Raw genomic sequence first — 1,086,415 nt, 5'->3', positions numbered from 1 at the left:
CAGCCGGTAGGGGGTGTGTGTGTGGGGGGGGGGGGGTGCTTAGTCCTTGGCGGGGGGGGGGAAGAGGTTACATGGCCCAGACTACGAGGGTGCTGTGACCCAGCCTTGGGGACACATGGTTGCTGGGGATGGATCAGAATCCATCTAAGCCCAGGGCCCATTCCTCACCCTTCCCTGAGTCAGCTCAAGAGTTGTTGCCACCACTGTGACTGGCATGCCCCGTTACTGGTGGGTCTCGAGCCTCATCCTGAAGTCATAGGCATGGGAACTAGCGGTGCTGTGGGGTGCTGCTGGCCCCCCATCCTGGGGCTTTGCTCCTGTCCTCAGCTGAGGGGGGTGGTGGTGGTGGTGGTAAGCAGGGTTTTGGAGCAAACAGATTTTTGAATTGCTCCAGCTCCAGGCATAAAACCTACTGGTCTGCACTCCAGTTCTGGGCTCCCTTCCAAAGCCCTGGTAAGGGGGCTGGCTGGCTTTCAGCACTTCCACTAATAAAAACGTTCTAGTGCCACTGCTTGAAGTGCACTCAGTCACCTGGCCTCAGCATATTATTATTCGGATTGCAGGAGTGCCTCGGAGCCCCAGTTATGGATCTGGGCCCCATTGTGCTAGGCACTGCATAAACACAGAACAAAAAGATGGTCCCTGCCCCAGAGAGCTTACTCCAGGAGGAAGACTGTGGTTGACAATATCATGCTTCTGGCACAGTGGAACTCTCTACAATAAGGATAAAGCTCATCTGTTCAGGAGACACTAGCCAAAAGGGCTAATTCAACCCTTAGATGCATGAGCAGGGGAATCTCGAGTAGGAGTAGAGTGAGTATTTTACCTCTGTATTGGGCCCTGGTGCCACCACAGTTGGAAAGTTATGTCCGATTCTGGTGCCCACAATTCAAAAAGGATGTTGATAATTCAAAGAAGAGCCATGAGAATGACTATTGGAAAACATGCCTTATAGTGATAGACCCAAGAAGCTCAATCTATTTATCTTAACAAAGAGAAGGTTTAGGGATAACTTGAACACAGTCTACAAGTACTTATACCAGGAACAAATATTTGATAATGGGCTCTTCAACCTAGCAGAGAAAGTTATAAGAAGATTCAATGACTGGAAGTTGAAGCTAGACAAATTCAAACTGGAAATAAGGTGTAAATTTTTAACAGTGACAGTAATTAACCATTGGAACAATCTACCAAGGGTTTGTGGTAGATTCTCCATCACTGGCAATTTTTGAATCAGGATTATATTCCGCCCCCTTCTACAGATATACTCTAGTTCAAAAGAATTGTTTTGGGGGATTTCTATGGCATGTGTTTTACAGGAGGTCAGACTATCACAATGGTCCCTTCTGGCCTTGGAATCTATGAATCTATTCAAAGCTGGAATGAAAGAGTTTTAGCTCTCTTTCGCTGTTTTTCTTTTAGAGACAGTATCACTGACATCATTTTCAATGTCCATAATATAAAATAGTTTCATATTAGACTGGCAGATTGCCACTACAATAGTGTAAAATATTCATAATGACATACAAAGATATTTTACATTAATGTGTTTTCCCCCACTCCCTGTTTGTTTCACATATTTTGCATGATTATTTTTAGGAAAATGGGTCAAACTCAATTGGATGTGGAAAATGTTTCCATGTTCTCAATATGAAAATACAGATGTATTGCTCATTGTGGGTCTGTTAGATTCATATATACCTCTGTGAAATCCTTGGGGCAAAATGTGAAATCTGAATAGTTCTGTTGATACCTATTTCAGTATTTCCAGCCTCATTCTAATATTACATTGAAATTTGCTGAACATTTAAGTAGGCTCCAAAATCACTTTGTCACCCATAAAACCATCACTTTGCAACACAGCCCTGGAAAATAATTCATGCTACAAAAATGCTTCAGATGCCATGTGATGATATTTTACACATCATTGTATTGTCTCTCAGCACAATGCCCCAGATACTCAAAGGTATTTTGGCTCTAACTTTGCTTTCATGTTATGCCATCCTTACAGCCAGCCACACACAGTTATCTCCTGGAGAAGGGGCTTCCAGGGGATCAGATGGCGAGAGCTTATGATGCTTTAATTCTGCTCTCCACGCTAAATAGCTTTGAGGTTCCACCGCTTTCATCCTTACCATGCTATGCAAAAGATGGGGTGATGGATGCATCTCTTTATGTACATTTACAGTCCTGTAAATTGGATTTCAAATCTTTCTCCTTAGGTAGCAAGACTCAGCACATCTGTGATGCTGTCGACAGTGTCATGTATGATGAATAATTTTACATTATGTGAGTATGAATTATTAATTAAATCCACCTGTTAAATCCATAGGTTGAAACTCACACAGGTACGGAGGACCCATGCAAGGCCCTCAGCACTACTTGAATCTCACATTGCCCCTCTGTGATTGCCCTTCTGCAAAGTGATGCCTCTGAACCCCAGCATACCATAAAGAGGAGTTCCAGGAGGGCCTGAAATAGGCTGGCACAGAACTGGGGACTGTGGAAGGGGCTATGCTGCATAAATACATCCTGCCACCCAAAAAATTTAGGGAACTCAGGATGCCTATAGGGCCTGATCCAAAACACATTGAAGTCAATAGATAGATTCCTATTGATCTTTGTGGGCTTTGGGTCAGACCCTTACTGTAGCCCCATGGCCTGTCCATAGGTTGAGGAGGATGCATTGTTCATCTCCACCAATCCTCCACAAAAGGATGAGGCTGAATGTCTCCCCAAGGAATAACTTAACACAGTGGAAGCACACGGAGGGATTCCAGTCATCACAAAAAGAAGCAAAAACTCCAAGTAGTTTGCTATTGTCAATTCTCCAAGGAAACCGCCGCCTGCATGCCACACAGGTACACTGAGGGGTGGATTAACTTAAATGTTGAGTTAGGAATGCTTCGCTCTTTGCCGGAGAAGGCCTGAAGTGAGGAACACAAAAAACACACAGGAAAGGAAAGAAGACTAGAAACAAAGGAGATGAGACACTACAGTTAATGACAGTTAAAATAACACACAGCTTCAATTTTTATGTTAAGGTCTGTTTTTTGTATTGTGGCTAAAGAACTTAACTGATTTGGCAATACGTTTCCCCAAAATGTGAAGAGGGAGATGTGGAGACTGATTTATTGTCCTGTAGGGGTGCAATTAGTACATGAATTATAGGGGCCTAACACAAGCCTCATTCCTGGTGTTGTTGAAATCATTGGGAGTTTAGCTACTGGCTTTGCTAGGAGCAGGACCAAGTTCAATGTGGAATAATTTCATAAAATAAGAATGTTTGAAAGGTTTCATAATGTATTTGTAGGAACAACTGATCACACTGGGAATTAAGGGTTAATTTGGCTTCAGTCATGCTACTTGAAGAAGGCGGCTTTTCTCTGGTCATACCTGGCAAAGGGATGGGGGTGATTAAAGTGTATTTGCAGAAATGTGAGAGGAGGCCACCTGGTGCTCAGGGACATCTTCCGTAATCTTATCACAAACCCAGAATAAACTAACCTTGGTGAAAAGAATATTAAGCTTGTGTTTTCCAAAGAGACAGTGAGTGTGTCTAGGTGAGACGGTGTTACTTGTCTGTCTCTGAAAGAGCATTATAAACCCTATGTTCATAAGAAATACATTTTAATCAACAGTGTTGAGAACATGTTGCAAATGTAAAGAGAGAGCTGGGAATAGGGTAAGATAAAAACTTGGAGTTAGTCACAGCCAGAAAATAGTCTAAGAGCTACATGACAGAGCTTCCAGTCTCTCTCCAGCTGGTTTATAGCAGAAAACAGCCAGTCACCAATGAAGCAACTGTGTCAATGTGGGTTTGTATATATGAAGATGTGGATACCTTCTTGTAACAAAAGAAAACTACCTTGAATTCAGAAAAAATACTGGATGAATACTGAATTTCTGAAGAATCCAATAGCAGCCTGTAGGACACTCAGTGTTAAAAGTAGAATGTAGTATGTCTTATTACAGACTCCAGAATATTATGTCTTGAATTATTTGTGTGAAAGAACACTAGTTAAGTGTGTTGTAAGGTGTTTTAAGGTAGTAATGTCAGGCTTGCAATAACATTTCTGGAAAGTTTAAGACTATTTAGCCTGAATTTCAAGAGACTGTTTTTGCCCTTACAAGCTGAACCTTGAGGAATAGTTATTTTCACCAGATTTATGCAGAGATCTGGGATTTGTTTTCCCTCAACTTGTGCTTAATTTTAAGTCAATTGAAGTCAGTTGGACATGCTTAAATGCATTGCTGAATAGGGATCAGAATTAGGAAGCTGTAAAAGGGCCGTCTCCCAGATCTGATAGTTTTGTGATCAGACTCTCTGTTTAGATACTTGGCTTTTCAGCAGCATACACACTAGTGACGAGTGTGCTCTTTAATTGCTAGTAATATGTCCCTTTATTATGTAGCTACATAGGCTATAAGAAAGAGGCAATATTTCAGTGAGTTATTACCTAGCTTCAGGAATAAGGTGTGCATTTACAAATTAGAGCTACAAATACTAAACTAGAGACTTAAGCATCCAAGTATCATGTAAATAAACACTTGCAAATTAATCTGGAAGTTCATGCACACAAATGGGGAAAATATTATTTAACGTTATCAGAGGTAAGGCAGACATGATTTTATTTTATTACCACACAAAAATAATATAGCTGCATGACAACTGTAAAAATTTCCCATTATTTCAGATCACTGTATCCAAAAGTGAATGAAAATATTTTTATTTTGGAGTATGTTTTGGTTTTGTATTGCATACCTCCTTGAAAAAACAAACAAACAAAAAATATACTGGCACGATCAATTGAGATGTCTGTGCACGTACACACACACGTACACACCCACCCCTGTGTGCCAATCCTGAAAATGGATCTGCTCAGGTCTATCCCTGCATCTGCACAGATTCAGTTTCCACACTTTTTCTTTTATCTCACATGGCCTTTTGTAAAACCTCTCAATTTTCAGTACAGGACAACCAGTTCTTAATTGTTTTCATAAAACAACTTCATGATAGGAGAAAGCCACCTTTGGTCATGTGGCCCCCCACAAAACCCTGCTCAGTTCTTCAATGTCACCTTCAGCAGGAGAAAAAATAGGCTTGTGCCTTTTATACATCATTAAAAAGGCTTGAAGTGTTATAATTTAAAAAACAAAAGGGGTGGGTTTTGCTTACTTGATATAACTTTAAAAATCAGAAATAGGGCCTGATTATGGCATAAGGCATTATAAGCCAGTGCTCAGGGTCCCAGCTTTTGGACTCATGTGATGACATCAAAATGTCATTTCTCCCGTTAAAAACAAAAAATTGCTAGCCATCTTGGTTGTGGAAAAATATTTGAAAGCGTGACCCGAGTGTAATCCATGCAATGATGTCTGCCCAAGTCTGCAGACACCTAAAACAATAGCTCTAAACTGCCTTATGCTCCTCACAGGCGTGTAAACTGCAAGACACAATGTTCAGGGGAGATGAGGAATCTGCCATCTCCACCAGCCAAAGACTGTGTGTGTGGTGGGAGGAGAGGGCAGCAGGCCCGATGTCCACCTAAGCAGATACATTCGCTGTTGGGGTGAGTACTGGGGATCCCACTGCTGTCCCTAGGGGAAAAGGGATCCAGGCTACTGCCACTGATGCTCACGAGGGGAAGGAAGCCCCGTTGACACTTTTGGCAAGGAGGAGGAAGCCTCAAGTCACTGCCTCTCTGGGCAGGAAAGTCGGGTTGCCGCTGTCAACCCAAGTAGGGCTGGAGCTACGAAGCTGGTGTGGAGCCACCAGAGGCCCTGTATTGTGGCATGCCTACAACCCCAAAATCCCTTAATCTAGCCCTGCCTGGGAGGCTAAATGACAGTTACAAATGCTCAATTTTATCATGCGTATCATGATAGTTGGAGTTTTTCCTAGCTCTCAGACTACTGGAATAATCAGGTTAGTCCCTGATTAACTCAGCTTGCTTTCTAAATACGTTTCCAGCCCTATGAAGGCTATGAAGAAAAGATTGAAAATGTGAACCCCAAACCCTCTGACACCAGAAGACCGATAAAAAGAACTCAAGATTTATTATTTCTTTAATCTCATGATTTTCAAGGCAGTCTTATGATTTTGAGCGGGTGGGGGCTGGCTCATGATTTTCAAATACTTGAGCTTGAATATATTGAAATTATGACAACAAAAGAGAGAAGAGAGTTAAAGCTGAATAACTGAGTGGGGAAGGGATTTTTACTCAGACTACGTAAAACTACATTTTGTTTATTTTTGCTCGTGTGTGTTAATTCAAATGCCTGATTAACACTTGGCAGATAGTTCTACGTAAAAAAAACCCAAACAAACCAAAAAAACCCTTTCAGGCTGTCTTTATAAACATAGAGAAGCAAAAAAATGGTACCAACTCAATATTTTGCAAGCCACCTTTAATTCCCAACTTAAGTCTTGTATTAAATGTGTGGGTTTTTTTTTTTTTTAAATAAACACATGGGAGGGAAAAACACCAGAAAATGCCCAGGTTCCTTTATAGGGACTTTTAACGGAGTTCACATCTGTTCATTCTGTCTGCTGTACATTCCAGCCTACATCACTTTCCTGTTCATGTTCTCTGTGGTTCAGTTCTTGATTGCTCATGTACACGGCAGGATAAGTGTCTCTTTTTTGGTGTGGTTACACACCATGCGGGAAGATAGGATGCAAACAATAAATGAAGTGGTAGCTGAATATAGACCCCCAGAGAGAGCCCTGCTGTAAACATGGTGAGGACTGGGAAAGACTTGGCCTTGAGGTAGATTTTTATGTGGACTTTTGTTACCCTTGAAGGGATGGAGTTTTGGTTTAACTGGAGGGCCAGCCAATGAGAGAGGAAGACTACTGACCAGAGGAGAAATTGAGGCACCGCCACATCATGACAGCACAAGGCGGTTTCCTAGCCTGCTTCTTGTGGTCTCTGCTTTTCTAGTCTGACCTACAAGTTCTTTCAATTAGTTTATCAACAATTTCATTGATGATATCCTGTTCAAGCATTATTTAGTGCCTATCTGTTCAAAGACTACATTAATGTCTCTTTGGCTGGATGTATGCTACAAAATTTTGAGGGCATACGACGTTATATTGTGTTGCTATTTTTCTTCCATTTCCCATCTTATCTTCTGTTTTTATAGTTTTCTTTACACAGTGCCAGTTTCAAAAGATACAGATGGCAGTATTATTCCTGCCATTTTCAAGTGCAGAATTGCATAATTGAATAATGTGTGCATGCTCTGCTGAGCAAAGCTACTCAGGTGTCTTTCCCCGTGAGGAATTTCATCCCTCCTTTCCAGCAAAGAAGCAGCATCACTTAGGAAAGCAATATTGCCTGTGCTAGAGAGACACTGACAACCAACAAATCCCTCTCCTATCTATCTCATAACTCAGCTGGAAACTCTGGAATTAATCCTTATGCTGAACCTACTGTTCCTTTATGGTTGATAGCCTTTTACCACCAGTTAAACGGGGCAGTTAGGCATGGCACTTCACAGAAAAGGGCATTATAAATAGTACTTAGAAGTGGAAAAGATCTATTGCTGTTATTGAGAAAGGATGGTCTTGTGTTAAAGAACTGGACTGGGACTCAGAAGATCTGGGTTTTGTTCCTAGCTTTCACACAGACTTTGTGTGTCTTTGGACAAGTCATTCTCTCTCTTTGTGCCTCAATTCCAATCTTCTGCTTGTATGTTCTAACTCTTTCTGCCACGCTTTGTCTGTCTCACCTATTTAGAATGTAAGCACCTGAGGTCAGGCCTGGTCTACACTGGGGGGGGGGGGTCGATGTAAGATACGCAACTTCAGCTATGGGAATAGCGTAGCTGAAGTCGACGTATCTTATTTTGACTTACCTCCCGTCCTCATGGCGCGGGATCGATGGCCGCGGCTCCCCCGTCAACTCCGCTACTGCCGCTCGCCTTGGTGGAGTTCCGGAGTCGACGGGAGCGTGTTTGGGGATCGATATATCGCATCTAGACGAGACGCGATATATCGATCCCCGATGATCAATCGCTACCCACCGAACTCAGAGCTGTGGGCCAATGATTTTGGCTAGGGTCTCTAGCTGCTAATGTAATGCAAATAATAAGCAGTATTTGTTCATGAAATCCATCCCACCTTTCCATCCTCATCATGCAGGATATAGTCCCCAGACAGAGGACATATCAGTAATTAAACTGGTACTCCATTCTGTCTGAGTTTTCTTTTGTCCTTGTAGTCTCTCAGGAGAAAAATATTTCTTTAGCAGAACTCGTTTCCTAGCAACATGGGAACTATTGTATTGGCAGCTATTAAACTGGTAGGAGTATATCACAGACCTTGTAAACTGCTTGCATTAAATTGCTAGAAAATAAACTAATAATTTATTAACCATAATTTGTGCCCAATAGTTTCTTGGGGACTTGGGAAACTAAAGACAAACTCATACCTATTTTTTTGTCCACTTGCACCCAAAGGTATTTTTGTACAACATTATTAAATATCGGTTTCCTCCTGTTTAAGTTACAGATTCACATACAGAGTGCTAAGGGATTACTGGGGGCACATACTTATTACAAAAAGATTTTACTTTGACCAGACTCATATTAAATATATAAGTTTTGGCCCCAAATTTAAAATCTCAGTTACAGTTGGGGAAGGGAGTGGGAAAGGATGGCTGTCCTACAGGTTCTGATGAACTGCTGTGTCTTTTAATTCCCACTGCTCTACCAGGGAAATATTATCATTGGTCTCTGATGTGTCTGCAGACTGGTGATCATGGGCTGTGCCTAGCACACAAGAATTGTCATATCAGCTCAGGCCAGTGGTCTGTCTAGTTCTGTCTCCAACATTGGCCAGTACCAGCTGCTTCAGAGGAAGGTCCAAGAAACCCTGGAGTAATCTTCCCCCAGAGAAAGCTTTTTCCTGAGCCCCATTAATAGAGCGACCAGATGACAAAGATGAAATATCGGGACGTGGGGGCGGAGCAAAAAAAAAAAGCGCCCTCCTCCCCATCTCCACCCAACTCTCGGCTCCGACCCCTGATACACCCCCAGCTCCCCCATCCCCTTGGTCCCGGGCCCAGCCTAGGCGCCGAGCTGTGCAGCCGAGCCGCGCTCCAGGTCCCTCCTACAGCTCCCAGCCCAGCCACTCCCAGGCTCCGTCGCACCGGCCCCGCAGCAGAGGCTGCTCCGCTCTGCCCCGCCTGGGACACTCGCCCAGGCAGCCCCTCTCCAGCCGCGGGGAGCTCGGGGACCCACCCGGGCAGGGGGCGAACCAGGGAGCCAGGCCCGGCCCCTCCCGGCAGGAGCGTGTCCTTCCCATGCGTGTCTCTGCCCCCCGCCTGGGCCCTGCCCGCTCTGCGCTGCCCCTGGACCCACCACGCTGCCCTGGGGGCTGCAGGGCTGGAGCAGCCTCCACGCTGCGCTCCCACCCCGGTCATGGCCCGTGTGCAAGCCTGGGAGGGAGGAGGAATGCCGCCTGTTTGGGGAAGAGGTGGGGATTTGGGGAGGGATCCAATGGGGCAGTGAGGGGGCGGGGCTGGGGGCGGGGCCAAGGTGGTGATTTGGGGAGGGATCCAATGGGGGAAGGAGGGAGCGGAGTTGGGGCCGGGGGGGCAAGAGCCCCCCCGGGCTCCGCCTGTGAGCCGGAGTGGAGGGCAAAATTGCTTGTTTGTCCAGTGTCCCAACCGATGTTCAAACACGGGACAAACAAGCAAATATCGGGACAGTCCCGATCAAATCGGGACATCTGGTCACCCTACCCATTAATAAGGGGTTGGTTTATGCCCTGAAGCACACTTTGCTACAGCAGATATTTAACGCAGCTGACCTTGTCCGTGCCAGTAGGCCAACAGTCCGCAATACGAGTTTGAGAGAAAAGGGGTGCTCGGTTAATATTCAAAGTCAAACAGGGCAGCTTCTGCAGTGGAGACATATCCTTGTTAACAAGAGTGAGGCCCATCTAACCCTCTGTTATATTTGGACCTTCCATACCAAAAAATATTGCTCACATGGCAAAGAATTTGCACCTGCAGAGGCTGCACAGTGTGCTATAGAAATCCAGAATTATAGTTTGAAAACTAGGCACTGGTGAGCACTCATAAAAAAAATGAATTAGATGGCTCTGCTAGTCCTTGAGGAGACTTATTTTTAAAGCTCAATCAGCAGTCATTCCTTCTGGAACCTCACCTTTACTGCTTGCAATTATTTTGACATACTTGAGCCTTTTTTATTGTAAATCCATCAAAATAACCTTACACGCAATTTGCATGTATTTTTATGGTGTTGTAACTGTTGGCAGAGACATTATTAATGGCATCCTGATCATAGGATGCAGGAATAACTACTTGTTGTAAAAGCTGAAACAGCACTTGTCTCCCCCGAAGAGAAGAAAAAGAAAAACAAGAATTCCAGAACACCTGAAACTGCAGCCAGAGGTTCACCAGAGTTCAATACCCCCTTGCCTTTATGCCATGCTCACAAAGATCCACACCAGAAGTGCTGCAAACTTTTTCTTTGGGTCAATGCTAGAGGGAAAGTCCCAAAAAACAGGTATGCTGTCATTTTCGAAGGCTTAGCAGGATGGATGAATAGATACATGTGTATGTTTACAAAATATGTGTCCTGCAGTCTCCTAAGTGTTAACTAAACATACAAGTTTGCTGATGTTAGTACTGAATAGTTCTCAGGGAGAGGTCATAGTGACCAGATTTAAAAGGTAAATGTGACCAGTCTGAGAAGTTGGAGCTCTGGGGCCAGCTGGAGAGTTGCATTGCATCCTACAGAATGCCAGGGTTTTTAATATCAATCCCTTGACTCATAAAGCCTGAATCTGAGTGTTAACTAAGTAGTCACAACCCATGGAGACCCTATCCCTTCCCAAACAACCTCCCCACGCCCACTTACTGGCAGTTGTCTTCTTAGGGAGAGGCCCAGCAACCAGAAATTGCCCCTCCCTGCTGACAGAGCAGTCCGTCCTATCCCCTTTCTGGGCATCTTCAGAAGGATTCTCCTACATTCTCTCTTCATTGAGGGATGGGGGATTGGCACATCGCCCTCCTCTCTCTCTTGCGGAGGCATCTGGAGACTTATCTTTTGTTGGTCTCTGTCTTTGGAGGTGCAGGGGTGTGCGGTTTCCTGCCTTCCTTAGGGTCCCCCTGTTTGTCCCTATCCTGCAATAACCCCGTGTGCTCCCTGCCCATTCTGCAAAGTCCCACCCCCACACAAATGTATCCATCCTTCCACTCCCCTATTATTGCAGTGCATTTCATGCAATAACAACCCCCTAAAAGGTCAGGGTCCTGAGCAGAGATGGTGCCCTGCAACCAAATTCCCTACCATAGCTGTTGTTCTCTTGCTTGAACAATCAACCTGCTAAGGACCTTACCCACCCATAGGATGCATAAAAAATATAAAGAATAAAATAACAAAAAACATTTCTGGCAGGCAAAACATCTCTCTCTCTCTCATCTCAGGACATTGGCCAGGACTCTTTTTTTGGTATAAAGCCAGGACTGTTTTAGGGAAACCATGACTGCTGGCGACTCAGCAAAGAAGCAAACATTTACAAAATTTGCATTACTCAAGCCAGTGGGAAATTCAAGCTCTTTTTTTAATATCAGAAGCTGCCAAAACAGATCTCACTTCTGCACCCATCAGGTCAGATCCTTAGCTGGTGTAAATTAGTGCAGTTTAAATAACATCAATTTAGATTATATCAATTTAGACTACCGGAGGCTCTGGCCCAATTAGTTGAAAGGGTGCAGTGTCAAGTCCATAGAAGGTAATACTGTATTCAGAATGAGATCACTGCATCATCATCTCACTAAACATTGCTCCAATTTTTATATTTGGTTGTGGGAATGTTGTCTTAATTTCACTGGAATCACTGCTTATTTACACTGGTGTAAGTGAGAGGACAGGCAGGTGAACAGTATTTCTTCTTCTTCTTGATTAGTCTCAGATCAGATACCTCAGTTTCCTCTGAGTCATTTTCCCCCCGATGCATGGACAGGCTTCCCAAAACAGAACTGAGCTGCTTCAGCAAATGAGGGGAAATAATCCTCAGACAAAACACTAATGAGAGGTGTGCTGCCACCACATACCTATGTCTGAGCTTTGAAAGGCAGAGTGCCACAATCATTTCTCAGTTTTGGATGTACTCCAGAAAGCAAAAGTGACCACAAAACTCTGTCAGGGTCAGACTCAGTGCAGCTCTTTGGGGGGTTGTAACGGTAGCCGATGAGCATTCATCTTGGGCCTCCAGTGAGAAAAGAACCACAAAAGGGTGCTGGCACCCCCCAGGCTTATGGGAGTTCCACTCCGAGAAATTGTGGGACAAGTTAGAGAGATCTGCCACTTCCTTCATCTTCAATCAAAGTCATGAAAGCTTAAGGCTGGACATCAGGGACAAGGGATTTATTTAAGGTCAGGCACACACCATCAATAATCACTTTTGAAAATGCTGGTTTAAAACGGTGTCCAATATTACTTAATACAATATAAGGAAAGAGTTTCCATAATAACCCTAGCCCAGAGGCAATTAAATAAGCCACTCAAGGAATCTGACTGCACCTAGGGCCATACATGCAATTAATTATTCTGTGCCCAAGGCTGTGGTGATGACAGAAAATCACATGCTGATAAATGCAACGTGCTTGGTATATTTTATATGTGAAGGGACTCTGGAGGACACAAATCCCTCTCTAGAGCCTGGGAACACAGACAATTGAATGAGCCAGAGAAGAATCTGACCATTTCCTGTGCAACGAGGGCCAAATATGCAATTACTTTGTGAATTATATAAGAAAAAAATTGTTAAATTCTGCAGCCAGCCAACATATCTAACTTTTCTAAGAGCACACGGGCAGGCTCTTAGACTGTATAAAAAGCTTTTTATACAATCTAAAATTCATTGATCCAGTTTTCTTCTTACCTCTCCCTACATACACTGCTGCATTTCCTTGAAAGATTTAAAATCCTAATGGCCTAAATTCTGCAAACCCTCCTGCTGATTATGGAATAGAAACAATCCCAGGCGACCAATCACAGCTAATCAAAACACTTCAGATTTTGAATAGAGAGTACTGAATACTCTCTCAGTGAACTGTTCACAGTTAGCTCCTACAACTTAAAAAAAACCCACTGGGTAGATATGAATAATGAAGAAATATGAGGAGCTCACAATCCGCTCAGACATTCCATGAGCAGAAAAAGATGCTGAATTCATCAAGGAAATTATTTACTCTGCTGTAATAGTGAAAAACATTTATAGGGCCTTCTTTTTGTGACCACATCTGCATATGCAATTTGCCTAATTGCTCACTAACTGCACAATTTACTCACATAAATGCCCCAAAGTGTGGTAACTTCATGACACAAAATTTGTATACACAAAAAGGAGGCCCTTTATAAATTTACTATAAAATGTATATGTGCCATTATTACCATAATGTTCAATGACAGTAATAAACCTTTTAATCATATTTTTGCCTAATATTAAACCTCATACCACTTCAATAGCTTTGTTGGAATATTGTTTTGGTTTGTTTCGTGATTAATAAAACTGCAGGAGAAAAATGGCTTCCTGGTTTCCTTTTTGGCCAAAAATGGAATCCCACAGAGATAAAAATCTTTGATGTAATGGAAAGTTTTTGCCATTTAAATCAACTGATAAAATATTCTGTTTTTCTTCTCTTGAACTTTGCCCATATGAACTGTCAGGCTTCCTATCTTTTCTATTAGAGACTAGTGTACAGTTTCTTATTTCCTGTATTCAGTTGCTTTATTTTGTAACTCCTGTTGCACACTACTTCATCTTCCCTTGTATTTTCCTGCAGAATGGGAGCTGCGGCCGGCCCTGCCTGCGGACAGTCAATGTAAATAAACTGTCTCGCGTCCCACCAGCGGATTACCCTGACGTGCCGCAGGTTGCCCACCACTGCCTTATGGGCTACTTGAAGTATCTGGAGTGAATCCGTATGGGAATAAGCTATTCCTGTATAAGGCACCTTTATACTGATATAACTGCAGTCACACAGCAGGATTATACCATTTTAATTATCCCGGGATAGTTAACGTTGTACATTTTTTGTGTTTAGATAGTCCTCAAGTCTTTTTCTGTTAGTGTAAAGTGCTGTAATCCAAAGTACCACTGGGTGGAAGTAGTGCTTGTGTTTGCTGCTTACTTTCCTGCACTAACAATGAAAATACCATCATGTGCATGACCTTTGGTAAACTCATTTTATTTTGAGCGAGGCTTCTGCCAGGCAGATTTCATCACACGCTCTGCTTTCATCAAGGATTGATCTCTGGGAACAAAGCATTTCCAGAGCTGTATGGCACTAGGAGGCTCTGCACATGGAGAGACTGAGGGCAGTACTTGGCCCTCAAGACAAGAATTCTATTTGCAAGCGCTCTGGCAACTGAACTGAATGTAATTAGAGTTGATTCCCATCGGTATCCTTTGTAGTGAAATGCCAAAAGAAACATTGTATGTTCTTTGTTTTAAATCTGTAAATTAGGTATTGAGCTAAATTCTAGCACTGAGCTGAATGTTTTGAATTACCACTGGAACAGAGACAGTGAGGTGTCTGGCTATGAGAAAAGAGTGAGTGTAGGAGAAATATTTTCTTTAGCTGGCATGCCATTCACTTTTTCCAGTGCTGCTGTGGTAAATGTCTTCATAGTCCCTCCTGAAAATTAGCACTGGTCTAACAACCCATTCGGGGGTTCAAATATTATATTTCACTACACTCCTGGTGTATGTAAAACTGCTTTATACTTGTCTGTGCTTACTTGAATTGCCGTTGCGTTGTCTGTTTACTCAGTTGTGTTAAGTCCTTCTGGAGTTCTCGTGAGATCATTTGGGCTGTGTTTTTCAAAATCAGCACCTACAGGACACACCCAAGTTAGGCTTCATCTGCAATTGGAGCTGAGGCTGTGATTCCCAGCTTGATTAGCCATACTCATGCTACCTTTCATCAAGCTGGTGCACTAAATATAGGCGTGTGGCAGCTGTAGCACGGGCAGCGGTGGCACAGGCTAGCTGCCCGGATTATGTATCAACAGAGTCCAGGAGAGTTTGTACTTGGTGCAGCTAGCCAGTGCTTTGGCTCACTACTAGCCCAAAGCTGGTGGATATTCCAATACTTAGATTTAGCAAGCCAGCACAAAACAGCTTCTATAATACCTCACTGGTTACCCAGAAGCCAATAACACAGTTCCCATAAAGTAACCCAGCCTCAGGCCTCCACCCAGACACCCAAGTTAAATATGATGAGGATTACTGGAAATCTTATTCATCATATAAAAAAGTTCTACCAATCCGAAAGGATCAGACACATTACCTCCCAGGTCAATGGATATTCCAGATCTTATCCAAATACACACTTACAGCCAATTCTTATTAATTAAACTAAAATTTATTGAAAAAGAAGAGAGAGAATTGGTTAAAAGAGCAGTATACATACAGACATGAGCACAATTCTTGAGATTCAGATTCAGAGCAGAGATGGTGAGCTCTGTAGTTGCGAAAAGTTCTTTCATAATTAATGCATGGGTTATAGACCAATTTTCATATTCAAGCTTAGAACTGGGATCTCAGCCTTACAACTTAAGCTTCGCCTGCATGAAGCATCAAGCAGGTCTGAGATGACAGGATCAGGACCCAAGGTCTTTTATACAGTTTTCTAGCAGCCACTTGACATACAGTCCTGGGTGAACAATAGGCTTTTGATGTAACCTTCTGTTTCCTAAACCTCACTGGTAATTAGCTATATGGGTTAATATAAAATCATTTATCCATTAGGCAGTTTATCACAAACTTTAAAGAGACATATAGACAATGACATTATTGCACCCAAGATTCATCTAAATGTTAATATTCCCTTTTGATCTCTGAATCAATAGCTATAGTGACAGACAGGAACTGTCTGTTTACATGGCTAGCATCTAAGATATAAGTAAACACACACAATTAGTATCACCTTTAATTCTCCAACAACACAGGTTTGCACTTCAAAGTTCTAGCCTATCTAGCACGGAATGGCCCTAAATACCATTCAGATACTTTCTAACATGTCTCTAAAGGTTGCCTTTGCGTTATTTAGCCTGCAAGCTGCTTAACACTTTCTGGCCATGTGTCACACTTTGTATAAGATCCATTGCAATTATACAACAGTAGTAGCAACAATGATCTGCATCTGGCTGGGATGATTTAGTTGGGAATTGGTCCTGCTTTGAGCAGCGGGTTGGACTAGATGACCTCTTGAGGTCCCTTCCAACCCTGATATTCTATGATTCTATGATTATATTTTAGTTAGACAGTGCCACAGTATGGAAGCCTCAAAGCTTGACAAGTAGCCAGTTTAGCAACTGTAGTAACTAAACGAGAAACTAAATATGAGAGTTCCAAAGTTGACCATAAAACTATGTGTTTGCAAATCCTTATCCTACCTATATCTATCTGAACTAAAGATTTTATACAGCCACCCATCACCATAGTATATGTGCACCTGCTACGTAAAATCAATAGCAATTGCAAAATCCCTAGTGGCCTTCATAGAATCTCTGGCACTTCTCCCCTCTTGGGATCAGTTGCACCTGTACAGGCAAAACTACTTCTAATGCTTGTTTTCATGCAAACATCGGATTTATGCTGGCTGGTTTTGAAAATTTTGCCTGTGGTATTTAATATATACACGCAGTTCTGGGCTATTCCGTTTTAAAACTAATTGACCTTTTTAAGTGTAAAAGGGATAGTCTGTGTTCCTGAGTCACAAGCAGGGCCGAGAAAAGCATTAGCAAAGAAAACCCAAGAAGACTATGAATTTACTTGTCACTTATTCTCCAAAGCTTGACCACAGGGAGGCTGCTCCCATTCTCTCCCTCCCTTCTGGTTGCAGCATGGGGAGGTCCTAGACACAGCCATTCAAGCTGGTCTCAGTCACTTACTGCCTCTCTCTGTCTATCAATGAAAGTGTTGCCTGGTGACGCTCCACAAAGCCCATTATTACATCAGCAAAAGAGATGTCAGGGATCCGTGTGTGTGCTGGCATGTGGTTGCCTTACATTTCCCTAAGGCTTGGAGTGAAATGCATCCTCTAAAGTAAACCAAGGGAGGCTCCAGGATCAGGAACAACACTGCCTTTGTGGTGCTCTATTTGTGGATTAGTATGTGAGTAAGCAACAAACACAAAAATTCATTGCAAAGAGACAAAACAGGTAGCTGGTGGTGTCATACTGAAGAGGGATCCGTTAGCTGCATTAGCAGTTTACTCAGTGGGAAGTTCAAATGCAGTTGCAGCGGGGCCATGCGGCCTTATTTTTATTAACTATTTACATCTTCTCTAAAAATCCTCACAGGAAGGCTGTGGGGTGTTGAAATGAGCAGGTTAAGGGGTCAGTGGCTTTGTGATCTACAGATTTCTTGCATCCCCAAGCTTCAGCTGCAAGTTTACTCCGTAATTTGTACTCCATTTATTATTACTCCGATTAGCCCTTAATACGGTCAAATCAAAAGTTAATTTAAATAATTCTTGTGGGTCATTTTGTAGGAGTGAGGACTGAGACTAAGAGGGAGTTGGGTTGGTGGAAACACTTTTGATATTATCAACATGGGGAGGTAATTTAAAAAAATGAAAAATAGGTCAATTTCAAGCCCTGCAAAATGAAATCAATGAACATTTAAAAATATTTCATGACATTTATTATTTTTGTTTTCATTTTTGACCAGCTCTGCTGACCTGCAAGAGGGCAGGGCAGTGAGTAAAGTCAAGGTAGAGATTCCTATAGCAACAGAAACACTCTCCAGTTGCTCTCAATGGAATGGTTTATACTTGTTCTTTTGTTTTCTTTAATGTAAAATAAGTCATCTAGATTGAAAGGGCCTGATCCAAAGCTCATTGAAGCCAATCATCAAGTCCGTGGGGCTGGATGCGCTGCATCCGAGGGTGCTAAAGGAGTTGGCAGATGTGATTGCAGAGCCATAGGCCATTATCTTTGAAAACTCATGGTGATCGGGGGAGGTCCTGGATGACTGGAAAAAGGCTAATGTAGTCCCCATCTTTAAAAAAGGGAAGAAGAAGGATCCAGGGAACTACACGCCAGTCAGCCTCACCTCAGTCCCTGGAAAAATCATGGAGCAGGTCCTCAAGGAATCAATTCTGAAGCACTTAGAGGAGAGGAAAGTGAACAGGAACAGTCAGCATGGATTCACCAAGGGCAAGTCATGCTTGACTAACCTAATTGCCTTCTGTGATGAGATAACTGACTCTGTGGATGAGAGGAAAGCAGTGGATGTGTTATTTCTTGACTTTAGCAAAGCTTTTGATACGGTCTCCCACAGTATTCTTGCCGGCAAGTTAAAAAAGTATGGGCTGGATGAATGGACTATAAGGTGGATAGAGAGCTGGCTAGATCGTCGGGCTCAACGGGTAGTGATCAATGGCTCCATGTCTAGTTGGCAGCCGGTATCAAGTGGAGTGCCTCAAAGGTCAGTCCTGGGGCCGGTTTTGTTCAATATCTTCATTAATGATCTGGAGGATGGTGTGACGGGTTGGATCACAGAAACCCCCTTGGGAGCTGCCACCAGATGTGCAAAGACTACCCCTGCTTCTGCTTTCCCTGCCAGCTCAGGACTCCAGCACCCTGTCTTGCTGAGCCAGACACTCCCGTCTGGCTCCAGACACAGACCCAGGGTCTGAATCACTTGTCCCAAAGCTGCAAGTTTACCTGAAAACAGCTCGCAGTAGCGTGCTTGTCTTTAGCACTCAGATGCCCAACTCCCAATGGGGTCTAAACCCAGATAAATCCGTTTTGCCCTGCATAAAGTTTATGCAGGGCAAACTCATAAATTGTTCGCCCTCTATAACACTGATAGAGAGATATGCACAGTTGTTTGCTCTCCCAGGTATTAATACATACTCTGAGTAAATTACTAAATAAAAAGTGATTTTATTAAATACAGACAGTAGGATTTAAGTGGTTCAAAGTAGTAACAGACAGAACAAAGTAAGTCACCAAGCAAAATAAAATAAAATGCGCAAATCTATGCCTAATCAAATACAGATAATCTCACCCTCAGAGATGTTTCAGTAAGTTTTTCTCAGACTGGACACCTTCCAGGCCTGGGCACAATTCTTTCCCCTGGTACAGCTCTTGTTGCAGCTCAGGTGGTAGCTAGGGGATTCTTCATGATGGCTTCTCTCCTTCTCTGTTCTCTTTCCCCCTTTATATATCTTTTGCATAAGGCGGGAACTCTTTGTCTCTCTGGGTTTCCACCCCCCCTCACTGGAAAAGCACCAGGTTAAAGATGGATTCCAGTTCAGGACATGTGATCATGTCACTGCAAGACTTCATTACTCACTTGCCAGCACACACATATACAGGAAGACTCACAGGTAAATACAGCCATCTGCAGACAATGGGAGTCATCAAGATTCCAAACCATCATTAATGGTCCACACTTTACACAATTACAATAGGCCCTCAGAGTTACATTTTATATTTCTAGTTTTAGATACAAGAGTGGTACATTTATGCAAATCAGATGATCACACTCAGTAGATTATAAGCTTTGTAATGATACCTTACAAGAGACCTTTTGCATGAGGCATATCCCAGTTACTTACATTCACTTATTACCATATTTTCTCTAAAACTATCTCAGTTACATTATATTGACTTATTATCAAGTTTTTATAAAACCATATAGACTGCACAACGTCACAGATGGCATGGCCTGCACCCTCAGCAAGTTTGCAGATGACACTAAACTGGGAGGAGTGGTAGATATGCTGGAGGGTAGGGATAGGATACAGAGGAACCTAGACAAATTAGAGGATTGGGCCAAAAGAAATTTGATGAGGTTCAACAAGGACAAGTGCAGAGTCCTGCACTTAGGAAGGAAGAATCCCATGCACTGCTACAGACTAGGGACCGAATGACTAGGCAGCAGTTCTGCAGAAAAGGACCTAGGGGTTACAGTGAATGAGAAGCTGGATATGAGTCAACAGTGTGCCCTTGTTGCCAAGAAGGCTAACGGCATTTTGGGATGTATAAGTAGGGGCATTGCCAGCAGATCGAGGGACGTGATCATTCCCCTCTATTCAGCATTGGTGAGGCCTCATCTGCAGTACTGTGTCCAGTTTTGGGCCCCACCCTACAAAAAGGATGTGGAAAAATTGGAAAGAGTCTAGTGGAGGTCAACAAAAATTATTAGGGTGCTGGAGCACATGACTTATGAAGAGAGGCTGAAGGAACTGGGATTGTTTAGTTTGTAGAAGAGAAGAATGAGGGGGGATTGGATAGCTGCTTTCAGCTACCTGAAAGGGGGTTCCAAAGAGGATGGATCTAGACTGTTCTCAGTGGTACCACATGACAGAACAAGGAGTAATGGTCTCAAGTTGCAGTGGGGGAGGTTTAGGTTGGATATTAGGAAAAACTTTTTCACTAGGAGGGTGGTGAAGCACTGGAATGGGTTACCTAGGGAGGTGGTAGAATCTCCTTCCTTGGAGGTTTGAAGGCCCGGCTTGACAAAGCCCTGGCTGGGATGATTTAGTTGGGGATTGGTCCTGCTTTGAGCAGGGGGTTGGACTAGATAACCTCCTGAGGTCCCTTCCAACCCTGATATTCTATGATTCTATGATTCAATGGAATGGACTCCCATTGACTTCAGTTGGCTTTGGATCTGGGCCAAATGGCAGGTTTTGCTTCATGTGCATAGAAATGGTAAGAGTAAAATTGAAACAGGGGTTGGAGACTTTGTTCATTCTACTCTTTTTGATCTCTTCAGAATCAAATAATCCAAAAACTGCAGGCAAGACTGACAAATACAACTCTGTTAATTCCTGGAGCAGGTTTTCCATTTGTTTACATTTAATTCTTCCACTTAATGCACTGCAAGTAAATGCCCAGGTGGAATGGGGTTTCCTGGCTAACAATCTCTTCTGTTACAGGTGAACAGGGAGCAAAAGAGGATAGTGTGCGTCTGTTTCTGACATGTCTGTGTAAGTGAACTGCATCCACTGATCTACCATGGAATATGATTTTCACAGAAAGAGGACAGTAAAATCGGTCTTACAAGCAAGCTGTTATAAAGTGTAAGTGCTGGTTACTACATCCCACAGTCAATACACACAACAGTGGTCACTAGTTTTTATACAACTATAGTCTGTTTATTATTATATTGTTAATATTAATTAAGAGATGGGGCCAGACAGTCTCTGCTCCAAAGAGTTTACAGTCTAAGTAGACAAAGCGTGGGAGGGGATCTGAGGCACAAGGAAGGGAAATGCCTTGCTCATGGTCACACAGGCTATGTCTACACTGCAATAAAGAAGTGGGCTGTAGTCCACGAAAGCTTATGCTCTAATAAATTGGTTAGTCTCTAAGGTGCCACAAGTACTCCTGTTCTTCTTTTTGCGGATACAGACTAACACGGCTGCTACTCTGAAAACTGCAATAAAAGACGAGTGGCATGGCCACAGCTGGGGGAGGGTCTCAGAGCACAGGCTCGAATGTCTACACTACTATTTTTAAACCCGCAGCCTGAGCCAGCTGCGAGATTCAGTGTCATGAGTTTTGTATCGGAGTGTAGCCCTGATAGAGCTAAGACTAGAACTTAGGTTACCTGACACCCAGTATAGAGTCCTGCCCACTAGACTATTCTGCCTCTTAACAGTTCTTCAGCCTTTTAAAAGTGGATTAAGTGCTTGTGAAAAGTGCCAGATTGCTGGCACTGGGAAATAGAGTCCTCTGTCCACAGAACCAGGTGCTGAATGGATACTGGCTTCCTTAGCTCACACATACACAGCCATGTGCACCATGTACATTCTTTTGGACTTAAAATTCAAGCCAAGTGGGAAGAAAGTATGTACTGGATTGTAACTTACTGCAGGTAAGGGGATATAAGAAATTCCAGCTTATATATTTTGTATTGATTGATAGAAAAATGTATAATGACATAAAATAAGAGGCATAAATGTAAACACAAGAGAGCAGAGTTAAGGCTGAGCTTTGAACTTCAATCTTGCATTTCCTGACCTGAGTGCCTGAGTTCTCAACCTTAAAGTTTCATTATTAGCCCTTGTTTTTAGGGTTGCTCCCCTGTTACTCAGAGTTAATTTTAGAGAGCATCTTTTGAACAAGGGAAGAAATGGGACGAATCACACCATTTAGATGCTTTTGCCTTTTACATGTTTTCATCGTTTCTCTTGCTAACAAATTATTTGCATGTATTAAGACATCAATCTTCTCCTAACTGGCCCTGCAGCAAAATCCTAAGCAATGGCTGGAGTGAGCCTCCCTCACCTGCTCCTCTTCTACCAGCCTGAAATGGGATAAGGATGGAAGCTGCTGTAGCCACTTCCCTGCCTCTGCTCAGAAGCTGGTGGATTGGTGTGTGGATGAGTACACCTTCCCCAACTTACTCCTGATCTTAAAGGAAGGATGGTCCAGTGGTTAGGGTACTAGCCTGTGACTCAGGAGGATGCAGGTTTGTTTTCTGCTCTCCTACAGACTTCCTGTGCGGACCTGGGCAAGTTACTCTGGGACCCACATCCCCAAACTGCAAAATGGGGATAATAATATTTCCTCCTCATGGGATGTTGTGAGAATAAGTATATTAAAAAATTGTGGGGCACTCAGACACTATAATAATGAAGACCTTATAAAATAGACAGACATACCTGTCCCCCTAAGCCCTACAACAGGGGTCAGCAACCTTTCAGAAGTGGTGTGCCGAGTCTTCATTTATTCACTCTAATTTAAGGTTTCACGCGCCAGTCATACATTTTATCGTTTTTAGAAGGTCTCTTTCTATACGTCTATAATATATAACTAAACTATTGTATGTAAAGTAAATAAAGTTTTTAAAATGTTTAAGAAGCTTCATTTAAAATTAAATTAAAATGCAGAACCCCCCAGACCGGTGGCCAGGACCCGGGCAGTGTGAGTGCCACTGAAAATCAGCTCACGTGCCGCCGTCGGCACGCGTGCCATAGGTTGCCTACCCCTGCCCTACAATGTGGGAACAAGTAAAGAGCCCCCCCCCATATAGGTGAGCTGTTCTGCACATGAATGGCTCCAACCCCCTGAATCCTGCCTTCTGTATCTGATGGAAACTTAGGCTGAATGTAGGGGTCCCCAGTGACAAAAATGGGCTGTACTTTTCTTTTTGTGTTTAGGAACAAACCGACGCATACTGGGATCATCTGCCATCATATATTTTAATAGGTCCCTGCTAGCGGGGGCCAAAAAAAGGGTGGCTTTGGAGGGAAATTTTTCTTCTTCTCACTGTTCAATGAAGGAACAAAACAGGGCTAAATTACTGTCAGGAATTCTATTTAACTTTCATAAATAATACGAACTAAATTATGTCTGACTTTCTCAGATTGTGTTTTTCTATTAATCATGGCATGAATGAGGGAACAGACTGACTGATCACACTAGTTTCGAAGCCTTTCTTTCAAATTTTTATTAATTCTTCTAACCTTTTTCAAGATGCTTTTATTTTTATACAAGACTAGAGACACTCCCTCTGGTGGCCAAAATAACACCTCTACATAGACAAACATGGGTGTCATTTGAAATCGCTAGCCTTGCTCTAGAAAATGTTCCACAGGTGACCTGAACACACTGTGGATTTTATGTTTTCATTGCTGTACAAGCCACTCGTTCATGACATTTTTGTTGTCACAGGGCAGATGCTGCAGAACTTGCTTTGCTGACAAGGCGTTTGTGCCAGGAAATGGGACAGACAAACCTGCCTCTCCTTGAAGACATCCCTTGGTGTCACATTTTAACTCTGCGGCCAGCTGTCACTGTTGAAAGCAGGCTGATCCCATCAGTACAGAGTAAGTTTTCTGGTCTGCTTTTGTTGCCTTTTTTTTTTTTTTATTCAGTGTGCCATTTTGAGTGGGAATTGAAACGGCAAAACCAGCTAAATTGCAAGTAATGGTCTTAGCTCCGCTTTTAAATTTAAAACAAGGGAGGTAAGTAGTCTGCACTCTGCTCAGAAAATCATGAAGAAAAAGCTACTGCACAAGACAGAGGATAAAATGTGAGTTCTAGCAGCTGTTACCCCTGCCCCCACAACATTGTAGGGTTGTTTAATAATATACATTTTGTTTCATGAACAGTGTGACCCTTTCTCCTCAAAGTCAGCATATGTCTTAAAATCTTTACTATACCTTTGTTCAACAGAAAATTGTTTAGGATCCTGATTTTCACTTGGTCAAGCAATTAACTTGGGGGGAGGGATAGCTCAGTGGTTTGAGCATGGGCCTGCTAAACCCAGGGTTGTGAGTTCAATCCTTGAGGGGGCCACTTTGGGATCTGGGTCAAAATCAGTATTTCATCCTGCTAGTGAAGGCAGGGGGCTGGATTCAATGACCTTTCAGGGTCCCTTCCACTTCTATGAGATAAGTATATCTCCATATATATTAACTTTTCAGGGCTGAAAGGTTTTACATTTACCATTGTTATCTGTCTTCTGAAGTGCCTTCCAATCTCCTTGGTTTGGTGAATTTCAACAATAATGGTAACAGAGGGTCCTGTGGCACCTTTGAGACTAACAGAAATATTGGGAGTATAAGCTTTCGTAGGTAAGAACCTCACTTCTTCAAATGAAGATGAAGAAGTGAGGTTCTTACCCACGAAAGCTTATGCTCCCAATACTTCTGTTAGTCTCAAAGGTGCCACAGGACCCTCTGTTGCTTTTTACAGATTCAGACTAACACAGCTACTCCTCTGATACTTAACAATAATGGTCTTTCAGACCCTTGCCACTGACTGCCTTTGCGGTCTTGAGCAAGTCACTTTACATCTGGAAAATGAGGATAATACTTATCCGCGCTGGGGGGAGGGCAGGGTTGGGGATTACTTAGTGTTTGGAAAGTACTAAATAATAATACCACCTAGCTTTTATAGAGTGCTTTTCATCAGTAGATCTCAAAGTGCTTTACAAAGGAGGTCAATAGCATTTTCTCCATTTTATAGATGGGGAAACTGAGGCACAGGGCTGGGGAGTGACTTGCCCAGGGTTATCAAGCAGGCCAGTGGGAGAGCCAGAAATAGAATTCAGGTCTTCTGAGTCTCAGGCCAGTACACTATCCGAAGTGCTAAGACATCAGAGGGAGGGGAAATAGAGGGATGGGGTAATACCCCGAAGATTTAAATGATTACATTTAAAAAAGTTAATTAAATTAAAATGGCTTGATTGACAGCCGCGCCAAGCTCATGCTCAGACCAGCTAAGGGGAGTGGAGGCCAAATCTGAGCCATCTCAATTTTGTTAGTTAAATCTTCTAAAAATAGTGTTAGAAAAATTCCTGATGGAAAAAAATATCAAATTGAAACTGATCTCAGATGGAGTGTTAGCTGTGTGGATATGGCTACCCCATGTATAGCCATACTTTTTAATAACCAGTCATTGCTTCTACTTGTAATGAAAATCCTCAAGAGAGCTGGTTAAAAATATTCAAATGGATAAAATAGCCAACAACATGAATGGGAGTGGCATTCTATTTTACCTGAGAGAACCCAAAATTGGGGTTTATATTAAATATAAGTTGTGCTGTAAGGAGATTTCAGTACATTTTTTTCTCTCTCTCTTCATAGCATTAGAGGCTGAAAGGATGTTTGAATCCAAAAGATTGAATAAGATTGACCTTGAAAACAAGACCGCGCAGCAAACTGAGTCTGACCTGAAGGGCAAGAGAATTGGTGCAAGGAGGCCACTTCCACCCTTCTGATGGCCTCATTCTAGGCCGAGATCTTTGAAGCCCTGGCTCCAGTCTCACTCAGGTTTCTTACTCAGTTAGAACTCCCGTCAGTGCCAACAGTGCAAATCGTGGTCTCACTTTGCGCCATTGTAACAGATCGTCGCCAGCAAAAACCGACCTTCAGAAAAATTCTGCTGTGAGTAAGGACTTCAAGAATTGGCCCGTTACTTCCAGGAATCCTCGTGACTCAACACTTACCTGCCTAGCAAGGATGAGCTAACACATACAGCTCAGTTTGGAATACACAGGAAAGCTGGATGTAGGCGATGACTAGGTCATGAATAAATTCTATCCTTGTACCAGTCCCTTCACAACCATTTTACATTGTTTCTATTATAAAGCTCCCAGGATGAATATCCTAATGCATCATGAATGGGTTAAGTTCATGACTGACAGAAAAGATACAAGTTTATTAATCAATCATTTAAAAGGGAATTAGGTACCTAAACACCTTCGGGGATCTGGGCCTTTGTACTTTTAGGTATTTTTTCCAATTCTAGAAGAAACAATGAAGCTAACAGCCACGTTGCCAGTATTTTCTTGAGATGTAAAATGAATTGTCCATGTTTTTGTTTTTTTATTTTTGGTAACAAATTGGGTGTGGGGGGGAGAAAAATATTTTGCAAAAACATTCAGAGTCCAAAAAAAGTTTATAAAGTAGCATCTAGAACAGGGGTGGGCAACTTTTTGGCCTGTGGTCCACATCGGGGTTCTGAAACTGTATGGAGGGCCGGGTAAGGAAGGCTGTGCCTCCCGAAACAGCCTGGCTCCTGCCCCATATCCACCCCCTCCCTCTTCCCGCCCCAGACTGTCCCCCACAGAACCCCTGACCCATCCAACCACCCTGCTCCTTGTCCCCTGACCGCCCCCACCCCTAACTGCCCCCCCAGAACTCCACCCCCTATCCAACCACCCCTGCTCCCTGTCCCCTGCCGAAACAACCCCCCCGAGCACTGTGACGCCAAAACCACCCCCTCCGAGCACCGCGCCACCGAAACAAACAAAAAAACCCTTGAGCACCGCCCTGCCAAACCAAAAGCAAAGCACACCAAACCCCGAGCGCCGCCCCGCCATCCGAAGATTGGCCGCCCCTTACAAGGTGCCGCCCCAAGCACATGCTTTGTCGGCTGGTGCCTGGAGCCGGCCCTGCCCCCGGGCAAGCCCCAGAACAAGCAACAAGCTACTTAAAGAAATTAATAGGCAATTACTACACAAAGAAGCTGATTAGGCTTGCTGGGTGCCACCTTGGCAGCCTTCACCTCAAAACCATCATTTTATTTCCTAAAAAGCCCAAAATGCTGCATCCATTGGTTAAGTCAAAACAATAACTAGCATTTTTTCTGACTATATTCATTTGCTTTACATTAACTACACTACCCATTGACAACTCCATTCCTGAAATATATTTAGTCTTCATTTTTGATTCCTTTCAGAATGGTGCATTGTTCTACAATATGACCTAACTGTTCAATCTCTCTTCCCTTTCTCATGATCTATCGTGAATTGTTCCATCACACGTGTAGACCTGGCTTCACATAAGTAACTTGCCTAATTTCTTAGTGGGCATAATTGTGAAGGTGAATGGAAGGTTAAGTTGCAAATAGGGGCTTGACAAACAGTATGTTGGAGTCAGGATGTCTGTGCTAGCTAAGATAAGCACCAACACCTTGATGCTAGGGAGTATGGCCAAGATAAAACTGGAATGTAAAGATCAGGTTCCACGGGAACAGCACATGGACAGAGCATGCTGCACAGGGATTGGTTCCTGCGAAGTAAGAAAGCCACTCCAAAAATATGTGGTGTAATGTAGAGCTAATACAATGTAATGTGTATAAAGGAAGAGGTTGTCTGTAATTCTGAATGTGTGGTATGCCTGGGCTCTACCCATCCCCTCTGCTTGAGTCTGATCAACTCAGTGTAGCTTTGCTGTCTGACAAATAAAGGACCCTGCATGATGAAATCCAGAGTCGAACTGAGTGTTTTGGATCCCAGAGAAGAGAACTGGATGGCGTGTTCCCCCAGAACTGGACAAGGTGTTCTGGATAAGCCAAATGGAAAAGGTCTTGGAGGGAATCCCAACAACACTACACTGCAGCTTAAGCAATATATTTCCTCAGCTGTCATGGTTCACTGGATACGCCACGTATGATTTCTGTAACAAGGCTGATCGTTCTATTGATGAGACAAGAAAAAAAGCTCTACGTATTTTTAAGCTGGGCTGTTGCTATGTCAATTCAAATGCCCAGGGTCTCAGTTTTGGGATACAAGATCTCTGCAGGCTGATAATTTGGGAATGAAAGATGGCATATTCACAGGTCTCTCAGCCCAGCTTTTACCCTGAAATGTGAGAGGCAGTGCATCTGCTACTTAGTACACCTTATCACAGAGTACGCAGAGTGCTGTTCCGTACTGAATATATGTTGTTGTTTTAAACCTCCAACAACTAAACACACATTAGCTTTGGGCAGGGGAAGAAATGGAAAGTAAGATCTAAGGTATATGCCCATTTGATTTGAAACATAAGGTGCTCAGGTAGCCCAGTGAAGATTGCAGTGTAAGGACAGACAAACAGACATCTCGTGGACATAAAACACACCTACATACATTTTAAAGTGTATTTTTATTTACATAGTGGAAATGCCTAATCAGTTATAAGTTTAGGCACCTGATAATTCAGCTTTTTTTTGTAAAAGTATATAAATATATACATGAAACTCTTATGAAGTAAACATTATAAACTGTGATACTTACAGTAAACATTCACTACTCTTTTCTAGGCTAATAGGTGTAAAGTTTGTAAAGCTTAAATACTGATTTCAAGTATTCCCTATAAAATCGCTCTACTATATCAAAATGCTGAAAAAGTGAGATCTGCTATAAACAAGCTTTTAAAATAGACTAATAAAACGTCCCTGTAAGAAAATCACCAGGATAAAATACTGCCTTATTTTCCCACCCTCCTCCCACTGCAGCAGAAACAAATACTAAAAATAGTTGCATACCCACAGAAGGCATTATTACAATTTTTAATTAAAACATTTTTACTTCAGTCATTTATCGGAGAGTAAGGAAGCTGCAAAAATGCAACTTTATTAAATATTATTTTTCCTGGTACATAAAGAAACCCAAAACTATGGGATGGGGGGGAGGGAGTAGTGGTACTGCATTGTCTTGCCCTTTACCATGTACTATAAGTGGCATGAAGGACAGACTGCATAGAAGAGATGGTTGATAGAGAATGAAGAAAAGGACTGGACTAATATTGGCAGAATGAACAAAATATGCAGGAGCCTCTGCTTTTGTTGCCTTTTTTTTTTTTTTAAAAGCACTTCAGGCTCTGGTATTTTATTTGCCACTCTTCTGTTCTTCAGCTTGGAGATGTTTCAGGACATAGAGGACAACTTGATAGCAGAAAATGTACTGATCCTATGAGAGGAAGAATCATAAACATGTTAAACAAAATGTTCACACTAGCTAAACAAGGTGCCTCTACCTGTACTTCAGAGGTGGCGGAGTTCCTTATTTGAATACTAATTCATATAGTTTATTAACAAGAGAATATGATGAATGAATGTTATGAGACAATGCTTAAAGAGAACAAGGGGGTCAAAAATGGGCTGCCCAGTTTTCAGGTGTACTCCATGTGGATTTGCCTCCTGGTTAATATTTAGTTTGATTCCTAATCCCACCATCACCACCACTACTACTTTGTCCTTATATAAGGCTTGACATCTGCAGACCTCCGAGCCGCTTACAAACGAGGAAAGGGAAGCACCAAGGAGTGAAGTGACTCTACCAAGCTCACACAGCAGGTCAGTGGCACAGCTGGGAATAGAGCCCAGGTCTGTGATGCAACCTCCCAGTTTACAATGAGAATACCGCAGGGTTTGGGGCTATTTTTGGATAATTCTGTATTTTTTATTAAATAAGGCTTGAGAACTCCCTGATCTTGTATTCACTGTCTTCTCTAGGTTCAGGTTAGGAGGCTTTTTCAACCTTTCAGTCCTAAAAGTCATCCATCCAATTACCATAATGCTATGGATAACATCAGCAGATAAAATGCAATTGCTTTTTTAGCCTTAGAATAGGTAAAAAGGCACTAATGTGCTATTACTTCCAGTTGGAGTAAAATAAGTGTTTCCAGAATGGAATAAGGGGTTTAATGCAAGAATTCTAGAATGAGACTGTCAGATCTTTTATAGCCCAGATTAACACAGTTCACTACATGTAAATTTGCACACACTATGTTTGCATGCCCTTGTATTTGCATGTTGTGAAGCTTGTCCAAAATTACATGCATTATTTTGAATTCTGCCCCTATATTAGCATTTGATTTCACTCCAGCAACACTGAGGTTGAGTTTATGTGGTACAAAGTGAGTCATTCTACAAAGTGAGTCAATATTTCCTAATACAGACATCTAGCACAATCTATATGCTTATCACATTTTTTTTGAGAGATCAGAAATTCAGTTAAAAATCTTTATTAAAGCACAACCAAGGCAGACATACCTCCGTCTGAACCATTCCATGTCTCTGTAGTCTCATTGTACGCACCAAATCAGAGATGTCAAACTGCCAAAAGCAAACAGACGGTAGCAGCAAGTGAGATGTCATAACAAAAAACACACACATACAGGAAAATACACCTGTGGCACAGCAGGGCATTTGAATTTTAGTCTAGTAGACAAACATTAGTCAAATGCCAGTAAATCCATCAAGCTATGGACATACAGTACAGTATACAGAAAGCATACAGTATAGCCTGTACCAGTGCAATAAATATGTGAGGTGTGAGTGCATCATCTACTTTTCCTTTATCTTTCATTTTACCTGCTCAACACACCTTTACACTCCCCAGTCTTTAGTCTACTAAAGCTCAGTCTGGAAGGGTGCTGCACACTCTGGCCCTAAACCAGCAAAGCACTTAAGTATGGGCTCAATTTTAAGTATGTATACACTCCCTTTGGCTTCCATGGAACTATGAAAGTGCTCAAAATTAAGCATGTATGTACATGCTTTGCTGGATTGGGCCCTAATGTGCTGCCAATACACTTTATTTTATATCAAGATGATAGGAAAGTGATTGCTCTATGAACTGGTGGATGGGACGACTTTAAAATGAGGTTGCCAGTGCCCTCCTGTGGACAAGGAGTACATCATCTCTGTGAAACATGGCATGGCATCCTAAATTCTGTTACAAAAACTCTTTTACCACGTCACTGACTTAGGTTCAGGCTTAGGAGCTGAAACAGTGACCTCTTTTGGTTTTGCTTTATTGCAACCTCCTTTGTTTGGATGAAAGGTTGCTAACTGCTTCATTCTACAGCTTCTGTATTTATCATAGCTTCCACAAAATGTCCAACCTGTTTATGAAAAAAGCATGGCATGTTTTCGGTTTTAAATATTTACTTTAATTGAATTATGAATGTTACAGTGTAAAGTGTTCAAGTGTAAAATCAGGAAGTTTCTTAAAAAAACAGAGTGTTAGATAATTTAATGTTGACTAAAGCACATTTTATAAAAACACTCATAAGAAGAAATGTGAGTATTTCATTCAGTTATGATAAAGAATTACTACAGTCACTCAATAACTAGGCTTGGCAGAATTATTTTTTTTATAATTTTGATGGATAATATCAATGTTTATTTTTAAGCTTTTAAAATGTTTATTTATATTTTCACAGTTGTGCAAAATTATGGGGCTTAAGAATATTTGTCTATTTCTATTGATTTAAATTCACAGTCACAGGAAGTTACATGGGGGTATCAGACAATAGTTATTTAATGACAACAGATCTTGAGATTCAAAAAAAGCTTTATAACCACTAAAACAAATTGTCTGCATCACATGTGAAAATATACAAAGTAAATGTCTTTACGCCACACTCAAAGTTCTCAAGCAGCATTTTTCTTACTTTGTCGATCTGTAAATTTTGGTCTTATCCTTCTAAGCCTATAAGGGTACGTCCACACAGCATTTTGGAGCCCGCGGGAGTGAGTCTCCCAGTCCCGGTCGATGGACTTGGGCTACAGGGGCTCACACTCATGCTCTAAAAATAGCTGCACAGACAGCACTTGGAAGTTGTGTCTCAGGCTGAAGCTCAGGCTTGGAAACCTAGGAAGATCCAGTGTTTTTAGATTTTTTTTTTTTTTTGTCCTCAATATTTCTGGTTTTCACAGTTATTGCTGTTTTATACCATATACCGAATAAATCAGGTTAAGGTATAACCAGAGTCCTTGATTCAAAATAGTTGCACACTAGTAAAATAACCAAATAGCTCCTAGGGCTCACAGTTCACTTCGTGAAAAGCACAGTTCAGTCTATCCTCTGGGTACTCACATCAAGATCCTTGCTGATTAATCCTAGAACCACGTCGATACAAATAAGTGTCCCTGAACGTCCAATGCCTGCACTGCAGTGAGTGATGATAGGTCCCGATTTATGGATGTGCCTCATGTAGGAGATGAAAGTGAGCAGGTCGTTTGGTTGAGATGGTGTATCATGGTCTGGCCAGGCAGTGAAATTCAAATGAGAAACACGCCGTAATTCACCAGTCTAAGGTTTTAAAAGAGACAGAACAAATACATACAGAAATGGCAAAGCAGACTGGCAAAACTTGTAAGACTTGCCTAAGAACATTCTGTAGTCAAACATCCTACTGTAAAGGGAGACTGGCCAATTAACTGGGACCCAACATTTAGGTTTTGTGAACAGAACAGTTTTGACAATGCCTTACATGATTATAAATGTGAATTGGTTTGAATTTCAACCTTTCCCTGCCGCGTGTGGAAAATAAGCCCGATGAGAGTGTATTAGCACTCGAGAGCAAAAGAACATGGACTATGAATAAAAGTGAAAGTGATCAGTTTAGTTTCATTGTCCTAGCTGCACTACTAGGACAAAGTCAGTCATCGAGTAAATTGACCTGCAAATGAATTTAATTGTAATAAATCTTTCTGTTTCTAAATCTAAGGCATTATCAGTAATGCATATATGGGGCCATCTCCTGACCTTCTGTTACAAGGGCACATTAGCACTGTGAGGTGATGTGCTTGAGCAGTGCATAAATGCTACCTGCTGAAAAGGTTTCAAGCTAGCTTATACAGAATTTTATTCCAGTGGTGAAAGAAGCTGCTCACTCAAATTCCTACATGGAGGAAGAGTGGCCCAATCATAACAGTCAAAAGAAATAAGGACAAAAAAGATTAAAGTGCCATATATACTCGTTCATTAGCCTGTTCGTTTATAAGCCTACCGCCCAAGATGATTAGGTAAAAATAGCAAAAACTGCATGACCCTTTCATAAGCCAACCCTACATTTCAGGGGTTGGCAAACTCCTGGCCCGTTTGGGTAAGCTGCTAGTGGGCCTGGACGTTTTGTTTATCTGAAGCGTTCACAGGCATGGAGCCCCTCAGCGCGCCACTTCCCGCAGCTCCCATTGTCTGGGAACGGCGAACCGTGGCCACAGGGAGCTGAGGGGCTCCATGCCTGCAGACGCTCCAGATAAACAAAATGACGATGTATTAGATATTCAATTCAGTGATTCCATAGAGTTTAAAATAATCAAATTTTGGTGTAGACCCGTTTATAAGCCGACCCCTGCTCTTTGATGCATCACTTTTTTACCAAAAATATTCGGCTTATGAACGAGTATATGGTTTTTCCAGGATGCGGAAGTTTAGATGAGCTCTGGCTGGACTGAAGAGATCCATGCCAAACAAATGAAAAAGGAACCTGCCCAATCCCCCCCCAAACCCACAGAGTGTGTAGAATGACTTGTTTCCCTTACTTGAATATCTTCTAGCTCCAGCACTCTAATGACAAAGCCTTTCAGTTGTTGCAGTCTCACAAGGGCCAGCCGGAGTCTGTCATTGACCATGATAGTTTTGCCAAGCACATCAGGCCAATAACGCTGGCATTTTATCTTTTCTCCTTCTACTTCCTGGGTCATCATGGCTATTACAGTACACTTTTGTTCCCAAGTCATTTGCCAGAAGTCTGCTACTGTAGTAGGGAGCGGTCCTTGACATGCAATGTAGACAAATTCTTCATTCCCCACCGGCATTCTTATGAAACTGGCATTGATGTATCCAGCTTCAGTTCCTAGGGGGACTCTAGTGGTATCATCTGCAATCCCAAAATAGAAAACATATTTTAATTATATATCCATACTAGGACTGTCAAGTGATTAAAAAAATTTAATTGCGATTAATCGTGTGGTTAAAAAAATTAATTGTGATTAATCGCATAAATAATCGCATTGTTAAACAATAGAATACCATTTATTTAAATATTTTTGGATGTTCTTCTACATTTTCAAATATATTGATTTCAATTACAACACAGAATACAAAGTGTACAGTGCTCACTCTATATTTATTTTTGATTACAAATATTTGCACTGTAAAAAACAAAAAATAGTATTTTTCAATTCACCTAATAGAAGTACTGTAGTGCAATCTCTTTATCATGAAAGTTGAACATATAAATGTAGAAAAAATAACTGCATTCAAAAATAAAATAGTGTAAAACTTTAGAACCTACAAGTCCACTCAGTCCTATTTTAGCCAATCGCTCACACAAATAAGTTTGGTTACAATTTGCAGGAGATAATGCTGCTCACTTCTTGTTTACAATGTCACCTGAAAGTGAGAATAGGAGTTGCATGACACTGTTGTAGCCGGCATCGCAAGATATTTACGTGCCAGATGCGCTGTAGATTCATATGTCCCTTTATGCTTCAACCACCATTCCAGAATAGATACGTGCATGCTGATGATGGGTTTTGCTCGATAACGATACAAAGCAGAGCAGACCAATGCATGTTCATTTTCATCATCTGAGTCAGATGCCCCCAGCAGAAGGTTGATTTTCTTTTTTGGTGGTTCGGGTTCTGTAGTTTTCTGCATTGGAGTGCTGCTCTTTTAAGACATATGAAAGCATGCTCCACCCCTTGTCCCTCTCAGATTTTTGGAAGGCACTTCAGATTTTTAAACCTTGGGTCAAGTGCTGTATCTATCCTTAGAAATCTCACATTGATACCTTCTTTGCGTTTTGAAAAATCTGCTATGAAAGTGTTCTATGAAAGTGCTGGGTCATCATCCGAGACTACTATAACATGAAATATATGGTAGAATGCAGGTAAAACAGAGCAGGGGACATAAAATTCTCCCCCAAGGAGTTCTGTCACACATTTAATTAACACATATTTTAATGAGCGTCATCAGCATGGAAGCATGTCCTCTGGAATGGTTGCCATAGCATGAAGGGGCATACGAATGGTTAGCATATCTGGCACGTAAATACCTTGCAACCCTGGCTACAAAAGTGCCATGCGAACGCCTATTCTCACTTTCAGGTGACGTAAATAAGAAGCAGGCAGCATTATCTCCCATAAATGTAAACTTGTTTGTCTTAGCAATTGACTGAGTAGGACTGAGTGGACTTGTAGGCTCTAAAGTTTTACATTGTTTTAGTTTTGAGTGCAGTTATGTAAAAAAAATAAAGCTACATTTGTAAGTTACACTTTCACGATAAAGAGATTGCACTACTATACTTGTATGAAGTGAATTGAAAAATACTATTTCTTTTGTCATTTTTACAGTGCAAATATTTATAATAAAAATAATATAAAGTGAGCACTGTACACTTTGTATTCTGTGTTGTAATAGAAATCAATATATTTGAAAATGTAGAAAAACATCCAAAATATTTAATAAATGTAAATTGGTATTCTATTGTTATAAATGCGATTAATCATGATTAATTTTTTTAATCACAGTTCATTTTTTCTGAGTTCATCACATGAGTTAACTGCAATTAATTGACAGCCCTAGTCCATACACCCATAATTAAACCTAGGTCCTGTAAACACTTATGGAGTAAAAAGTAACAGAGAGTCCTGTGGCACCTTTAAGACTAACAGATGTATTGGAGCATAAGCTATCATGGAGTACTTTTCATCTCACAAATATTAATGAATCCTCACAATATCCTATTTGAAAAAAGTATTAACCCCACATCACATAAGGAAAAAGAGACAGCGAGGTTACAAATCTGATGATCAGAGGTGCAGAGCCCTCGCAGTTCCCACGGACAAGGACTGGAGTTTTGGGCTGTCAGCACTCCTAGAAATCAAGCTCTAGGGGTATGTTTACACTCTGAGCTGGGGGTGTGATTCCCAGCTCCAGGAAACACACTCACACTAGCACTTATTGAGCTAGAGCACTAAAATGAGACTGTAGCCACAGCAGGGCAAGCAGCGAGATGGGCTAGCTGCCCCAAGTGCATGCCCATCAGAGACCTTAGATACACACTCTGGGCAGCTTGCCCCTCTCGCTGGCACAGCTAGGAGCTCTCACAGATATATCTCCTCGAGCTGGGAATCACAAAGTGTAGACGTACCCATAGTGTCTTACCCACGGCTTCAGAGATTTTGTCGGAGCAGAAATTAGAACTCAAGACTTTCTGGCTCCCAGTTCTAGACTCAGACTTCACGTCTCATGCATATGTAACTAACGGAATTCCTTTATAGTGAGATTGATACAGTATATTAATATTAATTATTAGACTTTTGTCACTCCAGATTTACAATGGTATAACTAAGAGCACGATCTGTCCTCCTAGATTTATGTCTATCGTATGTGACAGGATCTGCTGCATTAATAGAATTAATGTTTTACGTGAGGGTGGAGGGAAAGGATGGGAGGCATAAAATAACAAGCAGGTCCACTCATATAATGATTTTCATCCACAGATCTCAAAATGCTTTAAAAGGGTGGGCAAGCAGCATTCTCTCTCTGTTACAGATCGGGACAATAGGTGCAAAGAGGTTTAATGGTTTGCCCAGTCACATAGTAACTCAACAGAAGAACTGGGAATAGGAGTCAGGACTTACCAGTCTGATGTCAAATCCACCAGACCACACTGCCTTTCTGGTTAGATCAACATAAAAGTTTATTATCAGATTACTTAGGGACTTACAGGGAAGTATATTTTTATATCTGTTCTTCCTCCTGTTCTCTTTAGTTTGTCCAACCAAACACTGATCCAAAGGCTTTAAGTCTTGCAGGTTCTATAAACAGATAGTCAGCTCATATTAATAACTGCCGGGATAAACAAAATGCCATCAATTTTTAACTGTTAAGTGACTAACAGTATCTATTAGAAACATACAGAAATGATGCACTATAGATTCATAGATTCCAAGGCCAAAGGAATCATCTAGTCTGACCTCTGTATAAAACAGGCCATAGATTTTCCCCCAAATAATTCCTTTTGAACTAGAGAATCTCTTTTTTTTTTTAAAACATCCAATCTTGACTTTAAAATTGCCAATGATGGAGAATCCACCTTGACCCTTTGTAAATTGTTCTAATGGTTAATTAACCACACTATTAAAAATGTACATCTCATTTCTAGTATGAAAGTGTTTAGCTTCAACTTCTTGCCATTGGATCTTGTTATACCTTTCTCTGCTAAACTGAAGAGCCCATTATCAAGTATTAGTTCCCCATGTAGTTACAATTCACAGTCACATCACATGGGAGTAAGATATGCAGCCTTGCAAAAAACAAAACAAAACTATCTTCTTGTAATTACTTTGTAATCTTGTCCTGGAAGTTTTAACATAGTTGGTAACATATTAACAACTTTAACAAGAGTAGAGATTCATGTTTTCATTGTGAGAGCTGGATTTTGCAGAGATCATTACATTTTCCATGTCCTTTCAGCTTAACTGCTGGTTTAAAAAAATATTATTTATTATTAATTAGTATTATTATTAACGGATTTGAAGAAACAGGCAAGTCTCAATCACATTTCTAGATCGAAAGCCAATATAGCTCAGTCTAGTTAATGTAGTTAAACTGAAACAGAGGGGAGGAAAAGTATTCTTTCCTCCCTTTTGCTTTAGCCATGCGGAATCAAGCCCTATGTTTCTACCTGCTTCACACTGCCCCAGTGAAGAGTATTTTCATTGCATGGATTCATATTTAAAAGAGTTTTACAAAGGACTGAAAATAGCCTGTGTTTGTTTACCTCAATCTCTTTAGAAGGTACTCCTTGTTCCAGTAGTCCACGTAACATTCGGATGACTGACTTCAATTTGGCTCCAGTATATTTGCCTGAAGGAAGCACTCTGACAATTGGGAGTGCAGAGAGCTCTTCATTTGTCACTAAAGGGCAATCTAGAGCAGAGGAAGATTGATTTATGTGCACATATAAACAGCTAACAGAAAGGACAGCCTATAGCATGCTATAGTAGAGTGCTATGAAATGAGAGATTTCCCAGGTACCTCCACATCCAGTTTTCAGGTTGTCAATTGCTGATTCATATACATATTTTGTATATTTTATAGAAAAGCTCGCCCATAAGAGATCCATGACAAACAATCCTTCCAGCATTATCCCTTCCCTGGTAATGCTTGCTACCTTTTATCACTATTTTCCCCAGAACTATATACAGCTCAATTCATGATTAAAAATGTCAACATTTGAGAAACAATGAATGAGTCATTTTCATCTTTAATTTCCTTGCAGTCAATACACTGAAATAATCAACAAATGCATTTTTAGCATGGATTCTTGAAACACAATTTGCAAGATCGATGACTCTGCACTTGAGCCAGAGACTTTATATTTAAAAGTGAAGCTCACACCTTACAGTTTTTTCTTTAAAACTTCACCTTAAAATGCATTGTAATGGTAAAAGCGTAAGATGTGTTAGCTGTATTAAAGTTTAAAAAAAATCTTGGTTTAGAAAGGCAGGTGTCCTGCATTATTCTTTCAAACACCACACAACTCATAATAATCCAAGTTTCCTTGACATGAGAGTTAAAAATAGCTTGTGACTACTGAATCATACAAAAAATTTACTAGAATAGTTTATGTTCACGTTTATTTTTTCTAAGTTAAAAAGCACTTTGAAGCACAGATGCTATAGACACAAGTCTGAATAGGACTTGTGAATATGAATTCAGGTAACAGAACATATTCCTGAACCTATTCAAGATGCTAAAGATAGACACCCAATTCTGACACCCTTACTCATGTTGCGCAGTATCTTATTCTGGGAGTAGGTCCATTGACTTCAGTAAAGATGGCAAAATCAGGCCCGAAGTAATGAGGAAAATGCCGTGTATTTAGGGTGTGGAGTCAGCACTCAATAGATGCCTATAGGATCTCTGTCCAATTGCACATTTCACCATATGCCATTGCAGCTTTCATAAAATAGAAATGATGGAAGGGAATTGGCTGCAGTTTTGACTATGGCCCAATTCTGCAATCCCTTGCTCAGACGAGCATTCAGTGAATGAGTGGGATTACTCCCTTGTGTGAAAAAGGGTTTGCAAGCTTGAATTATGATGATCCACTTCTATGAGCTCTTGAGCACCCTGATCTCCCATTGACTGCTCTTCTCAGGACTGGGCCCTTCACAATATCCAGAACATGTTCAAATACATTTCTGACATGATTACATTATTGTAATCCTCATTTCCCATTGATAGTTTATTTGTTCAAGTCCTTGCCTTTAGACAGGTGTTCCTGATTTATTGATTCAATAGGGAGTTCATCACTTCCCCATGTAATTTCATCTTCATCCGCTTGTCCCGAAAGAGGTTGTTGAGGTGACCTAGAAAAGCAAAGAATGTTAAAGGTTTCTCATTTCCTATTAGAACAATACATTTCAATTTTAAATATGACCATTTTCTGTAAACAAAAGACCCTACAACATACTTTAGAAAAGTACAGAATTCTTAAATTTAGATCAACTTTATAAACCACAATTAGAAGAAAATAAATATTTCATGTATTTAATAGATTCAACCAAAATAAGAGGTTTAATTCCATGATGATAGCTATTAATGTAATACATAGAGATTATGAATCATATTACATAAAATACAAATATAGGGAATGCTCTTAAAAAGAGAGAAACTCAAAAAGGATATTTTCTGGATCAATTTTTATTGTTGTTCCTTGAAGACAAAAGCCTTAGCTTCTAATTATTTTTTAGCCTTACTGAACTAAATTTAAATAACATATTATTTATAACATATGTATTGCCTACAAAAAGCTACATTAAAGAACACAAAAGTTGCAACATCAAGCACCCAAATATTGAGAAATGCCAGAATTAAGTTTGCCCATGCAACTATATATGTATATACGTACGTATGTTACATGTCTGTATGTATGATATAATTATGTGTTATACACCCATTCACACACACCAATGACTTTCTAGTGTGATCTGTATCTTTGCAGGACAAAATGACAATACAAAAATAAACTAAATTCTGAATTTATTTGAGAAAAAACAGCCATTAAGTAGTTAAGTTTTCTGAAGTTTTCTTCAGAGCAACACAGTGTAGCTGCCTTTTTATATTTTACTTTATTATACTTGTGTCATGACTGAAGATTCTCTCATTTAAGACTAGCAGGAGAAGAACAGAGGAGGAACCTTTGCTGTTAGGTTATTGTATGCATGTCTGCAAGGAACTCAGATACCATGGTGATGTTTGTGGTATAAGAACCTAAGTAGCTAAAACATTTCCCCACAAAATATCCGCAGTGCAGATTCCTCACATTCTCAGAGCAGGACACCTCAATCCAGTTTTGCAGGGACCACCATAAGCCTGTCTGGACTTTGGACTAAAGAAGGTGGCAGCTACTGCCAGTTTTGATGGTGATATTAATGGGGACACATTCCCACATGGAAATGTCTGTTCATTCAGTCAGTTAAATCACTGTCAGAAAGAAGCAACTTTCAAACACTACTGTCCTGGGCTGGATTCAAACCAGTGATCTACAGATGAAAAGTTGTCCTTTGGTATCAGTAAGTTTTGGGAAAAGAGGAAGGAGTGGAGGCAACTGGGGGACTATGCAAGTCCAGATCTGAATACTTTTTCATCCTAATTATTTTCCAGTAGTTGAGTAGCAAAATAGAGTCCTACAGCAGATTTGTACTGTTCATAATTCACGACAGATGTTTTTGAACACCCCCCACTTGACATCAAGTTCTATAGCACTAAATAATATCATGACCTCTCAGATAACATGAACAGACACAAAGCCATCCTATATCAACATGTCAACAGAGGGTTATAGGGTTTGTGGTTTGTTCGTGCTTTATCTTCCCCTCACTTCACCGAGCTGTAAAAATCATGTTACTCTTAAATTCCACTTAAAAATCTCACCTTTCAGGCATTACTTTGTCTTCACAATGTTCTTCACAGCCATTTATTTGTGTCGGCTAGTGAAGGAAGCATTTCAAAGTATAGTGAGTTATGTTGGAAGGGGACTGTACAACAAGCATACTTTTATCTTATAAACTAAAACAATGTTAACAAGTAAATTCAATAGTTGTGCAGGGTACCACACTGAAAGCATTATGCACTGACAATCTCTATTCTTCCAGGAAATCCACCCAACCACAAAACCCCCAAACATTCAGCCTCTGCACTGCGGAATGTGGAGCAGTTGGAGAGGTAAAATCATAACCCAGCCTAGAGCCCACCCCTGGCTCTTCTTCCAGCTTCAGTCTCTCTGTGCTAGTAATGTCAGTTAGGGTTTTTTTTGTTTTGTTTTTTGTTTTGCCAAAAACCCTAGTGTGTGTACATCTTATTTTGTCCAAAGAACTGGTATACGCTATACTGGGGGAAAACACTTTTGGTGATATAAGCTGCATCTACACTAGGAGGGCTCGCCAGTATAACTATAGTGAAGACTAGGACTAGGAAGGAGAGATGGTCTGGCTCTAGTTCTACACATAGGCAAATGTTCAGCATGCTCACTTCTGAAACAATGCACAGTTGAAATTCAATCAGGCAGAAAATCTGCTTGTCGCTCTGCTCAACACATAACTCAAGTGACAATCCCCTGGCAAGTCAGCCTATACCCGTACCCAAACGGAAAACAAAAGGACAGTGCACCTGTGAGTTTTGCCCCCAAATGAAATATGTCTCAGATGCATGAACAGAACTAGAATATTCAAGAGGGGGTAAGGAGCTTTTTTATTTTATTTTTGATTAAGAGAGCTCAGGCAATGTCAGTGTAAAAAATGTCAAGAGTGACTCACAACTGAGACCAGCTTGGCCCAGCTGGTGGTGCCTTAGCCAAGAGGAGTCTCCCTTTTAGATCCCCTAGAGAGATGTTCTAGATCAAGGGTCCTGGTGTTGAGTCACAGTTGTAACTGGGCAGGAAGTACAAACCGTGAGTATACACTGGATAGGGGGATTCTATTAACTGGATACATTTGCTATGGGTGTCTGGATGTCTATTGACTGATGCAACATAGGACAACATGGGGAAGTGTAGAGTGAAGGTGGTATAGAATTTGTTTGTGAACATTTGTTTATCTGAGCAGAAAGGTGAAGGAAAGGGAGCCTCAGGTTTGGACTCTTTACAGATACTCTGCAAAATATTTGAAATGCTCTGATTTTTCCTAACCTTCTATGAATTGAGGGAGCTTTCTAGCTAGCATGTATGAAATAGTATTTATCGGCATTTATTATCATTACACTTTTTAAAACTGTTGGCTTTCTTTGCTTCCAACCAGGAACAGCAAATGTTAATTTTCTGGTTTGTTCTCTTGTGTGGTTAATTTATCACAGATTAATTATTATACAGTATTTCAAAAACTATTTCCATACTCTTGGTTTATAAATACTGTTTTCTGGAGGCCAATCAAACGGCAGTGACAGTTACATTTAAAATGTTGATGAAATTATTTCCACAAATTCAGTCTGATCGAGGGAACAAGAAGTTAATGTAAATAGTCTAGGAAATCGGCAAATAAAGACACTGCCAACATCTTTTCATTTTACCTCTGGAAAGTCTTCAGGCAAAGATGACCCATCACAGTCCGTGTCTTCAGCTTTTTCTTCTGCCAGCTTCCCAGTGGTCTCTAAAGAACCTGCTGGAGAAATACATTGGAAGACAGAGCTATACAGAAGTGATGTTATGAGTAGATTAAGTGAAAATACTCATATTTTCATTCAAATGTAAGAAAAGGAGTGCCTGCTGCTAAAAAAACAAACAAACAAACAAACAAACCACAGGAAAAAAAAAGGGTTCTAAGGGTACGAGTCCTTGGCCATACATTCAGTCTTAACAACTCTTTACTGTCAATGCGGAGCAGAGGACTAACGGGAGATTATGGGCCTGATTCTCATTTACACTAAGGTCCTTTATCCCACTTTGGCAGCGTAAAGAGGCCTTAAAGTGGGCATAAACCACACTGGCACCCAGTTTACACAGTTCCCGTTACACTGCCAGAGTGGTGTAAAGGGGCCGTAACATAAATATTAATCAGGCCAATGTACTTCATCATTTTTAGCACACAATCAAAATTTTAGCACAGTTGTTTAAATGTAGTTTCACTACGTGGTTATTTGCATCAGTATTGAGCTGATGTACCGACTACAAAAGAATGACAAGTTCTTAACCCAGCAGTATGAATCTAACTCACAGTAGGACTAGGTCTAAACCCGGATTCTAGTTACTCCCTATATTAATGAGCCATCATAAAATTGTACAGGATAAAATCTGACCTACTTTAGCTAGGTCACTGCTGCTACATCTCCCAGGTTCAACACACCAGCCGTGCTGCTGTATACAACGGGCCAGATCCCAGCGGGTGTAACTTTGGCAGTAATGGAACCACTCAGATTTACACCAGCGGAGGCTCTGAGTCTGTAGTTTTAACAGAATGCTAATAGATGAAAATAGGCCAGCAAGTTCAGGAAGGAGCCGAGGACAAGGATTAAAATAGTTATAAACTGGTGAGTGGTGTCTCAAATCTGGTGACTGGAGTAGCAGACACCAGTTTGGTTTAATTCCCTGAATTATGTGCAAGCCCCCAGTGATACCTCACACGAGCAATTAGCAACCACTATTCCACAATTATGCTCATTTCAGTTGAGTATTCTGTTGCAAAGACGGAGAAGTAACAAAAAGGGAGCACTGACTTGTGCAGCACTAGGAAGAAAGGAAACTACAAAATTGGCTGAAAATTAAAGGAGCAGATTTGAAAAGAATTTTTTTTTTTAATATTTTTCAAAAATTGCAGTTACAATTTTGTAATCATCAGGGATGTAATTTGGGTGCCTGACTGCACCTGCAAATCAAGACATCTAAACATCATCAGTTCTACCCACAAACAATTGCAGGTACTAGTGCATACCCAAAAATTATTTAAAATAAAAGACCAGCTTTACTAAATCTGGACTTCACAAAAAGATCCCCTTATTAGATGCACCGTCCCGTAACCACATCTCTTGGAAAAATTCAGTTTGCAAGCTACTTCCATTCCACCACTTTCTGTTAGCTAACCAAAAGCCCATTCAGTGTTCATTTCCTGTGTTTAGCTTTTTGATGGCTGGCAGATGGTCACCTGTGGTTGCATTATTGCGATTTAAGAGGTTCTGGGCTTCCTCGTCTACAACATTCAGCAGATACTGAACAACGTCATTGTGGTCATCCTCATCATAATAGTCATCCTCCAGTATCTCAGTTTCTAGAACAATAAAACAACATGGGGGAAAGGAATATAAAAAGATTAATTCTCATAAAGGAAGTGAATGACAAAAATGGGGCATTCCCTCAAGCAGATATTCTATATATTCTTTAAAATACTAATACGAATAATTATTGTGACTTTTGTGACAAGATGGCTGATGTTAGTATGGTGGGTCCTGCACTTTTCTTGGTGGGGGACTAGGACACCACCCCTTGCCCCTGCTCTTGGGGTGTCGAGGGCCCCGCTAGTGGCCTAGGAAGGTGGTCGAGGAGGGAAGCGTGGGAGGGATCTGGGTTTGCTCCTCACTCTGAGCCCCAGCTCCTCTCTACCCCTCCGGGGTCTTACCCTCTTCCCCCTTGGTGGGATACCTTCAGTCCTTAGACGCTGGGGGAGGGAGTCTTCCTCCCCTGCTGGGGCAGGGTCTCCTTTACTTCAGTTCTCTGGTCTTTCAGCTCTCACAACACACCTCCAAACTCCAGTCCTCTCTCCTTCCCCCTAACTGCCTGAAGCAGTGGGTTTTATTAGGTTCCTGACAGGGCCTTAATTGACTGCAGGTGCTCCAATTAACCTGTAGCCACCCTCCCTGGTCTACAGGGAACCACGCCTTAATTAGCCTAGGGCTTATATATTTTGCCTCTACCACTCTTCCAGTGCTCCCTGGCGCTCTTGTATCACTCTCCTTCCTTGACTATGCTACAGAATTCAAACTCTGATCCCATACTCCACTTCTCCTTTTCTTGGCAAATAACTCGTTTAGGAGAGAATACAGAACCAGAAAAACACATTATAGAAATGAATGTCAAGTTTAAGATATTCAAGAAGTTAAAATGGTCTTTTATTTTGAAATCTATTGCCTATTCTCTCTCTTACTCTTGAACTGAGGAGTACACAGATGTTCACATCTCTCCTCCTTACCTGAGTGATCACTGTTCTTGGAGAAATCTGCCTGATGAATGCTGCTTACTGCATTTGCATGAGAAACTCCTATCATGCTTTCCCCATTAACCTAACAAAACAAAAGGTAGCATGAGTTAGTTTGCTTTTTTAAGGACATGTTGTTTGTTCCGCTAACAGCAGCCCATTCTAACAAAGCACAGGGTACTACTCAGGAGGCAGAAACAGATATGCAGCCTTTTCATGCCTCCTACTCAATTAAGAAAACACGATTTAATTTTAGTGGTAACTTATGCTTGACATTTTTTTAAATTGGCAATGTAATTGTACTGTAACTTACAAACAAAACTAAGAAAAACAAAAATTAAGCCAGAATGTAAGGGGGAAACTTCCTGACAGAGATCTATTAGATGGTGAAACAATCTACCAAGAGAGCAGTGTTGCTGCAATTACTTTCCTCTTCTTGTCCCTCAGACTGAGGCTATATTACACTGGCAATTGAACGACCAAACATTTGTCTCTCAGATGTATTAACCCCCCCCCCCTCGAAAGACAGAAGTTTTGCTGCGACAAGTGCTAGTGTGAACGGCGCGACAAAGCTAACCTCACTCACTGGGGTGAAAGTTTTTTTGTCGGCAGGAGAGCTGACAAACAGTGGCTACACTGCACAACTTTTAGCGGCATGGCTGTGGCAACACAGCCATGTTGCTAAAAGCTGTGTAGTGTAGACAGAGCCTAAGAAATAACTGTGAGGGATAGAATATTTTGCATTTATATTGCGTCCTCCATCCAACACTCTCAAACATTAATGATCTTAGCTTCATATCACTTGTACCTCTGTGAGGGAGGTGAGCATTACCTTCATTTCTTAGAAGAGAAAATGGAAGCAGAGAGAGATTAAATTACTTGGCCAATATAACATACAAGCACTGTGAGGCACTAGGAACAGAATCCAGATTTCTGAGTTACAGCCCTGTCTGTGCCTTAGCCACAAGACCAGTCTTCTTTCCTTAAATGAAGTTCTGGGCATTGGAAAAATAATTCCAAAAACTTTTGCACTTATTGATTCAGATCAACGGACAGTGCTGTAACTGCACAGTTTCAGATACAGAAATTTTGCCCTAGCTGGGGTTGGGTATTGATTATATATTTTTCTCTAGTTAATGACAATTCCTACCAATAGAATTACACGCACCTATTTTATCAAAACTGAATAAAGGAAAATAAAGCAGCTGTGCTAAATATGGTTGCTTCATTTTATTTACCTTGGGGACATAAATATCAGGTGCTGTTTCTGTTTTGCCATAGTGATCTCCATGGGGATGGCCTAAACAAAAAAGAACAAATCGATAACCTTTTAAATAACAAAATGTTTGTAGTGATCACATGAAAAAAAGTATCAAAGGGATAGCCGTGTTAGTCTGTATCCACAAAAACAATGAGAAGTCTGGTGGCACCTTCAAGACTAACAGATTTATTTGAGCATAAGCTTTCATGGATAAAAAACCCACCTCTTCAGATGAATGGAGACTCCATGCATCTGAAGAAGTGAGGTTTTTACTCACAAAAGCTTATGCCCAAATAAATCTGTTAGTCTTGAAGGTGCCATCAGACTCCTCGTTGTTATTATGAAAAACAGTTGTTTGCCAGTAAAGAAAAATATTTATCATTTGTTATGAAATGTTATATACTTCCTTCTGCTGACAGTTATTAAAAAGAATAACTGAACCTAACTGAATGGTAGAATAGTGGGGTACTTAACCACACTCATATCTTAATGACAGTATTTTAAAATAACATTATGTTTTCAGAGATAGGAAAAATAAGAGAAGATAATGGTATAATAAATAACCAAGTCTCCAAAATGACCATTGTTGATAAATAGTAATATCAATACAATATGAATGATATGGCACCAGATGCACGCGAGTCACTTTAGAGAAATACTGTAAAGCTCCCACCCCCAAAAGTTTAAAATCTAACGGCACATCCCTGCAAACACATATCTCTGGACGTAGCGTACACCCAAGTCAATGAGACTGCTTGTAGTAGTGTTTTCAGGACCAACTTCTAAAGAAACAATGTCTAAACCAGAGATGGGGGATATGAAACAACAAAAATCTACAAAAAGAACAGGAGTACTTGTGGCACCTTAGAGACTAACACATTTATTAGAGCATAAGCTTTCATGGACTACAGCCCACTTCTTCGGATGCATAACATAAGAAGTGGGCTGTAGTCCACGAAAGCTTATGCGCTAATAAATTTGTTAGTCTCTAAGGTGCCACAAGTACTCCTGTTCTTTTTGCGGATACAGACTAACACAGCTGCTACTCTGAAACAAAAATCTAGTGCAAGATATTAACTTCTCTTTTCTCTTTAAATGGGCATTCATTAACAGGAATGTAACCTCATGTTCAGGGCGACTCTAAACCTCTGACAGCCAGAAGCTAGGATCACTCCAACTGCCCTATTCTATAGATTCCCCCTGAAGCTCTGGTATGGGACAATGTTGGAGACTGGATACAAGGCTCAATGGACCATTGGTCTGACCCAGTCTAACAATTCTTATGACACACTAGAGTAACACTTTGCAGCTAGAACAGCTCCAAACACACTTTGGCAATTAACGAATAAATGATAATACCGTGGAAAGTGTTATTTGACCATTACAAAACTTAATATCACACTATACATTTTTCAGTGGGTAGAAGAGCTGTGTTCTTATTCACTTCCTGATTAGAAAGATCTGCATCCAATTGTGTGTGCACTCTGAGCTGATTTGTGAATAACAGAAATACTTATCTTGTATTGTGTGAAACATAGTAAGAAGATTTTGAGTATAATTCTTTTAGTAAACGAAGTGTGTTCAGGTATTATTATTAGGCTTTGGTAGCCTAGAAGACTATAAAAACGTATCAAGGATATGAAATTAAAGACACAAGACTAACAAAGGAATAATGGAAAGCAGAAACTGATTCAAACTTTCCTCCTTAGGCAAAGTGATATGTAAACAATACCACAGGAAGCACCAAATTGTTTGTGTTGTATGTAACAATGCCAATATATCACAAAAGCCAAGAATTTTCTAAAGCTGAGTACAGAACACTGCATAATATTTAAATGGTTTTATTCTATTTCTCAGAATCTGTGACATTCTGTACTGTCTCTTATCCATGTCCTTATGCAAAGTGGCTTCTTAAATTTGTTGCAGAACTTTGGCAAATCTTATTTAAAAGAATATCATTTATCCTGTTTATGACAGGCTTTTGTAGGCAAAAGCAAGATATCACACTTTGGTTGTCATTGATAGAAAGAAACTCATTTGCAGTAGGTAACTAAGAGATCCTTACCATTAGCTTTCATTAACTTTGGACTTGAGCTAACAGAGCCCCTGGACTTTGGAATCAATGGGTGACCATCTCTGCGATAAGAAGAAACACACTATATTTTTGATTTGTGAAAAGGAACCATACATAAGTATCTATATGAGGGCAATCTCTTATTGACTATTAGGCCTTAACTATGTCAATCACATTTTCCTTGGAGAGATTTGGAATAAGGTACCAAGAATATTCAATATCCCAATAATAGAAAGGTATTCACCAGATAATATCCTGGTTCATATCTACTTTCAGAAGAGGTGCGATTTAGAGTAGACAGGTGCGATCTAGTGGCCTCAGCCGAGGGCTTAAACCTTAGAACTCCTCAGTTCCTGCAGCTCCTCAGCACTTCAGAAAATTAAGCTTTAGGTGCCTGAAAGTTAGGCACACAAAAGTAGTGGAAACTTGGTAATTTCTCTGCCTCCGTTGCCCCATCTATAAAATACCTATATAGCCACCTCTTTACAGGATTATTCCAAGGATTAAATTATTGCTAGTAAAGAGTTCTGAAATTAAAGGATCAAGGATGCAGCTGCTCTGTGCCACCCTGGTAGCATAATCTGAGCCTACAGCCAGGTTTGCTGTGCCAGGGAGGACTGCTCCAGCACACACATGAACCTAGGGAGACATAGGGCCAATGTGTGATCTCTTAAACCACTCCCCCACCCGGCTGCTGATGTAGTAGGGGAAAGGTGTAGCTGGAGCACCCCTGAACTAGGTCAAACTTCATCTGCAATTTCAGTACTCTGTGGGTAACTCTACACTGCAGCTGGGAGTGAGCCTAACAACCCAGGTACACCGACTTGTGCTAGCAGGGCTTGAATTAGTGCATTAAAAATAGCAGTGTGGATGTGGTGGCTCAGGGTTTCAAGCCCACCAGACCCCCTAGGCTTGAGAATCCGAGATCCAGCCCAAGATGCAGCTATTTATAGCATGCTAGCTTGAGCCGTGCTAGTGCAAGTCTCTCTATCTGGGCTGGGAGGTTCACTCCAGTTGGTACAACTTTTGGAAAAAGGTTGACAAAGTTGACAACTTTTCCCAAAACAATTAGGTTTTTTTTTTTAAAGGGCACTTTGATCCACGTAACTTATTACTAAGGCCAAGATTTTGTCATGGTTATTTTTAGTAAGTCACAGACAGGTCATGGGTCATAAACAAAAATTCACGAAAGCCTGTGACCTGTCTGTGACTTTTGCTAAAAATAATTGTGACAAAATGGGGAGTGGGGGATCACAGTGGATTCCGTGACTTCCATGACCTCCGTGACATAATTGTAGCCTTACTTATTACATACATGTCCTACCCTGCTTATTACATAATGCCCACGCACAAGCTGGGCATATATCAGATTTAGTCTGAGAATGCCTCTTACAGTGCAGTCTGCAGTTGGACAGTTTTATCCTCACTATGAGCCCAATCTGATCAGATACTGAGCATGCTCAACTCCATTAAGCCAATGGAATTGAGAGGACAGAGCACCCTGAAGGATCAGGCCTTTTAAAAATAGCCGCCATTATCACTCCAATTGGTTAGCTATTGTGCCAGGAAAATGCATTTAAGTGGACACAGCTACAACTATGTCAGTTAAAAATCACATGCAGGAATTAGCTTCCAGAGGATACCTTGTAGCTTTCAGCACCACTTTAGGAAGTGACATTTCCAGGGCTCTTTTGGCTTCTTTCAGAGTCATTCCCTGTGTGCTGACTCCATTAATATAATGGATGATATCCAATGTACGGAGACTTTCCTCGTTGGCAGCAATTGACCTTGGCTTTATATCACTAATGTATACCACCTGGTAAAGGCTGTCATGACCTCCTGATATAGACAGGCCTGTGCAGAAGAAAAAAATCCTCAATTTTTTCTTTTAGTAGTTAAGTGTGATTTTTACAACGGGACCAAGAAAGGCATTTCACACAAGGGCAAACAGCCATACAATTTTATATTACCCAGCTCTTCTTTATGGCACGTTAATGTAATATCAGGCAGCAAATGGGGCAACACTGGAATCTTTGGTAACTCCAGAACCCGTCCAACCACTAATCTGACAGTCTTTGGTGCAGCTCGGAGAAAACTGACTGCTTCTGTGTGACTCATGTTAGTGACATCCATGTCATTAACCTATGAAGAGAACAGCAACAGAAAAATCCTCATTATGGTTGCAATTAAGACAGCCAATGATACCAAGAAAATTCAGCTGAAGTCCCTGTTATTTGTATTTCATATTAAATGACAAAATATAAATGGTTGTAAATGACAGCAACTGCAATCTATGAGGTTATCCATTTCCACGAACAAACACATTTAATGGAAATGGTAGTAGTAAAGAAACAAATCCTGAACTACCAATGTTAAAATAGTAAATATATTACAAAAAAGATTTAATATATACCAGTTTCTATAAAATGGAAGAATAAGCTTTTAGCAAGCCATGGCCTGAAAGCCAGACTCAGTCCCTAATCCACACTGGTTTATGAATTTATTCCTCACCTAAGGTTAAAGGTTATTCCACAGGATTTAATGCCCCAATCTAGCAAAGACTGGCATGTATGCTAAACTCTATGTACTATGAGTGGTCCCATTGACTTCAGTGGAATTACTAAGTGCATGTGTAAATCTTTGCAGGATGGGGGCCTAAGAACGTAATTAAGCACATTCTTGTTCCACAACACTTTACAATGTTAGCTTTTGCTTCAGTGTAGCTGTATTAATAGACTTTTTATGGTCTATTTACTGGAAGGAGTGTGACAGGAAAATTTATCCAAGCTTACCTGAACAGTTCCTCTCTGACACCAGATGATCATGATGGTCCCTTCTGACCTTAAAGTCTATGAGTATTTTGAAAGGAACCCCTAACTGTAACCTAAAAGATCATATATACTGAGCCCAACCCTATATCCTATTTTGCTGTCTGGAAGGATTACACAGATGTTAACAGCAAAAGGTTTAGCGATCATGCGTCAGTCATCTTCCATGTGTTTTATTTTAAACTAATATTTAAGTTGGTTCAACAACTGTCATATTCCAATACTTAGTTGTCTGCTTCTCATCTACACCTTTGACTCAGCACACCACAGGATCCAGAATTCCTATTTTTCTGGTCCAAGATTAGTTTGTTTCCTCTCAATTATCACACAAATCCCTTAATCTTGAGCTGGGTTTCACTCTGAAATTTTACTCATCTCACCTTGATAAGCCGGTCTCCTGGTCGGAGCCTCCCATCACTTTTGGCAGGATCCTGAATAACATCATGAATGTAACAACCAATGTTATCATTGCCTTTGGTCACTGTAAAGCCCAGGCTACCTTTTTCTGATTTAGTCATGGTAACATGGAGTTCCACCTCCTACGGGAAAAACAGTGTTTTAAATAAACAATGGTCTGGAAGGTTGATAAATAGTGTATACTGTATGAAACCTATGGTCACCCGAATGAGCTGCTTTGATTAAGATGGTTTAAGAAAACACATGTTATTAACCAATTTACTTCAATTGAGTATAGGTTCTAATTCTGCAAACACATCTGTAATGAGGTTTACGTATTGAAATGCATGAGACTACTCCTGCGCACAAAGTTAAGCAGGGGCATAACATCCTTGCAAGATCAGGGCCATATTGAGTACATCAGGGGTGGGCAATAATTTTTGCATGGGGGCCACTCCACAAATTTTGGTAAGTTGTCACGGGCAGCACATTTCTACTATATTAATGGGGGAGGGGGGTGTAGTGTCTGGGAGGGAGTTTGGTACAGGAGGGGGTTCTGACCTGGGGCAGGGGATTGGGGTGCAGGAGGAGGTGTGGAAGCTGGGAGGGAGTTTGGGTGCAGGAGGGGGCTCCAGGCTGGGGCAGGGGTTTGGGGTGTAGAAGAGGGTGCAGGGTCTGGGAGGGATTTTGGGTGCAGGAGGGGATTCTGACGTGGGGCAGGGGATTGGGGTGAAGGAGGAGGTGCGGGAATTGGGAGGGAGTTTGGGTGCAGGAGGGGATTCTGACGTGGGGCAGGGGATTGGGGTGAAGGAGGAGGTGCGGGAATTGGGAGGGAGTTTGGGTGCAGGAGGGGATTCTGACCTGGGGCAGGGGATTGGGGTGAAGGAGGAGGTGCGGGAATTGGGAGGGAGTTTGGGTGCAGGAGGGGGTTCTGACCTGGGGCAGGGGATAAGGGTGCAGGAGGAGGTGTGGGAGTTGGGAAGGAGTTTGGGTGCAGGAGGGGATTCTGACCTGGGGCAGGGTATTGTGGTGCAGGAGGGGGTGCGAGGTGCAGGCTCTGGCGGGGAGGTGCTTACCACAGGTGACTCCTGGCCGACGGCGCAGCAGGGCTCAGGCAGGCTGCCTGCATGCCGTGGCCCCACGCCACTCCCAGAAGCGGCTGCGGCTGGCACATCTCTGTGCGCCCCTTGGGGGGAGGGGGCAGCGGGTCTCCATGCGCTGCCCACACCTGCAACCAATGCCCCCGACGCTCCCATTGACTGGTTTCCGGGAGTGCGCAGAGACATGCCAGCAGCAGCCGGCCATTTCCTGGAGCGGCGTGGGACCATGGCAGGCAGGCAACTGCCTGGGCACCCCACTGCGCCATGGGACTTTTAGCAGCCCGGAGATCGCGAGGGGGCAGCCAAAGAGCCCGGCGGGCCAGACAAAAATGTTAGATGGGCTGGATCCAGTCTGTGGGCTGTATTTTGCCCACCCCTGGAGTATAGCAACTAGAATAAAACTGGGCACGAGAGGTGAAGGTGCTCTCCTACAAAAGGATAAAACTTCAGGTTTCCGTTACTAAGCTGGAGTACTGTATTGTATATCTTGGTATTACACACATGCATGCCTTTTATATTATACATTTGTAATTTACATGCATTTTATGTTCTATGTTTATGATTGTGCTTTACTTGCACAGAAATTAACAGAAGAGGAAGAAAAGATCAAAAGAAGAGATTAATAGTGTGATGATGCATTTGTGAATGGTGAATTTAGAGTTGACTTTTAAACTCTAGAGAATTGCACTGATAGGCTTGTCTAAATGGTGCAGCTATGCGCGTGAGAGGAGTGTGATTTCTAAGGTGCATCAATGTTTTGTGCACCAACTGGCCCACGTAGATCCTGCTAGCACACAGTAAAAGTTCCCTACTGTGCTTTAACATAGTATTGTTTATGTGAATATGCATTAGGGAACTTCTGATGTGTGCTAGCGGAGTCCCAGTACGCTTTAGAAATCACCCCCCTTCCATCCCCTGTAACATGCTTGTGTAGGCTTGCCCTTTGTAATGTACAGTGCTCTGGGTTGCAGAGAGAAAGGCCTGGTCTCTATTTTCAGCACTGTTTTTTATTCTGTGAATTGACAGGGAGTGAGAGAGACGGAGGTGCTTTGTGCTTCACAACATCGTCCTCTGGGATATGAAGCAGCGATGTCAGAAGGTTCTCAGGAGGGTTTGATGCATTGCTTCTGAGGCCGAAAGAAGAGTATCTGGGGGACAGACAGACGTAAAACGGAGGAAATGGATGGGATTACAAGTGCCCCAACCAGTCCGAGGGTAACAATGGGGAAATATATATTGACAGGTAAGAAACTTAGCCTCTGAACATTGTCCCTACATAGTTACACATTGCCAAATCTTCAAAATATGGATTCAGAGTGTACCTAAGAAATATGTGTGCACCTGTGTGTCCATTCATAATATGCACAGGGCAATGGAGCATTTAACTACCCAAATTGTATGTATGCACAGGCAGTTATGCAGTCTGCATAGCTTTAGAGTCTGATTTGGGGAAAAAAACATGTTTTTTATTTCAAAAAGTAAGTCAGACATTTGAATCTCTCAAGTGCCTCATTTATAACACATCTAGGGACACTGTCGTAACAATCTGCTAGTCCTATTGTCACAAATGTCCAGGCCTCCTTCTATAAGTAGATTGTATGAGAGCCTTTTGCAAAACACATCCTTAGCTAACTATAAATTTAAATTTGAAGCTAGAACAATTACCCTAATTTTAAGTAAATATAAATAGGATGCATTTTGTTACGGCCAAACCCATGGCTAAATAAAATCCCAAGAGACACAATCTTTAACACATTTATGGCGCAGAGAGAGAAAGTAATTACTGGTTCATATTCATCAGCATGTTTCTCAAATTGGTTGAGCAGTGATGTTATCTTCTCTCTTTGTGGAACTAGCTCTGAGGTGGTACTGATGTAGGCATCATCCATTAAACCAGGGATAGCAATCTCAGTAACCGTTCTACAGCTTGGTATTGGTGGCAAGTCCAGTGGTAGAGGAGATGGAGGATTACTATGAGAAGACAGGGAAACAAGAGTTTGAATGGTTTGTAACATTTGAGCCAGACTTTGTTGCTTACATGGTTAGAGCTCTGCAAAGATACGTTTCACTTCACAGGTATTCATGTGTGAACTCTGATATTTGTGCGAACATTTACAAACTTGATACAGGGGTCAAATTGTACTATCCCTCACTCCCAAATCAACACAAGTCTTTGGTGTGAAAATGACTAGATTTTATCTGGACAAAGTCTTGAATTTTTATTAGTAGGCCTTATCATCCATCTTTGCAGAGAAATTCCACCTTTTTGACTATTCTAGGCTTGCAAAACCTGAGTATTTATTTTTGCAAAATAAGTAATATTTACAATCATACCTGTCCTCAAACTCTGGCTTGCTGGGAGTCTCATGAGCAGAGTAGTAGATGGTACGAATTGCTTCTTCCTGGCTACAAGGAGTTTCATACTGAGTGTGTGCTGGAGTCATCATTTTGTCTAGAGTTTGGTACAGGGCAGAATTCCAGCCAGGGCTTGCTATCTGTGTTGGGGTCACCACTACCTCTTCTTCACCACTCCCACTGCTGTCACTGTAGCTGTCTCTCCTAGATGGGGATTTTAGTCGCTTCTTGCTCTTATCAGTCACTTCATTTTCATCTGAACTGTTACCTTGATCTCCATTTGACGCCCCAGAAGTTTCTGTGCTGATGTCTGGAAATATTTGTTGTGGGGAATGTATGGGAGTCTGCAACAAATGTGATGTTTAAGAAATCAGACTCTGGCTATAATGGTCATTTATTCATTTTAGGTTTGGCAGAAAATGTAGACTTCAGAAGTCAGCACAGTGGACCAAACTCAGCCCTGGTATAACGCCATAGAGTTCAGGATGAATTTAACTTATTTTCTGTAACATAACACATGTGTAATTTCAAAAGTGCTAAAAATGGGAGTTGTGGGTGCTCAGCTCTCTAAGAAACTGAAACTGCCGGTAGGCACTGAGAGGCAGATCCTCACCTAGTATAAATGGTCAATGAGCCTATGACAAGTTACACCAGCTGAGGATCTGTCCCCAAAAGTTTAAACATTTGGCTCCAGTACCATTTCCCGAAGAACTGTGTAATCACACTCCCATAAACACGATGTACCAATCAATGATGAGTATGGAAGCTTTGACAATTCCATTTATTCATGCCGTGGGAAACCTCTGTGTTCAGGTACTCACCCACCCCGAACACCATCAACCGCTTTTCGTTACTTTAATTTTCTCCTTTGTTCCTCTTGCCCTTTGTTTAAATTTGTGTTTAGATGTCCACACACAGGATACAAATCTGTTTCTACTGTCATGTAAGAACAGTTTTTATCTGGTAAACAACAATAAAGTGACTCGATTTGAAGACTCCTTTTAATTGTTCTTTATTATTGAAAGCTACTCTACTAATGTGGACTTCTCCATCATAGAGTTCCAATTTTTTTCTGCTGCAGAATATATAGTCCAGTTTCCACCAACACTAAAATATTCTGAAATGGCATTGTGCTCTTTGGACTGATTTGATGGAGCACTCTTACAAATCCTTTTTGGGATCATGTATTTTAACTCAGAAAACAGGGCTGAGTTTTTTCCAGCTTGATGTACAGCAGAACTAAACTATAAATAATTGTTGTTATTAAATGACAGTTTCATAACTAATTCACCACACATCTCACTGAAAATGTAACCCTAGGTGAAGCCAACTTCAAACTAACCATCAACATTACCAATGAAAGTGTAGTTATAGTATTTTAAGCCATTTAGGAGTCTTTTTTTTAAAATTGTACTATTGTAAATATACAAGAGCCTTGTATTTTTTCTTATTTCTATGAAATAGGCTGTGTTTCTATCTTGTGACTTAACACAGCAAACACATTTGTATGATACTCTAGTCCCCTGCCACCTCTCTTTATTTTTCATTTACATGTGCAACCAATGTATTCTGAACAAGCAAAACTTAATGAAGACAAAACTAAAACATCATATGCCATAGGTCTTACCAACAGAGAAGGATCAATTTCTGGTAGTATACCAGGTGGTGGCCTGCAAAGGAGGAGAGAGACTTCTGGGGATGTTCCTCTGAGTGCTGAGATGACCTCCTACAGGTACAGTTAATTTTGTATTAGACACAGGTCCCACTTGCAAGATAGCTACTACTGACAAGTAAGATAATAGAGAGAGCTCTAACCTGCTGGGATAGTCCTTTTAACGAAGCTCCGTTCACTTTCAGGATGACATCCCCAACTTCAATCTGCCCACTTTCAGCTGCAGGCTGCCCTGGGAAGAGCTTTTTAACCCTCACTATGCTTGAGCCCAATTGCTCTGGAGTAAGGTTGTCTTCACGACAAAAACTGAACCCCAGGCCTGAGCTGTTCTTCAGCAACTTTACCTCAAATGTGTTGTCTGGAAAATAAATAGAAATAATAGACTACTTCTCTCCTTTCCTACAGTACCCTCTCCATGAAGACTGCTTATTCAGCAAGAACAATCAGACTGCATCCCAATAGTTTGGGGAAAGGGGTTACCATGTGTAAAAGTTTTGTAAGGAGTCCCTGTGTATGATCAGTTTAGACCAGGGGTCCCCAATGTGGTGCCCGCAGGCGCCATGGCGCCCGCCGAGGCATCTATGTGCGCCCACGTACTGGCCAACGGACGAGCATCCACCGAAATGCCGCCGAGAAGCAGTGTCATCCAGAGGCGTCACCGCTGAAATGCCACCGGCAACATTTCAGTGGCAAGGCTTATTGACATTGCCGCTTGTCGGCGGATGCTCGTCCGCTACCACGGTCCTCCGTGGCTCGTCATCTGGTGTCTGCCAGACAAAAAAGGTTGGGGACCACTGGTTTAGACAAAACATGTCAAAATGATTCATGGTTTCTTTCCCTACTGTTCTTCTCTTGGAAATGTCCACACTGCTGTATGTTATCCCCAAAACAGCAGTACCTGGGAGAGGCTCAGAGGACATGCAGGAAGGCTGTAAGGGCATTATGCTGTAGAAATAATTGAGAAGTATAGAGGAGGAGGAACATTCTGGAGTTGGCCATGATTAAGGCTATGATTTAATGACCTATATTTTTAGTAAAAGTCATGGACAAGTCACAGGCAAGAAACAAAAAATCATGGCCCCATGACCTCTCCATGACTTATACCATAAATACCTCTGATTGAATCTTGGGGTGGGGGCACAGTATCAGCGGCGTGGGGGAGCGGAGTCTCGGAGGGCCCACGGCACCAGCTGCTAGGGGAAAGGGGGGAAGCTCTGGGGGGCCCACGGCAAAAGTTGCTGTGGGGGAAGCCCTAGGGGGCCCGCTGCTGGGGGGGAGCCCTGGGGGACCAGCAGGTGCTCCGGCTGCTGCTGCAGGAGGAACCCTGGGGGCCAGTGGCTGCTCGGGCCGCCACAGGGAGGGAACCCCGGGTCCAGTCGCTGCTCCGGCTGCCACGAGACTGCTGCTGGGAGCCGCCAAGCTATGGTTGCTCCCGCCGCTCCCGGGACCGCTGCTCAGGCAGTCCCAAGGGCCAGCTGCATCAACTGCTGCTTGGGCGGTCCCCGGGGCCAGCTCCCTGGGACTGCCAGAGCAGCGGCTGGTGCAGCTGGACTTGGGGCTGGGGCCGCTCCTGCAGCGCTGGTGTGGCTGGCTGTGGAACCGCTCCAGCAGTGGCCAGTGTGGCTGTCCCCAGAGCCACCTGAGCAAGATTCAGTCAGGGCCTACTGGCTGCTGCATACGTCGTGGAGGTCGCTGGAAGTCACGGAATCTGTGATAAACACAGAGCCCTAGCCATGATCTATTACAGGAAGTAATGCCCTTCGTTTCAAAGGTGACACAATATAAATAAGTTAAGGAATGGTAAGGGAAGAAACTATTTAAAAAGCTGCTAAAATAAATGACTGAGACACCATTAAAGGAAATATTCAAACAGCATTTAACAACATGAAAGAGAATCTGTGTTGTACACAAGGCTTGGACGTGTTCACTGCCGGCCCTAACTTCCCTGATTCTTTTCACTGGAGGATCATCTGGCTGTGAGAAAATGAAAAGTTTTGGGGATGCTCTAAAGCTCAGATAGTTTTTCTCCATGACCTGACCTTCAGTGACAAAGTTGTAGTCTTTGGTATTTGTCATTTTTTTCTCTGGTTTGTTCTGGGGCTCACTTTGTCCTGCCTGATTTGGAGGAGTGCACTGCGGTGTAATGGGAGCATGAACTTTGGCCACTGGAAGCTGCCCCTTCTCCAGCAGCAGATGAACTACCTACAGAAATACAACAGATTCAAGTTAGTTAGCACACAAAAATACCACATTTTGCCATATAGGGTCTAGTTTAATCTGTTTTGGGTAACTAAATTTCACAGCCATAAATCATGCGGATTTATAAAAAATCCCCCATAAAACACTGTAAGCTGATTAGTTTGTTAAGAACTGCAAATGGCAACAACATCAACAATAATAGAGTAACAGAGCCACAAGATATCAACCAGACAGCATCTAAAGTAAATTAAGATTTCCCCCCAATATTATGAGGCACGAGGGATAATTAAAAAATGCCACTGACAACATTCTTCATACACGGGTCCTCCATACAAGGGAATCTGGATGAATAAACAGTTTACAGTATGTACTGGTGGCATTTTACTATTCCAGAGATCTAATATTTGTACATGCACCATGCATGATTAGCTAAGGGCCAAATTCTGATATCGGAAGCAGCAGCCTTATGCCATGAATAGTGACATTAACTTTTGGAGTGAGGTGCTACTCAACATAATTAAGTGTATCAGAAAGTGGTCCTAAGCAAGGAAGTGCACAGTGGAGAGCTCCTGTTGTCAGTTTTGTCTACTGTACTTTTACTGATGATAAGTTTATTTACCTAAGATAGGAGAAGAATATTATCCAGGGGTGAAAGTAAAATTGAAAACTTACCGGTACGGGGGCTGGCTCTGCACCCCGCCCCCCCCCCAGAAGGGGCAGGGCCAAGGGCGGAAGGGGCAGGGACTGGGGGTCAGCATCCCCCAGCCAGCCCTTTCAGGCTGCCTGGCCCATGCTGCCCAGGGCTCCAGTGCAGCAGTGGCCGGAGCCCTGGGCCCTTTTAAATCGCTGGCCCCGGGGCAGCTGCTCCTTTTGCCCCCATCCATTGGCAGTCTGGGGAGGCAAAAGGGGCAGGGACGATAAAGCGCTGCCCTAGCAGCGCTTTAGGCAGGGTCTTTGCCGCGGCAGCGCTTTAATGTGACTGCCCCTTTTGGCTCCTCCGTCAGCGGCCCTGCCACTAGGGACCCGGCAGGGCTGCTGACAGGGGGCACAAAAGCGGCGTTAAAGTGGCAGGGGCTGGTACTGGCGGCCACTTTTTCCCGGTACGCCGTACCGGCCCGTACTGCCTTACTTTCACCCCTGATATTATCTTACCTGGCCAGTGTTCCTCAGGGTTTCCACAGCTTGTTTATGGGTAGCACCCTCCAAACTAATCCCATTGACAGAGAGCACACGGTCACCTAGAAGCAAACAATGCATGATTTAGAAGAAGGAAGAATGTAATAAAAAAATAATTCATATAGAACATGCTTATAATCCATGTAAGACTGATCTGTTCGTTTCTCAATGAACAAGGGCAGTGACTTGGGCAATCCCCCATGCACTGAGAGGAGAATAGGGCTTTTTGTATCAGAAGCATTCTGTAACTGAATTCCAACCCCAAAATCTAGGACCATTTTAATGCTCGAAGCAATGCTTCACTGGGAAATCTGGGGAGAAATATAATAACCCCTCGTCTAACTGTGGGACTCCACTTCACTAAGAGGACTGATTTAAAAACAAAGACTGTCAGAGCTATTACAAGGATTTTTTGTAGTGAGATACTTAGCATGTCAAGCGAGGAGGTCACTAATTACACAAAGCCTCTTTCTCCTCTCTCTGGGCGTAATCAGAGCAATTTGCTCCATTAAAGCGGAATGCATTAGAAGGAAACAGTGACTAAAAATATTTTGTCATTTTTTTCTCCAGTACAGCTTCAGCAGTTTCTGCAGATACTGCAATATCCCACACTTTGTAATCCTTTCTTATCTCCTCATTGCATAACACTGTCAAATTTATAAAAACTTAGCACTTATTAACCATTTAAATGGTCAGAGTGCTTTACAAATTAACCCTTACACCACCCATATGAGGTAGAGACTAAGGTGACGCAGTGCTACAGAAAAACCTCAGAGAGGTAGGTAGTTTCCCATCGGCAATATAGACCCATAAAGAGATTACAAGTAACCAAGGCCAGGCAGTCAGCAGACCTCTGGAGTTCTTAGCTCCTAGACCATGATGCCTCTCCAAAGCCTACATAAAGTCATCTGGATTTCATTCTACTGCTATTTAAGAAAACTTGTGGAAAGAGCAAAGTATGTACCTTTCTGAATTTTACCATCAGCCTCAGCTGCTCCCTTAGGAATAATGGCCTTCACATAAATGCCACCATGTCTTACACTGGTGTTTATACCACCCTAAATGGAGAATAAATAGGTAAAATGCAAACCTTTAAACACTTAAACAGAAGATCTTAGATCAAGAAAGCTAAACAACCCTTAAGAAACTCAGGAAGCACTCAAGCCATCAGCACGTAAAAGCAACAGCCAACTTATTGTAAATAAAATATTTTGAGATCCATGCAAATCATAACCAATTGGAGTGGATGTGTGTGGGGGGGTGGGGGTTAAAACTATTACGCTCAAATGCAAACCTTTCTAGTAAAACAAGCGTCCTTCAAGCAGAACTACGAAAGCACTAGAATCTGCATATATGAGTGTGGAAAAGCTAAGTGTTGTTTGTGCACAACATGCATCAGCAGTCAAAATAAAAGATGCATACATGCAATATCCTAGGTTTGTTCATCGTCATTAAAGTAATGTGAAACTAAAAGGTATTCTCTCTCTCAGGTTACAGAAAGCTGTCTTGAAAGCAAAAATATATTGAGCTAGGAGGTGCCATGAAGATTTGGGTTGAAGGTCTGCTTAGGTTTCAAGTGAAGTTACTTTGGAGCACTCAACCTACTTGTTTAATGCATATAGCCATCACCACACAGTTCGATGTTATTTCAGGGATTTCCCCCAAACTTTTAAAGGAGGAGGAGGAGCTAGCCCACAAATGATCTCAGTGTGTGCCCCAAAGATCCAATTGTTTGAATATTACTTCCGAGTAAGCTAAAGGTTGACAGTAGATTTTAGAACAGTGGAGGCAGAACATGATAAAGTGAGATTTGGAGACCACTTGTTAGGCCTCTGAGGAAAGTCCTTGCACTGGTGATCATTGGCAGCATCGACAGAGTCACTGGAATAGCAGGGTTGCTGCATGTTAATGGCTACGTCATCATTATACTACTGCATAATTTACACCTTCATTCATCTGTCATAGTGAATCTGGCTCCTAATCGATTAGTGATAATTACTAAAATTTCTTTAGATTTAGAGCATGTTTTTATTTACAATTCATAGGCAAAGTTTACAATATGTAACTGAGCCATAATCCAGACTATGGACCAAAGAATCTGTAGTAAAGATTCCCCCTCACCATCAACTCAAGCTTACAGTCCTTTATCTAATTCTCCTGCCAGTTAGAAACCACTTGTATCTGCCTTCAGCTGTTTAAGATACTTAAGAAGAGTGCATTACCTATAGTTAAGGCTACATTTTAGTCACAGATATTTTTAGTAAAAGTCATGGGCAGGTCATGGGCAGTAAACAAAAATTCACGTCCGTGACCTATCCATGACTTGTACTGTATATCCCTGACTAAAACTTGGGTGCTGGGGGGGAGGGGAGGAGCGGCCTTGTGGTGGCTCAGGACCTCCACTGGTGCTGGGGGGGGGAGGGGGCAAAGAGGACTGGGGGGGCTGGCAGGCTCCCTACCCGGCTCCCAGAAGCGGCCGGCATGTCCCTGCAGCCCCTACGTGGAGGTGCAGCCAGGGGGGCTCCGCACGCTGCCCCATGCCCCGAGCGCCTGCTCTGCAGCTCCCATTGGCCAGGAACCACGGCCAATGGGAGCTGTGGGGGATGCCCCTGTGGGCAGAGGCAGCACGCGGAGCCACCTGGCTGCGCCTCCGCCTAGGAGCTGGACATGCCGGCCGCTTCCGGGACCCGCCCCCCCCAAGGTAAGTGCCACCCAAAGCCCTCACCCCCTCCCGCACCCTAACCCCCTGCCTCAGCCCTGAGAGCCCTCCCACACCCAAATTCCTGCTGCTGATGGGAGGGAGGGGTGCAGTGGCCCGAGACTGCCCCAGCAGCGGCCGGTGTGGATGGCCCAGGGGCCGCTCGAGCTGCTCAGGTACCTGCCATGACTTCCATGACCTCGGTGACAGACTCCTAGCCTTACGTATAGCTACTGTTTGTGGGTATAGAACACCCACTATCACAATTTCTGATCTGAAAACATTAGAAATTGTTCCAGTGATGGCTAAAAAGTGCATGAAAGATTGAATTAGGGATGTAAAAAGGAAACAGCTTTATTCTGCTGTCCTCATCTTCAAAGTAACATGCATTAAAATCTGCTACACTTGAAGGAAGGTGTCCGGATACACAATCTATTTAGAAAATGCATATATCTGTAATACAGTAAATAGCCACTGAAATTGCCTCTCTTTTGAACTCTGTTTAATATATGCTCACTATTACCAGCATGCTACTGTTGACATTCAAATTGTTTGCAGAATTGGGAGGTGAATCAGTTAGATTAATTCTTGAAAGTTAAATTGTCTAAGAACCAAAGGTTGTTTTGACACCTACAGAAACACAAATGGAGTGTTGGTGATATAATGATATATTATTCACTTTGTCTTTAAAGGGACATTGTCAAATAGATTAGGCCTAAACTTTGAGCCAGTTTACAAACATAATCTGGTGTAAAGAGCAACAGAGGGTCCTGTGGCACCTTTGAGACTAACAGAAGTACTGGGAGCATAAGCTTTCGTGGGTAAGAACCTCACTTCTTCAGATGGTGTGAAGTTTTAAAATTAAAAATAGATATCTATCTCCTTATCTCCTTACCGACTTGCTAGAAGGATGACAAAAAATAATAACCAGCCCCTCCTTACCTAGACAAAAATGTTTTGTGCTCTTCTGCCTCTCAGCCAGTAGAGGGAGAGCACAGAACAAGTGACAAAGCCTCTTTAGAGAGGCTGATGCTGCTGGTGAACAAGTCAGTAAAACAAAAATAATGCTGGACCAAATCTGGCCCAACTTAACTCCATTAACTTCAATGGTGTTATGCTAGGGATGAATTTAGCCCTTTAATGTCAACCTCCTAACAAAAGCTACTTGACTTCACCTTCAAGGCCCTTCACTGTCCATCATCTCTCATTCAGTATTGGAGGTTGACTCCCGACTCCGATCAACCCATTATGCTAGTCTCCACCACCCACTCGTTAAATTCTCAAACGAGCACTTTTGTGCCTCCTTACAACTCTCCTTTACCGTGATGCCTACCTGACAACAGCTTGGCTGCTGGTGCGCTAAGACCACTGTCTAGCATACAGATCAATACTGTCTCGTTTTTTCCTCACTGTACTCCCACATCTGTCAGTATACGTCTGTTATCTTGCGTCTTACACTTGGATTGTAAACTTTTTGGAGTCTTTTGATTCTGTATTTGTATAGCACATAGCATAATGAGGTCCCGGTCCAAGACTAGGGCTGCTAGGCAGTATGGTAGTGCAAGTAATTAAAAATAATAAATAATAATAATAATACATAATAATTAATAGGGAGATGACAAGAAAAGAGAGATGGAAATAATTAATATTTTCCATCTTCAGGGAGATGGACGTATCTGTGAGCAGGTACTGGACAGTGTCCTTTTAAAACACCTTGCTTCCCTGTAAATTAGCAATTGAACAGGTTGCTGGGAGTGGAGAAGAAGAGAAAACATCTAAAAACCTTGTCAAACAGTACCGTGACACTTATTCCCAAGCCGCTATCTTTTTTGGCTAGTTCGACCTCAAAGATATCTCCAGGTTTAAGAGGTGCTGCAGAAAGCTTTTTAGAATTCATTTTGTTTGTTGTATTCACTGAGGAAGACTCCTTTACAAAAAAAACAAAAAACAAAAACAGAAAAAAAAAGACAAAAAGAAATAATGATTCCCTGTTAGAGCAAAAGTTAATTATTAGTTCCCACTGTGCATTTATGGGTGAGACAGAGCAGAAAGGGGTTAATTGAGAGCACTGGTTAATAAAATAGGGTTCAGATTCTTTCCTACTGTAAATGCATTTATTGTACTTGTATGTTCTTAATCTCGGGATAAACTTGGTCCATAGTGGCTAAATGTTTTTATAGACCTGTACACTTGTATGTGCTGGTCTTTAAAATGAAGGAATCATTGTACCAAGAACTCAGTTATGGCAGATCCTCTGATGGGGTAAACTGGGGTAGCTCCACTTCAAAGGACATTTCCATCAACTGAGATCAGGGCCATTACCTTTAGGAATGAATGTACAATGTCCCCAGTCAGTTTACTTTTAGACAGGCAAAGCATCAGGTCTCCTCTGCTCACTGGTTGAATGTAGAACCTACACATACATTTTCCTTTCCCCCCCCCCCCTCAAACCCTACCCAGAAGGACCCCTGTTCTGCTACGAGCCTACCCGTTCATCCCAGATAGTATCACTGCTTTTCCCTAATGAAGGTAAAACTCAATTTACCTGGTCTGTAAAGAAACTGATACCTGTAAATATGGTCATTTGCTACAATCACCTTGGCCAAATGATGCCTTTGGATGAGCATGCAGATTTTCTATTCAATCAATGAGAATCCTGCATACATATCCAAGGGCAGAATTTGGCCCCTTTAAGGCTCAAAAAAGAGTCATGCTGAGGTTGAGCAAGAAGGTTCCCACTCGAGTAAATTGTATTCACGCAGCTAAAGCCCTACTCAGCTCTTTGAAATTTTGGGAGCAATTTTTTTCCAGGTAATTTGAAAAAACCTCTAATGGGTTAGAAAGATACATTTTAAATAGTGGCCTGTTTATTCAGTTCCCTTATCAGTCATACATTTGAAGCACTAAAGGGAGTTAGCATTAGAAAATCTGTACTTCAACATTAGTACCAAATGCGTTAGTAGTTAGCAGTGGAAGCTGCAGATTGTCCCTCCCTCCGTCTGCTCCCTCCCCCTCAAGCACTGCATTAACAATCTACAGCAGACTAGTCAGCCATCTATATGAAATTGTTTGAAAGCATTCAACAGAAGTGGACTGTGCCTTTTTAGCTGCCTGTTGCTCCTGACTGCTGGAGTAAGTTGCTTCATCCATGTCAGAATCCCCTCGGTCAGAATAATCCACCGTTTCCACTACCCCAGGCCTTTTCACTTTTGCCTGGATATCATCTGCAGAGTTCCTTTTTTTCTCATTAGTTTTGGAAAGGGCAGACTGAGAATCACTGCAGTGCTGCAAACCCTGCTGGGCTCTGTCATCGATGTGGTTGCCAAAGAAGCCATTTGTTTGGCTCTGAGACAGGCTGGCACTTTCAGTCCTGGAATCTTGAGAGCTCAGGCTTCTGTCCTGTTTGCCCACAGACAATCCAGATGAACTCCCCGAGATGGGCCTCTGGTGACCTCGTGACCTGTTGCGTTCCTCTGAAGATGATTCTGCCTCATTGTCCTGCATTGATGAAGGCCTCCTTAAATAACTCTTTGTTCCATTGGCAAGATTTATAGATGACACTGAAAAATCAAAATCCAACAATTAACATGTAACATTTAGTCTGAAATCATGATTACTCAGGTTAACAAAAATGACAATCTTCAATCTTATCAATGAAGCAAGAGTATACACTAGTCACACACAAAATTTATAGTGATAAATTTCTTATACAATCCAGTATTGGAGCATGGACTCAAACTCAGAGAGTTATAGTAACAATTTAAACATTCAGACTATTTCTACACTATTCAGCAGCATGGACTACAGGGGTGTGAATTGTAGAATATACCAAAATGTTGCACTTTAACTGCAGCGTGTGGATGCTGCTGTTGTGAACTAAAAGGTGCCCAGTTCATGTTAACATAGTCCTCTTTTAAACAGGACTATGTTAACGTGAGCTAGGTACCTTTTAGTTCATGACAACAGCGTCTACACGGGGCAATTAGATTGCAATATTCTGGTGAGCTCTGCAATTCACACCCCCGGCAGTCCACACTGTGGTGCAGTACAGACAAGCCCTTAGAAAAGCAAAATCAGGCATTTGGTTCTTCAGAAGGTTATTAAAAGTGCATCATGAGAGGTCTTAGGGTGCAGGTGGAAATCAATCTCTCCTATAATGAAGGGTAAAGGAAAGAACAGAATTTGTAATATAAATTTAAGAATGTTTTAAAATACCTTTGGAAAGTTTGTCCTTGGGCTGAGAGATAACAAGCGTCACATCTTCAGGAGCATTCTCCAGAATTTCTAATGCTGCATGATGGCTGACACCCTCTAAGCTCACGCTGTTCACTGATATTAGACGGTCTCCTGCACAAAAGGATTCGTTCAGATACAAACAATCCAGTGTGACATTGCCCCCCATAATGCTTTATGGAAATATGCTTATGAATGTAAATATGACATAACTGGAATAGGTTTTATGCTACATATGCTATGTAACATATCTCTGCAAAGGTTATGATCTACTGAATATATTCATTCTACTTGTATGCATGTGTCATTTTTGTATTCGAAGTTATGAATATTGGCTGTGTACTTGTTTGATTTTAAGTAGCCTTAGTAAAGCATTTGGGCAGCTTCTTTAGAAAGGATTTTGCAAGTGCCCAATCAAGAAACACTTAACATACACTGGATCTTGGAAGGCTCCATTCCACATAAGAAATCTACCTGAAGACGTTCAAGGTAGCATGTGAACATTGGCTGCTACCTGTAAGTTCTGAGTCATGCATGGACATGTGACTTGCCCATGTGACTCCAAAACTCCATCTTGTAAGCTGGGATTCTACACAGGGGGAGGGAGGGGTGTCCACCCACAAGAGAACGTCTATTTAAACCCCTGGGAAACCCCTCCATTTTGTCTTCAGCTGGCTCAAGAGATAGCCTCTCCACCCCCAAGGATACCTGAAAGAAACTGGAACAAAAAACAGTAACCACTGGGGTGTGAGTGATTGCTGGACCCAGACTAGAAGGAGGCTAGTCTGTAAAAGAAGCTTATTGGAATATCTCTGAGGGTGAGATTTTATCTGTATTCAGCTTCTTACTGCATTAGGTTTAGACTTGCGTGTTTTATTTTATTTTACTTGGTAATTCACTTTGTTCTGTTTGTTATCACCTGGAACCACTTAAATCCTACTTCTTGTATTTAATAAAATCACTTTTTAACTATTAATTAACCCAGAGTATGTATTAATACCTGGGGGGGGGGCAAACAGCTGTGCATATCTTTCTATCAGTGTTATAGAGGGCAAACAATTTATGAGTTTATTCTGTATAGGCTTTATACAGGATAAAATGGATTTATTTGGGGTTTGGACCCCATTGGGAGTTGGGAGGCTGAGTATTGGAGACAGGAATACCTCTTAAGCTGTTTTCAGTTAAGCCTGCAGCTGTTGGGGGACATGGTTCAGACCTACGTCTGAAGTCCCAAGCTACCAGGGGAAACAGGCTCAGGGGTAGTCTCAGCACATCAGCTGGCAGTTCCCAAGGGGTTTTCTGTGACCCAACCCGTCACATCCAGCATTTACATTTCCAGACTTTAATGAGGTAGCAAGATTATATCACTGTGCAAAGCTCTGTGCTCATTTTCATTCTCAGTAGTTGATACTGAAAATCAAAATATTTGGCAAATAAAATTACTGTCAAACTGAAGCCTAGACAAGTTTTAAAAATGAGTTTAAAGTAACTTCAGCTCCTAAACCTGTCTTTGTCTCCCTGACAATTTTGGTGGGATTACAACTACATTGTTCTCTAATTTACGAGCATTTCTACATTCCTTATTGCTTTATGAACAACACAAACAAACAAAAAGGGAAACTGAGTATTGTGAAACAGTGAAATTGGCTATCCATCGTGCTGTCAAATGTACAAAGTAAATACATTGAAAAAGTTGAGATTAGGTAAACACAATTTTAGGAATTACTTGTGACAACAGTAAGTTGCATTTTTTCAGATAGAAGTGTGGTTTTGCGGCGTTTAAAACTGAAATAAAGTAGCCATGAAATAGTGAAGTCAAACATCATAATTTCTTTACATGAATTGTAATAATTTTCATACTACTTAGGACTTCTACAGAACCTTTCATTTTCATAGTGCGTAACGATAATCAATCATTAATACTTCTGAAGTTATTATCAATATGTATGGTCAATGGAGAAATAGAGCCAGAGACATTTAAGTGACGACCTCCCACAGCCAGGGATGGAGTCAGTATTAGAGACAGGACTAGAATGAAGGAGTTTCTGGCTCCCAGTCCTTTGTCTGGAGCACATCTTTTCCTAATCATATAATTTACCTGGTTTTAAGGACCCATCCAAGTCGGCTGGCCCTCCAGGAATTACTGAATGAATAAAAATTCCCAGATCAAGTTTTCCAGTCTTCTCCCCACCAACAATCTGAAATCCTATTTAAAAACAAACACACACACACACAGATGTCAACCATTCATTCATTCTTTACAAGTTTATCTTTTGCCATTTGATACAAAATATTTACTACTCTAGCAGCTTTTAAGATCATATATATGTAAAAGTGACCTGCAAAAGGAAAAGATTGCGGTCTTCTCCATTTTTTTTTTCATTTTTATGTTGCGTAAAGAAGGCTTAAAAGGGTTATTTCAATATTATTTTCTTTTCTGCTTGATTTTTACCTAAGAAATTCAGACCTTGCCTAACTGACTTTCCTGAAAGTCTCTAGAGATGACTGGAAAACCTGGAGGACTGTACATCAGAGATATGAAGGAAGTCTAAATTAATTCATTGAGCAGGTTCGAGATATTTTTATCTATTTAAAACGTTTGGGTTTGCTTGTTTTGTTAATGTTCATTTAACTCAAATGTCTGAACTACACTTAGAGTAAATCTCTCTTGGTTAAAGATGTAACACTCTGGCCTGTCAGTTAAGGCTGACAACCCACATCTGAGACCTGCAATGTGTCTCTTCAGGTAAACCTGGGAAGACCACACTTGATTTTCTTCTTCTTAATTTTTCAAGCCCCCGCAGCTGCCTCACACACACACACACTTTTCCCACATCTTAAGGTTGTCTTTAAGAGATTTGTTGCAATCTATGAGTTTAAGGCTCAAATATAAATAATGTTTCTTCTTGGTATTTTCCCCATTTGGATTTACACAGTGGCGATACACTGAATCTACAGAGCAACTGTCAAAAGGCCATCTCAAAGGACGTCACAAAGGTGGGTCAGGTATAAAATTACTCTCATTTTTCATATGGGGACAATTTGCCCAAGATCACATGGAAGTCAGTAGTGGAGCAGGGACTATAATCCAGTTCTTTTGTCTCTCATTTGTCTGCTTTAAACCATGAACTAATGTTCCCTCTCTGATGAAATTGTGTGTTATACAGCAGAGGAAAGCAGTAAAAGTAGTTCATAATGGCTTTGTCATGTTTTTTTTAAATTTCACAGCTGTCCATGTTACTTGGACACAGACACAAACCCAATTTAGAGTAATTTTTACTTGCATAATTTGGAATGGCATTGAGATGTCTTTCAGCAGGTTAATGGCTTACAAAACTAATGACGAAATTTAACTGATATGGAGCTTTTCAAAGGGATGTACAGATCATTATCTGCATTCGACAGACAAGGAAACGGAGACAGACTTGCCCAAGATCATTCATCAGAGCCAGGAATAGACTCTGGGTGCCCAAATTCCAAGTCCAGAGATATTTCCACTGGCCTACGCTGCCTTTCCCAACCATGTTTCCTCAGTGTGTGTGTGTATATATGTGTGTTACCGGATCACAAGGCTTTAGTAACTTACCTAAGCCATGTTTCTCATCTTTCTTCAGATTCACCAAGGTTATCTCCCTTTCTGGCAAGGACACTACAAACAAGGGAGAGCATAGAGTGTCTATTAAAAAGTCATAATTTGATAATAAAACATATTGATTGGGCATCTGCAAAATGATGTGCCTTTTATGTTCATTTTATACCACTCTATTTACAGGACTTGTCTTGTAACTCCAAAGGGCACTATCGAGTTTGACAGGTCCAAACATGGACCTGCCTCGGCGCAAGGGGCTGGACTTGATGACTTCTTGAGGTCCCTTCCAGCCCTACATTTTTATGATTCTATTACCTACTCCTCCCACCACTTTACAGCTGAATTAAAATTCCATTCAATTCTCTCTATTTTTAAACCAAACAAAATGACTCTTTTTCCTTCCTCCGTGTAAAAACCAGTCTTTAGGATATACTGTTTGGGGCTACAATCCTGCAAGCTCTCTGATTTTGCAACATATTGGCCCCATTCATCAAAGCACTAAAGCGTGTGCTTAAGTGTTTCACGAATAAAGAAAGACATAAGCACATGCGGAAAGTTAAGTTCTGCATTGCAGAATCAGAGCTATTGAATTCAATGGGGGATGTTTGTGGGACGAGTTTGCAGGAAGAGGCTCTAAATTTCTTAACTCCAGCACACAGATGTGCAGATTTCTTTCTTTGCATTTGCTGTAGTTTGATAAGTTGCGTTGCTTTAACCTTACAAGCTTTGAGGGCCCTCAGATTTTATCCATCTCATTCTTAAAGGGACCCTGTCAACTTGAAATAGGCCCCAACATTTAGATTCTGAAATATACTGTTTTTTTGGGGAAAAAACCCTGTTCCGATACAAAATGCTGTTTTCCAGCATTTAAAAAAAATAAAAATGAGTTCCTGGACTTGTGCCCACAGTCACCTAGAGAAGTGCTCCCTTGCCTGCTTACCCAGCAGGCCGCAGGACAGAAGAAGAGCTGCTGTAGCGCAGTCTCCCCCAATGAGACAAAGAGCAGCTGCAGGCCACTACAAGCGTCCTTGGCAGTAGTGGCAGAGTAACATGAGCCATGTGTCCTGGTTCCACCCCACCCCATGATTCACCAGGAGAGACAGATCAGGAGTGGGGGCAGCTCTGCCATTGGGACATCTCCCGGGGAGAAGGGGGACAACCCTAACTCTTCCTCAAAACAGGAAACCCAACGCCCTATTGTGATAGGAGTGAGAAAAGAGGAACTGCCCCCAGATGAGAATGGAAGGAGAGAGAGAGAAGTGATGCTTCCCTACCACAGGAGGGATGTAGAAGGAACAGCCAGTGCTGTCAGTGTATGTGGCTGCTGAGGGGTGATTGGCGCATGCTACACATCATGTTGGTATGTTTAGTGCCGGCGGCTAAATATTTGGCAAGTGCTGTGTGTGTGGTGACATGCAATATGTTGTGTCGCGGCTGTGTTTTTGGGAGGGGGAAGACTGGTCAGGGATTGGCTGGAGAAGAAATCACACTAGTGTCTGGGGGTGTTGTTTGGAAGGTGGATGGTAAGAGATTGGCCGGATTGGGTAGGGTAAGGTCAAAACACACAGTAGTATGGTTCAAATCAAACAAAAACAAGAAACAGCTAGGTTACATTATACAACTGAAATGCATTTACTCATATTGGAATCACTAGTTCGGAGGCTGGGACAGATGCTATCATCACAATCTGACCCTACAGACTGCATAGGGGCTTTTAGAGCACAGTATCAGCTCTGCGAGATCACCGTGCTGGTGCGTGTTAAGTAGGAAGTACCAGGACATGACAACAGACTGCCTTGGGAAACATATGAAAACAAGTCACCACTGGAGAAGGTCAAAAGAAACCACAAACAAAAAACAAAAACACCCAAATACACCACAATTTGAAAAGAAACCTCACTTTCAGTTTCTAAGGTGTTACTAGCAGCATACCAAAGGGAAAAAATGACTTCTAAAGAGCATGATTTTTAAGGTGACAGCATCCCTACAAATCTCAAACAACACAGGCTGCTTACTGACTATATTTGGCTGTGACTCTTTTGGAAAATCTTGCAAGAAAGTGAGTCAACATCAGCTGTTAGAAGTTACATTTTAAAAAGCAAAGGGCACCTATCCCATTATCTGAAGAAGGTATCCGATAAGATGACAAAAGTGACAATGGTAGTCAAGGGGGCAGTAAAAGCACAAGGCACATGTGTTTAAATATCATAAAGAGATTTTATTAGAAACCTACCATTTTCTTGCAGTGGCGCTGATGCAGGATTTCCAGAACTATTCATGTTAATACCTGGGATGTAAATGCAACTATTAGAGATTTAACTAACAATATTTCAACCTTTTTAATAAAACTACAGTGCTTCTTGGTAATATCTATATACAGTGTGTGCAAAAGTTGATCCATGATATTGCATTTCTTATTCATGCTGAACATGGGTAAAGCCAGAGGTTTTGATTTAGCAAAATTAAATTACAGGTGCATCTCAGTCCTGTTTCAAAGTTCAGAGTGGCAATGGGTTGGAGAAAAGGTGGATTCACTAAAGAACTGAGGGTCTCAGGCTATTCTCACCTTCATATAAAAAGTTAACATTAAAAAAAATCTATCAATAAAAATAAAGTCAGAGGCTAAAACTACTAACATTACACAATGTATATGCCTAACCAATTCATGTACACTAGACACAGGAAAATTCCTCTCTTTGTGGGTCAATAAGAATTACAACAACAACAAAAACTGTCCAGGTTGAATTTTTCACTGAATTTTGCATCTTCAGATGTACATTTAGAGAAGTTTTAAGTCCTCATTCATATTCATAGATTGAAACTGACTATTTAAATTGACATCTCTTTGTACTCTTAAAATATCCCCAGCAATACATAATCCAGGCATAACGCAATGGTTTCCCTTTATTTTTTTAAGTGTCTCTGAGGTTTAGAAATTTATGCATAGTCTTGCTCCCTGCAATTCTTGATTAGCAATGCTATGCTAATACAAACCAAACGAGTTTTCTGATTTATGTTCTCACTTCTTTTCTCCACCCTCCCTCAGAAAACAATTACTAAGAAACTGCTGGAGTTAAATGAAGAGCCTCAGCTGAATATCTATATACCAACAGATTTGTGTCAAGGAATACATTTTCTATGGAGGTTTTAATTTCAAGATGATATTGCTGTACTACAGAGAGCAGCAGGAGAGTGACAAACAGAGAGCTCGACGACCACTTCCACTTAAAAATCGGAAACATTTAGTTCTAAGTTCTCTATCCCCTGTTAACATATTGCTTTTGATCCCCGTCTTGCCAAGGTCATGCATAGGAAACAGTTATTACTGTGCAGAATCCCACTCAAGGTAATGGGACTGTGCAAGATCATCTGTATTTGTGCCCCAAACCCTTTGCAGAATGGTAGAGTAAGATTATGTCTGTTAGTTACAGGTCCACAGAAGGATAAGGGTCCTCCAGCCACCTGCTACAGCAGTTCTTTTAGCTCAGTTATTAGAGGCCTGTGTTTCTAGAGCTGAAGAAACAGGCTTATAATCGTAGCATCATGTGCGTGTGTGCATGCTGGTGTGAGTATGTGTGTACACATACAAACACTGATCACGTGTATCTTTTTAGAGCTTCATAATTCCTCAAAATAACCCTTTAAAGATATAGCATGCACATTGCTGTAGCAAGAATCCTAGCCATTCAAGATTCCTGTTACCAGAGTAACGGAGACTGAGGGAACTCTATAAGTACTGCTCGAGGAGATACGGGAAAATAGCCAGTTCATGCCCAACTGAGCCCATCTCCAAGAAACCAACCTTTTCTCCAAAGAACACTGCAAATGTGCTGGGGAGGTGGGATGGAAAGGCAGGCCAGTGATGAAAGACAAAAATCCACAGAGGAACTGATGTTCCCAAATGACAGAATTGGGAGAAGTTCTTTGGAACTTCACTCACTATTTGCACACAGGTTTGTTATTTTTATGAAAAGGGGATTTTTTTATTTGTTCAAACATTTTGATTGTAAAAAGAAAAACCAAAACACAACCTAAAAAAATCCGTATGTAAAAGCAACACAAGCCAGTAGCAAACAGTTCCCTAGCAGAACACTGAAGAAACCTGATACCCTGTACATTAAAGCCTTACATCAGAGAATACTTTAGAGTTTAGTTAGCAAATAAAATAATACTTTTTCCATGCTGACCTACAACATAAGCTTGACCAGTATCTTCAATGGATGATGAGTCTGATTCATTTTTCCTCCTTTCAAGGCTTCTATTTAAACCTGCAAGAGATTTTGAACTAAACAGGATGGGGAAAGAAATGGAAGGCGGGAGGGAGGGAGGAAGAGGGGAGAAGTCAATGTAATAAAATAATAGTATAAATAATAAATGTGGTAGAAATGAAAACTGATGTAAAAATGTAGCTGCCTTGCATAAAAAGACAAAGCTCTGGGAAGTGAGAGTGATTCTTACTTGTTCAGTTTCATTGCTCCAGCATCAGATTTTGGCGTCTGTTGGAAGATTCTTCCTATCAGCTCCTCCATTTTCCGTGGGGAGGAATTCACAGCGGTGAGAACATTTTTCCGATGGGGGTAAATAGAGATCTGGCTCTGACTCAGATCATGAAATGATTTGCTCATGGCTCTGGGTCTTTCTTCCCATGAAGCTTTCTCATTCTTCTCTTTGGAGCAGCCAGGAAATGGTTGAAAAAGTGACAGCTCAGAGCAAGAGAGTCTCTTCAAAATTTCAGCTTGAACTGACAAAGGTCGGAGCTTGTTCAACGTACTGCTGGCCAGACTGCCTGTACTGATTGCACGTCCCATGTTAAATCCTTTAACAGACTCAGCATGAAGGTTCAGACTCCTGAATGATGCTCTCTCTGCAAGGAAACAGGACTGATTTACATGAATTATAATCCTGTAGTACACTTTTTCTTTTAATTTAACATCTGCTGGTGTGATATATTTAAAACTAGTGGACATGGGGCATTTTTTAACAGTAGCTTTTTTAGTATAAGTGGACTGTATGTATGACTAACATGGCCTGGAATATCTAGCTCAGAGAGAATGGCTTGGATTTAATAACAGTATGCTGACCTCAGCTTAGTCTACACTTGAGTCAATTCCACAAAACCACACAATATTTCTCCTGAATTTCACTAGACGACTGAGATCTGCACTGCCATCAGTGCACAAGAGTTTTAATACTGTGTTGGTTGAAATCCCGCCAAAGGCCTAGCTAAGTATCCATGAGTTTAGATGCCTTTTCAAAACTCTACTCAACATTTCGGGGATCTCTCCTCTTCAAAACCTCCCAATAAGTCTCCAAATCTCTTTCCCCATCAGGCTTCTCACCATCCCTCAGCGTTGTCCTTGAAAATCCTTGACTCTTTTGCAACAACTGACTCTGGCACTTTGCCCCTCTCTCCCAGCAATCATTCAGCTAATCCTTGGATTTTACAATTTTCCTATAACCGGTTCCTCTACCACTGAAGTCCCTCTTGCAGGGTCCAGGAGGTTTGGCAGCCTCTCTTCTGGACGTGTGCCATTGCAATCAGGTTTCTCACTCTTTGGGATGTCCCCAATTGGAGAAGCCCCAAAGTGCTTTGACATAGAATAGAACACATGTGTTGCTTGGAGCCCAGCAGTGCTCTGTAGACAATGTTGATTCCTGTAACAGGATTCTCTCAGTAAGGGGTGGGGGCGGGGGGGAAGCACTGAGGTCTGGAAGCTAGGCAGAAAGAGAATAGTTAAATAAAGTCAGCTGATCAGAGCCCATTACAGACCCAGAAGTTCTGGATTCAATTCAGAAGAAAGACTGAGATTCACCCATCCTTAATTTACATATGCCACTACAATTCATGTTCACAGATGGGAAATAAGATGCTTAAGAACAGAGAGAAACTTAGCTCATACGATTCCAACGCTGCACGATTTGATGGGAAAACCCTGTTTCTCAATTGGTACAGTACACCCATTAAATATTATTATTAAAGTATCATGGTCACCATTTAAAGTCTATTTGGCAACAGTTACCACACAACAGTGGTATCCGAGATACCACAGTTTCCTCTGATTCTTAGAACATGACGTAACTGTGATAATAATTTAGCATTCTCTCTACAAAGTATGCAGGCAAACAAGGAAAGATTTATTTATCCAAGGCACAACTGGCAAGTTTTTAAGGAGAACCACTGTGCACGTACATTTTTCTTAAAATGGTCTGGTACCTGCTGCTCCAAGATCTCCCCTAGTGTTTATTCCGCGTTTTGGTGGATCTCCTTGGAGAAGAACTATTCAAATAGCTGCAAACTTCACATCATGTCCTCTCATTCTGCCAGCCAGGTGTACGTCTTTCCAAAAATCTTGCTAAGACTCTTAAATGCTTACATGCGCTCTAATCAAGTCTTCTGTCTCTCTTTTCCCCCAGGCTAAATGTACTCAACTGCGTGAAGTCTTTCCTCATAAGACTGACTTAATCCTTAACTAATCTGTGCAGTCCTTCTATGCACTCTTTCAAGAATTTGAATCTCCAATCTTTAAATTTGTGCCCAGTATGGTACTCAATATTCCAAGTGTACTCTTACAAAGGTTACATAAAAGAAACCATTATGTCTCGATTTATAAATAATCTCTCTTCTTATGCATCGTAAGACCTTGTTAGCTGCCTTTTTATTTTTGGCAGCCATCACACACTGAACTCTTTCCTTTGAGCTATTGTCTCCCCCGACTTTCTCAGCAAGAATGCTGTTCAAGGGATTTTGTGTTCTCCTAAAGCATGATCTTACATTTACACTAAAATCCCATGCACCCTAGTCTTCTGCTCGCCTCCTGCAGCAAGTGAATAACGGTCACAGTATGCTACACTCCTCATTTGTTTTGTCACTTCTCAAATCTATCAATAAATCATCTGTTTTAATAGCAGACAGCAATTGAGGAAACCCACTTGCACCCATCATCCAGGGGCAGTGTGTGTGTGTCCTTTTTTATACTTATTCTTCATACAAATTAGCTGGTTGCAATTAATTTAGCTAGGTCAAGTACTGATGCCAGGACCTTTATCTTACTACGTTCCCATGAAATACTTTATCAAATACTTTGCTACACCCAAGATACATGTCAACTGCTCTCCTTTTAGACATCATACATTGTACTTCCAAGAAATGGGTCATAGCCTCATTCAAATCCTTATTTATAACCTCCCAGCTGCCTGTGCCCATGGAACATTGTCTAATGAGTTAGTATCATCTATTAGAGTTAGTAGCATCTCTTGTTAATTTATACTATTAACCCTCCCCCACAACTAAGGACGTCCACTTTTTATTATAGGCATGTTGTGCTGTTATTACAGTCACCCATGTGTTCTTTCTCCCCCATTCTGCTGAGTTCTACATCCACCCGTTAGGTCTTGTTCCCTATGTAGATTGTAAGGTCTTTGGGACGGGGACTCTTAGTTTATGTTTGTACTGAGCCCAGCATATTGGAGTGGAGATCCTGATGGAAGATTCTGTGCACCCCGGCTATCTAAGGAATATTATTAATAATAATAATACTGCACTACTTGGTTTATTTACGTTGTGGTTGTTTCATTTTAAACTGTATGTTGTTTAACATCTCTCTACAACTTTTTGGATATTACTGTATACATTTTTCTATTAATTCTGTAGGGAATACAGGCTGGGCAATCACTTTAAAGGAGTCTACCAAAACACATTAATAGTTCCATTGTGAAACTGTGGAGGAAAGCATGCTTTTCCCCCTACATTAGTTTCATTTTTGAACAAATGGAATTCTCTTAGAAAATTAATTTACTTCTTGCTCAGAATTGATGGATGAACTCCCAGGCCTCTGAATTCGCAGAAGGCTGCTGTGCACATAAGCAAAACAAATCTATTAGTCTCCAGACTCCCATAACAAAACACAAGCTGTGTGTGTAAAAGTCGCTGAGTCTGGCTGGGCAAGAAAGCCTTGCATGCAATGTCTTCTGTGCTTTCTAGAATAAACTGACATTGAGTTAGAATATGGCTCAAGGGACTTGAGTCATTTTGTTCCATTTCTTTATGCTAAATGGTCTGCAGTGTCTGATAGAACAGAAAAGCTGCACAGTTGCCGTGGTCAATTCTCTCTTTCATCGGAGATCAGCATTTCTACAGCAATGGGGCCAGACTCTGATCTCAGTTAGACCAGTGTAAATCTGCAGTACAGCAATTGGCTGTATAGGAGAGATGTCTCTGCAGACTGACTGAAATGTAAAACGAAGTAAGAATGAACAAAACAGACTGAAAAAAATACCACCTTGGGGGCTCTATAAAAAGCCAGCAGACCAACCAGGCTGCATTCCAAGTAGAAGTCAAATAAACACTGCTTATCTATTTCAAGGAGGAAAGCATTGTTCAATCCAATTTAAGTTACTAATCTACAAAGGAATCTTTTTCTTGTATTTTAACCACTCACATTAAGATTAATTGGCAACTACTTTCTGAAGGAACCAACTCACACTGAGATAGTACTTTTTTTGATGGTTGATTATAAGTTTTAATTAGCATATAGATTAGACACCCCACTGCTTAAGAGATGTGGTGTTATGAACTGCTTCCCCTCCTGTTTGCATTCACATGGAGCACCTCTCTGATCTGCAATCACACATCCCGGTTGTGGCAACTACTGAAATTGCTCAAATGAAAAAGTAGTAGTAGGAAAGTATTTTTAGCTTTCTTTTACACAAACGCAGTGGCTGGAAGCAAGGAGAGCCAGCACCATGTGACTAGCCAGCTCTCTTCAGATCACAGCTTGAGAACTGCTGACCTACTATACTTTCCTTAGAATATAGATCCTCCAAATGTAGCACATGTATGGGGCTCCATGGAATTACTACAGTACTGGCACCATTTTTTTCATATAAATATAGACAGCTATCGTTCTTAAGAAAGAAAACCACAGTCCTTACCAATGTCCTGAGTGTCTTGGTTGCTCTGTCTGGCTCTCATCTGTAGCTGGAATTTGTGCTGGGAAGAACAGAGGTGCAGGAGGTATTGGCAAGTCTTACTAGTGTCAGTTTGGAATGCATGCTTTATACCATCTGACACATTCTGCAGAGTTATTTTCTTTTTCTAGAAGATGAAAAATAGGTAATAAAAATGTTGCTGTTTTTCAGCCTTGAGAGAATATAACATGTTTCTGTGCAAACAGGTGTCTGAAAATAAGGCTTACTAAAGCAAATTGCATTAACTGGATGAATTTTTAACATATAGACAATTGTATCCATTTAAAATAATGTTAGATTTACACAGTGACATTCCTGCATCAAAAACCACTATACAGTATCTCAACCAGCCCAAAACATATTCAATTCACTGCTTACTGTTGGGTCAGCAACAAACTAACAGCAGCAGTTTCTACCTGAATTTGTAGGGTGGAATTCTGAAAAAGCCCCCAGGGGAATTACAAACTCATCTGCCATTGAAAGTCCATGGAAGCTGGATGCCTAAATCCCTTTGGTAATTATAAAAATCTTAGCAAAATCATATAAAAAAAAAAAAGATGTGCTCTTAACCTGAGTTAGCTAACTTGAGATAAAACCTTAGTGAAGGCAAAGCAGTTTGTAGTTTTCACAGAAGTTAGGAGATTGCATTAAAGACTTCTCCTCTTTGTCTGTTGAAAGACTAGCGCTTGAAATTCCAAACCTATCAACACTTACTTAACCCATTAGATCATCTGAAAGTGACCCGACTGAGTGGGGTGTTTGCTAATATTGTCCTGATTAAGCATCAGCTATTGTCATTCATTATCATTTAGCTAAATTGCTCCTGGAAACATCATAACCATAAAGCAGCATAAGTGGCTTTCCTAAGTGTGTGGAGTACCGTGTATTTGTCCCTCAGCCCACTACCTTGAAATTCTTCCTCTGGCTCCACTCAGCAGGCTGTACCCCATCCTGTATGCACTCTGGGAGGAGTGGCTATGGCCATAACAAGTGGGCAGGCTTTCTCCCTGTCTTCAGGATGGATTCTTGCCTTTATTTGGAAGAACTTCCCTTTGAGTGCAGGGAAACAACACTCCCTGGGAACAAGATGCTGTTTGTAAAGGGCTAAGTGAGCGCAGAGCTCCCTTCAGAGTAAGGGGAACTTGCCATTCCAACCCTGAAGATCCTGTTGCCAGCTCGGTTGGAGTGGGGTTACAAGTGCACTCCTCCCTTACCTGGCAAACCCTGGAGGACAGAGATGAGTCAGCCACTCCCAGAAAACAATGGAAAGGAAAGGAACAGATCCCTAAGTGGTATTCCAGGGCCCGAAGAGGGTTGGGAAAAGTTGTGGGGAGGTGTTTACGGGGCCTTTGGGAGAGCTGAGGTGCTGGGAAGATTAGAGGGACACAGGGACAATGGTGTGTCGGAGCTGGGTGGTGAGATGGGAGTTATGGGAGAAATTGAGGTTTGGGGGACCACACGGCATTGGAGTTAGGAGGAGCTATGCTAGGAACTCCGATGGCATTGGAGGCTAAAGGGAGAGAGCAGTGGCTGGGGAGTGAGCTGAAACAGGTTTGGAGGGGAGACACAAGTGAGGGGGCTGGGATGAGCTGCATGTGGGGGAGTAGAGAGAAGGGGATGATCACAACAGGTGATGGAATCGGAGGCAGCAGAGGGCACCTGCAGGTGAAGGATAAACATGCCGAGATGGGTCCCAGAGTGGGGAAGTTAAGCAGCAAAAGGGTGAGATTGGAAGGCAGGGAGGTGCTTAACTGTAATTCCTCATGAAAGCACAATTTCCTTTTGGAACGGCGTTATGTTACTATAAATCCAACAGAGAGTAGGGAGCAAATCTCAAAATTCACAAGAAAAGGTGGTGGCAAAAACCCTTCAGGCCCCTGAGTTGTGCTGAGTTTGGAGCACCTGTGACGTATGGGCCTAGTAACTCAGAATCTTAAACAGCAGAACCCATGAGTTAACCCAATGGAGGTGGAACTCCAGCTCCACAAAAGAAATGTACAGATCACACTGCAAAATGCCCAATACACACTCACACACACACACACACACAAATAATGAACACAAAGCTAAAAACCAGATATATAGACTTACGCTAAAGGATATTTTCTTTGTTTCTCTCCATGGGAAGCGAAGTACGGGTGTGCGGACTCCATTGTGAACTTCGAAAATAAGAACTCCCTTGGAACACACTCCCAGCAGGATTCCAGTTTGGGATTTCTTCTCAGGCAACACCCGATGAAAATGAATGCCGTATTCTGTCAGCCTCTGGCACATCTACATAGAGGCATGTTTGTGAGACTATGAAGTTAAGGATGTTAGAAAAATCTACAGTGATAATGACAAGTTAAAAAAAATCATATGGTCACACTTTACATTGAGGTTCAATTCATAGAGGATTTATAGATGTTATAAACATGTTAAAGACATGAGCAGTATGTGTGGTAGATAGTTGTGAGCACATCGGTAGAAGGTGTTCTAAATGGCTATAAGTTATGGTAATACGCAATCTATAATAATTAACCAACTGGTTATTTAAAAAAAATTATTAAAGATTTATTAAACTATTTACAAGTGGAATATTAACACAAAGTTTTAACAGTCACATTTACTCTTATTTATGTTTCTAACACTGCTCTGGATTATTTGAAGTGAGGTGGAGCCAAATCTTTACACTCCACTGGAGGTTTTAAAGTTTGAAGAAGTCTGTCTCCCCCCCGCCATAGGTTAAACAAATCCTGTGATGATGAGAGGATTTGGGCAAACATCTAAAGATCTCTATGCAGATCAAGGACATGAATCTTCTCTGATATGCTTGACTGAATGCAACCTGGAAATCCCTTTGCTACAATTTTAATCCTTCCTGGTGACAGATAACTTCCCAAAATATGACAGCCTTGAATTAGGAGCTCCCATCACATCCCATTTTCCTAATCTGCATGCAGATCAAATTTTGTTACTTTTTTTTCTGTTTGCAGTTTTCAGTGACACTTTCTAATGCTAAATGTTTGTCTTGCCTATGTTCCTTTAACCAATAGTGTACTGGTGTATTGTAAGACTACTGAACATTCATTTAGGAGTCAATACTGTTCCCATTGAAGTCAATGGTAAAACACTGATCCACTTCAGTGATGCAGGACTGGGCCCTTATAGCAGAAGTAGCAGCAAACTGTGTAGTTAAGTTTCCAAAATTGTTTCCTTTCTAAACTATCATAAAATATGCAGATGGCTGTATTCAATCTGTCATTGGTCAAACACAGATTAATGTGTATGTTAATATGTACTACTAGCTAGCTTAAAGGTGATCTGCAAAGGAAAGGAAAGAAAAAAATTGGAGTTAAATGCCTGTGAGATATTTTTAATGCTCCCTGCTTCACTGAAGGTGTCCTGAAAGACACCATACTCTAGGATATCCTAGACATGGATAGTATGAGTTGCAATAAGACTTTGGTTATTTGCAATATCACGATCTGGGAAACCTTTAGTCAACAAATTAGGACAAAGGTGATTTCAGAGAGGAGGAAATATATAAACTAAGAGTTTCCTTTATAATCGTACAATGATCAGATTCTTTAATATCTGATTACATTTTCGTAATGCACCCAATGAAACAGCTGAAGAAAGAACATTAAAAGCTTATTATGTACAATTTCCTTTTCTCCCTTTTAATAATTGTATCTTTTAAGCGGATCCTCTTAACTTTTGCCCCTTGCCAACGCTGTTTTAGAAGAGTAACTATTTTCCTTTGTTCTCCATTTCAATTCCAGGCTTTTTATCTATCCCATGCTCCTTCTACAGGGAATCTCACATGAACACAAGAGAACTCAAGAGCTGTTATGACTTACCTTCAAAAATTCTATCTCTGTTTCTTTTTCAGAAGCACCCACATAAGTGCTATGCAGTTTGGGCAGCTCCTCTTTGACGTAGGATAGGTCTAGTTTCTCCATCACTCTAGCTGGTAGGTAATGTTCTAGTCTAAAATAGGACATGCCATGCACCTATAAAGTGAAGCATTTTTATTCTTCATATGTTATCATAAGAACAACAATCTTTTGTGTGTAAAGATGGGCTTCAGCTAAAACCATGGATCTGAACTTTCAGACTGAGTGGGGGGAAGGAGCTCAGACTCTGAACCCAGAGTTAGAGCTAAATGTCATTTTTGGCCCTTCTCTCTATTCTACTATTACTAAGACACTGGGTTTAAGCCAACATCCATGAAATGGCCAAACTACAATGCTGGATCCAAACCGCCACAAACATTGGAAGGGACAATGGGTTCAACATCCAGATCCATATCTGAATTCTACGGCACAGGTTCAACATTCAGACCTGAAATTCTATGGCTGAGGCCCATCTCTGCATGAAAACACATCTGTGTTCTCTCTCCACTAGACTTCAAACAGCGTAACAATTACAAACAGCAGATCAATTGAACTCCCAAAGAACTGGAACATATTCAGCCCTGAACTATACCACAGAGCAAGTGCAGTAATTGAATAGCACAAATAGCAGTTGATCGTAGATGAATGTACATCCTACCTCAGCCTGGTAATCTCCATACTCAGCCTGCAGGGCCAGGGATGCTAGCAGTAAAGCTGTCTCATCATCACAATGCATCCTTTCCTTCAGGAGATCTTTCCGTAGCTGTAGATAATACTGGTGACATGTCAGAGTGTGCCTGGAGGGAAAACAACACACAATATTGCTCCTTTCAGCAATGCTTCTAACATTGTACACATAGAACCTGAAGTGGGGGGAGGAAATTAAAGATAGAGAGGGACTCTAAGAGGATGATGAGAAAATAATGTTCGTCTACTCACTGTATAAGACTGACATCATCCACGAAAAACTTAACGCGAAAGAACAAGGTGAAGTTGATTGTGGCTTTGCTCTTTTTTTTGGGTTCCTCTTTCCATCCTTCCGGAGCAACTTTAGTTAGTTTTAAGTCAGGATCAACAAAGAAAAATTCATTGTCTGTAACATGAGTAAGAGGAAAGCATTTTCATAAACAGACACTTTCTCCGGCTGCAGAATTAAGATCAGCTTTACAATTTTGCAGTTTATTCTTGATGGTTAATATTTTATTAACTAGCAGAGAATTATAATACACAATAAAATGAGCTGAGTAAATGGCGCAGTGGTTAGTAAGGAGAAAAAGTCTTTCACCATTTAAAACTCAACCCAGGATGTAGAGACAAGTATTTCTCTTCATGATGGATATATGGTGGCCTACATGAAATGAGTTTGGAGGTCTTCATCCATTTCCTTGTGGTCAGAAACCCTGAATTCCTGTTCTGTGGGAAATTCCAGAAGTTAAAATAATCATTCCGAATGAGCATTCCACAGAGTGGGAATTCCAAAATTTCAGTTAGAAAAAGTCTAAACTATATTTCACTTTCTCTACATGTTTCCCAGACTCCCCACGCAATATGGAACCTGCCAGTCCACAAGGTGGGACAACAGGCAACTTGGGGAGTCAGAAGCCTAGAAGTCCCTTGGAAACCTTTCTGTCAATTTTGGCAAAATCAATTTTCTGAATCAGCATTTTCCTTTGGAAAGCTCTTCTGTTGGAAAATTTCTGATCAGCTCTTATACTGAATCACTAAGGGCTCAGTGCTGCCACCTGTATATTGACTAATACCTCTCTACACAAGTAGCCCTACTGATGTCAGTGGGAATACTTGCATTGTAAGGTTCTGCTAAGAAAGAGTAATGTTAGCAAAAGTATTTTGTAACAGAGTATTTTGATCAGACCCAAAGACATCTCCAAGAGGTCCCTATTGACCAGAAACATACAAAGTGAAAGACAACTTGGAGGACAGAAGAAAATGCAAAATAACAAAGATAAAGGGCCACCCTGATTCTCTTATTGTTCTTCAGGTTGTGTAATACCATACTAATTTCAGCAAATGGATCTATTCATGGAGCAAGGTAAGGGTGACAGAGCCTGACCCTAAATCAATGGATTTATCATAAATGATTGCTCTGGTTTCCCATCTATCTCAAATCTTCCTTTGCCAGTCTCCAACACAGCATATTTAGCCAACTCGAGTAATTTTATACCTCCCCAGTTAAATTAAAACATTGTTCTTACCTTTTAGGCTAGCCAAGCCAAACAAGTGATGCTCCACTAAACCAACATGGGCTACCACCATATCAAAAACATCTTTGCAAATAGTTTTGGTATCACAGGTCAGCTCCAGCCTCTGCCCACTTAAAAGCATTATGTTTACTTTCCGCCTGGTATCCTCATTCTTCCCTTTCTTTGTCTGCATTTTGTGAAATAAAGTATCAGACCAGTCACATGTGTCATAAAGATGTATTAATGGTTTATTATATTCCTACTACAACTTATTGATGAATAGACCATTTCTTACCAAGATTGACTTTGGTAGATCCAAGGAGATGAATGGCTCAATGGTCATTTTCACAAACTCGGGGCCAAAGAAATTCTGCAAATCACAGAAGTCTGAATTAACTCTTTGTGTTTCTAAAGCCAGAGACTGAGAAGTAATTAATTCTTTAAAGGTGAACTGGAAAGTTGAAATGAACACTGATTTAAACCCAGAAGTGTACGCTGAATTGTTCCCAGCAGCCTGGTTAGTTGGAAGAATTCAGCTGTATCCATGTGACCTAAGTTACGTTGGCTGCTATGGCAAAAATATTTCCTGCACAATATTATTTACATATTTCAATATTACACACAGCTAATTTACTCCTATGTGCAAGAGTGAACCTGCTGCCATATCATCTTCAGATGGCCATGTCTGATGTCTCAGATGTTTGGGAATCTGACATTCTCTGACACAGTTAAAAACTTCAACAGTCCCATTCCACCAGTGACGTGCATCATTCACAGGCTTAGTTTTATTAAACCATCCTTCAGTTAGACTTAAATAAAATAAAATAAAATAAAAAAACTACATTCGCACACATAGCATATGGAATGCACATGAGCTAACAAAAACCCTGATGCAACCTAAGGCTCTGATCCTGCAGTGCTGTTCTGCACAGGTTGACCCCTGTGCCGGAGTGAATCCTCACTGAAGCGAATGAGGCTCAAAGATCTACCTTGTGCAGACCAGCCTGTAGGACTGGGATGTAAGTGTCATCACTGCAGGAGTTTCAAAAACACGACAGAATCTGGCTTATAGTTAAGTAAACTAAATAACTTTACCTGAGTTCAAAGCTGCACCAAGTTCTCAGTCCAGTTAAAGCAGGACACTGGTTAACTTCACTACTTCTAAAATATGCCAACTTCCCTGTTCTCTTTAGGAAGTCACACAGGGGTTTGTCTTTTGAGGGGGGAGGGAAATACCTGGAAGCCTGAGGTTTTACCTGCTAACATATAATATTCTCTGGAAGTATTTAATATAAATGCCTACATGGTAGCTCATTTAGAAAAGCAAAGCATTTGTGCAGTTTAGATCCTAGATGAACGACTTGGCAAAGTGCTGTGGGTCAAAGAGAGACACGGAGGGGACATTATCCTGGGTCATGAACAGGAGCCGGGATGGCCTAAGAGCAGTTTTATTTTTTTAAGCTGATGCAGTTCAGGGCACACAGTAGCAGAGGGCCTCAGACTGACTCCTCCTATCATCAGGCACTCTATTTGCATGTCTGAGTCTCCTCCTCTCTTCCAACCCTGAGACCCTGCTTACATTTCAAGATGGCAGGGGAAGGGCCTGAACTCAAGAGGAGAAAGAGAAACTTGTACAAGGACTCAGTGATGGGCTGGCCTATGGCTGTGTGCCAAGAGGCCAGCAGAATCCCCCAGGCCCCTCTTCTCCTTGGTAGGCCCCCTCTTACAACCTGCTGGGGACAGAGAGAACCAAATCCTGTTACAAGGGCAGAAGTTGCTGTTGTTTTCAGGTCATCCTCCCTGGCCTGGTGAGGGACAGGGGAAAAGATTTCCTGGGCCTGTTGGGGAAAGTAAGAATCTACAGAATGACTAGGGTGAGCGAGAAAAGCGTGTATGGAGTGAAGATGAGATTCAATTAACAGGTGACTGGAGAACCAACAGAGAAAATGGATTCCAGAACCCGACAGGTAGTGGCCCCCATTAGTTCCACTATTTAGTTCCCCATTTAGTTCCCAGCATCCAGAGAGTTTGAATGGAAAGAAGCATTTCTCACCATTATAAATCATGAATGATAACTTGCTGGGGGGAGTGGGTAGGGGACCGAGGGGAGGAACTGTAATTAAGATGGGAATGGCTGAGATGCCTACTGATGTCAAAGCCAGACACAGTTGTCCTGTTTGCTTAATGATCTCTGTGCTGTTCGAACACATAGCATATGAAATGCCCATAAAAATGATTGAAAAAAGCAGAGCGTACCAGGACAGTAGGAATGAACATCCCTAATAAATTGCTTGTAGTGCTATTTGGCAGTGAAGTAGTGAACAGCTGTGACATTTAAGTGGTGAAGGTTTGTTTTCGAATAAAACAATAAACTAAAAAGGTCTCTTGATGCTGTTTTAGGATGCATGGGTACAGAATCTGCAAGGCTTACACGAGGGCGTTCTTTCCAATCAGAAAAACCAGCCAACTTTATATTTATTTTGTGAATGGCAGCTTCGATTCTGGACAAACAGAAATGACTTTGGAACTCTAAGCACCATAGACTTGAATTTCAGTCTTTAAAATAAGTTGAGGCAATGCTCCACTGAAACGAATATTAGGAGTGCAAATATGTTAAAATGTTACCCTCAGTTTTCTTTGGGTCATGGCTGTTTCCAATGCTATCTCTCTCAGAGGGTCTCTAGTGATGTCCAGCATTGATGTCCTACTCAGGTCTCCTGGGTAGAGGCTTAGTCGAGACTGCCTAAGAGCCATTCTAGCCTGCAGCTGTATCATTTCCTCTTCTTGACGCTTTAACATTATTTCTTGGCTTATCAGGTTGCCTTCAGGTGCTGCTTCATATTGCCTACTTAGTTGGAGGGGAGGAAAAAGATACAGTTATGATTAAAATACAGTTAAGCACTAAGTCACCATGGTGATGGGTACAGAGTAAGAACCTAGATGAGACAAAGCAGGAAATCTGTAGTGTAGTGTAATTATTTTTTGTGACATTTATTTATTCAGCCACTGAGGAGTTAAGGCAGAGTATTCCTGGACTGAAACAGCCTACAGCAATATATTAATATAGAAAATACCAGGAATACTCCAAGTTTCCACCACTGTTTGTCATTTATTGTATGGGAATAAATGTGCAATTGCAGTCTCTCTACCAAAAACACAATGCCACCAAAAAAACAACGAATCTATAGCTGGAAAAAAAACCTAACAGTGTTCTGAAAAAGATCAGACCTCTCTTTCCAGCAAGAGGAATGGATAAGTATGCTTTAAAATCTGGCATTTAAAAGTATCCGGAATGCATAAACTAGACAGCATTTAATAGTCTTACATAATACTTCCAACTATATTTCTGTAGCAAGTCTCTATTAATTACTTAGATGGGACTGTAAGACGAAACATCTTTGCCCGAATCAGATACAGTTCAAAACATTCGGCATTCAGATTCCTGTAAAACGTCGTATTTTAACATTGCTCACTCTGCTGGAAAGGGAGATCTTGTCTTTTAAAATCGGATAAGTCAATCTTGCCCTTTTGTTGGCTTTTGGTAATGTCTATATAACAAAGAGTCTGGGGGGGAAAAAAAGACATTTCTCCTAAGTGGTATTTGTGAAAGATTCAATGCCTCCCACGCATTTGAGGGCAGAGAAAGCTCTGAATCAAGTACTCTGGCCATCCAAGGAGCCTGCCAGGAAAAAGAGGAAAGAACTACTTTTCTTAAGTCAAAAAACAAAAACAAACCCCAAACCACCCAAAACACAAAAACAAAACAAGAACAAAGTCATCACAAGAAGGAAAAATATACTTTTTTGGGCAAAAGCTATTTTCAAGACTTCTTTATACATCAAAAAAGGGCACAAATATACTTGATTTCTTCTTTTTTGCAGGCTGCTTACTCAGAAGGAATCAAATGTGTGTGGTATATATACTTGGGACCCACAGCCAGGACATTTCCATTGGTGAAAAGCACCCCACCTGCTCCCTCGGCTGGGAAAGGAAAGTCCTATAGCAGATAAAAAGTCTGCTGGGACTGGTCCCTGCGTGGGTGCAAATGAATGCATTTCCCTCCAAAGGTATGTCTACACTGAAAATTAAGGTGTAATTGTAGTGCAGGTAGGCAAATCTAGCTAGCACAGGTAACAATAGTAGTGAAGATATAATGACAAAGGCTTCAGCACTGATTGGCTGCCCCAGTACAAGCCAGGGACCTTATGTATATACTTGGGTTGCTAGCCCATGCCGCTGCGTCTTCTCTGCTATCTCACTCATGCTAGCTAGATTAAAGCTAGCACCGGTTTAACTACCCAGACTATAATTACACCTTACATCTGCGCTGTAGACATACCCGGTCCCCAAGAGAGCTCCCTGAGGCACATTGCCTCCTGATGCTCTTGCTGGGGCACCAACCAATCTCTTGGATGCCATAATTTCACTCATTCTCCAGTCCCGCAAGCAGTTCCTAGCCAAAACAGGGAAGCCAAGTCCTGACGTTCCTGATGTTAAACACATACAAAGCGGCGGGGGGGTGGGGGGGTACGACCTCCTCCATCCCTTTAAATTTGAAGGGATGGAGGAGGTCAGAGAGCTTTGTATACTTCTAAAAGAAACTCTTGTTAGCTTTACATGTATGTCAATTGTGACCAAACACTAGGGTGATGGGTATCATAGAAATAAATCATCTTAACAGTTACATACCACAACGAATTATGAATTCAGTTAATTACACCTTTGTGAAACTGTAGTTAAGGTTTTCCATTATTATTTACTACTATCAAGGGTAAACACATGTCATAAAAATACAGTCTTTCACACTAAAATCTGATTTACAGCCTTCTAAGGCAAGAAAAGAATATTGTTGTACATATTTAGACTTAAAAAAATTAATTGTTAGATCTAAAAAGCAGACGTATTTAGAACAGATAAAACCAGCTAAGCAGATGGTGCATGTTATGGAAAAGTGTGTGTGTGTATATGTATCTGTGTGTACACATATATACACACACACACACACTTTTCCATAACAGTGATTCTCATGAATACAATGCTAAGAATAGGGCAACTGTGTCTACATAAAATCTGGATATTCTGTTAAATCTGCTTCACTCTGGACATTAAATGGCATAGAAAATTTTCACAACAGGAGGGATTTAAACAATCAAAAGCAAACTCAGTCATTTTTGAGTTGCAAGCATGCTAACAAATTGCTTAAGATACTAGTGTGTTTCTTTAATGGAGGCTTGGGTGAAAAATAGAGTATTTATAGAAAAAGCTATTTACTTCATCACCTAATCTGCAGCTTCTATTATATTGTTTCCCCTCTCACATCTCCATGCTTTGCTCCATCCTACAGCAGACCTAAGAGAATGTTCATGCAGGGTCAAGTAATGAGATAAGGCCTCAGTCCCACAAAGAGTTACACACATGCTTATCTTTACATACAGCATAGTCCCCTGCTGTGAAACTATTAAAGTAGTTCCCCATTCCTGCTGTGGAACTATTCACAGTGGACAAAGTTAAGTATGTATATAAGCCTGGGTGGGATCAAGGTTAAAGGTTGGGCTTTGGCTGAGATAAGCCACATTTTGAACACGAGTATCTCTGAGAGTTAGCAAGTGGGATATTAAAATATGAGATAAGTTTCAACAGGCTATATCAGGAATTATTTGCCCCTCAAATTGAAAAATGACTTTTTAATAATATATCTATACTATGGTGACTAATTTTATTATTTGGAAAAAATATATACCTATATATTCATTTATTTTTGAGGTACAGCCTGTGTATAAATCACTTAAGCAGATCCACCACATTTTTATTAAGGGTTTGTTTGCTTTTTACATTTAAAACTTGGAGGTATATTGGGCAAATGCAACACCTGCACAGATGCAGCTGACTTAACTGTTAAGGTAAATGAACTACAAATAGAGGACCCTTGCTTTGCAATGATTTACATAGGGAGCTAGCATGATTCAGCAGACAGGTCACCAGACTGGCATTTCCCTTCCATTAAATGGAGAGGATTCCTGCTGCTGACCAACTTTTGTAAAGAACTTCGAGATGTACAGCTCTTTGCAAGGGCCAGATATTATGATTGTGCCAAAAATCTTCTTACTAGACCGGCCCATGTGAACAGCACACTTTTGATAGGCTGAAGATTCTGAACAACTTTACCAATCTTCTGACACAATCTATATATTTCTATTATCCCAAGTTTTGCACCTATTACAAACCTGCTCTTTTATAATGGTTGTTGCAAGTATAATTAAGCAGGCTGCCCCTAAGTGTATGCTACAAGAGCAGTGAATTTTATGAACAAGATACAGAGATTTGTGTTTGTATAGAGATTATCTCTGAATAGTGTCAATCAAAACAAAGAAATGTGCCATCAAATACTAAAGGGATCACTATATCATAACTACTCATATACACTTCACAGTACCCTGAACTCACAGGACCAAAAAAGAACTAACAATTACATGCTAGATTCCAGCCAACTGGACATTTTTCGTGGATGGATGAATAGGGCAGGGTTGATTTACAACCGCAAGTAGGGAACAGCATCTTGAAAAAATTAAAACCTGGCAGTCTGCTCTCCTTAGAGGTGTGTGTGTGCAGTGGGCCGGGTGTTGCGGCATTGAAATGTACTTCAGTAGCTGTAAATTTCCATAATACGAGAAAGTGAATCTGAACTCTGAGAAGTGTTTTTGTAAAAATGGCACCTTCTTACTTCACAGATCTGCTCTCTGAGCTGTACTGTACGTGCTCTCTTCAATGTCAATAGGAAATTATGGCTACTTTTTACACTTGTAAGCACTGCAAAGTCCATACATCTATTGGAGAGTGAACTTTTTTCTATTCTGTCTCATACAATCAATAGTAATGTTAACTAAGCTTCTACTGCAGGATCAAATTCTGATCTGGGTTTTAGCTGCGCAGCTCCACTGTTTTCAGTGGGGCTTCTAAGTTATAATTGAGAGCAAAGTGTGGTTTCAAAATCATTATACTTTAAGAATCCAGTTTGACTTTCAGACCTCAGATGCATTTGCTGGGCTGGCATTTAGAAAAGCCATGTCTGAACTTGGGAAGAGAGCAAGATTATGGAAATCATTAAAAACAATAAACATGCTACCCAACATTGCCCTTTTTGAGTACTTTCTCAGAGAAAATAGCACTTTAAGTAAAAGTGGAATGATGGCCCCAAACAAACTCTGGATCCAAATATCACTGAATCTAAGATCAGAACAGCTCTGAACTTTCCAGCTCAACTCATCTCTAAGCAAAACAAATGATTTGCATTTTCAAAGCAATATTTTCCCCTCTAGATTTCATATAATACAAATTACTACCATTAAATTTACTAATCTTAAAAGAGATAGATAAAGGAAAGCAAGACAATAAAGTGAACTAAGAGAAAGCATGTTCTCACTGCCTTAAAGAAGGACCTTTCACTGGTCAAATTGGCAGCACTTCAACAGTCTGAGTCACTTTCATATCACACATTCCTTACCATATCCGAAGTGCCTTGTAAATAAAGCAAAAGATCTCACCCTCTCTCACTGCCTACCTACTACTGCTGCTTTATCCTGCAGTTCAGTCATAATGTCCAATCTGTGACTTCACCATCATTTCAATGATAATTCTCACAGGACTTAGCAGCAGCAGAAGTAGTCAAATAGAGGAAAATGATGGTAAAGGAAATGTAGAAAATTATAAGATTACTCTTTGTGTAGAAAATAGTTTCCTTTTTCCCATTTACTCTGGTAGGAAAGTCTCTTTTGATTTGGAGTTAGGATAAGAAAAGACACCATAGAAACATACAACACTATTTTCCAATGGGACTCCACGAAACAGGAATCTGTAGCACACTACTATAAAACTTGCTTTAAAAGCTCATGAACTGGTCAAAAATCTCCTACATCAAGAAGAACCAGATCCCTAATACAGTCTACACACCTACTGTTTGTGTACATGTCTATACATTACATACACGGGCATGCACTGTGTGTGCAAGTATATATAGTCATGCAACACAATATGTGTCTACTCAATTTCTGCAGAGTGTCTCCTACACACTAATACACACACAAATAAACAAAACATTTTGTACAGAATAATTTCACACAAAACACACATGTAAAAATGTGATAGCTGTCAAATGAAGCATTGAAAAGTTTGGAAATGTCAAAATTAAGATTGCTCATGCAACTTTAATTCTGCTCCTTTGGGCATATGTGTGAAGACACAATTTTTAATTACATGAGCACCTATTTGTCCATAGGAGCACTGCCTCATTCATGGCACTGAGTTTATGGTGCACAATGCACAAAGAACGTATTCAACTTTTATTTTAATCTCATTGTTCAATGTGTGGCTCTCTGCTTTGGTCACTCCACACCATCCTAGACATGAGGGATTGGTCCTTCTAAGGAGCCCTTCTACAGTCTCTGAAATGGCTCCCATTTCCAGATGTACTTTCCCTTTCTGCATGGGATGAGGCAGGACTGCTTTGCAAACTGTATCTTAATACGTATGTGCAGGAGCGCTGCCAGCTTTTCTGCCGCCCTAGGTAGCGGAAGGCCCCGCCCTGAAATACCGCCCCTCACACAGGTGGCGGAAGGTCCCGCTGCCGAAATACTGCCGTGGTCGCCGCCCCCAAAATTGTAGCGCCCTAGGCGACCGCCTAGGTCACCTAATGGGTTGCACCGGCCCTGCGTATGTGTTCACAGACATCTTACAGAATGAGGCAGGGATCCTGCCACCAATATACCCCAAACAGTTGAGGCCAAGAGTTGTTAAAACGGTATTTTCCCACTCTCTTACTATACAAAAATATCTGAACCACTTTTGGTTATACTTTCCAGAGTGATTTGTCATCTGGCAGAGAGGAGACATGAGAAATTTAAGCCTGAAAGGTGAAAGTTTGTGAAAGCTTTAAGCAAGTGAAAAAAATGGCACTTTAGAATGGAAACTCTTATATAACCTTTAATATATAGCAGATGTTGCAACATACTCTAGCTAGAAGATACATGAAGTAGGACCTGCTTTTTCAATTATACCATTAACATGCCATTTTAATGAGAAAGCTGACAGGAAAAATAGTTGTATATAGTGTTGTTGTAGCAATGTCGGTCCTTGGATATTACAGAGACAAGGTAGGTGAGGTAATATCTTTTACTGGACCAAGTTCTGTAAAACCCTCTCTGAGCGCACACCCCTAGTTGTCACTTACTATCCCACATTGGAACCCATAGGGAGTATAATCAAACAACTACAACCCACATTTGATGAGGACCCATCCTGAAAGAAATCTTTCCTGAGCCCTCTCTTCTGGCCTTCAAACAACCCATCAACCGTTTCAAGCTCATCGTCAGAAGCAACCACTCCTCTGACCAGGACACATTAACTCAAAGTGACACCAGACCCTACCAGAAAAACAGATGCAAAACCTTCAGACATATCTCCACAGCTACAATGATCAGCACTCCTCACAACATGCCTTTCAAGATGTCTGTCACAACATATGGGGTACCTCATCCAGTGCACGAAATGCCGCAACAACAACTACGTGGGTGCAACCAGTCACTATGCTCTCGAATAAACTCACACAGGAAAATGATAAAAGACAAAAATGCCCTATCACCTGTGGGTGAACACTTTTCACAGAGAGATCGCTCTATGGCCATGTCTAAATTTCACTTTCGTTATTAAAATTTTCATCACTCATGGGTGTGGAAAAGACACCTCCCCAAATGACAAAAGTTGTAACAACGAAAAGTGCCGGTGTGGACAGAGTTTCGGCGGCGGGAGACACTCTCACAGCGATGAAGCTGCTGCCCCTTCTTGGGGGTGGTTTTATTTTGTCGCTGGGAGAGCTCTCTCCCAGTGACAAAGAGTGTCTACACTGCACACCTTACTACGGTGCGCCTGCAGCGGCACTGCCACACTGTTGTGAAGTGCGCGGTGTAGGCATAGCTTATAGCTGACTTATCAGTCCTTATCTTCAAAGGAAACCTGCACAACACTTTCACAAGATGAGCCTGGGAGCTTAAATTCATATCTTTGCTCAACTCTAAAAATCATGGACTGAATAGACACTGGATTTATGTCTTATTACAACAATCTATTACCTAAAAACAGCCCCCCTCAAAAGCTCCTTTCCCCTCCCCGCCTTTCCTCCCTATGACTGAAGAGGTGTTAAGAGGCCTCTTCGCCTTGAATGGTCTTTGGAAATACATGTTAACTACTTATGCTAAACGATCTGTTCCAGCTTGTGTTTAGCTGTGACACTCTGAGTGCCTTTCCCAGACCTGAAGGAGAGCTCTGTGTAGCTCAGAAGCTTGTTTCTCTCACCAACAGAAGTTGGTCCAATAAAAATATTACCTCATCCACCTTGTCTTAGGAAGAAACAGTGTCCACTCTACAGTATGATACATTCTGGTGGCTGTACACCATGGATAAAATGGCCCTACCAGTCAGTGTAAAATTATGTTTGGTGTTACCTGTACAGACAATGAACAATAGCTTATAGTCATCTGTCTGCTGTCTGCAGTAACTATCCTGCTGCATGGCTCTTTGACTCATTCAGCAGTCACATTATAATAAGGGTATGATCCAAAAATGAACAATTTTGCAACAGTCCTTCAGTGTGTCGACATTTTCAATAATGCTTTTTTTAAAAGGCATGCTTGAAGTAAAAAATGATTACCATACCTCCTAGCTGAAGATATTACCTGAGCCTCTGATAATTAAGACAATAATTTAGGGCCCAACCCAACTTCCATTTATCAGATTCTTACTTGCCATGATTACATTTCTTCCCGGATGTGTCATGAGACTTCTATTGGAAGAAATACCCACTGCTGAAATGCTGCCACCTCTAGAGCAGAATAGGGCACATGATTTACTACTACTTGCAACACGAAACGGAAGTTTAGGACAGATAGTGAAATAAATGATTTGATTGCAACTAAAGAATAATTACTGTGAGAAAGAGCCAGAACTGTAAAATATGATGATTTCACGCAGTTTACCTTGACCTTAGAGGATGAACTTGACTTGATGGAGAGATATCATCAGCTCCTGGTAAAGCAGCACCGGAGTCATCTCTCTTTAAACCCTCATTTCTTCTCACTTGCACATAAAAAGGAAACACAGATAAATTAATACTTGAATGGGCTAGAAACCATGTAAAAGAATCCTATCTAAAATTCAAGGATTTATCAGACACATGAGATTACTTAGAAAGGATCAGTTTCATATGCACTTCACAATGGCATTACAGTATTAGAGAAACTGGCATTAGGAAGTCAATTTCAGTTTTCAAAGAGATCCTATTGTTTTCCCTCTGATGAGAGCTGCTGCATAATCCTTTGAAGAAACAGGTTTGCAAGGGGTTTAAAATACAGAATTGTTAATATACTTCTCTAACTTCAAATGTTTCATTGTCATCTGAATATGAAGAGGCAAAACTGATATGTAGAAAATTATCATGTGCCTGGAATAGTTTCACAGCAGCTGGTAAAGATTATCTGACTCAGAACAAGGGAGTTAAAAAATCACTATCTTGTGGAGCTTCCACTTTTTATTTTTGCCTGGATTCTTCTCCCTCTCCATGGTTTATGAAATACTGGATTCTCCTTTTTGACAACAGAAGTCCTATTTATTAATGTGGTCTCCATGAGAGAATCAATATTTACTTATACACCTCTCCCTCGATATAACACTGTCCTCGGGAGCCAAAAAATCTTACTGCGTTATAGGTGAAACCGCGTTATATCGAACTCGGTTTGATCAGCCAGAGTGCGCAGCCCCGCCGCCCCAGAGCACTGCTTTACCGCGTTATATCCGAATTCGTGTTATATCGGGGTAGAGGTGTAGTAACATCAGAAATACTGCAATTAGGGCACAATTCTGCAAGATGCAGAGACCTCTACTTTTAACTCCCACTGTCTTCAACAAGAGGGGATGGCCCTCAGCACTTTGTGGGAGGTACTCGGCAGCTTGCAGAATACATTTCCTAAGTATATGAAAACAGCAGCAGCATTCTCAGATATGCGTCATTGATTACTGCTGTGCCATCTAAGTGGTTCCCAAACTTTATTGGTTTACATACCCCCTTCTTAAAAAACTGATGTTTAAAGTACCACATACAAATTTCTCCTTTTTTTTGTGTCCATTTGTTTTAGGCCTTAATAGACTTAAGTACTTCCAGACTCTACAGTAAAATAAAGGCCCAAGAAATCCTAAAGTGTTTGATTATAACTAGGGCTGGCCAGAAAACAAGAATTCCATTTTGTGAAAAATTCTGAGGTTTCCATATGTTTTTGTTCTGATGTGGAGCAAAACCAAGACCTTTTGAAACAGAAAGAGAGACCACTCCAGAACAGCTAGTAGCTTGGTGCTTAGCACTTGTACCTGTGACGTAGTAGACCCAGGTGAGTACCCTAACCACAGAGGCATTTCTCTGTATTTCTCTCTCTGCTTTTGACTAAAAATTCCATCCCAGGCCTGAGAAACCTTCCCTACAAAAAATTAATCAAAAGTAATACGTTTCTGCAGAAAGTTTGGGTTCCGATGAATCAGCATTTCCCAACAAAAAAGTTGCAAAAAAGTTCCCGACCAGCTCTAATTATAACATCCTTTTTATACATCTCAGGTTTTTAGACAGGGCATGAAAAAGAAACACAATAAAGCAGCCATTATTATGTACGATTTGTTAACTCAAATTACAAGAAACATTTATGATGTCCTGTCATATTTTGGTGTGTGCCACTGAACTATGTCAATGGCTTGAGTCTGTAACTTGTCTAATTTAAATGGAAAGTTCCTGTTAATTCTCATCTGGATTATGGCTGAACAGGAGCTAGAGTTCACATTGCTTGCCTTTACAAAATTTAAATAAATACAAAACAGAGTAGTTATCGGGGGGGGGGAGAGGAAGGAAAGATGCATTAACGAGAAGGGAGTCTGTGGGTAAAAGGGCAAGGGGCTCTGGTATGGTGCGTGCAGAGGGGAGAGGGCTCTGGTACGTGTGTGTACACAAAAAGGGAAGGTGGCTCAGAGGGGAAGATCATGTGTGTGCGTGCGTACAGGTTGCGTGTTGTGTAAAAAGGGAAGGAACTCAGGGGGAAAGGGCATGTGTGTGTGTGCAGTGTGTGTAAAAAAGGGAAGAGAGCTCAGGGGGGAAGGGTGTGTGTGTGTGTGTGTGTGTGTGTGTGTGTGTGTGTGTGTGTGTGTGTGTGTGTAAAAAAGGGAAGGGAGCTCGGGGGGGGGGGAAGGGTAGGGAGGCAGGGGAGTGATGGCTGGAAGTGGGGGCTTCTGCTCCAGGAGGCCTCTTGCTCCTCAGCAGCTCTGCCCCCTCCTACCAATCAATGCCCCTACATGCTGGGCAAATTTCATAGGGGCTCACCCGGCTGTGAGAAATCTCAAATTGCAGCCAGCTGGCTGCTCTGCTGCTGAAGAGCCAGGCAGCTCTCTGTAGTCCTGAAGCCAGGCTTTCATTCACAGGCCCCAATCAATCACCCTCATCCCCACCTTCCCTGTGGGGACAAGAGGAAATTCCCCATGTGCCTCCATCTCCCAGCCCTGCAGGGGCCAGACTGCAACTTCTGAAGGGCAGGAAGTGCAGGTAGCTGCCTGGGTAGGGGCCCTTTCCTCTCAGGGCTGAAGTTGCAGGCTTTGTAGCCACTCTGAACTCGCCCTGTGTATGAGCATCTTTTTGGACAAGAGGAGCTCTGGTGGCACAATACGGAACTTCATGAATTCGCCTCAGTAGCTTGAGCTGTGTGACTCAGGGCAATCTGGAGGCTAGGCCAATTAGAAAGCCAGCCAGCTGTGCACCAGATGAGAAGGCAGCACCCATCTGCACAGCCACACTGCACAACACACTACTAAAGAAAATTACTTTGTTGGCATGGTCAGCGAGTGCTACTCATCATTACAGCTGAAAGCAGGCATTTTTTGTAGTGGGTATTACAAAGAACAACAAAGGTATTTACTTCAGGACAATTGGAAGAGAGAAAAAATAAATGTGCGAAACCTTGAGAGAGTAAATCACTTGCTGTAATTGCATAAACAAAGCCGGAACAAAAAGTCAAATTGGTAAGGGACTAATTAGCAGTAAAATATTAGCGGTTTGAATTAAAAAACTTTGTGCGGCGCTGGCTATATTATATACTTCCCTGTCACAAAGTTTTTCAATTCAAACCACTAATATTTTACTGCTACTTAGTCATTTACCAGTTTGACTTTTTGTTTTCTGCGTACTCATTGGATTTTGTTTTAAATCTTCCATGTGTGTGCATTTGTTTACTTTCTTTTGAGTTGGTCTTTATTTTATTTGTCACAGTTCTTACCTTGCCTGAAATCTGGCTCAGAAGAAGTAATCGATGGACTTTCACTGGAGGTACTATAGACATCACTGTAGTAAGATTTGTACCTTCTCAAAGGTTCTAAAAGTTGAAAGCAAAGTGTTAGGAAAGCAAAGGAGCAAAAATTCTTAGGCAAAATCAAATGTGAATAAGTATTTAAACGACCCCCTCAGGACATCTAAACATTTCTGTGGCCACAGTTTTAAAACCTAAGAACAGTCACCGAATATTGTGCTGCCCCATCCTGCCTGAATATGCTCCTTGATCCTGCACACTATTCAGTCCCCCTTCCCTCCTTCTAATCTCTCAGCAGATCCCCTCTTTCCAAACTCTCTTCTACAATGACTCTCACATTGAACTTATCATTGTTAGTTCAATTAAAACCAAAGCTAGACAGTATTGAGTACAATGGGGCCTTTCTGGGGGGAAGGGGACTCTTAGACATTTCCATAATAAAAATAAAATAATATGTATTAAAATATTATTGTGGCAGAGTGGGATATGATGGTATGTACTGTATTTTATATGACGTGTGGAAATACTGGCACTGAGGTTTCCCTAGTCTGGTCGTGTACTGCATCCCAGACAGCTGCCCTGTGCCTGAGACAGGATTTTTTTTTTTTTACATCATGTTGAAGGACCATCATGGAGCAATCTGGGGTTATCTCTTTGAATGAGCCAACTACTGGCCCACCCCCATGACATAATGGTCCTTCAACATGAAAGCCCACCAGGGACAGGAAGGAAAAGCATGACTGGTGGATCAGGAGCATCTCAGTTTGAGCACATGGCACAGAAAAGGGTGGTATTTCACAGCAGGGTCTGCTCTGTGCAGGGGGCCGACCACCATGACACACAGGAGAGAGGGCAGGAGGGATGCTGCCCGGCCTGAAACACAGAAAAACTTCAGACTCATAAACAAGGTGAGCTCAGACTAGAAGAGGGTGTGTCTCAGGACTTTGTCAGTTTCAATTATCTGTAACTCTGCAGTACTTTAAGAATAAAGTCAGTGAAATTAAGAAATTCTCTCACTAAGCCTGTGTTCTTTGCTTTCCCGCTACACACCTTGTCTCTGAAGAGGTTAAATAAGTAAGTCCAGAGTGCCCACTGCCCAAGCAGGATGGAGGGAGCATATGGAAGCAACTGGTGGGGCTCAGGAGGTCTCAGGGCTTGTCTATACCACAAATGCTACAGCAGCACAGCTGTCGCGATGTAGCTATGCCAGTGTAATGCTGTCGTGTAGACACTTGTGACAGCAATGGAAGGGTTTTTTCCATTGTTGCAGTTAATCCACCCCTTCAAAAGGCAGTAGGTAGGTTGATGGAAGAATTCTTCTGGCGACCTAGTACTGACTACACCGGCACTTAGGTTGGCTCACTTACATCTCTCAGGGTGTGAATTTTTCACACCCCTGAGCAATGTAGTGAGGTTGACCTAAGTTTTAGCTATAGACCAGGCCTCAGACGCAGCTGACTGCATTTCTAAGACAGTGGCATCCCATGGCCAAAAGAAGGGCTTTAGAGACCCAGATCTAGAAAGAGTTGGGTCCAGGCGCAATGGACTGTTGACCACCTGGTGGGTAACTGGGCCAGTTTGTAACAATTATATTAATTTACTGTGTGTCAATTATTAAAAATAATAACAAATACATAATATAATAATAAAAAATAAAAGAGCCCACCAGGCATATTCTTGCAATACAGTCTTCATCCTATTTTATGTAAATCTACCTCCCTTATGTTCCACCCTCAAGCTTGATGTCATCTCTTTCTGCATCACATCACGTAATATCTAACCAACTCTAAAATCCTCAGTGCAAGAGCCATACCCTAATTTTCCTCTGTAAAGTGCAATGAACACTTACAGTGCTATTTTAGAAGCAATGTGAACAGCAACACAAACACTGAGCCTTCTGAATTCAGACTACTAAGGTTTTTATTAATACGAATACAAAATAATATTTAAATGAAGTGAATTTGTGTGTAGAACCACAATTTTGTAAAGCAGCACAGACTTACATCCTTTCATTTTATTCAGTGCCAAACATAGTGGTACTGTACCAAAAGTAATAAAGCTGGCAGATGTTAGTTATCTCATGGGGATAGTTCAGGATGTGTGTTTGATTTTTACTTTAGGCTTTAGAATTTGTTAATTTCCATTAAACATAGAATTTTAATAAATCCCTCAGATTAGGAGCAGCTCATTATTTTATTTAATAAGCAATATAACATTAATGTTACATCTATATAGTATTATTTTCCCTGCAATGTAGTAATCTCATGCTATTTCTTGTTTTCCTTCAACAGTGTTCAGAATAAGATTACTTTCTTTAGCATAAACCATGACTCATCTAAACTTACATCTCTCATCTTTGTCTCACTCTCACATTGAAGTGTGCTCCAGCAAAGCTCAAATAGTTTCTCTGATTGAAAGTTAAATAAATAAAATCTTCCTAGATTGGCTTGGCATAAGGGATGTGGGGAGGGTGATATGAAGAACTAAGAAGAGTATTCAATTAATACTGGTTCAGACTGATTTAAACGTATACATCAGGCTTAAAGAAAAGATTCTACTTCCTTAGCCCAAATGTCAAAAATTTACTTTTTCCTCAAAAAAGTTAACTACCCTCAATTTAATACGAACTACTTAAAGAGAGACAGTGCACAAGTCTTTTTAGTCTTTTTTCAAAAGGACAGAGCAACTCAGTTTATCCCAGCTGGTTGCCTGAATATAAAAAAATAATGAGTTTAACAAGAGTTCTGTATATTACAATCAGTAACATTTAGCTATTTCACACACAGTAATCAATTATAGCAACACTCGTAGCTCATGTTAAGCAACGGATACGAAGACAGAAAATTACAGAGTTTTCTGCCTCAATAGTTTGCAAGGAGTGGATCTAGTGTTTCCGATACAGTAACTGTTATACATAGTTCTGCAGCATTGTAAGATTCAAAGGGACACTGGGTCAGGTAGTGTTGACCCAATATGTTGACTGTGTTTTAAAAACAAACTTCACTAAATGCTAACATACCAATATACCTGTTGGGAAGGCTTTCCTGCAATTGAGAACAACAACTACCATAATAATAAATCTGTGAAAATATTTCTTATTTGTATATACAACATTCTCATCAGTATTTGCTACCTAAGCACTGCTGCATTGAATGCATGAGAACCAGAAAGGGAAAGAGACTAGTTTGCAAGGTAAATGAAATGTAAGAAATACAAAATGCCATGAATAGAGAAAAGAAAGATTCTGCAAGTTGTTTGTGCAGGCAGATTTTGTCTTGGGTTTGTAACAAGTCCACTTGTCTATGCTTCAAGCAAGACTTCAGTCTGATGAGGCTGGCAGAGCTACTGTACCAAAAAACTGGTACCAAAACACTGAACTGCAAACCACTGCCCCTCTTATCAGTAGCTTGTTCATTATAGATTTTCAAGTGTGTTAAGCTGACTCCAGGGAGGAAAATTAAAAGGTTTTAATAGTCCATCTAATCAATAATCTGGGTTTCCCAAACTGAGAACTGTGGCTTGGAGGAGTATAAAAAGGAGTTATTGGGGGTGAGGAAAGAGTGTCACAGGGAATATACAAATTTGCAAAAAAAATAATTTTCAAAGGATAAAAACCAGATACACAAGGTAAGACTTGCAGTGGTGTTTTCCTTTAAGGGACAGCAGGATGTAGGGCTTTGCTGCTGATTTAGCCTGTTAGAAGGAGTTAAAACTCAGCAGCAAACTAGTGGGCACACTCATCAGCCACAGAAGACAGAATAAGGCTCCAACCACCATTTGGTCTAGGTCTCTTTCTTCAAGGCTGGTTTTATTAACAAAATATGCAAAAAGCTCAAAATAATGCCAGCACTGGGTGAGAGGGGCCAGGCTGCCCCACCTTCCACCAGCTGGCAAGGGAAACTCTTTCCCCACAGGCCACAGCCCCTGGTGCATGGGGAGCCCGCCAGGGCTGGGGAGGGTCACGTTACGGCAGGATGGGGAGTAGCTGGAGAGTGCTGCTCTTTGGCTATACCCAGCTGGCGTATGGTCCCTGGATTCAGGGCAGGGAATCAGAACTGTCCGCGGTTAGTTCTCAGCTTCATTTCCCCCTCTGCTGGGTTGTCCTGAGGGGCTGTGTGCTGGGAGGGATCCCACCTTTCCTGGGGACTCCCCTAGGCTCAGGTAAAGCCAGTTGGGCTCCTATCCTGTTCTCCATGGGGCTCCTATAGCCAGAATTACTCTCCCATTCCTCCCTCTGCAACCTAGCATGCGGGCAGACCAGCAGTGAGGAAGCTGTTAAGCAGTTGCAGAAGAGAGGAACAGCAGCTTCTCCCAGCGCTGCCAGCTCACACCAGAGCTGTTCCTGGCCTGGGGCAGTAGGTGAAGCAGTGATGGGAAGCCACTGAGGAGGCTGCACCCCTTGTCACCTCCCTATGGTGACAGGCTGATCCAGATGCTTCAGTCTGAGGCATCCTCAGGGGTCATAGACTGGACACCTCTAGATTGTAAATTTGCTTCCGCTATAGTATAATAATAATATAGTGGATCCAGTATACAGTAATACTGGGCAAAATCATGAAGTCCTTTTCTCAAGTCCTTACTCAGGCAAAATTCCCATTGACTTCAATGAACCACATTTGGATTTAACTTGGGAGTGGAATGGGAGTTTTGCCTGAATAAGTAAAAACCAGAGTTTCACAACTCTCACAATATTCAAGTCTCAGCTCCTGGCATCATCTGATTGATTATGTGAGAATCTTAGCTTTCATTTTAAAAATGAAAGCAAGTTTCAAAGGACTGTACTCCACAAACCACTCAGGCTAGAAAGTCTTCACACCATGTCCCTCTGAAAGGCTCAAAACCAGAAAGAACCCAAAGTTTATTATTTTTGAAAATATCATGATTTTGGGGGGAGGGGTCCAACTTGTGAGTTTTGAATGCCTGGAGTTACAATGTTGAAATACTGAACAGAGACTTCTGGATTAAGCCCACTCTGCAGTAATAGTCACATGTTACAGTATAATGGGTAGTGTAATGATTTGTGTTTCTTGTATAAATGAATGCAATATTGTAATGTTTAGATTTCAGTGTTGTAACTAGGGTGGAGTCTCCTAATAACCATAATGTCTCAATCATTTAACATCTTAGTAGATCCACCTTGAATTAAAATGTCTTATAAACAGACCCGGTGAGCTGTTAATGAAACTGTAAGTTACAACGAGGAACAGCCACAATCCAGCAGTGAACAAAGTAGTATGGCTTGCAAACCAGTGCTCATGCTGATCTGTATTTGGTTTGTACTTTTTCAAGCTGCCTGTCAAAATCAGCAAAGCACAACCTTACAGGCACTTAACACTAATACGACACATCATTTACCCAAGGCAAGATATGCAAGCCCAGACAAGTAACATACAGAAAGGCTCATCCCAGCCAACTGCACAACAGAAATTAAAGACCCACATTTAGCCTGGAATTTTGTCATCCTGAACACATGACTCAAATTACAGAGATACAGGTTTTTAAATGCAGTATTACACAAATTACTGGCTTTACAAAGGATAGAGAGAAAGAGGAAGAGAGTGTGAGATGGGGGAGTTAAACAAGTATTGCAGAGGGAAAAAAAAGAAAGATAGCTAAACTATTTCAAAAGACTATTATTTAATAGGAAAAAATTTAATACGTAGTGAGTTCTGCCCATTTTTCCCTTTAAAGGGACACAGCCAACTTAAACATGGCCCAAATTAAAATTGTGTAAAAAACCCAAGCTTTTATAAAACTTAAGGCCATTAGAAAGATTTCCATAATTTTTTTCAAAAAATATTTCAATGAAAGCATCCCATTGCAGTGTTTGAAACCCATATATTGAAAGTGAAATCGGGCTATAAAGAAAAGCAAAATCAACTTCCCTGAATTTTCACTGTTCAAATCAACAAAAATACAAAAAATTAACCAGAGAACATAAAGTGACAAATAAGTCAAATTTTAAAGATTTTTACTCTTTAAATTATTGAAAGGGTTATTAAGAAATAAATATGTTAATTTAAAATAGATAAAGCCCAATTCTGTTCCCACTGAAACTAACAGCAAAACTTCCAGAAACTTTAAAGGTGCAAGATATTTAAGACAAGTGTTTCCTTTAAAAAACTGACAAAATACCTGTCACTTCTTTTCTGTTGCAACCATGAAGTTGTCAAAATAATTCTACACTTATGTTAGCACACATTATTACGAAGGAAATGCCGAAGCTGGCCCTTGTGCCCAGCCACACAGATATGATTCAGAAATTCTGTGATTTAAAATTATCGTCTTTTTTTCCCCCCGTGAGAAGCCAATTTACAAAATCTTTGTGGAATTCTTTATGTAAGTGAATGAAACATTATCTCCAACATATAAAATCATTTTATTTTTCCACTCTTCAGCCACTAAGATATAATTTTTGAACACTGGTCTAACACAAAATTCAACCCTCTCCATACTGGACATACCAATAGTGACAATCCATTTGACCAGCACTAACTTGTTTAAACCATTCTTAAGCATGAGGATTACACGTGTAGTTGTGAGATGTCTGAACAGGGCCTTTTTTGCTGTTACACGCAAACAATATGTTACATTTCTCATTTATAGCAAACTCTCAGATCTCCTGCTAACTAAATCTATGTACAATAGAGTAAGTAACTAAAGGATTGGAAGACAAAATATGTATTTCATTGCCTTTGTAAGATTAGTTCATAAAAGGATCCAACTGTTTAGTCTATAGCTGAATGGTGTTGACATTTTTGCGGGGAACCTCCCAGCCAATTCATGAACATTTTTATTCCAACCCCAGCCACCTTTCTGACCAGCTCCAGATTAGACTAGAGGTCCCCACTGTGCAGTCTGTGGCACTCTGGTGGTCTACAGTGCACTTGCTGGTTGTCTGCTGAGAGCTGTCTGGACACATGGGGCTTCTTCTTCTTGTTTCAAGCTGCTACAGCACATTAAAAGTCATCTTAAAGAGAGATTTAAAATGTTCCTAACATCACTCTTCCATTTCCTGTAGTTGCTACAGGGAAGTTATACAAACACAGACTGGATAAATCAGGTGGGTCTTCAGAATCAGAAGTGGAGTGATATTGGTTTCTGAGATAGCTATACTGAAACTTTGTATTGAACTATGTAATTCAAGAACACCACATTAAGGCCATTACAGTGGACAGTGCAACTACTTTGCACATTTTGAAAGAAAATAGAAACGCAAAGGTATATAAAATGGGGATGGGCCCAGAAACAAAACCTGAGATCCAACCTCTCTTCCACAAAAAAAATGGGGAAAGGGTTCATTATCTGAATGGGAATCTGAATTTTGCAGCTCACACCCACCTGTAAAACCCATCTTTAAAAATTAGCAATGATGCAAGTACTATTTCTCATTAATAGCCTCACTCCGCATGGGAATGATTGACATATGTGACAAAACCCTTCCTTCAACTTTCACATTGTGTGTTTCAACTTCTGCATCACCCCACTCAACACTGCACCTAAAACTGCAACTCTCAAGGGCAAGCTGATAAAAAGATTCTAATGCGATGAGTCTATTTCATTAACAAGGTGCGGTTCATGCTCCTGCATGAAAACATTTCAGTTGCACAACTCATCAGCTCAGGTATTTAATCAGCCATGCTCACAGGTAAGAGGACTGTAGCATCAATGGTGCAATTTCACAGAATACTTAGCCTGGATTCTTGTTTTCATTGCAAATGCCAAAAGTTCAAAAGCTCAGCGAAAGTAATAAGAGTAAAATATCTTGATATTAGGTACAAATGAGAAACTAGTAATTCTGGTGTGAAATAGGTTCACTTAAGTACTCCTTATTTACTTAACCACACTAAAGGAAACCAGTTTTATCCAATTCTCCTCCCAACAGTGAGGAGTAGAGCCAAAGAAGTGAGGATTTGTCCTTTGGCTTTTTGGAGACAGAGTGCTGCTCCAATTGAGCTGCTATTTTCTTACTATAGAAGCAGAGCACAGCAGAAGCAAACCCACCTGTACGCAGTACTGCTAATTTCAAATAATAAACAAATTTGAGTTGGGCCACAAAAATCATGAGATTTTAAAAACGCTGGATTCTTCTCATTTGCCTTCTGGGTTTCAAGCCTTTATGGGTCATGTTCTTCCAGCTCTTCTCTACAATCAGGATAGCTAGAAACTTTCATGTTATAAAAAGTAAGCTGAGATTCTTGTGCTATCACATGACTCCAGAAGCTGGGGCTTTAAGAAAAAAACCCTGTGTCACAAGAAAGTTGTGAGAGCTGGCAGTAGTCTGTGTGAAAGCAGCCTAAGAGAACTTCCAACACCATAGAAAATATCAGAGGGGCCACAGAAGTAGTTTACTAGTTAATGGGTGAAAGCCTAAGGTATCATAAAAAGTTTTGTTTTACTATGGTAGGTTGAGAGGGGGAAATGGTGGTGGAGCCAGGGAACAGACTGAAAATAAGGGAAAGGTGTAATGAAAGAGGACAGAATGAATGACAGAGGGAAGGACAGAGAAGAGAACTGAGGAACTCAGTGAGAGGAGGAAGAGACAGAGACCGACTCCTAGCCATACAAAATGTTGTCAGTCACACTTAGTGGTTGTTTCAAGAAGACACTGAGAAGCACAAAGGGAGGGCCAGATCAACTGGGATAAAGGTAGAAAAATTGAAAATAAAAGAGAGGGAAGAACTGAAGATGGCTGTTCGGATTCTTTAGCATTCAAATGCTTCCAGACTGCACATTTAACAAAAACATCCATGGGATGTTTTCTTAACCTTCCTAGCCTCTCCATACCTGGATTCAGCAAGATCAACTTCTGCTATTCAGGATCCCTGCTCTCTGTCTTCCCTGCCTCCCCATTTCATCCACAGTATGCTACAACACCAGTGCTTATCTGTACTTCCCTACTTTTGTGCCACAAGATCTCTTCAGTGCATAAGCAAGGAGATTCCTGGCACCCCCTCTGCATCCCATTTAAAACATCACCTTGGTACTCCAGAATTTTGAAGACCACCATCACCCTACCGTCGATACGGCTGAGAGAGACATGCATATTAATCATAGCAATAAAGCAGTTCATTTTTTATCATGTTTATCCTTGAAAATGGGTAATTAAACACAAGCAAAAAGTCAACACATAAAAGGATGGGGGAGGGCACAAATAGACTAACACTGAAACATCACCAAACTGCAGCATGCTATACTGCCAGAGCCAATCAGGGGCAGGCCTGGGATCTAAAAACCAAAGTCAGCTTTAGAGCTTTCAGAAGATACCATCAATTTCATAGTTAAGAAGGTGGTGAAAGTGAGGGGTGGAGAAGAACACACAATGCTAATCATGCTCTTTGAACAGCAAGCAGTGCTTGCAAAAAGTACAGGGTAAATGACATTTCCCACTCTGTATGAGGACGCTTGCCTGTAGGTGCCAAGCAACAATTGCTAAGTTTCCAGAGAACAACACAACTAATCTATTCGCTTTGCAAAGAATAATTTACGCTCAGCTTCATAATGTATTATAACTTCACAACTGGAAATCCCAGGACAGCTCTGAGATCACAAAAAGAAAGGTACAAACTGTAACACACTAAAAGATGTCCTAACACTTGAGAAACAGCAGACATTCAAGGACAATGAATACAGACACTGCAAACATCTCCCTTCCACCTCCCCACTCTCTGCTAGCTTCTGTGCTGTCGAGAGGGACAAAAGTCTTGGGGAAAGAGAACATCAAGCTGGAGCAGAAACAATCCCATAGTTGGGACCCTCCTTCCAGATGATGTCACGGAATCCTCTCACACTAAGGATACCTCTCCAGGGGAGAGGAGAGGACCCCTTTTATTAGGAAGAGATGGGTAACAGCAATGAGATATGATAACTAGAAATATAGGGTTTGTAATGACTGAGAGAACCACACGCTAAAATGCCTGCTAGGGGCAAAGGTTGCGGACCTCTTGAGACATGTAGACAGACTTACGTGCAGTGCTGCGGTTATGGTTCATGTAGGCACCAATGATACAGGGAAAGTTAGGGGATATATCCTGGAGGCCAAATTTAGGCAGCTAGGTAAGAGATTGAAGTCCAGGACCTCTATGGTAGCATTCTCTGAAATGCTTCCAGTTCCACACGCAGGGCCAGTTAGACAGACAGAGCTGTAGGGTCTCAGTGAATAGATGAGATGATGGTTTTCAGAGGAAAGATTTAGGTTTATCAGGAACTGGGGACCCTTTGGGAAAGGAGAAGCCTATACAAGAAGGATGCGTTCCACCAAAACCAAAATGGAACCAGATTCTTGGCATTTAAAGTTAAAAAGAGCCTCAAACTACATGTATATGCCAAATTAAAAAAAAAAAGTAGGAGGACCAAAAAAATGCCACCATGGCTAAATAACAAGTGAAAGAGGTGGTTAGAAACAAAAAGGCATCTTGTAAAAACTGAAAGTCAAATACTACTGAGGAAAATAGAAAGGAACTCTAGCAAGTCAAGTATAAAAGTATACTTTGGCAGGGCCAAAAAAAATCTGAAGAGCAACAGCAAAAGACGCAAAAGTAAATAGCAATTTTTTTTAAAGTATATCAGAAGCAGGAAGCCTGCCAAACAATCATTGGACCACTGGATAACTGAGGTGGGAAAAAGAAGAACAGGAGTACTTGTGGCACCTTAGAGACTAACAAATTTATTAGAGCATAAGCTTTCATGGACTACAGCCCACTTCTTCGGATGCATATGCACGAAAGCTTATGCTCTAATAAATTTGTTAGTCTCTAAGGTGCCACAAGTACTCCTGTTCTTCTTTTTGTGGATACAGACTAACACGGCTGTTACTCTGAAACTTGAGGTGGGAAAGGAGCATTCAAAGAAGACAAGGCCGTTGCAGAGATGCTAACTGAATTCTTTGCAGACTATGTGAAAGAGATTCCCACACCTGAGCCATTCCTTTTAGATGACAAATCTGAGGAACTGTCCCTGACTGAGGTATCAAGAGAGGTAGTTTTGGAAATATGAAATTGCAGAACTACTAATTGTGGTATGTAACCTATCACTTAAATCAGCCGCTGTAACAGATGGGCTGTGGATAGCTAATGTAACACCAATTTTTAAAAAGGGCTCCAGTGACAATGCTGGCAATTACAGGCTGGTAAGCCTGACTTCAGTGCCAGGCAATTAGTTGAAACTACAGTAAAGAACAGAATTATCAGACACACAGATGAAGACGATATGTTGGGGGTCTTGTAAAGGGAAATCATGCCTCACCAATCTATGAAAATTATTTGAGGGGGTCAATAAACATGTGGAAAGGGGTGATCCAGTGGATATATATTTGAACTTTCAGAAAGCCTTTGACTATGTCCCTCACCAAAAGCTCTTAAGCAAATAGGCAGTCATGGGATAAGATGGAAGATCCTCTTATGGACCAGTAACTGGTTAAAAGACAGGAGACAAAGCGTGGGAATAAATGGTCAGTTTTCACAATGGAGAGAGATAAATAGTGGGGTCTCCCAAGGATCCGTACTGGGACAAGTGCTTTCAATATGTTCCCAAACGATCTGAAAAAAAGGGGTAAACAGCGAGGTGGTAAAGTTTGCAGATGATACTAAACTACTCAAAATAGTTAAGTCTAAAGCTGACTGAAGAGTTGCAAAAAGAATCTCACAGAACTGGGTATCAAAATGGCAGATGAAATTCTATATTGATAAAGGCAAAGTAATGCACATTGGAAAACATAATTCCAACTATACTTACAAAATGATGGGGTCTAAATTAGCTATCACCACTCAAGAAAGAGATCTTGGAATCATTGTGAATAGTTCTCTGTAAACATCTCCTCAATGTACAGTGGCAGTCAAAAGAGTAAACAGAATGTTAGGAACCATTAGGAAAGGGACAGATAATAAGATAGAAAATATCGTAATGGCACTATACAAATCCATGGTATACCCACACCTTGAATACTGTGTGTTTTTAGTGTTCATAATTGGATCATGTATACTTGAATTCAGAGAAGATTTTCCTCCCCACCCCAATCTTCTAGCTGAGCTGTTGACAATCAACAACTATCTAAATTTTCATTAGAACAGAGAAGTGAAATGACCTTATATCTGAGCTGAACACAATACTGCAAGTTAATGAACTAAGCACCTTGCACGAGTTATCCTTAACAAGTTTATGAAGTTAAACTTGAAACATTCAGTTTCAAAACCCAACTGCGTAGTTTAATATAATGCAGCCTATGTGGTCTGCAACTTTTTGCAAGCTTCCGTATTACAGTGCTGCTATAATTAAGGTTGTGTTAGCCTTTCCACTATAAGCCCTATTTTTAAAGAGTTTGTAATTTGGTTGTCAAATGTGTTCTGAGTGAAAACTTTGAACACCAGATCCTATGCGTGGGAACATTTTTTTAAAAAAACCGCATTCAACCCATTAAGTTACATGAACACCACAAAAATAAGATAGATTTAAAAGTAAGATGTGGCTTTTTGTCATCTTAAAGTTCCTTTGTGATGCAAAAAGAAAATTATATTCAGCACAGTTTAGTCTACACTAAGATCTAATGCCTTTTTGTAATTTGAGACAAAAGAAAAAAAAGAAAAGCAGAGATTTATTGACCTGCATATTCCCCCAAACATTTCAAATCCCCCCCAAAACAGGTCTTGCAAATAGACACTTCTTCCCAGCCAGGCCCCTGTAACACACGTCTTCCTACAGCACTATAGTTCTACCTTTTGGCCAGCATCAAGGATCTGTTCCTTTGTGCTAAATGCCCTCATTTATTGAGATACCCTTTCCTCCCCATAACCTCTTTCTCTAAAGGTGGAACATCATCATTTTCCAGCACCCCCTTCCTTCAGGTCACTCTGGGCCAGGTGTGAAGATGTGATGATCTGGAAAGGAGAGAGGACACTGCACTCCCTTTCTCTGGATCCTCTCATGCTTTCTTCTTTCTGGGCAGTTCCTTCCTAACCTGAGATCTGCCTCCTACCTGTCAGCTGTGTGATGTTCCATGGGAAAGAGTCAGACAGCCATCTATGAGGTGCTGACCTAAGCCCTTGCTATCTGCTTCCAAAGGATGGATAATACATTCTACCTGAGCTTCCCAGTGGATCAGTATCTTCACTTATGCACTGCCCCAGAACTACCTCAAAAAGCTGCGCCTGCATTTAGGTTCATGTACCTATTCCAAGTGCACTTCAAAATATTACCACCATATTTGAAAGATGTAAAGCATCTGTCTAGCAAAGAGAGATTTCAAAAGTGGTTAACAATGGTAGTGTACTATATAACTTACTTGCACGCGATTATGTACACCTCTTCAACAGAGTAAGCAAGTAAAAGACACAAATCCAGCACTCTCTCTCTCCAACCCCTAAACTCTTGTCATACACTTTAAGGGTCTAACCTATTTTAACAACAGGCAAGATACAGTATGTTATAGTAAGAAATGTGGAGAGTAAAAGAGGAACACAGGAAATGAAAAGAGGTAGACATAGTTCATATTTTATGAAATGTTTGCTTCATACAAAATAAGTCAGAAAGGAGTGTGTAACATTCAACAGACTTCTCATGCAAGTTATAAACACAGATAAAGTGTGCCTCTAAAAACCCTTCATACTCCAACTCGATAAAAGATATTCCTCACCAAAAACCAATGGAGAGTAGGTTTTATTGAGAATTCATATTTAAAACAAGATTTTAATCCAGTAATTTGTGAATAACAGACATACACAAAAACCAGAACAGCAAAAAAAATGAAAAGCCATATTATTGAAGACTTGTTTTTCAAAATGACTTCTCTAAAAATTCCGCTACACCCAAAAGTAAAGCTTTCCTTTGGCCAAGGGACTACGTGTGATAAATCAATGCCTAATGATGTTTATTTCACAATTCTTTTTAAGTGGAATGTAAAACATGCATGTCACAAGTCAGGCCTTTGCTGGAAACTGTCTTACAACCTGTTCTATCAAATAGCTATTGTGAATTCATAATGATGGTAAATGAGTCATTAATTATTGTCTACACCCTCTCAAAGTAAATTTGTCATTCAACAGCATTGAATAGGAAGCCAGCGTATCTGTTATCCCTAACTGCACTTTCACCCTTTCCTTACACGAATCTAGTAGTTTCATACATTGGAATCATCTCAATAGTTTTCAGGTCACGGACCTATAAGGTTTTCTTCAGAATCACCAAACTGTCTGAATGGAAATGATAAATTCTTGCTCATCAGTTGGATTGTCTGTCTTCGGTTTTATTGTTGTGCAAGATTAACATGCACAAAGCTGAGAGCTCTTAAAGGGTGGACAATTTATTATTTTCTTTACAGGGAGTGGCCTGCTCTTTGGTTTCATAAACTGCATATGTTCAAAGATTGATAGTTAAATTAATTCATATATTAGTCAGATTAGTGTAGTCTGGCTTTAAAAGTTTTCAAATAATATTGCCAGGGATAGTGACATTTCAAAATTAAGGAAGTGAGTGTGTTTAAAGGGAAAAAAAGCCCTTTGTTTCAACATGACAAACCCTGAAAAAATAATGTAACCAGATGGCACAGCTTAGAAAGGACTGATGCTTTTTATTTTATATACTATAATTTTTGCACTTTTCTAGACAGAAATAAGAGGTGATACAGTCTTCTTAAATTAAGATCCTTAAATGACAAAAGCCTTCACTTACTACCTTAGTATATGCATTTCTAGTGGGACAGAGTCTAATTCCAGGTACACAGTGGTTATCTCCAGGTATCTATTTTCACCCACTTTCATTCTATTGGTTTAAAAATGTAGCATTTATCAAAGATGTTAACTTGATAGGATGAGCGGGGCATTTCAAGCTTTCCCACACCATCCTTAACATGCCTCATCACTGACAGGCAAGAACCAATGCTAAGAAGATAGTTTGATCTCTACGCCGTTCAATCCTAAATCTCTACTGAGATGGCCAGAAGAGGTGCCGATAAGCAATCTTTGTGATTTAAGCCACACTTCAGAAAGGTGCATAACCATCTTGTCTAAATGGGGATGCGTCCCTGAAATAAGGCCTTAGACACGCCCACCAGAACCTGGACTGAAACAGCCATTTCACACAGGCAGTCTTACAGCAGCCAGACCACAATGACTTTTCAACACTACAGACCTTCACAGTCTGATTCAAACCAGTAACCTAGCAGTGAAATCTTTGTATCTACACCTCTACTCTGATATAACGCGGTCCTCAGGCGCCAAAAAAATCTCATCGTGTTATAGGTGAAGCTGCGTTATATCAGGGTAGGGAGAGGAACCGCTCCCCGCCCCAGCTCACCTCCACTCTGCCTCCGCCTCCTCCCTGAGCGCGCAGCTGCTGCTCCGCTTCTCCCTCCCTCCCTTCCTTCCAGGCTTGCCGTGCCAATCAGCTGTTTGGCCCAGCAAGCCTGGAAGAGGGGGAGGCGGAGAAGCGGAGCGGCAGCAGCGCACTCAGGGGAGGAGGCGGAGATGAGCTGGAGAGGGGAGTGGTTCCTCTGCACCCCCCCTTACTTGCTGCGGCTCCCCCGCCCCAGCTCACCTCCGCCTCCTCCCATGAGCGCGCCACAGCTCTGCTTCTCCTCCCTCCCAGGCTTGCCGCGCCAAACAGCTGATTGGTGTGGCATGCCTGGGAGGGAGGAGAAGCGGAGCTGCGGCACGCTCGTGAGAGGAGGTGGAGGTAAGCTGGGGCAAGGGGGCCCCAGGACGCGCCACAGCAAGTAACGGGCGGGTGCAGAGGAACCGCCTGCGGTAACACGAATTCGGATATAACAAGATAAAGCAGCCCCATCCCCCAGAGCGCTGCTTTCCTGCGTTATATCCGAATTCGCGTTATATATGACTGCATTATATCGGGTTAGAGGTGTATCTATCAAGTAAATATAGCTATTTATATCAAAATAAATATAGCTATTCTGTCTTGTGCATTAGGGGAGTTTACAAGCTATTCAGCAAACCATGCTGTCGATTCAAGGTCAGAATTTGTCCCTTACCATTACTATTTGTCCCTTACTTACACAACTAAACCCATGAAAACACTAGCAAGTTTTTAAAACAAAATATTGCAGCCACACCTGTGGGGTTTCACATACAGATGATTTGATGACAAGTATCATGTCTACAGAGCCAATAAAATAAAATGTTTTTCATATAAATGCTCAGTTAGCCCATGGGTCTCACTGCCACTCAATACCATTGAGCCAACCTCTTAGCAAGATTCAAAAAAGGTTAACAAGATCATCTGAAGTTATTAATATACAACCAACCAATCAACCAAGAAGGTTGGAAGAGATCTAATCCCTTCTGCTTCAGGGTATAAACCAACTTCTCATTATTGGGATTTAGGAAGACGCTTTTCCTGGAGGAAAGTACTCCATAATTGTCTACTACAGGGCTTCCTGCAATTTCATCTGAAGCATCTGTTGTGGGGTAATGTCAAACAGGATACTCGCCTAAATGGGCGATTGGTCTGATCCAGTATAGCAGTAGCTCTATCCCTACTTCCGCACTGGCAGTAGCCATTCTAATTGCTTTGTCATTTACTTAAAAACTGAAGAAAAGCAAAATCTCACCTCCTCCAAGAGGTGCTATAGAGATATTAACTTAATCAAATGGAGGACGCCTCTGCATAAAGTAACCCGCTCACCAACAAAATATAGAAAACCCCACTCACCTTCTACATTCATGGCTTCCCTCAGAGCCTGCAATTTCTTCTGTCTCTCTCTGATCCTGTCAAAGGCACACGATAGTGCTGCAGAGGTTGATGACTCTGGCACCAGGCGCACTTGTTCCAGTTTTTGAGGGCCGAAGACATCCAGTGCTATGCTTCCATCAGAATATCTTGCTTCCTTGTTCCTAGTGGTAGTTGAAGTCCGTACTGTAACTGTCTCATAGTGATTGTTGTGTCTGTGAGACTCTGGAGAATGGTCTGTCTCAGTTGCTTTGTTAGTTGTACACAGCAAGTCTGTGGAGGAAGCCCAAACCTTCCGTTTGGGAGCACTGTCTTCTCCAACGTTACTTTTCCCCCCCAAGTCATCAGTTCTACACCGATAAGGACAGCAAGCATCTTCACGTCCAGAGTAGTAATCTGAGGATATGCTTTGGAAAAAATCTTCCTCGCCTTTTGCTCCTCTGATGGACAGGAATCCCATAGATTTACTAAGCCCTTTGTTCAGCATGGCCTGTTGAGAGAATTGAGCCTTTTGTACTTCTGATGCATCACCCATTAAACTTCGTCCTGGAATGAGAAGAATCCATCATGTATGTACTGTCGGTTCAGGCACTGGAAGTGCAACAAAATTATTGACTTTGTAAGCTATACACTATTTAAAAATGCAGCTTTTGGTTTATCGTGCAAATGCTGGAAAAAATACTTTAAAGGTTTCCTCACTGAATAACCCAAAACAATGCTTATGTTATCAGATACTTTCCAACATTCATTTACTTTGTTTCTGAAATATCCAACGGTGAATTCCTGGCCTAGCGGAGTTGGGTAACTAATCATATTTTAAAACATACAGAGTGAAATAAATGTTTTAACAGTTTTCTCCCATCACCAAATGATCTTTTGAAAATAATCTGAAACACTCCTGAAAATATTAGAGCTATAGTTTACATAATTCCCCCACCATGCTCTAAAGACATAATCCACATTTTTATTGATTTATGACAAGTCTAGGTTTGTTCTACTGATTACCTGGATACACTACAGTATTGGCTGCAGTAGGAGATGACTATATAACTTGGAATTTAAAAAAATCCTGGATCTTACAGTAATGACTATTTTTGGATGATGTTAGACTCTCTTGAGTTAACTTTCTGAACTTAAGATGGGCACTCTGATAGAGTTTTCAAGAACAGAGTAATTGTATGAGCTTTTATGCTTTACGTTAAGGTAGCATTTCAAGCAAGCAGGCTGTTTTGAAATTACTTACAAATAATACTATCAAATGAGATATTTCTTCTACAAATGTACTTGGAAGAATGCTAAACTTTACTTAACCTCAATATCACCCCACTAGCTCTGAAAACTCACAGTGCAAGTAGAGGTTTTTGTCATGAAATTTTCTGGAAACTATGGGCCCAATTTCACATACACCTACTACCAGGAGAAGTACCTACAACCGTAAGTAACCACACCAAAATCCTTGGGATTACTCACCAATGCAAGCATTTTGTTAAATAACGCAGACCCTGATCCTACAAACTACATGTTTGTGTATTTAAGTGCACGGCTACACTAGAGTTTACAGCAGCACTGCTGCAGAAGCTTCTCCCACCAACATAGTGCTGTCTAGGCTTATGATTTATTCACCCCCCGAGTGACATAAGTTATGCCGACTTAAGCTGTAGTGTAGATAAAGTCTAAAAGGATCAAATGGCACTTGCTTAAAACTACCGTGTAAAGATTTAAAAATTGCTAATATTCAAGAGGTAAAACTACTAATTACTAATATTCAAGAGGATCAGACGATGTCCAACTACTGTTATTCCTCTGTTCTGTACATCTTGATACAGAAACATTTGAAAACGTTCAGTACAAAGTTATGGAAATTTGAACAAAAAAACCTACTGTGTATTCCTAACATACAGTAGTTTAGTCCCATGTATATTACAACTCCAGAAATATACTGCTAAAAACTACAAGGATGATGTCTACCTGAGGTGTATGCACATTACACATGTTGATTTTCACCCCATGATAGCATCCCTGCTGGGAAAAAATGGATTGAAAAGAGTCTCTGGCATATAGTCAACTCAATCCTTCTGCCAACCCAGCTAGAGATATAGTAGTGCACGTTGTCTCTCAGGGTGAACTTTTAACAATATCCCAGATGAGATATTAGCCTATATTTCTTCCCTCTGAGTCAGCCTTGAAGTCCTCTTCACAAAAGAAAACAATCCTAGAGCTCAAAGTAATTTGCTGCACTGAACCTTCTATTGTGAAAGATTCTAATGGAATCTGAACTGCTGCCCTTTGTTAGAGAGTTGATCAACTCTCATCAAGAGCCACACTTGTGCATTAGGCTCCTGCTGAGTTTCCAGTGAGTCTATTACTTTTTATTGTATTTTATTGAGTGCTCTAAGAGTTTTTACAAACACTTTGAAAGCTCACTGATTTGCACCCCTAAGCTTTGACTGTCTACTCTTTTCTTGTTACCATTTTGGCCTGAATAAGACCTGGCATGATAAAATAAGTGTTTCTTATCCTTGCAAAGTCATAACATTTTAGTGTTTTGAGCTTCAGAAGAGACTAAATGTCTTCAAGGCAGCACAAAAGCTGCTGTGTGTTCCAACTCATTCAAAATACTAAAATGCAAGGCTTTGTCAAAGGGATAAAAACATTCCAAAACTGATTGTTACACAACCAAGTCAACATTCCAAAATTAGGGTTAAAGCCCTAAGCCTCAATTAAAAAAATAAAATAATCCATGGCTGGCCACCATCTTCCATGGGACATCTGTTGATGATCTGTGCCACTGATTACCCAGAAGGCCCCTGCCTAGCTCAAATGTTCAATGGCTGTCTGTTAAGCTCAGTTTGCACATAAACAGCCTTCAAATGGTCGTAGGCCACAATGCCACCACAAGTGAGTCTGCTGCTGCCAATGGCCCCTTCTCCGCACCCCACATTGTATGCAAACGTGGTTTAGGAAACGGTGTAAATACTGCAGCAGATGCAAAAGGGTGGGAACACTTTGGCAACACGTCAACTCATAAACATTAGAAACGTATTTCAATATTTTCACTATTTATTTAAGATTCTCGGGGTGGGGGGGAGAGACATCAAAGTGAAATCACCCACATTACCATCCCCACCCCCAAAGTTTCAATTCTAAAAGTAAGATTTTTAGCTGGAAAAATTGCTTTTGCATTACTTCACCTTATTGTTTTACTTTCCAAATCAGATTGCCTAAACTGAAATTAAATGCATGCAGTAAATCTAGCAAAAGAATAATGATGTTAAAGGAAAATGAGGAGTGCTTCTCCCCCCCCACACACCAAAAAAAGGATGGCTATGACACCCATGTAACACTTTGACTATATTTCGGGACAACCTATGAACTATATAGGCCCAATTCAAAAAAGTATCCCTGTTCAAGAATGCTTTCCTGAACTGGGGCCATAACAGCGAACACTGAGTCCAAGCATATTTTATAAACACCAATTAGGTTCCCACACAGCAGCAAGCATGTCTATTGTACATTGATGGAGCGTGCAGTAAGGGACCGTGACCTGTTCAAATATAGGAATGAGAAAGCTTGAGGGGGAGGAGCAGGGCATCAACCTCAAGCGTTGATTGTCTATTGTTGGGAGTAGGTGCTACAATACTCCCTACAATAGACTTCCAGCCAAGCCCTACTAGATGCTCAGTTTATACCAAAGGCTCTGCAAAGAGGAGACTAACTCCTGACCTTAGCATGTGGGGATTTCCCATTGCTTAACTCCCATGCCCACTTGATCTTTCCTCCAAAGGAGGAGCGAGTGCCCTAATCACTATCTCATCATCAGGGACTGGGAGAGTGCTCATGGCTGCAGCATTGCCACTCATTTAGTAATTATATGGAGAGGAGAGGAGAGGAGCTGTCTTGACAGAAAGCAGTGCATGAAGTGGATGCTTGATAGATGCTCATTTCCACACTGCTATTTCATTCTGCTGATTGGGATGCTTAGAACACCATTTTTACATGATTGACTTTTGCTGCCTGTGTTCGCCTTTAACATATGACCAAAGGGAAATCAGTGTTGGCCTTAGCATTTAGACATTAGGCTACAAAACAGTTTCACTCCAATCTCCTGTGATCACATCACGAAGCAGAGGATTTTGGGGAACGACTGTGTAAATGTTTCTTTGCATCCCCATAAATCTTCAGTCTGCCACCAGGCCACCCTGTTGCCAGAGGAATGGAGAACCACCAGCTTACATTGAGGCCTGTATTGTAACACCGAGGCGAGGGGAAAAAAAAAAAAGTGAAGGTCTAAACTGGGAGGTTTTTGCACTTTGTTTGAATTTTAAATATTTTTTTCCCTTTTCCTGCATTTCACTGTGGATCACAGAATAAACAGCAATATTATTGTAACGCAAGCGCTCAAAATATCACCCCTTTCCTCACAAGCTCACAGCTTTAGAAACATCATAAAGTTAAAAAAAAATCACTGCTCTTGCTCATTCCCTCCCTAGATCTCTTTATTCTTTTTTATTTCCTCCTGTTCCACAGCTCATTCTACATTATTTTTCTCCCTGCTATTCTCTTTCTCTGAAATGCAGCATCTTCCTTTCCCAGTCTCTTTTCTTCCCAATTCATATTCATACTTTTCTCTCCACCCCCTTGTTCTCCCCTTAGTCTCATCTTTTGTTCCTCATCCCATCATTCTCACCGGGTCTCCTCACACTGTACATTTAAGGTCTTCCCCACCACATACACACTCTAATTCCAAATGAGCACTGACTGAACTAGTCTATAATTCTTTTCAAGCAGCTGTTTAATAGTCATCGCTACTGTGATGTAGTTATTAACCCCATTTTACAGACGGGAAAATTAGGTGACTTGGCCAAAGCCACAGAGGGATTCCAAATCAAGATGAGAATGCACTTGCTTAGGTCTGTAGACAATGCTGACCCTTACACGACTGTGACTTTCTTATCCTCTATAGAAATGCTATTTTGAAACTACTTATATCAAGACTCCTTAGAGGGGCATAGCAGATCTGTCTCGTGCAGTTTGATAGCCACAGATCCATTTCTCCAGCTAATCAATTGGAAGGCTGTCTATTGTAGCACAGAGGCTAGTATTGCCATAAAAAAAATAAAACATCTTTTCCCTCCATTCAGTTTAAGTCAGCACTATGGATCTGGTTTAACCTGGCCTTTATCCTGGTGATTTGATCACTCTAGCTGAAGGAGAAAGTTTATTTATTTATTTATTTGTACACTCTTGGCTTTTAACTGTGTGCATGATCACTACTTTAAAATACTGGAAAAATGATGAGGGAAAGCCACATATGAGTATTAAATAACCAACACAGAGAAGAAAGGGAATTTGGTTGGATAAGGCTCCAGGATTGTGCACTTTTGTGCCTCTGAAGTAGAGAGTGACAGATGACATGCCTACTTATTAAAAGGAAATGGAAGATGGATGGCCTGGTGGTTACATTTGTGGACTGGGACTCTGGAAACCTGGTTTCAGTTTCCTGATCTGCCGCTGACATTTTGTGACACCTTGGGCAAGTTATTTAGTTGCGCTCTGCCTCAGTTTCCCATTCGTAAAATGGAAGGATAGTACTCCCCTACCTCACAGGGGTATTGCAGGGACAACACATGAATAATTGAGAGGCACTGAGATATACTACACTGTTGACCATATAAGTACATATGATAGACAGCTCAGTCTTTCCCCCAAATTACCCTTGGAAGACTCAGATGCTAGGGATGGGGGGAAGGAGCAGCAGGATGTAGCCTCCCTTATCACCTTTAGCGCAGACGTTAGGGCACTCCCCTGGGAAGTGGGAGACGAAGGTTCAATTTCCCTCTCTGCCTGATGTGAAGAAGGGATTTGAACTTAGGTCTCCCACGTGCTAGGTGAATGCCCTAACCTCTAGGATACACAACTGTTCGCTTTCTCTGACCCAATGACTATTAGGTCATTATGAATGTCAATGAATAGTCATTGAGCTAGGAAAAAAAAGAGTGAGGTTGACTCTGTAACTCCCCTGCAATGATATCCACATTTGCAAATTTGCGTGGTACAATGACTGCCGAAGGGCGAAATTCTGCCATCTTTACTCACACTAAGTAGAACATCGCTCTCCAAGTAGTCTCGCTGATTTCCCTCTGAGCACAAACGACAGACTCTGGCCCTAAACAAGCTCCATCTATTAGTTTGCCTCTAGCAGTGCATTAACATGGTAGTGTAAGTAATTGATCAGATGTTATGTAACTGTGGATGCTGTCAATGCAGTTTATCTGACAGTTCTAGAATGCAGGCTATATTTATTCTCATTGAGTGAATTTAGTTCAAGCCTTTTTATATACTTTCCCCTATCTTTTTTTTTTTCTGGCTAACATAAAATACATTTTCCTATTCAGTCATATGATTACATCTTTTGTCTATATATAGCTAGCAGTGTGGGACTGGAAGCTCTAAAGAGGAAGTGATTACACTAAAGTTTAAAAAGATCTCCCAGACCAGCTATCATTGCTGGATGCAAACAGAAAAATCCTTATCATAAAACAAAGCAGCTAGTCACTCAAATGAGAGGGGAAAGCTCATAAAAGAAGTTGGATTTACAATCCCTTAGGGGCAGACTGGGAGCCAGAAGGGAGATAACAGAGCCAGATGTGGCCTGGGGGTTGCTTGCTGGAAACACCCCCTCCACCTTTTTTTTTTTGTTGAGAAATCCCAAGTAACAGATTAAAGTTACTGCATTCCTTGTAAAGAACATGAGCTGGAAGAAATTACCCTTTGAAGAGCTGAGAGTAAAAAGTGGCAAGAATGCAAACCTTTTAGCCCTGCACATGTTGTTTTTCACTAGAACAGATGTTATGAAGGAAGCAAAGAACTCCAGGATTTTGTGTAGCTAAGAAATTTATTCTGCTAACACTTCACTAAGCAGCATTTTGCCTTTCTAACCTCTCTTGCCCCCTCAGTATCCCTTCTACGTGCTCTTCTCAGACTAATGCCTAAATGGTCAAATCGCTTTCCTCTTGATATCCAATGACACCAAAAGCTGATGAAGGTCACACAACTGGTCAGTTGCAGCACCAAGTCACTTTACATCTCTGCCATTATTTCCCCTCTTGCCTTTTGTCTGCCTTGTCTATTTAGGTTGTGAGATCTTCAGGAAAGGAACCATCTCTTACTATGTGTTTGCATAACAGCACCCGAATCTCAGCTGGGAACTCACTGCACCACTGTGACACAAATAGGAAAAAATGGCCTGGATTTCAAATCCTTTACTGGCTTGCTATTTGTTTTGCAAGACTCATGAAGATATTCTCCACCTACACATTTCTGTTTTTTTAATGCTGAAAAAAAGATGACAGTGCCAGAGAATAACTTTCCGAATCAACTACTCTGCCATATTTACTGTTATCTGAAAAATGATAAACTTGGGTTTAGCAGGAAACAATTTAGAATGAATTATGCCAGTTCAAATATGTGGAGAACACCAATTAATTTGATTTCTTTGCAGACTGATTGTTGCCTTTTCTTCTCAATAAAAGAACTAAAAAAGGTTATTAAAAAGTCTCTTTGCTTCCCTAACAAACAGGCACAACTATACATTACAAACTTTTGCTGTCAGTTTTTGCTGAGTGGCTAAATTAAAGAAAAAAATATTCAGGAGACCACTAATTAAGCACTACAGTTTTCATATAGAAATGTCATCTCATTTGTTCCTTTGATGTTCTAAACACTTTAATGATCACCTTTAGAATGCATCTGCTATTTTTACAGCTTGTAATTATAGCGTGCAAATTAAATGGAGAGTGTCGACACCTAAGATTTCATCCAGGACTGCTGAATCATTTCCTGCCCTACTTTAATACATTCAGATGAATACAACACACACAAAGATAAGGCTGCTCACTTTGACCAGTCCCTTAGAAATGATTCCTCACTTTATCCAGTGGGCACATATTATGAGGGTAGTCAAAGGTTGAGAGTTTGCTGGATAGCCCACCCCCAGTTAACATTCAGTCTTAACAATCCTTTGATCTTAGCACCCTAAACACGCCAAAGGTAAGTCAGAGAAATTTGTGGATGGGAAGAAAGAGCAAGAAACAAACTGAGGAAGCATCTTTAAAGGGAGAAAGATAGTCCTCCAAGAGACACTTTTCCTCCTCCCTCTTGCTCTTACAGCCCAGTGATAAGAGTTTGAACACAGCGGATAAATAGAGGAGGGCAATGACCAAGATTTCCATAACAATTAGAGCTCAACAAATAGGACCTGATTTAAATAACTGAGTGGGTGGGCTCCTGAGTGTGCATGAAGCCCCAGTAACTACAAAGATGGTTCTATAGATTAGTTTAGATGGGACACAAAATCAGGTTGCATTTTTTTGTTTCTTCGTGGCTGAACAGACAGCCAAGAAATAGGTCCATGGCATGAATACTCATGGTTTTGAGTATAAACTCACTATCTGCAAATATTTCCCAATATTTACTTGAAGTTTTTTTCTGACACTTTCCCTGCCAAGAAATTCATTCACTAGGATATTCATATTAATGGACAGGGAATCCAAAAGAGGAGCAAAGACAAACCAGGTAAAGTGAATTCAATTTTTTATCGGAGTGAATATTCACATTTTTTTTAAAAATAGCAACAGTATTTTGTTTTGTTTTTAAAGGGGTAACAAGGTAGAAAAAGAAAATGCTAAAAACATTCTGTGCATTTTAGGAGTGCAAAAATATTTGATTTATACAACTGAAGTGGAAAATATTTTGAGATATTTGCCCAGCATTTGTTATTATGCCATGGCAACTGGGATTTGAACTGAGGAAACTAGCTTGTGAACTGATCAGAAGGCCAATGGTTTTCACAGATTTTGCAGAAAGATCTGGAAATAAATGACAAATGTCACTAAGCGTGGATGGGTCACTATAAAAACTAATTTCCCCCTGCTGATACTCCCACCTTCTTCTCAACTGTTTGAAATGGGCCACCTTGTTTACATTGGCCTCATTAGCACTACAAAAGTGATTTCCACCCCAACTGTTGAGAATAGAACCATTTCCAACTTAATTGAATTGGCTCATTAGCACTGACCCCCCACTTGGTAAGGCAACTCCCATCTTTTCATATGCTGTGTATTTATACATCCCTACTGCATGTTCCACTCCATGCATCTGATGAAGTGGGTTTTAACTCACGAAAGCTTATGCCCAAATAAATTTGTTAGTCTCTCAGGTGCCACAAGGACTCCTCATTGTTTTTGTCAACCTAAGCATATTTCTTAATTCAGCACCTCAATCTACTACTTCATGAATTCAGTCTTTGGAAACAGCAATTAGTTATGCGGTCTTGGAATGCATCAGGCAAGGTATTTCCAGTAGAGTTAAGGAGGTGTTAGTACCGTTATATAAGGCACTGGTGAGACCTCATCTGGAATACTGTGTGCAATTCTGGTCTCCCATGTTTAAGAAGGATGAATTGAAACTGGAACAGGTTCAGAGAAGGGCTACTAGGATGATCTGAGGAATGGAAAACCTGTCTTATGAAAGGAGACTCAAAGAGCTTGGTTTGTTTAGCCTAACCAAAAGAAGGCTGAAGGGAGATATGATTGCCCTCTATAAATATATCAGAGGAATATATACCAGGGAGGGAGAGGAATTATTTAAGCTCAGTACCAATGTGGACACAAGAACAAATGGATATAAACTGACCATCAGGAAGTTTAGACTTGAAATTAGATGAAGGTTTCTAACCATCAGAGGAGTGAAATTCTGGAACAGCCTTCCAAGGGGAGTTGTGGGGGCAAAAGACCTATCTGGCTTCAAGACTAAACTTGATAAGTTTATGGGGGGGATGGTATAATGGGATAGCCTAATTTTGGCAATTAATTGGTCTTTGACTATTAGCGGTAAATATGCCCAATGGCTTGTGATGGGATGTTAGATGGGGTGGGATCTGAGTTATTACAGAGAATTCTTTCCTGGGTGTCTGGTTGGTGAGTCTTGCCCACATGCTCAGGGTTTAGCTGATCGCCATATTTGGGGTCGGGAAGGAATTTTCCTCCAGGGCAGATTGGCAGAGGCCTTGGGGGTTTTTCGCCTTCCTCTGCAGCATGGGGCATGGGTCATTTGCTGGAAGATTCTCTGCATCTTGAAGTCTTTAAACCATGATTTGAGGACTTCAATGGCTCAGACACAGGTTTGATACAGGAGTGGGTGGGTGAAATTCTGTGGCCTGCGTTGTGCAGGAGGTCAGACTAGATGACCATAATGGTCCCTTCTGACTTTAAAGTCTATGATTCTATATTTGTGCATAACAACACTTCAGCATTGTCAAGCTGATAGTGTAAACCTTGTGACACGTCTATATTATATATTAGTTCCATGTGTGACAAATTTTCCTAATGACTTTCACACTCGCAATAAGGTCTCAAGTCCACAAAAATGATAAACTGTATAATATAAAAAGGAGATAGGACAACATTGTCCTTTATTTACTTTTCGATAGCACATTTGTATGTTGGCTTTCTACCCGAGGTTCCTCATTCCAGGCCTATCATTAATGTAATTGGTACTAAATTCAAGTTCTTGCTTTGCCAGAGGCTAGAAGCTCTGTCCTTAAGGGAAGCTGAGCTACACGGATATTGACAGAATTGGTACTAATGATAGGAACATAGCTATAAAAATAGAAATAGCAAAGGTGTAAATTCTCTGGAGTCTACTGCAGACTGGTTGTCACTCAGTAAGTTACAGACGCTCCCCGGGTTACGCAAGACCTGATTTACTCAAATTCGCACTTACGGAAAAAGTTCCATAAGCCAGAAATAGGATTTTCAAGTTGCAGAAATTTTTGCGTAATATACAGGTATACGTTTCCGACTTACGCAAAATTCGAGTTACGCAAGGCTTTCCGGAATGGAATAATTGCGTAAGTCAGGGGGCGTCTGTATTGTATAATCATCTCTCTTCGCTCCTTGCTAGTTTTTAAATGGTTTACAGATAGATCACGTGAGATATCATTGAAAAGGTTATGTTTTACTGAATATGGTTATCCTATTTGTATGCATGGATTATTTTGGTATCTGAAGTTAGGAATATTGTCTATGCATCTATTACAAATGTGTTTACACCTGGGGAACGCCCACTAGGCAGAATGCAATGAATCTAGATGGCTGGCTGGAAAGGGCCATTAGGGAGAACAGTAGGTCTTAGAAGATGCTAATCTCCCACCAGTGAGCCTTCCTGAGGACTCTACAAACAGCCTCCTAGACATGGCTACTATGGCCCTACAGGGACATGTGACCAAGTCATCCGGTACAGGACTCCATCTTGTAGTACCAGTGTTTTTCCACGGAAAGGCATGGGAACCAACTAAGCCTGGAGACAAAGGGTTCCCACCATATGCAAAAACTATTTAAGACAGGGAGTGACATCATTGTGATTCTTCTTCACTGACTCCCCACCCGAGAAGATTGCTGGAAACACCTGAGAAACAAGGACTGAACTGAGAGAGGGGGTGAATTTCATGAGTTCTCTCTGCAGCGCAAAACGGTATGTCTTCACCTGTATGTGTGCTGGAAGGGGACTGAGAGCCTATCACAGCAGTACAATGTAAAGGGAGGTTTCAGAGTAACAGCCGTGTTAGTCTATATCCGCAAAAAGAAGAACAGGAGTACTTGTGGCACCTTAGAGACTAACAAATTTATTAGAGCATAAGCTTTCGTGGACTACAGCCCCGAAGAAGTGGGCTGTAGTCCACGAAAGCTTATGCTCTAATAAATTTGTTAGTCTCTAAGGTGCCACAAGTACTCCTGTTCTTCTTTTTTTAATGTAAAGGGAGTCCAGGCTGGTGGGTCAGATGGGCTCAGTGGTATCCCGGTTCCAAGTGGCAACCCATCAGAGCCGCTCCTCCCAACGCGGCTTCCCTTTGGTTCCCTGCCATTTTCTGCAGGGAAGCACAGGAATTCTTCGGGGGGACAGGGCATTTTCTGCTGGCATACAGTCACACAGAATCCCCCCAGGAGTAAAAGTTTTTATAATCAGAGGGAACCTTATCCATATAACACCAGCCTAGCACAGAAGTGGGTTTGGTAGCTGAAATACACTGTCACAAGTTGATAGCACCATCTGTCCAGAGAGGGAAAGAGACACAGAAGAACTATTTCTTGAATTAATCCGTTGAGAGTCAGATTTTGAGGGAGGTGAATGGATTATGCTCACTCTACAACATTGATGCCTGGACATTCAAAATGATGTCAAGCATTTATATAGCACTTGTGCTTGTCATCTGAATATATGGGAGCCAAAGGATGGTTCCACTTCTTTTGCTTATTCATTTTTTCCTATCTTCTCTTATCTTTCATTCCCTCTTTCTTCAGAAAGCTTCTTTTCTCTCTTTCTGGGGTGTGGTTTGAGAGATGGGTATATTGTAATCTTGGGAAGGATGAACAACATTTTAGGTATTTGCATAATGGAATGGCTCCAGGGAATGATAACAAGACAGTGAGCATTTCATCTCCTATGTATAACTGGCTCAAATCTGGTCCATTTGAAAGCTGGCTGGTGGTCTATATGAAATATATTGGGGGTCTCAACTACCTCTCATCACTCATCCATATCACAAAAATCCCTACAACTGCATTGCTGGTGGTGATCTTACAGAAGGGCAAGGACTGAAAGGACATAGTCACTGAATCACATTGTCACTCCTCCTTCTCAGGTTGAGGTATGTTAAGTGAGCACTATAACCTGGTTAAATAGAAAGTAGTATCTTATATGGGCCTTATCGCCACGGTACCTGTTGCTACCATGATGTACTTGCTCAGTGGATAGAGGACTTTAGTTTCCAGTCCAGCATCTTCCATAAGCACTTCATGCACTTGGTGTGTGGGCGCGTGTAAATAGCACAGGCTCATTAGACAACGTGACATCCCCTGGATAGGAGAACATAGCACAGAAGAGGAGTACTGACTTGGATCAAGAGATCCCTTACCAGTGAGCTTGCTTACTGAGAGTGGCTGTGTAACGTGTACTCTTCCACCTCAAGGAAATCCTAATGAACACTCTTCTTCACTCCAGGAGACCGCAAGATACATCAGCACTAAAAGAATCTTGTTATTTTTGGCATCTTGGAGCGTACAATGTGGGGTATGAAGCCAAGTGAGGGCACAGTGGTCAGCCAATCTTTTAACTCTGCAGAACCTCAGGGAGCCAGATGCTGCATCTCAGCTGAACTTTCTGAGTAAATATTGTTTTTTAAATTCCCTTCTTAACCAGTTCAAAGGAGCAGGTATCATATGTACTGAGCAATGCAAAGAAAGCAGGGTGAGGGGAAGAATATCCTGTCCTATGTTGTTTTATAAATAAATCATACAGGTTACAGTGGGAAAACACCTGTTAGATCATCTCATCCTTCCCCTGCAAATACAAGGTATAGTCCTGTAGTGGGGCAGACTGCCCCACTCCCTGAGAATTTAGGTTGCAGCAGGCCAGTGGGCCTGTGCAGATGGGCAGACAATCAGAAAAGGGCTTATTGTGAGCCAATCAGAGCCCAGATTGGAGGCAGCCAATCAGGGCCGGGCTCAGCCCTATAAAAAGGCTGCTCAGGGAAAGAGCAGTCAGTCTGTCCCAGGCCTTGGAGAGGGGAAGGTCTGTCTCCAGAGGTGGGAGACTAGCACCTGGGACAGCGCAGTGCTGGGCAGGCCCAGGGGAGCAGAAAGGAACTCCAGCCCGGTGTCTGCCAGGCTGCAGGCCCTGAGGGGAAGGGCCTAGCCAGTGCGAGGGGCTGAAGGGGACATGGACAGATAGAGGGAGAGAAGGAGGGCAGGACAGCTGCCACTAGAGGGTCCCTGGGTTGGGACCCAGAGTAGTGGGGGGCGGGGCTGGGTCTCCCCCTTCCCCCTTGCCTTACACCCGGCTAACGGGACTGGCCGTCTTGGGCTGCACCAACCCCCTGCCAAGAGAGGTGTGACTTTGGAGGTGCAGTTGCCCACATTGGCTGAGGAGTAGAGAGACAGCTGATTGACCCCTCCTCCCCCTGGAAGGGGATGAGGGATGGACTAAGGGGCACTGCTGGAGGGCAGTGGCTCGAAGAGGATGCTGCAAGCTTGGGAGCAACGTGGGTCTAGACACGCCAACCTAGGGCGAGACAACGGGTGGGACACCACCAGGAGAGGGCGCTCCACTGGACTGAGCTAATTCCCAGAGGTAACCAGCAGGAGGCACCAAGTGGTGAGTCCCAACAGTGTTACATGTCCCTAGAGAGAGGATATGCTAGACATTAAACAGATACTACTGCACACTAGAACTGAGCCAGAAACCCGTGAAGATGCTATAACAAGATGGCTTGTTATAGTACCTGTCTCTGAAGTTAAGCAGTAAAACCCAAACATAACTATATGTTAACAACAAAGCTTAGGATTGTAAAGACATAAAATTACTTCTGCTAAAGACAGTCTTATAAGTTATGTGTATACGAACAAAAAGAAACAATCAAACAAATAGGAAATCCACACTCATTTGAGAAGAAGAGATTTTAAGTTAAGGACAATTAGATTTCTTGTGGTGGTGGGGGGGAAGAACAAACAAATGTTGCAAAAAAAGCTAAGGTACTAAGTACTATATTATGGCTGTAGAAATCACATGCAACGGCACGTACGAGAGTGAGACAAAAGGGACACTGCATCATCAACTGTTCCTAAAGGCATACTGCCTGTAGAGGACAGCAGGAAAAAAAATCAGCAAAGGAGGGCTCTTAAGAGAAACTCCACCTCTTATTTGGAAGAGCAGCCTACCATTCCGTCCCAGCACCTAGCCCTGAAGCCCCAATCAGTACAGAACGGTTGCAGGGCCATGGCCCTGCCTAGTTTTGCCTTCTTTGTGGTTTCTAGCACTACTGGAGATCCTAGTAGCTATCTTGATGCTTGTAATCCCTTCCAGGCTACTATGTTTTTTAAATAACAGAAAAGTAACAAGAAGAGCTGAACAACAGAGTTTTTGTACCCTGTTTGGTGGTGGCAAATAGGCAAAGACTGACAGTAACATGTGAAGAGTTGAACACCTTATGTACCTTCTGCGCAATGATAAATCTGAGCAATTGTGTGCATTCACTGTTTGAGAAATGAGCAGTAACTGCTGGTAGTGAGATACCACATTTGCATGCATGTATTTTTACGGTAGAATTGACCATTATGATCATTTAGTCTAGTCTTCTGCACAATGCAGGAAAAATGAGTCCTGGTTCAAACCCATAATTTCTGGTTGACCTGGACAATAATTTTTAGAAGACATTTAGTCTTGATTTAAAGATTTCAAGTGATGGCAAATTGTTCCAGTGGTTAATTATTCTATATCAGATATCTCACTCAAGATATCTGGCATGTGAATAAACCCAAGTTCAACACACAGTTGGAACTGCATGTCTTTAAAAATTACATTCTACACAATTATTATTCACCTGCCATCAATGGGACTTAAGTATGCACGTAAGTATTTAGCTGAACAGTGATCTCTGGTGTACTAATCATCAGGCTTCTGAGAATGTGAATATGAGTTCTCCCGCTCCTACTACACTCATTTGGGAGACTAAGCATCCTAGATTTCTTTCATAAGGCTTTCATCCTCCTAACCACCAAGGAGCATTTACCTGTGGGAAGTCCTTTCCCTCTCAGCCTATCCCGAATGGCCTGGCTTCTGTCTGTCTGCAATTTTCTTTCTCCGTTGCAGGAAAGCTGATCGACCTGTAAACAGGCAGTAATACAAAGTCAAATGTTCTGAAAAGACCACGTTAGCATGAAGACTGGATACTACAGGACAAAAGGCCAGCACATTTAGCAGGTCATTGTCTTTCTCAGGCAAATAAATGTTCAACAGAAGTAATATACAGTATTTACATTAGTTTGTGTGTGGAAATTCAGAATTTCTTCATTGAATTGGGATTATCAATTTGGATTTCCCCCAGGGTTATGTTTTAGGAACCCTTCCCTTATTAGTATCACTTTGTTCAATACACGTTTGGCATACTTTCCCCCCCAAAAAAACAGAAAATAATTCCATAAATCTACAACATAAATATATTCCATTACAGTAAATTGAAACTAGAAGAAGTAAAATAGCTTTAGATATTCCAGGATGTGCATATTCAGGGTTAGTTTGCTAAATTACCATTTGTACCTACTATTAAATACAAGCTTGTGGATGATATTTTAGGCTAGTACCCACAGTAGCTATATTGGATGCCCATACAGTAGCTTTAATAACTTCAGGAAAGTGTTTCCTTCAGTGTTTCCATAATTTAAAGAACAAAAAAGGAAATTCCAACTCTTGAGATATTTTATCACAGCTTCCCAACTTTTAAAAATAAATGTTAATTCAATATATATATTTATCTGATTCTGGATATTTGCATACAAATAATTCAAAGAATGTTTTTAAATTGCACTGATAATTTTTTTACTCTAGCCTTTCTGTAAATTAGAAACTAACTGAAGAATTAGGATTGCAGCTTGTGAAAAATCAAGCTACTTTCTATCTAGTACACTTACAATGCAACCCAACTAATATTAAATAGGTTCAATCAGTGATCTCCCCATTCACCCTTTATGAAATATTTTAAAAAGGAAATGCACCCAATGACATTTTAAAATATTTTGCATTTCAATGGATAATCTCCTATACAGTTCAAGAGGAAACACTTACAGTACAACAATGCCTAATCAGGTCAACAGATATGTACAGGAACACATTTCTAAACTGGATGCTCATATAATCCTGAGCAAGAGCAGCACAGTTTCCATATATAAACAGTGTTGTACATCACTAAGTTGGCGTTTCAAGGATACGTACAGAAACAAACAGCAATAGGACCTATTTGTGTATAATAGAATGAAACTGGGGAGTGAAGTCTAGCTCAGTGCATAAAGAAAACAACCGCACCACGATGTCATCAACATCGATGATACCTGGTTCTATTTTCCTTTCTTGTTTAGTGTGAACAATGTGATCTCAGATATTCCAATGACTTGGTGAAACAGGGAGATGGACGAAAGACAGCTGGCTAAGACTCTGCTCAGGCAAAACATAGGTGATGTTGATTGGTAGAGGGAAACAGAAGAACTAGCAGAATCTCAACAAGTGACACCTCAACTGAAGTTTTTTTTAATACCCCTCCCACTTATTAAGGGGCTTTGGAGGCATTCACCTTTGATCCTGGAACTTACAGATAGGCATTTTCAGCCACTACTACCTTTTCCATTGATGCGGCCAAGATAAAGGGCTGGTCAAAGTCATTCACATCTTGTCACCTCCAGGCTAATGTTATGTTAATGCACTATTAGCTGGGACTGACTATGAAAGCCATATGGCAATTAATACTGATACAACATAGACCATCAACTCACCTGCTAAGCAAGAGACATCATACAAGACCATTCACACTAGTGCTCTGCACTCTACTGGTTGCCTGTAGGTCACAATCCAACCCCATTTTAAAAGCTCTGAATTTGCTGGGGCCTGGTTGTCTTAATTACTGCCTCTTGCTCTGTATTGTAGAAGAACAGCTACACTGAGTTACCATATCTATTCAAGTGACATCATCATAGGACCTAATCACATCAGCCATACCATCAGGGGCTCGTTCACCTGCACATCTACCAATGTGATATATGCCATCATGTGCCAGCAATGCCTCTCTGCCATATACATGGGCCAAACCGGACAGTCTCTATGCAAAAGAATTAATGGACACAAATCTGACATCAGGAATCATAATACTCAAAAACCAGTGGGAGAACACTTTAACCTATCTGGCCATTCAATGACAGACCTGCGGGTGGCTATCTTGCAACAGAAAAACTTCAAAAACAGACTCCAACGAGAGACTGCTGAGCTGGAATTGATATGCAAACTAGATACAATCAACTCAAGATTGAATAAGGTCTGGGAATGGCTGAGCCATTACAAACATTGAATCTATCTCCCCTTGTAAGTATTCTCACACTTCTTATCAAACTGTCTGTACTGGGCTAGCTTATCACCTCGAAAATTTTTTTTCTCTAACTTGATTGGCCTCTCAGAGTTGGTAAGACAACTCCCACCTGTTCATGCTCTCTGTATGTGTGTGTATATATATCTCCTCAATATATGTTCCACTCTATTTGCATCCGAAGAAGTGGGCAGTAGCCCACGAAAGCTTATGCTCTAATAAATTTGTTAGTCTCTAAGCTGCCACAAGTACTCCTGTTCTTTTTGCAGATACCACACTGATGATCATTGGAGAGAGAGAGATTCAACTGCCATGCTTAGGCTGCCAGAGAGCAGAGTATGCCTCACAGCGCTCTCTCTGGAGGGCCTGTGGGTATGGAATCAGTGACGGCTGGAGATTCAACTGAGCCAGAGTCATATCTCTTCATGCAGCAAATTACCAACCAGATTAGCAAGGCCCTGACAGCACTGGAATCTCCCAGCTCAAGAGACAGGATATCAAGCAATGCATTTTTCCGTGATCATACTGGTGTCCAGGGATCCATTTTTACACCAGCTATATCTGAGTGGTATCTGCGAGAACTGAAACGACCATGAGGTCGGCCTCCAAAGAGATGGGATCATTTCCTAACAAGGAGATATGGACAAGCATGGCTAAGGATGGCCAGAGCGAGAGAAGACATGTTGTGATTGGCTCAGTCTTAACTGATGAAGGACCGACAGTCTATACAGTAATAACTTCCAAAGGGTTGAAGCAGTAGAATACTGTAGTACAGGGGTCCCCAACGCGGCACCCGCCTGGGCGTCTAAGTACACCCGCGTACTGGCCGGCGGACGAGCATCTGCCAAAATGCCGCCGAGAAGCAGCGTCATCCAGAGGCGTCGCTGCCGAAATGCAGCCAATTTTTGGCGGCATCGCCTATTGACGTTGCCACTTCTTGGCGGCATTTCGGCGGATGCTCATCCGCCACCATGGTCCTCCATGGCTCATCGTCTGGCACCCGCCAGATGAAAAAGGTGGGGACCACTGCTGTAGTAACATAGCAGTGAATCAGAACCACAGTATCCAAGACCTATGGTCCAGCAATTCTATAGAAATACTTTGCTTGAGTTGTCTGATTGCCATTATTAGAGATAATTTATAAATGAAAAATACTGTGAGAAGTACTGTTTGGCACCATTAACAGTTAGTAAGCTCCATTTCTATTCAGAGTCCTAAAATTATTTAACCATCCCATGAATATGTTGTAACACTGTAGCGAGAGGGAGGGAGAGGCTGCCAGTCAGGAATGGTAACTTTATGAGATGAGTTAATGTAGTTCCTTTTACATATGAAAATAGTAAGTGCATGTGTCATAATAATATGAATTCCCTGTCAGTAATAATGGCTGACAGCTGGGTAGAATCTCAGAAGAACTTAAGTCTGGTGACACATTCCCTTATTTCCTTTAATAAACAACTGTCCATAACAGAATTTAAAATGTATAAGAGAAATCCAGATAGCTAAAACAAGTGTCTTAAACACCTGCCCCATAGCATCTATTCCAATTTTTGTTTTTTATCATCACATTTTCCTATTTTAAAAAAAAACGTTTCTCCCCATTGCTGTGTGGAAGACCCAACACAACGAGAAACTGACCTTACCACGGAAACTGCAACATATAGTATGGCCAAATGCATAAAGTCAACTAACAAAAATTAGAGACCACAATGTTTTCCATTAATCTTTCAGTAATTTCTCTTTCTGGTGCTGCTTGTGATAGAAGCAGGTAAAAAACATTCAGACAGAAGTGTAATTTTTAGACTGAGTGTCCCTTTAATATAAGCTGGGAAAAATTACAAACAAGAAGCAAGACTGGTTGGAGAGAGACTTTGAACCAATTTCTTCACTGTGTTTTTTGCAATTCTCAGTTATTGCTCAACTGCTTGTAAACACTTACCCCAGAGAGGCCTCCCAGAACCAGTTTAACCAACTGTTTCACATAGGAGAAAGAAGGTGCACAATTACTGTTCCTTATGTGGGCACTGCAGGCATCCAGAACCGTCCGTACAGACACACGGGCATAAAAGACATCTTCGCACATGCCAAGCAGTATGCTGTTTAGATGATCCCCAAGTTTGATAGGCTGATTACAGAGGAGAGGAGGAATAAAAAACAAAACAAAACAACAGCACTTAAATATCTATCAACCACATATGCAAATAGGTTGATTTTCTAAAGTTTCAAATTACTTGCAATACTAATTCATTTTGGTACTTCTGAAAATTCCACCTGATATGCTCCATCTGAAACACATCTCATTGGCGGGGAAAGCAGTATGATCTAGTGGCTATGGTTCAGGGGATCTAAATGCAGGATATGTCACTAACCTGTTTCATCTTGGGCTATTCACACAGTCTGTAAAATGAGTATAATAATACTTGTCTACCAAGGACATTAGGGCTAATTAAGATTTTTAAAACACAGACAGTCTTGAAAAATAACTATATTTATTGTAACTGCTAACTATAAGGGACTTGGAGACAGTATTTGCAGGAACTTGCTGATGAGATCTGACAAGTGTACTGAAAAGGCTTCTATAATCATTTAGCTAGTCCAGGATTTTACTTCAACTGGATTTGTACTTTCATATTCCAGAAACGTGTTGGATTGACTTGTCAAGTCTCTTATGGCTAGCAATTATATTGGAGATGGCATTTATTATTACTCAAGATTATCAAATGTTTAAAAATCCTTTCCAGAGTCCAGAAAAGTTTTTAGATATTATTAGAAAAGGGGCAGGACTGAGAGAGCAAAGTGATTGGCTACATAAGTGAAGCCCTGCAATTATGGGACAACACCCATAGGGTTGGGAACTACTTAGCCTTAATTTTTTCCCATCCAACAGTCATATTCTAAGTGGAATAACACTCCAGGGTATGCAGTAGTCAGTGATAACACCACTTCCCAGACACTGTAGGCACTTGGCCTTCAGCACTGTGTCTCACTAGCACCCAAGGTGGGCGGTTATCAAAGAAATACATGCCCTGTCGTGTGTTGTTCTTTACTGAGCACATTAAGTTTCACAGTATTTCTTTCCATTTATTTTTTGAAGCTTATTATAAAAAATTATTCTGCATCACCCTGATTTAACATACAGAATTAATATAGGGTTTTCGCATATACACAATAATAGGCACTACTGTCTTTCAATACTTTTTTTTTTTTTTTTTTTAAGGGAACAATTTTTCTCTCTCTCAAATCACAGAAATCATTCTTGCATGAAACCTGATGAAACCTGGTACACAGCAAAGAAGCTAAAATAACATATTCATCAGCTAAAAACATCAACAAACATTTATAAATGGTACATCTTACATCTGTGTTACAATGGAAAAGCTTCCAGGATTAAAGACCAATTAAATGGTGAAGATTTAAATATTTTAACTTTTTATAAAGGTAGATCTGTGAGCCCTGCTGGAATGTTAGCTACTAGCACTTACCACATGCTTACAGGACAGGTAAGATAAATTCACCAGATGAAAGTTGCTCTATTCAAGGATGACAACAGTTGATTATCTTTTTAAAGTAGCTGAAGTGCTCGCGATAGCTATAGCCAATTCCCTCCATGTTTCTATTGTATCTTTCTGTCTTCTGTGGCTCACAACTTTCTAAAACTTTCACTTTTTGGGCTGAAATTATCCATACCTGGTCTCTGCCTCAGAGTGATTCCACCCCCTTCTTCCTCCCATTTCTTCAGATTATAAAGTAGAACAGGTCAGCTGTTTTTGAGAATGAAGGAAAAGGGAAAAGCCCACAACACTTTCCCCATTATAAAAATATTTTGCAATCTATACTAATATAACACACAAAAGAAGAGACAAAGAAAAAAGCAGTCTATAGTACAGGTATATTATAAGCCACAGCCAGGGCTGAGAGGGGTTACAGAACTGCTGTGTAGCAACACACACTCCCTCAGGCATATGGGAACAGATGATCCATCCTTTTAATGAGCACAGTTTGCTTTCTCCCATATAAGCCCTGTTCTGCTGGATGGTGCGTACGCCGGGGTGTAGACACAGTCTCTTCTTTTATGGACTCTAGTGTCATTACCTGCACTAGGACTCTTCAAATCCTGACCATCAAGCATATAAAGGACCGGGGATTAGGCATAGTCCCAGAATTGGCGCCCAAAAGAACTGGGAGATCTTTGTATCCTCTTCCCACAACTTGTACACCCACATAGGGTCAGCCACAATCTGGTCCTTACCATTAGCTACAGAACGTAGAAAATGAAGGAAAGAATTGCAAGCCCCTCAGAGCACGGACTGTCTTTTTGTTCTATGTTTGTACAATGTCTAGCACAATGGGGTCCTGGGTCCATGGCTAGGGCTCTTGGGCACAACTGTAATACAAATAATAAATAATAATAATTGGTCTTGGGTCTCATGTTAAGGCACTGGATTGGGATTCAATTCCAGGTCTGCCACAAACTTCCAGGATGACATTGGGCAAGTTACAGTCTCCCTCTGTGTCTCAGTTTGCCCTAAGTAAAATGGGATTCATAATACTCTCACATTTTTGTCAGTCTTGTCTATTTAAAGTGTTAATTCTTCGGAATGGGGACTGTCTCTTATTATGGAACTCACCTACCACAATGCAACCACGATCTCTGTTGGCATCTCAAGAGGCTATGGTTATATAAATCATATTGAAGGAATGCATTTTTCTAAAAATATCCTAGTAGTTACAGAACACATCAATACTATCATGAAAGAGATGACATTTTGTAAACGCCAAAAGCATGTGCTTTGAATGAAGAAATCAACGACAATCTGTAACCACCCAAAGAGTCCATTAGCACAGCATAATGAACTTCTGGATGAAACTCTTCAGAGCATGCTTTGTTTTTCCATTCTAATCAAATGATCCCTGCATGCAACTAGATTATTCTTTGGTCTTGGGAGGAAATAATGGTTTTTAAAAGTGTCGGTTTTCTTTTTTAGGTTATAATATCACCAAAGCCACACTATAGTTACAGTAATTAAGGCATTCATTATAAATCCCTATGTTCAATAGCTAGTTTTTCCCAAAAATTCAGCTATCAGGGCTGAAATAGCTTATACTTACTCTCAACCCCAGAGGCAATTTTATTTTATTATCCAAGTTTAGAGAGAAAACCCATGGTATATATTTTTCATTTCTCAAGCACGAAAATGTTTTTTTATGCTTAATTATTATTCTGGTCTGTGACAAACACAATTTGGAGTTAAAACACCCAGATTTGGCATAGATATAATCCTCAGGAAAAAAGTGTGGGTGCACTAAGAGATAAACCAGTTAAAAATAAAATAAGGTATGAACTAATGAAAGCCAAAAATCATCAATCTTTTCCTTTTTTATTTAAGCATGTAACATGTGTGTATGTATGGATATAACCATGCTCTTGTGTAGATCTGCACAAAGAAATTTCCTCTTAAAAGCAGTGCCACACACAGTCAATCATTCTATCTCTACTAACTGCTTGCTACCTTAAAGACTGCATCAGAAGGGGTGTAACTTCTGTAGCAGCATGTATGGGTGCCTTCTTGACTGTGAGAGTATTCTGGAGTGCAGAAGCTCAGCAGGCACATTTTAAAATTAAAGGCAAAGGTAGGAAATTTCTGCAATTTTGCTTTTTCTCTCTTTCCTGACACACATCAGCATGATATCCTAGAGGGGAATTGCTGTAGTGCTGGTAAAACCACATACTGGAATCTCTGTTGCCACTAAGGATAGAGATGTCTAGGGAGAGAAAAGGGAATAAAGTTCCTATCTTCTGTTCAGTTCTCAACTTCCATAGCCTGATTTCAAGCCAGCACTCCCATTTCTACTGCGCAAACCTAACAACTCTAAGCTGCCAGATCATAAAGGTGAGAAAAACTTGTCAATGCAGGGATTGAGGTTGTGGGAAGAGAAGGACCTGCAAAGGAATATCCCCGCTAATCACAGTGGAAGAGGAGCAAAATTATCCACCACTTGCTTTTTCCTCCTCAGTTTTACCGGAGCTGTAATATGTGCCCAAGGGCCTTGATTGTCTATTTTTATTCATTTTTACTGAAAAATTCCTGGGTATTACAAAAGTATTATGTAATTTTTACCAATTTTCATCACATTTTGTACCACCCAAGTTCTTGAAAATACCGATTATGTTAAGAAAATCCAATCCAGTAGATTATGTAGCTGGGTTTATGTGAATAATAGTGTAAATGCGGGGCTTCCTGTTAAAGTATGGCGATATAGTGGAAGATACACAGATGCACCTGTGAGTACATCAGTGCTTGAATCCTAATCAAAGGAGTCACTGTCCTCTCTGCCTTTGAAAATCTTTCCCTTTATTTCTCAGCCATAACACTGTATCAACAGTTTCTCCATTTAATTAGTAATAATAATACATTTTTAAGCAGCTGAGTAAGTTTTGTGCTGAAAGCTGTCCCCCCTCCCCCACATCTGAGCAGCAGTCAAGCCAAATGTATAATATCTGCATATCCCTACCTCATCACCTAATGTACTTTTTGGATACAGACTCCTAATTTTTCAGTCTCCTCCAACCATTTCAGCTATTGACTTAAAGTGTAGTTGTTGTGCGGGGGTTTGTTTGTTTGTTTTATTTTTTGTTTCCTAAGATGAAAGTGCTCTGGAAGAAGATGAGTCAAACGTTAAAGAGTAAATCCTCCCAAACCTGACTGAAGGAGTTCTGACAGCTGCACATACTGTATACGAGATAACCAAATTGAGCAATAACAATGAGGAGTCCTTGTGGCACCTTAGAGACCAACAAATTTATTTGGGCAGAAGCTTTTGTAAATTTGTTAGTCTCTAACGTGCCACAAGGACTCCTCGTTGTTTTTGCTGATACAGACTAACACGGTGACCACTCTAAAATTGAGCAATGAGGTGAAGCTCTAACCAGTCCATAACTGTGTCTGCAGCCGCTAGCAAGTCAACAGCAAGGAAGTCTACTCCCTATTCTCAACAAGTACCCTCCCTTCAGAGGCAGTCATGTAATGAATTCACCCAAACATGCCTACCTTAGGCTCATAGAAATTATATTAGGGCCAAATAGAGCACAGTGGTCAGTATCTTTTTAAGTAAATCACAAATACTTTTTACTATATTAAAGAAATTTCAATATGACAAACAAAAATCAACCCATTTTAGAATCCCTTAATAAAACAGAAACCTGATTTTTCTTCTGATAGATTCACAGCATGATATACAAGCAAGTTGTTTTTTCTAAGCCTCAAACAGCTGTGGTTCATTGGGAGACATAAGGGCCAAGTTGACTCCACATCACTTCAAACTGAAAGACAATGCCAGTGCTTTCCCCCCTTCAAACCAACACTACAGTATCCCTAATCAAGAAAAATAAAGAAGCAAACAACCAGAATAGAAACAGTGAAGAGTATTAATTAGAGAAGAATAGGAGTTTTGCCTCATAATGGACAAAACAAGCTGCTTCACTACAAGCAAAGCTCTATGGATTCTGTGGTAAAAAAAGTCTTTAATTCTACAGCAAACCCCCCTGCTCTCAGCAGCATTATGGTTAGGAGTGAATTCAGTGACAAATTCTGCAGCTGCAGGATCACAGAATACATCAAAAGTCTTTCTCTTGTCTGTTGCAGTAAGACTTTGATAAGCTCACCTTTAAGTACCCATAACTTGGAAGTCCACAGTTCAGGCACCAAGCCTCAGTATTTAAGAGGCAACTACTTCAGATAATATTATTTTACCTTGAACCCTACATATTTAGGCCTGATCCTGGGAAGGCTGAGAACCTGGAACTCCCTTTGACTGTAAAATGACTGCAATGGGAGTTGCAAGTTCTCTGTACCTCTTGGGTTCATGCCCCAACAGGCCTAATTCTGCAGCTCTTACTCATCAGAATAGTCCCATTCATATTTATAGAACTCCTCACATGAATGAGGGCTTCAGGAACGAGCCCTAAATTCTACTCCTTGGGACAACTTTTCCCCCTCTCACAAGCTCCTTGTAATTATGTAAATTACAAAAACCCAAATTATGTAAAAACTCCTGCTTTTCACTTAGTTTCAACAGTCCCATTGGTATCCCAAAGGTTTACCTTGCCCTGTTATTCTGTTTTTTTAGAAATGAGGAGGAGGTTATCAAACAAACCTCATTTTAAAACTTAAAAATGGTGAGATTTTATAAAAGAAGTCTTAAAAAAATACTTACTTGGCTTTGAGGGACTTCATAGTCAGCTCCCCAGTAAAGAGTCATACCAAGAGAATAAACATGAATCTGTAATACAACACAAACCATCTGTCAACTTAATGAAGGGACAGTTCTGGAAATTCATCAGTATATCCAGAGTATTAAGTGGGTGTGATGAACTTGACATTCTGAGACAGGGTGGTCCTCTCCTCCCACCCCCCCAATTAGGTGCACTATTGCACGTTTACATTTTTGACAACTAAGCTTAGCCATGGACTCAATTAGCCTCCTTGCCTTGGAGAGCTTCCGAATTGTCCTTTGCCCTGGTCGTTACAGTCAGAACAGCAAATCCTACTATGGGAAAAGACTTGAAAAAATCTTAATAATGCTCCTCTAACATTTCCATTTAGTTTTTAACCCTTCATTTAAGATTAAGCCCCAGTATACATCGATAAGATTACAACACTTGATGGTGATGAACACATTCTGAAATGCAGCAGGGCATTCCAATGCTGCAAGTCTTAAAAGGTGCATAGTTCTGAAGGTGGTGAAACACTTAGGATCACAAACACTGGTTTTTGGATTGCCAATGGACTTTCATCTATGTACACCACAAATGAGGTTGTCATCTTAAAATTTCAATCATTGTAAACTCCTCAGAGCAGTGAATGTGTTTTCCTACATATTTGTACACGTCCCAGCACAACAAATCATCCTAATGGGCGCCACTGGCCTCGCTGTAATATAAATAAATAATAATAGAAAAAAGTAGCAAATAATAATGAATCTGGATTGTTTATATATATATAATGTGATAATGAAACACTTTGTACTGGACAAATCAACTATTGTACGGTGAACGTGTGTTAGTAACAACTGTATAATTTAAAGCAAGAAGTGCATTACATAATTTTGGCAACAAGTTATAGGTGATTCAATCAATCCCATCTTCCCCCAACTAAAGAGAAAATACAAATTGCAGGGCAACTTGAAGCATTAGCTATATGCAGTTAGAATCACCATTAAGAAGTCAATATTTTATGTTTTTGAAATGTGTGTGTAAATTGGGAGAAAACTCTTCATGAACATAGCCAATAGACTCCATACAACAATGAAATGCAAACTGACTTTCACTGTTTTTCTGTCCATATATGCGAATTCAACACAGTTTTATAGTTACATATTAAGGAAGAAGATAGAATTGCTTTAAATATATGTTTAAGACAAAGTTATGTATTTGTTCAGCACTGACCAGATACCTCACTTGGTAAAAGGCACAGATATCAAGACAATCTCTCTGCCCCGGACAGTTTATAATCTACCAGGGCCGGCTCCAGGCACCAGCCGACCAAGCAGGTGCTTGGGGCGGCACCTGGAGGGGGTGATGCTCCGGCCGGTCGGGGAGAGCAGGGCCCCGGCCGGGCTTGCCGCCCTCCCCCCGGCGCTCCGGCTGGTCAGGGAGAGCGGGGCCCCGGATGGGCTCAGCGCCCTCCCCTGCCGCGCTCCCCGCCGGGGGCCAAGGGCGGCCGGAGGCTTTTTTGCCTGGGGTGGCAAAAAAGCCAGAGCCGGCCCTGCAAGAGACAATATCTAGAGCGATCTACAATCTACAGAGAAGATGCTGTGGGAGACAACGGCGAGAGCTATCATAGTTAATATTTATTATTAGTCTAGTTTTTATGAAAAATAATATGGTAGTGTCAAATGGCAGCCCTGCCCGGGGACACCCTCCTGATCTAGGTTGTGGCACAACAAGTGTCCCCTCTCAGGTAACCTAAGAACTCCACTTCAGGCTCCCTTGCTTCAATAATACCCTTCTGTGGGGCCAGTTTATTATAAAAAACATCATACAATTCAGTTCATAACAAAAGTCCTCCACACAGTCCCATCTATCATCCCAGTGCATATTATCCTCAAAACCCCATGATGTAACATCCCACATGCCAGCATCTTTTACCACACTCTAGGCTCCTCACCAGTCCTCATCTGTCCCTCTGCCAGGATGGTCACCGCAACTATTCCAACTGGAGTGTGGGCCCACTTTTCTCAGTGGTAACTCCGCACAAACTCTCTCCTGGGAAATCATCTTCACCAGGGAGCATCCCTCCCTCTCCCTGTTCCCTTAGGTCCAGCACTCTGGCCCTGGATATGTCAGTGGGCAAATTCCTCTGGTGCGCTCCTGCCTTCAGAGCTCTCCGCCCCTTGGCTACATCTCTCCAGCTTAGAAGTAAGCAGGCAACTCCCACTGCTGCTGTCTGGCCCTGGCTCTTTGGCTTTGGGATGTCAGGCGGCAAACCCTTCTTTGCTGCTCTGTTGCCTTCCATCTTCCCCGAGGAACAACCTACAGATTCCTTCCAGGACCCTCCATAGCCCCCGGTAGCTCTCAGCTGCCTCTTTCCTGATGAACTCACCAGGTCCCTCTGTCTCATGGGGGTCTCTGCCCCTCAGATTCTCTCTATCCTTTATTGCCTCAGGTGTTGCCCTGCCCTCTTAACTGGCCAGATTGGGAACACTTGTTCTGGTACAGGGGAGCTGGAACTACTTCATGTACAGGGCTGGCCGGCCAGCCACCCTGTGATATACAGTTGTATTTACAAATTTACACAATAAATATGGACATTGATATTAAAAAAGGCTTTTTGAATTGCAAAATCAACATTAAAGTGCAGACTATACATGAAGCTCTTGCTTCATCTAAATAAAAGTATTATGCCAAGTGGCTTGTGACCTGAATAGTAAGTGAGAGTGAAACCGGAAGCCTCCTTCATTGCATTGCCAAGTATCAGTCCTGTATATAAATTCTAAACAACAACAAAAAATTAAAGAGTGCTTCAGCAGCCTTTTTCAAATATCTCGTTAAGTGCTCTTATGTATGGTTTTCAGCCATCCTAAATTTAAGAAGTGTAATATATTTTGTGCTAAAGAAAAGCAGAGGTAAATATTCAGTACTATGTTTCAGACATGTGAACCAATGGTCCCATTGTTAACAAAACCACCTACATATTCATGCTACCATTGATGTCAGTCAAAAATAATTAGTAGCCCATTGTCAGCTAGATAGGACTCAGAAACAGATAAATATGGTGTGCATTTTAATTTAAAACGATCACCCTTCTTCCTTTGCATTTCTTCAAATTCTCAATTCTTTTCCTGATGATTTTCAGTGAGTGTATTAATTTTTTAAAATGTATAATCTCAAGTTTCCAATTTGTGGTTTAATTAAAACATACATATGAAATATTTTCAGTTTTCCATTACAAAATAGATGCAATATTCTCCTTTTATTTAATCCCTCCAAGTCAAGGCATGGTAACGTCAGCTGTTTAGGATCAACATATTCCCCATTCTGTTTTCTATTTATTTTTATTATCTATTTTCCACATAACATTTGAAAATAGGAGGCATCCAGAAGAGCACTTGAGTCCTAAGCTTCCTCCAGTTATCACAAAGAGGTTTGTCTCCCAACACACATGGTGTATGAGTCATGCAGAGCCCCGCGCCAAGGGCTGCACTGATACGAGATTGTGATAGAATTAATATAGCTGACATATGGTTATATTCACCATGAGAGTTCAGTTCAACAAGCTGATGAATAGTAAAACTTATGCCTGAGGTATACGTGGGAGGCGGGATTATGTAAATACAAAATATTTTTCTTGGAATTTTTCTGTAAATTACTTTATATATTATAAACAAAGCTGGAGTACATGCCATGGAGGAATTCGTGGTAATGGTGTGCCTAAGGAGAAGACAACGGGCCAAATTTTGCCTAATGTTACATCCACACAAACTTTTCTGATTTCGAGATCACATGAATTACACTGGTGTTGTAGAGGTGCAATTGAGGGCACAATTTGGGTTGATACCCATTAGATAACAGTTTACGGACCAATCCTGAAACCACGTACTATCAACTGCAGACTTTTTTTTTCTTCTTTTAATTCATCATGACCAATGGAACTACATCAAGTAGCAAGCAGCTGCAGTATCAGGGCCATAGCTTAATCTGGGAGAACTGGAATATTCAGTCCCCCAAAGTCTCAGCTTGGTTGTAACAGGGACCTTTGTACAGGTGAATGCCAACAATAAGCATGAACTCAGCTCAACTTCTTTTGCACTGTTAAAAAGACAAAGTTATTCATGGTATATGTCACTTTGGAAAGGAGGTATTTAATTGTTTAAGAAAGCACATGTCATACTCATGGTATTAACAAGTGCTAAAGGGCTTTACACAGAAAATCAGACAATGACCAAGTAACCCATCTAGTTTTTGAGACGTCAGGAGGAGATTAATTTCAAGCAGTAAAAAATCAGGTGAAACAATGCAATAGGAATTTGTTTTTTTGGTGGGGGAGAGGGGTTATTTAACATTTTACACAGAGGATTAACATTTTCAGGGTGTGTGTGTGTGTGTGTGTGTGTGTGTGTGTGTGTGTGTTAAATTTACTCAGAAACTGATTGCTTCTCCAAGGAACTAAAAAAAAATCAAAATAAAATCTAACCCAAATGAGTTGGCATTCATCATTATTTGCATCTTCAATGTATTTTCCACCATGTTGTTTTGTGAAGGGAATCCAATAATATTTAAACATGGAACTAACCTGACTTTTTTTTGTTATGGTGGTTGTGAATGTGCAGTGGAAAAATTAAAGACTTATTTGCAAACTGGCTTCCAACTGCATGTGGTTTGGACCACAAACCAAACTAAGATGGCTACCCTCATGACATAGGGGGTTTTTTTTTGTTAGTCTGTTTTGTAATTTATTGGTTTTTTTACCTTTAACCCTATATCTGAAATTTGGATTATAAGGGAATTGTTAGACGTCACTGTTTGACAGCTTTAACCATAAAAATAAGCTTTATTTCCTAAATACAGATCCCTCAATTGCAGGCAGGACATATTTAGCAATGTTTCACACATGCATCAGAACCTCTTTTCATTGAGAAAATGATGGCCATTGAACTAAGTCTTCCTTGTTCTGTGGAAAGACTGCTATTGGCTTTACCTTCCAATTGGACAGTCAAAGTCAGGTATCAGGGACTCTCAGTTTAATGAATGTGCTTATTACCAAGACCTTCTACTGAAAGATTAGAGAACGTTACCAATTTGTGCCATAGACACATCATAGCTATGCATGAAAAGGAAACTAGACAGTTGCAATACCATCAATCTTAAACAAATAAATACATACATGAATAAATCTGGCAACAGAGAATGAAGAGAAGAAAAAAATATACCTACCAAACCCAGGTATTATGGGTATAAAATAATATATGGGTATAAAAACACCAGTTTTTCTTTACTACACAACAACCTTATTAATTCTAGGTTAGCTAGAATTGAACAGTATTCCCAAAACATCTGAGAGTCTCATGCCTTTTCCCAGCAAAGCTTTTATTACAGAGCATTGTAAGGAGGTCCCTATATTAAGACTTATTTTTACAAAATGTACTGCATCTCTACTACACAGTGAAGAACTATTTTTCAAAATAAGTGAACAAAGCACATTTTGGTGTGGTGCTCCATTGTATGCTTAATTTGCAATCAGTTTGCGTGAATTGCTGAGGTTCTTCTGAATGTAGTATTTCACAAACTATTACAACAGCACTATAGAATATAAACAAAATTGCATAAGCTACATACATATGAAGCAATCTTTTACATATAAAAATGCTTGTAACGAATAAAATGAATTGCACTTACTCGTATTTGTTACAATTTGATTTTAAAAACAGTTATATTAGTTTCATGTTGGTATTTTACATTTCTTCAGTTGAATATTATATACTGTTCTCTAATTGTTCATTATGGTTTGACAGACGAATGTCATGCCAAATATTTTTTGGGGGAAAAAATCCCATACCATAGACTCATAGACTTTAAGGTCAGAAGGGACCATTATGATCATCTGGTCTGACCTCCCGCATGAGGCCACAAAGCTGTCCCTACCCTTTCCCTTGACTCTGCTGTTGAAGTCCCCAAATCCTGTGGTTTAGAGACTTCAATTAGCAGAGAATCCTCCAGCTAGTGATCCCTGCCCCATGCTGCGGAGGAAGGCGAAAAACCTCCAGGGCCTCTGCCAATCTACCCTGGAGGAAAATTCCTTCCCGACCCCAAATATGGCGACCCCAAGGCTAGGCTAACTGTTTATTTGATCATCATGGTTGAGACTTGTGCATTATGTCATGTCAAACTCCATTCATGTGAGATAATGTCAAATACATTAAAACTAGATAAATGCATCTATTTTAAAAGTTGTGCCGATAATAAGATTAAGAATGAAGCTAAGCATGCGTTCTCATATAAATGTGTGTGTTATGTATGCACACTGTACTATTTAAGACAAATTATATCAAGGTAAAGTTGAAATATGAACTTCAATAAGAGTTGCAAGTACTCTGCACCTCCAAAAAATTAAGATACTTATTTAAATGTTTTTTGGTAATCCTGATTTTTGGCTTTTATGATTTATATTAAAATATTTTGAACAGTTTTCACAAGAAATAAGTAACACTAAATTTGTATCACAAATTTATTATTTGTGGAATGATTTGCAAATGTATATTTCAAATAAGCCTACAATTACAAAATCAGCTTTTTTTGTTCAATTTAACAGACTTAGAATCAGTAAGGCATTCATTGTCTGACTAGCACTTTGGATGATATTTATTGTTGAATACATAATTTCTTCGGTTTAAAAGAAATGAAGTCATGACCCAAATACTAATGCAACCCTGTCATTGTGTTTTAAGAGGTCATTACAAACAGGAATTTGTTTTGGTTTCCATAAAATTCCGATATGAACCAATTTCAGAACAAGAACTGAAAATAAAACAAAGATTTCCACTCAGAAACTAGTTTGGTAAACTGCAGTAAAATACACTGAATGAAGATTGAAGCTTAACATTGAAAGCCCGATGAAATTAGCATGTATACAACATAATCTAAGAAATGCCAAGTAAATAAATTTGAGAAGGATTTTGGAATGAATACAGGGGATGAAGGGCAGATGTAGACAAAGATGCAGGCTGCGTCAGCATTAGCAAAAGAAATTTCACTTAACTCTGAAAGACAATACACATACAGAAACTGAAATATTTCTGAAGGAATGCTATCCAACACAGACTGACTTTTCCTTCAAAAAAACATCTGCCTCATAAAGCCTTAATCTACAATACAATAAGCTACATTTGAATGATTTCAGAGTTCAGTAACCTAAAACAATAAAGTTGTACATGAAGCCTATCTGCTCACTATGATATATGCAAGTTCATCACATGCTTTTTCTCCTATTACATTCTAAATTTTATACACACACTTTAAAAATTCACTCTATTCAACCAGCTGCATTTTTAAATTAAAATAAGCTAACGTAACTGCAAGACTATATTCCTGATACCTTTTGGTGCCAGAAGCTGCAGATAAATGAAATTCTATGGCCTAATTCTGGTAGACACTAAAAATAGATGTAAGTAGCACAGTCCCCCCACAAAACCAAGTAAAAAAGTACTGTTAATATACACCTTTAACAGCTGTTAAAAAGCTCCATGCACACACATCTGCCATGTAGTAGGAAGGAATTAATTGAACTGAAGCTGCATGAACCACAGCTTGACCAGGCAAGTTTCAGATACATACATATAAGGTAAATAGACATATGGATCAGGCCCCTAATGCTATGGCTGTATCTTGTTAAACTCATACATAGGGCCCTACTAAATTCACGATCCATTTTGGTCAATTTCACGGCCATGGGATTTTTAAAATAATAAATTTCATTATTTCAGCTATTTAAATCTGAAATTTCAGTGTTGTAATTGTAGGGGTCCTGACCCAAAAACAAGTTGTGTGTGTGTGTGTATCTGTGTGTGTGGAGAGGTGTTTGCAAGGTTATTGTGTGTGTGGGGGGGGAGGAGGGTTGTGGTACTGCTACCCTTACTTCTGCGCTGCTGCTGGTGGCGGCAATGCCTTCAGAGATGGGCAGCTGGAGAGCAGCGGCTGCTGGCTGGGATCCCAGCTCTGAAGGCCGAGCCGCTGCCAGCAGCTGCGCAGAAGAAAGGATGGCATGGTATGGTATTGCCACCCTTACTTCTGCGCTGCTGCCTGCAGAGCTCGGCCCTCAGTCAGCAGCCACCACTCTCCGACTGACCAGCTCTGAAGGCAGTAGTGCAGAAGTAAGAGTGGCATGGTATGGTATTGTCACCCTTACTTCTGCATTGCTGTGGGTGAGGCACTGCCTTCAGAGCTGGGCGCCCAGCCAACAGCCGCCGCTCTCCAGCCACCCAGCTCTGAAGGCAGTGCAGAAGTAAGGGTGGCAATACCGCAACATCCCTAAAAATAACCTTGCAACCCCTCTGAAACTCCTTTTTGGGTCAGGATCCCCAATTTGAAAAATGCTGGTCTCCCCAGTGAAATCTGTATAGTATAGGGTAAAAGCACACAAAAGAGCAGATTTCATGGTCTGTGATACGTTTTTCATGGCCATGAATTTTGTAAGGCCCTATTCATACACAACTCCTTTGTTGGAGGCCCAGCAGAATGGCCTCTTCTCAAGTTGACTGGGGAACTAGAACCTAGAAACCCAATTTTCTTCAAATTCCACTGCATCGTTTCAGTTTGATGCAATGGTGGTTCCATTTTGGGTTTTTTTTTTTCCCTGCCACATGTGTATGTGCAAAGTTAGCTAGAATTCAACCCAAAATTAGATGTATTCAACTCCAGTAAAAAACTTCAACTTCAACACAACACTAAAACCAAATACCACAAGCTAAAAGGATATAAACCAAGTTAAACCAACTGTATGAGTAATCTCCTTGCACAAACCAAGGCATATATATGTCAACATGCAATAATTTCCCAAGGAAATATGAATTCAGGCTCTTGCAGAGGTAAAGAGTTACAACTGTACTACCACCACCTTCCAGAAAATTATGTTACCAGATGTCATATAATAGCAAAATGTACATTTTCATAAGCAAGGGCCACAATCTGAGAGAATTAATCAGAGCGGCATACGGGGACAAAGGCCATAATTTGGTCACCAACAATGAATGAGTTCAAGTGCAAGAGAAACATGCCACATCAGTCCCCATCAGTTTTCACTTCTTTCTATGCAACAAGGAAACACAGGGCCTCTGGTTTGCAACAGAGTTTTCTTCTTCTATTTTTAAAAAAGAAAAAAAAACTATTGCCATCAAATAATCTTAGTGTTAAATTAAGAATGCACCCAACTTTGAAGTAAGAGATTTCACCTAGATACAGTTTAGCTGCTTAAGGAATTCACTGATTATTTTCCTGGTGCTTTTGATAAGAGAGTTCTTAAGCCAAATTCAGAGCTAGTACAAAGTGGCACAGCTCCACTGACTTCAACAGAATTGCACCTGCTCATTCAGGTTATACATTTTAGTAAAGATTTCTAACTACACGGTGCTTCATAGTACCACTATCACAAAGTTTGGAATTATCCCTCCTATCCGTCAGTTCCGGATTCTGCAGTCCCTATTCTGGCAAAACTTCCACTGACTTCAGTACTACCGTTACTTGTGTAAGGACTTCTGTCTCTTGGTCCTGAACAGTTAACACACTCATATATATATATATATATATATATATATATATACACACACACACGTCTTACAATAGATAGACTTGACTGTGTTGCAAGGCAAGAGGCCTGAAGCTAAGTGCTTTCAACCACTGAAGAAAGATATAGAAGGAAAATACATTTCTTGGAGGGCATCCTTTAGACTCCATATTCAGTTGATATGGTTCTAGAGAAACTGACAATTTAACAAGTTTTCAGAAAAAAAAAGTTCAAGTATAGCTAGTCTTTGCCCTTGTAATAGCAATAGTGCCAGTACTAATCTCCTTCAAAACAAAGCCATGCAACTGCTGCTCCTGGAGCAGTCCTGCCAAGCCATATAACAGCTTTCAAACATACAGCTATTTTGGCTGTAGTCCTTCGTCATGGAGGCTGCTGGTCCCTGAGGGGTTCAGCACCCCCTGTGCGTGTGACAAGCTCCACTAAGGAGAGTGATCCACCTGGGGATTAACTGATTAAGTAGCTGAGCGGCAGTTAATTAGATGAAGAACACCCAGTCTAATAAAGGTTTCCGAGTGCTCAGTCAGGAAGCCTCAGAACAGAGAGAGGAAGTTCCCAGAGAAGTTCTCAGAGAGCTCACCAGAAAAAAAGGGGACCTAGGAAAGGGCAGGGTAGCAAGGCAATGAATAGCAAAGCCGTAGGAAAGCCCAATCCCAGTGAAGGGACCATACACACAGCAGCAAGAGGTCCAGGTCTTTGGGGAATTACACACCACTCCAGAAACAAGCTGCTGTAGTTTTCCCTCTGGAGGGGCCCCAAGTCCAGAGAAGGAGCCATTCTTGAACCCTGAAGGGGCATCATTCACGATATACAAGCATCGCAGAATTGACTGATTACCTCAGTTTCCCCCATGGGCTATGTCATATCTGACCACAGCAGTCACATCAGGGTGACTCCCACACTATTATACCCTGCAACATCCCCTTAAATAACAGTTGAAGAGTTCAGGATTATGAAGACCAGTCAAATGAAAGAGGTGGGACTATAACCCCATCCTCTCCTCATTCCCAGCCCTTTCCATATTCTGCTAGGCTGAAGGGGTATTTTGCTGAAGAAAGCCCTAAAGCTGAAAAAAAAAGGCCAATTGGGAGCCATTTGGAAGACTAGTCAGTTAACTATGCAGATACAACTTTGATTTATGTTCAAGCTCACCCTTACTTAGGTGAGCACCCTATCTTGGGTGGGTGGGGGGTGGACATGACTCTGTTATGCTATTTCCAAAACAGCAACTTCTCAGTATGTAACCTTCTGCACAAGACAATCCACCTTGAGAATCTAATCCCAACCTTCAGGGCCCATTTCACCTGTACAAAAGAAAATTAAGTTTGCTTTAGACTTAAAGAAATGTGGGGGGAACAAATGTCCCACTATTTAAAAAAAGTAAAGGTACATGCATGTTCACAGACACAACCCCAGCTCTTTGGGCAAAGACAAAGTACCTGTATAAAAAATATACTCAGCCCAAAAGGTGAATATTCTGCAAAGCCAGGACAGTTTGAAGCCATTCTGCAATCTTAGTTGTAGGGTGCTACATAAATAAAAGAAAGTTTCTACCAAATCAGTTATAATACTGTTTCATAGAGACTAACATTTTATAGGAAAGAAGGTAATGTACCTTTTCAACATCTGAACGAGATGACAGTGACTGGTTCTGCAGAACCTCTGGTGCCGTGAATGCTCGCAGGTCCTGGTTGGAAACATTTTCATCTGTAAATGACACACTCCCAGATGGAAGCAACAGCAAAGACCATGGAGAAATGATGAAGCCCAGGTCAGTAGGATCAGCTATATTTGAAAGAACAAACAAAACAATTGAAAGGCAGCTGCTACCAAATAAAAGGACTCCACATACATCCATTTAAGTGTTCATCTGACAAAGAGAAAGTTGGGAAATGAAGTGGATGATCTATTAGTCTTTTTAATTTGTAACTTCTATTACCACAAAAGTTAAACTAGCTTTCATCACAAAAAGTTCATGGGAGATAAGCAGCAAAGACCTTTCGGACAATTTCATTATTTGACTTTGAAAACACTGACGATATTTATCTGGAATACTTAAACAAAAGATCTACCAAAAAAATGCATCTTCCTTCCTGTTTTATATTTTTAAATAAGATTGAGAAGACAAAGAAATAGACTGAAATAAAATTGTTACATCTGATTGCTAATGCTATTTAAATTCAATGCTCAAGACAAGAAGAGTGCATTATTAAGCCTCTCTCTCCCATCCACTTGTTTTCCATAATTTCCCTCTACTTTACTTAAATGTAATCAATATTATTTTTAATATTTGCTATTTATATTAACATTCAACATCTGAGAAGATAAGCATTATTCCCATTTTGCAGATGGGGGAATCTAAGGCACTGAGGTTAAATGAGAATGACTTTATCCTAAAGGTCAGAAACAGTATTGTTGTTATAGCCAGGATCAGGACTCCTACTCCCATGCTACCTTTCATGGCCTTTGTTTTAATGATCCAGACTGATGATAAACGTTTGAACATGCCAATATTTTCTGATTTATTTATTGTTTGTCATAAAACAACAAGCATCACAGGGGATTGTTTTTCTGACCAGATGTAGGAGGATAAGAATGTAGCAGAGACTAGAGCAGAATAAGAAAGTAGATTAAACTAAAACACATTTAAAAAATATAAATAGCACAATCTCATGCAACACATCTTACATATACATGAGAATACATTAGCCAAAAGAAATTATCCTTAACTATCCAGTTCACAAGGGACATGAAGTTTCACATACTATATGTCAAGATTTAATTAGTTAACATTTACTTACAACAGTTGAGCCGATGAGCCTTCTCTAAGAAGAGGCTAATGTTACAAGGTTATCATACTTCAATGTATAGTTAAATTTTAAATATAGTAAATATGCACAGACCTTATTAAAACCTTTTCAGGGTGAACAGTTTGATATTATTAATTCATTCAAAAATGTAAGTTAACATTAACCTATATTTTAGGTTACTAGGGACTAGATGCCTGCTCTCTTTTCCTCCCATTTTGCTTGATGACCACAATGGCTATCAATGTTTTTTCTTTAAATAATCACTAGAGTAATGTCTATCAATTTGCTGTCATTTCTGTATTATTACTCATACCCTCAAAGTAAAACAGAATCCTCCAAATGATTAAAGATTTCCCCCTTCAGGATGTCTTTTTGTTTTTAAAATGGAGCTGCTCACTGAAGTTATTTGATTGCTTCCTGTTGGGTGCTCACTATCAAGACTAATTCCTATAGTAAGACTGAAGTTAATTGGGGTAGCAGTGGAATGTGCAAAGAAGGAATCTGCATTCAACCTAAGAGCATCCATTCAATCTGTGTGAATAATATTGTCAGAGAGAAACACAAACACTGATATCTTGAAGCCTACAGTCTTAAGAGAGGAAACCTCCTACACCAGGAACTTGCGATTCTAGCAACTGGGTACTTAAAGCTCTCTTGATAAAATCTGATTAAAATTCTGACCACTAACCTGCAAAGAGGCTTTCAATCCATAAAACACACCTTGAAAATAAAAGTGGGCAAAGAAAAAGCAACTGTTCTCATAGGTCTAAAAGATTGTAATGACTGCTGTATGAACGTCAGAACACCACAATTGAAGTACATACAAATTGCAGTGTAACAAAGATTTAACATAGTGTTGTAATAACTGTTAGAAAAAATATTATTGTCATTCTAGGGAGAGAGGCAATAGTTCCATTTTCTCCTAAATGCTGTTTTCTAGGCTGTCCAATAATCCTGTAATTTACTGTAATTCCAATCTCCCAGGAGATTTACTGAGTATGTATAGAATAGATATCAGAAATAAACAGAACCACCAAACAAATCCTTCAAGTTCCAAGGCTTCACTCCTGCCAGCACCCTGACCAAGTAGAGATAATGCATCTGGTTCTAACTTCAGACATTTAACAAAAGAAAAACATGCCTCAGAAATATAGGTCTAATTTTCTAGATCAATGGCCAGAACTCCCAATTTATAGGTATCAGAGAAACTGTCCACTCCTATCTGTATGTAGCAAAAAGCTATTAAAGGCCATTCAATGTGTATTGTGGGGATTAACCTTTGGTAATTTTTTGGGTTTCAAATAAGAGCTTATTGTCCCTATTGGCTTGGAAATGGAAAGTTTCACTTCATAAATTAAGAACACTTATGGCAACAGGAACACAGCAAATATTCATGAATAAGAAGGATCCTATGGACTTTACTTAAAGTAATGATGATTACATGTTTAGAGACTCAAAACTATACTATAAACAACCAAATATTCTATTACACCTTTCACTTTCAAGTATCTACTCACTGTGGCCTAATTAAGACAGAGTGTGTTTCAGCATTTGTCATGAAACTGAGAAGATTACACTTTCAACACTCAGGGTATAGCTACACACAGGGCCGGCTCCAGGCACCAGCAAAGGAAGCAGGTGCTTGGGGTGGCCAACAGAAAGGGGCGACACGTCTGGGTCTTTGGCGGCAATTCAGCGGCGGGTCCCTCAGTCCCTCTCGAATTGCTGAAGAATGAAGCGGTGCGGTAGAGCTGTTGCCGAAGTGCCGCCGATCGCGGCTTTATGTTTTACGCTTTTTTTTTTTTTCTGCTTCGCCGCTTAAGGCGGCAAAAAAGCTGGAGCCGGCCCTGGCTACACAGCAGAAGCTGTGCACAGGTTAGCTACCTGAGTTACCCAGGCCAGCTGGATTTAAGCTAACAATAGCAGCAAAACCACTCTAGAACAGGCTTCAGAGCTGGTTAGTGAGCTTACCCAGTGTGTCCGTGCAGGTCTTATACTACCTGTGCTGAAGCCATGCTTTACTGTCTTCAGTGCTACTGTTACCCACATTAGCTGGATTCAAACTAGCTTGGGTAGGCTAATCCATGCACAGCTTTTGCTGTGCAGACAAACCCTGAGACACTGAGATTTTGATTCACAGTTACAGCCAATAGGACTGGAATTCTATTCCGTTGCTCGATTCTTTGTGAGGCATAATGGGATATCTACCTGTAACTAATTCTTATGCACAGCTGCTCTAAATTTTTATCTAAGTAATTCATCATTACACTAGAAGATACATTTTACTGTTTTAATTCTCACTGTCACATTTTAAATTCATAACAAATTTAAAATTTTAAAATTTACACCAATGACGATGAGAGTGAACTTAAAGGGAGAATTATAAAGGATTAATCGAGAGTGGCATCCTAATTTTAAAACTGTTTCTTGAACCTTATCTGCAAGCTGCAAGAGGAAAATGGGAAGGGAAAAAAAAACTTCAGGGTTCACACTTGTAGAGCTTGTTTCCTCTATTCTCCTGCTTTCATATTATAAGAGAAAGACCTGAACACACTTTCTTCATGGAGTAAATGGTAAATGGAGAATATCATCTTTGGTTACGTGAGGGAAGCGGATTTTAACCCACAAACAGCACTTCAGCAGCTTCCCATTGAAATGGTATTGGCATTTTATGAATCATAAAAACAACAGTAGTTGATACAAGTTTTTTTTAAGAGCTGTCAGGTGATTAAAAAAATTAATTGTGATTAAAAAAATAATCACGATTAATTGCACTGTTAAATAATAATAGAATATCATTTATTTAAATATTTTTGGATGTTTTCTACATTTCCAAATATATTGATTTCAATTATAACACAGAATACAAAGTGTACAGTGTTCACTTTATATTTTTTTTATTACAAATATTTGCACTGTAAAAAACAAAAAAATATTCTTTCAATTCACCTAATACAAGTACTGTAAGGCAACCTCTCTTTATCATGAAAGTTGAACTTACAAACGTACAATTATGTACAAAAAAACCCTGCATTCAAAAACAAATCAATGTAAAACTTTAGAGCCTACAAGTCCACTCGGTCCTACTTCTTGTTCAGCCAATTGCTCACACAAACAAGTTTCTTTACATTTGCAGGAGATAATGCTGCCCACTTCTTGTTTACAATGTCACCTGAAAGTGAGAACAGGCATTCGCATGGCACTGTTGTAACTGGCGTTGCAAAATATTTAGTGCCAGATGCACTAAAGATTCATATGTCCCTTCATGTTTCAACCACCATTCCAGAGGACATGCATACATGCTGATGATGGGTTCTGCTTGATAATGATACAAATCAGTGCGAACTGACGCATGTTCATTTTCATCATCTGAGTCAGATGCCACCTGCAGAAGGTTGATTTTCATTTCTGGTGGTTCAGGTTCTGTAGTTTCCACATGGGTATGTTGGTCTTTTAAGACTTTTGGAAACATGCTCTACAGCTTGACCGTCTCAGATTTTGGAAGGCACTTCAGAGTCTTAAATTAAGGTCAAGTGCGGTAGCTATTTTTAGAAATCTCACATTGGTACCTTCTTTGCGTTTTGTCAAATCTGCAGTGAAAGTGTTCTTAAAACGAACAACATGTGCTGGGTCGTCATCTGAGACTGCTATAACATGAAATATATGGCAGAATGTGGGTAAAACAGAGCAGGAGACATACAAATCTCCCCCAAGGAGTTCAGTCACTAATTTAACACATTTTTTTAGCGAGCATCATCAGCATATAAGCATGTCCTCTGGAATGGTGGCCGAAGCATGAAAGGGCATACGAATGTTTAGCATATCTGGCACGTAAATACCTTGCAATGCCGGCTACAAAAGTGCCATGCGAATGCTTGTTCTCACTTTCTGGTGACATTGTAAATAAGAAGAGGGCAGCATTATCTCCTGTAAATGTAAACAAACTTGTTTCTCTTAGCGTGGCTGAACAAGAAGTAGGACTGAGTAGACTTGTAGGCTCAAGTTTTATATTGTTATTTTTGAGTTCAGTTATGTAACCAAAAAATAAAAATAAAAAAATCTACATTTGTAAGTTGCACTTTCACAATAAAAAGAACATGAGTACTTGTGGCACCTTAGAGACTAACAAATTTATTTGAGCATAAGCTTTCGTAGGCTACAGCCCATGCCGAAGAAGTGGGCTGTAGCCCACGAAAGCTTATGCTCAAATAAATTTGTTAGTCTCTCAGATGCACAAGTACTCCTGTTCTTTTTGCGGATACAGACTAACACGGGTGCTACTCTGAAACCTTTCACAATAAAGAGACTGCACTACAGTACTTGTATGAGGTGAATTGAAAAATACTATTTCTTTTGTTTATAATTTTTACAGTGCAAGTTAGCAATCACTAGAGTTTTGAAAAGCAATGAATCAAACTAATCTTACTGCCAGTTGAGACTGTCTTGCCACTAACGTGCCAATTAGTCAGTCACTCAGCTTTGAGGTCTTCCCCCTGTTTTGCTTTTTGTGTTAAGAATATTTTCACCTCAAGGCAACACCTATTTTAGTACTGAAGAAAACTCCTCTTTGCTTTGTCTGGAAAGCAGTAGGGAAGGACAAAGAAACATACCTAGTATAGGGGCTCTCCAGGATGTGGCAAGAAGCCAACAAGAGCTTTTTTCAAAAAAATACCTTTTCTGTTCTTCACTTCAGACTTTAATTTGTTGACTTTGTGGAGAGATGACAACATTTATCCCCTGTGCTTTTGGTATTAGACTTACAGAAGGTTTCCGTGTAAAAGCTCTAATAAGTCTAAGTGAACCACTTTCATCGTAGGGCATATATCAGGAGAGCAAAAATTGTGGTTCTATACATTAGTAATCAGTTGATGCTTCTTGGCTTGAGATATGAGAAACTTACTGGCCCTCTTTCATGTTTAAGATGGCAGTGAAAGTCCTAAGGAAATGTGGTTTCCTGTAGGTGGGTGGGACTGAACAATATAGGGAGAAAGAGACCAGTATTGAAGTGCTAAGTAGTTATGCCTGTTCCTGTTGTTTTGTGCTTTCCTATTCTTGGGGTAAAGAAATTCTACTCAAAGGTCTGAAATGCTGTAACTTCATTGTTTTTGCCTGACATTCGTGTAATGGGACTGACTAATCCATCGACTTAAGGGGGGGAGGGATAGCTCAGTGGTTTGAGCATTGGCCTGCTAAACCCAGGGTTGTGAGTTCAATCCTTGAGGGGGCCACTTAGGGATCTGGGGCAAAATCAGTACTTGGTCCTGCTAGTGAAGGCAGGGGGCTGGACTTGATGACCTTTCAAGGTCCCTTCCAGTTCTGGGAGATGGGATATCTCCATTATAAGACTGTAGATTGGTGTAAGCAAGACTGAAGAAAAACAAAATTTGTATGAGAAATATCCAAATAACTTGTGCAAGAGTTTAAAAGAAAATGAATTAAACACACTGATATCACCTCAATTTGTGTCAAATGAAATTAAGGCCGTTCTTCTATAATATAGTCTGAAAAGTATCTCTAATGTGTATTTAACTGTTTGAAAGGATGTAATACATGCATTTTATCAAGCTGTAAAACAAATTATCAACTGAATTTCCATTTATTAAGCTGCATAAATAGTGATGTATATATGGGTGGGAAGAGAATTCCAAACCTACAGACTTCATGTATTGGACCCTTTTCTGTAGCCTTTGACTGCAATGGACTTCCACGGAAATCAATTCCCTCCCCACATAAGATACCTTTCTATACTAGTGATTCCTGGTTGTAAACACACTTCACATTGGGAAACTCTCTGTCTAGCACCAATGAGTAATCGATTGATTTATTATTATTTTCATTAGAGTAGCAGAGGACTCCGCAAGATCAGGCCTCCAAGCCTCCACAAACTCAGAGTAAGAAACATTTTACTTTTATATATGCCTTCTATTCACATAGCCTATTTAAAAGCCACATTCCCATTCCAGTATTCAGAAAGCTCTCTCATTATCCAGAATTGCAGTCATAAACTTTGGAAGATAAAACAGGAGAGCTACCAAAAACCAAAACATAAACCAAAAACAAAATACCCTCCACTCTCCCCCAAAAAAACCAACCAAACAAAAAAACCACCAGCAAGAAGTTGAGGAGACACCACATTTGACCAAAATAACCAAAAGTCACTCCAATCAACTGAAAAATAAATCTTAAAAAATCTATTTGGTCAGATCTTTCTTAGTTTAATTTTTACTGTATTAAGAGTCTTATCATGCTCCCTTCTTAAGCCAACTAGAAAACTCTAATTTACTGCAATGGCTGGAGGCTCAGGACCTAAATCAACAAACACAGAGATGGAAGAACTCTCTTCATTATCTTGAAATATGAAAAAGGTATGTTATGCTATATAATAAATTAAGGCAACTTTAGAAATAAAGTTTATTGCTGTCACTCTTCCAACACACACACTGCAGTTAATTACTGGATTTGGAAGACTTTTTTTTTATTCATAGTGAAACCGCAAAAAACAAATATTTTAAAGCAATGTTAAGGGTCTGGCTCAAACAAGTAAGGAAACTTAGAGTTATGGCTAGACTCCATCTATAAATTACCTTTCTGTACCACAAGGATTTTAACACAAACACACCCCATGAGCTGAAAATAGAGATCAAAATTCATCTTCATTGTAACTCCAATAAAAGCAATGAATTAGGCCTGGAGTCAGAGAAACCTCACTTCTTCAGATGCAAGTCACTTTCCTACCACACACAGGGCCATACTCCTCAATTTTACGGAATAAACAGATAGTCACTGTTTACTGTTTCCTATATTTCATTGTAATACGGACACTTGGTCATCTGTTTAATACATTTTAAAAAGGTATTTAGTAGGGGTATGTCTACGCTGGAGTAGGTGTAATTTCCAGCTTAGCTAGACATACCCATGCTAGCTCCGATTGTGCTAAAAACAGAAGTGTAGCCATGGTGGCGCAAGTGGAAGACCAGGCTAGACAGATCACAACCCCATCTGAACCCGTAAGTACGAATTCAGGGCAGCTAATCCCTCCTGCTGCTCACGCCACACCAGCTACACTTCTATTTTTAGCACGCTAGGACAATCGGAGCTAGTGTGAATGTATCTTATCCAAGCTATAAGTAACACCTCCCGATCCAGTGTAGACATATCTCTTTTGCTTTTGTTTTGTCTTCTTTTTCTTCCTATCTTCTCTTCACTTTGTGTATCTTTTCTTTCCTTCAATAGATCACGGTGTATATCATGACCTTCAGCAGCCATTTCCTCTTTTCTTTCACTCTCCCTCTATTCCCTTATAACCCTTTCTCTACCTCTTCTCGTATGTTTTCTGTCTGGACGCCCAATGTCTCTCTATTTCTCAATACCAAGCAACAGAGGGTCCTGTGCAAGTCATGACTTGCATCTGAATAAGTGAGGTTCTTACCCACGAAAGCTTATGCTCCCAATACTTCTGTTAGTCTTAAAGGTGCCACAGGACCCTCTGATGCTTTTTACAGATTCAGACTAACATGGCTACCCCTCTGATACCTTCTCAATACCCTATTTCTTATCACATCAGTCTCTCCCCACAACTCTCTGTCCACACCCCACCCATCCATCTACATAGAACTTGAAAACTTATAGCTGATTCCTAAGAGCCAGGGGACCCAACTAAGATGAAACGTACGACTGTACAGGGGCAATATTCATGTGAAAAGCCAAGTCCCCATGTCTTCTTTCTCAGCTGGTAAGAAGTGAATGGTGCTTGAGGTCTTGCCAGAGTATTGTCTATTGACCCTACTCAGGGTAAAAGATGCCTGATCAAATTTAAAGCCCCCACCCAACCCTTCAAACCCTCTGGCTACTGGAAGGTGCACATATTTTGTCATCCTTGCACTGCAGAACCTTCTGGGTGCTCCAAGCGTGGGGTACAATTCTACCCCTCTTCCAAGTTCCAGGTTGTGTTTTTTAAGTTCTTTCACCGTGAATACATCCAGGGCCTTCCTCTGCTGCCTCCGCAGCATGGGGCAGGGATCACTAGCAGGAGGGTCTCTGCCAATTGAAGTCACTAAAACACAGGATTGGGGACTTCAACAGCAGAGTCCAGGGAAGGGGTAGGGACGGTTTTGTGGCCTGCAGCATGCAGGGGGTCAGACCAGATGATCATAATGGTCCCTTCTGACCTTAAAGTCTATGACTCTATGAGTCAGTTTCATGAGCTAATAAAATGATGTAACAGCTACAGCTACTGTGCTAGTGGGAAGAGCATTTCTTGGTACACCCCCAGACAACCCCCAAAGGCAATGGCTCCTCCAACATAGGAAGGACCCCGTCTCAGAAAATAGCTCTGGGAGAAAGTCAGAAGTGTGTTTTTTCCCCCTCTGATGTTCCTTGCTGCAAGTCACCCTACTCACTGTTGTCACTGGCCATCTTTCTTCCCCTGATTTTACCTGGCCTCACTGTCTGCTTATTGGTGAGCTAGAACAAAGAGGAAATATCCCCAGGGAAACAATAGCAGGGACAAAATAATTAAAGGAAAAAAACTTGTTTACGGCTGGAAGAAAACACATAGACAGCTCAATTCCTGCTGCTGGTGTTCTTGTTACACTAACACTTTCATGCTGAGAAAGGCAGGACAAACATCCCTGACTTCCTCTTTGAATTACTTCTTGACTCGGGGTCCCCTCTCTATGGCAGGAGTCATGTCATTAGGGCACTGCGTGTGCCAAGAAACATTCATCTGAGTCCTGCACTAAATCCGTTATGGTAACTATAATAAAGAAACAATTAGGCCTTAACAGATTGCTTTTCATCCACAGATCTCTACACCTTTAACAAACATCATATTCCCATTCTACAGCCAAGAAACTAATGTACAGAAATGTGGGATGAATCATTTAATTTAACAGAGCTGGTCAGTGACTATGCTTGGAATAAAACCCAAGTCTTTTGACTCTTAGGCTAGTCTTCTATCCAATGGACCATGATTCCCATAGGTTTCTGAATACCAGGAACAAAACTGGAATCTTTAATTTCACTCCGCCGCTCTTTTGCAAAGTGAAGAGCACCAGTAAAGGCTCTGATACTCTCTGGAGAGTTTGAGAGCCACCACCGCATCGATTTATACTCCATTCATATCTGGAAGACCATTTTCACAAACAGAAGAACTGGAATTTTTGTTTTAAATCAAGTCTTAAATTCTGCAGAAGCGAATAGGACTCACTCATGAAAGCTAAGTAGGTGCCCTGGGTGAGTGGATTTTTCAAGCTTCAATTAAAATGATAGATAGCACAAATAACGTGTGTTGGACAGCAGCACTAAAACGTTTCTTTTTAAAAAAACATGGAAGGTGATACAGCAATTTTGTACAACTGCTTTAGAAACAGATTGTGACTTGGTATTGTAAAAGCTATCCTTTAAATATGCATTTACAGACTTTAAAAAACCCAGATCATTTACTCAATAAACCTCAAGGCCTTCTTCAAAGTAATTACTGCCTGTCATGTAACTGAACCCATATATTAAAAATCCTTTTGAAGAAAAGCTTGCACAGACACTCTGCTCATATTTCTGAATTAGAAGACATGCTTGTAAAAACACTTTTCTCCAGCTGGCTCAAAGAAAATAGTCTGCATTGTGAACTAGATGCCTACTAATTGTGGATAAACAAACTATTTTTTTATTGTTATAATGTAAAAAAAATGTTTTAAAGACTGAAAAAAATTGGTTGAAAACATATAGCAAAAAATGCTCATCCCAGGATCATTAAATAGATTTACAAACCTTTGGTACCTGGGATTTAACATGTAAAGTATGGCAGATTCCTTCATCAGAAGTATTCTGTGCAAGTATTCCAAAAATATATACTTACATGAATTAGGAAATATGACTTCCATGGGTATTTCTCACTTAAAATATTATTCCACTAGCAGTTCCTGATAACATGAAAATGTGTGTGATGTGCCATCGCTGGGAGACCATGGAGAAGTAGAAGCAGTTTTTGTAGCTGTGCTAGTACTAGGTATAATGGAGGAATTTGTAGTCTGTTCTTATTTAGAGTAACCCTTTTTATTCAAACACTTGACAAAATATCTCAGAACTTTCTTCTGTGTGTTTATGATTTGGTTAACATGGGCGGGGTTCTCTCTTTGGGGAAAAGACAAATAAACATTCTCTTTTTACCATCTACTTTGGCATGAAGACAGAGTATGGGTGCTTATGAATATATATACAGCTTAAGGTTCATATATATGTGCTACATTACAAAAATAAAGGTTTCACGTTTGTCATTTGAACATATGTAGAATTCAGCTATTACTGTATAAGGACTTGTAGTTGGGAATCCAAGCTCTGATATTCCAAATAACTCCATACGTTGAATTAAGGCAACAATAATTCTGAACCCCACATTTATATTAATGGAATAATGATATATTCCCTATACTCACTACTTGAAATACCAGCTCTCCTCTCCACTGCACCCTCACTTACTGTATATGGGATGATACATGGACCTGGGGGTTATAGCATCCCCAAGGCCACAGTACAGACTACCAAGTGGATTCCTTGTCCTGCCAGCCCCTAAAGAGTTCTTCAGCACACACCCTTGCTGCCCCGGTTATACTCTGGGACCAGGATCTGCTCCTAAAGCATTGACAGGCTCCAATTCAACTTACAAATTAATGTAGTTTGACCAATTTAGACATAGGAATAAAAATATGTCCTTTGACCTTTTTCTTTTCTTCCTTTTCCTTTTCATTTCAGGACATTTATTCCCAGAAACATAGGGAAAGTAACTGAATGGGAGCATCTAAAGTAGAATATCAACAAAAGTAATTTAAAACAACATAGCCATTAAGCCAGGTACAAAGAAAGTGAATGACCTTTTCCTAGAGCAGGGGTTCTCAAGGGACCCCTCAGGGGGTCATGAGGTTATTACATGGGGGGGTCGCAAGCTGTCAGCCTCCACCCCAAACCCCACTTTGCCTCCAACATTTATAATGGTGTTAAGTATATTAAAAAGAGTTTTTAATTTATAAGGGAGGGGTCACACTCAGAGGCTTGCTATGTGAAAGGGGTCACCAGTACAAAAGTTTGAGAATCACTGTCCTAGAGGCATAGGATCTTCTCCTGAGGTCAGGGAGAGGGCGAAAGAATCTTTCACTAATTATTAAGCTTCTTCATGCCTGCTCTGAAGTTGTTCTTGTTTTGCTCCTCCAGAAGAACTCTTAACAACAATAAGGGAAACATCCTCTGAGAGGTCCCTTCCTTCTAACCAAAATACAGGAATAATCTTTACAAAAAACATCTCCAAATCCTCCTTTCAAAACCACTGGAATTTTTGGTATGGCTTCTGATCAATTATGTGTCCACTAGTCTTTACTAAGCTATAGTTGTCAGCCTTCTGAGCTAATTCCAGAACTATGCAGCTTGGTAACAAAACACTTGTGAGAGCAGAGTTTATTAAGCACTGCCAGAAGACAGATAAACAGTGTGGTCCAGTTTAAAAAAAGTGAGACAGAACTGATTTTAAAGGCAATAAAACCAGGGAAATTATTCAGGTGAACAGTAAGCAATACAAATGTAAGGCGCACGCGCATGCACACACACACACACTTCAATCCCTTCATAAAGTGTCCCCTTTATGACTATAAATTTTATCAGATACAACTTCATTTTGTTTCACCCGTACCCACCTTCTTCTGTGTGACCATTAGCAAATAGTAAAAATAGAGAAAAGTCTCTCCATGTAACAGTTTCACAATACTCATCTTTCTCAATGCCCTGTTCTATGGATGTCACAGTTTTTTAAGGGTATGCCAAGGCCAGGTTGTGGGAGATCAGGCAGGTGCCCAACAAGTCTTTAGATAGGGCCAGATTATGCCCCATTCTGCAATCCAGCGGAAGGGAGTAGATGGTGCACCATACCACCACCATTTCCTGTGCATACACGGAAACAAGCTCTGCAGAACTACTACATCCTCTCCTTGTTCAGGTGGGTGGGAAAGGAGAGGGGCAGGGAGATCCCTGTCTCCGTACCCCCAACACACCAGCAACATAGTTACAACAGCACAAGGGGGGAGCGTACACTGTGACCTGTTGCAGTTAACTCCCTTCTCAGAGTAGTGGAGAGACAAGGAAGGAAATTTTTTTATTAGGGGTTTGCTAGTAGTTTTAATACTATGACTAGGACTTCAGCTAGGAGTTTCAGGTCCTAGAAAAACATAATTAATACTTCCACACCATCAATGTTTTGTAATATTGCAATGCATGCACGTACATGCTCTTTCTTCCATACAGCCACAATTTGCAAGCTGGCCTGGTCTCGCCCCACTCCACTCTGTATTATTTTTAACTCATTCGACTTTGCCTGGTCCTATTGGTTGTCTGTTTCACCTCAGCTCCTCGTTTTATTGCACCTGGTTCACCTGTTTTTCTGTCCCCACCACACAAACCTTGATATGGGATTGGACCAGGTGATAATATTAGGTCCTTTCTATCTTTAACTTTTGGTGATTATTCACATGTTATCTAGTTGAAGCAGGTGAATCCTGCTTTATTTTTTCTTGGCAACAAAAAACATGACATGCTCTTTTCATTTCTACAGACACACACCAAAGATATTGCACCTGAAAGACTTGTTACTTCTGACCTCATGGAGTACAGGGTGCAAGACCCAGCGTGTCTGAAACAGCTGAGACACCCTCTAAACAACAAACTTGTTGTTGCTGGTAATTAAGTAGGAGGAGGTCTAGGATCAGCTTTTTCAAATCTATCCACAGATTAATCTAAATATTATCACTACTCTAACTAGCAATACCAGATTGCCTGACCTTCTCCTCCACTTAATAACTTATCATACAACATGCAGCCAATTCAATGTCCAATGTGTCTTTCAGTGATAGGACACTGCAAACCATTTTTTCATTACTTATTAACTATGGAAACAATTTATAAAGTGCCTTCAATTGGAAAATGGAGACAGCCATAGGAGAGCAATAAGAGGTTTAGAAAACAGGACTTATGAGGAAAGGTTGGCAGAATTGGGCACATTTAGTCTACATATGAGAAGACATAGTATTAAAAGATATAGTAATAGTCTTCAAATAATGTACAAGGTTTTTATAAAGGGGATGGTGATCAATTGTTCTCCATATCAAGTTAGAGTAGGAAAAAAAGTAATAGGCTTAATTTGTAGCAAGGAATTTAGGTTAAGTATTAGCAAAAGCTTTCTAACTACAAAGATAGTGAAGCACTGGAACAGGTTACCTAGGGAGGCTGTGGAGCCCCATCACGGAAGGTTTTAAGAACAGGTTAGATATACACCTACCAGGGAGAGTCTAGGTGTATTTAATCCTGACCCAGTGTGGGGAGATGGGGTAATGAACTAGTTGAACTCTCGAGGTCGCCTCCAGCCCTAGAGTTCTAGGATTTAATGATTCTGTCATCTGCTAGAATTGTAAATAAGAGTAGGCATAATAATGTGCATGTCTATATACTGGCTATCGAATTATACACACTGTAATTAATCCATCTATGGTAAACAATATAAGAAGTAATTTCATCTTGGTTTTTAATTAAAAACCTTGAGTGGGGGTAAGGTTCTGGGCTCAAAACATAAAAAATGCAGAAGGCTACATTTAAAACAGTCAAGAGTTTTGGAAGTAAAGAGGTTATCAAATCCATAGTAGTAGTTTGTTTTTGGCCAATCTTCTTCCATTACATGGAAAAAATAATTTCTGAAATTAGCCATGTTACGATAGTGATTGTTCAATGTTTGCCGATAATTGGATGCCTTTGCCACTGTTGATTATGAGGTATTGCTGATGTGCCTGAGAACCTTGGAGGGAACGAATGGAAATCCCAAAAGGTTGGGTTTGGGCAAGTGCTTCTACCCTGATGACATTCTCATTTGGAACTCTGCTGCATTCTATTCTGTCCTCTCCTTTGTTCAACGTATATACGCCGAAGCCATTAGAAGAGTGAGAGGCAGCATGGCTTATGGTATCTTCAGTATTCCGGTGAGAGTCAGCTGTGAGATTTTTGTCTCTCTTCTGACCCAGACAATACAGTCAAGCAGGCATGAGATTGGGGCATGCTTCCGGTTCAATCCAGATAAAACAGAGGTGATGTTTTGTGATTTGAGGGTAAATAACTGAAAGATGTTACTCTTAAGGAGCGTGTTTCAGGATGGCTGGCCCCTGTAAATGAAGAACGTCTAGTTCCCCTGTGCCAGATTAAGCCAATTAAGAAAGCAGGGCAGCAGCTGGGACTATCAGGAAGAATCACTGGATTTCTCTTCCTTCTGGGAGAGAGACTTGGAAAGAGGAGACAGAACGAGGTCTCTAAGGAAAGCTCTCTGAAGACACTCCCAGGAAAGAGAGAGGAATTATCCGGAAGCCAGCAGAGAGGCTGGCCTACTGTCTTTCATGAGCCAAAGCCAGTGCCAGAGGACTGAAAAGGACTGAGAGGTAGGGATCCAGTGGCGGGGTTAGTTGGCTGACCTTCCTGACGCAAAGCTAGTGCCGGGAGGCTGAAAAGGGCCTGGCCAAAGAAGGCGAGAGAGAGCTGAAGGCTGAGAGAAGTAGAGGGAGATGGCTGCTGGCCCTTGGAACTGTAGTGCTGAAGTAGAGGGCCAGAAAGGACTGAGGCTGGGAGTGCAGCATGGTGAGAGACTACAGGGCCATAGGAGATAGCTAGGGCCTGGAGAGGGATGTTGTGGCTTTACTGGATGTACTGTCTAGACTATGGTTTGGAGACTTGAAATTGAATCTGGGCCTCCTACATCCCAGGTGGCCAAACCACTGGGCTACAGCTTATAAAGAAGGTGGTGATGGGGGCAGCAGCACCACCAGCTCCTCCTCTGGCCAATTTGTGAATCTAGTTTTTTTTTTTTTTTTTTTTTTAATTTTAAAAAGTGAGTTGAAACTACATGAAATGGTTTGTTTCAGGTCAAACTTCAGGTGTTGATTTTGACCTCTAGAGATTTAAATGGTTTGATTACCACAGCTGGGGTCTGTGGAGATGCTTAAGTTGGAATTCTCTTGGTATAAGAGCATGGGAATGCTTGCAGGTCATTCTCTGTGAGAGTCCCTTTCCTTCAGAACGTGCTCCCTCCAACCCCTAGCTAGCCCAAATCTGCCGACATTCAGGGCACATTGCACAGCTAATCTCTTTAAAGGAGCTTTTGGGGTAGGAAATACTGTTTGAGAGGTTGCATTTAGTGGGGGTGGGTACATTTTATCTGCACAGTAGTCTATTCGGTTTTTGTTATGCTTTGTGGGGTTAGTGCTGGTTCCCATTTCTTTATATTAACTATGTTTTTAACCAGCTGATGGTCAATCTCAAGTGTAAGACAGGTGTCTCTCATGGTGCTATAAATAAGGCTTTTTATAAATAGATTTGTCAGCTTAATAATCACCAGTGTATGGAAACAGAACATTTAAATCTAAGTATTTCTGAATGATAACAACTTCCTGTAATCTTCGCCCACCAAAAATCCTCAAGACCACACACACACACACACGCACATACACACACACACAGAGCATTTGCCATAGAAGAGTCAAATGCTAGCAATAGCTACCTCCCTGCATTTCCAGTAATAATTAAAAAAGGAATATATAGTATATATTTAGAATAGGAAATAACAGCAGTATGTCAGATAACACAGTGTGTTACATAACAGTAACTTCAAATTCAATGGGACTCCATAAGGAGTCTGAGCTGGAAGATTGCATTTCAAGATCACTCATGTACAGAGGTTGTGGGGAGCACAAAGAGAAGAACTGGGGCTCTGAAGAATATAACAGATGTACAACCCTCAAAAACAGCTAGTGTGTGAGGGCAGAAGGTTGAGAGTAGTTTTTTCTTAAACCTTTATGTTATCAAGATAATATATATATATATAAAAATAGCATCAATCAACAAACTCAATTGGACCTGGGCTAGTAAAATCCTTCACAGTAACTAGCAGTATGTTCTACAGCCGGGATACTCAGATTGCTGCTCTCAAGCCACAAGTGGCTGTTTAATGTGTCTCCTGCAGCTCTTTACCGCACATAATATTAAAACACTGTGTGATTTAATTATTAACCAATCTGAGGCCTGGTCTACACTGGGGGGATCAATCTAAGTTACGCAACTTCAGCAGCTGAAATCGACGTACTTAGATCTACTTACCGTGGTGTCTTCACTGCGGTAGGTCGACTGCTGACGCTCCCCCGTCGACTCCACCTATGCTTCTCACTCCGGTGGAGTACCGGAGTTGATGGGAGAGCGCTCAGCGGTCGATTTATCATGTCTTCATTAGACGCGATAAATCGACTCCATTGAATCGATCGCTCCAGAGGTAAGTGTAGACATGCCCTAAGTTATTAACCAATCAGGATGCTTTTACTATGCTATTAAACAATTAAGTTATCAACTTGCACTAAGTTATTCACTTATTTGCTGTGAGAATAATACATATAAAAAGAAAATATTTTCTTCATCATACTGTTTAAATATGAATAGTACTATAGTAAATGAAACAATGAATTCAAACTACTGTGGCTCTTTTGGGTAATGGTGATCGCTAATTTGGCTCCTGAACCACTGAGGTCTGAGTATCACTGTTTTACAGGCTACATTCCTAATTAAACCTTTCAAGTACAGACATACAAATAAACTAAGCATTGATTAATCGACTTTGACTGTGCTTTTTATTACAATTCTGGGTTGTTGCTGGTGGTGGCCTTTAAAAAAAATTAAAAAGTTAGAAAGGAAAACCCTATTTTAGGACAACAAACAGAAAATCTCCTCTCAATTACAGCAGATGTACTCAATTGAAATAATATTTTCCACAGGCAATTTTTACCTCTGAAAATAATTGTGTGGTAGGAATTAATAGGAGCTCTTTAATGAAAATCAAGCTTGTTCTAAAATAATCCTAGAGTCACTACATAGTAATTCCTGCTGATTATTGCCTATTACATACTTCAAAATAATTGGCTAACAAGCCTTTTGTTACTACAAGATTAAAAGCCTAATGGGTTTGAAAGATTTATTCCAGTTCTTTAAATATATTTGAAAAGCTGTCCCATTTGTGAACTGAAAACGTTTTTTCATAACTTTCTTTGTAACCCTTTAAAACAAAATTATCGTCCAGTATAGATGACCCACGTTTTGAACTCTGAACTTTCTAATTCATCTGAACCTTCCAGAAAATGCTACAACAAGGCCTTATCCTACAAAACTTTACTCACATGAATAGCCCCATTGAAACCAGCAGGACTAGTCATCAGAATGGGCCCAGTTTGTTTCTGTCCAAGTCACTTTCTGAAAACAGCATTCACTAGTTTGCCTCAGGAAGAAAGCATTATAAAAAGTATATAAAATAATGAATGGCATAAAGAAGGTACAACAGGAAGTTCTGCCCTCCCTGCTTTGTAACACAAGAATGAGGACACATTCATTTAAATTGAAAGATGGCAGATTCTAACCGATAAATGGAAATACGTTTGACACGATGCATAATTAGACTGTGGAACTCATTACCACAGAAAATCATTGAGGCCAAGAATTTAGCAAGATTAAAAAAGATCGGACATTTACATGGATATCAATAATATCCCTAGTTATCCTAACTGACAATAATTTTGGAAGGAAAATTAAACCTCATGCTTCAGGGCTTAAACCAATCTCTAAATATTAGAGATCAGGAAAATCCAACATCTACCTAATGTGAGATGATCTAAGCAACCAGTGCTAGCCACTGTTGGAGACAGCAGCCTAGACAAAACACAAGTCTGATACTATATGGCAATTCCTATGTTTTATTTTACACTTCTGTTAAAAAATATGAAGTGACAGTTTGGAATTATATGCTTGGAAAAAAAAATTTAAGTGGGCATTTATTAAGTAGCTGTGACTGTGTAAATAAACCCTTCCCAAGAACAGATGGTGTTTTGGAGCTGTTTTGGGCTGGGACCCACTGCACCTGCAAATCATGCCAGGATTGGAGGAACAGTTAAAAAGAAGGAACTCTACTCAGATGGGGGGAAACCTTGGGAAGGGAATAGGCTGTTGAGCTTCTCCAGCCCTGGAGAGAGGACTGACAACTTACAGAGCCCCTTCGCTCCCAGAAGGAGGGTGTAGACCCCAAGTCAAAGGTGAAAAAGAACTGCAGCGTTGCACTGGAGCCTAGTGAACTCCGAAGTGCACATTGATACTCCCAGGACATTGATAATCCCTCTGAAGCAGTGATACTCACACCTCAATGGTTCAGGAGCCAAATTAGCCATCAACATTACCCAAAAGAACCACAGTAGTGTGAATTCATTGTTTCATTTATATGTAATTCTCACAGGAAAATGACTGACCAAGTATTCTACAATTGGTTAATAACATAGTAAAGGCATCCTGATCGGTAAATAACTTAGATTGGTTAATGATTAAATCACACAGTGTTTTAATATCATGTGCTACAAAGAGCCGCAGGAGACACATTAAAGAGCCACTGGTGGCTCCTAAGCCTCAGTCTGAGTATCACTGCTCTGAAGTAAGAGACGCCCATATCTTGGAGGAAGGTTTTTCTTTACTTTTCTTTTGTTTAACCCCTTTTGCTGACTACAGAGCTGTTTGGTGGCATCACCAGAGACACAGAAAGGGGACAAGACAGTCAAGAGGCCCTGCCAGAAAGTGAGCACCAGCCTGCTAAAAAGATGCCCTGCAGTATCCACTGGGGTTGGGGTGGAGTAATTGGACTCATGTGTGTGCCTGCCCCATGTAATCTAAAAGAGGGTGTCCTACCATGGGCAGATTTGTAACAGCTGCAAAAGTAAGTAATTTTCAAAGTAGGGTCCAATTTTCTCACAGTAAAATTACACATATAGCTGTATGTGCATATTTATGTACAAAAAATAGCACATGTAAATACAACTTCTCCACATTGGTACAAGTACTCTTTCAGAGACCATCTTAAGTCTGACTTCTGAGCCTAATTTACATTTGTAAAAAATTTGCAAGGGGGAAAGGAGGATGGCTGCAGGGAGAAGGAAAAGAGAATGTCCTTAGGTTTGCCCAGGGTGGTTTAGTGCCTAAAGAACTCATCATATAAAGCATTCCAGATGCTCCAGATTAGCACCTGCCACACTGTCATTTCTTCAAGCTTTTACTCCACCAAAGCAAAGATATTTAACCTGCTCTCAACATTTCTCCAGTAGCATATGTGCTACCACTCTAAAGGCACAAGAGGTTACCTTTTCTGAATAACTCTTGAAGGCTTTCCGCACTTTGATTCAATACAGCCCATATTTCCTCTTCCTGCAGCGGCCCTCCCCGAACCTCCAGGGCTTCAGCCAGTGACACGTGCATATTACCTGGGAAAGAAGACATAACTGGATTAAGAAGGCATGTGCGCACATACACACACAGAGTCATTTTTTCCTTATGTGTAGCATTTAAGTGGAAATGTATATTTTTAAAGCCTAAATCACAAACTCTCTACCATGCTACTGTTAATAAAACATAGGTAGGGAGTGAGGGGGGAACCCCCTACAGAATTTTAATCATGAGTGAAACTTGTAATTAAAACATCATGATTAGAATGAAGCAGAGGAAAAAAGGAACAGTTTTGGGGGGAAAAAAAAACATTAGATTCATGTACTATCCAACAATTAACTGCAACATTCTAGCATTAAACTATCTGAACATCTACTATGGGCAGGAGTTTGCTTTGTTTAAACAACTGACCAGAATGATTAATATCTTCAGTTGATTTACATTAGTAAACCCATTAACACTTTCTGATTGGAAAAAGTAACACCAGCAATTTATCAGAGAACAATCCCCTCCACTCCCAACATCACAGTTTTCAGATTTTTCCTACTCTAATCACAACACAGTGTATGCTGCTTAGAGAAAGATCAGTTCTGAATTTATGTCTGCTGTATTCAGTGTCTGCTTAGTAAGCATGGGGAAAGTGTTGATGTATAGATTGTATCCCTGAAAATAATACAACTTTGTTGCTTCACAGCTAGGAGAGTTAAAGACTTTGCAAAGAATTTAACAGTGCTTTCATAGTCACAAAAGAATATCACCATAATGTGGTCCACAGTTGTTTAATCAATAAGCATACTATAGGATTCTGACAATAATTGAATGTAACCCAAATGTATTCTTTTTATTAGTCTAAGTTCCATTCATCTGAGACATTTACTTGCTAATTTTCTGCAGCTGAGCATGGATGCCAAATATTTTCATCATAAGCAATTGTGTCATTTTAGTGAAACATATAATAATTCTGCTACAGATACAGATGGAAAGTCTGTCTCTGTTTCTCTCCTCTGGTGCAGCAGCATGCAGGTCTCTTATATAGCAAATTAGAGATCATAATAGCTTCATTTTCCATTTGGAAAGACTTCGATTCTGGCCTCTGTTCCACACAAGAACCTTGTGCCGGACACCGAGACTATATAGGGGTATGTGGGCAAACACCCTCAGTTATTTCTCCACCCAAACTTCCCTTGAGGAACAGTCCGAAGCAGAGGGGAAGGAGGCTAGTTAGTGGTAGGTGTTTGAGGAATAGGAGGCTAGGGCACCCTTCAAATGTCTCTGCCTGTGTGTGGGAGGGAGGGTGGGGAGGGAAGGAGGGTAGGGTTGAACAATTCTGGCCTCCCTATGAGAAGATACCAGTTCCTGGGGTCCCAATGCGGCCATAGGGAAGCCCATATGGAAGTGTTAGTTACACCACCCTTGGTAGTAAGAACGATCCTCCTGTAACTGTCAGGCAAAGGGTTCTTGGAGGAGTAGGGTCAGAGAACCCTGAACATAAATAGAGGAGACTGACTGACAGTCTTCCTCATTTTCGTTTATCTCATCCAATGCAGGGGGGACCCCACAGAAAATGGTGGAGAGTCCTGCGATACAGGAGGGCAGTAATCCAGAGATCAAGGTCTCTGTATCGAGACACATTCGGTACCCATGAGGAGAGGGGACTCTGGCTCATCTGTTGTCCAGAGGTTGTATATCTTAATTCTTGAGGTACCAAGTAAGGGATTGGTACCAACATAGTATCCAAGGCCATGGTCACTGATGCCAATGTTGGTGGGTGTACTGAAGTTGATGCCAATGGTGTCTGACGCCACTGCACACTCGGTTCTGAATGCATAGGTACCAACAGTTGGGCTGAACATGAAGGTGCCCGTCCTGGATGTCTATTCCTGCCCTCCTTGCTTGAACACAGTACTGAGGTTTTATCAGAGCTGTGTCTTTTTTCCTTGGAGCTGTGGGACTTCACAGTCCCGCTGATATTGGAAGAAGAGTCCTTCACTCAGTGGCACCAAGCCGAGAAGTTGAGGCTACGGAGACTGTGGATCTTGTCAGACACCTGATATTTTTCAGAGATGCCCCCTTAAGGTGAGAGTCTACGCTCCTCTTCTTTTGGAAACTTTCCCTGACACTTCCAAAGTCTCCCTGGTGTTAAGGGGAGGATGTGCTGAGATAGCAAGGGTGCTGGATCTATCTGGAGACAGATGTATAGGAGGAGTCTCCTAACTTGGCTCAGATGCCGGTACCAGGGTGTGCTCCATAATAAACAGCCAGCGCTTAATCTCCCTGGTCTTCCTCACCCTGGACTTGATGGCTAAACAAAAGTTGCACTTCTGGGAGATGTGAGACTCCTCCAAGCAACAGACACACTTAGAGCAGCCGTCACTCACTGGTATAGCCTCTCAGCAGGAGAGACAGTGTTTGAAGCCTGGAGAGTCAGGCATGGCCTACCGAGAGAAACAAATCCCCCATAGTGAAAGAGGGGAGAAAATGATCCTCTCCCTACTTAGCTCTAACTATAACAACACTAAAACTAACTACACTGAGTATTCTAAGAGAGTTATAAAAGCCGAGGCACGCTCAAGGCAGACATGCTAAGGCTCCGTCTCAGGCTGAGGCAGCTGAGAAGGAACTGAAGGCGGTTTGCCTGAGCACCCCTATATAGCCTTGGTGTCTGGCACAAGGAGGTGTAGGGCGCATGCGCAGGCCAAACAGACACTACTAACTGAGGTGCAGGCAAACATGAAGTGCACCACCCATTGGGACACTATTTGAAGAAGCGGCATACGTATTTAAATGGTGGGTGACATTTTTATATGTATCTGTATCTATACATTATTTACACTTCGGAATCCTTTAGAATAAAAAGATACTATATTCAAATATATGTAATTGTCACTTATAACAGAAGAAGAGTGCCTGACACAGACACTGTTGCCAATGTACTATACAGTAGTCCTACACTGTACTGCTATTTGAAAGAACAAACTAATGGTTGCATTAGGTCACTGAAATAATTTATTTTTCTCTCTAAGTCACTAACTATGTTTAACATTCAATTTTCATTAGATGTATTTATTAATCTGAAGTGTTTTCAGGAACCAGGCTTTGAAGTCACTAGGTCAAATCAGCATATTGTAAATAATTTACAACTGTCAAGTCATAAAAATTAAGGACTAAAAGAAAGTCAAGGAAATTTAGCGATGAGGATAAGTTTGAAAATCTGAGAAGAAGGGGAAAGATGCTTGAGTGTTATCCTACTTCACTCTGTTATGACTAGGTAATTAGAGATTTAGGGGCAAATTTAGACTTGCATAAATGGGTGAAAGCCAGACTGCACCTCCTTCCAGTCTGAATTTGACCTTAACAGGGAATTTTGTCTCAAATGTTGAGATCTGAATTTACAATAAAATGGGATAAATAGATGGAAAAAGAAGGGATATCTTCTGCCTGCAAAGACTGAAGGTAGGTGTTCTCGAAATGTTGGCTACTTATGCCATACCATAAAGAAGTATGTGCTGACAGCATGCGCAATACTACAAAGAAGATCACAGAGAATTTAGCTAACGGCTCCTCGGTAATTGAGGTTAGATTATAAAACTGGACAGCTCTTCACATAATACACTTCTATGTAATTGTGCAAGCTACATTTATTTTTACTGACGTATATAAGGAATCAATGGAAGCGGGATCTGGAGCCTTTCACTTGAGTTACTGGAGTTACTTTCATAAATCTCACCGTTGAAGCCAATGATAGACAGTTTTGTCAAGTAGTTCTCAAATATATATATATTAGAGACTACAAATTTAAAAGTGGAATTGAACTGTCACTTCAGAAAGTGAAACAACTACTTAGTCCATGTATTATATGAATCCATGTATTATATGACCTCCTGTTTTGAATTTTGACCTTAACATATTGTTGCCGGGCTTTTGTCTCATCTTCCAGCATCAGCATTTTTCTGTATTGAAAAAGTTTAGAACAAATGCTAGAACCTACCTGACTAAATACAAGTGAAAGCTCTATTTCAATAGCTTCAGTTCACTTAAATGCCTGGAGCTACTTCATACTTGTTTGTAATCTCATCAACTTGCACTTCCAAGAAATGTGTGCAACAGATGTTCCAATGGTGGGCTGCGCAGTGGCACAGATGTGCTAAAAGTTATGTAAATCTAATATTTGGGAATGATGTTAGAGTTTCTGGATTATCATTTCATCTCAGCAATAGAACTACTCTGGATTTAAACATAGTTTTTCCATTTGATGTAATTAAAAAAAGAAAAAAGTAATAGTAAAGAGATTCTCTGTGTGTTTTAGGTCTGTCCTAAATTACCCAGATATTGACAAAACAAAAAAACCCTCAATTCATTTATATAAAAGTCCAAATTGCAAACCTATCTTCTTCTGTACCATATTCTGCATATTACACTTAGAATAAGAGAACAAACTACATGTGTACCAACAAAAATTTGTTGACAACTAGCCACAGCAAAGCTGTTCTTCCCTTAGCCACAGGTTAACTTCATAGACCTCTCCCCTCTTCTTTCTCTTTTTAAATAAAAGACCCGCAAGAAGCAACACATCTAGGGAAAGCTTATAACAGAGGGGGTCAAAATTGGGTGCCTAAAATTAGGTTCCTACATTTATATTTAGGTAACTAAATACACATGTGGCCCTATTTTCAGATGAGCTGATCACCTTCAAATCCCATTGAAGGCAATGAGAGCTGCAGGCTGTGCTTAATTTGTGCCAGGGCTTGCCAGGACTGAGCCCTGGCACCTCTGCTCTTGGCAGTTCATAGCCCTGGCACCTCTCGGCTTCCCCTGCCAGTTATAAATGTAAAAAAATTGCTTGAGCGACAGCAGCTAATTGCTTGAGCCCCAGCACCTCTTTCATTACAAATTAAGCACTAACTGCAGGTGCTCAGCACCTTTGAAATTCCCCCCACTAATATTGTGGGGGCCTAATATTTTGGAGCTAATTTCATGGCCTATAATTGCAGAATGTTGATTTGCATCTTCTTTGTTTGTATTGACAAACTCCCCCTCCCCACAACATCATCTTCAAGGAATGGAATGTGTCAGTATGTTTGAGTTTGTCCCCCTCTCAATGTAGTTTCTGACAGTATACCAAAGTGAGGAACCCTGGAAAAAGTTACTGTGGATGTGGCACATTATACTTTGAAGGCTGATTTTGAGATACGAGCATGCCTAGATGTGTGCACAAGAGATTACATGCCTAATTTACATACACTGATTGCACAAACAAATCAGGAATTTTGTTGTTCAGATACCCAATTCATGCATACAATCATGATAAATACATGTGCTAAGTCCAAACACATTCGCATTTTTAATAATTAGCTCATTTTTTCCAGAAAATGCATAATAGGTGGCTCAACTTTTCCTTTAACCTCTTTAGGGATGAAGAGGAAGAACTTGTGCAAAATCCAGTTCTTTCACTCTATCCGGGGATGGGAGAAAAAAAAAGTTTCTCTCCCTCTGTCTGTCATAACCCTTAAGAGTTGTAGGCTCCAAGAGGATATTGCAGCTTTTCCTCTCTGTTAACAACTCCCATGGATTTCAGTAATTCAGAGTTTTGATGACCAACCAACAATCTTCTCTGGTACCTTTTGCTCTTATTAACTACCTATGTAAGTAGGATATTATTATTTATTTTAATGCATACTGTTCCCTTACTGGTGACCACTGCAACGATCATTGCTAATTCAATCAGTTTTTAAAGTGTGGGAGTAAAAAGAAAGCCTTTCCTTGTATATTTGTCCAGCAAAGTTTGTTTTTCTCATTTCCTCCCTTGTAGGCAGATGTGGAGTTTAACAAACACTATGAACAAGGTATATCCATCTTCCTTGGATAATCTTTGAGGGATATGAGGAAGGTTTTTCTGAAATCAATCACCTCTTCTTCTGAGTGAGAGCTCAATGGAACAGGACTGAGCGTGGGTAATATAAACTTCTGTTGGAATGTAGAACAGGGGGTTTCTACAATTTTTTTTTGATGGGATGAAGACAGGCAAAGTGCACATCCAGGGTATGTACACACTGCTGGTATACTCAGCTGAGCCATGCAGTGATACTCTTTGAAAGACATTCACTGCAAGCTTCAGGCATTTTCTTGCAAGCCTTCATTTCAACCTCCATTTCCAACATCTGGAGTTTTAGAGAGCAGAATGTGCCATGCTCGGAGTTGAGGCTTGCATTTGCAAGGCACTCTTTCTTCATGTTGCTCTAGAAGCATGTGCTTTCTCTTCTGGTTGATGGGAGAGCGAGGTCAGCCTGTGGCACAGAACTTATCCCACAATGGCAGGCTGGCAAGTACTGCTGCCAGCAATACACTCCTTCCCTTTTCTCTTCCATACACTCTCACCAGAACAAGATAAACTTGTTTATTTGATGCTTCATGTGGAGCAAAACTAGCAAATCCACTCCAAGCTGTGTACCGTTCTCACGTGAGTCATGTCTTTTAGGAGACTGCACAATGTTCTTTCACACATTGAGTATCAACGATGCTCAGCAGAGATGACATTTCACATCTAGCACTCCAACGCTACTCAGAACGCTACATAATTATGACTACAAAGTAAACTTAATCCTTGTAAATGTAAATAACAGTATGATTTGTAGCCATCTCGAGTTTAATCTTCAGCATAAGAATCTTGGGCAACTCCCTTATTTTGGTGGTGATTGACTCCATAGAGGTGGAGTCAGCTACGAAGAGGCATGTCTTCCTAGGTGTGTTTTTCATATGCAACTATTTTTTTAATTGCTGAGAAGGAACAGAGTGCCTGTGACTAATGCAAATCCAATAAATGAAAGTGACTAACAGAACTGGGAAGACTGGTTAGTAATGGTAACCCTTTTTAAACAGGCAGATGAGCCAATTATATCATCTCATTAAATAGCTTCTACAAAAACAAACATCACTATTCTAATGCTGCATGAAATAATTACAGGCCAGAATAATATGCACTACAGAACAAGTACCCTGTTGATGCAGTAATAATCATGTACTATGTAACTTTCCACAACATAGAGTATAATCTTCGTAGAGAGAATGGGTATCCCTCTATCCCTAGGAATCCCTCTTAATGTTTGGTGTAGACAGTATTGTAATGCTGCTGTCCATGAAGCTACAGAGACTGCAACGGTCCTAGACAGCAGGGTTGGTTGAAAACTGATAATTTTTGACAAAAAAATATAAATAAAAAATTGGATTGGAATTTTTTTATTTAAATCATTCATTAAATCACTCTATCTTCCTAGACTGGTCCATGGAGTTGGGAAGTGGCACTGTCTGCACTAGGATAGGGATGTAGACCCCTGCTAAAAGACAACCTTGGGCTGGCAGCCCATTATTTGCACCTTGCTCCTTCCATTTTAACTAGGAACAAGAACCAGCCATATAGTTTGTACACGTTTCTGCTTGTTTCACAGCTGAAGGAGAACTGACAGGCATTGTTAATGAACAGTTAGAACCAGCTTGAAAGTGACACACAGAAAAGATTTAAACATCACTAATCACCTGATGCCATCCCTGTGAAGCAGTGGGTACTATTATCTCCAAATCCATCTATGGTATTTATTAGCTGCCTATGACTAAAATAACACAGCGATTGGTGCACTAGAATAAGTAGGCAGAACAATGGATCACTAAGTTAAGTGTCCCCATGAAGATTTTCTGAACAAGCAAGTTCCAAATTAAGTGGAGAGTTCCGAATACCAGTTTCGCCTACAGACTTATTCATCCACTCAAAATGTAATACAGTAGATTAAGGGCTTGTCTACATGGGAAAGTTTTACTAGTTATCCAGTATAATTATACTAGGTTAGTTAAACCAATGTGGGCAATTTTATTCCAGAATAAGAGTGGCTTTTTTCGGTTTTACTTAAATTCCTTCCAGAGAGACATAAACTAAACTGAAAAAGCCACTCTTATTCTGGAATAAGAATGTCCACACAGGGCATTATACCAGTGTAACTATATCCATTTAAATTCACATCTTAGGTTATACTGGTATAACTTTCCAGTGCAGACAAGCCATATTACTCTATGGGGGTTCATTTTCTATTAGGGACCAATGATGTCATCCTTAGGGCTAGTCTACACTAGAAGCGCCACACTGGCACAGTTGCATTGATGCAGCTGCGCCACTGTAGCACGTCTGGTGAAGACACTCTATGCCGATGGGAGAGCGCTCTCCTATAGGCATAATTACTCCACCTTTGTGAGAGGCAGAAGCTATGTCAGCGGGAGAGCGTCTCCTGCTGACATAGTGCCGGTGTGGTCAATGGTTAGGTTGCTGTAACTTGCGTTGCTCAGAGGGGTGGCTTTTTCACACCCCTGAGCGACCTAAGTTATATCGACACAGGGCAGGTTTACAATACCGCTTGAGTCATGGCAAGTAGTACTTTATTAACAAAGTTGTCCCAATAAAATCAATGGGACTCTGAATGTAGTAAGGTGGTATTCAATGTGAATACAGGAGGCAAAATAGAACTTTTAGTAAAGAACCAACCAGGGTATGGCTAATGGGACACTGTTATAGTAATTATTTTAGGGATGTTTTAGGACCTGTATAATACAGGAGGTCAGACGAGCTGATCACTATAGTCCCTTCTAGCTTTGGAATCTGTGAATGAAAAGCATAAAAAAGAAGGCTGACTTTAGGATGGCATTGCAGCTTTTTTTCTGTGAATTTCCTATTTCTTATGTAAGTTTGAATCTTTAATTGTTGTCTAACTATTACATTATATCCACCATTCTAACACCGAACTTTTACACATCTCTAATTCAGTCTCATGAAAATAAGTGCCAAACCATAGCAACGGGTTATTTTGACACCAAGTTTTAAATGTCAAGATGTGGAGGTCTATCTCTTCTCCCCCACTGAGATGGTGCTGTTTTTTTGTTGTGAGCAAAGCACTGGGTTCATTTTATTTTTTAAACTGAGTTTTATTTCAAATACAAACCAACTGGGAAAAAACAGTCGCAGTTTCAAATGTCTCAGCAATGAGACATTCTTTTGAACAGGACACTAGAAGAGGAGTTGTTTGTTTTACTAGGATACCAGAACATTTTCTTTACTGCCAAAACAATCTGATGTTTTGTATATGGCCTGGAAGGTATCATTTTATAGCTATTTATTGAGAAACTCTAGAAACAAATTCAATTTTTCTAACTGTATTTTGATTCTGCTAATGTACTTGTATATTGGTGAGAAGGTGAGTTTTGTTAACAAAGAGCCTGGCATTTGAGCAGCCCTTGCTCAAGTAAGATCACCCATTGACATCATTGGAATAGTTCATATAAATTACTACTTTAAGTTTCATATCACTCCCTTATCAAGGAAACAGCAATTGTGACTTTGACAAAGACTTGCAGCATAACAAAATTAGCAAGTTTGAAAAGGAAGTCTGTTGCTTTATAATAAGGCCCTTTGGGTAGATAGGACAGGAGGAAAAAAACCCACTATACAACAGGGATCGGAAATCTTCCGCATGCGGCACGCCAGAGTAAGCCCGCTGGCGGGCCGGGCCGGTTTGTTTACCTGCCGCATCCGCGGCCTCGGCCCATGCCACTTCCTGCAGTCCCCATTGGCCTGGAGCGGCGGCCAGTAGGAGCCGCGATCGGCTGAACCTGCGGACGCGGCAGGTAAACAAATCAGCCCGGCCCACCAGGGGGCTTACCCTGGCAGGCCATGTGCTGAAGGTTGCCGATCCCTGCTATACAAGCTTTAGAATTTGTCACTTAACTGAGTTATTTGACAAATTGCTTCATGGAATCATCTCAACTATGAGATATTTTTAATACCATGTCACTAAACTTTATGATGCTGTTTATATTTTTCTTCTACCAAAATAAAAAAGCCATTGTCACTACAATTTAAAAAGGAACAGAACAGAGATTATGTTTCCATTTATTTATTATGGAGCAACTTCTTAAATGCAGCTTTATTGTCCCCACGTAAGCAATCCTCTAGAATGATACGAAGGAACTCTTCCCGGCTGGTCAAAAATCAAACCTAAATCCTTTCCTGCACTCTTGTCTCCCCTTTGACTCTCCTGAAATCCCTCATCAAGCAATGATCTCTTTTTTAAACATTGCTGCCATCCTAACCCACCACCTCGAGTGATGCTTTTGGAGCCTAAACTTGGAAAAAAGGATTAAATGTAGAACAGCCAGGGCACTCAATGAATTTAAGGGACTGCTGATAGATGATGGGCACAGTCAACCATCATTCTTAATGCTGGGATAGGAACTGATCCAGTTCTCAAGTTTAGTATTTATAACACACCCGTCACTGTAAAATTTTTCTATAGTAAAAAGGTTGTGTTGCCTGTCCAGAAATCTCGGATTCTTTGGCTAGAAGCTGGAAATAGAAGTTTGCAGGGAGACATGATATTTGGTGTGCAAAGGGAAAAAGAATTCAGTACAACGTTATATGTTGTTATAGATGGGGCCTATATGCCTTTAATGATATGCAACCATTTCTCATGGAAGAGCGCTATAGCTCCTAGTAAGGAGAGTGAGATGCTATCTTTAGATTCCAGTTCCCTTGATCGACTACAGAAAGGTTTGAGTTTCTGTCCCGGGGAAAGGGCATAAACTTGGATTTCAATTACTTGAACTTGTTGGGAAAAGATATAAAAAAGAAAAATTGCTTCTTTTAGGACCAAAGAGGGAGTTTGAAAAGTTCAGGATGCTCAATACCATGTTTCCGCAAACAAAGGGAAAAAACATGCACGCTAAATCTAAGACTTATTTTAAATTCGACACAACAAAAAGAACAAAAATAAAGCCTCTTTCAAAAAACTCAAGGTGTATTTCTCTTCTTTACATATTACTCCTACTCTGAGAATAAGATGACTGTATTCTCTAAATACAGGCTGAGTTCTTAGAAATGTAAAGGATAGATACACAGTAAAGATCAAATTAATAGTTACCTATATCACACATCAAATACGTTTCAGAAATAAAAGGTATTTTACATCCACACCCCACTGTACTTTAAAATCTGTATCAAATGTTTCGCTGAAGAATTCTGATATTCAGATGCAAAAGGTTACAGCCTTCCTTATGGAGAGTAACTCTGCTTTCCAAAAGGGATTACCTTCAGAGAATTGAGCTCCATTCCTGAGCATGGCTGCCAGCACTCCATTCTCTAAATGACACAGACAGAAACTTGCACACCTCTAGGGAAAGTTAGGTACATGGGCAAGTGGATCTGACTTGATTTGACATCTTATGTAATAATGGCCCTAGATACACCAAATAGAAGCAAAGACACTTGACAAGCTACTGGTTCATAATTTCTTATTCCCACTCTGTTTCATCGATCATGTCAAAGGAATCCATAGGAGAGACAGATTCTAAAGGAAATGAGAAGCACCGGCTGGCAAGACTCGAATTCTAGCTCTCTAAACTTCCTCCTACCATGAAGGAAAGGAGTGCATTTCATACAGGAACTCATTTTTATTCAATTCATTTTGCAGCATAGGACATAATCCTGAAAGACAGGAGGGGTTTTAACAGGCCAGAACTGTAGGTCTATTTTAGGAGCTGTCAGCCACGAGTTTCAGTTCTCAATAGGGAGCCTAGAAAGCTTATTAAGGTTTTTGACCAAAGACAGCTTTACAGCAGGAGTCTGCAAGCATTTTAAATAGATTCGGTACCACCAGATGGACTAGGACTATGGAATCAGCTTTTCCTTTGTCCAGCAACTAACCTCCCTCTCCTCTGCATGGCACTGCAAAATAGGGTCCTGACATTGGTACCTAGTTTTACGAGGTAGAATCAGTTTATTGTTTAGTGTATAGAAATATCTATAGTGCTTATCATCATAGTATAGTTGCCTTCCTAAGAATCTTCCAAGGAAACTCCTGGATGTGTGAATAACTCTAGATTGCCCAAAGAGGAATCAGACCCTAAATGACTACCACTTCTTGAAAGCAAATCAGATTGGTAAGGGGATGGTAAGGATTTTTTTTCTGAGGCAGTGCAATTTCTTAGAGGGTTGAAGGTGTGGGAATAGGTGGGACAGAAGAGAGACTGGCAAGAGTTCTTCTAGGAATGTTATCCTTGAATAGGCACATGCTGTACTTTCAAAGAGACATGGAATTTGATTCTACCATATACTTAATATGGGAAAAAGGTGCCAAATGAGCTACAAAATCAGGTCACAGTATTAGGTCTATCAGGCACATGATTCAGTCACAAATAATTGAATCTCGCTCACATCTAAAAAAATTCACTTTGAACACTGCCAGGAACTCTTATCTTCTTTCCTAACATAAACTGGACTGCCATTGCCACCAGTTAGGCTGGTACACGGGAAGCAAAAGACCTTTTGCTGATTGAGGGATAGATTATATGACCTTCACTCACATTTAATAGCACTTATTCACAAGAGTAGTCCCACAGAAGCCATTTTAAAGAAAAACTATACGGTGCGGAGGATGTCTGTTCTCTGACTCATTTCACAGACACTAAGGTTCATTCTTGTTGTAATGTCAAATTAAGCACCTGACAACATTAGCCTGGTCCATGACAACTAGTTATAGTCTTTACTGTGAACCTGAAAAGCTCTTCCTTCAAGGCTTGATTCTGTACCCTCTCCCTTTGTAGAAGAGGATATAAAACTCATACATGCAGCATGGAATATTATGTACAGAGTAGAACTGGACTATTCCGTACAAAGAGAGTAGAAGTGGTAAAGATGCAAGTATTCTTCCATGCTTACCCCCGAATGTGGAAAGTTGAAGGAGGGGACAGACCAAGAAGATCTAACTAAGAAAGCAGGATGAGGTGCAGGGGAAACTGTTTTAGAGCCATAAAGTGGATTTTGAATTCATTTGGGATGGGTAAAGTGACTGGGTCTCACTAGCTGGAGAAATGAAAAAAAATCCATACTCGCTTAAGTTTGTAAAGTAAATATTTAGAAAAAATATCAAGACAAGAATTGATGTAGGAATAAGTAAGGATTTCAGCAGAGGCAAAGTTGCAAATGTTGAAGTAACTGGCTAACTACACTTTTTGCACAAGTTGAAGCGCAACGCATGGTCAATTATTTTCACATCACTTACTTCAATTCTTCTGGGCTTTTAATGTTAAATACAATTATAAATGGGAAGGTTTCCAGGTTCTTATAAATTTGAAAAAAGAAAAAAAATCAATTTTACAACCAGCCTTTGGATGCATAGTCTTTAAGCAGGAACAGTTCCATTTCTTTCTACATTACTGTAAACAACCCCCTTCTCCCCAAGTCATATTGCTTTGACTAAATGGGAACTCTTGTTTTAAAATTTGAGCCTGTTTTTAGCCACTCTACAACTCTGATATTTATATCATTCTTCCTTCAGCAGGAAATGTCTCATTACCACCACTAACACAAGGGTAAATACATACCCTCAAAACACAGCCATTGTGTTCACTGAAGCTATACATAATAACTGGAATTTCATGCCCCTTTAAGATAGACTATTTCTTAATAATTTGATTGCTAAATTTTGCAATAGGTTGCATTTTGTACATCAGCTTAATTTTACTTCCAATTTGCTACAAGGGAAACATCTGTAGGAAAGCAAGGAAAAGAACAGTTTTTCTACAATAGAAATTAGCTAGTGTCAGAGAAGAAAGCTTGTTACTTTAAATGTCAGCCTTAAAGAGCATTTTTGAAACAGTATCAACTAACACTCAAAAGGCCTGAATCGCAACAAATAAATTTACTCTGCCGTCACGAACATATAAACTAGATGAAGTTGAAAAGTAATTCCAGATATAAATGACAACATTTACATGAATAATGAGTCACAGGAAAGATACACATATTAAATATCATACACATTTATAAGGGGGATACAAACTTTCATGCTTCAAGGCACACACCAACCACTAATTGCCTGGGATGAGGAAGTAATTCTTAATGGGCAAATTACTCCACAACTGTTCACTACAGGGTTTCCTGCAACTCTGTCTGAAGCATCTGGCACTAGCCACAGTTGGAGTCAGGATTCTGGACTGATGTAGTTCAGCAATTCCCATAGGTCCTTAAATAGGTAATATTTGTACTACAGTAGAGCATAAAAGCCCCACTCAGTACCTCATTTGCCATGGTCTGGCAACTGCTGGTCAACTGTAGACTTTTACAAAGGCAACTACTATGGGCTTTGGCATGCAATAGTACACAAGAGATGTTTTTTTCCACCTGACAAAGAATCCACATCCAGATTTATGAAATGCTCACCCACCTTGGTAAAGTGCTTTCAGATCTGTGGATGTAAAGCACTGTAAGTGTTAAGCAGCACTAGTATTAAGAACAGTACATTAAATATGGCATGACAACTATTATCGTATCTACGGCATTTATCTGGCTAACTGCACAGCCATTATCCAAATCACAACTTGTATCATATCTCTGGATACCTGAAGAACAAGACACTTTATAGGAAGTTCTTCTTTAGATGTAAATAAATTTTTTAAACCCTCTTTCCTTATGGAGGCCAAAAGCTTACAGAGAGGCTTACATTGTCTAGCTTAAATCTTGCAATTAGGAGGTTTTAGCTCTAGATTAATTAGGAGACAAAGCTACTCGAAGACTTGGAAAGACTACAGACACCCCCCGGGTTATGCAAACCTAACTTACGCAAATCTGCACTTACGGAAAAAGTTCTGAAGCTAGAAATAGGAGGTTGTGTTTGGGTTTTTTTTGGCACATAATGGTCGGTTATACGTTTCTGACTTACGCAAAATTCGAGTTACGCAAGGCGTAACAGAATGCTTGGGTAAGTCAGGGAGCGTCTGTATAGGAAATCATGGTCTTGAACTAAAACATTAGTTGACACAGCACATATGGCTCAGTACTAAACTTACACAAGTGAGTAAGAACCTTACAGGGAAATTAGAGTCCTTCATCAAGTCATCATTCACTGCACTTCAGGGAACTATGCAATTATGATTTTGCAAAATTTGGTGCCCTGTTTATAATTTAACAATTGCTACATTAGATATGTTGCTCCTTCAAATTTTTTTTTATTTTTTTTTACATAGAGCTGATCTCTCATTCATCCTAAATATAGATGCTGACGACAATAAACACAGACATAGGATCCTTTTTATCTTTTAACTGTACTTGCTGGCTATGCAATTGCAAACCCTCTTCCCTTTTGATGTGATAGGATTTTTTTTTTAAAAATAAGATCCTGGATCTACCATTTATTGCTGACACTAATTCAAATTAGCATTAGATTTCTGGTTATCAATCCAAGAAATTGAAAGACCACCAAAAATGACTTTGCTTTCAATGTAAAGATGTAGCCAATTCAACTGCAGATGCAAAACACAGCAATTTATTATGCATCACTGTCAGAAAGAAGATACCTTCTGATGATGAATGCAATGTGCCTAGCACAATGGGGTCCCTTCCTGGTCCATGACTAGGGCTTCTAGGCATTATGGTAATATAAATAATAAACAATAATAAGGATTAACTTTGAATAATATTCATTATCTATTAGCAACTCAAGTTAACAAATGACAGAAAAATGCTACTTCATATTCATGATGGGCTCTTCCCCATTTTTATTTTTGGATAATGTAGTTTAGGTTAAACCAGGGGTTCTAAAACTGGAGGTCACGAGCCCTCAGGGGGTTGCAAGGTTATTACATGGGGGGTCGTGAGCTGTCAGCCTCCTCCCCAAGCCCCACTTTGCATCCAGCATTTATAATGGTGTTAAATATATTAAAAAGTGTTTTAATTTATAAGGGGGGGTCGCACTCAGAAGCTTGCTATGTGAAAGGGGTCACTAGTACAAAAGTCTGAGAACCATTGAGTTAAACCTTTTTAGAATTCGTATATTGAAAATGTAAATAGAGCCTGTACTTTTACTATAGCATATGATCAAGACCTCCCAATAACTTCTGATGATCACAGATATATAGATAATCTTGATATAGGAATATCAAACTATATTTGTCACAGGAAGAAATTCTACTAGTAATAATGCCCCTTGCCTTTTAATTATGATTCATCTGGCCCAAAGGAAAGAGACCAATACAAATGTATTTTCTACAGATGCCAATAAAACCTTTGATCACACGGAATTTTTATTTGCTACTTAGGAAATATGGCTTTTGAAATCATTTTGGGGTTGCAGTTGCTTTGTAAGATAAGCCTCATGTACATCTTTATTAACAATACTTTTTCCTTCTGTCAGAGTTGTCCTCCATTGAGCAAGAGACAGAACACTCCAACAGAGAGACTTTGGTTAGTGTAGAGCCAGACTACAATATCCTTATTCATGAAAAAGTACTTTACACCACAAATACACCTCTACCTCGATATAACGCTGTCCTCGGGAGCCAAAAAATCTTTCCGCGTTATAGGTGAAACCGCGTTATATCGAACTTGCTTTGATCCACCGGAGTGCGCAACCCTGCCCCGTTCCCCTCCCCCCTCCCCCCCGGAGCACTGCTTTACCGTGTTATATTCGAATTTGTGTTATATCAGGTCGAGTTATATCGGGGTAGAGGTGTATTCCCACTGGAGTCATTGGGTGAAATCCTAGGCCCTATGGAAGTCAGTAGGAATTTTCCCAATGACTTCAATGGAGCCAGGATTTCACTCAATACCACTGCTTGTGGAGTAAGGTATTACATTCATTGTAAATATTGGGATCACAAGCTGGTCTTTGGTAATTAGCTTCCATGTACAGACTTTGCTGAATAGAAGCAAATTGGCAATAGTATAAAAGGAAAGATCTGTATTAGAGGGGACCCTTACAATGTAATACAAAACTCCAATACAAAATTTTCCTATTTTGAGGACTTCTGGTTATACTAATAGTTGGAATGTACCATGATTTCTGAAATGCTGAAATACCATAAATATACAAAAATGCAATAACAGAGTTAAAACTGGTTAGAAAGATAAACAGTGGTGGGGAGAGGATCATTAGGGTTTTGTTAAATGCCATGCACTGGGAACAGAATAAAAGACTCACTACAAAGTGTGTCATTTCAATGTCACTTGTTGACAAAATTGTAACTAACATACTCCAGATGACCATGACAAGGTTATCCCTGTTAGAAACAATGTGGACAGAAAGACATTCTAAATCATTTGCTTTAATTGTATCCTAAAATTATTCACTTTTAAAAGCACAAAGGGCTATATCAAGTCTATCACAAAGACATTTATACCTTGAGTCTGACTACTTGTATACTCCAAGATATTTTGGTAACTGGAGAGACTATGGAGCCGAATAAACTACAGTACATGTCATATTGCTAGCTGTAAGATCACATTGCCAGAAAGTAGGAAAAACAAAACATCAGCCCCTCCTACCATGACACAATGCCAAGCCTGCTGTCGCCAGAAAGCAGAGATCATGGTACTTTTCAGAATGTTCAGATGATAAATCCTTTCATATTCATACAATTACAGGACAAAGTGTCATAGTACACCCTTGGTTGCACAGCACAAACATAAATTACTGGAAACTTCTCTACAGTGAACCAAAAATCCTCAGATAGAAGGGAACCAAAGTATCTTTCTCCTCTCCTTGTAATCCTGTCTGCATGAACAATGGGAGGAGAGGCTTCTGAAGGGCATGCATTCAGGCAGACAGGGAGAAGAGCTGAGGGATAGCAACTCTGTGGAAATTCCCACTACAGTGAATGTATATGAGTGGGCAGTTGCTGTAAGCCTCTAGACCCATGCCTCTGAGGATACAGTGGTGAAGCAGAGTCCAAGATGGACAGCAAAGATAAGGACCCAGGGAAATATCCCAACTTCCATAGAAACTCCCCCAACAACATATTATACCTCATCAGGAACATACTTTGCACCAGTGAAATCCTGTCATTACAGCTAGCATCATGTTCCCCTACACAGAGCCAGTCACTCCCCTTAGCTATATCAGATCATAGATGCAATCCCCTTGACCCTCCTTAAAAATAATCAAATTTCATCACATTAAAATCTCCCTCTCCCTGACCACGGAAACAGAAATAACCTTTCATTGTACTGGGAATGATGGTGGGGAAACTTCAAAAATCTATTTGGTATTTAATCAGCTTAGCTAACAAGCAAATGTAATAGACTGTACGACCCAATAACTTCCTTTGGGACAAGATGAAATATGTTTATTTACTTTGGGTATCCACAGCAAATACGCATATCTGCACCAAAGAAAGTCCTCGTCCTCTCCAGCATAAAAGGAGCTACAATTTCAAATTTATACCCACTTTCATCTTTTTTGTAAATGAAGGGAATTTATGTTACAATCCTAATTCCTTCTAGTCCTGAAAATATAATTTCAGATTTAGGGTCTTCCAAACTTATTACTCACAATCCTTTTAGACAAACAGAAAAACAGTAAGTCTACTGGAGGCACTGTGAAAAAGTGTTTTAGTATTTCTAGGAGAATTGGTTTGCAATCCTCTCCTTCCCCCCCATCCTGCAAAATAAAGCTTTAAGGGCATTGCAAATCAGTAATTTGGGGGGGGAGGGGCAGGTAAAGGAGAAGGAATCAGTAGCCAACGTGCCAAAGAATGATTACAAAGGAGACATACACACTTTGAAAATTTTACCCATAGTCTCAAATCATTTTAGGGTGTCAGGTGTGTGTTTTATTTATTTATTTATTTTTATTAAATTGTCGCTTAACAAGCATTCACTTTCCTCCTATTCACATGCATAAAAATGCCCAAATTTGGACTGAGTGAATGCTTGGAGAAAGTGATGCCCAAGGCTAGGTCTACACTACCCGCCTGAATTGGCGGGTAGAAATCGATCTCTCAGGGATCGAATTATCGCGTCTCGTCAGGACACGACAATCGATCCCCGAATCGACGCTCTTACTCCACCAGCGGAGGTGGGAGTAAGCGCCGTCGACGGGGAGCCGTGGAGGTCAATTTTGCCGCCGTCCTCACAGCGGGGTAGGTCGGCTCCGATAGGTCGAATTCAGCTACGCTATTTGCGTAGCTGAATTTGCGTATCTTAAATTGACCCCCCCCCCCCGGAGTGAAGACCTGCCCCAAGTCTTTTCTCAATCCTCAAATATTTCAAAACCTAATAATATGCACAACTAAAGGATAAATATTAATTTGTTGGTGTAGCCAATAATGTAGGGTACATAGAAACATATTCTCTACATTCCATTTTGGGTGGATTCTAGAATACTGCTGCACTCACGTTTTTGCTTCGTATGCCTGAGTCCCATTAAGATTCAGTTGTGTGTCCCAGCAATAAATATGAAGAAGTGAAGCCACTAGTTTCCCCTCTTCCTTTTGGCACCCACAGAATATTCAGTTTGCTATGTGGCTACCAGCCATTCCAAATAAAACATTATATCTGTCATGTAAGTCAACAAAAAGGGATGCAAGAGAATAAGAGATATTGCTACAAAAATGTACAGTACTAAAATACTGTAAGTACATAAGCTTTGGAATTGAGGACATCAAATTTTCTTCAATCTGACCAAGGCAGACACTGAAAAAGAATTTATTCAGGTCTTCTGTTTGCTTGAACAACAAACTGACATTGGTGATGGCATCTGTATGGCACCCATTGATAAACTCCCAGAGGTCAGATAGAAGAAGACACTCCGGGAAACTGACTGATAAGAAAATTTCATATTTTTAAATTTTAAATATATAGCTATAATAATGCTCAGTCGCTCCTTTTTTAACCTCTCATGTTGAACTTTTTTATTCACATATATGCACACAAAACTACTGGTGGACATATTTTAAGCAATTGGAAAATAAAACCCAAGTCATCCTTTACCATCTATACACCATAATATTGAAAGTCTGCCACTCATGATATTCACATTTTTTTCTGTAATTTCTGCTATCCCTGAAGTTTCAGAAAATAGATTCCCTAAGAAACTGTTGGCAACTTAGTCTAGAGAGAGATTAATTTTTGCCTCATCTACCATACAGAGTACATGTATTTTATACTAGTGGTTCTCAACCAGGGGTACGCAGAGATCTTCCAGGGGGTACATCAGCTCATCTAGATATTTGCCTAGTTTTACAACAAGCTACCTAAAAAGCACTAGCAAATAAGGTTGCCAACTTTCTACACGTACACAACCGAACACCCCTGCCCCGCCCCTTTCCCGAGGCCCAGCCCCCACACACTCCATCCCCCCCTCCCTCCATCGCTCACTCTCCCCCACCCTCACTCACAATCACTGGGCTGGGGCAAGGGGGTGGGGTGCAGGAGGGGGTGAGGGCTCTGGCTGGGGGTGCGGACTCTGGGGTAGGGCCAAGGATTAGGGGTTTGAGGTGCAGGAGGATCAAGGCTGGGGCAGAGGGTTGGGGTGCAGGCTCTGGGGTGGGGATAGGGATGAGGAGTTTGGGGTGCAGGAGGGGGCTCAGGGCTGGGGCAGAGAGTTGGAGTGCAGGAGGGGGTGCAGGGTGCGAGCTCCAGGAGGGAATTTGGGTGTGGGAGGGGGCAAAGCCTGAGGCAGGGGGTTGGGGTGTGGGAAGAGGTGAGGGCTCCAGCTGGGGGGGCGGGATCTGGGGTGGGACCAGGATGAAGGGCTCGGAGTGCAGGAGGGAGCTCAGGGCTGGGACAAGGGATTGGGGTGCAGACTCTGGGAGAGAGTTAGGGTGCAGGAGGGGGTTCCGCTCTGGGGCAGGGGGTTGGGGTGCAGGAGCGGGTTTGGGGTGCGGGCTCCAGCCAGGCGACAGTTTCCTCAGGCGGCTCCCGGTCGGCGGTGCAGCGGGGCTAGGCTCCCTGTCTGCCTAGCTCCACGTGGCGCCTAGCTCCCGGAAGCAGCCCGCACATCCAGTACCTGCTAGGCAGATGGGCCAGGTGGCTCAGCACGCTGCCTGCGCCCACAGCCTCCATTGGCCATGGTTCCCAGCCAATGGGAGCTGCAGAGCCAGCGCTGGCAGGTGGGGGCAGCACAAGGAGCTTCCCTGATTACCCCGCCACCTAAGGGCTGCAAGGACACGCCGACTGCTTCCAGGAGCTGCGCGAAGCCATGACAGTCAGGGAGCCTGCCTTAGCCCCGCTGCAGTGCCAACGGTACTTTTAATGGCCCGGTCAGCAGTGCTGACTGGAGCCGCCAAGGTCCCTTTTCAACCAGGCATTCCGGTCGAAAACTGGATGCCTGGCAACCCTACTAGCAAAGTCAGTACAAATTACAATTTCATAGAGACAATGATTTGTTTGTACTGCTCTATATACTATACACTGAAATGTAAGCACAACATTTACATTCCAATTGATTTATTTCATATGGTAAAAATGACAAGGTAAGCATTTTTTCAGTAACAGTGTGCTATGACACTTCTGTGTTTTTATGTCTGATTTTGTAAGCAAGTTGTTTTTAAGTGAGGTGAAACTTGGGGGTCTGCCAGACAAATCAGACTCCTGAAAGGGGCACAGCAATCTGGAAAGGTTGAGAGCCACTGTTTTATACTATATATTGCAGATAAAGGGGTATTAAGTCAACATTATGGTCCAGGCTGAATGGATGATTATGTGATTTTGTCAGGTCAATAGATCTGTCTCAATTATTCACTTCCTATAAAGCAGTTTTCCTATAAAGAGTTAAAAAGAAAACATGAGAAGCCGAAGGGATAAACAATACCACTCTCCACTCCAGTGACGTCATGTGTGCATATCAGTGGCGACCAAAACCTCAGCTTTTCCACCCCTGCTATCGTTCTGTATTGATTGAATTAATTATTAGATTAAGTGTACTAATGGGAAAAAAGCAGTACTACTTCCTCCTGTTTTATAACAGGGACAGTGATCGCACGGTCAGCTATGATCACAGATGTTGCACAGAATGAAGTCTCATCTGCCCTTTCATCCTCTCCCACAATTTGGCTGAGATCTGCAGAAATAGGATAGCTATTTTTTTTTAAATAGACAAAAGTAGACCAGCTGTATCAATATACCTCAAAGAGTGGTAAAATGTTTTCATGTATGCACTTCCCAGTATGCATTTCTTTGAGGAAGAGAAGAATCCCAGAATGCATTAATCAGAGGAACCAAACACTCACTTCATAGGGGAAAGAGAAAGAAGGGTCTACAAATTCACGTATTTAAGGGGAGCTCAGAATGTATTTGGTCTAGGATGGGGGAAAGAGTCCAGAAGTTATTAGTTGGGGAACAGGGAAGAGAAGAGAAGAAAGAGATTTTATTAAATGTTTGTAAGAGGGAAAAAGGGAGGGACAGTGTGTCAGAAATGATTTTATTGGGGGGGGGTGCAGAACTGATTTAATCGTGATATTGTGGAGACTACATTACCATGCAGCTAGGCTAGGCTAGCATTAATGTGTGTGTCCAAAAGTATTTGCTACAAATGACAAAACTTGTTGTTATAAGATAAGTTTTCACATGGGTCATTGTGGACTAACTGAGGGGGAAGATATTTTTTGAGTTATTTAAATTATTGCACTTTGCACACACTAATCCAGTGGTTTTCAACCAAGGGTATGCATACTTGACCCACAGAGGTCTTCCAGGGGATACATCAACTCATCTAGATATTTGCCTAGTTTTACAACAGGCTACATAAAAAGCACTGCAAAGTCAGTACAAACTAAAATTTCATACAATAACTTGTTTATACTGCTCTATATGCTATACAGTGAAATGTAAGTACAATATTTATATTCCAATTGTTAATGTTACTTGGGGATACGCAAGACAAATCAGACTCTTGAAAGGGTACAGTAGTCTAGAAAGGTTGAGAGTCACTGCATGAAACTAAAAGTCAAGCAATGCCAAACCATCTGGAAAAATTAGTTTAATGGAAGTATTTTCCATGTACACACCAAAACTGAAGATGAAGAGATTAGCATTTAGTTGTCAGCAGAAACATGAGATAGATAGTTATAGCTGTCAGCAAGCTGGCTTTTACCTTCTCCTGGCCTACTACGGCGAGGAGAATATAGCTGAAAACAGTGAAGGTACTCAAGAGTGGCAGGCTCCCAAAACAATCAGAATTCAGTCGTTATGACACAAACTCTGAACTGCATTCAACAATAATCATTGTTTACAAGAGGGGAAAAATATGGCCATTCTGCCTGCCAGTTAAAAAAGCAATTTGAGGAAGGAGTACAAAATCCAGAAGCCTCTTACGAGATTGGTCATTGCTCCCCTTGTAACATTCTACCTGCACCAAAAATGGCACCAGTCACTAGTTAAGACTTTTGTTATAAAACTAAGGAAAGGAAAAAATAAAAAAGGAAATTAATTCTATGCAGATACTTTGAGGTACTATACTATAGGGTGGTTTTGAAACAGTACCATAAAAAGCATCATACCCATTAGGAACATAACAGCTCTTGGCATATCAGTTGCAATCTTCTACTGGCTTTCGTAGCATATTATTGAAAATACATCATTTGCCTTGAAATGAATACTGTCTGCACTAACAATTTTATTTTATTAGTCTAGACCGGCAGTAGTTTCTCTTCTACTTTTCCAAAACCAACGAAGAGGGAAGTGAAGGGAGCAGATTTTGTAACATCAGCAAACTTCCCAACTTGCAGTCCAATGAGGGTGAAAAGTTAAATTCTGTGATCTATAATATTCTCACAGCAAAGGGGAGTGTAGGGCAGTTAGAGGGAATTAATGTGTGTGAAAGAGCTCAATGAATGTCAAGCACAGCAAAGGTCATCCCGTAATACTTGCACAGTTTGTAATGATGCTAATCCATACAACGTGTTCACTATTTGTAAACTTAATGCGTCTTTTTCTAGAATGCTACTTAATAATTAGTATTAAACTACATTCAGATGATGTTAGCATCACACAATCAAAACTAAAATTAAAATTTCAGTTTCAACTTTAAAAAGCACCATCCCATCCCTTCCCACCTTATCTGGGGAGTGCCAGGGGAGGATGTCTCTGGCCTGGCCGGAGCTGCTCCGGCAGGCTGGGCAGCACGGCTGCAGCCTGCTCCAGCGGGCTGGGACGGGAGGTGCGGCCACAGCTTGCCAGCCCCAGAGCTGCAGCTGCTTTGGAGGCTGGGGGGAGAGCAGCGTGGCCAAAAGCGGAGAGATTCTGGCCCCACCGCTTCCCTTCTGGCTGTGCTGCCTCTCCTTGCCTGCTCTGTTGGGGGGAGGGGCTGTGTCCCACCTCTCCTTCTCTATACTCGTTCATAAGCCGACCCCCTTCTCTGATGCTTCCCTTTTTTACTAAAAAAATTCGGCTTATTAACGAGTATATACGGTAGGTTGAACTCCTTAGTCTATCACTTTAAGGCATGTTTTCCAACTTTTAAGCCATTCTTGCGGCTCTTCTCTCAAACCTCTCCAATTTACCAACATTCTTCTTGAATTGTGACACCAGAACTAGACACAACATTCCAGCAGCAGCTGCATCAGTGCCAAATACAGAGGTAATATAATCTCTCTACTCCCTGAGATTCCCCCATTTATACATCCACGAATCTCATTAGCACTTTTGGCCAGTGTCACACTGGGAGCTCATGTTCAGCTGATTATCTACCATGATCCCCAAGTCTTTTTCAAAGTCAGTCTTTCCCAGGATAGAGTCCCTCATCCTGTAAACATGTCCTACATTCTTCGTTTCAAGATGAATAACTTAACATCTAGCTGTATTAAAACACATGCTGTTTGTTTGCACCCTGCTTACCAAGTGACCTGTCCTCTTCATTATTTACCACTCCCCCAACTGTGTCAACTACAAAATGTATCAGTGACGACTTTATGTTTTCTTCCAGGTCATTGATAAAAATGTTAAATAGCACAGGGCCAAGAGCCTCTCCATGATGATTCCCCATTTACAGTTGCATTTGTAGATCGGTCAGTTAGCCAATTTTTAATCCATTTAATATCTGTCATGTTAATTTTGTTTCATTTTAGCTTTTTTAATCAAAATGAAGCAACAGACTCAATAACTCAGTATATGGCCCTTTCCACAACTAGGAAAAACCTTTAATACTTTTTTTTAATAACACACCATGTTTTAATAGGTTAAAATAGGTGTTTTAATACACCTCTACCCCGATATAACGTGACCCGATATAACACGAATTCTGATATAACGCGGTAAAGCAGTGCTCTGGGGGGGGTGGGGCTGTGCGCTCCGGCGGATCAAAGCAAGTTCGATATAACGTGGTTTTACCTATAACGCGGTAAGATTTTTTGGCTCCCGAGGACAGCGTTATATCAGGATAGAGGTGAAGTTCTTGTGTAAAGGGCAGTGACAGGTTTCATAGCTGGTGTAAAGAGGCTCATAGAGCCTCTCTCTCTGCTCCACACCCAGGCCTCCTCACTCATTTTTTTGCCTCTAAAGTTTGGATGCATGGGACATATAAATCTACTCTCACCATTGCTTACCTTTCCTGCATTTTCTCCTTCTTCTCAGGGTGGGGGAGAGAAGGGTGGTTGGAAGGAGTCCATGACAGGAAGGATGATAAAAGAACAAAAGAAATGCAGCCTGAAAGGGCAAATCCTGTCTACTTTAGTAGCTCAGTTGCATAGCTTCAGCTCTGCGGAAGTGTCTGTCATCTACAAAGATTATTCTGTGTCCCTCACTCCTCACGTACAACCACTGTGACTTGTCAGCGTCGTGGCAGCAATGAAGCAGAGCGCTGCCCCATCCTTTAATCAATCCCTGAGGAAATTGAATAAACCATGTTTTAAGTCAGCTCCTTAATATTTTATTGTAAATACCTTTGTTTTGGAACTGGAAGCTAACAAAAATGCTTTGAGGCTGTCCTAGTGGAGAGTGGATATGCTGTATTGTACAGACAGACACAAATTCAAAAGGCAAACTGTAAAACGTTTGTGCCACGGAGCAACTAGCCTTTCAAGGTGAATCTGAGCCTGGCTTGCCCCTGACACCCCTCTGATGACCAGCTGAGAGCAATTGAGTGCTCGAGGTGTCTGGTTAATAGCCAGTTAGCAAGGGAGCACCTTAGCCCTATAAGAAGGCTGCCTGAGCAGTCCAGAAGAAGAGGAATAAAATCCCTCTGAAGGGGAGAGACTTGTAACTGAAGGGTAACCCGGAGAGAGAAAGACAGTTTCCCAGGCCAGAAGGGGGAGAATAGTGTACCCAGAAGGCAAGGGGCTTGAAGTGGAGAAGAAGGGTTTGGAAAGAAGGCACCAGAGGCTTGTCCTAGGTGGAAGGAGTTCAGATGGAACTAGAGACTGTTTCTAAGGCTGGGTCTACACTACCCGCCTGAATCAGCGGGTAGAAATCGACCTCTCGGGGATCAATTTATTGAGTCCCGTCGGGATGCGACAATCGATCCCCGAATCGACGCTCTTACTCCACCAGTGGAGGTGGGAGTAAGCGCCGTCAACAGGAAGCCGCAGAGGTCAATTTTGCCGCCATTCCTACAGTGGGGTAAGTCAGCTGCGATACATCGAATTCAGCTACGCTATTCGCGTAGCTGAATTTGTGTATCTTAAATCGACCCCCCCCCCCCCCGTAGTGAAGATGTAGCCTAAGAGTAAGGTTTACTCATTTTATTTTCTGTCATCAATAAATGAGGCATTCCTTAAAAGGACAAAAGTCTGTTTTGGATTTGTTTATACCTGGCAGACAGAAAACAGAGGCCGGATCCACCTGTGGTTCCTTACTCATACCCTAGTGGGTAATAAGAATGTGGGGCTAGAGTATCCATTTGCTTTTAAAGCTGGGCCTTTTTGTTGTTGTTGTTGTTGATTCTTTGAAAGAGAAAATGTAAACAAAGATTTCTGCCTTTTTTCGTTTTAGAATTATCTCCTTGATTTTTTCCCCTGATTTTGGAACTTATAGACAATATATATTAGCTTCCACACCTTAAATGGAGGGGGTGAGGGTTCTGACTCTTAATAAAGACTTCTCTCCAAAACACTAGTTAGTCACTGAAATTAAACAAAAAAAAATGTAGACAGTGATTAACAACCTTCCTCTCTGTTGCTCAACTTCCACTCTTAATCCTTGTGATGTCATCATCTCTCTAGTTCTCTAGTCACCATAAAGTCCTCCAAGCTAGAAAGGACTTGCTATTCTAACGTTAAAAAACAAGCATCTTTTTATGCAGGCTTTTTTATGCATTATAAAGAAACAAAAAAGCACAAGCTCAACTTTTTTTCTTTGCAGTTCATCTTTAAGAGCCATAGTCTTAAAATCAGTAGAGCATGGCAGCTCTTTCAAATGATAGAAGATTGGTAATGCCAGAGACATAAGGAACAAGGGAAACTACAGGAAGAGAGGTAGAGTTATTTTTTTTTGCTAGAAGAATGCAAACGTTGTACAGATGAAATAATTCCCTCCCAAAAACACTTCGTCATACCAACGAGGAGACTGTAATGATGGCGTTCCTAAGGGAGATACTGCAACATGTTTCACATATCAGATACCTCTATACAATCAAAACTATTTTAATTAAATATAAGAGTGTTATGCACAACTATTTCACTAAACCCAAATGCTAAGCCTTACAGGCTGGTTTAACTGTTTTATACATGTGATAACTTAACTACAAAATTGCTCGCTAAATGATAATGAGTGTGGATAGCTGATTAAACAAACTTTTCAGTGCGCCCTACTACCAACTTTTTATAAGCAGACAATCTTTACATTCATTCTTAAAGTCAATCAAGGGATTTTAATGACTGAGCACACTAGGGCAAGAAATGTAGCATATAGTGGTACAAAATTTGAAAGTTTAAGGTATTAAGCTGTCTACTTCTTAAACATGTAGAGATGCAAGATAAATAGCACCAGAGCTCGTACATCAGAAGAAATCTGTTTAAGTAAGCTAATGGTTTCCAAACAATATATTAAAGTGTTAAGTTAATAATGTTTCCTCAATGGAAGTCACAGTACCTATGGTTTCTAACATCAGTTAGCAGGTGGATCATCATCATGGACTCCCTAACAGACTGTCTTAAATTTTGTGTGTTAAATAGTTCCCTATCTGAAAGGGAGAAAAACATTACACAGTCCTAAGAACATAAATACAACACAATTTCAGTATTGAAAATTTACTTGAAACATCAACATAACACAAAGAATACCAGAAAATCAAACCATTCCTCCAGATGGTGGTACGCTCAATAAATCATAGCCTGAGAAATCAAGCTTATTGTAGGCCTTGTCTAACCTAGGAAAAATTAATATCAGTAATTCAAAAATACCCAAGTTCCTGTCTACACGACAGCCTTAACCAACTGATTCTCATTGGATTTCAATAGATACTAGATCAGGCTCTAAAGGCAGCCCATCATACATGCCAACTCTGCCCATTTTTAAAATAGTATGTTAATAGTCCCCCTCCCTTCCTACAAAAGAAAACCCAGACAAAACAATTTCCAATGCATTTCAGTGGAGTTCTAGTAGATGTGTCCTTATTTTAAACCCCAACTACATTTATAGATTTCCAGTAGAAGCCAGTACACAGACATTTTTTTCTTATTTAAATAAGTATTTTTGACTGTAGTTTCAGGCTAAAATACTACCTCAGTATGTATATTCCTTCATTTCTCGGTAGTTAAGTTAATAAAAATAATTCAAACCACTATTTTGAAAATAAAGATGCAAGCAACATAATTTCAAAATGACAACAAAAAGTATTAAAAATCAGTTATATCTGAACTATTCAAGAGGTTTGAAAGAAAACTGATAACCAAAGACAATGTCAAAAACTGAGTGGAAAAGGAGAATTTATCTTATGCAGTTTGTTGTTTTTGGAACCTCACACATACTCTGTAATTAAGCTACTTTATACTTCCCCTCCATACACATATAACTGCACAACTCCTGAGCCAGCAGTAACATGTGGCAAATTCTACTGAGACTCTCTCTCAAAACAAAATATTTCCAACTAGTCTTTGACATTAACACTTCAGCAATGTGAAGGAGGAAGGGAAGAAGAGGAGAATTCATATAAAACTGTATTTACTGTTATTCAGTTGGAGAAGCTTTTCTGCCATGGTGGATTAAACACGTCATCTGCACAGCCTTAACATAACATCACAGTCAGACTATTTTACAATCTGAAGAGTTCCTAGTCTGAGAGTTGTAGCCAGGACTGACTCTGGGATGTGGGGTAACTGTGCTTGACCCAACTAATTTAATTCTAATGATATACAAAACTTCCTCCCATATACAACACTGTCTCCAAGGGTACAGTGGAATGCTCCCTCCAGTGTCATTTTGGGTCTGCTCCTGTTCCCATACAATTCTATGGTGCAGGATCGAGCCCTTTGCTAAGATGTTAAAAAGCGAACCATTATTTTATGCATAACAATAGATAATCAAGCATAAAGAAGGATTATCAATTTATTAGTAATACAGCAAATATGCTAAGACACAAACTGTCCATTTCCCCCATTAGAAAGCTAAATAACATGATGAGAAAAGAGACTCTCAAGTGTAAAATACTGGTTATAAACACTGTTTACTGAACGTTGGGTTGCAATTAGGTGAATAAGTTTTATTAAATTGATGGATGGATTATTAAACTGTTCTAAACAATCCACGCTAAAAATAATAATCCAGACTACAATTCAAGCAACAGTACTGCATGTTATGGCTTTGAAAGAACCAAAAGTGCTACTGACAAAATGTCACACAAATCATAAAAGTTTCATTTTGAAAGAACCAAAAGTGCTACTGACAAAATGTTACACAAATCATAAAAGTTTCAATTTCTACTACTGTGATCTCTGAAATTCTTAGATTTATATCCCAATCTCCTTTATGGTAAAGTCATAATAAATGGTTGAGATTGACAGATGGTGAGAACAAGTAACAGATGTCCATCATTAATGTACAATGCATATCCAGTTTAAATTTTGATGAATATTTCTCCTTAGAAATAAAATACTAATTTTGTTTCACTTTAGAGCTGTCGAATACATAAAATTATATCAAAATCTAAATTTTTCCATGAAGCCCTTCTGTAACACATATAACCATGAAGCTTACATCATAGAATAATTAAAATAGTTCATCACCTTGCCATTAGGAATAGAAGCTCCAACTGAAATAAAAATGCAATGTCAACTATTTAATTCTATCAGGGCTAAAAGCAAAGCTTTACATTCATTTTCACTTATATTTGAGGGAAAAATTATGTAAAATATATAAATAAATTTAACAAAGCAATAAACCAGCTCTATGTTACAATAAAATTAACACTGAACAAAAAGAGTTTAGTTATTATGAATGTTGTAGTTTACCACATTTCAGCAATAAATTGAAGCACAGTTTCTGACTAATCTGGTTTTTGGTAAATGTCTATCTTAATTACTCATCTACATTCATTCTCCTCTCTGGCCTCATTAAAGTGTTAGTACAGGGATCACTGCAGGTTTATTCATTTGTATACTCTCTACATAAATCAGTCACTCATATTTATATGAAAAATAGTAGATACCGAACCTGACCAGCATAAAAATCCAGTTCAGAGAAGAGATTAATATTACAGGGGAAAAACCCTCAGCTGGATTGAGTATAAAGTTAATCATTGGGAACCACTTCCATTGCGCAAACAAAGAGTTGCAAATTAGAGTATCTATAATCTTCGTGATAATGAGATAAGCCATGTTCTGTCCGCACACAGTAATAACTTAGAAAGCCTTATACTCAACTGCTAGTTCTTTTCTAAGCAGGATTTGATGGACTCTCCAATCCAAGAGCATAATTCAGATAAGGAACAGAAGGAAGAGTGTAGAACGGGCATGAAACTTTTAACGTATTGTATCTCATGCCTTTTAACAAGGGGGTAATATTAATTTTCATTCTACCATTGACCACTTTGTGTACACCTTGGGTTTCAACATTGAAGCTGAGAAGAATATACTAATGCCAAAGGGTCAACAAAGGCGAGCTTAATTAAAACAAAAGTTGTGTTACTGTTAAGATTCTAACTTTTTAAAAGGACATTTAAAATTCTAACATTTTAAAAGGACCTGATTTTCAGAATCCATAGTTTTAGTCCAGGATTTCTCAAACTGGGGGTTGGGACCCCACAGGGTTATTAAATGGGGGAGCGTGAGCTGTCACCCTCCACCTCCAAGCCCTGCTTCACCTCCAGCATTTATAATAGTGTTAAATATAAAAAAATGTTTTTAATTTATAAGGGGAGGGGGTCACACTCAGAGGCTTGCTGTGTGAAAGAGGTCACCAATACAAAAGTTTGAGAACCACTGTTTTAGACAGACTCCTAGTACTTAATGTGTTGGTGCAATCTGTCTGTTCCACATCTAGAGGACATCAACTGTACCTGCAAAACTGCTTGTGAAAAACAGGAGGCAGAGTTAAGGTCTCAGTCAAATATCAGACTCTTAAAAACTTAGGGCTGCTTTTAGAGTTACCCTTCCATTATATGGGGGGAGGGGGAAAATACATGAATATGATGTTTCTACTAGGTTATCCAATGTGAAGTTTTGCCTCTGAATTGGCAGTTGCTTGGAAACCCTAGTTCCTCACACTTGTATAGGTCTGAAGATCTCTTTCTTCCTTGAACATGCAGAGAATTTACAGTATGACCTCCCATTAGCTTTAACGAGATGCAATGAAAGATTCCTTGAGTGTTGTAAGGGCATGAGACAATAGTTGTGCTTCTCTGGGATATATTTAAAGTTCTGAGTTGCAGAACTAAGGATTATGTATAGCTCGACTTATATTTGGGAGATGATTTACACCAAGTGAGTGGAGGGGTGTTCTCCACTTAAAAAAAAAAAAAAAGGTGCCAGATCTTCATTGTTGGATTGAAAATGAGCCCACATATGCCCTACCCATACTTTCACGGCGCTGGGAAAGAAAGGAGAGAAAACAGGTGTGTTTCCTATAAAGTTGTAGCATCAATTTCAAGTTTACAGCATGTCTACAAATCATCTAATTGTGCACAGGCAGAGTAGCTGCCCAGACAGTCTTTCAGTGCAAGACATTTTTTAGACAATACCGGACAAGTTTAGATATGCCACTTCTGAGCTGCCTCTCCACAGGTATTCCCGGAAACAGGTATCAACATTAAATACAATAATCCAGTTTTAGAAAATAACGTCAGCAGTCCATCTAAAGCTATTTCAAATTATTTCTTTAAAAAAAAATCCAGTTCAGTAGGAAGTTTCCCTCTACTTGCCCTAAGGCAAGAGAGTAATATTCTTTCCTAGACTCATGTCCCTAATCTGGAAAGCCACTGATTCAGAGTTCTGAAAATTCCTGCTCAATTCAAAATTGTAATGCGCTCTTCTTCCTATGAAGGCATCAGTACATAGAACTCGAGAGAGAGATTATTCTGAGTTTTTGCAAGAAAAATAATAGTTTTATCAGTAGTATGGTCTTGCGATTAACAGACTGGGACTGGAACTCTGAACATTGAATGTGGCCTTGAGAAAGTCTCTTTGTATCTGTGCATCACTTTCTCCATACATGAAATGGAGATATTACTCCTTCCTTTCTTCTATCCATTATCTGAGTTGTCTACTTAGATCGTAAGCTCTTTGGGACAGGCAACTTCTTTTGATATATGCTTGTTCAATACCTAGTCCAACAATGCCTGGATCAGTTGGGCCCTCTAGAAAGTACAGTACTGTAATACAAATAAATAACATTCATCCAGAGAATTATAGTGCATATTATTTAAATATAGAGTGTCCTCACTAGCTTTTCCCTTTAAAAAGTCACCAAGTACAGTTCTATTTTCATATCTTGTCCTCTAATAAGTACAGAGACAAGTTAATATCTTTTATTGGACCAAAATCTGTTGGTGAAAGAGACAAGTTTTCACCCACCTTGTCTCTCTAATATCCTGGGACCAACATGGCTACAACACCGCCACAAACAACTTTACTAAGTATGTCGAGTCATTCAAAACACACATTTCTATGTCATGTTGGACTGATACATTACTTTTACTGAAATACACATATGGAGAAGCAAACAAAAGTTTGAGAACCAAAACCTTCTCACCTTTGAGATATTAGGTGTGCAGTTTTTTAGGCTAACAAGGACCGAGCTCTATCATGAAAGTGCCTTACAAATTTACAAAACATATCACTGCCCTTGAGCAGAAACCCACTCATTTGCCAAATCTGAAAGCATTTTAAGAGACACTGATGCACCAAGACTATACCTACATCCTCACCATCTATATAACTGGGGCAGGTTAGGCAGATTAGACAACATAAATACAGCCATACTGATTCTTTTTCTGCCTCCCCATCTGTAAGTGCTAGCTTCTCTCTATTTACTTTAGGAGGAAGTGAAGGTGAGACACTCTTCTGTAAGAAATTCCACTCTTCCCTACAAATGTGCAATGTTAATTACTGGCTATCAGTGGTTAACACATTAACTTATTATGACATACATAGTTAGTTTTCCAACTTCACTTGTCCCAGGGAAAGTGAAAACCTAGAGTAATTGTTTACTGATACTTTCTCCATTGTTGTACAATAATTGAGACTTTCCTTGTTTCATTGACTGATTGTCACCTCTCCTTTTGAGACAGTAAAATTCAAATAGCCAGTTTTCAATAAACTAAAAGATAGGGAGAGCTGTGTATAGAAGAGAGAGGGTTGTGCATTCAAAATGGCCTATGGAATATGCTGACAAAACCCTTCTGTCAGATCCACACCTGAAATAGCACTTTCCCTTCAGTTCCAAGCAGAATATCTAAGACCTGGCAGTCAGGCCAAAACTTAGCTTTTCTTCAGTTTGATCCAGTTCACAGTGAAATCAATGGGAGATGTGCCACTGGTATCAGGATTGGATTTGTGAGATGGATATGTTAAAATCTACTCAAAAGCAAATCTTGCTTTCTAAGGGCCTGATCTGAATTTCATTTAAGTCAATGAAGGTCTTCTGATTAACTTCAGAAGGCTTTTGATAGGGTTACCATATTTAACAAATTAAAAAAGAGGACCCTCCACGGGGCCCTGGCCCCGCCCATTTCCCACCCCCAGCCCCACCCCAACTCCGCCCCCTCCTCCCTCCCAGCCACGCGAAAAGGGCTGCCCGAGCGCTACCGGCTTCACGGTTTGCCGGGCAGCCTCCAGACCCTGCGCCCCCGGCCGGCGCTTCCCCAGCGCAGCCCGGGAGGGGAAGTGCCCAGCCGGGGGCGCAGGGTCTGGAGGCTGCCCGGCAAACTGTGAAGCCAGTAGCGCTTGGGCTTCGGGCAGCCCCTATGCCTCCGGACCCTGCGCCCGCGGCCGGGCACTTCCCCTCCCGGGCTCCGGCGGCGCAGGGTCCGGAGGCATGGGGGCTGCCCAAAGCCCGTAGCGCTCAGCTCTTAAACAGAGCCGAAGAGTCAGGGGAGGAGCAGAGCCGCCACGGGAGGGGAAGTGCCCGGCCGGCATTTTCCCGGACATGTTCGACTTTTTGGCAATTCCCCCCGGACGGGGGTTTGATTGCCGAAAAGCCGGACATGTCCGGGAAAAACCGGACATACGGTAACCCTACTTTTGATCAAGCTCAAAGGTCTGTTCCTGCAGTTGGAACCTCTGAGGGCAGAGCCCTGCACAATTATGGAGCCCAAATGAAGTTGGAAAGGAGATAGTTGCATACTTGGCTATTATGCATGCTCACAAGAATGGAAAAGAGACAGCCATATTGTAAACTCTTCAGCACAGGGCCTTTAAGATTGTAGAGTTCCTAGCAAAAGAGGACTCCAATCCTGACTAGAGCCTCGGGGCACTACTATAATAAACATATCTCAAAACTCTTTAACTTACTGTGTTGCCCAGAAGCCCCAGCAATTAAAAAAAGCCTTAAATGTCTCTTCGCCCAAGTTACTTATGCTATGAAAATGGGTTCCATATAAGATCCTGCACAGATAGATAAAAATGGGACTAATTACTTACCTCCCTCACAGGAGTGGTGTGAGGTTAGGGCTTGCTAGCCAAGATTTGGAAGGCACTTTAAAGATATATAGTACTGTATAAGTCCTAATTATTATTATTACTCATCCATGTACTCAGTTGTGGAGGAAAAAAAACCTGTGCTGATTTGTTACCTCAGAACTGCAACCAGTTTCAGATCTGCTTTGTAGTGCTCTTTAAAATAGACTCTTATCAGCAAGGCACTTGGAACCATTCACTGGTTATCTTTACCCCAACTTCAGGTGGCTGCTAAGTCCTTTGTGAAGCAAAAAGCAACACCTTCAAAATCTCTCTCTTCCTTTCCATCAGGACTGCCAAAATCATGTCTTCATAACCCCTCACCTTGTCTGTGTGACCCTCCTCCTTTCCCTGGCTTTCCTGTCACCTACCTCACTATCTCTTCCAGAGCATGGAAATTCAACAATGCTAAATTAATGCTGCCCTCAAATTCTGACCATTCCACACTCTCTTTTTATAAGCCCACTTCGCTGGTTCCACTTCACTGTTTAAGTCTTTGTCCCCACTTTCAAGGCTCCCCTCAGTTTTCTCCTCCCTTCCGCCCCGATATTAGTGGTCTCCCCTGTTTAAAATCTGTGCTCTGCACCACTTTCACCTACTTAATACACACTGCTCCCTTCTTCCACAAGTACCACTGTTCTTCTTCCATGTTGTTCCAGACACCTGGAATGTCTTTCTTGATCCTGTATTCCTCACAATCTCCTACACCCTTTACATGTCTCCTCAAAACTTAGAATTTTTCTGTAACTCTTTAAATAACATCACCCTATTTCCCTATGAGGATGTGTCACACAAAGTTTTCTCCCATTCATTTTTCTGTATTCTGGTCTTTTTAGGCCTCGATCCTGCAAGCTGAGTTGTCCAATCATATAGAGCCCCTCTAAAGTCAATGGAGCTGCTTGTAGGATCAGAGACTTAGGCATGTACACATGCTTCAGTTTATACATTGAGAATAATCTTGCTGAAGTCAATGGAGTACTTTCAAGTATGTAAAGGTAAGCACATGCTTAAACCTTTGCAGCATCTGGGCCTTAGACTGCAAACTAGCTGGGGAAAGTACCAGTCTTGTTTATGTTTACAATGTATTTAGCATCCATTTGGGCATTATTACAAAAACCAAACATGAATACACTCATTTGTACCAGGAATGCTTGTTTATCACATAACCAAAAACACGAGACAGCACTGTTTGAAAAATGTTTATTATACTTTTTTCCACCAGTGTAAACAGAATTGTGCATCTTCAAAACAGCAAAACCAAAACCCCAAACCCTACTTTTAAGATCATTTCTCTCTTACTGTCACTCTTGTCTTATTTTAAGACACTCTTATTTGTAAACAGCATTTTCAGAAAAACTGCACATGTGGCAGAGAAAAGAAGCAGGCAGGATAAAATACAAAAGCCTTACATGAAAGATAAACAGATGGGTAGACTTGCTAGCCATGAAGTGACAACACACTGTGTTGCAACTGAACTACCAAACAAATCACTGCAAAAGCAGCACTAGGGTTTGTCTCCCATCAGTTATTCTTACATAACAGTGGTTTTCAATCTGGGGTCTGCTGACTATGTCTAAGATTTCCAAAGGGGTCCACACCTCCATTTCAAATTTTTTAGGGGTCTGCAAATGAAAAAAAGGTCAAACCACTGTTATATAAGAATATTACTGTTTAAACTGCTCTCCTATCTAAGATTTGGTGTTTATTTCTAGCCTGCTTATTTCTCAATTCCAGCTCCAGCTTCTTACAGAAGCTTCTTTACACATATCCATTGTTTTCCAACCCAAAGGAAAGGGAATAAAATGACAGGCCCGATCCTGATGTGGTGCTGAGCAAGAAATTGGGGGCACTTAGCCCCACCTTGTAGGATCAGATCTTATGATATTAACTGAAATCTTTAAATTTCAAGTACTCGTATTCAATGACAGCTTTTCCTCATAACGTTCCAACACCAGCAGAAAGTTTGGCATACTTGTATGGCACTGACCCAGTTATACTGTACAATCACAATACATGCCATTTCAGGGATCTCACTGTTACCATCCTGGCTAGTTCTATAATGAAGGGCTTTTATATTTACTTTTCAGAATGTACACCCTAAGAAGGTGCCTAGACATAGATAATCTGCAGTCAGCTTTATATCCCCAGTCTTTGTGCTCTACATTTAATTTAGAGCCTGCCTACCAAAAACCGGTTCCCCAATACACAGGAGGGGTACAGAGAAGCGCCTGACGGCTCCCTATGAAGTCATTGCCTTTGTTGTTTGAGAATGACACAGTCTACAATATGAGAGAGATTATCCTGTGGTTTGCTGAGGTGTTGATCATACAGAGATAAAAAGCCAATGAAACGTACACTATTTCTCATCACAGGCATTAGATTTACTCTTGATTTCTATCCCTCACCCCTCAAAAATGTAGATAGAGTTTAAGCAAGAATCTTCTCTTAAATAAGATGTTTTTGACGTTTGGTGCCTTAAAATAAACTCTTAAGTTGTTTAGCTCTTATTGCAAATACAGCAATTCCTCTTCTCCAGCTATGTACATTTACTGTTTTGAGAACCCTGAAGTCTAGTTTAACCCAGAGGTCTTTGGACAGGAAGTAATGGAAAAACAGCAATAATAAGAAAACCACTTGCCTCATGTGGTGTTAGGCTCCCAGCATTCTTCTCATGCGACATAGAATTTCCACAATCATTTAAGAAATTAGAAACAGACAGGAGCCTGCTATGTAGTCTTGTACACAGACAACTGGAGTGACTAATATTCACTCAGTTTTCCTATCCACAATAAGTTCTTTCTTTGCTGGAGTTTTCACTCACAAACTTAAGAATGTGCAGCCAAATGGACTAACACCAAAAAGGAGCCTCATGCAAAACAAACAGACTCACACACCCTGAAAATCCTGGTGAAACTCAAGAAAAATGTATAAAGTTCCTTACAGCAGAATAGCCTATAAATATTCTCTATCACCCTCCCATATAGCCAAACCCTGGATCTTCCTCAGAAGGCAACCTTGGAAGTCTCACTACTCCACAAACCACCCACTTGCACCCCGCCAGTTTGCTAGGTTTCTCCAGGGGGCTGACTGCCAATTAGTCTGTTTCCCCCCAACCCAAGAGCAGCAAGCCTATCCATCTAGCCCGTCACTTCCCCCTAAAACCAGAACTGAAGACAAAGTAAAGTCCTGCTACAGAGCACTGGTCTACACATCTTCAAGGCACCATGCATCAATAATTAAGAGTCATTATAATAATTGGAGAGGGAGCCCAGAGGAAAACCCCATGAGCAAACACCCTCCCAAAGTCCGGGAAAGTTCAAGATCCAGATGAAACTTCGCAGCTGGGGTTCCTCTCTAATAACAACGATTGGATACAGGAGGGGACAAACCCCAAACACACCCCAAGCCCACGCAGACTTACCAGCCGGTCTAGAGACCCAATCCCAACATACAGGGGGGTGATGGAGATGAGGAGTCTGAGCCTTCACCCTCCCCGCGCAGTGGTGCTGGCTGTGGCTGGAGTCTGCAGAAGAGCCCGGGGAGGGAGGCAAAGGGGAGCAGCAGCATCTCCTCCAGCCCAGGCACCGCCGCTCCTGCCCTGCACGGAGACGGCAGAGAACGCCACACGCTCGCCTCCCTGCAGCCCCCCGGCTCTGTCCTGTGCCAGCAGCAGAGACCCTGCGGCCAAGCCCCGCAGCGGCGGGACACCCCGCTCCGCGCACCGCCCGGGCTGGTGCTTCTGCGAGGTGAGCCTAGCGGGGCTCCGGCGCTGCAACCATTGTAACGAGCGGCGGCCTCCCCAGCCGGCCTCTCGATCCCTCCCTCCTGCCTCCGCACACGCCCCGCTCGCTGCGGAGCCGCCGCTGAGACAGGCGGGCTGGGCTCGACTCCCGCCCTCCTCCCTCTCCCAGCCCGCCCCGTGCTGGGGCCCTGGCAGGTCTCGGCTGTCTGGTTACTAAGCCAACCTCCAGGCCTGGCTGCCGCTGCTGAGGAAGCTGCACTGCCTGCCCCACAGGCAGGGAGGGAAGAGGGGGCTCCCTCCCCGCCCCGCACCTCCTTGCCACGAGCGGGGAGAGGGGAAGCGGACACCCGGCTGAGCGAGGGCAGGGAGAGGATCCCTGCCTGGAGCCCCAGCCCTTAGAGGAGGAGGATTCCCAGGGACCCCGTCCCCCTGACTCGGGGAAGTAGCCAAGACCTGCCACCGAACCCCATCCTTGGGGGGCTCCATTACTCCTGGGGGAGCAAAAGAGATGCCCCCCCAACCTATGCTCCCAGAGTAAACCCTGCCCAGGGATACTGTTCCTTTAGCAGAAGTGGAAGGAAAAGAAACCCCCTGAGCTTGGAACCCCATAAATTGGGGCAGAAGGGAAGGAGAGGACCCAAGAGTCAGGTGAGAGAGCCCGTAACTTGAGGACAGGAGTGTAGCTGAGCAGAAGGACCAAATCCCTACCATGGAGTTCTAAGTAGGGTGACTAGATGTCCTGATTTTATAGGGACAGTCCTGATTTTTGGGTCTTTTTCTTATATAGGCTCCTATTACCCGCCACCCCCTGGCCTGATTTTTCACACTTGCTGTCTGGTCACCCTAGTCTAAGCCCCCAGCAAAGCGGCCACATTCCACTAGTGAGATGGGAGAAATCACGCTACCCTACCTCTCTGTTACCCAGTGTCCCATTTGCTGCTTTTTAATAGGATAGGGCAGTCTGCTATTTATTTTTCATGCCTCCTCTTGTCCCATCCTCTTTGAGAGATAGCAGCCAGCCACCCTTGAGGAAACAGGCCATCTTCTCCACATTGTTTTCAGAGTTGCAGAACAGCAAGGTCTCCCCAGCTCCCCCTGTGTTTTCCTACAGTAGCAGAAGCCAGAATCCATATGGGTCTATTTTACTGCAACATATAGGCAGCACAACTAGTTAAGGGTGTATGATACATTTCATTATAAGACCCTGGTTTTCATTTGCTTATAAGTTTGCCAAATTTTAACTGTTCAGGTTGGAAATTTCCATGCTGAGGACAAGATTAGAGAAAAATATGTTGTTTCCCCCATTTTAAAGTAACCATTTAAACGGATTCGTTGAGAAGCTCTAGCATCTCCAAGCTTTGGAGCAGGAAGCTGAAATTTGGCAGGGCATTGTCCTCATGACAGGAACATTCCTTTTGCTGTTCCTTTGAAAATCTGCCCAAACTTGAAGTTAAAGCCTCGGAACACTCTCAGACCAAACATGCTCCATACTGACTTGTCAGAGTTTGGCAGCAAAACTCTCTGAAAATTCTGTCAGCATTGATCATGCTCCGTTCTTTCTCAGACCCTACATGCCAACCAGAATGCACATGCACAGAGCAAGTGAGCATGCTCCAGGCCACAGCTACACATGTGCAGCGGCAGGACTTCCATCCATTTGCTCATTTTAGCAGCTGGGGGCCACTGTGGCACCATGACAGCATGCAAGAAAAGAAGAAAGCAAGCGGAAGCCTGACCTGAATGCAGAGGGGTGAGGTATGAGGGTTTCAGAGTGGAGATCCAGAGCAGGGAGTGGGCCGCTTGTAGACCAGGTGCCAACCAGCTCATGCCAAAGCCCCTGGGCCTCACTGAACACTGACAAATGCATAGCTGGAAACCACTCTGTCTCACCTGTGTGTTAGTATTGTTAAAACAGATATTAGAGTTACAAGAATGCATTTAGTGTTTAGACTTCATGAAATGCCTGTAGGATGCTGCCTGGGTTAATCTTACTTATAATATCTGTATCCCATCTTACAAGGTTGTATTGAAGTGTGCTCTGTAACTATAAAAGTATTTGCTGAAACTGTAAAACCCCACAGTCAGGAGTGAAGCATTGCCGAGTGTGAAATACGAGTTTACTACAAGAGGTGTCATCTCCTCCCCAACCAAAGAAGGCCTATAGACACCAGACAAACCATTGTGGAACATCAGTGGACAAAAGACTGTATAGATTGCTTCATCCAGCCATGAAGAGAGTATGTTGCACAAGTCCTTGTCCCATCACAGCTTGAACGCTGCAGGAAGGGCATAAAAATCCCCGTCAAGGAGGAATTGTTAACACTATGCAGCTTGGAATTGGAGAAGGCAATATTTCTAAGCATAAGCAAGGGATCCCTGAGTTGCTTGGTCCTAACTTACATAGAGAGCTTGCATATTACAGCAGTGTCTATTGTCTTTTGAAACCTAAGTCTATAACTCGTGTGTGTGTATGTGTATGTTTACCTGCTTTAATGTTGTAAATAACTTAGAATCATAGAATATCACGGTTGGAAGGGACTTCAGGAGGTCATCTAGTCCAACTCCCTGCTCAAAGCAGGACCAATCCCCAATTAAATCATCCCAGCCAGGGCTTTGTCAAGCCGTGCCTTAAAAACCTCTAAGGAAGGAGATTCCACCACCTCCCTAGGTAACCCATTCCAGTGCTTCACCACCCTTCTAGTGAAAAAGTTTTTCCTGATATCCAGCCTAAACCTCCCCCACTGCAACTTGAGACCATTACTCCTTGTTCTGTCATCTGGTACCACTGAGAACAGTCTAGATCCATCCTCTTTGGAACCCCCTTTCAGGTAGTTGAAAGCAGCTATCAAATCCCCCCTTATTCTTCTCTTCTGCAGACTAAAATAATCCCAGTTCCCTCAGCCTCTCCTCATAAGTCATGTGCTCCATTTTTGTTGCCCTCCGCTAGACTCTTTCCAATTTTTCCACATCCTTCTTGTAGTGTGGGGCCCAAAACTGGACACAGTACTCCAGATGAGGCCTCACCAATGCTGAATAGAGGGGAATGATCACATCCCTCGATCTGCTGGCAATGCTCCTACTTATACAGCCCAAAATGCTGTTAGCCTTCTTGGCAACAAGGGCATACTGTTGACTCATAACCAGCTTCTCATCCACTGTAATCCCTAGATCCTTTTCTGCAGAACTGCTGCCTAGCCATTCAGTCCCTAGTCTGTAGCAGTGCATGGGATTCTTCCATCCTAAGTGCAGGACTCTGCACTTGTCCTTGTTGAACCTCATCAGATTTTTTTTTGGCCCAATCCTCTAATTTGTCTAGGTCCCTCTGTATCCTATTCCTACCCTCCAGCATATCTACCACTCCTCCCAGTTTAGTGTCATCTGCAAACTTGCTGAGGGTGCAATCCATACCATCCTCCAGATCATTAATGAAGATATTGAACAAAACCGGCCTCAGGACCGACCCTTGGGGCACTCCGCTTGATACCGGCTGCCAACTAGACATGAGTCATTGATCACTACCCGTTGAGCCCGATGATCTAGCCAGCTTTCTGTTCACCTTATAGTCCATTCATCTAGCCCATACTTCTTTAACTTGCTGGTAACTTGTTTCTGTCTTTTTCTTAGTTAATCTTTAGTTAGTTTATTACAGGATTGGCTACAAGTGTTGTCTTTGGTTTGAGGTGTAAAGTACAACTGACATGGGATAAGTGACTAGTCCTTTGGGACTGGGAGTAACCTGAATATTGTTCTGATTTTTGGTGTAAGGGACCATCTATTACAAAGGCAGGGTTGCCTGGGTGTCAGGATAGACCAGAGTTTCCCAAGGGGCTGACTGTGACTCCATGTTAAGATTGTTATAGTGCTTGAGGAGTTCACATTTGATACTTGCTTGGTGAAATCTAATTATAGAACACAGAACCAGTTTAGGGTTTGTGCTCTGGTTTGTAACAGTCTGCCCTCAGGTTGGCACCCATGTTCGTGAGCCACTCCAGTCAACGTGACAGGGGCACAAAATGAAGACCTTGGAGAAGGAGCAGAGAGGAGCGGAAGGCGGGCAGGGATGGGAGAGGGGCAAGGGCAGGAACTGGGGTGGAGAGATTGGCATGAGGGACACCTGGAGATGGGGCAGAAGGGTCTGTGGCCACTAGACTCACTGCCCTCCAGAACCTGAAATTCCTAAATCTCAGTTTTCTTTGCTGTCTAGCAAATAGCTGTGAAAGCCACTGAAAAAATGTGTGTTTCATTCCCTTGTCGTCTCGCTGGTCCACATATAGAATGATAACTACTGCTGATGCTGTTGCACAGATAACTTAATTCTTGCTCTTCCTAGCTTTTGAGTGTTCGACTTTGCAAACTTAACCATTCTTTTAAAGCAGTTTTTTCATGTAATATTGTATGGGCTCGTGGTCACTGTTAACTGTTTAGAAATAAATTAGTATGATCTCTAGAGTGTCAAGGGAGTACAGCCTGGGAAGGGGGCATTAATCTCCCCACCTAAAGTGGGGAATTTAAGGAGAGCCTTTGTTTGATTTTTTGCTAAAAGTAGCCAAACAATAATTAAACCAGAGATTCAAAATATTATACAAAACAAGCTTTCTACAAAAACAAAAACCCTTAGGCCGAAACTTCCAAAACTGGCCAGCTGAAGTGTGGTGAGAAGAAAGGTTCCTTTCTCCTCCTCCTCCCCACGGTGTTTGCCACATAGATGAATTTTCAGAAAGGGGGCTTATTTTTCCCTCTGTCCTGAATAAGAGCTTCGCTGTGTGAGTGATTTCCCACTCCCACTCTTGTTGGGATACTAGGTCCTCCTCCAAGGTTCTGTGATGGCTCTCTTTTTCTGAGAAAACATGATCTGACAGGAGTGAGGAAAGATGAGTGGATTAGAAAACTTCCATTTGTTTAAAAGGGACAATGTCAATGCAAATCTGACCCAAAATTTAGGTTTTGTAAAAATAAACTTTTACCCAATGAAAGGCCAATATTTTTTTTAAGCATTCCCATGGGAACAGTTGTTTTATAAACAAACGTGCTTTTTAAGTTGCTAGTGTCTCTTTCAATTTAAGGTCTCCTGAGCATGCACCCTATTTATAGAAAACTCAACTGGACCTCTCAACATCTTACACACAAGCTGCAAACTAGGGGAATGCTTTCTTTACTGAATTCAATTCTGGGCATTATATTACCAGAAAGATACTATGAAACTGAAGGGAGTATAGAGAAGAACAACAAAAATGAGCAGGGGACTTAGAGATTGATTCACAAGGAAAGATGAAGAGTTAAATACAGACTGGATAAGATTTTCAAAAGCAAGTAGTGATTTTAGATGCCTCAATTTTTTGGTGCCCAGCTTGAAATACCTTAAGGAGACATGATTTTCGGTAAGTGCTCAGCCTTCTTAACATCCATCTGGGATCCAAAATCACTACTCACTTTTGAAAATCTTGGCTAGTTTGTATTGCTTGGCTAGATGATGAGCAGAGCATGGGTGAACATAAGCTGACAAACATTTGAAGGGGGTAAACACCAAGTAGAGAGAGAGGAACTATTTGAGGCCCTGATACTACAGTGAGATCCTTGATGCCAGTGGGGTGCCACACAAGAGCAAGGATCTATCCATGTGAATCCAATAATAGGACCAGGGCCTACAATATATACAGGGATATCTTTAAGTCTTGAGATGAAATTAAGAAAGAGAAAATTTAGGATGAATATCAGGCAAAATTTCCTGACACTAAGATCTATTAGGCTGTGAAATAGTCTCCCAAGAAAAGCAGAAGAAGCTAATTTGGTTGGGATATTTAAAGCTAGGCTTGTCAAAATACTAGTTAATGTACAATAGGGAATAACCCTACATTGGCATGGAGGTAGACCAGGTCTAGGTAGACTAAGTCTTTTCTACATTCTAACTTCTGATTCTACCTTAATAAAGATTTTGTCTGGGAATTATACAGTGAAGAGTTAAATAACAGCAAGGGTTAAAAGGTTTAGGCAAGGGAGGAGATAAGAGTTGTTTTTATTTGAGATTTGAAATGAGAGGAAGGGTCAGGGAGGCAGAGAAACACACAAAGGCTGCCCAGTCTACAGAATGTTTCAAAGAAAAGGCTCTCACATCAACATTGGCCAGATTGTGTGGAGGGACAGAGAGGAGTCTAGACAAGTGGGGCGGGCAGTTGCAAGAGGATGTTTGCACAAATTAGAATGTCACTACATTTCCGTAAGTGATGGCTCTTAAATAACCAAATTTTTAAAGGGGAGACTTTAGACTTACACCCTCCAAAAGCAGAAAGCATTGTATTTAATGTCAGCACATCTGTTGTTTCACTGCAATATTGTGATTCAGTATCCTGTATGTAGGGCCAGATGTTGTTCCCATTGAAGTCAGTGGGAGCTTCCCCTTTTAATTAATGGAGTAAGTTTGGGCCTATAAATAGCAGCCTTACATTACCTTGTGATCTTCAATATATCTTCATACATGGTGATAAATACACCAAAAAAATCTTCTGATAAATTCTTTTGTTTATTCTGTTTTTATTTTTAGCATGATGTATGCAGTAAAGATTATGGATCTGACAAGTGAGAGGTTGGAGTGGGTAGGCTCAAGAATGTAGGTAAAAAATCAAAGGCAGCCCCATCACATCGTGACTGGCCCTTTAAAGTGAGTCGGGCTCAGCCTTGTCTGTGAGGTAATTATTAACTCCCGGCTGATCCTGATATGGTGACTCAATTACAATTAGTGATCCCAGCTGTGAAAAGGTCAGAGAGGGAAGAAAACTCAGGGCTTGTCTTCACTACCCGCCTGGATCAGCGGGTAGAAATCGATCTCTCGGGGATCGAATTATTGCGTCTCGTCGGGACGCGACACTCGATCCCCGAATCGATGCGCATACTCCACCAGTGCAGGTAGGAGTAAGCGCTGTCGACGGAGGAGCCGCAGTGGTCGATTTGCCGCTGTCCTCACAGCAGGGTAAGTCGGCTTGGATACGTCGAATTCAGCTACGCTATTCGCGTAGCTGAATTTGCGTATCTTAAATCAATCCCTCCCCCCCCCCAGTGTAGACCTAGCCTCAGTGAAGGAAGAGAACCAGTAAAGAAGAGTAATGGAAATTTCTTCTCTCTAGGAAGGCCTCAGGAAGCTGGGTTGGAGAGAACCAAAGGGTGTGGGGTCGGCTCTTGTAGGAGGGCTTGAAAGGGCTAGGGAGTCCCTGGGGGAGGGCTGGCAGTGGGGAATCCTGCTAGGAAGCAGGGCCTCCAGGGAAAAATGTCCTGGGAGGCAGTGTTCACCTAAAATAGCAGAGAAGGAGCTATGCAGTCCCTGGGAAGAGCAGGGAACTTCAATGTAACCCAAGAGGGGCAGAAGAAGATTTATTTGGATTTTCAGTTGTTCTCTGCTACCTTGGAAGAGGACTGAACTTAAAAAGCAACCTGGCCAGAGGGCTCCGTCATGGAACGTGTAGCCAGACACAGGCTATTGCAAGCCCAAATAAGTGGGTAATGGGGTGCTGGAGATGAAGACCCCTGCAATGTCAGACTCTGATACCAGGAGGTGCTATGGCAGGGGGTGGAACTGCCTACAGCAGTGGCTCTCAACCTTTCCTGACAACTGTACCCCTTTCAAGAGTCTGATTTCTCTTGTGTATCCCCAAGTTTCACCTCACTTAAAAACGTACAAAATCAGAGCTAAACATACAAAAGTGTACAGCACACTGTTACCAAAAAAATTGCTTTACTTTCTCATTTTACCATATAATTATAAAATAAGTCAATTGGAATATAAATATTGTACTTACATTTCAATCATAGAATATCAGGGTTGGAAGAGACCTCAGGAGGCCATCTAGTCCAACTCCCTGCTCAAATCAGGACCAATCCCCAGACAGATTTTTGCCCCAGATCCCTAAATGGCCCCCTCAAGAATTGAACTCACAACCCTGGGTTTAGCAGGCCAATGCTTAAACCACTGAGTGTATACTTCAGTGTATAGTGTACAGAGCAGTATAAACAAATAATTGTCTATGAAAATTTTAGTTTTTACTGCATTTGTTAGTGCTTTTTATATAGACTGTTGTAAAACTAGGCAAATATCTAGATGAGTTGATACACTTCCCTAGCCTAGAAGACCTCTGAGTACCCCCAGGGATACACAGTTGAGAACCACTGGCCTACAGGACCTGATCTGGCAAAGCATATAAGCACAGGAGTGGTCCCACTGAAGTCACTAGGAGCACCCACATGCTTAAAGTTAAGCATGTGCTTAAGTTCCTTGCTGGATCTGAACCTAGATTTCCAAGCATAAACTCTAAGTGGTTGGAAGCCACATTGTGACCGTGGTCTACGTGAGGACACTTTCAGTGGTTTTAGCCAGTTTCTGCTATAATAGAGGCCAATTTCTCCTTTCAGATATACATTCTCAAATCAGACTGAAATCAAGAGGGGGCAGATTCTTGCCTTATGTCTTTCCTAATGAGCCCTTTTTTTCAGAGCTGCGTTTACCCAGGTCGGTTTTGTCTTGACACACAAGCATTGTCTAAACTAGATAACTTTTACAATTTTCACTGTTGCTAAAACCAGTTCAGCTGCATTGATTTTAGCAATACAGGGAGCTCCCAGTTTCAAAGAACTGTCACTGTTTCCCCCATTCTCTTTCCTCCCTAACCCTCACAACTACAGTAGGGATAAATCTGGCCCATTGAATTTGAGGTAGTGGTGAGATATCCAGGAGGAGATGTCTGAAATATATTTGTCAATATCGGAGAGTGCAAAGCAGGGCCGGCTCTACTGTTTTTGCCGCCCCAAGCAGTCTGTGTGCCGTTAGGGCGGCACGCGTGTTTCCGCGGTGGCAGCAGGGAATTACTATAGTAGTTGTACCTCTTGGTTCTTTTCTTAGCCAGCACACAGAAATTATTTTGCTGCATATATAGTATAATCTTTAATGTTTATCTTGAGGAGTTTTAGGATGGATTTGCCTATTAACATAAGCTTACATTGTCTCAAATTTTTCCACTGCCAAATTAAATTATTATTGTGGGATGTCCAATTTTACATAGAGGCCCGAGGGCATTTTTCAGGGAATCTTAGTCCTTTTCACCAAATTTTAAATAACAAAGGGGAGAAAATTAAATTACTGGCTTTAACATAGATTTATTTCCTGATTGTTTAAGTTAATTAGTGAACTGTGGTATTACACTATCTGATTTATATCTTTTGCTTTAACCTTTGTGGCAGACATTTAAATGTGTACTGCAGACAATGCTGTGCTATCTTTTGTTGTTGTTGTTGCTTTGGGCCAAACTTTCACCCTCAGATACATTGAATTCAGTGGGAATTGTACAGTTAGATCTGTGGACAGAATCTCACCATTTATTTGATTGATTATATCAATTGGATTTTAACTTTTATTATTGTTGGAAACCTCTTCCCTAGTTTGTGGCTTTAGTCCCCCCCCCCCCCTCTCTCTCACTCACACTCACTCACTCACTTACTTTCCATCAATTTATAGTGGTTATTAACCTTGATGAGAAATGACTAAGTATCCCCCACAGATAAAGAAGAATTCACTGTGGAAACATGGTTTTGACATAGTTTCTTGTTTCTAAAAAGGACAAGTCAGATAGTTAGATCCACTCTAAAGGAAAGGCTTGGTAGTCCATGGGTATCAGTTATAACTGACTTAATCCCTATTAACTCAAGTTCCATATTTGCAGGTACTCCTAATTTCAGTTTCATTACTATTATTTCATTTACTATTCTGGATTTAAAAGTCACACCCTTTTCTCCATGCAACTCTGGAGGCCTTTATTTGGAAAACTACCTTATTTAAATCTCAAGGGTCTCATTGGTTCACATCTTCTGTCCGGTATAACCACTAGTTTCTGCTTTGAAATAGAATCCTTAGTTGGCATGTTTGGATACTATAGGGCACTGCATGTATAAAGCATTTAGGGATACATTTTCAAAAGTGCTCAGCATCTTTACAGCTCTCTCTCCTTCAGCAGAGAAGAGGGAGCAGTGCTTTCCCCTTAATGGAACCCCTGATTGTGAACCCATACTCTTCCTTCTCCCAGTTATTGCATGTAATCAGATCTAAGTGCCTTTCCTGAGGAATTAACTTTGTTGAGCTCTTCGTAGCATAGTCAGTGTCATGACATCTAAGGAATGGAAAAGAGCAGAGGAATTGGTAAGACTCTTGAGCTTTCATTACTGTTGGTGCAAGGAATAATCTATTTAAAGTGACATTCATAGAAATGCTATAAATTATGTTTAAATCATGTGTTCATGTATAAGAGAAAAATAGCTATCTAACTTATCCCTGTCTCTCATGCTGTGGCTCGTTTGCTTTCCTCTCATCTTACAAGATTCATCACTTGGTGAAGAGTGATCGAAGAAACTGCTTTCATAGGAAAAGCCTGTTTCCATAGATAAAATATTTTTAAAAGGGGGGGGGGAACCAACTACACAACATGCTTTGGCAGTAAATCATAACCATACTGCCAATGATGGCTGGGCAATAAAGTATATAAGGATGTCATTAGTGCAATGAACCCATTTGCTGCAGCATAATAATGTATGATGCTAAAAATGGCTTTCATATAATTACAGGAAGATGACATCCACTTGAGGTCAGAATAGGGAAACTGCTCTCATTCTGAGAGTAAAATACTGCCATACATTTTTCCTCCTAAGTATTGTTTAACCATGATGTTAGCCCTGTAGAGGCTGCATACATTTATATAGACATATGGAGATATCTTGACTGACTTCAACAGTGTTACCAATACACTTTTACTTGGGTGGGGGCAGAGTGGTAATTTATTTTTCTGTGGGCAACTTGTTAAGTAATAGGAAACAGAAGGTATTTTTTCCTCTTTTATTGCCCTTGGACCAATTCACTAATCCTCACTGAAGGTACTTGCAAGGGGAAGGCTCCTCTTCACCACTCCCCTCCCCCCACCAAATCTTCATGTAAATGGGTCAGGAGTTTCTCTTCCTCTAGCCAAGATAATCTCACCCCATGCCACATTCCATCTCAGTGAATGTCCCCAAAAAGCCAGCACTTCAGGATTAGGGGGCTCAGTGTACCAGAATGTTCAGTGCAGCTAGCAGAGACAGCCAATAATAAACGTCTCCGATATCAATGGTGATAGGATGTGAACTATTCTGTGTTGTGTACTTCTGCCCCCTTAAAGCTATAGTGCACATTCCTCTGTATAACATGACTGTCTTCAGCCAGTGATGAAACAGGAAAACTGAAGAAGCCTAATCTAGGTACATCTGTGTGAAAGTGTGTGTGTATAACTATATCAGGTATCCCCATAAGCAATATGGGGAGTCTCCCTGTAATCAGTATTTGGCTGGAAGTCTGGAAAATGTCAATTCTATAAGGGTTCAAATGAGTGACTTTCATATTAAAAAAATGTCAAATTTTGTCTTGGAAGTCTCACACATGGAGGTAGAAAGCAACTTGTCTGCATTCAGTCGTTAGAAAAAAAGATGGAAGCATTAAAAAAGAGAAGGAAAAAAACCATTTTGAAAGCCAGAGGCACTGGACAGTGTCCTGTATCAGTCTTCTTCCTGGAAATATTATTTTCAGGGAAATGCACTTTCAGTACATTACTATCAGATTTAACACTGGTTTATCTGGTTTCATCTGACAGTTAAATGAAGCTTAAAATAAGTTGTTTGTAAGATATGTTGGCATGTTCCGCTGGATGTGATGCTGACTTAAACCATTAGCTAGCCACATTTGGGGAAGAGTCTTTTGTTCACTACAGGAAGTAATCTGGAGTCAATAACTTCTCATTCAGCTGGTAGATAGTCATTGCGCAAAGAATCATCAAATTGAGACCCCCAAAAAGCAAAGTCAAACACATTCTATACATGCACACAACAAAATACAAAGTAAGACACTTTTGACTGACTTCCTGTTTAACTCATCATTACTGGGTAACACTAGTAATATTGTTAGAAATTATGCCATTGGAGGAAACTGTTATGTAACAACACTTTTGATAGCTAAATCCACAGGAGCATGAGGAGTAAAATGTGTATTTTGTGGTGCAGTAGTTACTGAAAATGATTGGAAACTTGAAGAGTTTCTCATGTTACACTTCAAGGGGGGAATGAAATTTCCAATAGTAATAGGGTAGTAAATCCTTTAGTTTGTGATGTCACTGTGCTGTGCGGTTTTTTGGTTTTTTTTAGAAGCTGCCTGATGACAGTAAGAGCAGCAATATGTTTGTAACTAGGTCTGGCATGTTTGCATACATTAAATAAGTATTGTTATTTTGGACTCAGGTCACTCAGCTGTACCCATGGGATTTTTGTCATCATTTTTTAAAAGCAAAAGACACAATACCCTTTAACAGTGATCAGTTTTAATATAGATTGGGGAAAGTGTAACAGTAATACCTATTTAAATCTAATTTCTCAAAATTTGCTGAACTATGTTAGAGGTATACAGAAAATAAAATATTCTCTATCGGTTAGAACGGGGAGCTGAGAATTGAGTCTAGATCTGCTCAAATAATCTAAAGTATTTAGCTAGTGAAATTAGCCCCTTGGGTTTGTGAATTGTCTGTGTGGAGTGGAACTTATTTAGGGTTACCATACGTCCTCTTTTTCCCAGACATGTCCGGCTTTTCGGCAGTCAAACCCCCATCCGGGGGGAATTGCCAAAAAGCCGAACATGTCCGGGAAAATGGCGGCTCTGCTCCTCCCCTGACTCTTCGGCTCTGTTTAAGAGCTGAGCTGCCCGAGCGCTATGGGCTTCAGGCAGCCCCCTTGCCTCCGGACCCCAGCCTCCCGCCGGGCACTTCCCCTCCCGGGCTCCGGCGGCGCAGGGTCCGGAGGCACGGGGGCTGCCCGAAGCCGGTAGCGCTCGGGCAGCCCGGCTCTTAAACAGAGCCGAAGAGTCGGGGAGGAGCAGAGCCGCCGCAGCTGGAGGCTCTGCTCCTCTTCGGCTCTGTTTAAGAGCTGGGCTGCCCGAGCGCTACCGGCTTCGGGCAGCCCCCGTGCCTCCGGACCCTGCGCCTCCGGAGCCCGGGAGGGGAAGTGCCCGGCTGGGGGCGCAGGGTCTGGAGGCATAGGGGCTGCCCAAAGCCCGAGCGCTACCGGCTTCACGGTTTGCCGGGCACCCTCCAGACCCTGCTCCCCCGGCTGGGCACTTCCCCTCCCGGGCTCCAGCTGCGCTGGGGAAGCGCCAGCCGGGGGCGCAGGGTCTGGGGGCTGCCCAGCAAACCCTGAAGCCGGTAGCACTGGGGCAGCCCTTTCCCCGTGGCTGGGAGTGGGAGGAAGGAGGGGGCGGTGTTAGGGCAGAGAAGGGGCGGAGTTGGGGCGGGGCTAGGACGGGGAAATGGGCGGGGCCAGGGCCCGTGGAGGGTCCTCTTTTTTTATTTATTAGATATGGTAACCCTAACTTATTCCTTTTGTGCAATTGTTCAAAGAACAATCTTCGCAAAGGAGCTTCAGCCTGTGTATTTCTCATGAATATTCACAGCAAGTATAGTTAGACTATTCAATATTTTGAATTTGCTAGTCAAGCTGTGACAGTCATCTAAGTATGGCATGGTTGCTGTTGCAAGATTGGATAACCTAATTTTCCTGGCTAAAAGTAGATCTATTTAGTACCTAACCAGACAGTAGGGCTCCAAATCTGCCTTCAGTGACATGTATATGGAGAAAATTCCATTCATTGACCATGCCAGAATCAAAATGGAAATCAGAATTTGCAAAAATGTTTTGAATACTACTTTCTCTCTAAAGGTAGAATTTCCCTCCAAAATTAAACTGGCCTGAAGCTCATGGAAGGTTATATTAAAGTTTAAGGTCTGATGACCGTTCAAGGCTAGGAATTAAAAGTTGATATGGGAATTCAGTTCCACTGAAAAGGGGATATTCCTAATGGGGCATACAGTGCTTAAGAGCTACCATGACTAGAGACAAGATACCAGGGTTAATGTATAATGGGTCTCATCTAAACCCCTAAACCCCCAGAAGCAGGGACTTGCGGGGGGGGGGGCAAAGAAGGGGCATGCCTCCCCCCCCCCCCAATAATCAGAGTGCACATAATTCTTTTGGCCCCCTGGCCATGGTGGGGGGAGAGAAAGAGCTGCTTTGGCCCTGGGGTCGTGGCAGGGAGAGAGAACTCCTCCAGCCCCGGGGCTCCGGTGGGAGCACAGAACTTCTCCAGCCCTGGGCTCACTCTCTCTTCCTGTCATGGCTCCAGGGCGGCAGGAGCTCTGTGAGCCTGCTGCAGCCAAGTACCTGTGGATACATTTATTCGGATGGCTCCACAGCACGTGGATTTTTGTTGAAAGGGTGAGTGTACTGCTGTTTATTTCTATACATATGATGTATGTGCATGTGTCGATATGATTTAATGTGTATAATATGTCTGTGTTTAACATGCTTCACCAAAAGCGGTCAAATTTACGTCGCTGCGCATGCCCCTTCCTAGAAGTCAGTGATACCACTTCTGGTAGCACAAACACATGACAAATGTGACAATGTGTAGCCACATCTCTTAGTGCACTACTGAAAGTTGCTCACATATTGCTGTGGTGAGTGCAGTATAAGAACTTATGCTGAATGGCTTATGAGTGTAGGCTCTTAGGTAATATATAAACAAATGTTAAATTTCTTCTCCTCAAAAATTCTTTACGATTGTACTTGTATTCAGTCAGGTAGGCATGAAAGGTGAAGCAATAAAAATAGCCCCAATACTTTTAAAAAAATTCTTCTATTGTGGAAAACTTGTATGGAATGGTTATTGTAATTTTAAATGTGATATATACAGATGGTATGATGTGAAGATTTTATTAGCACTCATTTGGGATGTCAGATTTACCCACATTTGGTCCATCTCAACTCATGACAAAACCTTTATACACACACCATCATGTATGCTAGGTTCTGAGCTGGTGTTAACTGGCATTGCTCTACTGGCTGTACTGGAAGTTGTACCAATTTGTAGCAGCTAATGTATAAAGTATATAATGTTATCAGTTTTATAAGTTAATTGATTGAAACTTGGTGCTATCTTTTGCTCATCAGAACATATCACCTACCTTATACAGCTCACTTTTCAGGTCTTGTAAAGTTCCTTTTCTGCTAATATAACCTAATTGTCTTGATTACTTCACAATTCTCTTCTATAACCTTCCTATATCTCTGTTCAGTTTCAAGAAGTCTAGAATTCTTTGGCCAAGTGGTTCTCTTTGCTCCAGGAAGTGGGATGAGATCACCCCATTCTTGGTCACCTTCTTATCCATTTCTTAATCCCACTTAAAATTGCTTTCCTGGACTTCCAAACTCTCTGTGGATTGATTCCATCCTCTCACTCTATCCTGTACATCTTCACCCATCCACTCTCCTCTTTCAGCCTCTACTTCCTTTCCATCTAGCTGTAGGTTACTTTCACTCATCTTCTCCCGTCCAGTTAGAACTCTTTCATCTCAGTAAATATAATTTTAAAACCTCCCTGTCCCTGTTTGCTTTAGATGCCATCCTAGTCTATTCCAAAGCCAGTGTCATTCTGCTCACTGCAACTATTTTTTGTTTTGTTACTACTCCTGCTCATTTCTTGCAAATCTGAAATTAGTATTTAAAATGCTCAGACCAGGAATGAGAAATACAAACTGTAACAAAACTTCCTCTGCTTTAGAAAATGAAAATGCAATCTAGGTAGTTTCTCTCTCTCTCAGTAAAGACACGGTGGACCAAATCACTGGCTGGTTGTAAACTGAAATAACTCGATTGCAGTCAGTGGAGCTACACTGATTTACACCAATGGTGGATCTGGCCCTGGCTGCATGTTAAAATTTAGAGTAAAATCCTTCATTGCTTAACATTTTCTCTTTATATGCATATTTTAAGGTTAATTTGCATAATCATTAATCAGGAAAATAAGCTACTTTATTCCAAATCTATTGGTATTTTTTAAATAGAATACTGGCAAAGCAATCAGTTTAAAAGCAAACAATTCAGCATTCTCCCCACATATAACAGCCAGAACACTAGAAATTAGTGATTATTTTATATTTTAAGGGTATATTCTCAGTACTTACATAATAACTGTCCCGGAGATATTTTAAGCCAAGCGAGTTAACTGTACAAGGAAAGTAAATATAGAATGTCAGTTGGTTTTGTTAATGTAATCTTATCTATGCTGTAGACCTGAAATATATTCATTACACCTGAAGGATTGTATCTAATACACATCTGTTCTGATCTAAAAAAACAAAGGGAAAAACCTTTTCACCCATGGCTCCTTTCCTTTGAATGTTAAATCAAATAATGAACAATGTCATGTGATCTAAAAATGCACATGTACATAGTATATTAATGGCTTTCCTGGGTTTTTACGAGCTGTATGGTTAGTTTAGTGTGTTAGAGACTTCTTTTGGCAGAGCTGCCATGTGAATTGAATGGGTGCTTCTTCCACTAACATTGCGTGCTCCTTTGAAGTATCATAGCAGACAGCATGCTGGAGTATTATGTTTCTCCCCCCAGAATACATTCTACTATGATGCTGTTTCAAGGAAGCAGATGGACGGGGCTGCATCTCTGTGGAATACATCTACCAATCAAAAGTACTGTTACGAGAAAGCGTTGGACAGTTTAAAGAGCCAACACACACAATGCTCAACTCAATGAAACCTTTTAATGTATTCTTTTAGTTTTGTAGCCACTCTCCTTCTATTCTACTCCTCTGAATTGCTGTGTGTTACGGCATAATAGAGAGAATTCCTGTGTGTGAATCTGACCTTACTGCAAAACATTTACCCTCCTTTTTCCTTGCATAATCCTACTTTCTGAATAATTAAATCTAACATGTCTCTCCTGAAGCCTCTTGTACAAGGCTATTGGACTGATAGTTGGGTAAAACAGTTAAGAAGCCCCAATCTGTAATATCTACATTTTGCGTTTTTTTTTTCACTTTGTAGGCATGTAATATCTCTTTATAATATACTGATCTAATAGTTGTAATAGCCAGTTCTGTCTATCAAATTATCAGATATAGTGATGAGTAAATTTTATTCAGAATGAGTCCACGATGATACCAAAATGCATCATCACCTTCTTTCTCAAGTTGCCTGGCACAAGGATTCTTCAACTGACTTTTCCCTCATCTAGGGTTATGTGGCCATCAAAGATATTTCTTTTCTGCCAGAGGCATTTTGGGTAGAGATGGATCCAAGCTACAAAGTTTTTAGATCAGGGTGGAATTTTCCCAAGGCTTGGGGGTGTTCATGGGTTGGTTTTAGACCGTCTCTAAATTTGGGTGTCAAATCTTTCCACATTCTTCATATGTTCCCCCTCCCTCCCTCCTTCTAAGTCTTCTAATGTGCCGTTATCAATCTGCTATGTTCATTAAGTATTCTTTCCATAGTCTTAGTAGTGTAATCTCCACTAAAGAGAAAGCATTAGTAGTTCCAAGATTTTATCTTCCTCAATGAACATGAGTCCAATGGGAAGTCCCACATCTGCATGTCTTATCGAGAGCCATATTGCACTACCAGGCAAATCATTGGACTAGCTAACAATTACTTTGAAAAAATTCTATTTTCACATGAAAATAACCCCTACTTCACACTTTTTTATTGCTTATGAAAGATATTAATATGAAGTTGACTAGTTATCCACATAACCAGTCATACACTGGCAGCAACAGTGGAAGTTTCTCCACGCTGCCCTGCCAGTACATTTAAATGAAGACCTGGAGGGAACAATTTTAGGTGCAAGAGATTACCTTATTTGGTATACCCATTCTGCCCTGGCTTCTCTGTAGATACTGATGACCACGTTAATTATGGTGGAAGTTTGTGTGATTTGGGCTGAGAACAAACTCCTATATAGGTTATTGAATAGCTAGCTGATGGTAACCATGTTTGGTCTCTGTTGTCCTCTTCAGGCTGATCTAAAGTTAGACTACTGTACTACAAAACTCTGCTGATTAGTCTGATTAGTCTGTAGACCTTTCCTTAGATCTTTTGAAGATTTTGTCAAACTGAGATTGTTGTATTATTTTTTCCCAGTAAAAGTACAAAGAAATAAAATTGTAAAACAAAATTCATTCTCTCTCTCTCTCTCACACACACACACACACACACACACACACACACACACACACACACACACACACACATTTTAACCTCCTGACAAAGACTAATAGAATGTTGTAGTATGGTCTTATATTCCTAAGCGTTCACTAGTTCACAATAGCACATGCGCTGATACTCTCAAGTAGTTATGCTTGTTATGGCCCCAATAATACATCATTTCCATTATACCATAACTTCACTATTTTCATATTCCTGGTGCTAGTCACTCCACTGTGTTGTAGATAACACAGCAATTTAATAAATCTTTCTGAGGAAATTTCTCTAATGTAAATCTATAAAATAGACCTGATCTTTTTAGAGAATGACGTATTTTATCTTTAACTGAACTTCTCCTCTTCCTGAAAGACACAAGAAGATGCCCAACGATCTCCTTTCTTCTTTTATGAATCAATAGTCACATCAAAGTTAGTCTTAAGCTTCTGCAACTACATTTCAACCTCTATGGCCCTCATCAGTGTGTAATCCCTCATAACCCAAGCCTTACCCCCAATGTACAGTATCTTCCCTCTTAACTTGTGTAAATTTGATTTTAAACATTAAATGTAATACAATTTTTAAATCTGAGTACCCAACAAATATTCCATGTATCTTTTGAACATCTTCGTTGCATTCCCATCTTGGGGAAAGTGAGACACAGATTGTGACTTGCCCAAGGACACACGCTAAGTATGACAGAGCCAGAAATTGAATTGAGGTTTTCTTAGTCTAATCATAAGACTATCCTTTCAAATTGACTTTGCCTTTTTAATTTTTTTTGTAGAATATATTAGTAAGATAACGGGGGGTTACGCCTTTGTATTTACACTGCTGTACACTGGTGTGTGTGGTTGGGGGGCAGGATGGATGTTATAATTTGCATTGGAAAACCCTATAAAGGACCTTTAAGGACCAGAGACCAAGGGTCAGCTAGTCCTCTTCTTAGCTAATCAAATGCAGCTGAGGATGGAACAGCTGTGCCATGCCTAGTCCTGATTAGGGGATTGGGTGGTACCTGGGATCAGGAGAGTGTTAAGGAGGCTTGGCAGTGGGGAAGGAAGAGAGGTGGAGAAAAGGTCAGAGGAGTATAAGGGGCCGGTAACTGGGAGATAACTGGGTTTGAAGGAAACTGAGGGGATGTTTCATGCTAATCTCTGAGCGCTGGTGTGAAGAGAATGCCTCTGTGGCCACTGTTCTATATAAGGGGCCAGGAACAGGGAAATAACCTCGGAGGAAAGTGAGGGTTTTATTAAGCCCAGGGTGGGTGGACACTGAGTGCATAGTTGCTTTGTTTGAACTTTGGGGTTAATGGGGATAAACCCAGGAACCCTCCATTTTGAAGGAAGATTGGGAACTGAAGATGAGTCAAAAGTGACAAAAGGTGGCAGAGCCAAAGATGTTTTGAGTTTTGATACGGGATTTATATAGCGTATGCCTTTGAGACGTGTATAATAATTAGCCTGTGACAAGGGTATTCTCAGCCCCAGAGAATGCTGGAAGAGAGCGGGGAGGGACCCTAAGGGAAGAGCAGGGATTAAATCCAGTGCCTGTGAGGCACCTGCCTGCCATAAAGAGGTACTTGTGGACAGCCTGGCTTGTTACAGACCCAGACAAGAAAACCTAGATTCTAACGTTCCCCAGATCTAAATATGGCTCCAACTCATCTCTACTATAAAGTATTATCATCAATCATTAAAAGTAAACAAGCTGCCAGAAGCATTAGAATTTTCTTCCCCTTCTTCAGTTTAAGGCAACTATAAGCAGTTATAATGTTCAACCCTTCAGATTGTCCCATTCCTATTTGGTAAAGCCTCTTGAAACAGATATGGCAGTAACATTATCCAAAAGATGGCCTGGATAGAGCAACAGGATCCCTCTGTGTTTAGGACTCTCTTCATATTCATGTAGTTTAAACTTCAGTCATGGATTTTGTTAAGGAAGCTACATACTGACACTAGGTCCTACTTTAGACCTCTACCTCTTGGAGTAGATACAATACCACCTCCAGAACATTAGAAGTGGTGTGGAACTTTAAGATCCCAGTCCTACAAGGACTTAAGTATGTGTATAACTTTACATACACAAGTAGTCCTATTGACTTTGATGTGACTACTCACATATGTAAACTCAAGCACATATTTGAGTCTTTGCAGGATCAGGGCATGCCATTAATTTGGAGAGAAAAGTGGGCAATTCTGAACCAGTGGATTTCCCCTACATGCTCTGTTTTTCCAAACTGAGTTTCAACTACAGGTCTGTCGCATCTTACGCGCATTTAACATGCACGATTTCAACTTCACGCCGTCAGAAAAAAAAAAAAAAGAGAGAGAAAAACAACAATTTAAATACTATACCTGTAGTGTGGGCGATTTCACCCACCATTGTACTCGATGGGGTTTTGGCTATACGCTTTTTTTTTCGCTTTACGCGCTAACCGTGGAACAGAATCCCCGCGTAAGATGAGACAGACCTGTACTTCATATAGCTTAACTTGTGTTTTCTAGATGGTGGTGTTGTGAAATAATGCCAATATGCCCTGAACTGGAGTGATGACTTCTAAATGTTCAGAGGGAATTTTGATCTTCCATGCAATCTCAATCCCTGGCCTTCATGCTGAGGGTGCCAATTAGGGATTAGCTTTTCTGTGTGAAGTGGACATCTGCATATTAGAAACTGAACTGAAACTATCAAGTCACTTCAGGTGGGTAACCAAAATACCATCAGACAGGAATGACTTCCAGTAATTACCTGGTCAGAGTCTTTTTCCAGTAACTTAGAAAGAAATGTCAGGTTCCACTCTTTGTGTTCTAAATTCAAATTGGATAGAAGAAACCAAATGAAATGTACAGAAGGAAAAAATAGCAAAGCTATAGTGTAAATGTTAAAATATTTTTGCAGCATTGTTGTTTGACTTCCTCACACTTATTTTGTAAACCTGACACTTCCTACAACATGCTGAGACATTTTTATTCATGTTACATGTTAAAATGTTGTTATGATCTGTCAGACATAACTTGGCTTCCCTCTAGTGGTATTTAAATATACTACAGGTATTTGAGAAATCCCAAGAAAGAAAAGAACTATGAATCTATTCTCAAAGAAAAATCTTGATATACCCTGTAAAATAAAACAAATATTGATTAGAATTGGGTTTTTTTTACTGGGAAACAGCCTTGTAGTTAAATTTTAGAAAATATAACTTCCTCACTTAAACTGGGTATATAATGGTATATTGCCCAAACATGATTAAGGTATATGGATGGCTATTTATATTGTGGTTATGCTCAGAGGCCTCAATCGGGATCTTGCTCTACAGTCACCCACTCCCCACACACACACACACACCCAAAATTTAGTTTAATTATGGTGAGACAAGGGATGACAAGGGAACAGTGAGATGCCTATGTGCATATAGGCAGCAGTAATAAATTGCCCACTGCCTAATTTATTCTGCGGATGAGTGTGCATGGATCTGATAGACAGTCATCATTATCACTGTTTTTTTAGTTCAGTTCAGGATTTAAGTTTTATTCCAAAGCTGCCAGCACAACACTAAGGGCTCCCAAACAAATGAGCTTTAAACTTGAAGTTTCATGTTTAAAATGTATTTAAGTCATTACATGAGTGAAAGGAGGTGAAGAGATTTTGGTTTGCTCAGTTGTAGTAAACAAGTTTTTTTTCAATTTCTTCTTGGCTCATATGGTTCGTGCAGTTCGCACTGCCTAATTTGCTAAAGGAAAACACACACATAGATAAGATTAATTGAAGGCGTCTTTAAAGTACCTTGATTTTCAAAAGTGACTAGTGTCTTTACATCCCCTTTTATAGGGTTACCATTCGTCCGGATTCTGCCGGACATGTCCGGCTTTTTTGCATTAAAAATAGCGTCCGGGGGGAATTTGTAAATGTCCGGATTTCCCCCCCATGCAGAGCGCGCGCGCTGACAGGGCAGCCGGCCGGATCGTGCCACTCACACAGGGCTCTGACAGCCAGAGCCCCTCCTCTGCTTCCCCCTCCTCTCCCATGCAACTTGAGATCACTCCCCTCCTCTCTCTCCCTCCCTCCCCCTCCCTGCATTCGCAGATCACCGGCCGGCCGTTCGCATCGGGCCTCCGGCAGTCTGGAGCTCCTCTCCCTGCTCCCCCTCCCCTGCTGCCCAGCGCGCCGCTCCGCAGCACTCTGTTCCAAGCGGCAGGGTAAGGGGGCCAGGGGGTCAGAGAAGGGGCAGGGAGGTTCTGGAGGGGGCAGTCAAGAGACAGGGAGCAGGGTTGGATGGGTCGGTAGTTGGGGGGGGCTGTCAGGGGGTGGGGAGTGGTTGGATGGGGGTGTGGGAGTCCCTGATGTCTGTTTGGGGGTGGGGTGTGGATAAGGGTTGGGGCAGTTAGGGGACAGGTAGGGGGTAGGGTCCTAGGGGGCCAGTTAGGATGGGGGGGAAGGTCTCAGGAGGGGGCAGTCAGGGTACAAGGAGTGGGGGGGAGGGTTGGAGGTTCTGAGGGGGGCGGGAAGTGGGAGGGAGTGGAAGGGGCAGGGGCGAGGCAAGGGCAGGACGGGGGGAGGGCTAGGGCAGGGCTCCTCCTGTCCTCTTTTTTGATTGTTGAAATATGGTAACCCTACCTTTTATTTATTTTATTTGGTTGGTTGGATGTTCAGCTTTAGCTCAGCTAAAGAAGCTAGCTATTTTTCAGCAGGGTCAGCACTTTCTGAAAATCTAGACCAGTTAATGTGTCTTAAGTTGACTCCAGAGGTAAAAGTGGCCCGGTATGGCGTACTGGTAAGAAGTGGCTGCCGGTACCAGCCCGTACACAGCTGATGTTAAACTGCTGGCAGTGGCCAGAGCCCGGGCCCTTTAAATCACCGTCGGAGCCCAGTGTGGGCCAGGCAGCATGGAAAGGCTGGCTAGAGGAGGCTGACTCCCCAGCCCCACCCCTTCTGCCCAAGGCCCCGCCCCTTCTAGGGGCCCCCGTTCCAGTAAGTCTTTTATGTTACGTTCACCCCTTGTTGATTCCCTAAAAAATGAGAAACACAAAATCACTAGTCACTCTTGAAAAATTAGGCCAAGATATTTAATTTCAAATTTAATTTTATATATTTCCTCTTGGATTAATTATTAGGTTAATAAATGTTAGTTGTTTGTAACTTCATGAGCTCCATTATTACATACTTGTATTGTTTATAATGTCATTTGCTATCTAAAAATTACTTGATCATTACAGCTGGGTGAAATTTTGAGACTGAAACTTTTTTGGTGAAAAATGCAGAATCAAGTTGAACAAATCATTTAGCAAATTCATGTTGACTTTGGCAAATTGTTTCAGTTGGAAGGAGGAATAGGGGGCCCGCTCCCAAAAAATTGGAATCTTTTGTTTTGACATTTTTTGAAACAAAACTTTTCAATCTTTCAATTCAAAACAATTTTTTGTTTGAAATTTCTATTCAATTTATTTTTAAAAATTAATGATTAAAATGCTGAACATCAAAACAAAGGTTTTTGTTTGGGTTGAAGAAAATGTTTAGTTAAACTGAAAGTCTCAAACTTCCTATTTTGGATGGACCCCAAACAATTTTTTACATTGTCAGTGAACCAAAAATGTCCGTTATTGGCATATTGATGATATGCAGAATATTTCTTTCTTTGAAAAGCAGATACAAGCTAAAACTGGATCTTTTGTTTTTTTTACTGTTAGATTTGTTTCCACTGGAGACAGAGCAGGGAGTGAGCTGAGCAGTTAAGTCTATTGGACCATTGTACTATAGGACAATATCCTAGAAGGGATGGATGTTGGTATAGCCATAATGCTTAACTAATATACTAGTGGGGAGCAGGAACTGAGGTAATAGTTGTATCTAAAAATGGAATAGTAAGCTCCTTTTACAGGAGTGTCAGCTAGTCTGCCGGCAAGAAGGACAATCTTTTTTTCCCTTTTAATACACATTCTGTTAATTACTCAAAATTTATCAAAAATAAGAACTTCCTCTTCATGCCTGTCACGAGCACTCTGGGATAAAAGGTACCTGGGGCTGAGTGAGGGGAGAATTTATATTCTGTATGCCAAGTGTCCCCATTCAACTTTTATTATCTTTTGCTGTCAACAGGAATTAATCTGAAGCTTTAAAGATATCTGCCTGTTTCATTCTTTCCTTTCACATTTGTCTGAACAAGTTTCTTATGTAGATTCACTCTGAATCCACATTCCTGACTCTTTATGTACAGTGACTGTCTTCTGATCATTGCTTCCAAGCCTATGTGCAAACTTATCTAGAAATCTAAGGTATGTAGTTCAGGGAATTCTTTGCTTATCTTGATGCCTTTTCATTCAAGGTGTCTAAAGATCATCTGTAAGAAATGAACCATTTTAGAGAGACCTTTTTAGTTTAACTCAGTGCTTCAAGTGGATCTTCTTTTTTCTGTGTTGCTGCTCTCTTCATAGATTGTCATCTATCCCTCTTCAATATCAGCCTGCACAGTAGAAGCCAGTAGAATGTAAAATTTCTGCAGGGCAGGGTCTTTGAGGGGAATTCTCTTCCTTTTATTCTAGGCACAACATTTTCCATTTAAAAACTAATCCTAATCGAGTTCAGTGCTATTGATTTTCAGCCTTCTGCACTTAAATTAATTTTTTATAGAAATCCTACTTTTACTCCTGTTTCCTAACCAGATCACAGTAGGCATTTATTTTTGTTTAAGGTTTAAATTTTGACCTACATTGTAATATGTTGTAATACCTTTCCCCAAAAGTAGAATTGTATTTTTTACAATGCTATTTAGCACTTTTCAGCAGAGGATCCTAAAGTGCTGTAAAACACTGGTATTATTGGAAACACTAAAATGTAGGCCTGTGACTTGTATTGAAGCCAGTGGGTCTGTTAGCATGAATACAGCTAAGCATTTGTGCGCTTGCAGGTTTAGGACCTTAAAACTAATAACATCCCTATCAGGTAGTTCATATTGTCACAATTTGACAGAAGGGGAGAATGAGGCACAGAGGTTAAGTGACTTGCCCAAGGTGACCCATAAATCAGTGGCAGAACCAACAGTAAAACCCAGGCACCCTGACTCATAGTAGGGCATTATAACCCCTAGGCTGTGCTCTTTTCCTATATTATAATGTAATACTCTTTATTTTGAACACTCTTATTTGGAGAATTAACCTCAGAATATATTTGCAATTGTAAATATTCCATTCAAAAGCTTGTTGTGTATTTATACAACTTACATTTTCAAAGTCTAATATAATCTAGCAACTCTGCCTAATGGATAAGTGCCAGAAAATAATTCCCCACTGTGTAAGAGGCTGAGTGTGTGTAAATTGCCTCATGGAGGGGCACAACAGTGTAACAAGAGAGGTGGGCGTTGGGGAGGGAGGGGGAAGAGATGACTGGAAATTGACAGATTGTATCCTATAAATTCATTTATATGAATATGGGTGAAGCAGCACTTTTTATTTTAAGAAGCAGACAGTGAAATACACTAAGATACTGCCTGCAGTGGGGGCAGCAGAGGCAAGCTGTGTCCTGCAAACAATAGGTGTCATGCTTCTATTTCACACTGTATAGAGAAATCAGGCCTGTTTTAATGGAAAACAATAAACACTAACTAACAAATGTGTAAGACTCTGATACCACTAGAAAAAAATGAGTAGTATGAATGTTAACCTGCTAGTAAAATACATAAATACTGTAACTTGTCTCTATCCAGTTGAAACAGAGAGCTATATGTGTGAGAAAATTCGTGTCCAATTTACTGACTGGCCACTCAACCTCCTTTCCCCAGTGATCATTCCTAATTAGACTAGTATCATTGCACTGCAAATATTAGTTTCTAATCAGTTTCAAGGGTTGGATTGCTAGCTGCTGGAGTTAGAAGTGGTTTTGTTTATCCTGTTGGGATAAGGAAGGCAACTACTTGGGAAAGAAATGTAAGCCAATGTTATGAGGGTTTGGCAATTCTTTTGCAGAGGCATCAGGGTTCACACGGCTGCTACTCTGAAAGCTAGTGTGATTTCCTTTTAGAGAAAGCATGATGATGGTTCAGGGCTACTAATTTGAGCCTTCACTCTTCCGCAGCAATATGCCCAAGTCAAATCAATTTCTCCTCTCTGTCCATAATGAGCCTCCACATAAAAGCTGATCTCCCGTATATTAAAAATCCTTCTTTGCGCCTGCTGTTTTTAACTCTTACTCGGTCCCTATGAATGCCCTTTGGGCCCAGGTGGGGCAGCTCCTTCCTGTTCTCCTGCTATTTCAATCTCTCCTTCTTTCAAATTATTATTATCCTCACTCTGTTTGAGTTTGTAAAATTCAAAACCTGTAATTTTCCATGTTTCTGTATTCAGGGGAAAATAGCAGAGCCCTCCTGTGTCTCATCTAACACCTGTAACGTCATACAGATCATACCTATAACAGGGCATGCTGCCCCTTAAAGATGGTCTCCAGGCCCAGCACTACCTGTTCCCAGTTTCAGCCCAGAGTGGATGGAATTCTGGGAGTAGTACTTTCTGGAACTGATGGGAATGAAGGCTGTCACAGTGAGGAATTCTGTGAAGGAGTGTCAGAGGATATAAACAGCTCCCTTCCCTCAGAATGGGGGGGAAAGAGGAGAGTGAGGGGAGGAGCAAGACTTCTTGTGGAGACTCCCCAGGAAAGACACAGGAGCTTTAAGTTTCTCTAGTCCAAAAGCAATTAAAAAAAAACAACAACCAGTAGGTAAGATAGCCAAGACCATCTCAGGGTAAAGAGCCAAGTCTCACGAGGGAAATTCAGGGATAATGGCAAAGCAAAGAAGGTAGTCTTGAGGGAGAGACATGTGGAGACTTTATTGTCAAGAGCATCAAGGCTGGAGCTCATGGTAGAGGCTGGGCATAAGTTCCCCTTGAAAAGGGATGTCCCTGTAGTGCGGAAGAATTTCTTGTGCAGAAACAGAGGAAGTAGGTAAAGCAGCGGTTCTCAAACTGTGGGTCAGGACCCCAAAGTGGGGCGTGACGGTGTTTTAATGGGGTCACCAGGGCTGACGTTAGACTTGCTGGGGCCTGGAGCTGAAGCCAAAGCTCAAGGGCTTTGGCTCTGGGTGGCAGGGCTCAGGTGAACCCCCCCCCTCCCCGCTTGGGGCTGAAGCCCTGTGGCTTTGGCTTTGCCCCCCCTCCCTACCTCCCCCCGCGCAGGGTGGCGTGGCTCAGGCAGACTCAGGTTTCATTCCCCCCTCCTGGGGTTGTGTAGTAATTTTTGTTGTCAGAAGGGGGTCAAAGTGCAAGGAAATTTGGGAACCCCCGAGGCAAATAATTGCTTCTGTCTGAACTTCTATTTTCTTTACTTTTCTTACCTGAGAGGGGGTGAAGTTTTAGCTTAGCCAGAGAAATTAACAACCCAGTCAACAAGAGAGACCAAGATAGCATCCGCACTTCCAGGAACATCAGAAAAGCCATTATGCCATAACCTTCTTAGTCATGAGGTTCCCAAGGTGCTATGCAAACTATATATTGGTGGTTAAATATGATGACAAAGAACATATTATCCAAATGAATCTGCAGAGGGAATTTAAGTACACCTCTACCCTGATATAACTCGATCCGATAGAACACGAATTTGGATATAATGCGGTAAAGCAGCGCTCGGGGGGGCAGGGCTGCGTGCTCCGGTGGATCAAAGCAACTTCAATATAACGCGGTTTCACCTATAATGCGGTAAGATTTTTTGGTTCCTGAGGACAGCGTTATATTGGGGTAGAGATGTAGTCAGAATGTACTGAAACTTTATCTGGATGTTGATACTCCAGAAAATGTGATGGGATCTTTAATAATTAACAGTTAAAAAGTTCTAAATAAATACTCCAGATTGGCAAATAACCTGGTAGAACATATGCCATTAAAGCTTGATTATGCTTGCTTCCTTCTTGTTTTTAAAACTTCAGCTCATAGAAGTAGCATGGTGAATATTTTATAATGGAAATAAGCTTTAAAAATCTTAATGTGAAGGGTGTTGGAGGAAAACCATGGGTTTAGCTGAAACAGCATTAATTGTACCACAGAAAGTATGTAGCAGAACATGTATTGTGAGGCACTGTGATGGGGTATTCTCCCCACACACTAGCCCAGCAAAAGCTGGATTGGGCCAGGTGGGCCCAATCAGCTAATTAGGCTGCAAGCAGGGGAGATTTATGTGGAAGGCAGCTAATTAAGGACTGGCTCACCTGTACAGGAACAGACAGGGTCTGTATAGAGCTTTGTAGCTAGCTACAGAGAGGTAGGCTGCTGGGAAAGGTTACAGACTGCAATCACTCTCTGAGTGGAGGAAGTTGGGGGCTGGCAAACCCAGAGAAGTGGGAAATTATTTATGTACAAAGAAGTCAGGGAAATAGCAGTAAGAGGTAGAACTGTACAGGGGCTGTGGGTGCTTTTTGTAAGGTCCCTGGCTTGGGAACCCAGTGTAGAGTGTGGGCCTGGGTTTCCCTACCAGCCACTGAGGAGTGGCAAGGGCATCGGAGGCACCAGGAAGCAGGTCTGGAAAGACTGTGAATTCCCTGGAAGGGGAGGACTTCAGTGATCTGGCTGGAGAGCCAAGCCACAGAGAGGAAGCTGCAGACCTGGGAGAGAGTGGGGCCATAGAGCAAGACAAGATAGTAGAAGACCACACCAGTGGGAGTGTGCAAGCTGATAGAGCTAATGCCCAGAATGGCTAGCAGGAGGTGCTGCTTATGGTGAGTGGATCCTGTGATAGGCACAGATGACATTAATTTATAAGTATAGCAAGTCAGACTGGTGGTGATGATGGGAAGAGATGATGATGATTTATTTTGGCTTTGTCTCAAGGGTATATTTGTGAATTCCTACTATGAATGGCTTATCCTGGGCATAGGTCAGGCAGCTCCAAGGTGAGAGCCATGGTTAATGGCTCAACTCCTCTGTCACAATGGCGCTGTCTGTCTCAAAGGTAAACCTTTTCTGTACAGGAGATAGTTTTCTTGGAAGCTGATCCCAGAATGGAGCTATGGAATGAACTTTCAAGGGAAATAAGAACCATTACAGACCTCACCACCTTCTGCTCCATGTGCAAAGAGTGCTTTGTTGATGTTGATGTTGACTTTACTAATGTAAACACATAGTTGCATGTATATAAAAGAAAACCACATGGCACACACAACTTTCCTCTAGGAACACTATTACCTGCACAGGTGGTGAGTTTTGTTTTTCCTGGTGGGTGCTCCACCCATGCTCTGCCTGTTCTTGTTGCCTGCCCACCCTGATTGTCTCCTGCCAGCCACTCACTGACTGGAGGCCAACTCCAGGGGCCCACCGAACAGCTGACTGGTGGCCAGCCCTGGGGCCGGAACCACTGTGGCTGGTGGGTGCTGAGCACCCCTATTTTTATTCTGTGGCTGCTTGAGCCGTGGGGCACCCATGGAGTTGGTGTCTATGATTGCATGTGTTAGTCACACAGCTTCATGCACTACTGGAAAGAACCTGGGTATTACAGTGAGGAGGGCATTATAATAACCTGTATATAATAAATGTCTCCAATCCTTTTAATGTTAGTGCAAAATATTCACATCTGTGTGGCTTTTGTCTCTTTCCCTGATTGTGAGAGCACAGCCACTCACTTGCGGTATAGAGGTACTTTGGTACAGAAATAGAAATCTAAATCTACTAAGACCTACAACTCTTTTTACTAAAGATTTTTTCCAGTCATCAGATAAAGCAGGATTTTCCAGATACCCCCCTTTCCCCCCCTCCCCCAAAATGTGTTGTGTTTATATACAACACTAGCATTCAAGCTCACTATTTGAGTGATGAGCCAAGGTTTTCAGTGAGATTTCTACTCAAAGACATGTCAGTATATCATCTGACAGTCAACACTAAGAAGGGCGACAGATCTATTCAGAAAGGTACAGTTTGCTAATCTGACAGCATCTCTTCTCTAACAAAGGATCAATGTATAGAGTCCCCAGAGGGGTGTAGCAGGGATGGGGCAAAGAGAGAGGGGAAAGAGGGACACCAATTTAAATGTTTTGACAGCCCAGTCAAAACAGTGAATTGCCTCAGGCTGCTGTACACTTTAACCCCTGCTGGCTAAGTGAGACTCCTAATTAATTTCCTTTCTGTATTCTGTGCTCCCTCTGGAGTCTGCCATCTAAAAAGCAGAATGTATTGAGATGGTCCATGCTTCCAGAACATCTCCTCACAACTGCTCCCTCTATTCTTGGGTGGAAGAACACCCCCACCCAAGAATAGAGGGAGCAGTTGTGAGGAGATGAGAGGAACAAGAAAGTGAATGTGCCTGAAATAGCTCCTATGTGTAGGTGGTAATAATTCATGATATAAATGTTAAATGCATCCCTTTTAAACTTTGCACACAAAAAAGGTGCAGCATTAACAGTCTTTGATTTATTTTGGAGGAGCAGTCCTTAATTATGTATTGTGGACCCCAGTGAATAGAGACTGCCTCATGTACTACTTCCCTGCTATGTTTAGTTCCATAATATCCATGTCAATGATGACTGTTTTTCAGGAGAAATGATATTGAGAAAGCAGTTAATGTAACAGCTGGAAACAAGGCAGTAACATGTCATATGACAAGCTCGCGCTCTGTGAATTACCAAAAGCATGTTTGCAGTGACCAGTAGCCCCCACACCACAGTTTGGAGACTCCAGAGCAGTAGTTTGCAAAACATTACCTCAGCTGAGGTAAATTGTCATAGATCCATAGACTTTGATGGAGCCATGACCATTTACACTGGGTTAGGATCTGCCCCAAGAACTTCAATAGCTACTCCGCCCCACCCCCACAGCTAACTTTAGTAGTGAAGAAAGAGGAAGCCAACTTCAATCTAGGTCAGGGATTGGCAAACTTTTTGGCCCAAGGGCCACATCTGGGAATAAAAATTGTATGGTAGGCTGTGAATACTCACAACATTGGGGTTGGGGTGCAGGCTCCAGGGTGGGGCCAGAAATGAGGAGTTTAGGGTGTGGGAGGGGGCTGCGAGTTGGGGTGTGGGCTCTGGGGTGGGGCTGGGGATGAGGGGTTTGGAGGGCAGGAGGGGGATCAGGGCTGGGATTGAGGGCTTTGGAGGGGGATCAGGGATAGGGCAGGAGGTTGGGGTGTGGGGTTAGGTTCAGAAGTGCAGGTTCCCAGTGGCACTTACCTCAAGTGGCTCCCGGAAGCAGCGGCATGTTCCTTTGGCTCCTACACGGAGGCACAGCCAGGTGGCTCTGCACACTGCCCTGTCTGCAGGCACCGCCCCTACAGCTCCCATTGGTGTGCTGGAGGGGGCCATTGGAACGAGGTCCTTGGAGCATGTAGGAGCCGGAGGAGAGCCATGCTGTGGCTTCCAGGAGCTGCGTGGTGGGGCCCCCGACCCTGTGCCCCAGCTGGAATGCCAGAGTGGGGCCGAGCCCTAGAACCCGCTCCCCAGCGGGAGCTCGCGGGACAGCTTAAAATGGCTTGGGCTGTAGTTTGCCCACCCCGATCTAGGTACAAGTCGACTGATTGAACTAGATCATGGCAGCCTTTGGGTTGAAGGTGTGGGTGTGTGATGGGGCAGCCTCCACACACTGGCCCTGAGAGGGATGAATTAGGCCAGGCAGGCCCAATTAAGCAGCAAACATAGGAGAGATTTAAGCTATCAGGAGGCTGCTAATTGGAAGCAAGCTTACCTTTGAGGGAACAGGCAGGGCTTGCATAAAGCCAAGAGACTAGCAACAGAAGGACTTCAGCATGAAAAGTGGTAGTCACTTCTCCCTGGGATAAGAGGGAAGGGGAGAGAGGAATCCCTGAGACCTAGGAGCGAGGGGTCTGACTAGGAAGAGTGGAAGCAAGGTAGGAAGTAGTGCAGGGTTGAGAGCAGTAAAGTTAGGGAAGCTGCAGATGTTGACTCCTTGGTAAAGGGACTTGGACTGGGACCCTGAGGAGAAGGTGGGCCTGGGTTCCCCTGCCAAGTGGTACTGCCAGGGGTGGTGAACTAACAGATTGCCTGAGCTGTGGCAGGAGTGACAGTGTCAGGGCAGCAGGCATGAGGATAGATGGATGCTGCTTGTCCAGAGAGACTTGGAAAGTATCCAGTCCCTTGTCTCTTCTCCTCCCCCCATGGTGGAAGGGGAAACCATGATGTGACCTGGCTGGAGGGCTGAGTCACAAAGTAGCCGCACCAGAACTTTGAGAGCGGCAAACGGTGGAATGAATGAGTGGGAGGACAGGCTGTGCAACCACAGGAAAGAGGTGTCAAACTTAGGGAAGCTAACCTCCTGAATTGCCTGAAGGGGGTGCCCCCCCAGCAGTGAATAAAGTGCCCCATGACACTGAAGAAATAGGATTTGGCTCTAAGATTGGCCTAAGCCAGGTGAGTTAAAATAAAGAGCTCAAAATCAACTAAATTGCGGTCACTGTCCAGATATGCTGATTTCAATCATGGCGGGGGGAAATCCCTGCTCAATTATGGAAGTGAATTCTTCAGCCATATATAATTTAGATGAACTTGTCATGTGATGCACTCAATATGGCACATACAGTAAACTTAAGTTGTGATAGTGTGTTATTTCTTGATAAATAGCTGCTGGGCAGTTTTCTAAGGAAATTGAAACAAAGGACTAATTTTACTGAAAGGTCTCTTGCCTGAATCTTGCTAATTGCAGATGAGATGACAGTTTTGCTGTTTTGGTTTCCATTTCCTCTTCAAACCTTTTGGTTAAGTGGGACACAGACATGTCCTCAGTTGGTCTATATAAAATTGTAATAATGATACATTACAGTAATACTGTAATTACAGTTTCATGCTTCAGGCAAACAAAGGCTTTCAATCCTTTAACCTAGCTGTTCCAGTCTACAACCAAATACATCTAAATTCAACCAAAGCAATAACATACAACAGATTAGCAGTGGGCGATCTAATTGATGTTTTTAATTCTTCAGTTTCCAATTTATGAATGATAAAGATAGAAAAAAATCTGATATTGGATTAACGGTTTTGAATTGTATATTGATTTTACAATACAAATAGCACCAAAACAGAAGATGATCATGAATACATAAAGAGGTGCGTAAGTGCTGGACACGGTAAATGGAAAATTTCCATCCAGGTGCAAACTTATTTAACAACTATTATGGTGTAAGATAATGGTTGTACTTAACAGGTAGGAGCTGGAGATACAAAAATCTTTCCAATAAAACTCCATTGACTTAGCTTGTGAGTGCCTCAGCAGAGAGTCTGAGTATTTGGTTATGGGTTTCTGAGTTGCCAATTATGGATCAGGATCAGGGCTTTGGAGCGGAGCCTGAAGCTGGAGCACGGACCAGTAGGTTTTTGCCTGGAGCTGGAGCGGAGCCGGAGTGGAGCAATTAAAAAATTTGATTGCTCCAAATCCCTGATCAGGATCCAGAGTGCTAAGTGCTACGGCACTACAAATGCTACTAGTATCTTTTGCTCTGAGTTGCACCACTGTGAAACTTATGGTATGTTTATACTACAGTTTGACCCAGATATTCAAGGCCTATTGAAATCAGTGGGCCTAATTTAAGATGAATGAGATTTTTGAAACTTGTCTCTGCTGTCTTTGAGGGGACAATGTTGAGACAACGTTGCAGTGGGGATAAGGGTAAGGCCAGGTGTACCTCGGGGTCATGAGGCCAATCCAGTGTTCATTCTGTCTGTGGACAGATAATAAAATAACCTATCGATGAAAACTTTAGACACGTGTATGTCACAGGGGTGAAAATGAGTGAATTGTAAAAAGGGGCGAAGAGCTTGTACATACCACAACCTTGGGGCTGGCCAAGTAGGAGTATGCATGTTGACAGGGTGTATTGGAGCCATGCTGAAAGAGAATAGAGTTCATGTTGCAAGAGCAACCTTAATTCTGCATGGCCTTGTTTTCAGAAGTTTGAGTTTTGCTCAAGTGAACATTCTGCATGGGGGTGACACATCCTCAAGCAACCTTAACTCCATGTTAACATAGTTCTTTGCCATAGAATTTCCTAGGTTATAATTTTTTTATATAAAAAAAACAGGAAAAAATGTTGATAGGAGCTAGTAGTCATTTAGGCTGTGATGTCATGTCCTGCAATTAGCATACTGAGCAACCCACCTCCCCCCGCCCCCCAGCTGCATACCACCAGCCCTGTTGTGGCACACCTCCCAAGCCATGCCCTCTCTCCACTATGGTACTTAAGCCTTCCTACCACTAGCAGGGAGATGCATCTCCCTGAAGTCTTTACTCCCTGGTATGCAAACATTTCTATTGCCATTACTTCCCACCCCCTCCAATAACCCGACTCATATCCAGTGCCTGGAGTGAAGGACAATGATGTTACAGTGGTACAGTGTTGTGGTAAAGGGGGTTGGCGTGCACTGGCATCTGGGGGGGATACAGAGTGGTTGGAGGTCAGGGTGGCTGCAGTGCATTGGCAAAGCTGTGAGGTGCAGGGTGGCTGGGGAGCAATGGTAAAGGTGGGGTGCAGAGGACTTAGAAAGATTGGCCTTTTAAATTCATGATGGTGAATAAAGTCATGACGCAACTTTAATTACAGTGGCACACCCATGCCACTATATTTAAAGGCCAAAGCCTTGGGTCCTAGTCTCCAGGAAGCTGTGAAGATTTGGAAGTCTGTGCTGCGCAGGAGGGTGCATCTGATGCAAGGATTCTAGATGTTTGAATTTTTACATTTAACTCTTGTAGTCAGGTGACAGATGTGGGTCTTTTGATATTAATTTTTTCTTAAGTCAGATGTAAAATTTTTAGGGTAAAAATGACTTTCATATCCTGCTCCATATGCATACAATTATAAACTAGACCTAGTATTGTTTACCTGCATTGTTTTGTTTGGTTAAAAAAAGCATTGTTGGATAAATTTGTATTCAGACCTAACTTGAAAACACCATCTTCTAGTAAATACTCCCTAACCTGACAGTAAGAATCTTTGAAAATCACCATTTCTTATTTTTACTGATGATCCCATTTTTCTCTTGGAAGTGAGTTTCCTAGGTGATGTTACTAGGAAGAGAGGTTTTGATTTATTTTACTGGGGTTTGGTAGGAAGAAAAGCTCTCAGAGAGGGAGAAGGGGATGTGAGGGAAGTGGTGGTGTGAGTTTTCATTTTTCAAAATATGGAAATTAGCAGGATACATAATCAAACCCCACCTGCCGTTAAGATGGTGTACATACTTTGTCTATTTGACAATCTTTCTGGGAGTTCCTATGATATCTCTAGAAGTATAGAAATTAAAGCTTTTTCATGTTATAACCTCCCTTCATTGCAGCATCAACGTTAAAGCAACATATAAATGTGATAGAAATATTGTTCTAATGGCAATGATTATATTGGGCCTGACATTGGGAAACATGGTAATCTGCTTTATACTGTATCGGGGGAGTGATACAACCAAGAGCCTGTTATAATGTAATTTGGATCAGAGTATCAACTGACAAATGGGCAGCTAGACAATTTAATAGCACTTGTCCATGAAAGGTAAACTTCTTATAAACCTCGCTTAAAGATTATAATTGTAATGAGGTTCAAAAAGCAGTGCTATGCCAGCCAGCATACAAATAGCAAGCCAGGAAGGCCACATGGTTGCCGAGTCAACCTTTTTAGATTTGAATGGCCATCAGCCAACAATTCGCTGACCAGATTGTAATCATACTAAACAGGGAACAGTTTTATTTATTTTATTTTCAAATTCCTCATAGCTGTTACAGTTTGCCCCAGGACTAACAATGAATGGCTGCTGGAAAGTAGCATTCCTGCACTGTGCAGCATAGATCTGCAATACATGGAAGGAACAAACATGGATATTCTGCCAGTTGGCAATTCATCCTTAACCATAAACTACGCAGGACCAGCTGATTGGTATCTTGGTTCTCTTCTTGTCTGACTAAAGTCATTCCTTTTCTGTTCAGTCTCTAGCCTTCACATAATAAAAAGAGCATATCAAAGCTATGTGCTAAATTCTGCCCTGAGACTTTGTGAAACTACACATTCAGTGCAACTCTGCTCACTTACCTTGATTCTGCAATGAAACTATTTATCATTAGCCTCATTCACTGAATCAGGCAGGGTTACAGTATTAGGAGTCATGTTGTAAATAAAGGGAATTCTGAAATCTCTGAATAGCAAAATTGGAGTGGTAGAAATTCCCACAACTTTTTACTTACTGGCTCCTTGATGAAAACCTCAGAACTAATTTGCCTGGAAGTCCTTTATCTGCTTGCCATTCAAAGATGGAAGACCAACTGGCAACCTCAAAGGAAGAAGAGAAGGTAGGCAATTGGAAGGAATGACAACAGGTGGAAAACATGAAAGAAAAAGTAGAGAGAGAGGAAAGAGTGAGGAATCATTCTCTTGCTGATAACAAGTAGAAATGGCTTCTCTCATGGCAGCCTTCCTGGTATCCAGAGGGTAGCAGGAATGAAAGGTCTGGCAAATGTTACCTAACCACAGATAGTAAAACTCAAGGAAAATAGCGAAGACAGACTGAAGGGAGAAAAGCAAAGAATTGCCTCTGACTTACAAAAGTATCTTGTAGTAGGATCCATTCCACCTGTGTGAGGAACTCAAAATTTATAATAAACACAGACTTCACCACATCAGACTCATTTCTGCCTGGAAGGCACCGCTCTATACTGATGTAGAGCCCTGCAAATCTGCAGATATCCACTTTATATTGGTGGATCATTTTTCTGGATTGCCGATTGGATGCGGATACAAATTTTGTATCCGCGCAGGGCTCTCCACTAATGTAGTGCCAGAGCTCCCTGCAGGAGTATCCGTGAGCTTCCTAGCATGCAGATACCTACTGAGAGGAAGACTCAGCTCCTTCCTCAGCATACGCTCTCTTCTTCAGATGACCTGCTGCCCTGGCCATCATAGGGAGTAGTGCATGGGTCTGCCCATTTCAGGGTGGCTATCATTCCTACAGGAGATCTCTCAGATGATCAAACGAACAGCTCACTGATTTTTAATTGGGTAGGGCATTTTCAGGAAGAGATCCTTTAATTGTGAAATTCACTCCACTTCATAGGTCTGACAGCCCTGCTCCTGCCCCCGCCCAACTTTTTTTGAGGGGTGAATGGAATAGATGTGTCAGGAGGAGCAGGGCAAAATCTTAGTTCTGGTGTGTCAGAAGATTCTAGTATGGGCAGTGTTCCTATTGGATTTGAACGTGGTTTTGCAAATAGCTTATTCACGTACTTAGTTTTTTTAGATATGCACATTTGTTTTAGAAATAAAACTAAATACCTAAGACACAATTCCAGGTAAGACTAAATATCTGAGAAAAGGAGAACTCCAAGGATGGTGTCTCTTACCTTTTTATTAGACCTGCTCTAAATTGCAATAGCAGAAGATGACCTTGCTTCTTGAGAGGATGGAAAACACCTCAAGGGTGTTCAAAACAGATGGTACTGTGTATTTAATTTGTATCCAAAACATCCGATGTGCTCAAATAGGGGGGGAAATTCAGCCAAGTTAAAGAAGGGTAGCAAGAGAGAACTACGCAAAGATGTAACTATAAAAAGAGCCATGAAGTAGCTGTATATTTCAATGATTGAGTTAGGCTTAACTGTCTTGTTTAAGTAAGTCTTGTAATCTCTAAGGCTCTCATGTGAGAGTTTATGAACTTCATCGAGCTACTCGATCAAATTGAATTAGTCTATCTGATTTACTTAATTGGCTAACTCTGAGTTGTGGCTTTATATAGGTGATATATTTCAGTATTTCTAATGTGGCCCTTTCTACCATGAGAAGTATTTTGGAATCAAATGCTATTTTAGAAATATAAGAACAAAAGATGCAAAACCAAAATTTTTAAAAATAAAATATAAAGCCCAGTCGATTTTCTGGCACAGAAAGTCCATTTTGGATCCACATACCTACAGTGACATGAGCAAGGCAACTGTTCCGAAAGGAGAAGAATTCAAGTTGTGGACCTAAATGATATAATGCTGACTCAGTGTTTTATGGCTCAGTTAATTCTGTATCTCAGCTTTGGTAAAATCAAGAGGAAGATTGTTACAGTTTCAAAATGTACATTGTTTAGGTTTCTCAAACTTCATTGCACCGTGACCCCCTTCTGACAATAAAAATTACTATATGACCCCAGGCAGGTGTGTACTGGATACTACACGACCAACATTGGCAGGTGCGTACTGGATAACTGTACCCCACAGGCACCTAGTACCTCCTGCTGCTGCCTAGCAGTGCAGAAGAACTAAGAGCTGGCTCTTCTGGTCAGAGGCCAGACATTGTTGGGAGACTTCCTCAATTCCATGCTCAAGGAGTGAAAGGGTGAAAGGGACCTCTTTCTCATCCAGCAGCACATGTGCTGCCATCACCTTTCTCTTGTTCCCATAAAAGTAGGTTTAATTTCTCCTTATAGTGATTTCCAGTTGAATGTGAGCTTAGTAGGAACAGATTCTTCCTTGGAGAAAAATTCCGTGCCCATTCACTTCTTGGGCCAAAATGGGAGAAGCCATCATGAAGGAATCCTGTTGAACTGTGACCTTGCATTCAATACACATCTCTTCTAAGTACACATTGGCTGATCTGGGCTTCAGACTGCCAGTGCTCAGCAGGGTTCTTCCTGAACAGTTGTAAGCAGTGTTTCCCTCCAAAGTCCTGCCATTTGGATCCATCTGTGTTTTCTCTATCCTTATTCACTTCTTTGCCAGTCCAGACATTTCCCATTCTTTCTTGAGCTCGGCTAAAAGATTCATGGCTAAACAGACCAGGTGCCTTCAGTGGCAAAAGGCACATTCCACAAAGAAATAGGAAGTAAGAGATAATTATCTCTATATAGTATAAACGTTAGGCCAAATCCAGAAAAAGCCTTTTCTGAATAAAACCTCAGGAATTGGCTTTTGTCCATTTGTGCATGTAAAAGCAGTTAAAAGTGCCTGCCACGCATCTTATTAAAATAATCATGGTTAAAATAGAAAAAAAATCTGGCCAACAATTATATTTCCACCACCACCACCTGTATCTTAAATGTTCTCTACAACATGTTGTAAGTGCCTGATCCAGAACTGAGACATGCTATCTCTTAGCTCGAAATACTTGTTAAAAGGCTGAATTAGAAATTTTCAGAGTAAATGGGGCTTATAATAGAGATACTGGCATCACAAGCTTAACTCCCAGTGAGAATGGGGCTTCTAGCATAGACAGGTCATCATGGCTCAAAGCTTCACAGAGGTTTAGGATAATAATAATAAACTACACACAATGGTGATGTGAAAACCAGGGGTAACCCAGAAGTAATTGAAAAGGAAAAGATAAATGAGACTTTCAGAGTTTTATAATAGGACCCTGTGTTCTTTTCAATTTCCTTCAAGGAACCAAAGCACTTCTTCACATGAACTATCTCCACTTATCAAGAGGCAAAAGGTTAGCTTTAGCAACTATATCTACAGAAAAGGACATTCCAGCTGTGGCAGTTTTTCTGAATAGTGGGAAAATATAAAGGGCTAGCTCTTATAGCCTGCAATGCATGTTAGTCAATGTCTTAGCTAGTAAATTGGAGAAGATGCTGTTGAATCTCCTCAACACAAATATATCTTACATTCTTGTAGCATGTTTACAAACAGGAATCACTGCAACTGTTTCTGAGGTGGAATATAATTGTGCAGGTTTTATTACTAATGGGATTGATGCAAAATTGCAGTGCCCAAGCAAGTTGTTTTGGCCATGGAGCCTTTGTTGATTTCCTTTCATTGCAGCGCTCTTATCTTCAGCAGTGAATGTGTGCAGACAATGTGCTTTTGATGCACTCTGTGCTGTGAAATGCTATGATCCCAATGTATGATAGGATGGAATAGTGGGTTCAGGGTAATTCAGAAGAGCTCCTCTAGGAGGCGGGCCCTGGCCAGTGAAGTTAAAGGGAGACCAGGAAAAATTTCTGTAGGTGATTGAGTCACTCATTACAGAAAAGTTCAGTTCAGCTTCTCAAGAATGTGTGTGTCTGTATATTCCTTCTACCACCTCTTCAGTTTAGAGAGCACCATATGCACTGATGCATATTTTGCAAGTTAATGTACATTAGCTTGTAAATATTATGAAATAATTTGCTGAATGAGTTCAAGATACTGATCTAAGTACTGTGCCTAAAATTTGAAAAGTGGATTGCAACAAGAACTGACATCCCCAATATCAAGTGCTGCAAGGGCTGAGCAGAATATTATGTGCAATTGCTCCCCTTGGCTGCTGAGGTGCCAGGCACCAGAAATGAGGGCAAGGAGACTGTCTTCCTGTGCTTTCAATGACCCTGAGTGCCAGTAGAGGGGAAAGTCTACACAGCCTGTGGCAGGCTATAGAACAGCCCATGAGGAAATTAATTGTGTATTCCATACACAGTTTGGATCATGTGCAGTAAATAATGCATGAGGACACACATTGATGTGAATAAAAAGAAATACTAAATAACTAATTCAGTGCAAAGAATGGACAATTATCACTAAATGAGGTAGGGATCCTGTGGAAAAAATAGTCTGAGATTATGTAATTAAAGAATCCTGTGGCACCTTATAGACTAACAGAAGTATTGGAGCACTGACAAAGTGGGTATTCACCCACGAAAGCTTATACTCCAATACTTCTGTTAGTCTATAAGGTGCCCCAAGACTCTGTCGCTTTTTACAAATCCAGACTAACATGGCTACCCCTCTGATACTTGTAATTAAAGACTGCATCATAATCCATATGCACCAGAGGGCTGAATTTAGGTAGTACAGGCGCCCTTAATTCTGGTATTTCCTAATTTTGGAGTGCTTGACTTTGCAGCCTTAACATTCTTAATAGAGTGTGTGGTGTGTGTGGGTTTTTTTTTTAACGTAGTGTGAATTAACAGGGATAAATCCATCTCTATATCCTCCTCCTTCTGAATTGTGCTGAGAGCTCTGTGCCCAAAGTTCAGAATCCAAGCTAAACTGCCTATTAAAGTGCTTTGTGGTCATCCAGACTGAAATGTGCTTTATAAATGCAAAGTACTGTATTGTTTTGTTTTTAACTATTCTTATACCATCACATGTTGTATAATGCAATTAGAAAAATCTCTTTCGAGGGGGGCAAGGTTTATTCCTATAGGCCCCAGTTTAGCACATGATCAAGTGCCACTGAAGTTAATGAGACTTTAGTGCTCTGCTGAGTTGAGGCCATATACAAGTTAATTAAACAACCACGGAACTTGAAGTATGTGAGTGGTCTCATTGACTTCAGTGGTCCTAATCACATGCTTGGTGATAGGCATATGCTTAATTGCCTGGTTGAATCAGGAACTCAGGTAAACTATTACTATTTACATTGCTGTAGTGGGCAGATGACCCAGAATACTAGGAGCTGTATAAAGGAGAATCAGTGGTTCTTCCTCTGAAGATTGTAAATTCTTATCTGTATTTTTATGAGGGTAGGGAACAGGAGTTTCTCCATTTTTGGGATGTGTAACCACTTTGTAAAAAGTTGATATCTTGGCTATTTGTTTAGTTCTTTTAATATCAAAAGTGATCTAGTTCTCTTATACCCTCTGATTGTATTGTAATCTCAAAACAGTAAGATGCTTCAATCCTGTGGTGCATCCAGTATTCACTGATAAATAGTGATAATACAATAAAATTCACCTGCCGCTACCATAAAAGCAGTGAGAGTCTTAGGGTATGTCTCAGTGTTTTTCTCAGGAATTGAAATTAGGGGTGTGTGTGTTTTGAATTTACGGGGGAGAGGGAGGAGGAGGTGGCGGCGTTAGGGCTGATGAGGGGTGAGACTGTGAGGGTGAAGGTGGGCTGGATGGCACCATAGTAAAAACTGAAATGTTTCATGACCAATTTATTAGATTTAACTCAGGGTATGTCTACACTACGAAATTAGTTCGAATTTATAGAAGCCGGTTTTATTGAAATCGGTTGTATACAGCCGATTGTGTATGTCCACACAATAAAATGCTCTAGGTGCTCTAGTCGGCAGACCGCGTCCACAGTACGAGGCTAGCGTCGACTTCCGGAGCATTGCACTATGGGTAGCTATCCCACAGCTATCCCACAGTTCCCGCAGTCTCCGCCGCCCCTTGGAATTCTGGGTTGAGATCCCAATGCCCGGATGATGCAAAACAGTGTCGCGGGCGGTTCTGGGTACATGTCGTCAGGCCCCTCCCTCCCCCGTCACAGCAACGGCAGACAATAGATTCGCGCCTTTTTACCTGGGTTACCTGGGTTACCTGTGCAGACAACATGGAGCCCGCTCAGCACAGCTGAGCTCACCGTCACCATATGTCCTCTGGGTGCCGGCAGACGTGGGACTGCATTGCTACACAGCAGCAGCTGCTAACTGGCTTTTGGCGGTAGACGGTGTAGCATGAGTGATAGCCGTGGGGCTGGCAGCCGTAGGGCTGCATTGCACCAGCCCCTTCCAGGCGATGGTATATTATGACTGGTACCCGTCGTCATCGTACTGGAGTGGCTGTCAATCATGGCCACCTGGGCAGACATGCTACTGTCTCGATGATGACGGTTACCAGTCATAATATACTATTTTCTGCCAATTGCCCAATATTGTCTGCTAAGCACCCAGAAGAGGCCAAGGGCGATGCTGGGTGCTGGCGGACGTGGGGCTGGCAGACATGGGGCTGCATTGCTACACAGCAGCAGCCCCTTGCCTTTTGGCAGATGATGGTATATTATGATTGGTACCCATCATCATCGTACTGGTATGGCTGTCACTCATGCTGCAGCGTCGGCTGCCACCTTAAGATGTAAAAAATAGATTTGTTCTGTGTTCATTTGCTTCCCCTTCCTCCGTGAAATCAACGGCCTGCTAAGCCCAGGGTTTCCAGTTTAATCTTTGGGGGGACCATTCTGTGTGACAGTTGTTTGTGTTTCTCCCTGTTCCTGTACCTGTACGCCATGTCGTCACTCGTCCCTCCCTCCCTCCCTCCCTCCCGCCCTCCTTCTCCTGGTCCATCAGATACTACTTTCGCGCCTTTTTTCTGACCAGGCGCCATAGCTAGCACTGGGATCATGGAGCCCGCTCAGATCACCGCGGCAATTATGAGCACTATGAACACCACGCGCATTGTCCTGGAGTATATGCAGAGCCAGAACATGCCAAGGCGAAACCCGGACCAGGCGAGGAGGCGATTGCAGCACGGCGACGAGAGTGATGAGGAAATTGACATGGCCATAGACCTCTCACAAGGCACAGGCCCCAGCAATGTGGAAATCATGGTGTCACTGGGGCAGGTTGATACCGTGGAACGCCGATTCTGGGCCCGGGAAACAAGCACAGACTGGTGGGATCGCATCGTGCTGCAGGTATGGGACGATTCCCAGTGGCTGCGAAACTTTCGCATGCGTAAGGCCACTTTCATGGAACTTTGTGACTTGCTTTCCCCTGCCCTGAAGCGCCAGAATACCAAGATGAGAGCAGCCCTCACAGTTGAGAAGCGAGTGGCGATAGCCCTGTGGAAGCTTGCAACGCCAGACAGCTACCGGTCAGTCGGGAATCAATTTGGAGTGGGCAAATCTACGGTGGGGGCTGCTGTGATCCAATTTGCCAGGGCAATGAAAGACCTGGTGATAGCAAGGGTAGTGACTCTGGGCAACGTGCAGTCAATAGTGGATGGTTTTGCTGAAATGGGATTCCCAAACTGTGGCGGGGCCATAGACGGAACCCATATCCCTATCTTGTCACCGGAGCACCAAGCCACCGAGTACGTAAACCGCAAGGGGTACTTTTCAATGCTGCTGCAAGCCCTGGTGGATCACAAGGGACGTTTCACCAACATCAACGTGGGATGGCCGGGAAAGGTACATGATGCTCGCGTCTTCAGGAACTCTGCTCTGTTTCGAAAGCTGGAGGAAGGGACTTTCTTCCCGGACCAGAAAGTGACCGTTGGGGATGTTGAAATGCCTATCGTGATCCTTGGGGACCCAGCCTACCCCTTAATGCCATGGCTCATGAAGCCGTACACAGGCAGCCTGGACAGGAGTCAGGACCTGTTCAACTACAGGCTGAGCAAGTGCCGAATGGTGGTGGAATGTGCATTTGGACGTTTAAAAGCGCGCTGGCGCAGCTTACTGACTCGCTCAGACCTCAGCGAAAAGAATATCCCTATTGTTATTGCTGCTTGCTGTGCGCTCCACAATATCTGTGAGAGTAAGGGGGAGACCTTTATGGCGGGGTGGGAGGTTGAGGCAACTCGCCTGGCCGCTGATTACGCGCAGCCAGACACCAGGGCGGTTAGAGGAGCACAGCAGGGCGCGGTGCGCATCAGAGAAGCTTTGAAAACGAGTTTTGTGACTGGCCAGGCTACTGTGTGAAACTTCTGTTTGTTTCTCCTTGATGAACCCTCCAACCCCCCCCCCCCCGACCCGGTTCACTCTACTTCCCTGTAAACCAACCACCCCACCCCACCCTCCCCTCCCCCTTGCAGAGGCAATAAAGTCATTGTTTTTTCACATTCATGCATTCTTTATTAGTTCCTTACAGAGGTAGGGGGATAATTGCCAAGGTAGCCTGGGATGGGTGGGGGAGGAGGGATGGAAAAGGACACACTGCATTTTAAAACTTTAACTCTTATTGAAGGCCAGCCTTCTGATGCTTTGGCGATCATCTGGGGTGGAGTGACTGGGTGGACGGAGGCCCCCCCACCGTGTTCTTGGGCGTCTGGGTGAGGAGGCTATGGAACTTGGGGAGGAGGGCTGTTGGTTACACAGGGGCTGTAGCGGCGGTCTCTGCTCCTGCTGCCTTTCCTGCAACTCAACCATACGCTCGAGCATATCACTTTGATGCTCCAGCAGACGGAGCATTGCCTCTTGCCGTCTGTCTGCAAGCTGACGCCACCTATTGTCTTCAGCCCGCCACTTGCTCTGTTCTTCCCGCGATTCAGCCCGCCACCTCTCCTCTCGTTCATATTGGGCTTTTCTCATCTCCGTCATTGACTGCCTCCACGCATTCTGCTGTGCTCTATCAGCCTGGGCGGACATCTGCAGCTCCGTGAACATCTCGTCCCTCGTCTTACGTTTTCTCTTTCTAATGTTCACGAGCCTCTGCGAAGGAGAAACATTTGCAGCTGGTGGAGGAGAAGGGAGAGGTGGTTAAAAAAGACACATTTTAGGGAACAATGGGTACACTCTTTCATTACAAGGTGGCATATTTCGGCTTGCAGGCAGCCATCGTAGGCCACAGTGTTTTGGCTTTTTTAACCTTCTTAACATGCGGGAAAGGTTGCAAACAGCAGCGCATTTCCCATATCAAGGATGAATTGGGTTGTCCATTTAAAATGGGGTTTCAATGTAAAAGGAGGGGGCTGCGGTTTCCCGGTTAACATGCGGCACAAACACAAGTAAACCACCCCCCCCACACACACACACACGATTCTCTGGGATGATCACTTCACCCCTCCCCCCCACCGCGTGGTTAACAGCGGGGAACATTTCTGGTCAGAAGAGCAGGAACGGGCGCCTCTGAATGTCCCCCTTAATAAAATCACCCCATTTCAACCAGGAGAGCTTTCTGGAGATGTCCCTGGAGGATTTCCGCTCCATCCCCATACACGTTAACAGACTTGCTTGCTTTTTTTTTGTAATGTTTACAAATATTTACAAAGTTACACTCACCAGAGGTCTCCTGTGTGCCCTGAGGGTCTTGGGTGAGTTCGGGGGTTACTGGTTCCAGGTCCAGGGTCACAAACATATCCTGGCTGTTGGGGAAACCGGTTTCTCCGCTTCCTTGCTGCTGTGAGCTACCTACAGTACCTCCATCGTCATCTTCCTCGTTCCCTGAACCGTCTTCCCTGTGTGTTTCTCCAGTGAGAGAGTCATAGCACACGGTTGGGGTAGTGGTGGCTGCACCCCCTAGGATCGCATGCAGCTCCGCGTAGTAGCGGCAAGTTTGCGGCTCTGTCCCGGACCTTCCGTTTGCTTCTCTGGCTTTGTGGTAGGCTTGCCTTAGCTCCTTAATTTTCACGCGGCACTGCTGTGTGTCCCTGTTATGGCCTCGGTCCTTCATGGCCTTGGAGATCTTTTCTAATACTTTTCCATTTCTTTTACTGCTACGGAGTTCAGCTATCACTGCTTCATCTCCCCATATGGCGAGCAGATCTCGTACCTCCCGTTCGGTCCATGCTGGAGCTCTTTTGCGATCCTGGGAGGACTCCATGACGGTTACCTGTGCTGATGAGCTCTGCGTGATCACCTGTGCTCTCCACGCTGGGCAAACAGGAAATGAAATTCAAACCTTCGCGGGTCTTTTCCTGTCTACCTGGTCAGTGCATCTGAGTTGAGAGCGCTGTCCAGAGCGGTCACAATGAAGCACTGTGGGATAGCTCCCGGAGGCCAATAACATCGAATTCCGTCCACACTACCCCAATTCCGACCCGCAAAGGCCGGTTTTATCGCTAATCCCCTTGTCGGAGGTGGTGTAAAGAAACCGGTTTAAAGGGCCCTTTAATTCAAAAGAAAGGGCCTCGTTGTGTGGACGTGTCCAGGCTTAATTCGGTTTAACGCTGCTAAAGTCGACCTAAACCCGTAGTGTAGACCAGGCCTGAGTTTTAAAATCATCACACAAATTAAAGTTGGCTACTCAAGCCGCCTATGAAGCATTACATCTGCATCCTTCTTGGTTTCTTGTTATAATTTTGCACAACTCTGTTAATGAACTCCTTGAATGCAATGTGTTCATCTTTGGTGGCTTCTCATGTGTCCAGTACTTCATGTGAATGAACTAATGAACGTATCGATTGATCAGGCAGCAGGCGACGTCTTTCAGAACACAAAATTCTATTCAGTGATGATAAAAGAACACTCAACTGTAGCTGTTATGACTGGGAGTAGCAAGAGATGAATTCCTACTACTTGCATCCCAGGAAACATAGCACAAAGATTGGATCGAGCCACTAGTGATGATTAAAAAAGAAGTTGAAGTCAAATCTTCATTCATTCGTTGTATGCTATTCCACTCTGTATTCAAATTCTCTATTCTGTCCTGAGCACATGGCAGCCCCATGCTGGTAGTGCCTCACTCCACTTAACTGTTGGTGTTTTATAGGACCGGGATCTGTAAAAGCTACATAGAGGTTGGGTAGAATCTAGAAGTCGCTATTGTAGATGTTTAAGAATCAAGTCTGTACTTTTTCAGTTGTCTTAACAAACACTTCTTGTCCTCTTCATTTAAGGATTCAATATAAATGCCTTCATTAGTCAATTTTTGGACTGAAGTCTTTGCTTCTTTCAGTACTTTTTCCAATGGATCGCTCTCTGATCCAAATGTAGCTTCTATTGCTGGACAAAGATCTGCTACTGTTGTAGCAGATGCCTGGATGGCATTGTTTAATAACCCAAGTGGTTTCAACAGTAGACTTACAAGAGCGAGAATGGTAGTAGCAAAAGTCATCCACCAGCCTCACTACTTAGATCCATCCCATCTTGGTAGATACTTTCCAAAGCCAGTAATAATAGCTGGAGTAATTTTAAGAAAACAGCCAAGGATCACTCATGAGAAAGTCAGCGGGTTTTCCCAGGTTGCACTAATTTGAACTTCAGTCCCAGTGTACTGTCTATATTTTCCAAGATATTCAGTCTTTTTGGACTCTTGCCGAAAAAAGAATATAATGAAGACATTAATTTATAGCTTTTTTTAATGTCTTTTGAACAGTCTGCGGCTCGTACTAGTGCTAGTTGGAGTAGATGGCCTCTGCAGTGTGTATTGGAGAGATTAGGGTTACACTGTTATCTGAGCAGAGCTTGTACTCCACCATGTCTTCCAGATAAGTTTGCAGCTCCATCAAATGCACAAGCAGCCGTCTGTTTGAGGTCCAATTGACAAGCATTAACTCTTCTAAGAGGTGGGTTGTCACACATGCAGCCGATGTGTCTTCTATAACTTGAACATCTAGAAATGCATCTACTGGCCTACCACTGACATCAAGATCACGTACACAATGACTTAAGACTTGATACCCATTTGCATCAGTGCATTCATCAGCCATGTATGTAAATTTTTTGAATGTGGTGAGAGAGTTCTTCACTTTTTCAACTGTTGAGTCTTTTACAGTTGCATCGCATGCTTCTAGCCAGTCAGTTGAGCATCTTGATGAAGGACATAAATCCACACTGTGTAGATGTCAGGCATAGGAGTTTATTACACACAGGGCTGGCGGAGTGTCACCTTATTTATTAGGCTCAGACACTGTCAATCAATTGATTACAATAGAATATATGGATTTTCTATGGGCAGGGGAAAGTGACGGGGTACGCAGTTCCACACCCCGGGATAGGTTTTGCAACAAGGCAAGATAGCACACTAGCCAATGGTTAACAGGTTACATAATGTCTCCGCCCATGGTCTCAAGTTAGCAAGTTAACAATTAATACTTTGATAAAATGTTATTAGTATAAAATATATATATTGAATTCTGATTTGGGGTCCATAGGAATGGGTAGCTCCTCTGATTGTTCAGCAGATACATTCCTAGGGGTTAAAACAAAGAGTGAAAGTATACGGCAATAAAGTTTTGTCTTCTGTGTGTCTTAAGGCAGGCATTGGTCCCTTGGAAGGGGAGGTGGGAGGATGCCATATTTTATACTGGCATGTGCCAACTTTTCATAAACTCAAGGTTGGATCTGTGGGAAGAACGTCTCCCTACAGAAGAAACTAACAACCGAAACAGGGCTTCTTTGCTCAATCTGCAACTCTGAATAAGACACAATTTAGTTCTTAGCTCCAACACCTGGCAATTCTACTGACCAAGCATATCTTAGCAAAGGCAATGTTATCTTGTTTATTCTGCTTTTCTCTTAGCTAATCACTGGTTGCTAGGCCTCTGGTCTCTTGACCAAACTCTGGACTTTGGACCTGGAAAAGAGCTGGCACAATCCATATACCAGGTTGTTCTATAAAATGCACATGGATTTTAACCCTTCACTTGCAGAAAGATAGTGAGCATTTGCTGGTCTTGTTCGGAACCAGTGTTCTTGTTCAGGATGAACAAGTGACAATACACTTAACATTGGCCTTCAGTTTGTAGTGTGTGGTATCTCTTGCTTAAATAGAAAGTATGATGCCACAGCCACATTTGTTCGCATGAACTGTGTTGTGTCTCCAGCATTCTTAACAGCCTCATTAAGTACTTCTAAAATTGGCTTTGAAACTTGGCTTACAAGGCTTTCTGCAAGTTGATGCACTCCAGAGGTGTGCTATTTTGCAGCCTTTTCAAGTAGTTTGTCAGCATTGGCTTTGCTGATCGGTCTGACAAACTAAGCTCCTCCATTTTTACCAATTATAGCATTGGAAAGATATCCTTCTTCATAAGCTTTTTTGCAAGAGGTGCACCAGTAGCCATCTTTTGTAAGTTCAATAAATGGGAACACTTTAACTGACAAACATTGGGAACTGCCTTTAGGTTTTGGAGATACTGTTTCTTCAGTAGGTAGCTGTATTTGTGCTTCGGGCTGGTCAAATGTAGATACACCACTTGAACCTTCAGATGACATGTTGATATATTCTTGGTTCTTGATGTGTTTTTTGAGGCCTTTGCATGGAAAAATTGTTGCACTTTTTTTTCTTTTCATTTTCACTTGAACCTGCAACATATAAAAGATGAATAAATTTAAATGTTTTGTTAGGATAATACAAATTTAACATAAAGATAATGCAAATTACACCAAAACACACAACAGTTCTAGATTTCTAAAACAAATATAATTTAAAAACAAATTAATTTACATTGACTTTTGAAAAGTAAGCCATCATGGGATAATAGGGAAGTCCTCTCATGGATCATAACTGGTTAAAAGATGGGAAACAAAAGGATAGGAATAAATTATCCATTCTCAGAATGGAAAGAGACAAATAGTGGTATCCCTGAGGGGTTGGTACTGGGACCATTACTGTTCAACATATTCTTAAATGATCTGGAAAAATGAGTAATCACTGAGGTGGCAAAATTTGCAGATGATACAAAACTATTCAAGATAGTTTAAGTCCAAAGCAGACTGCAAAGAGTTACAAAGGGATCTCAGAAAACTGGGTGACTGGGCAACAAAATGCTCGTTTGTCCAGCTGCTCACTCTTTGTGCTGGCCACTGTTGTTCATTGTTCCACTGTTCACTCCATTGCTCTGTTGCCATCTGCCACTGTGACCTCTGCGAGTTGGTCTCTCGAGGTTCCATCCAGCTCTCTGTGACTTCAGCTGAGCTCTCAGTGGGGGAACCTCACTGCTAGTGCAGGCTGGGCCATCTCTTCCACAGAAACACTGTCCCCACAGCAGGTCTAAGCACTTAGACCTGATGATCAGTGATTTCAGCTGTAGTGGTCACTTAACAAAACAAAAGACTATCTATGGAGCCTAATCAGCCCTGTCTTTGAACAGTGGAGGGGGGCAGGTCAAATAGTACTTGTGAGTCAGGCAGACCATCAAGCAAAACACCTGTCCCCACCCTCTCTCTTGATGCCCTCAGTCAGCACAGGCTAAGTACAGTTTTACTGCCTTTTAGGGCTGGTCCCCACTTAGTCCGGACTTCGGACTAAGGTACGCAAATTCAGCTACGTTAATAACGTAGCTGAATTCGAAGTACCTTAGTCCGAACTTACCGCGGTCCAGACGCGGCCGGAAGTCTCCCCCCGTTGACGCCGCGTACTCCTCTCGGCGAGCTGGAGTACCGGCGCCGACTGTGAGCACTTCCGGGATCGATTTATCGCGTCTTAACCAGACGCGATAAATCGATCCCAGAACATCGATGGCGTGCCGCCGGACCAGCCGGTAAGTGAAGACTAGGCCTTACTCATACAACATTTCATTACCCCCCACATTCAAGTGATTTGTAACCCAACCCCAGCCAAAATCTATCACTTGGGCAACACAGCTCTGTTTGTTGGATACCTAGGTAGATTTAGGTGTGAATGTAAATACAATCTAGTCCTGAAGCCTTTCCCCCCCCAGCTCATCAGTAGCTGTCAGGGAGAGCTCATTTAGACTTAAAAATCATAATTTGAAATTATTAGGTTGGCCAATATCAACGAAATGAATGCACTGACATAGTCATAAAAAACAGCTGTATAAGGAAGCTAGTTTATGTTCACACTTTTCAAATGTATTTTACTTTTTCAGATACATGTATTTTATCATACACTTTATATGCTTTTAAAGTGTGTATTAATCTTTCAATTTCAATTCAAATTTCTAAACAATCACTAAATTGGCAACACTGTATGTAACTAGCTCACAAAAGTGGGGGTGAGGAGTGTTGGGGAAATTTGGGGGGTTGTACAGGGAAATACCTGGTATGTGTACTCTGCAACTAAAAACCCACAGCTCACCCATGCCAGCTGACTCGGGCTCAGACTGTGGGGCTATTTCATTGCAGTGTAGGCTGCTGGGCTCAGGCCGGAGCCAGGCTCTAGGACCCTGCGAGGTCCTAGAGGATCCCAGAGCTGGGGCTGCATCCAGCAGTCTACACTACAATGAAACAGCCCGAGACAGGCAACTGGCATGGGCCAGCCATGGATTTTTAATTGCAGTGGGTGCAATTAGGGTGTCAGGTAAAATCAGGTAATGGAATCAAAGAATTGAAGAAGAAACATCCTTTCTTTCCAGTTCTGAAGACTGCCAGGTTTCTGCCATGTATGGAAAGTCAGCTTGCTGAGTTAAACTGGAAATTACTAGTTGCTGCACTCACTTAGTTCAACACTCTGTTGTTTTCATTGACAACCTCCCTTTATGGCCTTGTTAACTTTATAAGTGTTCCATCTGCAGAAGATATCAATCCCCCTTGGATACTAAACTGTTTCTAAGGAAAAAATAGTGTCTGGAGCTGCTTCTAGGAGGAAAAGTGCATTTCCTGCGTATAATGTGCAGTAAGGGCCCGTTCCAAATGCCACTGAACTAAGAGTCCATTGACTGGGGTCAGGCCCTAACTAACTTAGATTTTTCCATCCATTTGCAAGCAATCTGCTACTTTTGAACTGTTAACAGCATTTAAAAAAAATCTGCAGTTGCCTAATTCCAATGGAACTATAAATCTTTAGGGCATGTAATGTTGTAACACTTACAATGGAAATGAATACATATTCCACACATTATAATTTAAGAGACTAATCAGTGAGTTAAATAATGTGGTGCACATACTTATTGTTTTAACACTCAATTTTGTATGCAGAATTCTCCTCTTAATGGAAAAATAAGTTGTTTGAAGCATTTCATTGTACAGTCCTTTCTATCCTGTCACTGCAGAGTGAATTCCACTAAGCAATATTACAGTTCCTATAATACAGAAGGAATTTTAAAGACCATTGTGATGAGCTGACCATGCTTAGGCAGGAAAGGAGAAAATTCTCTGCAGAGAGAGCCAGGCAGATGACCTACCCTGCCCCCAGAACCACCTGTGCTTGCCAATTAAGGAAAGAGTTTCCATCTGGGTTCAGGAAGGCACATACTGAAGCCTGAAAAGGAAGCACCTCTTTGTACTTGTAGGAGGTGGGTTTTTTGCTTACCAGCTGGGAGCTGAGCTGAGACTTGGAGGTCCTGGAGGGTTGATAGGACTGAAATGAGACTCTTGGCTAAGTCTTTGTTTTACTTCTCTTTTACTTTAATTGCCATCTGCTGATGAAGCCTGTGGAAGGTCTGGGCTGGAGACTTAAGAGCCTGGGAAGCTGGGCTATGTTGCAAGTAGTCCTGAGGAAAGGATTAAGTGGAAGTTTAAAGCGGAAGTAGATGGGCCATGGCCACACTGCTGGAGTCTTGCTGTTAGTGCCTATAGTACAGGGAAGGTACAGGCTTCCCTATGCCTCAGCAGTGTCTCCAGGAAGAGGGTGTGTGAATGGGCAGCCCTGTAACCAAAGGACAAATGACTGTTTATTTGTAAAGCTTCAGTACTAGGGAGAATCTTTGACTGACTGGTGTTTTCTGTTTAGATGGCTGTATACCCTGGAAGGCAAGGAGTAAGCCAACCTACCAGCAGAAGGAGACTGTGGGCCAGTGAGGGAAACGGAGGCATGGTTGTACCTGTTGATGGAGAGGTAAGATACTCAGTAAAGGATAATAGCAAAAAACAAACTAAAACCCAAAGCCCCAAAACTCATGACTAGCTCACACTCCAAGTACACACACCTTAGGAACAAACTAGTGCTCTGCTTAATGTATTGGGGACTGTGGGAATATGTTTTCCTAAAATATTCATTTGTCTTGCTATCAGAAAAATACCATCACTTAAAATGAGGGTTAGTACAATTTATTCTGAATACTTTTCTGGATGTTGTGTATATAAAATGTGGCATTTATCCAAAAATACCTAAGCTTTCTTGGACATTTATGAGAAATCATGGCTCTCTGCTCTGCAAATGGGATTTCTATTCATCAAAAGTCTGTTCTGATGTTTTTCATTCTACTGACAAGATGAAGACATCCTGTAAAGTTATTCTCTCTTGAACATACTGTTGTCAGAAGGTGTTTTTTGTTGTTAAATCAGTAAAATACAAGTTATTTGAATGTAGTAGACTCGATATGCAATGTCTCCAATACTCCTACAGAGAGTCAAAGTAAAACTAAAGAGAGAAGGAAATCTGAGAACTGAAGAGTGTGTGTGACCCACAGTATTGGTGGGATCAATGCAAGTAAAGGAATGCCCACTAGCTGTGCATAATGGAGAGGAGAGGCAAAGTGGAGGAGCAGAGTGGGTGAACAATAAGGCCCAAATAGCAGAAAATAACAATCCTGTTTTTTGAAATTTTCATAAATGTCCTAAGTTGATTTCTCTGACATGGGGAAGCCAGTGAAGGTGGTGGGTGCTGAGGATGTCATGGAGCCACTTTTTGGAGTCAGAGTAGTTTGCTCTAGCTGCAGATTCAGGGAGACCCTCGGTCCCCCAACCTAGAGATGAGGGATTTTAGGAAGAAATCAAATTCAGAATTCTCTTGAGCCTGAAGAGAAGTGATTAAGGTATGAATAACATTTTCAACTGAGGTAGGTTAATGGCTGCCTCTAGCTCATTCTTATTAATGAGCAAAAGTAGAGAAAAGGTGGATGTTGGGGCTGGGGAGGGAAAAGGAACAAAGTCTAGGATGACTCCAAGTTTTCTACCCTTGGGGAAAATGGAGATCAGAGTGAAAGCAACCAGTCATGGAGTTAAAGGCAGATGAGACCAAGAAGACTATTTATCTTGAATGGATTCAATTTTTAAATTCAGTAATAGAAAGTTACGATGCATCTAGACATGGGTGATGTGCAAAATAGATGCAGGAGCTTGAATGTAATCAAGGGAGGAAGACTGATGTAAATCTGTGTGTTCGGAGGGCATGTGCAGGGATATGGAGGGGTGGATTTGCTCGCTATTACAGCAAAGTTATGCCAGCATAGCTCTGTTGAAATCAGTAGGGTTACAACAACATAAAACTGATAATGCAATGGTAAATCTGGCCAGTAATTGAATGTCACTCCTAACATATCTTAGTATGAGATTAGCCTGGAGATCCCAGAGGGAGAAAATGGAGGAAGAGAAGGTTAGAGCTGGACTGAGTCATTCCATAATAGAGGAGATGAAGGGAAGTAAATCATCTACCAGAAATGTGTATGTTTAAAAACAAACAGAAACCTCCCCATCCTAAAAGTGGGATTCCAACCAGTGTTACTTTTTCATTGAAGGAAAGTGCTAGAGGCCCTGGCTGCGTGTGCAAGGCACTGAAGAATAATAGCTATTGAAATAATTTTAATAATAGCATCAAAGGAAGATCAGGTCAATTGGGAAGATGGATGCTTTGGAAGGAGTACTGCAGAAAGGGATCTGGGGGTTATTGTGAATCGCAAGCTAAATATGAGTTGTCAAAAAAAAAAGCAAACATAATTCTGGGATGTATTAACAGGAGTGTTGTAAGCAAGACATGAGAAGTAATTTTTCCACTCTACTCTGTGCTGATAAGGCCTGAACTAGAATACTGTGTCCAGTTCTGCGTGCCACATTTCTGGAAAGATGTGGACAAATTGGAGAAAGTCCAGAGAAGAGCAACAAAAATGGTTAAAGGTCTATAACACATGACCTATGCAGAAAGATGGAAAAAATTGCATTTGTTTAGTCTGGACGAGAGAAGACTAAGAGGGACATAAATTTTCAAGTAATAAAAGGCTGTTACGAGGAGGAGGTGAGAAATTGTTCTTAACCTGTGAGGATAGGACAAGAAGCAATGGGCTTAAATTGCAGCAAGGGTGGCTTAGATTGGACATTAGGAAAAACTTCCTGTCAGGGAGGTTAAACCCTGGAACAAATTGCCTAGGTAGGTTGTAGAATCTGTCATGGGAGGTTTTTAAGAACAGGTTAGACAAACCCCTGTCAGGAATGGTCTAGCTATGATTTGTCCTTCCTTGTGCAGGGGATTGGACTAGTTGACCTATTGAGGTCCCTTCCAGTCCTGCACTTACTTGAATCTGTGATCAGAGGAAAATAGGTCATTAACAGTCTTCATATTATGGAAAACAAATCTAGACTGAAAAGGGTCCTGGGAGTTCTAATATGCAAAACAGTGGCCATCAACAAACTCTAGCTGCAGACAGGGAGGTGGGATAATATATACATATGGCTTGGTAAGTTAGATGGGCTCTTGATTTGTTGTTGTTTTTAAACACACTTGGTTTTTGCAGGGGATATTGCAGAAATGTGTCCCGAGGAGTATTTCAATGAGGCAAGGCTTGAAACTTGCCAAAGGGGCAGTATGGAGGAAAGCATGTTGGTGGTTTTGAGACCTGCACTAATGGAACAAAAAAGGGTTTGGAAAGTAAGGAAAGCCAAAATGGAGAGAGGGGCTGCATGATTTAGGATCTCAAAAGTAAGGGCAAGAAGCTTGCACTTCATGCTCAGTGCCACCTGGCATTAATGACTCAGCTGGGAGGAGGGGAGGTGGTTGGCATGATAGCTGAGGTATGGCTTATGGCAGCAGCATTTTGAACAGATGGAATGGGGGTGAGGTTAGTATCAAAAGGGTGTGAGTGGAGGCATTTGCAGGATTTGTGGTAGGAGATGAGTGCCATTGGAACAGGAAGGAAGGTGGAAGAATAGCATTGTGAAAGAGGATTTTTTTTTTCACATCCTGGATGTGGGGTGATTGAGAAGGAAAGGGAGAACTTGGAGGTGGCTACTTGTTACAAGCTTGCATGGCATAAGGATGGTGGTACTATGAGCAGTTAATGAGACAAGGGTAGCAGAAAGGATTTGGGATGAATGTCCATGAGCTCATTTTTAATTGAGCTTGATATGATGGCGAGACAGATTTCCAGAATGGAGAAATAATTCTGAGTGTAATAGTTAAATTCATTCAGTTGAAGTCACCCAAAGATAAGATGAGGCGGGAGCCAAGCCAGAGAGATTTCAATGAAGAGGAGACAGGGAGAGGAGGAGACGTTGACAAGACGGTGAAAGAAAAGCTGCAGAGGTAAAACTAAAACAATGGTATCATGGAAGCCAGTGGCACACAGGCTGTCAAGCAGGAGGGTGCAGTCAACCATATCCAAGGCAGCACAAAGATCTAGGAGTCGAGAAGGATGGAATTTAGGCTTTGAGGCATAGTCAGGAGTTCAGTTGAGACTTTAGTGACAGTAGCCTTCATGGAATGGAAAAGGCAGATGCTGGATTAGAATTTGACTGTGAATGAGTACTGGGTAAGGAAGTTAATACAGTGGCTTTAGCCTTCTAGAGAAAGGGGTAGGGAGAGTTGAACGGACAGATAAGGATAAGCGTGAGATTTATGTATGATTTATCATTATTTTAAAATACATTTTATCAAAGCTTTATTCTGTTAACTGGGAATGTGTGTCTCTAGAACGTGAAGTTCTGCTATACATTAATGCACACACCTTATGTCTACAATAGCAGCAAAAAAAATCAGGGCTTCTTTCTCTCTTTAATTTTATTTTATGATTTGCTTTAGAGTGATAACTTGCAATATTCAAAAGCTCATTTTAATTAAGGATTTGTATCACATTATACACATGTAGAATTGGCATTTGAATCTGCATCACCACTCTTCAACAGACGAGGAGGGGAGGGGAAGCAATGGATTTGTATTCAGTTCTGACAGATTATTTCTGCAGTACCTGTAGTGTTCTGAGGAAAATTCATTTCCTCCTCTCACCCCAGGGGAAAGGGATAACCAATCTAATGCTAGAGAAAGTACATACAACACGAAACTAATATACTGGAAGTCTAAATAGAAATAATGAGGCAATAAGAATGAAAGCTAAAATAGCTAATGAGGTACACGGTCAAATCCTGCAGTCCTTGTGCTGGAGGTGGGGGTCAGACACACAACTCCCACTGATTTACCTAGAAGCTTTGCCTCACTTACCTTGAATGAGAGCTGCAGAAAGACAGGGTTTCATTAACTCAGTGCAGAAATACATAACATCACCTAAGGACTGCCACAAGGTGACAGTGTTTCAGAATATTGCTATTTTGTCAGAACTCAGAGTTGATACTTAATCTTTTGCAAACATCTTTGCAAGATTAAAATACTTGAGTTTTTTTGTAACTGAGTTTTCATGATCACAGACTGTCTTCTGTAAGTCTTTTTGCATCAGCACAATGTTGTCCAATTTGGGCACAATATTTCACACTATAGTATAGGGATGGTCATGACACTTCTAAGGGCTGTTTTTTGTGTTGTGTTCTGAATGTTGAGTCTGAAACTGGGATTGATGGTAGTCAGTGGTTGAATTTACATGGTATTAATTTTGGATCCCTGTTTGACTGAGTCTGTACCATGTGCTTAGGAAGGTCTGCGGAAGTCATTTTGATCCCTCCCATCCTCTGTTCAAAATCTGTCGTCTGGCTGTGCTGCTTTGATCATGTTAAATAAAACCTGGCTGTTAAGAAGGCATCTTTAAAAATTATCTTAAATAAAAATGGAAACACTTACTAGCATAGGTGATTTTAAAGCTTGCAAAAATAGGCTCTGATCCTACCTTGAGCTGGTAGATCCCTGTGCCCATGCCAGGGCGGGCTCCAGAGTTTTGGCCGCCCCAAGCAGCCTCCCTCCCCCTCATCCCCCCCCCCCCCCCCAAAAGCCGCTATCGCGATCTGCGGTGGCAATTCGGCAGGAGATCCTTTGCTCCCAGCGGGAGTGAGGGACTGTCTGCCAAATACCTGGACGCCAAATACCTGCTCCAAGCACCTGCTTGCCAGGCTGGTGCCTGGAGCCAGCCCTGGCCCATGCACAAGCCTATTGAGGTCAAGTCAAACAATGACAAGAGGAGCTCTGTGTGGATGCAGGGGCCTGCATATGCATAGCCTGATCCAGCCATGTGGACAGAGTCTGATCTCAGTCATGTAGTCAAAATTATCCATAGAAAGTACTGGTATAGCCTGCAATTCTGCAAACACATGGGTGCAACTCTCTTGACATGAGTTAAAGCTACACACGTGCATTTGGTTAAAGTAATGGTGTGTGAAATGCAACACTTGCTTCATGTCTGTTGTGGCTGATGAGGACTGTAAGTATGGAAATGCAATCTCCTAATCAAATGGCAACCAATTAAAAGTTGTGATACAAACTGATCAAAGCAAAAATTAACAAATTTAATCCTCCCAAAGGAGGACTGCTCTCAGAAGTGTTAACTCCAGATTTTTCTTTATTGCATTTTGTAATTTCCTTCCCCTCTCTCTCTCTTTTTTTTCTGGGAGCCTTAGCTTCCAGACAGCATCTGGTTTTCAGAAAGCCTGTATTTCTTGACTGTGCCAGCTGTAAAGCAGAGTTAAGTAACTCACTCAAGGCCAGTGGCTCAGCAGGGATCAGAAGCAGGCTCACCCTCCTTTCCTCTGACCATTAGATGACAGGCTCTTGCAGATTTTTTTCACTTGTGTTACATTATTTCTAGGCATGCTAGAAGGCAGTTTAGGTTTGCACTTGACCTTCTTAAAGTTACATTCAGATTCCTCTTTCACTTATCAATCGGTTGCTCTGTTGAGCAACTTAAAAACATAAACCAAATACCAAAGACACTGTTATGTACTTCCCCTGCTGACCTAGCAACTGAAGAAAACCAACCAACCTTGGGCCAGATTCTTAGCTGGTGTACGTCGTTATAGTTACCTTCCTCTCAATGGAGCCGTGCTGGTTATACCAGCTGAGGGTGCAGCCCATTATTCCTTAAGAGGTGTTTATTCCATTTCTGATGGTATCCATCTATTGTAAGTAATTAAAGGGGGAGGAGAGGTGAGACTAGGTGGCGGACACTCAGTCTTATTCATTTCAGCTCCCCATGAGCAAACTGTGGGGGGAGGGGGGGAGGAAGAGCTTACAATATGAGGACAAAACTGATAGTGTAGGGGAAGAAATATTTTTCAACCAACTGAGTATTGCAAACAAATAAGAACAAAAACTATTTTTAAAACAGTGGCATGGCCTGGGCCCTCCATTCCCTTGTTAATCCTTTATACAATCACTTGCTAATTCTTATCTCATGGGGCACTTATTATATTGATAAACGATAGTCAATGGTTTTACAATGCCTACCAGAACATGCAAGTCCCAAATACATATAACATGCCTAGGATATTTGACACTGATATTTAGTTTTGAAAACCAATAAAATAACAATTTTCCCCCCTATTTTTATCCTTGTGGGGGTGTGTGTGTGGGGGGGGTGTTTGTTTTTTGGTGGGAAATAGGTAAGGTTATAAAATTATTGGTCCGTATTGCAGTAGCACCTAGGATCCCGAGTCCTGGGGATCTCATGGTGCTAGGTGCTATTCCAAAGAACCGGAGACTCATGCTGATAACTTTTGAAAATCTGGCCACAACTATATTTAGTATAGAACTCGAGAGCTGGTTTCAAAAGGGGAAGTTTGTCTCTTCTGAATGTCTGAATCACAACCTCCCATACACTTTCCACGAGCTTTGCTGAGCCCCTAAAAGTCTCATTAAAGTCAATGGGAGTTACTGGGTGCTCAACAGTCCTGAAAATCTAGTCATGAAACACTATCCAGTAATTTCCCTATATGGACAGAATTAATGATATACTCAAGGGTGAAGATTGGCAGTAATTAATAAACTGCCTGGAATAGGTGATTTAGAGGCCTCATTCAATGCCCATTGAACTCAACACAATTATTTCTGTGGGATCAGCTGTTTTAAAGAACAAATGAAAGACATGGTCCTTGCTCCCAAAGGATTTGCAGTCTAAGGTTAAACCAACTGATGCAACACATAAGCAACAACCAAGGAGAAGGGAGAAAGCCAGGGTGTGTGTATGTGTCCATGAATTTACAGTTATGTGGGTTTGCTGCTGTATGTACAACTGCTGTTTCAATGTTTTTAAGCTGGAGGGGGTATTTCAAATGGAACAGGAGAGAGAAATGGATAAATATGAGGTTAGAAAGAATGGCGCAAAATGGTGGTGTGACAGAGATAGTTCTGAGAGCTATCATGTGAGCCGGCACTCTGATCACTGTGGCACTAATTAGCGTCCCCCACCTCTCAGTGGTCTGATGGGATGTAGTTATCTAATCAGGCTGGCGGTGCTAGAGACTTAATTAGCTCACCAGCTAAGCACTGATAAAAAGGCACATCCGGGAAATGCAGGGTGGGAAGAGCCGGGTAGCTGAGCCTAGATTCAGAGAGCGCACTCAGAAGGGAGACCGTCCCCTCTCAGGCCCTGTAGAGAGGGCTGACAATACAAGGAACACTGTAGATAGTATTTATGCATGGAACCTTAAAGGTGTTGGTGGAGGGAACTTAAATCTAATTCACAGGATGGACACCTAGCCAGTAAAGTATGAGTGGTTTCTGTGGTGTGAAAGGCAGGAGTAGAGCACTGCCATGCTAGAGGTGGGACTGGAGGCTAGGGTGAGGAGAGTAGGGGAAAGCAGTAGAGCTGGACTTGGATTGAGGTCCTCAGCAACTAGGAAGATGGAAAACTAAATCAGAGATCTGTGGTGGACTGGAGATGAGTTGTCATCTTCTTAATGTACCTGTTAAAGTACGTGTAATGTGGAGGTGTTAATCATGCTTAACCTCGTATAGTGTTGGTGCTCTTTTGTTTCTACTATAGTGTAAATGGAAATGTCTAGTAAGCAGGTTACCCATACAACTTTTTAAGTCTTTGTACACAATGTGAACTACACCATCTTCTTTTATTTACACAGTTAAATATTTAGAGGTGCCTTGAATGTGGTGTGTCTTTTTTCTTTTTTTCTTTTTTTTCAAGCCTATTTCAACAAGGATTATGACACTACACCATAGACACATGGCCACAGGTCTCTCAGGATGATTAAACAGGGAAATTTATATAGCAAAGAAGTACCTGTTAACCAAAACCAATCTCCAGTCCAGATGTCTGTCTTTTCTCCATTAAACAATGTCTCACAGGAAATTGTCAGGTTCTTCAATTTCCTTTCACCAGGTAAAAATATGTAACTTTGAATACACAACTGTCTAATACCAGCAGTACTGAATCAGATAGAGGTACCTCTTGACAATTCTAAACTCTGAGGGGAAAGGTGAATATAGGAAGCTGCTGCCATGTGAAAAATTCATTTCAGCCTTGAGTGTAATTCTCTGAAAATCAATATATATAGTCCACTGGTAAAGGCACACATGGCTGTTTTACAAAGCTGCTTTTGTAAATCTGTGCTGGAAATGAATTTCCATATAGTAGATACAAATGAATGGGATTTGAACACTAGATAAACTTCACAATCCATCTGTTTCTTCCGACACACTTATGTTTCCATTTTACTTTTAGACTTGCTACATAAATTGTGGTATTCTCCCCCCCCCCCCAATATCAAATGCACACTTTTCCCACTAACCCCCAGAAGTTGTTTGAGGAGGAATTTTAAAGGCAAAATGGAACCTGCATAGAAAATGTACACTGCAGCTTATCTTCCAGCACAAAATATTTCATACTTCACTCCGAAATTGATTAGAAATCAGCATAGAAGACAAAGCAAAAACTCCTAAGAAGTCTCTAAAATGTCTAGGCATTTACTAAAAATAAAAATATTCTCAGGGACAGAGTGTAGTGTCATTAGAATTCAGTGTTTATGTTGTCCCTATAGCATCAAATCCTTGACCAGCCATCTCCACAGAAAGGAGTCCTCAGCAGTACCCTGTGCCTTCAGAACCTGCGGGCGCAGATGGGTTCTGCGAGGGACAGTTTTTCTGCGTAAGGGGCCAGCTAATACTGATGTGACTACCCAACTGCCTTCTATCAGGCAAAATCCATAAATCTACCCAGTTTAGTAGCTATTGGGTCGCTCGAGATGATCTCCAGGGAGATGGTGCCTCTCTGATGCAAATGGGGGGAGGGGGTTGTTTTTGCAATTTACGTGGCCCAAGACAGAAACCCTCATTTGACAGTTCTGTTTCAAACAGAAAAGAGCTGGTGTGAGAAGAGTATCATCTCGATAAATAATCTCTCAGGATCACTTCCTTTTCCTCCAGTTACTACTGACAGCACCTCTTCTTCCCACTTGCTTTCTCACATTGCCATAAAGTGGCAATCTTCCTTTACATTCTTCTCTTCTTCCCCCTTTTTTTAAGGAATAATCCAGACTTGGTTCCATCTCTCTTCTTCCTCCTTCCTGCTGGAACTGCACCATGGCTGTTGCAGCATTAGGAATGTATAACGGTTTCCTGTCACTTTCTGCCACATATTTAGGGCTAAATTCTGTCCTTAGCATGGTCTAAGAATCTGGCTCAGTTATGACATAGATGATTCTAGCTTACAGTACTTATTTTATGTATTTACTGTATCTGTAGGTTCATGTGGAACTGCATATTTGCTAAAATACATCCTTTAGAAATGTAAAGAAATAAACTCATTCTAATGCAAATTGGATTCACAGTAATAAAAAAGACTAGCATAACTGATTTGTGGGGGGGGGGGGGAAACAAATGGAGTTTTCTTAATGTGGAAAAAAGAAATCACAGGAAATTTTCAGTGTGTGAGAAATCTTAAGGTACTTACTCCATTTTTACTGACCGCATTTTGGCAAAACTCCTATTACTTTCTGAGGGCATCTTGAGTTAGGAGTTCCGGATATGGTCCGGTAAGTGTAGGGCTTATTATAAACAAAACTAAAATTTGCACACTTGAATACACTGCAACAAATCAGGACTTTGGCATAGATACTTCCGATTATACAGGCTTAATCAGACTACTCTGAAGTCAAATTACTCCTTTATTAGACTGGTGGAACTGGCAATCATATTGCTTCTTTGATTCTAATTAATATATTAGAATTTCCTTGTATCAGAGTTCACTATAAGCACGTTCCACTGTGGGCAGTAAACAAATTACTTCTGAGCAGACAGATGTATTACAATGCTCTAAATATGTACGCTTGCGAACTGAAGGTATGTCTTTGTGGGAAGAGTTTATATAATGTGAGATGTAAAATGTACATTGGAGTATCTTGGCAAACAGTGAACGCTTTTTTCCCCCCCCTCTAACTTTTTAAATGTTCCCTACTGTGCGGGAGGCTGAACAGTTTGGTCAATAATATATATTCCTTTCTTATTAGGAAAGGGGAATACAGGCTTTTTTTTTTTTTTTTTTTTTTTTTTTTTAAGTGAAGTATTGCTTTAAAGTTTAGTGATCACTGCATTGAAGTTTATCTTAACAGTAAAGCATTTGCAGTGATTAATATTCAGGATGGTTTCCTGAGGAGAGAAGCACAATGAATGCTGCTTTATTGTGTGAGCAGCCGGCTCAGACTGGGGCTGTTGAGGTTTCTGAAAATATCTGGTTCATCCGGCACATAGAGTATCTTAATGCAGTATTAATGTAGTTACTGCCATACTGTAACATGATTCCTATCCTTGTATGTTTCCCCCAATAGTTTACATCCATCATGGCCCTGATGGAGCCCTGAAAGCCTTCCTGCGCTGTACTTTCATGGTTTTAATTGTGGATCAGGCTTTTCATTTAAAAAAAAAAAAAGACACTAGACTGGGACTCATTCCCTGGCCCTGCTACAGGCTTCCTGTGTGTTCTTGGGGAAAGTCACTTAACCTGTGCCCCAATTACCCATCTGTAACATGGAAATAATAGTACTCTAATGTCTGGGGTGCTGAGGTATTATGGGGATAGGGAGTCAAATAAGAGGGGCCACAGATGATCATCTCTTAGGTCAAGGGCTATTAGATTGGACTGGTTTTGGTGGCTTTCATTCCGACTTTCTAGTCTCCTGGAGGTTTCTCTGTGGTGTAATTTGAGGCACTTCCTTCATGAAGCAGTCTCTTTAGAACATTCTTGCTCCTTGACAACCTAGAATGAGACCAGGACAAAAACTGAATCAGGCTTTACCACATGGGTCTTCAGATCACCGCCACCTAAATCAGTGTCCCTGCCCCTTGAAATGTATTTAGATCATTGTTCACAATTATGTTCCATGTTCATGAGCAGTCAGTTTTCACATATCCGCCTCCCATATTTCCACACTCTTTACTGGCTTGTTTTCAAAATGAATTAATAAGTGGGTTCAGAGGAAGAGGGCATGGGACAGATTCCCAAGCTCTGTTTTAATTGTCATCTGGCACCCCTTTTCTCCTGCTCCTCCAAACATGTCCCTTTTACTTTCTCTGACAACATATGGCCAGTGTGATACTGCATATGGGTAGATAAGGTTACATCATAATCATTTAATCTGGTGCAACTTCATAAAATGTGATACAGTGCAGAAGACCAGATAACTATCAGATATAAGCAACAGAGGGTCCTGTGGCACCTTTGAGACTAACAGAAGTACTGGGAGCATAAGCTTTCGTGGGTAAGAACCTCACTTCTTCAGATGCAAGTAATGGAAATCTCCAGAGGCAGGTATATATCAATGTGGAGTTAACGAGGTTCAATCAGGGAGGGTGAGTTGCTCTGCTAGCAGTTGAGGTGTGAACACCAAGGGAGGAGAAACTGTTTCTGTAGTTGGATAGCCATTCACAGTCTTTGTTTAATCCTGATCTGATGGTGTCAAATTTGCAAATGAACTGGAGCTCAGCAGTTTCTCTTTGGAGTCTGGTCCTGAAGTTTTTTTGCTGTAAGATGGCTACCTTAACATCTGCTATTGTGTGGCCAGGGAGGTTGAAGTGTTCTCCTACAGGTTTTTGTATATTGCCATTCCTGATATCTGACTTGTGTCCATTTATCCTCTTGCGTAGTGACTGTCCAGTTTGGCCAATGTACATAGCAGAGGGGCATTGCTGGCATATGATGGCATATATAACATTGGTGGACGTGCAGGTGAATGAGCCGGTGATGTTGTAGCTGATCTGGTTAGGTCCAGTGATGGTGTTGCTGGTGTAGATATGTGGGCAGAGTTGGCATCGAGGTTTGTTGCATGGGTTGGTTCCTGAGTTAGCGTTGTTATGGTGCGGTGCGTGGTTGCTGGTGAGAATATGCTTAAGGTTGGCAGGTTGTCTGTGGGCGAGGACTGGCCTGCCTCCCAAGGTCTGTGAAAGTGAGGGATCATTGTCCAGGATGGGTTGTAGATCACTGATGATGCATTGGAGAGGTTTAAGCTGAGGACTATAGGTGATGGCCAGTGGAGTTCTGTTGGTTTCTCTTCTGGGCCTGTCTTGTAGCAGGAGGCTTCTGGGTACTTAGGTAGTAGGTAGAATAACCCCGGTCGGGGCTCTAAGGGTATGTTGATTTGTTCCTGTGTTAGTGTAGGGAGTGTCCTGAGTAGATGGTGCAGTTTCTTAGTGTATTCCTCAGTGGGATCTGAGGAAAGCGGCCTGTAGAATTTGGTATTGGAGAGTTGTCTGGCAGCCTCCTTCTGGTAGTCAGACCTGTTCATGATGACAACAGCACCTCCTTTATCAGCCTCTTTGATGATAATGTCAGGGTGGTTTCTGAGGCTGTGGATGGCATTGCGTTCTGCACGACTTAGGTTATGAGGCAAGCGATGTTGTTTTTCCACAATTTCTGCCTGTGCACGTTGGCGGAAGCATTCTATGTATAGGTCCAGACTGTCATTTCGACCCTCAGGAGGAGTCCATGTGGAGTTCTTCTTCCTGTGTTGTTGGTGGGAGGGTATCTGTGTATCAGTGCGCTGTTCAGTGTTATCATGAAAGTATTCTTTGAGTCGGAGACGGCGAAAGTAGGCTTCCAGATCACCACAGAACTGTATCATGTTCGTGGGGGTGCTGGGGCAAAAGGAGAGTCCCCGAGATAGAACAGACTCTTCTGCTGGGTTGAGTGTGTAGCTGGATAAATTGACGATATTGCTGGGTGAGTTAGGGGTACCCCTGTTGTGGCCCCATGTGGCAGGTAGGATTTTAGACAGCTTACGGTCCTTTTTCCTTTGTAGAGAGGTGAAGTGTGTAATGTAGATCTCCTGTCTTACTTTAGTAAAGTCCATTTGTGTGGAGGGTTGGTTATTTATGGAAGTTTCCAGGTTGGAGAGCTCTTTCTTGATGTTTTTCTGTTTGCTGTATAGGATGCTGATCAGGTGGTTCCTCAGTTTCTTTGATAATGTATGGCATAATCTCTCACTGTGGTCTGTGCAGTATGTAGATAGCAATGGATTTTTCACCTTCAGTCCATTTGGTATGATGTCCATCTGTTTGCATTTGGAAAGGAAGATGATATCTGTCTGTATTTGTGCAAGTTTCTTCATGAGGTTGATAGATTTCCATTCCATACGGCTAAATGCAGTGCCTTGCATGGTGTCAAGTATCAGAGGGGTAGCCGTGTTAGTCTGAATCTGTAAAAAGGGAGGCAGGCCAGTCCTCGCCCACAGACAACCTGCCAACCTTAAGCATATTCTCACCAGCAACCACGCACCGCACCATAACAACGCTAACTCAGGAACCAACCCATGCAACAAACCTCGATGCCAACTCTGCCCACATATCTACACCAGCAACACCATCACTGGACCTAACCAGATCAGCTACAACATCACCGGCTCATTCACCTGCACGTCCACCAATGTTATATATGCCATCATATGCCAGCAATGCCCCTCTGCTATGTACATTGGCCAAACTGGACAGTCACTACGCAAGAGGATAAATGGACACAAGTCAGATATCAGGAATGGCAATATACAAAAACCTGTAGGAGAACACTTCAACCTCCCTGGCCACACAATAGCAGATGTTAAGGTAGCCATCTTACAGCAAAAAAACTTCAGGACCAGACTCCAAAGAGAAACTGCTGAGCTCCAGTTCATTTGCAAATTTGACACCATCAGATCAGGATTAAACAAAGACTGTGAATGGCTATCCAACTACAGAAACAGTTTCTCCTCCCTTGGTGTTCACACCTCAACTGCTAGCAGAGCAACTCACCCTCCCTGATTGAACCTCGTTAACTCCACACTGATATATACCTGCCTCTGGAGATTTCCATTACTTGCATCTGAAGAAGTGAGGTTCTTACCCACGAAAGCTTATGCTCCCAGTACTTCTGTTAGTCTCAAAGGTGCCACAGGACCCTCTGTTGCTTTTTACAGATTCAGACTAACACGGCTACCCCTCTGATACTATCAGATATAGTTCACAAAACTAGCTCTACCCATAAGACAAGATATAGAAAGATTAAAGGATCTGAACAATATCAATTACAGGAAGACCCCTACAGTACAAGTAGTATGCTGTGACCATTCATTCTTGAGGTTGCTAGAGGCAAAATTTGCCTTTGTGACACACTGGTGTCCAGGTATTGAAAAAGCAGAGTTTAAAACTTATTAAAATCCTGAGTGTCTCTCTGAGCCACCCATATGTTGAATAGTATTGTTCTCCTTGAGCAGTCCCATTGATCTGCCATTTTTCATCGAGACTACTCAAGAAGAATCACAATTGACTGGTTGTAGCTATACAAACAGGGCATTGGAGGAAGATCTTGGTCTGCGTGTTTACCTGACTGGAGTTGGGTGTGAAATAGGCTGAAACAGACTATTCTTCTTCGAGAGATGTCCCTGTGGATGCTCCCACTCCAGGTGTTGGTGCATCCCTGTGCCTTCGCTTGGAGATTTTGACTGCAGTACTCATACCAGTTGCGTACGCACAGAGCCTGCCTCGTGTGCTGAGTGTGCCTTAATAGTACGTGTGCACGACCGGTCTCCTTGGTTCCTTCCCTACAACAGAAGCTACCCCAATTCTGAAGTAGAGGGTGGGTAGTGGAGCACCCGCAGGGACACTCATCTCGAAGAAAGTCAGTTACTGCACAGGTGAGTATGTAACCTCCTCTTCGAGAGAGAGAGAGATGTCCCCGTGAGTGCTCCACTCCAGGTGACTTAAAAGCAGTGTACCTTAAGGAGGTAGGGACTTCAGATCTGATAGGAATGCAATAGATAGACAATTGGGCAGAGCTGTACTATCAGTGAGAGGGCCTTGAGTAAGGGCATAATGCTTAACAAATGTGTGTTTGGAAGTCCAAGTGACCGCTTTACAGATGTCAGCCAGAGGAACTCTGCTTAGAAAAGCTACAGATCCAGTGGAACTGTAGGGGGAGATTTTGGCAAACCAGTAAAGTGCCTGAAGTCACAATGGCTTATTGCTAAAAGCAGCCAAGTCAGCAGGCCATAAAGTGGCCATTTAGCAAACTCAGCTTGACCAAGGCAGAGGGGAGGGCGTTTTGTGGTGCCACAGAAAGGGCAGCTTGGCCCTGCGTCCTTCCTGATAAGAATTGTGTTGAAGTTGCTGATGCATGCATTTTAGAAGAGCAGGAATGTCTATTGGGGCCTCAAGGCTGCAAACTCTGGGAAAACCCCACACCTGGTTAATCAATAATCAGAAGGAAGCCTCTTGCTTGACCATTGAAACTACTTGCTTAACAAGTTTTCTTTAAGAGACATGGCATTCTATTACTAATGTAAAAATAAGGGGAAAAAGTTTGAGGTGGTGGGACTCTTCAGGACTGGACTCTCCCTCTGGATGCATCTTGTGCTCCCCACCAGCACACGGGCTGCTGCTGTGCCACTTGAGAGCCACGCTCCGCATCTGTAATTATCAAGGGTTGGGGGTGAGCAAGACCCTACTCAGTGCAAGTACAAGTGTTGGAAGTTAACCCTTTGCCTTAATGATAGGGCCAATCAGTTATACCTGACGGAATGGACTTGCACAGATGTCAATGAAGGTGTAACTTGAGGACTGGAGTTGACAGCTTTAATTGAGGGCATAACTTGGCCTGCATAACCTGTTTATTACAGGTGATGATGCATATAAAGAAAAGAATCCAGCTTGACTCTCAAGCCTTGTGCTGAGTTTGCAGGGCTGGAAGTTAAATTTTTTTTTTTTTCACTTCTGAACAGAGAGCGTGTGTTCTCGCTCTCTCATTTTAGTAAAACAATAAATAGGGAACCTGATTATGCCATTTTTGGGGTGACTTTTCAGAGCATGGCTACACTTTAAGTGGTTTTAGATCAGCTCATTCAGACAATGGTAGTGTTGCCTTCTGTTGCACTTCACTTTTAATCTTTTTCTGGAAAGTTTATCTCAGAAAACAGTTGAACAGAACTGTGTCATCTCAATCCAATAAGAAGATTATCTACAATGTGCGGAAAGAATATTGACTGAATTGAACCAGTTCTTCTCTTTAAAGTCTAGTGGCTGAGTTTTCCATGAGATAAGGACCACCATTGTCCTCAATGAAGCACAGCTACCTTTGAGGATCCCATCCATGGCTGCTCATACGAAGTAGCATATTGTGGCCAGCAACCAAAACTTTAATAGTCAACCCTGAAGGCGTGACTCTTCAAAATCCGTTATAAAACCAATTAACAATTTTTTTTTCTTCCTTGAAATAAGGGCTTCTATGGAAGCTGGGGTCTGATAAATACAGCTATTTGGCATCTCTTTTGAGTGATATCTCTTGTTTTCCCCCTGCCTGTTGGTTTTGTTCTGCCCCCTTGCTGTGATGATAGTGGCCGGCCAGGATTGTTAAGCTGTATCCAGAAGAAGTGGAAAGAGCCCTGTCCGGTATCATGTAGAGCAGGAACTACACTCAATCATTCCATTGCCCTGTGGTATGAGAATGACAAACCCAAATAGCATCCACTTCATTCTGTTGAAGAGCACCTCAGCAGCAGTTGAAATGAACAGGGGTGGGTTGTTGTTGTGCAGTGGTCCTTTTTAAATACTTGAAGGTATATAACTAAGCATTCTTTCACAGGAACATTTATAGCCTCCTATGAAGCCCACTTAGTATGGTGTTTACTATTGATTTTAATAGCTCTTTATGGGTAAGTGGTCAAAGTACTCCACAATCATCATCAATAAAACCATGACAGTCTTCTGATTACCCATCAGACCAACAATTCATTCATTAGAAGTTTTCAGGCAACATCTTTATCTGGTAAAGGCCCTGTGGACTGAGTTGAATAGAAAAGGAGTTCAAGGCATGGTTCACAAAGCAGTAAAGCTCTGGAATCCTGCCTCTTTGATGTGGAAGAGTCTCCGTCAATATGCAGGCCTTAACCAAATGAACCATCCTCTACAGGTATACATCCTGTACTGAATAGCAGTCAGAGGTGTCCCACAGCAAAAATCCTTTCTCCTTGCCCTCTAACTTGCTTTAACTAAATCCCAGAAGCATGAGAATGCACTAAATAGTCTTTGACTGGTTAGAGCAGAGCAGGCAAGTTTATCAGCTATACACCTGCAGGTAACAGAAGTGGAGGTGCTGATGCAGAGAGGAAGATGGTGAGCTGATAGTACATTGTGCAGCTTTCCAGTGTTAGACTCTGCTCAGCTTTACATCAGGGGCTGCTACACCATCGGCAGTCGTAGTATATAATTAAAGGTTATGGGCAAAGATCCTTGGCTGATGTAAAGTAACTTCCATGGGGCAGCAGCTGAGGATCGGTGTTCTTTTTGTTCAGGGTGAAATCTGGGGCTGGCAGGTAACCATCCTACTGCTCCCTAACCCTGTAACTCCTCAGAATTAGGGTTAAATGTTCGAGGGAGATATTCACTCCCTCACTTTCGATGCCTGTTTCCTCTGGGCTTCCCGCTGATGAGTCTGAGCACTGACTAATTAAAAGCTAGCTGGTCAAGTTCTCTGCCAACTTGCAAATCAACTTTGTGGTGTTTACATAAACTCTTTTTTACAATTAAAGGCAGCACATTTAAATCTATGTAGACTTAGTCTAGGGTAAATATCTATCTATCCCTGATTTACCACCTCTATATATCATTAATTACTTTTATACGCCTCTATTATATTCCTTCTTATTTGATTCCTCTTTAAACTAAATGGTACTAATCTTTTCAGTCTCTCATCCTTTAGACGTCTTTCCATGTCTCTAGTTGTTTTTTGTCACCAATCTCTGGGCCCCTTCTATTTCTGGTATGTCTCTTTTGAGATGAGGTAACCAGACCAGAACATATGCTTCTTCATTCTTCACTGACCTAAATAATGTTGCAGCAAATTTTGCAGATAACCTCTCTAGCTCTTTTTCCAAATCTTTATAGGCAGGGCTGGTACCACTGCCTATTATGAAAGTTGCCTGACACTGTCCATTATAAGACCATCTTATAATTTAACCGTTTAGGCTGAAATTTTTCATGCCAGGTGTTGCCTTGGGCTGGTTGTTTTTAATGTCAGCCAAAATGGTTCAGCTATTTCTGAGAATGAGGCTAGGAACAAATGTATATTTTTAGTGTTTAAAAAAAATGTAGCAGCCTTTTCTTTAGACATTTCTAGCACCCCAATGTTTTTGAGCAGGGATTTGACATTTGGCAGGGGGTGGCCTTTGTGCTAAAGATGTGGCTTGCTGTTCAGATGAAAATCTACCAAATTTGGTAGTTAAAAGCCTTTGAAAAACCATGTTTTATGCATGCTCAGTTTAGACTTGCTAGAGTCTAAGTGCTAAAATCTCCAAAGTTTCTGTCCTCACTAAGCATGCTTAAGCATCTGAATTCTTAATGCTATCCAGACTGTGCGTGTCATCCCCACAGAGTAGGCGACCATGCTCTCTCCACTCACAGCTCCTACGTGTGAACAGACAGTGCAAAAAATAGTATGTAATCATGAAATTAGAGATTGTATCCTAATCCATATGCAGAAAGGGGCCAAATTAAGGTTGCACTGGCAACCTTAATGCTGGCATTTCCTATCTTTTGAATGCTTGACTTTGCAAACATAATGTTCTCTTAACATAGTTTTCACTGTGCAATTAAATATACTAAACACATATTGTCTTTATTATGGATCTGTGGTTCTCCCCACTGTTACTTTTTGACTGTTTAATTACCACTTACTCCAGTTTATATGATACATACCAGAGAGTCTTATTTTAGGAATTCCCAGGATCACTTCAAGTATCTTATAATATTTGGTGCCCCAAAGCAGACTTGAATGAACGACTACCTATCTCTGTCAGCAGCTTGGCCACTTCATTCTTAAATTCCTTCAGGTTTTTGCATGAATATATCTGACTCTGATGACTACTTGCAATCCCTGGCTTGTCTACTGACTTGTGCAACACTGAGCAAGTCATTTAACCTCTGTGCTTCATTTCTTCCCCAATCAAAAAAAGAAGTATACCTTTTGTAAAGTGCTTTGAGTTCCTCATTGTGAAACATTGAGTACTGGCCATTGCTGGAGGCAGGATCCCAACACAGACTGATACAAGCTGATTCAGTGAATCTTAAATCTAACATTTCTAAGATTGTTGTGCCACTAGTACTTAACCTATTCCCCTCCGTTTTACCCTGATAGTCTGTTCATTCAGCAGTTGCTCCTTGAAATTTTCCTTTTTGTTTGAAAAAGAAGAGAACAGATTTTAAAAACAAGCTGTCTGTCTTTCCTTCACTCTTACCAGCCACTGCTGTCTGGTGTTTTGTCTGTGATGATGCATATTCTTCTGTGGAACTGTCAATGCTGCTTAGTGCCAGCCTGAGGAGAACATTTCTACTGCCATGAAGTTTTCCCTCTACAGTTCAGTTTCTCTGCCCCAAAGACTTGAAGAGCCAATGCTGGCAAATTGGAATGACTGGGGCGAAACATGAGATATTGAGGGCACGACAGCTCATTTCTCTCATCCTCTGAACATTCTTCGCTCTGAGCCCAAAGAAAGCCCCTGAAACCATTGCCAACTGCCAACCGTTGGTGGATTCCAGTGCTGCACATCCTATCTAATTGGTTGGAAGCTCAGGCATCAGCAGAATTGATAAGAGAAGAACATGGAGGGGAAACACATCCACCCTTCTGAGTACTAAAGAACAGCCTTTTCTTGCCTGTTAAAAGTTCAGTCCCTCGGGATTATGGGGTCACCTCTCCTTTCTGCTGTGTGAATGAAATATCTGGGTGTGTGTGGTTTTTTTTTTTTTTTTTTTTTTTTTTTTTTAAGTGAGATACAGCAGTTAATGTGATTTTAGAACAAAATTTAAACTAATGCAAACTGGCTCCACAGAACTTGAAATGGTGGATTGAATCCTGGTTCTACTAAGTGAAGTAATGATAGCTTTGCCCCTGGAATTTGCTAGGGCTATGCATGGCCTTAAGAGTGGGCTCTTGCTCTACAACTTTAGGACAAAGGCAGTCCAGTGCAGTTTTTAATACAGCAACAAAAGTGACAAATTTCTATCCATCCTATCTGTCTTACAGCAGCACCAATAGGCCCCAATCAGGATCAAACCCCCGTTTGTTGTTGATCAACATCTATGTCTTGAGTGCTGTGCAAACACTTCTTAAAAAGATAATCTCCCTCCCCCCTCAGAAAGCATTACATTCAAATGCTCTTTCACTGTAAGGGAAGATTCAAGTACAAACCAATATTGCATTATGTAAATTTTGAAATTATTACATGCAGTTCTTGAGCTACTTGCAAGTTACCTGTGTGAGTGTCTGTGTCTGTCTGTGTCCCAAGTTTAGGAACCCAGGATATAGAAAGATGAATTACACATTTTATTTTTTTTTAAATCTTGCTTTATTTAAAGGGAGACTTACTTGGTGGTTAACAATACAGCATTGATGGCTAATAATACAACATTTATACAGTGCATTCCATTTAAAACTTGGTGTTTATGACTGCAGGTATCTGTGGTAACTAAACTTTTATATTTGGAATTAGAGTTTCTGGGATAAAGGCAGTTACCTTGAAGCTGTCAATGTTGAGGCTTTTTGTTTACTGTGTCCACTGTGTATTGCTTTCCATCTTTTAAAACAGTTTACAGAAATGAGCTAATGGATTAATTCTCTCAATACTCCTGTTAAGGGGTGGAAATAGAGACCGGGAGCCAGATCCTCAGCTGGAGTAAATCGTATTTCTGCTATGCCAGTTATAGAAGCTAAAGATCTGGCCCAGAGAGCTTAAGTACCTTGCCCAAGAATGCACAGCTGCGATTATGTCTTGGTTCTTTGGTATCTACTCAGCCCCTTAAATCATGTAATCCTTCACTTTGAGTCTTGTTTAAAGCCATTTTGAATGTCTTGCCTCATGAGAGGGTTCAACCCATCCACAAGGTATCTCTGCTTTGAAAAAGAAACCTCTTGGGTTACAGATAGAATAGTGCAAATCAAGTGGTGTTACTAGCAGCCTTGCTGAGTTTTACAATTCTAGGATTGAATCTTAACAGTTTCATTTAAAATTTAAATTATGCAGGCTATTGGCAGTAAATCATTTCAAATTTGATAAAATAAATGACCTGAGACAGGGAAATATTTTTTCCTTTGGTTTATTTTCCCTTAAAAAAAAATATTTTAAAAGACCTCTCCTTCCCAAAGTAAATGAAACCAAAATAATATAAATCTACAGAACACTGGCATGTCCCAATGTCAGAACATCAGGATAGATAAACTAACAAATGTGTTTTACATTTATGTTACTGAACTAATTAACTATGGTATGGATAATGTGAATTAGTTTTTTGTTTTTGTTTGTTTTTTTTTGGGGGGGGGGATAGTTTAGAGTACAAACATGGGAAATTCGTATTTGATCAAGGTTTTTTAATCAAAACAGAACATAAAGAATGTATAATAGCCATTAAACTTAAAAACAAAGTTATAAATGAATGAATTTAATATAGGAACTGAACACTTACACTGTATAACTTGTCCATGTATGGGAAGGGGAATAAACTATACTAGCACAATTGCATTCACATTATAGTTACTGGTACAATCCTACATTTTTATTTTTAAATACCTTCCCTAATTAACATAGTTAGGCCAATATGCAGAATATGGAGACCTGTTTTCTACTGTTCTACGCTTGGCAGACCCCACTGTTATAACCCACTTTAAGACTTTACACTTTGTCTAATATGGTAATGAAAGCAAAAAGGGGAAATAAAAGTAAAGATACTGCCTTTCTGTGAAGACAAACACAAAAATGGAAATAAGTAGCATGGCTGGAGAGAATACCCAAATATAAATATAAAAACTGCACAAGTATATGAAAACTCCTAAATATTTACATTCTGTAGCATGTCCTTAATAAAAAGAAAAGGAGGTTGGGGGCGGGGGAGGTGACTCTAGTGTCACTGCATACCTGTCTTAATAGAAGCTTTATATCAATCAAAAGCTGTGGAACTGTCTGATAGTTCATCCAAAAGAAATTCTAAAATTAGATATGTGAACAAATACTGTACTTTTGAGTTGAAGTTTCTGTAATTGCCATAATATATAATCACTCTAACCTGTAATATGCTTTAAGGGCCTTATCTTCACTTAAGGGCCTGATCCATCCTTAATTCTCACTAAAGTTAATGAGGGTTGGTAGTGTTTAACATGTTTTGAAAGTTTTACAAATGATGTGTAGTCACATTGCTTAATGCATTGCTGAAAGGTGCCCAGATGCTACAGTGATGAGTGCTGTATAGAACCTATATAAAATAGAAGTGCTTGGCACCGTAGTGTTTTAAAGCTACTTTTTTCTTGAAGTTCTAATAGGTGTACCCATGAGAATCTGTAATCCTAACCAGATGTGAAGACAACAGTAAACTCCTAACTCAAACTTCTGTGCATCTGGGCTGGAACTTGTTTGTGAAATGCAAGTGCACATAATACTTTTTAGACCTACATGTTTTTTTTTTATAACTAGGGTACATATTGTCTGGTGATTTAACTGAGAATGGCCAAGTCATTTGTTGGTTAAAAGGAAATACACACATAAAAGATTGTTACTTATGTAGGAAAACTGCTGTGTAGATAAAATCGCCAATTCATATTGACAGAGCAATGTATGATCTCTCAAGAGTAGTTCAAGGTAGTATTACAGGTGTAGTGTTGTGACTCGTGGTCTTGTCTTAAGGTGTGTGGGAGGGAGGGAAGGGTGTGAGAGAGGCACCTTGTGAACTCTATATCTGATTAGTTGATTACTGGTTGAGGGAGTCCTTGATAGCTAGCTCTTGGTTTATAGAAAGTAACCTACTCAGCCATATTAGAGGAGTATGAGGGTGGTGGTGGTGGTGTGTGTGTGTGTGTGGGGGGGGGGGGGAATAGGCTTATTTAAAATCCAGTTGTAGAGTGCAAACCCCCTTGTTTCATCAGACCACATCTTGAAAGGAGATGGTGCATGAACTGTTTGATACCACAGACCATCTGTCCCATCAGAAGAGAGATTTGATATTATCTAGAGCTTGTCCATCTTCTCAAGTCAGCTTTAGTTCACTTTTTGAACAATCTTCGAACTGGTCAGCTGTGGGGAGTCTCTCTTTATCCGCAGTACCAATACCTTTTACACACATTCATGACTAGATAGTTTTCTGCTTATTAAATATTATTCCCTGTTTTTGGAGTGCATGTAAGTGTGGCTCATCTGTTCCTGTTAAAATGGCAGAAACTTGGTTTTGTCTATAATCGCAACTTGTTCAGTTTTTAACAAATTTCAGGATCCACAGTCCTATGCCTTCCAGTCTGTTTAGATTCTTTTCTAATATTACTAAGACAATATTAGTTATTAACGTCTCTGAAGCAATGCTATACGGCAATAAGTTAATACTGTATTAGCGATACTAGGAAAGAATCTTAAAATCAGAGACTCATTCCAAAGATTCAGTCTTCAGTCAGAGAGCTGTTACTCAGTACATATTCTGAAAGTCCTCTCCTTTCACCACCTTGGATTCTAGATTAGTGGAGAGATTCCTAATCTTAAGGTTTGTGGGGTTTTTTTGTTGTTTGGTTGTTTTTTTTTTTTTTTTTTTTTAAAGCTGCTTCTGCTCCACTTCTTTCAAAATGTTGATTAACCACAAATGGGAGGAGAAATGGAAAAACCCAGCAGAAATAAACCTTCAATTTTTTTTCCAGCTTGTCCCTTACCTGAAACAGACACAGCAGTTGCTTCTAGATAAAAGAAGTGTGGCCCTGATCACTTCTAGTTGTGATCTTGTCTGGTCAAGCTAAGCAATGCTAAGCCACCTCAGTACTTGAATGAGACTCTTCTAAGGCATCACTTATGTGCTAAAGGAAGACTGTAGGTAACTGGCATATTGTTAAAGATGACTGTGCAGCACCAACATGCAGCCACCTCTGTGGTGAAACTCAGCAAATGTTTTTATAGCAAAATGATTCCTATGTGCAGGGCTTCAAGTTAAGGTTAGTTTATGAAGTATTTGGGGTCTCAGGTACCATATAAATGAAAGATCCATTATCCAAGGATCGAAGATCATTTGGTATTCCTATGAGCACATTTTTGAGGAAACAGTACTTTCTGTTTAATGGTTAAATGATCGTATTAAATGAAGTGTTAGTTCCTGTGGTAGAGGCAGTATAACTATTAATTTATGAGCCTTAATGGTGGCAGATGCTTTGCTATAATGTGCATCTATGGTGCTGTAATGCTTGTTAGTGTTAGCACTGATCTACAAGTTGTATGATCGAGACTTTTTAGATAATAATAGCTAACGTTCTCGACCTGCCTTCCAGTTATATTAATGTGTTCTCAGGAATCTATGGGGGTTTGAAAGAAGGCTGTTGCCTCCTACTCTAATTGATCATGAATAGCTGCCATAAGGAGTACATGCATAAAAAGGACATGCTACAAACCAGGAACCACAAATACAGTTCAGTAAATGAGCTGGAGAGAAATCCACCATTAAATAATGTCAAAGCAGAGGTTAAATTGTTCAAAAATGTATCTAAAGGCAAGGCGTGTAATTAAAATTTCTAACACAGTAGCAAAGTAACGATGGCCCTGCAGTAACTTATAAACGTGAAGAGAACTGCAACTGTAAGCAAAAATATTTAGTTATCTTGATGACCAAATTCCGCAGCTACAAAATATTTTCTGAGGCTTTAGTTTTGACTGCTAATTTCAGAACCTGCCTAGAGGTAATTCCTGTAGAAGAGCTATGAATACAACCTTCTGCTAGTTTGACACTTCATAGTTCAGAAAATATACTCATGAACTGTGCTGGTTCTTTGACTTTGCACAGGTTTCTATCCAGAAAATGGAGAATTCACATGTGAAGGGCTAGACTGTGCTGCTCCAGTGCAGTGTGTGATAGTGTATAAGGTGGGTGCAGGTGCAGTACAGTCTCCTCTCCTGTGTGGCTGGTCTGTGGAGCTGGCTAGTGCATGTGTGGGGCAGAGCTATGGCTCCATACACTTTTCAAATGAGATGCTCCTGTGGGGACAGTTCAAGGAGTGGAGGAAGAGTCTTTACTCTCTGGACCCTCTCTCCTCTGTACGGTACAACTCCCCTTTTACTTTGCACAAGGGTTAGCCTCAATCTTGCCCACAACATACACTTCATGCACCTCTGGCATAAGTGTGTCAAACTCTGAAATCAGTGGGTCTGTGTGTGACTATAGCAGCAGTGAATTTGGCTTAAAAGGGTCCCATTCTGCTGTTAGAAACACAAGTCTGACTCCTGTTGTGGACAGCAGGTCAAATTCTGCCCTCACCCAAGCATAAACCGGCCGTACTTCCGTTGAAGTCAATACAACTACAGTGGTGCAAGTCCGGTGAGATCAGAATCATGGACACTGCTCCCAATTGTCATGTATTTAGGAGCAAAAATAGGACCGGAGAGTCACATTTGCAAAAAGAGGCACCTAAGTTACAATTGCAAATAAATGTGTTTTCAGGCTAAAATAAGTTGTTAAACAATAAAAAGTAATTGCTCTCTTGCGTGCATGCAGTTCCCATTTTGTGCATTAGATAAAGTATCTGGAACATATGGTATTACATGAATAGTATTTTCTCCCTCACAATTATCAGTCTATGCATAGTTGCTAGATCTGTGAAATCCATGACATCTGGCAATTTTTTTTTTTAGGCTGAAAGCTCCTAAATGTGTCTGGTTGCAATTTTAGACTTGGATCCTCAACTGTACTGAGCTTAAACGCTGGAGAGGGGTGGAAGAGGTGGCTCTGACACCTTTTCTCCTCCTCTGTTACTGGAGCCTTCACTGTGCTGCTCTAACTTATACCATCTGAAATGGTCCAACAGGGCTGATTCCACTGGCCTAGGATAAGCAGAATGCATTGTGGTCTGGCTAGATCCCATTTCAGCCTAGAATGTCCCCTGTGCCAAGGATTCCCCTGCTCTGGGGGAGTTTTTTTGCAATTGATTAAGGAAGCTTTAAGTCCCTTTTGTACAGAGGAGCAGAGCTGAAGAACTAGCTTGTTGTTACTAAAAACATGTATTAAAGATGACTTGTATTGTCATTTCCTTACATAAAGAGTAAAAGTAGAGGGATGTCACTTACAGAAGAACCCAGAACTTGCTCTTTCTGTCAGATGCTGAATTCTCATTCTGCAATGGGGGCTGGTCCCAGTTTCTGTACTCCCTGTGCTGTGTAGTACAAGGCTATTGGAGTTTAAAAAAAGGAAATGGCAATGGGCCATATGCCATACATAAAAATTACTTGGTTATAAATGCAGGGGGGCGGGGGGGAGGAAGGCCCTTGGCTGTGCTTTCACTTATCATTCCGTGTCTGCTGGCCATGTGGGACCCAAAGGCCATTGGTGAGACTTTATATTTTATCTACAGAAACAACAAAGAGTCTGGTGGCACCTTAAAGACTAACAGATTTATTTGGGCATAAGCTTTCGTGAGTAAAAACCTCACTTCTTCGGATGCATAGAGTGAAAGCTACAGATGCAGGCATTATATACAGACACATGGAGAGCAGGGAGTTACTTCACAAGTGGCGAACCAGTGTTGACAAGGCCAATTCAATCAGGGTGGATGTAGTCCACTCCCAATAATAGATGAGGAGGTGTCAATTCCAGGAGAGGAAAAGCTGCTTCTGTAGTGAGCCAGCCACTCCCAATCCCTATTCAAGCCCAGATTAATGGTGTTGAATTTGCAAATGAATTTTAGTTCTGCTGTTTCTCTTTGAAGTCTGTTTCTGAAGTTTTTTTGTTCAATGACAGTGACTTTTAAATCTGTGATAGAATGACCAGGGAGATTGAAGTGTTCACTTACTGGCTTGTGTATGTTACCATTCCTGATGTCCGATTTGTGTCCATTTATTCTTTTGCGGAGGGACTGTCCGGTTTGGCCAATGTACATGGCAGAGGGGCATTGCTGGCACATGATGGCATATATGACATTAGTGGATGTGCAGGTGAATGAGCCCCTGATGGTGTGGCTGATGTGGTTGGGTCCTCTGATGCTGTTGCCAGAGTAGATATGGGGACAGAGTAGGCAACGAGGTTTGCTACAGGGATAGGTTCCTGGGTTGGTGTTTCTGTGGTGTGGTGTGTAGTTGCTGGTGAGTATTTGCTTCAGGTTGGGGGGTTGTCTGTAAGCAAGGACTGGCCTGCCTCCCAAGGTCTGTGAGAGTGAGGGATCATTTTCCAGGATAGGTTGTAGGTCGTGGATAATGCGCTGGAGAGGTTTTAGCTGGGGGCTGTATGTGATGGCCAGTGGTGTTCTGTTATTGTCCTTGTTGGGCCTGTCCTGTAGTAGGTGATTTCTGGGTACCCGTCTTGCTCTGTCAATCTGTTTCCTCACTTCCCCAGGTGGGTATTGTAGTTTTACGAATGCTTGATAAAGATCTTGTAGGTGTTTGTCTCTGTCTGAGGGGTTGGAGCAAATTCGGTTGTATCTTAGGGCTTGGCTGTAGACAATGGATCGTATGATGTGTCTTGGATGGAAGCTGGAGGCATGTAGGTACGTATAGCGGTCAGTAGGTTTCCGGTATAGGGTGGTGTTTATGTGACCATCACTTATTTGTACTGTAGTGTCCAGGAAGTGGATCTCTTGTGTGGACTGGTCCAGGCTGAGGTTGATGGTGGGGTGGAAATTGTTGAAGTCCAGGTGGAATTCTTCAAGGGCCTCCTTTCCGTGGGTCCATATGATGAAGATGTCATCAATGTAGCGCAAGTAGAGGAGGGGCACTAGGGGACGAGAGCTGAGGAAGCGTTGTTCTAAGTCAGCCATAAAAATGTTGGCATATTGTGGGGCCATGCGGGTACCCATAGCAGTGCCACTGACTTGAAGGTATAAGTTGTCCCCAAATCTGAAGTGGTTGTGGGTGAGGACAAAGTCACAAAGCTCAGCCACCAGGCTTGCTGTGGCCTCATCAGGGATACTGTTCCTGACAGCTTGTAGTCCATCCTCATGTGGAATATTGGTATAAAGTGCTTCTACATCCATGGTGGCCAGGATGGTGTTTTCAGGAAGAACGTCAATGCACTGTAGTTTCCTCAGGAAGTCGGTGGTGTCTCGAAGATAGCTGGGAGTGCTGGTAGCATAGGGTCTGAGGAGAGTGTCCAAATAGCCAGATAATCCTGCTGTCAGAGTACCAATGCCTGAGATGATGGGGCGTCCAGGGTTTCCGGGTTTATGGATCTTGGGTAGCAGATAGAATACCCCTGGTCGGGGTTCTGGGGGTGTGTCCATGTAGATTTGTTCCCGTACTGTAGCTGGGAGTTTCTTGAGCAGATGGTGTAGTTTCTTTTGGTATTCCTCAGTAGGATCAGAGGATAGTGGCCTGTAGAATGTGGTCTTGGAGAGTTGCCTGGCAGCCTCCTGTTCATAATCTGACCTGTTCATTATGACTACAGCACCTCCTTTGTCAGCCCCTTTGATGATAATGTCAGAGTTGTTTCTGAGGCTGTGGATGGCATTGCGTTCTGTACGGCTGAGGTTATGGGACAAGTGATGTTGTTTGTCCACAATTTCAGCCTGTGCACGTCTGCGGAAACACTCTATGTAGAGGTCCAGTCTGTCATTTCGACCATCAGGAGGAGTCCACGCAGAGTTCCTCTTCTTGTAGTGTTGGTAGGAAGGTTCCTGTGGGTCAGTGCACTGTTCAGTTTTATCTGTGCTGCACAGTCATAAATAATGGCTCTCTCTTCTTTAACATCTTTTATCCCAGGTTCTTAAAGTGCTTTAACTCTGTGCCTGGATGGGAAGAGTTTAACTCGGGCCAGGTCTACGCTACAGACTTATAGCGGTATAACTGTGTTGCTAAGAGGTATGGATCTTTTCACACCCCTGAGTAACATAGTTATACCAACTTAACACCCAGGGTAGATAGAGCTTCTCCTGTCAACATAGCTACAGCCTCCCAGGGAGGTGGATTAACTACGCCGGCAGGAGAAGCTCTGCCATTGGCATAGTAGGATCATTACTTAAGCACTATAGCAGCCTATCTGTACCATACGTGAAGACACACCCTAAGCCTTTTGGAGAGGATGTGACACATGTAAGTATTCGTTTTATAGGTGGGTCAGCTAATGCACAAAGAGCTTAAGGTTTCTTGCATAATACTTAATGCCAGAGAGACACTTGGGAAAGGAGATCTATGCATCAAAGGCAGGTCACAGAGGGACTTATGCTGAAGTAGCCACAACCACACTCTGGTTGAATGACTCTGGAATGGATAGAGGAGCAAATGCTAGAACAGCTAAATGCTTTCAAAGAGTGTTCTTCAGTCAGATAGCTGCTGCAGAAGGACAGAGCGATAGCCTGACCCATTCGAGGAATCCACCACTGTAGCTGCCATCTATTCTGTGCCCTTCTGCTTTGAGAATGGGACTAAGCCTTGGGCATGTGTGAAAGGAAGGGGGAAGATTTCTCTCCATCTCTATGCCTAAGTTGCATGTGTTTGAGCAAGCCGTTTACAAGAGGTCAGTGGAAGAACTAGGAACAGAACTCTAAGAAGTTTTGAGTCCTAGTTCTCTGCTTACCCACTTGGCTATTTGTTCTCAATAATCTGCACTCCCAGTCAGCTAACATACAAGCTAGTCCTGGAAATTGGCTATAGACAAGGACCACAACAATGTATGAGGTCTTGACTGAGCTCCACTTGTGTTCTTTCCAAAGTTTGCCAGAATCGCTAGGGCTGAATTTCCAGGAAAATAAAGGTCCCACTTGAGGTGCTGGGATGTTGCTCATGAGCTGCAAGTATACTTTTGAAGTTTCAGGGTGTTTTCCTGGTATGGAAAGTATAAATCTCTGTGGGTGTGAATCCACCTGACATAATTAGTCTTTTCAGTCATCCTCCGGTGGAGAGGCAGAGGATGAGCTCTCAGAGATTCCTAGCTGCTCAGCTCGATGGACTAGGAAATACTGAGAGACTCTTTCAGAACAATATGCTAGTTGGTGATACTGATTTATCAAAATGGGTGTATTTAGTTAGCTCTTACACTTTTTTTTTTTTTTTGGCTCCTGATTTTCCATGATCTCCTACTGATTCAAGTTTGAGGCAATATTAACTGAAAAAATACCAAATTTTATCACCATTGATCCATCGTGAACAGGTCCCTGTGCATATTTTATATTCTGTACAGGTCAGATTGTGATAACCTTACTCTGTGAATAGCTAGTTCCTTCACGAGTAGTAGTAATGACTTCAGTGGGACTGCTCATGGTCTAAGGTACTGTTAAACATGAGCAAATATATTACAATCTGGCTGTCATTCAGAAAAGAGTTAGTTACTTGTGACACATCAGAAAAGATGTATGCCATTTCAGTTCCTCTGCATTAGTACAGAGTTGTTCTCGTGTGAATACTGCTCCATGTAATTCCAAAAATGACTCCTCCCAAATCAATGTGATTTTGATAATTCCTCTCCGTGAACACAATCTGAATATATTAATGCGCTAAGACAAACAACTCTGTTCACTGTAGTGGGGATATACTGACAGACAACAGCGAAGGATTCGATCTCTGACATTGCGTTGCCAGGCACCTCCCATAAAGTTCATGCAAGTTGCAGGTGCTTGGTATCTTTGCAACCCAAGCTCTTGAGTTAGATTCCTAAACCTGGAAGTAGGTGCTTAATGTTGGTCTGGGTTTTATGGTCAGAGGGAAGGCTGCGGGTGGAAGTTAGCAATAGAAGGCCACTAGAAAGGAGTGAACCTTGATGAGAAATTTGAAAGAATAGTGAGGCTTCCTGCTGAACGTGAGTTTGGGGGGGGGGGATATTCTAGGCATAGGATGAGGACAAGACTTACAGGGTTAGGAGGGACCCCAAGGGTCATCTAGTCTACCCCCCTTCCAAGATGCAGGATTTGTTGTGTCTAAACCATCCAAGACAGATGGCTATCTAGCCTGCTTTTGAAAGCCTCCCGTGAAGGAGCTTCCACGACCTCCCTAGGCACGAAGAAGAAGGAGCTAAACACTTGTTCCCCTTTCCAGTGGCTGACTTCAGCAGAGTTATTCTAAATTTGCACTGATATAACTGAGAGCAGAATCTGACCTATAGAGACTTGTTAATGTAACTGCTGGAATAAAGAACACAACAAGAATGACAGCACCTACTATCATGTCCCCACTGACAGTCATAAGAAAACTTCCACAGAATTTAACTGCAAATTTTGTTTATATACACAAGGAATGGTTAATTTGCATTGAACACAATACTTGAATAATACATTATAAAAATCCCATAAATACTAATTGCTGAAAGTGGGGGGCAGGGCTGTCCCTAGGGAGGTGCGGAGCCTCGGGCGGACGTGACAGATGTCTCCTGGGACCGACTGCATTGGCCAATCTCACTGACCCACGGGCTCCCCCAAAGAACAGGGCCCGGGGTGGGGGGGTGCAGGGACAGATTTGTCTCTTTCTGGCTGCCCGTGCTGGCCAATAGCACCAGCCCACGGGGCCTGGAGCAGTCACCCCGATTCACCCTACCCAAGGGATGGCTCTGATGGGGGGTCCACCCTACTTCTTAACTTCGCATTTGGCTGCTCCTTCAGCCCTCCCCTTGTGGTTCTGTTCCCTGGAGCATGGCACAGATTCCCTTAGCCCCTTACTGCTTTTAGCATGTTACTTTCCATAACTGCCACTGCTGCCTACAAGCAACTACAACGGTACACTGTCGTCATCAGGCAGACGCCGCTCACATCGCATCTGGTTAAGGTTGAGTAACTGTAATGCCCAACAGAATGTGGGAAGAAGTGTGGAATGATTTTATTAACACTGTTGAGCTGCTTGTGAATGATTTTGTGACTCTACAAATTGGCTACTTCTTTCTCTGAATATCACTGTAATTGGTAGTGAAAAGCTTTTACACTTATTTCCCTACTAGGGAAACCAAGAAGTTGCTAAATCTAGTGACAAAATCGCTAAGTTGGCAACACAGAAAGTTCCTAGTCCTCATCTTCAAAAGAAACCTGCACACCACTTCAAAAGACAAGCTGGGAATTTAAATCATAACTTTGCTGGACACTAAAAGTCATGGACTTTACAGAGACACTGGTTTTATGGCTCATTACAACAATCTGTGATGCACTTCGCTACCTAGTAACTCTCCTATGACCTACTACTGCAGAGGTGTTGCAGGGGTGGGCAAACTACGGCCTGTGGGCTGGATCCATCCCACCAGCCATTTTAATCCGGCTCTCAAGCTCCTGCTGGAGATGGGGTCTGGGGCTTGCCCCTCTTCGGTGTTCCACCGGAGGCGCAGGGTCAAAGGCCATTCTGCGTGGTTCCCGGAAGCAGCAGCATATCCCCTTTCCGGGTCCTATGCGTAGAGGCAGCCCGGGGGCTCCACTCCGCACACTGCCCCCTCCCCAAGCGTCACCCCCGCAGCTCCCGTTGGCTGGGAGCCATGGCTAATGGGCACTGCAGGGGCAGTACCTATGGATTGGGCAGCGTGCAGCAGAGCTGTCTGGCCTTGCCTCCGTGTAGGAGCTGGAGGCGGGGATATGCTGCAGCTTCCGGGAACCGCTTGAGGTAAGCGCCACCCAGAGCCTTCACCCCTGAGCCCCCTCCTGCCCTCCGAACCCCTCAGTCCTAGCCCAAAGCACCCTCCTGCACCTCAAACCCCTCAGTCCCAGCCCCACCCCAGAGCCTGCAACCCCAGCCAGAGCCCTCCCTCCTCCCCCGTACCCCAATCCTGTTCCAGCCCAGAGCTTCCTCCTGCATCCTGACCTCCTCATTTCTGGCCCCACCTGATAGCCCAAAGCCCTCACCCCCACCCGTACTCCAACCCCAATTTTGTGAGCATTCATAGCCCGCCATACAATTTCTATACCCAGATGTGGCCCTCGGGCCAAAAGGTTTGCCCACCCCTGGGTGTTGAGTACCACTTTATTTTAAGTGGTTTCCTGCAACATGTGTGAACCTCTTGTGCTTAATCTGGCCCATTTTGTACAGTAAAAGCTGTATATTCTGGCCCTGTACCAACTGGAAAGCTCTATAAACCGGCATTTCTAATCTTCATAGGTCTGGTTGGCCTGGGGCCAGCTAGCTCTGTGTGACTCCCTGGAAGTGATGACATGTCTCTGCTGCTCCTAGGCGGAGGTGCGGCTAGGTGGCTCTGTGTACCACCTCTGCCTGCAGGCACCGCCTGCACCCCTCCCATTGGCCATGGTTCCCGGCGCAGAGCCGTCTAGTCGCACTGCCTCCTAGGAACAGCAGGGCTAGGTCGCTGCTTGCAGGAAACTGCCCAAGGTGAGTGCCTCTTGGATTTGGCACCCTGGGTCCCCTCCCACACCCAAACTCTTCCCAGGACCTGCACCCCCTCCCACGTCCCAACCCATAGCCCTGCCCGCCTCCTGCATCCAAATTCCCTCTCTCTTAGTTAACTGGAATTTTTCACTTACTGGAACCCCCAATTCCCCCAACATGCTGGATAAAAAGAGCTTTTACTGTATTTAGCTGTAATACTCTGGTTTATTTTCTTTAGACCTGAGGAAGAGCTTTGTGAAAGCTCAAATGTTTTTCCCCTCCACCAGCAGAAGTTGATCCAATAAAAGGTATTACCTCACCCACGTTTGTCTCTTTCGTATCCTTGGATCAACGTGGCTACACCAACACTTCAAACATATAGTAGCATTGCAGATTTTAACACTAAAACCAGACATCTTTTTCTAATGACCCATGCACCCCCCACCTTTGGCGTTGCTGATTTTTAAAATGAGGTTTTGTGTGTGTGTGTGGGGGAGGGGGGGGCGGGGGAAGAGCATTACATATGTTTGTTGCATAACCACAAAACTGAAGAGAGTTTCTTGGAATTCCACTCATGGCTGCTGGCAATTATGGTAAATCTTTCAACTTGCTTTCATTTTTCAGACTTCTCCAGCACAAAACCCTTGAGCTTTACATCTCATTTCCAAGATTTTCCCTTGAGCACGTGGTGCTAATGAGTACAGTTCCACAGAAAATAATAGAACAGTGCAGACTAGGGGAACATCATGTAGTTTTTGTTTTTGTTTTTTTAATGGACTAAAAGACATTTCCTTATGCCCACAAATTATTTTGAGCTCAACAAGTTCAAAGCTAAAATTGGAATTGTTAAAAATGTTCAGGGTGGCAGCATGCACCCTTCGTACTGAAAGACTCTAAGTAGAGCTCAGCTTTTTTCTTCAGTTGACAAACATTTTGCTGTCTCAAACAATGACTTATTTTTGATATCAGGAAAATTCATTTTAGTCATACAAAATACACAACTGGATACTTTCTGTGTCTAGTCACTGGACTCACTGAGGTAGCTAATGCAGTGATTACCATAGACTATGATAAAGTCTCCATTGCTCTTCTAAATCTTGTCTAGGATTTTCAAAAGGCACTTTGGTTAATTTCTAGTTACGGGCATTACTTGACAGGAATTTGGAGCTCTCTACTAGCTGTAGGCAGTAAAAGTATGTCTTCCTTACCTGTGAATCTCAAAAGCAGTCAAGTGTGAGGATGCCTTGTTCCTTATGTGGAAGGTGACACCCTGTACGGATGAGTTATTAAGCTGCTAATGTTTTAAATGGGTGTAATGCCTTTCATCCAATGCACTTGAGAAACTCTGGGCTCCACTGTGCCCAATTAGCCACTCTGATACCATAGTGTTGTCTCCAAATGATCTACTGTATGCAGATGAAATAGTTCTAAATAACTACACTTCTATAGTCCCCTACTTTGGGCCTTTCTGCTCTACCTTGTCTAAGTGACCATCGCTGTATTAAAGTGTGGTGCATGCTATGGAAGAAGTAAGGGAACCTGTACTCTACTATCTTGAAGAGCATAAACAAAGGGATTTAGGTTAGGAAAATGAGCTATAGACAGAAGAATGGCAAAGTCCATTTTGGCAGCTGAAATGTGGCTATTTGTGAGATGAAGGAAGAATGTTAGGGTAATGGAGATGAAGGGAGAAGATCAGAAATATCAGATGCCTCAATGGCAGGGATAAAGGGTAGTGGAATAATATAAAGAACTGTCTTGTTTCCTTTTGCTCAGGCCATTATCTGCCCCTAACTAATCTCTGACTCAGAGATTAGTTAGGGGCATTTGGTACTATGGTGGAGGTGGTATAAAACAAATCATCATACACAGAGGGATCCATGTCGAACATTAGTTTTCTTCCAGAATTCATTGCCACAAAGGACAAATACACCAATATCTCAATTGTTTTATAGTAGTATTCCATGTCCTTTAGTACTATCTACACAGGAGTCAGTCTTGGCTTGCCCATCTGAACTAAAGGAACATAAATTGGAGCTTGAGAGCTGTTTTTGGCATGATTTGCATTGCTGAGGTGTCCCAGTAACTTAGAGAACAACAATTCGGTGACTGGTTGTAACGATGTGGTTCTGGTGGGACCCAATTGAGAGCACCAATTCAGGACAAATCGCTTAAAACAGGGCAGTTACAGCCCTAGGCTGGGGTTTTTCCACCTTTAAGGCAAACCAAACCAGCCAGCCAAAGAGGACTTTGGTCTTACCCCACTGGCTAACCACAAGTCACACAAGCAATTCCCTGAGACACTCCAGTTTCCCAGTATCACCACCAGTGCCACTCGTTATGGGGACAAATGGTTATGAAAACCAATATCCCATTAAAAGAAAAAAGGTTTGTCAATAGAAGAGGGCTGCATCTACACTGGGGGTTATGTCAGCAAAGCTATGTGGGTCGGGGTGTGGTTATTTCACACAGACAGTGGATGTAGCAATGCTGATGTAATTTTCCACTGTAGAGCAGACCCTAGACTAAGACTTCCATTGTGCCTTAACTTCAAAGGCTGAAATAAAGAGTTCCACTCAAGATTCATCTCTTCCCTGTATGATTAGTAATCACTAGAATATGCTCTGCTTTATAAAGCAACCCTTTGCTCCATCCCTGAACCTCCTGAGGTATAGCACAGAATTTTATTCAGCTCCTGAATTTAGTTAAAGAGAGAAACATTTCCTCCCCATATGTCAGTTAAATAAAACCCATCATAAAAAGTTATCTTTTTATTTTGCCTCCATAAACAGAAATGAATCTTTTTGAAGTGATTCTCCTTTGTTGCTGATTAAAATGGTAGACATTACTGCAATCTTTCCCCAGTGAAACAGTTAAACCAGCTTTAAGAATTAACCCAAGGATCAGGCCCTGGAATCATTCTAAATAATGTATGCTTCTGTAGAATTTGTAATATACATTGTATCAGGCTGGTATTGTTAGGGACATCCTATTAAATAAGCTGATGCATCTTTACAAGTCTGTCCTAGTACACAATAAACTGTACTAATACAAAGTGCAAAGATATTTTTCCAGTAATGGCTTTTTTCTTGTTGGACTTGCTCTATAATCTGGAAGATGAGCTAGAATTGCTTTAGTTTTTTTAGGTCACTATAATAAGTATACACATTTTAGCATATTCTAAACATTTAGGGCTAGATTTTAACACCCTGAGTAGCTCCATTGACATCAATCGGCCTTACAGAGTAAGATGGCACTTTACTGTGAGTAAAGGGGCAGAATCAGTGCTTTGTCTGTAGACAGAGAGAGAGACTTTACAGCAATACTTAGCTTATCGTGTAGCGATACTCAAGCTTCAGTGTTGAAAATATGTGCCTTTTTATTTTAGTTTGAATTTGGCTAACTTCAATTTCCAAACACTGGATCATCTTATGCCTTTGTCTACTAAAAAGTCTTTTCCCTGGTTAGGTACTTCTAGACCACGATCAAATCACCTGCCAACCTTCTCTTCAGTAAACTGAACAGACTGAACTCTGTTTCTCACTGTAAGATAGGTTTTCCAGTCCTCTGTTTTCACTTTTCCTCTAAGGCTTCTCTTGCAGAATGGCAGAATAGCATGAAAGAAGGTGAGTCGAGTGTTGATGGTGGGGGAATAAGATATGAAGAAATGAGTCTGTTCTATATTCAGGCCATTACGTTTGGTTTGGAATTGAATTCATTTCATACCAACCCTCTATACTAAAGCACAGTAGGATATATGCCCTTCTTCAACTAAGCAAGCTTGCATATAATGGTCACTTAACTACTGTTTTTTTCTAGCGTCAGTATAAACATATGGAGCTGTGCTAATCTGACATGGAGCTGAACAATGTCACTATGTCCAATATGCATATGTCTTTATGACGCAAATAAACAGGTGCATTGCAGAACTAGCAGGTCTGAGGTTTTCTTTCTGTGCATCTGCTGAGTGTAATTGTCACATGTTTCAACAAGTTCCATTTTAAGTCAAGACAATGAGATAATGATATATTACGTAGGGCACCATTTTCCCCTCATCCAAGCTGTGCTCAGCACTGGGGAGGCTAGTGGGAAAGGCCATCAGGGATTCAGTTATGGATCCCTGATTCTGTGCTGGCTAGCTCCGGCATGAGTTAGCGTAGCCTCCTGAGCCACTCTCTCTTTTAGAGTGCTCCCTGGGGTAGGAGAGCTCACAGCATCTCTCTCTCTGTGTCCTGTTTAGTCTGCACTCTGCCCTTATTCAGTATTTCAGAACCCTCAGCAATGTTTCTTCGGGGTGCACGTACTGAATATAGGCAAATTGTTTGGATTTTTTGTTTTCTCTGAGCAGTTCATCCCCTCCCTCATGTATAGCTAACCTATCAATAGCATATTTATTAACTGACTCCTGCATCTTATTGTACCTAACTATGAGTCAGCTTTCAAGGAGCAGTGTTCACTTGAATGTGAGGCTAGAGCCAGAGAATCAGTTACCATCAGCATGATACGCAGTTTTCAAATCCTAACATTCAATACTTAAATTTCCATTTTTGGTGGAGGCTGTTGTTGACCATTCCCCTTGGCAGGGACTAGAAGGCTCAACATGCCCAGGATAAAAAGAAAGAAACACGAAGGACTTTTTTTCAAACTATAGTCCTGCTCTTTCCAAGCCTGGCCAGTGACATTTTTTTGATACAACATCCTGAGAAGATAAGTCTAGGAGAATCAAATGCAAGTGACCAGTCAATCCATAGCATGTGTCAGCAAACACAGTACTTACTCATCAGGACAAAATGCAGCTGGCTATCAAGTCCTATAACTCCAATCTTGCAATTGCAGCTGAAGTTAGTTGATCTCCACATGGACACATGCAGCTTTGCCCAGGAGCAAAGAGCTAAAGGATCAGGGCTTATCAGGTGGGGAAAAAAATGTTTGAACAAAATGAATGTGTGTGCCCCAGCTGACCAACACTTGCAACAAGAAGAAACCTTTAAATAAAAGTAATTTACCAGAAAAGGTTTTAGAAATTTCTTGAGAAACAAATATGACTTCCAGTAGAAAAATAAGTCTTGCTATCAGTAAATCTGGATTAACTATTGAAGTCAGTGTAATTTATCAATCTAGTTGTTCACACCGCACTCATTAACCATCATACCTGAGCAACTCTGTATTTATTGTAGAGTAACACAGCAGAGTTTGGCCCAACAATTCTAAACCCCACTTGTAGTACCATTTTATTATGGGGATGGGGGTAAGCCTGTTCTGGGAAGTCAAGTTCAATGCAGGAATGTATTCTTCTGAACTATGCACTCACACAAGTTGTTAAAATGATCAAAATTTATACAGCAAATAATATCTTCAGGCAGTCTGGACACCATCTGTCACAACCTAATTTAATTTTCTGGCTATAGCAGAGTGAACTTACAGTTTAAAATTTTTCCAAAGAAGTCCAGAGTGGGTGTGTTAAGCTCCAAATTAAACTTATGAAACTCGTTGCATGATGCTTGTACTCCCACATTCTATAAATGGGAGATGTACATACTTTTTTTTTTTCTGAAACAATTTGATATTCTCCTTACTGCTATACAGCTCTGGAATCACTTATAATTGATAAATGACTTGTGTATGTGCAGGGAAAATTGATCATGCAAGTATTCATTGTGGAAAACCTAATACATATTGGAAATGTGTGAATGACAATTTTTTTAAAATTAAAATCAAGTGGGAGCAATTCTTTTTAGTTTTAAGTATTTGCTTTCTCTTCTTCAGATGGTGATTCATTAATATATAGACTCACTGCTATGGTCTGTGTCAAACAAACAAACAAACAAAAAACCCACGAAACACGTAGCCCATGATTGTAGAGAGAGTGGTGGAGAGGATAGAAACGCTTGCTTTAAAATGACTGCAGAATGGGAGGGAAGTTTATCCTTTGATAAACTAGAGTTTTATATTGCTGCTTTGTTATTATGTGTGAGTAGCTGAATAGCTACTAAAATATTTTGAAAAGATTAAAAAATAGCAAAGAAAGTCACAGCTGCAATAACAAATTCATTTCACAAAGCCCCAATCCCGCAATCGCTTATGCGCTTAAATACTTGTTGTATGCACAATTTTGGTTCTGATCCAATGGCCATTGAAATAAATGGGAGTCTTTTTACTGACTTCCACAGGCTTTGGATCAGTGGTCTGACTGCAGTATTATACCACATAGGAAATCTTTTCCTGGTCTTGGCTAATTATTAGTTTATTCTCTCAATTTTTATTTTAGCTAGTTGAACTGAAAATGTTGTTTTTAGCAACTAAGGAGAGTGTCAACCAATGATGTGGTTTATAATCCTGCTGTTGTGGTACTCAGTGGGTGTTTTGTCGCAGACTATAGTGGGAGCAGAATAAGGCTCTAAAGCAGTGTATGCTTTGGAGGTCCATTTTCTGGGAGGCTTTTGTGTGCCCACTACTGGGAGATCCATCAGAGGAGTGGCTGTGTGGCTGGAAATCATGTTAGTGTTTCTCCCCAGCTTCCATCTTGAAAACAAGCCCTGTATCACTGACTGGAACACAAAGATGCTACCTTACTTGTTTCCTGACTGAGTCAAAGGGTATGTCTGTACTGCAGCATGTGTAGACATGACCAAGCTAGCTTTAGTCTAGCTAGTTGCGGTAGTAGAGTGGTGAAGCCATGGCAGCTCAGTTTCAGTGGGGACTGTACAAGCTGTCCTGAAATGGAAGGTAATTATTTGGGTGGCTAGTCCACGCTGATCTCTGTGCAGCTGCAGCATTACCGATGTGATTACAATGTAGACGTGCCAATAGAACTCTTCCAGTGCCGGCACACCTGCTGCTTTCATAGTTGCCACTTCCTTTATAATGTCATTTATGGAGGGAGAGTTGCATATAAGATCTATTGATCGTGGGCAAAAGACACAGCTGCTTTGCCTCTTTATTTGTATAGGAATTGATCATTTATCTATATCTATCAGTTTTATTAACTAAATCTATGAACAAGCATTGAAGCTGGGTGTGAATGAGAATTTCACATCCGATCCCCTATCTTCTTGTATTCCAGGTATATTCTCTTTTTATATGCATGGTACAGTACTGGATATGAGCATTTCCAGGTATGCTGTAGGAAGATTGAGTTCAAAGAACAGTTCTCTCTGTCCACAAAAAAGGTATAGCAGATGTCTATTCGCCCGTTCATTTGCTGGGCTACAAAATTTAGAAGTGCATATTTGGGAACCTATTGTTTTGAAAATAAAACATAAATATTTTTGTGCAAAGTTTTGCCTTACCAGTACGTCTATTTTAGAAGCACAGAGTGAACATAGATGTTTTCAAAGCACGCTATGCCATAAGGAATGTATTTTGCTGTCAGTGGGCTTCCTACCTATCCCCACATTGTAAAGATCTTAAAGGACTGAGATATTACATTTGCCTTCCCCACAACCCTTCCTGGATTGAGTTTATTCTTCCCTTTGCCTACCATAGTGTGAGTTTCACAGCCCTGTATCTGGCCACTGCAGTATCACCCTGAGCTCAGTTCTAAGCCAGTATACATTTAATAGGATCTTACTATGACTTAGCCAAGCCACAGAGCCATTTCAGCAAGGCACTGAATAAAGCAAGTTGTAATTGCTACAGATGTGTGTGAAGTGAAATGCTGATAAATCTCTGACTGCCTATAGGAAGCACAATTCCTTTATCGCAAAAAAACAGCATTTGGAAAGGTGCAATTTTCTATTAGCTTGGTTGTTCAAAAGACAAATACCCTAATTACTTTCTGAGGCCTTTGCTACATCTGAAGGAGTGTAGGCTCTTTTGTTTCCCAGTCTTTTTTCGTGGCTTATAAATGGGCCAGGAAACCGAGCCCAGTTGACTTCAGCAGGGCTTTGCACTGGGTGCAGGGTGCTTTCATTTCTATGTGCACACCTCTTTGCAGGATAAGGGCCCAAATTGCCCCAGGGCTCAGAGTAAAACTTGGGAAGGACTCTCTGTGGGTGATCTCTTTTTTTGGGTTGTAGTAGAGCTGAGGTTAAAAAAAAAAGTGTCAGTTATGTGGGAAATTTTTTAAATATGTTTTGATTAGAAACAAATGAACTGTTGAACCTTTTGAATTGATGTGATTGGAAATTTTGACCCAGAAAATGAATAGCAGTGGCCGTTGCTGAGTTTATTCAATGAGCAGGAGAAGGGAAGAGTGGGTTTCCCTAGGAGCCCTCCCCTCCAAACACTGGCAACATAACCCCCATGGATAGTGGAAGGGAGACTTCAACTAGGGTGACAAGATGAGCACAGTTTTATAGGGACAGTCCCAATTTTGGGGGCTCTATCTTATATAGGCACCTATTACCCCCCCCCCCCCCCCCCGATTTTTACACTTGCTATCTGGTCACGCTAACTTCAAGATGAATTAGGTGCCTAGGCATTTCTGAAAATTCTACTAGGTGATTATCTGTGTCTTTAGGTGCCTAAATAGTGTCAAAAAAAGCCAGCACCTGGTCTTCAAAGTCCAAGTGCCTGTGCACTAGACAATGCTGCTTCAATTTTATTGTCTTGGCTTCTGATTGGTGAAGAAGAGCTTGAACTTCTGTAACGGGCTATTAACTTGTTGGGAGAAAAATAACTGGACACAGACTCCAGTTACTCTTTTCTAGCCTATTTTTATTTTTATTACACACACAGTATTTGTTTTTAACCATTTTTGGCTGAAGATGATGATAAAATCAGCAGCAGACTTTACATGTAACCACATAGCAGGGCTCTGGTAAAACAGAGCTGTGAGCTTTGACTCTCCAGCCAATCTGCTTCATTCCAACATTGCATCTGAGTTTGTGGTCTGTCGTACTCAGGTGATGTCACTCTAAAACCCCATAGGTATAGAGTCACTATGTCTTTCTCTCTGAATAAAACAAAGGGCAAACATGTTTAACCTATTATGTTTAAAGAGGAACTCAAGAGATAAGTCTATTTATTTGTATTAACCGCAGTGCTCAGGGACCCTAATGAAAGATCATAGTGCTAGCTGTTGCATGCATGCAGTGGAAGAACTTTCTTCTGAGAACTCAAAGTATAGGATTATGATAAGTTGCAATAGGTGAAACTGAAAAATAGGGTGCGGAGGATGAGAACAGTAAAATGAGCACATTTTAAATAATCATTAGCCCCACCTGTCTAGCTATTGTCAGATGGCAGTGTAATGTAGGCATCATGTATAAGTAAGTCTACAGGAGGTATTTGAAGCAGAAGGTGGTGACAGCAGCTGTACGGATTTTGATAATTTCCCATGCACATGGGGTGAAAGCTTATGTTGCTTAAATATGGTCGATAACAAGGAAGCTTGGTGGATGTTTATGGGGAGAGCCTCCCAAGCATGAGGAGCAGTGTGGGAGGAAGCACAAAGATGCTTGGTAGAAAATTTAACAAGTAGCTAGTGGAAGCTGGCCTCATGGGCTGGTTAGAGGTGAGTGTTGACCTTTTAATAACAAATTAGGGATGACATGTAGGGTGGGGATGGACAGAGGGTCTTGAAAAGTGAATACAAACTGCTTATGTTTGATGCGATAGAGAGCAGGGAGAGCCAGTGGACTGATGCAAAGAGAAGGATGACGTGAAAGTTACGGGCTAGGAAAACGATCTTTGGAGCAGCATTCTGAATGGATGTGATCGGGGAAAGATTGGATTAGTCAAGGCCCGAGAAAAGGATGGTTCAGTCATGGAAACGTGAGATGATAATGTGGAGAAGTTTTGGCTCTGTGGCTGGATAAGAAAACTGTATCTTAAAGATGTTATGCAGAAAGAATCAGCAAGACCTGGAAATAGCCTGGATGTGAGAATCTAGAGTTGAAGAGGACACTCAGGTTATGGGCCTGAGTGACATACAAGATGGTAGTGTGATGGCTTGTGATGAGGAAAGTCACATTCAGCTGAGGTGGAAACTTCTTTGGAGGAAATCTCTTTGATACTGAACATTTTAATAAGATCTAATGTATGTGAAAATAAAGGCAGCAGGTTAGTTCCATTCAGTTTACAAACTTGGGGTTGGGAACATTTTCAATACGAGATTCTTTGTTGGTTGCTTCGGGTCTCAAGCTTTGTCCCTGATATGCAGTCATATCTTCTGTAGTTGGTTTCTCAAATTATTCCCAAACTCCCACCCTTTCCCTCTGTTTCCTTTCAGTACTTTCTGCCACACATGAAGCTCACCCACCTTGCAGTATCCACTGTAATGAAGTAGTAGTGCTGGTGGAGATGATGCTTAGTTGTCAGTTTGTAAGCCACTGTAAAGTATTACAGTGATTATGTCATGGCAGTTGGCATGCATGAGCCGCAGCTAACTTAACGCATGCTTCTTGGGTAGCCCAGCATGTTGTTGAAACAAAAAGGGAAAAAGACACACACAGCCATCAATCCTCACATTGGGTTTGCCACAGATTTTCCTGTATATGCCCTATGAATGCTAATGGTTCACTTAAAAACACACATAATTAGCAAAAGCATGGCATACTCAAGAGTTGTTTTGGTTGGCAACTGGGTATCTTTGATATAATAGCAAAGTTCAAAGTTAACGTAATGGTCTGAGTTAAAATAATCTGGTATTGAGTAGAGTCCCTAGTAGAAGAGAAGATTGCAGTGATGGCTAGAGATTTACTCAAATCCATTAGGGTGTGTGGAGTATTTACTTTATATTTGACCCTGTATCTCTTTGTGATTGCAGTTTAGTTCTTTCTGTAATGGAAATGAGATACTATAAAGGGTTTCAATACATTGCTTGTATATCTTAAATTTTATTATTTGTATTGCAGAAGTGCCTAAAGGCTCCAACTGAGATCAGAGCCCCATTGTGGTAGGCACTGTACAAACACACTGTAACAGATACTTCTAGTCCTTAAGAGACTAGAATCTAAACAGACAAAGGGAGGGAGAGTTAACGCTATTCTCATTTTAGAAAATGGGAACTTGAGTCACAGAGGGGTTAAATGACTTGCCCAATGTCACACAGGAAGGCTGAGGCAGGACCAGGAGTTGAACCCAGGCCTCTTGAAGTCTGGTTCAGTGCATTAACCAAAGACCATCTTTCCCCTTGCTGTTGAACAGCAAAAGGGCAGAGCAACTGCTGAGACATGTAAAGCAAATGTGCCTCAAATGGAAACTATTTTGACAGTGCTAGTTGCATAACCCCTAAATTAGAAGACTCCAGAAATCTGAACAAAGTCTGTCAAGTCAAACTACGCTAGTATCTATCTACCAACCAACTGGCTTTCTTGAGCTGTAGAGTACACAACAGTGGCATCCCGAGTATCCAGTTAAAGGGCACAGCATGCTGGTAACAAAGAACAAATCCATGGTCCTGCTCTAGGGGCTCTATCCTCATAGATGCATTACTTGCCCATGCGTATTTCAAATAGCTATAAGGGATGGTATAGAGAAGGAAGTAACTCCCGGCTGTTTGTTGTAGTGTAGCTATTTGAGCACAAAGCTGGACTGGATCACAAAAGGTGTGGTTTTGGGGTTCCCTGCGTTGATCGCTGTGTGCGCAGCAGCCAGTGCAAACAAGAGGTCAGAGCTGCATGAAGTGAATCCTTTCGGTTATTACCTGCTCTTTCTACAGACTAGCTCCCTGATGTTGCAGATGCCAGTGCTGATGATGCTGGTAACAGCTATTCAGCGTCCCTTTGCAGTCTGCTCTATCCCCTGATTCACTGGGAGATACAGTAGCTGTAGCAGCAGATTAGACTTTTTTCTCTTCTCTCTTTTCTCTCGCCCCCACCCTCGAGACCTCTGAGCTTTGACGTCACGTGTGCTCCTTTCAGTTGCCATAGCAGCCCCATTCCCCAAGCCCTCTGCCTGTCTCCTCTGGTAGGTTCCACAATGGTACAGCCAGCATCACGCTGCACAATGGTTTCCAGGCAGTGAAAGAGGGTGATTCAGCAAGCCACTCTTTCTTCCCCTTTTATTTCAATATTATCATATGTTTTCCCTCCCTTTCCCCCCTCTGCTTTATTTTTTTCCCCAGGGATTTTATTTAGTACACTTTTTAAAAAATTGGTTTGCCTTGAAGTCACCTGCCCATCATTATAATTATTATTTTTTTTAATACCCCATCTCTTCCTCAGTTTGGAATGTGGTTAAAAATACCACGTAAGGTTGCAGTTTGAGGGAAGGGTTGCTGTACCGGGAGCATAGTTCGCAGGCACGGAATGGTAGGTGGTTGATGCTAATATTCTACGACTAACCTGCCTTTGCAGGGTGGGGTGATGAATATTGATTGTTGATTTAAAAAAAAATGAGAGAGAGAGCCAGGTTAATGAAGTAAACGGCTAACCGATGCAAGAAGGCAGCAGTGTTACAGAGTTTGTGGCCGGAGGACCATCATTTTCCTGTATTTGGGTGTGTATGAACATTTCTATTTGGGCTGTTTAGGTGACCGGTGGTTTTAGGAGCAGTACAGAGGCACAGCATGGATGGGGTGATAGTGATTTAACAGCTGGTGCATGTAAACAGTAGTGCTGTACTCAGCCTCCTTACCTCTGAAACTGCTGGGGCTTTCTTTGGGAGATAACTCTTGGCTTTTAATTCAGCGAAGAAAGCATTTTGTTTGAGTGTGTATCTGTCTAGAGCTATATAAAATAACAACTATATAGTCATTTTAAAAAAAGGAATTGCTATTAGTAAACACCTTTTGTGATCCAGAAGCTAAAAGCACTGGCCTTTTGCATAGGGGTAAAATGTTTAATTAAAAAAAAAAAAAAGATTGGGGGAGGGGGGTGGGGTGGAGAGTGAGTGTGTCCGAAAAACTGTGGTGTTGGGATGTGTGCGGTAGTTGATGGAAATTATAGGCAGATGGAGGGATGTCTTGAAGGAAGTGGTCTCTGAAGGTAGGCTTCACTCCATTGCATGACTTCCACATGTAATCAAACAAAAAGTGCTGCATTTTATAGAGACACCAAAAGGCCTTAGGAAAATGATGTGCAAAATAATTGCCCAGGGGTATGCTACAGAAGAGAATCCAACAGTTTCTTAGACTGCAGTGAAATCAATGTAGCTTCATGGAAAAAGCCTCACACAGTTCTGCCAGCACTGCAATTGCAACAGAATTAACTATTTTGCTTTTTTCTTTTGCAAAGGGGGGCTTATTACAAAATAATATGCATTTCCCTTGGAGAGTGAAATGCCACAGCCATGCCTAATAAGCAAACTGTGCCCCCGGATAATCTGAATGGGCTTGTTCCCTGAGTGATTGTTAGCTTGTTTACATGGGCTCCTTTTTACTGCATAGCCTCACCATATCCTCAGTGCAGCCTTCCCCTTCTGTGATTTGTTCAGTGTGACTTTTGCCAGAGACCTGGTGAAAGATGAACCAAGCCAAAATATAAATACAGGTTTTACCAAAGGAAATGAAGACAGAGGGGGAGTGTTTATGGGGAAATATTAAATAACATAGTATGCATTGTCAGGATTCTCTCTGAAATGAGCTGGCTGCAGGGCATAGATATTTTGTCATGCATGGCCAATTTATTTTAAAAAAAGGGGGAGAGGGGTGGAGGAGTGAGAGCATGCATGTACAATATACTGGAATTGTTTGTGTTATGTTCCGCCATATGCAAATGCATTTGATTCAGATTACCTGGACATAAGGAGATGTATAAACACCGTGATCCTCTGACCCGAATTCAAAACATGTCATTGTCGGTGACTGAATAGTATATGCTGGAGTAAAGTACCCTCTTTTCCCTGTTTTTCCTTCTGCCTGCTGGGTACTCTTTCTAGACCCCAAAGTGGCATAAAAATACCTGTTTTTGTTGCCTGGAGCAATTGATTTTTCTCCATTGGGAACACACATGTGAATCACAGACGTGGCTGGACCTCAGAAAGCCATGAAACTGTATATTTTCTCTTCCTCTCTCTCCTATTCATACACATGCACCGATATACACATGCCTAGAAACAGCAGCAGGATAATTTGGAGCTTTATGTTACTGATGAGGAGCTTTATGATTCCAGAAACATTTCTGAAGGGGATAAGGGTAAAAAGCACTTAACATGAAATATTAGCTGCCTTCAGCTGACTCTGCTTGCTTGATATTAGAGAACATTTCTCTTGTTGTTGAGAGAAGTGTGTATGTGCTGGAAGGGTCGGTTTATGAGCAGATCCCAGCAGGGATGAATATGTTGTTTGCTGTCAGTGTCTGGCATGTCTGCAGCCATTACTTAATGATTTCATAGTACCGTTCAATAATTGCAAGGCACGATATTGTTCAAGTGTTGATTTTTGAAAGATACATTTGATATTACAATGGGAGATCTACCAAATTGTGCTATCCTTTTGGAATATTATAGGGCCCAGTCCTGCTTTGCATTGTGTTGCAAAACTCTCCTTAACCTCAGTGGGAGCAAAAGCAGGCCTCAAAAGAATCAGATTCCTCTATTACGCATACACTATTAAAAAAAATCCAATTATTTTAAAATGTAGAATTAAGAAAGAAATCCTAGCTTTAAAACGTAAATTTAAGCTACAATGCAGTGCAAATGAACACCATTCTTCAGATTGTTCCTGAATAGCAAAAACTATAAACATCATTCTGGTGAGCACTAAATGCAAAGCAAGGCTTTGATGTGCTGTTCAGTGTGGAGAGCGCTCCAAACCACTTAAACCTCCCATTATCCAGGTCACATTTTTAGTTCATAGTAGCCCTAGTAGAAATTATGACTTTAAAAAAATCTAATCATTGCTTTGCTATCGTTCATGCTGCTTTATTTTTTCATTGAGGTAATAAACAGGAAGGGAAAAAAGATTTCGCTGAACCAGAATAACAAACAAATACAAATTGGTTTCCTGCTTCTATTCATTCTCTGCTTCCCTTGCTACAGGTTCTCTGAAGCTCAGTGCTACCCTGCAAGAAAAATACCTCCTCCCCCATATGGTGGGTAGATTTGGCACTAATCCAAAACTATGCTGTATCTGCTGCAAACTGCTCCCCCCCTTCCTCTTACTATAGTACCCGCACCTTGGGGACAGAGACTTGGGGGAAAAAGAATCTTTTAGAGTAACATAGTCAACTGTAATGTAGAAACCTTGTTTATTAGTAACTGAAAGCAAAATAGAACTTCACCTTCATTACTGTGGAATATTAGATGTCAGGGTCGTATTCCTGTGCTCTGTACTGAGAGTGATTATTGAAGTACAAATGAAAGGTGATATTGTGAAGGGGAGGGGAAATATGTAATTTTAATAGTACTGAATCTTCTAGTTTCAGAAGTTTATAGGACGGCAATACAATTTTACTTGGGTTGGCTACTTAATATACACAAGTCTTAGCTCAAGAGCATCACCATTATTATTGTTAGCAAGCTTTAAGAACAAGCCCTTTGGTATTTTTTAAAGTAATGGGAACAGAAAAAAGAAATCAGATCCGTTCAGTAGGTTCTGATGCTTTTCTCTTTCTTTTGCACAATGGGGGTGGGGGCTGACCAGCTTCTCAGCTCTTACTATGGAGTGCCCAGCACAGCTCCTGCAAAGGCCATTGGCTTCTGAGTGCCCTGACAATCCTGCTGACCACGCCGGGAGGTGGGATAGGTTCGGAATGGCTCTGCACTGGCATGATTCTGAGAGGGCAGGACATGTTGTCTTTGGGGCTGCTTTGCACCACTTTCAGGGTGTAAAACGGATACACTAGAACACAGACTGGCTTTTGGCATATAGCCAAATAGTAAAACAAAACCCCCTCAAGGGTAAAATCCTGGCCCCCTTGAAATCAATGGCAAATTCACCACTGGTTTCAAAAGAGGCCAGGATCTCACCCTAAGGAGCCAAATACTGAATTAAACACTGACTACAGTAGGATTGCATAGGATGTGAGTCGGTATCAAGTTTGGCCCAATACCTTAAGATGGTTTAAAAAGCTTGCCCCTGTGATTAAGGAGTAACCTCTTCTCATAAGGATTCTTAATATGCTATTCTTATTATGCAGTCTCAGTACAATCTTCTTTTGAGCTGCTTGCACTTTGTGTTTTGAATGAATGGCAAGAAAACTTTGCCTAAGCTTTAATGCGTTCATTGATATTGGACTGGAGCAGCCTTCCATATCGTGTGACAAATACATGAGCAACCTATTTTGTTTGCTTAGAAATCCCCTCACTGTGGTGATTATATTACAAAAGAATCTTAAATCATACACACAAAATGGTGGGTTAATGTTGGAATTTTAATTTAATGAGGATTTTCCTTCCTTTTATATTTTAGTCTTCATTTCTTGTGTATGTGGGTCAATTAAAAACTCATGTTTAAAAGGTAAAATACAATGTTTCTCTTTGTTTTTTCTGTGTTTAGGGCTAGCATTAGAAATTGGTACCAGCAGCAGGCCAAATTCAGCTATGGGAATTCAGGCATGAAGTTGACCCCTCTCAATCATTTCCTATAGATGAGACATAGCACAAGCTGTGGTGAGTTGCAATAGATTCTTTAAAAATACAACGCACTCTTTTGAAAACTACTTAATGCCAACATGTATGCTGTTAAAGCTGTCATTTTAAATGCTGTCTTTTTTTGGTCATTTTTAGTCAATATGAGTACAGAGCTGCCTTATAAGTCTGTCGTTTAAAATCTTTATTACTGCTGCACTGGAATGTAATGGAAATATAGTTTTGGAGGCGGTGTGAAGGCAGTAGAGTAGTAACATAAAAACCATGCAGTGTTATGGACTTGATATAACTATAGACATATGCCATTGTTTATCATTTTTGCCTTATGTATCTTTTTTTACTCTGAGGTGACTAAATACACCTCAGTATGAGGAGTGCTTAGTGGGATTTTTTGGACATAAATCCTATGTTCCTTGGCTTGCTGCAGCAGGATTTAAATATTTTTGTCTGGTACCACTAGGAAAAGAGAGTGAAATTGACAGTAAAACTGACCATCTGAGCTGAGTGAAGTGCAGAAAATAAATAAGCAGCATGAATGGTGAAACGTAAATAAGATTTTAAAAGTTCTTGTAGTTTTACTAATCCTTCTGGGTATCATTAGTAATGCAGGAAAGGAAGGTTTCTGAATATATCATTTTGATCTTGATTGTGTGTCTCTTTTAAAATTGATCCGTTGGGCTTTATTTTAATTATATGTTAGTAGGGGGAAAACCTACTGGTACTTAATTTTGAGATGTATAAAATTATCACAAACCAGATTTTTATTTGCTATGCATGTTTTAATTTTATAAGTAACCACATTTCTTTTGAAAATGAGCCAGTGTTTATAAAAACATGAGAACTTTTTTTTTTTTTTACCTTAAATATGTTTGCTACTCGGCAAAGCTCACCCCCAGCTGACCATGCCAGAAAGGTTTGCAAACTGCATCCTAGCAGTTTTGACAACCGCTACAAGTACAGCCTGCAATGTCTCCAAGATAAGTTGTCTGATCTGTGTGTCATTACATCTCCTGTGGGTTTCCTTGAGGATCATACCAGCTGTTCAAGATGGGGAACCTTCACATCCTCTGTGATTTGGTGTAAGCCAATGGTCTGTGTGTGTATTCCATGTCCTGGGGAATCACGTAAGCTCCACTCAAGAAGAGAGGACCTGAGTCTTCCCAGCTTGAGCTAAAAAGCCAGATTCTGTAGCTAGGAGCTGTAACAGACTCTTATCTTCTATAGATGAAGCATAAAGGGGTAGACAAACACATGCCAGCCAGTGCGTTATGCTAACGTGTTTAATATAGCAATAATAAAATTAGCAATGAGATAGGATGGCCTCAGTATTGTTGGTGAAAGCTGCTGCAAGGAATATGGGCTGGGCCTGAAAAAGCAAGCAGTTGAGACCATTTGTTTCTGTTTGAGGGTGGGAGGGGGTGAGAGAAGAAAAACAGTGCCCAGTGGTCTTTAGCATAGCATCGTAATCTGCTTACCCAACGGGGTTTTTCAAATAGGGAAACCGTATGCTGGGTGGGTACTACAATTCAGGTCAGAAGTGGGGCAACTTAGATACTGATGTTGCCGATGCATGGATATTTAATGAGAGTAAGGTTCTTGAATGAATGTGGGGCTCTACTTCTGGTCAGGAAGGGTGGGGATAGAGGAAGAATGAGTGGTGTTGGTTTCCAAGTTTGTGGGTTGCAGGCAAGATTTGTGATCTTCATCATGAGCAGGCCATTCTGTGTCCATGTTAATAAGCACACCAGTCTTCATCGTCATTTAGTAGGGAGACAGTTTACATTGTAACGCCTCTTATATACTAGTCTGAATTCCTCCAGTCCAAAAAAGAGCTCTTAAACTATGAACAGACAGTTAGAATTATGCAAAGTTCAGCCGGTTAAGTTTGTAGGATTTCTCCTGGACTAAACTTTCTTTGGCTTATATCCATATGGGTCACAAACTATGGGTTTTGCTTTCAGCTTCAAATAAACGCACAAAAATAAAGGAGAAATTCAGATGAAGCTGCTGTTTAGGTTGAAACCACAGAGTTGTGTGGTTTTCATCCAAGTTTGCTAAGAAAAAAGGCCAGATTCACTCATCTTCTGAGTGAATCTTACCACGCTCTTGATGGATCTGGCTGAGCATTAAGTTTGTATTGAAAACCAGAAAATGTCTACATGCTTTAGAGATGTGACACGCCTTCATTACAAAATCCAAAGATTGTAGCATCCAGATAAGATACTGTTTGCAACAAATCAGTGCATGCACACTCTAACTGGAAGAAATTTTTTACTGGCTTGTTAATGGAGAATTGCAAAAAACTTTCATCAGAAGTTTGGGAGTTTTCTTATTATATTTTGAGATGGAGCTGTGATATGTTTAAATTAGGGCTGTCAAGTGATTAAAAAATTAATTGCTATTGCACAATTAAATAATTGTGATTAATCTGTGCTGTTAAACAATAAAATACATTTATTTAATATTTTGATGTTTTCTACATTTTCAAATATATTGATTTCAATTACAACACAGAATATGAAGTGTACAGCGCTCACTTTATATTTTTGGTTAAAAATATTTGCACTGTAAAAAACAAAAGAAAATAGTATTTTTCAATTCAACTAATACAAGTACAGTAGTGCAATCTCTTCATCATGAAAGTTGAACTTACAAATGTAGAATTATTTACAAAAAATAACTGCACTCAAAAATAAAATAATGTAAAACTTTGGAGCCCACAAGTCCATTCAGTTCTCCTTCTTGTTCAGCCAATCGCTCAGACAAACAAGTATGGTTACAATTTGCAGGAGATAATGCTGCCCGCTTCTTGTTTACAATGTTACCTGAAAGTAAGAACAGGTGTTCACATAACACATTTGTAGCTGGCATTGCAAGGTATTTGCATGCTTGATATACTAATATTTGTATGCCCCTTCATACTTTGGCCACCGTTCCAGAGGACATGCTTCCATGCTGATGATGCTCATTAAAAAAATAACGCATTAATTAAATTTGTGATTGAGCTCCTTGGGGGAGAATTGTATGTCTCCTGTTCTGTTTTACCTGCATTCTGCCATATATTTCATGATATAGCAGTCTTAGATGATGACCCAGCACATGTTCTTTTTAAGAACACTTTCACAGCAGATTTGATAAAACGCAAAGAAGGTACAAATGTGAGATTTCTAAAAATAGCTACAGCACTCGACCCAAGGTTTAACAATATGAAGTTGCATACAAAATCTGAGAGGGACGAGGTATGGAGCATGCTTTCAGAAGTCTTAAAAGAGCAACACTCCGATACAGAAACTACAGAACCTGACCCATCAAAAAAGAAAATCAACCTTTTGCTGGTGGCTTCTGACTCAGATAATGAAAATAAACATGTGTCAGTCCGCACTGCTTTGGATTGTTATTGAGCAGTGTCAACCTGTCATCTGCATGGACGCATGTCCTCTGGAATTGTTTTGTTTTTGAGTGCAGTTCTGTAACCAAAAAAAAAAAAATCTACATTTGTAAGTTACATTTTCACGATAAAGAGATTGCACTATAGTACTTGTATGAAGTGAATTGAAAAATACTATTTCTTTTGTTTATCATTTATACAGTGCAAATATTTGTAATAATATAAAGTGAGATTGTACACTTGCATTCTATGTTGTAATAGAAATCAATATACAGTATTTGAACACAGAAAAACATCCACAAATATTTAATAAATTTCAATTACTATTCTAGTGTTTAACAGTGCAATTAATCACAATTCATTTTTTTAATCGGGATTAATTTTGTTGAGTTAATTGCGTGAGTTAACTGATTAATCAACAGCCCTAGTTTAAATAATATTAACATGGAATCCTTAATGTATTTAACACGGAACCATTGCCAATGCAGCTGAAGCTTTAGGTCAATCAGCCTTTAGCAGCGTTGCTTTTAGAATCTAGTTGTTTAACTAGCTTAATTTTTGGGGTGGGAGTGATATCTCTACTTTCCACCCATTATATTTATAATAGTACACATAATGCTAATGCTAGTACATATAATTTTTGGTTATCCTGAAGTACAATTATTCCTCTGTCCCATTGTGATGCAACTTGAATCATTCATGCCTCAGGTCACCAAGATGTCTTGGCAAAGACTGAAACTGTTTCAGAATATTCAAAGTACCGACCAACACTTCTATCAGGGTTTTTTTGTTTTTGTTTTTGCATGCAGGCTAGAGAAGAAAAACTCATTTGAACATCTTCTGTTCCCTGTATCTCAGTTATAGGTGGTAATATACAGTATGTGCTCTCAACACAATCTAGCAAGAGGCATTGTGGGCTGCAAGTCCCTGCTTGGATCAGAAATACATGGCACCTACCAAAAGAGCTCACACACTTTGCTAAGTGGATAGTGTAGAGTTCCTGCTCTGGAGAGCTGATAGTTTAAATACTTTAAAAGAAGTCTATATACGTTCAGATATTTAATACAATAAAGTATTGTGCATATGCACAATAGGTCCCCAGTCCTGTAAACATGGATGTGCTTGATTTATGTGAGTACAAGCTCTCAATTTAGGAGCTCGATGTACAAGTTACCCATTTGCACAATACTTGGGTCTGCAGTTTGGCACTTACGTGTGTAGATCAGGTAATTGCACTTGACTCCGTATGGACAAATATCCATTTGCACATGAAAATGCAGGCTTTATGCATTTAGAATTTGTGTGTTAGTGAAATCAGATGTCACTTCTGAAAACTTGAACTTAGTAATCAAGTGGAAAAGTTACATTATTATTCTAGTTAATAGAATAAACTGGCCATGTAATAGGACAGAATAAACTTTCAAAATCATAAATAGGTATCAGTTGAGGCACAAAGTCTGCCTACCACCAATCATCCAGTAAAAGGCAGGTAATATAATAACTCACAATATTTTATTCAGCCATAAAAATAAATTGCATTCCCGGGGTGTGTAGAATTTTGCAAGGCTGTTAGTCTCTGGTAGAAATTAAGTGAAAGTAGTGAGAGATGGCCTAGGTTTGGAATATCAAGTTATGTAAACTAACTAGGGCTTTCATATTACCTTGGGTACAGTAATTTTAAATATGTAAACACTTAAGAAACCCTTTGAGGATCTTTTTTATCCTTCACGAATCTTAAGCTCAATATATTACAGTATTTCATAACAGTATAACACTCTTATTCTATCGGTGGCTCTTTCTTTTTCATTGGTATCCTTATAAATGTTCAACACAATAAGCCATATTCTGATCTTGGTTTCCCTGAACATATGTACACTGCAAAAAAAGACCTTCATCAGCGAATCTCAGAACCCAGGTCAAATGACTCAGACGCACAAGCCTCTTGAGCATATGGGACTAAAAATAGTCATGTCGACGTTGGGGCTCAGATTAAAGCCCAGGGTCTGAAATTTGGCGAGGGGGGGTGGGTTTCAGAACCCAGGCTCCAGGCTGAGCCTGAATGTCTACGTTGCTGTTTTCAGCTGTGTAGTGTGAGGTGCCAAAGTCAGTTGACCTGGCATTGAGAATTGTTGCCATGGGTCGGTCTTGCAGTGTAGATGTAGCCACCTATATAAATACAGAGTAGCTCAAAACTTTGTGTGTGTTACCAGAGCTCAGAAATCAGCATTCTGGAGTCATAGCTGAGAGCTGGAAAAACATTCTGGGTACTTACATGTAAAAGAACATGATTTTAAAGTTTAGGCCCTGATTGTGCAACTTCTACCCACATTAATACCTACTAATGTGCGTTGTCGCATTGAGTTTACGCAAGTTCCATGTAGTCACACTCAAGAGTACTACTCTAAGGTGAGCAAAGGTTGCAGAATTGAGGTGTAGTGAGATGCCCTAGTGGCGGCAAAGAAGAAAACCCCAAATCCGTCTGCATTTGCTTGATCTTTTTCAACGGTGGCAAAAAGCTGGTATACAATATGAAGTCATAATAGGTTTCCCAGTTTGAGAAGAAAGATCTATCATTCTTCAGATGACATTTCACTGCTTACTTAGTGGCATTGAGTCACTATATTGTAAATGCTACCAATAATTTTCTTTTAACATGAATGATAACGTATAGCATTCCACAGAGAAAAGCATGTTCCGGTCACAGGGATACACTCAACTCCATGCAAAGCTGCCTAGAATATGGACTCCATTTGTATGTGTAAAGTTCTGGCAGCAGCACCCAGCTCAAATGGGAACCACTGGGCTTCTCCTGCCCGCCAGGAAAGGATGCCTGTCGTTTTTTCCACACTTTTGATGACAGAACTCCCGAAGCAGCATAGATAGATAGATCAAAAGTTGGTAGAATTATCACAAACCACTAGGACATATTGTATTGCCTGCCCTAGAGGGGAAATCAGGAGCAGAAGACAAATGTGTAGTTAATTTAGATAACTTGAGTTTTCAGTGCTGCATGTGAATAATATGTATAAATAAACACACAATATATAATGTATAATCTTAACATCAACTGTGTAGTTTGGCTCTATGTGATTTTTACACATGTGTTGTCCAACTGAAAAATGCAGCACTTGAGAATATTAGGTGGATTTTAAATATTTCCAGGAGGATGTGGGGACCATAAAATGATGGCTGGGTTACAGTCCAATATAGTGTCTTCATTTGTGATAAATACGATCTTACCCCAATGTTGCTACCATTATTAGGGAAGTTTGGTCTAGTTGTTTGAGCTAGTTGTTTGAGCTTAGAACTGTTGGTTGTTACAGGCCTTGAGCAGGTCACATAACCTCTCTTTGTCTCAGCTTTACCATTTTTAAACTGAAGAGAGAGAGAACATTTCCAAAAAGTCCAGGATTTCCAAAAGTGAGTAGTGATTTTTGGTTGCCAATTTGAGGCAGACTAAAAACGACCTAATATTCAGAAGGTGAGTGCTCAGCTTTTTCTGAAAGTCAGGCCCATTAAAGTACCTCAAGTTGGCTCTGCAACTTTTATTTCTTCGGTCTCAATCAGAACTTTGGCCTTTTCCCTTATGAGTTAAATGGCAATGTTTTCCAGACAGTGATCAAATTATTCAATTATTCCTGCCTAATCTGACCAAATTAAATCAAAAGGGTAGTGACAGAACAAGAGAGAGAGAGGGAGAGTGGTGTGCATGGTTTGTGCAAATGATTTGGCTCCTAAGATTTTAATCCAAACAAATGTAGTATCTGAACTCTTTGATACAAGTAAATAGTGACTTAGGTTGCATATATAAATATTGGTTAATGTTTCTAAAGGGCTGTAGGAAAGATCATGATTATACTGGTGGTGATTGTCTATTGACATTTAAAAATGAATTTTTTTTTTTTTTTTAAGAAAAAGTTGAGTACCAAGTAAAATCATTGTCCAGTTTTTTTTTTCTGAACAGGATTTGGATATATTTACATTTACCTCACTACTTGTTATGTTGCATGTATCTGTATACAAGCAAGCAATGCAACATGTTCCATTAAATGAACTTTCAGGATGGATTTATTGCCCAGGAGGAAAATGTCTACATTCTCCCACATCAAAAGCAGAAAAAATGGTAAACATGCCCTTTCAGAAATCCACAACAGACTGAAAAATAGTAACTAGGTGTCAGGCCATGACATTTTTTTCTTACCATTTGCTCGTTGAACAAGAATGCACAGAGATTCACACACCTGTAATGCTGATTGTAATGGGGATTGCAGAGTATGCTGTTACAACAGGAGAGCAAACTGATAAGAGCAAAGGGAAATAAAATTCATAAAAGTTTTATTTTTTTAAGCTCAGTTTTTGCCCTTATTTTAATAATCAGTCTCTTACAGGTGCTAGTTGTAAAGACCACTTGGAAGCTGTGGTCTAGTAGGAAATGTAGGTACACCTCTACCTCTCTATAGCGCGACCCGATATAACATGATTTTGGCTATAACACGGTAAAGCAGTGCTCCAGGAGGGTGGGGCTGCGCACTCTGGTGGATCAAAGTAAGTTCAATATAACGCGGTTTCACCTATAACGCGGTAAGATTTTTTGGCTCCCGAGGATAGCGTTATATCGAGGTAGAGGTGTATTTGGTCATATCCTATGCTCGTTCTTCAGGTGGAACAAGTGTAAAATACACCCCAAAAGTGTGTAAATGATAAAGAAGGGATATGCTTTCTAGTGAGCTAACTTGTGGCAGTTTGGGGGGATATTGGTGAAATTCCAGGGCTACATGACACCCATTGTAGTCAATAAAAGATGTATAAAGGGATAGCTCAGTGGTTTGAGCATTGGCCGTCTAAACTCAGGGTTGTGAGTTCAATCCTTGAGGAGGCCACTTAGGGATCTGGGGCAAAAATCTGTCTGGGGATTTGTCCTGCTTTGAGCAGGGGGTTATAATAATAATACTTAATGGAGATATCCTATCTCCTAGAGCTGGAAGGGACCTTGAAAGGTCATATGAGTCCAGCCCCCTGCCTTCACTAGCAGGACCAAGTACTGATTTTGCCCCAGATCTCTAAGTAGCCCCCTCAAGGATTGAGCTCTCAACCCTGGGTTTAGCAGGCCAATGCTCAAACCACTGAACTAGCCCTCCCCCACCCCCAGGGTCTCTTCTAACCCTTATATTCTATGATTCTATGAATTTTCCCCAATTTTCAGGTCCCAAAAGGACTAAAAATAGGTAGATAAAACCAGTTACCACCTTGTTCCCAAGATCAAATGTGCAAATGAGTCAATTGAAGCCAGCTGATGAACAGTAAAGTGAGTCAAGTCTCCATTTGTTTCTGAAGATGGCAATACTTCTTAAACTCCACATATGCCCATAGTAATCTCATCTGATCTGAAATTTCTGCAGGTCACACCTGGCAGATGTTTGTTTCCTCTTATTCTGTTTTTGCAATTGAGGATTAAAAACAGGATACAATGCAGGTGAAGTGACATTGGGTTGTGTGCTGGTGTTGCGTACTGTACGCTGGTTTGTTTGGTGTTTGACAGTTCTTAGGTTACGTCAAATTGTATGGCAATGGTATACTCCAAGATGTGATGTGCCTTGTTGTCAATAGTTCAGGATGCCCAGGCCTCCCATTGAAATCAATGAGCTCAATGTGATTGACTGCTATTTACCTTCCCCTCCACCCCCCAATCTCACAGCTGCTCTTTAAAGACCTGAGCCTATGAGGTGCTAAGCATCCATATTTCCATATGGCAGGAATGTTCAACATCTCCCAGGATCATGTCCCAAATACGGGGAACAAATGTTTAGTCAGGCAATATTTATGCAGTTTAGCAAGAGCGCTGGTGTAACATTACCTGGGGGCTGGGTTTCAGGTCATTGACCACTAAACTTCTGAACCGTTGAGCCTCTCCATATAACCCACCAAAATTCCATTTAAATAATATGAGGAGTCTGACCCGAACCCTCAACAGCCAATAAATTTTGATTTGAGGGTGCACTACAGAGCCTAAAGAATAGATAAACTACTTAAGAAGATTCCAGATCAATAACAGAAGATCCTATATAATACCAGGGTAAGGGATGGAAAAACAATGCAATGGTGGGTTGTGGTTTTCTAATGCTACAGTTATGGACATGGTTTAAGAACCTAGATACCAGATAGTAGTGGGGAAGGGGAAAGTGTCAGCAGAGGGGGCTGGGGAGCTTGGAGCAAACAGCCAACCAGCACAGAGAATGTCCTGCCAAAACTATAGAAAATACTCTGACGACATCAGTCTGTCAGCCCCACTTAGGCTGATTGTGCAGCTGCTCTGCAAGCAGGTGTCTGGCTGGGTTCTCCCTGCATTTTCTAAGCCCACATGGCATCCGAGTGTCCCAAGTGGCGGTCACCCCTGAATAGTTCTAGGTTTGTGGGGAGCTGGGGAGGAGAGGTGGCCTGGCTGGGCCTTATTTTATACCCTTCTCCCCAGGGCAGCAGTACTTGCTTAGACTCAGATGCAATTAAATGACCTGAGCAGTATTCAAAGAGGGAAGCAAAACCCAAATCTCTCTCCACTCCTGTACAATCTATCTCCAACTTATGGGCATTACAGAACTGGCAGTCAAACAGAGAGTAATTACTCAGGCCATGTTGATTATTACACTGAAAGCATCAAACCAGCCATTTCTGTGAGCTTTCTCTTTGGAAATCTGTGTTAAGACAGTTACCCCTGAAAAAGGAGGAGAACGTATCTCTCTCAGCATATTTCATGGAATTTCATGTTGGCTTGTTTGTAATTTCAGCTGGTACGTTGAGGGCCAGACTGTGCCTGGTCCCTGCATGAGGGTGCCAGGGAGGGAGGGAGGTATATGCAAGAATGTCTTACTGCCGGAGCAGCAGCCTGACTGAGAGGGAGTACTTTGACTCCTCCACAGGGCTAGTGCTCCTGTTAGCAATAGGCTCTGCAAAGGAATAGGGAGGGTCAGGGAGATCTTTGAGCCACTACCCTTCTGAGGCATTATGGTGGCTTTGGGCACAAAGCCTTCCTGAGCTCCTGTTGAGATAATTTTCCTCCACTGTATCCCAAAGACAGGGTAATGTCTATAGGCCCCAGTAGAATGCCACTTGCGTTGCTGTCGAGTCCCAGGGCTTTGCATTGTTATTTTTACCAAGCAAACATGTAAATAGTTTCGTGTTGACAGTCATTCCATCCAAAACATCACTAGCTATTATAGGGGCTCTTTAGTACTGCACTTGGGCATCACACTGAAGTGGTTGGCTGGACTTCACCTTATTTAGCCAGTGCAGATGGACAAGAGAAGCAGTGAATATTAATAGTTAATGGCTCAATCATGCATCCTTAGGCTACCCAATGCTCCTATTGAAATTAATAAATTAGTCTCAGCTGTGTTAATAAATGGGAGATCTTTGAGGAGGAATACTTATATTAATTCTAGAGCTAGCTAAATTTGAATAGCTGCAGCTTTGCTTTCTGAGAGACTGTTGTTGAGATTTTTGTTTTTATTGTTGTGATGGTTTTCCAAACTTCCATATTCTCTTTCAATAACTATATTGCAGCCTTTCACACTGGCTTGGCAAACGAAGGGACAGATTCTACTTCCTTCATGTGCAGAATTCTCATTTATCGCAATGTCAAGATCAAGGGTAGCCTATGATCCGAACTCTGCCATTAGTCCTGCAATCAGATTCCACCTGCATGGATTAGGTTGCAAGATTGTAGCCTGCATGAAAATTTAATGGAAGCTAGTGGCATCCTGATAGGCAGTGCATTGCATCAAGAGCAGAACTTGAACCAGATTGTGATGCTGAGAATCACGACCTGGTTCCCCCTTGCTCCAGGTGGAATGTAATCAGTGCTAGCCCTACACCTGGCACAGCTACTCCCATTGGTGTGCTGGCTGAAACAGGGTGGGGCATGTGTGTGGAACTAAGTCTCTCATCATCCTCCCTTCCCACACCCAACCCACTTTAATGAGGGCCTGGGGGGAAGTAACATCCTCATGGGCATTGATTTTTCTCTGTGCTGCTACTCACAATATGAGTAGCTCTTTCAAGGGAGTAAGGGTGTGTAAGGCACCTTCTTACTCCCTTGACCAAGCACAAAAGATGGCCCATCAAAACCAGTAGACACAATAATCCATAATCCTGTATTTCAGAATTTCCCTATCTCTGTGTGCTCAAGTTGCATTGAAGTTGATTTACTAGCCATACTTATAACTATCCCCCTTTCTTGAGATAAATAAAAATGCAATTAGGTTCCTGAAAATGTAATTGAATATGTAAGAGTCTCTGAAAAGAAATAGTCATTGGTAGGAGAATTTTACCCTTCAAGTGCATTTACTGTCCTAAGCAAAATGTTCTAATGTAGGTTAAACAGAACACTTCTACTGACTCATGCCTTCATTTTCAATCCCTTCCCCAATAGTCTACATACAATTTACTGCAGAGAAGAGTTCACATCCACTGGTTGGCTTTATATTTTGGGATAATTTCAATACTTACTCCCCAAACATAGAAAGCTCTAGCAACAAAAAAGAAAAAGTACACACACATTTAGTTTTGCTACTGTTGTTGAAACTGGAAAATTAATTCCTCTCTGAGCTTTTCCTGAAATAGAGCTCCACAATTTAATTGCAAATTATAATATCTGCATTAATGTCAAGTTAGATTTTAGTCATCAGTTCAGGGATAGATATTTTTATGGCATTATGAATGCTTGATTTACAGTTGTATTTAAAATTAACTTGATTATACTTTACCAAGTTGTGTTAAGAGAAATAGCTTTCATGCCATACAAATACAGCCTCAAGCTTTTGTGGCTATTGTAGTGACAATAATCTATATAGCCATTGATAAGAAAAATTTAAATGCAATGAATTCTTCTTAATCTAACAAACCTGTAGCGCAGTGCACTGATTTTTCCTTTTGTGCACCTGGAAACAACATAGACATAGATGTATTCACTTGGCTTTGGCCTTTCTTACCCTTGGGGAATAGAATAGATTTCAAAAGTTTCTTTAGTGACTATGAATTCATGTCACTCCTGCCATCCTATGCAAACAAATGAGCACACCATGCTTCTAAAATGTAAGATCAGAGCCTCATCTGATGTAAATTAACATATTCCATTTAGTTCTGTGGAATACCAGCTGAGGATCTGCCCCTTAATTTCAATTTAATATTGTTGTTTTAATGTCTTGTGCAGATGCTCAAGAATCCATATATGTGCTGACAAAGCCAATATATATCACTTTTGTGGTATGTTTAGTTATGAAGTTTTTGGGATTCTTCTTGCTTTTCTGATACTTTTACCTGAATGTTACTACCTTCAACATGCCCCATGTTGCAGTGACCCAGGTAAAATATTCTTTCTGGCTTTCAAACTTATCTGTAGCAAAGGCCTCTTGTCAATTGTAAAACAGTATTGTCAACCCCAAGTATTTTTTTTTAAAAGATTGGGTTAAATTTCCCCATCCCCCCCAGGAGACTGGCTTAAACAGCATGAGATTCCTTTTTTAAAATTGTGTTTATTTACCTTTGGGTTTCTGGGCCTTTAAGATACTTTTGGATCATGTTTTCTAGCTTTTGTCTGTAACTGTGAGGGCTCAGAACTTGTTTGTTTAAAAAAAGAAAAAGAAAAAAAAAAGCCAAGATTCTCTCATAATCAGATGACTTCAGGAGCTGAAATTGTACGAAAAAAACACTCAATAGTGTGAAAATCACAATCAAAATTAAGTAACATTGGGTAAGCTCTTCAGGTGTACCCTATAGGAGTATTCACACGTTCCTGATCAAACTCCACAGTCGTTTCCCAGTCTGACCTGGGAAATGTTCTCTGTGGCAGTTTCTGTTTTCTGGCTGTTCCAAAGTCGTGGCCTGGACCCCATGTCATTGTTGTAAATGCTTTCAAAGTTAAGGAAACTTTAGAAAAGCTCTAACCAAACCGCAAAGATGGAATAATAACCTCCAAACGGGCACTTGTCCATGATATTTTGAGATCTGTTGTGTACTAAAAAGAACTTGCTGATGTTATTGAAAGTCTTTGTGCCCAGTTCTATGGTTCACATGCTGCCAAGCCCTTCATGTGTCTGCCTCTCTCTCTCTCTCAAAGGAAAGAACACTTAATAAATAACCTGAAGATACTCAGATGACTGACAATTTGACTGCTGCCAGAAACATAGCAGTTCTTCCTCTGTTCCTTTGAAAACTGTTAGGACACGGCTACCCTCTATGTTTTTGTAATCTCCTCCTGCTCCTCTTGCCCCTCTCCCCCCCCCCCAATAAAAAAAAAAGAAAAAAGAAAAGGAAAGGAAAAAAGCAGGCATGGAGGGCTTACTGACTTTTTATTTTCCTCCTCAAATAACTTTTGTAAGGGAGAAGTCTGTCTCCTGATTGTGTTCTTGCTATGTACTGTACATGCCAATGACATTCTCACTGTGGCTGCTTTCACAGCACCCCATCTTAAGGGCCTCATCATACTGTTACTGAGATCAGTGGCAAAACAACATTGAGCCCTTAATCTGCTGCTCCCAGCCTTCAGTACATAAGGGAAAAATAGTAAAATCAGGAATAAGAGAATTGTTTTTTTAGTCTAAATCATTGCACAAGTTCGCATCTGAATCAAGCTCTCAGATTCTAGAATGCATATGTATCAAGTGCGATTCTATAACTGCTACATTAATGAAAATGAAAAATGATTCTGCCTGTAAGATAGCTATTCCATTAATTGCTTTGGAACTATTAAGATCACTATATATTGTTAAAAGTTCAGTATACTGCACACACTGGGCCAGATTCTGAGCTGTCGTAAATCGGAGTGGCTTGATTGTCTTCAATTAAGATATGTTGACTGCTCCAGCTCAGGATCTGTCCCATTATTTTTTTTTTAAGTCTTTAGATATGAGTGAAGATACTACTAAACTCATTAAGAGTGTATTCGAAAACTTCACAACCATATATAAAATAGCATAAGTATTATGCAAAAAAACCCAAGATTTTACCCAGATTACAAAATAGAAAAATCAAATATCCCAGCCCAAGTGACACTGAAATCTTTATAATAAAGCAGTAATTATACTTTGCATTTATCAGGTACTTTCTAATAGAAACTTTCAAAGTGTTTTACACGCATCCCTTTCATTACTGGTAAGTATAAAACAAGTATGTGAGCAGATTGATTTTAAATGGGCTTTCTTCACAGAGGAAGTGCTAGACCTGGGAACCAAATTTTCTGTCTTGCAATCCTGTGCCTTAACAAGGCTATTTTTCCTTCCCGGGACACCATCTGTGTCCCATGTCATCTCTCCCTTTTCCATTCCCTTCCTCTCAAAATTAATTTTTAGTTTCACTCTCAAATGATGAATTGCTTTTTGAATCTGCCCTTGAAAATGTCAAATGGTTATTCATTTAAAAATGTATGCCAAAAGTGATGCCAAATGGAAATTCTAAGAAAGCAGTAGCAGTCAGCTTTTGAACTATCATGAGGCATCCTCCTTTCCAAAATATCTTGGGTCAGACCCTCATGATTGGTTCCCTGTTGCCCAGTGTGGCACAAGGTGTGGGCACAAAGATGTTTGTAAAATTAATCCTGATCCAAGCAATTTTATCAACAAAATAACCTGAAAATTCCCCAGAGTGAGGAAAACCTCAGCGCAGATGAACAAATCTTCCTACCACCTGGAATAGTTCCACTGTATGAGGCATTGCAAATGCTATGGTGAAGGTGAAGCTACCTTCACTGCCCTCTAGGCTTCTCACCCAGGAACATTATCTCTAAAATTATTGCATAGTACAGTCCATCATTGTTCCCCAGGATGTGATTGCAGAGCAATTGGCCATTATTTTTGAAAACTCATGGCGATGGGGGGAGGTCCCGGATGTCTGGAAAAAGGCTAATGTAGTGCCCATCTTTAAAAAAGGGAAGGAGGAGGATCCGGGGAACTACAGGCCAGTCAGCCTCACCTCAGTCCCTGGAAAAATCATGGAGCAGGTACTCAAGGAATCAATTTTGCAGCACTTAGAGGAGAGGAAAGTGATCAGGAACAGTCAGCATGGATTCACCAAGGGCAATTCATGCTTGACTAAACTAATTGCCTTCTATGACGAGATAACTGGCTCTGTGAATGAGGGGAAAGTAGTGGACGTGTTATTTCTTGACTTTAGCAAAGCTTTTGATACAGTCTCCCACAGTATTCTTGCCGGCAAGTTAAAGAAGTATGGGCTGGATGAATGGACTATAAGGTGGATAGAAAGCTGGCTAGATTGCCGGGCTCAATGGGTAGTGATCAATGGCTCCATGTCTATTTGGCAGCTGATATCAAGCGGAGTGCCCCAAGGGTCGGGGGATACTAGACAAATTCAAGGACAAATTAGAGGATTGGGCCAAAAGAAATCTGATGAGGTTCAAGAAGGACAAGTGCAGAGTTCTGCACTTAGGAGGGAAGAATCCCATGGACTGCTACAGACTAGGGATCGAGTGGTTAGGCAGCAATTCTGCAGAAAAGGACCGAAGGTTTACAGTGGATGAGAAGCTGGATATGAGTCAACAGTGTGCCCTTGTTGCCAAGAAGGCTAACGGCATTTTGGGCTGTATAAGTAGGAGCATTGCCAGCAGATCGAGGGACGTGATCATTCCCCTCTATTCATCACTGGGGAGGCCCCATCTGGAGTACTGTGTCCAGTTTTGGGCTCCACACTACAAGAAGGATGTGGAAAAATTGGAAAGAGTCCAGCAGAGGGCAACAAAAATGATTAGGGGGCTGGAGCACATGATTTATGAGGAGAGGCTGAGGGAACTGGGATTATTTAGTCTGCAGAAGAGAAGAATGAGGGGGGATTTGATAGCTGCTTTCAACTATCTGAAAGGGGGTTCCAAAGAGGATGGATCTAGACTGTTCTCATGGTACCAGATGACAGAACAAGGAGTAATGGTCTCAAGTTGCAGTGGGGGAGGTTTAGGTTGGATATTAGGTACAACTTTTTCACTAGGAGTGTGGTGAAGCAGTGGAATCAGTTACCTAGGGAGGTGGTGGACTCTCCTTCCTTAGAGGTTTTTAAGGTCAGGCTTGACAAAGCTCTGGCTGGGATGATTTAATTGGGGATTGGTCGTGCTTTGAGCAGGAGGTTGGACTAGATGACCTCCTGAGGTCCCTTCCAACGCTGATATTCTATGGTTCAATGATTCTTGCAAAATAAGGCTTTAGATGCAGGCATCCAAAGTAAAGATCGGTATTTAATTTTGTTCATTGACTAGCTGGGTGGAAGGGGAAAAGAAAAAGGAAAAAAATGAAGGGGACTGTACCAATAACTTCTTTAGAATTATCTTAATTTCTCCCTTTTGATATGTGATGCATCTGCATTTAACACTAACAGTTTCAAATTACCTTTGTTATCCACTTTCAAAATTTGAAGCACTATTATTACTCTAATACGTGGATTCTCAACCTGTGGGTATCTGGGAATAGGTACAGGGGACATGGCATCCCTTCCTTTCTTCATAGAGAGGAACCCCAAACCTTCTTGGTGTTGTAACATAGAGTTGTGGAATGGAAAAGATAGAGAACCACTCCTGCAATGGACTAGCACACAGGAAGATAACAAAGTGACTGAGTGGCATTCTGTATTCTAAATGTACAAAGATGAAAGTAGAATTAATCTTAAAAAAATAGCATTTATTTTATTGCACTATTACGTTGGATTAATATGGAAACATTACATCAATAATATTAGTCTTATTGGGCTATGGAGAATTTTATGCTATTGACCACACCTAAATCTCATAATGTTTATAATAGGTGTAATTAATATATTACTACCACATATAAAATGGCAATTGCATTTACATTCACAGTGAATAGTACCTCTTCCTAGACTTCCTGCAGGTGCATTAATATAATTTTCTCCCCTCTATTACCATACATGAATAATAAATAATAGTGTAAACACACTCAAGTTGTTATCCTATCATCAATGATAGGCAGTATGTTAGAGCGATTTCTTTCCATTTACATTAAAAAGAATTTTTGCAATAAAAAGGATCATTTGGATCAGAAGTGCAATAAGTTGTCAAAGCTCAATTTTAATAATTTTGTTTTTATAATTGAATGAGTTAATGGTAAACTCATATATAAAAATTAAATATTTTCATTGTAATATATGATGCAAACACATTCTATTGTTTGGGTGCAGCCCAAAGTGAAACTGCCTAATTAGTAAAAGAGTAGAGACTGCCATGAAGTGACGATATTTGCCATTGGAAAGCAGTTAGTGTTGCCTCAGTACCACCGGTAATCCCTGCATTTGTGGTTCCTATACTGAATTGCTTTTGAATGGTAACTATCAACATTGTAATGGTGACTTCTGTATATTACATGCAATAAATATTATTATTCCGTGTAAAACAAAAATTGCGTGGCTTAATTTTCTACCATAATGGAGCATTAAGATTGTTTATTTTCATTGGATTGGCTTGCTTGCTTGCTAAGTAAAAAGAAGCCATGGTTTTATTGCACATTCAGGTTTCTCACACTATATCAGATTTGAAATAAATTAACTGAATACATGTATTCTCATCTGTATGGGATATATTCACTGAAATACCTAGAAATGCTAGAAAAAATAATCTGTATATCTGCTCTAAGCACCCTTGAAATAACTTAAAATACATCACAAATAACTCCATTGATGAAAAAGTACAATTTAATGTCACTTGCCATCAGTAATCCAGGTAAAACTCTTCCTTCTCCTCCTCTATTAAATCCCCATCCTTACAATTCCAGCTACTGATGATTACTGGAGGTGGAGGGACATGAGCTTTGCAATGTGTAATGAGCACACACAGAAATAGCTGGACATTGCCTCCTTTACACTTTCATATTTTTAAAGTATTTCAAAAGAAGGAGAAAAAAATAAGGTTGTTACTCGTCTCTCTGTAGGAATCTACTGAATATATCTTTTACCGCTCTGAGCCTTGTTGCTCGGATAAGGTGTCGCCTAATAATGACCTTTTTCAATAGCACACATGCCAACTATCCTGTGTAAGACTGTCTCTCTTTTTCAGCAATCGATTGACCATTTTTCCACTCAGTCTTAAATTAATGTAATTGAATGAAAATAAAGGCATGTGCCATAAAGATGTGGAAGGGATAAAAAGTGGAGTCAGAACAGGTGTGAGTTTGGATGGGGAGGCGCTGAAACGCTGGTGCATGCTCCGTTTTTCCTTGGAACACTGGAGAAGTGCCTTCATGTTGACTCTGCTTGGTCAGAACTCCCTGGGAAAGAGGAGGTGGTTCAGGGAGAAGCAGAAGCCTGGCGGCAGTTGGCTTATGATGTGCTCCCCTTACGACTGTAGAAAAGTGGAAGTTAACGCTGCTAGCAGCTGCACTAACTCTCCCTTCATGCTTGTTGGCTCCCAAGGAGGACTGTTGGGACAAGAGAGACAACTAGTAGCCCTAGGCCTTCTCAGGAGACTGTAGTACAATGAATATGTGAGGATATCCTTCCACTAGTGTAAAGTGTACTTGCATCCATGTGATTGTCCCTCTGCTTTCCTTGTAGATCTTAGAATACTGAAGGTATCCAGAACTCAGCTGTCCCTTTTCCATGAGGCCGTAACCTGCTCCCTACTTATTTATGAAGCTGTGAGGAGAACCTTGAGGGCTTTCTAGCTGAGGCTTCCCCACATGCAGCGTTTTCTATAAGAGGGTGAATGGCTGGACCTATAGTTTATCAATGTAGGCAAGTGTATTCTGTTCATATAGCTGTTATGGCGGGAAGCGATGTCAGTGAGTAGAAAGTGAGGAGAGGAAACAAATTTTTGGTATCCTTATCTTATCAACTGACACTGAGATGCTCTATCTGCTTAAATGGCCAGCCCCGCATCAGTGCAATCTCTGAGCACCTTGAACATATTTATGCATTTATCCTCCTAACTGTGTCAGGTAAGGAAAGATGATTATCCGCACCTTGCAAATGTGGAACTGAGGCACAGAAATTAAGGAATTTCTTTAAGGTTGCACAGGAAGTCTGTGGCAGAGCCAAGAATTGTAATCAGACCTTTCCAGTGCCTTATCCACAAGACCATCGTCCCTCCCCAAAGCACATGCCCCTGGCACTGGATTTAAAGGAGAACATTTTCATAGGGCAGCAGTGGAGAGAGATGAAGGGAGGTGATGGAGAAGAGAAGAAGAAAGGTTAGAGGACAGAGGTAGAAGAGCAACCTCTAATGTTAAAGAAGAGGAGAGGAGAAAGTGAAGAGCAAAAAGGAGGGACTGTGGCACAGACCATGTTTGTTTGTCCTGGGCTGTGATCAGGTTGTCTTCATTCTGTAGGTAGTACCATGCCACTGGTAGTACCGGTTTCTGAAAGAGACCTCCATATAGTTAAACCAATATTTTTTAATTAAATACTTGAGTCTTGATATGTCTTGTTGCCAGATCTGATACAACCCTGAGTTAGAGGAACCCTCTATTATCTGTGCAATAGTGCCTGGGGCAAAGGAGAAAATAAAATTTTTGCTAATATAGTATTAAGCCCTTGCTATTGAGATTGTTTAGCAGGAGGAACATTGGAGCATGAGACCTTGGAAAAGTCTACCTACTGAGCAGACAGAATTATTTATCAGTATTTAAAATTGCCATTCAATATACAGATTGAATCAAGCCTGGAGAATGAAGGTAAAAAAGTAAACAATGAAGCAAACCTGTTCAGTTAATTCTAAATCAGCTAGATCTTTGCTTCCTGGAGAAATCATCCATAACAGAAGAGAATTCGTGTAAGGAGAACATGATTAGAAAGAGAGAAAGTGAGGAGGAGCTCTCTGCGGAAAGAAGTGGCTTGCTGAATTAACTTACACTGAAATGTCACAGGAGGTGATAAGACAAGGAACAGCTGCCAAAAAAAAAGTGGTCTCATTCTGGCTTCCATTGAAGTCAAAGCTAAAACTCCGGTTGCATCCTATTGGAGTGGAAATGGGCCCAGAGGTTGCAGCAAAGTTTTATTGCCTATAAAAGAAGAAAAACATTTGGGGCCCATCCTGTTCCGACTGAAATAAATGGGAGTTTGTTAGCAACTGTCTCTCACCGGAGCCCGATGTGTCATACATTCACTGGTACATGTCAGGCTTGATGCCACACAGCCTTATTTGTACTGGCCCTGGATTCATTCTGGAACCACTGCAGCTGCTGCATTTATTCTTGTGGTCATTCCCATGAGTCTATTTCATAGCCCGTGTGGCAGGGTCAGGGTCATTGGCTTAATTCCTACCTCTGTTTATTGGCTTTATGCATCCCATGGATACTAACACAAAAGGCAGCCCCTGAACTCTCCCAAGTGCGGGGACTGGGCTGTGATACACTATTGCTTAAGGTACAAAAGGGTAGGAAGAGGGAGGAGAATGGGGAGGCTGCCTATGTGCTTCCTCCATCCCAGGACAACTGTCAGTGCTACAGCTTCAATGGTACACAGAGGTGACCCCCTGGCACCTCCCTGGAAATGTGGCAGTGTAAAATGGTATCTTGCAGGAAAATAAAAAAAGATTTAAGGCTCACTGATTGCGGGGTCCCTTTGTGGGCTCCTCAATAGCAAGAGGAGGCTTCTGTGGTTTTGAATGCTGAGCACAGGATAAATAGACTTTACAGAAGGTGTGTGGGTTCTCCCGGACTTTGCCCAGTCCCCACCTCAGAAAAATTGTGCACCTTCTCCCCCGCCCCTCTTGGCCAGGCCGCTGTTAATGTGATAGTTTGTGGGAATCCCACAAGCCCTGAGAAAATTTTGCATCCAACTTTCTTTTCGCATAATGGATCCGGACATCTTTGTTTCTTTTTAAGCCATGCTTTTTAGCCTTTGAAATCTAGCACAGGTTCTAGCACTACTGAAACACTGTAGAGAATGAATCTCTCCCTCAGCTACACTGGAATCCTGTTTGCAGATGTTTATTGTTGGTTCGTACTGGGGAACATCTATTTATGCATCTGTTCCTGTAGATCAGGAGAAGGTGGTGTTGGGTTTTTGTTTTTTATTTTTGTTTTGTTCTAAGCATGAAGTGTTTGCTTTGGTGCAATTTCCCCTGCCCCTGGGAGCCTTAGTACCATCTCAAAATGAAGGAAATTTTGTATAGCAAGTGGGATAGGCACTTTGCTACAGATGTGATTTTTAAAGAGATCTTGTTTCGGCCTCAGATAATTATCCTATTTTAGAAGGATTTATAAGCCGGGGCCTCATTTAAGCAGATTTTATGGTGATTTGCCTCTTCAGAGAAGCTTCAAAAGGATTGGGGAGGGGTTTTGTTTGAAGATGAGTCTGTTTTATTTGCATTTATGTATATTGTATAAGTGGCAGAACTTATGTTCTGTAAGCCTATTTACAGTAGGAAACATCAGGATTTGAGGAGATATGTCTTCTGGCACATTTGTTACCTCAGGATATTTGCCTGTTTTTGCTTAATTCCTTCATTGTCATGTCTGTAACCTCCTCAGAAGTAGATTATTTTGTAGAAGTACTAGAAGCCCCTTTTAAAGTACACTTCCTTTTTATTTAAAAAAAAAAAGTAATGTTTAATGGAACAAAAAGCTGCACTGTTTGTGTACGTCATTGCTAGAGCAGTAGTAAACGTCATTTCGTGTTATAAGCTATCATATTGGAGGCTTCATGCATGTGGTAAAGTGATGTAAAATTCTTAAATTAGTATATAGCTAAAAATGCAGCACACAAGTATCCTCATCATCATATATCAACTTTGTTGATATTGCACTCACATCACCCCTTGGAAACTAGGGGCTCCATCCTTCCTCATGAGAAGTAGGGCTGCAAGATCAGACCCCATATTTGATTTACCACTTCAAAGTGAGTGGGATGTTACCATCATATGGAGTTGTAGGATATGTGTTCACTGCTAGTGAGTTACATGGGTAATTCACAATTCAGAGTTCACTTTCCTGCTATGCCTCTAACAGTTTGCCATTAAGTTTGAATTAAAATAATAATCCTTTCATCCAAGCATCTCAAAGCACTTTACAAGCATCAATAAGCCACATAGCACCCCAGGGAGATAGGTAAGTAGTAGTATGCTCATTTTACAGATGGGCAAAGAGCATAGAGAGTAAGTGAGTTGCTCCAAGGTGACACGTGGAGTAAGTGGCAGAGTTCTAGAACACAGTAGTTGGAACTCTTAGAGGGGGAGAGATAGCTCAGTGGTTTGAGCATTGGCCTGCTAAACCCAGGGTTGAGTTCAATCCTTGAGGGGGCCACTTAGGGATCTGGGGCAAAAATCAGTACTTGGTCCTGCTAGTGAAGGCAAGGGGCTGGACTTGATGACCGTTCAGGGTCCCTTCCATTTCTATGAGATAGGTATATCTCCATATATCATATCAAATTCTGTAACAGTTGGAGAACACTGCCAAAATATACATACTTACAAGGAGTCTTTACTTTTTTTTGTGACTCTGCATAGTGATGACTTTAAATATAGTTATAAAAAAGTAATATTGTGTAGCTGAAGTACCATAACGTACAGTATCATACTAAAGCACATGATTTTGAGCCACTGAGGGACTGGGAATAAGCCTGGTACCTCAGTTTATTTGCAATACTTTGTTTTATTTGATATCTCCTACTTTCCTGTCTCCCTAATTACAGCGTCACATTCTGAATGGGCTGTATGCCTATATAATGCCAGATACACTAGCGCTATGGTGTTTCGCTGCACAAGTGGGGTGAACAGCCAACTGTAATGTGCAGTCCACTTTGTGCCATGGAGGAGGTCTCCAGGGTTGCTCTCTGCATTGTAATAGGGAGATAAGGAAAGCGGGTACACTGGGGACATGGTTTATGGGTGTGTAAGCAAAGAAAAATCCATGTTCTTATATTGGAGGGACATTAGGCTGCATCTGCTACTTCGTGCACATACCCTTCAGAAACTGCCTGGGTTAGAAGCTCCTGAGGCACACATTGAGGTTGAGGATTTCTTCCCTCACCTCAGCTGTAATTTAGCACCACATTGGGCTAGATTCTGAGTTGCTGAATGGCCACAACATCTTAGATATTCAAGGTGCTGAGTGCTTCACAGGAGGAAGATTTATTTTCCTCAGAACAAAGCCTTTGTGCTCAGGCTTGCTGTTTTTCAGATCCACTGTCAGGTCTTTTACGTTCTCTCTCCAGGCAACCTAATCCTCAGAGATGCAGAATGTCCTCGATTCTCACTAGAGCTAGTGGGAGCTGGGGATGCTTAGCATCTTGCAGGATTGGGCCTTACATTTCTCTGAGGACCCCATGCATGTTACGCTTTCCTGTGCTTCAGGCTTCATGTGTCCATGAGAAGGACGTATAGAGGTAAAAGAAGACAGTCAAAAACAGTTGCATGTTAATAGAAAGGCAAATGCCTCTCTCAGGCATTAAGCAAAGGGATACAAATCACAAATGCCTTAAAATAAATAAATTGAAGCCCAACCCTCTGCCTTTTGTTTACATGCACAGGAAACATACATTGCCGACTACCTTAAGAAATATGTTCTAAACTGCACTGCAGCAGGATATATGGAGTAAATAATTGAAGCTGCCTCTATGAAAAACATTCCACAGCAGGAAAGGAATCCTTCCCTAGGAGAAAAAACATTAAATCATACAATGAGGAATTAAAAAAGAAAAAAAGAAAGCAAGCCACCATAAATAATGACACAGGGAGGTGAAAGCCACCTGAAGTGTTTAAAGGCCCAAATCTCGGTGGGGGTGGGACGGGAGTGAGCATTTCGCTGTATCTGCAAACTAATAGCAATTTCAAAGCTAAGCTCTCCCTTGGTATTGCTTGCTGATATTTTTACAAATGTCATCACACTATTTATGTAGTGTGCATGAAAGTCACTAATGCAAAAGTCAATATGCCATGCTCATTGATCAGCAACTTGCATACTTTATCAAGTCACTTGGGCATATAAGTGAAAGCCAGCAACTTTCCATCACACACAGAACATGTGCATTGCATTAGCAAAAAGGCAAAGTTAGTGACACAGTCATAAACTAAGTCTCAGATCAGGCAGGTTTGTTTTATTTTTGCTTTTTATCTAGCTGTCACAAAGAGCTTGGTTTGGCCATCCTTACTTATATTGAGACTGCACTGTACTTTGCAAATAGTCCAATTAGACATCAGTGCAGCACTTGCAAAATAAAATACAGTTTAATGTTGAGTAAAGATGTAAGAAAAAAGCCAACAGGAAGTGTTGTTGTTTTTTAGGGCTGTCAATTAATTGCAGTTAACTCATGCGATTAACTGAAAAAATTAATCACAATTAAAAAACTTCATCATAATTAAAGTATTAATCTCACTGTTAAGCAATTGAATACCCAGTGACATTTATTAAATATTTTGGATGTTTTTCTACATTTTCAAATATATTGATTTCAGTTACAACACACAATACAAAGTGTACAGTGCTCACTTTATATTATTTTTGATTACAAATATTTGCACTCTAGAAATGATAAAAGAAATAGTTTTTTTCAATTCACCTCATACAAGTACTGTAGTGCAATCTCTATCGTGAAAGTGCAATTTACAAATGTAGATTTTTTTTGTTACATAACTGCACTCAGAACCAAAACAATGTAAAACTTTAGCCTACAAGTCCACTCAGTCCTATTTCTTGTTCAGCCAGTTGTGAAGAAAACAAGTTTGTTTATATTTACGGGACATAATGCTGCCTGCTTATTATTTACAATGTCTCCTGAAAGTGAGAACAGGTGTTCGCATGGCATTTTTGTAGCTGGCATTGCAAGGTATTTACGTGCCAGATATGCTAAACATTCATATGGCCCGTCATGCTTCAGCCACCATTCAAGAGGACATGCTTCCATGCTGATGATGCTTGTTAAAAAAATAACACATTAATTAAATTTGTGACTGAACTCGTTGAGGGGAGAATTGTATGTCTCCTGCTCTATTTTACCTGCATTCTGCCATATATTTCATGTTATAGCAGTCTCGGATGATGACCCAGCACATGTTTGTTTTAAGAACACTTTCACAGCAGATTTGACCAAATGCAAAGACCGTACCAATGTGAGATTTCTAAAGATAGCTACAGCACTCGACCCAAGGTTTAAGAATCTGAAGTGCCTTTCAAAATCTGAGAGGGACTAGGTGTGGAGCATGCTTTCAGAAGTCTTAAAAGAACAATACTATGATGTGGAAACTACAGAACCCAAACCACTAAAAAAAAAATCAACCTTCTGCTGCTGGCATCTGACTCAGATAATGAAAATGAACATGCATCGGTCCGCTCTCCTTTGGAATGTTATCGAGGAAAACCTGTCATCAGCATGGACACATCCTCTGGAATGGTGGTTGAAGCATGAAGGACATATGAATTTTTAGGGCATTTGGCACATAAATATCTTGTGACGCCAGCTACAACAGTGCCATGTGAGCACCTGTTCTCACTTTCAGGTGACATTGTAAACAAGAAGCAGGCAGTATTCTCTCCTGCAAATGTAAACAAACTTGTTAATCTGAGCGACTGGCTGAACAAGAAGTAGGACTGAGTGGACTTTTAGATTTTAAGATTGACATTGTTTTATTTTTGAATGCAGGTATTTTTAATGTAATTCTACATTTGTAAATTCAACTTTTACGATAAAGAGATTGCACTACAATACTTGCAATGGGGGGAATTGAAAAATACTATTTTATTTTTTCAGTGCAAATATTTGTAAAAAAAATAAATATAAACTGAGCACTGTACACTTTGTATTCTGTGTTGTAATTGAAATAAATATATTTGAAAATGTAGAAAACATCCACAAATATATAAATAAATGGAATTCTATTGTTTAACAGCGTGATTAATCATAATTTTTTTATCACATGATTAATCACGATTAATATTTTTAGTAGCTTGACAGCCGTAATTTTTTTTTAAAGAAAACAAGTATTGATTAGATAACCAGCCAAAATATCAAAATTTGCATCTAGAGGAGGGGATAAAGAGTCAGAATGTCCACATCTAGAATTCATGACCAATATGTTCTGGTTCAGTGCACACAGTTAAGTGGATATGCACTTGCCTTACTCAAGATGAGTACCTTTTAGGGCAATCAATTAATTGCCATTAATAGAGGTGATTAACGCAAAACAAATTCACTAGATTAAAAAAACAAGTCTCTATTAATCACAGTTTTAATCACGCTGTTAAATAATACTAGAATACCAATTTAAATTTATTATAAATATTTTTGGATGCTTTTCTACATTTTGAAATAGATTGATTTCAATTACAACACAGGATACAAAGCGTGCTCACTTATTATTTTTATTACACATTTGCACTGTAAAAAAAAGAAAATAAATGGTATTTTTCAATTCACCTCATACAAGTCCAATCCTATTGCTTGTTTAGCCAGTCGCTGAGACAAATACATTTGTTTACACTTACGGGAGATAATGATGCCTGCTTCTTATTTACAGCATCACCAGAAAGTGAGAACAGGTAATCACATAGCACTGTTGTAGCTGGTGTTGCAAGGTATTTATATGTCAGATATGCTAAACAGTTGTATGCCTCTTCATGCTTCGACTTGTAGGCTAACAAGTTATATATTGTTTAGGTTTTGAGCGCAGTTTTATGTAAAAAAAAATCTATTTCTGTGAAAGAGCAACTTACAATAGAGATTGCACTGCAGTACTTGTACAAGGTGAATTTATACACATGCATGCACCACACATATTTTCCTCTCTCTCTCTACCCCCTCCCCCGAATCCTTACATTAAAAGAAAGTTATTTAGGTTGCAAAGTCAGGAAAAGTTAAGAAATGCCAGATTTATTTTAGCAATGCCACATTAATTTAGACCCTTTGTGCCCATTCTTGCTCGCTAAATGAGGCATGGGTTCTGTGGGGTGGAAAAAAGTATGTGATCATGTAATTAAAGACTCTATCATAATGCATATGCACAAAGTAACACCCTGACAATCTGATGTTTCCTAACTTTGGCTTTGCAACCTAAGTAACTTTCTTTCAACATAGGTTTTTGTATGCAATTTCCTAGTTTTTTTTTTTAAAAGGAAAACTGATAAAAACAAATGCCATTTTGGGCAACTGTAACAACCTCCTCATCATGCTTCATCAGCAGGGTTTGAACCCTGAATTTTAAACACCACAGCTTATCCCTTGAGCTACAGGACTAACTGCAGCAAGTGCTGCTACGAGAAGGTGGTTATGTCAGATAAGGGAATTGGCCTCTGGGACCATGTGCTGGGCGCAAGGAGAGAGAATTGGGGATGCACATGGCCTCACTGTGTCTCTTCACTCCCACTCTGATGCTGGGAGATGGAGGTTTCCTGCCCCATGGGATTCCCCAGAGTGGGGGGATGGGACACTGTGCTAAGTCCAAAGGGCATGGTGGTGGGCAGAGGAGCTCAGCTAGGTTACCCTTATCCTGCTGTGGCAGGTCCCAGGTATTTCCAGTGCAGTGTGGCTTATTTACTTGGGATTCACTTGGCGTTTTGCTGCAAATATGAAATTCCAAGTGAACCTGAGGCGGTGGAAGCTTTTATGAACTATACACCACAAGCTATAAACAGGCAAACCAGAACACGTATCTCTAGTTTTAATACCCTGGCATTGCTACATCCTAAGGAGAATATACAAGGGCAAGATTTAACCATTCCAACTTTTATACATCAAGACATGGACCAATTAATCTCTCCTTCTTCTGAAAAGCCTAAGGGGGTAATAAGAGTTTCAGATCATCTATGGAAGTACAGCGAATGCACATTTATTCTACATCCTAATAAAATTAGCTTGTTGAATGACATTATAAATGTCAGACAGAAATGTAGAACTATCACAAATCATTCACCATATTTCAATAGACCTTAAAGAATGCAGCTGTGCAGTTTACTGAGTCTCAAATTAGATTTTTTTTATCAAGATAGCAAGCTTTGAAATAAGATTCTGTCTTACATGGTTGGTTGTCTCCTCCATGCACGTCTGGCAACCTGACAACACTGAAAAGGAGTCTTTTTGTTTGTTTGTTTCTTTCCTACGAACTGTTTTTGAGTTTTTATTGGGATGTTTACACATACTGTGTTTTTAGAAGTGGAAAATCACTGTTTGGTGGTAGGTGTGTCGTGTTCAGCCATAGTAATTTTCCAAGTAGTTCAAATATTTTTTTAAACATGGAGTTCCATCAGTATTGGACTATGTTTTATATATGTAGATAGGGACATGAGGGTTTACATGTAGATGTTTTTTATTTAGTATATAACTGAAAGATGGATTTTTCTAGTTAATACCATACAGTGTTGATTTAGCTTCAGGTCATGTTGTTGTTGTTGTTTCTTTGTTTCTTCTATGATACAGCTAGCTCATTGGCTCTCATCTAGTGCTCCCCTAACCACTTTAGGGATTGTCTGATCTATGGTCTCTTTATATTTCATCTTCCTTGTATTTTACTTAGCCATGCGGCTAACTGTTGGATTTTTCTTGGGAGACATGGTGTGGTGGTGGCTTTTTTTGCAGCTCTTCCTTGGTATTTTGAAGGTTTGAGGGACTTTCTCCCAGAACCTAATGTATGTCAAAGTTTTTCTGTAAACTGTTGTTTGTAACCAAAATGTCTGGATTTGGAAGAATTCCCAGAAAATGTGTGTGCAGCAATCAACTTGGCTACAACCCCTCCAGCAGAAGCTGGGGCTTTTGAAATAAATTCTGTTGGTGATTACATGAGCACAATTAAAATCTTCCACACAGAGTTCAGACATATTGGCCAGTGATCTGGGTAAATCACATCTTTGAAAAATCACATCTATACTGTGCAATCTAGATGAGCAAATCTGCCTACCTTCAATTTCAGTTCATAGCAAGATTCCCATGCTCATGTTCTCTGATAGATGATTGTAGAGGTGCCTTATTATAAATGAGTGGTTAGTCTTTCTTGTCCTGGAGAGGGGCAGAAAACTACCCAACTCACTTTGAGTTTTTCATATTCTTCCAGAGATGCAGTTCTGGTAGCAATTAATGTTTCCAGATCATGTTCCTATGCATGGAACATTTAGGGTTCTAATTAAAACAATCCCCCACCCTCCTATCCTGTTCTTTGTTTAAAATGTGGCCTGCTGATTTCTCTCTATCCACCAGGTGTCACTTTCCCCTTGTTTGTTAGGAAATTATAGATTTGGAGTACCTTTACTTCCCTTTTTCATAAAGGGATGTGTTTCCCTTCCTTGTCACACCCATTGGCATGCAGATTAAAAAGACAACTTGTCAGCAGTTACTTTGTCAAATCAGAAAGCCTCAAGGCATGTGGAACTTGTGACAGATGAAAACAATGTTGGCTCATTGGATGGTTTGATAGGATGCAAATTGGAATCTCCCAGCAAAAATTTAGGTCACACTGCTCGTTTAAATAAATCTGACTCACTGCAGAACTTGCAGAAGCCTAGAAGATGAGTTTCCTTTCCATACAACCAGGCCTCATATAGTCTAAGTTCAAGGCTGTATGGAGGCTATTGTAGGTCTGAGGGGTCACTGTGGTCAAGAAATTCTGAATGATGCATTGCCCTTAGGCAAAACATGAGTCAGAGGATGTGGAAAGCAAATCAAAGTCTCAGTAAAACAAGACAAAGTCAAACGGAAGAAGAGCCAATCTAAAGCCAAAGGGAAGAGACTGGCCAAGGCTTTATCTTCATAGGACAATTATCTAAGTATAACGTACGTTTTTCCAGGAGAAAATGTCCTGTGCCCACACACAAAATAGCCTTTTATTGGTGTTTCTCATGCTTTAAACCAGAATAATTAAACTGCTTTGGAACCAATGTTGTTTTATTTCAGTAGGAGCTATACTGGTAGAAGGTTTGTGTGGACACATCTCCATATTGATATAACTTCACTGTTTCAGTTAGTTCTTCCACTCCTATCCCACAATGCATTGGCTCATGTGTGAGTTTGCCTGTATGGTTACCTGTGTGGACTCCTGTGATGTTGTCTGATTAAAATATAATCATTCAAATCATTATTGCTACCACTGTTATATAATTGCAAGAAATCTTATACAAAGTGTAACACAAGGCCAGAAAGGGTTAAACAGCTTGCAGGATAACTAACCAAAAGCTGGACCTTTAAAGATATGTTAGAAAGGTATGTGAATGGTAATAGGGCCATTGCATGCTAAATAGGTTAGAACTTTGAAATGCAAACCTATGTTGTTAGAAGTTAGAAGTAATACTAATTGTGTACTCATGAATGTTAGCCATGTAAACAGACAGTTCCTGTCACTATAGCTATTGATCATAACAGAGATCAAAAGGGAATATTAACATTTAGATGAATCTTGGGTGAAATAATGTCATTGTCGATATGTCTCTTTGAAGTTTGTGATAAACTGCCGTATGTTAATTTGTGTAACTAATGATTGGTGGTGTTTAGAAAACAGATGGTTACATCAAAAGCCTATTGTTTACCCAGGACTGTATGATCCAAGTGGATGCTAGAACACTGTATAAAAAGACCATTGGGTCCTGATCCTGTTTATCTGAGATCTGCTTAAGCTTCATCAGGGGAAGTTTGAATCACAAGATTGAAGTCCCTGTTATGCTGGTACTCCCTAAAAGTGATAGTGGACATTGGACTATAACCTATGAACTAAATTCTAAAGGAACTCTTTGCAACTATGAAGTTCATCATCTCTGCTATGAATCTGATCCTCAATGGATTGAACTCATATCTGTATGTATGTTGATTTTTTTAACCATACTCTCTCTCTCTCTCTTATTAACTAAACTAAAATATATTAAAAAAAATAAGAATTGGCTATGTGCATGTATTTGGGGTAAGATCTGGAATACCTGGGAGGTAATGTGTCCAATCCTTTGGGATTGGTAGAACATTTTCTTTTATATGATGAAATAAGATTTTCAGAAATCTTCATTGTATTTGACTTGGGTACCTGGATGGAGACCTGAGGCTCGGTTGCTTTAAGGTAACTGTGTTGGTTTTTGGGCAACCGGTGAGGTAATAAAGAAGCTGTTTTATGCTGGCTTGGTAAATCTAAGTATTGAATTATCCACCAGCAGGGATTATCTGCCCCATTCTTTGCAGCTCTCCCTAATTGAGTGACCTCAGCTGGCCCCCACTGGGACCCCAGTTACAACTCCATTGCTTCAGGATCAGCAGGACCGTATGCTTCCCCTCTGTTTAAATGATGCTGGCACAAGTCAGAGAGCATCGTTGTGAACTGACACTGTTGCAAGTATGCTCATCTTGAGTCCATCAGCACAGCCATGACCTGTACTTCTGCATCATCCCATCAGGAGGCTCTGGACTTCCTTAGCCTTTGGGGATAGAAACGTATCCAGTCTCATCTCTCCAGTAGTGACCAGATTTACAAGTGGCAATTACAGGAAATAGAGGAGAAAGCAGAGATGTGTTCCAGAGCAGAGCCAAAGAGCTGCAGAGAAGCTACCAGAATACTAGGAAAAATGAGAAGGGCTCTGGTAGTGCATTGAGTTCACATGCATACTGTGATGATCTGGCCAGAGTTTTGTGCCTGAGGCACCATCACAGAGTCCCAATTTGTAGCAGTTTGACCTTGGGCTAAAATGAGGTGGAAACATCAGCAGAAATAACCCAGGCAATGCTGACCATGAATAGAGACCCCCAGACAGCCAGAACCTCTTTGGTACCCTTGAGACCCAGCCGGAGAAGGCCCCGGAATGCTTGCCTGATAATGCTGCTGAGTGAACTTCAACTGGTGAGTCATTTGGTATATTACAACATTCTGTCCAATTAGTACTGATTGGGAGGGATTCTGCAAACTTTCTACCAGGTGCTGGCTATGCACCACTACAGGAGAGGGTTGATATGTTGGTTCCTGCATAGTGGCCTGCCTTCTCTGCTTGAGCACCTTTTCTGCTCTCTTCTCAATAGTATGCTCTCCAAAACCACTCCTATACCCATTATCCACTGTTTGACTCCCCATCGCAGGACAACCAGAGTAACCATCTACCCATGATACCTCTTTTCCTTCACCTCCCCAACACACCACAGCTGAAAATGGCATCTACCCCTGCTATCCACAAGTTCCCCTCATCTACCCCTTAAGGGTGGAACATGGGAGTTTGAACCCAAATCTCACATCGCTACTAGCAGCTGCTAGGTATCCCGTAATCCATTGCATAGAGCACCCAGGATGATAGCAATGCTTTGCCTCTGGCATGCCCACCCAGAGTGCAGTATGTTTATATCGATGCAACACTGCATTGTGTGGACACAGTGCCTTGCAAACAAAGTATCTTAAACCCGTATAAACAAAGCAGCCTGGACACTCTATATTGTAATTTTATCAGTATTGGGGGAGCCATGTTAGTCTGTATTCACAAAAACAACAAGGAGTTCGGTGGCACTTTAAAGACTAACAGATTTATTTGGGCATAAGCTTTTCTGAGTAAAAAACCACTTCTTCAGATGCATGGAGTGAAAATTACAGATGCAGTGTATTTAATTTTTATCAGTGTAATTAATCAATAACAGTGCAGCTTTCTCATGTAGAAAAGGCGCAAGATTAAGCCATCTTATTTGCATTCATTCGAGTAACAAATAAGGTGCCACCATGGCACAGACAAACATTACCCATATAGTGTAGAATGGTATCTCCAGTAATGGGTTCGTCAGAATTTGAGGCATAAACAACCCTTCCCATATCATGTATTTAGTAGTGCCATGTTAAACCACTGAGATAAATTTTTTCCTGAATGCCAGCTGATGGTGGAGTAGTGATTATGGGGTAGGAAAGATGATACTATAGTTATGAAACTGAAAATGGGAATAGTAAAGAGGAGCAGATCCTTGTTTCCTATGTACACTGAGGTGTTGGAGAAGGATTGGTAAGGATAAAATATGTCCAGTCCAGTGTAAGCACCAGTTGATTGCATGTAACTTGTGCTTAAGCTTGTTTTGTTTCTGTGATCGATGTACTTTTTTACTCCAAAGTGCAGTAAGGAACTCTTTAAGACTGTGGTTAATATTTAACTTACACCTTTCATCCCAAAGGATCACAGTGTTTTACAAATGATAAAGGGATCACTTAATCTCACAGTGAAATGTAACCAGCTGTAGTGTTAACGGTGCTCTGCAGTAGAGGCCAGAAATGGAAAAATATCATATTCATATGAATGTAAGTAAGCAAAATGTAAGCACTTATGTTAAAATTTGGCTAGAACAGTGGGTATTTTATGAAAAATACCACTGACGCTTTAATCACACATGGTCAAGATATTATCTTTACATCGTATCTGAAAGCTGGCACCCGCATTAACACCATGTTGGTCCACTGGTTGAGTACCGACACAGAAGGGATATTTTCCTCCTCAGAAATTTACTTCATGTCCCAGGATTAGCCTGCTTTAGCCATAGTAGGTTTAATCTCAGCGTGCGAGCTGACATTTAGTCACCAATAATGGGGCTTTAAAATCTCGACCTAAAAGGAGTATAAGAGGGCTCTGGGGAGAAACTCAAAGTTCAATAATTATTACTGTGAAAAGGACAATTTCTTTGAAAATTCATTGGCTTGAAAATCTCAATGCATCAGTAGTCAGGGGGACAGGTAATGTCTTTGAAATATGAAGAAAGATACTGTATGATGGGTGTCTCACTGAGCATTGCATTACAACTTGAGAGCAATTAAAACACCCAATTCTTTGGGGGTAGCTCATAACACAGAACATTTCTAGTTTGTTTGCTTTGCTGAGTGAGATCCTTGCCATGGTTTATAACAATACTTTTTTTAAATAGGAAACTGGTTGGGTGTCTATATCCCACCCTCAACTAGGAAAGGAAAGGGTTAATTTCCTTCAGAGGTAACCAAGGCAGAAGGCCTACCCTACCCAGAGAAGGTGCTGAGCCTTCCTGATGGAAGGGAAGATCCCAACCAGAGCATACGAAGGCAGATATATTAATAAGGAAAGGAAGTAGTCTGGAAGCTCTCCTCCTGATTCAGGGAAATATCTGGGCAGGTCAATCCCAGATAAACCTCTGATTAAGGGTTATGAAGACCCTTGCTTTAGTTACACGGGGAGAACTGTATTTCTCATTACAGACTTTTAGTTAAGACGGTTTATTTCTCTGTTATGGTTTTCTGTGGCTGAAGGAAGCCTTCCATCCCATTTAGTAGTGGATTCTCTCTTCCCTTTGGTCTAGGCTGTTCTTGATACCCTACAAGTTCACAGGAGCAAAGAAGACAGATGCAGAAAGATGTACGCTCTAAAGAGGCAGTGTTTTTTGTTGCGATTTTTCTATTTTATTAGTACTCAGTGCTACAGGCCACTCTAGTTCAGGGAGATGTAATCAAACACAGTGTGATGTATCAGAAGTGTTTTTAGCTTTTTCCTTTCAAGAACAGAGACGTTATTGATAGATCCTAAGGTATTCGTTACAACCATGTGTCATTAGGTCCTATGGTCAAATGAAGTTAGTTCAGCGCCAAACTGGTAATCTAATGATAGTGCTTTGGTGGAAAGATGGGGCTGGATGTGTTATGCACTTGTTCAAGAATGACTGTTCAGGTCATAGTGAGCCTTTTTTTAAAGAGAGATCCATGCACAGAATTTCAGGTGCAATTACATACCTACATTGGCACACACAATTTCACATGGAGATCATATGGTTATATGAACAAATGTCTTAGTAAGTATCTAACTATTTTGCAGGAGCACGTAATCACAATTGCAATAATTGTATATAGAAATGTAGCTCATACTTGTCTAGCCCTCTCCTTTACAAATGGTCATTTTCCAACTATGTTTAAATGAGTCTAAGATTATAATTATCTAGATGTTCTGTCTTATGTATCCTGTTATAGAAGAGATGTTCTACAATGCCTAATACTGTGTTATCAGACGGGAGGGTGCAAATAAAGATCACATTGGGACGGACACATGTACATTCATATGTACTTAAATTTAACTCCGATTATATCTGGAAACTCTAGCCCTACTATAAAAAGTCTTACTGTTTACTTAAATTACAGGTTTTAAAAAAATGGCTTTAGTGGTATTGCTGGACTCTGAAGAGAATCCTTTTTCAGGGCTCTGTAGTACCAATTTTAAGGTTGCAGTGTTGGGGTATAAAGCAGGGGCAAATAAATAGGAATCCTTCCCCCTCTCTGGGCAAGAGGTGGGTTTTGAAAATCTATACAGTAAATTATAAATATTTCTTGAAAAACAATATTGGTAGAAACACTGTTCAGTACTACAGAATAATTAAAACAAAATACCTCTATCTCATAGAAGGGCTATTAATTTACTATTAAATGGTATAGGACTTTTCCATAAGGGATAAAGAAATTATTTACACTAAATAACTGATTCTTGATTTAAAACTCAAACCAAACATTTTCTTTGCACTCACATGCCTCTGAGCTTCCTGGTTCAGGCCCAAACTTGAAGATGGTAGTACTGGGAATCTCCTGTTTAGTGATATTTCTAGCCTATACATTTTAGGTAAGAATCCAAACCTTTGGGTGCTTATCTAAACAGAACAGCTGAAGCTTTTGAGATTTGTTCATCATGAGCAGTGTTCGCTTTTTAGTCATTGCAAGGCAAGCAGGGAAACCTGAATTCAGAACTTCTTCATAACAAAACTTAAGGCTCAGTTCTTCCCTCGGGCATGTGTGCACAAATCCCATTAAGTCAGTGGGAGTTGAGCAGGTATTCCAGGTCAGGATTTGGCCTTAGCACTTTGATAGCATCTTCAGAGTACTTTACTAATTAATCCTTAAAACATGTCTACAAAGTAGGCAGATAAGAGTTTTTTAATGATCTCCAGGGTAATGCTGAATCAGGAGAATTAATAGTTGTATTTTTCAGAGGTGCTGAGCATCTGCAGCTCCAGCTGATATCATTTGAAGTTCTGGGTGCCCGGCATCTCTGAAAACCAGGCTTTGAGTGTGTGGGAGGGTAGCTTTTACTGCTTCCAGTGAATTCAGTGGAGCAGAGTTAAGCCAATGCTGAGCACTTTTGAAAGTCCATCTCTCCGTGCCGTGGGTTGGGGGCAGGGTGTCAGAAGTTTCAGTTGTGGAGGCCTGGGATGGAGGCCACCAAAACTCTCTCAGGTGAACTCGGTAAATAATGGGGGAACTTGTTCGTGAATATTTGGTTAGGAATGTAATGCAGTTTAAAATGTTGAGCCTTACCTATGTAGGGCCTGATCCTGTGATTCTTGTCCAGGCAGGTAGCCCTGTGGAAGTCAGTGGGACTACTTGCTTGAGAAAGAGCTGCAAGAACAGCTTATGTTGTGTTATGCATTTGGAATCTGTTTGTAAAAATAGTTCTGCATCTCACCCTCCACAAACAGGAACTCAGCTTTCCATGATTTCGAACCCAGCTGGAGTCCAGCTCACTGCCTTGACATACATGAGTTTGCTGGTATCAAAGGGGTAGCTGTGTTAGTCCGGATCTGTAAAACAGCAGAGTGTCCTGTGGCACCTTATAGACTAACAGACGTATAGGAGCATGAGCTTTCGTGTGTGAATACCCACTTCTTCGAGTTTGCTGGTGTCACTTAGTCCTAAATTTAATTTCCTTTGCTTGTCAATCTTAGGTTTTGTGAGGACAAAGATTTACTTTAAAAATGAAGGTGAGAAGAAACCCAAACTCTTTGTACATTAGCTCACGCTTCATGGTTCTGTTGCCACAGCAACAAGGAAGGACATGTTGTCTGTTATCTTTCAGCCAACTGACTTCATTAGTGAACTCCGTGAGAGTGCCAAATATATGGCTTCTGTATTTCCTGATCCAAACAGTTGGTTCTTTCTTTGATGCAATTGCTACAGTTCAGGACCACCGACTAGCTAATAAATCATGTACAGTTACTCCTCACTTAAAGTTGTCCTGGTTAACGTTGTTTCGTTGTTTCTTGCTGATCAATTAGAGAACATGCTTGTTTAAAGTTGTGCAATGCTCCCTTATAATGTTGTTTGGCAGCTGCCTGCTTTGTCCACTGCTTGCAGGAAGAGCAGCCCCTTAGAGCTAGCTGGTGGGGGCTTGGAATCAGGGTCGGCCAGCAGCCCCCCATCTGCTCCCCTAAGTTCCCTGTGCGGCAGCCGCCCAGCAGGCTATCAATTGCTGGGCAGTTCAGCTGTCCCTCCCCCCACTGTCATGTGCTGCTCCTGCCCTCTGCTTTGGAGCTGCTCCCTGGAGCCTCCTGCTTGTTGTGCAAGCCGGGGGGGAGGGAAGGGGGGGCGGGAAGGGAGGGGAAGAGAGGTGCTAACGTCAGGGTGTCCCCCTCCTCCTCCCACCTGTCCCCCCTGCTCCTTTACCCCATCTCCACAGAGCGGGAGGGAGCTTGTTGGCAGCAGCTGCTGTCTCAACTTGCTGATCTACTTAAAAAGGCAATGTACTTGGAGTGTAGTAAGTGTACTTAAAGGGGCAACATGCGTCTCTCTCTCACACACACTGTGTGTGCCTCTGTCTCTCTCTGCCATGCTGTCTCCCCTCCCTCCAATTGTGCTGCCTTGTAGAGTGTGAGGCTACATTAACAACAATGTGTTAACCAGTGGGGGCTCAGCCAAGTGCTAGTTCATCATTTAGCAGTAAGCCATTCCCTGGGAAATATCCCACCCTGTGACTTCACCACCTCAACCAAGCTTCACAATCATCATTGCTGTGTACAGTATTAAATTGTTCATTTAAAACTTATACTCTGTGTGTGTGTGTGTGTGTGTGTATGTATGTATGTATGTATGTGTATATATATATGGTCTTTTGTCTGGTGAAAAAAAAATTCCCTGGAACCTAAAACAGCACCCCCACCCCTTACATTAATTCTTATGGGGAAATTGGATTCTCTTAACATCGTTTCGCTTATAGTAGTATTTTTCAGGAACATAACTACAGCATTAAGTGTGGAGTTACTTATGGAAAAGTAGTGATTATATATGCAGTACATTTATTTTTTACATGAAAACTGATTGATCGATGTGCTCCATAACTACCTGCAATCATTTCTTCAGCGGTGTTACCTTGCAATCGATAAGTGGAACTAATGATAAACTAGGTCACATCCATCCTAAGGAGCTGACTGGATTACTCTTACTTCAGTGCACATCTGCCACTGAGGTCCTAAAAACCCTAGCTCAACTCCTGCCTAACTTTTAAGTCCCTAGATGCCTAAATTTCCACCATTAAAGCCCACAGGCGACTAAAAATCTGCCAGTGAGCCTGCACACAGCTGCCTCAATTTAGGCACCCAGGTGCCTATTTTATGCCAAACCCCAGAGAAATTGTCAAACTTGTCATTCTCCAGCCTATATCACCTGTGGGGCCTGATCCGGTTGGCATTCTCAGAGCTCATCCAAACCCATACAAAACAGCCAAAGGAGGAGGAACCACCACTACTACCCTTATAACTGTGTGTTAATCCAGTGCTTGGAGCACTCTCCTGGGTCTCACACATTCTGTGTTCAATTCCCTCCTCTGTCTAATGAGGCAGGGATTTGAACTTGGCTCTTCTGCTTCCTAGGAGAATACCTTAACTACTGGACTGTGGGGTATCCTGGGGCAGGTCTCTCTCAATCTGTCCTTTTGAATCTATTTTATTGTGTATAAATAATTAAATGTTCATTGGAGCCGGGGAACTGGAACCAGGGTCTCCCACATCTTGGGTGAGTGCTATAACCAGTGGACTAAAAGTTATAAGGGAGAGGTGGTGCCAGCGTCACCACTTTCTTTAGGGCCGTGAATCCCAAGTGAAGATAGGTGCCTTCCTCTGACCAGGAGCTCAGTGCCTAATTCCCATTGAGGGCAGGACATAGGCCACACCCTTCTTCTTGGCATTTTCTACGGGCTAGTTTAGGCAGCTCCTCGCTCAATGTGCTGGCTTTTGTGGTACCCATTCTTGGGCCCTTAACTCTCCCCATGCATTGTATAGGGAGTCTGGGAGGCTATCTCGGGGCTGTGGATTCCAGAAGCCTAAGTCCCTTTGAGGATTTGGCCCTTAGCTGCTCTGTGCCTTAGTTATTTTCTGTAAAATGGGGATAGTAGTATTGCCCTACCTCACAGGGGTGTTGTGAGATGCCCAGATACCACAGTAAAGGGAGCCACAGAAGTACTTTTCTTTGATAATTATGTTGCACAGAGCGGGAATAGCTGCTATAACAGACCTTTCTCATGACTGGTGTTGTGCAGCTTTGTTCCCTGGTCATAGATTTAGGCAAGAAGTTGCCTTTCCTAATCCTCCCTCACTTGACTCATAAAAGTCTAATTAGTCAGGTTTTATTTCACAAAGTGAATGCCACCACTCTATTATAGCAAGATATTTTCACTCACATTGTGCAATTTTTTTTAAAAAAATGCCCCTTTCCACTTGAATCCTGAAGTTCAATAAAATCTTGAAGAAACAAGAGGGAAAAAAATGGGATGGTAGAAGTGAAATGATTAGGGTTGAATTGAAAAGTTACTAGACATGTTTCCAAATATGACGTGATCTGTAAAAATCTGAATTAACATTATTTAGGTATCTGCTGTGCTTTTATAAAGTGAAAAATTGTATCCCATTCACTCTCATGGTGCTGCAGTATGATAAGCTACATTTGGAGTGGCTTTGACTGAGTGCCCATTGACTTCAATGGAAAGACTCCAACTGACTTCCATAGGCACTGGATTGGGTCTCATATGCATTGTATTAATGATTCTCTCTTTCTAAATATCTTCTGAGTTGCCAGTACAAGAAAATGTTAGGTTCATCGAAAATGTATGTAGAAATCAAAACGGAGAAAAAATTGCTGTCTGTGGATCACCCTGGGCAGATGGATTGGAGGGTTGGATTACACTGTCCTGCATCAGCTTTTGAGGTATATTACTAAACGCTGACTATTGGAACAGGAGGCTGAGGCTTAATGATTACCTTCCTAGGAGTAGCCAGCATTGCCAGTATGTGTCATAGTGAAGGTGTTGCCGGCAAGGGGCTATTTATAATGCTGAAGATGCAAGTAGCAGAAAAGTGAGGCAAATGTATTTGCAAGGCTGTCACCGATGGAGGGCCAGGAGGTTAGAATTTTTTCCCATCTCCTAACTGTGTAGGAAAGTATAGCATTTCACTGCAGACCCATTTTGCATTTACCAGTTGGTGGTAAATGTGTTTTAAATAAACAAGCTGACTGCAGTGACTTATGGGTGCTCAGCACTGCAGAAAATGTGGCCATAACTCCCATTTGAAGTCAAAGCCAGATGTGGGTGTTCCACATGCCTCTGAAAATTAGGCCATTAAGATGTTGTTGTGTAAAAATTATCAATGGAGGAAAAGCTGACAAAGCACATTGTAAACTTGTGGGCCTGCACAGTCAAATAATGTGTCCAGTAGCGTTAGTTTGCCCTTCTCCTCAGCAATAGGCTTATTTGCCAAATCAGGTTAAAACAGATAAAACCTGATCTTGCTCCCTGGCTTCAGCTAAACCTCTTCCTGATAAGGGTTCTGCCCCTGCCCACACTGCAGGTGTGTCCAGCCAGGCCTTCCACCTCACCGCTGTGGAGAGCCTCCCCTTTCCAGATTGTTTTCTCTGACCCTAGGTCTTCAAGAGCCTTCCTGCTCTCTACAGGCCTTCCCAACTGAGTTGTTTACTGGCCTGCAGATCTGTTGCCTGGGGGGTGGCAAACTAGCCATAGGCGGGGGTGAGTTCAACTCCATGTGACATGTTTCAAGGCAGTGGCCTACTTTGGCTCCAGTCCCTATCGGTTCAGCTCCATCTTACATTTACCTTTTAGTGGATACGATTCTGATCTCATTTACACCAGGGTATATCCGGAGTAACTCCGCTGAAGTCTTCAGGTATACGCAGCATAACCAAGATCAGCTTCCAGTACCTATAATCGGGCGATAAAGGAGTAAGCTCAGCCACATAGTGGAATGACTGGTACTAAAATGTGTTATCCTTCCAAACTGTGTCACAGGTTTGGATAACTCTGGCCAGAGAAATAGCTTGATGGATGGTGGGGGATAGCTGGAGACAGAAATGACAAAGCAAGGGTGAGTAATCAAATCTGTTCATGTAGTACTGGAAGTCAGCTGACTTCCTATTAACCACTAAAGACCTGATACTATTCCCACTGAAGTCAATAGCAAAACTCCCATTGATTTTGATGTGTAAATCAATCATTATAATAGTAAACTGTGCTATACCATGGTCGGCAAGAGGAGGGGAGTTATCAAACCAGATTGCATTCTCACTTACTGCAGATGGTATTGATGGTGCTGGCAATTATCAGAGATCAACTACTATGTTTTTGACTGATCTTGTGACTGCTAATCACAAAATCTGCATCCATGCAGATGTACTGTGTACATTTTACATTGAACTGTCGTAAAGTGACAACTACTTGCTGATATGTTGTAGCTGTGGCCGTCCCAGGATATTAGAGAGAAAAGGTAACTGAGGTAATATATTTTATTGGACCAACTTCTGTTGGTGAGAGAGACAAGCTTTAGAGCTATGCTCTGTGTAGCTTGAAAGCTTATGTCTCTCACCAAAAGAAGTTTGTCCAATAAAAGATATTACTTTGTCCACCTTGTCTCTCTAATCGACTTGCTCATACGCTTTTGAGGGAGGACTTCAGCTGTTGATGGAGTTAGTGGAAAAATCCTGCTGTAACCCACAGGCTTGTGAGGTTTTTTTCCCCCCTCAACTGATTACATTATAATTTTTTTTTGTTTGTAAATTCAGTAGTATAAAAGGAAGCCAATTTTGTTTCGTTTGAGATTTTTTTGGTTGCTTTTGTGTAGAGTCTGTTCTTGAGAGGTGTCAAATACCTCTAACTCAGCTGCAAGTACTTCAGTGGAGTTGTTGGTGCTTCGCCTTCCTGCATATATGAATTGCAGATATTCAGCATCTCTGACCAATATTGGCTCCAATTTAACTAGTAAACAAGATTCCAGTTCAAGCATATTAATGTTTGACTCAGATATGATTAAAGAATTAATGGTGACGTTGTTTGGTATTTTGGATGCAAGACAAAGAAGGAAGAAAATTGAAATAGTGCTCTGTATAATTACTTGTAGGAATTAACAAGCAGTGATTAAGGATAATGATTCTGATAGGAAATATAATTATTTCTGCTGCATTGTCTTTGTTAATAGCACACTACTGTTCTTATCTCTATTTCTAGAAGGACAAGTTTGACAATCTAAAAGTGAAGGAAAATTAGATTAGTATTGATGTAAAGCAGATTTCAGAGTCAAGTAATTAAAAAAATCATTGGTCAGCTGTGGTTTTTTTGCCTAATTTCTTTGGAATGCTTTTAATTTTTTAAAATACACTTTGATGTATCCCTAATATTTCACACTCATTCAGAAAACAAAATATTCAACTGCATGCTTACTATTTCAGTTTCCTTGTTTCTATCAATAGTATAATTGACTACAATATTACACCCCTGATAAGCAAGGGAAGAAGTCAGTTCTGCAAGGTACTTACACACATACTTAATTTTAAGTACCTGAGTAGTCCCTAAAAGTCTAATGTTAAGCACCTGAGTAGTTCCTTAATGGGACTACTTGGGTACTTAAAGTTAGGCACATGTTTAGGCACATTGCTGAACTGAGGCTTAAGTGAGGAGTTTATATCCGGGGGAAAAAATAATTTCAGTACTGCAGAGATAGAAATCATTCACAGACAGAATCAGATCTGCACTCTAGCATGCCTGTAACAACAACAATTCCACAATGTTATGCCATAGTGCATGGGCATTTAGATCACCAGCACATCCACTATGGCAAGCACCATAGTGGGTTCATTGCTAGTATGTATGACAAGCACCAATAGACCCAGTGGTGAAAATAGTCATCCTGCCCATAATGCAATACAATGCTTAAGAAGCCTGTGCTTTACTGGTCAGGGATCAGACTTGCTATAAGCCATTTAATTGTGCAGATGGACTTGCACATACCATAGCGTTTACTTCTGTACTATTATACCAGCATTGACTGCTTCTATATCACTGTCCTGCAATCAACTCCTTTCACAGTGAGCATGTCTCAGAAGGAGGCTTCCTTTGAGAATGCGGTCAGCTGGCTGAAGGTGCATGTGCAGTTGCTGGTGACCATCTAGAACAATGAGAAGACTCAGTCATAACTGAATACCCTGGTCTGTGGGTGGACGTCCAAGGGCATCGCTCAGCAGGACATCACTTGGTCTGGCAAGCTGCCCTGGGAAGTAGATTAAAGGCTTCAAGTGCAAAACGGTGGTGACAGTGATCTGGGGCAAGGAGGAGAAACATGCTCAAATCTGTGGAGCTGAACAGGAAAGTTGAGACTTGCCTTCAGTGCAGCCCAATGTGGCAGTGGACAGTACAGAGGCATCCTGCACTGTGGCAGGATAGGGGAGGGAATGAACCCTAGGTCCATGGCACAGGCAGACACCAGAGAGGAGGAGCTGAACTGGGTGAGGGAGAGTCCCATGGGTGGCTGAGCCTGTTTAGCAAGTGAAGGAAGATGGTGGGCAGGGACAAGGTGCCTTTGACATCAAGTATGGCACCTTTTATAGCGGATGTATTGGTTGCATGCTCTGGGGATGAGGGGAGCATTTTTGTGGTGCTGTGATGTACACTGTCACTATTGCTATGAAATGGACATCTCACAAGATGTAGCACCCCCTCCCCCCAGCTAAGCCTGTTTCCCTCTGCCCTGCCTCCAGTGCTTTCAGCATGAATAGCACCCACTGAACCCCTCTCCTGCTACCAGGTTTAGTTGCTCTGGTCAATGCCAGGTTTGGTATCCCCCACGAGAATCTCCATCCACAGGTGTTTGCATGGGCTGCTCTCACTGGTAATGGCAGAAGTGCCTGGCATGCTATTCGCAGTGGCTGGTTGATCCCTGCCACATGTCCAAATACAAAATGGTGGATGAGTAGAAGAGGAGTTCTTTAAAGGGAAACAAACAGCAAATGTAATCACAGGAGATTTTTACTGCCATGCACTACATGGTGGGCACCATGAGCCAATCATTGTATCAGTCAGCCCCTATGCTGGACCAGGACCCCTATTCAGCAGTCTGCTCCTATGTATCTGTAATAGTTTTTCATTCTGCTTTTCTGTATATTGCATGAAATATAAGTGTAGGCATAAATTGGTAGTAAACCTCTGTCCAACTACCAGGGGCTGGTGGCGGGGAATCATTACATTGCCTATCACACCTTCTGCCAGCCACAGATGCATGCAATGAAATCTAACAGAGATACCCTGCCAATCCAAACACAAACTCATTTTTGGTTGTTGGGATCCTCTGCACGGAGATGTTATCAAGGCTTCTGTTAGCCTGCAGCAAGGAACGTTTCTTGCTGCATTTGAAATGAACCCAACTCCCTCTGTTTCTCCAACGCTGTTGCTACCATTACACCCCATATTCTTCTTTCCTTCCCCCCAAATCAAAATGTAACTTTGTCCTTTCCACTCCTAGCCCCGGTACAGAATTCCTTGGGATTCAAAACTGAACAGTAATGGTTACTTTTATCATATCCTTGGTATTCCAGGGGTTGGATGAGCCATTACTCTGGTTATTAACTATATTGTTTCTCATTTTTCTTACCAGTGATCAGTTCTTGAACAGAGATCTCTCAGATCAAGCGAGGGGGCGGGTCTATAGAATTACAAGTGGCTGAGCGACTGGCTAGCATGAGGACAAGGGAAGGAGAAACCACATATTTAAATTTGGAGAGGACAAAATTAAGAGTTGTTTTTTTTAAAGAGGATGACAAAGGATTTGTAATAGTACATTTCCAGCATAACCCGGAAATGAGGCTTCAGAACCAATAAGTTCAGAGGGAACCATTTAAAGACAATCTGGAGATCCAAAAAGAGATGGCACAGCTATTCCAGCAATAGTTCCTTAAATATGTTTTTGTACAACCTGTACATTTATAATGCAATGGCAGTACTATTTGTCAGACTTCCCCATCTTTCCAGTGTACATTCTAGGCCTACCCTTATTTGTGCATAAGAAAGAAAAATTGGAATTCCTACTACATAAAGATCCTGTTCCTGTAGTCTACAAACTCTATTGCCCTTCCGCTTTACTCTGGTAATTGGGTTATATATTGCAGCTGGCCTGTATCTTTGTGAGCTTAATGGTTTATTTTGACAAGTTATCTCTCTGTGAAGAGTAGATCCAGTATGTTGTATTTTAATATCAATATAACTACATTTTTTCATCTATAAATGCAGTCATCTTGTCTCATACAAAACGTATATAAATCATGCTAAAAAGAGAAGAGCAGTAAATCACCAACAATAAACCAAAAAGGACATCCCCATGCCAACAGTTTCTAGCATTTAATATTGCATTGGTACCTCCACCATTCTCTTTTCCAAAAACCTCCCTCACCTTAATTCAGACAATATATCAGTGATTATTAAAAGGAATTCATACATTAAATCCATTACCGGCTGTGCAAGCAGCAACACTTGCTAATGCTTACTTCTGAAAACATCAGGAATCACCCTTGTGCATCCCCATTTCCCTGGCTCTCTGCAGGTACTGCTAGAACAATCTCTCTCCTATCTCTCCACAGCCACCTTGGGCCAACTGTGACTATGTTCCTAAAGCTCCAGCAGAAACTTCTGTTGTGGATCAAGATGACCATTCAACCTGGCCTCCATTTTGAGAAGATGATTTGGAAATTGGGGCAGTTCCCAAGGGTTTATGAGAATTTCCTAGGATGTTTGACTGCTCTCACAATCATCCTGAGATCACCATAATGGCTAATCAGAATCTACTTTAGGAGCTATGTTGAGAACTGTGGGATCAGTACCCAGAGGCTGTGCACCTGCAAGGGTAGAGTACAGCACTGGTGCATGGATGTTGGGCAGACCTAGCATTTATTCAAGAACTACTGGTTCTTACACTGATGCAATTCCACTGGTTCAATTACCAATGGTTCAATTCTCTCTAATGTAGACACTGCCATAAAGTAGGAAGATTTTTTTCCCTCTGCTGGATCCACTCTTCTATATTCTACTGAATTCTGTTTTGATGCCCTTTCCTATATGTATCTTGTGGATGTTTTAAGGAGCTTTCTTTGCATTTTATTGTTTATGGGTAATCAGCACACACAAAAATGTGTGTGTACCCATTCTGCATAGAAGAGCTGCACTTGTAGATGCAAATTGAGTATTTACATGTACAAATCCCCCTTTGCTTGTGAAAATTCCCTCTTGCACAGCAGTGGGTTGCACGAGAATTTTTGTTGCCATCAAACTAGACAACCATATTTGAGAATGGAGCTCAATATTTTTAAGCATCAGAGAGCACGGGACTTTGGCAGAGAGAGATGATGAGATGAATACCCTAAATCCAAGAAAAAGATAAGGGTTCTCTTCTGGCAATAGACACTGCTTTCTCATTGTCTTGGGTTTTGTCGGTTTGAGCATGATGGGGCTTGAGGTTTACCTACCCTGCTCAGTGAATCTAGACCCCAGGAAAAGGTGAGACTTAAGTTTCTTGGGTCCACCTTGCCTTTTCCCCCCTCCTCTTCCTTCCCTATGGACCATAATAGAAGATCAGGAAAAATGTAATATTTAATTCCTTACAACTGTTATAAGTGGTGCATATTTGGTAGCGTTGGTCATTGTGCAAAAGTGCAGAGCAAGGTTGCAAGAAGCCTTTCACTACTATTCCGCACACAAGGATCATTATAGTCCCAAGGGGATGGGGAGGAGGCCTCAACTCTACTGCAGCCTGTGGAGCTGGCTGCCAGTGGAAAGCAATTTCAAGGAATGAGGCAGCTTGTGTGCGTGTGCGACCCTGTGTGCTGGCGAGCTGCAGGGAGGGATTGCACCTCTTGATGCACGGTTCCTCCCCAACACTTTTTAGGGCAGTGCTACTACATGCTGCACCCTACTCTATAGGGTATTCAAGGCAAAATATTACCATCCAAAGCTATGTAACATCATAGTACATGAGCAAAATTAAAACAGTAATGATCAGGGCCTGATTCTCCTATCACCGCAGTTTTACATCAGTATAACTCTATTGACGTCATTGAAATTACTCCAGTTATATAGCAGTGTAACTGAGAGGAGACTCAGACCCCAGAGGCCTCCTCATAACTCTCATGGGTTTCTTTTCCTCATTTTTCCAGCTCTTCATTTTTAATTCTAGCAGCCTAAATGGTCAATAACCCTAGATAAACAGGTGTTACTGTAAGATGTTTGCAAAACGCAAACAGAGGTGACGTTTATTTTGAGTGCATTACAGTTGTATATTTATTACCCATTTATTGTGTTACTGACTGATACTACATTTTGATTTGTTTTGAGTTATTTTTCTGTTTGTGCAAGCAATTTAGCAGGTGTTTTGTGTGTGTGTGGGGTGGGAGGGAGAACCATTGACTGGTTCCTTTTTGTTTTCAGTCAGTCTAATTCCATGTTGTTCATGATGTTAAAAACAGTTGTCTAAGAAGACATACAGATGGATTTTCATTGCTGTGAAAGCCCAGGAAGCCTTTTAATTCAAGCATTGAAAAGGGAGTCTTGTGTTAGGTTAGGCAAGAACATTGGGAATCGGAACTCCTGGGTTCTAATCCTGGATCAGCTTTGGGCCAATCACTTAGGTCCAGATTGTAAATCTTTTGCTCATAATGAATAATATGCTACTGTACAAACAGTCCCATTTGATATCAGTGGGGCTACCAACAAAGAAAATTACTACTCATTGAGAGTAAAGGGTTCACAATCCGTCCCTTAGACTGTCTGCACCCTACTCCCCGTCCCCACTGTACAATGGGGGTGACTTTTCTGCATCTCACATTAGGATATTGTGAGACTTTATTGGAGCTTGTAAAGTACTTGGAGAACCTTGGGGTGTTATAAATATAAATTATTACACCAATAACATTATTTGTGTTGCCATATGGCAATGGGAAGTTTATAATGCCAAAGGACACTAATAATACATCATTTTTTAAAAATTCTGCTTCTCTAGCATGTGGACAGTCTAAGATGGTTCTTGAGCATTTTTGAAAGGAAATTATTAAAAGGGGATTATACATGTCAATGTGTTTCATAATCTACTGGTGTTCCCAAAAGGGCAAATTGCAGCTAATTCCCCCACCCTCGCCCCCGTTGAATGAGGGTTTTTTGTCATCTTGCTGCATCCAGTTCCTTCCTTGCTTCCTCCTTTTCCCTGAGGTCCTCTGAGCTTCTCTCCTAGCCCTGAAGATTTTTCTTCTTTACTTGCTTAACACACTCAAAGTCCCCATGTCACACTCAAAGACCTGTCCTCTAGCCAAGAAAGGATAGCTAATGTTTCCTGTGGAACCTGCCAACATCTCTCTCTGAGCCAGAGGGAGGAGTTGCTTCAAGACAATATGAGTGTTCTATGGTGCTCCTGGATCTTAAAGAGAGAGCTTGAGGCTTGAATTTGGATTCCTGTGTGGTTGCATATACACTGTTAGGCTAGCTCTGTAAATTAGTTTTCATTGACCAGTATGGGACAGAATTTGACTGACTGGGCATAGGCCTGCATTAGGGGCATTGTATAGTGATGCCACCCTACTGGAAGCTCTGTGAGGCATTGTCTCTCCATCGAGCACAGTCCTTCATAGAGTGTGAAGGAAAAGAAACAAAGGGGCACACTTCCTGCACTGTGTTCTCATGTCTGTGGTCAGTCAGGTCTTCTGGTGAATGTGGAAGGTAGTCACCCCATGTCCTTACCAACTGCTTGTATGAGTAAGCACTATTAATTGCAAGTGAGGGTTGCAGAGTGAGGCTCTGTGTAAGTCAATAATATTCCTAGCTAAAAAGAGAAGCTGTTTTCTACTTGTTGTTCAAGATAGCAGTTATCTGTCAAATCTATATTTTATTAATTTATGCCAAGAAAAATGATCCAGTAATTTTTCAGTGAGATATAGGAAAGAAAGGGAAGCTGAATGTTCTTTTTTTAGTTCTGCAGATTAGGAGTACTTGAGGTAAATTCCTTAGCAGTTCTCTCCAGGGGAAATAGTCTTTATAAAGAGCGGTAATTTACTGCAGGTGTTGTTTAATTAACACGTCTTTTGTGCATTTGTTTGTTTGAGGTGTCTGTCATCAGAAATTATTCCAAGTAGGTTAAATAGGAGATTTCTTTGCTTTGTGTTTTTATCTACAATTAACTGAAACTTTCTGTACGGTACTTGCTGTGTAGAGTAGGTGGCCATTGTCCTACAGACAGGAAACGTTTCTGTTGGTACAAAAAGAAATGTTTTATGCTGTAAAGGAACACAATTTTGGAAAGGAAAAGGGAGTTCTAACAATAAAAATAATTTTACCTTTCACTCAACTATCTGTTGACTGGGTGAGCTATTTCCAGTGGCACCACAGGGTCTTAAATTTGATAAAGAGATCAGGAAAGCAAAGAATAATAAAGTGGCTCGTTTCTTTCCTCTTCTGCTGAACCTTTCTCCTCAGGTGTGACTGAGGGGGCACGCTTGGTTCTTTCTCCATTTAAAGGAGAGATGCTTTTATTTTTTCCTTCTACCCCCAAATGTTTCCTGGCAGCTCTGTTTTTCCCAGTTCTCTAGAAAAGGTTCTCTCCCTGCTTCCAGCTTACTATAGTTAATGCCCTCTGGGTTCCCCTGTTCTGCTTGGAAAGATCTTTGCTCTGGACCATCTGCCTGAGCTTGGCTTGCACCTATCACTATGTCCCCTTAGCCCCCTCATCCCCATGTTCCCATCACCCATTCCCCTTTTCACTGTGTCCCCAGTTCCTCTCTTGCTTTCCCCATCTGTCCATCTCGCTTTCCTCCACAACCACAAGGTGAGATCTTGTGGACCACTCATCACATAGCATTAAGGGACAGGGCAGCAGCTCCCTTTCCCCCTGGTTATTCCCTGTGCCCCATTCTCTGCCTGCACTCTTATACATGCCCTAGCTAAAGATTGTGTGAGTGTAGACAGGGAAAGCGGAAACTGAGGCAGCTAGAAGTCTTCTGTCTGCTCCCTGCAGCGGTTGCTGATGGTGAGAGACCAACTTTTCTTTGCGGGGGGAAAACAAAACAGCTCAATCAGCTGTCTGGGATTTTGGGCAGAGTGGAAATCAACCAGGATTTGGTTTTAAAATCTCAGGGTATCTCTTGCCAAAATAGGACAGTTAGCCAGTTTGTCTGGCATATAAACTATGATATAATACCTCTTCAAGTTCAAGTCAGCAAAACATCTGCAGTTCTTGTCTGCCTTGATTTCTGAGCTGCCTTCCATTGAGTCCTAGAGGTTATTCTAAATGTTCCCATTCTTGCTATGTTTAAAAAAAGAGAGAAATCTCTCAGCCTATTTAAGCTGCTTTTTAAACTGTTCATTGCATCTTCAAAACAGCTATTTTCTTGGCTCCATCCAGCTCAGCATGTGATCAATTACTCTTAATCTGCAGCGTATGGAGGGAGTTTAATGAAGTTTCCCTACCAGGAAGGAAGTCTGTTAATTTGGATATTCTGTGTTCGGGGGCTTGGGCATTTGCATCCTTGCCGATTTGCTCAGAAGGGAACTACAGAAGAATCTTGCTGTCCAGAGAACACATGTTTTATCTGCACTCAGAGCCTGTTCTCATTTCCTGGCAGCTGGGTGCTACAGTGGATTAAATATTTAAAAGCATGTTTTTTCACTACTGAGCTTGGGGAAACGAGGACATAGATATCATGGCTTAATTAGTGTAATAACGAAATTAATGTGAGTGGTCCTTTTTTGGGTTCCCTTCAGGGTGTGTATCTGATTTAGTGTACAGTCCAGAGGCAGGGGGTAAGCCAGTGGATGACTTGACCACTGTTGGTTTACTGACGCACACAAGTTAATTTCAGCTGCGTGCACTGGAGCAGATCCATTGCTGTTTTATCTGCCCAGCTTTTACACTATGTAACCATTCTCACGCTACTGCTGACTTGACTACTTTTAAGCAGTGCTGGGATTCTTTGGTTACAGTGGTGAAGTGGCCTTAATGCTCATATTCCCTGCCGTGGGGCCCCTCATCTCAGGATGCATCAGACTTACCCAATGGGGAACCAGATATCACCTGCTTCCCACCTTCCTCCAGCTTCCAAACTCCTTTTGAGGGCATGAGCCCTAGAAACATTGATGCCTTCAGTGCTCAGCAAACTCTGTGCAGGCTGCTGATCTAAAGACACCACAGGCAGCCAGGGGTTAAATAAAGAAGGGGGAAAGTGCAGCTCCCCTGGCTCTGCTAAAAGCAGTGTTCCTTTTATTCCCCCCTCCTTAGATTGGAGAGCATTGCCACACCCAAAGCCCCCATTCCTCCAACTCCTGGTGAAATGAGGACACTGTAGACAAGGAAACGGAGCAGCAGGAGGAATTGGTGTTCAGCAGTCAAATTTCTTGGGCTTCAAGCCTTCCCCGTCGCTAGTAGGGGAAGCAGCATCAGTATACTCAGGCTCTTGTTCCCTTATGTTTCTTCTGTGCAAATTTTGATCCTTTGCCATTTCCACTTTTCCTCTGACAACCCAAACTGGCGACCTTTCCTTCCTGTCTTGATCTATTTTAACCACTGCAAGCAGCAGAATTAAAAGAGAGGTTTACTGCCAGGTCCAGCTGGGAAAAGCCACAATGCTCTGTGCACATTGCAGAGAGAGAGAGAGGATTAACCCCATCAGGCCAAATAGGGAGGCATCTCCTGCAGCTGGTCAACTTATGAGATCACGGGCAAAGAAAAGCCAGGGCAGAGAGAGGGCTTAAGGCAAATGGGTGGGGTGGGGTGGGGAGAGGTGAATGCCTGGGGAAGAAATCGGGAGGGAATAGAGGCAGAGCAAGAGGTGAGGTAGGAGAAAAGATTGGTAAGGAGGAGTTACAGAGAGAGCAGAGAAGCTGACAAGTTGGTCACTGAGGGAGATGGGAGGAACAGTAGATGAGAGGGGAAAAAAGAAGGGAGAAGTATGGGGAGGAAGGGGAAAAGAAACAGAAGAGCATAAAAGGGAGTAAATGAATAGAAAGAGTAAAAGAAGATATACACAGAGAACAGAAATGGCATCCCCCTCCCTCAAAAAATGAAAAAGTCAAATACACATGAGCGAGTGAATGAATGAACAGATGCATTAATAAATTAATTGGAAGTAGAGGAGGAGGTAGCATCCAGGTGAGGGAATGGACATGAACTCGGTGGGGAAGGGCACTCAGCCACCAGTCTGTCACCAGAGGGGATCTAACTTGAAACTGTCGGGGACTGCGGCCTTAAGGGGACACTCCATTTCAGTTAGTTGGTGATTTTTACTCTAGTTTTTGGAATGGTAAACTTACTAAAAGCTAGCTGTCCACAATAGCTTCTCAGATCTCAAGTGACTTGTTTGCCCCTTGATTTTTTTTCTTTTTGTCATTTGTCTAATAACATGCTTTTCAAGGCTCTGAATGACAGCACTAGTGACAGGGAATGTGTTTTTCTGTCTCCAGAAAAGTGGTTTTTTTTGTTGTTGCAAGGACTTCATTCGTATTCTTCTCACCAGTGTGATGTTCAAAAAATTTAAAAGGGTCCTCTGAGTCAGAACTGACCTCTTTGGCTGATGTTGGCATTATTCTCCAAGTCGTACAAGTGAGTAGTGGTTGCCTCTGCAGTTTAGTAATGGGCAGACAGTGGAATAGCAAGAGAAACATGTATTCTTTACGTAAATAATAGCTTAAGCTAGACAGACTGGAAAATAAGGCACTAATTAACCATTAGAACCACTTTCTTAGAGAAGTGGTGGATTCTTGGTAATGTGAAATCTTTAAAACAAGATTGAATGTCCTTCTAAAAGATATGCTTTAACTTGGCCAGAAGTTATGGGCTTGAAGCAAGAAGTATTGGGTGAAGTGTTATGCAGGGGAGCAGACTAAATAGTCATAATGGTGCCTTCTGTCTTTAAAATCTATAAAAATCTATCTTCATATAACAAACATTTTTAGTTATTAAATTTGAATGAAAGAAGGTTGTGATGTTGCACTCCATATGTTTTATGGAAATATGCTTATGAGTGTGAATATGATGTAACTGGAATATGCTTTATGCAAAGGGTCTCTTGTTAGGTATCATAACAAAGGTTATAAACTACTGAATATATTCCTCCTATGCATGTATCATTCTTGTATCTGAAGCTAGAAATATGAAGTATAACTCTGAGGTCCTATTGTAATTATGCAACGTGTGGGCCATTAATGGTGGTTTAGAATCTTGATGCCTCCCATTGACTAGGATAATTGGTTGCGAATGGTTTATTTACCTGCAAGCCTTCCTGTGTACGTGTGGGCCGACCCAGGAAGAATGGAGACTTGAATCCATCTTAATCCTTGTACTTTTCCATTGATGAGGTGGGGATGAGGACAAGCACAGACAAAAGATTCCCACCTTGTGCCAAAGCTATAAGGGGTGGAGCAGGGACAAAAGGGGCTGCCAGTCATGAGAAAACCCCTGCTTACCACCTGAGATGTCTGCTGAAGAGACTGTACCAGGTGAAAGGATTGGGCCCAGACTCGGAAGGCGTCTAGTCTGTGAAAGAAGCTTATTGGAACATCTTTGAGGGGGCGATATTACCTGTAATTAGTTTCTTAATGTATTAGGCTTAGACTTGCGTGTTTTGTTTTATTTTGCTTTGTGACTTACCTTGTTCTGGCTGTTATTACTTGAAACCACTTAGATCCTAGAATATAAGAACATAAGAACGGCCGTACCGGGTCAGACCAAAGGTCCATCTAGCCCAGTATCCTGTCTACCGACAGTGGCCAATGCCAGGTGCCTCAGAGGGAGTGGACCTAACAGGCAATGATCAAGTGATCTCTCTCCTGCCATCTATCTCCATCCTCTGACAAATAGAGGCTAGGGACACCATTCCTTACCCATCCTGGCTAATAGCCATTAATGGACTTAACCACCATGAATTTATCCAATTCTCTTTTAAATCCTACTTTTTATACTTAATAAAATCACTTCCGTTTATTAATAAACCCAGAGTAAGTGATTAATACCTGGGGGAGCAAACAGCTGTGCATATCTCTCTATCAGTGATATAGAGGGCGAACAATGTACAAATTTACCCTGTATAAGCTCTTTACAGAGTAAAACAGATTTATTTGGGGGTTGGATCCCATTGGGAACTGGGTGTCTGGGTGCTGGAGACAGGTAACCTGCTGAGTTGTTTTCAGTTAAAGCCTGCAGCTTTGGGGGCGTGGCACAGACCCTGGGTCTGTGTTGCAGCAGGCTAGCATGTCTGGCTCAACAAGAGAAGGTTCTGGAGGCCCAGACTGGCAGGGAAAATGGGCTCGGAGGTAATTTCTGCACATCAGGTGACAGTCCCAAGGGGATCTCTGTGACGGAACCCATTACAGAGGTTTAAACCACTCATTGTCGATCTCCATCCACTCTAGTAAAGTTGTCTGCAGTGGGGGGTCTCATGTAACTTCCCAAGAATGAGCTCTGCCCTAAGCTGCAAAATAGTGGCTTACATGTGACTCAAATGTTATGTTTGCTTTGTTGGTTTCCCAGCATCAAATATTTGGCCGAACTCTATCGATTGAAAAAAAATGAACTGTGATTTTTGTACAACTTGTAATTAACTTATTTCCAGAAACATAATGCATATGTTTTATGGGTGATATGCAAAACTGTGGTCTTGTCCAGTTCTGGCATTAAAGAACCCATTGGCACTTACTTGGAAATGTTCTAGCCAGATGCCCACATTTTGGTTGTCTAAATTCCCCTACTGTTTAGCCATTCATGTAGTTCTGCTGGGACCATTATAAAAGGTACCACTTTTGACCACATTGATGACTGAGTTTTGGTGATGAGTAAAGTTAAATCTCTAATGTATTAATTTGCTAAAGCACCTAGAGGCTTGCAACAGGTGCTACATAAATCCATAAAAAGTAATACAGCATCAGTAAAATTACTGATAGTATTTAGTCTTTGATTCAGAATTGGTCAAATATTGCTATATTTTGGTTATACAATAAGGAATGCATGAGAGGTCATTCAGTGGGTGGTGATATTCTCCCTTTTATTGAAGGTACAGAAAAGATGCAAATTAAGCCAGTGTGCTAGTGGGCTAATTCACAAAGAATCTTAGAGTGAAATTAAACCAGGGATTTAGGTGAATGTCCAATATTTAATCTGTTAAAATACTCACCCTCTCTTTTTATTTATCCTTTACATCAACATTATTCCTGAGTTTCAGCAGTATGCATGAAGAACATTGGCCAGGCACCCATTTTGACAGCATAATATACTCAGCCTCAGACTAATAATTTTATATCTTTGCAAAGGACAATTCATTAAAAAATTAGAATCCTTCTCAGAATTCAAAGCATATTGGGTGACACATTCCGTAGCAATTAAAGATATATTCACATCTCAAAATTCCTATTAGTAGATGTAGGAAAACATTTTGATCAACTGAGATTCCTTTTTTCTTTTAAGCAGACCAAGATGCATGATGTATATAAGATGTTCAGACTCTCAGTGTTCCCTGAAGGAATAATAATACTGTCTGGGTGAAAATGACTTCTATGTTTGATGTTATTGAGCATGAATGGTATCCGGCAACTGATGAGCAGTGGTGCTGACCTGCCACCTCTCATGTTGTGTATATGATGCAGCCTCTCCTGGTGGAGAGACATGGATAGTGACGCTCTGAGCTGACTCTGACTCGCTTGCTCTTTCCTGATCAAGGTTCCAGTATAGCTAAGCATATGCTTGACTTCAATGAGAGTAAGCACAAGCTTAACTTGTTGGAACATGGGTTTATATGATGAACTGGGATCTAAGCTCTCAGTCCACTTGTCCCATATGACAGTTCAGAACCAAAACCAGGCATTCAGAGTACTCAAAGACAAAGTTATGGTTGACTTGGGTATACTTAACATTTCTGCTATAATATTCAGCAATAGAAGCTGCACTACCAGCACTGGAGAATGTAAAGGTTTTATTTCAGCAGAACACCTGCATCTTAGAAATGTGAAACTTTAATCATGATTTTTTTTTTAAAAGAGACATCCAAAGCAGGCATCTGTTACTCCTTCAGTTAAGAATATGCTTAACATTAGTGTAAAGAAAACATGTGGAGTATATTTAGATCAAGCACGGAGCTTCTGAGGTGCATTGTTGGCAATAAAGTATAATTTGCAAATAGATTGGTCATTTAATAGAAACCTTGTGGTCAAATATGCAGGGCCGGCGCTTCCATTTAGGTAACCTAGGCGGTTGCTTAGGGTGCCAGGATTTGGGGGGGCGGCAATTCTGCGGCGGGTCCTTCACTCGCTCTGGGACCCGCCGCCGAAGTGCCCCGAAGACCGGGAGCGCGGAAGGACCCCTGCCTAGGGCGCCAAAAACCCTGGCGCCGCTCCTGCAAATATGCACTGAAAGAACTAACAGTACTGGCTGCTTCTCAGTGAAATTGTTTTAAAGTATGGTTACCAGTCAGCTCTGACAGACAGACAGAAAGGAAGGCAAGAAATACTGCTCTCTTGGTTTGTCAAATGGAAAAGGCTAGTTTTATATAGACTTACATGCCCAAAAAAACGTTGAGTAGTTTGAATTACATCTACGAGTAGACATACCAGAGGTTATATTGAGGTTCTGGGTTTTGGAAGGAAAAAGTCTTGAGTAAGGGGATACAAATGATACATTTCAGTAACCAGTACAGCTCTGTTCTCACCTACTTGACTCATGCATGTCTGTTATCCCTTTTTTTAGTAATTAGTGTGATTTAGATCCTTTGAAACAAAAAGAAAATGTAAAATACAGTTGTCTGCATACAGAAACAGGATGGGGTTTGAGTTACGTGCTTGAGTGAAGATTCCATATATGAGCAGGTTGGTTCCCTGTATTTTGAACACATGGTACAGGAACTATTTAATATTGCAGTTACATGCTGTACATACTAACAGAGGGGTAAGAACTATATTCCTGAGTGGTTCAGAAGGAAAACTTAGCTTACACTAGCAGAGTAAAGATGCTATTTACTCTTCCATTTCTCATGTTTTTAAAACTACAATCTTCATAATATCTGCTGCAGGTAGCCTCATTGTATACTTTTGTTAGACAATGGCAAATAGATATACTTTGAGCCAAATCCTGCTCTTATCAACCCCATTGTGTATCTGGAATAATTCCAGTGGTGTCAATAAAGTTGCTCCAGAGTTAAACAGATGCAACCGATAGAAGAATAGGCCCTGGATCTTTTATATTGGCCATAACTGAATCCAGTAAAGGTCAACTTAGTTTTATTTTTCATCATATTGAATTTTGGTGTTTCTTTCAGAACAGGGTCATTACCTGCTACCTATATACACAGTGGATGAAACACCTTTACATTCCCTAGGTGAGATCAGTTTTCTTCTTCCTGGCCCGTGAAAAGGCAATAGGCATCAGTCTCAAAGCATTTTGCAAACATGAATTTATTAAACCTCACAACACAGTGGTGAGATAAATATAGTGTTATCCATATTTTACAAACAGAGAAAAATGAGAGATACAAAGGTTAAAGCCAACATTCTCAAAAGTATACACTAACTTTGGGTATCTCAGTTTTTGGGTTCCCAATTTGAGACACCTTGGACTTGATTTTTCTGTGGTATTGGGTACCACACATCTCCCACTGCCTTCGTTTGCAGTTCTGTACTCGGTAACTTTGGAAATCCAGTGTTCCTAATTGGGCAACATTAGCATAGCATTCTTGTTATACAGTTCCTTGGAGTTTCCTGGTACATGGCTCTTTTGTAAATACTTCAGGATTAATTGTCTTTAACTAAAGAAGCTTTTAGACTATGGAACTAATGTTTTTGCCATTCTGCATGAACATCTCTGAACTGGTGTTCCTAGTAAAGCATTGTGAACAGTGCTCTGATATTCTACCAGTACTAAGCATGAATATTTTTTAAAATTCAAGTCCTTTTCAAGTTGTAGATTCTGCTACCTCAATTGACTGTACATAATTAGGACTGGACCTGGAATGCTTGTACTGAAGTATCAAAGAGAATTGTAGAAATTAGATATTTGTGAATTGTGGGCCATCATCTATTACTACATCATCAGGAATCCCAGGGCAAGCAGACTGCAATTACTGTGTGCTATTGCCTTGCTACTTGATGTATTGTCCAACTTCTGAGTTTCAAAAAAGTGGGGGGGGGAGTTAGTTCACTAACTAGATCTGCACCAGCTTGAACGAAGGGCAAGAAGGAATCTTGTGTGGTTTTAGTTGTTCTTGTGTGTTCTGCTTTTTGTATTTATTTCAGATTTCACACCTGGGTACCTATATCTGTGTTGATAGTATTCATGCCTGGCCAGGATAGGACTTCTTGAACTTTATTTTTGCACTTCTCAACACCCAGGTGGATACTGAAGATTATATTTAGCATTTCCAACCTCATGCTGCATGGAGGCAATATCCATTGTCCAGAGTCCACCAAATGCAGTAATATCATCTGCATAGTCCCAATAAGATTGTATGCTTGAAGGTGCCTAGGATTTTACTGCTGGCCATTTGTGTAGACTTACTGTCCCATACTCTTGGAATGTTGGGTCATTTTTTGTTTGAACTTGTTCATTTTTTGTTTCAGATGGGGGTTGTGCTTTTGAGTCAGATTTATGTCAAGCTCCTCTGTCTTTAACTCCTTGTCTTCACTGTAGGCACTTTTGAAAATGTGTTTGCTATAAGAAGCTTCATGCCAGGCCTGTATTTCACATTTAACAAGTACTTTTGCAAAGTCCTGGTCGCTTTCTGAAATCCACGCTTGTGCTTTGTGTAGTATGGCTTCCAGGGATTAATAGTCTTTCTAGATCATCTAACTTCTGTCCATTAAAATCTTCATGAAGTTGCAAACAAAACAGTTGCTAGTGTTTCTTTTTCAATCATGACATAGTTCTGTTGTCTTAGTGCTTTGGAAACACATGCCACTGAGCGTTCATCTGTTAGTACAGCTCCCACCTCAAAGGAACATACATTTACTGAGATCTTAGACCCTCTGTTATTTTCAAAATATTTCCATAATGATGCTTCTGTTTCTTTAATTCCCAAGAGCTTGCCAATCATCTCAGTGTCCTTCTGTACTGTCATCAAACAGCATTCTGTGTGAAACACTTAACGGTGACAAATTGCAATTAATTTATTTAGGTTCATGGGCAACCTAGCATATCTATGTGATGTCTCTTTATTTTAGAGTCTTTCCATTTCTATAATTGCCTCCACATTTCTTGGATCCAGATTAATGATATGTTCTGGCTGCTGTGGTGCCATTCTGGCAATGCAAAGAAATCACAAACCAGATAGTTAACTGGATTCATGGTTATTTTACGTCACCAGAGTTATGTTCCAATTAATTTGACCCAGATTTCATATGCTCAGCCATGTATATTTTAAAATATAACTTTAAAGGGGCCCTTGCAGAAACTTCCATAAACCTAGGGGCATGATCCTGCATCCACTGCAATCAGTAGGAACTTGCCAATGATATCAATGGGAATGGGAGCAGGACCCAGGTTCTGTAATATTACAGAAACTAGCTATTAGCTGGTAAAATCTTTTTAGAGGTGGGGGTGATTTCTCTTGGACAACTTTCAAATATTCAGTGTACTGCTAGATATAAATATTATTTATACATTTCCCCCCTCAGAACAGCTGATGATATTTTATGGACAGCCAGAACTGTGGTTGCCTACGGCCCTTCTTTCCTTATTGTATCAACTAAGTAATGCTATCTATTGTGCAGAAAACAAACAGAAGAATAATGAAATAAGACCAACCTTGAATGTTTGTTCCCCGCGTGCTTTTGCAAATGCTTTAGTTGATTCTAGGACAAGAAGCAGTGGCCTGAAGCTAAAGGAGGAAAAAGTTTGCACTAGATGTCAGGAAAACATTTTTAATGGGAAAGGCAATTAAACAGTGGAATAAACAGGGGGAGGTGGCTGAAGCTCCATCACTGCAGATATTCCACAATAGGTTACATAAGGCTTCAGTGGGTGGTATGCAAGGAGTACAGGCCAGCCAGCTGTTACACTTCAGTATATCTAGTGTAAGTGTAGTCACTTCAGCAGAGTTGATCCAGATTTCCAGTGCTATTACAGACCAGAACCTGATCCCTCTGTATGTCTGAAAAGTATGAAGGGTTAGATTAGATGACCCAAAGTAGCATGCTTTCAGACCCTGCTAAAGATGATTCAGCTGTACTTTCAGCTTAGTCAGTGATTTTCTTTCTCTTCTGCACACAGCTTACCTAATACTCTGTGTCAGGACATGGGCAATTCCTGGGGTATAGTGTCCTTTTTTCACCAGTCTTTCAAACTCTGCTACCTATGATTTTACCTTTTTTGTACAAAATGAATGTCAGATCAAATATGAGATGAATACAGAGCTCAGCGGAGCACATTTACAAGTTTTGTAGTCCACCATTCTCTCTGCTAGGACAGCTCTACACTGTGTTGTTCAAGGGTGTGAAAAATTCACCACCGCGAGTGACACAGTCCTACTGATCTAAACCCTGGTGTAGACAGCGTTGTGCCAATGGGAGGACTTCTCCCCTCAACATAGTTGCTGCCTCTTGGGGAGGTGGATTAACAATGCTGACAGAAGAAGCTCTCCTATCAGCATAGCAGTGTCTTTACTAAGGTGCTACAGTGGCGCATTTGCGCTGCTGCAGCACTGTATGTGAAGACAAGCCCCTACAATAGGACCCCAGAAGCAAAGGGCAGTATGACTACTCTCACGCTTAAGGTTAGGCATGTGCTCTGGTTCTCTTCTGAATTGGGGCCTTATTGATTAAGAACCAGCACTTTTAGTCTTTTTATATTTGTGGCTAGTACGTCATAGGTGCCACCAGAAACTATAATTATTGTTTATTAATAATCACAATGTAGGGGAGGGTGGGATTTCTTGAAGTAGTGTAAGTGCAATACAGGATGACTTTAAGGAAGCTTGGTTCTTGTTTTTAGAAATAAATAATGGCACGGGGGGCATTTGCCTGATTGTTCCATCCATGATGTCAGAGTTATCATATCATGGTATGAGTAACATAAGTCTTTTTGATCTAACACGGGCAAGAAGTATGTGTGGCACACTTTCCATTACTACGTGAGTTGAGGCTATTATAGTGTTGATATAATGTCATTAAACAGCTGGTTAAAATTTTTAAGTAGTTTTTCATGGGCTCATAACTTTCATATTTTAGGTAATAAATAGAGTCCTCTTTTTCATAGAAATTCTGTTACTACAGGTGTGCTCTTTATTTCTGAAAGACTTCAGAAAACTTCATTGCGACTGAGCAGGTGTCTGAATCTTTGCCTGAAAAATATTCTTTTAAACTCTGGAGTGGCAGTAGCCACTCGTCAGTATTAGGCCTGATCCTTTACCATTGAAGTAACTGGGAGTTTTGCTAATGACTTCAGTGAGTTAAGACTGGATACCAGGAAAGGAGGAAAGGATAGAGCACTAATGGAAAAAATAGGTGCTGGTTCTCCAAATGTGACCTGCTTCTTCTTATGTATATATTTTCTGCATATCCTGCATCGTACTCAGTCTGATAGGAATCAAGATGTTGTTCTTCGAGGAGTGTCCCTGTGGGTGCTCCACTTTAGGTGTCCTGGCACCCTGCACTTGTAATCAGAGATTTGTAGTAGCAGTGCCCCAGTTGGCCGCGCATGCACGGCAGCCATCTTGCGCAGCTCCGAGTGGCCACCGTCCCTCAGTTCCTTCTCTACCACCTTTGGCTTGAGCTGGATAGACAGCTCGTCTACCTCATAAAATTGCTTATATTCCCACCTCTGTTGAACCCTTTTGCCAGTTTTCTTTTGTTTTCCCATCCTTATTTTACTGACGGCACCGGGAATGTCCGGTATCGAGACGTCCAGAGGAGCCAAGGCTCTCACTCAGGTGCATCAGCTAAAGCTAAGCTCCTGAGCTCGGCACCGACAGTGCCAAAGAACACCTTGGCACCGGCTAGTGTAATGGTGCCACCTGCTGCATATACACAGCCTCACAAGACCTCAGCACCAGCAAAGCATACTATGCTGCCATCCACGGCATCAAGCTTCCCAATACTACAACCCTTCACCAGACCGGTACAATCTCCTCCATGCCAGGAAGGATGGGTGGGGAGGGATAGCTCAGTGGTTTGAGCATTGGCCTCCTAAACCCAGGGTTGTGAGTTCAATCCCTGAGGGGGCCATTTAGGGATCTGGGGCAAAAATCTGTCAGGGACGGTACTTGGTCCTGCTATGAAGGCAGGGGACTGGACTCAATGACCTTTGAAGGTCCCTTCCAGTTCTATGAGATAGGTACATCTCCATATAATAAGAACACCCATCTTCTGCATTGACGGTACCCCAGTCAGACCAGACTGAGCCAAATAGGCATTCTTAGTGGATCTGCACCTCCACTTTCTAGTTATGAGGAAGATTCAGGTCTTTATACCCCTTGTCATTTCTCCCCCAAACCAGGACCCTCTCATCCACAACCAACTATGCAATGGCATAACTGGCAGGCACAACCATGGATACCACCACCCATTGTTATGCCACTCAATTGGCCGTACTGGGACTCATGGCAATCTACAGAGCCCAAAAACTTAAACTCCCAACCCACCAGCATCAAGGGCCACCCGGTCCCCTTCACCCACAAACCACCACCATCAGAGGCCCCTGAGGAAGAGGGAGAGGAGCTAGAAGAGGCTCCTGAAGGTGACACACTGCTGCCCACCCATATTTCATCCTCGTCCCCAGATGAAACAATTATGCCACCGCCTCCCACCACAGGAGATGATTTCAAGTCCTTCCAGGACTTATTCAAAAGAGTTGCAGAATCCCTGGATATCTCTTCAGCAGAGCTGCCAGAGACCCAGCACATCTTGCAGGCATCCCCATCAGCAAAGATAGCTCTGCCCATTAACGCTGCTATAATGGATTCTGCAAAGATAATATGGCAGACACCAGCCATTGTCCCACCCTCTTGTAAACGCTTGGACAGAAAATATTATGTACTAGCAAAAGGGGCGGAGTTCCTATTAACTCACACAGCTCCAAATTCACTGGTCAGAGAGGCAGTAAACCAAAGGGGAAAACAGCGCCATTCAAAAACCACCCCTTATGACAAAGACTGGAAAAGGCTTGATCTCTTTGGACGCAAAGCCTATTCTTCAGCCTCACTGCAATTTCGCATAGCAAACTACTCTGCTCTGTTGGCAAAATACACTTAAAACTTGTTTAATAAAATGACATCTTTTATTAAACAAATGCAATACAAAGCTGACATTGCAGAGGGCTCCTTAATTGCCAAGACAGCACTGCAGGCCTCCCTTGATTCCACTGACACGGTACCTCATTCTATCGCCACATCTGTGGTCATGCATCGAGCTTCCTGGCTCCACCTCTCTGGGTTTCCTAGGGAAGTACAAGTCACAGTTGAGAACCTGCCCTTTCAGGGACAAAAACTATTTGCAGAAACCAGAGATGCATCCCTACATACCTTAAAGGACTCGAGAATCACCTTGAAAACCTTAAGTATTTACCTCCCTCCAAACAAGAAAAAACAGGGCAGATTTTATACCCAAAGATTCCGTCCCACCCCATACTCCCAACCCCTGAGACAATATGATCAACGCCGCAAGCAAAAACAAGCGAGGCACAGGCAGAACCAGGATCAACCTGCTACGTCTCAACCATTAACATCCCATCAATCGTTTTGAAGCATTGGTCGAGGGCTCGAGACCTCTCTCTTCTCTCATGCCAGATTATCAGATGACATCCAGTCTCTTTGGAGACCGCCTGCTACCACACTACCCAGTCTGGAACAACATCACTACAGACAAATGGGTGCTGGAAATTATATAGAAGGGTTACTCTGTCTCATTTATTTCCACTCCCCCTACCCGCCCACCTTTCACATCCCTCTTCAGGGACCCTTCTCACGAGACCCTGTTACAGTAGGAAATAAACCATCTCCTGCAACTAGGAGCCATGGAAATAGTACCACTCCAACACAGTGGAAGAGGGTTTTATCATCAGAGCAACACCCCTGCTTCACCTGGGATTCATACACACTCCACCAGAACGCTATCCACGTCTGTAGCGTTTCTCAACAATGTACCCATTGTAGACATTTGCAGGCCAGCTACTGGGGTCTCGGCCCACGCGTTTACCAAACACTATGCCCTGGAACTACATTCCTCTGCCGATACTCAGTTCGGACTCTCAGTGCTATCCACCATCAACAAAGATACTCTGAACCCCCTCCTTCCATCGAGGGGTACTGCTCCATAGTCACCTAAAGTGGAGCACCCACAGGGACACTCCTTGAAGAAGAAGAAGAGAAGTTTACTCACCTTGTGCAGTAACTAAGGTTCTTTGAGATGGTTGTCCCTGGAGGTGCTCCACTATCCTCCCCCTCTACTTCGGAGTTTCACGCTGATTCTCTGGGGTAGAGAAGGAACCGATGGATGGTTGGCTGTGCACGCTAAGTGGCCACTCGGAGCAGCGCAAGACAGCTGCTGCATGTGCGTGGCCAACCAGGGCACTGCTACTATAAATCTCTGATTACAAGCGCAGGGCGCCAAGACACCTAAAGTGGAGCACCCACAGGGACAACCATCTTGAAGAATCTCAGTTACTGTACCAGGTGAGTAACCTTCTCTTCCTCTGATTAATACAGTTCAAAGGAAAGCTAAATAAATTCTTAAAGCTCGTCACTAAAAAGACCTAATTTCTCAACGTCAAACTTGATAAGATGCCAATGAAATATAGGCAGCAGAAGAATCCCATTTGTGCTCTACAGACAGTCATTTTGATACTGGACTTCACAATTTTGGGGCCTGTTAGAAGGGAGTCCTTCTAATGTCAAATGTGCAGTCTCTTCCACTTTTTAAAATCTTAACGCATAATGGTGAAACAAATGGATTGGGAAGCATGAGAGGAAATTCAAATAATTAGGTGACAGAAATAGGAGCAAACATTTTTACTTAACAAGATGAGTGGAACTTCCCTATGTAAATATATTTTGTTGTTTTTTAATAGTAACTGTTGGTATCTGATGGTAACTAATCAAGAACACAATGAAAATCTTGTTAGTCAAAACCCTTCAGTATTCCACCCAGAAATTAAAACCAAGAGGTCCAGTTTTGTTTGTATTTGTGTTAAACTTATACATATTCTACCCCATGGAAACATCTCCTGGATGAGGTCAGATTAAACACATTGTTAAACCGCTTTGAGGAAGATTTCGCTCCCTAATCAGAGTGATAGGCTGAGAGAGGAGAAAGAAAGGGGGAGAAGTCTTACAGGGATATTCCAGGCAAACCTGCCTATACCAAGGAAGGGAGAAAAGCAGAAACCTTTTATAAAGTCTGAGAAATTTGGTTATATGGGATTTAATTTACCTGGGAAATGCTTAGCTAGTAGAGAGATTGATGCTATAGAAAAAGACTTGGAGGATCAGCAAGTAATTCTGGAAGGAGTATTGCATTTGTTTTGAAAGTGAGAGGCAACACAATCAAATAAGGGCTATTTTACCCTGTCCTTTCAATGGATGTGCAATGGCGAGAGGTGGCAAAGAGCTCTGCCCTCGTGTATGTTGTGCAAGGGTTAGGGATAACTGCACTCCATGCCCTCAGTGGAGTTCAAATGCTGCTGTCTCTATGCACCACCATGGATGCAAATTGCCCAAAGGTGAAAAGAAGGGGCTGGGAGGGTTGAGGCCAGCGGAAGAGGAGTGCACCCAGTCAGTAGATGTGCATTGGGAAGCCTGGAAAGGGATTGTGCCTCCTGAGGCAAAATTTCTTCCCAAATTTCCATCTAGGGCAGTGGGGAGATGCAGTGCTCCCACCTGGGGCTAGTGTGTAAAAGGCTCTTTGCTTCTGAAGTGAATGGAGGTACAAATATTGTTTCTCTTCCTTCAGCTGCCACTGATACTTAGCTCCCTTGACAACAATGGGATTTGAGAGTGCCCAGCACCTTGCAGGTTTGGGCCCAATGAGCCCTTCAGTGGTTAGCTTGACAAAATAAACTTAATTTTCTCTTCGCAAAGGAACTGCTTACAATCCTTTTCAGTATTTCAGTGATCAAGAAAGAGATCCTCTGCCTCTTGCCCTGTTAAACAAATATCTTTTGCCATAATGAGCCAAATCCATTCTCGGTGCAATTCTATTAACTGCAGTGGAATTATGCCAAGGATGAATGTGTCCAATTAGTTTCAATTTCATTTTGTAATTGTTGAAAACAGTTAATATGTAAATGAATTAAATTACAAGAAACAAAAAAAAGGCATTTTTATCTTTCTTCTATTCCTCATTTTGGGTCTTTGACACTTTTCAAGGTTGTATATGTATATCTCATCTGCATGTCAGAGGGTTCACATATTTGTCAAATCCAGTATGCTGCAAAGTAATGACCTTCGCAGCTTGTTTGGCTTTTTGTAGCTATTAGCACTGCTAAACATCACCGTGCATTACTGTGCAAGTGATTTCTGCATTGCTGTCTCTTATAACCATGCTAGAAAATGTCTTACTGGGATTTCATGAGAACCGTCTTTACCTAAATTGTTGGCACTGTGCATTGAGAAGCATACAGTGGATCTTGGACTAGAAGACCTCCTGAGGTCCCTTCCAACCCTGATATTCTATGATTCATGCATGTTGAGGAATGTCGTCTTATGTCACACACTTCCTCTGGTCTTCAGTATCACAATATTTCCAGTTCACAGCCCATTCCCTAAGCCTTGCTTTATTAAACATTTTGACTGACACACAGTGACCGTCTCAAAGAAGGATGAGGACAAAAAGTCCATGTTGAAGAATATGCCCTGGGGCTAGAAATATTCATTCTTTCTGCACCAAAGGGAGTTCAGCACTGAGAGGTTACTGAATTATGGCCATTTGAGTTGGTTTAATGTACATTCAGCCTATTTCAGCTGCCATCTTTGAAGGTTACATTTGTTAGTGAGGCCTTCAGGCCAGTTCCCCTATTAACTAAGGCTTTATGACACCTCAGTGCAGTTCATTTAAAACAATCTAGCATGCAGAAAGTTGTCCATCCATCTTGTTGACAATCGTTAAGGTTGTGTAAAACAGTGACTTAATCATGAAACTTTTCCCGGTCCATTTTACTGCAGACAAAGTATAGCTGTGGCTTTAGGTCTCAAATATATTGAGAATCTGTGCCTTCCCAATAATTTGTCCTGTGACATGTTCTTTGTTTCCAGCTAGAGCAAGCCAAATGATTAACTGTGTTTGGGTAGCCGGATGGGGGAGGATGGAGGTTTTGAGGTAAGGCTTGGGAGGGTATTTATTTTGTGAGCTAGGGAAATTTTGTTTTTGTGGACTGACTTATTTTGTGTGGAGAAAGGGGGTTGATTTACTGCCTTTTTTTTTGTCTTAATTGGGTTTATTTTTTAAATATCCACCCAGAATACCTGGATCCTGAGGTAGGTGTTTGTTATATGCTGAAACTGAAATAAATGAAATCCAGCATCTGTAAAAACTGCCACAAATACAATGGTGAAAATGAGGAATGGATTTTCTTTAAAAAGGCCCAAAATATTGGGTAGATTAGTTTAGGCAAGTCCTTACTATCAGAGACTTGCATTATTGTAATCATACTGATTTAGTCAAAGTGGTACAACATTCCCTAGAGTGGATGCACTTATACCAGTACAAAAGTATTTAAATACGAATAGCATATTCCAGTTTGGGAACCAAAATAAGCTATACCAGTGTAAGTCACCTCTGTCCACATGAGGCTTTTAACAGTATAACTGTGATCAGGAGCGGAAGTGTTGTGCTTGTTGCCTTCATGAAGCTGAGCATTATACTACTGCTCATCTGTTGTTGTTCCTATTTGGTATTTCCTAAGCAGTAACCGTGAAGAGTGAAGGTGTGAAGTGTATCCCTGCCCCCAAAATGCTTCCAGTACAGAAGACAGACACAAAGAGGGCTTGACGGAAAATCCAGAGAATGGAGTTAACTATTTATTTATTGAATTAATTACAACCTATTAACTCCTTTCTTGTGGGCATCTCTTTGCACTTTGGAACTGGTTTTGAAACTATTTTTGGGGTGACCTGCATGATATTTGGTAGTATCTCTGGGTTTTTCAAACTGTTCTTGATGGCTCCAAAGCAGCCCCAAAAGGGCAGACAAGAGGCTACCGTCTTGAGATCAGATTCTGACATCTTTACTCATATTGAATAGCATCTTACTCCATGAGCAGTTCCATTGCAATCAATGGGAATATTTGTGGAGTAAGGTACTATTCTGCATGAGTGAGGGCATCAGAATCTGGCCTTAGGGAGCTCCCTTATAAAAATGGTCCCAGAGTGTGGAGCAATTCAGGTTCTGGGCTTAACATTAACCCAGTATAAAGAGAGAGGCTATTTTGTAAAACTATGTTTTTTGGATCTGAGCTTGAATATTTGAAGACTTTCCCCTTCCTCAAATATTGCGAGTATTCAGATTTGTGGTTATTGTGTTCTAGACAATTTCTAGATCCTTACATTAGATTCTCCTTGACAACTTAAAGACAAATAGGAGGGAAGGATTCAGGTTCCTTCCCTTCCTCTTTGCATAGAGATGTGCTGATGGATGGCTTCATTATAACTCTTGATAGAAACATCTATAGTAGCAAATGCAGTTCAGTTTATTTATAATTGTTTATTACCATTAAAATTGTTTACCATTTTTACTCACCTTGGAGGTTATGACAGAAACAATGTATATAAATCTAAACTTTTAACAAGAAAGATATATGATGTCGAACCTGAGGTGGACAGTGATATAGAACTGTCACTAGGCTGCTGATGAAAGATAATGCAACACTGAAGCATAAAAATAAATTCTGGAACAGAACTGCAATTTGGGAATATTGTCTCCTTGGAGTGGAGGGGAACAGGCAAGTTCAATCTTGATAACTTAATCTCTGCTAAATTTTTGCTAGCATTCAATCATTGAAACTGACCATCTGGTTAAAACCTGTGCACCATGTCACATGGTGGGTGATTTACTAATGTTCAGATACTCATTCATTGTAAAATACAATCTATAATGATACAAACAGTGGGAATCATGAATGTTACAAGTTGCATGGTGTAGGCACATAGGATCCAATTCTTAAGTACTTATGAAAAACTCCCATTGAAGTCCAATAAAATACATCAGGGCATAAATATGGTTAAGAACTGTTTAAATATATTCATTGAAAAAGAGAGTGAGTATAGAGCAATGTGACCTAATCCAACATGTACTACCAATGGGAGATGAGGACTGAATAATTATCACTGTATGACCAAAGAAGAGGATTTTATTTGGGGAATGGCCTATTCATAATTTTCCCTGCTGTCTTCTGAGCTATATAGGCACGCCAACAAAAAGTTGATATCTCACAAAGCAGATTCCTCTAAGCTGGAAGCTGACACTGCAGTTCTGTCTTAAACCTGGTGGTATGTGATTATGGAATGAGTTACTATAGTTTTGAGGCTGGACATTTACCTGAAATTTGTTACCTGGGGAGGTGTGTGGGTTGGAGGAGAGGGAAAGATGGAACATGGGAAATTTATCTAATTCAGTTTCCAAGAACCCAATCCTTTTAGATTCTTAAAAATTGTTCTTAGAGGACACTAATGTGTTCTATGTAACATTTTTACATTAAAATGGATTTCTATAAGGCATCTCTAAGGTAACACTGCATAAATCACAATTAAAATGCCTTTATTGCTTCTGTGGTGCTCATGGAATTTCGGTGTTATATTTTTCTTTTGTTTACCAGTTACAAAAGTGTTTGTTCCCCTCCCAATTCTGTGTATGGACATCTGGGGTCTCTTTATTGACTTCGTAGAAGGAAAGAAAGGAACTTCAAATTACTTTTTGTTCTTATCTGAGAACAAAATCTTATCTTAAGCCGAGAACATTCTGTTGATTTTTTTCCCTCCTGGTTGTTATTGTATCATCAGTGATATGATGTTATAATGACGAGGTAAAAAAAATAGTCTCCTCATCACAGGGCAAAAGGGTATGTAGAGTGTATGGGTGATTTAAAAGTGTGTATGTGTTGGGGGGTGTGGGGAAATAGGCTGAGACAGATTTCAAGGGCTCATTGTAGCTAAGGTAGGCATGATTGCCAGCTGCTCTGAGTCCAAATCACTGTTCCACTGAAGTTGGTATCAACAATCCATTGACTTCAGGGGGCTAGAACTTACCTACTAAAAAGCAAGAGCTCTAAATGGCTCATGGTATTATAGATCTAGTCGTGTACAACACCACTGAAGTGCATTTAATGCATTTCTGCCTATTAGCAAAAAAACCTATGGTTAGTGGTAAGTAAGACTGCGGCAAGACACATTTCATCTATCCAAAATCTTAAAAGAATATAAATAAGAGGTTAAGGGGAAAGACTTGTGCATTCCTTTTCACTTTCATATTGCTTACAACGCTGCCTATAACACACTCCATTGCATCATAAGGTTTCCATTTCGATCTCCAATATGTACCCCAAATTCATGAAACTTGTTCTCCAACAGTGACTTCATATGCTTTTACATCAGTTATTACAATAGCTCAGCACATAAGACTGCGCATTCCATGTACTTGGAAAGTTATCCAGTCTTAACATTGTTGAGGTCATGGTTAAGGATTTGCATTAGAGTTCATGTTTGATGAAGCTGGAGTTTGTATGGTTTTTTTTTGGTATCCAGTGGAGAGGGAAGCAAAATCTGTTTTTAAAGAGGTTTGTCATTGAACAGTAAAGTTTGAAACCGTTGACCTTCAGATCCTTTGCTCACTAATGGAGCCACGGGAGTCATAGCTAGCTGCTTTGTAGACCAACTACTGGAAGAGGACTTGACACACGCTTTCCCCTTGGGTTATATAACTCTGTTAGTAGTAGAATACACAGTTACGAAAAGTCAAATGCTCTCGGAGCTCTGAGGAATCATGAACTACAAAGTCAGTACCAAGAAGTGTTATGGATCATTAAAGCAGTAAAAAAGATCAAGTGACTTTGGAACATCTGAAAGACGCTATCAAAGAAGCTGCAGATAAACATGTAGGGGGAAGAAGTTAATAGCTAAGAAAAACCCATGGATAACAGATGAAATCCTTGTTTTGATGGATGAAAGAAGGGAAGTAAAAGCATAAAGATTGACAACAGAAAAAGTGGAATATGGAAGACTAAATAAAATGGTAAAGAATAAATGCAGATTAGTAAAGTCTAAATGGCTGAATGAGAAGTGCAAAGAAACCGAACAATTGGTTAAAGGGAACAAGCAAAGTGAGATCAAAAGATAGGAGCCTTTAATTACAGAAGAAAGATGCCAGTACAACCCTTAAGGACAAAAATGGACAACTTTTGACAGACACTAAAGACCAAAATGAGAGATGGCAAGAATATATTAAGTAACTATATGGAGGGTTAGACCTGAAAAACTTCAATAATGGATGAAGAAATCATTGCAACAATAAAAAGATTTCTCAATGGAAGAGCACTAGTTTGAGATGGAATACTGGTTGAATTGTTAAAAAGCATAGGGGACGAAGGCTTGAAAGCCTCATAAGAGGTAATGAAACATATGTTTAAGACTGGAGAGTTGCCAGAAGGCTTTACAATATATGTATCCAAATCCCCCCCCCCCCCAAAAAAAAAAAAAACAACAACAACAATGCTGTGGACTGTAAACACTTCAAAAAAGTTAGCCTAATATTGCATGCCTGTAAGGTACTTTTGCCAGTTGCTCAAGACTGAATACAATGATAGATTGATAAAGAAATAAGCTAACACCAATACCCTTAAAACATGGAAAGTCCATAACAAATACCTTTATGTAATTGAGGCTTATGTTGGAAAGATCCATTGAAATGAGGAAAAACAGTATACTTCTGCTTAATTGACTTCCAAAAAGCATTTGACAAAATCTACCACTACAAATTGCTCAACACATTATGGTCTGTAGAGATTGATGGATATGAACTCAGAGTAATAAAATCATTATACTAGAATCAGAAGGCAAGTATAATGGGAGATAAAGATGAAAATCTAATACAGGTTGAGAGAAGTGAGACAGAGTTGTATGTTACTAACTTTATTCAACATTTACAGCAAGTGTTTGAAATTAATCACATAGAAGAAGATACTAAGATTCAATGGAAAATGTGTGAATGACATTTGCTGTGCAGATGACAGTGCTGTTGGCTGAGTCAGAAGAAGGCCTGAAATTTAGTAGAGATTATATATGAATATGGCAAAGAATATGGTTTGAAGTTGAATATCGACAAGGCAAAAATTATGGTGCTATGCAAGAATCCTGGGAAAACATGCATAAGGCTAGTGAATGACGGTTGTACAGCAAGTGAAAAATTAATGCTACTTAGAAAGCATCATTACAGAACATGGCAGGTCAGATACCGAAATCAGCATGAGTACGGAGACAACACAGTGAAAAATTGCCCAAAGGGGTGATTTTTTTATATTAATATTATTCTTTCTCTATCAAATTCTGGAAGAATAAACATCTGATGAGAATGACATAAATGAAGGCTAAATTCTGACTCTTAAAAACTTACATTTGGTCTGTTAAATTATCACCGTGAAACATGGCCTTTCAAACAACTGAAGATAAAGAAACTACAATCCTTCAAACCATGGTGTTATATAAGAATTCTGAAAATATCATGGAATAACAAAAAAAAGTATTGGAGATTATTGGAACTCAGCAAATACTAGTCAGAGAATTTATTAAAAGGGAGATTTGATTTGCAGGGCACATTTTTGTGGTTCAGCGGGTGATGCATGTTTATGGATACTGGAAAGGAAAGTTAATAGCAGAAGAACATGAGGCAGAAAGAGATGATCTTCAATGGATGATGATGCATCCTCTGTGGATCAAAAGGACTAATCATCCACAAGGAGATTAGCAGAGGATCATACAGAATGGGCTACCGTGGCTGCAAAACTTTGATAATAGAGATGCCACATAAGAAGAATACGGGTGGTGGTCAGGAATCCTGGATTGTATCTCTGGCTCTTGGAAAGGAGTATGGTGTAGAGTGGTTACAGACAGGATAACCAAAACTGACTTAGTCTCATTAAATGCAGTGTGGTGCAATGGCTAAGATTGGCATTGGTCATGTTAGATACTTGGGTTTTGGGCCTACAGTGACCTTGCATAAATTCTCTGCTAATCTATTAAAAAAAAAATTGAGCAAAGCCTTTGTAAAGAAGGCTGCTTATTTGTAGACAGACAGCTCAACATGAACTTTCTCCAAGAATAAAGCTCAAACAAAGTTTACAACAACAAGTAAAAGTACATCTGACTTAGGGACAGGGGGAGCCCTTTAGCAAGTGAGTTTTTTTTCTCCAGAGCAGCTGCAGTAGCAACTGCCCATCTTCCATCAGTCTGGTTGCTTTATATGAGCATTTGGTAATTGGGTAGAGCTGCCATTTGAGATCTTTAGGAAACTCAGCTAGCTACTAGCTTGCACCTGCCACTAGGGTGACCAGACAGCAAATGTGAAAAATCGGGACAGGGGATGGGGGGTAATAGGAGCCTATATAAGAAAAAGACCCCAAAATCGGGACTGTCCCTATAAAATTGGGACATCTGGTCACCCTACCTGCGCACATAGGCATTGCCTTCTACTGTTATGGAAACTGATACATGGGGGAAACCATCACCACAGGGCTCATTAAAGGTACCAAAAGTACCATTCTGTCTTTATCACCGAACATGCATACAGGTGAATTTTCGTGGACTGCAGTAAATAAACCATGGTTAAGGCTCTGTTCACATTACATGACTCTGTTGTGCAGTTGAGGCTAATTTCACCCAGTTGGTCGTGGATTCCACCAAGAGGAGGTTCCTAAGCAGCAAACATTTCCATAGGGAGCAGGAGCTTTTGAAAAACAGTCCCAACTAGAACTGGGTGAAACTTTTTAGATGAATTTGTTTATTCACAGAAAAATGCAGTTTTGGGCTAACTTTGGGTTGACTTTGGCGAATAGTTTCAGCCAAAAGAAAGGGCAAACCATGTCACCCCCACATTTTCTAAATGAAACATTTTGACGTAGTGTTTCATTTCAAAATGTAGCTACATGCATTTTAAAAACCAAAAAAGGATTGAAAAAAACTACCTGAAAACAAAATGAAACACATTTTTGGGGTCAAACACATTTTGTTCAGTTTGAAAGAACCATTTTTTCATATCGATGAGCAAAACCAAACAGGTTTCATTTCAGTTGACGCTAAATGATTTTTTTCCCCAGATTTGTTGATTGTCACTGAGCTGAAAAAATCAGTTATTCACTCATCTCTAGTTACAATCTCGCTTATGTCAGGGGTGGACGAATATGTCTAGCCAGCTTCTCCTACACTGGATGTTACTGGCCATGGAGGGTGTGTGGGTGTAGAAGCTAGGGGATGTGTTGATTCAAAGCATTCCCTCAGAAACCTTCCCCGGGGGGTTCCTTTAGCTCCTACTGTAGACATTAAAGTTGCCTTCCTGTGGCAGAATTCCAAGGAATGACAGCAGTGGAAACACCATCTGTCTTCCCTATAGGACAGCAGGCCAGGTTGGTGCAAGGAGGTGGAATTTGCAGTTCCTTGTGCCAGGGATGTAGCTATGTGAGATTCAGTTTAGTGGCTGAATAAACGACAGAAGTCAATGACAGAAGTGGCTGGAAAAAGACAGGGAAATCCCATCTTCATATCTGCCAAGGGAAAGGGCTTTTAAAGTAAGTGGTTGGGAGTATAAAAATTAGGACCATAGTCACCATTGCCTCGCATCTTCTGTAGTTATTTACAGCAGTACAAAATGAGTGTAAAGTGATTTCCATTGGTTTAAATGTGAATGGATATACATGGTGCAGGGCAATGGTGAATAGGACCCAAATATTGCCTTGCATAGCATAGACAACAGGTGAAAGTGAAATAGTTGAACAGTGCACAGAATGCATGCATTTTCATAAAAAACAATTTCCTACAATGCCTATAAACGCCATCTATACTATTGACATAATTCTTCAGAGCACATCTCAAATTACAGTGTGTATGACTGTAATAAGCAAGATACTTTGGAAACACACTGCTTTGAAGACAAAGACAAGAATGGGTGCTTCTTCCTTTTGAGATTGTTATGCACTTGTATATTGGGGAACAGTTTGTTGAGGGAATGGTCATGTGTATAAGAACATAATTTATTTCCCTCTGGAGTACCCTAATTTTTTCATGTGCATGGTGGATTGAAGTTATGGTAACCATTCAGAATACAAAGTTGAATAATCCTAATCTGTTGCCTTATGATATAGTTTACTTAGCATTTACCAGTGGGTTTATAACACTGTTAAAAAGCACAATTGCTCTAAAGGATGAAATGTTACCAGTGGATCAGAGGATTTCCTCATGTTTGGCAGCCTTATGATTGCTGCTTCCGGAACTGTTTTCTCCTCTTAAGAACACTATGCTATGCAAAGGGATGGTGGGGAATAGAGTCCTTTATTCAGGCAATTATGTATTTTTTTTAATGAAAGTGTAGTGAATGTTTTTTTCACCATTACATCCCCAAACCAGAGTGTTTGTTTCACAAGGAACAAGAATCTCATTTTGTGTTTGCAAACAGAACCAAATCGCCTAGCTAAAGGCTTTAACATTACAAAACAGATTGTTCTCATCAACTTATTCTGCTGAGTACAGTTCCAGTCCAAAACAAAGTGCTGTAATAAGAGGAAATAAAAATAGGCAATAGAGACAAATACATTAGAGACAAAATAAAAACCAAAAAGGCAAGCGATACTAGCCTGGCATGAATTTGCATGAAAAGGTAAGACTGACTTACATTATGGAGACATGAAAACATAAATGGGCTAGCTTATTAAAACAAGAATCAAACAACAAGTAGATCTTGATGAATGCTCAAAAATGAAAAACTATCCCCTGAAGTCAAAAGAATAGTAAATGGGAGTATATAGGCTGAACTTTTCAGAACTGTGCAATATAATTATGCAATAAAAATATGAAAACATTTTTGGGTCTGCTTCATGCATGCACTTAGTCTTTAGTTTAAAGAGTTATGAAAACTTGGCACTGCACCGGAACAGCCTCAGAACAGGTTATACTAAGGGCAAAGAGGGAGCATGCTAGTAATTTGAGAGAAGGGCTATGAGAGCAGGAAAAATTCCTGGAGAGTACAAAATAAAGCTAAAGGAGCCAGTGCGCCCATCTGCCTCCTCTTTGTCTGTCCCTTTTCCTTCTGGAATAGGGTTTTCTCTTCTCTGGCAACAGATGGGCCATAGTTGACAGGACTATTTACCCCCCTAGTGGGGTATGTAACCTTTCTTCCATGGTTTTGTAGAAGGAAGGGATATTCACAGTCACTCCTTGACGTTGTCCGCCAGTTCACTGAAGACCTTGCCCTGAAATATTTTGAGGGCACTAACAACTACTTGCCTTAGGTTTTGATGTTATTTGGTCTTATATACGTGTGTCCAGGTGCTTTGGTGTGACAGGCCCTGGATCTGGTTGAGAAGCAGCTAGCATCCATCAAGGTGTCTGAGATGAAGGCAGGGGCTATGGAAATCTTCCTTAGACTCCCTTCCATCTTGTTAATATAATCCAGCCCTGAGGCGTGGCTGCAGCCTTCTCCCTTTTCTCCTCATGGGTATGGTCCTGGGTTCATCTCTTAGCACGCCCAGTGCTTCCACTCAGGGAAACCCCTTGCAGTGCAAAGAACACAGACGGCCTATCCCTTGGGAATATATTCAACACCCATTTCATATTGAGGTGTCAGCCACAGCATAAACATGTATTAGCTGTCACAGTTCCCAGAGTAATAAAAGGCTTTATTGGGTATGGGGAATTCAGGATAGAGAATAATAAGAAAAGGGATAGGATAATAAAAGACAAAATTAACATTATGTAAACTCTACCCCTCCCAATATTTACAGCAAATACGTAGCAACCTGCTCCCTCTTAGGCAAATAATGTGTTTAGGGTCAGTCTTTGAGGGGTGGTGCAGCACAGAAATCGGTGGCTAGTTGTTAGGCCTAGTGGTCAGAGTTTGAATGTCCGAGCCAAAGGTCAAAGCAGAGTCGGAGCCAGGAATCATAGCTGAGGTTCAGAACCAGGTTACCTGGGGTCAGAAAGGCAGGAGCAGGACTGGAACAAGGCTGGGTTCATGGCACAGTCTAGGCTGGAGCAGGGCTTGGAATGAGATAAGCACATTGAGGCAGAGAATGTGTGGGTGTGTGCATTGAGCAGCCACCGATCCTCTGCAGCTTCTGGGCTGGAAGATGTCTGACTGCTGTAGCTCATCAGGTGTTTCTGTTAGGGCCTAGCTGCGCTCACTTTCTGCCTGATGATTGGGCAGGCCCTCATTCCTGACAGTCTCCACACAAAGGATGATATCATTATCCTTATTGCTCCCTGGTCTGGATTAAAATGTGCAGTCAGGCTGGCTCTTGGTAGCCTGATCTTGACTCTCTGCTCAGCCTCCTGGGTTTCTGGTCTTTGGTGAGATGACATTGTCCAGTGTCCAGAAATCTCAAAGGGACTAAGTCTTCCCCTGGGTAGGAATGTGGAGGGTAGAAGGGTCCTCCCCAGCTGAGTAGCTCCTCTCCCTGCTATGCTCCAAACCAAAAGTAAGACCAAACCCTTTGTCTCTGGGTTCTGGCTTATGATTGGTTCTTGCAGTAGCTTCTAGCTTGTTCTTTTTCCTCCCTGGACTCTAGGCAGCCTTGGAAATGGAGTCCTCTGTATAAATTAATACTACATTAAAATCAAGGGATAACGGACTACCCTCCCAATTAAAAAGTTGTATTAAATTGGTAAAGCCCAATAACTTTAACACTCACGTAGATTTGAATAGTAGGCAGAGAATATCTGGGTGATAGAGGGGAACGTTGAACCAGGGCTTATAAATCATAACTTCAGTGAGGTAAGGCATGAATACAGCCTGTGATAGCATCCACTGAGCTCTCTCTTACTAACATCTATGGCCAGACTGGCCCTCAGTGCTCTCATAGATTCCAGGTTATAGTTGGCTCACCATACGTACACATTTATATCAGTGGAGATTTTTCCAGTGGATGTATAGAGTATAAATGACTTCTTTTGCAATTATAGTTACCTCTCCTCATGTCCTTGTTTTTTTACAAAAGGGTAAACATATTTGCCTCAGAGAGCATTATGCTCTGAGCAAGTCTGTTCATTAGAGGGCCACTCCTTTTAATGCAGACTGGCAACTGTGCCAAACATCTTGACAGCACTACAGAAAGATAGCTTCTATGTTTTAAGGAAAGAGATGCATTGTGAAAGCTGTCACGTTATGTTGCATTGATGGAGAAGCTGATTGGAATTACTGAGACAATTGTCTTGGATAGCTATAACTTGTGATTTCAGAACTGAATTGCATCCAGTTTAGCTGCTGATTTAGATACTTTCACAAATGTAACGTGCATCATACATAGTATACTCACTGGTTTCTATATCTTTATTTTCAGCAACACTTATGGATGGATTTTTTCTCTAAAAATCCAAATCCAGGGACAGATATTATGTAAAGTGACTATTGTTGAACTAATGCACACGGTATCTGTGTCAACCAGTTGAATTTCTGGCTATCCTCTGGATGCTTGTTCACTGATAATAGTTTTAAAATAGAATTAAAATAGTTTTAAAATTTAATTTAATAAACAAGGAAAGTCTGTGCTTGGCTGAAGAAAATTGAGTCTGATTCTTTCTTAGGTACTTTAATGGCCCCATTTACCACATATTTAGGCACCACACAATCTTCAATACATAGATCCTCACAACACTGTTTTGAGGTAGGGAAATGTTATTATCCTCATATGGAGGAAAATCTGAGGCACAGAGAGACCAAGTGACTTGGAACTTGTCTACATGGTGCAGCAATGTGCACTATCAGGATGTGATTTTTAAAGCACATCAACATGTTGCGCACTAACCGACCCACGTAGACCCCGCTGGTGTGCACTAAAAGTTCCCTACTGCACTTAAATGCAGTGCTGTTTGAAACAGCACTATGTTAAAGGGCACTTAGGGAAGTTTTAGTGCGAACTATCAGGGCTTACGTGGGCCAGTCAGTGCGCAACCCATTGGTGAGCTGTAGAAATCACCCCCACTGCAGGGAGAATTGCTCCGCTGTGTAGACAAGCCCTCGGTCAACAGGAAGTCTGTGGTGGAGCAGGGAATTGAATCCAGGTCTGCCAGGCTAGTGCTCTAACCACTGGATCATCCTTGCTCTGTGATTTTTGATCTATTATGTTGTTAACCCCGTGGAATAACCCTCTGAAGTCATACCAGGTTATCTGGCACAATAAGTCTATTGTCTAATAAGCAGATCAGTGACATAGGGCTTGATAGTGCTTTTAAAGTACAGCTATATAGGCATGGGGAGTTCTCCACCCCTGTGTGGAGTTCAGCATATTTCCAGTTGCATGCCCGTCCCGTTTTGTGGACTGATGTGCAGGTGAGAAGGCAACGTCCATACTTTCTCCCCCACTCCTTTGCAGTGCTAAGTACTCAACATCCTAATAAACTGCACTTCCCCAGTGCTAGAAGAGGAGGCATGACTCTTCCCGATTTAACAAGCAGGTAGCATCGTGTGTCATGGATGCCTCAAGAGATAAACTTTGCAACTAAGGCCCTGTTTTACTCACCATGTTATACTGAAATCCAGTATAATTCTGTCAAATAAGCTTGCATTCCCCTTTCTCTTGAGGGACTTACACTGTAGAAGTTGGTGTTATTTACTTCTTATGAAAGATTTTTTTAATCCATAATTTAATCCAACTCTATACATTCCTCATCTGTCAGTCCAAACATTCAAACAGCCATAGCTGTAATGGATGAACAAGTAAACTACGTTTTGGGTTAACAGAATTACTTTTTCAGGAAGAACAAATATTAAATTCAGACCGAAGTTGAGCTTTCTAAATGTGTGTAAATTTCTCAGGCAAGTTATGTGCTGACTAACCAGCAGAGGCCTAAGAACAAACACCAATTAGCTGGAAATACAAATATATTCCCTTTGAATTGAATCGACTTGAAAACTATTTAGGTATTCAGTGCTCTATACAGCAGAGAGGCCATTTATTGATAGCAGCAGTTTTTTACTGGATGTTTCAAGGCCATTGTAGGCTCAGTAAAACAACCCAGTGGTAAACAAATAGTCACACATTAAAATAGATCACAAAGGGGAAGAAGGGAAGTATACCAAGCAAAAATGAAAACCAGAAAGTGAAACTGACTCAAAACGGACTAGTCTAGTTTCACTGTCCAAGGTGAGTGAAATACTAACTTCTGAATTTTACCTTGGCAGCGTAACTTTTAAATACATTGCAACTTTCTTTATGCAAAATAATTTTTCAAAGGACAAAACAGAAAATATAATCCCAATAACACACACATTTGAGAGATAAGCCCTGCCACTAGAGGGGAAGTTGCTACTTGATTTTACCTGCTAATATCACAAGGCCACAGTATTGCTAACCCCAAGCATTCAGAAATCACAGGTCAGGCTCCTTAAAAATCACAAAATTGGCTTAAAATTCATGAGGTTTAAAAAAATAACACATTGGCAGTCCTTTTTATTTGCTTTCTGGCTTTTGCACATTTAAGGGTTCACATTTTCAAGTGTATCTCTGCAACCATGAGGGCTAGAAACTTACCTTTAAAAATGAAATTTGAGATTCTGCTGTATTCACATGACTCCGGGGTTTAGGTGTTAAAAATTCCATAAATATCTCCAGACTGGCAATAAAATTGCAAGAGTTGGGGATTATGTAGCTAATTTTGCACTGGCAATGGAAGCACCTAAACAGTGGTAGAAGGAGAGAGATACTATCGATTAAAATCAGCATACTTCTAGCCCTCATTGGCCAGCAGAGCTGTGTCGACTTGGAAGGGAGTGTGTGCTGCACTATGAAAAATGGATTAGAACCATGTTCCCACTGGGCTTTGTGCCTGCCTGAGCTTTGGCTAATGACTGCAGGAGTTGTACTGAGGTAGTACTACCGGGGCAGTGGTTTAAAGCTACAGTTTAGCCCCTAATCTTGCACTGGTTTATGATTAGGGTTTAATCAGCAAAAGTGTTTTTTTTTTTTTTTTTTTTTTTTTTTTTTTAATTTTATTTTACTTTTTCATTTTACAACTCGGACTGGGAAAATGGGTGTTAGAACCACTGATATTGATGGAACTATTGAATAGTAAGTACTAGCCTGTTACACGTTATGGTATTTTCTGAATGTTTAGGATTGTGAGTAGAAAGGACTGGGAAGCAGCTCATTAGGTCAGCAAGGTTTAGGATAGAGGAGTGACTGTCCGTTAAGATGAAGCAAATTTAAGTTTGATTTCCAGCCCCCCATCCCCAAATCAGCAAAATGTTTAAGTACTGTACATGCATAACTCCAATGAAGGCAGCAGGACTGTAGCACATGCTGGAAGTTGAAGCTAGACAAATTCAGACTGAAAAGAAGGCGTAGGTTTTTGACAGTGAGGGTAATTATCCAATGGAACAACTTACCAAGGGTTGTGGCAGTTTTTTGTGGAAGTTGCATGGCCTGTTTTATACAGCAGGTCAGACTAGATGATCACAATGGTCCCTTCTGGTCTTGAAATCTATGGACTATGAATATGATTCTGGGCATTAAATAATTAACCTAGCCAAAAGACTAATACACCTCTACCCTGATATAACACGATTTCGGATATAACGTGGTAAAGCAGCGCTCCTGGGGGGCGGGACTGCGCACTCCGGGGATCAAAGCAAGTTCGATATAACGTGGTTTCACCTATAACGCGGTAAGATTTTTTGGCTCCCAAGGACAGCGTTATATCTGGGTAGAGGTGTATGTTAAAAGTAGAGACAAGACTACTACTGTTGGAAACCAGTACACTGTGTTTTATCAGTGGAAAGATGCCCACTGAATTTAGTGGGCTTTGGATCAGTCCCTGTGTATCAGGGAAAAAATGATTTATGCCAATTTTCTTTGAGATGCTGTTTCCCAAAAACAGAAACTCCAAATGAAGTAAAGGAAAGTAATCTAGAACAAAAAAGGTTTGCCAAAACCGCTGGGAACCAGTTGTGCAAAGTTTACACAGCTCAATTCTTGGGTTGAGCCAAATGTTTTGAATGCAATTTAAGTAGACAGAGAATAAGGAAACTCCATCGTATTGTAGGGAATGTGGATAATTTGCAATCTGTGGCTCATGGTGTACTTGTAGTAAGATGCTGTAATATCTTGTAACTCTACTTTATATGATTTAAAACCAGAAACAATTTTATTTTTACAAACGTCTCTTTCTAATATATGATAATCATAGGAAACACCAGGAAACACCATAGGAAACTTTGACTTTAATGTCTTTTTGAACTAGCTTCCCCTGCCCCTTTCTGAGGTTTAGTGTTACAATGCTTTTTATTTATGTATTGTATTTATTTAGGAGTACAACTTCCGCCGCGAGGATACTACATTTATTTATATTGTGGTTGCTATTACTTAGTGGTTCTAGAACCAACTTGTCTGTTACTTGGGATCAAGTCAAGAGTAGCCTTTACTTGCGTGCTCTAGACATTTCACTAGATAGTGTGTTTAACTAATGTCCTCCATTAAATACCATTTTATTAGACTTTGTCTTTTTAAAGAATGTCTATACAATATCCTTTGTTCTGATCAGGAAGCCAGTAGTATAATTCAACTTCGGAATCTTTTTTAGTATAATGCTATTGCTCCCGCACCTCTGATCTAATCTGACCTTCCTGTATAATTTATAACCAGGTATTACAGTATCCCATTGATTTGTCATTCCACCTTCTTTCTGTAATGTCTATTATGTCATGATCCTCCTCCATTGCTTGGCATTCTAGTTCACCTATTTTTGCTTTAAGGTTTCTTGCATTGGTACACAGCTGTTTATAGTTTTGATTTTTGGCAGCTTGCCTATTTTTATTTAACTCTGGTCAGCAGCTATCTAATCTATATTATGATACCATTCATATTGCCGTAGTATCAGAGTGCTTTATTATTAAATACATGATAAAACAAAGCTAAATAATTGGAAAGTAAATTATTTATTTTTAACAGTCTAAATATTTTAAAATTAATTTTAATCCATCTCCTATCCCCACTCTTGCAGTTACTTTTTAATAATGGTCTGACCCAAATACTGTTTTAATGTGCCACTTTTCAGAGCCATTTCAGGGGAATAGATTTGATGACCAACAGTACCAGATCTTTTCTACCTCTAGCTTATATCATTGTGTCTGCTGATCAGCACTTGATAATTGTATACGAGGATGCAATATCTCTCTTGAATGTTGAGGTATCTTGTTCTGGATGGTGGTATGGCTTTACAATGGGTATTAATTGCTATAATATCAGTGATGCCTGATGAGGACTTCTGATGAGGACAGTTATGTCTACAGGATGTTGGGCCTTGAGGTTCTGAGTCACAGTAAACGCCAAAATATATCATCCTGTGCAATGCACAAATAATGCATGCCAAATTAGCAACAGTGATGTACTGCCAATATTTTAATAGGGGGCTTCACCCTTAGCCTGTGACAAGCTCCATGCATCAGGCATGTGTATGTGCCACAGAGAGGAGGGGTGAAGGACAGAGTTGTGTTGGTTATGTGTGGGACAGATTTTTAAAACGTTTGCCATTTGGAGCAATCTAGTCCATTGCAAAAGCTAAAAACTTGTAGTATATTAAGATGCCCATGGGTCAGACACATTTGGCAGGGGGTGGCTATATCACAGTAAGGTTGCCAACTTTCTAATCGCACAAAACCAAATACCCTTGCCCCACCTCTTCTCTGAGGCCCCGCCCCTGCTCTCTCCATCCCGCCTCCCTTTGTCGCTCACTTACCCCCACCCTCACTCACTCGCTCATTTTTACTTGTCTGGGGCAGGGGTTTGGGTACAGGAGGGAGTGAGGGCTCTAGCTGGGGATGCAGGCTCTGGGGTGGGGCCAGAAATGAGGAGTTCAGAGTGCAGGAGGGGGCTCTGGTCTGGGGCAGGGGTGCGGGAGGGGGTGCAGGCTCCGGGAGGGAGTTTGCGTGCAGGAGGGGGCTCAGGGCTGGGGCAGGTATGCTGGAGGGGTTTTGGGGTTCAGGCTCTGGGAGGGAATTTGGGTGCAGGAGGGGGCTCCAGGCAGGGGCAGGGGGTTGGATAGTGGGAAGGGTTGCAAGTGGTGCTTACCTCGGGGGGCTCCCTAGAAGCAGCAATATGTCCCTCAGCTTCTAGGCGTAGGGACGGCCAAGTGGCTCTATGCGGTGCGTGCTGCCTCTGCACACAGGCACCACTCCTGCAGCTCCCATTGGCTGTGGTTCCCAGCCAATGGGAGCTGCAGAGCCAACACACAGGGTGGGGGCAGTGTGTAAAGCCCCCCTGGCGGCCCCTGCAACTAGGAGCTGCAGGGACATGTCAACGCTTCTGGGAGTCATGTGGAGCCAGCTAGGGAGCCTGCCAACCCCGCCAACCAGACATTTAATGGCCCGGTCAGTGGTGCTGCCCAGAGCCACTAGGGTACCTTTTTGACCGAACGTTCTGATTGAAAACCAGACACTTGGGTGAAACCCTAGGCGTGAAATCATCCCAAGCATCTCGTCATGTTGATGGCAGAATTTTAACAAGAGTCCCCTGTAGTACCTCAGTGATTTACAAAGATCCCCCTAATAACATGATTCTTCTTTATGGAAAGGTTCACAGATCTGCTACAACAAGATCAATTTATGTATGGCACCCATTGTACTGGATCTGTGGACCTTATTACTTAAAGAAAGGACATTTTCAGGTAAGCGTGGATACATTTTTGTAATTCTGCTTTCCATTTGTATTTTGACACTTAGACTTCTTTGAAATTTAGCACAGTGCCTTTACCTTGCTTCAGATAATAGTTGCAGATGGATGGTACTCCCTTATGATGTTCATTCTAACCAGCTTAGTGAGTAACTGATTATAATTGGATATCAATACTTTTCTTGTAGTGAAGTTAGAATGTCATTAATTGGCTAATCATTATGCCAACTCCTTGAATGAACAGTATCTGAGACTGAGACCGTGGCAAGCAGGACTTCAATATTCTCATGAAAAAAGTTATATTGTGCATTTAATTATGTCTATGCACCATAATTCCCATGTCCTCATTGAATTTCCATGAATAACTCCACACACATGCACTATGTCTGTGTGTTAATATATGCATGCACACGGCATATCTGATTTTATCCTTACAAGAGTTATGCAAAGGATTTGTAGTTCATGTCATATATAGACAGCAGTATCTAAGGTGATGACTGAAAGAGTCAGGAAAATATATTTTTCCAAGTGCAGCATTGTACAATTAACCAGATGCGGTATGTGAGGTTCTTGTTTTCCTATGAACCATTGGGTATGGCTGGAGGCAAAATACAGATTTGATGGGCTAGTGGTCTGATACTATGGTGAATCTCATGTTCTTAAAAGCCAGGTGGTAAAAAGAACATTACTGGACCATTTAGAAATCCACTAACCCCTTCTGTCTTGCAGTTAGTAACTGGGCTAGTACTTGGGAGATCTGGCTTCAGTTCCTGGCATAACTGCAGACTTTCTATGCAAGTTATTTAGGACTATGTGTTCAAGGGAACTCAGCTTGCACAATTGGGGCCAGATTTTCAAAGGGGGCTCAGCCCCCATTTAAACACCAAAATAAGTGACCAGATTTTCAAATGCATTCAGCATATTGGTGTGCTGGATCATGGAGCATGTTGGAAAATTTTGCCATAAGTGTCACAATGAGAACATAAGAACAGCCATACTGGGTCAGACCAAAGGTCCATCTAGCCCAGCATCCTGTCTTCTGACAATGGCCAATGCCAGGTGCCCCAGAGGGAACAGAACAGAACATCATCAAGTGTTCCATCCCCATCGTCCATTCCCAGCTTCTGGCAAACAGAGACTAGGGACACCATCCCTGCCAATCCCAGCTAATAGCCATTGGTGGACCTATCCACCATGAACTTATCTAGTTCTTTTTTGAACCCTGTTATAGTCTTGGCCTTCACAACATCCTCTGGCAAGGAGTTCCACAGGTTGACTGTGCGTTGTGTGAAAAAATACTTCCTTTTGTTTATTTTAAACCTGCTGCCTATTAATTTCATTTGGTGACCCCTAGTTATTGTGTTATGAGAAGCAGTAAATAAACAACACTTCCTTATTTACTTTCTCCACTCTAGTAATGATTTTATAGACCTCTATCTTATCCCCCCTTAGTCGTCTCTTTTCCAAACTGAATATTCCCGATCTTATTAATCTCTCCTCATATGGCAGCCGTTCCAGACCCCTAATAGTGTTTGTTGCCCTTTTCTGAACCTTTTCCAATTCCAATATATCTATTTTGAGATGGGGTGACCACATCTGCACACAGTATTCAAGATGTGGCCGTACCATGGATTTATATAGAGGCAACATGATATTTTATATCTTCTTATTTATACCTTTCTTAATGATTCCCAACATTCTATTTGGTTTTCTGACTGTTGCTGCACATTGAGTGGATGTTTTCAGAGAACTATCCCCAATGACTCCAAGATCTTTCTTGAGTGTCCACATGCTTGTTTACCCCCTCAAAGAATTCTAGTAGATTGGTGATGCACGATTTCCCTTTAAAAAACCATGTTGACTCTTCCCGAACAAATTATGTTCATGTATGTGTCTGACAATTTTATTCTTTACTATAGTTTCAGCTAGTTTGCCCGGTACTGAAGTGAGGCTTACTGGCCTGTAATTGCTGGGATCACCTCTGGAGCCCTTTTTAAAAATTGGTGTCACATTAGCTATCCTCCAGTCTTTTTTGGCCTTCCTAAATATATTTTTACACTTTCATTTTCCAGAGTTTATTCTCCTTTCTATTTTCCTCACTATGATTTAACTTCCACTTTTTAAAGGATGCCTCTCACTGCTTCTTTTACTTTGTTGTTTAAGCACGGTGGCACTTTATTTGGTTATCTTACTATGTTTTTTAATTTGGGTATATTTAAGTTGAGCCTCTGTTATGGTGACTTTAAAAAGTTTCCATGCAGCTTGCAGAGATTTCACTTTTGGCACTGTACCTTTTAATTTCTGTTTCACTAACTTCCTCATTTTTGTGTAGTTCCCCCTTTCTGAAATTAAATGCGATAGTGTTGGGCTGCTGCGGTATTTTTCCCACCACAGAAATGTTAAATTTAATTATATTATGTCACTATTACCAAGCGGTTCAGCTATATTCACCTCTTGGACCAGATCCTGTGCTCCACTTAGGACTAAATCAAGAATTGTCTCTCCTCTTGTGGGTTCCTGGACTAACTCCTCCATTTAAGGTGTCAAGAAACTTTATCTCTGCATCTCGTCCTGAGGTGACATGTATGCAGTCTATATGGGGATAGTTGAAATCCGCCATTATTATTGAGTTTTTTTAATTTTTATATCCTCTCTAATCTCCCTGAGCATTTCACAGTCACTATCACCATCCTGGTCAGATGGTCGGTAATATATCCCTACGGCTATATTCTTATTATTAGAGCATAGAATCTCTATGGATAGTAATTCTATGGTACAGTTTGGTTCCTTTAAGATTTCTAAATCATTTGATTCTGTACTTTCTTTGACATATAGTGCCACTCCTCCACCAGCACGACTTGTTCTGTCCTTCAGATATATTTTGTACCTTGCTATTACTGTGTCCCATTGATTATCCTCATTCCACCAAGTTTCTGTGATGCCTATCTAAACTAAATATCCTAATTTAATATGAGGCATTCTAGTTCACCCATCTTATTATTTAGACTTCTAGCATTTGTATGTAAGCACTGGAAAAACATGTCACTTTTTAGCTGTCTGCCATTACATGATGTAACTGAATGGGCCTCTTTTTCATTTGACTGTTTCTCATCAGATCCTACCCATATTTTATCATCTTCCATCCTCTCTTCCTTACTAGGACATAGAGCATCTCCATTAATAGATCCTCCCCTAAGAGATGTTTCTCTCCAAACCACATGTTTCTCTGCATCTGTCAGCTTTCCCCTAGCCCTTAGTTTCAAAACTGTTCTATGACCTTTTTAATTTTAACTGCCAGCAATCTGGTTCCATTTTGGTTTAGGTGGAGCCCATCCATTCTGTATAGGCTCCCCCTTTCCCAAAAGTTTCCCCCGTTCCGAATAAATCTAAACCCCTCCTCCCTACACCATCATCTCATCCACGCATTGAGACCCTGCAGTTCTGCCTGTCTAACTGGCCTTATGCTTGGAACTGGAAGCATTTAAGAGAATGCAACCATGGAGGTCCTGGACTTCAATCTCTTACCTAGCAGGGTAAATTTGGCCTCCAGGACCTCTCTCCTATCCTTTCCTATGTCATTGGTACCTCCATGTACCATGACCACCGGTTCCTCCCCAGCACTATACATAAGTCTATCTAGATGTCTCGAGAGATCCACAACCTTCGCGCCAGGCAGGCAAGTCACCATGTGGGTCTCCCGATCATTGCAAACCCAGCTATCCATGTTTCTAATGATCAAATCACCCATAACTATTACCTGTCTCTTCCTAATAACAGGAGTTCTTTCCCCCGGAGAGGTATCCTCAGTGTGAGAGCATACCATGACATCATCTGGAAGGAGGGTCCTAACTATGGGATAGTTTCTCTCTGTTCCAGTTGGATGTTCTCCTTCCCTGATACTTTCATCCTCCTCAACAGCACAGAGGCTTTCAGACTGGGGGTGGGACCATTCTGTTGTGTCCCGGAAAGTTTTTAATCTATGTACCTCTCTGTCTCCCTTAGCTCCTCCAGTTCAGCCACTCTGGTCTCCAAAGCCCGTACATGGTCTCTGAGGGCCAGGAGCTCCTTGCACTGAATGCACATATAGGTCACCCATACCATAGGGCAGGTACTCATACATGCTGCTGAGTAGTGACCACTTTTGCAAATTTGTCCCTGAGCTCCTTTGAAAGTCTAGCCTTTAACCTCTCTGTGCTTCAGTTCCCCATCTGAGAAGCGGGGATAATAAAATTCCCTTTCCCCTCCCTTTTTCTGTTTTGTGTATTAGACTTCAGACTATTTGGGACCTAGTCATTTTCTTCCCATGAGTTTGTACAGGGTCTAGCAGAATAGAATTCCAGTTTCAGGTTGAGGCTTCAAGGTACTACCTCAGTACAAATAAATAATCATACCATTTGTATTCTGGCAGGTGAACACAAATCTTTGCCTTTCATTTAATATAAAATTAATTTCCCGAAGAAGGTGATTCCCTCAAGTGTATTAAAATGTGATCCCAAGCCACTGATCACTTAATTCCTACTTCAGTAACAGCTAATATTACTTAACACAATGGATTATAGTCTCCTCTAAAACAGCAGATTTATTCTGCGTGCCTAAAGTTGCACAGGATATTGGCTGCAGACCCAGTAAATAGAGCCCAGATCTTAGTCCAGTACTGTAACCCCAAGTCTTTTCTAGCATAGAAAAAAAATCTTGGGTTTTCTTGAATCGTTGAAAACCCCTGCACTATGTTCTGCAGACAGCACCATCATGGGCAGAGTCAAAAGGATGTGTAGTGTTTGGGTAACTCTGTTGCATACAGCGTTGCACAGTAAAATGTAGATTTTGTTGGTGGTGATGAAGGTGTAGTCTGTATTTGTGCAAGGCTTTGTACTGTAGCTTTCCTGCTAATAATAAAGGATAAAATGGCTATTTGTTTTTCTGTTAGCATTTCTCTGAAATTCCACACCAGAGCCATTCTTAGCATTTCTTGCTGGGTCTGCAAAACATGTTTTTCCACCTCTCACAACAAACTGAAAAGGATTACTGTCCTCCATGATCTCCATACTATTCACTGAGGATAGTGGAGCTGATTCTTTGACATACAGCCCAAAGTTACGGAGCCCTTCCCCACTTGGCCACTCTTGTCTCATCCTGGTGCCCCTTATCTCCTGTGCTTTGCCAATGACATAAGCCTCTCTCTCTTATGTTGCCCATTACTATAGTATCTGGTTGCCTTCCATGTAAAATCAGCAGCAACAGCCAAGTCCATAGTGGGGTCTCTGGGTCTTCTTTCTTTTTGGGGTAAAAAGAATCCTCTGCTGGGGTTTATTTTTGTTTGTTTTTATGGTGTTTTTTAATTGGTTAGTTGGTTGATTTGTTTTTATTTTAGATCTATATTTGAATGGCTGCAAAGGGTCTGTGAATACCTTTGGCTTATAAGAAGTCAGTTCAAGCAGAGACAAACTTTCAATGCTAGTGAATGGTTTGCATCAGGTCAAACCGGTTTTATGTTTTCAGGGCTATCTTCTTTCCATTTCTAGGGAGTTCAAATTAGGGGGACCTATGACTAGACACCTTGTGGGCCTTCAAAGGTTCAATCTGTCCCCAATGCCTTCTCTATTTATAATGACAATTAAGTCAACATAAAGATATAACCCCTTGTCTCTTTAAACATAAAATACAGCATATAGGGTACTTGGTACAGGGGGAGTAGTGGGCAGAAAATTGCCTAAGAGGCAGAAAAACGCACACTCAATAACTGTGGTATATAAATGCATCAAGCACATTTGACATGTCTGACAGATTCATTCAGGAGAAGCAAACTGTGAGTGACCCAGGAGCAAATGCATCTCAGTGAAAATAAGCATCTTTGAGAAAGGCATGGAATTTGATGAGGTGAACTGATCTAGTGACCACCTGTATATTGCTGTGAATATGTTGGAATGCCCTTACTTTGCATCTGTGTTGCACACATTTTCTTTTATTCTGACTTCTCTTATGTGGGAAGACTCCCTCTCCTTCACCCTCAAAGCAGTGCAGGAGGCAGACTTTCAAACTGAGGTAATTGACAGTGAGGTAGCAGCCAGCAGCAGCACAAATGGGATTACCCCTTCCGATGAAGGGTGCTCAGAAATTCTCATTGCCAGCATACTATATGCAGCTTCCATTACCAGAGTTTTCCAAGCTGTTCAGCTTGCTGAAGGAGGAGCTAGAGTAATGCCCAAAATATTGAAAGGAGTGTCGGAGGGGTTTTGTACAAATTCCGCTCACTCTAGGGTGGTGTTAGTGGTATGAAGAAGAGTGGACTAGACCTATGTGTTGCCTTGATTTGTTGCTTGAAAAGAAGTACTTCTCGGGGGAAGATATTGCTTAGACCACACTCAGAGCCCTGCATCCGGCAGCATGGGTCACTGTAATTTAATAAAGATATCATTGTCCTTCAGGGATTACAGTTAGAGCAATGGGAATGAGCCTTTGTTGAGTCTGAAGTCAAGAAAGATGTTAGGGGGTGTTTTGTATCATTGGAAAATAGGAAGTCCCTCCTTCAGCATGGTAGGACTCTAATGGGAAACACTGGTAGAATTCCCTAGAAAAGCTGTTAAAATAAAGATTTAAACGTACCATTCACTTTAACATGGGGAGAAAAAAGCGAGGCAACTCTAAAATGATAATAAACAAAAAGTACATTTAGTGGCACTGAAGGTTGTGGTAGGATACATCTCATACCTCCAAAACCTTAAAAGAATGGAATCAGGAAAGACTTGTGCACTCCTTTCCACCCTCATATAGCCTACAACACTGCCAATAACACATCACTTACGCTTTTATATAAATTTTTCTCAACAAATCAGCACATCTCACTGTCACATATGCCAAGCATTTGGGAAATTATTCTGCATGAACGCTGCTGAGGTCACTGTCAAGGTTTTGCATTCGAGCATAAGTTTGATGAAGCTGGGGTGTATACTGCCTTTGGGTATCTGTTGGAAGCGAAAACCTTACGAAGCAAAAACCAGTTTACTACATCACTGCTTCAGCTTGTTCCCACTTATGAGGGGAGGAATAGCTCAGTGGTTTGAGCATTGGCCTGCTAAACCCAGGGTTGTGAGTTCAATCCTTGAGGGAGCTATTTAGGGATCTGGGGCAAAAAAAATCTGTCTGGGGATTGGTCCTGCTTTGAGCAGGGGGTTGGACTAGATGACCTCCTGAGGTCCCTTCTAACCCTCATATTCTATGATTTGTGGAGTCAATGGCTTGGTCATATAAAAATATAATAGCCTCATGCTTTAGTATGCTAGATTCCCTAGCGTGACAGTGCTGTTGTCAGGTCACTGGGGTTTTAAATGCCTCTGTGATGCTGACAGACCAGGTGCCAGCTCATTCCAAGGCCGTGAACACTGACAAGTACACAGCTGGAAACCAGTGCTATGTTTTAGTATTGTTAGAATAAATGTTAGGTTTATAAGAATGTGTTTAATGTTTAGACTTTATGAAACATTTGCAGGATGCTGCATGTGTTAATCTCACTTATCACATTTGTACCCTAGAATCTATTTTTTCACTCAATCTTCTGCTTTAGTTGATTCCATTTAGCTTTTTACTGAATCCAAACCTTTTATTGGCTTATAAACATGACCTACAGGAATTGTAAAGGATCTCCTAAACATTTTGTACAATCCTTTAATCTTAATAGATCTTTCATAACCCACACTACTTCACGGTTCCTATAGGGCATAGTAGTTGTGAAGCTGGTCTTGCACTAGCCCACTTTACAGTAATTTTATTGGATTAAATCTGCAGAATACTGAGGATGCTGTCAACTAGTGTTTGGGTATTGCTCTATATGAACCTCGCTGCATAGCCCTTGAGTGATAACATTGCCTAACTGATAAATACAGTAATAGTTCAAAACAAAATTGGTCAGAATTTAATAGAAAAGGAACTTAAGTGCCTCAGGTTGTATCTCCAAAAGGTTCTGAGCTTCTCAAACCCTCATATGCTTTGTCTTAAATCGTTCAGTATATCAGCTGGTTTTCCTCAGTGTTTATACATAGTAACTAGGGTTCATTTTAAACAATTTTTGCAAGTGGGACATAATGTCCCATTGAGAAGAAGCTGTAAGTCTGAAAGTAAGGAGCAATGCCCACAATGTGATGAGGCAAACAAATTATATGAAAAGCTAAAACTTGTCAGATTTAACCAGTTCCCTCTAGCATGTTAAAATGTTTTTTTTCAGCTACAGTAAATAATGAAACATGATTTTGGCCTCTGTTTTGTTTTCCCCACCATATCCTGTTTGAGAATGAGAACTAGCTTGGTTAGTAATAGGTTCTCCTGTTTTTCTTGGCCTTCTGGTGTTGAAATGCAGTAAATATTTTGTTGTGAACAGGCCCTTGCATTTGGAGATCATTAACACTACATAGAGAGATCTGATTAATGTCAGACTTGAGAGCAAATGCCCCTGCGATAGCCTTCAGTGAAAATGGGTGCTGTAAAGGGGTGGCAGGCTTGCTTCAATAAACTTGGGAAATATCTCTGTGAAATGTATGTGCTAGTCTCTCTGAAACATCAGCTCCACTACAGTCTTGTGACCGCCCTGAACCACACCTCTTTTAGCTTTTCCTGTTCCACTTCACTCTACTATCAACCAAGGTCTATTATGGTGGTGATCAGATGCTCTCTGGAGCAAAGGGATGACTAGAATGGGTCTGCTGGTATGCATATGGCTGAATCTTCTCCTGATCAAAACGATGTCTGCCCACCATCTCTAGGGTCCAACTTGCCTCCTTTCTGGGGCTCATCTTTTTTAATGAAAGACAAAGTTTTCCAAACCTGGGTGCTTAACATTAAGACCCTAAATTTATTTTTAAGCACCTCAATGAAAGCATCCTGTTTTGTTTTGTTTTTCAAAGGGCTGAGCACCTGCAGTTCTCACTGACTTCATGGGGATTTGTGGATGTTCACGACCTGTGAAAATTAGTCACATTCTTTGAGGTGCCTTAACATGGATTTAGGAGCCTGCATTTAGGCACACAGGTTTGGTCATAGAAACTAATAATAATGCACAATATTGAATTTCAACCCAAACTTTTGTCCCAGGTTCGGCTATTGCTAGGGTTTCTCCTGTACAAGGGATTACTCTTTCCCAGACCCTAAATCCTTCATCTGGAAAGGTCGCCATTGCTTACTTATAATCAAGGTGGTTTTAATGCACTACATATGCCACAGTGAGTTAGCAGAGTCAATCAATATTTCATCAGTATCTCCCAGCAGAGTTCCAACTCTAGCTAACAGGGTAAGCCAACAAAAAAAAGTCCCATAAAGGGGAGTTATAGAGATACATATTAGTGGGGCAATATTTGTTTATTATTGTGGAATTTCTATTAAGGGGAAAATATAACAATTTAATTGCATGTGCACTTTGCATAACGCTATTGTAATGCTCTGGGAATATAGTTGGAGTAAACTGGCATAGCTCCATTGACATCGATGGACTTAATGCTGATATATAATGTACATGTGACTTTATATTTATCTCCACTGAAATACAGCCAGAACTAGTCAGGAAACCACTGAGTATGGAAATCTCTCTCTGTGGCTGGTTTAATGTGCCTTTCTCCTGTGAGAAATGGAGGAGTCAGGCTTGCTTTGACAAGCAGTTTGAATATCTAATTCCTAACTATGAATACTGGGAATTTCATTTATTCAACATTTGCTTCAGCCTGTGGAAGCATAAACCCTATCTTTGCTAACAGTGAGGGTAGAGCTTCCATTTTCAGACCTTTGTTGGGTGTTTGTCAGGATTAATGATTTAATAACTAGTTCCCCCGAACTAGTCTGATGCAGAACAAATGCTTATTTATAACTACTTGGGTATTGCCACATGAGTCTAGTATATGAAGTGAAAGGGCTGCTCAATGCACTAGATGTGTCACCTTCAAAATCATCACTGTGGACAATACAGCCCCGTTCTGCTATGATAAAGAGGCTATCAAAGTGGGTTAAACTGTGAGCTTTACTGAAAGAACAAAGTTAATCACAGACTCATGCCCCCTCCGATGTCCAATAGAATATTTATTTATTGTAGAAACAACCTCAGAACTTTTATGGCAAACTGACCCATTTATCATGAGAAGGGATGCATGGCCCCTCTCCACCCGGAGTATTCATCAAGGTAATTCTGTGACCCCCCCCATCACAAGAGTATTTGAACACCTCACAATGTCCTTACAGTGTCCTTGTGAGGTGGAGGGAAAGAATCACTGCAAATGGCAAAATGAGGAACAGAGAGATTAAGTGATTTGCCCAGAATCACAGAGCTAGATGTTAATCTGAGGGCTACTGCATTTTAAACCAAGGCTTAACCACAGGACCATCCTTCCTCCAAAGAGGGATTGGATATTTATATGGATAGGAGTAGCAAGAGTTGTTAGAGTAAATGCTTTAAAAAAAGAGAGAGATTGGATAAAAAGAGAGATGAAAATTCAATGTTTCAGCATTTTAAACCAGTTTCCATTAGAGATTAGAGGAAACTTCCCAGAGGCAGATTATCCCATATACGTCTACTGCAGGGTTTCTTGCATTTCCTCTTGAGCATCTGATGCTGGCCACTGTCATGGACAGGTTGTTGAACAATCTGATCTAGTATGGCAGTTCTAGTGCTCCTGCTTTAAACGAATGAACCTGCATCTGATTTTTAACCCTTTCTTAAATGTTGGGATACCCAGCATCTCCGCAAGAAGTCTTCATCACCCATTCACCAAATGCTGATGCTTGTGGGGACAGGATATGATCACTAGAGAAAAATTAGCCATGCGAGCTGGTAGTTACGCTTCACTGACAGGCATTAGTGACACGACTATTATCAGATGCAGGCAGAAGTTTGTCATGTAGTATTCCTCTTCTGCCCTTTTAGTGCAGGGGAATAGGTGGCCAACTGTCCAAGAAAAAAGTAAGCAACAAATGTCAGGTAACAACTTGATCTGTGAGATAATAGTACTGTTTATTTACCAGCTGAAGAAAGAATGAAGCATGCAAGTGCCACACAGTCAATAAATCCAACACAGTAAAAACATAGACTGTCAGGTCAAAAATACTCTGCCTTTCACTGGGTACACAGGAAAAACATCTCTAGGGTTTTTATAAGGTTACTTTATATAATAAAGGTATTCTGGGAAAATGAGTCAGTGCTGCCTACACATTATTTCACCTCTAGCCCTGACACACTCCTGGCTCTCCCTGAAGTGACTTATTGCCCTTCTAATTTGACCTGATTTGAATAATTTGATTCATGTGTTCACTGAAAATTCACATAAAGGGCATTGTGCTCCCCTCTGCTGAGAGGCCTGGCATTTTAGATGAGGTGGGGAAAAAAAACACCAAAAAAAGGAAAGGAGACACGAGCCATTTCTGCAACAGGCTCCCCCATCCATCTGGGAGACTGTGAAAGACTCTGTGTCCCAGGGCTTTGCAGCTCAGGTGGAACAGAGTGGTAGAGAACAGCTGCTCGCTGCAGCATGCTAACTGGGTAGATGTCAGGGAGGATATTTGTGCAGAAGTTAATGCCGCTTCCAGTTTCTATACCACATGTGCTGCTGTGTTGGAGAATGGGATTTAGGTAGATGGAAGAGGCAATGGCAGCATAACTCCTAAGGTAGCAATGCTAAAAGGATAAGGCTCTCTTTAGGGATGGAGCTTTCTCTCTCTGTGCCGTCTTAGTGCTGGATAACTAGATAACTACATCAAATGCTTCCCGTGTTGTACAGCTGATACAAGTAGGATATCAGTGTCCTGAGGGAATAAAAAAAAAACCCTGTTTCTCTTGGATACTTTCCCACTATCTGGAATGAGCCTTAAGGAGCTAAATAGGGTGTGTGAAATGTACCTGAAATCATGGGACAAATGACCAATCAAGGAGTAGGTGACATTTATTCTCAATGCAGTAATGAACATTGCCAATAAACACTATGAAAAACCATGGAAAGTTGGGTGGGGGGATGTTATTTGGAGTTGTCAGATCAAGAGAATTATGAGGTACTGTTTCCTTATGTTTGATAAGAGTATCCTCTGGAAGATGCAGCTGCAGTCTACTCTGCTATGGGCCAAATCCTAGTTCTTACAGAAATGAATAAAAAAAACGACCATTGACTTAAATGAGACCAGGATTCGACCCTTTGTGTGTATAGACCCATGTTGGGAACAGATCACAGTAACTCCAAATGCAGTAGGTGTTCAAAATAATACTTGGTACAGTATGTATAAAGGAACTTATATTGGTATTTGTATAATATAGACCATATAGGCACTTAATTAATAGTGTTACAGATTACATGACCAAATTCACTCTGTAAATGGGCACAACTCCATTGAACTCCTATGCCAGTGGCTAATTTAGCCTGAAGTATATTGATTTATATGTTTTTGAAACCTTAAGTGGTCTGACTTCTAGCTTGGCTTTCTAATCTGTGTAAAATAAATTAAGGAGTTACTGTTTGATGGAAGTTGCAGCAGTGTAAAGCAAGAATGAGGTCATGGCATTTGTCCAGATTTCAATCTTCCTTAGTAAAGCCAGAATCTGACCCAAAATGGTAGGGAACAGATAAAACTGAATGTATGAGAGAGAGATCAGACGTTACTCATCCTTTGTTCTTCCCAGGGTGGTTTGTCACAAGGACTTGCTCTTCTAGGATTGTTTGTGTGGGAGGCACAGCATGCTCACTGGTTGATGATGAGGATGTGCAGGTTGTTGTTGATACTTTGCCTTTTGCATTGACAGACAAGGGTCTTTAAAGGGGCTATTTGTTCTTTCTTTAGTTCATGCTTTAAATCAAACTCTGCGTGCAATGCAGCCATTAGTGCACGGAAGAGGCCTTGGGAAGATAAATACAGTACTGTAGCCTACAGTGCATATTCTGCACAGCCCTCTGTTAGAATGTATTTCAGCAGCCCATAGGAGCAATTAATAGGAGCTAATAGGAGCAGTCTGCAAAGATCCTGGTTGCTAGGGGTGTTGCCTAGTGTTTAGTGCTACCATCTGAGCCACTGAGAGCTGGCCTGCTGCTTCTTGCAAAATCATTTCCATTTCACTCAGAAAAGATTTTTCCCTCTCTGCTTTTTAAAGTGTTCTCTAGAACTGGTCAGATTGGCAAGGCACAACTGAAAGCCAGGGTCCAAAATGTCCAGAAACAAAAGGGAGATAGGGGGCAAGTCACGTACATCAACCTCATCTGTTTGTTGCAATGGCTACCAAGGAGATACCAAAGAGAAGATAGTAATACAAATAATACATTGAAATGCCGTCCAGGGCAAATGTATCTTTATCAAGGAAAAAGAAAAGCAAACCCCACATCTGTGGAAATGAAAAAGTAATTAATTTGTCCATGATCTGGGAGGGCAGAGAATTGCATTTTGGCTTGCATGTTAAGTAATGTACATACAGATTTGTATAGGGAACCTCAGTTCGGTCTATATACAACCCGATACTTCTGGTTCTGATAGACTGGTGAATGTTAGCTTCCTTGTGTTTTTAAAATAAGAGAGATGAGAAATTCTGCTAAATTTGAAGTGAACTTTGCTGCTGCTGTTATTTATTTATACTACAATCGTATCAAGGAGCTTCACTCATGGACCAGGACTCCATTGTGCTGGGTGCTGTACAAATACAGAACCAAGACATGGCAACAAATTGAGTAGATGACAGTGTACATCTTTAAGTTGGTTGAACTTGGTGACTGGTGGGTCTTAGACTACATATATCAATGTAGGTGCATTGTGTGTGTGTGTGTGTGTGTGTATCATATATATACACACCCATACAATGTGTATGCACCTGCATTGATATATGCTGTCTAATACCACATCGGTGATAGCGATAGCCATTTGATAATTGCAGACCATACAGTACAGTGCATTTATCAGGTATCTTTGTCTCACCTGCATTTGACCATTCCCGTAGCATCTACTTAAACATTCCAACCCCCCTGAACAGCTTCTAACACCACAATAAAAAAACAAAAAAACTTGCCACAAAAATGTTTCCATCTTTTTCCAAATATGGAATTTTCCCATTCCCTAATCCCCTTCCCCCCCCAAAAAATTGCATTGATCTGCGGTACAGGATGAAAAGTATTGAGTCCAGGACCACTGACATGTTTAGGGAATGACATCTTGTTTGTTTACCTGGACTCCTCACTACCTCTGGATACCTTAGTAGCCATGGCTGCTCCTTATTTAATCTTGGGCTGGCTACACCCAAGGGAGACCACATTCATCCAGCTCTATCAAATTTGCACTTGACCATACTTGTCACATTCAGGCTTGATTATTTTAATGTAGGGCTGTCAAGCAATTAAAAAAATTAATCACGATTAATCATTTTGTTAAACAATAATAGAATACCATTTATTTAAATATTTTTCTACATTTTCAAAATGCATTGATTTCAATTACAACACAGAATACAAAGTTGACAGTGCTCACTTTATATTTATTTTTTATTACAAATATTTACACTGTAAAAAATAAATAGTATTTTTCAATTCACCTGATACAAGTACTGTAGTGCAATTTCTTTATCATGAAAATTGAACTTACAATTGTAGTTATGTACAAAAAAAACTGCACTCAAAAATAAAACAATGTAAAACTTTAGAGCCTACAAGTTCACTCAGTCCTACTTCTTGCTCAGCCAATTGCTCAGACAAACAAGTTTGTTTACATTTGCAGGAGATAATGCTGCCTACTTCTTATTTACAATGTCACCTGAAAGTGAGAACAGGCGTTTGCATGGCACTTTTGTAGCCGGCGTCGCAAGATATTTACGTGCCAGATGTGCTAAAGATTCATATGTCCCTTCATGCTTCGCCCACCATTCCAGAGGACGTGCATCCATGCTGATGACGGGTTCTGCTCGATAACGATCCAAACCAGAGTGGACCAACGCATGTTCATTTTCATCATCTGAGTCTGATGCCACCAAGAATGTTGATTTTCTTTTTTGGTGGTTCGGGTTCTGTAGTTTCCACATCGGACTGTTGCTCTTTTAAGACTTCTGAAAACATGCTCTACACCTCATCCCTCTCAGATTTTGGAAGGCACTTCACATTCTTAAACCTTGGGTTGAGTGCTGTAGCTATTTTTAGAAATCTCACATTGGTACCTTCTTTGCGTTTTTGTCAGATCTGCAGTGAAAGTGTTCTTAAAACAAACGTACTGGATTGTCATCCGAGACTGCTATAACATGAAATATATGGCAGAATGCAGGTAAAACAGAGCAGGAGACATACAGTTCTCCCCCAAGGAGTTCAGTCACAAATTCAGTTAATGCATTATTTTTTTAGTGAGCATCATCGGCATGGAAGCATATTCTCTGGAATGGTGGCCAAAGCATCAAGGGGCATACTAATGTTTAGCATACCTGGCACGTAAATACCTAGCAATGCCATGGTGTCTTGCGAACACCTGTTCTCATTTTTAGTTGACGTAAATAAGAAGCGGGTAGCATTATCTCCCGTAAATGTAAACAAACATGTTTGTCTTAGTAATTGGCTGAACAAGAAGTAGGACTGAATGGATTTATAGGATCTCTGAAATTTTACATTTTGTTTTTGAGTGCAGTTATGTAACACAAAATCTGCCTTTCTAAGTTGCACTTTCATGATAAACAGATTGCACTACAGTAGCTGTATGAGGTGAATTGAAAAATATTATTTCTTTTGTTTATCATTTTTACAATACAAATATTTGTAATAAAAATAATATAAAGTGAGCACCATACATTCTGTGTTGTAAATTGAAATCAAATATTTGAAAATGTAGAAAAACATCAAAAATATTTAATACATTTCAATTGGTATTCAATCGTTTAGCAATGCAATTAAAACTGCAATTAATTGCGATTAATTTTTTTGAGTTAATTACGTGAGTTAACTGCGATTAATTGACAGCCCTATTTTAATGCACTGTATCTAAAGCTGAAATTGCTGACCTTGAAAAGGCTCCAATTCATTCAAAAGATAACAGTTGGCTTACTCAGCAACCATCGAGAGCATGTTGCTCCTCTGCTTTGCTCTTTTCACTGGCTTTCCATTATGAATTTGGTGAGATTGAATGTTTTAGGCCTCCTCTTCAAAGCTCTGATCATACTGTCCCACGTTATCGATGGGATTGCCTCATCACACATGACCACGACCTTCCATGACAGCCGTGTTCCAATGCTATAAGAGAGAGACTCATGCACAGGATACAGAGCTTATTGGTCACTGGTCTTCAGCTTTGGAGCTTGCTTTGAGGAGAGATGACAATGGCCCCAAATACAGCATCTTCAAAGAAAATCTAAAACCCACATATTGACCTAACCTTCCCCCAATAAAGCCATGTATTTATATACAAAAACAAATTCCTGTCACAAAAATGAAAATCACTTCAGAATGGGGAGAACGATACAGAGACCTTCTTATGTTCATTGTAATACATTTGTGAGTGTCTCAGATGCCACAAAGATGGGAAAGATTATAAGAACCTTGACAGACAGGAATATGAGGAGAGTCAGGGCAGAGGGAATCACTAATCTCCAAAGATTTCTTGCCATAGTTTTTAACTAGCTCTAAAGGTGAAATGTCGGGGGATAGAAAGTTGACATTTGGCAATGAATAAACCTTCATTTATGAAAAGTGCTTTTCAGTGTTATGGGCAAAGCTGGTTTTGATTTGATTAACTTATGAACCTTTGAAAACTCATGTTCCATGAATGAACATGCTATTTGGAATAACGAAAGCACTACGCTTGGAAAGGGCACTGAGGAAAGTCACATTCTGTATGCATGCTTGACTATCTTAGCTGCACACCTTACAATACACTCATGGGCTAAGGTTGTGCATGCAACTTTACCTTCAGGATATATTGACTTTTGAGTGCTTAGCTGTGCAGTCTTAGGCCCTGTTTCTGCAAAGTCTTTTGCCTGTGCTTAACATTATGTGCATGAGTAGTCCCATTGAGGACTTTGCACATGCAAGTATTCCCATTAAAGTTAGGCATGTGTGGAGGTATTTGCAGGTTCAGGGCCTTGATGCTTTTGTGGTATAGTTTTCTGTATTGTGTATACGCAGGATACATTTAAAAATATTATTTAGATTGTAAGCTCTTCAGGATAGGGATTGGAAACGGTCTACTCTGTGTTTGTGCAATGTCTAACACAATGGGGCCCCATTATTGGTTGATCCTTAGGTTAATAAACATGATTGTTGTTAATTATAATATAAAAGTCTATGTACTAAGAATATACAATTTTTTGCATATATTTCAGAAAAAGTGTTTATCAGTTGTGGAAAAATTTCATAAGTTGCCCATTTTGTTTTTTACTTTGTCAGAATCAGACACCTGGTGCAATTAGTGACATTGTCTGAGCTGGAACAAGGCAGGCTTGGCATCCTTTGCACTGACTAGTTGAGCCATCATTTTACATACCACCAGCCAAATGAATGCGTAGGAACATATAGTTGGTCTCCATATGGTAGGTGGAGGAGGAGGAGAATATGAGACAACTCTGGTTGCATCACAATTAGCAAAAGTTTCAGCTGGTATTTGTAGTGCAATGTATTTATGTACATGTTGTGATGCCAAATCCCCAATATCACTCATGGATCACTTCCCTCGGTCTCTGCACATGGTGCTCTGTCAGCTTGACATCACTCTTTATGTAAGTCATTACTGATTGGCTGTTTTCTGACTTGTTCTAGCTGTGCTAACCTATTAAAAAGAACCTCTGTTGTTTCACTGGTTTGTCACTGTCAGAGAGGACCAAAGGGTGGTTGGCATAAATGAGGTGATTCATCACTGCCACTGGGCAGAACAGAAGACTTATTTTGTATATTAAAATACAATGTAGATATGACTATTTGGTGCCAGCAACTGGAAAGAAATAGCATTTTCTAGTGGATTTGGTGAGAGGGGGTGCTGGAGAAATAGAGATTACCAAAGCCAGAGAAGGGGAGATTAAAGGCCCAGAATGCATGGATGAGGAAAGGAAGTCTGGGGAGACTGGGATAGTTGGATGCAAATTGTAGCAGAAAGCAGGAGATGTAGGGACTGGCATGTGTGAGGAAGCAGGAATATAAAGCAGCTGAGCTTGGATCATCCAGTTCTTTTAGGGGAGCAAAATTCTCCCTGTCTATGCAGAATAGGAATGCTTCCTCTGTGACATTGTCTGTCACTCACTGGGGCCCTGAAGACGTCCCTCTCAAGGGGATCTACACAGGATGAGTTCCATAGTGTTGTTCCACAGCAGGAGGGGTTTGTAGTAAGGTTCCAGCTGCAGTGCCTGGCACCATCCATCGTTCAATCTGGGCATATCTGTGCAGATGTCCCATCAGGAGTTAGAGCAACATTAGCTTCTGGGCAGGTCCCTCTGTGGCTGCTGCAGAGATATTTGATGAACGGCCTGGGCAGATCTGTGCCTGCCTTTCTCCTCTAGATATGTGAAGTCAGGAGGCTTTGTCCCCTGTTGACTTCATGGCTCCTCAAATGCCTCCCAGTTGTGTTCACATGTGCATGCATGTTTCACACCAGTCTGCAGCACATAGGAGCAGAGACTGCATTGCATGGGGAACAGTAAGTGCTGCCCAAGAAAAGGAGTCAAAATACCTCCTAATCTCTGTCTAACCCCCAAATAATCAATTATGTTTATTTTAAGGGCTTTGTTTTAAGAATCTCATCAAAATATGTGAGAAAATTGTCTGCATGTAAAAAAGAAATACAGGCTGTTTACAAGCTTGATTCGATCGCCTGATTGACTGCAAGCATCACAGCATCTATTTTACATACTGCATGGACAAGATCAAGGCACAATACATGATTGCGTAAGCCTGATTTCAACTTACATTCATCTGGCAACATCTGCTATTGAATGACTCGTGATTTTACCTCTCATCCCATCACTTATGAAGAGTGGCTTACTGTAAGACATCTGTTCTTCTCTCCCCACATATGTGCACGTGCACTTGAATTAGATTCTCAGCCAGTGCAAATTAGCATAGTTCCATGGTGCTGCAAAAGACAACTTACATAGGGTTACAATACGTCCAGATTTTCCCGGACATGTCCGGTTTTTTGGTGCTCAAATCCCCGTCCGGGGGGAATTGCGAAAAAGCCGAACGTGTCCGGGAAAATGCCGGCATCCCTGCCCTGGTCCCCTGCTTACCTGAGTGGCTCCGGGCTGCAGGCGGATTTGCTGCTGCAGCGGCGGCTGCTGCTGCTCCCCCCAGACACCTCAGCTCTGTGTAGCTGAAGAGCGGAGCTGCCCGAGTGCTACTGGCTTCACGGTTTGCCGGGGAGCCTCCAGACCCTGCGCCCTGGGCCGGGCGCTTCCCCAGTGCAGCCGGAGCCCAGGAGGGGAAGTGCCCAGTCAGGGGCGCAGGGTCTGGAGGTCTGGGGGCTGCCTGGCAAACCGTGAAGCCGGTAGCACTGGGGCAGCTCGGCTCTTCAGCTACACAGAGCTGAGGTGTCTGGGGGAGCTGCAGCCGCTGCCGACACAGGGGAATCCGCCTGTTTGGCTGGGGCCGGGGCGGGGAAGGAGCGGAGTTGGGGCGGGGCCGGGGGCGGGGCCAGGGCCCTGTGGAGTGTCCTCTTTTTAAAAACCTTTAATATCGTAACCCTAACTTACACCAACTGAGGATGTGACCCTACAGCAGAAGTGCATGTACACATTCAGTCTCTATGTAAAAAGGAAATTTATTTCTAACAATCCTTACAGAATGTGGCACCTGATCAGTTCACCCCAGAACCAAGCCATTTTAAAGAAGCATGTAGAGATAAAAGGAGGGGATGGTTGGGGGTAGGCAACCATGAAGTGATATTTACATTGTGAGACCTGTGCTTTTAAGGATAGTGCATGGATGACAGGAGAGGCCATGTTGGGGAAGCAGCTGATCTCCCCTTCCTGGGGCTCTGCAGTGTAGGCTTTCTTGGAACAGATTTGTGGTGATATAACAGTGTGTATTTGAGTCTACTAAATTCAAACCCACCTCATTCAGATTTAGTCCTCTGCTTGTATTATTCGATGAACTTTACACACAGTGTTGACTATCTAATTTATCTAATCTGTCCATTTTGCCTGTCCTGTTTACAAAAGCTATGGCACTTAATCTAACATCGAGATAGTAACCACTGCCATCTGGAATGGTGTATAACTTGTCAAAGCAATACATCTGGACAATCTATTGTAGGGCTGGACAATGCTGAAAGTGATAACAGTCCCAGGGGTCGACAGAATGGGAGGATTGAGTTTTTTTTATTTTGGGTGCGTGGTGCAACCTGAAAGGTTGGGTAGGATAGAGTTGGGATCAGGTTTTCTGCTACATCAGCTACAAGGAAATATGCCACTGGAATGTTCCTTTTTGCTGTTCCAGTGAATATACTTCATCTAAATTATATAGCGTGGGATCCGGTCAAGTGGGTGAACAGAATAAAGACAGATGGCAATGGATTAACTCTGACTTTTTTATTGCAGCCATAAAACTATGAAACTGAGACTAGGGGGCCAGATTCATCAAAAGGAGAGAGGGGAGACATTTTTTCCTGTTTCTCAATTGTACATAATAGGTGGCACACTTATTGATTAAGTATCTGCTTTGCATTTGATTGAATCATTCTAGTTATAATTGAGGACCACTTGTTTATATTTCTAGAAAGCTAGGAAAGGGATAGAGGCCTGTCATTGGTTTGAATCTGCCTAATGGAAATAATAAATGTATGTTTTTTTTTTTTTTTACCATTTGATGTGTCTCATTGGTCAATTTGCAATGAGTTCGATGGTCCAGTAAAGTTCCTAGTGGACAGGCATCCATAACCTAAACAATAACACTGTTTGGCAGCACTTAGCATCCTCAATGTCAGTCTCAGCAGGGAAGCTGGGATTTCAGGGGCATGGAGAATGATGATCACCTTCAGACACTACCCCCAGGATGAGGCATAGTGGTGGAGCCTGTTCACTAGGAACTGAAGCTGCTCTGTGAAGTCTGTGTGGCACCTCTCAGAAGCATTGGATCGACACCGACATTTTAATGTAACAAAGGAGAAAGCAAGGCATATGCAGAGTAGATAAAATTTGATGTTCAAAAGGTAAATGGAAGAGTAAGCCTGAGTGTTTGACTTCAAATTACCAATATTTGTTAGCCAGATTTCAGATCTCCGGCAAACAGCTCACTGCAACTCTGGTTACTATTTGTTGCAGGTCTTTTGCAGCAATATCGTTGAATCCCTTGAGATGAGACATTCAGGACTGCACTAAACTGAATTTTTCATCAGTGTGCCTTATACTGTTTTAATAAGCTGTGGCCTCACAGATCTCTGTCTCAGAACTGTTAACCTGCCAGTCATCTCAGGGCAAATAAAAACCTTTATTAGTAACTGGAATTCAGACCAAATCTTTACAACTGGAGATCTTTATTACCCTGATACAACAAATATTTGTGAAAATGCTGATTGGCATTTGTAAAAGTTGTATCTAGGATGATTATGATTAAAGATGATAGACTATTCGGATGAAAACAGTCAGAGTATTGTAAAAATGCTCTCAAGAAGGTCAGGTTTATTTAGCTGACATGGTATTTGGTTATCCAAGCTCAATAGTACTTCGTTCTTATTAAAAGAAATTGGTACAGCATAGGTTTATTTAGTAGTAGTGGGCTTAGTATTAGGTAAACCTCGTTGAAACTGGTGAGTGTAACAGCTGCCCTTCATTTAGGATAAATGTAAGAAACAATGGAGGCCTTAAACCAAAACACAAGCACATAGAGTGACAGGGAAGTGACTGGAAGTCAGATACAACCTGAATGAGCACACGGAGCATGGTGAAGTCTAGAGATAGCGAGGTTTTGTGCCAAGTGCTGGCTGAAAGGGGCTTGCAGCTGTGAGCAAAAAAATTATCTCCTGCCTAAGTTCTGTCTAAGCTGTGTGGCTATGCAGGAGGGAGAGGCACCTCTCCCCCAGCCCCAGGCTGCTGCAGGAGAGAGGGTAGGGGGAAGTTCTCTCTCCCTGCTGCAGCCCCAGGGCAGCCTGCACCCCAAACCCCTCATCCCTGGCCTCACCCCAGAGCCCTCACCCCCAGCCAGAGCCCTCACCCCCCCCCCACATGCTAATCATAGACTCATAGACTTTAAGGTCAGAAGGGACCATTATGATCATCTGGTCTGACCCCCTGCATGCTGCAGGCCATAAAACCGTCCCTACCCCTTCCCTGGACTCTGCTGTTGAAGTCCCCAATCCTGTTTTTAGTGACTTCAATTGGCAGAGACCCTCCTGCTAAAGATCCCATGCCCTTTGAAGTATCTCAATTGGGCAACGGATCAGACACTCGAAGACCTGCAGATTAGTTCATTTTAAATGTATGACAATATAAAATTCAAAATAAAACACATTTTTTAGTCATCTGCATGATGTGTGTGTGTGTGTGTGTGTGAGAGAGAGAGAGAGAGAGAGAGAGAGAGAGAGTAGACCACAGGCAAACATGTCTTTTATAAATACACCTCTACCTCAATATAACGCTGTCCTCGGGAGCCAAAAAATCTTACCGCGCTATAGGTGAAACCGCGTTATATCAAACTTGCTTTGATCCACCAGAGTTCGCAGCCCCGCCCCCCCCAGCCTCTCCCCCCCCACAGAGCACTGCTTTACCACGTTATATCCGAATTCGTGTTATATCGGGTTGCGTTATATTGGGGTAGAGGTGTAGTAGAAATCATGTCTTGAAGTTCTCATTGAATTGTTCTGTTGTTCATGTCTGAGTATTTCTTCACTTAACGTATATAGTGTTAAAGCCCTTTCTTTTTGGAAGTGATTACTGCACTGTAGGAAATGACTCAAACAGCTTTTCTTCTGGCATAGCATTTGTCTTTTTCTGTTTCTAATACTGTTTCCATGTGATCCTGTTTGGCTGGGGGCTTTCCTAAAATTGCCTAGTACATAAGCCTTTCCCCAGAGAAATGGATTTGATATTTGCTGCCCTAATAAGAAGAACAATAGTGAATTTATTCATAGGCTTAGGAAAGGTGTTTGATGGAATATGTTATTTCAAATACCTTCCCTCACCATGGGACCAAAGTGAATTCTGTTAAACTATTCAGTCAATGGTGTAGGCAATGTTATTCTGTGGGTAAAATGTTAATGGTGCTTGTGGCCCTCAGTAGCATACCACTACCTGTTTTCCTGAGTCAAAAATTATATTTTCCTTTGGAAGAAGGAAACAATTATAGTGCTTACTGTGTAAAGATCAAGCTGCAGCCATTTAGTAAGTCATTGCTGGTTTGTTCATTCTGCTACATTATATAGCCAAAGTACTGGAAAGCTCTCAGACATTCACTTGCAAAGTCGCTTTTTGATTACCCAGTAAATAACTTTTTACTTCATCTTTCCATGGGATGTCCACACAAATCTAAGGTGTGCCTGGCAATGCTAATTGAATGCTTGAACCTGTGAGATACTGAATGCTTCCTCAAGTCAGTGGCTATTCGTACCGATTCAGAACTACCGGTAATTTTCCACCTGAAATGTCCCATTCCACAGGAAATTCTAAGTTCTCATTCCTGACCAGCTCTGTTAATGGCTAATATGCATTAGTATAATTGTTGGTTCTGTTAGGTTAATTGTACATATACTGGTCATCGTGGTAATGTGGGATTTTTTTTCTGGAGGATGCTTTCTAAGAAAAAAAGCTGTAAAGTAAAGGTCACAGTTTCATTGTGTGGAGGAGAGGAAAAATAAGAACACACAATAAAGTGAGTGAGCATAGAATTAGTTCAGATTGTGCCTAGTTTGCCCAGTCAGGGAGCTTTATAGTTGCAGTTTTGCTGCAAAAATACTCTCAACCAAATCCCGAAAGTTTAATCTTGGCTGCTTGTGCTGCCCATTGAGATGAAAGAGACGAGAAAATTAGAGTAATTGCTTACATGATGTCAAGTACAGTTTAATTTATTGCACTCTTGTTGTATATGTTGATTGGCTGCTGTGGAGAGGGGGAAAGAGCTAAGCATAATACATTCTGCCACTATAAGCAGAAAACAAAATTTCCCATTATCTCTCCTACCCTGAAAGAGTGCATTTACTAGTGCTTTGTTAGCTGGGGTATTTTTTATACCTTGTGGGCATAGGCTCTTGTTGAGGTTGATGTGCAGCTCCCATTGGGAAATCTGGGAAGCATTGTGCCTCAGGGAAGCACAGTGCCTCCCAGAGCGTCTGGGAATGCTCTGCATCACACTTTAAGAGCACTCCCTTCTGCCGATGACAGATCTACTCTCTGTTCAGCTACACTTCTGTCTATAGACATGAAGTATTAGTTAGGATTATCTCTTATGATTATTTATGACTTTTATAATGACATACATAGTACTTTACAAAATACATCCTGTGTTTAGTCCAAAGGAGTTGTGTTCATTCAGTGTAGACTCATTATAAGACTATAAGGACTTAGTGTAAATAGAATGAACCAGTCAGTCTGCTGTGGAAGGCTAGACAAAAGGAACTATTTGAATTTGGAGCTGGAGGGCACTTGGCACCTGGAAAGTGGAGAGGATCTTAGGTACCATTATGAAAAAGAGTGAGTGGGCAAAGAGGAAGAAAAGCCTATTAGGGAGAGAGATTTGGACATACATTACCTCTCTACATGTGAGCTATTCTAAAATAAGACATGGGCAGGTGCACACATGGAGAGTCTTAAAAACATATTTGTATTTACTATTCAAGTGAAAAGTGGGATTGGATTTTGTTCCAAGGTATTGGATGGGAACATACTGAATCTGCTACCAGTAACAAATTACCTTGTACCATGTTTTGGTACAGGTACTTCAAATGTCCAAATTCCAGCCCTTTAATTAGACATAAGAAGTCAGGGAGCCGGATTCTCCGGTATGCTCAAGCTGCTTAATGCTGCTTCAATGCTTCACTTTCTTCATTGTTCAAAGGGGGCAGAGCTGGCTCCTGCTCCAGCCCCCCTCTACCCTGGTACCGGGGTATGTCAGGTGAGAAAGAGGTGAGGCAGGTATGACATTGCTCTACTGATCCCCAACTGGCAGAAGGTCCCTTAGGAACCTGGCATCAGTGTGTAAGTTATTGCTGCCCCATGGCCAGTGGAGGATCAGAGATAAAAATCAATGCTTTTAAAAAAAAAAATCAGATTTTTAATTTAAATCGTATTTTTTTGATAAAATGCTTTTTGAGGAAAAAAACCTATCTAAAGATAGTTTTAATTAAGATACTTTATCACTCAAAGATATCTCATCATAAAATAGGCATTATACATTCTAATTCTATAGTATGAGACAATGTATTCATGTAATGTTTAAGAAAAGTTTTGTAAATGAGTTCCCATAGTTCATGGATTAGGGACCCAATCTTATGGGGTTCCAGGGGCTTCTGTATAGTTTATTTAGGTTAATCTTTCTATCTACCCAATGGGACTCAGTGCTCAGTCAAGAAGATACCATCAGAGATGGTTAGTTTTGCAGTTTTCAAACTGTGGATTTGTGTCTCCAGAGATAACATGCTTGTTAACAGCAAAAATGTTTTTAAATAAATAATATATAGAGGTGAGAAATAGTTAAATAAAACAATTTAAATGTCTGTCTGGTGATGTTCTCCTCCTAATATAGCATGGCAAGAAAATCCTCCAAATATTAATGATTAACCTGTTGAATTGGAAATAGTTCACCTCCCAATGACTTCATAAATATCTGTTTCAATTACCTTAGGTAAATGAAATAACAAAACAATCATTCATTTTCTGATATAGCTGTAAAACTAATCTGAAAAGTTTTTAAAATAAATCACTTAAAATGTATAGTATGTATCTTCTAAAAATGAAACCTACATCTATCTCTGAGTTGTGAAGAATGTGTATTAAGGTTATAACAACCAAAAAAGAATGCACTTTTATGTAGAAATCCATGATTAAATTGAGTCTTCCTGACTAGTGATTTAAATCAATTTGATTTAAATCAAATCCACCCTGTGGCTCCCTGATGGTTACTTATTTCTTCTATACTGAGAGGAGTGTGGATGCAGGGGACAATCAAGTCCCTGGGTGTTCTCTCCATTTGAAGAAGGCAAATTCTCTTCTCCCCTCCCACCCCTCCAAAGATGCCAGAGGCTATGACCATGAATTTAAATAAATTCTAATGCCTTCCAAAATCTCTAAGGTAATTAATTTTATATAACCGCTAAATAAATTGACTAATATTTGTTCCTAAATAGTTTAAACTTTTCCAAAGTGACATTACGAAGAAAATCCAGAAGAACAAAACTAAGTGACCAGATTACAATTCAGAATTGACTAAATTAGTCTAATTGTGGTATCACTCAACAGGATTCTAAGACATGTAAAAAATGGAATCCATTATCCAGAGTCTGTCAGAAATGGCAAGGGCTTAAGGATGGCCTGCTCCTAGCCTTTGGTGTGGGGGTAGGGTGATCCGATGTCCCGATTTTATAGGGACAGTCCTGATTTTTGGGTCTTTTTTTTTTATATAGACTCCTATTAACCCCCACCCCCTGTCCCGATTTTTCACATTTGCTGTCTGGTCACCCTTTGTGGGGGAGAGTGGGTCATGACTGAAGTGCATTCCTGAAAGCCGCCTTTGCCCAACCTCCTTCATCCCTGCCCCAAACACAGGAATGGTGATAACTGAGTATCATCTGTAATGGGTGTATATGAGTAGCAGTGAAATTCCCTTTAAATAATCCAGTGTGCTCTTAGCCAGCATTTCAGCATCATGTTTGATTCAGGTTAGGAGAGGGAGAACTGTAAAGGATGGTTACAGTTATGTTACCAGAGAAATTGTTTTGAGAGTTCTGCAGAATTTCCATCAGGGCCACCAGCTTCTTCTACTTGCCCCTGCTTTTTACTGCTACTCCAAGAAGAATAGGATGTTCTTCTTCGAGAGATGTCCCTGTGGGTGCTCCACTGTAGGTGCTGGTGCGTCCCTGCGCCTTCGCCCGGAGATTTTTACAGCAGTACTCATAGCGGCCACGCATGCTCAGAAGCTGCCCCCCGCTGTGACTCTAGGTTAATAGTACGCATGCGTGGCCGGTCTCCTCAGTTCCTTCTCAACCGTCCCCGGCCTGAGACGGAGCTCAGCAGACTCATTAGCAAATCCTTCACTCTTACCTTTTAGTAACCAGTTCTTGTCAGTTTTTTTCTGTTAGTATAGTTACTTACCCAGTTCATCTGTTTAAAAAAAAAAAAAAAAAAAAAAAAAATTTTTTTTCTCTGTCAGCCGCGGCTATGCCGGGCTCCACAGGTTTCAAACGCTGCGCTACCTGCAAGGAAGCTATCCCGTTGTCGGACGGACACTCAAAGTGCATAAAATGTCTGGGGGAAGCTCACATTCCCCAAAAATGTGCCCACTGCTGTAAACTCAGCTCCAGGGCACGGAAAGACAGGGAGCTTAAACTCAAACTGCTCCTGCTTCAAAAATCTATCGGGTCAGTTTCAGACCCAGGCATTGAAGCCGGCTCCGCTACCCGACACAGGCCCCCCCCCTCAAAAAAGCTGAAGAAGTCTACGAAGAAGGGGCACCTTTCTTCACCGAACAAGACTATGAGGCATAAAGTTTCTCCAGGCAGATCAACGATCTCTCTGCCTGTGCTCCCTCGCCTCAGCAATTTCCATGAGCCAGGCTCCTTGGGAACCGCGCAAAAGCCGCCTGAGGTTTCAGCGCCGCCGCGAAGCTCCGGTGCCGAGGCATCAGGCTTCCAGTTGCCTGCCTCAGTTACGGCACCGTTCGGCACCGCGAATGAGACGGTGCCGACATTCCACAGCATGCCTCACCCGAGGCAGCCTGACATTTCTCGCCCGGCACCGACCGCGGCACCGACGCCTGCGGGGCATTCTGACACAGAGATCACAGCCAGAAACCCCGATCGCGGGAATGCTCCTGTGCGGCAGCCTCTATCGGCTCAGCTTTCATCTCCCGCAGGAGCTTCACTGACTCATTTTACCCAGACAGCTGATCTTCTAGTATCACCTACCTTGCAGTCTCCGCTCATGAATGCATATTCTTTTTCAATGCCTGAGTCAGGATCTGAGCAGTTTTCCTCCAGTGAGGAGGAAGCAGATCCACAGGGAGTTTTTTCTCCATATCATGACTCCCAACCCCGGACCCAGAGCAATAAGGGTTATGAGAATAATACCTCATCCCACTCTCAGGACCCTGCCCCTTGGGGGATGAACCCCTGGATGGCACCACCTATGCCCTACCCGCCACCATGGCAATACTGGACACCATGGGCATCATACCCTCGGGAATACATGCCCCGTGGCCACTCGACCAGGCGCAACACTGATCCAGCGCCGTCTCCTAATGCATATGCCAGTGACACGAGACGCCTGGCAACACAGCCACGCTCCCAGGATAAACCTAGCCCTTCTCCTGGTCCAACAGACCCGGAGTTAGCACCTGAGGAAGCATTACTTCCCCTTCCTCCCGCTCCCTCTGATGAATATACAAAATTCCAGGACCTCTTTAAGAGAGTTGCTAGTGACCTGAACATTAACCTGGACGTGGTTCCCGAACAACAGCATGAGCTAACGAACATCCTACAGCCCCCTTCTTCCTCCAGAGTGGCACTCCCAATTAACGCAGCCCTTTTAGAACCCGCTAAGTCCATCTGGCAGACTCCAGCGACAAGCCTACCTACCTGCAAGCAAGCAGACAAGAAGTATTTTATTTCTCCAAAGGACTCTGAATTCCTTTTTACCCACCCAGCACCAAATTCATTGGTAGTAGACGCTGCGAACCAGAGGGCTAGACAACAGTATTCTCGTTCTGCCCCACCTAACAAGGATAGCAAACGACTGGACCTGTTTGGTCGCAAGGTCTATGCATCCTCCACCCTCCAATTTCGTATAGCTAATTATACTGCAGTCCTGGCAAAATACGACCATAAAAACTATAATAAGTTAATGGACTTTATTGATGACATTCCAGAACAAAGAAAACAACAGTTCAGAGCTATGGTTTCTGAGGGCCAAGCCATTTCACGCACCGCTCTCCAAGCAGCCCTCGATGTAGCCAACACAGCGGCAAGATCTACCGCTACAGCGATAGTCATGCGACGGGGCTCATGGCTCTCCTCTTCCTTTTTTCCTCGCGAAGTTCAGAACACAATTGAAGATCTTCCCTTCGACGGTGACAAACTCTTTGCTTCTAACACGAATGAAGTGCTTCATTCAATGAAAGACTCCAGAACAACCCTCCGGTCTCTAGGTCTCCAGGCACCTACGGCAAGAAGACGACAATATCGATACCAACCATACCACCGGCCACGTTATCCCGCATTTACACAACCTTCCCATAGACCGCAGGAACAGCAACAGCCGCAACGTCCACGACCAAGATTCCAGCGACGTCGCCCAAATTCTGCAGGGGCGCCTCAACCCCCACCAGCTAATAGGCAGATTTGAAGACTTGGTCGAGGGTTTAGAAAGCAACGCCCTCACTTCAGCCGGCACACCAATCTTTGGACACCGCCTACGACCTTTTTTCCATCAATGGAGGAAGATTACCTCCGACAAGTGGGTCTTAGAGGTAGTTACAATTGGATACGTCATCCCCTTCCTCTCCTTACCTCCCACCCTCCCCGTCCCTCTTCAGGGACCCTTCTCACGAGCAGCTACTCCTCCAAGAAGTGCAACATCTCCTTCATCTGGGAGCAGTAGAAATCGTGCCAGAGCGACACAGAGGGAAGGGTTTTTACTCCCATTATTTCTTAACGGAGAAGAAAAATGGGGGATGGCGACCAATCCTCGATCTCAGGCGGCTCAACAGATTCATCAAAAAGCAAAAGTTCAAGATGGTGACCCTCACTACCATAATCCCAGCGCTGGAGCAGGGCGACTGGTTTTCTGCCCTCGACCTACAAGATGCCTATTTCCATGTCACTATACATCCGGCCCACAGACGTTTCCTCCGATTTACCCTTGGTTCCACACATTTCCAATACAGGGTACTCCCCTTCGGACTATCTACAGCCCCCCGTGCTTTTTCCAAACTTCTAGCTGTAGTCACTGCCCACCTCAGGAGACAAGGGGTAGTAATATTCCCTTACCTCGACGATTGCCTCCTCAAAGCTTCAACATTCGACGAGGCGCTCCGGTTCACATGGCTCACAGTCGAGTGCTTTCTTTCTCTCGGCCTACAAATAAACAGAGACAAATCCACATTACGCCCCACCCAGCACCTGCAGTTCATAGGCGCAGACCTCGACTCTCGGACGGGGCTAGCATCGCTCCCACCCGATCGCTTCAATTCCATAAACCAACTGGCCACAATTATTCGCAACAGCCCTCAGGTAACTGCCCGAGACTGCCTGCAACTACTAGGTCACATGGCCTCGTGCACTTTTGTCGTCCGGAATGCACGCCTACACATGAGGTGCTTCCAAGCGTGGCTGGCAACAGTTTACAAACCGAATATGCATTCTTTAAACAAGACTCTCTCCCTGCCTACTCCAGTCAAAGATTCGCTACATTGGTGGACCGTCCACTCCAACCTCTGTTCTGGAGTCCCGTTTCTTCAACAGGCTCCATCACGCATTCTGACCACCGATGCATCTATGACAGGGTGGGGTGCACATATGTCTCATCACACAGTACAGGGACTATGGTCACCAACCGAGACCTCCCTGCACATAAATGTTCTAGAACTTCGAGCCATTCGCAACGCGTGCCGTCACTTCCTGCCACTAATCAAACATCATCACGTACGCATAATGACGGACAACATTGCATGCATGTTTTACGTAAACAGGCAGGGCGGAGCTCGTTCCCATTCACTGTGCACAGAGGCTATGAAGCTCTGGAATTGGTGTATTGTGAACAACATCCGGGTATCAGCAGCCTATCTTCCCGGAATTATGAACACCACAGCGGACGAACTGAGCAGACGCTTCCCATGGGACCACGAGTGGGAGATAGACGAGAAAACCATTCACGATGTATTCAGCACCTGGGGTTACCCAACCATAGACTTGTTTGCAACTGCAAAAAACAAGAAATGTCTCAATTTCTGCTCCAGAGCAGGACTGGGCAAACATTCCCTGGGGGACGCATTCATGATCTCATGGCACCGAAACCTATTTTATGCGTTTCCCCCGATACCAGTTCTCAACAGGGTCCTGATAAAAATACGAACGGATCGAGCCAAGGTGATCCTCATTGTCCCATCGTGGCCCAGACAACCATGGTTTCCCTTCCTCACCAGAATGTCAATCCAACCACCAATCTCCCTGCCGCTTATTCCGAACCTTCTATCTCAACAGCACGGCCGTTTTCTCCACCCCAACCTGTCCATGCTTCACCTCAAGGCCTGGTTCCTACGTGGTTCTCCCAACGCGAATTAGATTGCTCCAAACAAGTTCAGGAGGTACTCCTACATAGCAGAACGCTATCTACTCGCAAGACCTATCTTCAAAAGTGGAAACGGTTCACACATTGGTGTTCTGCTCAACATCTTTGTCCTACCTCGGTACCTCTTTCATTTATATTGGACTATCTCTTGGGCCTTAAGCAATCTGGCCTTTCCTTCAGCTCCATCAGGGTCCATTTAGCTGCTATTACGACTTTCCATGACAGAATTGATGATACGTCTGTCTTTGCTCACGCTACTACGAAGCGTTTCCTCAAGGGTCTACAAACCTTATATCCAGACATTAAACCACCGACCACCCCGTGGGACCTTCATCTGGTACTATCTGCCCTAACTCAACAACCTTTTGAACCCCTAGCCACGTGCTCCCTCTTACACCTCTCGATGAAAACAGCGTTTCTAGTGGCAATTACTTCTGCCAGAAGGGCAGGAGAAATAGCAGCTCTCATGGCACACCCACCATATACGATATTTTTTAAAGACAAGGTTACCCTCAGATTACATCCCAAATTTCTTCCGAAGGTCCACTCGTCATTCCATATTAATGAACCCATACACCTGCCGACTTTTTTTCCGAAACCACATGCGAACTCCTTCAAAACCTCAATGCATACACTAGATGTACGCAGAGCCTTGTCATTCTATTTGGATAGAACCAAACCTTTTAGAGCTTCCTCCAGACTTTTTGTCTCTATCGCCGACCGCTCTAAAGGCACGCCTATTTCTACCCAGAGACTCTCGAACTGGATCTCCCAGTGTATCCGACTGTGCTATCACTTGAAGGAGGTTACACCTCCAGACGGCATTAGAACACACTCCACTAGATCTCTGGCTGCCTCAGTCGCGTTCTTACGCAAAGTTCCCTTGGCTGACATTTGTAAAGCAGCCACCTGGTCCTCGGACCACACTTTTGTTAAACACTATGCCCTTACTCAAGGCCCTCTCTCTGACATACGCTTGGGCAGAGCGGTACTTTCAACGGCATTCCTGCCAGATCCGAAGTCCCTACCTCCTTAAGATACACAGCTTTTAAGTCACCTACAGTGGAGCACCCACAGGGACATCTCTCGAAGAAGAAGAGGAGGTTACTCACCCTGTGCAGTAACTGACGTTCTTCGAGATGAGTGTCCCTGTGGGTGCTCCACTACCCACCCTCCTCCCCTCTACTTCGGAGTTGGGGGCCTCCGTGGTAGAGAAGGAACTGAGGAGACCGGCCACGCATGCGTACTATTAACCTAGAGTCACAGCGGGGGGCAGCTTCTGAGCATGCGTGGCCGCTATGAGTACTGCTGTAAAAATCTCCGGGCGAAGGCGCAGGGACGCACCAGCACCTACAGTGGAGCACCCACAGGGACACTCATCTCGAAGAACGTCAGTTACTGCACAGGGTGAGTAACCTCCTCATCAGCTTCATCTCTTTCATCTTCTCCCAGTGTTGACAGCCCTAGGAATACATTTATTTTATTCTCCAGTACTGTTTCCTCTGATTTATATTAACCGTTTGACAAAACCCAGCAAATACTCAGCTGCAGCTTATATTTCAAGTCTTTTGAAGGATCCTAGTCCTATGAATGGCTGAGCCTCTTCTGTGTCACTTTAGTGAGAATGGAGAGCTCTTAAGACTTCACTGGGTCCCACTCCAGTGAGCAACTTTCCTTCTCCTCCTAACATTTTCTTTTCCCTGGGTCCCCATGCACAGGAGTGGAAACTCTAATTTGCAAGTTTCACCTGTCCTCTTAGAATGTTTCTAATGTGGGGTGAGTTTGGAAGAAGCTGGGAATCCTACCTGCTAGATTTACAGATCTCAAAAGATCCCTGCAGCCCTTGGGGTATGTATAACTGATAAAAAAAAATGGAGATTTCATGGGTAACACAATATTAAATCTGCATATTTGAATATACATTGATTAATTTGCATATTTTCTTTACTTGTATTCCCAGCTCCTCCTCATAGTACCAATTGCTCTGCTTTTAAGTCTTAGGCTATGGCTACATTAGAGAGCTGACAGCAGTGCAGCTGTGCCACTGTAAGCTCTCTAGTTCAGTGGTTCTCTACCAGGGGTGCGTGTACTGGGGTTACTTAGAGGTCTTCCGGGGGTACATCAACTCATCTAGATATTTGCCTAGTTTTGCAACAGGCTGCATAAAAAGCACTAGCAAAGTGAGTATCAACTAAAATTTCATACAGACAATTACTTGTTTATACTGCTCTATATACCATACACCGAAATGTAAGTACAATATTTATTTCATAATTATATGGTAAAAGTGAGAACATAAGCAACTTTGCAGTAATAGTGTGCTGTGACACTTTTGTATTTTTATCTATGATTTTGCAAGCAAGTAGTTTTTAAGTGAGGTGTATCTTGGGGGTACGGAAGACAAATCAGACTCCTACAAGCGGTACAGTGGTCTGGAAAGGTTGAAAATCACTGCTTTAGTGTAGCCACTTGAAGCCAACAGGAGAGAGTTCTCCTGTCGACGTAATTAATCCACTCCCAACAAGCGATGTAAAAGCTCTCCCACCAACATAGCGCTGTCCACACCAGTGCTTAGGTTGGTGTAATTTACATCACTTAGGGAGGTAGTTTATTCATACCCCTGAGCAACATAAGTTATACCAACATAAGTAATAGAGTAGACATAACTTATGTCAACGTAAGCTGTAGTGTAGCCATAGCCTATGTCACTCAGGGGTGTGAATTAGCCAGCCCCCTGAGTGACATTACTTATGCAGATTTAAGTGCCGGTGTGGACAGTGCTATGTTGGCAGGAGAGCTTCTCCCGTCGACTCCAGCAGGGGCTGGAGTAATTAGTTGGTGGGAGAGCTCTCTCCCATCAGCTTAGAGTAGCTACACAGAGAGCTTACAGTGACACAGCTGCATTGGTGCAGATATGCTGCTGTAAGCTCTCTAGTGTAGCCATAGTCATAGCCTTAGTGAACTTAAATTAGAAGCTCAGACATCATGGAGACCGGGAAGGAAACAATCTTAAGGGAAAAAAAAGCATGGGAACAAAGGGCTGGGGGCAGGCAATATTCTGTTTGTCTATACATTTACCCTCTGGCATAGGCCAGAGTTCAGTCTTTTCAGAAAACTTTACACAGAGTTAAATCTCAGGGCTGTTGTATGTAGAACCCTGATGAATAGAGGCTAATAGTCCCCACTCAACTTAAAAGAGAAAGTGCCATATGCTCTCTTAGTAAAACAAAAATGTAATGAACACAAGACACTGTAAATAGTTTACAATATTGTAAATAATGTGTGTAATCCTATGGGTAACTTTTAAACAGAAGTTATTAAACACTAAATCTACTGGTGTTCCTTATGCAGATTCCACTGTTTCTGTTACAAACATTCAAATATAAGATTTCAGCATAGTATTTTCTATACTTGAGCACACACATCAAAACACAAACACCTCAGATCTTCCCTGAGATTATTTCTCAGGCTTTACAGTGTGACCGTAGTATGTAGTATGTGTCACCTAGCCTCTTCTGAGCTTGGCAACATCTCAGTCCTTTCAAACACTCCAGAATCCTGTCAGCAAACAAATACTCTGGGGATCTCCAGAGCTAGCAGCATTCCAGCCCCTGGGTTCATAGCTGGTTGGGCCTCTCAGTTGCGGGTGCAACAGAAATCTGTATTCTGTACCCAAAGTGATCAGCATATAAAAAATCCATTTCCTGGATCTCTATAAGGCCCTCACTCTGTAGGACACCATCTTCTCCCTACATGCCCAGCTAAGTCAGGCAAGAATTCCCAAACCCTCACCTAAGGGCTTCCCCATTCCCTCTTTAACTGAGGCAGAATCCCAGTTTAGAGCCATTAGCTGATAGCTTAGTGTAAGTTCCACAGGTTCTGTGGCTCTACGACCGCGGTTCTCCCTCTATTTGGGCTCAGTACCCATTTGTAAATGTTCGTGGCTTGTTGCGACCCAGTAAATGGCCTAAGGTGGTTTTGGTCTGGTTCTGCCTGAGGGAGTGGGGGCCTTGGCTCCTGCCTAGCACTCTCCCCACAGTGGCGGCTCCTGTGCCGTGGGGCTGGCTGGACTTGGCTTTCCTTTCCGGGTGTTGCAACCTCTGGGGTTGCAGAGTCATTCAGGTTTGGCCCTGCCCTCCCTGACTGGACCAAATTTGTGTGAGTGGAGTTGTGACCTGGCTCATGGGGTTGCAGTGCCACTTACTCAAATTTGGCCTACCCGGACTCCCGTCATCATGATGGCTGCACTAAACCTGAGTGGTGCTGGGACCCCAGAAGTTGCAGTGCCTGGAGTAGGGAGGTGAATGCAGCCTGCCTTGTGGGACAGGAGACACAGGAGCTGCCATGTGACCCTTTAAAACATTCCAATGACCCAATTTTGGGTCCCGACCCATGGGTTGAGAAACCCTGCTCTAAGGGTAGCAAGTGCTTTCCCCCACCAGGTCTACCTAAAGGCCCATAAATCAGACCACAGTGGACCAAACATTATCCTAATGGAGGGCTTCACTAGGAATAGGTAGTTTCCACACTTGGTTCTGGAAGTTTCTGGATCCTTCTAGCTGAGTTGCCCTTCCTCGCTGTCTGCACATGTGCAAACACACTATTCAGCCAAGACCTGTGTCTCCTCCCCATTGCCTCTTGACCCCTTCCCTGAAGAAACAAAGTAAAGTGCTGCAGTATAAAGCAGTGCTTCTCAAAGTCAGGCCGCCACTTGTTCAGGAAAAGCCCCTGGCAGTCCGGGCTGGTTTGTTTACCAGCCGCGTCCGCAGGTTCGGCCGATCGCGGCTCCCACGGGCTGTGGTTCGCTGCTCCAGGCCAATGGGGGCTGCAGGAAGGGCAGCAAACCATAGCCCGTGGGAGCCGCGATCGGCCGAACCTGCGGACGCTGCAGGTAAACAAACCGGCCCGTACCGCCAGGGGCTTTCCCTGAACAAGCGGTGGACTGGCTTTGAGAAGCACTGGTATAAAGCATGAGGGCTGCACAGGTTAACTGAACTCCATTAGTGTTCCTCAGTCCACAACAGCTTAGTTCTTTCAGTGGGACTCCCGTTCTGGGGGCTGTTTCAGACCTACTCAATAAAATTCTCTGAGAGCCGAGGCCATCTCCAGGCTCTGCCCTGCTTATGTTGTAGGCTAGGCACTGCTCCTGCTCCTCTGCCCGCAGCCTCAGCTCCCTCTCTGCAGACAGGGAATGGGAAGTGCTCTTACTCCAGCACACCCTCCTGAGATTGTCTGACTGACAGTGCAGGTGAGACACTCTTCTCACAGACATTCCTACTCTCTGTGATCTCACCTTGTTAGCCCCAGCCTTACACACTTACATGTCCAGGTACATACATACCCCACTTCCTGTTACGTGTCTCAGTTTCCCCAGGAGATTCAGACTCCTGCTTAGGTGCCCATGAGAAAGCACCTGGAGTTGGGAAATGAGAGGCAGTCATTTTTAACTGAACATATCTGCATAGCATGTCTGCTTTGGTACTGCTTTAGGATCTGGTTTTGGAAGGTGCTGAGTAGGATTCTAGCTGCTCATAGAACCCTCACTCAAAATGGAGTTACACAGCACAGACGAGGAAGCTGTACACGTCAGTGCATACTCTGTGTTTTGGTGTGGGTAGGGCAAGGGAAAATACAGAACAAACCAATTGGCCTCTCATTTCATCCTCTCCCAACACATGGCCAGAACCCCACAGTGTCCCAACTCAGACACTTCTTTGGGAAGAAGGGAGCATGCTAAGGAGGCAGCACTGTGCTCACTCTCAGCTTGGGATCCTAGATATGGAGGGAACAATTTGTTGTTTATGCACTGTGTGCAACTTTGACATACTACCTCTGGCCGCCTGTGATCCACCAGAATGTTTACATTGCCATTCCGAACTCTTGGTTTGCTTGTATAAATAATTTCTTCTATTCATCTCTCTTTCATTATCTTAGCTGTAAATGAATTGCTCGTGGAAAAATTGCATTTGGAGTTTCCCATTTAATTGAAGAACTATATTCTTCCAATGAATGTGTCTGATGGAAAATTTTACTCTCTCATCCTCTTGGGTCAGTGAGTTCTTTCATACTCAGCAATGGAGTATCAAATCTCCACACTCTAATCCTAGATTCTCTTTGCACAGAGCATTATTTCCAAGGTTCTAATGCGGTGATCTGATATTGTTTGGAACTAATTATGTTCTCAACAAAGGGCAGTAGTGAATAATGATCTGCAAATTCTTCTTTAATAAGACTAGTTATAATCATCCATATAACTAATTGCTAAGCAAGGACACCTATCATACAGTATCTCTGCATTAAACAGCTGCTCCATAACTCTGCATTTCTACTTACTGGGAAATGAATGATGCTTAGCTGTGAGTCCAACAGTGTTCAGTGACAGTAGGCAGGTCTTCTGCACTCATGTATGTTTCCATTTTGATCATTTGATCAGCAAAACCCACATGAGAGCTTGTAATCATGTCATATTATTGGATTTAGCTACCTCCTCTTCCCATTCCTTGTTTTTGGCAGGTTATTTAGCCTATACTTTTGTTTCATTTAGGGTCAGAGCCTAAAACAGAGATTGAACAAATTAGAGTAAGCCAAACTGTCTGTGGCTGCAGTGCGGATTTGGAGAGTTTGGCAGAATGAAAGCAGTAAGCACTGCTGTCTGCTTTTTGTGTTGCTCAGGGCTAGATCAATTAAAGGAATTCAGGATCAAGTCTAATGTAACACTAAAGGGCAGGTCCCCATTTGGAGAAATGAAAACACAGTCATGAGGGTACAATATCCTGGAGTCATTAAAAGTGATGTTTCCAAATGATATGTGCACCCAGCCAGTAAGGTCAAAAAAGAAAGCATTGTTTAAGTGCATTAATCAAACTTTGGGCTGAGAAAGGGGTGGCAAGTACTCAGATACTATATAATGAGGACTGTATAAGCTAGAGCTAGTTGGAAAATGTTCCTCCCCGCCCCCATGGAAAATTTTCATTTAAAAACCCCAACAACCTGAAAACAAACAGCTCAGCTGAAAACTAAAACATGTTGATTTTTAGCCAAAAATCTTTACTTTTTAGTTATCAGAAGAAAACCCTTTTTTTTTGGAAGGAAAGCAGACACCTTCCATGAAAATATCTATTTGTCAAAAAACAATTTTCCACTGGAAAAAAGCTTTAGTGGAAAATGTTTGATCAGCCCTATATCAGCTCTTTAGACCAGGGATTGCTGTTTACTATGTTTGAACAGTGCCTAGCACAGTGAGGTCCCAGTCTGGTTGTCCTAGGTGCTATCACCAAGTAACAACATAAGCACTTAGCTAGACAGCAGTAGCAGGTAATTTGCTACTGGTAATGCTACATATTTAATTTAATTATGAATCACCAGCAACACAGGGCTCTTTTTTCCTCAAGTTAATGCATCTCTTCTATTTGCTTTAGTATAGTTGGAAATTTAATCAATACGTACTTGAAAGTATCAAAATATGCTCTATTTTTCTGAGGAAAGATTAAGGTTGTGCTTCATATTTAACATACTACAACTCCTATTTGCTTTGCTGAGGCGAGTAGTCCTATTAACTTTATGGTTATAGGAAAGAATTTAAATTTAGAAGTTAGGGATAATGTGAGGTTTTGAAAGGAACCTACATTTTAGCTGTTTGTGTGATAAATAAGACTGTATATTCCATAGCTGCAGAATTTACAAAGGAATCTACTCCCAGTCACAGAATTGTGCTCCAGAATCTAAGCTTTACTTTTTAAAAATAATTCTGTTCCTAGCAATTCTAAACCTTGAAAATACAAACCAAATATAAATGAATGCAGTGTTATCATCCTGAGTTTTTAGACAGCCTGAAACAATAGTGCCGAGTAGCATGAACTGCCCCATTCATCTCAATGACCAATTAAGCTGTCTTTTTAAATTTCAGAGCTAAATATCAACGTTGTTAATCTAACAATGAAAGTGTTTATTCCAAGTCCAAAACTACCTCACATGGCATGCCCCAAAGTCTTTGGCATATCAAAAACTGCGCTTGTGGGAACAAAACAAAATACATTTAATTTAATATAAAAATAAGTACTACCATACTCACTATTTTATTTATTTAAATCTTTAATTCACTGTAACCTTTTTTTCCCCCTCTTTTAAATGAAGCTGGCTCAGAATTTCCAGTCTGCCACAAAATTCAGGTGCCTTGAAATAGAGTTTAAGTCTAGTTTCTTACATGGTGCCTCGGGCCTCAACTATAATCTTCTCACAGATAAAGTTTGACACTCCTATCAAAATGGCTGATCTCAGCTATGATATTGTGCTTGCAATATGGAGCTTTCATTGATATGGATGAGAAACCTGCATAACGGAACTGAATGTCAGAGTTGAAATCTCTTTTGATGACCGAAGTGTTAGAATTCTGCCCAAAGCTAGCAGATTCCTGTTACTATAACTTGTTTTAATACGTTAATTAAATATTTTAATATTGTTGCCTTCCTGATAGGGAGTTCCATAGTCAAGCTTCAGTCCTTGTGGAGGGAATATGATCTAGTAGTTAACTGCACAAGACTGCGAGGCCGGAGGTCTGGGTTCTTGACTCTGCCATTGACTGGCTGTGTGACCCTGGTCCTATCGTACACTCTCTCTGTGCCTCAGTTTTCCCATCTGTAAAACAGAGGCTGTTATGCTCGTCCTCCCTTGTAAAATACTTTGAGATCCATGAATGGAAGCTGCTACATAAGTGCACATTATTAATTATCCCAAAGTCTCTGTGAATAATCCCTTGGAAGGGGTGTCTTGGATAAACAAGTGTTCCCTAACTCAGAGTCTCTAGGCTATCGCCTCCTTCCTCTTAAACTTTTTAAAAAGTAAAGCTTAAATTCTGGAGCACAATTGTTTTTGCTTAGGCTAGATCCTCTCTCTCTTTTTTTTAGACATTCTTTTCTCTTCTGTGTGTAGGCTATATAGACTGCTAGGACTGGATGATGGTTTGGATCACTAATGCCCTGTACTGTTCATTCCCTTTGAGGCATCTGGCACCAGTCACTGTCGGAAGCCAAGATAGTGGGCTAGATGGACCATTGGTCTGACCCAGTGTGGCCATTCGTATGTTCTTATATTGCACTCACCACCAAGCACCTTCCAGTAGTGCATTAAGTGATTAGTATCTGTCAGGGGAGAATTGGAATGTCTTGTTTTGATAGGTTTTTGTTTTTTAATATACACGTTGCTTTATATTTATGGTAGAGGAACCAAGATCAAAGAATAGAGCAGAAGATGGTGAAGCCTGTGATAGTTTTTAGTTCCTGAGGGAGTTCATTCCATGGTCTTTGACCAGACACTGAGAACGTTTTGTCTTCCTCACAGGCAAGCTTTGCCCTGATTGTTGTGCATACTTGCCTTGAGAGAGCTGGCTGGCTGGCGTGAACAGCTTTTCTTTCTTCTTTTCCTTCATGTGACTGGCATTGTAGAAACCAGCTGGAGCAATCAGCAGACCTCAGAGGACTATCTGACTTTTGGAGAACCAAGAATTTCAATCAATAATTGAGGTTTAATTGTAATATCATATGATTTGTCTGTTAGCTGCTCTGTCCCCAGAAAATGTTACAGAAATCACTTGTACTCAACAGTCAAGAAGTATCAATTATAATACAATATAGAGACCAACAATACATGAATGGACAATAGTGGAAACAAGAACAAAACAGAAAAATTGATGTGCTGTAACTTCTTCGACAGATTTTTTTTGGGTGAATCTGAGTAGAGCACACTTGTGCAACTGAATGTATCCAGTACAGGGTAACATTCCAATGATATCAACTCTTCATTAATATATTGCTAGAATTGCAACAGTCCAGTAGATGTACAAGGAGACCCGCAGCAAAAGGTTTTATATTACTAGCATCTTGGGATGGAGTGGGTCTGCTTGATTCCAGGATATGCTCAGTTCTGTGTCATTGACTCAGAAATACTTGTAGTCATTACTTTAATAAACTGCCAGACAATGTCTGTTTCTTTTTTCCACTTGTGCGTGTTAAATATGGGTGAAGTATTCAAAATGTATATTTCATTGATATTGCTTTAGTATAGGGTAGTTATCTAATGCTTTTATCTGCGTATTTTGTGGAATATATGCCATTTCTACCAATCATAAAATGCCAAGGCATTTGAAGGCAAATGAAACTAAATTTGTATTAGGTGTGGAAATCGTATTTTGGCTTTGGAGTGTTTTAAAAATGTTGTTCATTATATACCTTGAGGCAGATTTACCACAGATGTTTATCTAAAGAACAGTTTTTATTGATTTTCCTAACATGTCATAAGTTTACTCCCCTGGAATGCATATGAAATTGTGAAAGCTGTAGATGGAATTTTTTCTGAAAGATCAACTTTCCACAGTCATTAAAACAAACAAATACTGGGTTGATTGAGAAATTAATTCATCTAAAGCTTTATTCTACAGTTTTTGCACACAAAGACTTGGTGTATGCGTTATAATTTTTTTCTTTTAAAATATCTTCCCTCCCGCTGCTTATGTTGACAATAATAGAATATGAGATCCTTTAAAGTATGTTATATTGAGGTAGCTGTGGTTTTATTGTGGATGTTAAAGTTTGGAATGTGTGCTATAGGTGAGAAGGACAGGCCTAGTTTATGCACAAATGGCTTTGGAAGGGAAGGAAACGTCTGATGGGGAGAAGGGAGGGGAATGCTAGATAGTCTATGCCAGAGAATCAGGCGAGAAGCTGGTTGTGACGGGTTGGATCACAGAAACCCCCTTGGGAGCTGCCACCCAATGTGCAAAGACTACCCCTGCTTCTGTTTTCCCTGCCAGCTCAGGACTCCAGCACCCTGTCTTGCTGAGCCAGACACTCCCGTCTGGCTCCAGACACAGACCCAGGGTCTGAATCACTTGTCCCAAAGCTGTAAGTTTACCTGAAAACAGCTCGCAGTAGCGTGCTTGTCTTTAGCACTCAGATGTCCAACTCCCAATGGGGTCTAAACCCAGATAAATCCGTTTTGCCCTGCATAAAGTTTATGCAGGGCAAACTCATAAATTGTTCGCCCTCTATAACACTGATAGAGAGATATGCACAGTTGTTTGCTCCCCCAGGTACTAATACATACTCTGAGTGAATTACTAAATAGAAAGTGATTTTATTAAATACAGACAGTAGGATTTAAGTGGTTCAAAGTAGTAACAGACAGAACAAAGTAAGTCACAAGCAAAATAAAATAAAATGCGCAGATCTATGCCTAATCAAACTGAATACAGATAATTTCCTCACCAGTTCCAGAGTGCTCCCTTTTACAGGCTAAGCTCCTTTTAGCCTGGGTCCAGCAATCACTCACACCCCCTGTAGTTACTGTCCTTTGTTTCAGTCTCCTTCAAGTATCCTGGGGGGGGTGGAGAGGCTCCTTCTTTAGCCAGCTGAAGACAAAATGGAGGGGTCTCCCCTGGGTTTAAATAGACTCTCTCTTGTGGGTGGAGACCCCCCTCCTCCCTCCTCTGCAAAGTCCAGCTCCAAGATGGAGTTTTGGAGTCACCTGGGCAAGTCACATGCCCCTGCATGACTCAGTCTTTGCAGGCCGACGCCATTGTCCACATGGCATCTTGCATGTCTCCAGGAAGACTTCTCATGTGGATTGGAGCATTCCAAGATGCATTGTTCCCCAAGTGTTTCCTGATCAGGTACTTAACCTGGTGAATTCCTTCCTAAAGAAGCTGACTAAATGCCTCACAGAGCTTACTTAGAAATCAAGCAAGCATACAGCCAGTTATATCATACATACATTTATAAACGTCCCCCCATAAAGCCTTATGGGGTACGCTGTCACACCCTCCCCCTGAACTTACTGCCAGAGACTTGGACACTGTCCATGGCGGAGGCAGTATACCTAAAGTTCCTCTTTTCTGGACAGGGCATCTGCTACCCAGTTCTCCTTTCCTTTAATATGAGTAATCTCCATGTCAAACTCCTGTAGGACCAGGCTCCAGCGTAGCAGTTTGGAGTTGGTGCCCTTAGTTCGGTGGAGCCACACTAAAGGTGAATGGTCAGTTAGAATTCTGAACCTCCTATTAAAAAGGTAAGGTCTCAATTGTTTGACGGCCCACACAATGGCATAGCATTCCTTCTCTATGACAGAGTAATTCTGTTCGGCCGGGGACAGTTTTTTGCTCAGGAAGGCAATGGGATGCTTCTTACTGTCTTCCCCTGTCTGCATCAGCACAGCACCCAACCCTGTGTCTGACGCGTCAGTGCACAACTCAAAAGGCTTTTCGAAGTCAGGGCTGGCCAGCACAGGCTTCGCAGACAGGAGTGCTTTCACCTTGTTGAAGCCTTTTTGGCATGCCTCTGACCAAATGACCTTATTAGGTTGATGCTTTTTACATAAGTCCGTGATTGGGGACACAACGTCACTGAACCCCACCACAAACCTCCTGTAATAGTTTGCCAAGCCTATGAAGGATTGGACTTGCCTTTTAGTCTGGGGTACAGGCCATTTCACGATGGCTTCCACCTTAAGAGGGTCGGGGGATATTTTACCCCCCCCTACCCAGTGCCCCAGATAAGGGACTTTGGCTGCCCCTATCTTGCACTTGGAGGGCTTCACAGTTAGCCCAGCCTCTTTGAGCTTTGATAGCACGACTTCCAGGTGCTCTTTGTGGTCACCCCAGGTGTTGCTGAATACAGCAATGTCATCTATATACGCCCTAGCATAATGCTGTAAGCCATTTAACACTCTGTTGACCAGTCTCTGGAAGGTGGCACCCGCATTTACCAGACCAAAAGGTAACACTGTGAATTCATAGAGCCCCATGTCCGTGATAAAAGCTGATTTTTGTTGTGCCTCTCCCTCCAGAGGGATCTGCCAGTAACCCTTGGTCAGATCAAAGGTACTAAGGTACTTGGCTTGGCTCAGCACATCCAGCATGTCATCAATTCTTGGCATGGGGTATGCATCTGTTACAGTGACAGCATTGAGTTTTCTATAGTCTACACAAAATCTAACGGTGCCATCTCTTTTGGGGACCAAGACCACAGGGGAAGCCCATGCACTGTCGGAATCCTTAATTACCCCCAAGTCCAACATGTTTTGTATCTCAGCCTGAATTTGCTCCTTCACCTTGCCGGTGGCCCTATAAGGCCTGGAAGGAGGAGGTTGAGCCCCTTTCGTGAGGATCCTATGGGACAGCAAGTGCGTCCTCCCTGGTTTGTTGGAAAACACCTCACTGTACTTCTGCAGTGTTGACAACGCTTCCCTCCTTTCGAGTGGTGTCAGCTCACTACAGATTTCTATACTTTCAAGGGACGACCCGTCTTGGCATTCAGCCATCAGATCAGTGAGTGGGTGTGCCTCAGTTTCCCCTTCGACACAACAGATCATGTTTACCTCGGCCACTCTGCTGTGATAGGCCTTGAGTCTGTTTACATGTACCAACTGGGGTACCGCATCATCCAGGGGCTTTTTAACTTTGTAAGTGTCCTCATTCGCCACTTCAACCACTTCAAAGGGCCCCTCCCAGGAGTTTTGCATCTTGAACTTTTTGGCAGGGCCGAGTACCATGACCAAATCTCCTACATCAAAAGTGCGTTTACAAGTATTTTTATCATACCACGCCTTTTGCTTGGCCTGACTGCTCTGGAGGTTGTTTTGTACAATCTCCATCATGTCTTTCAACTCCCTCCTGAACCTCTGGACATACTCAGTTACAGGTTCCTCCCTTACCGTGTTGCATCCTTCCCAGGTATCCCTGATGAGATCGAGGGGTCCTCTCACTTTCCTCCCATACAGAAGGTCAAATGGGGAAAAGCCTGTGGACTCTTGGGGTACCTCCCTGTAGGCATACAGCAGGAACGGTAATAGTTCATCCCAACTTTGGCCCCTCTTTTTGGCATACATCCCCAGCATGGATTTAAGTGGTTCAAAGTAGTAACAGACAGAACAAAGTAAGTCACAAGCAAAATAAAATAAAATGCGCAGATCTATGCCTAATCAAACTGAATACAGATAATTTCCTCACCAGTTCCAGAGTGCTCCCTTTTACAGGCTAAGCTCCTTTTAGCCTGGGTCCAGCAATCACTCACACCCCCTGTAGTTACTGTCCTTTGTTTCAGTCTCCTTCAAGTATCCTGGGGGGGGTGGAGAGGCTCCTTCTTTAGCCAGCTGAAGACAAAATGGAGGGGTCTCCCCTGGGTTTAAATAGACTCTCTCTTGTGGGTGGAGACCCCCCTCCTCCCTCCTCTGCAAAGTCCAACTCCAAGATGGAGTTTTGGAGTCACCTGGGCAAGTCACATGCCCCTGCATGACTCAGTCTTTGCAGGCCGACGCCATTGTCCACATGGCATCTTGCATGTCTCCAGGAAGACTTCTCATGTGGATTGGAGCATTCCAAGATGCATTGTTCCCCAAGTGTTTCCTGATCAGGTACTTAACCTGGTGAATTCCTTCCTAAAGAAGCTGACCAAATGCCTCACAGAGCTTACTTAGAAATCAAGCAAGCATACAGCCAGTTATATCATACATACATTTATAAACGTCCCCCCATAAAGCCTTATGGGGTACGCTGTCACACTGGTCAAGATCCTTTTATTTAAATTAACATAGTTGGATTTAATGGTGATGAAAACGTATCAGGTTAATCCTGCTTTGTAGAAGTCAATTGTGTGTATATAGTATATTGTGAGCAAAACTCAACTCAACCTTGTCTATGGAGCTACAGCTGGCATCTCCATAAAATCTTTGATATATTTCTTTACACATCTTTGCTTTTCTGCATACAAAAATTGAACAATGAGATTCAGTAACAGATAGCATTCTACAATCAAAAAAAGTTTTGGCCTTATTATGACTGTAGGGCATAGAGGCTCCTACCAAGATCAGCATCCTGTTGTGCTAGGCACTGACCAAGCATAGTAAGAGACAGCCCCTTGCCCAGAAGAACTCACAATCTAAATAGACATGATAGACAAAGAGAAACAGAGTCACAGATAGTTGAAGTGACTTGCCCATGGTCACACTGTGCATTAATAACAGACACATGAATAGACCCACCCTCCCTGGGTTTCAGTCCAGAGCCTGATCCATTAGACCATGATGCCCTATCCTCCAATCCTTACTCCAGGAAGAATTTCCATTGGCTTCAGTGGGAGTTTTGCCTCTGCGAGGACTGCTAAATCAGGCCTTTTATTTTATTTTTTTTAAAGTTCATGATGGATTATGTATGAGAGTTTTTTGCATATATTAAAGGACTGAGAATAGAAGTCTGTGTGCTTACCCATTACAGCAAAAGATACGTGGTACTAGAAGGACTGTGTAATTGATAGTCAGTGAGTTTTTATAAAACGGTAAAAGATTATTTCTTCTTCTTACATTAGAATACTCCTTTATTACTGAGAATGAGGACTTTTTTTTTTTAAAGCTCCAAATTGCCCTAACTATCAAAGCAAAAAGGACCTGAATATATAATGGGGAATGAGTGTCTACATAGTTAAAAAACAAAGACCATTGTTTTTTATTTTAAATTGAAGAGTTGTGTGTTCACCTGAGAAATACTTCAGACTTGCTTTTCCATGAAAGACTTTAATGATTGTGTGATGGGATTTTTTAAAATTCTTTCCGTGAGTTTAGTACTTGTCAAAACAAAGAGCTTTTTACAGTTAGAGTATTTATTTCATCAGATAATTCTTGACCTGTTCATTTCAGTTAATTTTTCAAGGACAAAATGCTTCTCTATTTGAAGTGTGTGTTCTATATTTAAAAGTCCTGTGTGGTTATAAGAAACATCTTGCATGGAGTGTCATATGGTCTGAAAACTCTATGGGCGTCTAGCAAAGAAGGAGTTAATTCCTTGCTCTCCAGTTTGGAAGGCTGAGTAATGAGGCTGAACTGGGGTCTGAAAATCCCATCAAGCTCACAGTGGGTGTACAAAAAATTCCTGTAACAGCCTTGTAAATTTTTGCTCACCTAGGATAAATGAAATGTCATTAATTTTTGTCATCATCCCCAAGCACTCTGATTAAAGGCAGGCAAGTATATTTTTGTCCCGGAGCTGGTAAAGTTTTATGATCCTGGTTCTGAGAGGTTCTGTTCACCCCGAGCAACCACTAACTGCAGTTGGTGTTATGAGGGCTCTGCACTTGTGAAAATCAGACTCTGTAGCATTTTGAAAGCTTGCTCTTAAAGAATACATAAATATTTTCAAAAAATCCTCATTCCCCAAAATTACTGGGGATCCAGGAGAAGGCCTTTGAGAAGGCAAAACTCCATACCTTGTTGTTACAGGGCTGTCTACCCAAGCTTAATTTAAAAACAAGCAATTAAACAAAAAAGTAGAGCAGATAGAGTGACAGGCCCATGGAAGGAACTCAGCAAAAACTTCTTACTTCTGCAGTCTGCTTAGCCATAACCAGTTTGGGTATGTCTACACTGCAGTCATGGGGTGTGATTGCAGCTTTTGTAGAAATACCTAAAATAGCTTTAATTTAGCTCGCTCAGGTACCAGAGCAGTGAAGGTACAGAAGCATGGGTTCTGGCACGGGCGGCCTGTTGGGAACCCTCGGTAATTACTCAGCCAGCTAGCACATACTGAATTTTATGCTGCTACAGCTTAATATCTCTGGTACTCAAGCTACCTGGAGCAGCTAGAGTATGTCTACACAAGCTGCAGCCACACTCCGGGATTGCAGTATATACAGACCCTTAGGCTTTAGTTTTGCAGTTTGTGAATGGCGATGAGCTAATCTTTAAAGCCACAGTCTAGTGTGGTCACAGTAGCCCAGGCAGTGGCTCAGGCTAGCCGCCTGCATATGTATGCCGGGAGTCTGGTGGTTATACCAATAGAATAAAAACCAGCAGGATCTTATTAAGAGGGATAAGGCAAAGATGCCACATTTATTGTAAATATACTGATAAAGCAAAAGATAAAAATAAACAACGTTGTTTGACTACTTATTTCTTATACATACACACATACATATATAGAGAGAGAGTGAGAGAGAGAGAGATTCATTCACACAATCATTCATTCAAGTTCTGTATAGGTGTTATAGTTACCAGCCTAGAAGTTGCTCATGCCAAGTTACTGGCCAGGTATCTTGGTCATGAGGATGGAGCCGAGTCTGTGTCAGGTGCACCTGATGCTCCTGGAGGCTGGCAGCAGAACCAGAGACTCAAAGTCATCAGTCTTTAGAGTCCCTTCTTATAGGAATTAATTCCTATGTTAGTCTATGGGAGCTGTTTCATCCTGCTGTTGCTGACTCAATCAGCAGATGGCACATTCCTGTCCAAAGTGGCACATTCCTGGTGGCTCCACACTGTCCAAAGTTTGTGTTTCTCATCCTTCCAGGTGATGGGGTGGGTCCCAGTTTACCCTCCGGGGGTTTCTGGTCATCCACTTGACACATTCTTCGGCCGATGGATACTCCTTTTCTAGGCTGGCACCTCCCTAACCATCCATGTATATCAAGCATTCATCAGCATACATTCCATCCCTTAACCATATTTTAATTTATGGTCTCCACCACTTTCAGAGTGTGTGCTAATTCATTTGAGACTCCCGGCCCTTTAATCACAGAGGGTGGGGGTCTGTCCTAGGAGCCATTGAATGAAGTGAAAGTCACTTAACAGCTTATAGTGTTTGTTTACATTGTATCAATTACTTCAAGAACAAAGTCAGTTAACTTGTTTGTAAGTTTTACATAGTAGTTACAGGATAGATATAATCAATGGTTTCTACAGACAGTAGCTTACAAGTTTTAACAGAAGACCCAAGAGATTTTTGTACTTGGTGAAACTGTTGGATTTTAAAGTATGGGGGCCAAATTATGAGGGGGTCACTGTCACTTGGGGGAATCACTGTTAGTACCTTCTTTAATATCCCTACATGGTGAGGTTGTACTCAGGTGGCTAGCCCCTACTGCTGCAGCCACAGTGCTATTTTTAGCATAGTAGCTCTACCAGAGCTGGTGTGTGTATGTCTGCCCAAGCTGGGAATCGTGCTTCCCAGCTGTTGTGTAAACACTCCTGCAGGGATAGATAATCTCTCTAATCATTCCTATTTGTAAAATGGGTGATTTTTTTTTTAGGGTCCGCAACTTGACATTTAAATCATGATTGCCAAATGTAATCATGATGCCAGTTGAAATAAATGATGGTTGCAGGTACTTAGCACCTGTGAATATTATATCTTTGGGGTCTATGGTTGTGTATCTAAAAGCTAAGACTTGAAAATTTGGCTCAGAATAAGTTGCCTAAAACCACACAGCAAGCTAGCAGCAGAGCCAGAATTAGAAATCATCAATTTCTTGCTCTTAGTCTTGTGCTCTAATCACTAGGTAAATCTGAGTTCTCTACCTTTGTACTTAGTTCACACTATTCCTGTATACTGAATACTTCCTCTCAAAGCCATTCATATTTCATTGCTACTTCTAAGCCCCTTCTTTCTTTATCTTCTGACATTCCTGCTCCAATAGCTCCATTTAGGAAGCGAAATCTATTATATTTTAAAGCCTTTAATATACTATCATTTCTTATTTCACTGTGAGATTCTTAGTGGAAGATAAACTATTTCTGCTCAAATTTAATCTAATATTTTACTTAATTACCTTATTCACGTCATCACTTTGCCAGATATATCAAAAATAATTAGTGATAGCAAAGATCCAATGGAGAAACATACATTTGTCTTCTATATTATTAATACAGAGTATAATATTTTTTATCTACTTGTAGATTTCACTTCTCAGAGGATTATTTGTTCCCTTCTAGCATGTCAGAATCTCCTAGTCTCTAGAAATGGCAGTATTAACAAAATTCTATTGTTACAGTACTTTTAAACTGTAATTTAAAAATTGGACTTTTCAGGTATTGATGATAACATCAAGCAATCTGTTTTCTCAGAACCCAATTCAACAAAACATTTAGGTACATACTTAAGTCCTTTTCTGAACTGGGGGCCTAAATGTGTGGGAAATTTGAACACAGCTCTCCATTACTGATAACGGCAGATATGCCTACACAGACCCAGGTTACGCCTCTCCTGATCTGAACGTTGAGGGGGCCTCCATGCATGGGCTTTCCTTCTTCCATGCAGAAGGATTTTAGGTGCCCCTACAGAACTGTTCCAATTCCTAGACTTTGGGTGATCCAGGCATTCCAGGGTGTATACAGGGAGAAGGAATGAGGGAAACACATCCCTCCACTATGCTCATGGAAGATAGTGTAAAATGAATTAGTACAGGCTGCATCTCTCCCCGCTTTTGGAAGCTGCTGTAGACAAGGGGAGTCCCTGGTACTGTGGCTGCAATGGGAATTAGGTTACAGTGGAACTGGGTGAGGGCCAGAGCCACTGTGGGTTTCAGGTCCTCTGGGAACGTGGTCTTGGCCTTCTGTATATCTCAGGGGATCTGCCAGGTTTGGGGGATAGAGGGACTTTTCCTTGGGAGAGCAACACCTTCTGATTGCCCCTTCACGAGATGATGAGATTCCCATGGGAAAATATTACCCTTTGTTAGCTTTTACCCTGGAGGGGACATCTGGGCCATAAATCCCCCCAAAACATTTAGAATTGAATTAGATGGTGTTTGATTCTAATCTTGGATGTGTTGGAATGCACCACAATCTACTAGTGCAAGTTCAGGGAACTTTTCAGTACATCTGGAGATGGATGTCCAGCTGTCTGAGATGGGAAAGAATCCTTATGATTGCAAATTATTATGAAATTTATAACTACTCCCTTTTATCATTAATATAAGTACTTAATTCTCAGAGATATAATAAAGTACTGCATATAGAGGAGATGGCACCTTGATAGCCCAATACATTGAGCATAGGACTGAGAATCAGGAGAGCAGGATTCTATCCGAATTTCTGTCCCTAAATCTGTGACACCTTGGTCAGGTCTGCATCATTTTGTGATGGAGTACTCAAGAGTCTGAGTTAAAACTGGTTCTGTTTATTGCCAAAATCATGTAACTTTTTGTTCTTCTTGTCTTTACATGTGAAAATATTTGAGATTTAGGGTAAGAAAAATGTAGTTCTTAGAGTGAAATTCCAGTGGCATCACTCCAAACTTTTGGAGTATTCAGTGTACTATACTTCAGGGCTCAGATCATTAATGTTCCGACAAAGGAGAAAAGTCTACCTGTCTTTGAACTATGCATGGAATAATTCAAACCAATTTTCAAAACAGAAAATATTAAAAAACAAAACAAAAAAAATCCTGAAAGTATGCATCTTTTGAAATTAGCATTCTTCAAGAATGGTTTGTCTGTTGATGAGAAGATGCCTCATCTCAGACAGTAGGAACTGAATGTTATTTTTTAAAACCATTGCTAGAAAATATATGGATAATTTTGATAAGAGGAATAACCAATTCCTTCTTTCTTCCATGCCATGAATCTTCTGAAATCTTTGTTTGAATCAGATACGTTGAGGCAGCACAAACTATTTTTAGCTTTTCCTCTTCAGAGTGAGTACATAACCAAACAGCCATACAAAGATATGCAGTACATTCAACCTCCAACCCCACACACATACAGTACATTCTTTTATGGCAAAGTGATAAATGCAGAAATGCTTGATTTATCTCCCCATAAAATGATAGTGACAAACCTTACTTTAATATTGGGAAAGTCATGGTATGTGGGGCTGAGGGTAGGTTATGATATATCATAGGGTACCCTGCAGTCCTGATCAAATTCTACAGTTTACAGCCATACATCCTCAGGTTTTAATCTTCTCATAGTTGATAAATAAATCTAGACTGAGTGTGATAGCATGGTTTACCTCTTCCCAGAATCAGGTTCCAGCCATGCCACAGTTTTTTTGGACTTAGGTTATTTGGTCTTCTGGCCAAATGAAATGTTCCCCTTCCAAGTTAAAGAAAAGTCCAGATATGATAAGGAATCCATGTCCTTTACCCCTCGATATAGGGCAGATGTTTCCTTGACCCCCTCTAGGCTGACCTGTTCGATAGGTCTTTCTCTAGGGTCCACACTAGTCTTTTCCATTGTTGCAGAAGGGTAAGTGCGGGGGAGGGCTTCCTCCTGCCCTTTCTGGAAGTTGCAGGCTGGGGCCTCTAAACAAGGATAGGTGCAAACACCAGGACTCAAGCCCATACCACAACCGTATTGCCTCAGGCCTTTCCCTTCATATTGCCTTCAGGCCTCCTCCTGGGCTATCTCCCAGGCCCCTTTCCTGGCAAGACCCCACAACAGCTGCTGCTCTTTCAAATCTCTCTTGTTTCCTGGAGACCAACCCCATCAACTGCTGCTCATCCCTAAGTCTCTTCTTGTTCTGAGAAACAGGCAGCTCTTTTGTACTCCTTCCTGGGTGGCATGTGTCTCATTAAATTTGGTCGGTGCTAATGACTCATTTCTTATGAAAAGCACCAGGGGACTTTAGTGCCCGACAGTGGTCAGGGCCTTCTTTTTTTTCTCTCTCTCTCATCCAAAAGTAGACACCTCCAGAAACAGTGTTGGATGCAGATCCAAACATTGCAGTTAGCCTCTAAGTCTTCAATGGGAAGTGCCAAAACCTTGGTACCAAACATCCCTGAACTTTGGAAAAGCTTGGATCTCAGCTGAACTTTACTGCTTCGACCCATCTCTACCAAAAAAAAAAAAAGTAGTTAGATATTTACTGATGCCTAATTCCTTTTAGATTGCCCTTGTGTCACGCTTGTGAGCGTACACTCCCATTGTGGCTATGCAATGACAATGTTTGGGAAGTGTTATGATAGAACTGGCAGGGACAGTAACTAAAACACACGTGTGTGTGTGTGTGTGTGTGTGTGTGTGTGTGTGTAGAGCGAGAGAGAGAGATGGAAAATGTCAATTTGTCGAAGTTAAAACTTTTTGTGGGAACCCAACAGTGCCACGTTCAGGGTGCAATCCAGACCAGTGAGAGGTTGGTGTCACTGAATGTCCTGTAACCCTGGGTGCCTTAAATTGCTCTGCTGCTGTAGGTCCCTTGTCTGGATGCTGCTAGTCAGGGCACTGTGTGTTTGTGTGTGTGTGTGTGTGTGTGTGTGTGTGTGAGAGAGAGAGAGAGAGAGAGGGGCCCTGGACCAGCAACTACGATTCCAGCAGCTTGCTTGCTACACACTAGCCACACTCTGGTCTCCACCAGCTGTTTGGTTACACCTGACAGGATGACCCCAATGCCCCCCCCCCCGTTCTGAATTTTCCCCAAACCATGTGCTCTGCAACCGCCAGCCCTTTCCTTTCAGAGGAATAATAAAGTTTGTTTGTTCTTCTAAAGAAACAAAATACACAGGTTATCATGATAAACTGGAGTTAACAATCACTTCAATTCAAACATAGCACTGGCTTGGTTTAAATGAAAAGTAAAACAAGTTTAATGGCAAAAGGAGATGGGATTTTAAGTGAGTTCAGTCATAAAGAATAGAGTTTAAATGGTTACAAACAAAAGTGAAAAACACATTCTAGAGAGTAAAACTCAGCAAACTAGTCTTGATTCAAGGTAAAATTTGTATCACGCTACCTTCCAGCAAGATGTCTGACCACGCAGCTGGTCAGGACCTTCCACCAAACCCAAAGTGTTTTTTTAGGTGAAAGACAACTTGGGGTTCTTTGCCCCTCTCCTTCATAGTCCAGTGCATCTTTGAAATGGATTCTGAAGATTACCTGCCCCCCTCTGCCCAAATCAAGTGGTGAGGAGAGAGACATGGAGTCTGATGGTGAAGGAAGTTCCATGTTGGTTTCTTCCCCCTCTGGTGTTGACTAAAATGCAAATTGATCTGTTCAAGCCCTCTGTGATGCAAATGAATGGCCACTTGCCATGTCAGCTTGTCCTTTGTGTGGGAGAAACCTGTTCACCCACTCGCCCAACTTGTCTGGTAAACACATTATAGTTCCACATTTCCTTCTTATTTGTGTGGTCGCTTGGCAATTACTGTACACACACCGTGCAAGAATATGTGGTATTAGTTTTCCAGTGATACCTTACATGATACATACCAGATACAGTTTATGATATCAGCAAACTGCGTTGCACTGAACTGGTCACTGAAATTCACTACCAGATGCCAGTGAGTCTCTTGCACTAGGCTGCTAGTTAGGGTCACCAACAAACTTCACCAAGCAGGATTTCTCAGGTGTAGGATGGAATTGAGAGAGCGAGAGAGACCCCAGACTAGCCAATAACTGCAGTGGTGGGGCATTCAACTGGGATGTGGGAGGCACAGGTTCAAGTGCCAGCTTTGGAGCAGAGACTTCAAGCCAGGTCTCCCACATTTTTCATGAAAAGAGAGAGAATGAATCAGTGTTCTAATGTTTTGGTTTCCTCTCAATGTGAAATGAGAAATTTTTTGAAACCTCAAAAATGTTTGCAAGATGGGAAAATTGTTTCCTGCCCAGATCAAATCAAGATAATGCATCAGCATATAGTCCTACTGATTGGGGACATGTCCTTTAAACCTCTGCAGTGAGAGAACTTAATGATCTGCTGGGTTTCCAGAAAGCAGTGAAATGACTAAAGTTAATAAATATATATATATAAACAAACCCTCTGTGGAATGTGGAGCTTCCTCAATGACTCATTGAGCAATGAGGCAGCAATCTGAGACACTGTAATGTGATACAGAGAAAGTCATACACTTGCTTTTCATGACCAGATTGATCATTCATTCATTAAAAATTAAGCACATGTGGGAGCATATGGAACAATTCAGGTTGCAAACACTGGTGGACACTTTTTTTTCTTTTTATGGTTTCTTCAGCCCTGTTCAGACAGAATAGGGTAAAATAACTCCAATAAACTTATCACTATTTCACAGTACTTCAGCTTATCGTTAATGCACAGTTCTTACAGTCACATAAATATCTCAAGACCACAGTGTAGAATTTCAGGACCGTGGTGGTATCTCCATCAAAGTAGGATAGCATTTCTCAGGATTAGCTTTTACATAATCTTATTATATTTACAAGGGAAAATTGAAATTCTATAATATTTATCTTCTTTTCTTGTAAAGCTAGCAGATTTTTTTTTATTTTGGTGCAATTAAGATTTTTGTCTTTTTCCTTAATGCAATCCTGCTTCTTGGTAGAAAACCAGTGGAGATTTCAGTCTGTGCTCCAGCACAGCTACTCATTTGAGCAGCCTTAATGGCACTTGTGCATTTTTCTGTGGTGTTCTATCTTAGAATTATAGTATGCCACAGTAGGGCTGAGATGAGTAGTAGGAGTTGAAGGAAGAACCATAGACTCTCTCATGATGGGTCAATAGACCAAATGAAGGTAACTCCGCTGACCCTACAGTTCTAGCCACTGAGCTCCAAGGGCTCAATTTCGTTCCTGCTGGTGTGGGGAATTGCAAATCGCACTGGCTTGCATATAGGGCAGATTTTGATCTAATGATTTCAAGTTACTACAAGCTAGGTTGTGTTTAAACAGGTAACCTTTCCTAGTGGTTTGAAATCTCTGGAGCCTATTACCAATCCACTGAGCCACCCCAATCTCTTTTATTCACATAACTGAATAATAACTCACATGTTGGTTCATACAGTGAAATCAGATGGATAGAAATTGTAATTCCAATTTTTTTTTTTTTTTTAAATTGCAGGTATTTATGAGCCGCCATTTCTTGTACTACTGCAGTGAACCTACCCTGGATGTGAAGATTGCCTTTTGTCAGGTGTGTGTTCCTTACAGGTAAAATATACTTGTACTTCCATATTTGCCATCCATATTATATTGAAACTGTAGAATTACAATAAAGGCCCAGTGCAGGCTACTGAATTGTGAGAATCAACCAGCGGAAAAACACAATAGAAAAGCTAGATAATGCATCACAGAGTTTACTTTTTCACATATTTTGACGATCATAGTTGGGTTTTAATAATTTATGACTGTGCTTTATAATGGCTAGTGAATCTGCTGGAGTAATTTTTATACAAATAACAGTCTTGGGCCTTTTTACACACAATGTGGAATTGAAATAATAAAACTTGGTTTTAATCCACACCAATTTAAATTGAATCAAAATAGGACACTCTTAATCTCTGAAGAGTAATCTCTTAAAAGTGTCCACATACAGACATGCACAGAAATATCCAAAAGGATGAATGAAAACATATTTTTCTTATTTCCTTTCTGGCCTTTATATAGGTAAACCCTTTGTACTGTAACACCTCACTATAGAACTGTTCTCTAACCTCACTATATAACTCTCTGCTTTTACATCTTTGCTAAGAGATGAGGAAGAGTGGCCAAATTTGTGCATGGAGTATAAAGTTTATAGTTTAATTAAATGTGTATGATTGAGGTTCTGCTGTATTGAAGCAGCAGTGTAGCTGATTTTGTACTTATTAAATTGATTTTGAAATTGTTCAGTCATGATGCTTTAAACTCTACAGAACTGAAACTAAACTCAATAAATTAAGTGCAGAAGGAAAGAGGATTCAGTTGTCCAATTCTTGGTCCTGTTAGTTAGATTTAGGAAGTCTAGCATTCATACGTGTTCAGCAGCCACAAATCTTGGAGACATTTTCATTATCAAGGTGAGCATATATTTTTTTTCCCTATTCACTTCTCCTCCTAGTGTGACTAGTGCTTGAGCGCTATTTCTTCATTCATTTTTATGGTCTGATGGAGCACCAGTAATCTGGCTGATCACAAGAATAATATATGTTTCTTGATCGGTGAGAATCATGTTGCATCCTTAGAAAGAGCATTAAAAGTATTACATTTAATACTTAAGCAGCAAATGATTACACTGGGTCCAAGTAACTGAAAATCAAGTAAAAAAAAAAAGTAATATTTGTTCTATATCCGCATTTAATACAAAACAGCAAAAAGGTTTTTTCCCCCCACAAATATCTTTTCCCATTCTCTGCACTTCACATGGCATTCAGGTTCAGGGTGAATCTGGACAATATAATTTCAGTTTTCAGTCTGACAGTTTGCTTCACACATTTTCTTTTCCCCCATCCTCCTCTGCTCGAGGCATTTTCTCTTTGTTCCTCATCTACATATAGATTTTATTTGCTCAAATTCCCCTTGTACTAGAACCATCTTTGGTAGTTAGCAACATTTCATAATTCATCCAGACTCACTTTTTTTGTCACCATCATAGAAAGTTACTTTTACTTTTCATCCATAACTCCCTAACAGAGCTGGGGATGCTCTTTCTATCAAAACATTTGTACTGAAGTAAAATGACTTCTCCTTGTACCTACATTTTCTTCCAAAAAATCCCATTTTCAATTAATTTTTTTTGTTTGCTGTTACCTAAAAAAAGTGGTTTTAGGTTTTTGACCAAAAGAAAGAAATCTAAGAAATACTTTAAAAAAATTATCATTTTTGGAAAAAATTTCATAAGGGGGAAAAATCATTTTCTGACTCTCTCTACTTTTTAACTCTATCTTCTCCCTGTCACTGAGACCCCATAGTAAAATTGTACAGGAATCTTTACATATAATTATCCTCTCACACTAGGAAGTACGTTGTATGCAATCTTAATGCATCAATATACAAGAGGCATCTGACTACCTGCACCATGATCCTCCAGTCTCAGATGAAATGACATCTCAAATGGTGTGTGCCTCTTCCCTATCATGCCTGATTTAGATTTGAGCAGGGGAGAGGTGTTCTTCACCCCTTTTCTTCTTTAATATTCAGAACTCCTTTTTTCCGGCCATTGATGCATGTCAATTATTGGTTTTTCTTGCAGGATGCAGGGTTTTGGAACTTGCTGCATTGAGACCACCAAAAGAAGTACCTAGAATGAAATTTTAGACTGGGATTTTGGGGAAGTTTTGAGCCCTTTCAAAATCTTAGCTTAATTTCTTCCTCATTACCATGACAACCTATGTAAATTGCTTGACCAATCACTATGCGCACGCTCACGCGCTCTCTCGCTCTCTCTGAAATACTTTAAAGACTCCCTAGTTTCAATAACAATCTCATTAATGAACATTTAGAAACCAGATTATTTTGAGAATGCCCTTAGATTAGCTTGAACCACAGAAAAGATCATGTTTGTTGATAATCATGCAGATCTTCATTGGTTGAGCACATCTGGTTTATTTGCAAATTGTTTCTTAATTTTGATAAATCACTCTAATGTCTTAATCAGATTGGATGAAGATATTGCTTGCAGACTTAAACATAGTTGTATTCATGCAAAATGTCCTGTAATTACCCATGGTTTCCGGTGGGTCATTAGTCAACATTCATAATCTATAAAAGAAGCGCTGATCGGCAGCTTAGATTCTTAGGTTACAAATCCTGCCTGTTTAATATCAAGAGTGATTTTTTTTAACGGGGAATTTTAATTACTCTGCTGCTTACCCCTTATTTATTTATAAAAGGGAGACTCCTTTGTTTGCTACCATTTCCATGTCAAGTGCTGTAATTATAAAATAATATCTTAAAAATAGAATTTATAGGGTGATGAGTCTGTTGTGATGTGGCCTTAGGTGTTGCTTCCATTTAATGGAAGTAGTGATGTCCATTCATGTAGCTCAGGCGTCTTCCTTTTCACCCTGCATACACAGTATGGAAAAGAGCTCTTAAATGTTCATCAGAATCTCAGGTGTATCCCACTTCCTTGGAACGATTGCAGAGCTATTTAATATCACTATGAAATATTGCATTATATTATCAATGTATACAGTAAGCTAGAGAAATAGTGCATCTCATTACATGTCTTTCTTCTCTTGCTAAACTCTCTATGCCACCTCCTTTCTTTACTGCTGTTAAATTCACTGTCCTTCTTCGGGCCATCTTCTTTCCTGTTCTCCCTCCTTTCTCTGCCCTCACTGCATCCAGTTTCTCTCTAAGGTTTTGTTACTTCTTCCTCTTAATATAACCAAAACCCACTCTTCATTCACTATTCACGTCACTAAACCCTCACTCCAAACCCTCTATTGCAAACTTCTTTGGTTTCCCTTCTTGTCACTTCTCCGACTTCAGTCTTTCCAAGGTAAGTTGCCTCCATTCTGAATACATTATCTCCTCTATTCTGTCACTCACTCTCTATTTGTTATAGCATCAAATTCAGGCTAGGTTTCAAAGACCTGTGTAATCTTGTCCCAGCTATGTCCCTGTTCTCATTTCCTTTTTCCTCCTTCACAATCCTGCCTGCTCACTGCTCCCTTTGTTGTGTCTCTTACCAATTCTTGGCCTTCACTGCCTCCTGTGCTTGGGACATTGCTCAATTTCTTGTTTACAAAGTGTTTTCTCTCTCCTCCTTCATGACTCTGTTGATATCCCACTTATTCAAAGAATCTTTTCTCCCATGGTCTCCCTTGACCACTGATATCCTCTTCCCTCCCTTACTATTATGACCAGAGTTTTATGTTGTCTGTGTGTTGGCTTTGTGACCTCTTCAGGGCAGGGACCGTGCAACTTTTATGTTCTGTGTGAAGCACCATATACCTTTATGTGGGGTAATGTGAGGAGCTTGCATGTGTTGGCCCTGTTCTGTGTATAAAGAGGTTTCAATGTCCAGAGCTCTCAGTCCAGTTTTTTTCCCCAAAAACATTTGTGTTCACTAAGGGCCAGATATTGTACTTATATGGGCAAAACTCCCATTGAGCTCAATAGGAGTTTTGCCTGAGTAAGCAGTTCAGCAAAGAGCTTCAAATGAGCACTAATAATACAATTCTAAATGCACACGTACTAGTAAGACCAGTTTAAATTCCAATATTATGTGATTCTGCAGAAGTAGATGTGAGAGCTTTATAGAACTGGAAATGAGAGAGATTCCTGGCTTCCTAATAGGACACACAATGTTCACACTTAGCTCCAGAAAATCTCAAGGAATCAGATTTTTAAACTGTGACACTTTTAGCTATCGAAAACTATTTTAGAGTAGTGGGGGTTATGGCTCCCTGTGAGCCTTGAATATAGTTGACACCTGACTGTAAAGTAAGAGGGATATAAATAATAATTAACGTATATGTTGCATACACAGAATACATGATGGTGTGATATAATGGTTCATTGGCATCTCTGTGGTTTGGCCAGCCCAAATTCATATTTCAGAATAACCAGTGATTTAAGTAAACACATGTTAATCTTAGAATTCCTGTATTGTTCCTTGCAGAATTACTGCCTATGTGGCTTTTTATGTGTCTGAGTCAATATTTAGCTAAGTTTCAGAGTAGCAGCCGTGTTAGTCTGTATCCGCAAAAAGAACAGGAGTACTTGTGGCATCTTAGAGACTAACAAATTTATTAGAGCATAAGCTTTCGTGGACTACAGCCCACTTCTTCGGATGCATATAGATATTTAGCTAAGATTTACATCCAATCTGACCTGCACGCAAACTACTTTTTAATCACTTTTGCTTGTGCTATATCCTTCTGAGCATAGTCTCGCAGCTTTTATGGGGAAATGAGGAGATTCATGATTTCTCACTGCTGTAGCATTTCTAATCATCGCCTCCATTGTTAGTACAAATTGTACTTTGAACCCGTATGGAGGAGAGAACATTTAAATAAGTCCTTGTAAGGTTTTGAGTACACGCTTGCCTGTAGCACTCATTGTTTCTAGGAGTCTGAGGAGGATAAAAGCTCAACTGTCCTACAAACACAGTTATCCGTTAAAATATGAAAGCAGCTGAGACCATCAGAGGGGATGAAAAGATGTGAGGGTTCTGAAGTAGCGAAATGCTAGGCATTGCTGGCATTAAAGAAAGGGCCAAAAGAATGTAGAATAAAACCTCATATAGGAATGTGTTTGTTAGCGAATGTGAAAAGATTAAAGTCTCTTTAGATATAAATCAGGAAGAACTGGCCTGGGGACCATTTGGAAGAGGATGATGATGAAAGAGAACATGCACAAGGAAAGAGATCCAAGGGAAGGGAAATAAAAATGAAATGACTGGACATCATAAAGAAGCAGTTGAGCCCCATGGCTAAGTAGGGGGAAGCATTTCGTAGGTCAAAATCCTAAATGATGGTGTGACATTCCCCTGGTGTTATCTGGACCGGTGATCTACTAGGTCACTCCAATCCTTGACTCTGGGAGCCAACCTTACCCTGCTCTGCTATGAGAACCTCCACTCCTGGGCTGTTCATGTACAGCCTTTGGAATGTAAGCTGCTTGGATTGTGCAACCGAATGACACTAGCCAATATCTCTGGTCCCAGACACAACCCTAGGAACCTCTGTCTTGCAGTGTCCAGTTATATCTGGACACTGCAAGCTTAGATGAGTTCATCAATTTAACAAAGAAATTGATATGTACCAGGCTTGTTATCCCAAGGGGAGTCTCTGAAATGCTTCAAATGAAACACGGTGCTTCAGGTAGAAATAAACAAACCAATTTATTAATTACAAAAGATAGATTTTAAGTGATTATAAGTCAAAGCACAAGAAGTCAGATTTGGTCAAATGAAATAAAAGCAAAATGCATTCTAAGCTGATCTTAACACTTTCGGTGCCCTTACAAACTTAGATGCTTCTCACGACAGGCTGGCTGGTTGCCCTTCAGCCAGGCTCTCCCCTTTGATCGGCGTTTTGGTTGCTTGGTGGTGATGTCTGTAGATGTAGGTGGAAGAGAAAGGAAGAGCATGACAAATGTCTCTCCCTTTTATCATATTCTTTCTTCCCTCTTGGCTTTGCCCCCCTTCCGGGTCAGGAGAGCATTACCTCATTGTAGTCCCTGACTGAACAAAGGAAGGGGGGTGACTCACTCGAGAGTCCCACAGATCCTTTGTTGCTGACTAGGCCAGTGTCCTTTGTTCCTGTGAGGCTGGGCTGGGTTTGTCCCATACATGCCCTGATGAGGTGTGAACTGCCCCTCTGTACCTGGAGAGTTTTGCCTGGGCTTGTTTTAAGCCATGAGGACACATTTTCAGCCTCATAACTATATACATGAAATTACAACCTATAACATTACTATAACAACAATGCTCAGTGCATCATGAGCCTTCCGAAGACACCCAACATGACAAACTTTGCATTGGATACCACACAATCATATTATAAGGATGAACATGGGGGTGCGGGGTGTTCCCCCGAGATACAGAGTGTCACAGATGTCAGTTGTGTGGTGTCATCTGCCCACACAGATGAAGAAGGGACACAATGACAAGGGTTTCAAAAAATTATCAATAGAAACAAACTCAGCAAGAAGGCGAAGAATATTTGGCTTGTCAGAGGTGGATCTGTTTGGCTTTCTTTGGGCCTTATTCATGCATGTAGCTATTACATGAATAAAATCTTTGACTTGGTAAGGTTGCTCAGGACAGTCGGAGTTTGCAGGCTCAAGCCCTTATTTCCACTTTGGCAATTCATGAAAAAACTCTATGGATGTCATGATTGAGCCTGTTTATTTGAACAACTCTTTCCTTTTGAGTTTGGGGACCAGATGGTGGGTATAAGACATTGCCTGTGTTCGAGGTAAGGGGTGAGGAGGGATTGCACACACCTGAATCTCTGGGGAGATTCTATTTGAATAAGCGGCAATTGCTCTTATGGATCTAGGGTAGTGCACTCTCGAGCAGGAGTTCTGCCACCTGCAACATATGGAATGTGGTGTTCCTGACGCTGGTCACTCTCTTCTGGATGGGGTAGAGAGATGTGGGGCTATGGCCACCATTGGAAGGACATCACTTGTGCTAGGTTGACTGTGCAGGGGCTTCCATCCCATTCTCTTTCCCTTTCTATGCCCCACACATCCAGGATAGGGTCAGCACCAGTCTGGCCCTCAGTAAAGTAGCTATCATACTGGTCTTGATTCAAAACTCATAGAAGTCAATGGGAGTCATTACATTGACTTCAGTGAGCTTTGGATCAGGCCCACTAACAGTATGACAATACTTATATATATGTATATATTCTGACACATTCAGACCGGACAGCATCCAGAGAGTGGTGGAAGGCAGGTATAGTAGCCCTAGAATGCTAAAGTTCCTATGAGTTGAAAAGGGGTTACCTCAGATCAACTAGGGACACTTGAATCCAATTAAGGGCAACCTCTGACCTTTGAAAAACCCCTCTTCTCATGAGGGAAGGAAGGAGGGACTCTGGTGAAGGATTGGCATCCAGAGGCCAGCATAATAGGACAACACCCCAGAGAGGGGCAGGGAAAGGTTTTCTATTATTGTGTTGCAAGGTTTTGTTTTGTTTTGGTTTGGGTTTTTTTTACTGAAGGGTACTGCTTAGGCCTACCCTCAGGCCCACCTTGTAAATATTGGAAAATAAAACCTGAGTGAGGAATACAAACTCTCTGGAGTGGGACTGATTTACTCCAGGTCCTTCCGCGCTCCTCCCCCTCATCACCAGAGGGGGAAATGCTGAGCCCAGCAAGGTGAAGGAGGTATAAAGTACCTGTAAAGATATTGATCCGTAAGTATTTGTGATATAGTAGGATTGCCAATCATGGGATATGGGTAAAAAGTGTCGTCCATAAACAGCCAAAATAAAACTGTACCTGTTAATGAACAACCATAGAGTTTTTAGGGTGGAAAATAGGCAAAGGAAGCAATGGAATTACATAATATGAGAATAAAGTTCTCTGGTCTTTTAATCTGCAAAGGCGAGAGAAGAATATTTCTGAGAATCATAGGTTTCAGAGTAGCAGCCGTGTTAGTCTGTATCCGCAAAAAGAACAGGAGTACTTGTGGCACCTTAGAGACTAACAAATTTATTAGAGCATAAGCTTTCTATATGCATCCGAAGAAGTGGGCTGTAGTCCACGAAAGCTTATGCTCTAATAAATTTGTTAGTCTCTAAGGTGCCACAAGTACCCCTTTTCTTTCTGAGAACCATAAATCTGGTTCTGTTTACTGTTGTGTTTCCTTCTGTTTTGCCCTCCACGTTGGAAAAAAAAATAGCTAGTCAAAGTTGTGTGTCAAGCAGCAATTGCTGCTTGTGTTTTATCAGATTTTTTTCATTTAATTGTTCCATAAGAGCTAATAATGTGTTTTCTAATGTGCTAGGATTTAGCAATGCCTAAAGCAAGTTCATTCTCCAATCCTTCCACTGACTGTCTTCACAGCTCTATTTCCGTGGTTTTGGCATTAAACAAATTTTAGGTGTATCTCTTCCCTTGCCATTCATAATGAGACATATCCTCAGCTGTGTAAATCTCCAGAGCTCTGATGTCTAGAGCTGATCAAAAAATGAAGAACATTTTTTGCAAATAAATAAAATAAAAATGAAAATTTGACATTTTGCAAAGTTCAAAATGGAATAATTTTTTTCAAAATATTTTTTTAGTAAACTTTGAATTTTTGAAACTTTTGTTTTTCCTCTGTTCATATACCCCCCTCCCCATTTTGTTACTTAGTTCAATAAAATGAATGATGACTAGGGTTTTTTCTTGTAGTACTCACTAACTTTTCCAAAATTGATTAAGTTTTCAGAAGTTGACTGGAAAAAGAAAATGCTGTGTGTGAATCTTTACACATGTGTCATGGTCAAAGACACCCACGCATTGATTTTAGTTTACAGACTCAAGCCTGAGGCCAGTTTATTGACATACATACTAGTGCACTGGGGTGCAGTCCGGAGACTGACACACCGAGAACCACTCGCAGGCGGCTTTTATTTCATTAAACCACAAGCAAAGTACAAACAATACGTCATGAGTTAAGAAATTGGGGTTGGGGTCAGTCGCCCCTTCCTGGCACCTTCCTCATTATTTTCCGAGAATTGGGTGTTTTATTTGGGTATGGGGGCGCTTGGTGGTTTTCCCCCGGGGTGGTACTTGGCACCAGTTTGGGTACATTTCTCGGCAAGTACATGTTATTTTCTGGGGTTTTACGGTTAAGGGTTAAGGGGGTTACCATGGGACGCCTAAAGAAGATCTACGATTGGCTAATTTTGCAGATAGCTGGAATTGGAAAGTTTGCAGATAGCTGCAACTGCAAGAGTGATCAGCTCTTTGCAAAAGCAATTTCTTAATGATTTCATAAACTTGCGGTTATTATATTGCTAAAGCAGTTTCTGTTGTAGCCCTTAGCATTGTTTTTTGTTTTTCCTCCCCCCTCCTCTGGCCATTACCCTTGACCGAGTTTGGCAGAGAACTGTGTTGTTCAGTCTTGCTCAGGCCTGGGCCTGTACTGCTTTGTGTAAGGGTAGTTAGCATAACAGATCTCTGTTGGAGGGTTTATTTCGGGGCCTTCAGACTCTAAGCTTTGGCTATTAAAAAGAAGGCCCCCCTGTTCTATTTCCCCACACATGCGAATTGAAAATTCAGTTCCCATGAATGCTCATGCAGTAAAACTTAATCACACAAATGTATGTAACAAGCAAGCACAAGCATACCCATATTAAAATCCAAGCAATTATCCAGGCACTTTTTTGTATTGTTTGGCAATAATCATTTGACAGAAATGTGTGAAACTAAAGTGGTTTTCGTTCAAAGGGGAAGGAGGGAATACTTTTTTATTTAGTTTTGTGGCACCTGAATTGTACAATTAGTTTGGAACCCCAAAACTATAACATGGCCCAGCTTTGCTGCAAACTTACCGGTATTTCAGCTTCACCAAAAGCTTTGTTGCCATCAGTGACAGTTATTTCTCTGTAGAAGGCCCACATGAGTTCTATGAATTGTTTAAATCCCAAGTAAACCCAATTTTGAGGACTTAAGTGGGGCCTGATGTGAAAGAAATAGCTCAAATGAGAATTTTGGCTCAGCATAAACTTTAATTTTTTTTTAAATGAAATGTATGTTGATAAGATATGAAAGCAACTCTTTGCTTCATGGTCAAAAATCACTAGGGATTGATCATGATCTTGCCCATGCACCCCCATAGTAAGTTCTCTAATTTTTTTGGTTGGTAACCTGTCACGGACTAATTAAATTTATTTCCAGTATTTTGAGAGACTGTATGAGTGTGGGCGAATGACAAACTTGCTGACTAGGCTGTTAACTATTTTTGTGAGTCTGCTTAGGCCTACAATGAACACTGATGAATATTCAATTGTGCGCTGACTTATAAAAGGAATTGCATAGGATGCATGTCAACACAGTATTTAACCCTTAAGCTCTAAATATCTTGATTTTTTTTTTTTAACTTTCTCATAATGAATATTGCATCAATGTCTTTTCCCCACCCTGGATATCCACCCGTGTAGCATCATGTCATCAGTGAACGTGAGGACAATAGTTGGTGTCATTAGATTGCCCAAACCAACCCAAAACCTTTTCAGCTTCTTTATAAATCTATTTTTAGCACAAAAGAATGTGACTGATATTCTGGTGCAATAATGAATGTTGGGTTGAGAGTAGGAGGCTCGCAATGTGAACTTTGTCCTCGCTGTACAGAAAATGATAATGGAATAAAACACATTGCAATCTGTTTGACTACTTAGAGGTACTTGCCTCTCACTTCCAGTTCTGGTGTGCCAGACTGAGCACCATGTGAATATTTCTCTACAGAAAATGGAAGACGGTTCAAGGCTTAACTTTCACAGTGTCATTCTTCTGTTTCTTCAAACGTATTTTTGAGTCATTCAGGACTTTGTCTTGAAGCTTGAATTTGGCACTGTGTCAGTGTCCATAAAACTTATTTTTTTTGTGTTTCCAAAAAAAAAAAATCCTTGCACTGTTGGGCTCATAACAAACTGTAATATTTTAATTGCTTCTCTGAAAATGATGTTTACTGCCTGAATGAACAGCCATGTTAATCAGAATGTTTCAAAACAATGTGGAGAAGATGGCCTGTTTCCTCAAGGGTGGCTGGCTGCTATCTCTCAAAGAGGATGGGACAAGAGGAGGCATGAAAAATATCTAAATGAGCTAGTTATAATTAAACAGTGCTATCCAGTGGAGTGGTCGTTCTCATGAGAAAATTGACAGAATATTAAGCATTCTAAGGCAAAACCAAGAAGAGATGATCTTGACAAAGTCAGTTTTTGAACTTCAATGCTCACTTTATGGAGTATTGGCATTTAAAAACAAACAAGCAAATAAAAAAAATCCTCACAATGAACTCTTCTCCTTGCCCCAACCCATCAAATTCACATTGTTTGAATTCTATGGCCATGTATCACAGTTGATCGTGACAGCAAAGTTTTGATTATGTAACAAAATATATTATGATCTATTGTTTTTAATAATAGAATAAGTTAAATCAGTTAGATTTCTCTAACTAAAGATGGATTTAAAGGAATTAATGATGGACAACGAGGGAGGGTGGTGGATAGTGAGTGGAAGACACAGACTTGGGGCTGGTTCCTATGCTCATTGAAGGTAATAGAGAAGCTTTTTTAGACTTCCATGCATGTACTATCACAGAGGTGGGCAAACTACCGCCCACGGGCCACATCCGGTCCGCGGGACCGTCCTGCCTGGTCCCCGAGCTCCCGGCCCGGGAGGCTAGCCCCCGGCCCCTCCCCTGCTGTCCCTCCTCCCCTGCAGCCTCAGCTCGCTCCGCCGCTGGCACAATGCTCTGGGCGGCAGGGCTATGAGCTCCTGGGGCAGCGCAACTGCAGAGCCTGGCCTGACCCAGCGCTCTGAGCTGCATGGTGGCGGCGGCGGCGGCAGCGTGGCCCGGCTGTAGCGCCGTCAGCCACCGGTGCTCCAGGCAGTGTGGTAAGGGGGCAGGGAGCAGGGGGGGTTGGATAGAGGGCAGGGGAGTTCGGGGTGGTGGTCAGGGGGTGGGGCTGTGGATGTTGATCAGGCAGAAACAGGGGGTTGAATGGGGGCAGGAGTCCCAGGGGGCAGTCAGGAAGGAGTGGGGGTTGGATGGGGCGGCAGGGAGCGGTCAGGGGCAGGGGTTCCTTGGGCAGTCAGGGGACAGGGAGAAGGGGTGGTTGGATGGGGCAGGGGTCCTGAGGGGGCCGTCAGGAATGAGAGGAGGGGTTGGATGGGGCAGGGAGTCCCGGGGGGAGCCATCAGGAATGAGAGGAGGGGTTGGATGGGGCGGCGGGGGTCCGGGGGCATTCAGGGGACAGGGGGAGTTGGACAGGGCAGGAGTCCGGGGTGGGGGGGCAGATAGGAAGTGGGGGCTGGGCCACGACCCCCTCCCCTAACTGGCCCTCCATACAATTTACAAAACCCGATGCGGCCCTCAGGCCAAAAAGTTTGCCCGCACCTGTACTATTAGCTACTTAACCCTCCATCCTGCAAGATCTGGAGCACCTTTGGTTCCCATTGAAGTCAATGAGCATTAAAGGTGCTCAGCATCTTGCAAGACGGGGCCTTACTTTACTAACTTTTTTGCTGTGAGTTTAATCCCCAATTGACTATTTGCTCAGAAGCTGATGAGATTAGTCCCTGTGACTTTTTTTGGGGGGGTGGAATCACCCAGATCATTTACTCATTAATACAGGGGAAACGTAATTCAAGTTATTTATATCTATATGAACCTGTACTTTCACATTTTTTCAAATCTGGAGTTTTTATTATAGTGTGTAGAATACAAAGTATACAGTCTAGGACACAGTACTCAGTTGGGGTCTGGCATTCAGTGTATGCATTCAGGCATATACCAAGTTTTAATCATGGGCTTTAAGGCTTTAAGAGTCCTTGTTTTTTTCAGTTGAAAGATTTATATGCTGGAGTGATAAAATTAAAAAGAAATATGTAATGTTCAAATCATCAAAGGGTCAAGGAGATGGCATTTCTCGAAGAAGTTAGAAGACGTCATTATATGATTGGAGGTGTCTTATAAATCCATATCAGATTACCCTCCTATTTTCTTGCTGACCACTAGGGATATGAAACTGGCTGGTATTTGCTACTGTTCTTAGTTATACATGGAGATGTTCATGTATTTATGATAAAATACTTTGTATTGCTTTTCAGAGGCTTTTGTACCCCAGCCTCTGAAAGTTACCTCCTGTTGTTGCAGGACCAAATCCTGACATGCTTACTCTGCTTTTACTCTGGTTCAGTTTTATTTCAGTGAAACTTTTGTTTGAGAAAGGACAGAGCTAAAATTGATAAGTCTCTAAGATTTCCCCTATCATTTTAAAATTCAGTCATAGTGCCAGGATCCTCCTCCTTGGCAGAATGTCTACTAATATTTTTCACTTCGTGCAGTCTGGATCCTAGGACAAGGGTCTAAACCAAAGAAGGGCAGTGCACTGCCATACTCAGTGAGAACTGCTCAGAATCTCTCAGGCAGGATCAGTCCTATAATCGTGGGCTTGTTTTTGTGCTTCTCTGAAATGATTTGTGGCTTTGCCCTGATGCTCTGCAGTAGTAGCACCCCTCCTTTATTTTTTCAGGCAACTGCTACAGTTTACAAAACTTAAGAGCTTAATTCCCATGTCATTTGCACCATTTTACATTGATGTAAGTCCACTGATGTTAAAGGAGTTCTCAGCTACTCCTGGTTTATTGCAGTGTGAGAGGAAAGTCAGACCAAAAGCACCATATAGAACCCTCCTGCAAAAGCCCTGAAGTACCAGTAATGGCATGCATATACCAGTGGCTGGGAATGTCTGTTCTACAGACACTGGCTAAAGAAGGCTTCAGGACTTTGCAATGGAAGTTTCCTAGGTGAAGGAGAGTTTACTGTTGTATTTGAAAGCCTTTGAGAAATCATCTGACGGTGTACAAGTCTCTGACAATGAGCATAAAATGACAGCAATACATATTTGAAAACTAGGCTCTCTTTCATTGTTATGCTGATGATTTACTGGTCTTGGTTTTGTCTTTTTGTCAACTCCTCATCTCCATGACAGGGATTTGGGAAACAAGTGGATGTGTCATATATTGCCAAACATTACAACATGAGCAAAAGCAAAGTTGACAACCAGTTCTACAGCGTGGAAGTAGGTGACTCAACCTTCACCGTTCTCAAGCGCTACCAGAACTTAAAACCTATTGGCTCTGGTGCTCAGGGAATAGTTTGGTAAGTCTCTTCAGTTTCTTTTATTTATGCTTTTAAATAGGATATGCCTTCTGCATTTCTTTGGAGTTTGCTAGCTCCAAACATTGTAAAAATAACAGTTAAACAGCAGACATCCCTAGAGAAAAAGAGCCTAGTGTTCCTCTAATAAATGTTCTTGCTGTTGTGAATGGCAGCATTGGGTTTGTTTCTCACATAGCAAGTATTAACTAGCAAGAAAGTGGGAGACAGATCTTACAATAATTGACAACTGTAGCCCTTATTTGCAGCAGAAGTGCAAATTATATATCAAACAGACCCTGTAATTTCTACTCCTGGCGCAATAAAAGTCACGGAGATCTGTTTAGAAACAAGTCACATCCCATAGGCATCTTGAAGCTTTCACATATCTGCATGACAGATAATGTTTTTCTTTATTTTAAGTGACATTTCAATGCAATGTTTAAATAATCCAAATGAATGACAGAAATGTAATAGCTGATATTATGTAATATATACCATTAATAGAATTCACAGAGTAAATAATCATTTAAATAATCACATTAAAAGCTTATGTGACATTTTCTTTTACATTTGTTTCTGCAGTTTTAGAGATGGTCCTTTCCTTTTGCCAGTGGTTTATAGTGTGAACCCCTGTCCAGTGGTACTCAGCATATTTGTTTTAGACAGCAAATAGTTCTTTCCCCCGCCCCCCCCCCCCCAACTACTTTATCATAGATGTCATTTTCTGTCTGTCTTCTCTAACACTGCAGTATTGTGAATTTAATGTAATGCTACCTTATCATGGGAGAGAATGGCAGAAACATGAACTTTCTCTAACACAAAGGCAAGTGCAGTTCCATAGATTGCTCAGCATGGACACTAAAAATTAGCAGTGAACCATGGCATCTGTACCTTCAACCCCTTCCAAGTCTGCATCACTTACAGAACCTATGCCACTTCCACTGACCAAACTGTGTAATTTCAAATCTGCTTCATGGCATCAAATTGAGAATTTATTTATAGTTTTTATCATACCTTTTTTTCCCCAATTTTTTTACAATCAGATTTTAGAAAGAAATATAATGTATGTATTAAGTGCTTTTGTTTGTTTTCCCAGGATGTTTCTCCTTCACTACCTAGCATTAAGCTCTTGTCTTCTCTTCCTACTTTGCACCCTGTATTGCTGTGAAACTCCTTCCTCCTCTCAAATCAAATTTTCCTATGCCTATACATAACTGATTTGCTGTGAAGTTCAATTATGAGCAACAAAGAACAGATAAAGCTAAAGGCATCTAAATAGAATCAATAACATCCTGTGATATTCATATTTCATGCTGAGATTTGACAGGCCAAAAATCTGAATGCCTTAAGCAAAAAAATCTCCCAAACAAACAAAAAGAATCCCAAACACCACCCAACAAACAAAGTATAAGCTAATACAAATCCCCTGGAATAAATGAATAATGGGGTAAGGCTGCAAAAAGACCAGCGTAGTTTTGGGCTGCAGATGTTAAGATATCAAATCATGGATTAGGAAGACAAGATTCATTTCTATACAAAACCTGAAATATTTAGTGTTGAATTTCAGGCTCTAGTTTACCAGAAGGATACTGACAAACTGATAGGTGCAAAGGAAGATGAATCATTGGTAGGGTGGGATGAAGTGATTTATTTTCAAAGACACATTCTAAAAGGTATCTGTAATTTGGCTGTGAGAAAACAAGTGGGGAGATATGCTAAAAGCCTACAGATATTTGAAGGGTGTAAACACCAAAGGCAGAAATACATTATTTTGTGTGATGCCTGTGGATAGATCTAGAAGGAACTGGATGATATTAAGAAAAGGAAAATGTAGGCTGACAACCTTCCTGTCAGTGAGATGTATTAGATTGTGAAATAATCTCCCAAAAGAAGTGGTGGAAGCCTTGTTACTTGAAACTTTTAAACCTTAATTGGCCAAAACATAAGAACATGGACCTGAAGGGTTTTTCCTTACATTGACAAAAAGATGAACTGAGTGATCTTTTTAATCTCTGAATTCTCTGATTCTAGAAGATGTACTGTATTTAGCTGTTCTTTCTCACCCCTGCAATCCCCAAAGAAATTGTGCTGGAGAAAAAAAAATCTGATTTTTTTGTGGTGTGAGTGGAAAAGTGATTTGGTAGTCTGTTGGAAAATGTGTTCGAGAAATAACCAAAATTGGCAAGATTATCATTTAATAACATTGGCCAAAAACCACACTGATAAATAGTTTTGGAAACATTCCAGCCATTTAAAAAGAGGCAATAAATAAATGACATCCCCAAAAAGTGGGATAGCCTCCATTTTCTTCTCACACTTGAGGAACAACAGTGCAGTTTTTGTGCCAAGAGATAGGGAACAGCTGCTTTTCTTCATCCTCACCTATGCCTATTTTCTCTGAAAGATGATCAAACTTGGCATCACGTGAATGGCAGTGAGCCTCAAAAGTAATGGTGACAGCTGGCTCTGGTAGAGAAGATTTCTTGCCAAGCTCATCTTGTTCTTTAGGTGAGAGAAATGCTGACGGAGTCTCTATGTAAATAACTGGGAAGACCTATGTTATGTTATCTTTTTAATTCCAATGACTATGAATATATTACATCTGCTTATTTATTGCTCAAGAAAATTCAGAGATTTTAGGGGCTCAATTTTAGCTCTTGTTGCCAGAAGTGCTTAGGTGTTAGGGGGACTGGATATTTAGTAGCGGATCAGATTATTCCTGAGCCATTCTGTCTAATCTGGATACTGGCATGATGACTTAAGGATAGGGACCCAGGTGCAGTACACTCAGCAATGATCCTTATGGCTGGACTAAAAGAAGAGCAGTGTACATTATTCCTGTCATCTACTTTCATATATAATGAGGTGCTAGGAGTTTACAGGGTGTTTGGCTACACACACAAGCCACCTATTCTTGCCCTATTGGGGTTTAAGAGCGTTGCCTAGTAAATCAGCCAGGCCCCACATCTAGCACTCAGTGGAAGATTTGGTCACAATTCTGGATGGCTCCTGGGAGGATAAAGGTTGCCCAAGGCCTTTTCTTTCTAGAATAGCCATAGAAGAGGAAGAGGATTTAGTGCAACTAAGTACTAAGGTTTTTGCAAGATCTGGGTGGTGGATCATAAAGGGTAATATGTGGTATAGCACTGGTGATAATGTCAAGTCAAACCCCCATCAGTGTACGAGAGTCACAAGGTATTGAGATCTTACTCATCCCTATAAATAAAAATTAACACAAACAGGAGATTATAAATGCAAAATGATTCATGTGGGGGAATATCACCCAACCACAGAAAAATAGGGAGTTCTGGACGAGAAGAAATTAAGATAAACATGGTCTTACTTCATTATTCCCAGAGCAATAACCCCAACACAAAGACACAGTCTCAGGATGGGAGTATTGAAATAAAGAAGTAAAATCCTCAAAGGAAGGGTAATCTCTCAAAACTTTGTTTAAAAAAAAAAGAGAGCGAGAGACCCTACCATATGAAGTGTTTTTAACGCCCATTGCATCCATGTGAAACAGTTATAAATGTTTCAAGACAAATGCCATGTTGAGATGTGTTGATTATAAACATGTTCGGTTCAATATTCTCAGGTTACCCTGAAGTTAATTCCTTCTTTTTTCATACCATAAGGGTTTCTGCTAGTCCGAGTTCATGTGGAGGTTTTTGTAAGTACAGAAGCAGAACACTTGTTTATGAGCAGGGGTTTACTCCTTGTTCCTGCCACCTGTGTGTCTGTGAAAAAGATTAGTTGATTAAATGGCAGCGTATGTTTGTATGAATGGTATGTTTGTTTAGGGGGGTCTGTAGCATCCTCTAGTGCTGCATGTGTACATAAATAATACCACTGGCAACGTTGAAACATTTTGTTGTGTTATCTCAATGATCATATTGTGCTCATGAGCTGTGGCATTGCTGGGGAGTATATGGGCTAGATTCTTCAGTCTGCATAGGACACTTAAGCTCTTACAGGGAGGGATTGTCCCTTTGTTCTGTTTCTACAACATCTAGGGCAAGGGGTTTCTGGTCTATGACTGAGACTTCTAGACTCAACTGCACTATAAATCATAAATAATAATTTATGTCACATGGCCTGAGTATCTGCAGATGGCCAGCAGACAATTTCCCCTCCATCAGTGTAGCCATAACCTGCACCAGCCACAACCCACCACTGGTATATGGGGAAGAACAGGGCATATCAGGGGTGTGGAGTAGCAGAGGTCAGACAGAGAAGAGAAGATCCTCTGTGGTTTGTAGCTAATATACAAAAGAATATCATAGGCTTACCTACCCATGTTTCTTTCACTCATCTGACTGAGAACTGGTGTGTAGGAGCTGTTAGAAGCTGTGTGGCTTCCCATTACAGGAAATGTTGTTTTAGTTGACTTATGCAACAGCCTGAGGAAAAGTTATCATCCTCTGCTTCAATATTTGTACATAGAGGACTAGGTCCTCAACTGGTGTCATTTGGCGTACCTCCATTGAAGTTAACCTGAATATCTGGCCCCAAGGATGTAACACTAACTTTCACAGGAAGAGGAAGAGAGAAAACATTTCTTTCTGAACAAAAAGACTAAACTGTCATTTTACACCATGTGTAATCAGTTATTTCAGATTTAGAAATGATAGCTGCAGAATAACAGCCTAAGAAAACAAAAGCACAGAGTGACCCAACCTCTACTCAGAGGAATTTTAAAAATGTACACCGATTTGTAGCCCTAGCACTTTGTGCTGCAGTCGCAAGTCTCAGATGATCAAGTATCTCAGGCCTAGTTAGAATTTTGAATGCAATTTTCCCAAAATTGCAGGAAGCGTGTTGATAATTTAGTCAGTGGCATTCTTTCATGTGACTCAGAACTGAGCAAATGCACCTATGTGATGGCAATTCCATTCAAGTTAGGTAATCCTGTAGAACCAAATCTTGCAGTCTTTTTGTGGGCAAAATTCCACTGGGCTAAACTCACAGTGGCAATCATTCTGTCTACCTACAATTTTTTTCTCTAGTTTGTATTCTTTAGAATGGCTTCTAGTCTTCATTTTCTATCCTAAACTATTACTTATGTTGCTATGTGCATACACCTTCTACCCCAGAAATTGCTGCATTTCAGTAGTGGTTGAAGCGGTCCCTTTGGAGAACTCGATCTGTAAGGTTCTTTGGAAGAAAGGCAGAATATATATAGTAAATGCCAGTTTTTATTAGAGAAAAGGTGGGTGAGGTAATATTTTTTTTTATTGGATCAACTTCTGTTGGTGAGAGAGATAAGCTTTTAGAGCCACACAGAGCTATTTTTCAGGTCTGGGAAAGGAACTCCCATCATCACATCGATCATTTTCCTGTATGAGTTAATTCGAGAGCATAGTGATTGTCTGGTTTCACCCACATAATTGTTGTTGGGATGTTTAGTGAACTGGATGAGGTACACCACATGTTGTGATAGGCACGTGTAGGACCCCTGGATATTGAAAGGTGTGTTGTGGGGGATGTTGATCATTGTAGCAGTGGAGATATGTCTGCAGGTTTTGCATCTGTTGTTCTGGCAGGGTCTGGTGTTGGTTTGAGTTACTGTATCCTGGCCTATAGGGAACTTGCTTCTGATCATGAGCCTGGAGAGGTTGGGGAGGTTTGGGGGGTTGTTTGAAGGCCATAAGTGAGGGTTCAGGGAAGACTTATTTCAGGATAGGGTCCTCATTGAATATGAGTTGTAGTTGTTTGTTGATACCATATGGGTTCCAGTGTGAGGTGGTAGGTGACTACTAGGGGTGTGTGGTCAGAGGGGGTTTTATTTCTGTATTGAAGAAAGGGGGTTTTTTTTGTGGTTTTTTTTGCGGTATTTGGGTGGCCTGTTCCATGACATGATCTACTTTTTTGGTGGAGAGTTCTTGTTTGAAAGTAGTTTCGAGTGTGTTAAGGTGTATATTCCGGACTTTCTACTTGGAGAATATTCTGTGGTACCTGAGTGCCTGGCTGTAGATAACAGATTTCTTGGTGTGTTTGGGATGGTTACTGGATCTATGAAGGTAAGTGTGGTGATCCATGGGTTTCTTGTATACAGTTGTCTGTAGAGTTCCGTTGATGAAGCTGATCATGGTGTCCAGGGAGTTGATGCTAGTGTGGGAGTGTTCCAGAGAGAGTTTAAAGGATGGGTGGTGGTTGTTGAAGTAGTGGTGGAAATCTATGAAGGAATTTAAACCATCTGTCCAGAGAATGAAAATATCATGGATGTATCTCAGGCATATCATTAGTTTTGTGGTGCATTTGTCCAGAAATTTTTCTTCAAGGTGGCCCATGAAGAGGTTGTCCTATTGGGGAGCCAACTGAGTACCCATCATTGTTTCCATGGTTTGACTTGGTTTAATTGGTTTAACAGGCCACTTTACTTTGAATGGTCCCTTTATAATATGTGCTAACTACTTACCCTAAACAATCTCTTCCATATTTAATTGCACATTTTCATTTAGCTCTTGACCAGATGAAATGATTACCCTCTGATCTACATCTGGAACAGTAACTCTGACTTTCCGTTGTTGTATCTGTGATTGGTTTCCCAAGGAAACAATGTCAAATTTAATAAACACATTTGGAATTTGGAATGCTGACAGCTGTATCCTGAGGTGGTAAGCTACTGCCGCTAACTTCATTAGGGGTTGCAAATACTCAGGATATGGCCCTGAGTCTTTAAGGAATGTTTGTGTAACAGTGTTTGACTGACCAGGGGCAGAAGATCTTTCTTAAGACGTGATCATTGCAGCCTTTCTCCTGGTAGGATTGCAGAGGCTATTTGCTCAGCCACTAGGGTGGGAGAAGGGGAAAAAATGCCCTGGGATTGTTCTCCCTCCAACAGCTTGGCTGGATTCCGGCAGGAGCTACCTTCAGCCCTGTTTACTTAGAGACTGTGTTGCCACAATGTTAAGCTCTTGTGCAAAGTGCAGGGGATAGGAAGCTCCAGAATGGGCTTGGAGGTCTGCATAAGAGTGAAGGACTTATATTCTACCTCTGCTCTGCTTCTTGTAACTTCTTCCCTTTATTAATATCTTGAAATAGTGGGGAAAAGAAGGCTGAAAACGTTAATGTGTATCCACTCGGAGTGCCTGGAGACACCTGAGACAGGATGAAGACCCATTTTTTAAATTAAATAGGGACTTGAAATATATGAAGTTTGAGCAAGAGTTATTGTCAGTATCTTCTTTTTTTCCCCGTTAAAGTTTAAAGCAATAAATAAACAGACTGACATGTAATTATTTGACAAAAATGATTCCTCACATTTTTATAATGCTCCTTTATCACCTGAGAGGCTTCTGGTAGGAAGGAAGTTGCTACATATTTCAAGTTTATCTTCTCATATTTCATATTCCTTTGTTAGTACACAGAAATCTGAGAGAGAATTCAGATTCTGTAACCATGACAAGATGTAATAAAACCTGCTACAGTGTAACATGCCCTCTCTGGTGTTTTCACATTCTGTTTCTCTCTTTATAAGGAACTGATAAGGCTCCCACCATTGTAGTAGCTATTGTAGGCACCAGTGTGCTCCCATTTCCTCTCTGAGGCCTTATCTAAACATACAATTTAACTAACTTGGTTTAGAAACTAATTAAATTGGTACAACCCTCTTGTATGGACATTTACATTGGTTTAAGGGTATCCTATATTGATTTAGCTTAAACTGATTCCTTACTGACATAAGCTATATCAGTGTAAGGCATTCTCACGCTGCTTTAAGAGTGTCCACGTTAGAGAGTTTTAATCTAATTAAGCCAGATTTAATTAAGTCAGTTTCCAAACTGATTTAGTTAAATCAGTTCAATCTCTATGTGTATACAAGGCCTACCTAACTTGCATTGATCTCCACAGCTCCCTGCTCTTTCCTTGGTGCCCTCTCATTCCTCACATCTGGCCATCTCAAAGGATTTTTAAATGATCCTTTGATTCTCCTCCTTTCTGAGGTTGCCATTGTTTTCTACTATAGTTGAGTAGCAGGCAAGTTTGGGTTCGAGAAAAGGCTGGGTTCAAGTCTGACTATTGTCCACAAATCTCAGTGATTTCCTGATTGAATTCAAACTTGCCCCTGCATCCCAGGGTGAAATCCTGGCCCTACTGAAATCAACAAGAGTTTTGCTATTGTTTTTGATGGATTCAGGATTTCACCCTAAGCTAAAGCTCAAAGCTCTTCAGGGCAGGCCTGTGGAAAGGGGCCAGTGCTCTCCTTTTCAACACTCTCATACCACACAGGTTTCTTCTAGTGATTACCTCCTCTTGCTTTTGCATCACAGTCTGTCTGCCCACTCATATTTACAATGGTCACTTTCTGTCTTCTGACAGATCCAAATGCTGTTGGCATGGGAAGTTTACACAGAAATCGCTACTATCATTCTGTATATTACTAGCAGGAATCTCTCTTTCAATCTCTCCTCCCCCTGCCCCCCAGACCCACACCATTACATCTCCTCCCCTTGCCTCTCTCTCTAATGTCCTGCTCTAAAAGATGATATGAACATGGTCTTCTGTCAAAATAACATTCAAATACCTTTCCTGAAGTAAGTCGTGTGAATTGTCTAATACATAAGCAGTAAATTTGGTTGTTTTGTTGTTGTTGTTTGAACTGAGTGGGAATTCACAGCTTTGGGGGTGTCTGATATTCTTTACTTTTGTAGCTCAAGGAAGGGAATATTCCTGAGTCAGTGGTACTGTTATAGCTGCACTAAGTTTGCCATTAGATTAACCCTTCCACAAACTTCTGTTTCTCTTGCTAGAATTCCAGTGCCAGCTCCGGCTGAGCACATCGGGGTCTCTACTACAGTAAAACAATGACTGTTATCATATGGAAGAAACAGGGATGGGAAGCAGAGAAATAGACAAACAGCAAAACAAAGAAGTAATTGAATCAGAAATGGAAAATAAATACTAGCAAGTCATAAAAGAAATGTGGCTTTTGTCACTTGAATTTCATTATCAGACTGTATTGCTTATTTATGATCTAATATTATATATTAGGTTATATATAAGTTTGCACAGTGCTTTACAGAAAATGAAAGGAAGTTGTCCTTCTCCCAGAGACCTTACATCCTAAATTAAACAAACACAGGAAATATGTGTGATTGGTTAGACCCCCGCTTCCTGGGGTGCCACCAGATGTGCTGGGGTCCCACTGAGCCTATCTGTCCTACCAACCTGGGTCCCCCCCATTCTGTGTTGCTGTGTCAGGCTCTCAAGCCCTCTTCCAGCACACAAACAGGTAGGGACACACCCAGCTGTAGAATCACACAAAGTCTGCAATCAGCTCTCTGTGGGAGGACTCAGCTAAGGGAATGCCCAGTGCCCCTGTGCACACTATATAGAGATCTATATAGCGTAAGCTCATAAAAATCGTCCCCTCCCTCAATGTGGAGGAAGCTATGCACAGCTCTTTCCTCTCCCCCACCCCCCAGTTATGAATTGCACAAACTGGGTTTTGGAATAAACAAAAACATACATTTATTAACTACAAAAGGTAGATTTTAAGTGATTATAAGGGATAGCAAACAGAACAAAGCAGATTACTGAGCAAATAAAACAAAACACGCAAACTACGCTTAATATACTAAAGAAACAGATTACAAATAGTAATTTCTCACCCTAAATGTTGCAGAGCTTCTTCAGCTCAGGGTTCCAGTTATTTCTCTTCACAGCCTAGACCCTTATCTCAGCCTGGACTCAGCCCTTGCCTTTCCCCAGCTTAGTTCCTTTGTTTCTTCAGGTATTCTTAGCAGTCTTCCTTCTTGGGAAGGGAGGCAGTGAAGAAGAGCCCTGATTAACTCACTTCCCAGCTTTAAATAGGATTTACATAAGGCAAGAATCCTTTGTTTCCAGTTGAGAAATACCAGCTGTGTCCAAGGTGGTACTCCATAACATCATCACATCAGGTGACATCATCACATGACCTTGCAGTGTTAAAGCAACCATGAGACAAGATATATTTGTAATGTCCCCAGGAAGGCACTCCAGGAAGATGAGAGATCAGCACCATTGTCTTTCCTAATGGCCCATTCAGGCTGATTGCCTTCTGTCTGGTGGGCGTTCCCCAAGTACACACACAGTTGTAATTGTTACATAGTCAATATTCCTAACTTCGGATACAGAAATGTTACATGCATATAAATTGGATAATCACATTCAGTAAATCACAACCTTTCCAATGATGCCTCACATGACCCATCTTGCACAAAACATATCTCAGTTATGCAATATTCATATTACAACTATATTTTTATGAAGAATATGGGGTGCAGCATCATCATATGATGGCAAAAAAGGAAGGGAGAGAAGGGATGAAGGTTACAACAAATTTTAAAAAATATGAAACAAGTAGTTAGGAGTGAAGTTTGAACAATCAGATGATATTTCAGAACAGAGTAAAGCAAAAGAGAAGAAATATTGAGAACTGGATTAGAATTCCTCAGTGGGAAAACTCACTGAAAGAAGTGAATTTTAAAAGAAGACCTGGAGGTTGAAAGAGAGGATGTTTGGGGAGGGAGCAGGATCCTGGCATAGAGAACAGAAGAGAAGAAGGGCCAAAGTCATGTGTGAAAGTAAGAGAGAAAGATAGCATCAAGATCAGAAGACTGTTTAGAAATTGTAATTGGCAGAAATGGGCAAGGAAGCAAACCAAAACAAGGTCAGAGCTGTAGGCAAGGTGGACTTGTGAAGTGTCTTGAAGTGAGGAAAAGGAGGTAAGGGGACTCACGTGGCTCTAAGCCATCTTTGTGCCCTCCTGATGCTCCACTGTGTAACTTAGGCTCCCTTAAGAGCTGTCTAAGTTATGGCAGCCTCCCCAGGCTGCCCTATGGGCCACAAGACTTCTCAAAATTTCCACATTGCTGCATGCTATAGCTCTGTCCTGCCATGCCTGGTGCACCAGGGCTTGAAAGTGGTTTCTTGGAAGACAGTCTTATGGCTGTCTTCCACATTTCCTGTGCCAGGTGAGCTCTCATCCAGTTGGATACAGACACTTTTATGCTGCTAGCCTTTTTATCCTGTGTATAGGTACTGGAGTGGGAATGAGGCTGTCACTCAAGAAGTGTAAACTTGATGTAGAAAGAACTGTGAACCCAATTTAGTAGCTATAACATTGCTCTAGAACTACAGAACAGTTATGAAAAAAAGTCAGTTTCTTTTTTGGTTATTTAATATTAATGGATGCATGTCCTGGAGCCAAAAATATTGGCGAATAATTGAGCAAAAACAGAGGTCTGAGTTTGTGAGATATCACAAGGTATGTGACAAGTTATATATGAGGCATATGGTGCAGTATATATTTTTTGCCTGCCCATTAGTAGAGTAACTACATTTTCAAAGGTTGTGTTAAGAAGACTCTAGCTATCTGTTCATATTGTATTGCTGGAGGATCTCCATTGATATAATATTTTTATATAATTTCTTCATAAAAGGACCATGCATATTTAGTTTTGTCTTTTCCAACTTTTTATATAGACTGTCTTACTCACGTAGTGTGGCACCATTTAGCAAAGCATTGAAGCATTTGCTTCACTCCATCTCTGTTCAGCAATGCGCTCTAGTTAGCAAAGGACTGAAGTATTCTGGTAAAGCTGTTACAGTGCTGAAAAGATCTTTTTGTAGGAAGTGTCTCAATACTTGGACAAAACTCCAAAAAGAATTTTCAACGTATAATTTCTCTACATTGTTATATTATACTAAGGTACTTTTTCTAGAGTTTTCATAGAATGTTAAAGATGGCTAAGGATCATGTCTCGTTTGTGGGCCAGATACTGATCAATTTCACATGTATACATTCTTTGACACCTTTGACACCTGAGACTGACACCTGTATAAATCAGATTGGAATCTGCTCCTATATTTTGTAAAGTGCCACGTAATTATACAGTTGCATATAGATATCTGTTGTTATGACAGTAATGATAACAGATTTTTTTGAATTTTTTTGTTAAATATACTTTTTTTTCAGTCTTTCATATAGCTCAGCCTCATTCACAGATTCCTGGCTATTGAGGGGTATCTGCATACTCAAGTCATGGCAGAGAAGATATGGCTTGTTGCTAATCTACAAGCATTGGGGCCAGAACCTCAGCTTGAATAAATTGTCTTAGCTCCACGGAAGTTAATGGAGCGATGACAACGTATACCAGCTGCAGATCTGTCCCTAACTTCTGAAGTGAAAAACTAGGTAGGCAACTTAGAACAGAGCTCCTGGAAAGCTGTTAAACTAAATTACAACCACTTTAAATATAATGCACAATGTTGAGAGCCTAGTTGAAATGCAGTGAGACTGCAGCCTGCTTATGTGGGGGCTCAGTAAATAGGTTTTTGTTTTGTTGAGTCCTCCAGGGTAAGGGCAATAATTAGGGCTACGGAATCTGTGACTTCCAGAGACCTCTGTGACATAAGCCCGCTGCGCCTGGGAGCTGAAGGGTCCCCCCGCAGCTCGTGGTGGCTGGGAACTGCCGGGGTCCCGAGCTCCAGCCTCAATGGGTGGTGGTGGTGGGGAGGTTGCCCCAGAAGCTCCCAGCCACATAGCAGGACCCCATAGCTCCCCATTTTGTCATGCATATTTTTAGTAAAAGTCACGGATAGGTCACGGGCTTCTGTGAATTTTTCTTTATTGCCTGTGACCTGTCCGTGACTTTTACTAAAAATATGCGCGACAAAATCTTAGCCTTAACAATAATACAGTCAAAGATGGTGGGAGGGGTGTGGTGTGTGGGAGTTGCAGGGGGTGGGTGAGAGTTGTCCTTTTTGCCATTTTCTCTGGGCTTGGTTTGTGTCACCCTTGGAAATGGTCAGTATCTCTCCATGCAGGCTAGCCTGACATTTTGAGAGTTTCCGGCACATGGCAGCTAAGAGGGACAAGTGATATTGTAGAGCCCAGTAGTGCAAATGGATCTGAGTGGGTGGACCACAGGGATTTGCCCATTCAGATCTATTTGTAGATCAGGGACCTTGGTGATTGCTTTATGTATTGACTACATAAAGAATTGTCAGCACTTCTGATGGCAAATACATGGGGGTTAGGTGTGAAAATAATGACATTTCTCCCTCAGTGCAGAACTGTACATTTTGATGAATTTTGTGATCTTCACTCTAAAGAGACATTCTCCCTCCTGGCTTTTTGCTTTCAACATAAAGCAAGGTGAAAACTGGATAATGAACCTGTGAATGTGATTTCCCCCTTTCCCCCTGCTGGCATCACCATTAGTGAGAATTTGTTCTAATAGCTCTAATCCCATTATGATGCAAATAAGATTTTGTTTTCTGTGGTAGAAATATCTGATGCATTTGCATTTACAATGGGTGAAAATAAAATATGTCTGCCTCCTATTGGGATTGCAGCATCTTTAGATCTAACAACCTCAAGTTAAACCCAGTGTTCTTTGAAATGGTGGTGAACCAGTATTTACAAAGGAAACAGTTACTTGACTCTTAACTATATTGGCTCTAATGAGTTTGCCGCAATAAAGGAAGAAATCAAATATTACGTAAAAGTCAGTGAACACTTGATCATACTCTATCAAGGCAAATCATTTCACTTGGAATAGATGAATGAAAAGAACTCTATTGGCAAACGTTAGTGCTCAAAAGCCAAATAAACTATCCTAACCGCAAAAACAAAACAACACCCCCCCCCCCAAAAAAAAACCACACACCACTAGAGTCAGATTAAATACTCTGCTGACTCTGATATTCTTTAGCAAGGAAAATGTTTCTAAAAAGAGCACATTAGTGGGGGGAAAAAGAGGATTGCAGATTTCTAACTATGAGGTATACAAACTGTGTGGGTGGAGTGGGGTAAGGAAGCAGGATAAGCCTTAGAGACAGAAAATAAAGCACTATCAAAATTCATTGGGAGAATGAAAAACGTTCACGTTTTCCTCAAGTACTCAACTAAACATTTGCTTTGCCTAGCCCCTGTACCACCAATTACTCCTGCAACAAGGGTGGTAATTTTTCAGCTGCTGTAATTCCATGGGATGCTGGGATTTCAGATCATGTAAATGATGCAGCACTACATGTGAATTACACATTATGTACCTGGGGCACTATGCTACATTGAATGCTTAGTAGTACTGAGTGGAGACTCAAGTCTGAGAGCCTGATTCTGCTCTCTCTACAGGAGTAATTTAATTTGTCAGTGAATTTATGCTAAATTAAAAGTGATGTAAAAGCACATTCTGTCTTCCCATATCTTTGATTCACCATTAGCTAATAAAAGCACTTGGGTTTCTAATTCAGTTTTTTCCTTTGTTTTCTAAACTACATCAAATTGTCCTGGCTGGACCTTCTGGACCATTTCCAGTGCAGTAGAGCAGACCTAAAATCAGCATAATTGGCCAGCTGTAGATTCTCCCTTGAATGCAATGTTGGCTCAGAGCAGCCATACCACCTCCTGCATGCGTCTTCCAAACTGCCACCCTAGAGGTTGTGGCTGGGATGTCCTTATACCAGGAATATTTACTTGCTGGAATTTCCCCTTTGGGCTATAGTTTACTGTGCATAATTTAGAGCAGCCCTGAGGATGCTTTAACTTGTACCAGAGTGTTGGCAGACCCCTGGCCAACCCTATGATTGATGGAGGGTAATGATGGCTTAAAGTAATATTTGTTCCATCCCCAACCAGCCGTGCACCAAGTAAGGCTTAGCCACTGGAGGCTCTGGTCCCATCTGTTCTGTCCAGCAATTCATAGCTATTGTGTAGTTCAGGGGTGCCAAACTGTGGCTCGCAAGCGACATGTGGCTCCTTTACTATTAAGGTGCAGCTTGCAAGCCCGCTCTCTCCCCCCACCATTCTCTGCCTACCAGACTGGGGGAGGGGAGCTCAGGACCTCTGCCTTGCAGTGGGGTGGTGGGGTAGGAGCTTCTGTCCAGCGGGGAGGAGGATCTCAGGGCTTCAGCACTGTGGGGTGCACCTGCAAGGGCTCGGGGCTTCAGTCCCAGCTCTCAAACTTCTAAAAATTCTCATATGTGGCTCGGAGGGCCAGTAAGTTTGGCCACCCCTGGTATAGTTAGTCTGAAGAACCAAACTTCATGGAAGCCTTTGCACTAAAGCTATTGTTTCATGGTAAAAGCAGATTATTATTTCAATGCCTATCACTGCAAATTATTGGTTGTCTGCAACATCCTTCTTCTTAGGGTCTGGTTAAATTGAATTGTTCATTCAATGAGAAATGTAGCAAGAAAGCTTAGAAAGTCATTAATTTGTTGCTCCAAATTGACAGACTTCATTATATTTTAGCTGGAAAAGACCAGCATGTTTTTTAAAGCATGACTGTGAGCAGAATATGTGAGATTGTATCTAATGTTCAGAACAAGTTTTTCTTTTCTTTTCTTTTCTTTTCTTTTTTCTTTTCTTTTCTTTTCTTTTCTTTTCTTTTCTTTTCTTTTCTTTTCTTTTCTTTTCTTTTTCCTTCAAGTTAGTAGAAATGAAACACCTAAAATATGAGTGTTATCACTGTATTTATAAATATTTGTCATTGGCCAGTCTGGAAGAGCCAGGAACTGGATTATTTGCCAAGCCCGCTGCCTCAATTCCCAGATTTCCACATATTTGGAAATTGCTGCTGAACAAGGAAAATGAAGTTTTGCTGGTTTTCACATATTGTAGCTTGAGAAACCCTATGAGCTATTCAAATATGTTATCAATTTTGAATAAGAACAACATAAGAACGGCCATACTGAGTCAGACCAAAGGTCCATCTAGCTCAGTATCCTGTCTTCAGACAGTGGTCAATACCAGGTGCTTCAGAGGGAATGCACAGAACAGGTAATCATCAAATGATCCATTCCCTGTCGCCCATTCCCAGATTCTAGCAGAGACTAGGGACACCATCCCTGCCCATCCTGGCTAACAGCCATGGATAGACCTATCCTCAAAGAATTTATCTAGTTCTTTTTTGAACCCTGTTATAGTTTTGGCATTCGCAACATCCTCAAGCACAGAGTTCCACAGGTTGACTGTGTGTTGTGTGAAGAAATACTTCCTTTTGTTTGTTTTAATCCATCTGCCTATTAATTTCATTTGACCCCTAGTTCTTTTGTTATGAGGAGTAAATAAATAACACTTCCCTATTTACTTTCTCCACACCAGTCATGATTTTATACACCTGTATTGTATCCCCCCTTAGTTATCTGTTTTCCAAACTGAAAAGTCCCAGTCTTATAAATGTCTCCTCATATGGAAGCTGTTCCATGCCACTAACAATTTTTGTTGCCCTTTTCTGAACCTTTTCCAGTTCCAATATATCTTTCGTGAGATGGGACAACCACAGCTGCATGCAATATTCAGGATGTGGGCTTACCATTGATTTATATAGGGGCATTATCATATTTTCTGTTTTATTATCTATCCCTTTCTTAATGATTCCCAACATTCTGTTCGCTTTTTTGACTGCCGGACAACGACTCTGAGATCTCTTTCTTGAGTGGTAACATCTAATTTAGACCCCATCATTTTATATGTATAGTTGGGATTATGTTTTCCAATGCGCATTAATTTGCATTTATCAACATTGAATTTCATCTGCCATTTTGTTGCCCAGTCACCCAGTTTTGTGAGACCCCTTTGTAACTCTTTGTAGTCTGCTTTGGACTTAACTATCTTGAGTAATTTTGTATCATCTGCAAATTTTGCCACCTCAGTGTTTACCTCTTTGTCCAGATCATTTATAAATACATTGAATAGTACTGGTCCCAGTACAGACCCCTGGGGACAGCATAGGAGATGGTGCAGTATTTCCCTTTAGTTATGATGGGAAATTACTGTGCTTTCTCAGATACCACTGTGAGGTAACAGTTGGTAAATGGTGAACTTGGTAATGATCATTAACATACCATACAAACGTAGAAGAAGATGGGAAGCTTAAAGGTTCATCACTACCTGACCTTCTGTATTTGGTGGAAATTGATAATGTGGGATTCCTTCCACCCGATCGCCACAGGAGACCTCTGCTTAATGCTCCAGAGGAAGGTGGGAAAAAACCCAAAGTCACTGCCAATAAGCCATGCTTGTTGAGAAGATTCCTTCCTGACCACAAAGCTGAAACTTCCTCTTTTGTCTGTTCAGGCTCAAATTAGTTATTCCTGGATGTTACAGTATATGGGCCTGGTCTAAAGCTCATTGAAGTAAGTGGAAAGATTCTATTGACTCCAATGGGTTTTGGAGCATGCCCTGTGTAGGTAGAAATCTACAGTGTTTTGAAGTTTCCTAAAACCTTTAGAACCATATCCATGATTAATTTTTAATTATGTGAAATACTTTCCTCTTCATTTAAACTATCTTCAAGGAAAATGTAAGCTGTATTTTAAAAACAATTTTCATTTACATGATGGAAAGCTATAATAAATATTCCCGCTTGATCAGGGAAATCTTTTTTTGAAAATAAATAATATAAAAAGAATAAAAAAAACTTATAGCAACGGAGAACTTTCATTTTGGCAAAGAGAAACTGAAGTTGCAGATCAAAAGTTTTGAATTAAACTCTAAAATTAGAATTTATAAACTTAAGTGAATTCCAAGGCCCAGTTAGTAAAACACTTAAGAATGTGCTTGATGTTAAGGAAGGATGTTTAAGCATGAGCTTAATAACAATGCTTTCCTGAACTGGGTTCTTAATTTGAGAAAATAAACATTTGTTTTGGAATGTGGTGATTGGGTGTCTAAATGTCCATAAATCAATTCATGGACCAAATGTCCAATAACATCTTTCTTAGGGTGGGAAAAAATTATCTGGCTTTTTGAATCTCAAAAAGAGATTGCTTCATAGAGGATAGTAATGGTGATAAGTGTCTAAAGTCAGGGAAGACGGAATTTGAAGTAATAGGAAATCCTGGGAAAAGGGATTTAAAAAAACAAAAACCTCTGACTCTAGTATGTAGGTTAGTGGTCACTGCTCTTCCTCTTGAATGTCAGTTGAAGTTATATCTCTACTTTTGTTATAACACACACATTTCAAGATTAAAGATTCACTCCAATCTAACTCTTGACATGGACATGTTTCAGCACTACAGATCAGGGTTATTTAAAGACCACTTTATTGTGTGTCATATTACAATCTCAACATTTTGAGCTGTTTTTTTTTCAGCTGTGTTAGAGTTAAATAGGTAGGGTGAAATGCTGACTCCATTGATGTCAATGGCAAAACTTCCTCCGAAGGATCTTTTAATGCATAAGTAAATTATAAAATGGCAGTGATTCTTAATTAATAGAATTGCTTTTGGTGTCCTGCTGGAGAAAGAAAAGAGGAGACTCAGTTGTGCCATTTGGAAAAGTAAATGCAACGCCAGGAACTGCTGGGTAATACAGTTATTCAGATCCATATTGATAGTGGTGGTGATGGAGACTAAAGTGTTTTCTGGTTTCTTTTGAATCCTGCAGGAGGTATGTGAGAGAAATTCCTTGGTGCAGGAGGCAATAGTCTGCTGAGTATGCAGAGCTCCTCATTTTCCCTGTAGTCTTTAACAAGGAGGAACAAGGTTAAGGCACAGAACTGGCAGTCAGGAGGGCTGAGTTCTGTTCCTGACGTCAGTTTCCACACCCACCATGTGGTGATTCTACTTTATCTCACGTGGTGGTGGGAAGTTTAATTTCTGATTATAAGCATTTTGAGATCTAGAGGTGGGCCTGACCCAAAGCCCTCTGATGTAAACAGGAGTCTTTCCATAATTTACTTCAGTAAGTCTCGGAGCAGATCCTAAGTGTAAAAGATAAATTATTTTCACTTTTCATTGATCTTTGTGGTCTTTCCATTCTGCGCTGGGATAGATGCTAGTGACAAGCAACATTTTTATTTTTCACTGTTGTTGAAATAATAAGGAATAAGAGAATAATGAAGAGAGAAATTAGGTTTTTGAAAAAAATCATTTATCCTCTGAACTTGGGTTTAATTTGTCCATTAAACTAAGATGCTGTTCTTTGTTTTTAGAAAAATATTCCCTAGAGATGATTCCTTATGCTCTTGATGTGTGGTGTTATAAAGCAATGGCAATTGATAATATATAGTCTGAGATCATACACAACATTCTTGGTAAATTATGCAGTTTGGTTCACGTAATTCTTTTTGTCTAAAACAAAATTGAATTACTTAACTTCACCAAGAGGAGAGAAATGATCATAAAGAGCATTGTTAAACACTCATTTCATACACACTTTGTTAGTTGCTGGCTTAAGGAAGACAGATATCTGGTTGAAAACAATTGGAGCCTGGGTTTGTTTGTTTGCTTGCTTTTTCTTGTAATTTTTTTCATGATCTTTGAGTTCTCATCAGACGCATCTTAGAAATTAATTTTTAAAATTCAGATATGTAAATGGTAAGCATTATTCTGAAAGGGTTTCATTTCTAGAATTATTGGAATATGATGGTTCACTCTAAAGAAATGGTTTAAGAAATTAAATCAAAAGGGGACTATTATTATTACTAACTCTCTCTAGAGCACATTGGGATTTGTTCACTGAGCCAGTTGCTGAATAAGTCCTTAATGGTGATGGGAAAAGCGACAGTGATAGTCCTATTCTATTCTGTGTAGCTTCCTATACGGCAGTCATCACCGCAGTATCTGAGTGCCTTCCACAAGTGCATTAAGCAATATTACTAACTTCTGTCACATGTTTGTTCTCTCTTCCTCTTCCCAGAGGAAAAATGTATGTAGTGGAGTATCTTGTTTTGGTAGTATTATTTTGGTTTGTTTGTTTGGGTTTGTTATATAGACATGCCACTGTATATTTGTTAGAGAAGGCAAGAGCAAATAAATGCATATTGCTTGTGGAACAGAGTGTAGTGAAGTTTTGAGGGTGTGCGTGTGCACACAAACAACATCATGATTTCCCAAAAATTTAACTTAGGACCTGTTTCTTGTTCCTTACTTATTCCGTATTCAAATCAAATGCTATTGTTTTCAGCATTAGCTTGGCATGAGAATGGAAGGTTTTACTAGCATCCTTATCAATTTAGCATACGTTAACTATAGCTCTCTAGTGAGTTTACTATCCTAAGAATAAAACCTTAAACCAAACATACATCCAGATAATATTTCAGAGGCAACACTGGATATGCAAAATCACAGACAAAGGAGATATGAGTAGGAAAGTTATGTTCTTGTTTCAGGATCACTCCAGTGACACTAGTTTTATTGTGCCCAGGCTTGGTATCCCAGCTCTAATCAGGGCTGGCTCCACGCACCAGGTTACCAAGCAGGCGCTTGAGGCGGCCACTTCGGAGAGGGGCAGCACATCCCGCTGTTCGGCAGCAATTCGGCTGCTCGGAGCGAAGGACTTCCTGCCGAATTGCCACTGCAAATCGCGATTGCGATCACGGCTTTTTGTTTTTTGTTTTTTTTGTTTGGCTGCTTGGGGCGGCCAAAACCCTGGAGCCGGCCCTGGCTCTAATATCTTCTGTAGATCACATGCAACAGGCACGTGCTTATGTACAATCAATTGTAGATCTCTGAGTAATTAATGTAATTTTTGAATTTCCCTCAATTTAGCAATAATAATTGTTCGCTCTTATAAATGATGCTGTATATGCAGTCATAAAGAAGTGTGCTTTGCACTGAAGACAGCAAAAACTCAGATTTCTTCTCATCCTAAATAGTCTTCCAGTGTTCCAAATAAGGATGAGAACTCTCACCTACAGAGAGATACTTCTGAATCTCTTTGCTTCCTTAGGTTCTTCCTAGTCTACTCTGTATCGTTCCAATTTTAGTATATGTGCTGCCGAATAGTAAAATCCATCTTTTATAGTGACTTTTTATGTTTAATAGGTCTTTCCCTGCTTTGCATGTAAATCTTACACTGCAGTTGAAATTAATTATAAGTAATGGTGTGTACTCTGTTCCATTGCTGTAAGATCTCACTCCTTCTGCGTGTGTGGATTTCCCATGCCTGTTATTCCCGTGTCTGTCTCTCTAGTTCTGGTTAATTCAGAAGACACCTGGATGGAAATTCCAGACATCCCATTCACCCTTAAAACTGAAGAATATCCTTTTAAAATATATAAAGCTTGTATTTGTATTCACTGCAGCGCTGCATATGATGCCGTCCTTGACAGAAATGTGGCTATTAAGAAGCTCAGCCGACCATTTCAGAATCAAACTCATGCCAAACGAGCTTACAGAGAGCTGGTCCTCATGAAGTGTGTGAACCATAAAAATGTAAGTTTTCTTGTGGGGACCAGGGGATGTTGTGTGCTTGATTTGTTAGGGAAAAAATCACATCCTTTCAGGCTGTAATGCGATACTTTAACTTATGACTTCTGCTATTTTAAGGGCTAGATCTTGACCCAGACTACACACCTATGTATTGTAAGGCCCCTACATGGGCTACCCTAACTTTAGGTCCTGGCACATATGAGTAAGCATGACTACTCCCATGCTTGCTCCTTCCCCAGAGGAGGTGGGCAAAGAATGGATGGAGCTTTAGCTTCACCCTCTATTTGCTGGTATTGGCCAGCAGTAAATTACTATCCTTCCAGGAGCCCGGAGGAAGCAGGAAAGGAATTGTGACTCAGGGGAATGTCTCTGAATCATGCTACCTTCAGGAGCTACTTCTATGGTGGTGCAGTGAAAGCACACCCCTTGCTCAGAGCTCTTCCTGAATTCACAATCTAGCCCCCTCTATTGGAGTATTTAATTGTATTGTCATTATGAAGATTCTGTTTATTGATAATCCTGTAAAGAGCCTATGGAGCACAATGGGAATCTGTTATGTAAGATGCTATTACTGATTACTTCATTGCCAACTGTTTGGATGGTTCATACTAATGCTGTGTAACCAGAATCTCTGAAACCACATGCTATTTTGTTTTATTTCTTCTTAATCTTAAGAAATGAACAATGACAGCAGATTTTTAGTCTTTCTTAATTCTCCTTACCTCCACCTGCCTTGTGTATAAACACTTTCTTTAGCGTTATACTGGAATGGCCATCATACAGGTTTACATTAGGGGTGCCCACATATGTATTCAATGATTGGAATGATATGTTTGATACAGTGTAGTGTGGCTTGTGGCTATGGGATACCCATGGGTACCCCATTACATTGTTCAAATGTTTCTCCACTAGTTTCCTTTTTGTGCAAACTCGCCACTCCTGTTACTACCCTTATACCATAATTGGCCAAACCATGTTATGGAAGTCCCAATGAAATCAGTAGAACTACTCATGTGAGAAAAGCAAACTGCATTTATCCTTTTATTTGTAGCATGGTATGTTGTCACTACCAGCTCTTAAGATCCAACGCTAGTATCTTCCTATGTCTGTGGACTGATTTTAGCCCACTGGGGATGTTACAAATAATAATGATAATGGACAGTGCACATTAGTTTCCATTGAGAGTAAATTAATAACAGTTCATTACCTGTAAACACTTTTCACGGATCCTGAAAGGACTCTTTCTCGCCACACAAACTGAATGAATGAACATGAGAAGCCTGATAGACTGTGATATTTGACACACTATTTCTCAATCATTAGTTCACAGGAAGAGAAAGGAATTGGCTACATGTTTTTTCTTTCAATGAGAGAGAGCCCTGAAATCACAAAGAGTTTGGAATGAAAATCTGTGCAATTCAAAGACTTGCTCTGAAGGTTGCAAATAGTAATTTACCATCAGTCTCCTGTTACTACCTTATCGCTAGTGACTATTTGTTTGATCCTTTAATTTACAGATGAATAGTGTGCCTGGCAGACACTTCACAGAGCCCACCTAGAGTTATTTTGCTGTACTTTTCTTAACACTGAGTTATCCTTAAATTTTCAAAGAGTTGTGCAGGGCTCTAGCTGTCTCATTCCCATTGGCTTGGATGGAAACGGCATGATTTAGATCCCTGCACACTAGTTTGAAAATGCAGAGCTGGGTGAGTTGTGTTTGGTACATAATTAGAGGCTACATGGTGCATTATTACCCATGATTCTTAATGTATTGGAAGGGGCAGAAGGCTACAAAGATGGGGTTGATTTGAAAAATAGACTATTACAAAAGTACTATACAGTAGAACCTCAGAGTTACAAACACCAGAGTTACGAACTGACCAGACAACCACACACCTCATTTGGAACTGGAAGTATGCAATCAGGCAGCAGCAGAGATCCCCCCCCCTGCCCCCCCCCCCAAAAAGCAAATACAGTACAGTACTGTGTTAAACATAGACTATGGGGAAAAAAAGGGAAAATTTAAGTTTCAAAGCTGTAGTAAATCAACATTAAGCTGTAATCTTTTGAAAGAACAACCATAACATTTTGTTCAGTTATGAACATTTCAGAGTTACGAATAACCTCCATTCCTGAGGTGTTTGTAACTCTGAGGTTCTACTGTATATGACGCAACAGCTGTAAACCTATTACCTGCTCTTAAGTTTTAGCTGTCTGTCGTTAAAGCTTTCAAAGGAACATTAGAAGAGAGATATCTCAAAAATATTGAGAAAAGGGGGAAGAAGCAAGGAAAGATGGTGGAGGAAAGATAAAAGTGCAGAGGCAAAGAGGCGGATAGAACAGTAAGAAAGAAAATTAAGGCTTTCTTTAAAAAATATAAGCCCAGATAGTCACATTTTCCCACTAAGAGAGCCTGCCAAGGGAGCCAAGTGCGGATAAAGACTCTGTAAGGTTCTTTTCATGGAGTTTCCTCAGAATTCTTCCTTCTCTTTTCCCCCATACACATGAAAAGGAAGGGAATTCAGGTCCCAAGTCCCACAACCTTTCCCCCCCCCCCCCCCCGGAGGTACTGTTGCTATGTGCTGCCTCCTAGGCACTACCAGCTCTCCAGCAGATTCCTGTCAGCAGCATTCCCTACTGGCCGTGTTCTCTGTAATCTCACTTTAAAAGACAGAGTAATGTGCAGGACACCTCTGGACACTTTCCAGAGCTCTCTGAGGTTCTCCCATTTTGAGACGTATGTATGACAGCAAGACAGCTGGGAATTGGATTTTTTTTTTATGAAAGAGCATCTGTGCCAAAAAATTTAAGAAATGTCAGAGAGAATGGAAAGTCCTGTGTTTGTGTTTAATAGGATGATGTTTGATTATTTCTCCCCTCAGACATATAGCCTTGATATACCAGAAATGGCCAGTGACTTTACAAGGACTGTCACATTTGTTTGAGCTGAGGCTGGAATTTGAACCTGCAACTCCAGAATTCACAAGACTAATGGCTTCAGCATTTTGACCAGTTGCTGTCCATCACCACTCCTCTCTCACACACCCTTTCAAATCCATCCTGAACAATAATGGAGTTCTGAAAAATTGTTCTGAAATTTGCCAGCTGCTTACTAGCCAACTGTAGCAGGACTTGTCAGTGCAAATTGAACAGTGAAAAACAGATGCTATTATTTAATACAGCCGTCCTTCAAAATGTGATCAACTGCATATGTTTATCTTCTCTCTCTCTCCCTCTGTCTCACTCTGCTTTTCAGATTATCAGTTTATTAAATGTCTTCACACCACAGAAATCTCTGGAGGAATTCCAGGATGTGTAAGTAACCCAGGCAGTAATTAAACTAAAGCTTTAGAGGGAGGTGGGCCCTGGTATTGTATAGTGAACATAAAAATCCCAGTATAATGAAAAGGATGAGCTCCTCTAGCAAATTATCTTGTGAAGATGAAGCTTTAGATAGAATTTGAAAATGTAGACTGACCTATTTTAGGTATGTATAAGGCACCTATCACCTTTGTATCTAAGATCTGGAATAGAACACGCGTGCAAAGCATGCTAATGGCTGTTCTTAAGACAGGTAGTGTGGAGGAATATGAACATCTATGAGGAAGTGTACTTTGTTCCTTTGTGTTATTGGTTTGCTCAGGAAATGTTGTTGTATAACTCTCTGAGGTATGTGGGAGTGCTTTAAAATGTGGTGATTCACTTTGAAATAATATCCTTGTAAAAGAGACTGATGTGAAAGATTTTTTTTCCCTTTCATATTTATTGTGGGATAACCTTTGACTGTGTAAAATTTGTCTGCCTTGGGAAATAGTGGCGGAGTATGAGCTCCACTGAACATTGTCTACACCATGGGCACTACTGCATTTAATGAACTTGCCCTGAATCAAATTTCAGGTAGTCGCAAGTGTTGCTGTTTTATGTCAGCTAAATGGCTTCTGCCTTTCAGTCTATAGCACCTTATTCCATATTGCAGTATCACAAAAGGGAGGAGTTAATAGCATTGTTTGGAGTCAGGCAAGTACTGTCCATGTGTCTGCAAAAAGATCTACTGCCCCATTGCAATAATCTTGTTATTTCAGTCCTCTGCAAAGAATTGGTGAGGTGAGCCTGAGTTGGGAAGCTCACATATAAATCTAGATCAAGAGTCTTCCCAAAGTTTGAGGGAGTTTGGATCCGGTGTCCCAGTTAAGGTTCATCTCTACTTAAGAATAAATATCCCTTAAGAATTGAGCTGGTGGGTTAAATGTATTAACCAATCACTTCTGGAGGACTGAGTTAAAATCCAATTAAGACTATTGCTCAATCTTATTTAGCAGAAGCACAGTGTACAGTCAGATTAGTTAATTGGCATTAAAACTATATGGGATCACCCAGTCTTATAATCACTTCAGACAAATGTATTGTGGTAATATATATTTACCCTTCCTACCTCCATCAGTCCAGTGATCTCTGGAAGAAACCCTCTGATCAAATTGCAATAGCCATTTCTCAGGAGAAAAGGCTCGCAGCTTGGTGCATGTGGCATTAGCATGTTTGAGGATCCTGCTGCCTTGTGTGCCCATGTAGAGCACAGTCGCTGTGCTGTGGAATGTGCCAAGTAATCCCTGATATTCCAAGGATGTCAATGGGGCATTCTTGGAATGCTGCAATGGGAGACAAATCACAGAATGGTTCAAGGATTACTGAGCTTTGTGCTGGGGCTCAGGTGAATGGGCAGTTCAAAATCTTTTCTCCTTCTGCGTTACCATCTCACAGTGGAAATAAAAAAAAAAGGATTGTGAAGAGAGAGAAGTGAATGTTGATTATTGCACAGAAGTTACTGGAAACACCATGCCTGTGCAGGCAATAACTGTATGACTTTACTCTCCTATCTAGTTACCTGGTAATGGAATTGATGGATGCCAACTTGTGCCAGGTGATTCAGATGGAATTAGACCATGAACGAATGTCTTACCTGCTCTACCAAATGCTGTGTGGGATCAAGCACCTTCACTCTGCGGGAATCATTCACAGGGTAAGGTGACTGCACTTTGAAGGACAAGATACCGGTAGTTGTTGTTGTTGTTGTTAAGAGTCTTGGTGATGTCAACATGCAAACTTTGTGATTCAACCCCTTCATCAAGACCCAGCCTTCTCAATGTAAATATTGAGACTTATCTGTCAATAGTCGATGTGTCGGGCAAGTTAGCTGTATGGTTGTATGTTAGGGATGAGGACGTTTGTCAAGTTAATCATCAAACAAAAAGGGAATGAGCCATAGGTAGTGTAAGACGCATAGTGATTATGATTATGGGAGAAGGTGGCGATAACTGCACTTTCTCCTGAAACTGTTGCTAGCTCTCAGAAGGCTGACAGTCACCTATAGTGCATTAAAATGCTATCAATTGATGGTGTCCAAACTGTGGTCCATGAATCGTTTGGTGGAGTTCCATGGAGAACTGTCTGGTCATATGTAATTGGTTCTCCTCGTTTCCATTTGCTTAAATGCATGAAAAGACTGCTAAACATTTGCTAAGTACGTTCCCAACATTATTTTATCATGTAAGCAATTGCTGTAGTTGCCACAGGAGTGAATGAGAAGATAGGTGGTCCGTGCAATTGTTGATACTAGAGTAAATGGTCCATACAATTGTGAACAGGATGGGAGGTAGTCCAGCTGACCCTGAATGCATGGGAAAATGTCCATGAGACAAACTTTCTCTTAAGATGTGGTCCACACTATGAAAATAGCCTGGGAACCTCTGCTCAAAAAACAATAATTTTTTTGGCTTCTGAGGGGAAGGGAAGAAAGACTGATGAAATGATTTTCATGTTGAATGTTACTTTATAATATACAAAGACCTCCTTTCCTAAAACATACGTTGTGTAGAGCAGGGGTTCTCAAACTGGGGGTCGGGACCCCTCAGGGGGTCACAAGGCTATTATATGAGGGATTGCGAGCTGTCAGCCTCCACCCCAAACCCCGCTTTACCTCCAGCATTTATAATGGTGTTAAATATATAAAAATGTGTTTTTAATTTATAAGGGGGGCCGCACTCAGAAGCTTGCTACGTGAAAGGGGTCACCAGTTAAAAAAAAGTTTGAGAAGCACTGGTGTAGAGGATGTAGTATGTTTGGCTACTATAGTTCCCATAGTGTTCCAGGCAAAGAATGGGTCAGATTGTTTTTGTAAATAAAATATTCATATGAACCTGCATACACAGTTTGTGATGGTTCTAGTTATTGGAGCACAGTGGGCACTGCCCCACTCAGAATAAAGTGTAAACAAAAAAAATATTTCATCACCCTGATTCTATAAGCCTTTTAGAGCTATTAATTTAACAGCAGAATGCTTCCATCATCCAGAGGAAAGTATTCAAAGTTCCAAAGGCCAGAAGGGACCATTGTGATCATCTACTGTGATCTCTTGTATAACATAGGTTATAGAACTCCTCAGAATAATTCCTTTTGAACTACAGCATATCTTTAAAACGTCTTGATTTAAAAGTTATCACTGATGGAAAATCCACCGTGACCCTTGGTAAATTGTTTCAATGGTTAATTACCATCACTGTTCAAAATGTATGCCTTATTTCCAGTCAGAATTTGTCTAGCTTCAGCTTCCAGCCATTGGGTCTTTTTATATCTCTGTCGGCTAGATTGAGGAGCCCATAATCAAATATTCATTCCCCATGTAAGTACTTGAAGTACTGTGATCAAGTCATCCCTCAGTCTTCTCGTTGTTAAGCAAAATAGATGGAGATCCTTCAGTCTATCACTGAGAGAGGCATGTTTTCTAATCATTAAATCATTCCCTGACGTCTCTGAAATTTCTCCAATTTAGCAGTGTCCTTCTTGATGGAATCAAGCTGCTTGAAGCATCTGGACTATATCACTAGAGCACACGTTCCAATAGGGGGTGCCAAAGCAACAACAGGATTCAGAGACAGGCTAAAAAGTACCTTCCGTGAATGACTGCACATGCAGCTATGGAGCAGCGAAGTGTTTAGAGGTCCACCCAAAGTATGGATCCAGATCGCCAGTGTGCACAGCCTTTGTAGATGGCAGTCATGTCTGTTTTCCTTTGTGTCTCTTGCAGGATTTAAAACCAAGTAATATTGTGGTAAAGTCCGATTGCACGTTGAAGATTCTGGACTTTGGACTGGCCAGGACTGCAGGCACCAGCTTCATGATGACTCCCTATGTGGTGACACGTTATTATAGAGCACCAGAGGTCATCTTGGGAATGGGCTACAAGGAGAACGGTAGGGCTGTACCTCAATAGCAAAGACTATGTGGCCGGCAGGGCCAGCGCTACTTTGGCAATTTATGGGCACCAGGAGAGGGAAATAATAGCAGTAAGGAACACCTTAAATTTAAAAACCAAAGTGATGTTAGATCTGAATTTTCCCAGTATTGCAATCAAACTGCAATAACTGATGGTTCTTGTCATGCAGTTTGCATTGAGTTTAACCACATGGTATTGCAGGTTAACAACCTGTGATTAACCAGCACTCCTTTGCCTGAGTGAGCAGCTGAAGAAGCCCTTTTTGACTAAAGTGTGTACCTATAAAGGCTGCTGTGAGCCAGAAATATTATGGGAATTGTTAGGGTTGCCAAATGGATGAAATAATCTAAAGCCAGTTCTTCTGAATCTCAGACCTCTCTAGTGAGGAGGGAAGAAGAGATGGGACCAAACCAAATTTGGAATCCAAACATTCCCAAATGTTTCAAGATGCAGACCCGATTTAAATTTCAAGAATGGCTTTTGTATGTATAATAGGCTGAACTAACATCCCAGACTCTAACAACCTGCTGCTAGGGTGTACACGGTCTAGATCTGAATTGTGCAGCTTGAGCCCATCTTTAATGGAAAGAGAAGGGAGGAAGAGGAGGAAACTGAACTACTTTTCTGTTGTTTCGCTTGTATGTAATCCTCCTAGCTGTAGATAGAGGGCTCTGCTGTGAAAAACCTACGGGTCGTGTATCTTTCTGTCCTTGGACAGATTATGGGATGCAAGCAGAGCTACCATATTACAGAGGTGCCTATAAGAAAGAGTTCATTGTAGGAGGGATAAAGGGAAAGCTTTATCAAATACGTAGTTCTTGTTCTATAGCATAATTGAACATTATAACTGTCTAGGTGCTAGGTAGACCAGGCTGGAAAGAAGAGTAGGAAATATAGTGGAGAAAAGTCTATTATTATATTATTTTTGATGCCAAAGCAAATCTCCCTGTTAGATGAAGAAACCTTTTCAATGACAAATGTAATGGGAAAGTAGCAGAAGCTCCGCACTATTTTACGTTAAGTTGGAGAATCCAATTAACATGCAGTAGAATTTGAAGTAACACTGACAGCATTCTTCAGCTGACAATGACATTGTATGCTTGGTTTTTTAGACGGATTTCTTTACGCAAGCGATAATACAGGCATGCTCATAACACACCTGTAAGCTATTTCATTACATGAATTGCTGGTAATATTCATGGATTCACAATGCAGGTTTTAATACTGTAGTTAGTAATTAGGAAAAAAATAGCACAAGTGCTAAATATGTTGCACCTTGGCTTTCTCATAAACTGAGTGCCTCCAAAAATCTTAACTGGGATCAACACACATGTCATCATTCCCTAATCTAAATATTAGGTTATTTTTATTCTAAAGTTGCTCAGGCTTTGTGTGGTTCTCTCACAAAATTGGATTGTTAATGAGTTTGTTGTTGTGTTTGACACAGCAGAGAATTTTTCTCTGGTTTCATGCTGTTATAGTGGCACTTGGGTAAAGTTTGGGGCACTTTTGTGATCAAGTGAAAGACAGATTTGCGGAGGCACTCAGAATGTGTGCAACCCTCAAAGCGCCCTGGAAGTTAATGGAGAGATTCCCATTAATGTCAATGGCCATGGATCAAGCTGAAAGTGAGCAAGGAGCTTTTCTCTTTCAATTGAGCAAGATAAAATAGGCAAACATTTAAAAAATAAAATACATTTGAAAACTATGAATAAAGGAAATACAGATCAGCAAATCTGAGGAGCTGATGTGTCTGAGGGACCTGATCCAGGTCTCACTGAAGTCAATGGGAAAGATTGTTCTCTGCACCGCTGCTCAGGCCTGTGCTGTTGTATTACATGAGATCCCCCATTTTTTTCTCCACACTTTGTATGCTGACTATGAAGATTGTTCGCTGCTTTCATTTTCTCTCTGCACCCGATTGGCTAACGATGCATAGTTAGCACCATTTTGCCGAACTTACCTTGGAAGGACCCAAAACTACCACAAAGAAGAAAACTCTAACCCCACTTCAGGCATGCTTTAGCTGTCCTGTGCACCTAATACCTCTACCCTCCTTTCCCAGATGAAACATTTCACCCTTATTTTGTTTTACCAACAGCAACAAAAAGTTTTGGTTTGTTTGTTTTTTATTTTGTATTTTAAAGGATGAAAAGGGGAGAAGAAAAAGAGGAGAAATTGGTTGTACATTCCAAAAAATTTATCACAAAACAAGGATTTGAAGTTGGGAAAATATGTCAGTTTCTTGAAAAATAGTTTTTTCTTCACCATTCAGAGTGCTGATCCTTTCTTTCTTTACACTCTGTACATCAAGTATCTGTCTTTTTTTTCCCCTCCTTGTACAATTTCAAGGAAGAAAAACCCAACCTAAACCAAACAGATGAGCAACAGTGCACATTGCATCCAGTACGTGAAGTCAGGATGGGAAGCATAGAAACCTTCCTAGAAGACATGCTGGTATTCACTCTATGCAGCGTTCTGTATTTCAGTACCTATATAGTACACAGCATAGGCAGTGTATTCCAGACTTTGTATTCTTTCCCCTACATAGAGCTGGATCTTGCAGCAGGAGTTTGCAATACTCAGTGATTGTAGGATGGTGTCCTGACCTTCAGTCCTTACTTGTGTCCCAGTTAGGACAACTAGTGTGAGTGAGGGCTGCAGGTTCAGATTCAATCCTGCAGTAATAAACCCATAAACTGGCCCAAAAGCCAAGTAGGAGGTGATTCCAGATGATCACTATTTTTTTTTTAAGTAAGGATTTGGGTTTTTATTTTCAACCTTTGTATTTTTTCCACCCACTAAGTGCAGTTTGTCCTTGCAGACCCAACACAGCTGTACATCTCTATTTATTTTTACTTTCTGGCTAGCGTTGTGCCTTTTTACCCTGTGGGTTCCACACAATCTCAGGGGCAGGATGAGGGCAAAATGAGAGAGCTCCCCTTCAAGTTCATGCCTTCCTTTTTCACGTGTTTTAGAAAGCATAGCAGTAAGCCCTCTGCTGAAACCCCCTGGATGGTTTTAACATAGATTAGACATGCTTTCAGCTGATCAGTTTCCAACACATGAAGCCTGCTTGTGAGTTAATTGGGTCTAGGTGCATTTTTCATGTTGCCTGAATCAGAGAGAGACTATATTGACAAACCTCTGTTGGTTTTCCTGTGAAAAAAGGTGCATATTTTTATTTCAGTTAGTTTAACAAAAACTCTGACAATGCTGATATTTCAAATATTTTTCCAATTTTACTGAGCCTGATGGTGCTTTTATCTATTTACTTATTTTAGCGTTTGGTGGGAGGAGAAAAAACTGTACTATTCTGATCAACCTGCTCTTTTTCCCCTCCTTTAGGAGTGAAGTGTCTTAGTTAACTTTGCTTTTTTTCCCCCCTTCTACACTTCCCTGTCTCTGCTGTTCTAGTGGATATATGGTCTGTGGGATGCATTATGGGAGAAATGGTTCGCCACAAAATCCTCTTTCCAGGAAGGGACTGTATCCTTGTGCCATTTGCTGCAGCTTCACCTATTTATTTATTCCTCTCCTTCATCCCATCCCCTCTTAAACATATAATAAATATACCAGGACTGTAAGGATAGAAGCAAAAAGTTGAATTTACGAGGTCTGAGTAATTTTGAGGGGGAATAACCCAATTCATGAAATGAACAAAAAATAAAGAAATCAAAATGGAAAAACAGATACAAGCTGAATTATTTCAATCCAATCTTTTTCTTTTATTATTATTTTAAAACCTTTAGTCCTCCTGTCTTATGTAAAAAGTGTGTATGTCATATTAAGAAAGAATACAGAAAACAAATGTTTAGCATTCCTTATTGATTACCCTTTCACGCAAAAAACAAAACACCCTATCCTGACCCATCCGATTCTGTAAATCTGTTTTTCTGCTTTACTGTTTTGGAAATGGTAACTTCATGATGTTTGTGGTGACATCATAATCTTTTGCTCGCTAATGCATCATTGATATGGATTCATCTCAATGCTGTATGGGCTCAAAGTTGAGTCGATACAACATTTTTTTTCTAAATTTTTTTGACTTGCCTACTTTAAAACAACCGTATATCTGGTGTGATCTCCAAATTTGCCTGAAATCAGATTTCTGTTAATTTTAAAATGGACTTTCCTTCACTTGCATGAGGTCTGTGTCCCTCTCTGTCTTGATCATCTAAGCTTGGATTATATTATTTTTACCACCTCTGAGGTGGTGAAAGTAATATTAGAAAATGAAAACAAAAGAGGAGATGTGTACTTAGCTTTTGACTTGGCAAAGGCTAAGCCAGAGGACCTGCCTGGGATATATGAGATGTGTGGGAAATGTATTTGTGCCCATCAGAATAAAAATGCAATAACATAACACATGTTCTGTTTTCCAAAAAAGGGGATTAATTATGACTGGTTGGCAGAAGGACACCATAAAAATCTGGCATCAGAAGACACTGGCAGTTAGTCTGGATCAAAAAAAACTATTTTTAAAGACAAAAGGTCATAGGCACTAATTATTTTTGCTGGATCTCAAGTGATTCATGTAGTGTTGAACAAAGTTACATATGGATCTTGCAATTGGATTTATGTGGGAGAAGCCCCATCGATAACACGTGGGTGTCCAAATGAATCCAGTTGCAGAACTGGGACTTAACAACAGTCACATATGATTTTCTCCCATGCGCATTCAATAGGGAATACTGCAGATATTATTATCTCCTACATGCTTAGGAGAAAATAGCAAAGATATTAATGGCTGCCACTGTATTCTCCTCGATTAATGTAGACTGGAATGTGAAAACCTGAGACACACAGAAAGAGACTTTGGATCACTGTTTAGAGTTATTTTAGTTGATTTTGGAGTCTCATCCTAAAAGGTTAAAGTGCTTCCTGTGAAGTACTGGGTATCTTCCCCACTCAATGAAGTCAATGGAAGTTGAGGGTGTAGAGCACCTTCAAGGTGCAGCTAACAGTTTTCAAAATTGTGTCCTTAGATCATTGTGGCATTTCCAGTTTTATGATGGTATTAAGGAGTCACCGTCAATTTTTATCAATTTCTGTTGCTGTTTTCTCTGACTTTTCTTAAGGTATGATGCCTAATTCAACTATTTATCAGACCATAGGGGCCCAATCCAGTGTCCATTGCATTCACTGGGAATGTTTCTGAAGTCAATGAACAAGAGATTAGATTCAGTATTTAGTTCATTAATCAACTGGAAAACAGTAAAAAAATAATTGCAAAGGAACAATGTAATATGATGGTTGATTGCAGCTCTCTTTTTTCATCAACAAACAGGATGCGACAGTCATGTCTTTCTGCCTATTTTTAACAATCCATTTAAAAAACAAATCCCAAACTTTTTTCAACACGACTCTTACTGTGGTGCTTTCATCTGGCCATGTCAAAGTCACTCTTATTAGTGTCTGATTGTTCTTTTTCAGTGGATAGCCAGAGAATATTAAAAAAACACAAAATCTTTCACCATCCAAATGTTCATTAAAATCATCTGAAGATATGAGAAAAAAAATAGTTGATTGTTTGGATCTCCACCCAAAGCTGGAGGCAAACTGTGGGATAGACCTGCTGTTTTAAATCATTGGAAATCGCCCCCACCCCCAAAAAAAGTTAATTTATTGTGACCCTTTTAAAGTCAGTATTAATCACTCTAATTTGTTTGGGGGTGCAGAAGGGAGTTTTTTGTCAGGTGACTTGGGGGAGAAAAATGCAGTGTATAACTTCATTCCCAAGATATTTATTTGTTAATCGATTTGAACCAAAAAAGAATAATAAGAATTTCCAGTATCAAAAAGCTGGATTGTGCGTGTGTCTGAGATTCTTTTTTTTCCTGCTCTATTTGGTAACTGTTTGAATGGGCAGGTCCAGTCAACCTTCTCGATACAGTAAGTCCCTGAAAAACACTTATGCAGCAGCAGAAACCTCATTGAAAGCCTTCTTGACAAAACTTTTCTTGCAGTGCCTGAGGGCCTTTCTGATGACATTAAGTCCTCCAGCTGAAAGGGGTCTCTCTCTATAGAAATATAAATCTTTATTTCTTTGTAATTGCTAAAGGGAATGGCTATTGTATTTGGTTTGCTGTAGGTCCATGAGGCTGTCTCATTTGTAGCTTGGAACAGGAACCCACAATTGTACTGGCACAATAAACACAGACGATTGAGAGCTGCTGGCAAGTTTGAAGAAAAGGCAGGTTTAAATATCTCGGCATCCCAAAGCAGAATAACCATCAAATTGGGTCTATCAGTCTATTAAGGCCTGCATGGAAATTAAAGAACATGGAGGACAGATTGTAGACTAATTGTTTATTATTAATGAGCTATTTGTAGGTGATTTTGCAAAAAGTCCTACATTCTACATAGATGTCAAGGTAATATTCTCATCTCAAGGGCTTTGGGTATATGCACATGACTTCAGTTAGTGTTAATGCAAGTTATGCATCAAAATGAGAATACGACTCCCAGATTTATTACCAAATGTAATAACCAAAACTAGACGATTTCATGAGAAAGAAATCCAGCTTTTGACATATTTCCAGCCTAAGTTGCAGACCAAAATGTTTCAGAAAATGTGTGTAATCAAATCCTGAGGTTCAGTTTTTACTCAGTTCTTACTCCTAATTAAGTCAGTAGGAGTTTGCTTGAGTAAGAACTTAATTAAAAAAAAAAGAGGAAGGACCTTAGGATATAGCCAAGTCTGAACTCTTGGAAGCTGCGAAAATTAGACAGAACCTTCGAAACCTCTTGTGGTTCCCAAACTCTGACTAATAATGTCTACAAAATCTCATAAGATTTCAGTACAATGATAGGAAATGCACTTTGTGCACTATGTAATGGAAGCAAAACATGAAACATTATGTGAACTCTGTTATTTTTAAATGAGAGATTAGCTTACAGAGATAAGACGGGCTGAAACCCAGACTGACATTACACAGACCGACACCCACACTCATTCCTTCAAGGATTCTTTGTTGAAATATTAATTCTCACTTGGATTTTTTTTATTTCCCCCAGTGTAGGGACATTTCTTTTCTACAGTAGGAAAGTGACACAGTTTATTTCTGGCATGAAAATCACTCTAGTTTGGAGGGGGTACGTGTGTGTGTGAGAGAGATTCCTGAAGAAGGTTGAAGCTGAAATATTATTATAGTTATGAATTACTGTATTGAATTGCTCAGGACCATATTGTACCAGGCACTGTTTAAAAAAAGAAAAAAAGAATGGTGGGAGAACAAGGTTCCAGCTTTGAAAAGCTTACAATCTAAGACAAGACTTAAGTGAGAAAAGAGGATGAAGATAGCAATAATAGGAACAAGAACAGGAGTACTTGTGGCACCTTAGAGACTAACAAATTTATTAGAGCATAAGCTTTCATGGACTACAGCCCACTTCTTTGGATACATCCGAAGAAGTGGGCTGTAGCCCACGAAAGCTTATGCTCTAATAAATTTATTAGTCTCTAAGGTGCCGCAAGTACTCCTGTTCTTTTTGCGGATACAGACTAACACGGCTGCTACTCTGAAACCAATAATAGGAACATGAGTTCAAACAGACTTATTGTATATAGCTATCAACCTAGAGAGACCCAGATTTTCAAAAGTGACCAGCACTGACAACTGTGGTCAGATTTTTTAGAAGAGCTCAGATCCCATTTAAGCATCTAAAATGAAGTAGCCAATTTTGCAGATTACTCGGGATCCAGCAGGTGCTACTGAGAATAATGAGTTAATAGATGGTGAAGTCTTTGAAAATCGGGCCTATGCAACATTTTTCTTTGATGAATTTATCTGTTTGGTTATGGATCGTAATTATATTTACTTCACAGGAATATACAGTAGAACCTCAGAGTTACGAACACGTCGGGAATGGAGGTTGTTTGTAACTCTGAAATGTTCGTAACTCTGAACAAAACAATATGGTTGTACTTTCAAAAATTTACAATTGATATTGACTTAATACAGTTTGGAAACTTTACTATGAAGAAAAACATGCTGTTTTCCTTTTTTTTTTAGTAGTTCACATTTAACACAGTCCTATACTGTATTATTATTATTATTATTATTATTATTTGTCCTTTGGTTTCTGCAGCTTACTGATTGTGGTGTATGGTTGACTGGTCAGTTCATAACTCTGGTGTTCGTAACTCTGAGGTTCTACTGTACACACAAAAAATACCACATACATTATAGTGATCAGTGTGATCTAAAAAACACAGTGTGTTAGAAAAAGTAGTTGCTATCTATAGTTCTTGAAAGATGCAGTGAAAAGTTCTGTATTTAGTTATTGAGCGAGACTTATGTAATTACAGTTTGTTAGTGGGTGAGGTTAGTGTAGTGAATGACAGGTTCTGATAAGCTTTTGTGTAAGAAATTATCTGTTCTTACCTTTGATGCAATTTCATGTTCAAAATTTATTGCTGCTATATCTGTTCTTACCTTTGATGCAATTTCATGTTCAAAATTTATTGCTTCTATTTCTATTTGTTCAGTGTAGTATTCTTCTTTTTTAAAGCCACCTTTTGTTTAAAAGATCAGTAGCCATGAGACTTTAGCAAGAGGAGAGAGTTTCAAAATGGCTGGCATGCTTCTCAAACTTGATCATTTGGTGGGTGTTGACTTATTGTTTGGATTTTATCTATTTATTAGCGGAGTTGGCTTGTGCATGCATCAGTTTGAATTTGTATCCAGACACAAGCTTGGATATGGGGTTTTGGTTAGCGTGGGGACAGTTTGAGTTTCAGTAGTGTTTTCCTCACATGATAGGTTATCTGGCTCCAATAGACATCAGTGAAATTTGCATCCATATAGACACTTGACCATTAACATTATTTTAACTTTTTGGACTCAATATATGTATATTCCATACATATTTAGTTTACAGTCAGTGGTACACATGATATGCATATCTGTGCAGACTCATAGCTAAGGCTACGATTTAGTCATGGAGATCACGGCAGTCACAGATTCTATGCATTTACTGGGTCTCCGTGACTTCTTGGGGGTCAGCTGTCAACAGCTGAAGCTGGGGCTGGAGCCGAGGCTGGGGCTGGAGCCAGGGCTATGCTCCCCTGCCCGCGTTGTGGGCTGCAACTGGTGCCATGTGCCTCAGCCCCGCAGCTTCTGCCAGGGACTGCAGCCGGGGCCGTGCGCCGCTGCCCCAGAGCTTCCACCAGGGGCTCAACTGGGGCTGTGTGCCTCTGCCCCGCAGTGCAGGTGGGCGCCCCTGCCCCACGTTGGGGGCTGCATCCGGGGCCATGCGCCCATGCCCGCTTCTGCCCCACATAGGGGGCTGCAGCTGGGGCTGCGTGCGCCTACCCTGCAGCTTCCACAGGGGTCTGAAACCAGGGCCGTACACCTCTGCCCCATGGCTCGTATGGATATTTTTAGTAAAAGTCATGCACAGGTCATGGGCTCCATGAATTTTTGTTGTTTGCCCATGACCTGTCCGTGACTTTTACTAAAAATAACCGTGACAAAATCTTAGCCTTACTCATAGCCAATTCCTATGTGCAGTCCAAGTAAGTGGTTTGTACAGAGGGAAATCTCTGAATCTGGATTATCCCCAATAGCCTCATAAATGGCAATGGAGATAATCCCCGGTTGCTTTTACAACACCAGCTTTAGAGGTTTGGGGATAGTGGATCTATGTAGCGGTGGCTCCACCCAAACTTCCCTTGTCCACTCGCCAAGACTTTTCTGCACTGAAGCAGGTAGAACCCCCTGGAGCACAGCTCTGTAGGACATAGTGGTCTGATCTGGGTGAACTCTCCATGTTGCCTGCCCCCCTGCACATCAGGCTCTCACCAAAATAGAACACGAGGGAGTGAATCGGGGAGGAAACTGATTAATGAGTTCTTAATTTAGAATGGAGAGTATTTAAAAAAAAAAGTTTTTTGCACATCTGGTTGGGGTTTCATTTGGGACAAAGGTATTATTTATTTCTTTCAATTAGGGTTTCCCTTACATCAACACGGGGTTTAATTAGCCTGGGTGTTTGCACTGTGAGCTATTTCAAAGAAACATTACTATAATAGCTTACCTCTTTATAAGAATCAAATAATTTGAATCTTAACAGATCCATTCTCCACTTTCTCCTAGGAGATCAGGGTTATCTCTTACTTCTGGAGAAAGCCATTTCCCCATATAAACAGGGGAGACTTCACAAGTAATTTTATCAAGTGGCAGTATAAACCAGAAAGGACAATATCTAACTGACTGTGCATTAATTGTAAAACTAAGCTGGCAAGAAATTGTATCTATTTGCAGTATTTAATTGCTAGATGTTTTTCAAGGCACTATAAAAACTAGCACTACAATGCAAAATGTCCAGTCTGCCTTCTAGCCAGGGTCCCATGTTGGGGGGGCGGGTAGTGAGAGGAGGTGCACTTTCCGAGCAGAAGCTCCAGAAGGCACAGCGGCTGAAGCGGGAGGATCACTTGGAGCTCTAGGAACACCAATGTTCTACCCTTCAAAGGAGAGCACGCCCACTCCCCTCTGCACTGGCAAGCTCAATATATCTATATTGATTTGTGGCAAATTCTTGTCATGTTTTCTAATCTCGGTAATTAAGAGGTAGATTTTCAAAGGTATTTAAGTATCTGCTGATGCAGTTGGATATCTACAGGGATTTTTCAGTCAATGGGAGTTAGGTGCCCAATCTACTCAGGTACTCTTTAAAATCCCACTTGGTGCCTATCTGCTGCTTAGGCAGCTAAATACTATTGAAAATCTAGCCATTAGTGCCCATATGTGTCCATATATAGAACCCAACACTTCAGCTTGCAGAGCTCAGATCATCTAGCTGCTGGGTTGAGAAGCACTTTCTGTGTTTTAAATTGCTTGCTTTGCGCTAGCTTTTTTTTGTGAGCCTCAGAGGTATACATGGGCCTGATTCTCCACTCCGTGACTCTGTTGTAACTTTATTAATGTTAACAAAGATAGGCTGGTATAATAGAGTGGAGTTTCACAACCTGTATATAAAAGGGATATAGGTAAACATTCATTGTCAAGGCAAGTAGGTGCTTTAATTACCAAAATTAGTACACAAAATAAGAATTTACCATGGATTATAAATTTTCATTTTTGATTAATAAATGTATACAAATATGTATTAATATTGTGGAGAGAGAGGCTATTGAAAGATTCTCCATAGAGAAGATGAAATAATTATAATATGCTTGGCTATAACCTCTGTGGCTCACAATACAGAAAGTGGTTCTAAACCCAACAGTTAGATGACCTGAGCTCTGCAAGCTGAAGAGTTGGGTTTAGACTACTTTTCATTGTATTTGGTTAAGCGTGTATTGGTTTAAATTGCTTGGCCCAGATGCTTTGCAAATTTACTCCCATTGTGATTTTTTTTCTAAGAGCTATAGACGTACATTCAAGTAATCACTACTGCAGCTTCTTGTGACTCACTAATGTACCAATACGGAAGTCTTTGCACAGGAAAAGCCTCCCCCTGAAGCCAATGGAAGCTTTTCCATTGAGTGTAGTAAGGTGAGCATGCCAAATGCTAAGAAACACCTTTGGGCTAGATTAAGCATATACAACGTGCCTTGTGCAAGAGGTGCTATGTGAGGTGCAGCTGCACAGGCCCAGGAGCAGCACAGGAAAGGAATCGTGCCATCTTCTCCTTCCTTGCTTCAGGGTGGGAGTAACAAACTACTGGCACCTTACTAGGTTACATCCCCCCACGTCAGCTCAGCTATGCTGGTAGGCACATTGGAGGGGCAGATCCAAATCTCTGCACACTAGCTCAGGGGTGAAATAGTGAATGTACAGAATGTGTTTAGCCCTCAGAGCCTGGAACCAAGCTCTGGAGAGAACACAGGGTGTCAGGCGTGACACTCTCCCCCTTATGCCCATGTGTGGTTGTGTAGGCAGGGCCACAATCAGGTCTTTTGTTAGTCTTGCAGGTCTACTGTGGAAAAACTGTGACTGTGTTTAACTAAGGTGAACATAATCTTTTCTGAATTCCCAGCAGGTGACTGCTTTAAAGTACCTTGCTGAATCGAGGACAGAAAATAGAATATGGTCTTATGCTAGATTTGTTGCTATCCTGACAAATGTACATGCTAGAATTCACCATTATTAATATTAAACTCAGAAGCTCTAAATTAAAATTTTCTGTGTTTCTCAAATTCCCTTAGACTTTTAGTTCTCAGTTGCAGAGCGGGGAGATATAATTACTATGTATCAATGAATGTATAGTATATGTAGAAAGAAAGAGAGAGCGAGCTCTAAACCTGTTAGGAAATCTGCAGCATTAATACTGTACCAATAAAATAAATTTGCATGCATCAAATCACCTGATAAAATTTATAATCATTTTTATAGTGCAGGTGTAAATTTTTATAGGGTGAGTGTACTGAAACTTTTTTTTATTTTATGTAACTTTCTACCATATTTTTAAGAGGAATTTATTGAGGGAAAACTATCAAAGCAAGCTGTGTGAAGCCCTTTGCTTGATGGGAATGTAATTATTCAGCTCAGCGGTAAATGCAGTCTGCTCACAGACTTAGTGTAGCCAAAGCGCCATATAATCACCTGGGGAATAGTTTACACTGTGCTGTTCGGGAAGCATCCAGTCTGCAAACGAGGTAATGGAGTTCATAGATGGCACTAGTCCATAGAAGGAATGGATTGGAGATATAACATTTTATTTATTCATGTTTAAACTATATAGTCTTGTCATGTATCTCTTCCATGCGATAGGAAATATACATGATGCACTATAATCTAATCTGACACCACACAAATCCTGTGGCACTTGAGTAATTAAGTGAGTCACATACATTTTTAAATAGGAGTGACTCCAACTCACATTTCCATCCCAAGAAACTATTTTGTCATGGTCATGGTAGTGTTAGGGAAGCCTCCAAAGACAGGTGCTGAGCGAGGCTTGAGAACACTCAATACCTTCCAGAAAGTGCTGAGTCCTTTGCTGAATGGGCCTTATTTACCCCTGGCCAGAGAGCCAACACAGGTCTCTTTTGTAGACTTTCTTGAGTAGTGCATAGGCCGGGTGCTGGCCTTCCGTCCAGGAGTGAATTTAATCCCAGTGATTAATTAGAGTCTGAAAAGCGGCTCTTTACTTCAAGCCCCAGTGGATCAGCAAATAGGAGGTAAATATGGGCAAACCTCAAAAGGTTCAGAGTTCAGATTCATTTTGAATAAGCATCCAAACATTTAGACACTTCTATGAACTATCTGAATCACTTGAGTCTGTAGAATTGGGCTGGAAATCTAATAGCAGCTTTTTTGCAGGATTTCTAGTAGGTCTGCTTCACTTTCCAGCCAGAGCCACCAGATGAACAGCTGTTCTCACACTATTATGTTGCTTCCATTTACAGATCAGGAAACAGAAGTAGACAACAAGTTACACAAACCTTTCTGACCCCTATCATTGCCACTAAGCAATCAGTTAATGTATGGTGTTTCAACGGCATAAAACAAGGCATGGCTTCTGCTCAGAAGACCTTATCCTCTAAGGGCTTGAGCCTATATGGTGTTGAGCAAATGCTATCATCTGCTGAAGGTCCTCAATTCAATGGGAGTTGAAGGTGCTTGATATCTCACAGGAGGCATTGAGAATCTTGTAGGATTGGATCCTAATTAAGACAGAAAACTCAATAAATATATCATGGGGGAAGAGACTGATAAGAGGGAGAGGCAATTATACAGTCAGAGAGGAACATAGGCTAGGAGATCAGTATCTTACACGGGAAGCAGATTGTACAAGTAATTTTTGACTTTGTACATTACTTTTTTGTTAATTTTTCCATGCTTTGTTTCAGTGTGTATTATTAATATTTAAAGAAATAGCAAGGTGATAGAAAAGGAGCAGGCTGTAGTGGAAAGATACTCAGGAGAAGTGAGTTTAGAAGGAAGAGAGCAAAGTAATTTAATTTGATTTGCAGGAAGTAGGATGTTGTTCCAAACATAGAGGACAGCATGAAAAAGGCACAGGGTTTGAATGGGAGAAGGGAATGAAGGGTACATTATGGGGAGAGGGGTGAGCAGAGTGGAGGGATCAGGAAAGAATGAAAGCAAAGATATAAGCAAGGACAGACCTATGTGGAGCCTTGAGGTTGAGGACTAAGAGTTTGAACTTGATTAAGAAAGAGATTGGGAGCCAGTGAAGAGATTCAAGAAGGGCAGGAGAGGAAGACATGTGAGGCTAGCCCTTTAAAGGGCTTGAGTTTGCATTCATGCCTATAAAAGGGCTCAGGTTTGGAGAGCAGCAGGGAAGTGGTTCTTATTATTTTCTAAACCAAAGTGCCCATTCCCACCAAAACATCAAATGCCCCACCTCCCCTGAGGGCATTGCCTTTCCAGCTCAGAGAGTTGGGCTCTGTGGTGCAGTGGGACCTGACCCAACATTGCAGAACTGCAGAATTACAACTGTTAAAATGATTTTCCTCTGTAGTTGTATTAAAAAAACTACTACTACCAGGTACAGTGTTGTGATTACAACATGTGAGTACATACTTAGGCATCTATATTGAGATGTACCAGAGTTGCTATCAGCCAGTCCCACTCTACTGAAGGCTGTCCTGTTTTTTCCCTTTGAAAGTTTCAAGTAAACAGCTGGATTCAGTTCTGTAGCTGGGACCATAGCCTCCAATAAGCATGAGGAGTTGGAGAAGTAGAACTCCTTTGAAGAACCCCCCTTTAAAGTGGACTTGGAGAAGTGAACTTAGTGTACTGACAAGTATATTCAGACTTGCTTGGGTTGTTCCCAGAGTTCACACCTCAGCATTTGTGTGAAATAGGTTTGGGCCGTTACATATTCTGGGCTATATAACGCCATCACACTTTGCCTCAGAAATCCCGCAGCCAGCAGTGATACAACAAGTAGCTATTCAAAGCAAGGCAGTCTGTTTCCAGTTCTCAGTGGACAGGTATCTGCACCATTAAAATAGAAACGATCACAAATGGGACTAACCTGGCCATCTTGGCAGAGGTGAAAAGGTAGAGTATAAACCAGCCTCTTCTCCATTGTAGTGGTTCCTCTCTAGGTCAGAGCTAAGGCACAGTGGCATGGCAATGTGGGGAAAGATTGCACAGCTGCTGCCTGTCCTGTACCTGATGTGGATAAACAGAGGACTCCTGGATCTGAGACTGTAGTGGGGATACCTTTTGTGAATGTGACATTGACATTCTCTCCTCTCATCAGTTTTAACCAGTGTAACTCCATTTTATTCAGTGGAATTAATCTTGATTAACACAAGACTAACTTAAATTTAGGATTAAGATTTAGGTCTCTCTACTACATGTTGTATGGAGCCTAGAACCATGGAGCGTTGATTCCTAGTTAGGGCTTCTGGGCACTATTGTAATATAAATAACAATGAGGTCTTTAGCCTCAAGTTCCTTATTGTTATTAAACGTATACAGTGACAAATTTGGGGTCTTATTAGGGATTTTTAAATCTGTTTATGAAAGAGAAAAATGAAGCAAGAGACTGCACATCTTTTCTCCGCAGACATTGGGTCAAATCCAAGGTTCTTACCCAGTCCGTATGGCGTTGGAAATCTTATAAGAATTTCCTTCACAAAACTTCACAAGTAAAGTAGAATGCAAGGAATTCTTCCATTGCTGCCTTATAGTATGAAAAGAGTTCACAATTAAACCATTAGATGATTTTCCATAGAAATAATTTTTAACTAACACTTTTCAAAAATAATATCATGAGACAGAAATTTCTTAAGATAATAAATGTATTAGTAATGGTTGGACACACAACTGTTGCTCTATTTTTTCCTGATATTCTATATGTCATTTAGCTTGTTGTGATGGAAGCAGCAGTAATTAGTTTGGGTTTGCTTATTGCTACCAAGCAAGTAGCCATTTTTTGATGCTGATAAAGCTTCTCATCTGCTAAGTAAAACAACAGGGAACCGTAAATACAGTCAGGATTAAGATTTCCACAGTAAGTACGTTTTCCTTAGGAACCAAATCCACTTTAAGTCACTGCTACAAAATCAGAGTTGGCATTGAATCTTAAGAAGGAGTGAAACCAAACAACATGACATTGGTCTCTCCCCACACAGATCCTGCACAGCAAACACACAGTCTTTCTATGATATTCCATACCAGAGAGAAAGGAGTTGGCACATGCAGTTCAGTTTCAAGGCTTGCTAGCTTGTGTGTTTGTGCAGTATGATGTTAAACAGCTCATCCTCACTGGCAATAGCAGGGAGGAGGAGAGCACCAATTTAATTACACATTAGACTTCAAGGGCCTAATTCTGATATCCTTTATATCAATGTAAATCATGAGTAACTTCCTTGAAACCAATTCAGATGCATCAATATACACAGGAGGGGAATCGGGCCTCTGGTTTGCTCTGAATTACAGTCCAGAATGGCCAGCTTAGTGCTTTGTATCAGAGCTCTTCCATTATAAAGTTAGCATTTCCTATCATGCAGAATGAAAATCTTATGAGTTTCTCAGGACACCCATTCTGAACTAGCTGCTTTGTTGAGATTTAATAGAAGCGAGCCAACAGACTCCAAAGCATGCATTATTGAAACTGAATGATCTCAACACATTTTATTCACATTTCTGAATGAGAGGTAGATATGTTTTGTCAAGACTAAGCTCTCTTTTGTGGCTGTTGGCAGTTCAGATTTAAAAATATGCATGGATCTCCTGTAGTTGAAAGGATGAAAGGGAAGTGATTTGCATATCCCCAATGAATACAAAGACCAGCATTCATTTACAGCGCAAACTAGTATGATCCTAAGTAATGAAAGCAAATGAGAATTTTAAAAAAATGAAATTAATTATTTAATTATAATTGCAAACTTGCATGAACGCATAGTCGCTAGCCCTGGATCTTACTCAGTTTCCAGGGTTTAATAGTATTGTCTCTCATTTTCGTGAGAAAAAAATTACTGGAGTCCGTTTTTCTCAGCCAGCTATACTCTCATCAAACATGTATACACAGGCACAGCTCCTCCAGCTATACCTTTCAGAAGAGTGTAAGGCAGGCACTGCATCTGAAGTACCAACTGCAGGCTCCTGTACTTGGCATGATTGGATAAGTTGTCTTCTCATTTATTTGTTGTTCTGTTGCTGTGTTCTTGTTTACCTTCATTTCATTTTTGTTTTCAGTTGACATGTGGTCAGTAGGGTGCATCATGGGAGAAATGATTAAAGGTGCTGTGTTGTTTCCTGGCACTGATCGTATCCTTCCTAGCAGCCATTGGTCTCTATAGGTACTTTCAATCCCTTCCCCTCAGGCCCCTTGGTAATAGACTAGTGCTGATATACATTTAATGTATCTAAATAACTGGGATAAATCCCTTGCAAAGCCTGTACCTTGCTATATTGTCTTTGTCTCCTAGTAAAAGGCTTACATGGAGAACACAGTGAGTATAGTACATGAAAGTACAAACACGATGCAATGTATTGTTCATCACTTCTGCTGGTAGCAGCCAGTGACCATCTGTTTATTAGTTATGTTGCACTATCAAATGTCTCAAATTACCTTTTCTTATTTTCTTTTATAAATGACAATATTTTATTGTTCAAGTTATGTTTTATAGTGGATACCATTAAAAATCAATGCTTACAATATATATCAGTGAGCAGTAAATCATAGATATCACAGTTTAGGGAGAAGAGATGATAACTCAAATCCTACTTTTTGGTAAATGTTGATTTTCTAATGGTGATCACTGTACATAGAAACACAATGCTATTTAACTAGGAAATGCTTTCCAATGTGGGATTTTACTTTTTATTATAACTGAGAGTAGTCTGGATTGTACTAACTTGGTGAGTCAAGACTCTGCTTTAAATCATTGTCATTTGATTTAAAACCATCATTTTCATTATGGTTTTAAAAAATGAAACTAGAGCAGATAAGCCTGTTCTCTCTCTGTTAAAGCAATTAATGTGATTTTATGGAAGTAGGGTTTTTTCATTATAGGTAGAATTCAGTATAGTTAGAGCTTCTAGGCGCTTTTCTTGAGGTTTGGAAAAGGTAATCAGAGTGTCACAGCTAAATACATTGTGTTTAAATACATTATAAATTATATTATAAATACAAAGTATTTAGCTATGACACTCTGGTTACCTTTTCCAGACCTGAAGAAAAGGTAAAGAAGAGTGCTGTAAAACTAAAAAGCTTGTCTCTTTCGCCAACAGAAGTTGGTCCAATAAAAGATATTACCTCACCCGGCATCTCTCTAGCATATCTTGGGACCATCACAGCTACAGCAACACTGCAAACAAATATAGTTAAACTCATTTTAAATCAGTGGGCATAAGGGCCCAATAAACAGTCTGTGATTTTTAGTCATTGTACAGTTCTGCACTTACTACACCGAGGAATTCCTTTTTTTCTTATTAAAGCTTCCATTGAGATTTCTACACAAACTTCAGTAAATACTTCATTATTTTAACATGTATCAGTCTGAAATTTCAGTTCACTCAGATGTAACTCAAAGGAATTACAATGAGGACCATTTGGACCATTGTTTATAGATTTTATTTCTCATGTGGACCCTGTGCTTATAAAACACCAAGAGGGAAGAGTAGGGAGAAGTCTTCAGGTGTTAATGCATTTGTAGCCACATATGTAGCTATGTGCACTGTAGTCTCTCTGATTGTAATTTTTTGTGCTATCACATGCTTGCTAGATGAATTTTTCATGCACCTGCTATATTCACATTGATATCTTTAAAGGGTGTAATTATTTGTTTAATGTGGGGAAATAATATGTAAAGACTTGTTTTAAAAAACAAAACAGATTTTTTTTCCTGATCCTGACTGCCATCAATACAGTAGTTTCTGATTTCAGTCCATATGTTTGATGACTACGTGGCTGAAATATGGACTGCTCCTGTTCCCATTGAAATTAATGGCAAAACACCACTAGATTTCCATGGGAACAGGACTTGGACCCTGTACGCATGGAGTGGGCTAGATTCTCTTCCAGTTAGCACTAGCTAAGGATTCAGCCCAGGATGTGTTTCTGGTGGTTCTATGGAAACTGTGGGATAGGGTGAAGCATTCAGAGTGCTGTAGCTCAGTGCTGTAGTTCCGTTGTTTGTTCGGCTGATCGCTTTAGCTTTGTTAGATTTAATTAAAAATGTTACCAGGAAAAAGTATAAAACTATTTGAACATGCCCTATATATTGATGTTAAGAGATGAGTTTCCCTCACGCAGCTTTATACTTATTAATAAGAGATCACAAAAAGCCTCTATAATTAACGTATTAAATTCAGTTTACTGTAGCAATAATTCCCAGAAATCCGCCATTAGCAACTGCTGATTCGTTTGGGATTATTCCTTCACTGAGTTCATGGTCTCCTCGTATGTTTAACATGATGGGGTTCTGGTCCATGGCTAGGACTCTTAGGTGCTACTATAATAATAAACGATATTAGCAACATTATTTGTGTATATATTTATGGTACTATATGTGCACTGCATTTTACGTGCAACTTACGTGTATTTTTCAGCAGTTCCCTTACTTTCTTCACTGGTACTCTGCTGCAACTTATAAATTCTCTTTCAAACAGTTGAACATCCTTCTTGGAAAAAACATTCTTTTCTAATGCATGTCATAACAACCAAATCCAACTCTTCTCATCACCCTTCAGAGAATAAGGGGATCTGATCCTGAAAGCTACTGAACTCACAATATCTAATGAAGTGAATGGAAATTGGGGGTAATCAGAAATTTAAAAGATCAGGCCCAAGATGTGTTATGCTTCGGTTCTTTGGTTCAAGTTATGCTCTTGAACTCTGAATTCACTGGAGTCACACAATATGGAGTCATGGCAGCAGGAAATAAGGTCTATAACCTTTGTGACCCTGATTCAGCAGAGCATTTAGCATTTTCTTAATTATAAGCATATGCTTCATTCGCATTCATTCCAGTTGGATTCAAAGGTATGCTAAAATTAAGCACATGCTTAAGTGTTTTGCACAAATAGGACTTTTATCATTACTCTATCAAGTAAATATCACATAGGAGGAACCTGTGGATATTTATAGCAACAGAAGACTTACAAATCTGATTATTTTTTTATTGCCAGGTATAAGAAAGAAGTGAAATTGGTTAAGAAAGTCAGTGGACCAAATTTTGTTCTCAGTCAAGCAGAGAGAATCTGTGAGGAAATTTTCTGCAAATATCTGTTTCAATTAACAAACAAAATTTGATTTGAAAAGTGTTTGTTATGCTTTTACATTCACCTTGCATGAACATTTGAATGCTCAAGACTAACACAAATACTCACTGAAAGCAATTACAAACACAGATGCTGACTTCCCCCCACCCCGCCTGTGGGTGCTCCACCCCTGCTCTGCCCCAAGGTCCCACTCCTGCTCTGCCTTTTTCCCCGACGCCCCACCCTCGTTCTGCCTCTTTCTGCCCCGCCCTTTCTCCCCCTGTTGTCACCTGTCGTTCACTCCTCTCCACCTCCCCCGACCGCCTCCTGGCAGCTGCTTGCTGGCCAACCCTGGGCCCGCCGAACAGCTGATTGGCAGCCAGCCAGGAGTCCTGGAACCACAGTGGCTGGTGGATGCTGAGCACCCCCTATTTCTTTCTGTAGGCGTTTGAGCCCCGGAGCACCCATGGAGTCAGGATTTGTGATTACAAATTCAAAAGCTTGAATATTCACCAAAAGCGAATTTTAAATTGTATATTTGATTATAAAGTTCACAGTTTGCAAGTCATGTGAGTTTGGTTTGGTATATAAGTCACATGATATTGTTTCTGTTTTCTGAATTGGATGGCTTATGTAACAAACCAAAATAGCTAGAATTGCAAATAGTACAATCAAATATGATTGTGGACAAATTGCAAGCAGGTGTAGCTCTGTTTTACCATTGTAAACCCTCCAAATTAATTGGGTGTACACAAGTGTTACTGAGAGCAGAATTTAGCCATTATTCTTTTACAAGTCGTCTCTGAGAAATGGTCAAATTGTAGATGGAAGTTTTACATCGTTAACAGTCCCTTCAGTCTTCATTGGCCCATAATTGTAAAAAGCTGCACTCCTTTCTTAGAGTTTTCAGTGTTTGGCTGTGCTACAGTTTATAACAGCTGGTTAATAGGAGGTGGAACACTTTTTTGGTACTGTATTTGCCTCTGTCCAATCTCAGTTGCAGTAATGCTGGAATTATGGTTGAGGGCCTACAATTCAGGACCTTCAATTAAGGGATGAATTATGGCTTTTTCACCAGCTCTAAGCAAGATTCTGCCTCCCAGTTTCCTCTTGTTTTGCATGTACTCCACTCTCTTGGGTAGGGGGAGAAAGAACATATCAGCCCCACAGAGAATGCCCTTGTTCCCACAATGCTACCTGTGATTTGAGTCGCCTGCACAAAGGAATAACGGGTGCTTTACTCACCCTAATTCCTGTGGTTAGCTATGAAAGCAAAGGTTATGCATAGCTAATTTTTTTTTTTTTTTTTTTTTTTTTTTATTGACAGCTTCCAAACAAATTTTGTAACCTTTCACTAGGAAGTTTGTGAATGCAGTGGTGTGAATGCGTATGGGAATGTATATAACGACCATGTATGGGAAAAATCTGACAGTGTCATATGTAAACTTTTATCAGCATGAGTATGGGATGGCCATATGACTATGCACTTATGAAGCCATATTCCACCACACAATCATGAATTCTGTGTATGCCACATAATTTTTAAAAACTATTTTAGAACTGTCTTAGCAATTTTTAAAATAATTGCTTCCATCTGGAAAACCAGATGCCTTACACCATGCATCCAACTGTACAGGACTCAAGGATGGAAGTATATAAAATCCATTTTAGAAGCCTTTAAAAGTGACCTAGAATAGTTTTTTCTATAATTAATTAATGTTACATATGGTTTGACATCAGGGTCTAACAAGGCTAAGAACAAATGCCTTATACTATAGGAAAAGGAGATTTTCAGATTTCTAATGGTTTAGCTGCTAGTTTAAAAGCTCCCATTTCTACTCTGATGAATCACAAGATATTGGACTTCAAACCTGTTGTTTGTTCAGGACTAAATGTTGCCCATTCTAGACCTTGGTCCTCTGTAATTTTGAAGGTCAGTTGACACATTTACAGATAAATGTACCTTTTTCCATCACATATGATCACTACTGATAAAGTGAAACAGTACTTATAAAGGACCTACATATAAACAGTTTTCTCTTTCACTGTAGGGATGGTGTGTAGATATAGATATGAGAGAGCACATGAAAGAGAAAATGAAAACACAGATGAAAATAGTAAAAAGGTGAAAATTAAATGCAGTTTAATTATCGCAGAAATGTATGGGTGTGTGGGTATGTATGTTTTATAGGTGGGTCTATAGGTAGCACCACCTATTATTAGAGTTCACTGACAATTCCCATTATAAGATCTTGTTTTCAGTTGCTTATGACTTTGCCAAATCTAACCATTTGGGCTGAAATTATCCATATCATTTATCTGCTTCAGGATCAATGTTTTTTGAATATTTTAGCAAAAACAGTTAAGCCATTTCCAAGAATGAGGCTAGGGAAAAATATGTTGTTTTGCCCGTGTTAAAAAATTCTGGTGACCATGCTCTTAGCAGGGACTTGAAATTTGGCAGGGGGTGGCCTTATGTTTCAGAGATGTGCCTTTTCTTGTCTCTGTAAAAATTCACCTCTATCTGGCCAGTTAGAAAAATTGCAATTTGCACGTGCTTGGCAGAGACTCCCTAAATTTTAGTATCTAAACTCCCTGAAGATTCCATTGACTCTGAGCATGCTCCTGCTAAAGAGGTTTGTCTGAGGTCAATCTTTGACTATGGGACCACAGTCTTTCTTTTATTATTATTATATGTCTACAGTTGTAGAAAGGATTCTGTTGTTTTGAGAAATAATGGTACTGTATGTTTTCCCTTAGGGCCAAATCCTGTTCTCCTTAGATATGTGATTAGTTCCACTGGCTTAAATTTACTCAAGTAGGTAATCCCACTGAAGTGTTTGAGTGAAATCTGGGTTAAAAACTGTGGAACAAACTCTGCTCACCTTTCTCACAGTTGGCTTCAATGGAAATACTCCTTTGAGTTATGTAAGGAAGATTGAGCCAAGTATCATTATTCATATGTGCCTCAAGAGACGGCGCTAAAGGTTACACGTTCAACATTAACTTCTGAATTTCCTGACTTGGTCAGGGCTTAATTGTGCGATTTTAACATTGCAATAATATTTTATATTAAGGTATTTTCCTGGTATAGATGTTTTTTGTTTAGGAAAATAGATATTTTAATCTCGGGATAAGAATGTGATTATTTACTGACCAGTAATGGCAAAAAAACTCTTAAGAGAATGTTACTGTTTAAAAAAAGGGTTGGAAATTTTGGAAATTCCAATTTAAGAATCCACTCTCAAGATAAACCCTCACCCAAATGATGTTAACTTTGCGCTCTTCCCCTGCTAAGCTTCCATCCTGCATACATGTTGCCCTTGAGGTTTTGGTGGCGATATTTTGCTGAAGAACTTTTGATGAAGAAAGAAGAACAGGAGTACTTGTGGCACCTTAGAGACTAACAAATTTATTAGAGCATAAGCTTTCGTGGACTACAGCCCACTTCTTCGGATGCATCCGAAGAAGTGGGCTGTAGTCCACGAAAGCTTATGCTCTAATAAATTTGTTAGTCTCTAAGGTGCCACAAGTACTCCTGTTCTTCTTTTTGCGGATACAGACTAACACGGCTGTTACTCTGAAATTTGATGAAGAAGATTGTGATAAGGACTTTTGGAAGTCCGTCTACTAAATCCATATATGTGCATAGTTTTACTGTGTTGTTGAGCAGCAAAGGAATATGTAAGTGGCCTTTATGTCTTTTATGCCCATATATCTGTGATATGATAGTGATCCTAAGTCACATCATTCCATGTAATGTATTTAATTTTGGATCAAGTCTTCTCATACAGTTTAAGGCCAGAAGGGACCACCAGATCATGTAGTCTGACTTCCTGTATATCACAGCCAGCAACACAACTCAGCATCTGTGTACTAAACTCAATGACCAAGTATTACAGCTTGCAGGAGACTAGACTGTTATGTGCCATAGGTAGACAATAGGGGAGACTGAGATGCACCAATGCGTGAGGCACCTGTGATACAGGGAATTGATTAAGTGAGATATACCCAGCTAACCCTAGCAAGTGACCTGCACCCCCACACTGCAAAAGAAGTTGAGAAAACCCCAAGGTCACTACCAATCTGAGCTGTGGAATATTCTTTCCCAGCCTCGCCTATGGTGATCTATTAGACCCTGATCATGTGAGCAAAAACCAAATAGCCGTAGCCCTAGACATAGTGAGCCTCATTCTTATTTACACTAAGTCCACTTTATGCTTCTGCAGCAAAGTATATTTACACCTATTTTAAGGGCCCTTTATACTACCTGGGTAAGATCCTCAGTTGACATAAAATGTCATTGACTTCAATAAAGCTATGATAATTTTCACCAGTTGAGGATCTGGCCCTTAGAATGACAAAAGTTGTCATAGTATAAATAAGAAATTGGGCCCAATGACTAGAAGTCTCAGATTGTGACATCATTTTTACATTTGAAACCATGTGTACTTTTGGGGTATTGTCCTGAATAATTGTACTCAAATGTGGTCATGTTTTGTGAAGAGATGTTAAAATCTTGCTTTTATTTTTGTTTTCGTGGGTGAATGTCTGTGGTCTTAAAGAAGACAGGACTATTTCACCCTAGCAATGTAACTACCTGTTAACTTCAGTCAAAAATGCCATAATTGCATGTAATTAATCTTACCCACAAGAATAAGGTCCTGTCCACTTAGATTCCCTCTCTATTTTGGAGTCACTGATGTGATTAAGATATCCATTGCCTTTAATTATTTTTTGCCTTAGTTTTGGTTGTTCTTCGGTGAGAGAGAGAGAGGGGAATAAGTTAAGGTGATTTGGGTGACCTTAACTAGACATGTCAATATTTTCTAATATGTTTTGGTTTTTAGTCTTCCAACTTCTAGGTTTTCCAACATTCGTGAGTTTGACAAAACTCTCTTTAAAAGTTTCCTCCTGACATTAATAAATAATATTTTTACATTTAAAATTGGGATAAAGATATTTTTTGTGGGGGAGGGAATTTCCTTAGAATTTTTTTTGTATAAATGCCCGTGACACTTCAGTGTCACCTGTAACATTCTAAAGAGTGTACTGATTACTCTGATGTTAAATAATAAGTCTGAGTCAATTAGCACAGCATAACAATGTCATGTATTAAAATAGAGAAACTTTAATGTGAAAAATGTTTTCCCTGAGGCTGTGAATATCCTAAGGAATACATGACCTGGTGGTTCAAGCGTGGCATTTGTTTACCATGTCAGTCTATCCAAAGAGCATTGGAATGAGTACAGATCCCCGGGGAAATCCATTGTTCATATGACATGGGAGACTTGAAACAGCTTCATACTTGACAATCACTGTTCGGTTAGTAATTGTATGCATAATAAAACCTACGAGATTCTTCTCTGGGATCATGGAGTATAATTTTAGGACTAGTTCATGGTGCCAAACTGGTGCTGATGAAAGGTCAACAAAAACAGTACAAGCCTTCTGTCCTACCTCAAAGGCATCCTTCATAAAATATGTCAGTCTAATGATCCTTAGCACTTTGGCCTGCTCAGAACGCTGCCTGGTAATGTGGTAACTGTGGGTCAATTAAAAGCTTTTAAGTACCAATCTCTCAAGTAGCTTAAAAGTTACTCTGATCAGAGCAACTGGACGACAGTTCTTCAGATCATCCACTTTTCTTCCAGTGTCACCAGACCTTTAGAACAGTACAGCATTCCAGACAAGTATTATAGAGTCTTAGCCGAAAGTTGCTACAGGATCAGCTCATGTGATGCAGGAACTTTCCCTGGATGTTGTCAGGCCTAGCAACCTTTTAAGGTTTTAAGAAAGAAGTCACTGATTCCAATTCCTCCCTAGTGAATGGGTGGTGTAAGCTGGAGTCAGGTGAGGGGGTTGACTGAAGTTTCTGAGAACAGATGATACCTTCTGATCAGGATCTCTGTTTGTAATTACTGGTAAGTCGTTGGCCGCAAGGTGACTTTCCATGGCATTTGCTGAAACATATGTAGGGCATGTTGGGGTCTCTTCTGCCCAATGGCAATGAAAAGGTCCCAGGTCCTACGACTTGAATGCTTGAAATCCAGACTTTCAACATGTGTGGGTCACCTTTTCTGCCTCTTAACACTAAGACAGTCCCTTAGAGTATTAGCAGCCTGTTTTGTCCCCTCAGGTGAAGCAAACTATCTGACTTTTTGATAGTGGTTGTCACAAACACCATCCAAGCCGGTGATCTATGTCCTATGAAAACCACATGCAATTAACTTTCTAATTGCACTTAGCAAAGTCTCATACAAGACTTTGTAAGCTAGAATCACATCATCACCCATATGCCATGACTTCCTGTGTATGAGGAGTCTGTCTGTTTCTTCTCTGAAGCGGTCCCTGTTGACACGCTGAAAGGTCCATATCTTGCATGTGTTCGCTTCTTCTGCCACTGCTATCACCATTAAAAGGGAGTGATGCTGATGCTGTGGGACATTTCCAAGTATATGCTAAGGGATGGAAAATGGATGTCTACAGAGGCAAACACAAGTACCCCAGTACCCCAATGGGCTGAGTGGAAAGGACAAGACCTCTTTGGGTCATAAAGCCAGGATAGATTGGCAACACTTGCCCAGTCAAGGAGTGTTTTGACATCAGAGGAATCAGTGATGTGGCTGGCATTCCTGCGAGGGGAATTGAGGTCTCAGCACACCACTGCAGGATGTGGAACAAGAGGGAGCAGATGGTGTCGCCACTATTCAAAAGAGGTGAGGTAAATATTCATCTGTTTTATGCCATTTACAAGTTTGAGATGCCAGGAGATGATATTGCCTTCCTCAGAGTGTCCACATCCTTGAAACTTATGTCCAGGTTTCACATAGATAAAAATTCAAATCTGTCAATGAGAAGTGGCAGTTGCAATCTGGTAATCCTTGATCTGTAATTGAGAGTCCTTGGTGGAATGGGTTTCTTGAAGCATTAAGACATCCATGATCATACTGTTGGCTAGCTGCTGAAGAATATCAAGCATGGGGCAGAGATTCCCTCTATATTCAGCTATAAGATTGTCAGAGTGCCAAAGGCCAAGTCATCAGGATTGGTCTTTCCCCACTCCCCCTCGGGGGTTAATGGAGGATGCCAGGTTGAAGGCATGCATGCGCACGACACACACGCACCTGACCTGTCAACAACCTTGGCAACTAAGTTTGTGTACACCGTTGACATCTGGCTTGAAATAGCTAGAAGAAGCTTTGAGGCGCTGGAATTCCGCCTGTCATCAGACTTTGACACCTTGGCCTAGAACTTTTTTTGAAGTGGTGTCTTAAACTGCACGCACTAAAGACAGTATCATCTTGTTTCCATCTTGCCATCTGAGCTCATCGACAGCTGTAGGTCCTTCTGAGCAATTAGCCAATCATTTTTGAAGTGTACCCTATTTATCTGGGGATAAAGCTTGACCACACTGTGTCCTGTCAAAAACGCATCAAGAAGACACGATAAAATCAAGCCAAGATTTGCACACCTCCACAGGCTTGTTGTCAGCTCATGGGGCAGTAGTGCTGCAACCTTATGGACATCTACCAATGCCCTAATTATTGCACCTACCAAATACTGTGTTGGGAGCATGGATCTCCAGTCGTCATTGTGGATATTGGACTTAATGATCAACTCTGCCTTTGTACCATTACTTGTGTGAGCTGGACAACTCCAGTTTCTAACCTTCTGCTCCTGGCTGGCACTATTTTCCTGGCAATTAGGTGAGAAGTCAGGGCCCTGGCTGCATTACTATGCGCAGCTACGTATCAAGACAGCTTAAATCACAATTTCATTGGAAAGCCCCATTTAAAAATACTAGTTAAAGTCAAAGATGTCCCTTTTCTGAAATAGTTGAGCCTCTCATGATCTTTCTAAGGCACGGCAACAACATGTCATGTGGGACAATATTTTGGATCGATGGCAAGTTTCTTGGCAGATAGACAACTCAGATCTGTGTCCCCTAGCCTGTCTGGATCAGCTCTCACATGCCCCTCAGAACAACCATATGAACGGAAAGATCTTTCTTCATTACAGCAGGATATGTTGTGTTCATGGGTGGTTTAACTTACATCTTTACTGTTGGGGGTGCTAGAGCTCCCCATCCTGCCCCTGTGGAGCTCAAGAACAAACAGCATGCCTTCTGGTTATGAATTGCCCTCTTTATCGTCTTTCTGGTGCTTGACATCTGTGGATGCTGCTGCTGTGTTAGAATGGGCTACGTCACTTACCTGACATCTAATTAATTGTTTGTGCTATCAGACACCATACACCAGAAGTCTATCCAAAGCTCTGAATTGCTGCCAAAGACCAAGCAGGCATTATAATTAATGTACCTGAAACCATAAACACATTGTAATATATACATCTGGACCCTGCCTTTATCCTAAAATATGAATTGCTCCCCCACTTTATTAACTAAATCATTATTCCCTGTCTATTACCCAAAACTAATGAAAGTTATTGAGCCTTCCTTATTGAGCCCAGGGGAAGCCTACTCCACCTTAAATCCACGTATATCATCATGGTGGTAATGTTTCCTGATGCCACTCCATTCACCTCATTTCTGTTGCCATGCAAGTTACACTCACACTCCCATACTTCCATTTACCGACATGCAACTTAGCCACCATTCACATCATCTCTGTTTTTGACCACTACATATGCATCTAGGGCTCAGACTTAGACATTTGTTTTAAATTAAAGTTTATATTTTGCAGCATTGAGGACATTGTTTCTGCACATTGGCCAGGGAAAGCTTTTTGTCTCTGCAGTGGCAAGTAAGCAAGTGGTTTTCCAAGCTCTGAATATCTAGATGTTCTGTCACTGCGCATTTGACCACTGTTTACAAGTGTGCCATTTCCCCTCTGGGTATTTGTCACTGATCTCCAATCAGCATTGGGGTGGAAAGGTATCTAGGATGAGACATTTTTCCCTGGTGTAAAGCCATTTATGCCAATGGAGTTGTGACCGGTTGGATCACAGAACCCCCCTTGGGAGCTGCCACCTGATGTGCCAAGACTACTTCTACCCCTGCCTTCCCTGCCAGCTCGGGGCCCCAGCACCTTGTCTTGCTGAGCCAGACACTCCTATCTGCTCCAACAAAGACCCAGGGTCTGAATTTCTTGCCCCAAAGCTGCAGGTTTACCTGAAAGCAGCTAACAGAAGTGTTCCTGTCTTCAACACTCAGATGCCCAACTCCCAATGGGGTCTAAACCCAAATAAATCATTTTACCCTGTATAAAGCTTATACAGGGTAAACTCATAAATTGTTCACTCTCTATAACACTGATAGAGAAATATGCACAGTTGTTTGCTCCCCCAGGTATTAATACATACTCTGAGTTAATTAATAAGTAAAAAGTGATTTTATTAAATACAGAAAGTAGGATTTAAGTGGTTCCAAATAGTAACAGACAGAACAAAGTAAGTCACCAAGCAAAATAAAATAAAATGCACAAATCTATGTCTAATCAAACTGAATACAGATAAGATCCTCACCTGTTCCAGAATGCTCCCTTTTACAGACTAATCTCCTTTTAGCCTGGATCCAGCAATCACTCACACCCCTTGCACACTGTCCTTTGTTCCAGTTTCTTTCAAGTATCCTCAGGGGTGGAGAGGCTCTCTCTTTAGCCAGCTGAAGACAAAATGGAGGGGTCTCCTACGGGCTTAAATAGATTTTCTTTTTGTGGGTGGAGACCCCCTCCCCTCTCCTATGCAAAGTCCAGCTCCAAGATGGAGTTTTGGAGTCACCTGGGCAAGTCACATGTCCATGCATTACTGAGTTCCTTACCAGCCAAGCCACATTCCTGGGAAAGCCCAGATGTGTTTTGGTGTCTCCAAGTTCATTGTTGGCTTAAGTGTTTCCAGATTGGGCACTTACTGAGAATAGTATTTTCTCAGGAAGCTGACCAACTGCTTCACTACAGCCCACTTAGACTCAAACAGGTATGCAGCCAATATTCATAACTTCGAATACAAAAATGATACATGCATACAAATAGCATTAATATATATTCAGTAGATCATAATCTTTACAGAGATATGTTACATGGCATATGTAGTATAAAACACATTCTGGTTATGTTATATATATATATATACACACACATACACATACATTCATATGCATATTTCCATAAAGCCATATGGGAGGTACCATCACAGGAATTACACCAGAAAGTTCACCATGGATAAATTTGACCCAATAACTCTACAAAACCAGACACTGAAATGGGGTGCTACTGCCTGACCAATATGCGACTGTATCATGACTGTACCCTGTCATGCATTTGACTTTTGGAAAGTAATGGACAAGCTAAGTGCAAGTAAATAGAAAGAAGTAACAGTAGAACTAAAATATACTAGGGTTAGTAAAGCAAGCAGCAATCTGAACTCATTTTTCTTCTGTACTTTTCTTCCCCGTCTTTTATTACTAGGGACTTATCTGTAAAAACAGCTTCATTGTTTTACAGAACTCATCGTTTTTGCTATGTATTTCTCCTTTGAAATCCTGATCCTATGCTATGATGACACAAGTCATAGATTTAGTCAAGTGGAAGACAACCAGAAGGAAATCTTAAGGAACAAAAACCTTATTCATGCACCTTTCCCAAGTAATTGTTTTCCCATGAAGCATCAGCAACTCTTTAAGGGGTTTCCTTGTGAAAACATGAAGTTTGCAATGTTTGATGTTGTCATTTGCATACTAGGTATCTGATTGATATTATATCCACTACAAAAACAACTCCTAATCAGTACATTGTTATGGATTTAAAAGTTAAGTATTAAAAATTGTTTATTACATATAGTAATAGCAGTAATTACATGTAGAAAGCCCTTTTCAGATGAGGAGCTCAGTTTTTTGGATTAATTTTTTAAAACAATTCATTAAGCCTCACTGCACTCCTGTAATCATGTTACAGATGGGTAAATTGAAGTACAAAGAACTGAAGTAGGTGGTTCAAGTTCATATAGTAAGACTGTGGTTGGAATGGAAGTAGAACTCGTGTTTTGACTCCTGGTCTCCTGTTCCAATAACTGGACAGCAATGCCTCCCCTCTCTATGTCATGAGTCCAGTATATTGGCCTCTGCTGTATTTATTAGAGCAGGGCAAGAAACAGGTTTTCCATCCTATGAAATTTCAAAAATTTTAAATTTTTCCTATCATGAATAGGATAAAAATCGTATTTAAAAAATCCAGATTGGGTCAGCTGAAACATTTTTATTTCAGTAATTTCAAAATACTTCATTTGAGATTCAACATTTTTTAAGCCTTTAAACCGGTTTTACTATAAATTAACTATTTTAAAAAATGAAATGTCATTTTGAACCGAAAAATGAAACTTCACTTTGAAAATGATTATTTTTCCAAAAATATTTCTAATCAAGCAATTTATCAAAATCAAACCTTTCCTAGGAACAGTTTCAATTTTGATGAATTGACATTTTCAGATGGAAAAAATTTATCATAAAATTCCCAATCAATTCTAATTTAATTTGCATACTGTTTTAATTATGGTGAGATTTATTCCAGCTTGAGTAGGCATAGCTGCCTACAATGGCTTCACCCCAGGGCTAGAATACTTTGTTTTGTAGGTTATGATGGCAGAATTAATTTAAGAGGCTCGGTTTTCTCATGTAAAATGGATTGTTCAATTGAGGACATATTCTGCTCCATGATAAATTTCATTTGATAGCGTCTATACTTAGAGGTCTGTTTCTGAAAAGTTCATCTCCACCTATGCTAGACCATATTCTTCATAGTAACTTTTGTGATTTCTCTCTTCTGGATTTTGCAAGTTTGGGCAAATGGCCACCTGAATGTGAACTGCCACTGGTTGTAGGGTTGAATTTTGCAAAACGAAAATCACACCCACTTCAGTTCATCTCATGTAGTCAGAGACTTTAAAGACCAGAAGGGATCATTATGCACATCTCAGGACACAGAACCTCACCCACCCATGCCTGGAATAGACCCATAACCTCTGGCTGTGGTGATTATAGTAGTAGTAGTTTTGTTACACCTTATTTTGCCAAATATATTTAAGTAAATGTACACAAAAAAGGCAAAGTTTTATCGGCAAATCTGGTGTTGCTCCCCCAAATGAAAATATGCCTGGAAAAGATTTTCTTTCCTTTGCCTCCATCGCCTGATATGATTTTTTGGACACTTAATGTATGGATTAATTGTTTTGTTGTGTGGTATATACCTACAATGTGTCATCTTCAAAGCAACTCCTGTACCTAGGTATTTCAGCAGGGTCTCCCTCTAAATTATGATATCTTTCCAGGAGAAGCCTTTCGGTTCACCTACTAATTTAGCTTCATTTTTGGCAAGGCTATAAAATCAATTGACCAACACAAAATCCAACTCCTAAAAGTATAAATTAGACGTGTTAAGTGTTCAGCAGTTATCATGAAAGTTCTCTTATGAGTTTGGGAATCATCAAGTCAGAGAACAGAACCAGTACTATGTGATAACTCTCCACTCCACAAGGAGAATAGTAGCTTATGAAAGGTGAGTGAATAGTTCACAAATAATTGATGAGCTGAAATATTTTTTGCATGTAGCAATGATTTTGAATAATGAACAAACAGGAAATGTCCCTTAATGTGAATGACTCCCAAACTTACAAAGAGCTTTCTAGCTGGCCAGTGTGAATGCTTATGTGAAAACTGGCATGAATATGTATTTGCAATACATTCTCTTTCCATTAAAATGTTTATCAACAAAAGTTTCATTATCTGAATGCTCACAGGAAGCAAAGTAAAAGGGCTATTGAATTTTTTCAAACTATAATTATTATTTTTACTTAACCAAATGTTTACAAATAATTTTTTGTAGAATTTGCCTAGCATTAGTCCAGAAGTAAGATGCAGACAAAGAGCAATCATTCATATAAAAAACAAGCAAACCTTGAACTTGTAAGAGAAGTTAAAAACAGGCAAGACGGTACCTCATGATGATGTAACTTAGATAATTATATTGATTTTGGGGGTGTGGCTGCATTACTTTGAACATTCAGTGATTTAGTTGGTGGTAGACCTATTTCTGTCCCCAAAGCTTCTCAGAAGTTTGGAAATAGTACTCCTGAGTTCTATGGTAGATGAGGTTCCAAGATGACATAAACAAAAGCAATTAACTGACCACGAAAATGAGAGCCATGCTGGAAGTTACGGCATACACACAACACCATTTAGGAGATTATAAGTAATTGTCCTTCTTCCCCTTTCCCACTCTCAGTGGGATTGCCCAGGGTTTGTCTTTCATCTTTTGCTAACTTTAGTCCTCTCTGTGGGTAATGTCATCAACTATCATCTCTATGTTGATGACTCACAAATCTCTCTCTCCATCACTAAACTGTCTCCTTCCATCCAATCCCGCATCTCAGCTTGTCTCTCTTCCATCTCCTCTCAGATGTCTTGTTGTCAGCTTAGATTGAACGCATGCGGAACAGAACTTCCCTCCCTAACATTCTCTACTTCCCCCTTCTCAGTCACTGTCAACATCACCCCCATCTTCCCTGCCCACAAACCTCTCTCATGACCCAGACATCCAAATCCTAATATATCTTCCTCCTCAGTGTCTCCAGGATCCATCCTGTTTTTTCCATCTTCACAGCCATATCTCTCATTCAGGCCCTTATTATGTCCTGCCTTGATTACTGGCCTCTCAAATACACACATTGACCCCACCAGTTCATACACAATGCAGTCACTAAACTCCCTTCCTTTGCTCATCAGTTTTCTTATATAACTCTTCCTCTCTTTGCATACTTCCATTGGCTTTTCATCGGTTGTCAAATCAAATGTAAGCATCTTCCCACCACCTTCAGAGTTCTGCATAACTTGGCCCCTCCTACATATCTTTCCTCATCAAGCTTCATGTTGTCTCCATGCCTTCTGCTCCACCAGTGTTCCCATCCTTGTCTACCCATTTTAGTTGCTCACCCTTTCATTTCTGTGCCCTCTTTCATGTGATCTCATATGATACAACCTCATCACACAGTTATCTTCATGTTTTCTATACATAGTGCAACCTCCATGAGTTTATATGCAAAGCCCATATTTAAAGCCCTCTTAAAGACTCACTTCTGCCATGCAACCTACAGTGAATCATGTTGACTTGTATACAAATTAGAGATGGTCCAAAATTTTTGAATTTCTACATTTTCCAGTGAAAATGGGGGACAACATTTTAATGAAAAAATTCATCCCACTTTTTAACAAGTTGGTTGAAAAAAATTGAATTTTAAAATTTTCTGACAACAAAAGGAGACATTTTTCATGGAAACTTCAAACCCCAAATGTTCCAGTTTTTCAGCTACCTCTGATGCGAATTGTATATATTTTGTCTACTGTTATTCCCTTTCCTCTGGCCACTTTTCTGCCCTTAGATTGTGAGCTCCTCACAGTGGGGGCTGTTCTTTTTGACTGTTTGGAAATCTTTTAGCACAGAGTGGGCACTACTGTAAATAAACAATTAACAATAATGAAAACAAGGTTATCTTCATAAGGTGCTGCATCAGAAATAGACTTTCTAAAATGAACGTTCTCTTTCTAATGGGTTCTCATGAGGCTATATGCTTGTGACAGTCTCTTGGTAGAAACATGTGCATCACTGTGTCTATTTGTATATTAACTCACATGTTCTTCAAATCCTTAGCCTGATGAATGCAGGGACTGTGATGGGGGAGGTGGGACTGGTTTTAAAGGCAATATCCTTGATCAAACATTGCCTCCCCTTTTTTTGTTGTTGTTTGACACAGCAGGGCATAATCTGAACATGTCTAGAAGTGTGACAAATCATTCAGCAGATATGCTCATTGGTACTCCAGGAAAGCTAAAAGAGTTGCCTGTTGAAACCCCCCAATAAGAGAGAGAGTTTCTTGGTTCAGTATGAAAGCATGTGGAAGCTAGCATTCATGATGAAGGCATAACAACTGTTTCTTGTTTGTTGTCATGTTTGTGGAAAACAAAAGAAATATTTGTGCATAACTGGTACATTGTGTACCGATAGAAAATATTTGTTAGAGGAAATGGTGAACAGTCAAAAAAACACATTACATTTTTACAACAATTTGCCAAATAGTTTTTGTTTTTATAAAACTAGGAACTGATAAATGGCTGGGAAGAATAGAGATGCAAGTATGCAGCATTTCAGTTTATGTATGCATCTCCAGGAACTTTTGGCAAATATGTCTTTTCCGTCAAATAGCATGTTTATTCCCAAATAAAATGTCCTTCACAAATTATTGATCGCTCATGAAGAAAGGAGAAAACAAGTTAGGGGTAACTTCTCCCCTTGCAGAACTCTTTTTTCACTCCACTGAGGACCACTACAATGTGACAGTTATGACTGATATGCCCAGCTGAACAAATAAGATTTGTTACACCCATGTAGCCCTACTGATGTCTGTGGGGTTGCACAGGTGTAAGAGACAGTAGCCATTAAGCTAGGATTTAAAAACAGAAATAGACTAGCATCCATGACCAACAGGGAGAGAGTGTCCAGCTATTATTATTTGTTTGTGCAGTGTCCACCAGTAAGCTAGGTGCTATAAATGTCTCACCTGTTATGGCTTATAAAGCTTCACGTCATGATGATGAACCAAGACATTGATTGAAAAGTATCTTGGGAGGGAATTAAGTACCTTTATGGGTTGCTAAAAACCAACCAAACAAACAAAAAAGCTAGTAGGCTGCACATTGTTTCCCTTAACTACCTCTCCTCAGATATTGACCAGTGGAATAAAGTAATTGAGCAGCTGGGAACACCATGCCCAGAATTCATGAAGAAGCTACAACCCACGGTGCGGAACTACGTTGAGAACCGACCCAAGTATGCTGGTCTCACTTTCCCCAAACTTTTCCCAGACTCTCTCTTCCCAGCCGACTCAGAACACAACAAACTCAAAGGTATGTCCAAGGAGGGAGCGTGGGGCATGTATGAGCAAGTGCAATACAAAAATATTTTTTCTCCAGCTGAGATTAATTGATTTTTAATGTACTTTGAAACACGTTTCATATAATGGGTCATAATTTTTTTTCTCATTGCTAAGATGAGGGAGAGTCATTGATGTAAAAAAAGATACTAGAAAGAAAATTTAATGCCACTTTGAGATCTTCAAAGCACTTTTAATGTCTGCAAAGTTAGGCTCCATCCATGTGTTTATTGAAAACTGTTCTCTGATAGGAGAAAAAGAAAAAGTGCTTGAGATCTAAAGGCGGGGTGGTAAAGAAAGAAAAAGTAAAATGTTTTAGCCAGTTGATGTTTTCATGAAAACATTGTGGGGTTTATTTATCAGATCAGATTCAGGTGCTATAATGACCAAGACACTTGCATTGGTTTTATCTAGCAAGGAGTTAGTTCTAAATATGATTTTGAGGGAAATGTGGTGCTAGGGCAGCCAGACCTCTAGCGTATATATGTTGTCATTGACTAATACGTCAAGCATGTCAGATTCATGGCACTCATTCTGTACAGCTATGCACTCCGCTGGTACCATAAGCAAGTTTGGACATCCTGAATTTTTATTAATTTCTTTCTGACACACTGGAGCCCAAAAAGTCTTCTTTGAAGATCTCAAAGTGGCATTAAATTTTCTTTTGTTGTAAACAAAGAACTGTCAATGCAGCCAGAGCCCTGACTACAAAAGTGATGATGTTTTTACTAAGAAAAGTAAAAGAATCAATGCCACCAGCTAAAATTGCTCTTGATGTAGTTACAGTTTAATATCTGCCTATAAGTGGCTTTGTGACTATGAAAAATGGAGCAACTGGGTTTTGGTATGTGAAGCAGAATATCTTAATTACCGTGGGGCTACATATTTCCATTGTACAATATATGCAGTGGCATGTGGTAAGATGGTTATAGTCATAAATTGAAGCCATGATTAACTTGAACAGGATGTTGACCTTCAATAAGAAACAATGATTAATGTGTGTTGAGTATAAAAAGGATTTCCAGTCACAGCTTTGGAACCTTTTCAAACTTCCAGTGTGCATCAATTTTGCACACATGGGTTCCTCTTGTTGCTTGCTGCAGTGACACATAATGTTTCTTAATCACCTACAATTTGCATGTAATTACATTACCCAGAATGCTCTTCCAGTTAACAACTGTTTCATAGCAAGGCTGTTGTCTGAGATCTGGGAGCAAAGTGAAAGGTCTGAGCAAATGCTTTTGGATGCATTGAGTTCTTTTCTGTACTCCTACAATGAAAATGAATAGTGGTATTTCATTGGATTTAGGGCTAATGCAAAGGGAATAATGATCAAACGGTGTTAACTAATTATCTCCTGGATAAAGGAAGCACACTTTTATTTAAGCATGGAGTGATTGTCTGTTTTTAAGATTATTTCTTGTTTGGTTCCTCTGTCTTAAAAAAACTTTACTTTTACATCCCGAATCCTTGTACCTTCCTAAAAAAGTACAATAAATAATGTTATCTAGTCACTTTGATGTCACCTTTATAGTGTGTGCACTAGGGTAAATAAGATACATTTAGTGAAGAGGTTGTGTTTTTGTAGTTACTTGTAAGTTATTTTTGTTTTGTTCTTTGTTTTCTATCAGAGGTCCACTTCAAATGGTATAAAAAGTAAGATAATAGTAAATGGTTTCAAACAAGAAAGCATTTTTAATATTATATGTGCAGTACTATTAGCAGTAAATGATCTGGTTAACTTTAAAAAAAGATTGCAGTGAATTTATTAACATGGGGGGAAAAAGCCCAATACTAGGATAAGAACAAAAATCAGTTTGTGGGTTGATTGGCAGCATATTTGCTATGAATCCAGAATACTATGGGCTCTGGTCCCAGATTAGAGGTTTTGGCTTGTACTTCATATAGACCATCATATGGTACTAGGGGTTGTTTCGTTGTTGGATACTTGCCCAGTCAGACATCAACATGAACTTCCATCTGATGATTATTCAAACTCCTGTCAGAATGAATAGACAGTTACTTTGCTCTCTTGGCTAAATATCATATTCCATTTGCCACTACCACTACCAACTAATTTGTTCCCAGGCACTCTGAATAGTAAATCATATAGCAACTGCTACAACTGCCTCCATTCAGGTTCTATGCTATAAATAGGAAAAATTCAGCTAGTTATCAGCGGGAGAGAATTCACAGATTGTGAGCTTTTGCTGAAATCTTACCATATTCAACCATGTGACACCACCATAGTGGACACATTCCAACTTTCTTGACAAATAAGATTAAGTGCACGGGGCCATATGCTCTGTCAGTGTAAATTGGCATACCTCCATAGAAGTCAAACACAAGTGTAAAAGGGGCTATGCTTATTTACACCAGCTGAGGATATGACCCACTGGTTTCAGCACTAGTTGGGTGAATAAGACAATCGGGATTTTGACAGAGCCTTCATCAACAATGTTATCTAGCATCTCTATGGTCATGAATGTCCAAGCGATAAGAATGCCATATATTGCTACACTGGGAGAGTCTACTTTCTGTAACATAAAATGTTTCTTCTCTTGAAAAGATACTTGTTGGTAGGGGTCAAATTTCAATATTCCTCTCCTCAAGAGATATGGGAGAAAACTAAAACTTTTTATCCAAACTCCCAGAACATTTTTGTTGTTTGAATAAATGGATTCCAGATCTACTCCTCTTCTTGGGTTTGGTTTTCCAAAATAAAAACCCCAATGAAGGGGATCTTGCAAACCTAAACCATGGTCCACACACCAGATCCTCAGGATCATCAATATGGCTGATTTGCACTGGACAGCTGGCAGTTTCTGACTATAGATTTAGTGTATCTTGTCCCAGGAGGAATGCCTCAATCCAAGTGGAAACCACTGGTGATGTATAGCTGGTATAGGAACTCCCAAAACACCCTTCTTCCTGCTACCACCACAGGGCAGATGAAAGGGGATAGGGCTGGAACTAGAGCTATCCAGCAAAAAGTTTTGAGGACTTGAAAAAGTTTCCAGTCCCTTATCAGGATGAAAAATCAATCTCAAACCAAAAATCTGGAAATTAAATCAGAATGGGTCACTTTCAACCCACTTTATTTTAAAATATTTTAAAAATATAATTAGCTTAAAAATTTGAAATGAAAAGTCCTTTTGAACTGGAAAACCAGAATGTTTTGTGTCCCTGGAGAAACAAAATATTTTGACAATTTAAAAGCTTTTTCTCCAAAATTATTCTGAGTTGAAATTTGATCAAAACCAACCCTTTCCCACAAAAAAAATTGTTTTGACAAATCAGCATTTTTGGACCCATTTTGAGGGCATACATGAGACGTAAGTAATGTGCAAGTCTTGTGCTGGCTCTTTATTCATCCTCTGTGTATATCTGGATCTCTTTCTATATTGAGGAGTGGCAGAATTTCATATAAATGAAGAATAATTGGAGGGAACAAATTGCCCTCCTTATTTTTTACAAAAGTTAACCAATGCCTGCATGTAGTAATTTTGTACTGACACTGTGTTCCTTTGGTTTCATTGCTCTAGCCAGCCAAGCCAGGGACCTTTTGTCAAAGATGTTGGTGATTGACCCAGCCAAGCGGATATCAGTGGATGAAGCCTTACAGCATCCATACATTAATGTGTGGTATGATCCTGCGGAAGTGGAGGCGGTAAGTGAGGCATGGACATTTAATTTGCTTTCACCTCAATACTGTAAAATGCAGCCGTAATATTTCTTTCAGCCCTACCAATCATGCCCTGAGAAAAACAAGTTCTTTTCAAGTTTACATTATACCTTACTACTAAACAATATACCATAAGGTGGAGAGGGGCAGAACTAAACAGGAAGCAAAACTAAGCTCCCAACTCAGGAAAGCTCTTAAACCCTTGCTTAGGTCTCATTGAAGTCAGTGGGATTTAAAGGATATTTTAAGTTAAACGGGTACTTAAGTGCTTTCCTGATTTGGGGCCAGAGTTCTCTATTACCTAGTGCAGGGATTGGCTACCTTTGGCATGCGGCTAATCAGGGAAATCCGCTTGTGGGCCGGGATGGTTTGTTTACCTACAGCATCTGCAGGTTCGGCCGATTGCAGCTCCCACTGGCCGCAGTTCGCCATTCCAAGCCAATGGGGGCTGCGGGAAGCAGGGTGTACCGAGGGATGTGTTGGCCGCCACTTCCCGCAGCCCCCATATTAGTGAACTCGTAATCCTGCTTCTGAAATCCCGTGCTCTCAATGAATGAGAAAGTGATCATCATTCTAGCATATAACCTGAACACTATGTTTATCTTGTTTCTTTCCCCTAGGGAATATCTCCTTCCCTTCCTCAAGGGACGCAACAGTAAAGTAGACCTGGAGAATGGAGAATTTTTAGTCACTGTTTGTTAATGCCGGTTTCCCCACTTCTTGACCTTTGAGTCCTCTTCCATTTATTGCAAGGTCTCACATGCACCATTCTTGCTGCCAGTCCAATTGAAGAACACATTCTCCCCCAAGTAATTTGTCTGGACATACTGTTACATGCAAAATCAAGATGTGAGTTTAATTATCATCTTGGCAACATTATTTCCATTGGAAATAGTACAGTGTGGCTATAATAACACATGGCGCTTCTGAGCATTTCTCTAGAGAGAGCTCATGACAGGACATTATTTAGCTATGTTGCTAATTAGCTTCATATGAAAAAATCTGTGATGACATGATAAATGTAGGGCCCAATCCTACAAGGTAATGACCACTATCTATGTAGTGACTAAGGAAGTTAAGGGAATTCAGCACCTTGCAAAGCCAAGTCTAAAGGCATTATTGCAGAAGTGTTCCAAATGAAACAACATACTGTACATGCTGAAATGTAGTGTACTTTGAATATATATATAAACACTCTATATTTCAGTTACATTTGTTTTTGCACCATCTATTACTTATACCCCAAACAAATTAGTTGAATACATCCTTTAATTTCTATTGGCTTTTTTGCTTACTTTTTAAAAGCGTGTATTTTAATCTGAAAATTAAAATATTTGACATGCTGCCAAATTTATTTTACAAACATGCGCATATTTCAATTCCAGATGCCTGTTCTAGGTATCATTCCCTTCCTTGGTCATCTTCATTGAATTACATCCCAATTTCTGAATTTAATTCAGAATGGCTTCAATGCTTTTTGGCACTCACATGGACTTGCTTGCACTCTCTTGTTCTCTATCGTCATATCTACTCTCTCCTTGCTCCTTCACACCATTCTTTAAGTCTTGACATTCCTCTCTGTCCAACCCTATACAATTCAAGGTCACTCATTCACGGTGTACTGCTCCTCTAACTGTAGAAGAGACAGAGGTCCTTTTCACAAACTTCAAAGTTGCCACATCTCTTCCTGTTTCTCCTGAACTTCAGCTTAGCCTATGTTTGGTGCTAAACCCTGCTCATCTTATTCTGTTTCATTCTTGTATGCCTCCCTTACACCTCACTGTGACAATTCTACCCTTCTTTCTGAACAATTGCCCATCATTGTTGACTCCAGGGCTGCTCCACCAGCAGCAGCTGTGCTGGGATCACTAATGTGACAAAATGGCAGTGACTGCCAGATCTTCTTACCACTGTGTTATCTAATCCTGCTCACGGTGGATTTCCTGATGTACTGGTAAAAATGCCAGTAGCCATCAGAGACATTTTCACACTAGTTGTCCATACCATTACCATAAGTGAATGTTTTTTTTTATTAAGAAGAAAGACTTGTATAGATAAAGATGTAAATTACAGATTTGGCTTTTATTGCTCGGGTCCATTTCTATTCCTCATTTTGCCTCTTTTCTGTATTTGAGTCACTGTATCCAGTATTTTAAAACTGAATCCACTTATTTTATCTTTTGAGAAATTGCTTATGAACAATGTAATATAGTAATGAATTGAATTATAATTAGAAATGTTTAAATGCCACAAGGGAACTTTTTATATCCTCTGCTTTGGTTGTGCTTTGTCAGTCAGAAATAAGGATAAGGAAATTCTAGAGTGCCATGATTCTCTAAAGGCTTGGAAGATAAATTCTGGATAAGCACACAGAACGCTTAGGGGATTGTGTAAACCTTTTTGCTCAGGAAATCAGGTTGGAAATTTCAGAGGGCAATGCTGACTTGGGAGATTTCCAGTATTTTCTGGTTTTGATTGAGCCTTGAATGCTACAAGAGTAACCTTTTTCACGGCATTGCTGCTTCTGCTTTTGGATGAAATCAGCAAACACAGCATCATTTTATACTGGGACATGTAGCTGTGAAGTATGTGAAAGTATAAAAAGCCCAACTGCTGGTTACTAAGCAGGAGATTTGTCTTCCCAGATCTTTGTGATTAATACATGTACTAGAGATGGTTAAGAACTGGAATACTGGATCTGAATCCTCTCCGTATTTTGGGAAAGTTTGCACTAAGAACTGCATCCAGACCTCACAACTGGAGAACCTTTCCAATGGGCTGAAGCAGAGTACTAATTATGAACATCCCTAAACTTTGGATTTGTAAAACTGGAGCTATCCATTTTCTCTCAGACTTTGGAATTTGGACTTGTCTTTATACTGAGATGACCTAGAAGACCAAAATCAAATACCTGAGTGCCTTGGGGAAGTTCCTAGTCAGATCTGAGTTTAGATCAGAATTTCACTACTTGGGGCCATTTTTAACATGGGCTAGGATTGAAAGTGGTTTATGAGCCAAACCTGGTCACGAATCTCTAGAAATGTGACTAATCTTGAACCTGATATTCCCCTCCATTTACACTGATGGAGGCTGCAAATGAGAGTCGGGCATTGGACGCAGGTTTCCTGACTCTGCCACAGATTCGCTGTGTGATCTGGGGCAAGTCACTACATCTCTCTGTCCCACAGTTCCCCATTCATAAAAGGTGCCATCCTCCTCCTTACTGGTAACACTGAGCCCTGGGAAGACAGTAAAGATGATAATAGGGGGTGATTTAAAATTCCTTTGCTGTTTTAGAATGTGTTGGATATCATAATTTGAGGTGTTCAGTGTTTCTTAGGAGGACTGGTCCCTTAGATGGAAAGTGCTGAGACTGACATATATAAAAATAGACAAATGGGCCTATATGGCATTGGTCCTGCCTTCTCCCAGGGACCTAGTTTGTTGCTTAGATGCTTTAAGAGCCAGATCTTGCTCCTATTGGAGCCACTGGCAAAACTCCCACACTCCAGTGGGGACCATGAATTGGGTTCTACGTGTTTTGTTAAAGGAAAAAAAAATCTGAATAAAGGGGACTCTCTATCCACAAGCAGAGAAAGTACTTAGTTCATTGTTGTGAATCTACCTGCTGCTAGAGGATTAAGAAGGGGTTGTCTTTAATTACACAGTCACAGATCCACATGGGTCTTAGGCATTGCAACACTGAGCATTACGGCGCTGAACTTTTAGGCACCTAGAAAAATCACAGGAACAACACTGTGAGTCACAAAACCTGAGCAAGGTGGCTAGGCTCCCTTGACAATGAATGAGGAGAGATAGGTGACTTAGAATGCAATCCACAAAAAGCCAGCATGCTAGGCAGAGAGCTGCCTAAGCTAGCCGATGGGAGATGTCAGCTACCCGGGTTGAGTGCTAAACCCCACTCCTATCATGGAGATAGGTGCCTAAATACAGGCATCTCACTTTAGCGATCCGTGAATGGGAGCCACTCTCCTGGAGTCAGGCAGCTTTGGCCAGAAGAGGAGGAGGGGGAGGTGGTATTGCCCTCCTTTATAATGTTTAGACCAGTGTTTAGAGCACTCACCTGGGATATGGGAGACCCAAGTTCAATTCCCCCCCCGAGGCAGGATTTGAACAGGGGTCTCCCACCTCTCAGCTATGGGATAGTCTGTTGTGGAGCTCCCTCAATCTCTCCTCCTGAAGCTGTTCCATTGGAAATAAATAATGAAAAAGTAGTTGGAGCAGGGGAAGGGGACCCAGGGCCTCCCAAGTCCCAGATGGGTGCCCTAACCACTAAGCTACACAGCCATTCATTCTCTCACTCTCTCTCTGGCCCAGTATCTGTTTCTCTGTGGATATTCACATAAATACCAAAGTCAGGCAGCACTGGAGTGCCTAGGGAACTTTAAAGTGTACCTTAGAGATTCTTCCTGACTATGGATCAGGATTTGTACAAGGAAAGGTTTGTCTTATAGCCTCTATGGAGCTGAGCCTAGGACAGGGGAGAGAGGAAAGTGCCCTGAAATCCAGTGGGCAAAGTCAGAACAATAATGGATGGGACAAGCTTTTCTGGTTGATTTTCATCATGTCCGACAAGGACACAGTGACAGCCATTTGGCAACCATGAAGAGTCGGTGAATGTAGCGAGCAACGGATCAGACTTTTTATCCTTCTCATGTCCAAAATTATTAATTAAATTAAGGAAGCTTTTCAAAGGGGAGTTCCCTGTGAATAGAGGTCCTATGCAGTTTACAGCACAGGGGGACTGTCTCACATCTAAAGTTGTTGTACTGTATTGTTATAGTATGTATCTGTGGGCACCTGAGTCTCTATTGCCCTTCACCTTGTGTCACCAGTTATACCTGTGCAAAGTGGAAGAAGAAGAGCTCTGTGGCACTTGAAAAATTGTCTCTTTCACCAACAGAAATTGGTCCAGTAAAAGATATTACCTCACCCACCTTGTCTCTCTCATATCCTGGGATCAACATGGCTACAATAACACTGCAAACAAAGTGTGTATGAAATTCTACCAGATCAGTTTCTCTGCTCCCTTCCACTGGTGGAAGCATTTCAGGTCCATTTTGCACTCAGCAAAAGTGTACATGTCTATGCAAGGTGCAAGGAAATGGAGAATCAGGCCCTATTATTATTGAAAGGGCAGATTCTGCCACCCTGACTTGTGGTGAGTAATTCCATGTTCCAGAAATTCCCCCATTGATTTCAGTGGAATAAGGTGCTGTTCAATGTGAGTAAGTCTGGAAGAATCCAACCCTAAGCGAACATAGTGTTCTGTCTTTGCAGCACTTCACATGACAGTGGGATCGCTTGGAGAAGGAGCAATGCATTAGCTAGTGATTGTTCAAATTTAAAGCAATCAATTTTTTGGCCTAGTTATTTGTTCTAATTTGTTGACTGTGTCTGAATTGCATCTTTTCAGAATGTCTCTTTTCTGTTCACACTTCTAGTTCTTTGCCCAGCTGACTTGTTGTGAACAAACCTGCTGAAAATCAATTTCTACAGCTGTTATCTCCATCTGTCCTGCCGCAAGGACTTCTTCTTTAAGACATGCTATGTCTTGTTCTTCCAACATGTGCAGCACACTATAGAATTGTGTCTCAGCACCTTGGCAGTGAATCATTAGTGAGCTGATTTGATGCCATTTTTCTATCATTCAGAGACCCCATTCAGTTCATAGCAGCAATGAAAGGAAGGAAGATTATATGTTAGCATAAATAGGGGGAAATGAACTGAATGAATATTTATTGTATTTTATGCAAGTCATGTGTGTCTAATTATAGAAAGAGCCTGAGGACTTCTAGGGCACCTTAATTTACAGATCTCATTTCCAGTGGGAAAATTAAACCAATGACTCTTGATTTTATTATTGACAGTTTATTAAATCTCAAATTTCCATCTGTTCCAGTAATTTGGTGTTGCTTCTAAGACATTAATGTTGCTGCAATGAAAAAAAGTTTCACTTTTGCCTGAACATCAATCCAATTTCTAACTTTCTGCTCTTGTCTAAAAAGCTGGTGTCAGAATGGCTTTTGGTTCATTTACAAGGAAGATACCAGCACATGATAACTTTGGCAATAAAATTGTTTTTCCTACTTAAAAGCCTGCAATGACTTATTTCCTCTTGGTTGAAGCTATGGCAGAATCTTTAATGGTCATTGCCAACCTGTCAGCAGCCTTAGATGTTGATCATGCGAATCTCTTGGAATATCTTAACTATCTTGTTGGAGAATCTTCTGCAGTTTTAACATAGCGCAGAGACTGAGTGTGCTATAAATTATTATTTTGTGTGAATTAGTTTCTACTTTGACATGTTCTGTGGCCTCCTTGAAGGGTCTCTGTTGTGCTAACTGTATTGCTTTTTGTGATGCTGCCTCTTGTAATTTTTCACCATTGTGATACAAGATAATGTACCAGAGTTAAACCAGTGACATTATACGCTGTGTCCCCCTCTGTCTTGATTTCCCTGTAGTATAGTTTCTGTTGGAGGTTTGGGATGTGAATGACTAAACATTTTTCAACATCGCATTTGAATATACATAAGTGGCTATGGAAATTGTTACCTTTCATTGTACTCTTGTTAGATCTTGTAGGCCCACTGGTCTTGGGTCTAGCTAATACTAGTATGGGAGACCTCCAAAGAAAATACACATTTGCTAGGAAGTGCCATGGTGATTCATTAGACAGTCTTGCCCCTGAGTCAGTCTACATTGAACCAAAGCTGCAGAAGTGGTGCCGACTGCTTCTGGTCATTAAACTTCCTTGGCTAGTTTTTGCAAGAATAGAGATCTAGATTCCAGTGCCCTGAACAAATTGCAAGTTGCTAATTCCAGTCTCTGTACCTAACCCCCCCCCTCCAATTTTAATTGGACAAAGCAGTCTTCACTTTCTTCCTAAACTATACTGTTAGAATTACTGTGTGCTGTGGAATAACATGTGTGTGTCAGACAACTGGTGCATTTCAGTAAGGATTCTTTTTCAACAGCAATGGGTCCAAAACAAAACTCTGTCTCTAAACCTCCTGAACTTTGTAGGTGAGGCTGGAATCCAAATCCCCTTCTGTATATAAATTTTGCAGCTGATCCCTATGTCTAGAATGAACCGCAACAAAAACTTAGTTCCAAAACAGTAGAAATGTGTGTGTTGAAATCCAGATACAGAAGCTATAAGTCTTTGTCCTTCTCTACTATTGGCACAGTTTGTAAAGCTTGTATGCCTTATTTGAAATGTTCTGTGTCAATGTAAGCCTATCATTCACCATTTCACTGAATGGATTTATATTCTCTGCCCTCCCCCCCCCCCCCCCCCCCTTGCGCAGTTAAGGAACAAACTTCACCAAGGTCTTGATTTTTGTGACTGAGTATCTGAACTGTGCTGAGAGTCTGTTTGTATCAATGAAGGGAGGAAAGCAAATGAAACATATTACTGTCTAGAACAATTTATTCAAGCAATTTAGACTCCATGTTTCTATGTGAATTATTCATGAGCAGGTTTAGAATTTGTGTTCATTGTTGGAATTATTTGACAAATGATTTATGCAAACGTTTATCAGCCTGAGGATTGCTTGCGAACTATTTGAGAGTGTGTTATACTTAAGTACCTGTTTTTGTTGTGTGATCATATGGTATTGTTTCTGTTCCTTGACTGAAAGATTCCCAGGCCTGCAAAAGAGATTGTTTGCATTGGTAGGCATGATGTTTTCTCTTTCTGTAAACAGACTTGCAAACAAAAATTCACTTCCATAAATGCTTCTGGAAAGTGATTTAAAGAGGCTGGAAATGTAGAGAAGTGAAGTCACAGTTTTCTTCAAATGAATATATTTTGCAGCATTTGTCAAACTCTTATACTGAATATCCTTGAGGTGTAATCTCTGAGGTACTCTAATGATCTGGAAATTTGACTATTCTAACTCTTTGCTCCTTTAATTATCTAATATACAATTCATAGATTTTTGCTTTTTCAGAATTCTGCTGCACTGCCATTTACCTTTCAAAACTATTCCAAAACACTCTCTTTTTTCATTCTATTCTACTGTCTTTGTGTTTAGTTTTAGCATTGATTTTTTTTAATGATTTGACTTTTAAAGAAATTAAGGGTTTTGTCCTGAAACAATAATTTTGTGATTGTACTTAGTCCATTATGGTTTATGTTGAACTGTTCATTGAGAGCAATTTAATGGATTTGACCTTTTTTTTTTTTTCCTGTTTGTGAATTGTCCATGAAATAATCATGAGTGTTATGAGTTTTGCTTAGTATTTGCAATTGTTTGATGAATGCATTTTACTAGTATTGGGGCCTGTGGATTTTTTGTACAACTGTTCTTAGAGCATTTGATCATCAAAATTCAGTCTGTGCAATTGTTGCCTCTTTCAAAATTCAGATCTCTCGCATGGTTAGGTCTTTGTTTCCTAGGAGACTAAATCTTTATGAACAAGAATTTAAGAAAAAAGCCTGGAAAAAGTCTGGTCTGATGTGCCTGCAGAAAAGGCTGGCATGTTTATAGCCAGAGGGCCAGATTCAGATACCCCTAATCGGATTAAATAATACCTTATTCAAGGTGAACAATAAGGTGTCAGAATTTATTTATCAAGCAGAGAATCGGGAGCACTATAAGGAAGCTTAAAACATATTAGGGCACTTTAAATCTTTTCCTGTCTTCTTTTACACAGGAAAGAACATTATATTTGACTATGTATAGGGCTTCCAGATTTTAAATAATAGCTGGGTTCCTTCCTGACAAAGCTGTAAATCAGATTTATTAGCTGTCTAGCATACTTTTCATTCAGTTTTCTCCCATAACAGGCACACCAAGTAATATCTGTGCCTATTACTATGCATCCTCCCTTCTTCCTCCTTTTCTGGCACTAACACTTGCTGGACATCCATTTTTCTCCATTAATTGGTGGCTCTAGTTAGTAGACTCTTATTCTTTTCAGTGAACCAGTCACTAGAGTGGGACAAAGGCATAGAGGGAGACCCAAAGGGGATCTTAGTAGGTGTGTGTTACTCAGGGTAATCCTGCCCCTTGGTTAGATTATTACTAGTGTAGTAATATGGTCAACTGGCCCCTTTTCTGGGGTGCCAGATTGGAGGAGGGTCCTTCCATCATCCCTCTCCCACAGCATCTTGTGATCCCACTCAGGACCCCACAATCTATTCCTGAATAAGGAATTCTGGCTTTGGCGCGTTGTGAGCTGCTAACCTCAGTTGAACAATACAAAATTCTCCTTTTCTTCTCCACCACTCAGCTATTAATTGACAAAGATGTGAAATGGAGACAAGCAAAATTAAAGAAATTGCAGTAGCTGTTGGGCACAGAGGGACAAATTATCAATAGGGCCACTGTTAATGGAGATGCCCAGGAAAGGACTAGAGATGTCAGGATTTGGTGCAGAGTCAATAGTTAGCATTGCTATACTTGTACGTACATACGTGTGTGTGTGTTTGTGTTTTTGTGGAACAGTTGTTCATCATCCTAGACAGCAGAGTTAAATAGTTAGACCTGCTGGGCTCAAACCCAGCCAGTAATTTGGGTTAGGCCAAATTATGCTGTGTTCTTGTGTGGTATATGAGGGGAAAATGATCCCAAATAACTATCCCATGCAGTTGTGTAGCTTATGTTTTCGGTAGTACAGCAACTGCTCTTTTTTACCTCCCCCTTGGATGCGGGCTACCTGCTGCAAAGAAAGTGAATGATGGCCAGTAGTGGAGGGGAAAGCATTCTGCCATATCCTCAGGAATGGTGCAAAGGTCACACTCCCACTTGGGGATGGTGAGTTCTGGGAGGGATTTCTGTGTCATAATGAGGTACGATCCTTCCTGGACTTTCTTGTAAGACTTTGCCGCTTGACCCGTCCTCCAGTGAGGGCTTGTGCCTGAATGGTATAATCTAGTCCTCTCTCAGGCTAGGCAGGCAATGTGTGGGCCAGAGGGAACCTGGCAACAGAGAATAAAGTGAGTGATAGGTTATACGAGATATAAGAATAGCTTTCCCTGAAGCATTATTGTGGAAGATTGAGAATGCTGTAGAGAGATTCACTGAGGGTCTCATTCTGCTACCCATATTCACAGCAGGATTGCTTGTGGAGTGAGGTACTTCTCAGCACAAGAGTAGCAGGATCTGGTCCATATCTGTCTTGGGGAAAGCCTGAATCTCAGACTGCAGAAGTGTTCAACAACTGTTTAAAAAATGACAAGCCTATAATAATGTTTTAAAATTCATTATTGAACCTGCACAGCCAGAAATAGGAATACTTTGCAGAATCTGTAAAACCTTTTGGTATTCATTTTATTGCCATGAGCAAACCCTTTCTTGTCAGGAGCTAATCTCTCTTGTTTTGTCAATCCGCTGTCTGCACTCCAGTGCCATACCTAGGGAAGAGTGAAGAACTGCAACAGCACTGCTCTTCAGAGCTCTTCACAACCTCCCTCTCTTCTCCCTCAGACATCCCCCCCTCCCAAAAAAACAACAGCAAATAGGCAGAACTTGAAGCCAACCGAAATTCTTGGGAAATGCTGTCTTTCCAGAACTTCTCAAGTGCATTGATGGTGGAGTTTTTAAATTTCCCTACTGCCACTTATGATCTTGGCATGTGTCATGTTAGCTCAGGTCGGTGAATTGATTTCTGTTTTGTAGCTCCTGATAAGCTTTCTTTGTTTAAAGTGAGGACTGAGGGAACTCTCGTAGTCTGCCTGATCAGAAGAAGAGTTGTTGTTAAAGTGCTGGATGTCACTTGACATAACCCATTGTGATAGCTATAATCCAGTGTGACGTGCCCCAGTGGGGTGCCTCTCCTGAAGAAAATTGAAGGAAACGCCCTGACAGTGCTTATAGCTTATTCACGGTCAGACAATGAGTAAGACAGCTTTACGTCTGGAGTAAAAGCAGAGGATTTTGTCAAAGTTCAACCTAGAGATAATGACCCTGTGCATCTCTCCCAGATTTACAGCATTATAACTGTATAAGGAAGAGGGAGGCAAGCTCTGTCTAGTCAAATATGTAGAATACTGAGCCTGCTACCATCTTTTTTTAAGTCTATTAAAAGTATATGGTCTTTTACACACTATATGGGGGCCAATACAATTCTGATGTCTCATTCTAATGGCAAAGACTATAATGGGAATTGGAAAAATGCAACTACCTTCTCCTTCTGACAGGTTTAATATGCTTAGCCTCTTGTGGTCTTCCTTGAAGCCAAGCCATGACCCCTTGCTAACTAGAGGGAAATACATATTATTACTTGCAAGAAGTGCTGTTCACTTACAGTTAAGGTCACATAGCAGTTTGGCTCTCCCATGGAACTCTGTGCAGAAAACAAACCAAAAAGGCCAACCAGACTTCTCAACATCCAGTAGTTCTGTAGCAAAATTGTTTTGCTGATGTTTAGGAACAAGTTTAACACAGTTCCTGAGCCATAGATTTTGTGGAATATCTGTGTGGGTGGGCTGGATCTTAGTTTCTAAAGTCATGCCAACTTAGATAGACTCTTAGTTCTAACTTATTACCACTTTTGGATCCTGGTTCCGACTCCATCAAAATGGTTACAGTACTTCTGTAGGTAGCGTCACAGAATCAGCCAATACGAAGTGTTCCAAGTTATTTTGAAACTGATTTGAATCACCCTATCCTTTATTAGAGTCATTTATATTCACAACCAAACTTTGATTAAAATAAGCATTTCCCCCTCCCACAGATAATCTGTGTGTGTGTGTGCACGTGTGTATGTGAATGTGTGTAGAACACAGGAATTTAGGAATTACCATACTAGATGCTCCATCTAGTCCAACATTCTGTCTCTTACAGTGTCCAGCACTGAAAGCTCCAGAGGAAGGGGCAAGAAACCCTCACAATAGGCAGCTGTGGGAGTAATCTGCCCTCCCCCCATGAAGGTATCACCCTAGTGGTTTAGAAATTGGTTTACCATACATGCACAAACACATTCAAAATCAAAATTCCCTTAGACTGAATCAAGTTTTGTCTGTGCTCCAGTGATAGGATCAAAACAACATAGGTCTTTCCAATCTCCGTAACATAAAGGTAACCTGCATTGATGCTGACATTGGTAATATTTCAACTGTTTTTAATTGAACACCTAAATCCCCATTGACAGTCTCAAGTATCAATTTTTTTCTGTCCTCTAGGTAAATGGTGGGAGCATTTTTCCTGTAATATTCACAATGTGGAAAATTCCTGCCAGTCAAACACTTAATTCGCTTGCTGTTTTTTCCCCTGCCTTCAGTATGTGGCAGTATACATGAATAGATACAAGGGCAGTTTCCCCAGCAGTAAGATTGGTGTAATATTGATGTATGTTTTACAGCTAATGGAGATTAGATCTTATATTTTAATGATGAGGTGGTGTGAACATAAGAACTTGGTCAGACTAATGCTCCATCTAGCCCAGTATCCTATTTCCTGACAGTGGCCAATGCCAGGTGCTTCAGAGGGAATGAACAGAACAGGGAATCATCAAGTGATCCATCCTCCATCGCCCATTCCCAGCTTCTGGCAAATAGAGGCTAGGGACACTTCAGAGCATGGCTTTGCATCCCTGCCAATCCTGGCTAATAGCCATTGGTGGACATATCCTTCTATCCTATATTAGTATAGGAACTAAGATCACCTTGTGATGACAGACATGAGCTGAACTTTAATTTAACTACTCAGTCCTTAGTGTGTCATGCTTCATGAGGAGCCTGAGTGTTGGCCAAAATCTGGACCAGAACCATTGTAAGATTTCATCTGACTCAATAGATGATTTGGGATTGAAACAGGAGTTTCACTGGCCTACGTAAACAGTTCTATCCTCCTTGTGCACCCTAAACTCCCACTGAAGTTGGGATATGAGGGGGTGTAAGGTCTGCCCGATCAGGCCCCACAATAATACTCTGCACAGATATAACCCATTCCTCCAAAAAGCACTGATAGGCATAAATAAGTCTCATGGCATCCCTCTGAGGTAGGTAGCATTGCACCCATTTTATGATTGGGGAAACCAAAGCTCAAAGAGGTAAAGCGAGTTCCTAAGGTTACAGGAAATCCATTGCAGACCCAGAATTAGAATCCAAATCACTTAACTTCCATTTCTCTGCCCCAAGACCATCTTTCCCATGTGTTCAGTGGAATAGGTGTATTAGTTTCACTTCTAATTTTAAGCATATATCATTATATTACTTTAATTTTTATGGTAGTTAATTTGTCTTCAACATTTGTACTATAACCATCATGAATAAACAGCATACATTTCTTGTATTCTTCTCAGACTGCTATATTTTTTTCTACCAGATGAAAATATTATTCTTGCCTCTATTTCATCCACAGCTAGGGTATTCTGTTTATTGTACCTTATCATAATATCTCCATAGTTGCATATTATTTCTCCACTGGCCCATTCTGTCTTTGGCAAACACCTCACTCAAAACATTGTTTTCATCTGTACAGATATCTTTTGTATGCTATAGGTTCTTCATCTTGTACTTATATTCTCCATGATAAAGCCCCAAATCTGGTATTCGGTTTTTTGTGTGTTCCCTAGTTTTTATCAGATGCTGTCTGCCTGAGTGTGTTTTAACCTGATGTGTTTAAATTATTCATGAAGAAGGTATATTTCTGTGTTCTTCAGAGCTGCTGGTTTCATTTGCCATCTGAGTGACTGCACACTAGCTTTGACTTTCAAAACACTTCTGCTGGTGTGCTATAATGCAGCTTTTGGTTTGGTCTGCTTGATGTCTAGTGGGATTTTATGTATCCTTGGCTTTAGAAGTTGTTTTGAACAGGGGAGGTGAGAGTTAGGTCACTTGTTCATCAGCATCTGAGTTACATTCTGCCATAGAAATGTTCCTGTTTTCCCTCCCTCTCTTCTTTCCCTTTTATTATAATTGCAAAAAGCCTTTTTAGCCAGACAAATTGCTGGTAGATTTCTGAGGGATATTGTACTCCTCTGCCCTGTGACCTACAGGGAGGGTTCATCCCAATCCAGGAACGTTGGCTGGGTAGCATCAGGAAACATGCACTGACATTGCCCCTGTACATTTGTTCTGTGGCTCAATAAGGGAATTCAGTTCTCCGAGGGTCTCACTCTAGCACCTTTCACTAGTGGTACATTTTAAGACTTCAAAAAATAATAATAATCACAACTTGAAATGTTGCAAAATGAAAAGGAATTTTTATTTTGCACCCCTTTATGAGAAGCCAAACCATTCAACAGATTGTTGAACCTCACGCCATTCATTTTTTGAGCCTCCCCGGCCTCCAGTATTCACATAATGATAGATTTATAGTTGCCCAGCACAGGGCTCTATAGCTTCCAAACCAGATTGCCTGATCCTGTGAACAACTGCAGTGCCAGGGCTTGTTCCAGTCAATCCCAAGAGCTTTACTGTGCTGGTATTAACTCTATAGAGTCACGGGCGTCATCCCAGTGAGGGCAGAATTTGGCTAAGTAGGAGGAAAGGGCTGTTAGTCTCAGTCTTTTTCCTGTCCCCTTACCAGCTGTAACTATGACTACACTCAGTTGGATGTGGTAGGGAAGGGAGAGTTCACTAGCATCTGGGTACCTGCTTAAACTTGGTGTTTATTAACTTTCCTTTCATTTTTTTCCATAGTGGAGTGTTTTCTGCTCACCAGACTTAAAAAAGGTATTTATTGGATACAGTTGTCTCCTGTTTGTGTATCTCATCACGTTAGGTACATCATGTATAGAAAAAAAAGTTGCTTAAATGATGTGAGAAGATAAATGTCTAGGTTTTTTATTCTCTTTTGTAGAAATTGTTTTTAAAGGCAAGGAAAATTGAATACACAGTTAAACTATTTTAAAATGCATAATTTTTAATAAAATGTAAAACCAAAAACTAAAAGTCAACCAACCAAACCAAACTACTATTTGTTGTATACATGTACATCAACAAAACCAAAAACCTGCACCACCCAAAATAGATTCCATTCTTCGTCGTCGTTGCCAGTTTTACATCTTAAAAATCAACCCATTTGGGGGAGAAAATGGCTATTCTAAATAAAGCTAGATGCTGCCATCTTTAGGGCTGGTCTGCACTCAGTGTTTGTACCAATTTAACTATATCTGTTTAGAAATTGATACAGTGGAAGTGGTGTAACCCCCTAATGTGGACACAGGGATGCTGGCATAAAGGTACTTATATCAGTATGGCTTATTTATAAGCACCTTTATACATGTATAACTGCACACACTGAAGAGTTGCCCCAATTTAACTGGATTGGTTTCTAAACCAATATAGTTAAATTGCTATAAATATTGTGTCTAAATAAGCCCTTACTGACACTGAATAGTACCTTAGGGGCAGATTATGAAAGGCACAAAGGTTCACACTCAGGTACCCATTTCACACTCTGCTAGGGTCCCAGATACTACAGCTGCTCTATCTGTTGCAGTGCTCTGTCAGCACTAACATTATTAACCTCTATTTTTAGAACTCAGCAATAAAATTTAGCTCAGCATAAATTTGGCAGCCCGGGGTAACTAATTTTCAGAGTGATTATCATTATTATTATTATTATTATTAAGCTACATGATTCCCATTAGCATTAGTGCGAATCACATGGACAAATCCCTGATCATCATGCTAAGCATTGACTTAGCTGGGTGTTTTAACTCCCTGTATGCCTTCTGCAAACCCCTCCCCCTTGCAGTCCCACTGAAATGAAGGAGGCCATTTTTGGAGTAAATGTGTTACTCTACATGTGGCCACTCTACAATCTGGCCCATAGTTTTCATTCTTAGGGCAAGATCCTACAAATGGAATTCCCATGGGCAGAGCCCAGCACCCCTATGTAGCCCCGTTGAATTCACCCATACGCTGCAGACACTATGCAGATTGTAGAGTAAAAGTTCTGCATAATGATCAGGGATTCACATGTGATTCCCACTAATGCTAATGGGAATCACAAGCTTAATATTTTATCATCACGCTGAATATTAGCCAAGTTTCTGCCAAGAGCTAAATTTTATAGCAGAGTTCTAAAATTCTAAAAATAGAGGTTAGTAATGTAACTGCTGATACAGCATTGGAACAGGTGAACCGGCTGGAGTATCTGAAACCCTAGTAGTGTGAAATCTGGAGTTTAGTCACTTATGTTTGACTACCTTGCTAGCTAAATAGGTATTTGATTGTGGGTTAGATTAGGTTGTGCCTGATCCCCCCAAAATATTTCAATTCCCAGAGTGTGTTGATCTGTAAAATAATTACTGCTGCCATTCTTGTAGCCTCTTACATTAACTAAAGCTACCTGCTTGAGACATCATGGTGTAGATTAGCAGAGACATTAGCAAGAGATATGTTGATTGTATGAGGAGGTGGGACAGATAATGTGCTTGAGAACATCCTTCCTTTTTACTCCTTAATTCCATGCTTTAAAACAGAGGGAGAGTCCCCTCTGTCTCCCCTCACCAGGGGGAGCATCACTCCTCCTTCTCCTTGGATGGCATGGGAAGAGCTTCCCTGCCTGTTACAATCTATTTTAACCACTGCCTGTGTTCTTTGCAAGCTGTTCCCCAGAGCTCTTTAGAAAGGAAGATAAGCATAGGATATTCTCTCCCAATTTCTCTTCTCTGCTTTGCTCCGGTCTCTCTGACAGAGACACAATAGTTCTGCTGGTGTGATTCATACTACAGCTCAGGCAAATGTATCCCCCTGCAACCACCACCCAAAACCTAGAGCCAGCTGCTTAATGAAGCAGAAAGCCGCTGTAGCTCTTGTGTGAATTCCTAGACCTCGAGGGTTTCCTTGTCTGTCTCTTCTCCCCATGTGCTCTCCGCACTTCCTCATTAGAGAATGCATGCTCTAGGGCTGGCAGGCTGGCTGAGCGACAGTCTGTCAGGCGTGCTGATCTGGAGGACCCTGGTTCACAGCATTCCCGTTGTCACTGACGAGGCTAGAATTCTCATTCTTAGGTTGAGTAGTGAGCTTCACAATGCCATGATCAGCAGAAAAAGATGTCTCCAGCAGGGATTTCAGTGGCTTTGGCTGAATCTAGCACCAGCTTCAGGGTGATTAGCTGCTCCAGGCCAGGCTGTAATAAGGGACAGAGATGTGTTTGTGTGGAAAACAAAGGTCATGATTTTATTAACAATAACATCATTCCATATAGTCAAAAGCTCTTATCTGATCTGCACTCATGACCTGCTGAGACAGCAGAGCCTCGTTGCGGGTCAGAGCCAAAGCTGCCAAGACACTGTTTCCCCCTTCACCATGTGGCTTAGGCTCCAACCTGGCAACCTCCTTGAGGCATTGTGGCCTCCTCACAGACCACAACCAAATCTGTTTAGGTACTTCAGACCTCACCTCAGGTCACGGACAACTCTCCTGAAGTATGGCTTCGGCGTACCTGCATGTAGAACTGGCAATCCTGTAAAAGCCTTGCTTCATATAGATTCATAGATTCTAGGACTGGAAGGGACCTTGAGAGGTCATCGAGTCCAGTCCCCTGCCCACATGGCAGGACCAAATATTGTCTAGACCATCCCTGATAGACATTTATCTAACCTACTCTTAAATATCTCCAGAGATGGATTCCACAACCTCCCTATGCAATTTATTCCAGTGTTTAACCACCCTGACAGTTAGGAACTTTTTCCTAATGTCCAACCAGGTCCTCCATTGCTGCAGTTTAAGCCCATTGCTTCTTGTTCTATCCTTAGAGGGTAAGGTGAACAAGTTTTCTCCCTCCTCCTTATGACACCCTTTTTGATACCTGAAAACTGCTATCATGTCCCCTCTCAGTCTTCTCTTTTCCAAACTAAACAAACCCAGTTCTTTCAGCCGTCCTTCATAGGTCATGTTCTCCAGACCTTTAATCATTCTTGTTGCTCTTCTCTGGACCCTCTCCAATTTCTCCACATCTTTCTTGAAATGCGGTGCCCAGAACTGGACACAATACTCCAGCTGAGGCCTAACCAGAGCAGAGTAGAGAAGAATGACTTCTCGTGTCTTGCTCACAACACACCTGTTAATACATCCCAGAATCATGCTTGCTTTTTTTTTTTTGCCACAGCATCACACTGTTGACTCATATTTAGCTTGTGGTCCACTATAACCCCTATATCCCTTTCTGCCGTACTCCTTCCTAGACAGTCTCTTCCCATGCTGTATGTGTGAAACTGATTTTTTCTTCCTAAGTGGAGCACTTTGCATTTGTCTTTGTTAAACTTCATCCTGTTTAACTCAGACCATTTCTCCAATTTGTCCAGATCATTTTGAATTATGACCCTGTCCTCCAAAGCAGTTGCAATCCCTCCCAGTTTGGTATCATCCGCAAACTTAATAAGCGTACTTCCTATGCCAATATCTAAGTCATTAATGAAGATATTTGAACAGAGCCGGTCCCTAAACAGAGCCCTGCGGAACCCCACTCGTTATGCCTTTCCAGCAGGATTGGCAACCATTAATAACAACTCTCTGAGTATGGTTATCCAGCCAGTTATGCACCCACCTTATAGTAGCCCCATCTAAATCATATTTGCCTAGTTTATCGATAAGAATATCATGCGAGACCGTATCAAATGCCTTACTAAAGTCTAGGTATACCACATCCACAGCTTCTCCCTTATCCACAAGACTCGTTATCCTATCGAAGAAAGCTATCAGATTGGTTTGACATGATTTGTTCTTTACAAATCCATGCTGGCTGTTCCCTATCACCTTACCACCTTCCAAGTGTTTGCAGATGATTTCCTTAACTACTTGCTCCATTATCTTCCCTGGCACAGAAGTTAAACTAACTGGTCTGTAGTTTCCTGGGTTGTGTTTATTTCCCTTTTTATAGATGGGCACTATATTTGCCCTTTTCCAGTCTTCTGGAATCTCTCCCGTCTCCCATGATTTTCCAAAGATAATAGCTAGAGGCTCAGATACCTCCTCTATTAACTCCTTGAGTATTCTAGGATGCATTTCATCAGGCCCTGGTGACTTGCAGGCATCTAACTTTTCTAAGTGATTTTTAACTTGTTCTTTTTTTATTTTATCTGCTAAACCTACCCCCTTCCCATTAGCATTCACTATGTTAGGCATTCCTTCAGACCATGGAGTAAAGCGCACGAAGTATATACCATGGAGTAAAGCGCACTGAATGAGGGAAGGCTTCAAGTGTCCATTGAAAAAGGCACTGCTGTTGAATCATTCACTGTGTATACTGTGTGGCATGCAGCAGATAAGGCAATGGCTCTTCGAGTAGAAAAGACTTCCATGGACTCTGTTCCTCTGGCACAAACCCAGTAATAGAAAATATGACTCACATGTATCTAAATTAGGAGCATTATCTGATGTTACACTGTATGTTTGTCTGTTTTAGACTATTTGAGAAATATACGAACAACAAACACGTATCATAATACATATGCATGAGGGGACAGAGTTACGGTTGCAAAGCTCATCTCCCACCCACAGCCTTGCAGTAAATGCAGCTGTCACTTGTAGAGAAGCTGTGTGAGTTGCTTAAGGATCTCTCCCTGCCACAGTCACCTCTTCAGTGGCCTCCAAGCAGCTAGCTCTCGTTACCTGCCCTGACTAACCAGACCTGGAGATGCAGGTCTTCGTCTATGATAGAACAAAGATACAGGAGTTTCTCTGACCTCTAGCCCTAATCAAAATCTTTTGAAGTTAATCTTTCATTGCCTCCAGTGGGCTTTGGATTGGGCCATTGTGCATGAGGAGCACCCGTACAGTAGATGGTCCCTTCTATTGCACTCACCTGCTCCTGCACCTCCACAGTGGTCACTCTGCCGTACTTTCCTTTGACACCCACAGCTGCTTCTGCTGCAAGCAGAGCCTCTGTTGGAATGATGGTCTCAAAATCCTGTGAGGAAAATTTCACTCTCTAGTTAACCAGATATCATGAACGCAGTGACTGTGTGGTTGGTACTGGATAGTCCTGATAGGAACACAATGGTCGCCTTCCCGTGATGCACCTGGAAACTCCTGGAGGTATTGATGAACAAGGATGCCCATTCTCCCAGCTCATCCTGGGCTCTATATTGATGATCCTAAGAACCTTGATAAAGGGAGGCAATGGGGTCAGCAGCAGGTTGGGATTGGACCCAATTCATAGTAGATCATCAGCTAGTCGAGAAGACTGGTACTGCTACATTACTTAGAAAAGTATGATATTGAGTAGGCTGCAAGAAGGAATTAAAGGAACTTCCCTTGCACCCATGGTCTCTCTTCTAGCTTATTGGGGGAAAATCCAGTCAGCTCATGGATCCACTGACCCAACCAATTGCAACCCCAGCAGCTGTCCAAGTTGGGACACTGGGCCTCTGCCACAGCCACTTGTGGCTTTAGGTGGGGTGCTGTTCCTGTTCCTGGTGAATTCATCCAACAGATTCATCCTTCCCTAGGTGTTTGCAGCAAAGCTCTGCTTTCTCAGTGAATTACAACTGAACATGTGTTAGAGAGAGCTTGGGGATGAAAGGGTATCTATTTTACCCACTACCTATACTGCACTACAGATGCTAGACAGCACAACCTGTATCTGATGGCGTACAATGGTTATTAATCTCGCAGTTCCATAGTGTTGGGAGTCATTGCACCCTGTGTATCTGGCCTCTTTGATTCTGAGGATGGATTTCACATATTGAAGGGGAGAGGGTCCTTGAGGCTGAGGAGAGTGATGAAAAGTGCCACAGCAGAAAGGAAGAGAAGAGAAAGAAGGTCCCTGGGAAGTTGTCGTTGTTGTCAGGGAGATTGGCAGGAGAGTTCTATAATGGGGGAGCATTTGGGGCAGGCAGGGTGTTAAGAAGGATTTGGTGGGAGACAGTGTTTGGGATCAGAAAGGGAGGCAGGAGAGGATCTCAGCAATTAAAAAAGCCTCTATAAGGTGAAACTACCAGGCAGGAGGAGTGTGGAGTAAGAGGGATTAGTTGGGCTGGTTGGGTTATAGTTAAAACAGCTTCTACTGTGTGGCAGCAGCCATTTTAAATATCCCAAATCCAGCCCTTGTTTCTTTAGAAAGATACATGTGGCAAGAATGCTGGATGAATGTGTGAATCAAATCCAGACTAGATGCATCACATTGATAATTCTCATGGATTTCTTATGATTGCTTTCTTTGTTTTTCTAGACCATTGGAGTAGAGCTGGTCTAATTATTCAGCCAAAACATTTTTTGGCAAAAAAAAAAAAAAAAAATGCAGATTTGGTGACACTGAAATATTTTGTGAATTTGTGTTTTGCCAAATTTGTTTTTTGGGGGAATCCCACAAACTTTAAAAAAAAAATCTGACAAATTGAAGTGTTTCATTCTGACACATTTGAAACAAAATGACTATTTTGAAATTTTCTTTAATTTGATTTTTAAAAGATCAATTTTTACATGGTTGAAATCAAAGCAAAACTTTTTGATTTCTGTCATAATGAAACATTTATTCAATCTGAAATTAATTTTTATGTGCTGAAAAATTTAAAAAATACATTTTCAGGTTGAGCCCAAACCATTATATATTTTTATTGGTGGGAAAAGGGGACTTGTCAGCAAACCAAACAATCCATTATTCTTACATATCTACACTGGGGTATGGAATGAAGATGGTAGGGAATTCACATCATGGACAAATCATGGGCCCAGAGGCATCAGCTGTGCAGAACCAGCCGTGCAGAGCCCATGATCTACTTGGGCTCTGCAGCCATGGAAGCTGATGCTGGAGATGCAATCTCTGTTGAAAAGGCCAGCAGTACTTACACGGCTGGCTAACTCTCCCTCCCCAGGGCCAAATTGTTCTGCCTGGGGAAGGAGATTTACACAAGACTGACAATTTTGACTGTATAATGACTGGAGATTATGAATTCACCGTTTAATGTGGTGCTTGGAAACTGAATACCCTACCAATTTGCAGAATCCTCGTGGGCAACCTCTCTCTTCCTGGGGAAGTGGGATTGGGCACACACAGACAATGAGAAGAGGGGAAAAAAGTGTGACTTTCCTAAAGTCATCTTGGTTTGCAGATAAAATCTGCTAACTGGGTTTGAAAAATCTCAGATAACATTTCACATTTTTATCAGACTTTACATCTTCATGGCATTCAGTAATTAACCCGCGCAACACTCAGGTCAGGCAGGTGAGTACTATTCATCCCATTTTACAGATGGGAAGATGAGGCAGAGAGGTCAAATGACTTTGCCAAGGCCATCAAGGGAGCCAAGAGTAAAGTTCAAAAGCTCCTGGTTCCCGGTCTCATGCTGTAACTATTAAACCATGCTGCCTTTCAGCATACCTGAATGCCTCTCAGATAAATCAAAATGTGGAGTCCATAGGTAAGGCAGGTCTGTTGCCAACTGGACCCCTCCCGGTTAATACTTCTCTGCTTTTGGCTGAATTCCTGAAGCCTTGCCTTTAAACACTGTATTCTGGTTAAACATTCCAGCATCAGGAATGCAGATTTTGGCTGATGCTGCAACGTCATTCCTGCCAGTGTTGATTATTTGAATAACGTTGCAGGGCAGTATGGCATGGCTTTCAGGATATATTATTCAACTGCAGGGGTACTTACTACGGGTGCGGGGTGAAGTGAGAGAACAAGCAGACTGGTTCTTTTATGTGAGCTGCTGATTTCCAGGAATTTTATCGCTTTAATGATCGAATATAAAAACATTCAGAAATTCTTACTATGTATTTACTTACTAATATAAAGGAATAGCCTGTTGACCGATCTTTGTTTCTACTCTACAGCCTCCTCCTCAGATATATGATAAACAGCTGGATGAAAGAGAACATACGATTGAGGAATGGAAAGGTAATCCCATTTTAAAGATATATGGTATATGAACCAAATCTGCTCTCAGATGTAGCAGTACAAATCCAGAATAACTTCTTTGAAGTCAGTTTAGCCCTGTGTACTGATACTTTGTTGGTAAATATAGAAGAGGCTTCTAGAGTTACACCTGTAGTCTCCAAAGGATTTAAAAACAACACCAATAAGTAGTATATTTGATCTGTGAACAAATTCTATTTTACAGTAGGTCAGAGACTGATGATGATAGTTCTATAGGGTGAAATTTCTGCCCTATGCAAGGGACCAGCACAAGGCCTTAAATAGGGTTTAAAGGGGTACAGAAAGCCATAAGTTGGTCCCACTGGATACAGGCGAATTTCATCCCAAAGGATGCTCTACAAATTTAACCAACCCTAGGATTCAGTCCATTCGGTGCTGAAATACAGCCGTCTCGGGTTTGGAGAGTCACAGTTGTTTTAACACACACTATACAACCATTCAGGGCAGGAAATGGAAAGGATTTCCATATTCATTTGAAACCACATGGCATTGCTCATCATGGGCCTAATTTTGTTATCTTTACTTATATTGAGTAGTGCCTTACTGTGTGAATAGATGCATTGATTTCATGGGGGCTACTTGTGTGACATGAGTAAGGATGACAGAAATAGGCCTACATTATAGAACTTATTGCCTGATACACCAGGTACTGTTTAGCAAAGACCATAGGGCCAGATTCTGATACTCAATGAAGTCAAGGACACTATTTGGGGAATAAGGTACTATTCAACAGGGGTAACGTGTCAGAATCTGGCCCATGATAAACAGCATTAAAGTCATTGTGCCAGCCCTATTTCTGGATAATGCAACGTTAAAACAGCTTAGCTATTATACTCTCCTATATACACCTGTACCCCGATAGAACACGACCCGATAGAACATGAATTCAGATAGAACGCGGTAAAGCAGCACTCCGGGGGGGTGGGGCTGCGCACTCCGGTGGATCAAAGCAAGTTTGATATAACACGGTTTCACCTATAATGCGGTAAGCTTTTTTTGGCTCCCGAGGACAGCATTATATCGGGGTAGAGGTGTATGTCTAAAAAGCGCACGCGCGCACACACACACACACACACACACACACACACACACACACACACACAAAGCAAACTTAGACAGATAGAGCAGAAAGACTTGCTAAAGATCAAGTAAGCAAAATGAGATTGTGGAAGGCTGGTAGAATGCTCTTAAACTCTCTTCCTCTCAGGTAGGAGAAAAGAGGGCTAAGTGTGAGAAATAAAAAGAAACCAGCAAAAACAAATGGGAAATGGTTACATAGGCAGCAAGAGGGCATGGAAAAATGTTGGTTTAATGCTTGCATTCTTTTATTACATAATCATCTGGAAAGGTTTAGCTTCATTCCCAGTTCGTATGTTTTAAAGACTGGCCCATGCGGCCAGTATTAAATCATTATAATGCATTGCATAAATGTTTTAAAACTCCCTAGTGTGTTTGTGTCTTAATTTTGGTACACAGAAAGAAGAGTCTTATGTTACTTTAATTCAGCACACCGAGTTTGCTGTGCTAAAGTCTATTTTGCAGTGCCAGACGTGGAATGTGAGCTCAGTTACAACAGTCTGTTCCTTTCACTGTTACTAAAGTGACAGAGGACATGCCAAATCTGCCTGAATGGCTCCAGCAGCAGGAACAAGGATTGGGGGGGGGGGGGGAGAGAGGGATAATTGGTGGGGGAGAGAGTGACTGATTTAGCAGTTTATAGCATTAAGTTGTTCATGGGCACAAGAACTAGCTACTTTCATAACTGCATCAATTGTCTCTCACAGAACTGATCTACAAGGAAGTAATGAATTCTGAAGAAAAAACTAAAAATGGAGTAGTAAAAGGACAGCCTTCTCCTTCAGGTACTCAACCCCAATGAATAACCTTAATGTGTTTTCCACAGCAGCATAGAGAGGCTGCAGTTATGCATCTGAAGCTGAAAATGTATTCTACAATTTAGTGCTTATAATGAGTTGTTTTATTAACTGAACTCCAGTGTCACTTTAATATTTAAAAATATGCCGCTTAGATTCCATGCGAGTTTTGGGGATTTCTTCACGCTGAACTCATCTTCTCAGCAGCACTGGAGTTTCTAAGGACTATAGAAACACAATACTCGTACCAGTGTTGAAATGGAGATGGGGAATGGTTAATATTTTCAGAACCACCAGGAAAAAGAATATCAGTGATGGCGCATTACATTTCTAAATGAGCAAAACCTATTGAAGTAAATCTATCTGTGCCCATTTATTCTAGCACAGAATTTGGCCCTATGTCCACAAAAGTACACTGCACAAGTGTACTATTTGGACCTACTACTGTAATTTATCCTTTCAGAAGCTCTGATAATGTTAAAACACTTTATTTGACATATTGATTGAGACCGGGTAAGCAAATAGACTAGAAGGGCCATATTTTCACATAAGGATCCCTAAACAAAATACGTATGCTCAAAATGAGCAAAATCCACATGCATGCAAACAAGCATTTGTATACCAACGGTGATTGTGTATACAAACGGGTAACTGTGGAGACATACATTTTTAGACAAATATTAGGCATCTGGACTTAAAATATTTGTATACCTGTAGGAATGTATCTATGCATGAAACAACCTTCAATACATTCTAATTATTAATTGCACTGTTCTCCACTTTGATTTCTTGTGAGTAGATGTTCACCGTTCAATTTGGAAAAGTCATATTTAATCAAAAGGTTCTTAACATTTGATGTGTCCCTATATGTTTACTGTTTTGCACTGAGCATGTTCATGTCATCTTTCATCTTGCCAATGTTCATACGCACTAACCCAATGTGACACCATGTGATGCACCATTACTCAGCGATGGAACTAGGGGAAACATGATGAAAGTGTGATAAGTCAATACAGTGCTGACTGGCAATATTAGGGATTTGGTATTGCATCTTGATTTCAGCTACAAGGAAAAAGATATGAAAGGCAATCAATGTGTTGCTGCAGAGTAGCTGGTGAAGTACATTACAGACAGATTTGAGGTAGGGAATTATTGTACTATCACTGAAAAAATAAATCTGAAGGCCTGCCAGGTATTTGAATAAGTCCTTGTAATTTAACATTGCTCTGCTAAATAGCAGTGCTTGATACTAATTTATGTGCAAATAATAATGTAATTGCTTGTTTTGAGAAGTAATTCATAAAGCCAACCCAAGAATTATGTTTGCATAAAAAGAAAATTGAACTTCTTCCCTGTTCCATTTCCTCTACGCAGGTTTTTGTTGGTTTGTTTTGTTTACTTAAACACTTTTGAGCATGCAAAATTGCAATCTCTTATGTGTTTTTCTTTCACCATTCTCCTTTCAATTGCATTTTCATTATCAGCATCGAACAACTGTAGCAACTTCCTTTAAAATCAAATGTGGGGAGGGGAGCCTGTTTTGTGGAAACACTAACTTCCCAGTTTTTAGGCCTCTGTTTCTGAAAGATATATTTTTAATTATTTTATTAAAAATATGAGGACAAACAAATCTGCCAATTTTGAGATTCAGGGTACAGCAGGGTGGAAACATTACCTTTATAACAAAAAACTTTTTAAATTTTATTACTTAGCAAATTAAATATCAAAATGGGCTAAGGCTAGAAAGACATTTTCTGAAGAAAATAGCCCTCATAAAGTAGTTGAGCCTTTGAGCATCGTGGTGAAAATTGGATTTGATTACGCAGATTGAGGAGGATTTGAAAAAACACCTTTGGTGCATATTCAGTAATTGTGATCTGATTATTTGCACTTCTTACCACAGTTCTGAGTAAAGGGAGGCTGCACTGTGTGGGCCAGGTCCTCAGCTAATGCAAGTCAGCTTGCAGCTGATGAAGTGGGCATTCACCCACGAAAGCTTATGCTCTAATACTTCTGTTAGTCTTAAAGGTGCCACAGGACCCTCTGTTGCTTTTTACAGATTCAGACTAACATGGCTACCCCTCTGATGCAAGTCAGCTTAGTTCCTTTTAATATAACAGAGCTGTGCTGACTTACATTGGCTGAGGATCTTGCCCTGCCTGGTCATCCAGATCATTTAGGCAGTGATTTATGGAGGAGAGTGGCCTCAACACACACTGTGTAGGTGTTAAGATATGAACGGAATGGGGCAGATTTCCATAGCAAGTGCTGTCTATCAAAGTGTGCATTGTGGGTGAAATCCAGCACTGTGCAGAGGGCCAGTACAAGGGTTATGCATCCCTGAAGTTCTATTTTGAGGTCTTGGTAAGATAGCCCAGCTGAGGTTTGTAGATTTCTCTCAAGGGCACTTCATGTTTGTAATGTATTGATCAAAAGAATATGAATTGTGCGAGTTTTTATGGTTTGCTTGGCAAATGGAGGCACCCTTAGTTTTCAATGCAAATGGAGGCCGGTTTTGCCAAAGAATAGAAGCACCAAACTTCCCATTTTAACTTCCTGAATCTCCATTTTAATACCTCTACTGAGGTAAAATCAGTGGAGTGTCAAACCCCCAGAGTTTGCAAGCAAAACCAAAAGGCATCTTGTATATTTTGCCATCTGAAGATTTGCTGTTTCCAGCTACACAGTGAGAAGTACTTTTAACAGTTGTAAATGCTGTGAACCGTTCTCTAGTCAAAACTCCTGGAGACTTGTTAGTTAGGGCATATTGATGGTTGAAAATATTTCCTTTTTATATACATATAAATTTTTGCAATTAGTCAGAATGAATTACTTTACTTTTTTAACAGTCTTAACTTTGCTGCATTTTGGTATCTCTAAATATATCAGTGTTACAGATAAATCCAGATGTTTCATGCATCATTGAAATGTTTATATTTCATAGGAAACCTTGTCACATCATGTCTTGACTGGCCTGAGATTGCCTGGGAACTCCCTGACTTCTTTGCTGTGCTCTTCCACCAAGAATATGCTAGGAGATTGCTTAGATTTCTCTACCAGGAGTATCTTATTAAAATGAGGAGCACTTTCTCCCATCTTTTAATTATGCTAATCTGTCTTGGAAATACTGTCTGTTCTCACATATAGGCCAAACTTTCTGCCTACGTCTCAACAAGTGAACAGACCAAGTTGGGGTCATAAGCAGCTACAAGATTGTGCTCTAAATTATGCTGGAGTGGAATGACCTTTGCCCTCCAACTCCTGTTCAGCTATACTGTATATTGGCTACAGTTTAGGATCTACCCCAAACAGTAGAAGTGGGGTGAAAGAAAAGGGAGAATCAAAACAGAGTTTATTTTATTTGTGTGTTTGCTTTGGGGGGGGGGGGTGTATAAATTCTAATTCCAATACACCTAAAATAATGTGTATACCCAGGACTCTAGCATGTAGGTGGTCAGTTTTTAGAGGTCACTTGCTGCCCGCAATCCAGCAGTGTTCTTATGCCATTAACCCCTGCAGCTAACCTGTGCCATGGCTAAGGCAGAGACTCAGAAACTGTACCTAGCTCCCTGACAGAATTGGCCTAATTTTTACATGGTCCCAAGACTTGGTTATATATATCTGCATGTGTGAGTAAAACGGGTATTTTGAAAGTGGCTATTTGTGCACAGAAATCAGCAGGTAGCTAGATGCACAATTGCATCATTTCCAAATGTCTCTTTTCCTACAGGAATATGGCTTTTGTATGTACAAAAAGATGCATGTGCTGTTTTGAGAATGCAGGATTAGCGGTTACTTCTCAAAATGTGGTCCTGTTTGACTACCTTCGCAAAACTAGTTTCTTGGTGCCAGAGTGGGTCTGAACTTTGATGCCTAGCTGGAGATCTGTCCTTGTTTTTCCTCCCCATCCCCCCAACCTAAAATTTAGAAAAGTCCTCTCATGGCCAGTTATTTGGAACATGCATTTTAAATATTTTGCCATTAATTAGAATCCAGAGTTCAACCTTTGCAGTGTTTCTTTTAATTCCTGAAGAATAATCTGAATGCTTAGGCTACGTTTACACTACGGGGGGGGGGGGGGGAGCAGGAATCGATTTCAGATACGCAAATTCAGCTACGGGAATAGCATAGCTGAATTCGACGTATCTGATCCGACTTACCCTGCTGTGAGGACAGCGGCAAATGGACCGCCGCGGCTCCCCCGTCAATGGCGCTTACTCCTACCTGGGCTGGCGGAGTACGCGCGTCGATTCGGGGATCGATTATCGCGTCCCAACAAGACGCAATAAATCGATCCCCGAGAGATCGATTTCTACCCGCCGATCCAGGCGGTTAGTGAAGACAAGCCCTTAGTCTCTGAATTAATTTCAGATAGATTAGATACTTGCAATATACACCAGGTGGCACTATTTGAAGAACAAAAATGTAGAGATGGTGGGGATGGATACTTCTAGTGTTAGGTTCACAAAGCCAGGCTGTTTGTCAGTTCAGGCATGCTGTATTAGTACATCTATAAATGTAGTGACTTTTTAGATGGAATACTTTAAAGATTATAAGCATTTTTTGTTTTTAAAGGAAAGTGAATGGTCAATATTTTAGCATAATCTATTCACTACTGGTTATTTATGATTGGGCCATGAACTTCCTGATGATGCTAACCAAAGCACCATTAGAAATAAAAAAAAAAATAGCTGCTGGTTATCAAGATGTTTGTTTCCGTTAGATCCTAGTTCTCAGGTCCCTTTTCTGAAGTAATTTGACAAAATGTAAATAGAGGAGTGGCTGAGTAAGACTTGGTTTTCCTTTGGCTTGCTTTTGCTTCATACAAAAGGTCAACTCATAGACTCCAAGGCCAGTAAGGGCCATTGTGATCATCTAGTTGGACCTCCTGTGTAATACAAGCCACAGAACTTCCCCAAAATAATTTTTAGAACAGCTCTTTTAGACAATCCAATTTTGATTTAAAAATTGTCAGTGATGGAGAATCCACCATGACCCTTAGTAAATTGTTCTACTGGTTATCCTCACTGTCAAAAATGTATTCCCAGACTGAATTTGGCTAGCTTTCATTAGATCATGTTATACCTTTCTCTGCTAGATTGAGGAGCCCATTATTAAATATTCCCCATGTGGATACTTAATCAAGTCACTCTTTAATCTTTCTTTGTTAAACTAAATGGATTCAGCTCCTTGAGTCTATCACTATAAGTCATCTTTTCTAATCCTTTAATCATTCTCCTGGCTCTTCTCTGAACCATCTCCAATTTCTCAACATCCTTCTTGAACTGTAGAAACCAGAACTGGACACAGTATTCCAGCAACTGTTGCTTCAGTGCCAAATACAGAGGTTAAATGACCTCTTTGCTCCTACTTGAGATTCCCCTATTTATGGATCCCAGGGTTCCATTAGCTCTTTTGACCACAGCGTCATGTTGGGAGTTCATGTTCAGCTAATTATCCACCACAACCCCTAAATATTTTTCCATTCATAAAAAGAGGCCTGAATTTGGGATTCTCTCTATCCCTGTGAATAATCATAGAAACAATAACGAGTGTCAGTTTGTATTTGGTCTCAAATATGAAGCATATCTTACCGTAAGTCAACTACAGGGCAGAAAGGCAGCATTTTATTCCCATCCCCTTAAAATAAATATGTATTTGCCCGATTAGAGAACTGTGAGGTTTGGGTCTGGTAGGCTTTGTCAGCTTCTTAGGCCCAGGCCTAAAAAGAAACAAATTTCTGTTGGGAACCATGTATCAGTCCCTCTCTTGCATTCTGTATTGTGTTGTCTCACCAGTGTTGCAATTGAGGAGGATTAAGATTGAAACCCACCGTGATGGCTGAAGGAAGTTGTTGTCCAATTGTTTCCAGTCAGCTATGTGGCTAGTGAGAAGGAAGCCTGGGGACACAACATTGAGAAATCTCTGTATGTGGCTATAAATAGAACCTGTGGTTGAAATAGCCCTCTGGAAAGTGGTATAAGGCCCCAGACATCAGGCTTAATGTTCCTTCCTCCACAGATACTTGATAGGTCTTCTGATTACCTTCTAAGGGAGCCAGACACACATTCTCCCATGCAACTTTGTGGAAGCCTCCAGCAGGGAATGAAAGTTGCTACTCTCCATGGCACTGTGATCTGGCCAACCTGCAGTGCAAGGTCTTCAGATCTGTAGCTTTCCTGTTACCTCCCAGACCATGGAGCTTGTTGTAACAGCCTTAGGAGACTTCAGATGCATGATGTCCTCCACTCCCCAGCCCCCCCAGCGTTGTACAGAAAGGTTGAAATTGTCTTTATGGGCCGGTATGTCAGATCTATATGGATCGACACCAATGCTGATTCAAACGAGTCATGATTGGAAAACAAGGAGTCCTGGCTTTCTAATAGTATAAAGCATTTGTTCCGCTTCCTGGAAGGTTGAGAGATATCAGGCATTAAAATGAAGTCATGCTCACTATCATCTTGCTTTTGTTCTCCCACTTGAAATCTGACCTGAATTTAGCTGCTACCACAGTATCTAGAACCCAAGGACAAGTAGAAGCCCCAGGGATTTATATCTTAAAAAAAATCTTTTTCTCATCCTAGTTTTAAAGAGATTTAAAACATGAATCTTTGTGTGATATCAGCTGTTGAAATCAATTGGGAATTCAAATGGAAATAAAAAACAAAAGTATAACCAGAGTGGCATGATTTTTAAGGTATGGTATCTAGAAGCTCTTTGGCAATCTAGCACTTATTCTTTAGGACAGTAAATATTTCCAAACACTGGCCCCTGAACCAGTGATCTAAAAGACAAAATGTGTAGACAATGTCCAGAACTGAATGCATTCTCCCAAGTGAAGGGGTTTTTATTTGTTTTTCAATATTGGCTATAGGGTCTACAAGTCAGTATTCATAATAAAATTTTGAACCAGAAGTCTGAGAAGGAATATCAGGATCCTGAATTCTAACTGGAATTTTTGCCTTGCAAGAAGGCATTTGGGTTGTTTACACACACAAACTGTGACCCAAGAAGCAATTTGCTAACTCGGAAATGTAAAACCTAGCTACTTGCTGCAAAGCAGTGGGGTGAGCATGTTAGATATCTGTATGTGGTGCTGAGGAGTGCTGGGAGAAGATCCCTTCTTGTGCTGACTGTGGGCATGTTACAAAATCAATATTTATTTAAGAGCAAGCTGTTCTTGATATGGCATTTCTGTCAAAATATTAGGTATAGCTAGCTTTGTTTTCCAAAATGCTACAGAGCATGATCTTCTGCATAGGTAGATAATTTTTTCAGGGTACTGGAGTTGCCCTAGCATTGGCGTGTGAACATTCCAAATATGTCCAATCACCCTAGAGTATGCAGTAGGACCTAATACAGAGAATACGGATGCAGTGGTGTGGAAGGCATCAGAAAGCCCTGGCCTGTGCTGACTGTGTTACAGCATTTCTCTTCTTGCAATGCGAATCCAACTTGTTTGTTGCATATCAGTGGACGATGTCTTCTTTCTTCCTGAACGTGGTATAAAATGTGCAGGCAATTCCCTTTGCATGATGAAAAAGGGAAGTTCTTCTGATATATTTGCTATCTGCTTTAAAACCTGAATGCCTCTGCATAATTAAGTCTACTATGGCACATGCACTTGTTTATTCACTAACATGCCCACTGGGGATGTTTTTTCCTAACCCCAGGGACTTAGTAGAGATTGACTTATGATCTGAAGCTTGAGGATTTGTAGCCCTTACACATTTATATCCTAGTAGTCAGATGCCTGTCTAATCTTCTTCTGAATCCCATTGACCTCCTCCCCTCAATAATATTTGTGGAAGTGAGTTCCTTAGGACCATTATGCATTGTTTTTTTAAAAAATACTCTTTTTAGCAGTGCTAAAGTTGTGGCTTTTTAATTTCATTGGGTGACTCCTGATCTCTTACCATACAGAAGGGTAAATAGAATCATATGAGTGACCTTCTCTGTACCATTCATTATTTTATGCACCTCAATCATGTCACGCTCCTTTTCTTCAAAGAATCTTATTAGTCTCGCCACATGTGGAAGCCTTCCTATTATTCAAATAATTTTCATTGTCAGTTTTTCAACCCTCCATACTTACTATGTTATGTTTGAGGCTGGGTGGCCAGAACTGAATAAAGTAGTTCAGGTGAGGGCAAAATATCCATTTATATAATGTCATATTTTCATTATTAGTCTCTATTCCTTTCTTAATACAAAGCAACTTCTTGCTGGATTTCTTTAATAACTATTGTCAAAGAGGAAATGTTTCCATTCAGCTGTCTGCAAAGACCCCCAAATTTTTCTCCTGAGTGTTTAGTTCATTAGATGCCATCATTGTGTACCATTCAGGGCTTAAAGATTTTGTTTCTTTAATAGTCTGCTGCAGAGTATTCCTCATAATGCCACAATGTACAGAAATCAAGATAAGCAGCTGGTAGGTCTAGGAAGCAATATAATGCAAAACGATAGTATCAAAAGGTGGCCTACTATAAAAGAGCCAGAGCTAATTCCCCCCAAATTTGTAGAAAAAAATGTCATTGTGCCTAATTTCTCCAATGGAGGAGGGGTGACAGTTTACTGAACAAAAAGATAGGATATTTGTAAGCAAAAATGCTGTTCTATTTCTTGCAGCTATTTTCTTTTCACTTCTATAGCACCTTCCATCTGAAAGCCTCAAAGCCCTTTACAGATATTAATTAATTAAGCTTCACAACAACCTTGTGAAGCAGGTAAATATTGTTGCATCTATTTTACAAATGGGGAAACTAAAACAGAGAGATTAAGTGTCATGCATAAGGTTACACAGCAAGTCCGTAACAGAGCCAGGAACAGATCCCAGGAGTTCTGACTGCCAGTTACCTGCTATAACCTGAAGATAACACTGTCCTGAGGAGCCAGCAGTAGCTAAAGTATCAATCTGGCAGCGTTCTATGAAACCAACACAATCATCAACTTGGCTGTTTTTTCTCTCAAAGGCAACCCTCTCCTTACTGCACTGCTCCACCTGGTACCCATCCCTTCAGGAACAGGCTGTTGTGATGCCTTCCATGTGCAGAACATGGCCAATTAGGCATTACTGTTACTCACCAGAACTGGCTGGGCATCTCAATGTTAGCATTTATGTAGTTTGTTGAACTCTCTAATCATCCAATTCAGTTTCCTGTTGCTTTTTGTTGTTGTTGTTGTTAATCTGAGCATTTGGGGGCTGGGACAATAACTATGTTGCCTCTGTTTCAGAGTAGCAGCCGTGTTAGTCTGTATCCGCAAAAAGAAGAACAGGAGTACTTGTGGCACCTTAGAGACTGCCTCTGTGCCATTTTATATGACAATTATGCTTAAAGCTAAGAAAGCAGTAACTTTAAAGGACAGGGTGGGGGAGCCCTTTCCTCAGATATAGGGATTGATCCTACACACCAAATTGAATGGTGACTTCCATGGTGCAGAACCAGGCACATACTGAAGCAAAAGGTTTCACCCATTCAGTTTCTGTTGTTATGTTGCCCAACTCTAATGAGGCTGCTCACCTGCCAAAAGAAATGGCCCACTAATGATCTGATCCAAAAGCTGATTGAAGCCAAAAGAGTTCTTTTCATTGACCTCAGTGGTTTGGATCAGACCTTAACAATGTCCATGACTAAACAGCAGATTTTTGTCAGGTAGTTTGAGACTGAGAAAGCCAATGAGATGTTTTTGTTCAAAAAAATCGTCGACTAGTGAGACATGCTCTGCCTCTGTTCAAACTCACCTGCTTTGGCTGAACGATATTTAAATATAATGTTCCATAGCCTAGAATGAGTGTAATGATAAAGAAAAGTGCATGTGGAAAACTGTAGATAAATACCAGTGAAATATGTAGAGATCCAGGAGAAATGAAATTCTTCAATCAGGAAGACAAAGCGTGCTGTGTTTAAAAATGTCATTGCATTACTTCGCAAATTTTACAGAATCAAATCAAGAGGCTAATAGTTAATCAACTACTCAGTGTTACAAATGCATGGCCAATATAAACTACATTTCTACCCCAATATAACGTGACCCAACATAACACGAATTCGGATATAACGCGATAAAGCAGTGCTCGGGGGAGGGTGGGCGGAGCGGGGCGCGCAGGGCTGCGCACTCCAGCGGATCAAAGCAAGTTCGATATAACGCGGTTTCACCTATAAAGCCATACAATTTTTTGGCTCCCGAGGACAGCGTTATATCAGGGTAGAGGTGTAGTTGAAAGCAATTCTGGCCTTAGGCAGACTTTTGGAGTTGTTCAACCATCTGTGTGAGTGTCTCGTTATTTATATGTAGTGATGTGTGTGTGGGAGGGGACAGAGAATATAGGAAATGTATGGTACAAAGGCTTGAGTTGGGGATGGACATGTAACTCACAAGTGAGTGAGATTATCCTAAATGAGTGACATTCAACCCTTGATTCCATCCCACACCGTCATTTATTCTGTATATGCCATATGCTGCTAAAATAATATTTTAAGGCTGTTTTGGAGTTTTTAAATATTTAATAGGATTGTTTTGTGTCCTGCCTCAGGTACCATCACTCTAACTGCAGGATGCAGAAACCTCAAAAAATGAGCTAGAATTGTTTTTCGATACCCTAACAATGCAACAGCTTTAATGTCTGATATCTCAGGATCTTGCAGGGCAAGAAGCAAGTGCTAGGTCCTCAAATGGAGATCTCCTGTTTCCAGCCCTGCATGGTCATATGATATCAAATGTTAAAGTCATGAAATTTTTATCTGTAAATAAAAGCTGTAATTAAGGCCGAACTGAATCTAACCATCTCCCACCTTGGCTAGCATAAATTTGGAAGAGAAGCAGCACACTGGCAAGTTAATTTAAAACAAAACAAAACAAAAAATGAATGCCAGCTGTTTGGGGCTGGGATGTTAAGTCCTACGGGGGATGGATTAGTGCAGGGGTGGCCAACCTGTGGCTCCGGAGCCACATGCGGCTCTTCAGAAGTTAATATGTGGCTCCTTGTATAGGCACCAACTCCAGGCTGGAGCTACAGGCGCCAACTTTCCAATGTGCTGGGGGGTGCTTGCTGCTCTGCCACAGGCCCTGCCCCCACTCCACTCCTTCCCCCCCCCTTCCCTGAGCCTGCTGTGCCCTCGCTCCTCCCCCACACCCGAGCTTCCTGCATGCCACGAAACAGCTGATCGGGAGGTGCGGTGGTGAAGTGCTGATTGGCGGGGCTGCCGTTGGGCGGGCAGGTGATAGGGGCTGCTGACATATTACTGTGGCCCTTTGGCAATGTACATTGGTAAATTCTGGCTCCTTCTCAGACTCATGTTGGCCAATCCTGTGGGTGGAGTACTGGGGAAGCTATCAAAGGTACATGATAAATTCATTCTTCATATGATTCTACAATTTACCACATGGATATTATTGCCATATATGGATGGATGTGTGTGTGTGTGTGTCTCTCTCTCTGAATAACTTCAGTAATGCTAATAATCATTCTCCATAATATTTGCACTTTGAGATTCTCAAATGACAAGTGAAACTGATTTGGGAAGGTTAGGAAGTTTACTATTATCTCCATTTTACAGATGGGGGAAACTGAGATACACAGAGGTTAAGTGATTCAGTAGCAGGGGCAGAGACCAGTTCTGTCCCCATTTTCTGTGCTTTAGCCATTGAACCCATATGTTCCTCCCTTGATAATATCACATGGCATACTTTTTCATTCATTGCATAATTGGATCCCACAAGTTCTTCCACCAAACTATCTACAAGCAATCTGAGTTGTTCACAGAGACTAGGAGATTTTCAAATCTTCCTAGATATTTTCTGTTCACTCGGCTTATGCCTCCTACAGTCTGTTCAGGCTCAATTTCAGCGGACTACAAACCCCTAGCCTGATTTTTTCATGGCTCTAAGAGGATACATCATTGAAGTCACTTTATAAGAAATGCAACATGAATTTTATTCAAAACAGCCTCATGAGGTAGACGTTTCCACCAAAACTTCTGTAGTTTAAAATGTTAATCAAGCCTAGAACTTGAGGCTGGAAAAGGAAGCATTATGGTCCGAATCTTACTGCCATCAAAGTCAATAGCTAAACTTCCATTGACCTGTATGGCTCCAGGGTTGGGCTTTCTATGGCCTATTTTTGTTGATCTTCCACGGTTGCTTAAAATGATGTGTTCACCAAATCCCTGTTGCAACAAGAAATGCTTCATTTGTCTTCAAGTTGCAAGGAATCCTTGGGTTTCAGGTTTAATCACATTGGTGTTCATTTTCTTAGCACAGGTGCAGCAGTGAACAGCAGTGAAAGCCTCCCTCCATCCTCATCTGTCAACGACATCTCCTCCATGTCCACTGACCAAACCCTGGCATCTGACACCGACAGCAGCTTGGAAGCTTCTGCAGGACCCCTCGGTTGTTGCAGGTGACTAGCCGCCTGCCTGCGAAACCCAACGTTCTTCAGAAGATGAGGCAATTTAGGGGGAAAATAATAACAAGAATAAACGATGGAAAGGAAGAGAAATAAAAGATAAAGATTTAAATGAAACAACCCTTTTCAGCCTGCTTCTCCTACAGAGTTATGTAATGCAGCTAAGCTCAAGTATATATTTAACTTATAGTTGCTCTGCTTTGGTCTTCTTCCAATGATGCTTACTGAAAAAAAAGGGGAATTAAAGAATCCTTTTTTTCCATAAAATGTAAAATTAATGGCTGCAAAACCAGCAACCTGCAACCGTCCTTTTCACACTGGCATGACAAGGTGTGCAGTAGCCACTCTACGTATGTATGTGTGTGTATCTGATTTCACTATCTTGCTAATCTATTTTATCTACTTCTGCCCACTTAGACAGATATACACACATTTATCTCCGTACATGTACAGCACACACACAATGTGTATGATAGTATGTGCAACTGTGTATCTCTATACATTATATATAGATACACAATATGCACTCTAGAACTAATTGGCCCATTTCATGAGAACTACATAAATACATCTGTAACATATTGCCAGTATATAATCTGTTCAATTTGTTCATTAAGTTGTATATCATATAAGATTTGTAAAAGCAAAAATAATAAGTCAAGCCTGAGCTCTCTCAGACCCTTGAAGATGTAGCACCCAAATTTCAACTGATATATATATTTTTAATAATACTGGTTTGTACGGAGGATGCACGGAATGGAGATTTACAAGGAAAATGTGCATCAATGGTGCATGCTAACATTTGTTGCTTTGATTTTTAGAACAGATATGAGTTAGGACAAGGTTAAAAGGAAGCACATCTGTCTTTGGGGGCTGTGGGGGTTGAGGATGGAGGAGTTGTCCTGTGAATACCTAGTATCTCAGCCCACAAGGACTTCAGAGACAAACTTTTCATAGTGATAATACAGTGAGTTATTTTTCTTAGTTTATAGATAGGCTTATCATTGTTAATTATAATGTGTATGTGTGTGTTAGGAGCTAAAATGTGGGGGGATAGGCTCAGATAACAAGAAGGATGTACACAATTTTTATGTATCATTTATGATTAGGTGCGTGGGAAGCCAGGATTGCAGACAAGGGATGTTTGCAGTCTACTTCCTCTCTAGGTATTTGTTGCTGCAAAGGAGTTGAATTCCCTTTAAATAATTTCCCTCGTGGGAATTACATTACTTGGACACCATTGATTCTATAGTTCCTTTCAGCCTTTTTTCCCCCCAGTGACAAATCAGCTGATTCCTCAAAATGCTTCATCAACTGGGCTACACACAGCAGGTTAGTAAATTGAATGGTCAAATATTCTCATACACTTAATAGGCTTTGCCTTTGTTTACCAGCCAGGAGCCAAGCTGGGAGTGTAACAATCAGGATCTCAGGCAGCTTTGCATATTTCTAAAGAAGCCAATATTGAGTAAATATCAATTGGATTTTGATAGATAATAATACTTTGAACCTGTCGCAGAGAGTAGTGTCAGGTCTTTTAACAGCATACAGCAACACTACACAATTGTTTAGAGCAAGTGAAGAACAGTTTTTCTGTCTGAAACAGCAATGAGGATTTTAGGTAGGCAAAATGCAATTGTCTGAGTTGGAATTTAGCCAGAATTCTAGGGTTCACATCTCTCTCCTCTTATCCAAATGTGCTGTGCCATCTGTAATGTATGCCTCATCCAAATGGCAGGAAGAGTTAATTTAAATAGCTTATTCTATTTAACTGTAATGTATAACAATTTTTGAATCTACAAATATTTGATTGGACAGTTGACAAATCTGCCATCCCTAAGCTGGGGAAAATATCTGAATATCAACTGAGATTTTGTCCAGAGTAAAAAGCAAACAATAAAGCTTCCACTCAAGTATGTAAAATAAAAGTAAAGAATAAATGTAATGTAATCTCAGAGTTAGTAGCTCTGAGTGGTCTTGAAATTACACTATAAAGTAATTTTTCCCCAGGTATGTTTTGGTGGCTTTTTTTCCATTACATTTTTTCATATATTGAAAACAAAATTATGTATGTGATTTTTCTAAAAACTCAGTTACAGCAGTAGGTGTGAAAGCAATAACTATAAACAATAAATTACTACTGCTAAATAGATTTAGCAATATTCTCTCTTAAAGCCATGAAACATCAAATTATTGTTTAGCAACATGACCTTAATCCAGCTTCAGGTGAATGCAAATACTAGTGAAAGGGTTTAAAGGGATACCACAAAGCATTGTAGGCGTGTCAAAGCAATAACACTGAGGGGGACTCCTTAGCAATAATAGCAGATATCAGCTCCAGATTTCAATCATCATACATTAACACTAGTAAAATATAGAGGATTCACCTCCATTTTATATCCCCCTGGTGTGCACCATTTTGGGTTGTCTTCTCAACCCAAAAAAGGGTGAGCCTCTTGGAGTGACAGATTATTAAATGAGTGCAACTAACTACAAACATGCCATAGACTTGAAGACTTTCCGTGCAGTGATAGTAATGCTGTGAACATAGCTACACAGGCAGTAGCTGGGAAGTGCTTTGTAGAGAGGTGTGTGGACACTCTCCCAAGTTTAATTTGTCAAAACTAGAACAATGACCACTCTCTTGTGCGGTACTATTCATTTTTCCCTGGGCTCATGAAAAGGGATGCAGTCACCATAAAAGACGTCCTAGTGATTGGCACTATAGGAATCCCTATAATAAGGAATACAGTTTATCTAAATGCCTGTCTAAGGCCCTGATTCAGCAAAACACCAATGCATGTGCCTAAGTCACACACAGGTCAATGTGACTTACACATATGCTTATACTTAAGTATGTGCTTTAATCCTTTGCTGAACAGGGATGAACATACTTAAGTGCTTTGCTGAGTTGTGGCCTAAGACAACAATCATAGCATTTCTTTTTGTCCTTAAATTTGTCAATCTTCCTTTTGGGCAGCTCTGCTCTTTGAAGGGTGCAAGGCTCTCCACCCTGGACAAAGCTATCAGCAAATGAACAATAGACCTTGGTGGATCTGTCAGAGCTGGAGTAACAACCCCTCAAACATGAATAGTATCATTCATTTTCACTTGGCTCAGGAAGTTGATGCTGTCAACATGTAACCTAAAGGAATACAGGTACCAATGAACTAGAAACTACAGTGATGGACGCTCTGTAAATACCTATGGATAGATAAAAACCTTCATAGTTTCTAGACGTTCCAGACATCTGTGTTTCAAGCCTTCTCCTCATTAGTTCAGTATTGTAGCCAGCATGAAATGATGGTTGCTCTTATTCTCTCTTGCCAGTGATTTTTAAATCTACCTCTGTTTTTAATAATATTAATTAATACCTCGCACTTGTATACTTTTATCTGAAGTTTTCAAAGTGCTTTACAGCTAAAATAATGGAGAGAATGAGACCCATTCTGGCTAAGGGCTAGATTTAATGCCCGAAGCTGCAGATAGGCACCTATGCACTTTTGAAATATCCCACTTAGGTGCCTAACTCTCATTGACTTCCATTGAAGTTAGGTGCCTAGGTGCTTTTGAAAATTCCACTAGGCACCTATCTGCATCTTGAGGTGTCTGATACCTTTAAGTGACTTCCTTAAATCATGTTGATAGCCACTGGCAGAGTAAAGTGATTGCCATTCTCTGTTCTGAACACTAATTAAAGTCACTTTAAGAAACTGTAGAGGAAGGAAATGATTGAAGAACCTCTCCAATGGGGCTACTACATCTTCAGGGGCATCTTTCTAAGTTTCTGGATGGTATGAGAACTCTACAGGAATTACAGCGTACTAATGCTTCTAAGAGACTGGTATTTTTCCTTGATTGAATGGGAAGGAGGTTGAAATAAACAGATGGTTATGCAGGTCTAGCTGTTGGTATTGAGATTAACCTTGCTCCTACAGACTTGATGGCTGTTGGAAGAGTGGTTTCTTTTTAGGCTTGCTCTGGTTATGCATGATTGACTAATCCTCTCCCTAATAGAAAATAATCACCAGCCTATAGAATTTAAATAGAGGTATACTTTTCTGCTATAGGATTCTAAAGATTGATTCAAGAAATCTACAGAAAGGATAATATCCACAGAGCCGTACTGGTTTCAATAAATTCTAAAGAAACATTCCATGAGGATTTTAATGTATCTTTAGACAATTAAACTATTTCTTTAAGTTGGTCCAACACTGAGATTTTTGCAACTCACATTCTTATTCTGAATTCTAGTTTACACGGGATGCCTGATGTAACCTCAAGTTCAGTAGATTACTATATCACATAGCATTTAAGTGGAAGTACACTTATGGTAGCTTATTTTATTTATCAAAACCAGAACAAAGATGACTAATTCATTGCATTTTTCCTTTTGAAATTCTTTTCTTCATGGCATAAATCTGTAACTCCAAGAGGTGGCAACATTGGCTAGATCAGATGATGCTGTGGCAGTACTACTCTGCTAAATTTACAAGCCAAGCTGAGGCTCCCATATTTGGTTTCACTTTCAGGCTGTTACCTGGTGCTTACTGAAGAAACTAGACTTATGGCAGTGCCCTGAGGGCAATTTCCATAACACTGTCCCTTCATTAAATGCAATCCAAGTTAATACTATTCAGTGGAGCTGGTTGGAGGTTTTCTAACAACATTTTTTTTTTCATCTGAACATGCAGATTCATCAGAACCTAAACGGTTTGTGAGAAAGGGTTGTTTTTGATGAAGCTTCCAATTTGAAAAATTTTTGAGGGAAGAAAAAATTTTGAAATTGCCACAACATCCCAAGTTGACCTGATCTGATTTGTATTTTTATGATCAGTTTGTAGAAAATTTTGAAGATTTTTACTTCAAAAATTCTCATATTTCCTACCCAGCTATACGCTTTAGTGTTTCTGAGGAGAGGAACACAGAATGGAAACCTGTTGGGAAAAGAATTAGACTTGTTTTTGCCTGACTATTTAACAAAAATCTGAGTTAGGTGTTTAGGTTTATAATTTTTTTGCGTGCACGAGTGTGTGTGTTTGTGTGTGTGTGGTTTTTTAGGTTTTTAGCGATATATTTGATCCAAATTTCTTAATGTGGAAAATAACCCTGTAAACTTAATCAAACCATGCATCTTCAAGAATCTGATAGTTGTGCTTGTTTGAATTTACATCAGTTTTCAAAGGATACTGTTAACTTGTGGCAGGCTCAAGATGAACTTTAAATAAATATACCCCCTACACAAACAAAAAAAATGTTCAGCAGATTTGAATATTCCACAACTATGTAATGTCTTAATTAGAAAAAAAAATTGTTTGTCATCTTTATTGATAGCTCTGTCCAATGGAATTTAGTGGAATCCATGAGATATATTAGGAACTTGTCAGAAAGACCCAATATGTCTTTTTGTAATTAGGTATTGATTGCAAGAGCTGAATTGTTTAAACCTCATTTCTGTTCAGTCTCGTCAACAAATGTCAGGTTAAGGCTTTTGGAGAAGGTCCAAGTCTGCAAAAAGAACATTGAAAACTGCTGCCAAGGCCCAGTGAGTCATTTCCAGCTGAGGCTGAAAGGTTGAAATGTATATACTCAAGTAAGACTTGGCCACTTTGGAAACTAAAATATCCTCAGTGTGCTTATCAGTTTAGACAGGCACACCTGTTCTCTTTGCTAATTTCCACTGAACAGGGCCATTTTTTTCTTCTAGAAAACGAGATATTTACAATGTAAATAGCTGAACTGATTCTTTTCTTCTCTGTAACTAATATGTAATAATCCACCACCTCGTCTTGTTGGATCTTTTAAAAAAAAGACCATGGTATGCCTAAATGTAGTTGACCTCTGGCTATTTCCTTAGTCAGGAATGTACTGAGAAGGAAGATCCCAGGGGTTTCAGTGTATATAAAGAATCATGTATATTTAGTAAATTGAGTAAGTGGGACTTACGGCCAGTATACATTAAACAACAACAGTAACAAAATCTCCAAACCCTAACTAGGAAAATGAACTGTTCACCTTGCCATGCCCATTCTGTAATAAGACACCTGCCTGTAGTCCTGCATGAGCAGACTTCAAAGTATAACTGACATTAGGGACTGTAACATATCAGCGTTGATAAAAGTAGATTATTAAAAAAGACCAAAAAGCCAATAACAGTTCAGCATGAAGACTGGGGGATAAATGTCCAACTTTGTTGCAAGAGCCTAGATTGACACGGTAGCCAGAACCAGTAAGCATGGATAAACTGAAATAGTGACATTTAATGAGGAACTTGACATATTACCATTTCTCCCTCCTTACATTGTTTTCTTTTTCCCCTTCTATGTTCCCTCTGGTTGGTTTAAGGGGCCTATATTGGCTTTGGTTTCATTCATCAATGTTTTGAGAGTCAATATTGAGCCAATGCATTCTGATAGTTTTGAATTATTAAAAGCAGAAGGGACTTTCCTACCCCTTCATATCAAAAGGAAATCTTGTCTGAGTTCTTCTCGTGAAGATACTTTTCACGGGTGTACTGATTTGCTTTTGTTTAGTTGGTTTTTAGTGTTCCGGATAAATAACACAGTGTAGTAAACCATATTGATATAGGGTTTTATTATGCATGTCTTCTGCACCTATTAACTTCGGTGAGACTTTGGGTGCACCAAGTCATGTAGGGTCAAGATTCAAATGAAATACTTTAAGTACTCTGTAGGTGAAGCCCCAAGTGCACCTCTGTGACTGTACATTGGGAAATTGCTGAATTTTACAGAATGGGACCCTCCTTACCTGTGAAGAAGCTGTAGCCAATGAGTGAACTTCACTCCTCCTCCTCAGGGGACCTGCATGAGGCCTGTGCTCCACTTATGCCCTATTTTGAGGAGTTAAAGTGTTGTGGAGGCCTTGTTAAGGGCTCTCTGCACAGGAGTGTATTTCACCTACTGTGAACATGCATGTATATGTCAAGACAGACTGTTCCAATAAGGAATGTTTGGGTTGCTTTCATTAAGAACTGGCTCTATACTAATTTAATTAAAATAGTTGTAGCCAGGAATTCCTATGTGGGGGGAGAAAAGGCAAACACAGTGAGCTCTTACAGCCCACTCTGTTTTCTTGCCCCTTTCCTTCACTCCTTATTAAATTATGGAGATTAAATCAGCCTAAAGCAACCCTCAACTTACTTCGATACCTTTAAGGAGCAGAATAGAAAAGAGAGGGGTTTGGGTAACATTACTATTGTAAATCAGTGATAAGCAAGGGATTCAAATGTCTTTTTTTGTTAAGATAGTGATGTTATTAGGCTATGCAGAGCTGAGTACCCTACAGTAACCAGGCAAAACAAGTTGAGCATTGTGGTCTATTCTTCTTCCAGTTTTCATGCAAAGAAATGGGCCCAAACTAAAACATTTGCACTGCAAATCAATGGGGTTTGAATTAATTTGGATTTAAAGCCCAGGCTCCAAACACCTTTATAAGGTTTTGGTTCCAAAATGGAACGGGGAGGAGAGGGATATTTTCCATTTAAATGTACTTGAAAACTTCCAACACAGGGTTTTTGTGAGGCTTGCACCTCTCCAGCATGGAAGTAAAAATCTTTGTGAGAACATTTCATGAGATCTCGGCACCACTGAATCCAAATCCACACTCTAGCCCATAGTTTGACTTCAAACAAACCCTGAATCCTAAATTACAGTGGTTCTGGATCAGGATGTGGCCATTGCAGTTGCATATCTCATAATGCCCATTGATCTTTAGGGGGAGCTGTGGACCCCGAACTTGAAATTTCAGTTCTTTAGTCTGCTGGTGTCACTTTTAATTTCACTTGTTTGGGTGAAAAGTAGTTGGTTATAAAAGATTGGTTATGGCAAATAACCTATGTTGAATAGCATTTATAGAAATGTGGCAAAACTTTACCTGTCCATTTGTTCAGGGCACATAGGTAAGAGCGCAGTATCATCATTGGGATTAAGATCAGCAAGTGGACTTTGTGCCTGGCAAAAATTAATGAGGAGACTGTAAGGCTGGGTTAAGCATATTAGTGCAGGTTCTAATTCAGCTTAGAAGTTTGGTATGGCTTCAGTCAATCTGAATGGTGGAGGCAGGTGCTGGTGTGATGGAAAACTAAAGCCTGATGGTCCTGTAGATTGAAACTGGCCAACAACCAGTCATTTTGGCTCTCTCCACATTACTAATGGCAATGTGGTCTGTCTCCTGTAGGGGTTTTTTGGGGGTAGCATCATACTATTGTTTAGAAAAACACGTTCTCCAATTAAACTGCTCCCTGGCTAAGACCTTCCTCAAAGCAATACAAATAAAGCGTGAACTCCATTTCAGGTTAATGAACTGTGCCTTCTCCAGCAGATGGTCATGATTTTTAATCATAGTGTCCTCCTATTAACTGCACAGCTTGAAGCCTGAATTGCTAAGCTAGCATGTCTTCAAGAACATGTGATTATGGGTCTCCTAGTGTATGGTGCATTATGAGCAAGTTTAGTTGGTTTAATTACTAGTGATTTCTTAATGGATTTGTCATATTTTAAAATAGGCCTCAGGGAAGGATTAATTATTGTTTGTCTTGTTGATGCCTCAGTTGAAAGCTCTGTCCATATCCCAGCAGGACACATATTTGTGTATAACAGTAACTGGGCCAGTGAAAAAAATAACTACTTTTCTGAATGCTTGTGCCAAGTCTCCTTATAGGGGAGATACTGTAAATGTAGAACAAAGGATTTGAGCAACTAAAACATTTCCCATTCAAAGGAGGATTGTGAAAGGAATTTCAAGATGGTTAAGAACTTCCAGCTCTGCAGGAAGAAAATGTGTGATCTCATCTTATTACAAACTATATGTTTTTTGCAGTGGTGTCATAGCCACATTGGTTCCAGGATATTGGAGAGACAAGGTGGGTGAGGTAATATCTTTTACTGAACCAACCTATGTTGGTGAGAGAGACAAACTGTCTAGCTACACAGAGCTCTTGCTTGTCTCTTTCACCAATAGAAGTTGGTCCAATAAAAAGCTATTAACTCATCCACCTTGTCTCTCTACAGCCTATATAGGCAGACATTGAAATCACTGTCTTTCATTTTCCAGGAACAACCAACGGTTTGTGGGATGGAAAATCTTTTAAGGTCATCTACTCACTGACTGACATATGTTGGGGGGGGGAGGGAGTCCTGTATAGATATGGGCAAGAAATCATCTGCAGGTGCTATGAAAATACCACTCTGCCATCAACTCCTGCCTAACATCTGAAGAAGCACAAATGAAATGACATTGAAATTGCCATCCTTGAACTGGCCCATTGAGTCCAGTAGGTAACAGGGATCAGTCCCTGATGCTTCAGGCACATAGCTGGTGGAAAATACCCCTCAAGGTGCAATAGTATATATAATGGTGCAGAAAAAGTTATTCCTGGTGATCAATTTATGCCAGGAGGCATCAGGATTATTTGCCTTACATTCTCCAAAACCAGATCTTATCTTTTCAGCTTCAGTCCTACTCCCTTACCCTAAAACTAGGGGAAAGAATTACTGGTGTGCTGGACTCTGATGAGACCCTCCCCAAGCCAAGAGGAGAGATTTGAGGGGTCCCTACAAAGCAAAATGTGGACCAGGTTTGCCAATGAGTTTAAAAAAACCCAAACAAAACAAGCCTTGGGTCTAACCTGAAAGAAATGTAGAGTGAACCTACACTCTTTATTGTAGAACAGTGATTTTTTTAATGACCCTAAACACTGTAGTTGTGAACCCATCATAAACAGTCCTGGTTGCAGCTCTTGCTGTAAGATTTACATAAGCAGAGGCTATGTTTCAGGTAGAACAATCAGACTCAGTCCTGCATGATTTTAACCCCAATTCAAAGGAGCATGAACAAAGAGAAATTTAAAAGAAGAGTTTGCATAAAACCTTACTGAAAAGCACAACTGCTAATTTCCGAGACCCCTTAGCCAGAAGGGGAAAGGACTGAGAAAAAGAGAGGGCCTGGTATTTAAAGGCACTGCACCTAATGAGAAATGAAACCCTATATCTGAATAATGTGAACTTTGGAGTTCTAAGGCAGAGCCCTGGTCAATGTGGGTTCTTAGCAGTGGCAGATGATTGCTTTTTGTATTTATTATTCAGTTTCCTGAAAGGTCAGTGCATATTGTTTAAGCATAAATGCACTTACCCCTAGTGTTCTCTCTGGCACTTGTAGACCCTCTCATCCTCTTCCCCACCCCAAAAGAGGCAAATTCAACTTGCCTGGATAATTCTGCAACACTCACAGTTGGTGACTCCAGATGGATCAATTGGACAAGTGGCAGCACCACCGAGCTGCTTGCTTTTATCTTGCGGACCTCCTGCATGATCAAGTATGTTAATGGCAATAAATGGTTAGTGGCAATAAAATTACAGTGTCACTATAATCTTTCACTCACCAGCAGCAAAATGTATGATTTCTAAAACTTAGGGACTGAATTGTTGTAATGAGTGTTAACTCCCCTGTCTCCTTTTCTGGTGTTAGTGACGGAATAACAGAAGTGTCATCCCAAACACCTTTAACAGTGCAGCATACAAAGCAACCTACATAGACACAGCTACTACCCTTTAATGCACTAAGTGTGTTGGCACCATTGTGACACACAATGAAGCCAGAGCTCAGGGACTTGGAGAAAGATTCCACTCCAGATTTGTGATGCATCTCTTTCAGCAAGTTGACTGTAGTATTGTTTTAATTGCAAACCCTTCCGTGCACATAGCACACACTGGGTTTAGTGCTGGACAGGGCAGAGTTGACAACCAAGAATATCCCCCAATTACTCCTTGCCTATGCTGGTTTGTATTACTGTAGGGAGTTAAAACTTACTTCTCTCATCTCCTATGGCTGCAGTTTTCACATTACTCTTCAGAATGTGGCCTTATAAAGCTGTATGTATAACCTGTTTTAAAAGAACACAAGAGGAGGAACATGATGCGAAGCAAGATCATCATCTAAAGGCATCACTGGAAACCAAACCAATGCTCCTATCAGTTCTGTACTGCATTTCTTCCCCTACTCTGTGCAAACTTGGCAGTTTCCCATGTTGATGCTCATGGACATTTCAGGTAATGCTGCTTTTTTTGGAAAAAGCACGTTTCTGCAGCTTCAGTAAGTTTACTGTTTTTTTAAAAAAAACATTGTCAGTTACCTTTATGCTGTGAGTTATGTCTTCTCCATGGGAAGACAATGAAGGAAAAACTCAGATGGCTCCTTCAGAAGTGTCACTGGCAGATGCATTGTATGGTATTTTAGCCATGGCGAGTCCTGTGAAAATCATTTGCAGGCCTCTGCCTAAAATCCCACAAAAATTATGGAAACATTTGACTTGGTATTTCAAAAGTTGGAAGTAAGTATGTTCATTTACACAATAGGGTTTCTCAAACTGGTACCGACCGCTGATAAGCATGAGACTAGTTCGATGAAACTCGCCTACACACAAGAAAATGAATGTGTCAAAATGGAGATGACATGCTTGCATTGTTCTTTCTTTCAGATAGCTTGGTTGTTAGATAATAACTAGCGTTTAGTTTGCTATAATATAGTAAAGGGGAATTATTTCCAGTGGGCATAGCTACATTGCTTTCTCCCCACCTTCATGTTGTCTTTGCTTCTTTCAGCTTTCCATTGGGTTTAAGATCCGTGGACTCTGTAATAGCGTACATGAAATAAAATATAATCCCAATGAGCCCCGATACAGTAAAAGCAACTGGAGGATGCGGTAACTATGTAGACCCCTGCTGAAAGCCCCATTTAAAGTATGTTTAACACATAGCCTACTTCCCAAACAAAAGCAAGTTATCTACCTGTAATTCTTACCCTCTAAAGTCAATTATTTAGTGGATTCCTACCCTTGGGTATACACTGTGTGTGTGCAACCACACTGCATAAGGTAGTGGTAGTACAGAGTAAGAGATCTATTTCAACTGGTAACTTTGGAAAAAGATTACCTATTTAGCTGTAATTCTTGTTGCTTCCCAAAAATATAATGTATGATGAAACCCTACCGTCAGGTCCAGCCTTCAAGTACAGTAAATTAATACACAGTGAGTTCTGTCATGGGGAGCATGGATCCAAAATATCGTCTGTTTGAAAAATAACTACTTTCAGATCCAGTTTAGTGTATAATGAAATTATATTTCTGATGTGGTGCAATTTGGCAGTGTTGGGAGCTGCCATCAGAAAGGGTCTGACTTTGTCACCATGCTAATTAATATCTTCATCTGTAAATGGTCCCTTTTAGTATCATTCACATAAGAATGGCAGAATCAGGTCCAAAGAGATTGTGATAAAGAATGTGAGTGTGATGTAGCTTTGATAAGTTATACCCACCTATCGAGCTGGCTTTTTCTGAATAGTTCGAATTACCCGGTGTTCCAAAGAACCTACATATTTCTGATCAATCATTCTCTATTTAAATCTTAAGGGCTCAGTGAGGTTAGTATTATCATCTACACAACACTGATGCTCCCTGGCATAGCAAAATTTATGACAATTAGTCTCTATAAAATTAAATTCATGTCTTCTATATGAACACTCCAATAAGAGATATTACATCAGATATACAGTAGATAAAAATAAGATTAATGCAGTCTTTTTAAAAGACGACGATGATGTATGGTGCTTACTGATTAAGGAAGTCATTTTGGCCTGTCAGAAGGCTTTTTTAAAAATTGTGATTATACTCAAATCCATGATACATTGTTTAGAGCAGATGTTCCCTAAGAAAAGTCGTATTTGTATCAACCTTATACTCTTCCTCTGCTATAAAATGCAAATTCATTAGTTCCTCAAAGAGCAGGCAAGGAGAGTATAATTCCACTGAATTACTGGCATACATGCTATAAGGGTAATATGCAAGGAACAGTCACATCACAGTGTGAATGAGAGAAGGAGCATGTTATGTTATTTTTGCAGAAAAAAAATCAAATGGAATAGTATTTAGGGTAATACATAGCACCATATTATCAAAAAATTGAAGAATGAACTGTAAAATTCCTGGTGTTTTCTAAGTAAATGGAGATTATTTGCCAAGCCAATTTTTCTGTAAAACAGTGTCAATTCAGACATCTCTTGGATGAGGAACTCAAGCATATGCATTTCTCTAAGTATCAGTTATCTGCTAGTTATGAACAGAGGATCTAACATACTTTTCCCCTTTCAATATCAGAACACCTTTCCTGAAATGCAATCTGTATCATTGTTTACAGTATCTAGAAATGCACAGTATGTGAAATACAATGAGACCTGTCTTAAGCCATTGTCCAAAGAGATGGCAAAAGTCAGTTAGAAGGTAGTGCAGAATTGGTCCTAAGGGACCTGATTCTGTAGTGCCTTGTGGTGGTGTTTATACATGTGAAAATTTGTGCAATACATGCCTATTCTGATTTGGGAGTGTTGTACACACCAGTATTGACACAAGCTACAGGAACTCAGATATTGTGGGGATGGATGACCTTAGGACCAAGGTATTTGGGAGTGGTCTCAACACAGGAGGCTGCCTATTAAGCAGGGTGTCTTGTGTAGATTTTACTGTATGTAATTTTAGCGCACTTTTTAAGGCACAATGAAAGGATATGGTTAGGAGTGTTATAACCATAATTCATGGGTATTACAATGCACAAGGCATTCTTTCTATTTTTCCAGGAATGCAATTGTCTCATTCATAATAATAGATGTAGTGCAATTGCTTTATTGCTATTGCTTAAACTTTCATGAGGGAAAAAATAGCTTTTTTTAAAAAAACATTGAAAGAAAATGAAGTAGGCTATAATAAGTGTGGAACAATAGTTTCAGCCAAGCCATGTGATTTACATAAATTAAAGAACTGGTACCTTATTAGCATGCTGATCAGTCAGTCAGAACAACTCTGTCATTATAAGCAATTTTGTAGCTGGTGCTACGTTTAGCATTGCAAACTGATGGATACACACCTGAGAGTCATGTCAGTAGCAAATGATTTCATTATAAGCATTGTTGTGTTAGTAGATACCAAATTAAATGAGCACAATGGGACAAAGCAACATATTCTGATAGGAAATGGTTTTAATACAGAAAAATGCTTGGGAAAAAAAATGTAAACTGCTACTTACAGCCCAGATCCTAAGTGGGATTCCACACCACACATGCTGCTGGAGGGCCAGGTTTGGAGACCCCGTGCCAGGAGATCCTCCTTCCCCCATGGTGTGCTGCCCCTTCACTGGTTGTTCTCCCTACTTTAAAAGAGGGAAGACGAGTAAAGGGAGGCATGTCACAAGAACAGCCTATGAATCAATAAGTGCCAAGCCCCTGCACTGGAGGGAAGCTGTGGACCATGGCACCTGTTCCTCCTTCCATAACCGGCGGGAGTGGTTTCTCTGCTATGACTTGCTTCAGCACAGTGTCCTGGACGCAAATCCCAGTTACTTAGGTTTGGCACTCGTTTTCAGAATTGGGCCCTTTACAAACATATCATTTGATTGATGCTTTTTTGTTCTGGTTGTCATGTCCCTCACTAAGCAAAAGGAAATGCAACATTGTTTTCACATGGAATTTCAGTGACACCTTTTGGTTAGCTAGCAAAATTCTACACTAAGTCTCTCACCAGACCTGTTTTAACTAACTCCCAGGGCATTGACTTACCTCCCCTTAACAGGCTAAAATTCAGAAGACTGAGGCAGGCAGTTCCCAAGGCTGGAAAAGAAAATGCCATTCTTCAGGCCTGCAGGATTTAAAACAATGACTATTTTAACTAACAGGAGGGTGATAAAGTATGGAGTGCCCCCAAAATAAACCTTTTTCCTTTCACACCCAACCCCTAGAATGAAATCACTCCCACCCAAAACAACTACTGCAGGAGCCATGTATATTGGCAAACAATGCATTGTGTTTTCTTCCTTATCTCATGCATGGATGCCAGGTAGTTTAGAGTTAGGGACTTGTTTGGAAAGCGAAGCTCCTACGCTAACTACAATCATTGCTGCTGCATGGAACCGATGCCTATATTCTCACTTTAACAACAACACTAACCTAGGCCCAACCTTGCATTCCTCAGTGAGGCAAAATTCCTGCTTTATGTCCGGCAGGAGTTTTGTCTAAATAAAGCAGGTGGGATTAGGGTTAGAATCTTATCGAGATTGAACAATTGAGGAGGAAGAGGATGTTCAATTACTAAGACTAGATGTAATTCCTTTATGTAAAACAAATAGAAGCTCATTTTTTTTGTACTGTTTGTGACTGATTTTGTTCTGGTGTGAGAAGGAGGTACGTGCACGGTTCCTCTACAGCAGTGCAGTGTAAAAGTCTGACGGTCTTTTTTTTTCCACACCCAAACTCCAGCTCCAAACAGCACCGGACTTTTCAGAAAAGTATAATCACTTCAGGAAATTACATACATGCGGCTCCGGTCCTGAACTAATTATATTTTTTTAGAAGGAAAGAAAAAAAAAAAAGACACTCGAGATTTTAAATTTATTGTGTATGAATAAATACTCTATGTGTGTGACTGAAAATAAAAAGAACTCTTTGAAATCAGAAGCAGTGTGAATTGTTTGATGTACGCCTCTCACCATCCCTGCCTTTCCAAGAGTGACATTAGTATTGGCCACATTACAGCAGCACCTAGGTGCCTCAGACAAGGTTGAGGTCCCCTTGTGCTAGGAGCTGTACATACATATAATAAGAAAGAGTTCCTATAAGAAAGAATTTATAATCTAAATAGCCAAGGCACAGAGCGGCAAAATGATTACCTACAGTTGCACAAAGGTCAGTGACAGAGCAGTGAATAGAACCCCAGTCTTCCGAGTCTCAGTTCAGTGCCCTATCCACTGGAACACACCACCTCTTAATATATATATTAACATTCAATCCAACAAGCACTGCCCAAAGGAGAGCTCTGCTAAACAGTCAGACTAGAAACTTACCTCCAGAGGAATTAGTGGCAAGTGTTCTGCTCAGGCAAAATCCATTTCATGCTAGTAGTCCCTCTAAAGTCATGCTTTTGCAAGTAGTCTGAATCAGAATTTGCCCTATTTTGCATCCAATGGAGCTCTGTGGATATATGCAGCAGAACGGGTGTAGTGTAGGTGACCCTAAACATTTGAGTAGCCCAAGTATTTTTCAACCCTCTCTCTGACAAAGATTCAAAAATTGAATAATCTAGTCAACTAAAATGAAGAGTACAAACTACTTTAATTAAAAAAATTACTTGCTATTTTTAATATCCACCTTAGAAGCAAGTAAATAATTGTTTCACCTACCAGTGTTTTCCTTTTCCACTTGGGCAACATGAATAGGAAGTTAAATTTACCCCCTGTCCAGAGGTCCCACAGAAGACTTCATGGGTCTCTTTAAACCCAGTGTTAAGGACTCAGGAGCACAGGGCCTCTGAATTGTACTATTGAAATCTAAGCCAAAATCGCTTTGCCTAGTTGAATTAATCAGCATTATCTCTATCATCATCAATACTGCCAGCACAGACCAATCTGAGTTTCACTTGAGAAAGGACTACAGGATCCAGCCCAGAGTTGATGCAGCAATGTTACTCTTGCGACTGTAAAATCATGCAAACACAATAGCGATTATTATTTTGGCTTTTTGGTTTAATTGCTAACAGTGATTTCTTTTTCTGGTTGCTTAAAGCAGCACTGTCAAATACCAGAACTCCTTTAACAAGGACTTTTAAGTCAAATTCAGGGCCTTCACTACATAGCATCTCCAAGGGAAATGGGGAGCCTCAAAACAACAGCATTTGGAGTCAACCAATAATATGAGAACTAGAGACATGATAAACCATTTCAAATCCAGTCCTCCTTTTTAAATACTTCTACAAATAGCTTTATCTGTTATTTACAGGAAACTGAACTAGAATGAAAAGACGGTTATTCTGGAAAAAAACATGGTCAAGATTCCTTAACCAGACCATCTCCTTTAGGATTTCAAATCATGGATAAAATGGTCTGACATTCCAAAAACTAAAAGAATATTATTTATGAAGAGTTCCGAGTCCAAAGAGAAAAGTCCCAAACTTGTCAGATGTTAATGTTATATTTTTATAAAATTATTTACACTTTTCTTTTTGGTCATGGGCAAGTCCATTGGCACAAACAGCACAGCCACACATTATCTCTTGTTTTAATAACTAACATTATATATATTTGTTTATCTTTAGTTCCCCTCCCCCCATGCAAGAAGGGTAACAAAAAAAATTGATATAAAAAATAAGCTGATGGTAACACAATGCCAAAAATAGCTTATTATGTTAAGTGCAAGGGAGAAAAGCCTTGATATAAAGCTTGATTGCAACAACATTTCAATTTACCAGTTTAAATACAAGACTTGCATTAAAATATTTTTTGAGATGTCTCTCGCTCTCTCTTTAAGATGACCTTTTTTTAAAACCTATATACACATTCAGTTGTAACACTTGACACTAGCATTATGAAGCATTCAAAAAGTACGATAACTTGATAAGTACACACTGCAGTATGGGTGCTTAATGTCTGTAGGTATTTCTTCCTTCAATGGTTTACAACATTTTGTTGAGTGCTAGCCTCAGTCAGGTGACCAGCCACCTGAAACAGTATAATACCCCAACATCCCTTCCCAGAATCCCACAGTCTCAGCTCAGAATGCTCACTGAATCCATATGGTGTTGCCTCTCTCAGGCCTGCGAGGCTCCACTGTTAGTTCTCCAAATGTTGAGAAAAACTGCTCCATCTCTTTTTGCAGCATGTCGTTCCTCTTCTCTGCATCTTCTTTGGCCCGCTCTGCATTGCGCATTTTGATTTCTACCATTGTAAACTTCTTCCTTTCCTGGTCCAGCTCATCGTGCAGGGTCATCATTTCTGTCTCAAGGGTGAGGTTTCTCTGTTCCAAGCTGCAGAAATAGAAGTATACAGATGACAGTCCTCACTGAATTACCCAGCCTAGATTAGAGCAACAGCCTTTAATTTACAATGCTTAGTCCAAGTTTCTTTAAAGAGACAATGTTAAAGTAACATGTTTCTTACTGGATGTTTACTGTTGAAGTGTATCCTACAAGGAATGATGGAATCTTCATCTCTTAGGTTATTTATAATTGAAGGATACAAACCACTGGAAATGTATATGGTAGGAAACAGCTCTGCATGTGCTAGGCAATTAATTAATTAGTCCTTTTCCTTCTCCAAGGGTTGATTCTGGCCTCACACTGGTTGTACACTGGTGTAACAACAGAGGCCAATGTACTGTCAGAACACTATGTCCCTGATCCTCTCTTTCTATTTGCAAATATTGATTCCCCGTGCTGAGCTACTGTTTGAAAAAATTATAGAATCATAGGTGAGAAGGAGCCAGAAGGGTCATCTAATCTAACCCTCTGCCAAGATGCAGGATTTGTTGTGTCTAAAGCATCCAAGACAGATGGATATCCAGCCTCCTTTTGAAAACCTCCAAGGAAGGAGATGCCATGACTTCCCTAGGCAGTACGCTCCACTGTGCTATTGTTCTCACAGTTAGGAAATTTCCCCTCAGATTTAATCAAAATCTGCCATGCTGTAGTTTAAACCCATTGCCTCGTGTCCTGCCCTCTGTGGCAAGAAGGGACATTTTTTCTCCATCTTTTTAATGACAGCCTTTCAAGTATTTGAAGTTGCTATCATGTTCCCCCCAAATCACCTCTTTTCCAAACTAAATGTATGCAGTTCCTTCAGTCTTTGCTCATGGGGCTTGCATCCCATCCCTTTGATCATTTTTGTCGCTCGCCTCTGGATTCTTCCCAGTTTCTCTACAGCCTTTCTATATGGCAATGACCAAAATTGGATAGAATACTCCAGCTGAGGCCTAACCAACGTTGAGTAGATTGGTACTATCACCTCCTGTGACTTGCATGCTATGCCTCTGTTAATGCAATGCAAAATAGGATTTGCTTTTTTTTTTTTTTTTTTTTTTTTTTGGCAACAGCATCTCATTGTGGACTCATGTTGAGGTTGTGATCCACCATCACTCCCATATCCTTCTCAGCAGTGTTGCTGCCAAACCAGTTATCCCGCATTCTGTATCTGTGCATTTGGTTTTCCTTTCCTAAGTGTAGCACCTTACATTTGCCCTGGTTAAATTTTCTTTTGTTGTCTAGAGCCCAGTTCTCCAATTTATCAAGATCCCTTTGAATTTTAGTTCTATCCTCCAAAGTATTTGCAACTCCCCTAGCTTTGTGTCATCTGCAAATTTGATCAGTATACTCTCTATTCCAATAAACAGGTCATTAATAAAGATGTTAATTAACACCAGACCCAGAACAGATCCCTGTGGAATCCCACTTGAGAGCACCTTCCAATCTGACATCATTCCATTAATAGTTACTCTTATGTATCTATTTAATGGTAGTTCTATCAAGCCTGCATTTCTCCAGTTTATTTATGAGAATGTTGTGAGGGACTGCATCAAAAGCCTTGCTAAAGACCAGGTATATTAGGTCCACCGCATTCCCCTATCCACCAAACCAGTTACCTTGTCAAAGAAAGAAAATCAAGCTGGTTTGGCATGATTTGTTCTTAGTAAATCTATGCTGACTTCATCCTCCAGGTATTTGCAAATTAAATGTTTTATATATTACTCCAGTAGCTTCCGAGGGATCGAAGTCAGGCTGACTGGTCTATAGTTCCCCAGTACCTCCTGTCCCCCCTTTTTAAAGATGGGCACTATGTTAGCCCTTCATCAATCTTCCAGGACCTCTCCTGTCATCCATGAGTTTGTAAATATTATTGCCAGTGGCTCCAAGATTTCTTCAGCTAATTCCTTAAGCACAGCAGAAGGCTGTGCTGACTTGAATCCATTCAAATTAGTCATAAGATCTCTGACGTGTTCTTTACTTATCCTGATCTGCATCCCTTCTCCTTTACTGTCTATGATAACTTCCTTAGTTGTCCAGTCACATGTTACTTTTTTGAAGCTGCAGTCGATGTGATTTGTTTTTATTTTAAAAAAAGTTACTTACTATATTTGAGGGTTTATGTAAAGGACCAAGCACACTAATGGTATGATCTAATGCATCATAATACTAATGCATGTCAAACACTGAATGTGTTCCAATATTATCAACACAGCTCAGAGAATTGTGATGTACGCAGCTAACGAACTGTTCCTCCTTTTGCTTTCTGTGCACTGTACCTTTATATTTCTAAAAGCCTGCAGTCCAATGGAATCAGCAGCCATGGTGTGTCTCAGTTCAGATACAGCTTGTTACAGAGGAGACATACACACCATTCTGTCTCTTGTAAGTGGCAGAGATGGGAACAGAAGCAGCTATTCTAAGTGCTGTATCCACTATACAACTGTGCTGAGGGCATAACGACAATGCTTTATTCCACTGCATGCTGTTATGCACCCTTATTAAGGGGAGACATAGAGTTTGGATATAATCACTCATCAGTTCATGCACCATACTATCTCTCTTCCTCTAAACAAAGATTTAATTTACTGTGTTGATGAAGTAGGAGAATTGATGACTGGTAAATTGTTCTCCATTTGAAAACAATTGAAAATTTCTTTTCCTAACATGACTCAGCTTCACCTATTTTAACAGCTCTTGAACTATGTAGGAAAGTTTCATGCAAAGCAGCAATGAGGAAATGCGTCTCTTGGCTGGATTTACAGATGAAGGAAAAATCCTAACTGTTTCCACCCATTCATTTGGGAATTCTGCCTTACGCAAAAACAATTTGAGTCTGATCTTAAGTTGCATTTCACAATGATGTAAGTGCTGAAGATGAAATGCCAAAGTCAGTCTGGTGTGTAACTTGGTGTCAATTTGAATCTTACCAATGTGCAGATATATAACCAGTAGCACTCATGATTTGAAATGTGGAAGGAGAGGCAGCAGGACTAAAGTAGATCAACACATGTCCATCCTTAATTTACCTCTTCCCTATTGTATGCATCACCCCTGGATTGCCTGGTTGAGTTATAGGATACAGTGGATGATATTCGGAACCCCTTCTGGGGATACCTAAGGGTTAGAATAGCACAGACACTTTGCCTCATAGCAGCTGTGACACTGTGCATGGGGGAGGGAACAGAAAGACATTGCACTGTTTCTAAACTTTCAGCAGCTAGAAGAAAATGAGCATGTACAATCTGCAGGCTGTAAAACATGGACTGTACCACCCTCACCAGGAATTCCAGCACACTCCCAATTACAGAAGTGAAGGGGTGGGGCCCTTGGGATGCCCCATCCGCACCCTAGCTTATCAGCCTCTGACTAATCAGTGTCTCAAACTTTTTTGACATGAGCTAAAACAGTGAAGTCTCACTGGCAGGGTTACCACCCACCCTGAATATGTGGGATACTATTCATTTTCTTAGTGCAATGCTACAAGAATTCACAAAGCCCTGACTTTACTGTTGGTACTCAAGAAACATCATTTGTACGCTGCTTTTGAACAGTTTGGATAAATTCATTAGTTTAGAGCAGTCTATTGCTAAACAGTGTAATTCATTTCTAGTAGTGAAGGTATGGGGGAGATTATCTAACTCACCTAAGGAAGTGAGGTGCACAAGTCCTATTGAAAATCTCCCTCCTGCCTCATTTGATTTAATTTCAGTGAAGTGAACAGGCAAATACTGTCTGAGTACCCAGCCCAAGTAGCTGAACTGGGTGCTGGGAACATGTGTGTGTGTGAGCGGAATCCCCTTACCTTCCCAGGCTGTGGAATGGGAGAAGAGCTGCTCTGGCCTCAGGACTGGGAGTAGTCTAGGGAGCCCTATCCTCATGTGGCCTTCAATAGCTTGCACTCCCAATCCTGATACTTGCTCCTCCTTCAGTGATCTTTTGTACACAGACATCTTGGAAGCGATTATGGAACTGCACTTCATGTGGCACAATGGGTCCTGCCCATGCTGCAGGACCTTACTGGTTCCACTGCAGCAAGGCCCTCTGTACCCACCGATGAAGGAGAAGGATTTGCGGTTCTAAATATAAAGCCACCCAAGAACTTGGAAAGCCACCATGCATAACCTTTCTCCTAATACGCTAGCGTTATCATTGTTCCTCCAAAGTGCTCTCAAACATCCCTTCTGCTGCTTTTGCTTGGTATCCATGCTGGTCTTAACAGGTAGGGTAGCAAGACTCAGCTTAAGTCTACACTGAGCCCGTGTCCAGGAAAAGTGTGCTACATGTTGTTTAAACATTTCTAACAGGATATTTGTACCCATTTGGATAATGAATCATTTGGAATTTTTAAAGTTAAGTGTAGGTCTATACTTCCCTCCGGGTCCAGCGGTAAGCAATCGATCTTCTGGAATCGATCCCGGAAGTGCTCGCCGTCGACGCCGGTACTCCTGCTCCGTGAGAGGAGTACGCGGAGTCGACGGGGTAGCCTGCCTGCCGCGTCTGGACCCAGGGTAAGTTCGAACTAAGGTACTTCGACTTCAGCTACGTTATTCACGTAGCTGAAGTTGCGTATCTTAGTTCAAAGTGGGGGTTAGTGTGGACCAGGTCTAAGGAAGGTGACAAAGTAAACTTGTAAGACAGCCTCATTTTTTAAATTGTACAATTACCCAAGTCCTATTATACTCATGGGAAAATGAAAAAAAAAATGGTTTTCTGATTTGTTTGCAGCTTTTCACTTCCAGTTAGTATAGGTGTGTTAGAAATGCCACAACTATTGTTACTAAGTCACAACCAGTTAAAAAGAGCCATGTTTGCATCCGTCATTCAATGGCAGCACATTTAAATATCTTACATAAATAAAAGGAAATCATTTAATGCAAATAGAATTAACCCATGGAATGCATTGCTGCAAGATGTTATTAAATTAAATAGTTTAGTACGATTAAAAAAGACTGAACACTTAATTTGAATACACATGGCATCTGCAGCTACTCTAGTCAAATTAAAACATAAGGGCCACAAGTCCTCCAACTTTAGGGCATAAACTGGGATCAGAATGAAATTCTCCCCAATAGTTCAGTTTGGCACAATTGGCCCTGTTCATTAGAGAGATTTTTCACTTCCTCTGAAGCATTTAGTGCAAGCCGCTGCTGAATGCAGGATATTGAATTAGACATGCCATTGTTCTGCTCCAGTATGTCAGCTACTTCCATGCAATCTTCAAACGGGTTAGAAGTTTGATTTGAATGGGCACCCTAACATCTGAAAGTTTTCTCCAAATCTTTGTGTCAGCTCTTCACTCCTCTTGGATCAGCAAATTTAGGCTGAGGATCTTATGGAAACAGACTCTTTAGTGAGCTTTCACATGCTTACTATGTTTAGGCCTTCAATTTGAGAACAGCAATTCTCATGCTACACCAATCCTTCTGCGTCTGATCTTGTCTGGTAACATGAGGCACACACAAATATGCAAATACAAAATATCATGGAAAGAAAAAGTTGTGATTTTTTTTTCCAATGTCAGACCAGGTTTGGTTTGAATTAGGGGGAAAAGGTTCAGGTGGGCTCCTATTTTATCCAAGCATTTTCTCCATCTCTACTACCAATTCCTATGTTCAGATTCACTGGGGCATGGGTGCATAAGAGAATTACTCTGCCTCTCATTTTTATAATTAGCACACATGGCAGAGATACACCATCTTACCTCTTTATCCTTGTTTCATACTCCACCTTCTGTTTTGCCATCTCCTGCTTTAAGCTGGACACTAGGCTGTGCAGAGCACTGTGGTTGCTCGTGTTGTTTGCGACAAACGTTTCACTGTTATCGCTGCTGCTGGTGGCCCGGCTGCTGCGTCCTCCCACGCTTCTTCGGTCAGTTTTACTCTCATAGTCTCCTTGGTTGGAGAGGTCTTCATGTGGTGGCCCATCTAGTACCGAGTCTTCAAAATTACCCCCATAAAAGTCTTGCTCGGGGCAGGTGGTTGTAGACGATCGACAGGAGTTGGAGTGTTCGGGTAGGGATATTTCACAAGAGGATGTGGACCAGGTGGCACTATCTATGCTCTGTTTATCATCCGAATTCACCATGGAGAACTGCTGGTGGACATTGTCATAGGTGGAGAGTCTGTTATGCTGGCCCGAATCACTCACCAATTCCTTTTGTTTACTGTCCCTCAACGTGACATACCCATTGGGCATCCAGCTCAGGTTTCGGCTGTTCAGGGAGTTGCTGTGTGCATCCGTGCTTGAAATGCCCATTCGCACGCCTCCATTCTGCATGCTGTGTGTGCCCATTTTAGTAACTGGACCTTTCAGGGATGATGTTCTCCTGGCCTGCAGGGTACCATTTGGTAAGGTCTGGGTTTTCTCATGGCCCTCCACAGAGCTGCTGAAGGACCCATTGGTGACTATGCCACTGCCTTTATTAAAGGCTGGGTTTTTTTTCACCATGAGAGGTGGGCTTCTTGTGACATCAGGTTTGTGAATGCTGTTCCTTGGACTGTTTGACTTGCTCCCTGGCAGCACTGTGGGAGACCCATTGTCCATGCTTGCCCTCTGGAGAGGCTCAGGTGTGTCCCAAGAACAGCTTCTCACCGCTGTCTCCTTGTTGTTATTGGTCTCTTTATTCTGGAGCTGACCAATGATCATTTTCTTCTGGATCTCATTGTTGTTATTGCACACCTCTTCCCCTGCCTGAAAGTCTGTGTCCTTGGGAAATAGCTGTTCATGTTCACTTATCATCACTGACATCAGCTGCTGGACTACTGCAGTACCTGGAGGATGGCAAATGAACCACCATTAATGAAGTAGTTTCATTTGAGAAGTGAACAAACATTCTTTTAAAACAGATTTTTAAAGATTTCATAAAGATGCATCTAGTTAATATACACTTAATTTATGCATTTATCTAATATATATGTAGTTTACCTAAGCATTTAATATTTGCTATTACAACCTTCATGCCACCTCATCCTATCTCCCCTTTCTGGCTCCAAATCACCACAGCACAATCGGTTCTGTATTGTCCCCTTTTCAAGGAAGAAACAAAAATATGCCTGTGTGTCTGCTGGTGCACCTTCCTACCCACTCTGCGCTGGCTCTGCTGTATTGGCCAACATCTTGGGGGCAGACTCAAGACTTTGCTCATTCCTGTTAGCAGATGCTCTCCTGCTGCGAAGAGCCTGCCGATGTAGGTAGCCAGTGCAGGGGAGGAAAAGAGCTCCCTACATCTCTTACTTCAATATTAGGGCATGCAGTAGCCAAGAATGTTTTAAAGGAGATATTATCATGGGGAACTAAAACAAATATCCCAAGACAATATCCGCAATTGAAAACCACTGGGACCATACAGAGAGATTAAGAATAATAATAAGATGAATGATGTAATTGTAATATGTGAGTTTAAGCTCAATATATCAAACATCTTTAAAAACTTACTCCAAGGCTGGGAAGACACTAGCCTGTCTAATACAAGGGGTTGAAGAAGGAAAGGGTTTCTGGACCATTTATTTTTTAGCCTATCAGAACTTTGTGAGATATTTAATATAAAAATCTTTAACCACTCAGAGATGAGATTGTGACTGGCCAGTAAAATGTGCCATGCTGTCACACTATGTGGAATCTGCTGCCGGTAACATATAAATCACAGCCTTAAATCACACAGTATCCTACTTCGCAACGCATTATTATAAATGTTCCTTCTCTAGAAACCCATACTGCACACACCACATGACTTCACTTTAATTTACAGAACTATCATTTGGAACTAGACTTGGGTAGATAATGATGTATCACTGCATTATATATATATTTTACAGAACCCTATTAGGGAGTATTAAGAGTCTTCCAGTAATGAGGTCAGGTTGGTTATAAACACCATTTTAAAGTCCCTAGGCATGTTTCAGTGGCATGCTGTGCTCTTTTAATCAATAATTTCCCACTGGCCCATATAATTTTATACAGGTTGCATTTGAATATTTGAGCTTTTTTTCCCTTCAAATACATCTACTAAAAATTCAGTTTGCCACGGGGACTTGTAAACATTTTTTGTTCGTTTGCTTTGGAAGCCTGAAAATCTGCATTGCTTTGTAACAGCTTCGATTCTACCATAAGAAATGGTGGGGAAAAGTCAACTTCCTTTCACAAACCTCTTTCTTTATTCATGCATATATTATATCTCCATACAAGTATAATTCATTTATAGTAATTTTTGAGTAGTCAAAAGATTAGATACAAAGTGAAAGTAGAAACAGAAAAAAATAGACAGCAATTGAAATGAAGGTGAGTCTTTAAAGGAGGGTATTTTTTTTTTAAAAGAGTGTTGAGATATCTCTTTAGCCCCAACACTGGGTTCTTAACACCATGACCTCTTTTTTCCTTGTGGATTGGTAGCATTAGATGAGGATTGCTGTGAACAATTTTGCCATTGTATTAGAGGATAAAGGGCTGCAGAAGGTGACATCATACTAAACTATAAAAGTCTGTGGGGGGAAATTCTCAGAGACAGCAGAAAAACATAAAACAAAACAAAATCCCAAAGAAAAATTCAATTCTTGCCTTTTGGAGAGGTATTTTCCTGCTGGTTTCTGAGAAACAAATGTGCCATTTCCAGTTGGAAAAAATAAACAGTTCCACCATAAAAGAAGGCAAAAGTCCTTTGAGGAGATTCAAGACTTTGCTCATGCTGACTTTTTTGCCATGTTCATAGTAAAATGCTATCAGCTGTATCTGGCATCCTTCCAAACACATAGCTAGAATTGTCTTCTCTGGGAGTAACACGTACAAAGGATCCACAGGACAGGTCTTAATGTCTCAACAGATGTTGTGAAAGTTTGTCCCAGACTTAAGTCTTGCAAAAACACTGGGGTTCAAATGTGAGTATTTGCAACATGAAAACAAGCTGGTTTGCACAAAGCTAGCTCCTTCTTCTCTAAAGTGCAAAACAGATTGTGGGTGATCAGAGGGAGATTTTCAAAAATGGTAGATCCTTAAACATATGGAAAAATTAGCTGAAAATATGTAAATTTTGAGTTATTTTACCTCTTTACTGGTAAAATTTGTCAATCAAATGCTCTGGCATTGGATTTTTGATTCATCAAGAAAGGTAATCAAGATTGGGTCTTTGGGCACTTCCATAATATAATATTTACTGCTTAAATTCTACTTTGAAAAGCGACAGTAAAAGTGGCATTGTAGTATTACAGCAGGCCCTTTGAAATGTTCTTGCTGACAAAGGATTGCCCAAGGTGCAAATAAGTGGAACAGTGTGGCCTAGTAGATAGAGTGCTGGACTGAGACGCATGAGACCTGGGTTTTATTCCTGGCTGTGTTCTATGTGGCCTCAGATAGACCTGTTGTGTAAGAAGTTGCCATTTTTACAGTCAGTTTTCAGAACAGAGCTACCCTTTAAGGATGCCATCTGTCTGAGTGTCTGAGGCAGTGAATGCATTACAAAGGAAACTTCAATTTCCTCTGCAGCAGCCTGTTCCGCAAAGCAGTTACTTTAAGTTACTGTAGCAGAAGAAAAGTTGTGTCTACACACAAACAGGCAAAACTAATTTTGTGACATCAGACCACCCAAAACATACTGCTGATGAATCTAAAGAAGTTCCTTCTTCCTATTTTAAAGTTGTTTACAATTTTTCTTTAACTCACCCTCCATGATGGTGAGAGGATCTTCCACTTTTGGGCGCAGGATGTTGGGACCAAATACAGTAGCCAGGTTTTGCACACTCATTTTGTTTACACCCGCATAGGACTGGACTTCATCCAGGAATCTGTGAAATAGAGGGGGGAAGGGGGGAAAGTGAGCATCAAGATCACAAAAGGCAAAGGTGGATGATGATCTCTTACTGTACTTTTTGTATGGAATTACCTAGTTTCTTTTGTTTGTTTGTTTTTTTTAAAGGTCACCACTCTGCAGCACTATTGTAGGCTTGGAAAAACAGGGCACTGGTTGGGTTCTGAGGCACATCAGAGGGGAAGGCTCTGAGTTACTACAGAGAATTATTTCCCAAGTATCTGCCTCATGGGTCTTGCACACATGCTCAGGGTCTAGCTGATGACCATATTTGGGGTCGGGAAGGAATTTTCCCCGCAGGACAGATTGACTGAGACCCTGGGTGGTTTTTGCCTTCCCCTGCAGCATGGGGCATGGGTCACTTGCAGGTTTTAACAGTGAATTCTGTGTAACTTGAAGTCTTTAAACCATGATTTGAGGACTTCAGTAACTCAGCCACAGTTTCAGGAGTGGATGACGTTCTGTGGACTGCAATGAGGAGGAGGTCAGACTAGATGATCACAATGGTCTCGTCTAAGCTTAACGTCTATGAGAGAGCCTTGTTTCTGCCTGCCTGGGATCAGCTCCTTGACACCCCTGGATACTGGCAACACAAGCACTCCCCTCCAGACACCACTCTCTCTTTACAGGTTAGCGATAGGCATACACTAACCCCTGAGTCCTCCAAGCATCCACCAGCATCTAGCCCCTGCTCCACCGGATACTCACTGAATCACCAGGCCCAATGTTTCCAAAGGAACAGTACATGCCAGCTTACTAGTTCACCTTAAAACACAGCTCCACTTAACACACAGCACTCAGATAGGTTTACAGAGAAAGCAAGTATAAGTTTATTTAACAAAGAACAGAGATTCCTATAATAGTAAGCAAAATGCTGGAAAAACGCATTATATATAAAAGAAAATCATAACATGCTTTCTATGGCCTTAACTTAACAAACAAGATTTCCTCCTGTCTAAATAAAGTTTTATCTCACCCAAAGATCTTCCCAGCCAAGTCTGGCTGGGATCCTTTTTTCATGAAAAAAGAACAGGAGTACTTGTGGCAACTTAGAGACTAACAAATTTATTTGAGCATAAGCTTTCGTGGGCTACAGCCCACTTCATCGGATGCATAGAATGGAACACACAGAAAGAAGATATTTATACATACAGAGAACAAGAAAAGGTGGAAGTAGCCATACCAACTGTAAGAGGCCAATCAATTTTCGTGAAGCAAACCCTCTATCAGTTTACTTCCTCGGTGAAGGATGCCGGGGGTCTTTTTTCACCTAAGATATACCAGACCAGATCTTTGATCTTGACTGAAAGGAGTGTGTCTCTCCCTTCATCTCCAGCTGTTTACCTCTTCCTGTTAATTTTCTTTTGAAGTCCCTGCAAGCTCTTCAATAACATATGACTTAATATGCTAACAGCTTGCTGTTGTAAGACATACACTATACAAAGATTAGCTTGGGAGAGCAGTGTCTCTCACCTCCTGTCTAGAGAACTGTCTCAAGGCATGCTACCAATGTGTGACCTGCCTTTAACTACAAGAACGTTTTCCTATCTATCCACACACACCTCTTCTGACATGTTATGCACATATACACATCTCATGATTATGCCAATGTGACACAGGCTTTCATTAGAGTCCATACATGTCATTCTTTGGCAGACTAGTACACAGATACCAGATCCAGGGGATCCCCCCAGCCCTTATGTATTCCTGTACCCTCTGCCAGTTGATTGAAAGAGGTCCCTGGGTTTATTTTCTAACGTACCCAAGTTTTCTAGAGCATAATGCTCCTTAGAGCTAACCCAGTTGAGCTCCTATCCAGTGTATCTTGTAAGTTTTCCAGGGAAGGAAGCTTTTGCATATCTTACTATAACAAGGCAAAGAGGCCCTTTAACCAGGGCCGCACTGTCCTGTTACTTTTCAGCCCCAAATCCAGGCTATTTTGGGGGTTGTCATTTCTAGAACGATTGTGGGGGGAAAATTCAGAAAATCTGCTCTAGTAGTTAGGCCTCCCATTCTCCACAGCATACTGGCTGCTACCCCAAGTGAACTGAAAATGGGAAATTATTTCTCTCTTATCCTCCCCATGCAATCCCGATATTTTCTGATAATGTTATATGAAGAGCTTTAAATCTTAACTGATAAATACATTCTTGATATAACGGTCAGCGTCTTATCAAAATCCATAGATACTGTGATGCTGGCAGCTCAGGGGCCAGCTCATGCAAAGGTCCCCCATCTGAACTGGACACTAAACGATACATAGCCGGAATTTTTCTGTCTCACGTGTGGGTTAATATTGATAAAATAGGTATTAGAAATGTTAAAACTCAATTGAATGCTTGTGAGTTACTGCATGCTTTAATCTTACTTGTAACATCGGTGTTCCATATTGTAACGTAATATTTGAGTGGGTGTATTATGAGCCTCTGTGACTGTATAAATCGCCATACAGGAGAGGGACATTAATTAGTATGAAGAGCTGCTCTTCTACAGAAATTGTTATGCATATCTCAAAAGAGGAGACACATCATTACCAGATGGGTTAGGGTTGGATCTTACAACTGGAAACTCCCACATCTGGATTGAGAAACCATCAACAAAAGGACTAAAGACTCTTCTTGCTCTGATCTCCTCCCTGTGAAGATGTGTGTCTTGCAAGGGGACTCTTTCCATCAGCTGAGTTTGCAGCTCAGAGCACACGGCAGAAGGAGGATAAAGACCCCAAAGCAAAGAAACTAAGGATCTCTATGCTGCTTGGACTCTGGGGGAGAGGAACCAAGTTGTTTCTGTGCATAAGCAAGAGATCCCCAGCGGTTTAGCCTAGGTTAGCCCTAAAAGACAAATTAGAGCTTGTTGATTATAGAAGCCTATATTACCTTTTGAACTAAGACAGTAACTCATTCATATGTCTATATTTACTTGCTTTAACCTTGCAAATAACTCTGTATTTTCCTTTTCTATTTAATAAATTGTCATATAGTTTACTATAGGATTGGTTATAAGTATACTCTTTGGTGTGAGTCCTAAAGTGCAACTACCTGGTGTAAGTGACTGGTCTTTTGGAATTAGGAGTAACCTGAATATTGCTGTGATTCTTGGAGTTATGGGCCATCTATCCAAGAGAGATGTTCACCTGGGTGGCAAGAGAAACCTGAATACCCAAAAGGACAGTCTGTGACTCCGTGTTAAGGCTGTTGAAGTGCCTGAGGAGTTTGCACTTGGTTAGTGAAATCTAAGTTAGGAATTTACAATCAATTTGGGGTTTGTGCCCTCGTGTTTAACAGTCTGTCCTGAGATTAGTACTCACAATCTTGCATCACCATTGGGAGCTTCACAGATATTAGCATGCAGCAAATTACATCGAAACATTACCTGTTATAAGGCTGTGTTTTATCTCACATCCCCATGCACACACATCACCTCTCCCAGAAGCCCTTACGCTTCTGGTGTTTTGACCTTTTTAACCCAGGACTCCCATAAATTGTGTGAATCATCAAGGCCAACAGGAGCTGGTCTCCAGGTAAGTGATCTGCAAATATAGCCTTGCTTCTCCTTACAGAAGTAGATAGAAGGTGATATTCCTTTATCCAGCTACATTTCCTTGCCTTTCATGCTGGGTCTGGGCTATTCATTAATCCCACTCACAGCTGTACAACTATAATTAGTAAGTTAGTAATTAGTAATACAATAAACAAACTTGTGATTGTGTTAGGTTAAACGTACCAGTACTCTGACTCTCTTTGTTAAACTTCTCCTGAGATATATTCATCCAGACAGACAGCAATGTCTACTAGGGCATTGAAATAAATACCTCTTTGATAATCTTTCAGGAGCACTTACCTACAGATATATTTCAGTAGATTGTAATTGACAGGTGGCAGGCTCTTTACTTGTTTCACTAATTCCTTCACCCCCTGGGTAAACAAACAAATCAATAATAACACTGTTGAGATTTTGGTATGAAATAAATAGAAGATACTTATGGAAATGGAGTAAGACAACTATTTTCTTAATAATATCCAGATAAACTATGATCACTAGTCTGTAGTATCCATTTCATTTGGCCAAAGCAACATTTTGGCTGTCTCACAAAGTCTGCACTAGCATTAGACAAGCAGAAGATTCTTTCAGTCTGTCATCTCACTAGGATTTAGAAGAGCTGAACAACGTGAACTTGGTTTCTGTGCCCACTGGAAATAGCCTCTGGCTAAGCTCCTGCCACCAGTGCATTTGGATGCTGTTTTAATTCAGCCTTTGGTGCTTTGCCAGCCACTGCAGGGTGTTTGATTTCAGTGGGTCAGCAAAACAAGTGCAACTCAGGATGGGAAGATCATGATACTGCAAATGTTTGCTGGGCAAATGCTAGAAAAGGAAATAAGACAAACATCTATCTAGATGAGGAGTGACATCGTTTGTAACTTGCACTGTAGGAGAGTCCAACATAGAAGACTGAAAAACTAGTCAAACGATCTAACAATCAGATTGCTAAGTCAGCATTACAACAGGATAAAAAATGGCTTATTGTTTCTAGCATTGGTCACTCACATTGCTTGCTTTAATCTTGCAAATAACTCTGTATTTTCCTTTTCCTATTTAATAAATCATCATATAGTTTACTATAGGATTGGTTATAAGTATAGTCTTTGGTGTGAGACCTAAAGCGCAACTGACCTGGGGTAAGTGACTGGTAAGTAAGTCCATATAGGTATCACATGGCAAGAACTGGCTCTAAGTTCACACAGTCACTGAAGTCTTGTTTTCAAATACATTTAATAAAATGTTTCATGTGATGTTCTCAGAGAAACTATACAAACATAGCTACGATAAAATGGACACTATACAAAAGTTAACAGCGGTGCTTATCACAACCTCTAGGAGCCCCTGCCATAAATTACACAAAAAATAATACTGAACAGCCACTGGAACACACAGCTCCCCCCAAACCCTTCTAGACCGAATACAAAACGCTCCCCCACACATCTAACTCCCAACCCCCCATCTGATCCTTATTAATTTAGTGGATAGGAGATGGAAAGAATCAATTCTGGCTGGTGACTCAGAACAGGGAGGATGTCAACCACTTTGTAGGAGGGATTAAAAATGTAGTATGGTTTGGGAAAATTAGAAGGATGGGCTGAAATTAATAGAACAAAATTATTAGTGATCACTCTGAAGAAAAAGACTAAGAGATAGCATCATATACTAGCTGCCAACATGTACACAGAGGGTTGTAAAAGGAGGTTTCAACGGAGCAAGATGTATTGGCCTTAAATTACTGTAGGGAAAACATAATAGGTCATATCCTTAATTCTGTTACACAAGTTTCACACATATAGAACAGAATTGGAAATCTGTCTCTATATCTTTAAGAAGCATTAGACAATGGGGCATGTTTCCAAGATAAATGCTACAGTAACTGATGTCAGAGTTAATCAAGACCAACTTGCCAAATATCTCTGAGTGATGCTTTAATGACAATGGGCCCAGGGCAAAATTTTAAGAGCCTAAATCCCATTGACTCTGACTTATGACAATTTTATCCCCAGTTAATTCCCACTTAAGTCAATAGTTTGCTGTTGACTTAAACAGGAATTGGGTAGGACTAATAAGAGCAGTCCTGCTATAATGGAGGATGATAGCCTAGATGACCTGGAAGAAGTCTCTTTCATACAAGATGGAACTCTTCTAACCCAATGCACATCACTTCCAACCATAATTCAATGGTATGCAGTTTATATAGGTAGAGAAGTGTTTCTGTTATTCCCATATGCCTATTTAAATTGCTATGTGAACCAAGACTTCATTTAAAGATAACTACTCTCTGTGAATGGTTTTCTTTGTAGGTTATCAGTGGTTCATAGTCTAACTGGAAAGGCTTATCGAGTGGAGTCCCACAGGGATTGGTCCTGGGTTCGGTTCCGTTCAAGATCTTCATCAATGATTTAGATAACAGCACAGAGAGTACACTTATAAAGTTTGCGGACAATACCAAGCTGAAAGGGGTTGAAAGTGCTTTGAAGGATAGAATTAAAATTCAAAATGATCTGGACAAACTGGAGAAGTGGTCTGAAGTAAACAGGTTGAAAATTCAATAAGGACAAATGCAAAGAATTCCACTTAGGAAGGAACAATCAATTGCACACATACAAAATGGGAAATTACTGCCCAGGAACAAGTACTGCAGAAAGAGATTTGGGGAATTATAGTGGATTACAAACTAAATATGAAAACAACAAGGAGTCTGGTGGCACCTTAAAGACTAACAGATTTATTTAGTCTTTAAGGTGCCACCAGACTCCTTGTTGTTTTTGTAGATACAGACTAACACGGCTACCCCCTGATACTTGAAACTAAATATGAGTCAACAATGCTCATACCGTTGCAAAAAAAGCAAACATCATTCTGGGATGTACTAGCAGGAGTGTTGTAAGCAAGACAAGAGAAGTAATTCTTCCACTCTACTCTGTGCTGATTAGGCCTCAACTGGAGTATGGTGTCTAGGTCTGGGCACCGGATTTTAGGAAAGATGTGGAAAATTTGGAGAAAGTCCAGAGGAGAGCAACAAAAATGATTAGAGGTCTAGAAAACATGACCAATAAGGAAAGATTGGGAAAAAAAAGGGTTTGTTTACTCTGGAGAAGAGAAGATGTGTGTGTGTGTGTGGGTGGGGTGGGGAGAGAGAAGACAGTTTTCAAGTACATAAAAAGTTGTTACAAGGAGAATGGTGAAAACCGGTTCCTGTTAACCTCCGGGGATAGGCCAAGAAACAACGGGCTTAAATTGTAGCTAGGGCGGTTTAGGTTGGACATCAGAAAAAAATTCCTAATTGTCAGGGTAGTTAAACACTGGAACAAATTGCCTGGGGAGGTTGTGGAATCTCTGTCATTGGAGGGTTTTAAGAACAGGTTAGATAAACAACTGTCAGGAATTGTCTAGTTATTATGTAGTCCTTCCTTTAGTGCAGGGGACTGGACTAGATGACCTCTCAGGGTCCCTTCCAGTCCTACACTACTACATCATTAGAAAGACATCCTGATACGTTTCAAAGATGTGCAGCTAGCAAAGAGTGAAAGCTGATGCAAAAACTAGAGAACTTGCCCCTGTGCCAAAACCAAAGTAGATTACAAAACACCACTATTTATACAAATCACAATCAAAGCACAACACTCACCGTTTCCTCTTCCTTGCTGAGCAATTTGGCGCAGGAAAGAAAATCCTCATATTTTGCATAGGGGATAACCGGTTCTGGGAGTTCTCTTAGATACAGTTTGAGAAGCGATGCCACCGTGTGCACATCCGTACTGCTGTGGGGATGGAATGCAAACGATTACTACTGGGGATCTGGGAAATGCTATACACAGCTGATGGTCTCTAGTCTACTGTTTAACTTTTTCAATACTGAATCATCAGTTTGTTAGCCTTACATATAGCTCCAGTATCTGGTTTTAGCTTCTTTGTACTGCAGAGGATTTGTAAAAATACCTGCAACAAAGGCTCTCATAATTCTGATGATTTATTATTATTAAACAATTATTTATCCCACAAACATTATAATATTCACAATCTGGGTACTGGGAAGATCTTGCTTTTCATATAGGTTACAAACATCCCACATGAGGAATGCAAAATACCACCTACCCAATTGACAGATTTAATTTGTACTTGACCAGAAATTAGGCAAAATATTTCAATACAAAGAATTATATTCTCATAACAATCAACAATTTGGCTCAGATTCTTGACACATGCCTCTAACATAGCTGAGTTCCACAATATCTGGGCCTGCATGGTATCAATTTTATATCAACATGTTCTGCACAAACCAATTTATTCCACACGTTTAATGAAAGCTCCCTCTTATCTCAATTGTAGTTAAATCCCCAGGTGTGCAGTGCTTTCCTGGTAGTCCCCCTGAATAATTAGTACTGTGCATTTTAATAGCACCTTTCAACAGAGGATCTTGACATGTTTTGCATACACTAATGATTTAAGCCCTTCTCACCCCTGTGAACTGGTATTATCTCCATTTTCTGACAGATAAACTGAGGCAGAGAGAGACAGTGACTCAAGATCACAAAGTGACTCAGCACATTGTCAAGAATAGCTTCCCAGGTCTCAATTCAGAAGTGAGTCTAAGAGTTAGTGTAACACACACACTCTAAAATCCCTCTTATACAAACTTAGAGTCATTAGACTTAAATGAACACTTACTTAGTTACAACCCCCTTATGCATCACCTCAGAAGTTAGCCCATTGTGACTACTGGAGTTTAAGCAGGTCTAAGCTGGTGTACAACACACACCAAGAGACAGAAAAGTAACAAGAAAATCAACAGGAAGGCATTCTACAGTAGGACATTCCCTAATAGATCTTACACATTCTCATACCTTTTTATGGTTCTCTGGTGTATAAAGTTGTATCAATGAAGGATATGTCTACACTGCAGTCGGAGGTGAGGTGTGACTGCAGTATGTGTGGACATTCCCAAGCTAGCTTTGATCTAGCTAGCGTGAGTACCAATTCAGTGACGCAGTGGCTGCAGGGGTTGGCTGCTCCAGTACATAGCCAGAGTCCCAGGCTGCCACAGCTTAACTGCCATTTTTACTAGAGCTAGCTTGGGTATATGTCTACACATGCTGAAGTCAGACACGACATCTGACTGCAAACATACCCTTAGACTCATTTATGCATCAGTAACTGGGTGTAAGTAGATCAAAGGGAGTCCAGCTGATTATCAGCAAGTCTAACTTACATCAGTTTTGACATCAGCTCTGTATTCACCCCACCAGACCTCCTTTTGAACCCTCATTTATCAAAATGTTTTAAATGGCATCAATGTTTCAGATAAAGAGGGTTGTAGTAGAATCTGAAATTCTCCTCAGAGAATTAGGCTTATGAAAGACTATTAGGCTTATGAAAGACTTGGGAATCTGATTTCCATTCAGAATTAGAACCAGAAGTTGAAATACTGAAATTTTTCACAAAATGAAAAATTCCAAAAATGTTTGAACTGGAAATGTCAAAATGAAATTATTCAACATCTCAAAATGATTTTTTGTTTCATACTGAATTTTGGAGACTAAAATACTCATTTCACAACATTGATTCCAAACACGTTTTAATTTCAGTTTACCTGTTTGGAAAATCAAAACTGTCAGAATCAACATTTTCCAAGTGAAAAATGTTGATGTCAACAAAACCACATGTTCCAACAGGAAAAATTTTCAGTCAAAAAATTTTGACCAGCTCTAGCCAAAACTCTGAATCAGCACTCCTTTGGGCTTCTGAGGTAGGGTCAGATTCAAACTCCTGAACTTGTCCCCACTATTGGTTTTAGTTCTTGTTTGGCTCCACCACCAGGAAGATTATTTTCTTTCGTTTCTGCATTTGGGTGTGTCTGAAACACATGAGAACATCTTTACACATGAGATTTCAGTCCACTATGGTGGATCTCACAGATATTGACAAGTTTCTGCCATACTGGTCCAAAATATTGTGTTACTTGTGTACTATCATATGAGTCTATTTTTGATTTGGACTCATACTCAGATTCCTAAACCTCTGCCTATGTGCAATACAGATCAGATATGAACAGCAGCTACTCCTCACATCTCTGTTTACCAACCCAATACAGACAGTACAATTCAGGTGCCCCTGCTTCATGCCCTGAAGCTCCAGACGCAGAGCAGTGCAGTTTTTCCTCTCTTTTTTAAAATGCATGCAGGGTATACTCAAGGAGTTGTCACTGGCTGGCCTCATAATAGAAGTAAGCCTTAGTGAGGGAATTTAAAAAGTTTTACAAGCTAGCTTGTATGCAAGGTACACAAGAAGCAAATTGGTAGGAGATGATTTCTGTTTGCCTATTGCACCAAGCCAAGGAGGAACAGGGAAAGCTAATTAGAGAGCAAAGCTCTGCTGACAGCCCTATTATTGGAGCTGTCAGTTGTCTGGTGAAAGGGAGCAGGCACCCTGAACTGATTGCATAAGTATCCCCTCACTGGATTGAGCCTCAAGACTAAAAGCTGTCATCTTGTCATCTCCTAAATACCTTTTATTGAACAAGGACACCCCACAGGTGTGGCTCGGGAATTGAAACACAGTCTGAAAGAGCCTATATGGCATCCCAAACTGACAAACCTTCCAGAAATAAAATAAGATCTAAGACAAACAGACAAATTACACACAATCGACAAAAGAATTAGCAAGAGCTGGCACTGGGGAGGTCACCAGGTGAGAAGGTTAAACAATGCACTGCACAGCTTTCGCTTCCTGACACTGCCAATACCATGGAAAAAGCTTGCAGTATTTTAGAAAGATTTGTACAGTTCTTGATATGAAGCAAAGTACTTTTCCTTGAAGGCAAAGTAGCTGGAAAGACAGACAGAAGGAATTAAAAAAAAAAAAAAAAGCTACCTGTGCCCAGAGTTGTCCACATGGAGAGGATTGTAATACACTGATATCAGTGAGCCAATGAATACAATAAAATAAGCCTTGTATTTCCAAGGTAAACTACACAAGACTATTTAAACACGTTAATTTGGTTTTATCTCATTTCATTTTACTAAGAACTCTAAGACTAGGACTCTAAGAATGGAACTTTCTGGATTGGGGTTTGAAACCTACATTTGAACCATGCAGTTTATGCCTAATTCTAGACTGAGGTAATACATATATCAATTTGCTTCTAGTGTACCAGGAGCATGGTATGTGCCAACTACTGTGGCATTATCAGTGTACCAGCACTAGATGGTGCAATTGCTAAGAAAGATTATTCTACATTTTGAAAACGTACAAATGCAAAGCATTTCTTTCAGCTGCGCTGGAACAATGCCTGAATGCTACATTGAAATCCTTAGCGTATCCATAACTATAACACTTAACAAGTTACCATATATAGTTTAATAACTATATATTTGTGAGACCATTTAAAACAAACTCTTTTCTTATATTCAGTGACAACACTAAACTTTCTATTTTTTTGAGGCAAAATACTAATGGATCTGAAAAATATGTAGAAAAATGGGATTAAAAGTGAGAGTATTGTATAATCTGAAGAGTATTTACATCTTGAAATCTAGTACTAATTTTTCTTCCTTTTATTTTAAAAGTAGAGATGCACCTGGACTGCAAAATTCAGATCCAGATTTTAAACTCTGCATAGTGGGGGTATTCCAATCCACGATTGTGGTTCTACTGACTTCAGAGTCAGAAGACAACTGTGTAGATGTGGCACAATATTCCAAGCAGTCCCACATTTCGGGAGTGTTCACCTCTGCTTCTTAGTTTTCTTGCACTGTAGTTTCCACACCATTGAGATCTGCATTCCATTTAGCCAATTATCTTTTTATATCTATGTGGTTGCTCATAATGCCCGCATCACCTTAGTATCAAAGCACCTAACAATCACCATAAACTTTATCTTCACAACAGCCCTATGAAGTGGGGAAGAGATATCCCCATTTTTCAGAGGGGGAACTGAGGCACATGATTAAGTGACTTGCCTAAGATCACATAGGAACTCTGTAGCTGAGCTGGGAACAGATCTCTTGCTAACAAAATCCTCTAATTCACTCACAAGTTATTGTTCCTGACACAAGAGTTATGGGGTGAAACAGTTGCGGCCTGTTATGCAGGAAGTCAGACCAGGTTATCATAATGTTCCCTTCTGGCATTAAAATCTATGAATGCATGAACCTAAGCAAGTGCCCTAACCATCAGGCTATAGAGTATTCTGGGAGGGGTGGGCATGTCTTGGTCTCTCCTGTTGAAGCTGTTCCACTTTGCATAAATAATTAAATATTTATTGGAGCAGGGCCTGGAACCCAGGTGTCCCTCCTGCTCCCAAGTGGGTGCCCTAAGTACCAAACTATAGAGTCATTCTCTCTCTTTCTCTGGATCAGTGACTATTCATGTCTTATATATGAAGTAGGACAGCTTTGACAGGAGAGATTGGGAGATGATCACCTGAGCTGGTGGCTCACATAAGCCATTGACACCTGTACATGCTGGGGAGAAGTGCATTACCACAGTCAATATAAATTCCCTATAGCCACAGTATATTGAGAGCTAGCTAGTTGGGCTGACTAGCACACAATTTAATTTGACAGTACAAGTTCTGTGGAATTTCCAATTTCTTTGCCTCTCAGAGTAATCACTGTTTCCCCAAAACACGTACCTGTATGCCCACTAGTGGACACACAAGTGAACACACGTGCATACACATACGTTAATTCTGATTATTTTACTGTTAACACATATATTCATTGCCAAAAGTTTGCTTCCACCCATCTCAATATAAAGGTATTATTTGTGCAAACACACCAAATCCCTTCCATGCAATTAGACTGTCCAGATTTAATGTTATTTTTATCCGAAGTCTGTGTCATTAGCATCCCTGATGGTGGTGCTGTTTTGACAGCACTTTTCTTTGTGTTATCACAGACATTGTGGAAGTGGTTGTCAGACCAATTACACAGCCTGGGGATTCTCACCCTCTCCTCCATAAACAATAATTTATTGAAGCACAGCAAGTCACCATAAATACATGCATAACCCTCACACTCGCAGACAAACACACAGTGCCTTTATGGAGCTTGAGTCAGCACTTCAGAAAGCAAAGTCAACAAGCTGCTAACAAACTTCCAGTGGGGAAAAATAACAGAGCAAGGTCACATCAGAGAAAAATTAGTATTATATCCAGGGGCTCTATGGACAAGGATAACAGTGCACAAAAGTAGAAATAGTAATGAGCTGTGTAATATATGGGAGGAGGTAAACACACAATGTAAAGAAGGAGAGTAAAAGAGAGATGAGCGTTCAGAGATATGAAGAGGTAAGAAAGATTGTTGTGTGTGTGGCAGGTGCATAAAGAGACAGTCTCATAAATAGCAAATGAAAATAACTTCATCAGACTACTGGAGTTTGAATTAGACTGATCGGTTTTTATAGCAATTTTGCAGGGCTCGTAAAATATATATAAAATCCAAGCAAGTAAAATAATCATTGTTATTATTTGTTAGACAAATCTTACAAACCCCGAGCAGTGATGTCTTTAAAATGAACTTTTCTCAAAGCTTTGATGTGATAACAGAAGTCATCCTTTTTTTGTAAAACTGCATTCATGGACATCTGAGAAGTCATTTATCATCTAAATGTGAAATACACAATTCCCACATTCTTAAAGGATCATAGTTTCACATAACAAGTATCAAATCCCCATTTGTAAAAGTTAAGGAGCAATTATGTTTCATAATCCACTTGATTCAGGAACTCAACTGAAGAGACTTTAAACATTCTTTTGCTGTCCGACAATTAAAACGTACACTCCTCCAGCTAGACACCAATTAGCCTGATTTACTGATCCGAGCATTTGAGTTAGAAACTGGTCTCCTAATGAGTAGTTAATTGCCAAATCATGTCTATATGCCAAGCTCTATTTAGATGCTATTCCCACTAGCCAGTTACAAAGGGCTGGTTTTAGAGGGGACAGGAAAGTGACAGGAACTAGATAATTCACCACTGGAGTTTCATTTGTAAAGATCAGTGAATAAAGTTTGGAACCTTGCACACTGGAAGTTCTATGATTTTTCAGAAATCTAAGGCCTTCAGTGTTTTGCAGAAACCAGCTGCTTAGCATCTGCTGAGCAAAATCTTAAACTACCACAACTCAGGCAAGGGGAGCTTTGCTAAGGGACACTGGCGCTTTAAACAAACCAAACCAAAAAAAAAATAACTTAGTCAACAGCAAGCAGAACAAAACTGAAAAGAGTTAAGATGAAGGAACTGCAGGTGGAAGGTGATTTCCATGGCAAATTTATTTTAGGTACCTGGAATGTAACATCACCCACCCTAACACAAACATACACACATACTATCCCCAATCTCTCTTTTATTTTTACTTTCATTATGGGGGGAAGAGAGCCTTGAATCAATGGACAAAGTCATAGACTTTTCTCCTGTTTTATTAAAGGTGCAGCTAACTGCATAGAACTTTGGAGACTCCTGCAAAGTCATTGGAAAGATAAAGGAGCACCTTTCATGGAATATCCTGCTATTTTAGACAAAGAAAATCTCTTACATTTGAAGTTGGGGGGGGGGAGGAGGAGAGAAAATCAAACAAAACCAAAAAACCCTCTTCCTCAGTTAGTTCCAAATCAACACCAGGCTGGGGTTGTGGTGCAGCAAACAGTGGTTGGGGGGGGGCGGGGTAGTGGTGTCACTTCAGACTTCTGGCTTTCATCGGCAGCACCACGGCCTCCTCCCCTTGCCACCCTTAAAGACCTTCAGTCATGGCGGTTTTTGCACCAACAACAAGGCAGGGCTGTAGCCAGCTCCCTCTGAAGCTCTTAAAATATCATGTTGAGAGTCAATCAGAAACAGTTACTCCTAAGAACCTCTGTTTTCTCTAGGGACCAGTCCCTGAGCTCAGCAGTTCTGGTTTTCAAGGGTTAATGGTAAGGCATTTTAGTTCAGTTCATGTAGATTCATGTCCCATCAAGTGTTACTGTGAGTTTCTGGATTTTGATAAAACCCAAAATTCTCAGCTCAAAGTATTAAGTTTCTGGTGTTCTCCACACAACACCTAACCAAATTCCACAAATCTGGTTCAGAATGAAACAGTTTTCACCAAATGGGGGCACCAAAGCCCCATGGAGGATTGGGAGTTAGGAGAGTCGGGTTCTGCTCCTGGCTTTGCCATTGACCTTGAACAAGTCACTTCACCTCTCTATGTTTCAAGTTTCCCCACTGTATAATTTTGTTAGCGATACCCTTTCCTGAGAGTCACATAGGTCTGCTGAACACTTTGCAAACCTAGATGATAGCCTTCAGGTATTTGGAGCAAAGTTCTATGGCCTAATTAAAACACAAAAACAAACAAATAAAAAGCAAATTTACTGGGATGAGTCCTTCCCAGAGAAATTCCTCTTCACCTCTTGCTGTTTATTTCTCTTCAGTCCACTTCACTGATGATCACGTTGGCAACACGTGTTTTGCACAAAGGCAGGAGGGCAAAGAGAAGTAGTGTGGAGGTTGCCAAGCTGGGGTACAAGATGACCACTTAGTCCAGGGGGAAAGGAGTATAATGCTAGATCTACTGTGACCCTACTGCAAATGTGCTCTTGCAGCTACAGGTAAAGCAACATCTGGTTTTCTGAAAGCCATTCCCTTCCATTTCCTGTATTGGCCTCTAATACAGGAACAGCTCGCTCGGATGTGGCTCCAAACTCAGGCAGCAGCATGTCAGCTCAAGTGTCTCTTCTATGCTCCTGTAGACCCCCAGCTCATCCTTTGAGCCACTAATAGATGGCCCTGACACCAAACAGAGCATAGAGGGAGGGTGGATAGAGGGTGCAAGTGTTCAGGGGATGGGGAGCAAAACACAAATAGGCATGATGGAGGGAGGGTCTGAGCCACAGGAAGAAAATAGGAGAGATGTCAGCAGCTGGCTGAAGAATGGCAAATGGGCCATTGTGGTGGGAGGGCAACTAGCTGTCAATGCATCCCCAAGTGGGTTCCAACACGAAATGACTGGGAAACATCATTTTGAGAGAGTCAGTTTTCTCCTCAATGCTGAATGAGAATTTCACTTTGTGAGAAAAGAACACTATTCAATAAGCATCAATAATGTATCAGGGATAGATCCAGAGCTTTTGATGATCACGTTACTATTCACGCTCACGAAAGCCTCAAAGATTTTGGTGTTCTCAGATCCATCATTTCCAGTTAGCCTTCATAGCAAAAGGGATGAAGGAAACTGTTAAGTAGAAGATCTATCAGACCCAGGTAGGTCTCTGCCTTGTACCAGAGTTTAAGAGGAGAGAGCACCTGCGGAGGCCAACAATTGAAAAATGGAACGCTGGTCATGGTACTAATCTGGCTGGTATGCAAAGGAAAGGAGAGAAGGAAACTCCTTCTGGCTGCTACTACAACCACATTATTTTAAATATGAGAGGAGATTTGTCCATGCAGCTAATAAATGAAGCCAATATTTCAATAGCACCTATCATATAAAATGGCTAATGGTTTATGCAGGGGGATATGTTGATATTGTATCCCCCGCCCCCACCCCTTGGATCTCCAAAGCTTTGGGCTTACAGTTCACATCATAGTGAATGCAACTGCCCCTCATTGTTTATGTTAGGCACGTTGCCTGACTTGCCACCTCATTAAGCAACACGCTGTTGCTGCACCCTATAACAGAAATATCTGCAGAGCATGCATTGCAGCGTCTTTCCCTGGGAGTTATATTCGACAATGAACAGTGGGACAAAGCACTGTTCGGACTGTTGGGGTGCAAGAGTTGATCATACAAACTCATCTATTTCTTTATGGCATTTATCTGGGGACGACATGGGCAGTAGTCCCTGCTCATATGAGACTCCGGGTTCAAGAAAAGATGAGTGTTCACACTGAGAGGCTGATAGTCCTTTCTTAGGTGCTAATGTAAGTAGCATGGACTTGGGCTAAAATCATCTGCCCAGGACCCAATCTTGTCTGGACTCTAGACAGGTAGGGATGTGTATGTGAGAAAGAACACTCCACTCCAAACCATGGAGCAGCTGGCTGGGCTCAATGAAGTAGGCCTACAGCTGCTGTGTAGCCTGGAGTAACGTATGTAAATGGTTGGAATTGGCTCCAATGCCCTCTAAGAAAGAGAACAGGAGAATTCACTCATGGTGAATCCCCCACAGCCCCACTCATCTTCCTCTCTTGGCATCCAAAGAACTGAGTTCAGTACCATATGGGTTTGTTCATCCAGCCCTCTCTCTCACTTGTGTATCAGAACCACACCGGCTCCACTGCTTGGCAACTGCTATACCCACTGGGAGGTATGGGCTGGACTGAGGCCTTAAATAGTAAATTCTGGAGTCGCGATTAAGGATACTTGTAACGTTGTACTCCATGACCTTGCTCTATAGTGTTTGCTGCATTTTCTTCTCTTTGCATCACGTCCTCCCCCTCACCACAATAAAAGGGACAGCAAGATATTAGAAAGCTTCAATAAAATGCTCATAAATCTCTCTCTCTCTCTCTCTCTGACACACAAACACACCCCACTCCCAGAAAGAGCTTTACAATAAAATACTTCCCAGAACCAAAGCTAGTGCCCCAAGATGGAAGAGGATTTGATTTATTTTAAAAGCACTGCTAATTTCAATCTACACACGCTTTTGTCTTGATTAGGATTTCTAGCATTTGATTTTTGTATCTAGATTCAGCATAAAGCACATGATTATTAGTCAAGCAACAACTGGTTCATTTCTTTATAGCTTCAGTCGGTTTTAAACTCTCAATGGTTTGTCTTGTCTCTTTAGGAATGTGAAAATAAAATTAACTCTCCTGATCAAGTTTGCCCTCTTTCTGTTTGGCAAACATTGTTATTCCCCACCTCATGCCCAGTGTGCCAAGTCGGGCTTGAAATTAGCATTCGCTTTGTTTATGTGCCAGCATTATCAGCCAGGTCATCATAGCTCTAGAAAGGTGAAATATTTTCCTGCAGAGCCAGCAGAGAGAGCATAAGACCTCAGAAAGTTATGGGCTTGACCATGCCTAGCTATGCACAGAGGGCACAAGCAGTCTGGTTTACTTTCACGTTAGCCAAGGGCCCAGAATAATTTCAATCTTGCTCCAGCACTGACAACATTGTTAGGAACCTCACATGGTTTCCCCTGCTGTACCCTAAGACGAGCTGGGAAGATGCAGGGAGACATATTCAGCACACTGTAAAGCACCCAGAATGTGCTGCTACATTGCTTTTGGAAGTGTCATGCCTAACTCTTTGCTGCTGGTGCACAGCCCATCTCTCCCCACTTCCATCACCCTAGGTGGGCAGTGGCTTAAAGCCCCATTCTAGCTCTAGCACAAAAACAATCTAGGTGCCTAGAAGTTTGTTTTTTATTTCTTGAAAATGGAGGGGTGATTTCTCTCTCTCTTGTTTAAAGACAGACACATAGCCTGAATTCTGTTCACACACACACACACACACACACACACATACACACACACACAGTCTAGCCTTTAGAATCCAGAGGACATGCTTTTGCTAAAAAAGCGAGGCTACAGTAACCACTGGCAGACAGTCCAGTTCTCTATACATTAAGAATTCAACATAATATGCTTATGACCTTGATAATCTTATATTTAGATGTTTTTTGTCCAAGTGGCTCCCAAAGTGCTTTTGCTTTGACAGTTCCAGTGATTAAATGCACATAAACATTCCTGATATCCAATTCCACATTTTGGATGATTTGAATAACACAATTCATCCTTCAGCGATTGCTAGCTATCGCATACAGCCACTTACAGGTTATTTCCTCATCTGAAAACAACGCTGAAGAGTACAGCAGGAAATATTTTAACTCAATATATTGTGTTCTTCTCTAGAAGAAGCCACAGCTATAAAAGAAACCCTATTAGGATTTTTGTTGCTGCCTCAGCATGTTTCCATATGTGTACATACACTCTCTCTCTCTCTCTCTCTCTCTCTCTCACACACAACCAAATTTTAAACTCCTCTGAAGATCTTATACATTGATAGAAATAGCTATGAAAATCTTCCTGCATTAATATTTATGTTTGTTTCAGTAACATTTCAAATATTTTCCCTTCCTGTGTGCTGTTGACTTTCATATCATCACCTAATAATTGTGATGAACAGTAGATGGAAAGAAATAATATAAAAAGAGAAATCCAATTTTGCTTCCTTCCAGGAAAAAGTTATGAACTGAAGAAAATCTCACATTATTTTCTTTAATCAGTGGAGGAGTCTCCAGGCCAATTTTTACAAAATAAATAGCTGATCTTGATAGATTTTGTGCATATAATTATAAATATATTTATACAAGCATCAAGGTGTGTTGGTTTAAATCAAAGCAATATAAATCACCAATTTTAATAATGATTTAAATCAGCAAGCAGGAAACCTTGATTTTAATCATGTTTTGCATTTATACTTTTTATTTTCCTAAAGAAGGGTTGAGTCTCACTAGTTGGTAATCATTAAAACATGTTGAGTTGCAACTAAATATAGCCTTTGCTCTAAATTTGGTGCTTTATTTATTTTTATTTTTGGCCATACAGGACAAAACACTATACCTATACACATATACTTAAACAATTACATAGCTTAACTTACATTTATTCAGATTCTTACTTTTTAATTTCTTTATTATGTTAGAAACTGGTGAATGATGCATTTCTTATTTATTAGATTATTTTATTACTTGTGATTTGTGTCATGCTCTATTTGCACAGAAATTCAAATTCAATTAAAAATCATAAAACCAGCATGTTTTAAATTAAATTAAATATAGCTACCTTAAATGTGCTGGATATATAAGAAAAAAAGTTTATCAAATCATGTTTTGCATTTAAAATTAATTGATTTATTAAACAAAGGAAGTATGATCTAGAGTTAGCTAGCTGAACTGATTTTTTTGGTCACCAGGCCCTTCAAGATTTTAAAACTAGTAAATTTCATCCTCTCTCACCAATTTTTTAATCATAGATTGGAGGAGAAAAACTAGCTTTCCTAATTTTCCAGTTCCCATTGGCTTCTTAACTTTGAACAAACTAGTAATTAAACTGAAATGAAGAAAAGATTCTCTCTGCATGTGCAGAAAAATCTTCTGCAGTCAGAAGCTGGTTTAGCACATCAGCAAACTCTGGTTCCAGATGCTTAGCCAGTAACTTCCATCAGTTCAGTGGTTTGACGTTCTTTAAAACTTGAAAGCAAACATGTACTGCTTACTATTATTCTTTGCATTTAATAGATTATAATAAATTTAGACCTTATATTATTATTTTCAAATTGAATTTTAAATAGTTTAAAAAAAAACTGTAGTTAATTTAAATTAAAATATGATTTAAATAAAAACAATCAGATTTAAACTTTTTTTTAAATCATCCATTTTTATCTACACTGACAAGCCTGGACTGAGGGACTAAATTTAAAACATTTTCAACACAACAGAATGAAGCAACAATCCAAATGATAAGCAAAGTTGACTGTCTGAAAGTGATAGTTTTTAAATAAAAGTCTAATGGAACTGTACGGGAAGTATTAGGGATATTTAAAAGTGGTAATCAAGGTGGGAAATTATCAATTGGAGATGTTCTTTAATACAATTTCACTTTACGTGTACACACACACACACACACAGAGAAATAGGGATAATACTGTCCACATAAGGCTGTTTTGAAGTTTAATTCATTAATGTCTTTGAGGTACTTTGAGACTCTCTGAATGGTACTAATGATGTGCTAAATAGTTTTATAACTAACTCTATCAACTGAGTACCAAACTGCTACCTAAACTGAGAGTTACAGTGCATCAAACATGTAGCTCACATTGATTTCAAGTTAGGCTTTTTATCATTTCTTTTACACTGAACCATGTACTTTCTTCTGAAGTTCACTTGATGGTCTTCACTGCTAAATCAAGGTAATAGGATGTGCACAGGAAAAATAAAGGGGGGGTGGGGTTGGGGAAAGAGCTACAGGACCTTGGACAGCAAATGTCTTAAAGGATCCTTATCAGAAAAAAAATACACATTGCTTTAAATATCCAACTTGCTCATGCTTGTAAGATGGCTAAGCAGAGACTGCAACATTTTAAAACATAGTGATGCTATTTTAAAGCAGAGATTACTAATATGGTAACAATAAAATCTTGCCTTCTCCTGCCCATCCCCAAATTCTAAGGATGGTTTACTAAAATAACCAAAGAAGCCTCATGTAAGTATTACAGAAACAGTCTGCTAAGTAGTGGTTTTTTAATGTAAGCATTTAAAAGATATAGATTTCACTGCTCTCTCCTTTTATTACAAAAAACGAAATTGAACTCTTTGTTTAACGTTTATTTATATTTAGAAAAATGTCAAAGTGAAAATGGCATCTTCTTATGCAAAACGTCAGCTCCTTGTGTTTCCAAGTCATAACTCCACTGACCAAAACAAGTTCTTCCTACAATTAGAGATGCAGAACCAATACTGCTATGGAATAGTGACCTGGATTCTGTTCCGTTTCATGCACCATCAACAAAACTGTCAACCAACTCAACTACAAAAACCTTTATTACTAGTGATGTCTGAGAAGGAAAGAACACAGCTTGATATTTAGATCCCAGGATGGTTCTCCAGTGCTGGACTTCAGATTAGTCATTTGTGTACTAAACACACTGCGAATCCAGAAGTCCATGAGAGAGAATAAATATGGAACCCCCGACAATTTCATTTTTACAGTCACTTTTCAGACAATAGTCACTTTCCAATGTTCCTCTTGTAGTACAGCCTCAACAAAACTAGTAGAACATGCAGTTGCCTAGAACAGCAAAAAAATGTTATCTAGGGAAGTAGAGACAGAGCCGTGCAGGGGAAAAGGGGTATATCCACAGCATGGTCTTCCCTTCTCTTCAGCACAGGGTAATCCTGAATACCTGCACAAGGACTGGAGGGAGATGGGAACAGCAGGATACAGCCTTCAATTATTATTGATATTGCAGTAGCACCTAGAGGTTCCAACCAAAATCAGAGTCCCGTTATGCTAAGCACGGTCCAGCCCTGCCGTGAACAACTCTCAGTCTAACCAGAAAAGATAAAGGGTGGGAGGAAAAACAGAGAAGTGGAGAAGTGTCTTGCTCAATGTCACACAGTGCCAGAGTCAGCAATAGAACCCAAATCTCTCAACTCCTAGACCAGCACTGTAGCCCCCAAGCCCACCACACTGCCTCCCAAAGCCTGGGAAAACAAACAAGCCAACAAAAACACAGATGCTTGTTTTCATACAAACATCTGAGGTAGGGGTTAACTATAAATACACAAGCCTCTGAAGAAAAACCGCAGTGCCAGAGAATTCAAGGTAACTATTGCCAATGTTTCTAACTGCTTCCATTGCGGCTCTGCGCCTGCTTCACAGCAGCACCGCGTGAAGCCTCTTCTCCATTTCATTCTCTAAAGCTGAAACAGCAAGCTTGTTCCCGTGGCTCATTAGTGCGGTACAGGTGTTGTGAGAGAAACCTGAGAGAAATATTCATGCTGCTCAGCTCTCAACTCATTTGTTTTATAATGGATGAGCTCTGCACACCACTTGAAAGAAGCACCTCTGTCCAGAATGTTAGACACAGCATCTTCATGGGTTATTTTAAAATATAAAGTTCTTTTCAATCATTTGGCCTGGGGGCATTGAAAAGTCTCATTCCGGCTCATTTATACCCCAATGTCAGTTCATCTGCATCTCTGGCCAGAGATATCATTACTAACGTTTAGCTTAAAGGATAAAACAAAGAAAAAATGCCTTCAAAGAAAGCTTGGCTACAATAGATTTCTCATTGCTTTATAAAAATATGCCTTTCCCCATAGTATAGCTCTGCAATGTCTTTCTAGTTAAACTAAAAATGGTGTGCTTTTACATTCTGATGCAAAATTCATCCCTCTAACAATGTCACTTGCTAGATTTCTAACCCCATCGAGCCCTTCTCCAGCCAACCTTGCCCCCCTGTCCACTTTTCATTTAGAAAGTAATAAAGCTGACATGAAAGCAATAGCTTTTGTTCTTCCTGTGCGCTGCCATTTTCATGATCTCCTTGGAAAATGCAGAATTGAGGGGAAAATGGCATCACAGCCTTCGACACGTACATGTCTGTTACAGCTGTCCCCCTGCTGGATTCTGAGTGGCCGCACCCCCCCCCCCCCAAGTCCCGGCCATGGAACTGACCAAAGTCACAGCCTGTCCCTGCTCATGGAAATGGCTTGTGCAGACTGACTGGAGCCATTGCTCTGCTCAGGGAGGTGGGGGCTTTTTCGCTCCTTTGTCTAGCTTCTTTGTTCGGACCCGGCTCAGTGTAGGGTGCTCTGCCCAGGTATGCAAGACCTAAAGTGGCCACATAGCTGAGCATATGAGTCATACCTGTGACTCAGAACTTGCCCAGACATGTCCTGTGCCTACCTGCAGTTTCCCTGCCTTCTCTCCTCCCCTGGATTAAGGGGAACCAATCAAAGTTACTGGCGGGAAACTGCCTGAGTTTGCCCTTAAAACCAGACATTTTCTGATCAGACCCCCAGAGAAGGTCCTTGCTTTGCCACCTGGTCTGATCAGCTAGGGGTCTTTGGGGGGCCCTCTCCCCACTCTCGTTTGTTTTTGAGCATACCCCCGTTTTTAAACTCCCCTCCCACGAACAACGAATTTGTGCCTGGAGATCTCCTGATTATTGTAAGCGAATCGAGTCCTCTCTGTGTCCTCTGATGCTGAAACTGCTATTCCTGCTGCTGCTTTGGGGATTGGTAAGGAAAAACCTCTTGCACACTCCCCTTGTTCTAGCTGCTGGTTTTCTTTCCCCAGCAGGCAGACCCAAGCTAACTCCTTGGTTTGTATCTGTAATCTACTTCTAGCTCCGCAGTGCCTTTGCTGCTAGAAATAAGCCTGCTTGTAGCCATCACTAGTTAACCCCCTGCCCCCCCGGAGCTGTATCCTGGGCACACACCACTCTGCCCTCTGGAACTACCCCTAGTTTAAGGTGCACCCATTAGGTTAGGTTTAGCTTTTAGTCTAGATAAATTGTAATTTCATTTTGCATAGTTGTGGTTAAATTAGGTTTAAAAAATTGCTTGCATTGTACTCTGTAAGTTAGGCTTAAAGAATTGTTGCATTGTGTTTTGTTACTTGCTAATTTGTGTAGTCTTGGTTAAGTTAAATCATAGATAAGATTTTGCTGTGTTCTGTATAATTGTCTCTCTGCTGTTTAAACTTGCAGCCTGTCTGCTCTCTGTGTCGCTCTCTCTCTTAATCCCTTCCCCCACATGCTCTCCCTGCTCCTACTGCTGCCAAACCTCAATTGTATTACTAAAGTCTAGCATAAAATCCCATTGGTTACCCCTTTTCTCTCTAACACACCTCACATTTTACATTTACATCACTGTGACACATTTTTTACCTAAAGTTGTCGGTTAGTTAACACATTTTACCCATGCTGTTAGTTGGTTATATGCTGCTGTGACACACTCTTTACATAGAAATTGTTAGCTACCTGTTACATTTATACTTCAGTGTTAATTGTCAAGTATCGGGGGGTAGCCGTGTTAGTCTGTATTGTACCCCACTATTGAAACCCCCTATCCTATTTACTAAAAGAAACCCAATTATCTACCTTAACAAACCCCATGCCCCTCACTATTAAATTTTCCCTGTTTTTGCATTTTCTTAATAAAGTTTATTTTACACCCCATCAGTGCAGTAGTTGTCCCCCAAGATCCCCTACCTGCTGGCAGGGACAGTACAGTGTCGCTCCAATTCCATATCTAATGTGTTTATTTTTGGAGGGGACAAAAATGTTTTCTTATGATCAGACCCACAGACTCCAGCTAAGATCTGATTCATTTTGGCTCAGGAACCATTAACAGTCAAAGAGCCTGTAGAACAACCCCCCACCTCTCCTCAGGTTAGGCCCTCCATCACACCTGTGCAACCCTCTCGTCTTCTAAGGAGTTGGTAGAGGTGTCACCAAGGATATAATCTGAAGACAATGGAGGTTCAAAAGTCAGCCTATAATTGGAATTTAGTTAATTCTCATCATTCACCCAGAGTTACAGTGGCTCAATGGTGCTGGTGTAATCCACTCGTTCTGCATGTTATATCTCCTCTTCTACCATATCTATTACTACTAGCATCCCTCCAGTTCCTGGGGTAAAGGTCTCATGCTTTTAGCACTGAAGATCTCTGATTCAATCCCTGCTGATGGCTCAAGTTGGGGTTCATTATACTGGCAGTAGTAAAAAAAATAGCATTTATTTTTGTCACTAAAGGAAGAGATTGGCTTCCGCTGCTACATGGTGCCATTTTTACATAGTCATTTTCAGAGCAGAACTCCCTTTAAACCAAGCCCTTGCATACAGAGATGGGTGAAGACCATCGACAGCTAAGAGAATGGCATTGGCTCATTTCTGGGTCCAGAAAGTTCCTATTTTATCAGTTTTGGATAATTAGCTGAACATTTAGATGCTATTCTGACCTGAACCCTCAATACCATTTGAAGTTTGACCCTCACAAGGGACTATAATTAAATCACTTTTATTTAAAAAAACAAACAAAAATAAACCTCACACCAACCTTAATTTAGATTCATCCTTCCATCTACTTCATCAGGTAACAGAACAGACTGAGGCTGGTGATAAGAGAACATTTCCCTCGATGCAACAGAATAAGAAAACCCACCACTTACCCATTCCTAGGGGTGATAAGGTCAAAGGGTCTAGACATTTTTGATTAAGCTGAATTGCTTATGATACACTTCCTAACTGGCATCAATATTAAGCCACTACAAAAACAAAACAAAAAAAGGAATTTCTCAAAAAAACACACTGAGATCAGATACTACAGTGAGAAATGAAGCAAACTAGGCTGTTAACAGGAAATGCGGAAAAGTCTGCAAAAGTTACACAGGTTCAAACCACGCTAGCTCAGGAAGGATTCAATGCCTTTTATCTTACAGTACACTAGATCACTCAAGTTCTGGACTAGACCACTTAAAGTAGGGGAATTTTGTGCATTTTACCTGTCAAATGATGGCTTCTCTCCACAGTCAAATGCATCCTGTAACTCTTTGACAAGGTTAGCCTGACCCGGAAGTCGAAAGAGCCCTTCCTCCTTCAGCCCCCGCAGTCGGATAAAATCCACACACTGCTCCACCAACATGGGAGCCAGACGATTCCCATATCGCTTCTCATACCGGACTGTGTCTTCCAGCTTCTGTCCAAAGATACCTATGCATAATAAGGAGAGACATGAGTGGATTGAGGGAAAAATATCATTGGAATGAACAAAGAGGGAAGTCGGTGCACTAATGATTTGTACCACAATCAGCCCTCCTTACAGATTAGCCAAATATAAGGGTAGTCAGTTCCTAAGTCCAGGGATAAAGAGCTCAATTTCACATGTAGCGCCCTTTATAAAAAACACTACACCACTGTATTTTACCATAATGGTCCAAAACACAATTGTAAAAATATCATGAACCATTGGTACAGAATATTGTAACTTTTAAAAATAAAACACTACCTTCAAATCCTAAAGGGAAAGCAATGCAGGAACATAGAACTCTGTCACAAAAGTGTTGAACCCAAGATATTACATCTTTGTTTACTCTTTGAGCTGAGGTTAAGTGTACGTAGCCATTGAAACAGCTCTAATATCACATCTAAGATATATGAACTCTGATTACACTCAGGCTAAAACTTTCAAAAGGGGCATAAGTGACCTAGGAGCTTAATTCCCATTGACTTTCAGTAAGAATGGAAAATGGGACTTTGGCAGCTCTTTTGAAAATTTTACCCTAAGGGCCAGATTTTCATAGCTGTAAAGCAGCTGCAGCTCCTACTGACCTCAGCTGGAGTTGTTGGTGGTCAGCTCCTCTGATTAGACCATAAGTTAAGTGTACACACATACACACACACACACACACACACACACACACACTTCACTCCTATAATTTACTACAAGTTGCACAATTAGTCTCTTTTAGAGTAACAACAAAACGTGTATGTGAGAAAGAGCAGGTGGTGGTATAATATGCCAGACTGACAGCCCTGAAGACTAATGCTTGTATTGATCCACATGACAGGTAAGCTATGAACAAGGTTCAGTTTTGCCAGGGCCGGCTCCAGGCACCAGCAAACCAAGCAGGTGCTTGGGGCGGCACATTTTCAGGGGCGGCATTTCAGCCAGACTCTTTTTTTTTTTTTTTTTTGCTTGGGCGGCAAAAGCCTAGAGCCGGCCCTGGCAGCAGCAGCGCGTCCTGCACCGGGGGCGCCCTGGGGCCACTGCGGTTTGTGTCGGGGAGCAGCGCCCGCACCTTATGGCCGGGCGGGCTCCAAACGCGGGACACTCAGGCTGGGGGCTGCCCCTCGGGGCACAGGGAGCCTCCTGCAGGTGCCGCAGGGCAGCCACCCCCCAGCGCTGCAGCCAGGGCTGGGCGAAGCGGCCCGAGCCACCCAGGGACTGCGGCAGGAGGGCCAGGAGCAGCAGCAGCGGGGCCATAGAGGGCGGGGCGCTGCCGTGTGGAGCCCCTGTCCCACTCTCGGGGCTCCGCTCCCCCTGGGGTTGCCCTGCCCCGGCTCCTCAGCGCCCTGCCGGGGCAGTCCCCCAGCTCTGTCCTCCCCGGTCCCAGCCGGCCCTGGAGGCGGGAGCCCCGGCTGGAGGGACCCTGGGCTGAGGCGTGGCCTGGGAGCCCTGCTGCTTACCCCGACCCTGCCAGCACTGGACCGGCTGGAGGCGAGGGGGGAGCGGGCGGAGTCAGCGCTGGTGGGGGGAAGCCCAGCACTGGGGCGGCAGGCAGTGCAGGTAGGGAAGGGTGGGAGGGAGAGCCCAGAGTTGGGGTGGCAGGGGGTGCGGGTGGGGTGGGGGGGAGAGCCCAGAGTTGGGGTGGCAGGGGGTGTGGGTGGGGGGGAGAGCTGAGGGCTGGGGTGGGGGGCAGCCAAAAAATTTTTTGCTTGGGGCGGCAAAAACCCCAGAGCTGGCTCCGAGGTTTGCTTACGCAATGCACTTCAAACCTGATCTGGAGATGTAACTACTGCTTCCCTGCTATTAATGGCATCTCCAACTCCCTTTAAACCTTGGGTCTTTCTGCCAAAGAATGTCATTTGTGATGGTTGTTTTGTGATGTGAGCATCTGTTTCCTAGCAAGAGGGCTAAAGAGCACCAACACATTTCATATACAGAGGGACACTAAACAACCTTCAGACAGGAATTGAATTCCAAATAATGACCTACAGTTGAGAGACTTCCCTTTCCTATTACATAAGCCATAGAATGAGAAAAATCCAATAGGTCAGATTCTTTCCTTTGATCAGCATGCCCAGCTCCAGTGACTTAATTTTTTTTTTAAGAAAGATTCAAATTAGCAAGTTTTTGAGTCCATTTTCCTTCTTAAAACTAAATCTAATCGTTAAATTTTGTTTTGTTTTTTAAATTGTATTTATTTTCACTAATATACCATAATTTATAAATTTCTTTAGAAAGCTGGTAAAAAGTCTAGTTTCTGTGTCCAGCCACATGATTCTGGGATAGAAGAATAGCAGAGTTCTGATTTCCACTGTCCCTGCTTAAGAACGCTACCTGTTCGTGGGTGGAGAGGGGAGGAACCCTCTTTCCTAGCCTCATGCTCTGCATGTTGCAGAATCGCCAAACGGGAACCATCAGCAGCTACAGAAGGAATATTTGAAATGTCACAGTTAACAGAGCCACCCAGAGGATTCAGGGGGCCTGGGGCAAAGCAATTTCGGGGGCCCCTTCCATAAAAAAAGTTGCAATACTATAGAATACTATATTCTCGTGGGGGCCACTCTGGGGCCCGGGGCAAATTGCCCCACTTGCCCCCACCTCTGGGCGGCCCTGTCAGTTAATGAAGCTTAGAGAAAAATTAACTGGCACAGAAAGTTTGGTGTCCAGCCAGGTCCCTGTCTCAGCTGCTAGAAGTCCATAGAAACTACCAGTAGGTTATTTATTTATTTATTTATGTATTTATTAAATAACTTTTTGGTTTCTAGCTTGCTCCATACGGGGATGATAGGAGGATTAAACATACTTGTGGTTTTTGAGCTGATAGAGCTAAGGAGTGCTGTCTGGCAGTATAATGGAGTTCCTCCAATCCCTCCCTGGTTCAGGAGGAGTGCTGTCCAATTGAGCTTAGTTGAAAGCATGTGGTGAGACCAAGGATTCAAACCCCATTCTGCTCATGGGATTGTACCCAACTCCACAAGTCAGCAGCTCTTGGTGACCTGTTGAGTCAGGGCCTTGATGTAGTTGAATGCGAATTGGCAGCATAATTTTCACAAACCAAGACAGAGTTTTGATTTATCACTGGGAATAGTTTGATCTGGCCTGACAAAATATTGACCCTAAACCTTGAAATAAATCTGAATATTTGTCAATATAGGTAAAATTGTAGTAAAATTTTTAATTTGTTTCAAAATCAGCATGCCCTTAATACACAAAGGGTGGGGTGAGACTGGCCAGGAAATGGAAATATCACAAGAAGCAGTTTCCAACCTGGGCCAAAAGAAGAATCTTGTAACAAAGCCCTATTCTTACTAGATTTCTAGCTTCAGTTTCCACATATGCTTCAAATCATAACTGAAAACAGCAATTACTCCCCCTTTTAGAAGCTGCCTATTGTTAACAATAGGAGCTCATTGTTAGTAACTGAGATGAAACTGGAAAATGTTTTGCTTTGCATGAAGTTAACTAATCTATTTTTTTTTCACATCAGCCTTGTGAAGTTTTCTGCACTGCTCTAGCCGTCTCTACCCAAGGCCTTTCCTGATAAAGCTATTCTATGAGCATACACTCAGAGTTTCCCCGTCACCAACAGCCCAGAATATTTCATGGCACTAAACAGAAGATTCAACACTCTTGAAGTTAAATTCATCAGCGTGAAATGTGGATTACAATTATAAGTACAACTCATGCCTGTTGAAAATACAATTAATATGAACGAGTTCTATCTCATTAACCGTACTTTTTTCTCACTCCACTAATGTTCTTCTGATTCATGTTCATATTACAGGCCTGCTTACTTCTGCACAGAAGAAAGACAAGTTCTCAACTCCATTAAACTGCTTAAGGTTCATATTTGCACTGACACCATTGTCAAAACACATAATTTCAGGTTAATAAATTTATTGGGTTGCTCTCCTCCCCCCGCCCCCTTATGGAATTGGCTTTCCAATCACGTCTAATCTGAAATGAATGAAGTGAAAATAGGGTTTTTGAGGCACTGGGGAAAAATGTTTCTATAGTGTTATAAACTGCAGATGCACTGCAGTGCAAGCTGTAGTATATTGAAAGCAGCTGCATAGTATTAAGATACCCATAACCAGCTCTCAACCAGTATCACTGAGTACAAAAAGAGAACTAAGAGCGGATATGATAGATTTAAAATCATGACTGGTGGGGAGAAAGTGAATAATGAAGTGTTATTTATTCCTTCATATAACATAAGAACTAGGGTTCACCCAATGAAATTAATAGACAGCAGGTTTAAAAACAAATAAAAGGAAGTACTTCTTCATACAATGCACAGTCAACCTGTGGAACTCATTGCCAGGGGATGTAGCAAAGGTCAAAACTATAACTGCGTTCAAAAAAGAACTAGATAAGTTCATGGAGGAAAGGTCCATCAATGCCTATTAGCCAACATGGTCAGATATGCAACCTATGCTCTGGGTGTCCCTAGTCTCTGACTACCAGAAGCTAGAAATGAATGATGGGATGGATCACTTGATGATTACTGGGTCTGTTCATTCCCTCTGAAGCACCTGGCATTGGCACTGTTGGTAACATGATACAGGGCTAGATGGACCATTCGTCTGACCCAGTTTGGCTGTTCTTAAGTTCTTAAGTTATTTTCTCCAATATTTAAGTCTATGGGCCAGATTTTCAGAAACCTTTCTTGCATAGTTGCATGCATAGGTACACAGTTCGCATGCGCAATTACAGCATTTTTGTGTACCAAATTTTGTTAACTAGACCAAGGTAACTGTTATTTGCATGTGCATCCACAATCAAGGCCTGACCCAAAGCTCAGTGAAGTTAATGGGTGTCTTTCCATTGACTTCAACGGATTTGGATCATGTCCTAACAATGCACACAGTGTTCTGCAAATCTGGCCCACACACTTCCATGATGATTTCTTTTGGAAGAGACTTTGTATATGTAAAACACAGTTCAACTGGCACAAGCAATGGCTCCAGCAGCATCATTCAATCCCCTGCCCGTAAACAAAGCGATTTCACTCACGTTTTCAGAACAGAAGAGTTGTTGTGTCAAAATGTAGAAAAAAACTGAAACAGCTGAAAGTCTCATTTCTCGACGAGAAGCCTGCGGCACCACTAAGTAAAAAAGGTCAACTGTCTGCAAATTAATCTGTTAATCCTTTTCTCAAATTCTGAACATTCCTTGAATAGTTAAGCTCATACGAAGGGGCAGACAGCAATGGAGAAGTAGCTTACACCAATCAGTACATAACTTGTATGTACATAGACACGTATGTCCTGTCTCAACTAGATTTTCAGAGGTGCTGAACAGCTCCAATTTTTCATTTTTTAAAAACAAATCTATCAGCAAAATTTAAATCTAGGGCTAGATGTTCATCACCCTTTGTGTGCATAGATACACAATTTGCATGTGCAATTACAACAGTTGCACAGCACTTGTGAAAAAGATCTGGCCCTCTGCCTTTATTGTAGTGGAAAAACCATGGCTAGTGCTGCTTCCTCCTTTAGGGCATATCTTGTTCACCTTTGCCTGTGTGGGCAAAACCCCCAGAGCAATGGAGCCACCTTGTTACTGCTGAACATGGTGGGCAGGCAGCAAGCACTCATGCTGGAAAAGATTGGCACATGTTGCAGATCACTCTGTGTGGCAGTTTAGTAGTAGGCTAGGAAGGGAACAGATGGGAGCACAGCCATGGGACCTGCAAACTATGGGGAAATAAGGGCCAGATCCAGCTGAACATAGCAACTTGCAGCCTCAACTTCATCCAACTGGGGGGAGTGGCTACATATTGCTGCGAGTTGGGTGAAGAGAGGATTCCAACCATATTAACCCATGTGTGTGGCCCTGAACTCATGCTTGGAATGGGGATGAGAATTTCCATGTACTCAGAGTAGTTCTTAAAAACAGCACAAAAATGGCCATGATACGCTTCTTCTCAGATTCCAAAAGAAAAAGTTTCCCCTCTCTCATCAAAGAGTTAATTTATTTTTTTTCTTGGTGCTGAGACTCCTATTCTGCATCACCTCCTACTCAGATCTTTTTGTTTTTTCTTCTAGCTTTACCTGCTGATGCATTTTGAAAGCCACCTTTACCTCGACAACTACCATGCTTTAATCATTGGGATTATGTGCAATGTAGAATTAATCTGGCTTTAATGTCGTCTCTGCAGCAAGTGGAAATGGGAGAACAAGCTGCAGTGGAATAGGATGAAACAAAGCAAGGCAATGATATGCAACAGCATAATGCATGTGTGGAAATCCGATATTTTTCGATCCAAGTATTTGGACACCTGGACTGACGTAAATTCTCTCATCCCCTCCCCTCATGTGGGAATAAGTGTCAATCAGACCTATTCTTCCAATTTTGCAAATCTTGTGGCTGACCCTGGGCGTCACAGGTTCAACTCCCTCACCCCTGTGATTTTTAGTTCAGAGTTACCCTGATGCACCACAAAATTTATTCTTTCTGCCTCACTCCATCAGACTATTCATGGACTGTTAGACATAGAAGACAATACTAAGCTTACAACTACAAATGAACAAGGAAATTAATAAATCATTCGTGGAACATCGGCATCCTTATTGTTTCATACCCTTTGTTTTGGACTTCTTGTTGGCACTGAATACATGGCCCCCTCGACCTCTCAGAATAAAAGGCTCTAACAGCAAAGCACAACACAGTGACAAGCTGTACATACCTTTGCGAAAACTAAAGCACCGTTTAATTCTCCTATAGGTAGTTTTAGGAATGAAAGGAGCCGATGCTAAGGCCCCTGAGGTGCGGACCCCACCATTTCTATCTTCAGGCATCATACAGGCCAGAGACCCAGTATCAAGCCAAAGCTCTCCTTTAGAAGCTGTATCCAGATGAAAGACTGTGACTGTTCATTGTTATTGATTGATTGTGGTGGTGGTGGTGGGGGGGGGTTAATGGTGCATTTTCTTCTAAAGTTGGAGGTTTGTGATCTTCTAGATCTCCGTAGTGTTATTTTGTTTTGCTTTTGTTTTAGTTTCCTTCCCTGCTTCGGGAAGAATTTCCTTTTGTCTTTTTCTTTTCTTTTCTTTTTTTCCTTTTATTTCCTGTGGTGAGACAATTGGCTACAAGGCAATGTCACAACAAAAGAATTTCAGCCAAAAGATGCATCTTCTATTCAAATGGAAGTGTCTGTGGAAGAGGGGTATGTGCTGGTGGGGGTGGGGAGGGAGAGCTCTTCCTGTCAGCTGGAACTGGGGGTAGGGTGGCGGGGGGCTCAAATTCCACTGGAAAAGGTCAGCACGTCGTGATGCACAAGGGGGAAGAGAGAACAATGACAGAAAGGCCCCTGAAGAATTCTCCAAGATTCTCCTTGCCGGCTCCTTTTATCTCCGCAAACAGGGAACAAAAATAATGGCACCTTCGCCCGAAAGACTCCCTGTCCATAATGGATTCTTTTCAAAGTGCCTTCCTCCGTAACCGCCTCCCCTTCTGATGTTCTTGTGGGCTTCCAGGTTGTTTTGTTACCTTCAAACTACCAGAAGCTCCTGTGGGAGAGAGGCATCAGATGCAGTGGTGTTGGTCGGGATCTGCTGAAGAATACAGGCTTCCGCACGGGAGATGCTTTGCTCATTTCCTCCCTTTACTACTATTCTCATCGGAGGTGTTACGAATGCTGCTGCTGTTGCTGCTGCTGCTGCCTTCTGCTCCAGCCAGTCACATACAGCAGGTGCAGGCAAAACAATGTAAAGGAGGGAGCTGCTGCAACCTTGATTTTTTTTTTTTTTTTGACTTTGAGTTGACTTCAAGCCACTGTCACGTGTGCCAGCTTAACAGGCAGTAAGCCTCAGCCCTTCTGGCTCTCAAGAGGCTCCAGCCCTTGCTCTGATTTACCCCCTCCAACCACCCCCACCCCGATCCCCACCCCCACTGCCCGGCCCATTAAAACTCTGTTGTTTCTTCTTCTCCTCTACCCCCTTCTTTCACTTTATTTCTGTTTTCAAGCTCTGCAATCAAAGCCTTTTTAATCTAATCGGGAAAGGAATTTCATGTGCAAACAGGCATTAGAAGTCCTGGCTGATTTTTTTTTTTTTTTTAAGGAATGTTCTCAGTATTCTTCCTACTCTTTTGGTTCAAAAACAATCTTGTTCAGAGCACACACACACCCTTTTCCCTTCCTAGTACCAGTTAACAAACAACAATTTAATGATTTGGTTAATTATTTATAGATCTGCTTGCTCTATGACCAGGATACCATTCCAGTCACCAGCCAGACCCTAAATATTAGTGGTTTCACTGAGCTCATGCACAGACACCTGTGGAATACACACAAACCTTGTTTATAATACTCAGAAAAATTTGATGATTCTACATAAAACTATGTTTCACATCAAACACACAAATAATTTGGGTAAGACAGGGCTCCTGTGGTTCACTGTATTTTGTCCTAAACTTTAGGCAGCAGGGGCAAAATGGGTGTTTTGCTTTTGATTAATTGGTTGGCTGAGTTTATTTGTTTTCTGTATTTGATTATTTTTATGCTGCTGGTTGGTCGACGTTATGTGATTGTAAGTCTAATTAATTGTTAGAATACTACAGCTTTTGGATAGGATTTTTTAAAATTGTTGTTTAAATCTAACTATCTAAATAACATAATTATAAACTTCGAGGGCACAGACTTTGAGCTAGACTCTCATTTGATGTCAATCACTGAAGTCAATGTTGATTTACACCAGCTGAGAATCTGGTCACTTGTACAGAATTTATTTTCCCTGTGAAGCCTTATGCATACCTACAGAATTAGATAGCGAGTCCATTAATAATAATAATGATTATATTAATAATAAGGACTCTTATTCAGCAGTTAGTCTGTTTCAGGTTGCTTCTGGCATAATTTATATAGAAAAAGGGGGGAAAATACATGTGTTGAGTTGTCACAAAACAGCCAAAGAGACCTGATTAGGTCTTTTGGAGTTTCAAAAGTAATAGTTCAAATGAGAATCAGTTAAATAAATAGGTTTTGGAGTGGCAGCTGTATTAATCTGTATCAGCAAAAAGAACGATCATCACTACAAAAGTTTTTTTCTTCTGCTGATAATAGCCCACCTTAATTGATTAGTTTCATTATAGTTGGTATGGCAACACCCATTTTTTCATGTTCTCTGTGTATATATATCTTCCTACTGTATTTTCCGCTGCATGCATCCAACGAAGTGGGTTTTAGCCCACGAAAGCTTATGCCCAAATAAATTTGTTAGTCTCTAAGCTGCCACAAGTACTCCTTGTTTTTTTTAAATAGGCAACTCTCTAGGGGCACAATTCCCAGATGTCTCCAGGCCCTAGGATACTGCCTGGTATCGCTGTGTAAATACATTAGAAATGTAAAACCACTCAAGATTGTGTTTCAGAGTAGCAGCCGTGTTAGTCTGTATCCGCAAAAAGAACAGGAGTACTTGTGGCACCTTAGAGACTAACAAATTTATTAGAGCATAAGCTTTCGTGGACTACAGCCCACTTCTTCGGATGCAAGATTGTGTGGCTCAATACCAGCATTTGTGTCACAAATAGAATTCTCTCAGGAATGTATCTCTGTTCCAGGATGGAAATCGTAGACAGAGTGTGTCCATGCAGAATAGTCAACAGCCTGGTAGTCAGGGCACGGACCTGGGTCTTGGGGACCCAGGTTCAGTGGAAACAATTTTTGAAGCCTCAAAATTTTTCGGGAAATAGAATTGTTGTTTTCTGGCCAGGACTTCTCACAATAATTTTCCTCACGTTTTCCAGAGTGAGACTCATTTTAGAGTTAACATATTTGCTCAAGAAAGCCAACATGAAAATGACATTTATAAAAGGCTTAAGTTGAATTAAAAATAATTCAATTAATAATGAATTCAAACAAACAGTAATTCAACAATTATAGTCTCCCACCATGCCCGAGCCTTAATTGGTATTATGCAAACACTGAGCCTCATGTTCAGCTCTGCATTTGCACCAATAGGTGGCACTACACATTACTACATTTGTGACAGTATCATGCCAGCTTCTGGGGTGCATCCAGCGGTTTCCATATGTAAATCCAGTTTCATCAAAGTCCATCTTAAATCAAAAAAAGGCTAAAGCACCAGACTTGGATTCAGGAGATCAAGGTTCTATTTCTAGCTCTGTCACAGACCTCAAGGTACAAACTTGGGTAAATCACTCAATCTCACTTGGCCTCAGTTCTTCACCTGTACACTGGAGATATCTCCCTACCTCACAGGGGAGTTGTGAGGATAAACGCATCGATATATGTGAGATGCTCAAATACTATTGGTTGTTGAGATCATGTAAGCAGGTAAACTCATAGCTTCCCTCTTCTCAAAATGGTACTGCTTGTACCCAAATGTGTTATTACCATGGTAGCTTACAGTGATTTTGGGTTGGAATACAAAATGGGCCTATTATAGTTCAATATAATAGGTCCTTCTAAAACAACTGAAAGCAGTTGGGTGTAGACTGCAGGAATATGTACATTTTCGCTTTAGTAAAATTTCAGAACATTAAAAGATCCCCTGACCCACCCCATTCTTGTAAGAGAAACAAAATGAAAAATCAGACCTTTTAAGACAAATTTTTTAAAAACAACTTCCTATGTAGGGAATCAGTCTAGAGTGTTGGCCCTTCCCTACTTATTATGTAGGTCCCAAATTCCTTATAGGCTAGAGGGACATCTTTTACCATCCCTTTGGCAGGCATTTTCTCTAGGAATCCTCAAGCACAACTGCAGGCATGTTTGAAACAGTACCAGACAGGCGTCCTGCCGACAGACGGTCACAGGGAAGTCCACCAGGCAGGGGTCAAAGTTTCTGCCCAATAAGAAATGTATGACCTGGACAGAAGGTGAAGGAAGCTGTGTGGTTCCTTGGAAAGATTTTGTTCAAAATTATCATTTCCTTCAGGCTCAGGTTTTAACTAATAGGTGGAAAAGGTGGTTGTCAGTCAGTAAGAGAAGTTTTCTGCTACAACAACTGTTTTTCTCTGTTGCAAAACAACATGAGCAGTCTTGCTGAGGTGCCAGACGTTGTTTTCACAGCCAAACAATAATGGTGACAAGCGAGAAGTTCCTTGGTTTAAATACAGATGCTCTTGTCTAATGGGAAAGTAGCCCCCATCTCCAAAAGTAAGGGCTTAAGTGCCCTGAGAAACAATATGATTAATATGTAAGCATTTCTTTTCCTCAAATGATAATAGTATTTGAGGTTGCACAGTGAGGCCTCCTCAGTATAAGGGGCCTTTCAAAGAGAGCAGGTGTGCTGGGCAGTAGGGCCATTTTCCTTTTCAGGATTTCTAACCAGAAGGAAGAACTTATACACATAATGCCCAAATAATGCCACGGGGCTTCTAGTAGTGTGCACTACATTTTATATATTATCATCAATCAGATGCAGCTTTCAGGCAATGCCAAGTTCTTGTGACAGGTACAAATTCTAATTGAAGTAGATACCTAGATGCATCAAGGTTCCTTCTCATCTTACCCCATGTGAAACAGCCTTCTCCAGTCAGTAAGGACTAGAACCAGTTGACCAGCTGTAGGAGTTGCTGAGAAAGTGTGTCCATGACTGTGTTGGGCGGTGATTAATACACTGAATTTGCCAATGTATCTTTGTTTTGAACTCTATCTCCTACCTAATAAAAATGTTTTATAAAATGCATAGTCCGTTTTCTCAGGAGCCAATAACATTTTTTTCTTCTCCTCATGCTAATATAAGGTGACAAGACTGAATCCACGACGTGCACTGACTCCATTCTGTGGTGTCTGATTGCAGCAAATACAACAGCATGCTGAACAGAGAAAGGAGCGGAAAGAGAGCAACAGAACTGACACAGTGGCACTGGAGGCCTCTCACTAGCAGCCTGCTCACATAGGTTGTCATTGGGAAAAGAGAGGCATCCAAATAGACACAATAGCACGTAAGAATGGCCATACTGGGTCAGATCAAAGGTCCATCTAGCTCAGTATCCTGTCTTCCGACAGTGGCCAATGCCAGGTGCCCCAGAGGGAATGAACAGAACAGGTAATCATCAAGAGATCCATCCCCTGTCACCCATTCCCAGCTTCTGGAAACAGAGGCTAAGGACACCATCCCTGCCCATCCTGGCTAGTAGCCATTGATGGACCTATCCTTCATGAATTTATCTAGTTCTTTTTTTAACCCTGTTATAGTCTTGGCCTTCACAACTCTGGCAAGGAGTTCCACAGGTTGACTGTGCATTGTGAAGAAATCTTTCTTTTGTTTGTTTTAAACCTGCTGTCTATTAATTTCATTTGGTGACCCCTAGGTTCTCATGTTATGAGAAGGAGTAAATAATACTTCCATATTTACTTTCTCTAATATGCCACCGTTGCATTTTCATTCTGTATCTTTTTCAGAAGAATATTTTCAGTATTGGGAAGAAAAACAGGGTCCTCTTAGGTGAAAAGAATGGCTGCCTGATTAAGAGACAGGACTGGGGGTCAGGCAATCTGGGTTCTATCTTCATCCTCTGTGATCACGCGTAAGTCTATTCAGCATTCTATGCCTCACTTTTCCCCACCTGTAAAATGGGGATGACAATATTTCACTACCTCACATAGAGATTTTAAGGCACATTTAATTAATGTCTGTAAAGTGTGTTGAAATCTTTGGATGGGGGAGAAGCAAAAATACTTAATAATAATATAAATGCATGTCACCCCTAGGGATTCTCTCAGTCTGTCTTATTCCCTAGGTGACAAACTGCCCATGAAGGATTGACTTCACCAAACCAATTTTCCTAGAGACCTCTATCATGATGGGAAAGGAGAATGGGAAGTGCTTGGTCCAACTAATTTAAAGCATCTGGCTCACTCACTGTCTTTTCTTCTTCACTAGGACCTAAACCTACAACAACAGAAGCCATATTTCCTGTGACTCTTAAATTTTCTCTCCTGGACTCACCTCCTCCAAAAGGTGCCCATATAACCCTGCGAATGGATTTCACCCAGTCCTCCATGTCATTCTGTGTGCTGGCCATAAGAAGGTACGTCTCATGATGAGCTGTCATCCGCTCTCGGTCTCCTCCTGCAAGAGAAGACAATCACATATAAACTCTATCCCTTCCAGCCCAGCCAAACTCCTCCAATCACCTACCTCCAAACTGACTGCTGGAAGCTGCGACAATGTGTAAGGATCCGAGGGTGTGGGTCCTTGGTTTTAGCAGGCATAAAACCCAGGAGTGTGCAGGGCTGAGGTCTCTGACATTCCCTCACTGCCACCAAGGAAGTCAGATGAAGCACCACCTCACTAATCTCGGATGGTCGGGTCTCACAGGAAGTCCTATTAGGACACCAAAGGCCTGGGGCACCTGATTGGCTTGCACCCATGACTTAAGTAAGGAAGTGACCCGGGTGGGTTGTTTGAGCAAGTGTGCAGGATCCCTGTTGCTGCTGCATTGGATCAGGCTCTTTACCTATCTCCTATGATCTGCATCCAACCCTGTTCCTGGTTCCTGCTCTGCTCATGTCTTGTTCCTAGTTCCTGCCACATTCCTGTCCCCACTCCCAGTTCCCGCCTTGCCCCTGCTCCATGCCTGCTCCTTGCCTCATCTCTGGTTCCTACTCCTGTGCCTCATTCCTGACCATCAGCTCCAACTCTGACCCTTGGCTCATCTCCTGGCTCCAACTCCGGCTCTGACCATTAGGCAAGACCACCTATGTCCTGGTTCCTAATACAATAGTTTGAAGTATGCAGACATAGATACCATGATCTAGCTATGAAAGGCAGGAATATTTATCATCAGTCAATAGTGTGAAAAGAAAGTACTGAGAGTATATTCACCATCTGATAAAGAAAAGCTATTAAGTTCCAAAAAGAAAGCGAGAGGACAAATGTCATCTGTAAACAAAAATGCCCCATTACTGTTCTGAGAAATCTTGCACCTGCATTAATCTGTAATCTGATACAGTTATTGGAGGTTTTGCAGAAATTATTATACACCAAGACTGAAAGTAAATTGTGCTTTTTAAAAGAATGGACAGCCACTCAATTTTTATTTTCAGGTACTAAAGATGTCATATTTGTAACAAGAACATTTGATGTACGCAAGTGGTGTCATTTTAAAAGTGAGGCACAGTCATGTTAATAGCCAGCAATCCAATGGTGCACAGCACTGATTTTGAAAGTTTTATTAGTGATCGAACACAAAAGTGTGAGGATAGCTTTAGGCATGCCCAATGCCTATTTAAATATCATGATTTGGGCCCCGTCGATAAGAGGAAGTTCGGATCCAGACCTCAGCTTTGCTGAAGTTCAGCTTTTTCAGATCTGATGTTCTGATTCAATCTCTTCTCTACATTCCTATTTTAATATAAGGAATGAAGATCTGAACCATCATTATGGCACCATAGAATACTTGATTAGGAATCTGCACAAGCTGACAGCAGAAGCCTGTGCGTTCCCCAGTCCAGCTCTTTGGTCGGTGCTCTTTGCTTCAGTTCAGTAGGTGGGATCTGCTCCCCAGGTGATACTGATAAGGAGCAAAGTCATACAAATAATTTGTTTTCAGATATTTATACAAATTTTAATTGAGCCATCTAAATGTGCACACATCTAATGAGCCAAGTAAGTGAACATGTGAACTTATTGTTCTTGCCCTTGTCCTTCCTTGCCTCATTCTCTTCCTCTTATTTCACCCTCGCCCTTTGGATCACATCTAACACAAGACTGTCAGCTCTTTGGCGCATGGACTCTGGCTTTCTGTGTGTCCTGTAAAGAGCCTTGCACTTCTGGATACTGTAAAAACAATAGGATTGTTTCTTACTAGGCATTTCTCCGGGGCCTACAAAAATAGGGTCCTGATCTCAGCTCATGGCTTCTAGGCATGACTAATACAAATAAATAATAGTCTGTGATTTGGACTATATATAGTACATGAGTGTACATATGACCAAATTAAACCCAAGTGAATGCAGAGGCTAGATTTCCTTTTAGGATTCCTGGATAAAGATAAAGTGCACTCAAGCTTCACTCTCAGGGCGTACACTGTCGCCAAAGCCTTCCATTAAATATGGAGGCTAATTGCAGTGATAAAATATAATAAAAATATTACTCTTTATAAAGAGCACCCTTCCCCACCAAGGTGCTCCGAGTGCTGCGCAATAATTTAAAATACAATGTTCTTTAAAATGTCACAATGACAGTAGAGTAAACAGGAGTTACTGAAAGAGGAGCAGAGCGCTGGAGAGGAATTGATATTTTGTTAGAGAATATGAATAGTCACAACATTTCATTTTTGATAATATTCTGAGTCACCAACCAAAAGCACAGGCACAAAACATGGACCTCCTCATTCTATATTGCCTTGCATCTTGTATGATTTACACAGCTGTACAGTGAGCACATTCTACACACACTTTGCACAGATGGATATGACAACAGAAGGTGCAAGGCAGTGGAAAATCAGGCCCTTTAACTGTTCCCTACAGTTTCCATCCTTTTTCAGCTTTAGTAATTTGGCTATGTGACAAAAAACGCCTTTCTTTGGGCCAGTCCCAGGGTAGCTAAAGCATAAGAAAGAACAGCTGTCATTCTTTCTCGTTCCCTCTTACTGACTCACACACACAAAGAGCATATGATGCGGTGAAGATACATTTCACTATTTTAAAGTTGCAAAGGACTGGAATAAGAAGATGCATTTTTGACCCATTAAAATACAACATGAGATGAGTACAGAAGTGCCATTCTAAGCCCGAAGCATTAATTACTCATTTTGCCCAAAGGACGGTTTACAGAATATACAGCAATATTCTGCTCTGTCACCAATGCTCAGCCAGGAACAGCCCTGACACTGACTGCAAATGACAGCTGCTTCAATGTGTTCCCAGCTAGTGGAGAAAAAAAGTGATAAGCACTACTGACCATTATTGCTGCTACCCACTTGGTACTCTATCTCTGAGAATGGTGCCAGTGTCTAGTTTCTGACGCTGATTCTTATTTGGTTCTCCATTGTCAATCAAAGGATGTCAGTGCCTTATATTTATTACACAAGCAGACATTTCACTTGCAAATGCTAAACAGCAAAACCAAAACACAGAAACCACGAATCAGTCTGCTAGAATGTTCCAAAATTGCATCTGAACTCCCTTCAAGGGTACATGGTGTCCAGAGGCCGGAAACCGGATTCAAGGCCCCAGATTCAAATCCACTTCTCAAGAGCCAAAATCAGGAGCCGCTCTTTTTATTTTTGGGTCTGATGCAAAAGTTCATAAGGTCTGTTCTCATTTTGGCCTTCCCAGAGGATTTGGACCAGACAGTAGAAATCTTTCAAGAACAGCTAGTATGTTCCATCATTCAAAAGGCAGCAAATCTCATTGTATCAGCTGGTCCATGATATTTACTTGATCTGTGGCTGAAATCTCATGAGAATTAGGCATCATCACATGCAACCCCAAAGACCAGTCCTGAATCTGTCTAAGAACTGACCCCAGCTCCAACTGAGATTTAGAGCCAACTAGAACCACTTATATCAAAATATATGGACTAGGTATTGAACATGGAATATAATATATATCTTCTATAGCTTTGTTACATGATTTAAACAAAAATAAACAACCCCCCCAAAAAAACTGCCTTGGATTACTCTGCACCTGATCATTGCAATGTATTTATAGGGAGATTTTACATTTCATGTAGCACAGCCATTTCTGTATTGGAACATCTCTTGTGTTTAACAATGCACTGCAAAAACTACAAAACAGTTTAGGACAGGAAGTGAAGTATGCAGCTGAAAGGAGAAAGAGAGGGTGGGAAATTTCTTGTACATAGGAAGAATATAATTACCTGAGTGAAATTTGGACAGGAAAAGGGGTGAAACACGTCAAGTTGCTGAAACCTTTTTATATGCATGTAAAATACGACTGAGGGTAACAAATATTTGAAGGAACAGCATAAATGCGAACACACCGCAAGTCTATATCTCCTTCCTCCAAAAGGTAACAGACAAACTTTAAACTATATTCCGAGTACCGAGAAGATAATCAGCTCTCCAGAAGGAGAGTTGCAATAACCTTACAACTAGAAGCATTAGAACATGTTGTGACGTTGCACCCCATAATGCTTTCTAGAAATATGCTTATCAGTGTAAATATGACATAACTGGAATATGTTTTAGGCTAGATATGCCATGTAACATATCTTTGCAAAGCTTATGTTCTACTGAATGTATTCATCCTATCCATATGAATGTATCATTTTTTTATCTGAAGTTATGAGTGTTGGTTCTATGCTTGTATTTAAAGTGTTTGCTGCAGGAAACACATAGGGCAGATTTGGTCAACATAGTGTGAAGGGGTTATTCAAGTAATTGGGAGTACTAAGCTTACAATGGACCTTAAGAGATGCCAATCCACATCTGAGCTTTCCTGGGAACGTTCAAACTAACACGTAAGCAATGGCGTCAGCCTGTAAAGAACTGAGTCATGCCTGGACATGTGACTTGCCCACGTGACTCTAAAACTCCATCTTGTAACTATGATTCTGCACAGGAAAACACAAGGGGTTTCCACCGATAAGAGAAAGACTATATAAGGCCTAGGAAACCCCTCCATTTTGTTTTCAGCTGGCTCAAGAGATAGCCTCTCCACCCCAAAGGATGCCTGAAAGAAACTGGAACAAAGGACAGTAACTACAGTGGTGTGAGTGATTGCTGGACCCAGACTAGGAGGAAGTCTAGTCTGTAAAAGAAGCTTACTGGAATATCTCTGAGGGTGAGATCTACCTGCATTTAGTTTCTTACTGTATTAGGCTTAGACTTGCGTGTTTTTGTTTTATTTTGTTTGGTAATTTACTTTGTTCTGTCTGTTATTACTTGGAACCACTTAAATCCTACTTTTTATATTTAATAAAATCACTTTTTACTTATTAATTAACCCAGAGCAAGTATTAATACCTGGGGGAGCAAACAGCTATGCATATCTCTTTATCAGTGTTATAGCGGTCGAACAATTTATGAGTTTACCCTGTATCAGCTTTATACAGAGTAAAACGGATTTATTTGGGGTTTGGATCCCATTGGGAACTGGGTATCTGGGTGTTGGAGACAGGAGCACTTCTTAAGCTGTTTTCAGTTAAGCCTGCAGCTTTTGGGGGACGTGGTTCAGACCTGGGTCTGTGTTTGTAACAGGCTAGCATGTCTGGCACAACCAGGCAAGGTACTGAAGTCCCAAGCTGCCAGAGAAAATGGGCTCAGAGGTAGTCTCAGCACATCAGGTGGCAGTCCCAAGGGGGTTTCTGGGACTCAACCCATCACACATGTGACTAACACAAAAGCCTGCACATTTTGGAGGCTAATAGTGATTTCTTTGCAGTGATGATATTGTAAAGGTATGGACAGCTGCCATGACTGAAGGGTGGGTTCTTAGGTGTGATCCATGGGTCTTTTCAGTTTTCTTTGAATGGCCGATACATTCCACTATGGCAGATCATATATCATTTAAAGAATAATTATTTTATGTCAAATTAGAGGGTCTATACACTATAAACTGGATTAGTGCCAGAAGTCCAGATAGTTCATTTACACCAGTCCAGAGTAGCTCTCCAAACAGCAGACTTGATTAAATATCCATTTAGCTAACATACAATTAATCTGTGTTTGTTTAACTTCATAATGAAGGAAAGCATAAGATATCCTTGGTCAGATACTCAGCTAGAGAAAAATCAGCAAACATTCACTGAGCTCAAAGGAGTTTACACCAGTTGAGGATCTGTCCCTCTTGATGTTTGGTACATCCTTTGTGTGCTGTAATATTGGGCCTTTTATGCTTATCTTCCCTATGAATAAATTATTATTTATATAGTGCTACAAGTTTGCACGATCCTTCGAAAAAAGATATTTGCGAATACACTGGCATTCATTTGTTTGATGTAGGACTGTAAATGCTGGTTTATGTAGGGATAATATTTAAAATACAGGTAAACCCTGATGATCTGAACAGCTCAGAAGGTGTATCTAAAATTCAGAAAATAAGAATTTCAGATCATAGGTATTTGGACAAACAAAATTATGGTTACATAGGACATTTCTAACTTTTCAATAATCCGATTTTATCCGTATAAAGATTTCAGAGTTGCTGAGCGCCCATAGGTCCTAATTATTTCAAGAGAAGTTTCAGGTGATCAGCACCTCTGAAAATACCCAATATCTGTCACTGAGCTCACATTAGACGCACAAAAGTTGCACAATCATTTCCAAGGCTGCAGCTTATTCATCTCTCCCAGGCTGGCAAATTCCAGGGCCTAGTGAAGGCGGGCAGGGTAGGAAACAGCAGCCATGCCCATTATCCTGTCTCTCCTCCCTGGCAATTTGCACCTACCAGGGGAGGGAGCAGAACTCTGTGCTTGCCTGACTACAGAGACTGGACCTTGTCCACAAAGTGGAAAGCTGCAGCTTGCACAACCATCATACACATCCTACTCCTTCACAGCCCTGTGCCAGGACCAGGGCTAGTCTGGCCCATACTGTTTCTTAAAGATATACTGTATCATCATGCCTTTTACAACCCTTAGTATTCTCTTTTTTGGATTGAATCAGAGTCAGATTTATTAACGCAAACTAGAATTTCAACTTGGAATGGAAAAAGTGAAATTGCCCTACCCTATGTTCCGTCCCGTATCTCGGACAGGTCAGATTCCCTCCCCTCTCTTTCCATTAGCAATGACTTATGGGTTTTCCCTCCTGGCCCATTCACTGGATGTGTAAATAGTAAATAAAGAATGCTGCTGTGCTTCTTGATCAAGGCTGCCTGTGACCACTCGAACCCATGCTGGGCGCAGCTTTGTGCAGTGAGTCGGCGCTGCTTGGATCTGAGCTAGGCAGAATATTTTAGGAACTTCTGCCAGCTAACAAGGGAAAAAAACAAAAACACATAATTAAAATCAGGAGAGATATGATTCCTGGAGGGACAGGAAATGGGACAGCCTTTATTTGCTTACTCAACATTGCACTATTCCCTTTGAAAAAGATGAAGAGGTGCTTACTGAATTTAATGGGTGGTTGATTCCTGAAATACCAACCTAAACAGCTCTCCTACATTTTCCCCATTGTCAAGTAAACATGGGAAGTACATAAACTTCTTATCCAACCAAGTAAACCAGGACTTTATCAGATAATACATTCTTGTTTATTATACTCTCTCTTTGTCTCTCCCCCACCCAGAAATGAGCAAATGGTCAAGGGACCAGGCCTTGTTCATGCTCTTCTATTTGAACTGCATCACCTTTCCGCTACTTCAAAGTGCTAATCAAAGTGAATTCACCTTGAAAGACACCCTCGGTTTTCTGCTTATTACCATCTTGGATTTATTGGTAACTGTAGTTCTTTGCTTCTTGCAAATGGAATGCAAGGGGATTAATCTCCACCATTTTTAAAAGAGAATTTTCCCCCAGGAGAAACATCAAAACTAGGATTAACGTGACTTTTTTCTTTTTTTAACTGAAAATAACATGGCCAATCTCAAAAATATATTCCACAGACTAATAAAAAAATGTTGGAGCCATTTGTAAGGTGAAGTTATTTCCTATTTTCTGGGCATTTCTTTCAGTTTCAAAGCCCAAAACACAGGTTTGAAAATGGAGACGTTAGAGACATCTGAGAATTAAGGGAGATATAGCTGGAGTCTACGCCACACCCTTCCCCCCCCACACACACACATATTTTAGGCTACTTATTATCACCACATTTTAGGTTTCTGAAGAAAATACAGAATAATAATTGTAGCCTTTAATGTTTCTCATATGAGCATTTATGCACTGGATTTTGTTCATATATAGGCATTCATATGGGAGCTGCTGGGTCCTCAGCAATTTTGAAAATCAAGTTACTTATTTAGATGCCTAAATTTAGACACTCATCTTTTAAAATCTTGCCTCTACAGACTTTCCCCCCCATTTATATTTTATTTTTGGCCCTGAGATACCATCTTCCTTTCAATTACCTTTGGCCTTAATGTGCCTCGGGACTTTCTTCCGAGTAAGGCTCATCACTTCTGTATGTATGTGTTGATTAATGCCTATCTTTTCTTCCTCATTTCCTTCCATATCACCTGAAGTCTGCTGGTTCATCCACACTCCACCGTAGAAGGAGTGCCTAGTTTTGTACCAATCTTTCTTTATAGAAGATACTGCTCAGTGCAAACAGCTAGATAGTCAACAGATTCTATCCAGCTCCCTGTTGGTAATTTGTTTAGCTCTTCAGAGTCTGAGCCTTTCGAAAATGTCACCTGTGGCAAATGTGTCTCATCTTTTTCCTTTTGTTCCATATGGCAGCCACTTCCTTACTCTATACAGGATGCCAAGATAACGGTTGTTTACCAGTTCAGGTCTCTGATTAATTTTTCTCAATACCAAAATAACTGATAGCCGTGACAGGAATTCATGGCTCACTTTTCAGTCCATTTTGTTTACTGCTCCTTGAGTCTTCCCATCTGCTGCAAATGAGCTTCCTAAAAAAATGAAGTATTTCATTTCTGATTTCTCTGGATATGCAAGCTTCTGTTTCTTTCTTCCTTCTCTCTTTGTCCTAGGGTGACCAGACAGCATGTGTGAAAAATCAGGACAGGGGTAATAGAAGCCTATATGAGAAAAAGACCCAAAAATCAGGACTGTCCCTATAAAATCGGGACATCTGGTCACCCTACTTTGTCCTTCATCAGCTTTGATTTTACAGCATTTATATTCATGCTTATTGGTCTGGACCATGAATCACCTCTTTATGTTATAGAGGTTACTAGATTAGAGTACAAGAATGTCACTGCAAAGTCAAGACCAATGATCTCTTCTCCTTTATTCTAATGTAGTTCCAAGATTTTTTAAAATAATCCAATGCACTTCTTAGTACCAGCACAAAGCAGAGGTGACGCTTATGACCTCAGCGCTGATTTCACACCAATCTACATTAGTTTAACCACAGCAACTTGACATGCCATACTGATTATGTACTAATGAAAACCAGTTTAGCCATGATTGTGTTTGTTTACTGGTTGATGACACTGCAAACTAAAGTTGTCATCTACACTACAAATATAAGCGACTCGGGTGACCCATTTACAACAGACGGTCTCATCAACACTGTGAATTTTAACCATATTGTAACATGGGAATTGCCAGACTGAATCAAGCCCAAGGTCCATTTGTCCTTTATCCTGTCTGTGACAGTGCCACTTTGCAGGAAAGTGTAAGAACCTCCTAAGCAGGCAGATGTGGGACAATCTGTTCCCAACATTAGATCTCATCTTGATACCCAATAGTTAGAGATTGGCTCAAGACCTATAATATTAATTATCCCAGCTGCAGAGAAGATAAAGTCTAAATTAAAGATCTTTCTTTAGAGCAGGCTAGGCTGAGCCATTCAGATGTGTCTCCGGTTACCATGGCTGAAAGAACAGAGACAGACAGCTACTCCAAGTTTATGGTGTTTTTGAATCACTTGAGTGAAAGCCAAAGACATGTCCTTGTGGTAGGATTTTAAGGTGTTTGCGGGCGGGGGGGAGGGGGAACAAGACTCAAGTTTTGCACGGGAGTTGTGATTGAGCTGTTTGATTTTACTGGAACTGTTAATTCTGTTTTAATGCTTGGCTACTACTTTTGCTGTTTTGCCCATCTTTGATCCAAGCAATATCAGGAATTATGTGAATACTGTAAATTAAAGTAGACTGCAAAAATATATCTATCCTCAGTTTGCATCCACTCACTTCTCTCTCACCAAAGAATCAACCCACTCCAGAAAGCCAAACCCTTCTTGCCCACTCAGAGGTTGGAAAAAATGAAAACCACAAGTAAAATATATATGTGGAGAGCTGTGAATTAACAGAAGCCCTGGCATAACTGCTGAGATTGACCTTATTTATTTTTTCATTACTTCTCATGAGAAACAGACTTGTTCAGTGTAACACTTGTGCAGTAACAGTAGTTTTAATTTTCCCTACCACTTCCCTTTATCTCGGTGCTTGTAATGCCTCCCCTAGAGCACATCTTTTCTAAGTACATTATATTTTAAATATTTTTATATGTAGCCTAATACTATACCAAGATTTCCTTTCACTTGACTAACTTTAAAAAAAAACATTTTTGATTTCATATCTTGTAAACTTCTACTAACTTGTCTACTTATTAGTGGACAAATACAGAGAAAGTCTTATTGTCGCAATCGGGGACTCTGCTCCAGTTGACAGACAAACAGAGGGAAGAAATAGTTCACTATGTGTATAAATCCTATAGGACGTGGAAGGGTTTCTGTAGTTGTTTCAGAAATGTGTCAGGAGGACACGATGCTGTGAAAAAGTGGAGCTGTGAAGACAGAAAGATACCGACAAAGCAAAGAGACAGTTCTGGAGCAACCTGGGGAGGTGACAATGGATCAGAGAGGCTGTGAAGAGCTGAGGAAAGAAAAGCTGGAGAGAACTGGAGAACATGAGAAAGCATTGGAGGGGCCTGGGATTTGAGATAAAGTATCAGAGGCACCAGAGAGGCAAGGAAAACAGAAAAACAGCAAACAAAGCTGCCTGGAGGAATTAAGAGCTCAATCCTGCAAGCTGCCGAGCAACTCCTGGAGGTGCTAAGTGTCTTTATCTCTCACTGATTTCAGAGGGAATCGAGAACACTCATTACCAGTATTGTCAACCTCAAGCACTGAAAACTTCAGAGTCAAGCCCTTAAAAATTCAGAGAATGACTTAAAAATAATGAGATTTTTAGAGAGAATAAATTTTGGGTTCTCCTTATTTGCTTTGTGGTTTTGAGCCTTGAGGATTCATATTTTCAACCTTGTCCTCACAACCATGTGGGCAGAAACTTTCCTAAAACAAGTAAGCTGAGGGTTACATGAAATCATCTGGCTCCAGGAGACGGGGCTTGAAGAAAAACTCCAAATATTGCAAGGCTTGTGCTAAAATGAGAGTTGTCAATGCTGCAGCACCATATAGTATGCAGCCCTGAGATAGAGAGAAACTGAAAGTAAGTTGCTAAGATAAAAGCCTAGAGTAGTAGAAGAAAGCCTAGAAACAAAGAGCACTGAAAATGAGGAGACAGGCAATAGAAGAGCAGTGGTTACCTACTAAGATTAGAGGCCCAGGTAAAGGACCCAAGGAGCTCACAAAATGGGGAAAAGTAAAGATTGCTCATTTGTCATGTCTAGCTATTTGTAAGTATAACTTGCCTTTTCATTGCAATAAATATTCACCTAATTTTGTACACTAAATTTCTTCCTTTCCCTTTAAATGACAGAGACCGTGTGACTTGTGTTGAACTCCTGTAACTATACCACCTTGTGCTGTGATGGTATCTGATCTCATAAACCACACAGGGTCAGAGCTACTTAGCTTCTGGGATGGGACACCTCCATGGAGAACCTAGGCTGTTCCAAAAAGTGAGGCAGATTGGAAAATTAAAGATACATTATTCCATGAGTTCTGCATCTTTCTGTTAATCATGAACAGATTAAAATTTTCTCAAAATCTGCCATACAATTTTCACTAATAATTCTTGGTCTGCAACTCATTCACTGCAGTTTACTGAAAGTAATCTGCTTATTAATATTGAACTGTTCTGATTGGATCCATAGGTCACATGGTGCATTTCTATTCCCTGAGCATAACTCTTAGGAACAGGTTTCCGGTGCAATACTTGTGATTTGTGTCTTTTAACTTTCCCTGTCTCTGAATATTCTGCAATACTCACATAAAATCTGAGTTTTCCTCTATGAGCCTGATTCACCTTTGTGTTGTTCCAGTTTTAAGTCAGCAGTGTAAAACTGAAGTATCTCAAGGTTAAATCAGGCCGTGTGTGTGTGTGTGTGTGTGTATATATATATATCTATATCTATAGATATAGTTTTCCTTTCTCTCCCCAAAAAACTGAGCACTTGAGGATCTTTGGATAAAAGCTGAGGAGTTTGTGACTCTCCCCTTCTAAGGGAAGAATCAGAAACTCTGCTCTGCTCTGCTGCAGCCACTGAATTGTTCAGGTCAAGCTACAATGACCTACATCTCTCCCCCTTAAGTTTGTAAATGTTCCTTAATAATAACTAAAAACAAGGGACTATTTACTAACATTTCTACACTTATAGATATGCATGTGTGGGAAGGAGACAGCAAGCAAGATACCATGAATCTGAGGTGTATGTGGAGCAGACTTTACTATGGACAGTGTTTTGTATATCTTCGTGACTACATCAAACGGATACTGTAGTGGTAGGCATCTTTGAATTCTGTTCGATAGACAAATCCATCTAGAGAGAGCCAGATGCTATAAACCATCAATAATTATTGTTACTATTTCATTTCTAAGCATTTTCAAAAGTTGTGCCCCAAAATTAGGAAATACTTCTTATTATTTATTCTTTTCCAAGTCTCAGCTAGTATGAGATTCTGCTGCTAGTATTCAGTCTTGCCAGCTATTATTCAGCATTTGCCTCCATAGCAAAAAGAATATCACAGAGTAGGGGAGGAATGAATTAAAGTCACAGCTGTGCTTTCTGAATATTGTCTTACCAGTGCTGGTGACTCTGAATGTAATATTTACAATTGGGTTTTGGACAGTCTGTTATTCTGAGTTCCATTAAACTGAATTACCTCTAAATCCTTGATGACAGGTAAGAGATTGGGCTGAGACAGATACACAAATTATAACTTCAGTTATTTTCATCAGAATCACCGTGTTATTTACTCGACTCCTGTTCAGCTCTCAGTGCATTTTGTCAGTCACAAGGCAATAAGCAAGTAGAGACAGCCAATGTATAAGCCAATCTAACTTAAACCTTGTGTATTACTAACATCTCTGCCAGCAAGAACACTGGTTTCAATAGGCACAGTTTCTAAACAATTTACTGTTTTACCCAGTCACTGTGTCAGCTACACATTTTCTTTGGATGCAGCACTAATAAACCTTATAGAACAAGGGTAATTAAACTTATTGTTACTATGGTAAAGGCACAGATCTTTAAAGACCTGCAGTTTTACTATGACAAATGTTTACTGTTCAGATTCATAGCATCCAAGCTGTTCTTTTGTATTAGTAATCCTGAGCAACAGTCCTCTGCATTAGAGATGCTGTAATTTCATGTGAGCACCCATGGAGTAGTCTAGCGTAAGTGCCTACATGACAAAAGCCTTGTAATAGCAGTTCATTCCCTACTGGGCATTACACTCCATCACGATTTGCCATTCACAGCCTGCTTGGGAAACAGCCAGATACTCAAAACAGGAGAGGGAATTGTAAGCATGCATGAAGCTGTGAAGTGACTGCCATTAGACCCCTCACACTAAAGTATGATTGAGGAATCATTTGGAAATGGATCTGCAACACATAGTGAATAACCTATACTGGTAGCCTCCTACTTAGGTATAACGGTTTTAGCTGTAGCCCTGAAACCCCATAATGAATTATAGAATAAGATAATAATAACAAGGCTTTAATTATAAGGCAGCACAGCCACATATCAAGATGCTCAGGGTACTGCAGAAGCAGTTATGACAAGCCATTAACAATGAATAGATAAAAACACTGGAACTGTGTAAATAAATCAGAACTAGTAGGGTTGGGGCAGGGGGTTGGGGTGCAGGAGAGGGTTTGGGGTGCAGAGGCCCGTGACGTTTACCGCAACTCCCGAGAAGCGGCTGCCAGGTCCCTGCAGCTCCTAGATGTATGGGTGGCCAGAGAAGTTCTGCATGCTGCTCACACCCTCAGAGCCAGCTCTGCAGTTCCCATTGGCCAGGACCCAGGACCAGTGGGAGCTGCGGGGGTGGTGCCTGCAGACGTGAGTGCAGTGTGTGGAGCCTCCCTGTCCGCCAATGCATCTAGGGGCTGCAGGGACCTGGAGCCAGGACAGTCCCTTGGGTAGGGCGAAATGGGGCAACCACCCAGGCCCCACACTTTGGGGGCCCCCGTGCTTCGATAAAATCAGGACTATCCCGATATTTAGCACTTTGTGCCATGTCCCGACTGATGTATGACCAGGATGCCATTTGTCCCAGTATTCAGGTCAGGAGGTGGGTGGGGAGGCGGGGCAGGGGGGTGAGTAAGGTGAGGAGGCGAACAGGGAGGCAAGTGGCAGGAAGGCGGGCGGGCGAGCAGGGAGGAGAGCAGTGGTTGGGCGGATGGGGGAGGAAGTGGGTGCGCCAGATGGACGGCAAGGAGATTAGCAGGGAGGCTGATTTGTCCTGCGCCTCTCACCCCACTAGGGACAGCCCTGCCTGCGGCTACTTCTGGGAGCCATGTTGAGCTAGGACAGGCAGGGAGCCTGCCTTAGCCCCAGGCCCCTGCTGCACCGCTGACCGGACTTTTAACGGCCTGGTCAGCAGTGCCGACTGGAGCCACCAGGGTCCCTTTTCAACCGGGGGTTCTGGTTGAAAACTGGACAGCTGGCAACCCTACCTGTTCTGTTTAGACTCTTTTCCTCTCCTCTTCTGTGGGACCCTGCTATTGTCACTACACTTGACTCGGTCCTATCTTTTTCTCTCCTACTGCCATTCCCAAACATAGAAACTTCCTCTTCCAACTCTCCATATCTCTTTTACTTGAAGGGACAAGACCCAAACCATTCTATTTACTATTTTGATAGCAGCATATATTAAAAGGCCATCACTCCATATGTCCCTCATTATAGGTCTATATTTAACAAGCCCATAGGGCAATGGCACACATCATTGCTTTTCTGGTTAATCAGTGTCTCAAACAGCTCAGAGGTACTCTTGTTTGTCACTTTGAAAAACTCTTGCTGGGAGGCTGAAAACTTTTACTAGTGTTTTGAAAAGGCTTGTAATGTAAAACCGGATTAAATTTAATTGAATTTCAAAGTTCTGCTGTTCTACTGATATGATTTTCAGACATTTTCAGAACATTTTACAAAGTTTTCTATGTGCACTAGTGATTTCCCTTTCTGCTTATGCTAGATTTGTGTGAAACTACATTGGATTTTTTTTATTGATTGTCCAATCTTTTTGTTTTTTAAATCTGCAGCTTTACCTGCAATTCCCTTCCTTCTCCCCCACAGTCAGAGAGAAGCTGAGCTCACAAAAGCATGTAGAGATTTCAAAAACTCAATTTCAATCGCTTAACTCATAACCTTAAATAAATCAGATTTTTTTAAAGCTTTGATGGCAAAGATCCTATAAAAGAATCCAGCAAAGTATCTTAAAGTTAACATGAAGCCTAACAGACAACATCACAGCAAACTGTTTATGAAAACTGTTTGCTATAAACATTATATGGCACCCAGTATTAATCAAGTGTTACAGCTACTGTAGGGCAACAGAGAAGAGACGCCGTGGAAGCAAAAAAGAACAAGATTGGCTCAAGACAACTGGTCTTTCCATCACGTCTGTTGTGATGGACCCTTGTGGTATTTTTGCTTGTGGTGAGAATCACAGCACGTTAAATCAATCAAATCAGTATAACCAAAACCAGACCCATTTTTCTAAATCCTCACCCTGAACTTTCAGGATTGGAAGAAATGGCACCAGTTACAGCCCAAGCATTTTAGTACACAGTTATCTATCTAGGTACTTATATGTCCCCATCACTGTACCACAGTATATGGGCATCTGCCAAGCATTTAAAAATAAAAACAATGGAAGAAATCCCTTTGTTACTATTCTTCAACGATAATATATGCTATATACTGAGGAAAAGATGACTCAAAGATACAGTATTGCCAAGCATTCAAGCATTATGACGTAGACCCTCCCAAATTAATGAGACTAACTTAAAAAAGATATACGGTATTATACATTGTGGATACTTTTGATTTGTCTTCTGCTATTTTAACCACTCAGGTACACTTAGGTTATACTTTCAAGCTTTTCTCTGCAACCACGAGGGCTAGAAACTTACTTTTCTAAAAAATGAGATGTTCATATAAATATATGAGCTGGATAAAGAATGCGAAACTCGTGATAAAAATCATGAGCATCGACAACATTGAAGATATGAAATTTGAACCTGGGAAGCCTATGGTAATTCTTAGCTCTGGAACGAATGAGTTTCTTAGTCTAGGTTCTGCTCCTTTGAAGGTTTTGTCATAAATCATCCTCTGTTGGTCCACAGTTTCCTGGTTCCAATGGAATGTAGCTATTGCATGAGGTTGTGATGGGAAAGGCCATCTCTTAGGTAGATGGGGAAATCCCATGGAGGATCAGGACAGAAGACTTGACTTCAAAGGGGAGCCAGTGCAGAGAGAGAAACACTGGCGTGGTATGCTCAAAGCAATCTGTGTTGCTCAATAGACTGGCTACAGTGTATTCTACCAGTTGGAGATTCTTTAGGACAAGATGTTTCATGTCTATGTATGAGTTGCAATAATCAAGCTGAGAGTGGATCACTGTGCCTAGGTTTGGCACCCTCTAATGGCCAGTTGTAGTCTCAATTGGGTGTCTTTTCTTGCTACAGCTATTTGATTATCCAATAGCAGTGAAGGGTCCAAAAGAATGCCAAGGAAGCACTCAAATTTACCAAAATGAGGGCAGGTGCCCCCAATGGTAGGGAATTATATAGAGGAGGTAGCATCTCCTGAGCATTGGGGTTTGATTATACAAGAGAAGGATTATAGATTTATTTAAAAATGCTATTATGTTTATCAGATAGAAATGGGTCCCGACTGAATTATCCAATCTACCCAGTGGATAACTTGTGACTATTAAAATAGTGTTAGTTCTTCAGTGCCTAGTTTTAAAAATGTTGATGTTCTTGCCTATTGAATTTATTTTTTGGCTTAGTCTTTCAAATAATAGTGCAGTTTGTGGATAAACAAGGTTTTCTATTTCCCGTCTAGGGAAAGGAATATTCCAGTAATGGCTGGATATGTTTTTAATGCAAGTTCTCTCTTTTGGTGCCCACACATCATGTCAGTGAACGTGAAGGGCTCAATGCCACCTTTCCCTTTAAACACCTGTAATTGGTTGACAACTGAAGTTTTATTTCTGCAATGAAGATTTTGTCTCACAAGAAAGGCTAAATATAAGGAGCAAGATTTTTCAAAGTGACTTGTGATTTTGGTTGCCTCCATTTTTGATTGCCATTTAGACACCTTAAAGGGGCCTGATTTTCAGAAAATGCTAAGCATCCACCATCTTAAAATCAAATCCCTGGAAAGCGTCTCAAGTTGCATACCAAAAATCACAAGTAAGGCATTTTTAGAGAACCTCAAACCCACTATTTCTACATGAGCATCTCTCCAGACTAGTGTTCAAACCTGGGAACAGCCAAAAAGTTCTGACCTGGACAATTCGCCTTCAAGAGCCATTTAATCCCCTCTCTTTAAGGGAGAGAGAGAAAGCAGATTGAGTTCACTGTCCACACACACTCATCATAAAAAAAGGCCTGGGAGAAGCTGTGATCTCTACCCAAGGAGATGCTGCAGAAGACAGAGCGGGCTCTGTGTTGGCAATGAGCGAGCTCCTCAGACCTTATGCTACGGGTAAACAGATACACAGTTACAAAATCCCTTTTTTATTTTTATTCTTGTTCATCATAGCAATATATCTCGCATTAGAGTCTAGTGCAAGAACTAATTTGAAATGGATTATCTTAAAATGTCAGCTCCTCGGTGCATGTTTATATTGTATTTCAGCTGGTGGAAGACTTACGGTAAGAAAAGGTCCATACCCTAAGGAAAGCCTTTTAAGTGTGAACTTAGCCAAAGAGACTAGAGTGAGTTATCAATATTCATTCACATTCAGTCAGCTAATTTGGCAAGCCAAGATACTAAAGAAGTTACAAGAGAGCTGAGTTTGCCCCAGGTGACCTTTCAGATTTGCAGAATCTAACAAGACAGACATTCAAGAAGCTCATAATCATTTCAACTGTCAACAAATATAGGGTTACCATATCTCATAAATAAAAAAAGAGGACCCTCCACGGGCCATGGCCCCGCCCATTTCCCCACCCCTAGCCCCGCCCCAACTACGCCCCTTCCCCCACACTAACTCCGCCCCCTCCTCCCTCCCACTCCCAGCCAGGGGGAAAGGGCTGCCCCAGTGCTACCAGCATCACGGTTTCCCGGGCAGCCCCCAGACCCTGCGCCCCCAGCCGGCGCTTCCCCAGCGCAGCTGGTGCCCGGGAGGGGAAGCGCCCAGCCGGGGGCGCAGGGTCTGGAGGCTGCCCAGCAAACCGTGAAGCCGGTAGCGCTCGGGCTTTGGGCAGCCCCCTTGCCTCCGGACCCTGTGCCCCCAGCCGGGCACTTCCCCTCCCGGGCGCTGGCAGCGCAGGGTCTGTAGGCACGGGGCTGCCCAAAGCCGGTAGCGCTTGGGCAGCCCGGCTCTTAAATAGAGCCGCGGGGACTGGAGCCTCCAGCCGCCGGGGCTGTGTGTAACTGACACAGTGTCAGTTACACAGAGCCCCAGCCGCTGGAGGCTCTGTTTAAGAGCCCGGCTGCCTGAACGCTACCGGCTTCGGGCAGCCCCGTGCCTGGAGACCCTGCGCCGCCGGAGCCCGGGAGGGGAAGTGCCCGGCTGGGGGCGCAGGGTCTCCAGGCACGGGGCTGCCCGAAGCCAGTAGCGCTCAGGCAGCCCCGCTCTTAAACAGAGCCTCCAGCGGCTGGGGCTCTGTGTAACTGACACTGTGTCAGTTACACACAGCCCCGGCGGCTGGAGGCTCCAGTCCCCGCGGCTCTATTTAAGAGCCGGGCTGCCCGAGCACTACCGGCTTCGGGCAGCCCCGTGCCTACAGACCCTGCGCCCCCAGCCGGGCACTTCCCCTCCCGGGCTCCGGCGGCGCAGGGTCTCCAGGCACGGGGCTGCCCGAAGCCGGTAGCGTTCAGGCAGCCGGGCTCTTAAACAGATCCGCCATTTTCCCGGACATGTTCTGCTTTTTGGCAATTCCCCCCGGACGGGGGTTTGACTGCCGAAAAGCCGGACATGTCCGGGAAAAAGAGGACGTATGGTAACCCTAAACAAATACTCATTAAGCTATCTGTGCTTCATAAATATGAAATACCGAACCTTCAGTTGATAACAATCTCAATGGTATCTTGCAAACTTAGACATAATTTTGTCTGCACAATGCAGCAGAACAACAACAGCAACAAAACTGATTTAATATAAACAACTTTGAACAGCTAGGTTCTGGTGCTCGCTTCTTAGAAACCAGCCAGAAGAAATAATAATTCAAAACACTTTTTGATTATGAGCTTATTTCCTCGTATAACTAAACTGTCAAATTACTGCTGCCAGCTATAATTGGATCTAGCCCTTTTAATGGTTTCAGCTTGTCTGTGCTGGTGTCCCCACTGTCAATCTCATATTGACAAGCAGATAGTATTTTTTTTTAAGCTGACAGTTAAAAAAAAAAAAAAAAGTGGTCCAAAGAGTATTAATATACTGTATTTCTTTTTTAAAAAGTCAAAGAAAGATGCTATTTTTTAAAACTCTTGATAGACAAGATACCTTTCTTTTTCTTACCAACCTTCAGAGAAGAAGAGGTCAGTTCATCTCACCTATATACAGTTGATCTTCCACCTCGAAGAATTTTAGAGTCAAACTCTTATGCAGGTGTTGAGCAGCATTTCCAAACTTTATGTATAACTGAAACTGAAATTGTGCACTGAGTTGGGTCCAAACATAAATATACTGGTGGGAATTTGTGGGAGCAACCAACCACTTCAGTTCATATCTGATTTCTCACATGCTAATAAATAGCAATAATAGTTCTGTCTTACATGTATACATCTTTCATCACAAAGAATTAAATTGTTTTTCAAACACAGCAAACACATTCTTTGCACAGGCATCATTTCAGCCACTAGTGAAATACAGCAGCTGTTTAATAATGCAAAGGCACATTAAACAACAGTTTATAATAGAAATTGAAGAAGATTGAAACTGGAGGGCAAATTTAGATAGGCAGAATATAATTACTCAATTTAAAATCTGGCCAGGACACCAGAATTAAAGGTCTTGGATCTTTTAAAAAGTGACATGAGATCTTCAGTAACCAGGTCCGGAGGTTTATTTTACAACTCATGCAAAACCAGGCTTCTCTTGCAACACAACAACTGTTAACTCCATGCTGGGCATTTGTTCAGCCCAGAATCAGAAGGAAGACTGACACAGAATGGATTACCAACATCATTGTCTGGCCACCTTAAGTGATTCTTGGAGGTTTGTAGTTCAAGTGCCGATTTGGCCTGGATTCTGAGATCCAACAAGATCGGGCCATAGTCCATTATTATTACCGGTTATTTACAGAGCACCAAAAGTGTGCTGTGTATTCTGCAAATGTTCATGGATCACAACACATGTAATAGGGAAGCTGAATTTGGTTATCTTTCCCTGAACATATGGAACACACAGTTATTGTCTGAATGGCTATTTTTTAGATTTGCCAGTAACAGGACAAATGTTGAAATTAATTTTAATATGTGAATTTAGACTGAACAGATCTGTGCAAAAACAGGAACAAAGAATGTTCCTGTGTTTGGTGTTTTCAGTGCAATACCTGATTCTCCATCAAACTTGATACTTTACAGATAATACTAGTGCCCTTTTCAGACTTTTTAGGTTGTTGCTGTGACTCTCAATAAAAGGAATCTGCCACAGGGCCAGCTGTGAGGAAGAAATTGATCTGTAAGGGTATGTCTACACTGCAATAAAAAACCCCACAACACCGAGTTTCAGAGCCCAGGTCAGCTGACTCAGGCTTGTAGGGTTTGGGCTGCCCGGCTACAGGTCTAAAAACTACAATATAGAGGCTCAGGATGGAGCCTGGGTTCTGAGACCTTCCCCCGTTGCCAGGTTTCAGAGCCCGGGCTCCAGCCCAAGCCCAAACTTCTAGACTGCAATTTTATAGCCCTGCGGCCTGAGCCACGTGAGCCCACATCAGCTGACTCAGGCTGGCTGTGGCCATGCTGCGGGTCTTTTTATTGCAGTGTAGATATACCCTACGTCTTGTTTCTTAGCCACAGCATTTATTTCTATTTCCTTTATAGTGTCTTAACTGAGCTCAGCCTCTATATGCCAAAGAGAGAAACTGAAACATTTTCAATAAAAAAGCAACAGCTCAAAGCTTCTTAATTACTTATACTCACTAGAGGCCATCTGTGAACACTCGGGAATCAATTCTGCTGAGATAAAAGACTTTAGGGTACAATTTGCAAAGGCTCTTAAGTGACTTAGGGGCCTAACACCCATTTTCAAAAGTGACTTAGGAACCTAAATCATATTAATTTTCCATGAGACTCAGGCTCTTAAGGCCAGGAGTTATAAAGGTATATAAGTGCTGCTGCGCTTAGGTTACAATGCCTAACAGATTTAGGAGCCTACGTCTAATTTCCAAAATGGATTTGGGCACTTGGCAGCCAAAATCCGATTGATAGGCAATGGGATTTATGCTAGGTGCCCAAGTCCATTTTGAAAAAGGAACTTGTAAATCCCTTAGGTGCTTTTGAAAATTTTACCTTTTATAAAACTGTGTGTTTGTGTACAAGGGCCTAAACCAAAACCTCAGATCTGAATTCTGGATCTGGATTTCATATCTAAATTTTCATATCTTCAAGGGTCACAACCAAAATTCCGGGATGTAGATACTCCCAAACTTGTCTGTACAAAGTCCAATTCCAAGTCCAGCCTCCCCAGATGTTGAGGTGACCAGATCTGGCCCACTGTACAGACAGATGTGAGCTGTAAATGTGGAGCTGTACTTGGATGTGAAGTTTTGGTTCCAGCCCATCTCTAGGTTTTTGCTAAGAACATAGAGTTTAAACTAAGAGCCTGGAATCACTGGAAGCTTTTCCAGAATCTAAAAGAAACCTACTGACAGCTAGAGAGTTACCAAAAACAAGTCCCAAACACGCCATCACAAGGAACCTAAGGCTTTGATTTAAGAATTTAACTCAGATCTCAGGCTGCATTGAAGCCACTTCACACCACGCAAGGAAGCCAACACAAAGCAGTCCTAACCTGGTGGCCAATCGTTGAATCTGTACAGAGGGATCCTCTGATACTGGTTAAAAAGCGACACGGACAAAAATGGTAAATTCATCTACACCAGAAACCAATTAACGTTAGGCAGGAGGCTAGATTTAACAAAAAGTGGTTGAAAGGTCAATACATTCAGGAAATACTTTGGGTTGGTTTATAATTTTGTTTCCCTTCACTTTCTTGTTTATAGAATTAAATGGTTTCTCGAGACCAGCACTCAAAAACACTGTTACCTCAGATATAACCCATTTATTACTGAAAAGGACACTTGGGGATATGGCTAACACACTCAAATACAGTGGTGATGGCTATGATAAAGCCACCTAAATGGAATGGGAGAAAACAAAAAATACAATTTGTAGAAGATCTGTAAAATCATTTTGATGGCACAACTTGATATTGCAATTGCTGCTTGCTTTCCTCCTCCTCACTCATGAGTACTGGATGGATTCTGGTTATCTGGCAATGTAACTACCCTATTCTGAATGCCTCTATTTTTAAATGGATAAATAATATTCATTTGTTTGGGCAACTGCAGCATCGTACCAATGGGCTTGTCTTTCTGACGCGCATCTATATGTTTACGGATTTTTATTTGACATGAAAAGTGCTATATAAGAGCTAGGTATTCTTTATTATTATTGTTGCAAGAAGGCAAATAAAGTATTTAAAAAACAGGGGGCTGCCACACTTTTTCAGCATCACTGCATAGAGGAAAATGCATAGGAGTATGGGGATGAGACTGAAAACTAGGATCGCAGTATAGAAGAAAACCATATCAGTGATTAAACAGATAGTATCCATTCCAGTTAGAAGGCTCCTGTGTAAAAAGGAAATAGCTGTAACCTAGTCTCATTGTGAAATTTAATTACTTATTTTAAACACTGAAGCTCAGACTTCTGCCAGTCATAGCTTCATTTCTGACAGGGAGAGAGGGGTGACACTCTCTCTTTTCCACAACTGCACTCTCTCACAACAGAAGAAATCTAGTTTACTCTCGGAACAGAAGAAATCACTAGAAGGAAATGTTTATTGTATAACTATTTCCAAATGTGTTTGATGATAGTGTTGTATTATGGGAAATCTCTGGTATAGAGCTGTCTGTCTCACACGGGGAAATCCCATGAAGTCTTTAGATCGAAGAAATCAAATAACCATGCTATGCTTACACTGCCCCTATGAAATATGAGATGTCAAATAACAATACTCTTGATCATACAGGCTACAATTAGACAATGAGGTCATGAATCTTTTTGTAACAATATTGCTTTTCTGAATAGAAGAATGTTTGCCATTTCCTGTATCTTTTCATCCTAGAAAAAAACTTGACCAAAACCAGTGTAATCAAGGAGAGATATCCACTAAAGACTTCAGACCAAATTAACAACAGGCTTCTGAGTGTGCAACTCTGTTTAGGCCAGTGGAATTGCAACTCCTTACACCAGTGAATTTGGCTTGATAGGTTAATTTTAAATAAAATGAATTTATTTTTTGTTATAGAAACACATCAAGTAGAGAAGAACTTAGTGGTTTCTCTTTGCAAGAGTTGTTTTCAAAAGTTTGCACTGCTTAAAGTTCTGGTTTGAAAAATTCAAAACTCAACTCGGCCAAAAACATTAAATTTCATGTGGCTTGGGGTAAAAGTCCTATGAAACCATAAATTGGTGCAGGTTCACCACAGATGTATAAAAGCTTGGTGGCCCCCTTTGGGCATGCAAATACTAATTTCTATTATATTATCCACATCAAGGGCCTGCAGTTTCAGTCCTCTGCTACCTCTTGTACACACACACACACACACACTTTTTCTCTCTGCATGTTCATTAACACTTGCACATGTCCTTTAAAGAGTGTAATAGTGGCACACACGTGCACGTTAGCACCAGGTCCATTTTCTGGGTCAAATGATTTGTACAAGTATTGCACTAAGGGTACGTCTTCACTACCCACCGTATCGGCGGGTAGCAATTGATTTATCCGGGATCAATATATTGCGTCTCGTTAAGACGCGATATATCGATCCCCGAACGCTCTCACCGTCGACTCCAGAACTCCACCAGAGCGAGCGGCGGTAGCGCAGTCGACGGGGGAGCTGCGGCCATCAATCCCGCGCCGTCTGGACCCCAGGTAATTCGATCCAAGATACTTCGGCTTCAGCTACGCTATTCGTGTAGCTGAAGTTGTGTGTCTTGGATCGATCTCCCCCCTCCCCCCCCCAGTGTAAACCAGCCCTAATAGAAGGACTCACACAAACATTAACAGTATTAACAGGTGCTTACACCAACTGCAAGCATAAGTATATGCATATGCAAATTGATTGTGCACCTCAACTCCTTGCTGAAAATGTATCCCCACATATCCGCAATTCATTTTTTCATTAAGTTCTTTGAAGGGTTCAACAAACATGTGGACAAGGGGGATCCAGTGGATATAGTGTACTTAGATTTCCAGAAAGCCTTTGATGAGGTCCCTCACCAAAGGCTCTTAGGTAAATTAAGTTGTCATGGGATAAGAGGGAAGATCCTTTCATGAATTGAGAACTGGTTAAAAGATAGGGAACAAAGGGTAGGAATAAATGGTACATTTTCAGAATGGAGAGGGGTAACTAGTGGTGTTCCCCAATGGTCAGTCCTAGGACCAATCCTATTCAACTTATTCATAAATGATCTGGAGAAAGTAGTAAACAGTGAGGTGGCAAAGTTTGCAGATGATACTAAACTGCTCAAGATAGTTAAGACCAAAGCAGACTGTGAAGAACTTCAAAAAGATCTCACAAATCTAAGTGATTGGGCAACAAAATGGCAAATGAAATTTAATGTGGATAAATGTAAAGTAATGCACTTTGGAAAAAATAACCCCAACTATACATACAATATGATGGGGGCTAATTTAGCTACAACTAATCAGGAAAGAGATCTTGGAGTCATCGTGGATAGTTCTCTGAAGACGTCCACGCAGTGTGCAGTGGAAGTCAAAAAAGCAAACAGGATGTTAGGAATCATTCAAAAAGGGATAGAGAATAAGACCGAGAATATCTTATTGCCCTTATATAAATCCATGGTATGCACACATCTTGAATACTGCGTACAGATGTGGTCTCCTCATCTCAAAAAAGATATACTGGCATTAGAAAACGTTCTGCAATGGGCAACTAAAATGATTAGGGGTGTGGAACGGGTCCCATATGAGGAGTGATTAAAGAGCCTAGGACTTTTCAGCTTGGAAAAGAGGAGGTTAAGGGGGGATATGATAGAGGTATATAAAATTATGAGTGGTGTGGAGATAGTGAATAAGGAAAAGTTATTTACTTGTTCCCATAATATAAGAACTAGCGGGCCACCAAATGAAATTAATGGGCAGCAGGTTTAAAACAAATAAAAGGAAGCACAGCACACAGTCAACCTGTAGAACTCCTTGCCTGAGGAGGTTGTGAAGGCTAGGACTATAACAGGGTTTAAAAGAGAACTAGATAAATTCATGGAGGTTAAGTCCATTAATGGCTATTAGCCAGGATGGGTAAGGAATGGTGTCTCTAGCCTCTGTTTGTCAGAGGGTGGAGATGGATGGCAGGAGAGAGATCACTTGATCATTACCTGTTAGGTTCACTCCCTCTGGGGCACCTGGCATTGGCCACTGTCGGTAGACAGGATACTGGGCTGGATGGACCTTTGGTCTGACCCAGTACGACCGTTCTTATGTTCTTAAGCATCAATAAATGCACATAATAAGTAAGATCAATTGGAGAACAGTTTTGTGAGACCACTATTTTTTCCTCTAAAAATCATCCACATTATGTAATTTAGAATAGATGAGACAAAAGTTACATGCAGCCTAGAGCCACTTGAGCCTTGATTCATCTCTGGTTTGTTCTTTTTTTAAAAAGTCCAGTGATGTGAGAAGCAATCATTCAATGACCAAATTAATCAGCGACAACCTGAAAAACACTGGCAGATTATTGACACATACTCAGCAAACATTCACTAGCACTGAACAGACAACATCTACCCTGCACACAATCATTAACCCTCACAGGCAGAAGACAGCCTGAACCAGAGGAAAGCTTACTTTGGCTGGAATTTCAAAGGGGCCCAAAGGAGTTACCTGACCAGCTCCGATTGACTGTCAGTAAGTGTTGGGCACTTAACTCTCAAACTCCTTTGAAAATCCCATCCTTTGGCCCATCAACAACATGACTGCAGTTTAAAGCACTTCCTAATCTTCCCAAGATGCAGAACCCACCAAGTTAATATGGGTTTGTGATATATTACGCATCTAACAGGAAAGGGTGAATAATTTCACATGAAGAAAAATATTTTAATGATGTTAAATAGGGTTCTCAAACAATTACTCTGAAAAACTAGATAATTAAATGGAGAATGGGATTCTTTCTATGGAATTTTTAAACAGCCCTGTATAAGTTAATAGAGGATCACACTTCTGTAAAAGAGTTTAAAAATTCAATAAAAAGGTTATCACTCACCATTCTTATTATTCATATTGTGGTAGCACCCAAAGGCCTCAATAAAAAGGGGCACCCCCTTAGGGATGGGCACTGTACAATCTGAGAGCAAGACAAGGTCCCTGCCCTGAGGAAAAGGCTTTATCATAAGGGCAGAAATGGAAATGCTGAAATAATAGTTTATTATAGTTAAACATTTGCCAACTGGTACAACAACTTTACCACTGATTCATCCTATCTGAAGTATAAGGGGAAACTGCGACATTTCAGATAGCACTATATATGATGGCAAATGCTGATATTTTTGAATGGTCACCACCTCCAAAAAGACAGTTGTCACAGTATTCATGATGTGGCCAGAACTGGGAAGTACCAGAAACTTCATAAGAGAGCCTGTTCTTGACAGATTTCCAGCATGATGTGTAGAACTAAGGCTAGGACAAGTTTCAGATAAGCATGCAAACTGTTTGATGCTTGTCCAAACCAAACCTCGGAACCTTTTGAAGTACACCTGATTGCTCACAAAAGAGCAGGGGGAGGGTAAACCTGGAGAGTGTGGCACTCTGAACCGAAGCGAGGAATGTGCAGGTATGGGAACACTCAAGAACTGGACAGAAATAACGTTAAGTCTGAAACAGTAACTTACAGTACAGTCTCCTTTTCTTCTTTTACTGTCCAACAGTTACCCAGTAAAGTCCCCCCCAGTCATGTTAAAGGGTCCAATCATCTCCTCCACACTATTAGTATTCCTGCCTCTCACTCCTCCTCATGCTTCACTGTCAGCACTGAATTGTGCTCCTGGTCTGTCAGACAAGAGCCACAATGAATAGTCCCATCTCCCCACACTTCTCCCCTCCCAATGGTCCAGTTTGGAACAGTAACAATCCCTGCCCATTTTAACTTTCCTATCCACACAAAACACTCAGTTTAACATAGTTTTAAACATTCATACAGAATAGGGATATAATTATCCTTTATATAAATACATACCCACACAAAACATATCATTCTTCCGTGTCCTTACAATGGTTTGAATTCCAACCACAACCAAGATGAACTCCAAAATTACATGATCAATTTTTGCTGTGGTTCTCAAGCGCACACATTATCTGCTTGCACTACCAAGCATACACCCAACACCTGATAAAATTCTGGACATTTGTGTTTCTGCAACACTGGAAAAAGTTATGACTTCTAAGAAAAAAACTGCATTGCTGGCCAGAAGGGTAAAAATTCATGATTTTGGCAAATGTAAAGAAACAAGAAATTGGTTTTCACCTAAAATTATTTTGCTATGGCAAAAAACACCATCGCAAAAAACCAACAGGACACCTGAAGCCAAAACATTGTTTTTGTTGGGCTAGATTCACTCCCTGCTGGTACAGGATGGGAAAAATTGCAATTCCCTGCACCACATCAAGACCTTCTATGTCAATTATTTTTATCTAAAGCAAATTCTTAAACATACAAAAATATAAGGGTTTTAAAGTAAAGTGTTACACAATCTCTATGCCTTCACTGTAGACTTAACTCGAGTTATCTGCACTTGAGTTACTTGACTACCAGCAGCCATATTATGAAATAATACTCAAGCTGCTGTGTACACAGCTCATGTGTGGGACATCTCATGGTTCTTTGCACTACAGTAAACCGAGACACTTTATTAATTCTTTCCCAGTGAATTCTGGAAGAACTTGTCTGTCCTTTCTGGCTACATAGGACTGTGGGAAGGCATTGGAGGACTAGCAGCACTCAAGTGGAGCTAGCCTAAGTCCACATTGCAGAGCGGCCATATGAGCAGCTCATGAGTTTTGCTAACTCAAGCTTTAGTCTATCTATCCCTCTCCCTTTCCCCTCCCACCCAACCTGAGTTAAAAGCACCACCACACTAAAACTGAGGGTTTGTGTGTGTTGACAAGAGCTAAATTATTATCTGAGTTAACTTTTCTGTGACGACAAGCCCCAAGAGAGACAAATAGTTGCACAACAATGAAACTCATCTCAATGAGCAGCATAGCATCTCACATTGTTAACACAACTGTATTCAACTTTCCAATGGTGTCAGATTTCTAGAACACTATGCATCATTAAAAACTGGAAGTCAAAGCCTAGTGAGGAAAATAGAAAGGAGCATAAATGCTGGTAAGTCAAGTGTAAAAGTATAATAAGGCAGGACAAGGAAGAATTTGAAGAGCATCTAGCTAAAGACATAAAAACTAATAGCAAATTTGGCAAGAAGCCTGCTAATCAATCAGAGGAACCACTGAATAATCAAGGTGCTAAAGGACCACTCAAGAAAGACAAGGCCATTGCAGAGAAGCTAAATGAATTCTTTGCATCAGTCTTCCACACACCTGAGCCACTCTTTTTAAGAGACAAATCTGAGGAATTGTCTCAGATTCATGTGTCAACAGACGTTTTGGAACAAATTGATAAATTAAACAGTAATAAGTAACCAGAAATGGATGGCATTCACCCAAGAGTTCTGAAGCAACTCAAATATGAAACTGCAGAACTACTAACTATGGTATATAACCTATTGCTTAAACCAGCCTCTATTCCAGATGATGTGGAGGGTAGCTGATGTAACACCTTTAAAAAAAAAAAAGGTTTCCAAGGTGATCCTGGCACTTACAGGCCAATAAGCCTAACTTCAGTACCAGGCAAAGGACTGGTTGAAACTATAGTAAAGAACAGAATTATCAGAAACATAAATGAACTTAATCTGTTAGTGAAGAGTCAACATGGTTTTTGAAAAGGGAAATCATTGCTCACCAATCTATTACAATTCTTTGAGGGTGTCAACAAGCATGTGGACATGGGTGATCCAGTGGAAACATTGTACTTGGACTTTCAGAAAGCCTTTGACAAGCTCCCACACTAAAGGCTGTTAAGCAAAGTAGGCAGTCATGGGACTGAGGGAAAGTCCTCTCATGGATCAGTAACTGGTTAAAAGATAGGAAACAAAGGCTAGGAATAAATGGTCAGTTTTCAAAATGGAGAGAGGTTAATAGAGGGGTCTCCCAAGGATCTGTATTGGGACCAGTTCTGTTCAACGTATTCATAAATGATCTGCAAAAGGGGTGAGCAGCGAAGTGGCAAAATTTGACACAAAATTGCTCAAGATAGTTAAGTCCAAAGCTGACTGTGAAGAGTTACAAAGGAATCTCACAAAACTAGGTGACTAGGCAACTAAATGGCAGTGTTCATAAATGCAAAGTAATGCACATTGGAAAATATAATCCCAACTATACATACAACATGATATGGTCTAAATTAGTTGTTACCACTCAGTGAAGAGATTTTGGAATCATCATGAATAGTTCTCTGAAAACACCCGCTCAATGTGTAGTAGAAGTCAAAAAATCAAACAGAATGTTAGGAACCCCTTGGAAAGGGATAGATAAAGACACAAAATGTCATAATGTCATTATATAAATCCATGGTATGCCCACACCTTGCATAGTGTGTGCAGTCTGGTTGTCCCCTCTCAAAAAATATATTAGAATTGGAAAGGTCCAAAGAAGGACAACAAAAATGATTGGGGTATGGAACAGCTTCCATATGGAGAGAGATTAAAAAGACAGACTATTCAGTTTAGGGGAGAGATTATGGAGGATTAGTCCATTATAGGCTATTAGCCAAGATAGTCAGGGACGTAATCACATGCTCTGGGTGTCCCTAAATCTATGACCACCAGAAGCTGGGACTAGATGACTGGGGATGGATCACTCAAAATTGTCATGTTCTGTTCATTCTCTCTGAAGCATCTGGAACTGGCCACTGTTGGAAGACAGGATACTAGGCTAGATGGACCATTGGTCTGATCCAGTCAGGCTGTTCTTATATAGTTAGGGTTAGATCATCAGTTTGCCATCTAGCCCATAACAATGGGCAGCTTGTTGCATTTTCTTTGGAGAAGCTTGGGAGGGAGATTGTAATTTGTGGTGTCTAGAAAGATAATAAACTGCATACACTTCTCCTGACAAGCTGACATAACTATACTGCCTTGATGCACTATGGGTGTGTGCTTTCCTTGTGCCCAGGAAGTGGCAGTGAGGTGCATCATTGCACAAAGGTAAGGGCACATTATGTCCCCTTTACTCCATTGCATCAGTGAGCAGCATGGGCCACAATCTGGTCCTTAGTGGCTACCCATTCCCCTATTAATCATTCAGGGCCAGATTCTACAAGCCATGCTCAAACTGAGTAGTAATTATTTGCAACTGATCTACCTGGCCACCACTGAATGTGCTTTGGAATCTGGGACTTCATATAGTGGAGACCCTAGAAAAAATAGAAATTAAAGTAGAAAATAATTGTAATTATTTTCTTCATGCACGCAGACTTAGCCAATCTCTGCTTGAGTTACATAGAGAAGGAAGCAATGGCCAAATCTCAAAAGGTTTGGAGGGCATCACTGGGATGAGTCCCAAAAGGTCAGATGATGACGACATCATCTTGCACTTCCATGGCAACTTTCATGTGAGTTTTTGAAAACACCCCACAAACAACTAATCCTCACAGCACCACTGTGCAGTAGGGAAGTAATATCACCTAACTTTACAGATAGGGAAACCAAAGCACCAATAAGTTAAGTGGTTTGCTCAGAAGACAGAAGAAATCTGTGGTGCAGCTGGGAAAAGCAGCACATCGCCTGGCTCCGACAGCTGGGCTTCAGTTACAAAAACCTTTCCCCTGGCCTTACCCTAATTAAGCCTCTTGGATATAAAAATTAGGACAGGGAGTCCTGAATTTTTTAAGCAGTTTTTTAGAGCAAATTTACTTTGGCTATGTTCATGCCCCTACAGTGTTCACTTTTCATGAATATTCTATTGTGAATGAATTTCCTGGCAGCAACGTTCACAGGAACACAGTTGTAATTAAATATATGACAATATTTGTGGAAAGCAAATTTTGAAGTTGTAAACACAAGTATTTACAGAAAAATATTTGCAATAATTATTCATCTAATAGGTCTGAGTATTGCATGAATCTGAGAGAATTCCTGTTTGCTTGTGCACAGTTTGCAAACAGAGAAAGAGGCAACATTTATTGAAAATATGATTTACTACAAATTATTCAGCCAGCTTTACCTAATAGATACCTTCTGGCATGGGCTTTTGTTCAATATGAAATTAAACTGACCACATTCCTGGTGTTTGAAATGCAACAATCTGAATGCCATCAACATTAAAAATTACCTCATAAAACCAGAATACTGGAAAGTTAAACCAACTGTAATGAACAGAATATTTAACTGCTTTTTCCACGCTTAGAAAGCCAGTTCACAATGAATTGCATGAGGAATGAGCCGAATCAGTACTGACTGCCCTTCTAAGACAACAAACTTTATTAATACCTCCAGCCCATGCCAGCTCCACAGCTAGTCTGTCAAGATCAGCTGCTGGCCTGTGAGATGGAGACAGAAGCCCCAGAATTCCTCCTTCTCCTGAAGCTCACCCACTTACTATGGGGAATATGTGCTGCAGAAGAGGAAGGCAGGGCTTGGAGATGAGAGGAAAAAGAAGGGCATTCTTTAACAGGCTCCATGCTGGGATTGCCTTGAATGAAAATGCTGTGAGGGTGAACAACAAAACCTCCATAACACAAAAGCAGTTTTTATTGTTGTTTGGTTACAATATAAATGTAGTTGCTTTACTAATCCATTTGCTACAGTACATAGAACAACAGGAACCAGATGAATCTGGAGAATTCAGTCCCACCCTTCTGCACCTCAGAGCCCGCCCTGCAGGCTGCAGTCCTCACCCCTCCCATCTGCACCCCAACCCCCTGCCTCAGCCCGGAGCCCCCTCCCGCACCCTGAACTCATTTCTGGCCCCACCCCAGAGCCCGCACCCCTAGCCGGAGCCCTCACCCCCTCCCGCATCCCAACCTCCAATTTCGTGAGCATTCATGGCCCGTCATACAATTTCCATACACTGATGTAGCCAAAAATCTCTAATCAGCTATTGAACTGAGCACGTCTGGCATCCAGAAGATCTAGATTTCTGACTCTGCCACTGACTTACTGTGTGACCTTAGGGAAGTAATTTCATCCCTCTCTACCTCAATTACTCCTTCAGTAAAATGAAGATAATAGTCCTGCATCCTCCTTTATCAAATACGTCAGGATTTATGGATTAAAAACCCCTCTGTTTAAGGGCTAACAATATTATGAAACAAACAGCTTCCTAGCTGGAGATGGGAAAAGTAGCTGGATTTGGGAGGAGAGGTTAATTCAAATCTACAGTGAAAATGTAATGCTATGTTCCTATCAATAATCAGATTCAGACTAAGCGAATGATTACATTAAACTCAATTTGACCATGCAGACCTAATTGTCACCGTGACACTGGAAGGTATTAAATAACTCTCATGAACTGAATCACGTAAAAAATAATTTAAGAAGATACAAACAGCTTCTCTCACTTAGTGCTCCTGATTAAATTTCAGCCTCTCTTCTAAAATCAGCTTTTGATCAGCTAAGTCAGTAGCCAAACTTTGAGGTCTATTCTTCTCTCTGTATTTATGTGCCACTCAAATTAATACTAAGCTAACCTTGGGAGACAGGAGGTATAAATTTTAATTGGCTATGTTGATTCTAAGCCCACATATTAGGATACAGATGCGTACATGCCAGTAGAAAAATTATCATGCTGAGAAAGGAAGTGTGTCAGTAGCTCAGCAACACTCATTTCAGTAGTTGTAAATTAACAGTAACACATTTACATAGGTCCAAATTCATCCCTTATGATGTTCCACTGAAGTCAGTGGGTGAATCTGACAGGTACTACGGGATACAAAGATTCCGATGCCTGGAGAAGATTGTGACTGATATTAAAAATATCTCAAGTGACAGCTAAGGATTGAGTAGAAGCCAGAATAGCTAGCATGTTTTACTGCTTGGTGAGCTTGATCTTGCTTTTTCCCCAACTCTTCTTGCAAAGCTGTGAGGCGAATACAGAGGAGAGCAACAAAAATAATAAAAGATTTACAAAAACTGACCTATGAGGAAAGGTTAAAAAAATTGGGCCTGTTTAGTCTTGAGAAAAGAAGACTAAGCAGGGACTTGATAATAGTTTTCAAATACGTTAAGGGTGATTACTAATAGCATGGTTAATAATTGTTCTCCATATCCACTGAAGGTTGGACAAGCAGTAATGGGCTTAATTTGCAGCAAAGGAGATTTAGGATAGATATTAGGAAAAACTTTCTAACTCTTAAGCTCGGGAACAGGCTTCCAAGGGAGGCTGTGGAACCCCCATCATCGGAGGCTTTTAAGAACAGGTTAGACAAACACCTGTCAGGTCTGGTCTAGGTTTACTTGGTCCTGCTCAGTGCAGGGCTGGGCCCCAGCACCTCTAGGCTTGGCAGTTTATTGCCCCGGCACCTCTGGGCCTGCCACATCATTTATGAAAGTAAAAAAATTGCTTGAGCCCCATTGCCTAATTGCTTAAGCCCCGTCACCTCTTTCATTACAAATTAAGCATTGGTCCTGCCTCAGCACAGGGACTTGATGCATGGGTGGCCCGTGAACCTCACTGTTGTAGGAGACTAGCCCCTGGCCCCTCCCCTTGTGCTTGAGACCACTCCCTCCCCCGCAGGAGCCCAGAACTTTCCCACCACAGCCCACAGCAATTAAAGCAAATAAAATTCTATCCTAGGCCAAATTTTAACTTTTGACAAAAATCTAAGTTATTATTGTGAATCATGCATGAAGCAAAAATTGAAACTTTTAAATATCTGTGTTCATGTTGATCAAATACCTAAGATACGAACAAAACTACTGATGAAACGATGCCAATTTCATCCTTGTGGAGACTAGATAAAATAAGTGATATGAAAAGTTACATGAATCCATGACTAAAACAAGACAACCTGATTCTCTACTCACATATACCAAGTACATCAATTGCAAGTCCACTGATGTAAATCATGTTATACTTGTATAAATAAATGAATCAAGAATGAGGATCTAGGTGTAAGATCAATGAGAAAATGCTATAATTGGGTAACGTAATTGTCAAAACCATCATCATCAGAGGCATTCAAAAACGAAGAAGTCATTTAGGGGAAAAGCCTGTTCCTCCTACATGCATGAGATTCTTGAAGTCATATCCCTCATGCAAAATTATGTCCGTAGAGAATTATCAAAACTTCCAGTGCTGCCCTACTGTAGTGGGATGGACAACACAGAGCACAACACAGAGCTGGAAATGAAGAGGTTTCCAGCTGTCATGGATGACATTTACTCATTTGATATTCTACAAGCTCATAATAAAGGTGAACTCTCAAGGGTACACATTTTCTGCTTTCCAGTAGTCAGACACCCAAGTGACCCTGCATAAGAATGTTCCTTTGGGGCTGTGAAACTAATTTGCAGCCTGGCATCTAAACAGGTCTCCAATTTGGAAGAACAGTAAGGTCAGTGCTCTCATCTGAGCCACGTGCTTGGAAAGTCCCTACCTCAGCAGAGCCTGGTGGCCTCAGCTTAATTATTTTCCAGGAGAATTCTCCTTATTTGTTTGAAGCCCTCTGCTTTGAGCAAAGGGCTGACTCAGCTTACAATGCAGACTAAACTCTAGCCTTCTGTTTAAGGAATGCTATATTATAGTAAAATGAAGCAGAGCTGTTCAGGCCCCTTTAAATTCAGTATAGTAAATAAGGATTTCATTTAGACACACAGTGATAGTTTGCAAACATACTATATAACTTACCCTATCTACTAAACTGCAACACTTATGTTGCTGAATGCCATTCAAAAGATTGATTCACATATGTAGATAAGAACATAAGGAAACATTTAATGCTTAGCAATGTGAATTAATCTGCTGGCAAGTAAGCCTATTCAAGCACTCATTTCACCTGCCAATTACTTCTTCATTTTCTCCCGTTTTTCCTATTTACCTAATTATAAATACCCAAATAGATCACCTTCATCTTTATTCCTATTTTTCTTGTATTCATTATCAGTTGCTTTTTCTCTAATTGTGTGTGTGTGGGTACATAGACACAATGATAAACAGTTATATAGATGCTCATCGCAAACTCTGGCACCCTGACAACTTAATTTCAATTTCACTAATACTCTACTCTTCCCAGGATAAAATAAACACAGACCAGCACATAAAATAACTCCCACAGCTCACAAAACCTCTTCAACCCTCAACTCATCCTTCCCTAGATGCCTAGTTGGAAAGACAGCATGACCTAAAGATCTACACCAGGAGTTGGCAACCTTTCAGAAGTGGTGTGCCGAGTCTTCATTTATTCACTCTAATTTAAGGTTTCGTGTGCCAGTAATACATTTTAATGTTTTTAGAAGGTCTCTTTCTATAAGTCTATAATATATAACTAAACTATTGTTGTATGTAAAGTAAATACGTTTTTAAAAATGTTTAAGAAGCTTCATTTAAAATTAAATTAAAATGCAGAGCCCCCCGGACCGCTGGCCAGGACCTGGGCAGTGTGAGTGCCACTGAAAATCAGCTTGCATGCCGCCTTCGGCATGTGTGCCATAGGTTGCCTACCCCGATCTACACATTTAGGCCATGGTACACCAGGTGGGGAGAGAGAAATCCAAAGAAGGGAATGCCCCACAAACAGCCTGAATCATATCAAGGAGGCTCCATGCTTGAGTGCTTCCCCTGAACTGCAATGCAACAGAATGGTGCAGGGAACAAAGCAGTTTTTTGGGTAACCATTGCCCAAACCACAGATAGCTTTATAGGTTAACACCAATACCCTGAATTCCAGCCAGAAACTTTTAAGTTGCCACTATGGATTCCAGAGTACTCTTCTTGTGTTCCCATGTGAAACTCCACTTAATAAGCAGATCATGGTATTTTGCACTAGTTTCAGTCATGAACAGTCTCAAGGGGTAGCTTCATGCAGAGCACATTAGGGTAATCCAATCCCAAGGTGACAAAGGACCGGGTAGATGTGCCAAGTTCTGCTTTGGAGGGAAAAGTGACTGGCTTCTTCTCACCAGGTACAGATGAAATTAAAAAAAATGTTCTTGTCCATAGTTGCTACGGCTACCTAGACACCAGGTTTTAGCATGACATCTGTGTACGTCCAGTAAAAATGGACTCCCTCCCTCAACCAGGGTGGCACTGTACGTTCTGCTTAGCTCACCATCTGTTTTTCATGAGCCCATAAGATCTGTCTCCATCTTGTCCAAACTGAGCCAGAGGCAGCTAGTCTTCACCCAAACCCCAGACTCATATAGACACTGGGTGAAACAATTCATTACATAATCCTGGTGGGTTATGAGAGACAGCTGTGACATCAGCATGTTGCAGACATTGCAGCCTAGGTCCTCTCACTAACTCCCCCAGCTGCCTCAGAAGAACCCTAAAGAAGAGGTGTGACAAAACAGATCTTTGTGGTACTGGGGAGAACCTTCTCTAACTCCCCTTTGGATTATCTCAGAGATAGGATTGGAGCCACTGAAGACTGACTTCACCACTTCTGCTAGGGTCTACAGACAAAACTTCCATGTCCATCATATCAAAGACTGCTCACTGATCTAAAACATCACTCAATCTTCATCCAGGGACTACATTTGGAACAGTATCTTCACAACCATAGGGACTAGGAATTATTTTTAGAATGAAAAGCTAAATACTGACAAAACCCAGAAGGTCCCCAGATACCTGCAAGAATGGTGTATGCCAGGCTGGATTAAGGCAAAGGACTTTAGATCAGTACCTATGTGGTCCCAGCTCTTTGAGTCATGGGACCGCATCATAAATTCAGTTTCTGTTTGCTTTTAAATAAAAAAGTAAGTTTCTAGCCCTGGTGGCTGCAAAGAACAGCTTGAAACTGGACCAAGCAGTCTGCAGAGAGCCTGAAACAATTGCTCAGAAGAGTGAACTGCCCCTTACATCTCAATGGGGTGTCAATGCCAAGACACACTGCTCTGGGAGGCTCTTCCAAGACCATTCCAGCAGAGAATTATGTTTCAGGAGGAGAAAAGTAGAGAAGGCCGAGCCCACCTCAAGAAATGTACCATGCTGGTTGCTATGGTGGTGCTTGGGAGACCCCTCTCATGATCATCCCTGCCTCTCTGGGGAGTAAAAGGGCATTGGTTATGGTATCTCTCCCTGCCTCTCTTGATGCCACTTGGAGGGGTGGGGGAAGGTGTTCCAATGCTGCTGCCCTTGCCTTTCTAGGAGATAAAGGGGTCCCCCGACACCCCACACAACCATAAGGTGGTTTACCAAGGGCCCCAAAATGCCCTAATCCAACCCTGAAGGGACCACTGAATTGGCTCAATTTGACCCCTGTTCCTGTCAAATCTATATCCACTGTTCCCAGAGAGACTGTGACTATACCCCTGCTGGGAACAGGGAAAGAAAATAAGGTATATGAACTCAATACAACACAGGATGTGCTAATAAGCAGCACTGCCTGTAGCAACAAAACTGAGAACACAACTGACCTCTCAAAAAACTGGGGGCTACATAAGTTTCTGATCTGATGCCCACTAATGAACTTTATTGTGTATGCTCCATGGTTTCTTGCAAGACATGTATTCCCAAAAAGAATCAAAGGGGGGAAAAAAGCAGACAGGACTATCAGCAGCAAACCAGATCTCCTTGAACCAATGCAAACAATAGCACTGACCTTGGAAGCAGTCAAAGCAAAGTGGCACCTTATCAAATTCCCAGGACAGGTATCTGATTAATCAGAAGGACACTTAACATTTCAGGATAGAAATATCTTTACTACCTACAGGAAAATCTCAACTGCACACAGAAAACAAACCCAGTTGTAAATTCACAACTGTTACTTTATAAAAGGAGGTAAATGACTCAGATTCCAGATGGGGCAATTGTTCAATCACACTGATATGATGCTATCATTGGCAATATGTCAGTCTCCATTCCAGTTCAATATTCCATATACATTATTTATTAAAGCCTTTTGTTTAAAACTGGAAAATGGAATTATCACATGTTGGACAATACTCAGGTGGGAGGCAATGGCTGAGATGACACAGCCTGAGGCTCAGAGAGGAAGATTCTTCCTCTGTACACTTTTCATGAACTTCTAAAGCAGTGGTTCCCAAACTTGTTCCACCGCTTGTTCAGGGAAATCCCCTGGCGGGCTGGGCCGGTTTGTTTACCGGCTGCGTCCGCAGGTTCGGCTGAACGCAGCTCCGAGTGGCCACGGTTTGCTGCTCCAGGCCAATGGGAGCTGCGGGAAGCGGCGCGGGCCGAGGGACGTTCTGGCCGCCGCTTCCAGCAGCTCCCATTGGCCTGGAGCGTCGAACTGCGGCCAGTGGGAACCGCGATTGGCCGGACATGTGGACAGGGCAGGTAAACAAACAGGCCCGGCGCACCAGGGGCTTTTCCTGCACAAGCGGTGGAACAAGTTTGGGAACCACTGCTCTAAAGTTATAACACAATATTATACAGTGTTTATGAAGGAATGGGGATGATAGCCAGAGGTGGAAGGTGGAGAGACCCGTATTAGCAGCAGCCTAGCAATATGGAAATTTCATTAGAGAAAAATTACACTCGTGCAAAAATTATGAGAGTCAGATTGAACAGACTTTCCCCTCTCATCCTCTCAGTAGCCCAAGTCACATATATAGGACCAGATAAGAAATGGGATAACTATGTTGTAAGACTCACTCCACATGCAACATAAGTGATTGATTCAGTAAATGTTTCTTCAGGAGAACAAGACAAGTCAAATCAGTTATAACTGTCTCTCTAGTAAGAGGCAGGTCTGTGGAATGAAATATACATGCAACCTAAAATGTTAGTGGATTATTTTTAAAGAAAGATATTCCATTACACTCCCCTTGGGGCGGAGCCTAGATTGCCCCGATCCCTTCGCCGGAAGTACCAGGGCGTGGCCAGAAATATAAAAGGCATGCCCTGCTGCACAGCTGGGGCAGAGCCTGCAGAGGAGAAGGACGCTCCGCCCTGTTCTGCAGCGTTCCAGAGGGGAACCTACGCCTGGCTGTTCCTGATCCCCAGATGCTGACGAGCACTGGCCGCCGTGTACCCCAAGGAGCCGGACGAGGCCTGGAGGCCACAGGTACCAACCCCCAGGGAGGCAGGAAGTGGCCCAGGAGCCGCCACGGAGCAGCCGGCTGCAGAGTCAGGTGTGGCTCAGTCAGCGTGTTGCGACTGGATCTTCACTAACACAGGGGTAGCCAATTCTGCCCCTCCCAGGGCCCTGGGCTGGGACACGGTGAAGTAGGGTGGGCCCACATCCCCCTGCCACCCCACCCCGAGGTGGCTGACTCCCTACACTGTGCGGGGAAGCTACAGCTCTAAAGCTCCCCCCCCCCACCAGCTCACCCATAGAGTGTTGCTTTGCTGGCTGCCTGAGCGCTGCCCAGGCTAAAGCCAGACTTGAGCTTGTTTTGTTGCTGGCTACCTGAGCCTCCTCACGCCCAGGTCGCTCAGGTATAGACTCTATTTAAGGGCTGGCAGCATGAGCCACCCAAACCCAGGCTAAAGCCTGACTGTGACTGTTGGTCACCCAGCCCTACTGTGGGCTCTTGACTGTCCTGCGGATTCTGGTTCTGGCCAGATGGGACCGGACTGAGTGACCTCTCTCCCTGCGAGAGCGAGGAAGCATTACAATGGCCTTATATCTACAGTCCTATGTACACAGTGATCCTGTTTCTGAAACCCACTCATATCATTGTAAAACAGAAGAGAACTCCAGTGAAGACAATGGAGTTACACCAGCTGACCAAGATTGTGTCTATTAAGCACAGCCAGTACTGGGGCAGTGAGAAGCCATAATGCAAGTGTCTCCAGACTTTGTTCATGGAATGCAAAGGAGAGGAAAGACTCAAGTACCCTTTGGCTCACTTCCATCAGGGCAAACTATCATTCCAAAGCCCTGAATAGATCCATCCGGCTGCTTTTTAAAAAAAGTAATCAGTCACTCAAATATTTACTTCTGTCTCTCCCAGACTTCCTCCATCCCCATCACTAACTCCTTGGGAGAAGATGGTGGGATGAGGCAGAAGGGCTGAGTATGCCTGAGTCTCAGTTTGAATTTGTTATTTAATGCTCTGATCAGGGGCCTGTGCAGAACAGTCAGGGAGGTGGACCAAATCTGAGCTTTTTAGATACAGCCAGGCAATTATTTTTTCCAGAAAGGCAAGCAACAGTTTTCTTTTCTTGCCATAGCATTGGAGGCTGTGTAGCACCAATCAGGATCCATTACTTTACTACATCATCATTATACCAAGAATATAAAACCATGTTACATTTCCATTCCCCCAAATTCCTCATATCTCTATTTTTGACTTTTTTAAAAAAACTATCCTTCTGAATTTAGTTACTAAGACTATACTTACGTGCTGGGAGAATCTCTGATACAGAATATAGTATATCACTGAATTCATTAAGCAAAACAACAGCAAAAGAGGATCATTTCTTTAAATCATTTCTGGAGTAGAAGAGGGAGAAACCCATAAATCTCACAGACAGGCTCTGGGAAGTGGTATTTGATTTGCACTTTATCAAAAGCCAGCCTGGAAGCTATATTGCAAATATTACCAAAAATATACAAAATTTAGTTAATAAACATTAGATGTGATAATAAATTAGTGAACTAATAGATAGTTGAACAGAAGACTTCCTACAGACTTGCTGATGGCAGTTTGGTTCATCTACCAGCGAGATGTACTCTCCTGTCCACCCAGCGCATCTCTAAGGCATATTCAGTCATGTAACACAGTACTTTCCCACTGACATGAATGGAAGTTCTATGTACAAATGGAAGATCTATGCACAACACAAGTGCAGAAAGTACAGAAGAGATTTACAACATGAAATTGATATGAGACTTTTGCCCACTAATTTACGAGTACTTGAAACAATGGGTTTTTGATGTTGAAAGCTTTATATTTTCAAAGATTTAAACAACCTGTTCAATGAAAACATATTTAGTCAAACAGCTCTGTAAATACTTTAGCATTTGTGATCTTTTACAAGGCTACAATTCTGCTTTCAGTTACAATACTGTAAAACTAGAAGAACCCCATGGATAATCAATGGAGTTAATCCAGATATACACAGATGTAGCTAAGCAAAATTCAATCCAGTGGAGTCATTGCAGATATATACTGGCATAACATGAGGGCAGAATTTGACATATTGTTTTAAAGAGCTAGATATTATTGTCAAGATGACAACTTAGCCACTTAATGGGTCATATATCAGTATTCAGTAAATGAAATATTTGAAATCCTTAAATATGAAGCACATTCCTTACCCACAGGAAAATTTTCCAGCAGTAGAATCTCTTTTGTTTGGAGTTAAACAAAAAAATAAAATCTGCCTCTGGTTAAAAAACAAACAATCCGAAGGATTATCTTCTCCTAACATTTACACTGGTGTAATTCCACTCAAGTTAATGAAGTTATAAAGATGTATAACTGGTATAAATGAGAAGAGAATCAGGTTCAGAGGCTCTGTATTTTCCCCCCAGCCTGCTGGGCAATTTTTAGAAGGGAAGCTTGAAGTTTTTCGGCTTTGTTATCTGCTGGGAACTTCATTAAAGCCTCAGGATCTAGCTTCAACAGGAAGGCTGAAGCGATTGAAACAACAATCAAGCTAGCCACTGTTGTTTTTACACCCACTGTCTCTTCCCCTAATCAGGATGAGCAGCCAATCACCCACACAAAGAACAGAAGTGAAATGCCCATTATCAGGAGTAGTCATAACTTCATAAAAGGGAACAAAGCCTCAAGTATCAGCTGCCCAGAGATAAGCATCTCACTTTTTCAGCATTACAAATAAATGGTAGGGATTAGACGCTATTGTTCACTGAAGGACACACTTGAGGACTGTCTGACTGCAGCCTCAGTACAGTGGCTTCATAGGCATCTCTTTACTCTTAGCCAAACAGATTATGATCTTTACTCCCTGAAAAGAACAAACACATCCGAATTGCTATAGGACTGAGTGGTATAGGAATTGCTATAGGACCGCAACAGGAAAAAAGCAGGAGAGTTAGAAGTGAGAAGAGGAAGCAACCACAAACACGTTATGTCCCAGTGCTCACAAGTGAAATGTTACAGCACCAACCTCAAGACTTAAATAAAACAGGTCCAGGAAGACATGTTTTTAGCCAATAATACACTTGGGCTGGTGGGGGCTTCATGAAACTTAAGGACTGGGGTCAGGACTATCACTGATGGCTCTGAAATACCCTGCACGGAGGTAGTTGTGATTAAGAGGAAAGTAGAGGGAAACTAGGGGAAAGGATTTTTTTTAAATGGGTGCTGCAGCTTTATTTAGTACATACAAGGCTCTTGGATCCAAACCCAGCTACTTCCTCATTGAGTGTGGAAGCTCCCCAGAAGACCATAAAAATGGGGCTGTTCCATTGCACAAGGTGAGGAAGCAGAAAGCCAAGGGACAATACAGGAGATGCGCAGAACCAGTGAAGGGTGGTGCTCTGTGGGGGCCCCACTGTGCAGCAAGTGCATGCTAGGCTGGGGAGTAGTAGGATGATTAGTTGTTGCACAGAACCTCCAGCCTCTCTCCCTTTCCCCACCTCCACCTGAGGAGGCTACACTGACTACTTCAGCCTCCAACCTAGCACCTGCCCTGTGCAGCTGCTCAGGATAGGTGCTGGGTTAGAATTTGCCCCTCAGCAAGTGAATGCCCTGTTTATTAGCCATCATTCAGCATTCCATTTAGCTTCTAAAATACATTAGTTGATTTACGATAGATGTAAGGTTATCAGCTTACATGAATATCCATCAACAGTAAGAGGTACAACTTTATTATTATGCACTGTATGGCTCCACGGCTTGGTAGGAGACATTTTTCCCCTCTGTAATTTAAAGCAACTTGGACCAAATTCATCCCAGATTTAACTCCACTGATTTTAATGAGCTTCCACCGAAAACATGAATTTTAGCTTAGTATCTTATCTAGGACATCAGTGTTACTGATTATCATGAAGAAAGAACAGTACATGCTTCCAGATCAATCCTTCCTCTTTAGCATATCCCATGGTGTACACTGCATGAAACTGCACAGAAAACCAGCGCCTAATTCTAAAGTAACCCAGTGTAAATCAGAAGTAATTCCCATGAAGTCAGTGGAGTTGCACAATGGTCAACAACTCTTATCAGTAGGTCTACACTGCAATTGTACATGTGATTCCTCCTCTAATCTAACTTGAATGATAGCGAGAGACAATCCACGCCTCAAAGAGCTCACGATCTGACTAGACAACACAGACAAAGGCAGGATGGGAAACAAAGGCACAGGTAAAGGACGTGACTTGCCCAAGGTCATATAACAAGGCAGCAACAGATTTGGGAATAGTTTTGACGTTTCCTGAATCTCAATTCAGTGTCCTATCTAGCAGGCCACTTTGCCTCTCCGTGCCAATTGGAAATATTAATGTTCTTCATTACCTTGTGCTGCTGCATAGAGTTGTTATGCAAAGTGGTTGCATGACAGTGATGGGTGAAGCAGTGTTTTGGGATCTTTCCGGATGAAAGGGACTATACAAGTCATTTTTCAGCAAACCGAATTGCAGTTTCTCTGTTACTGCAATATTAGCTTACTCACTGTACTGAATTGTTCTTCATTTACAACTTCCAAGCTAAAAATATTTTAAAAGCAGCAGTGATGGATGAATATTGTAAGATGCATTTTAAGTATTCTTGTATTCAGTGCAGTGTATTTATTAATTTATTTAAACGCTACATGCCAACATGTTGCCATCATTTCTGGTGGCTTTCTTTTTAAACAAAATATTGTGTTTGCACATTCTTAGAGACTAAGTGTATTTTAAAATAGCCACTCAACTGTCTAGCAAGCAGCCATTTAAAGATTTTCTGATTGTGTATGCGTTTTCTATTACTACCCCCAGTGGAATTTTACAGGTCATATATCACATGACCTTATAATTGCTTGGTCATGCATGGTGACCAAAGCTATATAGCTGTGTGAACCCAAAGACAGTGGAATCCAGTGGGATTGTCTATGGTGAAAAGATTAAACCAGGTGGAAGAAGACAGGAAACCACAGTGATCAGATGTGACTTACTATGGCTCTTGTAAATAAACTATAGTAGCATGCACAAAACCTACTATTACCAAGTTCATCATGTCACTTGTAGAGCTCCCTATGATGTTTTCGAGTTTTCAGCTTAGATGTGAGTTTTGGGATCTTTTGTTTGTTTGATTGGACTCAAAAACAATGGGCTTTGTTTATTTCAACTACTGTACAAATAAAACCATTTATGAAATTCAACAGAAATCTCAGGGTTTGTTTTTTCTGGGTTAAAAAAAAAAGCTTTCAGGATGTTCCACAGTTCAGAGTTAAAAATGTATTTCCCTCCATCTCCTACCTGATTCTAATAATTGAACCATTTTCCTGGCCACAAACTGTTCACTAAATTAAGATGTTCACATGAGGGGGCCAGATTCTGACCTAACACCACTTTTAAAATGCTGTCACACCATTGATTCATGTGGAATTACTCCTGATTTACAATGGTGAGCAATTAAAATTAGCCCCTGTTTTTATAATCAAGTGATGTTTATATTACCAGAATTAGATCAGATCTGGATCCAAATTTCCCTGAAGTTTGGGGGTTTGCCGTTTATCCACCTCTTAGTAGATCATAAATAAAAACCAAGTAGACATCCATCACTGAGTATTGAGGGTTTGTGTCTATTTACAGTAGCAAAGCATTTAAACTTTCTTTGATTATACTAATGACTTTCCCATCAAAAAAGCTCACTACATAATCTCCTTGCCTGGAAATTTGGAACTGAGTGTTGCTAAATGCTAAACCCTCTATTCTGCTAACAATCAGTGTATGCCCAAAAGAGGAAGTAGAGTTAGGTCTTAATTTATTAAAATCACAAGCAACTTGCAGCTTTCCCTGCCAATAAAGAAAGAAAGAACTCATTGACAGCAGAGATGCTCCACAGAACTCCTAAGGATGTCATAAAACTAGGATATGATAATTCTCTATTCCCTGAAGTATTCTCTGTAATGCTATGGCTGCACAATAATAAAATAACCTGGAGCCTGTGATACAGGCATGACAGTGGATCAGGCAATTTTTCATTATAAAAATTTCAAGAGAGCTGTGGGGTTCCAACTATAAGAACAGCACTAATAGACTCAGATCTGCATGTCAGTACTTGTACATGTGTGTTAAAGAGAATGTGCATCTTTGATTAATTCAGTACACATTGGTTTAGATGCAGTTCCAATCCATCAGTCCATATAAAGCACATGTGAAATATACTGCACAGGCACTTAAAAGTTGGGGTGGGGGGGCGGGGAGGGGCGCACAGTTGTCTTTCAGGTTTTAAATTAATTAATAAAGATACCTTTGGTGCTAATTAATGTAATCGCCATATTAAATTCGGCTAGATAGGATACAGTTTAAGGCTCTAAATTATTCTGTCGCGTATGCAAAATCCTCCCTGCTTCCCTACATATTAATGGGCCAAGTGTATAATCTCTGCCCAGTGATTACAGCTCTTATAAGGCCATAATAAACATGAGCGTGCAGTGGTATCGTTAATGAAGACAGGCAAAATGGAATGACAAGCTTAATTTACTCTGAAATGTTAAAAAACAAATACATCAATATGTTAAATAAACAATGAGATGGAGTTGTTGAAATCTGGGGGAATAGTTATGATACGCACAAACCTTCCTCCTCTGAGTCACTAGCTGGGCAGGAATGAAAGGTATTACCATCTGATGGCTGTTCAGTGGCCTGTGTGCCAATCTATTTACTCACCGCTAGAAGGGCCAGGCCAAATTAGCATTTAGACGTGGGCAGGGCAGCCGGCAGAAGCTTCAACTACTATTGCTTGTGCTGCAACCCTTCTATAATTAAACAAGTGGCATCAAGTTTCACATGCTCTTGCTTTAGCATCTTTCACCAGGATTAAACTCTGTTAATAAAAAAAAAATCAAACAGATTCAGGCCTGTGGCATAGTCCAGGATGTAGATCGGAACCAACTATGGAGCAAATTGTCTCTTCTGTGTGCTCAGCCACAATGAACATAAATCCACTGGGATCTGGGGGAATTAGTTGTCTTCCCTTCCCCTCCAGGTCACCATGTGCCAGAGTGTGGCTCTGCTTGCATTCTCTTAGAGGGAATGACTTAGGGTTACCATATTTTGAGTGTCCAAAAAGAGGACACTCCACGGGGCCCTGGTCCCGCCCTCAGCCCCGCCCCTGCCCAACTCCACCCCTTCCCCAAAGTCCCCGCCCCAACTCCGCCCCCTCCCCTGCTTCCCGCGAACATTTGATTCGCGGGAAGCCTGAAGCAGGAAGCAGGCAGCAGGTAAGCTGGAGGGGTAGGGCGAGAAGGCGCAGCCCAGTCTGGCCCCCTCCGGCGGCTGGCCCCAGCGTCTCCAGCCTGGCTTGGCTCGGGCCCTCGGGTGCCGGCCCCGGGCCAGCACCGCCTGCCCCGGCCCCAGCCCAGCGCACCCCCCAGCCGTCCAACACCGCTGGTCCCTGGTGGCCCCCGGCGGCCTGGCGCACCCCCCGGCCGTCCAACACCGCCAGCCCCTGGCAGCCCGGCGCACCCCCCGGCCGTCCAACACCGCCGGTCCCTGGTGGCCCCCGGCGGCCTGGCGCACCCCCCGGCCGTCCAACACTGCCGGCCCCTGGTGGCCCCCAGCGGCCTGGCGCACCCCCCGGCTGCCCAGCACCACCGGCCCCTGGCCCCGGGCCAGCCCCCGGCCCAGCGGCGCCGGATTTTCCCGGACATGTTCGGCTTTTTGGGATTTCCCCCTGGACTGGGATTTGAGTCCCAAAAAGCCGGACATGTCCGGGAAAATCCGGACGTATGGTAACCCTAGAATGACTGGCAGATCTACAGGCCCTATCCCTCCACCATTCCCGCAGCAGCAAGATGCAGGAGTGAGGTTCCCTGGTGGAAGTGCTCCATTGCATGAGGGAGTTGTGGACCCCTCCCTAGGCTCCTCACACCCTGTTCCCACTATGTGCAGGGAAATTGTACTAACCATATTAATTCTGCTGCACGCACATAAGTTGAGCAGGATTTGTCCCTCTGGCTGTAATATGGCTCTGCATGTGGCCTCTGTTCATGATGTATTTCAGTGTACTGAAGCAAAAGTCATGGAGGAAAGAAAAAGAGCATAGCATTTCCTCCGGCTTTCTTTTATATTCTTGAACAGAAATCATCTTCAACCATTCAGTTTTGGTATTTGCAGCCTCAACCAGTCACTTAACTTATAACGCATATATGTAAGTTATAGGGAGAGACAAGGGCATCCAGGATGCTGTGCTTGTGCTCCAGGAGCACAACAGGAGGGAATTAAATGCTAGTGTGCAGCCAGAAGTGATCCTCAACCAGTGAGGGCATGATTAGAGGCCTGTTTCCAGGGAGAGTAACATTATTGACATCTAAAATAGAGACAGAGTCTCTTCTTAGTGCGCTCTCCCCAGCCCATTCTGGGTAAGTCTACATGGCAATAAAGAAGACCTGCGTCTGGACCATGTCAGCTGACTTGGACTTTTGGGGCTCGGGCTGCGGAGCTATCAAATTGCAGTGTAGACATTCAGGCTTGGTCTGGAGCACAGGCTCTGGGAACTTCTTGAGGAAGGAGGGTCCCAGAGCCCGGGCTCCAGCCTGAGCCCCCAAACCCGAATGTCTACACTACAAATGTATAGCCCCGCAGCCCAAGTCAGCTGATATCGGCCAGCCGGAGGCTTTTTATGCAGTGTAGATATACCTCTGAAGCATTCTGCCTGCCACAGCACTATACCATCAGAATACCCCCAGCAACTGCCACGGGTGTCTTGGGGCACCTCTGCTTGCACGCCTCTTCCAGCAGTGGTGCTCTGGGTCTAAAAGCCACAATAGGGCCCCAGACATTGAACTGTTGTACTCCAAACAAATCTAACCTTACAACACAAGCCAGGGAAAAAAAACAAAATAAATTCTAAAAATTAAAAAGGGAGGTGGTTGGGGTTATTTTTAGGGCTGTTGAGTAATCACAGTTGACTCACGCAATTAACTCAAAAAATTAATTGCGATTAAACAAATTAATCACGATTAATCACAGTTCTAATCGCACTATTAAACAGAATACCAATTGAAATTTATTAAATATTTTGGATGTTTTTCTACATTTTCATATATATTCTGTGTTGTAATTGAAATCAAAGCGTATATTATTTTTATCATAAATATTTGCACTGTAAAAATGATAAACAAAAGAAATATTTTTCAATTCTCCTCACAAGTAATGTAGTGCATTCTCTTTGTCATGAAAGTGCAATTTACAAATATAGATTATTTTTTGTTACATAACTGCACTCAAAAACAAAACAATGTAAAACTTTAGAGTCTACAAGTTCACTCAGTCCAACTTCTTGTTCAGCCAACTGCTCAGACAAATAAGTTTGTTTACATTTACAGGAGATAATTCTGCCCTCTTCTTATTTACAATGTCACGAGAAAGTGAAAACAGGCATTTGCATAGCACTTTTGTAGGTATTTACGTGTCAGATATGCTAAACATTTGTATGCCCCTTCATGCTTCGGCCACCATTCCAGAGGACATGCTTCCATGCTGATGACGCTCATTAAAAAAAAAGTATGCATTAATTAAATTTGTGACTGAACTCCTTGTTGGAGAATTGTATACCCCCTGCTCTATTTTACATGAATTCTGCCATATATTTCATGTTATAGCAGTCTTGGATGATGACCCAGCACATGCTGTTCATTTTAGGAATAGTTTCACTGCCGATTTGACAAAACTCAAAGAAGGTATCAATGTGAGATTTCTAAAGACAGCTACAGCACTGGACCCAAGGTTTAAGAATCTGAAGTGCCTTCCAAAATCCGAGGGGGATTAGGTGTGGAGAATGCTTTCAGAAGGCTTAAAAGAGCAACACTCTGCTGCGGAAACTACAGCACCCAAACCACCAAGAAAATCACACTTCTGCTGGTGGCATCTAACTCAGATAATGAAAATTATCTTTGGATTGTTATCAAGCAGAACTCGTCATTAGCATGGAAGCATGTCCTTTGGAATGGTGGTTGAAGCATGAAGGGAATATGAATCTTTAGCACATCTGGCACGTGAATATCTTGCGACGCCTGCTACAACAGTACCATGAGAATGCCTGTTCTCACTTTCAGGTGATGTAAACCAGAAGCGGGCAGCATTATCTCCTGCAAATGTAAACAAACTTGTTTGTCTGAGCGATTGGCTAAACAAGAAGTAGGACTGAATGGACTTGCAGGCTCTAAAATTTTACATTGTTTTCTTTTTGAATGCAGGTTTTTTTGTACATAATTCTACATTTGTAAGTTCAACTTTCATGATAAAGAGATTGCACTACACTACTTGTATTAGGTGAATTGAAAAAATACAATTTCTTTTTTTTTACAGTGCAAATACTTGTAATAAAAAATTAATATAAAGTGAGCACTGTACACTTTGTATTCTGTGTTGTAATTGAAACCTTTTTTTTTTTTTAAGGAAAAAATTATTGTGTGAGACTCCTTCCAAGTAAAATTCAGACTCATTTTTTGTTGGTTAAACTGTCACCATAGAGTTGGGAGATTAGCTATACTTCCAACCCTCCAACTGAGCTGTTGGCTTTCTGGGGGGCTATTCATGCTGTCCAGCATCAAGGGTCACAAACTAAAGTTACAGAAGATAGAAATCTTTGAGTCTTAACAATATTAGTTACAGATTATTTTCATCTCTTTTATGGATTCTACTCACATCTATCAAACACCTGAAACAAACTAACAAGCAAAAAAATACAATCATCCTGACTAAGATGAAAATATATTTTTTGATCAGTGAGAAGAGTTATAAAGATTTGAAAAAATTCCTTTGCTATCCCTCCCCTTTAGTCATTTAAACTTCCCACTGCAAATACACTCAGGGTGTACATTAAAATTAGCTTGCTTCAATTTACAGAAATTTAGCTTTGTGTAGTCAGTTTGCATGAGAAAAGAAGTTAAAATAATTATTCAAGCAAATCATGTTTTAGCATCTTCCATGTTAATATGGCAAAGTCAATGACAATTTTACCTTTTGTATTCTCTAGCAGGAACTTAATCATTTCACAGCTTGACATTTCCAGATAAAGTCTCCTGGTTTGTGTGTGTGTTTTCATAGGTATGCAGAGAAAATGTGTCACAGACCTCTCTACTGGCTTCCTTCAAGCTCAACTCTGGTTTTGTCAGTGTAAGAAGAGAGACCAGTGACCGTACATAATAGGTCCTAAACTCCCCCTTAGCAATGTTTACATGGCTGGACTTGACAGAAACTGATTGCAGGCTAAAAATCACACCCACTAGTCCCCTAAGTACAAAAGGCTCAACAACGAGGAGACTAAAGTGCTTTAAAGGCAAACTTTGAAGTGCTTTCCTATATTTCACTGTCATTGTGTGTTTAAAGGCCAGAGCAGACAACACCTTTTTTTCCATAACCTTTCAGGCCACTTCTGTCTCTTACAATGCCTAGTTGCACTGTTGAAACTTTTTAAAGTAATTCCAAGGAGCTATGGTTAAAATGTATATAAATATAAAAATATAAATAAATAAAATAAAATAAATATATCAATAATAATAATAAAAATAAAAATAAATAATAAATATAAAAATATAAAAGCTCTCCAAGTCTGCAATCTTAGTAATCTATAGTGTTATTTGTAACACAGATAGACAGACTTGTTTACAATATATGATTTTTAAACTGATAGTTATTAATGTTTGCAATTGGCTCTGAGATCCTGGCTGAAAGTTGTTGGCCTTTGAAAACCCCCAAAAAGCCCAATTCTAACTACCCTAATGGCACAGTGTATGGAGACCACTTGTTCTGATTTTTTAACATGTTCTTAGCTTTGTGTGAATTAATATCTAATTTGTGTCTGAATTGGTTATTAAAGCACAGAGCTGCCATGGCAATAAGTTCTAGAGAAATTAAATAAGCAAATATATATATATATACACACACACACACACACACACACACACACACACACACACATTACTGCTAGAGAAACACATTTTTATATAGAGCACAATTTAATAATACCATTTCACCAAAAAGCTCAACATGTCTGTCTTCCTAATGAAATAATATGGCCAAGAATCTTATACTTTATACTTAAGAGGCACAGGCACTTTTGAGGGGTGAACCTCAAAAGGTTTACAAGTTTAGTTGAGTCCCGTGAGATGGAAGTGCTTTGGGAAGGAAGATAAAGGTCTTACAATTAAGTATACACCATGTTTCATCATGAAAGATATTCTTTTTCAAATGTTGGAATATGATTAGACCAATAAATAAGAATAATTTCCACAACACCGAAGTGCGACCACCTCTGGAGTGAAATGCATTTGCTAAATGGCAGTGTGCAGCTATACCACAAAGCCATTTAAGTTAAGAACGGTATGTCTCCTTGAAGCTAGAAAGGCAATTTAGGTAGGCACAATGTAGCTACCAAATGTGGGATTTGGCCAGAAAGCCAGAGTTAACACCTTTATTTTTTCATCTCTCCATGAAGATGGCACTTCTAATGTTACAGTGCTTTCTAACACCGTAGGAGTGATACTGGATCACAAACAGCGGAGAAAGTAGAGGGCTGTTTATGGAGTCAGAAACATGCTGGATTTTCCTTAGCGCTATCCCTTCCCAAGTAATGACCACAGAAAAGGGTTAAACATTCAAGGTCGTCTAACACTGGGATGACAAGAGGACAAACACATTCTTAGCATTCATCAATGGGCATTAATATGTGCCACCATCATCGTTATTATTCTTATAGAGATGAGGTATGGAGAAGTGCTGGACCATTATCTAATTCAGACACAACTCCCCTGGGAAATACTGTCTGTTCAAATTGCTGACCATCACCAACACATTTTAATAACAGTCTGGAAAAGCAGCCTCTTCTATTCATTTTTTTGTTGTTGCTCTTGGGAAGAGGGTGACTCTGACAAAGGCAGCACGGTATCACGCTGACACATCTGCAGCAACTTGGACCACAAAGCATCAAGTGAGATGAAACCACAAAGCCAGAAACATGGTAACCGTCCAAGTGGAGCTTTTTCATTAGAGATGGCCCTGAACCAAAACCCTTTATCTGAGCCTCTCCCCCCAACCCCCTCTTCTGGAGCTTCAGTAGGATTTGGATCTGAATCAGTATTTTGCTGTTTGGGCCCATACTATATTTATTAATCTCCATGTGCATAATACTTTGAGTTATAACAATCTCATCTTCTATGTGTCAGTTACATTTTAGCTTTTAACTCTCATGGTAACAACAACTCTCAATAAGGTTGGCTCACAAGCCAGCTGTTACAAAAGCCATGTGTTGGGCTCCCTTTCACAGGAGGCCAGTATAACTGTAGAAGAATGATAAACACATTATGAAAAGGTAGGGGCTCTAACTCTTGCCAGTTGCTAATGGCTCCAGACAAAACCAGAGCAAAGGATCAGCATGATATATCATTCTAGCTGCCCCACCTTTCCTCCAGTCATACCCCCTATACTAGCAGCAGATGGGGGAGACACAGAAACAACTATACCATTTCTGCATCACCAAAGAATCCCAGCCCGCTTGCACGAGGGTGATACTGCAGGAACACAGGATAGTGGGCTAGATGGACCATTGGTCTGACCCAGTATGGCCACTTATATTTCTTATGATCTGCCCGCAGCCGGCTACACCAACTCTGTGGCTTCAATATACCTGAGAATTTGGCCCAATATTTCACTGTTAATCTTCTGTATAACAGTAAACATTTAAAATAATAACAATGCCCCTGTTGTTCTTGAAAATCACCTTGATTTTCATCAAATCATATTACCTGTTGCTTCATTCTGACAGAAACAGATTCAAGAAACAACCCCCCAAAACATGACATTGATTACATTTAGCAAAGTGCACACTTATTTTTTTTTCTCCAGCCTGGTGTCAACCTGTTATCCTAGGTTATGTGAGGAAGGATATTACTCGTAAGGCAGAAGACTACTGTGCTTGTGTTTTCTCAAACTCCAGTATCAGCCAGCCAGCAAAAAAGTAACAGACTCCTGACATCAGGTTGAAAAAAAAAGGTGGAAAGAAAAACACTGCATACCACAAAAATCTCTGCCACACTGCCTAAAAAACTCTATCAGGGGAATGGTTTTGAAAGTACACATACTCCTGTCTACGTCTCTCTGTCACACACACAACTACATAGTTGGCAAAGTGAGGTAGGAATGGATTAAATGATTTTACAGACAGGAACATGAACAGCTGTTAGATTCAACAGCTCTAGGAACAATCTACTTTATGAATTATGAATTTCAATATTACTAACGGTTTGCTTCAAACTAACTAAAACATGAAATTTACATTAAAGATAAGTCTGTCATTCTCACCCACCTTTACTAAAGTATCTAGCACAGTGCAAAATTCTTCCCCTCGGACGTGCATTGGACACATATCAGAAAATAATTTGATCTTCATTCACTTACCATCTGGCATACATCTAACAATGTCTCGTCTTGCTTTGATTTAAAAATATCTAATTCCTAGCCTTGGGAAACATGCTGATGCAACAATTTAAAACACTGTATAAATTACCAGCAGTCACAACAATCTACCAAAGATTATGGCAGCATTTTTAGCAACTTTATATTCCACCTTTCTCTTTTACAATATTTAAGGCTGTAACCTTACAAAATTCAGTTTTAGGCCTACTCTACACTAGAATATTAGGTCTGTTGAACTACATCAGTCAGGGATGTGAAAAATCACACCCCTGAATGGCATAGCTAAATGACCTAAGTCCCCATGTAGACAGTGCTAGGTCTACAGAAGAATTCTTCCTTTGTCTTACCTACCATCTCTCAGAGAGGTGGGTTACCTGTCCCACTGAGAGAATCCCTCCCGTCAGAGTAAGTAATGTTTACACTGTAGCGGTACAGTCGGGCAGATGTGCTGATGTAGAGTTTTAAGCAGACCATAGTCATACAACATTTTTCCAATTTACACTTTCTAATATTCCAGTCTTTCACCATAAAATATTTCTCCAAAGTTCTTCATAGGGGAGCTTAAAGCTAAGTTTTATCCCCTTAAAGCAGAGTTTCACAATATGAGACTTTTTTATAAACCTCTCTCGCAGGAAATAAGGAAGGGATTTCAAAGCTACTGGGATGGTGAATAGCAACTACAGTCTAGTCTGAATTCTATCTGATAATTCCTGTCTTTATTTCAACATAAAGTCAGACCACATAATATACTTATTCCACTTTGGGCACATTGAGCAATGTCAGTCAATATTAATTAAACACACAGAAACACTATCGTGACCACCAGACTGCTCTCAGAACCTTTAAAACAAAGAGTTCATTTTGTTACTCCAGTTTCCAAAAATAACCTCTCATCTTGGGTAAATTTAGAATTTCAAGGGAAAGCGGAGAGGGTTTCAAAGAATCTTATTAAAATGCTATTCTTATTTTAAAAAGGCCAGCCATTTTTATTTGCACAAAAACAAGCAGGGATGCAGCCCTGGGGCAAACACATACACAACCTTTGCTTAATTGACAGGGAAGTAGTAATGGAAAATTTTCACTGGTTAGTAGATTTCACTTTGTGGAATTTACTTTTGCAAAAGGTTAATCCCGTAAGTGTTCAGGGGAGGCAGACGTCAAGCTCCTATACATGCTGCTGCATACAATTCAGAGCTTTTATAGCTAAGTGTGGAAAGGTCAGGAGAGTCCATCAAATTAGCATTTCTGCTGGAAAACCCAAATGAACAACAACTGGTGTGAGAGATCCTCCCTTCAGAATCCAGTGGAGTGGGACAAAAGAGCCTGATCTTAGAGAAAAAAATGTAAAGCACCTTTATACAAGAGGTTCTTAAATGTTTCCATATTGTGACTCCATGTGACTCGGTGTCTTTTCTTCCAACTAGCCATTAAGAAAAGTACAGGGGAGTCGCATCTTACGTGGGGGTTAGGTTCTGAAGTCAGCGTGTAAGGCCGAAAATCGCGTATAGTCAAACGGTCATTGGGTGGAATGGCAGGCGTAATCGCCCGCACTACAGGTACAGTATTTAAATTGTTATTTTTCTTTTTTTCTTTTTTTTGCCGAGCGTGTATAGTTAAAATCGTGTAAGTTAAATGCGCCTAGGTTGCGACTCCACTGTAAGTTGTGAACACATACTTTATGCAATATAGTTAGGGTACTCTGGATAGATGAAGGCGGAGAAAACAGTTTGAGATGGGTGTTATACTAATTCAGGAGTAGCAGTGGTGGGTTCACTGCCATATGCTTAGTGTCAGAGCCGTTAATAAGGTATTTTTGAACCACTTCCATTACCTAGCTAAGGTTGGAATTGTGCAAAATTATATTATATATATATATATCACTGCTAGCAAAACCAGCAAGCAGAAAAGGACAATCACATTACAAAATATTAGGCAAAAAATGAAGGGGATTTTAAGTATGACGTAGAGACCAGCCCTGACATCAAGAAATGTATTTAGCTGAATTCGACCCTGGGGGCATACAAGATGGCATGTGTCTAGGATGATGCCTTTCAAAGAGATTAGTTTAGATTGACACCCCTGATCTGGATATCTCTAAAGACAGAGTAGTCTGGCACTATTAACTCAAAAACTGCTCTGCTACTGACACAGAGATGATCCTACATGGTTTGCTGGAAAAGTGTGGGGTTGACATGCAGTGCAGATGTAACCCAGAGATCATGACAATGCTGAAGGGGAAGCAGGTGTCAGTTGCTAAAGCTTCCTTGCCGAATGGTCTAGTGTGTCCCCAATTTTTGTGCAAAGTGGGAGGCAGCTAAGCCACTGGCTACCAAAGCAGCTACGCAGGGTATATTCCATATTGAATTTCTACAAGGTAAAAACATTAAAATCTCTGCTAATCATCAATCATTGTCACAACCTAGCCCCAGGAACTTTCATCTTCAACTTTGCTTTTTCAATTGATGCTTCCTACAGCTTTGAGAACCACCACTGGGTGTAGAGGATATAAGTGCAACCATTCCTTTCAGGCTATTGTCTGGTGATCGTTCCATAATAACCCAAGAAGCAAGCTGTTGAATTTTTCTCCTTGGATTAGGGTGACCAGATGTCCCGATAAAATCGGAACTGTCCCGATATTTAACCCTTTCTCCCACGTGCCGATCAACGTACAATCGGGACGCCATTTGTCCCAAAATTCAGGTAAGGAAGCAAGCAGGAGGGAGGCACTGACTGGACTGGAGCACCCACAGGGAAAAATTGCAGCCAAGCTCCCCCTTCCTCGCCTCCTTCTCCCCCCGCTCCCCCCCCCAGCGCGCCACGTCCCCGCTCCTCCCCCCCTTCAGCACTTCCCGCCACCTAACAGCTGTTTGGTGACGCTTAGCGCTTTCCAGGAGGGAGGGGGGAGGAGCAGGTATGCGGCGTGCTCAGGGGAGGAGGCGGAGAAGAGGCAGAGCAGGAGTGGGGACTTGGGGGAAGGGAGTGGAATGGGGGCGGTGCAGGGGTGAGAAGAGACAGGGGGCAGGCGAGCATCCACCCCGCAGAGGGGAAGTTGGTACTGTACAGGTGAGAGGCGGGCGAGTGAGTGGACGGAGAGGCGAGCGGTGGGTGGGGGACTGAGGAGGGACACAGCAAGTCAGCGGCAGGCTGCAGAACGAGGAAGGGCGCGATGGGGGGGGCCGAGCGGGGAGGGGGCGGGATCTGGGGCACAGTGGGGGAGGAGCCTGGGAGGAGCGGGGGTTGACTGTGGGTGGGACTGATGGCACCCCAATATGTCCCGATATTTTAGTGTGGTGATCTGGTCACCCTACCTTGGATAAAAAGGTTGACAACTGAAATATAGAACTATGACAAGGAGGTGTCACAAATAAAACTTCCAGTATTTCATAACTTGTCTTCTGAGAGACCATCACTGTGAATCCCAGCTCTTTTCTTGCATTATATCACTAGCTTTTTTCCTCCAAGCTATATTTCAAAATGCCCTCAAGTACCACCATATTTCAGTAAGTCGTTCTTCCCACTATATATTTCTCATAAATTGCACCTTGTCCTCTAATTCATCTACTGCAGCTCATTCTTTTTAAACCTGAGCATCCCTGCTCTGTTTCTCCTGCACTAAAATACCTTTCATAGCAAGCTCATGTTTAACCCCCACCCCCCAGTGTTTATGATGTATTTGACACACAGCTCGGGAGTTTTGCAATTTTTCATCCATGTGTATCTCATCTCTGGCACTAGCATTTAACATTCAAGCCTATTTTTGGAGGCTCTCCTCAAGAAAAAGCTTGATTTTTGTCCTGACAAATGTCTTGCTCGTTGAAGGAATTTTTGAATTTGAATTCTGATTCTAAGAATGTTGCTAACTGGTCTTCTGAAAAACATCACAATATCTCTGTGCCACTTGATGCTGTGCTATTGGAAATCAATGGCAGCCCATCTGTCCACTCATCTCTGCTGATTCAGCTGGAGCAAGATCAGATCCACCGTAACAAATCTCAAATAGTAACTAATAAAACTTCTTCAAAGGAAAGCTGTTTCCTCTCCAGTTAGTTTTCTGTATCAATTATTTTAAACATTCTGAATAATAAAAAGGACTATTCTATTTCCTCAAATAACTTTTTTCCTCCCCGCTTTGGGTTGGTCTGGCATAATTCTCTGTGTTCTGCCTTACCACCACGGTAAAATCAAATAATAATATTAGCATTTATCCCTCAAGGACTTTACAAGTGTGGATAAACATTATTGTGCCCACTTTCGGAGATGGGAAACTCTGGTGCAGAAAGGTTACGTGATTTACTCAACACCATACGGTGAGTGAATGGCAGAGCAAGAAATAGAACAAAGTTCTCTTGTCTGCCGGTTAAATGCCTTATAATCATCTACTGAACATAAACTGGACTGAGCAAAGCACGGATTAATATACTCAAAGGAACAATCTTGCACTGATCTAACTGACTTAAGTTTCTCCTGTCTGTAGTGTCTAATGAGCAATTCTATATCACCAATAACCAAACTTTAGTTGCAATTTAAAATAAAACAATGGGAGCATAAAACTATTGACTGGTGCAGGGAAAATAGATCGCCAGCAATGGAGAAAGCAGTAACACATTTTTGGCACATATTAATGCTTTTAATCATTTGCCTGTGAGACAGATGACAAGACAAAAAAACACCCTTATTTGTTCATTTTTATTGTATATTGTCGCCAAAGTGACATTGGAATGAAGTATGGTAGTTAAGCCAATGATGCTATCAACTGAATGCTTACCATAAGTACTGTAATTCTATGCCACTGATTTGTAATGGCTATTGCTAAAATGTAACACAATTCAAACACAAATTTAACTCATTTCTGTTACAATTCTGATGCTATTGCCTATGGATACAGTAAGAGTTCAGGATAAGGCTTTAAGAAATAAAACAAAAAACCTTCTAAAATGGAATGGTCAAAAACTCTCAGGTAAATCAGACAAGTGAAAAATAAACCATCAAACTCTGTGCTAGTTCCAAACGGAGGACTTCTTTAATCTCCTAATTGTTTTTTTTTTTGTCTGTGTGCGTGTGTGTGTGTGGGGAGGGCATAGTACTGTTGACCTACAACACCCACAAACAAGATTGTTTGGCTGAAAGAACTCCAGCTTGATGTTCTTGGCCAATCAAAAAAGTTGTAAAACCATTTTTGATCAAACAAATAAGTGTGTTTTGTGCATCTTTAACAAAAGCAAAGAAAATGAAGGGCTAGGTTCACAAAAGGAGGAGTTGGTGGTGGCAGCAATAGATTAAGTGTCTTGTCTAAGGTAACAGGGAAGTCTGTGGCTGAGCTGGGAATGGCTGAACTGCAAAAAGATATGCTCTAATTCAATCACAAGTTATTGGTCTTGATACAAGTATTAGTGGGTAAAGTTCTATGCCCTATTGTGCAGGAAGTCAAACTAGATGATCACAATGGTCCCTTCTGGCTTTAAACTTTATGAATGCATGAACCCAGCTCTACTACCCCCCTCCCCCACTTACAACCCAGATGCGGGCCCTAACCACTAAAACCATTAAGGAAATACATCTTTCCATTAAGTCTTCCAAGGTCTGGTGTCACAGGAATTACCTATGGGAGTCTTCCGAACTGAAAGTTAAATGAACAAATACAGAGAGTGAGGGGAAGGGAAGGGAGCTACTCACCCTGCCAAAGCAAGCTGCAATGATATCAGCACATTTGGTCATATTGTTACTCAGTGTGCGTGTGCTGATGCAGAGCTAGATGAGCCAAATCAGCTGGGAGGAAGAATTTCATCAGAAAAACGTGAATGATAATTGAAAATTTTTTAAGAACCCCTTACTAAACACCCACAAAGCCACAATTCTACAACTGAAGAAGAAGGCCGTGCTGATCGAAAAACCATGCTGGTTAAGAGGGGAAATGAAACCAGTGATAATAAACAAACAGAAGAAAGGGGACGTTGATAGTGATGAATATGAATAAGTTATGAATTGTAGAAAATTGATATGGGAAACAAAGGGGCACAAGGAGAAATCTACAGCCAGCAGAGTTAATAAGAGTATTAAGAAAGAGTTTTAAAATACATTAGGAACAAAAAGAAGCCCCCAAATGGTATTGGTTCATTACTAGATGAAAATGGTACACCTCTACTCCGATATACCGCGACCCAATATAACACAAATTCAGATATAACACGGTAAAGCAGGGCTCCAGGGGGCGGGGCTGCGCACTCCGGTAGATCAAAGCAAGTTCAATATAATGCGGTTTCACCTATAAAGCGGTAAGATTTTTTGGCTCCCGAGGACAGCGTTATATCGGGGTAGAGGTGTAGTTATCAATAATAATGCAGAAAAGTGATCAATATTCCTGTTCTGTATTTGGGAATAAAACAGATGGTTATAGTCTCAACATATGGTGATAACGCTCTTTTCATTCCACTAGTGTCTCTGGAGGATGTAAAACAGAATCTACTAAAGTCAGACACTTTAAAATCAACTGGCATCCAAGAGTTTTTTAACAGAGCTGGCTGAGGAGCTCACTGAACTGTTAATGTTGATTTTCAATAAAGCTTGGAGCATGGAGAAGTTCCAGAAGAGCAGAAGAAAGCGAATGTTGTGCCAATTTTTAAAAATGACCCAGATAATTACAGGCCTGTCAGCCTGACATCGATCCCAGGCAAGATAATGGAACAAATGATACTGGACTCGATTAATAAACAATTAAAGGAGGGCAATGCAATTATCACAAATCAACATGGAAAACAGATCCCATCAAACTAACTTGATTTTTTTTTATGAGATTACAAGTCTGGTTGATAAAGGTGAAAGTGTTGACCTATATACCTACACATCTGTAAGGCACTGACTTAGTACCTCATGACATTCTGATTAAAAAAACTAGAATGATGTAGAATTAACATGCCACACATTCAATGGATTATATACTGGCTAACTGATAGGTATCAAAATGTAATTTTAAATGGGGTATAGTCATCGAGTGGGTAAGTTTCCAAAGGGGTCACTCAGGGGTCGGTACTTGACCCCATGCTATTTAACATTCTTTTCAATGACTTGGAAGAAAACAAAATCATCACCGATAAAATTGGCAGATGACACAATAATTGGGGGGAATGGTAAATAATGAAGAGGGGAGGTCACTGATTCAGAGCGATCTGGATCTCTTGTTAATCTGGGTGCAAGCAAACAATATGCATTTTAATATGGCTAAATGTAAATGTTTATATCTCAGAACAAAGAATGTACACCATATTTATTGGATGGAGGGCTCAGAGCTCTATCCTGGGAAGCAGGGACTCTGAAAAAGACTTGGGGGTCCTGGTAGATGATCACCTGAACATGAGCTCCCAATGTGATGCTGTGGCCAAAAGAGCAAATGCAATCCTGGGATGCTTACACAGGGGAATCTCAGGTTGCCATAGAGAAGTTATTTTATTTTATATTTGGCACTGGTGCAACCGCTGCTGGAATGCTGTGTCTAGTTTTGGAGCCATCAATTAAAAAAGGGTGTTGATAAATTGGAGCGGATTCAATGAAGAGCCACAAGAATGATTAAAGGATTAGACCACCTTGTGACGGGTTAGATCACAGAAACCCCCTTGGGAGCTGCCACCAGACGTGCCAAGACTACCCCTGCTCCTGTTTTCCCTGCCAGCTCAGGACTCCAGCACCCTGTCTTGCTGAGCCAGCCACTCCCGTCTGGCTCCAGACACAGATCCAGGGTCTGAATCACCTGTCCCAAAGCTGCAAGTTTACCTGAAACCAGCTCACAGTAGTGCGCTTGTCTTTAGCACTCAGATGCCCAACTCCCAATGGGGTCTAAACCCAGATAAATCCGTTTTACCCTGCATAAAGTTTATGCAGGGCAAACTCATAAATTGTTCGCCCTCTATAACACTGATAGAGAGATATGCACAGTTGTTTGCTCCCCCAGGTATTAATACATACTCTGAGTGAATTACTAAATAGAAAGTGATTTTATTAAATACAGACAGTAGGATTTAAGTGGTTCAAAGTAGTAACAGACAGAACAAAGTAAGTCACCAAGCAAAATAAAATAAAATGCGCAAATCTATGCCTAATCAAACTAAATACAGATAATCTCACCCTCAGAGATGCTTCAGTAAGTTTTTCTCAGACTGGACATCTTCCAGGCCTGGGCACAATCCTTTCCCCTGGTACAGCTCTTGTTGCAGCTCAGGTGGTAGCTAGGGGATTCTTCATGATGGCTCCTCTCACTCTCTGTTCTCTTCCCCCCTTTATATATCTTTTGCATAAGGCGGGAACTCTTTGTCTCTCTGGGTTTCCACCCCCCCTCACTGGAAAAGCACCAGGTTAAAGATGGATTCCAGTTCAGGTGACATGATTACATGTCACTGCAAGACTTCATTACTCACTTGCCAGCACACACATATACAGGAAGACTCACAGGTAAATACAGCCATCTGCAGACAATGGGAGTCATCAAGATTCCAAACCATCATTAATGGTCCACACTTTACACAATTACAATAGGCCCTCAGAGTTACATTTTATATTTCTAGTTTTAGATACAAGAGTGGTACATTTATACAAATCAGATGATCATACTCAGTAGATTATAAGCTTTGTAATGATACCTTACAAGAGACCTTTTGCATGAAGCATATCCCAGTTACGTTACATTCACTTATTACCGTATTTTCTCTAAAACCATCTCAGTTACATTATATTGACTTATTATCAAGTTTTTATAAAACCATATAGACTGCACAACGTCACACCCTGTCTTATAGTGATAGACTGAAGGAGCTCAATCTATTTAGCTTAACAAAGATCAGGTTAAGGGGTGACTTGATTACAGTCTATAAGTATCTACATAGGGAACAAATATTTAACAATGTGCTCATCAGTCTATCAGAGAAAGGTATAATGTGAGCCAATGGTTGGAAGCTGAAGCTAAACAAATTCAGACTGGAAATAAGGTGTACATTTTTGACAGTGAGAGTAATTGGAACAATTTACCAAGGGTTGTGGTGGATTCTCCATCTGTGATAATTTTTAAATCAAGATTGAATGTTTTTTGTAAAAGATTTTCTCTAGGAATTATTTGGGAGAAGTTCTCTGGCCTGTGTTATACTAGATGATCACAAAGATCTCTTCCAGCCTTGGAATCTTGTGGCTTAACTACTTTCCAGTTTTCTATATAAGCAAACTGCCTGGCTAGCAACAAGATTCAAGACATAACTTGGGTCAAATGATTCTTAGAGCTAGCCAGGTAATCATTAACTATAAATATGAGCAAAATTCTACCCCCCTTTATTCAGTTTCATTTATACCTGAGGTTTGAGACAATACACAGTGTACCAGCCACAGCTATAAATTACCAGACAGTTCTTTATAAGCAATCACATTTATTCTTAAGTTAAAAGCTTAACAGAGAAAACATCTTAAAAACTATAACAGAACCTATATGCATGCTCATAAGTTTACCAGAGATCACCCCCTCACTCCAACAAGCACTCCGGTTGGTGATTAGTCCCTCAAACTCCACACAGGGGTTTTTCCTGTGGTCATAAGTTCATCACAGCCTCATCTCAGAACCAACACCCAACCCTTACAGGGCCTCAGTGGGCCAAAAACCTTCCAACTCCATCCCTAAGAACTAGGGTCCACTTGGAGCAGAGGCCCTGTCCATTTGCTGGATCAGAAAGAAGGCCCTAAGTTAGGTATAACTCAGGCTATATAAAAAAAAAATCCTCTCTTTGTCCCAAGACAATCCAGCTTGAATCAGGATCTGTTAGCTTCTCTGCTGGAGGTGTTACAACCTGAGTGAATTTGCCTAACCACGCCACTCCTCCGCCCACTGTTCTTAGTTCCTGAAATGCTGTGGTCTCCTCAATAGTACACGAACATTGTGTTTTTAATACAATGAACTCCTAATATACTTAATTCAATAAGGTTTGTCCAGGATATTGTCATATCTACGACAGTCAATTCACCCCATGCTGCTCTTCAAAAACTGCCAGAGCAGGAGAACAGCTAGGTAACCATTAGTGGCTTGGACATCACATCCTTCCTCGGGGGAACTGCGCACTGGAAAACCTGAGAGATACATGATGGAGGAATCGCCTGCTTATCTTATTATGGTTTGACAGAGAACATTGTCGTGTCCCTCACAGTCCTTGTTTACTCATGTATTCCATAATCCATTAACATTACTAATTTACTAATTACTGTTACTAAATCTGAATTATGGCTATAGAATGGTGTGCACCGATATGATGGAATATTGACTCTGGTACTTACATGGTGGGGCTCCTCTGACTGTGATGGAGTGGATGGCAAAGGGGATATGGAAATGAAACACTTCACTGCTGTCTCTTCTATCTTGCCTGGTGACTAAAATGATATACAGGAGATCAATGCTGCCTAAACTGCACTGGGGCACTGAACAGTTGAACTGTACTCCAAAGATTGCATTGACTGCTTAAGCTAGGGTTTTCCAAGGAGAATCCCACAGCATCTCACATCACCCCTCTTCAAAAGCTCCTCTGCACGTTCTTATAGTGTGTTTGTTTCTATCCTGCTCTCACTGATTGCCTCCTGCACTCTAAAACTACACACAGCATACGTCTGTTTCAGTGTATTTTGGGGGGCAGGGCACATTGACCCCCTGGGTGCTTCTTTGTGCTATACATGATGACTGGACCATTAGTGTGATATTCCAATCAACTATCACAACTTTCTGAGTTGAAAAACTGTGCAAATACACATCACTGGGTTTATTTGTTTCCCCCAAAATGCCAGCACAGTGATCTGAACAGCACAGGATCAGTGTCAGTAACAGCCAAGAGTGGAATGTGTTTTGTTACAGAACTCTGAGCTGTCCAAGTCCAGGGAGCTGTAATATTTCATAAACCTGAAGGAGGAGGAAGTGGGGGGAGGAGGGAGAGAAAAATCAATCTATGACCCAATTTCAGGACAGTGGATTTCACTCTTAACTCTCCTTGAATTTTTTTTTTAAATGTTCTTTGGTGGTTCGGTTCACACTCAATACATCACAGCTCTTCTGCTTCTGAAAGGCTAAATAAAATATATATTGCATTAGAAAAGTCACTCCTATTAATGACACACCTCCTGTGAGTAGACATTTAAATGTCTGTTCCAGCTTTTGACCATGAGGCTCCTCAATTATTTTAGTCATTTTTTGTCCAACATTTCCAGGCTATCTCCACTGTAAACAGCATTAGTTTTCACCTCTAAAGGCTGAAGTGTTATGCATCCATCAAGCAACCATTCTGTCATTTACACAAGGGCAGGGCTCACAGTGACAAGGGATGTAGGAAGTAGAATAAATGAAAGCAAAAATGAACTGTATCTTTCCACTATTAACATGATAGCATCAGCAACTGCCCTAAAGAGGTATCAACATTCAAAATCCACTACTCAATATGTTTTGCACTTTTAGAGAGAACATTTTTGTTTACACTCCATTTACTATTGGAAAGTTAAGATTTTCTGATTAAAGTTCCAGCTTGCTAGCAATGCAAATATTCCATGGGAGACAAAATGAACACTTTAGAACAGGGGTCGGCAACCTTTCAGAAGTGGTGTGCCAAGTCTTCATTTATTCACTCTAATTTAAGGTTTTGCATGCCAGTAATACATTTTAATGTTTTTAGGTCTCTTTCCATAAGTCTATAATATATAGCTAAACTATTGTTGTATGTAAAGTAAATAAGGTTTTTAAAATGTTTAAGAAGCTTCATTTAAAATTAAATTAAAATGCAGAGCCCCCCCAGACCGGTGACCAGGACCCGAGCAGTGTGAGTGCCACTGAGAATCACCTCGCGTGCCGCCTTTGGCACGCGTGCCGTAGGTTGCCTACCCCTGCTTTAGAAGTTAGAGCAGAATGTAAATAGGGAAGCTGGAAGTACTGTCAGATGTTGTTAGCATCTTTCATTTGAAGTTTCTGGACGCGATATTAAGCAGCAAAGATAAATGAGCATTACCAGTATTAATCCTAAAACACAAGGTTTTTGTTTTAATGAACATTACTTGTCATTCGTGGCTGCCTCGGCTTTCCTGACTGATCTTTATAAAGTGTTAACTCTATCACTGACAGAGATCTTTCCTGTCCACAAATCTAGGCTTTTCCAATTTTGCTCCCAGTTGAGATCAAATTTTATCCTGTTTCTAGAAGAGCTAGCAAGTGTGATTGTGTGTGTGTACTGGAAGATAATTCACAAAACTGAGACTACTTAGACTGATCCCTAGACCCATATAAACCCATTTGTGCAAAGAAAAAATCACCCCCCATCCTGACCTTCACCAAAAACTCAAGCCAAACAAATATACGGCTCTTTTGCAGATAGCAAATATTAAGAAAATTAAGTGTTCTCCATCTGATTTTCACACACCTGGACACTTGCTTGAAGCATTGTACTGGATCTCTTAAGAGAAAGCCTATTCTACCGAGGCTTCCAACCCAATTCTGAACACCTAAGTGTCTCGAAGAGAGTTTGGAGAAGCATCCAAAAAGTTAGCTGCTGTTCATACTACATAGCCATATAAGAACAAAATCTCAGTGATACAAACAAGCAAACAGAATTAAGTAATGTACACCTTGAAAAGTGATATATTCTAAAAAGAAACCCCAAGAACCTGGATATATGAAGATAATGTCAGTGTACCATACTTTGGTTTGGTGCCTTTGACAATAAACAAATACCCTTGTGTAGAATCTTATCATGCTTCATGTTCCAGGAACTTGAAAGGAAAGCCCTGGTCACCTTTAACTTTGACCCCTACCTGAGCCACATGTTCTTGGGAGCCTTAAAATTAACTTTAAATTTTCAAAAGTGCTCAGCTCTGAAATTGGGGGGCAAGTTTTCAAATGATAGTTAAGGCACCTAAATAATGCTCAGGTTTTCAAAAGTGCTCTACACACAGAAACTGCCATTGTGAGCCGCATGGCCAGATTTCCAGAATTGCTTAGCATTCCAATGCACTGGTCACTGATTGGGATGAGTAAACAGGAGCTGGAAATCTGGTCACTTATTGGGATGTGTAAGGAAGGGGAAACTTAGTTTGAGTTGACAGGAAGACACATTAGGATGTGGAACAGTCACCCAACGAAAGATGAGGAAGCCCCCTTGTTTGGGACTCTTAAACTAGGAAGGATGAAGAACTAGAAACATACTTCAGTGATTAGGGAAACAGCCCTGAACTCAGGAGATTCAGGTTAAATTCCCTGCTCTTTCACAAGCTTGTGAGTAATATTGGGCAAGTCACTTATGCTCTGTGAGGATAATGGTGGCACTGCCCTACCTCACAGAGGTACTGTGAGGATAAATCATTTCCAGATACTGAGAATCTCAGATACTTTGGTAAGAGAGCTATACAAGTATCTTAGGAACATAAATAGCCTTGCATTTGGAGTATTTGGGACTGGTAAATCCATGTCTACCTCACATTCAATCAAGACAGGCCAATCAGGTCCCAGGCCCAGAAGGGGTCACAAAACTTTTCTGCTTCAATTTTTTATTGCTCCTTCTCACCCGAGTAGAAGGTTTTTCTCCCCAGTACCCTCCTCCTCTTTCTCTGACCCAAAAGTGGCTTAAGGACATGTTTATGATTATTTGGATTGCAACAGTACCCAGAGCAGAGCCGTAACTAGGGATTTTTGCGCCCGAGGCAAGGGACAGGGGCAGCACGTCCAGCTCTTTGGCGAGAATTCAGTGGCAGGTCCCTCAGTCCCTCTTGGAGGGAAGGACTTGCCGCCGAATTGCCACCGAAGGAGAGACTTTCTACGTCCCTCACCTTCCGCGCCCGAGGCAGGTGCCTCACTTGCCTGACCCAGAGGACCTAAACAAGATTTGGTCCCCGTTGTGTAGGGTGCCATTCAAGCACATAGCAGGACACGCTTCCAGCCCCAAAGAGCTTGTACATTTTAATTCAGCCTTAATATTTTCCTGTACCGAGGAGTTATTTTTCTCTTCAGGGCATATATAACCATGGAATCAATCAGTGATCAAATCGCCAAGTGAAAAAGACAGCGAGAGTCCTCAGCACAGTGATACCACAATATGCTAGAATTTTTAGAATATAAAGATAAGCCAAATTCCCGACCAGAGAAAAGAGGAGTGGGGAAGGGGAAAGGAAGCGGAAGCTATGGTCATGCTATAGCATCTCCAAATTAAAAAATGACAACAGAACACCTTGCTCTTCTCTCCAGAATAACCTCTCATTGCATAACAGTACTCCCTCTACTTTCTGATTAGAGACAATAGCAGAGATGTAAACAGTTTAATTAGGAATGGACAAGTGTGTTCTTGGAGGTTATAATATACCTTGCTCCTTTTACACATGGATTAGCACCAAGAATTCAAAACATTCAAGGTAACAGGTGGATGAATCATTTGATCTTGGCATTTCTAATTAACCTTTACCTTGCCTTGCTACTCTTCAGAAGTGTCTTGAGTATTCTGTGTGCATACAATTCTCATTACACACACCCTGTTTGCCACAGCAGACAAGATCTTTGGACCAGTAAGTCCTGTACTCTGTCTCTGGCAGTGACCTATACCTTATAGTTCAAAGAAAGTGAAAAATCCTCAATTAATGCCTCTAGGCCAAAATTTTCAGGTTTGGGTGAAGCTTCATATTAAGCATCAAAAGGCCAGATTGTGACACCATTACATTGCATGCTGCTCTGCAAGTAGTCCCATTGAGTGAGTACCAATGATTCTATCTAGCTCTAAATAAACTGATTACTATAAGGGAGCTTCAAGTGCTCAGCATCTCTGAAAAAAAATCACACTGCTTTCTTTCTTTCTTTCTTTCTTTCTTTCATTTTGGTCTGGTGCACAAATATGAATTTATGTGATTAACTTTAGCCACCCAAATATAAAACTTACTACAGTAACCAGCTGTGCAATACTAAACATCAGACTGAAGGTAGAAAAATTTCTCTCTGACCCCTGTCATCAGCTTGCAGCCTGATGTATGAGATTTGAGTTCACCCATCATACTCCACATAAAAGGCAATAAAATTAGCCAAATTTGTTAACAATCCAGACACATTGACTTGACTCATTATCCTGAGATGGTTAATTCTACAGGTTGATTTCATGCTGCGTGGAGCAGCATATCCTTTTATTTGTTCTACATTTATTCAACATTAGTTTGACTAAGCAACTCCTTACTCCTAGTACTATGGGATGGAGTTAAGTGACAGAAAGGGGCTGTTCAATTTTTAATAGACCTTTAATAATTTAAGAGTTTTAAACTCTTCTACTATTTTCCTCCTCTTTTCAGGAGAAATCACTATTTTTTTAAATTATTCAACATATGTAAATCCCATCATACCTCTAAACTATGGAGTAGCAGGTTAGCCAGTTCAGGTCATATAATAATCTATTTATAATTTATATTGTAAAAATAAAGACATTCAGTCATTGGGATGAAATTCACCAATCAGAATGTTAGGCAATTTTACATTCTGCAGGAGCTGTCTGTTGAGATAAATCATCTGAATCAATTTGTGAATGAGATATTCCTGTTAATTTTAGTATCTGACCAGTTTTTTAAAACCAGTCTAATCATCATTCAAAAATCTAGCATATATGACCAGTCAAATGTCCAACCTATAACCCTATTCCTGTCATCTTTGCTACACTCCTATGAACCTTGCCAAAGACATGTTACATACACTAGAAATAAGCATAAGAATATATACACTTACTAGGAATGAGGTGAGAAATTGATTATTAAAACTATCCTTTCTGCTCTTGACCGTCAAATAAAGCATATTCAACTAGAATTGAAAAACCTGACCTCAGGAGCTCAGATATTACAATAATGAATATAGTGTAAGAATCCACACACAAGAGAACAGATTGAAGAGAATATAATTACATACCTATGTAGTTTCTCTACATTATTGCAGTAATTTTAATGTACTGCTAGACAGATAAACATCTTACATTACTGCATATAATTGAAGTTCACAATTTCTTCTTCTCCATTTCTGTTTTCTAAAGAGTAATAACAAAGTGGCATTTTTAAAATAGGAGGGGAAATGTGCTGAAAAGTTATTTTATATGCAGTAAAGGAGATGCCATCCTGCAAGCTCTCTCTCCCCTCTGCAAGGAATTCACAATCCATTACACAATACTAAGAAAAACTGCTAAGAACTCTAAAGCCCTTTTTAGGCTACCAGTAGTATTTTGAATGAGTAAAAGTTATGTCACCTAAACCCAGTCACTATTCAAGAGCACAGTGACTTACTGCAGAGTGTAGGTTGTTAGTTATCTTATTTCATCTTTAAAACGTTACTTTAAAAAATGTCACAACTAAATCTTGATACAGCATCAAGTCTTGCCTCTGGACAAGAATGCAGAAACGATTTAAAAAAAATCGACATAGCTTGTTTCTGTGATAGTCAATATCATAAATAGATGTTGACAGAACCAGATATTAAAGGGAATAATGACCACCGCAACAGCTGGAAATGTGCTTGTTAAGCAAATATCAAATAAATCTAAAGCTTTGAGCTCTCACCTTGCACAAAAGCTCTCACCTTGCACAAACACACACTTCCAGAAGAGTCAGTAACAATGTAGGCACTTCCAGTGTGCTAGCTAGAGCAGCTGCTGCTGTTGTGAACTGCTTACAGCACAGCCAGCCCTGTCGCTTTTCTCACTATCTGTTTGTTCTCTGCAGTTTCTCCCATGACTCCATCACCCAGGAATGGCGACTACCTCTCTCCTTAGCATCGGTAGTGCACTGGCTGCTATTGAACTCAGGTAACAAAATGACGAGTCAAACAAGGTCAGCGCAATGTGAGCTGAGACAAAGTACGGGAGACAAAGAGACCCTAAACAAGGGTTACTGAGCTGTGTAAATCACAGCTGAGACAATGGGAGGTCAGAAGAGCTGTGAATCTGAGAATCACAACATTGAACAGAGCCAATCAGCTTACCCGGGAACCCTTCTTTAGGCAATAAACAAACACACAAAAAGAACCACCTTGGTGTTTGCCAGTACCAACACCCCAAACGCTCTATTCTGATAATATCCTCCTCAGCCTAACTGTAGGTCAGAGGGGGGTTATTTTCTTTCACAAGTTAATAATATTAGCAGAAAGGAATAGATCACAGCATAGCTTACAGACAGCAAAAAAAAATCCCACAAATAAATATATTACACTAACTTTAACAAGATTTCTCTACTACTATTCTCCCCCTCCGCCCCGCACTACTGCCCTTTGGTATTTTGCCTCAGTTCCTGTGAGGATCTCATAGAAGGATACCGAGAAGAGATTACATGATTTAATAGCCGATGGTCAGAGCAGGAATTTATGGAATGACATCTCTAAGGACCTGATCTGATAGTAGAGAACGTGCTCAAATTTTCATGCTCTGTCTCAAACTGACTGACTTATTTCTTGTGCTAACTGTGGATTATAGCAAGATAGTTTTTATTAAAATACCTGATCTTGGTTAGCTCTCCTTCCCCAACTGGAAATCTTTAGTATTACTTAAAGCTGTTTTCTCTGGTCTTCTTGCCCTTGTGGGTGGACTCCTCGTAATCACAAAACAGCAGCTCCCTGGGCTTCACAACATGTAGTTTGTTGATGGGAACTAAAAATAGTGTTGAATGTTTAGTGAAGCACTTGCCTTAGTGACCCTCATGCCAGTTACCATGTGTCCGGGGATTCTCTGAGTTCATTGTCAGTAAGCAACATAGACTAATATTAAATGTAGCTCAGACCTTCAGGGAGAAAAAGAATTCTTTATTAAGCTCATAAAAGTTTTGAAAGAGAGACCAGTGAGTAAATCCTGACCTTGAAAACTAAAAAGGACAGGGTGAATTTGTTTTGAGAATTTGCCCTGGGAAAAAGTTGCTTAAACTGTTATGATCAGGCAAGGCACTCAGTAAAAAATTGTGCTGTAGCAGTCAATAGATCTTTTCCCTCTGTGTGTCTTCAGAACAGACTCACAAAGATTTTTTATATTAGTTTGAACACCTGTTTCCCCTACAGAGGCAACACTTCTGTGGGAATGTGAGCTGGATTCTGTTCTAGCTGATATATCAACAGGTTTGTTAATAGCCGGTTCCAACCTGCAGGGCCACGCACAAGAGTTGTGAAAGAGAAGCACTAAGTCACCTATACGACTGCTCAGCATGGTAGTTTGTAGAGCTGGATGATAAGTGCAGAAAAATGTCTGCAGGAATTTTTTTGCCAAAAATGTTTCACTGAAATTGATTTTCTTTGAGAATTTTTGACCACTATAAACTGGTTGAAAAACAGGAAAAATGCCAATGAAAATACCGAAATTAAAAAATTTTCCTTGTAGTTTTGAAAGTACTAGCTTTAGTACTTTGTAACTTGTGAAGCAGTAAAGTGAACTGCTGCAGCTGAAGGGAGCAGACACTGCAGGCCATAGGAGTCCAACAAGAACACTGATCATTGCGTCTTGGAAAGAACCTCTGAAGACAATGGGTTTGTATAGGGAGAATTCCAAGCTTAATTTTACCAGCAGAATATTTAGTATTGGTGGGGGGGGAGGGGGCGGAGTACAGAAAAAATCCAGCTCGACTCTCAAGAGTAAATTTAGAGGTGATGTTTAAAGTTAACATATATTCGATTCCTTCACACATTCTCACTAGATTCTCTTGGACTTGGTGTAACATACAAGTCCAGGAGTGGGAAGATGTAAGTTAGTGTGGGAGGTGGCTTAAGGGTATTTTTGTTAATTTATTAATTTATTATCTTATATCCTTCTTCTAGTTGCTTTTTTGCAACACTAAGAAAGCTACACCAATTTAGCTTGTCTAAAAGTCAGCTAAGCTCGGTGAGCCAAACTCAGAAGTAGAAGGCTAGTCATTGGTAAGTGGATGTGAGTTTATAAAAATACGTATCAATGAGTCCAAGTTGTTATAACATATTCATTGGAAGGAAGAGGGAGAAGGTCATTTATATTACTCCAAATTAGGCTGCCTTTACACTCACTCAGACCCACCTTTGAATCTGGAATGCATGTCGTTGGGGGGGGGGGCGAAGAGGGGGAGGCAGATTTGCAGCACTGGTTGTTAGGGAAAGCATCTCTTCTCTTAAATTGAGCAAACCTGATTTGGAGTTCTTGAGCCAAAACAATGTGGAACCCTTTGATGCCATTTTCAGAAGGTCACTTTTCAGACTAGGTCTTGTGAGGTCCATCAGGTCATAAAAACAGGCCTGCACAGCTGGCAGCCAGCAGAAACCTCCATGCTGCCTCCCAGTGGCAGATGTCACCAGCTTGCACTCCACTTTCCATGACCTGTTGTGAATGCAGACTAGGGGAAGTTCTGCTTCAAGGAGTGTAACAGGTAGCAGCCTCATGAATCCTGATTGGCTCCCTGCACTCTATCCACCCAGGTTCCAGAAGTATCCAGGCAACAGCGTGAATCTCCTGTAGCTTCCATGACCATTCCTGCTCCCTGGTCTTGAACTCCTGGCTTTAACCTTGGCTTGATTCTGACCTGGCCTCCTGACCCAGACTTTGGTACCAACCCCAGCCTGGAACTTGACTACAAAGTCTTCTGCTCCTCTGAGCCTCAAGTTTGATCCTACTCTGACTCTTAGTCCCAACTGCCCTTGTCAGAATCCTGACAGATCTACAGTTTAAAGAATTAAGTGAGATGCAAAATTTTATTTTAAAAAAGTTAAGACTGGGGAACAGACTGATAAGCTAAGGTAGTGCCAGGAATCTAGGAAGAGAATGGAAAGAATTTTTAAATCATTACCTTGCTTTATTTACTTTCACACAATCACAGCAGTTTAGTAATGGAAAAGACCTAGGAAATCATGTAATCCATTCTGCTGCTAATGGAAGGTCGTTCCCTTCAATTTATTATCTAGTGTTTTGTTTGTCCAGTCTAGTTTCAGTTCTATGTATTTGTTTTGCAAAAGTAATATTTTATCATCTTCCTCCTTGGCAATGAATCCTACAAACCTCTACTACTCCTTCCCACTACTCAAAAACACACTGAAAAGCAGTACATCCAAATCTATATCTAAGGACGTGTCTGGAAGATAGTTTTCTCCTTTGCTATTCAACTCTCTGGCTATTATTTAGAGGAAGACAGCATTAAGAGAATGCCAAGTTCTTTCCGCTAATTTATTAGGAGAGCGGTTGAGCCTATATTCAGTATCACGCAGCCATCTGTTTCTGCGGTCGTACATGAGAAAACCACTAGTTGATGCTAATTAGGAAGTACTTTAAAAAGACATTTCCAGAGCCACCTGCACCCAGAAAAATAAATATGAATTTTCCCCTTCCTCCCCTGCTGCCTCTATTCTGATGGCCCAATCCTGCTTTATTGAAAGCAACGGGAATTTTGCCATTAACTTCTATAGGAGCTGAAACTGGCCCTAAGGCACACCCTTTTAAATGTAGATTGAGGGAATATTCCAGGTTTCTTATTTTAAAAGACTCCCATCTTCCATTACCCTGCCAGAGAAGTAATAAGAAAGCTACAAGCCCTCGGCATCAGATGAGCCAGCTCCTTGCAGCTGCTTCTACAGGAATAAGTAATATAAGTAGCACTATGAATATTCAGCAGACAGCCAATGCCTGAGGAGTCAGATGATGGATTGAACTTGATGGTAAAAGAGTGGAAATGCAAGACAATTTTGGCCAAGGTTTTTAAAATGTTAATTATTGAAATCATAACAATATTGTGGCTGCCTGCAGACAGCTGAACAGAATTAAAACAGAATTAGGGAACCTTCAGTGAAAACAGTGATGCTCAGCCTATTTCTCTCCCCCTCTGAGAAAATCTGTTCTGAAGTTCCATCTAAACCTCTCAGAATATTATCACCACATTTAATTAAGGAGGAGTATAGAGTTAATCTGTTCAGCAGCCAATACTGAAGTAAGTAGCATATGGTCAAGCCAAACACTCAGTCCCTGGACCCAATCCTGCTCCCACTGAAGCAAATGGCAGTTTTGCAACTAACCACAGCAATGTAAAGTCTCATCCAGAGATTACAGCTTAATTTCTTCCTTTCAGTGATGCCAATTGGAGTGGATGTGGGGAAGTGAATGCCCCCTCCCCCCCCCCCCAAGTTTTAGCACTTCCTCAAAGTTCCACAGGCTGCCAAGTTCCATAGGTATGTTGGAGCTACCTAATCTAACACTGTTTTGTATCATGTGAACTCAATACAAAGCAAGACAGATCCTATGAACTCTTCCTTTACTTCCCTCTTTTATAAATGGATAGCGTGTTGATTTCCAAAATATGTAAGGGTAGGTTTGAAACTCGGCCCCTTGGTGTTGTGTGGTCTGGTGTAGGATTCATCATTAGAAGTCACTGGTAGGGTAGTCACCAAAGCCCAAATCCTCTCCCTAGTGCACTGCCTAAGTAAACACAGCTCAGTGCTGGGGAAAACTACAGGAGTAAGGAGAGAAAAGCCCGCCTGCTGAGTGGCGTTGGAGATGGATTGGTCATGTGCTTCGGATGGAAACTGATTCCATCAGCAGAGTAGCAGATGGACACCTGAAGCCAAGTGAAAATGAGGCCACCCAAAAACAACATGGCAAAGAGCTGTGGAAGCTGAGCTAAAAAACCTGGGGCACAGCTGGGGAAACATTGAAAGACTTGCCAGAAACAGACAGGAGTGGAGGAGCTTTGTCACTGTCCTAAACACCAGAGGCGTAATAGGAACATGATGATGATGATGATGAGCGACGTAGCTGGATCGACCTTACATTTTAGTGTGGACCTGGCCTAAGTAATGTTACCTTAGTATTTCCTATGTTTCTTGAGTATTCCCTGCAGGAAGGATAAGGAAATGAAGGGAATGTTGCAAATACTGAAGTAGACTGATTTATGAGTCAAAACTGGCAAAAACTTGAGTAATCCCACTGTATAAAAGTACAAAAAAAGGTGTCAAAAATAAATCTATACTCTGAATGCTGAGTCAGATGACCCTAAAGAAACTGATGAGTGGCACCAGCACTTGTAAACTATTCAACATCTATTTAGACATCATGAGCTTGATTCTGCACTGGCTCGCATCTTGTGTGAAGTGTAATATGTTCACATCGGCTCTTTGGGACCAGGACGGTTTTTTGTTATATGTTTGCACAGCTCTTTGCACAATGAAGTTCCGGTCTATGATTAGGGCTTCTCAGCGCTACAACAATACAAGTTAATAATAATAATGATCTCATCAGTATGTATGAGTGGACAGATCAGCTTTGGTTTTCTTTGATCAAAATACGTAAATAGCTACACAAGGTGCAACATATTGAAGAATCAGCCCTCATGATTACTACTATTCAGTAAAAATACCTTCTTTTTTGAAGCTAATCATTTTATAGCTCTTCCATTCTCCCTTATACATTTGCTATTTTTACATGCATGCCATATTCAGAGGGATCATCTGGAAACAGTGTTTGTTTCATCTGTCCCAGTGTTGACCAAGATACTGTTGTTACATTCCTGAAGTCTTGGCTGTACATCATAACCATGGCCGCTTCAGCAGGGAACAGCTGTGTAAGAGGACAAGGAAAAGGGGAAGGAGGAAACAGGGAGAGAGTACGTGCTGCATATTTTGTTGTCAGTCGGGCTTGTGGATCTCTAGGCTGCTGATACAGAGACACCTCCTTGGCCCACAGTAACCAGATGTTTGAAACCTTAATGGTAAAAAGACCTTTGTCAATCAGACAGACAAGCCAGGAAACAAATCACACAATTTGATTATGTAAAAGTGAGGTGTCAGGCCTTCAGAGAATTTTTTTGCCCAATAATTCTCTCAGGGCTTGGCTAGACTTGCAAGTTATAGCGCATATAAGGAGCCCCGGGCGCACTAGCTCACTCCCCATCCACACTGGCAAGACAGGTAGAGCGTTCTGGCTTCATGGCTAGAGCACTCCTGGTACTCCACCTCAACGAGTAGAATAATGTTTGATGCGCCCCTGCTGGAGCACCCCAGCATCAGTGTGAACGAGGTGTTGCATTACTGCACTCTGATCAGCCTCCGGAAACATCCCATAATCCCCTTAAGTCAAGTGGCCACTCTTGTCATTGTTATGGATATGCCCTTTGAAAGCTCTTTTTGACAGCTAACTGCTTATCTGCTCCGAGACAAAGCAACCATTACTCTGGAATTACTGAGAGAGGGAGGCGGGGGGGGGAGGTCTGCTGCTGTCTGCACTTACAAGACAGCATGCGGAATGCTCTCAGCCCCCCAAAAACCCACTCTCTCTCCCCCCACATACACACAACACACTCCCTGTCACACTCCACCCCCTCCCCATCTGAAAAGCATGTTGCAGCCACTTGCATGCTGGAATAGCTACCACAATGCACTGCTCTCTGTGACCGTTGCAAGAGCTGGTAATGTGGCCACGCCAGTATGCTGTCAGCTGTCAGTGTGGACAGACTACAGCTCTTTCCCTACTGCGCTCTCCAAAGGCTGGTTTAACTCAAAGCGCTTTACATCTGCAAGTGTAGCAATGCCCTCATTTATAAATCAGGAGTAATTCCATTAAAAGTCAATAGAGTTACGCAGCTATAAAACTGGTGTAAAAAAGAGGAAAATCAGATAATTTGTGTTCAAAGACTGGATGGAGTTTTGCAGCCTCAGGAAGCCACATGCATCAAGATTTTGGTCACTATTCACTCTGTCACCAGACTGTTTGGAAAGTCAGGACCAAACGCTTATACATGGCCATCAGCTGAAAACACCTTTCAGGAAGCATTCTGCAGAAGATGTGTGGGTCAGAGGACCTGGGCTTTCTGCCCTAACTATAGCCTGGTAGGTGATTGACACTCCAGCTATGCCCTGCTTGCCTTGCTTTTAGTATTACTTCAAGGAGAATGACCTTGCTTTTTGTGTGTCTCATGCAAGACTCAAAATGGGGGCTCTCGAATGACTGAGTTTTAACATTCTGGCTGTATCTGTGTATTAAAGATGCATTACAAACCCATTTTCATATGTTCATCATTTCTTGAAGATTCACTTTTGGGTCTGAAACTTTGCATTTGGATTCCATTCCGAGGTGAATTTTTTAGACAAATCTGAGCAAAAATCCTTACATTTTATTCATATTATTGAGTTTGGAGCATTAGGTAAAAACAAAACAGTTTTTCTCTATTATCCACAATTCTTTAGTCATGCTTGTTCCAAAACAACTGACATTTGCAATGGTCAAGTTTGCAGTGTAAATGATTTTTTAATGGGGAGTAATTTGTCTAGCGATAGTGAAATAAAAAAAGAAAAAATATTATGACTGGTGAAAAGTACCTTCTGAGCATGTCCAAGAGCTTCGGCCAAGGGCCTTCTTGCAGAATCTAACAAAGCCCGCCCTCCGTAGATCCTAAGATGGCAGATATGAGATACTTTGCCCCCCTGTCAGGCCTAGGGACTGCTGCTGGCAATATTTGCCTGATGGACATTAAGATGAGACTGAAGATAATTGAGTCCATTGTTTAAAAAATATCATGTAATTTAGGGTCTCTGCAATTTTTGTTCCATTATAAACATTTAAAATACAATAACATCACTAGGCCTGATTCTCCTTTCATGTCCAAAACAGGAGTAATTTCATGACTTTATACCAGTGTGAGAAAAGATCCCAGATCTCAAGGGTCATACAGAAACATAAATTTGGGTCAGGATTTGGTTTTGGAAAGAGATCTGGTTCCAGGTTCCTAGCAGAGATGGATCTGGACCAAGACCTATCTTGAACATCCCCAAACTTTGGGATGATTCAGGTCTGGATTCAAACTTTGTCATCTGGATCCTTCTCTAGTTTCCATGAGACTAGAATACATTTTACAAAGAAAAGAGCTGTCTGCATAATTCTCAGAAAGCAATTAAAATGTACAACATGACTACAAATGTTATGGGATACTCCTGTAGGAAAATAAACCATTCTTTTGAGTCCTTTCTCATGTAATAACTGTGCAACATGCACTCAATTATAATATAAAAAATCTAGTTGGTGGAATAAAGCTGACCAAGTATAGTCTTTAACTGTAAACTAAACGTAAAGTACTTGAAGACAAAAAGTCAGAAGGTCAGATTCCAGTTACAGTTACCGCAGATAAGGTATGCCGCTGTGCATATTTAATGTAAGGATAATGCATTCATGGCTTCCTTTTCTTGTGTTGACTCCAATTCCCTGTTTACTGTAGTTCATTTCCACTCAGTACTTTTGAAATTTTGGCTGCCACTGTGCTGGTGCATCTCACCAAAAACAAAACAAAACAAAACAAAACCCTTCAAGAGCTGAGAGACCATCAGGAATCAAGGTGCTATACTTCAAACAGCTTATTCCTAAGGGGAAATAGGGAGAAAATTAAAAAGTGTAACAGATTGGACTTAGATATGCCTACCCCATTTCTGCTAGTACATAATCTGTTAGGAAAGCATCTTTTCTGTCTCTCCTGTATATCTGTGTGTTGCAGAGGGAAATACATAGATTTACATAGCCAAATTTGTATGTAAATAGCATTTAAAGAAGTAATTTCCTTACTGTTTTGAGGATGGAAAATTATAGTGTCTCTGTGATGTATTTATCTTCCTGACATAAAAAGGCACCAGCTGGTATTGTGTTTAGTTTTACCAGAAAACAAGTAAATATAAATCTATTAATTACAATAGAAAATTTAGCTCCCATGTGTGTAGATTTCTCATTAGTTCAAGACTTATTACGCCGCAGCACAAGCTTTGAGCTGGGGCAGAGTGTCTAAAGAGACCACCCATGCTGCTATATATAACAGTTTCCTAAATATAGCCTTGCACCTTTCTTATATGTATCATGAGGATCCTGTCTGAAATAGCAAAGAATGGACTTAATTTTTAGGTGCTTAGGCAAATATAAAGACACTTCCATGCTGGCAAAGGGTGGTGTGGTTACTTCTACCTGATCTTCTGTTGATAACAGCACTGTCTCGGTTCTAAATCCAAACAAGGAGAACAAAAAAGTGAAAACTGGGCTGCCAAAGAAGAGAATTGGTATAAGAATTCTTTAAAAATCAGATCTGACCTGGACCAATGCAAGGGTGAGCCAGAGAGACTTAATCCTTGCTTCATTAAAGAGGGAAAAAAAACCCTGCAAATTCTCCATGTCTGGATAGCACAGATGGACCCTACACTGGACAAATGGACCCATGTCCTCGTAAATTATCCAAAACTCTTTAAGCTCAGGCAGCTGCCAAATAAGTTCAATGTGGTGCTGTCCTCATGCCAACAAGAATGACCTCACTCATGGATACAGTATGTACCCTGTGGTCCTCATGGCATTCCTTCTTCTGCACCCTTTGATGGATTACTACAGGAGGCTGACCCACTCTCTCCCGGGATGACCTCATGCCCTTCCCTGTTGTGGAAGAAATGTCCAACCACAGTAAATAAGTGTATTAGTCAGACATGCGTTAGGGCCAAATCACAGTGCCTGTTCAAATGATGATGATTCATGTTTACTCCAGTAGTACCTACAGACTAATCAAGAAGGAGGCCCCACTGTGCTAGGCAATGTACAAACTGCCTCTGTCCTGATGGGATTACCATCTAAATAGACAATACAGACACAGGATGGGGAAAAGAGTGTAAAACACATACGCAGATTGAACTATGATGGGGGCAAATATCATGTTAGTTCCACAATTTTTTTTTCTCCTGCAGTGCAAAGCCCACATAAACTTTCTTTGCACTAGTGCAAAGGAGGAAGGAATCCTCCCCCTACCGGTTGTGAAGAACAAGAGCAAAGAAGTTCCATAGACAGTAGCATTTATGAGCTCCCACTGCACACGGAGTTTTAGCCAATGGCCTACCTAACCACCCATCCCAAATACTCGTCCCAACCGCCCCTCCCCCCCCCCCGACATGAAGTGTGGAGACAACCACTGAGTGGTGCCTCTCTGTGCACAGCTAGATTGCAGTCCCCTACACAGCTTCTCTGCAAAGAAAAACTGCACCAGTTCCATTGCCTTTGAGTCCTTCTACAAGCCACAATATTTAGTTCTTCACAATTCTTGTAACAACCGGATGACATATTTGTGCCCCCTCCACCTTCCAAAAAAAAAAAAAAAAAAAAAAAAAAAAAGGAGGGGGAACAACCTACAATCCCCAGTACTGCTAACCCCAATCATGAATCAGGAACCAATGTCGGCAACAGTGAAAGAGATGCACATTTTTGCCTACTCAATGTGAGCCTTTTATGGTCAACAGCACAGTCATCTACAATGCTTCCATTCAACCTCAGCTGTGGCCAAATGTTATGTTAAATGTTGGTTTAAGTGTCCAATTCAAAAAAGTGCTCTCGGACTAGTTCCTAGTGGAAGCATCCATATCATCCTACAAGTAGGGCCAAGCGATTAAAAAAAACTAATCACGCGATTAATTGCACTGTTACACAATAATAGAATATCATTTATTTAAATAGTTTGGATGTTTTCTACATTTTCAAATATATTGATTTCAATTACAACACAGAATATAAAGTAGATTGATCACTTTATATTTATTTTTGATTACAAGTATTTGCAGTATAAAAAAACAAAAGAAATAGTACTTCTCAATTCACCTAATACAAGTACTGTAGTGCAATCTCTTTATCATGAAAGTTGAACTTACAAATGTAGAATTATGTACAAAAATACTGCATTCAAAAATAAAACAGTGTAAAATTTTAGAGCCTGCAAGTCCACTCAGTCCTACTTTTTGTTCAGCCAGTCGCTCAGACAAACAAGTTTGTTTACATTTGCAGGAGAAAATGCTCCCCACTTCTGGTTTACGTCAAAGTGAGCGCAGGCATTCTCATGGCACTGTTGTAGCTGGTGTCACAAGATATTTATGTGCCAGATGCGCTAAAGATACGTATGTCCCTTCATGCTTCAACCACAATTCCAGGGGACTTGTGTCCATGCTGATGACAGGTTCTGCTCAATAACAATCCAAAGCAGTGCGGACCGACACATGTTCATTTTCAGTATCTGAGTCAGATGCCACCAGAAGAAGGGTGATTTTCTTTTTTGGTGGTTTGGGTTCTGTAGTTTCTGCATCGGAGTGTTGCTCTTTTAAGCCTTCTGAAAGCATGCTCCACACCTCATCCCCCTCGGATTTTGGAAGGCACTTCAGATTCTTAAACCTTGGGTCCAATGCTGTAGCTGTCTTTAGAAATCTCACATTGGTACCTTCTTTGCATTTTGTCAAATCTCCAGTGAAAGTGTTCTTAAAATGAACAACATGTGCTGGGTCATCCTCTGAGACTGCAATAACATGAAATATATGGCAGAATGCGAGTAAAATAGAGCAGGAGACATACAATTCTCCCCCAAGGAGTTCAGTCACAAATTTAATTAATGCATGATTTTTTTAACGAGCATGGAAGCATATCCTCTGGAATGGTGGCTGAAGAATGAAGGGACATATGAATGGTTAGCAATGCCTTGCAATGCCGGCTACAAAAGTGCCATGCAAACGCTTGTTCTCACTTTCAGGTAACATTGTAAATAAGAAGCAGGCAGCATTACCTCCTGTAAATGTAAACAAACTTGTTTCTCTCTGCAATTAGCTGAACAAGAAGTAGGACTGAGTGGACTTGTAGGCTCTGAAGTTTTACATTGTTTTGTTTTTGAGTGCAGTTATGTAACAAAAAATAATCTACATTTGTAAATTGCACTTTCACGACAAAGAGATTGCACTACAGTACTCGTATGAGGTGAATTGAAAAATACTATTTCTTTTGTTTATCATTTTTACAGTGCAAATATTTGTAATCAAAAATAATACACCTTGATTTCAATTACAACACAGAATACAATATATTTATGAAAATGTACAAAAACATCCAACATATTTAATGAATTTCAATTCGTAGTCTACTGTTTAACAGTATGATTAAAACTGCGATTAATCGTGATTAATTTTTTTTAACTGCGATTAATTTTTTGAGTTAATCACGTGAGTTAACTGCAATTAATCAACAGCTTCCTTGATATAGTCACAGCTAGCCCCCTTGATGATAGGTTCAGTAAAAGACCAAGGAGAGAATGGTTCTGGAGAAGGAACCTTCTAACTTCCAGTCAGCGCTGGGAAATATCGGTAGGGTCGTATGTCGAAGCTTGCACTGCACGAGCATACTGTGGCTAAATAGAGGACATCCATACAATAGGTCCTGCCCCTTTAGCAGCTCAAAAACAAGTTGGGAAAAATGTATTGGTCAGAGCAAGAATAAAATAAAGTCAGCTTCTGAAGGAACCTTGTGATAGGAGTCAGGACAACTACCACTTTCTCTACTCTTTCCTAGATCTGGGAATGCAAGAGGTACCCCATCCTTACTATTAATTAAATCCTTCTCTTCTGTCGGGAGTTCTGTGCCAACAGCAAAATGGCTTCTATATTGGGGAGAAATGTTTTGTCATTTTTGTAAACTCAAAATATTATGTCACCTGACATTTTCAATAGCTTGGGATGTGAAGTCAAGGTTGTAGATGATCATGGTCCCCCCTGCAGCCTGAGGTTTCATGCTTTCTTCATGCTTTGGACTGGAAAGGCTGCAGGTAAACAGGTCAAATAAGGTATGTCTACACAGCAATTAAACACTCGCAGTTGGCCTGGGTCAGCTGACTCAGGCTCGTGGGGCTTGGGCTGTTGGGCTGTAAAATTTCTGTGTAGACGTTTGAGCTTGGGCTGGGGCCCAAGCTCTGGGACTCTGCGAGGGGGGAGTTTTACCATTCTCTATTTTACTGTCAAGTTAAAAATGGGCACATCCTTCCTTCCCTGAAAGAGGGTCTTGTCCTTTTATTAGGTAAACAATATCTGAGACGCCTTTAAAGGCTCTAAAGTGTATCATACAGGTAGCTAATCTATAAAATGTTAATGATAGACAAAGCACGCACATTACACCCATGTGGCTTTCATAAATTAATCACAATATTGATCCCCACTCCATCCAGACAAACTTTTCCCTCTATCTCCAATTTCAAAGGAAGTGCTTAAAGCAGCAACAACCCACTTTTCTTCCATCCAGCTGAACAGACACCCACCACATACAGTTTTGAGCACATTGAGAGAAACAAAGAAGAGGAGCAATAATTACTGTAATTAGTGCTCATGTAACACTTTAGAGGAAAGCACCGCAAAACATTAATTAAATAAGCCTCTAAAGTGGCACTGTGAAGTGGGTAAAAGTTAGTATCCCCATGTTACAGACAGGGAAACAGACACAGAAAAGGAACAGCGACCTGCCAAGAAGATGCAGAAGTCAGGGGCAGATCCAGGATCTCAGGTGCTCCTGATTTCCAGACCTGCACTCAGGCCACCACACAACTAAACTAAAGGCTACAAGTAAACTTTCAACCTTGTAGACATGCTTGGCCTAGGACAGCGATGCTTGGCTGCATGAGGCCTCTGACCTGCAGTGGGCACCATAACACTGAGTATGACAGTAACTAGCAGTTGTCCTATTTTAGGAATGTTATTTGAAATTGCATTTTCTCAGCCATGGCACTGGACTTTATTAAAGAGCCTCAAAATTTGCTGCTCCACAGAATTTAATATCTGGGTATCCACTTCTTGCCAGCCTCTCATCAATTTTAGTTAGCAATACAATGACGCATTAAATACTTTTAGTGGATATTCAATAGCCCTTAATTTCTCGGCAAACTCTGATTAGAGAAGACAGTGGGGTTACAAGTTCCCTTGCAAAAGCCAGGACTGAAATGCATTAAGAACACAGCTCTGTCAAAGTTTTTCTAGGCTGTTTTCCAGCATTCCATGAAGGACCCTTTTACATACAGAAAGAAGGCATGGGGATAGATTCATAGCCCTTAGCAAAATTTATGGGCTTTTTGGCACAATACACAGTGCAGCACTTAAATGTCATCTGTAGCATGTAAACTCCACACACCTGAATGAGAGTATATGAAATACAGTTCCATTTCCTTCTTTGGGGGGAAGCTGGGAAGGAAAACAAAACTTGAATTCATTGGCATTTCTAACAAAAAAATATTTTGCAATATCATCTGTGGAGAAGAAAATACTTTGCCGACCCTGGAGATGAGAACGAGAAAGACAGTTTTCTGTTTTACTTTTTAAAAAGCTGCTGCTTATAGCACTTCAATAATACTGTTCCAAAACATATACGGAGAATATGAAGCAGAAAATAATAAAATGTTGTGCGGAGATGATGAAATGATCCTTTACATAGCTGAATCATTCACTAAACAACAGTATATATTCTTCAGATTCAGTAGTACTGTCTTAAGCTGTTTTTTGAAGACTTTTATTGTATTACCTTCATATCTACACTATTGCAAGGAAACTAAGCAATTGCTTTCTCCTTCCCCCATGAAACTAGCACTATTTATTGATTGCCTAAAAGGTGCAACATCTTAATGTGACATCTTATGTGTGTTGGGAACTTTTTTAAGGAAGTGAGTAACATTTTATCCATTTGGATTTCAAGTGGTGCATATTGTGCCAACTCACAATGGTTCCATTCTCATTGCCCAGCATGCACACAGCCTACAGGTATAAGCACCCATCAAGTTAAAAGGGCAGATACCTGATGTGCATCCCCATTCCCATGAGTGCCAGCATTTAGACTTTGACCAGGAGGAATGAAAAATGGAACTAGGATCTTTGGGAGTCCTCTCCCAGACCACAGTGAAGTATTCCATCCAATTTCCTGCAGTCTAGAAAATTAAGGCATTTCAAAGGTTTGCACTAGAAGAGTGCACCAATAATAACAGAATGTTGGACAGGATTGATAACTAACTGTATTCCGCTGCTTCAGTACATATGTTTTGCAATGTACAGTGTTTTGTTACAGGCTTCAGCCACCCTGTCATCAGAACTCATATTGCACATTTTTTTACAGTGAACCTGTCATGCACATTTCAGGAAAGAAGCATAAATTTGTTTTGCAGAGAAGAATGACAAACGATCCAGTTGAGGGACTGATTCACTGGATGTGGATAACCAGTATGATTTGTTTGGAGGCTTGCTCTATGGTACAGACGAAGGGTTCTCTGCTGTGTATGAGAGCCAGTCCCATTGGCTTTAATGAGGCCTGTACATATGCAGCAAGCGAAGAATAGACCCTCAAATGTATAACTCAGGTACACCACTACCCCAATATAACGCGACCCGATATAACATGAATTCGGATAGAACGCGGTAAAGCAGCACTCCGGGGGGCGGGGCTGTGCACTCCGGCGGATCAAAGCAAGTTCGATATAACACGGTTTCACCTATAACGCAGTAAGATTTTTTGGCTCCCGAGGACAGCGTTATATCGAGGTAGAGGTGTACAGTCCTCCTGACAGTTATCATCTTACTCCCAGTTTATTGCTTAGAAACAGTGAATTTAAAAAAAAAAATTCCAATAGACTTAGTCTCTGTTTGCAAACTGGATGCAGACTGTTGTAACTGTGGGGAGGGGACATCCAATAGAAAAATTCATCAGGATGGTAGGTGATTACTACTTCTGCAGAAGCAGATACTGCATTAAAAAACTGGATCAGCACATTGGAAAAGTTAAAACAAATTAATTTTGCATTAAAATTATCAATTGATTTCTGTCTTTGCCTCCCTGGGAATTGAACCTGTCTACACAATTAAAGTGGGTAAAGATTTCCTCTGAATCTGTAAAAGGCTATTTACAGGCTTGTATCTCCATCATAACCATCCTATTCTAATCCAGTATAGGCTTAATAAAATGACAAGTACTAAAACACCAGATGGATAAGATCAACATATTAGGCATTTAAAACATTGCATACTTTTGTTTTTCCCATTCCATCTTGGGCTGCAGGATCTTCTACTAACTCATCTACTAAAAGGGAATCAATAAAAGAACAGTGTTTGTTTTAATCCTGGTTTCTTCTTCTTCTTCTTTGTTCTTTAGTAATTATTAGTGTGAAAGAGAATATAAGATCATGGCATTTGTTTGTTTTTAAAAGGTGCTGGCCTACTTGAAATCCTGTATGCACAGACTAGGTAGCGCATGAGCACTGCAGGGCAAGCTTCCCAATACAGCACTGCTGTGTTGACTCTAGCTCCTCTTTTGGAAGGCTCACTTCCATGGCAAGAATTTTGTCTCCAGACACACTCAGCCCTTTTGAGTTGGAGCAATGGGAGCTGCTGGGCCCAGAGCACTCGTGAAAGTTTGGCCCATACTGACTGATCTGTTGCCTAGAGATTAGCAAAGCTACCTCTGTCATTTCCCAGACCATGTGATTACTAACATTACCATATCAATTGTGATTACTTTTATCTAGCAACACATCGCTACGACACTTAAAGAAGAACCAAAATGTTAAAGAACAATGGTGACGTCAAGAAATGAGAAGCCATAGTGTATGCATTGTTATGTATACTTATACCTACACTGGCTTTAGATCCTGTAGGTTAGCATTACTCTAATCTCATTGCATTTCTTGAAAATAATTTGTGATATGTATGAAATATCTCTCTAACCAATGCAGCTGAGAAGAGAATTTTAAATGTATCTCATCCAGATGGTACGATCTTATCACATTTTCACATGTTGGTCTTCTCAGTTAATTAAAACCCTTTCCTTTCCCTGGTTAATGGCAAGTCTGTGCAGCAGAAATGGCATTGGTACAGATGTTTGTAAAATGTCAGAGCAGCAGGATGATCACTCCAACCTCGCTGTCTCTTTGAAGGACTACTCTGTTTACATTCTCACTGCCCTCATGTCAACCCTGGTAAATATTACCTTTCCTTTGGCTGCTTTACAAAATTGGGTAAGCCAAGACTCTTGGTCAAAGTCATTTACTTTTTAAAAGCAGAGCATGTCACCACCTGATGATAGGCGGTCTTTTTTAAGATATGCGGGGGGGGGGGGAGAAAACTCCATTTAATTATGAAAAGCATGACAGGATTTTAAATGTGCCTTTGTCCTGTAAGTTTTCTTACATTATCAATACAGAACTCCCACTAAAATAGCAGCCAAGGCTTAACAGAAAAAAGAATGGGGGGATTAGTTTGGCTAAAATAAGAACAGATGCAAACTGTAGTCGATCTCTTGTTTTGGGGGGTGAAAATTTTGCTCCTTTGTCAGTCTTCTAGTGGTTCTGCAGTCCCTGGTTTTCAATGCGACAAGAAGTTGAGATATCACAAGAGAAGCTAACTTCTAATATTTCTGAGCTGACTGAAACCAGAAGGGGCTGGAAATCACATGAATAAAGCTGCCCTTGCCATGACAACATCTAGCTTTTGTATAGCACTTTTCATCCATAGATCTCAAAGTGCTTTACAAAGAAGGTATCATTATCCCCATTTTATAGATGGGGAAACTAAGGTACAGAGCAGCCAAGTGACTTGCCCAAGGTAACCCAGCAGGCCAGCAGTAAAGCTGGGAATAGAACCCAGTCAGTACCTTATTTCTCAGCCAAAGATGTTTACATAAGAATCTGAACTTTTGGATACAGGAGCTGATGAAAACGTCTTAATGGGTTGACGTTTGTGCCAGTTAAGAGTCTCAGCTTGGCCACTGATTCCTTCCTCCTTGTTACACTCCAGTAAGGTCTACTCCCTGCTGCTTCTTCCTGGGTCACCAATAAGCCTTTTAGACATCTCTTACTCTGACCTCCCAATAAGGATAAACAATAGCTCTCCCTTCACTGACCACCTCACTGACTAGTTGTGCTACAGGCCTGCTCGGCCTTTGTGTTGGGCCTTGACCCCAGCTGAATTAAAATGGCTTCTTCTGTGAGACAAATTTGGTGGAGCAATGCAAAAATAAACAAACTCCAGGCTAGCCAGACATAATACAATATATAGCTCCCCCCTTTATATGGAGTATATGAAACATATGGGCTGCATTAAGCAGCATGAAACTACGTAATAGTGTTCATAAAAACTATGGTCATTAGCTTCAAGTCAACATAGTATAGGAAATCAGAGGTGACAGACCCTTCCTGAAAAGCTTTTAAACTGGAGATCTCATTCGTTTTTATTTTTTGTTAATAGCATTGACTATTGATAACATTTTCAAAGGCGCCTAAGTGACTTCGGAGCCTAATTTTCTCTGACTTCCAGGGAAATTAAGGCTTCTAAGTGCCTAATTCACTTAATGGAGAGATTGTGCATTGGACCATTCCCCACCCGCTTGTGATCATATGGACCAGTTCCCTTCCCATTTATGAGAATCACATAATATTGCCATGGCAACTACAGCAATTGCATCCATGGAAAAGCAGTAAAAGTATTTTTAGCTACCTTGTAATGTAATTTACTGGCTTAAATGGAGAAGAGCCAAAACTGCATGAGCCACCAGCTCTCCACAGACCACAATTCGAGAAGCAGTGCCTTAGATCCATGTGCTTCCCCCTCACTGTCAGCAGGACAAAGTGACATGCTGTGTGGAATAGCAGCTTGCAGGAGGGATTGTAATCAACACACTGGGATGTGACTTGACTGAGGGCATAGAGCACCAACGTACACCAAAATGGTAAATCAATGTCAGCAAAGCCCCACAGACATGCAATAAAACCATCACCCTCACCAGGCCAGCAGTCCTCCCATCCCTCTGCAGCCATCTCCAAAAGGAGTGGTGAGCAACAAAGACTAATGCTTCCCCCTTAAAAATGTCTGCATCTGGTTAAGGAAGGAAAGAAGCCTGCTGCTCTCTCTCCCAAATGTCCTAGAAGCCTTCATCCTGGATTATCAGAAGTAGGGAAAATAAGGAAAATTGATTTGTCAGAGAGATGGAAGGAGCCAAGATCTGTTGGAAGCAGAGGAGAACTACCACTAGGGGCAGCATCAAATGTGGATGAACTTTGGATATGCATCTCTTTTATGGATGTTCATCTGAACTAAATGCCTGAACCTTTTCAGAGCTATAGCATTATAACTAACCTTGCGAGAAATTAACTTCCCACATTTCTCTTGAAGAGAAGGTAGTTCCCATAGCCCAGTGTGGTGATCAATTTAGACCTGTTGTGTTTCACAACTTGTGCCCTTACCATTTCTAAATAACTATCTTATCTACTCATTGTACAGAGCTATTACTACTCCCAAGAAGTTACCTAATTACCCAGAAAAGCAAAATAGTTGCTAACAGTGTTATGCCATTGGGCATTTAATTAGCTAGCTCTCCAAGAACAATGTTTGTAGAACAAGAATGTGACACTGTACTCAATCTATTTGTGTATTTATCTAGCCTGTTATAACAAACTATTACCTTTTTGATGTGGTCAAAGCTGCACTTTTCATTTCAGAGTGTTATGCGTTTGGTACTTTGTCTTTATAGCCACGGGAGGTACATTCCCCAAGATTAAGATAGGCAAAGAACCACAATGCACATTTTTACTTGAAAGTGCTTTGTATGAAGGCCAAAGAGGCACACCGGAGTGCTGTGCAGTAAATCATGCAGTGGAGTGGCACAAAAGGCTTGTTAAAGAAACAGTTGGAGCTATCAAGTTGCAGAGTGAGTACCATGACAATAAATCCTACAAAAAAGTTAGTTTGAAGGAAAGCTACACAAACCCTCCTATAGCTGATGAGTGAGCTTCCTCCCACTGGTGGTCCTGAGAAAAATCTATCAGGCCTTGAAAAAGTCCCTTGATAATAACAACTTCGTGGTTATAAAGTGCCTTTCATCTGCGGAGCTCAAAGAGCTTTACAAAACTGAATTAACACCAGCATGCTTTACCAGTGGGGAAACTGAGGCACTAATAAACTTTAAGGTGGTCAGTGTCCTTACAAACTACTTCTACCACACCTGTACCATTTTTCTTTTGGTTTTAATACTCAGGTTGGACCATCCCATTTCCCCCTCTTAACTGGTCCTTAAGGGACAGGTCAGTCTATAAAGGGTCATTTGAGATAATCGTGAAAATGTTCTCAATATGCTGCGTACACAGAACCTTTTGAAGCTAACTTGCCCCACCTTTTTCCCCTGCCAAACAGGTAAACTGATGCTCTACCTGCCTCTCATGAAAGCCTGCCCCTCTCCCACTTACCCCACTTTCTAACCATCACCTAAATTGCTCTCCTGATTCTTTTCTAGCTCCTCCTGCTGTTCTGCCATCTCCATTGAAGTCCACAGCTCCCCCGCCCATTTAAGATATTCAGTATTATGTCTGAGCTGCTTCTGTTTGACCTTGAGCACTTCCAATCTCACTTTTCATGAGCAGATAATGTCTGATGTGCCCTTTCACAGAAGCTGAACATCTTAAGAGGTAGTAGGGAAAAAGTCTCTTGAGCATAAGACAGGATTTCATCAGGATGGAATCTGAAAGGTGCAAATTCACAGAAGGGTGAGGTAAGATGAAAGCCTGGGAGGGAGGAGGTAAGTTGACCACTGTGCAGCAGAGATGGAGTTGCTGGTTGTGCTCAGTTTGATTTAAGGGACAGACTACAACCTAAGCATGATACCAGCCATTAGATTGTAGTAAAGCTCAAAATGTGCTAGGTTCTTTCCAGATACAGCATTCCTACCCTGAAGAATGCACAAAGTAAAAGATAACATTCCAGTAATGCTTAAATCTCTCTTAAACAAACAGTAAACACAATTCTTTCATTTTAAAGAGATACATTGAACCCAAGTGTATTACAGATTCAGAAAAAATGTCGCAATTGCTTATTTTCCACTTGCTCCTGTGAGGTGCCCACATGAAAGCAATGAACATTGCATGAGATAGCTGAATGGATACAGACCTTTGTCAAGCAATTAGGAATGCATTCTATTTCAATGTGATTTTTATTGGCATTCAAGTCAGCTGGATAATTTGAAATAGTACCCAACATTGGTTAGCACAAAACCCAGAGTTCCGGCTTTGGTCCATGGTCAGTTTGTTGCTTATAGGAGTCTTCTAAAGCTACTGCTTATTTGCTGATATCATCTCTATGGAAGATGAGGTTCTTTTAAATAGACATGAGCCTGATTCTCCCATCTTTGATTTGTTCTGTTTCAAAAGCAATATAGTTATTTGAGCATACTTGTCTACTAGTGGAGAAATTACTCTGGTTGGTAAACAGTTGTACAGTGATATTTTTGGGTAATGTATGCAGTATATAATTGGGGAGTTACTAAGGATGATGTGAATTAAGGGAAAAATATATTTCAATGTGTTCCTTGAATATAGTCCATTTGTAGTCACTGTGCTATGATAATCATCCCATCCATTTGGTCTTGTTTTATGAAATAAACAAATTTTATATTTTGAAGGGAACTTGCATACACACAGAGCTTCCAGAGACTGCCTACAACATTATCCATAATACTTCCCACCCCCACTTGACATTTATGCTTCCATCACATATCCATTATTATATGCTGATTAAAAGGACACCTGTTCTACACTTTTTTTGTTGAATGAGGGAAGGAAACAGAATATATTCATAAACTAGATACTCACATGTTCCTTTCACTGCAATGCTAAGGAGTCTTTGCAAGGGATTTCTAAAATTCATGCAAATAATTTCTTCATCACATCCACTGGAGGAAAGATTTCCAATCGAAACTTCAGAAATCTTAGGCTGATATTTATTTCAGAGAAAAACATTGGAGTTCCAAATATTCTTCTGTCATTGTGAATGCTGCTTTGGTTTACTACAGAGAGAATCAGCACATCTCAGAAGCATTGCTTATTTTCTAAAATAATTAAGATCAGTTTCCTTAAGTTTTTCCTAGAAATACTTTCTTCAGTTGATGTGCAAAGAAAAGACAACAGTCTCAAGGTCAGCCTTTGAGTGGCCATCAAACAATGGAGTGCTCTGGTTTGTGGCCAAATTATTTACCCACTGTATTTTGCCATTTAACTTTTTGTATATAAGCCCAGATGCTGTGAGCTGTGTGTGAAATAAATCACAGAGTAAAATGGAGTTATAAAATCATCCACTCGAGACAAAATTATTTTTCTATTAAAAACATCTTAGATTATTAAAAGTACATTTAAATATCCAGTTTACTTTTTTACTGTTTCTATTGCCCGTTGATTTTTTGCATGTCTCTGAGATTAGACCATGAAAATCACTCTCTTGTTGATAGGAGGATTTCCAAGTTCTGAGTGTTGTTTGGGTTGCAGACACTGTAGAGAAGAATTTATTAGTTTTAAAACAGTAGTTTCCACAATAATTTTTTTTAAATGGAAGCATTTCAACTAATGTTAGGTTTTGCCACTAAAGTCTTCATTGGAGGTATTTCCTCCAATAGATGCGAAACTGGCCTTTATAATGGGTGACAACAAAACATGCAAGAAGTGGGATAAGATGGAAAATATTTGAGGATGCAACTTCAAATGACATACAATTAATTTTCTTGGTGGGTGTACATTTTTCTATCACTTTAATTTCAAGATTCAGCAGTTCTGGTAGAGAGAGTTCACAGCAATAAACAGTGGGGACAGCCAGATTTGTAACAGATGTAAATTTGGGCACAGAAACCAATGGCACATCTTGTAGTGATGTAGAGTTTAAAATATGGTGCCCATGAAAGTCTTACTGGAATTAATTCTGCAGCAGACTAAGGAAGACTGCATTTTACATGGAGTATCCAGCAAACTAAAGATATTGGGGGAGAAAAAAAATCCAGGTTCAAGAGATTACTGCATGCAGGAGACACTGAATTATTTATAGCACTGGATTCAAAACTCGGTTATAATATGTAGTGCAAACTGCTCATAATAGCCCATAATCCAACTTGGAAATAAATACAGTTTCACACGGGACAGCATTTTGGCTGTTTAGTTGTGTACACAGTTGCTGTCATTTGAGCCACAAAAAGCTGTGCTTAATGATGAAGGATTCACCAAGGGTCAGATCCATGAAGGCTCGTGTTTCATTTGCAAAGAAAACAAACCTGATCACTGTGGACTTCTCTACCATCTCTACTTATTGTTCTGTACAGTATCAAAAATATGCACTGCAAGAGCTGACAATAAACAGCACCACGCCCAACAACACTTTCCCCCTCTCTTTCCCCCTCTCTCTCTTTGATCAGTGATTGACGTAGCTGCAGAATGGGTACCCCTGCATGACACAATCCATAATAGCCACTGTGCATTGTGTTGGGTGTACAAAATGCCGTCTTTCAGATTGGTTTGATGATAATGATCTAGAAGTATTGAATCTCTTTGATGTTAAGCGACAAGCACATGCTGCGCTCTTAGCCAACCCGCTCTCTGAGTCAAAAAAGGTCAGATACTGTGCAGTTTGTAGTACGCTCCAGTGCAAATTCTGTCAAATGCAAAATATGTTGTTTGGCCATAAAGCAGAGGAATTACAATCCCCTGCTGTTAAATGTGACTACAAAGGTTTCTATGATGCCATCAAAGCTGTGTATGGCCCTACCTGACCTGCCTTTACACCGCTAACCAGTGCTGATGGTCAATCTCTCATCACAGATCATAGTGCCATCCACCAACGGTGGTGTGAACATTTTAGTGAATTATTTCATCATTTATCTACTGTTTCTGATGAGTTGCTGGATAATGTCCATAAACTGCCAACATCTACTGCACTTGCCGATCCACCCACATGAGCAGAGCTGTTGAAGGCTGTTCAAGTAATAAAAAATAAAAAATTCCCTGCTCCTGATGCCTTTCCAGCTGAGGTTTTCAAACACAGAGGAAATCTTCTCCTTGACATGGTGTCAAGCAGCAGGGGTAGCCGTGTTAGTTTGTATCCACAAAAAACAACAAGGACTCCTTGTTGTTCTCCTTGACAGGCTCTTTAAAATTCTGGCTTCAAGACACTACACTGCAACAACCAAAAGATGCCAATATTGTCACTATTTATAAGCATAAAGGCTCAAAAAGTGACTGTGCTAACTACCACGGTATTTCTTTGCTCTCTGTGGCCTGCAAGATTCTTGCAGGGATTCTCTTGAACTGACTCCTGACCCAAATCATTGACAATGCTCTATCTGAGTCACAATGCGGCTTTCATGCTCAGTGGAGCACTGTTGACATGTTTTTCGTCATTAACAATTACAGGAAAAAGTCACGAACAGCACCAACCTTTGTACATTGTGTTTTTGCATCTACCCAAGGCGCTTAATATGGTCAACTGCACTGTCCTCTGGAAATTGTTCAGCAATTCCATGAAGTCATGGCTGGAAAAGTTAGTATTGATGGTGATCTAACAGATCCACTTCCAACCACAAACAGGGTGAGGCAGGGATGACTCCTCACTCCTAGTTTTTTTTGGTCTATTCTCTACTACAATGCTAGAAAAAGCCCTCATGGTGCTTCAAATGACATCTTTACATGCTTCTGCACTGGTAAGCTCTTCAATTTTTCCTGTATACATGCGAACCCCAAGATGATGGAAGCATTGATCCAGGTACTGCTCTATGCCAATGGTTGTGCCTTGATGGCACACTTTGAAGCAGCAGTACAAGATCTCATAAATTGCTTTGCTGCGCCAGCTCGTAACTTTGGCTTCACCATCAGCCCAATGAAAATTTAGGTTATGTACCAGCCAACTTCTCAACAACCTTACCAAGACACGTCAATAAGCCTGAAGATATTACACTCTAAGGTATCCAACAGTTTACTTATCTCAGCAGCATGTTGAACAACAAAGCAACAATCAGCCAAAATCTAGCACTGCATGTGGTTCCCTCTATCACTGAATCTGGAAGCAACATGGAATCTGTCTACAGACAAAAATCAAAGTCTATAATGCTGTTGTCCTCATGACATTGCTCTGAGAGTGTGAAACACAGATCTGTTATCAATGATACATTAAAAAGCTTGACAGTTTCCATTTGAAACAGCTACAATGATTGCTGGGCATCAAATGGCAGGGCCAGGTTTCCAATATTTAAGTCCTGGCAAAAGTTGATTTGGTCAGCATTGAGGCAATTTGATCTGTGTCCAACTAAGATGGACTGGCCAAGTATTTCAAATGACTGAGACCCACCTATCAAAACCAGTCTTATATTCTGAATTAAGCTCCAGCAATCACAAGCATGGAGGGCGGAAGAAACACTTCAAAGACACTAAGACAAAATCTGTGCAAAACAGGGCTTTGGAGCTGTGCTCCGGCTCCACTCCAGCCAAAAACCTGCAGCTCCACTGCTCTGGAGCTGCTCCGGGCTCCAGCTACGGGCTCCGCTCCAAAGCCCTGGTGCAAAATGAACATTCTGACTTGACCTTTGAGCAACATCATATTGCCTGGTGCCACACCATAAACATGTATGTCCATGACTTGGAGAAGAATAGTGTGGAGCTGCTGGAAGCACAGCACCAGACGTGGAAACAATGTGCAGCTCAATCAACACAACTAGGCAAATGACTTCGTGGCCAGTGCAGTACAAGTTGTTCTTCCCAAATTGGTCTATGGAGTCATGCAAAGACCCACTAGTGCAAACTATGATTGTCCATGTTTGTCCCTGAAATCAACGTGATCAGCACGAGTACCATCGCATCTTTGTTCTAGTCTCTCTCAAAGGAAGCTCATCTGCAACCCAGAGTGTGGAGGCAGTACAACCACTATACTATATTCAAACAACATCTTTAATTGCATTCTCTCCTGAGGTCAGAGAAATGCTGTGCTGTATATTGTTTAAGAAGAATATTATGCAGATAATATGTTGATATTTCTGTTCAGAAGATCCCCAAAAGGTCTGCACCCATAATTCTGATGGAGACTTAGGGATAAACTCACTATTTAGAATCACAAAATGGAATAATTCTGCTTTCCCCAAATATGCAAGATTCTCATCAATATTAAAGGGTGTCAACTGTATAAATCATAGAATCATAGCAACATAGGGCTGGAAGGGACCTTGGGAGGCCATCTAATCCATTCCCGCACGCTGAGGCAGGACCAAATATACCTAGACCATCACATAGCTCTTCAAAAAGTTTGTTCCCCTGTGGATATGAGTCAGTGGTTCTCAACCTACCTCCCATCCATAACTCCCTCCCATCTATCTGGGATCAGCCAAGAATCTCTCTCTCTTTTAGCAATATGGGATGGACTAGTTGATGAACATTGAGAAGCCATGCTGCATATTAAGATTTTAGCTAAAAAGTCCCTCCTTTCAATGTGTTTATACTTTGTGCACTGGAGAGCACGGTGTGTGCCAGAGACAGCAGAAACTCACTTTGAATGGTGAGGGCAAATGTGAATAGTGAAATCTAAAGGTACTAAGCACCATATTAAGTATAGGAAGTGGGGAAAGTCAGGACAGAGGTGGGGAGCTGGGGGGTCAGGGAAGTTGGGGTAGGTGCTCTGCATGAGGAGCAGGGGACAGTCAGGGTGTCAGAGATATGTGCTAAAGGTGGGGAGCAAGCGGAAGCTACTGATATTTGGCAGGGGGTGAGGTGGGCAGGCAGTCAGCTCCAGGATGGGAAGGCGGGGTCCCAGCATTTGTGTCTCTCCTGCTGGGGTAGCTGTTCCCAGTAGGGTCACCCTGGCTCTTACCTGCTCTCCAGCCCAATCCTATGTGCTTCAATGACCACTCCAGCCCAATCCTATGTGCTTCAATGACCACTCCATCCCACCTAGGTCCCACTCTTGGCTCCACCCCCATTAGCTGCTGAGCCCTGCGCGACCTGAGCATGTGCAGTAAGTGGAATGTTGCCTCATGTATGTGTAATTTATGGGGAACACCGATTCCCAGAAGGTGCAGCAAAACACCTTGTTTAAGAATGACGCATGGGGCAGAAACATAAGATTAGCCTTCACAATATTTCCACTGTGGTGGTGTTATGGCATACCACCCCCCATTCCACCCCCATTTCCGCTGTCCAAGCTCTGTGTAGATATTACTTCACTGACCTTGTGTCTCTAATATCCTGGGACCAATACATTTACAACAACACTGCAAACAAACTGGTGCGTGCAGTCAGTTTAACCAACTGGGTTTTGCCACTCCTCTGTGTAAGTCAACCTGTGAGTTCCTCCCTTCCTAAAAAGATCCTTATATAAATGTGAAACGTGAGAACCAGATCTCTTACAAATATTGTTAATAGTAACTTTTAAATAAATGTTCCAGGACATTCTATTTAAAAAGTGTAAGGTCAGAAACTGAATTTTACAAAATTCCAGATGGTAGGAGTCCCTTTAATGGGAGTTCTGAGAATGCAAGGAAAACAGGAGACCATGCAGGTCAGAGAGGAATCTGATTATTATAAAGTCTGACAACTGTTTATAAGATCAAGGAGTACCTAAAATTAAGGAATGGTAAAGGGCTTGTCTTTTAGTTGCCCATCCTCAGCTCTCTCTTTATTAAAACTTTAACTGAAAACCTCTTTGTTCACAGTTTCGCCTCCAGCTGGAATTTGAGACCGAAGTTTAATGAACCATTGCTGAACCAAAAACAAGAACAAGGGCAACAACAAAAATCCACCAAAGAAATGTAAACACAAAATTATACATGACTGCTGCTTTTGAAACAATGGCTCATGCTCACTGGGAAATTAGATTAATGTGTAGCATAGCTAGGGGTTAAGGAGACAGAAATGATCCTCTTCCCACAGCATGAAAAAAAATTTTTTTTTGTTTCAGATCTAGGTCAGAAGATTTATTTAAAATTATTGGGTTTAAAGGTCTTGAGATCCTGGGGTTCTGGGAAAAATATGCCTGTGACTTAATAGTTTTCCCTTCTAATGTGCAATTTTTAAGTGATGATCTGACCAGGCTGTATCTATAATCTCTCAGGTATTTGGCAGCTTCAATAGCAAATGTGATGGCCTACTGAAAGTCACACTGATATCACTTAGAAATCTAAGAAAATTGTTCCTGATAGGTGCAATGCTGCTTACGCATATTCTGAGACTTTCTTTTGTCATTCATGATTATTTATAAGGACATTATCATGAATACAAGATCATGGCTCCTGCAATCCATCTGTTCTGCCACTTAGTTCCTCACCTGATGTTATAGGTCAAAATCCACCCATGGAAGAGGTGGCTGGAATTACACATTGAAGGTTCCCAATGTACATAATGACAAGTTTCAGAGTAGCAGCCGTGTTAGTCTGTATCCGCAAAAAGAACAGGAGTACTTGTGGCACCTTAGAGACTAACAAATTTATTAGAGCATAAGCTTTCGTGGGCTACAGCCCACTTCTTCGGATGCATATAGAATGGAACATATATTGAGGAGATATATATACACACACACATACAGACAGTATGAACAGGTGGGAGTTGTCTTACCAACTCTGATAGGCCAACTGAGTAAGTGAAAAAAACCTTTTGAAGTGATAATCAGGATAGCCCAGTACAGACAGTTTGATAAGAAGTGCGAGAATACTTACAAGGGGAGATAGATTCAATGTTTGTAATGGCTCAGCCATTCCCAGTCCTTATTCAATCCTAAATTGATTGGATCTAGTTTGCATATCAATTCCAGTTCAGCAGTCTCTCGTTGGAGTTTGTTTTTGAAGTTTTTCTGTTGTAAGATAACCACCCACAGGTCTATCATTGAATGGCCAGACAAGTTAAAGTGTTCTCCCACTGGTTTTTGAGTATTATGATTCCTGATATCAGATTTATGTCCATTAATTCTTTTGCATAGAGACTGTCCGGTTTGGCCAATGTACATGGCAGAGAGGCATTGCTGGCACATGATGGCATATATCACATTGGTTATGTTCATGCTCTCTGTATGTGTGTATATATATATATATATATCTCCTCAATATATGTTCCATTCTATATGCATCCGAAGAAGTGGGCTGTAGCCCACGAAAGCTTATGCTCTAATAAATTTGTTAGTCTCTAAAGTGCCACAAGTACTCCTGTTCTTTTTTCAATGTACATAATGTACTTTTCAACCAATTACCCCAAAGGTGAATTTGGTCAAATGACTACAGGTGAGGATCCAACCTCCAGAGCTCATAAGAAACAAAGTTCTTCTTTCTATGAAAAATGACCTCATTAGTCAAGAAGTTTATAAATTGCATAAGCACGATTTATTTCTAAATAATTTCCACCTCTCTCCCACACAAGGTACACATGAGATGTCAGAGGCTTTCAAATGTATTCTTGTTCAGTGATAACCATCACACTTCATCTAATTTAATAGTATGGAGGACAAAACCTCCCCATCTCAAAAAGACATGATTAAAGAAACATGATCCTATTCCTTCTTTAAAATGAGGAAAGACCAGAGCTAAATATAGGTCTTTTATGACTGTAGACATTACTTGTTTGTTAGTGATATTCCAATTGTCACAGAAGACATTTGGGAACTTCAGTGACCTCAAACTAACTATGGCCAAAAAGAGAAACACTATAGCCCTCAAGGGAAAATTATCTTTCTAAACATGTTCAGTACTGAGTACCGTATGTCCCCAAGGACTCGCTTCTTTGGCCAAAATTAAGTCAGAGGAGGGGGATTGAGCCAAAATTCTATCATTCCTTCTCCTCACTCTCGGCACAAACTCTACATTTGCAGCTATGATGTTTCCAAGGGGAAATAACAGAGGAAGGAGAGAGGAGCTAAGGAAAAAGCTGCTCTCTGTGGCATTCCCAGTGCAAAATAAAGTGGATTCTTTCATAGTATTATCTTTTGCAGAATCACGTTCCACACATCACTCTCAGGAAGGGAAAAGGCGGGCTGAGACATTTCTTAAGGAGCTATGCTAAAATGGGGCTAAGAAACCTGGGGAATGACCTGGAAGCACTGAGCTTCCACACAAGTGTCCTGACCTACTAAGAACACTCCAAGATCTGCATGATTTCTTCACAGATTGTGGGGTTGGAAGGCTAGTGTCATTGCCCATGAGGCACTTAGGTTAACCACTCAGCATGATTTAGATGAAAATTCAGTTGCCTTTTTCCACCTAATTTCAGCCCTCCTGTGGCACTTTATATAGGAGGGTATGATTTAGCTACAAATCTATTTCTTCACATTAATGTAACTGGATGCATTGGTATGTGGTACATAAATCCCACTGATACTCAAATTCACTCCTTTAAAGCTTCCTAGGAAGATGCATCTTTGAACTAGAAAATGTCTCATTTTGAAATCCCATGCACCAGAAAAAGAACTTTCACTTGTTTGAACAGAACAGTCTACATAGCACTGGGGAACAAAAGGCTCTTGGTACGCAATGACATTTTAGAACCTAATTAAAAAATGACAAGGTTTCCTAACAAGCATCAATATTAATTCTCCACAGCAGCTACTGGATGGCTGCAAGGATGATTGGTTGATGTCCTCCAACAGCTCACAACAAAGAGACTTGACAAAGCTGCAAATCAAACTATAGTCAGTCAGCTTGACAGAGTTGGGATTCTAAAGGCATTTTGTGAGTCTGGCAAAAATTTGCAAAGGAAAAAAAAATCAGAACATGCTTTCCTACATAAATACATGAGTTTTCTATTACTGCATGCAAGCACAACCACAAGGAAGGTGGAGTTTGACCAATGGGAAAATCAGAGAATTAGCTGTTGTGGGTGTGATATGTACATGCTACTCATGAGTATCAAATTTTGATGCCACACAATGTGAGTGCAAGAGTAGTTATTAATTAGTGTCCCTATAACAGGATACAAATAAAGGCTACACCTTTGCACACAGTACACTTTATTACAGAGAAAATTTTAGATTACAAAATCAACAAAGGGGAATTTGGGAACAGAAGATAGCTGACCACCTTCTTTTCCTATGCAGGGAAGGAAATGACGGCCAGTAAAAACAAACAAACAAAAAGTGGAGAGCAAGAAAGAACAAAATAAAGGAATATGTGAAGGAAGGGATTAGAGAAATGGAGGAAGAGTTGGAGGATTACTACGGTAGGATCATCCCAATGTGGAATACAAAGCCAAATGCTATGTCTGTCATTACTATTCAATGTACGCCTAACAAGTTATTCAAACTGAGGAAGAGCTGTCATCTGCACATTCAGTGTGGAAGCAGGGCTTCCCCATTCATTTCAGTGATGTCTTCATTTGTAGGACTGAAATAAGTGTTTTGCTGGGAGTGTGGCTATCAAATATAGCACAAGTTATACAAAGTGCAATATTATTTTTCTCCCTGTTGAACCTTCCTTCCCGGTGGGTCTCACACTGATAACTTCACTGTTGATAACAGTAAATATCTATATTACCTGTGCATATCCAGATGTTTCTTCAGCTATTTTTTTAGGTCCATCCTAGTTTTCAATGCTGTAGTCAAAATATTTCTCATTTTTGTGTATGAAAACTGTGGACCCACTGCTGTAAAGTGTTGAGTGCCTTAACCTCTCATGTCCACAGGAGATGCTCAGCCACACAGTATTGGAGCCTATATTTGCATACACACAAGTTATACAACCTCTTGTTTTTTGCTGTATGTGGTGCATATGAAGGGAGGCAGTGTAAGTCTCATCCTTCAGATCATGTTCTCAAACTCCCAGAATGTTCTGTAAGATTTTCATCAGAAGCAACAGCCTAGAGCAATGGAAACTGTGGGAATTAGCTGCAGTGTGTGAAAATACCATTTACAGTACTTCAGGGTTCAGCCCACTCAGACAATGTAAATTCTTCCCATGTGGGCTCCTGTTGCCAACCAGCCTCCAAACTCCAGACACACAAAAAATATTCAGAATGTTCCTTTTAACTATTACTGAAACTGTGCAGCTGTCCTCCTGCATGCAAATGGGAATATCATCTCTCAAATGGAAAGAGAAATCCAGGATAGGATAGGAGACTATTTAGCATGTAAAGGAGAAATTGCCAAGTGGCATAGCTGCAGATGGACTTAGATTGCATTCCCAAATTGAGCTCACATTTTGAGATGCAAGGAAAATAACCAAGGCCTTCATTACCAGTAAGTGTTCCAGGGTCACAAAGATCTCCATACTCCTTACAGTACAAAAATAGCCCAAATAAGTCCAACAGCCTTGAATTTAAAGAAAGCTAAGTAAAGTTTCAGTGAACACAATCTTTTGTACCACTTACATTTGTCATTTGTATTATCCCTGGGAGATCAAATGCTTAGAAAGGGGCAGTGGAACATTTTAATGCTAGGTTGTTGAAGTGAAATACATTTCCTTTCCCCCTGCTATTTACCTGTGCCGATGGGATACGTTTTCTCCCCCCTGCACTGAAACTGTAACGCTACAGATTACCTAACACAGTCTCTGGAAATGAAAGTGATAGATAGATAGATAGATAGATAGATCGATAGATAGATAGATAGAAAATGTTAAACTACAGTATTTATGCATATCAAAATGGGACCCCAAAATGTTGTGGCTCTATCCTGATATTTCCCAACTGGGAAGTTAGCAATTCTGCTTTATGTTCAAACTTTGAAAGATACCACTCTTGCCTCCACTGTACTCATAATTTGAGTGGTGCAGGATCTACAGGGGCAACAACTACAACTCACATGTGTCACAAACAATCAATGTTGATGCTTCCTTCTGAAGACAAATGACCTCACGGGATGCTATTTGAAGTTGGCATTCCATTATCATAACCTCAACACTCACTCCTTGCTTGGTTTCCACCATTGTTCCAAGAAGTCTGTATTTTTTTTAAGACTATTGCCACAATGGCAATACTGGAAACAATGTTCCGCTGGCACAGAAATATAGCCTAGTGAAGGCAGCACTGGAGCTTATTCTATTCCCCATGAGTATTTCACCCCTCCTAGTCTCTTGCCAGACTCCTTGCTCCAGGACATGCTCTGAGGGCTTACTCTCCCCTTGTATTTCCTCCTTGTCCCTGACTATCTTCTTCATCCCAGGGAGTGACTGCAAGACTTTGTCCCCTGCCACCCTGTTCTCCTTTCAGCCTCTTGGCTTAAATGTGCTGGCCCACCCCTTTCCCAGCTAGGTTTCACTCTCAATTAATCCTGGCCCTCTCTCTCTCAGGTGATACCAGGTAATCTAATTGGCCTCCGAGGCCCTCATTAACCCTTTATCATGGCTGGTGTGGGGCACACACCCCATCATAGACGGGTAACTGTGTAAGTGCTAGCACATTACCTATGTGTCTGGTGTAAACACTGTTTTCACTATAAAGGTGTGTTATTGATCCTCTTTCTGTACATCTGCCATAAATATAGTTAAGGCTCCTGAATTTCCAACCTTTTAAAGCCATGTTGGAGCATTTATTTTCTGTTTGCACAACTCTGACAGCATGGGGGTTCCAGATAGAAGGACACTATGGAGGGGTCCAAATTAATAATTACCTTGCATACATCACTATTTCTGGCCAGTCTTGGATCAAATTGTGCTCTCCATTATGGCACTTAAAATCTGCAGTGACTACATTGGAGTTAATTGAGTTACTCCAGATTTATACCGGTGTAACTAAGAGCATAAATGTGGTCCTTCGTAAGACTTCACAGTTACTTTGTTCTGAAAGATTAGGTAAAATTATTTTACTTAGGAGAATTCTTGCTTTCAATAATATTTTGGCTTGATTATTCCTAGACCGAGATGATTTTTTTTTTGGTTAGTTTTGGGTTCATTTACCTTTAAAATGTCTCCTTTTGCAATAATGGTGAACACCTCCTTTATTCAGGAAGCAGAAAGAGCCAAAAATATATAGATTAATAAATGTCTGCATCCAGATCTGAATACTGTCCCTAGGACTTAAAATACTGACAAGGAAATACTTCCCTCAAAGGCTGTTCAAGCTCTTTCATGAGATCAAAGAAAATGCAGTACTTCATTTCACACACACAGATTTGCTGGCCCACTGGGCTGCTTTAAAGTGATATTAATAAGAACAACACTGCCAGATCCTACTGAGAAAATCTACACATTAGTCATTTTGTTTACATGATAGAGAAATACTAGAAAATGTTGTTATAACTGCAAAGCTCCTGGTTCAGTGAAACTTTGATGTCATAAATGCATGTTTCATTATTTTTCAGTCACTGTAAATGCCACTTTTCCCCATTTCAGCAATGAAGGTGTTGAAAGATGAGCAGATGAAGATGGACAGCCAAGCTCTGCTTTCAAAGAGCCAATCTTGGCTGCCAAGCAGGTCACTTAGAACAATGCATGCTGATCTACTTTGGTGATGGCTCAGTGAGCTGGGAGAAGAGGAGGGTGGATATCAATGAGACTGTACCATTCGTTATCAAAGGACTGAGTGACAGACATGTAGCTGTGTGGTCCCTGGGCAGGATGAAGTTTACCCAAGGTGGAGCGCTAGCTGTACTGTAGGGTCTGCTGCAAAGTGGCCACAAAGGGATGCCTGTGTATTACGTTTGCCAATTTTGGTTGGATGTATTCCTGGAGATTTCATCATATGACAATCTTTAATTAAAGATTAATCCTTAATTCCTGGAGACTCCAGGCCAATCCTGGAGGGTTGGCAACCTTATTGTGTACCCAGTAGATACTGTGAAAGGGTTGCTATGCCAGCCCTCCACGATGATGATGTTCGTCCACCATTATCGATGAAGACCTCAACAACTCATTCTTTCGATGACCGGGCTCTGTGCATCCGAAGATGACTGATCAGTCCGATTTGGGCGTGTAACGTCCTGTCACACGTCGGGCAGACATGTAATGGTACTGTCGATGATGTACGAGCAGCTCTGGATTTGCGCAGCTCGCGCTTTTTTTCAGCCTCAGCAATACGCCTTGCCTCAGAGGTATTACTGCCTGTGTGAATGAGGCTGTGTCATGCTGGACGGTTCAGTGCGAAGGTTTCCCATGTGGTGGTGTTGATCTCGAAGGACTTCAAAGAGGTCTTCAGAGTGTCCTTGAACCGCTTCTTTTGTCCTCCCTGGGAGCGCTTTCCCTGAGTGAGTTCTCCATAGAAGAGCTGTTTAGGAATGTGTTTGTCTGACATTCTCACAACATGTCCGTCCCACCTGGTCTGGGCTCTCATCAGCAATGTGTGAACTGACGGCAGACTGGCTCTAGTAAGGACATCAGTATCGGGCACTTTGTCCTGCCATCTGATTTTTAGAAGCTTTTGCAGACAGGAAATGTGGAAGTGATTGAACCTTCGTGCATGACTCCGATAGACAGCCCGCGTCTCGCAGGCGTACAGCAGAGTTGGAAGCACCACTGCTCGGTAGACCTTCAGCTTCGTTGGTAGGCTGATCCCTCGACGTTCCCAAATGTTGGAGCGCTATCGGCCAAATGAAGAGCTGGCTTTACGAATTCTGCAGTTTACTTCATCATCGATTGACACTGCTCGGGAAAGGGTACTGCCCAGGTACGTGAAGTGGTCCACTGTCTGAAGTCTCTGTCCATTTACAGTGATGGACGGTTCTGAGTACGGAGCGTAGGGAGCTGGCTGGTGCATGACCTCAGTCTTCTTGATGTTAATGGTGAGACCGAAGTTGTTGCATGCAGTTGAAAACTTGTCCATACTGGCTTGCATTTCTGGCTCTGTACTAGCATTCAGAGCACAATCATCGGCAAAGAGAAAGTCTCGAAGTACAGTTTCCTTCACCTTGGTGATGGCACGCAGTTGCCTCAGATTGAATAGTTTCCTGTCAGTTCTATACTTCAGGCCTACTCCTTCAGTGCAGTGTTGAAAGCCATCAGTCAGAGTGGCAGAGAATATCATGCTGAACAAAGTGGGTGCTAAAACACACCCTTGTTTGACGCCGTTGGTGACTGGGAAGGCCTCAGATGTTTCACTGTCATCCAGGACACGAGCCATCATACCGTGATGAAATTGAAGTACCATTCATATAAATCTGTCTGGACAGCCAAATTTCGACATGATCCTCCACAGGCCCTGGCAACTGACAGAGTCAAATGCTTTTGTGAGGTCCACAAAAGTTGTGTAGAGTTCATGATTCTGCTCTTGACATTTCTCCTGTAGCTGATGCACAGTGAAGATCATGTCAATAGTCCCACATCCCTTGCAGAAGCCACACTGTGATTCTGGCAGTAAGCCCTTCTCCAGGTGAGTGATCAATCAGTTCAACAGAACCCGTGCAAGAACTTTCCCCGCTGTAGAAAGCGGCGAGATTCCACGGTGATTGTCGCATACCTGGCGATTGCCCTTCCTCTTATAGAGGTGCAAGATGGACGCATCTCTAAATTCTTGTGGAATGGTTCCCTGTTTCCAGAAGGACTGAAACAGCTCAGTGAGTTTCCGTAGCAGCACGGGTCCACTGACTTTGTACACCTCTGCTGGTATGGCATCTGACCCTGGGGATTTGCCACTTGACAGCGGATTGATAGCTTTCTTCACTTCATCCTCTTCTGGTGAAGCATCCATGGAGTCATTGACTGCAACCTGGGGCATCTTGTCAATGGCCTCATCATTGATGACTATGGGATGATTGAGAATTGCTTCAAAGTGTTCAGCCCATCTCTGGAGAATCTGCGTCTTCTCTGTAAGGAGCACAGTACCATCAGAGTTCAGGAGGGGAAAGCTCCCAGAAGACTGTGGACCATAGAGTGTGTTGAGGGCTTCATAAAACTGCTTATAGTCACTCCTGTTCACATATGCTTGTATTTCATCTGCTTTGTCGCTCAGCCACAAGTCCCACATTTTGCGCAGTCGGTTCTGTACTGTTCTGCGAGCATTGATAAAGGCAGTCTTCTTTGCTGCTGGGGATGGATTGTTTTGATATGCACGATGCAGGCAGTGCTTCTCAGCAAGTAAGGCCTGGATTTCAGCATCATTTTCGTCAAACCAGTCTTGCCACCTGCATGTGGAGGGCCCCAATACCTTCGATGCAGCTGTATGGACAGTGTTGCAGAATCGTTCCCAGTCTTTCTCAGTGTCATCCTCAATACGAAGATCAGCAAGCTCATTCTCTAGGTCTTCCGCTAGATTTTCAGTGATGCGGCTGTTCTTCAGCTTCGACACGTTGATCCTTTTGAAAGCCTTACAGCCTTGTGGTCGTCTCTTCAGCATGATACGGAGCTTCATTTTGGATACTATGAGCCTATGATCCGTCCAACAGTCAGCACCACACATAGCTTTTGTAACCCTAACATCTTGTTTGTCCCTTCTCCTGATAATGACATAATCGATCAAATGCCAGTGCTTGGAATGGGGATGCATTCACGAAGTCCTGTTACGTGTAGGAAGGCGGAAGACCGTATTGCTGATCAGAAGGGCATGTGCTGCACAAGATTTCAGCAGTAACAGGCCATTGCTGTTACACTTTCCCACTCCATTTTTCCCAATGACCCTTCCCAGGCTGCGGCATCACATCCATCTCTTGCATTAAAATCGCCAAGTCCTCCATAGTCTGGTGCAGAAGGACGCAATGTGAATGGACCAGGAGAGGGGCAAAAATGTCACATTGAGGCACATGCAGAAATTCCAGTACCCTAAACAATTGGCATAGAAGGGCTGTGCCCACAGAAACCAAAGGGGAAATGTTGGAGGAGGTTGCATCCTCACACCAAGCCCTAAGTGTAGGGCAGGAGGGAGTGAATGTGACCTCTTCAGCTACGCTGCATTTCACCCATCTAGGGCTGGAATCCTCTGACTTTATGCAGGGGGAGTGGATTTGACTTGTAATGAATGAATGAATATTCACTACTGGAACACATCACACCTTTCTGTTGTGAAAAAGAACTCAAGGAGGAAATTGCAGGGTTCAGATAAGCGAGACAGTGAGAGATGTACAACTCAGTCAGTATCTCATGTGTTCTCCAGAGCAGAAGGGGCAGACACATTCTTTTTTGTGTTCAATTCCCTCAGCCCCAGTGTGTCAGAGCACAGCTGGGAAACAGAGTGCAGTGGTAATAGGTTTGCCATTTTGGACAGAGCTCACCTCAGTTCACCTCAGAATTACAGAATTATTCAATCATCTTAGCTACAGGACATAAGTCCCTTACAATTTAGAGTCCCTCCCAGGGGCACACTTGAGTTATATGACCCATCTCCAGCCTCCCAGCTGTGCTTTGGCAGGCTGAGAGGCATGCATGTACACTGGTAGTTGTACTAAGCACTGATTCAAAGGGCAATCCTGTGACCAGTAACAGAGAGGCAGATTACATATTCACAGTAGGAACAGTCTTACAAGATTTCATATTGTGCTGCAATGGATAAACATTTTTTAAAAAGTTTAATTCTCTTGCCTGTGTGTGTGCATGAGCATGCAAGTGTCTGGTGCTTTCAGCACACTTTATTTAAACAGCTGGCCTAGAGAACAGCACTGCAATTCCACTTCAAAGAGTAAGGGGCAAGACACCAAACTCTACTACTCACCTCATGATTGAAATCTTCTAAATTAATTCCTAAGTGATTGATTTACATTAAAAATATTGTGACATCATAACAAATGACTCATATGCCTACTTCTTGCTGCAGAGCATCCTGAATATTTCTCAATCACTAAAAATGGAACCCACTATTGTAATGTACTGCTGTGATCTTTGGGGAAAAAATTCTATTGATTTCCATAATAAACTAAACATAAAGCAGAAGTTACCCAAGATTAGAGAACAGAGGTACACATGCCGTAAATCAGTGTGTCTTAGCAAAAACATATTAGACCTGATTTGCACCAACATAGATAAAGAGACAAATCAGGAGTGTATTCAGTTGAAGTCAACCGATTAAATAAGAGGAGAATCAGGCCTATACTAGAATGTAAGGTGTTTGGGGGACTGTCTGTCCCCCTCTCTGTTTGCATAGTGCCTTGTACAATGGAGCCCTAATCTCTGAGGCGGCTCTTGGTTCTACCATAATACAAGCAATACATTAATAATATACTATATACAATATACTATAAGAGCAAGTATAGTGTGGACGTGTGATTATCCATAATCCATCTGATAGATCTGCACGGTCTACTCTACAGATCTGGAGTAAATTTTCTGGGAGTTGATCAGAACTTTGGGTGGCTCTGCACCCTCTGTATTTCAAGAAAATATATTCAAATATGAACTTTTAATACTTTGCTCAAAGCGTTAACACTGCACATTGTTTGCTCTGTTCTGAATGTGTACAAGGAGGCCTGCTAGTAAGAGATGAATGCCTAGTGCCTGGCAGATGAGGTCCTGCCTCCACGTTACCTACTGTTCCCACTACAAATGCCCTCTAAGTTACCTACTATCTTGACATGCACAGTTCAGCCCTAAAAGTGGCTAAAAGTTTTTTTTTCCATCTGAGAGGAGAACATGTTTTGCTTGTGCTCCAATGGGAATTGTTAGTCTGGACACATTTATTAAGATACAGAATAAGCAGAACTGCCAGCAGGATGCTCGTCAAACAGCCTCAAGCGGCGTGAATGACAGAAAAGTTGCAGGGGACAACACTGCACCAGTGCATTAGTTTCTCCAGCCTGTTTGGTATGCAATGAAAACTCACACCTCTTGTGTGACCTTTTTAGAGTATTTGCCCATTGAATTGCATATATTCATGCAGCCTGACAGAAATCAGGCACAACAAATATGCTCCATGCCCAAAGCGATTGTCAAGGCTTTTACAATTAATGCCAGCTAAATGGTTTTTCAGTATTGCCCACTGCCCACCCTTCTTCATAGTGTTCACATGTTGCCTAAATAAAAAGGAGAGGACATGGTTCTATGTCTCAGAACACTGACATAATCAAATCACTCGTGGTGAGAGAGCTGGAGGTTCTTAGCATTTAGCTGTTCCAAAGGACAAAAGAGGAAGTGAATGTTTAAAGCACAGCACTGAGAGTGAGATTCATGGATTCTTAACCTTTGTGGTTTCCACAAAGTGTTGAGCACACACCCTCTGAAATTCAAAACCCTTTAAAGGTATCTCGGGGGGGAGGGGCACCAAAAATCACTTGTCATTTTTGAGTTTTCATCCAAGTCACTGCACAGCCCTGAACAAGAACACTTGGGGGGAAAATTGGAAGAAATTTTAATTTATTTTTAATTGGGAAGGGATGAAATGAGATGGATTTTAACTTCCAAATTGTAGGGTTGCAACAAGATCTACCACCATCTCAGGTATCCAAGAGAGCTGGGATCAGAGCCGAGGCAGAAAGTCACAGGGTTCCATAATGAGAAGGCAAGTGTTAATTGATAGACCCCCCCCGCCCCTCCCGAATCAACTGGGGATTATTAGCCCCTCTAGAAACCCTTCTTGGAGCAGAAATATAGAAATTCCACAAAGATTATGTCTCTACTGCAATCACAGGGTATGACTGCAGTTCGAATAGATATACCTGAGCTAGCTTCAATCTAGCTAGCTCAGGTCCCAGAGCAGTGAAACTGCAGTGTGCAGGCAAGTCCTGCGGGTAATTCTCAGGGTTCTAGGTGGGCTTGTACATGCTGTGCCATAGCTTCACTGCTCCAGTACCCAAGCAAGCTACATTAAAGCTAGCTCAGGTATGTAAATCTTGGTGAAAGTTTGGTGGTTGTTCTACTCCCAGCAACTGTCTTTTACACCCAGTGACTGCAGTATAGAAATACCCAAAGAGGGGAAGGAACCATCCATAGGTTTGGAGTTTTGTTCTCCTTATTAAGGAATCTGTGTGTTATCCTTTTGGAACAAGGATGAAGTTAAAGACTGGTTTAAAGATTATTTTGAATCTCTCCTAGGATAAGAGGGATTCCCTTTCTGGAGCAGGATGGGATTTAATGTGTGTCACTTATTTTTTTTTCACCTTCTCTAGGGGCTCTTTGCCTTCATGCAAAGGAGAGTATCCAGGAACTGGGTCTACGTTTCCAGCCCATGGAGGTTTGGTCTCTCGTTTACAGAGGGGGACCCAGGAACTATAGTTGTGCACAAATTGAAAATCAAGCTGTACAAAAAGTCCTTCCATAGAAAACAAGGTTTGGGGTGGTTGTGGGTGTAAAGCCATACTCCTGGATAGGTTGTTGGTGGGGAGTGAACCTGGGACCTCTGGATCTAAACACATGAGCCACTACCGCATGAGCTAAAAAAACCAAACAGTTGTGTTACCCAAGGCTATATATAGCAGACTCACTGACTTCTTTTGTGGCCCAGCCACACCAGAGAAAGATGGAGAGCCACACTGAGGGCTTGGCTACACTTGCGAGTTAGAGCACATTAAAGCAGCCCCAGGTGTCCTAGCTCACTACCTGTCCACACTGGCAAGGCACATAGAGTGCTCTGACTCCGCAGCTAGAACACTCCTGGTACTCCACCTCAGCGAGTGGAATAATGTTTGATGCACCTTGGCTACAATGCCCAGGCACCAGTTTGAACGGGGTGTTGCATTACTGCGCTCAGATCGGCCTCCAGAAACATCCGATAATCCCCTTACATCAAGTGGTCACTCTTGTCATCGTTTTGGAATCACTGCAGGAATGCAGATATGCCCTTTCAAAGCTCCGTTTCTGACAGCCAGCTGCTTATCTGCTCTGAGACAAAGCAACCATTACTGTGGAATGCTGTGTGAGAGAGAGAGAGGCAGCGGGGGAAGGGAGGGTCTGCTGCTGTCTGAACTTACAAGACAACATGCTGACATGCTCTCAACCCCCCAAAAACCCACTCTCTCTCCCCCCACATACACACAACACACTCCCTGTCACACTCCACCCCCCCCATTTGAATAGCACGTTGCAGTCACTTGCATGCTGGGATAGCTGCCCATAATGCACTGCTCCCAATGCCACTGCAAGTGCCGCAAATGTGGCCACGCCAGTGCGCTTGAAGCTGTCGGTGTGGACGGACTACAGTGCTTTCCCTACTGCGCTTTACGAAGGCTGGTTTAACTCAAAGCACTCTACATCTGCAAGTGTAGCCATGCCCTTTGGAAGTAACCTCCAGAGAGCAGGAGAAGGTCAGGAGAATTTAGGAGACCAATCCATAATACTTCTGCCTTGATACAAGGCATGAGTCTATAACTTCAAGTGCAGGGCAGCCGCAGTCTCCGCCCTTTCCTTTGTACTAAGGGCCTAGGGGAAGAACCCCTGACAGGGGCCATCATAGCAAGAATTGTGCATCATGATTCATTTCTTACACAACTGTAGAAACTCTAAACAATGAGTGGGATATTAGCACAGATAGCCATCAGTGCAAGACTTAGGATACAGATCTAGGACCAACAACAAAGACAGGTTTAAAAACCAATAGTGACAATTTCAAGTCAATCTGCCATTTTATAGACAACCAGTATAAAAAAACCCCACAGAGTTGGCATAATGCAATCACAATATCTCAAACTAGGGAGAAACCGTGCCATTGCACTGTGAAGCAGCTATAAACACAACAACCCTGCCAAGAGGGAATTACAATCTGTAAGCCTCACGATTGCAAGAGAATAGGTTGCTGTTTTCAGTTCAAGGGGTGCAAGCCAACTGCACAAGCAGGTTCTGATGGAAAGGCCTTGATCAAACAGATGGCCAGATAATATACTTGACTCACCACTGCCCAACAACTCCTATCAACAAGTGAACATATGAAAGAGAAGAGTCTCTCTTTATATAGATCAACTCTACCCAGTGAGACGTCTGTTTTCCCTGGGCTGAGGAGGAGGAGGAAGGACTGTTACCTGTTACTGACACTGTTCAAGCATCTCTCTCTAATAAAGACCCCACTCTCCGAGTTCCCAAGCTAAATATACAAAGCAGTGAATCATCTGTGTACTATTCAGAAATGATCTCACCAAGAAGTATCATATACAAGCTTAATCATTTTGTGTTGAACTTAGAAAAAGGAAATATTTACCTGCCCATTGAGGCCTAGTAAGTCTTTGTAATATGCTTTAAATTCTTCAGATGAAAGGTGTGACAGAAATGCCAAGTATCAACATATCAGAATTTAAATGGGTTCCTTGTCTTGCACTGGTCTGTTATCAGACTTCTATTTGCAGCTGTGAAGCCCAGGCACATTGCTCTTTAACACCATCTGTGGAGAAGTTTGTATGTTTTCTGACCTCTGTATATATCTAGCATTCTCCGGACCAAAAGACAAATTCTATAACTACCCATTACACAAACTGCAAATGGATACTATTATTTTTTTTAAATTGTTTGTCCAGGGAATGCAGCTAAACAATGCCCATTTACTTTAAATGGACAGTCCCAAAATAATAGTTGAGAGACAAAAAATTTCTCCATCCAGATTTCAAAGAAAAGAAATGTTCAACTTGACCTAAATATGTTTGACATTATTAAAAAAGGAAAGCTCTCAGTCATTCAAAAGAAAGGTACCTTGAAAGTATATGTCATCTGTTCACAGATGTTCCTCCAATGCAAGCTCTTGCTTTAACTATTCCATTCGGTTAAAATGAAACTTAGTTCTCATGACAAGATGTACACTGCTAGCTTGTCTCTGAAAAGCAGTTGGATTTAAGCCACTCTTGTCTGTACTGTAGTTACTATTTAAAGGCTCAGAGGGAAGGGGGTTGGGGATAAATAAATCCTTGGTAGAGCTATTCTCTTCCTCTTTTTACAGCTTAGTCAATATCCCCTCTCCCATGACACTTACAGGGGAGTAGGGACAGAAGGAATTATAGCCTAAATAAAGTAGTAGAGCAGCAAAGAAAGTTCCTAATCTGGGAGAGTTCTTTAAAGCCATTATGCATTGTTCATAAGGCTTCCTGTAATACTTACTTATTTTAGATTATGATCCCAATATTTTAAATGTTATTCCTTAAATGTTGCCATATGTATGGCATTCATAATGTTATGATGTTAGCAGAGAGCAAGGGTTGAATTGAAGTTTGTTATAAACTGAGGAACATTTTATATTAGAGTTGAAGAGAAGACATTTTTAATGACCATAAACTACTTTTTTCTTTATTAGTTGATTATATAACCAAAAATGTTAGAGCCTTCTCAAAATATTATTCATCATATGCACATGCTGGTTTATTACTGTAGGAGTGGTCTGTATGCTGGATTTCTGACAATTAAATAGCATCTTTAATCAGAAAAGTGATGTGAAATTTCACAATTGGATTCCATATTTTTTCTGCCTTCCATAATAGATGAGTTCAGTTAACAAAAATACTTTCATAACTGGCAGTGCTGTATGTGCCACATAGGATATGATGTTATTTCTGTGTTGTACTGTACTTCCGCACAAGCAACAAAGGCCTGAAATCCACAAAACACAAGTACAATGTACATAAAATCTCATGTTTCAGAGTAGCAGCCGTGTTAGTCTGTATCCGCAAAAAGAACAGGAGTACTTGTGGCACCTTAGAGACTAACAAATTTATTTGAGCATAAGCTTTCGTGGGCTACATCCCACTTCTTCGGATGCATAGAATGGAACATATATTGAGGAGATATATATATACACACACACATACCGAGAGCATGAACAGGTGGGAGTTGTCTTACCAACTCTGAGAGGCCAATTAAGTAAGAGAAAAAAGACTTTTGAAGTTCTCATGATACAACTGCATAATTGCATATGTATAGCTGCATGTATGTATACACTAAGACCATTAAAGTTAACTCATCTTGCCTTGGTACCAATGGGAGAGCCAATGCACTGTAAGAGATTTCAGTCCTCTGTGTTACCGCTATCACAGCAGGACAACACTTAGGCAGCCTTAGCGATACATACACATGTACATAGTCACTATGTGTCACAGTCAGTAAACTAGAACTACAGTCAAAACTTTTCAAATTTTAAAACTGATGAAATTGGAAAAAAGGGGGAGAGAATATCAATGATTTTTTTTTTTTTGCTATTCCTACCACAATTTTTGACCAGTTCTAATACTACTGTAGTTAGCAATCTCCCTGGTTACCAAGAGCATATTATTTCTTATATTATAGCATCTAAAAATGTGCTAGATGCTTTAGAGAATACACTTAAAAATCAGATCCCCGGCCTCTAGAGTTGTAATTTTAATAATGGACTCAGTAAACAAATGAGGCTATTACACCAGGAAGAAGTGGGTTGAGAACAGACATGGTTTACAACTATGGATGTGTGAGAATATAGTTTCTCACTATACGCACACATACATTTTTGAGGTTTCATGGGTGTTTATACATAAACACACCTTTAAAAAAAAAAGGCAATAACCTCTCCCTGCACCTTGGAACCCACCCACAAACAGATGAATAAATCCAAGCTATCTCCCATAAGAGCTATTCATGTGCTTCCCACACACAGCTTGGTAACTGAATTCCGGTCTAATCATCTGTTATATACAGAATGCTAGATTCTACCTTTTGCAGGTAGAGGCCCTCTGGAGCAAGAGTGGAGGGGCATCTTGCAGCCAGAGTCCCCAGGGAGATTCACTACCTTCCCCCTATCCAGGCATGCCTGTTCCCTTTTAACTTTCAAAGAAGTATTAGGGGTCAAGGCCCAGCCAAATAATGGCTGTCCCCTATGTGGGGGTCCCTTGTGCCCATTTGTTTCCTTGTACATCCATACGAGAGCAATCCATAAACTGTCCCAGCTTTCTAAATACTCCAACTACTGTGTGTATTGCTCTTGCTTTCTAATATGCAGTGTATGCTTGCGTATTTCTCTCTATATCCTCTTCCCCTAACAAAAGGGTAATTCATGAAGTATGAACTTCAATACCTAGGAGAGGCCAAAGAGTGGATTTGTGTATGAGAGAGAGAGAGAATGAATGAATACACAGTGGTGCACTATAAAGGTTTTCACAGCACAGTTTTGGGATGGGCACTGTCATAGAACCATAGAAGATTAGGGTTGGAAGAGACCTCAGGAGGTCATCTAGTCCAACCCCCTGCTCAAAGCAGGACCAACCCCAACTAAATCATCCCAGCCAGGGCTTTGTCAAGCTGGGCCTTAAAAACCTCCCTAGGTAACCCATTCCAGTGCTTCACCACCCTCTTAATGAAATAGTGTTTCCTAATATCCAACCTAGACCTCTCCCACTGCAACTTGAGACCATTGCTCCTTGTTCTGTCATCTGCCACCACTGAGAACAGCTGAGCTCCATCCTCTTTGGAACCCCCCTTCAGGTAGTTGAAGACTGCTATCAAATCCCCCCTCACTCTTCTCTTCTGCAGACTAAATAAGCCCAGTTCCCTCAGCCTCTCCTCATAAGTCATGTGCCCCAGGCCCCTAAAAATTTCCGTTGCCCTCCACTGGACTCTTTCCTATTTGTCCACACCCTTCTTGTAGTGGGGAGCCCAAAGCTGGATGCAATACTCCAGATGTGGCCTCACCAGTGCTGAATAGAGAGGAATAATCACTTCCCTTGATCTGCTAGCAATGCTCCTATTAATGCAGCCCAATATGCCGTTAGCCTTCTTGGCAACAAGGGCACACTATTGATTCATATCCAGCTTCTCGTCCACTGTCATCCGCAGGTCCTTTTCTGTAGAACTGCTGCTTAGCCAGTTGGTCCCCAGGTTGTAGCAGTGCATGGGATTCTTCCGTCCTAAGTGCATGCACTTGTCCTTGTTGAACCTCAGATTTCTTTTGGCCCAATCCTCCAATTTGCCTAGATCACTCTGGACCCTATCCCTACCCTCCAACGTATCTACCCCTCCCCCCAGCTTAGTGTCATCCACGAACTTGCTAAGGGTGCAATCTATCCCATGATCCAGATCATTAATGAAGATGTTGAACAAAACCAGCCCCAGGACCGACCCCTGGGGCACTCCACTTGATACCAGCTGCCAACTAGACATCGAGCCGTTGACCACTACCCATTGAGCCTGACAATCTAGCCAGCTTTCTAGTCACATTATAGTCAATTCATCCAATCCATACTTTTTTAACTTGCTGGCAAGAATACGGTGGGAGACTGTATCAAAAGCTTTGCTAAAGTCAAGATATATTAATTAACGTCCACCGCTTTCCCCATATCCACAGAGCCATTTATCTCATCATACTCATGAGTGGAAAAGCCACAAGTAATGCAGGCCATCTCAAAGGAGGTGCTGATAAAATCTTGATACTACCTCACACAAATATGTATCCTATATGCACTGCATGTGTTACAGAAAAACCATGTTACACATGTTTTAGGAAGTTCAAAAATATTAACTATTCTTTGTATCTCTCTACATGTAAAGGCAATTGCCTTATTTACCAGGAATCCAAATATACAGGGCTGAGGGGGCACCAGAAATGCTTCAAAAATTACCTATAGATATCATGACTTAATATGTCAGAACCTTCCACCACTAGAAACAAGTGCTGTCATGTTTCCCCTCCTCCCCCACAGTTGGGACACTTATGTTCAAAGGTTCACATTTTCCATTTCTAGCCCTGCAAGCTCCTCAACTATCAGACCTTGAACTCATCAGTACCAAATGGAATATGCCTGTCCTAGGAAGGTGTAATTATGGTTGGGAGTGGGGACAACTGGGAGAAAAGAGGGATGCATTTCTGCAGTAGGCTTATTTAAAAAAAACCCACAATGCCATCTATTTTAAGTTGTTTGGAGTTTTGAGAATGTTAGCATAAGCCTCAGGGGAGATGGACTAGTGAGAAGGGAGCAAGTTAAGTGTTCAAAAGTGCCTGATAATCCAGTTAACATATGATGCTGCTATTTATCGCTGGGACAGCACCTCCACATATTGTAGCATATTGCTTATACATATATATGCCCTCTCTAATAAGTTAAACCCATTTTCTTTGTTTACACTGACAGCAGCCTTGAAATTCTGAGTTCAGATTAAAAGTTCATTCTTGACTGTCTCCTAGACACTTTCTCATATATGGTATGAAAGACCAGTTAGTGTTCCAGGGCTGGAGTAAAGCAGAGAGGCTTGTCCTTGATCTATTTCCAAATTTATTTTTACATATTGTTCGTATTGCAGTAGCACATAAAAGCTCTGTCCAAGACTAGGTCTCCACTGTTCTCTGCAATGTACACCCACAACCTAAACATAGCCTCTGCCCCAAAGATTTTACTGTCTAATATTTATGATATAACTTTGTGGTGAGGGGGTTGAAATTTGAAATGTAGCATCATGTTAAATGCAAAGGGGAAAATTATTTTTTTAAACTTTAGGGCCAGTTAGTTGGCCTCCAGTAAGGCTGCTTTGCAAAGCTCTGGCAACGTAAACCAGGCTTAAATTTGCCTGGCATAGAAGAATACCCAGTGTATACACAGCTCTGTGCCATCTCCTGCCAACCTGCTCACCCCCACCCCAGGTACCACAGGAAAAGGGCATAGTACTCTGGTTATTATAGAATATGATGGTTAGAAGGGACCTCAGGAGGTCATCTAGTCCAACCCCCTGCTCAAAGCAGGACCAATCCCCAGACAGATTTTTGCCCTAGATCCCTAAATGGCCCCCTCAAGGATTGAACTCACAACCCTGGGTTTAGGAGGCCAATGCTCAAGCCACTGAGATATCCTTCCCCCCTTGGCAGCTAGAGTGGTCCTTTGGGGTTTAATGCAAAGGACACAACTTAGATCAACCCTGAGGCTGTCTGAAGTTGCTTCTTGGGACAGGACGCAGGCCCTGATGAAGCAGGGAGTAATAAAGATAGCTCGATAGCCACCTTTGCAATCTCTTCTCCAAAGCTATACAATAAACCCAAGTGTCCAGTTCCGATAATATGTCCTGTTTTATATCTGTACAATGCATTTTATATTGTGTTTATAATATGTATCTAGGGATTTTTCATAATGCATACACCCATTCTGCAAAGCATTGTGTCAAAGAGTCTCTAAAATTGGTCTGTTTTTCACATAATAAACCATAATGGCCCCAAAGAAACAATTCTGGTCTATTGTGTAAATGCAGCTGTGAGGCATGGGCAGTATGGTCCCTGTGCTACCATTTCTTATTAATATTTTGTTGAACAAAATTAATAGATGCAGCTTAGGAAGAATAGCTTGAAATTTAAGTTTAAAAACAAACTGTTTTTCAATAAATCAGTTAAAAACAAAGCTTTATAATTTGAAGTCATAGTTACTGTTGTTCTGTTATCGTTTGCAGTCATTTTAAAACGGTCAAGCTTGAATTTCCTGTGCAAATCTGCAGTCCCTATTTTACCTCACTTCCATTTTTATAGATGAAAAATAGCAGAAGCAAATAACTTCAGGCAAAGTTTTATGCCTGTAATTATTTGTGTCTTCAATATTAATCACATAGATATTTTAGTCCCTGACTGCACTATCAAGTTAGTAATAGGTACATCCAAATAACAATTTGTGCCCATAAATAATTGCACCCACAAAACCATGAACAATTATTCACACCTACAAAAATGGAGACCGGTAACTGAAAATATGGCACTATAGGTTAAATTTTGCTTTCAAATCAAAAATCCAACTTTGGGGAAATATGGATTTAGATCGGTAATCAAACCATGCACTTATGACCCATTTCTATTGTAAATCAAGATGTTTTTTCAAACACCAATATCTTCATAGGCAAATCTTCTACATTAAAAGCATTTCTATTTTTATTTGCTGAAGAAAAGACTGATACAGAGAAGTATTTGGGTGAAATGAAGGTAAACTTTAGGTAATAGTGAACTTGATTCTCTAGGGATGCCTTCTCTCCTGCTAGGTTCTCAGCCTTGGTTCCTATCTTGGGGGCTTGATATCTGCACCTCCCCAGAAAAACAAGCAGGTACACCTCTACCTTGATATAACGTGACCTGATATAACACGAATTTGGATATAATGCGGTAAAGCAGTGCTCCGGGGGGGCAGGGCTGCACACTCCGGTGGATCAAAGCAAGTTCAATATAACGCGGTTTCACCAATAACGTGGTAAGATTTTTTGGCTCCCGAGGACAGAGTTATATCGAGGTAAAGGTGTATACTTAACTGACCTGCTTTTAAAATCAGAAAACAGGCATGCAGGTGAGATTGCTGATTCTGAAGGATACATGACAATGGGCAACCATCTCTTGGGAGTGCATAATCAATTCTTCAAGGTGGTATCCCTAGGGTTGATGACACCCATAAAAATTAGTATGTTTACTCTTAAGGTTATTTTTAATGGGATTTTATATAATTTTTGTTAATGAAATAAAGAAGTATTTTCTTTCAAGATTCCCACCAGATTATGAGAAGGAAGCAGTTGCACAACATGGAAAGAGTAGCAGAATGTGTGAAACATTATTCTTTGCAGTTTGCACACAATGACTCAAAACTGTGGGAAAAACACATTGAAAACAGCTATCATGCACAAGCAAAGCAGATTTTGATTATGCTTTCTGTTTTTCAGTGCCAAATGGCAGAGGGAGGACATCCAATTTTATGCTATGAAACAGAATGGGATACACACATGAAGAAGGAGAAGCATTTTCCAGGTGGTATGGAAAAACTGGTCTATGGGATTTCCAAACTGGAAATAGCACATTGTCAATTTTTAGTGGAAAATCCAGCTATCCTATCCATCATTTTCTTCTTTCAATTTTTATGCTTAAACTTAATCCATAAAACGCATGCTGCTCCCTACCCACAGTTTCAACAAAATATGCCAAGAAAACACGGTGTCACTACCTTCAATATTGCTGATGTGTACAGTCCAGAAATACGATCCATGTATATATAAATGCAACAACCACTCACTCTCCAACAATGAAAGGAATATGATCACATGAAATAATGTTAACATCACTTTCAGATCTTTGGGAGAGGAGAGGGAAAGAGGAAGAGAAAACATGGTGATGTCAGGGTCTCTTAGTTGCAGCAAGTCTCAAGTATAAAATGAAGATTCTCATTTACCTGGTTCAAAACCATTTCAATTGCAAGAATCGAAGTGAACACGAGGCTTGTAACATCCCCTCCCACTCACTAATATCTGTTCATTAACTAATCAAAAATGAGTTGTGAATTGCTTATATCATGACATCAGACAACATATGACAGATTAAGGCGCAGTTGTAAAAAAGTTTGTACATATTTATATACAAAACCAATCAAAATCCAAATATTTACACATATATAAACAACTGTATACATTTGACTGTCTCCCTCTTCATCTTTTCTGTGCTGTGTTGTCATCTGCACTGAGTCTGAGCCTGGGTTTACACTGCAGTGTAGACATGCCTTAGGCTGCATCTACGCTATGATTAAGGGTGTGATTCCCCTGGTAATATACACACACTCACGCTAGCTCTCATCAAGGAAGTATGAGTATAAATAGTGCCCCCGGGGTATCCTGAAACCAGTGTGTATGTACTAGTATGGCTCAGCCCTGCCTCCTCTGCTGCTATCTGTGCTGCCGTGGTTACACTTCTACTTGTACTTATGTTAGCTTGATGCGAGCTAGTGCGTGTATGTGTACATGAGCAGGGGAATCACACCTCTAATTCATAGTGTAGATGCAAATTCAGGCTCAAGCCCATCTACACACAATTCTAACTCAGTCCCAAGCTTGGGCCCCAGGACCCTGCATGGGTGGAGAGTTTGAGCCCAGGTCTCACAGGGGTTCAGGTTCAAACTTCATCTTTTTGCAGTGTGGACACAGTTTGGACCCAGGACCCCTAGTCCTGGTCCTGAGAGTCCTGCCAATGTGACCCCACAATCTCATGGGACAAAGTCCTGTGTCCTTTCTGTCCCAAGACTGGCCAATCAACTCTTAGGAAACAGAAGCCAAACCCTGGTAAAAGGGTGTTTAACCCATTTATTTTGTTCTGACTACTGAACTGCAAGCAGAGTGAACCTCTTCTTGTGTTTGTAATGGCCACCTACACAAATAAGTCTTTTGCCAAGTGCACTGCTAGCTGACCACAGGAGCACAGCCAGCTTTTGGTTAATCCCTGGTGTGAGGCAAGCAAACAGTTCGACTTTAGCAAGAGTTCCAGGAATGACCATGGGTACCAGCTAATAGCCAAGAAGCAAGCAGCATTGGAGATTCACCAAACCAGCGAGCAGTGCAGGGAGCAGATTAACTCTCTCAAGACCAACTACTGGAACACCAGAGATAAGAACAGCTTTTTGTACCTTTCTGTAAGCACCAACTGTGAACAAACAGTAGCAGGAATCATGAGGCACACAGACAGATTAAATTTCTGTTTCTTTGTGGTTCTTTTATGCTTATCACTGGTTTGTTTTATATCTCAACCCATTTGAAGAAACCTTGGGAACCATAACAGCAAAGATTAGGTTTATTCCCCTCACACTTTCACAGAACTCACGGCATCCTGGGAATTGTAGTTCCTGTACTCAAAGCTATAGGAACCACCTAAGAATAAATGTACAAAAACAAACTGGGGTAGCTATCTGCACCTAGCTAGATACAACACTGTCTGGGAACACTACAACATAGCAGGGAACTCATTGCCATACTGCCCCTCTTCTGAGGAGTTTGACCGGGTATTACACTGAGCCATCAGTGCTTCATGACAGCCTGGTCAGCCAGGACAGTGACCTTCTCATCCCTGAATCCAGTACAGGACTAGAAGGCAGCTAGCAAGTGCAGATGCAGCTGCCGAAGTGACTCTTGTACTCAAACCAGTTTCTGAGGCAGCTTTGCTGCCAGAGAAGCCACAGCACATTCTGGGTCTTTACCTGGAGGAACATTTTGATGACCCCTATAGGAACTGCCCACGCCAGAGCCAGCATCAGAAAGACAAAAGGCAGAAGCAGCCCCTGAACTCAGTAAGTTTCAGAGTAGCAGCCGTGTTAGTCTGTATCCGCAAAAAGAACAGGAGTACTTGTGGCACCTTAGAGACTAACAAATGTATTAGAGCATAAGCTTTCAGTAGCCCACGAAAGCTTATGGTCTAATAAATTTGTTAGTCTCTAAGGTTCCACAAGTACTCCTGTTCTTTTTGTGAACTCGGTAAGTTTCTAACTCCATGTTTGTTGTTATTAATATACGAATGAGAGGGTGTGATGTTACACCCCATATTCTTCATAGAAATATGAATATGGTATAACGAAGATATACTTTATAAGATGGGTCTCTTAGGATATCATTTACACTTTAACTGCTCCTTTTGCCCCGCTCCCTCCCCGGGCTCCCAATGGGGGGGGGGGTAGAGGAAGAAAGGGGTAGCTGCTCCAGGGCCCAACCATTTGAAAGGGCCCAAGGCTTCCAGCCGCTGTGCGCCCTTTAAATCGCCGCAAGAGCCCCAGGCAGCACGGGCGGGCTGGCTGGGGGAGCTGAGCCCCAGCCCTGCCCTTCCACCTGAGGCCCTGCCCCTTCCAGGGGCCCAGAGCCCGGACCCTGTACCGGTAAATCTTTTATATTACTTTCATGCCATGCCATATAAATCAGGCACACCACGACATAATGAACTGTCTGAAAACAGAAAACTGTCCAGAGTACGTGCATGTGTCTGAAGTATGGCTAGGGGTTTGTATGCAGTCCAGAAATGGACCGGGGGAGGGTTGGAATGGCTGTTAGTTCTTTGATAGCACGTATTATTGTGTTTGTTTTCATGGAGTCCCTGAGTCGATGCATTCAGAGCAGCCTACGTCGGGAGCTGTATGGAAGCAGTCATCCATGTGGACACAAATGCACCCAAAGTTTGCCATGAGACAAGAAAGCTTCAGATATTGTGGAAGCTATTGTGGGTGTTGGCCCATTTACTGCCAAAGATTTAAGGGAATATATCCATGAAGGATACCGTGAGGAGACACTAGCTCTAGAAACTAGTTGCCCATTGTAAATTAACTACTTGCAAAACTTACTCAATTCCATCTACAATGTCCCAGAGCAGAAGTTTCTGAAAAGTTTGAGGAAAGTCAGACATGGCATTTTAGAGTTAGGAGAGTTTTTAAAATTAGGTGTTTTCCATTTCTTGGAAAGGTTCCTAACGTTTATTTGGCTTGTCACAACTCAAATAGCACTTGGCATAGAGCATCCCAATTTGTTTTATTCTGTCGGTTTTAATGACTACTGGTGGCTTCCACTGCAGCTTTACAAGAATGGGGAGGGTTAGTTAGGGTCAGATTCTGCTGGGCCCCCCATGAACATGAACAGGAAGGAATGGGAAGTAGCTTCCTCATTCAGACAGCCCAGGCAAACAGCAGACAGAATTGCAGTCTTTTCCACTGTGGCACAGCATCCCAATGGGGTTGATTCACAGGTTGTAAGGCCAAAAGGGGCCACTCTAATAATCTAGTCGGATTCCTACATAACATAGACCTTAGGACGTCCCTGAATTAACTCCTGTTCAAACTGATGCATAGCTTTTAGGCAACATCTACACTATGAACCAGGGGTGTGATTCCCAGCTCACGCAGACATACTTGCGCTAGTTCTCATCAAACTAGAACACAATCTGTAGCATGTTAGCTTGATGAGAGCTGGCATGAGTACAAGCTGGGAATCACACCTCTGCTCATAGTGTAGACATTTCCTGAAAAAACTTCCAGTCTTGATTTAAAAATTTCCAGCAATGGAATCCACCACTACCCATGGTACGTTATGCAAATGGTAATTCCCCTTGCTGTCAAAAATGTTCATATTCTCTCTACTCCAAATGTCTGTTGCCTTAACTTCCAGTCATTAGATTTTGCTCAATTGAAGAGCCCTCTATTGTCAAATTTTTGTTTCCTGTGTAGGTACATATTATAGACGGACATCAAGTCACCTCAGAGATGGCCAGCGGTGAAGCAGAGCTGGCTAGAACTGTGCAGAACCCAGTGAAATATTAGAAGTCTCTAAAAATGACCTTAAATAGCTTTTCTTTCAGGACCACAGATAAGTCCCATATATCCACTTGACTGCCACTCTCCCTTCCTATTAGTACAGCGCCTTAATCAAATACCAGTGGAATCAATAGGAGTCTTTCCATTGACTTCAGTGACCTTTCGATCAGGCTCACGCAACCCCCCATTTCTAATCCTACAGAGCAAGAAGTTGGGACACATATATGTGTAAGAAATCTGTGCATGACTGAATCTTGTCTGTCCTGCGCTTAGGCCTGATGTAGTCTGATGTAGTCTGAGAGAAAAGAAAACAACACTGATCTGGCAAATGTTTTTAATAATGGTGACTAATGGGAGACACAATAAAGGTCTTTCTCCTGGGACCTCATTTCATCATCACAAACCTGTTGTTCAACTAATTAGTGGAGCAGTACCCTGTGTTACTTTGAAGGAAATACAGGTAGATTTTCAAAAGTGCCTTAGTGACTTTCAGTGGGACTTATGCTCTTAAGTCACTTAAGCACTTTTGAAAATGCCACCCACAGTCTCCCATAGCACCAGTTCTACAGTGAACAAAATTTGAATAATGGGAGTCAGATCACTTTAATTCATTCACCCTCTCATTAGTAATCGAAAACAACAATTTTCTCTTACATGTAGCTTGTAAATGATGTAAACACCTCAGTGCTAACAATGTCTCTGCTCTCTACACTGAATCAATACCACATCAGCAGTGAAAAGACCTGCATCAAATCACTGCTATGTCTGGTTAATGGTATTGGCAAGGGTTATCTCAGTACACGGATGGAAAGGTCAAAATGAAATTACCTTGGATCAATCACAATATTATTGCCTGGGAAAGTGTTCCATCGATTGTGTAAGTTTTCTTTTATGGACTCCCATATCTTTTAATGCTTTGAGTACAAAAGCATAAACCAACAATAGAAGCTTTCCACCATAATGCTTGAAACTAAAGATAAACAAGTACTGCAAAGAAAGGTGGCTTCTTGATGATAAACTTCAATTAAAGCAAGAAAGTGATGTAAACGGGGCTAATGGTGCATGTGTGTTTATATGAGAGAGATGGCTGAACACTCAGATGAGCTGGGGGGGTGGGGTTGTAAGCAAAAATGGTTTTATGTCACCTTTATGTCCCTTCAAGCAGCTGTCACTACACCAGCTGAGAATTCCCCAACACCAAAGGAATCCCCAACCAGATGATCAATCTGGTTTTCTGCATGTTTTCAACTACTGGAATGGAAGCAGGCAGAATGTCAGCCAGGATCCAACACAGTGATCTGAATGAACTGTTGGTTTATGAGCCTCTCAAGATTCTGTTCTAAAAGCTGCTGAGCTCATTTATTTGCCCGTGAGACTTACGATAAACACCATTGTGAAAAGTTGCCATTTTCCCTCAATAAACAATACTTACTAGCAGATACAGGCTAGGGTAAAAACTGATGCCTAAAGTTAGGCTCCTAGAGTTCACACATGGGCACCTAAATTAGTGGCCTAATTTTATAATATGCTGAGAATCAAGGAGATCCTCTAAGTTTTGTTTGACACCCATTTTTCAAACTCTTGGCCAGTCATTTTTTGAGAGAGAATGGTCAAAAAGAGGGTAAGTTTGGGTGATTCCACATTTAACTGCTCATTCATCATTGTCCTGTGACATAAGCGTCTCCTATGGTCACACCTTGGATTGATTTCTCTTTACTCATTTATTTCTTGTTAGAAACCTACTTTAAAAAAGAAAGAAAGAAGACAGCTGAAAATCTCCTTTAGGGACTCAAAGCCTGGCTCTCTTGAGTAGAGGATCTCACAGACTCAGTGCTCTGACATTTTGTCCTACTATTGTCCAGATTTTCAAAAGGTGATGAACAATCACAAATCCCAGTGAAGTCAACTGAAAGCCATGGGAGCAGTGTGTGGTCAGCAGTTTGGAAAATCAGACTGTATCTTAGTCTGTGAACACAGCTCTGCCTATGGTTTCCCAGTTATTCCATTAGTACTGAAGTGAATCTAATCACTTTGCCATGAATCATTGAGCTAATAGGTTTTATTGTCTAGGAAGTACTGGGAACAGCTGTTTATTTTAGTGCCATTTAAAGTCATTAAATAGCTGCTACTAAATCATTTTGGGGAAAAAATGTTAAAAGATCTGAACTTTGGGAGTGGGAAGCATGGTATGCATAATTTTTTGCTTGCTTTTATTCAGTTTCCTGCCATTAAAGGAATGTTATAATTGAATCACTGGATGAGCCTACCAAAAGCCAGTGATTTTATCATGCATGAAGCTCTATATAAACATATAACCTTATTAGATGTAGGATAAGAACACGATCATTTTATTTATCAGTATTAATTCCTTGAAAGCTACAAGCAGTAGAAATTCAAGTGTCACAAGACTTTCAACAGCTCAATAAATTGTACTGGATTATTCAGACATTCAGCAAATATCAGCAGGGGTATGTAGGGGCCATTTTTCTAGACATTTACCCACTGTCCTTGGATCACCAAAGCAAATAAATACTTTGTCCAGGGCTAGACTGATATCAGAATTATGTACACATATGTGAGGGCAGGATCTGGACCATATGCTTTTAACTGTTAGGTGACACTGTCATAACTGGTAAATGATTTATGCAAATTTAAACTACACTGATGACTTTTTGTCCAGCAATAGCATTTGTAGCTACCAGGCATCCTTTGTATAATCCAACTATTGACTAATATATGACCTTATCCTATGGTACTGGATCAAGTCAGTCTCCTTAACAAAACTGAGGTTATGTGCATGCAACATTTTGGTTCTAAACATGTCAGATGAATTGTGGCTGTGTGAAAGTCTTCAGCTGACTCCATTCTGAGAGATGAGGAAAGACAGAGGAAGTTGGGCCCTGTTGCAGCAAAGCAACTAAATTAGGACTTAATTTTAAGCACCTGAGTAGTTCCACTGACTTCATGACTACTCAGGTGCTTAAATGTACATATGCTGAAGCTCTTTGCTGGAGTGGGGCCTAAAGGAGGAGCAGAGAGAGAGAGAAAGAGAGAGAGAGAGAGAGAGAATGAGAGATTCTCTCTATTTTTTCAGGTCCTCATAGCCTGTATGACTGTTCGAGGAAATTTGGAGTTACCGTGTAACACTAACCAAAGGAAATTTAGTTTAGTTTAGTTCTGTTTCATCCCATATAATTTAGAATTGAGAGAGAAATGTTTCTGTGTTTTATGACTGTAGAAACAATTACAGATAATAACTGTTCACTTTGAAAAATGAGAGAAATGGAAAAAATGGCATTTTTAGAACTGATAGATTTGAAGAGAGCTGGAGCAGTTTTGATAATATGCTCAAAAAGTCTATTAACTGAAAAGTTATTAATCTAACTATCTTGCTACCAAAAACATTCTAAATGTATGAAGATAGAAGTAATTTGTATTATATTTGTTTTGGGGGAAAAGAAAACATTTTGTATAACTGTTATGATACTAATAATTATTAAATAGCAGGTGAGATTTTCAAATTCACCCAAGGGATTAAGGAAGAAGAGTCTGTGACAGCCTGTACCCCATGTTCATTCTTTTTACAAGACCCTAATAAATTCTGTACAAAGTATGCCATGTGAAGTATCATCTGAAAATTCAATCTGCTGAACATTATTGTCCGGGTAAAATGTGCATCAACACTATATGTAAAGCTATAAGATTCTACTGTCTAACATTGCTGTAACATGTTCCAGAGTTAGAAAGACAGGCACAAACCAGTTCTTCAGAGACAAATACACACTGGTTCCCCAGCCAGGTATCAGTGTAATCAACTGGACAATCACCTCCTTAAATGGCCATTTCTCCTGGGCAAGGAGAAGGGTGTGAGCAAGGACTTTACATATTGGCAAAGACACAGTGCATGGGTTACCATGTAAACAGACAGGCTGTCACCTAAACCCCAGTTGGAGATAATCCTCAAAGAGGGAAGAAGGGTATTAGAATGGAGGGGAGGACAACACAATTCACCTTTCTCCCCCCATCTCTACTCACAGCAGCTACAACACTTGAAAGACAAAGGAAACTACTTTGAACTGGAGAAGGGGTCCTGGCTGGGAGGCTTTTCAGCCAGTACAGACTGCGGTAAGCTCATGGTGAGAAAAATGTTTTGCTTTTAAGTTCACTTAGCTTATTAAATTAGGCATTTAGCTTGTGTTTTATCTTTTTATTTTCTTTGTAACCAATTCTGACTTTTATGGCTTATTACTTGTAATCACTTAAAATCTCTCTCTCTGTAGTTAATACACTTGTTTTATTGTTTTATCTAAACTGGTGTGTTTGGATTGAAGTGTTTTGGAACCTCCACTTGAGATAACATAACATTATCCATTGATAAAATAACTTTGTATGAGCTTTCATTGTCCAATGGGTGCTGGGCAGTCCAAGATGCACATTTCTGGGGAAAGGTTTGGGACTGGGAATTTGCTGGTGTCACCTTGTATGTAATTCATGAGTGACTGGTGAGAACATTCATGTAATATAGCTGGGAGTGATGTTGCCTGCTAGAGGCTGGGTGTGAACGGGCCAACAGTGGTAGTTCATAGGAAAGCCGTGTAAAAGGCACCCCAGGCTGGAGTATTGAGGGGACAGAGCTGACCAGCAGTCCAAATTGTACCCTGGGGAATGTCACAGAATTTCAGTGGGACTTGTGTTCTTAAATTCCTTAAGCGCATTTGAAAATGTCCCTGTTCATTTTCACCTGAACATCCTAATCAGCATCTGTTATGTTGCAGGGACAACAGCTTTCTAATCCATACAAGATTTTATATTTTCAAGACAGAGTTCACAGTGGTTGCAGAGTACAGAGATCTGGGCGCTTCACAGATGAAAGGAGTGGCAAAAGAAGAAAGTAATTTCCTTAGGGATGCCGTTTAAGCATAGTACAAAGCTAGTTTGGACCATGATCCTCTATCATTAGAAAATTATCCAAATCAGTTCTGGGGGCCCAGATTATCGGCTTTTCTATACATACTTCCTTGAGCTCCATTCCAACTGCAAAGGGGGCCAATGGACAAATATCACAACTTAACAGCAAAATACTGTTCCACGGCTAGAAAAAGGGAAATTCATGTAATTAAACGAAGCTATTTAGAGCATTTTAGTGCTTAACAGGGACGTACAAATTATCTCCATTAAAAAGTCAATATTAACCAAATGTTACAATGTAATGTCATGTGAAATACTGCACTTATTTCCTATTCTAACGATAGGGAAATGCAACATCTCAGATATTATAGGGTGGAAACTGTTATTAAATGTTGACTCTTGAAAGGCAGCATCTATACGTCTGCCCACATAATGAAGAATTATAAATAAGTGAACAGGTTTGATGCATGGAAGGCTATTGCAGTGCTTTTACTTCTCAGTTAGTCTGAGCTAATCAAACTTGTATGCCTCTGGAGTCTGAAGTCTGATGCAATTGGTAAGTGCTACGTCCAAACTTCCTCAGAGTTCAGTCACTATTTATTGTGAAGGCCTGTATTTCATTATAACAGGTACATTCTTATACACTGTATCACAATACAACTTAGTAGCTCCAACTTTGGGGCCCCACTATGCTAGAGGCTATATGACCATATAGTGAGGGGTTAATCCCTGTCCTGAATCTTATGGCAATGATTCCACTGTCTAGACCCAGGCAAAACGATTGATCTCTATGCAGTGCTGCCATCCCTTGAGTGTTTTTTAGTGTAATCTTTAACACCAACACTCTGTTTAAAATATTTCTCGTAGCTTTACCTAATCCATCCTGTAAAACACAGGGTGCCAATTACAGGACTTAAAGGGAGCTAATTCTAAACCCACTCTGAAAACCCAAACCCAGAACATATTCTGTTGTATATTTTCCCCTCTCTCTTGAATCTAAGTATTTCCATTGTGAGTTTGTTTACATTGTAATCTGCATTAGGCCGGCGTTGTGTGAATGGGATTTATCAATGTGATTGGGCTGTCTGGACCTCAGCTAGACAATTGTCTGCATCAGATTTCTTTGTATTTCATTTTTAACTGGGATATCAGAACTGCACACACTGTAAGCAGTACCTACAAAACCATAATTAAATTAATTTAGGGTTACAAACTACCATTCTTTTCCTTAAACTGTACAGAGTGCAACACTGGCTTAAATCAACAAAGAGTCCTGTGGCACCTTACAGACTAACAGATGTATTGGAGCATGCATCTGGTGAAGTGGGTATTCACCCACAAAAGCTTATGTTCCAATACGTCTGTTAGTCTATAAGGTGCCACAGGACTCTTTGTCGCTTTTTACAGATCCAGACTAACATGGCAACCCCTCTGATACTCAACACTGGCTTGTTTGCTATTTCTTGTACAGAGAGCATTCAAATAATTTCAGAGCAGAGTGAGGAGGGGTGGGTGGGAGGATAAAAACAAAAACAAAATAAAACCTTCCCATATGCATCCAGACAAATTTGGGCCAGATTTTCAAGCCTGATCAGTACTCTGCAGCTCCCATTTCAGCACCTAAATGAAGTGGTCAGATTTTCTAAAGTGCTCAGCACCCAGCAGGTCTCATAATCTGGCCAGATCATTCTGATGCGTAAACAGGAACAGAGCTCTTTAAAAAAATCTGCCTTCAGTTGTGAATGCTGAGCATGTTTGAGAACTTGGCCCTATATTTTAGTAAGGCATTTATACTTTCATGATACAAATAATCATGGATATGCATGGAACCATTGTCACAAGTATCTATAAAGCACCAATTCCAGCCTTTCACCAGTACCAAAAAATAAATAGACCAATGAACCAGGACAAGGTTTTTAGTGTTTAAAACTGGAGACTTTTAATCAAGTGAGAAAGACTATCAGGAGTTATCCTTTACCCTTTTAAAAGGGTGTAGACATCTGATCTGACCCCTAAAGGCACTCACAGCTTGATTTAATAGCCTGCATCATGCCAAGACTTACTGAAGCAGACAGGCTATTGCCAGATCCAAAATTAAGATGTGTTGATGTTGATCAGAGGGTTATAAGCCTAGAGCTTTCTGCATTTGTCAAAGACCTTTCTTCTGAAGCTATTTAACAGAATAGCTGCTGTAACACAGGACAGAGCTGAGAACTGACAATATCTCCAGGGATTCCTACAGTCTATCAAATTCTATAGACTGCAGAGATTCATAGCGAGAACTATTCATAGAGGTACTATTACAGCACGGTATATCTTATGTACCAGACAGTTGCCTTCAGTACATGCACCTCGCACCCTAGGTTTGTTGTGTGGGGTGTTGTTTTAAGTTAAACTGTTTAATAATGTAGAAAATGCTCAGATAGTTTCCATGTAATTGTGAGAGTTACCTTTAAGGGAACACAAGGAAATTGAACACCTAGATTTGCATTTGGGAGAGAGCCAATAAAAAAGGCAACTTGTTGGGCAGCAAGACAGCAGAGCAAAGATGCCTAGAGAAGCAATTGCCTTAGCTTGGGGCTTGAGGTAAGATGCAGAGGTCAAGGGCCTGGTAGAAAAAAACTGAAAAGACAATTTCGGGTACATTTTAAAAACACCGTAACTTTAAAACTCCTTTTCCAATTTCTGTCAGACTGCCAGAGGGGGTGAGGGGAAGGTAACTGTTACCAGGAATGAAATGCAGGATATTTTAGGAAGATCAGTTTCTTTTTGTGGGGAAGCCAAGAGGGGGTGTGCTATTTGAAAATTGAGCTTAAAAGGTTGATACTAACTTCCTGTTTGACTTTGGGCAACTATCACTGCTCTGCTATACCGTAAGGAAACTATGCCTAGGCGCAGTGGCCCACAAGTGGATAATATATCAAGTTCAACCGAAATTAATATGCCTTAAAAACCAGTAAAGTCTTATTTTTAAGCATCCACTTTAATAGAAACAGACAATTTTTTTTTCTAATTTACTGTTTGATTATTAAACTAACTCACACACCACGTACTGTTTGCAACTAGGTCATATACAGAACAGTCAGAAATTCCCTAGAACAGTGGTTTTCAATGTTTTTTTCATTTGCGGACCCCTAACATTTTTCGAATGGGGATGTGGACCCCTTTGGAAATCTTAGACATAGTCTGGGGACCCCTGGGGTCCATGGACCGCAGGAAGAAAACCACTGCCCTAGAGCAAAGACTGGCCTCTTCCCTGACTGTGAGATTCTTTCTGCTCATGAGATATAATTCCCTTCTACACTTGGGTATAGCAGCAGTTCTGAAGTTTGTTGGGACTTCTCATTATAAGACCCCACCCCCTCACATCTCTATTACCTAATTGGAACAGGATTTTTTTTTTTAAACATTCAACTTAAGTTGTTTTTCACAGTCTATGATTACAGTATGTTCTGCTTTTCTGGGAGCAATGTGACAACTTCAAAGCAGCCCTGGACTATAACAGATTTAAAATACCACTGTCACTATGTTATTAAAGTTACTCGTTTTGGTTAAAAGGCAGCATGGAAAATATTACAACATTTTGGGGGTCGATGGTTACCTGGAAAATATTTTTTATACAACTTAAATGGAGGGGGAAGTCAGCAGCAAAAGGAAACTCAATTTTAAAACCACATTCATACAAATCTATGAATCTATGAAAGACCTTTCACTTACACAGATCAGTTACTTTTTATTTCAAAGTTGGTGGGTTTTTTTTATTAAATTGAATAGTCCACTTACTTACTTTGCTTATAAGGTTTTAGGTCCGGTGGTGTTTTTTTATTTTTTTTTTTTTTTTTTGTGTGGTGGTGGTGGTGGTGAGGGGCTTATGAAGAGAGATTTATTTGTCTGTAAGAGAAACACAGAGACAGATGATGGGATAAGTGGGCTGTCCACCTCATCAGGTTAATGTTTAGAAAAAGAGAAGTCTGCAATGCAACCATCAAATAGCTCATTGTGTTTCTAACATTTTATTCTCTTAAGATTTCTGTTTTAAGGCCTGATCCAACATCAGTGGAATCCGTGGACTGCCACTGACTTTGATAAGCATCGGATCAGACACATTTAGAGGGAAGGATTGTCAGACATCTGGACCCCAATTTTACAATACTCTTTGAAGCCAACTGGAGTTTTTGGGCCAGATCCTCAAATGATATAAGTCAGCCTAGGTCCAATTTACATCAGTTGAGGATGTGACCCAGAATGTGCATATTTGAGAACAGATTGGGGACCCTGGTGTTTATAGATAGAGCCCTGCACAGATACAAAAATTTATATCTGCATCCGATACACAGTCTGCAAAAATGATCCGCGGATATCTGCAGATTTTCAGGGCTTTAGATATAAAATTTGGATCTGCATCCGATACGCAATCTGCAAAAATGGTCTGCGGATATCCGCATCCACATGTGCGGATATCTGTGGTTATAAAGGGATATCCGCAGATTTGCAGGGCTCTGTTTATAGACTGCGACTGAACAGTTTCCGAATGCCTTCAATCTGATCAATAAGACTGACAAAGAGATGGAACTTTGTCTGTGTAACTTCTTTCTGTAGCTGTATAATTTGGAAAGATCATTTTCTTTTCTTTCTGACATCTACACAAGTACCAACCCCAAATAATCTCCTGTTATCATCTCAAAACTACCCACAATGAATTTTTCCTTTGATACCATCAACACTTTCAGGAGACAAAAGCACACGTGATTTATCAGCTCCCCCTGCCTTCCTCCCCTGAAGGAAGTTTGAAAATATTTGCCATTACAGATATAGAACTTTTTAAATAGTTTTGAATATGGTGTCAGATAAATCATTTATCTGCAACCTCTTGCTTAAAAAGATCAAACATCATCATCTCATAAAAATGAATGAACCTTCAAATTCTCACTGGCAGGCTTATTCCCCACCCACATTGAATCTGTTTATATGAGCCATTTGTTCCAGTCTTCCTTTCCTGCAAACAGCAGCAAGACTTTATTCTGGCTACTGCCTTTAGAGTATCAGCCATACTATAAAGAATGTCTGACCATGTCTGTGAGCTGGGCAACGGGACTCTGTTCAGGATCTAGACTGCAGAATAATCAAGTGACTGGGACACAGAACACCTTCAAAATACTTTTCAGCATATTCCATTGTTTCAGCAGAATTTACATTTTGATAATCAAAATTCAGTGAACCAAATGCTTCCCTGGGGTAACACTGCTGGTTTCCTAGAAAGAACTTAATTGCTCATCTTTAATTTCTCCATGCAAAGTAATCAAAACCAATAACAAAATTAGCAACAGATCACTGCTGTCAAAACCAGAGCTGGGAACTTTTGGACAGATTAAAAAGGAGTTTCTCTACTTCAAATTCAAGGCATATGTAAATTCCTCCAAGATACTGTGCATGCAACTAAGAGACCTTATTGCTATGAAACAAACCATATTTCTAGATGGGTTTATAAGAAGTTACAGCAAAAAATCCAAATTCTGCCCTCAGTCCTACTGAAATAAATTCAGTGACAACTCTAAATTCTGAGGGTAAAATCTGGCTCAGAATCTATAAGTGTTCTAAAACAGCAAGCTACATTTTGATGAAAGGTAATTGAATCTAAATCAGACAGGTTATATAAAAATTGGATGAGTGATACCATATTTTTGTGTGTGTGTGTGTGTGTGTGTGTGTGTGTGTGTGTGTGTGTGTACACATATTAAAATTCATACACCTATTTTACAGAGCATAGGAAAGAGAACAAAGCGTGACTTCTGATAAAATACCATGGTTACTGCTCATGTGAAATTCTGAATCAATTATGTAGACCTGACCAACAGGTATGCAGATAAAAATAAAACAATCACATTTATAAAAGGATCATCAGATATACTATCTCTCTCTCAACAGTCAACGCCTGCCTGCCCATATAAATATACAAATTGCAGTTGCAAAAAAATACCAGCAATAATCCAATCTCTCTTCCAAACTAACTCAACAACACACTGCTCAGACAAGGCAGGAAAATTGAGCCAATGATACTATACCTGAAACTATCTTCTGGGAGGAAGAAAAAGCATCAGTGCAAAACTAAGTGTGTATACACTGGATTGTCAGAACTATTAATATACTAGCCCACAAAGCATGACACAGATTAAAAAGAAATAAACACAGATGTGTCTTAACATAAGGATATCTACTCACCTTAGCACCTGCATGTTAAGCCACTTCACTCTCTCTGTCATTTACCTACATGAGCATCAAGTACATTGGATAAAGCTTATTAGATCATATGATGAAAAGCTTAACAGAATAGCTGACATAATGCATTCCCAGAATCAATAAAGGCTCACTGGAACTGACTAGCAGGAGTGAGTCTGTTGTAGAGAAGCACATTAGTAGGGTGATGACAGAGAGGGCTGGGCATAGTGAAAGGTTACAGAACCATCATATGGTGCTATGTAGCTCTCACCAGCCTCATCCAGGTAGGGTTCATTAACAGTACTAGTCACTGTGAGCATTGCAGCATTGCCATGCTGGGAAGCTGCAGAGGGAGTGTTGTGGTTTACTTTCCTAGCAAAGTACATCACCAACAGTTAAAGAGAGACATTAATGTTATCACTCATTTTTGTATCACTCCCAACATTTCAAAGTCATAAGAAACCAAGAGATTTGTTCAAGACAGCAACAACTTTTCTGCTGTACTTGGAATTGTATAAAACAACTGTGTAGTAAACAACAGGCTTCTAGGTTCTGATTCTAGGCACTGAAATGCTAGGGTAAAAATTCTCTTTTCAAACAGGCATGGAAGTTCTCTGTTTCACACAGTATTCTGCAGAAATCCCACATGTGGAATTCCATTTCCACTATCATGAATTTCTGTGCAGCTCCCTGGTGTTCACACTTGGTCAATGAGATCAGGCAATTTAGTAAATGCAAATCAGTATTCCTATGAACATTGCAAAAGAAACTGGGAGGTAATGCAATGACAGACTTTTGGGTACCTTGGAGGATGAAAATACTCCTGACATTAAGGCAGGCAGAGAAGGAATGAGGAGATAACAGCTGGTCAGAAATAAGTATTGCAATCCCTTCCCCTAGCGGTACAGTGAGAAAGCTGGAATAGACCAGCATAAGTACAAGGAGAGCCAAAGGCCTGGTTACCATACCATTAGGATGCTGCTGTATAATACAAAATCGACAATGAATTGGAAGCTGCAGCAGCAGCAGCAAAGTAACCAGTGCTTTGGGCTAATAGTCTGGTATCACATCAGGGACAAAGCTTTATCTGTTTACAAGCTGTTTATATTTTCTGGTCTTCGCTTCAGTAGGGGATTAAGAAACAGATTTTTGGAAACTGGTCTCTTTCTATATATAGATTAGTCTTAGAATGCTCACCAAGACAACACCACAGTATAATCAAGCACATGTCTGAGCATGGTAAACTTAAGGAAACACAGGCTTGTTAGTTCAGAAGATGGTGTTCTTTATTTTGCTGAAGAACAACGCATTTAAGTGGGCCAGAGACTTTGGATAGTGGAAAAAGTCCATCTCTTGTTAAAATTTCTTTAAGAAAGCCTGGAAAAAATATGTTCTGTCATGATTGGCCATCATAATATTTAAATGAATGGAGTACCCACTAAAAGAACTGGCATACAACCTATAAAACATAATCTCCCCATCACTTAACATAATGGCATAGAGATTAACCCTGAAACTGTGAAAGAGAACCAGAATTTTCCTGACCATTAGAGCTGTGCAAAACTCAGATGTTTTGCTTTTCAGCCACTTGTGTTGGGAGAAGGGAGAGAGAAATTTGAAGAACTAAATTGTATTATTTAATGTTTACCCTGCCTTCATGGCATCCAAAAATACAATGGACCAGATTCAGCTCTGATCTCCAGTTACTTCAAAGGAGTCTCTTCCCAGTTACACCAGGGTTGAATTTGGCCCGCTACCCTTTAGTTAACAAAGTGTTCAAAAAGTAGATCCTAATGATAGGATATTAATAATAAAATGAACAATTATGGTAATGGGTACATAGAAATTATAAATTAGGTATAACTTCACTTAAGCCAATGGCACTGCACTCGTGACATGGCTGAATTTGCCCTATAGAACAAATAACTCAAAGCACCTTTAAAAAGTATTATCCCTTTTTTAAGGAGCAAGTAATCTGAGGCGCACAGCACTTATATGACTTGCCCAACGTTATGGTGTGAGTCAGTGAAGGAGACAGGAACTCTACTCAAGTCTCCTAAGTAATGATCAAAGTTTTACCACTGTGTGACAAATATCTTCTTACACAGTAGTTAAATCTCTGTAAGCATAGTGTTATCAGTCAAATGGCATTTAAATATTGAAAAACTGTTATCAAATCTCAGTCCAATCCTTATTTGAGAAAGGAAATTTGAGAACTAAGCATTCATATCATTTCCATAAAAGAGTTTTCAATCTATTTATTTTTAAATAATGTGCTGATATTGAATTGGAGCTGTTCAAGATATAGGCAGAATAAGAAGTTAAAATAGCTAATGTTTAAAAAAGCTGCAGCCATAATGGTACTTAAGGTCAAACAAATAATCATACTTAGTGAACATAAACCTAAGCTATCCAGTCTCCGGTGTTGAAACTTGCTGCCAAATGTCTTTGAATTGTGGTTTTATCACTGAAGTTCCAAGAGACGAAAAGCACTTTCAAGTGGAAAACAACTTTTACATTTTTCTTCCTCCATCATCCCCATGTGTGGACACAGCTGTGTTTGACACAAAATAAATCAATGCGCACACACACACACACACACACACACACACACACACACACACACCTCTTTTGCAAAGGAATTCACTTCTCTGGAGACATGTGGTTTTAAAAGATGTTTTGCCTCCACTGTAAGTAAAAGAGCCTTTAGGGAATGCTCTTAATGGCTTTCAGTGCATTGAAGTCTAACTTTCTTTTAACAGGTTTTTAACAGAAGCTCCCAAATATGCATTCAGTTTTAACACAGCAATTATTGTAGTTTAAATAAAGATTGGTTGGGTATCACAAACATTTACTGAAAGGTAATGTGGAGCCACAATAAATAGATTTATAGTCTCTTGGGGTACAATTCTCTTGGATTTGCATGGATTGCCTCTAGATGCACCTAGGGAGAACAAAATACTGGAGTGAAGATATACTGTGCACTTTCAGAACACCAACCCCAGCAGCAACATTCAGGGCTAGTATCACAATATCCAGGCCACCTGTTTCCTTCTCTTCTCTGCTGTCCTTCCCCCTCTCCCTCTATGACAGTAGCTCTGAGTGCTAGGGTAATGTGTGTAGGATGATTACAGTCATTCCCTTATAACTAACCAGATAACTGATTTTGTGCTGTAGCAGTAACTCCACCATAATCATGATTTTCAATAATTATTGTTCTAATGATGCAACTGTCTTAGTGTATTTGTATTAAAAGCATTTGAATACATAATTGTAATCAAAACGTTGAATTTTAATTATAAAATCTTGCATCTGTCAGAAAGAAACCAAAGACAAATGCTTATATTGTATTAATCATACAAAATACAACAGGTTCCACGAGATCACTTCTGTACCTCAAGAGCAGTTGAACATTTAGGCTCTGCTTTTGTATTATTTATGCAACACTTCATTTAGTCACACCCCTTCTAAACACATACCACTATCTGGAAATAATACCTATTATTTCAAGGAAATGAAGCCTGCAACTACAGTTATCTGAAATGTTGCACATCATAACTCTTTAAAATATCTGATCCACTCTATTTTCAACAGCAAGATAAAAACAAGCACAGTGAAGGAAGAAGGTGGGAGAGTTAGGAGATCCAAGCATTATCTAACACTTGTAGCTAATAGGCTCCTGCCTTTTTCTTGCAGCTTATCTGCAATATATGTCCAATGGGGAAACAGATGTCCAGTAAACAGATTGACAAAATATCTTGGAACAGCTAAAGTGGCGATGGTTTCAAACACACAACACTTCTCAAAACCACAACTTCTCTTCATTATCCAAAACAGAACAGATGGAACCTAAATGTGTATGTCTATTTATTTTGGTCCCACGATAACCTTGCAGTAAAAAGCAGTCTGCTCTTCTTGCCAGGTTACTTGTTTTCATTTGTCAGTTCTTATTTTGTGATTTTTCTTGTACTAGTCCTATACTGGTGTGGTTCCTTTATCTTCAATGGAAGTTCTACTCCTGATTTACACTGATATTCTCCGAAGTCCATCAAGATTTAGAGCCAAATCATTCTCTCATCAATGTGTACAAACCTTGTTATTACTCTTATGCTTATATAAGCTTAACAGTGTTGTTGTCCTTGAAAAGCATATGATTGGTCACAATTTTGGGATCCTTTGCTTGAGTAACTAGGGCGAGTTAAATCCATTCACTCAACACAATTTGTTCTTTAGCAGCAGGTGACAGGTATTCAATGTCTTGGATTCACCCGTCCCACTCCAGCACAGACTATGCTGCTGGATGAAAAGATAGACAGAGACTGTCGATGTTTTAACACAATGTCCCGGCCTCTACTATCTCTTCTAAAAGAGAGCAGACTTGTGGGCTCAGTGCCAGTTTCTCCCCGCCAAGGTCGAGGACAATAACAAGCTCTGTGCTCTTGCAGCCAAGTCATGCCAAATGGTAGCAGATGGTGTCTTCCCCACAGACCCTGTAGTCATTGCGCTGCAGTTGGCAGGCTGAAAAGATCACCCTCCCTCCCTGGGTAGTTTCCTTTCCCTCTGGCACACAGCACACTGGCTTAGGGTCTCTCACATTTTCCATAATTACCCTTGAAAGAAGCCTTTAAAGAGCAGAATCTGACTCTTGCCTTTTAGCTGCACACAATCAGTGCATGGGCTGAAGTGGAGGCTGCTCCCATAAATGTGCAGCCTACGAAGCAGAACACGAAAAGAGACCATCAGCTACTGTGTCTGGCTTGCTTCAACATACTCAGAGTTCCTTTCCTCCTCCCACAGAAAACATCATTCAGCTTTATGGACTATCAGGCACTGGAAAAGCTCCTTGGAGGATTTTTTTAAAAATCATCCCGTAAATTGCTCTTCAAAAACGTTATGGTTTTATTTTAAAGCCATGAGTCTGATTATTATTATTTTTGCAAGAAGATTAAAAAAAAAGTTTTAATGGGAAAATTATGAATAAGGTGTATGTAAGCAGGGCTTTGGAGCTGTGCTCTGGCTCCGCTCCAGCTCCAGACCCAGGCAAAAACCTGCAGCTCCACTGCTCCGGAGCTGCTCCACGCTACAGCTCCAGGCTCCGCTCCGAAGCCCTGTATGTAAGGATGTGATGGATCTAAAATACTTCCCCAGCACAGGGGGAAAGCCCTCCAGGTTTTGTGACTAGTTAAGTGTACCAATTTATGCACTGGACATTCATTTTAATTAACAAAGATTGAAATCTCTGGGCTTAATATCGCAAGCCCTTATGCAACATGGAGAGAAGATACAAGAATATCCTCACCTGCACACAAATGCCTAGCAGGTGCACAGCCTGTAACTGTCCTATGCAGCGAATAGCATCCCATGATCAGCACCAAGAATCACCTCTTGCATGGATGGACAGCACTTAAAAGGCTGGTATTGAGAGACTGAGGGCTGGGGGGGAGGTCGATGTAAGATACACAACTTCAGCTACGGGAATAGCGTAGCTGAAGTCGACGTATCTTATTTCGACTTACCTCGGGTCCTCATGGTATGGGATCGACGGCTGCAGCTCCCCTGTCGACTCTGCTACCGCCACTCATCCTGGTGGAGTTCCGGAGTCAATGGGAGCTCATTCGGCGATCGATATATCGTGTCTAGGCTCCCAGTCACTGTGGGTGACCCCCAGAGCTCCCAGCCTCCACGGGTGGGCAGGGGGAACCCCAGCACTCTCAGCAAGATTGAAAGGGTGAAAAAGGCTGACAATACTTAAAATAATGACTGACATTCCTGTGCTACTGGTGCTGTTAGGGAGAGACCTGAGGATGGAAGACTGAATGCAGCACCGCTGGGTGGAGGCCAGAGAACTTTGGTGCCTCCTAGGGTGTGATGCCCTAAGCAGCCAGCTATCAGGACTATGCATAAAGTCACCACTATTAAGGTACCATAGCGCCAATACAGTGACAAAATAGACTACAAACTAAACACAGTCGTTAAAAGTCAGGGGGGAAATTTGAAGCCAACTTCTATTCCCACACCACTCATACACTAATGACCACCCCAAGGTAACAAACTTTATCATCAAAGGTAAGCCCTTTGGGTCACAAACACTGGGTAAATAATCCATTGGTCCAAACTAATCTAGTGGGTGCTGCCATCTTGAATATCCTTATCCTTGAATCTCGAGCATGACACATGCTAATTGGCACACTAATAGCATGTGTATTACCATTCCCTGAAGCTCAGCACAAACTTCCTGGAGTGCTAAAAGGAAGAGCAGAGGATGGAACTCATGAGTTCTGGGTTCTAGTCCCAGTTCTGCCACTGACCTATCGTCTGATCTCATGCTACTCATTTAGCCTCACTTTCCTCCTCTATAAACTGGGAAACCACTATTTACTCAATACGGCAGGTATTAGGCTTTTAATGAATTGTCAGTTATTAAACACTGAGGCTCTTGATTGAATCCTATATAATATTATAAAATCAAAGAATATTATTTTGAAGGACAGACAAACATCAAAATAGGGAGTCCAAGTAGGTAACCAGGGTATTTAGATAGTTTGGGACATCTGTAGAAACTACAGCATGCACACACTTTAACCTACAGCACTATTTTTTTGCTTAATATAATAAAATTTGATGAAACCTTGGTTAATTCATTTAGCAGCTGGAATCGGAAAGACTTAGACATGCAAATATAGAACTAGCAGACAAATTTGAATATGCATAAAAACTGCACACACTAATTTGAATTAACCAGCCCCAGGTTCTGCAAAAAGATATAGTTAGTGTAATAATAAATCACCATTATTGTTAGTAACTGGGGCTTTTAAGAAAATATATTTACCAGAATCCCCAAATGACCTCCACCTCTGGTTCTCCCACTGCCTCCTATTTCAGCTGAATCAGTTTTTGGAATATAAACTCTGTAGTGAAGGGATTGTCTACATTGTGCATTATACGATGCCAAGCATATTGCTGGCATGCAACAATACATAGTCATAATCATAAACAGACTATCCAGCAGGAAAGTGCATCTGTTTATAACTTCATGGGTGTTCATGATCCTCACCACAAGAGGGCCAGGGCTTAAGCTGAAAACAAAGAATGCTAGTAACAAACAAATTACTGCACCACATACTTAACAGAGCATAATATACAGGTCACAGGAGCCCTGCCATGATGTATGTTTTTTTGAGGTGCCTAAGAGGAGATGCTCTTTCTTCACAAGTGATTCAGCTCTTGAGTGCACTCACTGGTTGGTGTACATCTGACTGAACCAGCTCCCCTCTGGCTCCAGCACACATATGCTGTACAGACTGGGCTTCCTCTTCTGGACTTTCATAAAACTTAAAGCTGGCAATGACAAAAGAGAACCTGGCACACTCATCAACTCCAAGTTATGATGAAAAGGTTGCCACAGCAGCAAGGTCAGTACTTCATTCCAAACCTCGTCCGCAGATCCTAGAGACTACAGCAGTATGGGCATTAGCAACACTCAGAATTAGATAGATTTTAGCTATCGATTGTCCCTTCTTACCAACAGTTAGGCTGGGTCTATTCTACAAACTTTTGCCAGCATAACTATGTCACTCAGAGGGTGAGGTATGATCCTTGACCAACACAGCTGTTCTGGCAAAAGCCCTAGTATAGACAGTTACACCAGCAAAAAACAAACAAAAACCACAGCTGTTGTTACTATTGTATTACCATAGACCAGGACTCCATTATCCTAGGCACTGTTCTAACACAGAACAAAATGATGTATTTTGCTCCGGAGAGGGCGGGGGGGGGGGGGGCAGGGGAAGGACTGGAATAAGCTATACTAGCATGTAGAAGAGTAGACTTACAGCTGACGCACTCCCTCGTGGTGGGGCATGGCATAGCAGCTCTTTCCCATCTAGCACTCCCCAGCAATGTTTGCTCCAGTCCCACAGTGGTCGGCCTCTTTTTTGTGACTTGGTTTCCAGACAGGTCATGTTTAGTTCCACCTCTGCTGGGGCAACAGAAAGTCCGACAAAAAAATCCCAAGGGTACAAACTCTCCATCCAAGCTGCTACCCTCAATTCTGGGTCCAGTGGTCTGTCTAGCCTTTTTTCAGGGCTTCCAGGGGCCCATATCTCCTTTTCAGGGGCTTCACTCAACCTTAGCATTGACTGGTAAGGGAACCCAGGCCTGCCCTCTATGCTAGCTTCCAGTACAGGGCTCCCCATGACAGGCAGCCAAGTTCACTCCACCAGACTCCTTGTTTCCACTTCTCTGGACTTCTTCCTACCAAGCCTTTCTCTGGGCTTTCTCCGTGCCCTGCCAGAGCCCTCTTGTGCCTCCTTACAGGTCTCTTCACTCCTACTATCAGGAAACTAACTGCAGAGTTCCTCCTCTCCCTGCAGCCCCCTTCCACTCCAAACTTTCTTTGTTTAGCACCCACCCAGCCAGTCCCCAGCTGGGTTTCATCATTAATTAGGCCTGGCCTACCCTCCAGTGCAACCAGGTGGGCTAACTGAGCTCTCTGACTGCTGTTAACCCTGCACAAGACAAACCACAGCGTTGCCAGTATAAACTGTGTCCATGCTAGAAGTGCTTTACTGGTATCGTTATATTGCCAAGGTGCTCCTAGTGTAGACCTGGCCTTAGATTTGTTTATGTGCTATCCCAGCTCCATAAAGTGACTCTAGCAAAATTCCTGCTTGGGCTTTTAAAGGCGCAGCTGTCATTCTCCTCAGAAGTCTTGTACAGCATCCAGCCATCAGATACTACAGCAAGTGTGCCACAGAAAAGCCTATGAAGGAGCTGAACATATAAATGAATAGTGATGGTATTTACTTCTCCATTAAAAAAAAAAAAAAAAAAAAGAGAGAGACCTGATTGTGGATATGACAGGAATATTCAAACGGTGGGGAAAAAATAGAAATAGTAGTCATCTGCTTCTAAAATAATTGGCAGAGAATTATACAATGAACATTTTGACCTTAGCTGTAGGTAACTGGGTGAGTAGCAGCAAAAGGTGTTAAAGAAGATACAGTTATAGGAAACTTTAAAGCAACTGTGCAGTACTCTATCCTGTGCAACGTTCTGTCATTTGGAAAAGCTGCCCGAGAAGTACAAAGAATTATTTCAAAAGGAAGTACGAGAAAGCTAAGAACATTCAGAGTTTTTTGGTTTATTTTTCACATCTATTTAAATTAGACTCGTAGCCGAGGAATAGTGCTTATTAAGCAAACTCTTATTTTTCTAAGTTATACAGAACATACATTTTATATATAAGTCCCCCACACACCCTACACACACAGAATTCAAATATGGTGTGGTTTTATTCATGTAAATTTGGGCACATTATTAGCACATTATTCATAAAAGTTATGCATGTGATCCTAAAGAAGAGATGATATAATTGTAATACCATACTATTCTATATTCTGAATACACCATATATGTCACAGGGAAACTATTTTAGGAATGTTTTAGAATTTTTTTTTTTAAGTTATTGGACCTATTTTTGCATCCTCTCCCTGAAAAGGCAAATGACTTAGTTACCATCAGGGCTCAGGAGCAACTGATATCCCCTAAAAATGAACTAAAATAGCTTGTTTATTTCTAAAAATACAATGCTTAAAAATCTGATATGTCAGGCCCTCTGTGATCGGGGCGGCTCTAGCTTTTTTGCTGCCCCAAGCATGGCAGGCAGGCTGCCTGAAGGAGGTCCCCGGTCCCACGGATTCGGCGTACCTGCCGTCGAATTGCCACCGAATCCGTGGGACTGGAGGACCTCCCGCAGGCATGCCGCTGAAGACAGCCTGCCTGCCGCCCTCGCAGGCACCAGCAGGGCGCCCCCCGCGGCTTGCCACCCCAGGCACGTGCTTGGAGCACTGGTGCCTGGAGCCACCACTGTCTGTGATAGAAGTGAGTGCCAAGGTTCATCAGAAAGCTGGAATCTCTCAGTACTTTTAAGATCCAGTATCTAACTATGCAGGTTAATAGACTTTAGAGTTTGTGACCATTGCATATATAAACACAGCTCTACTAGCCCATTGCTTAATTTTGCCAATCCTGGCACTCAAGCATATGTGATATTGGGAGGGGGGAATTCCACACTTGGGACAGTAGGAGGAAATATTTCTGGGGCATTTTTAATCACATCGCTCTGATTTATCACATGGCAATCACCTCCACAAATATTCCTAATAGCTAATCTATTGATACATAGAAATTTCTGGAATACTGCTACCACAATATTTGATTTAACAGAGCACCATCTACCCAAGAAACGCAATGCATTTTACATCAATTTTTATAGAGGAGGAAACTGAAGCACAGAGGCTATAAGTGACTTGTACAAGGTCACACAAAGAATCACTGCTAATGCTGGGAAGAAAAGCAGGTTTCCTGAAAGCAGAGCACTTCCCAGTCCTGAACAGCACATAGCTGCAATAAACACAACAAAATGGCTAAACCTGAAGCTCAGAGTACTGATCTGCAGGGATCAGCATCTGGAAATATCATAGACTTTGGTACAAGGGTAACACTGTGTGAACCAGAATTGTAACTACGTTGTTTTCTTTTTTTAAATAAACCTTTATTTTCACTTGAACACTGGAGGAGGCAAGCTTAGTATGGGAATCGCAAATATTTGCATGTCATAATGACTTCTGGTCAAGATGGAAGAGAGTTCATGAGACCTCGGCTTTAACCTTGTGAGAAACAAGCAGCAGAGTCTGTACTCTCTTCATTTTCTTGGCTCACTGACCCTACAGTGCTCTGGGAGCTTTGATCTCATTTTAAAAAGTGGCACTTTTGATTTGTTACACCATTTCCTTGGAAGAATTAAACTTACTCTGTGTGTGTGTGTGTGTGTGTGTGTGTGTGTGTTCGTGCACATAAAACAATAAAAATAAAGCGGTGCTCCATCTCCCAAATAAATAAGACATATTCACTCTGGTAATAAGTTGAACAGCAATGACTAGGAGAGTTGCAGTACAAGAATGGTAGTTGGGGCTCTGATGCAAAGTGACACTGAGAAAGTTTGCACTGAGATATCTGTATGCAATAAAGCTGGTATCCAGTTAATTAAACAGCCTCCTTGCTCAGTGCACTAGATATCACAGGCGCAATTAGTTCACTTGGTAGTATCACCAATGCCCTTGAGGTTTTGTGCTCCTGACGACTAATGAAGAGGCACTGCTGGTTGTCAGCATGTACAGGGGGAGGCATTCATCTTTTTGGCAGCAGCAATTAAATCCACCAGGGTCTCCTGCTTCATATCAGGCTGAGATAGGAATCAGTGTAGGGAATGAGTTAAAACAGCAGGCCATTTTAACACTTAGTCATCAGGTTTCATAGCATGTGGGGAAAGGAGTCGGTAACATGCTAAACATGCTTCAGCATCTACAGTTATCCCAGGGTGAGGAGAACAGAATATTTGTAGGATGGTAAATGTGGCGAGAGTACAGAAATGCATTTTTGCACATTATATAAAGGTTTTTCTTGTCAACAGAGCAGGGAAAGCTCTGTGTTTGCACAGAAGTGAGATTTCCTGCCTAAGACAAGAAAAGCCAGTTTGCTTCGAGCCGCATTCCCAACACTCCAGTAACATTTTGGGTAACCCACCAACAGACTAGTAGTATGTATGGATATCATTGCATCTGACATGGCAATTACTCATGAGAAGATTTAGCCAGGGAATTCTAGTCTCTGATTTCACCGAAGAAGGGGAGCCTCATGGAAAGAAAACAGCTTTTGTTCCAAACGTCAGAGTTCAGAAACCCTCTCAAAATATCCCCTCTCGGATAAGTCAGGCTGAGTTGCAGCAAATACATTGCAATGTCTCACATATCCTGAAATCAACGCTCCCAGTTTGTGTGTCTCATTTTAGAACCAAACTCTAAGTTCCACCCCCATCCATTTAGTATTGCAAATTAATGATGCCAAAAGAGAAGACTCATGAAACGGAGGTTTCAGAAAATCTTGATGACTAAAGAAATGAATCTTGCACCTATGTACGTTCTTCATTAACTTTCTTGTATTTTGGGCTTCTTTCCCCAAACACTGAGCTCCATCAACGTAACTTAATAAATAAATTGAAAATCATAATACTATAAATGGCTATTGCCAGCGGTGGCTCCAGGCAACAGCTCTCCAAGCGGCCTGCCGGTCCCTGCGAGGGCAGCAGTCAGGCAGCCTTCGGCGGAATGCCTGCGGGAGGTCCGCCAGTCCCGTGGCTTTGGCGGCAACTTGGCAGCGGGTACGCCGAAGCCGCGGGACCGGCGGACCTCCCGCAGGCGTGCCACCGAAGGCAGCCTGCCTGCCGTGCTTGGGGCGGCAAAAAAGCTAGAGTCACCCCGGGCTATTACACATTCCATCTGAAGAGCTCCACTTTTTCCTCACACATTAATGAATGAAGCCATTCTGCTCTCCTGTAAAGGTAAGTACTATTGTCCCCATTTTACAGATTGGCAAATTGTTGAAGAACAGACCAGTTAAAGAATTTTATGTTAGTTGTCAGAGGCCTGAGGGCCATTGAGTGATGCAAAGTGATTCATTTATTCGGCAATAAACATTTTCTATAATCTCAGTTTCATGGCTTTTCTCTTCTGATGGGGATAAAACATTCTCAGATTTGTACAACTAAATTGTGAAGTGTTTTGAGAATTTAGGGTGAAAAAAAAAAAAAGCCATAATCGCAGGTGCAAATCTTATTCTATTCGCTCTGTACTGTATCAGGTGCTTGAAAACCCAGGGCCAAATTTAGTGAGGACTTCAAAGGAAGCTAAACACTGCTTGTGCCAAGGGGAAAGAGGACCAGTTTCTGTGTTGCTATTTAAATACCTTTGCTTCCCATACAGCAACTGCTTGTCTCCTGCCACTTCAAAACTCATTTATAAATGCAGAAGTGATATTCTACTAAGTACAGATAGCAAAAGGGTGAGTGTGGCATGTACAGAGATATTAAAACTCACCTCAAGCCATAATGCAGATGGGAGATGGACCCAAGAAACCTAAAACTGACTTAAAAATAGAATGTTTTTTCCATGAAAAAGAGATTTTTAAAAGCAAGACAAAGATTTTTTTTTTAAACAGAATTCCTAAGAGGAGTGGAAGTAGAAAACATCAGTGGGAATAAGATAGTTTAATATTAACTTTTTTAATACAAAGGAGATTAAGAAGAAAGGCAGTACACTACCTGAAATCCCATCTGGCGTTTTCCACCTGAACAAGGTATCTTTAGAAACCTTCACCAACCAGATGGTGTGCAATTTAAAAAAAAAAAAAAAAGAAAGAGAGAAAGTCTAGGGGCACCTCCATCTATCCTGACTAATGAAAAAAATCATTTTGATAGATTTCAGAGTTCCAAGAATTAATCTTTCACACAATGGTGGAGATTTAATACCAGACCATGGGCTCTGGGGAACTGGTCCATGTACAGAGCCTGCACAAGTTTATAAAGTAAATTTAGCAATCTGATGGAGAGTATTTCACACTGTACTGAGAAAACCCAGCAGAATAGCCTCTTGAAGCAGCAAGGAGAGATTCAGACATGCCTGTAGGAGCAGCTGTCCAATCCTTGGAAAAATAATATAACACTACTTAGCATTTTTATAGCACCTTCCATATTAGTGTTTCAGAGTGTTTCGCAAACATTAATTCAATAAAATATTACTACATCCTTGGAAATTCTAATCTCCCATTTTACAGATAGGAAACATGAGGCACTGAACAGTTAAGTGACTTGCTCAAGGTCACAGTAAATCACCGTCAGACCCAAGATTAAAACACAGGTCTTTAGACCCCTGGTCTTGTGCTCTAATCACTAGACAAGGTTTCCCAAAGCATTCTATTGAAGTAGCCCTGTACGCTGTAGCAATACTATTGTAAGTTGTGGTATTCGGGAGCAGTACTGCACTATTTTAAATTCTGAAGCACATCTTACATTTTGGTTTACATCCAGTGAACCACAAAGATAACTAATTGTGTGGGATGATAAACACCGTCACCAGAATAAAACTGTTTCCTCAATATGTGCATGGATAGGAGCAGTTCCCTGAAAATGCTCATCCGAACTATAATGGGGATTTGTGTGTTTTTCTTCCACAGTGTGTTTTCTCCCAGAGTGCAGCCCTTAAGGTCTGACAGACTGCTCTTGAACATACAGAAGTGAACAATCCTTTAGATAATCATCATTCATGCCTCCTACCTTCTCCAGTTTTCACTGTGTGTTAAGAGCCCTGTGTTTACTGATGGATAGCAAGGCAGCCATGGCGCCTTGGGGACAGGAGATTAGCAGAAACCTATGTGCAGGAACAGGAACCTGGGTTGTAATACTGGATGTAGACATAAATAAATGTCGGTCCTCAAATATCTCAATTTCATACCAAACAAAATAAAGAAAATCCTGGCCAGTGGACGCTCATGATTCCCCAGCCCTCCAAGGAAACAAAACATGTAGGGGGAAGAATGTTGTTAATGAATAGCACACAGTTATGATGGAACAAACTTCCCCGGGTGATGCACTTGAGTCTGAATCTCACAACCTTTATAGAGTGCTGGAAGACACATCTATTTCCATCAGCATTTCCCAGACATACAGTACCAAATGACTCCTCATGTCAACCGTCAGTCACTTCTTATTGTAAGGAACTGGCTTAAAAGGAAAAGGGAGGAGAAATCTACCTTTCAGAGGTAATTTTGATGCACTGATAATGTTGTGAAGTGCTCAGATACCCAAGACGTTGTCTGTACTAGAATCACTTTCCTAAAATTTCCAATATCATAATAATGGCACTGGCCCTAATGGAATGAATGTGTAGTCCACACACCTCCTGGTTGTGGTGTTCTGTCCCATCTAGTGGCACTGAGACCACTTAGAGAGAGAGAGATCAAATGAGTCTGCTTTATAGCCTTAGCTCATGCGGTAGAGGCTCATGCTTTAAGCTCCAGAGGTCGCAGGTTCAATCCCGCCTGCCGATGACTGAGGTCTGTCGGTGTTACAAAAGCACACTGGGCACAGCTTTTTAACAGCCATGTAATCCAGAGTGGGGTTTTTAAAATGCCAGCAGCTTCTCTACACTAGTACTTCTGTTGTGGCTGTCACTAGGAGGAGTTACATCATGGTAGCGGTGCGGAGGAAATTTTAGGGAACAAATATAGTTCAGCCATGAGTTTAAGGCAATGTTTGAAAAATGCTTTCAGATCCTTGAATGAAAGGTGCAATAGAAGTGCAATGTAGTTAGTAGTAGTATTACTAAAAGGGGTTGCAGTTTCAGACAGTCCTTATTTTGCTCACCCTTTGCTTCACTTTCATTCAAACAATTTTGACATCACAGTTTCTTGTATACTAGCAAACTACAAAATCAAATACACTGGACTATGGTATGATGCTCTCATTAAGTGATTTCTGAAGGAGAGAAAAGTTGATTATAAAGGTGAAAACTATATGCCGGTACATTTCAGTTTAAACACAGTTTTAATAAAATATTAATACCTAAGCTTTGAACAAGTAATCTTAGGGGTGTTAATTTGTCCAATGGAATTTCACATGCATTTGGTCCTGCACTCATATATTTTCTCAGACAAAGTTCTCATTGACTTCAGTAGGACATCTACCTGGATAATGACAGAGTAAAAACTGTGAAAGCTGTACTGAGACCTAAGGAGTTGGTCTATTATTTGCATTTACAGTACTGGACTTGTACCTTAAAGGTCCTGGGGAATGAGGGAATCATAAAGGAGCCATACAACTCACATTCTAAATGAATATAGTTCTTTAAATAAGTTCTCCTTCAGCTGTGCCTCCTCAGGAAACATGCATACAATATCATACGTACTCCATAGGGACACAAGTAACACATGAGTGGAATACCTTCTCACAGTGAAATACTAGAAAAGTGGTGAGCTGGCTTCCCAACACTTAGGCCAACCTGTGTAAATCATTTAGTGCTGCCATAAAGCAGGACCACCAGTTGCAAGATGAGGTTAACATAAATAACTGGGGACAGCGAGGGAAGAATAGTAGGCATTTCAAGTGTTGGATGCAAGACCATGATTCAGTGAATGATGAGGGAAGCACCACTCCTCCAAGACTATTTCCCTATCCTAAGCAACATCAGCTCTTTCATTTGAGAGGCAGTGTGTCCTAGTGGGTAGAGCACTGGACTGGGACTCAAGACCTCAGTTCTATATCCGGCTGTGCTACTAGCCTGCTGCGTGACTTTGGGCAAGTTACTTCATCTCTCAGTTTCCCCATCTGTAATATGAGCTAATGATACCTCCTTTGTACAGCACTTTGAAATCTACTGATGAAAAGCATGATAGAAGAACTGAATGTTTTATTATTTAAAAAAAACTTTAGTGCTAACAAGATACATAATGAAAATAAACAAACTCAATATTATGTGACTTTCATTTGACTTTTCTGACTCCTTGGTCTGTATTACATCTAATTTAAGGTCTGATCCTGCAAACACTTATTACCAAGCAAAAACCTACTTGAGGTAGTAGGCACTAAGCACTTTTTGTGAAAAAAACTTTTATTCTGATATCTGTACGAAGTGACATGTTCATACCTATGGTTGTATATATAACGGTAAATCAAAATAAATGCCTTAAAGTAGATGTTCAAAGAACTGCAATTCAAAACACAAAACCTTACATAAATCACCACCACAATCTGACGTCTTGTATTTTTTATGAGTCTAGCTATTTCAGTTCTATCCAAGAACTTACATTTTAATTTAATGCCTATTTGGGAACCATAACTGACAGCAAAACCCCAAAGAAGAGCTCTGTGTAACCTTGAAAGCTTGTCTCTCTCACCAACAGACCTTGGTCCAATAAAAGATATTACCTCATGCACCTGGTCTCTCTAATATCCTGGAACTAACATGGCTACAAGAACACTGCATACAGAAGAACCTGATGTTGTTCCGAGGGTGAAAGGTATTGCAAAAAGGCTCAAAGAACTCTTCTATGATACAGGTGGCCAACTGACTCCTGAGTAGAAAGGATCAGCACTTAAGTGGCTCATGGACCTTGTACAAGTCCCTCAGAGGACAATTTCACACTTCGGGTTTAAAAACAGGCCAACACATGAAGTATGAACAGAATGTTTTTAAATGCAAATAGAATGAATATATTTTTAATGACAGCGTCAGGCACAAGACATTCTCCACAAATGCATTTCTTTCATTCACCGTCAGACATTGTAATGTTCTAAGAATTATAATTTCAAATGATCACCCAACTCCCACTTGCATTCCCAAAATTGTTTGCATGTATTACCAACACACACACAAGCTTTAGTTCTGCCCACAGATCTGGTAGACAAAAAGAAGATTGTCACTGCTGTCTCGGTATTATAAATAAAATTACTTGAATTTGTAATGCACATGCAAAGGGAATAACATCAAGCTAAGACAGCGAATTTCAGTGCTGTATCATGTAACACAATGTTCAGTAAAATAAAATAAAATAAATCAGTCTATCCAACTAGATATTTTTGCTATGAAGCTATTTTCATGTATGAAAGTTATCGGGAGGAAAACACAGGCTTGACTACAATATATTTTTCCTTTGTTATACCCCATGAGTTCTATTCTTTTTCCAGCCTGCTACAACACTGGCTTTATAATGCGTCACTAAGAGGATAGAGTCAACAAATAGCTCAGTTTCAGAACACTGGCGACTGAGAATTGTCAGTGAATGCTCTCTCTAAGCAGTGGTTGTGACTGAACAGCAGTAATAATGTTAACTCTGTTTGCTTATTGCCCCATAGATGATATTTCTAAAAACCCTACAATCTTTTCAGATTGTGTGTTTCACTTTCAAAGTTGCCTACTATTCCTTTTGATCCTGATTTTAATTTGGGCTCTGAAAGACCAAATACATGGTACAAAGTGTGTGCATTCAACTTCAAGAAGGCAATATTTTAGGAATCGCATCAGAAATAGTGCTGAAGTGTGGAGTAACTGCAACTGCATATTTATTGAAGGAAAAGAGCAGTATACTAATGCCACTCGAACACTATCAAATTATAGTGGTCATCACTAAGGTCAGTAATAATCAACAGCAATCAGACAATGGTACCTGAAGCACTATAGTTTTCCCCCATACTTGGAACAGGAAATAACCACGGCAACTATGTGGCGTCTATTGGCCAATTTCAACTTTTTAGCGGCAACCATTGTATGTTATCACGGAAAACCTATCACTGTGTAGTTTGAGAGACTCCTATAATTGAACAGGGAGAACTTGAAAGTTTATAATTAATCAAACACATTAAAATTAGAGGATACAGGTATATGGGGGTGGGGAGGCAGTGGGCAGTGTTAATTAAAGACAATCGTGAACAATTGAGTTTTCTCCGCACATACGGTTTCTGTTTTAAGGTTTTGGTTTTGTCTCCATTTCTGATGCTGCACAAACCTATAAAAAAGAATATTTAAACTGCTGAAGATTGCAGTTCAGTTAGTAACTTTTCAATCCTGAAACCTGATTATGAAGCCTAAAAATAATTATAAGATATATTAATATAGTCACTTGTATACCTGGTTAATATTAATGTAATTTTTCTGTACACATTTTAAGTTTGATCTCAGAACACAAACAGGACATTAAGTAAAAAAATCTCTGTCTACAGAGTCACTGATATGAGCATGTGGCTACTCGATATGTGCAAATATCATCGGTGGAATAATTACCCCATTTCCTTTTTCAGTTTTAGTCAAATGTGATGAAGTAGGAAACATTTTTCAAATGCTGTATGTCAGATGGCATTATCATATGTATATTCACTTCACTCATAGGACATCATAAAGATTATGAAACTCAATCTTTTCTATACTTGTTTTTTGTCTTGTAGATCCTATACATAAACATCAACAGCAAAACTGTCCTAATTTGGTTATCCAATCCCATACTTAGCCAGCTAAAAAAACTGCCTGATTTTCCAAGAGGATGCGCATTTACAGCTTCCATTGAAGGCACCCAAGTTTGCCAAGTTCATCCCAGCTGTTTTTTGTTTTCTTGGCTGTAGAAAAAGATAGTACAATGAAATTGTACTTTGAGAACTCACGAGACAGATTGCTTTCTATGTTAGCACTGCCTGTTAGATATGTGATGGCAAGCATTCCAATTACAAACTACATTGCTCAGAGCTTTGTAACGTGGCCATGAAAGTTCATTCTAAGCTGAAACTTGGCATGTAAGATCTCAGCCTGGAAGTAAATAATTTATTTGCCAATGTTTCGGAAATCAGCAAGGAATTTTCAAACCATAGGAGAGGAACGTTTTTTTAAATTGTTAGCTAAAACATTGTTGTGCTCTGATAACTCAAACTCAGGATGAAACATGACATTTTTGTAGGCAGTCTATAATACAAATAATAAAATAAATAATAATAATAAATAATATGAAACTAAGTGACTGCATTGCTGTGGGTTTTTTAGAGGAAAAAGAGCCAGATCAGTATCTGTTTCATTAAAAGTGGTCAGTGTTAAAGAGCCCAAATCTGCAAAGGAATTGTCTCTAATACTACTTCAAAGCCTTCAAATCTTCCATAGTGCAAATTCTATAGAGCAAAAAGACAAAAAATAAACAAGAACAAGAAAGTTTAATAGGGAGAATTAGATACAGGTTTATTGCAGTTATTTTCCCTTGGGGAAACTAATAAAAAAATGCATCTGACTAACCTTTCCGCAGTTCAGCTGCATCAATTAACATTAGTCATAGATTCCTTCACTGGCCAGCTGAGCAGTGGCCTACAGCTGTCCCTACTGGTTTATAAAAGTGTTTTTGAGCTTACAGTTCCTTACATTTCAAATGTGGGGAAAAAAACATCCCAATGCCTTTGTGCCAAAGCTACATCAGACACCAAAAAGGCCCTAGAGCCAGTGTATGTTAATGGGAAGATTTAAGTGTCATAGGAGTCACAATATTTGGAGCATTAGCTTCAGCAAGGCCTCTTTACTAAGTTGTGCATACATGGTGTGATGGCAAGGGAGGCATCAGAGCCAGGGTAGGTTGTGGATAACCTGATTTAGCACTTCCTCTCGAAAGCATCTTACAGTGGAGCTTGCAGTGGGAATTAAAGCTGCTTCCCTCCAGCAGAAACTTCAGGGAGGGCAGACAGCAACAATAATAAATTACTTCCCATTATCTCCTCCTCAAGTGCTACTTACTTGTCCCCTCCTTGCACCATTGCTGTAGTATGAGTGCTCCCATGTATTTTAAAATAGCAACCATCACTACCATTACTTCAACCTATCTTTCCCGGTCAGCCTTGCCAGCCGGTAGAATTAGATTCTTCATTTATAATAGAACTCATTGAAAAAAAGATGACAATTTTGAGGAAAAAGTTTTTCCCCTTAAATTTTCAGTTTTTCAATTAAAAATTAGACTTTTGAAATCTATCTTCAGTAATTTTTCCTTAAACAGAGACTTTTGAGGGTTTTGTTTTCCTGTTTTACAAAAAAAAACCCACCAAAAATTAAAACTGTCCTTTAAAATGTTTGGTTAGAGCAAAAAGTCATTTTTTCAATGAATAATTGTTTATCAGTTGAAGCTGGTAAAAAAAAAAGTCTAATGTTTTATGTTAGTTTTCTAGTAGATGTTAGTAGATGTTAGTTTTCTAGTAGATCTTTTAGAAAAAAAAATCTAATCTTGATTTAAAAATCATCAGTAATGAAGAGTCCACCAGCACCCTTGATAAATTGTTCTAGTGATTAATTGCTCTCATTGTTAAAAATTCATGCCTTATTTTCTTCTGAATGTATCCTAGTTTCAGCTTCCAGCCATTGGATAGCGTTAGATTGAAAAGCCCATTATTAAATATGTATTCCCCATGTAAATACTTATAGACTGTAATCAAGTCACCCCTTAACCTTCTCTTTGTTAAAGCTAAATAGATTGAACTCTTTGAGTCTACCAACATGAGTTATGGCCTGAGCTGCTTCTGTGCTAAATGGCTTTCAATTTTTGCATGTTCTGTTCCACCGGGCATTCTGGGGCACATTAAACTCAGGCGTCATAAGAATTCAAAGAGAAGGTACTTGAGCTCAGTTCAGATGCATTTAGACCCCACAACTTTTTTTTTTTTTTTTTTTTTTTAAAGTGTGGAGGGAGAGTGAGTTGGAAGCCATGGAGAGGGATAACAGAGGGAAAATGGCAAGTTGCATCTAGTAAATAGCAGGGTGACTAGGGTTTGGGAAGGCAGAAACGCCAGTCAGCTCATGGGTGGAGTGAAGAATAGCACTCAATGACCAGGGAGGTGCTCCTTTACCAAACCAACCTCAACTTTTTTTAAAAGGGCCAGAACTGAGTTTCAAAACAATGGTACTTAATTGTGTAAGAGTAGGTTCATGCATCCCTAGTCACAATGAACGATACTTAATACTGCTAGCCATGCTAGCAGACAGCACTACACCAAACCGGCTGTTAAATCATTTTGCATTTATGGTACCACAGAATGCTCTACCTCATTTTGTAACATTCAATGTCACAAAAGCATTGCCAAATACGCTTATCCTTCCAGCAGTCCATTTCACACAGTGCCCAGAGCTCTGACTGCAGAACAATTGTACTGTATATGTTGACAAATAAGAAATCATGATTTTCCTTCACAGCCCAGGGGTGAATGAATATATGAAAGACTACATCATTAGCAAAATTAACCAATTTTTCTCTTACATAGAAACATTAATCATCTTCTGCCTCTATTCAGGCTGAATAAAACCGGTCATTAGTCAATAGGAACAAAATTTTAAAGACATTTTTATGGGGAACAGAATATCGTACCTGGAATAACTTCAAAGAGGAACTTCCCTGGGCTTTCTTCATTGCCAGGATGCTCAATTACTCTGTTTCCAGGCAGGAAAATGGCACCCTAAAAATCAACAAACAGGATCAGAACTGCTGTCTTGCTCTTACAATATTATTGATTTTTCTTTCAAACTTTGGTATATGAAAATTATTAAAGAAGGCATCAGTAAATGTCTGGGAACCTGGCTAGGTATGGGGAGGGGTCAGCCAAGCTAACTCTTGGTGCCTCCTTGTGATGGATGTTCAGTGCAGGTACTCCCATAGGGAATGGATACAGTGATCAGATCAGATGGATTGGTACAGGATTAAAAGGAGGCATTCTTTGAAGGACCCTAGAAAGGGGGTTAGAGATTCCTATGACGGGTACAGCGAGGAGTTAACCCTCCCTTCCTTTGTGGGCTTCCCTTTAGCCCTGGCATGAGGGGGGATGTGGCTGGGTCCCAGCAGTGGGTTGGCTGGGACCAGGATGGGGAAGGTAGCAGCCCCGAATATATGGAAAGGGGAATGGAACTACCAGCACTGTACCAGTTTATCTGCCACATACTCCCAGATATTTAAGAATAAAATTGTGACCTAACTAAAACTGCAATCGGGGCTTCTTCCAGCATGACCAGACAATTATAGGAACATAGAAACTCCAGCCAGCTGAACCATGAACAACCTCCTGAACTCAACTCAATATATAAAGCCCTGGATTCTCCATGGTAATCTGAAACTGAATTCTGCAGGATCTCTGGATTCTGCAGCACTCTGGTATGGCAGTTTGGAGATTTTGCAGCATATTTAAATTAAAAACTGGATTTAAAAAAATATTTTAATATGAACAAATGTGATTTCTCTTATATGAAATTCAAAATCACTTTCTAATGTTCCCATATTTTCTGTTTTTAATACACTGACAGTTTTTGGATTGACAACCCATAATTGCATCATAGGGAGATGCTGGAAGTTTGGGCAGCTGTGCAGGGGACAATTAGGCATATGGCACATGGGAAGGTCTGAGAGGCAGTTGTAGATTGTGAGATAATCTCAATAGTTTGATGTTACTTCTAAAATCATCAGAATAATTAACAATGTTGAATGTAAATTTATCAATAGAGATAAGATCCCATGCAGATGAATGGGAAAGTTCATGCTTCTTAGAGCTATTGCGTCATTTTCTGCAAACACAACACTGTATTAATTACACACGCTTCACATTTTTAAATTGATCTTCATAACCATTAGAGCTAGAAACATTTAAAAAAAATGAAAGAAAACTTTGATTCTAGAGCACAATTCTGTGACAAATGGTGGGAAAGGATTGGGTTTCACAGCACTTTCTGCAGGTACATTTCTCTGCTCTCCACCTCCCCCTTCCATCCTGACCAATAACTAATCCCTCTCTTCTTGTTCCTCCCCTTTCCGGGGAATCCTTTGCATCCTGTCTTCACAGCCAGTCTTCCCAATCTGCCCACTTCAGCTGCATAATGGGGACAATCTCTGTGACATATGCTGAAAATCTTTATTACATATTTTATACCCTTTAGGTAGTACCTGGGATTTTAAACTAAATATTCAACCCAAAAAGGTTATCAAAACCAGACTCCTGTTTACCTTGATATCACAACATTAAAAACAGTTTGTGAGATGCACTTAAGTGAAACCATCATTGGGATCTTTTCTTCCCTTGACACCTATATCTGACAGATACATCATTCCTTCCTATGAGACTACTTCTTTTCATTTTCATATGGTGTCATATCCCCCCAAGCTTCCAAGCAAGTCACAATTAAACTATGATGAGTCGGACATCAGGGGGTAAATTTTCAGAGCAGTATGAAGAGAATTAGATGAATAATCTCCATTAATGGGAGATACATGCCTAATTCCCAATACTCTACAATTGCTACAGCAGGGTATGGCCCTATCCTCAAAGTAGATGAGAGGTGACTTATGTAATTCACCCATCTAAATAACTGGAGTCCATTTTCCATTGTTCATAATTTAAGAGAACAACTAAGAATCACAGTGACTGTCATGAAGTCAACTGCATGATTATATTATATACACATGCACACACACTGCAGAGACTACAATTTAACATCTGGGGTGAAACAGACAGAGTAGAGCCAGGAAATACATAATTTAGCAAAGATTCTCTCTTTAACATAATTGTGAATAGACTCCTAACAAAGGGAACATAAGGAAATCATCTCAAGTTAACAGCCACCCTGCTGTGTTTTAGATCACTTGCACGTGGCATACCTTCACTAAGCGTGTGGGCTGAAAATCCTTATGGAACTTTGACTGAAATAACAGTGTGCAAGTTCCTGCAGGATCCATGGCCACTCAGAGTTTTCCATTCATCACCATACCACACACCATAGCCATGCAGGCCTTCACCGATTCAAGATGGACTCAAGTCCTTCTGCTCCAAGAGCCTGATCTTGCAAGGTGTTGAACTCTCTCAACTCCCAATGAAGACAGTGGGAGATGAGTGAGCTCAGCACTTGGCAGGACTGTACTCAGCACCTCACCAAATTGAGCTCTAGAAGCACAAGCCTTTAATACACGATGCAAAGACTTTTTCAGCTGTAGTGGCACATTAGGATCAATCACATGAGCAGACCTAAATTTTTATTTAATAGGGACAGCAGTACACATACTTATTAGCCAGTGCATTATAAACAACAACAGTCCTAGTTGTAATAATTATTGCTTGACAGCAAATACTTTACTGTAATTAAGGTTACACTAATAGTCTGTCCCTTATCTCATTCACGCTACTCCTATACTGAGGTAACTGTATTTACATGGAATAAGTCTCAGGAGATCTGGGTTCAGTTCCTGGCTCAGCTACAGACTTCCTGTGTGGCACAGGGTAAATCACTTAATCTATTTTGTGTAGTAACATTTAATCTTAATACAAATCACTTACTACTACTTGTGTAATAATACTTCCTTTCTCCCACCTGTTGCCTGTCTCGTCTATTTAGATTGTAAACTCTTCAAGGCTGGGATTGGCTATAACGTGTTTGTCCAGTTCCTCAATCTCATTCGGCATCTCTTAGCATAGTGGTTCCCAAAGTTTAACAATCTGTGAACCCCTTTCACTAAAATGTCAAGTCTCGCGAACCCCCTCCTAAAAATGAATATTTCCCGGGATTTGCTCCTTTACCTGAGTATAAATTATAAAAGCAGTGATCTTGGCAATATAAAATTTGTTTTTATGACTTGCTTATTACACACTATTTATTATTTAATCATTACAGTATTTTTATTACATTATGAAAACAGCAACACTCTTCCAAAATCTCACTTTTGTAGCTTGTATCACTTTGAATAAGCCTGTTATAAGACAAGACTCCTATGTTTCATCAAGGAGTATCAGATGTGAAAGAACATGAAGGTAATTAAGAAGCCAACTCAAAGAGTTCCTCCTACACAAGCATTCAGGTGTTGAGCAGTCCAGGCAAACAACGCACATTAAAACAAAGCTTAAGCTTGTTCTTCATAATAATTTTAAAAACAAGACTAGCTGCCTATTTAATTTTAAAAACAGCAAAAAATATCCACCTCCCTTTCCATTTCTTATAAGGAGTCTTGAAGTTTGATAGATATGCTTGCTTGGACCTGCTTAGCTCTTGGAAATCCAGGGGCTCCGTGCTGCTGGCCCCGTGCTGCCCGGGGTCCCTAGGGATAGCTCTGTCCTCCATTAGGGAATTTTTTCCTGAGAACCCCCTGTAACATTTCACGAACCCCCAGGGGTTCACAAACCCCAGTTTGGGAACCACTGTCTTAGCACTACTGGAACACAAAGGACAATAAAGGTCCATGTAACTGGAAGGTTTGAGCAAATTCTGTTCCTTATGTTATGTAGGATGAAAGAAATACAGCTCTTTTGCATACGAGTATCTAAAAAAATGATTCAACATTGCAATCTGAAAATTTCCATGTGGCAAGTCCTTACCGTCTCTCAATCCGAGTCTGAGTCTATCTTTGAATTGGCTTGGAAAATAATTTGTTGGTAGTTCTTTTTGCTCAGAGATTTGGCAGCTCTTTCGTGGCTTCATTACCCCTCCCCATCTGTTCATTTCCCTAACCACATTTTAAAGATCAACCTCGTTATGCTTCTGGCACTTTTAATATTTATAGCAAAAGTCAAACTTTTCTTGAGCTGCCCTTGATTGTTATCTAATCTTTGTTCTAATTGCTCGCTATTAATGCTGAACTTATTTGTACTCCAGTCTATCTCTAAAGTTCCTCGCAGAGCCCTACAAATGGTGTAGGGCAGGGGTGGGCAAACTTTTTGGCCTGAGAGCTGCACTGGGTTTCGTAAATTGTATGGAGGGCCGGTTAGGGGAGGGGGTCGTGGCCCGGCCCCCACCTCCTATCTGCCTCCCCGGACTCCTGCCCCATCCAACTGCCCCTGTTCCCTGATGCCCCCCTACAACCCCTCCCCCATCCATTCACCCCCGCTCCCTATCCCCTCACCGCCCTCGGACCCCTGCCGCCGCATCCAACCCCTCCTCTCATTCCTGCTGGTCCCCCTAGGACTCCTGCCCCCATTCAACTCCCTGTCCCCCCCCCCCGACTGCCCTGACCCCTATCCACACCCCCGCTCCCAGACCACCAACCAAACTCCCCTGCCCTCTATCCAACTCCCGCTGCTCCCTACCCCCTTACCGCACTGCCTGGAGCACGGGTGGCTGGAGGCGCTACAGCCGCGCCGCCTGACTGGAGCCGGGCCCCGCTGCTACCATGCAGCACAGAGCACCGGGTCAGGCCGGGCTCTGCAGCTGCGCTGCCCCAGGAGCTCACAGCCCCGCTGCCCAGAGCATTGTACCGGCGGCGGAGCGAGCTGAGGCTGCGGGAAGGGGGGACAGCAGAGGAGGAGCAGGGTCTAGCCTCCCAGGCCAGGAGCTCAGGGTCAGGGCAGGACGGTCCTGCGGGCCAGATGTGGCCCACGGGCCGTAGTTTGCCCACCTCTGGTGTAGGGACATTTGATGGTCTTCACAATCTACACTAGATTTTTGCTCTCTAAATCAACTATGTAAATCCTTCACTCGGATTACGTTATGCTCCTATTGACTGGTAATGCTCATCATTGTTTCCTAGGCCTCCAAAACGTTCAGGAAGTACCACCCACCAAAGGATTAATTTTAAAAAGCTATTTTCTTTGCAGTTGCATGGAAACAGCATGCTCAACTGGTAGTTCCAGGTTAATTTTTTGAAGGGGGCAATCGAGTATTTATTCAATCATTTGAGCATGCAGATGCTAAACTATTTTTGTCCATGTATGTTTTAGGGCCTGAAAAATGCACATGCAGGTGTTTGTGTACATAAAGCTGTATGTTCACTAAAGAAGGCCAAGCTGCAGCTTGTTTGAAAAAACATCTTTTTTTGTATATACATATATATTTAGTCCTCTAAAACTCACTTTAAGACATATTTCCTTCTTTGATTTGAACGTTCTGTCCTGCCCCTACTTTCACTCCAATCAACACCTTTTATTCCCCCCTCTCGTCTTTTTATTATTACTCTCAACACATTTCTTTGAAGTGTCACTGTTATGATTTATTTTTAGCCCAAGTCTAGGAACTTGGCCAACCATAACCACATATTTGAGCCTCTCTTCTTCCAGGAATATCCCGGTACAGTGGGGTAGCGTATGTGTGAATGCGTGTGCTCACACAGAAATTACTCTCACTAGGTAAATCTTTCTACTTCATTTTTCCTACTCCTTTCCTTTTCCTGCTCTGTTGTTGTTTAACTATATATTCCCTTTAGTTTTATAAATTCACTATTCGTTTTTAAAAAAGCGTAAATTTTTACTTTTTATCTCTGTTTAATTCAAGTACAAATAGTAATGGAAAATAGAGGACATATCTCTAACCAAGCTTCGCACCATAGTATCAGTGCACCCTGCATCTCCATATCCATTGAAATTAAGCCACTAGAAAAAAACCCAACACTAATAACCCACACTTATCACAACTGTGATGGCCTATGACATGCCAATCACTAGTTGAAATCAGTGTTTTCAGTTATTAAAAACAAGAGAAAAGTTAGCAGTGATACAGTGTGGTAACATCCACAATGAGGAGTGTCTCATTTTCACAACAGACGACAGAAAATCTGACAGTGATCCTGTGACGGCAAGGATAACGACGGACAGAAGGGTCTGGAAGCTTGTCAGAGAAATCAGAAAAAAAAAGGAAGAAATAGGAAAGAGCATGTTGACCCAAAACTGTTTTCAAAAGGAGCTGCAGCATAAATCTGACTCTAGATTGACCTGTTAGCCTACAATTCTCTGCCTGTGGGACACCGCATCACAGGAGACTAAAGAAAAGGCTGTTTAAGTGTTTATCTTATTGAACCACAGATCACCATATTACGTTAAACAAAAAACACTGGCTTTAGTTGGATCCATGAAAGATTAAAGGAACTGATTTATGGAAAGGAGTTTATCCTCACACCTGCCAACTTACTTCATTTCTGCATTTATTCACCTAGGGGCAGATTTCTGATACCCTTATCCATACTGAGCAGTACCTTAGTCTGCAAGAAGACCCATTGCAGTTGATGGAACAAGCCACAGAGCAATACTCAGCATGAGTAAGTATACCAGAATTTAAGTCTTAAAAAAAAAGTTCTAGGAGCAGAACTCATCACCTTTTACAACATCTAATTTTCCCCCTTTTCATCTAAATAAATGTATATAGCATGTCTAATCTTGCAGGTTTTACTCAGTCCTTGTTCAGGCAAAATTCCAATGGGAGCAGGTTTTCTTCAAACCTCGGCCATTTTTTCAATTGCCTTCTTCCTACATCTCTGAAAGATTCTAAACTGTTTACTCTTTGATAATGGCTTCCTCTGTTAACAAGAACATTATATATGGGTTTTTTTCTCTTCTAGAGTGAAAACCTTATACATTTGACACACATTTTTCATTAGAGGTCAAAGATGGAATATTAATATTAGTTTTTGGTTTGTTCCTAATAATTCCTGTTAGGACCCAGAAATCTGGTTTGATCCCATTTTTTATTTCCACAGCTACACAGATCTCCTGAGGTGAGTGTCTTGTTAAAATTTTCTTTCATTAAATCAATCCAATCCATGTAAAATTCCATAACGGGTTTTCTATTTCTGAGTAAGGACTGAAGGATTAAGCTCAATACATTTATAATAACTGCAGCTGGTCAAAAGTGATTTTTTTTTAAATATAATTTTTGTCCTGTGGATTTTGAAAAGGAACAATTTTATTCAAAGCTTTAAAAAAATTAATAAAAAAATAGGGATTTTGGCTTCCCCATTTTGAAAAGGGAAAAGGAAGTGACAAGAGGAAGCAGGGGGGAGGGCACCCAAACTAAAAATGTAAATGTTATTACAAAAAAAATTGCTTTTGAACAAAAGGCCATTTTTCAAAAATATTTCCCACCAGCTTTAATTGAGAGCCTTATGCAGTTAATATCCATCTATATACATTGGGATCAATCTTTCTCTCATTGAAATCAGCTGGAGCTCTGAACTTGGCCTCAATAAGAGAACGTACGTTCTAACATTTGTTAATATATATTGAGTTTGTTCAGGTCTTTATATGGCAAAGCCCAATGCAAAACTTAATCCCCAATCCTGAGAGACCCTGGCACTTCCTAGAAGTGCCAAGTGTCCTCAGGTGCAACTAAGTCAATCTCAGCACCTCACGGGATCAAACTTATACAAAACAATTTTTCAGAAATGTATTTTTCCTCCCTGGTGTATTTAAGCCTACCTTTCCTATATGCTAATAATTCCTTCATGACACCTCTGGCGGTTGCTAACCCAGAAAAAAGAGAGAAGGGGTTTTCGTCACGTTTCTACAAGCAGATTTGTTCTACTGGGGAAATAAAACAAAACTTTGTGGTTTGTTTGCCACAGTTTCCTTACCATTAATACAGCTTTATAGAATTATCCATTGAACATTAAGCAATAAGAGGCCAGACTAGATAATCAGAATGGTCCCTTCTGGACCTGGCATCTATGAATTACACAGGTAGGATATGCCTACACTTAGAGTTCCATGCAGATGGGGTGAAAGTAAAACTGAACTCCTACCGGTACGGGGCTGGCTCTGTTTCCCCTCCCCCCCCTGGAAGGGGCAGGGCCTCAGGTGGAAGAATTTAAAGGGCCCGGGGCTGCTGCTCCTTTTGCCCTTCCCCCCTGTCGGCGACCTGGGGGGGTGCAAAAGGTGCAACGACATTAAAGCGCTGCCACAGTAGCACTTTAAAGTCAGCTGTACAGGCTGGTACCGGCGGCCACTTTTTACCAATATGCCATACTGGCCCGTACTGCCTTACTTTCAGCCCTGCATGCAGAGTAACAGACACTGCACTCCCAGCTAACACGAAATAAATATCAGTGTAGACATAGTGTGTAGAGTAGGGATATGTGGGGGACGGGACATGTAGGCTATACCAGTGGTGTCCAAAATTTTTTGATTGCACACCCCTATCAGTACTGCCGAAGCAAAAAAAAAAAAGCCACTCGGACTCCCGCCCGAACTGACAAAGCAAAAAAGAAAAAAGTGCTCCTCCTACTGCGCACTCCCAAGGATCCTCTTGCGCACCCCCTGGGGTGGGTGCACCCCACTTTGGAGACCACTGGTCTACACGGGCTCTCTACACAGCCAAGGGGATTTGCAGTCTACACGGGCTCTCTACACACCCAAGCAATACCTCCCATGCTACATGCCTCATGTTAGCACTACAAAAAATAATTTTCCCTCTTTTCATGTGCTGTATATGTATACCTGCATACTTTTTTTCATTCCATGCATTTGATGAAGTGAGTTATAGCCCACAAAAGCTTATGCCCAAATAAATTTGTTAGTCTCTAAGGTGCCACAAGGACTCCACACTGTTTTTATTTATATTAAAGGATCCCAGATGGAAACACCATACAAGGCAATTACCGAGCTTCATAAAGAAAAGATGCACTTGAATGGTAATTTGGGTTATTTTGCAGTCTGTCCACAGATCTGTTGTTGGAAACAAACAAATATCAAAGAAGAAAAGTTATTTTTAAATATAGCTTTGTTTGTGCAACATGCACCTGGCTTCTTCAGGCTGAGGGGGAAAGTTTTAAAGAAAATGAAACTAAGAACTTTTTTTCACTTCCCATTCTGTCTGGTTTCACACAAATCTGGATGGTATTTACTTCCCCTTTTGATAAATTCTGTAACTATTTATATAGCATACCAAGATTATCAGAGAGTGAACATTTGATTGGTGTCTTACCATCTGTCAGGAAGTTTCATATGAGCATTCAGGCAATCAGAGAATAAATCTGTAGACTAAAGAAAGCCCATCCCCCTCTGTGGCATACAACTGAACTACAGTGAATACAGTGTTGATGACAGCTTGCCTTCAGGCATCATTTTACCATCAGTCTCATTGCTCAGTTGCACTGCTGTCCCCATGTGTATAATATATGATCTTTCTTTAGTGCTTGGATAAACCATGAATTTTCCAAAGTGGCTGAAGTGTCATACAAGCTTCTGAAGTTTCAAAAAGTTAAGCATCCATTCCCCTCGCCCCCCGACCCTCTGCTAATGGTGGTGGGAGAAAGAGAGAACAACTACTTGGGGGAAAAAATCTCAGACCTAAGAAGGGTATTCATCTCGCTCATAAAAACCTGGAACAGATTTCCAGTGAGGGTGAGGGTGTGGGGGCGGAAGGGGGGCAGAATGATTGCTTTGAGAGGCTATCAAGAAAGGGAAAAATATATTTTGCCTAATTTCAAACTCATTTGAACAGAATGGGTTCAAAAGTCTGACACTGTTTCTCATGTTATTGGACTCTCATTCCACTGCTGAAAAAAGTAGCAGCATGGGGAAAGAGAAAAATCTCACGAAACACATACACTATGGGCTAAATTCTGTGTTCTCTCCACACACCCTGTGCCACCCGTCTTATCCCTCTTCTCTGCCCCAAGTGCCAAATTTGGATCACTATTTATATACATGTTCTTGTGGCAAGCACGTGGGGGATAACGCACATAGTCCCATCAACAGCTTTAGCAGTGTGCACTTGAAGGAAGAGAGAAAATGGAGCAAAGCTACTGCACTCATCAGGGTCCTGCAGCCTGACTTTCTGCTTGCTAGGAGATTGCTCAGCCCCTGGAGTTTGAAGAGCTGGTACTGGGATGAACCTAGAATCCTGCTCAATTCTCATCTCCCCTACCCCACCCAAAGGAGATCTACTACCAAACTGCCTTCTATAGCACATAGAATATATCCAACAGTCAGGAATGGTCTGGTTAACTTAAGAATTTGTGGCCTAGTTTTTAAATCAGACCCCAAAGCCATCAACAGGAGAGGGGTGGGCGGGAAAACCTCTGGTTAATATCTTGGCAGCACATCATTTCTACAAACCAAGTGACACCGAAATGGTAGCCGAATAATTTTTTCCTATAAATGAGAACGTTACATATTAGAAGCCTCTAACACAGGAAAATTGCTTCTCAGTAAATTAAGTGACTGATGAAATATTTTGTTCTGTGGGGAGTGGATTTAAGGAAGCCAGGCTAGTTTGGATTAGAAACTTAATTTGACAGTATGAACTAACAGCTGCAATATCTCAATTGTACTCTCTAAGACACACTGTATCCTTCTCTAATCCCCTGTAACTCTTGGGGCATTCTTTTGCATATGAATATCATGCTAAGCAAGCAACAAGAGCAAGAATATTTACCGCATAAGCATCTCATGACAGTCCGATGACAGTGTATTTTTCATCTTGTACTTTCTATTCAGCACGGTAAAATTGGTGCATCAGCTGTGTAATTTGTTCACCTGTCATATCCCCTTACGTTTCTGATACCTGAACACAGTATTCAAGCCCTGTTTGATCTTCATTCCTTGCACTAGACCATCAAGGGTTCAAGACCAATCAGATTTTCCCCATCGTCTCCTTATGAAACTCCGTATATTTTCTTTCTGCGCTCAGTATTTCTTAACTTCTCCCTTCCTCTATTATTTTCATTTTGTAACTGTATTACTGAACTCTGTAAAACATTTTGAGATGCAGTTTGTATGAAAGTGCTATAAAAGTAAGGGCCTGATTATGCAACTGTTAGATTGAGCAGCATCTATTCACTACTGACTTTAATACAACTACTTTCCAAATAAATGACAGTGAGAGAGTAAAGGTTGCAGCATTGGGCCCTATAGTTGTAGGGTATGCCATTATTATTTATTTGTACTTCAGTAGCATCCAAAGGCACCAATCAGGATCAGGGCCTTACTGCAGTAGTCATGATGCATACACATAGTAAAACAATCCATGCCACAAACAGCAATTAGGGTTGTCAATCCTCCAGGATTGTCCTGGAGTCTCCAGGAATTAAAGATTAATCGTTAATTAAAGATGCTGCCATGTGATGAAACCTCCAGGAATTCATCCAACCAAAGCTGACAAAACTAACAGCAATCTAAATGGACAGGTCAGACAAAGGTTATGAAGAAATAGATGCTTTGGCAAGTAACATAAAGAAGCATAATAGATTATGCTGAATTTTTCTGTTATATGGGATTGAGGACACATGGCTAACATTAATAGTTATTTGTTCTTTTTGCAGCATCTTGAAGGAATAGCTGGTTTCCCTTTACTCCTATTAAGGAATATATTTATGAATAAATATGTTTTGTACAGGCTAATGTCTTAACTAGGATTTCAGACTCTCTTTGGCAAAGGTGCTGCTTTGATCAAGTGTCCTAAGCTTTACTACTTTAGTCAAACATTAATGATAACTGATATATCACACATCCAGAAAAAAACCAACTCATATGGCATGCTCTCCATGGTTCCACCTGCACAAGTGGCTAGTCTTAATACGTTTTAACACACTTACTGGCAGCTCCAGAAATAAAAAAATCACTGTATTCCGAACTCCATGGGAAGAGTCTGAATTTATTGTCATGAAGCCACATCTTTATTATCTCAGATAGTAGCATTTCACAGAGCTTAGCTAGTCTATATAAGTTTAGCTATTTGTTCTTTTTTCCCTTACAGAATATCATTTGAAGAGAAGATCTGAATCAAGTAGCCAGCGGTTCTCACTTCTTCTATTCTCCTTAATTATCTGTACCATTTCTACATTATCAACTTTTCTTTCCACTTTACAGTAGAGCAGCTGTCTTAAAATATATTTTTCCCTCCCTGATTTGAAACTCCCGTGGGAGATTTTATGAAAGATTTGTAAAGTTTCAGAAAAAACTGAGTTTTCATTTAGATGCTTTTTATTTCATCCTTACTTGGAAGTTGGTTAACCATAATATCACAGAGTTTTCTGTGCTGGTATGGTAACAAAAACTACAGTGCATGTGCTAGTGAATGATCCATGTTCAAATGTGGTTGATTGAAGTGAGGCATCTAAAACTCGGTGGGATTTTCAAAATGGCTGAACAAATTCAAATAAAATTCACATTGACCTCCATGGGAGCAGTCAGGACTAAGCACTTCTGAAAATCCAACCTCCTATTTTCAGAACCGCCACATCTTCCCAGATCCCAACAAAGTCAGTGGCAGCTGCAAATGTGCAGCCCCCTGAGAAATTACACCTGCAATTTAGGTGCCTAACTTTAGGAATCCATATTTAAACATTGTAATATTAGAGCTCATTAGCTTATTGTGAGAGTGTGACATTCATCAAGTCATCCCATTTAGGGGATCATTGTTATTCTGCATTTACTGAAGGAAAAACTGAGGTACAGACTAGCTAAGTGACTTGTCTAAATCACAATGCAAATCTGTTGTAGAGTTGAAAATACAACCCAGATTATCTGTCTTCTGAGCTTTGTTTTACCCCAGTGTTGCTTACAATTATGCAGTTTATAAACAATATTACACGTTGTGAAAGCAAAACGACTCTCTGACTCCCCAGCTGCCAAAAACAGAATAATCTACCCGAGGTCAGAACGTCACTCCAACATCACTTCAGCCTCTACTGAGAGAATCTCAGATATCAGTAGGTGTGACAAAAGCATGCAAACCTTTCATGGGATTAAGCTTCAACCTGGAGAAACCATTATGCCTATTAGATCTGACTGTTTGTGCCAGTCATTATCACTACATTACGTGTATTACATTAACATTAACTAACAACAATTGATTTTAAAACATTCTACAGTCATTTACTTTGCTTCCTGCCGTTATAATCCATCAAATAATTCAGCGGTGATTGCATAGCAACAAAATTACAGTCTAATAGTTGCAGCCTTGCAGGGTCACTCGCGGTAACTGTGAACCAAACAGGGCAAATGTTCTGCCTACTGATCTGAGCTGGTATTTTAAAGCTGAACAATGTTATTCTTCTCTTCAGTTCAAGGGGTAGATGGTTTTCTAATCGAGATTTTCCCCTCCCTATGTACTTTGGGGATTTTCAGTCTCATCGCTGGATATTTTATGATGAAAACAAACGTACAGTAATTATAAATATTGGCTTGCCTTTGTAATACACGCTTCATGTTGTGCTGCCTAACACAGAGACGACTATAAAGACAGAGGGAAAAAATCAAAAGCATCAAAATGTATAAGGAAGGGAATGTACCAGACATTCTATACTTAAGTGTGACAGATTATTACTCCTTAACCTATTAATAAAGCTATTAAAGTAACACTATTACTAGAGGATATAAGACAGGCACAATGAGGCCAATTCCCCACTGTCTTGCAATTTGTGAAGCCATTTATATCTGTGCAGAGTGAATACTAAGCCAGTATAAAATGCTACCAATAGGAGTGGCAGTATTTTACAGATGTATATGACTACACCAGGTGCAAGGCAGTGGAGAATCAGGCCCAATAAAGGTTTTGTGTAGAAATGATACATTGGTGGTAAGAGGATCAATCTCCTTGCTAAATGGTCAAAGTGGATGTGAAATTCAGCTAGAAGAGGAACAGCCTCTCCCTTGCTTTCACTCAAACCGAACATTTGCTATGTTAAGGTGTTATAGGAAAATCAGTTGCTGCACATGTACAGAAGCCATTTTGGGAGTTGCAGGGTTAGCCCCTAATATTGGTAGTTCTCAATAGAAAAGGAAAAAATGGCCAACATTAGAAGAATGGCTAAAGAAAAGGGATGTTGTATTTTATGGAAAAATGTACCAAATGCCTACAAGGGAAGATAGACAGGTGATAATAGAGAGACAAGGTGGGTGAGATTATATATTTTATTGGAATAACTTCTGTTGCTGAAAGACAAACTTTTGAGCTACACAGAGACAGTTATTTGACTACCGTTTAGTCAGTACTCAGATACACTTGCCTGCAAAAACACCATTGCATTTGACCTTTTTTCCTCCGTTTTAAAACATTAGGAAAGACAGAACCGTCTTTCAGTTTATGAAAATCCTCAGAAGCAATAGTTTAAGGGAGCCTCATCCTCCATCCAGGAAAAAAAAAATAAAAAAACCCTTGAGGAGTACCTCATTGCATAATGTTTCTCTGAACAAAAAGCGATAAATTAATTTTTTAATTGTTGATATTGCATTAATACTTGTTTTGTAATGATTTGCAAAATGCTTTTATTATATAGAAATAAATACAGCTGTCAAATGTAATGGAATATAATTAAGTTTTCTTTTTTCTCTTGCCACATATTTCACTTCATGATTCAATGCCTCTTTCTCAGCCTCAGGACAAGCTAATGAAGCATTCAGAATACTAGAGAAACCTCCAGAGTTTTTCCAGAAAATGGAAAACTGCCAGATTCATTCACAGAGCCACACAAAACTAAGTTCACATACAAAAACATTCTAGATGCATGCATAGTACAGGACAGTGGATTTCATTAGTTATATGAAAGACTTTGGAGAGAGTTAATTTATTATGTGGGCAGCTAAGATGAATCACCATCTCCTGATAATGGCTGAAAGAATGCCTGGAATTACACAGCACAGTATCTCTCTACATCCATCTCTATCTCCCAGCATTAATTGCTACCTTACTGCCTAAAAGAAAATTTAATATGTTACTTCAATTCCTCTAAATTCTGCCAGATATCTTTAAAGTTTTAAGACAGATGTTGGATGAAAAGGAAACAGCTTTTCTCTGTATAGCAGATTTGCTGAGGTATCTAGTCTAGTTTAACACGTCTGCCATACCCATCCCCCTCCCCCCCGTACATAAGCTTATTTACTTACATGCAGCTAATTTTTCTTGAACAATTTCAGTAGAAGAAAGCAATTATCCCACTATCTTTTTTCATTTCTTATCTGTTTTCGTCACAAGAAGTGGAAGGATTAAAAAATGAGCAAACCCCTAGTAATGTTAGTGTAAGGTACACCGGTACATCTCAGACACCGCACCATACCTAATACTAAACATTTTGAAGGGTTTGTCTACACACCAGCTTGCACTGGTTTAATTTAAACCAGTGCAGTTAAATCAGTACAATTTTGTGTGTGGACAAACTTCTGTGGGTTTAAAAGGGGTTATGTTGCTTCAGGTTGGCCCTGTACATTTACAGGGGTAAACTAAACTGATATAAGCCAGGTTTAAATGGTTTTAAGAGGGCCCACATTCAAAGCTGCACGGATTTAACTAAACCTGTTTTTTAAAAAAATCACATCTTTGGTTAAATCAGTGCATCAAAGTCTGCAGAATGGGACTATAAACCCTAGAGCAGGGGTTCTCAAACGTCATTGCACCATGACCCCCTTCTGACAATACAAATTACTACACAACACCAGGACAGGGGACGCAAGCCTGAGCCCGCCCAAGCCCCACTGACTTGGGGTGGGGGGAGGGGTGGAAAGCCCCAGGCAGGGGCCCTGTAACCTGAGTGCCAACACGCAGGGCTGAAACCCTCAGATTTTGGCCTTGGGTGGTGGGGCTCGGGCTTCGGCTTCTGCCTTGGGCCCCAGCAAGTCTAAGCCAGACCTGGCAGTCCCAACCCACAGTCTGAGAACCGCTGTCCTAGAACCTTGCTCCTGAAAGCTGCCCACGTTACAAATCACAGTAAGCCACATCTAAAGAAAAACATTATTAATGGTTGCAAAATCGAGCACTCAAAAATTAGGAAATGCCAGAATGAAGGCTGCCCATGCAACCCTTGCATGTATGCATTATGACTCAGTCTTTAATTATGCAATCACATACTATTTTTTCCACCGGAATAGAATTTGGGGGAGGGGGACCGCTGTTAAACAAGGCCTAGGTGTTTAACTGCTCACATTAAGGACGATTAGACTAATTTTTTAAGCAAATCAGTTCAGAGCTCCCCTTTATGAGTCTGGTTAACCTCTGGTTTAAAAGAAGGGAGCCTCTGCACATTAAACACTAATTGCCATGTGTATCCCCTTAATTCTGAATTTTTTATCTGGAAATTCAGGGATAGGAGAGAGGGAAAGTCACTGGGAGAGATATAGGTGTGTGCGTGTATATCTATTACATGCACATTGATGAGAAGAAGTGATTGAGGGAGGAGGAGATGTTGGACAGGTAAGAGGAGCAATGGAAAGAATGACTTGAGAGAGATGTCATCGGCAGGGATAAAGCAAAAATTAATAATTCTGTATGGAGAAGTGCAAGATTACAGGGTTTGGACTCAGCATTTCGGAGATTCCACAGGCACTTTATAATGAAAAAAATTAGAATCTTGTTACCATCTATGGAATTAATTTGCAGAGGTTAATTTACTTACAAGAATGGCTCCCTACTGTTCCCTGAATGCAAAAGGAACAGAGAAAGAATTACACATCAACATTAATACAGCACTGTATTTAAGGACTAATGAGTTGGAGCAAAGCTTATTCTCCAGCTTTCACACAGATCTGTGTGCATGAAAATGCTCATTAAAATTAGACATCATACTGCACATTATGTTTTGTTCAATAGACAACATTGGTTTTTGGGGGTGGGGAACTGCTGAATTACCAGGGAAGACAGATGTGTCTCAGCTGAACTGTACTTAATATAGATCCTGTTTATAAGAAATTTAGCAAGTTATTGGAGAGAGCTAATTCATCCCCCTTTCTGAAATGACTACCAAGAAAGAAAGGGCCATTAAAACAGCAAACATTGCGATTTAAACATACCATATCTAAGGAGAAAGACTCTTGCCTCCACAATTTTAAAGGCCTCATTCCCAAGAGAGAAATCTTGAGTTTAAAGAGACTTTAAAATGGATAACTAAAAGCCGTGAAATTATTGCCCAAATATTTGATACTCTGGCGCAGGCAGAGAATTTCAAGTATTGACCACACATTTATATAATTAAGGTCTCAAATGACAGCTACAGAAATGAAAGTCTTGACATTAAGAAGCAGCAGAGGGAGATAACTCAGTGGTTATGGCAGAGCAAGCTAAAGAAAGTAACTCATTAAATGTTGGACTAGATATTGTTGAAAGAAATTAGGAGGAGGATAAAAGAAGGAATCTCATATCCCACAACTGAGCTCAAAGAGAGATTCCAAGAGCTTTCTGGCAAAATGGTTGCTTCAAGTTCTGGGAAGTCACCGCTTGCCTATCCACTTTGATTTAAATGCACAGTTTCTTACACTACGCAAGTCAAAAAACAGCAGCCATTTCACGTTATTTGTCACCTTTGCCACAGTTTAAGGTCCAAATCTAAAGTCCTTTCTCCTTTTTTTATTATAATTATTCCTTAATTAGATAACTCATGCCATCCTGTATTAAAATAACCAATTTTCATTCAACAATTATCTTTTATACAATGTTATTTTAGTAGTATTATCCAATAATGAAAATCACTGAATGTACCACAATGATCAGTGATGCAAAGCACAACTAAAGCTGGCTTAAATGGCCAAGCAAGGAGTCCTCTTGCACAGCCAAACCCTGCAGTAGTGTCGCTCAGATGAACCACTTTTGTTGCCCTGCATGAACCACCTTTGTTGTAACTGGTGCCTAATGTAGCTAGTCATGAGAAACTGGCCAATAGCAGCCAGTCAAAATGCGAGATTTACTAATGGCATTTGCAATTCATAACATTTTTCCATTCTATTGTTAGCAATAAAAACAAACTGTCACGTTGCCACATTCCCTCATTATCCTCCATTTTCAGCTCTCCTCCCTCCCCATTTTCTGTGTTTTATAGTTTGTGCTGAAGGATTTTTTTTTAAACAATTGGTCCCCTTGAGTTCTCTGGAGGGCAGTGGAACAATCCCATCTACCTTCTATATTCCTCACACACCTCCTCTCACTTCCCTTCCTTGCTCCCTCTTGACTATTCTAGCTCCTTTCCTTACTGCTTTTGCTTCTTCCCCCTCCTTTGTGGCTTCCCATTCTTCTGAGAAGATTCTGTAGCTTAAACACAATAGCTACATAATGGAGTCAGAAGCGGCTGCTTGTTTAAACAATCAGGTAAGTCGAGACAAAACCCTCCACTGGACTGAGGTAGAGGAAGCCATGCTGAGCTGCTGGGAAGCACCGAGCAGCCGCTATTGCTCAGAAGAGAAAAAAATGGGCCCTAGAAGAATCTATTGAACCCCTTTTCCTTGTTGCACAATACTGATATATGTAAATGGAAGAAGACACTCCAAGGTGTAGTCGTGCATGGATACCTCATTTTGCAGTTGGTCATAGCACTCAGCTCTCTACACCATTCCTAAAAACTTGCCAGAGGCGAGCGACTGATGCATGCTCTTTGTGCAGGCCCTCTGCACAAGGTGAATTTCACATTCTGGCATTCAGGGCCTCCAAGGCCTTTTGCCTCACTCTTACCTCTTCAGTGTGGGCTTAAGACATGTGGCCTCATGGGGGTCTTCTGCACTGGAGTGGATTTCACCATAAGTACAGTCTACTCTGCCTTATGGTACTCAGTGTATTCCCCCATACTTCTAAGTTTTTCTCACTAACACCTAGAGCATCCTAGTTCAGCTTTGAACTCTTCTTGCAGAGACCAAGACCTTATTCCACACATCACCTTCCATTTCAGCTGCTCCAGCTCGCAGAGCAGCTCGAGTTTCTTGCTGCGCAAGTGATGTGACATTTGGCCTTCTTAGGCTCCTGATAAAGAGCTGGCTGGCCTTCATGGGTGCACTCAGGCTTGTAGAAGAAAGCCCAAGTTCCTAGCTGAGCTCCCAGGGCTGGCTCCAGCATTTCTGCCACTCCAGGCAAAAATTAAAAAAAAAAAAGCCGCAATTGCGATCGGCAGCGGCAAATGGAAAAAAAAAAAAAGCCGCAATCGGCGGCGGCAGTTCAGCGGCAGGTCCTAGAGGGAGTGAGGGACCTGCCACCCCCGAATTGCCGCAGGTGCCGCCCCTCTCCCTTGGCCGCCCCAAGCACCTGCTTGTTAAGCTGGTGCCTGGAGCCGGCCCTGTGAGCTCCTAGCTGAGCTGTAGAAAACTCGGATGGCCTTCTTTGCCAGTTTGCTGCAACTCTAATTGAAAGATCAGAGTTGCCCCATTTAGAAGCTTTTGCTAAATGATTTCTCAGAGCTCCTGAAATAAGTAGAGCTGCAGCAAAGAAAAATGACAGCATTAATTTGACTTTTTTTGTGCTGAATACAGAACAGTTCATTAAAATCCTAAACAGGTGGCAAGTCTGGCAGCCCTACTGTGTGTATGCTGTAGACAGATTTATTATGCCTTTCATTCTAAAATATTTATGCAGGAATAGATTTAGTGAGATGAATTACCTTGCTCACAAGAGCATCCTGTTCAAGGCTGCTGTGATAACTGTCATATCAATCAAATTAGGCTGTAAAAATGTTACCATCAATTTTATAATTATCATCAATTATTTATAACTTTGGTATTCTTTTCATTAGTTTTCTATTTCAATTTTGGAACAAGCCTGATGATCATTTTTTACTTGGCAGAGGAAGATGGCCCTACAAAACGTGGAAAGTAAATAGAGTAATTCAATCCAACCATTGGCTATAAAGGGGGTTAGTTAGATATACAGAGTAAAGCAAACAGTCACATATGAATAGCATATGAACATTGGTTCTAAATGTGCTGCATCATAACCACTAGCTAGGGATAGGCAGGCATATAGACCAGGATAAAACAGAGGCAGCTTCAGATTGTTATTGAATGAAGTAAACACCAAGTGGAGTTAAGTTGCTTGTGATGGAATGAAATGCTCAAGGCTAACTAATGTTTCCAACATTCAGGGTATCCATGGTTACTTTGTTGTGACGACATGAGACCTGCCAGGATGTGAAACAAGGTGAGAAGGGATGTTGGATTTTTTTTTTTTTTTTTTTAAAGTATTTCTGTTTACCTGTAACAGAAAGTGTGGCATTGTTTCAACTGTGCTCACGCAGTGGAATTTAGCACAACTTTGAATGGCTGGATTTGATTTACTTTCAAATTTTGTTACTCACAGACTTGGATTCTGTTTTTGCTTTGTAGGACCAGGAACAACTATTCTGAACGGACTCCTGTTTTGTTGGGTAATTTGAAAGCGGTACAGATTACAGGATAATTTCCTCCTGGCCTCTGAGATTTGCTGCTGCTTTTATCCCATTCAAAAGGTTTACTAGAACCAACAGAGTCACAACAAGGAGAATTCCTGACAGTGTTTGCAAACTATCCAACTACCACAGAGTAAGTGAATGAATGTTTGAGGGTGTATTTGATTTTTTGGGGGTGAGGGGGGAAGGAAGGAACTCAGGCATACATTAGGGAAAATACTTAATGGCTCAGAGATCAATACTTGCTTCTAATGCAAAAAGTTCTGATATTCACTTCAACCTTTTTCAGATGTCTCCAAGGAAAGCAATCTTAAGAGCTTTCCTACATCCCACTGTAAGTTGTTGGGCTGCCTCATCAGCCCAGCAAAGATCAATACAACACAAAAATCTGTCTCAGGCCCTTGCCTCTGGGCTCGAGACAATTTTAAGCAAACTGCCAAAATAAAAATAGTTACTTTGTTTCAAATGGACTACAATTCACAGAGCTTATTCCTCACCCTTCTGAGCCCTTCACCTAACCCTTTCACTCCTCTGGCACCATCTGACCCCTTTTCCCAAAGACACAACTGACAGGCTGCTAATAAGTCACAGGTTGGGCTCAGCCCCAACTCCTCTTAAAAGGTTAGCCATCCTGTGACACTACCAGTATTTCTCTGGCTAACCCACAGGTATATATCTCACTAGTTCCTGTGCCATAACATTCATACAATAAAAGTATTCTACTATGTCCCTGTGTCTTCTGTTTTGTGCTAAAAGTTATTGCTGTGGTTGGATGGGACACCTGACTGGCTCTACGGAACGTCTAAAACCATCTACTTGCATGGAACAAAGGCCATTGCTGAACAGACTGGTGTCTGCCTTCATTACTATTTACACAGCACCCCAAAAGAGTGTGAGGTGCTATGCAAAACACAGAGCAAGATAGGTCCCTTCATTGAAGAGCACACCATGCACAAATATTATATTCAGTAACTCAAACCCAGAGGAAAAATTCACTTCCTACAAACAGCTGCATCAGCCCATTTCTGAACAGATTTTGTGTTATGAAACCAAAGACAACTTTCTTTAACACGAAGTAAAAAACTTCTGTCTCTAAACAGCCTGTTTCCCTTCTCCGAAGAAGAGTTTGTTTTGATTACCCTTAGTGGGAGGGTTTTTATGGCTTTAAAAAAAAAAATGATGTGCTGATGAGATTTTGTTCCACTTTAGGGGACTGAGTAGATTTCCATCTTGGAACACAAATTTATACTGTAATGTAATGACCTTCCTCTTGAGTAATAAAACAAAGGCTCATGTCTTCAGCTATGCAAAGATTACAAAACAAGCAGCTAGCACTAAACAGAATGCAGATGTGGAAGAGGTGACTTTTCAACATAAATGTCTATATCAAACAGAATTAATATGAGTGGCTGTATCAAAGCTTTCAAACGCACCAATGGAAGCTCAGCCACTTGCTTGATATTCAGCACACCTTCCTCATCAGTTCACCTTTACTGACATGCTGTCTGTTTCTTAGCTTTTATTCAAGACCTAAGATATGTCTGGCCTGTAGCCATTTAAATACAAGTGCCATTCAATAGAATGGTAAGCATTATAACACCTTTATGGGATTCTTGTCCATCTTTAAATGGCTTGAGGCAGCTACAGTTTCTATTTAAATAGTCTGATATACTCTAACATTACAGGAACTGTCCTGCTTTTTTGGATTTGTGATGTTCATTATTATTCCAATCTGTCCTGGGCCCCTGTTGTATTATGCAACGTACAACGCAAAAGAAGGCTCTGTCCTTGCCCCAAAGATACATTTACAAGTAAGACGCATTGGATATTAGAGTGATACCGAATACATATTTTTCAACTTTCACACTTTAAATAGTTAACAATCCATTTTCTGCCTTTCAATATCATCTTTTAAGTTGAGTTGAGCAATGAGTCCAATGAGATATACTGAGTTTCTATTAAGAAAAAGCAGCAATTAATCAATTGCCCTAGTCTTTAAAGGAAAAAAGACATTAATATGGTCTACACATTCTCTCTGATGAAACAGAACTATAATATAACGTGATCTAACTGAACCAAGATTCAAGCACCTCATACCAATCAGTCTGATGCACTAGCATTTTTTTTTGTCCATTGCACCTGCTTTTAAAGAATTACAGTTTTTAAAAGTAGTAAGCATGTTCACCTGCCTAAGTCTAAAAAGGGGTGAAATGTTTACTACTCTTTAAGAGACGTTAAGCATGATTCTTGTCCCACACCAGTTTCACTTACGTGTAGCTGATTAACATCCATGAAGTTATTCCTGACTCAGACTGATGTAAATGATATCGGAATCCATTATATTGTAAAAAGAGATGCAGTGAAAAAATCACCAACAGCCCAGATTATTATGAGATGTGTGATGTTAGACACAGCAACATTATAGTGATATATTTACACTATAGCTCAAATTCAAACAGCATCATATTAAGGTTCATTTTTTCTTGCATACAAATGAGCCAGTGAAGTCAAGGAAAGTTTTAACCCAGTAAGAATTGAGTAAGGATTGCAGGTTTTGATCCTATATGATCCAAATTATAGTAGTCATGAGCTGAATTTGTTCCTCTATGACCACGGTTCGTCATCATAGGCCTGATTCTTCCACCCTTATTCATGTTGATTAGCACCATGCTCCATGAATAGTTCTACTGTTTTCACACTAGCAGCCTCCTGGGGAAAGGCACTACTCCAGGGGTCGGCAACCTATGGCACACATGCCAAAGATGGCACGTGAGCCGATTTTTGATGGCACACGGCGGTGGGCTGAGCCGCTCAGCCCACCGCCACTCTGGGGTTCCAGCTGTTGCCCTGTTGCCAGCCGGGGTACCGGCTGCCGGCCCCACTCAGCAGCACCCACTGCTGGCCTGGGGACCCCCAAAGAACCCCAGGCTGGCAGCAGACTGAGCAGGCTGGCAGCTGAGACCCCGGCTGGCAGGAGCCGGCGGCCGGAACCCCAGAGTGGCGGCGGGATGAGCTCAGCCCACTGCTGCCCTGGGGTTTCATTCGCTCAGTCCGCTTCCAGTCTGGGATGCCGGCAGCACTCAGCCTGCTGCCTGTCTGGGGTTCCAGCTGCCGGGATCCCAGCTGGCAGGAGCTGGCAGATGGAACCCCAGACCGACAGTGGTCTGGGGTCCTGGCCACTGGCCCCACTCAGTGCCCGCTGCTGGCCTCGGCTTCCATTCATGCAGACTGGCAGTGGGCTGAGTGGGGCCAGTGGCTGGGACCCCAGACCGGCAGCGGGCTGAGCTGCTCAGCCCGCTGCTGGTCTGGGGTTCCGTCCGCCAGCTCCTGCGAGCCGGGATCCCGGCTGCCGGCCCCCCTCAGCCCACTACCAGCCTGGGGTTCTGCTCACCCAGGTCGGCAGGAGGCTGAGCGGGGCTGGTGACTGGGACCCAACTGGCAAAGGGCCGGCAGCCAGAACCCCAGACCAGCAGCAGGCTGAGTGCTGCAGGCACCCCAGACTGGCAGCGGACTGAGCCACTCAGCCCCATGCCGGCTCCGCTCAGCCCGCCACTGGTCCGCTCAGCCCGTTGCTGGCTGAGTGAATGGAACCAGAGACCGGCAGCAGGCTGAGCAGGGCCCCCATTGTTCCCAGCTTAGGTACACTGAGAACAGCAACACATTAATACGGAATTATAAATCTCCAGTCTGGGTCTGCTCTCATTAAAATCATTAGGAGACTTGCTTTTGAATCCAATAGGAGGACGTCCCAAATCGTTTATCCTTACCAGTACGGCAATAAATGTCCGATGTACTAACAACAACAAAGGCTTTTCTATGTTTAATTAAATTATACAGATCTTTTAAGTGATCTTACTCATTTGACACCAGGACCCAGGCAGGATGCTGCATTTCTAGCAATATTCAGGCCCTGCTGATTTGGAATCCACCTAACTTCATAAATTGTGTATGTGCAAAAGAAACTGGTATTCCTAATTGTCATGTTGCATGTGTTATTACTTCAGCTAATTAGTCATTAGCTAATTGCATGGTTCATATACGGTAGAATCTCAGTTACAAACACCTCAGGAATGGCGGTTGTTCGTAACTCTGAACAAAAAGTTATGGTTGTTCTTTCAAAAGTGTATAACTGAACATTGACTTACTACAGCTTTGAAACTTTACTATACAGAAGAAAAATGCTGCTTCTAACCATCTTAATTTAAATGAAACAAGCACAGAAACAGTTTCCTTACCTTGTCAAAAAAAAAAATTTAAAACTTTCCCTTTTTTTTTTTAGTAGTTTATGTTTAACCAGGTACTGTACTGTATTTGTTTGTTTGTTTTTTCGTATCTACTGCTGCCTGGTTGTGTAATTCTGGTTTCAAATGAGGTGTGTGGTTGACCTGTCAGTTCATAATTCTGGTGTTCGTAACTCTGAGGTTCTACTGTATGTGCATGCAAAACGGTGGGACGAAAGCTGCTCTCTGCAGTGTAATCAATCAGGATAGGTGAAGAATCAGATCTTGCATGAGTCTTTGCCCATAGATTTTTTTAACTATACAGTAAAGATGAAAGATGCCATTAACATATAAATAAAGCACAGTTGTGTTATGAAAACCTTGGGTCAAAAACAATGATGTTAAGGTGGGGAGGGGGGTAAATTATACACCAGATATAAGTTGGTTATAAAATAGGCCTAAGTCACAAAGTAGTGTAAGTAGATCAGAGTTATACAAAACAACTTACTCACCTGAGGACACCATTGACATATATTAAGATACTTGAGGAGGGGGGGTCCAATTTACTTTATATGCTCCATTAAGCTATGATTTCTGCTATCCTAATTCTTCCCACTTGGTATGTATGTTGCATTTGTTCTGCTCATCTACTGAATACCATAGCAGGGCAAGTTATGGTATTGTGCCACATAAGCGATTTTATGACCAACTTGCTACAAAATGAATGGCACCACTTAATTTTGCCCCTTTTCTATAATGGTGAGAACATGAAACACCTTAAATTTAGTTGACAGACTGTTCATCCCAATCCTGTAAGCCTTACAGAATTCTTTCTGAAGTTGTCCCACACGTGCAAGGCACTGGAGGATTGGACCTCAAAGGTTTAACTTTGCCTATTGCTTATGTGTATAGCAGGTGGACATTTCACAGCTATGCACATGATGTGGGCACTGTGCTTTGGATTCCTGTGTATTCCCAAATTGGTGTCTGTTCTAATTTGTATTTTTCTCTTATATTGGGATTTAAGCTGACTTTTAAGCAAGATTTAGCATTTCACTTTTTCTCAGTTTCTCCAACACAGCCCTCTCCTCCCCTTGCTCTCCAGTGGTTGTTTGCAACAGACGTCACTTCTCTACAGATACCCATGCAGGAGGAGGAGAAAAAGAGAATAGCATCCACAACTCTAGAAACAGTCAGGGAAATTGTTTTAAGGCCTCCAGTGGAAGAGTAAAAGGATTTTAAAAACCCAGGTCAAGTTCATTCAATATTTTTCCCTACACAAGCCACTGTGCTTGGCAAAGCTCTAATAAAGCCTCTTTCCCTAGCAACAACTCATGTACTTGTAGCTGCGTATTCAGCTGCAAACACTGCTTTCATCTCAGATGTAATGGACTTAGGGGAGGCTATTCTTAAGCACTAATAGGCTAAAAGAACTACATTTCTTTTTAGTTAAGGACTAACGAGGGCTTGTTCTGAGCCGTTTGTTCTGCTGCTTGAGGCGGCATGTGGCATTTGTACAGTATCCAAGAAAGGAGTTGGGGGGGAGGAGGGTGACCTAAACACCTTGTCCTCATGACGGGCCCTTTTAACAGACACACACCTCCTATCATGCTCAAGTTTCCTCTTCCTGAGAGGAAGTGAAAAAGGGATCACTAGAAAGCCCATTACAAGGATCCTCTTTCTGAAATTCATAGATTCTAGGACTGGAAGGGACCTCGAGAGGTCATCGAGTCCAGTCCCCTGCCCTCATGGCAGGACCAAATACTGTCTAGACCATCCCTGATAGACATTTATCTAGCCTACTTTTATATATCTCCAGAGATGGAGATTCCACAACCTCCCTCGGCAATTTATTCCAGTGTTTAACCACCCTGACAGTTAGGAACTTTTTCCTAATGTCCAACCTAAACCTCCTTTACTGCAGTTTAAGCCCATTACTTCTTGTTTCTCCCACCTCCTAATGACACCCTTTTAGATACCTGTAGACTGCTATCATGTCCCCTCTCAGTCTTCTCTTTTCCAAACTAAACAAACCCAATTCTTTCAGCCTTCCTTCATAGGAATCATGTTCTCTAGACTTTTAATCATTCTTGTTGCTCTTCTCTGGACCCTCTCCAATTTCTCCACATCTTTCTTGAAATGCGGTGCCCAGAACTGGACACAATACTCCAGCTGAGGCCTAACCAGCACAGAGTAGAGCGGAAGAATGACTTCTCGTGTCTTGCTCACAACACACCTATTAATGCATCCCAGAATCATGTTTGCTTTTTTTGCAACAGCATCACACTGTTGACTCATATTTATCTTGTGGTCCACTATAACCCCTAGATCCCTTTCTGCCGTACTCCTTCCTAGACAGTCTCTTCCCATTCTGTATGTATGAAACTGATTGTTCCTTCCTAAGTGAAGTACTTTGCATTTGTCTATATTAAACTTCACCCTGTTTACCTCAGACCATTTCTCCAATTTGTCCAGATCATTTTGAATTTTGACTCTATCCTCCAAAGCAGTTGCAATCCCTCCCAGTTTGGTATCATCTGCAAACTTAATAAGCGTACTTTCTATGCCAATATCTAAGTTGTTGATGAAGATATTGAACAGAGCCAGTCCCAAAACAGACCCCTGTGGAACCCAACTCGTTATATCTTTCCAGCAGGATTGGGAACCATTAATAACTACCCTCTGAGTATGGTTATCCAGCCAGTTATACACCCACCTTATAGTAGCCCCATTTAAGTTATATTTGCCTAGTTTATCGATAAGAATATCATGCAAGACCGTATCAAATGCCTTACTAAAGTCTAGGTATACCACAACCACCGCTTTTCCCTTATCCACAAGACTCGTCATCCTATCAAAGAAAGTTATCAGATTGGTTTGACATGATTTGTTCTTTACAAATCCATTCTGGCTATTCCCTATCACCTTACCACCGTCCAAGTGTTTGCAGAGGATTTCCTTATTTACTTGCTCCATTATCTTCCCTGGCACAGAAGTTAAACTAACTGGTCTGTAGTTTCCTGGGTTGTTTTTATTTCCCTTTTTGTAGAAAAGGAATGTGCAACAGAGTTTAAATGTCATACTATAGGCAAATTCTCTCAATAACTGGCTAACATTGGGGTCATCATTTGGGAATTGCTTTATGGTTTTTTCAGCTTGTAAAAAAAGGCTGAGTTTAGAAATTATTTCATTTCTTTAAGGGGTTCTTAAATTATTTTAATGCTGTTTTGCTTATTCGTGGATCCCACCTGATACTGGCCTAATATCTTCTAGTAATTTAATTTTTGATAGAACCCATCCAATAAAATCCAGTGATTAAATGACAAATCAGATTAACAGAAAAAGACCCACTGCTATCACCTTGCCCTCTACACTTAATCAAATGAGTGACTGTGAGGACTTACTGGGTTATCCTTCTCAAGAGCCAGCAGCGATTCTCTGTCTGTCCCAATGCTTTGATTATGTGTTACTTACAAAACTTGCTCAGATAATAAAGATGGCCACCACTGGGAGATGAAAAATTTCAAAGTGCCAAAGAAGATGGCCTAAGTTTTGTATGGAACAGAAGAACTTACTTGATTGTATTCAAATCTTTTGCTCTCCTAATATATTCAGTGTATCTGGTTAGCTCAATTATTATTTACTAATTGTGTATCTATAATACCTATTAGAGTATCTACATATATTAGTTAAGCCTCACAATCCCCCATGTGAAATATATAAGGAATGTACTAGCTAGGACTAATTTCACCTATCATTGAAATGTAGCCATCTCTATACAGATCACAGCTACGTGCATAACAAGAAGAAAAAATGTATCCAGCTAAAAGCGGAAGACAACATGTAATTACCTGAGTTGGAATTTTGCCAGGATACTGAGGTCACTTTTATGAAAGGTGCCATGGGAACCTTAAGGAACACAAGCAGTCAGTCAGACTACTGATTTTAAATCTCATGTTTTTACAGTTTTATCCATGTTGTAGTTTTTAGTACCCACAATGTTGGTTAAACACATAAAATAGAATATTTAAGTTAATATGAAGAACATATAGAATTATATTGCTCAAAGAGGAGGAAAAAAGTGTGAGGTGTTTATGTGCCAGTTTCGAACTTCAATTTCAGAAGAACAAAGATTGATTTTATCAATTTTTAGGGCTGTTTGTCAAGGGCTGTTTGTCAATATGTACATTCATATTTGGTCCCCAGTCTTAATCAACTAATGGTTAACCCATGTCTTTTACACAGATAAAAATATATCAGTCAACAAGGGCTAACAAGAGTGATGATCAGGGCCCCAGTTACTGAATACAATTACAATAGAGTTGAGACTTTCATGAGATGTAAAAAATTCCCTTGCCCCGCAGCTTAACAGCCGTATTTGGGAATCCTTGACAGAGTCAGCTGATCATGTGATTAAGACTCTATATTTGAGACCTTTAATACTATTCCACACAGTGAAGGATTTGGAAAAGTTGTCTCTGTCTGCTGTGCTTAACTTTCTGAACTATGCAGAAGAAGAAAAATCATTGAAAATGTGAAGCAAAAAGTGAAACACATTGCCATGCTACTGGGAATTGTGCCTAGCAACGTTTTGGGGCAAAATTAAAACTTCCTCTTCCCTGTGTCACAAGCTGATGCTGCTCAGCTCATCCCTCTCTAGCTTTGTTCCATTTCTTCCACATGTAATGCCAGCTGATTCTATGACAAAGCCCTTCCTCTGTGCCTTCATGCCAAAATAACCGTCCATGCCACCTGTTCTCTCCACCTGGCTCAATTATCATCACACCTGAGGTCCTGTAACTGCTCTTCTTTTCACAGGTATTTAAAGCATTTCTAAACAGTTGAACTTGGGTTTTAAGCTGCTCGATGTGGGCAAGAGAACAGTGACGCTATTTGAAAGGCAACCATGGCTGATAATGAGCCACAATTCCACCACTCATAGGCTCTGGAAAGGGCATTCTCTCAGTTGGCTCTTATGCAGTTATTTCCACAGTCCGTTTCTGCTTCATCTTGCAAAACAAATTCCCACTACCAACAATTTTCCAGCACAGCAAACTTTGGCAAATCCCATCATATAGCTGCTTTGTTTTTCCAAGGTGAGACCGGACAGCTGTAGTTTGCTTCTTGGTCCTACACATAACACAACAGCTTTACTGGTAAAGAGGTTAGCAGTCTCTTTTCCTTCCTTTCCCTGCCTTTCAATGCATTCTGCCTCTGAAACAGACACAGTTAATGACCAGAATTCTGGAACAAAGACACCACCCTACTATATCATATAAGGGTCTGATCCAAAGCCCACTGAAGTCAGTAGGTATCTTTCCATTAGCTTTTGATGAGGCCCTTTAGTTTCAACTGCCACTGCATATTGTGGAGATAGATATATCATTTCACCAGGCCCATTCATGGAAGGGACCCTCTGTGAATAGATTTCTCTTCCGGCATGCAGGCAACCATCTACACAACAACGTCCCTTCCTTCCAAGGCAGAGTGAGGAGGTAAGGAGCTGGCAACCCATGTTGGATGGTAGAAGGGAATGCACCTTATCACCCCCCCAGCCACACAGTAATTAGATGGAATAGGTAATAAAACTTGGAGTTGAATCAGTTTTCCTACAGAGCCACTTCCAGGGTATGGATCCCAGGGGCAGCTACGGCCAAAGAGGAGTTCCTGTTAGCACAGATCCATTTGATCACTGTGAGATCTTCAGGTTCAGGGGCTGGCCCCATGGCTTGTTATGTGGTTGTGTTGCCTGCCAGCCCTAGACATTAAAGCGCACTAGTAAGCTACAGAAGAGACAAACAAGGCAGCAGCAGTGCAAACTTTCCTACACTGCCAACCAGTGTGCATTAAACCTGACAGAGAAACCTTGTTCTCGAAGGTGAAACGCTAGTTCAGTTTCTGTGCCTATTAAAACCTCTGTGCCTTCATCAGACATGCCAGTTTTGAATACTGCTTTTGTGATGTGGACATGTCCACTGAGAACTGCACTAAGACCACAAATTCAGCTCATATGGGGCACAAAAGACCATCCGATGGTCAACCTCATAGAGTAGTGGAGCAGTCTAGGTTAACATAAAAGACTCATACTGAGCTAAAGGTTCACACCTCACAAGTTGTGTGTTCCCTCAATTCCCCTCACAAGATACACTCCACACTGTGTGTGGGGGTAAAAATGGGTAGCTGAGTTGACAACTAATCCCATATGCATATGCAAACCACCTGTCTGTGCACACGAACATTTTGCAGGCATCATGCATGTGTGTGCACACATTCTGACAGCACATTTTCAGCAAATACATTTGAAAGTTCAGTCCAATATGTTTTACCTCAATTAAGCAAAGACTCAAGTTCATTCATGTTTATGTGCTATCAGCAGCCAGAGATCCTTTAAAGCCTAGAAGATATCACTAACCCAGTGCAGAGGCAAGACTCAAGTTCATTCATGTTTATGTGCTATCAGCAGCCAGAGATCCTTTAAAGCCTAGAAGATATCACTAACCCAGTGCAGAGGCAAGTTCAGATATGTGCAGAGCAAGGGGGATGTGTGGAACCAGATGTGCATTTAAAAATACAAAATATAGGGATACATTATATCATCCCAGGCACACAACTCAATAACATTAGTGGGAGATGTAAATACATTGAAAGCAGAGTATATCTCATAACAAACACCTCCAATGAGATTTCCCTTTTAGTCAAAAACAACATTTAAGAGCTACATTTTAAACATGAAAGAATTAAGCATTAAATTAGGCCTTCATTTAAGCAATAAGGACCAAGGCCCATAGCATTTTCCGGGGATTAATGACCTGATGAGTGAGTTGATAGCTAGAAACAAAGACAAGTCAATTTACAAGGAAATGCTTTGGCAGACCAAGTTCATTACTGCCATTATAGAAATTTATGAATGGAAAGAGTGATAGGCCCATTTACTGCCTCTCCTGGGGGTAACCTGAATCTCTGAAAGCATGATTTACTGTACTGTAACTATTTAGATTCACATATGGCTAGAGAAGCCAAGTTGGTAGGCTTCTCAGCTTCTGCATTTTCTTGAACAGCACTCCAGGGATAGTAAGTATCTAATGGCCTGCTCTTGTGGTGCATATTCCCCTAAACTTCCCTTTGATATCAAGGACAGTTATCTTAATGGGAGTGGAGGGCACTCAGCATCTCACAAGATTAGGCTCCTGGACAACCGATCATCTTCCAGTGACAGGGCTGCTGCTGCAGTGACCATTCCAGAGAATTATTGCTTATGGCAGCAGCCATCAGGTAAGTTTTAAAAAGAAAACCAAGAGCTATCTATGTTCTATTGGGAGTAAAACTGAGCATGTGGATGAATAAAATAATAATTCCTTCCAAACCCTCACCTTCACCAAAACTCATATTTGTCATATTTAGTTTTCAAAATACCGTGAAAAAGGACATTTCTTGCTCTATTTACAACCAAAACTGAAGCAGGATAGACTCGACATTTGGCAAGATTCCTAGTCCAATTTTATAGAAGCTAGATAAAATGCAGATTAGCTTCCAAGTGAGGTTCTCATCCAAACCAAGCATATATCTAAATCTTTTGAACTTGCTCATCACTACCTTAATATTAACTGGCCTGTGTGATGTTGCAGTCTATATGATTTTACAAAAATATGCTAATGAGTGAATATAATGCAACTGGAATATGCTTCATGCAAAAGGTCTCTTGTAAAGTCTTATTAAAAATTTTATAATCTACTGAGTGTAATCATCCTATTTTTATAAATGTACCACTCTTGTATCTGAAACTAGAAATATGAAATATAACTCTGAGGGTCTATTGTAATTATGCAAAGTGTGGGCCATTAATTGTGGTTTGGAATCTTGATGACTCCCATTAACCAGAACAATTGACTGCAGATAGCTGTGTTTTATCTGTAAGTCTTCCTGTATGTGCTGGCAAGTGGGTAATGAAGTCTTGCAGTGACATGTGATCATGTCACCTGAACTGGAATCCATCTTTAACCTGGTGTCTTTCCATTGAGAAGAAAGGGGTGGGAACCCAGAGAGGGACAAAGGATTCCTGTCTTATGCAAAAGATATATAAATGGGTGGAACAGAACAAAGGCAGAGAGCCATCATGAAGAATCCCCTAGCTACCACCTGAGCTGGAACAAGAGCTGTACCGGGGGAAAGAATTGTGCCCAGGCCTGGAAAGTGTCCAGTCTGAGGAAAAAACTTACCGAAGCATCTCTAAGGGTGAGATTATCTGTATTGAGTTTGATTAGACATAGATTTGCATGTTTTGTTTTATTTTGCTTGGTAACTTACTTTGTTCTGTCTGATACTACCTGGAACCACTTAAATCCTACTTTCTGTATTTAATAAAATCATTTTTTACTTAATAATTAACTCCGAGTATGTGTTAATACCTGGGGGAGCAAACAGCTGTGCATATCTCTGTATCAGTGTTATAGAGGGCGAACAATTCATGAGTTTACCCTGTATAAGCTTTATACAGGGTAAAACGGATTTATTTGGGTTTAGACCCCATTGGGAGTTGGGCATCTGAGTGTTAAAGACAAGAACACTTCTGTTAGCTGCTTTCAGGTAAGCCTACAGCTGTTAGGGGACATGATTCAGACCTGGGTCTGGGTTTGCAGCAGGCTAGCTTGTCTGGCTCAAAGCAGTCAGGGCACTGAAGTCCTAAGTTAACAGGGCAGGAAAGCAGGGGCAGAAGTAGTCTTGGCACATCAGGTGGCAGCTCCCAGGAGGGTTTCTGTGATCCAACCCATCACAGCCTGGATTTTTAAATAAAATTTCAGGAACAAATATTCAAAAATGGCTGCTGATGCTGGGTGCAACAAGAGACTCCTTAAAGGGGCCTGATTTTCAAAGAATCAATGTCTCAAATAGGGCACCCAAAATAATTAATCACACCTTAATATCTTGGCGCTAATATTTTATTTAAAAATGTAGATGCAAAGGCAGGCAAACTCTAAAGGTTTGTGGCTGGGCTGGATTAAGCACCTCCATGTTGGGAAACTAATCTGAATTTTATCTAAACCTCTAGACCTACATGTATTAAAGTATCTAACAAAATCGTACAGTGATTCCTGAAAGAAAACAAGAGAAGCAAGTAGGAAAAGTTAATTTAGAAATGTCAACTTCCACCCTGCAGTAAATAGAAATAAAATCAAAATTGCCTTATACAGAACAATGGATAATACTACTGGAATATAGGAATTATCCTATCTGAAGAAACCAACGGTTGAATTTTACCACTAGATTGGGACTAGGATGAAAATTCTAGTCTGAAACAGTATATCTAGAAACGTATGGGTGAAGTTCTACACAATTCTCTGAAAGCAATCTATGCATCATGATGACTCAATAGATCACGCAGTATGAATGTTTTAGTTGTGTCTGGTAAGGTTTCTTCCTATCACCTCTGTGTTCTTATTTAACTTACCACCTTGAGTTTAATCATCATTAATGGAGATATCTTTACTTGGATAAATTTTATTTTATGCTCATGAGCGTAATTAGTGGTGGTGTTACATGATTTGGCAGAGCTGTTATGTTGTTGATATAACATATGCAAAGCTGTCATGTATGTTATTTTGTATTGAGTGTCTGTAATTATGTAGGAGGTATTAGCATCTGATGGAAAACTTGTAGAACAGACAAATATATTTTTAATGTTTCTTTCAAAACTATCTTGTAAAGATGAATAGAGATTTATATCATTCCCATAGAAATATTTAAAAAACTTTCACAATGACTCTCATTCTCTATCAAACCCTATTTAAAAAAAAAATTATAGGATGTTTCTATAAGGGATATTTATCATTTTAAGTATAGAAACAGTAAACAAGAATTCTGGATTCTAGTTTCTACTGATTTTCTGTGCAACTGTAGCCACTTAGCCTCCATGTGACAATTTTATAATCTAAGAAGAGGATAGTAATATTTACTCACACATATAAAATGCTGTATGATTCTCAAATGAAAGGTGCTATGCAGTGTAACGTATTTATTTTAAAAGCCATCTAAAATCCCAGAAATCAGATAAGACCTTACATTTCTTCCTAACATCTGATTGTAAAACTCCTGCAAAAAACATAAGTGTTAGGACAATGATGCCAAACTCGTACACGCATACAAATACAAACAACAAAAAATCTGTTCTGTTTTATAATGACATTATTATAGTGAGAAAGCATGGCGGTCCCGCCATGTCTGATATTTGTGTTTTCTGATTAGCAACTAAAGTATTTCAACAGGAAAAAGAGTGAAATTAAAACCAGTTCCTTGCTTAAGTTGTAAAGCATGTAGGGACAGATTCTTATTTCAGTTACACCACTGTCAACCCAAAGTAACTCCAGAGACTTCAACAGACACACTTTGGATTCATATGAGTATAGGCAAGATCAGAATCTAGCCCTTTTAAAAATGGCTGCAGGAGAAATGACTTAGTTTGGGAATTTCTTTGAAAGTTTGGCCATAAATGTCCACAGACACAGTATGATAGCTATTTTTATAGTGCTGGTTTAAGATAAAAAATATTTAATACCACTATTTTTCCAAAGATGTTTTAAAAGATTGGCGAGTAAATTTGAAGCTCACGAAAGTGAGGGGTCAACAACTCTTGAGTCAAATAGGCAGCTGCAGTGGGAGCTTTCCTTGTAGACAACTGGGGAAAAAAATCACCTTAGCTCTCAACACTATAATATTCCTGGGGGCCCTGACTGTCTATCAGCTATGACTGTCATTCATATTGAGTGGTCAAATTGAGTGGTGATGTTTATTCTGTGCACACATAAGTAGACCAAAACCACCATTTTCACTTTTGACTTGAGCTAGGGTTTAAAGAATCCAGGTTTTAAAAGGGATTTGGGACCCACTCCCTCACACATAAATGACATGCTCACTGCTCCCTTCAACATTTCTGAAACTGAAAGCTGCTCAGTACATACAAGTACAAAACAGACACACCCCTTATAGGGGTCAGTGGAAAGAAACATGACAGCTGGAGAGGAGCTGCTTGGGACGGTCCTATTGTTATGGGCCACATTAGTCCTAGTATTTATTATGGTGTTCCCATAGGTGTGACCTCTGAAGCAAACATATTCATTAGTATTAGCTGGCTAGGAAATAAGAATTCTGTTTTGTGAATTTTACAGCATTAGTTTTCAACATTAAGTTTCAACATTAGTTTTTGTTTCACGTTGAAACAGAAACAAGATCTTTCAAAAAATGGTGTGAAAAAAATGAGACAGAAACCCACTCCAGAATAGCCAATATCCTGGAGGCTAGGGCACTCACTAGGAATGTGGGAGACTCAGAATCAAGTCCCTGATCTGAATCAGGAAAAGCAAATACTTTGCTGGGTTTCATATCACAGGCGAGTACCTTAATGATCAGGCTATTAGCTATTCTGGGGTAGGACAATTCCCCCCAAGATCCACACCCACATCTCTCCACACACTTTGAAAAACCTTCCCAATGATTTTTTTCCCAAACAGTGACATTTCTGCAACACAGTTTGGTTTCAACGAAACAGTATTTTTCAAAAAAAAAAAAAACTTTCACCCAGCTCTAGTAATCAGCCATATGCAAAGGCTTCTCCCAGACACTAATTCACTATGCCATCTAGTTTTCCATAAACATATCTTACTTACAAGGTTCATGTTCTTCTACAGATTCATATTTGGCCAGCTCTTGATATGTAAAACTCATTGATAGTGTAGCAGTTCTAATGTACAGTATCCCATTGACAAGTTTCAGAGTAACAGCCGTGTTAGTCTGTATCCGCAAAAAGAAGAACAGGAGTACTTGTGGCACCTTAGAGACTAACAAATTTATTAGAGCATAAGCTTTCGTGGACTACAGCCCACTTCTTCGGATGCATATAGAATGGAACATATAACATAATTATATGTTCCATTCTATATGCATCCGAAGAAGTGGGCTGTAGTCCACGAAAGCTTATGCTCTAATAAATTTGTTAGTCTCTAAGGTGCCACAAGTACTAGTATCCCATTGGTATTGGTCACAGCAATGTGGTTCCACCACTGGAGATAGCAGTAAAATAATCCCTCATCCACTGTGTTACCTCAGTGGAAGGCATCACTTGTGATCCAGCGAGTATTGCATTTTGTAAAAAGTCAGAAACTACAATAAAATTTGTTCCTTTCAATTTATCCTGTTTCAAGGCAAGTGAAATAATAATAAACATAGACTGAAGAAAGTTAACATTATTCTAGAGCATGTTTTTAAATAGAAAGCTAAAAAATTTTAAGTGCAGACTCTTGGATTCTTGCCAAGAGTTCTCCTCTCCCACCCCATTGAATTTCCTATTCATTTACAGCGTGATACAAAGTCAATTTAGTTCTCCTATAAATTATTACTTTTTATCATCAACTGGTTCAAATCTGCCATTTTTGGCAATCATATCATACTACTGCGGTCTGTAACATTTTGAGAGCATACAGTATTCTGCCCCTAAAAGCTGAAGCACATCCCTCAAGCACTCTCATTTCCATGGTCTTGCATGGTTCAAGGACTTGTTCATATTAAAAACAGTGACATTGACTTCAGTGGGAACAGGATTAGGCCAAAATGTATTCTTATTGTCATGTTCTTAAGTAGAATTGTATGCCAAAGTTTGCCTACTTTTGTATGCCTGGATAATAACAACCAAACAATAGTGAATAGGTGCGAAGTTCTCTTTGATAGCTTCCATTGCACATATTCTTGGTTCTGTGTAGGGGCAGAAAGTTCAACCACTTATTCATTACGAACAATCTCCTTCTGAGGATTAAAACAAACATTTTGCTTTTAAGAACCTCACTCTGTAGTTTCACCATATTCTTTCGGGTGAACAAACAAACTAATTTCTCCACTCAATTTCACAAGAATGGTTGGGTTGCTTGCACAGACATGAGATGCATGCATATCACTTTTGATTCCTCCTCTTATTTTTCATTAAGAGACAGGCCTAGGCCAGATAAAAAGAAAATCTAATCCCTAGAATCCACCATAACAAAGCCTGCAGCAGAGACTATAAAATTAACTTGTTTATATTTCAGGTGACAGATCCTAGCATTTGCTTTTGTTCCTTCACTAATATCACGTCTAAAGGACACCTCATTAACATCACCTCTAAAGGACAATACTTTCAGTAATGATGTTTTAGGACCAACATCACTGATTGGTTGAAACTCAGATATCACTTCTGAAAGTATTGCCAAACTGCCAGAAGTGATGGGATTGATATTCTAATTTAATTTTAATCTATGGCTCCTACATACAGATTTTGGCCCAGACCTGCTCCGTGCTTTGATCTTCCTCTATCAACTCCCCAAATCTGCTTTTTGTTCTTTCGCAACTCCTGCTACCCCCAAGAGCCCTTCCCTCCCTGTCTCCTTGCTGCGATGGACTCATCTTATCCTTCTGGCTCACTTTCCTAACAGAATTTTGGGGCCAAATACCTAGCGTAAAGGATGATATAAATAGTAACATGTGTGAGTTGGGGACATCAAGCCCAGGAGAGTGCAGCCTTTCAGCAGTGATGTAACTATATCCTGTATGTGCTTTGTTCCTACAGGTGTGGCAAGAAGGACAGGCAGAAAAACTTGCATGGTAAATGCAAATGGGGCTTACTGGAGGTTAACTGGCTAAAATGATTAATTTAAACTATTCTCCCTGTCCCCCACAAGCAAATACACAAAAAACAGACTGTGATTCTCATATTACATTAGTGTTAAATTAGTGCAGTCCCACTGACTTCAAATGACTTACTTCTGATTTACAGTGAAGTGAGCTCAGAATCAGGCCCACACACTTTAAAAGCATCTTGGCACTCAGAAGGTGAAAAGGTGGAATTTGCCTGTCACAAATACTATTCCTAAATGCTGGTAGCTGTGGGGGCCGTATCTGTTCACTCTGGGCTTTTTGAATAATCCAAAGACATTAAGGTGCACACACTGCAAGCAACAAGTGGGCTAAGCCAAATGTTATACAAGGTACAGTCCAGTGTGTGTTTAACCATCCTAGTGACACAGATTCTGTTTGAGAACCCAAGCAGTGAAGGATTTTGTTTGACAGCTGTATTGCACAATTCACCCAAGTAAGAGTAAGGAAATTGCCAACAGATTGTTAAAGAAAATTAGCTGTCTAAATAATTATTTCTGGAAAGCCAAATAATAAATAACACCTGTTGTCCCTGACACTCAACAAACTGCTGTAACCTGCACACATATCTGCTCTATCTTTGGTCACCTACATTTCCAGGTTGTCTCTACACTAAGGATTAGTGTCTGGAGAAAGTTACGGTGCGTGGGTATTATGAAAATTTGGCACCCTCCATTACAAGTGAGCGGGATGGTGTAACCCTTACCAAACTTACACTCCCAACCCCAATGAATGCCTATTACAAGTCACACCTTCTCTGAGTGTCCTCCAGTTGCAGTCTAGAGGCTGAACTGAATATGCCCTTTGATTTCTCCATGACGCACTTCTCTATCAGTCCAGAAAGATCAGATAAGGAAAGTGACCAAATTAACCAAAATCTATTTAGTAAATAATATGTCACTAGAACTCATGCAAATAATCCTATTGGGCAGTAGAAATCCCATCAGAAACCCTACTAATACTTACACACATAGGACGTTTGTGTTGGAAGGAAGGATTTATTTCAGAGTTTTTTTTAGCGAACAATCCAAGTGTCAGAGGTGAGTGGGAGCTTATAGAAACTCAAATGCAATCTTCCACCATCATATTAAACATTTTGGCCTAAATATTCAAATGACTAGTGATTCTGGGCATCCAGCTTGACACACCTTAAAAGGGGCCTGTTTTTTTCAGAAAGTGCTGAGCATTTGCACTCTGAAACATCAGGCCACTCCAAGGGGTCTTATGTGGGGTACCCAAAAGTGGAGGCACTCAAAGTCACCAGTGACTTTGGAAAATCTAGGCCTTTGCTTTTACTGCTTGCATTTTCTCTCTGTTTCTCTTCCCCACTCCCATCATGGTGAGATTATTGTTGCTGTCCCAGTGCTTTGGTGCACCCCCTGCTTCTTCCCTCCCCCAGTTACAAAACCTTTCCCATTTGTGTCCTCTTTCTCTCCTGCTTGTCCCCACCTCTACTTAAGCCACTGGAGGGGTTAGCTTTCAGAGCTTTGGGATATCACTCCACCTCGCCTCAGTTCTGCTGCAGCTGCTTCTCAAAGGAACTTAAAGATGGAACAGACCTTTCAGATCATCCATTTCAACCTCCTGCCACTGAAAGCCTTGCACAACAGTGCATTTTCTAATGCCTTCTCCCGGTCTAGTTATAAAAGTCCCGAAAAGGGGGATTGCACCCCATCCATTGGGAGACTATTCCATAGCCCAATACATTTCAATGTCAGGCTCTAGATTTACCTTTTCTTAAATGTCATTACATCGCTGGCCTTTTGTAGGAATAAAAAGCCACTATCTTTTTAGAGCAAGATTTAAGGTGTTATGAATTAATATGCTGCTTTTTTTTTTACAACACTACATAGTTAGGAGCAAAAAAAACCAAACAAATAGCAAAAGCAAAAAATAAATTACCATCCATGGAACTAAAAAGAAAAAAAAAATCTGAAAATGAATGTAATATATTCTAAATCAGTGAAACTGTACTGAGGGTAATTAAAGTGCTGGAACATCTGTTGTCTCTCAGGAGACAACAAAATCTAATTTTAACTCCTGAAATTCTAAAACATTCATAAGCCTGAAAATGACACCCTCATGCCATTGAAAAGAAACATATGGGCACCAGGTAATTGAAATAGCAAAGCTAAATGGAGCTTAGAGATGTATGCATTTTGTTAGGGACTGCTGCTAGATGTGACTTTGTCATTAATTAATACAGACACTAGACAGTCAGGTTGAATACCTGTTGACAAGCATATTACAGCACAAACACCTACTGCATGTAAAAGCTTCAAAGGCCTCAGGGCACATGCCACACACTTTTTTTTTTTTAATTCTCCCCCCCCCCCCCCCCCCCGACTTTATTCTCTCTTTCTGAATGATGCATACTTCAAAACAAAAGCCTTCAGGCAATCCCCTGCTATTGATTTTCACTTGCACAAGTCACTAGCAGGTCTGGGTCCTCCTAGGATTGTTTTGTAAGTTAAACTCACTCCAACACTCACCAGGTGCCCAGTCATAAGCATTCTATAATCACTTCATATTGCATATGCTTAATTCATATTATTTAACTGGTGTTACAGACATTTGGCTGTATGTAAAATGGAAAATAAAATCCCCCTCTACTTTTCATATAATTTTGGAAATGTTTTGTTCAGCTCTAGTGTTGCATGCATCAAGAAGAGGACAGTCTCCGGTAACCTAGCGTAGATATAACAGCCCAGAGTCCTCACTTGGTTACACCACTATTACTCCATCTGACTCCAACAGAGTGGCAGCCTGATGCTTCAATGTCACAGTGTCTGGCAGGAACAAAGGACATGAAGACACTAGCGCGGAATAAAGCTGGTGTGACTGAGTAGAACAGAATAGATTAAGAAAAGAAACAATAACTGGTGACTGAACAAACTACTGCAATGCATCTAATTTTGAAATTCACTTAACACTATGAACTAAGGATTATGTGAACGGTGCAGGGTCCTCACCCCAAATGGCATGCATATGTGCGCTCACTCGCTCTCTTTCACACACACACACACACACAATCCCAAACATACTCATTCCTAGAATTTGCTCTTTGTTGCCAATCTAAACCAGTAAAATAAACCTCGCCTTAAACTTTCGCCTGATTTTTGCTTGTTCCTGAGATTACACCGAGCTGTCCCATCGCCCCCTCCCTTCCCCCCCCCACTCCCTTTTCACCCTCAGAAAGAAAAACAAGCTCTTTTATTCCCTGGATTTTAACTAATAAGCCCCACTTGGTCCAGGTTCCACCAATATCCTCCATGACCTTCCATTAAGTTTGCAGGCATTTCACTCGGGAGCATCTGCTTCCCAGTTCAGAAAGGAAGGAGGGGGATAATGTTGCAGAGCTATTGCTCTTTCATAGGGTTCCTACCACTTCCCCTCCAGAATTTTGCCTCCCTCTGCTTGTAATAATAGTGAGAAAACATCCAGCCCCACAATATAGTGAGATTACAGACCAGAAATGTAATACGTACCAATTGGTTTCACTTAGACTAGATAACTGTATAGGTTGGAGCAGGAGCTATCACTTCCCTTAGTTAGGGTTGAGAATTGCTTTCCATCTGTTAAAAGCCCATTTTTTGGCTCTCTCTGCAATCCTCAGAAAAGGTCCTTTTTCATTTAGAGCTTTCCATGTCTGGTTTGAAGCAACAGAGGGTCCTGTGGCACCTTTAAGACTAACAGAAGTATTGGGAGCATAAGCTTTCGTGGGTAAGAACCTCACTTCTTGCATCTGAAGAAGTGAGGTTCTTACCCATGAAAGCTTATGCTCCCAATACTTCTGTTAGTCTTAAAGGTGCCACAGGACCCTCTGTTGCTTTTTACAGATTCAGACTAACACGGCTACCCCTCTGATACATGTCTGGTTTGTGACCCTGAAATAACCTTTTACTCAGACTGGATATGAGTCAGACAAGCTATTTTTGAGACATGGAACTTCAAGGGATATATTCTTCCTCTGGAGAAATGAAGTTGCACCAACAGAGGTATCATCTGTTGAGAAGACTTTGGCAAATAAATGCCCCTCTCACAATGCCACATTTTGGGTCAAAGGAGCAGCAGTTCTCCCACCAACCATTTAAGGAACCTTGTACTCCTCCTTTTAGCCTCCCCTGCCCATCTTCAGTCTTGTCTTTAGGGGTCTCCCCAAAGGCAGCTAAGCACAGACCTCATCTAGTGATGTATTCTTCAACTTTTTCTCTTTGAAATGCATATGATAGTCTAATCTTCAACTCCTTGCACAGGCAGTTAATAGAGGGAAGATCACTCAATCTTCTCACTGACTAGACTCACATTAATGAACTCCATAATGTTCAAGGACTCTTTGGTGGATAATATCTATTACTCAAAGCCATGCTATATATTAAGAAAAAGACCCTCGTGTTCCTCCGGCAGAACTTGCAACACACTGGGGACATGCTGATCACATATCTCACTGCAGAACAGTTTTCGCCTGTGGCAGGTTTCATTCTTCAGCAGCAATTTGTCCCCATCCGAGCATAAACACTAACTGGTGAAAAAGCAGATTTATTGTCTTTAACAGCTCGGAAAAGCCTTTGCATTTTCCATTTGTTTTATTTAAGAGAATTAGTCTATTGTCAAATATTAATTTTAAAGGGTCTACAAACACAGGATACGAATACCTTCTTTAAATAGGTCCATTTGTTCTGACGTCGTGTACAAGGTCTATTTTATGTGCGTTTCTGTGATTTGCAAAAGGTTATAAAAATCATTGGTGCCTCAGGCCTTTTATGAATGGGCATTACTAGCCGGATCTTGCAGTTAATGGGAATTACAGATGCTTAGCACTTCTTAGAGTGATGAAAGTAGATAATTAGCCACTAAAGGAAATTGGGAGACCATGAAGATTGGTGGTTATCACCACAAGGAAAGTGTGATCCCCACTCCAAAGTCCATCTCTTCCTCTCCACAGCTCCTGCTAAAGCCCTGATCCATGACCTAGGCCTCTCTCATCAAAACTGCCTTCTCTCTGGTCTTCCCAGTTTTCATATTCACCCTTCAAGCTCATCCAGACTTTGCACACTAACATCTCTTTCACATGCCACTCTGACCACATTACCCTCCCCCTCTCCCTCAGTTTAATCCTTGCACTGGCCTCCAGTCTCCTAGTACATCACATTCAAGCTCCTCGTGGTCAAAGATCTGCACAGATTGTCCAGCTACCTATCCTCTCCATTTCCCTGTTTGCACCCAACACGCAGAATCATAGAAATGTAAGAGACCTCAAAAGGTCATCTAGTCCAGTTCCCTGCACTGAGGCAGGACTAAGATGCTCTAGATCATTCCTGATAGGTATTGATCTAACCTGTTCTTAAAAACCTCCAATGATGAGATTCCAAAACTTCCCTTTGTACCAGTGCTTAACCACCCTGACAGTTGAGAAGTTTTTCCTAATGTTTAATTTAAATCTCCCTTGTTGCAATTTAAGCCCATTGCTTCTGGTCCTGTCCTCAATGGTTAAGGAAAACAACTTATCACCCTCCACTTTATAACAATCTTTTATGTGCTTGAAGACTGGTATCATATCCCCTCTTAGTCTTCTCTTATCCAGACTAAACAACCCCCTTTTTTTTTTTTTTTCAATCTTCCCTCATAGGTCATGTTTTCTAGACCTTTAATCATTTTTGTTGTTTTCCTTTGGACTTTCCTTAAGTTGTCTACATCTTTCCCAAGATGTGGTGCCCAGAAATGGACACAGTACTAATTTGAGGCCTTATCTGTTCTGAGTAGGATGGAAGAATTACTTCTTGTGTCTCTCTTACAACACTCCTGGTAATACCTTCCAAATTGATGTTCACTTTTTTTTTTTTTTTTTTGGGGGGGGGGGGGGAGAAACAGTATTACATTGTTGACTCATTAGGTAGTTCTCCTTTCTAAGCAGTCATTTTGTATTTGTGCAATTGATTATTCCTTCCTAAGTGGAGTGCTTTGCATTTGTCCTTATTAAATTTCATCCTATTTATTTCAGACCATTTCTCCAGTTTGTCAAGTCATTTTGAATTCTAATCCTGTCCTCCAAAGCACTTGCAACCCTCCCAGCTTTGTATTATCTGCAAACTTTATAAGTGTATACTCCATGCCATTAAGCAAATCATTTATGGAGATATTAAATAGAACCAGACCCAGGACAGATCTCTGTGGGACCCCACTCAATACGCCCTTCCAGCTTGATAGAGAACCATTGATAACTCCTCTCTGAGTATGGTTTTCCAACCAGTTGTGCACCCACCTTATAGTAGGTTCATCTAGATTGTATTTCAGGTTTTATTTATTTGGATTATTTATAAGGTAGTCATGTGAGATAGTATCAAAAGCCTTACTAAAGTCAAGCTATATTGCATCTAGAGTTTCCCCCCATCCGCAAGTCAATGGGACAGCTTGCATACTTAAAGTTATGTGCATGCGTAGGTGCTTTACGGGATTGCAGCCTCAGATTGTGAGCTGTTTTAAACAGTCTTACTGGTCTGGAAAGCATACTGCATATCTTTGGTGCTGTAGGTGTACTCAATAGTTAAAGCAGTCAAGTTTCAAAGCCATCTGTTGGATTTTATCCATATGACTTCAATTAAAGTCAATTGGAGTTGTGTGTCTAAAATTACCATGCATTGCTTTGAAGAATAACATTGAATGTTTGAGGATGAGAGGTCCCCAGTAAAGCATACGTTCGATAAATAAAATGCATGTGATATTTCAGAATATAATTCTTACATAAATGATGGAAAACAGGTCGAGAGTTCCCCTGCTCCAGGCCCAGTTTTGTTGTTTTTGGTTGTTTCTTATTTTAAAAACCACTGCCATTCAAACTGAGCAAAACCTTAGAAGCAAAAAGATGAACCTGAAGTATTTCATTAGTGAAATTATTTCCTGTCCTAACCTGCTATGTCGTGATGTTGTGTGCTGTTAAATAGTTGTTGCCTTCTCACCAGAAGTGGATAAACTGACACCCTTAAACAAGTATGTATAATATGCAAATATACACAGAGCTAACAGAGTGAACATCAGATCTTGCCTTCTCTAGCTGAAGTGATTTTGCTGAGCTCCAGATAAAACAGCTTATATATACCACTTGCACACTTTGTGAGTATGGGGTGTGGGTATCTGTGCACATTACAGACACATGTTTGTAATAATACACATACATATACATAGTACATACACACAGTTCTAAGTGTTTGTATCATCCCCTAGCTTAGAAACCTATCCTCTCCTTGATGCCCCACACGTAACTCCTATTACTGTTACAGGGAAGAACAATAATCCTAGTATTAGTTCTCTCCCCTATATGTATATATACAAACACAACTGACATTTTTGACCAAAGATTGGCCTGAACTAATACATTGGATCTGAACACTGGCATGTTTTATAATGCTTAAAACCTAGATCTAGATGTCAATTCTGCAGCATAAGATCATCTTTCTAACTGGTTTCTCTTGGTACAGTGTAAATAGCCTGCTCCTTCTCTTACCTATAAAGGACTTGGTGTGCTTTTAAATGCAAATCTTCAGACAGCTGCGGCAAACTGCCATTCTGCTGTACATGGACAAATCACTGCATCAAACCTAACATTTCAGCCTCAATATAAAGGTGGAAGATGAAACAGCATTCCTAAGTGGAAGCACAACTGCCTCCTTCCTGCATTCCATCAAGACTCAGCTGACTTCTACAGCCCCAACATAGGCAATTATTTACTAGTAGGTCCAGCAATGTATAAGCAACTGAGTAGATGCACCCAGAAGTTCATTAACTTTCTGATTTTAAAGGACTATACAAGGTAATAACACATCAAGACTAGTAAGTTTAATTTTCCCATTTCTTGAATGCTCTTTTAAAATGCATATACAAGCAGCTAGCTAAATGCAGCAGATACAATTTATGAGTTGCTGAAATGTCACAGAATTCTATCAGTCAGATGAAATGAGTTCCAAAACTGAACATTGTTAATTATTCATCCCCTCAATTGCCAGCTTTTATTGAAGACAATCTTATCACATAACCTCTCCTGCCAAAATTAATGAAATGAAAAAAGAGAGAAAATTAATTCTGTTATGGTTTAGACTTCAGGTATTTCTGAAAGAGAAAACATTAAGTTGGCTCAGAGATCAATTTAGAGATTGGTTTCCAAAGAATTTCACCTTACATCCTTAAGAATCGTGTAGCATGACGAAATTCAATTAGTTGGTATATTCCGCAGGTATAACAGCTGCCAGGAAAGGTACGTTAAAGCCAGACTTGGCAGGATTCGATTTATATCATTAATCATCGTTAAATGTCGATTTCACTTTACACACACCGAAATAGATGAAAAAATATCAGTCAATAGTAATCACACCAGGGTCTTTGCTCCACTTCGTTGCAACTTTCCCTGCACCTAGTGCCTGCAGGGAGCTGGTATCCTGAGCCCCTCAGCTGTGCAAGGAGCCCTCTGCAGCCCAGTGTCACCAGCCCCGCTCACTCGCTCGTTCACTCAGTGGCCGGGAGGGGGCTACCCCCAGGCTGAGCTGGCCTCCCCATCATGGTCCTAGCGAGAGATCTCTGCTCCACCCTGCAAGTGCAGTCTCCCCAGTACCGTGCATCCACAAAGATCCAGTATCCCTTCCCAGGCCCTGCAGAGAGGCCCTTGTAGCCCCATCTTCACTGGCCCCGCAGGGAGTCCCCGGCAGCTCCACGGTCACCGGCATGGATGGTCTCCATAGAAGTTACAAAACAATTTAAAAAATCAAATTTTGCCAAGCCTCGTTACACCCTTTCGTTGACAGGATGTCACTGTTCTAAAGAACATCACAAAAGGTGCGCACTGCAAATAAAGCTAGAGTTGATAATATGAAGCTTTTAAGCATTTAGGAATTTAGATAGGCAAGATTTCAGCAGCAAAACTGGAAATTATCAGTAAATGACTCACCATAGCAAAATCTCAAGAACATTTTTAAAGACAAACACCACTGCACCTTGAAGCCCTTTCCCCTCCCCCCCTCACATAACTTTAGTAAGATGTAAATTCTGCTCCTCATTCTCCCCCACCACGGAAACAGCTTTTACCATGCAGAAATGGGTAGGAGCTGGAGACAAAACAGGAGGTGGCACTGCCTCTGTCCACCCTACAACCCTGTGGAGGCTCCCACTGGGCCTGTGGGGCCAGCAAGGATGAGCTGGGGGAAAAGTAGGGACAAAGATAGTGCATCCACTTTGCTGCAGTTCCACCAGCCACCACTTCACATGAAGCAGTGGCACAGGAGACTGCAGTCCAAGACTGAAGTAGCAGTGACCGAGCAGGCAAGCCCTCTGGCACAGTAGAGTGGATTTTCCCCTCTATACAGTGGTTCACTATATCTGGAAATGAAATTCACCTATTCAAATGAATTGACCTATGACAGGGCTTTCATTCTACTTCACTGTAAGGAGGCTCCACTGTACCACAGCATGAGAGATGGGAACAGTCCTGTGAACATTTGAAATAAACAAATGCATGAGGCACCCAGGTTTAAAATCAAGCAGTTGACTTGCTGGTATCTCATTAAAAGTCCCTGGTCCTCTTCTCCAATCTAACTCATACACAGAGTTTATACACCTCATGGTGGCAGAGTCTAGAGACTTTGACTTCAGATGCTCACATATTTGCAATCAATGTCAAAAGAAAATTCTTCTATCGTCTTCTTTTAAATTTTGTTAAAAAACTCATTTTCAACCACATATAGATACTGTCTTGAGGATCCAAATGTTCAGATGCGTGTCTGAAGTGTATCGAAATCACTTTGGAGAAGAAATTAGAGTGGCAATATCTCAATGACAAACTTTTGTGAGATTAATATTCCTTTACTTCCTGGATTAGGGTCTTGGTCACAATGAGAAAGAACACTGGTGTACAAAAGTCCAAGCACCAAAAAAGGTTACCTATATTTTCTTATCCAAAAAATCTTAAGCAAAACAAAGTCTGTATAGTAGACAAGGGGCCAGTTGTTCAAAGGTATTTAGATGCCTACAGATAGTTTATGTTGTGATGTTGTGATAAATGTACTCTAATTGTGAACTCAACTGTAAAAAATATGTAACATTTTATGAACTTTCACAGTAACCTATAATTTTTACCTACTTAAAAGTAACCATAAAAATAGGTTAAGTTCATTTCAATAAATGAATATTATAAACAAGTCTAAGGGAAGCAGACAAAAAAGATGAATTAGTCCAAATGAAAGGGACCTATTGATTTGGTTCAAGGTTTGTTGAAATCATGCTTAGTAAAAATAGAAAATGTAGCACCAGAACTTCATAGACCAAAATTACTGTGATGGATATTAGGCCTAATTGGTGGACAAAATATTGAGGGAGGTGAACTACGCTGCCCACCTTTCCCTTTTTTGGGTTTGTTTAAAAAAGACTTTATAAAATAAACAACACAACATTCTCTCTCTCTCTCTCATCCCCATCCCACCTTACATCCCACTTGTCTCATCTTATCTCATATTCTCTGACCCCAAAATAAAAGAAGCAGACCAGACTGCTTACCATTACGTTCTTCCAGGAGGATGGCCAGCTGGCCTTGCTCTTATTTAATAAGCCTGTATTTTCACCTGTGAGTTCTGAAAATCATCATATCATGACATCCAGTCCTCAACCCATCAGTGAAAATACCTAACTGCCAGCATCACAAAGACATGCAAAATCTTCTTTTGCCTCCCTTCCCTGCTGTGTTATTTTTTTTCCTCTTCTCCCTTCTCTTTCTCAGCTGTTCATCAAACCCTGAAATCAACTGCATTGCATCAGCATAGCGTAATGAATGACCACAACCCTGCCCTATCTAAAAAGAACCGCCTTCCCCACCAGATGATGGTCCTGATTGGAAAGTAAACCTAGGCATTTTTGAAAACCACACTAGATGCCAATCTGCATCTTTAGGTACCTAAATTCCTTTTGAAAACCCATCCCATGATCAATATAACAAAGCAAAACAAAGTCTGTATAGTACCCCTGAGTTCCTACAGGCTTCCATTCTACAGCACTGCTGTGATGATATGCTCTCCATATTTCCAGTTTGGGCTCTGGAACAAACAAGAACCGTGAATGCTAGGATATAACACCTCAGAAATTGAAGCTTAGTGTATTTTAGTAGGTAGAAAAAACAGCAATGTCAGACTTATGTAGCTATTAATCCTTCACCCAGTCTTAATACATTAAAGATTCCCAGTAACCTGGGCCACAAAACCTACTTTAAAGTATTGAAAAGTTCATGAGGATCTCCCCCAGTGACAATTCACAGCAACATACATTGACAAAGAAAAACATTATAGATTGCACACTATAGCCCTGATTTTCGTTTGCTCGTCAGCTTGATACACTGTTCTGATAGGGTAAAAGGGGAAAACAGAATGATCTCCACACCAAGAAATGACCTCAGCCTAAGGGGCTCCCTGGACAGCACTGAGTCTGCTAAAGGAACTCTATGCCACCTCCTCATGCATCTAAGCATAGGGACTATGGCCACAACACTGCTGAGTTCCTGCTACTCTCGGCCATTTCAGCAGTCCCTGGGTTTCTGCATCAGAACTTAAGTCAGAGCCTGATACCAAGGAAAAGCAGGTTGGGAATAAACACTGAATAGCATTTTCCTGACACATTTATTTTATTTCAAGCAAAACTACAGTATTTGAAATTGTGTGTTTTGTTTTAGATTTTTTTTTTATTATTATTATTTAAGCTGCTTTGGAGGAAGCACTTTTTAAAACTTCTTACCCTATTATGTGAAGCACTGGCACAAGAGTGTGTGCTTGGACAGTAACCAATGCTAATGTATGCTCCAAGATAGCATGGATTTATTTGTGTCTAGAACTACCATATTTACAGACTATTGAGATATAAATTGGACAATTATTGATTTGTGCCTGTACAGTTCTGATGCTTTATTGTATTATCTGTATTTCCCAGAAATTGTTTGAGCCTTACTGTTAAATTAACCTAGACTAGTATTTCTTAGGAAAGCAGTGGTGGAAAATATACACAAACATCTGTACTTGGCTTGAATTGCAGGTCCTCTCAGCCAGTGCATGGAAAGGTGATAAAATAGGAAAATGAACTAGGGCTTGGAATCTAACCCTCTCTTCCCTAAATTACTGTGTGGGATTTAGGTGCACGACTTCCATTAAAATCAGAAAGAAGAACAGGAGTACTTGTGGCACCTTAGAGACTAACAAATTTATTAGAGCATAAGCTTTCGTGGACTACAGCCCACTTCTTCGGATGCATATAGAATGGAACATATAATGAGGAGATATATATACACACATACAGAGAGCATAAACAGGTGGGAGTTGTCTTACTAACTCTGAGAGGCCAATTAATTAAGAGAAAAAAAAAAAAAAAAAAAGAAAAAAAAAACTTTTGAAGTGATAATCAAGCTAGCCGAGTACAGACAGTGTGATAAGAAGTGTGAGAGTACTTACAAGGGGAGATAGTCAACGTTTGTAATGGCTCAGCCATTCCCAGTCCTTATTCAAACCGGAGTTAATTGTGTCTAGTTTGCATATGTCTGTCACACTGTCTGTACTCGGCTAGCTTGATTATCACTTCAAAAGTTTTTTTTTTCTTTTTTTTTTTTTTTTTTTCTCTTAATTAATTGGCCTCTCAGAGTTAGTAAGACAACTCCCACCTGTTTATGCTCTCTGTATGTGTGTATATATATCTCCTCATTATATGTTCCATTCTATATGCATCCGAAGAAGTGGGCTGTAGTCCACGAAAGCTTATGCTCTAATAAATTTGTTAGTCTCTAAGGTGCCACAAGTACTCCTGTTCTTCTTTTTGCGGATACAGACTAACACGGCTGTTACTCTGAAACTTGTCATTAAAATCAGAGGCAGCTATACAGCTAACTCCCTGCTGAATGCTTTGGAAACGAAAAGCTAGAAGCCCATGCAGTACAGTGCATGGAGAGTTATGTATACCAATCAATGCATTCTGAGATGAGAGTAAACCCTATGGGATACCAAAGCTAAATCAAAGACTTGATTATTAGCCTGGGAAGAGAGTGAGTATCAGCAGCAATACAATGAGGGTAAACAGTCCTCCTGGGAATGGCCTTTGAAATCCAAATATGATGTTGAAGTTTAATCAGAATATAATGAATTTCAGTAGGTTGGCTTTCTGCACTGGCAATGCAACCAGACATCTGACCAGGAAAGATGCATTTTTTCCTGCAAACCTTGTGATGGGATGAATCAGCCTCTAAATATCATAGCAAATATGTGAAGATGTATCTCCCTTTAGCTGTAAATTAAACATGACTAATTGACATGCCTGCTACTTTCAATTTTTACATTAGTCAATATTTAACAAATATAGGACATAGAGGCTCTTACTTCCTTTCCGAAGAGGCCAACTAAACTTTCATACTTCCTTCAGAAATGTCATTTCCCTCCACCCTTGAATTATTAGCAGTGGCACTGGAACAATTTTTATCGTGGGAGTGCTGAGCGCCATTGTACCAAACTGTAAACCCTGTATATGGTGGAAACCACTTCAAGCCAGAGGGTGCAGCAACACCCCTAGTTCCAGCACCTATGATTATTAGGTCTCCTGAGTATTACTTCATTTTAAGGTATATAAAGGCAACACTCTTCCTATTTCATGCATGAAACTATCACCTCTAAGTGGCTATATCATTTCTCCTTAAGCACTACACACTCTAAAAAGACAGGATAACCTAATACCAATACTACTTATGAGCAAAGTTTTATCACCACAGTTGCATTCTCTTTGTCAGTAAAATAAAAGATGGCTTCAGGAGAGACTGCATTAATATGCACATCTCTGACTCTGATCTAACACCTAAGGCAATGAGAGATTTCTTTTTTATTTCTTTTAATGCTAAACGTCATACTCTCTACACTATTTCTCTTAAGAGCTGTCAATCAAGTTTCTTCCCTTCTCTTTCCTCTCCTTGCTAAGTGAGATTCTGTGACTAGATCAGGGCTAGCCTTGCACTGCCAGGTGAGAGGCCTGGGCTTGATTTCTAGTTCTGCTGCCTATAGATCTGCATTCCTAATGCATCTGCCAATACAGTATCTACATGCATGGTGCCTATATATCAGAGTCAGATTTAATTATTTAAAGGAGCTAGACATGCTTCTCCTTCTCTGGTTAAAATCATTGTCTCAATCATGTTCCCTTAGTTATCTTCAAGATCAATGTCTCTGGGTCATTGTGTTGTTCCAGTGGGGAAGATCTACAGGAAGATGGGCAAGATCTGGGATCATGCTGATTTCTGGTGCTTTGGAGATTCTCAGATGAGGGTCCTTTACCAAGCTGCCTCCCTTTCACCTTACGGATCACCAGCTGCAGAGTAACAATCATTACTGCTGCAGCAAGGTAAGGAGAGAGCTGCAGTCTCTGTAAGATAACTAGGGCCTAGTCTGATAAGGGCTTTAAATATCAAGACTAGAAGCAGAAATGAGCTAGTGAAAACAAATAATTCCAAACTAGAACTTGAATAGTAAATCACTGGCAATACAAACATTGTACACCACCAGATGGTGACACGGGATCTAGACTGAACATTCAGTCAGGATCTGAAGCACTAGTGGACGGTTACATGGGAAGTGATATGATTTTAGTAAACGGTTCCACTGCTATCTAGCATTAGCTGCTGTTTCAGTACCACTATGGAGTAGTATTGAGTCTATTCAAGTTGCTCACCAACTCTCTTTTAGCTGCAGTGAAAGGTGGCTTAAATGGCATCTTTTAATAAGAAGGTCAATAAAATATATAAACTCAGGATATTAAAGAAGAAGATACGGCATCGGTCTGCAGTAAGCTGTTTAACAAAGACATGAACTGTTGCATATAAATCCCTGAAGCTTGCAAGCTATACTGTATACAGTAAATAAATAAGTTGGAAGCTTAAGAAATATTTCAACCTCATGTCAATAAGCCAGCGACCAAAATCAACAGTTACAATGGTGGCAGTCAGGGTCACTGCTGGAACATACAACATTCAGAATAGGGTCATTGCATTAGGAGCATATGGCATGAGGCATGCAAGAAGCCCAAGGTCTGATTGCCTAAGGAAGAAGACAAAAAACAGCATAGGGCCAAAAGCTGATCTCTGATTCATTTCACACTGCTGTAATTCTACTGACTTAAGTGAAAAGTTACTCTTAATTTAAGGGCTCACCTATACTGGAACTGGGCAAACGCTCTTTATCTTGGGCAGACAGATGCACCAGCTCTGCTCAAGTTGGCGCACTAAGAATAGCAGTGTAGCCAGGGATAACTCAGGTTATCAGGCTAGCTCTGGCTAGCTGCTTGAGTACAAACCTGCTTGGACCCCCTGGTCTGATGATATCAGCAAAAGTCCCAATCCCAACAGAGAGTTAGACGTGAGGGATTAAATGTAGGCAAAATAACCCCCCAGCAATGGATTATTTGTATTCAGTTTAACTTTTCTAACCCTCCAAAATATTTAACACTTGTGAACTTTGTCTCTCTCCCCCTCGACTTTCAATCCACTCATTTTTTAGGCTTGAGAAGCTTTTGCCAATTAGATCTTACACACCACTTTTACAGCTCTAATGGGCACTTAAATTTCCTGTGGCAGTTGGTTAGGATCCAATCCAATGCCCATTGAAGTAAATGAAAAGACTCCCACAGCTGTCAATGTTGTTGGGTCACCCCTTCCCCACACTTTATATAAAATATTGCTTCAGAAGCAGCAGCTAGCTTACCATATACTGTACTTAAGAACTGGAATACATACAGTGAAGAATACTGTACTAAATGAGAGACTATAGACACAGTCCTATGAAGTATAGTGTCAGATCCTCCATGGTAATGTATAGCAGAAATGGGAGGAGATTAATACTGTACAGGCATTAGCACCAATCCTCCCAGAGGCTGGCACTTCTTGGGAGGGGCTGAGCACCCACAGATTATTACAAGTTCAGGCTCTCAGTCTCCGCAGGTGGAAGTTAAAGAAGTCAATACCTCTATCACCAATTTCCCTTTTAATAGGGTTATTTGTTTTCCAGTAATGGTTCACAGTTTCATAGAGTTTAAAGCCAGAAGGAACTATTAGATCATCAAGTCTGTACTCAGGCATCTCACATTAAATTTCACCCAGTTACCCCTATATTGAGTCCAATATCTGGGGTTCGACTGAAGTATTTCAGGCCTCAGGAGACTGAACTGTTGTGTGCCATAGGCAGAGAATAGGAAAGACGGAGGTACCAGCAATGCCTAAGTTGGGGTGCAAAGGTAGGGAACCAATTAGGTGACAGATGCCCAGATGAATGGAAGATGGCAGAAAAAAACCCAAGCTCCCTGCCAATGTGACCTGAGGGAAGATTCCTTCTCAACCCCAAATCAGGTGATAAGTTTACCCCTGAGCATGTGAGTAAGATCCACCAATCAAACACTTGAGAATGAGGGTTCTCTGGACTACCACAGATCTAGTGCACCCCAGTATAAAGGCCCCAACTGAGATCAGGATCCCATGGTGCTAGGTACTACATGAACATGCAATTAAGAGAGAGACCCGTTCCTGAAGACTATAGACTAAATAGACAGAAAAGGCAAATGGTGGAACAGAAGAACTATGTCTGGAGGGCAACTGAATCAGAGTTTAAGTGACAATTAATTAAATTGAAATTTGTCCCCCCACCCCACCTTTGGATCCCAGACCAGTGCTGTGACCACACAATCATCTATCCTCCTCTTTAGCTTACAAAAACTACTATGTCTGGTCAGTGTGCATACTTGTTGTATCATATTCTTAAGTAACACATCACCCATAATGAGTAGGATTTTGGAGTCCATCCCCATCCCCAAACAAGCACAGCCCTGTTTGGAAGGGAGTCAAAATATAAAATTCATTTTTGTACCCATGAACAAGACGACACTTACTGTACAGTCACAGCCCATGTCATTCACTGCAGTCCCCAGAAAAGTCCCTTTCCTGCTCCCTTCTTAGAGTTTTCATTCTTTGCATTCTTTCACTAAAAGTTAGTCAGAATGAAAAACTAAAAGCCCTCCAGGAATAAAACATGCATGGATTTATATAAATTGCTACAACAGCAAAATACTGCTTTGTGGAGGGGACTAGTGCAGTCACAATAAAGGAAACAAAAATGGAGAAATTATGCTGTGTACAAGCACTAAAGAAACTAATCTCAAAGGGCTAAATCCAGATCGCTACTCTCAAGACAATCATTGCACTGAAGTCCACGGGAGGTATTCCTGAGACTGGATTAAGCAAGGACTGTTTCATTTGGCCCAAACTGCATAACTATTTGTAGCAATTAAAGAAATAATGACTTTTCTGAATGACTTTAATGCTCTCATTCACAGTCAGGATGGGAGGGCCACTGTCCTAGGAGTTGTGCATTCACAAAAGGAAGACATAACCCAAATGTCTTGTGTTTTACAATTTTGGGTTTAGCATCTCCCACAGCGATATCACTGACGTGAACATTGTTACATGAAGGATTAATCTAGCTCATTTCACCTTACATATTAAAGTTTTTTAAATGGTAGTGTCCTTTTGGATGTCTACTGGCAAAAGTAAATTATGCATCTAATGGTATTAATTTAAGTCATGGGACAGTAATGATTCTGTGTCCCTACAATAATTTGCCTAAATGTGTAGTAGCAGTAAATGATTGTCATAGAGGCTGATCACAGTTAAAAGAAAATGGCAGAATTTTCTTTCCCTAATGTGAGAGTTTGAGCAAAATATTCAAGAACCATCTCTATATTGTGAAAGTATCAAGGGCTAGATTTTAATGTTAGCCACTGGTGTAAAACCAGAGCATCTCTACTGAAGTCAATTTATATCAGTTTAACTGAGATCAGAATCTGTTCCCATATAACATTCCAAATTGTTTTTCTCTCTGCAGCCCGCTCTGGCACTGAATGCTCTCAACTTCCACCAATAATGGAAGTTGAGGTAGGTCGGCACCTCATGGGCCTTTCGTATCCTCTATCTGAGACTATACCAAACCACATCTATTTCAATGTCGAGTACAAAAAGAGTACAGGAGTAAATGAGATTCTGTTATCTGAAACAGGCACAACAAAACTCTTTTGCTTCCTAATCTGAAACTCATTCAAACACTAGGTTAGAAAGTTAAACTTTAAGAAAAACATGAGAGGGCTTGTGCTCAGCTAATCTATACTATGAATAAGCAGAGGGGGGAAAAACATGAAAAAAAATAGCTAAATGTCAAAAGTGGAAAGGTATGTTGTATAATAGTTTCTCTTCTCTCCAACAAATGTTTCAGGAAATGGAAAATAAGTTTAAATCAGGGACAGATGGTCTAAATCCAGAACATGTTTCAAGTTTCCATGCTGTATGCAAAACAAACCTTGCACATTGAAAAGAGGGATCCCCTCCCTTGACTAGTTTATGCAAAATCAAGAGCCATGTGGGGAAAGGAAGGTTAGTAGGAACTCAGCGCCTTTGAAAAATCAGGCAATTTAAGAAAGCCTAGTGTTCAGTACCCATTTTGGGGATTCTTGGCCACAGATCCAAAGGTCATGTTCATTTTCATTGCATCCATGGTAAAGGTAATACTCCTTCATTCATTTTTTAACCAAGTTACATTTTTCATTTTCTAACAGTCAAAGATACTGATAACAAAACACCTTTTCTGAAAATTCCCTCATTACTGGCAGGACCTCATCCTAAATGGTGTTGTTAGTCTCAGGAAAGTCCCACATTATTTAATCCAATACTATCAGTTTCTGAAAAATTTCCAAATAATTTGCCCTCCTGTATAATTCAATGTTTTCACCATCAGGACTATACATTTCTATGCAATCTTCAAGGGAAAGTTATCTTGTGTACATTAAGAGACAAATGAAATACCACTCAAGTGCAGAGAACCTCCTGATCAGTGTTATAATCGGCCTTCTGTTCTTTTAAGTTATCATATAGGAGGAATCAGCAAATGCCATTTCTTTAGTGTTGGGGTGGAGGTTTGAAAATAATATCTCCTATTGCCCTTGTCAGAGTAAAAGTTGATATGCTATACCCTCCTTAATGAATTATAATAGCACCTCACTAATTTGCAGTGGTGACTGGGAGGCCTGTCTCTAATTACAGAATTTTTCAAGTTAATGAGAGAGTAAACATACATTACAAAAACGTGTAAAGAGTAATGTATCACAAAGTGCACTCCATTTATTTTGTAGTTAAGTTTTTATTACTTATTATCCTGTACATCAGTACATGCTAGTGAATGGGCTGCAATATATTTTATAAAAACATGGAACTCTTAGTAATGCAAGCCATCTCTTCAGCCCCACAGGTGAAGTTTACCCCACTTCAGAAGCCCAGCCCAAGATCCTAGCCCTGTAACTAGACCTTTTGCATAGAAATGCCAAAAAGCAAAGCAAGCAGATATGCAGGTTCCTCTGCACTCTGTGGCTGTCTTGGATTGGGGCTTCGTACTGGGTCTATATAAACTGGCATGGAAAATAAGTTTGGGAATGCAGTTCATGACACGTGTGACTGCACGGAATCACCACCTCAAAACCTCTTCAAAGATACAACAGAGAAGCTGCAGCTGTCATTCTGATCCCAGTTCAACTGATGTAAATTGATGTCAGTAGAGATACTCTGGTTTTACACCAGTAGTTTATAATGACATTTGCCAAGGAGCTAAATTGCACCCCAGCAGCCCTCCATTGGGTATATTTCATCGCCCACCACTCCTGTTGAGTATTTGAACAAAGCCTGAATTATGTGACTTATAGCAGGAGGGATGAACTTTGAACTCTGCTATTAAAATTCTGCTGAGAAATGGAGAGACCATCATTTTTGTAAGCTAATTATGAAGCGTGTGGATTAGCAAATTTCCACTGCACACAAAAATGTTATCCATTCCAGTGCTATCTGTAAGAGAAGGCAACAATTTCTCTCCTTATCCATATTGAACTACTGAAAGGATTTTTCCCCATCGGCAGGCTCAGTTTCAATTTATGTAATTATCATATTAACTTCTATTTAACACTTCCATTAGAAGTTTTACATTATTTTAATTAAAAAATTCAGTTGAACTATCTGCTTCCCATTAGCTTCTAACACATGTCTTAAATGGACTTCTCTGTTAATGACATTTTTACTCAGGTTATATCAGATGGAAAGCACATATTATGCCAGAGTGAGAGACTTATACAATTCAGTTTGTACACAAGAGGCAGTCCTCTCATACACAGACATCTGATGAACTGCAGGCCAATTTTAGAGGACAACTATTCAGTTTTAGTCAGAGGTGGGCACAAGCCAAAATTTAAGATTTAGATTAGTGTTCAAATCTAGGACTTCTTCCCTAGGTTTGGTTATGATCCTGTGAAGAAGTGAGCATATGTTTAGCGCTCTTTCACTCAGCAGACCAGGGCATAACAAAAGCCAATGGCTGGAAGCTAAAGTTCAAGAAATTCAAACTGTGAGGGTCAGTTAACCATTGGAACAGGTTACCAAGCCTTGTGGGAGACGCACTATATTTGGCACTGGTGCGACTGCTATTAAGGGGTGACTTGATTAAAGTTGAAGTAGCTACCTGCGGAACAAAAATTTGATAACAGCTCTTCAGTCTAGCAGACAAATCTGCTAGACTGAATCTAGACAAATTCAGACTAGACATAAGTTGCAAATTTTTAACAGTAAGGGTAATTAACCATTGGAAAAACTTACCAAGAGTGGTGGTGGATTCTCCTTCACTGGACATTTTAAAATCAAGATTAGATTTTTTTTTTTTAAAAGACTTGATCAGGTTCACAAGCTAGATGATCACAGTGATCCCTTCTGGCTTTATAACCTCTGAATGTTTGAAATTAGTTCACAGTTTCAGTTCAGAGCAGACAAGCATCCTGAGCACAAAACTAAGTGGCAATAGTAGAAAAGAAGCCAAGAAAGGAAACAAAGGCCCTGATCCTACCAGGAGCTCTCTGCAGACAAGTCCCCTAGACAGAGCCCCAGTTACTTCCATGGGGCTCTTTGCAGGCAGAGGGGAAAAGAGTGATGGTTGGGGGTGGTTTGCCAGCATGGAGTTCTAGAAACTGCCACCTCATTACAGTAAAGCTCAAGAAAAGAAAATGTTCTTACAAATGGAAAAAACATTTTCCCCCTGAAAAAATTTATTTAAATAACACCGGAAAAAAAATGTCCCTTCTAAAAAATTCATTTTCAATTATACCCCATCTTTTAGTGGAAAAACTAAATTTTTGACCTCCCTAAAATTTAACATCAACACAAGGGCCTTAAAGTAGATAATTTCTGAGACTTTATTACAAACCAAGGGGAGGTTACTTTTCCAGTGACATAAGCATCACTTTCAGCTCAGAACAATCTAGGAAGCATAGGCCTCTGATTATTTATACTGTGACCCAGGGAACCCCTCAAATGCACACTGACAGAAAGCACGTCAGACCATAACTCTCATCAGGCCTGATGCACTCATTGCCTCCAACTCTCTGTTGTCATAATCAGTACAAAGAGGTGTTGTGTAAGGTCTCATAGGCAAACTGGTAACATGCTGGTCATTAATATTATTGTGTGATGTATGTACAGGCAACGTATAAAAAGAGTTATACATGTATGCTGGAAATAAGTTTCTAAAATGTATTCGGCAGGCAGTGCCTAAAGTACCCTAATTTTGTTACCCATCACTGGACAGATACAAGGGATCACAGAGCACTAGTAATCTGAGAAGGCTGGATCCTTCAACCAACAGGGTTGAATTCTCTGAGAACTGACTATAGGTGAGAAAACAGCTTAAACAAAGATCACAAATTTTAATCCCTAAAAAGCGTTTTGTTTTGTTTGACTTATTATCATATCTGTATCTTATCACTTAAATACCTTTTCTTAGTTAATAAACTACTGTATATCTGGTTTTATTACAAAACCATTTCAGTGCCGTATATTAAACTGAAGGGTAAAATTCTCAACCAAACTACCAGGCTGGTGTATCTTCTGTCTCTCTGGAGGCAGTGAACATATTAACTCCTGGGAAGGTTCAGTGAGAGGGACTTCACATTGCAGAAGAGACGGTTTGGGAGACTCAGGACTGAAGTGTCTGTTGAGATCACCCTGCAAGGAGTAACCCAACTGGTGGAAGCCCTGGTGAGGTCATTGAGCTATAAATAGGCATCTGGTGTCAGGGCTCTGAGTCAAAGCTGCACAGAACGGAAGCACCCAGGATTACAGGGCAGGCAATGACAACCTCTTACTGAACCCCCGAAGCATCACATATACAAACAGCGGAATTCCCCAAGTTACATTCAAGAGTGAAAGCACAGTTCCATGTATTACAAGGAAATAATAAAGAGGGATAGATTGTAAACAAAGAAGCTACAGGTGGAAAATTCCTGTTTGATCATTGACTCAATCTCCCTGCAAATTCAGGATTCCTCTCTACAGCACATTTTCTAGTCATTTGTCCAGTCTAGTTCTGAAGAGGCATTTAAAGCTGCCAATAGAAGCTACTGTCCTGACACTATTACAAATAGTTTGAAACCTCCTCTTGAGATTTATGACTCCCTCATTTGTTTTCTTGCCTGGAAAATGCTCAATTCCATTTTAGTTGATTTCATACATAAATAAGCCACTTCTAAATCCAATTTGCAAGACATCTTGCTGGAACTACCTGGTTTCTGTAATCTCATGGGTTGGATTTCTCTCTCTCTATATATATATATCTAAGCTATCCAACAAGTCTCTATTTACATGCCAGAGCCTAATCTTTTTCCTGAATTGCACGAAATCTCTGTCAGAAAGCTGTGAAACTACAGTAACTATAAACTGATCACAAAATTCTCATCAATCATATAAACAAAACAAAACAGAGCATCACTTATAATTACCATAAAAGAGCATTTGTGTGTATTAGGTAACACCACTATGTATATTTTTGACTTACACAACCTTTCTAATGAAATGTAACTATCCAAAGTGAATACCACCAAGTATATGGGCTGTGGTTACAGCTATCTTAAATGATTTTACAGATATTACACTAGCTACAAAGAACTAGAGTTTAAGAAACAGGTACCTACTTTGCACATATACAATATGTAAGCCCATTTTTTTTGTAAGCTAAAGGGAATTCTGTACTATGTACCAGGGACCAAAGTTCCCCCAAACCTAAACTAGCACAAGTGGGTTCCCTGTGTATGGGAGAGTAGCAAGTCGTGATTTTGAGGGCCTAACTGGAGACTATTTTAAGGGACCTGATTTTAAGAAGGTGGTTGAGATCACCTTTCCATCTCCTGGATCCTGGAAGTTGCTGGGGATAACACAATCCCCAGCATTAACTAGAGAAGCCTCTACGTGCAGCTGCATCAGCTCAGTATAATCAGAGAGAAGTTCCTGCTACATTTCCCCCCCTCCCTCACCTGATCACACCCCTACACCATTCCTGGGTGGCCAGTTCATGCCTGTTTAAGTCCCCTTTACTGTCCAGAACCCAGAATTAAGACCTTCAATTTAATGGAGTTAGACTTGATATAAAACTAGTGCGAGTCCAAAATCCAGCCCAAAATACTGAAGTGGGTTCAAAATGATCCTAACAGTTTGCCCATCACTGTTTATGTCCTTATGCCAATAGTGCTTCATCTGGATTCTTGCTTTCACCCTAGGAGACTGATTTCTTGACTCAATAAAGCTAGTCTTAAGAGTTTGTGACATAGTGAAACTACTGTAAGAAAATCACACTGCAAAGATTCTTACTGCCAGTTGCAAGACTACAAAAACAACACCACTTAGAAGGCGCCACCGCTCTCATCCCTGTCTTAAATCCAGACATCGCCTACTCAGACATTGCTGGGAAAACATTATTTTCTGTCAAAAACAGAGTAGAAATTGGAAAAGCCTGTTAATCAGCTGCATCCAAACAACAGCTGTATTATGAAATGGAGAATGTTAAATGTTGATCTCTTTGGCTACCCACTTTTCTGGCAAGATATTTGACCTTCAGAGCTGGCACAAGACTGGGTCTCAAAGCACAAAAGGCCAAGGAATACAAGAATGAGAAGACTTAAGAAGTTAACAAAAAAAATGAATAATTTCCAAGATGAGAAATTACTCAGAATTATCAGAAATTATTTAGTTATCTCTTCCCAGCTGGTGTTATTCTTCCAGATTGTATTCATCTGCTTTGCATCCATTTTTTTTTACCCCTTTCATTTCTGTCTACAATAAATAATCTATTTATATCCCTACTTTCATCTTCAATACGTGAAAACACCATATTCCAAAGACCCTTTGAGATATTTCAAGGACATCACACAAAAAGATAGCTGCTTCTCTGACTGATAAAACAATATAAGGGAATGACTGTTGTGTTTGATGATAATAAAGAATCAATGAAAATTCATGGCCCTTGGCTATGAAAAATAATGGTCGTATACTGCACCTTTTCCTCAACCTTTCTACGTAGTCTGTGTGTATCTGTGGGGACACTTTGAATCAGCCCTTCAGCCAATGTATGCCAACATAGTTGCACTGACTTCAAAGTGACATCGGTTTGCAATAGCAGAGGAGCTGACAATATGAAATCAGACGTGTTCCTGCCATTTATCATAAATATTATTTAATTGTCATGAGGTTTCAATTCCTGTGTTCAGAACAAATATGATGTGCATTATTTGCCCACAAAACTGAAGGACTTCTGAAGAGAACACTTGGCATTTATAATGGACGGCATGGTCAACGCACTGAATCTGCATTAACTAATTGTCCCATCATTCTTGTCGAGTACTTGAGTTGGTATAATCTCCATTTTATAGACACGGAAACAGAGATAGGGGACTATTGCTACCAGCAAATTTAATCATATCCTAATAAAAAACAGTGGAAATTTGCAGACAAAATAATTGCAGAGAATTTCATTCTATTTTATGGACTGCTGTGAAGCTGCCCTGCAGTATGAAACTGATTTCTAATTGTGATATAGTTTTTGCTGCAAATATACTGAACTTAGGGTATAACTGAACAGCCAATTCCTGTAAACCTGCAAAATCACTACTGGCAAATTATCTTGAGAATTTCACCTCGAATCTTCACATTTCAGAAAATCATTAACTTTTAAAGTTGTTTTAAGGGGGAGACCATTGGAAAATTTTCTGCCGACTCTCCACAGGAAGACTGTAGAACTTGAAAAACAACAAAGAGTCTGGTGGCACCTTACAACACCCTGAATAGATGCAGCAGGAGATACAGGACTGATTTGCCTGTTCCCCAGGCATGAACAAAGCAACAAGAAAGTCAAAGGAAATGGGCAGAACAGACTGCCTTCATAGTAAACTCAATCATGGGTTCCATCCTGGCTTCAGAAATGAAGGTAGATAGTAAAACTCAGACAGGCTTCTTTCTCAAGGGTCCATGCATCCTGGGCTTGCCCAGTGGAGTTCTGTTGATTTCTACTGACAAATTATAAGATACTATGCAAGTCAAGAAGAGATAAACTAAGGATTAATTTGGCTAATATTAAAAAAAATGGAGTAGCTGGAGAACCTCAGGGCATAGACACCTGAACGGAAGCACAAAAGAGGATAGCATCCCCCAGGCAGTTTAACACCAGTACTGGGTGAATGGAGGGAAAGTTATTTGCCAATATTTTCCCAAAGTTTCACTCTGTTAGAAAGCCATGTTCTTCCCTTGTGAACTTTTGAATCAACAGGTTTTTACTGTTCTAATACTAGGAAGTGGCTGTTCTTCATGCAATTATCAATACTTATCTGCTAACAAAGGTATTTGTGCACAAGTAGTTTTTCACTATGTGCACCTCAAGGGCTTACCCTTTTATAAGGATTCAGTTATCCAGTCAGGAAATAGAAACAATACCATGCAACATGCCCTTCATCCTTTTCTTCCCTTCCACATGCAGTACAAACAACTAATAGTCAATAGCTGTCAAAATTAATAGTTTGGAAACAAACATAAGCTGAAATATATCTGCAGAAAGTATTCACCCAACAATTACTAATAGCAAATAAACTTACAAAAAACCTGAAGTGTTTGCAAAGGATTTAGACTTGCAAACAATGATTCCCCAAGCCAACTAACTGCAAACAAACTTAGCCCCTCATGGGTTAGTCTCAATGACAAAAATATCAGCAAATAAATATACTTTCCCTCAGGTCTGGTTCCACTGAGGCTCCTCCCCGGTGGGTTCCAAACCCTTATTCTCTCTGTTCCTGAGAGTTCCCTTGTGCCAGATGCATAACAAGCCACCTGGAGCAGTGAGTCTGCCCAGACACTGCATTCCCAGGTATCAGACGGAGTGTACTAGGGAACACTGCCAACCTGCTGCAGGGCTTAATGTGTTGAATAAATTGTTCGCTAAGACTGTTTTGCCTAACCTTTAATTACCACTTATATGTACCATCCAACAGGACCCATAAATGTATGCTGATTTTTTTTCCATCACAGGGAGAGAGACTTGGGCCCAAGTAGTTGCATCATTCACAAACTCATAGACTTTAAGGTCAGAAGGGACCATTATGATCATCTAGTCTGATCTCCTGCACAATGCAGGCCACAGAATCTCACCCACCCACTCCTGTAACAAACAGGGCCGGCTCTAGGATTTTTGCCGCCCCAAGCAAAAACAATTCCCCCCCCCCCCCCATTTTTTTCTTACCCCACCCCCGGCCCCACCTCAACTCCGCCCCTTCCCCAAATCCCCAGCCCTGCCTCCTCCCCACAGGCTCTCAAGCCTAGGAGGGAGGGAGGGAGAGGGAGAAGCAGTGCGTGCGCCGCGGCCACTCGGGGACCTCCCTCCCTCCCAGGCTCTCAAACCCGGGAGGGAGGGGGAGATACCGAGTGGCCGCGGCGCGCGAAACAGCTGATTTGCGCGCCACTGCTCCCCCTCCCTCCCAGGCTCTCAAACCCGGGAGGGAGGGGGAGATCCCAAGCGGCCGCGGCGCGCGAATCAGCTGTTTCGCGCGCCGCAGCCGCTCGGGATCTCCCCCTCCCTCCCGGGTTTGAGAGCCTGGGAGGGAGGGCGAGCAGCGGCGCGCGAGCGGCAGCAACGGAGGTGAGTTAGGGCAGCCAGGGCACATTTTTAGGGGCGGCATGGCCCGCGCCAGAATGCTGCCCCTAAAAATGTGCCGCCCCAAGCACCAGCTTGTTTTGCTGGTGCCTAGAGCCATCCCTGGTAACAAACCCCTAACCTATGTCTGAGTTACTGAAGTCCTCAAATCGTGGTTTAAAGACCTCAAGGTGCAGAGAATCCTCCAGCAAGTGACCCGTGTCCCACCCTTTCCCTCTCCTCACACCCACCAGCCGAAACACCACATTCTGGACTGAAAACAGATAAAAAGAAAAATAATTAATTCTTTTCCTTAGTTGTATTTTCTAAATGAGTTGCAGTGGTGTGTGTGAATGAACCTAAAAATCTGTTAATGACTTTATGTCAGCAGATTGGTATTCCTCTCAGCAGGTGTTTGTTTTCTTAATTATAGGCTCCAGAAAGTTAGATAAATCCATTTTAGAAGTTGCTGCTCTCCATCTGATAACAGCATTGTTACTTAACCGACAGTAAGTGGTTAAAGTAAAGTTCTTTGCTTCACAATTCTGCCGCAAATTCAGCATAGAGACTAGGGTTCCCAGACAGAACCCTAGAGAATTTGGATATCAGAACGCATACAGTATAACTTTCCTTTGTAGCTAAATGAGAATATTGTACTACATGTTACAGTTGAGGCATCAAATCCAGGACACATTTCAGCACTCTAATTTGCTTCAGAAATATTTCAAAACTGCAACAAAGTGGGTATTGGAACAGCCCTAATTTGGTCTGGTCTACTAGTTTCCCATAACTATTGATGGGGTTTTTAAACAAGTAATACTTCTGAAGATTTTTTCCCTCCTACCTCTATCATGCGGTGTTTTCATAATTACTCATGACTTTTAGGCAAAAAACTCAAAAGCAGCTCAATTAGAAGCATCAAAGGTTTCAGAATCAAATTTACAGATTTCTTTCACCTATAAAAGTTTAGAAGCTGTAGTAGCCATTGAGATACACTACATATTTTATGGCCTCTCACTATTTAATGCAGTTATTGATGCTATACAGGGCCGGCTCCAGGCCCCAGGCAACCAAGCATATGCTTGGGGCGGCACCTGGTATGGGGCGGCCAATCTTGGGGTGGCGGGGGGCAGCGCGGCGTGGCATTCTGCGGGGGGGCGCTCCAGCCACGCGAGTTGTGGCGCTCGGCGGGGGGGGGGGGGGGAGTGGCACGGGTCGCGGCGCTCGGGGGGGTTTCCGGCGGCTTGGCGGGGGTGGGGAGGCTCCGGCGGCACAGCGCGCGGCAGGGGGGGTTCTGGCAGCGCAGCGCTCAGCAGGGTCCAGCGGCGCAGCGCTCGGCGGGGCGCGGCGCTCAGGGGAGGTTCCGGCGGCGCAGCGCTCGGCGGGGGTGCAGCGCGGGGCTGGGGGGGGTTCCAGCGGCACGGCGCTCGGCGGGAGGGGGAGGGGCTCAGCGGGGCGGCGCTTTTTTTTGCTGCTTGGGGCAGCAAAAAAGTTAGAGCCGGCCCTGATGCTATAGCGCACTGAATAACTGCCCATGTAAAGCTGTGTGGCCTTACCACTACTATTACTGCCTTCAGCTAGCAGCCCAGTAAAGTTCTGTGTCCTGAAATATTGTGGTTAGTGTTTTTTAGAAGATGGTGTAAAGGCATGACCTTTTTAGGGCTTCAGTTCTACAAAACAGGTACAGAAAAAAATCCAGTTCTTCCTATTTTAACAGTAAATAGAGGGAATAAATGTAGAGAACACTAACATGTCCTTATTTCTAAAATTTATTTTGTCGTCAGAAAATCCTTTAAATTTTGCATCCATAAAAGAATAATTATTGACTGCCTGTAAGTGTGAAAAGTCTACATGTAATAAGAATTCACCTCTCTTCAGTAGCTTTGTTATATTTATGCAATTGTAACTGTGAATACAATATGGCACCATTTTTTCCTTACATTTAAATAGCAACACTCTCTTTAGATTGTAGCCTGGCTCACTCAAAAATATTGTATACTCTGGGTGAGAAAAGTCAGCTGTAGTTCTAGAGGTGGGGATTTTGCAGGATTGGTCTCTTTATAAGAAAGAGGAGCTTATTATCACTTCTTATGGACAGGGCCGGCTCCAGGCACCAGCTTAACAAGCAGGTGCTTGGGGAGGCCAAGGGAGAGGGGCAGCACCTGCGGCAATTCGGGGGCGGCAGGTCCCTCACTCCCTCTAGGAGCTGCGGCCGATCACGGCTTTTTTTTTTGCTTGGGGCGGCAGAGATGCTGGAGCCGGCCCTGCTTATGGATCACTAACTACGGTATGTGTTGAAGATAGGAGACTAGATCCTGGGTTAGGATCCATTTGCACAGATCCAGTGGAATCAGTGGAACAATGCTGATCTACACTGGCCGAGGATCTGGTCAAGTGGCTAGAATTTTCAGACATGAATGCCTAAATGTAGATTTTGGAGCCTACCTTTAGGCATCTGCATAAGTGGCTTGATTTTCAGAACAACTGAGCATTTTCAGAACAACTGATTTTCAGAACAAGTGAGCAGTTCTCACTTAAGTCTAGCTCTCTTAGGTAATTATGTGGCCTCTCCACATAATTACCTATGTATTCATCCTGACAGCACACCTGTAAGGTAAGGCAGTGCTATTATTCCTATTTTACAAATGGAGAACTGAGGCCCAGAGAGACCAAGTGACTCATCCAAAGTCACACACGAAGAGTCTGGGGGCAAAACAGGGAACTGAATTTTTGTCTTCCGACTCACAAGCTAGTGCCCTAACTACTGAGGTGATAGTGCTGAGCACCTATGAAAGTCAGGCCATTTTTATTTAGATGGCGATATATGGAGTGAGAAGTCTAAATTTAGACACCAAAGTTTAAAAATTCTGGCTAATGCAATTACTTTAGCAAGCTGGCCAATTCTCAAGAATTTGGTATCAGTTCGCTACTTCTAGGCCTGGCCAAATCGTTACTTTGGCAGTTATTCCTCAACCTCTCCTTTCCTCTGACCAACTATAAATTTTTGTTTCTTCCTAAATGAGAGGAAGAAATAATATAATTCTTCCTGACACACTCAACCATCTGCTGATGGCACAAAAGGTTTATTGACAATGCTCAGCAGCCAGGGAGCCTAGGATCATTTAAGATGCAATAAACATAACGTAACCTAGGAGAAATTAAGTTAGAGGAGTTCATGGGAATAACTTCTCCATCCTCAGAGAGAAAGTCAAAACCAAATATTGAATGGTCACAGAAGTCATGGAGGGAACCTCAAAATAGGAGAAAGAAAAAACTAGAAGAAGATTTTGTATATCTGTTTAGAAGTTGCTTTTGTATTTTCATTCGGAAAGTATAAACAAGTGCAGAATCAGGCTGATCATTTAAGCGCTGCTTCAAAACAAAGAACTATATAAGACAGGGTCTGCTGGAGAAAAGTAAGTAACTAGGGAAGACAGATTATTAAGATTTGTATTCAGGCACAGAATAGCTTACTTTCCTTAAACATCCTTCGGTTTGTAGCAATTTCATTAAATGGTTTCTTGTTTGCCTTCCAGAAATGCACAAAGGTCAATAGAGATGCAGCTTTGTATTTAAAATCTCAAAATGTGCATAGTGAAAGATATACAGAGAGGTTGTAAATATGAATTTTAAAAGGATATTTAGTGAAATATGAAATAACTAAAATGTGTTAATTAAACAAATTAGAAACCAAGGGTTATTTAAGGAGAATAAACTGCTTCACTATGGGCCTCAACTTAAACGTTACATTTCTTGAGGTTTATACAACAGGAAACTTCCTCTAGAACACCTGAATCAAGACTGGCTGTCTCTCTGAAAGATATGCTCTAGTTGTAACCCAAGTTATGGGCTTGATGTAGGAATTACTGATGAAATTCTATAGCCCATGTAATACAGGATGCCAGTCTACTGAATGAACGATAACACACTATAGAAATCTATATAAACACACACTATATTTAAACTGATCTTAAGCAATATACCGTTTGTGTGAAAAATATGAGTGTAGGTGTATATGTCTATATGTATAAATGTAGAACATAATTAACAGAAGTGCTGATCATACAGAACTTGATCTCAAGTAAGAGGGAGCTGTGAGGTGCTCAGGACCTCAGAAAATTAAGACCATATATACTACAACATTGTTCTTCTGTCTGCAGTAACTTAATATCACAGATGCTCAGATTTGCTCTGAGCTGGGAGGGAGGCAGAGTTATTTACTCTTTTCTTATGGCACTCTGGAGATTTGTAGCCATAAAACAGGCCCATAAAAGTAGTAAGTAAATAGGAAAATAAATGACCATTAAGGAACAGTAAATTATGAGCTTATTCCAGACAGCAGTTTATTATACATTATGGATGTTAGTAAATGTGAGTTTAGGTGTTGTATGATTGTGAACTTTGAAGGCTGGGGAAATCCATATGGCTAGTCCTTTAAGTAGCAAGCAAGCTACATACACAATAGTTTACTTATCCACCTTATCGCAAATAAGCACCTTTGACTGATTCGTAAAAAGCAGGAATTTGCTGCTGCGACTTGTCTCACAGTTGGCAACTTTTAAAATGGTCCAATGCAGAAAATCTGTCTTAAGGTATGTCTACACCGCAATAAAACACCCATGGCTAGCCTGTGTCAGCTGTCTCGGGCTCGCAGGGCTCGGGTGGTGGGGCGATAAAATTGCAGTGTAGACATTCAAACTTGGGCCAGAGCCTGGGCTCTGGGACCTTGGTTCCCAGAAGATCTATACTGTCATTTTACAGTCCTGCAGCCTGAGCCCTGCAAGCCCGAGTCAGCTGACACAGGCCAGCCGTGGTATTTTACTGCAGCGCAGACAAACCCTCTGGGACCCAAGCATCTGAGGGAAGCCATATATTTATTTAAATTAGACAAGTACCGTATTATTTGCCAAGTGCCTAAGCCAGCCCTGTTTTCCTTTACAGATTGGGGTGCCTGTTTCTTCCAGCTGGACCAAATTCTGCCACTATTCTTTCAGTTCCCTATTTCACCTCCCACCCTCCTGCTCCCACCCACCCCCCGCTTACCAAGGGTTTGGTTTCATCTTCATCTTTGAAATAATAAAGCTGGTCCCCCTTGAGAACAAACCAGCGTGTGTGCCAAGTCTTGACAAAGCCTCCTTGCTTCCGCAGCCACCCACACTTAATGGCATTGTGCCGTCCTTGGCTTAGCTGGGGACTCTCTGCAGAGCCATTGTTCTCATCCATAATGAGGCCGATGGACTCTCCTGTTTAGACAACAAAGGGGGAAAAGAAAAGAAAAAGAAACCACGTTATTCTCTTTTTAAGGGGGGGCAAAAAAGTAGCAGCCTGCCAATTTTCAACATAGCTAGAAAACAAATAAGCCCTTACAACAAAAATGCCCTACAAGAGCTTTTACTATCCACCTGTTTATTTTCATGCCAGTGCCAGTCATAATCCAGTTTCCAAAGTTTCATGAAAAGTAAGATCCATGTTAAACAGCAAATAAGCAGGGAGGGAAAGAAAACCACTTTTCAGGTACAACGTGATCTACATTTCCTGCACAGCGAGCAAAACATGCCCATTCAGTCTAGATGATTTAGGACTTATTCACACTTAACAGTTCATTTGTATTAAGGGAAATGTGAGTTTAAAGCACAATAGCTTTTCCAGAATAATTCCCTGTGTTGACAAACCCTTATTTTAGTTTAAAGGGAAACAACAAAGAAAGAACCAACATAAAGGCTCCATGACAGAGAAAGATGAGCGTGTCTCATGCTATAAGGTCCTCTATTCCATCACAGCCTTCTTACAGGTAAAGGTGTAGAACACAGAAAATAGAATTGTTACTAGGTATATCACATAATGTAATAGCTCCCCTACTGGAAGGAAGGAGGAGAGGGAGAGAGTGGGTGTGGGGAGGAGGGCGGTGATCAAATGTTGCAATTAGTGCAGAACTTTTGCAGTTAAACCTTAAGCCATGAGAAACTTGGTTACTCTGGGGCTTGAACATGGACATGAACCTAGAAAATTTTCATGTAAAACTCTTTCAAAGCCTGCAACATACTTGTCAAAACTTAAGGCCATACTTTCTGGTGTCTGGATAGGCATGAATCTTCTAGACTGATTTTGCATTTGCATAATATATGTTTATGTGATAAGTTTTCAAGGTCAAATAATTCCTCATTAACCCAGATGCAATGCATGGATCTGAACAAACTCGTGAAGCTTATTTTTTCCAACCTTCAATGTTCTGGGTTCAAATACACCCAAATTATCAAGTGAAACTTAAGGAAGCAAAACCACATGTACTGAAACAGCCTAAAATGAGATCAAACCCCATACAGCCCCATATATAAAAGGACAAACCCTTAACTCAGGGGTGCCCAACACGGTGCCCGCGGGTGCCATGGTGCCTGCCAGGGCATCCACGTGCGCCCGCCTACTGGCCGCCGGACAAGCAGACACCAAAATGTCGCCAAGAAGTGGCAACGTCAAGAAGCGCTACTGCCGAAATGCCAGCAGTGACGCCTCTTGACGTTGCCGCTTCACGGTGGCATTTCGGCGGCTGCTTGTCCGACGGTCACGGTCCTCGGCAGCTAGTCATCCGGCGCCCGCCCCACGGGAAAGGTTGGGAACCACTGCCTTAACTAATATGGTAACTTACGGTGCCATGACTAGGACAAGGACTGGTCGGTCATCACAAAGGCACCTGTTTTGCTTTTTAGGAAGTTAAGAAATGGATCATCAAATAAATAAGAAGTCAGAGAATAAAACCATGGGTTAGTTCAGCGAGTCTAACCTCTTGCCAAAGGAGGCTTGTTCTCTACATTGTACTTATGAGTGCTTTGTCATTCCCAACTTCCCTTGGGGGAGAACTGTATTACACCACTGCATACTAAACTATGGCATAATATAACTACCAGAAATCTATTCCATAAAATAATAGACTCCTCAGTTAGGGTAAAAAATCAGGGGGAAATTCCTAACATTTCACTGGTTCATTTCCTTCCCATTAGTCCTAATTCTCCTCCTTTGGACCAACTTCAACAATTTCCCTTCCTTCTTTGTGGTTACACCAATTGCTTCCAATATTTGTAGCCTATTGGCACATCCCTCCATAGGCCCTGATCCTGCAATGAGATCTATGTGGATAAACCCTTAATATATGCATTGTGTTGCATTAAAGTTAACAGGGCTCAGCAGAGGTTTCAGAGAGCTGTTTGCAAAGATCAGATTTCAGGACCAGGGCTTAAATTACCATTTAGCCAAGCTCTACATATTATTTTAATGAAACCTCACATGCTCTCCTTCCACAGTTCAGATCAAACAGGATTTTCTAGTATCAGAGGGGTAGCCGTGTTAGTCTGAATCTGTAAAAAGCAACAGAGGGTCCTGTGGCACCTTTGAGACTAACAGAAGTACTGGAAGCATAAGCTTTCGTGGGTAAGAACCTCAAGTACTTGCATCTGAAGAAGTGAGGTTCTTACCCACGAAAGCTTATGCTCCCAGTACTTCTGTTAGTCTCAAAGGTGCCACAGGACCCTCTGTAGGATTTTCTAGAACATTTGTATGGAGTGATATCACAAACTTAGCCTCCTTGAGAAATATCCCCAGCTGCTCTAATGAGTTACCACAAAACACAGGAGTATGCCTGGCCATTAGTGTGGTAGACAAAGATTTGTGTGTGCCTAGGGTTTTGAGAATGAACCAGAGTATAAACTCTCAGACCACACTAGCAGACAAGTTTTGTGACAAGATTTACCCACTTGCGTCACCTTTCACTGAGGCTAGCGAGTGGCCCTTAATGCTGAAGCCCTTAGTTTACGCAGAGGAAGATGGCATTTTCAGGATTTTGTAAACAGAGTTGAATCTCTGCAGGCTTGTATGTAAAGGAATAGCTTCATTTAGCTCTTGAGCTGCACCTGGGGGATCTCACCACCTCTAGAAAAATTAAGGACCTGATTTTCTACTACCTTGTTCCTTGTGCATTCATTTACATGAGTGCAAAATACATGTAAAACATTACTAATTATGATCTGATCGCATTTTTCCTGCACTTTGCACAGATGTAAACTACGTAAGATGAAAGGCAATGACAAACCAGACCCTGAGAGCCCCAGTGTGTGTTTTAGTTCCAGGCTTGGAGTTTTTAACCATTAAAGCTGGGGTTTGATATAAACTTTTGTGACAATAGGAATTGAATAGAAAAGAAAACTTTCAAGATCCACCTTAAACTACATCTGTTTACACCAGTCCCTTTAAATGTTCAGGGAACTCTCTGTTCTCCCCTTGGTCATGGCCTCAGACTCCCTGGACACATATTCATGTGGATTTTGCTAGACCTCTAGAAGGTTATGTTTTAGGTCATAGTCAAGGCCCATTCAAAATGGCCAGAGGTTTTTGAAATGGTTTCTTCTATTATTAAGACCATTGGGATTTGTATCTTCTTTAGCCAGTTTAGTTTACTACTACAGATTGAGAGTGACAATGGACCTCAATTCTGTTCTGATTAATTTTGGAGATTCCTAGCGTCAAATGAAGTTCAGCATATAGGCTCAGCGCATGCCATCCTGTTACAAACAGACTGGCTGAACACTTTGTACGAACACTTCAGCATGCCTTAACAGCCAACAAGTCTACTCTGAGTCATCAGCAAGAACTAGACAATTTCTTGCTTGTCTACAGGAACATATCACATGCTACCACCCAGAAGCCACCTGCAACTCTTTTCTTGAAGTAATCTTTGTGTACCAGTTGGGATCTGCTACTGATATTACCTCACATGTAGCTAAATCCCACGCTATGTAAACTGATCAATAAAATGAGATTTGTCGTCATTCTTTTCAAGTCAGAGACTTAGTATGGACTCGCAACTACAGTTGCAGAGTGAAATGGGTACCTGGAGACTTGTAAAATGCACAGGACTTTTGTTCCTACTAAAACTATCCAGTGGTATTTTATGGAAACATAGGGAACAGTTGCAGCCTCGACTAGTCCAGGAGTCTAGGACAGGGCCAGCTCCAGGCACCAGCTGACCAAGCACGTGCTTGGGGCGGCACCTAGTAAGGCGGCGGCCAATCTTGGAGGTGGCGGGGGGTGCTCAGGGTTTGGGGGGGGGCAGGGATTTGGTCGGGCGGCGCTGGGGGCGGCTGGGAGCACTGGGGGGGGGGATTCGGCAACGGCACTCCACGGGGGGGTGTGGCGGTGCGGCGGGGCACTCCGTTGGGGGGGGGGAAGTATGTGTTCGGTGGTGCGGCTCGGCGGTGGGGGTGTTTGGCGGTGCGGCGCTCGGTGTGTGGGGCAGCGGGGGGGTTTGGTAGCGCGGATCGGTGGTGGGGGTGTTTGGTGGCTCGGCGGGAAGTGTGTGTGGCGGCGGGGGGGGTTCGGCAGTGCGGCACTTGGCAGGCAGGTTCGGCAGCGGGGCTCAGTGGTGGGGGTGTTTGGCGGCACAGCGCTCGGCAGGAGGTGTGTGTGGCGGCGGGGGGGGGTTTGGTAGCTTGGCTCGGCAGTGGGGGTGTTTGGCGGCTCGGCGGGAAGTGTGTGTGGAGGGGAGGGTTCGGCAGCGTGGCGCTCGGCGGGAGGTGTGTGTGGCGGAGGGGGGGGGTTCGGCAGTGTGGCACTTGGCGGGTGGGTTCGGCAGCAGGGCTTGGCGGTGGGGGTGTTTGGCGATGCAGCGCTCGGCGGGAGGTGTGTGTGGCGGCGGTAGGGTTCGGCAGCGCAGCGCTCGGCGGGTAGGTTCGGCAGCGCGGTTTGGCGGTGGGGGTGTTTGGCCACGTGGCAGGAGGTGTGTGTGGCGGCGGAGGGGTTTGGCCGCTTGGCGGGGGGGGGGTTCGGCAGCGTGGTGCAGCACTCGGCGGCGGGGGGATTGGCGGCGCTCCACGGGGGGGGCAGAGTGTTCAGCTGCGTGGCACTCCGCAGAGGGCTGGGGGCTCAGCAGGGGGGTTCGCCGGCGCAGCGCTCTGCGGGGGGAGGGGAGGGTGTTCGGCGGCGCTCCATGGGGGGGTTGGGGGTTCAGTGGCGCTGCGCTCCGTGGGGGTCTGGGGGTGTTCGGCGGGGATGTTCGGCGGCGCAGCGCTCGGGGGGGGGGGGGAGTGTGGTGCTGAGGGTGTGTGTTATGGCGGCGCTATGGAGGGCGGCGCTATTTTTTTTGCTTGGGGTGGCCCTGGTCCAGAGATGTTCAAGTAGGACTTTCTGTTCCTCCAATCAAATCTCCTTCCCTTACAGTTCCTAATTTCGACAACTTGGTGGAAGAATCTTTGGTAGCAGATCCTGCTGATTCCTTTTCACTGACTATTCCTGTTGTTCAGGACACTGCCACACCACTATCACCGTGTAGGGTTGCCAACCCCCCAGAATTGGCCTGGAGTCTCCCAGAATTGGCATCGATCTCCCGGTGACTACTGAAAGCAATCCAGGAGATTTTAATAGGAGATTTTAAGAAAATGACATTATGTCATGTTGTGGGGGGAAAAAATCTCTGAGAATAGCTTCAGTCAGAGGCCTGGTCTACACTGGGAGAGAGAGGAGGGGCGAGCTATGTCGGTCTAAGTTATGCAACTTCAGCTACAAAAATAGCATAGCTGAAGTTGACGTACTAGAGCTACTTACTGTGGTAGGTTGACTGCTGCCGCTCTCCCGTTGACTCCGGCTATGCTTCTCGCTCTGGTGGAGTACTGGGGTCAACGGGAGAGCGCTCAGCAGTCGATTTATCATGTCTTCACCCAGTGGATCGATTGCTCCGGAGGTAAGTGTAGACATGCCCAGAGTTGGCAACCCTATCACCACGTTATCCCAAGAGAGTGCGAAAACCAGTTGTGCACCTGAACTTACAAGTTGTTTAGTTAGTGGGTTGTTATTCCAGGGCAGAATAATCCCTTGCAATGTAAAAGTCTGATGTAGTCCACCGGCAACTTTTAGTTACGTTATAGAGTGTTTCATGTTAGCCACATAAACAATAATGTTTGAGTGTTTGGAAAGTTTTTAAAGTAGGGTGAAGGAATGTGGTGCCTGTCCTTTAAATGTTCAGGGGGCTCTGTGCTTTCTCCTCCCCCACTCGCACACCCTCAAAGCCTCACTTTCCTGCTAGTTTCAGTTTTGCAGCCAGAACAATTAAGCTAGCACAGCGGAGAGTTGTATGTCCATCCGCTCCCGCTGTGTCTGTCTGTCTGTCTCTCTTTCTCCTTCTCTACAGCTTCCAGAAATACAACAGTATTCTTTGAGCACCTCAGCTTTTAGCTAATTTTCTGCCATGGTTTTTAAAACAGCATGTTACGCTTCCAGGTCTGGTGTAACTTAAATGAGTATATTAGGAGTGATTATGAAACTGAGATACAATTATCAGAATGAAAATGAAATTACCCTCTAGGCATAGGAAACATATCATGTTCATAATTTCTATTTTTTCAGCCTTAGCTGGAATCACTTACATGCAACTATGGTTTATCAGGCTAAAGTGTTTGTAAAGGAACAGTTTACTAACTTAAATCCTCAGGAAATTATTTAGCTAATCTTTAATGGGAAGGTATTTTAATTGTAGGTAGGCTACTGCAATCTAAAACTGAGAAACATAAAATTGTGCATTTGAGCTTTGAGTTACTGATCATCACACAGGTATAGAAAATTATGGTTTCCAACTTAAATTAACCTTACAACTCTAGCTTTCGCGTCAGCCTGTGAAAAAGACTGAGAAAGTGTTTAAATGTAATAATTATTTGTATTACAGCAGTTTCTAGGGGATCAGGGTCCTATTGTACTAAGCACTGAAATCAAGAATCCAAACACAAGTATCAAGAACGATTGAACTCTTGGATCAAAAACATTCTTTCTTCTTCTCGTCTCTTTTTGGTTTGTTTTCCAAAGAGATCCATTAGGTTGGCACTGACACCAATGTACGTGTAGCAGGTATATGGATTTCAGTTAGCTAGCCACGAAGAATGTTTATTGATCTCTGTGTTTTTGCCAGATATCATGTATACATTAAATTATTCACATAATACTAAAGTAAATGAGGTGCTTGGGAGTAAACAATGTTCTTTTAAAAAAGAGAGAACATCCTTTTAGGTAAAATATTCATTGGTATGATATATTCTTTTTGTTTAAAAAAATATTGACTGCTATATCCCTGAAAGAGTGTAATTCAAAATTAGTTTCTCGACCCCCCCATTCCCTTACTCTTCAAACCACTTTCTTGTATGAAATTAGTAGAAATGCGAGTCAGCTGACTTGTTTTTGGTAATTGGACCATTACATGCAATCCCATGAGACCACATTTATAAAGGTTTTTATTGTTCTACATTTCTCCTTTACTTTCCAAACCTGAAAACTACAATCCAGACTTTGAATCAGAAATCCAACAGTTGGCTTACTCATGCTAGTTGTTTTCACAGCTGCTTCAGCACCATCATAAAAATAAATTGCAGGAATATCAGGTGTTGGCATTGACACAGACAGCAGAGAGGTGCAAAGAGTACATAAACAACACATGACCAAGTATGGGATTATCTCAAGATAACCAACTGTGTCTTGCCATTGTGAGACATGAGGCAGAAAGCCATGGCATTTTCTAAATAAACAAAATAAGAGTAATAACCCATCTTCTGAATGAAACATAAAACTTGTATTTTCTGAAAGAATCTGCCCATTTGTCCTGGCCAAGTTCCAATTTAGGTAATTACTAGATCTGAACAAATCTTGTACACTCCATTCACTGGGGCTGTCTATTAGTGAACCCTCTTGGGTTTGCCTGGAGATATGGGTTGTAAAGAATATACAACTAAGAAATGCTCTCACACATCCACCAGCTGCCCTCTTTCTTGAGGTCACAGACCCAATCTCTACCTACCACTGCTGGTCATACTTCATTCCCTTTTCCCCTGCCTAATGGAGCATGCAGCCCTCTTCCTAGGGTCTTTAGAAGCAACATCACTGTTCCCTTCATTTTCTTCTTGGGAGGGTTGGGGGAGTGTTACTGTTTCCACCTGACAGTTACAGTGGAGAAACATTCGCTCTCCCCCTACCAATTATCTGTATATTAAACAGGCATTTCTCATAAAATGTAGCACTTAGTAGCCACAAAATGCCTGGAGAGAGGATGGGCCAAACAGTGTCAAGTCCTGATCCATCGCATTTTCGTGGGCCTGAGCCAACATTGACAGGTTTTGTCTAGAAACAGCTGGTTTCAGGTCTGTTCGAGATTCTAGCTGAAATTTTTCACAGTTTTAGTAATTACATTCCAAGTACTTAAAACACTTCCTGCCTTTTCAGTTAGATACAGTACGAGATTCTACATCCTTGCTGGTCCTCAACTGACATATCAGGCTTTTGACAGCCAGAGACCAGCCCGGCATAGAATGGGCTCAGGATCCAAGGAACCGCCCTTTGGATTCTCTTCCTGATCGGTGCTGTGCTTGCCTTAGCTGTAACTGACTATCTGGTCCTAAATTCTTCTTCACTTCCTATCCTAAACCATTGCGCACCACTGAGCAGATGCTATGGCTCCACTCCAAAAGTGGTTTCATTTCACTGGTGGACAAATTGATTCTTCTGTGTAGATGTGTAACATTTATAAAGAGCTTTGTGATGAAAAGGAGCAATGTAAAAATTAAATGCAACTTTCATCCCAAATGATCTCAAACTCCCATGTAACTCACCTTCTTCAAGTGAGTCGTGTTCCTTTTATTATTATTTTTAAACGCACCACGGGACTAGCAATCCCAAAGTCTAAGGTTATGCTGGATTCTCACTGGTACTGAGATCTCTTCTTGGCAAATTGGATTCTTCCTTTTATTTAGAAAAGCTAGAAAATATTGTGCTATCCCCATTCAATATCTGAATGGATAACTTGTTATTCTATCTGCTTAACTATGGGGGCACTAATTAAAATACCCGTGTATTCTTCTTACTCAGTATCCACAATGCATTTTGCCAATGGCCTTGCCACACTATCAAAAGTCACTGGAATACCCATTCCATTTAGTTTATTTATTCAGCACCTATGATCAAAAGCCTAATGAGCTACGTTAACAAGTAAGACTGGCTCTTTGCTTGAAGCCACACACAGAGAGAACCTTGGGTGGGGGAAATAAACATTTAGCTAATACTTGTTCTGAGTTATTTGAGAACTCTTTTGTGCCACAGGCAGCTCCCCTCACCTATTTTTGCCCTATAAAAGGAGGGGTCTGAAAATATTTTGCTTAAAGGGACTTCACTTCCACCTCTTAAATTTCTTTTTATAAAGGACAGATGTAGAAATTGTACCCTCAGTTATTCTTAAAGGGCACAATCCAAAGCCCATTAATATCAATGGAATGACTCCAATTGATTTCAATGGGCTTTGGGAATCAGCTCCAAAGACAGGATCAAATACCTTATCCAACCCATTAAGCTCTTGCTCAGATATAACACTTACTACATGATCTGTATTCAGCCTGTGCCAGAACCATCTCACACAGATGTTCCTCAACTTCTGTAATTGTGACTTGTTGGCTATGCAGCCATATAGCATGAGTCTTGTAACAGAGTGATTGAGATTCACACACTCACAAACCTGCCCTAATTGTAATTGCTAGGTACTAGCTGCGTAATTAATCTGATGGTGCACTGTCAGAGCTGGTTGTGTCACTACAATAAGTGGTAGGCATTCATATGTCAATAGTCAATACAGCCAAGGTGTATGCAAGATATAAAATACATATTTCCATAAAAACCTTCACACTGCTATCTTCAGCCCAGCACCAGACTAACTTTGTGGATTTAAAAATGAGGAGATGTGCTGGATGCTCTGTGGTTGCACTTGAAGTATAAGATTTCAGTATCAGCTACGACCCTTCAGTATGTCACTTCTATAGGTGGGAGGCTAGGAGAATCCACATAAGCATCAGCACTTCTCTCTCCACCTGCCCCTGCCCCTTGTATGGTGGTGTTCTGGAGGACACCAAAGGAATTGAGTTCCAAGACATTCAGTGGATGCAGATCCCCTGCACCTCCCAAATCTTGCCCTTGCACATCAATCTTTCATTGGTTCCATTGCAAGGGAACCATCTTTGAAAGTGAAGGCACAGTTTGGCCACAAAGAGTACATACTAGAATAACTTGGATCCTCTATTTCTAGAACTCCCTTATATTCATAAGCATAGAATCATAGAAGATTAGAGTTGGAAGAGACCTCAGGAGGTCATCTAGTCCAATCTCCTCTTCAAAGCAGGACCAACACCAACTAAATCATCCCAGGCAGGGCTTTGTCAAGCCAGGCCTTAAAAACCTCTAAGGATGCAGATTCCACCACCTCCCTAGGTAACCAATTCCAGTGCTTCGCCACCTTTCTAGTGAAACAGTGTTCCCTAATATCCAACCTAGACCTCCCGCACTGCAACTTGAAACCATTGCTTCTTGTTCTGTCAATAAGAATCTGCTTATTATAAGCATCTGCTACGTTAAGCCTACACACCCAGCAGTGGTCATGCTGGAGGATGTACATTTCAGACAATTGTAGGTTAACTTTCAGATGTTCCAGACACCAATTTTATATTTGTCACCAACACACAGCATGCCAGGATGGCCCAATATATGCCAATAACATTGTCTTGTTGGTTCAGTTTGGTGAATTGCTGCAGGTGATGACCAATCTGGTTAGGCAATAAGCAGCATACATTGGTCTGGTTATTATTCCAGAGAAAATTAATTCATTGTCCATTACCATTCATCTTTAAATTACAGCCAGCTCAGTGTTAACCTGTCTGGACAGGATACTGAACAAGTGGCAACTGTCAAATACTTGGGAAAAATCATAGACAATGCTAGAGGCCCTTCAAGCAAGCTTTGCAGGGACATCGTGATGAAGCTTACTATGAAGCTATTGATCTGTAGAACTATGGTTACACCAACTCTACCGTACAGCTGCGAAACATAGGCACTGAGGAAGGCTGAAAAGCAATGGATTGATATTTTTGATTCTCATTGTCTTCGTCAGCTTCTCCTCATTAAGTGACTTGGCAAAAATCAACAGTGAGGATATTCATAACTGATCTGACCAATTGCCTTCAGCAATGGTTTTGCTTTGGGGGCTTTCTTGATACAGACATATTATTAAGATGGAAAACAAGTGAATTACAAGTGTTTACACCAAGAAACACCACTAGACGGTCAGCAATCTCATGGCTGCCAAAAGTTTCGGTGGTATGGTAAGACTGCCAATGATAGACTGAACATCCAACCAGGCCAAGCTAGAGATCGAGCCAAGTGGCCCTCAGTGTGCAAGGATTTGCCCTGATAATTATGAGGATGTAGGTTAACTTGTGCTGTCCTTGCCACTAGGTCTTGCTTTCTTAAATTCAAAAGACAAATGTTGTAAGAGACCAGTCTTTGTTTTTCAGCACTGTGACCATAGTAGGGCCTAAAACCAGGTGGCTGGGACTAAATGTGCCTAATCGGTTACAGAGAGTTTTCTGACCGCTAGAAAGCACACATCCACAGGTCTCGCTGTCACTTGCTAGCTCCACTGCACTGGTATAAGTCAAGAGGGGCTCTGTTTGTAGATAACTAGCAAAATTGCTAAACTTACCTATATAACTCTTTACAAGTATGATGTGTAGAGCATGTGACATGCATTCCCTGAGTCAATTTTGACTACAAAATGTCCCACCACAAAGGAGGATTTTCTGGATCTTGAAGAGGAATTTACAGGGGAACAACTGCTCATGGTCTGCTTTTGCATATTATTTGTTGGATGGGGGCATCCGTCTCCCACTCCCATCCTCTCTCATGTTTTTTACCCACCTCCCTCATTACATAATATTTAACTGTGGGATAGGGCAAATATTTCTTCTGAGTTTAGAGGGGCAGGGAGGGGCAATTGAGGCAGTGGGAACTGATGGCTACTTCATCTTCCTGCTGCTCTCTAGGCTTCGCTCAAATTATTTGCTCGATATAACCTGCTATGCTGCACAAAAATACATAAAGCAGGAAACTGGCAGGGAGCGCCTGCAGAAGCAGCTTCAGCCGCATACAAAGCTGCCAGAATGATAGGCCCTAGTAACTGGAGGGCCAAATGACATGCAGAAAAATATTTCAGTCTCACATGGGATGGACAGTGGGGGGAATTCAGAATAGCTGCAAAGTCTGGTGAACTGAAGCACAGAGCAAGTCAGAGGCAGCATCAGGAAAAAAAACTAGATGCCTTGATTCCCAGATCCCTACCCTTACCATTAGGATACACTGCTTCAGAAGGTCTGAAGAGACTGCAAAGTCTCTGATCTTGTTTATCGAGTGTCATACAGTATATGGAGAAAGAGTCGCAATTCCCCTCCCCCGGAAGGACAATTTGATATGACTTGCTGTATTGTGAACACTTTTAATGTTTGCTGACTTCATTAACACATGAATGGATTAGAGCAGGCAGGCACAATCTCAGAAGATCATTGCTGTAAATATAGAAATAATTTTGGTGTAATTCTTCCTTATCAAAGTGTGATAGCAAAGTTCATCTGAGCATGGATGTCACCAGGTCTCTTGAATAATGCACTGCTGAGAACGTAACTGGACAGTCTGCTCTCTCAGAAAATGAAGACAACAGGCATTCTTCCTTCATCTTTTGTACAGCAGTTCAGGGTCACAATCAGGCTTTCCACACTTTGTGTAAAATTTCCCAATGGGGTGGTGTGTTACAAATTATAATGGCTAAAAAATATACCCAGAGACAGCAAAAGAAATTTTAGTTTGACAACAGCTGAGAAGAAACAAAACCCTGCTGAAAGTAAGTGGCCCCTTGACAAATCTAATTGGAACTGCTATTGAACTGAGCCCCTGAAGGATGGGTAAAGACGGAATGGCCTTTATTTAAAAAGAGAGACGAATCCAGTACAAACACTGCAGGGGGGAAACAGGACTGTTCAAAATGAAGGAGCAAACAAGCTCTGGAAAGAGTGAGGCTTGTGGCTATTGGGGTGGAGGAGGGAAGGAGATGGGATTGTTTGCTACCTACATTACATGTCAAATTTATCTCATTCTTACAGCAAATACTGCCCTCAGCAAAGAACCAAGTCTAGAAATGACATGGTACCGCTGAAAATACTAATTGGCCAATGCAGTGATATACATTACAGAGGTCAGACCTGTAGTGGTGTGGATATAGAAGAAAACTGGTGTATCTACTTATGTGTGGGTGTTTGGGGCAGGAGGACCTACTGGTGAATGTTTTAGTTCAACTCATCTCTACTGAAACTGTTATTTTACAGTGTTTGTGTATATACCTATAACGTAAGAGCCAAGTAACAGCAAAAGCAACGGCACATTACTCTTGTCCAAAGGAAAACATTGTAAACATTAAGTTTACAGCTCAAATCTTTTTAAATAAAGAAAGTCAGTGTATATATTTTTGACATATTTAATGCTATGTTTAATGTTGATTCATTTCCTCTACTTTGATCACAGAACTAAGATGATCCCTTCTCAGTTAAAAAAGTTGAAGTATCAGCAAAATTGGGTATTCAACTATCTAGTCCACAGTACCTCTGAAGCAGTGCATCATGCTGTTTTGAATGTGTCAGAAGTATCACAGTACTTCTGAGAACAGGATTTGGGGAGTGACACCACAGAGTCCCAAATTACTGTAGTATTTCAATAGCTGTCCACCTATAATAAAAATTCATGTGGCTTAAAATATGTATTCCAAATCCAATCAAAATTGTATACATATACAATGGAGTATGTGAGCGGGAGCATGGCTCTGCTCTTAGGAACTACAGCAGCACAAATTGTAATAACGTGTATAAAGACATATATAAAGGCATGGGGCATTAAACCCTCTTGTGGAGTCTCTTGGTGCTATTACACTAGGGAAAAAAATAGCCTGTAATTAAAGGCTCAATCCTCTCTAGTACTGAGTACTTCTTGCTGAGTACCCTCGATTCCTATTAAGCTCAATGATGGGAGCTGAAGGCATCCAACATCTGCTCAACCACTTGCAGGTTCTGGGCCTAAAATACACCAGTGTCTATAACCATTTTTTATTCTGTTTAGAAATGTTGTATGGAAGTTGTCACTGCCTCAATTGTATAAAATACTAGCCACATTGACACCGAGATTTCCAAGTTAGTATTTTGGAGACAGTGTAGTCAATGTTTTTAAAAGACGAGAGGTCTGTCTTTCCGCTGAGGAAGCCAGCTAATCAGTGCCATTACTTTGTAGCTGGTGTTTCAGTCCTCGGTCCAGGAAAAAATGAATTTCTATTCATGGAATTAACATTTCACTTTGTTAAAAGCCACAAAGGTTTCCTTTACATATCTGAGAGAAGGAAGGAATATCTGTTATGTCATCCTAGCTGTCACATGTAAAGTAATAAAATTCCACTATTTTATGTTACATTTGTTCATGTTTGCACAGCCATTTCTAGCTGTGAAAACTGTATACAAATGCTATTATTATATACCTCTTTCCTGCCCTTCTTTTTGCCCCATGCCAGCATCTACACCCTTATGCTTGCCTCCTACACACCTCCATAAATATTTAGGAACTGTACTTGCTCATACAGTTCTCTCTTACGAGACTAAGATCAATACTTTGTGCCTGTACCAAAGTCTTTTGCCAGGCAGGTATTATTTGGGAATGCCTCTTAATTGTGGGGTACAGACATTGCCCAATATTAGACAAAACTCTGTCTGAATATTATTTATGTATATACGCATTTGAAAAGATTCTTAGACCAAAATAGAAAGACAGGTTTTAGGACCAAGAGAGAAAGACAAGCTTTACTATAGAAGAACATATGTAGCTATAGCATTAGTGCCTACATGACTTAGAAGCCTAGGTCAATTTCGAAAATAGTACTTAGGCCCAGATTTGTAAGGGTATTCAGACATTGTTCTGCTCCGCATAGCAAGGCTCGAGTCATTTTCAAAAGTGATATAGGCACTTAGAATCACTCTCATTTTCACTCTCTCTCTCCCTCTCTTTCTCTCAACCATTGACTATTTCTTGTAATTATGAATGACAATGAATTACCACTATGAATGATAACAGCAGCATTGCTACCACTACCACCAGTATCTTCTCCTCCAATTTTTTTGTGAATGATACCAAAGCCCCAGAAAAAATGGGCTGAAAATATTCAGCAAATGTGTGTCAAATTCATGAATAGTTTCAGATTGACCAGAACAGTATTTTTCAGCAGACAGACTACTCACCTGAAAAATTTCACTCAGCTCTACTTAGGAACATTCATCTCATTGAAAGTCAACAGGATTTAGACTTCTATTTACAGCCCAGGGGAGTTGGGGCACTCACTCAGGGTGTAAGAGGCCCAAGCTCCTTGCACCAATGACTTTATTTATGCAAAGTGGAACAGCTTTAAACAGGAGAGTTTGAGAGAGACCCACACCAGAATGTCCCAGAACCCAGTGGCTAAGGCACTCTCCTGAAGTGAGGAAGACCCAAGTTTGAATTCCTTCTCCACATCAGGCAGAATGGAAAATGAAAACTGGGTTTCCCATATCCTAACTGACTGTCCTAACTACTGGGCTAAAGGTTATAAGAAAGGCATCACCAATACCAACACCTGCTCCTCCCTCTACCAGTCTTGTTTCATGAATTTTTAAAGGGTTAGATTTATAAAACAAACATTTTGGATGAACGTTTGTTCAACACAAAATGAATTATTTCAAGTTGCCAAACTTTTTCACTTGTTTTATTTAGTTCAACACAAACAAACATACAAACAAATTCTTCCTTAATGGCCAGTGAATCAAAAGTCAGTTATTCACACAGCTGTACAACTGCCTAAGTCACTTACGCTTTGCAACAATGAGTGAAGCAATACTTAAATACCTAAATCTGGGCTTTAGGCTCCTAAATCGCATACGCACTTTTGAAAATGTTGCCCATAGTCAATTCCTTAGCCCAATCTTGAAAGACCAAACATGGTTACAATTATACAAACAGAAGAGTCAGATCTATCAATCTTCCAAATTCTGTCTTCCTCAATGTCATTAATTAGCACTGCACAAATACTTTACAGTAAATAACATATTTCATTAATTTTACCTATTTTTCCACCCACAAGTTGTCAGCCAACAGCTTACAGTTCCTCAAAATTAATTCACCAAGGAAAATTATTCATCTCATATTTTCTGAAATTGTCTGTAAAGCGTTTGTCAACAGTTCATTGGGAGTATTCAATATATGCAATCATAAATATGAAGGTTAGTTTTGATTGGATGCAGTTCACGTGGTATTATTTATGTTCCTTGACTGGATAAGTATCACTCTTAGAATCATGAAAGAAAAGGGAGGTCACACTAGTTTCTTGTTGATCTGAGACCCAATGACTCTGCATCAGGCCCTTTGGTACCAAGATCTCAAGGCTCTGGTACTGTGAACTATATTCTTGCCTATAAATTCATATATACCCTCTGTGCTCACATATGTTTTCTTGAACAATATAAAGCAAACTCCTTAGAGCTTGAAATGTACAGAGCACCAAGACCCTGGCTGGTGGATCCACAGTACTCACCAGAAAATCATTTAAATTGGTATTGTGCTCATTTTTACGGAGGGTGGGAGGAAGGAATGGAGATCAAGAATACTGTAGCAATGAAGGTGATCCATATATTGTCTTATACTTGCAATAGGAAAGTCTAGCACCAACACTTGACTTTTCTCCCTCTCTTTGCATGAAATTTAGGTGAAATCAAGTACTCTGTCACCTTCTAAGTTGGTGATTCAAAAACAAGAGGAGCACTAGTCCTTTTTACAAGATATCCCGTGCTTCCTAAGGCCAGCTTTGATTCCAGCAAACATCAACTAATGGCAAAACAGCTTCTAGCATGTATTATGGGTTCAGAAAGAGAGAACCAATTGTATTATTCAACTTTAACATTTTAGCATGGAAGTAGTGATCATAGCATAGTGCAGTCTATGAGCCACATAACACCCTCCAGCTATTGCTTGTAATGTGGTCTGGAGCAGTACTCAGTACAACAACAGAAGTTTTCATGTTTTTAGCCCACTGGATAAAAGCCCAGCTGAACACTCCCGAACTTTGAGGAAGCTCGTATCTGGATCTAAACTTTGTGGTTAGACCCTCTCTTTATAACAACTGAAACCTAAGTTACTGATCCAAAGCACCCTGTGCTTTGAATCCAAATCTGGATCCAACTCTATTGACATGGCCAGAGCCATCCCTTGGGTACGGTGAATTGGGGCGACCCACGCTTTGGGGGGTCCTGCGGGCCAGTGCAATTGGCCATCGCGGTCAGTTCCAGAAGTGACGGGTTGGTCCTGGAAGTGATGGATTTGTCACTTCTGCCCCGGGCCCCGCACCCCTATTTCTATCAGCAATGTAGCAGCAGATGAGCATGTCACCATATTTGTTCCTGTCACTGCCATTAGTTTAAAGGGATTTGGGACAGGATGAGCTACTCAGGATAAAACAGGTGAGACATTTGCATTTCCAGTTGAAAAGGTGTATGATGATAAGGTGTATCACACCTGACGCTTTGGTGCACTCTACCCAAGGAGGGTGTCTTTGGGGGGACAGGAGCACTGAATTTAGACACACGCCCCCAGGAGTCAAATCAGGGCCCAGCAGATAGGATAATAGGGACTGACTGCTTCTTACAAGTCCAATTCAGGGTAAAGCTGGGACACCAAATAGAGCATCTTCCCCTGTCTTAACACAAGACGAGTGGCTTCGTCAGGGCCTAACCAACTGAACCTTTTTGTTTGAGTCATCAAAAGACTGTTTTGTTTATTTTGTGGAATGTCAGGCCCAGGTGGGCCATCCTGAGTCAAGGTGCTTCAGCAGACATGTAGGTCCTGCAACAGACTAGTACTGACTGGCTGGCTGGCTAACAACAAAGCATCAACTGCTACGGGCCGCTTATTTAAAGACTCCTGAAGAAAAGCAGCACAGCAAGACCTCAACCTGCAACCAATGCGAAACCATACCAAACATCAGCATGTTGCATCGGTGTAGCTCATCCAACATCCTATCCCTGCGACGGAAGGGCTCTATGAATGCAACCTATGAATACAAATTGCCCCTCCATTGAGTGACTGAGCTCTCATCAATGACATAAAATAATTATGAGAACAAAATGTCAAGAGGAAATGTCTAATGTAGCCCTGCTTATAGTACAGAGCCTGCTTTTTATTTAACTAATGATTTGCAGTGCAGAGTCTTAGCACACCCAGGGGACAGTAATTTGTCATCTTCATTCACACATCTTATTTCAGACTAGTTTGGTTACTGTAACACAGGGGTTTTCTTTTTCTCTATTTAGCCAATTGTAGCTCAGTTCCCTGCATGGGGATGCTAAGGAATTAGCATGGCTCTGCAACAAAGCACTTCCATGCTCTCAATCTCTCTCTTGCTGTGTAGATGGTTTTCATTTACAAAACCTCATGCATCCGATTTTGAGTGACTGAGTGGTTTTGACCAAGATCTGATTTTGGCCGCTTTCTATTTCATATCAAAATGGACAAAACCCAAAATTCCTTTGAATCCTTTCGCCCCTGGAACTGGCTCCTGCTCTTCAACGTTAAGTAGGGTGACCAGATGTCCTGTTTTTAACGGGACAGTCCCACATTTAAGCCCTCTTCCAGGTGTCCTGACTTTTTATTAAATACAGAAAAATTGTCCAGCATTTGCTGCCTCCCCCCTGATTTCAGTACTGATGGGTTCTGCTACTGGCCGGATCCCTGCTCGCCACCCGCCCGCCACCAGTGGGACTGAGGGGTCATGATGGGGGTGGGGGTGCAAGGCTGGCGACAGGAAGCTGCAGCACATGGGGCCAGAGTGCTCCCCCTGCTGGCTCGTCAGCACAGCCCCCAGCGTGTGCCGGCTCTCGGCCAGCAGGGCCCCGCCCTACCCCACCTGCTGTGCCGCCTGACCAGCACCTGGGGGTCCTCGCTCAGACCCGGCGGGAGGATCTCTGCTTCCCTGGGCAGAGGGGCTCCGCTGGATCCATGGCAGGGGAAGCGGGCTGCAAGCACCATTTTCACCATGCAGGGGTGGGCAGCCGGGGGGGTTTGGACCGGGACTGCAGGGGAGAAAGGGGTTGCAGGCTGACGGCAATGGTGGGGCTCGGGCTGGCCCCGGGCACCAGTGGGGAGAGGGACCTCAGGTTGGTCCTGTGTGGGCTGGAGATTAAGGAAGGCTCAAGCCAGCCCCACACACTGGGGAGATAGGGTGGCCTTGGGCAGCTTGCACGCGGGAGGAACTGGGGAGGTCCCATGTGCAGGGGAGCAGCGGAGAGGCTGGGGGACCTCAGCCCGGCTCTGTGGGTGGGAGGTAGGGAGGGCTGGAGCTGGCTCCGGGGGGAGGGGGGGGGACTCGGCCAGGCTGGGGGGAAAATATGGTCACCCTAACCTTAAGCAAACCCCCACTAACTTCACACAACTGGGCTACCCACACTCTTCTGTTTCACTCTACCCCAGCACTACCATCTGCTGACATATAAGACGGGGGGGTAGTTAAAAAGATCATTTTAAAATCTATACGGAGACCAGGTTTCCACATATTTACCAGATCACTATATAAGAGAAAAAGTTATAGAAAGCATAGTTCTCAGCAATTCCTCTTTACATACCATTTATTTTAGACTCAAGTTTATGTCTGTCCTACAGAGACCTGGGGACATTTAAAATTTTATTATTGAAAATTATTTAAAGGACGAATCATGAAACTGAGGGTGCAGAAGAAAAAACTAAACTGGCAGAAGAAGTGACTCCCCACCATATGTTAAAATGTTATGCCTTCTATTTCTTTAGTCTCTCACTTTGTTTCATTGGACACTGTCTAATGGAGAGATATAAACAGATATACACATTTTTAAAAAGTGAAAGAAAACACCCATGGGTATTACATTTATACAGCTGGTCAGGAAACTTTTAATAAAACATTTTTTGTTGGAAAATGCGGATTCATCCAAACTGAAGCTTTTTGTGGAGGTGTATTGGTTTGGACAGTCCAGAATGGAATTTCTGATCAGAGAGTGAGAGACCGGAATAGCAAATAGCCCTGATTGAGAGCATGTGATTGAACCTGGGTCTCCCACATCCCAGGGGAGTGCTCTAACTTAAGCACCAAGGTACAGTCATTCTTTCTTTTTTTTTTCTTTTCTCTCCCCCCTCCCTCTTTCTCTCTCCCATGTCCTTTCTAGCCCATTGGATGTTTAATTATTTCTGCATAGTGGAATAGCTCTATGAGAGAGAGAGACAGACAGACAGACAACCATAGCTGCAATGGTTAAGGCACTGAGCTGGTTGTGGGAGATCCAGGTTCAAGTTCTTGCTATGCAGGATTTGAAGCAGGGACTTGAACCTGGATATCCAACAACACAGATGAGTGCCCTGGTCAGTGGACTATTGGCTATTCTGGAATTGGTGGGTGTATTTTCATGAAAATTTTTTGAAAGATCTCAGTTTTGTTCCAATGCTGAAGAAAAGCTAATTCTGAAACCTTGATTGTATGTGTGTGTGTGTGTGTGTGTGTGTGTGTGTGAATTAAATATCCAGTGACTTTTCAATGCATGATCACTCTCAGGAAAAGCAATAGTCAAAACCAAAAATTATGTATTTTACAATAATTTTCCATGCCATGTTACTACTAACTTCTTACATTATTAATTGTGCTGCTTACTTATGTTTTGCATTTCACTCTGTTTGGACAGCAAAGCTGTCTGTTTCATTTCATGTTTTGTATATAGTCATCTGCACTTTCATGCTTTAGTACAATTTCACCCTGTCTGGATTTCCCACTTGCAGGAGACATGTACACATTAAAAATTCTTTCCATCATTTCCTTTGCTTTTGGTGGATCTGATTGGGCAAAATCAGGAAAAACTGGGAGTTTCTGTATCTCAAGAGGAATGAAAAATCATGTATATACTGCATCACACGTTAAAACAATCATGTCATTGAACCCACTACTGCAAAAAGAAAACAAACCATGAGTTACCCTGATAACAGACTACAAATTCTGCAGTGGCTTACCCATTTGTGTAATGGTTTACACTGGGGCAAGTTCATTCTTAGTGTAACTCCACTGATTTCAATGCAGTTACATCAGGGTGGAAATTTGGTCTATAACATTTTTATGAGAAACAGGTTATATTTACACTCTTCCTGATCAAACAACACTGCAGAAGAGCTAGTAACTTCACTGAGCACTGCCAAGATGGGGAGAAGTCATGAACAGAAAATCTACAGTCCATGAAACAAAAAAAGAGTCTGTTCTCCTAGGCACTTGGTGTTTGACCTTTCTTCCTCTTCATGCGTCTGCAATCCTAAATTAACCATATGTGAATGCAAAGGCAAACTCTTTCATTTCTGCAATAAATCTACTATAGCAACAGTTTATTTGTCCTTGACCAGCTAATGACCCAACAGATAACTCTCTCGAAGAGTGAGCTAGTAAGTTACTCCTTGACTGTACACATTCTAGTCCTCACTGCCTTATAGAGAGACATACAAGATTGGCTCTGGTTCATTTTAGGTCACCACAGCCTTTCCAAATTAGTAGTACCGAATAAAAGAAACTCCTGCAGGGAATGAACTCTTCTACACTAGATTAAGGAGATAACATAATTGAAACCTAACTAAATTGAAAGGCTAACTAGCTCAAAAACTAGCACTCTTCCCACTAGTCTCTCAAGCTGCCCTTTCCACACACAGCTCTGTCTCCAGACCAATGGCCAAATCCTACAAAAATTCAGGCATGCAAGCAACTTTACTCAAGGTGAATCATCTGACTGACCACAATATCAGCAGGGGTCTGGGCAGGATCAGGCCCTAATAAAACAAGTGGTAGCTAGAACATTAGTTGCAACAATTAATTTTTCTGTTCCCAGGCACTGCTTACTTATGGAAACAGAGCAACTTGCACAGACTTGATTTTAGCCCACGTGCGTACACTGAGATAATTAACTATTTAGTGATTAGATTACTCAATTGAACAATGCTCAAATGCAACTATGACTGAATTTACTGAATTTTAGTTCACTTTGTGCTAGGTTGTGGGAGTTTAAAGTTGAAAGAAAAGCTGCACTTATTTTTTACATCCTTGATTTTATTATTCCCATGGCTTTTATATTTTAAAAAAGAAATCTGAAACCAGATAAACAAAGGTTAGATAGGTTTTTCCCCCCTTGTTAATTGTGAAAAATCATTGTTATTTAATTTGCTCAACCTCCAGAAGTGACCTGCCTAACCCAAAAGAGAGGGTGCTCTCCTAAAAGAAGAAAGATCAAGAAGAGAATGCTGCAGACCTGTTAAGTCTCAGTCAACTACAATGAACTTTGAGACTGAACATCACAGATAAATATGATACACCACATCTGCTCAGCAATCAGTTCCCTAAGTTCCTTCAGTAAGTTGCTTTTCTGTGGAGAGACAGATTTAAGAATGTAGTTTCCATTCCATTGTATTTAATGATGAGGTGGATAGACCACAAACCTCACCACCTTTTATTCCAAGACACTTCTTTGACCTCACCTTTGCTAACATAAACCCAGCACAGATATAGCTAAAAAAAGACATACAAAAACCCACCCAACTGCATGTACATTTCTCACTTGGCAGACGAAGAGAGAACAAATGAACCATGTGTTATAGATGTTAGTCACATCATTTAATGCACTGCTTAGAAGGTGCTCAGACACTACAGCAATGAGGGTGGTATAAGAACCTGTATGGAATAGACTGCTTGCTCTATGCAAAGCCACACAGCACACCAACCCATAACACACACACTTTCCTTTTGAATTAATTTTAAGATAGCCAGATTCTTTTTAAAAGCTTGTATGCTGTAAGCTTTTACTGTGTGTATCAATGAGTTGTAAAAGGATACATAACATTGCCATTAGTGACTAGGTTTAGCAATAGAGCAACATTCACTATTGACCTACTGAACCAGTTGAAAGATTAGAAAGAAATCCATTGCGGCATGGAATGTCTTTTAATATATGTGTTAGTATTTAACATGTGGCTGTTCGAAAGGGCACCCACCTAGCTGAGGCCTTTAAGTGCTACTGCAATGTACCTGTAAAATGAATAGCAGCAGCAAGAACAATGGAGCAGCAAATAGGCTGTTCAAACTTATGCCAAGGACTGGAATAGACCCCAATTGACCTTATGATAGTGAATCTTAAAGATGACAACCATACCTTTACCCCACTTCTCCACACTTGGACTGAGAGGACCTCAGCCAAATTGGAGGAATGGGGGCCATTATCAATAAATAGATAAGACATACCAACAACATAAAGACTACCTACACACTATGAGATGGGGGTGTGATTCCTAACCTGCATACTCATGCTAGTTCACTGAGAGCTAGTGCAAATATGAACAGCCATGTAGCTGCTGTAGCACAGGCAGCAGCACGATTTAGCAGCATACACAACTGGGAATCACACCCCTAGCTTGTAGTGTAAAAGAGTGTAAAACACACACCACACACACACACACACACACACACACACAGTTATTGGGTTAATACCTTCCATCTACAGTACTCTCAGTCACATTTCATCATGAATGATGACTGTTTCAGGCACAGCCAGATTCTAAATCAGATGCAGGTGCTGCAACATTTTCAGCAATAGAGAGACACTGCAGCTGAAATCTCAACTAGCCCAGCGAGCTCCTGGATGTACAGCATTAAGCTTTCTACAACACAAAGAGGCTCCGAGGAGGCAACTATTGTGATTTCATTTCACAAAGTTATTTAAGATACTACAAGACATCAGAAAAGAAAAAAATATAGAAGCCTTTCATGTATTTCCAAATGAAGTCAGCTGTTCACGTGTCATGTTTCTGGACAAACTCTAGATTCAGTGAAACCCTTGTCTCCACTTCAAAAAGAGGAAATATAACAAAAGGGGAAAGAATGTACATCTCTGAGTACAGGCAACCACAGGATAGCCAAGATGAATTAGGCTACAGGACCAAATCCATCAGCTTCCTAACCCCCTCAAGACAGACCAAACCCAAAAAGCTGTTTCATCAAGAAAAACTGAATTCCCAAGCACATGCACTCCAAAGTCTCCAAAAATCCTGCTGACATGGATGAGAATTCTGCACATGTAAGGATTACAGGGTTTGGATAACAATGGGTTAAAAAACTAACTCCTAGAACTATTGGAAAGTTAATCCGAGGCATAACATTTATTCATGTATGTCTTGCTATTACAAATGCATAAAAGGATGGAAATAAATGTGGCTTAATCCCCTTCACGCTGGCTAAATTTCCACTGAAGTCTATGGATATTTTGCCTACATGGAGAGGGCAGATTCATATCCCACAGTGACTACATCTTTTTAGAATATTTGGAAATGGATGTACTGCTAAGAAGGAACGGACAATGTAATTTATACCAATAGAAGTGATGCATCGCTCCGGTGTCTCCAACTTAAAATTTTCTCAGAGAAATAAAAATTGCCATACTGGAACTGTTGGCCAGCTAGGTCAGTGTCTTCTTTATGACAGTGGCCAGCACCCTATGCTTCAGAGGAAAGGACAAGAAACACCAAGAAATTGACAGTGTTCTGTGTCCTGTATTTACCATGATCCTCTCTGAGTCCCACCATGCAATTGCCATTCTGTTCTTAACAGTCTCTTATGTGATGTTGCTTTTTGATTTTCAAACATATGATCAGGTCATATAGCCAAAACTTCTCAATGATTGTGTGAATTTGGACTGTGTAGGGACTGCATGATCACACCCCAGAAGTCCTTAACCCAATGCCTAAAACTAACATGAGAAGCAAATATTAATGAAAATTATCACATAAAACAAATGAGTTAGCTAATATTTTCATTCACCTACATTTGTCAGGCCCAGTTTCCCACTGAAAACTAATGCTGCAACTGTAAACATAGCTCCATATTGTCATCAGTCATTTTGGTGCACTGCAGAAATATTCATGTGCATGTCCACACATAACCATTTGTCTTCAGCATAAAATACCAGAAACTCGATACAAAATACACATGCCAGGCTGTCTCATCCTCTGACTTTCCAGTGTTCATTCGCTTCAGAGAACACCGCCATCAAACAGGTGCTAAGGAAGCAGTCAGTAGAAAAGGAGTGAAAATGTCCAGGGTTTCAAATTTTATGCGTGATTGTTTGCAAATGCATATGTAGGTTTTTCAACGCACGAGCAGTAAAATTCACCCGAGAAGCGCACCTGCACAAAATCAACTTTGAGGACTTCAACAGCACTTAAGTGGTTGACCCTCTGTACAGCAGTGAGTTTCACCAGATGTTTTAAGAGTTTTTCCTATTGTGATTTACATGCACGGGGAATTTTCATTTGTGGGCAAAGCTATCAGTTTAAATCTATATAATTTGGAGAACATGGCATCAGCTTCATTATATTTATAGGCCTGTAAGTGCATTATCTGTATTATAATTATAGACTTGTACAGTAGGAGCACACAGCAAATTACAAATATATTAAAAGGCAAAGCAGCAGCTCCAAGGAGCTAGAAATGTAACAAATAAAAACAATGAAAAGATCAAGCCTGAGGGTAAATGCAAATAGTGATATCAGATTATATCCTTTAAGTTTATTCTTCATGGACCAGTGCAGGAATCTATCTACTCTGGTTACATTAGCATTGGCAATTTTGCTGTATTCATTGAACAAGTGCATTATCTAACCAGTCAAACACAATCTCTGCTATTCATGCAGAAAGCACAGCTTTGCTAATTTATAACTTTTGTTCCTTTATTACTATACTATTAAAATTCATTTGTCTTCCAAAGGGTTTATATGAACCAAAATGTGGCAATAGGGTTATTTCACAGGTTTGTACCTTTGTCAGGCAATGTTCCAACATGTGAACCAGATGGTTAAATACATATAGACAATTGCAGCTAATACACCCGTCACGCAAGTTGTTGCAGATGATAGCAGTTCAGAGAAGATCCCATCCTGAGAAGTACTGTTTTTGTCCGTTCTTGGTTTGCATGCATGTGTGCACACGTGCACGCGCGCGCACACACACACACACACACGTGCACACACACGCAGTAGGCCATTTTCATCAAAACAAAGTAGATCATTTGCAGGGTCTGTATTTCAGGAAATAAATGGCATTCCTGTTTGTTTACACCTGAAGGAGATTAAAAAATGAATGGTTCAAATGACATCAAATTTCATTACTGATCGGTGAACTGACAGTTCACGCATAGCAAAATGCGCTGGTGTTATCTCCCACGGTGCTAACTCCATTTATTCAACAAATACTAAAATCTCTCAACAGTTTCCTACAATTCAGAATACTTGTTACTTTGGGTATATATTACCAGTCAGCAAAGGCTCTCAAAGCACTTTGCAACACCCCAAAAAGAGAGAGGTATCATTATATGTGTTTTGCAGAAGAGTGATTAAGACCAAAGTTTTCAGAAGCGTCTGCTTATTCTGAGTACTCAGTTTGAGATAGCCAGGGCCTGGTTATTAGCATTGCTGAACAGCCACAGTACCCATTGGAGAAATTAGTTCTTTGATATCTCATATTGGGTGTCCAAAAATGGTGGCACCCGCACTGAATGACATTCTTGAAGATATTGGTGTATGTGCTTTGCTCAAGGTCTTTTCCTGAGTTAGTGACAGAACTAGGAAGAGACGTGAGGAGTCTCCACCTCCACCAGGACTATTCCTATTTTTTTAATTTTGACGAGGAGAGGACAGCATCTCATATAGTTCCTGAAGGATCACACCATTATCACTGCACAAATGCCAACCTGGCAGACCCAAGAGCAACAATGGCCCAACGCTAAAACAGTCTGTGTTCAGACCTCAGTAGCTAAAGAGTTGAGTCAATTCTGAACCTTTTAGGGATGTAACAATGGGTGAAATAAAGGGGTCATGAAAAATTCCATCCTCCCCTCCAAAAAAATTAACATTGAAAACACAAAACCATTCCACCCACTATCCTTCCCCTTTCACAAGTGGATCTGTAGGTTATAGAGAAAGATGTGTGAGACTATGCACCAGCCCACACTATTCAATTCACCACTCCTGGGCAACAGGAGATTGTACCATAAGCTGATAATGAAAACCTTTGGCAGTCAAATCGAGACCCTTCCATTCTGCCTAGAGGCATTATGAATTACAAGCCCAGAAAAGATCCTGACAACCTTCAACGCCACATATGCTACATAAATCTTGTATCCTGCATGTATAAGATGTAACATTAGAAACCTCAAGCAGCATGAAATGCTGGCCAGACCTTTGCACTGAGGAAGAATCCTCTTTTTAAAAAGCAAGGAAATCTAAATGACTGGAGGTAAAGGGCAGCCAGAGTCTCTGATTAAATTGGTTTTGAATAGCGAAGTGAATAGTCTTTTTTAAAAAAAATAAAATAAAAAACCCACACAAGACCAAAAAATTAGCTTTGCTAGTGAAGTTAACTCAGATAAATTATTCTGCAAGATATAACCTGAGGAAAGGTAGAGAAAAGCAGCTGGCAGCCAAACCAGAATGATTGACTCCACAGACTACCCTGTTTCCCCGAAAATAAGACAGTGTCTTATATTAATTTTTGCTCCCAAAGATGTTCTAGGTCTTATTTTCAGGGGATGTCTTATTTTTCAGAAATGAAAAATGCCTTATTATCGGTGGATGCCTTATTATCGGGGAGGTCTTATTATCGGGGGGATGCCTTATATTACAACGAGAGGCAAAACTGTAAGTAGGCCTTATTTTCGGAGGATGTCTTATTTTCGGGGAAACAGGGTAATTAACTTCTGCACATATTTGTCCTCTCTCAAATAAAGCAACCGGTAATAAGTTGCAGATCTAGAGGCTGAACTGGGAGGTTGAGCAGCACAAGTTTGAGACTGAGACTCGGGGTAAAATTTTGAAAGGCCACTTAGTGACTTAGGCTTCTAAGTCCCATTTTTTAAAAAAGGGACTTTGGCGCTCAGTAGCCCAACTCTCATTGAAAGTCAATGGAACTCGGCACCTAAGTCACTTAGGCACTTCTGACCTTTCCTGAAAAGTCACCAGGGGCTGAGTATCAGGGGGTAGCCGTGTTAGTCTGTATCTACAAAAACAACAAGGAGTCTGGTGGCACCTTAAAGACTAACAGATTTATTTTGGCATAAGCTTTCGTGAGTTAAAACCTCCGAAGAAGTGAGGTTTTAACTCACGAAAGCTTATGCCCAAATAAATCTGTTAGTCTTTAAGGTGCCACCAGACTCCTTGTTGTTTTTTTCAGGGGCTGAGGGTGCTCTCTGCAAAGACATATATGATTCAGGAGGAGATCCTACAGAGTGGTGGTCACCCTAATACATTATCAGCTTATGTGAAAAGAATAGATTTTTCATTAGCAGATGTTAGGCGAAACCTGCATATCTCACACTGCTGCAGTCAATTCCCCACAGGCCAGTCACATTTGGATGACCTGCCACTGCTGTGTTGCTTCATAGAGACTCCTCTGGGTGACTCAGGAAGTAAGATAGTCAGATGATGTTGAGCTTTTGATGGCAAGGAGAGAGAACAGAAGGATTGAGAGGCGAGAGATCCTCCATGATACAAAACAAGAAAGGAGGAACCATATTTACTCTGAATTATAAATGAACAATAAGATGTGCAACGAAGGTATTTAGAATGTTTGTCTCTTTAAACTGACATTTGTTAACTTTTGTCTTTAGCTTACTGCCAGCTTGATATAAAAGCAATACATATGTACAAGGTAAGAGTTGCTAACAAGATCATTCGCATGCTTTTAGGATCATTACTAGCTTGATCATGATTCCACCTCAGTCAGAAAACTCAGTATGATACATCATTTGAACATCTCAAAGCCCCTTACAATGAGAGCTGAGATAGTTTGGGAAATTACATAGATCACATTTTTGAAAATATTTTCTATCCATTCAAACCCTTAGACTTTATTTCCATTCAAAAACGAATGTTGAAGGGAAATTGATCAACCTATTTCCATTGCATTCCTAATACTACAGCCCTAGCTGCACCCTCTCTCTTGAATTCTATTACCTCGTATAAATAGTGGAGTGTGGTAGGTCAATGAAAGAAGGGAAAATGAAGTGAGAAAATGTGATCAGGTAAACATATATTCTAGGCTAAGATCACTACAAGTCAGAGAAACACAGTGAAAGGGACTGGAGCAATTGAGGTGCTGGTTGTGGTATAAATTCCCAAGCAGTCGAGAAAAATAAAGAGCATCTAGAAAGCCAGATGGTGGTGTGTGAAAACTGATAAGGTGAGGATTCAGAAGGGAACTACAGCTGTTTAAAATAGAACTTTGAAAAGCCCCTGCAGATGACTGTGAAAGTTACTAAGGAAACACTCCAACCAACCAGAAACCTCACAGTAAGGGCCAAATTCTTCTTCCAATCACAGTGGATTACATCTGAAGCACTGAAATAAATGAATTTGCTCTCAGTTTATACTCATGTGAATGAAAGAAGAATTTGCCTGTAAATCTAGAAATAGATATATTTTTGTGTTTTATAGACTACCCTTTCACCAAGTAATATATTACCCTGTGACCCATGCCATTAAAGTCAATGGGATTACTCAGAGTACTGTACTACTTAATAAGAAGCAGTAGATGTGCTACATCTTGACTTTAGAAAGGCTTTTGATACTGTCTTGCATGCCCTATTCAGAAATAAACTAGGAAAACACAACTTAGATGGAGCTACGATAAGGTGGGTGCATAACTGGTTGGAAAACCATTCCCAGAGAGTAGTTATGAGTGGTTCACAGTCAAGCTGGAAGGGCATATCGAGTGGGATCCCACAGGGATCAGTTTTGTTCAATATCTTCATCAATGATTTAGATAATGGCATAGAGAGTACACTTCTAAAGTATGTGGATGATACCAAACTGGGAGGGGTTGCAACCAAGTGCTTTGGAGAATAGGATTAAAATTCAAAATGATCTGGACAAACTGGAGAAATGATCTGAAGTAAATAGGATGAAATTCAATATGGACAAATGCAAAGTACTCCACTTAGGAAGGAACAATCAGTTGCACACATACAAAATGGGAAATGACTGACTAGGAACGAGTCCTGCAGAAAGGGATCTGGGGTCATAATGGATCATAAACTAAATGAGAGTCAACAGCGTAACACTATTGCAAAAAAAAAAAAAAAAAAAAAAAAAAGTAAATGTCATTCTGGGATGTATTTGCAGGAGTGTTGTAAGCAAGACACGAGAAATAATTCTTCCGCTCTACTCCATGCTGATTAGGCCTCAACTGGAGTATTGTGTCCAATTATGGGCACCACATTTCAGGAAAGATTTGGACAAATTGGAGAAAGTCCAGAGAAGAGTAACAAAAATTATTAAAAATCTAGAAAACATGACCTATTAGGGAAGACTACAAAAATTGGGTTTGTTTAGTCTGGAGAAGAGAAGACTAAGGGAGTGGGGACATGACAACAGTTTTCAAGTACATAAAAGATTGTTACAAGGAAGAGGGAGAAAAATGTTCTCCTTAACCTCTAAGGATAGGACAAGAAGCAGTGGGCTTAAATTGCAACAAGTGTGGTTCAGGTTGGACATTAGAAAAAACTTCCTAACAGTCAAGCTGGTTAAGTGTTAGAATCTTTTTAGAAGCATTTTATTTTTCACATTTCCAAGGGGTTGTTCTATAACAAACTGCTTTCCTAAATTTTAAAAGATTTGTTTCCTGACATTGTCCGTTCAGCATGTTTGAGTGGACAGGTTCTTACTTTATCCGCCAGTCTCCAGAATCTCTTTGTACTGGTATGTTTTGTTGACTATAACACTGACACCCACTTGCTCAAATTGATCAATTCATGCAAGTCTGTACAGCAAAAACAAGACAGTTAATCTTTACATTCTTCATTCCTCCTTAATCTGCAGCAACACCATGCTGCACAGATGCTATTCGGTCAGTTATATCCCCAGTGTATTAGCAATTCAGCATGTGAAGAATATCTCTGTTAAAATAAATAAATTAAGCTTTCTTTAACCTTTTATCTGATTAACCAAAACATTTCATGAGTATCTCAGCGGTTATATAACCAAGGATGCTGTTTGATAATGTCACTTTCAGCAATTCATCTTGCTGCTTATAGCCTTTATGCCTGTTCTATTGCAGGAGCTTATTCAGAACCCAGAGAGTCTCACTCAAAGCTCAACACTAGCTATTTTAAGAAACATCACAGTTTACCTCCCGTAGTTTTTATTCTTTTGCCCTCAAATGCTGCGTTTTACACCCCATATGTGCTCCCCAGTACCCAGGAAAGACAGCAGTTTCCTCCTATGTAATTTATAATTGAAATTCTGACAAATGCTCCTTACTCAATTTTACAAACTTGAGAGGAGCAAAAAGCAGCAGGTATGAGGAGGAGGGTCGTGGAGATGGGTTAGCCCCAACTCTGAGGCATGCTCCATCCTGTAAGCCCTTCTGCAGGTGCTCTATGGGGGATTGGATGCTGCAAGCCAGCCTTACTGCATCTCATTTCAACCCTCCCCTATTCCGAAATGGAGATGATAAATATTGCTCACCTTTATAAAGCACATTGAGATCTACAGAACAAAGATAAATGGTAGTATTAGGAACAACCTCCAGTTCAGGAAAGCACTCATGCACACACTTCAATGAGTTTTAAATACATGCTTAAGTGCTTTCCTGAATTGGGAGTCTTTTCCTGACTCAGGAATACATAATAATTATTAGTTAAAATCTACCATCCATAGTATGTGTCTTGCCCCTTTTACCCAACAGCCTCCAAACACTGGACAGCCCTTACTCAATTTTACGAACTTGAGAGGAGCAAAAAGCAGCAGGTTCGATGAGGAGGGTCATGGAGGTGGGTTAGCCCCACCCCATAATTAAGCTCACTGTCCCTGAGGTAGGCAAGCATTATACCAGTTGTACAGCTTCATACACTGAGGCACATAAAACGTAACACAAACTCCTAAAGTACGTACATGACTGAGTCAGGAGCAGAACCTAGAATTCTCAACTCCCAGATCCACTCTACAACAAACCTTGCATTTGAAAGCATTCACTAAGATAGGATCAACAAGGAGTCTGGTGGCACCTTAAAGACTAACAGATTTATTTGGGCATAAGCTTTCGTGGGTAAAAACCTCACTTCTTCAGATGCATAGAGTGAAAGTTACAGATGCAGGCATTATATACTGACACATGGAGAGAAGGGAGTTTCTTCTCAAGCGGAGAACCAGTGTTTACAGGGCCAATTCAATCAGGGTGGATGTAGTCCACTCCCAATAATAGATGAGGAGGTGTTAATTTCAGGAGAGGAAAAGCTGCTTCTGTAATGAGCCAGCCACTCCCAGTCCCTATTCAAGCCCAGATTAATGGTGTTAAATTTGCAAATGAATTTTAGTTCTGCTGTTTCTCTTTGAAGTCTGTTTCTGAAGTTTTTTTGTTCAATAATAGTGACTTTTAAATCTGTAATAGAATGACCAGGGAGATTGAAGTGTTCACTTACTGGCTTTTGAATGTTACCAATCCTGATGTCCGATTTGTGTCCATTTATTCTTTTGCGGAGGGACGGTCCAGTTTGGCCAATGTACATGGCAGAGGGGCATTGCTGGCACATGATGGCATATATAACGTTAGTAGATGTGCAGGTGAATGAGCCCTTGATGGTGTGGCTGATGTGGTTGGGTCCTCTGATGGTGTCGTCAGAGTAGATATGGGGACAGAGTAGGCAATGAGGTTTGCTACAGGGATTGGTTCCTGGGTTGGTGTTTCTGTGGTGTGTTGTGTAGTTGCTGGTGAGTATTTGCTTCAGGTTGGGGAGTTGTCTAAAATTCAGCTCTTGTCCCTAGTGCCCCTCCTCTACTTGCGCTACATTGATGGTATCTTCATCATATGGACCCATGGAAAGGAGGCCCTTGAAGAATTCCACCTGGACTTCAACAATTTCCACCCCACCATCAACCTCAGCCTGGACCAGTCCACACAAGAGATCCACTTCCTGGACACTACAGTGCAAATAAGTGATGGTCATATAAACACCACCCTATACCGGAAACCTACTGACCGCTATACGTACCTACATGCCTCGAGCTTCCATCCAAGACACATCACACGATCCATTGTCTACAGCCAAGCCCTAAGATACAACTGAATTTGCTCCAACCCCTCAGACAGAGACAAACACCTACAAGATCTTTATCAAGCATTCTTAAAACTACAATACCCACCTGGGGAAGTGAGGAAACAGATTGACAGAGAAGGCCGGGTACCCAGAAATCACCTACTACAGGACAGGCCCAACAAGGACAATAACAGAACACCACTGGCCATCACATACGGCCCCCAGCTAAAACCTCTCCAATGCATTATCCACGATCTACAACCTATCCTGGAAAATGATCCCTCACTCTCACAGACCTTGGGAGGCAAGCCAGTCCTCGCTTACAGACAACCCCCCAACCTGAAGCAAATACTCACCAGCAACTACACACCACACCACAGAAACACCAACCCAGGAACCAATCCCTGTAGCAAACCTCATTGCCTACTCTGTCCCCATATCTACTCTGGCGACACCATCAGAGGACCCAACCACATCAGCCACACCATCAAGGGCTCATTCACCTGCACATCTACTAATGTTATATATGCCATCATGTGCCAGCAATGCCCCTCTGCCATGTACATTGGCCAAACTGGACATCAGGAATGGTAACATTCAAAAGCCAGTAAGTGAACACTTCAGTCTCCCTGGTCATTCTATTACAGATTTAAAAGTCACTATTATTGAACAAAAAAACTTCAGAAACAGACTTCAAAGAGAAACAGCAGAACTAAAATTCATTTGCAAACTTAACACCATTAATCTGGGCTTGAATAGGGTCTGGGAGTGGCTGGCTCATTACAGAAGCAGCTTTTCCTCTCCTGGAATTGACACCTCCTCATCTATTATTGGGAGTGGACTATATCCACCCTGATTGAATTGGCCCTGTCAACACTGGTTCTCCGCTTGCGAAGAAACTCCCTTCTCTCCATGTGTCAGTATATAATGCCTACATCTGTAACTTTCACTCTATGCACCTGAAGAAGTGAGGGTTTTACCCATGAAAGCTTATGCCCAAATAAATCTGTTAGTCTTTAAGGTGCCACCAGACTCCTTGTTGTTTTTGTAGATACAGACTAACACGGCTACCCCCTGATACTTGACTAAGATAGGATTACTTTCTAAACATTATATTCATGTTGGTATCTAGACAGATCAATTCAAGTTCTTATTACCATACATTCTCGGGATATGGTACTTTCAAAAGATGTTTTCTCCTTTGTATACATTTTCTTTTCTTCTTTCAACTAACCATCTGTGTGCACTGAAAATTTTTAATTCAAAATTGTAATAGGACGAATCACCATATCTATACCTGTGGTTCTTGCTGTCCTATTCAGAGTCACAGCAGCATTCTGGAGCTGTTTTTGATTGAACAATGACAGTTCTATTCATTGGACTAGCTTATGTGTCTAATGTGGTCTAGTATGACAAATCCTTTCCAGGCCAGCCTTTAAGCCTTGGATCTTCAAACCAACTAGTTAGCAAACTGTACTGGCATCCCGAATAGAAACAAGGCTTTACTAGCAGTAATTTGAAAGTGACTGAACGTCATTCATATAACTCATTTAGAATTAGTTGTAAAGCTTTTCAGTTCTTTGTGCAGAGACCAAGTGGCTGCTCTCTGAGAGAGAGGCATGTTTAGCACTCATTACAAAGATCATTTAGTCCTCATAAAAAGTGGAAGACTGATGATAATGAGGATGAAGTTCCTCATGGAGTCACAAGAGAAATGCAGCATAGGCAGTGGCAATCCAAACATATGCACTTGACAGTGCAATCTTGGTGCAGCAAGCTCCTGCCTTCTCCTTACAACACAAATCTTTCACCAGCTTCATCAGCGTTAACAGCTTAACATGCTGCAATTCATTAAATACGGAATTTTCTAAATATATAGTTGTTCTGTATGGGTGGAGAAAAAGAGAGAGAGAGAGAGCTCTAATACAACAAACCTATTCAAGGCTAGCCTTTAAGCCTCAGATCTTCAAAGCAGCTAGCTAGCAAACTGTGCTGGTGCCCTAAATATAGACAACACTTTAACATACAAATACACACACTTTATCAATGTATCTAGCAGAGAGAGAGAGAGAGAAAAAAATATACATGACAATATGCTATGGTATAAAGGTTTTATGAGCATGAGTTTGGGATGGATGTGTTACTTGTGAGTGGTGAGGACACAGGTAACATTATTCAAGTCCCCTTAAAAATATAAAAGGGTGAATAGGCAGGGGCTGCTCTGGCCGATTGTCCCTTTTAAGCTCCCCTGAGATATTGTGCCTTTCTTCTCCAGCAATACCACTTCTTTGAAATTATTAAGTAATTAATGAAATTCTTGAATTTACTGACTGTTATGTAGAAGAAAGGTAGATATTCACATTACTAATCTTAAAAAAAAAAAAAAAGAAAAGAAAAGAAAAGTGACCTGTCACTTACTAGCTGAAAGGAGAACTTCTACTATCAGCAAAATAAAGAAACAAGTGTTGAGTTTCTACACATACAGGGTCTGAATATGGGACAGTATGTTTCACTCAATGCAGGGCAGAGTCTAAATGGCACAAAAGAGCCCACAAAACAAAAGATTTCAAATCCATGACCAATATACAGCATTGCTTCATAATGAATAAATCTTATCAGACATACCACAGGGAAATAAGTGAAACTATGTCAAATTAGGGGTTAGTGTCCAGTGGGGTTCTACAATGACTGGCATTAGGTCTGATTTTTATTTAACATCTACATTGATCATCTCGAAGAGGAAATAAAAACAGGTTAATGACATTTTCTGATTAGGAAGAGCGCAAATACTAATATCAGTGCAGATGGAGAAATAATAGAAGGAAATTAAGAAACATAGACAGAAAATAACAGAAGATTAATATTTGAAAAAAATGCAAGCTATCATATTTGGGATAAAATAATCTGAAACTGATATGCTCATTTAGTGGAAGAAATCTGGAAAGCAGTATTGCTGAAAGAGACCTAGCCGTGATAATGGATCACAAATTATGCATATATTAGTAATGCAATTCGATATGGGAAAACAATAAAGGTCAGTGTAATACCTGCCTGCCTACTGAGTTTGATTCTTGGGCACCTTTTAACTATAAAAACACTGATGAACTGCAAGAAGTCCAAAGAAAAGAAACAAAAATGAGAAGGTTTGGTGAAATGATGACCAAGGGAACACCAATCTACACATATTTGAAGGTTGTAATCACTAAGATGACAGGGGGATTATTTAGGGTGGTGAAGGAGGAGAAAGGTAGACATCAGGAATGCTTCTTGATACCGATTCATATTAGGCTGTAGAATAGTCTCCAAAGGGGAGTGGTAAAAACTTCATTTGGTTTGGGTATTAAAAACTAAACAAAAAAAAACGCCCACAAAAAAATATTCAATAGGGAACACTCATGCAAGTTCTTCAGAGCAAGGAGTGGTATGTGCAACATTCAGCACAATGGATTTTTTGAGCTCAGTTGATGTTTCCAGGCACTGCTCTGATAAGAAATAAGTAATAAGTTATTCAGTCCATCTTCCTGCCCAATACATATTGTACAAATATTGTACCATTTACATAACTGATATGTCAGAGCTACAAAATTAAGATCCAATCCGATTTTCCCCAACAGTTCCCAGTTGCTCAGATTCCAATGTTTTGATCTATCACAAGGATAGAAGCCAGCCCCAAACTTTAAATTTGCATGAAACTTAACAAAGGTCAATACTGTCCAGGACCACAGCTCTACTAAGTAGTAGATAATGACCCCAGAGTTTAGTGTCCCATTGGGATATTCATTTGTACAGCTTTTAGAGCAAAGATGGTTCCTACCTCCGAAAGTTTACAATCTAGGATTTAGCCAATACAAGTGAACTGGCAGACAAACATATGGAGGACAAAGTAATAGTAGAAACAAGTTTGAGACATCTGAACACTCAGTCACAGTAACTTGGCTCCAATGAAAAGCAAAATTGTATTTGGCATCTAAGCCTCCCTTTTAATTTGTGGAAGCTCTAAGTTAATAGAATCAGCGTTTAACTTCTGCTATGAATCACTGTAGTAGTGGTTTCATAAGTACAATACTGTTACATCTCAGTCATATTACTGTTTTATAACTCAGTTCAGTTTCTCTGGTTCAGTTTTTATTGGTCCATATTGCAATTCTTCTAAGCAATATTTTTCATTCTATTTTATTATTCATACCCCCGGAGGCTTCGGGGCATGAATGCCATATAAATGAAAAATATTTTTACTATGGGCAAAATTATATCAACTACAGAAAAACCACAGCACATCCACAGGGTCTGATCCTGATCCTCTTGCTCAAGGGACTAGCCTATTTTAAATTACAGGCAATACTCAGGGAAATATGGGCTGCAGAATAAAACCCATACCAATAGTTTCCCTCGTAAAGATAGTGTTGAATGATACTGGTAAACCGGTATCAAAGAAAGAGATGCTAAAATCAAGCTCTACTACAGTTCAACACATTTGACAACAGTAAATCTAAAAAGCAAGGAACAAGAGCCAGTAATTGTATCCACTTATACCAGTCTCCTGCATAGTGCTCAAGTTAAGCCAGCAGACTGTCTCCTTGTTCCACTTGTGGACAATTTGATTACAATACTGCTATAGTTCTGATTTACCACTGCCCTAAGCTCCAGGATGGAGAAGATTCAATGCTGCACCTCATGGCATTTTTATCTTGCAGAACAGGAGGGCTAGAAACAGGAGCTTTGTATCACTGGTGAAAGGCAGCTTCTCAGGGAGGGGGGCAGCACTTGCTTCTAAGCCTAGGTAGATCCCGAAAAAGCAACTATGAACTGCACATTTTAGGTAAGGAAAAGCTGGTTTTGACAACATTAAGAAGTTTTTGTTGATCGCTGTGAGCCCACACATTTGGATTCCTGGTAACTAAGGCACTTGGGCTTTACGGGGAGAGGGACCTGAGAAATAGTCCCAGCAAGGTGGGGTTTTTGTTTGGTTTGGTTTGTATACGGCATATACAGAATATATGCTAGTGTGAAGCGTGTATAAAGGTTTCATCAGTACTCAGTTGAAATGACCTGTTGCTGCTTTTCCACTATCAGTAATATACCCATCCCAAAATCATCAATAAAGCCTTTATTCTATCCCGCACCGTCATGCATTCAAGTATTTTATGAAAAACAAATACCAGTGTTTTGCAGCATTAATAAATATGAGTCAAGCTGTGCCTTCAAGACATTGGTTCCCCACCATCCCTTGGGGAGCTCACAGAGGATTAATCTCTCTCTAAGAAGGGTTGACTAAGTTGGCTATTCCATTCTTTATAGCCTGCTCCTCCAGTATGGCCATCCCTCTCTGCCAACTGATATAGAAAAAAGGTGGAACTGTGACCCTGTCTCTCCAACCCCTCCCTGCCCCATTTGGGGCAATGAGCATCCCTGCAGTTTCACAGAAACAGCATTCCTTTTGTTCTCCTGAACATAGGCCCGGCAATTGTGTCTGACCCTTAGACGTGCAATCTTCCTATGGAAGATTCCTTGCACTCAACCTTCTTCCACCAGCCAGGCAAGTGAGGGCCAAGGTTTCTTTTGTACTCTCCAACCTTGTACACCCCCCACACAAGAGCCAATCATAATCTGGCTCTATGGAAGAGCAACAAAAACAACTCTTCTATTCTGACATCCTTTTATTCGGCCATCCAAAAGCCTTAACAGGATCTATTGTACTTTGTTAATGAATATATTGGCTATTATTATGAACAGCTTCTCTGTTTCAGTTGTACAAGGCCACACCAAAATGTCCAGTAACCAAGTCAAAAAGAAGGTTATAAAGTCTCCACTTTGAGTTAAATTACACTGAGAAGCATGTGAGGGAATTTCTAATATACATACTTTACAACCTCCCAATGTCAAAACATGTTATACTGGCCTTTAAAATATACACCCAAAATGAGAACAGAGATATTACAGAGGACCATTGAAATAATGTGGGATTTGTTTCTTTATCACTGCTGGAAAATTTCACACTTCAAGTTGCATGATTCACCCTAAAAATGTCAAGAATTTACAGGCAGCTAGAGCACAGCAAATCATTTGTTGTGAATAATTTGATTAATTTTGCATTTTTCTGCCCACATGTCTGTCTATAGTTTATACCTTGTTCCAAAATTCATTCAACATTATTACACTAAATTTTCATGAATTTGATAGGTTCTCTGATTTGCTAGTCCTACTGTGTTGCTTAGTTGTTACTGGCTACAAGTCACATGGTATCATTCTGTTCCCTGATTGAAGGAGAGCAGCAATTAGATTTCTTTTGGGAATGTTCACAGGAGGGAACTTTTTTTGCCTTCAATGTAGGATGCCTTACACAAAAGGGGGTGCAAACATGGGCAAAGTGATTTTTTTTCAAAAACGAAGAGCCTTGGTTTCTCCCTTTCCCCTCCCCCCACCTGAAAAAAAACAAGCCTTTCCCATCTTTACAGATTACATCATTACATCTAATTTGCTCAGGTCTATAGAAAACATCGTTGTAAATGTTTTGGTTAAGCTGTTGTAACTGATCTACAGTACTTCACAATGAGGCACAGTTGATACGCCTGTATTTCGACATTCACATTACAATGTCCTTGTCAGTCACAGAAGTACAGGAACTCCAGTCCCCAGATGTTGTTATTATGGGGCCTGAATATTCCCTCACTTACATCATTGCAAATCAAGGATAATTCCACTAATGTTGATCAAGTTACACTAGTATAAAATTGGTTTAAATGAGAGGAAAAATCAGGACACATATAAATTAATATTAATCAATTAAAAGAGTTAGAGCTATGCACTCAGTTACAGTGGTTTAAATCCACTGCTGTTGATTAAACTAGTTCAGATTTACTTCAGAGTAACCAAGAAAAGAATTCGGCTCTTGTTTTCCACCAAAGGAATTCCTTAATCTATTAATGGCACCTCACATTTGATTATGAAAAGTAAACAAACATTCCAACCAAACCTGACGTTCCATTGGGACTAGATCAAAATCATCATGGGCTGCTGTGGAGATAATTACTGATGCTGGTAAGATCATTCCAAATGATGAGCATAAGCTACTATATTTTCAGGTTTTTAAAGTCAGAGGCATTCATGCAGCTAACACTACATGCAATTCTTGAAAATATCAGAGTCCACAGTATGGAAAAAACGAAAAAGAGTCCTGTGGCACCCTATAGACTAAGATACGTATTGGAGCATAAGCTTTCATGGGTGAATACCCACTTCGTCAAATGCATCGTCTTCGTCTTGCATCTGACAAAGTGGGTATTCACCCATGAAAGCTTATGCGCCAATACGTCTCTTGGTCTATATGGTTCCACAGGACTCTTTGTCGCTTTTTACAGATCCAGACTAACACGGCTACCCCTCTGATACTTGACACAGTATGGAAGAGTTCCTAATGCCATATGTTTGAACAGTTCTCTTTTACAACTCCTTCATAAATTCCTGCAGCCTAGGAAAATACCAGGACAGTCTTTTGAGAGGCCAAGAATCAATTCGCATTGAATAAATCAAAAGCTTGTACCAATTAAAAATGCTTGTACTAGAAAAGCTTACAGTTCTGGGTAGACTAGGATGAAATGTCTAAGGATAAAAAAAAATACCATGGCACTGTGAATCAGAATATGCTGTGAGCTAGCAAGTTTCTCTACTCAATTAATAAAAGAGAACCTAGACAAACACACAGAAAGATAAAATTAACTGATTAGGCCAAATTCATTCCGGCTAACTCCATTGAAGTTAGCAGAGTTACATCCGGAATGAGTTTATTAGTATCTTGTATTTTCAGCATCTTTCAATAAAAGCAAGTAGTGCTGGTGCCTTCACAAACAACTGATAAGGCGAGAACATTGATGAGGGAATTGCTGCCTCAGTTGCCTTTGCCCAGGCAGATAGTTTTGTTTTTTTAACCTAGCTCCTTGATCCAAATAAGAGATAACAGAGTGTTAGGATTGGGTTTTTCTTCATACTTCCCAGACCATTTACCACCTGGTACCATAATAAAACTTTGACTACTTTCTCTTACTTGCAAAAATAACCAAAGGAAGACCTATTGTGATAACACACTATGTTGTCACAAGACAGCAAGCATACCCTTATGTCCATATTATGATTAAGTACATGGATAAACATTTAGGGAATCCTAATGTGAAAGGATGATTTTGTTGTGTCAACCTCAACTGCAATACTGAAATAGTGGGGTTTCAATTTTTTAAAGCTTTGAAGAATTGTTACATTTACTACTCACACTCCCCCTTAAAAATAATGTACAATGCTCCCAAATGCAGTAATAGTTTCAGGATATTCCTTTACATAAGGGTATGTGTACACGAGCAAAGCTCCTGCCACTGAGGAAGACGCTGATGCCTATTGGTGCGAACAAGAAACAGAATCAAGAGTCTCAGGTTTTATTCCCACATCTGCCACACATTTACTATGTGAAACATTTAACCTCTGTTCCTCAATTTATCAGGGAATAAAATGGTAACACCACCTTCCACACAGAGATGTGATAAGGATTATTTAAAGTTTATATGAAGCATTGAGATTCTCCAGTAAAAGATGCTACATAAGCATTTCAAAATAAAATAAATGAAATTGTCTTATTTTCACTATGCTGTTCACAAGTTACAAATAATAGTCATTGTTTTAAACAAGGCAACAAACAACAAACAATTCTGTTTCACAACACATTTTTCATTCCACACCAAACAGCAGGAATTTGAAACACAGTCTCCCAGACCAGTGCCAAAATCAGTCTATATAAAGAGAATGTGTCCCCTGCCCCCTTTCAAAATGCCATCCTGTACCTAAGAAACCTTCCTGACCAAAAAAAACATTGAAAACCATACTTCTGTATAACATTTTAAATTTAGATGAAATGGCATTTTTCAATGGAAAAGTTTCGTCAAAATTTTTTCTACCATTTATAGTTTTAAAGTCACTCTGTAGATCCCAGTGAAACTTTAACAAGTCGGTTAACAAAAAGAAATGGCAGCATCCTATGATGATTTCCAAAGTACTTTACTGTTTCCTACCATAGTAGCTTTGAAAACTTTTCGCAAATGATGAGCTATCCAAGAAACACAGCGAAAAAATAAGAGCCACTTTTTGTGCAATTTTCAATGAATAAGATTCAAAATGTTGACTAATATCAGTTTCCATAAAAGCATCCAAATTCAAAACTGGAAGACTCATTCAAACATCCCTGCCTCTAGACATATTCAAGCGGAGAAGCTGGCTAGAAGCCTAACTGACCCATTTAGGTGTATGATTTCCTGCTGGCCCTCCTCTCCCAATAACATGGAGCTGTGCTCCTGCCATCATAAAAATATAGAGCTGAATGGGACCTCAAGCAGTTTTTCATTGCTGCTATGGTCCTTTCCTGGTGTCAGCAGAGAGGCATTCTGAGTCCTGCACTGAGGCAGGATTAAGTATACTTAGATCATCCCGGTAGTTCTACTAAAAACACAATGCAATGTCATGGGATGCTTCCAGATACAGTACATACAATGATGTACCCAGAACAAGAAATGCCTGATCTTCCATTGTCTTGCACCTTCTGCAGTCATTTACACCTGCAAAAGTGAGTGTAAATCTCTACCAAACCAAAGTTCTCCACTCACACTGGTGGTAAAACTTTACACTCACTTTTCACAGGTGTACATAACTACACAAGGTATACGGAAGTGCAGAATCAGATCTCAGGAAATTGTTGTGAGCCAAGAAGTTTGAGCAGAATTGTGCTATAGAGCAAAAAGCACAACTTGGTTTACTACATGCTGCATAACCAGATGATTGTCTATTTGATGCCAAAGTATATAGATTCATAGATTCCAAGGCCAGAAGGGAGCATTGTGATCATCTGGTCTGACCTCCTGTATAACATGGGCAATAATATAATTACATTCCCCAACAATACATTAAAAGAACATTGCAAAAGTCAAGAACTCACAGAAAATGCCCCAAAATAAGGTTGCCTGCACAACTTTAATTCTGCCAACTGTGCAGAGTTAATTTGACCCCCTTATGTATATGTATTATGATACTGTCTTTGATTACATGATCACACACTATCACCCCCACCCGACCCCTTCCTTTATTCATTGCATGTGATGGACAGTACTCTGGGAATGAATCAAGGTTATGTAGTGTGGATAGTGTGAGTGAAATAAGGCCTGGTCACACATTGGGCTGGAGCATGCTCAGTACAGATGGACACTTCAGAGAATTTAGCTATCAAACTCAAAAGTCTCTAGTGGGCATTTGCAAACGGATATTTTTAGAGGCATATAACTTGGCCAATTTTGGGGCAATTTTCATGGGTATGAAAAATGGCTTATCCCTGACTCCAGGATTCCCACAACCATATTTGAAAGTACCTGCTCCAAAGCATGCAGGTGCTATCATTTCTCAATGAAGCAGAACAACGGTTTTAAAATGGGCAAAGCAATATATTTTCTCTAGTTTCTTTCTTGTAAACAGCTGAACCATTTTAGCTGAAAGTTCCCAAAAAGGTTCAGCCAGAGGCAGACATCCAGCATGAAAAATTTCAGCCTGAACAATTAAAGTTTGGGACACTTACAAGCAACTGGAAACAGGATCTTATCGTGGAATTGTCAAGCAACCCTAAGAATAGGAGGCACTGTCAGCTTCACCTATTTTTCTCATCTCAAATAGCTGGGGTTAATGTGCATAGCTGCCTCATATATCAGATTTATTTAGCATGCATTCTGTTTTTTCAGCTTGAATCCTTGAGCCACCATTGTTAGATAGTTATCTTAATTTTTCCAGGTGGGGTAACTAAGCAAGGTGAAAAGTGACTTGGTTGAACAACACAATGGGACTGCTTGAATTCAGGAGATTTTGGCTTGCATTCCTGAGTTCTAACAAAAGATACAATTCTGAGCTCACTTAGACCCTTCTAAATCAAGAGTAGTTTTATTGAAGTCAATGGTGAGATCAAACCAAGGCCCCAAAGCCTGCATCTCATCTTTACACATAACACCTTCACCTGGACAGAAAAAAGAGCAAAGTAGGTGGAGTTGATCCAATATATGCAAAGAATATTTCTATCCACATTTTTACATTTGCTTCTCCATTTTGTTTAGTGCATGTTTTCAACTGTGACGCATACTGACTATAACTAAGCCATTCTTTAAGATAATTTTTCCAAAATAACGATACAAGGATCCCAGATCTCAGTTACATTACACAATAAATAAGTGATGAGTCAAGTTTAAGAGTGCTATGCTGTCATAAATCAGCTGAGCATATAATGCTACTAATTCATGAGGGCATCTACAAATGCAAATACATAAAAAAGTGACTGTATCTTGTGGGCAGACAAATACTATTTTCTTCCACAACTTAGAGAGGACTGCATAATTGACTAACAAAGAGAGAGATCAAAGACTGATTGGGGCTGGGGGGAGAGTGGGATTAAAGTAAATTGATTATCTTAGCATGGAAAGATGGAACAGCAGAATGTACTTGTGACAATACTGATGTACATTAGCACCAGCTGGCAATGATCAGCCTGGATTGACAGAGTTCAGGCACTTCCACAACTCATGTCCAAAATATCTTTGCATTATCTTCAGATGGAAGCTGCCTCTTTGCTGCAGGTGGCCATATAAAGAGTAAATTATACCTTAAGGCTTTAGTATATTGTTAAAGAAAAGAACCCCCAGGGTACCTTGGCCACTTTTTATCTTCAAGCTTTTAAGCAGGTAAATGCCACACTGATAACTCTCATGACTGACGTTCTCAGCCTGGTATAGAGAAAATAGTATGGACAGTTACAGTGCGAGCTTTACCTACACTCTCTCAATAGTGTGCTTCAAACCTGACCTGAAGGATTCTTTCTGGAGTGGTAAGAAGGCAGTTCTTTTAGGAGAGCCCAAACTACCTCACTGGTGCATGGTTGTGTAGTTTGGATATTCCTTTGACAGAACACTTGGCTACTGCTCCTTCCTCCCTCCCCCTCTTTTTGCAGCAGAGGAACCCATACATATCATTAGTAAAAGCCAGGCGGAGGAAAAGAGTGAAAGTCTATTAGATAAACCAGTTTTGTTACTCCATTTACCTTTTCATCTCAGGTTTTATTTGATACAGAATTGAAATGAAATAGAATAAAAAAGCTCCTTTTTTCTTATTGTTAAAGATTGGAATGCAGAGGAAATGTGTACCGTGCTAGTCATTAAAGAACTAGAACTTCAAAAAGTCCAGTAACCTGAAAGGAAAAGACTGTCAATTAAGGAAAAGTACATATTTAAACTGAGTAGTATAGCTTTTTTTTTTTTAGTTCAAGATTACGTTTAATAAGATGTGTATAGAGCACCTAGTACAATGGAGGCCTGACCCCAGACTGGGACCGCTAGGAGCAATTACAATACAAATCAACAATAACACTTCTGACAGTGCTTAGAGCTCTACTTTTAAAAAGACAGGACAAAGGAAATAAAAGTGGCTTGCCGATCTACAATATACACCAACGACAATTCACTAAGTATCGGATCTGCGTTTGAAAAGAAAATACTCAACTTTTTCCTCAAAGAAGACGAGGAGAATCTCTTTGCGTAATAAGGCAAGCTATGGCTTTCCACAAGCAAATCTGACTAAATACCGAATATGCCTCAGTTGGGGAAATTTCAGTTACCTCATGTTTTTCAGAGACAGCAAGAGTTCTATACAGAAAATATTACACCGATAAATTTTCTTCCTACCATGCACCAAATCCTAACTAAAAAGTCACCCCCAGTAAACTCTTAAGACCAAAATTCTGCCTTTAGTCATACCTATACAACCCAATGACTTCAGTGGGGCTTCTCAGCTGTAACTGAAGGTAGCATTTAGTTCCTCAGCAACTTGTTTCTAATACTATACTACCAAGGTGACTACAGTTTCTACAGTGTGTGTGTGTGTGTACACGCACAACCATTTTTTTCAGGAATTTTATAGGTTAATAGCATTCCATGGACTTGCACCATAGTCCTACTTACTGATCAGATAGCTGTGTTGCTTAAAATGCCCTTCAAAATACTTCCAAATAGACTCCCCCTTTCAACTAGATCAAGATCTGATATTTGGAAATGGCTACAAGTCAAGCAGCACAAAGCTAAGCTTCTCAAACGAGAGACAGGCGGATATATATTTCCAACACAGTATTCTAAGGAGCCTTCTGTCAGAAAGATAATAACAAGAGGTTTGTGGCGAGTCTCATGGAAGAGTTAAATGATAGGAGAAAGCTTGTAGCAAACTCAAGGCAAGCAAAATTTGACCTAGCCGTTTGAGACATAATTAGCTGCCATTGACCCTCAAACTCCTTTTCTCTATGTCCATAAATGCAATCCTAATTATTCTGCTGAAAAATTGCTGGCCAACCAGTGGTTTTAGAGAATCAGTCTCTTACATGGAGTCAGATCTATTCCCTGCCATCCCTGACTGACAAGAGCATCATCTCATTAAGGTCTGTCTGCTGTGTATTCAAAATAAAATCTGAAATACCACAAATGACTTCCCTATGAAATTCTTCTGTAACAATCAATATTTATAACCCCATTATACCAGCTTCACGCTGCCCCCCACGACTTTTACTTTATTATTTTATTGTCCTGAACTCATTTGGTATTCAGTATCATAGCACAGATTGTAAATTAAATCATTAACTGGGTATTTCCACCAGGTATTTCCCCTTTAATTTCCCAATAGTTCATGGACACTTAAAGCAGCTATGAAATCTTTACTATGCAGTCAGGTAGAGACATAATAAAACAACAACAATCATAATTAACATGTCCTTGTGACTAGGGTAGCATTTTCTGTCACTCCCTAAAAGAATAAAAAACAGCAAAACTCACGATTCACAGCTTTCCTGTTCACGCTGGAAGATGAAGATCTCAGAAGCAGTGTCCCAGGAGTGACACCATCAAACAGCATGCAAATGTCTGAAGGGAGTCTAAGCATTTAGGATTCTCTTTAGTGTTAGCAAAACACCACCTTTGCTGAACTGATGTTCTGCACTTTTCAAATTGCCTGGTAAAGGTATCTGGAGCAGCGTGTGCCTGCATTTTACGGCACTGCTGCATAAAGGCTTAATCTTGTTACATGATAAATAGTCTCGACCATATGTGCCATGTGGTCTACGTTCAACTTGCTGCTATGGTCCTTTCCTGGTGTCAGCAGAGAGGCATTCTGAGTCCTGTGAGCAGCATCCTCAGGCCGAGGACAAGGGAGAGAGAAGTACATGTGGGAATTCACCACATATTAAACAAAGGAGGACTCAACAGCAAACAGTGAGGTAATATAAGTGCTGCACTGACAGAACTCTGTCTGGCTCTCAGATTCACACAACAGCCTGCACAACCAGCCACACACCTCCTTCTCCCTGCTTATTCCCCTCACATCTAACAAAATGATTTGTCTGACAAATGTAAAGCTTAAAATGATTAACACTGGTTTCTCCCATACAAGATCCCTGCTAACCACGACAAAGGGCAGAGTGTTAAGAATTGTTACAGAAGGTGACAGCTCTTTGTAATAAGTTGGCTGTCTTTAAAGTTGAATTACTGTGAGAATCCGGCAGAAGTGTTTATGACATTCACATTCATATCCAGTAAATTCTTCAGGGTTAGTGTTATTACCAGAAATGTCAAAGAAATTAATGCTTGGATCATTACTGTAAAGAGCTACCAAAAACAGAAAGTGATCTAATGCAGTGGTTCTCAACCTTTCCAGACTACGGTACCCCTTTCAGGAGTCTGATTTGTCTTGCGTACCCCACATTTCACCTCACTTAACAACTACTTGCTTACAAAATCAGACATAAAAATACAGAAGTGTCACAGCCACACTATTACTGAAAAATTGCTTACTTTATAATTATATTTTATATTTATATTTTATATAATAATAAAATAAATGTCTTGGAATATAAATATTGTATTTACATTTCAGTGTATAGTATACAGAACAGTATAAACAACTCACTGTCTGTATGAAATTTTAGTTGGTACTGACTTCGTTAGTGCCTTTTATGTAGCCTGTTGTAAAACTAGGCAAATATCTAGATGAGTTGATGTATCCACTGGAATACCACTGCGTAACCCCCAGGGGTATGTGAACCCCTGGTTGAGAACCACTGATCTAATCTGAGAGAGAGATATGAATTTGGTGTGGATGATTTCTTCTCTCTTAAGACAATGTTGGGTAACACTTTATGTGTAGACATGGAAGAGTTAGATTTTTATCAGTAAATGTTGATTTCCCCGTACACAAAAACCGACGAAAAACAATTCCATTTAAAAAGATAGGCAAAGAAAGAAAAAATGCCGTTTGAGAACTTAGAGTTTCATTTAAGGATATTTACTTTGTATATTTTGACATGTGATGTTGACCATTTATATTTTAATGGTTATGAAGCTTTAACTTTTTGAATCTCAGCATCTGTCATTAAATAATTACCTGACTTGTCCCATAATTTCATGGAACTTGAAAATTTAAAACTGAAAAAGTGCTTTAAAATATCTGTAATCCATTGAAATTATATAAAAAATAAAAGTCAAATTCTGCCTCCTCTATTTATACATATCAAATGCTCCTAACCTACTCATTTGGGGTTGGATTGCCTCTCTACATCTGTCCCTGGCACATTTGCAAAGTCAGCTGTAAGATTAGGGCCCATGTTTGTAAACACAGTCTTACCCTAATATTTAGTTAGTTAATTAAAAATACATAATAAAGATCATTAGGTTTTACATATATCCATGGATTTCAAAAGTGAAGCCCAGGGACATGGCGGGATGAATCTGGGCAATATCCATTGTGCACAGCATATGCCAAGAGTGGGGGAAGGATATTACCCATTTACAGTAAAAACTTTGTTATCTGGCATGTTGAGGGAATGGGGGGTGCCCGTTAATCAAAAATTCCAGTTAACTAAGAGTTATACTTACCAATGGGTGCGGGGGGCGGGTGCAGGGCACGGGCTCTGGGAGAGAGTCAGGGTGCAGAAAGGGACTTGAGACAGGGGATTGTGCCGCAGGAGCGGTTTCGGGGTGCTGGATCCAGGCTGTGCTCCCCTCAGGCGGCTCCCCGCAATCGGCAACATGTCCCTCAGCTCCTAGGCAGAAGCACGTCCAGACGGCTCTGTGCACTGCCTCTGCCTGCAGGCACCGCCCCCGCAGCTCCCACGGGCCACGGTTCCCGTCCAACAGGAGCTGCAGAGCCAGTACGTGGGGTGGAGCAGGGGCAGTACACCGAGCCCCCATGGCCGTTCCTCCACCTAGGAGCAGCAGGGACATGTTGCCGCTTCTGGGGAGCCACGCGGAGCCAGGTAGGGAACCTGCCAGCCCTGCATCAACTGGACATTTAATGTCCCTGTCAGCAGTCTGGTCAAAAAACGGACACCTGGCAATCCTATTGAAGATTTGCATTGGGAGATATCAGAAATGCCAGTTTCTAGAGCTTTCCGGTTGGTAAAATGCCGGATAACACAGCTTTTACTGTATATCCGTTTATTCTAACCCAAAGTTTATTTTGCATAGAAATAAAATAAGAGCCCTCTATATATGATGATTTCTCAATTTCTTGCTGTTCACACATTAACATCCCTTAGGAAAGAAACCTGATAAAGCTTATCATACATCTAAGTGTATACAAACATGCAAGCTTTAAATATATCACCCAACATGTGTTTCTGAACAGTGAAGCCAGCTGGCACAACTCTGCAGGTGCTGTGGTCTCCTGGGAGGTGCATATTTTTAACTCCAAGCTGATGCAAATGGGAGTTGGTGGCACTCTGAACCTAGCAGGATCAGATCCTTACATAATATGACCTAGTTGCAATAGTCCACTTTTTCATCTTCTATAGGGACATTTACCAAGTTCCAGTACTATCAGACCCAACTATTCAAAAGTCATGAGACTGGCTAAAAAAAATCATAAATGTTAGATTCCTTTCTTTCGCCTTCAGAGCTTTGAGCTTTTAGGGTTCATGATTTCAAACTTTCCTCTAAAAACCACAGCAACTAGAAATTTATTGCTAAAAGAGAGAGAGAGAGAGAGAAAAGAGACGAGATTCTCACGTATCATAACTCCAGGAACTGGGGCTTTAAAAAATATATCAAATATCATGAAAGTTGCAATAAAATCATCGGTGTTGGCAATACTGATATTGCAAGATAAATTAAACCAAACATTTTTTGAAGTGCAATACTATATGTTCTTATAGACATATTAGAACCAAATTTTAAAATTTGCTTCCAGTATGGTATTACCATGTCAAGCTAGAAGCTGTTTTAGCCATGTTCAGGTTTGTATTAAAAAGGAACCCCTTTTTAATACAAACCTGAACTTGGTTAGAGGCACTTTGTAAGGAGGATCACTGCCATACTTGTACAGTACTAGCTAACATCTAGGACTCAATTTTACACTGCAATAAATAATCAGCAATGACTAATTCAGCTTGTAATAACTGCGTAATTAAATCTAAGTTAAATCATATTAAGATTATTAATTTAAAGTGCAGCTATTAGAAATATAACTATATAAAAATAGCACCACCCAACATATGAGTATCCTGTGTTTCTGCGTTATATTTGCTTGCTTTATATATCTGTATTTACTGAGGAAAAAAGATATATAGATGAAGTTATGACAGAACAAGCTAGATTCCATTCTGCCTCAAATATCAAAAATAAAGTTAAATCCCAAACTTGCACCAGTTACTCACATACCAGGGCCCTAGCTACTATGTTTGGACTCCAGAACCTTATTATTGGTCACGTTACATAAGCCAGAATGTACTCCCTTTGACTGTCCGATTGAGTTTGTAGGGTTGGACTTTTCCCATTACCTTTTAAACTAAGAAAATTTGACCTGGAAGTCACTGAGGTAGAATAGGCGTGGAATCCAACAATATCCTTCTTAAAGATTCACAATGATTATAATCACACTTTAAAGCCAGGCACCCATTTTTAAATTATCTTTTTATCCTGTGTTTTGCCAGAATCTCATTTATTCCTGCTCAAGACAAAGCAAACCCAGACTTAAAACTTGGAAGTACTAAAAACTGTGCTATGAATTCTTATTTAACTTAACAATTCATTGACTGTAAGGCATAGTTTGTTTCTCCTGAGTCTGCTCCAGTCAGGCCCTGCAAAGAAATGTCTTCCCCTCCACCCTCCACAGCCATCCGTTAACTTGTTTCTTGGGGCTGAGAGTGAGAGTTAAGACAGAACTGTGGGAACAGCTGCACAAATATTGCAAACTGCCAGCATCAAGGTTTCTTTCCACTGTGCAGGTTTTTTGTTTTTAAAACCCCTTTACAGTGGATAACCCCAGTGACCATCCATGCATGCAAGACATGATTTTGATCTTGTTCTCTCAGAAGAGAGGTAAAGGCTTATTTTTCTCTCTCTCTCTCACACACACACACACGCACACGCACACACTACACAGCACACTTTCCAAAACAATACTCTGATCATTAAGCGGTGCTGCAATCAATATCAATCAACATATCAATTAAAAATATTCATAAGTTGTAATTTAACTCACAGTTACTCCAGCATTCACATACTTGTCACAGCAATACGAGTATACAGTGTGTTCAAACAGGAAGTTTTAGATGTTTGTTTTATCCTGTTCTGGGCTATTCACCAATAGGTAATTTTTTTATCTCTTGGTTATAGACCAAGTAGTTCAGGTAGATATGACTAGCAACACCTTACAACAATAATTAACTAAATTAAAATAGACAGTCCTAAATACACACCATAATAGTGCTAACAAGATCCCGGTGGTATCGTGACATGCAAAACTCTAACGGGTGGAGGATTTTTTTTAATTCACCAATTTTCTGAATTTTTTTTATAAACGAAGTAAATTAACCCTCAGCCATTGCTAGAATTAGAAATATAGGGCCCCATTCTCAGGTCCAGCTAAACTGAATTCAGTGCAGGACTTGAAGAAGAGGAGGCAAAGGTGACATTTTCCCATCTTTATGTCGTTCCCCATTCTTTAGGTGATCTGGTATTTCAAGCAACTTAGAGTAGCCTCAGGCTGCTTTAAGTAACATCTGGCTGCGATGGCCCTCCAAAGTGGCATTCCAGCAACTGGGATCACTGGAGCAGAGAGGTGCTCCAGTCACAACCTCTTTCCACCACCATGTCCTCTATGCTACAGGCTGTGAAGGTGGATACAGCACAGCCACTTAAATCAGCCTTAGGCTTGCTTTCCACTGCTTCTGTAATGCCAACAGATCCTGGTCAGCGGCAGCCTGGATAAAACCTGAGACCTCTGGAGCTTAATGCATGAGTCTCTATTGCATGAGCTAACAGACATGCATCTAGTAGCCAAGGCTGTAACAGGCTTAGCAAGCTCTGGCTGATCTAGGCACCATTAGAGGGGGACATGTGACCACACCAAGCAGGCATGGGTTACACTTCTGCAGGGCCAGGCCTGCTTTCCACCGGTCCAGGTGGATCACACATTTCAATCTTTTTCCAACCACGTATCTATGATGATTATGCCACTACACACTAATAAAACAATCCATGATCACATACATACAAACACATTATGGTCATTAGTTGGGACTGAGCTTGGAATCTTTAACATTAAAAGCACGTTTGTATCACCTGACCTAAGAGGACCTAAGAGGACAAGCTTTGCTAGCTGTAAGCAAGCAGCGGGCTCTATCCTAGCTGATGTCCCACACATAGGACATAGAAGAAGAGCTTATCTTTTTAGGTCATATTACGGTTTGCTAAATGCCAGCTGTGCAGTAAGAAGTTCTAGTTCAATTAGAATCCAGCCCTTTGTTTCTGCAGGGTTCATCTCTTAACTGTACTCCTGTACAAGAGCAGCAATATGTTGTATACATTTGTAGATTGCTGGAAAATCCTTTAGCAGTTGGCTGAAAACACACAGAATGTTTATTAGAGTAGACTGATTTACCCTCCCTTAGTCAGGATGTACTGACAATGGACAACTCTCAGGCCCATTCTACTCTGTTTTAGGTTTCCTGTAAGACCTGCATATGACTGGGGATGTGGTAACTGAGGGAGAAGAAGTGGTTGCAGCAGGACAGTTAAGGGAAAACCCAGAATGCTGGGTTCAGGGCCCAAGATTAGGCCACAGTGAATAGGGTGGACTGGGGCTGCCCTCTTCTCTCCCAGGTGAGGAACCACTCTGACTCCTTGTGGGTCCAGTCAGCCCCTCCCTCCAGCAGGGGAGCAAGCTGGGTAACATAACCTACCCTGGAAAGAGAGACTTAAAAGCCACAGCCAGGGAGAGACCTGGATGGAGCCAGGTAGTGGTCAGGGTCTCTCTCCCAACAGGAGAGAAAATAAGCTGCCATCTCCTTAGACGTTTTAAAGAAAACAAAATACTGCTATTTTGGCCTTTTTGTCAGCACCCCACATGCAGGGGTGGATTTTATTTGTTTTTATACATTCCTGTGTTTGACTGGTCACACTTCCCTATCAGTACAATGTTCCCTGTTCTGAAGATGCTGGGGGCAGTCCACTGATTCCAAGTTTTGAAAAAGCATTAGGGGAACTAAAGGAAGCAGTTGTGACATCCAAGTTTCCAAATACAACAGCCCATGTTGTATTGATTTATCTTTACCATCCGATGGCTGCTCAGTGGCCTGCGTGCAGGATTTCGTATATTCCACAGCTATGGCAAGTGCCATAGAATTCACCCCTTGTTGAAGAATTAATGCTCTAGAATCTCAGCATTTTTAGAATATATGTATTTCTAGCCATTATGATTGGGGAGATAATCTTGGAAACGCAGAATGCAAACTGATGCAGTGATCTCTGCCTGAGTCTGCATAGGGCCTGAAACAATAGCTTTGAGAGAGGTAAACTGCCTGATTTGTTTCAATCAGAGCCCTGTAGATTCTGCAATTCTGTTACTGCATAATTTGGCAATTTTCAAGATGCCCCAGAACAAACACATATTTGCTCCAGAATTCACCATTTTACATTTGTTTTGGTTTCCTGCCTACCGGGACCTACCTACCTTTGACTTTTGCTGCTCAACTTTCCCAAAAGCAGAAGTCACTTTGATTAGAATGCATGCACCCTGCACTGTTCCACACAGCTATGCTGCCAGTGGTGAAAGAGCCAGAGCTGGAGTGCAGCAGGCAACCAGGAACTGAGGGGACCCAAAAGAAGATGCTGAGAAACCCAGAGAACAGTGTAGAATCTGAGGCCCAGATAGCCAGGGAGATGAGCTGCTGAGGCATCCCCTTACCTGGTTCTGAGCTAAGGAACCAAGTCCTACTGAGTTGGACAGCATAGAAGAAAAAGCAACCCAGCCTTGAAAATTTTCCATCAAAAATATTCAGCCAAAGGTTATGCCAATTAAACTGGTCAGCTATGACCCATAACTGTATGGGGCTAAGGAAGGAGGCATGAAGGGTACTTCATGACAAGAGAATAAATGAACGTTGCCATAGAAATGTGTTGCTGCTGTTGTGGAATTTAGTCCTATTATGCCATGGAGTATATAAGGCCCCGTCAAACTAACAAGATGTTTATTTTCATGAGATTACAAATTTTGTAGATAAAAAGTAACAGTGTTGAAGTAATATACTTAAACTTGTGTAAGGCATTTGACTTGATACCATACAACATTTTGATTAAGAAGCTAGAATGGTACCATTTAATGACATTGTTGATTTTGTAGGACTCAAAATGTAATTGTAAATGGGGAATCATCACTGAATATGGTGTTTCTAGTGGGCTCCCGCAGAGGTCAGTTCTTGGCTCTACACTGTTTAACATTTTTATCAATGACCCAGAGGGGAAAAAAATCACTACTGATCAAATTTGCAGCTGACACAAAGATTGAGGGAGTAGTAAATGATGAGGAGAACAGCTCACCAATACAGAGCAAAATGAATCGCTTACTGACCTGGGGCCAAGCAAGCATTATACGTTTTAGTAAAGCCAAATAAAATCCTACACCTGTGAACCACAAATCCAGGCCAAACTTGGCCTAGGAAGCACTGACACTAAAAAAGATTTGGAAGTCTGGGTGGATCATTAGTTGAACATGAGCTCCCTGTGCAATGTTGTGGCCAAAAGGGTTAATGTGATCCTTGGATGTATAAATGAAAATCTCCAGTCGGAATAAGGAGGTTATGTTTATTACCATTCCATATTTGGTGCAACTGCTATTGGAATACTGCAAGAAGCTCTTTCAGAGAAGAGCCATGAGAATCATTCCAGAATTGGAAAACAGGTCTTAGACTGAACGATTTACGAAGCTCAATCTATTCAGTTTACCAAAGAGAAGGTGACTTGATCACAGCCTATAACAGAGGTCACCAACCAGTCGATCGCAATCGATTGCAATCGACTGGTCGATCCTAGAGAATCTCCCAGTCGATCACGATCTCTGGTGGCACAGTGGGGCTGCCCTGCCCAAGGGGTAGGGGTCTCCCTCCGTGTGTTGCTCCCACCTGCAAGCACCCCCCCCCGCAGCTCCCATTGGCTGGGAATGGGGAGTTGTGGCCAATGGGAGCTGCAGGGATGGTGCTTGCAGAGAGGTGCAGCATCCAGAGCCACATGCCCCCCGCCCATCCCCACAGGGGCATGTTGGCCCCTTTCAGGAGCAGCATGGGGCCAGACTAGGCAGGGAGCCTGCCTTAGCCTCACTGCACTGCTGACTGGGAGCCGCCCAAGATAAGTGCCACCTGGCGGGAGGTCACACCCCAACCCCCAGGCCTGAACCCCCTCCCGGAGCCAGCAACCCATACCCCCTCCTGCACCCTGAACTCTGCCCCAGCCTTGACACCGCCCCCCCTCTTGCTTGGCCTCCAGGATGGCAGGTCAGACTAGAAGCTCACAAGGGTCCCTCCTGGCCTTATAATCTATAAATCTCTGTGAAATAGTTCACTGTTTCAGTTCAATGAAGGGAAGTGTCCTTAGCACAAAACCTAGTGGCAATATTAGAAAAGAAGCCAAGAAATTAATGCACTTGGAAACAAAGGCCCTGATCCTTCAAGGAGCTCTCTGCAGAAAAGTCCCCAAAACAGAACCTCAATTATTTCCAGAAGGCTCTTTGCAGGTGTGTGGGGGACAGGGGTGGAGGGAAGGTGGAGGTTTGCCAGCATGGAGTTACTTAGAAGATCGGGGCTTCAATAGGTCCCTCCAGGTCAGAGTTGAGGCTCTTTTGTTTTGTGCTGGGGAAGCTTGAGCTGCCACCATTTGCTATGGCTACTCTAAAGATAAGAAAAGCTTTGATTTTTCAGGGCTGTCAATTCAACAACTTTGAGGAGCACTAAGAAAACTCCTTTTTTCAACAAAACAAAAAAAGAGATTTCAGGATGTGTGACAGGGTGACCTGGCATTGCTGCACCCTACCCCAACACACACACACACACACACACACACACACACACACACACACTTTACTTTCCCTAGACTCCACAATCAAAAGCCATTCTAAAAACAGCACTAGTATTTTGTGTTTCTTTAACCAAGGCATCAAAATACATATGAAGGAGGTATATGTTCATTTTCAGTCTCTGCTGTCTTTCTGCTATGAAGTATGATTGAAGAGATACTTTAGATTCTACAGTCATTGCAACCTTCTGCCCCTCCGAAGACTGACATGATAGTCTTATGGATTTCTTTAAATGCCCATGGGCTTCCCTATGGTAAAGCAGTATCAACCACCTGTTCTGCTTGCAGCATTGAGCATTACCCAAAGACAGAAATATCATACAGTGAATGACAAAAACATACATAGAGAAGTGAAAAGACGAGAGAGCATTTCTTTTCCTGATGGAAAACTAATGGATCACACTTAACTGCAACGGGGTTTAGGGAAGTGGTTCTCAACCAGGGGTATGCGCACCCATAGGGGTACACAAAGGTCTTCCAGAGGGTACATCAACTCATCTAAATATTTGCCTAGTTTTACAACAGGCTACATAAAAAGCAAAGTCAGTTCAAACTAAAATTTCATACAATGACTTGTTTATACTGCTCTATATACTGAAATGTGAGTACAATATTTATATTTCAACTGATTTATTATATGGTAAATATGAGAAAATAAGCATGTCTCAGTAGTAGTGTGCTGTGATTTTGTATTTTTATGTCTGATTTTGCAAGACAGCAGTTTTTTAAGTGAGGTGAAACTTGGGGTACACAAGACAAAACAGACTCCTACAAGAGGTACAGTTGTCTGGAAAGGTTAAGAGCCACTGGTTTAGGGCATTGAAATGCCAAGTTGGTACTATAGTGAAAATGCTAGACACAGTCTGAACCAGCAATGCTTTCTTATTCATGTCACAGAAAAACATACCAGATCTGGGGATAACATGTACTTCAAAAGGCCAGTAGGTCACAGTAGAAATAAATAAGGATGCTGGTAGTAAACACCAAACAGCCTAAAGTAAAAAGCAGTACAGTAATAGGATGCAAACCACTTTTGTGCCACCTGCTATGACTCATCTACACATCCCATTTTTTCCCTAGTGTATTTAAGGTAATGTATTGTATAAAACCATGGTAGATGAAAGTCCTTGAAAGCTGTGTGTGTTTTGTAGCTGTTTTTTGTTGTTGATGCTCCTACAGACATGATCTTATCGAGAGTTCACCCTGTTAGTTTTGCAGCAATTACCTCTAAGAGGTCTTATTTCCTCCTGCATCTAACTCTGTGAGCTTCATCTTCCTAGCAAAGGACAAAAAGCTAATGAAAAGTGAGCTGAGCTACAGGGCCAGTGGCATAGCAGGATTTGAACCTGCAGCCACAGAGAAGTCCAGATTTTAGAAGTAATGCCCTGCAGCATCCTCCTGAAGCCAGAAATCATCTGGTGATGTACTCTCTCTGGGCAAAGGGAGGGAGAAAGGAAAGCTGGTAGCTAGGACTCTTTCACTACTGTCCTTGGGCTGGCTTCTCTGGGTGGGCACCCACTTAAACCCCAACCTATCCCTGTGTAACTTTATAGGAGGAGATGAGCTGCAAGAAAAGAAAACAACTCTGAAGTGAGACAGCAGCATTCAAGGAAGAAACAAACAGGCAACTAAAGCATACGAACAAGACGCCAGCCACAAAAAAAGGGAACTTGTAAGCCCATTTTAGTTTTTGTCTCTAAACTCATTGTATCGTGCCATACAATGCCTGTTGCAACAACAAAAACAACTCCACAGCATAGCATCTGAATTTCAGGGGGAGCTAGGGATAAGGACTTCACTCAATCTCTCTCTCTCCATCTACCTCTGCTTTTAATTACGGGCACGTACATATCGCTTTTTGGAATACTTTGTACTTATCTGTACATACCACAAGTTTACAATCAGTAAACTTAGTGAGGGCAGCATGCCTTGTTCTGTTTATGGATCAATCCCCCTCTCTCATTTCTTAATACAAGAGACCCAACATAAATCAATTCCTCCTGAAACTTGGATAAAAGTTGAGGTACAGTATCTTATTAGGACAAGATACTGTACCTAATACCACAGCAAAAGAAGTTACTCTAATAATGATGTTTTGAATTCATCTATCATATCTGGGTAAATTTAGCCCCATTGAAGTCACTGTGGTTACACAGTGGATTAATCTGGACCCTTTTCCTACGTATGTATGATATATTGGCATTTGTGCCTAAAAAGGATCATGCTGTTTATTTCTAGTCAATATCTAGTGATGTATCTGACAACAACTCTCAGTACACAGTAACTATCTTATACTAGAAATCCTATTTAAGATTTGTTTTAAAAAGAGAACCCAAAACGATGCAAGCATATATCCATATTTCTGAGATACAAGAGAGAAATATTGTATACAAGTTCAAAAGAGGGGACAAAAAAATCCACAATTTCTGCAGCTCTCTTATCTTAAGCAAAAAAACCACTTGGGTGGCTTTAAAACCCACTAAAGATTTCCTAACTCTTTGGTGATTACAATCAAAGCACTTATTACAAATTCTGCCCTGTTATCTAGGAAAGTTGAACTCCAGACATTTATACCAAAGAGGAACATGCAAAGAGAACTATTACAAATCTGAAGATGAATATTAACATGGGAATTTCAGAACACACAAAGAGCCTTTATTTTTATTTTTTTAATCTGTAGTTAGATGACAGAATATTCTATTTTTATCCCTGGAAGAAATAAAAAAGGAACATTGTGACAAAGTTTGTAATTAAAGAAACAGCAGCACAGAACAGACTCCTCGGAGCTGCCTCCCTCTCCAAGACAAGAACAAGCATTGTCACAGACAGCTGCTGCTGTGGCTTCCTGGTCTGCAGTCAGAGTTTGTCCTGTCAAAAGAATGTACCCTTCTCCACAGTTTTGTCACAAACACCACTTTAATTCCACCTACCCTGCTTCCAACTGCAGCGCTGATCCAGATCACCAGCAGCTCCAGAAAACCACTCCACCCGGGGGAACAAGAAAGGAGAAAAAAAACAAAATCAAGCACTCTACTTCCCACAAGTGGGGGAAATATTCAGACCCATAAACGTGGTAGCTTCACAAGGCAGTTTCAGAGAGGAAATACAGTGGTGCTAAACTAAGTTGTCACTGCGATGAAAAAAAATTTCCTCTTCTCTCTCTCTCTTGAATGCTCAGATCATCTGCAGACTCAGTCCCTGAGGACTGCGTTACTTTAACTCAGAAGCACTGCACTACCACGCCATGTAGTTGAGAAATCCTAGCAGTCACACAAGGAGTAGTCCAGAAAGTTAGAAAAAGAGTGATTGTGTGCATGGATGTGTAAATATACAGTACAGGAGGCTGGAACAACCTAGCAAGGCCAGCCCTCAGACGCAGCCTTAGGTTTCAGATTTCATTGGCAACTGGCTGCCCTGAAACACACCAGCAGCATTACTACTGAGTCGGAGAGGATCCCTTCCTAGCCACACAGCTCACTTCTCAGATATCTCTGGAACCCTGATTGACACTGCACCATCAGCTGCGCCAAGCTTCTTAACATACTGATCATTAACTGTTTAACTACACTCACTGCTGGCTGCTGAGTGTCCTGGACCATGAATCTCATACTGTTAATGAAAGCAACCTGCTCAACTTACCTGAATGCCTCCTGACATCGTGCTTTGCAAAGTATTACTTTTCAATTCCACATCATCTTGTATCATCACCTCTAGCATCAGGCTTGTTTATAAAATCATGTAACCTCTACATTCATTACTGATCTTCAACAAACATTTTCAGCTCTGTTCTATTTATTTTAAGTCATTACAAAAAATCATTTTGCTTTGTTTTAATTGGAGCTATTTTCATGAAGAAGGGAGTTACAGCTTTGAGGATGACACACAGAGGGGATTACCATGTTCTATAGTTAACTCAAGCAGCCAGACACTAATAAATACATAAATAAATAAATAAAATGTCTCAGACTGCTTGCCTCACAGGAGTGCGCTTCAGCTTCTCTCACTAATATGACCTCAAGAGACCTGTGGGAGCACCTAGCACATTACAGATACAGTAAATTTTGGGTTTCCTCAAGAAAAAGAAAAATTCTACTGGGGTATGCACAGGAGATAATCACAAACTGACCCTGGGTCTGACAAGAGTCCATCTGGAGCCCAGAGAAGACTACTTAGGGCAATTTTTTTTCTGTTATTTAGATAACTAAATCCATATTTAGGGACTTAAAATGGCCAGGCCTTGCTTAGCACCTACAGTTCCCATTAAGTTTTTGGCCTTTACCTCTCTGCCTTGATTTCTCCATCTCTTTAAGAAAAGGAATAGGGAAATATTATGGTTTGCCTGCCTGAAAGAGGTGTCCTCAGAATTATCGTTGGTAGAGTGGTTTGAAGGTGAGTGCTGCACTTATTCTAAAGGCCCAATTCTACCTTGAGTTACATGGATGTAACTCATTGTTTTCTATTTGAAACATATCTATGTAACTGAAGGCAGAATTGTTAAAAGAGTTATTCACCATCTGAATTACACAATAGTCTGTCTTCTAAATTCGTTGGGACACCAACTGACTCAGTGACTATTTGGGAGTGTGTCTCAGGCAGACTGCAGTGTTCTCTTTTTCCCACATTCACAAAGGGAAGTGACTTGTCATTCTTGCCTTCCATCATACCGCTCAATGCCAACACATCTCACCCCATCATACAGATCTGGTGGGGAAGTATGACTTCAGCTGGAAAATTATAACTGCTAATCAGTTATTGTAGCAGATGAAGCACAAAATTCCAGTCAGAGACTAGATCTCTTCTCCCAGATTCCTGCGTGGAGCAATATTGTTTTTTATATTGTATTGTGGTAATAAATAATCTTATACTAGGGATAAAGAACTGTAAGAAACCATTTTAAGAAACAAACAAAACTCCCCATTCAAGTCAGTGGGGAGTTCTGTTTACTGTGTAAGTTAAGAGCATATAGTTAGTTAAGTGCCACTTAACTAAGGATCTGGGTGCATTTCTGCTTACTTCAGATGAGGAATCCAGGCAAAAGAGGAAAACTGATTTAGATTACATATAAACTTGATTCAAATATTTGTATCTAACTATTGCAGATTCAGAGGTGTTCATATAATGACTCTTCCTCCCCCAGACTATTTCTCGCATCTCCATGCTGACTAGTTCCAGTTCTAAGTGAAGAAGGCAGTATTTAAATATTATGAGAACTACAAGAACCACCCAGGAAATATTGGAACTGGAATAATTTTCACAGGATTTCCAAGCCAATTCTGCAGATCGAGAAGGTTTTGATTTAGTAAATGTTCTGAAAACAATTAAAAATATAGATTACATTATTGAGCCAAAACACTGCAGCTTACAATATTGACACAGCAGTTTGGGGCAATTATTGCATATGTTGCTGAATATTGTAATAGGGATTTGTATTGCTATTATTTAAATAAAGGAAGATTCAGATATGCATCTGAAGGGTGGTTAATTATCCAGACAAAACCAAATCTCAACTCTGCCTCTCACTAATCCTGGGAGAGGGACTGACATTGTATCAGACTGTGGCCAGCCCTTGCCTAGATACACAAGAGGAGAGGGAATGTACAAAAAGCTATCCCCTTGTGCAGGAGCTCGCCAAAAACAAGGACCCCTTCAATTCCCCTGAGCCCGGGGGCTGTTCCCTGCTAGCAACCCCTGGGAAACAAGCCACTCCAAATGAAGCAAGGAGGAAGCAGAGACATGGAACTACTCTTTACCACCTCCCTTCCACGCACAGAAACTATGCCAGCAGGTTTGGCTGGCTGCTAGTGGAAGGGCATGCTGCACCCAGCATAAAGGTGTTAGCACATTCTCCTGGCTAGCACAGAAGTTCCAGGAGGGACGGTGCCTTGTTGAGGTAGCGTCAGCATCACTTTTAGAAGATGCGACTTTGGTGCCTAACAAGCTGGAGGCGGAGACGGAGAGAAACAGAACACGTAAACATTCTAGATGGGGAGGGAAAGGATGAGATTAAACGTGGGCACAGCAGGAGACCTGTGCTTGCCTTAGGCTTGGTTAGCTGCCAAATGCAACCTCACAGGGACAGCAGCCAGAATGACATACTAAAAGAAACATTTTAAATGGGACCCTCCACCATCAAGAAACTTGCCTGCTCCAATGAAGTGCTGGTGCATATGGGAGCTTTAGATTATGGATCACAACAATCAGCATTGTACAAAAACTAGAGGGGGGGCTCTTCAGTCATGTCCCCACAACTCTCTGTTTTTCATTTATTTGAATGAGAGCACCACATTAACATACAAGTTATCTTGTTTAACTGATAGGAAACTACTGGTCTGCCGTTAAAAGTAGTACAACCCCAGACATTTCCAGTTTCTGAGAAAGGCAAGGGACACAACGTACTTCCTAAATACAGAGGCAGAAAACAAGCAAGAGAGTAAAATGGAACTTTTAGTGTCAATAATGAGTAAATATAGCTCCAATAGATACTGTGCCAGCCTCATTTATACATGTGGCACTAGAAGGAAGCAGGTTGCTGCTGCTAGTTCTCAAGGCAGGTGCTCATTTGGAAAAAAATATTTACTGTAAAACATACATATCCCATCAAATCCAGGTGCTAATATATAACAAACAATGGCAGAGAGCGTTTTTGTGGTTGGGTTTCCTTCTTTATTACATTTTATATAGTGGTGGCTGTTTGCCATTGTTACTTGTTCTAACAATGCTACCAGGCACTGTTAATCAATGTCATCTTGCAACCCTGAATTTCAGAGGATGACAAAGCAATGCCTATTTATAAACCACTTTGTGAAGTGCTTTGGAATCCTTCATTGTGGGAAATGCCTTATAAACGTACATCATAATCATCAAGCCATTCATTAGCCATAAGAAGCAGACATGAATATTAGCATTTCCACAGTCAAGGACCATTGACAAAACTGGAAGTAACACATGATACAGGCTAAGAAAAACCCACGTTGATACTGGCAAGTGCCCAAACCATTTTCCATGTCAAAATACAACACACCTACCAATCTGGGTAAGGTCTGGGAGGAATTGAAGGATATGTGTAAGATATTAGAAAGGATCCTGAAGCCTGAGCGTTTTTTTTAAAGTTCACTAGAGATGTTCAAAACTAATTTCATATATGAAGGGGTGAAGTATTATACCCATAACACTGCAATCAGTGGAAGAGTACAGCAAGACCAAGAGGAAAAAATAATCCTGAGTAGATAATCCAAAGGGGGTCCCATGTTTGGCAACTTGAGACTTACCTCACCTCTTTCAAAAACCACAATGTGGCTTTTGGACCTGCATTTTTAGTTGATTCCGTTCACCTTTAGCCTTCATCCACCCTTAATTGAAATGAGAATTGGTTAAATTTGCTTGCACTGCAGCATGTTAAAATGAAGGTGGTATGGCACATGAGAGAGAGAGAGGATTCACAGTAAGTGAGTATCCAGCCATGACATACAGCCCAGGCACCCCTATTTATTTCAATGGGACTGTGTGGGATGAGAGTCAGGATAGATTTTGTCCATATTTCAGACTTAGGCTGGGTCTACACTACCCGCCTGAATCGGCGGGTAGAAATCGACCTCTCGGGGATCGATTTATCGCGTCCCATCGGGACGCGACAATAGATCCCCGAATCAACGCTCTTACTCCACCAGCGGAGGTGGGAGTAAGCACCGTCGACGGGAAGCCGCGGAGGTCGATTTTGCCGCCGTCCTCACAGCGGGGTAAGTCGGCTGCGATACGTCGAATTCAGCTACGCTATTCACGTAGCTGAATTTGTGTATCTTAAATCGACACCCCCCTGTAGTGTAGATGTAGCCTTATAAGATTACTTGAAACTCTGCAGTGTCATTTGTTGCTTTATGTTTAAAGATGGGCACAAATCAGACCTAAACATTGTTGGGGAATGGAGGAGAGCTGGATTTTTAATCCTTTGATCTGGATGCAAATATTGCTGCTGATTTCAATCTGTTTAATGGGCTGAACCAAACTCCCAGATCTGAACACATCCAAACTGTTGGAGTGTGAAATCTGCATTCAAATTTGATGGTTCGGGCCCACCACCGGGCTTAGTCCTCAGTGCAGCTGAGGGGGAGCAAAACAGCTCCCAAAAGAAATTGGGGCAATTGCAGTATCATAAATCACTCCAATCACTCTCCCTCCAACCACAGGGATCCCGAGATGCCCCTTCAAAGCAGCTTTATGACCCTTTTGTGCCACTGGAACGGCATAAGAATTGGGCTGTTACTTACACACAAACACACACACACCCCTTAATATTGCATGGGACACAAGAGAATTTTTATTTTAAATTTACTGCTGAAGGTCAGAGTGGCTGTCACTAAATCTGAAAGGTGTATGCTGAGGAATTTTGACCCACAGAAACCTAGGGAGCATGGTGTAAGGATTTCATTTTGTAAAAGTACAATTCTCATCTTGCTGGTGTTTTCTGATCTGACAGGAATGGTTTATGCTACTGCTGGACCATTATATACATTTTAAAAAACATTATTTTGTAGTTTATCTAGCTTATTTCTATACATACTACCTTTCCACATCGGCTCACAACTCTCCATTCAAGATAGACCTGTTCCAGTGCCCAAGAATGCATATGTTACCCTGCAACCCGCCTGCTAGTACTGATGTACAAGGTATTGAATTCACTGTTTGCTTTGGAAAATCTCTTTGTTCACCACAGCCAACATCTCACACTTGCCTCGTGTATTACGTAGCCATGGAACCCACTAGATGGCATTTCCCATTTTCACTGTCATGGCAATAGATTCATTTTGTACCTAACTCTCTTCTGGCAATCTGTCTGACATACCCAGTTCCTAAGGCATTCTGTAACCTTAAAAAAGGTACAAGGGTGGATGATGCAGAGCTACAACTTGTTGAATAAATAGTCTCTTATAACAATAACTCACTAGCATCCAGCAGCAAGACGAGGATGAAGCGCAGATGAAATCCCTTTGAAAATGTTGGGGTGACATCTTGAACAGTGGCTTAATCTTTACTCTTTCCCATAGGGGCAGATGCTGGGAACACTTACAAAAGTGAATAAAGTTACTCGCATGAGCAGTCCCAAAAATCAGAGGTACAGTTGCTTAGAAACTTTTGGGGAAAAACAGGCCACTAATATAGGTGTCTAAATGTGGATTTAGAAGCTTTGTTTTCTATGGTCACAAAGGAAACCTGAGACACAGCACCCTTAGACCTATGCCTTAGTGACAAGACCATCCATCCTCTCCCCAAACATTATATGCTGGTTTGCTGCCTTATTAAGGAAGGGTGAAGTGGGGGCTAGTTTGTGCAACTTACTCCTCCAGAGTTTAAGTAGGTGGGTGGTGCTTAGAATCTCACATTTTGAAAATGATGAAAAATCAGGGTGCCTTGCCAATCTGGGGTAGATGAGACGATTGGGTTGGCTCAGTTGTTACTGGGAAAGTTTCTTGGCTCCTTAAAGGACCTTAGAGCCCAGCTGTCTCTTTTGGGCCAAACTTCTCTCCCTCCCAGAATCCACCCCCATCTTAGCACTCTCAACAACATATTAATATATTTCTTCCCTATTTCTAGTTTCTTTCTGGCTCCTATGTCCTGCAAGTCTTCCTGCCTCTACTCTGGATAACTGGGTTTCAGCACCCACACAATGGGGTGCACCGTCTTAAGCCCATGCCTCCCTCTGTCCAAGTTTTCTCCTTCAGAAGTGAGTCAGTGTTTTCATTAGGGCTGATCTCTAGTTCCCACTCAGAAGACTGTAGAGTGCAATAGTGGTGTTAATAAACAACATCTACATTAATTGCATAAAGAGATGGCAACTGAAGGACCGAGCAAAAACACTCAATACTATATTGGTCCCAAATTGTCACTAATAAATTGTGTTTGCGGGTAAAGTAGTTTTAAAAGTCAAACAAAAGAAGCTCTTAAGCACTACTTATTGATGTTCTGCTTATTGATGTTTTCCCACAAGGCTACTTTGCTAAATTTTACTGTCCTTGCCTATTTAGGACAAAGTGCAATGCAGCAAGTTTTTTTTCTTAACAATCAGCATTCTCTATTCATAGCAATATGGAAACAATGAGGAAGAGAAAGTGACAGAGAAAAAATATATATATAACAAAAAAAGAAAGCCAGGGGTGGGAAATAAATACACTGGGTGCACCTGGCAATGCACTGAGGTCAATAAAGCAAGCACACTCTACATTTCTGCAACGGCTTAGATTTATTTTAAATATTTTTGGGAAAACACTTAAGTCCTGTGATGTTTACTCTAAGATGTAGAGAAGGATCTCTTCTCAGGGTGCACCTTCAAAATGCACACTAAAAATATTCAGTTTCTTAAGAAGCAGAAGTTAGCTACCCTTGTTTTGCTTTTTCAGGACTCTACATGCTCTCATTGAGAGTAGCTTTCCTTACCATGGGTAAAATTCATCCTCATAAAGGATCAGCTCACTAAGACCATGCACCACTTATACTCTAAGTCCTAGACAGGGCTAAAGTTGGACTTGACCGGCAACCTTGTGATGGCCTTCTGCACAGAGGCGAATTTCATTACATCTGCAAAGTGTCAACCTCAATTAAACTGGAAACTGTTATTTAAATTTAAGAAATAGGCCCAAACCAAAAGCCTAGATCTGGCCAACCCCATACTTCGGAGGTGTTAGATGTCAGAATCACACCCTTTATAATGAGCTGAGTCAAAACCCCACAAGCTCAACACTCTAAGTTTGGAGAGTTTGAAATTCTGTTCTGAGCACTGTAGTTAAGCCATCTCTAGCTGCTATCAGTATTTTTGGAGTTTCCATCCTAATGGAAGTGGACATAATTTCACCATCAACAGAGCCAAATGGGGGCACTGCCAGTGTCAGATAAATCCGTTTCCATCTTGCTCTACCAGCCATTTAATCAACAAATGTAAAACTTTAAAATTATACATTCTTTATTTGTAATTGAAAATATTTAATTACAAATTAGAGGGTTGTAGCAAGAAAAAGAAAATCATAGTTGCTATAAACAAATAGTAAGGGGATCTCCAACCTGTGGCTATACTACAGTCTGATTAAATAATTTTAGAAGCAAAATAAGAAAGACACCATGGGGGTTAGAGAGAAATGCTAAATTAGTGTGAATAAATGAACACTTCCATTATGTATGGGGCAATGGCAGCTATGTAAATGTTAGTGGACTGTACTCAGCAGAGGATAAACTATTGAGTTGGAGGAAGGCATTAGCAACCTCTAACTGCTGCTTAATTATGAATTCATTCTAAAAGAGATGCTCTAGTTCAAACGTCTCATTGGGCTTAATGCAGGAATCAGTTGGTGAAATTCTATCACCTGTGTTACACAGAAGCTCAGATTAGATTTCACAATGGTCCTTTCTGGTGTTAAAAAAATCTATGAATATTTTCCCTGGGTGAAATTCCCCTTGTGCAGAGGGCCAGTGCACAGCCAGTTCATGAATTACCTTAAAACCCCCTCAAAATAGGGATGACGTGGATGCCAGCATTATGATGGATGTCTACATGGGGCAAATTTCATCTCCTTTGATAAGAACTAAATAATTTTTTATCTGTATCATGTCTCAATTTCAGATTGATGAGTCCAGAACTCTATTACAAAACACTATAACAAACAAGACTGAACGGGAGCCACAAAATGAAACTTACTCAGTGATGCCATGATTGAGAAAATATCATTGTCCCCATACTGACATAAGACATTTTCCAGTCTAAAACTGTAATAATGGATGGTGTCACCTACACACTATTAACAAAGTGGGCATAAACCAGAGGAAATTAGCTTCATAGACACAGAGATGTTGTGATAGACGATGAAAGAAGGGGAGAAACCATCAGTCTGAGGTTAAATACACACACAAAATAACTCTAAAAATAATGTTTTGCCTAAGCACAGAGCAGCTGCAAGGTTTTACCCTCTCTCTCATGAGGCAGTTGCCAGAATTTCGGACTAGACACCTGGTAAGACACTGCTTATCTTTGATTCCCCCCCCCCCCCCCCCCCCCGCCCAATATTGCTTTGACATTATTTTGGAATTAAGTTGTTACTATCATAAAAACTCTGCCCTCTTTCCAGACACAAAGGCAAACCAAATTCTGACCTCTGGGGAGAGGCAGAAAAGTGTCAGACCTTGAGTATTTGGTCCGAGACTGTGTGTTCCCAAAAGGTGCTGCCAAGATACTATCTACAGTCAGGAAGGGACAAGAGGAAAGACTAGTGACTGAAAGGAAAGGAGAAAATAGAGACCCTCAAGATTCAAGTATCCACAAAGACTGGAAACTTTCAGGATGGGAATTCTGGATCCTATTTGCACTGGAATATAGTTCTATTCTGGAGCCAAATGAAGCAAAATTTCAGTTTTTCTTCCCATGAATCAAAAAAATGCAAAAATCCTTTGATTTCAAGGTTTTTAATCAGCTGGAAACATTTTACAGAGCTTTAACTGTGATGGCATGCAAAAGGCTCCACACTATTGATTCTAACAAATGAGGCAGAGAGCAAAACAATGGAGAGTTTTTCTAAAAAGTGAAACCAGCAGGAGAAAAGACAGTCACTGCTGAGAATCTTGATACTTGAAAATATATTGCTTCCCTTCAAGAAAATATAATCTATCTTGCAGTTATGTTCTGCCATGCCATTTTAATACCTCTCCATCATCCCCTCAGCAATCTCTATAGACCTGAAGGCTTGTCAAAATGAGAGCGTTACATCACTTTAAATTAAATTGGTTTGAAAATGGACTTATTTAAAACTCAATTAAAAATCGGTGTAGCCACTCTTACTTCAGTTTAAAGTAGGATTATTTCAGTTTATCTTAAGTTCACTAAGATTCAGTTTAAGCTATGCCAAAACTAGCCACCCAAACCGAAATAAGTGTCTCTACGCAAGCTTTTGCTCTGGTTTAACTGAGGCCATTTTAAAACCAATTTCAGTTAAACTAGTGCAATTTTCATGTAGACAAGGCCTCATACATCTCATATGAGCCATCCAGAGAAAATCCTTCTTTCCTTCTTTATATCTCCAAAGATCTGCCACGTTGGAGTTCAGATTGTGCTGAGCACTAGAAGAGTTTTGCACCAGTTATTCACCCTGCAAGTGTGCCACTGTACTGCTGGCATAAGCCTATTCTTAAGAGCTGTGAATTAGCTGCTATCCTAAAGCAAACTATTTTAGTGCCCTACTCTCATGAACATCACTGACTTGAGGCATCCATTGTTCTTTGGTGACCTTTGAAATACAAGTGCCTTTCAATAATTCTGTTCTAGTAAGTGAGGATCTCTAAATATTTCCAAGCCTAATAATAATTCTTGAATGTTGTTTTCATATACTTGCATGAATACGTAAAGTAAGATGTGTTTTATTAATAAGAAAGGGAAGTCAGTTTCCTTGCGAAAAGCCCAGACAATGAGATGTGATACTGGACCATGAGTGCTTATGGTGATGTTGAAGAAGACAGACGTTCTCCACATGCTCCTTGGGAAACAATTGAACTTAATTCAAATTGCAAATAGGGTACAGCATTTTACCTGTAGAGTAATTAACAAATGGAGTAGATCACCAAGGGATATGGTAGATTTTTTATCAGAGTCTTTAAACCATAATTGGATCGCTTTCTAAAAATATGCTCTAGTTCAGTGACAAGTTATTGGACTTTATGCAGGATTAATTGGGTGACATTCCATGGCCTGTGCCATGCAGGGGCATAGAATAGATCACAATGATCTCTTCTGGACTTAAAATCTATCACTCTAGAAGAAATGTAAAGGGTTTAACCTGCTGCATTCTATATTTACGAAGCACCCATGAAATGCTTGTATAACCCAGAGACTTTTAGATTGCAGCACTGAGGAGAAGACACCTGGTTTTCTGCATATGTGCATATGGCAGAGCAGGAGACAAAGCTAGAAATGCCGGGAAAATTCCAGACAAGGGTGTGGCAATTACTGAGCATGCTAGAGAACATATATATATATATATATATATATATATATATACACACACACACACACACACACACGAACAGATACAGAAATATAGATTATACCCAGAGCACCAAGGGAAGAATTTTTCTATTCTCATAGATTTAAAAAATATAACATGCATGCAATATAGAATAAAAATCTCAGGTGAATATTTAGAGTAATCCGAATAAAACAACAAACTTTTGTTTATTTCAATAATGGTCTTAAAACTTAGGGTCTTCAAACTTGCAGCAAATAAGAGTTGAACACACACATGGAGGCGGAGATGCATGACTTAATACAGTGATAATATTTGTGCCACCACATATTTTAAATGACATTCTTATCTCATTTTTACTGGTATAAATCAGGAGTTCCTCCACTAAGGTCACATGAGTTTCATCCGATTAAGTGGAAGGGGATTCTGAACTTGAGAGCTCAAGATATCCCACCATCAAGCTGGTGAGGTGCTCCAATTGCATGAAAGTGAACTGGTGTTCTAATGCATTAATAGCATTGTTCTAATGCATTGATGTGAGCTGCAAGTTACATCAGCTCTTAATATGATGGACAGAAAAATAAAAACCATTCACCTAGTAAAGCAGCAATAAATTGAAAAGAAAAGAAAAAAGCATCTTGTAGCAATTCCATCTACAGGAATAAATGCTTCAGAGCTGATGAATTTTTAATACAGCAATGCTGACAGATAAGGAATTCAAAAGAACTCCAAATAATGAAGTTAAAAGTATCATTGGATCTGTATTTCAGAATTCCCAGGGCTTTTATCCAGCTGCCTGAAGATTCTGTCCAGAGGGCAGTTATTCAACTATATGTCAGAGTTCATCTCTCAGTAACTGGAAAAGATGAAAAGACCAAAAAGAAAACTACCTTTATGTGGAGATATTGTGTATACACATACGCTGTTCCAATGCCTTCTGAAAAGCTTAATGTTTTATAGCATGCTGCCTTTACTCAAGGTGCAGTTGTTGTACCTGGCAAAATGTTTGGGTTCCATCAAGACACCCCAGGTCTGTATCTACCATTGTAATGAAATGGAGATGTCAATCTGCATCACAGATGTCAATCTGCATCACAGGTACAGATGGCAGCCATTGAAAAATGGTACTTTATTACAAACAGATACATAGAACAAAATCAGTACCTGAAATATTGCTTTCACAAGTAAGTTATCGTATTGTTAGACTAATCAGCTGAGAATATTCAGGTAGCCATTACCAGCCTCTATCCTGAAATCCCAGATGGAAGATTAAAAGGAGGAATCTGACAGAACATGACAACAATCTTACGGGCATTTTTGACACACTAGTGTCCACAATCTCTTCCCTAGATTACCAACATACGACAAAAAAAAGTGAAAAGGAAAAGGAAAAAAAAGTGGAAAGACAAGTCTGTCCACATCATTAATGAACAATCAAAAGTTGAAAGGAACATCTCAGTTTATGTGCTATGCCTTATTCACAGAAGGCTTGGATGAATCAGACAGCAAACCCAGTCACAAAGTTAGGTTTGTGTGTACCATGTGAATGAGATTTTGTTTTAAGGTCCTTGTATAGGGTAGTGGGAAGAAATCTATTCTAGCATGGTTGTCTAGCAACCCTACAATAATATGAGAGTAGACAGGTGTCACTGAAAGCAACCAGTTGGATAAGGAAACCAATTTCAGTTTCATATTACCAAGACATTATAATGAATGATTAATACAAGTAATTTTCAAATATTACTAATAGCTTGACTATGTTGTTCATATTACTATGATATTACTACCACTATGGTTATTATACAGTACCTTGCAGTATGTGCCTAAAACCTCAGAAGCCAAATGAGACATACTGGGGCACAATCCAGACTAATAAGTAGCTGTGTGACCTGTAACCTGGAGTGCCCTTTAAAATGCCTTGCTGCTGTAGCCTCCAATATGGACTGCTCACAAACAGCCTTCAGCATGTAAGTCACTCCTAGCTATGTCTGTGAGTGCACCAGCCAGCCAAACATTGGCTCTTACTAGTCTTGGTTATGCAGCAAGGTAACCCCAACACCCCCCCCCAGTCCTAGATGTTCCCCCAGAAAGGTACTGTCCCTCTCCTGGATAGTACAAATATATTAAGTTTCTTATTCCTTTAAAGGAATAACATACCAATTTATTACTTTAAATAGAGACCCCAGATACTCCAACGTAAACACACTCGATTAGATAAAAAGTTCATTAATTACAAAGAGATAGATTTTAAGTGAGTACAAGTAATGAGGCATAAAAGTCAGAAATAGTTACAAGAAAAATAAAGATAAAATGTTTACTAATATCTGCTTAAGAAACTAACTTAGTTGCAAAGCAAACTTTCTCCCCACATGCTCCAGCAGATTACTGGCCAAACTCTTCAGGTTAAGAACCCTGTCCTCCCCCAGTCCAAGAGCTGTTTTCCTTCTTTTTATAGTCCTGCTCTCCCTTTGAGAAGTATTTCCAGCCAGAAACAAGGCGACAGGCAGTCTGGTGAAGAAAGGGAACCCTATGCTATTTCTTTGCTAAGATGTTGATTTTTGACCCTACCCGCTTCCTTGCCAAAGAATGGCCACTTAGCAGGTAGTGCTATTGACACCTGGCTGAGACATCAGCTTGCCCTCTGTCTCTGAGGACCTGGTTTAGCCACCCCCCAGACTTATCTGGGAAACATATTTCAATCATGATTTCATGTTATGTTCATAATTTTGCATATAATGTTGCTATGTGTATTTTGCCATGATATTACTAAACAGCAAGTTATGAGTTTTTAAATGATACCTCATAAGGCATATTGTAGGGACATTATTACAATAGTGCATAGGGTGTGACCATAGGGGTATGTTCTGTCATACCATATACAGCTACTGTTTTCATAGGAGATCTGTTGGGGGGTGAGTCTTTAAATAATACCTATTTGCTGTTTTAATAATTTTTGTTTTCAGTAGCATTTCCTACCTGCTAGGTGCTGTATATAGTGTCTATGAAGGCACAGTTTCTGCTTACACTATATGGGGCCCATCTCTGAAGCTGTATGCACTACCACCAATTCCCTGCACATACATGGATTTCTATTCTCTTTAACAGGGTGTTGGTGTGTTCACAGATCACACTAGTAAATCCAATTGCATGACTGGGGCTTGAAAACTGTTACTATGAAATAAGAAGTATTTCTAGAGAGCCCACCATTATAGTACCTAAGCATCAAGGCCTATGGCCCTACTAATAACTGGTCTTATAGCTACCTTATGAGCGATAAATCATATCATGCCAAGTTATATGCTGATTCAACAAATGTTTTATTACTTGCTATGTCCCTGAATCATAGGAAAATAATTTATCCTGTCAATATTCCTGATCCCTCAATATATGAAAAGTTTGATCTCTACTGATAAACATATCCATGATGAACAAATATTTTCCATATTCTTACTATCCACATAGGATACCCATCCAATTTTTGTCAATACTGTGAATACGTTAGGTCTTCTGGCACTGAACATGTTTTCATTAAGTTGCAGTGGAATAGTTTTGACGCAGGTGGTGGGAACTGAAATGCAGGTGTGAGTCTGTGCTGCTTTTTCTATACAATGTCATTTATATCCTGGCTCTGCAGTCATGGATCTACTTGTCTGTCAAACTGAAAGGAGATTCAGAAATATTTTCTGCTCCACTGGAAGTTTTCCCTCAATTTGAGCTTGGAAGTCTGTATACTGGCTCAACCTCAACTATAGATCCATGACCATGGCTTCAAAATAAAGTAACAATTAAATCCAGAGATGGCTCTTGTTGAGGGCTGACGCTTGTGTTCTCTCAAGTCTCAGTAACAGTTCTTAGCACTCTTCATCATGAACACATTTTACAAACATTAATTCTCATGACTGCTGTGAGGTAGGTATTATTGTCCTCATTTTATGACGTAGAAACTGGGGAGGAAGGATAAGTTACTAGCCCAAAGCCACAGTGAAGTTAGGCTTATAGCTGAGTGCACAACTCGCTCAAGAGTTGCTGACTGACAGTCCTGTACTCATAACACAAGACCTAGCCTCTCTGTATCACTAGCACCAAAAATCTTATTTGCCCACTGAAAGCTGTTGAGGTTGACTGGGCTGCCTGTGTGTTCCATCCTGAGATTTCATCTGAATTGGGCAAGAACCATGGCTTTCTTGGTTTGGGGATCTCATTTGTCCAAGTCTGGGGTTAAGCATGGGGGACTTTCATTATCCATACTCCCCACAATTAACCAAAACCCTCACTGATAAGGTCCTGACCCCTAAGGTTTGACTTCACCTCAAAAATTTCTTTGTAGGAAAACCATTAGTTGCTGAAATCCTTAAACTAACAGTTTATATGTATGTTCTATAGGAGAAAAGTTTTATTCTACCATGCTTTAGCCAAGTAGACTCCTGGGCTCTTTTTAATGAAAGAAATGTCACATCTTCCACTACATTCAATGATTGCCTTACTATGAATTAAAGGTGTATTGTTAGAAGGTGTCAGCTAACATTCTAAAACAGTAATGCAGACAAGGCAGTGCAGACGAAGATGGTTGCGTTAAAGCAGCAGGGAAAACTCCAAAGTCACATTTTATGTCTGCCGGTGTCTCGCTGTATAGATCTTGAGGCCTCAGTGTAAGGTCTTTTACAATTCAATCAGAAAATCTTTGACCATTTCACCCTTTTTTTCCACCAACTTCTTTTTGGGGGGTCATATTCCTTTGCTCTTTGTTTAGTAAAGTGGTTGCTTCATTCAGTCACTAGACTCAGCTTTAGTTCAGTATTTTACATAGCACCTGGATACACGATGGTGAACTCTATACAGGACTGGCTCTAGGCACCAGCAAAGCAAGCACGTGTTTGGGGTGGGACATTTCCAGGGGCGGCACATTTCCAGGGGCGGCATTCTGCTGTGCGGAGGATTTGCATTCCCACCTGACCTGCTGCCGAGAGGCTTGCTTGGCTGACGGAGGCAGCATGGCAGACAGGCGAGCAGCAGAGTGGGGGAGGGGGAGAGACCTGAGCTGCATGGGGGAACCCCTCTTCCACCCTGCTCCATGTGTGCAGCCACTGCTGTTCCTGTCCCCTCTCCTCCCCAGCCCTCCATTCATCCCTGGAGTCGCCCCTGACCACTCCAGACTGGGAGCATCCTTCTGTCTGCTCTGCGGGGACGGGGGGGAGTGCTGATTAATGGCAGGATGTGTTCCCCTCCCCCCCACACGTACCTGATTTCCACTAAGTTGGGGTGACGGGACAGGGGGAATCTGTGTGTGCTGCTGCCTCTCTGGGTCCGGAGTTGCTGGCAGCTGCTTGTGTCTGAACCAGACATAGCTTTATCTGAGCTAATAAGTCCTAAAACGTCTTCTCTAAACGTATTAGAATTTATAATAAGAAATATTTTTTTCCACTCCAAACACTGCTATAGCATTACCCATTCTTTTAACATTACCAGTATCAGTGTTTGTAACTGTGATTTTGTTAAAATTAAATAAGTACACTAGTAGGAAATTGTTTTATTTCACTAACTACAAATTCTCTGGTTTCATTTTTCTTTTTAATTTTAAACAGTCAAAAAAAACAAACAAAAACGAACTAAAACAAAACAAAAAAAACACTGCAAAGTGCAAACGTATAAATGCAAAAAAAAAAAAAGGGGGGGGGGTGGCGGCCAAAAATGTTTTTGCTTGGGGAGTCAAAAAACCTAGAGCCGACCCTGACTCTATATAAAAATAATTAAAGAAATATGTAAGCACCAAAATACTTTACCTTTCACTTCCTAGTGACCTACAAGTACCTAGACATTATTACACTCTGCTCCCAAGTTCCTATCCAGGCTGTCCCATTATGTTTAACTCCCAGTATGGTTTTAGTAGGCCACAATGTTGAGTAAGATTAGCAAAATCACATGACTTTAAAGAAAACAGCTTCAAATGCAGCCATAGTTCTTTCCTTGCAATAGATGAGATAAGAGTTATAAATTTACTACCAGAGATTTGGGGAATGAGTAGAAGAGGTGCGAGTACTAAATTACTTGCTACAACTCACCTGAGAATTGGTAGTTAGAAAGTTAACTTCAGCATGAGTTTCAATAGAATTTTTAGCAGTCACCAATGGCTGACTAACATTTATTCTGTTACACGATATTTATTTCGGGAGATTTAAAAGCTTAATTGGAAGTTCTTCAAAATAACCAAACATGGGTTGAAAACGACAGTCTCCCAAGACTTTCTAGCAGCAATTTCAAGATTTTTTAAGTCACCCCCTCTTCCTCCTCCTTTCCTTTTCCATCCCCCTCGAAGTGAGATTTTTTCTCTCACTCACTTTCATATGCCCAATTCAGCTAACTGTACTCAGTCCAGCTAATCCACAAGGGGCACTCCAGTCCCCAATACCTAATTCAGCTAGCTAAGGTATAACTCTGGGAATCTGCATGAAAGGAAAAACCAAGGAATCCTGATGCCCCACTCCTAAGGACCTTGGAATGATAATGAAGCTGCTCCAACCCCACTACTCCAGCTTCAAGTTACCAGTGGAGTGACAGATCCACCAGCCCTACCCTCATCCTGCCTCATGTCCACAACCACTGTGCTGATGCATCCATCTGAGCAAGAAGCATAGGTAGTCCTGGGCTGTATCGCATGCTGGGAGTTCAGGCCTCCTACACAGACTCTGGAAATCTTGTCCCTTCCTGCAAAATGGAACCACTATAGCTCCTCTGCTGGCAGCTTCTTTCACACTCATGGATGATGCTGGATTTCAGAATAAGGACTTAATCTGCTCCCATCAAAAACAATAAGTTTTGCCAGCAACTTCTGTAGGATCACACCCTGGTCCCCCGAGCCAGATCCTTCAGTCATTACTCAGGCACAACTCCTACTGATTCCTCAGTTACACCTCTTTGGGTAAACCTGCGTGACTGACAAAAATCTCCTACCTTAATTTTTAAAAGAGTGGAATGAAACAAGGCCTAAATATCAGTGGACAAGAATTCAGATGAACAGTGGACAAGAACGTCACTCTGCTACGGGAGTTTTCTGTTTGGTCACCCATAGAATATGAACACATTTCTGGTGTAACCTGCCCACAGCCCTGCTACAGGATTTCTCTCTGCAAGAATTTCCCCAACCTTTTCCTCGCCTTCATTATAAGTTTGATGAGTCCTATTCAAATGGACTGATATTCATTCAGACCAGAAGAAATTCCATTTCTATTTCAGCGTTTTCCTAATCTTTTCATTTGGGATGGATCTGTAGTATTTCTGACTGTTGTGTTTGCTCTTGCAATGTAATGATTGCCTCTTTGCTTTTTTCCCCTGGAACCACCTAATGAATATGTTCCCCCACCCCCAAGCATGAGCTTTAGTCTCAGAGTACATAGCTGCCATTGGGCTCAATCCTGGAGCCCTCAGTACATATGCCCTCAGAATTTTCAATGAGTGGTGCAGTACATTTACTTCCAACCAAACAGGCTCCGTTTACTGACAGAAAAACTTGTCTTTAAAAAGCAAGTCATCTTCACCCTGTCCTGTTAGTCAGGGTCGGCGGCTCTTGCTCTTTTTCTCCACATGCTCCTAGTGAGTGCATCTTCCACGCTGACACCACCCTTCTTCATGAACTGCAACCTCTCCAACCACCTTTTTCTGGGTCTTCCTTGGGATTTTTGTCCCATTACTATGAGATCTGGTCAAGACCATTAGCACCTTTGTAGAAAGGAGGGGGAGGTGACATGTAACTGTGGCAGAGGGGCACAATTGAAAGGTTCTGGAGGGGGCATGTGACCACCCCACACATTGCCTCTGAATCACCTCAGCGGGCGGTCTGCAAAGCAGGCAGCAGCGCCAGGACTCCAGCAGCAAGACAGGAGAAGCAGCCCCATGTGAGATGGGGAGGTGGAGGAGCTCAGCTGGGAGCCAGCCGCCCTGCTACTTCCTCCCTCCCTGCACTGCACGGACGTGCAGCTGCCAAGGGGAGCGCTGCCTCCTCGCTGCTGGGCATCCCAGCCAGAGGTGGTCCAAAAAAATCAGGGTGGCGGGGAGGAACATGCCCCCACATGCCCCCACAGTCATCACCGCTGTTTCCTGTGCCTCTTCTCCCCTTACACCTGCACTCCCCTCCTGTGCCCCCTTCTCCCTTAACCCTGCACTCCCTTGTGGCCCTACATTCCCCACCCCACACCCTTGGGGCAGCTGGTCTATCTCCAGTGGCTACATGTAGCTCGCTGGGAACCAGCCATGCAGCCCATCCTCCTTCTGCCCTTCCCACAAGCCCCAATCCAGCACCTGCAGCACTGTGATCATCTCCCCCACCATGAAATGCAGCCCCTGCCAACACCACTGCGCGCCTGCCTGAGGCTTACAGTTTGGGGGAGAAATGTCCTCTTTTTGCCCCCAAACTATGCCCATGTTAAAAAATGGGGGAGAGGGGTGCATGGCCCACCAGTTCCAGTGCCAGTGGATCTTGTATTCTCAGACCAACATATCTTGCCTCTTGTCACCTCAGATGATGCAACCATCTCAGATGACATTCCCTCGGCTTTTCAGTGATGGGGGCTACCTGCATCATGGCTCGTACTGTTTCACTGCATACCCAATCAGCCCTCGTCTTCCACCTGGGCATTCTCATTGCATAGCCTATCAGCTCCTAGCATACACCCACATATTCTCATTTTGGCAGTGTGACCTAGTAGTTCTCTTCCTCATTGGCCAGGATTCTACCCCATACATCATGGCTGGCCTAATCATGGTCTTACACACTTGGCTCTTTAGTTTACTTTTAAAACACCATCTAATATGGCTAACTGATTACCTACACATTTAGGACCCAATCCCACTGTAGTCAGCTACATACTTGAATAATGACCAAGGACCAAATGCTGGCCAGCCTCTAGGCAGATGCTCAGCAAGAGGGAGCACAAGAAACACCAACTCCCATCCTTGCAACTCTGCTCACTAAAATCCAACAAGACAGCATGGTCCCTGCTCTTTTCGAAAGTTCCTTCAGGCAGGGAGGGAGCAGTAGGCCACGGCTCCACCCCTGCTTCGTACTGGCCAATGGAGCTGTCTGAGTACAGAGGTAGGAGTTTACTATACACACTGAAAAGATATTGCCACAGTGTGTCCTGGCTGGGAACCTCTAGAAGGAATTTTGTCTGCTTCTCTGCACACTTATTACTCCATCACACCCAGTGGTGCATATAGGAGAATGTAGCCCATAATAGCTAAGAGATTACTTCTGTACCTCTAAGGAGTACTTTGCTATACCTAGGCAGTTCCCAATGTATCCACAGATCCTAACACCTTGTACAGTTCCTCAAAACATCAGGACACACCGATCCACTGAGCAGAGATTGCATTGTATCAGACATTCAAATGAAGCCACCTAATTGGATGTCTAATCATTGAAATAGATGCTGCTGCATTTATCTCCACATGCCTCATTTAGTTTTATGACTACCTTTCAGAAATGAATGTGTTTGATGACCTGTGTGTGCAGAACAGTTTTTCCTTCCAGAACTTTGATGAAGATATGTTGATAGCAAACAACTTGCTTCTCCTTTCTCTCTGCATGCAGCAGCAGAAATAAAAAAAGGGTCACTTCTTCCTATCTTGAGATAATTAGTGCCATTAATTCATAAAGAAAAAATGCACCTCTTGCTTAGTTATGCAGTGTGCTATTGTCAAGTCATCAAGTCAAATGGGGAGGAGGAAAAGATACATTATGCAGTACAATCAAGGATGGATTGAATCTAAATCCACATCCCTGCAGAAGGGTAAGATCTTGTGCCAGAACTTCAGGCACAAGTGGGGAGGAGGTAGAGCAGGGATTGTATGCCCAATACTTGCCCTATAAATCGATGAGCAGGGAGGGATATAGGCACATCTGCACTTCCCTACATACTGGCCAGGAACCAGGTGATGGGGGACCATGCCGCACTCTGTAAAGGGGAGTAAGAAAATCCCCCCACCCAATTAAAAAAGGGAAGCAGGTGAAGAACTGTGCCTCAGAGATGCATCTATCTGGCTTCTCAGCCCTGAAGACTTTTCCAATAACCTCTAAAACCAGTACAAGCCTGTGAGAAGTTATCCCACCCTCTGAACCTGTCAAGCACTGGTGCAGATCTGAATATCTGAGCTGTAGCTGGTCATATTACTTACAATTTCCTAGTATAGCCTTGCAGACTACAGAGCATCTATTTTGACAGATTTAGGGCTAAATTCTGCCTTGACTTACACTCTGAGCAAGCCCATTGAGTTCAACAGGGCCCAGTGATGTGTAAATCAGATCAAGACATGGGCAATAATGATCCAAGTAAATTTATACTTAATCTTTAAGAAATGGAAATATGAATTCAGTTGCAGTCAAGAAATACTCAGTGAACCAGTAAAATATTTGACCATGAAAGTTCTGTGCTGCTAAGTAAAAATTACTTGGGCTTAGACTGTCCCCCCCAATCTGTCTGACTAGCCAGTTGCAAATCAGTCAGTTGTAAGATTTAAAGGTAGACTCTTGTAATAATTTATACAGTCTAATAAAAATAATTGCAATGTAATATTTTCATAATAAGTCTTTAAAAAGATGAATAAGTAATAATTCTTCCCCAAATTTATTACTTGCAATTAATTGGTGGGAAATGCACACAAAGTAGAAATTTGAAGATTTCTAGAATCCGTCCATTAACAATCAATTTCCAAGTAATTTCAATGCAACCAAATGCAAGGTCACACATCCAGGAATCACAATGTGTGGGGGACTGTATCCTGGAAAGCAGCGACTTTAAAACGGACTTTGTGGTCATGGCGAATAACCAACTGAACATGAGCTCCCAGTGCAATGCTGCAGCTAAAACAGCTGACACAACCCTTGGATTTATCAACAGAGAAATATCTAGTAGGAATAGGGAGCACATTCAACCCAAAAACGGGCTGCAAGAGGAAGGGGATTGGCCTGGGCAGCCCCAGGATGCACTGATTCATATTATCTCCACCGGATGGTGGAGTATTAAGAAGCATTGAGAAGAACTTAAAGCTTCACTCCCCTCCACCCAGTTTAACTCCTGAAGGAGACATTGGATATCACTATCTTCCCTCCCCCAGATATTAGTCTCCCTGCATTCTGAAGGACCTGCCCTTTTGTTTTAAAAGAAACTCTAGGCCAGAGAACCACACCTCATGTGGAGAGTCCACCAACATTCTCTTTCCAAGGAAGCTAGAGTATAAAGCAAGTGACTTTGATGTCAGTGTTGACCTCAAACAGATGGTCATTAAATGGCTGATTAAAATTCACATGCAGTCCCCTCTTTATAACAATATCTACGTAAGACAGCCATTAAAAAAGACTGCAGTAGTAACAAAGTCTATTAGGCTGATCTCATTAAACAGACATTATCATTAATAGGGAGCGTTGTACTGTATGTGCATCCAAATTAGGTCAGCGAAGAGCACACTGCAATACTTTGTGCACGCGCACACACACACACATGCACTCACACACAATGAGCTCATTACCAGGTCCATACTCCAACACATACAATTAAATAAATTTGGGTCACGCGCTGGGTGGTGAGACTAGAACACAAGTCCTGGCTTTTTGAAGCAAACATTTTGCTATCAGGCTGAAGAAGCAATCATTTTGCTGTAACTGGCAGATACTGTACTCCAGGCAATGTAATACTTAACTTCCAGGGATTTTTCACATTTCTTCCTAGTCTCTCTTACCCCACTCAAATTTGACCAAACCAGACAAACTACAGAAGCAAAAATCAAGGAGGCTGCATGAAAGAAAATGAAACAATCTGTGAACTCAGATCACACAGCATTCCAACACCAATTGCACAGTCAGAATCCAAATTCCTTTCAGGAGAGATTGCCAAGAATATATATAGTTCCCAGTCAGAATCTGGCTGTCAAACAGAGAACTGGGCTTTACAGAAACCTGAGCCTTCCTGCTAGCCAAGCCAGTGGGGATCAGGTGCATACAAGAGGGGACGTGATGCTGATGTAATTGGTTTTTAAAGCACTCCTCTCTGGCCTATCAATAAAATTATAATGGCATGCAGCTTTGGAATAGCCTATCTTGCCTCCCCAGACAGACATAAGGTGCTGCAGAGTTAACATCACAATAGAACCAAGGGGGACAATGAGAACAAAAATGCATCCCAGAATCATAGTGGTTGAAAATATAGAATTATGTAAAAAGATTCAGATCCTCCTGTAAGTGAAATCTTTTTGCTAATTTAGGTTCCAATAAAAGAAAATCCATTGGAAGGGAAAACTTAATCGTGGCATTTGCTAACTTCTGAATGCCAATTTTGTGACCTTCATATTCTCTTAATTTTTGCACGTACACAGTAAAATTATGTATGCATGCCTCAGAAAAGAGGTAGAGATAAAGGATGAAAAGCAAAGAGGCAGCATGATCTAGTTGATGGGGCATTGCACTGGGAGTCAGGAGAGCTGAAAGCCATTCCTAGCTCTGGCACTGACCTTCTGTGTGACCTTGTGCAAGTCACTTTGCCTCTCTGTGCCTGTTTTTCCTCCCACCATTTTTCTATCCAGGCCTAAAATGATACTGTCCCCAGTCTTGGTTGGGGACTCTAAATAACTGTCACAGGGTTTAGGGTGTAATCCATACCAATGAGGGGTTGTGTCACCACTTGCCCTGCAACGTTGGGTGCCTTACAATGCTTTATTACTCCAACTCCCTGCCTGGGACATTCACAGTCAGCAACAAGCACACAGGTCATACCCTGTGTGTGTCTGTGTATAACTGTAGCCCTCGTCCAACCATTCTGACCCCAGAAGTGTGCCAGCAACACACCAGTCACTCTTCCTAGTCTTTACCATCCTTGGTTACTACTTGCAAGGTGATCTCAACACACACCCAGGTCCTGAATTTTCCAAAACCATGTGTTCCATGAAGTCCAGCTCTGTCCTGGACAGTTCAGAGAAATAATAAGGTTCGTTTGTAGTTCTAAAGGCACAAAATCACATCACAACTTATTAACTTAATTGGGGAAAATATACCCTCCATTCAAACACAGCACTAAACTAATTTACAATAAAATTGTTTTATTTTTACTATCAATAAGACAGATTAAGTGATGCCAAATAAAAGGAATAACGTTAGAATGAGATAACAGCAAATGAAAGTGACAACACACATGTAAAAGTCTAAAACTTAATCTAGTAAAGTTCAAACTTTGTTCAAGATGTTTTCTTATCAATCCTCTTCTTCCCAGCCATGGCTGACTTTCTCTCAGACAAGACCTTCCATAGAAGGTGCTGGCTTCCCCTATCTTCCTAGGTGAGGAAGTTGCTCACCTATGTTCAGTTCCCAGAGAATTCAAACCCCTCTCCCCCCTCACCCTCCCTTGGTTGAAGGACCCGTCTTTCTCAGCTTGCAAGAGCTCTGTTCCCTTGTGTCTGTCTGGTAATGGATGAATTAGAGGTTCTCTGCCCCTCCCTTTATAGTCCAGTAAACCTTTGGAAAGCATACCTCTCAAAGTTCATTGAGCTTGCTTCAAGAATCAGGATGTTCTTCCTTTTCTGTAGTCTTCCCTTCCCCAATATAAATTGGGGTTCCACCATTTTGGTCACATCTTGCTTAATTTCCATAGAGACAAGGAGATAGCTGTGATGTTCCCCCATCTGGGAAAGAAACCGTTTCTCCCCATTTGGCCACAAACTTTAAAGCATAACATCATTAAGTATTCATAATACCTCATACTGTTAATACATACATTTCACAATGATATTAATCACCAGTGTATCAGCTTTCAGAAACGACCTCCACTCTATACACGTTTCTAATATAATAATATTGTATATAATCAGTCTATTCAATTGCTTATAACTTGAGGTTCAGCCCCTCAAGTAATATCTTTGCAATGAATTCTTTGAAAAGTAAAGCCCAGACCAAGCTTTTTTCTCACACCAGGGCATAGATACCACGCTGCCTCCTCCCCCTCTTGTTAGCTTGATAACGTTGTTTACCTAATATGTCTCTGCCTGAAGACCACGGTGGTCAGAGAATCATATACACATTCTTTTGTCTAAGGCAAACCGTGCTTATGCATTGCTTGCCAAACACATTTTAAGAATGTAATTCTAGCACACATTCATAACTTTTGTGTACACCCCATGCATACATCATGCAACAATATTAATGATCAGTGAATTATTAGTTTTCAGATGATACCTCACAAGGCATATTTTGTACAAAGATTATTTCAATAGTGTGTAGAGTGTGAATACAGGGCTGCTTAGGGTCACAGTAATACAAACAATAAATACCTCTTGGTCTGTACAGAGAAAGAGTCTTTTGGAGAACTCAGGATCCCTAGACCCCATTCTAAGAAACAAAGGCCAGTTTTCAGAGCATTTGGCACAATACCTCTCCTTCTAATGCAGTGGAGTTGGCTTATATAGCCCACCTACTGCAACTCTGAGTAAACTGGAAGAGAAGTACCTTGTGAAACCCATCCCAGTAGAACATGAAAGGCAGCCAAGCATCTACCAATACTCTCAGTGGCACAATTCATTGGTGCTCTGTGGACCCTCTACACCAGAGTTAAGGGACTGTAAAGCTGCTGTAGATGTCCCCAACCACCCCAAGTACTCCTGCCAACATAGGTTGTCTTTTTGGCATAATGATACCATAGCCAGCTCTGTACCATCCCTTGCAGGAGCCCCCAGTACAGAGAGCATTCCAGGGGAAAGGGCAGTCTGCCAGCTATTCCTGGCTATTGGAATAATTCGAAGGGGCAGTTGACTCCTGGGCACAAATTAGGCAAGCTCACAGGCTGTTCTATCCTGTATTGAAAGCCACATGAGCCAGGGAGAGTGCTAAGGTGACATAAAGCCACTTTCCCAAACATTCCTCTTTTGAATCCTACTGACTAATTGGGTTCAGTGAATCTAGCTTCCCTGCAGATCCACAGAGCGCCCCTCCCGCCCCCTCCCCAGACTGCAGACTCGTCTGTTTGAAGAGCATAGGGGGTGATGCTCTTTTTGAGACATTCCAGTGCTTCACTAAGCTACCTGTACGCATCTATTTCATTTAATAGGGTCCCTGTGAACTCACCAGATAATTAGTAAGTAGATATGGGCTCCCCAAAAAGATTAAAAGGAGATGGGGACAGTACATGGGGAATGGTTTAGGGCAAAAAATAAGAGATCTTCTTCTAAAGGTGCAGAATTATTTGCATTAAATGCTTTCCAGAGTCTAGTAGGAAGCAGAAACTCATCCAATTTCACAGACATTTTGGTGGCTATATCCCAATGCTGACATTTCTGCTGAATTACACTATTTCCCCCAAAGCATTTCAGAAAGTACATTAGCCCAGCATTAATGAAAACATGACCCCCTGCTCACTTAGCACGACCCTAGTATCAGTGGCACAGACAGAGAAAGCAACAAATTTTCAGGGGCTTATGATGTCTACAATAAAACAGTGTTGCTCACCCCATTCCATACAGCACCCAAAAGAGGTACAAGCTATGTGACACCCACCCAAGCTGATGGTAAGTTATAACCAACAATAGCTGCTGGTGCAACTCCACTGGACACCACACATTAAGTCAGTGAGCACTGTCATCACACCCACAAAAAGTAGAACCCGTGAAAAATAGGTATGCACACTAGAGAAAAAAAAAGGATCCAAGTGAACGCCCATGCACCAAACTGAACTAACTCAGGTACCAAATGGGTCATAAAATAAAGCTACCAATGTCAGCTTTAAGGTACGTGACACAGGAATTAGACACACATAAGCATGTGTAGAAGTCAGAAACTACAGTAAGACCTACTGTCTCTCCATTTGTTGGTCTTTGCTACTAATGATGGGTCTCTCTCATCATCTGAGGCAACCTCAGTATACCAGTACTGTGATTATCTATCATATGGAACTTTGTGTGATGACACACATATTTGGGGCACTATCCTATCTGCATCCCTTAGTAAGCCAGTTCTGTGCCTGCATTGGGCTAGGATGTTTGCAGTGCTGTGTTATCATACCCTGTGCTTCACCCTCCATGAATTTATCTAGTTCTTTTTTGAACTCTGTTATAGTCTCGGCCTTCACTACATCCTCTGGCAAGAAGTTCCACAGGTTGACTGTGCGTTGTGTGAAAAACGGTAGATGAACGGAGCTCTCGCTCCACTACTGACAGAAGTTCTATACAGCTAGAGTGTTAGTATAAACTGTAATGCCCTCATACTTTGTATACCCATGTAAGCACTAATGTCCCACTGAAATCACAATGTAGAAATATGACATCCAGATTCACAGTATCAGGTGCTTCTTGACTGACTGTACTGTATTGTAACTGGCCTGGTATCAAAAACAAAGTGTTTGCGCATCCACCTGGGGTTGGCACTTGAAAACAGAATATTTTGGACAAATGATAAATCACGACTGACTGACCTTGTTTTTGCTGATGACATTGTCCTGCTCAGTTTCACACATCATTTAATGAAAGAAAAGACCCAGTTTTCAGGGGAGACAGCAAAATAAGATTGTTTGTTCATCAACAAGAGGAAGACAAAATACCTGGCTATCAATGTCCCAAAAGGAACCATCAGAGTAGGTAGAGAAATACTAGAAGATGCAAGTCATTTTACCTACCTAGGGAGTGAAATGTGCAATAATGGTGAAACCTTGACAGATGTAAAGGAACAAATATCAAAAGCAGTAAGCAACTTTCATAAAATTGAGGAGATTTGGAAAAAATAGTATGATAGGCAGTGACACCAAAATGCAATTTTTAAAAAAACAAAACACTGGTGTCATATCTGCCCTCCTTCATAGAACAGAGTCATGACAATCAGTAACAGAAATTTATAAGACAATTAACTCATTCCAAAGTAAATGCCTGGGAAAAAAATCTTCAGAATTCATCAGAAATAGTTTGTTGCAACATCAGAAATTTTAAGGAGAGCAAACCAACCTTAAGCATCAAATATCGTATGAAGATGACAATAGACATATTTAGGACACATTTAAAAGGTGCCACCAATACAACTTCCACATCAAGTGGAAACATGGATACCATCTAAAAAGAGAAAAAGAAAGTGACCTAGAAAAACATTACACAGAATAGAAAAAGAAGCTAAATCCATCAACATGACACCCATAAGCCTGAACATTCCAGCACAAGACTGAAATAAATTACAGAAACTGGTGGATGCCCTATGCACCTGAAGGTGACAGGAGAAAGAAAGAAAAGAAAGGTCCAGATGCTAAACTGGTGTAAATGAACATAGCACCACTGAAGTCAATGGAGATATACTGATTTATACCAAGTGAGGAACTTGCCCTATATCTTGAAACATTCCAATCAGTTACTACATTAAATGGGGAAGATCAGATCTGAACAGAAGAGAGAAAAGTTCATTTGAGACATGGGAGCAGAAAAGGACTCTGCTGGGTAAAGGACAGACAACTTTATTTAATTTGTTATTTTTTCAGACTTGCCTTTAAATAGAAGAAGCTTTGAAAAAGCTCTAATAGATTTTATAATGCATGCATGTCAGCAATAATTTCAATGTTTTTTAGAAGATTCCAGCTTTGGGTGTTTTTAATTAGAAGTTTTAGTGAAATAAACATGGCTTTTATTTTGTTGCCAATGGGGAAAAGAAGGGTCAGGTCATGTTGGATTTGTTATTATTTATTTTGTTTTTCTTTTTGCCCAGGGAAAACAAAATTATTTTATTTTTATTCAAGAATTCCTCAGAGATTTTCAAAGGTAATTCAGAGTTGGGATGTTCTTTTCACTCTAGTTCTACATATAAAACCATAAGACAAGCAGCAGCAGAGATAAAATGACAGAACTTCATCTGGGAGGCTTTAGTGATATCATAAACCACTCATGCTTTGCTCTAGTGGTTTACAGTGTCACCAGAATCATTTTATGGAGCTATTTCCTTGTATCTCCCTGCAGCTCCATCTATTCTTCTTTTATATAATGTTATTTTCCCCTGAAATTGCAGGTGTGTTGCACTGACAGAGTGGCAATTTTAAGGAATAATGTAATTTACTGGCATAAATAATACACTTGTGTTAACACACCCTGGAAGAAAACCATCAGGATTTACAAGTCTCCAAACACTAATGTGTCACCCCTTTAGGAATATAAGCAAGTGTTAATTCCAAATGTACAGGATCTAACCATTTTGTTGCTGAACATGCTTGTAGTCCATACACAGTGGAGGCATGAATGGAATGTTCCAGTGGCAATTCTAAATCAACTTGAGATGCAAGGGGCAACACTGAAACAGAGATTTACCCCCATGAAAACAACATACATCAGGAAGAGATATCAAAACATGACTAACTCCTTTTTAGTCAATGCCAACGCCTTAGTTTGACGCTGTTCTTGGATGTACAACATCAGCGTTTTCCAGGTGACAGAAAATAGGAAGGGGGGGCAGAATTAGGCACTGACCTTTCAGGTACCTAATCTGCAGGAGCGGCGCCAGGGTTTTTGGCACCCTAGGCAGGGATCCTTCCATGCTCCTGGTCGTCGTCGGCAATTCTGCAGCGGGGGGGTCCTTCCGCGCTCTGGGTCTTCGGGGCACTTCGGCAGCGGGTCCCGGAGCAAGTGAAGGACCCACCGCAGAATTGCCGCTGAAGACCCAGAGCACGGAAGGACCCCCCCACCGCCAAATTGCCGCCCCCCCCCCAAATCCTGGTGCCCTAGGCGACTGCCTAGGTCGCCTAAATGGAAGCGCCGGCCCTGCTAATCTGGATTACTGGTCTGGGGTTAGAGTCAAGAGATCGGGTGTTTGGATGGAATGCTCAAAATGTGTTCGGAGCCTAAGTGGAAGTCAGGAGCGAATACCTTTTGAACATTCCACCATTTGTTGTGAGAGTTTATTTATGGAAGGAAAAACTCCATCATAAGATTCATACTATTCAGGAGCAAATCGTAAAAGTTTTAGAAATTCCATTCGGATAAGCTCTCAAAAGTTTGGATGCTTATCTAAAAAAAACCCTTATATCCGCCTGACCCTGTCCAACAGGTGTGAAGCCTCCCTTAGCTGCCTATTCTCATAAGAACTGATTCCTGTACTATTTCAGAGACATATTGCCCCCATTCATGCTGGAATGACTTGCAGAGCAGTTTTCCAGAGCACTGAAGACTTCATTAGCTGCAAGTTTATTCTGGTGACCGCTTTAGTCTATGGCAGTGATTCCCAAACTTTAACAATCTGTGAACCCCTTTCACTAAAATGTCAAGTCTCGTGAACCCCCTCCTAAATATGAATATTTCCAGGGATTTGCTCCTTTACCCGAGTATAAATTATAAAAGCAGTGATCTTGGCAATATAAAATTTGTTTTTATGACTTGCTTATTACACACTATTTATTATTACTCATTACAGCATTTTTATTACATTATGAAAACAGCAACACTCTTCCAAGATCTTCGAAGCTTGTATCACTTTGAATAAGCCTGTTATAAGACAAGACTCCTATGTTTCGTCAAGGAGTATCAGATATGAAAGAACATGAAGGTATTTAAGAAGCCAACTCAAAGAGTTTCTCCTACTCAAGCCATCAGGTCTTGAGCTGTCCAGGCAAACAATGCACATTACAACAAAGCTTAAACTTGTTCTTCATAATAATTTTAAAAACAAGACTAGCTGCCTATTTAATTTAAAAAACAGCAAAAAATATCCACCTCCCTTTCCATTTCTTATAAGGAGTCTTGAAGTTTGATAGATATGCTTGCTTTGATCTGCTTAGCTCTTGGAAGTTCAGGGGCTCCGTGCTGCTGGCCCCTTGCTGCCCAGGATCCCTAGGGACAGCTCTGTCCGCCATTAGGGATTTTTTTCCTGAGAACCCCCTGTATCATTTCGTGAACCTCAGTTTGGGAACCACTGGTCTATGGTATTGTGAAACTCCACTTGGGAATTTCCCCTACCATTTCACACCTAAACAGGATCCAACAAATTCAACCCAATTATAAATTGCCCAAATTTCATGTGTTAGAGGGCATTCAAAGAAATAAGTCATCCAAAAAATGAAGACCATTAGAGTCTTTTGAACAAATATAAACACTTATTTCTTCATTTTATTCTTGGATTTCTAAAAGCTTCTTTGTATATTATATGATAGAACACGTAATGTGAAGTTAACTTCAGATTTTACCTTTTGCTTCTCCGACCCCCAAAACATTTCCTTTCTTACTGTTTCTCAGTTTCCTTCTAACTTATCTTAAGTGTATCATTACTTTCTCTCTGCTCCCAAAGATCTAGGCTTTAGAGGAAACCCTTGGCTTCAGTCTCTGTGCTCCACACCAGGAAATTTAAATAATTGGCAGCTGGCTCATCCCTTTGTGGTTACATGAGCTGAGTAGACCCAACATAGGCAGAACTCCCCAAGGTTATACAGCATGGGTGAGTGCTGCCTCCATGGAGCCCACCTCTTGAGGGCGGGGATAAGGAATAGAACAGAAACTGGTTTTTCTCCATGTTAATGTCCCCTGGCTTAACCCTCAGATTTCCATGCATAAATCCAGAAAGGAATTAATGCTGATTTTAAGTGGCTACTATTGTTTAACTAAATGCCAAGGAGTAGAAAAATTAGTAGAGGAACAAACTTCTAAGCAGCAAAATATCTCCTGGGGAAAGCAAACATTTTGTTCAATCTGAAGTGAATATTTGTCAGGTCTTTCATTTTGATGAGAAAAGCCAAAAGATTCTGTTTCGGTTCTGTGATAACTGAAGTGGGGAAGAGCTCCCTTATGGACACCCAGCCCACCAGTTAGTTGTAAAATCCCTCTTGGTGTCTGTAAGGGAGCTCCCCCCTCCCGTTATCACAGGTTCAAACCAAACTAATGTTCTTCAGACATTTTGGTTTGACCCCCAAACCAAAAAAACTTTTAGCTCAGCTCTAATAAGTAAAATATACAATTGAATTGGTTCTCTTTCATGGAACATATTACATAGAAAAACTCTATTGCATCTAGAAGCATTTATTTACCCTCTGAGAAACTGAACCATAAAGCTGATTCCAATGTTTCTCCCCTGATAGGAAGCAAGAATTAAATGAGGTACTAATACTGTGGAATACAAATTAATAACCCTATATATTTAACTCTAGATATTTGCATAAACAGAAATCCTTCACTGTTAGGTTATTTGCAGATAAGCAATAGTAATTGAAAGGAACAAAAGAAAATTATTCAGTATTTCAAGTCACATTTGTGCTGATGTTTAAGTGACATTGAGATATTTTGATAGAAAGAAAGATCCTTTCTTATCTAGTCATTAATTCCTGTAACTCTTGTCACCTACCTAATGAATTGATCTAATATATGCCTCAAAAAAGTAATCCTAGCTCTTCTACCTTCCAAATTAAATCTCAAAAAATGTTACTACTTTGCTGATTGACTTTTTTTGCAAATAAAAAAAGGATTGTGTGCATAAAATATGAACATCTTTTGGTAAAATATTCTCCTTAACTTGAGAAAAAATAAGAGAACGCCACCTAGATCTATGTAAGTAGAGAAAATGGTCATATGCCTTCTTTTAGTGTAAACTCTTTTCCAATGTGTTGGCATTAGCAACAATCATTCAGCATTGCCTAGAGCAGGTTGAAAGTCTTTGTGGGGTGATGTCACCTTGTAACATAAAATAATCTGCTGGAACAATAGTACTTTGTACATACTGTCTAAATTCTGCAACTTTTCTCTTAGCAGTAGTCTCAATGAAACAAATCTAATGGAAGATCCTTAAGGCCTATTCAAGTAAGTGTTAAAAGGAGCTATTTGAAAGTCTGATCCTATAATCTGAGGATTTTCAAATACCAGTTTATCCTCACCAGGTGAAGTCAGCAGATGCAGTGAAACCTGCGCTAACTGTGCTCGCTTGTCTTAACAGATAGCAAAATCACTGCTCCCATGAGCGTTCATCCATAGTAATCATGCTGTTGTGTAGTCGCTTGTTCAAAGAGTCAGAAAAAGGCTAGTTCCTTTGGTGGCTCTCAACAGCTGCTTCTCATTAGCAGTTTACACTGCAATATTATACCCATTTTTCAGATAAGTAAGCTGTGTCACAGAGGTTGACTGGCTTGAGTTCACCTAGTGAAATTGAGGCAGAACCCCATAGCTCCTAGTCACAGCCTCTAACCACTAGGCTACACTCTCCATAACCACAATTATTAGGTATTTCACTAGTACCATATCAGCCATTCAGGAACCTGTGATGGGTACAAAACTGCACTAAGTGCTATCAGGCTTCAAAGTTTCACATATTTGGGGAATTGTTATAATGAGAATCAGGTTAACTAGGCAGTAGAGTGAAAAAAGTGGCCTTTGGGTATACCCAACAATGCACCAGGAAATTTTCCCTCTGTTGGAGCTGCAGCAGTCTCACTTTATGTTCCAGGAGAAGGAAGAGGAGGAAAATAAAATTCTGGGAAAATTGTCCTGGTACAGAAAAGAGATTATCCCCTGAAAAAACTTTCCATAGAGTAATGGAGGTAAAATAGCAGCTGGTACTGAAAGTGATGAAAGGAGATGGGTAAATAAGAGCTCTATAAATTGACTGGAAAGACAAGGTATAAGAATGTCAAGGCAAACTGTTACAAAATATCTCACTTATAAAAAATATACTGGCTTTATGGCCCAGCATTCCTCCCTAATACTACAGCAACCCCCTCTGGCAGAAACAATACATTTTAAGAAAAATACAAGGTGGGGAGAAAAGCTCTTAAGCTTAAAATATAAACAAGAGCAAGATTTCTTAGCAAAGGCCATGTGAACTTTGTACTTTTCCACATTTTTTGCAATTGTAAAATGGCTTCCATGGATACCCCACCAGTTTATATTTGCCTCTCTTTTTCCATACACTGCACTGTTTTCTACAAAAACAAAAAAGAATAAATAAAAAGGTTAAAACATAAATGCTCTGACCGAAAAGACATTTATAGCCACACTGGACAACTCGCTAGAAAACATTGCTTTCAGGAACAATCCTGCACTAGCAGTGAGATGGATTAGATAACCTAATGTATGGCAGGTGTTTTCCATTTCTAGTTTTTATCATTAGGTTCAAGCACTGGAAATTAGCTTCTTTACACTGCCCATCCAAGGAGACAGCAAGTAAGAGATGCATTTTGGAAACCCTGGTAAGACAGCAAAGAGTGGTTCTACTCTGCATATTTTTATTCAGCAGTTCTGTATTCAGATTCTTGTCACTTCAGTGATCACTCTTCTTTGTCCTGCAGAGCCCATGCAGCTAGGAAACAGTGAGCTAGAGTCAATTCCTTCTTGTGCATCCATAGCTGCTCCATGGCAGAGACAGAGAGAATGCCTACACCTTCCTCTGCACCACTGCCCAGAGCACGACTGGGGTGCTCAAGCCAAGCACTGGGCAGTGTGTTTCTCCTATAGGCCAAATCCTGGTCTCACTGAAGTCAATGGTAAAACTCCAACTTCACTGAAATAAGGATTTTGCCCTATATTATATTCACAGGTAAGAAGTAAGGTCCCAAAGCTGCAACACTTACACATGAATAAGTTTGTATCTGTGAGCAGTCTCATTGAACTAGAATGTCTGCAGTGTTTACAGTTGCCTCATGTATACATTTTTGCAGGACTGGGGCCAAATATTTCACACTTCCTTCCGGAAGTTCCTGAGCCATTATGTTTGTCTGGTTTGGTGACGAACAGGGTATTTCTTGAATCAGCAGTTTTATTTTAACTGGTGCTCTTTTAAGTGGATGTTAGTCTATGTCATTTCATCCCACTTACAAACACACACACCCTATCCCTGAACTCCTTTCACTTGTAGCCTAACACAGATTCCAGCAGTGGAAAACAAGTACATTAATAAACTGTTCTAACACCTGGCTTACAGAGTTTGCTTTACTGCAATGCAATTGTGTAGAATTATACTAATCCCTCAGATTTCTGAACCCTTCTTTATTTTGTTTATTATTGGTTTCCAATTCAACAAACTAAGAAGGGACAATCAAGTGTCTCTGTTTCTGCAGAGAGGACTCCACTGGTTGTGTTGACTACTCCTTGCAAATAATCAAAAATACAACATTTAATCAGATGTGGATGAAAAAGTTTTGCTTGCTGTATCACTATAAAAGCTTTGCATCAAACAAAACGACAGTAGCTTTCATTTAAAAAAAAGCACAACAAATATAGTATGATAAAAACTGCATACTTGTATTGCTTTTATAAAGTTCACAAACCTTTCTGAAAGTCTCCCTAAAATCTTGTCAAGTGAAAGCCAGATACTTGGCAGATCGAGCCCTCCTGAATTTTATGCATAAAACTAATGGCTCTTTCTCAGCATTCATCAAGAAACTGTGAGAGAGAGCATAGTATTCTTGCTTGTTAACAAATATATATATATATTGCAGAGATTTCTTTTTGAAATGAAGACACAATTTAATCCATTTTAGTAAACACTATGGATTTCAGCTAGAATTTCTGGGGCACGTGGAGAGAGTTATTATAGTTAGTCAGCACTGTATAAAAAGTTGTAGAAATGTTATTCTGAATTTGGAAACAAATTCATTTTGAATGGTTGTCTGCAGCATTCTTGTCATGAAAATGCTAGTGAATAAGTTTTAATATAGCAAGAATACTCTAAAAAAAGCAAAATGTAGTTGAATATTGTCATTAAATTGAGTTTTGAACTGCAGAGATAAAAAATGCAAGTTTTAAACTGTGAATCTTACACTCAAATATGTAAATTGAAATTTGCACTTTTATGGGTTAGCTACATAAGTTGCTCAACTCGTTTTATCTTTTTAAGGACTGAGGAACATCCAGTGATGTAGCAACTAAAAACCAAAACTTCTTTTTGGATCCTTAAGTGAAGAAAATGCAGGCCAATAGATGTGGGCAGAAAATTTCAGGTCCTTCAGTGGAGAATTGTAACAGCAAATCAGCCTGTTTCCTGCCAGCTACTGACCAAGAAAGCTAAAAGCTCTTTAAAATAGTTGCATGAACTGAAAGCAGATCATCTCAGTTTTCATTCAGTACCCTTTATATATTTAATCCCCCAGGATAAGGAGATTGTTTTGGTGATAAATTAGTCAAGTGGTCTGAAGGAGTTCTTACATTCTCAGTACCTTTCATATTTACAATCTAATTGGTTAAATCTGCTCAGCAGCGCCCACTGGAGTTTTATCACTACTGATGAGTACAAGTATTTTTTTCATGCCTCCAACAGAAGATTTGTCCATTACAGGATTTAAAACCAAATTGTAATCTCTAATTGTAATGGAATTTGGATGTAATAAGATATATATTGGTCCTTTAAAGTCCGATTACCTAGTTCCAGGAATTCTGGAGCAAACGAGGACCTCAGAAATGGTAGAGTGTGATAAATCATCCCTGAGTTACCTCTGAGCCTAAGGTCTACAGACCCATATCAGTATAACTATGTCGCTATGGGGTGTGAAAAATCCACATCCCTGAGTGATGCAATTACATCCCCTGTATGGAAAGCTTCTCCCACAAACCTTGCTACTGCCTCTCAGGAAGGAGGATTAACTATACCGATGGGACTGATCTCTTCCATTGGCTTAGAGTGTCTTCACTAAAGCACTACATTGGCAGCTGCATTGGTGCAGCTATGCCGATGCCGCATTTTAAATGTAGACTTGCCCTGAGCTTGCTAAACCTGAGTTACCTCTGAGCCTGAGCTTGCTTAAGCTGGATGAGTCATCCCTGAACCAGAGAGCATGATGAGTCATCAGAGGCATTACTTGCAGGTCTTGCCATAGGCCCCATGCTATTCAACCAAGATATGACGGTACCTCCCATAAGGCTTTATGGAAATATGCTTAGAATGTGTTTTATGCTACATATGCCATGTAACATAGCCTCTAAGAGGTTATGATCTACTGAATGTATTAATCCTATTTGTATGCATGTATCATTTTTGTATTTGAAGTTATGAATGTTATGAATGTTGGCTGTGTACTGGCTTGATTTCTAAATAACCTTAATAGAGCATTTGGTCAGATCCTGGAGAAAGGAATGTTGAAATTAAGTACCTAATCAAGAAACACGTAAAGGACAATGTATCTTGGAATGCTCCAATCCACATAAGAAGTCTACTTGAGGACATTCAAGGTAGCATGTAAACAATGGATGCTACCTGTAAAAACTGTGAGTCATGCATGGACATGTGACTTGCCCAGGTGACTCCTAAACTCCATCTTGGAGCTGGACTTTGCATAGGATTGAGGAGGGGGTCTCCACCCACCAGAGAAAGTCTATTTAAACCCCTGGGAGACCCCTCCATTTTGTCTTCAGCTGGCTAAAGAGAGAGCCTCTCCACCCCCCAGGATACTTGAAAGAAACTGGAACAAAGGACAGTATGCAAGGGGGTGAGTGATTGCTGGACCCAGGCTAAAATATTAGTCTGTAAAAGGGATCATTCTGGAACTGGTAAGGATCTTATCTGTATTCAGTTTGATTAGACATAGATTTGCACATTTTATTTTATTTTGCTTGGTGACTTACTTTGTTCTGTCTGTTACTACTTGGAACCATTTAAATCCTACTTTCCGTATTTAATAAAATCTCTTTTTACTTATTAACTGACCCAGAGTATGTATTAATACCTGGGGGAGCAAACAGCCGGGCATATCTCTCTATCAGTGTTATAGAGGGCGAACAATTTATGAGTTTACCCTGCATAAGCTTTATACAGGGTAAAACGGATTTATTTGGGTTTAGACCACATTAGGAGTTGGGCATCTGAATGTTAAAGACAGGAACACTTCTTTTAGCTGCATTCAGGTAAACCTACAGCTTTGGGGCAAGTAATTCAGACCCTGGGTCTTTGTTGGAGCAGATGGGAGTGTCTGGCTCAGCAAGACAGGGTGCTGGAGTCCTGAGCTGGCAGGGAAAGCAGGGGTAGAAGTAGTCTGGACATATCGGGTGGCAGCTCCCAGGGGGTTTCTGTGATCCAACCCGTCACAGGTTCATCCAATTCACAAGTGAGGACCCACCCAGATTAGTCCAAGGCAGGACTAAGGGAAGCAATCTCCCCACTCTGCTCAGTGTCAGTACCTGGCTAGGAGCATTCCCATTGCCGAATAGTTCTGACAGACTGCCCCAGCAGGAGCCTTGTGGTGTAGAGGGGAGCCTTGCCCCACCCTTCTCCCAATCAATCCGCACCCAGTGGAGAAGACAGTACAAAAGGCTCCCTGTTTTCACTATGAAAGGGGTAGGAAATGAAGAGGGTCTGCTTGCCAGTGGACCTTCCCACTGCCAGGAAGACTAGGGGTGGTTCAGTCTCCTTTCCAGGCTATGGAAGCAGGATGGAACACCACCCCTCCTTTTCCCAATTTGGGAACGCTGGGAGGAAGGATTTCTGCTATTTAGGTTTTGGGGTTTGAGAATTTTATTTTAAAAGACTTTTGTAATCAGCTCAGGTGGAATTAGACCAGGGAAATGTAAAGGGCCTGCCAAGAAAGAAAGGAAGATGGTGGCTTAGAGTAGCAAGCCTGTCGCATTGAAAGACTGAGTCCCAGAAAGCTTTTAAAGAGTTGCATTCAAAGCATCTTCTCTTGACTGAATGAGCTGTTTAACGATCAGCTGTTGCAAAGTTAAGTATATGAGAAATTGCACCAGGTGTTCCATATGGAAGGACTAACAGTTAATTATACCACCTGTGCCCATTATATTGCAATCAAAGCAATTGCCTATTGTGCAGAAATACAGAGAATCTGTCAGTGCACTCAGTATGGGAATGATCGAAGGTGATGTGGTTCTAGGTTCAAGTACTGAGATTTTTGTGGTGCAACAATTTTAACTGTTTCACTCTCACTGTGCTACCATCTGATGATCTGTCTCTTCTCTGAGAATTCTCCCTACTTCAGCCTAGCTAACAAATAACAAACACTTGTGTGCTGTATATCTATTGTCATGTTTCCTTCTTACTGTTCCAAGCAGGTCACACGATAGGCTCGGTGACTCTCACATATATTACCAGATCCCCTTCTTACTCCTCCCTGGCCTTGTAATATTTTGTAGGAAACGTAAATTCTTATTGTCACTCATCAGCACGTGAAGATCCAAGTTGGAGGAAAAGGATGATTTTGTGGTTAGGGCTGAGCACGAGGAATTAGACAGCCTGCATTCTGTTTATGGTTCTACCACAGAATTTCTGAGAGTCTTTGGGGAAGTTATTTAGTATCCATGACCTTTACTTTCTTCTTCTGTACAAAGGCCACCCAGAGGTGTTGAGGGTCTAGAATTGCTTTGAAAGCCTCAGCTAAAAGGGGCTGCTTAAGTGTAGTGTCTTATGAAAATGCTATTTTGGTAGCCTAAACATCCCGCCTCCTTGTTGCAACTGCAAATAATGGACCAAACACTAAGGTCCTTCCTCAGTTTTCACTAAGTAACCTATCAGTCAAACTCTCACTGAAGTCAAGGGGAGCTTAAGGATCTCAGGATTTAGTCATATATTGCACTGCTTTATTGTTTCTGACTTGCTTGCCCGGTTGTGAATATTTCTTGTACTAGAATATTGTCCTAGTTCTGTCATCTCGCCAACTAAAAAAAGACTTTAGTCAGCCTCTAATAAGTGAGTATAGCTGAATCAATATGGTTATTTACTACAGTGTTTTAGCAGACACACTATTGTACCACAGTAGGCTGATAATAAAGCCTCCAGAGCAATAGTAACTCAGCTATGAAAGCCAGTGGATAAATTAGTCGTCTATTATTTTGTACAATGATCTCTTCCTTGGGCAAACCTTATCCTACCATTATGCACAGACCCCTTCCGCCATCCAAAAGCTTGTTTGTCACTGAGGCACCCATTGTGGGCCCGCTTGTCCGGCCTGGATTTCTCTGCAATGTTGAAGTGACATGAAGAATGGTCTGCAGCTGACATCAGAAATCAGTCTCTTATAACTGACCCAACCATGCGTGTTCCTGGTTTTGATTTGCTGCACTGCTTGTGTGTCCTTCTGAGACAATTTCGAATGGGCCAGGGTCAGCGTGCAGCCAGCCTTCGAACCTGGGGCCAACAAGAGGAACCCACACGTGGCTGTGGCCAAAAGCAGACGTCACACATCGCTGACGACTGCCCTCTGACCAGATTTGATGGTGGTTGGAGGGTTCCGCATTTTGCTAATGAGGCTGCCCCAAACAGATTTGGCAAGCTCTGCATTCGATAAGACGATGACTGCTCAACACTGAGGAATGTTCTCTGGGCATCAGCTTGGACTGAGACACCATGAGCAAATCAAACAACTTACTTACTGTGGTGAAACCCATGAATACCCCTCAAGCTGTGCACCCTGACTTGCAGAGATGCACTCGGTCCCAGTTTGCACACCCACTACGGATTCAGGTCCATCACATGCTAACAAAACCTTTCCTCATCAGTTTTTGAATGTATATAACAAACGATTACTCTGCTGCTTCTAAAACATAGCTCAGCCAGTTCAATAAATGATTAGATATTTATGTCAACACTTTCTATGAATGTTTTAATTATAAAGGGATTGCAAATAATTAACTTGAAAGCATATCCTAATTCAATCACTTCTTATAAAATAATGCTACACAACATATGCTTATATATATATTATACACACACACACTCTTAATGTAGGTCCTTTGTCCCAGTGTACTTTAGTAATCTATAAATATACAGAAATCCATTCTCTATGGAAATGGGCAGCACCAGACCACCCACCAGTGCCAGGCAGAACAAGAACAGAAAGTCAAGGCCAGGGATCAACTCTCACTTCTATATAGAGCATCGCAGGATCCCTAATGTCCATGCAGAGCCGAGAGGAACTTGTTATTTCATGTTTCATCCAAAAGGCCCACACATGGTAAATCACGTGACCCTTAACTGATCTCACTCAAAACGCAGAAGGGCTGAATATGAGATTCCGCTTCAATTCAAAGTTTTGTCCCAGGAAGTCTAGGTATGTGAAAAGCTTTTGCTTGGACCACTCAGCAATCCTATATGGCCAGTTACAAAACCAGATAATCTACAAGAACGAATGGACACTAAATGATTCACTTAAGATTTTATCATCTTTTAAAGAAAATTCTACCCTGTTTCCCCGAAAATAAGACAGTGTCTTATATTAATTTTTGCTCCCAAAGATGCGCTAGGTCTTATTTTCAGGGGATGTCTTATTTTTCAGAAATGAAAAATGCCTTATTATCGGTGGATGCCTTATTATCGGGGAGGTCTTATTATCGGGGAGATGCCTTATATTACAACGAGAGGCAAAACTGTAAGTAGGCCTTATTTTCGGAGGATGTCTTATTTTCGGGGAAACAGGGTAGCTCACGTTTTGCTTTGTTTAAAGAAAGCTTTTAGATTCTGAAGCAAATTCTGTTGCAAGGGGTGATTTCTATGGCAAATGAATTGCACAACACTGTGGGTACGGCTTAAAAAATAATTTGTAAAGACTTCTGTTTATCTTGTACCCTGCTGAATCAAGCTGAATTTCCCAAGCACTTATATAAAACCAGTTTTTATAATATCAATAAGCTGCTAAGGAATTTCTTTTATCAAACATACACGAAGAAACTTCACATACACAAAGGAGAAATAAATGCAATACTAATAAGAGCCTGCGTAAACTTTTTTCAGGAACCCTCCCTCCCAGTAACCAGGTACAAATATGACATGATCTACGAACTCCACAATAGTTTAACTTAACTGGGCTGCTTGGAGACAAACTGTAAAAAGAGAAATTATTTTCAATAGTTCCAACTGCTTAAGTTCCAACTGCTCCCTTTGTCTTCATAAAGGGAACTTCTTATGTTCATTTAATCACATTTTTGCTTGAACTTTTCCTAAGTATTTTTAAATAATGTTTTTTAAAGAAAGCTAGATGAGGCCAGACCAAAACCCTGATCCAAACAGCCTGTAACTTGCAAGTGCTCAAAATACAAATATAACCATGAATTCAGATCCATGTTTTGTGAATTTAGACAGAATTTTGAGATAGTAAAAATGTGGATCCAGATCTACATTTTGCAGCTTCCGATATACTTTGATTTAAAACAAAGTGAAAAAACTTAACTTTTTCTTAATTAGCTTTTTAGAGATTAAAAGTTTACATATTAATTCACAGTGAAATTTGCTCCTGTCACTGTGCAGAAGCTAACACTAGGTCTATGTATCCTTCAAAAACCCCCACTTAAATCCTATATGGAGAAACTAAGTGCTGCATAGGACTTGTGCTGAATTCTGGCCTGGGTAAATTATAGCCTAAGGGAAATTAATTAGAAATAATTATTTTTAGCTATGGTGTCAATGGCTGGACTTGTCTTTAAATATATGGGACTAAGTATTCCTCTTATTGTATTTATTAAACAGAAATATTTCCCCCTATTTCATTCTAGTAGGTATGCAGAGGGGAATGCTGATCCATCAACATTTTGGTCATGAAAAATCCAGTTCACAAAATGCCCTTTACATTCAGTCTCTGAGTGTAACCAGTATTACCAAATGATTTGAGAGGAAATATCATCACCATCCAACATGGTGATTGGACTAGACCTTAAAGTAATCAATGAGGGCAGATGTTCTTGTAAATCTTACCTTTTTAGTGCAACTATAGAATCTATTCTTATTAGTGTGCTGTAAATGTATTTATAAGGACACAGCCAGTTTGAAAGCTAGTGAAATTTTAAAATGAGTTAGAAGCAAATTCAGGTACAATATTGCACTTGCCACTGAGTCCCTTTGACAATTTTTGTGGTTTTACAGTCATGTTTTCCAGTTTATTAAAAGGATTCTCTCTCCTCTATTGCTGTATGGGAAACCCGTACATAGCAGCATGGGAAATTGACTCCACAATACAGGAAAAAAAGAAACTGTGGTAGCTATGCACAAATACTGTCAAATGCACAAAGTAAATTAAATGAAAATAATAAAGCAGCATTTTTCTCTCAACTTTCACTTCTTTCAGATCTTACTTGTAAAAATAATTGGTAAGCAAGTTTCAGACAAAAGTGTAATTTTTTAAATTGACATTAACCCTTGAATTCAAAGAAATGTTTTCACTAATATTAGATAATATGTAGTTTTAATAACCTATTTTGAGCCCTGCAACAGGAAGAAGGCTAAAGAGGTAATGCAGAAGGAAGATTATTTCACTGAATTAGGATGCCAACAGCTGCTCATTCTCATGACATTTTTTCCTCATGGCAAATAAATTTTCCTTATATGGAGGCTCTGATTTTGTGTGTGTGTTTAATTAAAACATCTTAGATTCTGCTGAAAGCTTCAACACAAGAGACTTTTTTTTGGTCTCTAGAAGAATCCTTGGATAAATAACAACCCAATCCAGACATTCAAATTTGGAGGCAGCAAATGTCTTAGAGGCTACAGGAATTAAGTCTCAACTGCCAGGAAACTGCCAATTCCTTGATACAGCAACAAAAGTTCAGGTAGACATCCTACTTGGATATACAGCTGTCATCTGTGGAACGTGTACTTCTAAATTTGGTGGTCAATCTCATTCCCTGTGCAAAGCAGGTTAAAGGGAAAGCTACAGGGTTTCCTGCCAATATACTATATGCTACTATGTCCTTACACAAAGACAATCTTTAGCTGACTTTTTGAGTTAAAGTAACTTTTCTCCTTTTAGCATTCTGATGCTCTTTGTTTACAGAAGCAAATGTCTTCAAGACAGTTTCAATTTCTTTCTTAACACTAGCATTACACACTAATCAAGAAGATTCAAGTGCGTCTTTATATCAAAGATTGATTCAGACTGGTAATTTAGAACTTAATACACATTTCTAGTAGGTCTGGAACACATTTTTTCCAAACAAGCATTGCTGACTTTTTTAAACCCTCACTTGAAAATTATATTTAATTCTAGCTACCAAGAACTCAGATGACAGAACTAGTGAGGAATTTGTCCTTTCAGATATACAAAGAAGCAATATTTCCCACAAGAAAGTTGATACTCTAATTATAAACTTGCTGGATGAGAAAGTCTCGTAAAGCTTTATATCCCCTATTACTGTAAATTACAAGTCTCCATCCTTGTTTCATTTATTCCTTTAATCTGGAAATATTTCCATATGCTACAAGTGTTCAAACCTGCTGGTCCTAGAATATGTTACTATGGCTATGTGGAAAAAAAAATTGCTGCTGTCATAGGAAGAGGTTACATTTTTATGATTTCCTCTCTTGCCTCAGTATTTTGTGAATGAGAGCAAGTTTTCACAGTTAAAGGCCAGAACCTCAGCTTGTGTAAACTGGCATAGCTCCATTGATTTCAATGCCGTTACCCTAATGCACACCAGTTTAGGATCAGACCCTGTAACTTCACCTTATAAGAATTCTATGTGACCCCATTGAAGTCAGTGGGAGCACAAAATATCTAGCTGATTCACCTGAGATGGTTTGGGAAAGGGTCCTTTCGAGCCCAGGGAACAGAGAAAAATTCCTGTATGCAAGGAGAATCATCAGAAAAGGCTCCAAATTCTAAATCTAAGATCCAAAGATTTAAAGACTTAAATCCAAGCTTCATCCAAAAATCTCCAGGTCTGTACAAGCTGAAGAAGCTCTGAGGAGGTCAAAACATCAAATAAATATGCACATGTTGCTAAAGGTGCTAAGAACATAAAGACATGCTACAAATAAATTCAGCATTGCTTTCAGGTGTTGTCACAGACTTTCTTGAAAGTTCCTCTTTTCTAAAAACTAGTTGCTAACCAACTTATTAACATTTTGACATCTCCTGAAAATTGGAATTGACAGGCTTGTCACATACCAAACAAAGCACTGTAATCAGTAAAGCCTTTCAGTGGCTGAAAATACAGCTTTCAGCTGTTTGCAATATACGTGGATGTGCATGGGAGATGGTGAAAGGAAAATTAATGCACAAAATAAATATTCTGAGGCTATTAGAGGGAAAAGTATGTTATTTGATGCTGCAAAGCATGACATCTGATTGACATCATAGTATCCTGACTCTTGCTGTCCTGCAAATGATGGGGGTTAGGGAAACAAAACTTCTGTGCGGAAAACTTTATCAAGAGAAACCAAGTCTCTTGGACTTTACTAATGGGGAAACACTTTATAGAGTGGCTCAAAGATGTACAATAAATGCAGGTATTTAACTGAAATGAAGACGACAAAGACTCTGAATTGTATAGTCTAGAAAACGTAATCTAACTGCCCTTTTTTAGGACCTTAGATACAGTACTTCATTTACAGTACTTCATTTAGCTTTTCCCAATGGAAAAAAAAAAACCTTTAGCAAAATCAAAATTGTCTCATAGGAAATTTTTGATTTTATGAAAATTGCATTTTCCATCAAAATCATCAACAGAAAATCCCTGACAAGCTCTATGTATGAATGAACTCGCCCTTTTGGATGAATAAGAGATATATCTCACCTATAAATTAAATGATGAAATAACCTTTCAATTGAGATAATGCGCATTTACCCAGAGTAGTGTGAAATACTCTGCATATTTTCAGAGTAGTGTGATGTTTTAACCATGCCATAAAGTCAGATTTGGGCTAAACGAAGCCAAATCCAAGAAGAAGAAGGAATTTGCCTCTAGAAAAGTGAGAGGAGCCACAACAAGAACGAGAGGCGGCTTCTTTGTAGCTTCTCATCCTCCTCTTTCCTCTAAGTATTGACCAATGGAGACTTGTAACAAAGATCCATGCCATGCATGTGCATGCAGCATCCACCTGCAGGGTTTCTCAGCGGCTTTGGACACTGTCTTTAGCCTTTATATGTCTGTGTAAGCTTGTTCAGGATTTCATCCATCAGGAGTCAATGAGGTGTTCAAAGTTAGGGATCTTGTTTTGCAGAGATTTTACTAATCTCGTTCCCAGCCGTACCCACGTGTAGTTCTGGGTTCCCTTATTAGAACTGAGTTCTGAACATTTCCAAAGCTCAGGATCCAAAAACTACCAAAAGAATATCCAGCTGAAAACATTGAAACTCACCTGGCTTGGGGTTAATTCCCCTCCCAAAGTTTAGTCTCCACCCAAAAATCATACCCAGATAGACTCAACAAGCTTGTAAATCTCTACCAGCCTGTCCTGAGTTTCAAGTTTGTAATGAAAGCTCCAATCTTCTTAGCTTCCTCTGGCTTCAGGTCACAATGAAAATGTTGCCTGGTTATCTCTAATAAAATATCTAGAGGCACTGTACAAAGCTTTGACATGGGTAAGAGGGAGAAATAAGCTGAGCCTGCAACAGCTAATAATGCTGGTCCCTAAAAATCATTCCACAGAGGCTCATGCCAGGCAAGTTATTTTGGAGTCTTCTTTCAGAAGATGGGGCCTAGATTGACTCATCACTTTGATTTATAGTTTAAATTTGTCATTCATTAGGGATGTAACATTCCGCTGGCTTTCAATGGCAAAGGGTGTCACACACATGCATCTGGGGAGAATAGGCCCCCTGATTACAATGGACATGGTAGGACGTGGATTTGACCTTTAATAGTATAAGAAAACTCCTATTTTGGTGGAAAAATGTATATGAAGTGGACTCTGCTACTGGGAAATGGTGTACAACACAACTGTCCCAGACTTGCACCCGTCTCAACAGGGAGGCTAGGGAATCCATTGAAATTGGGTCTCATTCATCCTCATCTTTGGAGATAGTCTCTTCACACCAAGTTTAATGATTATTGGTGGGGCATTGGGCAGAGGAATCTTGCACTGCCATGCCAATGTCATAGCTATGGTGTGGATAAAGGGCACTTCAGCCTCCAGGAAGGTCATTCTGTTCCATTTCACAAGAACTAAAATCTCTACAGAAGGGAAAATGAAAGAGGTAAGTGGCTGCCTCCTTGTTAATTACTAGCCAACACCCCTTACTTGGGGTTATCAAAGGACATTGTGAATGTTGTGATTGCAGACAGACAAGGAGAAAATAGGAAACCCTTTGCAAGGTTCAAAAATCATCTTATATGGGGGGTCAGAGCAGAGGAACAGCAGCTGACAAATCATTCTTCCAGAACAGAAAATATAAAAGCAAATTGTAGTTAGTTAGAAAGCAAAGTAGGCAGCTTGGCTCCTACATCATCTGAGCCTTTCCTCCATGAAAGCAACAAGCAGAAGAAAGACTCTCTTTTCCGTTTCCCACTTACATTTCTGTGAAACGAGAAGAGTGGCAATTCCATAGGCTGGAGTGTGGGCATGAAATTGTGTCTCTAGTTCCTGCCAATGCTGAAAAAGATTAAGGAATTACAGTTCTGCAAGTTCATTTTCCGGCTGCAGATGATTTGTTCATTTAATATAATTAACTGAGATTGTTCTAAAATGAGAAACTTGTGTTGCTCTAATTCTGAGCAAACTCCACCAACTAGTGAAACACGCTGCAGCTTTCCTCCAGGAAAGGAACATGCTTTCCTCCAGCAAGCAAAGATTAGAGAGGTGGGGAGGCTTGTGTGTTATTTTGTTTTCTTCTTTTCAGTCTGTTGGTGGCAAAAGTCAAAACAGCTAACATCAAAGTCACAGGAAATATTTGCTGAACACATAACCAATTCCCACCACAAACTGAAAACAAATGGGAGCGGCTGGGTGATGAGCACTTTTGAAAATTTAAGTGCTTCATGTAGATGCCTACAAGTGATCAGTTACAGGGCCAATTTTCAAAAGAATTCTGATTTTGCAGGCCAATGGAAGTTCTGATTTGCTAACCTGTCAATCACCTGGAAGAGTCCCATTGGATGAGGTTTTACAGATGCGATTGCTTTTTCGCCTCAATGACAGCTGCTACAATCAGACTTGGAACCTGATGACTGCCTCAGGCACACTAACCTCCACCTCATATTTCTCTGTCACAAATAATTTGCAAGTTACACAACTAAAGGTGACTTGCAAAGAGATGACATTTGGGAGCCACTCTAATATGTTGAGTACAACAGAAGGTCATAATAATGCACCACCAAGATACTGTCTATGCTCCACTGCCTTGACAATACTGTTCTCCTTGAAGATATCAGACACAGATTCAGATACACTAGTCTCTGAAAGGGATGGATGAAACAGTTTATCTGCCTGGCAGCAGTAAACCTGCATGCTGTTGTGACCCTAAGGGCCCCTCAGTGCCAACTGGCAAAGAATTCAGTGTCATGTAAGAGTAACTCCTATCAGGCCTGACAAACTCACTATACCTAGCACATTGCTGTCATGGTATTGATCTATAAAGAATGCTATGTAAGATATCATATAAAAACTTGTATCATACTGGTCATGATAAGCCCTGCAAAATGTACATATGGGAGACAGTCAAGCAGTTGTGTGTATGGTTTAAATATTTTTAAACCATGTAACCAGGCAGGGTTGATAACATTCCGTTGTCTGGAAAGATTGTCTAATTTACCTGTCTGCCTAGCTTTCTTCTGTAAATTAAGCAGGGTGAGCCAAATACAAGGGGCACTCATTTGCCATCTGAGGTAAACAGGAGCGACAAGTTAACAGGAGGATAACAAAGCACTACTATGGTGTCAGTTCACCAGAACACAAGCAGTGGTGAAGAACAACTTCATCTGGGGGTACACTTCAAAAAAAAGATACATTTCAAAACTTTACCGGACTATAAGGAGGAGGAAGAACAATCCTTTACCCTTCTCCAGTCTCCTGAAACCTCACCCGTCCGCCAGGAGTTCTCAAGATAATTGCTAACAGTTCTGAGATTGCTTCAACTGGGTCCTTAAGTACCTTAGGATGACTTTCATAAGGCCCTGACAACTTGAAAACATCTAACGTATCTAAATACTCTTGAACCTGTTCTTTACCTATTTTGGCTCGTGTTCCTTGCACCTTGTTAACATTACTTGTGTTAAGTATCTGGTCACCATTAACCTTTTTAGTGAAGACTGAAGCAAAATGGGCATTAAGCACCCCAACTTTCTTGATGTCATCAGTTAACAACGCTCTTTCCCCAATAAGCAGAGGACCTATACTTTCCTTTGTCTTTCTCTTTCTCCTAATGTATTTAAAGAACCTCTTCTTGTAGCCTTTTATGTCTTTTGTTAGATGTAACTCATTTCGTGCCTTAGCCTTTCTGATTTTGTTCCTATATACATGTACTGTTCCTTTGTACTCCACTCCTCCTTCGCAATTTGTCTATGTTTTCACTTTTTGTAGGATTCCATTTTGATTTTGAGGTCATTAAAGAGCACCTGATGTAGACATATCTTACTGTTCCTTGCATCTTTTCTTCACATTGGGATAACTTGCAGTTGTGCCCCTAATATTGTCTCCTTGAGAAACTGCCAGCTCTCCTGAACTCCTTCCTCCCCCCCCCGCCCCATACATATCCTTCCCATGGGATCTTATCTACCAGTTCTCAGAGTTTGCTAAAGTTTGCTTTTTAAAGTCCATTGTCCTTATTCTGCTGCCCTCACTTCTTCCTTAGAATCATGAAATCTATCATTTCATGATCACTTTCACCCAAATTGCTTTGCACCCTCAGATTCATTACCAATTCCTCCCTATTGGTTAGAATCAAGTCAGAAATGACTGTCTCCCTGATTACTCCCTCCACTTTTTGGAGCAAAAAGTTTCCCCCAGCACATTGCAAGAACTTATTGGAAATTTTTTGTTTTAACGTATTATTTTCCAGTAGATGTCTGCGTAGTTAAAGTCCCCCATTACTACCATGTCTTGTAGTTTGGATATTTCTGTTATTTGTTCTAGAAATGCCTCATACACCTCGTCTTTCTGGTTTGGTGGTCTACCATTGCATAATTTAACCCTTTTAGCTTTACCCAGACTCCTTCTCGACCTCAGAACAAGTGTATATATTCTTGATGTATTGTTCGGGGGGGAGGTGTTGCAAAAGCTATACCCCTTGATACCAATATTCTAGAAATGAGACTTATCCCACCAACTCTCTGATACGCTATATAACAATGGATCCTGGTTTCTCATGTGTATAACAGTATTTCTGTTGCCATTATTTGATAATGAGCCTACTCATTTGGGAATCTGGGCAGAGAACTCCAAGTTCAACTCTGATACTCTGAGACATCTTCCTTTGATAATGTATTAGCTGCAAGTGTCCATTGGTACAATAAAAATTTTTCACAAGAATGACAGGCTGGATCCTCCACCCGCTCTCTGGAAAGTTGGGGGAGGAATGAAGAAAAGAATGTCCTTTCATTTTATTTAGGTCACTGTTGGGACAGAATGTGCCTGATTATACTATACTTTGACCTCTGGATAAACACATCATCTCATTGCTGAGCTCTGCTTGACCTCTAACTTTCAGAAACGACAACCTAAATTTATTGAAGAATATTTTCAATGTTATTTATGTTACATGATGTTTAATTCACATAAGGAACAGAAAACATTTAACCCTGGTCTTAATTGTGAAGGTCTCTGATAAGAAGGGTTAACTCTCAGGGAATCTGTTTCCCAGCACACACTTCACCTTTAATACAGCATGTACTTGGCAGCCACCAGAGAGTGAAACATGCTCCTAACCTCACCAGCTGCTCTCTGCACCACTGAAATAACTTTGTAGAAGAGAACCCATAACAACCTGCATTCCAACTCCCAGAATTTCAAACATTCACACACCAGAGCAACAGCTGCTTGCATCTTTCTTTATTGACTAACTTATTTTGTTCCCAGCAGTAATCCCTAGCAACTTCTGGCAGGTTTGAGGTGAAAGAAAGAGGAAAAACTCCATTTATGGTGCCTATTCAATGTAGGCATGGCTTTTTTTATATATTAAAAAACAGGGATCCAACTCACTAACAGTGTGCTACAGCAATGGTCTTAACATTAGTTTACATCCTCATTAATACATTATAATTTCTTAGGCAAACTGATGGGAGTCTATTTTCAGAATTGTTCACTTGCTTCCCAATTTTGACTCTGTTAGAAGCTGATTTTCAGAGCTGCTGAGCAACCACAACTCCAGTTCTGAGCTACCGGTGCTCAGCATTTTGAAAATCAAAACCAGGCCCTTGCTGTCTCATATTAGACACCCAAAAACTAAGGCCTCCTTAACTAGTAGATGCTAATGAAAATTTGGGCTTACCTAGCCTCAGCTCATCAATTTGTGAATGAGCGCGGTAATACTTGCCCAAGTCACAGAATTGGGTGAATAGTGAGAACTATTTCTACAAGTATTCTATCAAATTTTAAATTGATTTTGTTTCAGTTGTATTGAGTTTTATTTATTTTCTGTGAACATTCATGCAGAGAAAGTGGTTTTCTTTGCAAAAATATCTGAAAGATGATTGTGTGTGTGAATTATGTTTATTTACATGTGAATATAAAATGTTCACGCAAGTCTTTTCCTGGAATCCGTCAGAAAAGGACATCAGATGTAAATACACACATAAACTATGGCAATGAGCTTGGTGACAGACAAACTAAAGGTCAGTAAATATAATGTACTTATTTGGTACAGATTTTCAGACTATGATTAACATTAACAGAGTCAAGGAATAGATTTGTAGAAATACTCAAGGCCCTGGCACAGAGATCATTCATAGGACACAATCATATCTTTTCCAACTAGAACTGGGCCTGTAGACATACACTTGTTTTAATGACCATGCAAAATGGTGACCAGTGACAGAAAATGGAAATCGCAGAATTCAATAAATGCAGTTGGTGGATATATTGAACATTGTTGTAGCTGAGCTGAGATACATTGTCTACCACAGCACATTTGGGACTGTGTGGCAACTGAAAGCCTTAATGCAAATCCTTTTACTAAGGTAATTAAGTGACCAAAAAAAGGTATGCCAGTAGCCTTTTCAACTAGGATGACATATACTAACGATGGGAGAGGGATAGGATTATAAACTACTCAGATAGAATTGTTGTGTGAATGTGATGGAAAAAAATAATAATTCTGATCTCAACCAATAGCAACATAGCTCAATTTTTCTAGTATTGGTGTCTCAGGCAAAAACTTATGTGGTTCAGACAGGAAAAGTTTTTAGAAACCTATAATTCTCTAATTTCATTTGCCCAGCTCTCATCTCCTCTCCATAAACTGCTCCTACCTGCTCCCAGAATCAAAACTTCTCTCTTGCTTAATAAAAGTTTAATCACTCAACCAACTAAGTAGCAGAACCAAGCCAAACAACCACCAACTGTTCAAATAACAAATTCCAAATATTCCATATTCACAGCACATTTTGTTCAAATCATTTTGAATAACCACATTAATAAAAATGCTGTTCATTGAAGTTTTTTGGGCGGGGGGTTTACAGAAAAAGGGGATACATTTGACTATTCAATGAGAATAAATCATTCTCTATGAACACCTCACATCTTTAATATCACTGAGATATTGTGATGAACGGATGTGGCTCTCTCGGTGCAAAGGGTTATTATTGCTACAGTGTTTTGGAGTATTTCTGCTGAACATTACATTTTCGAGGAGGGATGTTTTATAGAAAATTAATGAAACTCATAAGATTTCAGGGCTTAGGTTAAGTAAGTTATCTAAAATATATTCTAAATTCACAAACTTCTTTGGATCTGGAAATCTCACAAGAAAAGATTATTATATTTCTTAAAGACATTAATGCTAACACTATGAACTTACGACTTTTTAAAAAAATTAGCCAGTGACTAAATATTCAATTGTCTCATTTCTCTGGCCAGATTTTCAAGCTTAGACACATGCATTTAAACAACACTAACTTATTGCACAAATACACAATGTTAGATACTTTGTATATGGCCCAGGGTATGTGCCTATATCTGAAAATCTAACCCCACAAGTTTGCTGTGTCTCATCATTTCTCCACAAACTAGAAGCTTTTCCCTTACATGTTCAAAGCTTGTACTGCACAACTCTCTCAGGGGCTAGCTGTGGTTCAAACACTGGGTATACTCAGATTAGCTAGAGCGCCAAAGCCATGCCAGGTTATTCATCTACAGAGTACTCGTCAAATTCTGAGGCAGTGGCCAGTGCAGAGCTACTCCATGGTCACCCACACAACCCCCAATGATAGCGGCAGGAGTTTCTCTCCCCATCCATCTACCCCACTGATATAGGTGGTGGAGTGGTATCACTCAGGAGACTTTCCTAGTGAGAATAACCACTGGGGAAAAAGCCAAGGGAATGAGTAGGTCCCAGCCTGAGAAGCTGACCTAAACAGTTGCCATGGAGTGGTCATCTGGGAAAAATTAGAGCCCACTGGGGTTGAAGGCCCCCTAAACCCAGACATTCAAACTGGAGTGGATAGCAGCAAGACCCTCCCACAATGTCTCCATCTTCAAGTAGGGTTTTTTTAGGATCTCGTAGTGAGGTGCCCATCCTGAAGCTCTTATAACCAGGCCCCCCATGGACTTCTCCAAAGATACCACAACCCTGAGGCAGAAGTTAATTTCTGAAGGGACTATGTAGGTGGTCAGACAAAGCCAGGATCCAGAGAACTATTTGAGGGGGTCAATCCACACACGGACTGCAGAAAAAAGCTATCAACCCACACGCCCACCAATCATCACTTCATTTTCAAAATTGGTCTGAGCTATTAGGAGAGGCACTACTTGAACTATTGGGGCTCAATCCTGTCAAGCCTCAGCATTTTTCTAACACTGAGTTCTCTGTTTGAGGTAATGCCAGCAGCTGAGAAACATGTACAGTGAACTGCCTCAATTAGTGTCATATTGCACTGAAAACAAATAACTGAAAGGGTTAAATTGAGGAGAAAAACAGATGTGCAAGTCTTCCAGCAGCCGTTGAGATCCAGTGTCAATAATGAAACTTGCTTGCGAACACATTGAGAAAAGTGACCAACACCATCCCTAGCTATCACACAGATCTCTCACTTGCCTGCTATTGATCTGTGTAAAGCATGAACTTTCTTTTGGAAGCTGTTACTTCTGAAAGTTTACAAGAAAGTCTAGAAGAGTAATAATCTAGAATAAACAGTCAATTTTTAAAAGCTTGCTAAAATCCATTACTGTATTGCTTTTCTCATTTCATTTAAGACCAGACTGTGCCAGCTTTACTCATGTTACTTAACTTACTCACTTCCTGGGACTGCTCATGTAAGAGGGTACTACTCAATGGGCAAAATTTTCAAAAAAGCACCCAAGTCACGTAGGAGCCTAAGTAAATAAGCAGCCGAGTTCAGGGTATTGCTAAGCCATAAGTGCTATCACACACGACCAGAATTAATTGGCTCACTAGCCACTGAAGCGTAGTTTCATGTACCAATATACTCATACATTTAAAAGTTACCATAGTAACACCTGCATTGCATTTCATACTGGAATTCAGAGGCCTTTCTGAAAGGTAGACCCTAGAGTTTAACTTTTATCTCTTTCATTAAAGAGTAACCCATTCTAGAGAGTTTACAGATAACCAGGATTGCTAACTTATTTTTCTGTCAATGAAAGATAAAATGGAACATGTTCCATTTCTACAACAAAGGCACCAAAATAAAGAAATAAATACATTTTAAAGAAGCCAACCAATTCCCAGAGTGTAATGGCAATTCAGAAGCATTCTCTGTGCTTTTAGTCTCTCTTGTTTCATGCACTGAATGCTGGGTAACAGTATAAGAGGACTCCGTGTTTCTAACATTACATTGGCTCTTTCTTAAGACAGCTATTTACAGCATTCCAGCCATTTGCACGTAGACTGGTTTCTCCTCCAAACTTTTCCCTCTTGCAACCTGCATTCAAGTTCGATGCTGGTTGCTACACCCATCTTTACACCAATCACCACATTTCCTTTACAAGAAAACACAGATTAAATTTGATGTGAAAAGGGAAACAAGGAGTTGCATGAATAACACAGTGGGAGTTAAGTCATTGTGACACTTCGTTTTTGGTCGAAGTTTTAAATTTAGATAAATTCTAAGGCCAGAAAGGGCTACCGTGATCTAGTCTGATTTCCTGCATACCACAGGCCATAGGACTTCCTCAAAATAATTCCTGTTTGAACTAGAGCAGACCTTTTAGAAAAACATCCCAATCTTTATTTTAAAACTGCCAGTGATGAAGAATCCACCACAGCCCTTGGTAAATTGTTCCAATGGTAATTACCCTTACTGTAAAAAAACTTGCACCTTATTTTCAGTCTGACCTTGTCTAGATTCAATTTCCAGCCATTTAATGCAGTCAATTGCAACAGTTTACTTATTTCTGCAGGGGAAAGAGTGAAAGACATCAGCAAAGTGTCTAAGGCCCCTCCTACAAAACCCTGAAACAATTTCACATAGAGTCTGTGGCAGGGCATGGTATAGAAACAGTAATCTAATGTCAAATCTTGTGTTTTATGAGACTATCCTCTTCCCTGCTTTTCTTCCTTGTTAAATTAGCAGTGGCAAGTTATTTAGATCTAACCTAATTTGAGCACTGCCACCAAAGCAGTAAATCCCAGCAGCAGACAAAACACAAATCTATTGAATAGCCTGTTTTTAAATGGCACAGTAACTATAAGCAGAATTGCCAATAATACAGTGCTTTCAGCTGTGAATGAAGTGTATGCAAGAAGTTTTTTTAAAAAATTGAAAGTGATAACTAACCAAGGCATTCAAAAAAGTTTCATCTGTAATTAAAATCAAATGGTTTGCCACTGGAGACTACTAAATGAAGAGCCACCAACATATCTGTCCTACAGCTAGAACCTTTTCATCCTATTAATGTTTCTTCACATTAAGTAGAAACGTAAGAGGTATACCAAGTGTTTTCTGATCTGGTTCAATTTGTCTCTGTCAGGCAGCAGTTGATTTGGCTTACAATTAACTCTTGCACACAACAAGTGTACACACAGCAGCCGGCGGGTTTAACAGGTTGAACTTTCGCCTTGACACTGTTATTCGAACACCTTCAGTGAGTAGGGTGAGGACTAAAATGAGTTTGTTAACCTTCAGTGCTCTTCTTCCTCCTCAAAACAGATCCAATGTTACAGTACTACTCATAAATTAGTACAATTGCCTACGCGGGCAGCCCCTTCCCAGGGGAGAGTTTTGTCTGACTTGGCATGGAGGCCAGATCACTTCTCCTGATTTTTAAGGTAATTTCCCTCCCTTCTAAACTGGGGGCTGAAATCATTGGTAAGGCAATGTTCAGAAGTGTCCTGCCCTGACAGCTGCTCTATGGGAAATGCAGAGTACTTAGCCTGAAGTCTTCACAAGCACAAATGGTAAATAAAAAAAAAATATGTAAAAGGAACATTTACCTTGATTACTCCCCCACACCACATGCACATCCAATGCAACAAACTTGAGAATTAATGGGAACATACAATTTCCTTTCTGTACAATATTGAAAAATGCAAGTAGAAATAACTGACCCCTAAGGGGTCTGTAAAACAGATGCCAAGGGAATCTTTACTTTGTACAGACAGAAATTCAAATTGAAGCCTACTAGGATATGCAAAGAGCAACTTCCAGCTGAGACAAACAGCTCAGGTCTGTCTGGTTTAGCTTGAGGGAGACTCCATTTTGACTCATCTGACAGAGCTTCCGCCTGCTGATCTTACTGATTATGATGGTCCCAGTCTGAGTCTCAGCTGTGACAACGTTCAGGATGCACAGCAAATCCATGGCAAGGACCTAGCTGTGACCGTCATGGAGCAAATACACCTGTCTTGAGCGAAGAGCTAGCCCAATCAAGGCACACCACACCCACATAGCCCTCAAAACCAGCCATCTGTCTGGAAGGCAATCATCTCTGTAACTTACACATTAAATGCCTTAACTGCTCTTCATAAGTTTTACTTTCATCATCCTTCTATTCGAAAACCTCTGATTTATCATTCTCTTGTTTCTGTGGAAAATGAAGACCCAAAACTGTGAGCCTAGTAATCCAAAGGTGACCCCTGAAGAAAGCAAAATTTGAGTCTTGTAGGGGAAGCCAATTGTACAAAGCCACATTCTGACTAGATCTTTTTGATGTTATCACAACTGCTGTAAATGATCAATGAAACACACATTTAATCCTTGTTCCCTCAGTGTGATTTGAGGAGGGAATGATTTCTAATGTGAAAGAGAAGAGTAAATACAAGGGGGAATTTGGGAAGCTGAGAATATTCTTCTCTCTTTCCTTCCTTATTTTAAGTCTGCCTACTTTTACCCGCACCTCATCTCCTCAGTCCTCTTGAAATCCATGTATTCTGTTCCTTCAAGTAAATGCTACTCCTTGGCTACACTATCTTTTTAAAAAAAATAAAAATAAGAAAACCAAGCTATTGTTTACTTTGCCTCACACAATCTAGACTATGTACTCCCTGCCACCTCCTATCAATTAGTCATCATTCTCCAGTTTGATTCTCTTATCCTCACCCACGAAGAGAGCTAAAGTTCCATGTTAGCTGTCTTGGCAATCTAGGCCCCCAAGTAGGGGAGTTGTGGTCCCAACTTCTCCTACAAAATCCATCAGAGCCAACGAGGGAAGAAACCTGAGATTGCCTTGTAAAAGAGTTTCCCACTCCATCCTAGCATCCACTCCTCCAGAAGTCAGCTAGAATTCTGGCTGTGTCAGCTAGAATTCCTCCAAAGATTCCTGTTGCTAGATGGCCTCTTTGCTCCCCACTCACAGTAAGCTCCAGCTTAAAAGTCACAATATGGCCCTTGAAGAGCAGGAATTACTCAAATATCACCACTGGCTTCTTCTGGTGAGACTTCCAATGAGGATGCTAATTAAGCCTGTTGCGGACATGGATTTTGTTCTTGGACATGTGCTCTAAGAATTGGATTGAAACCAATTTCACACAACTAACCAAACATAATATGGCAATAACTCTCAGTCATTACTGACCGAAGGCTGGATTTGACCATGTTACTGAGTTGATAACTTCTATAACCCATTACTGGTCCCCTGGGCATGCCTCTCCCACATCTAAGTTGTTCCATGTTTTCACCCAATGAAGTGGCCTGAGTGGTCTTCAGGTATGCACTGGCTGTGCCATTCAAAAAGTTTAAGAAAACAGAACACAGATGGATGAATGACTACTTTCAATCATTTCCCTTATTTATTTTATCCCCTCCAAATCCATCTTATCTTATTGTGTTTGTTTGGGCACCATACTGGAAAGAGCTGAGAGGGCACAGTATGTTTTCCCCGTCACAAATCTGAAATGTCAGTCAAACAAAGAACATTCACTAAAAGTTCTGCTGTATCAGACTCCGATCTGTTCAGCCAGCCTGGAACAGCTACCACTGGAAAGGTTCAGCTGCAGGGCTTAGCAGAATCATTAGCTAGTTTAATGGTTCTGTTTATTGATAAAGGTTGCTGTTTTAACCTAATTTGAACTCTCTCATCAGTTTTAACTGTCAGCCCCTCACTGAGGAGGTGAAATCAGTGCATGTTACAACCTGACCTAGGTTGCTAATGCAAGTGCTATTCATTCTAGTTAACACGTTTCCAGACAGACACCAGGCCCGAGACATGTGAAGATCTAGTAGTGGATGGAAATTCATGTGCAAGGGTAAGGTCCACTGAATGCTCTTTGGACTATAACAGAGCACTGGTCATTGGAAGGATTCCTGAGACCCGATATGACTCAGAAACCCCCCGCCTCCAACACACACACACACAGGTTCTTTTTCAATAATTTGGAGGAAGAGGCAGATCTTCAAGGCTTCAAGGTCATTGCTAAGTGATTCAAGGCAAAAAAAGAATGAATTTCCACTTTGTAGTTAGATTAACATTCAGGAAACTCCAATTCATTTCCTACTCTAGGTCTTCATATGTCAGTGGAATGAGATTGATATATTCAAATGTAAGTTATATCAATGCCAATATTCCAAAATTTCAGGGGAATATGTTCAACTGCATTTACACTCAGACCCACACATAATGCAGAGCCCTACTGGATATTCATGTTTTAACTCTCCTGAAAGACAAACAAGTACAGCGATCAAACTGCAGCCTTTCAATTGAGTACACGCTACTACTGGAAGCTTTATAAATACAAGAAACATCTGCAATAACTGTGCTCCTGTTTCACTTTCAGTCTCATTTTATGGAGTTATGTATATGTAATATTGACTTTCAGAATATTAATCCAGTTTAGACTACTTAAAATACAGTATATTGTTTTCCACAGACTGCAAGCCAGGGGTTTTACAAGTTTTATGTTTTGTTCTATTGCCTCTGGCTGTAAAGACATTGGACAGTACAAACTGGCTATGTCAATTAATTAAGGTGGTAAGAACTTGAATGGAATGAAGCAGAAAGAACATTAAACATAAATCAGCCAATGGACAAAATTAGCAGCCTCTGTTTTGCCTGAGGTTATCAGTGACTAATTCACACTTGTGTTATACCTGTCAGGGTCAAACAGTCGGCTTCCTTCTGGGCATGTTTTGAGTTTACAATTTAAAACCATCTTTCTTTTGCATCATGTATAATTTATTCAACCTTTTAAAAATTATTTCAGAGAGTTTAATTGCCATGTCAAAACGGGATTTATACAGGCTGTTTTTAACTTTTCAGTAAACCTCTTTTTAAACCATTCCCTTGGGTTTTCCTCATGACCCATTGCAATCCAGCTCAGACCTTTGATGCTGCACACAAAATGTATGGATTGCTCAAAACTTTTGGATGGCCACAAAGCTTGCATCTGTGCTCTCTGCCTTGTGAATTTCCTCTCAATGACCACCTGAATTGCTGGAGGGCTGACCCATGTCTTGAAATCAGAACATGAGAGCAGGCCAATCACAGGAGAATACAAAGTACAACAGCCCCAGGAGTAGCAGGTTAACAGTCTCCTAAGGGAAGAAAAACTAGTCTAGTTAGTGTAATCATCATTCCCATGGTAGCTGTAAATTGACTTCTTGAAACTTTCTGCTGAGGTGCTCAGGATGAATATTTTAACATCAGATTATGTTTGACATCAGATTACGACATCAGATTATGCTTTACAGCCGGACACTATACATTTTCCTGAATATTAAACTTCAACACTAACATTTTAAATGTAAAGAAACAATATTAAAATTACATTTAAGTTGTGAAATGAACCTGCAAGAATAAAGAATTTCGCAATCATGCTGCAACAGCACTTTTAAATTAGCCATGCTATAGACCGTTACCACAGCATAGGATACAAATTAGCAGTCCTCAATCAGAAAGGAGTCCACACCACAAGGAGACATTCCACACTTTCGATGAATACTTACAAACAGATTAGCATATTACAAGTGTTGCCTTATGCCCAGGGGGAAATATTTGCTTCATATATAATTTCTTAATTTCTAAAATTATGTTTTCATTTCAACACTCTAATATTGTCCATTTGTTTGGGACACTAATATAGTGGGACCTGTACTCTAGGCCCTGTGCTAGAAAGCCTAAACATAATGGAACTGAAATAGTGGAGGTTGTGCTAAATCATATATTTACTTTTATATATATCTTATGATATAACTTTAAAGTTCAGTAGTTTGGCATACATCATTTCTTTTGAAGTATCGCTTGAAAGTAATATTTTCTTTCATTGCAATAACACAACTTTGTCTTTCTTGACCTGAACACCCTAGAGATTAGCAGGGCTAAGGACTTGGACTTCAAAAAAATCTTGCATTTATATCATTGTCTGTAAGCATCATGGCATCATTCTTCCTAGACTTTCATGGATATCTTGGACTTATTCCAGTCCCGGTGTAATTCTATAGACTTCCATCTCACCTCTGCTCATTTTGTCATTTGTTCCATCTAGAGGGAAGCAATGCTCACCGCTTTTCTGGACTGAGTCCACAGAGAAAATAAGCATTATGTTTAACACAAATGGACAAAATTTTTCAAAGCACCTAAATGCCTTTCAATGGGTCTTAAGCCTAAATCCCATTTTCAAAAGCTGTTACGTCACTTAGATGCTTTTGAGCATTTTGTGCTAACATCTTTGCTCATGAAAGCGAATTTTCAGTCTGGAGATTAAGAACCTACCGTGAACAAAAGCAGGAGGCCTAAAAATAATGACAATGGAAGACAGTGAGTAGATTTATAAGTTTTATAAGACCACAATCTTTAAAATAATATGCTGGAATGAGGCGGCAGTCTCAGAAAACTCTGTGACTACCCTAAAATTTTAACTGGAAGATAGGCTGAAATCACTTGATTCTGCAAAAATGAGAGTGCCTCCAAGCTCTCATTGACTTCACTGAAGTCAAAGGATTACATCTTCAAAAATAATACACATGCTGTACATTGTAGCAAGAAAATGTGTTAAATGTGGATTGTGTGTTCAACGCTTGAAACTATATGTGAAGTTTAAATTAAGTCAAAATACATATTTTGGAACATTTTTAAAGGTCAAAACAACTACAAAAAGCACACAGAGATAATGACTTACTGCTGGATATAGATAGATTATATAGATATCTCAAGCATTTCACCAATATGGAAGTCCTCTTCTACATACTGAAACCATTTCTGAAACAATAAAAAATCCTGTGCGCAGTGAACTGAAAAACCAAGTTTCACTTCAATAGAAAGTCAACTTGCTAAAACATTAAGCTTGGAAATCCAAGATTTGCAGTGGAAAAAGCCAACTCATCTACAAATGTATGTTTGAAAGGATTAAAGGCAAGTTGTCAGAGCACTGTACATAGATTTAGCTAGATCCGTCCCATTAACATTCACCCCTTGCTTCAGAAAGTACAACCAAGGGTATCATACAATGCCCAACATTCAAAATACAGCACTAAAGTGCAGCATTCAGGTCAAGAGGCTTAATAAGAATATCTAAATGTCCACAGACCATATTTCAAGATTTTTGTGTTTGATTACACTCTGTGTTAGACCCCTCATGGTCTAACTTACACCAATAACATTGAGGAAACTAAGGCTACGTCCTCACTACAGGGGGGAGTCGATTTAAGATATGCAAATTCAGCTACGCGAATAGCGTAGCTGAATTCGACGTATCGGAGCCGACTTACCCTGCTGTGAGGACGGCAGCAAATCGACCTCCGCGACTCCCCCCGTCGACAGCACTTACTCCTACCTCCGCTGGTGGAGTAAAAGCGTCGATTCAGGGATCGATTGTCGCGTCCCGATGAGACGCGATAATTCGATCCCCACCCGCCAATTTAGGCGGGTAGTGTAGACCTGCCCTAAGCTGTCACCGTCAGTTCACTTGTTGTGCTCATGCATTTCAAGGGATCCAAACAATGCATGATCATATATCATCAATGGTACAACTCTAGGTGTAGAAATGTGAACTGAAGATGAAGTTGTTTTCCCTCTGAGATGTCATACATTAAATATATCTGATCCTTTTAGACGGCAAGCTTTTGTGCCAAGCAAGAAATGTACAAACACGTAATGGCAGTCCCTGCAGCTATGAGTCCCTGACTTGGTTACGTCTTCAAAACATTATCACAATGTACATGTTAAACAGTAATTTTACCAACACAGGCAGAATCATTCACAGCAAGAGACTTGTGCAATGTACTCCTGGAAAGGGGAGGATTCCTAGCTTTCCAATGAGAGACAGCACTAGATGCTTCCCTTAGTAGGTCCCAAAATACCTGGCATTTGAGCTTCATTATTTTTGCATCTAGAAAAGTTGTTTAAATTCATTAGTTTCATTTTTTTCCTCCTCGCTCTGATGTCTGTACTGTTGGACTCCTGGGATCTAAAACAAATGGCCTTACGGGTGGAGGGATGCAATAAATAATCCTTAAAAGCAATCTAACACACTTCTAAAATAGTTCCCCCACCCCCACACACACACACACACCCCCATGTAGTACACGGCCTATACAAATTACTTGATGGTGAGGTATGGTATAAATGCTTTATTGGCTTTCTTTTGAGACAGCCTATATTACTTACTTGTGGATGCCATTCCAAATCCATGCCTATGAAACTATTATATCACATCAAGTATTTTATACATTCATATCTTATATATGGAGTGAACTAACTATTGACTCAGATAGCTAATGAAAGCAGGAGGGTTTAAAATATGAATAGGTCTTCAAGTACTAAATACAAAGGTATTCCAAGTGCTGTTGAAGCGCATCACAACTGGGGGTTTAATAGACTTGTTTAAATTCCCACTGGTTTTCATCATATACTAACCAGTGGGTAAAGTAACAGCCAGTCTAGTTTTATAGATAAGGTTATAAAGCCCAGAATAGAGGATAGAACAGGAAATTTAAGTTTCTGCAACAAGATCAGCACTCCTGAGCCTCTTCCCCAGCAATGGAGCGATTGCACAGCTGAACATAAGTTTTATACTCATTCTAGCAGAAGGTTCAGCTGTTTCCCTCCATCTGAACGAACATCCGTTTAGTCTTCTCAGACTAGAAGACAAAGATTAGACCCTGCTTGACAAAGCATCAGACGCTATGATTTGAGTTTATTCTGTAAAGTTCAGGATCTTAATCAATACATACTCAGTCTAAGCTGGCCAGCTTTGTGCCTAAATAAACATAAATTACCAAGCCTGGCCTTTCATGAGCTTTTTAACCCAAGCTCAGTAAGAGACGATGATAGTGACAGAATCATAACATCTCTGAACAAGCATTTAATACAGTATTTTGCTCTGACATGCTTTAGTTTAGAGTGGGGCTATAATTAACCCCTTTGCCACTCTCATTTGAAAGAGATAGTCCCTTCATATCAGGTTGGATATCAGTGACTGAATGGTCCATATGTGATAGCAGCTGAAACAGTGGGGAGGTTTTACAGCATGCACCCATCATCATGTTACCTAGTGGTGTGCATGTGGGTGTGTTTTCTTAAAAAGAGCATTCCGAATGTGGTGTGAGGCAACACGAAGGCAAGAGGATGGCGCTGCCTGTCTTTCATCAAGATATTATGGAGTGATCTTATTCCCAATAAGTCCAAGGAGAGCAACAGAAGAACCCTCATGATTTATAATATTTAGCTGTTATTTTGCACTGTTTTAATCCTTCCATATGAAAGTGCTTTACAAAGTAGAGTTAATAATCTCCATTTTACAGATGAGGAAACTGAAGTACAGAGGCCAACTGACTTGCTCATGCTAAGCCATTGGTACAGCTGACAATAGAACCCCGGTCTCCCGATACCCAGTGCAGTGCCCTAGCCATTGGACAATGCTACCTTATATTTGCAAGGAGTTAACTGGAGAGTAGGGGAAGGAAATATTTTCTGTCTCTCCTACAGCACAGCTCCCTGTCTGGTTACACTTTATATGAAGCAAAAAAACACAAATACTATTTAACTTTATCTTGGTGAAGCTTATTGACCATAAAATACTGGAAGCAAATGATGCAGGCAGACAGGCTGTGCTGCACAGGACCCAGTGAGTGGACAGAACATGAGTCAGCCTCTTGATGTCATGGCTCAGAGATTTTGCACAAGTGAGCTAGCAGCATTTTTCTCTTCAAGTAAAATGAATGGAATCATTTTAAAGAGGAAGGAAACCTAGGAACTTGGCAGAAATGGGCACCATTAAAATATGATGTATGAAACAGGCTGAAGTTGCAAAGTTTGGATCTGGATTTCAAACATTCCATTGTTTAGGTGTGTTCACATGAGGAGTTCAGTCTTATTCTGGCTGTTTATGCAATATGGATCTGGGTTTCCATTTCAAAACACTCCTGAAGTGGATGGGTGGTTGGATCTGGGAGTCTGAGTAGGGTCTTACGGAAAAAATATGCACTATTGATCTTTACCAAGCCTTTACTAGGGAAGTTAGTCATTCTTATTCTTAGCATGGACACCCCCTTTCTGGAAAAAAAAATTAACTTGTGGCATATGCCATGAAATGTTCTCAGCTAACAGAGTGACGTAGTGACCAAAGATTTCTACATTATTACTGTCATGTTGTCAGCTGACCATGACTGCTTAGTCCAGGACGGGACTCAGGGAGACCTGGTGTGATGAGGCTAGGCAAGCACTGGCTAGATAAGTCTGATTTAGAAAGGAGGATCTGTGTTTAACAACTTAATTAAGAATTCCCCTTTATATTCATTATATGAGTCATGTCTCCCCTACTGCAAAAGATATGACACATTTTAAAAGGAGAAAATACTTGAATGGTGGAAGTCAAAGGCAAGTTTACAATACATAAATACAATAATGTTTCAGCACACACTAAAAACAGGAAATACAAGTAATTAAGGGGATCATTTACAGGAAGAGGAATAGTATCAGAAGGGTAGCCGTGTTAGTCTGAATCTGTAAAAAGCAACAGAGGGTCCTGTGGCACCTTTAAGACTAACAGAAGTATTGGAGCATAAGCTTTCGTGGGTGAATGCGCACTTCATCAGACGCAAGTAATGGAAATTTCCAGAGGCAGATATAAATCAGTATGGAGATAACGAGGTTAATTCAATCAGGGAGGGTGAGGTGCTCTGCTAGCAGTTGAGGTGTGAACACCAAGGGAGGAGAAACTGCTTCTGTAGTTGGATAGCCATTCACAGTCTTTGTTTAATCCTGATCTGATGGTGTCAAATTTGCAAATGAACTGGAGTTCAGCAGTTTCTCTTTAGAGTCTGGTCCTGAAGTTTTTTTGCTGTAAGATGGCTACCTTTACATCTGCTATTGTGTGGCCAGGGAGGTTGAAGTGTTCTCCAGGTTTCTGTATATTGCCATTCCTGACATCTGACTTGTGTCCATTTATCCTCTTGCGTAGTGACTGTCCAGTTTGGCCAATGTACATAGCAGAGGGGCATTGCTGGCACATGATGGCATATATAACATTGGTGGACATGCAGGTGAATGAGCCGGTGATGTTGTAGCTGATCTGGTTAGGTCCTGTGACGGTGTTGCTGGTGTAGATATGTGGGCAGAGTTGGCATCGAGGTTTGTTGCATGGGTTGTCCAGACCAGTGGCACTGCCATGGGCACCCGCATGGCCCTACAATATGCCAACATTTTTATGGCTGACCTGGAACAATGCTTCCTCAGCTCTGGTCCACTCACGCACCTTCTCTATCTACGCTACATTGATGACATCTTCATCATCTGGACCCATGGGAAGGAGACCCTGGAAGAATTCCACCATGATTTCAACAGCTTCCACCACACCATCAACCTCAGCCTGGACCAATCTACATGGGAGGTCCACTTCCTAGACACCACAGCACAAATAAGCAATGGTCACGTTAACACCAACCTATACCGAAAACCCACCGACCGCTACAGCTACCTTCATGCCTCCAGCTTCCACCCTGGACACGCCACACGATCCATCGTCTACAGCCAAGTGCTGAGGTACAACCGCATCTGCTCCAACCCCTCAGACAGAAACCAACACCTACAAGATCTTCACCAAGCATTCTCAAAACTACGATACCCACAAAAGGAAATAAAGAAACAAATCAACAGAGCCAGATGTGTACCCAGAAGCCTCCTGCTACAAGACAGGCCCAAAAAAGAAACCAACAGAACTCCACTGGCCATCACCTACAGTCCTCAGCTTAAACCTCTCCAACGCATCATCAGTGATCTACAACCCATCCTGGACAATGATTCCTCACTTTCACAGACCTTGGGAGGCAGGCCAGTCCTCGCCCACAGACAACCCGCCAACCTTAAGCATATTCTCACCAGCAACCATGCACCGCACCATAACAACTCTAACTCAGGAACCAACCCATGCAACAAACAAAGAGGAATAGTATACATATTTCGACTGACCGTGTTTAATATTCTTTTGAAGGTAAGATAAAAATGTCCACACAACCTCCTTACCTACAAGCCAGATTCTGCTTTCAGTTATATTAGCATAAACCTGAGTAACTCCCATAGCTTGGATAGTTTAGAACTGGGCTGAGAAAAGACCTTGAGAACCAACAAAATGCTTTAGCAGGGGATTGGACTAGATAACTTAATAGGTCCTTTCTATCTACTGTATTTAGATATCTATTTTAAGTTTTTCCTAGCTCTCATCATTATAGTATATAGGCACGTCCCAACCACACTACATTTGCATGATGAATTCCTTAGTGGATTTCCTTGTTATTCTACCTTCCCCAGATAAGGAGTTTCTGCTTGGCCTTTTCAGATAAACATCATGCCAGGTACAGTGGAAATGCTACATCTTTTCATCTCTTATTAGAAGAGAAAATTCTCCTTTGTTCACACCTTTTAAAGTTTCTCACCAATGAAAGTGGCAACTGTGCCAAAAACCACAGTCCATATGCCAGCAAAACAATTGTTGATAGCAGTGGGAGCTTTGCTTGAGCAGGGATGAGTAAGGATTGCAGGATGTGGTCTTGTATTTAGACCTGTAAAGGATTTTGGGACACATATGAAGTAAAAGATGTTCCACAAACTAAACCTGCAGTTTGTGCAGCCCTACTGACTTTAATGGGACTTCAAGAAAGAAGAATAGTGCAATGTTTAGGGCTATAGCCTAGAGTCAGGAAACAATTCCCTGTCCCCTTCACTACACACAACCTGTTTAACCTTGGTCTAGTCACTTAGGGCGAGATTTTTCAAAGACATTTAGGTACTTTAAGATGCAGATAGGTGCCTAGTGGGATTTTCAAAAACATCTGTCTGTATCTTTAGTTACCTAAATACCTTTAAAAATCTAGCTCATGGAAAACTGAGGCTCAGTTCCCCATTTGTAAAATTGGGATAAATACCACCCACATCTATAGCATTTTTCATCCACAGATCTCAAAATACTTTGCAAAGGAAGTCACTGTCATACCCATTTTAAAGATGGAGAAATTGAGGAACAGGGAGGGGCAATGACTCAACCAAACTCATTCAGCTGCCCAGTGGCAGACACAGGAATTGAACTCAAGTTTCCTGACCTCCAGCCAGTGTCCCATTCACTAGACCACACTGCTTCTTCTTGCCTCAAATAAATAGCTTTTCCCTAATGCAGCAATGTTGAGGACAAATGCATTAAAGATTGCAAGGAACTCAGACACTTGAGTGATGGGTGCCATGTAAGTACCCAAAATAGATGAATGGGACTCTATGCAGGGGAACATCACTTTGCTTGCATAGCTATTACAGGATTGGGACCCCAAATTATATTGTACTACATTGCCAAGGGCTTTATCTTTACTAGGTACTCAATTAAACCATCTTACACATATTCAAGCAATGCTTGTTATGTAAATCAATACTGACCTCTCTACTCATCTCAAAATATAGTTATATTCAAAGAGAACAGTTTTATACTTAGCAGTAGCGACTTATGGGAGCAGGAAAGCAATCGGATATCTTGGTGATGAATGTGCAATAGGCAGAGAGGAATACAGTATTCTTTTCAATTTACAGTAATAAAGATAACTGCAAATTTTTTCCTCTGTCTTTTAATAAATATGATTTATTTGACTGTCTTCGTGATCAAGGACATGGAACCAAACTCACTGTCAGTAACTTTTTTACATATCCATATTTCAACTCCAAAATGATTTGGTTTGTTAAACAGTGCATTGTTTGAAAGAAAAGTTTTATTTCATAATAATTAAATAAATAATACTCTGTATTGCTGGAAACAAATACATCCAAAATCTGAATTAGTTTTTTTTAACATGTGGGGTGGGGTGGGGGGGCAGGGGGAATGAAAAGTAAACAGGTTTGTACTAGAGTAATTTAAGCCTCCAGCCCAGTACCCATTTCTTGTACCCGGTAAATGCTATTTCTCTATAAGCATAACTTTGGAGCTCAGACTTGTTCCTAGTTATCTCCGAAGCAACATTACTTAAAAATGTGTGTGTGTGTGTGTGTGTGTGTTTATATATTGGATTTTCGGCTAGAAGTAAGACTGCTGCAGCTGTATAACAGCTGTGCAATACAATCTTGCCTTTTTAATGTGAAGAATCATTTAGTGCACTACTTATTGGGAGAGAAACTGCCCAAATTCTGCTGTCTGCAACACACATGCAATCCTACTGAAATCTATGTCAACTTGTCAGTCAACGGGAGGAAGTCAATGATAAATTAATGGGGTTGCCTGGAGTAGAAGCCCACCTTTACTTTCTAAACAGAGCATCATAGGAGTAAAATATTTCCTTGCTTAGTATTATTAATGGAGAGGGATTGTGGAGAGATCTGATTGTTTTTTCCTGTAGAGCTCCAGGAATAAATTGCCACATGACTGCAGGGTGTAATGTCATCACCAATACCCTAACCAGAATACTCTCTCACATGCAGAAATACTGGCCAAATTCTATTCCTTTTTATTTTTGAGGCCGTGCGCCAGTGTAGTCATTCATTCTAGAATCTTGTGTTACTGAAACTCATTCCCTTTTTTTCTTCAAGAAGATTTAAGCACAAACAGATCAAAGCATTCTGGGGTGAATGATTTGTTTATTCTCTATTATGTGAGTTTTGCGGGAGCTCTCATGAAGTTATTTAGAATGTGAAACTAAGTATACATCTGGATGATCTGACAGCTTCTCAAGCTAAAATGAAAGTTCCATAAATATTCAGGTCGTGTCACTGGCTTAGTATGAAAGGCTTAAGTGATTGATGCCTTTTGAATTATTTTTGACTATAAAACACTATTTAAGGACATTCCCTCTTTCTGTGGGGCTAGATAGATTTATTGTAGGGGTTAAGAACTAGCATTCCCAGCATGTACAATCTCAACATTTGTTCTTGGAAGTCATAAACACCACACAGTGACATCTTGGTAATTTAGTAAAATGACTCTTCTCATCTAGCAGTGACTTTCTTCAAGAGGGGAAAAGAGCACAACATGCAGTAGTCAGGGAGGTAATTAGCCATATCTAGATAGTTATATGGACCTCATTGCTGTAGTATCTAAGCGCCTGACAAACATTAATTTATTTAGCCACAATATCCCTATGATATAGTGAAGTATAGTTCTCCCCATTTTACAAATGGGGTGCAGAGGCTGAGAGACCCTAAGGCCCAGACCCTCACAGGAATTTAGGCACACAACTCCAGTTGACTTCAATGGGAGATAGGCACCAAAATACCTTTGAGGATCTGGGCCCAAGTGACTTGCTCAAGGTTCCAAAGAGGTTTCTCTATGATACCAATTTAATTTTCCATTGAGAAAGAAGTTTCAGACATGGGCTACGTTCAGGCATAATTGTTTTTAAATTGTAATACACATTTTTAAGCATCAATTTACCATAATCTCTTGATTATAAACTGACCCCCTCCAAGAATTACAATTAACCTATAATGTGGCAAGTCCATCTTAAGCTGCATGAAGTTACAAAGCTGCTGTCTCTTTCACCAAATAAGATATGTCTTTTGCTGTAGATTAAGCAGATCTCAGTTTGTGTGAAAGGACCTATAGTACAGGAAGTGAGGAAATCTAGAACTAGAAGGGCAATTACCACTCAGGAACTACAGACTAGGTATCTTCCACCTTCGTAGCAAAAGTTTTCCAGTTAGTGTTTATTATTCAGATTTCTTCTTCCATTCTTCATAACATTACAGCAGAAAAGGGGTAGGTCATGACACACAGATGTCTGCATGAAAGGAACCCTCCTCCCTTCTGAGTCGAAGTGGGACTCAGCTGTCCCTGCAGTATATGATGGCTGACAGCTATTGTGATGACACACAACATTAAACTGACAAGCTCTATCAAAGATAATCAGAATCTAAGAACTTCATCAGACAGATGACAACATTTGCAATGTCAGCATAATGCAGCCCAAAGCAGAAGACTGAAATAATTACAGTATTGTTGCTTATCTTACAGTCTGCTTTTTTTTTTTTTTAACTCTCTTTTGTTAAGACAATTACATTTTATCTTTTAGGTGCATAAGATTCATTTTAACTATTCACCTATTGGATTTGAACTGTTCAGTAGATATCAGTTTAATAATAATCCGCACTTTCAGGTTTAATACGCAGCTCAGCTTCTTGAGATAACTGTCCCATCCATTGCACAAGCTATGCTTTAGTGTGTCCAAGACATTCTATCATTTTGCCATTGCAGATAATTTGTCAGTTCTGTCTCTTTTGTGAAAGATATCAATTGTCATACAATCCATTCCTGCGGGGGCCCTGGTTCCTCTTGCTACTCCTTGTCAAGCTGTATCAATAACAGAGATCTCAGTTTAGCAGACAGTCAGTGGGGAAAGACTGTCAACAGTTTCATCATGATACAAGTCATCCCCGGACACTAACTCTTACTTAAATATAGGGATAAACAAGCCCAGAGAATTTGGGCTCAGTTTCTCTGTGCTACACCGTTTGGTGAATCTGAACCTGACCTTGTGTCCACTTGATGCAAGTGCCCTGGGAATGGGGTCCTGGGGTACAGCTTCCCAACTATAAAGCTGTGTCCCTGGATCGTTTGTGCTGATGAAGAGCCCAGCAGAGGGACCAGTGGGAGGCAGCTTGTACTTCCCGATCTTAGTGTTTTCAGGGGGCAGTTTGGTCCTAGACATAAATTATCGTAACCCTGAGTTCTGGTTTAAATTGGATTACAGATGCCATAGCCCCAAAGGTCCTTGCAGTAGCTGAGGAATAAGAATGTCCTGCTCACAGCAACTCCTACCATAGCCCACCTGGCATACAGAGCCAGCCTTCCTGGTGGGCACCATGAGCAACCGCCCAGGGCACCGTGGTCAGGGGGAGCACTGTGGTCAAGACACTGCATAAGGGCCATGCCCACCCGGGGGCTGCAGGGCAGGAGCCAGAGGCTCACATGCATCCCATCTCTGCCCTCCCAGCAGCATGACACCTGCAGCGCCACTGCTACTCCGCCCGCTGAGCAGCCACCCGCTGCTTGGGGAGCAGCACATAAAGGGCACCAAAGAACATTTGCCCAGGATGTTGTTTTCCCTCAAGGTGGCCCTGCTGGCACTGTCGTCGATTCCTGTCAAGGCAGCCTCCTGAACTGGGAACATTCCCTGCAGGATCCTTCTGGCTGATTTGTAGTTCCAAAATTTCAGTGCTGTTTCTCCTCAGACATGCCCCTCGTGGCAAATCATGAACTGTAGTTTGTAGAGCTTGATGAGAAACCCCCAATGTGCACAAGTCCTGAAAGTTCTGAAAGCTTCTTTGTTCCATGTGTTGTTGAAATGGGCTGATTTGACTTGTTTGTTTTGATGCCGAATGCTTTCATTTTTGAAAGCTTTTAGTTTTGAAAAAAAAAAAAAGTTACTAAGTTGACAATGCAAAGGCAAACAAAACCCACTAACCAACAGAGCTAACGTTCTGTTTTCATCATGAATAGTGGGAAAACAGAATACGTTGAAAAGTCTCATTCATTGTGAAAATTTCCATAAAAAGCTATTTTTACAATAAAAAAGTATTCTACTGAAAGAAGTTTTTGCTGGCTCTAAAAGCAGATGCTGTGAACAGTCATGCATTCCTAGCAAAAATAATGCTTCCAGGGAACCCTATTCAAGCAAACACCACAGGCTTGGGAACACCCCAAAACCTATTGCTAACCCATGTCCTTGGAGTGATGACAAAAAGTTTGTTCACAAGGTCATACAAAAATGTTGAAGACATCTTGCTGGATGGGCATTACCTTGTGTTATTTACAATACTTTTATTTTAAAAACAAGTGTTTATCTTACATCCTGGACACCTTTCATAGAATATCAGGGTTGGAAGGGACCTCAGGAGGTCATCTAGTCCAACCCCCTGCTCAAAGCAGGACCAATCCCCAACTAAATCATCCCAGCCAGGGCTTTGTCAGCCAGGCCTTAAAAACCTCTAAGGAAGGAGATTTCACCACCTCCCTAGGTAACCCATTCCAGTGCTTCACCACCCTCCTAGTGAAAAAGGTTTCCTAATGTCCAACCTAAACTTCCCCCACTGCAACTTGAGACCATTACTCCTTGTTCTGTCATCTGGTACCACTGAGAACAGTCTAGATCCATCCTCTTTGGAACCCCCTTTCAAGTAGTTGAAAGCAGCTATCAAATCCCCCATCATTCTTCTTTTCTGCAGACTAAATAATCCCAGTACCTTTATCAATCTTTTAAAAAATATACAATTAAATAAGCAGGTTCCATCAATTATTCCCAAAATACAACATGCTAATAGCAGCAAAAATTTAAATTAAACCTGTCTAGGTTTCATTTTCTTTGTTATGTTGTCCACTTAGTTACTAGAAATCTTCGCTGCTGCTAAGCAATTTGAGAATTTTTTTTGTCATCAGCAAGCTTATCTTCCTTGCTATTCACTCTACATCCTAGAGGCTCTCAGAATTGGAGGTTGAAAACATCATCTCCAGTGACTATTTTTACTTTTCACTTTATTAATGAAAAAACTTTTAAAGAAAATAGGATATTGATTTCATATTGAAGCACTATTTATTCTTTATAGCAAATGAGAAATTATCCCACTGTAATTATTCCCATCTCTTCTCTATAAATGTTTTAAGCACAGTTAATGGGATCAAATCTTAAGAATTTTAAAAAACACTGATGCAATTTAATCATAGTGTATGTCAATACTGGTAATTAATAAATAAGCCTTTATTATTACAAGAAGTGACAACTTGTGGGACAAACATTGATATTTGTCTGTAAGTGTTTGAAAATATCTAAGAATTAAGAATATAGCCATTTAATTTTTTATAGAGGTTTTATCTATGTGGTACAAATTGTGATTGACTTAACATCATTTTGTAATTTATTCCCCCCCCATTCCGCCCCCCCCTTTTTTTTTAAAGGAGAAAATATACAAGCGTTTCTTAAATACTGTTATGCTTAAATTAGTTTTACAGTGATAGCTATTTTATTAACTCTCTAGCTGATCATGAGTAATCCAGTAACTATTAGGAGTCTTACAACATGCTTGCTAGTTGAACAATTACATCAATAGATTATGCAGGAAAATGAAAAACTGACACTGTTCTCCCTTAAAGGCCTATACTTTTTTTAAAGAGTACATAATTTCTAAAGTTTGCTGTTTTTTACTTCTATCACCTGTACTTTGCTGCCTTTGTCATGGCAGCATACAAGACCTTTTACTTCTTGTTTTGCCTTTAAAGAGAAAAATGCGCAGGCAAAATTGAGTACTTAGATATCAAAGAAATTTAAATCACTGCTCTAATTGCACATGCCTGCAATGTCATGCCAAATAGGACGCTCAGTTAAGATCAGGCTGAAGTGTTGTCCCCACACAATGTTTCCAAAATGGTGGGTCTCAATACACAAGTGGGTCACGGGAAGGTTCTAGATGGATCGCCACATTCAGGGTTGGATTAACCCATCGCTGGGCCCTGATGTAGGCAAACAAATACTCCTCCCATCTTGATGTGGAGGAGAGTTGGGAGGGAGTCTTGGAGACCAAGCCCACCCTACACTCACCCTGCAACAATAGCTTCTTTCCTGCGAGGCTAGGTCCAGCTCCCCTCTCTGGCCAACCCTAAGCAGCACTGTGATCCCATGCACCAGACTGCAACACCTGGAGCAGGGAGCCTGACCCAACCCCCCGCCGGGACAGGAGTCACGACTGTGGGATAATGTGGAGCAGGCTCGCTCTCCAACACTCCCTCTGGGCACTCTGCACCAGGCCAGAATTAGGGTTGTGGTGCTGGGTGTGAATACAAAATGGTGGGTTGCAAAAGAGGACAAAATGCAGTTGGTGGGATGCCTTAGTAAGGAGTTTGGAAACCACTGCCATAACAGAAAAAATACAAATAGGTAAAATATAAGCAATGTGTCAATGCAGCTTTCAACTAAATAGATACATTAAGGATACAGAACTATCGTAGTACAGCTCACGATCCCCAAATACCCTTGCCTCCCTGTTTCAAAGTGCATAGTTACCCAAGGCACATAACTGAGTACATGGGTAAACATATAGAATCCTAGAAATGTAGGTGTGGATGGGATCTCAAGAAGTCATCTAGTCCAGTCTCCTATACTCAGGCAGGACCAAGTATACCTAGACCATCCCTGATAGATGTTTAACCCATTCATAAAAACCTCCAGTAATGGGGATTCCATAACCTCCCTTGGTAATCTATTCCAGCACTTAACTATCATTATAGTTCAGAAGTTTTTCCTCATATCTAACCTAAATCTCCCTTCCTGCAGATTCCCTCAGTGATTACTACTTTTCCTACTTTCAGTGGACATGGAGAACAACTGATATGAATCCTCTTTATAAGTAGGAATAGGCAAGATGAAAAATCTTGGACTGAAATGCTTATGAATTGAGGGAAAGTTTGGAGCCAGATCTCAAGTTTGCTGTTTGGATCAGGTCTCTAATAACAGAGAGTGTTGAAAAATCCTGTGTTCAAAGCCTTTTTTGTATACATTTCTTTGCTCTTTTCCCAAGGATTGTTTAAGAATTAACTCAATACACAAAGTAACACAAGATGAAGCAATGTCTGTTCGTAAGAAAAACCCTTAGTAGGTATTCAGAGAGGAAGTGGGCAAAATTAAGGTGATATATGAGGAATATGCCAGTAAGTGGTTTCTAGGGACTAACTTTATATAACACACAGTGAAGGGCTGTAGCTGTACCAGTGTACTGCACTAACATTAGACACAAACAGCACAGAGGAAGGTGAGGGATTGAGGGTCAATGAACACCAAATTTCCCTGGTGTAGGTGACTAGATGTCCTACTTTTCAGCAAGCCAACCTATTTTGACACTTATGTCTTTCTCCTCCTAGTAAGGAAGGAGCAAATAAGGCGTTTCTCTAACCCTGACGAAAGCAGGGAAACTTTACTATTCTAGATCCACCCAGGAGGCTTGTATACATGCAGAGGACATTTAAGATGCTTCCCTACTTCTTATTGTTATGCTTTTGCCACAGAAGTATATGCAAGATAGCATAAATTCCTTTATTTTACTACTGAGGCCAGCAGAAGTGAATAGTATTATCATTGTGGATTTAAATTACAGTAAAATTATTTCAAAGCATGGTGCCTGAGTCAAGTGTGTTGTTCCTGGTACAGACACATTACTGCACTCTGCCAGCGTTTATTTGAAAGACCATATATTAAAATAAATGTACTATGTGCATCTATTGAAATATGAAATTCAGATGAGTGGAACTCAGTGAATGCCTCATTACATATACAGGTGGTAGGTGTATGTATATTGTAGTTCTGCACTTTTGTATGTAATGAGGCATTCAAAATGCACACAGGCAGATTTTTTTTTTTTTTAAGTTTCTGACTTCTGAAATAAGCATTATGTTTCTTCAGTGTGTGGAGCTCCAGATAAATCATGCCTGCCTCTGTATTTAAGTTGCTGAAATAATCTCATGGAAAGCCATGTACTTTATGTAAGGCTACAAGTCGGTCGTCAAGGTCATGGAATCCATTATTTTATGTGACCTCCTTGACTTCAGCCCCAGGCAGCAGGACTCGGGTTTCTGGGATTTATTGTTTATTGCCCACATCCAGTCTGTGACTTTTACTAAAAATACCTGTAACAAAATCTTAGCCTTAAATATATGTAATCACAGTATGCAATTTTAGCTATGTTACTTGGAAATTCAATTTCTTCCAGCCTCGATAAATAAATAAATAATCGATCTTTCCCACCCAAACCAAATAGCCATCTGCTGAGGACTTTTTAGCAGGAGAGAGGAGAACATCTAACATGGTGCCATAAGTCTTGCTTTCTTTTCTGTAAATACCACTTCCCTACTTCCAGCCCCTTTCTGGGCAACAGTTTATGTTGTCTCCTGCCTCATCAGCCCCAGGAGCTCTGCAGACCTGTCTCATGCAGAGCACGGCAAGGAAGAAAAGTAGAGGGTGTGAGTAGAAAAAGTCTTGTAATTGTCAGGAAGGGACTGATGGGAGGCTAAGGAGTCCTTGACTCTAGGCGGAGAGAGAATGGCCTTCAAAGCTATCTGAACAAATCCCTGTTGCTGTTGAGGAAACCCCATTGACCACTGTTCATGGTTTCTTGATTCTACACTAATAGCCAGTGAAAAAGGGAATCAGAGGGGAGCTTGGTATGGAACTGGGAGACCATCAAGATTTACTTAATCTCTGCTCCTGATTAAGTTCACAAATGAGTATCAATTACCTGCTATTGCCAGGAAGTAAAAATATCTCCTCATCTAATGCTTTTACATGTGATTTCAATTAAGACAAACTTTTCAGGAACTACTTAATCCACCTCCCTTGATATAAGAGCGCTGGAGAATACATTGTAGAAAAGAATCCCGTATTAGTAGTGGAATTAGATGACATAATGGTCTTTTCCACCTAACTTGGATTTTTTGATGGCTGGCATAAACAACTATATTTCCTATAACACAGTTCTACCGTGCCTGCAAATGTAACTGTTGTACAACAATGATATATTTAATTTTTCTGTATGGTTAACAGTTGAGAAGATGAAACGTCTACAGAATTTTAATAGAACCCCTATCTATTTATAATGCAGGTTCTTATGCCTCCTGGAAAAGGAAACTTCTAATAGGCAAAACTGGCCAAAATTATCCTGCTTTGTGCTGCAGCTTTGAAGATTTCACCTTAAAGAACTCATCAGACTTGTATCAATCAGTGTTCAGTGAACATCAAAAAGGTCAGAGGCTCTGTTTGGTTGGATGCTAGTGCACAAGCCTCTGATCAAAGACAGTTCCTCACAAGACTCTTAGTACTTCCTTGGTTCAGATCACTAGACAGTTGAGATAGCTAATGTTGCTATTTGGTCCAAGAAAAGGAGCCACAAATTGGAAGACAGAGAAGAGACTGAGGGTGAAGGAGGGGGGAAATCAAGTTTTGGGCTACAGTTTGGTCAGTTAATCTTTCATCCAAACTGGTTACCCCATCTGTATAGATCATGGTAAACGTGCTTACCTTTTAACAAGAAAAAAAAAAAAAGAGAGAGAGAGAGAGAAATCTATAGACCTAGAAATGAATGCCAATGCTGCAATGGTAATAAAACACTAGAATTACCAGTGAAAATGTTTAACCTGCTGAATACATGCTGTATAGTATGTGTGGGCACTCATGTCATACACAATAAGAAATCATTTTACTTTGTCAATATAATATATAGCATTAACCAAAAGGAAGAAAATGATAAGGGATACAATGGAGTGCATATTTTAAAGCATCTGACAACTGATAAATAGCCTCAGGCCATTATGACTCTTCATATATAGCATTCATTAACTGCAGGGAGTTATTTTTCATTCCAGTTGACTGAACCACACATGCCACATAAGTAATGTACACAAATAATGTGGATATGTTGCGTCATTCATTTTGCCATTTAAATTAGTAAATGTTACAATAAGGGGCAAGCCTTTTTAAAAAGCTCTCAGAGTCAGCTGGTACCAGTTCACATGCAGAGGATGGTGCTGTATTAACTTACACCTCCCTTCAGTTATTACTGTAGCTGAAGACAAAAACACCAATCTGATATCAATATTCTTAATTTCTGGTGGGGGAAGGTGATATCTTAACATATGCAGTGCAGGATAAACTGTCTAGGAATTCAAGAAGGTCCCTCAAAAATATTCAGAACCTGCTTCAGGGGGCTGGTGCCTTGCACCTGCAGGTTCACTGTGGTTATTTATACTGTGCCCAGAAACATGCTAGGTGATTTACCTGCTCCAACAGGTTTACTATTTAAGGACTTGATTGTGGCTTGGACTACACATCGAGCCAGGGGACTAAGAATGCTCCTAACAGCCCTGTATTAAACAGACTGTACCTTGGGTCTAAGCATGTAGGCGCATACTGCATAGTCACTTTACCCCATCCTCCACTCCCTGGAGCAGGAGGGCTGGGAAAGGTAAGGAATGCAGTGCCTTGATTCCACCTACTAAAGACAGCCAGCACAACATGAAGGGGTGTCAGTTTATTGCTAGTATTAACCAGGAGCATATCACCTCACCCCAGCCCCAGCACTAGGAGGAAGCAGGGAAAGAACTGTGCCTCAGAAGCTTAAGTCAAGTCACAATGTCTGCTGGGACTAAACCTGGAGTGGTGCAGGTTACACATCTCCCCTTGCACAGGGTTGCACCTAAAAGGCACTAGTTCAAATTCAGACTTGTTTGAGAGCAAAAATAATTTTTCTTTTTGCCTGGCATGCAATAAACTGGTGTTTCTGTATCCCTTTGCTGTTCAGGCAGGTGCTAATATCTCTATATCACAAGAAACCTATTATAATAGGCACACTTGTTGCCATTCTCTTATGGGTTTGGAGATTAATCTACCCTCTGACTCTTCCTTGTTATTGGTAAGATGATGCTGGGAAACTTGAACTGCCACTGATCAAATGGTTCTGTAGTTAAATAAAATATATCACTTTCCAGGCTGGTCAATCCAGAAGCTTTCAAAAGCATTACGTTCAGTTTAATTTTTTTTTTTTTTTTTTTTTTTAAGTTTAACATCACAGGACTTTTACACAATATTCATAAATTGAAAACAAGAGAATGTTAAGTTATTATTGTAACATTGTTTGCAACCCTAAAGATAAAATGTGTCAGCACTTCCATTATAACAACCTCCACTATGCACAGGTTAATAATGGATGTAAACCTCTGCAGCTGTATGGAAGAAGACACAAACTCTCAACCTTTGAGGAAATTTTACTCAATTCATATGGGTCTTTTGCACTCAAAACTTATATTCTGTTTGGAACAAAAGCAGTCTTAAAAAGGTTTTAAGAATTAGAATTTTCAGGCCACTAACCAAAAAGGAAAAATAGCACTAAAAATTGAAAGTTTCCAACTGTGTATTGCTGCTGTTCTTTTATTACCTAGAGCTTTATCTATCTAAACCGTATATATTCAAGTGTGACTACACCCCAAAATGGATTTTCCTCCATAAAATGCTTGGAATTTAATTACTGGATTCTGTCTATATTCTGTCTCACCTATTAAATGTGAAGACAATTTTTGGACATCAAAATAAATCTTATAGGACCTACTGTCTTATTGCATTCTGGTTGTTTTAGGAAAGAGACCAATTGTGTTACAGCTAACCTCAGAACATTTCATGCATAAAAGATCTAAGAGTGTCAAGAGGTTGCTCGGTTGGTTTTTTTTAAACACTATCTGAAGTTTTTCTTGAACTCCAAGCCACTAGTCAATAAGATTAGCATATGGAATCATCAGCTTCAAGGACCAAATTCATTCCTATATAACTCCACTGATTTCAGTAAATGCAAACAGGGTTTAATTTGGCCTATTAACTTCTAATATTTCTTATTTGTATGTAGAATGAAGGAGGGCACATTTCTTTACATGTGTTCTTCCAGAGCTAAATTCTGCAGTTTATTTGCATTTTAGAACATTGTGCACATAAAGACCATAGGATCAGGCCCATAGTTATTATGGGTTTACACGTGCAGAGCATTTTGTGTGTAAGTGCAAGATGAAAGGTGATGCAAAGGGAATGCAAGAGAACTTGATGCTGCATTACTGAGCATGCTGCTACATAACAAACAAGTTGCTCCTAGCAACTGTTCAGAAGTGATTAATGTTTTTTGATATCTCAATTTTTCAGGGCCCAGCTTGACAGCATAAAAAGAGCCTGTTTTTATGAAAGAGCTGCACACACACATTCTGGTTCCTTTAAGGTGTCTCAAATTGGGTACGTCAAAATTACTAGTTACTTTTGACAACTTTGGTCCCAACGAATGAGGTGAGTTAGATCATGTTCTAAGGCATGCTTACAGGGGTACCTGCTCACACGAGTAATATCCCAAAAGGAGCATAAATAGGATGTCCAAACAAAAATGGTATTGCTGCATTTTGAAATAATCACAAGAAACAAAGTTCAGTTTCTATCATCTGGGGGTTAAAGTTACCCATGCCCTGTTTGCACTTATTTTTACATAGACTATTCTGTGGGGGAAATTAGCACATGGAACTATTGGAACTGAGTCCAGAGTGGCTTCCATCACACTGATGTATTTAGGTGAAACTCCATTAACCTATGCATTTCAAATGTGTACCTAGGGTGACCAGACAGCAAGTGTGAAAAATCGGGATGGGGTGGGGGGGTAATAGGAGTCTATTAAAGAAAAAGCCCCAAATATCAGGACTGTCCCTATAAAATTGGGACATCCGGTTACCCGAGTTGTACCAGGGCAAGAAAATTTGAGCAGATGCAATGTGCTAAGCAGACTAAATAAATTATGTTTAAGTTAGGCCTGGCTTATACTAGAAAATTAGGTCAGTTTTGCTGCGCCAGTCAGGAGTGTGAAAAACCCACACTCCTAGCCATGTTGTTAAGCAGCCATCTGCTTAACAATCCCCGTGTAGACAGCACTTGTAGACAGCTACTGCCTTCTGGGGCAGGGAGGGGAAGAAGGGGATTACCTACATTGGCAGGAGAACCCATTCTGTCAGCACAGGTATTGTCTATACTAAAGTGCTACAGAAACGCAGCTGTAGAATTTTAAGAGTAGACAAGGCCTTGGTTGCTTTTCTTGCTACACTTCTCACCCTGTCAGCATGTGAGCTGCACCATTTTAGTCTCTCAGACTCAGTTTGCCAAATTCAATGATGATGCATAAGGGGTTGTAATTGGTAAATGGGCAAGAATCTAGGGAGAGTCTAAAATGGTGTTATGTACACATAAAGGAGACCAAATGTTGGTTTAAGTTATATCAACTTAGTCTCCCTCAAGGCTCTCTTCTAAATTTAGGCTGTGGTATGACAAACTTGGAAAAGAAATATGGACCAAAAATCTGGCTAGTCCGATTTGCACAATTTTATAGACTAGGAGGAAAAACAAAAAAAGCAATACAAAAAAATATTATAGCTTGCGCTTCAGTATTTATTCCATATCGTCCCCTTCTGGTGTAACAACACTAACCTAAGATCCTAAGACGTTATTGCTACTCCAACATACATGGTATATGGAGAGTGGACATCAACAGAACTGCAGTGAGGCAGGCTTGCTCAGCTGTTTACATGATCCTCACACACTGGGCAAGTACCCAGCCTTTCCTCAACCTGCCATGTGACAATGAGCTCATGCAGTGCAAAGGTCTTCTCCAGCTCCAGGAATTTCTCCTCAGTTGGCATAATACTGCTGTCTGAACTACAGGAATGGGCTGCCTCCAACATGTACTGAGGTATACTTTGATAGCTTTATGGCTCAACTCTAAGCACGAGCCACCAGCAAATATAGAGGAGCCAGAGTAGTGTTTTGGACAATCCTAGTTGAATTTAATCTCTGTTTGTATCGCGACCCGATATAACACGAATTCGGATATAACGCGGTAAAGCAGTGCTCCGGGGGGGGCGGGGCTGCGCACTCTGGTGGATCAAAGCAAGTTCGATATAACGCGGTTTCACCTGTAACACGGTAAGATTTTTTGGCTCCCGAGGACAGCGTTATATTGGGTAGAGGTGTACCATCAGGATCAGCCCCAAGAAGTGAAAAAACCTAAATTGTCAGAGGTTTGATGTGCTTAGGTGGAAGAGAAACAAGGAATTAAGCCAAGGATGATTAACAGTAATGGGAGTTGGCAAGCCTTAATCAAATGGACAGTTATTGCTAGCCAGCTGTGCAGAATCTGAACTAGTAATCACAAACAAACTGTTTGGGCAGAGGAATAAACGCAAAATCTTTGAAATATATCAGCTCTCTGAATATGAAATCATAGTGACAATCCAATCTCACGGCTGAGACACATCCAGCATCATGTGCAGTTGAGAAGAGAAAAGTGAAGAGCTGATTGCTGGATGGAACACCGTAAGCCATTTGGAACCCTGCCACACTATCACCACCCAGATGAACAACTCCTCCTCCTCCTTAAGGGGCTCTCTAAAAAATTAACACACTACTTCGTACAACAGCAACTACCCAGGAACCTACCAAGTTTTGATAGCCCAGAACACCAAATGTGATCGCAAAGCACCAGATGAACAAGCCAGTGAGGTTGTGTCTTGTGTTGCAGCCCCTACCAATGGTCACAAGGTATGAAAATAAGAATGGTTCAATAAAAGGTGAGGAGGTGCATAAATACAGCTAGGAAAGAAAAAATAACACTTCTCTATTTACTCTTTCTACACCATTCATGATTTTATAGACCTCAATCATATCATCTCCCCACACACACACACACACACACACACACCCCAGTCATCTCTTTTGTAAGCTGAACAGCCCTACTCTCTTTTAGTTTCTCCTCATATAGGAGCTGTTCCAGACCCTTGATAATTTTTGTTGTCCTTCTCTGAACCTTTTCCAGTTCCACTATATCTTTTTTGCTAGGGGGTAACCAATACTTGACACAGTATTCAAGGAGCGGGTGCACCACAGATTTACATTGTGATATTATGATATTTTATTTACTGTCAATCCCTTTCCAAAAAGTTCCTAACATTCTGTTAGCCTTTTTGACAGCTTCTGCGCATTGAGCTGAAGTTTTCAGAAAACTACCCATGATGACACCAAGATCTCTTTCTTGAGTGGTAACAGATAACTTAAAAGCCATCATTATATATGTGTAGTTGGGATTATTTTTTCCCACGTGCATTACTTTGCACTTACTCATGTTGAATTTCATCTGCCATTTTGTTGCCATCATCCAGTTTTGTGAGAACCCCCTGTAATTCTTCACAGTCAGCTTTGGTCATAAATATTTTGAATAGTTTTGTATCATGTGCAAACTTTACCAGTTCACGTTTCACTTTTTTTGTCCAGTTCATCAATAAAAATATGTGGAACAGCACAGGTCCCAGTTCAGATTCTTGGGGGACCCCTCTGTTTACTCCTCTCCATTGTGAAAACTGACCATTTATTCCTACCCTCTGCTCAGTGCCAGAGCTAGGCATAAGCAGACTATACAATTGCTTAGGGGTCTGAGCAGCTCAAGGGTGCACCCTACACACTTTACTATACGTTGGCGGGGGGGGGGGGGGGGGGAGGACAAAAGTATTCCTGCTTAGGGCTCCCAGTGGGCTAAGCACTGCCTCTGTTTCCTATTTTTATCCAGTTACTGATCCATGAGAGGACCTTCCCTCTTATCCCATGACTACATAGTTTCCTCAAGAGCCTTTGGTGAGGACCTTGTCAAAGGCTTTCTGAAAGTCCATGTATACTACATTGACTGGATCACCCGTTTTCACATGCTTGTTGACATCCTCAAAAGCATTCTCAAAAAGATCCAGTCCTGATGATTGTATGAAAAGCTTCTGTGTTTTATTGAATAGGCTACTCAAAGTAGGTCACACGATTCTGAATAGGATTGAAAAATACATAGCAAAACAAAAATCAATTGGTGGAAGCTGAGATCATTAAAGTTTTCATTTAACGTAGGAAACTTTAAGAATGTCTTCTACAGTTAGCACTGCAATGGAAACTAAGAAAAAAAAAGACAAGTTCGCATTAAGCAAAACTTTGAATTTAACATCCTAGTGGCCGGATGAGAGCAAAAGCAAGAAAGGAATGAATTCATCATTTGCCAAGACATCAGGTTTTTCCAACAAACATGTGTCACTCTGAATTAGCATACACATTACAAGTCAAATAAGATTCCAGCAACCCAACATCATAGAGCACACATTTACCCTAACTGGGAAACCTCATGCCTTTTATACACTAGTCACCAATTAGTCAACTGATGCAGATTACAACAATAAATATAAATGTGTCTGACTCCAGTACATGAGCCATTATCATTTTCAGACCACTATAGCTTCATTGATACCATAATAGCTAATAAAGCCATTAGTGTTCACATACTGACATTTATTTTCCACTACTATACAATAGTACCCTTTTATGTACTTAAAAGCCATTAAAACATTAATGGAAATGTCCCACATACCTATGGGTGCTATTATAAAAAGAAAACATTAGGCCTTAATTTACTAGACTTTGTAAATTGCTCTGAAAAGGGAGTATGTAAATATCATGAGCAAGATTTTTAAAAATAGGTGTCTAAAAAGTCAGGTGTCTAAAAAGTCACCTGAGTTGACTTAATTTGAGACCTGCAGGACATGCGGTGCTTTGGAAAAATTAGACCACTTATTTAAGTGCTTAAATATTGTCCTAGGAGTCTATTTTTACACACTCATTTTTTAAAATCTCAAACACTAGGTATCTCAAATCAAAAGCTACATCAAAATAGAATTAGGGTTGAATACATTTCAGTAATTTAAGGTAAAAACAACACAGGAAGCATAGATAAACTTCTGGTCAACCTTGCCTTGAAGCCTTGCTTTTTTTTGGCTCAAAATGCTTTTCAAAATCCAAGACCTTGGCTTCTTTTGGAAGCCTATTCTGCAATCTAATACACCACTGTCAGAAGATTCTCATAATTTCAGCCACAATTTTTCTTTTAATGTTATCCTGCTTATTCTCCCTTGAACTAACCTCAATAATTCTTCCCCTTCTTTAATACAAAACCTCTTCTACAGAACATTAATAGGTTCCAAATTCTTAGGTCTGTTCAAATGTTAACCAGGTTCTTTGGGAAAGAAACCAAAAAGCCAACCCAAAACAAGAACATAGCAATCTCTAATGTCTATATTTTAAAAATGTATGGTGAAGTCCAACACACACACACATACACAGGACAGGCTGAATTACACCTCATTAACTGGGAGAGAATGTTAAGCAACTTGTGAGAGGTGCTAATTTGCATCATCTCAGAAGAGCTGACTGAGGCATTGAGCCTCAGGCAAGCATGATGTCATCCAGGAACACAGAGGGAGGGCAGACTCTGCCACCATGTAACATACATTCCCCACTGCACTCAGCCAGCTCTGGTAGCCACTGAGAAAGAGATTGGTACCATTGCCCTGCCCTTTTCCTATACGTTCACAGAGGTTAGCACTGGGGTGTATGCTAACTCTGGGAAACTTTCCCTCAGTGGAGAGCAAGGACTTCAATCGTGCAACACACATTCAGAGGCAGGGTTTAATCTAGTCATTAACATCTAATTCCCATTTCTCAGGGGAGAAAATCCAAGTCCTTTGTAAATGTGATATTGGCAGGCTGAGGACTTCCGCTAGTGACTGCAGAGGGACTAAGATACTTTGAACCTCTAAGCAACAAAGTCATTAACCAAAATCTGATTAACTCCACCAGCAGTTTATTTAGGTCATCCACCAACCAAGCTGTCAATAGAGTGGGCCAAGATAAAATCTGAGTTATAAATAGATGGCAATTCCTCCATATTTTTTTTTTAGAAAGCCTGAGACACAAGCAGAAACAATGTATGTGGGGAAGGGGGTGTTGATGTCAAAAGAGAAGCCACAAAGAGTAGGGATGACTCCACATAGCTGGAGTCATTAGTGCCAGATGACAGAAGCCCTAGTTAAAGCAAGAGGGAAGTACAACTTTCTGATACAAGGGTCTCTCACACCTTCTGTGACATCACCTAACAGGATACATGATCTCAAATGTCAAACCATAATGTGAGAATATCTTCGAAGTATAACTCCCTGTACTCTTTTGAAAACAAACCCTAGGTTAGAGTGAGGAAAGGAAGACAGAAGAATATAAAGTAGAGGAAAGACAAAGAAAAGGAAGGGCAACTAAGGAGAAACAATGGAACAGAATTGTGTGTGTGTGTAACGTTTCTCTTTCCCCAGACACACATCCCTTTCTCTACTATTGACTTCCATGAATATTCTGAAACGCCATTAGCCCCAGTGTTCAGACTCCCAAGTTTTTCCTCATCACGTTAAGATTAAATAGGCAAATTTTGAAATTCTGCTCTCCGTTACAATGCTGTAAAAAAACACTTGTATATCCCAGATAGTGGGTGTCAATGGAGTTATTATAGCTTTATACCAGTTTTACTGAGTAGAATTTGTCGATGGTGCATCCTTTGTATTTACCAGGACAAGGAAGATCTACCCCTTGTGAGACCTGGTTCTGGTGGACAGTCATTTAAATTTTCCACCACAAAACTAGTTTTCTTGTTAAAAACAAATTCCAGGACTTGAGGGTTGGAATTAGTCACAGCATGTCAGATTTCTTTAAACCCAAATAAATATACAGCCTTTTCTAACAGTGAAATTAGAGAGATCTCTTATAGGAATTAAGTGAGACAATAAGCAAGGGGAAGGGGAATTACTTGTCTTTTCATGTTCTTTGACAAGAAAAAAAATGCTTGAATGAACTGATCTGAACTTGGCACGGATTCGTTCAAGAGACATTTCTGAATAGGCTCCAAATCTCTCACATTTTAGCTAACATGGCTTACCTCCTGTTAAAATAAATCTTGTTTGCCAGTTGCTATTCACCCTCTTGCAGACCTGGGGGTCAATGCATCCTCAGAATTTACTGGAGGTGAAAAGCAAGTTGAGACAGAGTTTAGAAAAGGAGGCAGATAAAAGAAAGGTATGATCAACAGACCATAAACTATAGGAAACTTCTTATAAACATGCCTTCACTTAGGTTTGTTCTAACCTAAATTAAGGATTATTGATCATAATGAAGTTTAAGTGGATTCTAGCCAATTCCTGGAATAAAAATTCCCTTCAAAAGACAAGAGCAGGCAAAGATAAGTATTACAGCTAAAGGAGTGCAGCCAAAGGTAACGTGCAAGGTCATAGCCAAGATGTAACAGCCTATTGAAGCATCACATAAAAGTACCTTGGCTCTGTGCATAAATATCTTCCATTTAAAAAAATAACTATTCCCTTATTATTTTATATATTGAAGCTGGGTACTGCCTGAACAGAGCTCGGTGATTTTAAAACTGCCACCGTCATATAAATAATGGATAGCAATTCTAGTTTCAGTTTTCAAATTCATTTTGACAGCTGTGCACAATCATTTCTGTCCATTGTCTCCCCAAGTGGAACCCACCACCTTCAAAGGGAAGGGTGCATTGTCCAGGAGATAAAATTTCCTCCCATCAGAAAGTGGTTTGATGCTAGCTATTGCTTTACACAACCTGGAAACCTTAACATCTATGTGAGTGCAGCTCTGCTTTTTTGTATAGAGAAAAAAAAAACATTCTTGAAAGTGTTTGTTTTAAAGGGACTTCTGCAGCAGCAAGATATGCAAGAGAAAAACATTTATTAAACAAAGTTATAGATCACTTTTCCTCCATAGCTCTCAAAACAGTTTACAGAGGTAGGCATTAATTGTCCCAATTTCACAGAAAGCAAAACTGAGACAAAGAGGCTAAATAACTTGCTCAAGGTCACACAGCCAGTCAACAGCATAGTTTATTACTCAACCCAGACCTTTTTATTCATATTGTGGTGCTTGAACCACCCTGTGCTCCACTTGTTCAATCAAATTAAAATGAAGAGAAAAAAAAAACCTCGGTTTTCAACTAGTTTCAGATTTTTAAGGGCAGATACTCCTCAAGTATGAAAGAAAGGAGACAAACCATGTTTTCTGACGTGTGTTAGAACATCTTACTCTTCCTGGAGCCAATCCTGTTCCTATTTATGTCAATTGTAGAACTTTATTCTATAGAACAAAACTAGCCCATGCTTATGAAGGATAAGTTTTTGGCCATCTCCTTACCTGTAACATAGGACATTGTGTCTTGGGATGAGGCAACTTTTTTGCTTTTGTAATTCTGTTCTGTGAAGATGAAACTTTGTGCCTTGACCTACTGCTCTATGCGGGGCACTTTTTCAATGCCAATTTCCCATACTGTCATGCATCTGAAATACTGAACATGTTCATGTTTCAAACCAAAAGCCTGGGAAATAGAATGTCCCTTATTTCAATCAGATTGATATTTAAACGTCTGCAGGAGAGCAGTCCTATGCCAACACATCTTATGTGGCTCACCCAAGTGGGACTCCCCCTTCTGCAGACTTCCTAACAAGCCCACGGGCAGTGTGCATGTCTAGGGGATGTGGTGCACGGAGTGTAATAGACATACCCAGGCAGGGATATATGTGTCTGACCATTTACTCGATATTACACCAGAGCGGGTTGCGAGTGGTCTCTGCCAAATGCTAAGATCTAGCTGATTGTCATGGTTATTATGAGATTGCGAGAAACAATTTTAGAGATATGTAGCACCGTTGCAAATTTGTAGGGAGTGAAGCCTATTGCATGAGTAGGGGGAGCCTGACAGCTGACCCAATCCACATGAACAACAGACACCCATGGAGACATCTTATGTTTACGCTATACAACAGTTGAGGGTGGGAGATTTACAGAGACAAAAAAAACCCAAGAGTTTTTATTACAGGGGAGGCCCCCAGGCTAAGAGACAAGAAGAGCAGAAGATGGGCCATGTGGTAATCCGTTACAAGAGAAGACTTCCTGCCAGCCTGAGTGTCTCATGAAAAGCAGATACCACCTTTTTGGACTGGTCAAGAGCTGCAAAAAACAACCTTGGGCGAGAAATACCTTATTAGACAAGAAAGTAACTTGTTAATAATTATTAGCTATTGATTGCTTCTTGTGTTTTTCTTTTACCTGTAACATTATGTTTCCAAACTCTTTATACTTCCTTTACCTCAGGATCTGTTCAATTTCGTGTTACTATAAACCCATCTATGCACCTTATGTTAAGGAGAGTGTTGACCTGAGATGAAGTCAGTGAACTGTGGTGCACTCTCTCCACAAAGGCAATGGATCAGCATGCACTGTGGGTGTTCAGAAGGCAGAGAACTGCAAACTTGAGGGTAACAAAGTGGGGTATGTAAATTGCTAGCCTGCACTGGGAAAGAGTAGGGCTGATGGACCTCGAAGTAGAGTGCCTGTGTTACCAAGGGCTGGTCTACACTGGGGGGGGGGGGAAATCGATCTAAGATACGCAACTTCAGCTACGCTATTAGCGTAGCTGAAGTCGAAGTATCTTAATTCGACTTACCTGGTCATCCTCACGGCGGCAAGTTGACCGCCGTGGCTCCCCTGTCAACTCCGCTTACTCCTCCTGCCGAGGTGGAGTACGGGCATCGATTCGGGGATCGATTTATCGCGTCTACACGAGATGCGATAAATTGATCCCCGATAGATCGATTACTAGCCGCCGATCTGGCGGGTAGTGCTACTTGGGCCACGTCTACTAGTGAGTACAGCCATGCTAATCTGCTGGTATCTGCTTTATACCTGCGGATATCTGTAACCGTGGACACAGACATCCACGGACCATGTTTGCAGATCAGATGTGGAGACAAATTCTGTATCTTCACAGGGCTCTACTGATGAGTGTTTCCTGTCATGGGCACAAGACAGGGCTCCATCCCACTGTGAGCAGGTGGTAGTGATTCACTACAGACATTCACTCCAGACATGTTGAGTAACCCCAAAATAGTGTCATAGGGAGCTATTTCTGAGCAGGTCATGAGAGTAGTCTAAGGTGGATGGACAAGGTTTTATCCGCATTGAAAACTAAGTGCTTAATATATTGTATCTAAAAGTGTTAATCAGATGAAGTTTAACATGGGGGAAATTTCAGAGGTGCTGGTTTATTTACGGGAAAGTTTGAGTGAGGTCGAAAATTAAGTTTCTGAAGGGAAGTCAGCTTCAGCCTTAACTATGAAACAGCTATCTCTGCTCTAATATATCAGTGTCTAGGAACCATTTCCCTTTCCAGGAAAAAGAAAATAGTATTTTAAAGTCTAGTAAAGCATTAATTGTCACTACAAACCACTGCAGGCCTAAAGTTTGAGACAGAACTTCTGAGGTAGCAGACATAAATATGCTCAGTGTTGTTTCGTTTTAAAGAAATACTATTATAGACAGACATGCATGAATTTAGCCTCAACACTTCCATGAAACAGGTATTACCATCTTTATTTTATAGATCAAGAAATTGCATCAGACTGGTCCTGCAGAGGGAGGAACTCTTCTGTATGCTCAACGGAGTGCTTAGTTTACCTCTAATCCTGCAAGCTGTAGTAAAACAAAACCACATGGCTCTGAAGGCATATCAGTTGATGGCAGTGCTAGTGAAGTGGCAGAAGATTTCACAAAGAGCTTCACTACTTGTTTTCCTTGACCAGATTACACACTTAGTGCAGGCTTTCTTTATTCATAAAACTATACCCTTACAGGATGACTATTACTTGCAAGGAGAAATTACAAAATAGAAATTGCATCTTTTGGGTAAAAAGCAACAGAGGGTCCTGTGGCACCTTTGAGACTAACAGAAGTATTGGGAGCATAAGCTTATGCTCCCAATACTTCTGTTAGTCTCAAAGGTGCCACAGGACCCTCTGTTGCTTTTTACAGATTCAGACTAACACAGCTACCCCTCTGATATCTTTTGGGTACTCTGCCTGTAGGCATCTCATTGGCCATTCCCTGCTTACTGGCAAAAAGTCTAAGCTTCAAACATCCCACTCCCCCAGTTACACAAATCTATAACAAACGCAGGCTCCCGTTACAGCTACAAAAACTAAACTCTCCCATGAAGAGAGTGTATGTGTAACAAATATTTGGAATCACTCATAGTAAAATACATTCCAAACACCAGAAGTTATCTTGGGGAAAAATACACTGAACAATTATAAATGTAATCATACCAATACAAGCACCTTAGCAAAACTCAACAAGCACTACATGCGCATGGTCCAGTAAACCTCAGTCCAATTCGGCATAACATATTTTGAGCTGCAAAAAAGGCATTTCCCACAACAGCAGTCTGTAAGATGGGCCATGCATGCTGCAGGCTCTGACGAGATAAAAGCCAACAAGGATCCAGCAGGGTACCCAGCCAATCAGCTGCTTTATTCCACCACAGTAATCATGAATACTTTATTATCCTCCCCTTTATCATTCCCAGGTGGCATTCCTATGGCATAAGTCAAACCTTTTCCCTCAACTACACTTCCTACAACATATAAAAGGCACATGGAAAATACACAGCTTTCAAAAGCAAAAACACTTTGATATCAAACAGGTAAAGCAGCAAGAATTCCAACTAGACATCAAACTGAACGGCTCTGGCTAAAAAAAAGAAAAAAAGACAGTGCACTTCAACTGGGGCTTAAATATTTCTCTAGCCATCTTCCATCAATGTTGGGAAACAACTTCTCTAATTCCTTTAGCACAAGAGTTCCCACCATAATCAGTGCTGATGACTTGAAACTCGCACAGGTTTTTTGTATTTTTTTGTCCAAGCCTGTAGAACCCTGACTATGGAAGACAGGACTTATTGTTCCGTATGTTGCAGAAAGGAATATGTGACAGAGCTGAGTTGTCTAGAATGGATTGTATTCTTTCCTGGCACACACCAGGTGTTCCAAAAGCAAGATTTGCTAGCTGCTAGCTGGCTGGTTTTTAAAATGGAATTCATTGCTTATCTCTGACAAATAGCTGAGGGACGGCATGTTATTTATTCATTACGGCAGTCATTATAGGTTTTATAATTTGTCAGGACTACCAGGCCATGATCGCACTGGAAAGATGGGGCCTGACTAACAGCTGGGTGTGCTAGTGTACATTTATGGAGTCATTGCAATGGCTAGAGCCTTGAATGGACCCTATACAGTTCTTTGCCTATGCTCGCCAGAACGGCTAAGTCCTGCAACTGACCATACATACCTAAAGAGTTACTCCAGGCTGGCACATGGTGCAACTTTTACACACCAAGTAAGCGCTAAGAACTGTCTTTCCTTCACTAGGATCACACCTAAGGACGCCGCTGCTAGCCCCTCCCTAACCATAAGCCCTGAATGCTCAATTAGGGTGCTTATCTAGGTGTAGTAGTAGTCAATGACAAGCCTCACAATATCCAGAAACATGCTGAACAACTGGGCTCAGTACATTGCCTAATGCCTCAGCACCGTTGCAACATCCAGCCCTATCCCAGCTGGGGCTTTTGGACATTGCTGCAATACAAATAAAATCCAAAAGTCATGGCTTCAAAACAAAGGTATACACAGCTGTTCATTTTATTTTGTAATGCAATGAGTGCAGTCATCTTTATGTAATCCTGTTTCATGCTGAAAAAAGATGAAATTTGAGTGTTTTACTAGTGTAATATTACGTTGCAGGGATATAGACTCAATGAATGTAACAGATGTTATTGTCTAAACTGTGTCAACTGGTGGTCTTCTCCTACAGTTTGGAGCATTCCATCAACTATTATACGTTTGTCAACATTAAGCAATTGCTATCACACACTTCTGACAAAGATCAATGCACTAATCCCATTCGTTTATATTTTCAGAATAAGCTCACATGAATAAAGGAAGTAAAGTTCACTGAAGATGTGGTATGATGAAATTTTGATACAAGAATGAAGCCAATTAAAAGTTAAGCATTTGTTTAAGTCCTCCTGCCTGGTCACACACACACAAAAAAAAAATCAGCAGTGACTCTGGTTAGTACAATTCCATGTACTCAAATATTACATATAGTATTTGACAGAGGTTATCTAAAGTTCTGTGGTAATTCCACTGTAAACCGTGGTGTTCTGAACTATTACAGTACAATGCTTCCACATTGTCATTTTACTCCTCAATATCTCCACTTCGACAACAAAGTTCTCATCTCAGACATGCATGGCAGATCACAACTGACACACTTCTTTCCCTGAAAGTGTACATCTCTCATCAAAAATCAGTGGAAGTGGTGCACAGAAAAGGAGAGCAGATAAACTGAGCAAAAAGTGCATTTGCGAAATTACAAGTCATCATTTACCATCACTTGGCACATGGCCTTAAAACAGGACTCCTTCATCACGTGCAAAGGAACTAACAACTATCACTCAGCAAAAATAGTTCTGAAAATAAATGACTAAGAATTCAAGAAAAATGTGAGAAAAATTAAATGATACATTACCAAGCATAATATTCATAATAGATATTTGAAATTGTGTGTATGTAAACAGAAATAAGAAGCTCAAACTATTTTTTCTAAACTATATTAATTTGTAATCCTAGGTATGTGATTGGAAGGTGAAAATCACATCAGGAGGAAAATAACCTGCATTCATTTCACCTACCTTTCCAGCTGTTACTTCATTATTTCTCAGCTCTTGGATATTATACCTCGAAAAACAGTGAGAAAGTGCAGTGATGTTATTTGTTGCTTCTGAATTTCTTTTAAAGTGAAACAGCGTTAGGATAGTCTAATTCTCCATGCATTACCCTTTATAGAAGATGAATTTTGATTAGATCATATGACCATTGTAGATGGAACAGATACATCATTATGAAGTAAAATCAATGCTTATACAAACCACATTATTTTTATCTATCAGGAATAACCTTGGGTTTTACAAAAAAGGACACAAATATTTGTTTGGGTGTTGTGATAGGGTTGGTTTGTTCCCATAGGAATAGCATGGTCTAAGGGTCATCCCACTCCTTTCCTGTGATGTGACCCTTTAAGGTTACCCCAGGGTCTAGGAGAATAACAAAAGGCAGATATGGGGAGAGAGAAAGTAGTCCCAGGTGAACAGTCTATATTTAGGGGGAAACCTGTGATTTTATTCCTTTATGGGACCTGGAGCCTTGTAGAGTAGGCAGGGCAAGGCCCTTCTCCCAGGGCTGATTCTGGTTGGATGGGACAAAACAGAGCAGTAGATATTTCCTCAGAACCTGGGGACTAATTGGAAACAGGGACCAGATGCCCCAAGGTAACACATAGAGCTGCTGTAGCACTCCTGTGCCAAGGAGAGAGCAGACTGACAGAACACACTTAGCCAAAGAAAGAGGGCTGAGAAAATCCCAAACCTGGAGGGGAGAATCTATAGGCCTGGAAGGCCAGGACTAAAATCCCCCCAGGCCCAAGGAGAACTGCAAAAGCACCAACTCTAAAGGGGATTTCTTAGGGAAAGCCTAAATAAAATGAACACCAGAGAAGGGGAATATTGTTTGAAGACTCTGGAGGTAAGTGATTTATTTCTGAACCCCAGTTGAGTAAGCACGTCTGCAGGGCCTTGGTCAGCCAGCAAGGGTGCTACAGGGCAGGCATGCCCTATCACAGATGTTTTTGTGGGATTTGAGAAAGCAGTATAAAAAGAAGAAAATCTATGCAGGGAGGGAGAGATGGTTGGTATTTCTAGGATTTGTCATCTGAAGTTATAAAGTGTGTTTACAGAAGAAGGAGTAGGGACCAACAGCCATTAGTCCTCAGCCTAGTAGCCCTTCTCTGTACCTGTTCCAGTTTGAATTCATCCTTTTTAAACATGGGAGACCAGAACTGCACACAGTATTCCAGATGAGGTCTCACCAGTGCCTTGTATAACGGTACTAACACCTTCTTATCTCTACTGGAAATACCTCGCCTAATGCATACCAAGACCGCATTAGCTTTTTTCATGGCCATATCATATTGGCGGCTCATAGTCATCCTGTGATCAACCAATACTCCAAGGTCCTTCTCCTCCTCTGTTACTTCCAATTGATACATCCCCAGCTTATAACAATAATTCTTGTTATTAATCCCTAAATGCATGATTTTGCACTTTTCACTATTAAATTTCATCCTATTACTATTACTCCAGTTTATAAGGTCATCCAGATCTTCCTGTATGATATCCTGGTCCTTCTCTGTATTGGCAATACCTCCCAGCTTTGTGTCATCTGCAAATTTTATTAGCACATTCCCACTTTTTGTGCCAAGGTCAGTAATAAAAAGATTAAATAAGATTGGTCCCAAAACTGATCCCTGAGGAACTCCACTAGTAACCTCCCTCCAGCCTGACAGTTCACCTTTCAGTATGACCCGTTGTAGTCTCCCCTTTAACCAGTTCCTTATCCACCTTTCAATTTTCATATTGATCCCCATCTTTTCCAATTTAGCCAATAATTCCCCATGTGGAACTGAATCAAATGCCTTACTGAAATCGAGGTAAATTAGATCTACCGTGTTTCCTTTGTCTAGAAAATCTGTTACCTTCTCAAAGGATTTGGCACGATCTACCTTTTGTAAAACCATGTTGTATTTTGTCCCAATTACCATTGACCTCTGTCATTCTGTCAGGGACTAGAAAATACACATTTCCTCGTTAATATGAAAGAAAAACTACATTTCTTGGTTATTCATTATTACTATTGTCTTTAGACTGGATTACATGTGTCAGCTCTTAATCTTTTCCTTTTTGCACTGTTTACTTGTTTTTAGGAAGTGCCGGACAGAGCCAAAAGGCTAACCCCCAAAATAACCACATCTACAGTCATGCATAATTTTTCTGCACTAGGTTTGCACATTCAGTCCAACTGCTTCCTCCTGACGCTCTCATTGATGCACTCCAGGAAACACCTGAGTGAAGCACAAACAAGACCACCTAATTCTAAGGACAGGTGGTGGTGAGCACTCAACCCTGGAGAGCATTACAGAATATCAATTATTCAAGGTGCAATTAACTGGAACATTTAAGGAGCAGATTCAAGTCCATCAACATATTACCAAATTGGCACTGCTTAATGATAGTTGTAGTTCTGCAAAAGAGGGACAGTATTTGGTGATGCTTAAGTCTTGTGTGCTTTAATTTCTATGCACTTATGTAATCATTGGGCTGACCACAAAATTCTGCAATACCTGGGAAACACTTAAAATGGTGCCTTCTGCTAACCAGAAATGGAAGGCCACCCAGACAGATGTCCCAACTAAAAGGATTACTATATTTTCAAGAGGAAGGATGGTCCAGTGGTTAAGGCACCAGCATAGGATCTGGAAGAGCTGGGTTCAGTTTCTGGTTCTGCCAAATACTTCCTCTGTGATGTGGTCCAGTCACGTAGTCTCCTCGTCTCACTTCCCCATTTTTAAAATGGGAACATTCAGGGTAACTTCATTAAAGATTGTGACAAACTCAGATACTACTGTGATGAGTAGTATCTTTAACATTTCCAATACCTTCTGTAGAGAAGGAGACAAAACTCAACCTCCATTAGTGTTGATGGGAATGCCTAGTAATTCCAAATACACCACGAAAAAGGTAACTTCAGTGGCTATAAAACAATGAGATCAACATTTCCCCAAAGTTCTAATTTAGAATTATCACTCTAAATGTAACTGATATTCCAGATCCAAAGTCAACACAAAATCCTCACAACAGCTTCCACACTGCTCAATGCCGTAGGCATCTATTTTTTGCTCCCACATGAAAACTAGTGCCAAATTTTTCAGATTTGGCCATCTAAACTAAGATACGTAACTTCACATTTGGAACCTCATTTGAATTAAAAACATAGCCTGATTTTCAGATGCTCAGTATCTCTGTACTTCACAGTTAAATCAGTTTAAGCTGCAGGTGCCCAACAGCTGAGAATTTAGCCATTTCTTTAGCTGCTTAAATATGAATGCAAGTGGCCATGTATGTTTGAACTTTGCTTAACAGAGCATGCAAAACTTTTTGCCTGATTCACAGATTGTTGGTTTTCAAGGGCAGGAGAGACCATTACAATCAAGTCTGACATCCTGCATTACAGAGGCCATAGAATTTCACCAAGTTCTTCCAGCATCAAACTCATAACTTTTGGTTGTGTTACAGCATATCTTATAGGACAGCTTCCAACCCTGAGCAGAAAGATGGGGTTAGGATTACAGGTGTTTACTTTTTGTGTTTGAAGCGTCTGATTCTACTCTTACTTGAATTCATCAGTTTAATAGATGTAAAAGTTGTATCAAACCAGACTATAATATTTTTAAAGTGTTACATATATCCAGAAAAAGCTAATGGCATATCCATATGAATAATAAAATATACAAATAAAACATACAGCCCTCAGAGTACTTTTTATGTTTTAAGTCTACAGAATCAACTGTGGGTTCTTTGTTTGGTTGGGTTTTTTTAGAACTTTAGAAACTCGGTTTCCTTTTCTACACTGTTTTTCCTTGGCACTATCTGTGTTTGCGCTCTGGATATTTGTTTACATCATGAAATATGTTTATGACAAACATTTATTTACATGAACAACACATTTTAAACAATAAATTCCATGAAAAAAACAGATTGCCTTGAAGCAAATGGTGATAGGTTACTCCCTAAACTCTGTCAAGATGGTTTCTGCTTATCTTCAGGTTGATTGCAAATGCAGATGTAAATCTTTCTTCAATAATGTGTTTTAATACTTCAGCTTTTAGTGCATCATCCCTCTCTGCCTCTCCATGACCCTGTCTGAACATGACAATTTCATCGTTTTCATTAGCGGCCTTGTTGCTATTTCCTTTTTTTTCCCCCAAGCAGAAGTATAACAGATCATGCTAAATTGGTCTGTGATTTGCTTAAGCAGTAAAATCATGTGATTTTACTAGTAAACCTCCACTGTGATAAAGGCTGTTTTAAGACTGCCCAGGGTCTACTAGACCAGGGGCGGGCAAACTTTTTGGCCTGAGGGCCGCATCGGGTTTCCAAAATTGTATGGAGGGCCAGTTAGCAGAGGCTGTGCCTCCCCAAACAGCCAGGCGTGGCCCGGCCCTGCCCCCTATCCGACACCTCCTGCTTCTCATTCCCTGACAGCACCCCCTGCCCCATCCAACCTCCTGTTCCCTGTCCCTTGACCACCCCCAGAACCCCCGCCCCTGACTGCCCTCCCCCACCACCCCATCCAACCCCTCCTCTCATTCCTGACTGCCCCCCCCCCGGGGACCCCCGGGACCCCTGCTCCATCCAACCACCCCTTCTCCCTGTCCCCTGACTGCCCCCGGAATCACCGCCCCTGACTGTCCCCTGCTGCCCCATCAACCCCCCCCCTTCCTGACTGCCCCCTGGGTACCCCTGCCCCCATTCACAACCCCACCCCTGACCACCACCCTGAACTCCCCTGCCCTCTATCCAACCCCCCCGCTCCCTGACCCCTTACCGTGCTGCCTGGAGCACCAGTGGCTGGCGGCGTTACAGCCACGCCACCCAGAGCACCAGGACAGACAGCTGCCCCACCTGGCTGGAGCCAGCCTCGCATCACGCAGCACAGAGCACCGGGTCAGGCCCAGATCTGTAGCTGCGCTGCCCCAGGAGCTCGCAGCCCGCCGCCCAGAGCATTGTGCCAGCGGCAGAGAGAGCTGAGGCTGCGGGGCAGGGGGAACAGCAGGGGAGGGGCCGGGGGCTAGCCTCCCAGGGCAAAAGCTCAGGGGCTGGGCAGGAGGGTCCCGCCTCTGTACTATACTCTCACTGCCGCATCAGTCCTACAGGCCTAGAAAGCAGTTTCTCAGCTTGCATACAGCTGCATTTTGTTTTTAATTGAGGGGGAAAATTAAAACAAAGATGCCATAGAAACACATACTAGGAGTTAGTTTACAAAAATCATTTAAAAATACTGAAGTGTAGGTTGAAAAGTGACTGACATTTAGATTTAACATCTGAAGATGCAGTCAGAGGAAGGTCACAGGTCTGAGCACATCACAAGGCTGAAATGTGTTAAAAGAAGGCTGTCTTCTGCATCAGCTAGAAATCCCCAATGAGCCTTTCTGCACCCTACAAGCTTTCCACCTCTTTACAGAAACCCAGAAAATGTTGTATGCCATCTCTCTGGGTCTGTGACAACTTTCAACAGGAGTTTCACAATGCCATCTTCGATACCTGTGACTCAGTGAAGCTGCAAAAGTGAAGCTAGACAAATTGAGATGGGAAGTAAGGTATGAGTTTTTAACAGTGAGAGTAATTAAACCATTGGAACAATTTAACAAAAATCAGAACTCTCCATCACTGACAATTTTTAAATCAAGATTGGATGTTATTCTAAAATATATTTGCTAGAGATTATTTTGAGGAAGGTCTATGGCCAGTGTTATTCAGGGGGTCAGACTAGATGATCACAATGGGTCCTCCTGACCATGGAATCTATTTGCAGGTTCTCTTTGATGATGCAGAAACATAGATCCAATATCTATATTTTTCCAATACTAATTTCTGCTAACATACTATGACAGATATATGTAAATACAGTTTCCCATCCCATACTCCCTCAATTTACACCCTTCCTAGAGTTTGGTTTTATTGTTAACAACAACAACAAAATCACAACGAAATACATCTCACCCCAAGCTTTCTCCTGAAATTTGGCTCCCATATCCCAACACCTAGTTCTTTCTGCCCAGAACCACACCTCTCTTGCATCTTGTTAACCACAACCAAAATACACTTTTATGCAGGTTTCAAGAACCTGAAATCAATCTGAAATCCTTTTGGGGGTGGAGCCAGAGAGTATGACACACTGGCTAGGTAGCAGTTCTGCTGAAAAGGACCTAGGGGTCACAGTGGACGAGAAGCTGGATATGAGTCAACAGTGTGCTCTTGTTGCCAAGAAGGCTAACGGCATTTTGGGCTGTATAAGTAGGGGCATTGCCAGCAGATCGAGGAACGTGATCGTTCCCCTTTATTCGACATTGGTGAGGCCTCATCTGGAATACTGTGTCCAGTTTTGGTCCCCACACTACAAGAAGGATGTGGAAAAATTGGAAAGAGTCCAGCAGAGGGCAACAAAAATGATTAGGGGTCTGGAGCACATGACTTATGAGGAGAGGCTGAGAGAACTGGGATTGTTTAGTCTCCAGAAGAGAAGAATGAGGGGGGATTTGATAGCAGCCTTCAACTACCTGAAGGGGGGTTCCAAAGAGGATGGAGCTCGGCTGTTCTCAGTGGTGGCAGATGACAGAACAAGGAGCAATGGTCTCAAGTTGCAGTGGGGGAGGTCCAGGTTGGATATCAGGAAAAACTATTTCACTAGGAGGGTGGTGAAACACTGGAATGCGTTACCTAGGGAGGTGGTGGAGTCTCCTTCCTTGGAGGTTTTTAAGGCCCGGCTTGACAAAGCCCTGGCTGGGATGATTTAGCTGGGAATTGGTCCTGCTTTGAGCAGGGGGTTGGACTAGATGACCTCTTGAGGTCCCTTCCAACTCTGATATTCTATGATTCTATGATTACAACAACAGTATAAAACTGTACACGGTATGCCATGAGAAGTCTCTACTGATTATCATAATGCACATCTTGATTTGGGTTCAGCATAGGGACTCTTGCTTCCTAGGCCAGTTACAAAAGGCATCCAACCTGTGGAATACTCTCATGCTGAACAATATCTGTTTGACTCAGAGGTGAACGTAAGCCAGTCCGGTCCAGTATGGCATACTGGCAAGAGCTGGTACACAGCCGACCATACCGGCAGGGGGCAACTTCCCCAGGACGACAACTTAAAAGGGCCCTGGCCTCCCAGCAGCGGTCTGAGCCCCAGGCCCTTTAAATCACCGCCAGAGCCTCGCTGCCGGAGCCCTGCATACCAGTAAGTCCCTTAAGTTACTTTCACCCCTGGTTTGACTCCATTTATAGCAACTAAGGATCAAGCCTAGACTATCCCCATTTTTGGTGAAAACAGACAGAACTTGAGTTTCTCAGTTATGAACCATGAATAACTAGTCTTAAGTTGACAATCAGTTGGTGTAAAGATAAAACAAAGATACACCAACACTATTACAGTCCAGACACCAAAATGTAAATATTTAACTTGACATATAAAGTAATTGCACCTGGCACATCATTTAGTGATCATATCCCCACTATAAGAAGTTCACTAAAATAGTTAATCAAAACCCTACACAGACATCGCAAGATGCATGTTGATGCATTTGAAAGGAAAGTAACACAAAATTAAATTCCGATTTTATTGCTTTCTAATAGTGTATATATTTCATCAAAATAAATGAAAAACTAATATTTAGAGCTATAGATTAATTCACAACGTTATTCTCCAATACACCGAAAAAGAATTAAACTTTTAAGAAAAATCAAGACTTCAGGAACTATGGTAGCTTCTTAAAAATGTAATACTCTATTCAACATTTGCCTTTAAAAATATTCTTTCCATTCCAGACTGAACTGGGTTAATCTACAAGTATTTTGGCCTCCAGTTAACCTCCCTATTAAATAAAAATAAAATATCACTTAATTAAAAAGTAGTCTGTTACAGATTATAGAAGTATACAATTTATTTTCAATAGAGGATGACAACCTTCATAATTCACCCAACATTTCACCACTTTGCTGAAATTCCACTGGTGAACAAAAATTGCCTTACACCTGTGTTACATATTTCACCTAAATATATATTTAGATCCATCATGAAAACAGCCTGCTACCAGATTTGCAGCATTTTCAAATGATGGATACAGCTCCAATTAAACCTGTTGGGAGGGGAGTTAAAAGAGCTTAATGCCATCTTGCATTTTGGTAAGTAGACAAAAAAAGCTGCATAGCCCAATTAGACATTTTATTAGTATTATACAATCTCTCTAGTCTGTATTCAGATAACTACTCAGCCCAAACTTGGACTGGAAAATTGGATTCAAGTTCAGCAGAGAAGCTAATAATGCCATATGTTACATGTCCGATATAAGTGAGTCAGGAAATAGGTGGAAATAGTAGCATACCTTAAGCAGATTTTGCTTTCAATGGGTGCACAATCAGTTCTACTTACTTATGAGATAAACGGGGAAGGCTACGATAAATCAGTTCCCACCACACACAGGCCCCAAATTTTTCCCTGGTGTAAAGTCCATGGAACTACTCCAGGGATTTATCTTGCTCACTTCCTTATATTCTCCTGTTATCTCCTTTTCTTGCTCAACCCATCCCTCCCAGCCTCTTCAGTGCAAGTTACACTGATTCTTTTTGCACGCCTCATGAATATTATAACACTGCCATTATATACTTCACCACTAATGCCTACGTACCTGCCACTACCCCTATGCGTAGCTTATATCAACATTTCTGTCACCATTGAATTTAGCAAAGCCACTTCCATAGAAGGCACATCTGTTCACAGTTCAAAAGAGTTTGCCCTTTAGACTTAATATTACTGCTTTCATCTCTTTTTGTGGTGATCATGGAATGCGATGTGCTCAGACATTTTTCTTGCATTACACCTTTCTGATTATTTGGGGGGGGAGGGAGGAGGGACAAACTGATGTGGTACAGTAAGACACATCCCTTCTTACCCAACCTGAAACTTCCTACAGAGCTCCAATTGAGTTCAACAAAAACTTTCTGAATTCATATATTTCCCCCCCTTCCTCCATCATTATTTTTCATTTATGTGCACCTCTACCCCTCTGGTTTCAGGCTAGGACCAGAAGTGTGGCAATACTGAAAGAAAGTATCCTACCAATACAAGTGAAAGCAAAAGTACCTGAAAAATAAAAAAAAGTCTCATTTCACAAAATGTCTAGTTCCAGTTTTGCAAAAATTAAGAAGTTCTGAGTTTGATTCTGTTCTACTATGACCACTTTTGCACTGCTCAGGAGCTGTTCCCAGAGATATGAAACCCACCAGATCCAACCAACTAGTAATTCCCCATGCATGGAGGGTGGGGATCTCCATGTAAAACTGCCACGACTGCTCCCCAATCCCCCTCACACACCTGGATGGCCAAGGGAAAAGTGGAATGTTAAGAGTATCTTCACCCTCCAGCTATTCCCAGGTGCTGGAACAGCACCTTGGGGGCCATAAGCAAGCAGGGCCAGGTTAAAGCATAGGGGTAGTGTAACTGCTGCAGTGATGTCTGTCTGAATCTGCAGAGAGCCTGAAACAATAGCCTGGAGAAATGTGAAAACCCCACCATGATCCATGGACAGTTAGCTCCAAGACGCACTTTTCTAAGAGTTTCAACACCACAACAAGGACTATGAGTGGCAAGACCAGAAGAAGGCAGCAGGCCTGGCTCACGCAAATCAAGAAGAATTTCATCCCAGCAGCCAGTGTGTATTGGGGTGCCCCTTGCAACTGTTCCTTCCTTGCTAGGGAACGAGGGGTGCCTTGTGGCCCATCCTTCTCCCAAAGGGAATGAGAGCTCCAGGGTGCTGCCCCTGCCTGCATGGGGTGAGGGGAGGTCCCCTGCCACCGTCATTCCAAGTAGGAGGGTGGAGCAACAGTATGTCTATACTATGGTGTGCCTAAAGTTTTGATTAGGAAAATATATCTGTGCTTACCTGCAAGTTTCCTTGGAGTGAGTAATAAGGTCCAGAGATCCATTACAAGGGACGCTCGCAGTTTGGGGACAGAACCAGACTTACCCATCACTGGCAGCAGCAGAACATCCCACTACATGCAGTTCCCTCTTAGTCCAGAGGACTTCCACAGCCAGGATAATTCTATTCTACCTTTCCAAATTACAGACTGTGTTAACTATACATTGAAGAAATGTCTCCTACTGCAGAGAATGGAGATAATTTCCCCAAATGAAATAAATCTGAGTCCTTCAATATCTGTTTCCATTCTGGCTGATCCTAGTGTGTCCATTGTGGGCTGGATTTCTGTACCTTACTGCTCAATGAAATTTTCTTCTAAGCATGTATACATTTTCCTATTCTGTTTGTGCGAAGGTCAATAGATTCATTGCAATGGGATTTTCACAGCCGTGTGCCTCCAGAGTGGGAAGCAGGAATATCCCTTAAATATGGGCTTCCAAAATGAGGTACATTATATATTCCCCAACTACTCTGGGTGCATTGATGTGTGGGGAAGACTTTCGATAAAAAAATAGCATTGGATAAAAATTGAATAACTAATATGTAGAATTTGGTGAGTATAGATATTGATGGCCACATGGCCATCTAACAGATATAATTGCAGGATACATGATTTCTCAGGGCATCTACTGACTGGACTTTCATGCTTGAGAAGAGGAGGAATATTTCTTGACTTTCCTTTGGGAATTAATAATACGACAGCTGTGAGGACTACTTGTCTGAGTTAAATATACAATCCAAGTCTCATCCAAGAAAGCTTTCAACTTCACTGATTCATCTTATTAAAAAACAGTTATCAGGAAACCTTCTTTTACAGAGAGAAGTAAAATTGTATCTGCCACAGGGCTTCGGTGAGGTAGTGCTTTAAAGGACCAGGAGAGGTCCTACAATTGTGCCCTATAACCCCGTGGGGCGGGAAACAGGGAAGCATCAAATGTCAGTGTTTGTAAAATGCTTCCTTTTCATGAGGATGCTGAGAACATTATAGTACAGAGACTTCACCTTTTGGTTGAACACTCATATGCCCACATCACAGCCCTCCTGGAGGAATTAAAGGCTATGTTTTACATGATGGACTTTGTTTCAGCCAGTAGCATAAATTCTATCTGTTGATCTAGAGTCCTTGAGAGCGATAATCCCTTAATCCAAATATCCATTATGAACCCATCTGGTGCTGGATAAAGATTGAGGTCGGGGGGAGGGAGAGAGGCTGTGCAATAGCAGACCCCCTCTGAGAGAAGGGCACAACAGAAGCTCCAATGAGAGCTCAAATCAGTCCAGAGAGCCACTGTCTATTCAGCCAGAAAGGAAGTGTCACTGGCAAGCTCTCCTTCCTATTTTCTGTAGGGGTCTGGGGAGCAGTGGAAAAGGCATAGAGAGACACTGACCAGCTTTTCAAGAGATCGTCCACCACTTTGCATCCAGGGTGTTGACACATTGAGATTCTCACAGGGGGGGGGGGTTAATTTCTATTACCAGATGCAAAGAAGTCAATCACCAAATGAGCAAGGTTACTTCCCGGTGCAATGCATATAGAGCCAGGAGATTTCACTCCGCACAGAACAAGATACGTTAATTTTTCTCTCTGGGCAAGGGCTGACTGTGTTCTTCCTAATTTGTTATCTCACACCCCATCAGACATGTGTTCCATCTCATGAGGAGAACCAGTCTGTTATCCATGAAGGGAAGAATGACCCAATTCCTGAATAAATTGCTGTGCCAGCCAGCAGATGATGTACTTTCTTTCTGGTATCCTTTCTCTGGAATGTATCAGTACCTGAATGAGCCCCCTCCATTATCACTAGCTGGCATCTCTGACAAAGTTCACTCTGCCTGGATCCTTTCCCCCTCCAAAAAATTCTTCAGATTACCAGCCTCCACAAACACCATAGAGGGGGATTAGAGCTGAAGGGGAATCTTACCAAAAAACAAATGGATCCCTGAAGCACAGTTGGAATTTAGGTGGACCCAATATTGAGCCAAGTTCTTAGAAATTTGAAATAAAAGTATGGATTTTTCCTCTCAGAAAAGCTGCAGCAGGGAGATCTGAGACACAGCTAAAACCAGAGGGAACACCACAGGGTGGGGCATTTCCTTGCTGCCAGTGAGCACAGGATAGGCCCCTTTTCAAGCTTAATGCTTCATTAACACTCATTGTGAATACTAGGTTAAATGCTTTATTTCTGAGATTTTACGCAAGGAGAAGGCATTCCTCCTAAAGTGTTCTTTAGTACCAATAAATGTATTCTCTTGCTCAAAATATATGTACTCTGACATCCTGCATCAACCTACCACTTCACCTGCAAACAGAAGGATGGGACTTGATGAAGTACTCCTTTGAGAATCCATTGCGGCAATGCAGACAGAGCTTCCCCCATACCTGCACAAAAGGATAAGACATATGTACATCATCAGCTAAAGAGAACCCTGGCTTTCCATGTGCTCTTCACTGTTTCTTTTAAACCCATTAGATTGATTACACCAAATTCTATTCATACTGTTCAATGACCATATTGTAATAAAATTAGATTCTGTAGTATAAAGAAAGAATTAGCAACTTAAAAACAGGAAATAGAAAAATCCCACAATGACTAATGGATTGAAATACACTTGTTCCACTGAGTGGACTGGTTAACCTGTAAAAGATGAAATGGCGAAATGGCAATTTTAAAGCTATCAAAGTGTAAGCTCCGAAAACCACTAAAGGGTGGTGGTACTGACATTTATTTCTCACTGATAAATGGAACTACTAGGGTATCTCCAGGAAATCATTCTCAGATATGTACTCTGCTGTGGCAGAACTAGTTTTTTCCATTAACTTTTATTTTATACAGTATAGATAAAGAAACATGGATATTATCATTGCTTTCTCAAGAGTGACCTGGACAGGCGGCATCTTACAAACTTCCAAAAACACTCGCTTGCACTAAACCAACTTCATTAAAAGAAAAAACAAAAAACAAACAAACAAAAAACTCATAGCAATTTAAAATATTTGGACTTAAAGAATTCAAGCTCAACTAACAAAATGATCAGATGTGAAGGGTACTATATAAAATGTGTTACAAGGGCATCGGGCATTCTACTCCCCTGCCCTGCCACCCTGCTTTTGGATTGCTGGAAAGATAGTTTCAAAAGAAGACTAGCTCAAAGCATGCTAAGAAACTTAACACATGTCAGCAGGGTTCGCACAGACAGTCCATGGCAGGCTAGTACACAGCAGATTCACACCCCGCTTTACCACAAACTAATTGTTCGTGTAGACAAACCCCGAGAAATACTTATCAGTTTCTACTCCCATATGGAATGTTCCCAAGGGCCTGGAATTTTGACTAACCATTTGGGTTGGATAGGGGCAACAATATGTTTCACCCATTTTATAACAGCTGTAAGTAGGCATCATGTAGTCAAATTCAAGAGGAAAGAAAAAAAGTGTTCCCTGTGCAACACTATCAGTATAGAGTCCAAGCTTTTCTTCCGGCATCAGTGAATGCATCCAGCTAAAATTCCTTACCATAAAACCAGTATAGGAAAAAAACACAGTGGACTCATTCAGATCAGCTCCATCAGTTTTGCATCACTCCAGCTGTGAAAAGCAGCTTAAAAAACTGCTTAACTATCTTCTTAAGAATTCCACTTGTGCAGGAGGAATCCCAGATTGGCAGAATCACCAGAACAGCTCTATGCCACCCTCCTCCTCCTCTCTCTTGTGAAAAGGGCATTCTCAGAACAAAGACGTCCTGGCCACATCTCCTATGCTCCAGTTATCCTGGGTGTCTCAAACAATCCCCTAAGGCTATGGTCAGCGAACCATAACTTAGAGCTCCTTTGGATAAACTCAACTACTCCGCAAGACCAGATAAGCCTCCAGCCAGCACCCAGAATTAGGAGGAATGTAAAGATGACTTGTCCTCTCCACCATGAACACATATGTACCAAGCATATATCAGCTGAGATCTAGTCCAGTACGTATGGGTGCAAAATTATGATCCAGATCCTATAGTCTGCTCAAACCAGACACCACAAGTCGGGGAGTGTGTGGTGAGGGGAGAGAAGAGGTTCTAGCTGTCATGGGGCTCATCTATGTACTCTCCCAACCCTGGGACAGCTCTGAACAAACCAATACACTGGCATATGGTAGCGCAACATTCAGGACTGCACTAACTTATGTTGTCTACTAACAACCCCAAGAGGCTGAAACTGCATCCAGGGATGCATCCAAGATCAACTTTGTCAGTTATTTTAAGGCCAGAAGCTGGGACACTGCTTCCCTTTGAAGCATCAGCCACTGTTGAAAGAAAGCATGTCGGGTAGATGGACCATTGGTCTGACTCAGTATGGCCATTCTTATGACACCAGACAGAGTAGTACCCAATACAACAACACTACAATACTGGAGGATCCTGCCCAGCACTGAGAGCATCTTCCCAGGGCTGGGTATATTTCTCTATGGGCAGAAGCTGCTCTTGGTGCACTGCAAGGCAGCTACACTGCCCCTGGCGGGTCTGACCCTCTATATGCACAGTACATACAGGATGGATGTGAGCCTCCCTGGGTTCATTTTAAGATAAGTGGCAAGGTGTGAATATAAGATATTCAGAGCAAGTAACTCTCCCCATTTATCTTTGTAGGCTTCTGCAGGCATTACAGATGGGTCATGAGACTTTCAAAACCTCAGTAAATTGTACAAAAACAGAACTGCGGTGATGGGTTCCATTTTATCCTAGCTCTACGTTGTAGTTTTGGGTCCATCTCCAATTGCTATGGGCCCTATTTGTTTTGGAGGAGGTGCCCTAAGAGTACAAGGACATTGGGGATCCTCCGGCCATCGGCCACAAGTTACTCATTCAGAAACTCATTTCTAAAAGCTAGTGATTCTAACACATATCAAATCCTTAGGCGACTTGGAATTCTCTTGCCTAACTTCTATTTGATTGACAAAAAATCAGTTGTCAAAGTATCACCTAAAATATGGTTTGGTTTTTTAAAACAAAAAAAACAAACAAACAAAAAAAAAAGAACCTGAATAGAGCAGCGAAGACTAAAACACAGGTTAACAGCTGCCTCCAGATGTCAGAACATACACAGCAGGAACAAAACTGCAGCACCTTCCTTCAAGCCCTGACTAAGAAAGGCTTCAAGCCTGGAAGCTGCCACCTAGGGACCAAACATAATTTGACAAGTCCCCGCAACGCTGAAGTAGACTACAGTTGCCCTGGAGAAGTTAACAAACAACAACTAATCACTGGCACAGACACAGACTGTTGTAAACTACCAAAATGATCTTTGATACAGATGCATTAGGTTCTGAGAAGTTCTTGGCTTATTGTGCTGAAAATCAAGCCTTTTGTAATCCTGGCACAACAACCTGTAGGCCTTCCCCAAAATCCTCTGATGTGTTAGTGTGGAGGCTCTTTTTGGGTTATAATGAGAAGGCATGGCTTTTTTCCATGTTCATTTTTTTTTAATGAAAACCTGTTACAACACTGCAGAAACTCCACATGCCTTGGGAGCTCACAAAAAGGATTTTGTAAATCAAGCGGATAGGAGAGGGGCATAGCTGCTGACCATTATCAGGAACGACAGGCATGATTTAGTGGCAAGATTCTAGGTCTTAGTCTCCTAGCACATTTATAATTTGGTTTTTGTTTGTACAGAAGTTGTTCCCTGTTTAAAAGGCACAGGAGAGCATGTCTTTTATATATATATATATATAATATGACATGCTCAAAATTAAGCACATACTTAAGTGATTTGCTCAATCAGTGCCAAAATGTGCTCAGTTTACATGTAAAAGTTTTTTACTCAATGCAACTTTGCTAATTAAAGGTGGGTTCTGACCACCTCACACATCACCATCAGTAAGTTCAGGTTGAACAGGCCAGTTTGTACTTTTAGTGACAACAATCTCACTGTAATTCTGAGAAATAGAATCCATCTCACACCCCCTGAGCTGCATTGGCTCTGTAGGGTTAGCAAGAATAACATGTAGGACACGTTTATTTTTATCACTAAAATAAGCAGATATGACAATTAAAGCTTGAGCAAGCTAGTGCTATTTTCTCTTGATTATTTAATTACCAGAGTAGTGTCTTGGGCTTTATTTAATCTGTAACTGATCATGGGTTCAAAAAAAGAGTCAGTTGCACTAATAGTACTTCCCAGCACAATATGGTTCTCTTTGAATCCATGGTGAGCTATGTTTAGCCACAGCTCATTTGGCTAAGTACTCCAAGGGAACAGCCCAAAAATTTAAATTTCACGTTTGGAAAATTAAGTCCGCACTGTAGCTTTCTCAGGCAAATCTTTTTATAAGTGAAAGCAAAGTTTCTGGTATCACCACAGAAAGCCATTAAGAGTTCTGTTTCATTTACTGAATACAAGACTGAATTAAAAACCACAGATAAATCTTTGTTTGCTGTAGGAGAGAAGGGAAAATATTTGTCTTCATAAGGGCTATGTACTGTTCAACCTGTTAAGGGAAGATATACCCATCTGCCAAGATCTGCCTTAATCTATTGTAAAATAGGATCAATGTTTAATTTTTGAAGCTTTCTAAATTTGAAGTAACTTTAATTCCCAGGTAGTGCACCCAGTTTGGAGAAACCTTAATTGGATATTGTGATGCTCTCAGGATAATCAATTCCTACAAGGCTCTCATGCTGAATGAAATTTCTCTCAGATTGTGAGAATACATTTTATTCTATTAGTCCCGTCAATTTGGAAACTGATTGGAATGGATTAGTGACAAAGCAGTAAATGGTTTGCATAGGTTTTCTCCCACTGTAATAACTTTAGCACCATTATCAGCTCTAATAAGGGCTAGAAGCAATTCTCATATGTTAATGATGTATGAAGAAATGGGAAACATAACCAGGCACCTGTTATCGGTTTAAAAGAGGGAGACAGAAAACCATGAGAAAGCATAGCTTGAGGGACTGCGTAACATCCTCACCCACCTTCTCCTTTAATTTTTGGCATATTACATCCATTGTGGAGTCTTTGGGACAGCAAACTTGTCAGGTTTGAACAGTGCCTAGCAATGGGAGCCTCGGGCCCCTAGGCATTACTGAATAATAAATAATCAGCAGAACCCACATTCATAGTAATGGTTTAACAACGAACGAGAGAACCAGAAGTAACTTTTTATACAAATGAACTGCTCTTGTATCACTAACCCATTGGGAGTAAGGGTGGCAGAATCTGACCCTTAATAGCCTGATATAAAAGGACAATTTTAAAAGGCTGAACACATAAGCAGATCATTCCAATCCGATATTCCCTTCTCCCCTCACATCCTCTGCCATTAGCATTCTGTATTTTTAATCTTTTGTTTTATTTTTACTTCCTGGGGTAAGAAAGGTGAGAGTGGGACCAAGGACAAAACGATGTGCAAAACTAACCTCTTTATAGAAATTCATAACATCCCAGATACTATGAGCTACAACCTCACTACATTTCCCTAGGCCCTGATCCTGCACAGATCCACTCTTGCTTAAATTTAAACATGTGACTAATCACACTGACTGCAAAGAGATTACTCACATGCTCAAAATTAAGTACATGCTTAAGTGCTTTGCTCAATCAGTGCCAAAATGTGCTCAGTTTACATGTAAAAACATTTTTACTAAATGCAACTTTGCTAACTAAAGGTGGGTTCTGACCACCTCACACATCACCATCAGTAAGTATAGGTTTAACAGGCCAATTTGTACTTTTTGTGACAATAGTGCAATCTCACTGTAACTTTGAGAAATAGAATCCATTTCACACCAGAACACAGAGTACCTCATCAGTGAGCAGATTGTTGCCCTGAATGAAGGAGGAGATTGGGGGGGAAAACAGAAGCATCGCGCTGAGTGAAATGGAGAGGAGCACTTGACAAGACAAAATTGACTTGGTCTGCATTTTAGGGCATGTAAGTGAATGGTCAATTATGTTTTTTAAAATGGTCAGTTACACAAGAACCCAAAATGATGAAGTACTGCAAATTACAATATAATTTCTCCCTTTGTGGTCTCTTAATAATAATCATCCATGGTTCCCAAAAGTTTTCTGTCCTCGTGTCAAGAAGCCAAACTGATTGGATTTTAAGAAGAGGGCTGCACAGTTTTAGGACCATTACTAAAATCTGCAAAAAGGCAAACTAAGAAAAGAGTAATCAAGTCCCATGCTTCAGCTGTAAATGGATTGCAGAAGGAGTCACTAAGTAATTCTACTACTCAGCTCAATATAGAGCATTGGACATATGGCATTACATGGCAAGTGTTAGGCAAAAAAAGCAAACAAATACATAAGCATAATAATAAAAAAACCCTTTCTCCAAAGTCCCAGGTATTATTCCAGCCTTTAATGAGGTAGGATATCAAACCAACTAGATTAAATGGCCTGTGTTCTTAAAATGTGAAAAATCTCACAGAGTTATATATTTTGGTTTATCGGCAATAATGTTTGCCACCATACAAGTCAATTATGATAGTCCCTGCCCGGGAACGATCACAGCCTGAATAACAAAAGAGACAAGTCAATTAGGAGATCAAAAGCTATCTTTTTATTATTAGTAAGGTCATCTCTTGTGCAACAAGTGAATTTGAATGAGAAGATGGAAGCCTAATGCACTGGGAGATCCCTGATACACAGAGGCAGCACGGATGAAGTTTTGAAGGCAAATGTGGAAGAAGGAAATGGAGTAGAGAGGCTGGTATCATTGCCGAAGTAAAAGGAATAGAGATAGATGTGATAGGAAATGAGTTTTGGGATGCAGGTCACGTTGGAGTTAGGCAAGGCCTTCAAGGCAAGGATGAGATGTATATACTATTCAGTGTCCAAGTGATGCAAGGAGCAGAGAGACATGATCTGATTGACAAGCAACACCACAAGAGATGCAGGCATTGAGTTCTAATCCTGGCTGACATTGAATCCCCTTGTAACTCCGGCCAGGTCATTTGAGTGCTTGGCCTCACTTTCCCTTTCCATCCAGGAAACAAGGATAAACAGCCAACTTACTTCACAGAGTGGCTGTGAAGATTAATTTGCAGTTACAACTTGGAAAATAGTGTCTTGGTGGAGAGGAATTTCAGGAATGTTTTTGTTAATTATGAGTAGACATTCACATCCCTCCCACCTTGTTTGCTTTTCTGAAAACATTTATGCCAGTTCCCCACACACACACACACGTGTATGTATTTGGGCATTTGCATGCAAACATACACATTTCTGTGGAAAGGAATGTGTTGTGAAGGAAAAATTGCACAAGTCTACTAAGGGCTTGATGGGCATCTCAAAACGGAGCAGATTGTAAGAAACTCTTTCTATGTAAGCTGGTATATTGCAGCATAGTCACTGGATCTGTAGGCCAGAAAGCAAACACTTCATATTTAAATATTCTAAGGAAATATTATAAACAATTTATATTAGTATTTTGCAATTTGTCCAAGTGCAATTCAGAGTGTTGTTATTGATTTATAAAACCCTTTTGGGTTTGGATCCTGACCACCTTCCAAAACCACCCCTCTCCCTGATGAATTGTCATAATAGCAGAGATCACTGGAGATGCTGTTGTGGTTTGACCATCAGAGTTTGAGAGCGGGGTACTTTAGGGAAATGCCCTCAACTCGGGAATTTGTTTCTCACTGGTCAAACAGAGCTCAAGTCTGTTGACCTTCAAGGCGTGGTGCAGAACCCGTCTTTTCTGTAGGGTTTTCATGAGGGGGAACTGATGGGAAATATTTAGGTTTGTGTCTTATATTGAATTTGGTGTTGGGCACTCAGGACCAGATTCCTCAGGTCAGTAGTTCATGCAACATGAGTAGGAGGGCTTTAAGCCAACTTCCCTCCTTGATCTCACCCAACCCTGGACCCACTAGACCTATCCCCTGATGAAACTGAATGCAGCTTGAAGGAGCCATCTCATCAGCTGGGGATCTTTGGGTGTAGGGATTTCCTGGCCACACCTCTTTTCCTGTAACATACTTCCCAACTGCCAGTGCAGAGTGTGGCACATTCCTATACACCCTAGCAGAGCCAAGTTAAGGCATATCATCTCAGCTCCTGGAGTCGTGTGATTACATCAGAACCTCAGCTTTCATTTTCAAAAGGGGAGTCTATAACCTTCATGGCTGTTGACCTGAGTGTAACTCATGCAGTGGCATCTGACTGAGTCTGTAAACAGCCTGAAACAATAGATCTGAGAGGTGCATGCTGCCCCATTCATCTCAGTGACATTTTAACTCCAAGACCCAATGTTCTGGGGGTCTGTCAATATTACCCCTACCTGAGTTGGTTTATTGTCCCAAACAGTACAAGATAGTCTTTAAAAGCACCAAAATATAGTCCACACATCATACCCCAGTTCTGGAATCTTCTACCATGCCCGACCTTTGGTGCCTGCCTGCTCACAACAGCCTTCCAGCTGCAGTTCTTCCCAGGCTTCTTCCAAGCATCTACCTGGGAAAGATCAGCAGACTAACTGCTCCGCTCCTCTCCTAGCCCACAGCAGCCTGCTCCCAGGGAGCTCCAGGCCTGGGAATCTCTCTCCAGATAACTCCGGCAACTCTCTTTATAGACCTCCTCAGACAGCTCTCACTTGCCCATTTCCTGACAGACTGACACACACACATACTCTCCTTTCTCGACTGACTTCACTTTCTCAATCTCTCCCCATTTATATGGCCTAGTTTTGCCCTCTCAAGCCCAATTGGGGGACAGTTGATGAGTCACAGGTATATTGGAACCTTTCCCCCCACTTAAAGGGGCCAGTCTCCCTGTGACAGAGCTCCCAACACCCTCCCTCTCTTTCCCCCCAGCAGAAAACTCTGTGCAGCTGGCCCAGTCCACCCAAACAGGCACACCTGGCTGTTAGTGTAAGTACTGTGCCACTCCCCTGGTGCAGCTTCTGCTTCTCAGGGAACACTGCTGTTTCCAGGTGCAGAAAGGAGTGTTATCCCTGAAGGGGATAAGAGTGTCCCACAGGCTGCTGCACTTTCCTCTGACCAAAAAAAAAAGATTTCTCTATTGTATCAGCAAACAATGGAGTTTCAGCCTAGTTACGCATCTGTTCCATGAGCCTGTATCTGTACTGTAATGCTACACTTCTATTTTTCCAGCTAGATTTACTTTCCATCTATCATTCATTCCTTCTTAAGTATCAATTTACTGTGTGTCACAGCTTACGTCAACATTTCATGTTTAAGTGCGGATTTTAAGATTGCAATGCTTGAGAATTAAGACTTTCTTGGTGATACTAAGAGTACCACAAAAAACTCCTCAGTGTCTGTTACTGTACATCACTCAACACCAGAGACACTTGCAAATCATAACTGACGAGCATCTTGGCATTCAGGCTGAAGCATTTCTTCTAACTAAAGATGATGAGTTATTTCCTTCAGGTTTAAGAATCTATTTGGGGAAACAGGCACCTGCCTCTACAGTCCTGTGCTATAACTACAGGCTCTCTTCAAACTCTGTAAGGCCAGAAAATGAACACACAGTGAGCCACGGCAGTCTCTTGACATTCAACAAGCTGAAGATGTTGCAAGAACTATTCTTGCCTAGATCTAAATGGTAACAAAAGACTATTGAAATAAAACACACACAAGTGAAAAAGCAATGGTCTCACACAAGAACATGTGCTTAAGAACAGGAGCTCATTTGCCAGATAAGCAATTTCAATTATCCTTTTCTACTTCTACTGAGTGAATGTGAAGTATTCAGATAAATTCATCTCTGGTGTAACTCTGTAGTATTTAATCGAGTTACCCCAGGGAAGAATTTGGCTCCTCTCATTTTGCTCAAACTCAAGGTGTGAATTTAAGTATGCATATTTACATGCTAGGTTTGATTACTTGTTTATGGGGCTATAAATTGCAGGTGCTGCTTAGTCTGTCAAACACAGGCATTGCAAAAAAAATGGAGATTTACAACAAGGTAATTGGCTGCTTCACTGTGATTGGTAATGGGATAAAAATCATTTCAGCTTCTAGTCATTTGTTCAAATCAAGCTTGCATTTGTAATAAAGATCTAAAGTTGTTACCATCTACTGGCTGTTTAGTGGAAAGCTGGCGATCATGTGTCACAAATATACATGTCATAAAACCCCCAACTGGCAACACTACCCAGCAGAAAGGCTAACGTCTTACTAGATGTAGAAAGTGCACTAGCTTTATTTACACCTATTACAGCTCTGGCTGCGCTCCCTCTTGTGGTCAGCCACCACACTGCTGTATCGGACCCAACATTTGGATGCTACGTGCTTCCAAGCCTCCTGGGTTTTAAGTAGTGTCCAGTGTGTGTCAATCTGCCTCCATAGGCATGCTCTCAGGATACAAACTCCCTGTCTGGTACTCCTTCTCGGGCCATGAGGTTTCATATCCCAGTAGCCCCAGGGCCCAAGACCAGTAGCAGCCACACACACACACACCGCCCAATAGCTTTGCCACAACCTCACATGAGCTCCACGCTCATGGATACTCTGCTTACACACTTTAACTCTTCCGAGACTATGGATAGTTAAAGCAAAAAACGCACAGACTTTGCAAGAGAACTTCTAAACCAGACAGATATTTTATCATTAAAAAAAAAAAAAAAAAAAAAAAAAACACACACACACACACGAGTTTCAGATCTAGACCAACAAAAAAAACACACCTGCATGCAAGATCCCCTATCAGTTTCCTCATACCTCCTGACAGCCCTTTGAATGTTAATATCCTTCAGAGTGATCAGTCTTGTCTTCCTGGTGATGGTCTCCTGCACACAGAAACCCTCCTGCTTATGAACACAGTCTTGGTCACAAGTCCCAATGTAACATCCCATGCAGCCGCCATACTACATTCATAGGCACAACCCCTTTGTTTCAGAGGGGGTGGTTTGGCTGAGAAGGGTCATTAGCAAGGGTACGTCTTCACTACCCGCCGTATCAGCGGGTAGCAATCGATTTATCCGGGATCAATATATCGCGTCTCGTTAAGACGCAATATATCGATCCCCGAACGTGCTCACCGTCGACTCCGGAACTCCACCAGAGCGAGCGGCGGTAGCGCAGTCGACAAGGGAGCTGCAGCCATCGATCCTGCACCGTCTGGACCCCAGGTAATTCGATCCAAGATACTTTGACTTCAGTTACGCGAATAGCGTAGCTGAAGTTGCGTATCTTGGATCAATCCCCGCCCCCAGTGTAGACCAGCCCCAAGTCAATAGTCCTTGGGAGATGACTGGATGACCCTTCCTGTGCTAGCTCTCCCCAAGGTGAGAAACATGTCCTCCTTTTTCAGGCTATGCACTACAACTGAATTATGCACATACCAATTAAGCTTGCTCTCAACACAAGACACAGTGTAGACTCATATACAAAATAGAGGTTCTAGTCCACAATACAGGGTACAATCTTAAATCACACACAACACACACACACACACACACACACCCCTCTACATGTAATTAAGGTGACAGTGTCCCCCCAAAATCTATCACAACATCCCTAGATGTAAGTTAGCTTGTAAACAATTTTGTAGAAGGGACTGTAACTGTTTGTATTTAGACAAGCACAATGGGATCTGATCCTTTTGGGAGACTGATTCTATCACAACACAAATAATCATAACCTCAGTATGTCCGTGGCATTAGTCTTACCATGTAGGAATGTTTTCTGCGTTGCTACCAAAGCTCTGCCTAGCCTGTGCATAAGATTAGGACGTTAGTCTCCAGGGTTGTCACTCAAGCACCTTTCATAAGCATTAAATGCCCTCCAAAATTTTAAGAAAATTGAGATTCACCTATATACATCAAATATATTTGATCAGAGCTATAGAATGCCTTATCTGGCTGTTTTTGCTTTATTCACTATATTCCTGGATCATAAAAACTACTGTCTTTTAAACTTCCTTTCCCTGATCAATCTATATTCTGCACAGTGGGAAAACACCTCTAGTTTATTTAAAATACCCTATGGTTACATTAATAATTATCAAGATGCATTAACAAATCATCATAGGTACAGTAACTCCTCACTTAACGTTGTAGTTATGTTCCTGAAAAATGCGACTTTAAGCAAAACGATGTTAAACGAATCCAATTTCCCCATAAGAATTAATGTAAATGAGGGGTTAGGTTCCAGGATTTTTTTTTCCACTAAACAAAAGACGATAATATATTATATATACATACATACACATACACACATATATACACACACAGAGTATAAGTTTTAAACAAACAATTGATTGTGAAGCTTGGTTGAGGTGGAGGAGTCAGAGGGTGGGATATTTCCCAGGGAATGCCTTACTGCTAAATGATGAACTAGCAATTGGCTGAACCCTCAGGGGTTAACTCTCACAATCTACAAGGAGCAGGAATGGAAGGAGGGGAGACTACATCGCAGACAAAGACACACTGTGTGTGTGTGTGTGTGTGTGTGTGTGTGTGTGTGTGTGTGTGTGTGTGTGTGTGTGTGTGTGTGTGTGTGTGTGTGTGTGTGTGTGAGATGTGTATTTCCCCTTCAAGTGCACTGACCCTATTCTTAAGTACACTGCCTTGTTAATTAGATCAGCTTGCTGAGACCGCAGCTGCTGCCAGCTAGCTCCCTCCGTTTTGAGCCCTGTCATGTGTCCCCCCTGCTCTATGGCAGATGGGGTAAGCAGGGTGCAGGAGCAGGGGAGAGGGGGACACCCTGACAGTCCCCCCTTCATCCCTCCCCCGCACACACAGCAAACAGGGGTCTCGGGGAGCAACTCCAAGGCAGAGGGCAGGAGCAGCACATGGCAGTGGGGGGAGGGACAACTAAACTGCCGGCAATTGATAACCTGCTGGGCAGCTGCTGCACAGGAAACTTAGGGGTGCGGGGAGCTGATAGGAGGAGCTGATGGGGGGCTGCCGGTCCACCCTGGTTCCAAGCCCCCACCAGCTAGCTGCAACGGGCTGCTCTTCCTGCAAGCAGTGGACAAAGCAGGCGGCTGCCAAATGACATTAGAAGGGAGCATTGCACAACTTTAAACGAGCATGTTCCCTAATTGATCGGCAACATAACAACGAAACAACGTTAACCAGGACAACTTTAAATGAGGAGTTACTGTAGACCACATTAGATAGCAGCATGTAAATGAAATTTGGGGAAGATAGGCCTAGATTTTCATCTTTAGGTGCTGTTTTAAGCAAAATAACATGTCTTGTGTCAAGTTAGAAGTGTATTCTTCATGATTGTGTGGCCTCAAGCACTGTAATTCATGGGGTCTTTTACAATATTTATAGATCATGTGCACACTTTATACCAGGATTAGTTTGGTTGATTTGGAAAACACACACACACACACACACACACAAAATGAACTAGCCCCCATTTTATGAAATCCATATTTTTAATTGTCCTGTTCATCAATATTTTTAAAATTGCTTGTAGTAGCAGCCCAGGAATAATAGTTATTTTCTGTGAGACCAAATCCATTTAACCTTTGGTAGTATTTGAGGGACTGCCATCTTCCTAAAGTGGCTTATTTTGACCCTGAACTGTCTCAAGAGCTTGTCTCTTGTAAGCTACAAGCAAAGCTTCTGTCTCTGCATAAAACCACTCAAGCATCACCTTTTACCTCCAAAATGATTGCGCAATCAGAACAATGTGGGTGGAGGACAGGGGGGCAGATTAGACTTGGGTGAAAGATCAGTCTAGACAATATCTGTTGAAAGCCACAGCTAATGAAAGTTTGACAGCTCATATTGTAAAAGTTGAAAACAAATTTACAGATTATTTCAGGGCACTTAAGTAAGCTTGGCTTTCCATGACAAAATATATGAATGTAGCCTATTACATTTGGTGTTCTCTCATCCTATTCATATACCTATACACACCTAAAACTAGAATCATTCATCACATCAGAATTTTGTTCTTGTGAACTTCTGAGCAACCCCTGCTGTAATCTGTCCAGAGCACAGGTGGCACTAGAGTGAGTACTGCCCTTCCTCCCTGCCCATCCCCAGCTTCCTCTCATCTTCCCTCTTGGTGGTTTTCCCCTTATTTAATGTCTGTCCGCCCTAACCTCTATTGATTTGCATGCCTCTAATAAGTAATGGATGTGGAGGATTAGATGGAAAATGGCTCACCCTAATATTTTATTAGTACTGGCTTCCTCCACTCTACATAGATGAGATGGAAGAATCCAGAAGATGGAGGTGGGAAGCAGTGCTTGGGCTTTTAAACCCTGCATTTAAAAAAAAAGTTAAATATTTTTCAAAACTTCTGGAAGTTTGAAAAGAGTTGGAGGTTCTGTCAAGACTTTTCTCTGCTTCTACACATTAATTAAAAAGTAGAGCTACCAGGAAACACCACCACGTTGCATTTACAGCATATATTATAGTTTTCAGTCCCCTTCCTTCCAGGACCTCAGCTGCCACAGCTTGCCTTAACACCCACCAGTGGGTTCCTGATAACCAGCCAAACTAACAGCCTGCATCAGGCCTTCCTTGATATGGGGAGGTGCTGGAAGACTGCAGTCTTCAATCCACTCCTGGCCCTAGCAAGACTTCTCACCCCACAGGGAAGCTGCCCATCTGCTCTCCTGTCAGCTCCCAATGAGTTGTGCTCCCTCCACCTTTCTGGCCTGACATCTAATACGTGTGTAGGGCTATTCCATCCATAGCGTACTATTGATGGAATAAGTACGTAGGGTGGGGCTAACTGGGCAGCTAGTTAGCTCCTTTCTGACCAGTATGGAGTTGATTTACCCCCTTACATGCAAACTAAAAATAAACCATGTGCACCAAAACATGTTGTTTAGTTGCAGTATTTGAAAGCAGAATGAGAACTTGCAGCATCAAAATTCCTGTCACAATGTGCTGAGTTGTACAGCTACTATGATCTACAAAACATACACATTTTCCTCACCTTATTCCCACGCAACCTTCCTCCCTCAGTCTGTGCTGGCAAACATCAGAGATGTAGCACTATCCTTGTCAGTCACTGAATTTGCAGCAGCGAAATCTATAAGGTTAGGAACCATTTCCTGATTGCAGCTCCCACAAAATATTCTGACAACTTGCTTTTCAGTAGAGAATGAAGAATAACAATGCCATGGCTATGACATGACAGCAATGAATCTTTTTCCCTTTGCACAAAGATGAGTCAGTATACAAACATTGCTATGATGAGAGCAGAAAACATGAAACTCTAAAAGCATAGAGAATTTACACCAATCTCCACTGTGCACATTTCCATTCTATTTTACAACCACAAGAAATAAAATGAATAGGGCTGGATTTAGGGGCAGGAGACCCAGGCAACTGCCTGGTGAGCTGGGCTTGGGATGCTGCTTTTGTAGCAACAAAAGGGGAAATTTTACTTCATTCTATGTTTCAGGTATTCTGTACGTGGATTCATTTCACTAACCTCATAGAATGTTCTGGACCTTTGTAGAATCTCATGGAACTTTAACAAATTGGGGACGGGGCGGTGCCGAAGACGCTCCTCACCTGTGGTGCCATTTGGTCTAGGGCCAGCCCTGAAAATGAAGGCAAGAGTTTTGTGAGGTCTTTTTTTTAAGCTCCAATTCAGTTTGACAACCTCATTAGCAATATATAGTAGCATTGGCAGCGTACTATGGATGGAATAAACTGCCCTGCTACACAGAAAAGTCAAGACTAGAAGCAGACCTGTAGCATGAATCTTTCTTCAGCTGGTTCATATGTTACATTCATTATCTAACAACAAGTCTGTCAGCCAGATGTGTCTTCCCTTCTCCCCTACCCGAAGATAAATGGAGCAGCCAGCTGAGGGCACTTTACAACAACTGCTGTAGGAGCTGGAGCAATGCATTGAATTGAGTACAAAACAGCACAATGAAATATTTTACATTTCTAAATCCATTTTTCCAGTCTTAAAGAAGGAAAGCGCTTCACAAGCCATACCTATACAGCACTACTGAAACACAGTCAATGGAGGGGTGGGAAGGGCAAAACCCAGCTGGCTCTCAGCCATGGGGAAGCAGGGAAATTGGTCACTGGAGAAACTCTTACAAGAATTGCTCTAGAATCTTCCTTGTCTGGAGGCAAAAGAGCGGGAAAGCTGGTTTAACCAGCCAATTGAAGATTCCCTGAACTTAGGAAAATTCCGAGGTAGGAATTCTATGCCACCCTATACTCCCCACCCCCTCTCTCCAAGGCAAAGGGGGCACATCAAGTGTGCAGCTGGAGAAAGGGTTGTGACTGGTGCTTTACTGCATTCCAGCAAATCCCCAGCTGCCACAGTGGCCCTTTGCAAACTATTGCTTCCAGCCAGACTTATGAGCACCCCGAGGCTGTTTTAAGTTGTGCCAGGAACCAAATCAACCTGTGGCCAGCCCAAACAACTGGGATCCACAAAGGTGGCTCTAAGCCACCCCGTTTGTCAGCTGGGCAGATGACAGGCTGGCTGGAGCTGAGTTGATTTCCTAGTAAGGAATATTTAAAAAAAAAAAAAAAAAAAAAAAAGCTTTCCAACCAGATCATTAGTTTACAAAATATATCCACACATAGATGCACGCATATACTCAGATCTGATCTTGGTGTTCCAACCTAAAAACTACCCTTTCAATATACAAAATGTAGCATGCCATAAACATGAAGGGAAAGACGTCTACTGGTGAGCAAACGTTTTGCCTAATGGAGGGAGAGACAAGGAATGTGTGTATTTGACCTGCTGTTACAGTTGTCTTTTACATGTTGTTAATATACCTTCCTAAAGCTACATTCTTGAAATATTTTGTTCCTACCTTCCCTGGGAGGGAGACCATGTGGAGATAAGTTTCTTCTTCACAGATGAAGCGTTCATGGCCGTTCACTTCATTAAAAGTGAATCTAGGCTGATAGGACTATTTTTAGCTAGGAAGTTCTTTTCAAGGTAATAAGTCCTTTAACTTTTTTCTGACGTTTTTCACACAGTGACGAGCACAAAAGCGAAGTTGTACAAAATAATAAAGATACATATATCTAAAGGGAAATACTGCAGCCTCCTGTGTGCAACAACAAAATCTCAGCTCTTTTTAAAAGGTATGAAACAGGGAGATATGCATGGATATTATCTATCCAATCAGCAGCTCTCAGCATACCTCCCAACATTTCAAGTGGCTCAAGCAGGATGCGGTGCCACTCAGGTTTGGCATATCTGCCTCTGCACAGATGGAGATGCGGGGGAAGGAGGCCGTAAATGGGCCAAATTTGATTGGTATTGTGACTCAGCGTGTGCCAAGTTGCAATGCCACTTGCTTTGCGGGCCATCTCAAGCGGGGAGCCCAGGGCAAATTGTCCCTTCCCGCACCCCCACCCCAAGGCAGACCTGAATGCAGGAAATGTCCACTTCAACAGGGACATGGGGCTTGACCCCCCTCCTCAGGCCCCAAGTGGAACAGTTCCAGAAAACCAGGGACTATTGGAAAATCTAGCCAAATTTGCTGCTTCCTCCTGGGCTTTAGCTGCTGCTCCTTGCTCAACAACCCCTGTGACCAAAGAAAGGTATCTAGGGCACTGCCCAGCATTACTCTACCCAAAGCTGATTCTATAACCAAGGGTGGGCTGGAGGAGGGGGAAATACGCTGCAGTGAATGGTACACCTGCTCATGAACACCTATAATCTGTATTCTGTTCTTCCTCAAAGTTCAAGGGTGTTCACTTCTGGGACTGTGGCCAACGTGTATTTTCACAAATTAAATATCAAAGCTAGATCTTAGACATTAATAAATGTAAATATAAATATAAATCTTGGTGACATCCCAAGATCAACGTTTCCATTCCCCATCCCACCCCACCCTTTGCTCCTTTTCTATAAAGTGTTACATGTGTAGATTTATAGCAACGGTCACCATAACTAGAGACATCTGATCCCACCCTTCTAATATACATTCCCCAAAAAGGTGAATCTTTTCTGAAACGTATTACTGGTACAAGCCTAACAGTTTAACATACATTGAATGTTACACCATACAGAAGTGTAACAAGCCATGAGTAGATGATAAGCATTGAACCCTAAGACAAACTGAAGTCATCTGGGGTCTGTCTACAATAGCAAACACAACCAGATAAAAATTAGGTCTACTCAGTCTTTTTCATTAAAAAAAAAACAATTCTTAAAAACCTGTCAAAGACTGATGTTTCTCATACTTCAATCATTCTGGATTCCCTGGTATAATGGAATGAACTATGCAAGGTACTGGTGAGACAGTTCCACTGTCAATGGGCGTTAAGGGCACTACCCCTTGCAGATTGTGTTCACCATCACCTAGCAGTAGACTACAAAATGCATCTCTCACTTGCTTCAGAAGGAGGAAAATCAATCAATCCCCCTGCTCTTAAGATCATATACTTCTTCCCCATGTCTGAAATACTGCAAGTCTATTTTATATAACACAGCAAAAGTATAACTGTAGTGGGATTAGAGTCCTTTTGTTTATCCTTTTAACCAAATCCTGAGACATTTTTTATTTTTCTTTGGAACAAAAAGCAAAAGATCTGCAGGAATCAAATATTTGCGGTTTCTCTTTGAACGAGACATACACTAATTGCCACCTAGCAGCAGCGCTAGTTTTCTGAGGCCTCTGCTGTTAAGGATAAACAGACATGAAAGGTAACAGTCCAGCTGGGAGGTTTCAGAGAGGGCTGCACTAACTGCCTAATTCAGTGGTGGGCAACCTGTGGCCCGCAGACTGCACGCACGCCATCGGGGTAATCCGCTGGTGGGCTGCCAGACAGTTTGTTTACATTTGCACAGCTGCCCACAGCTTCCAGTGGCGGCTGTACGCCATTCCCAGCCTACTTACGATAACAGGATTTGCTGTAGTACATTAAGAATAGATGTGTAGACTTAGCAGTTTGGGCTGGAGCACAGGTTCTCAAGCCAGGGGGAGGGATGGGCTTGAGAGCTCAAGGTCCAGCCTGAGCCTCATCATCAAGCAATGTCTACACAGCTACATTAAGTGCACTAGCACAAGCCCCACCAGCATAAGCCTGTGGATCCAGACTAGGCAGCTTGGTCCCAGATGCACAGTAGATATACCCCCAAAGGGCCTGCCACCCTTTGACAGATGTCACGGGGCTTAAAAGTTTGCAAAGCACCTTGACCTCCTCAGAAGAAAGATGCCATGAAAAGATAAAGTATTTTTACACTGTAATGTGCATGTGTGTTTCGACAGATACTTTGTGGCTTCCTTTTCTAAGCAAAATCCTGGCACGTACACAAAAACTTAAATAGATGGACTTTGCCGAGGAGTTCCCTGCAGCTGTTGAGGGCTTCAGTCCTTCCTTCCTCTTCCTTCCCAGGGCCATTCTGTGACAGTCACCGTATTGCCACAGCATTTGTATGCCTTTGTGCAGGTAGCAGAGGTGAGGTGGCCAGTGTATTCATAGAGCCTGGTTAGTCACAGACCCACTAGCCAGACCCCTGACATGCCCCCTTATCCTCCATGCACAATAACATGGTTAGAACGGACACAAAGCACAGGTCTACAACATGCAGGAATAAGGAGTCTCCTTGTGTTTTGTTTTGTTTTTTCCAATGGTTAGGAAACACATACAAACAGCTTAACTGCACTACTTTGTCGCCATTGGGGCTTTCTGCTCTGGCCTTCTCTATAAATACATAGACAGAGATATTTGTCGGTGACTGGATTTTAGTTGCCTCCATTGTTAGATGCCCAATTTGACACTTTTAAAAGGGGACTGATTTTCAAGAAGCAGGTGCTGAGACTGTTTTAAAACTCCTTCAATGTGTCCCACATGGACCACCGAAAAACTGAAGAACTCCAAAAACAAAAACAAATAATCACTAGTCACTTTTGAAATTCTTGGCCACATATTTTGTGCTTTAGAACTTTGATAGTGTTTTCATTTTGTTTCCTCTTAAGATCATGGTTACCTGGCTGGATATTTCATTACATTCCCAGCAGCTAGAAAATAAAGCAGCAAAAGTATATGGAGAAAGAAGGCAACGTCTTGAGCAAGAACCTTGTGGTTTGAAAGGAGGAGGAAGGAAATGAAATCTTGAAAGCAGTCTAATCAATCAAACTAAAAAACAAAAACACAAAAAACATAGCTTTATAAAAAGTGAAAACATCCCTGTTTATTACTAAATTTGAATAGTAGTCCAGCATCTATAAGTTCCTGCAGCTTTCCCTCATTGGCCAAAAGGAGCTGTTTTCAGAGAAAGAGAATACTTGATGTGGGAGGGTCTCATTACCAGGTGTCAGCATAAATATACAGCAGATTAATTATGCCTGCAGATCTCATGCTTTACTAATGGGAAGCCTGCCATCATTAGATATAGAGCCAAATAGCCTATGCCAGCATTTGGCTATAATAAAGGTAAGTCTCAGGGTGTGACAAATGCCTGTAGTGATGTTTGAAGATCCTTGACAAGCAACCAGCTTCTTTCTTAATCATCTCCAATGGCATTTACATAAATTAATTATTGCAGTGATTACATAGTGAATATTAACAGCATCCTAAGGGTTGGCAGAGTCTACCCACAGAGTGTATTAAACCAAAAAAAATGACCAGAAGTTGGAGAGAGAAAGACAAAGACTACATATATCTTATTAAAAAAAACAGCCTTGTTTAATTCAAAATCCCGAGTTAATCACATCGCTGTTGTGTATACTGTTGATGTTAGAAGCAATGGATTCCTCCCATATTTACCCAAATGTTTTGGCTGTCCATGCCATAATTAGGTTTAATGGGGTCAAGCTGAATATTTTCCATATATCTGTTATCTGACTAACATCTGATATATGACAAACCCCACTGTGGCAAAGACATAAAGGATGAGATGCCAGACATTCTTACATGGAAGAGGTCTTCTTTCCAAGAGTTTTATTGAGCTTGTGTGAGGACAAATTCTCATTCGTGCCAACCTCTTTGATCGTGGGGGTGGGTTCTGTGGTTTCTATCATAGCAATAACTCTACCGTAAGAGGTTCTAATAACTAGCATACCTCCCCTTCTGAACAACTATTGACAAATAGCACTTCTTTTGTCCTTATTCTCTGCAGTTGTTAAACAATATAGGTCTTTCAAGGCTCCTTAAATTCTTCTTTCCTCATTTCAGACATTAAAGAGCGGGTGAAGAGAATCTTCTGAATAAGACAACTGTTGATTCTATTCTCATCCTGAGAGGCATCATCCTTTCCCATAAAGTTAGATGTCCCTTGCTGTGAGTGCAACTGACAGCTGTTTTTTCTCCCCATCACAACGACTTTTGGTACAATCCAGGTGAGTAAACGTTGCTGTTGTAGATATTTCCTGACCAGAACAATGCCTCAACTTTCACATTCCAGGGTGCAATCCAGGGAGGCGGGTGTCGCCACCTGCAACCTTGGGTGCCTCACAATGTTTTGCTACAGTGGCTCCTAACCTGGCCTGCTCACAAAGAGCCTACAGGTCAGAACCTGAGCGTCCATGTAGAACTGCAGCCCTGGTCCAGCAGCTCTGACCCTAGCAGCTTGTCAGCAACACTCCAGTCACACTGGCTTCCACCAGCCTTGGTTACTACTCGCAGAATGACACCAACAAACTCCCAGGCCTGAGTTTTCCCAAAACGTGCATTCTGCACTTTTCTAATGTACTTTTCAGATATTAAGATGTGTTGCCCCTGTAAGGAGTCAATATTCAACAGTTTGCTACTTTAACTGGATTTACCAAACTGTTCAGTTTAAACACCGTACTAGATTGGTTTACATGAAAGGTAAAACAAGTTTATTAACAAAAGAAGATAGGATTTTCACTGAATTCAAGTATAAAGAGAGAAAGTTATAAACGGTTAACAGGAAATAAAAGTGAACACACACACCTCAAAGTCCAAAACTTGATCTAGCAAGCTTTTGTTCAAGTCTTTGTTTAAGATGGCCTTTCTCACCCACAGTCTTCCAGCAAGATGGTGACTGACCCTTTTCTTGGTCAGGATTTCTCCCAGAGGTGCAAAGATGCTGGTGCCTTTGTCTTCTTAGGTGAAAGAAATAACTTGGGGTTCTCTGCCCCTTTCTTTTATAGCCAGTGAACCTTTAAAGTGGTTTCTCCTTCAAAGTAAAGTTTATTCAAGGAGTAAAGAAAGTGACATGGAGTCTGGTGATGAAGAATGCTCCACGCTTTCTCTTCCCCCACTTCAGTTTGCTGAAATCCAAATTGTTGTGTTTCCTGCCATCTCCTCCACCTGCTGTCTCAAGGACCTTGTTTACTACCTGTGTGTCAATTGAGGTGTAAACACATGCCTTTGCTCAGGATAGGCGTGTTTTGCCTAGGCAGGGCTGTGTGATTTTGAACATGTGTTATCATCCACACAGGGGGGATTTCATAACTTCGAATCATAGAATCATAGAATCTCAGGGTTGGAAGGGAGGTCAGGAGGTCATCAAATGTTGCTGCTACACACATTTCACCATTACTGACTAACAAAAAATTCATTTTCAAATGATACCTCACAAGGCATATTTTGTACAAAGGTTATTACACTAGGGTGTGAATACAGGGTTGCTTTTGGTCACACTGTCCAGGTATAGGCCTAGTACCTATACACAGCTATAGCAAACCCTGCCTGATGCAGAGAGGGAACAGAAACCTAATTGATGCCATCAGTCATGTATGTGGAGCTTTAGTCCTACATCAGAGACTTAAAATCACTAGACATACATGTTCACACACTTCAGAGCACCTAAGCCTTTTATATAGATTTCTGCTCATCCACAAAGCACTGAAATTCTTTCCAGAAGATAGAGAAAAATATTAATTTTTACCAATATTTTAATGCAACTTGCAGAAGACCAAAAGAAAAAAAAGAAAAAATAAACTATCAGCAGCAAACACATCTATGAAAACAGACTTTCATAAAAGAGCCTTCTTCTTAAAAAATTCCTGGTGTTCTCAGCATCTCTCTTTCCGCAGAAAATGTATTTCTATTTCCCGCCCTACACACACACACACACACAAACACACCTTGCTGGATTAAATGGCTAGAGTATATTTGAAGTAACTTTTGGAAAAGAACTGGAACTATTTATTATTTTATACAACTGCCTACACAAACAACAAATGAAGAAAATGGTATCCAGATACTTACTGCAGAGATCCCTGTTCTAGCCTCTACAGCAGACATCTCTGCTGCAGAATACTTGTGTGTGATATCCTTGTTTTGCTAGCAGAGCAGCACCCTCTAATGGCATTATTTTAAGAATGATCCCAGAAGAAGTCAAATCAATTTTACATAGAAATTGACAGTAATTAACAGTATACTATATCAGTGGTCCCCATACAAGAGTGTATGGTTTACTTGGGGGGGCAGACTGCTCTATGCCGGCCTAAGGAACAGGAGAGGAGCAATGTGAGTAAGGAAACCTGCTGGTACCCTACAAAAAACCAAAATGCTTGGAAGCCACCCACCTGTTCTCCCTACATCTGTGGAAGGCACCAATGCAGCTGACAGAGCAGGAGCAAGTTACTGGCCAAGCTTCCTTCTCTGTTCCTGTGGCACTTGGGAGGGCAGACTGCTCTATGCCGGCCTAAGGAACAGGAGAGGAGCAATGTGAGTAAGGAAACCTGCTGGTACCCTACAAAAAACCAAAATGCTTGGAAGCCACCCACCTGTTCTCCCTACATCTGTGGAAGGCACCAATGCAGCTGACAGAGCAGGAGCAAGTTACTGGCCAAGCTTCCTTCTCTGTTCCTGTGGCACTTGGGAGGGCAGACTGCTCTATGCCGGCCTAAGGAACAGGAGAGGAGCAATGTGAGTAAGGAAACCTGCTGGTACCCTACAAAAAACCAAAATGCTTGGAAGCCACCCACCTGTTCTCCCTACATCTGTGGAAGGCACCAATGCAGCTGACAGAGCAGGAGCAAGTTACTGGCCAAGCTTCCTTCTCTGTTCCTGTGGCACTCAGCTCAGTTCCAAGAACACAAAGCCATGCATGGCCCCACCATGCTCCAATAAAAACAAAGTTTTCTAGCCTGTGAGGACAAAAAAACTAAGAAAAATGCACAGAAAGGAGGACTAGAGTAAAAAACAGGAGAGAGAGAGAAATGGACAGTAACTAGATATGGTGGCACCTGTGCCAAGGGAAAACAAGTGGGGCTATCCCTCAATCCACTGAAAGCAGCTCATGATGAAAAACAGAGGCTAGGAACCTTGTTCTAGGGGAAGCTAGTAATGCCATTACATGCTACAAAATTCTGGGGGAGAATTGATTGTTCAAAATCTAGGATTTAAAAACATTAAAATGCTTTGCCACATTCATGAATTGTTAGTACAGAAGAGCACTAGGCAGATTGAAACTGGAATAGGCAAAAGACTTTTCAAAGCTGAATTTTATTATTCAAGTTATATATTGTCTAAGACTACATTTTCAAAAGTGGCTAGTGATTTGAGGTACTTCAGGTCTTTTTAGAGAACACTTTTAGAAGCTCTGATCCTCAAAGAGCTGAGATCTGCTCTATGAAAATCCAGCCACTTTGAAGAGTTTCAAGTTGAGCACCCAAAAATTGAGGCATCCAAAATCACTAATCATTTTTTAAATTAATATCGATACTGATTACAGGCATAACTGAATCTCAGTCTAGGAAATGTGAAGAACAACTGCACACAGAATATTAGAAATAAACTAGTTATATTTTATGGTTAGTATAGTTGCATACTACAGGGATGAAAGATTCTGGAAAAGAGCTGGTTAATTTTGCTTTTAGTGAAGTAAACTTTCTTAGAATCTTGAGAACAGTCAATAAGTAATACAAGTTATTAAAATCTGCTGTATAATAAAGCTTTGGGACCAGATGGATTTTCAGCAGGCTTTTCAATATAATTTCAGGATTATTGATCCAACATTTTGTGAAGTTTCCAATTATATTTTCAGCGTTTGGGAGAATGCTGGGAACTATTGTATGTAACTGGCTACCATTACATTCATTCTGAGAAAAAGTGCTCTTATGCATGCAGCTCAGAAAGAACAACCTCCATGTTGAACAGTGGTTTCCCGGTTTAGCTTCAGTTTTCACAAATACAATAGAAAATAAAATTATACTGGAATCTAAAACACTAAAAACGATGTACAATAACTCCTCACTTAACGTTGTAGTTATGTTCCTGAAAAATGCGACTTTAAGCAAAATGATGTTAAGCGAATCAAACTTCCCCATAAGAATTAATGTAAATGAGGGGCTAGGTTCCAGGAATTTTTTTTCACAGGACAAAAGACTATATATATATATATATATATTTATAAGTTTTAAACAAACAATTTAATACTGGTACACAGTGATGATGATTGTGAAGCTTGGTTGAGGTGGAGGAGTCAGAGGGTGGGATATTTCCCAGGGAATGCCTTACTGCTAAATGATGAACTAGCAATTGGCTGAGCCCTCAAGGGTTAACTCTCACACTCTGCAAGGCAGCAGGAATGGAGGGAGTGGAGACTGCATCGCAGACAAAGACAGAGACACACACCATGTGTGTGTGAGAGAGAGATGTGCATTTCCCCTTAAAGTGCACTGACCCTACACTTAAGTACTCTGCCTTGTTAATTAGATCAGCTTGCTGGGACCTCAGCTGATGCCAGCTAGCTCCCTCCATCCTGAGCCCTGTCAGGTGTCCCCCCTGCTCTATGGAAGATGGGATAAGCGGGGGGACACCCTGACAGCCCCCCTTTTCCTCCCCTTCCCTCCCCACACAGCAAGCAGGAGTCTCGGGGAGCAGCTCCAAGGCAGAGGGCAGGAGCAGCACATGGCAGTGGGGGGAGGGACAGCTGAACTGCTGGCAATTGATAGCCTGCCGAGCAGCTGCTGCACAGGAAACTTAGGGGAGCGGGGAGTTGATAGGGGGGCTGCCGGTCTACCCTGGTTCCAAGCCCCCACCAGCTAGCTGCAAAGGGTTGCTCTTCCTGCAAGCAGTAGACAAATAAATAAATAAAATAAATTAAATAAATAAATTAATGGAGATATCCCATCTCCTAGAACTGGAAGGGACCTTGAAAGGTCATCGAGTCCAGCCCCCTGCCTTCACTAGCAGGACCAAGTACTGATTTTTGCCCCAGATCCCTAAGTGGCCCCCTCAAGGATTGAACTCACAACCCTGGGTTTAGCAGGCCAATGCTCAAACCACTGAGCTATCCCTCCCAAAGCAGGCAGCTGCCAAACGATGTTAGAAGGGAGCATTGCACAACTTTAAATGAGCATGTTCCCTAATTGATCAGCAACATAACAACGAAACAACGTTGACTGGGACGACTTTAAATGAGGAGTTACTGTATAGAATGAGACAGACCCAAACTAACAGGGTATTGATACATTTGCTCAGTAAAAGAGAAGCTATTAGTTGGTCTGATCCAGACTTGGAGACCTTTGCAAAAGGAACAATGTTTTTGTTGGAGTGGATGCAAGTAAAAGGAGTTCTGGATTCCAATAGGCCAATGAGACCCTCTCCTGGCTCCTAGTTAATTTCAGGTATGGTGATGGGCAGCAGTAGAAAGCCTGAAGATAGCAGTAATCTGCCACAGTGCACCTGGAAGCAGCAAAGATGACATAAGGCTAAAAGGCAGACTCAGAACCATAGGTTTATCTCCAGGAACTTCAAGTAACTGAAATGTAGCCTGCATGGATTGATTTTCAATTTGGGGAACAGTGAGTGAGCCCAGACATAAAACTATATGTGTGTGTACACTAGAGTTGGGTGACGTTTTCCAGCAGAAACTTTAAAAAACAATTTTTTTGAAGTGTCAAAACAAACATTTTGACTTTTTCAAACCAAAAATATTTCAAATTTTCAGGCTAGATTCACAAGGGGATTTACAGAAAAGGAGGAGAAAGTGATGCTTGTGCCCACCCCATTATACTCAGTAACCCAGCATCTCTTAGGATTGAGATAAAGTAATTCCTCACCCCATATTCAGAACTGCACAGAGACCTTGAGCTAATATCCAAACTTTAAGATTGGCTGTTTCTAGTGTTTCCCTGTGGTAACTCCATCAGGTCACTATCCAAAGAAACTCCTTTATATCTGGAGTTGGAATTAATAGAACTCACCTGCCAACATGAGCGAATAGTCATTACCTTGAATTTTAATGCAGCATTTTAGCACCAAAGCCAAGGCTGAATCAACAGAAGATTCCTATAGGGAGTCTCAGAGCCTGCCACCCCCTATCTTACTTCTCTGTCCATGCTTTAAATACAACTATAATGTTTCTCCACAGAAGAACTCATCCTTGCTTCCAGGACCAGAAAATAGCAATGCAAAACAGACTCATGTATGCCCAAGAACATCAACAATTATGTCTATAGGTTAAATAAAGCAAAACCAAGCAGCACAGATCCCTCTGAACTATTAAAGTCTCCACTGAGCATTAGATACATGACAATCAAAAAAGCGATAGTTACATCCATTGAGGAAGGTGATTGGCAGACTTGAAAGTGAGCTAATAATGCTGGCCCATATGTAGTCTCTTAAGAGCAATGAAACTATTTTTGCATTAGCAACAGGGACGGCTCTATGTTTTTTGCCGCCCCAAGCACGGCAGTCAGGCGGCCTTTGGCGGCGTGCCTGCGGGAGGTCCACTGGTCACGCAGATTCGGCAACATGTCTGCAGGTGATCTGCCGGTCCCACGCCTTCGGCGTCCCCGCCGCCGAATTACCGCCAAAACCGCGGGACCGGCGGATCTCCTGTAGGCACGCCGCCGAAGGCTGCCTGACTGCCGCCCTCATGGAGACCAGCATGCTGCCCCCCGCGGCTTGCCGCCCCAGGCACGCGCTTGTTGCGCTGGTGCCTGGAGCCGCCCCTGATTAGCAAACATCCATTTGGCTAAATACTATACCTGTTTAATTGATATCTATCCTTTCATGTGTTCTAGCAGCACAATATAAGCTAAGAGATATAGCAGTCAAACGCCAGCTTACTGTTGCTGTTTTGTTTAGAACTTTTTTTCTTTTCCTTCCTACTACCCAGTGAACCCAAGTTCTGCAACCCTAAAATTAGTTTTAAAATCAGACAAGGTATCATATTAGCAACTGGAACCACATCTAATGAAGCAGAAAGAAAAAGAAAAAAAAAGTCATACTTTCCACAGGAGGCACAAACATGCCCAGCCCACTGGTTGCATGAAGATTTTCATCAGCTTCATGATCAGAACTGTGAAGTTAGCTATTTTATGGTCTAACTGTTTTCTTGCCATTTTTTTAAATTGTATTTATACAAAAGTAGCCATACAACTGTTTGTTCATTCAACAGCCTTTCTTTGGCTCCGTTTCACACGTAGCCCTCCCCACCATACCACATCACCTTATAGCTAGTGTATAGCGGTGAGAAGACCAAACTTGCAGCTCACCTAATTCAACTGTCTCTTAAGAGCCTCCCAGGTACACTAGCACGAGTTAACTTGTTTAAAGTTGTGAATATAACAACTAATCAGTGATTAACTAAACTGCGTTCAGTAGAACGATAGGCAACGCTAACACCACTTCTGGGGATATTCCACTGCCTCAGAAATATTTAAAAAAATTAAGTTTAAATTACTTACCAACAGGAAAAGAAGAAAATTGCAGCCTACAGCAAAACACTTACTTTAGGATTGCAGGTACTGCTCTCTGCCAAGTTTAAAGGGCCATCCCCAAAAAGTTCCTATGAGAGGGGGCAAATCCTATGTGTACGAAAAGTCAATAGACACTAGAGGTTCACTAAACAGTTCATCACCTGATAGGAGAATGCAGGGAGTCTGCCCAGGAAAAAAAGTCTCTTTATGAGGAATTTAGATGCTTTAAAGTGACAGGATATACTATGAGGGGTTTAGTGAAAGTATCAGGAAAGTGGGGTAATATTAAAAAAGCTCTACCATGTTTTTAAAGGTCAAAGAGTAGAATATAATTGCAGTGGCATGAATGTCTGAGGAATATAAGAAATGGCGGTTTTACATCCAATAGGTTTCACCATAAAACGTAAGGAGCGGACAATGATGCTCACTAGGGGAAGTGGTATGAAGAGAATTCACTATGCTATTTGTTCCAAATAAACGTTTTCTTAACATTTAGTTTTTATTTCCGTATTTTTAAAGGATTGTATAATGGTTGGCAAGTATTATCTTCGGTTAATAAATGGAAAAAATTTAAGCTACTTGCTCAAGATTATGTACCAGCAAATCAGTAATAGAGATGGATAGCTAGACTAGGGATCTAATCCTATCTAATAGCTATGTTTTCCCAAAATATACACACTTAACTTTTATAGCTTTTCAGTACTCACATTTGTCATACTAGCTAATCTCAAATTATTTTGAAAAAAAAGTAAGTGGCTTTAGTGCTTTGGCAAAATAATAAATTGGTATTACTTATGCATAGAAGATATGTGGTATCAACTTCACCACTTGGAAATAGCTTAGTTTGCTTTAATCCTGATTGTGAAGGAGTACCCCTAGGGGTGAAGTATTCTTCATAACTATTTAGTTTATGGTCTCTATAAAGACAGTCTAATGGGTCATCAGTTTTGTGAATCCACCATTGAGTTAATTATTGAGGGGATGGGAAGGAATATTTCCCCTAAACCTTGTCTCTGGCGATGGAGAACAATTGATTTTGCCTATTGGCTGGCTGAGGAGAGGTATGAAAGAGAAGGAGACTGAAGTGCCTAGAGCTCTTCTCTTGTTCCTGAATAGACAAAACAGTTGGCTCAGTAGGTGCAAAGCATCTAAGTTGGAGCTTTCTGCCATTAGGAGATGCTCTGTCTCCCTGCTGGGCTGGCAGAAGGCTGCAGCTAGCTCAGCTCCTACTTCTGGACCCCTTCCTTGGCAGTTCAGACAGGCTGCAGCTAAGAAGCTTGTCTGGCCCAGGAGGGAGAAGTAATTCCTCCCCCACCCCGCTTGACAGAAAGCTTAAGGTGGGTAGGGGAAGTCTCAGGCATGGGGTGGAAATTTGGAAGCCGCAGAAAGGGTGGCATGGAGGATTCTAGGAGAGGGGGATGCTAGTGGCCTTCTGATGGTAATGGCTTTCAGACTCTGCTCCAGTTGGGCCTTATTTGAACTGGTAATAGAGGTGAAAGACTCCATAACGTTTGTCAATATCTAAGCCATTTTAAAATGATGTTGAGACTTAGGTGTTTCAAACTCGTAGTGTGGAGAAGCTTTATAGATTCACTGATTCCAAGGCCAGAAGGGCCCATTGTGAACTTCTAGCCTGACCGCCTGTGTAACACTGGCCATAGAACTGCCCCAAAATAATTCCTAGAACAGATCTTTTAGGAAAACCTCCAATTTTGATTGTAAAATTCAGTGATGAAGAATCCACCGCAATACCTAGTAAATTGGTCCAGTGGCTAATTACTCTCACAGTTAAAATGTTATGCCTTACTTCCACCTGAATTTGTCTAGCTTCCAGCCATTGAATCATGTTATACCTTTCTCTTCTAGATGTAAGAACCCATTATTAAATATTTGTTCTCCGTGTAGATACTTTTAGACTGTGGCACCCTTTAGTTCTTTGTTAAAATGAATAGATTGAGCTCCTTGAGTCTATTACTAAAACAGGTTTTCTAATCCTTTCATCATTCTTGTGGCTCTTCTCTGAACCCGCTTCAGTTTATCAACATCCTTCTTGAATGGTGTGCCCCAGAACTGGCCACAGTATTCCAGCAGCGATTGCACCAGTGCCAAACATAGAGGTAAAAAAACCTCTCCGCTCCTACTCAAGATTATCCCATTTATGCATCCCATGATCACATTAGCTCTTTCGCCACAGTGTCACACAGAGCTCATGTTCTGCTGGATTATCCACCTCAATCCCCAAATCCTTTTCAGCAATTTAACTGCCTCCCTGCCCATTAAAACCAGAAATGACTTATCTGTCTGCATAGGTATCAATTCTTGTTATTTTAGCTGAATATAGTAAGCTCTCTTTTTTAGGATTTTTCTTTTAAAACTTGGTAGTGACATACAAGAAACTACACTAAAAATGTATTAGCTTGACAAAGTCAAGCATTGAGAGGAGTCAGGAATTCTGATCCTTTCTGCATATGCAAGCATTTTTAATGAGACGATCACACACTTTTCCACAGGACCCATGCCTCACTCAGTATGCAGGATGGATGAGGTTCTTAGAACAAGGCAGCTATTCAATATGCCTTTCTATCCATTAGTGTGTGGCCTTGACTTATTTACTGTACACCATCCAAATCCTAAAATATATCTGACATTATTAATTTTCCCTGTGGGTTTTTCCTATAGCACTCCTCACTATACTTTGAGTGCCTCATGAACACAAATACATTTCTCTCTTCAAATTACTTTCTGATTCCAGACAGGATAAGTTCCCTATTTTACAGGTAGGGAACAATGAAAATGCACAAGCTGGTACATTAGTTTTGGGTGCCTCAGTGAATGGGTGACCAACATGAGACCACAATGGAATGGCTCTTCAGAGTAAGCATTTCTACAATATTGCTGTCAGGGCCGGCTCTAGCTTTTTTGCTGCCCCAAGCAGCAAAAAAAAGCGCCGCCCCCCCACCAACTGAGCGCCGCCGGAACCCCCCCCAGAGCGCCGTCCCCCGCGCCGCCCCTGCGCCAAGCGCCGCCGGAACCCCACCCCCCCCAAGTGCCGAGCCCCGCAATGCCCCACCCCGCCGAGCGCCATGCCACCGGAGCCCACCCCCGCCCCCTGCCAAGTGCCACCGGAACCCCCCTCCAGCACTGCGCCCGTGCCGCACCCCCCCCCCCCCCCGAGTGCTGCGCGCCGGAACCCCCGAGCGCCGAGCCCCGCGCTGCCCCCCCCGCCAAGCGCCACGCCGCCGGAGCCCACCCCCACCCCCCGCCGAGCGCCACTGGAACCCCCTTCCAGCGCCGCACCCCGCGCAACCGGAGGCCGCTCCCCCAGTGCCGCGCCGCCGGAGCGCACCTCCCCGCGGAATGCTGCGCCGCGCTCCCCCCGCCGCCCCTTACCAGGTGCCGCCCCAAGCAAGTGCTTGGGTGCCTGGTGCCGGCCCTGATTGCTGTGAAGTAAATAGATAGTCACTCCCATTTCTCAGATAGAAATCTGACAGAAAGGTAGTGACTTGCCCAGGCCATGCAGTGAGTCCAAGGCTGAACAAACCCACGACTCCCAATCTGCTAATTTTTACCAGGCCTTACGGATGGAGGATTTCTATCTTCTATTGACAAGAGCTGCAGTTGTGCACTTCTGAAAACCAAGTCCCAGGTATCTCAAGTTGGGCACCTGGAAAATGAGGCACACACAATTAGTGCCCACCAGTGAAAAGTCTAGTTTTAAGTGAGTTATGTAATAATCACAGCAGTCAGCATCTCCACAAATAGGTGGGGCTGTGTCTTAGTGTTCAGTTGTTGTTCTGTTGCGATATTGCATTGTTGTCTTGGTTCGGCATAGGCCTAGGAGGAAGTTCAGCCTGTGTGACGGCTCTCTTTAATTATTAGATCCACGTGAGAAGGAGTCCTGGGATGTCTACAAAGGTTTGAGAGATCTCAGTTGGAAGGAGGGGAGCGGCAGAAAGGCAGTTGGCTCCTGGGTAGGCCCTGAAGAAGGGTAACTCCCAGTCATCTGCCTGGAGAAAGATTGAGGAGGCCTGTAAGTAGGAGGCCGACACCAGGGACAGGCTCTGGGAAAGGGGAAATTCCCAGAGGAGAGAAGCCCTTAGTCATTGCTCTGTAGGAGAACAGGAGAGAGCTGAGCCCAGGAGCAGTAGCAGACCTTTTGTTTATGTTGCACTTGGGACTATTGCCTAAGTTTGTTACCAGCACCTTGCTAGAGATATCACTGCATGGGACAGTAGGGTGACTAATGCCACGACAGGTGTGAAGGGGGTGCTGCAGAGGCTGACCCTACCACACAAGGTCACTGCGCTTAGATTCTGATTGTATCTCAAACTATTTTCTACACCAGGAGGTCAATGAGAAATTGGAAACTATCAAGCAAATACCTCTCTTGAGTTACTGTCCCTCACTATAATCCAAAATGGATAATTTGATTTAGTAATAGAAAATGCCTTCAACAAAGCACTTAATGTGATGTGAAACTGATTACTGCTGCGTTTGCAGCACGATAATGGCTTTCCAAAATATAAAGGTCACTTTAAAAGGTTGCATTTGGTTTACATTTTTCAATTATCAGAACAATGCATGTGGAAAATAAGAAACAAAAAAGACATGGTTACAATAATTCTATTTTAGATTATATGGGAAGCAGGAAAATAGTCTATTGTAAAAGTCAACAAATAGGATGTTTAATTAATAAGTTCTATGCTTATGCTACTGCATAAGCAATAGTAAAACTTAAGGAGTTCATCTCTTATGAGATGAATTACACTCCTAAAAAGCTATTGAAATGGTTACATATTCTAATAAGATTCCTGCCATAATCTACTAAAGTCCCATATTCTGATAGCAAGGGGCCTGATACAGACTACAGGTTGAACAAGAAAACCACCACTTGTCATCTGCTGGTGCAACAGAGTGTTGGGAAATACCCAGAGTGCATCCGTTTGAGAGCTCAGTTTAGACCGAGTTTGAGCCATTAAACTAAAATTATTCTAATAATTCCTGCAGTTGCAGGTCACTATACATCCTCAAGCAATAAAAACTACAGGGTTTGCAGTTATGCTGCTGTTTTCTTACCTTTCGTTTCATTCATTTTTATTACCTTGTATGCTTGGTTATAACTAGTTACCTTAAATAAAGTGTCTCCGATTAAAATAGATTTGAAAGGGTTTTACTTAAATTGCTCATTTTGCTAATCTATTAAACTATATTTGGAATATGAACTCTAACAAAACAGCTTTAGGATTTTTAATGACAACATAGAAATACAGGGCTGTAAGGGATCTATAGTCCAGGGCCCTGTACTGTGGCAGAACCAAGTATACCTAGACCATTCCTGACAAGTATTTGTCCAACCTCTTCTTAAAACCTCAAATGATGGGGATTCTATAACCTCCCTCGGAAGCCTATTCCACAAGTTAACAGTCCTTATAATTAGAAAGTTTTCCTAATACCCAACCTAACTCTCCCCTCCTGCAGAGTAAGCCAATTACTTCTTGTCCTACCGTCATGAGAACAGATAGCTAGAAAACATTTACCAACTTTGGAAATACATTTCTCTCTTCAAAATTATTTTCTGATTCCAGATGGAAAGATAAGTCCCATATTTTACAGCCAAGGAACAGTGATCACAGGGAAAATGCACAAGATAGTCCATTAATTTTGGGTGCCTCAATCATGTCATCAGTGAAGTGCAGCCTCATCACTGAAGTGTGAATAGGACAACTATTAAGTGGTGCACAGCAACACTAATTTAGCTTAAGACAGCAAATGGAAAAAATTCAATTGATAATTTAAATGAATAGCGGAGTTCAGATAAAAATATTGGAAACTGTAAAGGATGCCAAGGTTAATTTCTCAACAGATCACAATCCTTCTTATTACAGCCAGGATATATTTGAAGATTGAGGGGAGACATAATAATCTTGAAAAAAGAAGGCTGTTAACCATGCACAATTTTTTAACCTTTCCTCAGAGGTCAGGTAAACCTTTTATCACATTTGTTGCTTTCCTCTGGACTCTCTATCGTTCGTCCACTTCTTTCTTAAAAGTATTCAAAGCATATCTGAACTGGATATAATACTCCGGCTGAGACCACATCAGGGTGGGGCAGAAAGGGACAATTATTTCCCATGTCTTGACCTTTGATCAGTTATGAAAGTCTATCTTAAACTGGCAATTCCTTTACCATATTTTGCATTGCTACTGCAAGCAATGTGGGCTCCAAAAATATATTACAAAAAAAAAAAAAAAGGAGGGGGGGGATAAACAAGGGACAATTTTGATGAAGCTGCCCTAGCTTCCCCCTTCAGAATAATGGCTAGAAGGTACAAGATGCACCAGCCTACACTAGACGGCCTTGACACATTCACGAGTACAACTAATGCCCTAACCAACATCCATTATCATTCACCCACACATCTTCATAAATCCTGTCCGCATTTCTTAAAATAAATGTCTTAGGAAAGGATGATGTGACAACAGCCACGAGACCAGAAAATAGTTATTGTAGCTCAACTCTGTGTAAGGCTGTGGCTTAAATCCTCTTAACTTTCCACCTAGAAGGAGAGAGGTGCTTCATGTGTTGACAGTGTAAATTCATTCAATATAAAGAAAATTAAAGTTTATACCCAGGTCTACTTTGTCATATCGGCTACTTCTCCCACACAGCTAAATATACACAATGTGTGTAAAGTCCTTTCTGTAATCCATTGGATATTTTACAACTTTTCTGGGACAACATCCCACATTCTCCCCCCGCCCCTTATTATTTTCTTTGACATCAGTACAGATTTTTTAGCATGGCATTTATGGAAAGGAGATCGGGAATTCTACACGATTAATCCGTCTGTTGCTTGGCTTACTCTAGGCCTGTTTTTTGGGGTAGGAGTTCCTTTAAGATTTTTTCCTTCTCTTGTTATTGTGGAGATGAACAGAGAAGGGAAAAGAATAGATATAATCTCCATTTTATTCTCCTTGTTGCCTGCACTCACCACATGATTCAAAGGGCAGAAGGGACCATTGTGATCATCTAGTCTGACCTTCATTATAAGGCTATAAAACATCCCTAAAATAATTCCTACTAGAAGGAATTAAATTAACTCTCCGGCTTGAATACTTATGCCCCCCCCCCCCTTGTAATGTTCCTGCAAAATGACACATTTCTATCTACTGTGTTATATATGTTATATCTCTTTCCAAGACCTGTGTTCAGTTTCACATCTAGCGGTACATGAAAAGGCTTAGAATTTTTCATGGCTATAATTGGGTCTTGCAGCCATTACGTCTAACATGATCCTTACAAACATGGTTTTGTTTTTTGAGCATGCACACGGCAGTTTCTTCTGTAATGGAAATGACAATCTTTGGATCACATGAGTATTCTGAGAGTTAACTCAAAAATGTTAATCAAGAGCTTTCAAATCCCCAGTAACTTATTTTAAGTGAATTTGTGTTTTTAATCAAATTGATAAGAGATAGTGCTTAAATAATACCATGAGTGTAATAGATACATTTCTTCCCCAAGACCCACCTTTGCCCATAATAAGTTGGCTAGGTAATTTTGTTGCCAAGCTAATGCATTTCAAGCAAAAATTTCATTTAAAACCCCTAAATCTCAATATTTCGACAGATGGGCCTAATGTTCATCTCACCTACCCTCATGTAAGTTAGGAGTAATACCACTAACAAATGGAATTACACCAGTGTAACTAGTGGGAAAGCAGGGGGTAAACATCAATATTGATGGGGAAAATGGTTATTAATAAAATATATAAATTTGCCTATGCTTCCATAAAATTTGAAGAAATATTTAAGTACTTAGTGGTTAGAGAATAGCTTATTTGTTTTGATTTTTCTGGTGTTATTAAATGAAGTATTCAGACTAAAGAAACATAAGACATTTCTGCTGTCTCCCAGTAAGTAAGTGACAGGCATGAGAAGAATCCAGGAGAATATCTTCACCTTGGCTATAAATGTGTCCTTACCATACCCAGGTGGACTTGCATACTCCAGAATGCAGTTTCATATCTTCTGTATAGCTGGTTGTCTGTAACAGGGATTTGAATAGTGATTTTTGGTTTTGTATAGCTTGGTACCGATTTTTCATTATGAAATACACTTTTTACAGTGTTATAAATGTTATAAAAGTAGTGGGGAGGGAGTGGAAATATGAAAATTCAACAGAAGAAACTCTAGAAGAGTCCTACAACTAACTCTTTCATAAAAAAAAAAAAAAAATTCTCATCAAGGCAACTTTCACAGTTTCTAAAAACACGATGGTTGCAAAAGTTTGTCTCCAAAATAATCTTTCCAGCTGGCTAACCTGCCTCTTAGTGGTTTTGATTTTAAAAAGCAGCAAGTACACGCCAAACATAAGACATGTGATTGTGACGTTCCCCCCTGGTGTTATCTGGACCGGTGATCTTTTAGGTCACTCCAATCCTTGACTCTGGGAGCCAGCCTTACCGTGCTCTGCTGTGAGAACCCCCACTCCTAGGCTGTTCATGCACAGCCTCTGGCATGTAAGCTGCTCCTTGCATTGTGCAACCAAATGACACTAGCTAATATCTCCGGTCCCAGACACAACCCTAGGAACCTCCATCTTGCAGTGTCCACAGGGACACAGTTGGGTCTAAATAACTGCACACAGCTAGGACTGAGTGAATTTTTTTGGCCTAAACTTGTTGTGGGGGGAGAAGGAGAGATTCAACAACTCAAACATTTCACAAATTCACATCAGTTTTGCCAAAATTGTTAGTCTCTGGGGCCCAACTCCAAAAAAAACAAAAAAAAAAAACCATACATTTCATTCTGACTCTTTCAAAACATTTTGATTGTTTCATTTGAAACGACTCCCTATTTTGAGATTTCCTTCAATTTTATTTAATAAAAACAAACCTTAAATGCCCCAACTAAATAAAACCCAGAACAAAATTGTTCACTATTTTTAATCAGTAATTCATGCAGTTCTACACAAACCATGCAAGACCTAGACCAATACTTCTACCATGGTAGATTTCTAAGCATGGAACACAGAGCACCACTAGGTTCAGTGAATTCCTAAACAATACAAGACGCAATACCCTGAATTAGCTTCATTTCTCAAATATTGGGATGGTCAGCAATAGTAATGGCGATCAGTGCCAGTGACAACCTCTCTAGAGGCCCCGCGGCAAAATGGTTAAATTAGTCAAAAGAAAACTTGCTGCTTCCTGCATGTTTGACTGAAAACTGTCAAAACCTCCCCTCATAGGAGCAAAAATCAAATGTACTAACTTCGTACTAACTTTTCTGGTAATCCATTTGAGCTCTAGTCCTTTAGCTCACTGGAGATTCCAATCTGAGTGAAGTGATCGATGAGTTGCCCAAGAGCTCAATTAAAACTTAGCCCACTAATAAGATGTAGCCTTTCCCAATTGATTGCCCTTGCTGCAGACCAAATAAAGTTAAGAATCCTGTCTAGCATTTATTCTTGTACTTTCTGCAGATATCACATTTTGATGCCTTATCCTCAATAGCAGCATTCAAGCCTGACCTCAATAACAGAGCCCAGCATGTCCTTCACTTCTCAATACTAAATTGATACTGTGGGTCACATCTAGCCTTTTGACCTCATGCTGTGTGCTATTATGATACAGGGTCCTTTGTGCAGAATCCAATCACATGCAGTAATTTCATCTCTGTAGTGTAAGGTGTGCATTGAAGTACCTGGGCAATTTACAACTACATTCTCCAGCTGTTGCAAAATTGGGTTACTGTGTCTGAGTGTGTCAAACTCTGTTTCCTTTTAATAAAAGGGAAACACTGAGTCTTACTAATTTCAAGCTCCCCTTTCTGCAGCTCCTTGCTTAAAACTATAGGTGCCTGAAAGCATGCCTGCCTTAAGAAAATAGTTACGGGCCTGCACTGCACAAGTACTTGTGAAAATTTGTCACTCTCTGAAGTCAGGCAGTACTTTGCACTAATAATCAATTTTTTCTGTATAAGCATCCTCACAAAACCACTAATAGCCAAGCTGTATTGGTAATAGTGCTCTTTCAGTCTTACCCTACTTGTGTTGTGGTAGCAAGTGCTTTGGAAGTAAATGTTCCTAGGCAGTCATTTTGCTTCCACCACACATGAGCTTGTGTTGACTGAGATTGCAGACTCTTAGTCTTAAAATATTTCAGTAGTGGTGCTTCTTTGACTCTCTTAAAATTACTAAAAGCTCTTCTCTTGCTAAGTACCAATCTGTCTCTGTGCTGTCCTCAAGGAATATTCTGAGTGGATCCTTCAGTTGATCATTTAGGGATGAATTTGCTCATTATGCCCATGAATGTTTAAGGTGTCCTTGTTCTGGGGTCTCATCTTACGCGGGGGTTCCGTTCTGTAGTTAGCGCGTAAAGCGAAAACCGCGTATAGTTAAAATTACATTGAGTTGAATGGCGGGCAGAATTGCCCGCACTACAATACAATATTAAAATTGTTATTTTTCTCTTTTTTTTTTTTTTTTTTTGCTGACCGCGTAAAGCTGAAATTGCGCATGTTAAATGCGCGTAAGATGCGACAGACCTGTACTAGGCTTCAACTTTGAGTCCAGAGGAACGTCTTTGTCACAGTGTCCCCTACAGATCTAGCATCATTCAGCCTGATTTGACATACCTGTTGAATTTCAGGTAATTTTCTTTGGTACACATGTAGTAGAACATGAGAAGCTCCTTATTTTGGTGTTGGCTGACTTCACCTGAAATCAGCAGATAAGCAACAATTTAATCTGACCTATCCACTACATGCTTTGGTATTCCCCACATGTTGATGCAATCTTGAAGGGAAGTTGTGCCTGGATTCTTGTGGTTGTATGGCTCAACTAGATGAGCCTAAAATTTCCACCTGGCCAAGACACTTGTGTTAGGCTTTTCTCTGAGGGAAGCTACTTTTTACAAATCAAAAGAACACCATTGCTCTAAAATATAAGATTGGCTAACTGGATATTGCAAATGATGGGTCAGTTTGGGTGATCAGATGTCAACCATAACTGATGCCTCTTACTTGGTCCACAAGATTATTAAGGGATTGAACTAGGTTAAGACATACACAGTGGCCTCCCACATTGGAATGACAGCTGGAGGAAGCTATGGAGTACAATATTCAAGAATTAAAAGGAAAAGATATGCCATAAGAAATCTCCACTTGAGAACTGACAAGCAAACCACATAATACCTCACAGGAATTCTAACACTTTGATATGTTGATTTGTGTATTTCCTATTCCACCTGAGCTGAATGGAACTAGAGACGACAACTCTGACCAAGAGCAGTAGTGAGAGTAGCTGGACCCCATATACACGTTGGCCTATGAGACTTCCTGAAATTTGCACATAGGATTGTGTAGGCAAGACTGACAGCCAAAGCTGAAGCTATATTACTCTGTGCCAGGAGACCAATAAGAATTTGAGATGGCCATAACTTAATTAGCCAGATCAGGCTCATATGACTGAGTCGTAGGGCTGAAGATTGTAATAATATTGTTCAAAGTAACTTCATCTGAAAAAAAGCAAACAACAACAAAATCCCAAGAAACCTACACCTGTCTGGGAGGGAACCTGTTTCTCCTTGTTTCGCCACATGCTTTAAAGTATAAAGTATACATATTGCTTCATATAGTGTTAAATACATTTCACAACGTTATTAATCACCAGTGTGTCATTATCTTTCAGAACACATGGAAGGTAAGAGTGAGTCTCCAGTTAACTAAAGGTGGAATATGCTTCAGGAAATCATTCAGTTATCAGGATTCAAAAAGGATTAGACAGTCGCAAAGATAACAAGAAAATGGTAAATACAAACAAAGTTCTGGAAGTGACATTAGCAAACTTGTAAGTATTAGGGATTAGAAAGAAACTTCTAATGGCAGATCATTCAATAACTACCAACTGCCAGCAGTTCTGCCTATGAAACAGTTATTACTGGCACCTGTCCAATGCAACTTTCCACAATGGGTCAGATCAGCAGTCCACCTAGTCTAGTATCCTATGTTCAAAGTGCAAACATAGAAAAGGATGGAAAATTGTGTGTATCAAATGGAAGAGGAAAGTTAATTCACTGGAACAGAACAGTCACCGCTTCATGCTGACTTGTCTGAAATCAGAACAAAAAGGACAAAGTAATGAGGAAAAGGAACAAAGTTGAATGTTGTACTCAAACTTCTCAGCACATGGTTGCTTTGTAGAGCATCCCAGTATGTGCCAATTCAGTAATAGACACTCACTGAAAAGAGAGACTAATAACCAAACAATTAAGTGTGTTGCTTCTGCATATTTTTCTCTGCAGCTTGAGACAAATTTGATTCATACTCATCTAGCAGCCTTCTTCATAAAACAAGAAAAACTCTCTTTCAAATGTGAAATGTTATCTGTGAAGTCACAATAGATGCTTCATCGATTCCTTTTTGACACTTTCATTGCTGCAAAACATTAGGCTAACTGCATTACACACAATCTTTTTCCTTATTGTGCTGCTTGAAATCGGTCTCGAATACAACTTGCAGTTCATATCTTGGGTGTTTTTTAAACACAATTAAATGCTTGAACCAAATCCATCTGTGGAACGGTTATAGATTTCATGGTCCTCCACAGTTACCAGAAGAGACCCAGATTGGAAGCTAAATAAATTAGGAACTTCCTGGTTAAAGAGTTCTCTAGATGCTGTTTAAAGCATGCCTCTTTGTGTTTATGTCCTCACACTACACTCTTCATGGGCCTAACTCATCTAAACTGGCTTGTTTGCTCGCTCTACTCTGCCAGACCTATGGTCCTAAAATAGAACTATCAGCTAATTGGTATATTCTGTTCTCAGACTAGTAATACATAGCTAGTAAATATGGTTTGCCCAATGCATTAGTCCCCTTCACCTTGAGCTGTGTCTTCCTTCAATACTCTCCCTTCTTATCCCTAGTACCCCTTCACTCATTTAAATAGGTCATCCATTTCATTAACTTTGCCGAAATATAAGTTTTTCTAGAAAAGCTTTTACCTGCTATTTTACCTCTAATTCAGTAATGCACTTTAGATAAAAAGGTCAACTTGATAAGCATGATCTTCCTTTTTTTGCTGACTTAAGCTGAATGTTAATTATAGGGGTTTGGGGGATGGTGGGGAATGAGGTTATTCTAGAAGGGAAGAGTACATTACTTTTTTCCCCCCTGAATGTAATTTCTATTAAAGCAAAAGGTTTTGAAATACTAGCTCTGTTTATTCAAGAGTTGATCCTAAAACAGCTTGTGTGCATCTAAGCAGCACTTGTGACAGCCAGTGGAACTTGGAGATCTCCCCCTTAATTTTGCAATCTATGTTTCAAAAGGATGAATGCATTTAAATAAGGTTTAGTAACTTTTTCCAAACCATGGAACCAGAAGACAGTTTTTTACTTTGAGGGTATTTCCCACAGTGGGTGCAGCTGCTTATGAAGTAGTATAAATTGTCTTATACATCTTTCTAACTTGTGAATAGTAGCTTTAGTATTCAAGAAAGTCAGCTAAGTAGCCCTGATTAGAACCAGCAGGGCAAGCATTTTGAGTTTACACACAGTTTACTACTACTGCAATTCATCTGATTGGGTACATCCCTTGCTAGGATAGTCTTGGGCATTTCCTCAGCAAAGACTTTCAAATAATGCAGTCTTTGTGACCAGTGACGAAAATACTCAGATGCTTATGCAAACTGAACCATTTAAGGTTAAACCCACACTGAATGAGAGCACCAAGCGCACTTTTCTTGGAACTAACCTGCTTCTACTCTTTTAAAAAAGGACAGCACTGGGTTTCATGTGGATCGTCTTTTGGTGGCTTTGAGATCAAATTTGCTCAGTTTACAAGTAGAGTGTTTCTATTTGTTAGCCTCACAAACTCACTCTGAGATCTGAAAGTCAATCTGAGTTCTTTCTGTCTTGCACATCCTTGCAGTTAACAAGTTCTGCATTCCAAATTCAGCCTTGGGTTACACCTATGCAACCTCTGTAGTTTTCAAACTAATTGTTATTCCTGTCCAATCCCCATTAGCCTCCTTATTGCAGGTGAACTGATGGGATGATAGGTTTCATTTGCAGATAACACAATCTTACTGAAGGGAGAACTTGGCTGACAGAAGTCTGTATTTTTAGCAGTTATGTGGTCACATCCCAGAATAAACTGGCAAAGCTAACAAGTATATGGAAAATACTTTTTTTCAAACTAGGCACATTTGAGCTTAGTAGCCACTCAGATGATTAAATGCGCATTATTCCATTATCTTTTTCTACATGCATTTTTCAGAGTGGCTCAATGCAGTCAGTCAATTTTTTAAACTAGTGTACAGCTGTGTGAATAACTGATTTTATTTACCAGTTTGCTGGCAGTTTCAAAAAATATTTTGGTTAAGGAAACATTTTGACAGACACTTTTGTTGTGTGAGATAAGGTGGGTGGGGATAATATCTTTTACTGGACCAACTTCATTTGGCGAGAGCGACAAACTTACACAGAGCTCGTCTTCAGGTCTAGGAAGCTTAATCAGAATGCCACAGCTAGATACAAGGTGGAACAGATTTTGTAGCATAAGTAGTTAACACATTTCAAGGGACCATTCAAGGTCAAGAGGCCCGTTAACATCCCTCCAGTCACGGGGGAGGGGGGAAGGAAAGTGAGGCAAGGCAGCAAGGGGAGGGTTGCTAGTTGGTTATAGATTGTTGTAATAAACCATCAATCCAGTCTGTCTATTCAGTCCAAGATTTTTAGCGTCTAGCACAGTTATGAATTTAAGCTCCCAGGCTCATCTTTTGAAAGTGTTGTGCAGGTTTCCTTTGAGATGAGGACTGATAGGTCAGATAGAGAGTGATCACTGTGTGAAAAGTGTCCACCTGCAGGTGATAGGGTGTTTTTGTCTTTTATCATTTGCAGGCATTTCAAACTTGTTTCCGGTAAATAAAAGAAAATATGAAGGGCTATATTCACAAAGCCAGAGGTGGTGGTGTACGCCCCCAGTAACGTCTAGCCCAGTGGTTCAAGCACTTGATGTAGGAGACCCAGGTTTAAATCCCCACTTCATAGTGGTGACTTGAACCCAGGACTTCCACGAGTGACGAAGCCACCACACTATAGTCATTTTCATTCATTGTCTAGCCCAATGACAATACAAGTTTTTTTATACAAAGTGAAACAAAGGAGAGATGAAGACTCATCCCAGAATACCCTGTAGCCTGGTGATTAGGGCACTCCCCTGGGAGTGGGGAAAACTGAGTGTAAGACCCTGCTCCAGACCGGGTATTTGAACCTGCATCTCCAACATAGCCACATGAGTGCCCTAACTGCTAGGCTAAAGATTATAAGGGGGAGACATACCAGCTCTGCTGGTTTTGTGAGTGGTGTCTAAATCCTTGAGAACCTAGCCAAGAAGAATCTAAACATTTAGTTCTGATAAACACACACAAAAAATGCTGACAGTCTTTTTTGTTTGTTTGTTTTGTTCAAACAATTTTCTGGAAATACAAAATGTTTCAGGTGACCAAAATCTGTATTTCTGATAAAAAAAATGTGAGAAGTTTCCCCAGATGCTAGTATCCTACCTCATCCTCTATACTATACAGATCAATCTTAAGTAATTACTTTGTTTTCAGTTTATGGGGAGTGCCAAAAGCTGACCTTGCCTTTTCTGAAGGCCCATCGGACTGATCAGAGCGACAAGTCTTCTGGTCTCTTCCTACTGAATGCTTCATTGGTTTTTATTCAATGGAATTTATTTCAGTTACTTCCATCTTAAGCTAAAATACAACCTATATTGCATGTAAACCACTGCGAAGAAAAGGTCAATTGCTGATTGACAATACGAGTGTGTTATGCATAGTACATAAAACTGGTATTGTTTACCTTATAACTTTCAGTTTTGATTAGCAATCTGGGAGGTGTGCCAGGTAGTTTCATTGGTCATACAGAAATTGATTTGTTGGGTGAGGTTCAGTGTGAATAGTCATGAGGAATATTTTGCATTCTAAGGGAAGTGGCATAAAGTTACATATCAAGTTGCAAAATTGGATGTAATCAGTGGCAAAGCCCTCATAATAATCTTCTTCTTCAGGAAGACTGAAGTCAAGCTAGTCCTAGTCAATGAAATCAAAGAGATGAACATGAATTTACTATCATTTACACTTGCTGGCCTGGAAGGAGAATCCAATAGACAGAAAAGGTTGAAGTATATAGAATCAATCGTTCTTCTGATATTTGCTTGTCCAGGCACTCTATAACAGGGGAAACTTGCCCAGATTTAAACTCAATTTCTAGAGAGCAGTAATCTGTGGAGGTAAATTTAATTTGGAGAACGAAGGAGGTAAATTTAATTTGGACGACTTGCTACCTATGGTAAATCTGTTCAGGAAATTATAGATAGCACTAGTAATTACATTAGGTATTAGGAGTAAATTGGAGCACTTGAGCGTAAAATTATTACCCATAATTGAACCACTTCTTAATTCAAGTGACCTAGAAGATTTGATTCTTGAGTTTAATGTATCATTTTTCAGACACTGAACCATATCTTAAAAATTGAGATAGAAATGTATTGGTGGTTGTCTTGGATAAGTGAAATTTAGCTATTCATCAATTGGTAAAAACATTCAAAGGTGTGGATAGCAATAAGGGATTACTGTCAAAATTGAAAGGATAAGATAAGCTAATATACAAGTGGCTCTCAGAAGATGGGGCTCCCTTTTCTCTAAATAAAACCAGAGTAACTCTTGTTTTTAAACGCTTCAGCCATCTCCACTGGTGTTCCCATCCTCAAGAAGTCCAGTTAAGCAGTGTATTATAAGCCTGTCCCTCCCTCCCAGGCTGGCTCTGTGTTCTAAATTTGTACATCAGATTTTCAATGCAATCCAGTAATATAATTAGCAAATAGTTTGCCTTTCTATGGTGCCTTTTAGTCTAGCACCTCAAAATTCCTCACAATCACCAGTGAATTAAGCCCCATGAATGATTAATGAGTATTGTCACAAGGGGGAGGTGGTGAGAACTAATTTACAGAGGAAAGATTTACCAAAGATTAATCCTTGCAGGTGAAATGCCAATGCACTATTTCAGTCCAATTCAAAGTAACAGTTGTGGTGCATAGTGTTTGTAGGGCCCTCTGCACAGAGGTCAATTTCACTCCTGGTGAGTACCTTACTTCATGAACTGACCTCGATAGCACCACTTGTGGAGCAGGCAACTACTCACAGGGAACAGATGTGGTAGAAATCGATCCTGAGTCAGTGGTTCATCAAGGATTAGAAGATCTAAGTGCAGAAGCTTCTTCAAGTGATTCAGAGCACAAGGAGCCAAATCGTACAGCACCCTTCATACCTGAACAAATATTGTTCAGAATGACTGCCTTGCCATCTTGTGACAGATGTATCAATTTCCTGAAATGTCTTTAGGAGATCTTACTGTATCTTAAACCTTATGTTTACATATCACAGTGGGCCAGGGACTGCATGTAATTGCATGGGGTTGGGGGACCACAGCCCTTCAGAAATACATGACAGTGGGGGGCATGGGTGTGTAACAAACAATTTAACTCAGGTTTTAACACCTCCTGAGAGGTGCCACCATGTGGAGAGGCTCACATATATACTGCTTCACATTCGATTCTCTAGATACCAACAGACAAAGAAAGGGGTTTTGGATAACTAGCCTGGTTTAAAACTGACACAGGGCCTTCTTCCTGATGCAACAGACAGACATGACCCCTGGTCCACAGAGGACCCCAATCCTTAGGGTAGGGTTGGAAGGATTAAGTGCTTGTTCTGTGCTGGAGCTCTGATGAACTGGTGACCCTAAAGGAGTCCCCTTGGGTGGGGACTGGAAGGACTGTTCCTGCCAGAATCCACATGGGATTGCAGTTAATTCTGGTAAGCTTATTAGCATGTATAAGTTCTCCCCACACACACACACATTTTCTCTAATTCTGTTTACTCAAAGAATAAAGTAGGCTTGCATAAGAAGTGCTATGTGGAACCTTATAACTGCAGCAATTATACCAGTTAACCATCTCTGAAGAGAAAGCCATAAGAACATAAGAATGACCCTACTGGGTCAGACCAAAGGTCCATCTAGCCCAGTATCCTGTCTTCCGACAGTGGCCAGTGCCAGGTGCCCCAGAGGAAATGAACAGGTAATCATCCAGTGATCCATCCCGTTTCTCATACCAAGCTTCTGGCAAACAGAGGCTAGGGACACAATTCCTGCCCATCCTGGCTAATAGCCATTGATGGACCTATCTTCCATGAATTTATCTAGTTCTTTTTTGAACCCTGTTATGGTCTTGACCTTCACAACATCCTCTGGAAAAGAGTTCCACAAGTTGACTGTGCGTTGTGTGAAGAAATACTTGCTTTTATTTGTTTTAAACCTGCTGCCTATTAATTTCATTTCATGACCCCTAGTTCTTGTGTTACGAGAAGTAGTAAACAACACTTCCTTATCTACCTTCTCTACACCAGTCATGATTTTAGAGACCTCAATCATATCTCCCCTTAGCTGTCTCTTTTCCAAGCTGAGAAATCCCAGTCTTATTAATCTCTCCTCATACAGAAGCCGTTCCATACCCCTATGTATTTTTGTTGCCCTTTTCTGAACCTTTTCCAATTCCAATATATCTTTTTTGAGATGGGGGGACCACATCTGCACACACTATTCAAGATGTGGGTTTAAAATGGAATTATATAGAGGCAACATGATATTTTCTGTCCTATTATCTATCCCTTTCTTAATTATTCCCAGCATTCTGTTCGCTTTTTCGACTGCCGCTGCACATTGAGTGGATGTTTTCAAAGAACTATTCACAATGACTCCAAGCTCTCTTTCTTGAGTGGTAACAGCTAATTTAGACCCCATCATTTTATATGTGTAGTTGGGATTATGCTTTCCAATGTGTATTACTTTGCATTTATCAACATTAAATTTCATCTGCCATTTGTTGCCCAGTCACCCAATTTTGAGAGATCCTTTTGTAGCTCTATGCAGTCGGCCTGGGTCTTAACTATTTTTAGTAATTTTGTAACATCTGCAAATTTTGCCACTCACTGTTTACCCCTTTTCTCTAGATTATTTATGAATACGTTGAATGGGACTGATCCCAGAACAGACCCCCTAGGGGACACCACTATTTACCTCTTTCCATTCTGAAAAATGACAATTTATACCTACCCTTTGTTTCCTATCTTTTAACCAGTTACCAATCCATGAGAGCACCTTGCCTCTTATCCCATGGCAGCTTATTTTGCTTAAGAGCCTTTGGTGAGGGACCTTGTCAAAGGCTTTCTGAAAATCTAAGTACACTATATCCACTGGATCCCCCTTGTCCACATGCTTTTTGACCCCCTCAAAGAATTCTAGTAGATTGGTGAGGCATTATTTCCCTTTACTAAAACCTTGTTGACTCTTCCTCAACAAATTATGTTCATCTATATGTCTGACAATATTGTTCTTTATTATAGTTTCAACCAGTTTACCTGGTACTGAAGTCAGGCTTACAGGCCTATAATTGCCAGGATCACTTCTGGAGCCCTTTTTAAAAATTGGCATCACATTAGCTATCCTCCAGTCATCTGGTACAGAAGCTGATGTAAATTGTAGGTTACAGACTACAGTTAGTAGTTCTGCATTTTCATATTTGAGTTCCTTCAGACCCTGCCTGTATTTTATCATTTTCCATCCTCTCGTCCTCGCCACGACAGAGATTCTTTATTAATAGATCCTCCCCTAAGGGATGTATGAACCATGTGCTCCTCAGCACCTGTTGTCTTTCCCCCAGCCCTTAGTTTAAAACTGCTCTACGACCTTTTTAATGTTAAGTGCCAGCAATCATGGACATTAAGCCATCCAAGAAAAAGGTGTGTGGAGTGGACAATACACATAGCAATGCTGTCATATTTAAACAGTTGTTGTGTTACACCCTAGAAATGGCATTTCAGCAAAAAGCACCATCCTCTGGGGATGCAAGGAGTTGATCACATCAATTAAAAAAAAAATTAGTTTGCATTTCTCCCCTAAAGTCAATGAAAACTTTGACTATGAAGGGAATGCCAGATTGGGCCTATTAGAACAAGTCTCTTTGCAGGAGGATACTGTTAAAGCTGTCATCTTTTAGCTATGTGTTTCATGCTTGCACACATTCACTTATGCAAGTTCTCCATCTGTCAAACATTCCTCCAAGATGTGTTGTTCCTTTGGGGAGGATTCTGGCTTCAAGTAGTCAAAAGCTTTCAGCACTGAATGCAGATAAAAGGAGTTTGTTTTCCACTGCAGGTCCTTAAACACAATATCAAACTCCGCTGGAATTGTTCATATCAGGTGTTACAGAAGTGTAGTTTCATCTCCATGGTACACGTTATGCATTTTCAACAAAAAGAACATTTGTACTTATGAGAATATTATGCACGGAAAGTCAGAATGCTGTAACAATCCAGCTGCATTTCCTACTTCTCTTCCAAGGCTTTGTCATTTGGCCGTCCCAGCATTACCTTGGACAGATTTCAAAGGGCTGTGAACTTTCTAGTTAAAAGTTCCATAGTTCTGGTCTCCTGATGTTCCTCCCTAACCGACCCATTTTGGAAGTTGGTGCGCAGACTCACAGGACAATAGAGGAAAAGGGATACTGATGAAAAAGGTCCATGTGTCAGGCCAGGGCCGGCTCCAGGGTTTTGGCCGCCCCAAGCAGCCAAACAACAACAAAAGCCACGATCGCGATCTGCGGCGGCAATTCGGGGGAAGGTCCTTCGCTCCGAGCAGGAGTGAGGGACCGTCCGCCAAATTGCCACACGTGCCGCCCCTCTCCAGAGGGGCCGCCCCAAGCACCTGCTTGGTAAGCTGGTGCCTGGAGCCGGCC

The 1,086,415-nt window shown here is 41.0% G+C and overlaps 4 protein-coding genes and 1 long non-coding RNA gene across 35 annotated transcripts; 2 read left to right on the top strand and 3 right to left on the bottom strand.

Annotated features, from left to right (window-relative positions):
• The first annotated feature begins 14,341 nt into the window (after positions 1–14,341).
• Positions 14,342–26,078, top strand: C5H4orf36 (chromosome 5 C4orf36 homolog). 4 transcript variants are annotated; one of them, XM_054030319.1, is made up of 4 exons: positions 14,342–14,425; positions 20,949–21,092; positions 23,692–23,846; positions 25,611–26,078. In XM_054030319.1, exons 2-4 carry the CDS (start codon positions 21,028–21,030, stop codon positions 25,742–25,744), a joined length of 354 nt encoding a protein of 117 aa, XP_053886294.1. In that variant the 5' UTR covers positions 14,342–14,425; positions 20,949–21,027; the 3' UTR covers positions 25,745–26,078. The 4 variants fall into 4 exon arrangements, with proteins under 4 accessions (XP_053886294.1, XP_053886296.1, XP_053886295.1 ...); XM_054030321.1 differs by lacking the exon at positions 14,342–14,425 and adding an exon at positions 14,437–14,482; XM_054030320.1 differs by lacking the exon at positions 14,342–14,425 and adding an exon at positions 16,914–17,167.
• A 2,297-nt stretch (positions 26,079–28,375) lies between these two features.
• On the bottom strand, positions 28,376–213,418 carry PTPN13 (protein tyrosine phosphatase non-receptor type 13). Of its 8 annotated transcripts, none has more exons than XM_054030081.1 (48): positions 213,043–213,418; positions 174,692–174,811; positions 154,271–154,440; positions 143,078–143,143; positions 136,803–136,988; positions 132,527–132,620; positions 116,884–117,447; positions 100,198–100,293; positions 96,874–96,973; positions 88,475–88,697; positions 86,145–86,219; positions 85,862–86,036; positions 84,588–84,741; positions 84,307–84,445; positions 83,613–83,765; positions 81,862–82,044; positions 79,735–79,897; positions 75,262–75,667; positions 74,991–75,088; positions 73,037–73,090; positions 70,801–70,863; positions 69,313–69,420; positions 67,197–67,328; positions 66,081–66,541; positions 64,765–64,908; positions 61,248–61,341; positions 60,260–60,345; positions 58,948–59,110; positions 57,052–57,266; positions 56,864–56,962; positions 55,216–55,580; positions 54,666–54,852; positions 51,766–51,924; positions 50,528–50,699; positions 50,201–50,411; positions 48,549–48,619; positions 46,461–46,522; positions 45,217–45,307; positions 44,176–44,298; positions 42,608–42,699; positions 40,979–41,034; positions 39,308–39,411; positions 37,818–37,966; positions 36,762–36,852; positions 33,568–33,905; positions 32,117–32,332; positions 30,286–30,348; positions 28,376–29,200 (listed from the first exon to the last, which is right to left on the bottom strand). In XM_054030081.1, the coding sequence occupies exons 2-48, from the start codon at positions 174,804–174,806 to the stop codon at positions 29,120–29,122; spliced, it is 7,410 nt and encodes a 2,469-aa protein (XP_053886056.1). In that variant the 5' UTR covers positions 174,807–174,811; positions 213,043–213,418; the 3' UTR covers positions 28,376–29,119. The 8 variants fall into 8 exon arrangements, with proteins under 8 accessions (XP_053886056.1, XP_053886057.1, XP_053886060.1 ...); XM_054030082.1 differs by having other exon boundaries at positions 42,608–42,696; XM_054030085.1 differs by having other exon boundaries at positions 59,014–59,110.
• A 98,619-nt stretch (positions 213,419–312,037) lies between these two features.
• MAPK10 (mitogen-activated protein kinase 10) lies at positions 312,038–579,108 on the top strand. Of its 8 annotated transcripts, XM_054029916.1 has the most exons (16): positions 312,393–312,529; positions 315,011–315,063; positions 316,470–316,582; positions 457,624–457,695; positions 471,656–471,825; positions 492,852–492,981; positions 496,235–496,293; positions 497,857–497,995; positions 500,060–500,225; positions 503,666–503,737; positions 536,114–536,296; positions 539,868–539,992; positions 554,627–554,659; positions 562,715–562,778; positions 564,602–564,679; positions 576,953–579,108. In XM_054029916.1, exons 4-16 carry the CDS (start codon positions 457,630–457,632, stop codon positions 577,093–577,095), a joined length of 1,428 nt encoding a protein of 475 aa, XP_053885891.1. In that variant the 5' UTR covers positions 312,393–312,529; positions 315,011–315,063; positions 316,470–316,582; positions 457,624–457,629; the 3' UTR covers positions 577,096–579,108. The 8 variants fall into 8 exon arrangements, with proteins under 8 accessions (XP_053885890.1, XP_053885894.1, XP_053885889.1 ...); XM_054029915.1 differs by lacking the exons at positions 312,393–312,529; positions 315,011–315,063 and adding an exon at positions 312,038–312,342; XM_054029919.1 differs by lacking the exons at positions 312,393–312,529; positions 315,011–315,063 and adding an exon at positions 312,038–312,342 and having other exon boundaries at positions 457,624–457,712.
• LOC128838090 (uncharacterized) lies at positions 577,038–592,893 on the bottom strand. Of its 4 annotated transcripts, none has more exons than XR_008445096.1 (4): positions 588,690–592,893; positions 587,925–587,997; positions 584,991–587,418; positions 577,038–577,124 (listed from the first exon to the last, which is right to left on the bottom strand). It is a non-coding gene; the product is annotated as an uncharacterized LOC128838090 (long non-coding RNA). The 4 variants fall into 4 exon arrangements; XR_008445098.1 differs by having other exon boundaries at positions 584,991–587,997; positions 588,690–588,744; positions 591,188–592,893; XR_008445095.1 differs by having other exon boundaries at positions 584,991–587,997.
• Positions 592,894–594,106: 1,213 nt separating this feature from the next.
• Positions 594,107–931,761, bottom strand: ARHGAP24 (Rho GTPase activating protein 24). 11 transcript variants are annotated; one of them, XM_054030224.1, is made up of 11 exons: positions 918,918–918,972; positions 872,021–872,220; positions 801,598–801,685; positions 643,435–643,557; positions 632,846–632,932; positions 630,288–630,495; positions 611,913–612,045; positions 608,582–608,655; positions 604,597–604,718; positions 600,647–601,715; positions 594,107–594,951 (listed from the first exon to the last, which is right to left on the bottom strand). In XM_054030224.1, the coding sequence occupies exons 2-11, from the start codon at positions 872,198–872,200 to the stop codon at positions 594,708–594,710; spliced, it is 2,328 nt and encodes a 775-aa protein (XP_053886199.1). In that variant the 5' UTR covers positions 872,201–872,220; positions 918,918–918,972; the 3' UTR covers positions 594,107–594,707. The 11 variants fall into 11 exon arrangements, with proteins under 11 accessions (XP_053886199.1, XP_053886190.1, XP_053886188.1 ...); XM_054030215.1 differs by lacking the exons at positions 632,846–632,932; positions 918,918–918,972 and adding an exon at positions 931,412–931,761; XM_054030213.1 differs by lacking the exon at positions 632,846–632,932 and having other exon boundaries at positions 611,913–612,042; positions 918,918–918,971.
• Positions 931,762–1,086,415: the final 154,654 nt, after the last annotated feature.

The sequence above is a fragment of the Malaclemys terrapin genome, chromosome 5, assembly GCF_027887155.1.
Source record: "Malaclemys terrapin pileata isolate rMalTer1 chromosome 5, rMalTer1.hap1, whole genome shotgun sequence".
Lineage (NCBI taxonomy): Eukaryota > Metazoa > Chordata > Testudines > Emydidae > Malaclemys > Malaclemys terrapin.
This window is presented reverse-complemented; position numbering and strand designations above follow the sequence as displayed.

Excerpts from the sequence above, each read along its gene's own strand:
- C5H4orf36 (XM_054030318.1), top strand. The coding sequence starts at position 21,771 with ATGGATACTGGCTTCCTTAGCTCACACATACACAGCCATGTGCACCAT. Across the intron at positions 21,890-23,691 it reads TGGATTGTAACTTACTGCAG|GGCAGATGCTGCAGAACTTG; the intron begins GTAAGGGGATAT and ends TTGTTGTCACAG. Across the intron at positions 23,847-25,610 it reads GCTGATCCCATCAGTACAGA|CATTAGAGGCTGAAAGGATG; the intron begins GTAAGTTTTCTG and ends CTCTCTTCATAG.
- PTPN13 (XM_054030081.1), bottom strand. The coding sequence starts at position 174,806 with ATGCACGTGTCACTGGCTGAAGCCCTGGAGGTTCGGGGAGGGCCGCTG. Across the intron at positions 66,542-67,196 it reads CAAGGACAAACTTTCCAAAG|TGTCATCTATAAATCTTGCC; the intron begins GTATTTTAAAAC and ends TTGATTTTTCAG. Across the intron at positions 55,581-56,863 it reads AAATTGATCCTTCTCTGTTG|ACTCCCATACATTCCCCACA; the intron begins GTAAGACCTATG and ends CATTTGTTGCAG.
- MAPK10 (XM_054029914.1), top strand. Across the intron at positions 457,696-471,655 it reads TGAAGATTGCCTTTTGTCAG|GGATTTGGGAAACAAGTGGA; the intron begins GTGTGTGTTCCT and ends TCTCCATGACAG. Across the intron at positions 496,294-497,856 it reads CTGGAGGAATTCCAGGATGT|TTACCTGGTAATGGAATTGA; the intron begins GTAAGTAACCCA and ends TCTCCTATCTAG.
- ARHGAP24 (XM_054030224.1), bottom strand. The coding sequence starts at position 872,200 with ATGGATGAGAACAATGGCTCTGCAGAGAGTCCCCAGCTAAGCCAAGGA. Across the intron at positions 801,686-872,020 it reads AAGATGAAACCAAACCCTTG|GGTGCCATTTTCCTGCCTGG; the intron begins GTAAGCGGGGGG and ends GTTGATTTTTAG. Across the intron at positions 643,558-801,597 it reads CCTCTTTGAAGTTATTCCAG|GAGGAGACCGAGAGCGGATG; the intron begins GTACGATATTCT and ends CTTCTCTTGCAG.